The sequence below is a fragment of the Staurois parvus genome, unplaced genomic scaffold (genome assembly GCF_062004578.1).
Source record: "Staurois parvus isolate SC_StPar_1 unplaced genomic scaffold, SC_StPar_1.0 ptg000258l, whole genome shotgun sequence".
NCBI classification, from domain to species: Eukaryota; Metazoa; Chordata; class Amphibia; order Anura; family Ranidae; genus Staurois; species Staurois parvus.
In genome coordinates this window covers 2,672,412-3,772,971 of record NW_028318054.1, presented here as the reverse complement: position 1 = coordinate 3,772,971, position 1,100,560 = coordinate 2,672,412, and the positions used below count along the sequence as shown (strand labels likewise).

The window sequence follows — 1,100,560 nt, the reverse complement described above, 5'->3', positions numbered from 1 at the left end:
GGTAACAAAGTAGGCTTTTTTGGCAGCGTGAAGGGCGGAAGTGTAGGTTAGAAAGGCAGATTTATATCGGGTGAACGCTTGTGGGGATCTGGTTTTGCGCCATAGTCGCTCCAGCGTACGACTGCTTCGTTTGAGATTTTTGGTATGGTCAGTCTGCCAGGGTTGTAGGGGTCGGGGTCTAACATAGACCATAGGCTGCTTACCAGATAATGCGCCCCCTTAAAGCGTTACTAAAGGCTTAATTTTTTTTTCTAAACAAACTTGTTATACTTACATGCTGTGTGCAGTAGTTTTACACAGAGCAGCCTGGATCCTCCTCTTCTCAGGTCCCCCCCACAACTTTCTATGGGGGCACCCACTGCTCTGTGTGTCCATTCACACATGGAGCCATGGCTCATCCCTGCCCCTCTCTCATCTCATTTGCTGACTGGCTGTGATTGACAGCAGCAGGAGCCAATGACTCCCACCTGCTGCCTCACCCAATGAGGAGAGGGAGTTCTGGGATAGCCAAGTCTTTAATGCACATCACTAGACCAAGACCATGCTTAGGTGAGTATTTGGGGGGGGGGGGGTGCTGCACAGGGAAGGTTTTTTTTACCTTCATGCAAAGAATGCATGGAGGTAAAAAACCTTCAGCCTTTACAACCACTTTAATTATAGGAGGTCAAAGCTCCCTTCCCCACTTTATTGAGACAATATGATGATGGATCAAACTGGCATTCTCCTCCACTCAGAATAATTCGACAGCAACCACATTGACCTATGGCCATATTAAAAAGAAAGGAGCCCCACATAGCGTAATACAGTAACAGCTCATGGAATTTATTTTTTATACAATGATATGAAGAGATAAGCTAGCTGAAAATTGAGAAGTTGCCATGCCTCTCAGCATGTATTCACAGTGACATCAGAGCGCAAGTTCCAACTGCGTTTTGTCAGAATTGACATTATCAGAGGCCAGGAACATGTATAATTTACATATCTGTATATGACTCGCCGGGGAAGGGAGGGGGACATCTCCGACATCATCTTACACTTGTCACACTGAGATTGCATATGAATTTATGCCATGTTTTGGTGTGGCTCTTGTCAAGCATTGATGAGATGGAATGTCTGACCGATATATACTGTAGTGGATGTTAATGTCATTCACAAATAGAGTAAGTTTCCCTAATGGAGGCAGAGGAAAAAAAAATAAAACCTTGACAGCTGTTCTAGTCACCCTCTACTCTAGCCCAAAAATAAACAACAGTTTGCCTCTTAATTTGACTTTGTAAGGGTTGGAATTAGCATCATGTTTAATATACTCTCACTGGCCACTTTATTAGGTACACATGTTCAATTGCTTGGTAACACAAATTGCTAATCAGCCAATCACATGGCAGCAACTCAATGCATTTAGGTATGTAGACGTGGTGAAGACGTCCTACTGAAGTTCTAACCGAGCATCAGAATGGGGGAGAAAGGGGATTTAAGTGACTTTGAACATGACATGGTTGTTGGTGCCAGACGGGCTATTCTGATTATTTCAAAAACTGCTGGTCTAATGGGATTTTTATGCACAACCATGTCTAGGGTTTACAGAAAATGGTCCGAAAAAGGGAAAATATCCAGTGAGCTGCAATTGTGTGGATGAAAATGCCTTGTTGATGTCAGAGGAGAATGGGCAGACTTTTTGCTGCGACATTCAGATGGTTGGGTCAGAATTTGACGTAAAGAACATGAAAGCATGGATCCATCCTACCTTGTATCAACAGTTCAGGCTGGTGGTGTGGGGGATATTTTCTTGGCACTAGCAAGGAGTACCTAATAAAGTGGCCGGTGAGTGTATGTACTTGTTCCTGTTCACTTTTAGCCTGTGTGCTAGGATGAGACTATGTCACTGTAAGAAGATAGGAAAATGTGAAACAAAATTCTCATTTAGGGTGAATGCGATATTCCAGACTAGTGTTTCTGGGCAGAGAAAGCTGCAGATTTGGCTTTTTTTTTTTTGGATTCTGCAGCTCTGGATTGGAACATTCACTCCGGGTTTTCTTAGACCCCTGCAATCTGAAGTATACAGCTGTGAAGTGTTCTTATATACTCAGGTCTGAGAATAGCTCAGGGCTCCAAGTTGGAGATCGCTCCCAGTAGGTGAGACAGAAGGTGTCATTGAGGGGTCAGAGGACTCAGTCGGAAGCCAAGAGACAGAGGTCTCAGTTCCAGGAGTCAGGTTGTCTCCTATTGGGGTGTCAGGAGAACCCCCCATCCATAGACCAGAGGCAGGCCTTACAGCAGGGCGCTGTGTCTAAATACTAGAGAGCCAATTATCCAGGGGAGGTACTGCAATTGAAGCTGAGTAAGCTTATGAGCCAGGTGGCTCAGCATTTTCCAGTGTATGGATGTTCTGTTCAAGATGGAGAAGTTCCCCTGCGTGGGAAATCATTTGTTTGTGAACTTTTGCTTTCTTTTAAATAACAGTGAGCTACCAAGCACTTAGAATAGTTCCTATCTGCTGTGGACTCTAAAATAACGCATCTCCCGCAAGAGCTAACTACACCATGTCACACCTGATAACATCTTGGATAAAGTTGTGGTATGTACCCTGGGAAGCCTGTTAGGAAGCTCTGTCTGGCATTAATGGTATGCTCCCTAATAGAAAAATGTTTTTTAATTTAACTCCTGCACTGCAAAAGAATAAAAGAAAGCTCTAGCTAGCCTGCAATGAGAAATTAATGTAAATTAAGTATCGCTTATTCTTTCCAGTCATTCTACAGGCATGTTTCACATACCTGGTAATAGAACCTGACGTGGAGAGGAAGGCAATCTCTTACACTTCGGACTCGGTACCCCTGGCAAGGCAACAGGAGGCATGAAAGCCTGGAGTGGCACAAGTGCCTGACATTTCTAGTGATGATGGATGCAGCTGAGACGTCTGTAAGCAACAGGCGTAGCTTGGACCGTGACTCAGGGCAGCAGGTACAGCAGGCTGGCAGACAGGCAGCAGGTACTTGGCGGGCAGGCAGGCCACCGGCACTTGGCAGGCTGGCAGGTCACAGGCAGCAGGTACTTGGCAGGCAGCAGGCACTTGGCAGGCTGGCAGATCACAGACATGCGCATGCACACGTGTGCAAGAACGGACAGAGCTGATGAGTATTCTGGATTTGTTTCTGGGCACACTTTGCCTTCCCTGACAATGTGGCCCTGATTGCGGTTCTGACTTTGTGGAAAGTAGATTTGTTGTGCTGCAAGGCAAGAAATAACCTGCATAAACACCCTGAGATGCCAGAGGTGGATGGGAAGAAGCGTAGCAACCTCACCATTCCTGTCCTCGATGTTGTTGGTAAGGGTCAGGGTTGCCAACCTTCCGCAATCTTTTTTACTGACAATACATGGAAAACTTACTGACTGAACATATATTATACTGACATTCTGAAATATGACAGAAACTCTTATTATAAACTAAGAAATGTGATATTACAGCAGTATAAACAATATGTAAACATTAACGATACCCAAAACAAGCAATCGGCCGGCTTTGCAATAATGAAAAACGCAAACTAGAGTGACAAAAATATGATCATAAGAAGTAATAGAATAAATATAGTGAGCACTTCCTCATGTAGCAGCTGGTACCTCAAGGTAACCAAATAAAAACTCAAAAATACAATAAATAAAGTAAAGTGCACGCTGAATAATAGGTCACAATAAGTGTGAATACGTCCGTTGACATATGTGATAATGACATCCGAGTGAGCCAGAAGGTCAGGGTAGTGGTGCTCGGTAAGACTGGTAAAATTGCGCACTTACCAGATGCGCATGGGATATGCGCATAAATATTCCACCTCGTGAAGAGGTACTGTAGGTTAGGGTCCTCCTCCTGGGAATGGGCAGCACAGCGGTACGTGGGTGAAGACTGTATGTCCAGAGGTCTCCTTTAGGGTAGACTGGGTTCCCTTCCGCTGGGTACTGTGTCATTCAGCAAAGAACTCCACTGGCTCTGCAACTCAATAGCTCCATGAAGAAGTTTTTTCCACTCTGCCATACATACAGCCTCCTTCACAGAGTCTACAGGGTTCTCCCTTACATCAGAGTCTGCAGGGTTCCCCTTTACAGAGCAAGGTGGAACTCTGAAGACCCTGATGTGAAGGGGAACACTGCAAACTGTGATTTCAGCAGAAACCCTGTGGACTCTGCCCGTTTTCTTTCTTTTGGGGGGGGGTTGTTTTCTTGTTTTTTTGCTAACTTCTTTGTCTGAGTATAGATCTAGGCTTGTCCTAAGCATCCTTTCAGGCATGCGCAGTTTGCCTGCCCGCAGGGCCGCTCTGCGGTGCGATCTGTCTCCGGCCGTGTACCTCGGACACGGCCGATGACAGATCTGTGTACCGGCCCAGTTTCCAGTACCATGTGAACTGCTGTGACCAATCACAGCAGGTCACATGACAGTTGTATACAATGGATGGCTTCCTTTCATGCCATCCATTGTATACTAGTGTGTCTAGCTGTGAATGGTCACAGCGATCACATGCACAAGCTGAGCCAATCACAGCCCAGCTGTGTCATGTGATTAGCCGTGGCCAAATCACAGCTAAGCACAAAAAAACCCCTGAATGAATCAATGTCATTCAGGTAAATGCTTGCGTATAGCAAAGTAATTCTTTGCTATAAGCAAACTGTGTAAAAAAAAAAATTACTGATCACTTCCCCAAAGTAGTACAATGTTACTATGGTAACATTATACTACTTTGGTCATAGTGAAATATGAAAAAAAATCTTAAAAAAAGAGAAATAAATGTAATAAAAAATTTAAACTAATAAATAAAATTATAATTTTTTTTTTTTAATACTGTCACCAGTCAGTGTCCCTGATCACCGCCATGCCAGTTATATGATGACGCTGTACTGCACTGTTGACAGTATGTAAAAAAAAAAATAGTGAAAATAATTTTTTTAATTTTTTCATTTTCCGAAAAATTATGACAAAAAAATTACAACTTCAAAAAACTCGCCATGCCTCTTATGAAATACATCAGACTGTCTACTTTGCAAAAAGGGGTCATTTGGGGGATATCTGTACTGTTCTGACATTCTTGGACCTCAAGAAATTAAATTGGCCGTCAGTACTTCAGGATTGATCAATATTCAGATATACTGTATACCATAGTTTGTGAACTCTATAACTTTCCTACAAACTAAATAATACATCCTTATTTGGGTTATTTTCACCAAAGACATGTAGCAGAATACATCTTGGCCTATATTTATGAAGAACAATTATTTATTTGCAAACTTTTATAACAGAAAAAGAAAAATGTGAGTTTTTTTTTCAAATTTTTTGGACTTTTTTTTTAATTTAGCAAAAAAAAAAAAATCCCAGTGTTGCTTAAATACCACCAAAATAAAGCTCTAGTTGTGTGAAGAAAATTATAAAATTTTAGTCTGGGTACAGTGTTGTATGACCGCGCAATTGTCATTCAAAGTGTGAGAGCGCTGAAACCTGAAAAATGGCCTGGGCAGGAAGGGGGTAAAAGTGCCCGGTATGGAAGCGGTTAAAGATATTTACTATTGACTGGCTCACTACCTCTGCTGGAAATTTATTCCAAGCATCAACTACTCTTTCAGTAAAATAATACTTTCTGAGATTAGTTTTGAACTTTCCTCCAGTTAGTTCAAGATCATGTCCCCGTGTTCTTGATTTTGATATCATGTTGAAAATACTGCCCTCCTGAACCTTATTCAGCCCCTGGATGTATTTAAAAGTTTCAGCCATGTCTCCCCTTTCCCTTGTTTCCTCAAGACTGTATATGTTAAATTCCTGAAGTCAACTTTGATATGTTTTATCCCCCAGACCTTTCAATATTTTTGTTACCTGTCTCTGGACTCATTCTATCATATGTATATCTTTTTGTAAGTGGGGTCTCTAGAACTGGATATAATATTCTAAATGAGGTCTAACTAAAGATCTATATAGGGGAATCAGGGTCTCTTTCCTTCTGCTGGTGACCCCTCTAGTGATGCATCCTAGAATTCTATTTGCTTTCCTCACTGCCTGGCCACACTGTTTTCTCATTTTGCAATCTTCTGAAATAAGTGCCTCCAAATCCTTTTCCTCTGTAGTGCTGTCCAACAATGTACCCCCAATGTTGTACTCTCTCAAAGAATTATTTTCCCTAGGTGCATTATTTTACATTTAGAAACATTGAACTGCAGGGCGCGGGGCCTGAACATTGCGCCAGGAGACTGCTGAGTGCAGGAACTCCCGATGCCCGCCACTGTTGAAAGGCTTTAATTCCGTATAGACCAGTATGGCCCAAATCTGCTAACCCCTCTCTGCTTACCCCTGTCTGCTAGCAGTCCCAGCGGGAAGTGAGCGGGGAGTCCGTGGCGCTCAGCAGGAGACAAGCAGCGGCTGTGGATGGAGCAGGGCTCCGGGAGAGGAGAGGAGAAGAGCTGGTGCTGGGATCCCAGGAGCCCTAGGAGGGATCAATACTAGCTGATGGAGGTGCTCCCTAGAGAATAGAGGAGTGCTATGTACTATGAGAGGAGGAAGGCTGAAAAGCAGTGAGAGTTCGAGCCTTGGAAACGGTTGAATAAGAGGAGACCCTCCCGCCCAGACCCCCCCAAGAGACCCACCAAGTTGGGGAAAGGAGAACCTGTGCGGGACTGAAAAGTATACAGCACGGATGGGCCTAGAAACCCAGGAACGCTGGGTGGAGGGTGAATTGCTGTGGGTAACGGCAGAGACATACGTTCTTTTTTTTTTTTTTTACAAGTGAATGTATACTTGAAAAGTGGGGCTGGGCGGGCAGAAGATTAAAGAGCAGGGGGACCTACGTGCCAAACGCGGATGTTAATAAGATATACATATGCAAGTGGTCTGGGTCTGAAAAAAGTTACTGGAGGGACATAACGAGGAGGGACACTTACCCAGGTGGGATAATAACATTTTCTTGAGCATTAAGTAGAAAATCTGTGGCCAAGATATGTAGAACAAACCTACGAAAGGAGGGGATATAAAAACCCCGCAACCTAACAAATACCAGAACAATAAGGAAATACATGCCATTACAAGAAAAAAGTCTGAGTGAGAAACAACAGAAAGGAAGAAAAAAATTTGATGGGGAGCAATCCAGATTGTCATTAGGAACACGGGAAGAGAATGAGACTAATGAATCAATAAATAGTGATGGTGAAAGTGATCAAAAGAACCCGGAACAACAGAAAGGAACATCACAGATTCCAACAAAAATGGAGATAGCGGAAATGTTTGCAAAAGTAGAACTATCATTGAAAAATGAAATGGCGGTGATTCATAAAGATCTGGGATGAATATTAACAAGGGTTGAAGAAGTGGAAGAGAAGATGGAGACTCAGGCCCAACATATAATTGATTTGGAGAAGCAGTTGGAGGAGACTCGAAGAGAACAGGGAAAGCTCCTGTTTAAATTATAGGACCAAGAAAATAGAGAAAGAAGAAATAACTTAAGAGTGTGTGGCCTGCCAGAAGATTTGCAGGATGAGGACCTCCGGGAAAAAATAAAGAGAGTGTTTAATCCCATGATAGGTAGACTAGCCACAAACCCTTTGAAGATCGAGAGAATACATAGACTAAGATGCCCGCCATGTGTAGCATCAGACACCCCAAGAGATGTAATAGTTTGATTCCAACATTATGAAAATAGAGAAAGAATATGGAAAACATTGCGGGAGATCCCAGAAATAAAATATGGAGATATAAATTTACAAGTTTTTGCAGATATATCATCCGAGACATTAGCCAGAAGGAGAACGTTGAAACCTTTACTGGACCAGATGAAAGAGAAAAGAATTCGATATAACTGGGGATTTCTGGCATGCCTGATTGGGTGGAAAGATGGGAAATCAGGAAGATTAAGATTCCCAGAGGAACTTTGTGATTTCTGTGAAAAAATTAGAACTGCAGAAGATGGAAATCACGGGGTGGTCAGAGGGGTCTGAAGAAAATGCAAGTTTGAAAAAAGAGAAATGGCATTTAGTAAATAAAAAGAGTCTGATCACCGCCATCCCCATTCCAGCATTCTGATTTCCACCATACCCCATACTAGCATCCTGATCACCGCTATACCCCATGCCAGCATCTTGATCACCCTCATACCCCATACCAGAATTCTGACTACCGCCATACCAGCGTCCTGACAACCATACCTCATGTTAAAGAGTTACTAAACCCACAACAGTAAAATCAGTCTGTACAAGTACAGTATATGCAGTAAAGCATGCTTGTTATACTCACTGTGGAACCTAAGGGGTTAATCCTCTGCATTGTGTAGAAAGGCTGTTTGATCCTTTCTTCTTTGCCCCTCCTCTTGTTGAAATGTCCACCTGATACAGACTGAATCCACATTCACATACACATGCTCAGTTTGGTGTGTATTGCTAGAGAGGTTTTTTTTTTTTGCTTGGGAGGGTGCATGTGATCATCACAGGGTCAATCAGCGCTGTTCATACAGAGGGTCAGGGGTTTCCCATCCTCCTAGAGCAGAAAAAAAAACCCTCCTATAAGCTTTACCCAGTGCTCTGCTGAAGTCACAAGACTAAAATAATTGCATTTCCATGTTGTGTGTACTGTGGGAGAGCAAATATAGTGAATGCAGGGTCCTGGGTTTAGTAACACTTTAATGTCCTGATCACTGCCATATACCATATCAGCGTCCTGATCACTATCTTACGTCATACCAGCATCCGCCATTTTAGGGTCTCAACTGATCAATTTTCAGATATGTATCCCATAGTTTGTAGACTCTATAACTTTCACACAGACTAAATAATATACACTGTTTTGGGTTTTTTTACCCCAAAAATGTAGCAGAATATATTTTGGCCTAATTTTATGAAGAAACATTATTTATTTGCAAAATTGTATAACACAAACTAAGCAAACAAATTTCTATTTTATTTTTTTTAATTTTCGGTATTTTTTCATATACCAAAAAAATAAAACCCCAGTGGTGATCAAATACCAACAACAGAAAGCTCTATCTGTCTCAAAAAAAGGATAAACATTTCATATAGGTACAGGCCTGGACTCGAAGGGGGTGAAAGTGTCCGGACTTGAAGTGGTTAATGCAGACAACTATGCTCTGCAATAAGAGAGTACACTTATTTAAAAAAAAAAAAGACATAACTCTCGATGGCACATTTTTACTAACAATAAGCTACGTTTACCATGTTATAATGTACAGCGCTGAGAAAACCTTTTAGCACTATATAAATACTGTATAATAATAATAATAATAATAATGTCATAACGATCATTAATTTGATAGTCAAAAATAGTAGTCACGTGGCTGATATTAGCTATAAACACTGCATGAGTCCTAGGATAGTAAAACGAGCCTCATGTCTTCAAAATCATGAAACATCATAATCATGAGATCTTCTGGGACAAAGCATGATAACTTATTACCACAATTTATTGTTTGAATAATCAATTAGTCAATATGTAATTAGTTCTATTTATCTGGAAAATTTTATTGATTTGTTAATAATTACAACAGCAAAATTAAATAAAGAATAGTGACGATACATTCTGCAATTGTTTTATGCTACTAGAATTATTGTGGGGTGACCACTCACTTCCCCAGAGTAGTATAATGTTATTATGTTATTGCTCTAGTCACAGTGTGTAAAGAAAATTAAAAAATTGATGGTAGAACTTCTTGCCCAGGCCCTTTAGTGGCCTACTTACCAAAAAGATGTACAGAATTATGTCCTCTCATGTGAGAATTGTGCATGCAACAAGATACCATGCTCCCTCTCTGAGGGTCTACTACAACCACTCTTTGTGCCAACCCGCCCAAGGGAGTCTATTTCCATGAATGTTATTCTTGGCTTACTGCCAACAAAGACATTTAAAACCACTGGCACTATTTAAATCCTAAATAATAATCATAATACTAGAAAAGCTACAATTTCTGGGGAAATTGTGTGAAGTGTTCTTGCCTCCACCAGTAGTCTACAACTGGAGTGGGCAGAGTAACTGGGTGGAGTGGCTAGGGTAACTATTGTTTGGTTGGAGTGGCTGGAGTAACTGTGAAAAGGTTGGATTGGGCAGAGTAACTTTATGGAGTGGGCAGAGTAACTGTGTGGAGTGTTTGGTGTGGGTAAAGATAGTAAACATTACACTAACTAATTGATTGATCAAATTTAAAAAGTGCACATGGCAAGCTTGATAGAGTGAGAAATGCATTTCAACTTTTATTTTTCAGCGCACACTGTAGCTTTTGTCACTCTGCTGCCTGCTCACACACCTGGGTTCCTATGGCAACTCACTCTACAGCAAGGGCAGAAGAGCTGTTAAAAACAAACTGCTCCAACTTGCTCACTTCACTGGCGGTTGCCATCTTCAAACGGTTGTAGTTTAAAAATTATAAATTATCCTACACCGAAGAGCTTTATATTGTGAGAATCACAAGACCCAGACCTACATTTTGATGCATAGTATGTCTCTGAAATATTAAAAATGAAGGCACAGTCGCAGTTTAGAAATTGCCTTTCAAATTTGAGGTGGCTAAAGTGGAGTTTCAATGAATGTCAATGGGCGGCGTGAGTTGCAAACAAATGGTCATATGTGAAACAAATGTGAAAACTATCAGGCCTATGGCTTAGCCGTGGACATTTTTAGTGGCAGCAGGGATAGCTGAACGTTTTGATATAAGATTTGTGTAGGTGGGCTGGAAAATGAGGGAGCGATGGCAGTTTAGAAATCATGTCCTGATTTTTCAGCTCACACTCTAGCTTTTGTCAGCTCCCACTCTAGTTTTGAACATTCCGCCATTCATTCCTATGGGACCAATTTCACCACAAAAATGCCGATATTTTTCGTGAACCATTCGGCGAAACGTTCTACAAAGTAATAGCACACCAATCAGGAACAATCCGCACATTTTGGTATATTACTGTCTATGTAGTGTAAAAACTGTGGGAGGAGTTAGGGTGGTAAATTTGGCTATAATAATAAGAATATATATGTGAGATAACAGTAAGTGGTCTTGCCATGCAAGAACACTTAATAATTGTCCTGGTAGTAGTAGATCTTCTGACAAAAATGGTCCTTTTTTGCCCATTATTGGCTTTCCTACAGCTGAAGTCACAACAAAAATGTTAAATCCCTATGCTCCTATCTCATTCAACACCATGTTGCAGTTTAAGAATTATTTTATAGACATAATCTTAAACTATTGTGATGAATACATTCATTTTACAACAACGGTGTGATGTTACATGAGTGATAACTCTTCGTGTTTAGTTGAAAGCTTCAAACTTCATCAAGGATGAAGTTTGGTGACCAGTTTTATATATATATATTGTGGGGTTAGCTCAGGTGGGGGATCTCCTTCCCTGGGACAAAGGTAGACCGCACAGCAGGCTTTCATCAAAATCTGACTGGTTGTCAGCTTTATTTAAAAGGTTTGCAGAAAATAAACAAAACATGAAAATAAACCCTTGCCATCCAGGCACTAACTAAACAAAAGGCGTTTCCTCTCTCAGAGGTGAAGGGCTTCTCCCTGTCACCAAAATAAAACAAAAGCAAACCTTTTCTTGTAGGTATAGTACACACACAGCTCTCTCAGAACACCTCTCTGAGTCCCAGGCCACGAGCAACTCCTTGCTCCAGCCCTGCCCTTTTTATATCACCTGTTGGTGGTCATCAGTGGAGCCCAAACTCTGGTCCGGACCCACCTGCTTAACTGTGGCCCCGAAAACCCGGAGTGGACTCCACCTAAACGGTCAGGTATGAGCATATGCGAGGTGACACATAGCGTCCCTCTATCACCTCGCCGTTCATCCTGTCACAATATATATATATATATATATATATAATATATGGCACAGTGGCTTAGTAGTTAGCACTTCTGCCTTGCAGTAATTGGGTCATGTGTTCGATTCCCAACCATGGTGCCTCCTGCGTGGAGTTTGCGTGTTCTCCCTATGTTCACGTGGATTTCCTCCAGGTACTCCGGTTTCTGCCCATACTCCAAAGACATGCTGGTAGGTTAACCACTTGACCTCCAGAGGATTTACCCCCCTTAATGACCAGGCCTCTTTTTGCTACTTGGCGCTGCACTAATTCAACTGATAATTGCGTGGTCATGCAATGCTGCACCCAAACAAAATTTACGTCCTTTTTTTCACACAAATAGAGCTTTCTTTCGGTGGTATTTGATCACCTGTGCACTTTTTATTTTTCACGCTATAAACAAAAAAAGGCCAAAAATTTTGAAGAAAAACAATATTTTTTACTTTCAGCTATAAAAAATATATAGTAAACTCAAAGTTGGTTATAAATTTAGGCCAAAATGTATTTTGCTACATGTTTTTGGTAAAAAAAAAATCCCAATAAGTGTATATTGATTGCTTTGTGTGAAAGTTATAGTGTCTACAAACTATGGTATAGATACTGCAAGTTACGCCATTTGTTTGCTATACAGCGCTGTGCTAGTTTAACGGACAATTGCGCGGTCATGCAATACGGTACATAATTGAAATTTACATCCTTTTTTTCCCACAAATTGAGCTTTCTTTCGGTGGTATTTGATCGCCTGTGTGGTTTTTATTTTTTGCGCTATAAAAAAAAAGGCTGACAATTTTGAGGACAAAAAACAATATTGTGGACTTTTTGCTATAAAACATGTCTAGTAAAAAAAAATTTAAAAATAAAATTTAGTCATAAATTTCTGCCAAAATGCATTCTGCGACATGTCTTTGCTAAAAAAAAAAACCCAATACGTGTAAATTAATTGGTTTACATGAAAGTTATAGCCTTTACAAATGGCGGGAAAGATACTGGGATTTTAAGTTTTTTTTTATACTAATAATGGCGGCGATCAGCGACTTATGGCGGTGATCAGTGACTTATGGCGGCGATCAGCGACTTATGGCGGGACTGCAGGACTGCGGCGGACATTCTGACATTGGGGGGTACTGACTTTGGGTCACTGACATCCCCAGTGACACCAATACAGTGATCAGTGCAAAAAAAAAAACACTGACACTACTAATGGCACTGGGGAGGAAGGGGTTAACTTTATTTTTCAGGGAAGGTTTATCTGTGTGAGGGGGAGTGTTTTACTAGGGGGGGGGGGTGTGTGCTGGATGGGGACAGGCTGATTGGGAGAGAGAAACTCTTCTGTCCCGATCAGCTTGTCCTCGAGCTGTCAGGGAAGTGACAGAAAGCACAGCTACTGCAGCTGTGCTCTCTGTCACTGATTGCCGCCAATAATTGCTAAGAGAATTCATGGAAGAAGTCGCTTGCTAGTGACGGTCCATGCAATCGCCAAGGGTTGGATACGACTTAATGGATATATATATATAAAACATTTTATTACTATCCTCTCAGTGCAGACAACTCTGTCTGTTTTTATATATCCCACTGTGCATTGCAGTGGCATTTGACTATGCTCCTCCATGTGAGACGTGATGAGGTCACCACCTGCGATGTGCAACATGGGTTCAATGTCATGCCGCTAATTGGTCACATGCATCATTAGTAGAATAGGACAATTCTACTCGGAAAGACTGTCCCCAAAAATTGCTCAAGGCCTCCTCCCCTCTCACAACTAAAAGGCCCCAGGTGTTAGAAAGGGCCTGCTGGTGCTTACATAGCTCCATATTCTGTCAAGGAAAATGTCACTATGCAACAGGAATATCACAAGCAATATAAACAGCAAAACCGAAACACACCTGCATCTGATCATGTGGGCAGTCAGCGTAATTGGCCTTCTATTTAAGTCCACCCTGTTTCCTTGTCAGATTATTTTGCTCCACACATAATCTTGCCTATTGCCTCATGTTACTTTTACTGCTACTTGCAACTGGCATTGGTCTGTGACCCAGACACTGATTCTTTGCTGCCTCCATTGACTATCTCTGGTGACCCAGATGCCAATTTAAAAAAAAATAAATGCATGTTTTGTACTGTCTGCAGTATCTTTATCCTTTGGTAACAGCATGTGGGAGTGGTAGAGGACCTCTTAGACTTAGATATCAATGAATGCTCTGGCCAACAATTCTCACATCTGTATTTTGTCTTTCATGATACTATTTATGGAGCCAACCCAACATAAATTAGGCTGGGCATAGATGGGTAATTTTTTTATTCCATCAGTCTATAGACTGATGGAAAAAAAACAACAGGTTCTCCCATCCACACAAGCAAGGTGGATGGAGGAATCTCCCCGCTGTGCTGTTTTGACAGCACAGAGTCCTCCACTGTCAGAAAACACTGGTCAGCATTGCAGCCGATTGTCTGCAGGCGCTGATTTAAAGAAAGTTTGCAACAGTCCTATTCAAGAGAAGTCGATCATTAGATCGTTGACTGGGAATGGCCATTGATGAATCGAAATTCAGCTGGTTGAGCAGGGACCAGTGATCCAGCTATGGCCAGTTTGAATCTATATTCTATAGTCTAATTAAACCTAGAATATCCAAAACTAGGAAATGGCCAACTGCATTCATCCCAATTCATGAGTAAAGGAATCTTATCACCTTTCCGTCAGGTCCAGTACCTTTTTTAGAATTGTCCAGAAACATCAATGAATGAACAGAAACTAGCAGCTTCCCATACAGCAGGCGATGTAATAGGTTTGATGTGTACAGCTAACTCCCTTATCAGATATGATAACAGAGAAAGAACTGCCTGTGTATAGATAGTGATTTATAGCTATTGGTGGAACTACTATGACCAAACCAAGTATAGACAGTGGGTATAGACAAAGCCAGAGGCTATAGTATAGAGTCCTGATCTGCAACTGGGATATTTCCTTTTTAGGGTACGGTTTTGGAGCGATTCTCTGAGCGATTGCAAGCCTTTCCATTTTAAAGTACAAAATCTGAAGGGTCTGACTGAAATCCTTGTGTCCATAGTTACCACTCTGCTATAGGCAATCGGGGACACAGGTACTTGCTTGAAAACAATATTAAAGACATAAGATCACTATGAAGAATAAAATATGTTGGAGTTGACAGCTATGCCCTATAGCTTGACTTTTTAAAGGTTAAAATGTAAACAAATAAGACTTGCTATTTCTTCAACAAGTATTGTATTCAAACTGCTTTCAAACTAGGTCATCTTCTAGAGAAGAGCTTTTTTCCTAAGGATGAGGATCCTTATTTAATCCAGGACAAAGCTGAGCAAGGCTATCAAGATACATACAGATTCTCCAGCATACTTTGGTTTTATGAAAAAAAAGAGAAAGATGAGCAATGTGAGCTCCAGATGGATGACAATCCACTGGGACTCATGTCAGGAATATGGAGCTCATTAATTTTAGATTTTCAATTCACAGCAGCTAATGATAAGCAGGTTTTAGCTAGCCTTTTGGGAGCAGAGATAAGAGCAGTGTGGTATAAGGATATACTGCACTGACAAGCATAGGAGAATAATCCTTGATACCAGATTCTATTTTACCAACCAAAAAGTACTTTGCTTCTTAAAGATTGTATTGGGAAGTAAATGGCTGTGTGAAGTTTTATCCTCTTAACGATTCAAAGCCTACTGAACTTTAAAAAATAAACAATTTATTTCATGCAACATGGTCAGCATATAAAACAATGTTTGTTTGTTTATTGTCATTCAGACACTAGTTTTCATTGTCAGTGTGATTTTCTAAAAGTCTATTATTTCTGAAGGTCTATCTATTTTACATATTTAGGTCTGATGATGAAGATGTATAATATATTGGACATGTATATTGAAACTCTTATATTCACTTGTTCTTCCTTTGTATCTCAGAGTACCAATCTGTTAGCTGAAAGTTCAGGGTCATAACTGGAGGCAGCTAAACCCTGCAATTATGGTTTGGTTTGTGGAACCCAGCATGAAGTCTGTAATCCCTAAACTTTGCATCAAACCTGTTTAAAACATAAGACATAGCCACGCTGGACGCAGCCTATAAGGTATTGTTTCGTTGGTACTGGGTTCCGGCTCGGTTGGCCCGGGCTAACCCTGCCTGTAGTGATCAATGTTTTCGGGGTTGTGGTCATCGTGGTGATGTATTGAATATCTGGTGGTCATGCCCGAGACTGTTTCGTTTTTGGTCTCGTGTATTTGGCCTCCTTTTCACCTTGTTCCATCTCTCCATACGCCGGGATGCTCGGTATGCTTTGCTTCATTGCCCCATACCGGGCCTCTTGGCTCACCAGCAGAAGTTGGCTTCCTATCTGTTTTTATCCGCCACTAGAACAATTGCTCAGGCCTGGAAGAATCTGTTTGTCCCTCTTCAGGGGGTGCGGGATCGTATGACCACTATGATGCTCAACGAACAGATGTTGAGTATCCGCAACGACTCCCAACGTAAATTTTTGAAAATATGGGAGCCTTGGTTGCAATATGCCCTTCCCTCACTCCCCCCGGCTAGTCTGGGGATGTAATGGCGTTCGGTATTGGCGCTCTTGAGTCCCTGCTCTTTGCCCCCCCCCCCTTTTTTTCCTTTTTTTTTTTCTCTCTCTCTCTGTTTTTGGTGTGACTGGACAGCTGCATTTAGTTGTTATAATCAGTTACACTAATGTTTTGTAACTTATGTGCCATTGATAGCCCCTGCGTGGGTGTACCTTTTGCCCTGTTGGCATTAGAGCATTGTTTTTCCCTTTTTTTTTTATTTTGCATTTTGTTTATCTGTGCAATTGATAGCCCCTGCGTGGGCGTGTTTTATTGCCTCTGTTTATTCTGTTTAAAAAATTTAATAAAAACCATTGAAATAGAAAACATAAGACATAGGATCGAATCTTGATAATAAAGTAATTTTCATGACTAATAGACAAGATATTCTCAAATGTAGGCATGGGGAACTGAGCACTGCCATAGGGGACATGTACAAAAACAAAAAACATACAGTGGTATAGAGAGTCTATTCATGACTTCAATGGCAACATTGAAAATACATAAATCCTTTAACTGCTTCCCACCCAGGCTATAGACAAATGACGGTCGGGTGGACGTCATATGACGGTATAGCTGATCATGCTGATGACACAACCGATGACAAATCATTGTGCCAGGCAACTGCCGATACCATGTGATTTTTGTAACCAATCACAGCAGATCAATGACAATTGTACACAATGGATGGTGGAACATTGGGGGCACTTTAAATTGTTTTTATTTTTTTATTTATTTATTTTATTTCAATCCCTTTTGATAGCATGGGCAGTGACAGGTATTCTTTACTGAGACATCAGGGGTCAATTAGACCCCTGACCTCTCCTCTGCCCCTAAAAGCGACATCAGTTTGATCACATGCTTTCACAGGGTGGTAACAGCTTGTTTACATCTAAGTGAAATAGTAAGTGATAAAAATCCTTGTCACTTCTGACTCCTTAATACATAGAGATTATCAAGGAACTTACAGTCCTTGGTTATCTCTGTGGTAAGCTGGAAGAACAGGAAGATGGCCGAAGGTGGCGGCGGTGGTGGTGGGGGGGATGGTTTGACCCCCTGCTGTCCCATGTAAAAGCGATCCAGTAGCCGTGGTAATTGCCTCAGTATAACTACTTCAAGCTGAGGATGTAAGTTCTATGGGCTGGAAGTGAATAAGGCTAGGCCCCAAAATGTATTAGAGACAAAGAGCACAGGTACGGCTTTACTACAAGAATTACGATACTGCAGAGCAGTAGAGCAGTGTAAAATTGGCCAGCAGCAGGATAGGTCTAATCTGGGATAATATGTAGTTATTGGTGCACACTGTTTTTTCCCATAGTTTTGTGTTTTGTTTCTTTTTTTCATTCCAGAGATATAGCAATATGCTTCACTTTGATTTTCTTATCTAGTTTCAGATTTTCTTATTCTATCCCTATAACAGCTTCCTATACACTGATACACTGGCTGCTCTGCTTCCTCCTCCCACTCCCTTTTATAGTGAGTGGTAAATTACTGCATTAGTTCAGTGTGTCTGTGAACAGTTAGGGGTTTGCTTCAAACCAATGCTAGACTCAAAACTCATCTATACCAACGGGATGTGTCTACACCGTGGATCCTCCCTCTCTGCAGTGCAGGAAAAAAAAAACTGCATTTTGTATTAATCTTTGTGTAATATTTAAGTGTGAAAAAAGAAAAGTCAGAGACCGGGGCAAATACGTTTTCACAGCACTGCATATCCTGATTATTATCTATTATACTCAGTATAGAAATATGGTAATTATAAAATAATTAATATATTACTATCTCTATCCAGTCTGTACAACGCTAGGCCCCTTTTAACATGTTTACCAGGCTAGCATTAACTACTCTGCTTAATTGCTTGCCACCCATCGACAGTGTTTGTACTGCGGGCAGGTGGCAGCTGCAGGCCGGGCGACATACTGGTACTTTGCTGCTTTTCTTCCGGGTATGGGGCGTGTACCCGTACTGTGATTGAACACAGAACAAGTTTGCATGAAAGCAACGCTGCACCCAAATGAAATTTATGCCCTTTATTTTCCCACAAATGGAGCTTTCTTTCGGTATTTGATCACCTCTCCGTTTTTTATTTTTTGTGCTATAAACAAAAAAACCCGATAATTTTGAAAAAAAAAACAATATTTATAACTTTTGCTATAAAACATATCCAGTAAAAAAATTTAAAAAATCAAATTTCATCATAAATTTAGGCCAAAATGTCTTTGCTAAAAAAAAAACCCAAATGCGCGTAAATTAATTGATTTATGTGAACGTTATAGCATCTACAAAATGGCAGTATATATACTGGAATTTTTTTTTAATACTAGTAATGGCGGCAATCAGCGACTTATAGCGGGACTGCGGTTGGCATTATGACACTGGGGGGGGGACTGACTAACTGTCACTGACATCCCCAGTAACACTGTACTAATGACACTGGGCAGGGACCCGGTGATTGTCAGCTGTAGCCGACGAGGAGGGCGCTACATTTTTTTTTGTTATTTTGTTGTTCTGCGCAAATTCCTTCCATGTACACCTTACTCTAAAAGTCAGTTCTAAATTGAAGAGGTTGCCATTTTTGTTTACCTTACAGGAAGTGACAAGGACACTGCATTTTTGGCACAATCAATTTATATTTTCAGCACTTGGTGGAAGTGTTCTTAGCCTGAAAATAGAAAAACAGCCACCACATCAAAGGACTAGATTTACTGTAGATATGCTTTTCTGCACAATAATAAGAACAGAGAGGTGTTTAAAGTGACCTTGTCGCCAATCTCAAAGTCTAAATAAAAGAGTTGCCTGTAAAGAATATTGTGCTCATTGGTTCCTCCTGACTACCTCTACGTCAATGCATTGTTAACTGTAAACAGCAAGCACATACGGGAAAAATAAAAATGCTCAATTTCAAGAGAGGTAATTTCCCAAGGCTGAGAGCTGCTCTCCAAGACTTAGACTGGGAGGGAATATTGACATTGATGAACACAACACAAATGGGAGTTCTTCAAAAAGACTGTATGTGAACACACTGCAACACACTGCAAAATATATTCCCATGGGCAACAAGTTTAAAAGGCTAAAAATCAAACCTATGTGGCTTACGGCCAAAGTTAAAAAGGCTATAGATAATAAGAAAAGAGCTTTTATTCAATATAAAAATGAAGGAACACTATAATTGTTTAAACAATACAAAGAATTTAACAGAATATGCAAAAAGGAAATAAAGGCTGCAAAAATTGAAAACGAACGACAGATTTCAAAAGATAGCAGAATTAACCCCAAAAAATTCTTCAAATATATTAATAGTAAAAAGGTTCGGTCCTTTTTACTATTAATAGGCCCTTTACAAAAATAATATAGAGTGGGTAACTGGGGACAAAGAGAAGGCAAATTTATTTAATACCTTCTTCAGCTCTGTATATACAAAGGAGCATGGGGGAGCTCTTGTCCATAATGGACATGGTATTGACACAGCCACAGATGATCCACATTGGCTCACAATTGATATGATCCAAAAATATTTAGACAGAATAAAGGTGAATAAAGCACCTGGACTGGATGGCATACACCCACGGGTCCTTAAAGAATTGAGCTCTGTCATTTCAAAGCTATTGTTTCTAATTTTTAGGGACTCTTTAATGACTGGCATAGTACCACTGGACTGGCAAAAGGCCAATGTGGTGCCAATATTTAAAAAGGGGTCAAAATCTTTACCAAGTAATTACAGACCTGTTAGTTTAGATTCTATAGTTGGGAAGATACTGGAGAGTTTAACTACTTGCCTACCGGGCACTTATACCCCCTTTTATACCCCAATTTTCAGCTTTCAGCGCTGTCGCACTTTGAATGACAATTGCGCAGTCATGCAAGATTGTACCGATATTACATTTTTTTCATTTTTTTCTCACAAATAGAGCTTTCTTTTGGTGGTATTTAATCACCACTGGGCACTTTACGTTTTGCGCTATAAACAAAAAAGTGCTAAAAATTTGAAAAAAAAAAAAGTTTCTTTGTTTCTGTTATAAAATTTTTCAAACAGGTAATTTTTTCTCCTTCACTGATGTGCGTTGATGATCCAGCACTGATGGGCACTAATAGGCGGCACTGATGGGCACTGATAGGTAGCACTGATGGGAACTGATAGGCAGCACTAATGAGGTGGCACGGATAGGCAGCACTAATGAGGTGTCACGGATAGGTGGCATTGATAGACGGCACTGATAGGTGGCACTGACTGGCATCACTGCTGGTCACTGACTGGCGGCACTGCTAGGCATTGACTGGCACAACTGCTGGGCACTGACTGGCACAACCACTGGGCACTGACTGGCAGAACTGCTGGGCTGCACTGATGGGCACTGTTGGGTGGCACTGGTGGGCACAGGTGGGTGGCACTGCTGGGTACAGGTAGGTGGCACTTCTGAGCACAGGTGTGTGGCACTGCTGGGTGGCACAGGTGGGTGCACTGCTGGGCACAGGAGGGTGCACTGCTGGGCACAGGTGGGCGCACTGCTGGGCACAGGTGGGCGGAAATGGTGGGTGGCACTGCTGGGCACCAATCAGGGCACTGATCATCAGTGCCCTGATGATCGGTGCCGTTCCCTGCTCTGACAACTGCCGATTCTCAGCAGCACTTTCCTCACGCTTTGACAGTGTGAGGAAAGTGCAGCCGAGAACCGGCAATTGCATTTCCCGGTGAGCAGCATGTCATTGGACATGGCTGATCACGTGGTAAAAGGCCGCTGTGATTGGCCTTTTATCACATCACGTGATCAGGACACCGATCACGGAGATCGCCGGGTGCGTTCCCCCGGGGAATCGCAGGAGAGTGCGTTCAGGGAGGATGTCATATGACGCCCTCCCAGAACTGGCCGGCCGCAGTGTAGCCGTCATTCGGCTATCTGCAGTCGGCAGGTGGTAAATAAAAGACCACATAGATGAGTTCTTTCTGGAAAAAAATATTTTAAGCAACAGACAGCATGGATTCATGAAAGACAGAAGTTGTCAAACAAATCTGATTTCTTTTTATGAGGGGGTGAGCAAAACCTTGGACAGAGGGGTGATGGTGGACATGGTATACTTGGATTTTGCAAAATCGTTTGACACAGTTCCTCACACACGGCTAATTTGTAAGGTAAAGTCTACAGGCTTAGAAAAATTTGTATGTAAATGGATAGAAAACTGACTAAAATATCGTATTCAGAGAGTAGTGGTTAATGATTCATACTGTGAATGGTCTGGGGTCATCAATGGTGTACCCCAGCGTTCAGTGTTGGGACCCTTACTTTTTAATATATTTATAAACGATATAGTCTGAGATTAAAAATCCCATTTCAGTCTTTGCAGATGACACCAAGCTGTGCAGTGGAATAACGTCCTTACAGGATATCTTCAACTTACAAGCTGACCTCAATGCACTGTTTAATTGGGCAACTATGTGGCAAATGAGGTTTAATGTTGATAAATGTAAGGTTATACACTTGGGGGCTAAGAATATGCATGCATCATACATACTAGGGGGGTACAACTGGGGGAATCAATGGTGGAGAAGGATCTGGGGGTTCTGGTAGATCACAAGCTTAATAATGGCATGCGATGCCAAGCTTTGGTTTCTAAAGCGAGCAAAATCCTCTCTTGTATTAAAAGAGGTATAGACTCCAGAGAGAGAGATATCATGTTACCCCTGTACAAATCATTAGCATGCGTCATCTGGAATATGCAGTTCAGTTTTGGGCACCAATTCACAAAAAGAACATTGGGGAACTTGAGAAAGTACAGAGAAGGACAACCAAACAGAGGCATTGAGGAGCTCAGCTATGAGGAAATATTAGAGGAACTGAATTTATTCTCTCTTGAGAAGAGGAGATTAAGGGGGGATATGATCAACATGTATAAATACATCAGTGGTTCATATAGTGAACTTGGTGTAGAGCTATTCACCCTGAGGTCAACACAGAGGACAAGGGGGCACGCAATACGTCTGGAGGAAAAGAAATTTAATCTCCAAACACGGAAAGGTTTCTTCACAGTAAGATCTGTGAAAATGTGAATAGACTCTCTCAAGAGTTGGTTCTGGGCAGCTCAGTGGATTGCTTCAAAAAAGGCCTGGATTATCTCTTAGATACACAGAATATAACTGGATACTAACATTTATAGGTAAAGTTGATCCAGGGAATATCCGATTGCTTCTCGGGGGATCAGGAAGGAATTTTTTTCCCAGCAGGTGCAAATTGGAACATGCTTTGCTGGGGTTTTTTTTGCCTTCCTCTGGCTCAACTGTGGGTATAGGATGATAACTTTTTTTTCTATGGTTGAACTGGATGGACTTTTGTCTTTTTTCAGCCAAACTAATTATGTAACTATGTTTAGATACTGAGATTGACAATAGGATAACTTTAAATGTCAAGACATAATAATGCAAGTTTGATGAGTACATTGCAGATATTCCATAATATTCAAGTACAAAAAAAAGCCATAACCATGTATGTTAAGAAGTCAAATTGACCAAGGCAGCAAAGATGATAATCCACTGTTTTGAAATCTAAACTGATCTTTTTAACCACAACGAACATTTGTCTGCCAGACCTTGCCAAAAAGACACACAACAGAGCTTTGATATTCCAACTCTTAAAACAGAGTATAAAAATACACCACATTCATTCCAAACAGCAAGAATGGTTTTAAGAAGTGACACTATTTGGGAGCAGCACAAAAGACTATATAATGTGCTTGCATCAAATAAAAATATGTGACTTATTTTTATAATAAAAGACATTTATTCACGTGTCCATTAATGTACCTTGTGTTCAATATACTGTATGTGTCTCTTGCCACCACTGTTGGTTTTTAAATAGAATATAATAAATTCCAACTTCCAAATTGTCCATGTCTACTAAATGTAAATGTAATAAATGTATGCATCAACATATAAAGGGGCAAATAAATAATTAACCACTTGACCACAGGTAAGGTTTAAGCCCCTTCATTACAGAACATTTTTTGCTATTCGGCATTGGGCTGCCATAACTGGTAATCATGCAACGCTGTACCTAAATGAAATTTGTATCATTGTTTCCCACACAAATAGAGCTTTCTTTTGGTGGTATTTGACCACTGATTGTTTTTTTATTTTTTGTGATACAAGCAAAAAAAGATAGAACGATTCGGAAAAAAAAACCCCAAACAATATTTTCTACTTTCTGTTTTAAAACATATCCATGAAGAAAAATAAAATTTCTTCATAAATTTAGACCAAAATGTATTCTGATACATGTCTTTAGCAAGAAAAAAATCACAATACGTGTTTTTTGATTGGTTGTGTGAAAGTTATAGTGTCTACAAACTGTAATATATACACTTTTTTATTTATTTTATTTTTTTATCATTCTCTCTGTACAGAGCCCCATGTGTTTGTCAACATAGGGCACAGGGCTGTGATTGTACACAGCCAATCAGCAGGTCTCGCATGCCCTGAACCTGGTAGAAGGTGCCAGCGTATAGGTAAGTGACAGTGCCTGTACATGCTGCTTGCAGTAAAATTTCTGTGGGCGGATCAGCAGGTGGTTAACTACTTTAAGTCCGGACACTTTCACCCCCTTCCAGTCCAGGCCAATTTTTAGCTTTCAGCACTGTCACACTTTGAGTGACAATGCAATACTAAGCCCATATGAAATTGTAATCACTTTTTTTGAGACAGAAAGAGCTTTCTTTTGGTGGTATTTAATCACCACTGTTTTTTTAATTTTTTGCTACATTAATGAAAAAATACCGAACATTTTGAAAAAAAAATGTTTTTTAGCTTTTGTTATAAAATTTTGCAAATAAATAATCGTTCTTTATAAATGTAAGCCAAAATGTATTCTGCTACCTTTTTTTGGTAAAAGTAACCCAAAACAGTGTATATTGAGTTATTGAGTATATTGAGTTATTGAGCCTAAAAACTATGATATATGTATTTGAAAATGAATCAGGTGAGATCCTAAAATGTTGGATGCTGGTATGGCATATGGCAGTCATCAGGATACTGGTATGGGATATGGCGGTGATCAGGACATCGATATGAGGTGTGGCAGTAATCATGATGCTGGTATGAGGTATGTCGGTAATCAGGACACTGGTATGAGGTATGGCCGTAATTAGGACACTGGTATGGCAATGATCAGGATGCTGTATGGGGTATGGCAATCATCAGGATGCTGGTATGGCATATTGTGTGATCAGAATGCTGGTATAGGGTATGGTGGTGATCAGGATGCTAATATAGCATATGGCGGTGATCAGAATGCTGGTATGGCACATGGCGGTGATGAGAATGCTGGTATGGCACATGGCGGTGATCAGGACACTGATATGATGTGGCAGTGATCAGGACGCTGGTATGATGTAAGGCAGTGATCAGGGTGCTGACATGACATATGGCAGTGATGAGGGCGCTGGTATGGCATATGGCAGTTATCAGGGCACTGTAAAGGCATGTGGCGGTGATCAGGGCGCTGGAATGGGATCTGGGGGACATACTGATCACCGGGCTCCCCGGGTGCATGCTCTGTGAGCCACGAAAGAGCCTCTTATGCAGGAGGACGTTTAGAAACATCCGCCTGCATCAGCTTGCATCCCGTCCGCCCGTTTATGTACTTGGGTCGGAAAGGAAGTGGTTAAATAAAGTGAAAGAAATTTCATGCAATAATAGTCCCAGTACTCCAATCATCCATGTGTACATCTATGCACAAGGTGACTTTTTACTATGATTATGCATCCATACGTGAAAAACACCACTGTTTCTGTGATCCTACACCAACTGCTTACATAAAGGTATGACTTTTTGCACAGGGAGGTCAATATACACCTTGCCCATTAACAGATAGGTTCACCTATGGGAACATGTTACATGTTCCACCCGTTTTTAGGGTGGATCATGTAGCATGTTCCCATAGCTGCAGCTGCGCCTAACGCAGCCCCCCCCCCAATGCTTCCTGTCAAAATATCTGCTTGACTGTACATCCCGTATGCCAAGCAAATATTCTAACAGGTCTGCAGTCTGTAGGAGACCTGCATGGCATCGCTGATCTACTGATCGCTGGTGCAATGCTTTTCAGGCTCCTGTAGACAAAAATAATAAATGCACATTTTTTTTTACCTGCAAAAAAATGTACATTTATTATTTTTGTCAAAAAGGTGAACTTATCCTTTAAACTGGGCCGCTGTAATACTAGGTGTAACAGTCTCCTCTTTGTCCATCTCCAGCAACTCCTCCTACTGTGCCACACACCAGCTCCTCTATGCACCAGCAGCATTAGCTCAAGAACAGAAAGTCTGCTCTCATTGCGCAATACATTGATTAAAATGCCCAAATGTATTAAAAGCCAGATAAAACCACTCACAAGCATTGTACACTGTATCCCAATATGCTCAGATGTATTGCATCCTTAATAACTGTTTTGCCCCCTTAAGGAATACATAGGCATTGATTACATGTGTATAGAAGTTCACGTCTGGTAAATGACCTAGCTTGATGATGTCATCTGGCGATGCTCTGACGTGTTTTATCATTTTACTGGTCTTCCCTTTGAAAAAGTCGGACTAAAGTGATGAAACGTGTCAGTGGTGTGGTCGTATTACATCATCACCCCATGGTGTTTGTGGAAGTGACATTCTATACACATGTAATCAATGTTTATGTATTCCTTAAAGTGTTACTAAACCCCAGGACCCTGCATTCACTATATCTGGTCTCCCACAGTACACATTACATGGAAATACAATTATTTTAGTAAATATAAACTGCTAATACCTTTTCTCATCAGCAGTTAGAGCAGTCTTGTGACTTCTATCAGTGTCCAGCAGAGCACTGGTTAAATCTTGTAGGAGTTTTCTCTAGGAGAATGCAGAACCCCTGACCTCTGTCTGGGCAGTGCTGATTGGCTCTTTGCTGATCACATACACTCTCCCAAGAAAACAAAAAACTTCTCTAGCAATACACACCAAGCTAAGCATGTGCAGAGTGTCTCCACATGATGTGTCTTATCAGGAGATAAGGGGGGGACACTGGAAGAAGGGGAGGATCAGAGAAGTCAAGATCAAACAGCCCTTTTACACAATGCAGAGGATTAACCCCTTAGGTTCCACAGTGAGTATATCAAGCATGCTTTACTGCATATACAGACTGATTTTACTGTTGTGGGTTTAGTAACACTTTAAAGGGGGCAATACAGTTATTAAGGAAGCAATAATTTTACCTACAGGTTAGTTTAATTAATATCTCCTTAACATGACCCATTTAGGAGATATTAGTCCTTTTTAATAGCCGACGCATGCAATCTGAATCACACGTGCGTGGGAGTGATGTCATCGCGGCTCAGCCAGCCAGCTGGCCGGAGCTCCTGAACCCGGAAAGAAAACATGGTGAAGATGTAAGCCCCGGGGAGCCATGACACCGCTCCGCTGGAGGGCTTCATTTCAAGGTAAGTCCTTCATAATTTGCTAGTATGCAATGCATACTAGCACATTATGCCATTACCTTGCAGGGGATTTTTTTTTTCTTTTTTTTTTTTTATTCAGTTTACTACTGCTTTAAACTGTGCCAGTGCTCAGGATCAGTGCTGATTTGTCTTTAGCTTCCAGTGTATTCTGTGACCCTGTGAAACTGTATCCTGATTCCAGTTGTTGACCCAGCTTGTCCTGATTACCCACTGAACTCTGCTTGCACTGACCTCGGCTTGTCCTCTGACCTCCGCTCCTGTCTGTTCCATTGGCTTCTGCTTCACCGATCAGTTCCAGACCCGACTTGTACTCTGACTACGCTTCTGCCTGTGCCCCTGTACCTAATCCGTCCTGCATGTGTATGACCCGGCCTGGCTGACCCTGCTACTCCGCCTGTTGTTACAGGTGCCTGACTACCGCCCAGCTGTTCCTGCTGATCTACAGTCTGCTACTAGCATCTGTCGCATCTACCCACTGACACCAGTACCAGTCTACCCCAGTCCACTGCACGGCTGCCTGCCAGTCTGCCTGCCTTACTAGAGACCCCTGATGACTTCACCTGCCCAGGGTGGACACCTTCTCTGCTGCTAGCAAGACTTACAGGCACTCGTGCCACTCTGCACTCCTATGCCTTCTGTTTACACTACGCGGGGCCCTGAGTCAGAGGTGTAAGAGAAGCTTTCTTCATCATATTAGGCTCTGATACCAGGTAGGTGATATTTTATCTGGATTTTATTAAATTTGGGAATTTTAATTAATATATTGCACAATGAGAACTATCTTTCTGTTCTTGAGATATTATTGATAGTACATAAAAGAGCTGGTGTGTGGTGCAGTAGGCGAAGTTGGTACAGACAGATAGAGAGAAGAATGTTACACCTGGTATTACAGCGACCCAGCTTAAAGGGCAAGATATATATTGACCTCACGGCAGAAAAGGTCATATCTATAGATAAGCAGTTGGTGGAGAAGCACAGAAACAGTGGTGCATTTCACGTTTGGATGCATAATCATGGCAAAGAGTAATCTTGTGCATAGACGTACAAGTGGATGATTGGTGTGCTGGTACTATTATTGCATGAATTTTATTTCACTTTATTTATTTATTAACCCTTGATATGTTACTGTATACATGTTTTACATAGTGCATTTAGTACACATGGATGATTTGGAATTTGAAATTGGGATCATATGTTACATAGTTAGTCTGGCTGAAAAAAGACAAAAGTCCATCCAGTTCAACCATTAAAAAAAAAAAAGTTATCCTATATCCACAGTTGATCCAGAGGAAGGCAAAAAAAACCCCAAAAAAATCCTTCCTGATCCCCTGAGATGCAATCGGATATTCCCTGGATGAAGTCTACCTATAAATGTTAGTATCCAGTTATATTCTGTGTATCTAGGAAAGAATCCAGGCCTTTTTTTAACGCAATCCACGGAGCTGGCCAGAACCAGCTCTTGAGGGAGTCTATTCCACATTTTCACATCTCTCACTGTGAAGAAACCTTTCCGTGTTTGGAGATTAAATGACTTTTCCTCCAGACGTAAAGAGTGCCCCCTTGTCCTCTGTGATGACCTCAGGGTGAATAGCTATACACCCAGTTCACTATATGAACCACTGATGTATTTATCCCCCCATATCCCCCCTTAATCTCCTCTTCTATCAATATGTAATTGATATTTATCGATTTTATTTATTGTGCATTAACCAATAGTGGTGGCAAGAGACACATATATTGAACACAAAGTACATACCCTGACACATGGATACATTATTTTATTACATAAATAAGTTACATATTTATATTGATGTATGCACATTATACAGGTGAAACTTGAAAAATTAGAATATCATGCAAAAGTTCATTTATTTCAGTAATGCAACTTAAAAGGTGAAACTACTATATGAGATAGACTCATTACATGCAAAGCAAGATAGTTCAGGCTGTGATTTGTCATAATTGTGATGATTATGGCTTACAGCTCATGAAAACCCCAAATTCACAATCTCAGAAAATTAGAATATTACATGCAATCAATAAAGCAAGGATTGTACATAGAACAATATCGGACCTCTGAAAAGTATAAGCATGCATATGTACTCAGTACTTGGTTTGGGCCCCTTTTTCAGGAATTACTGCCTCAATGCAGCGTGGCATGGAAGCTATGAGCCTGTGGCACTGCTGAGGTGTTATGGAAGACCAGAATGCTTCAATAGCGGCTTTCAGCTCTTCTGCATTGTTCGGTCTCATGTCTCTCATCTTTCTCTTGGCAATGCCCCATAGATTCTCTATGGGGTTCAGGTCAGGCGAGTTTGCTGGCCAATCAAGCACAGTAATCCCATGGTCATTGAACCAGGTTTTGGTGCTTTTGGCAGTGTGGGCAGGTGCCAAGTCCTGCTGGAAAATGAAGTCAGCATCCCCATAAAGCTTGTCTGTGGAAGGAAGCATGAAGTGCTCCAAAATCTCCTGGTAGACGGCTGCGTTGACCCTGGACTTAATGAAGCACAGTGGACCAACACCAGCAGATAACATGGCTCCCCAAATCAACACAGACTGTGGAAACTTCACACTGGACTTCAAGCATCTTGCAGTGTGTGCCTCTCCATTCTTCCTCCATACTCTGGGTACTTGGTTTCCAAATGAGATGCAAAGGTTGCTCTCATCAGAAAAGAGGACTTTGGACCACTGAGCAACAGACCAGGTCTGTTTTTCTTTAGCCCAGGTAAGATGCTTCTGACGTTGTTTGTTGTTCAGGAGCGGCTTGACAAGAGGAATACAACATTTGAAGCCCATGTCCAGGATCCGTCTGTGTGTGGTGGCTCTTGATGCACTGACTCCAGCCTCAGCCTCAGTCCACTCCTTGTGAAAGTCCCCAACACTTTTGAATGGCCTTTTCCTAACAATCCTCTCCAGGTTGCGGTCATCCCTGCTGCTTGTGCACCTTTTTCTTCCACACTTTTCCCTTCCTCATAACTTTCTATTAATGTGCTTTGATATAGCACTTTGGGAACATCCAACTTCTTTTGCAAACACCTTTTGAGGCTTTCCCTCCTTATGGAGGGTGTCAATGATGGTTTTTTGCACAACTGTCAGGTCAGCAGTCTTTCCCATGATTGTGATTCCTACTGAACCAGACTGAAAGACCATGTAAAGGCTCAGTAACCCTATGCAGGTGTTATGGCTTAATTAGCTGATTAGAGTGGGACACTTTGAGCCGAGAATATTGCACCTTTTCACAATATTCTAATTTTCTGAGATTGTGAATTTGGGGTTTTCATGAGCTGTAAGCCATAATCATCACAATTATGACAAATCACGGCTTGAACTATCTTGCTTTGCATGTAATGAGTCTATCTCATATATTAGTTTCACCTTTTAAGTTGCATTACTGAAATAAATTAACTTTTGCACGATATTCTAATTTTTCGAGTTTCACCTGTATAGTCTTAATATGAGGTTGTGCTGTACTTTATTTTGGTTTGCATTGTTGATGAGGAAGCATTCTAGTCATTAGGTTTTGGTAAAGTGACTGAATAAAACATCTACCAGTTATAAAAGCCTTGTTTTGCTCTTGACTCAAGATGCGTGTTTCCCATGAGACTCTCCAGACCAGAGTGCACTTTTTTCCCTTCCAATTAACTTTATCTAACCGTAAAGAGTTCCAACAGTATGTTTTAATGTGAGTGAGCTAAGTATAGTGGGTTTCGGTTTATACTCGTGTTTGCCCTTCTCTTTCAGATTTTCAATTGCTATTGCAATTCCAGGGTCAGGTGTGATTTTGCTGTGCATGGCGAATAAGCTATTATCTTTTACCTTTTATCTTTTCTTAACTAAAACAACGATAAAAACTCAATAGCTCTTTATTATCCCTTAATAACGCTTAGGAGTTGATTTGTAAAGACTTTGCATAACCATTTGCCCTGAGAAAGTACATGTAGAAAAAATGTAAGCAGGCTATATGCTATGTTGTTTCAATGTGAGTTAGTGTTTTAAATTGAAAATATAGTAGTTACCACTAGATGGAGCTAAGTATTACAGGAAATTCCTATCATACTTCTATCTAATCACAAAATGCAGTATTTTCCATTTAAAATCCATTATTTACATTTAAACAGCACAAGATATTGACTATTTACATTTATTTATTTGCCCTATTTTCACAGAATGTATGTACACACATTTTCACTGGGCAAATGACCATGCAAATGTAGTGTTATCAGGGGTGGACTGACATCTCATGGGGCCTCGGGCAATAGGGGATTATGGGGCCCCTGTGTCCTTGCCCAAACTCAAAAAAGCCTATGAAAAAAAGGTACCAGGTGCATCTCATGGGGCCCCCTACTGACCCCGTGCCCTCGGGCAGTGCCCGAATTTCCAAATGGTCAGTCCGCCCCTGAGTGTTATAGAAAGTTCTACATTACTCTTTAAATTTAATTGAATCACCTGTAGCCAAGTGCTTAGTTTTCCAGAGGGAGCAACTATAAATACACTTTGTTGCAGCTGCTTTATGTGCCTATACAAGACTCTTATGCTGGCTTTTAATGCTATTTAGCATCCATCCAGCAGAGGGAGCCAGTGGCATGAAGACTTGAAAGACTTTGATGCAGGCCACACTGAACTGTGGGGAACATAGTCTGGGAAAATGATCTTGCATAAGAATAAATGGAGTGAAGGGCTACAACGCCCAGATATAGACTATTAACAAGAGGAGAAAGGAGCTGTAGTTTCCCGGGCTACAGAGCAAAGGACGTTCTCTTGGTATGGGGAGACTGGAGGGTGTGCACCACTAATCTGGTGTGCGTGCCTGCCCACTGCCTGAGCAGAGACCAGAGTACTGCTAACCTGTGTGCTGAAGACTGGAGACATCTTGGGTGCAGAGCTTGTGAAGTTTGTGACAATTGAATGCTTGGACTGGGATTAGCTGTATCGCTGGGACAGATTTACCATTGATTTAGAGCAGCCTGCATGGGCAAAAAGGGTCTGACCATCCATCAAGTAACTTCTACACACTGTGCACCACCTTAAAGACTGGGCCCCGTCATTAGCAGGCTGAAGATTTGGAGCAAGCAGTGCTTTTCCATTTTACAGAAACTTTACTTTGCTAATAGCCAGAGGTTTCTTTCCTGAATCATAGATGCACATAACAAAATACATACATAGTGCTTTCAGAGGCATTTGGTGACTACTGACTGCAGAGAGACTACTGTAGGATTATTGCTCTTGCTTATTGCTGATTCTGTTTATCACAAAATTACTCCTGTTTTAGTAACAGAACATTTAGACTAAACTGCTGTATTCTTGCAATCTAACTTACTGTAAGAAAACCATTCTTCTACCCACTCATTGATATATTTGTTATTTGCTCTTTGCACCTAGTCTATGCCAATATACTGTACATACTTTACTTGCAGCTGAGTAGTCTAGTACTTATTTCCAATGCCTTATATTTGTGTGTATGATACTGCTTCTTGGGTTTATATGTATTGGTAGCAACCCATTATCCAACCAGGTGTGTCAGAGGTGATGAGAGTGTTCCACAGAGTCGAGGCATAAGAACAGAGTAGTGCTAAACACAGCTAACCGCATCGTAAATGGGATTCACTGATATTTGCCATTTTATCATCACAAAAATATTTTACAAAAATATGCTTGTAGACCTATGATTGTATTAAAAAAAAAAAAAAAATTGCGTGGCTATTTGTTCAATGTAAACAGGCAAAATCAATGGTTCTCCTATTTCCTCTACAGTGATTTGGGACATACTACATTATGGTCACTACATGGAGCTGAGGATTATAGGCAATAAACACTGATCATAAGCACCATCTAGTGACCATAATGGGGTATTTTCCTGAACTACTACAGAACTGGTGTCAGAAGTGTGGGTTAGGTCGGGCCGTTGGAGGTAGGTAAGCAACTTTTGTCTTATTATGCCCCGGTTGCCTACTATCTCAAACAAGCTCCTGTGCTGCAGTATCACGAGCGGTTGTCCGCTGGAGCTTTGGGAGCTCACGGGACTGAAAAACTAGGTTGATTTATAAAAGATTTGTATATGTGCCTTCCTCCAGTCTTACAAAAGAGTGTGTTAAGTTGCTTATGTAGGCTCACAACTAGAGAAACTGTTAAGTAGATGTACTATAAGTCTCCGGATGACTGCAAGATGCAACACCTGCTCAGTGAGGGTTCTTCCCGCTGACCTGGGACAGGTGAAAACATGGTGGCAGTCTGAAAGAGTCAGAATAGGGGTGTATTTGTCCAAGTGATTTTAAGCCTTGAAGCGTTTGTGCAGTTGAGAAGAACTTTTTTGGAGCTCTATGTGAGTTCAGTACAGCTTCTCCCTGCACAAAGAGTAAGCACCGGGAGAGAAACACATAGGTCCACTCGCATAACTGTTCTTTTTTGCTTTAAGTGACAATGGGGAACTCCCAAGGTAAAGAGAGATACCCAGATCCTCCTAAGCTACTACGTAAAGTATTAAGAGATATTAAGAGAAAAATAATTATTTAAGAACTTAACTAAAGAAAAGGGATCAGCTCCAGAAAAACCCCACCCACCAGTTCAGTGGTGTATTTTGGTTTTGTGCTGCCGTAGGCAAGACTAAAATCGGACACCCCGCCACATCTAAATTTTTCACACCCTTTCCTGTTTAAGATCCAGACCTTAATCTGTAAACTCCTCCCATTCCTCTTTAGGCTTCGCCTTTTCTTATTAGAGCTCCACCCACTGACAACGATGGAGCACTATTCCTCCCACTGACAACAATGATGGGACACTATTCCACCCACTGACACCAACGATGGTGCCCCATCATTAGTGTCAGTGTGGGAGGAATAGTGCCTTGTCATTAGTGTCAGTAAGAGGAATAGTGCCCCATCATTAGTGTCAGTGGGAGGAAAAGTGCCCCATCATTGGTGTCAGTGGGAGGAATAGTGTCCCACCATTGGTGTCAGTGGGAGGAAAAGTGCCCCATCATTGGTGTCAGTATGAAGAAAAGTGCCCCATCATTGGCGTCAGTGGGAGGAAAAGTGCCCCATCATTGGTGTCAGTGGGAGGAAAAGTGCCCCATCATTGGTGTCAGTGGGAGGAAAAGTGCCCCCTCATTGGTGTCAGTGACACCAATGATGGGGCACTATTCCTCCCACACTGACACTAATGATGGGGCACTATTCCTCCCTCTGATACCAATGATGCTTACATTGCTGTGCAGACCCCTGCTCCTGCCTGGGCTCCCTCCCTCTTCCATCCACAGCCAGCATACCAGGCTGCAGCAGCGCCATCTGTTCTGCCCAGATCCTGGCCACATAGACACTTACCTTACCGATCAGTTGTCTTCCTTGTCCGGCCACACAGACACTTACCCATCATCTGTCTTCCTTTTTTGGCCACTCTCCTCCTCTTCACCGGCTTTGGTTTGTCCCTCACTTGATCTTCGTCAATCTTCGTACTGCCGCTGGGCTCCTCCTCTCTAAGCTCTGCCTGAATCAGAAGAATCTGGTAGGTATCATCTGAGAGCCAGAAAACGTGCTAGACACGACGAGAGAGCCATCCAAACCTACCCTTATATCATTGTGGGTAATGATGTGGTGGTAAAACCGATGGAAATTTCTGTAGTTAATGGCATCATAAAGGGTTGTCCTGATCTTTGGAGGAACCCCACTGCTGCCATCAACTACCTTAAAAAAGAAACTCAAGAGCGACAATATTCATAACAGGATATGAAGATAATCATTGATGGGATTTTGGGATATGATATGGATTTAGGTTGGGAATGGGCTAAAGTGCCTACCATTAGTGAGCTTCATGAACCATCTAAACTGGCTACAGACTACAAGTGGAGAACTGCCATGGAACAGGAACAGATGTGGAAGAAGTTAACTGCAGAAATGCAAAGGTTATGGAAAGATAAGCAGTCATTAGCTACAGCGGTTGCTTGTAAGCAGGGTAGTAAGGAATAAACTACAGAGTTCTTTAAGAGATTTAAGAAGGTCTGAAAAGAAGAAGCAGGATTAAATCTGACAACGTGAGCGTTAGGAATTATATACTGTACATACAGGAAGTTATGCATGGACGTAGACTAGAAGTTTCATTATTAATCAGTGTCGGATTGTACAGGAATGGATGCTAAAATATTTGAAGCCAGAGTAATGGAGAAGGATTCAGCAGGGTGTTTTGATTTTCCTAAAACAAATAGAAAGGATCGTTTTCAAGGATTACAGCATTGTGATCCTAGAGATGCCAAGCCAAGGGATCAGTTTAGAAGCAATGTAAGAGAAGGTTTTAGAGGGAGAGGGGGAAGCCTTCAATCCCAGGAATGAATGCTGTTTTTCCTGTAGTCAGTGCGGACATTGGAGAAATCAGTGCCCAAATGACGTACCACAGAATCAGAATATATCAAGTGTGCCCTCACAAGCTCTTTCACCACAAGCACCCCTTTTCATCCCAGCAGCACAGCCTGCCATGAAATACACACTCCAGTGGCAAAATCAATAACAATAGGCTGCCCAGAAGATGTTCCCCTCATGCTCCCCCAGCTCCCTTCTGAATACGCTGAACAACCCTCCATATCTCTCTTGGTAGGAGGTGTGACACTAATTTTCATCATTGTACGGGAGTCACCCATTTTTGTTTAAGGGCAGCGTGTTATAAAGGTGCTGTGCTGGAGTGTGAACCTTCTATAGGAATAACTGGGGTTCTAACCAAAACCTTGGAAACCCCACCTTTAGAGGTGAGCAGTCCCTATAGACAAGGTCACATCATAAATCATTCTTTTAAGATCATCCCAAGTTGTCCGGTGAATTTGTTAGGCAGAGATTTATTGGGAAAATTAGAAAGTGTCATTACAGTAAGTCCTGAAGGAGATGTTCATATGGAGTCACTATATTGTGTTGTTGCTATTGAGGAATTGGAAGGGGTAGATCCCAAAGTATGGGCAAGGGATAAGTTGGATATGGGATTAATACCCTGTACACCACACAAAGCCACACTGAAGCCTAACAGACACACCGTTTTTCAAAATCAATACCTTTTGGCTAAGGAAAAGCTAGAAGGTATTTGACCCATGATTGAAACATTTTTACAGGAGGGAATTCTGGCTCCTGTAATATCACTTTACAACACCCCAGTTAATCCCATTAAAAAGCCTGGTGGTTCATACAGATTTACTCAGAATTTAAGGGCAGTTAATGCTCTTGTAGTGCCTGTAGCCCCTACTGTTCCAGATGTATCGTCATTGGTGACCTATATTCCCTGCACCATGCAATATTACACCGTCCTCACAGTACTTTTACAGTACTGTGACAATCTCTTGGTGTGCAGTCTGAGCAGAGAGACATGTAGGCAGGATAGATTGTCTCTGTTAGCTTATTTGGACAATGAAGGACACAAGGTGGCAAGGCATAAGATCCAATTTTGCAAACCATCTGTTGAATATCTGGGTTTTACTCTGACAAAAGGTATGCGCACTGTGACTGTGAAGTCAAGGATCCAAGCCATTCTGGGTCTGCCCCGCTCAGTGACTAAAAAGGATATGCTGTCCTTTCTGGGTAGGGTCAACTACTGCAGGCAATTGATACCTGACTGTTCACATTAGGACAACATATTGAGGCAAACTACTAAGGAGGAGGCACCCGACCAAGTTCTGTGAACCCAAGATTTAAGTGATACCTACAAGGCCTTGAAGTCCTCTTTAGTTTCCTCTCCTGCTTTGGGCTTATTTTCTTATACTGTTCCATTTCATGTGTATGCTGGAAACAATTGTAAAACCATGAAGGTGGTAGTTACCCAGGAACATGGAGGGGTCATGCGTCCAGTAGCCTATTTTTCCAAAGTAGTCCCTGTGCTGATGCAAGGCATGCCCGTCTGTCTGAGAGCTTTGGTGGTGTGTGCTATGAGAGTGGAGGCATCTATGGCTATGACATTGGGACATAACACCATATTGCATATGTATTACAAATATTGAAGAATTTTACCACACAGCACATGACGGCCCAGAGAGCTAGTGGGTATGAGGTTATTCTCACGTCCACTGTCAATTTATCTATTAAATGCTCCTCTCCAAGTTCAGGACTAATTGCTGTTATGAACAGCATGCTAGGTTTGAAATCAGAGTCCGATATTCCTCCTAAGGAACATGATTGTGTTTCAGTCATACATGACGACACAACCCCCCCGAGCTGACATGTCACAAGAACCAGTTGAAGAGTGTACTGACATTTTTGTAGATGTTTTGTGTACAAGACCTAATGACAACACATATTTGTCAGGCTACACAGTTGTCCAACTTCCAGATACAGTGTGGGAAGCGAAGCCCCTCCCTTATCCTTTGCCATAAGCTGCTGAGCTCATAGATCTTATTTGTGCTTGTGAATTGTTTGAGGGAAAGGATGTTAACATTTACACAGACTCCAAATATGCATTTGGTGTAGTGTATGATTTTGGCAGTGTAGAGGGTTTGTTACCGCTGATGGTAAAGGTATTTCTCATGTATCCTTAGTGAATGATCTTTTGAAAGCTATACACAAACCCTGTACTATTGCTGTTATAAAATGCAGAGCCCACACATCTTCACATGCATTGACTGACCGTACGGCCAAGGAAGCCGTCTTGCAGCCGTTACAGGAGTCTGCCAACCCCTTACTTTAACCATGTTAGAGCTGCCCATACTGCTAGAACAACAGTTACTTAAAGAACTACAGTACACCACCACTATAAAGGATATTCAATACTGGAAAGATAAAGGTTTGACATTGCGATAACTCAACACTGTGCACCGGTACTTATTGTTTCATGGAATAAGGCACAAAGGATGGCAGATAACTTTGCAGGAAATGAAAAAGCGTTTTTTGCATACAAAAATTTGCACAGTAGGTGCAAGATCAGTTAGGAAGATGTTTTATTTGTTTAAGGAAGAATAGTACAGGACAACAACATGGTCAACATGACCATCTTCCTCTACAAAAGGGTCCTTTTGAAGGGTTACAGATTGACTTTTCACCTATGCCCAACAGCAAGAGCGGTAAGTATCTGCTGGTTATAGTAGATAAGTTCAGTAAATAGCTGAAGGTGTTTGTCACCAACAAGGAGAATGCCTTAGCAGTGGCCAAGATTTTGTGTAAAGAAATCATCCCGAGATGGGGATGCCCTCTGGTGATTGATTCAGACAAAGGCCCGATTTGTACATTCAAAGTAACTCAACAGGTAACTAAATTAATGGATATTCATTGGAGATTTCACTTTCCTTACCACTCACAGAGTTCAGGAATGGTAGAGAGAATGAACAGGACAATTAAGTATATGCTGAGGAAAGCCACTGGGGGTACATTTGCTAAATGGGAAACCTATCTGCCCGCTGTATTGCCTGAAATACAGATATCACCAAATAAAACCACTAAATTGTCACCTTTTGAAATTTTGATGGGTAGACCATTTCACACCCCCTGGGCCAAAGGTCCAATGGTGATTATGCCTGGGGACCTAGAGCTGATCCAAAAAACATATGTGACAAACCTTATAAGGCTTTTGAATGGCATCCACAGTGATGTATCTCTTTCTTTTCTGCTTCCATAGGAACCAACACATCCTTTCAAGCCAGAAGTCAATGTGGCTGTTAAGGCATGATACAAACACAAGGTCCTGTACCCACCTTATGGAGAGCCGACCATGATAACAGTCGTGACTCATACAGCAGTTTTGACAGCAGATTCTCAGGCCTGGATCCATGCTTCAAGGAGTTGGGTACAGACAAAGAGGGTGAAGCAGGTGTTGCAGTCCCTGAAACAGACATGTCAGAGAGTGAAGCCAGTAATAGAGTCTCTCTGGAAGACATCCAAAAATAGACTGATCAAGATGTCGATGCTTTTGCATCCGCAAACCTCTTGGAAAAGCTTCCTTTTAATAGGTTGTCTCACACTGGTAGTGTTTCTTCCGATTTGGGTGATTAGTACATGCTATCACCCTCAGAACTTGATGTATATTTGCCCGCAACCCCAAGAGATTGACCTCCTGTCCAGACCTAAACATCCTCATGAACTGTTAAAGCAATCTGAGATAAATAAATGAGCCAGAGAAGAAAGTGCTATATAGTGGAGTATGTTTATTAAATCAGCAGAAATGACACAAAAATTAAATAAAATGCACTCACATCTGGTCCATAGGAATCTGCTGATTTAATAAACATACTGCACTATATACTATATTAAAAAATATTTTATATATATCTACAAATATATATAAATGTGCCGCGCTTCACAATATACTTATAAACTCATATACAAGTGATGCAATAAATAATAAACGTGAAGAAATTAATTTACTTTAAACCAGTGCCACATATAGTGCTATTTCAAAAATAATACTAATCCAATACTTAAAACACTTCATAAATAGTCCTCTTTGTGCTTTCTATAACTTTTCAGTGACAAATAAGGTGTATTTGTGCCACACTCCCCGTGCTCAATAGATAGGTGTGCGCTCACCTCCTTATTTAGCCAAACAAAGTGGCTAAAAACACTTTTTGTCCTATCAGGACAAGGTAGAAATCTTCACACTATATACGTGTTTCCATCCATGCTGTGGATTGCCTTATTTCTGCCACCAGAGGTCTCTCTTATTCTTCCTTCCACACTGTAGCCTCAATGGGTGGTTAGAGATGGTTTAGATGGCATTTCCTTCTCCCAGTAAACAATGTAAGAAAGAGCCACAATAGTGCCTTATCCTTTGTGAGATTCAATCTTTAATTTATAATTGAAATCGCCACTCACATTTTGCAGTGTTCAGCCAGGTTGTATTCAGCAGGTATGTGCCCAGATCCTGTACTTGTAAATGCCGCTCGTCCACCGCGGCGTCGTGACGTCAGAGCCCCTCCCCTACGCGTTACGCCACAGGGTCATGTGGCTTCATCAGGGGGAAAACAATTCTCACGAGTATTATTAATTGTATTACTGCACTATATAGCACTTTCTTCTCTGGCTCGTTTATTTTGAGCCACTAAGGTGGATCCCATAAGTGCTTACTTTTTGGTGCGTAAGATTGATGTGGAAACTTCTCTGTATCCGGAGAGTGTCTTTGGAGGAGAAGCTGTGTGCAGACTTACCGCCAGACGTGCCCCTGTACATTCCAGGATGATGATGACCAGGAGTGGTCTTGATTACTCAAAACCGCTTCTATTTGCGCTGTCTGGTTAGTGCAACTTACTCTCCTCTCCACATGCACTTGACGCACGGATCTGCACCTGTTTGAAGTTTTACTGTCACCGACACACCATGTTTGTGCGCCAACTAGACGCATTTGTGCACCCTTTGTGACACTTTGTTTCCTACTGGACTGAGCATCAGCTCATCTTACATGGGTTCATAACACGCTACTCAAATACAGTGAAGGAAATAAGTATTTGATCCCCTGCTGATTTTGAATGTTTGCCCACTCACAAAGAAATGATCAGTCTAAAAATCAAATGGTAGGTGTATTGCAACACTGAGAGACAGAATAGCAACAAAAAATTCAAAAGCAATGCATGTCTAACAAATGATGCACTGATTTGCATGTTCATGAGGGAAATAAATATTTGATCCCCTTCACAAAACATGACTTAGTACTTGGTGACAAATCCCTTGTTGGCAATCACAGAGGTCAGACGTTTCCTGTAGTTGGCCACCAGGTTTGCACACATCTCAGGAGGGATTTTGGGCCACTCCTCTTGGCAGATCCTCTCCAAGTCATTAAGGTTTGGTGGCTGATGTTTGGCAACTCGAACTTTCAGCTCCCTCCACAGATTTTCAATCAGATTAAGGTCTGGAGACTAGCTAGGCCACTCCAGGACCTTAATGTGCTTCTTATTGAGCCACTCCTTTGTTGCCTTGGCCATGTGTTTTGGCCATGTCCATTGTCATGCTGGAACACCCATTCACAATCCGTTTTCAATGTCCTGGCTGAGGGAAGAAGGTTCTCACACAAGATTTGATGGTACATTGCCCCATCCATCATCCCTTTAATTGCGGTGCAGTTGTCCTGTCCCCTTAGCAGAAAAACAGCCCCAAAGCAGAATGTTTCATCCACCATGTTTGACGGTTGGGATGGTGTTCTTGGGGTCATAGGCAGCATTCCTCCTCCAAACACGGCGAGTTGACTTGATGCCAAAGAGCTCAATTTTGACCTCATCTGACCACAACGCTTTCAACCAGTCCTCCTCTGCATCATTCAGAATGTTCAGTGGCAAACTTCAGACAGGCCTGGACATGTGCTTTCTTGAGCAGAGGGACCTTGCGGGCAATGCAGGATTTCAATCCTTGTCGGCGTAGTGTGTTACCAATTGTTTTCTTGGTGACTGTGGTCCCAGCTGCCTGGAGATCATTGACAAGATCCTCACGTGTAGTTCTGGGATGACTCCTCACTGTTCTCATGATCATTGACACTCCACGAGGTGAGATCTTGCATGGTGCACCAGACCTAGGGAGACTGACAGTTGTTTTGTGTTTCTTCTATTTGCGAATGATTGCACCAACTGTTGTCACCTTCTCACCAAGCTGCTTGGCGATAGTTTGGAAGCCCAGTCCAGCCTTGTGTAGGTCTACAATCTTGTCCCTGGCATCCTTGGACAGCTCTTTTGGTCTTTGCCATGGTGGAGAGTTTGGAATCTGATTGTTTTATTGCTCCTGTGGACAGGTGTCTTTTATACAGGTAACAAAATGAGATTAGCAGCACTCCCTTTAAGAGACTGCTTCTAATCTCAGCTTGTTACCTGTATCAAAGACACCTGGTAGCCAGAAATCCTGCTGAATGATAGGGGATCAAATACTTATTTCCCTCATGAACATACAAATCAGTGCATAATTTGTTAGACATGCATTTCTTTTGAATTTTTTGCTGCTATTCTGTCTTTCAGTGTTACAATACACCTACCATTCAATTTTTAGACTGATCATTTCTTTGTGAGTGGGCAAACATTCAAAATCAGCAGGGGATCAAATATTTATTTCCTTCACTGTATGCTGTTTATTTATTTGTATTGATATTTATTTAATTATCTACTGTATGTTTTACGAGTCCATATCAGTAGAGATATCCAGCATGATATTTTCCCCATTGTGTTTTCAAAGTGTTCCTTTAATTTTTTTGAGCAGTATATAATGTATTCTGATTGGTGCTTATGGATAGCGCCCAAAGTATTCAGTATTATCTCTGCATTTAAACTCAAACAATAATAAAAGACTTTGAATTCTGAGTTTCACACCTCAGTGTCTGAGTTGCATTTTTCCCAAAGTACTTTGCATCTGGCATGATTGGACAGAGAAAATAAACTTATATATAAAATATATATATAAAATCGAGCGCATTATGTGGATGTTGATAGGGTAGCTGCTGGCACTAAAAGGCACCTCGTGAACCTCCAGAGTAAATGGTAAAATATGAAAGTGCAGCGCTAACTTAAAACAATGATTACACATATGATAGATCCCATATGAATGTGGATCGGCAAAAAGACGGCGTCAGTTCATCAGATGTGCTAAATACGTATACAGTCTCCAACACTTGAGGAGCCAGGGATAGTAGATATCAGAAATGATAAAGAAAAGCCAAGTAATGCACTAACCAGATAGCGCATGTTAAAGCGCATGGGACATTTAAGACCTGTCCCTGGTACTCAGCCACTGTATCACTGGAGCAAGGCGGTGTCATCTATAGGGTGACCACTAGATGTCATCTGTCCGGATGGAAGCTGTGTCCAGCCACTGTGTTGATGGATCAGGTGGGTGTCATCTATAGGGTGACCACTAGATGTCATCGGTTCCAGGAGAAGCTGTATCACGGATCCAGGGATGTCACTGCAGATGTGTTCTTGTTAGGCACAGTCCCAGGACCTACTGGATTTACAGGCTCCCCAGAAATAAAGAGCCCGTGGAAAAAGGCCTCAAATAGTGTGATAACGTTTATTTAAAAATGAACAATCAGAAAAGAACTTACTAGCAAAGGTACAGCTGCTTATAAACGGCCAGACCGGAGGTACATGTACATAAGATAAACATAGATGATGATGTGTACTTACACGATACGCGTTAGGGAAGTGCCAAGCTATGTTTATCTTATGTACATGTACCTCCGGTCTGGCCGTTTATAAGCAGCTGTACCTTTGCTAGTAAGTTCTTTTCTGATTGTTCATTTTTAAATAAACGTTATCACACTATTTGAGGCCTTTTTCCACGGGCTCTTTATTTCTGGGGAGCCTGTAAATCCAGTAGGTCCTGGGACTGTGCCTAACAAGAACACATCTGCAGTGACATCCCTGGATCCGTGATACAGCTTCTCCTGGAACCGATGACATCTAGTGGTCACCCTATAGATGACACCCACCTGATCCATCAACACAGTGGCTGGACACAGCTTCCATCCGGACAGATGACATCTAGTGGTCACCCTATAGATGACACCGCCTTGCTCCAGTGATACAGTGGCTGAGTACCAGGGACAGGTCTTAAATGTCCCATGCGCTTTAACATGCGCTATCTGGTTAGTGCATTACTTGGCTTTTCTTTATCATTTCTGATATCTACTATCCCTGGCTCCTCAAGTGTTGGAGACTGTATACGTATTTAGCACATCTGATGAACTGACGCCGTCTTTTTGCCGATCCACATTCATATGGGATCTATCATATGTGTAATCATTGTTTTAAGTTAGCGCTGCACTTTCATATTTTACCATGATTGGACAGAGAGTCTCAGCACGAAATTGAGTTGTCCTAACAGGCAGAGTGGCTGCTTTTAAAATGCTGATCTTACCTAAATTGCTGTACTATTTAGAAAAGTCCCAATTCAGGTCCTTAAAAGTTTTTTTCATTCCCTTTATCTTACTTCTAGATGATATATTTGACAAGGTACAAAATCTAGAATTGCTTTTTCAGTTTTACTCAAGCACAAATTACAAGGTGGTGTAAGCTTTCCTGTGATACATAAATATTATTTTGCTGCCCTGCTAGATCAATTAAAAGCATGATTTCACCCTGAGAACAGACTAAGGGGTGGAATAGAATGGGCTATGATCACGAATTGTGATAAAAAAATCATTATTGTTTGCTAAAACTCTGTCTCTGTCTAGGACCTTCTCTTATTCACCTCTGCCTTCTATCGCAACTTCTTTGGAAGTATGGGGGTCTCTGCTAAAATGCTATGACCCTAAACTCCCTACATTACAGCTGTGGATTCATCTTAGAGTTTATGAGCATCTACTACATCCGATTCAGGTAACCCCTTAGCTGAAAAAGGGGATAACGCATTATAAAGACTTTACATCTCAAACCACAGGGAAATATGTTTACCCATTTTTACAAATTTACGAATTTGTAATTTCCATTGTACAAATAAGCCCACATGTATGACTGTAGACCCAAAACATTTGGAAATGACTTCTTGCAACCACTCCCCAGTAAAGGGGGAATTTCGTGGTTTTATAATTATTTACATTATGTCGTCCCTTTTATCAAAACACCCCATATGATTAAATGGGAAAAGGATATTTGAAGCACCTTCTCAGATAAGGAATGGTAATATACTTTACTCAATAATATGCGTTCAACCCACTGTGTTAATCACTGGGATAATGCCTTGAAAATATTATATAGAGGATTCCTGACACCCTGTAAACTTTCTAAATTATACCCTGACACATCGCCTCTTTGCTGGAGATGATGTGGGGAAGTTGTCAATCTAATGCATGTTTTATGGACATGTAAATCCCTGCGCAGCTTTTGGAATGATGTCTTCTCACTTATCTCACAATTTACAGGAATACTCACCATGCCTTCTTCCCATTTGGCTTTATTAGGTCTTACAATACATAATTTCCCTATCCAATTTAGGATGATAGTCTTGCATATATTAACAGCAGCAAGATTAACAATAACTATGGCATGGAAATCCAAAATGCTCTTAACATTAATGATGTCATAGGCAGAGTAAATTCCCACTACTTACTATATATGAAACATTTTTGCATTTCATAATTAAGGTATTAAAAGCCTTCAAAGTAATAAGGGCACCTTGGAACATAATTTTCAAAACACCAGAATTATAACACAGATCTTTTCAATTTTTCTTGTAGAAATGGAATTACAACATTTCCATTATCTTGAATATTGGTGCTAGTTGTTTTAGTTATTATTGTTTGTTTCCTTAATTTTGAGTGTTAAAGGATAGTCTTAAGCAGTGAATACAGCTGTTTTCTTTTTCCTATGTATGGAAAGTATAGAATAGTGCGTATTCCTTAGCAAGTTAAACGTTACTGAGAATCTTATAAGTAACCTTAGCTTGCTTATAGTATCAAGTGCTTTGGTATACAAATAATCTTCATACTGTCATATGAAGAATCTTGGGCATGCTTTTGTACTTTTTACTATATACTATTATGATTACAATTGTATTTTACTTGCTTTCAATAAAAACTATTTGAAAGAAAATGTGTTGAACCGTTAAAAGAACAGTAAGTGATGTACTTTTCTTATATAATACATGCCAAAGAATTTTAGTGCCTAAGGCCCAGTGGCTTTTCCAGCTGTTGACAAATTCTGTTTAAATACTGTATAGAACAGGTCTCCACATTGCCAGACTCTCTATTCATGCATGTTATTTCTCCCAGTTACTAACTTCAACGTGGAATGAAATCAAAATAATAAGTGTTATTTATTAAATTGTACTGGCAGCTGTGATAAAAAATCCAGCTCTTGGCTCTGCTTGTAATACAGGGGGGTCTTTTTCATACATTCTTTAAGAGTTTATCTGATGCCAGCAGCATTGTCAGTGGAAGAATAGTTATATGGATTATTTTTCTGTATGTGCTTTCTACACAGTATGCATCTAAAACCAACAATCTTTCTTAACATGTACCTTCTAATTGCTCATTCCAAAGTTATATATTGTTAAGAATTACAGTAGTAATATTAAAGTTGCAAGTGTTGATCATTTGCACTACATAGTTTTTCTTTAGTAAATACTCAGATGAGTTAATGCCATGGGGAAACAGGCTAAAAAATACATTTGTTGTATTTATTTGATCATTTTTCCTTAAAAGTCATACTATACAGTAGGCGACACAAAGTACCTGTTTCATTCATCATTTCCCCCCATATTCCCCTGCAGGACTCCCAGGTAAAAATCTAGTGTGTTCTTACTGCCCACAGTGCAGCGCTTTGTAGACATGTGCAAAAAAAAAAAATTTTGTTCAGTTCGTTATTTAAATAATTTAATTTAGTTAAATTTCTTTATTTAGTTTCAGAATACATTAGTTTAGATTATTCGTTTTCTAATACGATTAGAATTTTCAAAATACTTCTGAATTTAATTGGATCGAATTTGGAAATTGGCATTTGAATTAAAATTTATTCTATTTCAATTTCGGAAGATGATTAAATCCTTTCTATTTTTTTCTATTCTATTCTATTGTTGTTTTCTATTCTATTTTATGCCTTTATTTTCTATTCTATTCCATTTTATTCTATTCTTTTCTAATTGAATTCAAATTTATTCTATTCAAAATTAGAATTTTGGAAGACAGTTGTATTCTTTCCATTTTATTAAATTCTATTTGTTATTCTCTTATTTTATATTCTATTCTAGTCTTTTCTATTATATTGTAATCTATTCTGTTAAAATTTGAATTTATTCTATTCGAAATTCAAATTTCAGAAGATGGTTATATTCTATTCTTTTTTTCTATTCTGTTCTATTTCTTTTATTTTCTATTCTATTCTTTTCTTTTCCATCCTATTCTATTCTTTTCTATACTATTATTTTCTATTTTGTTTTAATCTATTTTATTCAAATGTATAATATTCGAAATTTGAATTTCAGAACACAGATATATTCTGTTATGTTTTATTCTTTTTTTCTATTAAATTATTTTCTATTCTATTGTTTTATTTTTCCATTCTATTCTATTCAATTCTAGTCTATTCTTTTCTACTATATTCTATTCAAATTGAATGTATTCTATTTGGAATTTGAATTTCATAAGACGCTATTCTTTCTATGCTATTCTATTGTTTTTTTTTATTCTATTCAAATTTTGGAAGACAGTTCTATTCTATGTTATTGTTTTTTTTCTATTCTATTCAATTCCATTCTATTCTTTTCTATTCTAATCTAATAAATTCTATTCAAATGTATTCTACTCAATATTCATTTTTATTTTATTCTATTCCTTTATTTTCTATTCTATTTTATTCTATTATTTTCTTTTCCTTTATTTTTTTTATTTTATTCTATTCTTGTATTTTCTGTTCCTTTCTGTTTTATTCTTTTCTTTTCTATTCTATTACCTTATTTTCTACACTATTTTATTCTGTTCTTTTATTTTGTTTCATTCTACTTTATCTCATCTATTATACTCTCATCTTTTCTATTCTATTCTATTTCTTTATTTTATTTTCTATTATTTTCTAATGGATTTTTTTCTATTCTATTTTATTATATTCTTGTTTTCTAATTAAATTTCTTTTTTAAATTTGATTTTGTTTTCGAGTTTGATTCATATCAAATTTCGGACAAAATTTAATTTTGTTATTTCACATTTGTTTAAATTAGTTTCTATTATAATTTGGAAATTCAGATACATCTAAATCTCACAATAATGAAAAATCAGAATTCCAATTTGAAACAAACCGCACGTCTAGTGTTTTGTACCTGAGTGACCGATTGCTTAAGGTCAGTCTGAAAAACATTAGAATGTTGCACCAATGAACTGACAAATTTGCAGTAAATAGGAACTGCAGTGTCACACATTTCACAGAGCCTTCCTTCTGAACTACAGGGGTGCTGAGAGGAGGAGTTTGAAGAGGCAGAGTCACTACAGGAATTACAGCTTGCAGGCGGCAAGGTACCATGGGATATGTAGACCGTAGAAAAGGAGGAGAAGTTGCAAAGCATGCAGGGAATCCAGGAAGTTGTGGAATGAGATGACCAGCAGACAAGCAGAACTGCCATGCAAAACTATTGTTTGTATTGTTCTTACAATGCTGATGTTCTAAAATGAAAATGTATGCTTCAAGCATAAATATCCTTTAAAAGGTAATTAATTGTGCCAGCAAAAGGAATACTGTACAATTAGATGCAAAATTATATTCTTGCTTTTTTTAACCACTTGACACCCTGCAGCAGGATGGCAGCTGCAGGCTCAGTCATGTATTTATAAGTGATTCCACCTGTTCCGGGTAAGGTGTATGCAGCGCACCCCTCCTGTGACCACCGGACTTAGTGGATAACTGTTATCCGGTAACCGAGTGAAGATACGGATGGCAGCAGGAGTGACAAGAGCGAGATAGTGGCTGAGGAGATCATAATAATCTGGCAAACAGGAAGTGAAGAGACATGGCTTAAATCAGAAAGTTCATGGGAGGAGCAAAGAGTTCAAGGTTCAAGACAAGCAAGGTTCAAGGCAGGATCATTCAAGGAATTGTCCAGGGAGCTGTCCAGCATTCCAGGTGGCTTAGCAAGGAGAATTACTACCAGACACAACAGAGGTCCCAGGTTCAGATCCAGGTCCTGACACAGTGCTCACTTCTGAAAGCTCATGATCCAACCGAACCCCTAGAGAGCCTGACTAGTTCTACAGACATTAGCTGATGGGGTATGAGCCAACTATTCTCTCAGCACAAAGTCTTCTAGAGGTTCCCTGAAAGTAATGCTTTGTAATCAGCACAGTAAGGGCAGGGACTGACACCTTGGAGAATACATGAAGTGCAGGGGACAGACCAAAGTGAAGGGTAACAAACTGGTGATGCTGTGTGTCCAGAGCAAACTACAGGTAGTGTTGATGCATCGGAAAGATAGGACATGTAAGTAAGCATCCTTTATGTCCAGAAAATCTCCCGTGAGGAAGCAAGGACTGACCTGGTGGATTCAATGTAAAAAGTTTTCACTTGAATATAGACAGTGGGTACTGTTAGGTACAGGATGGGTCAAATACCCTATTTTGGTTTAGAAACTGTTAATAGGTTTAAGTAGAAACCTAGAAACCTTTTAACTTCTGGAACAACAGTCATAAATTCCTGAGAGATGTACCACAGCAGCGAAGAGATCTGTTAGTAGTTGTGGAGATGTCAGGTTTGAGGGTAGGGTTAGGGTAGTAATTAAAATGATAGATGTTAGCCCCTGAAAAGCATGTCTTTACCCATGCATCTAAAATGCTGTTGGTCCAGGTGTTTGCAAGGGCTAACAAACATCTTCCGACTCTAGGAAGTGGGGATGTCCCCTCCTTATAAGGAGGACTTGCTCACAGGTTTTTTAAGACTTGATGATTGACCAAGTGATCAGTTTGAATTGACTTTATATTCTCATGTTTTGGCAAATTAGGAACATGACAGGAATAAAAGATAGCAAAGCAGTGCCTTTTAGGGAAAAGAGGGCCTTGGAAAGAGTTTTCAGTCTCTTGCCAACTGAATCCCAAAACACTTTAATGTCCTCAAAAGCCAATGGTCAATGCTTTGTTAAGGCAAGAAATGGCCACAATAGGAATATGTTAAACTCTCTAATAGGGAATTGCTTAGCAAAATGTTTGGGAGGAGAAAATATCTTGTCAAGAGAAGATCAGTCACCATGCAGTAGCGGGTTTACTGAGAATGTTTTAACAGGATGGGGACTTTGAGGGATCCCAGACTGGTAACCTCAAAGAATTCAGACTTTACGTGCAGGCTTAAAGTGGTTCTAAACCTCTCACATGAAATATGAACAAAGCACATCCTGCTACAGTGTTATGTGTCAATCCAAAGAACTGAGTGACATTTCTATCTGCAGTCTGGTTCCTATGCTCTTTGCATGAGTCATTTCTGACAGGCTTTCCTAACTCCAAGAGATAAAAAGGAAAAAGGTGACATGAGAGGGAGCCCCAGCAAACAGTCTGTGATTGATATCTGCAGCTCTGCATCATTCATGTGTGCTGTGCAGAGGCAGTCTGTCCCTTCCCTTCAATCAGCTCTCAGAGCTCTTCTCACTGAGCTGTGCAGTATGAAACTTCAGCTCCCTACCACCTGCTTTGTGCTTCTCTGAAAAATCATTTTAGTCCTTGAACAAACCTATACACGACAAAAGCTGCAGATAAAGAGGTACAACTTATGTAGGAGTATTTTTTTAATCTCTGTGTATCATCTGAGGCTAGTCACTTTACTGGGCATATGCAAGGGTTAACAACCAACCATTTTAAGGAATCCCCAAACCATGTTATTTAAAGGATTTGTGAATTTTATTGTTGCACTTTAAAGCAGTACTTAACAGTATCTAAGGACCACAAACCCAAAATGCTATTTAATTTATTTAATTCATTTCTAATATTCAAATTCAACTCATCCAGCCATTTGTGTCTTCATGCTTTTTTTTTTTTTTAGAAATCACTTTAAAAAACACCCCCTTCTAGCATTTATAGACATGGCCATCTTAAGTGAGGGCAGATAATTCATGTAGCATTTACTTCTTGAAATCCATCTGCTCTTAGGTCAGGCATGCAGGCAGGAGATGCAAACAAAACAAACACCCTCCTGCTCTCATGGTGAATGTTCCAGCAGTGGTGAACCTTAGATCTCCAAAGACGGTGTGCATACAAAACAAACAACCTTGTGCACTCTAGGTGGAAGTTCTGTAGTAATGGACCTTAGATCTCCCAAAGACGATGTGCAAACAAAACAAACAACCTCCTGCACTCAAGGTGGATGTTTTGGCAGTGGTGGAGCTTAGATCCCCAAGTACAATGTCCAAACAAAACAAACAACCTCATGCACTCTAGGTGGAAGTTCTGTAGTAATGGACCTTAGATCTCCTAAAGACGATGTGCAAACAACCTCCTTGCTCAAGATGGATGTGCTGGACCTTAGAACCAGGCAGGCAGGAGGGCATGCTTAGCAAAGAAAGCCCTCCTTCCCTCTTTCAGATGAAAAACAAATGCCCATGATGACTCCTGGGATGTATGACATCATTTTGGCTTAGGCCAGAAACCAGCAAGCAACTGAAGAAATGTAAAAAAAGATAAACAAGTAAATATAATACTGTTTACCTTCCTATCTATTTAATAAGGCTAACTGCATAAGGATTATAAATATTGATGCTGATTGATAGAGTAATGTTTTCCTTTAAGTCACATCGAAATACTGCCTGCCGTACAGTATTGTTTCCATTTTTTTGCATTGGTATTTATCCTCCATGGCAGTGCCCTGCTACCCTCTACTTTTCTTTCTGTTTCAACTCCCTTGGTTTTTGATGGGGTTAGGCACTATGTTTGAGTTCATAGCATTTTTCCTAGATTCATCAAACCTCCTGTGAACCAAACTTTTCCTGTTTCACTTACTAGAATGGCAAATGTGCCTAGATTATTCTGCTGTTTATAAATATCAACCAATGAGTGTTCTTTGAATTATGTCTGGAATGAACTGACCACTCTAATCTCAGTGATTTTCTGAAATCCATAGAGTGGGTATCCCATGTGAAATACTTTAATCATCCTCCAAAGGTAATTCTGGTGTTAACAAGATTTCAGATAACATCACATAATTCACACATTAAGGCATTACTTATTAAATAACATCACACCTAAGGAAAAAGCTATGCTACATTAAAAGTTGGATCAAGTCTTAAAATATGCCAGATAAATATTTATAACTCTTTCTTAGTGCTGCACATCTTCCTGAAGGATACGTGTCTATGCATACTAAACCCAGAGATTCATAATTCATTGCTTAACTAATATCAGCTTTTCAAACAAGAATATTGGAGAAAGCATCTTATCAAGACTATGCCATCTTTAACTCCAAGAAAATCAATTCCAACAGAAATTACAACAGCAGTTCACACTCAGGGGAAAAATATATATCTTAAAAATGAATGTACTGTAGGATGTAAAAATACCTAAGATTATGCAGACTCCAAAAAATCTGAAATATTTTTCTTCATTTTCTTGAGGGATGTATGCAGCTACATTCCACCATTGCAATGATTTTCTAATAAGAGGCATCAAGGTTTCACAGCTAAAATGCAATATTTAGAAGCAGTGTTCGTTTCTGTGTGCCCTTGCTGTTTGCAGGATTTCACTATCTCACAAGTTTAATAGCGACAGTACATTATCACTGACCCCCACAGAAATATTATTGTTAAAATGCAGATTTCTTGGAAACATCCATTGCAGAGGGCTTCAATGGAAAGGAGACGTTTATTTTGGAGGCCTCATAATAAGAGCCTCATTGATAAGGAAATAATGTTTCCTTTGAATCACATGTATACAATGTTTTATTTACTGAGTGTTCAGAGTGCAGAGAGCTGAACAGACATAAGATAACTGGATATAGGGGACAGCACTGTAAAACTGGCATATAAGTCCAATAATGGAACCATTAGCAGTTTGTAAATCAAATATATTTATTTTTTGGTGGGGACCAAATTACCTTTTGCTAATTGCCCTTTAGGAATTGATTGGGATTGATATTTTTGGTTCTCTCAACCTACTTTTGCTGGTGTTGGTCTGCACCATGTTCATATAAAAGCACTATAAAAACAAAATTTGTATATTTAAAGGGGACCATGAACTACAAAGTCTGCTTATTTATAAAAGGCTGGAAGACAATTAAAAATAAGCAACAGTGGAGGGAAAAAGGTTCATTAAGATACACATCCCACTTTCCTTCTTTTACTGAGGAAGCCAGGGGAAAGCTAAGTACTGTAATTTTACTAACCTCTTTTCTCCCACAGTTTTTTTCTAATTTTTCTAAGTAACAGTTTATTATGCACGAGGGAACCTTACTTATTAGGTTGACCATATACAAAGTGAGCCAAGGTACTATGATGCTGTTACAAGACTGTGAAGAGTCTGCAGGCACTGGACTTAAGTTTATAAGGTTTGCAGTGGTGCGGCACTTGAGAGCTATATATTGCAGGTTATCTATCCTGAGTTCTTGACTGAACACTGGCTTTCTGAGTACAGTTTGTTTTTAACCTTTTTATTTTAATAAAGCTACATTGTTGTGCCCTTATCTCTGTGCTTTACTTCCCATAAGGAGATATTAAAAGAACCAAGAAGCCATCTATCTCCCTGTTTACCAAGCATTATTACACAGCTCTATTTGACCATTTTATAATGAGAGGTCAAACAAATCTAGTGAGTGATCCTTAGTGACTAGGAATGCACTTACAAGGCTTTGAAGTGCGAACATTTTATAATATCTCTACAAACAAGTACAGGGAGAAAGGACTCCAATAACAGAACCATTAGCAGTCTAAAATACACTGCTCAAAAATTAAAGGAACACTTTTTAATCAGAGTATAGCATCAAGTCAGTTAAACTCCTGGGATATTGATCTGATCAGTTAAGTAGCAGAGGGGGTTGTTAATCACATTCAGCTGCTTTGATGTTAATGAAATTAACAGCAGGTGGACTAGAGGGGCAACAATGAGACAACCCCCAAAACAGGAATGGTTTTACAGGTGGAGGCCAATTAAATTGTTTTCCCTACTTATCTTTTCTGACTGTTTTTCATTAGTTTTACATTTGGCTAGGGTCAGTGTCACTACTGGTAGCATGAGGCGATACCTGGACCCTACAGAGGATGCACAGGCAGTCCAACTCCTCCAGGATGGCACATCAATACGTGCCATTGCAAGAAGGTTTGCTGTGTCTCCCAGCACAGTCTCAAGAGCATGGAGGAGATTCCAGGAGACAGGCAGTTACTCTAGGAGAGCTGGACAGGGCCGTAGAAGGTCCTTGCCTATCAGCAGGACTGGTATCTGCTCCTTTGTGCAAGGAGGAACAGGTTGAGCACTGCCAGAGCCCTACAAAATGACCTCCAGCAGGCCACTGGAGTGAATGTCTCTGATCAAACAATCAGAAACAGATTTCATGAGGGTGGCATGAGGGCCCGACATCCTCTAGTGGGCCATGTGCTCATTGCCCGGCACCATAGAGCTTGATTGGCATTTAAAATTGAACACCAGAATTGGCAAGTCCACCACTGGCGCCCTGTGCTTTTCACAGGTTTACCCTGAGCACATGTGACAGACATGAAAGGGTCTGCTTCTTTCTTGAGATGGGTGGCTATGTTCAATGATGAGTAAAACAAAAAAACTTTTTGAACGCACTCAAAATACCTATGACTATATAAATGTAAATGAAAGAACTTGTGCAATTTAAACAAAAATCAAGTCCATCTGAAAAAACAGTTCCTGTCCATAACTTTATTAAAGCACAAATCCTTAATCCAGGCATTGGAATCATCCAGAGTAATAAAACACCTCTTGCTGCCTTTGGTGCTGTTCACAAGATTGGGGTAATCTACAAATGACATACAAACAAGAAGAGCGCACACTAAGTGTAGAAGAGTTAAAAGTTTTAGTGTTAAAATCAAATGCAATTGGCCAGTCACAAAATGTAAAAAAAAAATGTAAAAAAAGCTGAAAGCTCAATTCACAAATATTAGTCGATGACTGTGCATTTTTTTTTGTTTGTGATGTAGCAGACTTTCCAAGATGCACCATATTTTCATAGATCTAGGTATTTTTGTAATGATATCAAGAACCTGAATTCATATTGCACATAGGTAAGAAAATAACCATAAGTAGGTAAACCTAAAAAAAGTAACATAAGAATAAATTGTGGAAACAGTGGTATACTTGAGAACTTTCCAAAATTGGCACAGGGACAATGTCTATATAAAAGGTTTACCGTGTCAAAGGAAGATCCCTTCAGGACAGGCAACATCTGGCTTACTGGAGCAGGACTGGCTTACTGGATGTCAGCATCACACCATGACTAGAGTGGCAAGCCAACAAACCTCTTCCAGCACTTCCTTCTGGCCAAAGAGACTAAATACAGCTAAAGGCCTGGATAAAGTTTAGGGGGAGTGGGGATGGAAGTGGGTGTTAAGTTAGTATTACTGTCTGTTTTTTTTTTTTAGTGGGGGAGCTTTTTCCCTCCTGTCCCAGCTACAGTTAGGACATTTAGGCTCGGATCACACTAGCCCGACTGAGGCTGACTTTGATATGACTTTTACACTCTGTGGCATTGCGGTCGTCTCAAAGTTGGACTAAAGTAGTGCGGGAACCTTTCCTAAAGTTGGACCGATTTGTGTAGTATCAGTTCTTAAGACGGCTGAACCAAGTCTTACAGAAATTAAAAACAATAAAAAAAAAAACTAACAGATTACAGTAGGGAAGGGTGGGATGGGCATTTTCAATTCCTGTCTGTTTCCCCTTTGGAAGGGGGGGGGGGGGGGTTACCCTCACAGCTTTTCCCTGTGATCACATGTTCCCTTTTATATATAGACTTGTGTGTATTGTTAAGACAAATAGTGTGGGATGTTTTTGAGGGGTCTGTTATTTTAAACACATATGTACACTTATCACTGTTATGGTAATGTTTAGGAAGCATGAATGTCACCCATTTTGTGTAATTTGTATGCCCTGTGCCTATTTTGGCAGATATCTGCAGCAATTCACCATGCACACTTTGAATGTGTTTGCCTTTATATGCAACGTACTCCCCTAACAGCTATTCCTTTCCATCTCTTTAATAATTAATAGCATCACATTCTAACAATGCTTTTATTGCATCTCAATAAAAATGGGAGCCCATTTCACTGCTCGTTTTTTTTTTTTAAACTTTTAAGAAGCAGGTATGACCAATTATTATTTTAGCATTTTTTAAATCTTTTAAAGCTTTAGGCTTTCCAGCCTCATACAGATTAAATAGTCATTTAAAGAACAGAAAATAATGCTTAAAAGTAGTGTGAGGTGAGGACGACTGAAGTTGTTCACAATGCTCTCTGCTCTGAGTTTACACTCATCAGCCAATTTATTAGGTACACCTTGCTAGTGCCAAAAAAATATCCCCCACACCATTACACCATCAACATCATACAAGGCAGGGTGGATCCATGCTTTCATGTTGTTTACAACAAATTCTGACCCTACCATCTGAACTTCGCAGCAACCAGTCTGCCCATTCTTCCCTGACATCTGACATCAACAAGGCATTTTTCATCCACAAAACTGCCCCTCACTGGATATTTTCTCTTTTTTGGGCCATTCTATGTAAACCCTAGAGATGGCTGTGCGTGAAACTCCAAGTAGATCAGACCAGCCCATCTGGCATAAACAATCATGCCACGTTCAAAGTCACCTAAATCCCCTTTCTTCCCAATTCTAATGCTCAGTTTGAACTTAAGTAAGTCGTCTTCAGCATATCTAGATGCCTAAATGCATTGAGTTGCTTCCATATGATTGGCTGATTAGCAATTTGTGTTATCAAGCAATTGAACAGGTGTATCTAACAAAGTGGTTGATGAGTGTATATTATAGATTAGAATGCTGGAAAACTGCCAAGTCACTGCTGGGAGGGGGTAGCAGGGTGAGATAAGCTGTTAGTAAAAAGATGGGCACAGTGTCTGTTTTAGGATATACCACCTCATCTTCCTTGCATATTCTCCATAACTTCCCTCTCCTCCTTCAAAACTATGTCAGTTTTCCTATATTCCTGGTTATATATCATGTACAGAATGGGCAGCAATTTTCTCTTCCCTCTTGCTCCACTGTATTTGTCCCTTTTGTTTCTAAGCTATAGTTCTACTACCTCCTACTTAGCTGTACTTATTCATTCTTCTTTGATTTGTGTCTTCTTTATCTCCTTTTTCCTGTAAATCGTGCTCTGTGTGGAGTGTCCCTATGAATCATATCCATGTTTGCAGAATTAAAGAAAACTTGTCCAGGAGATCATAAAAGTTTGTATTTTTCCTCTAACCTCTAATGTCTGAAGGTGGTAAAAACAGTCTAAGAGGCTGCTTTTTTTTTGCTCCAAGGTGGTTCTACTAATATGTCCTCATGAATACCCCAGGGAGTCATAGTGGATAATTATTTGTGCTTCTTAGCTCTGCTTCTACTGCCTCCTCTTCCTCCCTTCTGCTTACTTGTACTTGTGTAGCAGAGTGCCTATTTGCTCACCATGCTCAGACACAGATACAAGTCCCTTTAACGCATTTTCCCACAACTCCCTTGGTTTCTGGAAACACCCAGGGAAGATACGTTAATTTGCTTCCCTCTCACAGCATCTCAGAGAGGCTACACATGTTAAGGCAGAGATAGCTGAGCAAGTGATCTGCAGCTAGATGATAGACCCTCCACTGTCAGAAATGGCTTGCAAGCAGCCAGGACAGAGCATAATAGCACACAAGTTCTCCATAAGACCCAGCTACTGAAGAGAACCTTTCTTTGATTGCTACGAGAATACTACCTCTAGTGGGGTGCCACTTTGTCCTTGAGCATTGGATCCTCTCCAGCTGCTCATCAGTATTACCAGAGCTACCCTGAACTTTACTGTGAGGGATGCTGTTTATGAGGTTAATCGCATATAGAACTGTTTTGAACTGTTTTAGTGAAGTAGTGATTCTCAGCTTGACTCTCTTTTCTTAGATCTTATAGAGAATATGCTATGAAGACACGTTACCCTGACATGAGTCACAGATATTACTGTAAAGAGTCCATGTTTGTGTAGCTTTCATATGGCTATGCAGTAGTGATGAGCCAAACACCTCCATGTTCGGTTCGCGGTTCGAACCTAATATACTTTTGACCGCGAATTTTGAACTTAATGTAAATCTATGGAACTTGACTTGTAAATTCGAAGGTGCCCATTTTGAAGGCTTATATGCAATCTCTTGGCCATAAAAGAGGTATGGGGACTCCAGGACTGCCCTGAGGGACATGAATAAGTAAAAAAAAAAAGTACTGTTTTTAAAGGGGCAGTCATTTTTCATGCTTCACTGCTTCCCAACCGCCCTATAGCAGAAAAACTGCTACAGGGTGGCACAGGTGTGCAAAATCACGTATATATACGTGATTCGTGCTCCCGCAGTTTTCGTGGGCTGGGGGGGGCATGCGTGCACCCCCGCCAACCCGCGGGTTCTGTGAGTTGATCCCCGAGGGAATCAATCATCCAATTTAGGCCAGTGATGGTCGGCCTAAGTCGGATCTTGTACCTGTGTTTACAGTTACACAGGTACAGAAAATGATGACATCTTCTCTCTTTGGGCACATTCTATCACAGAGAGAGAAGAATAAAGACACAGTGAGTAAAAGCAGCACACTTTTACAGTTAGAACACTTTAGGACACATTTACCCCTTGATCCCCCCCGTTAACCCCTTCACTGCCCTATCACCAGTGTCAGTAGTACAGATTTTTTGCTGATCACTGTATTAGTGTTGCCGGCGACTGCAGATAGCGTTAGCGTCAGTTAGTGTCAGCGCCCCTCCCAGATAGCATCAGATTGCCCGTCAGTACACCAGTAATCACATTTAACCCCTTGATTACTAGGACCATGCTCACATACACAATAAACCTCCATTTATAGTATAGTGTCTGAATGGATCAATATCTTTGATCAGATCAGCACTATATCAGCGTTCCCATTAGTATAGTGTGAAAACACAACATTAGCAGGATCAGCCACGGCACCTGCCAGCTCCTGCGTTTAGCCCATACGCATACCCCTCTTCTCTCCCAGCAAGTGCAGTGTCAGTAGGTCACTTGATACATTGCACACAAAACCACAGTGTTCACAGAATCAGGCCTGATCTCTGGTAGCACTTGCTGGTAAATTTTTTTGTAACGGTTCAAGCAGTCCCTGGAAGCCAGAGAGGCCTACAAGTTTCTGAGCATGCCAGAAGAGAGCGAAGGGGAAGACTCACTGTCACAATCAGCCTCAGAATACGAACCTGTAGAGAGCAGGGGCACCCTGACAGATAGCTCAGATGAGGCGTACCCAACCCCATTCCCAGGTTGCTGAGATGTTACAAACACAGGATGAAACTCATATGCAGCAGAGTGCCAGTACTAGTGCCGCTCCACCTTTTGTAGAACTGGTGAGCACCAGTGGCCTAGTACATCCTGGTCTTTTACATACCAGCACTGCAGTATCACTTGCTGATGTGGTGAGTCCCATAAATGCAGTACAAGATGGTGCAGTGGCTAGCACAAGAAGTGTCCCGCAGCCACCAAGAATTCGCACACAGGCCCGTAGAGCTCCTAGTATACTTCCGGATGTGCTTGCAAATCTTGATTGGCAGCCCACAAATTCTGCAGCACCCATACGTCCCCCATTTATTGCCCAACCCGGAATTCAGGAGGAAACAGCAAATTTAAATACCCCCTTGCACAAGAGTTTATCGCCGCCAACCCAAATCCAAACCTTGCCAGACCATTGGCATGGAAACCCATTACGGTTGCCAAATTTACAGTTTTTTTGGGCCTAACCCTCAACATGGGCATTACTAAAAAAAATTAATTGCTGCTGTATTGGTCCACAGACCCGATTCATCATATGCCCATGTTCTCTGCTGCCATGGCCAGGCATAGATATGAGAGTGTAATGTGTTTTATGCATTTCAATGATAACACACTCTGTTGTCCTTGGGGTGACCCTGAATTTGACTGGCTCCACAAAATTTGGCCCCTCATAAATCACCTTAACCAAAATATTGCAGATGTCTATACTCCCCAGCAAAACATCTGCGTTGATGAGCCCCTCATTCATTTTTTGCCCGCCTTGCATTCAAACAATTTCTCCCCAGCAAGCGTGCCAGATATGGGGTCAAGATGTATAAGACATGTGAGAGGGCAACAGGCTATACATAGAAGTTTCAGTTTTACGAAGGAAAAGACACGTGGAGTCCCCTGGATGTCCAGACTACATGGGGAGCAGTGGCAATATAGATTGGGACTTGGTGTCATCCTTTTACCATACGGAGTACCACTTATACGTGCACAATTTTAATTCAAGCATGCCACTATTTAGACATTTGTACACTCTTGGAACTGGCGCATGTGGCACTGTGCGACCTAAGCACCAGGGCTTCCCCCAACGGCTTGTAAATACCCGTCTTAGAAAGGGGGAAAAAGCTTGCTTGAGAAATGAGGAATTGCTCACACTGAAATGGAAGGACAAACGGGATGTTTTCGTCCTGTCTTCCATTCACGCAGATATGACCATCCAAATTGCCACGGCAGCTGGTGTTGTTGAGAAGCCCCTCTGTGTCCATGACTATAACCTTAACATGGGAGGGGTGGACTTCAACGACCAGGTGATGAAGCCATACTTAGTTTCCCAAAAAGCCAGAAGCTGGTGCAAAAAAGTGTCTGTTTATTTATTTCAATAGGCTCTTTATAATGCTTTTGTGCTTTACAAAGCAACTGCACAAAGTGGATCCTTCCTAAAATTCCAGGAAGAGATCATCACAGGAACTTGCCCTCAGAATATAAAGTCAGTGTGGGCAGGGCTGTTGGATGAGATTTTTCATCCGCAGTTAAAAAAGAGCATATATGTTGAAGCATGGGGGGCTGGGGTGGCCAGTGGGTGGATGACCCCTATGCTTCAGCATATATATTTTATAATATTTTTTGGCACATTTCATGTGTGCCCACCATTAGAAGTGGGTGGATGCAGGGAAGTATATTCTAATGGTGGGCATACCACACACTTTTTCTAGCAGAGATATTTCAGTAAAAAAGTTGTTTTATTGAGTTACTGTTTTATTGTTAACCTTTGCTGTTTTCTCTGCAGGAATGTCATTCAGCTGCAGCATCGACTTGTTTATTCTGACAGTAACAGGGCTGTGCTCTCAGAATATACATAAGTAGGTGTGTGAAGTGCTGTTAGATGCATCTTTTTATCCGCAGTTAAAAAAAAGAGCATATATGTCGAAGCATGGGGGCCTGGGGTGGCCAGTGGGTGGATGGCCCCTATGCTTCGGCATATATATTTTATAATATTTTTTGGCACATTTCGTGTGTGCCCACCATTAGTAGTGGGTGGATGCAGGGCAGTATATTCTAATGGTGGGCATACTACACATTTTGTCTAGTAGAGATTTCTTCTCTCTTTGTCATTCAGCCCACAGGCTGCATAAAAAAAAAGAACATAGCATATACACCCAACAAGAACCAGTGACGTACTGGTACATCACTGGACTTTGAGTGGTTATACCAGGATGATGCTTGCAGGCATCATCCTGGTATCGTTTTTCATGTAAAAGCAAGCCGGCAATCAGTTTTCATGTAAAAGCAATCCTAGTGGCTAATTAGCTGCAGGATTGCTTTTACAAGCAGTAGGAGAAGTTGCCCCCCCTCCTCCCACACTGCCTTCCATGGCCTTATTGGGCAGTCCCGTGCCATCGGGGGAACCTGAGAATGCAGCCGGTGTTTCTGCCAACTAAACATAGAGCTAATTGGAGAACGGAATGGTGCTAATCATCTCTATAGTCTAAGAAATCGGAAGCTACGAGCATTTCATCACTTCAGTTTTGCAGGATATAAACAGCGCCATTTGTCAATTGGGGAAGCATCTGATCACACCGATCTTGGTGAGATTAGATAAGATAACGTAAGAGCAGAGGAGATATCTAGAATCTGATAGACCCCAGATTTCTCAAAAAAGAATATATGACAATACTCATTGAGGTTATAGGGGATATTTGCATTCCCTGTGATAGCATTAAAAGCTATAAAAAAAATGAAAGAGACAATGTAAAAATAATTAAAAAAATCAAAACAACTTAAAAAAAAAAAAGCACCGTAGCCCCCCCACACACGCGCCAGTATGTAAACAGCAGTTGAGCCATGCATGTGAGGTATTGCTGCGAACGTCAGATCATGGGCAGTAATTCTAGCACTAGACCTCCTCTGTAAATCTAAAATGGTAACTTGTAAAGGCTTTTTAAAGTGTTTCCTATGGCTATTAAAATGTATGCAGTTTGTCGCCATTGCATAGGGCATGCACAGTTTTAAAGTTTGTCATGTTTGGTATCTATTTACTTGGCATACCATCATATTTTATATTTTATCAAATACTTGGCCAATATATTGTGTTTTTGTGCATTAAAAGTAAAAAAAGTGTATTAATTAAAATAAATTTGTGTTTGAAAAATCGCTGTGCGAGTACTATATGACATAAAAAATTGCGGCACCCACCATTTTATTCACTAGGGTGTCTGCTTTAAAAAAAAATATAATGTTTGGGGGGTTCAAAGTAATTTCCTAGCAAAAAATACTGATTATTTGGTCTTCAGGTTGTTTGAAGAGTAAGTGATGTGTGGCATAAACTTCTAATGCTGGGCATAAAATGCCCCCACCCCCCAAAATGACCCTTTTTTGGAAAGTAGACACTCCAAAATATTTGCTGAGAGGCATGTTGAGTCAATGGAAGAATTTATTTTTATACCACAAGTTTTTGGAAAATGACAAAAAAAAATATTTTTTTTTTACACAAAATTGTCCCTTAAATGATTTATTGCTCACACATACTATGGGTATATGTGGAATTACTCCTCAAAATACATTCTGCTACTTCTCCCGAGTATGGGGATATTACATGTGAGAGACATTTTGGCAGTGTAGCCAAGTACAGGACCCCAAAATCCAATAAGAACCTTCAGGCTTTTAAGGACTTTATTGCATGACCGCACAATTATCAGTTGAAATAGTGCAGCATCAAATAGCAAAAAAAGTCCTGGTCAGGAAGGTGGGGGGTGGGGGGGTAAATCCTCAGGAGGTCAAGTGGTTAAAGTAAAAAAAAAAATCCTTTAAATATCATGCCTGGGGGGTCTCCTTTAACCTTCAATTTTATTTTTTTACCAACACGATTGTATGTACAATATTAGGAAAATCTGCACTGTTTCCATTTTGAGTCCATTATTAATACAGTATGCATTTAATTTCATTATTACTGATAATAATTATTTTGACGTATAAGGGAAGGGGGTTGTGGGGAGGCACAAATGTTCAAAAATAATCCATCTTGCGTGTCAACTACAGTAGGTACATCACTGATCTAAGGTACTTTTTTTTTTCGCTTTGGCAGATGAGTTCCAGTGTGCTAGACTACCTGTAAAGTTGCACATCTGTACAACGTATAGAACCTGCTGCAGCAGGATTGATATTTTAAAAAAAAACAGCGTGGGGTCCCCCACAAACCCATACCATTATTAGAAGGGACCCCACAGTCATTTTTTTCAAAGTGTGTGGGGTTCTCCCTAAAAGCCATACCAGGCCCTTTAGGCTTGTATAACTTTTAAGGGGAACCCCATCCCCCCAAAAAAATGGGGGGAAAAAAGCATGAGGTCCTCCCTAAACCTCTACCAGACCCTTGATCCGAGCACAGGCCTGGCAAGGCAGGAAAGGGGGGGGGCGATCGAGCTCCCCCCCTCCCTGCAGCTTAGCTAGCCACATGCTCTCGGCATGGGGACGGTGTCCCCATGCCTTTGGGGACAAGGGCCTCTTCTCCACGACCCTGGCCCTGTGGTTGTGGGGGTCTGCAGGCAGTAGGGCTCATTAGCATCAGGGTACCTCTTTAAATAAGTGGGCATCCTGATGCTGCCCCCCTCTTGAATGAGTAAGGGGTATGGTAATGGGAGTAAAGGGTTAAAGTCAGTAAAAAAATAAAGAGACCAGTCTTTTGAAAAATTCCTTTACTTGAACGAAAAACAAAATAGTGTTTGACAAGTTATTTAATTTAAAAAAAGCCAAAAGAAATGGTTCACCGTTATAATCCATCATCAATCAGAGTGTCCAGCATTGTCCTGGCTACGCCGATTTGCCGAAATAAAAGAACCCCCTTATGTCACCAACCCGTCCGCACACGCTGAGCACTTGCCATAATGTGACAGGTCTGACATTTGCAAGTCAGATGTAAACACATAGACTTGGCTAGCGGTGACATCACCGCCAACCTCACCGCTAGCTCCACCCAGTTTTTTTAAACTGACCAGCTACTGTCAGAACTGTCATATTGTGGAGAGTGCTCTGTGGATGCTGATGAGTCGGCGGGTGTTGTTTTTTTTCTTTATTTCGGCGAGTTGTTGTCTCTGGGACAACGCTGGACGTTGTGATTGATGATGGATTACATCAGTGGAACCTTTTTTTTTTGCTTTATTGACTTGTTTTTAATTAAAGGATGTATTATAAACTGTTGTTTTGTTTTTTGTTTAATTAAAGGAATTTTTCAAAAGTCAGGAATCTTTATTTTCTCTAAATGTAATTCTTTACTCAATGGGTAGGGGTACGAGTACCCCTTACTTATTCACAAGGGGGGGCATCAGGGTGCCCCCTTATTTAAAGGGGTACCCTGATGCTAATGAGCCCCCCTGCCCCTGCAGACCCCCAAAACCATCTGGCCAGGGTTGTGGGAAAGAGGCCCTTGTCCCCATCAGGGGGATTGGGGGGGGGGGAATCCCACTCTGTTTCCTTTGTATTTTTTGTTATATTATATGTTTATTATTAATATTTTTTTTTCAGGGAGAGTATTCTCCCCTCTGGCAATGTCCAGCAACACGCTGCATAAGGATGGTGTGCAAGCAGCCTTATATAGTATGGGGTAGGGACTGTACACTGTGAGAGCACAGTGCATTATGGGGTGTTTTGCGGGTGAACAATTGGTGGTGCCTTCACACCGTAACCCTTCAAAGTTATTCTTGAGAAGTGCAGGACTGGACTCTGGTGTAAAAATTAAAATTGTAATCACCTGTCATACAGGTGTGGAAAAATTGGGCCTTAGGTGTTGGTGGTTTAAATTACATACACCTGTCAGATGCGGGTTGGTGTTGGTGGTGCCTGAACACTGTAACCCCTCACAATTACTCTTTGTGAGCTCAGCAAAGGGGCTTTGCTGTTAAAAATTAGAAAACACTGCTGTGGATCCAGGACTGATTCATTTTTAATAAATAATATCTAAATTTACGGTATCCCCTAAATAAATCTATATCAAAAAGTATACCCAATAGCATAAACAAACACTTTCACCCTAAAAGTGTAACAATCTGTGAATAATCATTTGCTACCTATGCCATATATAAATCTCCAATCATATAATAAATAAGGATTTTCAAAATGTGAATAATAACAAAGAAAATGTCCAAATATAAATCAGTGCAAAAAACATAAAATTGTGTCCTTCAAAAAAAATATAACAATTTTAAAAATAAAATATATAGTCACTCAATCCAGGTGTTAAAGCCTTCCAAATGGCTCCCTTGACCAAAGTAAACCTCAAAAGAAAAGAAAATTTACATAGTGCATTATCCCTGATAAACCATTAAATACATACACTGGATAAATAAATACACTCTGTAAAACCGCAAAAAGATACAGGTGATCACTAACAGTGAAAAAGTGAATTGATGTGTCAAATGTGACAGTAAATCAATCAAGTGCAAAAAAAGGCATCTAGCAACAAGTGTCAATAACTGTGCACACTTCTATTGTGTAAGGAGGGAATACCCTTACAGAATAAAATTAATAAACACGCCTTAAAACCATCAGGACAAGATAGATTCCACAGAATGTACTCCACCGAGGAGATTCTTTCTGGATATCATCACAGCCTTATGGATGCATTCCTGATGTCATCTGGGTAAAGCAACCTACATATTCCTTTATCCTTCTACTACCAAGCTCCACCAATGCCCACCATATATGAAACAAAATATAGTGTAAAACCACAATACACCATTAAAATATACTTTATTAATGTGCTTACACTTTAATCCATCTTTAAAAACGCCATTTTGCAAAGATCAAACCTCTAGGAACGTTCTGGTAACCTCCACATGTGTTTAGAGAGGATTTGCCAGTAACCAAGATGGCCACTCCATCACGTCCGGTTCCGCTGTGCGTCTGACGTCACTTCCCTTGACACGCTTCGTCATCGGACTTAATCATATGATTAAGTTGTAGTACAGTGCAACATTATTGTTAGATACTGATTTTTACACTTGTATTTTTTGTGTTTTTGAGTGCTGCTGTAAAATGTTCAGAATATATTTTAGTGATCAGTTTTAGCACTAAGTGCAGTTTTTTCATTCTGTGTTATAATGGTTGCCTACTTGCTGCCTGCATATTGTAACAGTTGAATGATTCTTGGCTTTATATTGTATACAGTTGCACATTTGGGGCTCATGTATTGTCAGGATTGACATTTTTGCCTGCATATTGTGAAATCCTCATTGTTTAGAGGATCATATTACTATAATTTATTCCCCTGTAGGCCACTATTAAAACCTTCAATTTTATTTTTTTACCAACATGATTGTATGTACAATATTAGGAAAATCTTCACTGTTTCCATTTTGAGTCCATTATTAGTACAGTATGAATTTAATTTCATTATTACTGCTAATAATTATTTTGACGTATAAGGGAAGGGGGTTGTGGGGGGGCACAAATGTTCAAAAATAATCCATCTTGCGTGTCAACTAGAGATGAGCGAATTATTCAAAAATTCGATTCGGCTGATTCGCCGAATTTGAGGAAGAAATTCGATTCGATGCGAATTAATTCGCTACGAATTTAAATTATTAAAAGGGTTTCTAGGCTTCAGAGAGCCTTTAAATTAGTGCAGAACACTGTACCTTTAATTTAAATGCCCTTGGAGATGAGGAAGGAGAAGGAGAAGGAGAAGGATGAGAAGAAGGAGAAGGATGAGAAGAAGGAGAAGGAGAAGGATGAGAAGAAGGAGAAGGAGAAGGATGAGAAGAAGGAGAAGGATGAGAAGAAGGAGAAGGAGAAGGATGAGAAGAAGGAGAAGGATGAGAAGAAGGATGAGAAGAAGGATGAGAAGAAGGAGAAGGATGAGAAGAAGGATGAGAAGAAGAAGAAGGATGAGAAGAAGAAGAAGGATGAGAAGAAGGAGAAGGATGAGAAGAAGGAGAAGGATGAGAAGAAGGAGAAGGATGAGAAGAAGGATGAGAAGAAGGAGAAGGATGAGAAGAAGGAGAAGGAGAAGGATGAGAAGAAGGAGAAGGATGAGAAGATGGAGAAGGATGAGAAGAAGGAGAAGGAGAAGGATGAGAAGAAGGAGAAGGAGAAGGATGAGAAGAAGGAGAAGGAATTAGAAGAAGGAGAAGGAGAAGGATGAGAAGAAGGAGAAGGATGAGAAGAAGGAGAAGGATGAGAAGAAGGAGAAGGATGAGAAGAAGGATGAGAAGAAGGAGAAGGATGAGAAGAAGGAGAAGGAGAAGGATGAGAAGAAGGAGAAGGAAACAAATAGATACAATGTTTCAACCGCTGTATGGAGGGAATGTCACAGAACTGTCAGAAATAGGCTATTTCTGACAGTTCTGTGACATTCCCGCCATACAGCGGTTGAAACCGCTGTATGGAGTGAATGTCACAGAACTGTCAGAAATAGCCTATTTCTGACAGTTCTGTGACATTCCCTCCATACAGCGGTTGAAACATTGTATCTATTTGTTTCCATAAATGGAAACAAATAGATACAATGTTTCAACCGCTGTATGGAGGGAATGTCACAGAACTGTCAGAAATAGCGGAGCTCTGCAGATACACTTAGCGGAGCTCTGCAGATACACTTTTTGCCGGCTTGGAATTCTTCTTATTTTCATCCTACTTCTTCTTCTTCATCCTCATCCTCATCCTCTTCTTCTTCTTCTGAGGATGACGATGAGGATGAAGAAGAAGAAGAAGTAGGATGAAAATAAGAAGAATTCCAAGCCGGCAAAAATTGTATCTGCAGAGCTCCTCTAAGTGTATCTGCAGAATAGAGGAGCTCTGCAGATACACTTTTTGCCGGCTTGGAATTCTTCTTATTTTCATCCTACTTCTTCTTCTTCTTCATCCTCATCTTCAGAAGAAGAGGATGAGGATGAGGATGAAGAGGAAGAAGAAGAAGAAGTAGGATGAAAATAAGAAGAATTCCAAGCCGGCAAAAAGTGTATCTGCAGAGCTCCTCTATTCTGCAGATACACTTAGAGGAGCTCTGCAGATACACTTTTTGCCGGCTTGGAATTCTTCTTATTTTCATCCTACTTCTTCTTCTTCTTCATCCTCATCCTCAGAAGAAGAAGAAGAGGATGAGGATGAGGATGAAGAGGAAGAAGAAGAAGAAGTAGGATGAAAATAAGAAGAATTCCAAGCCGGCAAAAAGTGTATCTGCAGAGCTCCTCTATTCTGCAGATACACTTAGAGGAGCTCTGCAGATACACTTTTTGCCGGCTTGGAATTCTTCTTATTTTCATCCTACTTCTTCTTCTTCTTCTTCTTCTTCATCCTCATCCTCTTCTTCTTCTTCTGAGGATGAGGATGAGGATGAAGAAGAAGAAGAAGTAGAATGAAAATAAGAAGAATTCCAACCCGGCAAAAAGTGTATCTGCAGAGCTCCTCTAAGTGTATCTGCAGAATAGAGGAGCTCTGCAGATACACTTTTTGCCGGCTTGGAATTCTTCTTATTTTCATCCTACTTCTTCTTCTTCTTCTTCTTCATCCTCATCCTCAGAAGAAGAAGAAGAGGATGAGGATGAGGATGAAGAGGAAGAAGAAGAAGAAGTAGGATGAAAATAAGAAGAATTCCAAGCCGGCAAAAAGTGTATCTGCAGAGCTCCTCTATTCTGCAGATACACTTAGAGGAGCTCTGCAGATACACTTTTTGCCGGCTTGGAATTCTTCTTATTTTCATCCTACTTCTTCTTCTTCTTCTTCATCCTCATCCTCATCCTCTTCTTCTTCTTCTGAGGATGAGGATGAAGAAGAAGAAGAAGAAGAAGTAGGATGAAAATAAGAATAATTCCAAACCGGCAAAAAGTGTATCTGCAGAGTTCCTCTATTTCTGACAGTTCTCTGACTTTCACATTTACAGCGGTTGAAACATTGTATCTGTTTCCGAATAAAAACATCTGTATCCTAAATGGAAACAAATAGATACAATGTTTCAACCGCTGTACATGTGAAGGAACTGTCAGAGAACTGTCAGAAATAGCGGAGCTCTCTGCAGGGACACTTTTGCCGGCTGATCGGGAAAAATCCGATTCGCGCACCCGAAGTAGGCTAATATTCGGATTCGACGCGAATCGAATTTTTCCTGAAATTCGAATCGAATTCCACTTCGCCTGGTTCGATTCGCTCATCTCTAGTGTCAACTACTGTAGGTACATCACTGATCTAAGGTACTTTTTTTTTTTTGCTTTTGCAGATGAGTTCCAGTGTGCTAGAAAGTTATTGAAACCATGATTATTCTGAGAGGGACAATTGAAAATAACATAACCTGTACAATAATTATGAAGTACACCAATGGCTTTAGTCTGCCTACATCTTAGGATAGCTATGTATTCCTTTCTAATCTGGGGACAGGAAGTTAGAGGAAACAAGAAATATATTTTTAAAAAATGTGTCAGCTTACTTCTCTATATTTAAGTGATGACATCTAAGATTTTGGCAGTACATCTATGATTTTATTTCAGGTAATTTAGATCTCATGAACTGATGACAATTTACACTGTGTGCTTAAAGCAGAACTCTGCGCAAAATCTGCTTTACATGTCCTTGTCGCTGATTAACTACCTTCACTGAATATGTCATCCATCTTGTGGTTCACTCAGTAGTTGCTCTGAAATAGCCTATTCATTTTCAAATCAAACCGGTAATTCTCTTTGGTTTCCTGTTTGTAAGACCAATGGCTGCTATGCCTCCTATTCCCCCAGCCACTGGTCTTGGCACATCCCTTCTGTAGTCCTTTCTCCAGGAAGCATTGATGTAATGCAGCCCCACGTGCAGTGGTGGGCGGACCAAGACTCTCAGACACATTCACATTCATTACAATTCCCTGTGGTTGATGGGAAGTGTAGTTTCTTGAGAGGAGAGGATATGATTTAATCCCTGCTGTTACACCTCCTCCTTGGCAGAGCAGATGCAGTTATCTTTAGAATTACAGAGCAGGGGCGGACTGACCATTCGAGCACTCGGTCACTGCCCGAGGGCCCGGGGTCAGTAGGGGGCCCCATTAGATGCCCCTGGTACCTTTTATTGGCTTTTTCATAGGCTTTTTTGGGTGTGGGCGAGGACACAGGGGCCCCATGATCCCCTATTGCCCGAGGGCCCCATGAGTTGTCAGTCCGCCCCTGTTACAGAGATGAGGTCAAAAAAATTAAATTAGACTTTTCTCCTAAATGGTAAGGATTTTCACAATGTTATTAACTATTTAGTGTTTTGTGTAGGAGGGTGTACTAATGGGTGATGTTTTGCCTATTCCGCAGTTCTTTAACTAATCCATAAGTAAGTGTGCAGAGAAGTATATAATGACATACCACAGATCTTAGGACATAAAACCTGTTATTTTTGTCAGTGAGTAGTTAATTGCACAAAGTGCCTTTCAGTCAGCACATTTGATTGTAAGACTGACCAACTAAATTTTAACCTAAGCCCCCACTGTCCCTATAAGATTTAACCTAACCCCTAAAATCAATACATAACTTAATCTATTGATTAAAATATATTCTTCAGATTTTTTTAACATATAAATAAGTAATTTTAACATACATCTTTACATATATTTGTAAATGTAGATTTGTATTTTTAAAGACATAATAAAAACGCATCTCAACATGCTATATATATATATATATATATATATATATATAAATATATTTTTAAATATATTGAATATGGCCAAAATTGTAAATTGTAGGATTTCAAATATATGGCAATATATTTGGGAAGAATATTTTTAAAATATATTTTGAGTATTTTTAAAATATATTTCAAATATATTTTTCTTCCATATGGGATACCACCTTTGGTTGAGACCACAAGCTGGCACACATTGACATAGTCCACTGTTGTCACTATCAGGAAGGTATTCCAATGCAATGATGTATAACTGATGCTAAAACAAATGCATTTAGACAAAAAATGAGTGAGCTCGCTGGAGAAGATCACCAGCACTGGGTGAAAAGAGGTGTAAATTAGTATGAATAAAAATAAAAAAAACATAGCAAGCAATTTTGAAACATAGGGGTTTTAAAATCTGGTACAGCTGTGCATGGTAGCCAATTAGCTTCTAACTTCAGCTTGTTCAGTTATGCCTTGACAAAAACAATTGGAAGCTGGTTGGCTTCTATGCAGAGCTGCACCAGATATTGCACTTCCCAGTTGTAGTAAATCATTATTTATTTATTTCAGGTACTTATATAGCGCTGTCAATTTACGCAGTGCTTTGCACATATATATTATACATTCACATCAGTCCCTAACCCTCAAGGGGTGTACAATCTAAGGTCCCTAACTCACATTCATACATAATAGGGCCAACTTAGACAGGAGCCAATTAACCTACCAGCATGTCTTTGGAGTGTGGGAAGAAATCGGAGTACCCGGAGGAAACCCACGCAGGCACAGGGAGAACATGCAAACTCCAGGCAGGTGGTGCCGTGGCATACCCATAGTGTTTTATTACACTTAGTAAAGTGTCATCTAGTTGGGTTTAAATCCACTTTTAATCCTAACCTTAACACTGTACCTTATTCCAAATGCTTTAAATGTCCTAATGTACAAGAAAATTATGATTATTTAAAAAAAATGGGCGCACTGTCTCTTAAAAACTCCAAAGTGCAATTGTGCATACAATATAATGATATCAAACCATAATATTATAGAGAAAATGAATAATATGAGCTCAATATATGCAATAACCTAAATAAATATAAAGATCAAATCACAAATAAGGTTGTGCCAAAACACCATACACAACTTTCAAAATAAAAAATAAACCTAGAAGAGTGTATATCCGTATAGATGGACAATAATAAGCTAGATGCCTAAATATGTTAAAAACACACAAAATTAAAAGGTGTATGTGATATAACCCAGTACTCCACTCTCAAAATAAAAAAAAACATTAAAAAAAGTGTATTTAAAAGTCTCCTAGATTGTAAGCTCCAAGGAGCAGGGCCCTCCTATCCCTCTTGTATTGAACTGTATTGTTGCTGTATTGTCTCACGTTATATTGTAAAATGCTGAGCAAACTGTTGGCGCTATATAAACCCTGTATAATAATAATAATGTGAGTACAGATGGACAAATGTACATATGGAAAAACATTTAATGAACAAGCATAAATAAAACTATATTATTCAATATTGCAACAAAGTTAAAGAAGAATAAAGCAACCAAATGTGCAAAATGTCGGTACAGATGAATAAATATCCGGGTGAACAGTCCAAAATCAAGATTGAAAACCCCAAAGGAAAAGAAGAACACTTCAAAGTGTAAAATGGAGAGCATTCAGTGTTTGTAGGAATAGAAGGTGCTAGGATCTATGGTGGTCCCTTCTTGTTTCCTCTGTGCTGAACACACTTACACAAGTACTGATCTAGATGGAGTGGCGTGTCTGAATATTTTGTGCTGTGGGACTGTAAGGAGCTTCATGATCTCTATGTGGGATCAGTCTCTGCTAAGGAGTCCACCTTACAAGTTGGGTGGTGTGATTTCCTGGCACACTCTATTCCTGCAGCACTAAATGCTCTCCATCTTACACTTTTATATAGTTATATTGTATGCACAATTGCACTTTGGAATTTTTAAGAGACAGCGTGCCCATTTTTTGAAGTAGTTGTTTTACATCTAATATTTAGATTGTGTAGTGCAGGGGTCCTCAAACTATGGCCCGCGGGTCACATGCGGACATTTATCCGGCCCGTCGGGCAGGGGTGTATCTGCCGCGATGCAAGGGACTAAGGTTTGGCAGGTCGGGAGAGCTCAACAGGACTCGGGCGGGAGGCAGGAGGGCGGGATCAGCAATTCTAGAACAGGGGAAGGTGGGCTCGGCTTATGAACCCGCACCACTCACCTGGCTTCTCTGCAGCCAGCCGGCCATCTCTTCTGATCAGTGCATGCAACCATCAAGGCAGAGGGCGGAGCCTAGAGCTGACCATGAAGAGGGGGAGCAAGAGAGGAGACTCCATCGCTACATGTCGGGTATCACGGCCACGGACCCTAGATAAGTGCAATAGATGATTGATCTCCTCCCTCTCTCTTTCCCCCCTCCCCCCTCCTCTCTCTCTCTCTCTCCCCCCTCCTCTCTCCACCCCCCCTCTCTCTACCCCCCCTCTCTCCCCCTCCTCTCTCTCTCTATCCCCTCCTCCCTCTCTCACCTCCTTATCTCCCCCCCCTCTCTCTCTTTGCATTGTACACAGATCTGACCCAACAAGGTGTCCTGCATTTACCGTATATTTTGCTCCATAAGACACACTTGGGGGGAAATGTCTGTGTGTCTTATGGAGCGGCCGGTCCAGTATTCCCGCCGCCGTTGTATGTCTGCAGTCTCTGGTCATCTCATGTACTATGTCCGCAGTCTCTGGTCATCTCCTGTACTATGTCTGTAGTCTCTGGTCATCCCCTGTATTATGTCCGCAGTCTCTGGTCATCCCCTGTATTATGTCCGCAGTCTCTGGTCATCCCCTGTATTATGTCCGCAGTCTCTGGTCATCCCCTGTATTATGTCTGCAGTCTCTGGTCATCCCCTGTATTATGTCTGCAGTCTCGGGTCATCTCCTGTACTGTGTCCGCAGTCTCTGGTCATCTCCTGCACTGTGTCCGCAGTCTCTGGTCATCTCCTGTATTATGTCTGCAGTCTCTGGTCATCTCCTGCACTGTGTCCGCAGTCTCTGGTCATCTCCTGCACTGTGTCCGCAGTCTCTGGTCATCTCCTGCGCTGTGTCCGCAGTCTCTGGTCATCTCCTGCGCTGTGTCCGCAGTCTCTGGTCATCTCCTGTACTATGTCCGCAGTCTCTGGTCATCTCCTGCGCTGTGTCCGCAGTCTCTGGTCATCTCCTGTACTATGTCCGCAGTCTCTGGTCATCTCCTGTACTATGTCCGCAGTCTCTGGTCATCTCCTGTATCGTGTCCGCAGTCTCTGGTCATCTCCTGTACTATGTCTGCAGTTTCTGGTCATCTCCTGTACTATGTCTGCAGTCTCTGATCATCTCCTGTACTATGTCTGCAGTCTCTGGTCATCTCATGTACTATGTCCGCAGTCTCTGGTCATCTCCTGTACTATGTCCGCAGTCTCTGGTCATCTCATGTACTATGTCCGCAGTCTCTGGTCATCTCATGTACTATGTCCGCAGTCTCTGGTCATCTCCTGTACTATGTCCGCAGTCTCTGGTCATCTCATGTACTATGTCCGCAGTCTCTGGTCATCGCCTTTTTTGGGGTGCAGTGAATGAGAGAGCTTGTAAGTAAAAACAATCAGGGCTTGGGCAGTTTGCAGTTGGATGGAGTGCAATTGCTAGACAATCTGGTTTTTGTTCTGATTTGTCACTTCAAAACTCATCAGTTGGGAACTGGGGCAACAGCCATATTCCAGAATGGAGACAGAAAAGGTTTGCCCAGCTCAGTGTGTTACAAGTTTAATGGCAGTAAGGCTATTTTCACACTGAGCAGTTTTGAGGCGTTTTTGCGTTAAACAAAGCGCCTGAAAAGCTCAAGGAAAATGCTTCTCTATGTATGTGAATTTATATCTATGTATGTTTTCACACTGAGGCGTTGTGGTGCGGTGTAAAAACTCCTGCTTGCAGCATCTTTGGGGCATGTTTGCCGAGTGAAAAAAAATGCCCCAGAAACGCCTCTTCCCATTGAAATCAAAACGCCCCAAAAACGCCTCTGGAAAGCATTTTTGGAGCAGTTTTTAAGTCAGGTGTCCTTTAAAAATGCTCAGAAATCACAACAAAAGAGCAGTAAAAATGCCTATGCATTTCTGCTGTGTTTTTGCGGTGGATCAGTGTTAAAGTAGCCTAAGAGGTAGTGCCACCAGACCTCTTTGGAAGCATGGAGAGGACTCTGCTCTATCTTGTTTCCAATTCATGAAAGTTTTCAAATATTGCTTGATTAACGTTGATATGGACAGTTAGAAAATTAATACATGTTTATTTGGAGAAGGGGCAGCAAAGGAAGATTGAGTTTACCCCTTGTTATGGTCCACAGGATCAGAAGGTGGGAATCAAATCATTTTAAGGTTTATGTTCCTCCACATTTATTGTAGAATAGTTTTTTTTCTATGCTATTTTTTTTCTAATATTTATACATGTTGGTTTGGGTATTGGACTAAAGTATATTTATGTTTTTTGTTTTCAAATTATCACAAGCCTGGCATGGATTTTGGGTGCCTTCTATGTTTTCTGTGGTGCAATCCAGGCAGAAGCTAGGCAGGGAGATAGACAGCTGGGTGTCCCTTACAGAGTAGCAGTTTTGAGATGGCTAGGAGTCAGATGAATGATGTAAGGTAATCTTTTTGCCAGAATTCTATTATTTTCAAAAATTGACAGGCCCCCATTGGAGTCCAGGCACTTGCTTAGGGGCATTAAGTTTGACCAACTGTGCTTTTGAGAAGAATTCCAAAGAGTGGTGGTGATGGTCTGGTCTTACATCATAGCCAGGAGGGTTTACCCACTCAGTACATTACTCAGGAAAGCAGGGATCAAAGTAAATGGGGAAGTAGGCAAAATTGTAGTCAGGTTTGGAGGACTCATGGTTGGGCACATTGATCTGGAAGATAAAGCCATCGGGTATTGGGGGACTGATGGTGTTCATCTGAACATAGTAGGCATGGACATTTGGTTTTTGGTTATTGAGGAAGGAATACAAAATGTTTTAAGAATGCAGAGGAACTTGCTTGAGTGAGGTGTCACTCACACTCACTCTGTTCTGGTGGTATGCTGCTCCCTTGTTGGTATCAGTTGTTTTAATGAGAGCTTGTTCACTTGGGAAGTTGGAAACTGTCAATTATTTTGTTCTCCTTGAGCCTGTGGGGTTGTAGCTGTGGTCAAGGATGAGTTTTAGTTGACACTAAAGACCCTTTCTTCAAACCAGCAGTCATTATGTAATTTATTGATGTACTTCTTGGTTATTGTTAATTTGAGCCGTTAATTGTTTTTTTGGTTGCATAAGCGACTGATGTGGCTATTTAAATTTATGTTGTGCAGTTTGTGTGTTTATTGACAACTTCAAAAAAAGGGGACAGAAATTATTCTTCAGTCGATGGAAAAGCTTGCTAAGCTATATTTATATCAACAAAACGTACAGCAGGACAGTCTTAAAGTGTTTGTAAACCCTCTCATATACCTAGTGAAGTGACTGGCCTCAGGTGATGCACACAGATTAAACAAATCCTCCTACATAGATTTTACTTGATTATCTGCAGTCTTCTATTTTCTACATCCATTCAAAAGGGCTAATTTTAGGTAAAATCCTTCTGCATTTGTCAGTATCACAGGTGGAGGCAGGGAGCTGCGGTAAGAGCTCTGTAAGAGCTAATTGGAGGAAAAGGGACCCCCCTTCACACAACACACAGGAGCTATGTTCTGTATAGATAAGCGGTCTGCTGAGCTCTCTCCCCCCCCTCCTCCCCGACATAAATGTATCTCATGTGTTGGAAAACTTCTCAGAAGTGACGCATTCTGATAACAGAGGAACAATACAACTGAGAGAAACGACACTAATGCCTTGGTCACATCGATCCTGAATCATGCGACTTCACTGTAAGTTGCACGATTTCAAAGTCGGGATGCCATTGAGATTTGAGGTGCGATTTGCAAGACATCTGATACAGATGTCTATGCAAATCGCACCAAAAGTAGTGCATGCTCTACTTTTGAAATCGGTGCAGCTCCAATCAAGTCGGAACCACACCGATATGACCGCTGTAATTGCAGACAATAGGGTGCTGCTTGGCATGCAATTTTCAAGTCGCATGCCAAGTTGCACCCAGTGCAACCGGGGTCTTAGAGCTTTGGAGAGAGAGAAATAAACACTACAGATATATACAGTATGCATTGTTCAGATTTCACGACTGAGGTTTACAACCACTTTAAAATACAAAGTGATACACAGAGTCAATAAACTCTCAGTTATAGAAAGACTAAAGGTAATAATAAACAGAACAAAGAGAACCCCGAGGACTCTATGAGACAACAGGGCGTGGCAAAAAATTGTAAATCATTTGACAAAACTGTGAATCAACAAGAACCAACTGAGTAAAAAACATAGCAAGAAATTGCTGGGAAACTCAAATAGATGTACAGCAGGCACTGTCACTCCAAAGCCCAACCTAATGTAAAGAAACAATTGAATCATCAAGGAAATTCCTGCTCCACTGAGTTACAGGAAAAGATAAACATATCAAACTAAGTTTTGAAACTTTTATGAGCAATCAGAAGAATATGTTGACAGACGAAGCATGATGAAATAAACAAATTATAAGAGATAAATTAAAAAAGAAAAATGCACATGGAAGTATAGACACTTGAACAAGAATGTTTAACAATGGAGATGGAAATGAAAGTAAAGAAGTAAAGATATTAACCACAGAGAGATACACAGAAGATGAAAAGAATACATGGAAGAACTATATGGAAGTGGTAGACCTAGAAAGTATGCCCCACAACCTTAGGATGTAAAGACAGCAAATTCTGAGATAATGAAAGCAATACAATGTTTAGGTAACAATAAGGCCACAGGCATTGATAACATACCCAATAAATATGTTAAAAGGGTGTGAAATAAAGTAAAATAAAAAGATGCATTTACCAAGGTGAGAAAATTCACAAAAGTTGCCACAGACTTTTTTCATAGCAATCCTAATGAAAAATGAAAACCAGAATACCACAGGCAATAAAGGAGTTCTGAAAAAGTAATCTACTGAGTGTAAAAAAAAAAAAGATGTCAGTCTCATAGCCACTATCTATAACAAACAGCAACGGTTTAAGAAAATGCATTGAACAAAGCTTTTCAAGGTGTTGGAATTCTACTGCATCATCCAAAATGATAAAGAAAATAAGCTATGCAAATAATATGGTTTTGCTTGCAGAACCCGAGGAACCTCAATGGCACACTTAATGAGACAGCAGAAAAAAAGAAAGACAAGAAATGTGTCCATCTAAATAAACTCAAAATCAAGAAGCATGACTGCAACCAACAAAGAAAGAAGTATTGTTTGAAAATGAAGAGATAGAGCAAACAACTGACTTCAAATATCTTGGAATATGGAGCAATGAACACCTGAAGAACAATGTTGATATCAAAGCTGGAATCTCAAATGCCAAAGTTTCTGATAACACATAGAGCTGATGAGGAATAATCTCCCTAGAACCAAAAATTGCAGCCAGCAGAGTGCAAAAGTGTGGAAACATTTTCACTCACAATCTCTCTAAAAACAAGTTTTGAACTGTGGCACTATAGGAGGATCTTGGTCACAAAGAGGTGCTGCAATGAGTCCTCAAAGCAAAACCACATCTCTTGGAAGGAATATTAAACAGAAATGCCACTTTTGAGCTACATCAACTGAGCAGGAGAGGAGCTATGCAAGACTGTGGAAGAGAGAAAGGAAAAGAGAAGGAAAGGGAGAGGAACAACATGGTGGTAGATGACATCCAGGAAATAACATAAGGTAGAATATAAACATTCCAAAAGGCAAATGAAAAACAATGGTGGAAGCAAGGTTTTAGGTTTGAAGTTCACCAAAGACTGCAGCGGTCATGGTAGTGGTAATGGTATTTAGGTGGAGAGGTGCTGGTAGCATATTGCAGACAAAAATATTTTGGAGTGGAGCAATAAACTCTTCTTCTCTTTTCCTGCATGCCCCATGTGATCACGTTTTACCGTGCATTTACGTGATAACAATGCTGTTTGAGTGCTTTGTTCCCTTTTGTGATGCATCTATGTATGCAAAAGTAGAAGTACATACTGAGAATTTGAAAGGAATGTGAACCTTGATCATAGAAATAGAACACATACAATCATGCAGCATAAACAAAGGTAAAGTATCTATATACAGCAGAAACTGTATCAATAACAAGTATACTCCATTTGGACATTTACAAAATTGGCGAGAGCTGACCTTTTCCTTCTTACATTGGTGATTGTGCAGTTTGTGTATTTTTTCATTTCCTTTTCTCTTTTATGTTCATGCGACTTTTATATTAGGGCATGTGTAGATTTCATAACAATTGACTAGTTCAGTTTTTATTATTTCTTTAGTGTCCCCACTAGCCTTTGGGTCCCTACGTACATTCCTGGCCCTTCCATTTAGGTCTGACCACTACTGATTTACACAGGCTGGGTTGCTTTTGATCTTGGATAGGCTGAGAAATATACACCTCTCATTGATTTTGTGACTAATATCAAGGTTCAGTTTTTTTCCCTGAAGAAGAGAAAGTTGAAATGCGTTAGTCATCTACAGTGTATATGGACATGTTCAGTCTATTTTTTTAATTGTTACTATAAAGTATGTTTTTTTATTTTATGGTTTAATTATATGGTTGAGTTGGGGATATTGCCAATATTTTCAGTCTTAAGTCACTCTTAAACTATTTTATTTATTCAGTTCAATCATTTGAAGTGACACTAAATGTTATCCTTTTTTTCTAAAAATAATCTATACACATAGCCGTGTAATCTATTTAGCATGAAACAGTTTCTAACTCTGTTTTTTTGCCTCCTCCATCCTCTATGAGCTCTTATTTTCCTCCCTTACTTCCGTTTGTTTGGAACAAGCAGTGCATGTTAGTTGTGGTCTACCACTACTACAACATTTAAACTGCAAGTTCTGGAGTAAGTATTTTAAAAAATAGTTTCATGGCAAATATTTATTTTATTGTGCTCACTATATGTTGAGCTAAAAACACTGAGGGTTAAATACTACTTAAAAGTGTAAGTTCATCTTTACAGAAAATCTGTAAGTTGACCTTACACTGGACCCCCTCCCCATCCCCCTCAATCCTGCTGTACCAGTACCCGCAATTAGGCACTGGGATGCCACTTCACTGGTCCAAGGATTTGAAATCCTCCTGGCTTTCTCTCCTCTCCTCACAGCACTGACAGGACAAGATAGACAGATTCTGATTGGTCTCTGCTGTCCATGTGATGGTGCTGACCAATTCAAATGCCTCTTGTCCATAAGAGGACCGGTAAAGTGGCATCCTAGTGCCTGAGAGCGGGGGATCGTGGGACACTGGTACAGCAGGACCGGGGGGATGGGGTAAAGTGAACTTACACTTTAAGAATTCATACTTGAATTGAATATTTGTCTGTCACTTTAACTTCTAAACTAGAAGGTGACCTTTTTTAACACATGTAGTTCTAGAATTTTGTTATTAACTATATTTACTTTGATTTAAAAGAAAAATTACACTTCAAGCTATCCATTTTGCATCTTCAATCAGACAGTGTATGCCCAAAAAAATATTCTGGAATTCAATGTGCTTTGTGTTTAGTGTGCTAAAACTGACTAGAGCCACTAGAGGGAAGCAGAGCTTTTGAAATGCAGATTACTGAATTTTTCATTTTAGATTTCAGCAAAAAAGAAACACAAACCTAGCTCTCCACAGGGGTGTAAATGGACTTATAATTCCAAGGCTCATTTTAACAATGACTTTTGGGAAGAGACAGAGCTCCTGACTGAACTTTAGGGGAACTTTAATTTCAGAAACAGAACCTGGCCAAAGGTATTGGAAAGGATTTGTGCAGAGCATTCAGCTAGCAGACTCCGTTGACCTTCATTAATCCCCTATCCTCTATTTGGAATTCAGGTGGAGTTACCTTTTAAAACCAGGGCTTTTTGCGTTACGCGTTCACACTTTCTAACTTCTGCAAGATGATGGTTGGCCTCTGCATATTATGTCTGTACAAAATGAGGCTTTGGATGACTTTGAACCAGGGGCGGACTGACCATTTGAAAACTCGGGCACTGCCAGAGGGCCCGGGGTCAGTAGAGGGCCCCATGAGATGCCCCTGGTACCTTTTTCATAGGCTTTTTTGAGTTTGGGCAAGGACACAGGGGCCCCATGATCCTCTATTGCCTGGGGGCCCCATGAATTATTTACACTTGCGGTTGAAGGGCAGTAAAAATATACAGCTGAGCCTAATTTTTACTCCTCCCTTCTGCTCCCCCTTAAGCTGTAAAGGCAGTAGCTGGGAGTGTACGCATGCTGCAGCCACAAATCTTTATTTCAATGCCATGGCAGGAATTATATCCCCGTCACATTTGGTGGGCACCACATTCAAGTGAATAGGGCATGCTGCAACCGCCCTGCAACCACATGCAATGCATGTGTTTGTGATGAGGTAGCGTGGCATTTAATGCGTTAAAACAAGTGGTGAGGCGACATATTGTCTCTTGGCTGCCTGTCAAACACCTCTGAAAGGCGATCTGACTTCAAATCCCTTTTGAGAGGAGTGACAGTCCTAACATTAGTTTAAACAAGCCCTTAGGCTAGGTTCACACCTATGCAGTTTGCGTTTGATTAGTTTCTGCAGTGCTTTTTACGGTGCATTTTTTACATGTTTTTGATGCGTTTTGCTTTTTTTTTTTCCAACTTGTTGCTGGGCAGATTAAAATGCAAAACGCATATCAAAAACGCTTTTCAAAACGCACTACATGCTTTTCTGCAGCATCTCCATTGAAGTCTATAGAACCAAAAAACACAATGTTTTGCGTTTAAAAAAGTCCCTGACCCTTTCCAAAAAAAAGCATCGGGTGAAAACGCAGAGATGTGAACCTGTCCCATAAGAAATCCTGTTAAATAGACTGCTGCAAAACGCAGCACAAAAAAAGCATAAGTGTGAGCCTAGAGTAAAGCATGTTAATGTTCTTTCTGCAATGTGAATTATCTCTTAACCAATACACACCCGGCCAATAGCCAAAAGGCGGCCGGCAAAATGTATTGAATTTCCGGGTTGGACGCCAAATGGCGTCCTCCCGCACATGCACACTTTTTGCGCTTGCAGAGCCGCGCTTGCAGAGCTGCACAGCAGCGCGATCTGTCACCGATTGTGTACCTCGGACACAGCCGATGACAGATCTGAGTATCGGCCCCGTTTCCAGTACCATGTGACCTGCTGTGACCAATCACAGCAGGTCACATGACAGTTGTATACAATGGATGGCTTCATTCATGCCAACCATTGTATACTACTGTCTAGCTGTGAATGGTCACAGCAGGTCACATGCACATGTCATGTGATTAGCTGTGGCCAAATCACAGCTAAGCACAAAAAAAACAAAACAAAAAACCCTGAATGAATCGATGTCATTCAGGTAAATGCTTGCTTATAGCAAAGTAATTCTTTGCTATAAGCAAATTGTGTAAAAAAAAACCAAAAAACAAAAAAAAAAAAACAAATACTGATCACTCCCCCGAAGTAGTACAATGTTACTATGGTAACATTGTATTACTTTGGACATAGTGAAATATGAAAAAAAATCTTAAAAAAAGAAAAAAAAGTAATAAAAAATTAAAAATAAAAAAAATTAAAAAATATATATATTTTCTTTTCATACTGTCACCAGTCAGTATCCCTGATCACCGCCATGCCAGTTATATGAAGACGCTGTACTGCACTGGTGACAGTATGTAAAAAAAAAATAGTGAAAATAATTTTTTGCATTTTTTCATTTTCCGAAAAATTATGACAAAAAATCTAGAACTTCAAAAAACTCGCCATGCCTCTTATGAAGTTCGTCGGACTGTCTACTCTGCAAAAAGGGGTCATTTGGGGATGTCTGTACTATTCTGACATTCTTGGACCTCAAGAAATTAGATTGGCTGACAGTACTTCAGGATTGATCAATATTCAGATCTATCCCATAGTTTGTGAACTCTATAACTTTCCTACAAACTAAATAATACATCCTAATTTGGGTTATTTTCACCAAAGACATGTAGCAGAATACATCTCGGCCTAAATTTATGAAGAACAATTATTTATTTGCAAACTTTTATAACAGAAACAAAGAAAAACGTATTTTTTTTCCAAATTTTTGGTCTTTTTTTGATAATTTAGCAAAAAATAAAAACCCCGGCAGTGATTAAATACCATCAAAAGAAAGCTCTAGTTGTGTGAATAAAATGATAAAATTTTAGTTTGGGTACAATGTTGTATGACCGCGCAATTGTCATTCAAAGTGCGAGAGCGCTGAAACCTGAAAAATGGCCTGGGCAGGAAGGTGTAAAATTGCACGGTATTGAAATGGTTAATGTAGTGTGCAAGAATAAAAAAAAAAAAACAGGATTTTGCTCATGTGATTTGATGATTGACGTCAGCACAAGCTAAGTGAAATTTCAAGTAACAGCGTATAACCCTTTAGTAAGTCTTCAGGATCACTTAATACATATTTTCATAATATGCCGAGTTTGAGTTGCCCAGGTATTTTACAGATTTACTTTAATGTAATGATGTGATGATGTGTTTCAAATCCTGAGTGCATGATTCATTGTTGTTTTTCTCCAGTTTCACTCAATCCCTACTTGTTATCAATAAACCTACAAACCTGAAATACAGGCTTGATTTATTGAATAGTTTGAATTTCGGATCAGCACAAACAAAACCCGTAGTGTGGACAGAACAGTAAGAAAATATACTGCAATATCTTCCACTGCAGCAGCCAGTAGAATGAGGTATTAATCACAAAGTGCATGATGTATAAAACAAAATAATACACTTATTGTTTTATTTAAAGTGGAATTCTGGGATTAATTTAACTAATCTTCAAACTGCCCCACCCTCATTCTAACACCTAGACTAACTACTAAATGGAGGAAAGCTGTATATATTTACCTATATATCCCCTATAGTGAGGAGAGAGCACTCAGAAAATGACTTGAATGCCAGTGACATCACCCATAGAATCAATAAAAGCATGAGGGTGTAGCGCTGTTCCTCAAATGTAGTATTAATGCAATCTACAGTGCTCAATGTGACAAATACCGTCTGCCGTGAAGGAGTCACTCCGTACTACACGACACCTTCCCCCTTCCTATTCCTGTGGTTATCTCAAATACATTTATGTGAAATGATATATACTGAAGTAAGGCTCCCTAGAAAGACCCCTCCTTGCTACAAGCCACCTTCCTCCTTAACCTCCCTAGTGGTATGATTATGTCCATATTTCTGTGCTCAAAGCGGTACATTTTTTTGCATGGAAATATGTTGTTTTTTTATTGTAGGCCTGTAATTTTTAGGAATAACTCACTGAAATCTGTCCGAACAAAAGTCTAGTAAACAATCCAGGTATGTTAAAATTTGAAACACGAAATCATAAATTATAATTTAATAAATAATCATAAAAAATAATAATATAATAATAAATTTAATTCAATAATGTAATCAAACCAAAAACACTGAAATTTTAAATATAGCGCCAAGTTCACACATCACTGAGCAAAGTCGCAAAATCGTTTTCAGTGTCTAATGACGAATTTCCCCACGAATCATTATCACTCAATTCTGCAAGTGGTTCTGATTTACTATCGCTGTTCTCTAGCTGGTCTAAAACCGATTTTGACCTAAAGGGACGCTTTTTGGACGCCATGGACATTTCTCAGTTTCCAGGCAGAAAGAACAGTAAAAATGCAGGCAGGGCACAGGACAAAGCACTAGGGACAAAATGTATGTGAAATGCTTTGATACAGTAATGTTTTCCTATGTGATTTTAGTGTATTTAGTGAATGTCACTTTTTTAAATTTCCCACCAGTTCCAACCCCCGTATGTCCCGACACTCTCAGGGAACAGAACCCAGAAGACAGATGCCGGCATTGGCCGGAGGACATTGCCAGGGACACTGCAGGCGGGACATTGCGGGAGCGAAGGACAAGGTAAGTGAAGGAGAGATCCCGGAGCAACGCTGCAGGGTATTCCCGAGTGTAGCTCGGGGTTACCGCTTGTGGTGCTGAAACTTTACTCCGAGCTACACTCGGGAATACCGCCAGGGAAGTTAATATGGACCAAGTATATCACACAGGAATTACAAACCTTCCCTGATCCAGCATGTGTGAAATGAAGGATGGCTCTACAAGCCACCTTCCTCTAATGCAAAAGATGCAAAAATGAAATAAAATGTGGTGCATAAACAATATCTCCCCTCCAAAGTGAATGTAATTGAGGGGTGGTACTATAATGCACCTCCCCCGCGGGACACCATCAAATGCATATAAACAATAAACAGTGCAATAAACTCTATACAATAAACATGGCAAATGGAAACCTACAAGCCACCTTCATCCTTTGCAAAAATAGGATGTGCATACACAATACTCCCCTTCCAAATTGAACGTACTCAGACGTGGTACTGGTTATAAGGGGATAATTTTTCCCAAGTGTAAGGAGCATGATTCTCACTGACCATCACACTAATGTACTTGGAATGTAGATATAGTCATTTTTAGCAGGGGTTCTCTGAGATCGTAAAGTTATTTCAAGGGTTCCTCTGTGTTGAAACGGTTGAGAAAGTCTGCCCTATATTACAGAATAAAAAGGGTGCAACTAGATTCAACAAAGCATCACACACATGCACAGTCTTAGGGCATACTAGTCTGAGGGCTCGTTCACACCTGCAGATGTGTCCACGTGCACGCTTCTTTGCATGTTCCTGCCACAACAAGTTTTTCAATGAGCTGCCCTATGCATGGGAAACATGCAAAAAAGGTGTCAGTATGATTTTTAAAATTGCACTGCACCAAAATGCATGATACTGTGCAAACTCGTGCATTTGCTAGATGCGTGGACATGCCATTAGGAATTAATGTCACCTGTGTGCGTCTACGAAAAGAAGCATTTTTTTTGTGGTGCTGGAAACAGCACAATTTTGAACATTTTCCTGCACCACTCCTGGTGTAAACAAGCCCCAAAATGTAGTCAGTGAGCAATATGTAGTGCCAGTCAGTGATCAGTATGTAGTACCCATCAGTGAGCAATATGTAGTGCCAGTCAGTGATCAGTATGTAGTGCCAGTCAGTGATCAGTATGTAGTGCCAGTCAGTGAGCAATATGTAGTGCCAGTTAGTGATCAGTATGTATCAGTATGTAGTGCCAGTCAGTGATCAGTATGTAGTGCCAGTCAGTGATCAGTATGTAGTGCCAGTCAGTGAGCAATATGTAGTGCCAGTCAGTGATCAGTATGTATCAGTATGTAGTGCCAGTCAGTGATTAGTATGTATCAGTATGTAGTGCCTTCAGCCACTTACCGCACCACTTGCAGGGCTGATATCTCTACTCCTCTTCCATCTTCAGCTGCTGGATCAGCCAGAGCAACCACCTGTGAGAGGGGTGAAGGAAGTGGCCACACACCTGGTACCACCCATCCCCTCCGGCATCCCGGGAAACAATTGGGGGAGGAAAAAAACAATATGGACCAGGGTCAGACTGACAACTCATGGGGCCCCCGGGCAATATGGGATCATGGGGCCCCTGTGTCCTTGCCCAAACTTAAAAAAGCCTATGAAAAAGGTACCAGGGGCATCTCATGGGGCCCCTTACTGACCCCAGGCCCTCGGGCAGTGCCCGAGTTTCCAAATGGTCAGTCCACCCCTGGTATGAACTCAGGGGAGAGGAGAACGGCATGGACAGCTCCTGCTACCTGCTGACCCATACCTTCCTATTGTCTGTGGAGGCAAGTGATGAGAAACTAAGGAAGCTATGTGGGTACCCAATGTGCTTCTTAGCAACTGATGCTGTCCTGTGTTGGTGGGATGTGGCCGAGTAGCCCAGCACATCAGTCAGTACTTGTATTTTCAACCTGTGGCTCTAAGTTAAAAAAAGCAGGCTGGATCAAGTAGCTTTTTAAAGATTTTACATGCTTTTGCCCAGTGAAAGTGCATGTACATTCATTTGGTGTGAAGGGGGCAAAAATAATGTATGAGGGGCATTCAAGTCAAACTGGGACTTTTGAGTTTATACATTTTTTTATTTTATTTATTACAGGTTCTTATATAGAGCTGTCAATTTACACAGTGCTATATATATATATATATATATATATATATATATATATATATATATATATAGTGAGCAAAGGTGTCAAACCTGCAGATATCTACAGAAGACTTCAAGCAGTACGGTGATAAGACGCTCAGCTGCAGTAAGACATTTGAATGTCTTAAGAGACAAATCTTTCTGTGAGAACGGTGAACACAATGATGACCAAATGAAGCAGGCTGGCCCAGAATGGTTCAGGCGTACTGACAAATCTTTCTATGCCAAAGCTTTCCATGCATTAGTTAAATGCAGGGATTATTGTAAATATAAAGCTGGGGAGTATGTCGAAAAATAAATGCAGTTTCCACTCCATGAAATTTGTTCTTGCAGCACAGTGGCTAAATGGTTAGCAATTCCACCTGTCAGTACTAGGGTTGTTGGTTCAAATCCCAAGCATGGCACCACGTCCCTGGAGTTTGCATGTTCTCCCTGTGCCTGCGTGGGTTTCCTCTGGTTTCTTTATACACTCCAATAACATGCTGGTAGGTTAATTGGATCCTATCTAAATTGCTGTAGTAAGTGAATGTAAGTTAGGGACCTTAGATTGTACACTCCTTAAGGGTTAAGGACTGATGTGAATGTACAATATACAGTGAAGGAAATAAGCATTTGATCCCCTGCTGATTTTGAATAATTGCCCACTCACAAAGAAATGATCAGTCTAAAAATCGAATGGTAGGTGTATTGTAGCACTGAGAGATAGAATAGCAACAAAAAATTCAAAAGAAATGCATGTCTAAAAAATGATGTACTGATTTACATGTTCATGAGGGGAATAAGTATTTGATCTCCTTCACAAAACATGACTTAGTACTTGATGGCAAATCCCTTGTTGGCAATCACAGAGGTCAGACGTTTCCTGTAGTTGGCCACCAGGTTTGCACACATCTCAGGAGGGATTTTGGCCCACTCCTCTTGGCAGATCTTCTCCAAGTCATTAAGGTTTGGTGGCTGACGTTTGGCAACTTGAACTTTCAGCTCCCTCCACAGATTTTCAATCAGATTAAGTTCTGGAGACTGGATAGGCCACTCCAGGACCTTAATGTGCTTCTTCTTGAACCAGCATGGTTGTCCAGTTTTGGGGGGGCATCTATTGATGTTCTCCCAGAACTCTGCTCCCCACGCACCCCCCTGAGCATGCACTGTGTTCACTGTGTCCTTTCACAGATCGAGCTAAAGGGCCAATCACAGTGTCCCTTTACCAGCTGATCACATTCTAAACAGGATTTGCTGGTTTATTGGCACATGAGGAGAGGAGAGCTGGTAAGCGGCAATCCACACAGGGGACATCAACATTATCATCAGAGCAGCCCAGTCAGTGCTGCCTTTCATTGCCCATCAGTGATGTCTCTCAGTGCCCATCAATGCCACCTATCAGTACCCATCAGTGCAGCCTTTCTGTGCTCATCAGTGATGCCTGTCAGTGCCCATCAGTGCCAGCTGTCAGTGCCCATCAGTGCTGCCTGTAAGTGCCTCCTCATCAGTGCCACCTATGAGTGACCATCAATGCTGCCTATTAGTGCTGCCTATCATTGCCCATCAATGCTGCATATCAGTGCCCATCAGTGCCACATACCAGTGCAGCCTCATCGGTTCCTCCTGATCAGTGCCACCTCATCAGTGCCGCCTATCAGTGCCCATTAGTGCAGCCTATCAGTGCCAATCAGTGCAGCCTATCTGTGTCTATCAGTAAAGAAGGAAAAAAAAAGCAGTGGCAATTAAATACCACCAAAACAATACTCTATCTGTCTCAAAAAATGATAAACATTTCATATGGGTACAGTGTTGCATGGCCACGCAATAGTCATTCAAAGTGCGAGAGAGCTGAAAGCTGAAAATTGGCCTTGGCAGGAAGGACGTGAAAGTGTCCGGTAGGCAAGTGGTTAAAGAATTAAAAAATTAACTTGGCTGTAAAACAAATTTGTCTTGCTAGAACATATTTTGACACACAATGTGTATGTTTCAAGGTTCCCACTACCTCTAGATGGATGGAGTTGCGATGGATACATGGTGCATAATCTACTAACCTTTACCTGGAGGCTGGGAATTCCACATTTTCTCAGATGACTCATTTTATGTATCTGTGCCACATTTTGGCAAGGCACGGGTACATGATATACAGGACAGATGATGTATTTGCCATCTGGTCAGGTTCTGCTCTAACTTAGGCAACAATCCATTTTATTTGATATTCACTATAAATTCAAGTCAAGCAAAAATGTAATTTCCAAATGTGAAAAGTACCGGAAACCTACTGCAGGTAATACTACATGCTAAAAGTGCCTGCTTCTTATTAAAAGTATACCTCAGACTTAGTACCTAAGAACAAGGAGAAACTGCTCCAATGAAAATTATTTCAAGTTGAAAGACTTTTAGAAAGAGAATAGAGTAGGAAAAAAGGCCAAAAATACAAGCAATGAAGGAAGAAGGTACTGTAAAAATGCTTACTTTTTGGCAGTGCTCCTACAGGGTGCATTTTAAGTGCTGTGCCAAGTTTTTTATAGGGATGCTTCATCATTCTTGCCTGCCCCTGTTGCTCTGTGACCACAGGAGAGAATCCTGCTGTGTTGTTAAGTAGGGTTTCTTTCCTGGGTCAGTGGAGGGTGCTGCTTGGGGCAGGGTTCCCCTAAGTGTCATGGGAATGATCCTTTTTGTATCAGAGCTAAGTGACACCTGTGCAGTACAGACATACATGACAAGAGTGATGTCTCATGCCACTGGAAGTAAGTATTGGGGGTATATAAGGAAAATCATTGCACTCCTGGGGCTCCGTGGGACAACCATCCTTTCCCTACTTGTATAAAGGGATTATCAAACGGGCACATTTTTCTAATTACTTCTGTCACATAATACATAGTCATATTACATTATTGATATCTCTGTATATGTCCCCTTATCTAGCTCTTTCTTTGGGCATCTTTATAAGGGTGTATGTCTCTATACTTTGGCACATGTGTCCTCTTCTTACAGTAGATAGATTTTATTCACACTATCATGGGATTCCATGTTATGTCATTTTGGCCCTGTTTGTCAACCTCGCCTATCTTAAACCATTATTAAACCTTATTAAACAACAAAACAAAAATGTAGTATATGTCAGCTTACCAATTCTTAGCTGTATTTATTTAAGTTTTTTAGACCTTTTTCCTTTTCAATTCCACCTGGTAATCCAACCTGTAAATCTGTTGTTTTTCAGCTTCCTTTAACAAACTGAGTTGTCCAGCAAAGTTGGCAAGTAAAGGAGTAAGACAAACTATTTAATACTGGCAGGGTGCTTACAATGGTCAGCTTTTATTCATACTGGCTGGCATAGGGTTAAACATCTAGGCCAGGGGTAGGCAACCTGTGGCTCTCCAGCTGTTGCAGGAATACAAGTTCTATCATGCCTCTGCAAGTCATAGCTGTAACTGTCAGTTTTATAATGTTGCAATGCCTCATAGGAAATGTAGTTCCACAACAGCTAGAGAGCCGCAGGTTGTCTACCCTTGATCTAGGCAATCAAAGGGTTAACTGTGTGCCTAGCTATGTGTTTTGTGTACACTTTGTGCTGTTTTTACTAGGCTTGATTATATTCCCTGCTTTGCAAGGATAGAAAATCTAGCAGACCGCCGCTGACAGAACACAGCTCTGCCTTATTGACTGCTCAGCGATCAGCGCTCACCCATTGTCCAGTACCTGTTAATTGGCTTCTGCTGTGTCCAATCACAGCAGAAGCGGTGCTCCGGTGGCACACGCCCGCTATGACGCGAGTGCAAAGTCACGTTTATATAGGGCGAAATAGGAAAGTGGTTAATAAAAATGTACATTTGATGTATGTGATATACTTATTTATTGTAATTCTAATTAAAGTTTTGTACTACCAATGTTTTCTGAACAGACATTATATCATTTCCTGCTGATGATCCTGCATATCTGGGAATTGCATTTAGTTATCATCATTCCTCTGCATCACTTCCTTTGCACTCACACAGTGCACACAGTCCTCCACCCACACCGACGGGAACACCCTGGACCTCATTTTCTCCCATCTCTGCACCCTCCACAACCTCACTAACACCCTTTCCTTCTCTCTGACCACAACCTCATTACGTTCTCCATCTCAATGTCCTCTAACACCCCCCTCAAACATCAAACCATCACCAGTTGTACCCTTCGCAACCTGAACTTGGCCCCTCTCCACTCTGCAGCTGACCGTCTGTACGACAGTATCCTTCCACTGTCATGCCCTGACCTGGCCACTACTATGTATAACGACTCGCTGTCAGCTGCCTTAGACTCCTTAGCACCCCTAACCACACGTAGCATTAGGCCCCTACCACTCCAACCCTGGCAGAACGACCACACTAAAAATCTTAAACGTCGCAGTCGCGCGCTGGAGCCATTATGGTGCAAAACCAGATCCCCTCGAGCGTTCTCCCTCTACAAATCCGCCTTCCTCACCTACACCTCCTCCATTCACGCCGCCAAACAAGCCTACTTCGTTACCCTCATCAACACCCTCTCCACCTGTCCTTGCTGGCTCTTCTCCACTTTCATCTCCCTACTCTCTCCCCCCCACCTCCACCCAGTACCTCACTCACCGCCCACGAGATTGCCAATCACTTCCAAAATAAGATCGACGCAATCCGTAAAGACATCGCCAATGCTCAATCTACCTCCCCACCTAGCCTCCCTACCACCATAACCCATCAAATCCCCCCTCCTCTGACCTCACAACTGCCCTGCCCCCTACCATACCTAACACCAAGCACACTATAACCTCCCCAACACTCCGCTCCTTCAGCCTTGCTACCACTGAGGAGGTCACTAAGGTCTTCTCAGAAGCCCGCCTCACCACTTGCCCCCTTGACCCTGTCCCCACACAACTCCTCCGGTCACCCTCCTCCTCCATCCTACGCTCCCTCACCCACATCTTCAATCTCTCCCTCTCTACTGGCGCATTCCCCTCCCTCCTAAAGCACGCGCACATCACCCCCATACTCAAAAAACCTTCCCTGGACCCCACCGACCTGAACAACCTTAGACCCATCTCCCTGCTGCCATTTACATCCAAGCTCCTTGAGGGCTTAGTCTACAATTGCCTAAGCTCCCACCTCACTGACAACAACCTCCTCGATCCACTACAGTCTGGCTTCCATCCCCTACACTCCACCGAAACCGCCCTACTCAAAATCACTAATGACCTGCTAACCGCCAAAGCTAATGGCCACTACTCAGTCCTCCTACTCCTCGACCTTCGACACAGTTGACCACCCCCTCCTCCTTAATAAACTACACTCCCTTGGCATCAGAGGCTCTGCTCTCTCCTGGCTCTCCTCCTATCTATCCCAACGCTCCTTCAGCGTTACCTATAACGCTACCACCTCCCCCTCTCTCCCCCTCTCTGTTGGGGTCCCCCAAGGCTCTGTCCTCGGGCCCCTTCTCTTCTCCATCTACACCTCCTCCCTCGGCAAACTGATACACTCCCACAGCTTCAACTATCACCTCTACGCTGATGCAAATTTACCTCTCCACCCCTCACCTCACCCCTTCAGTCTCTGCCCGTATCGCCCACCTACTGAACGACATAGACTGGATGTCGCTCCATTTCCTCAAACTTAACTTTTCCAAAACCGAGCTCCTAATTTTCCCCCCAGCCCGCGCCCCCCCCATCCTCTCCATCATGGCCAACAATGCCACCATCAGTTCCACCCCACAAGCCAAAGTCCTAGTTGTCACTCTAGACTCAAACCTGTCCTTCCAACCCCATGTCCAATTGTTGGCAAACTCATGCAGGCTCCACCTCTGCAACATCTCCAAAATACGTATATTCCTAACCCCAGACACTACTAAACAACTCGTTCACTCCCTTATTATCTCACGCCTGGACTACTGCAACTCCCTCCTCACCGGCCTACCCCAACACAGGCTATCCCCACTTGAGTCTATCCTGAACTCAGCGGCCAGACTCATCCACCTCACCAACTGCTCCGCTTCTGCCACCCCCCTCTGTCATTCCCTCCACTGGATCCGATTGCCCAACGCATTAAATTCAAAATACTAACACTGACATACAAAGCCATTCATAACGCTGCCCCAAACTACCTCACCGACCTGATACCCAAATACCGCCCAACCCCTACTCTTCGCTCCTCACAAGACATCTTACTTTCTAGCTCCCTGGTCTCCTCCTCCCACGCCCGACTGCAGGACTTCTCCAGGACTTCCCCCATCCTCTGGAACTCACTACCCCAATCCATGAGACTGTCACCTACCCTCCTCACCTTTAGGCGCACCCTGAAAACCCATCTCTTCAGGGAAGCCTACCCCACCCTCACTTAACAGCCGATCTCCTCCATTCCTCCTACCACTCCATCCCCCACAGCCACTTCCTCCTGTACCACTATCCCTTCCCTCCTAGATTGTAAGCTCAAAAGGGCAGGGCCCTCGAACCCCTCGTGACTGTTTTGTTACTGTATTGTCTCATGTTCTGTCCCCCACTATAATGTACAGCGCTGAGCAAACCTTTTGGCGCTATATAAATACTGTATAATAATAATAATAATAATAATCACTGTAAAATATAACTAAAAGCAAAGCTTTTTTTTTAAGTTTTGGATAGTGTAGAGAGGGATTAGAACATGTGTCTGTTTTTATTGCTGTTTGTGCCACCCTTTAGGGAGATTTACCCTCTCCATTTGTACTGTTTACCATTATCATTGAAGGTGAAAGTAAAAAAAGATCCCAAATTTGGGGTTGTCCCCAGAAACGTAAAGAGGGGAAATCTTTCAAGGGGATGCTAGTTCTGGTGACCCCAAGGGAATCTCTTCATTTGCAGGGATTTCCTCTCACTTCCTGTGTGACTATGAAACAACAGAATCCTACCAATCATGTAGTTTTGTGGGTGCCATTTGTGAACCTCACAACAGGCAATGTAAGCCTTCCAAGTTCTGTAATAAATGTTCCTACAAACTTTCTTTCTAGCACCCACCATGAGAGGGATGACAGAATCCAACACTCCCCTATCCTTCAGGATCTGGGTTTAGCCACATCGTCAAAATTAGTGACCATGGAGCTGCGTGCAATATAGGCCAATACGGCAGGGCCCACAGCCTATCTACTGTCATCTTCACTATGACCGTGTACCAGGCACTCATGGGCCAGGCTGGAGCAATCAGTTTCACTGGAATAAACTCCTCCCGAATCCTGCATAAGAGACGCAAGCAGCAGCTGGATCAAAGGAAAGTCATAAATCAGTGAGAACTGGTTCCAAGGAATCACTAACGTGTCTACCCCTGCCGAACGAGGGTCAGTTATCCTGGACAAAACAAAAGACCTACCTTGTTGATAAACCTGGATGCCAATAGATCAACATCCAGGCAACCCCATCACTGGCAGATTTCCTTGAAAACATCAGGATGCAAAGCCCATACCCCTGGAATCAACGGCAACTGAGATAATCCGCCTGCAAATTTTCCACACCTGGAATAAACACTGCTGACAGATTTGGAACATATCGCTCTGCCTAGATCAGAATGTAGTTCACCTCCTTCTGAGCACCTCGACTCCTGGTACTGCCCTGGACTGAATTCTTACAGGCCAACCCTGAAGCCTGGATGTCCAATACATCAGAGTCAACCTCACTGCTCAAAGTTCCAGGACATTGATGGGAAAAACCCTTTCCCATGGAGGCCATGTTCTATGTGGCCTCCTCCAGAAAGGACCCCCACCCTGAAAGGCTTGCATTGGAGGTTAGCAACCAGCACCAACTGATTACCAAGGTTGTTCCCTTCTCCAAATTGTTAGTTATCATACACACAATTCAAGCTCTGCCACATCTCTGGAGAGAAAGATATGTAGTAATCCAGGGCCGGAATCTTTTTGCTCCAAACAGACAGAATGTACCTTTGCAGCGGTCTGGAGTGGAATTGAGCATAGGGAATAGCGCGAATGAGGACACCATCTTCCTCAGCAATCTCATAAAGAGGTAAATTGAAGGATACCTCTTTGCCTTCGAACTGCAAACCTCGTTCTTCAGAGTGCAACGTTTACCTGGAGGCAGATATACCTTTGCCTGAGCCGTGTTTAGGACCATCCCCAAATACTCCAGGCTCTGCATTGGTTCCAGGGATGACTTGTTGAGGTTGAGCACCCAGGCCAGCTGTTCCAGGATCTGCATCATAAGGACCACATCCTGCTTCAGATTTGGCACCGACCGATTTCTGATCAAGAGATCATCTAGATAACCTGTGATTGATACTTCCCCATTTCCCCTCGAGTAGCCCCAACACAGGAGCAAGAAGTTTTGTGAAAACTCTGGGAGCCGTGGTAAGCTCAAACGGTAGTGCTATGACCTGGATATGCTGAGCCCCTAGTGCAAACTGCAGATATTTTTGCTGAGGAATGAATATCGGTACATGCAGGTATGCGTCCTTGATGTCTATGGACGACAAAAAATCTCCTTCCTGTAGGGAGGCCAATACTGACTGAACCGGTTCCATACGAAAGGATCGGACATATAGAAACGGATTTAGCCCCTTGAGGTTCAAAATGGGCCTTATATCCCCATTTGGTTTTGGGACTGTAAACAGGTTTGAATAAAACCGCTGAAACCTTCACATGTGTCCTGGCCTCCAGATAAAGAAAATATGGTCATTTTCATTTCCAGACTGCACTCCCTCTAGTGACCGAAAACTAAAAGAGCAAGCACATCTCAGGAACAACAGTGAGCACTCCCCCTGGTGGAAACTCAGTCACAACACCTCTCCTTTTCCCTCCAACTTAGAGCTTTGTTTGTTTCTTTACAGAGAGAAAAAAAGGAAATATCTTACCAATCCCGTGATATTAATACTTGTGAGCTAATATGGTGAAATATAAGTGATCAATTAATCAAATAATATATTAATACATGCACATGTGGTTCGCTAGCTCCTTTCACCAACTCATAAATAGTGCCACAGCATGCAAAATAAAAATTATATTATGAATGAATAATAATATTTAGTGCTGCGCTCCCATGCTAAATTAATTATATAAAAAAACTTGCAACAGTGATTATCAGTTCATAATCAAACTATATACTCAAAAACATATTAAAATAACAAAAACAATATAATAACCTTGATGCAAACAATTTCTGTGTTAAATGAACAGTCCTCTTGATAAATCCAAAAACTTGTGTCACCAAATGGGGAAAAACACCGATGAATATTAATATATATTGCGCTCACCTCCAATTTTTGCCTAATATATAAATAGGCAAAAAACACTTTTTGTCCCGACAGGACAGATGAAAACTATATTATATTTAAATATAGGAATTATATGTAATATTTATCTGATACACAAGATTACACTAGATACAAGTTTACTCATAGTTTTATTTATTTGATCATTTTTAGTGGTATAACATTAAGATTGTATATTTAATCAGATTTTATCAATATTTTTTATATTTTAAATATATTAAAATGTGTATTAAGTGTGTTGTGGTAAACTAGCCTTTGAGGGTGGATTAATATGATCCTCTACGATGGAATGTGATGACAATATGCAGAGAAGATACGGATTACAGCTACATTGATGGAGCTGTAATTATCCCTGGGAATATGGCCGCATGCATGCGGACTACAATAAAATGGCGCCCGTGAGCCCTATATAAAGTCAATGGAAGTGAGTGGTGTCCAATCATATCCCCCTGATGAAGCCACAGGACCCTGTGGCGTAACGCGTAGGGGATGGGCTCTGAAGTCACCACGTTCTGTCGGCCAGCTAACGGCGAGTATTGTTAGTGTGAAGACCACACACAAAGGCATTTATCACAGGCGCATTTTGATTGTTTTTAATGTGAGTGCAATTGCTCATTTGATTATTAAAATGTTTAAAAGGACAAGACACTATTTCTCGTTTTCTTTTTGATACCATTATGTGGAGTTCTGGAGGGGATATATAGACAAATAGACCCCTGGAGGTGAGAGTGAGGAATCCTTCCATATCCATCTTATTAAGCAGCATTGTGGAGAGACACCAGGTGGATCATTAGCATACAACAACGTGCAACCAGCTGAGTGGGAGATCTGAAGCAGGAGTAGTTTTCATCTGTCCTGTCAGGACAAAAAGTGTTTTTTGCCTATTTATATATTAGGCAAAAATTGGAGGTGAGCACAATATATATTAATATTCATAGGTGTTTTTCCCCATTTGGTGACACGAGTTTTTGGATTTATCAAGAGGACTGTTCATTTAACACAGAAATTGTTTGCATCAAGGCTATTATATTGTTTTTGTTATTTTAATATGTTTTTGAGTATATAGTTTGATTATGAACTGATAATCACTGTTGCAAGTTTTTTTATATAATTAATTTAGCATGGGAGCACAGCACTAAATATTATTATTCATTAATAATATAATTTTTATTTTATCTTACCAATCCCACCGCAGGTCCCTGACTTCCATCAGGCACCAGCCTTCACCCATCACTGCGGGCATTGTCATACAGGCCTTCAAGGACCTTCATGCCGAGGGGCTTCCGCCACGGACCCGTATAGCACCCCGCTGGAAGTGCCTGGTCAGATTTAAAACTGCACAGGGTTCTATCTGCATGGGGTCAAGTGCCATAAGGCTGTATTACAGGCAAAACCTCGAGGATTCTTCTCCTTATCCAGTGAGGCTTGGGTACCATCCATTTTAGCTCATAGCCTTCCCAATGGATCCTATTAAAGTCCCTGACTCTCAAATGGAACCATTCTGGACAGGTATGCAACAAGAGCACAGCAACACTTTCAGTGACCATCCACCTTATAGACACTGGCAAAAAACTGAGGTAATTCCTCTATAGGAGGGGTTATATAGGGGAGGACCTCCTCTTTGATTGGTTGGCCAGTGTCCATTCACCTATAGGTGGTCTTTAACCCACTTAGTCATGAATAGCCTGCTCTGTGTCCTGTGATGTATGATACAGAAATACATTTTTTAAAAATCACCTAAAAATGTCAAAAAAAGGTAAAAACGTTTGGCTTTCTAACTTTTATTGAACATTTTTAAGTGCCTTTAATAAAATGTAATTTTGTTGTACAAAATGTATGTTGTGTGGTACTGTAAAAGTCCAACCTTCTTTTTCCCACTGCAGAATCAACACCAATTCACTGAAATAGAGCACTCTGTAGTATGTTGTACAATGTTTTACATTTATGTTTAAACTCTTTTAATTGTTTGAACACATTGGTACCATAAAAGTCCAACAAAAATTGTTGTGCATACTGCACATGCATTAATGTGTGCTATTTTGCAATTGCACTTGCACATGTATTACTCATACATTTAAAAAAGGCTGCCAGCGCAAGGCAATAGAAGAAAAATGGACCTGCACCTATTTTTTTTTCAGATTGTATTTCAATGTTTTATTAATTTCTTGCCGACCGCGCATAGCCGAATGACGGCTTCACCGCGGCCGGCCAGTTCTGAGTGGACGTCATATGACGTCCTCCCAGAACGCGCTCTCCTGCGCGCCCCAGGGGGCGCGCACCCGGCGATCTCCGTGATCGCTGTGTCCTACGGACACAGCTGATCACGTGATGTGGTGAAAGGCCGATCCCACCGGCCTTTTACCACATGATCAGCGGTGTCCAATGACACGCTGATCACAGGGAAATGCAAGTGCCGGTTCTCGGCTGCACTTTCCTCACGCTGTCAGATCGTGAGGAAAGTACTGCCGAGAACTGGCAGTTGTCAGAGCGGGGATCGGCACCGATCATCAGGGCACTGATGATCAGTGCCCTGATGATCGGTGCCCAGCAGTGACACCCGCAAGTTCCGCCCAGCAGTGCGCCCACTAGCCCCGCCCACCCGTTCCCAGCAGTGCCCCCACCTGTGCCCAGCAGTGCCCCCACCTGTGCCCAGCAGTGCACCCACCTGTGCCACTCTGCAGTGCCACCTACCTGTGCCCAGAAGTGCCACCTACATGTGCCCAGCAGTGCCACCCACCTGTGCCCACCCACCTGTGCCCACCAGTGCCACCCACCTGTGCCCACCAGTGCCACCCACCTGTGCCCACCCACCAGTGCTGCCCACCAGTGCCACCCACCAGTGCAGCCCAGCAGTGCTGCCAGTCAGTGCCACCAGTCAGTGCCCAGGGGTTGTGCCAGTCAGTGCCGCCAGTCAGTGCCCAGAAGTGATGCCAGTCAGTGCCGCCAGTCAGTACCCATCATCAGTGTCACCTATCAATGCCGCCTATCAGTGCTGCATATCAGTGCCGCCTATCCGTGACCCCTAATTAGTGCTGTCTATCAGTGCCGCCTATCCGTGCCACCTCATTAGTACTGCCTATCAGTGCCCTTTAGTGCTGCCTATCAGTGCCCATCAGTGCCGCCTATCAGTGCCCATCAGTGCCGCCTCATCAACGCAAATCAGTGAAGGAGAAAAAATACCTGTTTGAAAAATTTTATAAAAGAAACAAATAAACTTTTTTTTTTTTTCAAATTTTTTGCACTTTTTTTAATTTATAGCGCAAAAAGTAAAGCGCCCAGTGGCGATTAAATACCACCAAAAGAAAGCTCTATTTGTGAGAAAAAAATGATCAAAATTTCATATGGGTACAATGTTGCATGACCGCGCAATTGTCAATCAAAGTGCGGCAGCGCTGAAAGCTGAAAATTGGCCTGGTAAGGAAGGGGGTATAAGTGCCTGGTAGGCAAGTGGTTAATTTATAAAGAGTTTAAGACAGGAGCAACAAAACACGCCCACGCAGGGTCTATCAATTGCACATAACATAAAATAAAATAAAAAAACAGTGCTCTAACACCAACAGAGCAAAAGGTGCGCCCACGCAGGGGCTATCAACGGCACATAAATGACAAAAACATTAGTATAACACCGACAGTAACTCAAACTAAAGGCAACTATCCACTACCACACCAAAAACAAACAGAAAAAGAAAAGGAAAGGAAAGAGGAGTACAAAAGGAAAAAGATACCAAGACCAAGAACAGGGGTCCGAAAACTCTAATACCGAGCAACATCACAACCCCAGACTAGCCGAGGGGAGTGTGGGAAAGGCATATTGCGGACCTGCACCTATTTTATACTGCAGTACACCACAGCATTATGTTGTAGTAGAAGTCTGTTGACAGTTACTTTGCTTATGCATTGCTGTGCCATTCTAAATAAATGCCACTGCAATATACCACACTGAGCATTATGTGTTACCATGTGGTGTGGTGAGGCATGGAAAAGTTGCTCTTAAGCATCACTTACCGTTACACCAGGAGTCTTATTTGGTCCAGACATAGATTTTATAGACAAGGCATATACAGTTGCAAGAAAAAGTATGTGAACTCCTTGGGATTACAAGGAGTTTTGCATGAATTGGGCATAAAATGTGCTCTGAACGTCATCTAAGTCACACCAATAGAAGAACACAGTCTGCTGAACATAATACTACACAAACATTAGATGTTGCCATGGTTTAATTGCACATAACATGTAAACATTCACAGTGCAGGGAGGAAAAAGTATGTGAACCTTTGGACTTAATAACTGGTTGACCCTCATTTGGCAGCAATAACCTCAACCAAACGTTTCCTGTAGTTGCAGATCAGACCTGCACAATGATCTGGAGTCATTTTGTACCACTCCTCTTCACAAAACTGTTTCAGTGTAGCAATATTCTTGGGATGTCTGGTGTGAACCGCTCTCTTAAGGTCATGCCACAGCATTTCAATCGGGTTGAGGTCAGGACTCTGACTGGGCCACTCCAGAAGGAGTATTCTGTGCTGTTGCAGCCATTGTTTTGTTGAATTACTTATATGCTTTGGGTCATTGTCCTGTTGCATCACCCATCCTCTGCGTAGCTTCAGTTGGCGGACAGATGGTCGTACGTTTTCCTGCAAAATGTCTTGATAAACTCTGGAATTCATTTTCCCATCAATGACAACAATCCGTCCAGGCCCTGAGGCAGCAAAGCAGCCCCAAACCATGATGCTCCCTCCACCATGTTTTACAGTGGGGATGAGGTTTTGATGTTGGTGTGCTGTGCCTTTTTTTCTCCACACATAGTGTTGTGTGTTCTTCCCAAACAACTCAATCTTGGTTTCATCTGTCCACAGTATATTTTGCCAGTAGTGCTGTGGAACATCCAGGTGCTCTTTTGCAAACTTCAAACGTGCTGCAATATTCTTTTTGGACAGCAACGGCTTCCTCCGTGGTGTCCTCCCATGTACTCCATATTTGTTTAATATAGGCACAGCACACCAACATCAAAACCTCATCCCCACTGTAAAACATGGTGGAGGGAGCATCATGGTTTGGGGCTGCTTTGCTGCCTCAGGGCCTGGACGGATTGTTGTCATTGATGGGAAAATGAATTCCAGAGTTTATCAAGACATTTTGCAGGAAAACGTACGACCATCTGTCCGCCAACTGAAGCTACGCAGAGGATGGGTGATGCAACAGGACAATGACCCAAAGCATATAAGTAATTCAACAAAACAATGGCTGCAACAGCACAGAATACTCCTTCTGGAGTGGCCCAGTCAGAGTCCTGACCTCAACCCGATTGAAATGCTGTGGCATGACCTTAAGAGAGCGGTTCACACCAGACATCCCAAGAATATTGCTACACTGAAACAGTTTTGTGAAGAGGAGTGGTACAAAATGACTCCAGATCATTGTGCAGGTCTGATCTGCAACTACAGGAAACGTTTGGTTGAGGTTATTGCTGCCAAATGAGGGTCAACCAGTTATTAAGTCCAAAGGTTCACATACTTTTTCCTCCCTGCACTGTGAATGTTTACATTTTATGTGCAATTAAACCATGGCAACATCTAATGTTTGTGTAGTATTATGTCAGCAGACTGTGTTCTTCTATTGGTGTGACTTAGATGACGTTCAGAGCACATTTTATGCCCAATTCATGCAAAACTCCACGTAATCCCAAGGGGTTCACATACTTTTTCTTGCAACTGTAATGCCTCTATCAACTTGCAAGTAAATCTCCCAGTCTCAATGGCTCGTATCTTGGAAGCAGTTCTCTTCTTCTAATATGACAGCATGGAAAAAAACTCTTTAGTACACTCAAAATCTGTTAATTTAATCATAAAACTGTCTCAAGTTTCACAGCCAAAGCTTACTTGTGCACATTTATTAGACAAGACTTTAGTAAAGTAAATTGGTTAACTACACGTTAATTAGACAAATATGACAAATTAGTGCTGCATGGAATCTGAGTTTGACAACCCTGAAATATGCAATTAATAACAAGGAAACATTGATTTGCAGTGTAACCTCACATACTATAATTGGAGGTCTGAATAACACTGTAACAATGCAATGCCACACCAAGTTTCTCTCTTAGCTTTCTTTTCTTTTAAAGTTTTTTTTTCTCTGTTGTTTCATTGTCATAGTTTTTTGGGAAAAAAAAATGCTATTCTTTTTTTCACTGTGGCGTGAGCCTCAGCTGTATTTGTCCATGACAAAACAAAACAATTTGATTGTCTGTGTCCCTTGAGTCCCAGAGCTCTCAATAAGGCACATTCTCTAACCTCTGCCATATGGCTTTGTACTATGTCACATTAAACTAACTATTATAAATGTCTAAAGGGAAAGGGGGCTAGGGTTACACTTCCATTTAGCTGATTAATGTTCACTGTAAAATATAATCATAATTGATGATTTTGGTGCACTCACCATGCTGTTGTATTATTTATTTATTTTTGTTTACAGAGGATGTCTTATGGTCATTGTATTCTGTCATTTGAGAGCACTGCAGCTCCGAGTTGTCATCTGCCCTTGTACTGTGTGCACAGAGCAAAGTTATTAAACTTCATAATATTTTCTTTATCTGGGAATCAGTAAAGCTGATAAGCCAAGAGGAAATTTGCCAAATGTCTTTTCATTTATTAACCTGTACATAATTCCCACCCCCCATATCCCAAGTCAATAGACAAGGCTTAATACCTAAATACACAACAATCTCAAAAGAATCATAAGGTAAGCTAATGATTTTTTCTTCTCTTCTTATCACATATGAGTGAACACATATGCCTGTATTTTGGAATGTTAATATTTTCATGTGGTTCTAACAGTGGCAATTATGTTTAAAAGATAACTCCAGCAAAACATTTACCATTAAAGAGGTTCTTGGGATTGCAGAGTAAGAAATCTGATGTACTGTATGTATAGTGTTTACCACCAAAGGAGCTACTGATGTATGGGTTCCTTGTTTCTGAATGACAACAATCTTTTTGGCAATGCCACACCTTCAGACACATGAAGGTTAAAGAAAGAGGGTTTATTTTGGAAAATATTCCTTAACAAAGCAACACATAGAATAGCAATAAGCACTGACAGACAACAATTCTGTACAACACCACAAATAAAGAATCTTTGCACCTAAACCCTGAATCTTGGAGGGTCTTTACTAAATGGGTGCCACTGGAAGCTAAAAGGTCTTTCAGTCAGTAAAAACAACTCTCACTAGTCAGTGTACAATTAAATGTTGGGGGCCAAAGTTCCAGTGTTAGAGCGGTCAGGTTTAAATGGATCCCATGAAAAAAGGGCATAACTACCCAAATTGTAGTGCAAGGTAAGGTGTCATTATTCCTTTGAATAGTGGATAACAAGGTTGTGGCCCCTGGTCTCCCACCACTATGCAGTTTGTGAAATGTGTAATGGATTTGTGGCCTGCAGCTTCTTTCCATTATGTAGTCTAGGGTTGTTCAACCCATGGCGCATGGGCCACTGCCCTCTGATGTGGCTTGGGACCTCATGCTTTAGGATGGTGGGTTGGCAAGTTGCAATCTGGGCTCTGGGCCATCCCAGAGCATCAAAGTGCATGGAGCCAGCAGGGGTGGAACCAAGTGACTGCAGAGGGAGCAGAAGCCGATACTTCCTCTGTAGCGCTGGCTGCTGTCCCAGGCAGAGTGATACCAAGTGCACTTTTCCTGGGACCTTTCTAGCAGCCTACCAATGCCAGCAGAACCTGGACGAGAAAAAGGTCAGCACTTTCAAAAAAAGGATTATTAGGCTGCTTTCACACTGATCCACAGATGCAGCACCTGCTGTTTTTCTGCAGATTAGCTGCACTGAGCCATAAAGTTCATTATATCCTGCGGATTTAATGTGCTTTCAGAAAGTTCACCACACCTGCAAAATATAATAGGAGTATATAGCAAAGTGCAACTAATCCACAGAAAAGTAGCAGGTGCACTGTGTTCCACCTGCGGTGCAGGTAACTGCAGCACTTCAGTGTGAAAGTGTGAAAGCAACCTTATAAGGCTCAGGACCTTAAGAGATCATTTACATTTGTGGTTTTGGGGGGGGGTGTAAAACCCCATAGTTGAGACATGTTTTTACCACATCCTCCCATCCACTGGTGTAGCACCAGGGGTCGCAATGGTGACCCCCGCTCCATGCAATGTGGCCTCCCTGTCACGTTCTGTTTTACACTTGAACAGGAGTGGCAGTGGGGATGGCATATACAAGAACCAGTCCTCTCCATTGAAATAACATGGTTTATAACTTTGAATTTTTAATTTTGAATAACATAATGAACTTTTTCCTCCTGAAACCACTAAATGCTAGCTTCTCCTCCTCCCCCTACCGCTGGCATTCAGTGGCTGCAGGAGGAAAAAGTTCATCATGTTATTCAAAATTAAAAATTCAAAGTTATAAACCATGTTATTTCATTGTGGCCTATGACCGGTTATCAAATCACTTAAGTGGCCCTCGCTCTTCAAAAGGTTGAGCACCCCTGATGTAGTCTGTAATCAACTCCCTCTATCTGTCATCTGGAACCGGTGGTGTTCATAGCAACTCAGGACCCTGAAATGGTGATCACTCATGGAACCAGTGACATCCCTTTCATGCAGAGTCCCTTGTCTTTCTGACGGCTGTGCTTTCTGTGCAGATATGGCATCCCAGTCTCTCTCTGACTCCATGGCAAACACCCAGGACCAGTAGCTCTTCAACCCAGCAAGCCAGTCTCTGGTCATCTCTCATATGCCATGTGAGACTGCTCCAAGTCTAGGCTTCGCTTTACTTTTCCTCCCGCTACAGCTTTCTGTCCTGCTGGGACATGTAGTTCCGTTCAGTCCTAGGCTTGATAGAGACCTGTCCCCTAGGGACTACATCCTACACGGTTTTAGGTGGCTCACAGCAGTCTGTTTCTTCTTGAAGGCAATACAGCAGCCACTCACTGTATCTTTTGCTGTCCTGTTCCTAGGTCACAGCCCTAGGAAACTGTCCTCTGTCTTCTTACTCATCCTCTCCCCCCACATGGCTGCTCCTCTGCTCATTAGTTTCTGGGGAGAGGAAGAGAAACTGTTCGAGTGACAGCAGCATTGGAAATTACAGCCCGATCTGTGTAGTAGCAGGCAGGAGTGCCACAGACCCGGGGCTACATATGCTTATACATCCACTGAAGCAATTAGGAATTTCAAGTAAAGAACTTCTTTTGGAGGTCCTGTAGCAGTCGATGTCAGTGCTGTGTGTCAGAAGGTTCTAGACAGAGTTTTATGTGAAAATAAAAGTTGGACAATGATGATTCATTTTTTTTGATCAGCTAAGCAGCTGATAAAAAACCAAAAACAAAAAAAGAGTCCCCTATTCACATTTTCTACTTGAAAAATATGAAAAATATCCAATAAACTCAAATTTAGTCATACATTTAGGCCAAAATGTATTCTGCTACATGTCTTTGGTAAAAACAATCCCAATAAGTGTATATTCATTGGTTTGTGTGAAAGTTATAGCATCTACAAACTTTGCTTTAGATACTGGAATTTACGTAGCTTTTACTTTCTGACTGCCTATCACATTTATTGAGGTGTTAAAATCACAGGACAGTACAAACACCCCCCAAATGACCCCTTTTCGGAAAGTAGACACCCTACGCTATTTTCTGAAAGGCATGTTCAGTCCATGGAAGATTTATTTTTTCCACAAGTTTTTGGAAAATGACAAAAAAAAGTTTTTTAATACAATGTTGTCAATTAAATGATATATTGTTCACACATGCCATGGGTATATGTGGAATTACACTCCAAAATATATTATGTTATTTCTCGCACGTATGGGGACACCACATGACTTTTTGGAGCCTGAAATCCAATGACCCCTTGCATACCTGATGGTGCGTAACCGCCTCATTTAACTTCCTGACTCTACCTATCACAGTTTCAGAGGCCCTGAAATGCTAGAATAGCACAAAACACCCCTCATATGACCCCCTTTTGGAAAGTATATATTACAAGGAATTTAATAAGAGGCACGGTGAGTATTTTGCTGATCTAATTTGTCACAAGGCTTTGAAAAATAAAAAAAAGAAAAGAAAAAAATACATTTTTGTTTTCTTTCTTCATTTTCCAAAAACTTGTGGCAACAAATGAGATCTGCAAAATACTCACCATACCGCTTAGCAAATTCCTTGGAGTGTCTACTTTCCAAAAAGGGGTCAATTGGCGGGAGGTTGTACTATTTTGCATTTCAGGGACTCTGAAACTGTGATAGGTGGTCAGGAAGTGAAATGGGGAAATTATGCCCTTTAAAAGCCTGAAGGTGCTTATTGGAGTTTGGGGCCCTGTACGTGGCTAGACAAAAAGACTCTCACATGTGGTATCCCCATACTCAGGAGAAGTAGTAGAATGTGTTTTGGGGTGTAATCCCACATATACCCATGGCATGCGTGAGCAATATATCATTTAATTTACAACTTTGTGAACATTTTTTTGTCATTTTCCCAAAATAAATTCTTCTATTGACTCAAACTGCCTCTCGGCAAATAGTTTGGGGTGTCTACTTTCCAAAAGGGGGTCATTTGGAGGGGTTTTGGCTATCCTGGCATTTTTTGCCCAACATTAGCACACCTCACCTACTCTTCTAACCACTTGAAGATGAGACCTTTTCTGACACTCTTTGTTCACATGAAAAAAATCTGTACTTTTTGCTAGAAGATTACTTTAAACTTCCAAACATTATATATTTTTTTAAAGCAAAGGGCCTATAGAATAAAATGGTGGGTGTTGCATTTTTTTATATCACTCAGTACTTGCATAGCGATTTTTCAAACGCTATTTTTCTTAACAAATACACTTTTTTGAACTTTAATGCAAAAAAACACAATATATTGCCCAATTGTTTGGTAGAAAAAGATGATGTTATGCCGCGTAAATAGATACCAAACATGACATGCTTTAAAACTGCGCACACCCCATGCAGCGGTGATAAACTGCATACATTTTTAATATCCATAGGTGACACTTTAAAAGCCTTTACAGGCTACCACTTTAGATTTACACAGGAGGTCTAATTCTAGAATTACTACTCTGAATCTGAAGTTTGCGGCGATACCTTACATGCAACCGTTGTTTACATATTGATTGAACACAACTTATTCGCTAAGCTAAGTAACTGTTTATTTTTTAAAATGAGCACACACTTTCCAAAGTAAATACACACTTTCCAAACTTTACTAACATAAGTCTATATTCATTGATCAATTCAACTACATTCAATTGCAGATTACTTTCTTGCATTATTCTGACACTCATTTGCAGCATAAATTAAAAGTTAAAATGGTGTATTGATCTGTCACAGTCCTTTTAAAGGAACATACTACATTTTTCTTCCATTAACACACCTAACGCCTTAGCAAAAAAGGTCACATGCAGCAAGTTACATTCTAGTTCTATGTTGATAACCAAAGCGACATGACAGATATGAACCCAGTGGGATGTATGACGGATCATATTTTAAACCTGCATACAACTAGTCTGATCTTTCTGGAATTTATTGATCAAAGTGCGCAAATTACACTGCTCTTCACTTTTAGCCAGAACCTCTATATGACAGTGCTAATGGGCCTATTTATCTAGTAGCTATGAAAAACCATACATCAGAGGGCAGCTCTTGTCTGAAGCTATGCCATACCAGTTCAAAACATGCAGTGTTTTGTGCTACAGTATGCAGTCTAGTAACAAATTTCAGATCACACGATACAATAAAAAAATTAGGTTAGTTTTAAACATTAGTGATCCAACTAAATATTTTACCAAAATAATCTAAACAGTCACCCTATAGGAGAAGTGCAATGTATTTAGATAAAACAGTATTATTGTATACTCTTCATATACATTCCATAGTTACTGATATTTCTGAATAGTCCTGGGATGAATAATTTGCTTTGGTGATGACACTTAATAATGATAAGCATGCTCCATTGTGTACCTAATGGTCTGAGCCACCTCCCTTTTGTCCAGTGATTATCAGCTCTTTAATGACTACGTTAAATATCCTCATATCAACAGGCTGCACCAGTCCCCATCAAGAGATAAACTAATGAGGGGAAGCTCGATTAATTACTTGACGAGAGAGTAGATTGGCTCAGTGCCATATTCAGCTTCTGCCCTGAAAAGATATGTTTCTCTTGTTATTTGTATTGTTGTGTAATGTGTAAGCTAAGGAACCAAAAACGAATAGGTTTTACAATGATGAAACAGCAAGGAATTAACAGAGAAAAAGCCTTACAATGTACAGTATGCTCTTATTTTCTTTCCCTTACATGTAATAATGAAAACAAAGCCAAATTAAACTGATAGTTAAAGAAAATGCGGTGCATTGTCATTTAAACAAGATCTCCAGAATAATTAGATATATGAGGAAGGTCACAAGAAGGGTTACAAGAAGACAGTGCTATTTACAAATTGTTACTCATCCAGCAGGTAAATTACATTGATAAAGCCACCCATTGGGCAGAGATTTTACTAAATACTTTGAGAAGGGAATCTGCAAAGCTCACAATGTTTTGGTTGGAAAAGAAGAACACTTTTAATGAAAAAAGGGTTGATTAAATAAAAAAATATAAAGACGAGAATTCATTGTCAGCATTCAAAGAATGCAATAAGAAATGCAAGAGTGCACTCAGGGCGGCTAAGAAAGATTATGAGAGACAAATATCGGAGAATAAAAAGAAAATCCCAAGAACCTTTTAAATATATCAACGGAAAAAAAGTGAGGCCAGAATATATTGGCCACATAAAGGATGATGAAGGAAATTTGGTTTCAAATGACAAGGAGAAGGTAGCTGTACTAAATGCATTCTTCTCCTCAGTATTTAAGCAGGAAAAGTAGGGGTATAACAGGCATGACTGTACTATTAGTAACACGCAAGAAGATGTACCTTTGTGGCAAACAGAAACCAGTGTCCAAAAAAGACTAGAAAAGCTTAACACAAATAAATCACCAGGACTAGATGGCTTATACCCGAGAGTACTCAAAGAACTTAGTCAGGTTATAGCCAAGCCATTATTCCTAATGTTTATGGACAGCATACTGACAGGACCAGCTGATTGGTGAAAAGCCCACATGGTACAAATACTCAAAAAAAGGGCAGAGATATATTCCTGGAAATTACAGGCCTGTCAGTCAAACATCGATAGTATGTAAACTATTGGAGGGGATGATAAGGGACTGTATGCAAGAATTTGCTGAGGAAAACGATATCATTAGTAGTAATCAGCATGGGTTTATGAAAAGTCGTTCTTGCCAAACCAACCTGTTAACATGCTATGAGGACTTGAGCTGCTATCTAAATAAAAGAAAGCCTGTGGATGTGGTGTATCTTGCTTTTGCAAAAGCATTTGATACAGTCCCCCATAAATGCTTAAATTACAAACTGAGATCTGTAGGCATGGACCATAAGGTTTGTTCTTGGATAGAAAACTGGTTACAGGGGCGCATCCAAAGAGTGATAAGTAGTGTGTATTCAGAGTGGTCTGGAGTGGTAAGTGAGGTACCCCAAATCTCTGTTCTGGGTCCAGTTCTGTTTAGTGTATTCATAAATGTTATAGAGGCTGGAATAAATAGCTCAATCTCATTGTTTGCTGACGATACAAAGTTAAATAGGGCAATAACTTCACAGAAGAATATAGAAACTTTACAAGAAGACCTGAATAAAATAATGGAATGCACAACTGTTCAGCAAATGAGGATAAATGTTAAAAAAATGTAAAGTAATGCACTCTGGGGCTCAAAATATGAATGCAAGTTACTCACTAGGGAGAGAACCTCTGGGGGAATCAAGGATGGAGAAAGATATGGGGGTCCTAGTATAAGATAGATTGAACAATAGAATTCTAAGCCAAGCTGTAACAAGAAAACAGACTATTATCATGGATTAAAAAGGGGATTTACTCCAGAGATAAAATGATAATCCTGCCACTTTATACAACTCTGGTTCAGCCACATCTGGAGTATTCTGTCCAATTCTGTTCACCAATCCATAGGAAAGATGTGTTGGAATTGGAAGAAGTTCGGAGAAGGGAAACAAAATTATTAAGGGGACTGGAGGACCTCAGTTATGAGTAAAGACTACAAGCATTATATTTATTCTTTCTGGAGAAGAGATGCTTGAGAGGAGATGTGATTGTGGTATACAAATACCTAAATAGTGATCCCAGTGTAGGCAGCAAACTATTCAGTCTCACGAAGTATTAGAAGATACGGGACCACTGAATGAAATTGGAGGAGAAGCGGTTTATCCTTAAGCTGCGTAGGGATTTTTCACTGTAAGGGTGGCAAGGATGTGAAACTTCCTTTCACAATTGGTGGTGTCAGCAGGAAGTATTGATAGTTTTAAAAGACTCTTGGACGGGCATCTTAGTGAACACAATATACAGGGATATGGGAAATGACTCACACACCCACATAGGTTGAGCTGGATAGAATAGTGTCTTAATTCAACCTTACCAACTATGTAACTACTGTATGTAATCTTTTTACACATATATAGTATAGGATAATACACACGCGATATATAAATATACTGTATATATATGTCCTCATGTCAGCCTAAAATGAGCAAGCTCTGCCCCCTCTGACACTCCAGGACAAGCTCTTTACTAGTCTATGGTTTGCTGTCCCTCTGGTCCCTGTATGTCCATTCACACACGGAGCTGCGGCTTGGCCCCACCCCCTCTCTCCTCATTGGCTGACTGGCTGCGATTGACAGCAGCAGGGGTCAGTGGCTCCCACTTGCTGTCTCAGCCAATGAGGAAGCAGAGACCCGGGGCAGCTGAGGCTGTTCACATTGCTGGATCACGATGAGGCTCAGGTAAGCATTGAGGCTGGGGACACTGCTGCACACGGAAGGTTTTTTACCTTTATGGATAGAATGTATGAAGGTAAAAAACCTTGAGCCTGTACAACCACTTTCAGAATCAATTTAAAGAACTAGGCTGCAAGATAAAGGGAAGGACCTCCAAGGTGATATTCTCTGAAATACTGTATTGCCTGTGCAATGCGCAACACAGGAAAGACAGGGGGAACTGCACATGGGTGTGCACACTATAAAAGTGGTAATTTGAGTATGTTATAGGCCACCCAGTGTTAATGAGAAGGTGGAGTCTCAGCTCCTTGCACAGATTGAAAGGGCTGCAAGGGCTGGGACAGTGATAATAATGGGGGATTTTATTTACCCATAAATTGACTGGAGTAATGATACTGCAGGAACAGTTAAAGGGCAAAAATGTATAAATCTATTACAAGACAATTTCATGGTACAGTTCATAAAGGCCCAAACTAGGAATGATGCTCTGCAGGACCTGGTAATCTGAAAACCATGCAGAGCTTAATACTAATGTTCGTATAAAAGCACATCTGGGTAACTGTGACCATAACATGATTTCATTTAATGTTAGCTGTAAACAACAAGCACATACAGTAAAGATAAAAGCACTCAGCTTCCAGAGAGCTAATTTTCCAAGGATGAGGGCTGCTCTCCAAGACTTAGACTAGGAGGGAGTATTGGCATCGATGAACAGTGAACCTAAATGGGAGCTGTTCAAAAAGACTGAATGCAAACACACTGCAAAATATATTCCCATGAGCAACAACTTTAGAAGGCTAAAAATAAAACCTATGCGGCTTAAGGCCAAAGTTAAAAAAGCTATAAACAGGGGGGCGCATAAGCAGCCCTGGAAGGCACTGGAAGGATGCGGCTTGATTACCGCTCGTGCCGCGGCCAGACTTACCTCGGCACACATCGGCCCTGAAACTCCACAGCATCAGGAAACGTTCATGAAGGGTGTACAACCCTCACGGACGATGACATGCCGCCGCAAATCCCCTGGACTACCAGGGAAACTTACAAACTTTTTCCCTGCCGTGTCAGCGGGAATCCAAGATGGCGCCGGCTCTACCACAGGCAGAAACAACAGCCAGGTAGGAGACAGCATTTTCCAGCACCCAGATGTGCGGATGAGTGCTCTCCTGTATCCCGGAGATGCAGGCCAGTCATCTCCTCCCCTGTCACCCACCATAAGCAGCCCAGTAAAATCAAAGCCACGCTTAGAGGGGGATTCCTGCTCAGAAAAGTCATTGCTTATTCCTTTATCTCTTCATATCAACGCTGAGCCGTCAGTAATAGAAGCATTTCCAGCGTCTGATCAGCCTATTACAGAAGTCTGTTTGAAAAATATGCTATTATCTCTGCGTCAAACGTTGCACAGTGATATAACAGCATCACTATCCCAGATGTCCACTATGATTCAGCACCAAGACCAAAGAATACGCCACATTGAGACGAAAATGGGAGAAATGGTCATGGCGCATAATAACCTAATTGACGCACATGTGGACCACACCACAGATATTGCGCAAATATATCTGAAACTAGCGGACCTGGAGGACCGCTCCAGACGCAACAATATCAAATTGAGAGGTATTACTAATGACGCATTGCTCCCATATATTCAGCAATATATGAAACACCTCATCCCATCTATCTCTGATCTTGAGCTCTCCATAGACTGAGCATACCGAATCCCTAAGCCATCTTTCTTCTCAGCATCAATCCCAAGAGATGGTCTGGCCCGCATTCACTTTTATCACGTAAAGGAAAAAATAATGGCTACAGCCAGAAATCCCCCACCACTCCTGCCATCACATGCAAATATCAAGTTACACGTCGATCTGTCAAAAGCCACACTCCTCAACCGCAAAAAGCTGGTTACCATTACTAAAGCCCTACGAAATCATGGAATGAATGACCAGTGGGGTTTTCCTACAAAACTGATGGTCAAACATCATGGTAGAATATACACTATCAAAAATTTGGAGACAGGCATTGACTTGCTAAAATCTTGGAACATAATACCCACAGATCCGCCACGCTCCGCCTTTCACAACAGCCAACAAATGGAGGCAGAGTGACCTCGACCTAGTGCACCCTCAAAGTACCACAATTGTTTACTCTCAGGCATTGTACCAACATACTTAGTTCTGGCAAACGGCCCTTTTCGTTAATACTTATGTTACGAGTTATTGTTCGGCATGATCCTCTGGTCACGACCTACTTGCATCCCCCCTGTTTTGAGGTAGCATATTCCGCTCCTCATCTTACTTGTGTTTTTTGCAAGTTTTTTTTACCCCCTTTTATCTTCTTCCCTTCCTGAATTACCAGTGGAGCATCTGTCCCAACTCTTCTCTTGCAACTGGCAATTCTTACTGGAACGCACCATATGATGTTTCGTTCGAGCCATCACTGCCCTATTATCAATACAGGCTCCCTGTGTTTGAGACTGCATGTAATCAACGTCCCCTGGCACCACCAGAAACGACTAACCTACTTCAGTAACCCGATCGCCGACTATCAAGATGATTAATATCACATTTCTTAATGTTCGTGGCTTAAACTCTCCTTTAAGATGTCCTTTAAGAGGTCCATGCTCCAAAAAAGAAGCCCGTACACTCCACGCCAATATTATCTTCTTACAAGAGTCGCATTTCGCATCTGCCAAGATTCCCAAATTCTCTTTACATCAATTTTCTCACATCTATATGGCTAATAACCCTAAGAAAAAAAACGGCCTCATTACAGCTATTAAAGATTATACGCAATTCCAGTTCATCTCTGAAATAGCGGACCCCCAAGGTCGATACCATATCCTAGTCTGTAAAATTGAGGAGATCCCGTATACTTTGGTAAATGTGTACGGTCCCAACAGTAAACAGATGCTATTCTACAAGAAACTCTACTCTACCGTATACTCTCAAAAACAGGGCAGACTCCTCATTGGAGGAGACTTCAATGTCATTGGAAACCCACTCCTGGACTCTTCCTCAGACAAGCATTCCCCTAAACAAAGCTTTAATAACTTTCTGCAAACCCATGATCTCTACGATAACTGGCGATGTCAGCACAGTACAGAAAAATATTATACATACTACTCCCCATCCCACCTATCATACTCCAGAATTTACTTTTTTGTTACTGATAAATGGACTCTACAACATATCACATCTTCCACTATTGGCACCATAACCTGGTCAGATCACGCTCCAATCAACATAACCTTGGACGACACTCAACATTCCTCAATCCCCCGCATCTGGCGACTGAACTCAACGATTCTGAAGAACCCGGACAACCAAAAGTACTTGTTAGAAGCTCATGATTTATTTTTTGATTGTAATGATACACCAGATATGTCGATATCCACATTATGGCCCACTTACAAGGCATATATGAGAGGCATACTTATCCAACTCAACTCACGCATCAATAGGACCAGAACACACCAAATTGACCAACTCTTAACATCTATAAAGATTAAAGAAGAATCCAATAAAAAATCCTAATCCCTCTACATCTGCATCCTTAAATTTGGACAGAAACAAACTCTGTATCCTTTTTACTGTATAAATATGACCTCAACCTACAAAGATCTAAAGCTCAGATTTACTCCCTAGGTAACAAAGCGAATTCACTTTTAGCAAGAATTATTAAACAAAATCTCCTCGATCAAACACCCAGCAACACATTCCTCCCTTACAAACCCACAAGATATAGCTAATGCTTTCACGTCCTACTACACAGCACTGTACAACATCAACGACAACCCAAACACAATCCAACCATCAACCACTTCAATACAAAAATTTTAAAATGCCACGAATCTCCCCTACCTGACACACAACTCGAGTCAATATCTACCCCAACATCATCTATAGAAATAGAAAAAACCATTAAAGCATTGCCTCATAATAAATCCCCAGGAAATGATGGCTTCACTAACAAATTTTATGCAACTTTTGCCCAGAACCTCGCCCCACGTCTTACTACTCTTTTTAATCATGTCGCTTCTATGGGTACATTCCCTAGTGAAATGCTACAGTCTATATTTACAACCATTCCAAAGCCAGGCAAGGATCCCCAACTAGTCCAGAACTACAGACCAATTTCACTACTAAACACAGACATTAAACTTTATGCCAAAATAATAGCCCAAAGACTACTCCATCTACTGCCTACACTAATTCACCCAGACCAAGTAGGATTCATCCCAGGTCGCCAAGCCCCAGACACAACTAGAAGACTTTTATCCCTCCTCCACAAATTAAACACCACCAAACAGCCCTCCCTATTCCTGTCCTTCTACGCAGAAAAAGCATTTGACCGCATACACTGGCAATTCATGAAACTGACACTTCAAAAGTTTCGAATTACAGACTGGATGCTTTCTGCAATCCTTGTGCTCTACTCTAACCCATCCGCTAGAGCAGTGGTCGGCAAGCCGCGGCTTGCGAGCCACATGCGGCTCTTTACACGCTTTAATGCGGCTCTTGTGTGCCGGGTGCCCGCTCCCCTCCCTCCTCTCGGGCGGCAGGGACTCTGCAGCGTGATCCAATAAAAAAACAGCCAGGGCACCGCGCTCAAATGCAATGATTGGCCAGTCTCGCTGCCACTCACATCCTGATAGCCAGTGATTGGCTGTCAGGATGTGTGTAGGCGGGGCAGTGTGACGAACGTGAGAGGAGCTAGGCTCCTCTCACAGTCCGCCCTGAAGACCGGAACAGCGCGGGAACACAGCGAGAGGAACGCGCGGAGCAAAGGTATGTGAATTGACACAGGGGGGACTTGGCTTACTACTTGCTACTTACTTACTACTACTATATGAGGGATGAATTAATATGGGGGATGAATTACTATATGGGGGATGAATTACTATAGGGGGGATGAATTACTATAGGGGGGATGAATTACTATATGGGGGATGAATTACTGTGTGGGATGAATTACTATATGGGGGATGAATTACTGTGGGGGATGAATTACTATATGGGGGATTAATTACTATATGGGGGATGAATTACTATATGGGGGATGAATTACTATATGGGGGATGAATTACTATATGGGGGATTCATTACTATATGGGGGATTCATTACTATATGGGGGATGAATTACTATATGGGGGATGAATTACTATATGGGGGATGAATTACTATATGGGGATGAATTACTATGGGGGATGAATTACTATAAAAACTTATTGAAACTAAAAACAGTGTACCATCCTATGTATTTTCAGTTTTAAAAATGTGGCTCTCAAAATAAATTTCAATCGTGGTTTTGGCGATATTTGGCTCAGTTGAAAAAAAAGGTTGCCCGCCACTGCGCTAGAGTGTTAACAAACGGCTCACTTTCGCAACCCTTTTTCATTTCCAAACGGCACAAGACAAGGCTGCCCTTTATCCCCTATAATCTTCACTTTACTCATCTAACCCTTAGCCTCCAACCTCAGAATTGACCCGCTATTCACAGGAATCACCATCACCAACAGAGAACACAAAATTAGCCTCTTCGCAGATGATATTATATTGATGATAACTAATCCACACAAATCGCTTCTTACAATTCGTTCACATCTTCAAACATATTCAGAAGTTTCCTATTATAAACATAACGAGCCCAAATCCTCTATTTTAAATCTCCATACCCCTACTAAAATCCAAAAAAAACTAACTGAACAATTTCCCCTTTCTTGGGAACAAAATAGTATTCCCTACTTGGGAATAAAACTCACCTCTACGATAGATAAGTTATACGAGTCAAACTATAAAATATTACTTGAATGCATCCCAAAATTGTATATATATTCCGCACACTCCCTATTCCGATTCCTAATGCCTTTTTCACCAAAGTACAAACGATACTTGCCAAATTCCTCTGGAAATTCAAAGTGACCGAGATATTCTACAAACCTCTTAATATGCCCAATATCCAGAGGAGGTGCAGGTCTCCCACATTTGAAGTCATACTATAATGCCGCCCTTTTAGACCAAATTTATTTCTGGTGGAACCCTACTTGGGAAAAAATATGGTCTGCAATGGAAACTCTACCACATAACCCAATTTTAATAAGGGATATACTGTTTACACCAAGAATACTATCGACCAAAATTATACTCCATCACCCATGCATTCAGGCATCTTTATATGCATGGTATAATCTCTTAAATTGCAATTCGTCCGAAACCACATTGGTGCCTACTCCTATTACCATACTTTACCTCATTATTCCCTCTTTAAACCTGCTTCAGTGGGAAAATGAGGAATAGCTCATATACAAGACTTATATACGAAAAACATTGTAGACCCCTTCTCCACCTTACAAAGGAAATTCAATCTCCCTGACTCAGAAACTTTCACCTACTTGAGAATAGCACACTCTCTACAGAAAACAACTATTCCACTTATGTTGAACATCCCTACTTCTGTACACAAATTCTTTAACAAATCTCAATACCAGATAAGAGGGATATCCACCTTTTACACATACATCATGAGTTTTCAATTTTCCTTACAGACAACTTCTCTAAGCAACTGGGAGAAACTTCTCTCACAGCCAATCCCGCCACAAACATGGGAAAAAACCTTTGCCATCACTTATAAGGCTTCCCGATGCAGTTCCCACTGGGAAACGTACTTAAAAATTTTACACCAGTGGTACCTGACACTGGTCAAGCTTTCCCTATTCTATCCTCAACGCTCCCCTGCTTGCTGGAGACAGTGTGGGGACAGAGGGTCAACTCTCCATATACTCTGGACGTGCAAATCCCTTAAATCATACTGGAACTCTGTTTTCTAATTAATCTCAACACTAGCTGAAGCCCCAATTACATCCAACCCTGCTCTTGCATTACTCCATATAGGAATTGATCAATTCCCAAGAGAATCTCGTACTATTATCATCCACATCATCCAAAACCAATCTTACAAAACTGTGGAATTCTACCAAAACTCCCTATCTCGCTTCACTTATAACAGATCTTAACGTCCAATGCGATATGGAGAGAAGATCAGCCCTAAACAATTCCTCCTACCATAAGTTTAAATTCAATTGGGCTACGAAACCCGAATTGTTCCGTAACATGCTGATTACTTGAATGTACGTAACTATGAATCTCTTGCACTAGACTGGTATGTTGCTTCCCCCCTCTTTTACCTGTTACCCTCTCCCCCCCCCCATCCTGACCTCTATTCCTATTTCCTCTCCTTTTTTCTTTCTTTCTTTATATATATATATATATATATATACATATATATATATATATATATATATATATCTTACACACACAGTTATGGTTCTTTACCCAACCAGCTCTCAGGATAACTTAAACAATGTTACATATGTCCCCAGCCAAATGGTGGGGAGTGTATTTTGCATACTTATTTTCCTAGTCTTGAAACTTGTTGTCTTGAACCGTACTTTGATACCATGTATTGTTTAAAAATCTTCAATAAATATTATTGAAAATTAAAAAAACTATAAACAATAAGAAAAGAGCTTTTAAAAAATATAAAAATGAAGGGACACCATCATCATTTAAATATTACAAAGAATATAACAGAATACCTAAAAGGAAATCAAGGCTGCAAAAATTTAAAACAAGCTAGAGATTGCAAAAGATAGCAGAACAAGCCCCCAAAAATTCACCAGATATGTTAATAGTAAAAGGTCAGGTCTCAGCATGTAGGCCATTTACAAAATAATCTAGAGTGGGTGAACGGGGACAAGGAGAAGGCAAATTTATTAAATACCTTCTTCAGCTCTGAGTATACAAAGTAGCATGGGGGAGCTCATGTCCATGATGGGGATGGTATTGACATAGCCCCAAATGATCCACAATGGCTCAGAATTGATATGGTCCAGAAATATTTAGACAGAATAAAGGTGAATAAAGCACCTGAACCAGATGGCATACATCCAAGAATCCCAAAAGAATTGAGCTCTGTCATTTCACAGTCATTGTTTCTAATTTTTAGGGACTCTTTAATGGCTGGCATAGTACCACAGGATTGGTGTAAGGCCAATGTGGTACCTATGTTTGAAAAGGGATCAATGTCTTTACCAAGCAACTATAGACCTGTTAGTTTAACTTCTATAGTCAGGAAAATACTGGAGCATTTACTTAAAGACTACATAGATGAGTTCTTGCTTGAAAAAATATTTTAAGCAACAGAAAGCATGGATTCGTGAAAGACAGAAGGTGTCAAACAAATCTGATTTCTTTTTATGAGGAGGTAAGCAAAATCTTGAACAGAGGAGTGACTGTGGACATGCTATACTTGGATTTTGCAAAAGCATTTGACACAGTTGCCCACACAAGGCTAATGTGTAGGGTAAAGTAAAGTAAACGAGTCTCCTTCAGTGTCAAATACACTGGAAGTTCTTCAGAGCAGGCTGGAGAACATCTTAGCTTACAATTTGTTAAGAGTTTAGGTCTCAGCTCTATTGGCCATGTCAAATAAAAGATGGGTCTTTGACCCTTAGCTTATTCGTTGCCTGAAAGCAGCAATGAAGATTAGACCAACAGTGATGTCTTTATTCCGCAAATGGGATTTGTCTCTAGTTTTGAAGGTTTCATATCCTCCATTTGATCCATTCAACTCATGTTACTTATTCCACTTGAGTTTGAGGCCTATATTCCTGACAGCTATTGCTTCCACTAGGAGTGTGTTCTAGTTATGTGCTCTTTCAGCCAAAGAGCCATACTGCTTGATCCTTCAAGATAGAATAGTTGTAAGTTTTCTCCCTAAAATTTCAGCCTCTTTTCATATGAATTGGGAATCTGTCTTTCCAGCTTGCAATGTCAAAGGATGAGTGAAAGAAATGGAATCTAGTTTTGTCACTATCGGCCTATCTTGATTGAACTAGGGAATTCTGAAAGCAGGGTAAACTTTTTGTCTTTCCAAAAAGGACCAAACAAGGGCTTTGCAATTCCACCAAAGATCATGTCTTCTTGGATTGTCCAGACAATTCAGATTGCCTACAAATCCCTGGGTCTCCCTTTGGATGCAAAAGCACACTGCACGGGAGGTATGGAGGCCTGGTGAGCGGCACATGCCAAGGTCTTGGCGGAGATTGTTTGCAGAGCTGCAATGCATTTATTTGTCCCTACAGGGTGGATGTGGCTCTTCTGCCTATGGAGGTGTTTGGTTCCACTATCAGTAGACACTAGACTTGCAGCATCTGTCATTCATTAAAATTCAGTATACAGAAATTGATTGTGTGTTTTTTCCTTTATTTTTCACCCTCCCTGTTCTCTTGGCATTGCTTTATACATCCCATTGTAGGCTGACATGAAGCAGTCCAGGAATAAGGAAAATTGTTGTCCTTTATTACCATAATTTTCCTTTCCTGGATCCTCCTCATGTCAACTGGACAGTCTCAATCGCACGGTCTGGTATTTTGAACACTGGCTAGGGTAGATAGCTGCACTTTATAGGCTAGATAGGACGTTCTCCTGGAGGAGTCAAAGGGGGCAGAGCTGACTCATCGTAGGCTGACATGAGGAAGATCCAGGAAAGGAAAATGAAAGTAAGGGCAACAAATATATACACACGCACATACACAGTACATATATATATATATATATATATATATATATATATATATATATATATATATATACATATACTCCTCAAAAAAATTAAAGGAACACTTTTTAATCAGAGTATAGCATCAAGTCAATTAAACTCCTGGGGTATTGATCTGGTTAGTTAAGTAGCACAGGGGGTTGTTAATCCATTTCAGCTGCTTTGGTGTTAAAGAAATTAACAACAGGTGCACTAGATGGGCAACAATGAGATGACCCTCACTGCCAGAGCCCTACAAAATAACCTCCAGCAGGCCACTGGTGTGAATGTCACTGACCAAACAATCAGAAACAGACTTCTTGAGGGTGGCCTGAAGGTCCGACGGCCCTGTGATCACTGCACGGCTCCATAGAGCTTGATTGGTATTTGCCATTGAACACCAGAATTGGCAGGTCCGCCACTGGCACCCTGTGCTTTTCAGAGATGAGATCAGGTTCACCCTGAGCACATGTGACAGATGTGATAGGGTCTGGAGAATCTGTGGAGAATGTTATGCTGCCTGTAACATCGTTCAGCATGACTGTTTTTGTGGTGGGTCAGTGATGGTCTGAGGAGGCATTGTCAGGGCAGGGCTGTGGAACGGACAGGTAGGCCTAGTGGCAGGGTAACGCAGTGGCTGATGACAACCACCACCAACAGACCGAAGTCCCTCAGGGCGCGGAGTCTAAGTCCCAGGCTGCCCTTCACCAGGGCCCCTGATGGTGGGGATGGACTTGATGCAGCCAGGAACCAGGTCGCGGCCCCTAAGACACCCCGGCTGCGGTAATGGCCTCCCCCAATGGCGTGTAGCTGGTGAGAATGACAATAGCATAGTCAGGCAGGCCGGGTCAATAACAACGGGACAAAATGGTACAGAACAGTAGACAGAGAATCACAGGTCACGGGCCGGGTTCAGCAACGGAAGGTCAGATCGAAGGAAAACACAGAGAATGGTCTAGTTACAAGCCGAGTCAGATACCAGAAGAGTCACGAGCGTATACACAGAGCTTAAATCAGAAAAAAACACAGCGCCCAGGACCAATCTATTAAAAAAAGTTATAAGTGAAATGCTGCTGTGCATAGGTATATAAACCAAAACAAATATTCCAATATAAAGCAGCGCAAAACACAATTAATAAATAATAAATAAATATAAAATAATTTTCAAAGTCCAGTGATGGAAATAAGTGACCACAATCCCGTGACACAAAAATCTAAAAAATATATATAAAAGTCCAGTGATCTAAAAAAACTTTCTTAAAAAATAAACTTCAGTGCTTCAAATAATTCTTCCACCATCCACCAGTGCCAAAAACCAACATAAACCGCACTCACCAGATATTGGTGAGTAAAACACCTTTCAGGATTATTTAGGGCTCCTGGACCCCCTTTGAAGACTCCTCTATTTTCCACCTCAGACCTATGGGTGATTCTTCATCCGTCTCCTCGCCACACCACCAAGTTCCAAAAGGGAGGAAAAAAAACTAATAGTGTAATACTGTTATACCCCTTTTATAATTAATTCATGCCAAACCACTCACATTTCAAAGGATAAAAACCAGCATTTATTTAAGGACATCAAACGAATTTTCAAGTAACAAATAGGAATTTCCACAGCTCCTAGGAACTCACAGCCTTGTATACAGCAGGATGACAGCCTCCATAACGAACGAACTTCCTTATGAACTTTCTTACGAACTTTCTTTGCTATTCAAAAAAATGACCACCTGGAACACATCCCTCGGCGTGCGTTCCACTCACCGGAAATGACGTCGGACGTTCGGGAAACCGACCGGAAATACGTCAACGCATTTCGCCCCACCCACAGGGCGTTCTCAAGGTCTTGAGAACGCCCTGTGGGTGGGGCGAAACGCGTCGACGTATTTCCGGTCGGTTTCCCGAACGTCCGACATCATTTCCGGTGAGTGGAACGCACGCCGAGGGATGTGTTCCAGGTGGTCATTTTTTTGAATAGCTAAGAAAGTTCATAAGAAGGCTTGTTCGTTATGGAGGCTGTCATCCTGCTGTATACAAGGCTGTGAGTTCCTAGGAGCTGTGGAAATTTGTATTTGTTACTCAAAAATTCGTTTGATGTCCTTAAATAAATGCTGGTTTTTATCCTTTGAAATGTGAGTGGTTTGGCATGAATTAATTATAAAAGGGGTATAACAGTATTACACTATTAGTTTTTTTTTCTCCCTTTTGGAACTTGGTGGTGTGGCGAGGAGACGGATGAAGAATCACCCATAGATCTGAGGTGGAAAATAGAGGAGTCCTCAAAGGGGGTCCAGGAGCCCTAAATAATCCTGAAAGGTGTTTTACTCACCAATATCTGGTGAGTGCGGTTTATGTTGGTTTTTGGCACTGGTGGATGGTGGAAGAATTATTTGAAGCACTGAAGTTTATTTTTTAAGAAAGTTTTTTTAGATCACTGGACTTTTATATATATTTTTTAGATTTTTGTGTCACGGGATTGTGGTCACTTATTTCCATCACTGGACTTTGAAAATTATTTTGTATTTATTTATTATTTATTAATTGTGTTTTGCGCTGGTTTATATTGGAGTATACACAGCTGTAGCAAGACAAAGACACAAGACACAAGTACAAAGAGCATGTTCGGATCACAGGCTTATATGTAATCAGCCACACCCCTCTGGGGGATGGACCTCAGAGACCTGAAGGCATAAAAGATTCCCACCATGCTCAGCAGCAATCCAAGATGGATGCCAGCACATGGAGTAACATAACCTCTGGGAAAAGGTAGGACCTTGACAGGCATATCCATGGAGGGATGCTCAGACCTCTACAGGCTAGACAATGGCACCCTGACTGCCATTAAGTATTGGGCTGAAATACTTGGACCCATTGTCAGACCCTATGCTGGTGCAGTGGATCCTGGGTTCCTCCTGGTGCATGACAATTACCGGCCTCATGTGGAGAGAGTATGCAGGCAGTTCCTGGAGGTTGAACGAATTGATACCATTCAATGGCTCCCATGTTCGCCTGACCTAAATCCAATAGAACACCTCTAGGATATCATGTTTCGGCCCATCTGATGCTGCCAGGTTGCACCTCAGACTGTCCAGGAGCTCAGTGATGTCCTGGTCCAGATCTGGGAGGAAATACCTCAGGGCACCATTGATTGTTTCATTAGGAACATGCCCCAACGTTGTCAGGCATGCATACAAGCATGTGGGGGCCATACAAACTACGTAGTACCATTTTGAGTTGTTGCAATGAAATTTCAGCAAAATGGACTAGCCTCCTGTATAATTTTTTCATTTTGATTTTCAGAGTGTCTTTCAATTCAGTCCTCTGTAGGTTCATAATTTTCATATCCATCAAACGATGGGGCATCCTTACATTTCTAACACATTACCCAGTCCATATCAGTATCGATATCCAGCATGATATTTTTCCCCATTGAAATCTGGATCAACTGTGGGTTTAGGATTCTAACTTTTTTTTTCTTTTTTTATTCAGCCAGACTAACTATGTATGTAACTATGTGCTGGCAAACTGTTCATTTAATTTTTTTGAGCAGTGTATTTAATCTAGCAAGGGACATTTGAGCAACAAAGAGGAATTTTCTTCTTTTCCATATTGGGACACTGACTGCTGCCCTATACAACATAATTAACTCAATTCAGAAGTCTTCAAAAACATTAATTACCAATGTCATTACCCTCTCCAATTTCTCACGTTAAAGGTCAATATACTGCATGTTATTACTGAGGCAAATTAGGCTTTTTTTTTTCTTAATCTGCTCTTAAAATGCTTCATCTGTTGAAAAGGATATAAGGATGATAGCTCATATCTTAGACTGCAGCAGTCCATCTATTTAATTTTTATTTTAGCTTCATATACCGGCAATTTTCTTCAATAGGATTATTAACCAGGGATAATACTGAAGAACACCATACTATTGGATCCAAACCCTCGAAAAAGCCATTACCTCTCTCCTAAAATTCTTTCTATAGCTCGACACCAGGAACATGTGTCACTTAATCTGATGACAATTTAATGCTCATAAACATCAGACAACTTTGGCCAATAAATCTAGGAGAAAGTAAGTGTTGCCACAGTTGCCTGTCTGCCCCTGCCCAATCCATCCATTTGAAATTCACACAGGTATCTGAACTTGTCTATTTACAAGAACACTGGTATCCAAAATTATTGGAGAACAGTAGAATCATGTCTGTATATTTGTCTGTCTTCTGATAGCTATGTATACCTCTAGTGATTGTAAGCTCAATGGCCATGTTGTCCAGTCAGATATTAGATGATAGTCATTCAATTACTCAAGTTAGACAAGTTATTTTCATTACTCCAAATTCCTTCTGGAGACCTATTTATAATAAAATTGTTATGTTATGCAGCAATACAAGTTAATCACCAGCCTCCAAAAACTACAACCTTATCAAACTATCAAATGTTTCAGGAGTCCATCAACCAAAAAAGTTATATTTTAGCTATAAGTGGCTCCGGTAAGCTGAGCCCTGCTTACTTGGCAGTGTTTCTACTCATCTTTGTTTATTCCAGCTTTACCTGTTGTAACGTACATTCTTTAATATTTAAAAAAAAAAAAAAGAATTAAACATGGAGAATAAACTTGACCCCCTGTGGATATTTAGACCCAGAATATCATGTGTAGTGCTGCCCTCATGTAGGCCGCTGTGTTTTTTGGGTCCCCCTAACCTCTGCACAACCAGGCAATGCACATTTTCTACACTTTCATCCACAGTAAGTAAACAGTCCATGAGCTTGATTTTTGTTGTTTTATTAGGATTTAACAACTTGGATGGGGTCTAGGGGTATATGTGCAGCCCAATGGAACTCACACAACTTGGAAGACAACTTCTTAGGCACAAAAAGGCAAAAATCCGGCAAAAAGCACAGAAGACCAGATCCTAGGTTCTTTACTCCTTCTGGAGTGGCTCTTCCCTTCTGACAAATTGACAGACAGTCTTTGCAAGGAGCACTCGGTCCCCTTAAATTAACCTTCTCAGACACCAGATAAAAATCTCTTCACCCACTTGGCTGTTTTGAGAGTATCCCAGAGCAAGGGATTGTGAAACACACGAATAATGCAGTACCTTGGATAACTAGTAGGGTATTGCACCTGACCACCCTGTACCTTCTTTGGCACAGGGGGTGTAGAAGTACTCACCCTGTCCTATTCCTGTAGCTTTACAGGTTGAAGCTGCTTTCAGGCCTTATGCTGGGTTGGCTCCTTGTCTGCTGATTAGCTGTCTTTCCCCTGTAGACTGTGGGACAGTGGAGGTCCTTCTTTCCAGCTTAGAGCCTGTAGGCAGACCCCCTCCTCTGGGGCCCCCTCCCAGACTCCACACCAGCAGCACTTCCTCACTCCATCTTCCATCTGACTCCCCTGCTGACCAGACTCTTTCATATTTAAGGGCTGACCTAGCCACCACACCAGGCCTCCTGCCTGGGGATTGGCCAGATTCCCCTAAGTATGCAGATCAGCCTCTCTGCACCCCTGCCTACTGACTTCTAGAAACTTGTCCAAATTTTTAGAGCAGAGAGCCGTATCAGAACTGATCTGTAGAGCCCCTCAGCCTTAACCTGAAGTAACCTCACTAACTCACTCCCAGGCTGACTCATACCCAAACCTCTAACTGTACAAAAAAAACTTACAAAATCTTACACTAGAGGGCGTTACACAAGCATAGAGCTCTCACCAACAGAGTCACCCAAGGATATTCAAAATTGTCAGGTGTTTTAAAGCCGAACTGAACTCAGAAAGTGAAGGTTGACTATGTTATGGGGAAAATTTTTATTTGTAAATTGTGCCTAGGCAAAACCCTGGAAAATGTACCTTTTTTTCTGGATTTCCTCCTGAAAAATAGCATTGTGCTTCCTGGTATGTGTGTGTTCCCAGGCACGTCTGTGCCTATAGGCTCGTAGATGTATATCTGTAGTGTGAGGCACCACTGCCTATGACTGCTAGTCTTAGGAAGTTTGGAGTGAGAATTGTTGATGTCACTACTGTACTGCTCACCATTGTTCTTGCTGGAGGCTTTGAAATGAAAAAGTAAAAGCCCTGTCTTTACTAAAATGATAGTCTCCACACAAAGACAGGGTGTATAACAATCTATGGTAAGTCAGCTGCAGGGATACCATAGGCAATGCCAGTGACTGGTTCTTTGTTCTCTGCATTCCTTTTTTGGCCATAGTTTCCAGAGTTCAGCTCATCTTTAACATTCCAGAATAAAAAACGTAAAGCTGAACTCCAAGAAACCTAAAAAAATCCTCCATTGCAGTGGGGCTGCACCCACTGGACATCAAAGTCACATGGCAAGTTGCAGGCCATTCTTTTCAATGGATCCAGTTCAAGTTAGATTGACTTTGAAAAAGGTACCTGCACTACTTTGGTGCAACTTTTGAGGCGACCAGAAAATGTAAAGTCAGATCAAAGTTGCACCAAAAGTTGCCTCAAAGTCACAATGGAAATCATGTGACTTTGGGGATGTGCTAATGTGAATAAAGCCTTACCCAGTCCTCCTCTTCTGCAGGCTCCTCTGGCCATCTAAGCAAAACAGGCCTGCTTTGCATATGAGGACACTGTGGAGTAGTCCATTTACGGAGCATGGAGGATCACCATCTGCTGGGGGGAGCGAGGATCAGATAAGTAACACTTTGTCACCCTATTACATAAAATCAAGCAGTTAACCCTTGCAGTGTGGGCACAGCCGTACTGTAGGGGAGGGTTTTTAGGGTTCCTGGAGTTTTATGTGGTCTGACCCTTTAAATGAGTAGATAAAATACGAATACAGAAGTGTGGAGAATTTTTGCTGAATCAAAATGACCAACATAGTGACTAATTACTAACAATAAAGTTGGTTTGGATAATTTGTTTAACTTTGTATGACCTCAGGGCAATGTCTGAGCAACTAAACACATGCACACAATTGCTGGCTAGGCAGGTCATCCTAATTGGTGTTTCAGAATCTCATCTTCCTTTCTAATTATCTGTAATTGTGACTCAAGTGTCCTGCTATAATACAGTGTAGAGGAGACTCAGACCTGGAAAAATCCCCCTTACATATTCTGTTGTTAATAGAAACTTGTAGAAAAACTTTTAAAGATTTGACTACCCTAGTAAAATTAAAATTGGCAAACAAGCATAGAAATAAAATGTGTTTTGCTAAACACTGCCAAAAAATATACAGCAATAAAGCTTGCCCTGGAAACCCAGCAATTTAGTCTTAAAATTACTATAATAAGTAATAATTACTTTAGTACTATTTCATGCACAGCCTGGAGAGTATACTGATACAGATCTATTCCCCGTAGAATTACCTAAGATTTAATATTTGAATGTCACCAAGTAGACTGTAGCTCCTTTATTTAGTTAATTCCACCTTTAACCACTTTCCGACAACGCTATAGCTGAAAGTTGGCCACAGTGCGATCTTTCATTTCTGGGAGGATGTCCATGCACCCCTGGGGTGCGCATCCGGTGTGCTTTGGGACTGCTTTTTCCTTTGGACACAGCTGATCACAAAACATGGTAAAGGGCCAATCACAGCAGCCCTTATCAGTGCCCATCTGTGCCACCTATCAGTGCCCACCAGTGCCACCTATTAGTGCCCATCAGTGCTGCCTCATCAGTGCCTCCTAATCAGTGCAGTTTATCAGTGCCCAACAGTGCTGGCTATTAGTGCCCATTAGTGCCACCTCATCAGTGACCATCAGTATGGCCATCAGTGCCCATCAATGCAGCCTCATCAGCGCCCATCAGTGAAAAAGAAAAATTACTAATTGCAAAATTTTATAACAGAAGCTAAGAAAAAGGGTTTTTTCAAAGTTTTCGTTTTTTTTTTTCATTGTTTAGCAAAAAATAAAAAAAAACAGTGGTGATTAAATACCACCAAAAGAAAGCTCTGTCACAAAAAAAGATACAAATATCATATGGGTACAGTGTTTCATGACCGCGCAATTGTCATTCAAATTGTGACAGCACTGAAAGCCTAACATTGTCCTGGGTAGGAAGAGGGTGAAAGTGCCCGTAATTGAAGTGGTTAAGGGTTGGTTTACCTTTCTAAAAAATTGTACAGTGCAGTCAAAGGGCCCCAGTAGTTTTCAAGAACTTGGTCCAGCTTAGGAAAATGGAGCATAGCTTACATGCCATACCTGTACACCAAGTGCAACTGACCCAAAACCTGACTAAAAAGGACTCCATCCTGACATAGAAACTGGGATGTTTTGACTGCTGCACCTACCCTCAGCATCACAGGGACAAACACTCTTCTCTTTTTCACAAACCAGAGAATTTACAATGTGTCTTTCTTCCCTGTTGCATCTTTTCAGGAATGTAAACATTTCTGCAGTGTGCAATAACAAGTGCTATGTGAATTAGCGCTATTTATTCTCAATGGCACCTCAAAGTACCATGCAAAGCAAGTATGTCATATGACGTCCCCTCTCATGCCCTCTGCGGCACGCACCTGGTGCTCTCTGTGATTGCTGATCACGTCATGGTAAATAGCCAATCACAGATTCCCTTTACCATGTGATCAACTGTGTCCAATCACAGCTGATCATGATGTAAACACACTTGCTGGTTATCAGCAGTACTTTCCTCATGCCGTCACAGCGTGAGGAAATTACTGCCAATAATCAGCAAGTGTGAAAGGAGACATCTACAATGATAATCAGGGTACTGATTATCTGTGTAGTTCCAACAGTGCCCATCAGTTCTGCCAAATAAAGCCAATCAGGATCCATCAGTGCTGCCAATCAGTGCCCATCAGTGCTGCCAATCTGTACCCATCAGTGTTGCCAGTCAGTACTGCCAATCAGTGCCCTTCAGTGCTGCCAGTCAGTGCCACCTACCAGTGCCTCCTATCAGTGCCCTTCAGTGCTGCCTATTAGTACCACTTATTGCTGCTCATTAGTGCCCATCAGTGCTGCATATCAGTGCAGACCTCATCAGTGCCTCCCCATCAATGCCCACCAGTTCCACCTCATCATGCATCCTCAACAGTGGACATCATTGCAGCCTATCAATGCCCATCATTGCTGTCTATCAGTGCCGCTCCATCAGTGCCCATCAGTGCAGACTTTCAGTGCCATCGGCACTGCCTATTAGTGCCCATCAGTGCAGCCTCATCAACTCACATCAGTGAAGGAGAAAAATTACCTGTTTGCAAAATTTTATAATAGAAACTAAGAAAAACTTTTTTCTTCAAAATTGTTGGTCTTTATTCCTTTGCTTAACAAAAAATAAAGAGGTGAATAAATACTACAAAAAGAAAGCTTTATTTGTGCGAAAAAAACAATACAAATGTCATATAGGTACAGTGTTGCATGGCCACGTGCGACAGTGCTGAATGCTGAAAATTAGGAAAGAAGAATGTAGCAACCGAATGCATGTACTCCTGCGTTGAACTGTGGACTCCCCGCTATAGTTGTCCCCACATGGATGAGAGAAATGCAGGCCTTGCTGCCCTCAACGGACCAGGGATATCCAAAAGAAGTTATATGCAAAAGACAAAAAAGAGGGCGCACAGGCCTAGTGCATTACCTTAAAAATAGGATTTATTGATTAAAAGTAAAATACTTACAAAATAAAATGACGTAAAATCAGATATGCATGGAAAGCATGTCACAAGGGATGCAGGGTGGTACAGGAACCCCTGTGGGTGGTCTGGTGGGGGACTGGAAGCCTCTGGATAGCTGGTGGCTGATGCGTTTCGAGGAAAACACCTCTTCTTTAGACATACTGGCTCTGAAGAAGAGGTGTTTTCCTCGAAACGTGTCAGCCACCAGCTATCCAGAGGCTTCCAGTCCCCCACCAGACCACCCACAGGGGTTCCTGTACCACTCTGCATCCCTTGTGACATGCTTTCCATGCATATCTGATTTTACGTCATTTTATTTTGTGAGAATTTTACTTTTTATCAATAAATCCTATTTTTAAGGTAATGCACTAGGCCCTCTTTTTTGTCTTTCACATAATGCTGAAAATTAGCCTGACCAGGAAGGGGGGGGGGGGAAAGTGCCCAGTAGGCAACTGGTTAATGAACTATGCTTACATAATTTACTGCATAAATTAAACCGGTCTTGTTACAGTTTCTTTTCTTTAAAGAATAATAATGGCTAGAATACAAGGATTAAATAATAATAATAATAATAAAATAGTGTAAATTATCTGGCCAAGAAAACACTCCAAGTGTGGTAATGTTTAAAAGGCATGCTTCTGTGTCTCTTTCCTAAACATATACATAAAAGGGACAGCAATATGTGCTCAATACATATAAAAGCACTGCTTCCTACTTAGCATTCCAAAATAGCTACTGTTGGATTGCCATGATCTATCAGGGCCCTTTAACACTATTGCATGCCATATGTGCATTTATTTGTGTTTAAACATTTTATCAATTCATTGTTGAAAATATGAGAGACACTTTCAATCTAGAGCTTCTTCATTTGCAGATGCCTTAAAACCCTAAAAACAATTTATAATATGTGCATTTTTGTGCATTTACCGTTCATTTCAAAGGGTCTAAATCAGGGGTGGATTGACAACTCATGGGACCCCCAGGCAATAGGGGATTATGGGGCCTCTGTGTCCTTGTCCAAACTTAAAAAAGTCTATGAAAAGGGTACCAGGAGGCATCTCATGGGGCCCCCTACTGACCCAGGGCCCTCGAGCAGTGCCTGAGTTTCCAAATGGTCAGTCCGCCCCTAGTCTGAATGTAACACGCATTAACACACAAACACGCAGAATGTCCTATTATTTAAACAGAAATTCAACCATTAATCCTCTCCTTGTCTCTCCAACTCGCTGAGTTAGTATAAAGAAAAAAAATATGTGACTGGGAACCAGGGGCGGACTGACCATTCGAGAACTCGGGCACTGCCCGAGGGCCCGGGGTCAGTAGGGGGCCCCATGAAATGCCCTTGGTACCTTTTATAGGCTTTTTTGGGTGTGCTTTGAGTGTGGTCAAGGACACAGGGGCCCCATAATCCCCAATTGCCCGGGGGCCCCATGAGTTGTCAGTCCGCCCCTGCTGGGAACATGTATATCGTTTAGTAAGTGAGGCCCATGGAATCATGACATGTCTGGGATAGGCTCCAGTTTCTGTTTTAAAGTGGTATTAAACCCAAAAGCAGACATTTATTATATTACAGCTTACCAATTCTTAGATATGATGGGTGCATTAGTTTTCTTTTATTCATTTATGTAAACTCTTTATCCCAAAAATAACACACAGTTGCTATAACTGCTTATAAAGCATTAGCTGGAGTTTGGCTTCAATTTGTTAGCATATTTAAATCTGCTAGTACATTTATCACTCCCCTCCCCCCGACTGACAATGCTGCTGCCTCTGTTGCTCCTTCATCCACAATGTAGGCACCCTAATACAAGGTGTGTTACTGGCCAGTAATATCTGAAAACAGAGGGAAAAAAGGCTAAAAAATGCAGCTGATGCAGCCACCACATTTAATGATTGGTAAGCTGCAATATTTTACAATTTGTGTTTGGGCTTTAACACCACTTTAAGGATCAAAATATGAAATTATTTCTAGAAGTAGCTATCAGAAGAAATACAAGAGCAGACAATTGCTTAAAGCTGAATTCCTGTCCAACATCTCCATACTCCCATTAAAAGGTACCTGCCAAAGGGTTTGTAAAAACAGTATTTTCTTCCACTCTTGTGATCCAGGCTTCCTTCTCAAAAAGAACAACCAGATCCCACTCCTCCACTTGCTTTAAAGCAACAGCACTGTCCCTGCTTGGTCAAGAAAAAACCACAAGATGTTTTGATTGAACAATGAAGGAACATCAATACAGTGATCATTGGAACCATGGCTCTGTTCTCTCCTTCTGTCAGGGTGTTTACTGTCAGCACATATACCCTGCAACAAAACCTTGGCTACTAATGCTAACCATCCTGTTAACCAGCACAAATTCTCTTCTACAGGGGATTACAAGCTGCAATATAATCACTTTTACCTAAGAAATGCTAGATATGCTACAGTCTTTTACACACTGTACACACTTAAAGTAGAACTACACTGTATCTGAGCACCACAAACCAAAAGTGCTATTCATTTCTTTTTTTAACCACTTCCTCCATTGGATTTCCCCCCCTTCCTGACCAGGCCATTTTTTGAGTTACAGCGCTGCGTTACTTTAACTGACAATTGCGCGTCATGCAACGCTGCACCCAAATTAAATTAACGTCCTTTTTTTTCCACGAACTGAGCTTTCTTTCGGTGGTATTTGATCACCAATTTTGAGAAAAAAAACTTATTTTTGACTTTTTGCTATTAACCACTTGCCTAGTAATGGTGATCAGTGACTTATAGTGGGACTGCGGTGGACATTCAGACACTGGGGGGAACTGACTTGGTGTCACTGACATCCTAGAGACACCAATACAATGATCAGTGCTAATAAAAAGCACTGACATTATACTAATGGCAATGGGCAGGAAGGGGTTAACATCTGGGGCGATCAAAGGGTTAACTGTGTGCTGGGTGTGTTTTACTATGGGACTGTGTCTGTGCGTTTCACTGTAAGCACACTGCTTTGCATGGCTGTGCTGTGCATAGCCATTCAAAGCAGTGTGCACAAGCTGACAGGGAGAACTGTTTTGTTTACTAACAGTTCTCCCCCCCGTCAGAGAGCCTTGGCAATCACTGGGCTCTGGTTAGTAATCACCGGCCAGGACCTAATGATTTTAACAGCCGTGGCTGCAAATGTCTGTGCGGGTAGGGCACGCGTGCCTTGCTTGTGGTTAATATTTAAAGCAAACTCCCCCATCCACCCATATCTCTGTACCTTATTTTGCTGAGAAATCACTTAGAAAAATACCCACTAGCATTTCTGGTCTTGGCCATCTCGAGTAAGGGCAGATGATTCATGTAGCAGTTACTTCCTGGAATCCATCTGCCCGTAGCTCAGGCACACAAGCAAGAGGGTGTGCATAGCTGAGTAAACCCCTCCTCCCCTCCTGAAGACCCCTGGGATGTATGATATTATTTGCCTAGGCATGGGAACTAGGAAGTAACTTAAAGTGTTACTAAACCCAGGAGCCTGCATTCACTATATCTGGTCTCCCACAGTACACAGAACATGGAAGTGCAATTATTTTAGAAAATATAAATTGCTAAATACCTTTTCTCATCAGCAATTAGAGCAGTCTTGTGACTTCAGCAGAGCACTTGTTTAAGCTTGTAGGAGGAGTTTTCTTTCTCTTCTAGGAGGATGTGAAACCCCCTGACCCTCTATCTGGACAGTGCTGAGTGGCCCTGTGCTGATCACATGCACTCTCCCAAGAAAAAAAAAAAAACCTCTCTATAGCATTAGACACTAAAATGAGCATGTGCATGTGGCTACGGGTTCAGTCTGTCTTATTAGGTGGACATCTGAACAAGAGGAGGGGCAGAGGAAACAGGATCAAACAACCTTTTTACACTTTAGAGAGGATTAACCCCTTAGGTTCCACAATGAGCATAACAAGCATGCTTTACTGCATATACAGACTGATTTTACTGTTGCGGGTTTAGTAACACTTTAAGAAATGTAAAAAACTGTTTAAAACAAGTAAATATGATATATTTTCCTATCTATTTACTAATGCTGGCAGCATAAGGATTTAATATAGTCAAGGTTAACTGAGAGAGTGAAGTTCCACTTTAAAAGATGTATCCTTTGCACATTTATTTCTTAACACTTTTCTTTCAGATTGATAAAAGATAGAATTAAAGTACAAATAAGTAGTTTTGCCTATTACATTTGCCCAGAATCATTTGAACTTTGTACATTCACACATTTAAATGTCATTTCAAGCTCTGCAATATATTATTTTTGTAGTCTCATTCAGTTTCTCTTTTATGTGTGGGTTTATTTTGAATTGGATTCTAGTAACCTTTAATTTCATGAGAATTGTGAGCAATGGGATAGAGAACTCTGTAACAAAAGAATAGCCTGGCAGTTAAGCTATTTTGGCAGTACATGGTGAGATATATTTGTATGTAGTACACAAATGTAAACTACTAAGGTACTTTGTGTATTTTCAGTGGTGGGTATGAGTATATCAGCCAAAAGCACTGTATATCAAGTTCTACAAACTGAAAAGAGAGTTAGGCCCAGAGTACAAGAAAAAAGAAAGAAGAGACAGAAGGTCGGCATGACAGGGGTTTATAGGGCTAGCAGGGGATACAGGCAGATGTGATGTATATGGTGCTGGGCCCCTGCCCTTCTCACAAACTCGTGACAAAGGACTGGCTAGTCTCACACTGCGCTTTCACTTGCATAACAATGCCACTCTAAGCTGCACCCTACACAAAGATTTTCTAGCATGCGGGACCACAGTATACAGTGGGGCAAAAAAGTATTTAGTCAGCCACCAATTCTGCACGTTCTCCCACTTAAAAAGACGGCGTAGTGTGTTACTGATGGTAGCCTTTGTTACGTTGGTCCCAGCTCTCTGCAGGTCATTCACTAGGTCCCCCCGTGTGGTCCTGGGATTTTTGCTCACCCTTCTTGTGATCATTTTGACCCCACGGGGTGAGATCTTGCATGGAGCCCCAGATCGAGGGAGATTATCAGTGGTCTTGTATGTCTTCCATTTTCTAATTATTGCTCCCACAGTTGATTTGTTCACACCAAGCTGCTTGCCTATTGCAGATTCAGTCTTCCCAGCCTGGTGCAGGTCTACAATTTTGTTTCTGGTGTCCTTCGACAGCTCTTTGGTCTTCACCATAGTGGAGTTTGGAGTGTGACTGTTTGAGGTTGTGGACAGGTGTCTTTTATACTGATAACAAGTTCAAACAGGTGCCATTGATACAGGTAATGAGTGCAGGACAGAGGAGCCTCTTAAAGAAGAAGGTACAGGTCTGTGAGAGCCAGAAATCTTGCCTGTTTTTAGGTGACCAAATACTTATTTTCCACCATAATTTGCAAATAAATTCTTTCCAAATCAGCCAACGTGATTGTCTGGATTTTTTTTTCTCATTTTGTCTCTCATAGTTGAGGTCTACCTATGATGCCAATTACAGGCCTCTCTCATCTTTTTAAGTGGGAGAACTTGCACAATTGGTGGCTGACTAAATACTTTTTTGCCCCACTGTATGTGCCAGGTGGTATTTAAGCTACCACCACCCTCTTTTACGGAGAAGAGGAACTCATAGTCTTAGCAATGACAACTATGATTTTAGACTAATCGTCTGTAACACACACTGTCACCACAGACAGGTATATTCAGAGGATTATTATATACAGTAGCACTCTTCAAGAGACAGGGATTCTTTTGTTTGTATTAAAAGCCTTAGGGACAGTTTTAACACTTTTCAAAATAGGGTTTAATAATGAAACAGTCAAAATGGTGCAAATAAAATATTTCCAGAAAAAAAGGTGTTACAAAGAAATGAAGAAAACGATAAAGTAACAGAGAATTAAGAAGGAGTTGAAAATGAAGAATACTTGCAAAGTTCTTGGTTTTAGCAATTCAGTCCAATTGGTCAAGCAAAGACTGTGCTATGGCTCGCTCCAGTCTGGTTAGATGTTCATTGGATGAAGTTAAATGAGCATTTCCCAACAGGTCCTGCCATTTCCTTTTTCTGTCGTATCAAAGGGGTGGCTATGGGAGAGAGAGCGCTGTGAGACTGAGGCAAATCCATGCCTCGATCGCACGTGCAAACACTGAAACATGTCACTTCTAGTTTCAGATGCACCCTTTCCTGGCAAGTACAGCCAGGGAATATACCTAACCAAGCCAATCTATGCTTGGTATTAGACCCCTACTGTCTCTCTAAAGAGTACCTGTCACTTGCCCAATGCTATCACATAGGGTTTTATTAACCACTTGTGATAGCAACCAATTAGAAATAAATAGAAAAATACAAGAAAAAGTTAAAAAAAAATAAAATAGTAATAAAATATATTTAAATATAAAAAAAAATTGCCGTAGCCCCTGTTGCCTCATACACCTAAGCAAACGCAAGCCCAGGGTGTGCATGGGTATGTAAACTGTAGTGGCAACACACGTGTGACATAACACCACAAATGTCAGAGTGAGAACAATAATTCTAGTACAAGAGCTCCTAGTTAACTCTAAACTGATGAGCTATAAGGGCTTTTAAAGCATCACCTATGATTTTTGGGCACTATAGCTTTTGGCAATGTCGCGGGCACACACAATTTTAAGACATGCAATGTTTGGTATCTATTTACTCAATGCAACCTCATCTTTTTTATTTTAACTATAAATGGGTATTATATTGTGTTTTTGCGCTAAATTTTGATTTATTTTATCCTAAAAAATTATTTTTAATAAACAGTTGTGCAAATATCATGTGAAATAAAAATTGACAACTATCTCCTTTTTATTCTACAGGGCCTCTGTTTTCGGAAAATCTATAATGTTTTGATGGTTTAAGTAATTTTATTGCCAAAAATTAAGCTTTTTACATGTATGTGAAAAATAAAAAAAATGCTCTGAATTTGAATAAAAGCAATGAAATTCACTGCTATTCAATCATAATGTGCAAAAAAAAAAGGAACAAGAGTCCAGGTATTGTTCACCTTCAGAACTGCAACAGGCATGGAAGTGGTAAAACAAAACAATTTGTTGTGCAATTACTCCACATATTCATGAGCTGGAGTGTGTATGGCCACATCTCTCCATTCAATACACAATACATTGGACAAATAACAAAATTTAGCTGGTATATGGAGACCTTATATGGAACTTTATTAAGCACCTTTATAGTCCCATATTGTTAAAAATTGTTCCAGTTACTGTTAACTGGTATATGGTGGTGTTTTAAAAAAGACTCTAGCGAGAGTTGATACTTTTCTGCTGCCATTCCTCTGTATTTGCTGAAGCACCATGCATTTTTTCTGTAGCACTACCCTCTTAGGAGTTGCTGAAGTTTTGGGTCCCCCTATAGGCCTGCACAGCCAGGCAACACACATTTCCTTTATTCAGGCTTGCATCCAGGACACAGTGGCTAGTCCTTGAGCTTTGTTTTGAAGTTTTATTAGGATATTGAACTTGGATTGGGTAAGGGGTGTATGGGATGCCCAAGGATAAAGGTAACAGAGGACAAACTTCTTAGCAACTATGTACAAGTCTTTACACAACAGGAACTCTTCTGGAGAGCTAGCCAGCATCTCCTGTTGCACCATCCCAGATCCTAGATGAATCCTCTCCTCATCCAGCTGTACTGGGTGAATCCCTGGGCAGGGGATCCAGTGCCTGCCACTGCAGTGTTAAACAGTCCCTGGTAAGAAAGCTGATCCAGTTTCCCACTAAAGTGACTCTTTCCCTTTGCTGGCCTAGGGGGTGCAGGTCTAATCACTCAGTCCTTCTCCTGTGCTGATGCTGGGTTGGTGGCTGCTACCAGGCCTTCTAGCTGGGTTGCTCCTTCCCAGCTGCACAGGTGGTACTCACTCTGGTGGTCAGTGAAATCCTGAGCTTTCCTCCCTCCAAAATCCTCTGCCTGTATGTGAACCCCTTCCCATCTGGGCCACTTTCCAGGCTCCTGCTCTCCAGCCTCTCACTTCCTCTCTATCTTCCACCCGCACTCTTGTGCTGCTGAGCAGGCTCTCTCATTTTTAAGAGCTATCTTGGCCCCAAGGCAAGCTTCCTGTTGGGGATTGGCCAGGATCTCTCAAAAGTGCAGATCAGCCACTCCTTACCTCTGCCCACTGCTTCTACAACTTTCTCCAAAGTTCCAGAGCAGGGGGGAGTTTCAGAGAGCTGGTCCGCAGGGCCTCTCAGCTCTGACCTGAATTTGACCTCCCTATGACTATTACACAGGCTGATACACAGCCTCTGTCTAACAATTGAAAGTTTAGCTCCCCCAAGCTATCTATGAGGGTGCTTCATTTTTAGGCCATTATTGGACATACGACATGATAACCCTGTAATTTTCTTGCATATGAAAGTGAATTCTAGAAAGGTCAAGAAACGTGCATGGAATCCAGGTTGGGAATATGTCATGTTCTGCACAGTGCACAGAGTGGAATATACTGCAGAACATTAGGTACAGCACAATTTGTGGATGGGTCTATAATATTTCATGTACAGGGAATGCATGATGTGGGGCAATCACAAGAATGTTATGTATAGCACAGTGCATGGAGTGTTTTCTGGAGTATGTCACACACAGAACAACTTACTAAGTGAGAAGTCCTGAAGTACACTCACTGGCCACTTTATTAGGTACACCTTGCTAGTTCCAGGTTGGACCCCCTTTTGCCTTCAGAACTGCCTTAATTCTTCGTATCATAGCTTAAAAAGGTGTTGTAAACATTCCTCAGAGATATTGGTCCATATTTACATGAGTTACTGTTGCCTTTCTATCATCTCAAACCAGTCTGCCCATTCTCCTTTGACCTCAACAAGGTGTTTTCTTCCACACAACTGCCGCACACTGGATATTTTCTCTTTTTCGAACCATTCTCTGTAAACCCTAGAGATGGTTGTGCGTGAAAAATCCCAGTAGATCAGCAGTTTTTGAAATATTCAGACCAGCCCGTCTGGCAGCAAAATCCATGCCACATTCAAAGTCATTTAATTCTCCTTTCTTCCCCATTCTGATGCTTGGTTTGGACTTCAGCAAGTCATCTTCACCACATCTAGATGCCTAAATGCATTGAGTTTCTGCCATGTGATTGGCTGATTAGCAATTTGTGTTACCAAGCAATTGAACAGATGTACCTAATAAAGTGGCTGATGAGTGTATGTCATGTAGAGCACAATGAATATACTGAAAGGTTTCAGAGAATGTAACATGTCTACAGAACAAGCCATATAACGAGCTGGATTTTTATAGTTAAACACATGCATTGCTTATAAACTGTATTTTGTGGAAAAAATTGTCCTGCTTTTGCATCACCCCATGCTACAGGAGAGTGAAGAACTACCAATACAAAATAAAGATCATAACACAGGGGCTGGGCATGCCACTTGTCCTGTTGTAAAATGATGAAATGCAATTGCACATACATTGCTATATCTCTTTGGACCTGTGGAATCAATGACCACTTTTAAAAGTTGCAGTTATATTCATTTATATGCACACCTATGCTAAATGGCAGTAGACAATGGGTATTTGAAGCTAATATTTTTTTGACTTGAAGAGAGTTTCCCTACCATATTCCAAAGGACTAAATATCATTATGCATATTAGTTAGTAGTATACATTAAAGTGGCTGGAAAGGCTGAACGATTTTTACCTTCATGCATTATGCATGAAGGCAAAAAACCTTCTGTGTGCTGCTCTCCTCACAGCCCCCCTAATACTTACCTGGGCCCCCTCTCAATCCAGTGATGTGCACGGGACTATTAGCTGTCCTAGGTCTCTCTCTCCTCATTGGCTGATACACAGCAGTGGGAGCCATTGGATCAATGGCCCAATGAGGAGAGGGGGGTGGGGAAGAGCCGCAGCTCTATGTGTCCTACTGGCCCATAGAATGGGGCTCAGGACTAAGCATGCACAAGTGCCCCCATAGCAAGCAACTTGCTATTGGGGACACTGGTCAAGGGGGAGCCAGGAGCGCTGGCGAGGGACCCGAGAAGAAGAGGATCGAGGCTGCTCTGTGCAAAACTATTGCACAGACCAGGTATGTTTGTTATTAAAAAAAAAACAAAAAACTTTAATATCACTTTTGCCCAGTACTTTGTTTCCCACAGCTCTTCATTTAAATTCCAGTCTGCTTATCCAATATTATCTCCTGAAATTACAGAATATGTCTCCCAACAGCTACCTACACTGCTCAAAAAAATTAAAGGAACACTTTGAAAACACATCAGATTTCAATAAGGGAAAATATCATGCTGGATATCTATACTGGATGGACTGGGTAATGTGTTTAGGAATGTAAGGATGCCCCATCGTTTGATGGAAATGAAAAATTATCAACCTACAGAGGACTGAATTCAAAGACACCCTGAAAATCAAAGTGAAAAAATGATCCAGCAAGCTAGTCCATTTTGCTGAAATATTAATGTAGAAACTCAAAATGGTACTCAGTAGTTTGTATGGCCCCCACGTGCTTGTATGCATACCTGACAACATCGGGGCATGCTCCTAATGAGACAAAAGATGGTGTCTTGGGGTTTTTCTTCCCAGATCTAGACCAGGGCATCACAGAGCTCCTGGAGAGTCTGAGGTACAACCTGGTGGCATGGAATGGATTGAAACACGATATCCAAGAGGTGTTGTATTGAATTTAGGTCAGGCGAGTGTGGGGGCCATTCAATGATATAAATGCCTTCATCCTCCAGGAACTGCCTGTATACTCTCACCACATGAAGCCAAGCATTATCATACACCAGGAGGAACCCAGGAACCCACTGCACCAGCGTAGGGTCTGACAATGGGTCCAAGGATTTCATCCTTATACCTAATGGAAGTCAGGATGCCATTGTCTATCTTGTAGAGGTCTGTGTGTCCCTCCATGGATATGCCTCCCCAGTCCATCACTGACAGGCAGTGAACACAGAGCCCACTAGAGGCCACCCTCATGAAGTCTGTTTCTGATTGTTTGGTCAGAGACATTCACACCAGTGACCTGCTGGAGGTCATTTTGTAGTGCTCTGGCAGTGCTCATCCTGTTCCTCCTTGCACAAAGGAGCAGATACCGGTCCTGCTGATGGGTAAGGACCTTCTACGACCCTGTCCAGCTCTCTTAGAGTAACTGCCTGTCTCCTGGAATCTCCTCCATGCGCTTGAGACTGTACTGGGAGATACAGCAAACCTTCTGGCAATGGCACGTATTGATGTGCCATCCTGGAGGAGTTGGACTGCCTGTGTAACCTCTGTATGGTACAGGTATGCTACCAGTAGTGACACTAATGCAGGCCATAGATGGGGAGAAAAACTGCAGATTTTTCTTTTAAAAAACGAAAAATCGGTTGTTCAAGTGGCCGACGTTACCATCAATGGTAAAAAAAAATCGGCCGATTTTCTACCCGTCTAGAGCCGGCAAAAAGTGTCCCTGCAGAGAGCTCTGCTATTTCTTTGACAGTTCTCTGACAGTTCCTTGACATTTATAGAAGTTGCAACAATGTATCTATTTGTTTCCATTTAGGATACAGATGTTTTTATTCGGAAACAAATAGATACAATGTTTCAACCGCTGTAAATGTCAAGGAACTGTCAGAGAACTGTCAGAAATAGTGGAGCTCTCTGCAGAGACACTTTTTGCTGGACTGGAATTCTTCTTATTTTCATCCTACTTCTTCTTCTTCTTCTTCATCCTCATCCTCTTCTTCTTCTTCTTCATCCTCATCCTCATCCTCTTCTTCTTCTTCTTCTTCTTCTTCTTCATCCTCATCCTCATCCTCTTCTTCATCCTCATCCTCTTCTTCATCCTCATCCTCTTCTTCATCCTCATCATCCTCTTCTTCATCATCCTCATCCTCTTCTTCTTCTTCTTCATCCTCATCCTCTTCTTCTTCATCATCCTCATCCTCTTCTTCTTCTGCATCCTCATCCTATTCTTCTTCTTCATCATCATCATCATCCTCTTCTTCTTCTTCTTCTTCTTCTTCATCCTCATCCTCTTCTTCTTCTTCTTCTTCTTCATCCTCATCCTCTTCTTCTTCTTCATCCTCATCCTCTTCTTCTTCATCCTCTTCTTCTTCCTCTTCTTCTTCTTCATCCTCTTCTTCATCGTCTTCCTCTTCTTCTTTTTCTTCTTTTTGTCTTCCTCTTGCAGGTCACTGCTCATGCGCAGATTTTTTATCGGTAAAAAATCGGCCGATTTGCCCACTAATTGCCGCGAAAATCGGCCGATCGGCAAAATCGGCCGATTTTTTTCCAACTTTACCGAAAAAAAAAAACGGCCAAAATACCGAAAAACAGCCGACCAAATCGCCCACTAACGATCCGAAAATCGGCCGATTTTATTTTCGGCCGAAAAATCGGCCGATTTTCGACCCATCTATGGCCTGCATAACCCCAGCCAAATGCAAAACTAGTGAAAAACAGTCAGAAAAAATGAGTAGGGAAAAAAATGTTAGTTGCCTCCACCTGTAAAACCATTCCTGTTTTGTGGTTTGTCTGATTGTTGCCCATCTAGTGCACCTGTTGTTAATTTCACTAACACCAATGCAGCTGAAACTGATTAACAACCCTCTCTGCTACTTACCTGACCAGATCAATATCTCAGGCGTTTAATTGACTTGATGTTATACTCTGATTAAAAAGTGTTCCTTTAATTTTTTTGAGCAGTGTATTTTTATACATCTGGAGTTGCCAGCAACTGTTTTTATTACATCATTCCTTCCCTATCATACATGACACAGCATCCTGCTCCTGTCAGTCCCTGCATCAGAGAGGACCTCAGGGATAATAAGCCCTGCTGAGTACCTGTCTCTGTTGCACTACCCTGACATAGAAGCAACCTCCAAACTAGCTGCAGGACAAGAAAAGAAAGATGGTAAGCAAACTAAGCACTGCCAGAGCTGCTCCTATGAATAAAGCTGCATTTTATTGACCAAGTCTGTGTAAGCAATACCCAGGGGCAATTAAATGAATACATGAAGAGCTTGAAACCAGTACTGTCCCTGTCAAAACCACCAGTCTCATTTTTAACTTCACTTTCTGTTCTCACAGGGAAAGCAGGACACTGCAAGTTATATAGCTTGTCATCTGAGCATGATACAATGAGAGGAGAAGATCTACCCCATCACACCAAGGTTCTGCAAAAGCACTTTTTGTGGACTTACTACATTTTATATGAGCAGTAGCACTTTATTAGAAGATAATTACATTTTTTTGGATACACTTTATAAGTGGACGTTTCACACTTCAATTCTGGTTTGGCACAATCACCATGTTTGGAGATATTGATGCGTTTATGCACAAGATTTATATGCATTAGGGCTCGTATACACAAGGCATTTGGAAAACTCTTCTGACCACTGGATACTGACTGCTAGAAAACGTAGGTTAACCACTTGCCGCCCTGCCACTGTAGAAATACGGCGGCAGGGCGGCACTGGCAGGCAAAACCATGTTTTAAAATGTGTGTTTTGTAAACAGGGGGCGCGCGCGAGGCGATCACCGCCACGGATGTCAGTCGTCGGGTCACAGCCAGTCCTTAGTGCAGTAGCTGTGCTGTCTGTCACTTCCTTGTCAGCTCGAGGACGAGCTGATCGAGACAGAAGAGTTTCTCTCTCTGGATCAGTCTTGTCCCGTCCAGTACACCCCCCCGCCGCCTAGTAAAACACTCCCCTCACTCAGATAACCCTTCCCTGCAAAATAAAGTTAACCCCTTCCTCCTCAGTGCCATTAGTACAGTGTCAGTGTTTTTCTTTTTGCACTGATCACTGTATTAGAGTTTTTGGGGATGTCAGTGACCCCAAGTCAGTACCTCCCAATGTCAGAATGTCCGCCGCAGTCCCACAGTCCTGCCATAAGTCGCTGGTCGCTGCCATAAGTCACTGATGACATGTCGCAGAATGCATTTTGGCAGAAATTTATGACTAAATTTGATTTTTGCATTTTTTTTACTGGACATGTTTTATAGCAAAAAGTCCAAAATATTGTTTTTTTTTCCTCAAAATTGTCAGCCTTTTTTTTTATAGCACAAAAAATAAAAACCGCACAGGCAATCAAATACCACCAAAAGAAAGTTCAATTTGTTGGGAAAAAAAGGATGTAAATTTCATTTATGTACCTTTTTGCATGACCGTGCAATTGTCCGTTAAACTAGCGCAGCGCTGTATAGCAGAAAAATGGCGTAAGTTGCAGTATTTATACCATAGTTTGTAGACGCTATAACTTCCACACAAAGCAATCAATATACACTCATTGGGATTTTTTTTACCAAAAACATGTAGCAGAATACATTTTGGCCTAAATTTATAACCAACTTTGAGTTTACTATATATTTTTTATAGCTAAAAGTAAAAAATATTGTTTTTCTTCAAAATTTTTGTCCTTTTTTTGTTTATAGCGTGAAAAATAAAAAGCGCACAGATGATCAAATACTACCGAAAGAAAGCTCTGTTTGTGTGAAAAAAAGGACGTAAATTTCGTTTGGGTGCAGCATTGCATGACCACGCAATTATCAGTTGAATTAGTGCAGCGCCGAGTAGCAAAAAGAGGCCTGGTCATTAAGGGGGGTAAATCCTCTGGAGCTCAAGTGGTTAAAAAACATCAGTTTAGCTGCGTTTGCATACTGCGTTTGCATTTTAAAGAGTTTTTAAAAGATAACCTCAGGAGACCCTCCCAAATGCCCAGAATGCACTGAAAAATAGTAAATAATTAACTATTTCAGACATTTTGAGAGAAATAGAGAGAGCAGAAGCAGAGAGAGCAGTATGTGTAGAGATGACCTGTCTTTTGTGGTTGTATTCACTATGGATCCCATCATGAGCATAATACAGAACGTTCTACAATTTTTTCCTGCACACGAAACCTGGAACTGACTGTTCTGGTGTACTAGGTCCACTTGAATACATGGAAAACACTTTGCATGCATTTTTTGATGAAGAAAAAAGGCTCTGGACAGCATTTGGATATGGACCTGTCAAAAAATGCGTCGAAACGCAAGCTCTTGTAAATGTGATTAACCGCTTTTACATGCGTTTGAAACGCCGCTAAAATCTACTCCTGAACGCAATTTTGGTGTGTTTAAAAAAACAACTGTAAACTCAACTGCCTGTAAACGACTGTAAACGATTATGTGTACATGGACACATAGGAAAACATAAAGGAGAGTTCAGGGGCTGCTGAAAAAAACGCTCAACAGCTCCTGAACGTCAGTTTAGCAGCTGCAGTGTACATGAGCCCTTATACATATGTGTTTCTTGCACAGCACAATATGACAGGTTTAGCAGAGTGTAGCACAGCTTTTCTGTTTCGCATACAAAATGATCCTGTGGTAGGTATATATATAAAATGATATTACAAATTACAATAGAAAACCACAGGAAATTCTTATTGCCCGAGATGTGTTAGAAGCACCCAATTTTTATCAAACAGCCAGTGTACACCAGTTGTTTTTCTTTCTTCTTTTTTTCCTTCTAAAGTAAAATGTATCTAGGCTTGTTTAAAGTAAAAATCAATGTAGAGAGTTTACAGTGGAAACCATCCATCTTAGCTCTGCGTTGATTTTGTCAGGGCTATGTATTGCACTAGTTTCCTCTGCTTTCTCCTTTGTGTCTTCATGTGTCTTTACCATTAATCACAGTACTGCTGTAATCGAAAGACATCTGCTGTACGTCTCCATTTTCAGCCTGTAGTTTGAATTTATACCATGAAATGAACTGTGGTAGAGCTATAGGTCTTACAATTCCATTTTACACAACAGTCACCTTTGGACATGTGTTTTACTTTACCTTGATATTATAATTTTTGTCTCTGCGGAATATGTTGAGATTTGTAATTCACCAGACATTCTAACCTTAGTCTAAGATATTTCATACAAACCTGCAGCAGTAGCAACACATCACACAGAATAAAGTTATTATTCCACATCGTCAGCTATACAAAGAATATAGCTATACAAAAAAAAAAAAAACCCAGAAAGGTCACAAAGATATCTATTACATAGGCTGAACACATACACTAGATTAAGTTGTTTAGATTGCTGAATACAATTTATCAACCATTCTGTCACAGTTTTTGAAGCAGAGAAGGCTGTTAATATGAAAATCAGCTAATCTTTTAAACCAGACAACCAGAATAATTTGTTGTCTTCGCCTGCATTGCTTATGAATCATTGGGAGCAAAGGCTGTGTGTATAAACCATGTGGGAGACTTGTGGTGCAGCTCAAGGCTCAGTACAGGTAAATGTCACCCCACTGTTAGAGAAAAAAGAGGGGAGCAGCATCCCAAGTTATTCCAGAAACTGATATGGTATATGAAGAAGCAGACACCGCTCAAAATCAATCCCCGCAGTCAAACAATGATGGCATGTTGTAGATGGCCTCAGTCGCAACTCCAGAAATGCCCTCTGACGGTTTTGAGCTGTGTCCACTCAAAACTGTCACAGGGCATGGATGGAGTGGTGGCTGAGGCCATCTACAACATGCCATCATCGTTTGACTCTGGGGATCGGTTTCGAGCGGTGTCCTCTTCTTCATATATCACACCTTTTTAGTGTTGTTATACACAGGATAAATTACAGAATAGACTTTGTGCTATCGAAATAGGAAGCTGAGAAGTTATAAGCCATCTTGGTTCCCAAACTAATTAAAAAAAACAAACACTTCCTTTATATTAAAGTGATACTAAACTCAGGACCTTACATCCAGTATGTCCGATCTCCCACTGTACACAGAACATGGAAATGCCATTATGTTAGTAAATATAAACTGCTAAATACCTTTTCTCATCAGCAGTATGTAACTCCCTCTAGTGTACATAGGCTTTTTTGTGTTTCGTTAGAGGCTAAGAGGCTTAGAAGCCAGGGTATAATTAGGGAAATTGGTTGATAGGTGAAGCAAGCAGTGGGATCTTCAATAGGTTTTCGGACTGTAACATGGGCCATCAGAAAGGGGTCAGGAAGTTTTTGAGTTTTTTTCAGGGAGTTTAATACTTTCAAGAGGGGGTCAGTAAGAAGGGTTGAAAAATGACTTGTAATAATGTGCTGTAAAGCCATCAGGGCCAGGACTCTTCCCTGGTTTTAAAGCTTTAATGATTAGCAATAGTTCTTCCTCTCCCAAAGGCTTCTAATTCATCTGTCGTAAGAACTGGCAGAACACTCTGTGATAGATATTCTTGTATTATTCTTTTTCTATCGCCATGTAAATCTGGCGGTCTTTGAGATGGGGGCAGGTTGTATAAATCCATGCAGTATTTATGGAAAACCTTGGTGTTTTTTTCCATCACAAGCTCCAAGCAGCCTGTTGAGTTTTTTTTATAGCATTTATGTTTGTAGCTAGACTTGCTTCTTTCAAACCTTTGGCTATGAATTTACCAATGTTGTTACTATGCTAATAAATGCATTTTTTTAAAGAACAGGATAAGCTTGGCCTTTAGATCCAAAAGAGATCGTAGTGCTTCCCTAGTCTGTAATAATTCCTGTGCTAACTGTATTGCAATTGTTTACATTGATTTTATAGGTAAGAAATTTTGCGTACGAAATCTGATAATGCCTTGTAGTGACTTTTTTACATTGGGCTCCTAGTTTGATAAATTCTCCCTGATAACACATTTGTGTGCTTCCCACACAGACAAAAGGGGAGAGATCATCTGAAGAGTTCTGCAGGAAAAAAAATTTAATGTAGTCAGAAATTCTTTGGAACATGTCATGATCCATTAGGAGAGAAGGATTCAGCCTCCAGTTGTATTGTTTTGGATGTTTATCTAATGGCAAAAGTGATATAGAAATAGGGGCATGATCAGAAAATGTAGTGAAGCCTATATGGGCATCTTGTAAGATTGGCAAATGTCTCTGGATTATAAATACATAGTCCTCTGCACTCTCTGAGGAAACAGCTCAGGAACTGGAACAAAATATCACGTCAGACGAGCTTTCACGGTCCGTCAAACAAATGAAGCCCAGTAAAAACCAGGGCCCTGACGGCTTTTCTGTAGCCATTACAAATTGTTTCTAGACATCCTGAGCGACCGCTTCCTCTCTGCCTTTAACACCTTCTCTTCAACCCCTGCGCCACACCATTGCCTCTTAGAAGCTCACATCACAGTCATGCCCAAAGGCGGTAAGGACTCAACTCTGGTAACCAATTATAGGCCCATCTCCCTTCTGAACATGGACGTTAAAATATATGTGAAAGTTCTAACCAGTCATCTCCTTCCCTTTCACCCCTCTTTGATTAACTTAGATTAGGTAGGTTCCATCCCTGGAAGGGAAGCGAGAGACAACACCATCAAGGCCCTAAACCTCCTCCATTGGCTTCGCACATCAAAAAATCCCGGGTCTTTTCTCTCTTTGGACTCTGAGAAGGCCTTTGACAGAGTGGCCTGGGACTACTTGAATGCGTCTCTGCAGGTGATCGGTCTGAGAGAAAACATGCTTAATTTCATCATGGCCCTCTACTCTGGCCCAACGGCACAGGTTCGGGTTAATGGCCATTTATTGAACCCCTTCTCTCTCGGAAATGGTACGCGTCAAGGCTGCCCCCTCTCCCCAATCCTCTTTATATTATCGTTAGAACCATTGCTACGCAAACTCCGTTCGAACCCCAATATCAAGGGTATTACCGCAGCAGCTCAAGAATACATTTGCCACCTACGACATTTTATTGTTTCTAGCGGATCCTCGGACCACCCTGCCCAATCTGCTTAAGGATTTTTCAATCTTTCAATTTATTTTGAACCTCAAAATCAACTATCCTAAGTCCTACGCCCTTAATATCACTCTCCCTTTTGACCTGGTCTCTTTTTGCCAGTAACAATTCCCATTTCGTTGGGAAGGTGAGGCCCTCACTTATCTGGGAATTCAGCTCATACGTAACCTTCCTGACCTTTATGCCAAAAACTTTATCCCAGCCCTCAGATCCATTCAGGAAGATCTAACTAAGTGGCACCGTCCATGCTTCTCCTGGTTCTGGAGGGCTGCTATACTAAAAATGAACATTTTCCCCTGCCTCCTCTCTTTATATCAAACCTTATCTATCGAACTGCTGCCCGCCTTCTTCACCTCGTGTAGAAGAATGTGTTCATTGTTCCTTTGGAACCACAAGCGCCCGCGCATATCGTTCTCCCAACTGGTACTCCCCAAATCCAAAGGAGGGATTGGGCTCCCAGACCTACAACGATATCACTGGGCTTGTAATCTCTCCAGAATCATAGATTGGCATACTCATATGACCACCAAAGCTTGGGTGCAAATAGAAAACTCTTTCTCCTCTTGTCCCATAGCATCAATCCCCTGGCTTCTGGCTAAACATACTCCTCAGGCCCTCCTCACACATCCACTGATTGGACCTACCCTGAGAATCTTCCTTTTGGCCTGCAAGTCGGCCTCCATTTCGGACGCCCCTAACCCACTAACCTCTCTCCGCTTAAACCCAGATTTCCCCCCGGGCATGCACAAGGCCTTTTTGTCCGAACATTGGCCACATAGCCAGATAAAAGCTGAACACTTTTTCCACAAAGGCCAACTGAAATCCTGCTCTTCTTTGGCGAGTACCATGAGAGACTACACCTTCCCCTTCTGGGCTTACCTTCAAATTAGGCATTTTCTCCTATCTCATGCACATCATCACAAATGGATTCGTCCTTTCAACCCCTTTGAATCTATTTGCTCTACAGCCGAACCCCAGAGGCACCTAATCTCATTAGCATACCCCCTTCTTGTTGGCGACGGGAATCCTAATTCACTCCCCACTTGCCGAGCATATAGGAGGGACCAGGATATAGACTTATCTTCTTCGAATTGGGACCAAATATTTACATACTCTCACAGATGCACGCTGAGTGTATAAACGCAAGAAAACGGATACAAACTGGCCTCCCGCTGGTATAATACCCCCTCTATAATCCATTGCTTTAATCCCTCTCTGCCCAACAACTGTTGATGTGGAGCACCTGAAGGGTCCCTTTTCCATATTTGGTGGTCCTGCCCAATTGTCCAGCCCTTCTGGCAGGAGGTACACCATATAACCTCGTCAGTATCCACTTTACCTCTCGATTTTTCCCCGGCCCAATTTCTCCTCCACTATACCCCTTTTCCCAGATGTTTATATTTCAGATCACTGGCAATGCATATGCTTAATGCGCCTAGACTTTGGGGATCTACCCACCCTCCTTCAATACAAGATTGGCTCACACATTTGGGAAGAGTTGCGGAGATGGAGGAGCTGATTGCTTCATCTCAAGATAACTCAACTAAATTTTCCCATACCTGGTCTTGCTGGACTCACTTCCAAACGACCTCCGAATACCGTTCCCTTATGGGTCTTTCCAGTTGACTTTGTGCCGGACCTGTATTCCCATATTGCTTTCTTCATCACATTGACCCCTCGACCTTTTCAAGGCTGTTGAGAAATTCTTTCCTACCCCCTATGCCGGTCGGAGCTAGACACACTCATTTACAATGCACCCGATTGTCTGACTCATACCTATGCCCCCTTCAGGGCTGATTATAACAGTTCTGTCCCTGGAGCATCCACACATGTAATATGCCTATCCACACCCCCCCAGTTTCCTCCCCCTCTGACCCCCCTTTTTTTTTCTCTCTTCTCTCCCTCTTTCCCTCTCTCTGGCTCTCCATCCCTCAACCTTCCTTACCCTCCCCCCTGACTCTTTTTCCACCATCCACTTTACCTTCCCTTTCCTCCTTTCTTCTTTCCATGTCTTACCTTACTTTTCTCCTCCTACCCTCATCACTCTTTCCCCTGCCCATAGGAGACATACTTCCATGTCCATACTCAACCTGCAAAAGTGCTTCATTTGATTCAAGAAGACATCTCCTCATACACTGGTAACCACTAATTGTAGCCCCCGTTCTATCTCATGGATAGCATAGAGCTCTCTACACCATCTTTCTTCTATAAGATGTCTAGAGCCTCTACTCATATCCTCTGCCCCTCTACCCTGCTTTTATATGATGAAAGACATATGGGGGAACAAACAAATGATCCCGCCTGTCTTGTGGATATTTTACGCCCTATTATGGTTATGGTTATTTTGTGCCTTCACTCTTGCTGTGATCATATGTTATCTTCCCTATGCAAATATCATTAATAATATGCGCAACATGAGCTCGTTTTCTCTGTCTGTTTACCTTAGCATCTCTCAATGTATGGTATTTGTTAATTGTTTTACATTGCGATTTTCATTGGCACATTATATCTCTTTGTACTTTTTGTATGCTTTGTGTCTTCTTAATAAACTTTGTGGAAAAAAAAATACATAGTCAATAAGTGAAAACTTATTATGTAATGGTGAAAAATATGTAAAATCTTTGTCTGAAGGGTTAGCAAGTCACCATGTATCTGCTAGAGTTAAAGAGCTTAAAAGGTTTTTGATTTTCTTAAGCATTCCAAATGAAATGCAATATTTCTTATCAGAAGTGTCTTGGAAGGGGTTTCAGTTCCTCTACTACATGTTTTCAGTAAATATACATTCGCCAGAGTTATTGGAAGGCCTCCCATTTTGCCCTTAAGGAAGAGATAACTGCCTTCCAGATCTATCATCTGATGGGTGATGTCCATCTGTGACTCTTTCCCTATAAGAATGGACACTCCTTTTGTTTTCAATTGAGAATTCGTTGCATGAAATACTGAGGTTTACTAATTAGTCTAGGGACAGAGCCAGATTTGAAATGTGTTTCCTGTAAAAGCACAGTAGTAGGAAAAAATAAAGAAAGCGAAAAGAAGAAAGGAAAGGAGAAATTAAATGTCTCTCTTTCAGATAGCTGGGGTTCTAGCAAAGAAGTTTGAATTAGCAACCTCAACTAAATAATTAGACATAAAATCCTAGGCTCTGCTGAATAAGATGAAGTACAAGGTTAAAATTGCACCAAGTGGGAGAAGTGGGAGGACCTCGGTGGTGTTGAAATCACCAATTATTATCAACAAAGTAACTTTATATTGTTCCAAAGAAAGCCCATAGGGCCCGCAGCCCTTATCTAACAGTATAACATAATCTAAACAAATATATGGAAATGTCTCATATAGTTAGTACTAGACTTATTAAAAATAACAGTAATGATGGGATATGTGTCTCAAGATCAGTGCTGATCATTATAACCCTCCATAACTACCAACAAAAAACAGGTTTTGAATCAGGTCAACATTTAGGTTAAAATCCTGTAACTATTAACGGCCGAACCGCGGCCCACCTAGCTCTGATTGCCATCCCCTACTTAAAGGTTATATTGAGCAGCTATAGAAAAGCCCATCAAGGGCACTAGGGTTATATACAGTATTTGCCCAATTCCTATAAGTGAAGCAACTAATGTAACCTAAAATATGTTAGTGAAAGATAAATATAAATATAAATAGAGGAGGAGAATCAGAGCTGTGCAATCTTATAGCGCCTGGTCCACTATGTATAATGAAACAATGGTATCCAAGGCAGATGTTAAAAAAAGCACTATTCATATTAGTGTAATATTTAGATTAATATGCAAATATATATTCAATGTAGAAAGCATAGCTTTAGTCTTTAACATTAATAGACAAACTGCTGAAAAATTAAAGCAGGAAAGTTAAAGTCATCAAAACATATAAAAAAAATTGTTTCAACAAGCTTGTTGGAACAGGCATTCATAATGCAAAAAATGTCTTCTCTTTCTTAGGCAGTGGTTTCATCGGAGTGGATTGAGGTGTATGAGGTGGAGTATGATCAAGCGGAGGGTCCAGAATTCCTGGTACCACTCCGGTAGCTCTATGAGAGGTAGATGGAGGACCTCACAGAAAGCCTGTAAGTCATTAGGCATTCTCAAATAAAATTGCTTGTTTTCATAGGTAGTGGCAAGTGCAAAAGGAAAGAGCCATCTGTAAGATATATTCTTAGCCCTGAGCACATCCAGTAAGGGACATAGAGTTTTCCTGTTTTGCACGGTTATAGGAAAGAGGTCTTGAAAAAGAGAAATTGTATGATCATTAAAGGTAATTGTTTCATTCTGCCTGGCCTTAAATAAGATCTCTTGTTTGAGTGTAAAATTTAAAAGGCAGCAAATTATGTCCCTTGGTGGAGCAGATTCAGCATGAAGCGGCCTCAAGGCTCTGTGTGCCCTCTCAAACTCTATGGGGGTATCTTTAGGTCTTTTAAGGAGGTCATTAAAAATCGTTTGTAAGGCCTATTGTATTTAATCAGGGTTCACTGACTCTGCTACACCTCTCACTCTGATATTCCGTCATCTTCCTCTATTATCCAAATCCTCTAAATGAGTATTAATGAGGATGAAATGTGTAGTATGTGAGGCAGTTGTTGTTTCCAGCCAGGAAATGGCCCTGTCTCTTCTTCCATCCAACCTGTCACATGGAGCTCCTCTAGCAAGCAGCCATTTCCGTTGAGTGCCAAGCCATGCCCCCGAAAACATCGTACACACCTTTGCTGTTCTTTTATACTCATTATGACTAAACTACACTGGTTTAACCACACTTATTAACCATGGCTCCTTTAAAGTGTTACTAAACCCAGGACCCTGCATCCACTATATCTGGTCTCCCACAGTACACAGAACATTGAATTGCAATTATTTTTGTAAATATAAACTGCTAAATACCTTTTCTCATCAGCATTTAGAACAGTCTTGTGACTTCTATCAGTGTCCAGCAGAGCACTGGTTAAAGCTTGTAAGAAGAGTTTTCTTTCTGCTCTAGGAGGATGCAAAACCCCTGATCTGTGTCTGGACAGTGCTGATTGGCCCTGTGCTGATCACATGCACACTCCCATGAAAAAAAAAAACCTCTCTAGCAATACACACTAAACTGTGCATTTGCAGTAGGGCTACGGGTTCAGTCTGTCTTATTCCCACTACTTCTGGCAGAACCATTTAAGATAGGTCCACATCTATGCAGGTTGCATTTGATGCGTTTCTGCACTGTGTTTTGTGTTTTTACCACTTTTTTTGCTGCGTTTTTGATGCATTTTGCAGGGGTTTTTTTTTAATTTTTCAAAAAATGTACTTGTTGCTAGACAGATTTTAAACACAAAGCACATAAAAACGCATAAAAGAAAGACAGCAAAAACGCATAAAAAATGCAGCAAAAACGCAATGCATGCTTTTTTGCAGCGTTCCCATTGAAGTCTATAGAACCAAAAATGCAACGTTTTGTGTTCAAAAAAGTCCCTGATCCTTTCCAAAAAATGCACTGGGTGAAAACACAGAGATGTGAACCTGTCCCGTAGGAAATCATGTTAAATGGACTGTACTGCGTTTCTGTAAAACACTGAAGAAAATGCTTAGGTGTGAACCTAGGGTAACTGGTGGTCCATTTCATCTTGTCAGACAGGGAAAGAAATAGCTGTTGTCTAAGGAAGGTAGGTTGTTCATTGTGACCATAAAAATGTCTTTATAAGCAAACGTACAAAGACTATCACATGAAGAAGCACTTCCTAAAATATTAGCTTTTGCCTGGAGATAATTTGGAGGTTCTATGAAGGTATGTATCGAGGAGGGCAGGAAAAGTAGCTATTTGAGGTAGAGATAAAATACCAATTTAGATTCTAAACTTGCAATTTTTGGTATCCTTATATACAGTAAAGCTATGCAAAAATTGGGAGGAAGTTATTTTTGAGGTGTCTACATCTTTATTTAAAATGGACCCATGGGGGCAGAAGTGTAGGAGCTGCCATTTTGATTTTGTTTTGAAAGTCATAGACACTGGGTCTATCAGTCTGATCCCAGCTTCACTAACTGATGCGCTATGGACATGGAACAAATATGCAATCAGTAAAAACTAAAAAACATTGATTTGTCTGAACATAAATTCACAGTGGATTGTTAGGATTCACATTTACTTTGAGTTGCAAATTTTAGGCAAATATACTTTTGGCACTTCTCCATAATACACTGCACAGCCTTTGACTGTGGTGAGCATCCTCACATCAGTCAATAATGGGGTGAAGCCAGATAATTTAGTAGCTCACTATAAAAGAGGGGTTGAGAAAAGCCATAGAGTCAGTTTGATCTGGTTTAGTGATAAGGCCCCATTCACATAGGTATGAATGAAGTACAAACACTGACATAGTCCATGTTCATGGCCATGCACCCGCCTCTGCATGCCTGTCAAACTCAGATGTGCACATATGTCTGCGTATTCACTAAAGCTAAGTTTCCTGACACAAGCATGACAGCATGCACGCAGGGTAGGCTCCACCCCCTGCCCAATCCCAAGACCGGTTATGCTATATAAATGAGTCACCTCCCCCAAGGCGGAATTCTCCTTTTTTTCCCTCACTGCTCAGCCAGTTATTGAACTGTTTAAAGCAAAACTTTTACCCTCAACTTGCCAGATTCATCTGGCCTATCAACACAGGTTCAGCCTCTCCTGTGATGAAGCTCCTCCCGTACAGGTTGTAAAGCTCCTATAAGAAGAAAGCCTCCCCCATGACCAGGTACTGGGGTCGCAGGATACTGGTCTCTGAGTATAAGTAACAGTGATGTCTGTGTCAGTTTATCCATTTTTGCATCGCTGCGAACTGTGGATGTCTGCAGCCGGTTGGACCTTCAGGCTGCTTCAGTTATGTGTCCCCAGTGTGTTTGATATGCTTTGCGTTGTGTATTCATGTTTTGCTATCTCTGGGGAGCAGGGGTGGCTGTCTTCCTCTAAAATGGCGCTCTGATACCGCCGACGGCCATACTGCAGGCTGCCCCTATCCAAGATGGGGCCCAGCGGACTTCCAGTTGGCAGAGGAGCAGCAAGATGGCACTATCCCAGCTAAATATTAGGTTCATCTGTGATTAGGGTGGAACAGAATCCTCTTTTTATCCTGATAAACAGTCAGGGCTGGAGAGAGAGTTTGCTAGACAAGAAGAGTGGAAGCACACAGTGCCAGGTAAGTCTGACTGCTTCATTATGCTGTACTAATCATATACTGTAGTGTAATGGATGACTTACAGATCATTCTTTAACAGTGCATGACCTGTCAGTGCTGTGTCAGATTCATCTTGTTCAGAGGTAAGATATTTTCTGTCTCATGGTGTCATTAATGCCTTATCCAATATGCTTAGCTTGTTGTTGTTGTTCACAGCTTGTGTAAAGCACAGCTATGAGCTCTCCCAGAGATCAGCCACATAGTTTAAGGTGAAGGTCAGGTAAGTAGTTTGCTTTATCTTACAAAAGAGCACACGGCTAACAAATTGTAAATCTTTTTCAGCCCTCAGCATCAACACCGCTGCTCCAGAAGCAGAGATGTGCCATATCATTATCGGCAGAAAGTACCAGATGCAAGTTCTGAAGAGGCTGCAACTCTTGCAAAAGCCCACCAGGAGGGGTATAATGGAATGGGGGGTGCACGATAAGCGTGTTTGGGTTGAGGCCAGTTGGCGCTTCCCAGGAAAGGTGTTGTGTTGGCCTTGTTTATTGGAGGCAGTGACAGATAAAGAGACAGAGAAAGAGTATATGATCTCTTTAATCAAGCAGTGAAAGAATCTTTGCAAGAGTTAACTGTTAAGCCAAGCCCCTACTTCTCTTTCAAACCCTCCTTTGACGCAGAAGAGTTCCCCCAAGGGAATCTATATCAGGAGAGGAGTCCCTGGCAGAGGTTGGTTTTGATTTTGCCTTGATCCAACCCCTTGAGAGGGAAGTAAGGGAAGCTTTCAATTGGGAGGAGAAGGTGACGCAGCCAGCAAAGGCTTGGAGGTAGTATCCTCAATTAAAGAAGTCTGCACTCTCTTTTCCTTTAATAGACAAAGCCAGAGATATAATTTATGATGAATGGAAGAAAGTGGACAAGAAGCCATCGCTGGCCAACAGATTTGCCAAAATGTACCCATTTAGGGAGGAAGAAATCCATCTGTTAGAGGTGGCTTCATTGGTGGATGCAGTCATTAGACTGGGCAGACATGTCACACTTCCAATGGATGATTCTGTATCCTTTAAGGATAGTCTTGAGAGAAGAATGGATATGGATATGAATTAAAATCTACACATCTACCGGCAGTGCCTGTAGACTGCCACTAGCACTCTCTTCAATAGATAAGGCCCTAAGGGCTGGGGCCGAAAAGGCGGAATCAGACCTTTTGGTGGGGGTTGAACCCTCTTCTGTTATGAAGATACTAGGAGAGATCAAGCAGGCTGGCGACTTCGTGGGTGAAGCCACCATTGATAACTTTGTCGCTCTTTCAGAGTTATGCTATTCTCAATGATGGCAAGAAGAGCTTTATGGCTTAAGCTGTGTACTGTGGATCCCATTTCAAAGTCTAACTAGTGCCATATTCCCTTTGATGGTACAGCCTTATTTGGCAGCAAGTTGGAGTCGGCATTATCTAAAGCTACGGGAGGCAAATCAGGTTTAATCCCTCAGGATGTGAAACCTAGACAATGCCAGAAAGAAGGCAATGTGCCTCTGGGCCAAGGGAGGCCAGGTTCTACAGGCCTGGTAAAGATTATAGAAGAAGGTGGAAGTCACCTTAGACATCATTGGCATGGTTTGATAAGCCAGAATCAGCTCTTGTCCAGCAGCAAAAGCTCTTTTGAAGGTTTCTTTGCCCAGATGTGTGTTGCAGGCGCCAGGTTGCACAGATTTGCTCAGGTTTAGGGGAAGCACATCAAAGACCCTTGGGTCATGGGTGTGGTTCAACCTGTTGGGAATTTTCCTCTTCCCCGGATGTAACACATGTCACAATCACAAAACTTCCTTGGTGCCAACAAAAACTGCAAGTAGTACTCAAGTACATTCAGTCACTTTTGCACAAAGGAGCCATAGAACTAGTCCCGATTTAAGAGAGGTATCGAGGTTTCTATTCTCCACTTTTGTTTGTAAAGAAAAAAACAGGTGACTTGAGACCAATCTTGTACCTGAAAGATCTGAACAGGAAGATCAGAGTTCAGAGTTTCTGAATGGAACCCTTACAGTCCGTCATGCAGGCCATCAGACTAGGAGACTGGATGTTGTCATTGGACTTGAAAGATACATATTTGCATGTCCCAGTACATCCGAGTTATCTCAAATACACTATATTGCCCAAGTATTGGGACACCTCTTAATCATTGGATTTTGGAGTTCCAATCACTTCCATGGCTACAGGTGTATAAAAACAAGCACCTAGGTATGCAGACTGCTTCTACAAATATTTGTGAATTTGGTTGCTTTCAGGAGCTCAGTGAATTCAAGCTTGGTACTGTGAAGGTGGTTGTCACCTGTGAAATAAGTCCATCCATAAAATTTCCTTGCTACTAAATATTCCACAGTCAACTGTTAGTGGTATTATAACAAAATGGAAGCAACTGGGAGCAACAGCAACTCAGCCACGAAGTGGTAGGCCATGTAAAATGAGAGAGCAGAGTCAGTGCATGCTGAAGCGCACAGTGCACAGAAGTCACCAACTGTCCACAGAGTCAATAGCTAAAGACCTTCAAACTTCATGTGGCATTCAGATTAGCACAACAACAGTGCATAGAGAGATTCATGGAACGGGTTTCCATGGACGAGCAGCTGCACCCAAGCCTTACATCACAAAGTGCATTTCAAAGTGTAGGATGCAGTGGTGTAAAGCACACCGCCACTGGACTCTAGAGCAGTGGAGACATGTTCTTTGGAGTGACGAATCATGCTTCTTTGTCCTGCAATCTGATGGACATGTCTGGGTTTGGCAGCCCCCAGGAGAATGGTATTTGCCTGACTGCATTGCGTTAAGTGTAAGGTTTGTTGGAGGGGGGATTTTGGTGTGTGTGACAGTTTCATGCTCCCAACTTTGTGGGAACAGTTTGGGGATGGTCCCTTCCTGTTCCAACATGACTGCGCACCAGTGCACAAAACAAGGTCCATAAAGACATGGATGAGTTTGGGGTGTTGGAACTTGACTGGCCTCCACCTGAACATCTTTGGTGGAGACTGTGAGTCAGGCCTGTTCATCGAACATCATGCCTGACCTCACAAATGCACTTCTGGAAGAATGGTCAAACATTTCCATAGACACGCTCCTAAACCTTCTGGACAGCCTTCCCAGAAGAGTTGAAGCTGTTATAGCTGCAAAGGTGGGCCAACTTAATATTATGTCTTTGTGAATTTGGTATGTTGCTGCCTACATTCACCCAGAACTGAACACTGACTGTTTTTTTTCACTGTGTCTTTGTGCATTTTGGAATGTTGCTGCCTTTATCCACCAACAACTGAACACTGACTGTTTCATCTATTACCCTTTCTGCATAATTATGTTTATGTTGCTCTGTAAGTGTCCTACCTACGTTATGGCTGGTCTTCTCTTTAAAACTCTCTCTGCTCTCCTGCAAGCTTGACGTAGATGTCAAAAGCTTGCTTTGCTGGCCAGCAATCCTTATATTAGCTCATGATTAGCTAACAATCAACCGCCCCCATCCCTAATAGTATAAATCTAGAGCACCTTTATGGGGAAGCACTTTGCTGGGGGGAACATTGCTGTTCTTTCCTTTGGTGATTCTTTCTACAAGTGATTTGCACTTCAGACTCTACACTAGCAATTACATGAAGCGAGCATACATAGCAAACTGCATTGAAAAGCACCAAACAGGCTTCACGTGACCCTTTCTCTATTCTGCTCTCCTTCTACTCTGCAGCATGTGCTTTCTGCCAATCCTTCAGACAGTTGTGTCTGCTCTCCTTAAAGTCTATTTCCTTCATCACTCTTCTCCCCATTATATACATCACCCTTCCTTTCTGTCTTCTTCCTATTACTGCACTCACCAACTCCTACTAATTCTAAATCCACATGCTCATAAAACCTCCAGGACACTGAGGCATGTCCCATCATAGAAATCTCACTCCCATATTACCTCTATCACCCTTCTGCTCCTCCTAACCTCTGGAAAGATATCCCCAAACCATGGGTGTCAGGAATGGACTTGCCAATAGTGGTGGGACTCACCTGCCTTGTGGGCTGCAGTACCAGGCGCTGGCCAGCGGGTGCTCTCAACAACCAGAGGTTCACTTCGGCAATTAGCCATCACCTGGGGCTGATTGCAGGTGGTGTATTTAAGGGATGGCCAGACCTGCAGTCTGTGCCTTGGTGTGTGTTTGTCCATGGGCCCCTGTATCTTGTAACCTGCATTCCTGTTCCTGTTTCTGCCTGACTTGTTGCCGACCCTGCCTGATCCTGACCTCTGCTGACTTCTCCTGTTTGATCCCTGGCTTGTGACCCTGACCATTCTCTGCCTGACCCCCTGTACCTACCTGTCCGTTAGTTGCTGTACCCGGCTCGTGACCTGACTACTCTCCGCCTGCTCCTCCTGTACCTACCTGCCCGATAGTTATCGACCCGGCCTGCCTGACTACATTGTGCTCTATATGTGTATACCTGTGTATCTATATCAGTTTAGGTTTGGGTTTGTTTCACCTTGTTGTATGTATTTGTGTTAGCTTGGGGTTTGGTGCACTGCATTTATATTTGTATTGTTAGTCTTAATAAATTGTCTTATTTATACCATATCTGAAGCCTGCATTTCCCTGTGTCAGTACACACACATCTCTGGTCACACCCGCATCCCTGACAATGGGTCTCCATCAATTAAGTGTTCCCAACACTCCCATCACCTTGCACCCTCTGGCAGCAGCCACAATCCACAGAACTTAGTCTTCATCCCTCTTCTTCCCAAAGCCAGCCTCCCCTTTTCCTGTGCCATCTGGAATGCCCACTCTGTCTGTAACAAACTCACCTCCCTCCATGACCTCTTTATCACAAATACCTTTAACCTACTTGCCATTACTAAAAACTGGCTTCATGATTCTGACACTACTTCCCTTTCCCATGGTGGCCTTCCCTGGACTCACTCTTCCAGACCCAGTGGATGGAAAGGAGGTGGAGTAGGAATCCTCTTTGCCCCACAGTGCACCTATCAGGTACTTCACCCACCTCCATCTCTGACACACTCCTCTTTTGAGGCACATTGTATATGTCTATTCTCTCCTGTTTCTCTATGAATTGCTGTGGTCTACAAGCCCCATGGACCAGTCTCTAACTTCCTTGATGACTTTTCTGCCAGGCTATCCTTCTTTCTTCTGAAATCCTCGCAATCATTCTCGGCGACTTCAACATCCCTTTTATGCTAACACTCCTGCTAGTTCTAAACTTCTTCATCTAGCCTCCTCTTTTGGCCCAAAGCAATGGATACAGGCTTCTACTCACTCCAATGGCAACACCCCTGACCTTGTATTCTCCTATCTATACACTCTGTGCAACCTCTCCAACAATCCTCTCTGGATCTCTGATCACCACCTTTATTACCATCACTCTCTCCCTGTCTCCCACCTCCTCTCCCTCCAACCACCTAACAGTTACCTGTAGAAACGTTTGCCACCCCAACCCCCCTTTTCTCAGAATTCTCAGAATTACTTCAACCAATATAAATCTGCCCTCCAGAAATACTATTCCTGCCCTCACACTGCCAAGCAGACCTATTTCATTACTCATTATCACCTTCTCATCCAGTCCCCATCAACTCTTCTCTACCTTCAGCTCTCGTCTTCATTCTCCACTGCCTCCACCCAATAAATCACTCAATGCCCAGGAGATCTCCAATCTCTTCAAAAAGAAAATTGATACAATTCATGAGGAGATCTCCAATGTGCAAATACCTCCCATACTTAACACTCCACATGCACAGGAACTACTATAGACAAGGTTGCTAAACATTTTTCTAATGATCACCTAACCACGTGCCCCCTTGGACCCTGTTCTGTCACAAATGCTATGGTCATTGTCTGGCTCTATCCTACACTCTCTAACTCACATCTTCAATCTCTCCCTCTCTTCTGGCATCTTCCCCAATTCTCTAAACATGCACTAGTCACCCCCATACTTAAAAAGCCCCCACTAGACCCAACCAAACATAACCTATGACCCATCTCCTTACTCCCCTTTTCCTTCAAACTCCTTGAACGCCTGATCTACAACCATCTGAACAACTACCTCACTGAGAATAACCTTCCTGATCCACTTTAGTCTTAAATTCACTTTCATCACTTCATGGAAACTGTTCTCCTCAAACTTACAAACGATCTACTAATGGCTAAAACCAATGGACACTATTTTGTACTCCTACTCCTGGACCTCTCTGCTTCCTTTGACACAGTGGACCACTCCCTCCTCCTCAAAAAAACTCTACTCCTTTGGTCTCTATGACTGTGCCCGTCATTGGTTCTTATCCTACCTATCCCACCGCACCTTCAGTGTCACTAACAATTCTATTTCCTCTTCTCCTCTTCCTTTCTCTGTTGAGGTTCCCAAGGTTCTGTTCTGGGACCCTTCCTTTTCTCAATTTACACCTCCTCTCTGGGTCAATTGATTGCCTCTCATGGCTTTCAATAGCATTTCTATGCTGTTGACACCCAAATCTATCTCTCTACCCCTCAGCTCACTCCATTAGTCTCCTCATGCATCACTAATCTATTAACAGACTTATCAGCCTTGATGACACACCACTTCCTGAAAATTAATCTATCCAAAAGGGTGCTCATAATATTTCCTCCCCAACATGCCCCTTTCACTGACTTCTCTGTCAAAATCAACAGCTCAACCATCAACCCATCCCCTCATGCCAGGGTGCTAAGTGTAATCCTGGACTCTGAACTATCCTTTCGGCCTCACATCCAATTGCTGTCCAAAGCTTGCCGCCTCAACCTCTGCAACATCTCCAAGATACCCCCCTTCCTAAACAATGACACCACAAAGCTTTTAACACACTCCCTGGTCATCTCCCGCCAGACCAGGGGCGGACTGACAACTCATGGGGCCCCCAGGCAATAGGGGATCATGGGGCCCCTGTGTCCTTGCCCAAACTCCAAAAAGCCTATGAAAAAGGTACCAGGGGCATCTCATGGGGCCCCCTACTGACTCTGGGCCCTCGGGCAGTGCCCGAGTTTCCAAATGGTCAGTCTGCCCCTGCGCCAGACAGATCTGGGGAGCCAATGTGGTACTACATATGGACAACAAGTCAGTGGTTACATATGCGCAGCGCATGGTGAGAACTTGGAGCCGAGAACTTTTGGCAGAGGTATCACTCATCATGGGCTGGGCTCAGTGAAACCTAGCTCATCTTTTAGCTGTTCATATTCCAGCCCCTCAAAACTTCCCCACAGATGCCTTGAGTTGCAAGATGTTAGACAGCAGCAAATGGTCCTTGAACCAATCAGTCTTTCACTGAATATGCAGTCAGTGGGGCTCTCCGGATTTCAACTTAATGGCAACTCCAGCCAACACAAAGTGCAAGTGTTTTCTGTCCAGAGTGAAATTTCCAGAAGTAGAGGCAGTGGATGCCCTCAGCTCCAAGGGTGTCCGCAAACTAGCATACGTATTTCCTCCAATACCACAAATTTTCAGATTGCTCAACAGGATACGCAGTCATCCAGGAACAGTGATAGCAATCATTGCATTCTGGTCCCCCAGGCCATGGTTCCCCTTGCTACAATCTCTAAAAGTGGAACCTTCAAGCTGGCTAACAAAGCCACCGGAACTACTCCAGCAGGGTCAGGTGCTGCATGTAGATCCAGCAGGTTTTATCTAGCAGCTTGGAATTTGAGAGGCAAAGAGAAACCGGATACACAACCACAGCTCATCCACAGCTACCCACCCTTGTCTTTAGTGGTGTACTAAAGTAATCCAGTCATTCCACTTGAAACAAGGCATCATCCTTCCAACTTTGCTAGGTGAATCCTCCACCACACCGCAAGCACTGGATATGGGCTCAACAATACAGCTGTAAATATAGATAACAGCCTCATTCAGGAAGATGTAAAATCTATTTGTCATCCCGAACTGGAGCAGAAAAGTGCTTGCTGTGTCCACTAGGACATTAGCTTCATGGCTGGTCAAAATTATTAGGAGAGCTTACTTGTCGAAAAAGATGGTACCACCTATCAACCTACTAGGAGTATGGTGGCCTAATGGGTGGAATTCAGAGGAGTATCTCCAGAATTAATTTGCAGGACTGCAACCTGGTCGAAGTTCAACACGTTCTTCGCCCATTATAAGGTGGATTCAGTGGCCTTAACTACAGTTGAATTTGGTGGTTCCGTGTTAAACGGATCTAATGACTGAATAAACACTTCAGCATTACCCACCCTTGTGGCATGCGTGTATGCTGTCATGCTTGTGTCAGGAAAATGGAAAATTGTATACTTACGTGATGGTAATTTTCCTTTCCTGATGCATAAGCATGACATCATACAGGTCCCTCTGGCTTCGCATTGAGTATAGCTATGAGAATGGTGCCTTGGCAGAGGTGACTTATTTATATAGTATAACCGGTCCTGGGATTGGGCAGGGGGAGGAGTCTACCCATGCGTGTATGCTGTCATGTTTATGCATCAGGAGAGGAAAACCACTTTCAGTCAAGTATACAATTTTCCATTATAAAGCTGACTGACAGCATAGAAAGATTAGTTAGGTAGTTAAGTTAACAAAATGTTGAGTGCTGTTAATTGCAGTGGTCGGATACATTCTCTTGTTTCCCCCACTCCTATTTTCACAGGTCTTTACAGAATCCCAACAGTCCTTTTTAGGACTACTACAGTATCTGTGCCTACAACTTGTTTAATTACTAGCTGTTTGACAATCACCCCCCAACTGCCCTTTTAGACTAGGTTCACAGTAGCCAATGCTCTGAAAACCAATTTGTGATGGATCCAAGAATGAAATAGGATACAGCCAGCGGCTCAGTAACATCCAGTTGTGGGTATACAGTTGCAAGAAAAAGTATGTGAACCCCTTGGGATTACGTGGAGTTTTGCATGAATTGGGCATAAAATGTGCTCTGAACGTCATCTAAGTCACAACAATAGAAGAACATAGTCTGCTGAACATAATACTACACAAACATTAGATGTTGCCATGGTTTAACCACTTGCCTACCAGGCACTTATACCCCCTTCCTTACCAGGCCAATTTTCAGCTTTCAGCGCTGCCGCACTTTGATTGACAATTGCGCGGTCATGCAACATTGTACCCATATGAAATTTTGATCATTTTTTTCTCACAAATAGAGCTTTCGTTTGGTGGTATTTAATCGCCACTGGGCACTTTACTTTTTGCGCTATAAATTAAAAAAAGTGCAAAAAAATTGAAAAAAAAAAAAATGTTTGTTTCTTTTATAAAATTTTTCAAACAGGTATTTTTTCTCCTTCACTGATTTTCGTTGATGAGGCGGCACTGATGGGCACTGATAGGCAGCACTGATGGGCACTGATAGGCAGCACTAAAGGGCACTGATAGGCAGCACTAATGAGGTGGCACGGATAGGCGGCACTGATAGACAGCACTAATTAGGGGTCACGGATAGGCGGCACTGATATGCAGCACTGATAGGTGGCACTGATAGGTGACACTGATGATGGGTACTGATAGACGGCACTGACTGGCATCACTTCTGGGCACTGACTGGCGGCACTGACTGGCACAACCCCTGGGCACTGACTGGTGGCACTGACTGGCAGCACTGCTGGGCTGCACTGGTGGGTGGCACTGGTGGGCAGCACTGGTGGGTGGGCACAGGTGGGTGGCACTGGTGGGCACAGGTGGGTGGGCACAGGTGGGCACAGGTGGGTGGGCACAGGTGGGTGGCACTGCTGGGCACATGTAGGTGGCACTTCTGGGCACAGGTAGGTGGCACTGCAGAGTGGCACAGGTGGGTGCACTGCTGGGCACAGGTGGGGGCACTGCTGGGCACAGGTGGGGGCACTGCTGGGAACGGGTGGGCGGGGCTAGTGGGCGCACTGCTGGGCGGAACTTGCGGGTGTCACTGCTGGGCACCGATCATCAGGGCACTGATCATCAGTGCCCTGATGATCGGTGCCGATCCCCGCTCTGACAACTGCCGGTTCTCGGCAGTACTTTCCTCACGATCTGACAGCGTGAGGAAAGTGCAGCCGAGAACCGGCACTTGCATTTCCCTGTGATCAGCGTGTCATTGGACACCGCTGATCACGTGGTAAAAGGCCGGTGGGATCGGCCTTTCACCACATCACGTGATCAGCTGTGTCCGTAGGACACAGCGATCACGGAGATCGCCGGGTGCGCGCCCCCTGGGGCGCGCAGGAGAGCGCGTTCTGGGAGGACGTCATATGACGTCCACTCAGAACTGGCCGGCCGCGGTGAAGCCGTCATTCGGCTATGCGCGGTCGGCAAGAAGTTAATTGCACATAACATGTAAACATTCACAGTGCAGGGAGGAAAAAGTATGTGAGGCCCTAGCTTAATGACTTCTCCCAGAGCTAATTGGAGCCAGGAGTGAGCCAACCTTGACTCCAATCAGGGTGATGATATTGGATGTGTTGCTGACAGCTGTCCTGCCCTTAAAAAACACACACCTGTTTTGGGTTTACTGGTTTCAAGAAGCACTGTCTGATGTGAACCATGCCTCGCAGAAAAGAGCTCTCACAAGACCTACGATCAAGAATTGTTGACTTGCATGAAGCTGGAAAGGGTTACAAAAGTATCTCCAAAAGCCTTGATGTTCATGTGTCCACGGTAAGACAGACTGTCTACAAATGGAGAAGGTTTAGCACTGTTGCTACTCTCCCTAGGCGTGGTCGTCCTGTAAAAATGACTGCAAGAGCACAGTGCAGAATGCTGCATGAGGTAAAGAAGAATCCCAGAGTGTCAGCTAAAGACCTTCAGAAATCTCTGGCACATGCTAACATTTTTGTTGACACATCTACAATAAGGAAAACATTAAACAAGAATAGAGTACATGGGAGGACACCACGGAGGAAGCCATTGCTGTCCAAAAAGAATATTGCAGCACGCTTGAAGTTTGCAAAAGAGCACCTGGATGTTCCACAGCGCTACTGGCAAAATATACTGTGGACAGATGAAACCAAGATTGAGTTGTTTGGGAAGAACACACAACACTATGTGTGGAGAAAAAAAGGCACAGCACACCAACATCAAAGCCTCATCCCCACTGTAAAACATTGCGGAGGGAGCATCATGGTTTGGGGCTGCTTTGCTGCCTCAGGGCCTGGACGGATTGTTGTCATTGATGGGAAAATGAATTCCAGAGTTTATCAAGACATTTTGCAGGAAAACGTACGACCATCTGTCCGCCAACTGAAGCTCCACAGAGGATGGGTGATGCAACAGGACAATGACCCAAAGCATACAAGTAATTCAACAAAACAATGGCTGCAACATCACAGAATACGCCTTCTGAAGTGGCCCAGTCAGAGTCCTGACCTCAACCCCATTGAAATGCTGTGGCATGACCTTAAGAGAGTGATTCACACCAGACATCCCAAGAATATTGCTACAATGAAACAGTTTTGTGAAGAGGAGTGGTCCAAAATTACTCCAGATCGTTGTGCAGGTCTGATCTGCAACTACAGGAAACGTTTGGTTGAGGTTATTGCTGCCAAAGGAGGGTCAACCAGTTATTAAGTCCAAAGGTTCACATACTTTTTCCTCCCTGCACTGTGAATGTTTACATATTATGTGCAATTAAACCATGGCAACATCTAATGTTTGTGTAGTATTATGTTCAGCAGACTGTGTTCTTCTATTGTTGTGACTTAGATGACGTTCAGAGCACATTTTATGCCCAATTCATGCAAAACTCCACGTAATCCCAAGGGGTTCACATACTTTTTCTTGCAACTGTATATATTTAACTTGAATATGAGTATTGCATAAGTATGCTCACATGTTTTGGCCATGAGGCCAAGGCTGAAACATGTAAGCGTACTTATGCTGTACTCAGTTCAAGCTAAATAAATATAGCCACAACTGGATGTTACTGAGTTGCCAGCTGTATCCTATTTTATGCTTATCTCTGCGAGTGACAACGGGGGCATTATCAGCCTGGGCATTGGTTTTTCCTCAGCTTCTACTTGAGTTCCTGCTGAGATCATTGCTTTTTCTGTTGTATTACTCAATCTGTGATGGATCGCTTTTTAGACTGTGGCTAGGCAGCCACTTTTAGGTATTCAAGAGGTGATCACGAATGCAGCAGTTTATAATGTTGCAATGTGCCCCAACCTCAATCCCGTACGGCAAGCAAAAATTTTGAAAGGTCTGCAGGAGACCTGCATAGCATCAGCGATCTACTGATTGCTGGTGCAATGCTTTCTAGGCTTCTGCAGACAAAAAAAAAAATGCACATTTTTTTACCTGCAAAAAAAATGTGCATATATAATTTTTGTCAAAAAGGTGAACTTATCTTTAAGTGTTTCTTCTTCTGGCTGCATGTGCCAGGACCGCTGTTGTGTACTCCTCCTTCTCTCACTGTGAGACACTGGGGACACTGCTGGGAGTGAACTTGAGAAGGAAATGGGCTGCCAATTTGTGGGAGCAGCTTAGCCTTTCTGTGGGTGCCAGTAGAGAGATGTCATAGACAAGATTCTGAGTTAGGATTAACTCTATGCTTGGGATCATGCAACAAGCTGCTAAGCAGGTAAGCTAAGCTCTCGGGCATGATGTGGGGGGTAGCACATCCTTGTTGCACTGAAGGATAGACAAGATATCCCAGGCAGGAATGCTGCTCAACTCCCTCACTCCCACTTAATCCAATTGACCCACTTTTTCCAATCTCCATAATCTATTCAAGAACTGGGGACTTTGCAAAGGAAACTAACCTCAGTCATGCCATCTTTAAAGTCCCTGAAAGTTATCCACAGCTGTGCTATTTGTGTAGAAGTTAGGGAAAAACATTTTTTTCCCTAACTATTGCCTCTTCATAATTAAAACATATAAAAAATTGCAGCGGTTGTAAGAATACTAATAAAATTGTGATGCATCAATGTTGTTCACTGTGTATGATCTGGAAGAGTAATGTACTGTACATTTGTCAGCCAAAAGAAACTTAGTTTCATTTTTAGATTAGAGTAAGCGAATTCTAATTAGTGGTTTAAAATTGTGCCTCCTTCAGCAAAAACTCCAAATATTTTGTAGACTATTTATTATTCTTGACACACAGTCTAACACGAGGCAATGCAAATTGTTATGATAATTATAATGTTTTCTCACATCTCTCTCTCCTCTAACACTCATCTATGTATTAACATATATATGGGTCATTTCATAAATATTGCATTACATTGCCCTATTATCTGCAACATGAATAGAATCTCTGTGCTAAATGGAGATGCATATAATAGCAATGACTAGAATGTATGAAATATGGCCAGCTTTTTTTTGTCCAGCTTAGTGGGCCAATCATGCTGCTTTGTAGGCGCTTGTCATTATTAATTCTTAGCACATCTGAAGGTGAATTAAAGGTGCTGTACATTTAAATGAATTGTCCGAAAACAAATTACTGGAGGGAGAATACAAAAGATAGCTATGTATAGAAAAAAAGTGAATTTATTTATGCAAACCAAGATTTGAACTCCATTGTGCTAGTTCAGGAAGATATCTGAAGACTTTTGGTTGTTCATGTTCTCCTGTATTGCTTTGCATGTCCTCCTACCCTTCCATGAACCTGCCTACCCTACCTATTCAGAACAGACTTATGTCATATGATGCATCTTTCAGATAAATGCACTACTGGAGAACAAGGGTCTAAATTTCCTTGAGAGCTTTTTCTTTTCACTGCACAGCTACAGTTTTCTCATAACATCCCATAACATCATCATCATGGCAAGATAGCAAATGTAAAGAGGAAAGGATTGCGGCCACTCCCAACCTGCCCAGGTGAATAAACGATAAATAATGGCTTCAGCCTACATGTTGCCACCAAAGCATATGCCTGTTAGGACAAGCCTGCACCCCATGTTCTGGGACACAGAGATATGCTTTCACCTCTATTTTGAGCGGTGCCAAAAGCAATTAAACAGATCATGGCAGGATAGCTTACATTTAGGAGAGATGAGAAGTTGGCAGTAGCACGATAATCAAGCTTGAAGTGATATTAAAGAGAGATTTTTTTTTTTTGTTTACAAACGTTTTTTTTTTGAAAAATAGACTGTAAAACAACAGTACAGCTTCAAATGATATTAACAGCAAAAACAAGGTACTTTTGAAAAGTACAATACATTAAATTATATTAATATAAGAAAGAGAGGAAATAGAAAAAAAGGTAGATTGCAAGTAAAAGAATGTGAACCCCTTGGGATTACGTGGAGTTTTGCATGAATTGGGCATAAAATGTGCTCTGAACGTCATCTAAGTCACAACAATAGAAGAACACAGTCTACTGAACATAATACTACACAAACATTAGATGTTGCCATGGTTTAATTGCACATAACATGTAAACATTCACAGTGCAGGGAGGAAAAAGTATGTGAACCTTTGGACTTAATAACTGGTTGACCCTCCTTTGGCAGCAATAACCTCAACCAAACATTTCCTGTAGTTGCAGATCAGACCTGCACAACGATCTGGAGTAATTTTGGACCACTCCTCTTCACAAAACTGTTTCAGTGTAGCAATATTCTTGGGATGTCTGGTGTGAATCGCTCTCTTAAGGTCATGCCACAGCATTTCAATCGGGTCAAGGTCAGAACTCTGACTGGGCCACTCCAGAAGGAGTATTCTGTGCTGTTGCAGCCATTGTTTTGTTCAATTACTTGTATGCTTTGGGTCATTGTCCTGTTGCATCACCCATCCTCTGCGGAGCTTCAGTTGGCGGACAGATGGTCGTACGTTTTCCTGCAAAATGTCTTGATAAACTCTGGAATTCATTTTCCCATCAATGACAACAATCCGTCCAGTCCCTGAGGCAGCAAAGCAGCCCCAAACCGTTGTGCTCCCTCCGCCATGTTTTACAGTGGGGATGAGGTTTTGATGTTGGTGTGCTGTGCCTTTTTTTCTCCACACATTTCATCTGTCCACAGTATATTTTGCCAGTAGTGCTGTGGAACATCCAGGTGCTCTTTTGCAAACTTCAAACGTGCTGCAATATTCTTTTTGGACAGCAATGGCTTCCTCCGTGGTGTCCTCCCATGTACTCCATTCTTGTTTAATGTTTTCCTTATTGTAGATGTGTTAACAAAAATGTTAGCATGTGCCAGAGATTTCTGTAGGTCTTTAGCTGACACTCTGGGATTCTTCTTTACCTCATGCAGCATTCTGCGCTGTGCTCTTGCAGTCATTTTTACAGGACGACCACGCCTAGGAAGAGTAGCAACAGTGCTAAGCTTTCTCCATTTGTAGACAGTCTGTCTTACCGTGGACACATGAACATCAAGGCTTTTGGAGATACTTTTGTAACCCTTTCCAGCTTCATGCAAGTCAACAATTCTTGATCGTAAGGTCTTCTGAGAGCTCTTTTCTGCAAGGCATGGTTCACATCAGACAGTGCTTCTTGAAACCAGTAAACCCAAAACAGGTGTGTGTTTTTTAAGGGCAGGACAGCTGTCAGCAACACATCCAATATCATCACACTGATTGGAGTCAAGGTTGGCTCACTCCTGGCTCCAATTAGCTCTGGGAGAAGTCATTAAGCTAGGGCCTCACATACGTTTTCCTCCCTGCACTGTGAATGTTTACATGTTATGTGCAATTAAACCATGGCAACATCTAATGTTTGTGCAGTATTATGTTCTTTAGACTGTGTTCTTCTATTGTTGTGACTTAGATGACGTTCGGAGCACATTTTATGCCCAATTCATGCAAAACTCCACGTAATCCCAAGGGGTTCACATACTTTTTCTTGCAACTATATACCAGTAAATCTTCACTTGGGATGTTATTAAACATGTAATAAATGTCTACAATCCTTCCAAGATTCCCATTTTTTATCAAATAAGCGCACCTTATCCAATAGGGTATAATGAATTCGCTCCATGAGCATAACAGCATCAACTCTATGCAAAACGGTGGTTAAGGGTACAGTGTTGGACTTCCAATGTGAGGCAATAGCCCACAAAGTGGCAATACAAATAGTATTTATCAATCTCATAATGTCATTAGAGACCCCTGGGATATGAGCCCCCAATAAACAGGTCTATATAGACAATTGCACTGGGATACCCACCAATGAGGTAGCCACCTCAGATAACTTGCGCCAAATCAGAGATATGGTCGGGCAATCCCAAAATATGTGAACCAAGGTACCTGTGAGGCCACAGCCCCGGAAACATAAAGGGGATGTTTGTGGGAACAATACATATAGTCTTGATGGGGTATAATACCATCTGGTTAAAACCTTAAGGGCAGTCTCTCAAACTGAAAGAGATCTAGAACACTTGCATATGTTATCCATCTTGGAATCCCAGTCCTCATCTGAAAAAATGATACCGCTATCCTCCTCCCATTTTCGTCTATATAAAGGAGGTGTAGGCGAGGAACAGATCAAAAATTGGTGATAAAGATCAGAAATAAGACCCCCACCCCCAGGAGAGTCACGGCTGATACGTTCAAAAAATTAAATCTGAGAAGAGGGTATAAGGCCAAAATGTGATTTAAAAAAATGTCTAATCTGTCGGTAATGGTGGTATTCACGAAGAGGAACATCAAAACACATGCGGAGCATATCAAAAGTAATATAAGATCCTCCTCTTTGAAAGTCAGATAATCTAATGAAAGAGTGATCATACCACCAACAAAACGCTTGAGGAGAGGAGAAGGCTACATTAAAAGTAGGATCACCAAAAAATGAGGCACCTGGGGGGACAGAAGAGACTAGGTTTAATTTAAATTTATATTTGGACCAAAGTGTCAGTGAATGAGTCACTATGGCGTTATGAAAAGTAAGTGATCGAGGGGAAATTTTGGACCACAGAATACCCGGTAAGTAAAATGGGCATATAGATTGAAATTCAAATTTGATCCATGGGATCTGAGAGTTAATAGTTGCCCATTGTGATAACTGCGCAAAGCGAGCTGAGAGATAATATAGGTAAAAATTGGGAAGGCCGAGACCTCCCGTCCGTTGCGAGCGGTACAAAACCAATGAGGTAAAACGTGGACGTTTATTACCCCAGATAAAGTTATTAATAGTCCGCTGAAAATGATCCAAAAGTGTTTTCGAGACTGGGACTGGAAGTGCTCGAAAAAGATAAAGTAGTTTCGGCAAAATGTTCATTTTAACCGCCGTGACTCTACCTAGAAAGGAAATAGGGTAACCATGCCAAATCTTTAATAGAGTAGAGAGACGTGATATACATGGTGGATAATTAGCAGCAAATATATCCGAGTATATATCTCTAGGGGTGAGATTGATACCCAAATAGGAAATCCGATCCGTAACCCAACGAAATGGAAACGAACTACGGAGAGATGCACCCAGGGAATCAGGAACATTTACAGGCATAATCACCGATTTGGTAAAATTAACAGTGAGACCTGACGCTATAGCAAAGTCGTTCAGTACAGCACATAAATTAGGCAATGAAGTTAATGGATTAGTAAGGAAAACCATAACATCATCAGCATACATACATATTTTGAAATGTGAAACTAATAATGGATAGCCAGAGATATCCGAATGTGATCTAATTGCTATTGCCAAGGGTTCCAACACCAGCGCAAACAAAAGGGGTGATAGAGGACAGCCCTGACGGGTGCCTCTACCCAATGTAAAAAAATCGGAATTACAACCAGGAAGCCTTATTCTCGTTTTAGGAGAATCGTATAGGGCGTGTATACCAGCCAAAAACTCATCACTGAAGCCCATTTTCTGTAACAAGGAAAACAAATAGGGCCAAAGAACACTGTCAAAGGCCTTGGTGTTTATGTCCAGGCTCAGCAACAGAACCTCTTTGGAGTGTAAATTAGCATCTTGAATAACATTTAGTGTAAGGCGAATGTTATCAGTAATAAGTCTGTCTGGAATAAAATCCGATTGGTTCGGAGAGACCAAAGAGAAGCTAATAGGGGCCAGCCTGTTTGCCAAAATGCGGCTAAATATTTTGAAATCATTATTCATTACTGAGATTGGTCTATAGTTTTGTGGTAAATGGTGGTCTTTCTGTGGTTTGGGTATTAAAGACATATTAGCTAACAGCATCTCCTCGGGGAACTTACCACCTCGCAAGACATCATTAAATAAAGTTATCAAATGGGGAGCCAACATCGGGGCAAAGTGTTTATAATAACTAGCGGTGAATCCATCAGGACCCGGCGCAGTAGAACTTTTTAGCGTGCTGATCGCACAAGTTATTTCCTCTAGGGTACAAGGGGCATTAAGAGAAGCTATCTGAGAGGGTGTGAGAGTAGGGAGGGGTATAGAATCCAACCATGAATCGGAAGGTGGAACAGAATTCGACAATGGAGGAGCTAAAAGGTTAGAATAAAACTTTTCACAAATACCCAAAAACTCTTGGGGTAGAGATGAAATATTGCCCGAGTTAGTGCTCAGTTTATAAATATGTGGGGGTCGTAGAGAGTGATTCAGTTTCCTTGCAAACATAGTGGATGCTGAGTTACTGTGCAACAAGAACGAGACCAATGGAGAGCTTTTTCAGTATTTTGGGAAAGTAGGGTATTCAATTCTAAACGCTTTTGAGATACTCTTTGTTGAGAGATTTTTTTTTAAAATAACAAACATGTCATATTTATCTGCTCTGTGCTATGGTATTGCACAGAGCCACCCCAATCCTCCTCTTCTTGGGTACCCCATCAGCACCCAAGGCTACTCCCTCCTGCCAAGTGCCCCCATAGCTATTAGCTTGCTATGGGAGCACCTGAACAAGCTTGCTCCTGAGCCGCTGCTCTTTTTGCCCATTAACATACGGAGTGTGGCTCAGCCATGCCTCCGCTCTCTCCCCGTTGGCTCACTGGCTGTGATTGACAGTAGGGGGAATCAATGGTTCCTGCTGCTGTCTCAGTCAATGAGGAAAACAAGTCCCCAGTGAGTCATTGCTCTTGTGCACATCGCTGGATCGAAATGGGGTCCAGGTACGTATTAGTAGGTGGGCTGGGGCGGGGAGCTGCACATAGAAGGTTTTTTACCTTAATGCATAGAATTCATGATACACATCATAAACATATTATCCATGGCTTTGCATGGGTACCTGTATAGCGGTAATGTGCCTGCCCTTTACAGACCTAAGATGCAAACTGATGTAGAGGAGAGGGTAGCTCTTCCATGCCTCTACATGGCCCCAATGTGTCCAATGACATAAAGCTCAGGGGAAGTCTGGGAAGACTACCCCTCTTTCTGTCAGGGTGCTACCTTGAATCTGAGATATGGTAAATGTAGTGGGAGAGATCCTTTTTGTGGGACGTTTTTTGCTGGAAGGAGGGAAAATTATTGCTCAGGAAAATGAAGAGGGGTGACTTTTGAGGGGGGAAAGGAGAAGTAATATTTGTGGCATGGTGATGTATGCTGGGGGGAATTTTCTCCTTGAGGGGTTGAGTGGAAGAGGAATTTATTTCATGTGGCTTAAATGGTTCTTGGGAATTGCTTGTATATTATGATTGCCCATTTATTGCACGCAATTTGTTATGTTGGCCCATTTGCTGCCTGTGTGTTGTAACAATTGACTGTTGCCAACGTATCTTGCATGATTAGCCATTTGTGGCCTATCTATTGTTAGAATTTTTATTTTATTGTCAGGTTACCACTGTTAAGAGGATCACCTTGCTATAATTAAATTCACTGTAGGTTATTCCAGCCAACCCTTATATCACTACAGGGCACAGGAGATTGGGGGTGAAAGCACTGAGCATAGCAGGGGACACAGCAGATGGACATTCCTGAAAGTGTCAGTTTTGGAAGACATTTCAGAGGAAGACAGGATCACTTTACTTATGTAACAGGGTTAATATAACCTGGTATGAGTTTAGCCTTCCTTAAGAAATGATCCAACCATTAACAGACACCATATGTTCTGTCCACTATGGTGTATATCTATGTATTCATTCCATGACAGCATGTGTAGCATTTTCCCTCCCTGGGTTTCTGAGTATCCAGCACTCTTTGTTATCAAAAGAAAGACACTGTAGAATACTATGCATGTAGTTCACAGTAGGAATGACAACAACATGGCAGTGAGCACAGGAGGACAAAAATAGCAATTTTATCACTGCGAATATGAAATCTACACCATTGAATCTAATCAATATTGTTTAAAGGAACACATACTTGCTTAAATAAAAGCGCAATCAACTTTTTTTTGAGACTCACCTTTAAATTTACCATAACTTTTGTGGTAGCTTACCACTGTATTCTCCATGATATACAATGGGGTATCTGATTAATATATTTCTTGATTATTTTTACATTACAGTGTGTCTGTACAGAACCTGCATATTTTCCTGTATAGTAAAACTTCAGGCAAAATCTTTTAATTTTATTTGTGAATACATTATGTAAGGGTTAGAACATTCATGACACAAGCAGAAGTCCGTCCAAAAAGAATAAAGGCAAAAATAAAAACCTTAGAGATTATAATCTTTTCTAATTATACCCAAAAGAAACTAGCTAGAGTTTTACTTTACTTCTACTTGACATATGTACCCTGTTGATTATTGTTTGGAGTTACTGAATGCATCTGCTGCCTTTCTGTGTTCACAAGATGCTCCTTCTGGGAAAAACTGGATATTGTTGGCAGCATCACCCATAACAAAACAAGTGGATTTAGCTGTCAACTCACTTACCAAATAGGAGAAAGTTTTGACCAATTAAAATAATTCTAGTTGATGATTCTGAGTGGCATTTATCTGCCATAACCTGAAGAAAGGTAATATGTATCTAAAATTTTTTGTCAGAATCACAATCTTGCACATCAGATTCTGGACATCTGCAGATGATATTATGTTTGAGAATACGGTGATCTGTCCTCTTGGCGGCATAAAAAATGAAGTTTTCTCTTAGTCAATCCTTTATTCCTACTTTGCACTGAAGGCATGTTAACATTGCCGGCTTCCCATCTCAGTCTGACATTGGTCTCTGAGGACTTGCTGCCCTGGCCTGTTGGTTCAAGGTGAACACTATCTGCAGCGGGCTGGGCTCCGTTATAGGGTTTGTAGATAATTAGCTTTTGCTTCCTGAGGAATTCTGAGATCATGATCTATAAATGTGATTGGCAGCTTGTGATTGATGGAAATGGATTTCAACACACAGCTAGACATTTCATGCAGTTTTATGAAACATTTTGTATTGACAGATTTTATTTATAATAAAAGCATGTCCTTTATATTAGAAGAAATACTCTGCTTGTCATACAAGTCAATTGCTAAACTGTTAAAACACAGAAGTTAAGTTTAGGGACAATAAGTCTTCCTAATAAAATATGCTGTTTATAAATCCATTGTAGATAGCTATAAATTGTAATATATTAAAATTGCCCGAAAATGTTTCCACATTTTAATTTTTAATTAGTCCACTTTTGTATGTGTACACAGTCTCATTCCATCATAATTGTACATGCTCTAGAAATATCCATAGTTCTCAATAAAAAAAAGTTCACATTTTGTTTATAGCTACGAGGGAATTATAGATACAGATGTGTTTTTATGCAGGCTAGGAGCTGTCAGGTGAACTGCAGACACATCTACAGTACATCCTATATAAATAGCTGACTCTACAGTTTTCATATGGCAACATTTTCTATTGGGTACAGACGACTGCGGAATCTAAATATGACCAAACCAGTTAGAATGTGCTCAAGTCAAATATTAACCTATGACTGTTATTTTACTGTTTTGGAGAAAAACAGATGACCTTTGTTAAATATCCACCAATGGCTTCAAAAATAGGGTTATTTGTGTACTGTTATATATACAATATATACAGTCATGGCCGAAATTGTTGGCACCCTTGATATTTTTCCTGAAAATCAAGTATTTCACACAAAAAAGGTATTGCATTAACACATGTTTTGCTATACACATGTTTATTCCCTTTGTATGTATTGGAACAAATATAAAACAGAGGCAGAAAAGCAAATATGACATAATGTCACACAAAACCCCAAAAATGGGCTGGACAAAAGTATTGGCACCCTTAACTTAATATTTGGTTGCACACCCTTTGGAAAACATAACTGAAATCAGTCGCTTCCTATAACCATCAATAAGCTTCTGACACCTCTCACCCGGAATTTTGGACCACTCTTCCTTTGCAAACAGCTCCAGGTCTCTCTTATTGGAAGGACACCTTTTCCCAACAGCAATTTTAAGATCTCTCCACAGGTGTTCAATGGGATTTAGATCTGGGCTCATTGCTGGCCACTTCAGAACTCTCCAGCGCTTCTTTGCCATCCATTTCTGAGTGCTTTTTGACGTATGTTTGGGGTCATTGTCCTGCTGGAAGACCCAGGATCTTGGACGCAAACCCAGCTTTCTGACACTGGGCCCTACAGTGCGACCCAAAATCCTTTGGTAATCCTCAGATTTCATGATGCCTTGCACACAGTCAAGGCACCCAGTGCCAGAGGCAGCAAAACAACCCCAAAACATCATTGAACCTCCACCATATTTTACCGTAGGTACTGTGTTTTGTTCTTTGTAGGCCTCATTCCGTTTTCGGTAAACAGTAGAATGATGTGCTTTACCGAAAAGCTCTATCTTGGTCTCATCTGTCCACAAGACGTTTTCCCAGAAGGCTTTTGGCTTACTCAAGTACATTTTGGCAAACTGTAGTCTTGCTTTTTTATGTCTCTGTGTCAGCAGTGGGGTCCTCCTGGGTCTCCTGCCATAGCGTTTCATTTCATTTAAATGTCGACGGATAGTTCGCGCTGACACTGATGCTCCCTGAGCCTGCAGGACAGCTTGAATGTCTTTGGAACATGTTTGGGGCTGCTTATCCACCATCCGGACTATTCTGCGTTGCAATCTTTCATCAATTTTCCTCATCCGTCCACGACCAGGGAGATTAGCTACAGTGCCATGGGTTGCAAACTTCTTGATAATGTTGCGCACTGTGGACAAAGGCAAATCTAGTTCTCTGGAGATGGACTTGTAACCTTGAGATTGTTGATATTTTGCCACAATTTTGGTTCTCAGGTCCTCAGACAGTTCTCGTCTCCTCTTTCTGTTGTCCATGCTTAGTGTGGCACAGACAGACACACAATGCAAAGGTTAAGTGAACGTCTCTCCTTTTTATCTGCTTTCAGGTGTGATTTCTATATTGCCCACACCTGTTACTTGCCCCAGGTGAGTTTACAGGAGCATCACATGCTTGTAACATTCTTATTTATCCGCAGTTGTGAAAGGGTGCCAATACTTTTGTCCAGCCCATTTTTGGAGGTTTGTGTGACATTATGTCGAATTTGCTTTCTTTCCTCCCTTTTTTTGTTTTGTCCCAATACACACAAAGGGAATAAACATGTGTATAGCAAAACATGTGTTAATGCAATACGTTTCGTGAGAAATACATGATTTCCTGGAGAAATATCAAGGGTGCCAACAATTTCGGCCATGACTGTATACATATACACACACACTATATTGCAAAAAGAATTGGGACACCCCTCCAAATCACTGGATTCAGGTGTTCCAATCACCTCCATGGCCTCAGGTGTATAAAATCAAGCACCTAGGCATGCAGACTGCTTCTACAAACATTTGTGAAAGAATGGGTCGCTCTCATGAGCTCAGTGGATTCAAGAGTGTTATAAATTGCCACCTGTGCAATAACTCTGTGAAAATTCTTTGCTACTGAATATTCCACAGTCAACTGTTGGTGGTATTATAACAAAGTGGAAGCAACTGGGAACAATAGCAACTTAGCCATGAAGTGGTAGTCCACGTAAAATGAAGCGCACAGTACGCAGAAGACGCCAACTGTCTGCAGGGCCAATAGCCAAAGACCTCCAACCTTCATGTGGCCTTTAGATTAACACAACAACAGTGCATAGAGAGCTTCATGGAATGGGTTTCCATGGCTGAGCAGCTGCATCCAAGCCTTACATCACCAAGTACAATGCAAAGTGTTGGATGCAGTGGTGTAAAGCATGCCACCACTGGACTCTAGAGCTTCTCTGTCTGGCAATTCAAGGGACATGTTTGGATTGCCAGGAGAATGGTACTTGCCTGACTGCATTGTGCCAAGTGTAGTTTGGTGGAGGAGGAATTATGGTGTGGGGTTGCTTTTCAGGGGATCGGGCTTGGCCACTTAGTTCCAGTGAAGGTTACTCTTAAGGCGTCAGCATACCAAGACATTTTGGACAATTTCATGCTCCCAACTTTGTGGGAACAATTTGGGGATGGCCCCTTCCTGTTCCAACATGACTGCACACCAGTGCACAAAGCAATGTTTATAAAGACATGGTGAGCACGTTTGAGGTGGAGAAACTTTACTGGCCTGCACAGTCCTGACTTCAACCCAATAGAACACCTTTGGGATGAATTAGAGCGGAGACTGTGAGCCAGACCTTCTCGTTTTGACATCAGTGCCTGACCTCACAAATGCGCTTCTGGAAGAATGGTCACCTTGAAAGAATAGGTTGACTGGCAACCTAGGGGCATGGTATAGTCAAATGTTCCAACATACCTACCAGCCATCTGCTTTTCTTGGTGGTATCTTTCTGCTTGGCTTTAATTCACTCTCTTACAATATCCACCATTGGTATCTGCTTGCTAGTATAAGCTTTGAAAACCTTTTTCCTTGATTGCTGTCATAATCTGTTATCCTGTTAGTGACTCAACTTATCTGCAGGTATCTGATCCAGATCTGCTATAATGCTAATAACTGAAACTGGCTTTTGGTATCTATCCTGGTGATGTCTCTGTTTGTTTTATGGTTTCTACTGCCAACACTGACTTTGCTATGACTGTTTTTCATCTTCATCTTCATCTTAACATGTAATTTTTCTTTGTTAATAAAATTAGCTTTCAATTTCAATCTAATGTTCTAAAATCACCAAAAAAAAATTAAATCTTACACATCTTTAGTTTGACATTATAGTATGCAGATTGGTAACATGTTATTAATAGAATTTATTTTTTTAGTCTTTCAGTACTGAAAATGAGTATAGTTTGAAGTTTACATTTAAGGAGAAGTATCACGCAACATATTTTTTTGCAAGGTTGTATCCAATAAAAACATATCTATAAAGTTTCATAGATATGTTGTACATTTACATTACATATCTATGTTTGCCCTTAACATGTTAGAGCTATTTTGTGTTGGTGATTTATTACTATATACTATATACTATAACTTCTCTCAATCCAAGGGAGTTTGAAAGAAAGGCTGAGGTGGTTCATGAAGTGGGGTTACAGCATAATCAATTTATAGGAATGATCTAGTTATGGAAAATGTTTAGGTTTAACCCTTCACTGTCAGAGCTGTTTTTCTATTTTTTGCACATGTTTTAAATATCATTTTAGGCCTGAAGACTATATAAAATCCCCAAAACACTATATATTTTCTAAAATCAGACATCTTGGAGAATGAAATGGTGGTAGCTGAAATTTTTTATGTTACATTATATTAGAGCAACAGTTTAGGAAATACAAAATTTTAGTAAGGCATATACATGCAAAAAATAAATTTAGGTAAATTATAAAATATGACGTAAAATAAATAGATACCCAACATGTCAAGCCTTAAACTCTTGACACCGGCCATACCCAAATATGTGGCTGCTCAGCCGGTGGGCCTTAAAGTGGCTGCATATATGTGGCCCTGTTAAAACAATTTACCGTGTTGAGAGCATGTTCCCTGCATGGTAGCCAATGGGAATCGGTAAGCTCCTGATGCATACTTGCGATCGGGAGCTTCCCGATCATGTGACTGCTGTGACAGTCAACTACAGCGGTCACATGACAGAATGCCAGCCTCCAAGCTTTTAGAACTTTAAAAGGGCCGGGAAGCAGTCGGCGCGAAGGGGTTAAAATTGTGAGCACCCGCGAAACAGTGACAAACTTCACTATTTTATATTTTCCATAGGTAATGCTTTAAAAGCCCTTACAGGTCATTAGTTTAGAGTTTATTCAAAAGGGATAACAGGCGCATGGTGTGGCAGTTCATGTATGTTTGATGAGTTCCAAATGGGCAGGGGTGAAGGTTGTCCAGTAGGCACTAAGGGCAAGCTGCGTAGGAGCGAAGCATAACTCTGCAGAAGGGTAACAAAGAAACACAGCGCCTCTAAGTGTGTACTGTGAAGGTATTTAATCGAAAGATAAGTAGTAACTCACATCTTAGAATTTAAGAACAGGTTCATGGGTAAGAGGGTGAGACGTCTGTAGCAAGATGTTGTTGTGTGACTGATCCAGAGAGGAGATCGATTGAGTCCGTCAGCAGGTGGTGCTGTGCATGTGCAAAATGGATGGTAAGCCTGGTGGAATCTCCAAGGTGTCTGCCAGCAGATGGTGCTGTGCATATGCAGCATGGATGGTGGAGCCTGGCAGAGTCCCCAAGATGTCCGGGATCAGCACATGCATCGCATATTGATGACATCAGATGCCACGTCTGACGTCATCAAAATGCGACACGTTTCTGAGCATGTGCAAGACGAGATGAGTCCAGGCGCGCTCTTTCATCAGGCAGCTTTACTTGAAATTACATCCTCCTCCCATTTGGCCATAAAGATTCACCATGCTAGGAGCAAATTTAGCTCCCATTGCTACACAGTGATTTTGCAGATAAAAAGAATCCCCAAACCAAAAATAATTGTGTCGCATGGCAAAATCTTATGGTGGACTGTCACTATTTTGAATATGGTGTTTAGTGCTGCACTTTATATATTATTTTTACTATAGTTTAGTATCTTATACCTGTGCTAGCTGCTTTTGTTTTTGTTTTATATTTTCATCTAAGCGCAGAATCACGTTGGGTTTGAAATTGATTTCAAGATATATATATAAACTACCTATTTAACCAATTAAATAACAGGCACTTTTATCCCCTCCCTGCCCAGGCCAATTTTCAGCATTCAGCGCTTACACTTGCGCGGTCATGCAACACTGTACCCAAACTAAATTTTTATCATTTTGTTCACACAACTAGAGCTTTCTTTTGGTGGTATTTAATCACCACTGGTGCTTTTATTTTTTGCTAAATTAACTAAAAAATACCAAAAATTAAAAAACAAAACAAAAACATTTTCTTTGTTTCTGTTAATTTTGCAAATCAATAATTGTTCTTCATAAATTTAGGCCGAGATGTATTCTGCTACATTTCTTTGGTAAAAAATCAGTATTTATTATTTAGTCTGTAGGAAAGTTATAGAGTTCACAAACTATGGTATATATCTGAAAATAGATCAAACCTGAAGTACTGATGCTTTTGACCCTTTTTTGCAAAGTAGACAGTCTGAGGTATTTAGTAAGAGGAATGGTGAGTTTGAAGCTGTAATTTTTTTGGTCATAATTGTTTGGAAAATGAAGAAATGAAAAAAAATGTTTTTTTTTTACATACTGTCACCAGCGCAGTACAGCATCATCCTAACTAGTGTGGTGGTGATCAGGGACACTGATTGGTGACAGTACAAAAAGAAAATTTTTTTTTTCCAATTTTTTAGTACTTTTTTCTTTTTTATAATTTTTTTTAAATAATACACTTTGACCAGAGTACCATAGTAATATTGTACTACTTTTGGGGAAGTGATCAGTATTTTTTTTTTTACACACTATGATTGCTTATAGCAAAGAATGTATTTGCTATAAGCAATCATTTAACTGAATGAAATCGATTCATTCAGGTTTTTTTGTTCTGATTAGCTGTGATTGGCCACTGCTAATCACATGACATAGATGGGCTGTGATTGGCCCAGTCTGTACGTGTGATCACTGTGACCTATGACAGCTAGTGACATAATTATATACAATGGATGGCATGAAAGGAAGCCATCCATTGTTTACAATTGTCATGTGAACTAGTGTGATTGCTCACAAATGGGACGGTACACAGATCTGTCAGATGAGCTGGTACACAGATCTGTCAGATGTGTCTAAGGTACACAGCTGGTGACAGATCTCACCACAGCGCTGCCCCACGGGCACGTGCGAGGCACGATATGGGAAGGACGTTATATGATTGATGAGAGTTCTGCTCGGGTGTCATTCTGTTATTGGCCAGGCAGGAACAGGTTAAAGTAACACAAAACATGGAGTTAGGCTTCAAAACAATTTTTTTTAACAATGCATGGGAATTCATTTGTTTTAAAACAGTGTTTTTGTGAAGTACATAGATTTTTGTTTATATATGCATATGTGATAACTAGAAAAATGACCTTCAATATACAGTTGCAAGAAAAAGTATGTGAACCCCTTGGGATTACGTGGAGTTTCGCATGAATTGGGCATAAAATGTGCTCTGAACCTCATCTAAGTCACAACAATAGAAGAACACAGTCTGCTTAACATAATACTACACAAACATTAGATGTTGCCATGGTTTAATTGCACATAACATGTAAACATTCACAGTGCAGGGAGGAAAAAGTATGTGAACCTTTGGACTTAATAAGTGGTTGACCCTCCTTTGGCAGCAATAACCTCAACCAAACATTTCCTGTAGTTGCAGATCAGACCTGCACAATGATCTGGAGTAATTTTGGACCACTCCTCTTCACAAAACTGTTTCAGTGTAGCAATATTCTTGGGATGTCTGGTGTGAATCGCTCTCTTAAGGTTATGCCACGGCATTTCAATTGGGTTGAGGTCAGGACTCTGACTGGGCCACTCCAGAAGGCGTATTCTGTGCTGTTGCAGCCATTGTTTTGTTGAATTACTTGTATGCTTTGGGTCATTGTCCTGTTGCATCACCCATCCTCTGCGGAGCTTCAGTTGGCGGACAGATGGTCATACGTTTTCCTGCAAAATATCTTGATAAACTCTGGAATTCATTTTCCCATCAATGACAACAATCCGTCCAGGCCCTGAGGCAGCAAAGCAGCCCCAAACCATGATGCTCCCTCCGCCATGTTTTACAGTGGGGATGAGGTTTTGATGTTGGTGTGCTGTGCCTTTTTTTCTCCACACATAGTGTTGTGTGTTCTTCCCAAACAACTCAATCTTGGTTTCATCTGTCCACAGTATATTTTGCCAGTAGTGCTGTGGAACATCCAGGTGCTCTTTTGCAAACTTCAAACGTGCTGCAATATTCTTTTTGGACAGCAATGGCTTCCTCCGTGGTGTCCTCCTATGTACTCAATTCTTGTTTAATGTTTTCCTTATTGTAGATGTGTCAACAAAAATGTTAGCATGTGCCAGAGATTTCTGTAGGTCTTTAGCTGACACTCTGGGATTCTTCTTTACCTCATGCAGCATTCTGCGCTGTGCTCTTGCAGTCATTTTTACAGGATGACCCCGCCTAGGGAGAGTAGCAACAGTGCTAAACTTTCTCCATTTGTAGACAGTCTGTCTTACCGTGGACACATGAACATCAAGGCTTTTGGAGATACTTTTGTAACACTTTCCAGCTTCATGCAAGTCAACAATTCTTGATCGTAGGTCTTCTGAGAGCTCTTTTCTGCAAGGCATGGTTCACATCAGACAGTGCTTCTTGAAACCAGTAAACCCAAAACAGGTGTGTGTTTTTTAAGGGCAGGACAGCTGTCAGCAACACATCCAATATCATCACACTGATTGGATTCAAGGTTGGCTCACTCCTGGCTCCAATTAGCTCTGGGAGAAGTCATTAAGCTAGGGCCTCACATACTTTTTCCTCCCTGCACTGTGAATGTTTACATGTTATGTGCAATTAAACCATGGCAACATCTAATGTTTGTGTAGTAATATGTTCAGCAGACTGTGTTCTTCTATTGTTGTGACTTAGATGAGGTTCAGAGCACATTTTATGCCCAATTCATGCAAAACTCCACATAATCCCAAGGGGTTCACATACTTATTCTTGCAACTGTATACCCACAGATTGAAAGAAAACTAGTAGGTGAAACTGTATTGTTATGCAAAATGATGTGTTTCAGCTATTGATTCTGACCTTCTATAATCACACTACCATTTACAAATGTTTCCATAATTCCTACATATTATAGGTACCATGTCTGTTATATTTAGCAATTGTAAGTATAACCTATATGTATATACACATAAATACAGTATATAAATAAAACATATGCACATGTTGTAGTAAACAAATATTCCATGCATTGGGGAAGATTTACTAAAACTGGTGCACACATGATCTGGTGCAGCTCTGCATAGTAACCAATCAGCTTCCAGGTTGTATTGCCACAGCTTAATTAAACAAGCTGAAGTTAGAAGCTGATTGGTTACTATGCACAGCTGCACCAAACTCTGTGTGCACCAGCTTTAGTAAATCTCCTACAGTGTTCTGACTACACCTGATATACTGCTAGTGACTAATAATCACACAAAAAGTTAACATTTATATAATTTAGTTACAAAAGATGAGTTAAGAAAATGTAATTATCAGGTCCAATCCTCAGCAGGTTTCTTATAGCCCAGCAGCATGTCTCACACTGCATGGTGGTCGATGGACTATGTATCCATCTGGGAGCCCCAAACGGGTACATTTTTGTTCCTTAAAAAAAACAAACCATCAGCTTGTCAGTGCACTATACCTTTCAAATTTGGGATGCACTCCAGAAACTTATAACACTTTTAATGAGAAGCTTACCTCTACTGATTGCTCTTGTCTGTATTCAGCTAAACATTTGCTCTATGATTTCTATTTCTAGATGTAGAGGAGTCTAAGTGTATCATTTGGAGTTCTGCTTTCATTTTGTATCAAAAACCAAAGGATTAATTCATACAGTGATCTGCAGCAAAAATCAGTGTTTCTCACCAGCGAGCATGCACACAGTGTGAGCTAACAGCCGTGGCCAACAGACTCTACAAATGCAAAGCTAACTGGCACTTCCACTATTCACATATAAGCACACAGCTAATCTGTGGTGGCCACTAGCAAAAATCAGTGTTTGTCGTACCTAGAATAACACAGTGTAGACATATTTTTAGCAGCAGTATGCATAAATAAGGAATAGCTTGTAGACTAGTTCTCGAACTAGCATCCCAATTCATTTGTTTTTGAAACCCAAAAATAGTCAAACATGCAGATGTTCTTTCCCGACTTTAATAAACAAAGTGCTTATGCGCTATTAGATGTGTGACTGATCGACGTGCACCTGATGGCGATCTTGCATCGAAACGTGTCAAGGTGTGATGACGCAACTTCTGCCGACGTCACATCCGCCTCGTGGAACGCACACCGCTCTGGTCAGCGTCCAGTACAGTGAACTCCATTTTGATTAACAAAGCTGAATACACCAGGTGTTGGGTCCAGGCACTCTGTCTGAGTGTGTTTTTATTGATTTTACCCCCAATAAATATACTATACAGATTTCCCCTATAGGATGTCCCTTTCTTGTCTATTTTCTTTTTACATGGTGCTATATATTTATTCAATGCTCTGCATCTGTGGGTCTGAAGACCACCAATTTTTTCGCAACTACTTTGTCGAGCCTCATGGATCATCTTAGGATATGAGTATAGGATCATATATTGGAGACCACCTGCATTTTTTAAATTACCCCAAATAAGCATGAATGACCATTCTAGCAATAGATGGTCATTGATTAGTGGTGAGTGTCAGTCCATGTGGGGCACTTTTCTCAAGCACAGTGGAACACTTTCCTGACTTTAGCAATTGCAAAATCAGCCATTACAACCCCATAGCAGTGGTATACAGTAGCACAGAAAAAAATTTCAACAAATGCTACAGTTGTAGCTTTCATGGAAAAGATTGTAATGGCTATCATTTCCAACCCCTGTACTGGCTTATTCACAATATCTGTGGATGTGCAAGCTTCACCCATCTCAGTTCTTCTTCTTGAAGCTATGATGAACTACAGAACATCTCTTTTTATGGTATGGAGATAAAAACAGCGAGAGGTGTAAACTCATTTCAAGAAGTTAAGAGCTCATGCTTTTTTCCTGGCAGAACAATACGTGTGTTTATGTACTTACAATATTTTTAAAGAAATAAAAAATAGGAAAATCTGCATGTATTTATTTAATGTGTTGTAATAATGGTTGCCACGAGGTTGCCCCGGTAATGAAAACTGCTTTGCTACATTATGGATAATGTGGTAGCAGGGAAGTATAACAATTATTAACTATAAAAGACCCTGAGGCTTCATTCACTTCAAATTCCTAAACTGCTTGTGTATCACAAAGAAGGCTGCAGGTGACCCCAAAAACAACAGTTGATAATGTCTATTCTGGAAAGACTTGACTCATTTAGGATATCAGTAGTTTCATTTGCAGACTGGCAGGATAACTGGACTTATTCTTCCCCCATGTCTACTTATTATACTATCTGGGGTACATTGAGAAAATTATTTTGTGTATGACAGCTTTACTTTAATTAAATCTCTCCAGGATTTATACGAAAATCTTCTAAAAGAAAGATAAGTGCATGGCAATAAACAGTTTAGACTGCTGATCAAAGTGCATGCCAGAAGAATTTCTAATGAGATGATAAACAACCATTTACACAAAAAAATGATACCATTCGCTCTAGCTATACCACTAATAAACATGTAAACTCATTTATATAATTAATGGCAGGATAACTATATTTTTAATTTATGGTGCCACAAAAAAATAGTAATATAGCTGCGCTTGATGCCAAAACACATACAATAAAATGGCATACTGGGATTTAATGTATTAGTTGCAGCAATTTCTACAAGCATCTTCAGACGTACTATTTTATTACAACCAGACTGATGGATTTGATTTATTTCACTTTTTAAAAACAAGTGTACAGGCTGATTTGAACAAAATGTGTCCTTAGAGTAGAATAAAGATTGGGTAATAGGATTCACAATTCACAATTTAATTCTGATCGCATAGGTATAATGTTTATTGTTTACTACAAAACATTGGTGTAACTAGGTACATTTGTGACCTTGGCATATGGTGCCCCATAATTTCATTTTAGTTTTGAAAACATTTTATTTTGTGACATTTTTTGTTTGGTATGTAACTATAACTAAGCCCTAGTAAAAAAAAAAAAAATAGAGTGTGAGTCTAATTAAATAGTTAGCCATATGTCAAGTATCTCAAGCATTGTTTTGTGATATTTTACATTCTGTCTTCTCTAATTATTCTACTAAATCTAAATATATGTACTTGTACTTTTAAGCTAGCCATAAAAAAAAATAAAAATAAAATAAAAAATAACTACTCAGGTAAGGTAGGCAACAAATATGTCTGTTTCTAACCTGAATAGTTGAAATAGTTTTGTTAGTATATGCAGTGTGTGTGTGTGTGTTCCTTCTGTTTTTTGTCCTGTGTGCTGGTTTTAAACCAATCAGAACAACTGCCATTGTTGTATTAATCCACAGCTATGTCTGTGTCATTCTGGATGTATAATATATTACATTATATATTTTGGCAAAGAAGTAAGCATGTCTACTATTTGTTTAAAGGTCCCAAAGACATGAAATTATATTTTTTCTAAACTTTTCATTGGTTTTAATAATCAATAAATGAAAAGAACTAGACACCACTACTGGACTTAGATCAATAGATCATCATCTGTGCAGCAAAGTTGTTGTTTATGGTACATGCTTTTGTTGAATATTTTGATTACCAAGGACATTTATTATAGGTCATAACTATCCCTCTCCTGTACAGTTGACAGCTTGATACAGCTTGGTGGAATGGACCTTGATAGCCCATATCTTGTAAAATATGTTGCATGTCTGGCCAACTGCATTTGTCAAAAGCCTATTGGGCATCTAGATTCAGCAGGAGAGTTGGTGTTTATGTTCTATTTACCAGATCTATAAAAGTCTATCTTGTTTGATCTTCTACCTGCTTAGCAAGAATAAAACCCACTCAATCAATGTTAATGAGGCAGGGAAGTAACACTGCTAAGTAGTTGTCCAGGATTTTAGTAAAGATTTTTTAATCCAAATTAAGTAGAACAGTTGGTTTGTAGTTGGCAGGTGAAGTAAAATATTTCCCAAGTTTAGGTTCACTGATATATAGGAGTGAAGGAAATGAGAAGAAAGCAGCGCTGTCTCTTTGATCAAGGAGATACTGGAATTTTATGTGATAGACCAACACAAAGTGGCACATAATTGTGGAGTGGAAGGAAAATAATAAATGGTTTTCAAATTTTCAAATAAATATCTGAAAAGTGTGGCATGCATTTGTATTCAACCCACTTGAGTCAATACTTTGTAGAACCACCTTTTGCTATAATTACAGATGCAAGTTTTTTTGGGGATGCCTTTACCAGCTTTGCACATCTAGATTGTGAAATTTCTGCCCATTCTTCTTTGCAGAATAGCTAAAGCTATGTCAGATTGGATGGAGAGCGTCTGTGAACAGCAATTTTCAAGTCTTGCCACAGATTCTCCAATGGATTTAGGTCTGGGCTTTGACTGCGCCTACACATGAATATGCTTTGATCTAAACCATTCCATTTTTAGCTCTGGCTGTATATTTAAGGTCGTTGTCTTGCTGGAAGGCAAACCCTTGCTCCAGTCTCAAGTCTTTTGCAGACTAACAGGTTTTCTTCTGAGATTGCCCTGTATTTGGCTGAATCCATCTTCCCATCAACTCTCACCAGCTTCTCTGTCCCTGTTGAAGAAAAGCATCCCCACAAATATGATGCTGCCACCACCATGTTTCACGGTGGGGATAGTGTGTTCAGAGTGATGTGCAGTGTTAGGTTTCTGCCACACATAGGCCACTCTTCCATAAAGGCCAGATTTGTGGAGTGCACAACTAATAGTTATCCTGTGGACAGATTATCCCACATGAGCTGTGGATCTCTGTAGCTCCTCCAGAGCTACCATGGGCCTCTTGGCTGCTTCTCTGATTAATGCTCTCCTTGCCCGGTGTGACCCAACAATCTATGGGCATGATCCAGGTGCTAATCAATGTTTGAAATGATGACCAAGTAAATGAAAATGCCCAGAAGGCGAGCATTAAATGTTAGAATCCTCAATGGATTCAGGGACCTGTGAATGCCAAGACTTTGATGCCTATCCCTGTTTTCAGAGACATTCTGTTGGTGCAGAGAGGAATTAGGCTTAACTGGCATGTTTTCTTCCATCAAGAACATTCATATACTGAACCATATCATCAAACGTGTTCTCAAGATGATCTGTGCTTTCTCCTATCAGGTCTCACCCCTAAACGCCTGAGCAAGCTTATTCCTTCTGCTGAGAAAGTGCACATAATTTTTTTGGAGAAGCATATCATCCAACATGGCATTGTCAGATAAAGTGGAGGCAATGTGGACACATGTGGAGTAAAAATAGTGCTTTCCCTCTGATCTGTGGAGTGTGGAAGGAGACTGAGATGGATGACTCACCATGGTTGCAGCTTGGGTAGGCCTTACCTCATTCTGTGAGGAGGCAGTCAATCTCTGCTTGCCTATTTTACCCATTTAAACTGTCAGAGGGGCTTTGGGCTCACAGTGAGATTATCTTCTCAGCTGCTTGTGGGCTGGAGGGCAGATGGTCCCTACTTTCCAAGTATGTGACTGTAAGCCACGGAGTTCTTGGACTACGTTAGGCAGTGTGCAGGATCACTTGCTCTGCACATGGAGTATGCACCCACTCATCAATGCACCAGGACGAGGCAGTGGCTGTGTTCAGGTGTAATCTACCTTACGTTGTCCCCTGACTTATAGATGAGCTGTGCACTGCATGTAGAGTCCCTCTGTGAGATGCTGCATCCTGTATCACTACATACCATGTTGTAACTGTTGCATGTAGGAGGGACATTGCTGAGCCTGTGCCCACTTCACCCATCCAGCATATCTCTGCTACCTCTCTCCCAATGACAGAATGGGGTTCTGCTGTGCATCTAGCGTGGACCTCATGCGTGCACACAATTAACTCCTTTTCTTCCATAGTGGGCGGTGAGGCTGTCCCCGTAATATGGGGTTGATCCTGGTTGCTATGAGAAACTGACCACTGGAGAGGGAACCAAAGCAACAACCTCCTTGCTACCATCTAACACCTCACCTGACCCTGTTCCACGCTTCACGACAGGCTGCTATTCGCTCTACACCAGTCCTTTGATTACTACTATGCTCTTTCTCCATTCAGATTCTGAGTTAACCTCTTGAGACTGACTTTCTTGATACCCTGTATGTGCTTTAACTTACTCAGGTTAGTTTACCTTGTCTACCATAGAACTTGCATGCACCCCTTTAGTAACTTCAGATGAGGCTTAGGGAAAATTTAACAAACTTTACTTAAAGTTCTGCAGTATAACAACCTTAAAGTGTAACACAGTTCCATGAGTCCTAACCCTAACTAACAGACTGTTTAATGACTGCCCAGGCCCACCTTATGAGCAGATAGTCCATAATATAGTGGAAGTCAGTACTTGGCAGTGTTCCAGATAGGTCAACATCTTCAGGCAGACTGCAGAGCCCAACAGTCTCCCCCTGTGAGAGGGCATCACATCCTGCTAGCAGACAACCCAAGGGCCCAGGCCTTTATCTCTTATATTAGCGGCACAGGACAGGTAGGCTGGGTCCAAAAAGAAAAAGTACAGAACAGTTTAACCCCTTCCCCTCATCTGGGACAGCCAGTGCTTGCTAACTAAAGTAGGCAACCTGCCTACATGCTGTTCACTTATGTAAGTTGTAAGGGAGGAATTACAGTACATGCAGGCAGTGGTGGGGCTCTGCTATTAAACAGCCCTTAGGAAAAGTTGTAATTCAACAGTTCAATCGCTGTTAAAAAGTATAAGATTAGAGGCAGTCCTTTACAACCTTGTGATGAGGTCATGTGTAGAGCAAAATTGTTTCAGCCAGATGGGGTGCAAAATTGGAGGAAGTGCCCAGCTGTGAAGACGTTAAACATGCTTAATGAATTGTCATTATATATTACAGCTCTTGCATAATCATTATTTCCCATACATTGATATGTAGACATTTTGCATTACCACCTCACAGAGCATGAACTGCTGCACTACTACTAGCTGTTCCAGAACAACTGAAAATTTCTCCCACACATTAGAAGACAGTGGCACAGCTGTGCTAAAATTATTTGTACTGTGCTGTGTTTGGTTATGTCTTTATCTCCTTTATGTTTTCTACCAAATTTGTTTTATTCATTTAAAATATGAAAATTCATAAAGTTTATGAGGTCTAAAAATATATGGCACGATTGATCTCAGGAGCAGTGAACAATATCAAATTAATGCATACATGACTATATGGTAAGACTGTCATATTTCGCTGCAGGCAATATTCAGTTTGCAGCACATATTAGCATAAGCATTTTCTTTATGTGCTCTATGATTAGTTGTTTATGACTATTTCCAGGCAAACAGTCTCATCTTCATATATTTCCCCACAACACTTTTGCATGCTCTTCACATCCAAGCCATTATATTTTTGCTGCCGCATATGGTCCATGTGATTTTTTTTTTCTGAAGCTGTTAAACTGGCTTTGCAAATTAGAGTGCTGCAATTGACCCATTATACTATTTATTTAATTCCCAGGCAAATGTGGCAGGAGGGACATTACTGTTTGAAATTGCTATATCTGGAATGAATGGTAGGAAGATAAAGGCAATGACACTCTGGGAAGCAGATGGCTTGTCTGCACAGAGAGGTAGGTATTGCAGCTCACTCCCTGGCTCAGGCTAATTTAGTCTTAATGCATTTTTAGAGCCATTGTTTTAATATAAAATCATACTGAATCACAAGAGTGTAAATCATGGCATATCAAATTGACTCATCAAATATAGGACATTTTGCACCATCTAATTATTTATATCTATGGTTTCGGGGTGGATAGTATTTGAAATTTTGAATAGGGTGAAAACAATTAAAAATGTTGAAATTTGCTTATACAACCTTTTAAACTTTACACTCGTAAACTGAGGCAATTATGAATTAATATATCGGCGTATATTCAGCAGACTATCACCTGCACATGACAGGTAATATATCAGTTAAACTGCAGCAGAAATATATTCTTTGGGTAAATGCATCACAATTAAATTTAAAAGGTCTCTCCACTGATACTTATATTTCAGCCTTGGATGGATTGTGGAGGAAATAATCACACATCCAAAGTCATGCAGCTCTGTCAGGCTTGATGCACACTTCTTTGGTCCAGTGCACTACATTAACACGTTTTATCACGTGTTAATGTACGTTGCAAAAGGCAGTCTATTACAGACAAACCAAAATGGACTTACAGCATTTTTTCAGAAGCAACACACCATAGCGCACAGTAGTGTGTTAGTGTGTGTGCTGCAATACATATGCATCGGAGCTGCAATTCCTTAGTGCAATGGGGTGCCATGTGAAATAAATGGCACCCCAAAGTGCTAATGCACAGAACATGTGTTAACATGAATTGTGGTAATACATGCAATACTGCAACCAGTACCAGATTTATAAAGGGAGAAAAAGGGAAATTTCCCCTGGGCCCCCCTGCCAGAGGAGGTCCCAGACTTCCTTCATAAAACAATAGAGTATATTTATAAAATTATTTTTATTACTAAAAAATGAACAAAGTGTGTGTGGGTGTCGGGATACGGAACAGTTAAGCCTGACTTCAGACGCAAAGAAATGGATGAGGGCTACTGGCAGATGTTTTACATTTCAACTTCCCATATTATTTTACTATTTGAGATGTTTGTTTTAACATGACTGTGTTGCTGATGTTGGAAAGTGCCAGGCAACAGCCCTTACCCCATTGTGTGGGAGTGAAGTTATTGACCAGCATCAATTTATTGTGGTGAGAAACATGAGCAAGAAGCTCATCCCCCTACTTGACCCTTATTGGGTCCAGGGGCAAATCTGAAACTCTGCGATCTCGAATAGGGTAAAACCTTGTTACCAAGTTTCACCCAAAATTTGAGACAGGTGTGACCCTGGATCGGAATTCAGCTGGAAGAGTAGAGCACCTTTGTCCCTTACATTTCTTGCACCGAGGGTAGTAATGAGGTCGACTCCTTACAGTGTTTTTTTTCATGTCCCCAATCTTTTGATCAGGCATGCCATGAGGGATTTCTGTTTCCTGAACCTTTCAGGCTCTGGATCCATAGGCGTCACCTCCTGTGCCCTGTCAATGTCTTCCACTTAGCAAAAAGGGAGGGGGCTTGCCATAATGCTCGGATAGATTTTACAGAGAACTTAGTGAAAAAGGTACCTATGCTTAATGATGCTTGCTCTCTTGTCTCGGGAATACTGTATAAATAAAACATTCAAAAATCAGATAAGTGTCTTCTACACAACCTAACGTATATATATTTTTAGAACAAATGTGGTTTATCATTAATTTTCAGTTCACTTTTTTATTTGTGATATATAAAGTGCTGAGCAAACTGTTGGCGCTATATAAATCCTGTATAATAATAATAATAATAATCGAATTTCTATGTTGAGGAGCACCCAAACTTGAACTGCCCCGGGCCCCCCAAGGTCTAAATCTGGCACTGACTGCCACTCACCTGATCTCAAAAGTATGTTTTTCCCTCAGTGAAACAACTACATATGACTTCCTAGGTTCACCTGCCTGTGAAATCTAGTTATATCTCACTCACATAAGGTTCCAACTACAATACAGGTAATTACTGATGACTTATACAAAAATGGTGTGGCGCTCTCTCATAAATATACAATAATAAATATTACATAAAGTGCAAAATTAAATGACAAAAACACAAATATAGTACAAATGACTAAATAATCACATAAATATATATATAAGTAAATAAATAATGTGTAAGATCCTAGAGGATCTATATAGTGTTAAACACAAGATATTAAACTAAAGCAGTGCAATATAATGGTCCTATACTGGGACCTTTATGAGTGACAACAACCTGTCCCCAATGGGACCAACCCCCAAAAAATATTATTATAATGTGATGCAAAAGTGCGTCAGGGATATATAACAAATATAGGTGTCCTTTTATGACACAGAGAATATCTGCGATTCAGAGGATCGCAGCTATTCTCTGGTCATTCACAGTTTATAACACTCAGGAAAACATGTTCAGCCCTTCACTGGAGATCTGTGTTCTCCCTCCAGATTCTCCAGCCCAGAGCTGGAGAATCGGAGGGACCGCAAACTAAGCAGAGATAATTTACCTCTGTTTAGTAAACTGATCTTTTACTGTAATCTCGCGAGATTATAGTAAAATCAGCCGTTTTCCAGCATTTGGAGACCGTTCTCTCTTCGTTTGGAGAACTGATCTACATATGCTTCATAAACGGCATTCACAGGAGAACTGTGTTCTCTGAGAATGCCAGAGAACTGAGCAGCGATCTATTACTGCTGGTTCATAAACGGACACCATAGTATGTGATCAGTGTATCACTCCACAAATATTACTAAAATATATACAACTATGACCAAGTGTCCAAACAATGCCAAATATTCAAGAACAATTGATGTGTAGCAGTTCTATTTCTTCATTAAAGTGCTCCAGTGCTGGTGCAAACGGTGAGTATAAATCCTAGATGGCAGGCATGCCCCCTCCTCTCCTTGTTGGAACCCACAAGGGTCAACACGCTTTCTGGATCTCCACAGATCCTGCAATCAATCTCCAGGCCACTTAGGTGCCACTACCCCTTACTGGTATCTCCTTCAATGCAAATCACTCCTCCATATACAGGTAACCATATACAGTATGTGCCCATATATGCGCTCCGAATTAGGACTATAAAATGATAGAAAACAGATCTCCCATAGTGCAACACTGTATTTTATTGCAAAACCATGTAAAACCGCCAAGTTAAAACTCCCATGTATGAAGATTCAAACAGGCTTCTCACACCACTAAGCATGGGTGTACTGCATGTACTCTGGTGTACTAAAATGGCACTTCAACGGAAGTACGTCACCACGCCTCATCTACGCGTTACGTCACGCCCTCGTGACTTCCTCAGGATCCTTTTATGAAGAAATAGCACTGCTACACATCAATTGTTCTTGAATATTTGGCATTGTTTGGACACTTGGTCATAGTTGTATATATTTTAGTAATATTTGTGGAGTGATACACTGATCACATACTATATTTGTTATATATCCCTGCATAGGGACGCACTTTTGAATCACATTATAATAATATTTTGTGGGGGTTAGTCTCATTGGGGACAGGTTGTTGTCACTCATAAAGGTCCCAGTATAGGACCATTATATTGCACTGCTTGAGTTTAATATTACATGTTACTATATAGATCCTGTAGGATCGTAAACATTTTTTATTTACTTATATATATATTTATGTGATTATTTAGTCATTTGTACTATATTTGTATTTTTGTCATTTAATTTTGCACTTTATGTAATATTAAATATTGTATATTTATGCGATAGCGCCACACCATTTTTGTAGATTTCATTTTTATTCTCCACACATAGGTAGAGGATTGAGTGTGAGCAGCATTAAGAACTTTTAGACTTCATTGTAGCGCAGGGGGATTTGCACAATACTCAATTACCGATGACTACTCCTATATGAGGAGTTAAATTTGACATGTGTGGGGGACTGAGGGGCCAGATTTCAGAAGTTTTGTAATGAGATGTTTCCACCTGGGTCCAGATAAAGAATAATAAGCAATTAAGTCAATTCCACCTAACACAATCTATTCATAACAACAATAAATGTTTAGCATTTAATAAATACATTCTAGGGCCTTGTATTTGAAAAGTAACAAATATGGAATGTGGAGTTTTAAAAAAAAAAAAAAATCAATGTTACACAATGAACAAAGAATGTTTAACAACTAGATCGTAACTGGTTTATGTGTGTTAAAGTTTGGTGAACCTGTGGCTGGGCTATAAACATCCATAAAATTAAAATTTTTTTGTCTTCTTCTGAATCAACTGTGGGTATAGAATTGTATATCGTATATAGGATTGTATACATTTATTTTTTGCTTTTATTGATTGAACTAGATGGACTTGTAAATATCTCTCAGACAAGATCTCTCCAAATCCAAATTATGGAGGCACTGAGCAGTAATTCAATATAAAGTTTCCCAACCAGAGAGCCTTGCAATTAAGGTATCATTCACTTCAAAAAAGTCGGGCTTCGCTGGGCAGCATTGCCCAACACAGTCCCAAAGCACAGGCAACACAACTTGCATTGAGTCCAATAGGTTAATTTATTAATATGGTGTGAAAGAGCCCCTAGTCACTCTTCCTGCCTGATCTAGAGATGGGGATGCCTTGAAAAAAATGGAAACATTGGGAAAAAATAAACAAGCAAATCCTGGAATACAATTCATGTAACACTGTACTTCTTATAGTTCTCAAACAAGAGAAATATGTATTTCTGCTACTAGGGGGAAAATGTTCCAGTTTAGTTTGCTTGTTGGCTCCATCTTCTACCTCATACAGTTGGGTGATTGTTGGGATACAGTAGATGATAGTTTCTGTCCACATCTCAGACCTTAGTTGACAGGTAAGAGGGTACATTTGTAAAACAAATTAGTTTATTGCTATAACTTTTAAAAAATTATTCATATTAATGTTCTCCCCCATCACTATCAGCTTAATGTTTCCTTATAGTCTGGGCAGTAAATTGTTCTTTTTTTCTTCCTCTCAGTAAAATGGTGAGACCAACATCTAGAGTTTGTGTACATTTCCACAATTTCTGCAATTTCTGCTGAGAGCAATTTGAAAATATTGTGAGAAGAAATATTCTTTTCCAAATGCTAAAAGAATGACAAAGCATATCCTTGCATGCCAGAGGTGCCCTAAAGACATTAAAAATAATTTCTGGAATTAAAAGAGGAGGAGGACCAGAATGCAAGTGCAAGCAGCATTTCCCTCCAGAGTTCTCATTCCAGAAACACTCTCTTTCTGCTGCTTCTGGATCATCACACATTTTAAAAAGCCTAACTTCAGCCCCCATTGTTTTAATATTTTTGGATAGACATGAGAAGAATAAATACTTGTTTTAAGTTTTTCTCCTTTTTAACTTTTGTTCTCGGTGACCATTTCAGGAAATATCAACATATTTTCTGTCCCTGTGACAGTGCGACCAAAAATTAGGTGAATAGTCAGAGGTTCTAACCTTTCTCCAGTTTACTGAAAAACGTGTTTTGTTGCAGTTTCCCCACTGGAGACATTTCCCACCACGTCTTTCCCCAATAGGAACACATAAAAAAACATGATGCAGACTATATCCCCACCCCATTATGTCCAAAATAAGGGGAAAAAAAGTTTTTTCTGGAGTTAGGCTTTAAACATCATATAAATATTACAAAAACTACATAATTTGTGCATTGTTAGTACTGATAATCTTCACAAACTGGTTGGCAATGATTATCCTAACAGAATAAATCCTTCATGTTGTGTTAAAGAAATATGTTTGGCTTATTGCAGATTCGTTAGACCAGTGAAGATTAATTCATAAATATAGGGGGCATCAAAGTGCAGCCCTCAACATGTCCAGAGGGCTACACAATAGCTTAGGTTTTGTTTTGTGCATTTGCTATTATTTCATGGCAATGCAGCCAGGGAAAAAATGTGTTTGTGTAAAACATTAATGTAGCGATAATATGAGATCAAGTTGGGTTTGCTCAGACAGAATTAGCATGATGGCAACATTCTCATAGGTTTGCAATTCTTATGCAAGTGTTTGATGTTTACACAGCAAAGGCAAATGTCATACAGATTGTATTTGTTGCAATCTAGGGATTAATGGGGGGGGGGGGGGGATAGCACGCTGTACCACTCACCCACATCAGTAGTTTGCTCTACTGATGATGGGAAAGATGGCCCTGTTGAGTCATTCAGTCCTGTTTGGCCAAAGCTCTGTGACTTTCACCAACCTGTTCAGTACCAGTTACCAAATAGACAGAGTAGGCATCCACCTATAGGCCCCATGCTGTTTAAGGGCCCCATGACAACGGATCAATATAATATTGATTTGATCTTGAAACTGTTTACAAAAGATAGAAAAAAGTATTCAACAGAAAAAAATGAAACATTTTAATTAATGTGGTTCTTAAGCCTTAAGGTTTTTTTCTTTATGCATTCTATGCATTAAGGTAGAAAAACATCTGCTGCTGAGAGCCTTTGGCTCAATCAAATCCTATGACAAAGGAGCAGAGAGTGGGACCTTTCATGCCAATTTCATTTCCATAAATAAAAAAAAAGATGACTTTTCCTTGCCCAGTAAACCTTTGGCAATTACAAGCACATTCCCAAAGTCATCAAAGCATGCCTATCCTTGATATCTGTAGTGCAACCCTACCTGTGTGACTGCCAAGTGAAAGATGATTGCTACAAATTTTGGTAACATATAAAAAACTGGACTGGACATCAGCTATCATACATCAGGAAGCCTCCAGTCTGACTCTGAGGGCAAAATGTCAGCTTCAGCTTTAGACAACTGAAAGAGACATTTAAATATATCAAAAGGTAAACCTGCAAAGCATCAGTGAGCACTTGCTTCTGAAGCTACAGTTTTTTATTCTTGAATGAAAAAAAAATGCTTTTCCTCGTTGTTATGACCTTTACAGTCGTAGTCTTAAAGCTGAACCTGATGTATAAATGAAAAAAATCCAGTAATGCATTCATTAAAAAATTATAAAAGGTATTTTTACAACACTAGAATAAGAATTTATTTTTATATCAGCTGTGATCTTCTGCACAGTAGCACTGACTATGGGATGGGGGAGGTCAGCATTCTGAGCCACAGATTACAGTTTTATTGAATTACAGAGGCCTGCTTTCAGGAATGGAGAGTACAAGAGAAACCATAATTTATTGTTTAACTTCAGTAGGGTATAAAATGGTCCAGAACAAAACTGAGGTCTTTGGCATAGATAGCTGTATAGAAATACACATTTTTGGCAGGCAAAACATGTAAATTTTCCTTTTGTAGCTCTTTGCTTGCATTTCAGCTTTAACCAGTTGTGGACTTTGGACATGCAAATGTATTCTGGACTGTAGCTGATAACTGCTGTGAAATGTCTTCCTTTTTTGCTGCTGTAATATCCTTCTGAAGTGTGGACAGGGTTAAAGTGAATATTCATTAATTCAGAAAAGCAGCAGCCATCTTTAAGGAGACCACTCTGTAATGCTTGGTTTTGAGGTATCTCCAGTACAGGGGGTAGCCATCTTGGCTGGATCTAGAGAATGGTGATTGGATGATGCAACAGTGCAGGGTGACAGTGAACTGGGCTGCTGGAGAAAAAGAGGTCTGTTGTGCCATCAGCTTGCAGAATGCAGGGAGGGAGCCACTATGGACACCATGTGCTGCTACAACAATTTTCCTGTGCTGAACAGCTGAGAGAGAATACCACAAGGTTGCAGTGAAGGGGGAACAGTGGTGTGTGGACAGAGTTTGCTGGAGCTATCTGATGCTGTGCACAGGAGAAGAGGGCTGATCAGAGACTGCTTCTGCCATCCTCCTCCATGCAATGCTACATGTGAAGGTGCAGTCCTGCAAGCAAGCATGTGGGAAAGAGACTGAGCTGCTACTGTTCCTGGATGAATGGATCCCTGCCAAAGCTGACCACAATCTGGTGAGAACTCAGAGAAGCAAAGAGACTGAGAGCCTTCTCTCAGAGGGTGAACTGCTATAATACTGACACTCAGTGGCTGAATATCTTCTTGCCATGGGAACTCTGCCATACTGAAGTTTCTATCTGCCAAACCCAGCTCTGATGAAGAAGGGAGCACCCTTCGAAAAGCGTTAGCCTTCACCCCCCCCCCCCCTTTTTGATTTACCTGTAACCCTGTTTGGATTATGGTTACTTATGCCTTTTATACAATCATTTTGTGAGTATATTTCCTTATTAATAAAATTAGTCACTATTTATTGAGGTAATGCGCAAGGTTTGTGCGCTCTTTCTTTCATCTTCCTATACGGTGTGTTTTGGATGCCTGGTTAGATCAGACATTTGGACGTCTGGTGAGATCAGACTGTACTAGGGAGCACTCACACCTCTCGTAAGGAAGGAAAAGAGGGACTGTCTCAGCAGGATTGAAAGAGAGATAATCAGCAACTTCTATTGCTGTCTGATTTGAACTGGACTTTTACTGAATTAGAGCACTTGTCCAGAGAGCCAGAAAAGGGTGCCCTTGGACTGGTAAGAGACGAACATCATAAAAGTTAATCTGTTGTCTGCTGGGAACCGTTGTGCTTTCTTCAATTATCCCAACTTTGCCAACCAATGTTTTGTTTTTTTGGTATTCTTGGCCACTAGGATAAAACTGGAACTGTTATAGCAAGTTGGGACTATCTTTATTTTCTGTTAGGTAAATACAATTTAGTTCTGTCAATTACTGTTAGTCAGATTTATACAGTTACTACAGGTGTTAAAGCAGAGCTTTGGTCAGAAAATTAAGTCCTGCTAGATCTCTTCATGTTGACCCCTTTTAAAACAATAATAAGTGCCCATACTGTTTAAAATTCAGCAATACACTGTCTCACCTTGCTCTGCACATGCTGAGTTGCTCTCTAATTTTGGTACTGCCAAAATGTTGAGGCTGTTCTTCTAAAAGCGCACAGTATTTACTGCTGCTCAGGATCTCTGGGCTCTAGCAAAATGGCAGCCTCCAGCAATAAGAAACAGAAGCAATGCTGGAGGATATTTACAGCACACACTAGTTTTGGTAGCATAATTATTAATGTCGAATGTACTGTATGTCCTTTGCTAAAGAACATTATTTTTTATCAAGCTGTTATGGGTAAAGTTCTGCATTAACCATATCTTTCAGAGTAATTTTGTTGTCTTATTGATTGTTTGTATACTTGCTACAATTCTCATCTTTTTAGGCTGTGCTTGACCTAATAAATTCTTTGAAATACCTCAAGGTCTGTTGGTAAGTGCTGGGTGAGCAAGGTGTCATCTTCAGGTGTTCAGAGAAATCACAAAAACATTCAGTGGCTCCTCTGAGGGAAATACTATACAACGTATGCTCAAAAATCTTCATCAAAGTATGCAGGATGTACATAGCATGTTCCTCTCCCACTGTTACCACTTACCACACTGCATTTGCCAACAATTCTTGACTGTCAAAATTACAGCCATAACTTGCTGTGTATTAAAGCAATATGGAGCTGCTGCTTGCAAACACTGTTCAGAAATGTGATTCAGTGACACAATGTAACATTACTATTATATTATATTAACTCTGTTCCATTCATTTTCAGATCAAAGAAATGACCTTTGATCTGCATATTATGTAAATCTTACAAGGTTAAAAAAAATAAACTCTGGTGGTGCACCCAGCTGGCAGCTTAATCCCCAGCTTCTTGTGCCTATCTGTCTTAGCGGCATCACCAAGACTGCAGGAGAGAGACTACAGCTCACCTTTACCAGCCTTCATCCTCAGCTTGCTGGTAGCATCTCCAAGTGCCACAAGCCAATGAAAAACAGCTGCAGAAGCTGATCGATTTCAATCCAGCAGCAGAATCCCTGACCCAAGATGGTGACGGTAATAGTCCCAACACGGTTGCTCACCGCGCTGCCCATGGAGTGCTGTCAGATGCGGGAGGACACCCTGTGAGTTCTCCCCCCCCCCTCCTTCCACCCCTTTAACCTGCAGCCCAGTAAAGTTGAGGCAGAGAAGGGTGATTCACAACAACTATAGCATGCAGACATGGACAGTAGCATGGAGAGTAGTACGTGTGCCCTGTACTTTACAGGGCACACGTACACAGCTCTGTACTGAGGTTTTCCCAGCTTCTGATTAGCCCATCTCAGAGCATACGATGAAAAGCATGCTTCTCTCCCTCAGGCATACTCTTCATGATTATGTGGCTACAATGTTTTCTAGTCTGAATAGTACAGTACAAATGCACTCTGAAAAAAATCCACCACCTTGAAACAATAATGGGTGAATCGTATGTTGCTCACAAAGATCTGGTGGATGTGTACTCTGACCATGATGCTGAAATCCATCGCTTACAAGCTACAATTGCGGATCTAGAAGACCACTCCAGGAGAAACAAATATTACATTTCGAGTCTGTTCTCCCTCCAGACCTGACACCATATCTTTAGCAACTCACGTAAGCTGTCAGGGCTCTGGGTATGACCAGAGGTGTGTGGACCGACACAGGGAAACACAGACTTCAGGTATAGCGTGTAAAACAATATAATTTATTAAGGGCAACACAAACATAAATGCAGTGCAACAAACCAAACCCAAAACTAACACAAATACGTACAACAAGGTGCAACAAACCCAAACCTTAACTGATACAGTCATGGCCGAAATTGTTGGCACCCTTGATATTTCTCCAGGAAATCATGTATTTCTCACGAAACGTATTGCATTAACACATGTTTTGCTATACACATGTTTATTCCCTTTGTGTGTATTGGGACAAAACAAAAAAAGGGAGGAAAGAAAGCAAATTCGACATAATGTCACACAAACCTCCAAAAATGGGCTGGACAAAAGTATTGGCACCCTTTCACAACTGCGGATAAATAAGAATGTTACAAGCATGTGATGCTCCTGTAAACTCACCTGGGGCAAGTAACAGGTGTGGGCAATATAGAAATCACACCTGAAAGCAGATAAAAAGGAGAGACGTTCACTTAACCTTTGCATTGTGTGTCTGTCTGTGCCACACTAAGCATGGACAACAGAAAGAGGAGACGAGAACTGTCTGAGGACCTGAGAACCAAAATTGTGGCAAAATATCAACAATCTCAAGGTTACAAGTCCATCTCCAGAGAACTAGATTTGCCTTTGTCCACAGTGCGCAACATTATCAAGAAGTTTGCAACCCATGGCACTGTAGCTAATCTCCCTGGTCGTGGACGGATGAGGAAAATTGATGAAAGATTGCAACGCAGAATAGTCCGGATGGTGGATAAGCAGCCCCAAACATGTTCCAAAGACATTCAAGCTGTCCTGCAGGCTCAGGGAGCATCAGTGTCAGCGCGAACTATCCGTCGACATTTAAATGAAATGAAACGCTATGGCAGGAGACCCAGGAGGACCCCACTGCTGACACAGAGACATAAAAAAGCAAGACTACAGTTTGCCAAAATGTACTTGAGTAAGCCAAAAGCCTTCTGGGAAAACGTCTTGTGGACAGATGAGACCAAGATAGAGCTTTTCGGTAAAGCACATCATTCTACTGTTTACCGAAAACGGAATGAGGCCTACAAAGAACAAAACACAGTACCTACGGTAAAATATGGTGGAGGTTCAATGATGTTTTGGGGTTGTTTTGCTGCCTCTGGCACTGGGTGCCTTGACTGTGTGCAAGGCATCATGAAATCTGAGGATTACCAAAGGATTTTGGGTCGCACTGTAGGGCCCAGTGTCAGAAAGCTGGGTTTGCGTCCAAGATCCTGGGTCTTCCAGCAGGACAATGACCCCAAACATACGTCAAAAAGCACTCAGAAATGGATGGCAAAGAAGCGCTGGAGAGTTCTGAAGTGGCCAGCAATGAGCCCAGATCTAAATCCCATTGAACACCTGTGGAGAGATCTTAAAATTGCTGTTGGGAAAAGGTGTCCTTCCAATAAGAGAGACCTGGAGCTGTTTGCAAAGGAAGAGTGGTCCAAAATTCCGGGTGAGAGGTGTCAGAAGCTTATTGATGGTTATAGGAAGCGACTGATTTCAGTTATGTTTTCCAAAGGGTGTGCAACCAAATATTAAGTTAAGGGTGCCAATACTTTTGTCCAGCCCATTTTTGGGGTTTTGTGTGACATTATGTCATATTTGCTTTTCTGCCTCTGTTTTATATTTGTTCCAATACATACAAAGGGAATAAACATGTGTATAGCAAAACATGTGTTAATGCAATACCTTTTTTGTGTGAAATACTTGATTTTCAGGAAAAATATCAAGGGTGCCAACAATTTCGGCCATGACTGTATATATATATATATATATATAAATATGGAGCACAATGTAGTGAGGCAAGCCGGGTCGGTAGCTAACGGGCAGACAAGGTACAAAGAGTAGGCAGAAGATTGGTCATGAGTAGCCGAGGTCGGTGCAGGCAGAGGTCGGTGCTGGCAGAGTTCAAGCAGAGTCAGGATCAAGCAGAGTCAGAATCAGGCAGGAAGCAGACAGGATGCAGGTACAGGGGCTCATGGGAACAATACACCAAGGCCCTGACTGCAGGCCTGGCCATTCCTTAAATACACCTCCTGCAATCAGCCTCAGGTGATGGCTTGATTGCAGGAGTGAGCTTCTGGCTGCCGAGAGCACCCGCTGGCCATCCCTGGTACTGCAGCCCACAAGGCAGGTGAGTCCCACCACCATTGGCGAGTTCATTCCTGACATAAGCTCTCATTCCATCCCTAAGTGATTTAGAGCTTTGCATTGACTGTGCACATAGAATACCCAAGCCCCAGCTCCTACCAGACATGGCACCCAGAGACATACTGGTGCAGATTCATTTTTATCATGTCAAGGATCGCATAACATTAGCTGCAAGAAAAAACCCTGTGTTACCGAATAAATGTGCAAATATCTCTCTTTACGCCGACAGTAGGAAAAAGTTATCTCCTTTAACCAAACTCCTGAGGAATCATAAAATCCTGTACTCCTGGGGCTTTCCTACAAAGTTTTTATTCACCTGAAAAGGCAAAAATTTCTCTATCTTCAGTGTGGAAAAAGGTTTCCAACTTTTCAAAGAGTGGAAACTCAACCGCATTCTCCACCACAACTGGGGCATCTGGAAACGGAATGGTCTACCCCTACATAACAGCCGCTATCCAGGGTAGATTTGGGTAGCCTCTCTCCTACTGAATGACTGTATATTATATATGGCACCAAAGTTCACACTGTTAGAATGTTATTTAACACTGTTGGTATAATTGCTGTCCCCCCAAGTCAACACAGCAGCCTAGGCTCGCCATTTTACTTGAATGTTGGCAGGATGTTCTTACATTTCCCTTTATACTCTTTTCTACTGCTTTTACCTTTCTCATTCTAACTTGCCCTTACACCAGAAATTGTAAACTCAACTGGCTTAGTTCACAGTACAACATGTTCTGTTTACTCACCATCTACAGCCCATTCTATTGGCATGCGTTTACTACCAACCTCCAGTCTCAATATGCCAGCTTTATGATCCTTCTTCCTGGTTGGAACAAGCTCAACTCCTACAGGTACCTCTTTTTGTATAGTCCTATGGTTTCAAAGTCCTCCCTAACGTTACAATGCTTCAGCACCAACTATCATGGCTTTGAAATTTATATCTATAAACGTTAAGGACTCCCTCCCTCAAAGGAGACGTCATCTTTGTACAAGAGTCCCATTTTGTCACCTCAAAGTGTCCTTGCTTGTGTTTCAAATGATTCCCACAAAATATCGCCATTAAAGATTCTGTAGCTTTTACATTTTTTAAGGACATAATGGGCCTGCAGGGAAGATACCTTATTAAAATCTGCAAACTCAATCATAACCTTTCCACTCAACTCTGGACTCTTCTTCTCCCAAAGGGAACTCACCACAAGTTTTAGCTAAACTTCAGCATAAATATGATCTGTACAACAGATGGTGCTGTCATCACAGCTCAGGAAAGGATGCCCCCCCCCCTTATCTTTTCTATTCCAGGAGCGATTATTTTTTTACAGATTAACACGCAAAAAGTTTGGGCTGCACAATTGGCACGATCTCCTGGTCAGATTACGCCCCAATTACCATCATTATTGATGAGCATTATCAAGATGCCTGGTGTATAGAGGCTCAACGCCTCCCTTCTGGCTCACAGCAGATCCTTGGCCATATTGTTCAAGCCCATCAGTTTTTTTAAACAAATTCTCCCACTGATACTATTTTACTTTATAGAGCACATAAAACCTATATGAGGGGTATACTTAAAAAATCATTTGTAAAGAAACAGAGGACCCAACAGATTGAAGAGTTACATCTTTCCATAGAAAGCAAAGAGAGGGCAAACAAGGCCTCTCCATCTCCCCTTCTATTATGTTCTTTAATGCAAGAAAGACAGCAGCTGAGGAACTTACTTCTCTACAATCACGAGCTTCATTTGAAATATCTTAAAGCTAATCACTATAGTGTTAGCAGTAAAGCAGGTAAATGGTTAGCAAGGAAGGTGCAGTCACAAAAAGCGCAACATAAAATCTTTCAAATTACTCATCCTACCTCTACGCATAAGCTCACCAATCCACAAGACAATGCTTTTAGTGACTATTATCAATCCTTGTATGCATTACAGCATGATAGCAGCACAACACAGCAGTCTGCTTCTACAATAGACTCTTTCTTGCGGTCCTCTAACCTCCCACAGCTATTACCGGCCAAACTAGCCGATATCTCCCAGCCCTTTACAACTTGTGAAATTGATACCCGTGATTAAACTTAAAATCCCTGGGCATTGACGGGTTTCAAATGAGTACTATAAAAAATGTAATGACCTGGTAACCCCTCATCTAGTTTCTGTTTACAATCTAGGGATGTCCTCTGGTTCTCTCCCCTCTGAAATGTTACATGTTTTAATAGTTACAATGCTTAAGCCTAATAAGGACCCCTCTCTCACTGCTAATTATAGACCTATTTCATTGATGTTAGGATTTATGCAAAAGTGCTTGCCCAGAGATTAGTACATGCCCTGCCGAATTTAATCCATCCAGATCAGGTAGGCTTTGTTTCTGGCAGACAACCCTAGATGCTACGAGGCACCTTATCAATCTTATTAGGAAGACTGAGCTCTCCAAAACTCAATCATTAGACGCAGAGAAGGCGTTTGATAGGGTTCATTGGGGATTTCTTAGGGCCGTTCTGCACAAATTTGGCATAACAAGTTGATTCCAATCTGCTAGTCTCCATCTCTACTCTCCCCCATGGCAAAAGTGCTTACTTTGAGTATGTTATCTAAAGGTATTACTATGTCTAACAGCAAGAGGCAGGGATATCGGCTTTCCTCAATTATCTTTGCCTTGATCATGGAAACGTTAGCCAACAAGATTCACTCTAACCCCCATATCACAGGTATTCCGCTCCACACTTCTGATTGCAAATTACGTTTATTTGCAGATGACGTCATTTTAATGGTCACTAATAGAGATGAGCGAATCGAAGTAGGCGAAGTGGAATTCGTTTCGAATATTAGGAAAATTTCGATTCGCGTCGAATCCGAAAATAAGCAGACTTCGGATGCGCGAATCGAAATTTTTCCTAAAATGGCGGCGACATGTGCGGCGACGGAGCGGGGATGTCTGGGAAGGCGCGCAGACAAGGCGCGCTGACCCATAATGCATTCATTCATGACATGTGATCGCATTAGCCAATCAGCAGCCAGCCAGCCAGCACAGTGTAATGGTCGAGCTATAAATGGCGGCCATTTTAGAATTCTCCATTTGCCTCCAGTCATTCAACAGAGGCAGACCTGGCTGTATTCAGGGAGAGAGTTAGGGACAGAGAAACGTTACTTAGGGACACAGAAACGTTAGTTAGGGACACAGAAATGTTACTTAGGGCCACAGAATCGTTAGTTAGGGCCACAGAAACGTTACTTAGGGACACAGAATTGTTACTCAGGGACAGACAGAATTGTTACTGAGGGATACAGAATTGTTACTGAGGGCCACAGAATCGTTACTTAGGGCCACAGAAACGTTACTGAGGGCCACAGAATTGTTACTTAGGGACAGACACAGAATTGTTACTGAGGGACACAGATTTGTTACTGAGGGCCACAGAATCGTTACTTAGGGCCACAGAATTGTTACTTAGGGACAGACACAGAATTGTTACTGAGGGCCACAGATTTGTTACTGAGGGCCACAGAATCGTTACTTAGGGCCACAGAAACGTTACTTAGGGCCACAGAATTGTTACTTAGGGACAGACACAGAATTGTTATTGAGGGACACAGAATTGTTACTGAGGGCCACAGAACCGTTACTTAGGGCCACAGAAACGTTACTTAGGGCCACAGAATTGTTACTTAGGGACAGACACAGAATTGTTACTGAGGGACACAGATTTGTTACTGAGGGCCACAGAATCGTTACTTAGGGCCACAGAATTGTTACTTAGGGACAGACACAGAATTGTTACTGAGGGACACAGATTTGTTACTGAGGGCCACAGAATCGTTACTTAGGGCCACAGAAACGTTACTTAGGGCCACAGAAACGTTACTTAGGGCCACAGAATTGTTACTTAGGGACAGACACAGAATTGTTATTGAGGGACACAGAATTGTTACTGAGGGCCACAGAACCGTTACTTAGGGCCACAGAAACGTTACTTAGGGCCACAGAATTGTTACTTAGGGACAGACACAGAATTGTTACTGAGGGACACAGAATTGTTACTGAGGGCCACAGAACTGTTACTGAGGGCCACAGAACTGTTACTTAGGGCCACAGAAACGTTACTTAGGGCCACAGAAACGTTACTTAGGGCTACAGAAACGTTACTTAGGGCCACAGAATCGTTACTTAGGGCCACAGAATCGTTACTTAGGGCCACAGAAACGTTACTTAGGGACACAGAATTGTTACTCAGGGACAGACACAGAATTGTTACTGAGGGACACAGAATTGTTACTGAGGGCCACAGAACTGTTACTGAGGGCCACAGAACTGTTACTTAGGGCCACAGAAACGTTACTTAGGGCCACAGAAAAGTTACTTAGGGCCACAGAAACGTTACTTAGGGCTACAGAAACGTTACTTAGGGCCACAGAATCGTTACTTAGGGCCACAGAAACGTTACTTAGGGCCACAGAAACGTTACTTAGGGACACAGAATTGTTACTCAGGGACAGACACAGAATTGTTACTGAGGGACACAGATTTGTTACTGAGGGCCACAGAAACGTTACTTAGGGACACAGAATTGTTACTCAGGGACAGACACAGAATTGTTACTCAGGGACACAGAATTGTTACTCAGGGACACAGAATTGTTACTGAGGGACACAGAATTGTTACTCAGGGACACAGAATTGTTACTCAGGGACACAGAATTGTTACTGAGGGACACAGAATTGTTACTCAGGGACAGACACAGAATTGTTACTCAGGGACAGACACAGAATTGTTACTCAGGGACAGACACAGAATTGTTACTGAGGGACACAGAATTGTTACTGAGGGACACAGAATTGTTACTGAGGGCCACAGAACTGTTACTTAGGGCCACAGAAACGTTACTCAGGGACACAGAATTGTTACTCAGGGACAGACACAGAATTGTTACTCAGGGACACAGAATCGTTTAATTAAAGAGTATGTCAGACAACATGCAGAGGAGTGGCAGAGGAGGCAATGTTTTAGGAGCGAGCAGACGTGGCAGCAGAGGAAGGGGTCGAGGCAGCACTATTCGCAGCCAGAGGCCAGTGCTCCCGGTGTCATCCAGCGGTCGTGTCTCCACCGACAACCCTGCCGTCATCGATTGGTTGGCTCGGTCGTCTTCCTCTTCCCAGGTCACCTCTGACACCTACAGCCAACGGTCGGTGGGTACGTCAGACACAACCGTTAGTTGGCATGGCCCGGGAGCAAGCCCACTGAAATCACGTGTTCTCTACCTGCCCCTGTCCTTTGCTGTTCCCTCACCAAGCGAAGTATCGCATGCTGTGGGCTCAGCCCCACTGTACAGTGAGGAAGAGCTAACAGAGGGCGGTCAGGAACGGGGGGAGACATCCGCCTCTTCAGCAGCCAGGCGAAGAAGTAGTGGCGAGGAGAGTGGCTCGGTAGCCGGTCTAGAGACAGGTCTGTTTCCTGACCCACACGCAGCCGAGGGGGCTAGTAGTGAGGTGGAGACCCTAATTGATGATGATGAGGCTGATCGCACTTGGCAGCCTCGTCGTCATCAGGCTATTGCTTCCGCATCATCAGGAGAAGAGGGTGGCAGCTTGGCAGCGAGCAAAACAGTCGGTGGGTTGCCCAGGAGGCAGCAGGGTCGCAGCAGTGTCAGTGGAGGCAAACGGCCACGGAGTACAGCACCAGCTCCACTGCAGCCTACCACCACGGCCAGTAGTGGTGCCGGTGTGCACGGAGGAAGCAGCAGTCAGCCAGTGAGGAGTATCGGGGGCAAAGTTTCCTACTCGGCGGTGTGGCAATTTTTTGTCAAGCCGCCCGAGGAAGTAAACGTAGCCGTATGTCGACTATGTGGCCAGAAAGTCAAGCGTGGCCAGGGGGCCCATGTTGGGATTACAGCGTTGCGGCAGCATATGCAGCGTCGCCAATTGGTGGCCTGGGAAAACCATGATAAAGATACGGCGGTTCTGCCCGCCCCAGCCCCCGCTCCATCACCCGCTCCGTTACTTGCTCCATCACCCGACGTCAATCGCCCTCTATCAGCCAGTCAAGGCTCCAACACCTCTGCTGAGGGGAGTTGTCGCTCGTTGCCATCTTCCGCTCGTTCAGATGCTCCTTCTCCTGCTACTCCTCTTCACGGATTCCGTCAGCAGTCTTTCTTGGAATCCGTTTCCAAGAGACAACAGTTTGCGAGCACGCACCCGACGATGCAAAAGCTGAACGTCCTCCTGTCCAAGTTGCTGGTGCTGCAGTCCCTCCCTTTCCAAGTGGTGGACTCAGCACCTTTCCGAGAAATGATGGCTTGTGCCGCGCCGCGGTGGAGAGTGCCAAGCCGTCATTTCTTCGCCAAAAAGGCAGTGCCAGCCCTGCATTCACATGTAGAAGAGATGGTGGGCCAGTCTTTGAGCATGTCGGTCTCTGCCAAAGTGCCGACGTGTGGAGCTGTAACTACGGTCAGGGACAGTACATGTCATTTACGGCCCACTGGGTGAACGTGGTGCCGTCACAGCCGCACCAGCAACTTGGACAGGTCACGCCGCTTTTGCCTCCACGTTTGCACGTCCTTGGTCCACAAAAGATGTCCGCCTCTACCACCTCTTCTTCCTTCGTGTCCTCAGCCGCCACCCCCGTGCCAAGTCCCATTACCCGACCGGCATATCACATGTGCAGGGCGCAACGGTGTCACGCTGTGCTGCACCTGGTATGCCTTGGCGAACGTAGTCACACAGGGGAGGAACTTCTCAGTGTAATGAACAGAGAAATCGACAGATGGCTGTCTCCGCGCAAACTGAAAATCGGAACCATGTTGACCGACAACGGAAAGAACATGGTGTCTGCTCTGCGTCAAGGAAGGTTGTGCCATGCGCCATGCATGGCTCATGTGTTCAATCTGGTTGTCAAGCGGTTCCTAAAATCCACCATCCCACTGCAAGACATCCTTAAAATGTCACGTAAACTTTGCATGCATTTCAGCCATTCCTACACCGCAAAGCACACCCTCCTTGAGCTGCAGCGGCAGAACGGAATTCCACAGCATCGCCTGATCTGCGACGTTGCAACAAGGTGGAATTCAACCCTACACATGTTAGACCGCCTTTACGAACAGCGAAAGGCCATCACCGATTTCCTGATGTTACAAGCGGATAAAGGTACTCCCTGTGTAACTTAGATGTCAGCCATTGGCAGCTCATGCGTGACACCTGCGCTTGCTCAGGCCCTTTGAGGAGGCCACGCTATTCGTGAGTCGGCAGGACTATGGGATGAACGACGTCATTCCTCTGTTGCACGTCCTGGAACAAATGCTGTTAACAATGGCTGGTCAGGGTGCGGTAGACGTTTCGCACAGATCTCAACGCCACATGACCCCTGTGGGGGCAGGACAGGAAGAAGAGGAGGAGGTAGAGGAGGACATTTGTGCTCAGGAATTATTGAGTGAAATGGGTGGTTTTTCCACTCAGCGGACAGGAGTGGAGGAGCAGGAGCATCTGGTAGAGGAGGAGGAAGAGGAGACAGAGGACCCAGACGCACCGTGGCAGTATGCTGTGGAGATGGAGGCAGGGAGTCCCTCGCATTCCTTGGCACAAATGGCCCATAGCATGCTCGCTTGCTTGTGTACCGACAGCCGAATAATAACCATCAGACAGAGGGATGACTTTTGGCTGTCCACCTTGTTGGACCCTCGCTACCGTTCAAAAATGGTGGCCTTTTTCACACCTGCTGAGAGGGAGGCCAAAATAACGTACTATAAAAACCACCTATGTAGTCAGTTGGTCTCTGCCTTTGTGCGCCAACGTCCATCCTCAGACACTGTGGGCCCTGTGCGCTCGCGTTCCGCTGCCATGGCAGTAGGGGAGGGGTGGGGTGGTAGGAGCAGTGGCAGCTCCACCAGCAGCAGCTGCCTCAGTCTGCAGTTGATGATGAGTAGCTTTCTTCACCAGCGCAGTGAGGAAACTACTAACCAGCCGCAGCAGCAGCAGCAGCAGCATCAGGTGGACCTGGAGCAGGACCTCAAACAACAGGCTTAGGCCTACTTGGACAGCACCCTGCCAACCGAGGTAGACAATCCCCTTGACTACTGGGCAACGAAACTTGACCTTTGGCCCCAACTAGCTGAATTTGCCCTTGAAAGGCTGTCATGCCCGGCCAGTAGCGTGGCATCGGAGCGTGTGTTTAGTGCGGCAGGAGGTATTGTAACTCCGCGGAGGACACGACTATCCACCCAAAGTGTGGAGAGACTCACGTTTGTGAAAATGAATCAGGCGTGGATTAGTCTGGATTTCAAACCACCAGTTCCTGACACAACTGACTAAATCCGCCATGAATCATGCCCCTGCCATGTGCCACTTTCAGGTCTCCTCACACTGCTGGTGTGTTCCATTTTTTGTCATAGGGTGCTGGCAGATTACGGGCCTCCCATAGCTGCTGCCAGGCCCCTAATCTGCCATGGGCCCCTATACCGCCTCCTCATGCTGCTGCCAAGTCCAGAGTCTCTCATGGGTCCCTGTACGGCCTCCCATTGCTGCTGTCTCCATCGCCACACTCTGCCATGTGCCACTTTCAGGTCTCCTCACACTGCTGGTGTGTTCCATTTTTTGTCATAGGGTGCTGGCAGATTACGGGCCTCCCATAGCTGCTGCCAGGCCCCTAATCTGCCATGGGCCCCCGTACCGACTCCTCATGCTGCTGCCAGGCCCGTAATCTGTCATGGGCCCCTGTACCGCCTCCTCATGCTGCTGCCAGGTCCAGAGTCTGTCATGGGTCCCTGTACGGCCTCTCATTGCTGCTGTCTCCATCGCCACACTCTGCCATGTGCCACTTTCAGGTCTCCTCACACTGCTGGTGGTTTCCATTTTTGTCATAGGGTGCTGTATGGCCTCCCATTGCTGCTGCCTCCACCGCCACACTGTGGCTCCACACTCTGGTTTTGGCCCCGTGACTGCCCAAATGAGTGAAGTGTGCGGTGATTCTAAGATCGACGGCACTCATCTGCATGTCATACTGACTGTCAGTATTATTTCTCTTCCCCAGCAGACTCCAAGGGCATTTAAATTAAAGGTACAGTGTTCACTAATATAAAGGCTCTCTGAAGCCTAGAAACACCCTTTTATAAGTTAAATTCGCAGCGAATATATTCGACTCGAATCGAAATTTTTCCACGAATTCGCCGAATCAGTCGAATCGAATTTTTGAATACTTCGCTCATCTCTAGTCACTAACCCTAAAACATCTCTTCCAGGGATACAAAGTACCCACTCCCAATTTAATGAGGCTTCATACTATAAACTAAATGCTAGAAAGTTGCAAATTCTAGGCCTGCACATTCCTTCTACTCTTACATCACAGCTGCTTTCACAATACCCTTTTCAATGGGTCCCTTCAACTATTCCCTTTCTTCGCATTCATTTGATGTCCTCAACCTCTCGAATATTTGAGAAAAACTATAAGCCCTTTTTGACATCCTTACCTCACACATTGCAAAGACTTCCCAGTACAGACCATTCCAAAGCTGGTAGAATTGCAATGTTAAAAATGATAATGCTGCCTAGATTGTTGTATATATTCAGAACTGTTAGCATCCCATTATCACAAGTATATCACTCTTCTGTGCATCAACATTTCAATCTCTACTTAAAAAGTCTGTGTGTTACACCAGCTATGCTATTGGTAGTCTCCCTTCCTGAACAAATTGTGGAGACCAACTCCATTAAAGATAACCCGCGGGCCACGTTCATAGCAATTACACTCCCATGCCATAAAATAGATTTCCCCACTATCAGTCAAAGACAACATTTAGTTATTCTTGGCCCTCAAGCTTCAGAACTCTTCCTATACCCATTGATGCCCTCCAACAGTTTATTCCAGACCTCTCGCTTGACTTGTGGAGATCCAAAGGTATTGCATATATTTCTGATCTATATATGAACCAAACTTTGCACTCCTTTGAATCTCTCAGAAGTCGATGGAGCTTACCGTCCACAAATGCATACACATATCTACAAATTTATCATTTCCTTTCTAGACACCCACTATCACTCCAACTTCAACTCCCTACTATGGTATTCTTCTTTCTTAGTGATACCTTTGTCACTTTACGGGGCAAAGCTGTGTTTTATTCACTATTGAACGACAACTTAGTCTTGAAATTCAAGACCATGCCCAAATGGGAATTGGAACTTTCACAGTCATTTTCTGAGTGCACATGGTATGCAGCATTTTCTAATACCCATAGATCTTTCCACTGCACGACCCACTGGAAACTTCACCAGAAAGTAGTTAATCTCTAGTACTTTACCCCTTTCCGACTTTCTAAAATTTATCAGTCACACTCCCCACAATGCTAGCAGCAATGCAAAGAGATTAGCTTCCTCTATCACATACTGTGGAGCTGTAAATCACTCTATTCATACTGGAACCAGGGGCGGACTGACCATTTGGAAACTCGAGATGCCCCTGGTACCTTTTTCATAGGCTTTTTTGAGTTTGGGCAAGGACACAGGGGCCCTATGATCCCCTATTGCCCGGGGGCCCCATGAGTTGTCGGTCCGCCCCTGAATGGAACACAATTTTTGTTCTAGTCTCCAAACTCATGGGCACTAACAATATTACCAGATCCAACCCTTGCTATCCTTCACTTGTGCTTATTCATTTATTTTTAGCAGCCAAACTTAACATTACTAGGCTGTGGAAATTAGCCGAAATTCCTAATGTTGGTAACTCCCTGACAACATTGAACTATCAGTGCCACATGGAGAGATTATTGGCGATAAGAAGAACCTAAGTACTCAGCAATTCAACAAGTTTTGGGCTGTATGGCTGTCTAACCCTAACTGTACGAGTAAATCTTTATATCATATGTGACCCTGGCACACATCAAATAGTTATCATGATATGTCCTTGTAAATTTCTGGTGTCTTTTTTATGTCTTCTTTTATTTCTTCTCTTTTCTCCTCTCTTCCCCTCTTGTCTTCCCCCTGTCTCCTTTAGGAGTATCTTACCTTCTTGTTTATCCCCCTCCTTCTGGACCCCTCTTAACTATGCTACTCCATTTCATTTCCCAATTCCCTTTCAGTATATACATTGGTATTAAGCTTTAATGGTATTCATATTTTCCTTTGTGATATTTTGTTATAGCTGGTTCAATACTTCAATTTTGGATCCTTTATACAAGATGATCTATATAGAGCTTCTGCTGCATATGAATACCTTATCCTGTTTTGCATTTTCTTGCAAAACCTTAATAAAGAAATATTGAACCAGAGAATATTTAAACTTTATATTTTAAAGTGGTAGTAAAGTCCATTCTTCCACTGTTACCTACAAGTAAGCTTATAATAAAGCTTACCTGTAGGTAAAATGAATATCTGGAAGGAAGGAATATGAACCCAGAAGGAAGATCGGGTGAAGATGGAAGCCCTGTCAACAGTGACTGCACACTGCTGGAGGCTTCATTGTAGGGTTATTTTTCATACTGTACTAGTATGCAATTCATACTAGCACATTATGATATTACCTTGCAGGGGGACACCTTTTTTTTCAGAAACTTTACTACTTCGTCAATTTTTATTAGTTTTGTTAATTATTTTACTTTAACTTTTTTTTTAATGCACAGAATTGAAAAACACCTTTATCTCACTTGTACTGTAGGTAATTTTGAAATGCTTTGTATTGATAAAAAGTGCTTTGACAAGTGAATGAATATGCTGCCTTACTGAAACGCTCATTATTTCACAAAATCACCACGCTAACATGCATGCAGCAAGGCACTACAACAGTTTTGCCATCAATTGTAATGTATAAATATATTGAGAGTTAATGAGCAGATTTAGCTTTTTAAATTCCAGTAACTCTACAAAAGGGGCATACAGATGAAAGAGAAATTTACAATCAACACACAAACTCACTGTGGATGCACCTATATTAAGCTGTTTTATTATAATTGCATATGTCCTTTAGATAAAAACTCCCAATGCTGGAAAAGTTTGCAACATCAGAGAAAAAAAAGGGCTTATGAATGTAGAGTGGGCTGCATGCTGACCAGTCTGTGATCAATGCAGACACCTGACCTAATTCTCAGTGCAGATCTTTCATCTTCACGTGGTCCACAAAAGAGACTCGGCACACATCTGAGCTGCTGAGCTATTGATTTCACTTTTTACTGATGCATATAAGAAAAAGTGAAATAAAACAAATGAAAACTGATTATAATGTGCTATAACATGTACAGAACATGAATTTACTTTAGTTTGTCTTTTCACAAAAGCACTGCAATGAATTAGATCTACATACGCTAATATAGCACGATACACAGCTCATCACTGACAAATGCTGAGTTGCAGCAAAAAACGAAATTCTGCAGATACAGCGTAGCAGCGTTTATGCCTATAGTTTTCCAGAACAAAGGCAATACTTCTGGAAAAACATAATTCATCAACACTGTTCTGCATAATTTAGAAGGTACAGTATACCTTCTGGCCATCTTCTGCACCAGATGGGGTATTTCTTCTTATCTTGTTTCATTTTACCTGGAAAATGCTTTTTAAGGGCAATATGTCTAAACAGCTCATACCTGTGTAAGAAGAAGCTTCGATTCCCTGCATCAGCCATATGCTAGTCCAAGGCAATCACAATATTCACAGTGAAACTGTATAGATTCATCTACACAAGCAGAAGCAAAAGTGTATCTGTTTGGGTACAGAAGCGACAGTTATGATGAATGTAGCCCATTGTTTAACAAGTTAGATTGGGCAGGATATAGATTATGTGCAGCAGAGCATATGCAATTGAGCAGTATAAAATACAGAACATAAAGCAGAGTGTATAGAGTGGTTTCTGTTAAGCATACAGATTGGGACAATGTAAAGTAATTATTGCACAGCATACAGAGTAAAGCAATGCGCTGTGCAAACTCTGTGCAGCAAAGTGTGTAGAGTGGATTGGCGTGAAGTATGTAAAGGTGGCCATAGATGGATCGAAATTCAGATGGTTCAGTAGGTACTGACAGAATTTTGATCCAAGTGTAGCCTCTGAAGTTGAACAGAAGTTCATCTACCAATCGGCATCTGTTCAACCACCCTGTTGGGTAAAGTCCAGTCAATGGCCTGCTGGCTGAATGAAAAAACTGAACCACGTATGGCCAGCTTAGGTTGGTTTACAGATCAAGGTAGTGTAAAGTATGCAACACCCATTTTACAGGGTGAAGCAGTGTGGACTATAAAATGTACAGCGTGGTCTGCAGAGTGATGTGTGTTCTACAGAATGCACAGTTGAAAGTACAGAATGCAGCTGTCTGCAATATAAACAGTATATCACTGTCTAACGCAGGGGTGGGCAACTGTGCCCCCCAGTTGTTGCTGAACTACAAGTCCCATTATGCTTCCGCCTCTGGGAATCATGCTTGTAACTGTCAGTCTTGCTATGCCTCATGGAACATGTAGTTCCACAACAGCTGGTGGGCTGCAGGTGCCCTTCCCTAGGCTAAAGAGTGGAGCAATGTCAAGTATAGAATGTCAAGAACAATGTGTACAATAGAGAGTTGTGTATATGCAGCCTATAGGCGGCAATAGACGGAGTGATTTTCTTTCCTACTACCACAGATTGCAGGAAAGGAAATCACTTGATTCCCCCATCAATACAGTCAGTGTAGATGGAGGAATCCCTCCTGTGGAGCCATTGTGTTCTCCTGGCAAGGGGTGCTGTCCCGCTGGGAGAACACAGTGATTACTGCTAGTGGCTATAATAGCCGGTAGCACTAATAGCATGTTATCAATCGATTAACTTGGGTAGATTAGCCTGCCCATACATGGTTTGAAACTCAGCTGGTCCCTGTTAAACTGGCCAAGATTTGAACCACCTATGGTTGGCTTAAACCTGCTCCTACCTCTGCTGCCCCTTAAAATACTTTCATCCCTATCAATTTTAGCTGTTGATAGAGAATTTGTATAGTGGGGAAGTGGTGGAAAGGGAGGCTCTGGAAGGAGGAGGATTGTGGCTCCTTTGCTGTAGATAGCTAGCATGTACAGTATGTGCTGCTCCCACTGAGCTGTGTGGTGAATACTCATATGTCTCTTCATATATGTGGTACTCAAATGATTGATCTTATTCCCACACTTGAGATGCTGGTGACAGATACTTAAAAAAATCTAAGATGCAGTCTTCAACACGTTTTGAAAAAAGCCCACACAGCTGAGCTGGAATGGGGAATAATAAGCTGCACCCATAGGGTTCTGCCATCTGGTGGAATAGGGATGGCACCTTGCCTCACTGATGTTGTGTCTCTTCCTCACTTTCCTCCTCAACTAGTGTATATTTGGCACCCAGGTACTTTTGAGACCTTATTATCACCCCCGCTTCATTGCTGGAAACAACTTACCAGTAAGCTGCAGCATCAGGAACATCAATGCCATTTGATTCTTCTTGCCTGTTGTCCACTCCCATTACACTCCTCCTCAATCACAGATGTAATTAGTTGCTGTGCATCCTGTTGCAGCAAGTGGCTGATGCTGTGCTCAAATAATTCAGAAGACTCTTCCATGCCAGTCTGTAGGGCAATGTCAAGAGTTGCTGTGGATGAGGAGGAAGTGGCTGATGCTGTGCTCAAATAATTTAGCAGACTTCTCGTGTCAGTCTGTGGGGAAATGTCAGGAGTCGCTGTGGATGAGGAGGAAATGGCTGACACTGTACTCAAATAATTCAGACTTCTCCGTGTCGGTCTGTGGGGCAATGTCAGGAGTCACTGTGGGTGAGGAGGAAGAGCAGGGTGTTTTTGCAGCTGCCGACAACACCACACTACTCTGGCCATGGAAGACAGAGAGGGAAGATGTTGAAGGCTTGATTAACCACTCTACCACCTCCTCCACTTGCTCTGGTTGTATAGAGTACATAATGTCTAAAATGAAAGGCTCAAATATGATTTTTTTTTTAGGTAGAAAAAAAAAAACAAACAAACGTCACCCCCCCAAAAAAAAAATGGGGGGACCGCAGCAACAGAAGTGGTAACACACAGAAAAAAAAGAAAAAGTCCTAAAAAAGGATTAACAAACACAAATGCTCCTGCGCTTGGGGATGGACTCGATGCAGGCTACAACCACATTAAGTATGTCCTGGAACATGCACACCTTGCTGCCCTCAAATGGACTGGGGAAATCCAAATATACTGAATGAGGAAAGAACAAACAGAGGGCGCACAGGCCTAGTGCATTGCCATAAAAAATGTTTTATAAGAAATAAAGTATGTGTTGTACTCACAAACGACAATAAAGTCAAGGCACATCATAAAAGAACAGCTTAGTCAACACCGCGCTGAGTAACAGTCCACAATAGGGAGTGGAGACATCGAATAGGCTGATGCGTTTCGAGGACTTGCCTCTTCCTCAGAGCCAACTGACCAAATGTCTGCTTCCTCTTTTATATGCTCACTACTAGTTAAACCAAAGGTCACATGGGCCGTCCTGGACACTCCCCTATACAGGGGGAGGGGTCACAAGGACAATTGATATAGTATAAGTAAACACAAAAGATCTATCAAAATATATAAATATATATGTATAAATAAAATCATAAAATCATAAGATCCATAAGAAGTGTGCAAATTAAAAAATAACTAAAAAATTACATATACATACATATATATATATATATATAGATTAAAAATCCTTCCCTGGTGATGCACTGCACCGCTCACATTTAAATAAATGGATGGATGGATGATCGACACTACGATGCTGCCTAGTGCTCTGCTTGCCATAGACAACCATGGGACATGGATTAATGAAGAGTGTAGATCTGGAACCCAGCAGTGACACTTGTTAATTCATAGAAATGCAGCCTACAGGGTGTGTACTATTATTCTAGTATAGTCATATGTGATGAAACCTAAGCATGTGTGGGAACACTATATGCGGGGACAAAGGAGATAAATCACTAGTATAAACATAAATGTTATATAAAACGTGCAAAAAACTTCTTAATATGGTTTACAAAGTTTAAAGAAAAGAAAATGAAATATACTGTAAGTATTGTTACAATATAATATAATATATATATATATATATGTGTGTAATTATTTATTTATTTATTTTTTAATTTGCACACTTCTTATGGATCTTATGATTTTATGATTGTCACTAGTTTCCATGATTTTATTTATACATATATATTTATATATTTTGATAGATCTTTTGTGTTTACTTATACTATGTCAATTGCCCCTACGACCCCTCCCCCTGCATAGGGGAGTGTCCAGGACGGCCCATGGGACCTTTGGTTCAACTAGTTGTGAGCATATAAAAGAGGGAGCAGACATTTGGTCTGTTGGCTCTAAGGAAGAGGCAAGTCCTCGAAACGCATTAGTCTATTGGATGTCTACACTCCCTATTGTGGACTGTTACTCAGCGCGGTGTTGACCCAGCTGTTCTTTTATGACATGCCTTGACTTTATTGTCGTTTGTGAGTACAACACCTACTTTATTTCTTATTAAACATTTTTTATGGTAATGCACTAGGTCTGTGCGCCCTCTGTTTGTTCTTTCCTAAAAAAGGATTGTTGGGTATGTTCAAATCACAGTGTATGTAGATACAGTCCACTTTTCCTAGCCTCATCACCTGAAATTCACCGCAAAGCATCAGTGGGAATATACAGCAGCAATGACTATGTACCATATTATATAGTTTTGTGGTAGCACACTCCACTGTAAACTTCCCTCTCCCTGCAATACTGTCATCTGTCCCTCTCAAAAAACTCCAACAAACTAACCAAGGCCTGATGGGAAAGCAGCCTTTTATAGTGTGTGGGTTGGGATTTGGCTAAAAGCCATCATTGGCCAAAGTCTTGCATCTGACCTCTGGTATAGAAAAAGAGTGTTGGCTCATATGGTACAATTAAAGTACCATACATACACTCAGTGAAGTGACTGGCCTCAGGTGATACACAGAGATGAAACAAATCCTCCTAAGTTGTACCTGTCTATCTACACCTTTCTTTCCCCTACATCAGGGTTGTCAAACTGGAGGCCCTCCAGCTGTTGTGAAACTACAAGTCCCATCATTCCCCTGCCTTTGGGAGCCATGCTTTTAACTGTCAATTTTGCAATGCCTCATGGGACTTGTAGTTTGGCAACAGCTGGAGGGCTGCCAGTTTCACACCCGTGCCCTACATCTATTCATACTGCAGAGTTTACACAGGATCTCTCAGCTCTGAAAAGCAGGGCGCAGGGAGCTGAAGTTACACTCAGTGAGGAGAGCTCTGGGAACTAATTGGAGGGAAGGCACACACCGCCCCTTCACACAGCACACAGGAACAAAACTGGAGCTGTCAATCAACTGGAGGTCCTTCACTTGTCTCCATTTGTCTCTTGGTATCAGGAAAACTTGTCAGAAGTGACTCATTAAGATAGCCAGGGCCTTTTTTCAGCGGGAACGCGGGGAAACGCAGTTCCGGTACCTCCAGCACTGAATGTATGTAATGGCAAGAGGTGCTGGGCTGTGCCAGAGGATCTATTGTTGCTGGCTGCTGGGGAATATATTGTCAATGAAGGGGATCTATTTTGTTGCTGTTGGGGGATTTATTGTTGATGGGGATTAATTGTTGCTGGAAGGGATTTACTATTGAAAGAGTGGTCTATTGTTGCTGGTTGCTGGAGAGTCTATTGATGCTGGTTGCTGGGTGATGTGTTGTAGCTGCTGGGGGTCTATTGTTGCCTGGGTGGTATTTTGTTTTGGGGGTCCATTATTGCTGGAGGAATCTGTTGTCGCTGGGGTAGTCTATTGTTGCTTGCTGTGAAGGCCATTTATAGACTGGGGCAGTGACCATTTTTTGTACTATTGAATTGTTGGTGAGGGGGCGCACTGGACACCTTAGCTGCCATTATGCTACATGCTGTCCAGTGCACTCCTATACCTTTAAGGAGGGGTGGGCTCCCTCAGGTTCACCTGCCCTTGGTCTATCCATTAACTACATGTGCCTCTACTATGGGGGCTCTTAAAATTTGTAGAGTTCGGTTTGTTTGCAGGTTGGATGGCAAGTTGAGCTGGGAATTTTTCTCTTTTGTTGTTAGACATGCATCGCCCCTCCATGTGCTCCTTGCTGTGAAGGCGAGTTATAGATGGGGGCAGTGGACATTTTTTGTACTGGGGTGGTCTATTGTTGCTGGCTGCAGGGCATCAATTTTTCTGCTTTTCTTGTTATCATTTACAAATTCCATACAAATTATTTAGCACCACAAAATGATATTTGTCTCTGTATTCTCTAAAAGAAACAGTACTGGAAGGTGAGTAGGGGGGGCGGAGACAGAAAATTACTCAGAAGAGGGAGTTCCTGCGCCTATATTTTGAGAAACAAAACCCCTTCAGATAGCAGAGGAACAAAGCAGCAGACAGAAATGACACTTCATGCTCTGGACTGAGACAAGTAAACACTATAGACAGATAAGCTTTGTTCATATTTCATGTCTGAGGTTTACAACCACTTTAAGATTGCTTCTTACACACAGGTGTGGGTTGCTGAAACCAATTCAATTTAAAATGCAATTCAACATGTGAATTACTCCTATGGCTTAAAAACATCAATAAATTATTACTGGAAATAGAGAAAATAATCCAATATCAGTATATTGTATACCAAACGATACATGGTTTCTAGCTTGCCATTGATGTGAACAAGGCTAGCAAATAAAACATATAGACACTAAAGGGAAATGGGCAAATGGTAACCAAGGTAACAGTGAATAAATACTCAGTGGTAATCTGTTTTGTGCCTGCACAATAAACTTTTATGTAGTAAACATGCTAAGTTTATTACCAGCTAGTCTGCTCACAAACATTTCTAATTCAGTTAATGGAGTTCAATGTTTTCACCTCAACATGACAACTACAATAGAAACATTTAGGAGGGTGCGCAAGGCAGGTGCTGACAATAACGCAGTTTATTTCATCTGAGGGAATCAAGGACAAGAAATCATAGTATGTTGATAAATGGCATAACCATAAAGAGAAATGAACAACAAAGCATCTCAGTTTTTTTTACAGTGGGTATGGAGGAGCTATATCAAACCCCACATGGTTTGTTTGTAGCATTAACAAAATAAACATTTCTTTCTAAAGGAATAAAAATGGCCCTGTAGACACATGAACTTGATGGTCTTATAATCGAAGTGAAGCGTTGTGTGCAAAAAATTGTTTCTGGTTGGATTGCGCTTGATTTTCACAAAATGCATCAAAAATATGAATTTAAGAGAAAATAAATAACCTTACACATTAATATAATATTTGTTTTAGGAGAACAAAGGCTTTTTATGACACTGTAGTATGCTTAAGGTCTCATTCAGGTGCGCGTTTTATTCACGTGGTGCTGTAAACGGGAATTTTTTTCCAGCATCTCAGCCTACTGAAGTGTATTAGGAGACTGCATGGACACAGGCACTTGTCCTAATGTCACAGGCGTGTGGTAGAGTGAACCCAAACACAGACAACACATGAGCGGTTTGTTTCATTCAAATCAAAGTTTTTCATTATTTGGAGATTCAGATGTATTTCCAAATCACAATAGTAACAAATTTAAATGAATCCAAAATAATGAAACACAATTTAGTCAAAATTGGATCGAATTGGTATCAAATTTAGAAACAAAATTGAATTAGAAAACATGAATAGAATAAATTAGAAAAGAAAATAATGGATTAGAATATAAAGGACTAGATTAGAATAGAAAATAATAGAATAAATAGAATAAAATAAACCAGAACAGAATAGAAAATAAAAGAATAGAATAAAATAGAATAGCATAGAATACAATAGAAAGTAAAGGAACATAATAGAAAAGAATAGAGAGAAAACAAAAGAATAGAACATAATGGAATAGTAAAGAAAATGAGAATAAAAAAAGAATAGAATATAATTGAATTGAATAGAATAGAATAGAAAATACAATAGAATACAATAAAATAAAATAGAAAATAAATGAATAGAAAAGAATAGAATAGTTTAGAATACAAAAGAATAGAATAGAAGAATAGAATAGAAAGAATACAACCGTCTTCTGAAATTCAAATTTCAAATCGAATAAATTTAAATAAAATATAATTAAAATACAATGGAAAATAAAAGAATAGAAAAGAATAGAATAGGAAATAGAATCGAATTAAGCTGTCTTCCGAAATTTTAATTTCAAATATAATAAATTCGAATAGAATAGATTAGTATAAAAAAGAATAGAAAATAAAAGAACACATTAGAAAATAATAAAATAGAAAAAACTATAGAATAGAAATAAAAGAATATAACCATCTTCAGAAATTTGAATTTCAAATAGAAAAATTTTGGATAGAATAGATTACAATAGAAATGAAAAAACAATGGCAAAAATAGAATAGAAAATAAAAGACCAGAATAGAATGGATACGAATAGAATAAAATAGAAAAACAATAGAATAGAACAAAATAGAAGAATATAACCGTCTTCCAAAATTCTAATTTTGAATAGAATACATTTTAATTTGAATAGAATAAAAAAAATATAACCATCTGCCAAATTCAAATTGCGTGCAGAATAAATTTGAATTAAAATAGAACAAAGTAGAAAAAAACGATAGAATCAAATAAAATAGAAAGAATATAACCATCTTTCGAAATTTGAATAGCATAGAATCGAATTTGAATGCTGATTCGAATTTTCCGAAGTCGGCTGAATTTAAATCAATTGACTGGTTGTGCTGGTTTTCACTAGATGCAAGTACTAAGTCAGTTATGGGCAAACAGGCTTAGCATGGAGCCCATGCCCATGAGTAAGTGTGAACCCTTTATTTCACGTTAACATATGTAGCAGGTACCAGATAGTTTTTTTGGATCATGCTGGTTCAAATGAGCTAATTGCTTCACTAACAGATGCATCGGCCGTGTGTTCTTTAACCACTTGCCCTCCAGAGGATTTACCCCCCTGCCTGACCAGGCCATTTTTTGCTTTACGGTGCTGCGTTACTTTAACTGACAATTGTGTGGTCATGCAACGCTGCACCCAAATGAAATTTACGGCCTTTTTTCCCATGAATTGAGCTTTCTTTCGGTGGTATTTGATCACCTGGGCGCTTTTATTTTTTACGCTAAAAAAAAAAAGACCAACAATTTTGAGAAAATTACAATATTTTTGACTTTTTGCTATTAAACATGTCCAGTAAAAAAAAATTACAAAATCAAATTCCGTCATAAATTTAGGTCAAAATGTATTCTGCTATGTAACTTTGATAAAAAAATCCCAATACGTGTAAATTAATTGGTTTATGTGAAAGTTATAGCGTTTACAAATGGTGGTATAGATTCTGGAATTTAATTTTTTTTTTTCTACTAGTAATGGAGGCGATCAGTGATTTACAGTAGGACTGTGGTGGGCATTCTTACACTGGGGAGAACTGATTTGGTGTCACTGACATCCCCAGTGACACCAATACAGTGATCAGTGCTAAAAAAAAGCACCGACACTGTACTAATGGCACTGAGCAGGAAGGGGTTAACATGACGGGTGATCAAAGGGTTAACTGTGTACTGGGAGTGTTTTACTGTGTGCTGGGAGTGTGTTGGTGCTTCGCTGTAAGCACACTGCTCCATCCATCCAGAGCAGTGTGCCCGAGGGAGGAGGTCTGTTAGTAAACAAAGCAGTCCTCCTCCCTGTCGGACATGCTTGGTATTCACCGGGCGCCGGTGGGTAATCACTGGCCAGGACCTGGTGATTGACAACTGCGACCACGATTGGTGGTGCGGGTAGGGCTCACGCATGACTCGCACGTGCCCTCTACCCAGAAATACAAAATCACGTATATATACGTGTGTTTGCGCACCTCTGCCACCCTGTAGCAGTATATCTGCTATAGGGCAGTCGGGATGTGATTATAAACTACAAACAGTATACATCGCTGTGTTCCGGCAGTGGGATGGGATTGGCTGAGGCCGACATTGTGATGGCATCTGAATACCTCTCCACCTAAGCCAATCAGAGGAAGCTTTGTATTCATTCATTCAATGCAAAGCTCCCTGTGAAAGGACTCAGGCTGACTCTATTTTGTTTGGGGAATGTTTGTAGTTGAGGCTACATACATGCTATACAGCATACACAGCCACTATATCTGTCGGTGAAAAAAAATATTTTTGTTTGAACCAGCTTGATTCGAATGAGCTATTTCAACTTCACTAAAACTTGGTGATAAACTTTCATATTCATGTTAACACAGTGCTGCCATTGCCCACAGACGTGCTTATGTACAGTACATAACATCAAAGCAGTATTTGTTTTTGCTAGACTACTAACCTCATTCACTGTTGCACTGTATATAAAAAGCTACGAATCCAATGCAGAGGTAGATTATTATTATTACAGTATTTATATAGCGCCAACAGTTTGCTCAGCGCTGTACATTACAATGGGAGACAATACATGAGACAGTACAATAACAATACAATGCAATACACGAGGGATTCAAGGGCCCTGCTCCTTGGAGCTTACAATCTAGGAGGGAGGGGATAGTGGTACGGGAGGAATAGCTGTGGTGGATGGAGTGGTAGGAAGAGTGGAGGAGATCGGCAATTAGCAGAGGGTGGGGTAGGCTTTCCTGAAGAGGTGGTAGATGTTAAAATGATTCCAAGACAGTAAGAGTTGGCAAAGAAACAGCTTCAATACAAACTACATCAAGAAACATCTAAACCCAAAACCAAAATGTATATTATGCAGCTTAGTGGCTGCAATGGTTTTCTTTTATTTGGCTTTTTTTGCTTTTATTTTTGCTTGGTAATCTGGCCAGTAACTATTTTCAGCTTCCTTTGACACATCAACCTGACAGAGGGTTGTGACAAACCATTTAATGTTGACAGGTTTGCTAACAATGGTCTTTTAATTTAAAGAAAATCTACAGTCACTGCATACACTTTCATTTTATAACATTAACATTGTAATAATAATACAAACAATAGTTATATTTGGCAATTCAATGTTAGTTTAAGTGAAAATTCTCCTTTCCTGTTGGAAGTGCTGCCTGCCTCTTTCCACGCGTGTAAGTTCTCTGCAGTTTCTCCTATGCTATTTACTTTTGTTTTTTAAGGACTACATATCCCATGGTACCTTGCTGTCTACAATCAGTGATTCCTGTACTGACTCCACCTCTTGAATCTACTCCTTTCAGCACCTCTGAAGCTCAGAAGGCAGGCTCTGTGAAATGTGTGACACAGCAGTGCCTAATCATCGGTCATAGTGAATACATATCGCAGAATTCAAGAAAGTAAACGCGTGGGATCTTCACAAACTTGAGGATGGTTCAGAATAATAGGAATAGGGTAGAAATAATTGAAATACAATGTGGAAATTAATTTATGATGTTTTATTATGACCATCAATATACTTTAAGGGCTAGTTTGCACTACATGCATTTCAGCTGCTTTTTTTCTGCATCCAAAATGTAGGTTATATGGTTGTCAATGTCTTAGTTCACATTAGTGCTTGTAGCTCCATCCCCCACAGCCACTTCCTCCTGTACCACTATCCCCTCCCTCCTAGATTGTAAGCTTGAAAGAGCAGGGCCCTCGTTCCCCACGTGTATCACATTGTATTGTTATTGTACTGTCGCATGTCCTGTCTCCCATTGTAATGTACAGCGCTGAGCAAACTGTTGGCGCTTTATAAATACTGTATAATAATAATAATAATAGTTCCAGTGCGTTCCGGGTGCAGAAGTAAAAGTAGAACAGGCTGCATTTTGTTCTGCCCATAACTGTACTGGAATGCGGTAAGGGCCACACTACAAAAATCCACTCCAGATACATTCCGGTCCGTTTTTGCTTACAGTTCACACCCCACGCAGTTTCGGTGCAGTTTGCTGTTCCAGTATGGTTCTGTGCAGAAAAAATGCAGCATGTTCCACTTTTTTTTCTGCACCGGAAACTGACTGCACTAGTGGGAACCAGGGCCATTGGAATACATGGAAAACAGTGTTCATGCATTTTTGATGCAGAAAAAAAGTGCACTGAACTGCATCTAGTGTGAACTAGCCCTAAAACACATCTGGAGCGCACCAAAAATGCCCTGGAATGCACATATCCCTATTTAAATTGAAGAAAAAGAGAGAGGAAAAAATTAACTGGAATGCATGAAAAAAAGCACTGGAACGTGTCAAAAGTGTACAAAAAAGACACTGGAATGCTCCAAAACACATCCGGAACACATCTGGAGTGCGTATGTATAGTGTACACTGGCCCTTAGGGCCGGTTCACACTACAGAAATGCACTCCGGATGCATTCCAGATACGTTTTTGCTTACAGTTCACACCACACGCAGTTCCGATACAGTTTTGATGCAGTTTGCCATGTTGCAGTATGGTTCTGTGCAGAAAAAAATGCAGCATGTTCTACTTTTTGTTCTGCATCGGAAACTGATTGGAACTGACTGCACTGGTGTAAACCAGGGCCATTGGAAAAAATAGAAAACACTGTGCATGCATTTTTGATGCAGAAAAAACTGAACTGCATCTAGTGTGAACTAGCCCTAAGGGTCGGCTCACACTATAGATACACAGCCCAGATGTGTTCTGGATGTGTTTTTGAATGCGTGTTTTTGATTCATTTTTTATGCATTCCAGTTAATTTTCTCTTCTCTCTTTTTCTTCAATTTAAATGGGGACATGTGTATTCCAGTGCGTTTTACCGCTTTCCAGTACAGTTCTGTGTAGAAAACATGCAGCCTGTCTACTTTTTTTTCTGTAACCGGAACGCAGTGGAACTGCAAGTACTGATGTGAACTATGACACTGACAACCATATAACCTACTTTTGGATGCAGAAAAAAAGCTACTGAAATGCATGTAATGTGAACTTGCCCTAAAACATTTATTCTAAAAGGGAAAAAAGTTCCCATAACTGCTCAGCGTTAGATGAAGTTAGGCTTTAATTTGTTGATCACTTACGTAAAGTCCATCCAACACCACTCCCTCCACAGGTTGACAATGCTGCTGCCCAATGGTGGGACTGTAGCTTCTCTATAGATATAGTGGAGCAATGGAGCCACCGGAAAATAGAAAGCGATTTAATGGCATAACCATTAGGTGAAAATAAACAAAAGGAATCCTAAAAAAAAGAAAAATAAATGCAGCCACCACATCTAAGGATATATAAGCTGTAACGTAATACATTTTTGTTATAGGTTTAGATACACTTTAAGGATCACCCAGTGAGAGTTTTTCCTCTATGGAGCTTCAATAGGTCATTGGGAGATAATTATATGTTCAATGTCTGAGATGCAGTTTATACTAAAGCTGTTTCATTGTTATATTTATTTTTACTTCACGCTCTGAGCATGCATCAATGTAAAGTATATTTCACGGAATCTGGGCAATCTTTCACTGGTCAGATATATTAGAATTAACACAACTTTGTAAAGTCACCTTAGCATGAACGCCAGACAAATGGCTAAACACATAGGGGTAAATTGTTTTACCTGGAGTCAAAATTGGGTTCATCCAGTCTGGGGACACACATACCTCTGCTCAATGACATGTTGCAATCTTTAAATTTTAACTTTGCAGTTTTCTTTATTACTCATTGTACAATGAATCAGGAGTGCGATATCCTATATGTACTTCAATTGTGTATTCAGAGGTTTCCCTAGAGCACGTTAATAAATTATAAAGTCATCCCTGAGCTGTCGACTGGGCACAATTAACCTTTCCTTTCACAGCCATTGCACTTTTACACTCAACATGTACTTTGCTTCTAGGCTGTAGAAATCACTTGTGAAAAACTGGTGATGTCATCAGTCACTGCCTGCAAGGTTCATTGGAGTGGCGGTCTGTAGAATGCTCTGAATCACATCCTGTTTTCTTAGGCTGCTTCCATATTTGTGTCAAAGAGGCAGTAAAAGCAGGTGATCGATTCTCGCTTTTACCACCCCTCCTAAAGCCTACCATGGCAAGTGATTGTAAAGGCAGAAGGTTTTTTACCTTCATGCATTCTATGCATGAAGGTAAAAAATCTTCTGTGTGCAACAGCCCCCCCTCCAATACTTACTTGAGCCCCATCTCGATCCATCAATGTGCACAAGAACAGCAGCTCTCTGGAGAATCTTCCTCCTCATTGGCTGAGACAGCAGCAGGAACCATTGGTTCCCGCTATTGTCAATTACAGCCAGTGGGCCAATGAGGAGAGAGCAGGGGGCAAGGCCGAGCCACATTCTGCGTGTGAACGGACACACAGAGCAGAAGCTGGAAAGCCCCATAGCAAGCTACCTGCTATAGGGGTACTGAGCAGGAGGGAGGGATCAGGAGCCCCAGCAGGGGGAGCTGAGAAGAGGAAGATTGGGGCTGCCTGTGCAAAACCATAGCACAGAGCAGGTATGTATGACATGTTAATCTGCATATATCACTCTAACTTTGCTTGCCAAGTTTGACAGGTGGCACCACCTGTCAAACTCACCCATGAAAGTCACTGGGACTGTGCAGCAGCCGAAAGCCAAACGATTGACTCCAGATTGCAGCTTGGTATTTCAATACAAAATTACCCAGGGGATTGAAAAATACATGGCCAAAAAACTCTATGCATTTAGGAGGTGGCAGGATTGCTTCCTAAATGCCTGGAATCCACTGTTCTACTGCCCATGTGAAAGCATCCTTAAAGTGTCCTGCAGAGTATATAGAGAACAGAAATGGCAGAACTGAGAGGCAGTGCTTGCTTGACCACATCAGTGCTGCCTTAGTTCTGACTGACAAGTGGGCGCTGAGAAGACCAGATAAACCAGAAATCTGGAACCCAAGAATTTCTAAGGATCTTTAAAAAGGTATGACTACTCAGACAAGGCTCTTGTTAAAACAGTGTCCAGCAGGAATATCAGACAACAGACAAGAGTATCAGAGCATCTAAAATATATTTCTGAAAACCTCCAGAGAATTTTCAAAGGAAACATCTATGGGAATGCAAAACCTACTTGAAGCAAGTCAACTGTAGGTCAAATGCACCAGCCAATGAATTCAGAATGATCTCAGAAGATCTTACACTATGCCAAACTGATGCTATCAACATAAGGGGCTTTATGGAGCTGACAGCCTGACAATAAAATATTTTGCTTTTAAATACATTAAACTGTTAACACTGTCCCAGTAGTACCATACAACCAAAAATATTACTTCATAATCTTTAATGTGATGGAGTAGTGATGCTAGAGTTTTGAAAATTATGTGAGTTCCTAGTCCAAAGTTAATTGTCTCTAATGAATACCCCCTCCTACACCTGACATCTGTGTTTCCACTATTGGATTAATAAATCATAGAGATAATAAAGGAGAAACTGGTGATATTATCATTTTGGATGAGGGAAAAGAAACAGGTATTTTAACATTTAAAAGCATTGTTGGCAGGCTTCAGAGAACAATGTTGGTAGTAGTCCAGTATTCTCAATACAGAAAACAAATTTATTGGATTGTCAGTGGAGCTTGTCTGAGTTCCCAGTGAGAGGAAACAATTCTGCATCTATTATCTCTGTGCCCCTTGTGCCCTTTCAGAATGTAAGGCTACATGGTGGTAACATTTATCAGTATCTAAATATGCCAGAATTAACCTTGCATTGTCTCTACATTTATTGTTACTGTAGGATATCCAAAGCGGTGTGCAGTTTATGAGGGGTCATTTACAAAAAGTGACATGTGATTAAATTTTTAATAAGACCACATGTACATAAGAACATCCAGAGTTTGTTCAGTAGGCCAAAACATACAATTTTAGTGATAGATGGATCCTAGTTGAATCATGTCCTGGTTTTTGTTTCTCTCAATATTCTTGATTGTCAAAAATAAAATTCAAGAGCACCCTACTGACCATGCCCACTGTTAATAGGGGTGAGACAGGGGAGTAGTGGGGTGGTCGAAGAGTAGTCGAAGAGTGAGAGGGACTTAAAGTGTTTGAGAATTCACTTCAAGTGAGAAAGCTTTTAAGGAAAAAGAAACTCAATTGTATTCTTTAAGGGCTTTTGTGGTCCAATTTTATCAAAATCTATGAGTTTCCTTAATTCAGCCTCTTGGCATTACACATTCAGCACTGTTGCTCAGGCCTTACCTTTTAGGCCCTTGTCTGTCTCTTACAGACAGTCTTCTCTAAGCACAAGACTTGCAGCCACTTGTTGCTTTGGCTCCCACCTGACTCCTGGCAGCGACCTCCTCTGTCTTCTGGGGTGGAGCCCAGAACCATAATCAGGTCTCTACAAAAACTTCAGCACACACTTGCCAAGTTAGTGTGCTGGTAGTTCACAAAACATGGACCCAGGATTGGAGATTTCACCCTACCCAGATCACTATGAAATCTCCAGGCTCTAGGTTCTAAAATGGATTTTACTAAACAATGAGTAAACTGAAATAACAGTCTTCTCTGAATTAGGAAACCCCCCTGGAACTCCTCAGCCTTTCTAGAATAGAATTCTGGGCCATAACCTCTATTTACACTGTGGCATGGCACAGCACCGGCACAAGGGTTAAATAAAACCTGAGCCTAATTTGCTCCAGTTCAAGAGCCCATAAGGCGCATAGTTTAGAGGAGTGCAACTGTACTGCTGTCACAGACTCTGAATCTCATACCGCACACAACAAGGATTCTGCTGAAAGCCTGCCATAACGCCTGTCCCCTCTGTCCACTTTCAGCTTCCAGGGCCACTTCTGTTTCTGTGCAGGTTTATTGCAGGAGCAAATGCTCATGCAGCACTCCTTGCCTTATTCTTCCTCACCAGACAACCAGCAGGGAGCATCTGACAGGCAGATGGTGCCATGATGGCAAGTACAATAATGTGCCAGGGTTCCATTTATTAATTGAAGACTCATCTGGGAATGTCTTTCTTGAATCGGGGACTGCCCATGGAAGTTGCGGACATCTAGTCATCTTTGTAAGTTTCTCAGTACCATACTGCATTGTCTTTAAAGTTTAATAAAATGCAAAAACACTTCAAAACCACAACCCCACAATCCCAAAACCCCCTACCAATCCTGTATTCCCAATAATTTCCATAATATTTAAAATATAAACTATAGGTATGTAATTAGTAGAAATGAGCTAGAGTCAAGACAGTATGCAAGAACTTGAACAGACAGCAAACAAAAAGAAAAAGGAACAAATACATTTGCTTTGAAGAGCTTAGTGTATAAATCCACTGTATATTAGAAGTACAGTGATACATCGGTTCAGGAAATCTTCTGTTCACGAACAATTTAATTTGCAAACAGAAGAGTTTGCAAAAATTTGCTTCGGTTTGCCATCTCCGCTTCAGTTGATGAACATGAGCCACGGCCATCTTCCTTGCTCTGACACGTGGTTGTGACTTCCTGTAGGCGAGTTTGCAGTCACAGAAAGACACTGAAAGTGTGCAGTGAAGACACTTACAGTACTGAGAAGCTTTTTGGTGTGTTTTTTAGCACATACTGTACCGGACATCCAGCTCCAAAGAAAATTCAGAGCAAGCATGGTGGTAAGAGGAAAGTGCAGAGGGGTAATGAAGGTGACAAGAATGTGCATAGAAAGCATGTTGTTTGAAAGAGTGCAGAGTGATAATGAAGGTGACTAGAATGTGTAGAGCAGTAATGAAGGTGACTATCACGTACCTGGTGACAGAGGCCAATGGAGAGAGGGCTTCCCTTGCGGCTAAGTTCCAGACTTCCCTGAAGGTGGGACAGCAGGAGTCAAGTCCAGAGTAGCACAGGTTGCCTGTACGAGTGTTTGTTTGGTGGTCCACCCAGGAGCACAGCTGATGCGCTGAGATGGGGTCTGCAGGCAGGGAGTGCCTGTGCGAGGAATGCAGGTCTTCCAGAGAACAGAGGATCACAGGATAACCAGTTCGAGCCAAAGTCGGGTACCAGGTGGGGATCGGAGCAGACATAGTCAAAAGGGATAGCCGAGGTCATACACAGAGAGCAGGAGAGAAGATCCGTTAGACAAGCCGGGGTTAGGTCGGGGTTAAACAGAGCAGACAGGTCCAGGAGCAAGCTGAGTCGTTAACAGGAAATCACAAGTCAGGATAGCAAGGGAACAAACGTACTAGAGAGCCAGAGATCAACCAACACCTGAAAGTAGTGCAGGGCTTCCTTATAAAGGCTGTTTGGTGGCAAATTGAGCCGATGTGAACTTCTGTGGCCATGAAAGGTACTGGCAGTGGTGCCAGGCCTCCTAACACCTCTGCAGAGGACAGATCCCTGATAGTGACAAAAATGTGCAGAGCAAGCACGTTGTTAAAAAAGTGCAGAGTGGTAATGAAGGTGACCAGAATGTGCAGAGCAATAATGAAGGTGACAAGAATGTGCAGAGTGGTAATGAAGGTGACAAGAACATGCAGAGAGATAATGAAGGTGACAAGAATATGCAGAGTGGTAATGAAGGTGACAAGAATGTACAGAGATTTAATGAAGGTGACAAGAACGTACAGAGCAAGCATGGTGGTTAAAAAAGTGCAGAGCGGTAACGAAGGTGACAAGAACGTGCAGAGCAAGCATGGTGGTTAAAAAAGTGCAGAGCGGTAACGAAGGTGGCAAGAACCTGCAGAGCAAGCATGGTGGTAAAAAAGTGCAGAACAAGAATGGTAAGAATAACCACTGAGTTGAAGAAGGAAATTGTAGAAAAGCATGACTGTGGTATTCGTGTGACTGATCTGGCCTCGGAGTACAAGATGGTAAAGTTGACAATCTCAACTATTTTGAAGAAGAAAGCTACCATCAAAGGAGCTGATGTGGCAAAAGGAGTAACGATGTTAACCAAGCAGAGGACGCAAGTGCTGGAAGAGGTTGAAAAACGTTTGTTAGTGTGGTTGAATGAGAAACAGGTGATAGCGTTAGTGAAGCTATGATCTGTGAAAAAGCCAGGAAATTGCACAGTGATTTATTGCAAAAAAAAGGTCTACAAGGGCAGCAAGTGAAGAATTTAAAGCCAATAGAGCAGGGGTCCTCAAACTACGGCCTGCGGGCCACATGCGGCCCGCCAAGAACATTTATCTGTCCCGCCGGGCAGGGGTGTATCTGCCGCGAGGCAAGGGACTAAGGTTTGGCAGGTCGGGAGAGCTCGGCAGGACTCGGGCGGGAGGCAGGAGGGCGGGATCAGCAATTCTAGAACAGGGGAAGGTGGGCTCGGCTTATGAACCCGCACCACTCACCTGGCCTCTCTGCAGTCAGCCGGCCATCTATTCTGATCAGTGCTATCCACTGGAGGGAAAGTTGTGCCATTACCGCTGTGCTTTCTAATGAGAGTGTAGTGGTAAGGGTTAACTCCTCCGAGTGGGAGGGTGTATAATGTGTTGTTGCCATGGGGCCAACCCTTTGCAGAAGTCAAATGATGCCAGGACCTGACCAGAAGTGACGGAAGTGACACTGAGAGGAGACTGGGTGTGACACTAATCACTGGGCAGAGAAGCAGAGGTGGTTGATTGCCCGAGTGTCTGTTTGAGATGCTGTAATGGGTTCTTTTTATAGTTATTCAGAGGTGAGTGGGAGGAAGGAATGTTAAGAAGCATCTACCCTGTGTGCGTTTCGGGATGGACCATCAGCAATGGGGATTAGTAGAAGGTCCATGTGGAGGTGGTGTCCAAGTCCATCTTAAGTGGGGGGCTTGTAGTAGTCAAAGGAGGCAGCCAACTGTAGGAGCTTGTAGATACTCCTAATGTAGGTAGAGAAGAGAGACAGCAGTTCCAATTCTAAGTTTTGATGGTTACAATCAGGCAGATTTAATGATAAATTTGCACTCACATAGGTAGGTAACTGATAGGCATGTCAAGTGATGGAGGTCCAGTGGGAGCATCAGGTCCTTTGGCCACGCTCTGAGTGTTTTCCCACCGCTCCAGTGGTGTCCAGGGCTTGGGGAGTAGCAGAGGGTCGCAGGGAGGCTCACAGGGATGATGTCACTGCATAAAACCGGGTTTCCAAGATGGCGCACGTTCGGAGCATGCTCGCTCCTTCATCAAGCCAATTTTAACCATCTAGATTTAGAATGGTGCTGTAGTCTCTCTTTTCTTTTTATAGTTATGCTTGTGAGTAGATTTCTAAACAAGATTGCAATGAATTATATTTTGATTTAATTATATTGCACTGAGCTTTTTTTCTTTAACATAAGCTGCCTGTGAAGCCCGCAAGAGGGGACGATGAAAGAAAATTGACCACAGGGGAGTAGCTGAAGTTTTCTTACATAAGCACAAATGTCTATCATTAATATGAGAGTTATTTAAATTTGGTGAGTGTCGGGAAGTGGAGTGCACTGTACACAAGCATCACTACGGAGTGGACTGAAATATACTGAAACAGTTTCACATTTTCTATTGCCACTGGTGTGGTGATTTGGACTTTATACGGACACTTCAATTTATAATGTTTAGTTGATTTTCAATTGTATATGTTATTTATACCACAGCGCTGACTCATATTAATTCTTTGTGTTTACCTTTTTTTTTATTAAAGATTGCAGAAAAAAAACAAAGATATCCACATGTCAATAAGAATATATATAGAGGTGGAACAAGTAAAGGAACTCATGATGAAGAATACAGTATGCAGAGACAAAACAAAGACTATATATATATATTTATATATATCAGGCTTGATATGTGACAATAATCATACAACAAAAGCAACAAATTGACAACAAAGTTCTAAGTATAGAATTCAGAATTGTCTAGAAACCAAAACGCTATGCAAGACGAAGTGACAAGTAGCAAAAGGCATTAATTTGCCTAGGGAGACTTAAGAGAGAAGGTATCATTGTTTCAAAGAGAAAGGTGTTTACGGTCTGTCCAAGATCCCCATTTACAATCAAAGTTAGTTTTCAAATTATGTAGGATGTGAAATAATTTTGCCATAAGCTTACTTGCCTCATATACTGTATGAGAGTGTCCCAGGGAGAGGACAGCCATAAAATCATATAATCGGTACTGTGGGGTAAATATTGTGTAGTTTGATTGGGGATAAATACAATCAACAATTTCACAACTGTTTCCTTAACAGTAAGAGACCAAGTGCACTTTTGAAGGTTAGTCAAAAAACCCTCCCTGTCCTCTGGGGAGAATGAAGTACCACAATCCACCTCCTATTTAGTCATATGAGCCAATTTATCTGGGGGAATTGGCATCAATCATGCAGTTATAAAGCTCGGATATAAGGCCTTTACCCCTAGGGAGCTCTTTTTTTTCAAATAAGGAGAGGGGTGAACAACAAGTTAGGGCATAGTGCTCTAGTGTCCTGAAGAGCTGAAAATGATACAATGCTTGAATTAGCCCGAAAGTCAGACTAGAAAAGTAGTTTTTGGGATATCCACCAAGAGAAATCCAAAGACCTAGAAAATCCAAGGGAAAAAACAGGATTACACAAAAATGAAGCTTGAGATGGAGTGGACAAAACCAAATTGAATTTTTGTTTATAGAGCTGCCATGGTTTAAGGGAATGAGCAACAGGGAGATTAAATGGGGCAATATCTTTCACTTAAGTAGAGGTGGACCATAATAGGCCTGGCATAAAATACGATGAAGTGGACTCACTTTCAAAGCATACCCCCGGAACCACAAAGTCAAGACTGTTCCACAGGGCCAACTGGGAGAAAAGTGCAGTCAAATCATACAAAAGTGAATTTTGATGAGGGTAGCAGTTTGACACATTTTGAATTATTTAATTTGTAATTCTGCAGCATGGTGTGTGCTGAATATTGAGTCTTTTGTTCACCCTTTGTTAGCCTTCTGTACTTCCTGACCAGTGATAGCTTGGTTAGGCATGCTTGGCTTTTTGGAATGAAGACTGCTGCAGGTGAAGCTATGCTAACCTATATTCCTATGCTAAGCTATATATCGTTTTCTATACAGTTTTGGTGGATTTTTGTGATAATCAAGATGCAGTGTCGAGCACATATTCAGTCCAAACATTGAAAAAATCTTACACATGTGGTATCTCCATAGGAGGAGTAACAGGATGTGATTTGGGGTATAATTATATGTATATCCACACTGTGTGTTAGAAATATCTTATTGATTGACAGGCTTAAACAGAAATACAGTTTCATTTTCTTTCCACATTTTCCAAACACTTGTGGCATAAAAATAATATTTCCAAGCCTCATTATAGATTTTAGAAAATACATTGAGGTGTTTGCTTTCCAAAATGTGATACTTTTGTGGGTATTTAGACTGTCCTGGTGCTTCAGGGTCATAAAAAATATGATAGGTACTCAGGAAATTAGATGCTTAGTTTATGCATCTAAGACTCCCTAAAGTGCTCCTTGGATTTTGGGCCTATGTGGCTAGGCTGTGATTTTTCACACATGGTATCGCCATACTTGAGAGGAGTAGCAGAATGTGTTTTTGGTTCTAATTCTATGTATTCCTATGCTATGTATTAGAAATATCTTATTAACTTATAACTTTATTTAAACAATATATTTTCCTTTGCTTTCTGTTTTTTCCAAAAAGTTGTGACAAAAGAATGACATTTTCAAAAGACTCCTTATGTCTCTTTGTTGGGGTGTTTAATCTCCATTTTGTGGGTGTTTTCACTGTCCTGGTGCTCCAGGGCCTTCAAAAATGTGCAAGGTAGTAAGGAAATTAGATGTGTAATTTATGCCCCTAGAAAGCCTGAAGGTGCTTCTTGGATTTTGGGTCTCTCTCTGTGGCCAGACTGTGAAAAAGTCTCACATGTGTGGTATCGCCATACTTGAGAATGGCAGAATGTGCTTCAGGGTGTAATTGTTAGCATGCCATTTGTGACATTGAATTTAAAATGACAACTTTGTGAATTATAAAGAATTACAACTTCAAATAACTCAATATACCTTTTATTAAACACTTTGGACTATCTACTTTCCAAAAAAAGGGTAATCTGGGGGATGCTTGTGCTGAAAGTTGTTGTTTATGGCTTCAAAATTGAGATAAGCAGTCAGAAAATCAGAACTGATTAATTTTCAACTATATATACCATAGTTTGTAGACACCATAACATTCACACAGACTAAATAATATACACTGATTTCTTTTTCAGCAAATAAATGTAATATAATACATTTTGGTCTAAATTTATGAAGAAATGTTATTTATTTGCAAAGTTTTATAACAGAGAGTAAGAAAAATTTTGTCCCCCCCCCCCAAGAAAAAACCGCCCCAAAAATAGTGGCGAATAAATATCACCAAAATAATGATCTGTCTCTCTAAATAAATATATAAAATACATCTGGGTGCACTTTTGTATGACTGAGTAATTGTCTTTCAAATTGACAGCTCTGGAAATGGCCTGGAATGGAAGACGGGTTAACATACCCGGTTTAACATACCCGTCTTTGAGTGGTTAAGAAAAATGGGGTTTAGTACTACTTTAATCTGCTCCCACTGTTAACACAATTTGGCCACACCACACTGTTTGTCGGTTGACATTCACCATCACTGGTTGAAAGGATGGCAACTTGCTTACAACCAGGAGCCCTGAAGAGCCCTGAGCAGGGAGCAGTCATAATATTACTGCTGCTAAATATTTCACTTCCCACTGCAGCTCAGCCAGGCATCCATGCTGTTTGCTAATGAACTCACCTCCAGAAAGCGGAAATTTGGTCCAAACCAGGGTATGACCCAAGCTGGCAGCACAGTGATCTATTAATGAGTACAAAGCTGCATTCCTTTGTGTCTTTTATATCTGTCTGAAGTTCAGCATTAGATTAAAAATATTACTAATATAAATCAATGTTTGTAAATTAGAGCACATTTTCTCAGCATCATTATTATTATTATTACTCATTATCAGTACCTGCTAGTTGCGTATAATTGTTTTCAAGTAAAGATGTTTAAACTTTTAAAATGTCTATGAAACATGTATTATTTCCTAAAGAAATAAACTATAATTTTTGAAGTGGGCATTAGCAGCAAGGCATGCCCTCTAAATCTTTTACAAGTAGCTAAATGGTTACATTTAGCACTGGTTTGATAACCCCTGAACTAAAAAATATAAACATTGTGGTAAATCCAATGTGGCTTCTGTTTGGGTAGAAATGGCACATTCTTTTTTGGGTAGCATTAGTACATAGCTTGGAAGGCTGATATGCATAAAAATGTTAGTATTATGAGTATTGCTATTTGGTGTATTGCTGTTTTGTGTAGGTGTATGTTATGTACATATATATCTCAAGTATCCCAATTACAAACTGTGTTAGCAGTGGAAAAGAGGTATTTAAGGAATTATTCTTGAAGTGGTGGTAAAGGGTATTTTTTAAAATAATAAATATGTTATACCTATTTGCTCTGTGCAATGGTAAAGAATGGCCCGAACCTCCTCTTATGGGGTCTCCCACCAACTCTGCCTGTGCCTCCTCTTCTGTGTGTGCCCCCATAGCAAGCTGCTTGCCATGGGGACACAGCTGCAGGCTTGGTACGGAGCTGGGCTGTGAGTATCCATGGACACACACAGTGTGGTTAGGCCCCATCCCCCCAATCCCTCCTCACAGGATTTCACTTTCATTGCTGCCTCTGTGTCCTGTGAAGAGAGGAACACAGACCAGCACAGCTACAGATCGGCACAGTGCTGGGCCGAGATAGTATATAGGGAGGTGAGTGGATGATACAACTACTTAGATATTGTTTTACCTTAATGTGGGGAATGCATGGCTTTAGAACAACTTTAAGCATGCAGTACAACGATTAAGAATTCCCCCTGTAATAGAAGCCTTGCAGTTAGTTATTTTAGTTCTTTTTTTTTACATATATCAAAAAGAAATAGACAACAATATAAGAATATCACTTTAGATTAAAGATCTTTCTTTTGTTAGATACAACTTATTTCATAGTAAGATCAAACTCTGAACTGCTTAGCCTAGTGACTATAACACAAAGCTGAAGAACACTTCTTTATCACACTTTCATTGTGATGCATTAAAGAATTATTGATTGTTGAATTATACACTGATTTTCAGAGGTCAGTTATGAGTTATTAATGGCACCTTAGAAGGGCCTGAGATAAAATGAGGCATTATACAAACATCTGTTGAGAGGAAGGAAATGATAAACATTTTAAGGTATCACCTAAATCATGGCAAATTACTTTTATATTTAGCATCTCATCTGCCTCTGTTTGATCTCATTGGGACTCCAAGGCCTTGAAAAACAATTAGCCATTTAATTTCTTTTAATTTAAAGCAGCTGCTGAGTATAAAAATTCAGCAGGGACTTAACTGATCCTGGGTCCCTGACGTTGCATAGAAATTAGGGGTTCTAAGCATTAAGTCAACTCTGCCATAAGTGATGAAAAACACATTAACTGTTGTTACTACTGTACAACCTTCATTCCATTTTTATGTCTATTTGGAAGAGCGCTGCTGTCATAGTGGAATCCATGCAAAATGATAGGACCTGTATATTTTGAGTAATATATGCAGCTTGCTAGCATATTTCAACATTGGACAGAATCATGGGAAATGGAAATGATATAGAATGTATTTCATTTTCAAAACTTTACTGTTATATATCCTAGATTGTGGTGATCTTACAAAAAACCTTAAATAAAACTATAGCTCTATCTGTATCACCAGTCTTTTCTGCTTTCTGTTTTTAGCCTTTCTAATAATAAACAAGGGCCAATGGTAAATAATAATTCTTAGTAAATAGTCATCTTTGAGCTTTCTAGTGTAATTTTTTTGTTCATTAAAAAGTCATCATATCTAACTGCTAACTGTCTTGTGCTCCCCCAATAGATTAGGTAGCTTTTTTTTCAGACATCATCATCACACAAAGCACGCTAGAGCCAAAAAAAGAGACTGAATGATATTTTGTAACACTCACTTCTTCTGGGATCCTGCTCTGAGTCTTATCTCCAGCAAATCGCTACTGGCACTTTTGGATTTCACCTGGGATGGTAGTGCTGTAGCCACTTAGGAGCTAGCTCTCTTGATTGTCTCTGCAGCCAATCAGAGGACAGCTCTCCTGACTGGTGCTGCTTTCAATTGTGAAGGGATGCATGGTTTGGTGTTCAAGCAGTGCATCACAATGCCTTAGCTGAGCCCCCTGCTGCAATACAATACCTTCATCCCCATGCCTACTGTGTCCTCCATGCCTGCCTCCAGTATCTTGGTATCACCAAGTGCACCTTTGTGTCTCCAGTGCACCCTTGCATCTTCAGGCTTACTCCAGTCTGGCCTCTGTCATCTAATCCACCCTTGTGAGCCCTATGTCTGCAGTTTGTCCCCATGACTCCAAGTGCACCCCATGCACCCCAATATTTCCAAGGGTGCTCTGTATTATCTAGTGAGCCTCTATAAACTCAGTCCCAATGCAGTTTTTTGATCCTCCATAACTCCAGGTGCATTCTGTTTTTACCAGTGTCCTCTTGTGTACCTCAAAATTTGAGGTAACCTTGTATAACCTGTAAAATGTGTGCCTCTATACAGCCTCCATTGTGCTGGTGCATCATCTGGACAGCTCTTCTCTCAGTGGATATGCACCTCTGTCTGTGACAAGAATGCTCTACAGTTGTGTGATGTGTTACAATCAATTGCCAGTACCCTCTGCTGTTTTCTACCTTCAGGTACACTCCTGCAATCACTTATTTTGTCTATCTCTGAGTGGATATGGACTATTGTCTGTGACAGTTTGCTTAAATCAAGAATCCACTTGATGAACCCTAATCACCTACCAACAGATTGAGCAACTTTCTCAAAGGTCAATGCACAGGAACCAGTCATGTCCAGGTGATCCAACATCTGTATGCCCTCTCTAGATTAACTTTAGGCCTCTCTCACTCCTGTCTCTGATTCTCCAGCTCCATCATATACTTCAGTTGCTCAGCCAGGTTTGTGGTATCCATGCTCCAATAACTGCCAACTGCATGCTTCTCCAAAGGTTGCCACTAGTTGATAAATCGGTGTAATATACAGAGAGAGATAGAGCCACAGAACGTTCCTATGGAACATACTAAAGTTGTCTATGTACTGTATTTTCCCTGCTCTCTTGAGAAGTTTTGGCCTAGACATCCCCACTTTGGGAAAAAGGCAACCCCGTGGCCAACAATACTGCTGCTGATTTTTTCTTTCTTCTGAAAAACACATGATGAGCCTGTTCAAGCCTCCTGCTGTTCAGCAAGTGCCCTCCTATATGTCAGCCAAGATTTGTTTACAGTAGGACAGTATGTGATTCAGTTCTGAACTCTCACAGCTGAACTTGCCTGAAATAATGAGACCCTCATGGCCACCTTCTGGCAGGGTTTGTTCTAATACTGTAAATTAAAAATTAACTGGCACATGAAATTCCCTCTAATCTCAATGACCTGGTCTCCTTGGCTTTACAAATAGATGTTTACTTTCAAGAACACTTCTAAGAGATGTCTTGCTTGTAAAAGGCTTTTTCTACTCATTGGGCACAAACTTTCCAGCTCCACCTTGAACCACCCGTGCCCTTGGAGGAAGGCATGCTACACCACTCTACTCATCCCTTTTTCCAATATCCCGCAATTCCAGTGCAGCTGTGTCGTGACAAGTCCCCTGTCACCTTGAATACTTTCCTAGATTCAGAAGCAGCTGGCAACTTTGTTTTTGAATCCCTTATCAAAAAGTTTGCCTGGTCATTCAAGTCTCACTCCTAACCCTTTTGAATCTTCACAGTAGATAGCAATATCCAATCCTGTGGACCCATTGGGTCTTGAACTATTCCTGTGAAGATGTAATGTCAGGGACCCCAGGCTTTACCGCGGCGCGCGAGTCTGCCCATGCGCGGTATGACGGGGCGCACTAGCGTGCGGGCACCTGGGCGCCCGTGACGGCAACGGTGGTCTCTCATGCACACTCACGATCACGGACGAGCGCCTTGCACCAATGAGAGCACAGGGCGCCCTATTTAAACAGGCTCTGACTATGCTCAAATTGCCGTATGGTCTTTTCCTGTTATCCTGTGTTGCTGAGAGATGGCCTTGTTGCCGACCCTGCCTGACCCTGATCTGTTGACTGTCTCCTGCTCTGATCCCTGGCTTGTCTGACCATTCTCCTGCCTTATCCTGTACGTTTGCCCTCCTGTTGCTGAACCTGGCCTGTGACCCGTTTATCCTTCTGCCTGCTGCTTTGTACCGTTCTGCCTCCACCGTTACCTATCTGGCCTGTCTGACTTCGCTAACTCCACCTCTTCACATCAGGCTCTCACCTGCTACATACCACCGGCAAGTGCCCCTACCACAGCTGGTTGTACCCAGGGGCCGCGACCTGATTTCGGCCTACTCCAAGTCCATCCCCACCATCAGGGGCTCTGGTGAACAAGCAGGTCGCAGCTTAGATTCCGCGCCCCGGGGAATCCCAGTCTGTGGAGCGTTAGAGGATACCGCCGGTTGGTCCATAACATGTATGTTGGTGTGCTTCACCATGAGGCTACCTCTTTCCTTGTTCTGACTGCCACTTGTATGCTCATAATGGGCCTCCTCTGACTCCAGTGGCACTCCCCAGTGCGGGACTGGACATCCTTTCAGTTAGTTGCCTGGGGACGCTCCTGTCAATCCACATGCCTCAACAAGGTAATGCCAATCATGTCTCTTCCTCTAGCTTTTTCTGAAGTTACCTCTGTTTCGGCTCACTCTGTGGATTACCAAGTACTTAGTTACCACATCAGCATCATCCCTATAATGTTCCGCCAACCAAATTCTGGACTCTTCTCTCCTTATATGATGGGTATATCCTTTAGGTCTCCCAGAGATCAAGACCATGTCTAAGTACAATGCCAAAGAACTCCAAAAGGCTTTATCCACAAATATTCTTCTCCTGTGTGGGTAAGATTCTTCTTTGTAACAAATAAAACAAAAAAACCCTCTGCACCTGTATTGATTACCACAGACAAAATTCCCTCACTGTCAGGAACTGCTGCCCTCTGTCCCGTTTATAGAGCTCTTTGATTGCCTAAGTAGAGCACAGGTGTTCACTAAATTAGATTTTCTAGACACATACAACTGAATTCACATCAAAGAAGACAAATGGAAGACTCTAGAACAAATTAAGAAATTACACAATTATTATTATTATGCAGGATTTATATAGCGCCAACAGTTTGTGCCACCCTTTAAAATATATAGGGAGACAATACATCAGCAATACAAATTCAAAACAAGAGGGTTAGGAGGGTCCTGCTCCTGAGAGCTTACAATCTAATAGGGAGGAGACAAGGTGGGTGATGTAGCTCAGGACAGATTTGTAAACGGCTTTGTATGTTATTGTTAATGTTTTGGATTTTATTTGTTGGGCAATGGGAAGCCAATGGAAGGATTGGCAGAGAGGGGTGGCAGACATTGAATGGTTGGTAAGGTGGATGAGTCTGGCAGCAGCATTTATGATAGACTGATCAAGGGATAGCCTGTGAAGAGGTAGGCCTATGAGGAGAGAGTTACTGTAGTTAAGACAAGAGATAACAATGGAGTGAATAAGTTGCTTAGTGGGTTCAACTGTTAGAAGGGGCATATTTTGGAGCTGTTAAGAGGTGAAGTCTACATGTTTTGGACAACGACTGGACTTGGGGCTAAAAGGACAGGTCAGAGTCTAGGATTACATCTAGTATCCTGGCATGACGAGAGGGATTGATAGTTGTATTGTTGATCTTGATGGAGAAGTCAGGGGAGGCTCCCTGGGTAGGAGTGAATATTATGAACTCAGTTTTATAAAGATTGAGTTTGAGGAAGTGGTGTGACATCCATGACACAAGGCTTCTTTTCCTCAGTCCTCAGTTGAACAGTGTGAAACAAATGCAGGTATGTGCTGTTGTGGTATACAGCAAAAAATTGATATTTCCTGCATGGAAAAAGCACAGGTTTTCTTTGAGTGCATTTTTTTCTGAAACGTTGTTGATTCATGTACTTTCCCATGAATTTTCATTGCATGTTTTCAGGTTGTTTTGCTTGTTTATTTTTTTTGTAACAAAGGAATTATAATATACAATATACAGTATAATAATCAAAAAGTCATAAAAATCTTGCTGATTATAATTCATATATGTAAACACATAATGTTGCAGAGAATGTATTTGATGTATATTTTCTAAGAATTTAATTGGTTATTTATTTTGCTTTTAGCAACAATACAATAAAATATAGCCCTTGCCTTTTCAGAGACATATGAAAGGATGAAAAAATAAATGCATTAACTGGTTTTCTATGCATTGATTTTCCTAAAGAGTCAGCATGTGGTTAGATACTTACAAGTGCCTGATGGTATTTCCAACTGTGGTAATAATATTGCAGCAGTTCTGTGCCGAGACACATCCGTACAGGAGTTGGGAAGATGTGAAATGTCACATCTCTGGCTCATATCGTATCTCCCTTTTTGCTTTGTTTCTGGGTGACATTTTAATGGTAAATGTTTTATGCTGATGGCAATCTGACACCTCTGTGAAACAAGGACAAAGATTGTTGAGATGACTATTGTGATAGTGAATAATATAATCAACCTGTTATACTACAAGGTGAAGTCATGAATACACTGGCATTAATAACATTCAAAGGAATGAAGCAACATATATCCATTTTCTTTTTTTATTTGCATCAGGTATAGCACTCACAGTAAATAAATGTGGATATCTTGCTGCAGAGCTAAAATACTGAATGTCTGATATAAACAAGCAATCTGTTTTAGAATTGTGTATTCCTTGTATCAGGCTTGCTCTTACTATCACAATGTTTTGCTCATTAAATATTACCAATCACAAAGGACACAGGCCCTCGAGCTTTAACATCTATCACTAACTATCACAAGAAATTATCTATGCTATACTGAGGCAGACATAATTCCTGCAATGTCTGTTCCACAGGATGTTTATGGTTACTTTGAAGGGGAATTGTCACTTAGTCCGTGAAAAATACACACATGCTTAAATAGAAAATGATTCTATTAATTTTACTGGTGTGAAGGTAATTTTTTTTCTGGTCAGACTTGCAAACTATTCACTAAGCTGTAAGGAAATATGTCTTATTAACTGGCATCCATTTTGTATAATACATCCATTTTAGATGTGTGAACTGTTAGTTTCATTTTTTAAGTTTCACTTGTAACTTCTCTCTCATTTTTAATGACTTTAGTTTTTAGAAATGGAACTACCTTATATGGTGGTCCTCAGCCATTTGTAGTTACTATCTTCTTTGATAAGAGTATAATATTTCATTGGTCATTCTGACTTTGTATAGAACTGCTTGCACACATTAAACTTTCAGAGATTTAGCTTGCACTCGGTGTCTAGAGCTTTATTTCTCCAGGGCCCAGAAGGTTGAAATATATGAGAACATTTTTTGGGCTACAGACAGGAATTGATCCTTTCAGTTGGTGTCAGAAGTCGGAATTAAAGGCGTGGCTAGTCAGGTAAGCTGAGCTATATGTCTTAGTATTACCTATGATCACCTCCCTTTAAGACCCAGGGATAGTAGCCAAAGTCACCCTCTGAGATTGTTTGGATCATGCGGAGAGTCTTTATGGTTTAAGACCTCAAAGGGAATTCAGAGGTTATGGGAGCCTCTGGGGAAAAATTGCCTAGGCAGGTATAATATTGTGAATTCACAGGAGTCCTCATTTATTTTTGCAGATTTAGAAGTATACCTGTAAGTGCTTATGCTGTGTGTTAAGAAACTGTTAAGTAGTACATGTTTGTTTTTAAGTATAGGAATATTACAAGGTCCGTACTTTTAAGTGTTAAACTCCTGAACTGTTGAGAAGGTTTTGTCAGAGTTACAGCCTCTCCACTTCAGAGAATAAGTGCTGATACTGTAATAATTTAGTGCTTTGCCTATCAGCTGTTTTGCTTTAAAATGGGAAAAGTGCATGGTAAGGGATGGCTACCTGACATTCCTAAGCCTCCGCGTAAAGTGTTAAGTGATATTGCTAAGAAAAAGAGAGACAAGAGAATCCTGAATTGTCTAGGTTAACTTGTAAGGAATAGGTGATCAGAGTATTGCCATGGGATGATTATTGTGTGGTTCCTTTCATATAAAATATTGCCGAGTGGTCCCTGAATATGAAAAGCAGTAGTCCCTTTCCTAGAGATGGGTCTAATGATAAGTTTCATATGGAAATGATAAGGGGACTGTGTTTGGGAGATAAGGAAGCTTTCCCATGGTTTTCAGGGGACCCAAATTGGGATTAGAAATATATGAAAGCAGCAGGTCTTCACTGGCTCAAATATGCATCTGGTTATACTCCGGAGCCCAGAACTTTTAACCTCCACTCCTTAGCCCCACCATCTGCCCGGCAAGTTATACACAACTATATCCAGCTTTGCCAAAGAAAAAGAATGATGATTTTCTCAAACCCATAAGGGCAGATAGACCACCACCACAACTGTCCATAGCACAGGCAGAAGATATACAGAGTCCTGATACTACAGAACGGAGGAAGGAGGGAGGGGTTGTTGGAGGAGGAGAAGACAGACTAGATAGTGGCAAGTAAACAGAGCTACACAAAGTCCAATAACTATTACACTTAAAACTACAAAGAAGACTATAGCTCCCAATGACATGACTTTGAGAAGCAATGTTAAACGAAAGAGTGAAAAGGGAGAAAATTTAGTTTTCCCATACATTGTAATGGGAAATGATGTGGTAATTAAGTCCATGGACATGACAGAGATGAATGACATCATAAAGAATAGTCCAGATCCCAGAAAGAATCCAACTGCCTGCATAAATTATTTAAAGAGCGCCACACGAGTTAGACAGTACTCACAACAGGACATGAAATTAATAATTGACGGAATTTTGGGATATGACATGGACTCAGAGTTTGACTGGACAAAAGTGCCTACCACACATGATCTAGTTAATCCTGAAACCCCAGCAGCCACTCAGGTGACAGCTGAGATGGAGCGAATATGGAAAAGTAGGAAATCGTTAACAACTGCTGTTGCTTGTAAGCAAGGAACAAAAGAAACAGTGACAGAGGATGTGAAAAGATTTAGAAAAGTTTGGAAGGAAGAAGCTGGCATGGATATGACTAGTGCAGAAATGGCCAATATATACTGTATATCCAAACCTTGATGGCAGGATTCAGACCAGAAAATTATGCTGTTAATAAGACAGCTTATTTCAAACTGGATAGAGATGGATGCAAATATGTTTGAAAAGCAAGTGATGGAGAAAGACACCGCTGGATGTTTTGAGGTCCCCAAATTTACCAACAAGGCACATTTTCAGAGGTTACAACATAGTTGTAATACTAGAGAAAGACACAGCAATGGAAACAAGGAGAGAAGAGGATATAAAGGTTGAGGAGGTGGGAGACCCAAAGATAACAGATGTTTTGTATGTGGACAGGAAGGTCATTGGAAAATGGATGCCCACAATTTGGAGGGAATAAATCCATACCACAGGAGACAAAGTGCAGAATACACCCATCAAGTACCCGATCAGTTGGCAGAACCAAGGTCCACAATACGGCTGCCAAAGGTAAAAGCTCCCTCATATGTCCAGTTGTCTCACATATTCCTCAGCAGGAACCTTTAATGTTCTAAGAGTAGCAGGAAAAATATTATTATTTGTAGTTGACACAGGTTCAACTCGCTCAGTTTTAAAGGAGGAAAATTATGTGGGATCACTCTTTTTATGTGAACCTTCGGTGGGAATTAGTGGAGCAGTTCTCCCAGTGAAGAAAGCTGTTGGTAAGTACTGTTTAGTGCAAGATCTCAGGGCCATTAACCTTCTTGTTATTCCAATTGCACTCATCATCCCAGATGTGCCCTCATTGATTACCTCCATTCCACACGATACACAGTGTTATACTGTGATCAATTTAAGCAATGCGCTTTTTTGCCTTCCCAGTTGAGAAACAGACACAACTACTGTTAAGTTTTACTCTGGCCGACAAACAGTTAACCTGGGCCAGATTGCCCCAAGACTATGTGGATTCTCCGGCTGTATATTCCATGGCCTTCTGAGAATCCTTAAAGGATTGGGCACCCCGCCATGGTTCCATGTTGCTCCAGTACGTGGATGACTTGTTACTTTGTTCAACCAACAGGGAGGCTTGTAGGCAGGACAGTATATCTCTGTTAAATTTTCTGGGTACAGAAGGACACAAATTGGCAAGACATAAGGTACAATATTGTCAAACTTCGGTGGATTACTTGGGTTTCACTCTGTCATAAGGCACCAGAATGATGAGCCAGTCCAGGATCCAAGCCAGTACGGGTCTGCCCCACTGAAAACTAAAAAGGAAATGCTCTCCTTCCTTGGTATGGTCAACTGTTGTCGTCAATGGATACCTGACTGCTCCCATTATGACAACATACTCAGGCAGCACACTAAAGCAGGCTTCAGACCTCATTGAGTGGGATGAGGAATGCACCAATGCCTACCAAACCTTGAGGTCCTCATTAGTTTCCTCTCCTGCTCTGGGTTTAGCAGATTGCAATGTTGATTTTCATGTGTATTTCTGAATTAAAATAGTAATAAATTTAAACAAATACAAATACAACGAAACAACATTTTTTCTAAAATTTCAATCAAAATAAAAAAGGAAAATGATTTTGAAAACTAAATCGGATTAAAAAATAAGAATAGAATAAAATAGAAACAAGATAAAAGAATAGAATAGAGTAATACAGAACATAAAATAAAATAATAGAATAAAATAAAAAATAAAGGAATAGAGAAGAAAATAACAGAATAGAATGAACAATAAAATAAAATATACCTGTCTTCCGAAATTCAAATTCGAATTGAATAGATTAGAATAGAAAACAAAATAATAGAATAGAATAGAAAAAAATTGAACAAAATAGAAAGAATATAACCGTATAAATTAGAATTTCAAATAGAATAAATTTGAATTTGATACAGTCTAATTGAATTGAATTTGGTCGAATTCAGAAAATTCGAATCGAATTTGAAAACGAATAAATGAAATGAAACTAAATGAAACAAACGATTTTAGCTAAACTAAATTATGTAAATAATGAATTGAATCAAAGCGGAAAAAATCTTTTACTTCTGCACATGTCCTTTCAAGGATTGTTCTGCATACCTTTAAAACATACGGGGTTAAGTTACTGAAAAAATGGAAAGTCTACAATCTGGTGGAGCTCTGCATAGAAATCAACATTCTTCCAGGTTTTTGTCAAAACCTAATTGAACACGCTGAAGCTAGTAGTTGATTGGCTACCATGCAGAGCTGCACCAGATTTTGCACCCACCAGTTTTAGTAAATCAACACCATAATGTCACTTTGCTTTGAATGTTCATTAAAAGCCCTCCCTCCTTTCCCCCACTGACCCATTGATACATGCCTTTTAAATGATCTTTCCCCAGTTTATGCCTCTGCTTCAGATGTTGCAAAATACCCAGTACTGCTAGGTATGGGAGAGTATGCGCTCAGATCTAGTGCCCAATTGCTAAGCAAAAGGGAGGTCACTTGACAGAGCTGAGACTAGCTGACTGTGCATTTTCAGAGAAAGGAAGGGCGGGTGATTGCTGGAAGGGTGAGAGTTGGGGATGGGGTCTCTTTCACAAACCCTCATTTTGTTCTGAATAGGCAAAGTTACAGTGTCTCTTTAAGTGATGATTATTGCCTAAAGAAAAACTGTCACAAAGTCACTCTGCACCTCACTTAAGCCTATTTTTGTAGGTTGCATTTAAAGAGGGAGAGACAATGCATTTTTGATCCAGAAAGAAAAAATCAATTAGATTATGTCAGATACACAAAGCAGAAATATTTTAGAAACACATGTAGGCAGGTGCAACCTGGCCTCCATCCAGTAAGCGGCGCTTTGCCTTTGTACAGATGGAGTAAGAGGAAAATTGTTCCTTTACAGACTTAGTAGTTGTCACAGAAGTTGTAACTGTCTGATTTGGCAACTTCTGGTGACCTTTGGCAGCCATCGTGGAGTGGAACTCTATAAATTAAGGTGCCCACCCCATTCGGGCATGCTTGAAGTGTTGTGGATAGATAAGGGACAGACACCCCAATTGTTAGGGTGAGTTATCTGTGCAGGTACAGGTTCCTGAGCATGTATGGTCAGTGCAGGGACACCACATGTTTTCCACAGGCATTCCGGTATCTGGGCCAGCAATTGGGGGATCTCTTCTGCAACCTAGAGTTCTGCTACTTTATACTACAGTTTGCCACCCCTCCAGCAGAAGTTGTCCTTTGTTAAAACAGGCTAAGCCTGGGACTATACTGCTGCAATACTGTGCCTTTGCTGTTATATTACAACTGTATGAACATCCCACAGCTTGTTTCTTGAATAAATGTGGCTGTAACTACTATCTGCAAATACCTCTGTTAATCTTAGTATAACATACCACATATTATACTACATCCCAGGCTGTGTGTGTGGGTACCACAGCTTCTGGCCCCACCTACACATGCTGTATATCATGTAAACATTTTAACTAGGCCGCATGTAAGGAGTAAGAGAAGAGACATTTTTTATGCAGAAATAAAACTTGCAAGCAAACCTGTTACCAATTTACCTGGGCAAAAGATGAAAAAAATATATGCCAATATAATCAACTATACTGTAGGTATGTCGAATATTTAGCCTCTTCTGTAAAATACTAAATACTGAACCTCTCCTGCCTCTTTAGCCCCCCAGTTGATCAATGAGCAGCTACACTTACCAATAGGGAGACTTAATGGATAGAAGAGTGGTGCCAAACTCAACTTTTACAGGAAAATTCTTTGCTTGTAATTTATATGGACTTTATCTTTAGGTCTACTGAATCTTTTTAAGCTGTTTTCATCATGTGCTCCTGCTGAGTTGCCAAGTTTATGACATGTTTTAATAAGGGTGGTATCAGATTGTGAGTTGTTGACTCACAGGGATTGTACACCATCACCAACCATTACACTAAGATCATCTATTGCAGAGACTTTAGGCTCAATTCACAAAGCTAACAAATGTGTTATTTGCTATATAACTATTTTCATTGTCATTATTTGTCAGTTATTTTTAGCCCTCACTGGCTGTCATTGCTGTAAGGCTTGCTGCTTTATGTCTTGTTCTGTGAAAATAATGAGGTTCCAGTGTGGTGACACCTTTAGAAGTCATTTATCCATTAAGGCAAGTAGACCTTCCAGTACTTGGATGCCCCCTGAACTTATAGTGCAATAATATATTCACAGAACTGGAATGCTCATAAGTGACTCTCAGAAAGTTAACAAACTACCCTATATTGCCAAAAGTATTGGGACACCTGCCTTTATGCGCACATGAACATTAATGGCATCCCGGTCTTAGTCTGTAGGGTTCATCTTTTGCAGCTATAACAGTTTCAACTCTTCTGGAAAGGCTGTCCACAAGGTTTAGGAGTGTGTCTGTAGAAATGTTTGACCATTCTTCCAGAAGTGCATTTGTGAGGTCAGGCACTGATGTCAGATGAGAAGGTCTGGCTCACAGTCTCCACTCTAATTCATCCCAAAAGTGTTCTATCGGGTTGAGGTCAGGACTCTGTACAGGCCAGTTAAGTTCCTCCAACCCAAACTCACTCATCCATGTCTTTATGGACCTTGCTTTGTGCATTGGTGCGCAGTCATGCTGGAACAGGAAGGAGCCATCCCCAAACTGTTTGAACAAAAGTTGGGAGCATGAAATTGATCAAAATGTCTTGGTATGCTGATGCCTTAAGAGTTCCATTCATTGTAACTAAGGGGACAAGCTCAACCCCTGAAAAACAACCCCCCATAATCCTCCTCCACCAAATTTACACTTGGCACAAAGTAGTCAGGCAAGTATCGTTCTCCTGGCAACTGCCAAACCCAGACAAGTCAATCGGATTGCCAGACAGAGAAGTGTGATTCAACACTTCAGAGAACACATCTCCACTGCTCTACAGTCCAGTGGCAGCGACTGCATCCGACACTTTGCATTGCACTTGGTGATGTAAGGCTTGGATGCAGCTGCTCGGTCATGGAAACCCATTTCATGAAGCTCTCTATGCAGTGATGTTGTGCTAATCTGAAGGCCACATGTAGTTTGGAGGTCTTTAGCTATTGACTCTGCAGTCATTTTACATGGCCTACCACTTCGTGGCTGAGATGCTGATGTTACCAGTTGCTTCCACTTTGTTATAATACCACTAACAGTTGACCGTGGATATTTAGTAGCAGGGACATTTCACGGATAGACTTATTGCACAGGTGGCAACCTATCACGGTACCATGCTTATATTCACTGAGCTCCTGAGAGAGACCCATTCTTTCACAAATGTTTGTAGAAGCAGTCTGCATGCCTAGGTGTTTGATTTTATACACCTGTGGCCATGGAGGTGATTGAAACACCAGAATCCAATGATTTGGAGGGGTGTCCCAATACTTTGGGCAATATAGTGTATGTCAGAGGATTTCAGGATGGTAGGTTCAAAGTATATGCTATGTGCAGGAGTGACCAGAGCAGCGGCTTGTTGGCCACTGAGATATCAGTTGTCTGAACGAGAAGCAGATAGTAAGTCCATTACTCAGGCAAGGGTCAGAACAGGAAGCAGTCAGAAATGCAATCAATATTCAAGCAAGGGTTAGGGCAGGTGGGATTCAAATGAGTAATCCTTTATACAGAAGAAAAAGAACATCACAAAGCATTTTAGACCACTCAGCTCTGCTATTCAATAAGATCTGAGTGGGAGGAACATGCAGCGTTGGGCTGCTACCTAAAAACAAGGATGTCACAGCACCACCAGCCAATTAGGGCTAAATGGGAAGTAATCTTCAAGTCAAAAATATTTTTTAAATTGTGCAAACATTGCAAAAAAAAAAAACAGCTTTGGCAGCAAAATGGTTAAGGATTTTAAAGTTTCAATACATCTTGGTGCCAGTTTCTCAGAGCTAACCTTTACAGAGATATGGCAGCCGGATAGCCACACCAAATCACCAACCTTGAATGTAGGAATAGCTGAAAGTTGGTTTTCTCTGAGGCAGACTCATGCACAAGGTTGTTATATATGTATTTCCAAATGGTAGGAAAATAGCACACAAGTGTGTTGAACTCTGGAAATTTGGAACTGTGAGAAGAAAAGGAACAGGACTTTGGGTAGAGGCCATAAAAACAGAAGAATGGAGAAACCCCACAGGAGGAATGTGTCAGGAATGGACTTGCCAATAGTGGTGGGACTCACCTGCCTTGTGGGCTGCAGTACCAGGGCTGGCCAGTGGGTGCTCTCAACAACCAGAGGTTCACTTCGGCAATTAGCCATCACCTGGGGCTGATTGCAGGTGGTGTATTTAAGGGATGGCCAGACCTGCAGTCTGTGCCTTGGTGTGTGATTTTCCATGGGCCCTTGTATCTTGTAACCTGCATTCCTGTTCCTGTTTCTGCCTGACTTGTTGCCGACCCTGCCTGATCCTGACCTCTGCTGACTTCTCCTGTTTGATCCCTGGCTTGTGACCCTGACCATTCTCTGCCTGACCCCCTGTACCTACCTGTCCGTTAGTTGCTGTACCTGGCTCGTGACCTGACTACTCTCCGCCTGCTCCTCCTGTATCTACCTGCCCGATAGTTATTGACCCGGCCTGCCTGACTACGTTGTGCTCTATATGTGTATGTACCTGTGTATCTTTATCAGTTTAGGTTTGGGTTTGTTTCACCTTGTTGTATGTATTTGTGTTAGCTTGGGGTTTGGTGCACTGCGTTTATGTTTGTATTGTTAGTCTTAATAAATTGTCTTATTTATACCATATCTGAAGCCTACGTTTCTCTGTGTCAGTCCACACACTTCTGGTCACACCCGCATCCCTGACAGAATGGGTCCAATTGTTATAGGCAAATTTTGGCCATGGGAGGAAGATGAAACAATGGAGGGAGTTTTCAAGGGACTGACTGCTGTGCTCAGTTTGCCTGTTAGATTGAAGGTAATATGCATGAGATGGATAAGTTAATGTCCAACTGAGAACAGAAGGCCTTCCGAAAGTGGAAACACAGATCCACAGTCCAAAAGGATGGCTACTGGACTAGCATGAAGCCTGATGATAACTTGTATTAAAAAAGTGGACAATTGTTTCGTAGAAGACAACTTGAGTAATGCCACAAATTAAGCCATGTTACTAAAGTAGTACACTGTTTCCAAAATGATAGCCTGGTCTTCGGAGGGAGGCAGGTAAATACTAAAATACATTGCAAGATTAGACAAAAAGATTTTCATGTGCAGATTGAGGTAAGTGTTGATAATAAGGCTTAGTACTGGCAGACTTTGACCATGTACAGATATTGAGGCCCTGACATAAGCCATAACATCCTTCCTGAGAGATTGCCACCACACTGAATGGAAAAAGAGAGAAATGGCCTTGAAAATGCCAGGATGGCCATCAGACTTGGCATCATGTAACTGTTGTAGAACCTTGAGTTGGGTCTGAGGAGGACTGAATATCTGGTTGGTAGGGGCATTGTAAGGAGCAGAGGTCTGAGCTGCCTGGAGTTGAGAGGAAAAATCAGGACAGAGTGTGGCGATGCAGTGGGAAGAAGTGCAGGGTTCAAAGCCCTAAGAAAGAACATCTGCCTTAAAGCTAAGGTTAAGTTAAAATATTTTTGGGAACTTATTCAGTCTGACTGCTCTTTACTATAGAAGTTTTCTCTTGGTTTACATAAAAGAAAAACAGCATAAAGGTCCATTTGAACCTTTGCCTAACCCGCTGATGAAAGCTTCTTTTTATGGAAAAGAAGAGACCACGTATTGACTGTACTGTATAAGTCTGAATCAGATTCCCCATTCCCAAATGATAACCACTCCTATGAATCACCAAGCTGTTCGGTTACATCCAAGGATTCCAGATTTTCTCCAAGCTCAATCTCAGGGAGGCATAAAACTTTCCTGGATATTGAAGAGGATAAGTGAGAGACAGCTTTCAACACAGGAGATGCATACTTTGAATATTTGGTAATACCCTTCGATTTATGTCTTGATTGTCTTTCAGGAGATTATGAATGATGACTACCTGAGCAGGTTCCATGTCATCTATTTGGATGACAACCTGATTTATTCCCAGTCATTCCCAGACCATCACTATCATGCCAGACAATCTTGGCCAGGCTTCTAAAACATTCCCTGTAACCAAATTTGGAATAGTGTTTTTTTCACGTTATCAAGGTCTTGTTTCTAGGGTACATTATCTCTGACTCTGGGTTTACCATAAATTCTGCTAAAGACTGGGCTTTGTTGCTGTGACCTGAGCCTATATCCTTTTGTGCCATTTAGTCTAGGGACTTCCATGGTATTGGGTTTGCCAACTTCTATAGCAAATTTTTGAAAGGTTTCTCCACCATGGTCCACCCATCACCAACCTTACAAATGAAGGTACTAATCCTAACTTGTGGTCACAAGAAACAACCGAAGCTTTGGAACCCTAAAAATACTTTTGTGTCTTAAGTCCTTGGAACTTCAAGGCAGTAGGTCCAAGGCAGATGTTGTGTGACAAACTGACCAGAACTGGCAGCTGGCTGGCTGCTGAGGTAGCGGTGGTCTGAGCTAGTAGGAGATAGTTTCAAAGTCTGTTATCAGGAAGAAAATGAGGGCATACGACAGTCAGAAGAAAAATCCATTCTGCAGTCAAGGGTCAGTAACAAAGACATTTAGGGGTTTATTTACTAAAGCTGGAGAGTCCAAAATCAGACTCCCTTCTGCATAGAAACCAATCAGCTTCTAACCTCAGCTTGTTCAATGAAGCTTTGGCAATGAAACCTGGAAGCTGATTGGTTTCTATGCAGAAGGGAGTCTGATTTTGGACTCTCCAGCTTTAGTAAATAAACCCCTTAGAGACAAGGCAATATAGGCTTCAGAGGACAGGAGCCAGAAGCCAGAAAGCAAATGCAATTATAAGCCCAGGACCCTTGGCTTGTGATGTAATACAGGAGACCCCAGTACCACTGACCAGGCAGTGTTGGGCTGCTACCTAGCAAATGGACAGCACAGCACAGCATCTCCAGCCAATCAGGGATGAGCAAAAGGAACTGGCAGCATTGAGCTTCTGCCTAGTAATGGGGATGCTGATGGACTGCCAGAGCGGAGGGGACATTGGGACACAGACCAGCTGAGTGGTAGTGAGCATGTGTCTCACTTCTAGCAATTGTTAGGAGAAATGTCATTATGGGCCTTCTGTCTGCTAGAGCCCTGTAAAATTTGTGTTGCTTCTGTGAGTTATTTATTTCAGAAGTGTCTGAGTTTGTCCACACTCCTCATTATACTGTATACCAAACATAAAATAAAAATTATGTATAAGACTACCAATATGAACATTTTCCAAATTCTACATTATTTCTTAGAGGAATTTAACCTACTTTTCCATTTTATTATTATATTTGTAGGGTATAAAAACTATATAGGGCAATTAATAAGCACTGTCTTTAGCATGAAACACATTTACCTGCCAGTCCCCTACTGTATTTCCACTGTCTGTATTGGTTTTATCTTGGTTCAATAAAGTTGATTGCTTGTTATGCAGCCCATCAGACGTCCTTTGTTCTCATCTATGCAGCACACGAGCTAGGCTAGCACCTACAGGAGGAATTGTGCTTGGAGATTGGGAGTCTCTCTTCCTTGAGCAGCGGTAAACATATATAAAAACTACAGTATATAATATCTGTATAAATATTTTATTTTTCTAGAGCCTACAATTTATAAATACATGAATGCTGCTTATTTTTCTATTCAGACCAAACTGACCCTTTTTCTATGATGTTATCGCTGCTTAGTCATCAGAGTACAATTAGAGTACAATAGGTTTGATTTATATACTGGGTTCTTAAAGAATATCTGCAATTTGCCCTGTTGAAGAAGTTCCACCACAATGGGAGAGACTATTTACTGAGCTTTGAGTGGCTCTCGCTTAACTGTGCAGGCATGGAATCTAGCATCATGAATGCCTCCATAAGTGGCAAATAAATATACTGTACTCATTTCTTAGCTAAAGGGCTTCATCCTGATCATTTATGGTATATCTACAGACTCCTCTATGATTACTGCTGTGGTGTACCCTGGCTTGTCTTTTGACAGTTCTATGTACAGTATATAATATTTAACCAGAGGATGTACTAGAACTGTGGTTGTACATAATACTATTACAGAACAGTAATTTCATACATACGTTAAATTATAAGGCAACTTAATGAGATAATTCTGTGGATCTTTTTTTTTATTTCCCTAAAAATCCACCTCAAAATGTTCAAATCTCCTAGTAAGTGATGGAGACCGTTTTATTTCACATGGACTTGTATGGAGGAATAACAGCAAAGCCTAAATTAATCTTAAACTGAACTTAATTGGTCTCAAAAGTCCATGTACATTAGATCACATTTTACAGAACTGAATTTTAAAGTTTGCATCATGTTTTACTATGAAGTCTTAGGCCTCACTCACACAGAGTGTACTATATAATATGCAAGTGCAGGGCTGTGTTTACTTGCATGGTACAGGTGTTCTGTGCACCCCTATGCAGGTAGTCCTATTCAATTCAATTGGTGCACAGGGGTTGCACGGACACAGCCGCTGTGTCCCAATATGACAATTAGAGATGAGCGAATCGAACTTGGCGAAGTGGAATTCGTTTCGAATATTAGGAAAATTTCGATTCGCGACGAATCCGAAAATTAGCAGACTTCGGATGCGCGAATCGAAATTTTTCCTAAAATGGCGGCGACATGTGCGGCGACGGAGCGGGGATCTCTGGGAAGGCGCGCAGACAAGGCGCGCTGACCCATTATGCATTCATTCATGACATGTGATCGCATTAGCCAATCAGCAGCCAGCCAGCCAGCACTGTGTAATGGTCGAGCTATAAATTGTGGCCATTTTAGAATTCTGCATTTGCCTCCAGTCATTCAAGAGAGACAGAGCTGTCTGTATTCAGGGAGAGAGTTAGGGCCACAGAATCGTTACTTAGGGACACAGAATCGTTACTTAGGGACACAGAACCGTTACTTAGGGACACAGAACCGTTACTTAGGGCCACAGAACCGTTACTTAGGGCCACAGAAACGTTACTTAGGGACACAGAACCGTTACTTAGGGCCACAGAAACGTTACTTAGGGACACAGAACCGTTACTTAGGGCCACAGAACCGTTACTTAGGGACACAGAACCGTTACTTAGGGACACAGAACTGTTACTTAGGGCCACAGAACCGTTACTTAGGGCCACAGAACCGTTACTTAGGGACACAGAATTGTTACTTAGGGACACAGAATTGTTACTTAGGGCCACAGAACCATTACTTAGGGCCACAGAACCGTTACTTAGGGACACAGAATTGTTACTTAGGGACACAGAATTGTTACTTAGGGACACAGAATTGTTACTCAGGGACAGACACAGAATTGTTACTGAGGGACACAGAATTGTTACTGAGGGACACAGAATTGTTACTCAGGGACACAGAATTGTTACTCAGGGACACAGAATTCTTACTCAGGGACAGACACAGAATTGTTACTGAGGGACACAGAATTGTTACTGAGGGACACAGAATTGTTACTGAGGGACACAGAATTATTACTCAGGGACACAGAATTGTTACTGAGGGACACAGAATTGTTACTGAGGGACACAGAATTGTTACTCAGGGACAGACAAAGAATTGTTACTGAGGGACACAGAATTGTTACTGAGGGACACAGAATTGTTACTCAGGGACAGACACAGAATTGTTACTGAGGGACACAGAATTGTTACTGAGGGACACAGAATTGTTACTCAGGGACACAGAATTGTTACTCAGGGACAGACACAGAATTGTTACTGAGGGACACAGAATTGTTACTCAGGGACACAGAATTGTTACTCAGGGACACAGAATTGTTACTCAGGGACAGACACAGAATTGTTACTGAGGGACACAGAATTGTTACTCAGGGACACAGAATTGTTACTCAGGGACACTGAATTGTTACTCAGGGACAGACACAGAATTGTTACTGAGGGACACAGAATTGTTACTCAGGGACAGACACAGAATTGTTACTCAGGGACAGACACAGAATTGTTACTCAGGGACAGACACAGAATTGTTACTGAGGGACACAGAATTGTTACTGAGGGACACAGAATTGTTACTGAGGGACACAGAATTGTTACTCAGGGACACAGAATTGTTACTCAGGGACAGACACAGAATTGTTACTGAGGGACACAGAATTGTTACTCAGGGACACAGAATTGTTACTCAGGGACAGACACAGAATTGTTACTGAGGGACACAGAATTGTTACTGAGGGACACAGAATTGTTACTCAGGGACACAGAATTGTTACTCAGGGACAGACACAGAATTGTTACTGAGGGACACAGAATTGTTACTGAGGGACACAGAATTGTTACTGAGGGACACAGAATTGTTACTCAGGGACACAGAATTGTTACTCAGGGACAGACACAGAATTGTTACTGAGGGACACAGAATTGTTACTGAGGGACACAGAATTGTTACTCAGGGACAGACACAGAATTGTTACTCAGGGACAGACACAGAATTGTTACTGAGGGACACAGAATTGTTACTGAGGGACACAGAATTGTTACTGAGGGACACAGAATTGTTACTCAGGGACACAGAATTGTTACTCAGGGACAGACACAGAATTGTTACTGAGGGACACAGAATTGTTACTCAGGGACAGACACAGAATTGTTACTCAGGGACAGACACAGAATTGTTACTGAGGGACACAGAATTGTTACTGAGGGACACAGAATTGTTATTCAGGGACACAGAATTGTTACTCAGGGACAGACACAGAATTGTTACTGAGGGACACAGAATTGTTACTGAGGGACACAGAATTGTTACTGAGGGACACAGAATTGTTACTCAGGGACACAGAATTGTTACTCAGGGACACAGAATTGTTACTCAGGGACAGACATAGAATTGTTACTGAGGGACACAGAATTGTTACTGAGGGACACAGAATTGTTACTCAGGGACAGACACAGAATTGTTACTCAGGGACAGACACAGAATTGTTACTGAGGGACACAGAATTGTTACTGAGGGACACAGAATTGTTACTCAGGGACACAGAATTGTTACTCAGGGACACAGAATTGTTACTCAGGGACAGACACAGAATTGTTACTGAGGGACACAGAATTGTTACTCAGGGACAGACACAGAATTGTTACTCAGGGACAGACACAGAATTGTTACTGAGGGACACCGAATTGTTACTGAGGGACACAGAATTGTTACTCAGGGACACAGAATTGTTACTCAGGGACAGACACAGAATTGTTACTGAGGGACACAGAATTGTTACTGAGGGACACAGAATTGTTACTCAGGGACACAGAATTGTTACTCAGGGACAGACACAGAATTGTTACTGAGGGACACAGAATTGTTACTCAGGGACACAGAATCGTTTAATTAAAGAGTATGTCAGACAACACGCAGAGGAGTGGCAGAGGAGGCAATGTTTTAGGAGCGAGCAGACGTGGCAGCAAAGGAAGGGGTCGAGGCAGCACTAGTCGCAGCCAGAGGCCAGTGCTCCCGGTGTCATCCAGCGGTCGTGTCTCCACCGACAACCCTGCCGTCATCGATTGGTTGGCTCGGTCGTCTTCCTCTTCCCAGGTCACCTCTGACACCTACAGCCAACGGTCGGTGGGTACGTCAGACACAACCGTTAGTTGGCATGGCCCGGGAGCAAACCCACTGAAATCACGTGTCCTCTACCTGCCCCTGTCCTTTGGTGTTCCCTCACCAAGCGAAGTATCGCATGCTGTGGGCTCAGCCCCACTGTACAGTGAGGAAGAGCTAACAGAGGGCGGTTAGGAACGGGGGGAGACATCCGCCTCTTCAGCAGCCAGGCGAAGAAGTACTGGCGAGGAGAGTGGCTCGGTAGCCGGTCTAGAGACAGGTCTGTCTCCTGACCCACACGCAGCCGAGGGGGCTAGTAGTGAGGCGGAGACCCTAATTGATGATGATGAGGCTGATCGCACTTGGCAGCCTCGTCGTCATCAGGCTATTGCTTCCGCATCATCAGGAGAAGAGGGTGGCAGCTTGGCAGCGAGCAAAACAGTCGGTGGGTTGCCCAGGAGGCAGCAGGGTCGCAGCAGTGTCAGTGGAGGCAAACGGCCACGGAGTAGAGCACCAGCTCCACTGCAGCCTACCACCACGGCCAGTAGTGGTGCCGGTGTGCACGGAGGAAGTAGCAGTCAGCCAGTGAGGAGTATCGGGGGCAAAGTTTCCTACTCGGCGGTGTGGCAATTTTTCGTCAAGCCGCCCGAGGAAGTAAACGTAGCCGTATGTCGACTATGTGGCCAGAAAGTCAAGCGTGGCCAGGGGGCCCATGTTGGGACTACAGCGTTGCGTCAGCATATGCAGCGTCGCCATTCGGTGGCCTGGGAAAACCGTGATAAAGATACGGCGGTTCTGCCTGCCCCAGCCCCCGCTCCATCACCCGCTCCGTTACTTGATCCGTCACCCGACGTCAATCGCCCTCTATCAGCCAGTCAAGGCTCCAACACCTCTGCTGAGGGGAGTTGTCGCTCGTTGGCATCTTCCGCTCGTTCAGATGCTCCTTCTCCTGCTACTCCTCTTCACGGATTCCGTCAGCAGTCTTTCTTGGAATCCGTTTCCAAGAGACAACAGTTTGCGAGCACGCACCCGACGGTGCAAAAGCTGAACGTCCTCCTGTCCAAGTTGCTGGTGCTGCAGTCCCTCCCTTTCCAAGTGGTGGACTCAGCACCTTTCCGAGAAATGATGGCTTGTGCTGCGCCGCGGTGGAGAGTGCCAAGCCGGCATTTCTTCGCCAAAAAGGCAGTGCCAGCCCTGCATTCACATGTAGAAGAGATGGTGGGCCAGTCTTTGAGCATGTCGGTCTCTGCCAAAGTGCACGGCAGCGCCGACGTGTGGAGCTGTAACTACGGTCAGGGACAGTACATGTCATTTACGGCCCACTGGGTGAACGTGGTGCCGGCACAGCCGCACCAGCAACTTGGACAGGTCACGCCGCTTTTGCCTCCACGTTTGCACGTCCTTGGTCCACAAAAGATGTCCGCCTCTACCACCTCTTCTTCCGCCGTGTCCTCAGCCGCCACCCCCGTGCCAAGTCCCATTACCCGACCGGCATATCACATGTGCAGGGCGCAACGGTGTCACGCTGTGCTGCACCTGGTATGCCTTGGCAAACTTAGTCACACAGGGGAGGAACTTCTGAGTGTAATTATTATTATTATTATTATACAGTATTTATAAAGCGCCAATAGTTCGCTCAGCGCTGTACATTACAAAGGGAGACAGAACATGTGACAGAACAATACCAATACAATGCAAAACATGAGGGGATCGAGGGCCCTGCTCTTTCGAGCTTACAATCTAGGAGGGAGGGGGTGGTGGCACAGGAGGAGATAGCTGTGGGGAATGGAGTGGTTGGAAGAGTGGAGGAGGTCGGCAAGTTAGCAGGGGGTGGGGTAGGCTTCCCTGAAGAGATGGGTTTTCAGGGTGCGCCTAAAGGAGAGGAGAGTAGGTGATAATCTGATGGGTTGGGGCAGGGAGTTCCAGAGGATGGGTGACACCCTGGAGAAGTCCTGGAGGCGGGCATGGGAGGAGGAGACCAGGGAACTAGAGAGAAGGAGATCTTGTGAGGAGCGGAGTGTGCGTGTTGGGCGGTACTTGGATATTAGGTCAGAGATGTAGTACGGGGCAGTATGGTGGACAGCTTTGTACGTCAGCGTTAGGATTTTGAATTTGATCCGTTGCGCAATCGGAAGCCAGTGGATGAACAGAGAAATCAACAGATGGCTGTCTCCGCGCAAACTGAAAATCGGAACCATGTTGACCGACAACGGAAAGAACATGGTGTCTGCTCTGCGTCAAGGAAGGTTGTGCCATGCGCCATGCATGGCTCACGTGTTCAATCTGGTTGTCAAGCGGTTCCTAAAATCCATCATCCCACTGCAAGACATCCTTAAAATGTCACGTAAACTTTGCATGCATTTCAGCCATTCCTACATCGCAAAGCACACCCTCCTTGAGCTGCAGCGGCAGAACGGAATTCCACAGCATCGCCTGATCTGCGACGTTGCAACAAGGTGGAATTCAACCCTACACATGTTAGACCGCCTTTACAAACAGCGAAAGGCCATCACCGATTTCCTGATGTTACAAGCGGATAAAGGTACTCCCCTGTGTAACTTCGATGTCAGCCATTGGCAGCTCATGCGTGACACCTGCCACTTGCTGAGGCCCTTTGAGGAGGCCACGCTATTCGTGAGTCGGCAGGACTATGGGATGAACGACGTCATTCCTCTGTTGCACGTCCTGGAACAAATGCTGTTAACAATGGCTGGTCAGGGTGCGGTAGACGTGGCGCACAGATCTCAACGCCACATGACCCCTGTGGGGGCAGGACAGGAAGAAGAGGAGGAGGTAGAGGAGGACATTTGTGCTCAGGAATTATTGAGTGAAATGGGTGGTTTTTCCACTCAGCGGACAGGAGTGGAGGAGCAGGAGCATCTGGTAGAGGAGGAGGAGGAGGAGACAGAGGACCCAGACGCACCGTGGCAGTATGCTGTGGAGATGGAGGCAGGGAGTCCCTCGCATTCCTTGGCACAAATGGCCCATAGCATGCTCGGTTGCTTGCGTAGCGACAGCCGAATAATAACCATCAGACAGAGGGATGACTTTTGGCTGTCCACCTTGTTGGACCCTCGCTACCGTTCAAAAATGGTGGCCTTTTTCACACCTGCTGAGAGGGAGGCCAAAATAACGTACTATAAAAACCACCTATGTAGTCAGTTGGTCTCTGCCTTTGTGCGCCAACGTCCATCCTCAGACACTGTGGGCCCTGTGCGCTCGCGTTCCGCTGCCATGGCAGCAGGGGAGGGGTGGGGTGGTAGGAGCAGTGGCAGCTCCACCAGCAGCGGCTGCCTCAGTCTGCAGTCGATGATGAGTAGCTTTCTTCACCAGCGCAGTGAGGAAACTACTAACCAGCCGCAGCAGCAGCAGCAGCATCAGGTGGACCTGGAGCAGGACCTCAAACAACAGGCTTGGGCCTACTTGGACAGCACCCTGCCAACCGAGGTAGACAATCCCCTTGACTACTGGGCAACGAAACTTGACCTTTGGCCCCAACTAGCTGAATTTGCCCTTGAAAGGCTGTCATGCCCGGCCAGTAGCGTGGCATCGGAGCGCGTGTTTAGTGCGGCAGGAGGTATTGTAACTCCGCTGAGGACACGACTGTCCACCCAAAGTGTGGAGAGACTCACGTTTGTGAAAATGAATCAGGCGTGGATTAGTCTGGATTTCAAACCACCAGTTCCTGACACAACTGACTAAATCCGCCATGAATCATGCCCCAAACATGTTAACTCTGCCATGTGCCACTTTCAGGTCTCCTCACACTGCTGGTGTGTTCCATTTTGTCATAGGGTGCTGGCAGATTACAGTCCTCCCATTGCTGCTGCCAGGCCCGTAATCTACCATGGGCCCCCGTAACGCCTCCTCATGCTGCTGCCAGGTCCAGAGTCTCTCATGGGTCCCTGTACGGCCTCCCATTGCTGCTGCCTCCATCGCCACTCTCTGCCATGTGCCACTTTCAGGTCTCCTCACACTGCTGGTGTGTTCCATTTTGTCATAGGGTGCTGGCAGATTACAGGCCTCCCATTGCTGCTGCCAGGCCCGTAATCTGCCATGGGCCCCCGTACCGCCTCCTCATGCTGCTGCCAGGTCCAGAGTCTCTCATGGGTCCCTGTACGGCCTCCCATTGCTGCTGCCTCCATCGCCACACTCTGCCATGTGCCACTTTCAGGTCTCCTCACACTGCTGGTGTGTTCCATTTTGTCATAGGGTGCTGGCAGATTACGGGCCTCCCATTGCTGCTGCCAGGCCCGTAATCTGACATGGGCCCCTGTACTGCCTCCTCATGCTGCTGCCAGGTCCAGAGTCTCTCATGGGTCCCTGTACGGCCTCCCATTGCTGCTGCCTCCATCGCCACTCTCTGCCATGTGCCACTTTCAGGTCTCCTCACACTGCTGGTGTGTTCCATTTTGTCATAGGGTGCTGGCAGATTACAGGCCTCCCATTGCTGCTGCCAGGCCCGTAATCTGCCATGGGCCCCCGTACCGCCTCCTCATGCTGCTGCCAGGTCCAGAGTCTCTCATGGGTCCCTGTACAGCCTCCCATTGCTGCTGCCTCCATCGCCACACTCTGCCATGTGCCACTTTCAGGTCTCCTCACACTGCTGGTGTGTTCCATTTTGTCATAGGGTGCTGGCAGATTACGGGCCTCCCATTGCTGCTGCCAGGCCCGTAATCTGACATGGGCCCCTGTACTGCCTCCTCATGCTGCTGCCAGGTCCAGAGTCTCTCATGGGTCCCTGTACGGCCTCCCATTGCTGCTGCCTCCATCGCCACACTCTGCCATGTGCCACTTTCAGGTCTCCTCACATTGCTGGTGTGTTCCATTTTGTCATAGGGTGCTGGCAGATTACGGGCCTCCCATTGCTTCTGCCAGGCCCGTAATCTGACATGGGCCCCTGTACCGCCTCCTCATGCTGCTGCCAGGTCCAGAGTCTCTCATGGGTCGCTGTACGGCCTCCCATTGCTGCTGTCTCCATCGCCACACTGTGCCATGTGCCACTTTCAGGTCTCCTCACACTGCTGGTGTGTTCCATTTTGTCATAGGGTGCTGGCAGATTACGGGCCTCCCATTGCTGCTGCCAGGCCCGTAATCTGCCATGGGCCCCCGTACCGCCTCCTCATGCTGCTGCCAGGCCCGTAATCTGTCATGGGTCCCTGTACGGCCTCCCATTGCTGCTGTCTCCATCGCCACACTCTGCCATGTGCCACTTTCAGGTCTCCTCACACTGCTGGTGTGTTCCATTTTGTCATAGGGTGCTGGCAGATTACGGGCCTCCCATTGCTGCTGCCAGGCCCGTAATCTGCCATGGGCCCCCGTACCGCCTCCTCATGCTGCTGCCAGGTCCAGAGTCTCTCATGGGTCCCTGTACAGCCTCCCATTGCTGCTGCCTCCATCGCCACACTGTGCCATGTGCCACTTTCAGGTCTCCTCACACTGCTTTTGTGTTCCATTTTGTCATAGGGTGCTGGCAGATTACGGGCCTCCCATTGCTGCTGCCAGGCCCGTAATCTGCCATGGGCCCCCGTACCGCCTCCTCATGCTGCTGCCAGGTCCAGAGTCTCTCATGGGTCCCTGTACGGCCTCCCATTGCTGCTGTCTCCATCGCCACACTCTGCCATGTGCCACTTTCAGGTCTCCTCACACTGCTGGTGTGTTCCATTTTGTCATAGGGTGCTGGCAGATTACGGGCCTCCCATTGCTGCTGCCAGGCCCGTAATCTGCCATGGGCCCCTGTACCGCCTCCTCATGCTGCTGCCAGGTCCAGTATCTCTCATGGGTCCCTGTACGGCCTCCCATTGCTGCTGTCTCCATCGCCACACTCTGCCATGTGCCACTTTCAGGTCTCCTCCAACTGCTGGTGTGTTCCATTTTGTCATAGGGTGCTGGCAGATTACGGGCCTCCCATTGCTGCTGCCAGGCCCGTAATCTGCCATGGGCCCCCGTACCGCCTCCTCATGTTGCTGCCAGGTCCAGAGTCTCTCATGGGTCCCTGTACGGCCTCCTATTGCTGCTGCCTCCATCGCCACACTCTGCCATGTGAGACTTTCAGGTCTCCTCACACTGCTGGTGTGTTCCATTTTGTCATAGGGTGCTGGCAGATTACGGGCCTCCCATTGCTGCTGCCAGGCCCGTAATCTGCCATGGGCCCCTGTACCGCCTCCTCATGCTGCTGCCAGGTCCAGAGTCTCTCATGGGTCCCTGTACGGCCTCCCATTGCTGCTGTCTCCATCGCCACACTGTGCTATGTGCCACTTTCAGGTCTCCTCACACTGCTGGTGTGTTCCATTTTGTCATAGGGTGCTGGCAGATTACAGGCCTCCCATTGCTGCTGCCAGGCCCGTAATCTGCCATGGGCCCCCGTACCGCCTCCTCATGCTGCTGCTAGGTCCAGAGTCTCTCATGGGTCCCTGTACGGCCTCCCATTGCTGCTGTCTCCATCGCCACACTCTGCCATGTGCCACTTTCAGGTCTCCTCACACTGCTGGTGTGTTCCATTTTGTCATAGGGTGCTGGCAGATTACAGGCCTCCCATTGCTGCTGCCAGGCCCGTAATCTGCCATGGGCCCCCGTACCGCCTCCTCATGCTGCTGCCAGGTCCAGAGTCTCTCATGGGTCCCTGTACGGCCTCCCATTAATGCTGTCTCCATCGCCACACTCTGCCATTTGCCACTTTCAGGTCTCCTCACACTGCTGGTGTGTTCCATTTTGTCATAGGGTGCTGGCAGATTACGGGCCTCCCATTGCTGCTGCCAGGCCCGTAATCTGCCATGGGCCCCCGTACCGCCTCCTCATGCTCCTGCCAGGTCCAGAGTCTCTCATGGGTCCCTGTACGGCCTCCCATTGCTGCTGCCTCCATCGCCACACTGTGCCATGTGCCACTTTCAGGTCTCCTCACATTGCTGGTGTGTTCCATTTTGTCATTGGGTGCTGGCAGATTACGGGCCTCCCATTGCTTCTGCCAGGCCCGTAATCTGACATGGGCCCCTGTACCGCCTCCTCATGCTGCTGCCAGGTCCAGAGTCTCTCATGGGTCGCTGTACGGCCTCCCATTGCTGCTGTCTCCATCGCCACACTGTGCCATGTGCCACTTTCAGGTCTCCTCACACTGCTGGTGTGTTCCATTTTGTCATAGGGTGCTGGCAGATTACGGGCCTCCCATTGCTGCTGCCAGGCCCGTAATCTGCCATGGGCCACCGTACCGCCTCCTCATGCTGCTGCCAGGCCCGTAATCTGTCATGGGTCCCTGTACGGCCTCCCATTGCTGCTGTCTCCATCGCCACACTCTGCCATGTGCCACTTTCAGGTCTCCTCACACTGCTGGTGTGTTCCATTTTGTCATAGGGTGCTGGCAGATTACGGGCCTCCCATTGCTGCTGCCAGGCCCGTAATCTGCCATGGGCCCCCGTACCGCCTCCTCATGCTGCTGCCAGGTCCAGAGTCTCTCATGGGTCCCTGTACGGCCTCCCATTGCTGCTGTCTCCATCGCCACACTCTGCCATGTGCCACTTTCAGGTCTCCTCACACTGCTGGTGTGTTCCATTTTGTCATAGGGTGCTGGCAGATTACGGGCCTCCCATTGCTGCTGCCAGGCCCGTAATCTGCCATGGGCCCCTGTACCGCCTCCTCATGCTGCTGCCAGGTCCAGTATCTCTCATGGGTCCCTGTACGGCCTCCCATTGCTGCTGTCTCCATCGCCACACTGTGCCATGTGCCACTTTCAGGTCTCCTCCAACTGCTGGTGTGTTCCATTTTGTCATAGGGTGCTGGCAGATTACGGGCCTCCCATTGCTGCTGCCAGGCCCGTAATCTGCCATGGGCCCCCGTACCGCCTCCTCATGTTGCTGCCAGGTCCAGAGTCTCTCATGGGTCCCTGTACGGCCTCCTATTGCTGCTGCCTCCATCGCCACACTCTGCCATGTGAGACTTTCAGGTCTCCTCACACTGCTGGTGTGTTCCATTTTGTCATAGGGTGCTGGCAGATTACGGGCCTCCCATTGCTGCTGCCAGGCCCGTAATCTGCCATGGGCCCCTGTACTGCCTCCTCATGCTGCTGCCAGGTCCAGAGTCTCTCATGGGTCCCTGTACGGCCTCCCATTGCTGCTGTCTCCATCGCCACACTGTGCTATGTGCCACTTTCAGGTCTCCTCACACTGCTGGTGTGTTCCATTTTGTCATAGGGTGCTGGCAGATTACGGGCCTCCCATTGCTGCTGCCAGGCCCGTAATCTGCCATGGGCCCCTGTACCGCCTCCTCATGCTGCTTCCAGGTCCAGAGTCTCTCATGGGTCCCTGTACGGCCTCCCATTGCTGCTGTCTCCATCGCCACACTCTGCCATGTGCCACTTTCAGGTCTCCTCACACTGCTGGTGTGTTCCATTTTGTCATAGGGTGCTGGCAGATTACAGGCCTCCCATTGCTGCTGCCAGGCCCGTAATCTGCCATGGGCCCCCGTACCGCCTCCTCATGCTGCTGCCAGGTCCAGAGTCTCTCATGGGTCCCTGTACGGCCTCCCATTGCTGCTGCCTCCATCGCCACACTGTGCCATGTGCCACTTTCAGGTCTCCTCACACTGCTGGTGTGTTCCAATTTGTCATAGGGTGCTGGCAGATTACGGGCCTCCCATTGCTGCTGCCAGGCCCATAATCTGCCATGGGCCCCCTTACCGCCTCCTCATGCTGCTGCCAGGTCCAGAGTCTCTCATGGGTCCCTGTACGGCCTCCCATTGCTGCTGTCTCCATCGCCACACTCTGCCATGTGCCACTTTCAGGTCTCCTCACACTGCTGGTGTGTTCCATTTTGTCATAGGGTGCTCGCAGATTACGGGCCTCCCATTGCTGCTGCCAGGCCCGTAATCTGCCATGGGCCCCTGTACCGCCTCCTCATGCTGCTGCCAGGTCCAGAGTCTCTCATGGGTCCCTGTACGGCCTCCCATTGCTGCTGTCTCCATCGCCACACTGTGCCATGTGCCACTTTCAGGTCTCCTCACACTGCTGGTGTGTTCCATTTTGTCATAGGGTGCTGGCAGATTACGGGCCTCCCATTGCTGCTGCCAGGCCCGTAATCTGCCATGGGCCCCCGTACCGCCTCCTCATGCTGCTGCCAGGTCCAGAGTCTCTCATGGGTCCCTGTACGGCCTCCCATTGCTGCTGCCTCCATCGCCACTCTGCCATGTGCCACTTTCAGGTCTCCTCACACTGCTGGTGTGTTCCATTTTGTCATAGGGTGCTGGCAGATTACGGGCCTCCCATTGCTGCTGCCAGGCCCGTAATCTGCCATGGGCCCCTGTACCGCCTCCTCATGCTGCTTCCAGGTCCAGAGTCTCTCATGGGTCCCTGTACGGCCTCCCATTGCTGCTGTCTCCATCGCCACACTCTGCCATGTGCCACTTTCAGGTCTCCTCACACTGCTGGTGTGTTCCATTTTGTCATAGGGTGCTGGCAGATTACAGGCCTCCCATTGCTGCTGCCAGGCCCGTAATCTGCCATGGGCCCCCGTACCGCCTCCTCATGCTGCTGCCAGGTCCAGAGTCTCTCATGGGTCCCTGTACGGCCTCCTATTGCTGCTGTCTCCATCGCCACACTCTGCCATGTGCCACTTTCAGGTCTCCTCACACTGCTGGTGTGTTCCATTTTGTCATAGGGTGCTGGCAGATTACGGGCCTCCCATTGCTGCTGCCAGGCCCGTAATCTGCCATGGGCCCCCGTACCGCCTCCTCATGCTGCTGCCAGGTCCAGAGTCTCTCATGGGTCCCTGTACGGCCTCCCATTGCTGCTGCCTCCATCGCCACACTCTGCCATGTGCCACTTTCAGGTCTCCTCACACTGCTGGTGTGTTCCATTTTGTCATAGGGTGCTGGCAGATTACGGGCCTCCCATTGCTGCTGCCAGGCCCGTAATCTGCCATGGGCCCCCGTACCGCCTCCTCATGCTGCTGCCAGGTCCAGAGTCTCTCATGGGTCCCTGTACGGCCTCCCATTGCTGCTGCCTCCATCGCCACACTCTGCCATGTGCCACTTTCAGGTCTCCTCACACTGCTGGTGTGTTCCATTTTGTCATAGGGTGCTGGCAGATTACGGGCCTCCCATTGCTGCTGCCAGGTCCGTAATCTGCCATGGGCCCCTGTACCGCCTCCTCATGCTGCTGCCAGGTCCAGAGTCTCTCATGGATCCCTGTACGGCCTCCCATTGCTGTTGTCTCCATCGCCACACTCTGCCATGTGCCACTTTCAGGTCTCCTCACACTGCTGGTGTGTTCCATTTTGTCATAGGGTGCTGGCAGATTACGGGCCTCCCATTGCTGCTGCCAGGCCCGTAATCTGCCATGGGCCCCTGTACCGCCTCCTCATGCTGCTGCCAGGTCAAGAGTCTCTCATGGGTCCCTGTACGGCCTCCCATTGCTGCTGCCTCCATCGCCACACTCTGCCATGTGCCACTTTCAGGTCTCCTCACACTGCTGGTGTGTTCCATTTTGTCATAGGGTGCTGGCAGATTACGGGCCTCCCATTGCTGCTGCCAGGCCCGTAATCTGCCATGGGCCCCCGTACCGCCTCCTCATGCTGCTGCCAGGTCTAGAGTCTCTCATGGGTCCCTGTACGGCCTCCCATTGCTGCTGTCTCCATCGCCACACTCTGCCATGTGCCACTTTCAGGTCTCCTCACACTGCTGGTGTGTTCCATTTTGTCATAGGGTGCTGGCAGATTACAGGCCTCCCATTGCTGCTGCCAGGCCTGTAATCTGCCATGGGCCCCTGTACCGCCTCCTCTACTGCTGCCAGGTCCAGAGTGTCTAATGGGTCCCTGTACGGCCTCCCATTGCTGCTGTCTCCATCGCCACACTCTGCCATGTGCCACTTTCAGGTCTCCTCACACTGCTGGTGTGTTCCATTTTGTCATAGGGTGCTGGCAGATTATGGGCCTCCCATTGCTGCTGCCAGGCCCGTAATCTGCCATGGGCCCCCGTACCGCCTCCTCATGCTGCTGCCAGGTCCAGAGTCTCTCATGGGTCCCTGTACGGCCTCCCATTGCTGCTGTCTCCATTGCCACACTCTGCCATGTGCCACTTTCAGGTCTCCTCACACTGCTGGTGTGTTCCATTTTGTCATAGGGTGCTGGCAGATTACAGGCCTCCCATTGCTGCTGCCAGGCCCGTAATCTGCCATGGGCCCCCTTACCGCCTCCTCATGCTGCTGCCAGGTCCAGAGTCTCTCATGGGTCCCTGTACAGCCTCCCATTGCTGCTCTCTCCATCACCACACTGTGCCATGTGCCACTTTCAGGTCTCCTCACACTGCTGGTGTGTTCCATTTTGTCATAGGGTGCTGGCAGATTACGCTCCTCCCATTGCTGCTGCCAGGCCCGTATTCTGCCGTACCGACTCCTCATGCTGTGACGTTGCAACAAGGTGGAATTCAACCCTACATATGTTAACCGCCTTTATGAACAGCGAAAGGCCATCACCGATTACCTGATGTTACAAGCGGATAAAGGTACTCCCCTGTGTAACTTAGATGTCAGCCATTGGCAGCTCATGCGTGACACCTGCCGCTTGCTCAGGCCCTTTGAGGAGGCCACGCTATTCGTGAGTCGGCAGGACTATGGGATGAACGACGTCATTCCTCTGTTGCACGTCCTGGAACAAATGCTGTTAACAATGGCTGGTCAGGGTGCGGTAGACGTGGCGCACAGATCTCAACGCCACATGACCCCTGTGGGGGCAGGACAGGAAGAGGAGGAGGAGGTAGAGGAGGACATTGGTGCTCAGGAATTATTGAGTGAAATGGGTGGTTTTTCCACTCAGCGGACAGGAGTGGAGGAGCAGGAGCATCTGGTAGAGGAGGAGGAGGAGACAGAGGACCCAGACGCACCGTGGCAGTATGCTGTGGAGATGGAGGCAGGGAGTCCCTCGCATTCCTTGGCACAAATGGCCCATAGCATGCTCGGTTGCTTGTGTAGCGACAGCCGAATAATAACCATCAGACAGAGGGATGACTTTTGGCTGTCCACCTTGTTGGACCCTCGTACCGTTCAAAAATGGTGGCCTTTTTCACACCTGCTGAGAGGGAGCCCAAAATAACGTACTATAAAAACCACCTATGTAGTCAGTTGGTCTCTGCCTTTGTGCGCCAACGTCCATCCTCAGACACTGTGGGCCCTGTGCGCTCGCGTTCCGCTGCCATGGCAGCAGGGGAGGGGTGGGGTGGTAGGAGCAGTGGCAGCTCCACCAGCAGCGGCTGCCTCAGTCTGCAGTCGATGATGAGTAGCTTTCTTCACCAGCGCAGTGAGGAAACTACTAACCAGCCGCAGCAGCAGCAGCATCAGGTGGACCTGGAGCAGGACCTCAAACAACAGGCTTGGGCCTACTTGGACAGCACCCTGCCAACCGAGGTAGACAATCCCCTTGACTACTGGGCAACGAAACTTGACCTTTGGCCCCAACTAGCTGAATTTGCCCTTGAAAGGCTGTCATGCCCGGCCAGTAGCGTGGCATCGGAGCGCGTGTTTAGTGCGGCAGGAGGTATTGTAACTCCGCTGAGGACACGACTGTCCACCCAAAGTGTGGAGAGACTCACGTTTGTGAAAATGAATCAGGCGTGGATTAGTCTGGATTTCAAACCACCAGTTCCTGACACAACTGACTAAATCCGCCATGAATCATGCCCCAAACATGTTAACTCTGCCATGTGCCACTTTCAGGTCTCCTCACACTGCTGGTGTGTTCCATTTTGTCATAGGGTGCTGGCAGATTACAGGCCTCCCATTGCTGCTGCCAGGCCCGTAATCTACCATGGGCCCCCGTAACGCCTCCTCATGCTGCTGCCAGGTCCAGAGTCTCTCATGGGTCCCTGTACGGCCTCCCATTGCTGCTGCCTCCATCGCCACTCTCTGCCATGTGCCACTTTCAGGTCTCCTCACACTGCTGGTGTGTTCCATTTTGTCATAGGGTGCTGGCAGATTACGGGCCTCCCATTGCTGCTGCCAGGCCCGTAATCTGCCATGGGCCCCCGTACCGCCTCCTCATGCTGCTGCCAGGTCCAGAGTCTCTCATGGGTCCCTGTACGGCCTCCCATTGCTGCTGCCTCCATCGCCACACTCTGCCATGTGCCACTTTCAGGTCTCCTCACACTGCTGGTGTGTTCCATTTTGTCATAGGGTGCTGGCAGATTACGGGCCTCCCATTGCTGCTGCCAGGCCCGTAATCTGACATGGGCCCCTGTACTGCCTCCTCATGCTGCTGCCAGGTCCAGAGTCTCTCATGGGTCCCTGTACGGCCTCCCATTGCTGCTGCCTCCATCGCCACTCTCTGCCATGTGCCACTTTCAGGTCTCCTCACACTGCTGGTGTGTTCCATTTTGTCATAGGGTGCTGGCAGATTACAGGCCTCCCATTGCTGCTGCCAGGCCCGTAATCTGCCATGGGCCCCTGTACCGCCTCCTCATGCTGCTGCCAGGTCCAGAGTCTCTCATGGGTCCCTGTACGGCCTCCCATTGCTGCTGTCTCCATCGCCACACTCTGCCATGTGCCACTTTCAGGTCTCCTCACACTGCTGGTGTGTTCCATTTTGTCATAGGGTGCTGGCAGATTACGGGCCTCCCATTGCTGCTGCCAGGCCCGTAATCTGCCATGGGCCCCTGTACCGCCTCCTCATGCTGCTGCCAGGTCCAGTATCTCTCATGGGTCCCTGTACGGCCTCCCATTGCTGCTGTCTCCATCGCCACACTGTGCCATGTGCCACTTTCAGGTCTCCTCCAACTGCTGGTGTGTTCCATTTTGTCATAGGGTGCTGGCAGATTACGGGCCTCCCATTGCTGCTGCCAGGCCCGTAATCTGCCATGGGCCCCCGTACCGCCTCCTCATGTTGCTGCCAGGTCCAGAGTCTCTCATGGGTCCCTGTACGGCCTCCTATTGCTGCTGCCTCCATCGCCACACTCTGCCATGTGAGACTTTCAGGTCTCCTCACACTGCTGGTGTGTTCCATTTTGTCATAGGGTGCTGGCAGATTACGGGCCTCCCATTGCTGCTGCCAGGCCCGTAATCTGCCATGGGCCCCTGTACCGCCTCCTCATGCTGCTGCCAGGTCCAGAGTCTCTCATGGGTCCCTGTACGGCCTCCCATTGCTGCTGTCTCCATCGCCACACTGTGCTATGTGCCACTTTCAGGTCTCCTCACACTGCTGGTGTGTTCCATTTTGTCATAGGGTGCTGGCAGATTACGGGCCTCCCATTGCTGCTGCCAGGCCCGTAATCTGCCATGGGCCCCTGTACCGCCTCCTCATGCTGCTTCCAGGTCCAGAGTCTCTCATGGGTCCCTGTACGGCCTCCCATTGCTGCTGTCTCCATCGCCACACTCTGCCATGTGCCACTTTCAGGTCTCCTCACACTGCTGGTGTGTTCCATTTTGTCATAGGGTGCTGGCAGATTACAGGCCTCCCATTGCTGCTGCCAGGCCCGTAATCTGCCATGGGCCCCCGTACCGCCTCCTCATGCTGCTGCCAGGTCCAGAGTCTCTCATGGGTCCCTGTACGGCCTCCCATTGCTGCTGCCTCCATCGCCACACTGTGCCATGTGCCACTTTCAGGTCTCCTCACACTGCTGGTGTGTTCCAATTTGTCATAGGGTGCTGGCAGATTACGGGCCTCCCATTGCTGCTGCCAGGCCCATAATCTGCCATGGGCCCCCTTACCGCCTCCTCATGCTGCTGCCAGGTCCAGAGTCTCTCATGGGTCCCTGTACGGCCTCCCATTGCTGCTGTCTCCATCGCCACACTGTGCCATGTGCCACTTTCAGGTCTCCTCACACTGCTGGTGTGTTCCATTTTGTCATAGGGTGCTGGCAGATTACGGGCCTCCCATTGCTGCTGCCAGGCCCGTAATCTGCCATGGGCCCCCGTACCGCCTCCTCATGCTGCTGCCAGGTCCAGAGTCTCTCATGGGTCCCTGTACGGCCTCCCATTGCTGCTGCCTCCATCGCCACACTCTGCCATGTGCCACTTTCAGGTCTCCTCACACTGCTGGTGTGTTCCATTTTGTCATAGGGTGCTGGCAGATTACGGGCCTCCCATTGCTGCTGCCAGGCCCGTAATCTGCCATGGGCCCCTGTACCGCCTCCTCATGCTGCTTCCAGGTCCAGAGTCTCTCATGGGTCCCTGTACGGCCTCCCATTGCTGCTGTCTCCATCGCCACACTCTGCCATGTGCCACTTTCAGGTCTCCTCACACTGCTGGTGTGTTCCATTTTGTCATAGGGTGCTGGCAGATTACAGGCCTCCCATTGCTGCTGCCAGGCCCGTAATCTGCCATGGGCCCCCGTACCGCCTCCTCATGCTGCTGCCAGGTCCAGAGTCTCTCATGGGTCCCTGTACGGCCTCCTATTGCTGCTGTCTCCATCGCCACACTCTGCCATGTGCCACTTTCAGGTCTCCTCACACTGCTGGTGTGTTCCATTTTGTCATAGGGTGCTGGCAGATTACGGGCCTCCCATTGCTGCTGCCAGGCCCGTAATCTGCCATGGGCCCCCGTACCGCCTCCTCATGCTGCTGCCAGGTCCAGAGTCTCTCATGGGTCCCTGTACGGCCTCCCATTGCTGCTGCCTCCATCGCCACACTCTGCCATGTGCCACTTTCAGGTCTCCTCACACTGCTGGTGTGTTCCATTTTGTCATAGGGTGCTGGCAGATTACGGGCCTCCCATTGCTGCTGCCAGGCCCGTAATCTGCCATGGGCCCCCGTACCGCCTCCTCATGCTGCTGCCAGGTCCAGAGTCTCTCATGGGTCCCTGTACGGCCTCCCATTGCTGCTGCCTCCATCGCCACACTCTGCCATGTGCCACTTTCAGGTCTCCTCACACTGCTGGTGTGTTCCATTTTGTCATAGGGTGCTGGCAGATTACGGGCCTCCCATTGCTGCTGCCATGTCCGTAATCTGCCATGGGCCCCTGTACCGCCTCCTCATGCTGCTGCCAGGTCCAGAGTCTCTCATGGATCCCTGTACGGCCTCCCATTGCTGTTGTCTCCATCGCCACACTCTGCCATGTGCCACTTTCAGGTCTCCTCACACTGCTGGTGTGTTCCATTTTGTCATAGGGTGCTGGCAGATTACGGGCCTCCCATTGCTGCTGCCAGGCCCGTAATCTGCCATGGGCCCCTGTACCGCCTCCTCATGCTGCTGCCAGGTCAAGAGTCTCTCATGGGTCCCTGTACGGCCTCCCATTGCTGCTGCCTCCATCGCCACACTCTGCCATGTGCCACTTTCAGGTCTCCTCACACTGCTGGTGTGTTCCATTTTGTCATAGGGTGCTGGCAGATTACGGGCCTCCCATTGCTGCTGCCAGGCCCGTAATCTGCCATGGGCCCCCGTACCGCCTCCTCATGCTGCTGCCAGGTCTAGAGTCTCTCATGGGTCCCTGTACGGCCTCCCATTGCTGCTGTCTCCATCGCCACACTCTGCCATGTGCCACTTTCAGGTCTCCTCACACTGCTGGTGTGTTCCATTTTGTCATAGGGTGCTGGCAGATTACAGGCCTCCCATTGCTGCTGCCAGGCCTGTAATCTGCCATGGGCCCCTGTACCGCCTCCTCTACTGCTGCCAGGTCCAGAGTGTCTAATGGGTCCCTGTACGGCCTCCCATTGCTGCTGTCTCCATCGCCACACTGTGCCATGTGCCACTTTCAGGTCTCCTCACACTGCTGGTGTGTTCCATTTTGTCATAGGGTGCTGGCAGATTATGGGCCTCCCATTGCTGCTGCCAGGCCCGTAATCTGCCATGGGCCCCCGTACCGCCTCCTCATGCTGCTGCCAGGTCCAGAGTCTCTCATGGGTCCCTGTACGGCCTCCCATTGCTGCTGTCTCCATTGCCACACTCTGCCATGTGCCACTTTCAGGTCTCCTCACACTGCTGGTGTGTTCCATTTTGTCATAGGGTGCTGGCAGATTACAGGCCTCCCATTGCTGCTGCCAGGCCCGTAATCTGCCATGGGCCCCCTTACCGCCTCCTCATGCTGCTGCCAGGTCCAGAGTCTCTCATGGGTCCCTGTACGGCCTCCCATTGCTGCTCTCTCCATCGCCACACTGTGCCATGTGCCACTTTCAGGTCTCCTCACACTGCTGGTGTGTTCCATTTTGTCATAGGGTGCTGGCAGATTACGCTCCTCCCATTGCTGCTGCCAGGCCCGTAATCTGCCGTACCGACTCCTCATGCTGTGACGTTGCAACAAGGTGGAATTCAACCCTACATATGTTAACCGCCTTTATGAACAGCGAAAGGCCATCACCGATTACCTGATGTTACAAGCGGATAAAGGTACTCCCCTGTGTAACTTAGATGTCAGCCATTGGCAGCTCATGCGTGACACCTGCCGCTTGCTCAGGCCCTTTGAGGAGGCCACGCTATTCGTGAGTCGGCAGGACTATGGGATGAACGACGTCATTCCTCTGTTGCACGTCCTGGAACAAATGCTGTTAACAATGGCTGGTCAGGGTGCGGTAGACGTGGCGCACAGATCTCAACGCCACATGACCCCTGTGGGGGCAGGACAGGAAGAGGAGGAGGAGGTAGAGGAGGACATTGGTGCTCAGGAATTATTGAGTGAAATGGGTGGTTTTTCCACTCAGCGGACAGGAGTGGAGGAGCAGGAGCATCTGGTAGAGGAGGAGGAGGAGACAGAGGACCCAGACGCACCGTGGCAGTATGCTGTGGAGATGGAGGCAGGGAGTCCCTCGCATTCCTTGGCACAAATGGCCCATAGCATGCTCGGTTGCTTGTGTAGCGACAGCCGAATAATAACCATCAGACAGAGGGATGACTTTTGGCTGTCCACCTTGTTGGACCCTCGTACCGTTCAAAAATGGTGGCCTTTTTCACACCTGCTGAGAGGGAGCCCAAAATAACGTACTATAAAAACCACCTATGTAGTCAGTTGGTCTCTGCCTTTGTGCGCCAACGTCCATCCTCAGACACTGTGGGCCCTGTGCGCTCGCGTTCCGCTGCCATGGCAGCAGGGGAGGGGTGGGGTGGTAGGAGCAGTGGCAGCTCCACCAGCAGCGGCTGCCTCAGTCTGCAGTCGATGATGAGTAGCTTTCTTCACCAGCGCAGTGAGGAAACTACTAACCAGCCGCAGCAGCAGCAGCATCAGGTGGACCTGGAGCAGGACCTCAAACAACAGGCTTGGGCCTACTTGGACAGCACCCTGCCAACCGAGGTAGACAATCCCCTTGACTACTGGGCAACGAAACTTGACCTTTGGCCCCAACTAGCTGAATTTGCCCTTGAAAGGCTGTCATGCCCGGCCAGTAGCGTGGCATCGGAGCGCGTGTTTAGTGCGGCAGGAGGTATTGTAACTCCGCGGAGGACACGACTGTCCACCCAAAGTGTGGAGAGACTCACGTTTGTGAAAATGAATCAGGCGTGGATTAGTCTGGATTTCAAACCACCAGTTCCTGACACAACTGACTAAATCCGCCATGAATCATGCCCCAAACATGTTATTATTTTTAACATAGGCCTCTGTATGGCCTTCAATTTAAGCTGCTTACGCTTCGCCACTCTGCCATGGGCCCCTGTACCGCCTCCTCTTGCTGCTGCCAGGTCCAGAGTGTGTCATGGGTCCCTGTACGGCCTCCCATTGCTGCTGACTTCATCGCCACACTCTGCCATGTGCCACTTTCAGGTCTCTTTACACTGTTGGTGGGTTCCATTTTGTCATAGGGTGCTGGCAGATTACGGGCCTCCCATTGCTGCTGCCAGGCCCGTAATCTGTCATGGGCCCCTGTACCGCCTCCTCATGCTGCTGCCAGGCCCGTAATCTGTCATGGGTCCCTGTACGGCCTCCCATTGCTGCTGTCTCCATCGCCACACTCTGCCATGTGCCACTTTCAGGTCTCCTCACACTGCTGGTGGGTTCCATTTTGTCATAGGGTGCTGTATGGCCTCCCATTGCTGCTGCCTCCACCGCCACACTGTGGCTCCACACTCTGGTTTTGGCCCCGTGACTGCCCAAATGAGTGAAGTGTGCGGTGATTCTAAGATCGACGGCACTCATCTGCATGTCATACTGACTGACAGTATTATTTCTCTTCCCCAGCAGACTCCAAGGGCATTTAAATTAAAGGTACAGTGTTCTGCACTAATATAAAGGCTCTCTGAAGCCTAGAAACACCTTTTTATAAGTTAAATTCGCAGCGAATATATTCGCATCGAATCGAATTTATTCCTCGAATTCGCCGAATCAGCCGAATCGAATTTTTGAATACTTCGCTCATCTCTAATGACATCCATAAAAAAAAAACAAGCGTTAAACCCTTGCAGTTTGGAGGGGACCCCACTCCAAAGGTAACACTTTCTCCAATTCAGAATTCAGTTTTAAATGTAGAGAACAACAATTACAATTTTTACAACACTGAAAATCATTAAGAATGATAAGGACATTGAAGTGCCATGACTTTACAACATTGATTTTGACTGTGAAAATGCAAATACAAAAAAAATACAAATTTACTAAAATAACAAATTTACTGTGGAAAACATATTACAGCCTCTTGAAATGTAGGTTTCTTCACAGTTATTTAATCTCTTGATAGCCTTACCTGCTAGAATAAAAGCGTTCCAATCAAATTAGTGCCAGTCTCAGCACAGAAATTAGAAAAACAAAAAAATCACATAGTATATATAGTTTGTTAAACTAATAAAGAACTTAACTAACAGATAAACATACTACATAATATAATCTCACTATAATTATACAAGACCTAAAAAGGTCTCTCTGATAATAAAATGTTATTGATAAACTCATGGGATAATGAAATGATATGTACAGTATGAAGCTCTGTTCTACTTCTATAACATCTATTTTGTCACAAGAGAAATATAGAGGCTTCAATTACAGGCCTTCTACCGAAACTGCTAGTTCCCTGACGGTTTATGTCTTGAAAGTGATTGTAAAGTCTATTTTTTAAAATAAAATATTAAACAGGTTTTTACCTACCTGCTTTGTGCAATGGTATTGCACAGAGCCGCTCCTTACCTCCTCTTCTGGGGTCCTTTTGCGGGAGTTTCTCCTCTTCTGTGTCTGCTCTCATAGCAATCCACTTGCTGTGGGGGCAGACGTGTGGGCTTGCTGTGTTTATGGACACACACAGTGTGGCTCGGTCGTGTCTCCCGTTCTCTGCTTACTGGATTTGATTGACAGCAGCAGGAGCCAATGGTGCCCACTGTTCTCAGCAAAACCCATGAGACCATCTTATGTGGGGAGAAGAGCTGCAGCCCGTTACAGCCCTGGATCAATACAGTTGTCAGGTAAGTGTTGGGGGGTACACAAGTGGCAGGTTTTTTATCTTAATTCAGAGAGTACATTAAGGCAAAAAACCCTTTACACTTTAGAACCACTGTAATATGTCTGAGACATGAAACAAGCATGGAGCGAATAAATGTTGGAATTCATCATCACTATGCTTGTTCCAGGTTAGGGTTGCAGATGTATTGATTTGCATAAAAATGGTCTTCAAAGGGATCCTTCTGCTATATAAAATGTTTTAAAGCAAGCCATACCTCTAAAAGAATACATTACATACTCACCTTTCCTACTGTCTGCACAACCGATTGTCACTTCTATCCTGAAAAATCTTCTGCTGAAAACCATGCTGAACAAATTATTCGCGTAAAACTAGCCATACAAGGTTAGTTTGGTTTTCATTTAGCCAGCAGAACCTCCTGGTTTCCTCACAGCTCTCATTGGTTTCTCCTACTGATCCCCATATCATCATTGTATCCTTAGATCTTCAGAAAGTGCACCCTTATTGATCTTAAACTGGGGAGGAGGACTGTATGCGCTGTGACTGCAGCGGGTCAAATTAACATTTGATAAAATTAGTGAAATTTCTAATTTTAGCACAGCTACAGTTTTATGAAATGCATTAATAGCTCACTCAGTTCAATTTCGAAGTCAAAGTGCTTAAGTGTGTTAGGCTACTGTCTGCAGCAGAAGCACTCGAAGACCTGGCATTGCGTGCCGGAATATGCATGTGCACAGCCAAGCACACTCACAGCTCAGATTGGTGTCAAAAGAAAGCCAGCCACATTCTGTGAATGCTGGTTGATCTTTGGATAGCTGTTACTGATTTGGCTTGCCTCTGGATCTATCTTCTACCTGTCTTCTTATCTGACCTCAGCTTGTTTAACCCTGACTATCCTCCTGACTACTCTTGCTCTCGTCCACACCAGGTATCTTGGCTTTGAATGGACTCCTTTCCTGATCTTCTCTGCTTGAGACCTGCTACTTCCCACAGGTGCCAATTGTCTGCAGACACCATCCCAATGCCTCAGCTATATACCTGGATGTCTCCTCTGACAACATTTCAGTCAGAACATCACTGCAAGTATATCCAGCAGGAGACCCATGCTTCTTTGAGCCTGACTCCTCCCGTTCCACCATCAGGGGGGTCTGGAACTTAGTCGCAATGGAAGCCCTCTCACCATTGGTCTCCAGCACCAGGTACATGATAAAGTGCTTGCATGTTAAGTATTATATACAGTTAGTGTAATACTAACAAACATGTATTACCTTTCAGAGAGATCGCAGTATTCCTAATAAATACTGCATTCAACTGCTTTTCTCTCCAGTAGGACAGTAAAATATTTGTTCAGACATTATCTGGTGGGGGGAATTATACTATTAGGACTCACTTACATGAGCAGCACTCTCTACCAGTAGAGCAGTGGCTCCCAGGCATTCAGGAGGTGATATTGCTGATTCCTGAATACTCATTCTTTGTAGTTGATTGGTAATTTTCTACTGAAATACCACATGAATAGTTCACATTTGGAAGCAGTACTGCTTGCCAAATGCAAGTGTTAGCACCTGTGGTAGTGAGCTCTTAATCCACAGCTTGGGGTTCCCCAGGGCACGGAGTCTAAGCCCCAGCCTGCTTGTTCACCAGAGCCCCTGATGGTGGGGATGGACTTGGAGCAGGCTGGAACCAGGTCGCGGCCCCCAGGTACACCCAGCTGAGGTAGAAGATACTGCTAGCGGGAGTAGGGTACAATGGGAGTAGACTCAGGAGATCCAGTAGGCAAACCGAAGTCAGGACAGGTGGAAGACAAGCGATGTCAGGAACGAAGCCGGAGTCGGTACATGGATAGACAATATAGAAGTAATGCCAGGGACATGCCGGAGTCAGTACACAGATATACTTGAACGGATTCTCAGAGGAACACAGGGGAGCTCAGACACAAACATTGCTCAGGCAAAGTGAGACAGACTGAGCATGTCTTAAATAGACAAGCCAGCTAGGAGGCGGGCCAGGAAGTGATGAAAGAGAAGGACATAAAACCCAGAGGACAGCAGACGACACCCACAGGTGAGCACAGAGAAACACACATGTGAAAGAACAGCAAGGAGGTAAGACAAAACAAACAAGAGGCTGCAGGCTAACTTGTGACAGCAAGCTGTTCTATAGTTTTTACACACAATGGCTGCAACCACAAACAGTGTGTACCAACATGTCCAGTGGTTTGGAGGTTTGGACAACAAAACCATGGTTCAACCAGCAATTTTCTTACTGCCCCCAGCCCCCCCCCCAACTGCCTATATAAACAAAGTCTTTCTGTATATTGTGACATATCATGAATGTATTCATGCAGACTTGTGACATCACTGAAAGTTTGACTTTAAAGTAGACCTTCACCCTAAAGGTCATGTCATGTTGCTCTGCCTTCTCCCCCTTTCTCCCTTACAATTGGACATACAGTATGTATATTTTTTTAAACTAATGTCTTATATGTGTGCTGCTAAGCAGAACTTCCACATTTCTCGCCTAGGCAAGAATTACTTTCTTTTGCCCCCCGCGTGTGTGCAGATGTGCTACAGGGCTTTTGGCCCTGAGCAAAATATAGATATTAGGGAAGTCCCATGTCCTTGCTGCCTTTACACATGTGCGAGAAATCCCCTGTGTATGCTGAAGGGCTCTACCAGGACCTAAAAGCGGGGCAGGGCCTTTTGGCACATCTGCCCAGGCACCAATATGGCAGCGCTAGAGCCACCTGAGAGACAGAAAGAAGGTCCACTTTAATATATCATGCCTGTAACTGATATTTTGATATGTAGAGAGATTCATGACCTGGCTTGGATCTTCTAGGAGAATAACTGACAAAATATTCCATCTTGGTCAATGTGAATGACAGCTAGTGTTTCCTGAAAACCTTTATTATAGAAAGTCCAAGAAGTTGGACGATACTTATCTAATGGTTATGGGATTATCATTAGACTAGATTTACACTTTGAGAAAGAACCAGGTAGGAGGAAAAAATCGTGCATACACACCAGTAGTCCACAGTAACCTTACAATCACTTAGAAAGTATTAAAATGCAGAAGAAGATCAATGTGATATACTTTATATAATAATTGCAGATTTTAATATGGTGTAGAGTGCAGGAATTCTACAGACATTCCAGCAAAAGGTGATCGAGACACAGACTCATTGATTACATTTACTTGGGACACCTGGCTCAGATTAATTTGTAAACAAGATAAGCAAACCAAGGCTGCCGGCTTCAAATCCTGTATGCTTCGACATACTTGCTGAGCACAATTCTGGCAGAGGGACAGCTAAGCAAGAAATTAAAACAAATGGGATAAAAATAAGGTACAGCTGTTCTAAAACAGACGTCTTGCTTGAATGCATTAGCTGTCTACATTTCCTTAGCATGTAATGGCCAATATATTAATTTATAATTAGTGTAATACTGTAAGGCTCAGCAAGTAGCTGTGTGCACCTCCAATAATTAATCAGCAGAGAAGCAGACATTAATGGCTGGCAGAGTTACTGCCTTTGGTAATTGGGCAGACTGAAAGATATTGGTATTCCATCGTAGAACGATGAGCTACTTTGTTGCACTTAACTTGAAAACTCAAGGAAAAATGCACTAGAGGTCTTTTTAAAAACAAATTGCAGAATACATGGAAGGAAAATGCATAAGGCAAGGCCTCTTAAAAGTATCAAAACCAATAATAAACTCTTACTTTCAGAAATATTCCAGTGTATGCTTAATGCTTGTTTTTGTTATCTTGGAAACATTGGAAATAGAAAGAAGTAAAAAGTGCAAATTTTTCATTTCCTCTAAATGTTGCCAAAATTAAGAGATTTTGGTTAAATTTTACATTTTTGGCAAATAGTATTAGAGTTAATGGAAAAGGAAAAATGAAGGATGTTTTGGTGGTTTTTCAGGTTGCAATGGGATTTAGATTTCTCCTTAAAGTTCCAGATGCTCCCTGTAGCTGTCCTGAAGTTGTTCTTGTGCCATAAAATGGGACCTTCACTTTTTCAAGTGGGACCTTCACTTTTTCAAAGTAACAGTACACAGTGATCAAATCAAACAAAATATAAACACATCTAAAAAGAAAAAAACACAAAAAGAAAGAAATCCTAAAATAAAATAAATAATATTAATACATTAAATTACCCTAAATATACCAAAACTAACCCCTACACTCTCTTAACATAGAAAAAAAAATAGTTTTTTTAAGCAAATTTCATCTAAGCAGCTCTTTGACTGAAACTGGTAATTTTGCAGTAAAATTAATTTACCGGATCACTCTGCTCATCCTTTATTAAAAACAGATTGTTATTAAAATAAAATCTGTTACCAGTTCAGGATCATTCGTCATTTTGTATATCTGTATTTTACCTACATCCAAAACTGCTATTGCTTGGGTTTACTTTACTACTGCGTTATTTTGAGTTTGTGCTTTCATTTGCAAGCTCCTCTGACTATGTATATGGGCCATCTGGCTTTTTCTGTCTGTGAGTCTATCAGAGACAAGGTTTTAGTACGGTGACTGATGTGAATTCTCACTGAATATTTGCTCAGCACTCAGCCAAAAATACAGCATGCAGTGTCCAGGATTTGTCCGGCACAGAATGAAATGTCAATGAATACTGACACCTGAACTAACCATAGAGAACATCTATCTCTGTGGTGGATGGAACAATTTCATACACTAATGCTGAAAATGGTAAATGTTAAAGTGTTCAGACATCTCTGGGTATAATGTCTGAGAGTTTTACCAGTTCTATTATGATGGTTGGAATGAATTTCATCAATTAAAAATAAAATATCCATTCTCAATGCTATATTTGTAAAAGCGAAATTTCAGAACAACAACTAAATACAACAGAAATACCTATATGTTTACAGCTTTATTTACCAAAAAGTTTTTAATTCTGTCAGCCAGTCTTAGGATTTAAAGGATTTACTTAGCCAGGACCGACAGCAAAATGGGTTGTGAGACATACAGTAGAGATTGTCAAGGGCATTGAAGGGGTCTGAGACGAAGGCAGACCATAGATGAGTCAAAACCCGAAGCTTCTGTTGATCAAAAATGCCACCATTTGTTTCATTTTTCAGAACAAAATCCAGCATGTTGGATAATGTGAAAAATGAACTAATGATGTGAAAAACGAATAAACGTGAATTTTCATTTGGTTTTGGACTCATCTGTGGCCTGCTTTAGTCTGTAATGGTGACACACATAGTCAAATACAAAACAATGATAACGATTCCACACGGAACAGAAACGATATCAGACAGTAGTCCCCATAGACATTTTGTGCATCATACAATACCCAGTATAATGTATACTGACAAAAACGTCCGATATGCAGAAGAAAACATAGACCTCTAGACCAGGGGTCTCCAAACTATGGCCCTCCAGGTGTTCAGGAACTGCAAGTCCCATGAGGCCTTGCAAGACTCTGACAGCCACAGTTAAGACTCCCAGAGGCAGATGCATGATGGGACTTGTAGTACTTAAACAGCTGGAGGGCCATAGTTTGGAGACCCCTGCTCTAGACCAATTAAACACAGAATATGCTCCAGATTTCTGAAAATACTGTATAACAGATAGGGCCAGTAGAAATCATATAGAAAAGGAAATGGTGTTAAAAAAAGGGCAGAAGGCAAGGCAGCCACTACAATACAGTAGCTATCTTACCTAAGAATAGTTTTATCTTCAGAATTCACTATAAGAAAAATGACTCCCTTCTGCTACTATACCAAGAGTGTGTAATCATCACTGTCATTCCCCCACCATAGATAAATGGTGATCCATGCTGATCTGTCGATCCACTGATCTTTGTCATTTGTCATCTGATTTTGAAAACAATTAAACCCTGGTGATTTTGCCACTTTAGAGTTCTCGAAATCTGCTCATCACACTCAAGTCTTGAAGAAGGGGAAGATCCTTGACCCCTCAAAATGCATTGGCTGTTTTGTATTTGAGCAAATGCCAGTATTAAATGTTTTTGGATTCTGGGAGTTTTTGTTGGGTGTTAAAAGTTTTTTTGCTTTCATAAATTATTACATTTTTGTATGTGCGTCTTATTATGCAATAATTTTAAACAGGCCTGGAAGTAATGACAACTACTGGTTTCTCGGTCTCTTTTAGATATATTTAGTTTGCTTCAGTCACTTATGACTGGCAAATGAAAGACCAACAACAGCCTAGTCAGGTAAACCCTACTGTCAGCTTGTTCCCTTCCAGTCCAGGTCAATTGAGGCATTCCTCTCCTATGTGTAAAAAACATATTTTTTTGCTAGAAAATGACTTAGAACCCCCAATATTACATATGTTTTTTTATGTCACATATTTGTAAAGCAGTGTTTCAAATGCATATTTTTGGGAAAAAATACATCTAAATGAATTTTAATGCACAAAAACACAATATAATACCCAATTAGTAAAATATAATGATGTTACGCTGAGTAAATAGATACCAGACATGTCATGCTTTAAAATTGTGTCCACCTGTGGAACGGCGAAAAATTATGGTGCCTAAAAATCGAAAAAAAACCTAAAAATAAAGCTTACTAAAAAAAAACAGTATATATATATATATATATATATATATATATATATACTTCCTTTAAGTAGCAAAAACAGTATATACTGTTTTTGCTACTTAAACTTGGGATGACAGCACCCCTGGAAAATTAGTGTCCTTACCCCTTTTGTAAGGGGTGAGTACTTTTTCTTAAAAAGTGAAAATTTTGCATACACAAGGTACAATAATATAGACTCAGCAAGAATGGCCTTGTTCACCCAGTTCCTCAGCACTTCCATAAAAGAATGAAACTATATTATATGCTTTTTAAATTATGTTTATGTGCCTTAGCTAAAACACATATATTATAGTGGATATTATAATTTGTTTTCATTTGGTAAAGTTTGTAGTATTTAGTCACATTTTACTGGATGCCACTAGTCCAGTGAGTCATGGACCCCTCCCCAAGAAAATTATCATAAACACAACTTTATATTCAATGAATATACCGGTATGTACTTTATTCTATTGAAATGTGATTGAAGTTTGAATAAAGTAAACAATCTTATCAAAAACCTCTCTCATGTTATGTAGTGGCACAAGATGTCAGTTGTGCAGAGAATGATGATACAAATTTATTTGGTATACATGGGCCAATAATGGGTCAAAAGATGCTTAGTGCTATAAGCAATGATAGGGTGCATTTTCTTAAATTTTTTTTCAATGGAAAAACATTGATTGGGACAAGGATGAGGACTTGTCCAGCTGAATGGTACTAAGTCCTGCTAGCTAAACCATCACCTCACTGAATAAATCAAAACCTTCACAAATATGTATGTTGCCATGTGCTACTTGATCAACATGACACTGCAGTACACTACTAATTCAAATTAGATTTAAAGTCTGTATTTATGTATGGTACAAAAGCATAACACATTAGGTTTCACCTGTCACCTGTAATATTGATTAAAACAAAAGCTATTAGACTGTTAAAATTTACCAAAATGTAAAAAGTGAAGATCTGCTAATATATCTTACAGGGAACACCTAGAAATGTTAATTACGCCTAAACAGTACCTTGAAAAAAATTTTACCATTTATTTTGAATTCTTCCTAAAAAAAAAAAGGGCACATCCTGTGCCTATACTGTTCTGTGCCGTGAGCCTCTAAACTGTGTATCTGCAGTGTGAGACCATCTAAGGTGTCCAGCCTCTGGTTGCCAGTTTCACAAGATCTAGAGTAAGATTTAGTGATGCCACTAGGGATCCTGGTTCATTTTGAAACTTTGTTCAGACTGAATTTTGCTTGTTCAGAGGTCTGGCGAATGGCTGAATAAAATTAATGTTCTGCCAAGCTTACCTGCTGCCTGCACCAGCAAGAGAAACATATAACAGTGATAGTACTACCACTGCTAAATGTGACACCTTCCTTCAGGCAGGTTGTTAAAGCGGAGTTCCACCCAAAAGGGGAAGTTCCGCTTTAAGCCTTTGTCCCCTGCTCCTCATTAAGGATTGGCACCTTTGGGGTGCGGGGGGGGAGCAGGTACCCGAATTTGACAGGTACCCGCTCCCACTTCCGCTGCGATCACCTAGGCAATCGGAAGCAGAAGTTGTCCTTCACCCTCCCTCCCCATAGTCTTCTGGGATATGTGACAGGTCCCAGAAGACTATGGGGCCATTCAAAAAGCTCAGTGCTTCTCGCACATGTGCAGTGGGCACCAGGCTGTGAAGCTGCAAGCTGTCACAGCCAGGTGCCCACACTGAAGATGCCGGTGCCAGGGAGAGAAGCTGGCCGGTGAAACCAGCCGTGGTGAGGACACCGCTGGACCAAGGGACAGGTAAGTGTCTGTATTTTAAGGACTCAGCAACTGCCAACGTCTTAACAAGCAGTGAGTCATCCCTGCCTGACCCATTCAGCTGTCATCTGGGGATACCTGGCTGACAGATTAATGCAAACAAAGGGGCAGCTTCTTAACCACTTGCTGTCCAGAGGATTACCCCCCTTCCTGGCCAGGCCATTTTTTGCGATGCGGCACTGCATTAATTTAACTGACAATTGTGCGGTCAATTTTGCTGCACCCAAATGAAATTTACATCCTTTTTCCCCCACAAATAGAGCTTTCCTTTGGCGGTATCTGATCACCTCTGCAGTTTTTATTTTGTTTTGCTATAAACAAAAAAGACCGACAATTTTGAGGAAAAAAAAATATTTTTTTAAACATGTCCAGTAAAAATTTTTTATAAATCTAATTTCATCATAAATTTAGGCCAAAATGTATTCTGCAACATGTCTTTGCTAAAAAAAATCCCAATATGTGTAAATTAATTGATTTACATGAAAGATATAGCATTTACAAATGATGGTATAGATACTGGAATTTTTTTTTTCTACTAGTGGCAATCAGCAACTTATTGAGGGACTGTGGCGGGCATTGACACTGGGGGGAACTGACTTGCTGTCACTGACATCCCCCGTGACACCAATACAGTGATCAGTGCTAATAAAAAGCACTGACAAAGCACTGGGCAGGAAGGAGTTAACATGTGGGGCGATCAAAGGGTTAACTGTGTACTGTAAGCACACTGCTTTTTAGGGCTTTGCTATGCAGAGCCATACAAAGCAGTGTGCAGGAGCTGACAGGGGAGAGATCTGGGTTGTTTATACACAGGTCTCTCCCCCGTCAGAGATACTTGGAGACCACCGGGTGCCACCGAAAAATCACCTTCCGAGACCCAGAATTTTTAAATTATTGTTCTCTGCCAAACAGAATCTTTTTAAATTGTTTTCTTCTTTGGTCCATGTTCCATGCACACTGCCCAGCCACCAATGCCATTTGTTTGACAATTATCTGCCTATTAGCTTAGCTTGGCCTTTACTGATTTGTAAAAGTTGAACTTACTGACGTTAATGGGATTCAGATTTAGTACAAGAACTTCTGTAAAGTTCTGCAAACATGCCTCAGTCGGAAAGAAGTTATGTACAGCTCATTACTAAATGACACCACTGTGCTGCTCACCTGCAAGCTGTACCTGATGCAGGGATCTTGCTTTAAGGTATAGTATTCCTAGTAAATGATATGTTATTTTGCAGATAACTTGTAGTCAGCTCGAGCTTTCTTTACATATTTATGCTCTGTAGGTTTTTTTTAAAACCTCAGGGAATTGATTATTTCTGTGTGTATATAAAACCTGCGAGCAGTTATAACCAATTGTTAAAAAAAATGAAACCAAAAAATACTTAGAGCTGCTCCCAGCCACCAACACTCTCATATGTGTTGCCAAATACAATGCAATAGCGCATAACACATCAAATCAATCATGCCAATAAACATATGCCACCATACATTGATAAATCGTCATTCTCGTTATAGTAACAATGGCTGGACTTTTTACAGACAGACCTCGTATATGGCCACCATTAGAGAAAATTTATTTACATTTCCTGGAGAAATGTTGGTAACCGTTCCAATTTGAGAGCTAAAAGTCACAAAATTATTTTGTCTAATCCAAAAACAGTAGCCCAAACCACTCAACAAACTAAATGTTATTTTAAAAATGTTTACTGGAGTACTTTCATTTTAATTTAGTCAACAGTAATAGAAGGAAATATGTTTAAGAACAGCTTTACAGAGCAATTATTGTTCTTAAATTCATTTGCTTAGTCTTTTAAGCAATCTGTCTGTTTTGTTTTTTTTGTCTTGAAGTAAAGATGATTTTCCTTAAATTGTTTCTACAAATTCTCGAGGTGCTTGTCAATCAAATTTTAATTTAATCTTTCCTCTATATGGTTCTTGCTAGAACTAATAAAAATATGACAACATTTAAAGGGATCCATTGACATTGGATGAGAGAAGATATAAACTGTTGTTTGTCTGTTGGCATTAAGCATGAGAAAATGACAAAAAAAAGGTGGCTAACTCAGCTGATCTGCCCTTGTATTTCAATGTGTCAGGTTCTAATATACTGATCTGCTTCTTTCTCCTTTTTTATTTTTGGTGTTTTGACAGGTCATATTATGTCTGTGGTCTATGACAAAGTTATGAGTGTAGAATATAGGACAGGATTGCTGTTATCCCAACTTAAAGACGTGTCCAAGCTTAATCACATACCAAATAGGAGGCATATGCCCTTCAAAGCACGATTTTACTGCTGATGGAAATTTGACTTTTTTAGCGCCACCAATGCCCCTGGAAAAGGTAATGTAGGAATGTCTACAGATTTAATGCTCTAAGAAAAATGAAAAAAAACCTTCCTTGGTGAAGTTGTAGAGTTTTGGCCCCCATATCTGCTTAATATTGAAAAATGTTTAACTTCACTAAGTTTCACTAAATTCCACTTAGTTATCTTTGTTCAAAAAGTCTGTGAAAGGCTCATTAACCTCCCTAGCGGTCTGATTATGTCCATATTTCTGTGCTCAAAGCGGTACTTTTTTTGCACGGAAATATGTATTTTTTTTATTGTAGGCCTGTCATTTTTAAGAATAACTCACTGAAATCTGTCCGAACAAGAGTCTAGTAAACATCCTGGGTATGTTACAATTTGAAAAACAAAATCATAAATTATAATTTAATAAATAATCATAAAAAATTATAATATAATAATAAATTTAATTCAATAATATAATCAAACCAAAAACGCTGAAATTTGAAATTGAGCGCCAAGTTCGCACATCACTGAGCTTAGTCGCAAAATCGTTTTCAGTGTCTGATGATGAATTTCCCCACAAATCATCACTCAATTCTGCAAGTTGTTCTAATTTACTATCGCTGTCCTATAGCTGGTCTAAAACCGCTTTTAACCTAAAGGGACGCTTTTTGGATGCCATGGACGTTTCTCAGTTTCCAGGCAGAAAGAACAGTAAAAATGCAGGCAGGGCACAGGACAAAGCACTAGGGACAAAATGTATGTGAAATGCTTTGATACAGTAATGTTTTACTATGTTATTTTAGTGTATTTAGTGAATGTCACTTTTTTTAAAATTTCCCGCCATTGCGTCCCGACGCTCGCAGGGGACGGAACCCAGATGACAGATGCCGGCTTCCGCCGGAGCACATTGCCGGAGACACTGCAGGAGGGACATCGCAGGAGCGCGGGACAAGGTAAGTGATCGAGGGATCCCGGAACAACGCTGCATAGTATTCCTGAGTGTAGCTCAGGGTTACCGCTTGTGGTGCTGAAACTTTACCCCGAGCTACACTCGAGAATACCGCCAGGGGGGTTAAAGTGGTTCTAAAGGCTGAAGGTTTTTTACCATCATGTTTTCTATGCATGAAAGTAAAAAAACTTTCTGTGTGCAGCTCCCCCTCCAGCCCCTCTTATACTTACATGAGCCTCGATCTCGATCCAGCGATGTACACAAGAGCAACTGCTCTCTTGACTCTCTCCCTCCTCATTGGCTCAGAGACAGCAGTGGGAGCAATTAGCTCTCAATGCTGTCAGTCACAGAAAGTGAGAATGGAGTGGGGGTGGGGCTGACCTATGCACTGTGTGTCTATGGACACACAGAGTGGAGTTTGAAATTGAGCATGCATGAGTGCCCCCCATAGCAAGATGATTGCTATGGGGGTACTCAGTCAGGACCCAAGGAAAGGAGGATCGAAGCTTCTTAAAAACCATTGCACAGAGCAGGTAAGTATAATATGTTTGTTATTTATCTACTTCAGCTACAGAATATTTACTTCCCTTCATGACCAGGCCATTTTTTTTGATACCGTGCTGTGTTACTTTAACTGACAACTGCGCAGTCATACAACGCTGTACATAAATTAAATTTGTGTCAGTTTTTCCCCACAAACATAGCTTTCTTTTGGTGCTATTTTATCACCTCTGTATTTTTTATTTTTTACACTCTAAACAAAAAAAGACTGCCAATTTTGAAAAACCCCCCCCCCAATATTTTTGCCTTTTTTGCTATAAAACATCCAATAAAAAAAAATGTAAAAAATAAAATGTCTTCATAAATTTAGGCCAAAATCTATTCTGCTATATGTCTTTGCTAAAAAAAAAAACCCTTATAAGTGTACCGTATTTTCCGGCGTATAAGGCGACTGGGTGTATAAGACGACCCCCTAATTTTCCAGTTAAAGCATAGGTTTTGTGCTATACTCACTGTATAAGACTACCCCCCTTCCGAGGCAACACCATTTAAAAACATACAGTATACCGCGCTGAGCCAAGCTGGCTCAAAACAAATGTTCCTATGACAGATTAATCTGTCAGCCCGCTGGATGTGCGGTATATACAGTATACTGAGCCAAGCTGTTTCAAAACGTACCGGTACATCCCTACTGTAATCAGCCCGCTGGATGCGTGTATGTACGGTGGCTGTGGCTACATACAGTATACACTGGGCCAATCACGGTGAGTGATGTATTCTACTAATGAATACAAAGCCTGCTCGGATTGGCTGAGGTTGTGACATCATCAGCTCACCTCTCTGACTCAGCCAATCCGAGCAGGCTTTGTATTCATTAGTAGAATACATCATTCACCGTGATTGGCCCAGTGTATACTGTATGTAGCCACAGCCACCGTACATACACGCATCCAGCGGGCTGATTACAGTAGGGACGTACCGGTACGTTTTGAAACCGCTTGGCTCAGCGCAGTATACTGTATATACCGCACATCCAGCGGGCTGACAGATTAATCTGTCATAGGAACATTTGTTTTGAGCCAGCTTGTCTCAGCAAGGTACACTGTATGTACTGTATTACCACACATCCAGCCAGCTTGACCCAAACAAACTCAAGGTTCACATTTTATACCCCGCGTATAAGACGACCCACAATTTTTGGGGTATATTTTTAAGTCTAAAAAGTAGTCTTATACGCCAGAAAATACTGTATTATTAATTGGTTTACATGAAGTTTATAGGATCTGCAAATGGATGTATACATACTGGAATTTATACCTTTTTTATATACTAATAATGGCGGCGATCAGCGACTTATGGCCCCTTTCAGATGGGAGATAGAAAGCAGCACACCCATGCTGACAGGAGAGAGTTCTGTACACACAGATCTCTCCCCTCTCAGCTTCTCCGATGATCACCGAGTGACTGACATCCTCAGGAGCTAATGGTAGCGCGGGTAGGGTGGCATGCACGTACCCCCTACCCGGAAATGAAAAATCACATAAATTTTATGTGATTTTGCACAACACAGCCGTCCTGTAGCAGTACATCTGCTTTGGGGCAGTCATGAAGTGGTTAAAGAAAATGTTTACTTATAGTATCACTTTAACCATTGTACCATGGAGCTTACAGTTTGGTAACACTTTTTTGAAAATATTTTGGTAGTAGTAGTTGCAACAATCTATTTCTCACACTATCATAGTTAATAAATTCATTAATTTAGAAGAATCTTTGAAATTAAACTGAAAACAATGTCTTGACATTAAATTAATTAATTTAGTTGTCTTTGATGACAACAGATATTTATCCTACTTCCACTACTGTGAAATATAGTTGCCCAAAACTATATGCACTTACACTTTGCCAATGCTAACTTAAAGTGTTACTAAACCTACAACAGTAAAATCAGTCTGTATATGCAGTAAAGCATGTTTGCTAAACTCACTGTGGAACATAAGGGGTTAATTCTCCACACTGTGTAAAAAGGATGTTTGATCCTCCCTTCTGTGATCCTCCCCTTCTTTCATTGCCCCCTTAATATTTTCTGATAGAACAGAGGTTTAGAGTCACTCTGCGCATGCTCAGTTTAGTGTGTAATTCTAGAGTTTTTTTTTCTTGGGAGAGTGCATGTGATCAACACAGGGCCAATCAGCACTGTTCAGACAGAGATCAGGGGTCCTGCATCCTCCTAGAGCAGAATGAAAACTTCTCCTAAAAGCTTTAACCAGTGCTCAGCTGGACACTGATAGAAGTCACAAGACTGCTCTAACTGCTGATAAGAAAAGGTATTTAGCAGTTTATATTTACTAAAATAATTGTATTTCCATGTTCTGTGTACTGTGAGAGACCAGATATAGTGAATGCAGGGTCCTGGGTTTAGTAACACTTTAATAAAATAATTTGGTAAGCTAAACAATTTCAGGGGATGGTGTCTTTCCAAAATAAATGAGTAAAACTCCCAGTTTAAATATAAGTAACTCATTGCTGCAAAGCCAATGTGTCCCTGTACAGCTGTGGGAAGAAGCTACACCTGCAGTAAATGTTTGGTTAATGTCACATTCATGGCATAATAAAAAGTTAACTAATGTGCATTTGCAGTACTATAATTCTGCCTTAGACCAACAAGGTGCTCCCTATTGAACAAACGTTGAAACAGTGAGGTGTAGGCGATGGGTGTGTTCTAATTTAAGTTTAACTAAATTTCTCTTAAATAACATTGTCATTGTCAAAATTTTATAAATGAAAAAAAAAACAAATCAGTCTAATATCAATCTATCTCTACAAACCAAATCATGCATTATAATATACAAGTTATTATGAGTTTTGGTCATGAGGATTCCTCAGTCAACCACGAGGGTGCTCTTGATAAAGGGAGGTGGGCTACTCATTTATTCATTCATTTCCTTCAGTCACTCAATAGTGCTTTGTACTGTTTCCTGCAAGTGACTTTTATACCAAAAAAAAAAGAAATTAAAGCAGATACCAAGAGGCTATAGGCCCCTGACACCTGTGTATACACTATGTACTTCAATATATGTACACTATATCATCGTTTAATCAAAGGCAAATGAAGGATCTCTTCTAAAAATGCAATTATCCTTTAAACCATACCTGTACTTTGTGAAGATAATACCTGGTACCTCTGTGTATAGTGGTGCATTTATCTAATTTTTGTGATAGTACTGATGCTTGGTAAATGAGGTTCACATCCCTCTCCCTGCCTGTGTAGTGATCACACAACACAAGCAGAGATTACACATATTTAACACAGCTGTGAGATCGGAGCATGCAGCTCCAGCTTTCTGTTTCTTGTTCTGTGTGTTGGGCCTGTAACAGCCAAAGAACAGAAGATGGATCCCTACTAATTAACAAAGGGGCTTGCACCCTTTTTGTAATTAGGAGCAGAAACTGTTCTGTGTTCTAATCTAGGAAGAATTGTGCAACCACAGCTTTTAGTTAATCTCCAACAGTGTGTGTACATTCATCAAGCTGACTGTTGGCTTTCAGTTGGAGAGAAATTCATCCAACTATGGAGCTGCTCGAACACTTCCACAACTGCTGGAAGATATCGCCCCCCCCCGTGCGTGACCACCTCACCATATGTCCGCTGTCCTTTTCTGCAGGGTTTCCTGGGTCTCTGCTGTCAGAAAATATATGTAATCTGGCAAGAAGGTTCCTCTATGAGTTGCCAGAAAACTTGTATTTGATATGAAGGTTTAATTTGGATTTTTGTGGACCCCTTGCTAATAGTACAATACACTGATGAAAAAACATACAAGGGAATTCATTTTCTGGTGAACAGATTTGTATTTCTGTCCATTCAATACAGTACATAGGGCTATCACACACAGCCAGACAGATGACACCACTTTTGTCTCTTTCAGTTAAGGAATACAGTGGTGTCATCTCTTCTCAAGAGATAAATTCAGTCTAGGTAATTATTCTTTCTCTCCTACACTTTCTCTCTCTCTCTCTCTCTCTCTCTCTCTCTCTCTCTCTCTCTATCCCCCTCTCTCTCTCTTTCTCCCTCTTTCTCTTTCAAATTCAAGTAAACTTTATTGGCAGGACCAAATACATTTTAGCATTGCCGAAGCAGTTGAGTTTTTATGGGAAGAGGTAGCTTTCGGGTAGCTTTGGGGGGGTAAGGGGCAATATAAAGGGGGGTGGGGCTTATTCCATGTAAAGGATTTTTAAGTCCACAGTTTTTCATGCTCCTTTCAGTCTGTGACACACTGTCACATATTATGCAGCTATTTTCATCATTGGCTCCTCTTCTCCCAGTAGGATTTGAAGTTTCTTTCTCTCTCTTGTTCTCTCTATTTCATGCTCTTTCTTTTTCTCTCTATATATTTCTCTCTTTCTCTATCTCTCTTTTTCTCTCTCTCTATTTATCTCTTTCTCTTTTTCTGTCCCTTTCTCTCTGTTTCTCTCTCTTTCTCTTTTTCTCTCCTTCTCACTTTCTTTTCCCCTCTTTCTTTTCCTCTTTCTCTTTTTTCTCTCTTTCCTTTTCTCTCTCTTTCTCTCTCTCTCTCTCTTTTTCCTCTCTCTCTCTCTCTCTCTTTATTTCTTTTTATCTTTCTTCCTCTTTCTAGTTCTCTTCTTCTCTCTTTGTCTCTTTTGTTCTCTCTCTTTCTTTCTCCTTCTCTCTTCTCCTTCTTTCTCTCCCCCCCCTCTCTCTCTTTTTCTTGCTCTCTCTTTATTTCTTTTTATCTTTCTTTCTCTTTCTAGTTCTCTTTTTCTCTTTGTCTCTTTTGTTCTCTCTCTTTCTTTCTCCTTCTCTCTTCTCATTCTTTCTCTTCTCTCTCTCTCCCTCTCTCTCTCTCTCTTTTTCTTGCTCTCTCTTTATTTCTTTTTATCTTTCTTTCTCTTTTTCTCTCTTTGTCTCTTTTGTTCTCTCTCTTTCTTTCTCCTTCTCTCTTCTCCTTCTTTCTCTTCTCTCTCTCTCTCTATTTATCTCTTTTTCTATCTCTTTTGCTCTCTATATTTCTCTCTCTTTCTTTTTCTCCTACTCTCTCTTTCTTTCTCTCTCTTTTTCCCTCTATTTCTCTCTCTCTTTTTCTCTTTCTTTCTCTTTCCCTCTCTTTTCTCTTTCTTTTCCCCCCTCTTTCTCTTTTTACTTCCTTTCTCTTTCTTTTTCTCTCTCTCGTTCTCTATCTTTTTCTTGCTCTCTCTTTATTTCACTTTCTCTGTCTTTATCTTTCTCTCTCTCTCTTTCTCTTTCTTTACCTCTTTCTTTCTCTCTATTTCTCTCTTTCAGTCTCTTTTTTTCTCATTTGCTTTTTTGTTTCTCTTTCTGTCTCTCTTTCTTCTATAACTTTTTTTAATGCAAGAATCTTTAGTTATATTTTGTTTTGAGGTTCATGTGTATTGTGCATGAGGTATAGTAATTATGAACATTTTTTATGGGTGCAAGGATAATGACATACACTATATTTCCAAAAGTATTGGGACACCTGCCTTTACACACACATGAACTTTAATGGCATCCCAGTCTTAGTTCGTAGGGTTCAATATTGAGTTGGCCCACTCTTTGCAGCTATAACAGTTGCAGTGTTCCAGCTCACATCACTCTTTCTCCGGCTATCACTATGAAAACTGTTAACTGGCACCCTTATATGTGACCTTACAGGATTATATATTGTCTGAATCTTTTGGAATTGTTACTTTTTTTTGTCTAAACCCATTGGAATTGTTACCTTTATTTGTCTAAATTCATTGCAATTGTTACCTTTTTTTTGGGAAAGCTAATTTTATTTATTTTTTTTCTACTCCCATGGAAGATGGGGAATTCATACGATGGACAGCTCAAAACTACGCATTTTGAGGAAGTTTTGCACAATTCAATCGAGGCATCTCTGAGGTCGAACAACTTGGTCCTCCGACCCATCGTTTCACAGCTGTATTTGGAAGCTGAGCAGCACCTCTCCTGCTTGGAAGGTGGTCGTTTGGATAATAATGATGAAGAAGAGGAAGACGATTATGGGTCTGAATCAAGCAGTTCACCTCACTCATATCAGAACAAACCTCCCCCTTAAGGTTGCTGTACAACAGATGGCTTTTGCCAGACTGGTAAAGACCTGAGATTGGCAACTGTGTGTACAGAACAGTTTGAAGTGCCTCCCGGATTTCTGTTGGTCGGTGCCAAGTCCCCTAGTTTACCAGACCATATTCTAGTGTGTGCTGTGGATAAGAGGTTTCTCCCCGATGACAATGGTCACAATGCTCTCCTCGGTAGGTCATTAACTGGATGCTCTATATCAGGGGTCCTCAAACTTTTTAAACAGGGGGCCAGTTCACTGTCCCTCAGACCGTTGGAGGGCCGGACTATAGTTTTAAAAAAAAAACTATGGTCATCTCCTGTACTGTGTCCGCATTTGTTCAGAGACTGCAGACATACAACGGCGGTGGGAATACTGGGCCGGCCGCTCTATAAGACGCACAGACATTTCCCCCAAAGTGTGTCTTATGGAGCAAAATAGTGTCCCATCATTGGTGTCAGTGGGAGGAATAGTGTCCCATCATTGGTGTCAGTGGGAAGAATAGTGCCACATCATTGGTGTCAGTGGGAGGAATAGTGCCTTATCATTGGTGTCAGTGGGAGGAATAGTGCCCCATCATTGGTGTCAGTGGTAGGAGTAGTGCCCCATCATTGGTGTCAGTGGGAGGAATAGTGCCCCATCATTGGTGTCAGTGGGAGGAATAGTGCCCCATCATTGGTGTCAGTGGGAGGAATAGTGCCCCATCATTGGTATCAGTGGGAGGAATAGTGCCCCATCATTGGTGTCAGTGGGAAGAATCGTACCCCATCATTGGTGTCAGTGGGAGGAATAGTGCCTCATCATTGGTGTCAGTGGGAGGAATAGTGCTCCATCATTGGTGTCAGTGGGAAGAATCGTGCCCCATCATTGGTGTCAGTGGGAGGAATAGTGCCTCATCATTGGTATCAGTGGGAGGAATCGTGCCCCATCATTGGTGTCATTGGGAGGAATAGTGCCCCATCATTGGTGTCAGTGTGAGGAATAGTGTCCCATCATTGGTGTCAGTGGGAGGAATAGTGTCCCATCATTGGTGTCAGTGGGAGGAATAGTACGTCATTGGTGCCAGTGGGGGGGGTGGAATAGTGCCCCATCGTTGTTGTCAGTGGGGGGAGGAATAGTGCCCCATCATTGGTGTCAGTGGGAGGAATAGTGCCCCATCATTGGTGTCAGTGGGAGGAATAGTGCCCCATTATTGGTGTTAGTGGGAAGAATCATGCCCCATCATTGGTGTCAGTGTGAGGAATAGTGTCCCATCATTGGTGTCCATGGGAGGAATAGTGTCCCATCATTGGTGTCAGTGGGAGGAATAGTACATCATTGGTGCCAGTGGGGGGGGTTGGAATAGTGCCCCATCGTTGGTGTCAGTGGGGGGAGGAATAGTGCCCCATCGTTGGTGTCAGTGGGGGGAGGAATAGTGCCCCATCGTTGGTGTCAGTGGGGGGAGGAATAGTGCCCCATCGTTGGTGTCAGTGGGGGAAGAATAGTGCCCCATCGTTGGTGTCAGTGGGGGGGAGGAATAGTGCCCCATCATTGGTGTCAGTGGGAGGAATAGTGCCCCATCACTGGTGTCAGTGAGAGTAGTAGTGCCCCATCATTGGTGTCAGTGGGGGGGAGGAATACTGCCCCATCGTTGGTGTCAGTGGGGGGAATAGTGCCCCATCATTGGTGTCAGTGGGAGGAATAATGCCCCATCATTATTATCAGTGACACCAATGATGGGGCACGATTCCTCCCACTGACAGCAATGACACTTAACTAGCCGACCCCTGTTCCAGCATTGTGCTGCTGCAGCCAGCATACCATACCAACTGCTTTATTTTAACACAAACACAAGATATATACACAGGGTGGGGAAATACAACCAGGAACATGAAACACATCACAGGCCATCCCATCAGGAGGGAAGGGCTGCCAGAAACACCCCCCACCAAACCAAGACACATAATAAAACAAAGGGATACACCACCTGGCAGTAGACAATAGGGGAACGCTTGCATCCCATAATAGTTTGCTAGAACAATGGGATGCAGCCGCGTGGTAGAGAAAAATGAACAACTCCCACACCAATATTAGAACATTTCACCCTGTCCCCCTAACAAGCACAGGGTGACTTAAACATAAGAGGAATTTGGGAAGATGATACAGGGGTCCCCCCACCCCCAAAAGTCACTCCTGTCACATACGCCCCTTGAGGGTTAGGGACTGATGTGAATGTACAATATGTATGTAAAGCGCTGTGTAAATTGACAGCGCTATATAAGTACCTGAAATAAATAAAATAAACAGCTTCAACTCTTCTGGGAAGGCTGTCCACAAGGTTTAGGAGTGTGTCTATTCCTCCACCCCAAACTCATCCATGTCTTTATGGACCTTGCTTTGTGCACTGGTGCGCAGTCATTTTGGAACAGGAAGGGACAATCCCCAAACTGTTCCCACAAAGCTGGGAGCATGAAATTGTCCAAAATGTCTTGGTAAGCTGACTCCTTAAGAGTTCCATTCACTAGAAGTAAGGGGCCAAGCCCAACTCCTGAAAAACAACCCCACACCAAAATACCCTCTCCACCAAACTTTACACTTGGCACAATGCAGTCAGGCAGGTACCGTTCTCCTGGCAAACGCCAAACCCAGACATTTACATCGGATTACCAGATAGAGAAGCAGGATTCATCACTCCAGAGAACACATCTCCACTGCTCTAGAGTCCAGTGGCGAATAGCTTTACACCACTGCATCCGACGCTTTGCATTGCACTTGGTGATGTAAGGCTTGGATGCAACTGCTCTGTCATGGAAACCCATTCCATGAAGCACTCTACGCACTGTTGTGCTAATCTGAAGGCCAAACAAAGTTTGGAGGTCTTTAGCTACTGGCTCTGCAGATAGTTGGCGACTTCTGCGCACTGTGCGCTTCAGCATGCCCTGACCCCACTCTGTCATTTTATGTGGCTGAGTTGCTGTGGTTCCCAGTTGCTTTCCCTTTGTTAGAACACCACTAACAGTTGACCGTAGAATATTTAGTAGCAAGGAAATTTCATGGATGGACTTATTTCACAGGTGGCAACCTATCACGGTACCACGCCTGAATTCACTGAGCTCCTGAAAGCGACCCATTCTTTCACAAATGTTTGTAGAAGCAGTCTACATACCTATGTGATTTTATACACCTGTGGCCATAGAGACTGGAACACCTGAATCCAATGATTTGGAGGGGTGTCCCAATACTTTTGGCAATATAGTACATATGTGCAGTATATATTGCAAGCAGTTTAAGGTTCATTTAATCATGCCCCTTTAAGCCATACCCAATATTCAGTACAATTTAGCGACGGCAATTTTTCACTTCAACATGACTACATGGTCTGCACTCCAAGGTGTTCTGCATGACTATCAACCTTGCATTGTATTTAGAGGAGAAAAGCATTTGACCATGGCCAGGGCACCCTAGAGAGGAGGCATTGTGAGACCAGTCAAACAGCTGGGGTGACAGAATAAAGTAAGTATTACAGCTTATTCTCTACCACTAGGCAAAAATGAGTAAGGGTATTATTCTTGTGCCCATATTTGGGCTTTAAGCTATAGTAAATTTGTTTAATAATCTGTGTCACTGCTCTTTTTTTTAGCACTGCCTTGCTTAGATACACCCCAGTGTATGCAATTACAATACAGATTTTGAGGTCTGGTTAATTATTCCTCTAAAATGGTACTGTTCTAGCAATGTTTCCTTAACCTCTTGGCGCCAGCCGAACACAAATGTGCGGCCTCCCAGCGTCTGGGCCTAGATGCCGAGCGGCCGCACATTTGCGTTCTATTAAAAATAAACATATGTGCTGAGAGCACGCACCCTGCACGCTCCCAGCACACATGTCCGGTACTCACGGAAAGGTCCCGATCTCCTCTTTTGATCGGGACCTTTCCCGATCATGTGACCACTGTGACACGGCGGTCACATGACCCTAAACCCCGCCCTGCCTCCTGGCTTCTGAAACCCTTAAAGGGCAGGGAGGCGCCAGGCGCCAAGGGGTTAATATAGTAGTTTCCTGTACATCATGTCATATATTTGGGCTGTATCACACAGGTGGACAGATCTGGTCCGCCTATACGTTTTTCATTGTTATCTATGGGGAGGTGGATGTAAATGGACATGTGTCCGTTTTTACCCACCTGAATCCGATCTGATCCAATCTTCTAAAAACAGACATCTATCGGATCGGATGACAGTCAGATGCAAATGGACAGGTGGTCCATTTACAACCGACTGCCCCATAGAGAATAGTGGGCTGTGTCTGTGCCCACTCTGCACACGCAGAGTGGACACCGACCTATCTTCCACCTGCTCAGCAGAGATCAGTGGACAGATCTCCGACTGAGCAGGCAGATCCACTTGGCAAAGTTCGCCCATGTGAAGGGGGCCATTCCAATGATTATATTTCAGTTTAATCAAATATAGATCATTGGTTAGACTGTGGTATTTTACAGGCAATCTTGAGTAGTGCACAATTAAACCACCATTTGTGTTTAAAATAATATCCACCAATTAATTCAATAATATCCTCTAACTCAAAGTATAATTATTACTTTGGTAAGGAGCTTTTCAGCTGATAAGAACCGTTACCTCTTAGCTTATTTTAACAATACAATTATTTTTGGAGTGTTGACCCTGCGACACAGTAATTGGTGCCCGTAAATTGGCAATGAACATTCTATTTTCAAACCAGTTTCAAGGCAAACTTTTGCTGTCATGCTTGGCCATGAACTTATCTTTGCAGAGGAGCGTGTTTAATTCAGTCACCTCTGCTCCTCTTATCTCCCTGCTGTTCTGTAGTTATGCCCCAGAACAACGCAAGGACCTTGTGCTTTGTATTACAACTTTGCTTTTCTATGATAAATACATCCGCTGTTTCACAGGCTGCATTTGTCATCCTTGGTAAAATGGTTGTCATTCTCATTCTGCAGTGTTATGGGATTATGGGAGTATCGCTGTAAGTGGATACTTATCTAGATTTGGTCCTTTGCCTGCAATGAATGGCATTTTCTGCAGTTTATGCTCTACTTTCAGATTTTCAAGCTGTCAGACTGTACACTATCACCTTCCTGTCACACATTTATTAAAAAGTACGGCTCTACAAAGCCAAGGAAAAAAACAACTTCACTAACGCTTATCCTTAAACAGATCTCATGTACATATTGCAAGACATACACCGTGTTTACCTTTTATCTTGGATCATCTCTGTATGTACATCATTGCTCATGAAGGAAATATAAAATCACTATGATAAATATAACTGGCGCACTCGAGAATCAGAGCTCATCCACTATAGATCACTTCTACCCTTCATCTTTTATATATGATCTTCAACTCCCAAACACAAACCTGATCTAACTTGAGGTAGTGTAGCTGGCTATAGACAAGACGATTTTTTACTTTATTCAGTGATAATTTGAGGAACTTTCTTTAATAGCTGGTTTGTTTTGAAAGCAAACTTGATTTTCTGAGGATGGAAAATAATTTTCCAGCAAATTTCCCCCGCCTGGAAGGCCCAGGTGCTGCATATAGACATCCATAAACATAGTTACATAGTTAGTCTGGCTGAAAAAGAGAAAAGTCCATCCAGTTCAATCATATAAAATAAAAAAAAGTTATCATCCTATACCCACAGTTGATCCAGAGGAAGGCAAAAAAATCCAGCAAAGAATGATGTAATTTGCTCCTGGAGGTGAAAAAATTCCTCCCTCATCCACCGAGAAGCAATCGGTTATTCCCTGGATCAACTTTACCTATAAAAGTTAGTATCCAGTTATATTCTGTGTATCTAAGAAAGAACCCAAGCAATCCACTGAGCTGGCCAGAACCAACTCTTGAGGGAGTCTATTCCACATTTTTGCAGCTCTTACTGTGAAGAAACCTTTCCGTGTTTGGAGATTCAATTTATTTTCCTCCAGATGTAGAGTGCCCCCTTGTCCTCTGTGATGACCTCAAGGTGACTAACTCTACACCGAGTTCACTGTATGAACCACTGATGTATTTATACATGTTGATCATATCCCCCCTTAATCTCCTATTTTCAAGAGAGAATAAATTCAGTTCTTCTAATCTTTCCTCATAGCTGAGCTCTTCCATGCCTATTGACAGTTTGGTTGCCCTTCTCTGTACTTTCTCCAGTTCCCCAATGTTATTTTTGTGAATTGGTGCCCAAATGGGCATTTGGGTGGTTGTGCACAACTGTACTTGAGTATATTAGAAAAATGTTTTTTTTTATAATATGCCTGTATGCTTTACAAATGTTTATGCCAGTAACAGCTTATACCCAAATATAGTCATGCACAGCCATTCATATCTATTGACAGCTGTAGGCAGCACCAGGGCTTCCTGGGCAAGGGAAATACTCTACAATTTATAGGCTCAGAACACTCATGTGCAAGGTGTATGACAAATCCAGTTTTTGATAAAGTGGGGAAGGGTTTAGTCCCCCTGTTGGGTTTTACTTGTATTCAGGGCTCTGTTAAGAAGATTTACCCTCACTTTTTCTGATTCTGAAAACAGGTTCATCAAACAGATATCTATGCTTCAAAATATCCAAGGTGCTCCCAAACATGCATAAAAGTCCAATGAGATGGATCACAGATCTTCTTGCCTTGTCTTTATTCAAATGTACATGTCACAAGGGACAAAGAATCATTGTTTTTGGCATCACTGTCCTTTCATTTGACTTGTGAACTTGACAATGGGTAGGGAAGCCTGAAAAAGTCATCCTTGTCCCTTGTGGCATGTGCTTTTGATTAAAGGCAAAGCAAGAAGATTTGTGCTCCATCCCTATCCTTTTTGGACACACACACTTATTTATGTGTTTATTTATTTTAGTAGAATAGGGGAAGGCTAGAACCAACATCAGATTTTAATAACTGTCACTTTGCCCCTGTTTCAGATTTGGGGAAACTGACAGCAAATGATAAGAAATATCTTTAACGGAGCAGCAAAGGCCAGTAAAGCCTCACTGGGGCTATGAAGCTGGCTGTGCACTGATTGAATTCCATGTAAATCCTGCTGAATCAGCCAAGATTTGTTCCTTGGGTAGCCCTATCAGCAGTACCTGGCTTAATAAAAGTTGACTTTTTAATCAACATTTGTTGAGGGGGTCAGGACAGTGGTGTATTTAGGTTTTGCACTGCCCTAGGCAACACAAAAGCTGCCCCCTACCCGAGAGAGCCTTCCACTACTACTGCCCCCCATACACCAGCCACCATCCCCCATGGCGAGAGAGAGAAAGACACTCACCTTCACAGCTCCAGTCATCCCGGGAACGAGAGTCAGGCTGTGCATACATCATGAAATCCACAGCCTCATGAGGTCCCCATGCCACATGTGTCCCGTCTTCCATCCCTTCAAGGAGCAGTGCTGCCCCCCTGAAAAATGCCGCCCTAGGCAAATGCCTTGTTTGCCTTGTGGTAAATACACCCCTGGGTCAGGGGGAAAATTCTCTAGCAAATAGTACCTACAACCAGTTAGATGCAGGCACTGTTTGGGTATTGTGACAGCTACAGGTGGTGGCTGTCAGAATACAAAAGCCAGCACAGAAGATTTGCCTATGCTATCTAAGGGCCAATTCTCAGTATGTGCAATGACAGACGTTTTACAGCAGTGTAAAACATCTGTCACTACAGGGACACACAGGAAACAATTGCAGCATGCTGTATTTTATCACAGCACACCAGGCCAAATTGCAGGGCAATGTTGGGAAGCGCAGTGCAATGTGCTGCCTGACATTACAGTGAATGAAATGTATATTTTGTACACTTCAAATAAAGCTTGTACAAAACAACAAAAGGGAGCCATATGATGCGCTGAATTGCACACCACACTTCCCCCTATCAGTTAGCAATGCAGAGTGGCTGGAGTGCTGAAAGCCTAAAAATGAAAACTAATGCAGCCACCATATCTAAGAATTGGATTTAAAAACGACTTAAATTTAAACTATGTGCAAAATAAAAAGTGACATATACAGTAATGGCCAAAAATATTGGCACCTCTGCATTTCTGTCAGATAAAGCAACACTTTGTCCACAAAATTGTTGCAATTAAAATGTTTAGGCATTCTCATGTTTATTTCTTTTGTTTGTATTGGTATGACACAAAAAAGTGGAGAAACAGCAGTTTTTGTTTTCATGAGTTCCCCTTGTAACATATTTTAATTACATGTTGAACCTGGCAGTAGATCTGCTATCTTTCCACTTCCTTTTACAGGCTGACAATGCTGTTCCACAGTGAAATCCAGCTAATGCTTTTCAAACAGTTAGATCAAAAGTTTTTTCTTTAGGAGATACAGGTTTAAATTACAGTATATGAAAAAAAAGCAGATTGTTCTAAGCACCCTCATTGGTGTATTATGATTTTTCTAACCTTGTAACTGCCACTTTTGCTGGAAAACTTAAACCGATAAAAGGAAGTGAAAAAATAACTAATATGCTGGCAAGATCAATAGGTAATAAATGTTGCAGGACTCAGAAAAACATAAACTGTTGTGTTAATACTTTTGACAGACTCCATTATAAATGTCATTGTTTTATTTTTTATTTTGAGCCCCTAAGATGTTTTTTTCTGGGATGTCTTAATATTTCAGAATTCTGAGGATGATATACTAAGGGAGTCAAGAACCTTTGCATCAATTATCCAATCATATGAATGGTAAATTCCTATTTATTTATTTAATTTTCACATCAATGAAGATTCTCAGCTCCTTTACTCAATCAACCCATTTATTTTTTAATCTGAAATAATGATGTACTAGCTGATAATTCTGACATTATGGGGTTGATTTATTAAGGCAGATGAACAAGAGCAGGAATAAATCATTACGACACATGCAGATATATGTGTGCATTGTGATCGCCATTACTGTCTAACCGAGGGTAAACTGATATTGAAAATTTAAGGTGCCATCCCAGTGTGCTATGCATGTTGAACATCCAAATTATGTTGATTTTGTGCTTTCTGTACTTAAAGGATGTTTTTTTCAACAATTTAATTGTGAATTAAAATTTACAAAAATGTAAAATGACTTATTTAAATAATAAACAGTACACTACAGTAAATGGCATGTCAAAAGAGAACCTGTGAAATTGGTTTACTAAAGGCAAATAGACTGTTCAATCTGCTTGTGAAGTTGTACTTTGCAAGTGAGTTTTCCTCAGAGCTTACTAAAGAAGATGAGGCTCTTCTGACTTCCATCATCCAATTATGTGCAAGTAAAATGCTTTTTTCCCTTGTATGTGATTGGGTATTCTTTGGAAAGGGAAAATTCACCACATTCACTAAGCTGTGGGGAAAATTCTCTTGAAAAGTGCAATGTTCTTGCAAAGTGAACAGCCTTTTTGCCTTTAGTAAATCCACCCTTGTATGCTTTGCTAGGGTATCTACACGTATTTACCACTGGAATCTCCATTTCAAGTATCAGTGTATGGAATCTTGTATGTTGGCTAGTCCATGTGGACAAACATATGCATGTGGCCAGTACAATAACCCCATGCGTGAGACTTTTTATTATTCAGGTTTAAAAGGATAGTTCACCTTTATGAAAAATCTGCCTATGCAGATAAGGGGTGTCTGTAGATAAAAACAAACTGTGCAGCTCCTACTAAAGTTGAATAATACCCTTGTTATAGGTGTAGGCCATTTACATACCTCCTGAAGCCTGACTGGAAAACTCCCAGACTGTTGGTAGGTGAGGCCTAATCATTACTGCTCACCTCCGCCATCACAGGAGTGAGCTCTCAGATGCTGAGTTTAGAGATACTGCATCAGGGGAGATAAAGAGCATGTGAGGGGCTTTGATTCAGAGAAAAAGCTTACTCCTGTGATGGTGGAGGTGAGCAGCAATGATTAGGCCTCACTTAGCAATGTCCTAGAAACATCCTAGGAGTATTCCAGTCAGGCTTCATGAGGTACATAAATTGCTAACATCTATAGAAACTTTAGTCAGAAACACACATTTTGCTAATTTTGTTATTATCCATGGACACCCCTTATTAGCACAGGCAGTTTTCTGGTAAAGGTAGACTAACACTTTAACTGCTTCTTGACCACCCTACAGCAGAAATACTGCTACAAGGCAGCAGTGGTGTGCAAAATCACGTATATATACGTGATTTTGTATTTCCGGGTTGGGGGCGCGTGCGAGCAGCGGCTGTCAATCCCCAGGTCCCGACCGGTGATTCCCCCCCAGTGCGCAGCACAGCCATCCAGAGCAGTGTGCTTACAGTGAAGCACCAACACACCACCCCCTAGTAAAACACTCCTAACACACGGTTAACCTTTTGATCGCCCCTCATGTTAACCCCTTCCTGCCCAGTGCCATTAATACAGTGTCAGTGCTTTTTTTAGTCTTGATCGCTGTATTGGTTTCACTTGGGATGTCAGTGACAGCAAGTCAGTTCCCCCCAGTGTCAGAATGCCAGCCGCAGTCCTGCAGTCCCACTATAAGTCGCTGATCGATGCCATTACTAGTAAAAAAAAAAATTCTAGTATCTATGCCGCCATTTGTAAACACTATAACTTTCACGTAAACCAATTCATTTACACATATTGGGATTTTTTTTTTAGCAAAGACATGGAGCAGAATACATTTTGGCTTAGGTTTATGACGAAATTTTATTTTTTAATTTTTTTTACTGGATATGTTTAATAGCAAAAATATTGTTTTTTTTCCTCAAAATTTTCAGACTTTTTTTTAGCACAAAAATAAAAAACGCACAGGCGATCAAATACCAATGGAAGAAAGCTCAATTTGTGGGAAAAAAAGGGCGTAAATTTAATTTGGATGCAGTGTTGCTATACCGCACAATTGTCAGTTAAAGTGACGCAGAACTGTAACTCAAAAAATGGCCTGGTCAGGAAGGGGGTAAATCCTCAGGAGTGCAACTGGGAATAAGGCAAAGTGGTTCTAAAGGCAAAAGGGGTTTTACCTCAATGCATTTTTTGCATAAAGGTTAAAACTTTTCAATATCTGCATCCTCCAGAACCCCCTTAAAGTTGTTATAAACCTAAACATTTTTTACCCTAGTAAAAAGTAAAAAATGTTTAGGCATCAGTGTCACACCACTCCCCCCTTATACTTGTCTGACCTCTCATTTGATCCAGTGTTGTGCACATCTGCAGCTCATCTCTCCCTTCACTTCCTGGTCTCTCAGACTTTGTTGAGGCACAGCTTGGCAAGCAAGAGGCTTGCTATGAGAGTTTTTGGTGAAGAGGTGGAGTCAAGAGTGCTGGTGGGGGACCCCAGGAGACAAGGTTCAGGGCCGCTCTGTGCAAACCAATGATAGAGCAGTTAAGTATATCATGTGTTATACTTTAGGAAAAATAATATGCTATAAGTGTAAAAAAAAAAAGTAATTTTTTTGTAGGCAAAATTCATTACTGAGAGGGGTCTCTCCAGGGAGCCTTGCAGGAACCTGAACAAACTTACTAAATTACTTCCATTGTTTTTGGGATCATTTGATCCGGTGGGCTGCACAGTGTGATATTTGTTGATGGAGGCTACATGGCTGTTACATGATATTCCATATATGTATTACCGCTGCTCAAGGTAGAGAGACTCTCAATCTCCAAGCACAACTCCTCCGGTAGGTGCTAGCCCAGCTCGTGTGCTGCATAGATGAGAACAAAGGACTTCCGATCTGCTGAACTCCAAACAATCCACTTTATTGAACCAAGATAAAACCAATACAGACAATGGAAATACAGTGGGGGACTGGCAGCTAAATGCGTATCACGCTAAAGACAGCGCTTATTTACCACAGCACTGTCTTTAGAGTTAAACGCGTTTACCTGCCAGTCACCATTGTATTTCCACTGTCTGTATTGGTTTTATCTTGGTTCAATAAAATGGATTGTTTGGAGTTCAGGAGATCGGACGTCCTTTGTTCTCATACATGATATTCCAGTTAATGGTGGAGGACCACACACTATGGTGAGGGAGAATATTGTTTTGACTTTGAACTTGGTTTTTATATTCTTTCATATTATATATAAACAAAGCTTAAGTCAAAAGCAAAAACACAACACAAGCGCTCAAGTCCGTGAGCATCCCAGGACCACAGTAACAATGACTCGCTTGGGTAAAGCCCTCTAAAGATCGGGGAATCTTAAATTTTACTGGAAGAAAGCAAAGAAGGAGCGCACTCTCTTCTTGCATTACTGTGGTAAAAAGGAGTTTATTTGAAAATGACAAAAAATATATACTCACAAACCAAGATTCATAAAACAAGCTAGGAACTAATGTGACAGTCCGAGTAGCTGGTATTCTAACAGCGGGGTGTTCTAACGTGTTTTGGGAGACATACTCCCTTCCTCAGAGCTATAGCAACTATACAAAGACCACTCTAACAATAGATCAACCAGTCGGGAGGGGAGGAAAAATAGAAATCATTTGACAGAGACATCAGCGTCCAATGCGTGAGTATTAACAATATATACCTATGTGTGTGTATTTGTAATTAAATGATATTGGTTCTGGTATGAAAAAAGAATAGAGACATTTTTAAAGCATATCAATGTGTATGACCTACTAGATCACAGATGGGCAGGTTTTCATTTTTCATATTTTTGGGATCACTAGATCACTATTATCATCAATATTATTATTCTTTTGCATTTCTATATGTAAAATTTATTTATTTTTTCTTCACATGTATTAACCATTTTTATTACAGATCCCATTGTTTTTTATGACTCATCAATATTATTAATATTTTTATTATTATTCAAATTTTTTTTTAAATTACGAACACACACACTTAGGTATATTATATTTTTAATATTCTAGTTTTTTTTTTTTGCTCTGTTTTTGGCAGTCGTCACGTATTGGACGCTTGACCTCTCTGTCGAATGATTCCTATTTTGCTTCCCCTCCCGATTGGTCGATCTATTGTTAGAGTGGTCATCTGGATATGGAGGAGCCTCTTTGTTCTCCCACATAAATAAAGCTTAGTTTGATTTTTTTGGCCAGTTGCCTAATGTTCTACATTGTGTGTTGTCATCATACAACAACGTGTGTTGCTTAACAAAAGAAAAACCCTGTGTTGTATTCAAAGCCCATGTGACTGTACAATAAGTGTATATGTTGTTCAGGAAACTTTTACTGAGAATATGATGGGGGTTGTTATTGTTGACCTTTCTTACTATAATGCTCATTTCCTTGCTGTTGTGTCAGTTTCAATACCTCTCTTTCTTTTTGAGTCACTGATTCAGAACAATCATGTAGATCAGGATGTCTGACTTCACTTTGACTCAGTTTGCTGCATGCTTTTTCCAAACCCACAACTCAGTATGTATTACATTCACACACTACCAGTTAACTGGCATTTTCCATAGGAGGTGGGCAATGGCTACCCCTTGTACAGGTTCCCTATGAAAATGATTAGACATTTCATGTGTATGGGTAAAAATGTCTGAAGTCTAAGAAGAAAAATATAATTATCTTTATCTAGCACAGAGATGAGAGAACCAGATTGGATGGATGGATCTGACAGAGTGGATTATTCAAAGTTTGCTCATCTGCATCTATAGCATGTTATAAAGTGATGAGGTTATTGATCATGATTGATCAGCTTGTATTATAATCACATTGATTGCTATTCACTTTTCACTTACCCACATTTCTAGGAAGATCAGGAAATTTTGGCAAAACTTCCATGGATAAGGCAAAATTAAAGAAGACCTCCAGGAAAAAAAAAATGTTCTTATGCATTGGGGCTGTGCCTCCACTGCAAGGGTTAACTGCTCATTTTGTCTAGGGGATTGCAGAATGGAGATATCACCACAGCTCCTGTCCCCCCTCCCTCCCACACGCTACCGGTCTTGTGACTGGACTGTTTCTGATGTCATCAAGCCCATAGACCTGCTCTGGACGTGAGAACAGCAGGAACAGTCCACCTGAACAGGAACAGTAGCTTTTCCTTGCACCCCTGGAGAAAATGAGCAGTTAACCCAAGCAGTACAGGCACACCTCCACTGCATTGGAAAATAAAAATACAAATTTTATTCTTCTACTTTTTTTTTTTTCTTCTTCTTTTTTAACTTTTTTGCTGTTTTTTATAGGGGTGCTGGGCTTCAAACATCTCCTGAGTTTTATGGAAGTGGCTTTCAATGACCCTGGACCCATTCTTTTGCCCCAGTTAGCCTCAATATTTTTTTTTATAGAAAAAAAACATAGACAGTGGAAAAAGCAAAATAAAAAATATAATGTAGGAGGACACAAAAACACTCAAATATACTAAAAAAAAAAGAAAACAAAAAAGAAAAAAAAGAACTTTAGGGGGGGGGGGGGATTTACTAAAGCAAACAAAAAATCTGGTGCAGCTGTGCATAGTAACAAATCAGATTCTAGGTTTTATTGCCAAAGCCTAATTGACCAAGCTAAAGCTAGAAGCTGATTGGTTACTATGAACAGCTGCCCCAGATTATGTGCGCCAGTTTTAGTAAATCTCCCTTTAAGGGTCTATTTATAAATGTGGGCACCCAAGATTCAGCCATTTCCCAGATAAGATTTAAGAGTTACTCTTGGGTGAAAGTTGTGTGAATCCTAGGTGAAAAAACTAATAAATTCCTAAATGAAACAATGCCAGCTGCTAGATTTATACCCACATCTTTCAAAAAAAGCACACCTTATAAATAAAGGGAAAAAAATGATCAGTTTTTGTTATATGAGTAAATTTAACCTAAGTGGTTTATTGAGTAAAACTGAGAGTTTCTGTTCAGCGAAACGAAATGGCAAAATCAATTTCCTGCGTATTCTCTACCATTCATTTCTATTGTTCATCTCTAAATACCCTATAAATAGTGCTTATGTTGTACTTGCTGCTCGGTTTTTCCACCTGCTTTTATCAGATAGGGTACGACTACATAAATAAGCTCCATAAATTCTGTCTAATTATAGAGATTTGGATTTTTGTGTACACATCTTCACGCTGCTGCTGCTGCCAACACAAAGGTGCTTATTTGCTGAATTCCATTTTGCAGACTGTACCTTTACTGCACATCCTATTATTTACAAGTTCTGTCTGTTATAACCAGAGAAGGCACTAGGGGACACTGTGCCTCTTCCATAGCACAGCCACCCCATCCTACCTCCTTCACAGTCCCTGAGGATTCTGCTTAAGCTAAGGCTGCCAATGAAGTCAAAGCCTAATGCATTTCTCTGTGGTACCACAGGCTGCATCTCTTTCAAATTACAGTGCAGGCGGACCAGACAGCATTTTCTGAATTAGCATCTCCGGGACTCCTCTGCTCACACACACAACACTGTGCACATCTGAGGTCCAGCAAAGTACCTGCCTGCTTTACCTAGGGACATCAGCTCTCCACCACTTTGGATTAGGGGGAACTCTAAATTTTTTTTCTGTCTCCAAAAAGCACAGCAGCCAGGAGTTTCTGGAGGGGGAACCCACCTTGGCCACCTGCTCTCTTTTCATTCCCATGATTGTCCCTCTCCTTTGGATAGCTAATGGATGGGTGAATGCAACCTTGGTGCTGAAGAATGAGCTAAGTTTGTTGAGTTCCATCAGGCAGCAAGATGCATGCATGCACAATTATGGAATTGTAACTTGGATATTTGATGGATATCGATTCTAAAGAAAGGCTACAGGTAGGTCTTATGTGTCTTATTATCCTTACTGCAGGTGTTCAACGTTCATCTTAAAAACTTGCTCAGCAATTCTAACTGGCAATCACTGTTTTAATCAAACACAGGTGTCTGCATGAATGTTTAGCATACAATAGCAATAACAGTATAAGAAAAGACTGAACATTAAAAATGACAATGTACTGCTCCCACGCACTTTTTTTTTGCAATTCATCTGAAGAGCAATTTATTTGCAGTAATCGATCATTCAGACGTGTTAATGATTTGGAGGGGTGATTGGAGGGGGGAGATCAGCATACGATTACTGGATAAAGTTTGCCTCACTGGCTCACATTGAACACTACTTTCATGCTCTGCTGTATTTGCCTTGTTCAGGAATCAAAGCATCTGGTTAATTGGGTGAATGAATTGAATATCTGAGATTTCTTTCAATAACCAGGCAAGGAAAAAAACCCACAAAGACAGCATTTTATACGTAGCTTTTAAGCAGCTCAGCTGAATTCCTGATGTTATGGTGTATGTGGTATGCAGTTCAGGTACTTTGATGTCCTGCAGATTGTATGTAAAATTCTCGGCACTGTAATGTATTACGCCTCTGGCTCATAGCTGTCTTATATTAAAATGCCTTTCACATTTTCAAGGACCCAGTCTAGCAAAAAAGTGCTTATCCAATTAAAAAGAAATGCATGTGGTGTACAAATTGTGGGGAGAGATGCTGATTTATTATGATGAGCATCATTTCTGCTTTAAGGACATACACATACATACATATGCATTCACAATATAAACATATGTATCAAAATACTGTGACAGCAATATATATATTGTAGTATTTTCAGGCCAAAATCTGCAAGGCAATAATAATAATAAAAAAATATATATATACATATATATATATGTGTGTATTGTGCGTTCAGTTGTTACTTTGAAGAAAAATACACACACACATATATATATATATATATATATATATATATATAAATATTATATATATATATATATATATATATATATATATGCACACACCTCACAGATATGTGTGTCTATATACTCCATGGAGATTTCGATGGGACATATCCCATGTTGATGGAATCAATGATAAAGAATCAATGAATAGAGGTTTTTTTATATATATATATATATATATATATATATATATATATATATATATATATATAAATAAAAATTCTTATTCATTATGAGTATGTGTATTTGGAGGTGTACTATGGGCCTTACAATATTGCAAGCATTGATAGTTATATAGCTATAGCTGCACTGACAATTTTCTATCTAGTTTTACGTTTTGTAACTCCACAGTCAAACTTTTGTGAAATGAATAAAAAATGCAACAATTTTTCTTTTTTTTTAGCGTTATATGGTTGTACATCATTTGGTGGTATAAGTTGTTTAAAATCTATTGCAGGATGGGGACTGCGTTCTGAATGACATATCTGGACATTTGAAATGTGATTTGGTATTCGGTTAGTCAGCATTCTCCTTTTAGACAGAATTTTTTTGCAGTTTCTGTGGTTAGTTGCAGGGAAAGTCTATTATAGGCCTTTTATACCTGGGAATGTGTCTGAATCGTTCCTCGTTATCTTACAGCCAGGCCAAGATTTGCAGAATCCCAGTGGAAATCCTGTAGCTTTTTCAGGAACAAATGTCAATTTAATTCTGCCCCAGTAGCATGCATTGATAACTTCCTTATGGTAACTGTTGATTAGTTTTTGCTGGCTTAAACTAATTTTTGCCATTTATCGCAGTGCATGGGGTGATGTGCGCACTGCTATACTAAGCTCTTCCCAGCTTCAGGTCTCCTAATGAGGAGTTCCTTAATAGCTGCAGGGCATTTTCAGCTAGAAGTAGAAAATATCACATAAAAGGAAACTTCACAGGTTTGTACTACACACTGAGTCTGGCAAGGTGCAGCATATTTTACAGTATGATCTCCCTACTGGTAGTGTACTGCAGTATATGAATGTAAATATGACTACTGGATCTTTATAAAGTAGTGCATGGTGATTTGTAAGGTGCAGTAATTTGTACCAACTACGGACCACCTTTCATCAGTTTAGAGCAAGCAAAACAATGATAGACTGTTGCTGATTGGTCGCAATGGCATACTGCACTTAGCACCTCACTTTTTCCTCCCCTAAATATACATTGAATGTAATAAGTATATACTATGGAATTAAGTAGTAGAACCAGCAGGAGAAAAGAGGTTGACTTAGCAGAAAGGAAAACAGGGTTAAAAGAAATAAATAAAACATATATATATATATATATTTATGTATTGATAAAAACACATAAAGCAGAAATATGGCACAGGCCACTTTGCTTGGCTCTTATTTTTTAAATCAGCCCCATTACCTCTAAAGTGATTTACTAAATAAGGTGATAGGTTACCCTGGAATAGTGTATTCCCCTAAAAGTTAAAAGTAATTGAAATGTTTGAATTTCTTTTATGTCGTCTCGGGTCTCTGATAAAAAAGGTGCACAGGCCTAGAATAAAGCTGATGCTCTTTAGCAATCATCACCTAAAGGTTAAACTGACATTGTGCATTCGTACGAAGGGGCCAGGCCTTCTATGCAGATTATCTCATCTTGTTTCTTCTACTCATCTAGGCACAATTAATAATATGCATCATCATCACAGGAAATTTGGTTAAGCTGTAATTAATATACCTATTTGTCTGTGTTTAGAAGGGAGACTGAGGTCTTCCTAACCCGTATTAGTATTGGTTATATATGGGCTCAATAAGTAAAACTCATTCCAAACATGCTAGACATTTGCAGGTAGAACATTTTCTTCCAGAAAATGAGTGCATTAACTCAATTGACACAACTTTTCCTGATAAAATAGGAGTTGCACTGATCCAAAGCATATGTAAGATGAACAAGAGAAAGGGCATATGTCTGTCAGGATAACACAATCTCAAGTGCAATTCTTATACCGTAACTACATCAAATACTCCATTTAAAAACTTGGCCTCTAAACTTCAAAAGGTTGAATTGTTGCTTAACACAAATTCTTTTAAAGCAGTTGGATAGCATAAATTGAATACTACATAGGGCACATTGATAACATTCTTAGCGGTTCATTGCCAAGTGTTAAGATTTAGCATAAAACCTAGTGATAAAATTCTTAACAGATCATTGCCAAGTGTTGAGACTCAATTTGGGCACGTTGTGATATTTTGGCTAGATAGCTATTTTTTTTTGAGCTGCTAGTAAATGCTATAATCTATGTAAAGGTCATCCAACATGCACTAAATAATGTGTTTGTAATGATGAGTAAAATGCTGGGTCTTCTACTGAAAAAAAAATGTTGGGTTCCACAACAGGGTTATTATTATAAAGGTGATACTACAGTGAATGCAAAAGTTAATTCCTTTATCTATGTATGAATATTTTGGTAATTAGGGACATCAGAGAGTCCGTTAAACTTTTTACACTAATAAAGGTGCTGAATAATGCCGAAACTCTGTATTGATCACTTGGAGGAGAACAAGTAGTGGCTTATATATATTTATATACAATCCAAAAGATAAGGTGAAACACATGGGGCTTAAAAGGGGAAAACTTAGTGATCAGGCCTATTTCAGGCCTATTTTCTCTTGGATATATGTTCAGTGGCAACCACTGGGTTTATATATATATATATATATATATATATATATATATATACATACATACACACACATATACATATATATATACACACACATATACATATATATATATATATATATATATATATACACACACACATATACATATATATATATATATATGACTACTTTATTGGGCTTACTTACTTTAACTCAGTTTCTCAGAATTCTCTGCTAGCCACCGATGTGTGGTTTGTCATTTAAGCAACTGTGGAGGGAGCTGTTCAGGTGCTGAAATAAGGAATGCTAGGCCTGTACATTATAAAGCAAAAGCTGGAGTGACCTTGAAAAGGGATAGTGAAAAGTGCAGGTGTAATAAGGATTCCAACGGCTGTCTTGTATAACCAACACATTTTACAGGGAGGAAATATCTAGCTGTGAAATAGGAAGGCTCTGCTCTTGTGAACATTTCATAGAAGAGGTGAAGTGAAATTAAATATTTCTTAACCCTTTGTACCCAGCCTCCCACACTCTTTGCTTTATTTAATATGACAAGGTGATTATACAGGCTATAATTACATTACAGCACCAACAAGATAGTAGGAGTTAAAAGGCAATTTTATTGGAGGGAAAATAACAAGGAAATATTGTTTCATTGTACTAAATCTAAATTTTATAATGAGGCATTTGAGCCTGTTTAAAAAGGGCATTGCAAAGGATTATGATGTGCAAAGTACCCAAGTCCACGACAATGGGATTTTACATTTCATCTGTTTGGAGCAGTTAGAACAATGAGAGACGAGTGCTGATGTATGCTTGATCTTTGAGAGTATTATGAAATAAACATTCTGTCCTACTGTACATGTTTAGGGTTCATGTACACTGCAGCTGCTACACTAAAGTTTAGGAGCAGTGGTGCGGTTTTTTTCAGCAGCCCCTGAACTCTCCTTTATGTTTTCCTATGTGTCCATGTACACATAGTTGTTTACAGTATTTTACAGGCAGTTGAGGTTACAGGCATTTTTTTGAAAGCACACAAATTGCGTTCAGGAGTAGAGTTTACCGGCGTTTCAAATGCCAAATGCTTGTAACCGCGTGTAAATGCGTTTATGTGTATTTGCGTTTAGAAGCGTTTTTTTGGCTTGTCCGTATCCAGATGCTGTCCGTCCAGTGACTTTTTTCTTCATCAAAAATGCATGCACAGCATTTTCCATGTATTCAAATGGACCTAGTACACCAGTGCAGTCAGTTCCAGGATTCACGTGCAGGAAAAAAATTATATCATTATAATTATTACACAGGATTTATATAGCGCCAACAGTTTGCGCAGCGCTTTACAATATAAGGTAGACAGTACAATTACAATGCATTTCAGTACAGAAGGAACGTGAGGGCCCTGCTCGTGGAACTTACAATCTAAAGGAAGGGGGAGGTGATCATGATCATGATAGGATCCATAGTGAATACAACCAGAAAAGACAGGTCATCTCAAAACATACTGTTGTCCCTACGTATGCTCTCTCTATTTCTCACAAAATGTCAGAAATAGTTAACTATTTACTATTTTTCAGTGCATTCTGGGCACTTGGGAGGGTCTCCTGAGGTTATCTTTTAAAAATGCTTCTAAACGCAGGCGCTCATAAACACAGCTAAAGGTGCATAAACGCGGTAGGTAAATGCGGCTAAACTGACTTTTTTAACCTACGTTTTCTAGCAGTCAGTTTCCAGTGGTCAGAAAAGTTTTTCAAAAGCCCTGCGTACATGAGCCCTTAGGCTGGTGAAAAAAATGGTGTTTGGTTCAGTAGGATGAATATATATATATATATAGTCATCTTTTTTTAAAGCTGCACTCCAGTAAGATATAAAAGTATTAAAGGCACAAATAAATGTAGCTCTGCTGTAATCATTACAAGAGAGGAATAGGTTTAAAAAAATCAAAATGTTTATATTCACATAGGTGGGTGCAGCATCGATCTGATGCTGCATCTGTCCCCCGCTGCTTTTAAGACTGAGAACTGAGTAATCAAAGACCCTTGATTGCTCGGTTCTTAGTCTTCAGTTAAGAAAGAGCCGGTGACTGTCAGTGACTGCTCTGTGCTGCACCCCTCCAGATGTCACTGGCTGGAGCTGTGAAGGGGGCGGGGCTGGCTCAAGCTCTCATAGGCTTGCTGAGTGGCTGATCCAGCTGCTGGTCCAAGCATCTGTGTGGATCCCAACTGTAAATTGTTTTTAAACACAAGCAGTGTAAGAACCTAAATTTGACTTTGTATCCACTTTACAATCTGTACATCATTGGTCATTGAGAGAAGGAGGGAGAAGCCACTCAAAAAGCCAGTTTGGTACGCTTCATGCTGATAGGAGGAGAGAACAGAATGACAGCGATATAAGCTCATCAGTGTCACACCTCTCCTTTACTGCCCAGTGACAGGGTGGGATTGGGGAGGAAACTTGTGAGTGAGAGTAAAACTGCAGGACAGAAAGATCAGTTTCCCTATTCTGCTAGAGTGAGTTGTGTTGTGATGCAGAGCTGTGTACATTGCAGAACTGGTTGGTCAAAAATATATATTTGGGAATGTGCACCACACATGCATGGCTGTCAAAATTGGGAGCAGCAGCTGTGTCTGTGCAGGCCTTGCATTCCCAATGACATGAATGGGACTGCCTGCACGGGGATCCATGAAATACCTGTGCATCCCTGTGTGGGCAAACCCTCCTTGCAAGAGTGGGTGCCTGTAGTATGCCCATTGATCAGGGCCTAAGCTTTCACCTGGTAATTATATCTTTAATAGACATTTGCTGAATATGGTACTCAACTTCTCTATTATTTTGTCTACCCATGGCAAGCACAACTTCCCTCTCCAAATGCATAATTTGGTGAAACATAGAGCTTTCCATTCATTTGTTATAGTGCGCGGTTACCTTGTCTTTGGTTATGGGAAAATTATATCATTGGCTGCTTTACACTTGGCTCTAAGACTGATTTTACTATTTTTCCAGATCTTCTTCTTGCATGTCACTGCAAAATGCAGATTTGACTAGAACACAGTGCTTGTTGACCACCCACACTATAGCACTATACAGTGACATCTGGTTCATAGACCTATGGGAGACAACTGTCTTACAATTGTACTCCTGTTAACCTTTTTTTTCAGCAGCCCCTGAACTCACCCTAATGTTTTCCTATGTGTCCATGTACATATCTTTGTTTACAGTAGTTTACAGGCATTTGAGTTTACAGTAGTTTTTTTGAACGCGTTTCAAATGCAAAACGCTTGTAAACGTGGCTAAATGCGGCAAATCGCGCTTATAAGTGTTTGGGTTTGAAATTTTTTTTTAACTCTTCCAGTTCCCAATGCTGTCCAGAGCCTTTTTTCATCATGGAAAGTGCATGCAAATCATTTTAAAGGTAATTAGATGGATAAAACACTAAACACAGGATGTTCCTACCAAGCTTGTCACACATTGTAATGACCAATTCACACCTCAGATCTCTCCCACCCTTGGAAACAAAAGATATGTTAATGACTACTCACACCTCAAATTCCTCATGAAGACCAGTGCCAGGTGACCTTAATGACTCCCTCCACCAGACACCTTCCCACCCTTGGAAACAAAAGATATGTTAATGACCATTCACACCTCAAATGCCTCATGAAGACCCCCTGCCAGGTGACCTTAATTACTCACTCCACCAGACACCTTTCCCACCCTTGGAAACAAAAGAAATGTTAATGAGCAACTCACACCTAAGCTAATTTCAACACATACTGCTGTCTCTGCTTCTACTCTCTCTATTTCTCTGAAACTGTCTGAAATAGTTAATAATTTACCACTTTTCAGTGCATTCTGGGCATTTGGGAGGTTCTCCTGTGCTTATCTTTAAAAAATGCACATAAACGCATTATAAAAATGTGTCTAAACAGATGTTTTTTAACCTACGTTTTCCAGAAGTCAGTTTCCATCGTCCAGAAGTGTCCCATGTACATGGGGCCTAAGACTGCTGCTTACAAGTAGCCAAATTGACATACTGTGGTCAGTGACAATAGAGCAAATGCATGTAGACAGTACTTAAAATATACTGGAGAACATTAACAAGTAATAAAAGCAGTTTACAGAAAAAAATGTATCAAAAGAAAGCATGACAATTGTTTATGATACAAAGCGCTTTAGAATACTAAATGTCATGCAGTTAAGGTTTATATCTACTAGTCTGATACTTTTTTCAGCATAGTCCTGTAGCACCATATGTTATGATTTTTAACACTTCGAAATGCCTTAAATACCCTTTTCGGCAAATGTGTTTTCTGTCACACTCTAATGCTATGTTCTGGCATTATAACATTTGTCCTCGGGAGTACTGGGGAGCACTGGGCAGCATGGTCAGACTCTGATGCCTGCTTGACTGCACTGACACATTTAGGTTTTGTTCACATGGGTGTTAGTGCCTGTATAGCATGAATATACTGTTGTTTCTGGTGCCTCAGCGTCCAGGTGCTGCATGCAGGCATCCCATTAAAGTATAATAGAATGCATTGGTGGCACAGATACAGCCTTTGGTCCTAATGTGACAGCCATGTGGGTTCAGGTAATTGGCCGGAACGCACACTGTCTGCATTCAGCGTTGCTCACCTGCACCAGCACAACCATCACATTAGGACTAGTGGCTGTGTCCATTCAGTTGCTGTGTCTTGAAGATGTGTACTGCTCCAGCACATTCATTCAATGGTGGACGGCAATCAGGAGCTGCTTGCCAGCAGCATCTGTCTGCACAATAAGTCAAGGATATCGAGGGTTGAGTACGGTGAGTGTACTACTTGTTTACAATTTTTGCCTTGCAATTTCAGTGTGTTTGCATAAAAAAATACTTTTTGGTTAAAATTGCGAAGTAAAAATTGTGCATGTATGCATACTTGTAAATCTGTGTTGCCTTTTGTATTATCCATATTTCATATCATCCATATGCTGTCTAAGGCCTCATGAACATTGGGAATTTAAACCAGGTGCGTGTTACTCCAATGTTTAGCAGTGGTCAGAGGCCACAGCCACACCATCCAGCCCCATTGCTTTACAGGTTACTGGCAATGAGGCTGGGTGATGTGCCTGCGCCTTCTGCACTAAATGCTGGGGACCCTTTCACCAGGGCTAAATGCTTAATGTGCATGAAGCATAAACCAAAAAGAGACATATTTGGACAAAATGTGCATGCTTTGGAGAGCTCTGTCTTTTTAGTTTGCCCACACATACAGTTTAAGAGTTTGCTCACACTGCATGGAAATTGTCATGTTGTGTACTATGATGGGATTTGAGAAACACAATTATGGAATAAAAACTAAAAAATTGTCATCTTTTCAGATTACTTATTTTCCTATATTACCAGCTGCATGATGTTATTAAAAAAATGAAGCCACTCTTAATGGCAGAGTTAAATAACAAAAAAGTTTGTTTAGGTTTGGAACTTAAAACTAAAGTTACCCAACTTTGACTTGCTCACGTTGTACAGTTTTACATATTAACACAGGAACTGTTGTTTGAATAGTAGATTAATAAAAAAAGAAAAAAAAACAACAAAAAAACATACTTTCAACCTCTTTTTTTCACGTTGTAAATGGAGTAAAATCAGATGGAACAGGGGACATGTTGATGTTTGTTTGTTCTAACTGCCTTCTAAATTATTTACAAATTATCTAGTAGTGTTGCTTTGAAACTGGTACGATGGCCATGTTGGCTAAATTAATGATCAGTCGTAAAAGCAAAAGTCAGAACAGAACATAAATAACGGAATAAAGAAAGGATGCATTTCATTTTATGTTTTAGGACTCCAAGGCCCAGAGCAATTGAAGGTGATACCATGCATACGTTAGCTGTACTCTGTATTATAGGACAAATGCTTTCCTGAGATGAAAGGAAGCCTTTGCCGTCAGATTAAGGATATGGTACAAAATAAATTGTGTATACATATCTAAAAGAATAAAACATGCAAGGAATATTTGAACTTTCTAAGCATTTTCTTTTAATTATTTAATTAATCGTAGTGTGGTCACTGCCTTCTTAGATTTTACTTAGACTTAGGCTTACAGTAAGCAATTTCTACAGAAGTGAAACAGATTTTGTTTACTATAGTGAGACCAATGAAAGATAATTTCTAGCATCCTGCCTGCTGTGGGTTAATTCACCTTACACGTTTGCCTGCCTTTTCAGAGAAGCATGACAGTGTTCAAGATGAACTGTATGTGCTCATCATTCATCTGTCAGTAAAAGATTTGGGAACTGTTGCAGTCATTGTCACTTGTATTAAAGTCAAATTGTCATTTTAAAATTAAATTGAACCGTTGATGATTAAAAATGTATTTTAAAATGTGTCAAGTTTATTTTTCTAATGATGCTTCTTTCTTTTAGCAATCAGCTACAGATAGGAAGCGTCTGCTCTCCTTGTTAAAGCAGCAGTCTCTCTACAGCAGTGTGAGATAGCCCCACCTTTCCTTGAGTCAACACTGCAGCTCTGCAAATGGCAATGTTCATGCTCTCTACTGATTGGAGTAGGGGGCATGTCACACTGCAGTAAAGGGACTGAGGCTCTCACCTTGAAAGGATCAATAGTGTGAAAGGTATAGTGGAGCCCAGTGACCAGTTGATTTCAATGTATTTCTGGGAAGAAGATTTATCTACAGCTGATAGAAAATTCAACCGAAAATAAGATGGGACAACAGTGAAACTGAACTCAGAAAATGAAAATTTGCTATGTTGTAGGGAACATTTAGAAGTATTAATTGGGTCCTGAAAGAGTTAACTTTTGTCTGGAATTCCTCCTGGAAATTAGCAGTGTATGTATTGATATGTGAGGGTGCCTACGCATTCTTGTGTCCACAACCTCATAGCTGTAGATCTGTTGTAATAAATCTGAAGCCATGTTGCATGGTGACTAGTCATTTGCCCTCTGCTTGCCTTTTTTGAGGCACAGCCTGAAGAGTTCTGTTCATCAGTTTCTTACTTATGTCTTCAGTTTAGTTATGGCTAAACTGAAGAAAGTATTCAATTCTATATTTAACATAAAACCACAGAGCAAGGTCTGTGTTAAGAATTTGTAAACCCAACATTTCTTATTCCTGATATGTGCCTGCTCTACCATGTACTTGTGTCAGGAATGGACTCAGCACTGGTGGTGGGACTCACCTGCTGTGTGGGCTGCAGTACCAGGGCTGACCAGCGGGTGCTCTCAGCAGCCAGAAGCTTACTCCTGCAGTCAGCCAACACCTGGGGCTGATTGCAGGAGGTGTATTTAAGGAATGACCAGGCCTGTGATCAGGGCCTTGGTGTATGTTTCCCATGAGCCCCCTGTACTGTGTATCCTGTGTTCCTGTTCTTCTGACTATCTGATTTGTTGCCGACCCTGCCTGATCCTTACCTCTGTTGACTTCTCCTGCTTGATCCCTGGCTTGCCTGACCATCCTTCTGCCTGATCCTCTGTACCGCGCTGCCCTTGAGTTACTGAACCCGGCTTGTGATCCTGACCATTCTCTGCCTGCTCCTCCGGTACCTCGCTGCCTGCTCGTTGCTGACCTGGCCTCCCTGACGCTACCCAGACTATCCATCCATCCATCCCGCACGGATCTGTCCCTGTTACCAGGTCTGCCAGCCTCTTCACGTCAGGCTTTCCCCCAGTACATACCCTCGGCAGACCCCTCTACCACAGTTGGGTGCACTCAGGGGCCGCGACCTGGTCTCAGTCCTGCACCAAGTCCATCCCCACCATCAGGGGCTCTGGTGAAAAGGCAGACTGGGGCTTAGACTCTGCGCCCTGGGGAATCCCGTTCTGTGGGTACTAGAGATCCCTCCGGGCGGTGCCTGACAGTACCTAATGGCCTGCCTGACCATTCCACCTCTCCAGCCCTGACTATGCCTGTGTTCCTGAAGCCTGCTACTTCCCTGTGTCAGTCCACACATTTCTGGTCACACCCAGATCCCTAACAACTTGTATGAAAAAGTATCCAGTTCTCTTGTATTACTTCCTTTGTGTGAAATCCCTGGTGTTCCTATTAGTCCCTCTGCTTTCCTATTAAAAACTGACCACAGTAGGCATGAGAACACAGCATGGCCAGTTCTCTAGCTGTGCTGGGAATTCAGCCTGCTCTCCTCCAATGATCAGACTTGTCCTGACACGCCCCCCACCTAACAGTGTTCTGTTGTTTCCTCTCCCCTATCTCTGATTCATCTGAAAACAGAGAGAATGTGATCACTTATAAAAAAGGGGAAACACGTGTTTATAATTTTTTTTTCTATGCACTAATGTTTTGTCTTTCATTTCTATTTTTTTTTTTTTATTAATTTTTATTTGAGATTTGACAATATATAATGTAATACATTATCTGGGTAATTGAAGGAGTAATAACATCACAATTATGCTTTCATAACCAAAAAAAAAGAAACCATTCACATTATATCGAGACATTGAGAATAACAAAGTTGAAACAACAAACTCTTGTATCGGTCCAGACAATAAGATAAGGAAATATCCAGAAATGAGGAGATGGAGGAGAGGGTTTAGTAGGATTGGAGATAAGATGGGGTAAAAAAAAGAGGGAGGGAGAAAAAAGAAAAAGAATAAAAGAAAAAGGGGGGAGAAAAAGGGGGAAAGATAAATAAAGAAGAGAGAGCACAGAGAATACCGGGATCTCAGATGACTTATGTTTGACTAAAATAAACTTTCAAAAGACACTAGTTCCCTGAGTAGCGTTTGAAAGATAATCATTTCTAGTGTAACTAAAACATTAGAGACTTCCTAGTATCCATTTCTATTTTAAATGGAATGGGTGTTTTACAAGGTGAGGGTTTACTTATACTTTAAATAGATGACATCCTTCTAATCTGGACAACAACAGAGGAGGAATGAGTAACTTTCAAGAAAATTCACAAAACGCCACCCTACCATTAATCTTACTCCAGCCTTTTTAATGTCACATAAAATGTCCTGAACACCACAATTTCCATCCAGGATAATATAGACTAACTGTATCAAAAAGCAAGCTGTTATCCAGTCTAGCTTAGCTGAAACAGCTTTCATTCAATATACATAACAATGATGGCTTAATTTATTAACTTTATTATCAAAGGTATTGTCGATAGTTAGCACATAGACAGATCTACAGAGTCACTTAGACATTCAGAGAACATTTCCATTTGTGTTTGTGTATTACCCACAATTAAATGCCATAATAAAAATGGTCTGTTCTCCACAAGGAAAATAAACTAAAGTGTACTCCTTCTTTCCTACAGGCAACCTCCTGATATAAGGAAAAATATTATCATAGGTGCTTTATGAACAGTGATTTAAAAATGGAAGATCAGAGATGTGCCCATGCAGTTGGGCATAGAGAAACTATAAAAATCAATCTCCCAATGGTGCAAAACCTAGACGATTCCTCTGTGCCTTATTAAAATGTAGCTTTCACAATATTTAACAAAAACCACCCCTTCAGATGGCTATATATTGAGGAAACATAACACAGAGTGAGCATAAGAATGAAGCACCAGCAGTTTAAAATCAATACAAATCATTGCATCATACCAGTTGGAAAGCACTTCTACAAACTGGTCCGTAGCGTGGTGCATGTGAAAATAATACAAGGAGAATTCAAAAATCAAAACAAAGTTAAAATATGGGAATAGAAAGTAAAGTGTAATGCACCATAAAAGAGTTCAATACGGGTATGAGATTCATGACACTATGCTAACTACTTTGATGTACTGTATGTTGTACTATAGCCCTACTTCTGGTCTTTTCATGTCATATTGTCACTAGTAACCTATTACCATTAATATGTGTCTATTTTGTAATTTTGTGATTGCATTTTAGCAGAATATAGTGTTTTTGTTTACAATATGTTTATATTTTATAATTTGTTTTCATATATTTTACATTTCCAATTGTAATATGCCTAACGCAGGGATAGTATTTAGAAAAAGGTCAGTGCATGGTTGTTTTATAGTGTTGATTTGTTTTTTATGCCCTATGCTGACATAGAGTTATACCACTAGAAAGACAATAGGGATTGGCTTGTGAAAACCAGAGCTGATTGATAATGGATACTTATTTGGGGTTTTATTAACTGTGATGGATTTGCTCAAGGCAGTGGACAGGCTCAGAGACACTTTTCAGCAATATCAGGGCAATAAGTTTGTGTGTTCTGATCTCATTTTTAAATTAGCCACCATAGTATCACCATTACTTATTGCCTTTTGTACCTATGCATCTCTTGCAGTTGAAACAGAGAAATATGTTTTCTGATTGGTTTCTACGTATCACTATGTCACTATGTAGTTTGCACATCATAATCATAAGCGCGATCGTGTCTTAATATACATTTTTTTTTGTTTTGGAGGAGCCGAAATAACATGGGGAGGTTATACAGACTGTAATTAGACAGGGAGATATGTAGAATCCAGGTTCTGCAAGGTAACAGTGATAATCAATTGTGTGCCTGAGACGCACTGCTCACTTGGTTTTCCAGTTTATCACTTGGAAAATAACTTATACAGTAATATTTTACATATCTTGATTAACAGTTAACAAGAAAAAACACTGACAATAACCAAAACTGCATGGTATGATAATTCCAGACATAGATAGTAGCAGGATCTAAAAGTAAAGATATGTGGATAGACATAAATAGACCTACACACCTGTATCATAGTATAGTAGTAAATGCCTCTGTAGACTCCCTCCAATACCAGCAATAGAACAAAAGGGGCAACCCCAAAAATATAGCAATAGAGCAATACAAAAACTGAGCTTGTAATATTTCCTCCTCCCCGATCCCCCACTCACGACTTTACCATTAAGATCAACAGCACAACCATTGGTCCTTCCCCTCATGCCAGGGTGATAGGCGTAACCCTAGACTCTGACCTCTCCTTTGGGCCCCACATCCACTCACTGGCTAAATTCAGCCACCTCAACCTCCGGAACATTTCCAAAATCCGCCCCTTCCTGACCAAAACAACTTATCCATGCCTTGGTTATATCCCGCCTTGATTACTGCAACTCCCTCCTCACTGGTCTACCGTTACACAGGATATCCCCCCTTCAGTCTATTATGAATGCTGCTGCTAGACTCATACACCTTACCAACGGATCAGCAACTGCTGCCCCTCTCTGCCAATCCCTCCACTGGCTTCCACTAACCCAACGTATAAAATTCAAAATACTAACCACAGCTTACAAAGCCATCCACAACATTGCCCCTAGCTTGCCCCTAGCTACATCGCCAACCTCATGCACAGATACCACCCAAATCGCCCACTCCACTCCTCCCATGATATCCTCCTCTCTAGCTCCCTCATCACCTCCTCCCATGCTCGCCTCCAGGACTTCTCCAGAGCCTCCCCCATCCTCTGGAACTCCCTACCACAGCATGTCCGGTCAGCACCCACCCTGTCTGCCTTTAGGCGATCTTTGAAAAATCACTTCTTCAGGGAAGCCTACCCCACCTCCATCTAAGAACTATACTTGAATCACCTCCACCAAATCATCCACCACAGCTATCACCTTTTGTATCACCTCCCCCTTCTTTAGATTGTAAGCTCCATGAGCAGGGCCCTCACATTCCTTCTGTACTGAAATGTATTGTAATTGTACTGTCTCCCTTATATTGTAAAGTGCTGTGCAAACTGTTGGCGCTATATACATCCTGTATAATAATAATAATAATACAGCAATTTTTCCTGAGCACGGAAATATATGCTGTACTGTAAAGGTAGCCAAGGCCTAAAAGTCATTGCCTGATCCATTCAAAGTGTAATTATGTCTACAGCAGCCTTACAATGTGCACGGTTGCTATGTAAGTGAATGTCTGTTCACATCAAGGCTGTGTATAATGACTCTCTATATGGTGAATGAGAGGTGTAACTGGAGGAAATAAGATAAGCTACGTAAATCAGCTCTCAGGTCTCCAGAGTACACCTAATGTTTTTAAGTCTATTTGTATGGTCTGGTCCATTATAGATTTTTCCTAGGCTCTTCCTGTGAATTACAGATCATTTAATAACCAAGTCCCTAAGCAGAATGCTGCTTCTCACTTATCATAATCTAATATATATTAGAAAGCAAATCCAGAGACCGTACACTTTATGAAAGAAATTCCTCAGTTTCAGAAAATGTTCCCTATATAATAATCCAAACTAAACTATCAGTACGTATACATAAACTCAGTATCAGGAACCATATTTTACCACACTCTTCTTGCTCCTGCATTTTTAGTGCCACTAAATTGTCTCACAATTATGCAAAGTATATACACCTTTGCATTTCATTTTGTTGAATCCTGATGTATACAACATACCAGATTTATTTAGGCACATGTAAGTGTGTCAAAAGCAGTATTTAAAGTCACTGGAATTTACTTTTATGTATGAAAATGGATTGTGGATAGTTCCCTTTGAGTTCATGAAAGAAATACACTGATGATTAGACCACCAAGTCATTTTCATTTAGATCCAGGTACTGCTGAAAAGTGTAACAGTGTAAGACCAATAAAACGCTTAGTATATTAAACATACACTGAATACACTACACCACCATTGCAGGTGGATGCGTCAAGATTTCTCCCTTCCCCCTACTTATCTGGCAACTTAGTATTTGGTATCAGGCAGCTGAAAGGCAGGTATGCTTCTTTATAAATAGAGGATTAACCATGCATTAGATGGCGGCACCCAAGAACAGTAAAAACATGTTTATCCTGCACTTTTATTCAGCAAGGCAGTAAACTAACATTGTTCACTTAGGAGGGCAAGAAGTCCATGGCATAAAACTAGAAAGATATTGATTTGGCTAACAGGGTGCCCCCTAGTTGGCTCTCAAAAACAAAAAAGCAGCACATATACCATTTTATGCAAAAACATTTTGGAACAATGACTTGTTCTGCCAAAAGAAGGCAGAATTTATCTGCACAACAGGAGACAGTTGAACATAAAACCATATATTTTATTATGAAACAATCTAAAGTCCTGGTAAAAAAGTAAACAACACCACCAGACCACCAAATGTACGCTGCTCAATACCACCCAACCCTGAGATGGCTATAGAAGGGCACTGTGGCATGTATTTACTAAAACTGGTGCACTCAGAATCTGGTGCAGCTGTGTATGGTAGCCAATCATCTTCTAACTTCAGCTTGTTCAATTAAGCTTTGGCAGTAAAACCTGGATACTGATTGGTCTCTATGCAGAGCTACACCTGATTCTGCACTCTCCAGTTTTAGTAACTAACCCCCACTATCGTGTACATCCAGATGTAATATGGAGAGCATATCAATCACTTTGTGGCATTAAATAAGCTTCAGTCCATTATGTAGTGTCCATAAATTTGTCATACTTATACGTCAATGAGTATAATTTTAGTGTTCTGTCAGCAGCCAGCTTTTTCACCCAACAATAGACTCCCACAGCAGAGAAAGTGAGACCTGAGCATCAGTCATCTCACACATAAAAAGGCACGTGGACAGCTAAATCTAATAATGAAGTCTGGCTACCAGGTGGACCTAGCTGTTTAGAGGCTTTATCCCACCATAACTTCAAAATCTCTGAGCACCAGAACATAAGATCTGAGAAAACAAAAATTTTAAATAAGCACAAATTCTGGAACCCAGCCAGTGGCTCACTATATATGCAATATATATGTATATATATATATATATATATATATATATATATATATATAGGGATCACGTCAGGGCTCTGGCTGAGCCACTCTTGGACATTCACAGAGGTGTCCCTAAGTCACTCTTGTGTTGTCTCGACAGTGTGTTTAGGATCGTTGTCCTATTGGAAGGTGAACAACAGGTTTTCATTAAGGATATCTCTGTACTTTGCTCCATTTAGCTTTCCCTCAACCCTGACAAGCAGGCTTTCATGAGTTTTGCACTGAGGATAAATGTTCATCTAGCAACTCTGCCATAAAGCCCAGATCATTGGAGGGCTGCAATGATGATTGTCCCTCTGGAACTTTGTCCCATCTTCACACAGGATCTGTGCAGCTCAGTTAGAGTGACCATTGGGTTCTTTGTCCCCTCTCTTGGGAACCTTCAGTGCAGCAGAATTTTTTTTGTAACCTTTACCAGATCTGTTCCTTGAATAATCCTGTCTCTGAGCTCTACAGGCAGTTCCTTTGACTGCATGAATTTTGCTCTGATACAGTATGCATTGTCAGCTGTAAGACCTTTTTAGAGAGGCAAGTGCTTTTCCAAATGATGTCCATCATTTAATTTACCGCAGGTGGACTCCAGTCTAGGTGTAGAAACATCCTAGCAATGATCAAGAAAAATAGGAGGCACCAGAACTAAATTTCAGGTGTTGCAAAGGGTCTGAATACTTACGCCAATGTGATTTTTCACTTTCTCCTTTTTCATACATTTGCAAACACTTCTAGAATTCAGTTTTCACTTTGTCATTATGGGGAATTGAGTGTAGATTAATGAGAAAAAAAATGAATTCAAACAACTGTAGTTTCAGGCTGCAACATAACAAAATTGAAAAAAGTGAAGGGGGTCTGGATACTTTATGAATTCACAGTATATATTATTCAAGCAGTGAGCAGCATTTTTCCTAAATGCAATCCATGCACTTTCTTTTGGCAGCCTTCCAAATGGCACTAATGCATATTCTTGCTTTTAATTTGAAATATTTCATTTTCGAATACTTATGTGTTGAATGTATAAGGGTTAACATGTGGTTACATTTCTGTAGTATCTCTGACCACAAATAAATTTTCATTTTCACTGTATAGCGCAGGTCAGTGATTAAAAGGGCAGTGATGCAAGGATGCGTGAAGTTGCGGTATTATTTTTTACAGGAGTAACTAATTATGCTCTCTGTGCTGTAACCTCCTTGTAATACTGTATATATAGTAAATGGTGAGCTGCACTTCTTCACTTCTTCTAAATGCAGTTTGTGCACTTTCACATGGAATCTATTCTAAACAATGAAGCAATATGAAACAATGAATGAGCTGAACTAGATGAATGCTACTCTGTGAAAATTGTTTGAACTAACATACTGTGTATAAAATACTTCCTAAAATGCCATGGCACCAAAAATAATCCTTTTCATTCAGGATCCTTTACCAATTGAACAAAAAATGGCAACCGTTCCAATGTATACCAAGCCTTAGTAGTAAGGTGCACATGGAAGGGCAATACACATCACAAACAAACAAAGAATTTCCCAGCTACACTTACCAGCTAGCCTGCAAAACAACCAATTAAGCTCTGTCTAACAGTTTGCGTCAAAAACAGAGGGTTTTGTTTGCACACATTTGCAAATACATGCGTAAGCCACAGTCCCACGTCAAGGGTCCTGTGTATACTGTGGACCTAACTTTAAAATTTCCAGAGCCTCAATAGTAGGAGCACATATATCAATGGATAGATTAAGGGCAGGTGTGACTGGAGGGAGGGAAGGTACAGTGATGCACGTGACACCCAGATATAGCAAAATGACAGTAAAGGCATCCAGTGCGTCCCTGCACCAAATTAGCCAACTGCACATGGCAACCGTCCCAACCTATAACCAACTTTAGTAGTAAGGTGCACAGGGAAGGGCAATTCACATCACAAGCAAACAAACGATTTCCCAGCTACACTTACCAGCCAGCCTGCAAAACAACCAATTTGACCCTGTCTGACAGTTTGCATTAAAAACAGAGGGTTTTGTTTGCACACATTTGCAAATGCATGCGTAAGCCACAGTCTAGCATCAAGGGCCCTCTGTATACTGTGGACCTAACTCTAAAATTTCCAGAGCCTCCATAGTAGGAGCACATATATCACTGGATAGTTTCCAGTGTTTACATATATTGTACATCAATTCCAGTCCTCAAAGAGCATACAAATGTAAGGTCCATAACTCACATTCATACACACACATACTAGGGCCAATTTTGACTGGAACCAATTAACCTACCAGCATGTCTTTGGAGTGTCGGAGGAAACCCATACAGGCACAGGGAGAACATGCAAACTCCAGGTAGGTTGTGCTGTGGTTGGGATTTGAACCAACGACCCTAGTGCTGATGGTGGAAGTGCTAACCACTTAGCCACTGAGTTACCATTTTTCTCTTTATTTTTCCAACCCTCTTTTTTATTCAGGTCCTCTCAATCAAGAGGAAATCTATTATGTTCAATACCTATATCATACTATGGAATGGTTGCTTGAAGTCTGCAATGTGTATTAAAGCATGCCTCCCCGTGATGTATTACAGATATACTTAGCTCTGATAAGCTTCTGACAGTTTATACATACATAGATTTTTATTTGGTGAATATTACTGAAGTACTTGTAAAATAAGAGGCCAGCCAACTTAAAGTCAGTCTGAAAACAGCATGAAAAATCCATTATGCCTCAGGTGTATTGTATTCTGAAAAGCGACACAACATGATGCAGTTTGTTGCCTAAAGTCACACATACCCATAGAATTTTACAGCTAGCCAAATATTGCAGAAATTAAAAAAATGCATTAATAAAATAAACTGTGGAACACTTTGCCGCTAGCATCATCTTCCTCTATCAAGCGGATAAAATCATAAAGACATACCTTGGTTTTTATGCTTATAGTTTCATGTATTTATGCTGTTTGTTTGACATTGTTAGATCTTCTGTATGTCTACACTTAGTGCGGTGTGAGAAATTATACAGAGAAAATATAATAAATACCCATAGCCTGGAAATATTGAAAACAGGGACGTCGTAATACCTGCCTCATTTAGTAAATCACCACATGAATGTTTAGTGTACCTGAAGGATAAAATAAAGGATCTAAAATGGCTATATTTAGCAAAATAAATGAACAGCGCAACAGAAAACTATGCTTTGCTACGGAACTCCAGGCTGCTGACTGTCAAGTAAAACTGCAAGGCAAAGAAACATGCTCTTTGACGTTACGTTATTGATGCATATCTAGAAAAAAAAACTGTATTGCATTGATTGCTTAAATACAAGCAAATAGATGTATAGTGCTTAAAAATTGGATTGGATTTTAAAGTACAGACAATATTGGTTCAGTTAGTTAAATTAATATAATAGATTGTGACCTGTGATATATGTAACTCTAACCCTTACACTGCCAGATCCATCTTTATTTATTACTCACAAACCAAAGTGCACATTTTGTACATAAAAATGCACTTAAAGCCCCTAAACCAGGGTTGTTCAACCTGCGGCCCAAGGGCTGTATGCAGCCCAAGACAGCTTTGAATGTGGCCCAACACAAAATCATAAACTTATCTAAAAATGTTGATTGTTTTGTATTTTTTTGGTAACAATCAGGTGCGGACTGACAACTCATGGGGCCCCCAGGCAATAGGGGATCATGGGGCCCCTGTGTCCTTGCCCAAACTCAAAAAAGCCTATGAAAAAGGTACCAGGGGCATCTCATGGGGCCCCCTACTGACCCCGGGCCCTCGGGCAATGCCCGAGTTTCCAAATGGTCAGTCCACCCCTGGTAACAATACAGTTACACTTAGCAAACACTTGATGCTGAAGAAAAATTTGACAGTGCCTGTCAGTGACTGGACTTTTATAAGTTTTATCTTCCCAAAAGAAAAATCTCCCACCCTTCACAATTACGATTTGTTCATGAGTTTTCATCAGTACCTACTATTTGTGAGTAACTATTTTCATGGATGAAGCATGCGAAGGGCAAAATTAGAACAAAGTTAAATAATTAGAAATTCATTGAGAATTGCTACTACATCCATCGAACCAGATATTGATGTGTTAGTTTCTCAAAAAACAGTGTCAAATATCGCACTAGTTATATGCTGTTCTCTTTTACAATAAAAAATATTACAGAAAGAAATGAAGTTTTGTTACTCAGAGAGGTACATTATCTATATCAGTGATCGTTAACTCGTGATCTGCCTAACCTTTTCTGCTCATCAGTTATCCTTATTGTAATTTATGTGTGGCGCAAGATAATTACTCTTCTTCCAATGTGGCCCAGGAAAGTCAAAAGGTTGGACACATCTCCCCTAAACATTATATATTTTCTGAAAGCAGAGACCTTGTAGAATAAAATGGTGATAGATGCAATTTTTTTATGTCACATAATATTTGTGTTACTGCTTAACCACCTCCCGTCCAGCCGTTGTATATAAACGGCTGCACGGTGGCAGTGCAGGGTCGGTTGGCCATTTATAAACGGCCTCCCTGCCCCCTGCTTGTGCACGCTCCCTGGGAGCACGCAGCACCGCGATCCGGTGTCCGCTGTGTCCTCCAGGCACAGTGGAACACCGATCGTCGGACGGGACCTCTGTACGTGGTCCTGATCATGTGATCACTGATGGGGCTTTAACAATTATTTTTTTATTATTTTATTAAACTTTTATATTTTAAAGCTATAATGTTATAAAAAGGAGATTGACAAGCCTCTTGTGTGATGACATAGTGACATGTGACAGGTTCTCTTTAACCTCCCTGGCGGTATGATTATTTCAGATTTTTGGTGCTGAAAGCGTTACTATTATTTTGCATAGAAAAATAGTTTTCAGTGTCTGATGACGAATTTCTCCACGAATCATTATCACTAGAGATGAGCGAATCGAACCAGGCGAACCGGAATTCGATACGAATTTCAGGAAAAATTCGATTCGCGTCGAATCCGAATATTTGCCTACTTCGGGTGCGCGAATCGGATTTTTCCCGATCAGCCGGCAAAAGTGTCCCTGCAGAGAGCTCCGCTATTTCTGACATTTCTCTGACAGTTCCTTCACATGTACAGCGGTTGAAACATTGTATCTATTAGTTTCCATTTAGGATACAGATGTTTCAACCGCTGTACATGTGAAGAAGCTGTCAGAGAACTGTCAGAAATAGAGGAACTCTGCACATACACTTTTTGCCGGTTTGGAATTCTTATTTTCATCCTACTTCTTCTTCTTCTTCTTCTTCTTCTTCATCCTCATCCTCATCCTCAGAAGAAGAAGAAGAGGATGAGGATGAAAAAGAAGAAGAAGAAGAAGAAGTAGGATGAAAATAAGAATAATTCCAAGCCGGCAAAAAGTGTATCTGCAGAGCTCCTCTATTCTGCAGATACACTTAGAGGAGCTCTGCAGATACACTTAGAGGAGCTCTGCAGATACACTTTTTGCCGGCTTGGAATTAATCTTATTTACATCCTACTTCTTCTTCTTCTTCTTCTTCATCCTCATCCTCATCCTCAGAAGAAGAAGAAGAGGATGAGGATGAAGAAGAAGAAGAAGAAGAAGTAGGATGAAAATAAGAATAATTCCAAGCCGGCAAAAAGTGTATCTGCAGAGCTCCTCTATTCTGCAGATACACTTAGAGGAGCTCTGCAGATACACTTAGAGGAGCTCTGCAGATACACTTTTTGCCGGCTTGGAATTAATATTATTTTCATCCTACTTCTTCTTCTTCTTCTTCTTCTTCTTCATCCTCATCCTCATCCTCAGAAGAAGAAGAAGAGGATGAGGATGAAGAAGAAGAAGAAGAAGTAGGATGAAAATAAGAATAATTCCAAGCCGGCAAAAAGTGTATCTGCAGAGCTCCGCTATTTCTGACAGTTCTGTGACATTCACTCCATACAGCGGTTGAAACATTGTATCTATTTGTTTCCATAAATGGATCCATTTATGGAAACAAATAGATACAATGTTTCAACCGCTGTATGGAGTGAATGTCCCAGAACTGTCAGAAATAGTCTATTTCTGACAGTTCTGGGACATTCACTCCATACAGCGGTTTCAACCGCTGTATGGAGGGAATGTCCCAGAACTGTCAGAAATAGACTATTTCTGACAGTTCTGGGACATTCCCTCCATACAGCTGTTGAAACCGCTGTATAGAGTGAATGTCCCAGAACTGTCAGAAATAGACTATTTCTGACAGTTCTGGGACATTCACTCCATACAGCGGTTGAAACATTGTATCTATTTGTTTCCATAAATGGATCCATTTATGGAAACAAATAGATACAATGTTTCAACCGCTGTATGGAGTGAATGTCACAGAACTGTCAGAAATAGCGGAGCTCTGCAGATACACTTAGAGGAGCTCTGCAGATACACTTTTTGCCGGCTTGGAATTATTCTTATTTTCATCCTACTTCTTCTTCTTCTTCTTCTTCATCCTCATCCTCTTCTTCTTCTTCTGAGGATGAGGATGAGGATGAAGAAGAAGAAGAAGTAGGATGAAAATAAGATTAATTCCAAGCCAGCAAAAAGTGTATCTGCAGAGCTCCTCTAAGTGTATCTGCAGAGCTCCGCTATTTCTGACAGTTCTGGGACATTCACTCCATACAGCGGTTGAAACATTGTATCTATTTGTTTCCATAAATGGATCCATTTATGGAAACAAATAGATACAATGTTTCAACCGCTGTATGGAGTGAGTGTCCCAGAACTGTCAGAAATAGGCTATTTCTGACAGTTCTGGGACACTCACTCCATACAGCGGTTGAAACATTGTATCTATTTGTTTCCATAAATGGATCCATTTATGGAAACAAATAGATACAATGTTTCAACCGCTGTATGGAGTGAATGTCCCAGAACTGTCAGAAATAGCCTATTTCTGACAGTTCTGTGACATTCACTCCATACAGCGGTTGAAACCGCTGTATGGAGTGAATGTCACAGAACTGTCAGAAATAGACAGAAACTGTCACAGAACTGTCCTTCTTCTCATCCTTCTCCTTCTTCTCATCCTTCTTCTCATCCTTCTTCTCATCCTTCTCCTTCTTCTCATCCTTCTCCTTCTTCTCATCCTTCTCCTTCTTCTCATCCTTCTTCTTCTCATCCTTCTCCTTCTTCTCATCCTTCTTCTCATCCTTCTCCTTCTCCTTCTTCTCATCCTTCTCCTTCTTCTCATCCTTCTCCTTCTCCTTCTTCTCATCCTTCTCCTTCTTCTCATCCTTCTCCTTCTCCTTCTTCTCATCCTTCTCCTTCTCCTTCTTCTCATCCTTCTCCTTCTTCTCATCCTTCTTCTCATCCTTCTCCTTCTTCTCATCCTTCTCCTTCTCCTTCTTCTTATCCTTCTCCTTCTTCTCATCCTTCTTCTCATCCTTCTCCTTCTTCTCATCCTTCTTCTCATCTTTCTTCTCATCCTTCTCCTTCTTCTCATCCTTCTCCTTCTTCTCATCTTTCTCCTTCTCCTTCTTCTCATCCTTCTCCTTCTTCTCATCCTTCTCCTTCTTCTCATCCTTCTCCTTCTCCTTCTTCTCATCCTTCTCCTTCTCCTTCTTCTCATCCTTCTCCTTCTCCTTCTCCTTCTTCTCATCCTTCTCCTTCTCCATCTTCTCATCCTTCTCCTTCTCCTTCTTCTCATCCTTCTCCTTCTCCTTCTCCTTCTCATCCTTCTCCTTCTTCTCATCCTTCTCCTTCTTCTCATCCTTCTCCTTCTCCTTCTTCTCATCCTTCTCCTTCTCCTTCTCCTTCTCCTTCCTCATCTCCAAGGGCATTTAAATTAAAGGTACAGTGTTCTGCACTAATTTAAAGGCTCTCTGAAGCCTAGAAACCCTTTTTATAAGTTAACTTCGTAGCGAATTAATTCGCATCGAATCGAATTTCTTCCTGAAATTCGGCGAATCAGCCGAATCGAATTTTTGAATAATTCGCTCATCTCTAATTATCACTCAATTCTGCAAGTGGTTCTGATTTACTATCGCTGTTCTCTAGCTGGTCTAAAACCGCTTTTGACCTAAAGGTACGCTTTTTAGACGCCATGGACGTTTCTCAGTTTCCAGGCAATAAGAACGGTAAAAATGCAGGCAGGACACAGGACAAAGCACTAGGGACAAAATGTATGTGAAATGGTTTGATACAGTAATGTTATACTATGTGATTTTAGTGTATTTAGTGAATGTCACTTTTTGTAATTTTCAAATTTCCCACTGTTCCGTCCCCCGTATGTCCTGACGCTCGCAGGGGACGGAACCCAGAAGACAGATGCCGGCATCCGCCGGATTACATTGCCGGGGACACTGCAGGAGGGACATCGCGGGAGCGCAGGACAAGGTAAGTGATCGAGGGATTGCAGAGCAGTGCCGTATGGTATTCCCGAGTGTAGCTCGGGGTTACCGCTTGTGGTACTTTTTACCATGAGCTACACTCGGGAATACCGCCAGGGAGGTTAAGGAGACCTCAGGGGTCTATTAGACTCTTAATATCACTTCTGCATTCTGAAACTGATCAAGCACAGCGCAGCGAGGCTTTGACAGCTATGAACCCAAAAGTGTTTGGTACTGAGCACTTCCACGTTTATACGTCACAGCGGAAATCAGCGAACTTTTTAGTCTTGATGCCATGATGGTCCTGGGCATCCTGAGAGGACAGGTAAGCCAGGAGCATATGGTGGGAAGGGGCAAGAAACTGATCATAATAGCTCTATACTGTATAGGCTAAAATTACTGACCTCTTCCTATAAATAGTTATCTGCATGCTATGCTGATCCTCTATCTACAATATGTTTTTAATTGTTTACCCAGAACAAGTATACCCAACAGGAGTTCTGGTTTTCAAAAAACTTTACACAAGAATACGCCATGTAGTATTTTTAACCTAATGACTGTAATTTTTAAACATTATGGGATTCAGGTGAATGTAACTGTCCTTTTGAAAATAAGGATATATTCATGGTATTTAACCACTTGCCCTCCAGAGGATTTATCCCCCTTCCTCACCAGGCCATTTTTTGTGATACTGCGCTGCGTTACCCTAACTGACAATTGCACTGTCATGCAACGCTGTACTCAAACAAAATTTATGTCCTTTTTAGAGCTTTCTTTTGGTGGTGTTTGATTGCCTGTGCGTTTTTAATTTTTTGCGCTATAAGCAAAAAAAGACAGACAATTTAGCAAAAATATATATTTTTAACTTTTTGCTATAAAACATATCCAGTAAAAAAAATTAAAAAATCTAATTTCGTCATAAATTTAGGCCAAAATGTATTCAACTATATGTCTTTGCTGAAAAAAATCCCAATACTTATAAATTAATTGGTTTACATGAAAGTTATGGCGTCTATAAATGGCGGTATTTATACTGGAATTTGTATTTTTAATTTTTTGTATACTAATAATGGTGGCAGTCTGCAACTTATAGCATGACTACGTTTGACATTCTGACACTTGGGGGAACTGACTAACTGCCACTGACATCCCCAGTGACACCAATACAGTGATCAGTGTTAATAAAAAGCACTGACACTGTACACTGGGCAGGAAGGGGTTAACATCTGGGGTAATCAAAGGGTTAACTGTGTGCTGCTATACTGTGTGTACTATGTGTGTTTTACTAAGGAAACATACTGCTTTGTAGTGCTCTGCTATGCAGAGCACTACAAAGCAGCATGTTTGTTCTGACAGGGGAGAGATCTGTGTTGTTTACATACAGACATCTCCCCTGTCACTGTTCCTCAGCTATCACCAGGTGCCAATCGGGAATCTCCGGGACCTGGTGATCGACAGTTGTAGCTACCCCCTACCTGGAAATGCAAAATCACGTATATATATGTGATTCTGCGCAGACCTGCCGCCCTGTAGCAGTAGTTCTGCTATAGGGCAGTGGAGAACCAGTCAAGCTATGTAAATTGGACCTTATAGTGGTATTAAGCCTTTAAACAAAAATAAAGTGTAGCTTACCAATCTTCAAATGTGATGGCTACATTAGTTTTCTTTTTTTTGGGGGACTTTTTTTCACCTGGCGATTATGCCAGTAACATATTCCTGGCTTAGTGTGAATCTTCTGTCTATAGAGGACCAGCAAAGACACCCTTGGACAGCAGCACTGTCTGACGAGGCTAGTGTTAGATGGACTAGAAGAATTAGATGGACTTTACATAAGTGACTAACAACTTAAAGCTGAACTCCAGCTAACACTTTCAGCACAACATTTTAAGCAGTTAGAGAAATACTGGTAAATGATTTGTCGCAGCTCTCTAACTGCCACTTTTGCTGGACAGCTTGGTCTATTAAGAGAAGTTAAAATATAACAACAGGATCAACAGGTGCAAAAAGTTACCAAGGGGACTGCTGTGTTATTGGTAGTGACAGAAGGCATCTAAACAACTAGCATTGGACTTCAAAGAGGTTCGGAATGGATCAGATGGCTGCTGACCTAAAATAAAGAAAACGTGAATGATACATCATACAAAGTGCCAAAATCCAACAAATTGTCCACAATACAACACTGAAACCGTGAAGAGATGTTTAAAGCTGTAATAAACCCGAAGGCAACCATTTATTATATTGCAGGATATCAATTCTTAGATGTGATGGTTGCATTTGTTTTCTTTTTTAGGCTTTCATTCCTTTATTTTCTTCTGGTGATCCAGCCAGTAAGTCTGTTGTTTTGCCACAGAACAAGCTCTGCATCAAATGTAGCAGTTTAAAGTGTCAAGACAAAGAATTTACCACTGTTAGGGTTGCTTACAATGGTCAGCGTTTATTGATTCACTTAAAACCTTTATGCCAAAAGAAAAACATGGTTGCTGTAGTTGCCTGTGACAGAACTGTGAGCTGCAGTTTGGCTTCAATTTGTTAGTGTATCTAAATCTGATAGCACATCTAACATTCCCTTCCCCTAGACTGACAATGCTGCTGCCCAAAGGTGCCTCCTGTGCTCTAGTACAGAAGGTGTGTTACTGGCAAGATCTTCAGGTGAAAACACAAGGTCAAAAGCCTAACAAAGAAAACTATTTCAGCCAGCACATCTAATGATTGGTAAACTGCAGTATATTATATTTTGTTTTGTTTTTTTGGATTAATATCACTTTAATAACTACTCTCGTAGAAATAGTTGCATTGTTTTATATCACAATTGTTAAAAATACAACAAACTACCATAAAACAATTGGCTGACTCGGGGGAGAATTTACTAAAGACAAATAGATTGTACACTGCAGGTGAAGTTACTCCAGAGCTTTGTAAATGATTAGAAGCTCTGCTGACTTCCATCATCCAATCATGCGCAAGCAAAATGCTACTTTTTAAATTTTCCTTGCATGTGATTGGCTATTCTTTGCAAAGTGAAGGTTTACCTCATTTACAAAGCTGTGAAGCAACTGCACTTGCAAAGTGCACAATCTATTTGCCTTTAGTAAATCAACCCTATAGTGTTATATTTGATCACTCTGTATACATTGTTTCTACATAATCCCACAAATAGGCATTATAAATATACTTGCATATCCAATGTGTTGTAGTGATCATGTATGTGGGATAAGCCACATAAACATGACCTTTTGGCACCTGTTGATCACACAGACAAAGTTTATAATAGAAATGAAAAGCAGAACATTTGTGTATAAATCTATAAAACAATATAAACACTTTTTTTTAATAAGTGATCACGTACCCTTTAGGGCTCATGTACACTGCAGCTGATAAACTGACATTCAGGAGCTGTTCAGTGTTTTTTTCAGCAGCCCCTGAACTCTCCCTAATGTTTTCCTATGTGTCCATGTACACATCGTCATTTACAGTCATTTACAGCTAGTTAGGTTTACAGTCGTTTTTTTGAACGCAGCAAACTTGCGTTCAGGAGTAGATTTTATCAGCATTTCAAATGCCATATGCTTGTAAATGCGTGTAAACGCAGCTAACTGCATTCATAAGTATTTGCGTTTTGAAGCGTTTTTAACTGTTTCATATCCAAGATGCTGTCCAGAGCCTTTTTTCATCATCAGAAATGCATGCAAAGCGTTTTCCATGTATTCAAATGGACCCGGTAAACCAGTGCAGTCAGTTCCAGGTTTTGCGTGAAGGAAAAAATGGTAGAACATGCCGCAATATGCTCATGATGGGATCCATAGTGAATACAACCAGAAAAGACAGGTCATCTCAACACATACTGCTCTCTCTGCTTCTGCTCTCTCTATTTCTTTCAAAATGTCTGAAATAGTTAATTTTTTACTGTTTTTCAGTGCATTCTGGGCATGTTGGAAGTTCTCCTGATGTTATCTTTAAAAAAACGCTTCTAAACGCAAACGCGCATAAACGTGGTATGCAAACACGGCTAAACAGATGTTTTTTAACCTACGTTTTCCAGCAGTCAGTTTCCTTCATTCAGAAGTGTTTTCCAAATGTCCCTTGTACATGGAGCCTTATTCTCAGCTGCATAAGGAGCTCAGATAGTTACGGTAGGTCTTCCCAGTAAATGGCTGTGCAGGGGAAGTGGGGAGTGTCAGCACAAGTCTGGAGGAGAGCTGGCTGAGTTTCCAGCACAGCCATAAAACTAACCATGCTGTGCTCTCATGCCTAGTGTGGTCAGTAATTCTTGTTCAAACAATTTATTAAGTTTCAGAGAGACAAAAAACAAACGTAGGACATTCCATTTACATATACAGGCATAAATGAGTACAAGAAAACAAGTTGTCCTACGGAAAAGGGGGAATATCATATAAAAAACACATTACAAGGAACCATGGAAAAACATGAAGGGATACAGTGGTACAAAAGAAGGTAGGACCTGAGTATGTGCCAGATAGGGAGTACTGCTCCCAGAAACCATATGGAGGTTCCATGTGAGGCAAGGAGAGAGAGACAAAAGTGAGTAGGAAAAAGCGGGAAAAATTAGGAGAGATTGAGAGAAGGAATAGAGGCGAGAAAAAAAAGATGTGTGACTTCCAGAAAGGAATAGACAATCTCGAGACCAGATCAATGTATGGTTTGGCATATAGGATTACCACAGGGCGAGATTAGAAGATGTGAATGAAGGAGCAACGAATCATCAAAGTTCGGTGGAAGGAAACGTTCCATCCATGGGGTCCAGCTCGACAGAAACTTAGGAACAGAATCTAGAATGGTGGCTTCCACTTTGGCGTGAATCATAGCTTGTGTAACTTTGTTCCTAACTGCTAGAATACACAGAGATGGAGACTTCTGCGATTTGGCCATAATCTGTTTAGCTGCAGTCGTGACTTGCAGGAGGAATTTGAATTGGGATTTGGAAATGGAGGGAGGGTGCAAATTTAAAAGTGCTACAGTTGGGTCTGGCGGTATTGGTTGTGTGGTCAGTTTTTAATAGGAAAGCAGAGGAACTGGCAGGAATACCAGGGATTTCACACAAAGGAAGCAATACAAAAAGAACAGGATACTTTTTCATACAAGTACATGGTACAGCAGGCATATATCAGGAATGTGAAATGTTGGGTTTACACATTTTTTATGCTTCCTTTCTATATGTTCATTTTTCAGTGTTTGCACACACACAAAGATGAATCAAAGTAAAAAAGGACAAACATATATTTGACCATTGTTCGCTGTCCTTACACCATGCAATAAAAACGACTGGGTGATAACCTCATCAGCTCCTTTATACAAGATCTCAAGTATTTAGTCTGCAGTTATAAAAAGCCTAGGCTGTTGTAGGAAACACTTAAGAATAAAATATTAATTCAATGCATAACTACATTAGTCATGATATGTTAGGTAAACAATGTGCAGAAAACCAGCAGCGACCGAGTTTGCTTGTGGATGAGAAAGAATAGCAGCCACTGCAGTAACTGTAAAATATCCCCCACTTCTTTGTTTTCAGTTCACGTCACGATTGGCAGTTCACTAGCGCTTAAAATTACTTCTCAGAAAAATCACAACCCAGCATTGTCGTGTTGTGTAAGGTAAGCAAACCTCCAGCCTTTAATGCAGGATGCTTATGAAAAATTAATAGTGTGGGCCAGCAAAGGAGTAGGAAGCATTGTAGCCTGGCAGTATACTATATGACTCACTAGGGCTTTTCCACATCTCTTATATATAAGGCTTTCTTCAGTGTACTCAAACAGCATAGCAGAATGGCATGCATTAAATCAATGAATGCAGCAGGATTGTTTATCTTATTTTGACGAGTTATTGCTTTACATAACCAGATGTACTGGTCAAAACTTTAAAATACAAACAGCAGTTGAGTACAATACAAGAACAACATGCGCATAAAGAATTGCATTTATACATGATCTGCTCCTTGCTTGTAATTGGTACTCTTAGTATTTATTTTTTAAATTTATTACAGGTACTTATATAGCGCCATCAATTTACATATATATTTTACATTCACATTAGTCCCTGACCCTCAAGGGGCATACAATCTAAGGTCCCTAACTTACATTCATACATACACATACTAGCATTAATTTAGACAGGAGGCAATTCGCCTACCAGCATGTCTTTAGAGTGTGGGAGGAAACCAGAGTACCTGGAGGAAACCCACGCCGGCACAGGAAGAACATGCAAACTCGAGGCAGGTGGTGCTCTGGTTGGGATTCAAACCAATGACCCTAGCCAGGCGGAAGCACTACCCATTTAGCCACTGTGCTGCTCCATATGAAATTGGTGAACAATACAGAATTAAAATATGCAGGGTGACAAATGAACAAATCCTGTATAAATCAATCTATCAGTCATTTGACCAAATTGGTAAAGAATTGTCCATGTGTAAAATAAGTTAAAGTGGACCTTCACTCATTCAATCAATAGGGACTATTTGCCAACCTTATGCTGTTAGCATTAGTGAACAGATAGGAAATTATATCATATTTACTTGTTTTAAACTTTTTATTTACATTTCTTAGTTGGACCTTCACTCACTCACTCAATCAATAGGGACTATTTGCCATCCTTATGCTGTTAGCATTAGTGAACATATAGGAAATTATATCATATTTACTTGTTTTAAACTTTTTATTTACATTTCTTAGTTGGACCTTCACTCATTCAATCAATAGGGACTATTTGCCATCCTTATGCTGTTAGCATTAGTGAACAGATAGGAAATTATATCATATTTACTTGTTTTAAACTTTTTATTTACATTTCTTAGTTGGACCTTCACTCATTCAATCAATAAGGACTATTTGCCATCCTTATGCTGTTAGCATTAGTGAATAGATAGGAAATGATATCATATTTATTTGTTTTAAACTTTTTATTTACATTTCTTGGTTTCCAGTCCTAGGCAAATGATGCCATACACCCCAAGAGTCTTCAGGAGGGGAGGAGGAGTTTTCTCAGCTAGGAACACCCTCCTGCCTGCATGCCTGAGTTAAGGGCAGATGAAGTAAATGCTACGTGAATCATCTGCCCTTACTCAAGATGGTCACATCTAGAAATGCTAGGGGTGTGTTTTTTAAAGTGATTTCTCAGCAACATAAAGCTTGGCGATATGGATGGATGAGGTTGCTTTGAATATTAAAAATTAATTTATCAAGGTTTTTGGTTTGTAGTTCTCAGAGTCATTGTGGTTCCACATTAAGTGAATAGAGGAATATTTCATCAACGTATTTAAGGCTTGATAGGCATGTGCAGTGCAGGAACATGGTCCTTTGACACCTAAAACAAAGATGTTAAAGTGCGGTAGAAAGAATTTTCATAGAAAAGAATAAGGAATCTATTGTGCAAGCATGACCCTGCTGGGATACTTTTATGAGCAGGCTGTGTGGCTTCTATTTGGTCACACAGTCAAGATCAAGGAACAGACATAGGTCATTTCAGGATTTTGGGGGATGTTGGAGAGAAAGTTCTTTGATCTGCGCATAAGCACTAAGATCATTATTATAACACAGTTGGTATGATGTATTTGTGAATGAAGCCTGCAACCAGTGCTGCAAGGACTCTGTAGTCAAACTTTTTTAGTAATTTGACATGACGTACTTAATGCATATGATGTACAGCTTTAACATTCCTTTAATCATGATGGCATGGGGGGAAAAATTGCCACTGTGTCACCTAACATGTCTTACATGGTAACCTACCCCTAGTGCTCTTTCTCTATTGCTACTTTTATAGATGCCATATTGTGTATTTCCTCCTTGTTGCTTTACTGTGTAGCCTTTCCAGCAGTGTTATTACTACCAGTCCTGACACACAATGGAGAGCTACTATATCCAGCACCAGATTAGAACTTTCTGCTGCCAAAAGCCAACAATGTCACCCCTTCTTCCTCAGTCAACTGCTAACTCTTTTTTTAAAGCCAGTAGCAGTTCATGGTCTAGTCTGGCAAATTTGGCTGAAAGCATTGAGCATGTTTACACAATATTTGCATTGCAAAATGACCATTCAATGAAGTCAGGTCTTAGGATTGCCATAGTTAGTCTGCACATCATACTAACAATATCTGCATCATGTATACAGAGCATACATCAACAGCATATGGACAGATCTATACTCAGATCAATAATTACATTACTATACTACAACCAAATTCAGAAACATGTTTGTAGAGATAGAATCAGAACAACGTTCACAGAACCATACCCAGGCTTGCAGATGGAATCAAACCATACAACTACAAAAGGCTCATAGAAAAATCAGATATAAGCGTATGGAACTAAGATGTATAATAAAATACCTGACATTCTGTAAATTGTACTCTTCATTTCAGGAAAATTTGTGAAGCACAATTAAGACTTTCTTTTCTGTTTGTTTACTCATATGGAACCAAATTGTGTTAACTGTAATTATGCAGCACGTTATGCCGCTAAGGAAAGCGCAGTGCAAAGGCATTACCAGTAGATATGCAAGGAGTTCGCAGTGATGCATGAGGCAACAAATCTGAATGTTTTAATGTTCCTGCCAACTGCATGAAGTGTAGATAGATGGGTGGTGCCACTGGAGAGTCAGCCAGCCAGCCATGGGCATGGAGAGGGATGAACTTCTTTCGCTTAAATATGCCTACAAACCACCCTTTGGATCCCACAACAACACCTCTTCACTAGTACCACTTTAACAGAATAGGTCATCAGCCAAATAATCAGACAAGGAGTAACTGTGGCTTTAGTTTGCTAAACAGGTGCAAAGTTAGAAGTAATAATGCAAACCAGTTCAGGATGGCAAAGAGCATGCATACACAGCAGAAACAGATGATAAAACCAGCAAAAACAAAGACTCTTCAAAATATTGTCTCTTTGACTCAATCAGGGTAACATAGCAACATGTGGCTGCACAGCGTTGTCTCTGTAAGACTCTATAACAACAGATTTAGAGAGTATCACTACTTCAGTAAAATAGAACACAGACAGTTACACTTATCCTCATAAACAGTATCCCTCTCAAACAGGTCCAAGGTAGCTCAGGTAACACAGGCAAACAGCTGGAGAGGTCCAAGGCTTACAGCTCAGGTAACAAAGGCAAAAAACTGGAGGAATCCAAGGCTCAAAGGCAAAAAGTCACCCACTGGAACTGTGGGCTCATGCTCAGCTGTCTGGACACTAGTTCTGACAATTGAGTGATGCTAAACTGGTTGCAGATCACTTAGCCAGCTAACTCTGGCTCATTGAACATGGCCTACCTGAAATTCTAAGGGAGCAAAGCTGAGGAGTTCATACTCCTGGACATGTCCCGAAAGCCAGGGTGTTGTGGGCAATGGATTTAATGGGGTCGGCACCTGCATCAAAGCATGGTGAGTAAATGGCTACTCTGCTGCACCACATCTGTTATATAGGACATTTCTTTGATTTACTAGTAATAACCCAACTTAAAGAATTGTTACAATAATTAATATAAGCATATTAGAGAACTACCGTATATTTTTAGTTATTTTTTGCTTGAAGGCATTTGTCTATGTGACTAATGGGGAATCTAATTCTGGCCATAGCCTATGTTTGCCATGAGGGATGAGCTGAACGTACCAGAGTTTGGTTCAAGGTGGGTTAGGCGAACAATACTAAAGTCCCATTGAAGTCAAGGGGAGCCAAACATTAAAAAACAGTAATGACCATTTGCTAGGTTAATACACAACAGATTCTCAAATGAGTACCATGGGGAGCTGTACATTTCCTTAGATAACATGTCCCAAAGCAAAAAAATGTTTTAAAAAACAGAATTTGAAGGGACCAACATTTTTAATAATGCTTACAGCAAAGCATTAAAAATGCAAACTTAATTTAAATAACATGTTTAGGGAAGGTCCTGAACCTGCCAGTGAACTTGCGCATCTGTGCAATGTATACAACCCACTGTAGAAAAACTGATATTTCCTTCTCTCCGTTTGTAAATAAATGGCTGGGGATTGCATTCATCTATACCAAATCCTTATCCTAGATGAGAGTCTAATATAGATGACATTGGAGGTCTACTGTGTAATTTCATGGACATGACAACATTTTGTCAATGTCATTGGCCAAGTATGGCCACATGGCATATTTGGTCAGTGATGTCAATGCTATCCCTACCTTTTTGTTTACAGGGTTGGGGATTCCTGGTCAGCAAATAAATGGAGCAGGGTGACATCACTGGTTGCTAAGGACATGACACATGTACCCGCTGCTTTCTTAACAATCATTGACAGGAAGCTGTCATACAGTTGCAAGAAAAAGTATGTGAACCCCTTGGGATTACGTGGAGTTTTGCAAGAATTGGGCATAAAATGTGCTCTGAACGTCATCTAAGTCACAATAGAAGAACACAGTCTGCTGAACATAATACTACACAAACATTAGATGTTGCCATGGTTTAATTGCACATAACATGTAAACATTCACAGTGCAGGGAGGAAAATGTATGTGAGGCCCTAGCTTAATGACTTCTCCCAGAGCTAATTGGAGCCAGGAGTGAGCCAACCTTGACTCCAATTAGTGTGTTGATATTGGATATGTTGCTGACAGCTGTCCTGCCCTTAAAAAACACACACCTGTTTTGGGTTTACTGGTTTCAAGAAGTACTGTCTGGTGTGAACCATGCCTCGCAGAAAAGAGCTCTCAGAAGACCTACGATCAAGAATTGTTGACTTGCATGAAGCTGGAAAGGGTTACAAAAGTATCTCCAAAAGCCTTGATGTTCATGTGTCCACAGTAAGACAGACTGTCTACAAATGGAGAAAGTTTAGCACTGTTGCTACTCTCCCTAGGTGTGGTCGTCCTGTAAAAATGACTGCAAGAGCACAGCGCAGAATGCTGCATGAGGTAAAGAAGAATCCCAGAGTGTCAGCTAAAGACCTACAGAAATCTCTGGCACATGCTAACATTTTTGTTGACACATCTACATTAAGGAAAACATTAAACAAGAATGGGGTACATGGGAGGACACCACGGAGCAAGCCATTGCTGTCCAAAAAGAATATTGGAGCACGTTTGAAGTTTGCAAAAGAGCACCTGGATGTTCCACAGCACTACTGTCAAAATATACTGTGGACAGATGAAACCAAGATCGAGTTGTTTGGGAAGAACACACAACACTATGTGTGGAGAAAAAAAGGCACAGCACACCAAAATCAAAACCTCATCCCCACTGTAAAACATTGCGGAGGGAGCATCATGATTTGGGGCTGCTTTGCTGCCTCAGGGCCTGGACGGATTGTTGTCATTGATAGGAAAATGAATTCCAGAGTTTATCAAGACATTTTGCAGGAAAACGTATGACCATCTGTCCGCCAACTGAAGCTCCGCAGAGAATGGGTGATGCAGCAGGACAATGACCCAAAGCATACAAGTAATTCAACAAAACAATGGCTGCAACAGCACAGAATACGCCTTCTGGAGTGGCCCAGTCAGAGTCCTGACCTCAACCTGATTGAAATGCTGTGGCATGACCTTAAGAGAGCGATTCACACCAGACGTCCCAAGAATATTGCTACACTGAAACAGTTTTGTGAAGAGGAGTGTTCCAAAATTACTCCAGATCGTTGTGCAGGTCTGATCTGCAACTACAGGAAACGTTTGGTTGAGGTTATTGCTGCCAAAGGAGGGTCAACCAGTTATTAAGTCCAAAGGTTCACATACTTTTTCCTCCCTGCACTGTGAATGTTTACATGTTATGTGCAATTAAACCATGGCAACATCTAATGTTTGTGTAGTATTATGTTCAGCAGACTGTGTTCTTCTATTGTTGTGACTTAGCAAAACTCCACGTAATCCCAAGGGGTTCACATACTTTTTCTTGCAACTGTATATAGTAGTGAAAGAATAAGTGCTGGTATATGTGATGTTTGGCTAATATAAAATGAGCAAAAAATCTGGTGTTCTGAAGAACAGTTTGATCCAAACTTGTGTTTTGACCAAACCAAAAGCTCTTCCCTATATGTAATACTGAAATCTGGCCCTGACTGTAGCTTCATGGTCAGTGCTTTTAATACATGACTCAAATAAAATAAAGAATTGACCTTCAACACTGGAATGTGATCATGAAAGAATATGAGTATAGAAAAAAAAAACACATTAGCTCAACACAATCTAGTGAAGAGTTGACTGCATCGGTTTACTAATTTCTAACACTGAACTATAGAATCCATCCTTTTAGTACAATGGTAAAAGCAATAGGTGCGAATGATTGCAATTTTCGCTTACAATGTGATGCCACACTGCATGCTTATGACTAGATATAACTGCTTGTCTACTTCCCCAAAGCTACAACTCTCTCATCAAACTGAAGTGCTGCTATATTTTCAGGCCATCCCTAATGGATATTTCAGAAGGAAATAGAAAATGCACACAAACAGACAGGCTTGTACAAAGGCCACACAGGCCCGAGTGCTGAGCAGAAAACGCTCTAGGGGGCGGTAACAAAACACAAAAATACACTGTATTATACATTTCTTTTGTTCAAAGTATTGGAAACCGTGCAAGCAGAAATATTTATAGCTACTGAAAGGCTTTACAAGAATAGACCAGGGAATCACATAACTGAAATGTGGCTCTGAAAAACAGGGGACCATTACAAAGTAGTAAAAATGTAGACAAAGGGTGTTAAGACATTAGTGCATCTCAATCAAATAATTATTTCGATTGAGGTAGGTGTTTGCCCCTTGACAGGCACATAAACGTGCATGGCTAATGTCACATGTGCCTGTTATACCCTGCAAACACACCTTTTACAGGTCCATTCATGGCTTAACAGAAAGCTTTTAGCCAAATAAATTCAGTGAAGCTGAGCATTGTAGACAGCACAAATAACAAAGGTAGTAATAGAATGCTGCAGGTTTGAAAATGGACTCCAACCAAACAGCTACATACACAGGTGAAATGCATATATGTGACCTGTTTTGCCCTCTAGACCCTTTATATTTCTATTCATTTGGTCTTGTAACCCATATTCTTCTGCCAGACAGCAAGGTCCTAGAGCTGTCTACAAATAACATAGCAGTTAAAGTAGGTGAGGGTAAATCTTTCAATAGGTATACCCAGGGGCGGACTGACAACTCATGGGGCCCCCCGGGCAATAGGGGATCATGGGGCCCCTGTGTCCTTGCCCAAACTCAAAAAATCCTATGAAAAAGGTACCAGGGGCATCTCATGGGGCCCCCTACTGACCCCGGGCCCTCGGGCAGTGCCCGAGTTTCCAAATGGTCAGTCCACCCCTGGGTATACCTGTTCCTAAGACAAGTGTGCTCACACTGTAGAGGTTTCCTCTTATTTCCTGCTGCATCTCTCTACTTTGTTGGAAATTAACAAAATATTTGGATATACAAACACTTTATGGAATACAGCATAATCCAGCACACACACCCTAGCCTGTGACTGGGCAATGTAGCAGCACACTGATAAGATTACCCAACAAATCAGTGGGGTGCTAAATGGCTCAAAGTATTGCTTCACTTAGCCTGAGTGTACAATCCTAGGGTATACTCTTCAAAACAACCCATCAAATGTTTTATTTGGCAAGAAACCTGAGGGCTGTCAATTTAGATAAGTTACTTATACCTAAGCTGCTGCTAGATGGACTACTGTCAAAGCATGGAAGACCCCATCTATGTCCTTGCTGGAATTCCAAGTCTCTCAGTGTTTCTTTTTGAGAAACCTTACCAAAAAGGGAAACAACCAACAATTATTGTTACAGTGATTTTTTTATGTTTTAAATGCTGTTTTAAGCATTTACATACTTCCATAAACCCAGTCTACCCAAAAAGTATGTTCACCTGTTGACTTGGCACTATCCACAGGCAGGTTAACTTTTTACAAAAAAAGTTACAAAAATATGGAATCCAATACAATTTGTCTTCAAATAGGTGCAGTGTTTTTCCAATCTTTTGAAGGGTAAGAAGACAATAACTTTCCTAAGACCTATCTCTGTGAAGATTTACCATTAACTGAAGGAACACAGAAGAAACCGGAAGGATCTAGCTAGAACCAAACTAACTATATTAAACAGAAGGTGAGGATAAAAAGAGAAACCAAATCACAATTAAACAAACTGTAGTGGCCCTAAACCACCGATAGATGTCATTATTCATCAGAACAATAGCAACCTGATACATTTCAATGTCATAACAGTAAAATACATATAAATACATATGGACAGAACAGATTTTAAGTCGCTTCTATGGTATACAACTATTTGCCTGTTTAATGTGGAGGGGGTTTTTGCCTTGTTTATATATGCAAAATATGAAAAATGAATGTTGTTTCAATAAAAACTTTTAAAGAAAAAAATAATTTTCTTATTTTTGATTATTTCTGGAGTTTGGTTTAAGACATTCAGGATTGCTGATGCATAGCTTTATCAACACATCTCAGCAAATGTACCTAATAATGTACATGTTTGAAAGGCCTTATTGGTTAGTAAAATTATTTTACACAGAAGAAAGATCATCAGCAAATTTACTATGCTTATGACCTATACCGTATGTTTGCATCTGCATCATAAAGTAATTTATTGTTATTGGTCATAGCCATACTAATACAGTATATGGATATTTTTTTACAAGACCTAGTTCCAGTGACAGTAAGCAGGTGGTACAATTACAGTAAGATTTACACAATAGCTGTGTAGTTGTGATAAATTTGTTATTACTTATCCAATGGATGTGGCAGGTCCAAAGCAAGGAAAGGTATTTTACAGTTTCTTCCTCTCATTAAACTCAGTACTCATGAGGGCTTCCAAAAAATAGCTAAGAGCAGCTAAATCCATAGTAAAGGTTACAGCTTGACTATAGTAATTTATGGTTGTGAAGCCAAGAGACTTTGCTAAATAAGTCAGAAATATAGGATCATTAATCACAGTGTCTCAAACTGATGCAAAATATAAGATACAGTAGAGCTGAAGGGGGGGGGGGGGGGCAATGATCTTGGCAATTGCAAGACGGTGCAATTTACTGAATATAGCTACTCAAAAATAAATAAAAATTTTACAAAAAATATGAAATCCAAGCAATATTTTATATTTTATTTTGCTAGAGAAAGGTAAATAATATAAAAGCTTTCAGACAACTAATTATATTTTGTTCTTTGGCACAGGAAATATACTATAGAAGTTTATGTTACACTAAATGATCAAGTGCCATCATATACAAGATTAGGTGCAATCAGCGTCAACAAAAAAACAAACAAAAAAAACGCAACTGAGTCTTTGATGAAGTCAAGGATTTAGGATCATTAATCACAGTGTCTCAAACTGATGCAAAATATAAGATACAGTAGAGCTGAAGGGGGGGAACCCAATGATCTTGGCAATTGCTAGACGGTGCAATTTACTGAATATAGCTGCTCAAAAATAAATCAAATTTTACAACAATTATGAAATTCAAGCAATATTTTATATTTTATTTTGCTAGAGAAAGGTAAATAATTTAAAAGCTTTCAGACAACTAATTATATTTTGTTCTTTGGCACAGGAAATATACTATAGAAGTTTATGTTACACTAAATGATCAAGTGCCATCATATACAAGATTAGGTGCAATCAACGTCAACAAAAAAACAAAAAAAAAAACGCAATCAGCATAAAAAAATAAGAAATGTCAACTGAGTCTTTGATGCAGTCAAGGATTTGCTCAGCACATCTTATCACAAATAAGCACTTGTAGTAAGAGCAGAATGGTAGAGAAAAGGGCTAAGGGCTGGTGTTGTAGATGCTTGCCAATGTTGGTATACAACTTTTTAATAATTTTAAGATCTCCAGAAACCCTTGCTAAACGTTGTTATGTCCACATATTATGGTACCTATTTGTGTGTATTTGTCAACTGGAGGCAATAATTTATTTCACGTCCCTTCTTCTCGCTCTATACAATTAATTTTAGTAATATTCATGAAATCACAATATATTGATAATAACGACTAGAAAAGCTGACATTAAAAACTGTAGCATCCCCTTACGTTAGTGGTGAGTGGTAGTTATCCCCCTATCAGAATCAACAAAAAAGGTTATTGGTGTCAGTTGTTACTTACCCAAAAAAATTAGAAGATGGGCTCAAATGGTTCCACTCCACCTGTTCTGCTGAGTGATGTTGGTGCCAAAACTGTGCATGTCTGCCTAGGGGGTCTGAATCCTGGTAAACTCTGGTTTAAAACGTTTGTCTTTTATGGCTTTACTGCTCCCACTGTCTTCTGCAGATGAGCACGCAAACTGTGTAATATATTTCTCATATTATCCTGCTAGAGCTTTTTTAGGGAACTGTAGGCATGGAATCTCTGTAATTAAAAGTGCTTGCTTGACCATAGCCAGTAGGCCTTTTTAATATTAAATGTCTTCCCTATGACAACAAAAATCATCTACAATTATCATTATCTTTTAGGCTTATGAAAGCTTAACCACTTGTCCTCCAGAGGATTTACCCCCCTTTCTGACCTGGCCAGTTTTTGCGTTACGGCGCAGTGTTACTTTATCTGACAATTGCGCGGTCATGCAATGCTGCACCCAAATTAAATTTATGTCCTTTTTTCCTACGAATTGAGCTTTCTTTTGGTGGTATTTGATCACCTGTGCGTTTTTATATTTGCGCTATAAAAAAAAGACTGACAATTTTGAGAAAAAAACAATATGTCCAGTAAAAAAATTAAAAAAATCAAATGTCATAAATTTAGACCAAAATGTATTCTGCTACATGTCTTTGCTAAAAAAAAATCCCAATATGTGTGAATTAATTGGTTTATGGGAAAGTTATAGCTTTTACAAATTGTGGTATATATATTGGAATTATTAATATTATTAGTTTTTTTTAATTTTTACTAGTAATGGCGGTGATCAGTGACTTATAGTGGGGCTGCAGGACTGTAGCGGACATCCTGACACTGGGGGGAACTGGCTTGGTGTCACTGACATCCCCAGTGACACCAATACAGTGATCAGTGCTAATAAAAAACACTGACACTGTACTAATGGCACTGGGCAGGAAGGGATTAACATGTGGGGCAATAAAAGGGTTAACTGGGAGCACATGCATGGCGGTCCAAGATGATGATGGAGCTCTGCTCATTGCCTTGATAATCACCTGGTTTTCTATCCCTGTTGTTTTCTTTTTTGTCTCATCGATGATAATTTTCTTGCATATTCAAGTTACACAGCTGATATACCCATTGTTGTTTCATGATGACTTTAAGGCTGTTGTCATATAATGTCAAAGGTCTTAACTCAATTTAAAAACGGTGGATGGCTCTGAAGGAGTTCAGATCCTAGGGAGCAGATATTATATTTATTCAGGAAACTCATTTCAAACAGGATGGCTCTTTTTGTTTTGCCTCTAAGAACTTTCTACAATCCAGTTCAGCTTTTGACCCCTCCAGGAAAGCCAGAGTGGCCATTTTGATTAAAAAAAAACTTTTTCCTGCAGGTCTCCTCCTCCAGGGTTGACCCACTTGGTTGCTATGTGTTTTTGGAATATACAGTATCTCTCAGAAGTGAGTACACTCCTCGCATTTTTGTAAATATTTTATTATATCTTTTCATAACTGCTGTATGGTCTTGGCCACCGTGCATCTCAGTTTCAGGGTCTTGGCAATCTTCTTATAGCCTAGGCCATCTTTATGTAGAGCAACAATTATTTTTTTCAGATCCTCAGAGAGTTCTTTGCCTTGAGGTGCCATGTTGAACTTCCAGGGACCAGTATGAAAGAGTGAGAGCAATAACACCAAATTTAACACACCTGCTCCCCATTCACACATGAGACCTTGTAACACTAACAAGTCACATGACACTGGGGAGGGAAAATGGCTAATTGGGCCCTATTTGGACATTTTCACTTCGGGGTGCACTCACTTTTGTTGCCAGACATTAATTGCGGTCTGTTGAGTTATTTTGAGGGGACAGCAAATTTACTCTGTACACTCACTGTGTCACATTGTAGCAAAGTGTCATTTCTTCAGTGTTACCACATGAAAAAGATATAATAAAATATTTACAAAAATGTAAGTGGTGTACTCACTTCTGTGAGATACTATATGTACTGTACAAGGGTTCCCCATTTGTGCTTTTGAACTTGTATGCTCCAAATTCTGGTCAGTTGACATTTCTCTCTCAAACACTGAATAAATTATATTCCCTATCCACCCCATGCATGATTGTTGGAGGAGATTTAAACTTGATTATGTCTCCTCACAAAGATCGGAAGGTTCTCTTTGCATCTTCTCTGTTGAAAAGGCAATGATCCTCCTTGACAGCCTTCCATAAACTTATATTGGAGCATTGCCTCTTTAACACCTGGTGGGTCAAACATCCTTTCCATAGGCAGTTCACATTTTACTCTACTCCGCATCGCGTATTCTCATGCTTGGATAATTTTTTTGTCACCGCCCCCCTTCTCCCCTTTTTGGCCTCCTCTGTGATTAATCCTATAACTTGGTCAGATCATGCTTCCCTATCACTTAATTCCTGAGAGTTTCCTGAGCTCAGACCACCATCGAGACTCTCTATGTGTCTGGATGCATATTTTCAATGCAATGTCAAAAAGCTGTCTTCAGAGGCCTTTGTATTTCTATGGGCAGTTGTTTAAAGAAGGCCTCAGTTTGTACCAGATAATCTCTTTTAAGCCAACTGTCCTTAGCCGAAAGACGACTGTTGGACAAACCATCTATATCTCAGCTTCAGAAAGCATCCCACTTACGTGACCAAATCAGAGCCCTTGACCTGCACAAAACTGACCAATCCCTTGCTTGGGCTAGGCAGAAATTCTATGAATGCTCTAAGAAACCGCACCTCATGCTTGTAAACAGACTCAAATCTCAAACGTTCCCCTTGCTTCCAGGTCACCTACTCCAGTCAGATGGCAAACCCACATATGATCCGCATGTAATGGCTACTGTTTTTGGGTAATATTATGAGAAGCTCTATAATTACCTAGCCCCTGATGTCCACCTTCCTCTTCAGAAGGCGACCTTTGATGCTTTCTTTGACTCCTTAAGACTGCCAAGTTTGTTGCCTTCCAATGCAATGGCTCTAACCGTGGACATCTCTACCGAGGAATTACTAGATTTCATCAAACACTTGCCTACACACAAATCTCCCAGATCAGATGGTCTTTCTTACTCATATAACAAGACCTTTATTGGCATCCTGGCCCCCCACCTTCTGTCCTTGTTCCAGGATCTCCTGAAAGGGTCGCTTACACAAAATAATTTTACATGCACATACATCTCGATGATCCCCAAACCGGTCAAGTATCACTCCCTTCCGGATAACTATCGCCCTATAGCCTTATTAAACTCTGACTACAAGATATTTACAAAAATATTAGCTAACAGAATGGTCAAGTGTATTTCCAAGCTTATACACAGAGACCAGGTGGGTTTTGTACCGGCTAGACATGTTCCTGAAAACACTAGAAGGAATGTCGATTTGATCGATCTTGTTAATAAGTCCTTGCCTCCTACTCTCTTGTTGAGTTTGGATGCCCAAAAAGCATTTGACCGACTTAGCTGGACTTATATGTTTCTGGTCCTGGAGAGATTTGGGTTTAGCAGTCCATTTATAGCAGCTCTGAAAGCTCTGTACTCCACCCCCACCTCCCAGATAAAATTGGCATCATTTTTATCACCTTCCTTCTGGATGTCAAATGGTACGTGACAGGAAGGCCCACTTTCCCCTTTGCTGTCTAACCCCTGGCCATAGCCATTAGATCCAATGTGGACATACAGGGGATACTCACCCACGCTGATGGAGCCTCATACTACCTTACCTGTTTTGCATAGTACTTTACAGCTCTTTAGTGCCTTGTCGGGATATAAAGTTAATGCATCTAAAACTGAAGCACTACCACTCCATATAATACAGTCTTATCTTCCCTTCAGTTAAATTATCCTTACCGGTGGTGCCCTCATTCCCTGAAATATTTGGGTACCAACCTTACCTCCTCATACCACTCCATTTATGCGGCTAACTTCCCCCCTGTTTCATGCAATTTCCCAATCCTTAAAATCCTGGGACAACCTTTCCAATTCTTTCCTTGGATGGATCAATGTACTAAAAATGACCATATTGCCCAAGCTTTTGTATCTGTTTGATACATTTCCTTTTCCTATCCCTATGCCCAAATTGCGCTCCCTTCAGAAATCCTTCCTTCACTTCATCTGGCATAATAAATCTCACTGGATTGCCATGCTGTCCTTCTCTCCCCTTGATATAGGGGAGTCTGGGGGCTCCAGACATTGTGATGTACTATTTAGCTACCCACCTCCGGGCTCTTGTCTCATGGTCCTCCCAATGCCCCCCTAATAAGTGGGCCGAGATTGAATGGCTACAACTCAGTCCGATGCACCCTTGTTCTCTCCTCTGGTCTATGACCAACACTGACACCTCCTCTTAAAAATGTCTCCTGCTTGAACCCATGCAATTCACGTTATCTATATGGAGGCGGTGTAGGGTTAAATTTGCCCTATCCTCCATGTGTTCCCCCTTGACCAATGTCATATTCAATCCATGCCTCCCAGATAGCCTGGCCTTTACGCATGTGCGCCTCTGGACTGAGGCCAACCAATTTCAGCTGTGATACTTGGTCCATCCAGCGACTCGTAAGCTTAAATCCTTCCCTGATATTCAAAAAGCCACTCACATGTCACCCCACCAATATTATGTTTATCTACAGATACATCATTTCTTTTCCTCCAAAGCCTCTTCTTTGACTCTTGAGAAGCCTACCCCCTTTTGAGCTTATCTGCATCCAAGGCCCATACCAATGGGTCATAGTTTCCTCCACGTATAAGCTGCTTTTAGATGCCTGCCCCCTTTTTATTGATACCCACCTTTATATGCGTAAATGGCCTTGAGTCCTCCAATGTGACATTGCCTTAGATCAATGGAGCAGGATTTAGGAGGCCTCTTCCAGATCTTCTTTATGTGTTGTATATAAAGAAAATACTTATAAAATTGTGATATTTTGGTATAGGACTACAGAAGTTCTCCATGCTAGTAATCTGAATGTTTCTTCTGTCTGCTGGTGTTGTGGCAAGGAAACTGGCACTCATTTCCACATTTTCTGGGCCTGCCAGTACATTGCACCATTTTGGAGAGAGGTCCTTGCCCTACTACGTTTACTTTTGCGGGCTCCTATCCCATTTGAGCCCATTCACTTTTTGTCAGGCCTACCTTCTCCAGGCCTCTCCAAATTTGCAAGTAAACTTTCCTCTCACGTTTTAACAGTGACCAGGAGAACCATTCCCATGCATTGGCTTTCTACTATGCCCCCTACGCTATTGGAATTAATGAAGGTTATAGTAGAGATTAGAAAAATGGAATACCTAACTGCTTTACATGCTAATTCTGTTCCCGCATTTTGAAGCAGTTTGGGATCCTTTGCAATACTTCTACTTCTGACTTGTCTGCTCAAATTGTCTGAAAATTATTGCTAATTCACTGTTCTGTATTCACATTGTATGTACCTATGTACCTCTCATCAATGAGCCTTTTTTTTCTCTTCTACTACTTTGTGTTTGCCATACCGTGTTTCTATGCAACCCTGTTTGTTGTAAATGTTTGAAAATCAATAAAAAGTTAATTACAAAAAAAAACTGTGGTTAACTGTGTGCTGTTTTACTAGGGGCTGTGTGATAGTGCTTCACTGTAAGCCATGCAAAGCAGTGTGCCCGAGCTGACAGGGGAGAGAACTGTTTTGTTTACTAACAGTTCTCCCCCCCATTGGAGATGCTCATCAATCACTAGGCGCAGGCGAGTAATCACCGTCCGGGACCCAGTGATTGACAGCCGTGGCTGCAAATGACTGTGAGGGTAGGGCTCGCATACGCACCCTACCCGGAAATGCAAAATGCACATTATATATATATATATATATATATATATATATATATATATATATATATATATATGTGATTTTGCGCACCTGTGCCACCCTTTAGCAGTACCCCTGCTATAGGGCAGATGGGAAGCGGTTAAAGGAGTAGTAGGTCCAAAGCTCTTTTTCTGTGGGTCGCAGTAGTACACTTAGTTCTGCATTCCTGTGACCCTGATTCAGACAATAGTAGGCTAAAGATTCAGCTGGTCCAGATTCTAGAGGGATCCTGACACTAATGATGGAATCCACCCAGATGCCTGAGGGGCAGTTGGCTGGGCCTCTCAGCGATTTGCTATGAGCCTGAGCCAGCCGCTCCCACTACCTCCACAGCCCAGCCATCCAATGAGAGCTGGAGGGGTAGAGCAGAGAGCTGGTGACTGAAGTGAAAACTGAGAACTGAGCTATCAGTGGTCTTTGATTGCTCAGTTCGCAGTCTTAGAGGTAGCAGGGCACAAATGCAGCATCATATGGATGCTTCATTCACCTAGGTAGAATTGTTTGTCATTTTGAAACTCCACACTTCTCTTTTAAGGTCAAAATAACAATGGTAGACTAGTTTCAGAGAAGCACAAGAAATGTTTTCTGGTGAATAGAGGTAATAGCAGACACCCTTTGGTGTCTGTTCTTAGGCAAGACATGTATTTTAAATGATTGAAAAATGCACTTTAAAGCCAAACTACATAAAACTAAAAAGTCCTTTGTTGCAGTGGGGTTGTGTCTGCACTGAATGGGTTAATTGTTTGTTCAATCTAGGAGACAGCAAGAGCACTTTTATTACCTGATCCTCCACTCCGCTGGAAAATAGTTCTTCCTTCCCTTCCAGCAGAGGACTGTCCCTCGACTTCCCTATGTCCAGTGCAGGGTTATAATCTCTGCATTGGTCTTGATGATATCAGAGAACCTTGGACCACCAGAGAGGAAGAGGCTTCAGGGACCAAAAGAGCCTACTGGAGGTGTAGATCATTTAGGTTCCTTAGGCATAAACAAGCAATCAACTCTGGCAGTGCAGGAGCAACCCTAGGAGGACTTTTTCATATTCTGGCGTTCATCTTTAAGGGCTAGGAGGTTCATGCAGCAATTTTTTCATGTCAAAGGTGTTTGAGATAGAAAATCCTAGCATGAAAATCCTCTAGTGAGATGATGATTGCTGTATGCACTCAGCATGAAGCCAATGGAAAATGCTGCAGTCATGTATTTATGGAAAAGAACAAGATCACAAAAATGATGTTGAAAATGTTAAAAGGTTTATATCAGTTACCCTTGGCAACCACTTCTCTTTTGTTTTGTTGGTATGACAATGACACATCCTTTTACCCTTTTTTATTCAGTACAAATTATACTGTCACTTTTTTCAACAGATGCTACTTGCTCAAGACAGTTTGTGAGCCATTTAAAAAATAGTCGAATTTTCCCAGGGTGAATCACTTGATTTAGTTTTTCTTTTGAAAAAGTCCCAAAAAGAAAAATACAAGCAAGGCAATAAAATAAATGAATTACCCAAAGCCGGCAGAATGCTGGCATGCATCTTGAACTCCCCAGGCTCCAGTTAGTGATAGGTCATTAAAGGCAAAGAAACCTGAGTTTGCACAGTGACAGATTAGCTAACTATTACAGTGGCTGTTCTACAGGTACTGCTCAGTCTGGCAAACACATTGCCCAAATTTATTGTACCCTTGGCTGTATGTTAACCTTGTAAAAGAAATGCAGCCATTTGCTCTAAGTCGGCTTAGCGTTGGTTAATTATCCTTAATAGTCTGTGCACATTGTGTTCGCTTTTACTATTTCCAGTGTGCTTTGCTAGCAGATATGCAGTGAGGTAGAAACGTGTGTATTGATGTCATTTGTTAAGGTGGCACACATTTTCTAAGGGCCATCATTTCTCAGAAAACAACGCTCATCCTCCTTATAACAGGACAGTGCTAGATCCAGGTAGATAGTAATAAAATTAGGATGTGAGGCAATATTTCTTAAAGTAGAAGTAAACCTAAAGCAAACATTTATTATATTGCAGCTTGCCAATTTTTAGATGTGATGTCTGCATTCATTTTCTTTTTTTAGGCTTTATTTCTTTGATTTTTACTTGGTAATCTGGCCAGTAGGTGTGTTGTTTTTGAACAGGACAGGCTATCCTGTAGATTGAGCAGTTAGAGGGTTGAGGCAAATCATTTACCTCTGACAGGGGGTGTTTGCAATGGTCAGCTTGTATTTATTTATGTAAAACCCATATACAAAGAGGAGCAAAACTGTTGCTGTAACTGCTTAAAAAGTGTTAGCTGAAGATGGCTTCAATTTGTTAGTCTATGTAAATCTGCTAGTTCATTTAACACTCCTCTCCACCAAGACTGACAATGCTGCTGTCCAAAGTTGTCCCTGTGTGCCTTCATCCAGAATGGGGTCACTGTAATGCTGGAGGTGTGTTACCGGCCTTATCACTATGTCAAAACAGAGGGTAAAAAAAAAGAAACCGAATGCAGCCACCGCATTTAATGATTGGTATGTAGGCAGGTGAAGTTCAGCCTCCTTGTTTAAGTGGCACTATTTTGTCGGCTGCTATGCAGAGGAAATGGAGGCTAAGGGGAGCTCTTGTTCCTTGGAGGTCTCCATAGATGTCTTCAGCCATCTGATTGGATGCTGCTGTGCTGAATGACCTCTATCACCATCTTTAGTGAGGGTAGTGCTAATAAATAGCATTGTCCCACTGCAGTTGGTACATATTTGCATATTGGCTATGTTAGGGACAGGAACCCAATGGCGAGGGCCAGTGTGTCCAGAGCAGGGAAAGGTTTAAGTGGAGGGAGGACAAAGTAGGGACCTCAGGCCTGATTCCTCAAGCTGGTATACCCTATGGGATCAGAAATAGGAACTATTTTCTGCCTCCCAAGTGCTCTTGCTACCACACCACCTATCAGTCACCGCTTTAGTCTGATGCTGCCTGGTATCATAAGCTTGTCCATGTGTTTTTTAAAGCCTAAAAACTGTTCTAATAACCCTACTGTGAGGAACTGTTACATTGGATTTGGCTGTGATATTTAGAACCTATTGAGCTCTTGTTGGGACTGCAAGGACAGCTCTTTGTCCAAGTGTCATTTGTTGCTATTGTTCAAATATACGTTGCCCTATTCCTTGGTCTCAGTGTACATGTACTTCACTTCCGGGTGCCCAACATCTGGCCCTACAGGTAAGCTGCAAAATATAAAATTTTTGGTTTGGGGTTTAATACTGCTTTAACCACTTAAGGACTATAGACATGGGAGACATTACCAGCAGCTTTGGGGATCTGTCATTTCGTGGCAGTACAGCTACCACTGCCCAGACAACAGCTGGCCAGGATCTGTTTAGCAGTGATAGTGAAATTGCCATTAAATGGCACATCCCTGGCTGCTGTTTCTAAGAAAAAAGTCACATTTGAAGGAGTACATCTAATTGCTCTGCAACCTTACATGTAGGTTTAAATGTCCCACCAGCATGTTATTTAACCGCTTCCATACCGGGCACTTTTACCCCCTTTCTGCTCAGACCATTTTTCAGGTTTCAGCGCTCTCACATTTTGAATAACAATTGCGCGGTCATACAACGTTATACCCAAACTAAAATTTTATAATTTTCTTCACACAACTAGAGCTTTCTTTTGGTGGTATTTAATCACCACTGGGTTTTTTTTTTTTTGCTAAATTAACAAAAAAGGCCGAAATGTTGCAAAAAAAAAAAACAAGTTTTTCTTTGTTTCTGTTATAAACGTTTGCAAATAAATAATTGTTCTTCATAAATTTAGGCCAAAATGTATTCTACTACATGTCTTTGATAAAAATAACCCAAATTAGGATGTATTTTTTAGAATGTAGGAAAGTTATAGAGTTCACAAACTATGGTGTAGATCTGAATATTGATCAATCCTGAAGTACCGACAGCCAATCTAATTTCTTGAGGTCCAAGAATGTCAGAATAGTACACATATCCCCCAAAAGACCCCTTTTTGCAAAGTAGACAGTCCGACGTACTTCATAAGAGGCATGGGAAGTTTTTTGAAGTTGTATTTTTTTGTCATAATTTTGGGGAAAATGAAAAAATTAAAAAAATTATTTTCACAATTTTTTTTTCACATACTGTCACCAGTGCAGTACAGCGTCATCATATAACTGGCGTGGCAGTGATCAGGGATACTGACTGGTGACAGTATGAAAAAAAAAATATATAATTTTTTTTTAATTTCTTTTACATTTTTTTTATTATTTTTAATTTTTTATTATATTTTCTTCCTTTTTTTTACAATTTTTTTTTCATATTTCACTATGACCAAAGTAGTATAATGTTACCATAGTAGCATTGTACTACTTTGGGGAAGTGATCAGTATTTGTTTTTTTTTTTTTTACACAATTTGCTTATAGCAAAGAATTACTTTGCTATAAGCAAGCATTTACCTGAATGACATCGATTCATTCAGGGTTTTTTTTTTGTGCTTAGCTGTGATTTGGCCACAGCTAATCACATGACACAGCTGGGCTGTGATTAGCCCAGCTTGTGCATGTGATCGCTGTGACCAATCACAGCTACACACACTAGTATGCAATGGATGGCATGAATGAAGCCATCCATTGTATACAACTGTCATGTGACCTGCTGTGATTGGTCACAGCAGGTCACATGGTATCGGCAACGGGGCCGGTACTCAGATCTGTCATCGGCCGTGTCCGAGGTACACGGCCGGTGACAGATCGTGCCACTGCTAATGGTTAAAGGAGTTTCAGATGTTTAATGTTGCAATTTACACTGCATTAAAAGTCCCTCTCCCCACTTAATAGTATTTTCTTTTTGTACATTAGTACATGCCCCCCTAGCAGTGTTTAGTTACTTACGCCCTTTTTTGACAAACGTTTTGGACCAACTCTCCTACACTATTTTTAAAAGAGAGGGGGGAAAGCAAGATGAATGCACTAATGAGCACTTATATTTGACCCAATACTGTACTGTACATTGAACTTAACTGTGCTCTGATTATGTTCCTTCGCACATGAACATGTTCCAGTCCTTTAAATAGCATTTGAATATGTGGGTAGTTACTTTATGAACACACTGATGTTTTTCTTGAGCACATATTTGGTAACAGAAATGAGAAATACATGCTTCTTAGCTGCTTAGTTTAAATTTGCTTAAAAGAAAAACAGATCTACTATTTTATCTCAGTTTTGCATAGGGTGGAGAAGAGTATTGGCCCATACACACAATAAGAAAATCGTATTAAAATTTCCCTACAAGGAACGATCGGCCGATTATCTGGTCATTAGTATAGTGATTTCGACAGCCAATTCCAACTGTTCGAACAACAAAAACAATGAGGGTGCAAGCTAGAAATTTTATAGTACCTGAACACAACATCCAATTTTCGTTTAATGCGTACAGTCATATGGAAATAATCGGGGAAAAAAAGTGCGCATGATCAGAAGCATAGAACGACCCTACACTTCCTCTTCTATTATGCTAGTACATAGCTACATTTGCACTTGTCGACCGAGAATTTTCTCACAAGTCAATACCATTATAACTATATCTTGCACTGTAGTGGAAAATCAAATGAACGGTCGTCCGATTTTCTCATAGTGTACTGTATACTAGGCTTTAGAATCTCTGTCTGGATTTTATTTTCATCAGTGACTTCCCTAGGGATTTTTTTTTTCACTATGTGATTTGAAAATAAAGAAAACTCTACAAATTCTAACCCTTCTCCACTCCAATCAAAAACTTTATCTTAGGGAAAGGAATATAGGTGAACTCTCAAAATTATAGTCGCAGAAGCTAAAAATATCCAACAAAGGTTTTAATTATTTTCCACTCTATCCAAAGCTAAGCAAAAGTTTTGGGTGGAATGTGGCTTTTTCCATTTTTAGCTATGAATGAGTTTAGGACACAGCAAGGTTAAGAAACATTGCTTTAAGAACTTGCAGTTACGGTATTTCATCGCAAACATCCATCGTTCTCCTTTTACAGAAATATCATCATATTGTCATAAGGAGCAGATTTACATATCTGTCAAATGATTGCATCTTTGCAATATATGTTTGTGTTAATAACCTTATTTCCTTTTACCATCTCTATGTATTTTTAGCACTTACAGTACATTATTATGTGTCACATTCCTATTTCGATGTGGAATCGCCTATGCCTTAGGGCCTTGTCTCTCCTTCGCATTCACAGCACGTGTAAAGTAAATTAGGAGGGCAATACTTGTTTTATTCCTTCCACTTCCCTATGAACAGGAATATGCTGCTGTTTACAAAAATATATTCTGTGCATATTAAACTAGGTAAGTTATTTCCTTGCATGCCAATGTGCAAGTCTGTGCGGCAATGTGAGTCTACTGTGACATGTAGAGATATCAGTTTGCATTGATTCCTATGGGAAATCCATAACCTGCAAATATAGAGAAAAGACTGCTACATTCTTAAGGGAATGGAACGAAATTACTATGTACTAAATTGCTAAATAAACAGTAATTTCTAGGATAGGATTTTGTATAATAACCTCCTACAGGGAGATGAATCCATTTTATGTACCCCAGTAGAAAAAAAAATATTATGCTGGTTAATAACATGCCTTAGAGCACCATTTTCTTTAACCTTTTCAGAACAGTATTTAGAGAATGTAATGCAGCCATAGGTAGGGAAGCTTGTGTTATTCACAGTGCATAACACGTACGAATGTGCTCATTGGAACTGATGTATAAAATTCTACCAATGAAATTCAGACCTGCCCTTCAAATTTAGACCTAATTAGCATTTTTTGAAAAAAAAAAGTTATCCAGCTCTTTTGGGTATTAGGATCATTTGACTTCCATCCTTCCTCACACATAACAGCAATGTTGCTTGGTGATTGGACCAATTCTTTCACACGAGAGAGCGAGAGAGTCCTGTGTTTCTCTGATTGGAATCTGAGTTAAGGTAACAAAGGTATTTACCAATGGCAAGTAACATGAATAAGGTTACGTATTAGATGCTGGCTTAAATTTAAGCCTGTTGTTTGCCTTGTATTGCCCTATATCCATTTTGCATGCACTCTTTCCTTTAATTCAATTAACATCTGCTAAACATAAATACATTCTTAAAGTGGAACTTCACTCCATGCTTTGTTTTCTTGCCTCTCTTATTGGTATCCTGAGTTATCCTCAAAACTCACACATCCAGTAGATCCAGCTCTGTACTGCTGTATTTCAATTATTGGCCGCTACATGCCAGGTCCCACCTTCTTTGCCAATATCATTGAGAGCTGTATGTCTCTTTGGTATTCTTGCAGCCACTTGATGCACTGGGGCACATGTGCAATGTGGTCTAAACTGTCCCAAAGCCTGGGATTTGTATTGTGAGAATCCAGGAGACTTTGGGCAGCTGGGGATGTGATTCTTGACTAGGTTGTACAAAAAAAAAATGAATGAAAGGAGGAGGAGAAGGAGCAATATTCTTCAAAAAAGGAAAAGGGAGTGAAGGTCCAATTTAAGGGACCACTAACTCTTTGCAGCTACAATTAACTTGGTACAAGACAAGTTCTTTCAGTTTATGACCTGTGCTAAGAGTGATTTTCAAAACATATGAATACCATTCACTATGTCTATTAATAAAATTCCCTATGGCAATCAAAAAGGATGTAATTGTATTGGACTCCCATGTGTGTGAGAAGACATATCATTATACAAAACTGTGTTGGGGTAGAGATTGGAAACAAGCCTCCCACCTCTGCTTTGTACAGTTCTTTATGCAAAGGGAGAACTAAATTGGAAGACAATATATTGCTTCATGCTTCTCATTTGACTTTCCTTGTCCTTTGATTTGCTCACTTGTTCACATGATTTGCATGTTTTCTTCTATCAATTCTGTCCAGCTCAGTGTTCTACTATCTTCATTTTGACCCTTTTCCTCTTTCTGTTTAGTTTTTTATTTGGTCCATTCCCTTCCCTCCAGACTTCCTAGCTCCAGGGCCTGCTCAGATCGTTCCTGTTCACTTTAGTTCTTTGTCTGTTCTCTTTGCCCAGTAGGTTTTCTCTAATTGCTCCCCTTTTTAGTACTCCACACCCACTGCCACATCCCTGAGTTTAGTTTAGCAGCCATACAAACATGACATGATATATACAGTGGGGCAAAAAAGTATTTAGTCAGCCACCAATTGTGCAAGTTCTCCCACTTAAAAAGATGAGAGAGGCCTGTAATTGGCATCATAGATAGACCTCAACTATGAGAGACAAAACGAGAAAAAAAATCCAGACAATCACATTGGCTGATTTGGAAAGAATATATTTGCAAATTATGGTGGAAAATAAGTATTTGGTCACCTACAAACAAGCAGGATTTCTGGCTCTCACAGACCTGTACCTTCTTCTTTAAGAGGCTCCTCTGTCCTGCACTCATTACCTGTATCAATCGCACCTGTTTGAACGTGTTATCAGTATAAAAGACACCTGTCCACAACCTCAAACAGTCACACTCCAAACCCCACTATGGTGAAGACCAAAGAGAAGTCGAAGGACACCAGAAACAAAATTGTAGACCTGCACCAGGCTGGGAAGACTGAATCTGCAATAGGCAAGCAGCTTGGTATGAACAAATCAACTGTGGTAGCAATAATTAGAAAATGGAAGACATACAAGACCACTGATAATTTCCCTCGATCTGGGGCTCCACGCAAGATCTCACCCCGTGGGGTCAAAATGATCACAAGAACGGTGAGCAAAAATCCCAGGAACACATGGGGGGGACCTAGTGAATGACCTACAGAGAGCTGGGACCAGCATAACAAAGGCTACCATCAGTAACACACTACGCCGCCAGGGACTCAGATCCTGCAGTGCCAGACATGTCCCCCTGCTTAAGCCAGTACATGTCCGAGCCCATCTGAAGTTTGCTAGAGAGCATTTGGATGATCCAGAAGAGGACTGGGAGAATGTCATATGGTCAGATGAAACCAAAATAGAACTGTTTGGTAGAAACACAACTCGTCGTGTTTGGAGGAGAGAGAATGCTGAGTTGCATCCAAAGAACACCATACCTACTGTGAAGCATGGGGTGGCAACATCATGCTTTGGGGCTGTTTCTCCGCAAAGGGACCAGGACGACTGATCCATGTACAGGACAGAATGAATGGGACCATGTTTCGTGAGATTTTGAGTGCAAACCTCCTTCCATCAGCAAGGGCATTGAAGATGAAATGTGGCTGAGTCTTCCAACATGACAATGATCCCAAACATACCACCCAGGCAATGAAGGCGTGGCTTCGTAAGAAGCATTTCAAGGTCCTGGAGTGGCCTTGCCAGTCTCCAGATCTCAACCCCATAGAAAACCTTTGGAGGGAGTTGAAAGTCTGTGTTGCCCAGCAACAGCCCCAAAACATCACTGCTCTAGAGGAGATCTGCATGGAGGAATGGGCCAACATACCAGCAACAGTGTATGCCAACCTTGTGAAGACTTACAGGAAACGTTTGACCTCTGTCATTGCCAACAAAGGATATATAACAAAGTATTGAGATGACTTTTGATATTGACCAAATACTTATTTTCCACCATAATTTGCAAATAAATTCTTTCCAAATCAGCCAATGTGATTGTCTGGATTTTTTTTCTCATTTTGTCTCTCATAGTTGAGGTCTACCTATGATGCCAATTACAAGCCTCTCTCATCTTTTTAAGTGGGAGAACTTGCACAATTGGTGGCTGACTAAATACTTTTTTGCCCCACTGTACATCCCCCTTGTAGCTATTCAGTTAATGTATACAGCCCCCTCTTCTAGCCATATACACAAAGAGTCCAGAACTCATCTTAAAAAGAACACAAGCTAGGAGTCAAAGCCCAGCTTCATACTGCTTTTACTCAGGGGAGGATTGACAACTCATGGGGCCCCCGGGCAATAGGGGATCATGGGGCTCCTGTGTCCTTGCCCACACTCAAAGTACACCCAAAAAAGCCTATAAAAGGTACCAAGGGCATTTCATGGGGCCCCCTACTGACCCCGGGCCCTCGGGCAGTGCCCGAGTGCTCCAATGGTCAGTCCGCCCCCTGCATGTACCCATGAAGTAAGGTTGCTACAGCACTGCATGGGTTAAATGTTCAATTTGCTGGTGGGCAACATAGCATTTAGCACTCCTAGATAAGCTTGCACACACCTGCAACGACATTCAGTACCTCTGATCTGCCAATATTTTGGGCCATTCTAAAGCTTGCATTCAGGTGGGGTAGAATAGATGGGAAGATGGTCATGTCCTCCATGGTTTCCAATTAACTCTTTGGGTGCCAAGTTTGGGAAAAATGAGAGGCCTACCTTGGGGGGGGGTTTTCCGGGCTAAGCTGGGCACCTGAGACAGGATCACTCTACTTCACACACATGGGGTACCATTACTGTAAGCAGGGTAAGATTTTTCAAATGAGAGGATTAAGTCATATTTTCACCAATGCCCTGGGAAAAGGCTGAGGTTACCATCAGGGAATACTCAACCTTAAGGCAGGCCTCTACTCTTAGAGATGAACGTACACAATGTACACTTGCACAACAGCTGTCCTCCAGTAACTCTCAGGTCCCCATGTAAATGTAGATCTTCCCACTGTATCTTGCATTTAGACTGGCTATGCCGAACACTGACCACAGCCACCTCTCAAACATTTCCTACTACCGGTCCCGGCAGCAGAATGGAACCTCAACATGCACAAAGCGTGGGCTCCAACCATGTACTTGACTTTGCTTCTGCACCTGTGTACAGGATTGGGTCCTCTGCAGTACAGTTCTGTTCTGGTTGCTGTTGGAGACAGAATGTGGCATAGGGAGTGCTGACAATATCTCCCTCGTGGCTAGAGGCAATACCACCACTAACAGGCTATGCGATCACATAATCACAATGTTAGCAAAGCTGCTATGAATCAATTTGATTCATAACGGCACTGCCACTGCCTCTTTTCTTGGTAAGCTGTGGTTGGCCCATAGCTCTCACATGGTACATGGGGCCAGTGACAGCACCCTGTACCATGCGATCAGCTCTAGCCAATCACAGATCACTATTATTTTGAACTGTCATGAACTTAACCCTTTCATGACAGTTCATTAGTACAGTGTCAGTGTCTGTAAGCTCTCCTTCCAGCCAAGGTCACTTAGCGTTAGATTGCCTGCACACTATCACACTCACGCTATAGGTCACTGATCACTGCCATTACTAGTATACTGTTTGTACAGATCAGTATATTGATCACAAACAAAACTATTCTAGATCTTCCTTTGTATAGTGTCCCCAAAAACGCAGTGTTAGCAGGATCAGCCTCATTCACTGCCAGCACTAGCTTTAGGTTCCTCTGCTGTTTTTTATGGGAGTTGTATCTGTGTAAAAATAAATAAAAAAATCTAAATTAAAAAAAATCAGCCTCTTTGTACTATCCTGGCATTTTAGGGCTTTCCAAACTGTGATAGGCAATGAGGAAGTGACATGAGGAAATATGCCCTTTGAAAGCCTGAAGATGGTCATTGGATTTTGGGGGCCTGTATGTGGCTAGGTTGCCAATAAGTCTCTCACATGTGGTATCCACATACTCAGGAGAAGTAGCAGAATGTGTTTTGGGGTGTTATTCCACATATAGCCATGGCACACATGAGCAATATATCATTTAAGTGACAACTTTGTGTTAAAAAAAACCTGTAATTTTCCAAAAAATTGTGGCAAAAAAATTAAATATTCCATATATTCAACATACCTCTCAGCAACATATCTCTCCTTGGAGTGTCTGCTTTCCAAAAAGGGGTCATTTTGAGGGGGGGAGTATACTGACCTGGCATATTAGCACCTCAAGAAATGTGATAGGCAGTCAGAAAGAAAAACTATGTCAATTCCAGTATATACCATAGTTTGTAGACGCTATAACTTTCACACCACACAAACAAAATAATATACATGTATTGGGATTTTTTTTTACCAAAGACATATAGCAGAATACATTTTGGCCTAAATTTATTACTATCTTTGGGTTTATTGGATATTTTTTATGAACGAAGGTAGAAATATTTTTTTTTCTAAATTTTAGGTCTTTTTTCATTTATATTACAAAAAATAAAAAACCCAGTGATGATAAAATACCACCATAAGAAAGTTCTATTTGTGTGAAAAAATTTTTTTGTTTGGGTAAAGAGTTGCAGGACCGCACAATTACCAGTTGAAGTAGTGCACTGCTGAATAGCAAAAAATGGCCTGGTCAGGAAGGGGATACATCTTCCAGAGGGCAAGTGGAAAAGGTAATTTTTAACATGTTAACTCTTCATACCCCATGTTCAAGTGACCCAAGCTGTAGACTAAGCGTGTGATAGTACCAGTTACTTGCAATGCACCTCTTTCAAGGACTTCATACCAGGCAGAAGGCAAAATTTAACACTTTACTTGAACTAAAGTGCAACATTACAAAAGAGTCAAAAACAGACAGGACAGTCCAGCACAACTTCAATAAAACGATCAACATCCTAAATTTCTAATCCTAACCAGGCTATGTGCTGCCCTGGTGTACCTGCAGAGTTAGACTCCATGTAATTACAGAGTCCATCATAGGCATTCTCCAGTAGCTAGTGTCTTCAGGGTGAACCACAAGTTCTGATGGCTTTACATCTAAGTAGTAGGAAGCAACATTCTATACTTCTCTCTGATCCTTTCCCTTACAGGGATCTTTCCTATGGGCTCTGGGCTCTCAGCTCTCCTCAGGGAACCATCAAAGACTAGAAAGGAAAAGGACTCGGCCCATTATCCAAATTTTATAACCACAGGCGCAGTGGGTTGGACCCAGAGATCCTGTCAGAAACCAAAGAACCGGGAAAGGCAATACCCTCCCAGGGCATTAACCCCTACCATCCTGGGGCAGAACCTATCTAGCTAATTTCAAACTGCTTACAGGCTTCAACACCTACTGATAGGTATCAGAGCTCCCTTCTATTGACCTATGCAATTTTTCAGTCCATGTAAAGGATACTGAATGTAGGCATCCAGCAGCAGCAGCAGCAGCAGCAGCAGGGTTGACCAAATCAGTGTAGTTGTACTTAGGTAACTGGAGTCAGACTAAAGTATGATTATGATGAGTATGAGTTTAATAGTGAAACAAAACCCTATCCAACAACAGCAAACAGTATACAAGGCAAATGTGAAAATATATGTGAACAGTATAAGTGAACAAAGTGACAGAAAACTTAACTAGCACACTAGCTATCCAGTAGGGAAAGGAAGCCCTAAAAGTCAAACATGACAGAAAACACTGTGAGCCTCATCCCAGACTTGGCCACTTCCCCCCATCAGGAGTGTGAACTGTTTGGAGCCCTAGATGTCATATGCTTCCTTACTGTGTTGTGTAGCTTTCAGGACTTCTTTTACCTACTGGATGCTTAGACTTGGTATGAGCCCTGTCCTTGTCTACTAGCAGTCCTCACACTAGTGGTTTGTCATGCAACAGGACCTGGTGGAGCCTTGAGCAGCACCTGTCATTTTTGTTGTGTAGCACACTACCAATACTACATATATAACCACGGATAAGCAAGGTGTAACCAGAAATGGGACTGGGAACAAGAAGAGCACTATATGATGGGCTTCCCTTCTGGTGAACTGAAAAGTGTGGGGAGGCAGGAGGGAATGGATGAGCTCTGACAATACCAATAAGAATGTCCTGGCATTAAGCAAAAGAGAGACACCGAATGTTGCTGCAGGTAAAGACACCTCTAGGTCTGGCACTTTATACTTGACTTCATAGGCAGTCATCTAGTAACAGGAGGAGGAGGTAGAGAAAAAAACTTTTTGTGTGGTATATGTAATCACCACCTCTCCACTCATGCTCCAGACTTGGTGACACTCAATCTGCTTTTTTGCACTAATACTAGGTTCATTCCTGCCCACAGTATACGGGCTGGTTATGGGCTCAAGAATCACACTTGTTCCCACATCTGCAACCACCCGCAGTTAAATCATGCTGCTCTTATGAGGCATGCAAGGCAGCCATGTTTTTGAAAAAGTTCATGCACCTTTTTTCTCATGGGAAATATGGGCACAAATGAATGGGCTTCCATGCTCGAGCAGATGAATGGCCCACAAGAGTGTAAACCTGGAGTTATACAAAAGGGAATTGTCCATGTTTATTTATAAATTTGTATTAAAATATGAGCCAATATAATAACAAAATGGATGGAACAATAATCCACTAAGCAGGTTTTTGACACTTGTGTGACCCTAAGATGAATTTGTCTTTATTTAAATACCAGATTTATCTGTCTTTATGTTGCAGTTTATGAAATTCCCTTACATTCTTGCCTAAAAATTGCAACTGTTACAGCTACCTCTTTCTATAGAAACAGATGGCCCAAATCACAACTAAGGGTCTGATCCATGATGCCAATCCTAGGTTTTTCTGCTACATTTCACTGTTTTATATCTTTGTGTTCTTAAGTGTGTACGTATAAAACCAACATTTTTATTTTAGCTTTGGATGGAGTGGTGAGGTGTTATTACCCCTGCCAGGTTTTTTTTCCTCTTTGGGAAGATACCCCCTTTCTATTCATTCTAGTGACCACCAGTACTGGCAAAGAGAGTAAGGGGAAAAACATTTAAAGTTGTCTCCAGAACAGGAATAGAAAGGAAACCTTCCAATGGGGACACTTGTCCCAGTAACAACTGTCTAAGATTTGTGTTACATTTTAGAGAGTTCCTCTCACTTTTGAGGCTTTTTGTCTCTACAGAGCAGGAAGTGAAGGGAGATCTTCCCATTTCGACATATATAGAAAAAAACTGAAAGGGGCTTTCACCATCCCACACTCTACCCAAAATGAAAAACTTTTTTGCTTTAGTTATGCTTCCCTACCTTCTACGAAATACACGCACAGCACAAATGACAAAAATGGTGCTCAACATATTTCTATATCTCTTCTGTTTGACATCACTTTCATTTTCTTAAAGGTAAAAACATGTTGGAGAAAAGGACTACAAATACGTATGTTTGGCATTTAATGTGTTCCTGGAAGTTACGTGCTAGGACTTCACAGTAATATCACAATATCAGTCATTGATGGGGACCAGAGCTATATAGGAGGGATCTTACTAATGGACATTTTAGGGCAGAACACTTGTGGGTTGATTTACTAAAACTGGAGAGTGCAAAATTTGGTGCAGCTGTGCATGGTAGCCAATTAGCTTCTAACTTAAATTTGTTCAATTAAGCTTTAATAAAAAAAAAACACTGGAAGCTGATTGGTTTCTATGCAGAACTGCACCAGATTTTTCACTCTCCAGTTTTAGTAAATCAACCCCAGTGTGTAGCTTTTGTGGAAACAAGTAGCTCTCACAACAGTAATTTGGAAGCACAATAAAATGATGAAAAATATAAAACTTCTTAAATAAGTCTGCCATAGTCTGGGTAGCAGTACATTGACAGATGATTAATGAATTAAGATGGAATATCTTAAATTATTCTGTCATTTACAGTATTTGATGGAGTACCCTCATCATCCAGTAAAGGGTCAGCAATAGAACAGGAAGGAACACAAAAGAGCTAAAAAGTGATTCTCACCCATTGATTTCCATTTTTCTCATGAATATTCTGTTGTATGTGCAAGTTGCACTCAGGGGAAATATCAATATTTTAGTTAGCTGATAAACAAAGCAAATTACTCAGAGCGGAAGCTATGTGGGTTCTTGTCTATCCAGATGGATCAGCATGTTTTACTTTCTTTAGATCATATTTTAGCTAGTTTATTTCCATGTCTTTTAGATATTATTGGTCTTATGTATAGAACACTGCAAAGTAAAACTAGCAGGATCCACCAAAACAACCAGCTGGATGTTTGCTTTGATTTCCTATTTTGTCATAGACAAGTGACAGCTTTCTCTGATTACATGCTACAATGAACCCCATTGTCCTTGTCTACACTAATGAGTAAAACATACTTTTTTTTTCCCAACAGAAGTTTCATAGTCATAAGTGTTCAATATCATTTTTGAATTTATCCAGGTTGTCAGTACCTTACACGAGTAACGGGATAATTTATACTAAATATGTAGCTACTGTACATTTCTGGGGTTCATGTGTAAAATGATCAGTTATAAGGTAATTATACTAAAGAATGACTATGACTTAATCCTCTCATGAAAAATCTTACCCTGCTGGCAAGTAGTAGTTATGCCCAGGGTCCAATACAGGTGTTTTTAGTTGAAACTTTTGGTCTATTCAGAAAAGTTATTTTATTATCTATATTACAACAGTAAAGATATTATATCTGCTTGTATTGCCTTTTATATTATTTGTAGCTCTGATGAAATGGGTGTTTTGTGACCTCTGAAAAGCAATGCCTTTGTTACTTTTGATTTGTAAAAAAAAAAATCAGGCAAACTTGCATTAAAATTTCTTTTCCTTGTCACTGCCTGGCATGCCTCATTTTCATGGCACATGCTTTCTTACACAAGGGGCACTCTTCCTGTGCATGGAGAGATGTCATCTTTATTGTCATGTCTCCAGAACTTCCCGCTAGTGCAACAATTATTGTTTATGTATGTCTTAGACTTCATTATGGTCAGTATAATCTGATGTGCCAGATAAAGTACATTTTACTCTTTTATTAAATTAATGAAGCATCTTGCCCTAGTGGAGCACACAAACTAATGCCCATAGCATATTTACAGAAGCACCAAACACATATTATGTAGTTAAATAGGAAATAAGGTAGCTAACCTACCAGCATGTTTTTGGAATGTGAAAGGCATATGAAAAGACATAACACAGAAGAAACCAAGGCAAATATGAGAAATTATGCAAAAAGCCATGAATACAGCATCCCAGCTAAAGCCAAGATCCGAGAGCTACAAGATATCTGTGACAACTCCTCTGCAGAGGCTTAAAAACATTTCATACATTAGGCAATAGGTCTGACAGCCCTTTATTTTTTTTTAAATTAACATAAAGTTAAATCGATGAGCCTTCATAGTGAACTTCATGGAGGTCTATTGAGATCCTTCATTTTATATGATATAATATTACAGACTTGCCAACTTTAATAGTCTTTGTCTGAAGAACATCAGTATCTGAAAGCAGAAATAAATTCCCTAATTTAAACTAGAACTATGGCCTCCAATTTAAAAAATATGTTCTGCAGCACTTACAGTTTTTCTGTACAGTCATCAAGCAATGTCCTACAAATACGTATTGGTCGTACAAGTGAAGTACACCTAATACAGATTTTTTTCGCAACAATGCTGCATTGTTCCTGAATTCGGAGCAGAGTTGCCAGTCTCATGTAGGCTGTGCCTGCTTGCACTCTAGTTGAACAAAAATAGTGGTGGGTTGCTTGGTTATCAGAATTGGCACTGCTGTTTCACAAGCCTTTAGCTCATCAATCAGCACCTGGCCACACCTCATCCTGCCAACTGTTTTCTGGATTGACAGCACTGCTTCTGCAGCGAGCTGCAGTGCCTGAGAAGATAAGCCTATGAGACACAAATAAAGGAAGATTTGGCTCAGCCAGGTAAAATATTTTGATTACTTCATGAGGCTTTTGTATCACATAGTAACTGGATTTGGTACTTGCGAGACTGTCACAAAGTAGCCTTTATTTATACCTTAACGGTTTCCAAAAACAATTATATTCAAAGTATGCCTTTTGTAATACCTGTCACAGTTACCAGAGTGCTCTTATCAGCTCTCAAATAAACTTTGAAGCCCTCAAATGGCAAATGCATGAGTTGATCATGTGGCAGCTACAGATCTATATAGAGGCCAAGATTGCTCCTTCATCAGCTGTAAAGGATAGAAGGGATTAGATCTGATTTAAGATTTTTTTCTTATACATTAATGGTTTTGTTTACCATTCTTTTCATTCTATATAATACAGAGTCGAATAGGATAATAAGGATTTTCTTTTATTTCTAAAGGACATCAGCTGATTTTTATTTTGCCTACATGCTGATGATTAGCATTCATCAGAACATTAATCTCTATTCAGCATTCTACCATTTTAACTTATTAAAATAAGTATAATTTGAACTGAAAAGGCTCAACTGCTGTTTTAACATTGCCACTAAAGGCTAATGGCTGCTTAGAAGCAATTTCCAAAGGCAATTCCTTTGTACTGAAATAGCAAGAGATAATAAGCTACAATTTGTCAAAAGGAGAGAAAAAAGAAACAGAAATGGCAAGATACAGATGATACCTTTTTTTTTTTTTTTTGATTAACTGAGTTTTTAAGGAGCAAGTTTTTTTTAAAGAGGCTGTAGTGAAATAAAAGCAATTCACAACTGACAGTAGAGTGTGATTACACTGGGTGCTCCCCTGGTAAAAATAATTTTTTATGTTCTTTTAGTGGTTGGTTGTTCTGGCTAAAAACACTTCACTTCAGCACATATAATTATGGCTATTTGCTTTAATATCTGAATGTGACAGCACAGTAAATCCATGTAACAGCTGAGTTGATAACCACAGCTTCTTGGAATTCAGATTACTTCAAACTATTCTTGGAAGAAACTTTTATATAGTAACAGAACAGAAGGTACTTCTACCTAAAACTACTTTTATATTTGTTAAAAGGCAATATCTTTGATGAAAGCCAAGTTTGAAATTTGAAAGTATTGCTGGCTTTGTCTGGAATAAATATTTTTCCCTCCATATGGCTGTTTCCTTCCTTTGTAATAACAACTCATGTACATGGACTTTACTTTCTACATGTGGCATCCGTCACTGAAGCCTCAAGAGATCTCATTAGCAGCTTGCGCTGTAAAACACTGCACTAAGCAAAAGTCCATCGAAATAAACACTTGCTACAGTGTTCAGCGGGTGTTTATTGCTGCGTTGTCTTCACTTGTGCAGTTTGTCCATAATACTGGCCATGTGATCATTAGTTTGCCAGAATTTCAGTGCTGGACACATAAAGGATAAGTATACTTTTGTGGTAAAAATAACACGTTATGCTGTTTCTTGTACCTGGTTGATTCAGTGGTGAAATGGTAGAAGCTTCAATGTAGCTTTCTATGCTACACTATACTCTGAGGAAGTACATGCAATCACCGAGCTCTACAGGGGGACTGATGTTATGACTCTACTATCTAAAACCAGATAAGGAATAAAAATGCTTTACAAGGAATTTCGTATAGTTGAAGATTTTTCCAAATACTGGCAATCTCAATAAAGGAGCATGAAAGCCCAGAGGCTTATAATTAAAAAAAAACCTCTTTACACAGATTCTTTTAACCGTAATAGAACATTATTTTCCAAAAAATGGCTGATAATATCTTTGTTATCAATGATTATGAGCAATCTTGTCATTGCTATCTGTTGTCCGTGAACAAAACATTGAGGGTAGGGAAGCCTAGTGGTCACAATCTGCTTCTGCAAGAATTTTGTGAGAACAAAAATCAGTTAAGCTCTGCAAAGGAATCTGTATTACTCACTTGCTTTGAGCCAAGTCCTGCTGCCTGTGATGTAGTTAGGTGTGAACATCACAGGGCACAGAAACCCATAGATATGACTTTTTTTTTTTTTTTAAAACACACATTGGAACATGCAAAATGCTGTGGCAATGCTGCAGAGGCTAAATGAGCCCGCATATTGTTGCCACCACAAAGCAGACAGAGAAAATCACTGGTAGGTTCAGTAAGTATGTTTTTTTAATCAGAAATATTTTTGTATTAATGTTTAAGGCATACAAAGAACAGAATATAGTACCATATATAAAACAGTAAGAAAGAATCATCCATTAGCAAAAAGAACAAAAGAAAGAAATGCAAATTTCCAGAGTTACCAATCGTCCAATGAACACGAAAATACAACAAAATTGTGGTGTTATTATGCAGTAAAGTCATATGCGGAACCCCACACACACACAGGGCAGCAGAGATTCATCTCCAGCATCAGAAAGTATGTTTAGTGCTAGCTATATTTAAAAAAGGCACTATTTTATTTTGAGCCTGTCACTTTTTTTCTATTTTTTTTTTACAATCCACTTTAAGGCTGGGTTCACACTGCTGTGATATTATTTTGATCTGACTTTCAGCATATGGTGCAGCTTGAATGCAACTTTGATGCAACTTTGGTAAGGGTTGTATATTCTATGGAGTCAAAATCATGCTGGAATTGCACCAAAGTAGTATAGGAACCTTTTCCAAACTCGTGCCGTGCTGAGTTGCATTTATGTCAGGGCGCAATTGAAAGAATGTGATTTCCATTTTCATGCAATTCTGTGTGACTCAAGTTAGATCTGAAATCATGATAGTGTGAATGGAGCCTAAGTAAACTCAAGTAGAGACTAAGTAAACTCAAGTAGATCAAGTAGTACCTGGTTTCTACTTGTCTAGGCATTTGGTCACAGAGCCTGCATAAAAAGAAGACAGAAAACTGTTTTTTTTCAGATAAGGTATTTATCTAGTCAAGAAAAATATTATATTTATACTTAGCATAGATATTAGATATTAGTTATACAGTATACCAGTCTGGATACCAAATGCCCTGTAATATTATTGCTCCAGCAGAAACAAAAAAGAAAGGAAAAAAAGGCAATTTCAGTGATTTAATAGATAAGCTTTATTGTATTTCTCCTTTTTCCATTTTCCTAGATATGAATCACTTTAGTTTATTTCCTAAATAAGTCCGATCTGTAAAATCTATCTAATACAAAATGTGAACATGCCTAATGTGTAAGTTCACCTTTTCACAAAAAATGAAAATGTGAACTAACACCCTACTCCCTCTCCCTCACCCCGATCCCTGCTGTACCTCTGTGGGTGATACACTGTCACTGACCACACAGTTATGTTGTCCTCAGCCATCATTGCTTCTACAGTCACTGGGTTACCAAAAGGTGTTTACTCTAATTTGTAATGCTATTTATTTAAATTTCACAAATCTAGCAAACTTGTCAGGATATGGATATGAAAGCTGCCATTGGTCACTTTTCTGTTGAATGTTTTGGATCATTCATATTCTTTTTTGTTTACAAACTATTTATTGAGCAAGAAACAAATATAGAGTTACATATCATGTGGATATTATCAAGGGTACAGAGAAATTCAAATGAATGGACAAATTTACAGTATTTAAGAGAAAAACATCTAACAAGAAGCACACAATAATTTGGCTAGACATCATAGATTCAAAAGGTGGAATAATTAGAGTACATATAAATATATAACTTAGTCCAACAATATATGACAATAAAATTTAGAGTCATCTAATTTACAGGTAAATAGATGCATTTTATCTTGCAAGGTATAATGTATATGTTCCATAAGCATAACCATATCAATTCTCCTCAATACAGAGGACAAGGGGACTACAGCAGACTTCCAGTGTAGAGCTATTGCCCAAATAGTGAATGCACATATACTGTGAATAAATCTTGTCCTACCAGCAGAGACACCCGATATGGGAGAGCCTAGCAGACATGTCTGCATAGATAGATCAACATGAGATTCCACCAATGCTGAGGCAATCTCTGAGATTTTTCTCCATACAATGGAAAGATGGGCACACTCCCAAAATATATTCTTGATGGTGCCAATGAGATTGCAACCACGGAAACATATATCTGAGATTCCAGGAAAGACAGTATGAAGTCTGGAAGGGGTATAGTACCATCTGGTTAGTACTTTGAAGGCTGTTTCCCTAACTGTAAGAGATTTAGTGCTCTTGCATTTATTATCCAGCATGGTGTCACACTCCTCCACAGAAAATTATATATTAGTCTGTTTCCCATTTAGTTCTGTATGGGGGTGAGGCAGCATAATAGGTCTCTAAGGTCTGATATAAGACCTCTGCCTCCGGGTGAGTCACGGCAGTTACGCTAAAAAATGTAATAAGAGAGGATGGGGAAAGGCCGTGTTGTGAGGCAAAAAAGTGGTGAATTTGTGGGTAGTGATAGAGCTCTTGATTTAGAGCATTATATTGGGCCTGCAATTGGTTAAAGGAGATAAATTCACCCCCTGTTTTAAAATCTGCTAATTTAACAAGGGCTTTATTTTACCACCATTATTAATTGATCTGTGAAGAGAAAGCAGGGGCAAAATTTGGGTTACCAAAGTCGGAGGACCCAGGGTGGGGGATAGGGTTTACCAAACCCAGTTTGGTTTTAAAACGTGACCAAAGGGTCAAGGAATATGAAATTATAGTGTTTTAAGAAGAAACCAAACATGGAGAAATAAGAGAGAGGTCCATAAAAACCTGGGATATATAATGGACGTATGTATCGGGCTTCAAAGTGAACCCAAGGGACTTTAGAGTTAACCATGGACCATTGGGCTATCTGGGAGAGACGAGTGGACAAAAAGTTTAGCCAGAAATTGGGTAGTCCTAAACCCCCAGAGGCTTGCAATTTATATAAAAACGAGGAGAATCAAGGCCATTTGCTTTGCCAAACAAAATTGTTAACCTCTCTTTGAAGCTGGTAAAGAAGGTAAGAAGGTAAAGGTAAAGAAATTTGGGCAAAATATTCATCTTAACTGCCGTGACTCTACCCAGAAATTAAATTGGATAGGTTTGCCAAACGTTAAGCAGATTATGGATACGAGATACACATTGAAGATACGTTGCAACAAAAGCAGTAGAAACTTTAGGTGTGAGTTGGATGCCAAGATATGGGATCTTGTCATATGACCACTGAAATGGGAAGGATCTACAAAGGGATTCACTTAAGGTCTATGGGATATTAATCGGTAAGGCAATAGATTTAGATAAGTTAACTGCAAGACCTGACAGGAATGCAAAATTGGTAAATTACTGAAAAAAATTTGGTACTGAAATCAGTGGGTTAGTTACAAAAAGCATAACATTATCAGCATACATGCATAATTTGAATTGTGAGGCAATGAGCAAATAGCCAGATATATCTGGGTGTAGTCTAATGGCAATGGTGAAGGGCTAAGTTTACAACGAAGGGCTCTAAAATTAAGGCAAATAACAAGGCATAGATTGAGCACCCCTGTCGAGTGTCCCTGCCCAAAGTGAGAAAATATGAGTTGCAACCTGGAAGTCTGACTCTTGTTTGAGGAGACTGATATAAGGTTTGTATACCGGACACAAATTGCTCTTTTAAGCCCATCGTTGCAAAAGCAAAAATAGCTAAGGTCAAAGAACGCTGTCAAAGGCCTTGTTAATATCAAGGCTCAGTAGCAATACTTCTTTGGAATTAGCATCCTGTACAATGTTCATGGCATGTCTTGTTTTATCAGTGATAAGCCTATTGGGAATGAATCCTGATTGGTCAGGACTCAGAAGAAACCAAAGAAGAAATTATGGGGGCCAATCTATCAGCCAAATTTACTTGATTAATGCTGGATTGTTTTAATTTCTTATGAGTGTATTTTTAATATAAATAAAACTGTTTTATACTATTGGAGCCCCTTTTTTCTTTCTTGTTTACCATATGGGGAGTTCCACAAGAGAGGAGAGTCAGGATCAGAATCCATATTAGATGGAGGTCATTTGTACTCTCGTTATTTGCCTGTATATCTGTAAAAAGAGAGGCTTTGCTGTCTGGTAAGTAATAGTCTGCTGGAGACAGGTATTTGAGCACTGGAGCACTTTGTGTTCACTGTGGAGAGATTGAACCACTTTAAGAAATGTATTTGAATGGTTGCAGGATGGACTAATCTTTATTTGAGTACCGGAGCGTTTTTTTTCACAGTGGAAAAACTGAACTTTTGAGGATTTTTTTAGACCTGTAGCAGGATGGAGTAATCTTTAGTTGTCATACAGCTGGTCACTTTGGTTTTCACAGTGTTTTTTTTTTTAATATAACACACATTTTATGTTCGTTGGGCCTTTTTTATGCATATTATGTATGCTTAAAACTGATATTTTTTTGCTTATTCTTGGTCAGATAGTAGACAGAATATGGATAACAACCCGAAACAAGTCACTGATGTCTGCCCTCATATTTCTAGCCTGAGTGGATCTTCATCAAAATTCCCATACTTACATTGTTTAACTGTTCTTTTGTAGACATGTTACAGGGTGAGGCTAGTTTTTCAGCTGAAGAATGCAGGCACTGCAGAGAGACCAGGCATGCAATACAGTTCCTTTTTTTCTTAGTGCCCTGTATGTTCATTAGTTGTGTGGCAGAGTGTTGCCCTGGCAGGGTCTAGAAAGAGGTTATGACCCAGGATTCCCAACCAGGCAGGGTGAGGTATGTACTCACATTACTTTAAATAGTATACCCTTACTATACAAGTATCATATATTCTACAATATTGCTGGACAAAATTCATTATCTTGGCAGTTTGCGTTTCTATAAATCTGTGCATTAATTTTACTTTTTTTTTTTTACTATTTTTTTTATTGCTGTCAATATGTTCTTTAAAATAAACGTAAGGCTCAATATTGGACAGGTTGGCTTATAAATTCTGGAGCAGTATTTTCTTTCATGTTCTATAGTATCTTTGGTCATAGGGCAATCAAGTTATTACAATGTTTTTATATGATGATCAGAATATCAAGCAGGTATTAGTAGGTATATGTTTCAAATATGTAAGGTCCTGTTCGCTTCTTTACTTAAAACCTTAGTGCCTGCAGATATTCATGCTAGTTACATTGCCACTCGTTTCTCCAGTTTCAAGTTGCGTTAATATTTTAAGCATCTCTTTGTCATTCCAAATTTATGAATGTAGATATGTGTATGTCTTCCAAGTATTTTAGAATCCCTCATGTCATGCAAGGCTTTTCTGCCTTCTTGGAAATGCAAAATAAGACATTTCAAGCTGCTAAATGTTATTTAGGATTGTAGAAACCCTACACTGTGTGAGCTTGTCATGTCCACTGACAATCTGCACAAACTATTCTCACAGCTCTAATCCCTGATGTTTGTACTGAGCATTCAGGACTGCTAACCGAACCCGTTCTATCTTCTGACACATTACAGACAGGAGATAGAGACATGAACACAATGCACAGGTACGCAAGGAGAACATGATGGATGGGGAGAATGAAAACAGCTTGTCATTTAAACACCTTGAACAAGGGAAGTTACACATCTCTTTGTGACCAAATCAATTAAGTAATGTAGGTGAAAAAACTCAATATCTCATGCATAGTAATGGTTGGAAAATTATTTGAAAATGATTATTTGTCAGACTACAGGCACACTTCAGACAGACATGTAGATGCTTCAATGTAGTTCACTCGGGAATTCAGTGTTCCTGCTAAAGACCTTCTGTTTTATTATGATGTTTATTTTCTGCCCATTGCTGCTTTGGTAGCTAAATTTCAGTAGTTAATATTCACATATTCATATATCTTTTGAACCTGAACCTAAGCCTGTGAAAATACAGGATATGTATTCTGTGTTTCCAGCACTACCATGTCTCAAAACCCACTGCAGCCCCATATACACATTAAAGCAGGAAAGAGATACAAGACTTTCATGTTCAAGACTCATCTATTGCTGAATCATGATACAATAGACTGGTGGTCTCCAAACTGCGACCTGGGGGCCACATGTGACCCTTGTGACACTTGCCCTTGTCTGGCCCTTGGAGCACTATTCAATCAACTGTCACCAATGATGGGACACTATTCCTCCTACTGACACTATTAATGGGACACTATTCCTCCCATTTAAACCAATGATGGGAAACTGATGTTGCGGCATTTTCTACATCCACTGGCCACAGTCTGGCCCCCCTAAAGCCTGAGGGACAATAAACTGGCCCCTTGCTTGGAAAGTTTTGAAACCCCTGCAATATACTCTTCTGCCTATATCATGAGACACAAGACTGTTATAGACATTCCCCATATTTAGGAGGACTATTGGCCTGTTGCAAAAAAAGTTAGAGACTGATCAATGCAATTTATGTTACAAAAGACTATTAGAGATTGTCCTCATGTTCCAAGACTACACTCATACTACTGAAAAAGTGAAAAGTGGGCAATACCCTGTGCTGACCTACTAAATAAAATTTATAGCACAAGCTTTTGACATTATTTAGTGCTAACCAGGTTAAGTGTGTATGTGTCTAAGAATCCTCATATCTAGGTGTGTTTATGTAAATGCTCTTATAATGATTGGAATGCATTCACATGTACACTTAATCCAGTTAACACTGAATTCCCTTCTTCAGGCATGGCATTATCACAGAATTACTAATAAGTGTGCAGGGAATCTGTGCGCCAACAACCAGTGCTGATAGAAATAACAAGGAAAACAATTAAATAATCGCAGGTGTTATAACCACTCATCAATCTATCCAAAATAATTAAATAAATAATAAAAAAAATAGGTTTCAGTTTTATTTATACTTTATATTGCATACATTGTTACCTATAGTTCTTGCGTGATATCATAGGTCAAATGACAGGAAATCACAAATTTTCTGTCAGGAATTTATATCAATAACTCCCAACCTGGCACATGGTGGAGTTTATCTACAAAGCTACCCACTGATTGAAGCTCTGTCCATGAAACAAGAGTTTTCTAAATTCACAGCTATGGAAGCCTGTATAAACAGGCATGCCTAATCTTTTTTGGTAGAAAAACTACTACACTACTTCTTGTCCTCATTTATGTCACAGCAAGGACATGTGCTCATAACAACAGCTTTTGAGTTTATGTGAAAAAGGATGAAACTTTACATGATAAAGAAGCTTGACAGGCACATGAAGTGCTGATTAATTCAGTTAATATTTCATATCTGTGTAAAGTTGTAATTCTACAATGATAGTACTTGACTTCCCTGGAAGGGCTTAGACATGGGTGAACTGTCGTGGTATGGCTCATATATATTGTTGTAGGACTGTCTTGAGGACTGAACATCTAGGGTGTTCAAGTCAAACCTGGACTTTTGAATTGATATAATAAAAGAACAAATTTCAAGTAGTGGAAACTGCATTTATTTTTTACATACTCTCCTGCTACATTTATACACTTATTCCAGCATTTAAGTAATGCTTGGAAAGCTTTGGCATAATACGATTTGTCATTACGTCCGAACCATCATAGGACAGCCTGCTTTACATGATTGTGTTCACCGTTCCCACAGAAAGATTTGTCTCTTGTATAATTTCACAACAGGTTATGTGTTGATTATCCAGGATCAGGCGTTCCTCACGCTGAATATTCACAGGAATGACTGCTGTGGGCTTGGAACCACCATGACCAGGATTGTCATTAATGGACGTACGGGGTTTTGAAATGTTTAAACTAAATGTCTTACTAAAATGTCTCATTACTGTACTGTGTTTAAAGCCTTCTGTAGATATCTACGGGTTTTATGCCTTCGTCCATAAGAAACTTCATCGCCACACGCTGTTCCTTGCACACACTAATACTGTTGTCTGCCATCTTGATTAATGGTCTCTGGAATGGCCCACAACATGTGTGCTGTCTATCAGTAATAAGACACACTTGCCACTTACTACTGTGTGACACTAGCATCCTTGTTATACCTGTAACAATTGGCTTGAACGCCCCTCGTACAATATATATATATATATATATATATATATATATATTAATAATCCAGTTATACAGCTTATTTTCTATTGTATTTATCATTAGTATTTTAGAATGTATTAATTTGCAGTAACCGAGAAAATTATACAATATTAATGAATTATTACATCTTTTTGTCAACAAGCAGTAAAAAAAAAGATAGCAAACATTATATGTGCTCTGATATTGCTTTCATTTGGAAGCATACAGACTTCAGTGACAGAACTCTAGCACAAAGAAGAAATATTTCTTTTGATTAGTCAATACTTTTCCCTGTAGGACTATAATCTACAAAGGAAGTATTAAATGAGATCCGCATTCCCCCTCCCCCAAACTAAGACCGTAGAATTAAATAAATATCTAATAGCCCTTCAGCTACAGGCACACGTTTTACAAAGTTGAAAAGCATACTATGCATTTTTTTTCATATTACGCCTAGCCTACTAAAACATTACGTTATGGACAATTGCCAAGTTTGTTTTCTTTTTATAATTGATTCCTCTTTGCCTCAGGAAAAAAAACTGATCTTTTAATTGAGAAACTCTGTGAGTGCAAACTTGTTTCCTTGTATCAATATAAAATTCAAACTATCCACATTCATAACCAATGTTGTTGCTACATCACAGCATGTCTCCTGCCTATGTATCATATAAATAACATGTATCAAATTTTTAACTGAGTGCCCAGTGTTACAAATATTTATTCACTTTAAAATAATATCTAACATTAGTATTCATGAACTGCCTGTATAGAGATGACCTATATTTTTCATTTCCCTCTAACACTAGTTTCAATATCACCATCCACATAATATAATGTATGCATTTGCATATTCATCTTGTATATATCAGCACATGTTCTAGGAGATACCTGCTGTTTGGGGGCAATCCACTACTCACAGTTGTTCACAGCTGTCAAATTCCTGTCAAATTCCTGTGTCCTTACTAAACATTGATCCCTATAGAGGAGATTAATGAAAGGGTATTTGAACTTTGTCACAGTCTGATCATCCTGCACCTAGGTCTTGCAGACAAAAGCCACATTCCCCTTCAAATAGGCTTCTTCACCAACAAGCTCAATAGGCAAAGTTCTACATCGTCAGCTGTTCCAACCAAGCTTTCTATTGGATCAAAAATTCAGCAGTTCTGATCCTCATGAAGAATGTATTGTATATGTATGAGAATGTATAAGAGTTGGATCTGATTAATGAGGTGCTAACGCTTTGGGCCTCATAGCATTCACTCTTCTTTTCTGCTTTCAATTGCTAAGTGTACATGGGTAAATTGAAATGTAAAAATATTAAAAAATTTAGTTCAACAGTTTAAGCTGTGTATGCAACATAGAGTGTATATCAAACTGAAACCTATTTTTTATTATTATTTATTTAATTATTTTGGATAGATTGATGAGAGGTTATAACCCCTGCAATTATTTAATTGTTTTCCTTGTTCATGTTAAAAAGATTTCCATTAAACAAATCAGCAGCAAAAGGCATGCACTTTTCCTTAAAAAAGCATAGCAGCCACTTTCTTTTAGAGTGCTACTCCTGCACCCTCTTTATATATCGCCATACCTCTGCCAAGGTTTACAAAACATTCCTTTTTATTTTCTTTATTTAATTTTCTTCCTCCTGCTCAAAAGTGCAGAGCAGCCACTTTTTTCTTTTTTTACTGTGCTCTTTTCCGCCTTCTTCTTAGGAGTACAACTCTTGACACTTGCCTTTCTAATGCTGCTCATGCACCGTTTTTTCTCCTTCTCATCAGTTTATCTTCCCCTATACCTGCTAACTGTCTATAAGGAAATTGATGCTGTTGTTCCCATGGCAGGTCCACAGACCTCTGCAGTGTTACTGTGGAAGTAGAATAAATACATACCCAAATCACCCCCAGTGCCTTCAAGACAATTTTGACAAACACCCCTTTTACATTTTTACCTTTGCTACACCACATTGTCAGGTACTCAGTCACCCAGGGGCGGACTGACAACTCATGGAGCCTCCAGGCAATAGGGGATCATGGGGCCCCTGTGTCCTTGCCCAAACTCAAAAAAGCCTATGAAAAAGGTACCAGGGGCATCTCATGGGGACCCCTACTGACCCCGGACCCTCGGGCAGTGCCTGAGTTTCCAAATGGTCAGTCCGCCCCTGCAGTCACCATTATTTTTCTCAAAGGGCCATATTCCAGCTGCCATTAATTGGCATCCTTGCATCCCTGTCTTCCATTATTATTTGAATGACATGAGTCAGCAGGAGGCAGAGGAGGGATAGGAGGAGGAGGGTTGGGGTGCAGGGATCTGCTGCACTGGAGGTATAGCTGCAGGTGCAAAAAACCATAGGCTGGGGGAGAGGACAGGCAGTAACAAATGGAGGTGCAAAATCTAATGGCAAGGGGGAAAGGCAAGCAGCTGCAAAAGTTAAGTGTACAATCCTATGGCCATACATTTTATTTTATTTAACTATGGCATATTTTTCCAGGGCTTTGGCAACATACAATTGTTGCTGGCATTGAAGAGGAGGACATTTTTTGTGAAGATTTCATGGGGGATGTTTCATCCCTTCCAGATACAGGAGCACAGTTCAGGGGAATATACAGCCAACAGTGGGTTGCAAATGAGAATTTAATTTAAAAAACTTGTTGTTGCATTTCCTGATGGTGACTGGATCCGCTGCACTGTAGGCATACCTGCAGGAGTAAAGGAGCATAGGCTGGCTACCATTCCACAATAGGGCTTTGGTTTCGACACTTCGACACAGAGGGAAAGATGGCCTTTGTTTGCACCATGACACTGTATATATGTGTGGTACAGTTGTGCACCAAAGCACTACATATTTATTCTGCATTTGGCTATAACTGCCATTAAATTTAGGAAATCTTCTTTATTTAAACACAAGGCTAAGCAGCTCTAACATGAGAAATAGTGGTTCTTAGTGTTTTTAAGCAGTATTTTGTATTTGCAAATTTAGATTTTTACATTTTGTTTTTCATTGTAAGGCTGTCCCTGCCCTGTTAAGGCAAACAGGGACAAGGGCAGCAATACAACCTGGGTGCTACCTTTAAAAAGGGAAACACTACCTTGTCCCTATGGAAAAAATAAAAAAAATCCTTGCAAGATAGGGCCATCAGCTTAGACACTGACCCCACAGAGATGGCTACAAAGAGTTATTTTTATGCCGCCTGCATATGGTTCATTGATGCAAAGCAACTTTTCAGTTTAGTCTGAATCACACCCTTGGGGTATTATTGGCATATTAGAAAAGTGGATACTGATGTTTCAAAGGAGTTTGCAGTTTGGAGTCTCACTCAAGAAACCTCATGAAAGAGAACAGGAATTAATAACAACACATACAATAGAGTTGTAAAGCAGACTAGTGAAGAAAATTCTCTTACTGAAGTTACCATATCAAAGTATTTATCCAGTATTAAATTCCCACAGAATATTATACAGAGTATCAATAAAAATCTACATGTGGATGATTTAATAGCAGCATGTCAACAAGACATCTACCAGACTGAAAAGTTGGCTAAGATGGAAACTGCTAGAAAGCAGCATCATGGAAGAGTATGATCAATACTAAGAAACTTTGAATAGTCCATTGCCTTACAACAATAACACTTGACTGGCAGAGGTGATGGCACTGACTACAGGGAATGCTACCGTGAAGGTTAAAGTAGAGACACATGTCAATATTAGGCTAAAAAGGCACAAAGGAAACCAGATTATCATGGGGAAAATTGATAGTGGACCCTTAGTGGTATCTGCACTTTGGAGAGTGTGTGAGTCCAGAATAGACCTAGTCTGTGGTACACAGTTGATGGGTAATATCAGAAACAGGGACAGTCATAAGGTTAGAGTCGGTGGTGAACAAGCGTACTTAGATACAAACTGAAGTCAGTAAACAGAGAAACAGGAATGCATGAAATAACATAGACTGGGGCTAGAAAATTAAACCTATTGCTCAGGGGACAGGTATTGATCTGAGCACAGCACAATAGTGAGCTTAACTGACAGGCTGAACGGGAACTTATCCGGTAGGTGCTCTGTAAACAAGCAGGGGAGTTCCAGCAATGCCTATACCTCCCACTCCTGGGACAAAACATGCTGTAGAAAAGAAGGAGAGCCCACACGTTACACAAACCATAAATAGCAGATCTGGTGTGCTGCTGATCTATGATGACGATTACGTCTTTTTAAAAAGCAGTTCTTTTTAAAAAGCAGTGGGAGGTCAACGGTCTTTTAACCTCCGTAGCGGTCTGATTATGTCCATATTTCTGTGCTCAAAGTGGTAAAAAAATTTTTGCATGGAAATATGTAGTTTTTTTATTGTAGGCTGTAATTTCTAGGAATAACTCACTGAAATCTGTCTGAACAAGAGTCTAGTAAAGATCCCGGGTATGTTAAAATTTGAAACACGAAATCATAAATTATAATTTAATAAATAATCATAAAAAATAATAATATAATAATAAATGTAATTCAATAATATAATCAAACCAAAAACACTGAAATTTTAAATATAGCTCCAAGTTCGCACATCACTGAGCAAAGTCGCAAAATCGTTTTCAGTGTCTGATGACGAATTTCCCTATGAATCATTATCACTCAATTCTGCAAGTGGTTCTAATTTACTATCGCTGTTCTCTAGCTGGTCTAAAACTGCTTTTGACCTAAAGGGACGCTTTTTGGATGCCATGGACGTTTCTCAGTTTCCAGGCAGAAAGAACAGTATAAATGTAGGCAGGGCACAGTACAAAGCACTAGGGACAAAATGTATTTGAAATGGTTTGATACAGTAATGTTTTACTATGTTATTTTAGTGAATGTCACTTTTTCTCATTTTCAAATTTGCCGCCGTTCCGTCCCCATACGTCCCTATGTTGCAGGGGAGGGAACCCAGAAGACAGATGCCGGCATCTGCCGGAGGACATTACAGGGGGCACTGCAGGAGGGACATCGCAGGAGCGCAGGACAAGGTAAGTGAAGAACAGATCCCGGAGCAGAGCCGCATGGTAAGCCCGAGTGTAGCTCAGGGTTACCGCTTGTCGTACTGAAACTTTACCCGAGCTACACTCGGGAATACCGCCAGGGAGGTTAAATAGGATAGAAAAGACAGAAGCCTGAGCTTAGATAGTGCTGAGAACCAAAACCTCATCAAAACTCAGCTATTTCCCACTCTCCACTATTTTTTATGTTTTCATTTCATTTATAGTATTTACAGATTAGCATTTTTCATTTGACATTTTTTTTCACATAAGGTCACCCCTGCCTTGTTTAAGTAAACATGATGTGCAGGAACATCAATGCTGCAAGTAAAATGCTTACAATAAATTATATATCCTGGACACAGACATGTATACCAATAGTGAGATTTGTATATGGTTCTGCACTGGTTGCAAAGATATTCCACTCAAAACAAATGGAAATCTGGATCTATGTAGATGCTAAAACAAAAAGGTTTTCTGTGCAGCTTACTTTGTTGTGGTGAAGGCATGGAGGCCAAGTACTTCTGATTGCTGAAGCAAACATTACTCCCTTACCTGACAAAGATGAAGAGTTTGATAAGAATGCCCCAGCTGACTTTGGTTAAAAAATCCAAAGCTTGTGGAAAAATCACCTTTTTTGTTGTGGGAAAGGTAAATACAAAAAAAACAATATGTTTTCTATTTATGCAGCTATTTATGTAAAGCTGAAGTCTGTTTAGGCAGCTACTGAATAACTTACTGGTTTGTGAATGCTGCCTAAATAGCTGTATAATGTTGCATTTCATGCAGTTAAGTCATAATGATTATTTCCACTTACCTCGCAAAAAGAGTTTCTATAATAAAAATAATTGAAGGTACTACAGAGGATACAGTAGTATAAAATTGGCCAGCAGTGGAACAGTTTTAAACAGGCTTAATAGAGCTAAGGGATATACTGTGTGCCTTACTTTTTTTCCTATGGGTATAGGGCAGGGGTGTCAAAACTTTTTTCAAAGAGGGCCAGACTGGCTGAAGTGAACATGGTGGAGGGCCGAACATTTTTCCGAACATTCTTTGAACCATTACAATTAAATGCAAATAAATTATTTTATGCCAAGTTAATTGCAAACGACATACTTTTTATTTCATAACATTAAGATCAACTGACAGCTGCGTTTTCACAATGTATTGAAAATAAATTAAAAAAAAACTTACCTGCACTAATGTGAAGGGTGAAAAAGGTAGCTGGAGCTGAAGTCTCTGCTCAGCAGCTGGGAGGGGAAGAGAAACACACTTCACGCTGGAAGCCCGGCCCTGACATCACCGCCCTCTGTCGCTCCCAGCGCGGTGCAGTCACGCATGCGCACTGCTCTCAAGCAGAAGACAGTCTGCCATAGAAGGGAGGGCCGTGGGAGGGCCACATTACACAGAGCAGGGAGGGCTGTTGGAGGGCCGTATTAAACCGACCCCCGGGCCGTAAATGGCCCGCGGGCCGGACTTTGGACATGCCTGGTATAGGGGCTGCGATTAATGCGAGGTGTAACAAAAAAAATCTATCTGATGTGCCCTAATCACCCCAAACCAAAGTTGTAATGTAAAAAAAATAGGTAAAGGGCAAAGGCCCTATTTAACCCCTTGACACCAATGCCTCCCAACTCTTTAAGGGGTTTGTGATGCCAGGAGAAAGACCGGGGTTTAGGGTGATGTTACCGCTGTGATTGGCTGTCACGGCAGTCATATGATCGGAAAGGTCCAGATTGTAAGTAGTGATTGGGTCTTTTCTGTGAGGCACAGGTAAATGTGCTGTTGGCATGTTTGTTTACTTTTGGTATGCGTCCAACGTCAAGGCCCAACTGCTGAGATGCTGCATATTTTCATACTGTCGGCACCAACCGGTTAATAGAAGTTGAAGAGCTAGCTATCATTCAGTTGTTGCAGACAGATAAAAAATATTTTTGGGTGTAGAGACCTATGTACACAGGCAGGACACATAAGGATATATATCTGAGTTTTCCAATTCAATGAACTCCAACACTGAATGGACAAGCAAATTCTGGAATACAATTTAAGTAATGCTTTACATTTCAATGCTGTTTTCAAACAACAGATCTATCACTAGGGGAACTGCAGAGGAAAGGCTCCAGTTTAGTTTTCTTGTGGGCTCTCTCTTGTACCTCCTAGAATTGGGATACTGTAGATCATAGTTTATGTCCTCTTCTCAGGGTTTAAATGGTAGGCAAGAGGGTACATTTTTGGGGACCAAAATGAAAGTGCAATTAGCTTTTTCCTGCAGTGTTCTCGTACCAGAAACACTTTTTCTGCTGCTTCTGGATCATCACAAGTTTAGTTTATTTTCTGAAGAAGCTGTAGCTTTATTAAGTGTTCTTGCATGGCAAGACAACTTACTGTTAGCTCACATATATATTCTTATCATTATAGCCAAATTTACCACCCTAACTCCTCCCACAGTTTTTACACTACATAGACAGTAATATACCGAAACGTGCGGATTGTTCCTGATTGGTGTGCTATTACTTTGTGGAACGTTTCGCCGAATGGTTCACGAAATATCGGCGTTTTGTGGTGAAATTGGTCCCATAGGAATGAATGGCGGAATGTTCAAAACTAGAGTGGGAGCTGACAAAAGCTAGAGTGTGAGCTGAAAAATCAGGACATGATTGCAAGAACACTTCACACAATTTCTCCAGAAATTGTAGCTTTTCTAGTTTCAAGTATGATAGTTAAGTGTTCTTGCATGGCAAGACCACTTACTGTTATCTCACATATATATTCTTATTATTATAGCCAAATTTACCACCCTAACTCCTCCCACAGTTTTTACACTATATAGACAGTAATATACCGAAACGTGCGGAGTGTTCCCGATTGGTGTGCTATTACTTTGTGAAATGTTTCGCCGAATGGTTCACGAAATATCGGCGTTTTTGTGGTGAAATTGGTCCCATAGGAATGAATGGTGGAATGTTCAAAACTAGAGTGGGAGCTGACAAAAGCTAGAGTGTGAGCTGAAAAATCAGGACATGATTTCTAAACTGCCATCACTCCCTCACTTTCAAGCCCACCTACACAAATCTCATATCAAAATGTTCAGCTATCCCTGCTGCCACTAAAAATGTCCACGGCTAAACCATAGTCCTGATAGTTTTCACAATATGACCATTTGTTTGCAACTCACGCCGCCCATTGACATTCACTGAAACTCCACTCTAGCCACCTCAAATTTGAAGGGCAATTTCTAAACTGCGACTGTGCCTTCATTTCTAATATTTCAGAGACATACTATGCATCAAAATGTAGGTATGGGTCTTGTGATTCTCACAATATAAAGCTCTTCAGTGTAGGATTTACAATTTTTAAACTACAACCGTCTGAAGATGGCAACTGCCAGTGAAGTGAGCAAGTTGGAGCAGTTTGTTTTTAACCACTCTTCTCTGCCCTTGCTGTAGAGTGAGTTGCCATAGGAACCCAGGTGTGTGAGCAGGCAGCAGAGTGACAAAAGCTAGAGTGTGAGCTGAAAAACAAAAGTTGAAATGCAATTCTCACTCTATCAAGCTTGCCATGTGCACTTTTTAAATTTGATCAATCAATTGGTTAGTGTAATGTTTACTATCTTTACTCACTCCAAACACTCCACACAGTTACTCTGGCCACTCCATAAAGTTACTCTGCCCAGTCCAACCTTTTCACAGTTACTCCAGCCACTCCAACCACACAATAGTTACCCAAGCCACTCCACCCAGTTACTCTGCCCACTCCAGTTGTAGACTACTGGTGGAGGCAAGAACACTTCACACAATTTCCCCAGAAATTGTAGCTTTTCTAGTTTTGTATACACTGCATTTCACATTCCCAGTTCATTTCATGTTCCCAGACTTTCAATTTTTAAAACTACACCACACTGGATTTAGTTTTCATTGTATCTGAAATTTTTTATTTTTTTCTAGAAAAAAGGGGGAAAAAATTCCCATGGCTTCAAAATTTCCAGAAATCTTACATTCCTAGTCTGGGCATTTGCAATACTATAGAGCGAAAAGACTTACCCAAAGTCTTCTGAATGCAAGTCATCCTGTAAAATGTCTTCTCAAATTAAAAAATAGGATTCTGTGCTGAAAAGGCCTTTGGAAAAATACAGAAAGCAACAATTAGGAAATATGTCCTCTGAAAATACACATAAAGCCACATAGCATTGACATTTGTGTGCAATCAAGAACAGGTTATGAAAAAAAATACATGGAATAAAACAAAAAATATAAATATTCCCTTATAAAAACACACAATCTGCCTATTATGACTGTAGAAAGTGCATTTGGAGAGGCCATAAAGAGACTGCACGACATGCACATCGAGCAATATTATATTTAAAATACTTTTCTTCCCCCACCTCAAAAATATCCAAGATACATTTTTCCCTCTACAGGACATTCAGTATAGGTTTACATCTACTGTACTTCAGGACACCAGTGCATTGTCAATATGGCTCCTGGAAACTCGTTTTATAGTGAGAGGCTGGCATATAACAGATTTCTGGACATTTTAAGCAACCTTATCTAAGTACAGAGGAAAGCACATCCATTTTGGCAGTTTGGTGTTATGGCAATGGCCACATTAGTTAGTCCTGTCAGCAAACCATGAACAGGTTGGATTCATGTTCAACCCAAACCTGAAGCTAATCTCTAATTCTGATGAAATAATGCATGCACTACTACTATAGATACTTGTGCAAAATAACAAGTATTTATTTCATACAATATGAACATGTCTTGTCTATGAAAACATAAAAGTCCTGAGGGAAAGACCACCAAGCTATCACCATTTTGGAAGCCCTAAAATATCAGAATTGTACACACACACCCCCAAATGACCCCTTTTTGGACAGTAGACAATCCAAGGAATTTGATAAGAGGCATGGTAAGTATTTTTCAGATATAATGTTTATCACAAGATTTTGAAAAAGAAAAGAAAAAATACATTTTTGTTTTCTTTCTTCATTTTCCAAAAACTTGTGGCAACAAATGAGATCTGCAAAATACTCACCATGCCCCTTAGCAAATATCGTGGAGTTTCTACTTTCCAAAAACTGATAATTTGGAGGCGGGGTGCTTCTACTATCCTGGCATTTCAGGGCCAACATTAGAAGCTTATGCCACACATCACCCACTCTTCTAACCACTTGAAGAATAAGCCTTTTCTGACCCTTATTTGTTTACATGAAAAAACTTTTTTTTTTAGAAAATTACTTTGAACCACCAAACATTATATAAATTTTTAAAGCAATGGCCCTAGAGAATACAATGGTGGGTGTTGCAATTTTTTATGCTACATAGTATTTTTCAAACGCTATTTTTTGGAAAAAAATACACTTTTTGGAACCTTAATGCATCAAAACACAATTGTTTGATAAAATATAAAAGATGATGTTATGCCGAATAACTAGATACCAAACATGACATGCTTTAAAATCCCACATGTCCGTGCAATGCCGACAAACTATGTAAATTTTTTAATATCGATAGGCGCGCTTTAAAAGCCTTTACAGGTCACCACTTTAAATCTACACAGAAGGTCTAGTGCTAGAATTACTGCCCTCGAACTGTTCGCAGATATCTCACATGTATGGTGCAATCTCTATTTACATACCTAGATGGGGCCGACTCTTGCATTTGCCCATGAGCATAAGCACAGGAAGGGGGGGTGGGGGTGATTTTTTTTTTTTTTAGTTTAGATTTTTTTTTACACTGTACCTTTTTTTATCACTTTTATTGTTATCATAGAGAATGTAAATATCCCCAGTGATAGCAATAAGCAATGACAGATACTCTTTTCTGAGAAATCTGGGATCTATTAGACTCTAGATCTTTCCTCTGCCCTTAAAGCATCTGATCATACCAAGATAGGTCTGATCAGATGCTTACCCAATTTAAAAATGGCTCTATTAATATCCAGTGAAATATCCAACGTAAATGATGAAATGCTCATAGCTTCCGGTTTCTTAGACCATAGATATGATTGGAGCCATTTTGGTGTCTGATCAGCTCTATAGTTAGCCGGCAAAACGTCCGGCTGCATTCTCTGATTCTCCTGTGGGATGGGAGAGCCCAAGACAGCCGCAGCGCAGCGCTGTGCCACCCTGAGTTAGTACAGCCAGAGCAACATAACCGTACATTGCTTTGCCTGTACATTGTAGGTGGGCAGTTGGCAAGTGATTAAAAAAAACCTAGGTGTTTGTTGTGGGGAATGCTTGCTCCACTTTTCTCTCTGAAATGTATTGAGTCCAGTATGATATTAATTATCTCAAAAGTATGCACTTCAAATACAATAGTTTAGTTTCCAGTCTCTTGTTATAATATCGTGTTTGTTTTTGTTCACCTGAGGGAACCACTAGGAAAGACAGAAATATGCAGCCAAAAAGGTCACACAGCCCTTTTCCAGAATATATATTTTCACACTTCCTAACACTTGTGTTTGACATTTTACTTGGCTTATTCCGCTTGTGTGGACTTCTGCAAGCAATATTCCAGGCTTCCAAAACTCAAACAGAATTTACTTGACAAAGCATCCCTGAAGACACTCCTAGTTATAGTGATTTAGGCCAGGTATGATAGGAAACTCATTCTACTCTAAATTCTATTTCTATTTAAGGAACCAATATATGAATCAAATTGTATGGTGGGTTTTCTATGATTTATACTCTGATATACTTCTATCACAGCTATGATTCACCATGATAAAAAAAGGACAGCAACACCAAAGTTTAAAGCCAAAAAGTCAAACCAATTAAACATATAATAAAAAATGACCAAAAAAAGTTAAAAAAGGTCAGCAAAACAGGACGATTTTACAAGGGCATTTTTTGTTATTCAGCACTGAACTACTTTAACTGGCAACTGCGCTGTCAAGCAATACTGCATGTAAATAAAAAATTTATAATTTTTTTCCACACAAATAGAGCTTTCTTTTGATGGTATTTTATCACCACTGTTTTTAAAATTTTTTGTGATGTAAATGAAAAAGATCGAAAATGTTGAAAAAAACCCAATATGTTCTACTTTCTGTCATAAAACATATCCAAAAAAATCTAATTTAGGCCAAAATGTATTCATTTCATGCCCTTGGTAAAAAAGTCCCAATAAGTGTATATTTACTGGTTTGTGTGAAAGTTATAGCCTCTACAAACTATGGTATATACTGTATATTTGAAACCTATCTCATTTCTTCAGGCCCTAAAATGTCAGGACAGTACAAATTCCCCCAAAATTATCCCTTTCTGGAAAGTAGATGTGGTGATGTTTTTGAAGTTGTAATTTTTTGTCACAATATTTTTGAAAATGTAGAAACTGAATAAAATTAATAAAATTAGTTGTTTTTTTTTCACAATTTTGTCTTGGTGGTGGTCAGGGACACTGACTGGTGATAGTATGTTTAAAAAAATAAAATATATATATATATATATATATGTATATATAAAAAATTTTGAATTCAATTTTTTAAAACTTTCTTTTAAAATTTGATCTGATGCTTTTAAGAGCAGATGAGACATCTAGGGCCTAATAGACCCCAGATGTTTCAGTAAAGAGCCTGTCACTGCCTTTTTCTATCACAAGTAGAGATGAGCGAATCGAAGTATCCGAAGTGGAATTCGAGTCGAATATCGGAAAAATTTCGATTCGTGCCGAATCCGAAAAACAGCCTAATTCGGACGCGCGAATCGAAATTTTTCCGAAAATGGCGGCTGACATGTGCGGCGACGGAGCGGGGATGTCGGGGAAGGCGCGCAGACAAGGCGCGCTGCCCCATAATGCATTCCTCAACGACATGTGATCGCATCAGCCAATCAGCAGCCAGCCAGCCAGCACTGTGTAATGGTCGAGGTATATATAGCGGCCATTTTGGAAATCTTCATTTGCCTGCAGTCATTGAACAGAGGCAGACCGCTCTGTACTAGGGACAGGGACAGAGTTAGGGCCACAGAAACGAGAATTGGGGACAGAGAGAAGTTACTTAGGGACAGAGAACCATTACTCAGGGACACAGACTTGTTAATGAGGGCCACAGAATCGTTATTTAGGGACAAAGAAACGCTAGTTAGGGCCACAGAATTCATACTCAGGGACAGACAGAATTGTTACTCAGTGCCAGAGAATTGTTACTTAGGGCCACAGAAACGTTATTAGGGCCACAGAATTTTTACTCAGGGACAGACAGAATTGTTACTGAGTGCCAGAGAATTGTTACTCAGGGACAGACAGAATTGTTACTGAGTGCCAGAGAATTCTTACTCAGGGCCACAGAATTCATTCTCAGGGACAGACAGAATTGTTACTCAGGGACAGACAGAATTGTTACTGAGTGCCAGAGAATTGTTACTCAGGGACAGACAGAATTGTTACTGAGTGCCAGAGAATTGTTACTCAGGGACAGACAGAATTGTTACTGAGTGCCAGAGAATTGTTACTCAGGGACAGACAGAATTGTTACTGAGTGCCAGAGAATTGTTACTCAGGGACAGACAGAATTGTTACTGAGTGCCAGAGAATTGTTACTCGCACAGACACAAAATTGTTACTTGCACAGACACAGAATTGTTACTCGCACAGACACAGAATTGTTACTCAGGGCCACAGAATTCATACTCAGGGACAGACAGAATTGTTACTGAGTGCCAGAGAATTGTTACTCAGGGACAGACAGAATTGTTACTGAGTGCCAGAGAATTGTTACTCGCACAGACACAAAATTGTTACTTGCACAGACACAGAATTGTTACTCGCACAGACACAGAATTGTTACTCAGGGCCACAGAATTCATACTCAGGGACAGACAGAATTGTTACTGAGTGCCAGAGAATTGTTACTCAGGGACAGACAGAATTGTTACTGAGTGCCAGAGAATTGTTACTCAGGGACAGACAGAATTGTTACTGAGTGCCAGAGAATTGTTACTCAGGGACAGACAGAATTGTTACTGAGTGCCAGAGAATTGTTACTCAGGGACAGACAGAATTGTTACTGAGTGCCAGAGAATTGTTACTCGCACAGACACAAAATTGTTACTTGCACAGACACAGAATTGTTACTCGCACAGACACAGAATTGTTACTCAGGGACAGACAGAATTCATACTCAGGGATAGACAGAATTGTTACTGAGTGCCAGAGAATTGTTACTCAGGGACAGACAGAATTGTTACTGAGTGCCAGAGAATTGTTACTCAGGGACAGACAGAATTGTTACTGAGTGCCAGAGAATTGTTACTCGCACAGACACAAAATTGTTACTTGCACAGACACAGAATTGTTACTCGCACAGACACAGAATTGTTACTCAGGGCCACAGAATTCATACTCAGGGACAGACAGAATTGTTACTGAGTGCCAGAGAATTGTTACTTAGGGACAGACAGAATTGTTACTGAGTGCCAGAGAATTGTTACTCAGGGACAGACAGAATTGTTACTGAGTGCCAGAGAATTGTTACTCGCACAGACACAAAATTGTTACTTGCACAGACACAGAATTGTTACTCGCACAGACACAGAATTGTTACTCAGGGCCACAGAATTCATACTCAGGGACAGACAGAATTGTTACTGAGTGCCAGAGAATTGTTACTCAGGGACAGACAGAATTGTTACTGAGTGCCAGAGAATTGTTACTCAGGGACAGACAGAATTGTTACTGAGTGCCAGAGAATTGTTACTCAGGGACAGACAGAATTGTTACTGAGTGCCAGAGAATTGTTACTCAGGGACAGACAGAATTGTTACTGAGTGCCAGAGAATTGTTACTCAGGGACAGACAGAATTGTTACTGAGTGCCAGAGAATTGTTACTCAGGGACAGACAGAATTGTTACTGAGTGCCAGAGAATTGTTACTCGCACAGACACAAAATTGTTACTTGCACAGACACAGAATTGTTACTCGCACAGACACAGAATTGTTACTCAGGGCCACAGAATTCATACTCAGGGATAGACAGAATTGTTACTGAGTGCCAGAGAATTGTTACTCAGGGACAGACAGAATTGTTACTGAGTGCCAGAGAATTGTTACTCAGGGACAGACAGAATTGTTACTGAGTGCCAGAGAATTGTTACTCGCACAGACACAAAATTGTTACTTGCACAGACACAGAATTGTTACTCGCACAGACACAGAATTGTTACTCAGGGCCACAGAATTCATACTCAGGGACAGACAGAATTGTTACTGAGTGCCAGAGAATTGTTACTTAGGGACAGACAGAATTGTTACTGAGTGCCAGAGAATTGTTACTCAGGGACAGACAGAATTGTTACTGAGTGCCAGAGAATTGTTACTCGCACAGACACAAAATTGTTACTTGCACAGACACAGAATTGTTACTCGCACAGACACAGAATTGTTACTCAGGGCCACAGAATTCATACTCAGGGACAGACAGAATTGTTACTGAGTGCCAGAGAATTGTTACTCAGGGACAGACAGAATTGTTACTGAGTGCCAGAGAATTGTTACTCAGGGACAGACAGAATTGTTACTGAGTGCCAGAGAATTGTTACTCAGGGACAGACAGAATTGTTACTGAGTGCCAGAGAATTGTTACTCGCACAGACACAAAATTGTTACTTGCACAGACACAGAATTGTTACTCGCACAGACACAGAATTGTTACTGAGTGCCAGAGAATTGTTACTCAGGGACAGACAGAATTGTTACTGAGTGCCAGAGAATTGTTACTCAGGGACAGACAGAATTGTTACTGAGTGCCAGAGAATTGTTACTCAGGGACAGACAGAATTGTTACTGAGTGCCAGAGAATTGTTACTCAGGGACAGACAGAATTGTTACTGAGTGCCAGAGAATTGTTACTCAGGGACAGACAGAATTGTTACTGAGTGCCAGAGAATTGTTACTCGCACAGACACAAAATTGTTACTTGCACAGACACAGAATTGTTACTCGCACAGACACAGAATTGTTACTCAGGGCCACAGAATTCATACTCAGGGACAGACAGAATTGTTACTGAGTGCCAGAGAATTGTTACTCAGGGACAGACAGAATTGTTACTGAGTGCCAGAGAATTGTTACTCGCACAGACACAAAATTGTTACTTGCACAGACACAGAATTGTTACTCGCACAGACACAGAATTGTTACTCAGGGCCACAGAATTCATACTCAGGGACAGACAGAATTGTTACTGAGTGCCAGAGAATTGTTACTCAGGGACAGACAGAATTGTTACTGAGTGCCAGAGAATTGTTACTCAGGGACAGACAGAATTGTTACTGAGTGCCAGAGAATTGTTACTCGCACAGACACAAAATTGTTACTTGCACAGACACAGAATTGTTACTCGCACAGACACAGAATTGTTACTCAGGGCCACAGAATTCATACTCAGGGACAGACAGAATTGTTACTGAGTGCCAGAGAATTGTTACTCAGGGACAGACAGAATTGTTACTGAGTGCCAGAGAATTGTTACTCAGGGACAGACAGAATTGTTACTGAGTGCCAGAGAATTGTTACTCGCACAGACACAAAATTGTTACTTGCACAGACACAGAATTGTTACTCGCACAGACACAGAATTGTTACTCAGGGCCACAGAATTCATACTCAGGGACAGACAGAATTGTTACTGAGTGCCAGAGAATTGTTACTCAGGGACAGACAGAATTGTTACTGAGTGCCAGAGAATTGTTACTCGCACAGACACAAAATTGTTACTTGCACAGACACAGAATTGTTACTCGCACAGACACAGAATTGTTACTCAGGGCCACAGAATTCATACTCAGGGACAGACAGAATTGTTACTGAGTGCCAGAGAATTGTTACTCAGGGACAGACAGAATTGTTACTGAGTGCCAGAGAATTGTTACTCAGGGACAGACAGAATTGTTACTGAGTGCCAGAGAATTGTTACTCAGGGACAGACAGAATTGTTACTGAGTGCCAGAGAATTGTTACTTGCACAGACACAAAATTGTTACTTGCACAGACACAGAATTGTTACTCGCACAGACACAGAATTGTTACTGAGTGCCAGAGAATTGTTACTCAGGGACAGACAGAATTGTTACTGAGTGCCAGAGAATTGTTACTCAGGGACACCTAATCGTTGAATTAAATAGTATGTCAGACAACATGCAGAGGAGTGGCAGAGGAGGCAATGTTTTAGGAGCGAGCAGACGTGGCAGCAGAGGAAGGGGTCGAGGCAGCAGTATTCGCAGCCAGAGGCCAGTGCTCCCGGTGTCATCCAGCGGTCGTGTCTCCACCGACAACCCTGCCGTCATTGATTGGTTGGCTCGGTCGTCTTCCTCTTCCCAGGTCACCTCTGACACCTACAGCCAACGGTCGGTGGGTACGTCAGACACAACCGTTAGTTGGCATGGCCCGGGACCAAGCCCACTGAAATCACGTGTCCTCTACCTGCCCCTGTCCTTTGCTGTTCCCTCACCAAGCGAAGTATCGCATGCTGTGGGCTCAGCCCCACTGTACAGTGAGGAAGAGCTAACAGAGGGCGGTCAGGAACGGGGGGAGACATCGGCCTTTTCAGCAGCCAAGCGAACAAGTACTGGCGAGGAGAGTGGCTCGGTAGCCGGTCTAGAGACAGGTCTGTCTCCTGACCCAGACGCAGCCGAGGGGGCTAGTAGTGAGGCGGAGACCCTACTTGATGATGAGGAGGTTGATCGCACTTGGCAGCCTCGTCGTCATCAGGCAATTTCTTCCGCATCATCAGGAGAAGAGGGTGGCAGCTTGGCAGCGAGCAAAACAGTCGGTGGGTTGCCCAGGAGACAGCAGCAGGGTCGCATCAGTGTCAGTGGAGCCAAACGTCCACGGAGTAGAGCACCAGCTCCACTGCAGCCTACCACCACGGCCAGTAGTGGTGCCGGTGCGCACGGAGGAAGTAGCAGTCAGCCAGTGAAGAGTAGCGGGGGCAAAGTTTCCTACTCGGTGGTGTGGCAATTTTTCCTCAAGCCGCCCGAGGAAGTAAACGTAGCCGTATGTCGACTATGTGGCCAGAAATGCAAGCGTGGCCAGGGGGCCCATGTTGGGACTACAGCGTTGCGTCAGCATATGCAGCGTCACCATTCGGTGGCCTGGGAAAACCGTGATAAACATACGGCGGTTCTGCCTGCCCCAGCCCCCGCTCCATCACCCGCTCCGTTACTTGCTCCGTCACCCGACGTCGTCAATCGCCCTCTATCAGCCAGTCAAGGCTCCAACACCTCTGCTGAGGGGAGTTGTCGCTCATTGGCATCTTCCGCTCGTTCAGATGCTCCTTCTCCTGCTACTCCTCTTCTCGGATTCCGTCAACAGTCTTTCTTGGAATCCGTATCCAAGAGACAACAGTTTGCGAGCACGCACCCGACGGTGCAAAAGCTGAACGTCCTCCTGTCCAAGTTGCTGGTGCTGCAGTCCCTCCCTTTCCAACTGGTGGACTCAGCACCTTTCCGAGAAATGATGGCTTGTGCCGCGCCGTGGTGGAGAGTGCCAAGCCGTCATTTCTTTGCCCAAAAGGCAGTGCCAGCCCTGCATTCACATGTAGAAGAGATGGTGGGCCAGTCTTTGAGCATGTCGGTCTCTGCCAAAGTGCACGGCAGCGCCGACGTGTGGAGCTGTAACTACGGTCAGGGACAGTACATGTCATTTACGGCCCACTGGGTGAACGTGGTGCCGGCACAGCCGCACCAGCAACTTGGACAGGTCACGACGCTTTTGCCTCCACGTTTGCACGTCCTTGGTCCAGCAAGCATGTCCGCCTCTACCACCTCTTTTTCCGCCGTGTCCTCAGCCGCCACCCCCGTGCCAAGTCCCATTACCCGACCGGCATATCACATGTGCAGGGCGCAACGGTGTCACGCTGTGCTGCACCTGGTATGCCTTGGCGAACGTAGTCACACAGGGGAGGAACTGCTGAGTGTAATGAACAGAGAAATCGACAGATGGCTGTCTCCGCGCAAACTAAAAATCGGAACCATGTTGACTGACAACGGAAAGAACATGGTGTCTGCTCTGCGTCAAGGAAGGTTGTGCCATGCGCCATGCATGGCTCACGTGTTCAATCTGGTTGTCAAGCGGTTCCTAAAATCCACCATCCCACTGCAAGACATCCTTAAAATGTCACGTAAACTGTGCATGCATTTCAGCCATTCCTACACCGCAAAGAACACCCTCATTGAGCTGCAGCGGCAGAACGGAATTCCACAGCATCGCCTGATCTGCGACGTTGCAACAAGGTGGAATTCAACCCTACACATGTTAGACCGCCTTTACGAGCAGCGAAAGGCCATCACCGATTTCCTGATGTTACAAGCGGATAAAGGTACTCCCCTGTGTAACTTAGATGTCAGCCATTGGCAGCTCATGCGTGACACCTGCCGCTTGCTCAGGCCCTTTGAGGAGGCCACGCTATTCGTGAGTCGGCAGGACTATGGGATGAACGACGTCATTCCTCTGTTGCACGTCCTGGAACAAATGCTGTTAACAATGGCTGGTCAGGGTGCGGTAGACGTGGCGCACAGATCTCAACGCCACATGACCCCTGTGGGGGCAGGACAGGAAGAAGAGGAGGAGGTAGAGGAGGACATTTGTGCTCAGGAATTATTGAGTGAAATGGGTGGTTTTTCCACTCAGCGGACAGGAGTGGAGGAGCAGGAGCATCTGGTAGAGGAGGAGGAGGAGGAGACAGAGGACCCAGACGCACCGTGGCAGTATGCTGTGGAGATGGAGGCAGGGAGTCCCTCGCATTCCTTGGCACAAATGGCCCATAGCATGCTCGGTTGCTTGCGTAGCGACAGCCGAATAATAACCATCAGACAGAGGGATGACTTTTGGCTGTCCACCTTGTTGGACCCTCGCTACCGGTCCAAAATGGTGGCCTTTTTCACACCTGCTGAGAGGGAGGCCAAAATTACGTACTATAAAAACCACCTATGTAGTCAGTTGGTCTCTGCCTTTGTGCGCCAACGTCCATCCTCAGACACTGTGGGCCCTGTGCGCTCGCGTTCCGCTGGCATGGCAGCAGGGGAGGGGTGGGGTGGTAGGAGCAGTGGCAGCTCCACCAGCAGTGGCTGCCTCAGTCTGCAGTCGATGATGAGTAGCTTTCTTCACCAGCGCAGTGAGGAAACTACTAACCAGCCGCAGCAGCAGCAGCAGCATCAGGTGGACCTGGAGCAGGAGCTCAAACAACAGGCTTGGGCCTACTTGGACAGCACCCTGCCAACCGAGGTAGACAATCCCCTTGACTACTGGGCAACGAAACTTGACCTTTGGCCCCAACTAGCTGAATTTGCCCTTGAAAGGCTGTCATGCCCGGCCAGTAGCGTGGCATCGGAGCGCGTGTTTAGTGCGGCAGGAGGTATTGTAACTCCGCGGAGGACACGACTGTCCACCCAAAGTGTGGAGAGACTCACGTTTGTGAAAATGAATCAGGCGTGGATTAGTCTGGATTTCAAACCACCAGTTCCTGACACAACTGACTAAATCCGCCATGAATCATGCCTCAAACATGTGCCACTTTGAGGTCTCCTCACACACTGCTGGTGTGTTGAATTTTTTGACATAGGGTGCTGGCAGATTATGGGCCTCCTATAGCTGCTGCCAGGCCCCTAATCTGCCATAGGCCCCTATATACCGCTTCCTCATGCTGCTGCCAGGTCCAGAGTCTCTCATGGGTCCCTGTACGGCCTCCCATTGCTGCTGTCTCCATCGCCACACTCTGCTGCCATGTGCCACTTTCAGGTCTCTTCACACTGCTGGTGTGTTAAATTTTTTGACATAGGGTGCAGGCAGATTACGGGCCTCACATAGCTGCTGCCAGGCCCCTAATCTGCCATGGGCCCCTATATACCGCCTCCTCATGCTGCTGCCAAGTCTAGACTCTCTCATGGGTCCCTGTACGGCCTCCCATTGCTGCTGTCTCCATCGCCACACTCTGCTGCCATGTGCCACTTTCAGGTCTCTTCACACTGCTGGTGTGTTTAATTTTTTGACATAGGGTGCTGCAAGATAACGGGCCTCACATAGCTGCTGCCAGGCCCCTAATCTGCCATGGGCCCCTATATACCGCCTCCTCATGCTGCTGCCAAGTCCAGAGTCTCTCATGGGTCCCTGTACGGCCTCCCATTGCTGCTGTCTCCATCGCCACACTCTGCTGCCATGTGCCACTTTCAGGTCTCTTCACACTGCTGGTGTGTTTAATTTTTTGACATAGGGTGCTGCAAGATAACGGGCCTCACATAGCTGCTGCCAGGCCCCTAATCTGCCATGGGCCCCTATATACCGCCTCCTCATGCTGCTGCCAAGTCCAGAGTCTCTCATGGGTCCCTGTACGGCCTCCCATTGCTGCTGTCTCCATCGCCACACTCTGCTGCCATGTGCCACTTTCAGGTCTCTTCACACTGCTGGTGTGTTAAATTTTTTGACATAGGGTGCAGGCAGATTACGGGCCTCACATAGCTGCTGCCAGGCCCCTAATCTGCCATGGGCCCCTATATACCGCCTCCTCATGCTGCTGCCAAGTCTAGAGTCTGTCATGGGTCCCTGTACGGCCTCCCATTGCTGCTGTCTCCATCGCCACACTCTGCCATGTGCCACTTTCAGGTCTCTTCACACTGCTGGTGTGTTTAATTTTTTGACATAGGGTGCAGGCAGATTACGGGCCTCACATAGCTGCTGCCAGGCCCCTAATCTGCCATGGGCCCCTATATACCGCCTCCTCATGCTGCTGCCAAGTCCAGAGTCTCTCATGGGTCCCTGTACGGCCTCCCATTGCTGCTGTCTCCATCGCCACACTCTGCTGCCATGTGCCACTTTCAGGTCTCTTCACACTGCTGGTGTGTTAAATTTTTTGACATAGGGTGCAGGCAGATTACGGGCCTCACATAGCTGCTGCCAGGCCCCTAATCTGCCATGGGCCCCTATATACCGCCTCCTCATGCTGCTGCCAAGTCCAGAGTCTCTCATGGGTCCCTGTACGGCCTCCCATTGCTGCTGTCTCCATCGCCACACTCTGCTGCCATGTGCCACTTTCAGGTCTCTTCACACTGCTGGTGTGTTTAATTTTTTGACATAGGGTGCTGCAAGATAACGGGCCTCACATAGCTGCTGCCAGGCCCCTAATCTGCCATGGGCCCCTATATACCGCCTCCTCATGCTGCTGCCAAGTCCAGAGTCTCTCATGGGTCCCTGTACGGCCTCCCATTGCTGCTGTCTCCATCGCCACACTCTGCTGCCATGTGCCACTTTCAGGTCTCTTCACACTGCTGGTGTGTTAAATTTTTTGACATAGGGTGCAGGCAGATTACGGGCCTCACATAGCTGCTGCCAGGCCCCTAATCTGCCATGGGCCCCTATATACCGCCTCCTCATGCTGCTGCCAAGTCTAGAGTCTGTCATGGGTCCCTGTACGGCCTCCCATTGCTGCTGTCTCCATCGCCACACTCTGCCATGTGCCACTTTCAGGTCTCTTCACACTGCTGGTGTGTTTAATTTTTTGACATAGGGTGCAGGCAGATTACGGGCCTCACATAGCTGCTGCCAGGCCCCTAATCTGCCATGGGCCCCTATATACCGCCTCCTCATGCTGCTGCCAAGTCTAGACTCTCTCATGGGTCCCTGTACGGCCTCCCATTGCTGCTGTCTCCATCGCCACACTCTGCTGCCATGTGCCACTTTCAGGTCTCTTCACACTGCTGGTGTGTTTAATTTTTTGACATAGGGTGCTGCAAGATAACGGGCCTCACATAGCTGCTGCCAGGCCCCTAATCTGCCATGGGCCCCTATATACCGCCTCCTCATGCTGCTGCCAAGTCCAGAGTCTCTCATGGGTCCCTGTACGGCCTCCCATTGCTGCTGTCTCCATCGCCACACTCTGCTGCCATGTGCCACTTTCAGGTCTCTTCACACTGCTGGTGTGTTTAATTTTTTGACATAGGGTGCTGCAAGATAACGGGCCTCACATAGCTGCTGCCAGGCCCCTAATCTGCCATGGGCCCCTATATACCGCCTCCTCATGCTGCTGCCAAGTCCAGAGTCTCTCATGGGTCCCTGTACGGCCTCCCATTGCTGCTGTCTCCATCGCCACACTCTGCTGCCATGTGCCACTTTCAGGTCTCTTCACACTGCTGGTGTGTTAAATTTTTTGACATAGGGTGCAGGCAGATTACGGGCCTCACATAGCTGCTGCCAGGCCCCTAATCTGCCATGGGCCCCTATATACCGCCTCCTCATGCTGCTGCCAAGTCTAGAGTCTGTCATGGGTCCCTGTACGGCCTCCCATTGCTGCTGTCTCCATCGCCACACTCTGCCATGTGCCACTTTCAGGTCTCTTCACACTGCTGGTGTGTTTAATTTTTTGACATAGGGTGCAGGCAGATTACGGGCCTCACATAGCTGCTGCCAGGCCCCTAATCTGCCATGGGCCCCTATATACCGCCTCCTCATGCTGCTGCCAAGTCCAGAGTCTCTCATGGGTCCCTGTACGGCCTCCCATTGCTGCTGTCTCCATCGCCACACTCTGCTGCCATGTGCCACTTTCAGGTCTCTTCACACTGCTGGTGTGTTAAATTTTTTGACATAGGGTGCAGGCAGATTACGGGCCTCACATAGCTGCTGCCAGGCCCCTAATCTGCCATGGGCCCCTATATACCGCCTCCTCATGCTGCTGCCAAGTCTAGAGTCTGTCATGGGTCCCTGTACGGCCTCCCATTGCTGCTGTCTCCATCGCCACACTCTGCTGCCATGTGCCACTTTCAGGTCTCTTCACACTGCTGGTGTGTTAAATTTTTTGACATAGGGTGCTGGCAGATTACGGGCCTCCCATTGCTGCTGCCAGACATGTAATCTGCCATGGGCCCCCGTACCGACTCCTCATGCTGTGACGTTGCAACAAGGTGTAATTCAACCCTACATATGTTAGACCGCCTTTACGAACAGCTAAAGGCCATCACAGATTTCCTGATGTTAAAAGCGGATAAAGGTACTCCCTGTGTAACTTAGATGTCAGCCATTGTCAGCTCATGTGTGACACCTGCGCTTGCTCAGGCCCTTTGAGGAGGCCACGCTATTCGTGAGTCGGCAGGACTATGGGATGAATGAGGTCAAATCGGCCATGGGCCCCCGTACCGCCTGTTCACGCTGATGCTGGTCCCACAGTGTGACCTGGGTCCCTGTACGGCCTCCCATTGCTTCCACTCTGCCATGTGCCACTTTGAAATCTCCTCACACTCCTGCGGTTGTCCATTTTGTCATAGGTTGCTGGCAGATTACAGGCCTTCCATAGGTGCCACCAAGCCCCATATCGGCCATGGGCCCCCGTACCGCCTGGTCACGCTGCTGCTGGGCCCACAGTGTGACCTGGGTCCCTGTACCGCCTCCCATTGCTCCCACTCTGCCATGTGCCACTTTCAGGTCTCCTCACGCTCCTGCTGGTTTCCATTTTGTCATAGGTTGCTGTATGGCCTCCCATTGCTGCTGCCTCCACCGCCACACTGTGGCTCCAAACACTGGTTTTGGCCCCGTGACTGGCCAAAGGAGTGAAGTGTGCAGTGATTCTAAGATCGACGGCACTCATCTGCATGTCATACTGACAGACAGTATTATTTCTCTTCCCCAGCAGACTCCAAGGGCATTTACATTAAAGGTACAGTGTTCTGCACTAATATTAAGTCTCTCTGAAGCCTAGAAACACCCTTTTTTAAGTTAAATTCACAGCGAATTTATTCGACTCGAATCGAATATTGTCCACGAATTCGCCGAATCAGTCGAATCGAATTTTTCATTTCTTCGCTCATCTCTAATCACAAGGGATGTTTACAATCCTTGTGATGGCAATAAAAGTGCTAAAAAAATAAAGAGATAGTGTAAAAATAAAAACGTAAAATAAACTGTCCCACTGTGCTCATGTGTAAAGGCAAATACATGAGTACAGTATGTTTGACAGTATATGTTTTTTTTAGAAACTATGGGAAATCATTACTGTTGAAAGACAAATGGGTTGATTTACTAAAACTGGAGATGAAAAAATCTAGCGCATGATAGCCAATCAACTTATAACTTCAGTTGTTCAATTAAGCTTTGAGGAAAACCTGGAAACGGATTGGTTTCTATGTAGAACTGCACCAGATATTGCACTCTCCAGTTTTAGAAAATTAACCCCAATGAGTGGATTAATTACTCTATGTGTCCTTTTAAAAGCATATAAAGTACAATAGTACTAAATAGAAATAGTTATTGTATGGATAAAGTTCATATATTGGAGCTTATGAGATCAACATAACCATTTGTATCATGTGCAATTAATACTTGTTATACATGGAAAGAGAAATGATGAAAGCAATCTCACACCAAATTTAAAAATTTGAGCTACCAGCCTAATAATAATACCATATAAAATATAGGGTTGGAGGAAATAATTGATTGTTAGGAATAAAAATGTTCTAATGTTTCATGTTTCTAATTACATCATTGGTGGTCTTCACTCAAGATTAATAAAAGTGTTTTCCTATTTATATCATCCCATATCCTTAAAAAAGACAGAAGAGAAAGAGAAAAACTGTATATCGTTGTTGAGATAATAATTTTCATAAATGCTCATTAACTTCTGTCAACCTCATTCACAAACTCATTTTTCATAGCATGACTCTTTTGTCTTAATCCATGCTATAGCATAGGGGTTAATGAAATCATTACAATAAATTTAGAATAAAGAGTTTACACCAAAGGGGTAAGTACATCTTTTATTTTTAATTTCTATGAGAAAAATAGCAAATAAACATGAAGGAGTTTCTTATTCGGTAGAGCATTGAAGAAAAAACAAAGAACAGGTTATTGATGATAATTTTTTACCCACTATTATGCATATCAGCATGCTTTTTTCTGGTACAAATACAAAAATGCATGCCCCTTATTCTTCCAACCCCAAAATTACAAAAAAAATTCAGATAAAGATTTTTTATAGCATAATAATGGGTTATTGCATTATTCTACAAATTCATGTTAACACAAGTATACAGAAAATAGACAATAAATCTGGCTTATGGAAGCAATGTGAAGGGCAGGATTTTCAGAAATTGTATCTTCCTATTATGAATAGGCTATTTTGGACATCTAATTTATAAAGACAAATACTTTACCTCTCATAAAAGGATGACCATACTGCATTTAATGGTTAACAGAAGCCAAAAACATATAAACATATTTAAACATTACTACAAAACTCTTAGAAATGTAATAAACCATTGCTACAAAACACTTTAATTCAGCCTTAAAGGGGAAGTAAAGTCCACTACGTATGTTGCACCTACACGTAAGCCTATAATAAGGCTTACCTGTAGGTACAGTGAATATCTCCTAAACTTGCACCATTTAGGAGATATTCACACAGCCTGCAGCCGGTGATGTCACTGGCACATGTGCTCTGAAAGGATGGCACAGCATGCCAGACCTTCAGAGCTCCGTGTCACAGCTGCGGGCTCCTGCACATGTGTGACGTCATCACGTCTCTGGACATTCATACTGCCGGAGCTCGCGAACCAAGAGGGAAGACCGGGTGAGGGCTGCATGTACAGGTAATTCTGTCATAATGTACTAGTATGCGGTGCATACTAGTACATTGTGACCAAAACCTGCAGGGGGGCATTATTTTATTTTGGGGGGGAGCTGTTTTTGACCTCTTTAAGATCAACTCCAACCATGTATAAGATCTTTGACGCCCTGTGGGGTATTAAAATTATTTTTGCCCTCAATAGAATATATGCACTTAGTTTTTAGAACATTTAAAGATGCCTTTAAATGGAAGTCCTAGAATAATGTATGGGATGGAGAGGTACAGCAACTTCCAGAACCTGTTTTAGGGCTTCTTGTACCATGGCCCAGTACCTCTGGATCTGAGGACAGAACAAGAAAATGTGGGCCAAGGATCCTGTATCACCTAAACATCTCCAACATGTTGATGGTATGGAGGGGTTCATAATGTTTAGAACTATAGGGGTTTAATACCAGTGCAACATGACCTTATGAATATTTTCTTTATAGGTTACACATCTGGAGGCTTTAGAAGCAGCATCCCAAATCATCTGCCAACTGACTAAGGATATAGGTCGGTGAAGAGCATTTACCCGTTATTTCACATATAAGTGTATATCTTCTTCCAAAGGGGCAGCAGCTCAAAACAGTTTATATAGAGTCGACATTAAATGTGTCTGGGTTGGGCACTGCATACCTATGCATTCAAACTCAGTAGGGTGGTCTAAGGTTAAAGAGGGTTTCAAAGTATAAAATAAATTTCTAATTTGGAGCTATGCATAAAAAGACTGAGGAGGCAATAATTTTTACCAAGTTCTTAATTGTTCAAATGAGAGCAACTTGTGAGTAACTGGGTTAACGCCTGGTGCCCAGGGCAGCATGTGAGTATAGAACAAGCTGTCAGGTATTGCAGAGTTGTACAGGACATTTGTCAAATAACAGCATGATGGTGCTAAATTAAAAATCCTGTTACACTCATACTTCATTTAACTTCATTTTTTTCTGTGAAAGTCATAGAGTTTAACAGGCTAGTGTATGATATAAGTTTGGATATCCTGGCAAAAGTGCCTGATAAGGAGGAAATATGGATTGGAAAAGACTGACTTAGCTTAATTTCTTCCCATCAGTTTCTCGGAATCCTATTCGCCCATGGGAGAATCTGACATAAATGGGAGGCCAGGTAGTAACCAATTACATCAGGTGCTCCTAAGTCCCCTCTAGATCTAGGGGAAAGAAGAACAGATCTCCTTATTTTAGGTCTTTTATTGTCCAAATGAAACTGAGAAAAAGGTGTTGTAAAGAGTGTAATTGGTAATGAACCCGGTAATGTCTCAAAAAGATAAAGAAACTTAATTTGATAGGGCTTCCATTTTGTAAGCGTTAATTTTATAACCAGATAGTTCATTAAAAATATGTAGAATATTGTGCAAGACAGGTAAGGTGGTGTGAGGTTCCGTAAGCATTGGCAAAATGTCATCAACAAATAGCAAAAGTTTAAACTCCTGCTGTCTAACTTTCACTTCTTTGATATCTAGATTCAATCTAATTGCTGCCACTTATGGTTCTAGGCATAGCACAAAGAGGAGCGGGGATAATGGACATCCCTGCCAAGTACCATTAAACATCTGAAAGAGTTCTGACAATGTATAAGGGAATTTTACTCGTGCCACAGGTACGGAGTAAATGGCTTCAATACCTTTAAAGTGTGAGCCACTTATACCAATATGATGTAGTACCTCAAACATGTAGGGCCAACTTAGCCTATCAAGGCCTTTTGAGTGTTCAGAGGCAAAAGCAGAGCTGGCATGTGGGTCCTATTAATTACATCAACCATGTCCACTATCCTCCTCATATTATCTCCTGCTTGTCTAGCTAATACAAATCTGACCTGGTTCTTATGGAACCGTTTTGGCAGTTTTTTTGTGAAAATTTTGTAGTCGGAATTGAGTAAGGCTATAGGCCTGTAGTTAGCTGGTGAAGTGGGATGTTTCCCAGGCTTTGGTATTACAGTGATAAAAGGGTGTTGGAAATGAGGTTGCGGTACTTCCTCAGCCAATAAAGAAGCATAAAAAGCTAGTAGGGATGGGGCCAGTTGTGAGAGGAATTGCTTATAATATGAATAAGAAAATCCATCTGGACCTGGAGCCTTATGGACAGGTAGATCTTTAACCATTTTCCCTAATTCTTCTAAAGTAATAACTGCATTTAGTGGCAATCTGTCTGAGGGCTTTAATTTATGTAAAAGCTCAGAGATAAATGTATCAAAACACTCTTTGTTGAATGGTGGGTGCTGAGCAGTAGATAGGCAATTATAAAGTTTGCTTTAAGAGTTACTGAAGGCTGCTGCAATTCCCTGGGGACAGTAAGTAGGAGTCCAGTTAGGCTGAAAAAGAAACTTTAGTACAGTTCCCATAGGTCTTGCCCGCAGTTTATTTACTAACATTTGTGAGGTTTATTTGCATATTGGTAAAACTTTTGTTTCACCCATTGCAGGTTCTCTGACAGCCCTTCAATATCCAGAGCCTTTAACTTATTCCTGAGCACCACCACCATTCATAGATTAGATTAGAAACTGAGGGATGGTTTATGAGGTTGTTCTCAGCATTTGTTAGTTGAGATAGGAGATCCATGTTTTGTTTAGCCGAGTTTAGCTTGAATCGAGAGCCAGCTGCTATAAATTGACCTCTGATGTAGACTTTGAGTCTCCCACAAGGTGGACACTTTGGATACCAAGCCCTCATTAAGCCTGAAAAAATTCCTCTATGGTCTCTGAAATAGAGTTTTTAATTTCAAACTGTTTTAGTAAGCTGTCATTTAAACGCCAATGGCAAGTATGTGAGACTGGCAAAATCAAGTCTAGGGCCAAAAAGGAATGGTCTGACCAAGAATTAGTGATAATGTATGACTCTGCCACCATTATAAGGAGAGGGTTTGATACCAAAGAAGTAGCCAAGTCTGGTATGAGTATTGTGTACTGATGAAAAGAATGAATATTATTTATCATTCGGGTAAAAAGGCCCTGTAGATATTTCTGTAGCTGAGCATCTCCCACTGATTCCTGTACTCCTCTAATACAGAGGTTTTGCCTTATATCTATATTTTCCAAGTCCTTCTGTTGGGACTGGAACTGGGAGACCTGCTGCTTCAAAATATCATTGTCACTTGGATATATTGCAAAAATCGTCAAATTTGGTTTCCAAGTGATCAGTTAATTTCTACACTAATGCCGTTTATCCCCTCCACTTCTGAGCTATCTTCCCTACTTCAGTTGAGATAGTATGAATGGTTAACTCTTTAGTCCATGACTTTCTGTTGCAAGGCTAACTGGATTCTTTGATGTTATCACAAGCAAGCACATGATCAAGCTTGCTCACTAACTATTCTTTAAAATGGTTTAGATGTAGTTAACTTTTAAAAGTCTTTTTTTTTAAATCAAAATATATGGAACATGTTGGTTTTACAATAAAAGAAGGCTAATGCCATTGATAGCACTACTAACATTAGACAGGGTATATTATTTTATAGCTACAACATGCACTTTAATGGATTTTAAATCCTTTTTTTCTGAAGTCTTATTCTTTTCTCCATGCCTTAAGCAGTTTACTAAGAGCAGCTGGCTGTTCACCTTCAATATTTTTCAGAGAGTTGGCTAGGATCTTCTGAAGGAGGCAGGTGCCCAAATGATAACACACGCAAACTGTAGCTGATGTTATAAGCCTGTTCAGAAGGTAAAAACTTGCCTTGGGGTATAAACTTTGTATTTATCCATGCAACAGATAATAGGTAGATGTATATCAGACACACATCCAATTTATTGCAAAACCTTCTGCTATCATTGCTCAATGACTATAAGAGATACACCAAAATATGTATTTAAAAAAACGCAACACTAATTTTTAATTCTAAAATATATTTAGGGTACCAGAGTCTGAAGGATAATATTTCAATATGCATTAATTCACTACATTCACATCACCATTTCAAAGAATAATCTTAAGTGCTTTGTTCTGCATTGTCAGGCTTTAGCAATTGATTACAAATCAAAATTATCAATCAGCTATCTAGCAAACAGAATATGGAATTGCAAGCAGCTATATAATGTCATGCATATACAAAAAAACAACAACATTTATTGGGGGGAGGAAACATTGGCCTTTATTATTGGTTTACCCAATTTTAATAAATACATATCATCTCATGAATTATAAAATAAATTCATTAAAAGCAGACATCCATATCCAGATCAGTTCAGCTATGACAACTTGAGCTGATTTTTTTAATATCTATAACAACCTTACTATTAATGTCCCCCCTTTTAAAAAAAAGGCGATCTACCACATATTTCAAGACCGTGACAAGGGAGGGAGGGAAGGGGATCTCTACATCGGTCCACCTCCAGTGGCAACTGGAAATTAACAGCTACCAACACCTCTTTATATAGTTCCTTCAACGGATTCCAGAATGTTTCCCAGTCACCTGACAGGTCTCTAGGTTCCTTCTTTTTAACAGTTACATGACCCCCCCCCCCCGCACAGAACTTGAAACTGCCGCAGATGCAATCTCATGTGGAAAAGGAGGAGCTTGAAACCTGTTTTCCCCCTTTTCCTTATATTTCAGTGCATAGTTTGTTTGTTTATTTTTTTTTTAAAGGGGAGTTGAAGGCACATTACTGAAGCTTTACTTTAGGTGAACAGCTAAATAGAATCATTTACCAACCAAATAACTCTTTTTGTTCATCCATTCCAGAGATTTACACAAATATGCCTTTTACAATTAAGGGATACAGCAATGCCCACACTCCACCCTTATCCTACTGACTGGACAGTAAAAGAGCAGCAGGAGACTGGTGTCTTCCCCCTAGTCACTCTGCTCTCTCCTCCTATGACATTCCCCAAATCCTATGCTGCTGTACAAAATATTGCAAGAATAAAATTCAGATACTGAACACCTGCTTTCAGAAAATTTATTTAATAGAGAACTGCATTCCTTTCTTTCATATCTGCCTGAAATCCAGCCTTGACATTAAAGCAACACACTAAGTTGTTTTCAGAATAATGCTTTATCTTTATTCTATTTGTGTGAAAAAATAGGTACTCATTTTGACAAAAGATAATGATCATGATATCTGCATGTAATTTACCTTGCAGCAGACATTTTGGCCAGGCTCTGTCAACAAAAAGGCTTATATCTGGGTTGGAGTTTATGAAATACATTTTGTTTGCTAGAAATAGGAATCACACTGCTGTAAAAATGCACGCTCATACAGTATAGTTTTGTGTTGCTGCCAAATGCAAAAAAAAACTTAAAAATGCCTGAAACATTTGTAAACAACCAATTGCAATTTATATGTTATAGTTAGAGTTAGACATGGCTCATCTAGCTGTTTAATAATATATTTAAATTAAATGGCTAAACATTTTTGATATAGTGTTGATTTAATTTAATATTATGCAAATATCTAGGACATATAAGTATTTATTTGACCCAGGAGGAGCCCTAATAGACAGTTTATAAAGTTCCCAGCAGCACTTCATTGGCAGCCCACAATCACTGAGATGAACCATGCATATGCACATTTAAATTTGCACTGGACTGTGCTGTAAATTAATCACCATGGTTCTGAAACATGGATGTGCACCGTTTATTTAGCAAGATGAGACCACACACTGATTAGCCAATATAAAACACAGCAGTAGTATCAGGCAGCATGCAAAAAGTAGAACACATGCAGTACTAGTAAAGAATTAATTAAAAATCACAATAAGACCTAAAAACATCATACAACTGTTTTGTCTGCAAAATGTAGTGCCTTTAACAATGTTGTGAATATTTATTATTAAATTGTGTTGTTTATCTGGAGTTATCCTTTTAAAATGTAGCTGCCCACAAGTTGTTTGTGTAGGGATTTGTACAATAATATGTAATCCATGTAGAATGAAAACAGAACAGCAGAAAAATACATAGGTTTAGTAAATTAAAAGGCACATAAATGTTATATAAAAACATTAATTCACAAAGGTAAACAGTGAAGCAGCAGAGTCAAGACCGAGAAGTTCAGCATTTTTAGCATGCAAACCAGCGACAGGGCTGTTAGTCTGACCACGCAGCTGACTGTATACATCATTTCGAAGGAAATGCTCAGTGGTGTGGAACAAGGGGGGTCATCAGTTGCCTGGAAGCACCTCAGGAAAAGAGGTACTACTGCTTCTGGGTCTATTGCTATGACAGCGATGCGTTTTGGGTCACAACCCTGTCTTGCTGGATGCTATGTACATAAAAGGCTATTGTGATTGGAATAACCTGTGGTATTACTACTATTGGGAACTATATTATATAAGAAGTGGGTAATAAAACTACAATATGTCCTCATGCACACTGGACGTTTTTACAGCGGCTGTATTTGACTTTTTTTCTACAGCTAGTAAACCCCCCAGCATGTTATCTTATGTGTCCATGCACACATAGACTGTAATCAACATTTTTTGGCTGGAAAAAAACCCAGGACTAGAGTTTTTTAGCTGTAAAAACATTGTAACGCTGAAAAATGCGACAAAATGCAGTAAAACATGATAAGTCACCACAAACCAGCATTTGTGGACTTTTTTTGCTAAAATACGGTAAGCTAAAATACGCAAATACGGAAAAACGCAGGAAACACTGCTAAACACTAATGCACAAACACTAAAAAAAGCTGAAAAACTCATGTTTTTAACGTGACTTTACACAGCTAACGTTACCAGCGTTATTAAAACGTCCAGTGTCCATCAGGGCTAAATAAATACAAATATACTTTTCCCCTGACTTGCACAAATACCTCTCACAAGGTTGCTGTATACTACATACATATATTAAAAGTCTCTTGTAAAATTATTAAATAGTGGGCCTTTTTTTTTATTGTACCTCTAGGTAGAGAGTGGGACTTGTTAATCCCAAAAACTGATGGAATTAAACATGACAATTACCCGCAGAAACCTTCACAACTTGAACCCTGCTTCTTTCCACTCTGCAAATGACTGGCTCTATGACAGCATCTCTCCCCTGTCCTGCCCTGACCTGGCCACTGCTGTGTACAACAGTTTGCTTTCATCCACATTAGACTCACTAGCTCCTCTAACAACCTGAAGCATCAGGCCCCGACCATTACAACCTTGGCAGACTGACGACACCAGAAATCTTAAATGACATAGTCGTGCGCTGGAGTGATTGTGGCGTAAAACCAAATCTCAACAAGCATTCACCCTGTATAAATCTTAACATACAATTCCTCCCTTCATGCTGCCAAACAAGCCTACTTTGTCATCCAATACCTTGTCATACCTCGTCGTCTCTTCTCTACTTTTAACTCTCTACTTTCTCCACCTCCACCCAGTACCTCACTCACTGCTCACGAGATTGAAAATCATTTCAAAAACAAGATTGACGCAATTCGTAGGGGCATCGCCACTGCACAGACATCCATCCCACTTAGCATACCTTATACTAAACCTCCCTCAACACTTTCCTCTTTTGACCTTGCTACTACCAAAGAGGTCACTAAGGTTTTCTCAGAAACCCGTCTCACTACCTGCCCCCTGGATCCTGTCCCCACACAACTACTACGGTCACCCTCTTCTTTCATCCTTTGCTCCCTCACTCACATCTTCAATCTTTCCCTCTCTACTGGTGCCTTCCCCTCACTTCTAAAGCATGTGCACATCACTCCCATACTTAAATAGCCTCCCTGAACCCCACCAACCTGAACAACTTAAGACCCATCTCCCTGCTGCCATTTACCTCTAAACTCTTAGAACGCCTAGTCTACAATCGCCTGAGCTCCCACCTCACGGACAATAACCTTCTTGACCCTTTACAGTCTGGCTTTTGCTCACTACACTCCACTGAAACTGCCCTACTAAAACTCACTAATGATCTACTAACTGCTAAAACCAATGGCCACTACTCCGTACTCTTACTACTTGACCTCTCTGCGACTTTTGATACGGTTGACCATCCCCTCCTCCTCACAAAACTCCACTCTCTTGGCCTCAGAGATTCTGCTCTTTCCTGGTTCTCCTCCTACCTATCGCAGCGCTCCTTCAGCGTTAACTATATAAAGCTGCCTCCTCCTCTTCACTCCCTCTTTCTGTAGGGGTCCCTCAAGGTTCTGTCCTTGGACCCCTTCTCTTCTCCATCTACACCTCCTCCCTTGGTCACTTGATAAACTCCCATGGCTTTAAGTACCATCTCTATGCTGATGATACACAAATCTATCTTTCTACCCCTCACCTCACCCCTTCAGTCTCCTCTCGCATTACTAACCTACTAAGTGACATATCAACATGGATGTCACTCCGCTTCCTCAAACTCAATCTTTCCAAAACTGAGCTCTTAGTATTCCCCCCAGCCCATGCCCGCTCCCCTGACTTCTCCATCAAGATCAATAACACAATCATCAGTCCCTCCCCTCATGCCAGGGTACTAGGTGTAATCTTAGACTCCTATCTGTCCTTGCAGCCCCAAATCCAATCACTGTCCAAATCTTGTAGACTCCACCTCCACAACATCTCCAAGATACGGCCGTTCCTAACCTCGGAAACCACTAAGCAACCTATTCACTCTCTTGTTATATCTCGCCTTGACTATTGTAACTCCCTCCTCATTGGCCTACCTCATCGCAGGCTATCCCCTCTACAGTCTATCATGAATGCTGCTGACAGACTTATCCACCTTACTAACCATTCTGTATCTGCCACCCCTCTCTGCCAATTCCTCCACTGGCTTCCCATTGCCCAACAGATAAAATTCTAAACATTAACAATAACGTATAAAGCCATTTATAACTCTGCCCCAAATTAGATCTCTGATCTTGTCACTAAATATCACCCAAACTGTACTCTCCACTCCTTGCAAGACCTCCTACTCTCTAGCTCACTTGTCTCCTCCTCCCATGCTCATCTTCAGGACTTCCCCAGAACTTCCCCCATCTTCTGGAACTCCCTACCTCAGTTTATCAGACTATCGCCTACTCTACTCACTTTCAGGCGATCTCTGAAAACCTATCTCTTCAGGAAAGCCTATCCTGCCCTCAGCTAATAATGGAATCTTCTACTCTTCCAACCAGTCCATTCCCCACAGTTACTAACTTTTGTACCACTAGCTCCTCCCTCCTAGATTGTAAGCTCCAAGGAGCAGGGCCCTCCTATCCATCTTGTATTGAACTGTATTGTTGCTGCATTGTCTCCCGTTATATTGTAAAGCGCTGAGCAAACTGTTGGTGCTATATAAATCCTGTATAATAATAATAATCACATGGACAAAATATACACAAAGAAATATAACAAGTAACCATCTAATCAAGCAACAATGCTAGATAGTGATACAGTGTCACAAACCTAAAATTGCATAGAAGTATACTCAGCTTCTGAAATTCTTGGATTGAATGTTCTACTCCATTGTTTACCGTTTATAAAAAAAGGTATTTATTACATTTAAAGTAAAGATACAGGGAACAACAAACATCTGTTACATAAATGTGTCAAAATTCTATAGTCTTACCACAAACATTTAATTAAATGAGAAAAGAAAAAGATAAAAAGGAAAGGTAAGGGACCGTAGGATATTTATCATAAGCTAAAAGATTCAAATATGTACAGTAATGCTTGAGACTATGTATAATTAATTAAGGAAGGATCCCAGACCCTCTGGAAAACATCTATTTTATCATTTAAAACAGCTGAGAGATTATCATTAACCACTTTACAACCGTGCTATAGCCAATGATGGCTACAGCGTGGTAATCCAGTTCTGGGAGGGCGTCATATGATGTCCTCCCAGAATGTCTCCCTCTCATGCTCCCAGCGGCATGCACCTGGCACTGTCCTTCGGACACAGCTGATCACATGACATGTTAAAAAGCCAATCACAGCTGACCACTATGTAAATACATTTGCCGGTTATCGGCAGTACTTTCCTCACACTGTCACAACGTGAAGAAAGTACTGCAGGTAACTGTTAACCTTCAAAGCAGACATCTGCACTTATAATCAGGGCACTGATTATCAGTGCAGCCCCAAAAGTGCCCAACAATGCTGCCCATCAGTGTCCAGCAGTACTGCCCATCAGTGCCCGCTGTGCTGCCCATCAGTGCCCAACAATGCTGCTGAGCAGTGCTGCCCATCAGTACCCAACAGTGCTTCCCAGCAGCGCAGCCAATCTGTGCCCATCAGTGCTGCCAGTCAGTGCCACCTATCAGTGCCGCCAGGCCATCAGTCAGTGCTGCCAGTCAGTGCCCTTCAGTGCTACCCATTAGTGCCCTATCAGTGCCCATCAGTGCCACATCATCAGTGCAGCCTATCAGAGCCCATCAGTTCTGCCTATCAGCGCCACCTCATTCGTGCCCATCAGTGCTGCCTATCAGTGCCCATAAGTGCAGCCTCATCAACACATATCAGTGAAGGAGAAAAATTACCTGTTTGCTAAATTGTATAATAGAAACAAAGAAAACCGTTATTTTTCAGAATTTGTTTTCATTTATAGTGCAAAAAATAAAACACCCAGTGGTGATTAAATACCACTAAAAGAAAGCTCTATTTGTCTGAAAAAAAAGATAAAAATGTCATATGAGTACAGTGTTGCATGACCACACAATTGTTATTCAAAATGCAACAGCTCTGAAAGCTAAAAATTGGCCTTGGCAGGAAGGGGATAAAAATATGTAGGCAAGTGGTTAAAAGTGGTACTAAACACACACTGTTAAATTTACAATATCCCTTCTCTTTCTTTATGCGTATGATTGTACTGTAATTATTTTAATTAAAATAAAAAAAATCAATTTACCTTTTTTCCTAATCAAAATACAGCTGTCACATGATCCAGCTCTTTCCCAGTCTGTCTGCAGGGAAATAGTGGCAGGAGGAGCTTCTAGTCCTCTGCTGCTGGTCACATGTTCAAAAAAAAAAAAAAAAAGCCTTTGGAATACAGAGTAAAAATATATTAAAATCAATAAACTGTTTTAAATTGTCATGCAAATATTTTGAAATCAAATCTTTATTATTTCTGCCAATGACTTGGTGTAGGCAGATCCTGCCAGTCACAGACTGTGTCACGCCCTTACAGACTGTCTTAGAATAACACAGAGGTGAAGCCTCCCTCAATCATGATATAATATCCCACCCCCATTGTGTTTAGTTAGTTAACAGGCATGGAGGAGGAGGGAGGGCGTGGGCTGTCATTTACCACTATGTATATACCCACAGGCTGCTCAGATGTGATAGGTAGGAAGTGCTCAGCATAGAATTACACTGAAAACTGAGCATGTGCACTAACTGCCAACTCTGCTCTGCAAAATCAGCAGTATTTTGGTAGAATACATAACATGAATACCATAGTGACTGAGTGAGTATCAATAGCATGTAATACAGCATTTATTGATTGTTTTTAATGATATGGGTTTAATGAAATGTTCATCATTATGTAGTTCAATTTTGAAACAAATCAATCAAAATCAATTTACAGTGAGTTTCATGACCAAACAATTGTAATTCCGATTGCAAAGAAAATGTAAGAAGTTAGTTTACCAGAATGTCTAGGAACATTGAGCATAGTGTGGTTAAGAAGAACCATAGAGGCTGTGGCAGAAAATCATATCTTAGTAATGGAATATATCAGTTTGTACATTTTGATCCAAACTATTGGATACAACCACCAAAAATGGAACAAAGATCCAATATGGTGTATACAAAGGAAATGTATTTGGCACATATTTAACTATTTGACATTATAGTTAGTAGCACAATTGAAGTATTGATAGATATGAAGGAAGTTTGTTTTGTCAATGTATGTCACTGTAAAATAATGATTTCTCCAAGGTCCAATTCCAGTTTGTCATATAATAGAATTAATTATTAGAAGAGGATTAGAAAGAGGGAGGGCATGACTCATGATGATATCCATTTGTGATGAAATACGTTGGGTGTCTTGAAGCGCTGACCTCACAAAGTACGTTTTTTTTCAGACCGGAACTCATATATACTTTTTACTTGTACAGACCAGTTATTGGTTACTTACCATGTGAGTTTTTAATCTGTTTTATAATAAACTTTAGTACTCAAGTTTACACCTCTGGGAACACGTTTCTTGTTGTTTTATTTTCTATATGATGATTTAATGGGGTTTTTCAAACTTTGTGATGCTGGAGGATATCACATCATCCCCATTACATACATCTCTGAGTGGTATTTGACCACTTATATTCTGGGGGTCAATACTTTCATGTAAGGTTTGATTTTTATAATGGTGGTGGGAGGTCACAGATTTGATTCCTTTGGAAGATTGACTCTGGATAGCACTTGCACATTTTCATTATTGGGAAGTTTGGATGAATCAAAATACTTATGTTTTTCCCATATTAGTGAAATTCTTGGACATGAACGTAGAAAAAATATGGACACTTATGGTTATGAACATTTTTTTTATTCATTTTATTTGATTATTTTTCAATGCACTATATACATTTGTGTTGTTTATGCAGATGTAAAGGGGGAAAAGGCACTCCATTTCAGAGTATTTTCTGGAAATAGCTATGTTACAGATTTTATTTCAGGGTATTGTGTATGCTGATTTTCCCTTGTGCATATTTATTGCTAAAGTGCAGAATTGGGCTATTATATCTTCTGGATTATTATTTTGAAAGAATGTTAGTATTTCATTTTCAATAGAGAAGAGAAAAGTATATTGAGTGAGGATGCATTTAAACCAGTGAAATCTTTTGGCTTCATCCACAAATTAGAAATAAGAAGTTTTACTGTTTGGTGGACCAACCAAGACACAGATAAAATTTTAGTTTGGGATACAAAGGGAAGAAGTTATGAATAAATTAATATATGGTCTAAACATGAATAACTGTTGCTGTCATATGTGTAATCAAAGTAATCTCTCATATAAGGATTAACATCACTTCATGAATCGATTATGTCATATTGGGAAAATAGAAGAGCTAATTTATGGCATTTTTTAGAGGGTTATTTAAGTTTAGGTTGTTGAGGGTCTGATTTATCTAACTGTGCTTCTAATTTTAAATTAGATACCCCTCCTATGATAATTTGACCTGCTGTCTGAGCAGAATGGAAAAAGAATGACTGGAAACATTTGATGTATTTAATATTGAGAGGAAAATATGAAATTATGGTTATTGTATGGTTGTGCATATTTCCGCCATAGATTTTTGAACATTTGACTCCCTTTCTTTTTCTAGGGGCTGTTAGACAAATAGAAGAAAGAATAATTAGGGTGGGGGGTAAGCTGGTACAGATGTTTTGGAGAGTGGGTTTCTTTACGTAATAGAATGTCAAATTTCATAAAATTATATTATCAAAATGGCAACTTTTTTTTATAAAGAGCATTAGGACATTGTATTATGGGTCAAAATTCTGTAAATGTCTGTACAACAAAGTAAGATATGTATGATTTGCTACAGAATTAGTACAACATATTATATACTATAATACCCCAAGAAATAAAAGGAGGAAAGGAAAGAGTAAAGGTGGATCAGAAAAGTATAAAAAGGGTTAGAGAATGTTGGACACAAACATAGCCAAAATACCAAATAAGAAACACAATGCAATAAATACATATAATAAGTAAGTAAATATAGCTTACTAACAATAATGCTTATAGGCTCAAATGCTTGAAGCATTGAATGCTTGAAGTGTAGAGTCATTTTCATTAAATGTGAAAATAAGTCTACTTTGGGAGGCATGTCTCTTTGTTTAAAGTAGAAATATCCACTTCCAGACCAGGCCTTTTCTGGCACTTTTCGTTTACATGTAACAATCAATATTTTTCTAAAAATGTCTTAAACCCCAAATATTATATATTTTTTAAAGTAGAGGCCCAAGAAAATATTGTTGTGGAATATATGTATATATGTATATGTGTGGAATGATTGCTGTTTGCATGCGTGTGGGAGCAACGCATGCTGTTGCCTTTGCACGCAAGCACAGGGGATTTACTTTTTTCCCAATTATTTTAATATTATTTTTACACTCCTGCTTTAAATTTTTTGGGATCATTGTTATTGCTGTTACAAGGAACGTAAACATCAATTGTGACAGCAAAAGGCATATGACAGGTACGCTTTATGCAGGGATCTGGGGTCAATGAGACCCCAAATCCCTCCTCTGTCCTTAAAGCATCCAAAAACACCAAGATCGGTACTATTGAATGCTTTTGTTTTTGTAAAAATGGTGCCGTTTAGTTCCTAGTAAACCAAAATGATGTTAGGTCATCACTTCCGAGTTACTATATTACAGAGCCAAACAAAGCCGATCCGATCTTTGTTCGGTTCTGTGACCAGTTGGTTGATCTGGATTCCTGATGGGATGGGACGGGCTTGTAATAGCAATTGTTAGACTAGTTAGCCTCTCCGATTGCTATTGCAAGAGCTGATCACTGGCTCTAAAAGACGGTAGTGAGATGATGTCTCCAACTGCAAGCATCATAACCAATACAATGGCTAAAAACTCCAGTGATGTATGGGTACACCGCTGGAGCTGAAATGGATATTCCATGTCTTAAAAAAAGTAAATATCTTATATATTTAATATAGTTACACAGTAAATATAACCTATTTAACTATTTAATAAGTATGATGTGAATGTACTATATATATATATATGTGTGTGTGTGTGTAGGGGCGGACTGACAACTCATGGGGCCCCCGGGCAATAGGGGATCATGGGGCCCCTGTGTCCTTGCCCACACTCAAAGCACACCCAAAAAAGCCCCCTACTGACCCTGAGCCCTCGGGCAGTGCCGAGTGCTCAAATGGTCAGTCTGCCCCTTTGTGTATGTAAAGCTCAGTGTAGATTGATAGATTGATGGTGCTATATAAGTGCCTGTAAAAAAATAAATAAATAAATAAAACTGTTTATAAATTCTAAATTATAACGTAACTATTGCAGTATATGACACTGCTGCGTGATGAGAAATGATTAACAATCGCTGAGGTATTTTAATAATGATTTGATGAAAAGAATGCACCCATGTATGCAGAGATCAGTATAACCATTGGGAGAGAAGGAGCAGCATCCTGTCATATAAAAAAATTGGGAATGGGAATTATCATGGGTCAGAAAACCTGAAGGGTAGGAAGCTGAGTTGAAAAACACAAGTAATAAGAAAATGTTAAAGTTCCATTTGGTGTATTTTTGGAAGTTCAGGAGCTAATTGGAAAAAGACATTTATTTCCAGCTCTTCAAAATGATTGTTCTCTGTTTATTAGGCCTAGGAGAACCAAATTATCTTTTCCTTCTTGAAAGTTTGAAAAAGAGAGAGATTTGACTTTATATGTGAAAAGGAGAAGAATAAAAAAGTCCAGCAGTACTTTATACACTTTATGTGTTTTTAAAGGACTAAAATTTGGAAAGATTTGAACATGATGGTCAGTAATAGTTCAATTCTTATAGCTAGAATGACAAATTCATAGTTTTGAGAAAATGGGGTTTAACAAAAACATCTTCTGGTAGGCCATCTGAAAAAATATTTTGTGAATCTGTTCTGTTTCTAGATGATGTTCAGAGATGTCAGGGAGGAATTTCCTTACAAATTCCTGAATAGCATGTTAACAATCTGAAATATTTGCAGGAATACCTCAAATACAAAACTTATATCTACATGTTAATTTTTCAGGATCTTTGTATTTACCACTAAGCAGGTTAGGGTGTTGAAAAACAATTACAGAATTAGTATTCTCATGGACTTTTGCTATTGCGCAGTCCATTTTATTTTCACTTATTTCTAGTCTTAAATAGTATGTAAACCCAATTTCTTATTCCTGATACAGTATGTGCCTGCTGTACCATGTACTTGAATGAAAAAGTATCTTCTTCCCTTTGTATTGCTTCTGTAGCGTAAAATCATCTGTGTTCCTGCCAGTCCCTCTGCTTTATCGTCAAAAACTGACCACACTTAGCAGGAGAACACACAGTGTTCAGTTCTCTAGCTATGCTGGGAACTGAGCCTGATCTCCTCCAATGATCGGTCTTGTCCAGACATATCAGCCCCGAACAGACTTTCACTGATGGCATTTTTGGGTCTCAAGAAATGAGATTGGCTGTCAGTACATTGATTGATCAATTGTCATATATATATTATGGTTTGTGGACTCTATAACTTTCCTACAGACTAAATAATATACACTAATTTGGTGTATTTTCCCCAAAGAAATGTAGCAGAATACATTTTGACCTAAATTTATGAAGAAATGTTATTTATTTGCAAACTTTTATAACAAAAACAAGAAAAAGGAGTTTTTTTAAAAAGCTTCATTTTTTTTTTGTTTATTTAGCAAAAAATAAAAACTCAGTGGTGATTAAATACCTCCTAAAGAAAGCTCTATTTGTGTGAAAAAATTATAACTTTTTTTATGGGTACAGTGTTGCATGACCACGCAATTGTCATTCAAAAGTTGAAAATTGGCCTGGGCAGGAAGGGGGTAAAAGTGCCTGGTATTAAAGTGGTTAAACTGAATGTGTTGTTTTACAAGATGAGATTTTTTTTTATGTTATTTGTGTGCTAATTTTTATCTGTTCAAAATGCAAATGATTACTGAATTAACGGATTAAAGGTGGGTCTGTAGACGTGATTGATGTTATGTGAAGAAACTAAGAATACATTGTTGTATTTATGCTGACTGGAAATCAATGTGGGGTCTGTAGAAGACAGTGAAGCAAAGGAATCATTCATTTGGCTATATGTTAAGTCTGTGACATTTGTTACTAGTGAGGAGGGTAGGGAGGGAGCTATTCCCATGGTTTCAGTAATGGAGTCAGGCCTCCATGAATCAACAGCTTGTTCACTTTCCTTCTTAGCAACCAGAGTCATATCAGAGGGTTTGTCTCTCCATGAGTCAGCTGAGAGGCATTTCCTCATTCCTGTATCTGGTGAAGGGGAAGGCATGGCAGGTATCCACTCACTTATTGCTGCTATGTTAAGGTAGATGGCTTTAGAAATGTAGCCGTGCATTTCCTGGAAGAAACATTTTCCATAAAGTAGGTTGGGTGTGTGTAGAACAGAAATATGCAGTTCAGGATCAATTAAATGGCTTGTAGACACCTCCTTAGAGAGTAAATTGCTGAGGAGTAGCAAAGCACAGCTACCAAACAACCGCCACACTTCTCTTACCGCATACTTTTTGAGAGTGAAATCCCTTTTTCCACTTTTATTAAATGAATCTTTTAATGCACTAGGCCCAGTGGTGTATTTAGGTTTTGTGCTGCCCTAGGCAACACAAAAGTCAGACCCCCCCACGGAGAGAACCTGACATTGAGGCCTTCCACTACCCCACCACCTGGCGAGAGAGAGAAAGACACTCACCTTTACAGCTCTGGACATCCCTGGGAATAAGAGTCAGGCTCTGCATACACCATCAAGCAGCCCACAACCTCTCTCGGATCCCACCTGGCCCCTATGCTGCATGTTTCCCTTCTTCTATCTCTTTTTACGGGGGGGGGGCCTTGTAAAATGCTGCCCTAAGCAAATGCCTTGTTTGCCTTGTGGTAAATACACCCCTGACTAGGCCTATGCACCTTTCTACTGCTCTTCTCATTTCTATTGTTTTGTTGGATACCCCTTACCACTAGGAGCTGCAAGACCATTTGTTTTTCATGGTCCCTTACCCTGATTACAATGCTGATTATGAAATAATTTCTTCCCTAGATAAAGTAAATGCTGGGCCAAGAAATTTGCCTGCTAATGATAGGTCTTGTCTGCACCTATAATTTGCTATTCTGTTTTCTGATAACATTAATAGCGATTCTATGAATTATAATAGTTAGAATAATATAAACAATTCTCAATAAAGCAAAGGTCTTATTTATTTACAAAAAAATGCCCCCACTAACATAGAAATCTAAAGAACACTACAGAATACATAAGAATGAAAGAACATAAATGGTATGTTATATAAGGCCATCCTCAAAATTTTGTATCTTGGCTGGGCTCCAGGAAAAAGCAACAGACCAGGGCTTGGCCTGGCATTTTGTAGGGCACATAATCACCACCCCCACTCACCCACTGCATAGCTTTCTGTCCAATGAGCAAAAATCAATAAAATGTCAGGATTTATTTTGATATCCTCCAGCAGATGACATTGTCACACTCTGGGCAAATTTCTTGGCCCAGGTCAGCATTTCAGCACCAACTTGCCCTTTCATCTTCTAGTTGAAGGCAAAACAATCAGGATTTCCCTTACTTACCTTCCCAGTAGGTCTGATGCGATGCTCCTCCATGCCCACACATCAAAGCAGGAGACTTTTGCGAGGACATCCTTCAGACGATGAATCCCCATTTGCGACCCCCTGTTACAAACATGTGTAAATCTGTTCTGAAATGATCTCCAGTAGGCCAGGTGGCTTATGGATAACCAGACAGTAATAATCCATAAGCCCTAGTTCATGATGCAATTTCTGACATGTTCCAGAATGCAAGAAATCGGGTGACAGGTGAAATAACATGAGTTCCATTATCAGATATAGCAAGTCTGATTCCAACGCAATTTTAAAAAGGGTCCTGTGCGAGCTTAGTGCAGTGCGGTGCGATTTGTAGCTACATTGATTTGAATGGGAATTGCTTATTTGTCATGATTCCAATACGTTTTCTGCAAGTCTTTGCTTTGTTCCTTATTTCGACATCCCTGGTCCATGCCAGGAGAGAGACAGAGAGAAAAAGAGAGGCTGACCGAGAACGCTGCCAAGTCTCTGCCAAATCACATGAGAATCCCACCTGAATCGCTGAACAACTACCCTTTGAAATCAGACTGAAACCAGCAGAAAAATCACACCACTTTTATGTGAACCTAGTCTAAATGTCTGATAATAAAACATGTTGTGCTCTCCACAGATTACTAGTACAGACTTTTGAATAGACTGTTTATCCTGTGCCATATACAAAGTACTGTGCTCTTTTAGTAATTTATTTATTATTTATTTATTTTTTATGCCAATGACACTCATCTCAGTATCTTCATTACTTCCTTCCACTCCTTGAATGTCCAAGCTGGAGCAATTTCCAGGAGCTGCAGCCTAAACCCTCCAATGTTTGTTGGGCAAAATAATTAGACTACATGTTAGGGAAGGGGCTGGTGTTTGCGTGTTACAATTAGCAAATCAAACACATGGATATATGAGTCATTAACACAGTACTCCTTACTATTTTCCAGGACATCCTTGACCAATCTGGATGGGGATGCTATTAAAGTGCATCTAAACCTATACACTTAAACTAAACACATGCTCCTGAAAAATCTGAAATGGTAGTCCTTTTTATTTTCCTGCATCCAATGAAATATTACCTGATGATCCTACCAGTTACACAGCCACTTCCTTTCCTACAGTGATTACACTTTCTCAGTTCACCGCTCAGTTGTGGTGTTGCCCTTCCTGAATTAGGATAAAGGTAGCTGAGCTAATGCACATCTGCTGATGCGTTCCATCATAGTCACCACACTAAAGCTTTCATGTTCAGCAACTGCTGGAGAGAATATATATTCATTAAAAAACATTAAAAAAGTCTAGGATGTGCACAGTGCAGGGAAAGAAAGTTTATTAGCAATTTAATAGCAAAACTGCTATTTTTTAACCCCCCCAAAATGTAATTACTTACATCGCTCTACAAAACTACATATCCTTTTGTGAGAGTTTACATTTAATTAAAAGCAGAATTTATTTTTATATTAGAGAAATGTAATAATTTATCCAGCTATTAATTGAGCTGGTATTAATTAGCATGCAGTCTGTGAAGTTACTCAGATCAGTAGGAAGCATACACATTACTGATCAATGAGGTGCATCACCATCCATCATTCCTCAATGATTGCTTTCTAGTTACGGTGTCAGAACTGCTATCTTAGGATCAAAAATAGTTGGCTCCGCTATGAGTAGGCACACCTCCAACTTCAGATGTTGTTTATAGTAAAAATTCAAAAAGAGAATATTTTTATACAATAAATTGGTACTTTAATGGTATTCAAAAAAAGTGCTCTTTTTTAAATATATAGTAAACATTTCAGCTATAAAATTCTGTATTAGGATAAACATTAACAGTGTTGCAAATATAAAACAAATTATAAATACATCTGATGACTTAAGCCAGTTGAATGTATTGGAATTAGCACCGATAAATGTTTAATTCTTATCCTGACTCAGTATGTTTAGAGCCATTTTATTGCATTATTTAATACAGCAATAAAGAGGCATTTTGCTGACTAAAGCTTGAACATTTAGATGATCCAACACAATTTCAGCCTAATACTTTTCAGCAGATAATCACAAATTAAAAACACATTCAGTGTCTAAACCTTTCAACCTTACTAATGGCAGCAAATAATTTGTTTTCCATCTTACACTAGGATATTTTCTCATGAAAAAAATAAAAACTTTCTTTGCAACTGAAAAAAAGACAGTCAACATACAAAACTGTTTTGTGTGGCAGTGCAAATGAGGGGCAAATATTTAATAAAACAGAGAGCATTAGAGAATATGTAAATTAAAGTATTAAAAATGAATGTAAGCTTTAACATGTTAAAGTAATTACAAAAATAATTTCAATATTTTTAAATTTGCAGCTTTCAATAAAATAATATCTGGTGATCCTGCTGCTAAACTGCATGTCGAGCCAAAACATATTTTCTTGGATAGAGCAAATCAAGTGTTAGAACTAATGCTGGGTTTTTACTTCAACCTGGGATACCATTAGAGAAACTTACTGTCTACCTTGAGTGAAACAACCATGTGAAATTAGACCAGGTGCCAGCTCTGCAAAGCTGTTTGCACAAATTAATTCTCTATTCATGCTGAGTCAAAAAGACCTGTGAAATAACTTCTAATAACACTGGGAGATTCTATTTTTGAAAGTACAGTATGTAAAGTATGCTTCAAAATGGTGTATCTGATCTATGGCTTTCTTTGACACTTTTGCCTTAGCCATTTTATTTTTTCCATAGTTTCGGGATGCTAAGATAAAATAATATGGCTCTACAAACATCTGGGTATTAAATAATGAGTTTTAGTCAGAAACCCAGATCCACCATAAGGGTGATTGAGTCCAGGCAAAGCATGCAGTAGGGTCCTGTGGTAGCTAAAGCCTGGCTCCCACTGAAATTTCTGATGTGGTCAAAAGCTACTAGCAACACAGTCTTAAAATTAATATTTTCCTCGGAGCAGTGTACAAAAGGGTGACTAAGTAAAACTTATGATCTATAGATACATTCTAATTTGGAAATTGTTGGACTGCCATTCAGTCACTTTTCAGTGCATTGGTACTCATGCCTAGTACACACGACGATAATATTGTATGAAAAAAAATTGTTTTGGAGCGATCGTACAATAATCTGATTATCAGTACACAGCTTTTGAGAGCTGATCACAACAATTCATGGAACGTTATCCAAAGGGACAATCACAACATGTTTTCTTGTAAGATAACAGAATGAACTATTTTCATTTAATCAGAACAGTATTTGTCCATAAAAAATTGAGTGGCCAAGACTGCGAATGCTTGGAAACGTAATACGTTACAATACAACACAATACATTTAATCATCACTGAAAATACAGTTTGGTCTTACGAGAATTTTTGTAACTTTAATAACCTATTCATTTTTGATAGGAGACTAGCATGTAAAATGGAAAAAAAAATGGACGATCATTCATCTGATATTCTCATCATGTGTATTAGGCTTTAGAGGTGTAAGACTGGGATATACTAGATTACCTTGGACTAGCTTTTTCCAAGGAGGAATCTGTACAGCATGGCAACCCAAAAGACTCTTTGGCCATAAATGAGTTTTGGGACCTTCCTGTTTTCTTTTTAGCAGACAGGTCAGTATAGGAAGGCAATTATAGAATTTAGCTACTTTGTAGCTATGCTATAAAAACACATAGGGGTTGATGGAACTGGAGAGCGCAAAATCTGGTGCAGCCTTGCATAGAAACCAATCAGCTTCCAGGTTTTATTGCCAAAGATGTCACAAATGTCATTAATATGTGCTGAAGTATAGGGATCACATCAGTGTCCTATTTGCCGCTACAGCAACCTGGACTGTTACCTGAAATACATAACAAATCATGCAAGAGCAGGGGCAGACTGACCATTTGGAAACTCGGGCACTTCCCAAGGGCCTGGGGCCAGTAGGGGGCCCCATGAGATGCCCCTGGTACCTTTTTCATAGGTTTTTTTGAGTTTGGGCAAGGACACAGGGGCCCCATGATCCCCTATTGCCCGGGGGCCCCATGAGTTGTCAGTCTGCCCCTGCTCCTGATATTTAATTCCCCTTAAAAGAACTACCACTGTTTGTGAAATTTGGTTGCATACATACAGAGTGCAGATTTCAGGAGTGTGCTACACACAGAGTTCAGATTTATGCCCTCTTCCACAGCTACTAACCTTTGCATTTCTCATCCACATCTCATATTCACCCTTCCTCGGCTCTGACCTCTGCACATAACCCTCTCTCTACTGCCTTCATCTTCTCTCCCTTCCCTAAAAGTTCCACCATCCTCCATGTGTCTTACTTCCAGCCAACTCCCCAAACACTGTAGGTGGCTCCATCTCTCTGAATTGCAGGGAGATTATCCAGCGGGGGCATTGACACTCAGGCACCAGGGAAAAAAAGATCTCAGAAGGTGCAACCTACCACGTGATGCCCCCTCCTATCTGTGGCAGCCACTGAAAGACAAGCCGTCACTTGTAAACACAGAAGTAGTACTTCTGTGTTTACAAGTGATAGTGGTACGCAGGAAGTAGAGGACCTGAGCCAGAGGTAGGGGCACTTCCACCAAGTTACAGTGGAAAAAACCCTGATCACTGATCACCTTTTTTTGCAAAATAAAACATTCCAAAAAGGCACTGGCATGATTTGTAAAATCAGACAGCACCAGTACAATAGTGCCACAATACACAATACAGCACATGGTGCCACAGTACCATGTGTTTAGTAGGCAAAAATGCACATGCATATGCTTGATGCGTGAGGGTGCCATTAAGAATTAAAAGGGCATTTTTGCATGCGTTACCACACTGCACCTGGTGTGAACAAGCTCTAAAATGTAGTTTGTGAGGCAGAGTTCAGAATCCTCTCTCCCGAAATCCCCCCTGCTAACACAAATACCCCGTTCTCAAACTCCCTCTCCTAGCACAAATCCTGTCCCCCAAATTACCCTCTTAGCACAAAATTCTGTTCTTCCTCCCCCTTCCAAATGCCCCCTCCTAACACAAAACCTCATCATACCAAATCCCTCTCATCACTACAGGAGTAGTAATATCAGCAGGGAGGAGGAGAGAGCCGGCAGAAGGTATGGGCTGTGCTCCCTCTCTCCCCCTCCAGCAGTTTGGGGATGAGATTGGGGTTAGTAATCAAACCCTGTAAATTCTGATCTGTAGCACTTTGTGTTAACTCCTGTATACAGAAAGGAGTGAGAGAGCACATTTTCTCTGCATCTTCTCCCAGCTTTCTCTTCCTCTCTGCTGCTATCTGTAGTCATGTCAGCAACCCATAAGGCTGCCCGGGCTGCCTTCCCTGCCCTTAGCAACAGATGATGTCATCGTTTGGTAGGATGCAGGTGGGAGGCCCACACAATATTCTAGGTTGCCAATAGGAATACAGATAGTATCAGAAAGGAAGAGAGAGCTGGGAGGAGATGCTGGCTGTGCTCTCTCACTCCTGTCTGTATACGGAATTAAAATGTAGCAAGTTTTGTTGTCCTTTTGCCACGACACCCCTGAGAGCTCTTCATGGCACCCCAGTTGAGAAACACTGCTGTAGAATACATGAGTCCAATGTTCAAGTGTATTCATATGAGAAAGAAGTCAACAAACCATACAGCAAGGTCTGTGCCTCAGAGAAGACCATTATAAATAGCACATACTGTATGCAGACCAATAGGTTGGGAAGTTTATATATGAGGTCTGAGCTGTAGCATAAAGATAACCTAGCCAAGTCTCAGAAGCCAGAGGTCTTAGCCTTGAGTCATTAATTCCATATATACTTTCATGACCTAAGAATCCAACATGAATACAATCTCAATAATACATGTATAAGTGAACTAGCTCTAATGTTGTGTATATACATTAATAGGGAGATACAAAATATATTGCAGAATACATGAAGTCAGTGTACAGAAGAATTCAGAAGAAAAGCCAAACAAATCATTGGGCAGCTTGTGCAAATAGGTACTCTGTCACAAAGCAGACAAATAGAAATATCACATACACAGATTGTGTAGATAAACACCATTGTTTGCTCCCAGACAGACATTCCTGATGTTTTCTAAGAATGGGGTGTCAGGCCAAAAAGAAGCTGTTTGAGCCTCCATGCACACTGCAGAAATAGGGGACAGCTGAAGGACAATGGCTTCATGAATATTCACAGCTTTATCCCATAGACAACCAAGAGACAGCCCCTCCCTCTACAATGCATTTCATCCAATCAAGCTTAATCCTAGATTGGGCGAAATGGGTTAAAGAGGGCAGCCTCCAGTCAGGGTCTATCATTGCAGTTGTGTGTAGAATAAAGCTTTGTATTTTCATGCAATCATCATCCCATTTCTTATATCACATACTGTATATATACTATGGTGAATTTTATATATAAGGTCTCATCTGCATCATAGAGATAACCTAGTTAAACTTCTGCTCCTAAGTTTTATACGCATCTTGATGATCAAACAATACAACACGAACATAGACAAAATATTACATGCATAAGTGAACTGACTGCAATGTCATATATTCAGATAACACAGAGAGACAGGGCATACTTAAAAAAAATGAGGTCAGTGTCTGTGGTGTAATCATTTAAGAAAAACCAAACAATTATCACTTTGTATGCAAATGAGGCCTTTTGCACAAAGCAGACAATTACAAATATCATATATAAGTAGGAAGTGAGTGGAACTTTGTGTCATACTTCTCCTGAGAAATTCAAGAGTTCTCCAATCCCCAATTCCACTTTTCCAAGCCTGTAAGGTTTACTGTCCCTGGGGTAAAATCTGGGATGGAAAACGTGGAAAGTTCCTGTACCTAGCACAAAGGCCTTGCAGTATCGTCGTTCAGATGTTGTTCCTGCAAAAAAAATACAAAGAACTGAGGCAGGAAGATGATTGGGGAAAAAGGTGAAAACAAGTATTTTTTAAAAAAAAAAAAGAGTTCACACAGTGTCTTATTAGGATCAATTACATCCAATTTACATCTACTTTAAATACACAAGGTTTTACTTTATTTGTAGCAAGCATATCTTTAAATCAACACATAAAGTTGGATTTGGCCTGGATTTTAAGTTCTTTTATATACTCTGAGGATTTTGAATTTTTTTTTAGTAATTCTTTCATTAGCGCTTCTACAGTTTAATGGCTAAGGAAATAAATATAGCCATTTTCTTATTGTGTGACTGCCATAAGGCCTAGTGGGGTGGGGGCCAGCACTGTCTGACTGTAACTGATTTATCCAAGCAGCACAGAAATTTGGCCAGTACTTAGAGTACAATTTATGCATATGCAATTTAGGCATCTCTAGTACACTGCTAGGAAAGTAATTATTATGTTGTAGTTATTACTTTAATAGCCTTAAAGATGAATTTTGGAAAGTCAAAGAGGCATATAATGATTTCACTGTGGTATACCACCAAATAAGGTTACATAGACAAATTAGGCATTCCAAAAGTATCTATATTTTGAAGATTGTAGATAAACACTTGACATGAAAACACTGGTGGAAATGTAATGCTATATGCTCATTATGGTAGATAATTTTTAATCCCTATTTACATTATCTTATATGCAATCAGTAACACTTATCCCTGTGTAGTGCCTTTAAAGTGATTGTAAATGCTATTTTTCTTTCAATAACAAACAGTTTTGAGCTTACCTTAATGGAATTGCACAGCGTGGCTTCAAATCTCCTCTTCTTGGGTCCCCTGTCAGCGCTCCCGGCTTTCTATGGGGCACTGGTGTAGGCTCACTCCCGAGCTTCCCTGTCTGCATCTATTGATGCAGACGGCATGACTCGTTGCCACCCCCTCATTTGCTCATCAATTGCTTTAATTGATTTAAAGCAGTGGGAGCCAATAGTTCCCGCTGCCTCAGCAATACCAATGAGACCAAGAAGTGGGGGTGGGAGAAGAGTTGCAAACATTCACAGCACTGGATCGAATAAGGGTTCATGTAAGTAAAAGAGGGGTAAGGGGGAAACTGATGCCTAAACATTTTTAATGCAAGGTAAAAAATGTTTAGTCTTTATAACCACTTTTTATTAGACATATTAATTATCACGTAAATATCCAAATAAGCTTGTCATTGTTAAAACATAGAAGAATATGCCATTAAAAAGGCACAATATTATGCAAATTTTTTGGCATATGGTCAGTAGCCATCAATATTTATCCAGTCATGCTTTTAGATATTGGCTTGAAGTTATCTTAAACCCAAAAACAAAAGTTTAATATATCACAGCTTAGGAGTTCTTTGATATGGTGGCTGCATTAGTGTTCTTTTTAAAGCTTCTTTTGCTTTATTTTTACCTGGTGAGCCCACCAGTAATAAACATCCTGTCCTAGGATGACAACGTTCATTCACTGTACCTATGAAGAATAAGTGGTGTCAGCCTGAAACTGGGTATGTTTTAGTACTAAGCCTCCTCATCTCTAAAACATGGGATGAAGTGTTCTATATTCCACAGAGTGTACCGAGAACAATCCAACTCTACATGAAGTATTTTTTCTGTTTTGTTCTGTTGAAAAGGTCATAGGAAGCTGAGCACTGCCATGGGGGACCTATACCAATAAAAAAAAAGCACAGCAATGCACAGAGGCAGATAAAGTGTATGTTCACAGGCCTTTAAGGGCAATATTGATAATACACACATTCCTTAAACCAAATGCAGCACATATCTGACTGTGGTGTTAATTGTTTTCTTTTACAATGAGTTTGGCTTGCATTCAGCAGCACCCCAATCTGACTTATTTCAGTTTGAAAAATGGCTTTATTCAGGTAGTATTAGCAGCAACACAGGCCCTCTTTGTTTAGAAAATAGAAATTGGCAGGTAGTCCACTTTGTATTCAATCAACCACAAAATAAAATGAAGACAAAAAACCCACAGTAATAAAAACAAGCAATCATAATTAAAATACAATTTTTGACTGACCATAATCTTTTCCTATTAAGTTTGTCGCTGGATTTCTGCCAGAATAAAATGCAAAAAAAAGAATTTCGTAGTTAAGGTTCATGTCTTAAATGACCCTTAATTTAAAGACCAGAAATTAAATATATAAGTAGTTGTTAAAGTTGATTTCTGAGAACTAGCCAAAATGCACCCTTTCGTGCCCCCCCCTCCCGTACTGCAAAGGTAAAATGCTTGTTAATCCTAGGGACAGATGAAGAGGAAGTATTACTTACCTTGTCCCCACTCAAGCTGGCTTGAGTACTCTTCTTTTCATCCCCAAAGCCCCTCTGCATTATTATGTGTAGAACTATTAAGCATTGTATATGAAGGAGATGGAATGTAACCATGGCTGGAGTGCCTTAGAGAGGAAGCATCACTGAACTGGTTGCTTGGGTCAAGGGAGTCTGCTGAAGCAGGGAATAAGGTAAGCATTACTCCTTCATGCACCTATAGACCTCATGAGCAGTTAGCCCTTATACAACTCTACATTTTTATGTTGTTTTTCCAACTGTACTTGGCCCTTAGAATGTGTTATAATATCTTAACCAAGATGAATGTTATGTACCAAGCTTGGAGGAGGCTCTGATGTGTCTCCTGCAGATGATGCAGACTTACCCAAGTAAGAAATAATGCAAGGAAACCAGATCTTTACCAATGTACAGGAAGGCTTGCAACTAGTGATGAGCTCGGGTATGTTTGGTTGGGACCTGAATCCATGTTCACCAGCCTGTCAGGAAGCCGTCACCTGTTCTGGGCCAATCATCTGCACCCAGGGCATTCCTCTCCTTGCAGGCTCAGTTATACGAAGGACATTTATACATACACCTTGGAAGCACGGAATGTCCTAGATGCAGGTGATTGGCCCATTCAGGTCACAGCTTCCTGGTGCGCTCTTACACATGGATTCTGATCCTAGTACAAACATGCCCAAGCTCATCATTGTTAGGAACCTTTTTGATCAGTCAATTTAATAATACTGAAAATACTGTCCACGGGTGCACCTAGGAAGTTCCAAGCAAATAGCAATAACTAAAACCACTAGACTGATCAGATGCAGGCCTGTGGAACACTCAAAGGTGGAATTAACTTAAACCAGTAGATAGCACAGCTTTTTGAACGGTGTAGTTGAGATCTGAGAAGAGAAACAGCACAGGAACAATGAAATGAAGGAGCCTTTATATCTCATAGAAACATCAATGTTTGTTTTTCTTTTTTGGGAAAAAAAAACCTTTGGACATAAGTGGCAAATGGATGTACGTGGATCTGTAACTCACTGACTGATAGTGTAGCTGCAGTAAGTATCCTGCTACATTCAGTTAGAAGCATGGCCCTGTTTACTAATATTATATTTGCCTACAATAAGGGTATGCATTCCCTGACTGGATTTACTAGCTTGAGATACAGCACTAAGAAAAGCCCAACACATAAACATGAAACTCTTACAATTTCTAAAAAAAACAACTGAGCAGCTACAGGAAATAAAATCGTAATCAGCCTCATTAAATTCAACAGAAGTGACCATTTTAAAAACCATCTCACTAAAAATGTTTCCCTTTCACTGGAATTCTTCCAGGAGTACGCTAATTGAGAGTTCAGAAATGAGAAATGGGATCAAAATGCAAATATGAACATTAAAGATCATGGTATAATCTGAATGATATTTAGTATGGATTACTGCAGGCATTGTCTTGAGACTTGCAAAGAAGTTCTTAGAATTTCTTAGAATTGCTTGTACATTAATGTGCAGAGATTCTGCCACATAACTGACCCTTTATGCAAAAGTAACATCACAAGTGTCTTAACATCAAAGTGTTTATATGATTGGATGGGAATCCTTCTTTAGGATATGTACACAGAAATAGGGCTGTATTTAAAATGTTTTCTCTTCAGAACACCCCCCCCCCCCTTTTGTCCATAATGTGCCAACCAGCCAACCACCATATCCAGTAAATATTCACTGAAGGGCAGGGGAACATAGCAAATACTTAAAGACTATGCCAGGGCAAAATAGAATAAAAAATATGCAGTTCATCTCTGCAGTACATGCACATTGCCCCCTTTGTTTTATCATTAAAATGATCCTGGCAGAAATATACCCATCTCCTAATTTCCTAGTTGCAGATTCACGATGCAGTACCTTTACTGCACAGAAATCACAAGCAATGTTGTCATCTTTGCCCCACTCTGGGAGTGGAAGGGGTTCTACAATTAAGACAGAACTGGGAGGGCTGACTAAACTTCCTAGGTAAATAGATTTCTGGAAGGATCAACAAGTACTGTATGTCTTTGTATTTATCAGATAGATATATCAAAACCCTTTCAGTGGTATATTAACAGGAGAGCAAATGAGTTTAAGATGTTCAAACAATTAAAAAAACCTACAATAAAACTAACACAAAACCAATAATAGGTATACATAAAACAAAACTTTTTTTGGGGGGGTAGAGTGATGGGGGGTTATAACCACTGTCAGATTTAACTGCTGGAATATGTGTTACTGAGGCACTGGATTTGATTGACACATCAATTGATCATTACAAAAAAAATCAAAATAAAAGGGAAACCGCTCTTCTTCAGGGCTTTAAAACAAATATGGAGTTGAGACATAAAAAAGTCTCAGGTGTCGGATGCCTTTAAATACCAACAGGATACCCCTTAAGGAAGTTTGGAAGCTTCCTTTACAAAGTCAAAAAACAGTTTCAGGCCAAAGAAGTGAGAGTCCAAAAACATATAATTTTGGTGTTCATTCAGTAAGATAATATAAAACAGCCAACAAATTTTGGAAGTTCAAAGATATCCCCTTTCTTCAGGACTATAAAATAAATATGGAATTGGTATACAAATAATTGTGAAAACTAAATCTTTTTCACTTAAACTACTATAATCAACAATGCATAGAAAAATGCTTATACAATCTAATCTCATAACTAATTATAAAACACATAAAGAAAAAAAACATATTGAAAAATAAAATGAATAGTTGAAAATTGTAGTTATAAAACAGTAATCAATTCTGCATATAGTATAATGGAAATTCATAATGAATTAAGAAACATTATTATGAGCAGGGGCGGACTAACCATTTGGAAACTCGGGCACTGCTTGAGGGCCCTGAGTCAGTAGGGGGCCCCATGAGATGCCCCTGGTACCTTTTTTGAGTTTGGGCAAGGACACTAGATTCCCTATTGCCCGGGGGGCCCCATGAGTTGTCAGTCCGCCCCTGATTATGAGATTATGATTTCTAAGCATTTTTTTCTGCATTGTGGTTTATATGAGTTTTAGTGGCAAATGCTATGTTTTTGCATCAACATTGTATTTGTCCTGAAGAAAGGGAATACTTTTGAACCCTGTAACATGTTGACTGTTTTGTATTGTTTTCCTGAAAGAACACTTTTGGCTCATTGGTTTTGTGCTCCTTTTGAACTTTGTATACTTTATATACAGACATTTTTTATTGATGTTTATGTCCTTGTTAGGGAGATTTACTCTCTCTGATTGTGCTGATCAGTGGTGTTGTAAGAAATGAAAGTGAAGTTAAATCCAATTTTTTTAGGGGAAATCCTCCAGTGGGGACATTTGTTCCTGAGAGGACTTTTATCATGTTGGAGCAATATCCCATTTTCTTTTAGTCTACAGAACATGAGATGAAAGGAAATTTCCTTGATTATATACAGATGGAAAACAATCCTCCTTTAATCTATCAAAAAAAAAAAAGTTGTGGTTTTAGATGTTATTTCATCACATAAAATATGGCAAAAAAACAGCACCCAAATACAATGGGTGTACGTCTACCACTGTACCTGTCTATCTGAAAAAATTCCCTACTTCTGACTGTAAGTTTGACACTTGGGTCCCACTCTGTGCCTGAGGTGCATTGGGACCAGCTTCTGCATGCACTGTTTGCTGGTGTCATTTATAAGTACATTGTATCAATATTGTTGAAATGTAATTTGTTAAATACATGTGTACAGATCAAATGGTTGTTTTTAAATCTGCGTGAGTTTCAGCAACCTTGCAAGTGTAAAACAACATATTTTTGTACAGTAACAAAAATAATTTTCAAACAAAATATAGTTAGAAAATCGTTTGCCCCCCCCCCCACAAAAAAAAATATTATTGTATTATTCAGGTGTCAAAATAATGACATTTCTGTCAAATAAGGTGCAGGAGCCTAAGCACAGAAACTGTATGCCAAAAAATTTATATCATAATTTCCTTTACTACTACTTATATGTCTTAATATGGGTACCATAGTTCCGCTTTTTTATATTGCAGAGATATTTTTAAGTCCAGGCCTTAAGGAGACTCTGTCTCTTTGCCCATTCAGGGCATCTTGACAAGTTCTTTAAAAAGAACAATCCCCCATCCACTGATACTTACCTTGTCCAAATTTGCTACTGCTTTATTCCTTTGGAGCTGGAAGTCCAATCACTGTGTAAGCTTAGTGTTCAATAGTGGTAGAGCGTACACAGGTTTACTTAATTTTTTACGTGATTATGTCTGAGTCTTCACATTTGGCCACCCAAGCCAGACCACAGCATCCTGGGAAGAAAAGTGGAGGTCACTTGATCTTTCACAAACAAATTTATTAGGTAGAGATTGAATAAATAGAATTTGCCTCTTAGGTTTTATTTTTTCCTTCGCTATTTCTGATGAATAAGTGCCAGGGGAGCAGACTAGGAAGTGTGGGTTGTCCTATCAGTTTAGTGTTGAGTTATAGTCATCAATTTGCAGTTACAGGGGTCAGGTTCTTTATGCATGGACATAACCAAGATCATGTTTTTACAAATTGAATTTACTGTAATAATCTGAGGGTGCCATGTAGATTATATTGTTTTAAAAGAAAGTAGTCTCTTAAATTTTGTTCATTATCCTTCATGACAGCAAGTACTAGAGCCTATTTACTTACTCATGCCCCTCATATATTACACTGTCCACATTAGAGTACATTGCACTTCTCATAAGAGGGATGGACAATACTACTACAGAATGCTACATGTTACACCTATTCAGATGGGATTCCCTAGGTAGAGTATTAGCTGCACAACTTTAACAGCATGCATTTTCCATATTCTAAGCCTGAGAAATCTTGTTAACAGATTGTTAGCCTACGTTATGTACTAACGTGTTGCCCTCCTGGGACCATTGGCTCAGTTTTACCAGAGAAAGAGCAAGAGTGTGAGATTGTGTTATATCAAGGGAGTGTGTATCAGAGCTCAGATGTGTGCAGGTTAGTCATTACAAAGGCTCAAGATCACATCCCAAGATGTTTGAGCTGTGATACTGTGGGAGAGAGGTGTGGAGAATCAGTTCCCATGTGACTACAAAGATGAATGTTAAAAGATAACTTGAAAGTAAGACTGAACTGCAGCATTCTGTGTCTTCAAATATAATTAGTCTTTGCTCTGCTAACTATTTACTGAATAAAAAAATGAAACACTATCCACTGCAAAATACATTAAAGTGGTGTATTTTTTTTTTTATAATTATAAAACCTTTAATAAAACACAGAAATGGAAATGGAAGGATGGGTCTAACAGTCCCCAAGGCTGTATAACTACCTTATTAAATCTGTGCAGGAATTCATTTAAAATGCACAGTAGCTATTGTAAATCACACACAGTTATGAGTAAAACCTATGCAATATAAAAGTATAAAAATGGGAACTTTCACAGCTATCAACACAGGAAAAACAATGTTATAAATGTTGTAAATAGCTCACAATTGCTAAACAAGCAAAACAGGGATATTATACCAAGGTCTTGCTGGTGAGATCTTTGTAAATCTATTGTCGTGTTTTACTATAAATGCAAAGTTGAACTCATTAGTGCCTTGGTTGTGCAATGCATTTGCTGTATGTGTAAAGAAAATATAAATAAAAGCATAAACAATAAAAAAGAAATACATTCAAATACTGAATTTTACCATTATACTGTATACTATCACAAGATAAAACCCTAATTAATTATGCATGTAAGCTTAGGAAAACTGTTGAATGTATACAGGGGTTAGAAAAAAAACACTACATGATTTGCAGGTGTGAAAGTGACAGCATGTTTACATTGAAAGCGGAAGTGATGTAACATTATTTTGCTTCTGCTGTGTGATGAGACACCTAGCTAACAGGTGGGAAGCCTCACTTTTGTCATTCACTGCGTGCTCTGCTAGTAATATGGAGTCATGTCAGAGCTTACTGAGCTTCAAAGAGGGCAAAATGTTGACACCTGCCTAGCTGGTGTCTCTGTGACTGAAGTTGCCAATTTATTTGTCGTGTCACGAGGTACAGTATCAAAGGTTATGATACTATGATATAAGGTTATGGGGAATATACAGTTTCCAGGAAAATGTTGTCTGATAAACATAAGCGAGGTCAACTGAACAAACTGGATTGTGACCCGGAGTATGAAAACAACTGCTGCAAAAGTGACTGCAGAACTCAATCTCAGTCTTCACGGGACTGAGATTCAGCTCTGCAGTCAGCGAAAGCAAAAAGAGTGTTACATCACTTTAAGTGTGAAATGACTTGTCACTTTCACACCTGCAACTCATGTAGTGTTTCCATTTTTTTGTCCAACTCCTGTATATAGATTTTTGTTCTTACCTGCCAAAATTATTTGTATTTATGTGTATTAATTCCTGATATTGACACAGTCCTGATAGCACAGCCAGCCTCGTGACCTGTCATCTTTCTGCTGCAGTTAACAACACAGCTTCATGTTTGCGGTGCCCCAATTTGTGATGGACTAATGAAGGAGCAGCAAAAGACTGATAATGTTTTCTGTCTGCTCTCTCCTCCTGTAAGCAGCTTTCTAAAATGCAGATATGAATGTGGGCACCTTATTGGCTCAGAGAGCTCTCACTCTCGTTTCTAGTCTGAATGCTGCTTTACAAGGGAATATAAAAAGCAAAAATCATTCTTTAAATTAATTTTCTGTAATCCTATGTACTATATATATAATTTCACATCAACAGGAATACCTGTATGTGTGCTAATACTGCTTCAGATTGGTTTATGTGTCACACATCTTTGCAGATACTGGGCATGCTACTGGATCATTTTTGCTAGGGTATACTGTATCTTATAAATTTGAAGCCAAAGGGATACCGCATTTCAGAATGCATTCTTGTGTTTGGTATTCTTTTGAGTGAAAATGTATAAAAAGGAATTACTAAGACTGACTACTGAATTGATTTAAATATGGCAGAATGGGAAACTCTACACTTGCTTCTGTCTCCATAGTAGTGTAATGCAATGATGAGTGGTTGAGAAGATTTTTTTCTAAAGCACAATAGGTTGCGTAAAGTTCAAGGATATACCAGTGACAAGCGTTGAGCATCACAGTGAAAGCTGTGTGTTTAGAAAATGTAGGTTTCAGTTGGCTAAGCAGCAATACTGCATCTTAAAGGGGGAACTGATAAAACCAAGGAATGGCTGTATATGCCAAAAAAGATATGTCAGGTACAAGCCAGCATAGCTGATTTTTTCTTGATTTGAATGCAAAATGTTGTGAAATATGACGGTAAAAAATTTTTGTTTACCCACATACTAGCATATTGTCCAAGCTAGCCTTACAGATTCCACAATATTCCTCCTAGATTATAGCTCGATTGTACCTAGATTGTACTGTTGCAGCAATGCACGGCTTGGACAAAAAAGTAATTATGGCTGTTGAATAGAATTGCCACAGTTCTAACAATAAGTACTAAAGATCGCTTTAAAAACCTTTTAATTCACACAGCAACAATGAACCACTTGTAACGTAAGGCCTTATGAAATGTAAATTCCTCTGGCTTCCAAATACCTATGACAGATGTGATGCTTTATGACCCTTGTTTCTGACAGACTTCAGCAAAATGACAATTTTGTTTTGCATGTTTGAAATGATTGCTCCATTTGAATTTACACTAGGGAAAGAGTGAACTTCTTAAAATCTGTTCCTTCAGCTACTCAACCCTGCAATCTTGTTTGTGGCGTAATCATTTTTAGATATTCCCATTTGGGCTTTTTGTTTAAGGGATTGCTAAGGAATTACACTAGCAGAATTTACAGGGAAAGGGTTTTTTTTTCTGAAGCACTGAATTAACTAAATCAGAAAGTAGGAGTGCAATCTCCTTGACTTATTCTACGGCAGCCTAGCATGGTGGTCAGTGGATAGAATAAACCATTTTTAGTGTTAGATCTATTCATAGGCATCAGGGAGAGGTAATTGAACATTTTCTATTCTGTACTGACTCATCTTGATGAAAAACCTCTCTATGCATGCTCTGTACTTTACCCCTGTGATGTATAATGTAGTCATTGATAAAGGTTCATTGCTTCCAGAAATTGAGTCCTTACAGAGTGGAAGTGGCTTGTGAAAGGGTGGACCTGTCTGCATTTGAGTTGAGTTGAGCTTGATTAGGGACAGCACAGTAGTTAAGTGGACAGTACTTCTGCCTAGCAGCATTCAAGCTGTTGGTTTGAATCCCAACCATGGCACCTCGTGCATGGAGCTTGCATGTTCTCCCTGTATCTGCGTTTCCTCCGGGTACTCTGGTTTCCTTTCACACTCCAAAGACTTGCTGGTTGGTTAATTGGCACCTATTTAAATTGGCCCTAATATGTAAATGTGCACTAGCGACCTTAGATTGTAAGTTTCTTGATGGCAGGAACTGCATAAATTGACAGCACTATATAAGCCCCTGTAATCATTAAATTAAGTGTTACGTCAAAGCAAGGAATAAGAGGTTTATGTAAAATAATATAATAGGGCTAAAGTTGATTTCCAGGCTGATAAAAAAAGACAGTTGATGCAGCTCTGGTCTTGTTCACACTAGTTGTTGAGGGGCAAAAAAACCCTGTGGTTGAGCTGCATTTTTAGTGCTTTCCAACAGCTACCCCCTTTAGTTGCAGAAGCAGTAGCCTGGGGTGTACACATGCTATGATGCTGTGCTTTGTGGCCACAGCAGGAATTATACCCCCTGTAGATTTCAGTGGGTGCAGTGAGCCCACTGATCGTGACGCATTCATGTAAATAGGGCTGCTCTACAAGGGGCTGCAAATGATGCCACTCTGCCATACACTTAGCTGTGGCATGCTAGTGTGTGATTCAAGAGGCTAAAGTGAGGAGGCGATACAACACTCCCCCACTGCCTGTCCCATGCAGATCCTTCTTCAGAGAGCAAAATAAATGTGAAGGAGCCATATTTTTTTTTTAAATCAGCACTGCAGTGCAAGTACCGCACTTTACCTTGATAGCAGTCTTTGGGAGCCTCCTGCATAGCATAACTGAAGCTGGGAACAGAAGAAGCAGCACATTATGTCAGTTAGTTGCTTCTGTATACACAGACCAGTCACAGGCTGGCGGAGAGACTAGACCTATAAGTGTTACCTAATTGAAACACAGAAAAGTTAGGTTTCCATCCCTGCCAGGCAGGGCTGTGTCTTTGGCAGAGCTGCATAAATCTCACAACTGCATAGATAGAAACACAAATCTTTTGGCAGGTAGAACAGCTCCCCTGCAGTGATCTAGACATATCATCCATGTATTTCGTCATTTACCTGGATTTGGGAATTGAAATAGAACTTCACTCTCTCAATCAACATTGACTATTTGTAATCCTTATGCTGCTAGCATTAAAAAAAGAGATGGAAAAGGATATCATATTTACTTGCTTTAATTGTTTTTATATTTCTTCAGTTACTTCTTGAAGGAAAATGATATAAATACATCTCAGAAGTCTCAGCTAAGCACTCTCCTCTGCCTGCATGCCTGAGCGTAGGGCAGATGGATTTCAGGAAGCAAATGCTACATGAATCATCTGCCCTTACTCAAGATAGCAACATCCAGAAATGATATGGGGTGTTTTTCGAAGTGGTTTCTTGGCCAAATAAATTATGAAAATATGGATGGATGGGTCATCATGGGTCTTAGATGCAATGCAGTTCTGCTTTAAGGATAGGTATTGATGATACATATTAATTGCAAAGAGATAAGATTAGGGGGAGGTTAAGTGTTAGGGTCTCATTAGGTGCCAATAGGAAAGACAAGCATTTTTCCAATCTGTAGCTACCCTTACCCGTAATTCATCTGTCTTATCTTTTACATTATTGTTCAGCAGCCAGTATTTTTGATTTGTTAAGCACTAAATCCCAGTTAAATCTGAGTAACCATTTCTATAAGCTGCTGTGTTTGTGCTACAAAATGAATTGGCTGCATTTCTACCACTTCCAGTGCCACCACAGCTCAGGATGTGCTCTGAAGGTTGAACCCTCCATAGCCTCTTCACTTCTTCTTCCACTCTTTGAGCTGACTAGCTGTGTCATGATTACTGAGTGATAAACAAAGCAAATATCCTTCAAGTGTCATGTTACTACATTGTGTTATCAACCACTTTTAGAAGATTCTATGGTGCTTTCACAGTTTATTTTTCACTGTGAACATTTTTGGTCCATATACCAAATTTCACTACTAAACGTTCTCTTTATTTGGTGCTTTCTCTCCACTTTAAGGGTTACATTTTATAGTTAGGTTAGGTATTAAACTTAACATAAAAGAAGTGTTAAGGGTTTTAATTTTAAGGGTTATGTTTTACACTTCTGATGAGGAAATAGTTGACTGTTAGAGAAAGTTTAACCATTAGGAAATAGTGGGGGCCAAAAACATGAATAAAAATATTTTGTGCAATGGTAACCATACTTCCCAAGAAGAATCCAGCAGGCAATTTTCTGGTGGGTACATTCCATTAATGTGTTCACTATGTGGCTTCTCTGACCTGGGCTCATGGGATGTGATGTATAATGTAATTCCTTAAATATATGATATGAATGAAGATGCTTGCTAAGAGTTGCTAAACATGTTGATGTTGAGGAAGACATGATGGAGGAAAAGAGGCACCTGGTTTCAAATTTTAAAAGCAATGTTGCCAGTTCTACTTCTTGCTATTGCAATATTTTTTCACCCATTGCGAGTTACCAAGCAGGCATAAAAGACCAAGTACTGTCAAGATACATGTCAGAGTTTATTTACTAAAGGAAATAGGCTATTCACGTTGCAAGGGAATTTGCACCGGGCCTTAGTAAATGTGGTGAAGTTCACTTTGCAAAAAAAACCCCCAATCACATGGAAGGAAAATTAAAAAAAAACAGCATTTTTGCTAGCACATGATTGTCAGCAGAGCTTCACCTCATTCACTAAGCTTTGAGGAAAAATCTCCTTGGAATGTGCAACTTCCTTGCAAAGTGAATATCCTATCACTTTTAGTAAACCAACCCCAATATTTATTAAATCCTAAAAATACACTGAGCAATACAACAAAACCTCATCAATAAGACTAGGCACATGGCTGAAAGGTAGCAAGGCGAGCAGTGTTGATACAATTTTTTTAAAAATCTCTGCTATACCCATGAACTGAGGTTATGTAGCATTACAGTGAGATGTAAAGTGTAGGGTACATTCATTTTCTCTTAGAAAGTGTTCCTTCTCCTTGTCATTATCTGTTCATGCTCACTCCAAGCCAGTGCAAATCTAATGATTAGGAGTGACTGTAGGAGTCATTAGACATCTGTATCTGTGGGTAACTCATATCTGGCAGAAAGCACAATAGACTCCTCAGTCAGTCCCGATATGATTTTCTTAGTTAAAGAGATCCTGCTGCTTCGGAGTTGACAGCACAGCGCAATGCCAGGCATGATAGCATACCCAGCTTGGCTAAACTATATAAAGTGTTTTTCATTTAATGGCTACCTATACGATGATGCCTGTGATGTTGTGTGAGTGATAAGCCTGTGTTGACAGGTTGCTGGAATATATAGCTAGTCTGAAATATATGGCTTTTAAAAAATCTTAGCTGCTTGTCTGGCTTAAATTTACTAAAAGTTTCCACTTCCCATTTTTCTTATAAGACTTTTACTTCCTAAACATTTACGTTGTATATGTAATAGTACTGAACCTCCCCTGTGCAGAATGAAGGATCCTGTCATAAAAAGACTAGAAGTGAAGTGGCTTATGTGAGGAGTGAAAATCTAATCCATTTCCATTCATGAAGTCCCTAATTGTGTAAATGTGACAGCTTTTAAAGCCTTTCTTCTCCAGTCACCGAAAACATGTAAATCCGACTTTTTGCTGACGGGATAAACATTTTTCAGTGTTTATTTTAAACCTTTCCAATGCCACTTCTTCCCAAGTGTAACACAAAGACAATTCTCTGTAAAAATTATTCTTGAGCTTTTTTTATGCTAATTATGAGGAAAATATAATCCTCCTTGCTGTGGTTTTGTACTCACCGTAAAGAAGTAAACTGACACTTATCAAATGAGAAATGATATGTATTTCTGAAACATAAGCAAATCTGCTAAAGAAAACAACATATTGGGGTCAACCTGAATTAATGTTCTTTTGATGAAATGCTGAAGTCATTATAAAGATGACATTTCACTGCATGTGAAACAAGATTATTTATTTCCTTTTCAGAAGGACAAATTCAGTGACTAATTTTTGACATTAGTTGGTAGCCAATTTTATTACACATAGAACAAAATCCCAATTTTACCAAGCAATTTAATTTACTGTATTTATACAGGGTCAACATATTTTTGGTACTCTACACTGAACATCAACTCATGTCCCAGTACACCATAAGAAAGAAATAAAGTGTTTATAGGTACTGGATCTAGTATGTATCAAGTACTATAGAAATAGAAGGCTGCACGCTTGATAAGGCAGAGAACTCACATATTAATTCCTATCAGTCTTCAAGGGTCACAGCATTGAGTTAGACTTCATAAACACAAGAACAGTTTCTATTAGCATGCAGAAATATGCTGAAATATGCAAATACATTGAAACTCATATAATAATCTTCTTACATCAATAATGTGCATAAATGAAATATAACGTGTATAGACATCATCCACATACTGATCAATAGTGAGCAATTAAAAAAAACTCTCAGTGATTAAAGTGTCCATATAATAAGTCCACTTCACTTCAGTATAAACGTGCATTGACACCATACATGCTTCAATCCATCGTGAACAGATTGTGTGAAACACTCCAATAATTCAAATATTCAGGTACTACAGCCACTGTGATTAGTTTCCATTGTGAGGCACTACAATCTTCCTACCTCTGTGCCCAAATGGGTATCACCTCACCTGACAAGATGGACCTCACTGCTCAAAAGGAGGTCAAACAGCACTTAGCACCAAACATTGTCCACTTCGGCCAAATCTTCTTAGCAAACATCTCGGTCCTCCTCAAATAACACTCATAAGGTAGGAAACAGGAAAACCCTCATAGTGTGAATTGCCTATCTGATGTATGCTCAGCTCAGACCACAAACAACATCAACACTGTTTCAGGCTATTGACCCAATCTTGTTGTTTGTGGGTTGAACTGAGCATACACTACAAGGCTTTTTCCTGTTTCCTACCTTATGAGTGTTAATTGAGGAGGACCAAGTTTTTTATAGGAGGATAAGACAGCAGTGGACATTGTTTAGTGCTAAAGCACTGTTGGACCTGCTTTTGAAAAGTGGGGTCCATCTTGTCAGGTGAGGAGATACCCATTTGGACATGGTGGTGGGAAGATTGTAGAGATTTGTAACAGAAAACAACCACAGTGGATGTAGTACCTGGATATTTGAATTATTGAGGTATTTCACACTGTATCAGGAAAACCAAAAAAGGAAAAAAATATATGGGGAAAACTGGAAATGCTACAATATCCAAGAGATAAAGGTGTATTTCGGTATTTCCACCCCCAGTCCTAAAATATATATAAACCTAATCTAAAAAGCTAAATAGTTATTTCCTTTTCTGAAATACCGAATTAGAGATACATGACCCTCTTCCCATTCAGAATAGGAGGGTTAGACATTTTTATGTGGAACTATTCCTACTGCACAGAATTAGCAAAGTAGCAAATCTTTTCTCTCTGGGGAGCTCAAGGAATTAAAATAACCACAGATCTATTCCGAGATGATGCCCTGACATCTTTTCAACAATTGTAAGAGAAGTTTTCATTTCCTGTGCATAGATTCTATCACAATCTACAGCTTAAGTGCAGTATGTTACTCACACTCAAAATCCTTTCCCCTAGTCTACTGTAAACTGTGAAAACTAGAACAAGTATTGTCATCCAGATCTACGAGAGCACTACGCTAAGCCATATGTATAACATATTACTCTCCAAGCTCCTGAGCAAGCACCCAGTGAGGAGTGAAGTGGCAGGAGGATATTAATACAATAGATGATAATCTGCAGAAAGAAATATTACAGGTTGCCTCCCTGATCGTGTATTTTCACATATGTTTAAATAACCAAGCCCGATTCTCATCAGTGGCATTGATAGCGCAGGTATACAGTAGATGTCGCTCCTGTCACCTATTGTATTGAGAAGGAGTAACACTGTCAGTTATACTTAGAATTTTAATACTTAACTCTTTGATTCCATTTAAGAGACTATGGGCTGCATATCATAAAGCAAACCAAGTTTTCCATCTGTGATCAAACTGTTTATGCTAAATGTCAACTGTTTTCCCCAAACACAGTCACTGTGTCATAGACACCACAATATCAAACCTTTACTGTATTAAAAGTATCTAGTTGTAGCAACTGAGAGAAATAGAGAGTAAAGTCTGCAGCAACGTAGATTCTACATTTCTGCAGATTTAGCTTTCTGAGGTGGAGGGAACGATGTGCTTTATGATATGTGTTTTATTTAATGTGAGTTTGGCTGCACTCTATGCTGGGTCTATTAACAAAAGATTTGTAGTGCGAATGTTTCATAATTTGCGCAAAAATAATGAAAAATACCTGTAATATTTGTAATATGTGTCCTTTCCTTCATCATTCAATCCTGAGAGAACATTCAACCATAAGGCCTCAATAAATGAGGCCTAAGAGTTAAAAAACATTCACCAATAGGGAAAATAGCACTAAAGGATAAGAACATTTTTCCAGAAAGAAGGGGAATAATATGATGGAGACTGCAGCACTGTGTACACAGTCTATGGAAATGCCTGTACAAATGACTATGTTAGTGGGTATTCGGCCAAGTGAACTTCCAGCTTCAGTGTTAAGTGAAACATTTAGCATTGGTATTACTACCACTGCTAAATGTTGCAGCTTCCTGCTCTGGTCTCCTGGTTGTTATTGAGCCAGCACCCGCCAGCATCCTAACAACTAGAGACTCATCCTCACAGCACAGTCAGTTGCCTGCTGGGAATTCCTGGCCGGCAGCTGAATGTAAACAAACAACAGAGATAATGTGAAAAAAAGTATATCATGCCCTTTAGGATTTTAAGGGGATAGTCAAAACAAAAACAAGAAAAAAGAGAATGGGGTTCCCCCAAACATTATCCAAGAATGTGGCCTTGCTGAGCAGGAAAGGCAGGTAATGAGCATGCGATCCCCACTGCTGAATCATACTAGGCCACAAACCCTCAACACTAAGGGGATACCTTCCCAGGGGAGACTTTGCTTTCTCTAAGGCAGCCTATGTATGAATCAGTGTTTAACCAGCGAATTGAACAAAAAAAATTGACTTGGTTCCCCCATCCACACATTTGAAGTGGATGGGGGAATTCTCCTGCTGAGTTATTGTATTCTGACAGTGGGGAAACTCCCCTGCCATCAGAAAACACTGATCAGTGTCAACAATCTGGCAGGGTGGATGTACAGAAGTCGATTGACAGATCAACTTCTATACAACCACCCTGCCCATACATGGATTGAAATTTGGCTCGTTCCTACTGAACCAGATGAATTTCGATACATGTATGGCTGCCTTTGCTATTAGCCTGCTGCTTATTCTGTTTTTTCCTTTCTCACTCTATCTCTGCTGTACATTGACTGCAAGGAGCTGCTACTAGGTCAAATTCATGTACTTATATTGTGTGCAACAAAAAAATAAAAGGTATTAATTATTGCAGAGCTGCAATAATGTGTGTCCTTTTTATCTGAGTTCAGCTTTAAAGTGAACACACATCTACTGTATTTACCAACATTCACTTTGCTAAGTGAACAGCATTTACTCCTTTAGTAAATCAACCCCGCTGTCTGTAGTGCCTAGGTTAACCCAGCCTTTCTCAACCAGGGTGCCCAGGCACCCTGGGGTGCCTTGAGGTTTCTTTAGGGGTGCCTTGGCAAAATGTCTAAAAATTGCCCAAAACTTGTATACAAGCCAACGGGTGGACAGGCCTGCCTTTTAGTTAATAAATCACCTCTAATTCTGAGTGTCCTACAAGTGTGGATGTTGCTGCATTCTAAAAACTATTAGAACAGTTTCTCACATTTTATAATGGGGTGCCTCAAGACTGTCCATAATTTTAAAGGGTGCCTCGGGACTACCCATAATTTTTAAAGGGTGCCTTGACTTAAAAAAGGTGGGGAAACACTGGGTTAACCTATCATTTATTGATTACCAGACTGGTGTCAGTGAGAGAATGTTGGCACACTCACATGCTAAAATCTGTGATGGATTAGTACTTTTCTGCCAAAACGGCTATTAAAAAATGCAGATATAGGACATCATGTTTATTATTGAGTGTTTATGCTTTGTGTAGAAATGTTCTTCAAGCATCAGACAAGCTGCATTGGCATACCACAATAGCACAATTAGAAAACACTTTGTAACTGAGAAATATTCTGTAAATGCAACCCTATTATTATTACATTGTTGATATAAGCTTCTGTAGGAGTGATCCATCTGTAATTACATCAAAGAGCCATGTAAAATCATTTCATAATATTTAATTCTATAGAGGATCCATCAGGACTTGATCTATCATATTTAATTCTCAACTCAGCAATTAAGACATACAATTTGGAAAAGAATAATACAAAAATAATAAAAATGTCACTCTATTGCAGTCACATAATCTCATTAGTCTTCTTCAGACAAATGTGGAGATATAATATATGAATCATAAATCAGGCATTCTTTTTCAAATGAATTCCCAGAACTACTGTCATTACAAGGTATAATGACATATTAATAAAACAGAAAGTTAACTCTATCCCTGTTTGTAGAAAAAACATTAATTTCACATTAAGCAGAGAAATAGGAGGCGTCCTTTTCTTTGCTGTACTTGCTTACATTTAATGATGCCAGGGTAACCTCTCTCTTATTTGATGAGCAGGGGTCATGGTGTAGGCTTCTTAGGAGCATATGATAAAGGACAAGTTGTTTTTATTTGCCAAATAAAAGAGTGTATTTTTTGCCTTCACATCTTGGTTGTAAATAAGATAATTTATGAGGTCTGTAATGAGATCCAGAACAATTTATGAAGAACTTTTCAAAGTTCTGTAATTTAAAATTACTCTCTGGTGTATTTTACTTTAACAGTACAATAAAATATCCTTTTTTCCCTTTGTCTACCAGGTTTTTAGTCCTGGTGTTCTGCATTATTTAATTTGAAGCAGTCAACACAAAGGAATGTGAAGTAGGAGAACTAGGGGGATCAAGGAGGTTTGTCTACAGCATTTCCAGTGAAAGGCAACATGGAGGTAACTGTAACTTTAAGTGGAAGTTCAGTCACACACTAACTATACTTAAATCTACTCCCACCCCTATTCTAAGCCTATTTGATCTACCCTGTGAAAGGAAAGATGTGTATACTTACCTACTCTGAGGATGCTCCAGTCTGGTCACATGATCGTGTTCCAGTTTTGGTATCAGTGCAGAAGAGGGACAGCCATCAACGGATGCCTCATAGTAAGTCTATGGGTGATATTATCATCTAGGCTCTGCAGCCATTGTTGGTGATCTCTCCTCTTCACTGATGCCAGCGCCAAGACCCGATCATGTGACTGGACCAGAGCTCCTCAGCATAGGTAAGTATCAGGGACGGACTGATAACTCATGGGGCTAACGGGCAATAGGGGATCATGGGGCCCCTGTGTCCTTGCCCAAACTCAAAAAAGCCTATGAAAAAGGTACCAGGGGCATCTCATGGGGCCCCCTACTGACCCGACCCAGGGCCCGAGTTTCCAAATGGTCAGTCCGCCCCTGGTAAGTACACAGACATTTTATTTACAGGGTAGATAGAAATAGTTTAGAATGAGTTGGGAGTAGATTTAAAGGGTAACTCCACTTTCATGGGAAAAAAGTAGTAAACAAAAAATTATAATATAGCGTATACAATTCAACACAAGTCATATTGTAATTGAATGTTATTAAAAATGACCTTTCCCTTTCAATCTGTAATTTTCTGTAAAATGTAATAAAATATGGCTACCTGGAGGTGTTCTGTACACAGATGGTGTATAGAACATCCCCAGGTATGTCATTTCCTGTTTGTGTGATTAGCTCACTGATTTTCCCAGAAGTCTGCACTAAGATACAAATTCAATTTTGAGCATCTCCTGCAATAAATATGGCATTTTTGGTGAGATACTCCCAAAGGGAAATACATCTAAAGGGATGCAGATCCTGCCATTTTCCTCATTAGAACCCTGCAGGTGCAGCCGCTGATTGATAATTATAAAACCACTCCCATACAATTTCACTCTGAACATAGACACAAACAGAAAAACAGCTAGTTCTTCAGAATAACAAAAGGTAGGAATCTGCAAAAAAGTTTGTTAAAATCCCTGCAATGTATATAGATCACCCAGAGGAGAATATTTTTTTTTCTCAACAAAACTGGAGTTACTCTTTAAGTATAGTTAGTTTTTGACTGAACTTCCACTTTACAATTTACACTTACCTACTTAAAGTATAACTAGAGGTGAAACTTGGCTTTAGTTTTTGATAGAATACAGAGGTATTAGAACCCCTGTCAGGTTTGATTGCTGTCTGTGTCCCCATTAAGGTGATTCACCCTCTCTATTTGTCCTGTTTACCATTATCATTGAAAACAAACGTAAAACAAAATCCAAAATTTGGCATCATCCCCAAAAAAGTAGAAGGGAAATATTCCAATGGGGACAATAGTTCTGGTGACCTGGGGTCCCCAAGGAATTCCTTTAATTTGAAAGGATTTCCTCACACTTTCTGTTTTGCTATGGGACAGGAAGTGAAGGGAAATCTCCACAATGGAACACAGATGATGAAAATAAATCTGAGAGGTTATAACCTTCCTTTACTCTAATGAAAATGAAAAAAAAAAATGCCGATTGTTCTACTATAAGCACTGCTGTATAGCTTGCTAATTTTCTTTTACCTTGAATTTAAATTAGGTTGTTTTTTTCATTTTTAGAACAAAATGTGTGATACAATGTGATTGATTTAGCAAAGATGTTGAGGGTGTATACTTTCCAAAGTGAATGTTGGTTAATAAGTTGAACATGTGTTCATTTGGAATATCTGGTTTATGTGTGAGGGAATTTAAAACCCGACTCTGGGCTTGGGTTGTACCCACAATTTTCCCCCTTCCTCCATGGGAGCACCCAAAACTTTATCCAAGTGTATTCTTTCTGAACCGGTGACATCACAGGTCATCGTTACAATCTTCTTCCACTGGCATCCCCCTTAATATGTGAGCCAAGGGGGCAGAGCCTTGATGCCCTGGGCTCACATGAGTTGCATCTAGTAGTGCCAAAATTTGAGCTGTCTCCAGATTGATGAGTGGATTAGCATGCACCTGCACAATGCTAGAAAGCAGGCGACTACAGCAGCCAGAGCTGAATTTTATTTTTTAATAGCTTCTCCAATTTGGTTTTGTTTTGCCTAAGCTACAATTGTGGTTTTAAAAAAACAATTCTACTAGCACAGATTTGGATATTTAAAGTGCATAGAGGTAACTTGATTTACTCACATTCACTTTGCAGATTGGACAGCCTCTACTCCTTTAGAAAATGATCCCCATTGTTTCAACATCAGTACCCTTAGTGGTTGTGTGTTCACCCTACAGTTCCATGTGTTCATATATATGTTCTCTCTCTCTGTCTCTGGTGGTTATATATGTGCTGTCTCTTCTGTCTTCAGTGGTGGAAATGGCAACCAAGCTAATTCTTGGTAAACTAATTCTTGGTAAAGTGTTAACACTAAGCTGTAATATAAAATTGTATAGCTGTATATTTAAAATAAGAAAGAAATGCAAAAAAACAGTGAGTGATACTGGAGAACCCCTGGGCTTATGTGACCTTTCTGCCAAATTCTGTCCTACCGTTTCTCCTATTTCTACACCCATAAAGTAAAACAGAATATGGTTGCTGTGGACTACACAAAATTTTACTTTATGACTAAAGTTATATTTATCTTATTATCATACTGACCTATATTTAAGTGCCAGTTCACATATATGGAGAATGGATGCGGTTTGAACCGCATCCAATCTGCATGACATATATAATAACATTGCTTCCTATGGTTCCTGTTCACATATGTCTGGTGCACTGGCGGTGCGGATTCAATGCGGTTTGAAAAAGAGTTCTGTCTGATTGCTGAGCAGTGCCGTGAGGCTCAGGTGTGGATTGCAGGCTATTGACTTTTATGGGAACCATTTCTAAACCGCACATGTGTGAATATGATAATATCCTGACCTAATCCTGTCCTGAACCTGATGTAAACCTGACATGAACCACTGAACAACTACTGTATCAATTAGCTGTGAAACTTGAGCTTTAATCCACACCACACATGTGTGAATCAGCTCTAAGTGGGGCATTATTCATTTACTTGCTATAAAAACAGCACTATAATGGTCAGGTATCCAGCAAACATACAAATTAACTTGGCCCATTCATGTCTATGTGCTTCAGTGTAGTAGGCTATGAAAAACGCAGGCTGCATCAAATTTACAGTGCCATCAATTTTTTTAGGGCCCATGGAACATATTGGTTTTGCAGTAAGCCCCAGTTCACTCTATGAATTGTACAGGAATATGCTGCGCACTCCTGTTTTATTCATATAATATTCAGTGCGGTGTGATTTGGGGCCATTCATTTGAATAGGCTCAAACTACACTGCATCATACCAGAAGTAGTGCATGCATTACTTTTGGAAATGCACTGCAATCAGATTGCATGGTCCTTTTGTACCATGCAACCCAATGCAGGCAAATGCACTGAATTTGGGGTGCCATTAACCTAACACTGACATCCGCTGCAGATCGCAACTGCAGTGTGTTTGAACGCGGTGCAGGAAACTCTCACGGATCGTGGGTTTCCTGCAAAATGTTCCAGTGTAAACCAAACCTAAAGCACACAGATCGCATGTTTAACTGCATTTTAATGATCGAAGATTATGTTTAACTGCATGCAGGGAAACATAGCAAAATGCACATTGATAAGACAAGTCAATGCACCAAAATGCATAAAACCACATGTTAAAAATGTTACAGTTTATTACAGTTTCCTGTAGTCTAATATCTTGTATATCCTTAGATTGTACACCCCTTGAGGGTTAGGGACTGATGTGAATGTACAATATATATGTAAAGCTCTGCGTATATTGATGGCACTATAGAAGTACCTGAAATAAATGGATAATAAATCTTGTACTGCTCTATAATGAACATAAGCAAGAAGCTCCATGCTCTGGTATAGCTGACAGACAGGGAATGATAAGGTAAAAATCAGCAGATAATAAACATTTCCAGATAGCTGGCTCCTGTAACAGCGCAGGAGGATATTCTCTATGTGCCTGCCCAATACCTTGATTATTATTTGACTTTGGAAGTTTCCACCTATGGACTGTCATAACAGCACTTTTTATATCTAACACAAATGGAAATGTGATTGGTTCTGTGCCCGTTGCTTTTTTTTTTTTTTTTTTTACATTATCTGAGCCAAGTTGAGTTGTTTTAAATTTTGGCTTCTCCACTTGGATCTGTCGAGGATTCATTTTAAAACCTTGGCTGCCTTTTCAAGAAGCTGATGGATTTATTTCATCCAATCAATCACAAGCGGCAAGGTGCAGGGTTTATCATGGCAGGCAGTTTAATCTGTTGTCTGCAGACAGCCTTGGTGTCACAGCACTGTATAGCATTGTAAGGTGCTGTACCTCTTGTCCCTAATGCATGACATCCACTAGAAAAAGTACTCATTTTGATGTGTGGCAGGTTGTAGAAAGCATTGTATCTTTTATTCTGAATACATTCCTGCTAACAATGGGTAAAATGGATCCCCTGATAGAAAAAAAAAATGAGTGCAGTAAGGAGGCGCCTGCATTTTCACAGTTATATGTTTTAAAGAACATACTTTGTTGTAAATCCCAGAGGTTCGGTTAGCAGTTGACGCCTTGCAAAGATCCAATTCAGCAAATCGGACTGAAAAAAGCAATCCTGTAATGAGCTCTGTCTTCTCTTCATGTGCTGTGCTGAAAATATACAGATCACATCCAAATGATAAATGTGGTATTACAAATAATTACTGTAAAGGTCTATGCAGTTCTCAAGCTTCAGTGATTCAAATCAAACTCTCCAGGCAACATGCACCTTAACATACTCCTTAGTGCTAATTAAATAGTAACAGGCTGTCTCCATTCAAATTCAACCATGTGAAAAAACATGAAACTGAAAGGAGGGTTGCAACTGTATGCATACTCAGCTACTTAAATAATGCTCGAGATTGCGTGTGCTTTAATAGCTTGTGTGGTCTGTGCAGTAGAAAAGAAAGTATATTTTCTACCATATTCTAATTCTTTAGAAATCAACAGAATCAAAAAGAATGCAAATGAGTAGAAAAACTGAAATTACAGAGCTTTATATCATTAACTGCTTCCATACAGGGCACTTTTACCCCCTTCCTGCCCAGGCCATTTTTCAGGTTGCAGCGCTCTCACACTTTGAATGACAATTGCGCGGTCATACAACATTGTACCCAAAGTAAAATGTTATCATTTTCTTCACACAACCAGAGCTTTCCTTTGGTGGTATTTAATCACCGCTGGGGTTTTTACTTTTTGCTAAATTAACAAAAAAAAAAAAATTAAAAAAAAAAAAAAGTTTTTCTTTGTTTCTGGTATAAAAGTTTGTAAATAAATAATTGTTCTTCATAAATTTAGGCCAAAGTGTATTCTACTACATGTCTTTGGTGAAAATAACCCAAATTAGTATTTATTATTTAGTCTGTAGGAAAGTTATAGAGTTCACAAACTAATATATAGATATATCTGAAAATTGATCAATCTTGAAGTAGCCAATCTAATTTCTTGAGGTCCAAGAATGTCAGAACAGTACAGATATCCCCCAAATGACCCCTTTTTGCAAAGTAGACAGTCCGACGTATTTCATAACAGGCATGGCAAGTTTTTTGAAGTTGTAATTTTTTTGTCATAATTTTTCGGAAATGAAGAAATAAAAAAATGATTTTCACTATTTCTTTTTTACATACTGTCACCAGTGCAGTACAGCGTCATCATATAACTGGCATGGTGGTGATCAGGGACACTGACTGGTGACAGTACGAAAAAAAAATTTAGACATTTTTTTAATTTTTTTATTATTTATTAAATTTTTTCTTTTTTTTAAGATTTTTTTTCATATTTCACTATGACCAAAGTAGTATAATGTTACCATAGTAACATTGTACTACTATGGGGAAGTGATCAGTATTTTTTTTTTTTACACAGTTTGCTTATAGCAAAGAATTACTTTGCTATAAGCAAGCATTTACCTGAATGAAATCGACTCATTCAGGATTTTTGTTTTCTTAACTGTGATTTGGCCACAGCTAATCACATGGCACAGCTGGGCTGTGATTGTCCCAGCTTGTGCATGTGATTGCTGTGACCATTCTCAGCTAGACACACTAGTATACGATGGATGGCATGAAAGGAAGCCATCCATTGCATACAACTGTCATATGACCTGCTGTGATTGGTCATAGCAGGTCACATGGTACCGGCAATGTGGCCAGTACACAGGTCTGTCATCGGCCATGTCATAGAATGAAATGAAAACTCCTCTTACAAGCTGTAACCAGTGCTCTTCTGGACACTGATAGAAGTCACAAGTTTGCTCTAACTGCTGATTAAAAAAGTTTATATTTAGCAGTTTATATTTACTATAATAATTGCATTTCCATGTTCTGTGTACTGTGGGAGACCAGATATAGTAAATGCAGGGTCCTGGGTTTAGTAACACTTTAAATCTGAGAGTACATTTAACACTCCACTAGCCCCCCTCCCCCCCAGACACTGTTGCTGTCTGCTGTGCCCCCTGTGTTCATTCATCTAAAATGGGGGCACTCTAAGCCCTCATGCACACTGGACGTTTTGATAACACTGGTAACATTAGCTGTGTAAATCCACGTTAAAAGTTTTTCAGCTTTTTTTAGCGTTTTTGCATTAGTGTTCAGCAGTGTTTTGCCTCTTTTTCCTGCATTTTTTAGAAGAAAAGTTTTTTTTGTTAGTCAAAAAATCGTCCAACAACGCCAGTTTGTGGCATTTTACCATGTTTTGCTGCATTTTTCAGCTTTAGAACGTTTTTACAGCTAAAAAACTCCACTAGAAACCCATTAGTCCTGGGATTTTTTTCCAGCCAAAAAACATTGATTACAGTCTGTGTGCATGGACACATAGGATAACATGCTGGGGGGTTTACTGGCTGTAGAAAAAAAACATCGAAAGCCAAAAACAGCAGCTGTAAAAATGTCAAGTGTGCCTGAGGACCAAAAGAACCTAAAAAAAAGAAAACAAATGCATCCACTACAACTAATGATTGGTAAGCTGCAATATATTACATTTTTGGTTTTGGGTGTAATACCACTTCTAAAAGCGTACATTGTATGTTAAAGCATGAGTAAACAGCTAAATATACAACAAAAGACATATATGCAAGCTATTTTACTTGCCAATGGTTTGTATTTTTTCCTCTCTGGTCTTCAAATTTACACAGTTCTTCCACACATCACAGACTTGTCTGGCAGGGAAAGAGACCAGATTTTTCTCAGCTTCATTTAAGTAACATTTACAGGTCTTCCCCCTCCCTCAGCCTGTGACAGGGCAGTAAAAGAAGAAGTAACAGATTGATAAGCTTATTGCTGTGTAGCTATGCACTGTCCTCCCATCATCACATTCCTTGCCCTGCAGAATAACTGACTAGCTCTTTTTTCTACTTATCCCCCCCCCCAGTCTGAGCCTGGCTGTACTGGGACTTCAAGAGGCTTTACCAAGTCAAATTCAGGCACATACTCTACTTCGTTTGAGGGCCAATTCACACTATATGCAGTGAAAGATATTTTTCCTAATGGTAAATGTCTGTCACTACAGGGACACACAGAAAACAATTGTTTCCTATGTGTCCCATTCACACTGGAATGCAGCCTAGTGCTGTACTACTGCATGCTGCGATAAAATGCAAACATGCTGCAGTTTATCGCAGCACACCAGCCCAAATCGTACTGGCCTACAGCACACTGGCCTGAATACGTTTTGTACTCTTTAAATAAAGCTGGTACAAAACAAAACAAAAAATGGACAGTGCGGTGCGCTGAACTGTGCACCAAACTATCCCCTAGCCAGCCGACAACTCAGAGCAACCAGAATGCTGTATTGCTCCAGCCACTGTGCTATTTAACGAACAAGCAGTGTGCATTCAACATGAAAGGCTACATTTAAGGTGTTCAGTATTGAATCATTACTTTTCAATGATATAGCAACAGGACCAACAGGGTCCATTTTGTCAATTTAGTCCTTCAGTTATTTGCTTGCTATTGTAATTTGTTTTGTATTTTTTTGTATTTGTGCCACATTTTTGCTCTTTATAATATAGTTGAATTCAACATATAGTCACTATATTTAGTGACTATATGTTGAATTCAACTATATTATAAAGAGCAAAAATGTGGCACAAATACAAAAAAAAAATTACAATTGTTCTTCCTATAATACTTGTGTAATAAATGCTTTGCTGAAAAGATGCCCCAGAATTACATGTGTTGCATTGACAGAGCCTAAGAACAAAGGTCAACCTAATGTTTACTATTATTAATCATAATTGTCCACTCTAACTTTAACTGATGATTGTTTGACCATGAACTGTTTCAGATCCTCAATAATATTAGTAAAAACACAGCCACTATAGTTTTTATCTATCTTATATTGGTAGATACAGTGAAGGAAATACGTATTTGATCCCCTGCTGATGTTGAATGTTTGCCCACTCACAAAGAAATGATCAGTCTAAAAATCGAATGGTAGGTGTATTGTAACACTGAGAGACAGAATAGCAACAAAAAATTCTAAAGAAATGCATGAATTTGTTGTTGCTAGTCTGTCTCTCAGTGTTACAATACACCTACTGTTCGATTTTTAGACTGATCATTTCTTTGTGAGTGGGCAAACATTCAAAATCAGCAAGGGATCAAATACTTATTTCTTTCACTGTACAGTGGCCACTATTACATGCAGATTACATCACTTCTATATGTAGTATTAGGAATATTTTACACTTACGGTATCTCCTGAAAAACCCAATGGCCTTTTCATTCTCTCTGCAAATTCCAGGTCAGATAGTAGACATTTTTTCTAACACATGTAATTATAACATTTGAATTGCTTGAATGATCAGTCTTAATTTCAAACACCACATTCTAAGCCATCGTGCAGTGTAATAGGTCAAAGTCACAGTTTCCTCTATGAGAAAAACTAATATCTTGCCCTGGAGACCAGGCATTTTTACCTGTTTGTTTTCTTCTTGGGCACTGGTCCTCTCACCTTTCCTTTGAGTTCTTCTGCCTATGAGGGAGGACCCAACTAAAGGAAAGCCTGCCTTCTCCAATAGGAAGTGTGCACCTCAAGCAGGCAGTGATGTGGACACCTGAATAAAGGAGGAAAGAAAAAAAGGATTATCATGTGACTGTGGTTTCAGGTAATTGTCTGAAATTTAACTGTAAGTTGAACAATATCACCTTCAGCCAGGTGTGCTACAGTTTGCAAAGCTTCTGTTGGAAAGGCACTTTGTTTAATCTGATTTAACTGTTACATAGTTGCATAGTTTGTAAGGTTGAATAAAGACACCAGTCCATCCAGTTCAACCTGTGTGGGTGTGTGTATTCATGTCAAAAATCATATCTCTTATCCCTGTATACTGTGTTCACCAAGATGCCCATCCAAGAGTTTTTTTTTTTAAACTATCAATACTTCCAGCTGACATTGATGGCAAAAGTGAGTTTTACATCCTTACCTCCTTGACAGTGAAAAACCATCTATTTGAGGTTAAACTGATTCTCCTACAATTTCATTGAGTTGCCCCGTGTCTAAAATATTTATATATCACTATCATATCTCCTTTCAAGTGTTTCTTCTCCATGGAGAATAAGTTTAAAGTTTGTAGTCATTCCTTGTAACTGAGGTCCTCAGTCACATTTTTACTTTGTTGCCCTTCTCTGGACTCTCCTCAGTTTCAGCACATCCTTCCTGATGACTGGTGACCAGAACTGGACAGCATACTCCAGATGTGGCCAGACCAGAGTTTTATAAAGTAGCAGGATTATAGTTTTATCTCTTGAGTATATACTTTTTTTATGCATGCTAATATTCTGCTAGCTTTGCTTGTTGCAGCTTGGCAGCTCATGCCATGTCATCTACTAGAACCCCCAGATCATTTGCTGTCCTGAACTCCCCCCAAAGGTTCTTCCCCTAGCAATTAACTTGCATTTATATTTTTAGCCCCCAGGTGTATGACTTTACATTTTCAATATTAAACTCCATTTGCCATGTAGTTGCCCACCCCTTAATTTTATTGAGGTCTTCTTGTAAAGTTATATCCTGTGAAGGTATTTCCCTACTTAGCTTTGTATCATCAGTAAACACTGAGACTGAACTATTTAAACCAACCTCAACATTATTAATGATTAAACTAAACAGAATTGGGCCCAGGACAGAGCCTAGACTTGCCACACCAGACCAGTTTGAATATACGCTGTTTATCACCACCCCAAACCCTATGATCCATGCTTTCAGACCTCAGTTTGTAAATTAAGTGTTTATGGGGGACTAACTGTTAAGTGAGACATAATGGGAGAGATTTACTAAAACTGGTACACACAGAAACTGGTGAAGCTGTACATAGTAACTAATCAGCTTCCAGGTATTATTGTCAAATCTTAATTGAACAAGCTGAAGTTAGAAGCTGATTGGTTACTTTGCACAGCTGTGCCAGATTATGTGTGCCCCAATATGGATCAAAGTTTCAGTTTTTTAAACAATTTCTCTTCCAGACTGGCTGTCACCCAATGAATGACCACAGAGAACACCTGATCTTGAAAAATTGAAGGGGTTCATCCTGTGACAATTCTTTTAAATTTTGGACTTTTTCTGATGTAATTGACTTTTCAGTTAGAATATTAACAGAATGCTCCAGAATTATACTGCTTGCCTTTATGTCAACTAATTCCACCAATGTAGTTAGGTTTGAAATTAATCAGCACTGTAATTTGGTCTTTGGCAACTACCACTGTTTGCCATGCCCAAAAAATATCTAATGTGCTTGCAGATACTACAAAACTGCACTAGCAATATCAAAGCATTGAATAAATGGGAATGAGATATCCAAGGTTTCATGTTGTGTCCAAGCACAAAGCAGATTTTTGGTCTCACTTACAGCTTTACTGTCAAATTTAGAGAGATTAAGCAATGTATTTCAGGCTTTACAGTAGAACATTATACAATTCCTTTGATTGGTCTACAGCAGCCTCTCTTAACTTTTTCAACACAAAGGAACCCTAGAAATAACTTTCTTGTCTTGAGGAACCCCTGCTAAAAATATTTTTTTCTACAATTCATGATACATTAGTGTGATGGTCAGTGGGAAGAATGCTTCTTACACTTGAGGATATTGCGAATAATTATCTACTTTCAGACAGCTAGAAAGATCAATGGTGTCACTGAAAAGCTATCTGAGAGGTAGAAATAGGTAATTGCTCATGGAACCCCTGGCATTCTCTGGAGGAAGCCAATTGTCCCATGGAACCCTGGTTGAGAAACCCTGGTCTACAGTAACAACAAAGATGGTACGCAATGCTCTTGACTCACTCCTCAATGTACAGAGATTTTCATGCCCTTGACCCTGAGAACAGACTTTTACATTTCAAGCAGAAGACAGCTGTTCTTTTCCAACAAGATTTAACTGGATTGGCACACTGAATAACATCAGTAATCACCAAATTAAAGTTAAACTCTGGGCACAAAAACTATAATTTAAACATGTTCCTCAAACGCCACACAAAGGATATAAATCCACTTTGTGTGCACTAAGTACCTTTCCAAACCTAGATATTACTTTAAGCTATAGAGTACACTTCCAGCACAAACACTGAGAGCATACAGTATATGCAACACCTCAGAAGAAGGCCCACTTCTTGGATGCCAAATATATATTATGTGTGAACTCTGCATAATTGGGTTAACACCTTTTCTCTGGTATACTGGCTTGTTGTTTCACTGTGTTGCTCATGATGGAGAACAAGTGATTGACTGAAGTTATGCCTAACAATGTTATAAGACCACCTCTTCCTATACTATCGGAGTGATGCACCTTCTTTGTCAAGAAGCTTAAGAAAATTACCATGATTTAGATCAGGGTTAAATAAACTATGAGCAGCTTCAACATATCCTCTGTAAGCAAGGTCTAGTTTGGCACTGCACAGATTGAAATTAATTAGTCTATTAACAATCTCACGGTTTTAAAGTTCCTTCTTCATTTGTTTGTTTTACAGATTAACATTAATTAGAGCATCAGTAACTATGCTGTTTTCTGCAGACTGATATGTATTTGCCACTTCCATGATGCTCTGCACATTTCTCAGGTTCCCAGACACGTGCATTGACATGTAGTTTTTCAATGTTCCCGCAGTAATGAATGGACCTTGTCCCTTCATTAGGCTGGTTTGTTGCATTCACATGTCAGTCTGCATTACCACCTATAGTTTTCTCTCAGTCTCAGCATGTTCAGTCACCTGCTCACTGACAGACAAATCTGACATTGCAGATTATGCAGAGTTAGAAATAGTCCAATATTTTTGCATAATTTTTGCTAACCAGGAGCCATGTTTGTTTTAAGGAGTCCTTTTTTGGTGGCCTCTAATCTTTTTGTGAACCATTTTTTCCATTTTTCTCTTGGTGCATCTCTTCACTTTTCTCACTTGTGGATGACATTTTTTTTTTAGAAGGCACGTGAGCATGACCTTTGGATAACATACTATTAATGAAAATGCCCATACAAAATGTGTGCATGCAAGTGTAGAAGCACATTTTTGAAAATGTTAGTATTTACCTCAGGCTAGACCTCAACACTGCTAGAAGGCAAATTACTTTTCTTTGTGCTGTGTTCTGCTTGCCACCTGTTGACCTAACAATGGTATATGGGGACCTGGAGGTCAGCATTTTAGGAAAAAAAATAACAGAACTAAGCTCTGAGGCATGACTATATTATTCTGGAACACATCTCTGTGTTATATAATTCTTGTCAGCCATGGGCCTGGGGATTGCACCAGTAATGGGGCAGTGCCACTGCAGGAAATCACTGTGTTAAATCTTGCTTGGTGTATGTAAACTTGGGAATGGCATCAGGAATGAGACAAGGCTCCTGAAGAACTGTTACCTTGGAAATGAAATGAGGAATGAGGCAATGCTGCTGGAGGGCATCACTGTATTACATTTTGCTTGATGACTGTTGATTATCACAATTACGATTGGAGTACAATTAGGAATAGGGAAAAACTCCTGAAGGACATCACTGTGTTACGTAGTACTTTGTAACTGTTAGCTTGGAGAAGGCATCAGCAATGGGGCAACGCTGATTGGCTGCTAGGGGTTAAATCACGGTTGGTGCCCATTGGCTGGGGGGAAATCTGCAATGGTTCAGTTGCAAATTCTAATGTTTCCAAATATTATGATTTTCACAAAAGTTTTAGACATTTCAGGTTTGTAATAATTGTAATAATGTAAAACAAAATATGTTAAATAATGAGCATAAAACGCCAGCTGCATTATAGTATAAGGAAGCAACCAGGGCAAGTAGCTAATTGTGCAGCTAACAAAGTATGTTACATACATTGTCAAGTACATTGTGTTTATCTTCACCACAACATTTACAAAAATTATTTTTAGTCATGTGAACATGCAACATTGCAAGTAGTAATTTAATTCACTTACAGCCAGCAGGGGTAGCTCAGTGCCTTATGTCACGTGCTGTACAGGCTTCCCTTTGTGCCTGTAATTGTAAACTATGTAATCAGCCAGCAGGTGCAGGTCTCAGCTGCTTTAAGCTCGCGTGGTTGAAAAAAGTATTTCTAGAAAACTCTATATAGTGCAGGTGAGTGATCCAAAAATATATCTCATACAATCCAAAGATATAGTTAATTTCTTGTCAGTAAATTCATTAGATAAGGCTTAGTTATTACATTTCTAAAGAAGATGTCCAATGGCAGTGCAATATGTCTCTTCCTGGATGCCTCAATCCCACTGTCCCCACAAATCCCTTTTCCCAGCAGTGAGTTACAGCAGTGAGTTAATTTTCACACAATAAGTTTTGTTGATTTTTAGTTAGTAAATTTGTGAGATTATTTTAGTCTTTGTTGTTACTAAAGAAGATGGCTGCACAAATCCCAGCATTTCCAGATGTGGGTGACCTCCTCTTCCCCCAATAAATTATACAATTCTTACACAATACATTTTGTTCAGTTTTAGCTAGTAAATTAGTCAAGTTAGTTTAGGAATTTTAATTCAATTGCTAAAGAAAATGGCTCCCCAAATCCCAACATTACCAGTGCAAAAGTAAGTCACTGACCCCCAAAATATACCATCCTTACTGTGCCCAGGATATAGTTTGTTTGTTGTAATTTTAAATCAGTCAGTTATTGAGATTATTTTAGGCTTTTCCCCTTCACTTATTAAAAATATGATGGCCAACCAAATCCCACATTTCCCAGCATTACAATTTAGAAGTGAGTGACTATCTCTGAAATAAATGACTCCATTCTCCCACAGTTCCCACTACATAGTTTGTTGATTTTTTTCTCAGTTTGTGAGATTATTTTATGACTTTTTTATCTTACTTGTTAAAATATACATGTATACAGTTGTGTTCAAAATAATAGCAGTGTGTTGAAAAAAGTGAATAAAGCTCAAAATCTTTCTAATAGCTTTTATTTCCATACACACAAATGCATTGGGAACACTACACATTCTATTCCAAATCAAAACATGAAGAAAAATATATCAAATTTGTGTTGTTCCTCTAAACAAAATTGAAGAAAAGTGAATATTAGACTGTTCAAAAAAATAGCAGTGTTTGTATTCTTCTTTACAAACTCAAACATTCACTATATAAACTGAAAAATGTTTGAAAATTTTGCTTTCCTTTGAATCACTTAATTAATATTTAGTTGTATAAGCACTGTTTCTGAGAACTGCTGTACATCTGTGTTGCATGGAGTCAACCAACTTCTGGCACCTGTGAACAGGTATTCCAGCCCAGGATGATTGGACTACATTCCACAGTTCTTCTCTATTTCTTGGTTTTGCCTCAGAAACTGCATTTTTGATGTCACCCCACAAGTTTTCTATTGGATTAAGATCCGGGGATTGGGCTGGCCACTCCATAACGTCAATCTTGTTGGTCTGGAACCAAGATGTTGCACGTTTACTGGTGTGTTTGGGGTCGTTGTCTTGTTCGACACCCATTTCAAGGGCATTTCCTCTTCAGCATAAGGCAGCATGACCTCTTCAAGTATTCTGATGTATTCAAACTGAGCCATGATCCCTGGTATGCGATAAATAGGCCCAACACCGTAGTATCAGAAACATCCCCATATCATGATGCTTGCGCAACCATGCTTCACTGTCTTCACAGTGTACTGTGGCTTGAATTCAGTGTTTGGAGGTCATCTGACAAACTGTCTTCGGCCACTAGACCCAAAAAGAACAATCTTACTTTCATCAGTCCACAAAATGTTACGCCATTTCTCTTTAGGCCAGTCAATGTGCTCTTTGGCAAATTGTAACCTCTTCAACACGTCTTTTTTTAAACAGTGGGACTTTGCGGGAGCTTCTTGCAGATAGCTTGGCTTCACATAGGCGTCTTCTAATTGTACCAGTACTCACAGGTAACTTTAGACCTTCTTTGATCTTCCTGGAGCTGATTGTTGGCTGAGTCCTTGCCATTCTGGCTATTCTTCTATCCATTCGAATGGTAGTTTTTCGCTTTCTTCCACGTCTTTCAGGTTTTGGTTGCCATTTTAAAGCATTTGCAATCATTTTAGCTGAGCAGCCTATCATTTTCTGCACTTCTTTATATGTTTTCCCCTCTCCAATCAACTTTTTAATCAAGGTACGCTGTTCTTCTGAACAATGTCTGGAAAGACCCATTTTCCTCAGAATTTCAGAGAGAAATGCACTGTAACCAGCATGTACAACATTTGCTGCCTTCCTTCCTTAAATAAGGGCAATAATTGCCACATGTTTTTCAAAGAATGATTGACCTCACTAATAGAACTCCACTCTGCTATTATTTTGAACATGCCCCTTTCAATTAGTGAATTAGTGCATGTCATGACTGTTGGGTCTGTTGGATTTCTATTACTCTACTACACCTGCTAGTAAATTATTTGCCATGTAAGAAATATCATTTCTAACCAAGAAGAGTGATTGATCAGGTTAGTGATGTCTTACTGCTATTATTTTGAACACAACTGTATATATTACACTATATTTCCAAAAGTATTGGGACACCCCTCCAAATCATTGGATTCAGGTGTTCCACTCACCTCCATGGCTACAGGTGTATAAAATCAAGCACCTAGGCCAGGGGTGGGCAACTGTGGCCCTCCAGCTGTTGTAGAACTACAAGTCCCATGAGGCATTTCAAAACTGACAGTTAGAAGCATGACTCCCAAAGGCAGTGGCATGATGGGACTTGAAGTTCACCAACAGCTGGAGGGCCACAGTTGCCCACCTCTGGCTTAGGCATACAGACTGCTTCTCCAAACATTTGTTAAAGAAAGGGTCACTGTCAGGAGCCCGGTGAGTTCAAGCGTGGTACTGATAGATTGCCACCTGTCTAATAATTACACAGAATCAGCAGCATGCATGTCATGACTGTTGGGTCTGTTGGATTTCTATTACTCTACTACACCTGCTAGTAAATTATTTGCCATGTAGAAATATCATTTCTACCAAAAACAGTGATTGATCAGGTTAGTGATGTCTGACTGCTATTATTTTGACGACAGCTGTATATATACGTATGTCAACAAGTAATTTTTGCACCTGTTGAACGGATGAAAAAAAAAATACTTTCTATGGTATATTTAGCAGACCAAACGGGAGCAAATAAGAGAAGTTCAACATTAGGGTTTACATATCTCTTAATCTATCATCTTATTGTCTAATTGGCTAATTTAATTTACTCTATTTGTGTGCCTTTGTGTGAGAATCAATTGCTTTTTTAGCAACCAATTGAATTAGTTTACAGTAAGCTTGGGAACACATAATGACATGTAACCCAATTTACCATGCTGTGCTTTTCTTTCTGCTACGCTGTTCAGCTAATGCTTGAAAGCATCAGTTTCGTGCAGTAAATCAGTTACATATTTTGAAAACAAAAATCAGTATATACCTAGCAAACTTGAATAAAAGATCACTTCAGAAATCTTTAAAACACAGGTGCACTCGGTGTACTACTGACTAGAGACATCTCCTCTGATCAGTTACTTCATGAAAGTGACATGCTTGGTTAACCCTGTGTCAGCAAACTCCGCAAGATCAAATCTGCAGAGTGTAATGACTCTGAGTGAATTTCTATTACACTAACAGCAAACATCCCACATCTGGGTTCCGGCTTCTGATTTCAATGGGTAATAAAAGAATATATTGCTAAACCCTCCTGGCTGCTACAATGTGGGACATTTAATTTGTTCTAGTCTTTTTTTATAGCTCAGACAGTGGCCATCTCTATTAAAAAAATAACAATTTAAAATAATTTATACTTGCTATTACACCTTCATTTAATGCATTTTAGTTAAATCTACAATTTTTTAAAGCATGACTCTGCTGGTTTGAAGTAATATTGCAAAGCAAGAAAGTGAAGTAATTAACTCTGTTAAAAGCTTGCATTAAATGTGTTATTTGTTAGGGTTTTTACAGAGGACTAAAGTACCCATCAAGCCCAAACTAATATGTTGCAATTTTGCCTTGGAGGAACAGTTTATATTTAAAACCAGCTACAGTTGTCTGTAGAGTCATTGGTGTAAGTAGATTTTTTAAAAAGAAATTAAATTAAATTCATTAATTAAATTACCAAAATGACTTTAACTCATGAAAAAAAATGATGGTATGCCCTGTAGACATGTATGGTGTTTTATATGACTGAATAGTGTAGTCTCATAAAAACATTACAGATGTAGTACTTTTATGTTTTTGTTTTTTATTTGTTCAAACAATTAAATTGCTTTTCAATTCACTAAAGATTTATTAGCACTCATGTTGATTTTTAGTTGGTTTCCCAGGACCTAACCTACCCCTGCTTCTTCTCAGCAGTGACTAGACAGCCTTATAATACCTAATGTAAACAGAGAGCAAGTGTTCTGGTAGAGGGAGTAGGGGGAGCTGTTGATACACTGACTACAACTTACTTCAGAGCTTCTGTTGTAAATATTGAGGATGAAGTGTTCCACAGTGTCTGCAGTTACAGAAGTCAATGAACACTTGTTTTAAAGCTCCTTTGCTGCTTGTTATGAATTTATAAATATTTAAAAGTCTGTAGCATAACTACAGCCTCTTTTGAATATAATACTATAATGTTGCGCTCCCAAAACACTCCAGTATATATATATAATCACTTATCCATATCCTAAAATCATATTCAAAAAAGTGAAAAAATCATATAATAAATACTTTAACCAGATGACATACAAAATTATAATTAATATCCGTGATTATACTAAAATAAAATCTGTGATTAAGAGTACCTAAATTAATATTACTTCACTTATAATAAAAAAGAAATATATTACTCAAATGATTTAAATAAATATACATAAATGAATTAATTAATATATCTGTGAAGACAGTGTCCCATATAATAAAAAAAAATATATAAAAGTGACTTTGTGCTTTAATTAATCTTCAATCCATGATTGCATGTGAATCCGTGACTGATTGTGAATCCTCCCATTAGTGCAGATGTACGCTCACCTCCTTATTTGCCTATAATTAGACTATATGCGCTTTTGGTTCTCCTCCTATGGAACCTGCTTGATTAAGACTCTTTCCTTTGGAATAGTGGATATCCGTTGTCACTGCTATGTGCTCTGGGATTGATCCCTTCTCAAGAGGATCCAACTTCTCTATACTCTCATCTCCATACGTCTCTCCACATATGGGAAAAAAATCTAAACATGGTGTTTTATCCTTTTTAAAAATAGGCTTTATTGACTCCAAGTATTACACTCACATGTGTTGTATTCAAATATAAGCGTATCACAATGTAGACCGAGTCCTCCGCTGACTGTAAGAAGCATGCACCCGTGGTCTGGCAAACGAACTGACTCCCTCCGAGTGACGTTGCAGTCCCACCCCTACGCGTTACGCCACTGGTCACGTGGCTTCATCAGGGGGATTTGATTGATTTGATTCAGAGCTCAACATCAACTTGACAACACTTGAAAATAAAAATAAAAGTAAGAATAACTGAAGACCTTTAATTTTAAAAAGCTGTTGACTTTACTGTCATTCTCATCCAATGGTTTTAATACTTTTAAGTCACAGACCCAAAACAAAAACATGAACAAGTTTTGACTTTTGTCTGACTTTGATGTCTGCATCATTGCTCTGGCATTAGTAATCCTAAAAGTATTGTAACAGGGAAGAGCCGGACAAGTAGCATTATCAAGAGGCAGTCATCAACCACTGCAATTTTCTTTAATGGCTTGCTCACACTGAAACCTATATGCTAAAGGTAAACATTTTTTTTTCCATTTTGGATAGAGTGAGGCTACTCTCACAGTGATTCATAGCAAAAACGTGCTAAAAACACATTGCGTTTTTGTCACGTTTTACCGTGTTTGCGATGTGTTTTACACAGGACATTTGACTCAAAAATCAAACCTCAACACGGGTGTGTTTTTTTATGTGTTTTCCATGCAGTTCAATGGGGTGGTGCATTTTTCATGCATTTTTTTGTAACCACACCAAACCTGCACCAAAAATGCAGCAAGCAGTATTTTACTAAATGTAGTGGACCCAAACCAGACCAGTGTGAAGAGCTCCATAGGATTAAATGGTCACACATTTTTCTTCCGCTTTCTTTAACGCAAAAATGGAAGAAAAATGGATAAGTATAAAAGTAGCCTAAGGGATAGTAAAAGGGGATAAGGGAGAGGAGAACAAAGAGCATCCAAAAAAATCCTTTGTTGATATATCAACATTTTTCCCATTCCTACACTCATCGTCCTCTATATGAACTAATGTATAGTATTTGGGGGTACTCCGTGATACTGGTTTTAATATAAATTTGATCTATATGTAAATGTTTTTAAACATTATATGTTTGTGATTATGTCTGCACCCTTTTTTGTCAATAACTTTTTATTAGATTTATAGACGAGTACAAAATAGCTGCCTATCAGGCAGAATAACCTTAGAAAAACAAATAAAGAGGACATAAATTATAGGGGCAAAAGGAGATGGATACTGGAATGTCAAGTGGGGTGCTAACATGGAACCTTTTCTCATAATTGTTACGTATAGTCACCAAAATGTGTAGGGGATAACTCCTGTGTTGGCTATGCACACATCTGACAAGATTTCATTGGAAACGAACATTTCTCACCTCAATGCATTTTGCCTATGCTGGAAAAGGAAGTACTATGCAAGACAACTCTTTTGATGTAATTGGGCAATAATGGAGCTGAGATGGCCTTCTACGTGTGCAGCTGTACTGTGGCTGAGCGTTTGAAAATATGTGTTGTCTTTTTTTTTTTCTTTTTACGGGCTATTTAGTAATTTGTTAAGCGAATCCTCCTGACATACGCCTCTTTGTTCAGCAACTGAAACACAGAGTGTGCAAAGAGAATTACTGAGTTTATAAAATTAGAGAACAAGGTCTAAATCTCACAGACACAATAAGGTTACAGAGGATAGAATGAAAAGTAATAAACCCTTAAGCTAAACAAAGAATAAAGTGAGTAAAAAAATAGCAAAAAAGACAGTTTCTTTTAAGGTAGTATACAGTATTTTCGAAGTTTATTTCAGACATATCTACAAACTTCTTAAAGTGACAATATATTCTAGTTGAAAAAAAAGAAAAATTCTATTCAAGTATACATTCTTAACTCCAAAAAAAATCTTCTATTGCTCTCAGCCTCCTCCAAATCACCAAATTCCTTTACTTACCTTACCCTGTCTTCCACCCGCAACACCTAGGCAAGAGTGACATCACACTTTTTTCTGTGAGATCCTGGGAAATATTGAGCAGCCCACATCTCCTGAGAAGACAATTTTGCAATGGTCTGGAAAGCCTTCTCATGAGATTTGGTCTGTTCTCACAGAAGGATGCTAACACTTTTTCTTGTTTTAGATTAGTTTAACAAGTGATATTTTGAGAGTGATCATATACATATGCAAGGGCGGGCTGACCATTTGGAAACTCGGGCACTGCCTGAGGGCCCAGGATCAGTAGGGGGCCCCATGAGATGCCCCTGGTACCTTTTTCATAGGCTTTTTTGAGTTTGGGCAAGGACACAGGGGCCCCATGATCCCCTATTGCCCAGGGGCCCCATGAGCTGTCAGTCCGCCCCTGTACATATGTGTTTCTTTGAACACTCCACAGTGAGTTTAGTGACTGCAACTGGATAATTATATATTATATCTTTGGCACAGAGCTTTTCACATTTATTTACTTTAGTATACCTTTCTCTCAGTAAAAGCTAGTTGGTCTTCTTGGATTGACTAAAAGCCATACAATGTCTATGTGGGTTGTCCTGTAATTGATTGTTATCTTGGTAGTTCCTGATGTTGCGTGCTAATTAGCTATGATTGAATAAAGAGAGTCGTGGATTCAGCACTTTTATTTCTCCTGAACATTTACATGTAGATCTCGATATGTGCAGAAGCCAATTTAGAAATCAAGGCAATGATGATTAATGAAATGTATAATTCTCTGCAGATTGGATAGCTCTGTGTGCTTATATTAAGGAGAATTGAAAAAAAAAATGTAATTTGTTAACTTACCTGATTTTCAAAGTGCTTTGCTCTTTACTAATACTGACTGAACTGCATAACACCTAAATAGCTGTATGAAATGCAATTGCTAAAATATAGGACAGCAACTATAAAATACAAACTCATAGCTTACTTCCAGACAATAGCATTGATGACTCAAATGAATCACTACAGAAAACTCAAAATAAAGTACACATTTACTTTGAAATAAATAAAAACCTGTATGGTTTCCCCCACCTGCCTCCTATGTAGTTCGCTCCCACAAAGATCTCAGATGTACAGTCACCTTGCTTGGTCCTCTGACATACCAAGCAGTATTTACATCATGTTCCAAATTATTATGCAAATTATATTTTTCTCTATTTACCTAAATAATTGATGTAAATAACAGTCAGCATAATTCTCATGTTATCAACTATTAAGAGTACAATTCAAATTTTATTGAACAAACATCCTAATGATAACAGGAATTTTTTTAAACATAAAACACAATGCACTGCTCCAAATTATTACGCACAGTAAGTTTCAAAACACTTTATAGGTTGTAAAGAACTGAAAATTGTCATTTGTTGTGTTTGCAGCATATTTACTGAAATCAAATGCTATTTCAATCAAACTTTAAACAACATTTTAACTTTTTAAACATTTTAACAGTTCACGTTACATTTTAACATAGGACCCCTTATTTGATAGCAGCTTCACAAGTCTTGCATCCATTGAACTTGTGAGTTTTTGGACAGTTTCTGCTTGAATTTGTTTGCAAGATGTCATAATAGCCTCCCAGAGCTGCTGTTTGGATGTAAACTTCCTCCCACCCTCATAGATCTTTTGCTTGAGGATGCTCCAAAGTTTCTCAATAGGATTGAGGTCAGGGGAGGATGGAGGCCACACCATGACTTTCTCTCCTTTTATCCCCATAGCAGCCATTGATGCAGAGGTATTCTTTGCAGCATGAGATGGTGCATTGTCATACATGAAGATGATTTTATTACAGAAAGCATAGTTCTTCCTTCTGTACCAGGGAAGAAAGTGGTCAGTCCACATTCTTTGCAGAGGTCATCTTTACACCTTCGGGGACCCTAAAGGGGCCGACCAGCTCTCTTCCCATGATTCCGGCCCAAAACATGACTCTCCCACCGCCTTGCTGACATCGCAGCCTTGTTGGAACAGGGTGCCGTCCACCAACCATCCACTACTCCATCCATCTGGACCATCCAGGGTTGCGCAGCACTCATCAGTGACCAGGACTGTATGAAAATTAGTCTTTATGTATTTTTCTGCCCAATGCAGCCATTTCTGCTTGTGAGCATTGGTTAGTGGTGGCCGAATAGAAGGTTTATGCACAGTTGCAAGACTCTGGAGGACTCTACACCTTGATGTCCGTGGGACTCCAGAGGCACCAGCAGCTTCAAATATCTGCTGCTATGTAATGGTATTTTAGCATCTGCTCTCTTGATCCGATGCATGGATCTGGCAGAAATCTTCCTCAATGTGCCTTTATCTGCACGAACCCGTCTGTGCTCTGAATCAGCAACAAATCTCTTAATAGTGCAATGATCACGCTTAAGTTTTTGTGAAATATCAAATGTTTTCATACCTCATCCAAGGCATTGAACTATTTCACTCTTTTCGGCAGCATAGAGAGATCCTTTTTCTTCCCCATATTGCTTGAAAATGGTGCTCTGCTTAATAATGTTAATTAATAACACCTTCCTTTAGTAGTTTTTCCTTAAATTGGGCTCACCGGCCAATCTAATTATCACAGGTGTCCAAGATTGTTTTCAGTGATCAAAAGAGCCCTGACACACAATGCCATCCATGAGTTACACTGAAAAACAAAATATTTAATCTTTGTGACACTTAAATAGAATTTTCATAATAATTTGAAACATGGTGCATGTCCATTTTCTGCCAGGCATCTATAAAGCAGTGTGCACATGCATTTATAGTTGCTATAGAGATAAATAGGAAATCCATCCCTTTACAAAAGTAAACCTGCTCTTTAAAATTTAGGAAGATACTAACTAGAGTAGCTGGAAGGGGGATTAGTTAGAAAGCCTGTCCTGTTGGCTGCAGTCTCCCACTTACTATACAGTATATATTTGAATAAACAAAAGCTATTGTAAAAATTTGTAAAACAGGTCATTGGTTTGTTAAAGTTGTCTGTTCATGGTTGGTTTCCTGTGTTTGGCATTATCAAGGGCATATTCAAATATGAAAATAATGGCTTTGTTTTATGGTGCATTTGTACTTCATTTGATTTTTCTATGCAAAAGTAAAATCTGTTGTTCTTTACAATAATGCAACCGACTTGGAAAGATTGAAAACAAAAATTAAAACTTTATTACATTGTTACATCTAGTACATCTTCATATTAAATTGCCTGTTGCCAACTGCTGCCAAATGTGTACTAAGATGCACTCCAGTATTTACTTAGAGCCCTAATAAAAAAAACACTTATACATTATGAAAATCCCCTTATATTAATTTTCTAAACTGAAAAACTGGCAAAAATACAGTTTAGAATAATATTTCAGAACAACTATTTTTGATATTCTCTAATGCCTTGTCAGGAATGTTGAGTGATTATTTTAGTAAGCTATTGCTTTTGATTAATTGATCGGTGAACAACAGTGCCTCCAATACAAAAATAATTTCTTAAATTAATTGGGCTGACTAATTAATTATTCCCAAGATGCTTTGCCCAATGCAAAAATGATTTGTTTAACCTCCCTAGCGGTATGATTATGTCAGTATTTCTGTGCTCAAAGCGGTACATTGTTTTCAATGGAAATATGTTTTTTTTATTGCAGGCCTGTAATTCTTAGGAATAACTCACTGAAATCTGTCCGAACAAAAGTCTAGTAAACATCCCGGGAGGGATAAAATTTGAAACACGAAATCATAAATGATAATATAATAAATAATCATAAAAAATAATAATATAATAATAATAAATTGTATTCAATAGTGTAATCAAACCAAAAACACTGAAATTTGAAATAGAACACCAAGTTCGCACATCACTGAGCTCAGTCACAGAATCGTTTTCAGTGTCTGATGATGAATTTCCCCACGAATCATTATCATTCAATTCTGCAAGTGGTTCTAATTTACTATTGCTGTTCTCACTGGACAAAGCACTAGGGACAAAATGTATGTGAAATGGTTTGATACAGTAATGTAATACTATCAGATTTTAGTGTATTATGTGTATGTAAAATTTTGACATTTTTGAATCTCCTGCCCCCCGTACATCCTGACGCTCGCAGGGAAAGGAACCCAGAAGATGGATGCTGGCATCGGCCAAAGGACATGGCCGGGGACACAGCAGGAGGACAGCGCGGGACCACAGGACAAGGTAAGTGATCCAGGGATCTCAGAGCAACACTGCAGTGTAATCCTGAGTGTAGCTCAGGGTTATCGCTTCTGGTACTGAAACTTAACCGTGAGCTACACTCGGGAATACCGCCAGGGGGTAAAATTAGGTGTAAGTGTGTACTGTGGACTATAAAAATGAATAAGATTTATTTTACAGGAGTCACTTTACAAACACCATATATACCGGACAGAGTGGGACATGAACAGACAGAAGATTTTGCAATGACTTTCTAAATGTATCCTGTTACAGCAGATTTTTATATTATCTCAAACAATTAGTTTCCCTTCATAGATATCCCATCTAATTTTATTAAATTTGGCAGACAATAATCTGCGTTTCACCACTCAGCCCATGAACTGGCTGTCCTGGGTGGAGTCTGTCTAAAGTATGCCAATCCTGCAAATTGAAATGACCAATTCATGGGTTGTTACAGGATCTAATGGGGTAGCAAATCAGCCAGCACAAAATTATTGCAAATAGAAAATCATTAAAAGTATCAATAGAAACAGAGAAAGTATATTTACCCTCCAAAAGTGAATGTACTGTAGTTTTTATAGTGGATGCTGAACAGACCCTTAAAGATGGCTGCCAATCAATCAGTGGAATTTGTCTTCCCAAGCAGGTGTCTATCTATGCTAGAAGATGTGGGTCCTGGGATGTGTGTTTCTGATGAACTGTCTTGGATGGGGTGCCCTGAATGATGTGTGTCAAATAGTCTCCCCCCATCTACCTGAGCTTGCTACTTATTCAGTGAAAACAATGCAACCCAGAATCCTGGCCCAGAAGATGTAGCCTTTTTTCTCATGGGTACCATAAATTATTGATTAGCGTTTTGAGTGCATAATCAACAGCTGAATTGACCACTAGATGGCACCCTAGGACTGAAAATATCTATCCTCAAGTTATCAGAGGAAATCTAAATCTTATATTAAGTAATCTGTTACAGGATAACTTAATCATTTCCTAGGGAGATTCAACTATGTTAGTTTACCTAAAAAACAAAATGTCTTAGAGAGTTAGGCCTTTTAATTTGTGGTATTTAAGGCTTTCTCAAAATGTTGATTACATAAACTTCTTTTTTGTGCATTTCTCAGCCTGCTAAGATGATGAGAAATGACTGGACACACAGGCTTAAGTCTGTTCTCTGTTACCTTGAGCAATAGAGAAGGATCTCCTGTGTTTTTTTCCCCCATGTAGCCTTGGTCTATGTTTGCTGTGTCCAAGGACTAGAAAACATAGCGAGTAATTTGAATGGCGAGCATGTTGTCCTTAAGAATAAAACGGGTAAAGCTGGCCATACAGTACAGTATACAATTTTCTTATTCAATTTCCTATAGAAATGCAAGGACCTGCCTAATTGCATACAAATTGAAAGTGTTTAACTTTCACCTCATAGTATATATTTTTGGTAAATCTAAAGGAAAATTGTATAAGAAAATTGTATAAAGTATGGCCAGCCTACGTTGTTTGGGCTTTGCAAACATGATATAGATCCAGCATAATAAGATCTTCTCTGAGTTCAGATGTTATCTTGTTTACATGGCAACACACACACACACACACATATATATATATATATATATATATATATATATATACATATACTATATTGAAAAAAGTATTGGAGTGCCTGCCTGTACACTCACACCTCAGTCTTAGTCTGTAGGGTTTAATATTGAGTTGGCCCACCCTTTGCAGCAAAACATCGTCAACTCTTCTGGAAAGTCTGTCCACAAGGTTTAGGAGTGTGTCTATGGGAATGTTTGACCATTCCTCCAGAAGCACATTTGTGAGGTCAGGCACTGATGTCGGGCTAGAAGGCTTGGTTCACAGTCCCCTCTCTAAATCATCCCAAAGGTGTTGTATCGGGTTGAGGTCAGGACTCTCTGCAGATCAGTCAAGTTCCTCTACCCCAAACTCGCTCACCCATGTCTTTATGGACCTTGCGTGGTGCACTACAGTCATTTTGGAACAGGAAGGGGCCATCCCCAAACTCTTCCCAAAAGAGCATGAAATTATCCAAAATGTCCTGGTATGATGATGCCTTAAGAGTTCCCTCCACTGGAACTAAGGGGACAAGCCTAACGCCTGAAAAACAACCCCACACTATAACCCCCCTCCACCAAACTTTACACTTGGCACAATGAAGTCAGGCAAGTACCGTTCTCCTTGCAACCACTTAACCCAGACACGTCCATCTGATTTCCAGGCAGAGCAGCACACTTAATCACTCCAGAGAACACGTCTCCACTGCTCTAGAGTCCAGTGGCGGCATGCTTTACACTGCTGCATCCAACGCTTTTCATTGCACTTGGTGATGTAAGGCTTGGATTCAGCTGCATAAAACAACCCATTCCATGAAGCTTCCTATGCACTGTTGTTGTGCTAATCTGAAGGCCAAACAGAGTTTGGAGGTCTTTAGCTATTGACTCTGCAGACAACTGGCAACTTCTGCGCACTGTGCACTTCAGCATGCGCTGATCCCACTCTGCCGTTTTATGTGGCCTACTACTTCATGGCTGAGTTGCTGTTGTCCCCAGTTGCTTCCACTTTGTTGCAACACCACTAACAGTTGACTGGAATATTTAGTAGCAAGGAAATTTCACAGATGGACTTATTGCACAGGGGGCAACCTATCACGGTACCACGCTTGAATTCACGGAGCTCCTGAGAGCGACCCATTCTTTCACAAATGTTTGTAGAAGCAGTCTGTATGCCTAGGTGCTTGATTTTATACACCTGTGGCCATGGATGTGATTGGAACACCTGAATGCAATGATTTGGAGGGGTGTCCCAATACTTTTTTTTCTCTCATAGAAGCCCTGACACCCTGAGCTGGACTGCATTTTGATTACTGGCTTAATATAAGTTAATAGCTTTTAGCCAATAATCTCACATGAACATCAAACCTTTATTTCCTATCTTCCCTTGCAATGCTACCCACATAGAGCAGTTGATTTGGTGGGCTCAACAAAGTAGACTAACTAGTTCAACCACTTCAATACTGGACACTTTTACCCCGGTCCTGTCCAGGCCAATTTTCAGCTCTAACACTGTGAATGACAATTGCATGATTAGGCACTGTACCCAAACTGCATTTTAATAATTTTGTTCACACAAAATTTATTTTGGTGGTATTTAATCACCACTGGGCTTTTTATTTTTTGCTAAATTAATTAAAAAAAGACAGAAAATTTTGAACAAAAACCCCACGTTTTTCTTTGTTTCTGTTATAAAATTTTGTACATAAATAATTGTTTTTAAAAAATTTAGCCCAAGATGTATTATGCTACATTTCTTTGGTGGAAATAACCCAAATCAGTATTTATTATTTAGTCTGTAGCAAAGTTATAGCGTCCACAATCAATCCTAAACTACTGATGGCCAATCTAATTTCTTGAGACCCAAAAATGTTAGGACAGTACAGATATCCCCCAAATGAACCCTTTTTGCAAAGTAGGCAGGTGAATTTTTTTTTTCTACATACTGTCACTGGTGCAGTACAGCATCACATAACTGGTGTGGCAATGATCAGGGACACTGACTGGTGACAGTACCAAAAAAAAATTCTTATTTTTAAATTTATTTCAGTACATTTTTTCTTTTTTTTTTTATAATTTTATTTTTATACCACACTGTGACCAGAGTAGTATAATTTCACCATAGTAACTTTGCACTACTCTGAGGAAGTGATCAGTATTTTTTTCTTACACATTATGATTGCTTAGAGCAAAGCATTTCTTTGCTATCAGCAAGCATTTAACTGAATGGAATCTATTCATTCAAGTTTTTTTGTCGTGATTAGCTATGATTGGCCACAGCTAATCACATGACACAGATGGGCTGTGATTGGCCCAGTTTGTAGCATGTGATTACTTTGACTAATCACAGCTAGTGACACAATTGTATACAATGGATGGAACAAAGCCATCCAGTGTTTACAATGTTATGTGACCTGCTGTGATTGGTCACAGGGGTCACATGGTATTAGCAACAGGCCAGTACACAGATCTGTCATATGCTGTGTCTCAGATCTCACCACAGCAGGGCCTCGCAGACATGCGCGAGGTGTGATCAGGAGGACATCATATGATGCCCATCCAGATCGACGAGGGTCGCGCTCGCCTGAATTGTTGATACAAGGCAGGGTGGATCCATGCTTTCATGTTGTTTATGCCAAATTCTGACCCTACCATCTGAATGTCACAGCAACCAGTCTGCCCATTCTCCTCTGATCTCTGACATCAACAAAGCATTTTTGTTCACACAACTGCTGCTCAATGGATATTTTCTCTTTTTCTGACCATTCTCTGTAAACCCTAGAGATGGTTGTGATTGAAAATTCCAGTAGATCAGCAGTTTTTGGAGTACTCATACCAACCCGTCTGGAACCAACAGCCATGCCACGTTCAAAGTCAGTTAAGTCCCCTTTCTTCCCCATAGAAATGCAGGCCACACATAATCCCTTCCTCAAATACTACTTTATATAAATAAATAATGATACAAACGCACTTTCTTTGCATACATTTTGGCACTTTAATTGGTGTAAGTAAATTAATAATCAATAATATATAACATCTTTAAAAATGTATTTATTTCATATACTACTAAACAGTAACATCCAAAAAGGAACTGCTCAGTCATTAAGGACTCGAGCATAGCATAAATAATATACCCCACCAGCCAGACTTAATCTAATAAGTCCGGCCTACCCCAAAAGTGCGGCCAGCTCAATACAATTTTGTAGTCCTCCATTATAAATGTCCAGTCCTATGTCAGATAAATGGACATAATCAGACCGGTAAAGACCACTAAAGCAGCCGTCAAGATCCACATGGCAGTAAGAAAATCTATTAATCAAAGGCATACGTTTTTCCATTGACTTGTTCAACCTTCTTCTAATCTTCTCTAATGCCTTAAATTGTAGGTACAACAACCATATAAAATGTGGAACTATTTCTGGAAAAATTATAGGTAGTATTCGGGGCTGCCAATCTGAAGCAATGTCAATCCTGCTTCATCATAAATAGCAATTCCAGAGTTTTTACGTTACCTATGTCACTTCCCCCAAGGTGAAAAATAACTATATCAGGTGAAGGCCAAACTTCCAATAACCTGGAAATATGAAAGAATAAATAGCATATTGCAAACCCCTAACACCTTTCTAATAGAGTTGAAAATGCTCAGGATTCAAGGACAAGTAGTAGAATAACAACGTTGAGCAGCTCTTTTTCTTACTCAAAACACAAAAGAATGTTCCACTGTCCACATGCATCTCTTACTACCTGGAACTTAAACAGAAAGGTCAGGTCTGATATATAACTGAAAACATTTTGATCTCCATCTACCAAGTTGTTTAATTACAGTTTCATCAAGGCCTATTCTAGCAGCCTCAGTAGCCACACCTATTTGAAATGAATGGGGGGTAAATCTGAAATGATGTAAGCCTATTAACCTAAGGCACCTTTTAAAAATGTAACTAAATTGGTATTTTGTAAGAGGAGATGAATTGGAGTGAATTAAAAATAATCTTTGGCCATCAGGTCTAACAGACCAATCATTTTCAACTGACTCTATAGGGCAAATGCAGAGATCAATACATGAGTATAAATTAATCCATCTGCCTCTATCAGACTGGTCTGTTTTAGATTTAGGAATGAACAAACACACTCCATTATCAAAAAGGACCACATGGTCAACTGCAAGACCTTGTCTAGAAGCTTTATTCTGTGGCAACAGTTCAGATATTCGTAATGCTCCAAAAATGCTAGAACAAACGAAACTTTGAACAATAAAGCTTCATAATTTGAAAGACATACGCTATCAGTGCCTGCAACTATCCTTTGTCATATGTACTTTTTATAACCCTTAAGGGCCTGCTCAACCATAAAAAAACTGGAACATGGGGGTTGATTGTTAAACTTTAGAAAAAATGACACTCCTGCTAATAGTTTTGTTATATGGCTATAAGAACATTCCAAATGCATCAAGTAACACAAAAATTACAAAATTGCAATTTCAGAAGGAGAATCACATTGTAAACAAAATTCTCTAGCAAACTCTTTCCACTTATACCATGCGAATGAAAATTTGGTCCATGTACCATGAGCTAAGGAATTTTTAATGGAATCAAAAAGTACTGTCAAATCAATCTCCACAGGTGATCCGGACATGCAACACCTTCGGCAGCAGTTGACGAAATCTTGACATCTGTAAGCGAGATAATGTATCTGCAATTTGATTCCTCTTTCCTGGAACATATTTAGCCTTAACCCATATGTTAAAATGCAAACATAAGAAAACTAAGTGTCTTATAAATTTAATGATATATAAAGATTTTGAAGATAAGCAATTCACCGCATGCGTAACACCTTTATTATCCAATTGTATTAGGATCCTTTTGTTTCTAAAATGATCACCCCGAATTTCCAAAGCTATTACCAATGGGAACAGTTCTAATAATACTATGTTTTTTTTGCCTTCTTAGCCATCGACTCAGTAGGCCAAGCACCATAGCACCAATGTGTTTGCCATATTGCTGAAAATCCTTTAAAACCTACCGCGTCTGTGAACAGTTCAAAATCTATAGCACCAACAAATTCTTCCTGAAAAAATTACTTATCGTTAAGTTCGTCAGATCTTCTTTGAGATCCTGTGTTAATCGGATATGTGAAAATGGGGATTTAAAACCAGCTGTAGATAAATACAAATGACGGGGAAAAATTCTACGGTACAACTGGCATATTTCTACATGCATATGTTAATAATCCAAACAACTGGAGTTCTTTTAACAATACTTTTTTCCAACTCAAAAAATGTCTCTATTTTAGCCATTGGTAATTGAAACTCCATTATGACCGTATTGATGTGTATTGCTTAAAATGCAATCTTAGAGGATGGTAAAACTGTTTTTATCTCTGCTAATAGGGCACAAAAATGTTGTGTAATGCAGCAAAATCTCTGAAGTAAATTTTCACACACTGGTGAGTCAGCTGGACCTATAAATAGAAAATCATCTAAACAGTGTTTGATGCCATCTATTTTAGATTCAAAATAAACCACCCATTGTAAAAATGTTGCAAAAGCTTTGAAATAAGCACATGACAATGAACAGCCCATAGGCAAGTACATGTCATAATAGAAATTACCTTCAAAATAAATACCTACTGAGCTAAAAGAAGAAGGGTAAATAGGTAATAAACTAAATGCTGCTTTTATACAGTATCAGCTTTTGCCATTAATTCATCATGACCGAATCTTTTGATTTTATCCATGACTTCCTCAAAAGAACCATACAAAACAGAAGAAAATTCCTCCGCTATTTCATCATGTAAAGATGAACCCTTGGGAAATGTTAAATGAGGAATTAAGCTATCAGAGTTAGTGTCAAGTACTGCCTGGCGGTACCTCTAGTGACCCACAGAACGGGATTCCCCAGGGCACAGGGTCTAAGCCTCAATCTGCTAATTCACCAGAGCCCCTGATGGTGGGGATGGACTTGGAGAAGACTGAAACCAGGTCGCGGCCCCTGAGTACACCCAACTGTGGTAGATGGAACCGCCGGAGATATGTAATGGAAGAGAGCCTGACGTGAAGAGGCTGGCAGGCCCGGGCAGTAGTGACTGTATCCGTGCAGGATGGATGGATGGATGACAGCGCAAGTATAGCATAATCAGACAGGCCAGGTCGGTAACAGCGGAGGCAGAATGGTACAGAGCAGCAGACAGAGAGTAGTAGGGTCACAAGCCAAGTTCAGCAACAGGAGGTCAAGTAATCAGGAGTAGGCAGAAGAGTAGTCAAACGGGTCAGAGGTCAGAGCAGGAGACGGTCAACAGGGATCAGGATCAAGCAGGGTCGGCAACAAGGTATATCTCTCAGGAACAGACGAGCAGGGAACAAGGAATAAAGACCATACGGCAACTTGAGTATGCACAGGGCTGGTTTAAATAGCGCGCCCTGCGCTGTTATTGGTGCCAGGAGCGTGTCCGTGATCATGAGTGCGCATGCGCGGACGCCACTGTTGCCACGGATGCCTATGTCCTAGTGCCCGCCGGCTAATGCGCATCGGCATTCTGCGCATGTGCCGACCCGTTCGCCACCACGAGCCCTGGGATTCCTGACAGTTAGGCTCCTTCTTTGGGATAATACCATGAGGAGATATACACAAGTTCAGAAATGGTGGGAATAGAAAAGGGCCAGCCATGTGGCCTTCCTTAATTTATTCTTCCAACTTATCCCTTACTATATCCAAAAAAGTTTCTACCAATTTTAAATTAGGAACTATCTCGCAACCCACCCCTGAAAATATTGGCAGTGGGAAACCATTGTTAAAACCATCAATTAGGAACTTGGCTTTCTTCTTCTCTGGGTACAGCTGCAGCCAACTAAGCATTTTTGCTAACTTTACTGGTGTGTGCTTTTGTAAAAATGATCTCTTGATGCCTTTTGCAAATTGTTATTTCTTTTGTAACATTTGAGTAAGAGGTGAGGACCTGTGCATAATGAGCATTCATGTTTATATTTGCACAAAGCAGCCCACTTGCATTGGCTTTCATTATAGGCATAACAATAACCTCTTTTATATGGGGAAATTAATGATGAAGATTGTGGTTTTGAAGCTGGTGGTTTCTGTGTTTAATCACAACCCTACATATTTTATTCCCCACTTTAAAGGAGGATATATTGTTATTTTGTGCCTAAATGACTCATCATAGAAATACCATCTGAGTCCTCCGAATTTTTATACACTTCCAGAATATATTCAAGGTGCTGGAAGAGTCCACTACAAAATTCTGGATTTTTTTCTCCTAATACACTAGAAAATATTGAAAAAGCATGTAACCAGTTATAAAAAGATATCGCCACTGATCTACGTCAATCTTCTTCTACTTTTTCATCTGATTTTTTTATCTAGTTTTATCATGGTTAGAGATGAGCGAATTATTCAAAAATTCGATTCGGCTGATTCGCCGAATTTGCGGAATAAATTCGATTCGATGCGAATTTATTCGCTGCAAATTTAACTTATTAAAAGGGTTTCTAGGCTTCAGAGAGCCTTTATATTAGTGCAGAACACTGTACCTTTAATTTAAATGCCCTTGGAGTCTGCTGGGGAAGAGAAATAATACTGTCAGTCAGTATGACATGCAGATGAGTGCCGTCGATCTTAGAATCACCGCACACTTCACTCATTTGGGCAGTCACGGGGCCAAAACAAGAGTGTGGAGCCACAGTGTGGCGGTGGAGGCAGCAGCAATGGGAGGCCATACAGCACCCTATGACAAAAATGGAAACCACCAGCAGTGTGAGGAGACCTGAAAGTGGCACATGGCAGAGTGTGGCGATGGAGACAGCAGCAATGGGAGGCCGTACAGGGACCCATGACACACTCTGGACCTGGCAGCAGCATGAGGAGGCGGTACAGGGGCCCATGGCAGAGTGGCGAAGCGTAAGCAGCTTAAATTGAAGGCCATACAGAGGCCTATGTTAAAAAGTCCCCCCAGCAGCAGTGTGGGGAGACGACTATCAAGAGTCCAATGGCAGAGTGGTGGAGCGGAAGCAGCTTCAATTGAAGGCCAATAGTGGTTGTGAAGCAGAAAGTCAGTTTATTGTACACAATCGGTCAATTGCAGCTTGCCGTTGGCTGGAAACTGTACCTTTGTGTCACTGGAATGCACTAATCACCCAAAAAATATTACCGCCAGCCGGCGTGTAAATGGATTTAACTCTTTGAACGTACAATAATGGTTGTGAAGCAGAAAGTCAGTTTATTTTGCACAATCGGCAAACTGCAGCACCAACTGTGCACGACAGCCACCAAAAAAAAAAAGGGTGTATGTCACTTTAAATTTTCGATTCTTTGATAGCTGTGGCCCTAAGTAACGATTCTGTGTCCCTGAGTAACGATTCTGTGTCCCTGAGTAACGATTCTCTGTCCCTGAGTAACGATTCTGTGTCCCTGAGTAACGATTCTGTGTCCCTGAGTAACAATTCTGTGTCCCTGAGTAACGATTCTGTGTCCCTGAGTAACGATTCTGTGGCCCTAAAGTCTCTGTGGCCCTAATGCAGGCCATAGATGGGTCAAAAATCGGCCGATTTTTCGGCCGAAAATAAAATCGGCCGATTTTCGGATCGTTAGTGGGCTATTTGGTCGGCCGTTTTTCGGTATTTTGGCCGTTTTTTTTTTCTGTAAAGTTGGAAAAAAATCGTCCGATTTTGCCGATCGGCCGATTTTCGCGGCAATAGTGGGCAAATCGGACGATTTTTTGCCGATAAAAAATCTGCGCATGAGCAGTGACCTGCAAGAGGAAGACAAAAAGAAGAAAAAGAAGAAGAGGAAGAGGATGAAGAAGAGGATGAAGAAGAAGAAGAGGAAGAAGAGGATGAAAAAGAAGAGGATGAGGAAGAGGAAGATGAGGAAGAAGAAGAAGAAGAAGAGGATGAGGATGAAGAAGAAGAAGAAGAAGAAGAAGAGGATAAGGATGAAGAAGAAGAAGAAGAAGAAGAGGAGGATGAGGATGAAGAAGAAGAAGAAGAAGAGGATGAGGATGAGGAAGAAGAAGAGGATGAGGATGAGGATGAAGAAGAAGAAGAAGAAGAGGATGAGGATGAAGAAGAGGATGAGGATGAAGAAGAAGAAGAGGATGATGGTGAGGAAGAAGAAGAAGAAGAGGATGAGGATGATGAAGAAGAAGAAGAAGAAGAGGAGGATGAGGATGAAGAAGAAGAAGAAGAAGAGGATGAGGATGATGAAGAAGAAGAGGATGAGGATGAAGAAGAAGAGGATGAGGATGATGAAGAAGAAGAGGATGAGGATGAAGAAGAAGAAGAGGATGAGGATGAAGAAGAAGAAGAAGAGGATGAGGATGAAGAAGAAGAAGAAGAGGATAAGGATGAGGAAGAAGAAGAAGAGGATGAGGATGAGGATGAAGAAGAAGAAGAAGAAGAGGATGATGATGAAGAAGAGGATGAGGATGAAGAAGAAGAAGAAGAAGAAGAAGAAGAGGATGAGGATGATGAAGAAGAAGAGGGTGAGGATGAAGAAGAAGAAGAGGATGAGGATGAAGAAGAAGAAGAAGAAGAGGATGAGGATGAAGAAGAAGAGGAGGATGAGGATGAAGAAGAAGAAGAAGAAGAAGAAGAAGAAGAGGATGAGGATGAAGAAGAAGAAGAAGATGAGGATGAAGAAGAAGAAGAAGAAGAAGAGGATGAGGATGAAGAAGAAGAAGAAGAAGAAGAAGAAGAAGAAGAAGAGGATGAGGAAGAAGAAGATGAGGATGAAGAAGAAGAAGAGGATGAGGATGAAGAAGAAGAAGAAGAAGAAGAAGAGGAAGAAGAAAAAGAAGAAGAAGATGAGGATGAGGATGAGGAAGAAGAAGAAGAAGAAGAAGAAGAAGAAGAGGATGAGGATGAAGAAGAGGATGAGGATGATGAAGAAGAAGAGGATGATGGTGAGGAAGAAGAAGAAGAAGAAGAAGAAGAAGAAGAAGAAGAGGATGAGGATGAAGAAGAAGAAGAAGAAGAAGAGGATGAGGATGAAGAAGAAGAAGAAGAAGAGGATGAGGATGAAGAAGAAGAAGAAGAAGAAGAAGAAGAAGAGGATGAGGATGAAGAAGAAGAGGATGAGGATGAAGAAGAAGAGAATGAGGATGAAGAAGAGGATGAGGATGAAGAAGAAGAAGAAGAAGAGGAAGAGGATGAGGATGAAGAAGAAGAAGAAGAAGAAGAAGAAGAAGAAGAAGAGGATGAGGATGAAGAAGAAGAAGAAGAAGAAGAAGAGGATGAGGATGAGGAAGAAGAAGCAGAAGAAGAAGAAGAAGAAGAAGTAGGATGAAAATAAGAAGAATTCCAGTCCAGCAAAAAGTGTATCTGCAGAGAGCTCTGCTATTTCTGACAGTTCTCTGACAGTTCCTTCACATTTACAGCGGTTGAAACATTGTATCTATTTGTTTCCGAATAAAAACATCTGTATCCTAAATGGAAACAAATAGATACAATGTTTCAACCGCTGTAAATGTGAAGGAACTGTCAGAGAACTGTCAGAAATAGCGGAGCTCTCTGCAGGGACACTTTTTGCCGGCTGTAGAAGGGATGAAAATCGGCCGATCGGGGAAAATTCGATTCGTGCATCCGAAGTTTGCTAATATTCGGATTCGGCGCGAATCAAATTTTTCCTAATATTCGAAACAAATTCCACTTCGCCAAGTTCGATTCGCTCATCTCTAATCATGGTAGTAAAGACAATATGTCAACAAATTCCCCTTTCCAAATTTTTTTCTTTGATTTGTGTTGTTAAATGGTATCCTAATTTCGAGACTTCACATGGCATTACTTCTTTAACACAAGTTTCTGGGATCAAATTACTACTACTATTTAAATTAGGTCCAACAGAACTATTCATTTCCGTATCAGTTACAATAGGAACACCATTATAATTTGCAGAAGCATTTGACCAAACATTAGCATAAATACTCATATTAGATGCGTTTACTGCATTAGTCTCATTACCGTTAGCATACTTATCCAAATTATTGACTGCTATAGTATTAGTCAGCATGGAAAATGAATCCATAAATGTAATGTTTCGCTACACAATAAGAGGAGCCATCACAGATTCAGCCTCCTGCCAATTTCCGGTGCGCCTGCACCCTCTTCTGACTGGTGATGGCAAGTAGACGTGTCTCCTCCTTTTCATCCACATGCTCTACCGCCCAACTTCACTTTCCACCACTTCTTATTCTGCTGGCCCTCGCTGCTCCACCTCTTGACCCAGAGTCACTTCTCTCTCAGGCGGCAGATGTCGCTGAAGCTGCTGGCACTCTGGGATCCAGTCTTCTGTTCTGCCTCCTTGCAGGCTCCTTACGGTGAGTCTCACTTGCCACTTCCTCTATGTCTGGAGCTCAGTGATCTTCTTCCCCTGGCAGGTCCAAGCAGGGCTGCAGTCTTTCATCCCCGCCACTGCTTCCCGCCCATTCCAGGACTTGGCACATCAATGTCTTTGTGGTCAGTGTAGCACCTGGTGAGCTCTTTAAGTATTATAGCTCAGTAGAGATCGCTGAATGGTGCTGACCAACTGGCAAACTGGCTCCTCGGGCGGTTGTTTATATAATGAGCCCCCAGGTTCTAGAAACCTCTACTAGATCACATGGGGGTCCCATTTTCCCACTCAAACTGCTGTACATTCTTAAAGGGGCAGTAACTATACAATTGTTCCGAATGAGGCAACTAATACATTCTTAATAAAATCTCAAAATTAACCAGAGGGAGAGGTGGCTCCCATGAAAGAAGGCACCTGTGTTTGTGCCCACTTTTATCATTCTGATGTTCGGTTTGAACTTCAAGAAGTCTTTTTCACCACATCTAGATGCCTAAATGCATTGAGTTGCTGCTATGTGATTGGCTGATTAGCAATTTGTGTTACCAAGCATTTGAATAGGTGTACCTAATAAAGTGGCTGATGAGTGTATGTCTTCTTGTTCAGTACATAGGTCAACTGAGAAACATGAAAGTAATAAAACATACTGTACTAAGAAAAAAATATGTATACTGTACACTTTTTATACAGTAAAAACCTATAAGCATATTTAGTAAGATAACAACAGTCATGGACCTAACTTAAAGTGATATTAAACGCTTAGATTTTTTTTAAAGCACTTTCAGCAGTGATTAAATCATTCTTGTATAGATTTGTGTCTCTCTGTGTGTATCAATAGAGATACACAGCAGCATAGCCTAGGATAGCAAGGCACTCCCTGCTCTTCCCTCCTTTTCCACCCTTCATTCTCCAAGCTAATAGTCTGGCCCTAGACTGCACTGTCCACTGTTAGCTCTTTCCTGCAAAGACTGGAGTTCAGGGAGGCAGCACTAATAAACCAGGAGCCAGCAGCATTGAAAGTTGTAAATCACAAGTGTTGGGGTAAGAATTTTAACAAATAGAATACTGAGGATTGCTTATTTTATTGCACACTATTTGTGTAAAACTAAAAAATGCTGATGGTTTAATACTACTTTAAACCTAAAACATTTAGGAGCTTTGTTAATTTCTCTACAAATAATAGAAATGGTAAATTCAACAAGGATTAGAACTAGAGATGAGCAAATTATTCAAAAATTCGATTCGGCTGATTCGCCGAATTTGCGGAAGAAATTTGATTCGATGCGAATTTATTCGCTGCGAATTTAACTTATTAAAAGGGTTTCTAGGCTTCAGAGAGCCTTTATATTAGTGCAGAACACTGTACCTTTAATTTAAATGCCCTTGGAGTCTGCTGGGGAAGAGAAATAATACTGTCAGTCAGTATGACATGCAGATGAGTGCCGTCGATCTTAGAATCACCGCACACTTCACTCATTTGGGCAGTCACGGGGCACGACGACGAAGAAGAAGAAGAAGAATGAAAAGAAGAATGAAAAGAAGAAGAATGAAAAGAAGAATGAAAAGAAGAAGAAGAAAAATGAAAAGAAGAAGAAGAAGAATGAAAAGAAGAATGAGAAGAATGAAAAGAAGAAGAAGAAGAATGAAAATAAGAATGAAAAGAAGAAGAATGAAAAGAAGAAGAAGAAGAATGAAAAGAAGAATGAAAAGAAGAAGAAGAAGAATGAAAAGAAGAAGAAGAAGAATGAAAAGAAGAATGAGAAGAAGAATGAAAAGAAGAATGAAAAGAAGAATGAAAAGAAGAATGAGAAGAATGAAAAGAAGAATGAAAAGAAGAAGAAGAAGAATGAAAAGAAGAATGAAAAGAAGAAGAATGAAAAGAAGAAGAATGAAAATAATAAGAAGAAGAATGAAAAGAAGAATGAAAAGAAGAAGAAGAATGAAAAGAAGAAGAATGAAAAGAAGAATGAAAAGAAGAAGAAGAAGAATGAAAAGAAGAAGAAGAAGAATGAAAAGAAGAAGAAGAAGAATGAAAATAAGAATGAAAAGAAGAAGAATGAAAAGAAGAAGAAGAAGAATGAAAAGAAGAAGAAGAAGAAGAATGAAAAGAAGAAGAAGAAGAATGAAAAGAAGAATGAAAAGAAGAAGAAGAAGTATGAAAAGAAGAAGAAGAAAAATGAAAAGAAGAAGAAGAAGAAGAATGAAAAGAATAAGAAGAAGAATGAAAAGAAGAATGAGAAGAAGAATGAAAAGAAGAATGAGAAGAATGAAAAGAAGAATGAAAAGAAGAAGAAGAAAAATGAAAAGAAGAAGAAGAAGAATGAAAAGAAGAAGAAGAAGAAGAAGAAGAATGAAAAGAAGAAGAATGATAAGAAGAATGAAAAGAAGAAGAATAAGAATGAAAAGAAGAAGAAGAATGAAAAGAAGAAGAAGAAGAATGAAAAGAAGAATGAGAAGAAGAATGAAAAGAAGAATGAAAAGAAGAATGAAAAGAAGAATGAAAAGAATGAAAAGAAGAATGAAAAGAAGAATGAAAAGAAGAATGAAAAGAAGAAGAATGAAAAGAAGAAGAAGAAGAATGAAAAGAAGAATGAAAAGAAGAAGAATGAAAAGAAGAATGAAAATAATAATAAGAAGAATGAAAAGAAGAATGAAAAGAAGAAGAAGAATGAAAAGAAGAAGAATGAAAAGAAGAAGAAGAAGAAGAATGAAAAGAAGAAGAAGAAGAAGAATGAAAAGAAGAAGAAGAATGAAAAGAAGAAGAATTCCAGTACAGCAAAAAGTGTATCTGCAGAGAGCTCCGCTATTTCTGACAGTTCTCTGACAGTTCCTTCACATTTACAGCGGTTGAAACATTGTATCTATTTGTTTCTGAATAAAAACATCTGTATCCTAAATGGAAACAAATAGATACAATGTTTCAACCGCTGTAAATGTGAAGGAACTGTCAGAGAACTGTCAGACATAGCGGAGCTCTCTGCAGTGACACTTTTTGCCGGCTGATCGGGGAAAATTCGATTCGTGCATCCGAAGTTTGCTAAAATTCGGATTCGGTGCGAATCGAATTTTTCCTAATATTCGAAATGAATTCCACTTCGCCAAGTTCGATTCGCTCATCTCTAATTAGAACTGTTGTTGAGCTTTTAGATTTACCCTCATTTCCTGTTATGCTTACCATCAGTAGGATGTTTTGTGTGCCATATTCTTTATCATTGTTCGACCCTGGTTTAGAGTGAACCTACATTCCTGAATCATAAAATGTATTTCTGAGCATGCATGACAATGGTAGGTGTTAGATATTCAGCATACATACATACAGGCCATAATTATGCTAAAAAAGATCTTGAAATTCACAGACTGAAAAAAAAAAGAAATACCGTGCATCCTTAATATTGCTCAGTATTAAAAGGATGCTGCTGCCTATTACTGGGTGAATAGGCTTCTTGACATCAATAGTCTTTGTGCCAGTCCATCTTGAAGTATTTTGATTTCTCCTATGTGCTGTATTATGCTCAGTAACTAGTTGTAGGTTTATTTTCTGTGACGGCATATTCTCCTTCACTACGCTTTATCTCTTTTCATATTTAAGACAAATGGACTTTTTCAGAGCAGTTAAGATTTACTGTTTAGCTTCAAGCAAAAGCTATGAAGAATATACAGTAACTGCCAGAAACGGTTATCGGCTTGCTTGTATGAGTCAAATTTCCTAATCAGATATTTCAGCTGCTCACACTCTATTATTTAAAAATAAATACAAATAAAAAAAAATAGTTGACTAGTCGAGTTAAAGTTTTTCTGCACATGAATGTTAAACAAAATGAATATAATTATATTCTGGCAAATTGGTGTTGTGCCCTTTTATTGGAGAGAAGCAGTTTACATGTTGACAGATCAGCCTTACATGCCTATTATTTTATTGTCATCTGTGATACTAAAAGATGCCCTTTACATATTCCATGTACTACATACAGTACAGTTCTTACACAGTGCCTATCTTCCTTGATCATTTAATAGCTAGAGGAGATGGAACCAGCTCTGGTATTTACTAACTGATTCCATATAGAGAACATATTTAAGGGCACATTTATAGAGCATTGAATGTGACATTCACCAAATATTCACTGGCAGTCATTTTTCTGGGAGGATGTGTTTTAACCACTTTCCTACCGGGCACTTTCACCCCCTTCCTGCCCAGGTCAGTTTTCAGCTTTCAGTGCTGTTGCACTTTGAATGACAATTGTGCGGCCATTAAAAACTGTACTCAAATCAAATTTTTATCATTGTTTTGAGACTGAGAGCTTTCTTTTGGTCATATTTAATCACCACTGGATTTTCTAGTTTTTGCTAAACAAATGAAAAAAGCCAGAACATTTTTGGGAAAAATTGTTTCTTTGTTTATGTTATGCAATTTTCAAGTAAGTAATTTTTCTTCTTTAGTGATGTGCGCTGATGATGCTGCACTGATGGGTTTTGATAGGCTGCACTGATGTGCACTGATAGGCTGCACTGATGAGGCTGCACTGACAGGTTCTGATGGACACTGATGATGGTACACTGATGGGCACTGATGAGACTGCACTGATGAGTCTGCACTAATAAGGCTGCACTGATGGCCACTTATGAGGCAGCACTGATGGGCACTGATAAGCTGCACTGATAGGCTCTGATGAAGAGGCACTGATGAGGTGGCACTGATAAGGCAGAACTGATGGGCATTGATTTATAGGTGGCACTGATGGGCACCAATATCCTACACTGATTGGCACTGATATGCTGCACTGATATGCTCAGCTAATGGGCACTGATTTGCTGCACTAATAGGTGCTGAAATGCTGCACTGATGGGCACTGATATGCTGCGCTGATGGGCACTGATATGCTGCACTAATGGGTACTAATATGCTGCACTGATGGACATTAATTGGCACTGATAGGGCTGCACTGATCATCAGGGCACTGATGATCAGTACCCTGATTATCAGTTTAAACATCCCCTGTCACAGGAAAGCTGCTTATTGGCTTTTATTTCCCCAGACAGTGACAGGAAAGGAAATGCAGATAATCAGCATTTGTTTACATGTGATCAGCTGTGATTGAACACAGCTGAACACATGGTATAGAACCAACATTATCGTCTCTTTACCCTGATCAGTGATGCTCTGTGTCTGAAAGATACAGCCCACCACCCTATCGTCCAGGCTGTGTACCCCCAGGGAGGCATGCATGTACAGCAAGAATGGGAGAACATCATATGACGTCCTCCCAGAACATGAGACATCCCGCCCAGCTGTCATTGTACAATAGGCGAGGCAAGAAACAGGCAATATACAGGTAATATTTAAACAACTGTGAATGTTTGAGGAATGCCACAGTCATGATTTCATAAATGTACCTCATTCGGTGTTTTACTTGTTATTTTGAAATGTTATTTACTCTGAGTCTAAAAGGGTTAAATTTGTATTACTTTTCTAAACCAGATAAAATTAGTATAACTCACATGCATTTGAGGTTGTTTTTATTTTAAATTTCCTCCTCAGAGCTTCATAGAAATATAACAACATAGAATAATGAGGGCAGAAAAAAAAGAGCAGGTGGTGCACCTAGTTTGTCCCATTTTTTTAATTTATATTTTTTTTTGTCTTTTTTGTCTGACTAGATCTATGTTTGTCCAAACAGCTTCCTTTTCAATTGTCCTATGGCTGTGATATATTCCCACTCTCTATATAACCCCTGTATTTCCAGGGCCTATGGACTCCTGTGTAAGTCCTTGCAACATGTGTGCTTCCACTCTACTGAAGCTCTATATTCAGCTATTCGGGGTGCCACATGTGCAGACAATGAGAGAGGGACACAGAGACACCGGTCAATCACCGGTGTGGAGGTGAAGAGAGATGTGGACTTTGCTCTGTGCCCCTCGTGATGGCTGTGTGTGCTGAGCTCTACACGACTGCATGTACATTTATAGTACAGATCGGGAGCATGAGAATTGCAGAGACACACAGGACTCAAAAGGTCCAGTGGAAATAGAGAGAATGGGAATATAGCAGCCCAGCCAGTAGACAAAAAAAAAAAACTGAGAAAGTAATTTAAAAAAAAAAATCAAATCCATGTAAATCACATTATTTTTATCTGATTTAGCAAAAAACGTTAATACCACTTTAAGAATGAGACTACAGGGTTAATGTAGCGGAGTTGAATTAATTTCTTGCACTCCACATAACTGTTACAAAGATTCAGTCTTATATAAGGATATTCCACCGCACATAATCTCATGTTTGAAGTGAATACATGTTTACTGAGATAAAAGAAAATTGTCCTGGTTGGTTAACTACCTATTCATTCTGTATGGAAAGATGAGATAATAAATCAAAACCATTATCTTTTCACTACTTTAAATTAAGCCTGAACAGACACAGACACTCAAGTCTATAAGACAAGAATTTATTCAGTCAATAGCTTGCATATAAATTCATTTTAAAGCCCTCAAAGATGGCTACCAATATAGCAAAGGTGGCCCCACATTTCTAATACACATGTTGTTGAGAATTTCGTATAGCACCACAGTTATACAGTCTCATTATTCATTTCTCTTGCCAAAAAAGAAAAAAAAACAAGAAGTAGAATTTAGTAAGACGTGCATGGCAACCAATCAGCTTCTAGCTTTCCTGTTCAAAGCCTAGCTAAATGAATTGAAGCTGGAAGCTGATTCGTTAATATCCAGCTGCGGCAAATAGTCTTAAGTGCTCAGTAGGGAATCGGTAACGGCACAATTTTTCTCCATTTTTGGCCACTTGAAATATTTCCCTTTACTTCTCCTGTACACAAAATGGGAAGTGAGAGGAAATCTCTCCAAAGTGAGATGATTTGTCAGGAGATGGCGAAAGGAGCGCCTTATGCTGGGGGAGCAGAGGATCTGGTAAGTGTAAGGGCTTTTACTCTCTTGTAGACCAAATGAGCAGTTAAAGTGGCTGAAAAGGCTGAAGGTGTTCTATCTTCATGCATTCTATGCATGAGGTACAAAACCTGTGTTCAGCTTCCCCCCCTTCCCCCTCTAATACTCACCTGAGCCCGATTGCGATCCAGATCTGTGCCAGATAGCAGTGGCTCTCTCTGGTCTCTGCTTCCCTATTGGCTCCCACTGCTCTTAACCACTTCCTGTCCGGACACTTTTACCCCCTTCCTGTCCAGGGCAATTTTTAGCTTTCAGCGCTATCACACTTTGAATGACAATTGCGCGGTCATGCAATACTGTACCCATATGAATTTTTTACCATTTTTGTGAGACAGATAAAGCTTTATTTTGGTGGTATTTATTCACCACTGGGATTTTTATTTTTTTTACTATGTAAATGAAAAAGTCCAAAAATTTTGAAAAAAAGTGTTTTTTTAATAAAATTTTGTAAATAAATAATATTTCATCATAAATCTTGGCCAAAATTTATTCCGTTATTTTTTTAGTAAAAAAAAAATCCAAATTAGTTTATAACCAAAAATTATAATTTTTAAACATTTTTTTTACATTTTTATTTTATTTTTTTTATATTATTATTTTTTTTTTTTTTTTTTTACATACTGTCACCCTAGCAGTACAGTGTCACCATGGTGACACTGTACTACTTGTGGGGGGTGATGAAGATTTTTTTTTTTTTTACACCGATTGCTTTTACACCCATATAGGATGTATCTCTTTCTCTCTGTCTGCATTCTTGCAGTCATTGAGAATTACTGAGTGAGCTGTGATTGGTCACAGCTTGTCACATGGTACGAGGCTGTTGTGAATATCCTTGTACCATGTGACCTCTGTGATCATTCACAGATTTCACACGTAGTAAGCAATGATGTCACAAGTGACATCTTGCTTACTACTTTGCATGTGATCACTGATTCGCCAATCAGTGATCACATGATCGGGACCTCGTACAGAGGTCCCGTCCGACGATCGGTGTTTCACTGTGTCCGGAGGACACAGTGGGCACCGGATCGTGGTGGTGCGCGCTCCCAGGGAGTTTATGAACGGCAACCCGCCCCTGGACTGCCACCGCCCTGCCATTTATAAACAGCAGGCGGACGGCAAGAGGTTAAGGCAGAGCTCAGCCGTGCTCTATGTTTCAATGGACACACAGAGCTGGCTCAGGAGAGAGCACACATGAGAGCCCCCATAGCAAGCGAATTGCCAGGATCCAGGAGTGCATTCTGGGGATCCCAGAAGAGGCGGATCAGGGCTGTACTGTGCAAAACCATTGCACAGAGCATTTAAGCATGACTTGTTTGTTATTATTATTATTATTATTTAATATCTTTAGCAGCCCCACCACAAGAGAGGATTTTTAAAATTCCCAGAGTTGGACTTTCATCATATAAATGCCAATTGTAAAGATGGACTGCTGACAAATGCATCTTTTGTACTGCTCAATAGAAACAGTATACAGTATATGTCATATGCAATCTCATCTATGCATTAGAAACAAAAGTTAAAACAAGAAATGTGATAACCTTGCCCCGAGCGTAATACTTTTATACAGTGTTTTCAGTGATTTTGCATATAAATATATTATTGAACCATTTTCATCTGCAATCATTTCTTTGCTGAAAAGGCACCCCATCCAGTTTTATGAATAGTCAAGCATTTTCCTGTCTTGTAATAAGCACAGATGCAGCTGCTCAAGTATATTTTAACAGTAGAGCAAAATATTTGACACTTCAGTCTGAGCTGCTTTTTGCCGTTCCAGATGATAAAATATAATGTTTATCTGATGCATAATTTGCAGAAAATAAGTGGCCCATGCTGGCAAATCATTATTCTCACATATGTAAATTCTGTTTACAATCCTGCCGATAGCAGAGAGGAAATCGAGAAGATAGCCAGGGGATAATATGGTTCTATTCGGAGCCTTTATTAAAAAATAAAACAACAACAAACTTTTATGTGTAATTGTATTCCCAGCAAACAGTCTTTTTTATGGAAGGGTGATGTTAGATATTGCTTGATTGTAACAATTTAGCTCTGATTAGGAATTCACTACAGGTTCAGCGCTGTCGATGAGAAAATTGGCAGAATATTAAAGAATACAGAAAACAAGAGATCTCTGTACACCTACACAACTCTATCAATACCCACTGCATGATTGGCTATACCCAACAGAATTATTTAAAGGAAAAACGGTGTCAGTACTTCGAAATAATTCTATAAGCCAATAAAGTCATTAAAGGGAAATGGCTAATTGTACTTCTGTTCAGGCTTTGCAGTGATTAAAATGTAAAAAAAAAAAAAAAAAAAAAAAAAAAGAAAACTGAAAGTGTGTAAAAAGATTTATGTATTTTATTTCTATTTTCAGACCACACTCGGCCTTAACACAGTCTCTATGGGAAATGTGATGTTAACAAACATTGTAGCTGAAGATCATAACAGTATAATATTGTTTTTTGTAAGCATTTCATGTGTAATCAGTAAGCATATATTACTCTGCATGGGGCTGGGAGTCATACAAGAGGCACAGCTATTGACACTTCAACATGACAAACATTCACAGCTAAAACCTGAATATCACTGAAAAAGGAAACCCTATTGTCAGTCATTACCAAGCTTTGTGCCAAATGCAGAAAAACTGTTTTGTAGGTAGGTGTTTGTTCTCATTACTGCAGTCAGCTAGATTGCATCAAAGATCTACAATAGAAATGTTCTGGGATAAGCAGGGTTCTATGATTTGATTTAGTATGATTCAAATGTAGATATATTTTGGGTAGTATTGTCCAATGCTTTTTACTATCAATTTGCCGTAATATTTTACAGCATTGGATGGTGGGGGCCACTGTTGCATAGGAACAGGTATCCTGATCACACTGACTAGTGGCAAGGAAATAATTCACTGTGATATAAGTGATTTAAAACGTATTAAATCCAAAACCAAAAATATACTGTAAGTTCTCATGAACACGGGACATTTTTACAGCGGCTGTTTTTGGCTTTTGACATTTCTTTCTACAGCCAGTAAACCCCCCGGCATGTTATCCTATGTGTCCATGCACACATAGACTGTAATCAATGTTTTTTGGCAGAGGCGTTTTTTGTCTGGAAAAAAAACCCAGGACTAGTGGGTTTCTAGAGGAGTTTTTTAGCTGTTAAAATGCTGTAACACTGAAAAACACGGCAAAACGCGTTAAAACTCTGCAAACCGGCATTTTTGGACATTTTTGGGAAACTTGGAAAAACACTGCAAAATGCCGCTAAACACTAATGCAAAACCTCTAAAAAACACTGAAAAACTCATGTTTTTAAAGTCACTTTACACAGCTAACGTTACCAGCATTATTAAAAAGCCCAGTTTTTACCAATCATTAGATGTGGTGGCTGTATTAGTTTTCTTTTTTTAGGCTTTTTTCCCTCAGTTCACCTGGTGATGACTTGAAGAGGATCTGCCAAGCAGAGTGGGCCAAAATCCCTCCTGAAATGTGTGCAAACCTGGTGGCCAACCACAGGAAACGTCTGACCTCTGTGATTGCCAACAAGGGATTTGCCATCAAGTACTAAGTCATGTTTTTTGAAGGGGATCAAATACTTATTTCCCTCATAACATGCAAATCAGTGCATAATTTGTTAGACATGCATTTCTTTTGCATTTTTGTTGCTATTCTGTCTGAATAGAGCCTCCAACTGACAATGAAATCAGTGTGTATCCAGAGTTGGCTTTTCTGTGGAGTTTTGCCCATACACAAACTGAGCACAGGTGATCACCCAGTTTGTATGTTGTACTAGAACAGAGTGACACTTTATCCAGAGGCGGTGATTACAGTAGACACCTCTGAAGGCAGCAAACTACCTGCACCCATGAGAATGTGAATGTAGTCTAACTTGCCTGCATATGCAATGTTTCATTTAGCCCAGTCTGAGAAGAATATATTTTGTGAATCCTATTTTGTATAATTCTTTGAACAATTCAGTACTCACCTTTAGGAAGCTAAGATTCACATGTAAATAGTCACCTGTCTGTCTCTGGCTTTCTTGCAGTAAAATTGGGTCTGATTAAACTTTGTGACAATTAAAATGTATCTAAACCTCAAAACAAACATGTAATATATTGCAGTGTATATAGACCTTAGATTTAGAGCCCATTCACACTTGTGCGACTTGTCATGCGACAAGTCGCACCCCATGTTTCCCAATGAGTACCATATCTGTGCAACTTCAAATCGCAGCGACTTGAAAGTAGTTCTTGCTCTACTTTGGTCCTGACTTTCATGGAATGTGCTGGCCATAGACTTCAATGTAAACCCTCCAATATCACTTAAAAGTGGCACCTGAATGATATACATGCAACTTGTGTGCGACTTCGTAGAGCACAAACAATCATCCTTGGTTAAAGCCAAAGCTGAACTCATCCAAAGTCACATCAAAGTCACACTGTAAAGTCACCATGAAAATTGCACAATTTTGAAGTCACACAAATGTGAATGGAGCCTTAATGTCTATAATAGTTCACTTTTTTGAGTTTTTCTCCTTTAAAATCAGTAATTTCACCTATGGGCAACTGAGACTCATAATGAGGTCTCGAAACAGGTAAGTTGTGGACTTAGGAATTGAAGCTTTAGTCTCCAGGCTCCAGCACTGTGTTACTTTAACTGACAATTGCGCGGTCATGCAATGCTGCACCCAAATTAAATTTACATCCTTTTTCCCACAAATATAGCTTTTTGCTATTAAACATGTCCAATAAAAAATTGTAAAAATCAAATTTAGTCATAAATTTAGGGCAAAATGTATTCTGCTACATCTTTGTTAAACAAAAATCCCAATACGTGTAAATGAATTGGTTTATGTGAAAGTTATAGCGTTTACTAATGGCGGTATATATACTGGATTTTTTTTTTTTTACTAGTAATGGAGGCAATCAATGACTTATAGCTTGACTGCGGCGGGCATTCTGACACTGGGGGGAACTGACTTGGTGTCAATGACATCCCCAATTACACCAATACAGTGATCAGTGCTAATAAAAAGCATTGACACTGTACTAATGGCACTGGGCAGGAAGGGGTTAACATCTGGGGCGATCAAAGGGTTAACTGTGTGCTGTGTGTGTTTTACTATGAGGCTCTGTCTGTGCTTTCCACTGTAAGCATACTGCTTTGTATGGCTCTGCTATGCACAGTCATACAAAGCAGTGTGCTGGAGCTGACAGGGAAGAGAACTGTATTTCTGTACAATTATACAGTTTTCTCCCCCGTCGGTAATACTTGACAATTGCCGGGACCCGGGGGGGACCCAGGGATTGACAGCCGAGGCTGAAAATTGCGGCGCGAGTAGGGCATGCGTGCTGACCACACGCGCCCCCTACCTGGGACTGCAAAATCACGTATATATACGTGATTTTGCACACCCCTACCACCCTGTAGCAGTATTTCTGCTATAGGGTGACGGGAAAGCAGTTAAAAGGGTACAGTACACTGCTCCACAACTTCACGTGCAAGTTTAAGGCATCTCCAAAGCATGTTAGTTTATGCTTAAAGTTTATTATTAATTTTGCTCTGAATTTGCATACTCCCTCATATTAATTGATAGAACTTAAAGCGGAGTTCCAAAAACAGCCACTTACCTGTCCTTCGGTCCCGTGGTGTGTCCCCTGCAGCCCGTTTCACCGGCCGTCCTGTATTCCAGGACGCCGGCACCTTCAGTGTGGGCACCCGGCTGTGACTGCTTGCGGCTTCACAGCCGGGTACCCACTGCGCATGCGTGAGTAACGCTGCGCTTCATGAATGGTCCTGTAGTCTTCTGGGACCTGTCACATGTCCCAAAAGACTACAGGGACGACACCTTCCGCTTCCGGTTGCCTAGGCGATCGGACCAGAAGTGGGAACAGGTACCTGTCAAATTCGGGTACCCGCTCCCCCCCCCCCCAAAGGTGCCAATCTTTAATGGGGAGCAGTCCTTCCCCTTTTGGGTGGAGTTCCGCTTTAAGAACAAACCAGCATGGGACAATACAACACCTGCCTTTACACTCCAGTGTGTTAGGCCTGAGCTTGCTCCACTAGGCCTGAGCTTGCTTGTGTGGTGACAACAGAGAGCCTTCATGACAAATCTGATTTTGTAAATGTTGAAACTCAGACAGGAGTTTTCAGGGTCTGTCAGTGTGATTTAGGGAGGTGAAGGAATGTGAGAAAAGTAAATTAAGACTCTTTGCTATCAAAAAACATGTTGTCTAATCCACGCACATCACAGGTTTATTTTAAATTGAACCTTGCATACTGAGCTGTTAATAATTAGTATATGTAACAAATGACATGGTGACACCAGGACTCTTAGCTCCTTAGCCATATGGTAAAATTAATTGTTTGACTTTATTTTTAGAATCTTGTCATCTGCATTTTGATTGGAACAGTGGATAAAATGCATATAAAAAAATCAATCCAAATTAATGAGCCATTTTAAATAGGTTCCATTTAATAGCATACATAAGGCTTGATTTAAAGAACCTATCAACAACCTTTCCTTCCCAACTGCCAGCAATCTTTAGCAGATAATGGCAGTAGCCTAATGTGGAATTGCACAGCATGGTGGAGGGGGGTTGTATGAATATTACGGCAAAAAATATTATCCATATTTTCATTAGACTTTGTTATTAAAATCATATACATTGCATATTTATTTTCATAATGCTCTCTGCATTTGCAAAGAGAGTATCTGGATTGCATTTCTGAAAGGTAAATCCTTTGACACAGGTTCTAAACAGGTGGAAACAGCTAGTAAAGGAGATACTGGACATACAATGTGAACATCAACTCAAACATTTACTCTGAGCTCCTGTAAAACATTGTGGAATTATTTTAATATGTTATATAACCACTATTCAGGCAGAGCCCTGATTGGTCTGCTCTACCTGAATCCTTCAAGTCCCTTTAGCATGGATCATGTTACAAAAACATGTTTATTATAGGCTGTTGAAGCTTCATGTAGTATGTATTAGTATGTTCGATCAACTTTTTAACCACTTGCTCTCCAGAGGATTTACTCCCATTTTTTGCTTTATTTTATCTGACAATTGCGCGGTCATGCAATGCTGCACCCAAATAACATTTACATCCTTTATTTCCCATGAATTGAGCTTTCGTTTGGTGGTATTTGATCGCCTGTGCATTTTTATTTTTGCGCTTTAAAAAAAAGACCGTCAATTTTGGGCAAAAAAAAAACAATATTTTTGACTTTTTGCTATTAAACATGTCCAGTAAAAAAAGTAAAAAATCAAGTTTCATCAAATTTAGGTCAAAATGTATTCTGCTACATGTATTTGCAAAAAAAATCCCAATACATGTATATAAATTAATTGGTTTACATGAAAGTTATAGCGTTTATTGGCGGTATATATACTGGGATTTTTTTTAAATTTTTACTAGTAGTGGTGGCAATCAGTGACTTATAGCGGGACTGCAGCGGGCATTCTGACACTGGGGGGAGCTGACTTGGTGTCACTGACATCCCCATTTACACCAAGTCAATACTGACAGGGAGGAGAACTGCTTTGTTTACCAACAATTCTCCCCCCTCCTGTCGGAGATGCTCGGCAATCTCCAGGCTCCGGCGAGTAATCACTGGACCCAGTGATTGACAGCTGCGGCCATGGAATTGGAAAGTCACGTGATTTTGTGCACCCGTGCCGCCCTGTAGCAGTATATCTGCTATAGGGCGGACGGGAAGCGATTAAACAAGCTTAGGTTTTGTTTTTTCTCACAAATGTGCTGTGTGATTGGTGAATCAATGTGATGTAGATAAATTATATTTGTGGGTATTCTACAACTAAATGTAAAACTTTAGGTATTGAATGTTTCAATACAGCTGTCTAACACACACATAGAATGCCCTTTACAAAGGATTATGTGGCCATCTTTTCAGGAACCGACTACACTTTGGGAATCTGATCAATAAACACATTTACACAAACTGATCTTTGTCTATATTGTGCTGAAAGAACATTTTTTAAGCATAAGATCATTTGAAGCAATCTTTATATGTACATTATATTCACCGTTAGAATTTATATTAGCTACCAATTTAATGTTCCTTCACGCTCTGTAAAGGTTTGTATATTGTGATGTCAAATGAAATCTGTGAGAGTTATCTTATGAATGTGTTATTAGGTGTTATTTTCTACATAGGCAAAGCAGTTAGGGGCTCTGACAGCACTCTGTATGGTTTCATATCCTGTTTCTTTAATGTCCTCACAAAGCTGTCAGGTAGCATAAGGACTTCTCTATGTACTTTAATGCAATTTACTACACCGGGTAAAGAATGAATCATACAATGTAAGTGTGTGCCTTTCACTATATTCAGAGTTAAAAAAATAACTGAAAAAAAGATTAGTCAGTTATGTCCCCTCTCCTTTACATCTCATCTTTATCCTGTCTCCGTATTGACCTGTATACTGTATTAATATCTTGTCTCTGGCATTTGCCTTTAGTGCCTGGATTTTTCTTCTTCCTTCATTTATGTCTGTTTTGCGTGTTCTGGTGTTGCCAGGGGCGGACTTACCATTTGGAAACTTGGGCACTGCCCGAGGGCCCGGGGTCAGTAGGGGGCCCCATGAGATGCCCCTGGTACCTTTTTCATAGGCTTTTTTGAGTTTGGGCAAGGTCACAGGGGACCCATGATCCCCTATTGCCCGGGGGCCCCATGTGTCCATCTGTGAAATCTCCTTGCTACTAAATATTCCTCGGTCAACTGTTAGTGATATTATAACAAAGTGGAAGCAACTGAGAACAACAGCAACTTAGCCATGAAGTGGTAGGCCTCGTAAAATGACTGAGCGGGGTCAACGCATGTTGAAGCGCACAGTGCGCAGGAGTCACCAGCTGTCTGAAGAGTCAATAGCTAAAGACCTCCAAACTACATCATGTGGCCTTCAGATTAGCACAACAACAGTGCATAGAGAGCTTCATAGAATGGTTTCCATGGTGGAGCAGCTGCATCCAAGCCTTACATCACCAAGTGCATTGCAAAGCGTCGAATGCAGTGGTGTAAAGCATGCTGCCACTGGACTCTAGAGCAGTGGAGATGCGTTCTCTGTAGTGACGAAGCACGCTTCTCTGTCTGGCAATCTGATGGCTGTGTCTGGGTTTGGCAGTTCCAGGGAGAATGATACTTGCCTGACTGCATTGTGCCAAGTGTAAAGTTTGACGGAGGGGGGATTATGGTGTGGGGTTGTCTTTCAGGGATTGGGCTTGGCCCCTTGGTTCCAGTGAATGGAACTCTTAAGGCATCAGCATACCAAGACATTTTGTACAATTTCATGCTCCCAACTTTGTGGGAACAGTTTGGGGATGGCCCCTTCCTGTTCCAACATGACTATACACCAGTGCACAAAGCAAGGTCCATAAAGACATGGGTGAGCAAGTTTGGGGTGGAGGAACTTGACTGGCCTGCACAGAGCCCTGACCTCAACCTGATAGAACACCTTTAGGATGAATTAGAGCAGAGACTGCGAGCCAAGCCTTCTCATCCGACATCAGTGCCTGGCCTCAAAAATGCGCTTCTGGAAGAATGGTCAAACATTCCCATAGACACACTCCTAAACCTTGTGGACAGCCTTCCCAGAAGAGTTGAAGCTGTTATAGCTGCAAAAGGTGGGCCAACTCAAAATTGACTGGGATGCCATTAAAGTTCATGTGCGTGTAACCACTTGCCCTCCTGAGGATTTACCCCCCTTAATGACCAGGCCTCTTTTTGCTACTCGGTGCTGCACTAATTCAACTATAATTGCGCGGTCATGCAATGCTGCACCCAAACAAAATTTATGTCCTTTTTTCACACAAATAGAGCTATCTTTTGGTGGTATTTGATCACCTGTACACTTTTTATTTTTCATGCTATAAACAAAAAAAAAACTTAAACTTTGAAGAAAAACAATATTATTTACTTTCAGCTATAAAAAATATATAGTAAACTCAAAGTTAGTTATAAATTTAGGCCAAAATGTATTCTGCTACATGTTTTTGGTAAAAAAAATCCCAATAAGTGTATATTGTTTGCTTTGTGTGAACGTTATAGCGTCTACAAATTATGGTATAGATACTGCAATTTACGCCATTTTTTTGCTATACAGCGCTGCGCTAGTTTAACGGACAATTGCGCGGTCATGCAATACGGTACATAAATGAAATGTATGTCCTTTTTTTCACACAAATAGAGCTTTCTTTTGGTGGTATTTGATCGCCTGTGCGGTTTTTATTTTTTGCGCTATAAAAAAAAGGCTGACAATTTTGAGAAAAAAAAACTAAATTTTGGACTTTTTGCTATAAAACATGTCCAGTAAAAAAAATGTAAAAATCAAATTTCGTCATAAATTTTGGCCAAAATGCATTCTGCGACATGTCTTTGCTAAAAATAAACCTAATACGTGTAAATTAATTGGTTTACGTGAAAGTTATAGGGTTTACAAATGGCGGGAATGATACTTGGATTTTTAATTTTTTTTTATACTAATAATGGCGGCGATCAGCGAATTATGGCGGCGATCAGTGACTTATGGCGGCGATCAGCAACTTATTGCAGGACTGCGGGACTGCGGCAGACATTCTGACACTGGGGGGGAACTGACTTGGGGTCACTGACATCCCCAGTGACACCAATACAGTGATCAGTGCAAAAAAAAAACACTGACACTGTACTAATGGCACTGGGGAGGAAGGGGTTAACTTTTTTATTCACTGAAAGGGTTACCTGTGTGAGGGGAGTGTTTTACTATGGGGCGGGGGTGTGTACTGCACGGGACACGTTGATCGGGAGAGATAAACTCTTCTTTCCCTATCAGTGTGTCAGGAGCTGTCAGGGAACTGACAGAAAGCAGAGCAACTGCCACCCTGCTCTCTGTCAGTGATTGCCACTAATCGGCGGGACACAGCCGGTAATGACTGGCCGTGACCCAGTGACTAACACTCGAGACTGGGATCGGCGGTGCAGGTAGGGCGGCGACGTGCCTCGTGCGCGCCCCCTACCTGTTTTGCAAAAGTGCGTTTTAAAACGTGCTTTTGCCCAGCCGTGCCGCTCTGCCGCCGTATTTCTACAGTGGCTGGGCGGCAAGTGGGTAAAGGTAGGCGTCTCAATACTATTGGCAATATCATATATATATATATATATATATATATATACTGTATTATTTGTATATATATTTATATACATATATATATATATATATCATACACACTTTTATTGTGTAGTTAACTTTTGACTGGCTTTTATAGAACAGTTGTGATAGAAATATTTGAGCTGAACTCCCTCTGAAGATGGTAATTGCTTTACTGCTATGGTAATCTACTGGCCTTAATGTCCTAACTGACTTTCAGAATAGTTCTCCCAAAACAAATTTGTTTCTGGTAAACCTATAACCTCTAGCTGGCACACTGGTTTTTGTCATTGGCTCAGTAAATAGTAAATCAGACAAGAGCATTGACTCGAAAATTGCAGAAAGGATATTTCTGTAAATACATTTTTTCCTTTTAATAAATTCCCTTTCAACTGTTACTCTTTAGCTTCAACAGTCATGTACATTTTTTGGTTTAACAGCAACACATCCACCATTTTGAAACTTTTGATAGAATCTTCTTGGAATTCTTTAGAATTATTTATGATTATAAGCTCTCAGGCATTGTAATAAATCTAACCCCTGGATACTCATTCACACCCATATACTTGATGTAGGGAAGTCCCCCTTACCTGTGTATATCCCAGTTGTCTGATTTAATTGGCATGTGATAAACCCTCTAGAGGAAAGGAGGGAGTTGCAATAGCAGATGAATCAGTAGCTGTAATATGAGATTGGATATACGGTCACTTTTGGAAAGCAATAAAGTAACTGTACCGTGACTGAAAAAGTAAATAACACATCCTATAATAAAGAAAAAATCGGGTGTATAACATGTATTCATGCTGTTGTCTAATAGAAATAAGCAGAATGACTAATCAGCATATGCCTACATCTATTATTGGATTATAAGAAAAAAATATAGCAGCATTTTAGTCTAAAGCTGTGTAAAGTATTAAAGGTTTGGATCCCTTTAATACCGTGTTATTTTAATGAAAACTATAAAACCAGTGAACATTTATAGGAATGGGCACTTTGCAAGAAGAAGTCCCATGGAAAATGTCTTTTAATGCCATAGGAAATTTGGTTTAGTTGTTCTATAAAATATGGTGATGGTGGTGATGATGAAGATGATGATTATTATTATTTTCAGTATTATTAACCTCCCTAGCGGTATTCCCGAGTGTAGCTCGGGGTAAAATTTTAGTACCAAGAGCGGTAACCCCGAGCTACACTCGGGTTTACCCTGCGGCGTTGCTCAGGGAGTCCCTCCAGCACTTACCTTGTCCTTCGCTCCCACGATGTGTCCCCTGCAGCGTCCCCGGCCATCTCCTCTGGCCGATGCCAGCATCCGGCTTCCGTGTTCCGGTCCCTGTGACATCGGGACGTACGGGCGCCGCAACCGGCGGCAAATTTTAAATTTTTAAAAAATTGAATTTTTTTAAAAATGATTATTATATAGTAAAACATTGCTGTTTCAATGCATTTCACATACATTTTGTCCCTACTGCTTTGTCCTGTGCCCTGCCTGCATTTTGACTGTTCTTTCTGCCTGGAAACTTAGAAAAGTCCATGGCGTCCAAAAAGCGTCCCTTTACGTCAAAAGCGGTTTTAGACCAGCTAGAGAACAGCGATAGTAAATCAGAACCACTTGCAGAATTGAGTGATAATGATCCGTGGGGAAATTCGTCATCAGACACTGAAAACGATTTTGCGACTTTGCTCAGTGATGTGTGAATTTGCCTCTGTATTTAAAATTTCAGTGTTTTTGGTTTGATTATATTATTGAATTAAATTTATTATTATTATATTATTATTTTTTATGATTAATTATTAAATTATAATTTATGATTTCGTGTTTCAAATTTTATCCTACGCGGGATGTTTACTAGACTCTTGTTCGTACAGATTTCAGTGAGTTATTCCTAAAAATTACAGCCTACAATAAAAAACTACATATTTCCATGCAAAAAAATGGTACCGCTTTCAGCACAAAAAATCTGAAATAATCATACCACCGAGGAGGTTAAAGTAGAGTATAGTATATAGTATAGTATAGTATTTTAAAACCTGTTTTGTCTGTAATTGGCAAATGTATTAAAAAACTTGGAAATCAGGTTTAAACTCATGAAAAATAAAATATAAGCATGACCATGGCAATTAAATGTTCAAGGACATGTATGTGCAGAGTAGTAGTATACTCTCAATGCATCTCTCCTCTATATTTTTATTAGGAGTAAAGTCATATATTTACTGAAGCAAACATTAAAGAACTCATATATATAGTACGTTGAGCAAAACACAAGAAACAGATTTAGTTCCTAAATTCGTCAAATGCACTGCCTAGTGCACTGGATGTTCAGTAACCCAAAGAAACCAATTACACTTCAGTTTACTGACACTGAATGAGAAAAATATGAACTCTAGCTTCTACAGGTTATACTACTTTGTACATAGCCATCAATGACCCATATATGTCATAGTAAAATTCTTCAACAAGTGCACTTATTCTGGAGTTCCCTGGAAATGGTAGCAAGGGAACTGTATCAAACAAAATGTAATGCCAGTAAAAACATAACAAATTGAGCATTTTCCAACCGTTTCAATTTCTGGAGTAGACACTTTAACAAATATTGGCCATTGTCAACATATTATTGTGTTACATTACACATCAACTATAGATTAATCAAAAGTAATTGTTAAGCAAATTAATTGATACAAAATTAAACAAATTGATATAATATCTTTTATTGTTACACAAGCCAACTCTGATTTCTAGCACTGATAAAAATTTAAAAATTGCTTCTTTGCAATTACGGCAACAGTATTCAATTTGTAGATGGGACAACACAGAAGTCTCATCTCCTGTATCAGCTCCTGTAATTGGCTCAATGCTTTCCCCAGAAATCTGTGCAGCATAGCATAGTTTTACGAATGTGGTGTTTTTAGCATTGTTACTATTACTGTACTCGGAATTTAATCTTTGGCCATTCCTCTCCAGGTATACTGTTTAAATAATCCTTGTTATTTCAACATTGGCTCTAACCATGTAATTATAATGGATAAAGATTCTTCCAGTGGGTACTAAAAAATAGTAGCAAAAGTTCACTGAAATAGCCAAACATGGTGAGGTTGCTTTACTAATGTAGTTGAGAATTTTCACACAATAAATTGTGTGAATATTCATTTTAATTATCCAAACATGTGAAAAGCAACTTCCTGTTTACTTTGAACACCTAATCAGGTGCAGATGAGCTTCACATGATTGAATAACTGAAGTGAATATTCATATTACATGGCTTACCCTTTGAATAAAAGCAAGGATCTATCCAAAACTTGCAGGAAGTTAAAGTGGGTGTAAAATGAATTATAATTAACTTATAACAAAGGAAAATATCACTTTAAAATAATATATTTTTCTCTTTATAAGATCACGGTAGTAGCATGTATTGTAATTAAAGTGCTTGAAAAAAATATATATTTAAATAACAAACATGTTATACTTACTGCTCTGTGCAATAGTATTGGCCCCGATTCTGCTCTTCTGGGGTCCCCTGCTGGCATTCCTGGCTCCTCCTATCCTCGGTGTGCCACCAGAGGGAACAGCTTCCTATTGTGGCACATGTGGGCTCGATCCTGAGCCACGCTGCCTGTGTTCATAGACAAATATAGCGTGGTTCTGCCCCACCCCTCACTCCCTTGTCACAGGATTTGACTGACAGCAGTAGGAGCCAATGGCAAAACCTGTGAAAGCAGGGAGAAGGGGGAGAGCCACTACAGATGGGCACAGCACTGGATCAATTGAGGGCTCAGGGGTTAAGTATTAAGGGGGGGTTAGGGGGCGATACTTATACCTAAAAATGTTTCACCTTAATACAGGGAATGCATTTACATAAAAAATGTTTAGGCTTTATAACAAATTCAAATGGCATACTTACATATACTGTATTTGGTGATGGTATTACTCATTAGTACAATTAGACTGTTATCTGTCTGATGAAAACTAATAATAGATATAAAATGACTGTAAAGGCACAGTAAAATATTGAAATGAATGCAATTTATTAGTGAAAGAGTGATTGTGTTCATCCTAACATTAGTGACAGATATTTTTGCTTCTTGAACATGAACACTTGGGGGAATGGTTTTGCTCATAGTAAGCTCCTGTGTGTGTTTAAAACTCTAGATGTGTCATTAGATTCTTATATGGACATATGTCAAAGATATAGAAAGTATTCTAAGCTAGTTAGGTCCAAAAACATCAATTGGGTTTTGGTTCTGTAGCATCCATTTTATTCCAGATACCATTTCGGTTTTACCTGCTATGCCTTCTCCAGCACATGATTACATAGAAAACAATTAAGCACACATGCAACAGATAGTAAAATCTAGTCTAGAGAATTTAAATTCTTAACCACTTACCACCAAGCGATGTACAGCTAGGTTACTAGATGTGAAGGATGATATCTCTGCTTAGCCGAAGTGATGACAAAGATATTTGTTTTCAGCTGGCAATCCCTTCACTTTAAAATAAATTTTAGTGGCTACATGCTGGATTACTTTTACAGGCGGTGAAAGGGGGTCCCCCTTCCTGCTGCTACCAGCCCCATTACTGAGCTCTCCTGAGTGATTTTGAAGCCTAGTAAAGATGCCTTTGGTGGCATCGGTTTGCATGAACACAGTGAAAGGAACTGGTCTTGATCCTCCCACTGTGTGTAGTCAGAAACTGGACACAATGAGGATTTCATCACTTCTGGTTTCAGTTTCTTTATATACAAACCACTACTGGCTTGTGAATCAGCAGATCAAAGCGATCTTGGTTTGATTTGCTGCTTTGGAGGCCAGAGGAGAGCTCTGGGGTCTCATAGACTCCAGAACTCTCCATAAAGAGGACCTGTCACAGCCCATGCTATTACAAGGGATAATGCTTATCTCTTGCGGTAGCAATAAAAGTGATCAAAACAAATCTAAAAGATACAGTGTAAAAATAAAAAAAAGTTAAAGTGCTCCCCCCTCCTTTTCCACATGCTCGTGTACAAATGTGAACAGACTCATCAGTCCAATGCGCATATGTAAACAGGGATTGAACCACACATGTGAGTAATTGCAACAAATGTCAGATTAGGAGCAATAAATCAATCTCCCGTCTTTCTGTGTAACTCTAAACTGGTAACCTGTAATGGTTTTTAACCACTTTCCATCTGGCCCATGTATATAAATGGCCAGATGGGAGCATTGCAGGAGTGGGTGGCTGTTTATAAACGTCATCCCCGCTCCCTGCCTGTGCACGCTCCCTGGGAGTGTGTGGCACCGCGATACGGACACAGCGGAACACTAATCGCTGTACGGGACCTCTGTGTGAGGTCCTGATCATGTGATCACTGATTGGCCAATCAGTGATCAAATGAATAGTAGTAAGCAAGATGTCACTTCTGACATCATTGCTTACTACTTTTGAAATCTGTGAATGATCACAGAGGTCACATAGTACAAGGATATTTACAACAGCCTTGCACCATGTGACAAGCTGTGACCAATCACAGCTCTCACAGTATTTCTCAGTGGCTGCAAGAATGCAGCCAGAGAGAAGGAGAAATGATTGCTTTTACAGCCTTTATGGGTGTAAAAGCAATCAGTGTAAAAAAAAAAAAAAATCTTCATCACCCCCCACAAGTAGTACAGTGTCACTATGGCGACACTGTACTGCTAGGGTGACAGTAAGTCAGTAAGTTAAAAAAACACTTTTTTTTCAAAATGTTTGGACTTTTTTCATTTCGATAGCGAAAAAATATAAACCCCAGTGGTGAATAAATACCACCAAAATAAAGTTTTATCTGTCTCAAACAAATGCTAAAAAATATGGGTACAATGTTGCATGACTATGCAATTGTCATTCAAAGTGTGATAGCACTGAAAGCTGAAAATTGGCCTGGACAGGAAGGGGGTGAAAGTGTCCGGACTTGAAGTGGTTAAAGTGTCATCTATGGACATTTTTGAGTAGCATAGTTTGGCGCAGTTGCATTGGTGTACACAATTTTAAGACATGACATGTTTGGAATTCTCTTACTTGGCATAACATCATAGTTTATATTTTAACAAAAAAGTTAGCATCATATTGCGTTTTTGTGCAAATGGTGGTATATGTACTGGAATTTTTATTTTTTTATACTAGTATTGGCAGCGATCAGTGACACTGGGAGGGAACTGACTAATTGCCACTGACATCTCCAATGACACTAATACAGTAGTCTGTGCTTATAAAAAGCACTGACACTGTAATAATAACACTGGGCAGGAAGGGGTTAACATCTGGGCTGATCAAAGGGTTAACTGTGTGCTGTGTGCTCTATTACATTATGTGCTGTGTTTGTTTTACTAGGGAGACATGCTGCTTTGTATTTTTCTGCTGTGCAGAGAAATACAAAGCAGGATGTCCTTGCTGGCAGGAGCGAGACCTGTATTGTTTACACAGAGGTCTCTCCCCTTTCAACTTTTCCCTGCGATCGCCAGCAGGGAATTTCCAGCCAGGATACGGTGATTGACATGCCTAGCCACCAATGGCAGTGCGGGTAGGGTGGTGCATGTGGTCCCTACCTGGAAATGCAAATCACATATATATATATACATGATTTTGCGCTGCCCTGCCTCCCTGTAGCAGGCAGCAGGCAAGCAGTTAAAGTACATTTGTTTAAAAAAAAATTGCATTTGAAAAACTGCTGTGCAAATATCATGTGACATAACTACTCTTCGAAATGTTTCCTCCTCCCTCCTAACACCTATTCTGCCTAACCTGTGTAAGAAAGTTTTGAATACTCACCTATTTTCAGGCTGCTCTGGTCTAGTCATGTGATTTCCCCTATGTTAAAGAGTGCCATTTGTAGGAGAGAAGAGGAAGCACGGACAGTGGATGGGCCAAAGGAGCTTATGGGTGACATGGCCATTCAGGCATTAACAGGCATTGTCAAGTGTTCTCTCCTCTCCCCTACAGCTGGCTTTGGAGATACAGTGGAGATCACTTGACTGAACAAAAGTGGCCTGAAAATAGGTAAGTATACAGATCTTTCTTACACAGGTTAGTCCAAATAGGTTTTAGGAGTGGGGAGGGAATATTATTAATGGTACTTAGGTATGTCTGGAATTCCACTTTATTTTTCCTTTCCTTTCTTCATATCCCTCTTTGCTTGTTCTTTACTTTTATATTATGAACTGAAAAGCTACCAGCTGTTGGTAACATACAGTAATTGGTTATGATTGGCAATACAGATACTTTCACTTTAGTTGTGTATCAATGAGCATACTAGGCATACTCAGGTAGGAAAGTGACAGCGTAACCCATAGAGCCAACCTAGGGCGGACTGACAACTCATGGGGCCCCCGGGCAATAGGGGATCATGGGGCCCCTGTGTCCTTGCCCAAACTCAAAAAAGCCAATGAAAAAGGTACCAGGCGCATCTCATGGGGCCCCCTACTGACCCCGGGCCCCCGGGCAGTGCCCGAGTTTCCAAATGGTCAGTCCGCCCCTGAAGCCAACAGAAATAATCTAAACTCTTTTTTGTTGATCAGACTTCAGTGGAATTTGTTGGTAAGTGCACTTTAGCATTGTGCTTTCCCCTTATTATGCAACCCTTTGAAGAAGGCAGTACCATTTGTATTTTAAAGAATGCCAGTGATCTATAGCATTTAGTCTTGAATATTCAAATATTTTATGATTATCCCAGCCAAACTTCTTGATTCTTTTTCACAAACCACTATCAAGTGTCTCTATAATTTCTCGGCATTTCTGAATTTTTCAGTAGGAGAAGCTTTATACAAGTTTCAGATTTGTCTTTGCAAGCTAAGCCAGCAACAAAATAGAAACATGTGTATAATTAACATAATAATACAAATGTTTATGTATGTGATTAGGTCTATATAAAAGCATAAAAGACACTTAGTGAAGTGCTCTTATATGAAGCTCAAGTTGTTATAAAGCGTAAATTAACCTTCAGCTACATTTTCCAAAAAGTTATCTATGTAATTCCATATTCTGTGAATAGAACATACGAACACTTGTCCTTTTGCAAATGCTGCACCTGCTCCTATTACAAATTCTTCTGTTGGGGGCCCTTCTGAAAAAACACTGGACACTCAACCTCCCTCCATCCTGTCATTTGTAGGATGGGATGGATGCTACAATTGTGTACCCCTAGCTGTTGTTCTGAGCTGTTAAAACTATACACATGCGCAATGCTCTCTTGCCTTCTGTAGCTGTAGTCGAGCGTAGTCGCTGCAGCTAGAGAATGTAGAGAGTACCATGCATGCATGCATTTTTAATGGGCCAAAGCATCTGCTTGGGGCACACAATTGTAGTGCTCAGCCCATCTTGAAAATGGTAGGATGGAAGGGGATCAAGGGGCCAAAGGTTTTTGCGCAGAGCCCCCCCTCAGCACCATATATAATGGAAACAGGTGCATCATTTGATAAAGGATGAACACTGGTATGTTCCATTCAGGGGATATGGAATTGCATACTGGGCTTTTTTGGAAAATGTTGCTGAACTTACACTTTAAAGCAAAACATAAGGAGGAGAAACAGCAGTACACTGACTGGGGGGGGGGGGTGTAGTGGGGTGTGTCAGCAGAGGTCTAATCAATGGAGGAGAGTAGGCTCTGTTCCCAGAACAGCTACAAAACTGACCACGCTGTGCTCTACTGCCTAGTGCATTCAGTTTTTAACAGGAAAGCAGAGGGACTTTCAGGAACAGCAGGTATTTCACACAAAGGAAGCAATACAAAGATAATAGGATCCCTTTTCATATAAATACATGGTAAAGCAGGCACATGTCAGGAATATGAAATGTTGAGTCTACAAATTCTTTCAAAATTACAAATGCATGTATTACCTTTGCTTTATCAATATTTAATGTGATCTACAGTATGTAATACTTTACTTATATTAGTACCGTATGTTGCTCTTTCTCTTTCTCTCTCTCTTCTGTTGCATTTTGTTCACATTATGATTGTGCAACTTCTTAATGTACACTTTATTGAACTTCATCTCTGTACATTCTGTATGTTATCCACTCTGTTTTATTGTTACAATAAAAAATTGCAAAAGCAAAATAGATTTTGGGTTTACATACATTTTAAAGGTTGAAAGACTATTCATTGCTCAAAGTGAATTTACTGGAAAATGACAGTTATTTTTGACAGTTGGAAAATGACAGTTATTTTTGACAGTTGGAAAAGGACAGTTATTTTTGACAGTTGGAAAATGACAGTTGGAAAATGACAGTTGGAAAATGACCGTTATTTTTGACAGTTGGAAAATGACAGTTGGAAAATGACAGTTGGAAAATGACAGTTATTTTTGACAGTTGGAAAATGACAGTTGGAAAATGACAGTTATTTTTGACAGTTGGAAAATGACAGTTGGAAAATGACAGTTATTTTTGACAGTTGGAAAATGACAGTTTTAAAATGACAGTTGGAAAATGACAGTTGAAAAATGACAGTTATTTTTGACAGTTGGAAAATGACAGTTATTTTTGACAGTTGGAAAATGACAGTTATTTTTGACAGTTGGAAAATGACAGTTGGAAAATGACAGTTGGAAAATGACAGTTATTTTTGACAGTTGGAAAATGACAGTTGGAAAATGACAGTTATTTTTGACAGTTGGAAAATGACAGTTGGAAAATGACAGTTATTTTTGACAGTTGGAAAATGACAGTTGGAAAATGACAGTTATTTTTGACAGTTGGAAAATGACAGTTGGAAAATGACAGTTGGAAAATGACAGTTATTTTTGACAGTTGGAAAATGACAGTTGGAAAATGACAGTTATTTTTGACAGTTGGAAAATGACAGTTGGAAAATGACAGTTGGAAAATGACAGTTATTTTTGACAGTTGGAAAATGACAGTTATTTTTGGCAGTTGGAAAATGACAGTTATTTTTGACAGTTGGAAAATGACAGTTGGAAAATGACAGTTATTTTTGACAGTTGTAAAATGACAGTTGGAAAATGACAGTTATTTTTGACAGTTGGAAAATGACAGTTATTTTTGACAGTTGGAAAATGACAGTTATTTTTGACAGTTGGAAAATGACAGTTATTTTTGACAGTTGGAAAATGACAGTTGGAAAATGACAGTTGAAAAATGACAGTTATTTTTGACAGTTGGAAAATGACAGTTATTTTTGACAGTTGGAAAATGACAGTTGGAAAATGACAGTTATTTTTGACAGTTGGAAAATGACAGTTGGAAAATGACAGTTATTTTTGACAGTTGGAAAATGACAGTTGGAAAATGACAGTTATTTTTGACAGTTGGAAAATGACAGTTGGAAAATGACAGTTGGAAAATGACAGTTATTTTTGACAGTTGGAAAATGACAGTTGGAAAATGACAGTTATTTTTGACAGTTGGAAAATGACAGTTATTTTTGACAGTTGGAAAATGACAGTTATTTTTGACAGTTGGAAAATGACAGTTGGAAAATGACAGTTATTTTTGACAGTTGGAAAATGACAGTTGGAAAATGACAGTTGAAAAATGACAGTTATTTTTGACAGTTGGAAAATGACAGTTATTTATGACAGTTGGAAAATGACAGTTATTTTTGACAGTTGGAAAATGACAGTTATTTTTGACAGTTGGAAAATGACAGTTATTTTTGACAGTTGGAAAATGACAGTTGGAAAATGACAGTTATTTTTGACAGTTGGAAAATGACAGTTGGAAAATGACAGTTATTTTTGACAGTTGGAAAATGACAGTTGGAAAATGACAGTTGGAAAATGACAGTTATTTTTGACAGTTGGAAAATGACAGTTGGAAAATGACAGTTGGAAAATGACAGTTATTTTTGACAGTTGGAAAATGACAGTTATTTTTGACAGTTGGAAAATGACAGTTGGAAAATGACAGTTGGAAAATGACAGTTGAAAAATGACAGTTATTTTTGACAGTTGGAAAATGACAGTTATTTTTGACAGTTGGAAAATGACAGTTGGAAAATGAGTTATTTTTGACAGTTGGAAAATGACAGTTGGAAAATGACAGTTATTTTTGACAGTTGGAAAATGACAGTTATTTTTGACAGTTGGAAAATGACAGTTATTTTTGACAGTTGGAAAATGACAGTTGGAAAATGACAGTTATTTTTGACAGTTGGAAAATGACAGTTGGAAAATGACAGTTATTTTTGACAGTTGGAAAATGACAGTTATTTTTGACAGTTGGAAAATGACAGTTATTTTTGACAGTTGGAAAATGACAGTTGGAAAATGACCGTTATTTTTGACAGTTGGAAAATGACAGTTGGAAAATGACAGTTGAAAAATGACAGTTATTTTTGACAGTTGGAAAATGACAGTTATTTATGACAGTTGGAAAATGACAGTTATTTTTGACAGTTGGAAAATGACAGTTATTTTTGACAGTTGGAAAATGACAGTTATTTTTGACAGTTGGAAAATGACAGTTGGAAAATGACAGTTATTTTTGACAGTTGGAAAATGACAGTTGGAAAATGACAGTTATTTTTGACAGTTGGAAAATGACAGTTGGAAAATGACAGTTGGAAAATGACAGTTGGAAAATGACAGTTATTTTTGACAGTTGGAAAATGACAGTTATTTTTGACAGTTGGAAAATGACAGTTGGAAAATGACAGTTGGAAAATGACAGTTATTTTTGACAGTTGGAAAATGACAGTTATTTTTGACAGTTGGAAAATGACAGTTGGAAAATGACAGTTGAAAAATGACAGTTATTTTTGACAGTTGGAAAATGACAGTTGGAAAATTAGTTATTTTTGACAGTTGGAAAATGACAGTTGGAAAATGACAGTTATTTTTGACAGTTGGAAAATGACAGTTGGAAAATGACAGTTATTTTTGACAGTTGGAAAATGACAGTTGGAAAATGACAGTTGGAAAATGACAGTTATTTTTGACAGTTGGAAAATGACAGTTATTTTTGACAGTTGGAAAATGAAAGTTATTTTTGACAGTTGGAAAATGACAGTTGGAAAATGACAGTTATTTTTGACAGTTGGAAAATGACAGTTGGAAAATGACAGTTATTTTTGACAGTTGGAAAATGACAGTTATTTTTGACAGTTGGAAAATGACAGTTGGAAAATGACAGTTATTTTTGACAGTTGGAAAATGACAGTTGGAAAATGACAGTTGAAAAATGACAGTTATTTTTGACAGTTGGAAAATGACAGTTATTTATGACAGTTGGAAAATGACAGTTATTTTTGACAGTTGGAAAATGACAGTTGGAAAATGACAGTTATTTTTGACAGTTGGAAAATGACAGTTATTTTTGACAGTTGGAAAATGACAGTTGGAAAATGACAGTTATTTTTGACAGTTGGAAAATGACAGTTGGAAAATGACAGTTATTTTTGACAGTTGGAAAATGACAGTTGGAAAATGACAGTTATTTTTGACAGTTGGAAAATGACAGTTGGAAAATGACAGTTGGAAAATGACAGTTATTTTTGACAGTTGGAAAATGACAGTTGGAAAATGACAGTTATTTTTGACAGTTGGAAAATGACAGTTGGAAAATGACAGTTGGAAAATGACAGTTATTTTTGACAGTTGGAAAATGACAGTTATTTTTGGCAGTTGGAAAATGACAGTTATTTTTGACAGTTGGAAAATGACAGTTGGAAAATGACAGTTATTTTTGACAGTTGTAAAATGACAGTTGGAAAATGACAGTTATTTTTGACAGTTGGAAAATGACAGTTATTTTTGACAGTTGGAAAATGACAGTTATTTTTGACAGTTGGAAAATGACAGTTATTTTTGACAGTTGGAAAATGACAGTTGGAAAATGACAGTTGAAAAATGACAGTTATTTTTGACAGTTGGAAAATGACAGTTATTTTTGACAGTTGGAAAATGACAGTTGGAAAATGACAGTTATTTTTGACAGTTGGAAAATGACAGTTGGAAAATGACAGTTATTTTTGACAGTTGGAAAATGACAGTTGGAAAATGACAGTTATTTTTGACAGTTGGAAAATGACAGTTGGAAAATGACAGTTATTTTTGACAGTTGGAAAATGACAGTTGGAAAATGACAGTTATTTTTGACAGTTGGAAAATGACAGTTGGAAAATGACAGTTGGAAAATGACAGTTATTTTTGACAGTTGGAAAATGACAGTTATTTTTGACAGTTGGAAAATGACAGTTGGAAAATGACAGTTGAAAAATGACAGTTATTTTTGACAGTTGGAAAATGACAGTTGGAAAATTAGTTATTTTTGACAGTTGGAAAATGACAGTTGGAAAATGACAGTTATTTTTGACAGTTGGAAAATGACAGTTGGAAAATTTACCTAATTGCAAAAATATATTCAATGGGCAGTCTCAGACCTTATTTATCAGTTCTGGTTGCTCCTATTTCATATTTTCCCTGTATTTATAGTTCTGTATAGTCTCTAATCTTTTCAACTGATACATGCTTTCATAGTTGTTTTTTTTGTGACATTGGGTTCTTTTGAAAAAAAAATATTTTTCTTTATACATTATTTATGTGTCTCTGTAACCTGGCTATGAAACCCATAGCACACATATCAGAAGCACAACGTGCTATAATCACAGAGGCACGTTCTGTTTACTATTATAAATATACCAAGTGAATTGACCTCTTGTACAGAAAAATAATGTTCTAGACTGCAGAGCTGCTGGCGCTGTCTAGTATTGGATAAATCTGGTTCTGGCTGTGTGAGCTACAATCATTTATTTTTTTTTTAATTCTAGTACCAGTTTTCTCTCTGCTTGATTTGATAAACAATTCTGGCCCTGTGCATGTACGGTTATTTTTGCACTATTTATGGAGCATTTACAACCTTCTTGATCAGAAGCAGTCTGTGACAGAAGGTTACCATAATTTATGTGTATATAAATCCATATAAGAAGGGGAAAAGAGAAAGCAGAAAGCAGGGCACTAAAACCTACTATTTATTACAAGTAGTAATAGGAAAGTATCACTACAGAAAATTGTAGCCTGAAAAAATGGAGAATACTATTCTTAAAAAACACTTTCTTGTATTTTTGAGATTTTGCTATGAAGGCATACCCTTATTTGATAATAATCTTGATAAAATATATGCATGGTATATGTATATATGTATAAAAAAAAAAAGAAGAAGCACGAAAATGTATAATAGTATATTATAGTAACCAGTAAAGTATTCTTTCATTTTCTCAACTTGATGTAAGTTAACAAGAGGTAGGATGTGATGTGTCACCAAGGTTAACACCTCTGTGAACATATCCATTATTTTTAATGAGTCTGGTTTGCCAGAGATATAGGCCTAGTGTACTCAAGGCATTTGCCCAACTCTCCTAGAACACTTTCCTTCCGACACCAGAGTTTTGGCAAGCACTTGGGCGTTAATTGATTTAATTGGCCAGTAATAATTTATTCTGGCCATTGAAACTAATTAACACTCAAGAGCTCAACAAGGATTTCGATATGCCTACATGAGTTTATACGCGTTTAGTCATGTCAAGCATTTTTTTCTGCCAAAACACTGCTCCTCTTTTGACGCTCTGGCTGTGGGGTTTTTTTTCTGCCTTTAAACGCCCTTGCCTTTAAATGCCTATGTGTGCATGGACATATAGGATAACATGCAAGGGTATTTAAAGACAGAAAAAAACACCAGATGTCCCTAACAGCTGCGTTACAAATTCCCAGTGTGCATGAAGCCTTACCGTGAAGACATTTAATAAAAATCCAATATTTTGGAAACATTATTGTATCCCTTTACTTCTTTGCATTCTGTCATTTTTTCACTCACCTAAGGTGCACCCCCCATACAATATCATTTTCCAATATATGTTACTGTAAGGAGTTAACTGTAGCGTGTGGGGGGCTATTTAAGACACAATTGTAACAAGTGAACTCACGGCAGGAATCCTTGATTGGAAGGTTTAAAAGAGGCTTTTTATTTTACAGGGTGAAGTGTAAGGACATAAGCCATATTTACAGAGATTGGATTGTTATAGCACTGAGTTTTCTTTCAATGTAACCATTTAATGTAACCAAGAGGGAAATCCGAAAGCAACTGAAAAAACAAAAACTAATTTCAAACACCACGTGAAAAGACTGGAAACATCTGATTTTTTTGTTTTATTATTTGTGTTTGCTACCTGCTGTTAACATTAATGGCTCAGACACAGAGGTGCTGGATATAGAAGACATATCAAGTAACTGAGTAAATAGAGCAACATCAGCCCCAGCCACAGTCCCAGGTGGGGGGCAGCACTGGTAAGCAGCTACTGTAGTCCATGTTTATTTTAAACTTCATGGTGTCTCTCGTGGCAGGTGTGTCTTTAACAAAAGCCCTGTATTAATTAAAGTACAGCTATAGATATAGATGGAACATTCAGTCAGAGTTCCAATGTGACCATGCCATTATGTCATTCCAGTTGAACATTCTAGATTGCTGGCTGATGTAGTACAGTTCATCAAACTATGTCCAAGAATACAGAACGTAAAAAAACATGACAGTGTGGCTATGAATTAATCATGCCCAAAAGGGAATTATTCTTGATGAGGATGTTCCATCTAATACGCCACACTTTAAAAAGATACCAACAAGTGAATTATTCTTGATGAGGATGTTCCATCTAATACGCCACACTTTAAAAAGATACCAACAAGTGAATTATTCTTGATGAAGATGTTCTTTTGTAATGCTCCACACTTTAGAAAGATGCCAAAGTGGTTTGTTCAACAGCACCATGGAAATGCTCTTTTGCCCATTCACAATATCACATTGAAGTCACACATTGTAAAATGTGAGTTTTACTGAGCATTACCATGACGTGTGGCTATGCATTACATGTGGTGCAGCATAGTGAAACTCAAACACACCTAGGCAGCGCAGGCCATAATAATTTGTGCTGCAGTGCACAGATAATTCACATTTGTGTGGTGCAAATAATCCAAAAAAAAAAAACTATGTTTGGTGCAAAACAATAATAAGAAATAAAAATGTGTGTACAGCAGCACTCATAAATATCTGAATAAAAAATATTCATCAATAAATGAAATTAAATAATGTCTTGCTGCACCTTTAAACCATAATATTAGGTTTCCAACTCATGCAATAACTTGATTTGTATGGTGCGTTGTGCTTAAAGAAAAAGTACATGTCTGTTTTTTGTGAGTTATGATGTGCTGTTAGACTAGTCAATAAAAAGTGTGATTTAGGTAGTAGTAAAATAGAACTTATTAGGTTTATAGATCACATCATCATACATACTTGAGCTCAAAAATACCTGTATTGCAGGCTTTTTACTTTTTTTTTCTGCCTTTAAATGCCTCTTCATTTTAACTCATGTGCCCATGCAGACATAGGTGTTTGCAGGGGTTTAGAGGCAGAAAAAAAACATCTCTTGTGCTTTCAAGAGAGAGCTTTTAGGCAAAATAAACACCAAAACACACCCAAACACAGGAAAACGCATCTAGAAAACTAAAGCGCTAAAGTGTTTACAAAAATTTGGCGTAGTTGGGTTTTATGAAGCTGCTTTTCTCCTGCCAGGAGAAAAGCATTTATAAAAGCCCCAGTGTGCTTGAAGCTTGCTAACTTAACATATGGTTTCATTTATTGTTAGTGTACAGAATTGTGGTGTGCAGATACCAGCAAGCAATCATACATTAAACACCCTTTAGTATGAATAATATAAAGAAGAGAAACATGACAGCCAAATTATAAAATAATCAATTTTTTAAATGTTACTCAATTTACTTACATAGCTAGCAGGCTATCGGAAATGTTAAGTCACTCTAAGGGCGACATATTTATACAAAAACATTTTGAAGGTCAATCCTTTTTTATATGGAAATGCCACCAGAAATTATGAAAAGTGCAGCTTTAGGTCTGGATATTGTGATCCTGACTTTGTCTCCTCACATGGGCTTGCCATGGCAATTTCAGGAGTGTCTTGAATGCCCTATTGTCATAGGATCATCAATATCTATTTCTGCCTGTGTTTTCTTGTAATGGCATTCTCTGTTGGCAGATCCGTGTTTGCGCAGTTGGATACCAAGGACACTATACTTATTGTAGATGGATCAAATTTAAAAGGCAAATGTAAACTAAATCCTTTAATGTGATATCTTAGTACTGGTTTGGTCTCCCGTGTTTTCTATTTCTTTGATATAATAGCCATCATGCTGACAGGCTATTACAAGAAAGAACTCCAGTGGGCATGAAGCGTATGCATAGAGCTCTCACCCAGTATTCAGCATGGGGTGTAGTAGTTTTCAGGTCAGAGCTGATGATAGGAAATGGGAGGTGATCAGCAGAAATCTTGTATCACAGCAGTTTCGCATGTCCAAGGATTATGTGCAGTAGGGTGAAGACATTCACACATTGCATATACACTTTTGAATTATTTACACCATAGCTTATTGCTTACAATGGAAGTTATTTAAAAGGAACCACACAAACATGCTGTGTCTGATATAGTTATGCATCTATCTTTCTAACTACTGTGTTTAGCTGCTCCTAAAGAAAACCTGTACAGAGGGAAATATGTAGAATGCTATTGTCGATGTCCTTATGCAAATGGTAGTTGTCAGTTACTTTAGTACTGCCTGAGGCACTTACCCAGAACAAGCATGCAAGAAGGAAAATCAATACTCCTGATCTGCATACTCCTGATCTGCACACTCACACAGAAGTTATTAAAGTCCAACTCCAGGTAAAGTGAACACAAGTGTACTGGGGCGTACCCTGGACTGCAGGGGTTAACTGCTCTTTTAGGTCAAGAGGCCATGCAAAAGTAAATTAATTTACCGCTCCTCTACTCCTCCATGCTGCTACACCAGTCCCCATAGCATCTTCACCCCCATGCTCCAGCGGTCTAAGACCCTGACATCATCAAGCCCCGCATTGGACATGAGGTAGCCAAGGGACATTCCACTCCTGGAGCACTGAAAAGTCCTGTCTGCCAGGGAGTGGAGGATTGAGTAAGTAAAAGCGCTTTTACTCTCCCCTAAACCTAAATGAGCAGTTAACCCTTGCAGTATGCACACAGTTCCACTGCAAGAAAGAATTTCCAGATTTCTTGGAGTTGGTTGAGCTTTAAAGCTGAGGTCTGGAAAACAATGTTTCTTAGATACAAGAGGCATGCGCATTTTTACTTTCATCATGGTGTGTATTTGTGTATTTCTACCAGATTAGCGCAATAGCCCAACTCGATAAAAGCTCCTGTGCTTTGCTGTATTTTGTAACAACTTCTTGTAATGAAGACCACTCACTGCTGCTCTCTCTCCTCTTGTGCAGGCTGACAAGTCTTTGATCTGCTCCCTCCCATAGTGTTAGGCAGACAGCTGGTAGTGGAAGGACTTGCTGAGTCTTGGGCAGCCTATAGAGGAGTCAGTTTTTTTTTCATTCAACGGATTCAATAAAAAAACTGATTCAATTCCCCCATCCGCACACTCTAGATGGATGGGTGAATCATCCCAATGAGCTATTATATTCTGACAGTGAGCAGACTCCCCTGCCATCAAAATACACTGATTACCATTGCAGGCTATAGCCTGTAGCATTGATCTAGCAAGGAAAATCTGACAGGGCAGTTGTACAGAAGTTGATCAGCAGATTGACTTCTGTAAAGCCACAGTGCCCATACATTGATCAAAATTTGGCCAGTCCCTGCTAAACAATTTTTTTTATCCCTTTTGATTCATGTATGACTGGCTTAATCCACAGCTCTGATCTCTGAATGGACAACGTTCAGCATGGGGATGATGCACTTCTACTTTTATAAGATAATATCCAACATTGCAAAGGTACTTGGTGCACACAAGGTGGATTTATATCCTTTGCAGTTATGGGAGGATATACAGTATTTCAATTAAAATGTCAGTCCACAGCCCAGCTTTAAGAGTGTTGCATCTGTATTAAAGCCAAGCAGCTTGAATTTTCATAAAGAAGCAAAGCAGCAAATATACAGATCAGAAAATCTTACTTCAACTCAGACTTTCCTCTTTTGCAAACTTAGTAATTGATTTATAATGTATTGAAAAAAATTGATCAGCATAATAGCCAGGGCACTAATAAGGCAAATGGCAGCCTATGTATTTCTCTCAGCGCAGGTTTCATGTAATATACAGCCACTCTAAAGCCAGCCATACAGTATACAGTATATGTCTCTCATTCTGCCTGCCCTGAATACCTGAGCAATGGTTGTATCTGGTTGGATGAAAACACTGTCCGGTTACATCAGTTGAAAAACCTCCTTCATGGGATTTTAAAGGCAACCATAAACACTCAAAATATTTTAAGTATAAAAACATTCTTTTATTATCCATAATATTGTAAAAAAAGGTTGATCAACATTAAAACAATGTAATCATATACCAAATATCTGGCAATGTCCAGTATACATTATTTTACACATCCATATTCTCCACAAAAGTATTGCATTTCAGTACATCCTTATTGCAAGGCTAATTTTTCAGATGATACAAATTTTCAACAGTCTATACACAGTGGTAGCCCCGGCTAACACATGTGCAAAACATGTCCACACTTTACGACCAGTTGAATTTTGATTGTTAGTTGGTCAGACTTAGGGTATCCCATGCATTTCAAAGGTCCTTACACTAGCTCCTTCCTCAGGGAAATAATACCATTCTGCAATGCAAGATTCTATTCATAATCAACTACATCACAATAAGTAACATTCAAGGAGAAGAAAAAAGAAGAAATAAACTATTCTCAAATACATACTAACACACAAAGAAAGCTTTTTCCCTACATATATCATAGTTCTGTTAAGCATGGAAGTCATCATCGCCACTATGGATTCACACAAGGACCCTTGGACCATTACCACCCACTACCATAAAGGAAGAAGGAGACATTATTGAATCTAACTTTAAATGAAGGGATTGTAAATCTCTCTTGTAGTAAACCAACTAAATAATATGTATTTATGCTCTTAAATGTGGGTAAGAAAAGCATCCCCACATTTATGCCAAAGAATCTCTGACAGAAGGCCAATCCAAAAATTCATTGCTTTCAACCAAAAAATTACATACTCAACCACCAGCCCTACCACCATTCTCTCATCTCCGGATTTAATTGACAAGAGCAAATGGCTTCTGCTGCTCCCACTGAGTCTAGCGAGGAGGGAGAGAGTGGAGAGAGCTGCTGCTCTCGGGCACAGTGCTGGATCGAGTTTGAAGGTTTTTTTTTACCTTAATACAGAGAGTGCAATAAGGTAAAAGAATTTAGCCTTTACAACCACTTTAACTCTTAGATCTAGATAGGGATGTACATAAACTTAAAATTCTACAAATTACAGGACAACAGGAAACCAAATCTTTTCAGGAAACAAAGAAAATCAACCTGATTTCCAGCAATCCTCCACAATGATAAAAAGAACTGGGACCTGTGATATCATAGACTGCCTATTCTGTAAATACTAGTTGCTTAGTTGTCATTTTAACCCTGTTGCTTTGATACTTTAAGTCACTGACCTATAAAATGTATGCAGATCAGAACATCTTACTTCGACTTTCTTCTTTTGCAAGCTTGGTAATTGATTTATAATGTATTGAAACAAGTTGATTAGCATAATAGCCAGGGGACTAGCATTTTTAGAGGGAGGTCATTAAACGGCAGCCTGTATGTTACCATTAGGAAAGGTTTTCGTTATTCTTATAGAAAATAAGTGGATTCTTCTGTGCATGTATGAGAAAGTCTCTGAAGTCAGTAGAACACATTCAAGTAAATTGATATGTAAGTATCAGACAGACTGAGTGTTGTCTTCTGCTTTTGAAAATGTTGTAACCTTCTCTGTCAGGGTCCAGTGAAATGTTTCCTCTACACACATTCCAGGAAATTTCTAATGACTGATGGGTGCTGTAGCAACTGTTGGCTGGGAACCAGTATCAACATATGGTTAAAGCATATATTGCCAGCATACTATGGATGTTCAAAATCTTATCAAGGTGTCTTCCATGGCACTGAAATTTTGCAATTCACTGCTGTGTTGTTGGATGGGTTTTTTTTTTTGGATGTTATTTTGAAGATCCACAATGTATTGGTGATATATGCTTTAACCTGTCAGGGTGAACCTTTGGTTTTACTACTCTCTGCGTCACCATGTCAACAAAGCTTAAAAACCCCAATTTGCACACTTTCAGAGGGTATGCTTGACTAACTATAAAAAAGGGGTGCCAGCTGATCAACTCCATGCTGCAATGAGAAGCATTGATTACAAGCCGTTCCCAAGTCCATTCATTTTAAAGAAGAATTCCAGGCATTCTGAACACAGGAGGTTGGCAGAAGTGCCATTTAGAGATTGCTTTGCATTCTCTCAATGAATATAAAGCATTCTCCAATTGGATGAGGTAGAGAGGTGGGTGGTAACATCATCCAGAAGCTAATCAATACCAGTGCCTACTACAGTGATTTCCAGCTTCCAGGGAGATCCCATATATGGTAAAAGCTAGACCAATGTAACAATATAAAAATATCAACACCTGGAATTCCTCTTTAATGTAGATGAAACCTCTAGCATAATGATATTTAGATTGCTAAACCCCCCACATGGAAGAAAAATATATTTGAAATATATTTTAAAAATATTATTCCCAAATATATTTCCATATATTTGAAATGCTACAATTTTGGCCATATTCAATATATTTCAAAATATATTTCAATAAATACTGTATATATATATATATATATATATATACAGTTGCAAGAAAAAGTATGTGAACCCCTTGGGATTACGTGGAGTTTTGCATGAATTGGGCATAAAATGTGCTCTGAATGTCATCTAAGTCACAACAATAGAAGAACACAGTCTGCTAAACATAATACTACACAAACATTAGACGTTGCCATGGTTTAATTGCACATAACATGTAAACATTCAGAGTGCAGGGAGGAAAAAGTATGTGAACCTTTGGACTTAATAACTGGTTGACCCTCCTTTGGCAGCAATAACCTCAACCAAATGTTTCCTGTAGTTGCAGATCAGACCTGCACAACGATCTGGAGTAATTTTGGACCACTCCTCTTCACAAAACTGTTTCAGTGTAGCAATATTCTTGGGATGTCTGGTGTGAATCGCTCTCTTAAGGTCATGCCACAGCATTTCAATCGGGTTGAGGTCAGGACTCTGACTGGGCCACTCTAGAAGGCGTATTCTGTGCTGTTGCAGCCATTGTTTTGTTGAATTACTTGTATGCTTTGGGTCATTGTCCTGTTGCATCACCCATCCTCTGCGGAGCTTCAGTTGGCGGACAGATGGTCGTATGTTTTCCTGCAAAATGTCTTGATAAACTCTGGAATTAATTTTCCTATCAATGACAACAATCCGTCCAGGCCCTGAGGCAGCAAAGCAGCCCCAAACCATGATGCTCCCTCTGCCATGTTTTACAGTGGGGATGAGGTTTTGATGTTGGTGTGCTGTGCCTTTTTTTCTCCACACATGGTGTTGTGTGTTCTTCCCAAACAACTCAATCTTGGTTTCATCTGTCCACAGTATATTTTGCCAGTAGTGCTGTGGAATATCCAGGTGCTCTTTTGCAAACTTCAAACGTGCTGCAATATTCTTTTTGGACAGCAATGGCTTCCTCCGTGGTGTCCTCCCATGTACTCCATTCTTGTTTAATGTTTTCCTTATTGTAAATGTGTCAACAAAAATGTTAGCATGTGCCAGAGATTTCTGTAGGTCTTTAGCTGACACTCTGGGATTCTTCTTTACCTCATGCAGCATTCTGCGCTGTGCTCTTGCAGTCATTTTTACAGGACGACCACGCCTAGGGAGAGTAGCAACAGTGCTAACCTTTCTCCATTTGTAGACAGTCTGTCTTACCATGGACACATGAACATCAAGGCTTTTAGAGATACTTTTGTAACCCTTTCCAGCTTCATGCAAGTCAACAATTCCTGATCGTAGGTTTTCTGAGAGCTCTTTTCTGCGAGGCATGGTTCACATCAGACAGTGCTTCTTGAAACCAGTAAACCCAAAACAGGTGTGTGTTTTTTATGGGCAGGACAACTGTCAGCAACACATCCATTATCATCACACTGATTGGAGTCAAGGTTGGCTCACTCCTGGCTCCAATTAGCTCTGGGAGAAGTCATTAAGCTAGGGTCTCACATACTTTTTCCTCCGTGCACTGTGAATATTTACATGTTATGTGCAATTAAACCACGGCAACATCTAATGTTTGTGTAGTATTATGTTCAGCAGACTGTGTTCTTATATTGTTGTGACTTAGATGACGTTCAGAGCACATTTTATGCCCAATTCATGCAAAACTCCACGTAATCCCAAGGGGTTCACATACTTTTTCTTGCAACTGTATATATATACTGCATGTTGTAATGTGTTTTTATTACAAAATATATGAAAAATATTTTAAGAAATACATTTCAAATATACTGTATGTCTTTAAAAATACAAATCTACGTTTCTGGAACGCATTTACAAATATATGTAAAAATATAAGTTAAAATGACTTTTTTATATGTAAAAAAAATCTGAACAATATATTTAAAAAAAATATAGTGAATTCAAGTGTGGTACTGTGATAGGTTGCCACCATGAAATTTCCTTGCTACTGAATATTCCACGATCAACCAGGCCTGGACTGGCCATAGAGCACACCGGGCATTTGCCTGGTGGGTCGGGGCCACCTGGATAGGAGAGGTGGCCAGGTGGCACATAGAGGACCGTGCATTTCTCTGTTCCTCTATGTTCCTCTCCTATCCATCTCCTGCAGGCTGCATGCCCCCCTCATCCCCGGAGCACTGTGGGGGGGATTTGTGAGCATATGCCATTCTCAGTGCTGACAGTTCCCTGCCCACCACAGACGGGAGAGAGAAAGCTGCCCCTCCTCCCGCCCTCCCTCCTGTGTCTGCCCCATCCACACTCCCAGCCAGTCTTGTGTCTTCTCTCCCTCTTTCTTTCTTTCTTTCTTTCTTTCCCTCCTTCCTCTCTTTCCCTCCTTAATCTCTTTCCCTCCTTAATCTCTTTCCCTCCTTCTATACATCTCTCTCTCTCCTGTTTGCCTCCTTTCTTCTTTCTTTCCCTCTTTCGTTCCTTTCTTCTTTCCCTCCTTCCTTCTTTCCCTCCTTCCTTCCCTCCTTTCTTCTCTCCCGCCTTCATTCTTTCCCCCTTTCTTTCCCTTCTTCTTTTCCTTCTTCCTTCTTCCCCCCTTTCTTTCCCTCCTTTCCCTCTTTCTTTCCCTCCTTCCTTCTTTCCCTCCTTTCTTCCTTCTTGCCTTCTTTCCCTCCATCCTTCATTCTTTCTATGTGTCTCTCTTTCTTTCTCTCTCTCTCTGTCTCCTGTTTCTCTCCTTTCTTTCTGTCTTTCCCTCCTTCTATACATCTGTCTTTCTTTCTCTCTCTTTGTCTCCTGTTTCCCTCCTTCTCTCTTTGTTTCCCTCTTTCTTTCCCTCCTTCTTTATTTCCTTCTTTTCCTCCTTCTTTCCCACTTTCCTTCTTTCCCTCCTTCCTTCTTTCCCTCCTTACTTTCTTTCCTTCCTTCCTTCCTTTTTCTTTCCCTCCTTCTATGCATCTCTCTTTCTTTCTCTCTCTCTGTCTCCTGTCTCCCTCCTTCCTTCTTTCTTTCCCTCCTTCTTTCTTTCTCTCCTTTTTTATCCTTCTTTCCTTCTTTCCTTCCTTCCTTCCTTCCTTTCTTTTTCTTTCCCTCATTCCTTTCTTTCCCTCCTTTCTTTCTTTTTTTGGCCTATTTTTTGTCTTAGTCCAGGCCTGTGGTCAACTATTAGTGGTATTAAAACAAAGTGGAAGAAACTGAGAACAACAGAAACTCAGCCACGAAGTGGTAGGCCACGTAAAATGACAAAGCAGGGTTAGTGCATGCTGAAGCGCACAGTGCGCAGAAGTCACCAACTGTCTGCAGAGTCAAAAGCTAAAGACTTTCTGTGGCCTTCAGATTAGCACAACAATAGTGTGTAGAGAGCTTCTTAGAATAGGTTTCCATGGCCAATCAGTTGCATCCAAGCCTTACATCACCAAGTGCAATGCAAAGCGTCACATGAAGTGGTGTATAGCACTCCGCCACTGGACTCTAGAGCAATCCAATGGACGTGTCTGGGTTTAGCTGTTGCCAGGAGAATGGTACTTTCCTGACTGCATTGTGCCAAGTCTAAAGTTTGGTGGAGGGGGGATTATGGTGTGGGGTTGTTTTTCAGGTGTTGGGCTTGGCCCCTTAGTTCCTGTGAAGGGAACTCTTAAGGTTTCAGCATACCAAGACATTTCATGCTCCCAACTTTGTTGGAACAGTTTGGGGATGGCCCCTTCCTGTTCCAATAAGACTGTGCACCAGTACACAAAGCAAGGTCCATAAAGACATGAATGAGCGAGTTTTGGGTGGAGAAACTTGACTGGCCTGACCTCAACCTGATAGAACACTTTTGGGATGAATTAGAGCGACAACTGCAAGCCAGGTCCTTTCATCTGACATCAGTGCCTGACCTCACAAATGTGCTTCTGGAAGAATGATCAAACATTCCCATAGACACACTCCTAAACCTTGTGAACAGTCTTTCCAGAAGAGTTGAAGCTGTTTATCTGCAAAGAGTGGAACAACAACAATATGGAACCCTACAGACTAAGACTGGGATGCCATTAAAGTTCAAGTGTGTGTAAAGGCAGGCGTCCCAATACTTTTGGCAATATAGTGTATGGGGCATTTCTATTGGTGGATTTCCTGATGGTGATTACAGTGATCCATGCCTGCATAATGTATGTTGAAACAGCGAGTCTGAATAATGATCTCCAGGGCAAGATCACTATTGAAATTACATTGACATGTTAAAGAGGGATTTCATCCAGCTTTGAGAAAACTGTGAATCAGCAGCTACAAGTACTGTGGCTGATGGCTTTTAAGAAACAAATACGTACCAGCTCACTAGCTCTGTCTTCAATGCATCCAATTCTTTGCAGTGCTTCTGGTATTCTGCATCACTATATTACTTTCTGGGTCTGGCTAACACTTCCTAACCACAACCAATACCCTACTGTGCACAGTGGTGTATTTAGGTTTTGTGCTGCCCTAGGCAACACAAAAATTGGCTTCCCCACCCTCACAGAGAGACCCTGATACCAACCAACACCCCCTCTCCCCCACGAAGAGAGCCTGACATTGACTGGCAACACCCCAGGACCCCCACCCGAGAGATCCTTTTACTACCACCACTCCCCATACACTGAAAAATGCCCCCCCCAACTCCGGCAAGAGATAAGACACTCACCTTCACAGCTCCAGACATCCCCTGGAACAAATGTCAGGCTCTGCATACACCATTAACAGCCCGCAGCCTCTTTCAGATCCCTGTGCTGTGTGTGTCCCTTCTTCCATTCCTTCTTTCAGGAGATGGTACTGCCCCCTGAAAAAAGCTGCTGCCCCACCTGAAAAATTCCACCCTAGACAAATGCCTTGTTTGCCTTGTGGTATATACACCCCTAACTGTGCATGGGCAAGATCATGCGCATCTTAAGGAATCCTACTGAGATCTGGGGTTTGGGATACCGTTGGGGGGGGAGGCACATCCTCATCTAGGTTGAGGAATAAGGAAATATGACTGTATAACAGATTGGGAAAGACAAAGATGCTGACCGGAGAAGGCCCGCTTTAAGCCTTTTTGAGATATTAGGCATCAGGTTTACATATGCTTTGTGCTAAGTGAGAATTGGGCTTAAACTGAACAATAATACAATATAACGGTGGTAGAAAAATGTCCCCTACCTGCAAGATATCAGCTATACATGACAGGCATACACGTTGGTAACTGTATAGCATAAGGGCCCTTAAAATGCTTCTCAATACTGCTGGCTTCCTATTAGAAGATGGTATACGTACCAAGAGGGTGTATATGCATTATATATATATATATATACACGTACACGTTGGCTTCTATCATTAATTTCAGAGGGCTTTAGTAAATTGGTGCTCTTGTTTATGGTGAACTGTTAAACCTGATCATCTTTGGAAGTAAAAGTTAAAAGAAAGGAGCACCGACTGTAGGAAAAAAAACAAGACAAAAAAACAAAAACGTTATGCTAAATAACAGTAAGATTTTTCCTGTTTAGAATTTGAAATGAACTCTCCTAGCTTAGAAGTGGGAATGAGCAGATATTAAGAATCAAAGCAAACTGCAGTAGGTCTTATAAGAAACAAGCAATATCCTGACTGCACAAACAGCTGAAATAATTTAATAAGCCCTATTGCTGAAAAAAAAATGTTTGTAAACTCTGTCAAGGCACAAATGCTTGCTTCTCCATCAGAGAGATGTAGTACATGAAAGACGTTCGTTTTCTTTCATACCACCAGGGGGAAATAATTCCTTGTTACAGAGAGTGCTGCCTGCTACGTGAATGCTGCATTTCACTTTGCCTACCCTTACTGATTACCTTGCATTGATAGTCATTCTACATTATTAGCATGCAGGGGATTCGTCTGGGAAGGAATAACTGATGTGCTGGTGAAGTTTAAAGCAACTTAAAACACATACGATTTGTGTTCTGCTGAATAACAGGGAATAGAAGACAGACAGAAACAAAACAATCTATGAGCGAGGGGGTAATTCTGACCATATCCTATTATCTATTATTTAGTATTTGCCATGTGTGACAAACACACACACACACACATAAATACACACAAACACATGCACGTATATAGATGTGCGCACACACGCACAGTGCTATTGGCAGCATAATTTGATCTGCATTCAAAGACGCATTCAGCATTTCTAGTTAAAAAAATCCATACGTTTTTATTTGCTCTAAAAGCATAACCCAGCTTCTGACCATGGTTCATGCAACACCCTTGTTTAGGGTGCAACATAGAAAAAGTTACATTCCACAGCCCCCCCAACCATTAAACTGCCCCCTTTCCTCAATTTTGGGGTTCTTCTCCCTGCACTCACCTGTTTTGTTTTCAGTTTGGTGCAACTGTGTGTGGCTCTGTCCACACAACCACTTCAATTATTCACAGATCCATTCATAAATGGAAGGCCACAAATCCCACATGCCACCATTGCAATATGGCTAATATATTTCAATGAAGGACAAGAACAGTAACATCACCACCAGGGGCGGACTGACAACTCATGGGGCCCCCAGGCAATAGGGGATCATGGGGCCCCTGTGTCCTTGCCCAAAGTCAAAAAAGCCTATGAAAAAGGTACCAGGGGCATCTCATGGTGCCCCCTACTGACCCCGGGCCCTCGGGCAGTGCCCGAGTTTCCAAATGGTCAGTCCGCCCCTGATCACTACACAGTTAACTTCTTCCAACCCAAAAACCAAAGGTCCGGTAATTCGTACGAACCTGGGGCTGCGATGAGAGTTTTCAAGAACCTGTGCAGTTCACCCACAATGTACTGATTACGTTCGCAAAGCTCTGCAGCCTCCAATGAAAAAAAAATTATTAAATGCACATTTTTATTTTATCAAATATTATTATTATACAGAATTTATATAGCGCCAACATTTTGAACAGCGCTTCACAATATAATTAATGTGGGTGCATTTAATGCGTTTTTGCAAGAGGTAAAATAAATAATAAAAATTAAAAAAAGTAAAATACAAAAAATGCCTTTTATACATTGGATGTTTATGACTACTTAACATATCACCTATTGAGGGTTAGTTGCATAAGAACTAAATTCTACACAACAAATAGCTATTTTGACAACTTGCCTCTATTTTTGCCAAAAGTCATTTGTAAATTATTTGTAAAACAATGCACTTGTTGAGATTTATGCCAGTATTTACTGTATATAGAGGGGCAAATCATCTGCCCCATAATCCTCTCTGATACAAGTGACTTTATGAGCCATGATCAGGGTAAAGAACACGTTAAGGGAAAGCACTATCAAGTGTTGTAACCAACATGGAACTTGGACTTGAGAATTAATGGGATGATCCTTGAAAAGTTTAATTTATTTGCAATTTTAGTTATACTTTGAGCTCTGAAGGGTCAAATAATACATTAAAAGGATCAGTTTAATAGTGAGGGGCTGTAAAATGTGACCTTATCTCTGCTACACCCTAAATAAGTGTGTAACATGAATCACGAGTCATAAACCTGGGCTTTGCTTTTAGAGCTAATAAAAACCCTCATGCAGGGCAAAGTAAGGGAGCTTTTAGATTGGTTGTCAGGGGGGCAGTAAAAAAAAAAACAGGCGGCTCAGCCATGGTTTTACCATTCACCTGTCGCTCACCCAAATTGTACCAATATGGTTGGACAGGGTTGTACATATGCTGCTTCCTTGATGCTTTGCTTGTTGGCCGTGGCAACCATGAGTTGAACTTTCAGCTTACAATTGCGGCATGGACCCGCAATGTAAAATTGCCTCTCAGTAATTTAAAAATAAAGGTGAAAAATAAACAGGCATCAATAGGTGGCAGTATCACCGTCTGAACTCTTGTCATTTTGCTGCTATATTGCCCTCTGTAATCGATGGTGAAATCCATCCATCGTTCCACGGTGGATCACTTTTCAGTGGTTGGTAAGCAGTACCGCAGGTCTGAAAGAGACTCAACAGGTTTACATTAATGCTGACCCCAGTAGCTGATTATACTGAACTTCCCTTTGCTTCTCTGCCTCCCTGTTCATCTGCATGATCAAAGAGAAGAAGCCCATTGTAAGCTCCAAATCAGTCTAGCCAAAGCTTGCACAGCTCTAAGGGTTGTGTTTCCATCCTAATGTGACACCTCTGGGTTGCTGAGTGATAAACTGCAAATCACCAGTGCTATCACATGGTAGGAAGGCCAGTGAATCCTACATCTGGAAATATTGGGTATGTCACTTCACTTTCTATGCCAAATGGAGCACCAAGGGCATAAATGGAGTGCAAGCAGTTGTAGTGGCAGCCATTAAAGTGCCCATTATCTACACGTCAAAAATCAGAGAAATGCTAGAAACAGCTGTGACTCAATGATGCTGATTTATTAAAGGAATTGAAAATCACCAAACAATGGATTCAACTATCCAGTCAAAGGAAGATTACATTCCTGTTTACTGATTTGAGCTCCATGTGATTGGATAATTGTAGTGTAAAGATTCTTAACTCCTTTAGTAAACCAACCCAACTGTACTGAAGCAAAAGGATAAGCATTACAGCCAGACAACCTGCATTTTCAGAAGAAGAAATCAGTAATGTCACTTTTCTGACAGGTCTCCTTTAAGCAAATCAGGAGTTTTAATAGTTTTGAGTGCAGGAAATCTTCAGATGACCGCTATACACAGGAGGAGTCATTGTAAGAAATTATAAGCACAGACATAATGTGCATTGCTCCCCTGTTACTTTCTGTGGCACATTTACCTTTACAATCTGTCTGTCTGCAGTTTGCTTAGAGCTCAGATGATGTACAAATAGCTACATGTTTAATAGGCAGATTACAATGAAAAGCATGCATTTCCTCACTTTTAAGAGATGCAAAGCAATTTATGAACTGAGAAGGTCCCTGGGGTTGTTTGCACAATAAATGAATCTGTTACATAGAGCAAAAAGAGCTTTAACAACTATGTTAGAGCAAAAAATACAGCAAAAATAAGTTTTACAAACCAGATTTGTCCCTGGTGACCATTGCAAATATAAATATATGTGAAAGAACTTCTCAGATTACAGATGTTTATTGCATTAAGCCACAGATGAATCATTTATAGAAGAAAGGCTATATCAGAGAGAGCAAGGAAAAGATGTTTTCATAAGCAGTTTTCTTCTCTTTTGCTGCTTTGCATGATTGAAGGTAACTACAGCCTTGAAATGAGGGAAAATTGCTAATCATCAGTATACTTCAAAGTCCAAAGATATGTACATATATGCATATCATTTTAGACAGATATGCAGATATACCCTTTCTCATATAGCTATATTATATATCTATATACATGTGTCTTGATATAATAAATTAAATATGCACTGTATTTATGAGCCAAATATTTCTATTTACCAGTAAGTTCAGAAATAAAGTAGAAATGCTTATTACCAGGAAAAGCAAAAGGATTACAATTTGCTGCCAATACCCCAGTAGAGCAAACGTGTTCCTCTTAGATAGAAGGCCAGATGTGTATGTGTACCTGTTAAATTATGACACATCTAAGTAAATATTCAAGTATATATTCCCTTATCCTTGAGTCTTGGTCTGAAGGATCAAAGAGAAATGATTAAAAATGTGCATCACACCACAGAGATATTTTCTGAGTACTGGAGCACTGGAAAAGGTAGGAAACTCGGAGACAGAAAATATGATTAAAGGTGCATTCACGCTTCCAGTGTTCTATCACTATAAAGGTGCAATACAATGTTTCTGAAGCTGGACTTCACCTGCCAATTTTCTTTTTTTTTTAAACAATTGAAGTTTATTCATAGAAAAAAGCAGAACAAAGTGGAATCAAACTAGCAACAAGTAAGATACACAAAGTATGAAGACATTCATTTCACGTATACATGTCATTTGTATCAATATTAGTCAGTTGTATAATCATGTCACTGGTATACATGAAGGATTCATATATCAAGAAGTTGCAGGTAGAAACATCAAACTAAATTGAGTGAAAAGAATCGACATGAGGATGGAAACATTGAACAATAAGAAAAGAAAGCATCAAGAATAAGAATAGATTTAACTCCGCGGAAAATGCCAAGTATCAATCATCATGACATACGCATTAGATGGAGAGACATAGGCTACTCATTCATTAGCATTTTATATGTATCTGAGAAGGTGAAAATGTACCAACTGGACCATAATTTATGATATCTAGCAACCATATCATCAGTCATAGTCAGTGTCCTCTCTAATTCCAGAATGACATTAACCTGTCTGATCCAGTCTTGAATCGAGGGGGTATTAGTGCTCTTCCAATGTCTGGGGATTAAGACCTTTGCTGCATTTAGGAGGTGTCGTACCAAGGATAGTTTGTACGATTTCATCGAGCAAGTAGAGATGTGGAGGAGGCAGCATTCTGGGGTCATAGGTAGTGCAGTCTCCATAATGGTGTAAAATAAATCGCAATGTTTTTCCAAAATGGTACAAGCCATAGACATTGCCACCAAATGTGCAACAGGGAGCCCTCTGCTGATCCACATCACCAGCACAAGCCTGACGTCTGAGAGAACCACCTGTTTAATAATTTGTAGGAGGTTTCCTGTGTCCTAGTGCTAATACAGCATTTGTGCACAAATATACAAGCTTTTCTCCATTGTTCATCAGAGAATTCTGTCAGAAGGGTTGATTCCAAGCCTGACCAAAAATTGTCGGGGGGATTATTATATTCATGTTGAAGCCAAGAGTAGACTAGAGAGGTGGTCTCTACAGGCTTCCCTTTTAGACAAAGTGTTTCTAAGGGTGATAAGGGCCTAGAAAATGCTTCCCTCTGTTTGTGGTTAGTTAAATAATTGTGCATTCAAAAATACTGTAAGTCCAATATAGAATAGAAACCTCTCCGCACAACTCCTGAAGTTCTCCTTTGGACCTTACCCCCCACGTTTGAAACAGTGAGTTGCCAACAGGGATAAACCTAAACCAGGCAGTGGGATCACACCTGCCTCCAACTCGGGAGGAAACTCTGGGTTATCAGCCAGAGGAGTGAGAGGGCCCGGTGAGTTAGCAAAGTCCAAGGACCTCGAAAGGTAATGGAAAACGTCCAAGGTTGCACCAATTAAGGGATGCGCTAGCAGATGTTTCGGATAAGTAGACTTAGGTAACCATGGCAAGAATCTTAAAGGGGACGAGGTGTAAGAACTTTTTAGATTGACCCAATGTTTATTCTTGGAGTGACAATTCCAGTCTATGACTCTGGTAATGTGAGTGGCATAGTAATATATTTTAAAGTCTGGTAAGCCCATATCTCCAGAATCTTTGGTGCGTGTAATTAATTGAAATCAAATGCATGGTATTAGATACAAAAATATGAGATTGAGATAAGAAAAATAGCAGATCATATGCGTATGCCGCAGTTTTGAAGATCTCATTGTTGATTTGGAAACCATGTATAGCCTCATTTTGCTGAACCAACCTTATAAAGTGTTCAAGTGTGAGAATAAACAGAACAGGAGACAGGGGGCAGTCACTGTTGCAGACAAAGTGCCATTAACTTTAATCCTAGCCGTGGGGTTTTGATACAGTGCAGTGATCCAGTTCATCATGTTAGGTTCCAGACCAATATGTGCAAAGGTGGCAAGCATAAAATACCACGATACATGATTGAAGGCCTTCTCCGCATCAGTAGAGAGGAGAAGGCCTTCAATATCTTCAGAAAGTGCTCTGTGGATTAGGTTAAGGGCCTTGACAATGTTATCATGCACCTCCCTGCCCGACATAAAGCCGGCGTGTTCTGGCCCTATGATAACAGATAGTAAAGGCCTAAGCCAAGTTGGCTAATATTTTCACAAGCAATTTTATGTCAGTGTTAAGTAGGAAGATTGGTCTGTAACTTGTACATTCAGCGGGGTCTTTGTCCTTTTTGGGAAAGACAGAAATATGTGCAACGGAAAAAGAAGGAGGTATAGGCTGCGGTGTTCTCAAGGAGTTAAATGTCTGAAGTAAAGGCGTTGTTAGCAAGGTGCTAAAGGCCTTATAATATTGTGACATAAGGTCATCTGGGCCTGGGCTTTTTCCCAGTTTTAGGTTTTTAATAGTGTTAGCCAATTCCATTTCCCCAATAGGGTGTTCTAGTAGTTTGGCATTTGAACATTTTAGGGAAGGTAGTTTACTTTTCTTAAGAAAGTCATTAATTAAATACATTTTCTTTCCTTTAAGCTCTTTAGGAGTGTGGATGGGAGGAAGATTGTACAGGGTAGTGTAATATTGATGGAATAGGGAAGCAATTGCTTTGCTATCATGTTCTAAGATACCTTTCATGTTTCTAACTCTAAGAATATTTTCATTTAATTTATCCTCTTTGGCCAGGAAACACCCGCTTTTATTTGCACCCTCATAATAAATTTGTTTTTTGAAGAATAAAGAACGTTTATAGTTGGTGTCAAGGATGGCTTGGAGTTCCAGCTGCGCCTTCTGCAGGTCAGCCGCCAAAGATGCGGTGATTGATAGTTTATGCTGGGATTCTAGATTCGCAATCACTGTGGAAATTTCTGCAATTTTCCTAGTTTGTTCCCTTTTTTGTCTAGCGCCCCACTTAATAAACTCTCTACGAACAACACATTTATGTGCCTCCCACATGCTAAGAGGAGAGGTGTCCATAACCTTACTGATATCGAAATATTGCTTAATAACATTGGTAATGTTGTTCAGGGTTTCCACATCAGTCAACAAGACTGGATTAAGTCTTCAGTTATACTGTACGTCTTCTCTACCTGGTCTGGAAGCATCAGACTAAGTGTAATTGGAGCATGGTCTGAAAAGGATTGTATCCCAGTCTTTGCATCCGCAATGAAGAGGAGATCCCTTTGTGAAATGAAAAAATAATCAATCCTTGCGTACCGTTTGTGTGGTGGGGAATAGTAAGTGTAATCGCGATCTGTGGGATTAAGTGATCTCCATGCATCTATCAATAATAGAGACCTCAGAAGAAGTTTAAGTTTTTTAAGATTTTTATATGCAATACGGGTTGTCCCTGTGGATGTGTCATAAGTAGGGTTAAGTGAAATGTTAAAATCTCCACCTAGGATCAAACAGCCAGCTGCAAATCCCTTAAGCTCATCAACAATTTGCTGGCAAAAGGAGATGTGTGCTGAATTGGGGAAATAGACATTGGCCAAGGTGATTGGCTTACCTGCCCAGGAGCCTTTTAAGAAAACGTATCTACCCTCTGGATCAATTGACTGTTCCGTGATTGAGATCTGCGCTTCCCTACTGATCAGTATGGTGACTCCCTTAGTCTTGGCCAGGGTATTAGTGGAGTGATATGCTTTTGTGAAGTATTTGCTCGAAAATATAGGGATCTGTCCAGTTTTAAAATGAGTTTCTTGCAAAAACACTATAGAAAGCTTGTCAAGCTCGCATAACAATTGAAAACGCTTCTCAGGTAAATTTAATACTCTGGCGTTATGAGAAAGGTTTTTTCCCTAAAGGTGAGTAAGTTAGATTCATACAGAACAAATATATACATGTAGTATCTTATCTATTACTAGCCTTTATGATACTGCGGAAAAGGGGAGAAAAAATATTAATGGCAAAGGGGTAAAATACCATATCGTAAGGTTAAATGAGCATCAACAGAAGTAGGCAGGTCTGAAAAGAGCTGAGATAATAAACCCAGAAAAATACTCTTCCAAATTGAGGAGTTAGTGGGAGGAGCTGTTGAATATGCAAAGCAGTCTCTCAAAAATAAAAGATAGCACCTATGGTAAAATTACCCTAGGAACAGCTAATATAATAGTGTACTAATGTCAAATAAGTATGGGGAGGTTTGTATTCAGAGCCAAAAACACGTAAAATAATTGCGGATCTCAGGTAACTGCGGATCAGTTTCATATAGATTAGTTGTGTCCTATAATTCACGTGAAATTATTAGAAATATACATTGCTCAGGTGTATTACTTTGGAACAAGGAACCAATGCCAATATAGCTTTAGACCATGTGGTTCCTATAAACCATCAGCAGAACACAAACCAGGGATAAGGCCACAGTCTAAGAAAGGGAACTTCTCGGAGCTAATTAATAATATACCCTTAAAACCATCTGTCAGGGCTCCAGGTATGACCAGAGGTGTGTGGACTGACACAGGGAAACGCAGGCTTCAGATATAGTATAAACAATATAATTTATTTAAGACTAAACAATACATAAACACAGTGCAAGACTAAACATAAACACAGTGCAAACAAACCAAACCAAAACCCCCAACAGATAACAAAAGAACAATACTAGTCGGGCAGGCCGGGTCGGTAGCAAACGGGCAGGCAAGGTACAAAGGAGCAGGCAGAGCGTAGTCAGACGGGCCGGGTCAGGAACAATCAGGCAGACAAGGTACAAAGGAGCAGACTGGAGAGTGGTCAGGAATAGCAGAGGTCAGGACAGGCGGAGTTCAATCAGAGTCAGGGATCAAGCAGGATCAGACAGGAAGCAGACAGGATGCAGGTACAGGGGCTCTTGGGAAACATACACCAAGGCTCAGATTACAGGCCTGGTCATTCCTTATATGCACCTTCTGCAATCAGCCTCAGGTGTTTTGGCTGACTGCAGGAGTGAGCCTCTGGTTGCTGAGAGCACCCGCTGGCCAGTCCTGGTACTGCAACCCACAAGGCAGGTGAGTCCCACCACTATTGGCGAGTCCATTCCTGACACCATCTAAGCAGACCGCATCAGACAAAACATCAATCAACCAGAACTAACACAGATCAGGGGAAATGAGTCAATGGTGACCAACCCCAGAAAAAACCTCCCCAAGTGTTTGATCCGGCAGTGCTCTCTCCGTCCTGGTTTAAGTGTGGACAGAATAGAGCATTCAGAAAAATATAGGGGAGAGAGTGTAAATACAGTTATGTATCATCCAAATCTTCTATAACTCTAAACTGCTTAGACTTCGGTGAGGAAAAGCTTGAGCCCGGATCGGCCTGTTGCTGATGACTGGTTTTCCTCTGCTGCGACTTAGAAGGGGTTTGCGGTGGAGTGGACATGTTGGTAGATATAGCTGAGGGAAGCCGAAATTCCTCATACCATTCTTGTCATTCCACGCTCGGAATTTGGAGGTCATGACAGAAACCCCGTATATATACAGGCATTCTTAGCAGATAATGTTTGCCATTTTGGGTCGCCTGTAAGGCAAAAGGAAACCGCCATCTGTAAAGGATCCCTTTTTCTTTTCAAATGGTCAGTAGAGGACGTAGTGCCCTTCTGTTTTTCAAAGTAATGGGGTACAAGTCCTGAAAGAGGGCGAGTTCATCACCATCAAAAGTAATGAGTTCATTATGTCTGACTTTCCTGAGGATTTCTTCCTTCAATGGGAAATTAGTAATACAGCAGATAATGTCCCTGTGAGGGGGACCATCCACCCCTCTTTGCCTAAGGGCTCTGTGTGCTCTGTCAAAATCAATGACAGCGTCCGCAGGCCATTCTAAAAGATTGTTAAAGATGGATTGTAAATCTTGCATAGGTTCCTCAGTATACAAAGTTTCAGGGACACATCTTACTCTGATGTTATTCCGTCTCCCTCTATTATCTAAATCTTCAAGGTGGCAATTCACATTTATCAGGTGTGTAGCGTGTGTTTCAGTGACTTTTTCTAACCTGGATATCACCCTGTCCCTGTATGCGCCAGCCTTCTGCAATGTTGTCAATTGCTCAGAGAGATTCAGGAGATCTTCCTTTAAATCAGTAGTTGCTGAAGTGAACGATCTCTTAAGATCTGCAGCGATCCGTGTCATCTCAGAATATGTGAGTGGCGAGTGTCCTCTCTTACCATATCCTCAGAAGCTGTCAGGGACTCCTCACTGTGAACCTCCTTGTGGTGTATAGGCACCAGCTTGCCCCCTGCAGGGTCGCTCCTCTGTATGCCTCTACTTTGAAAAAGATCCAGGATCTGGCGTGCCGAGGACCTGGAATTCGAATGGTGCAGGCGGTTGTGGGATGTGGGCTTAAAAATCCTGCCCATTGTTGCCCTGCTGTGTACCATTTAAGTGGCTCTGAGACCAACTTCTCCCTAGAGCTCTGTCAGTGTGCTGCCATGCAGCTCAAGCTCCAAGCCATGCCCCCCAACTTTCTAATGTTTGTTGCCAGCTCTCACAGTGAATCACACCTACTTGCATTTTATCATTCATGCGAGTGATCAGTCCTGGATATAGACTGTCTGTCTGTGAGAGCTAGAAGCCTACCATTGCTTTCAATAGGACTGCCTACTTGCAGCTATTAGCGGGAACCCCCAGAGTGGTTCTCACATCTAATCACCAACAAGGTGTGTGAATGCACCCTGACCCCACATCAAACATTAGAAATTTGGCAGATGAAGTCCAGCTGTGGAAACATTATGTGGCACCCTACAGTGATGGAACACTCAAATATGTCCAAGGGTGGACTGACCATTTGGAAACTCGGCACTGCCCGAGGGCCCAGGGTCAGTAGGGGGCCCCATGAGATGCCCCTGGTACCTTTTTCATAGGCTTTTTTGAGTATGGGCAAGGACACAGGGGCCCCATGATCCCCTATTTCCCGGGGGGGCCCATGAGTTGTTAGTCCGCCCCTGAATATGTCACAAACTTGGACACACAGAGCATGATTTAATCTGCAGAAAACATTAGAAATTTTGCAGCTAAGGCCCAGCTGCTGAAACACTGTATGGCTATTTTAAAGTGGAGAAGCACAAGAATAGACTGTATATTTGATGTGCAGTGCAAGATTTTGGCTGCAGGTCTAGCAAGAAGCTCCAGCACAAACTGTGCATCCAGTAGTTTATAGGGTGCTCACTTCTAAGAATGTTCATATCAACCCTGCACCCAAAATAGTTGATGATCATGTGATTTTGCATGTGTGCCTGTCCACTGTGGTTAAAAAAAAGCTTCTGATCTGAGGATTAGAGGTACTGTACATTGGACACGGATCCTGCCACTGTCAGGAAATGTGGCCAAGAGGTTTTGTCACAGCATCTGAGGTGGTGCATTTTGTGCTCCCTTTGGGATACTGATAGCAATTAGCGATGGGCTTTATGTTCGACTTGAACATTGTCTGTGTGTTCATTTTGCCCGCCACGCCCCACAATGCACTGCGCCCTGACAGTGCATTGTCATTGGCCAAAGTGGTAACCTCATCCTCAGTATTTAAGAACTGACATTGTGGTGCAACTGTTAGATGCCGGGAGGCAGCATCGAGAGCAGAGCGATTCTTTTTTTTTTCGGGTCAGTGGTGGCAGTGGGAATCGTGATTGATGTTGGATCTATTTCGGGGGACTGTCTCCTGTCGTTTTTTCACTACACCTTTTTTTGGGGAATGGATAGCGGTACCATGAACTGCATACTCATTCACATGGGAGGGGCCGGAATCTGAAAGCACTTGTTAAAGGGGTCTATTCCGATAAACTCCCCACCCACAGACCCCTGCAACCACTGGCCAGGTTTGTGGGGAAGAGGCCCATGTCCCCATCAACATGGGGATAAGGTGCACTACCCAAGAGCATCCCCCCATGTTGAAGGCATGTGGCCTGGTATGGTTCAGGAGGGGGGGCTCGCTGATCCCCCCCTTTCCTGACCTGCCAGGCTGCAGGCTTGGATAAGTGTCTGATATGGATTTTGGAGGGACCCCCACGCCATTTACAAAAAAAATTGGCCTGTGGGGTTCCCTTTAAAATTCATACCAGGCCTGAAGGGCTTGGTATGGATGGGAGGGGGGACGCCGCACCATTTAAAAAAATTGTTTTAATTGTAGGGCAATGAGACAATTCTTTTGACATTCAGCTGTCAGCGGGGAATCTGCTAACTAAAAACCTCTTTACTACCACCAACTACTTTTATCAAAAAATAGTAAACATTCACAAGATTAGAAATAGCAATATGACTTTAAAATAAATGTCTGTAACATACACACTGGGCTAAATTCACTAAAGAATATCTCATGAGATAACTGAATCACTTGACACATTTTTTCCAATTATCTCATGTGATGCTGTAAATTCACTATTGCCTTATGAGGTATTTACCTCAAAAAGAAAAAACGTTCAGTAAATACTTCACAAAACAGTGTTAAAGTCAATTCACTAAAGGAAATAAAGAAATAGATGTATGAGGTAAATAAGTAATGGTCCAGGCATGAGGTATTTAAGGAATGTAAAAATATAATGGTCAATTTAGAATAGTCTACCATTTTGGATCAGTTCTCTCAACACTAATGCATAGAAACCTAAATATGGAAAAACCCAGAATCATTGAGGTTGATTTACATAAAGTATAACTAAAGGCAATTTTTAAACATTTTGGATAGAGTAGAGAGGATTTAGGACCCCTGTCATTTTTTATTGCTGTCCTCATTGGGCAGATTCACCCTCTCTATTTGTCCTTTTTTTACTATTATCACAGAAGTGAAAGCAAAAAAAAAAATCCCACATTTCGGGTTGTCCTGAGAAAAGTAATAGAGGGGAAATCTTCCAATGGACACACTGGTTCTGGGGGACCCCAAGGGATTCTTTCAATTTTTAGGAATTAAAGCTATGGGACAGGAAGGGAAGGGACATCTCCCCAATTACATTTTCTTTTTTATTGGTAGAAGAAGGATATTTATATGTGTATGATTTTTAATACTATTTTAATTCAATAATTGACATTTAGAAAGATATTTTGTATTTACTTAATTTAACTTAATTGTTTTTGATACACCATATGTGTCCTGTAAAAGCAGCTTCCCTTTGACTGGTATTCCATTCACCTTTTTTTCTTTTTTTTTTTTTTGTATTATTACATATGCTGCAGGAACTGCACTGACTTAGTGAGTTGGCATATTTCTATGCTTTAAGCCATTTTACCTCTTTATTAGCAATAAAAACCGACAGGGGTTCTAATCCTTCTCCAGTGTATCCTCCCACTGGATATCACATCATGAGATAAAATACTGCATGTTTTAATGAGATAAATACCTCACGTTTGTGATTAAATAACTCATGCTGTATTTTAATAGGGGTTTTTTGTGAATTGCAAAAAAAAGTTTGAAAAACGCTACAAGGTATCTCAAATTGTAAAGAGGAAAATAACTCTTAGTGAATTAAGCCCACTGTCTCCACATTCAGGTATATCCAGACTGATTTACACTACTCTTCAAGGGACAGGGATTCTTTGAGCTCTGTGTTAGTGGATTAGAGACAATTTCAAAATATTGTTTAACCTCTCTGGCGGTATGTTTACTTCAGATTTTTGGTGCTGAAAGCGGTACCATTATTTTGCATGGAAATTTGGCGCTTTATATTGTAGGCCTGTAATTCTTAGGAATAACTGACTGAAATCTGTCCGAACAAGAGTCTAGTAAACATCCCGGGTAGGATAAAACTTGAAACACGAAATCATAAATTATAATTTAATAAATAATCATAAAAAATAATAATAAATAAAAAATTTAATTCAATAATATAATCAAACCAAAAACACAGAAATTTGAAATATAGCGCCAAGTTTGCACATCAATGAGCAAAGTCGCAAAACGTTTTCAGTGTCTGATGATGACTTTCCCCACAAATCATTATCACTCAATTCTGCAAGTGGTTCTGATTTACTATCGCTGTTCTCTAGCTGGTCTAAAACCGCTTTTGACCTAAAGGGATGCTTTTTGGATGCCATGGATGTTTCACAGTTTCCAGGCAATAAGAACAGTAAAAATGCAGGCAGGGAACAGGACAAAGCACTAGGGCAAAATGTATGTGAAATGGTTTGATACAGTAATGTTTTACTATGTGATTTTAGTGATTTTAGTGAATGTCACTTTTTGTCATTTTCAAATTTCCCGCTGTTCCGTCCCCCGTACGTCCCGGCGCTCGCAGGGAACGGAACCCAGAAGACAGATGCCGGCATCCGCCGGATTACTTTACCGGGGACACTGCAGGAGGGACATCGCGGGAGCGCAGGACAAGGTAAGTGATCGAGGGATTGCGGAGCAGCGCCACATGGTATTCCCGAGTGTAGCTCGGGGTTACCGCTTGTGGTACTGAAACTTTCCCCCGAGCTACACTCGGGAATACCGCCAGGGAGGTTTATGATGAAAGGGTAAAAAGGGTATTACAAAGATAACAAAAGAGACAATAATGCAAAAGCAAGACAAAAGGGTTGAAAAATGAAAATACTTATCAAGTCCTGTTTCAGCAGAATCTAATCAATGAGCAAGATGGTACAGTGACTCTCATGAGACTAGCCTAGTCTTCTTTACTTTGATGGCAAAACTAGAGCTGTCAACTGTAGGGGCAGTCCCTCTTTTCTTGTACATGAGAGAGGTGTTGACAGAAACAATCTGACCAATTAAGTGACTGAGGAGTTCTGATGGGATGTCATCAGTTTACGACTATATCCCACATACCATTTTTTATAGGTAATAATACAGTGCTGTGAAAAAGTATTTGCCCCCTTCCTGATTTTTTTTTTTTTTTTGCATATTTGGCACACTTAAATGATTCAGATCGTCAAGCAAATTTTGATATTACACAAAGATAATTCGAGTAAATACAAACTGCAGTTTTTAAATGATGATTTTGTTTATTAAAGGAAAAAAGCTGTCCAGACCTGCCTGGCCCTATGTGAAAAAGTAATTGCCCCTAGACCTAATAACTGGTTGTGCCTCCCATGGCAGCAACAACTGCAATTCAGCATTTGCCATAACTGGCAATGAGTCTTTCACAACGCTGTGGATGAATGTTGGCCCGCTCTTCTTTGCAGAATTGTTTTAATTCAGCCAAATTGGAGGGTTTTCAAGCATGAACACAAGTTTAGAGTCATGCAACAGCATTTCAATCGGCATCTCAAAACTCCTCTATTAACCCTTATTTCTAAACAGCCTCACTCTTGATGGCCAGATTCTGTGTCCTATGACTCCTGAAGCTGACACTCACATTCACTCGTGCTGTGCATCTGAAATCTGGAAGCTGCTCTGTACTAGGCTGTTTTGCTATATAAAATGGCTATACAACTGGAGACTGGAGACTATACAATTGGAGACTGTAACTCTACTGCAAACTAGGGATGTGAGCCATAGGACGTAAACAAAGACATTAGGATACTACAAATTTAGCTACTTAGAGAAAAGGGTCCCCAGCATTAACCAAAAGATTTATATATATATATATTATATATATATATATATATATATATATATATACTGTATATATATATATAATTTTTTTTTTTTTTACCTGAAATACATTTAGGAGCTTTGAAACATTCAACAACTATACAGTTATCCTAGGAATTTTCAAACGCAATTTTAAATGTGGTCCGTATCCGATTGGCATGCTTGCTGAATCACCTTTTAGCATTATTTGGTCACAATATTTTTCCCATAATTATCTGGGGTTTAAATGCACTAACTATAATATATATATAAATACAGTTGTGCTCAGAAGTTTACATACCCTGGCAGAAACTGTTAAATTTTGGCATTGATATTGAAAATATGACTGATTATGCCACAAAATGCTTTTTTATTGAAGGATGATGATCATATGAAGCCAATTATTATCAAAAAGTTGTTTGGCTCCTTTTTATATCATAATGATAACAGAAATCACCCAAATGGTCATGAGCAAAAGTTTACATACCCTGGAATGTTTGGCCTTGGTACAGACACACAAGGTGACACACACGGGTTAAAATGCCAATTAGAGGTTAATGTCCCAAATCTGTGGCAGCCATAACTGACAGAAGAATTGTCCAGGATTCAAAGAAAAACCCACAGGCAACCTCAAAAGAAATACAGGCTGCTCTGGAAGAAGATGGTGTGGTTGTTTTTAAGGAGTACAATACGGTGATACTTGAACAAAAATGAGCTGTTTGGTCAAGGTGTCAGAAATAAGTTTTTACTGCACCAATGCCACAAAAAAGCCCGGTTACAATATGCCTGACAACACCTTGACATGCCTAACCAGGCCTTTTTGTGTCATTGATGCAGAAAAGGCTTCTTTCTGGCACCTCCACCATGCAGCTCATTTTTGTTCAAGCGTCATCATATTGTGTTGCTTCAAAACAACCAGACTGTCTTTTTCCAGAGCAGCCTGTATTTTTCTTGTGGTTACCTATGGGTTTCCTTTTGTATCCCGAGCAATTATTCTGGCAGTTGTGGCTGTAATCTTTCTTGGTCTACCTGACCTTGGCTTGGTATCAAGAGATCCCCAAACTTTCCACTTCTTAATAGGTGATTTAACAGTACTGATTTGCATATTCAAGGCTTTGGACATCTTTTTATGTCCTTTTCCATCTTTAGAAAATTCCATTACCTTGTTACGCAGGACTTTTGACAGTTCTTTTCTGATCCCCATGGCTCAGTATCCAGCCTAGTCAGTGCTTTCATGTAAGAACTAACAAACTTTTTGACTATTTATACACTGATACTAATTACAATTTAATAAGCCACAGCAGTGTGTGTCACCTTGTATGTCTGTACCAATGCCAAACATTCCAGGGTATGTAAACTTTTGATCATGGCCATTTGGGTGATTTCTGTTATCATTATGATTTAAAAAGGAGCCAAACAACTATTTGATAATAAATGGCTTCATATGATCATCATCCTTCAACAAAAGAGAATTTTTTCTGGTATGATCAGTCGTATTTTCAGTATCAATGCCAAAATTTCACTTCACAATTTCTGCAAGGGTATTTAAACTTTTGAGCACAACTGTGTATATATATATATATATACATATATATGTGTGTATGTTTGTTTCTTTGTACTGACCTAATAATATGGTAAGATATTTGTAAATGAGCTAACTTTTAACCTCATACAATGCTCTTAATTTGTGGGAGCACATAAAGGTAGTCAAATGCTGGTCTCTCCTGTTTTTACTCTGTTTCCATAGTTATGAATTAATAATATTTTATCTGGATACTATGCATTCTACAAAAAGAGTCCTGGTGAAAAAAGTCTGAGTCTGAGATAATGTCCTAGAGCTCTGAAATATTATCATATAATTTTGACATAATATCTCAAAATTATGGCTTAGAATGTCAGTGCAGTCTTCGAGAAAACAATTAGCTCTATTCTTTTTTCCACAACATTCTTCTAACTGTTCTATTCACGCTGAACCTAAGCACCTGACAGTCAGTATGTGTTTGAAATCTGAACTTCACAGCTAGGAGCTGCACACACTGTAGTTGATTTAGCTAAAGAGTAGAAAGTTCACTTAGCTCAGTGAACATGTGCTCACTTCAAATATCTTGACATGCAAGGGAATTGTCCCTTGCACAAGACTGGTTGATTGAAGTGATCACAGCTTCATTGGAATAGGTGAACATTCTTCTTCCTTTGTAAATCAACCCCAGTCTGTGTTAAAGTTTAAAAACACCCTGTTGCATGATTATTCATTTCAACAAAAATCTTCCCATTCAATTATATCTGCATTTAACACACTTTATGTATTTCTTTTTAACAACCAACAGTGCAAAGCTTTATAAATCACAGTGATGTGATATTCAAATCATAAACATATTTATAACATAACCATTACACAAAATACATATAGTTCAAAGTTGCATCAATATATAAGTGTTAAAAGTGCCCCCCCCCCCCCCAAACAAAAAGTCCCAAGCGAACAGCCAAAAGATGTACCTAGCAAAATGTGGAACAGGAGGACGACAGATGTGAATCCCAAAAGCTTTGCTGTATCAATGCTGCACAATATCTCAAAGAGGGGGGCTTACTGGAACTGAATGACCCCCTGTAATGAGTGGTCAAACAGTGCTTTGTATACTCCACAGGATATTCACCTTCACTCTGGTACTTATTCAAACAGCTGCATCACTATGTTCCCACAGATCAGAACTCAATTGAACATATATAAAGGCCTCATAAAAAAGAAAGAAACACTTTCCATAGTGTAAACCAGTAGAGAAATTAGAATTTTAATGGAGTATATGCACTCACAACAAGCAGATGACAAACAGGCACTTGAGTTCACATGTACAGATAATTGCACAAAACCAAGATGGCCACAGCTGGTTTGCGCATGCGCAGTGGCATGTGTTCCAGCTCTGCCCACCACGCTTCATTAGAGGTGAAGTCATCAGGGACACAGGACACCCACCTCCACCCCAGCCACTCTACTTATAAGTACACTGACACAGCGAGGATCACCACCTGATTAGAGGAATAACACCCCAAGCATGATTATTCATTTGACCATGTGCTGGGCAAGTTCTTCCAGCTCTCCGCAGCCATTTTACACGTTAAGTGTGTGGCAATCGCCCTCTATGGCAAAGAAACAAATGGCACTCAATCCAAAAATGTCTTGTATAACCAGTACTGTGTAAACATATCAAGCCAGACATGATCACAGTGTCAGGTAGTGGCAAACACCATCTTATGGAAAATATGAAGAGGTGCATTGCTTTTCTTGCTTAATCCAAAATAGAAAATAAAAAAAATAAAAATAGAAAAAAAAATTCCCTATACAAATACAGCAATCCACCTTATGTTTTTAACACCTATTACAAAATACATAAAATTCATAACATATATTAACAAAAAAAAAAAGCTTATGAACATGAATGACAAAAATCCCATATGAATAAAAATTTATTTCACATAAAAAACAATTATAAAAGTATTTTTAATGGAATGCGTGGTATGACGCACCCATTCATAAACCATCCTTTAAAATTAAAAATGCCCCTGATGGGGCTGACAGAAAGAGAACTATATCCTCGGAACCAGAGAGGGGAAGAAAAAAACAGGGAGGGGAAGAAATGGTATAACTAAAAAGTATACAAATAAAAATGGGGCCAATCACTTCTCTAATCCCAGATATATAGGAAAAAGATTACAATTTATGTTCCATTTTATACTGAGACCAAATGGTGTGAAACAATTGAGGTCATGAATCCACCTGGTCTCAAGACTGGAAATATCTCTATGTACCTTAGCCCCCTCCAATGTGGATTGTGTTTATCAATCGCTAAAAAAAATCATGGCAGAATCGGATTTTTATTGTGGCACTGGGCATAATGCTTAGAAACACTATATCCACTAAAGTCACATTTTTTTTAACCCGTGAAAGCTTCCCTTGTGTAGACATCCAAAAGCTTTGATTCTGCTGCTGGGCACCATCAGCAGTCTAAAAGATAATTCACACTGGTTGTTGTTTTACAAGCAGTGGCTGGTGTGCAGTGTGGTTTGACAGGATTGCTACAGTATTGATGCACTTACCTCAGCATATCGCACTATTTTCACTTTTTTTATTAAAGAAACTTTATTCAATGCAGTCCCACGGAACCTGTTGTGAATGGGCCCTACGTTCCCATGCCATCTAGTGATACTGTATAGTCTCTACACGAAAGTCTATGTAGAGAGATGAAGTGAGGGCTGTGTTAGGGAATCAACTAGTCTAACTTTCTAGTAAGTTTAAAGGCACATGCAAATAAATAAAAATAACACTGCAAGGGTGTATCATTTTTTATTTGTATGTGCTTTTACTTCAAATGTATAAGCTGGTGAAAGAGTTTATTTAATTACTAACTCCAGGTAGTTAAGACCTCATACACACGGAGTGTTTTTGCAGCCACTTTTAGGGGCATCAGACTTTTTTTTTTACTGCTTCAAAACGGCGCTCCATATTATCCAGTGTGTCTATGCACACAAAGACTTTTAGAAGCTTTTAGTAGCAGTAGCACTTACAAGCAGGAAAAAGAACCCAGGGCCAGTGCTCCCAGGAGCAGCAGCATTTTGGCAGAAAACTGCTGACAGCTCCTACACTCTACTAAACTCTCTTAAAATCTGCTAAACGCTGGTGTCCAGCGTTTAGCAGATTTTTTTCCCCTGGTTGTTAAAGAGAGGGTTGGGAAGCCATCCACCCCATTCTTTACAATGGATGAGTCATCAGCTGAATGCAAAAAAAGGGGAACCTCACGCCAAATTTTTTTTCAAAAATGGCGTGGGGTTCCCCCCAAAATCCATAGCAGACCCTTATCTGAGCATGCAGCCTGGCAGGTCAGGAAAGGGGGAGAACAAGCGAGCACCCTCCCTCCTGAACCATACCAGGCCAAATGCCCTTAACATGGGGAGGTGCTCTGGAGCAGGGGGGTCCCCTCAAAGCACCTTGTCTTCCCCTCAACCATGGCCAGTGGCTGTGGGGGTCTGTAGATGCGGGGCTTATTGGAATCTCCCCCTCCCAAATTTCACCCCCCCATGTGAATGAATAGGGGTACCTACTTATTCACCAAAAAAGTGTAAAATGTAAATAAAAACACAACACAAGTTTTTGCCAAGTCTTTTATTACAAAAAGAAGAAAAATATCCCCTGGTGTAGATCCATCAGCAATCATGATGCCCACCGCCACTGCCAACCTGAAAAAAGAAAAAAAAAAGCCTCTGGTCTCCACGAAGGTTCCCGCCGTTTTACAAGTCCAGCTCCTAAAAAACCATCTGGTAATGTCTCCGGATGTCACCGAACTGGGGCATGCTCTCTGTCCCAAAGCACCCTCCCCGTGTTGGGGTCATGTGGCCTGGAATGGTTCAGGAGGGGGGGGGTGCTTGCTCATCCCCCCATTCTTGACCTGCCAGGCTGTATGCTCATATAAGGGTCTGGTATGGATTTTGGGGGGGACCCCACTCCATTTTGTAAATTAATTTTGGCATGGGGTTCCCATTAAAAACCATACCAGACCCAAAAGGCCGGGTATGAATTGGAGGGGTACCCCCGCGCCGTTTTTTTTTTCACATTTTTTATGTTACTGGCAATTTTTTCTTTACATTCAGCTCTCAGTGGGGAACCCCCTGACAGCTCTGATGACTGGCTTCCTGGCCCTCTCCTTAACAACAGCCTGGCTTTCTAAACACTGCTAAATGCCAGCAAAAAACACTAAAACATTAATGTTTTTGTCCAGCGTTTTTAAGCAGTTTTTAGCTTCTCTAGTATGCATGAGACCTTATACATGAATTTTGTTGTAAATAGCTCATTGGGACACTTTATAACACCCTGGCGGCTCTCCAGCTGTTGCAAAACTACAAGTCCCAATCAGGGGCGGACTGACAACTCATGGGGCCCCCGGGCAATAAGGGATCATAGGGCCCCTGTGTCCTTGCCCAAACTCAAAAAATCCTATGAAAAAGGTACCAGGGGCATCTCATGGGGCCCCCTACTGACCCCGGGCCCTCAGGCAGTGCCCGAGTTTCCAAATGGTCAGTCCACCCCTGGTCCCAACATACTCAATCTTTCACACTATACATACAGCATTGAGTTGGCAAGGCATGCTAGCAGTTCCACAACAGCTTGACACCCACAGCCTTGGGGCTGTTCTGGAGAATGAATATTGTAAAAGCATTGTTGTCCTGAATGCTGCACCTTCAATCAGCAAGGTAGTGTGACCTGCACCTATAAATAAACAAATAAATCAAATTTTTTCTATAGTGACTGATGGCAAGCAAAATTACTAGATTACAAGTACCCTTGGGTCCCACACCTATTGATAATTGCAGTGCATTCACAAAGGGGGGACTGCGCTTGGATCATATTACTCACATCCCATTTCTAATGTTGGTGGGACTTCACTGATGTCTTAATTACTGCCAGATTTATACACTGGTCGAAATACATTTGGGGAACATATCCCAGATGCTGTATGAAACTACTGAGATTTATTTGATGAAAGCTATACAACTAATATCTACATCCAGCTGCACTGAGGGTGAAAATCAATAATGTTTTCCTATGCATTCTAGCTAGGCTACTGATAATGAGCAATGAGCACTACCCCCACCCTGAACAGAAGGAACAACATTCATCACATTCTAAGCAGACAGTTAGTAGCTGTATGCCTGAAAAACAAATAGATGAGAGCTGCAAGAGATTGCAGCTTCTAAAACATCCTACATATATGTCTATGAGAAAATTTTCCAGAAGACTGAAACATTGGTCAAGATGCATTCAAGACTTTTAAGTCAGGGTTTTTTTTCCAAAAACCGATGCCTATTTCATTACTTCTTTTTTATTATCATTCAATAAATCTTTGGAAATGTGCTTTGTTATGTGATTGCAAACAATAACTAGTTATTGCTTTTTAATTTAGCTTTTATTTCAAGCAATTACCAAGAATTAAAGTATAACTAAAGGCAAAAGTTTTTTTTTTAGTTCTGGTCAAAGTGGAGATGGATTAGAACACCTGTTTTAGTGCTGTCTGTGCCGCCATTAGGGAGATTTACACTTTATATTTGTCCTTTTTACCATTATCATCAAAAGCGAAAGTAAAAGAAAATCCCAAATTTTGGGTTGTCCCCAGAACAGTAATAGAGGGAACATTTTCCAATGGGGTCTCTAGTTCTGCTGACTTGGGGGCCCAAATGATTTTCCTTAATTTGCATTGATTTTCCTGTTTTGACTATGGGACAGAAAGTAAAGATACATTTCCCTAATGGAACACAGATGGCAAAACATGACAGGGGTTATAACCCTCTCTTACTCTATCTAAAATGAAAAACATTTTTTGCCTATAGTTATACTTTCAATGGTATTGCAGGTGCTGTCCAGAGTGCTGATTCTGTGCTGGTAAAGGATTGGTACTGGGATCGATTCATTTTGAATTCCATTTTAATCCCAAATGGTATGCCTCCCTCCCAGACATATGAAGATGCAAGAAGTCCATTGAGAATAGTTCCAAAGAATGCCTATACTTAAACAGCTGGGTACCTGGAAGCAACCTACCTGCCCTATTGCTAAGAAACAAAACGTTGCACTGTAAAATAGCTCTAAAGGGCCCCTAAAATTTGTTCAGGTGATAGTGGGTAGCACATTCATAAATATTATTGGGACTAAGAAGAGCCAACTGCGTGACATCATTTGGCACTGGTACTTGGATTAGGTGTCAGAGACCAGAGAGATCAATCTAATGGAGCACCTAATGCTGAAAAATGTATGGACTGTTGTCAGGATAGGAATTAATTCTCAATGGGTTTTGAACCATTTTGATACCATCTTGTATACCTTGCATCTAGGAATGGTATGATTAGGAAGGGTGAGGATAAGCACTTTAATTTAACAGTATTTTTTTAATAGACCAGCAGTGTTTCTGCGACAGGAAAGCAGCACTACCAAACCATATAATACTGACTGATTCACTGTTTCATGCAAGTGACAAATGACAGCAAATTTAAGACCTACTTTTTTTTTTTTCGCTGAATGATTTTTTAGAAAGTATTTTTGAATATGCTCAAAACAATACGAAGGTGGGAGCATGGAACAGAAAATTAACAACTTCCTAAGCAAATACTGTAAGGCCCCATGTAGACGGGACACTTTTGAACGATGGAAACTGACTGCTGGAAAATGTAGGTTAAAAAATGTCTGTTTAGCCACGTTTGCATAACGGGTTTATGCGCGTTAATGCTCATTTTTGTGCGTTTGCGTTTAGAAACATTTTTTAAAGATAAGCACAGGAGAACCTCCCAAATGCCCAGAATGCACTGAAAAGTGGTAAATTATAAACTATTTCAGACTGTTTCAGAGAAATACAGAGAGTAGAAGCAGAGGCAGCAGTATGTGTTGATGTTAGCTTAGGCGTGAGTTGCTCATTAACATTTCTTTTGTTTCCAAGGGTGGGAAAGGTGTCTGCTGGAGTGAGTCATTAAGGCCACCTGGCAAGGGGTCTTCATGAGGAATTTGAGGTGTGAATGGTCATTAACATATCTTTTGTTTCCAAGGGTGGGAGAGGTCTGAGGTGTGAATTGGTCATTCAATGTGTGACAAGCTTGGTAGTAACATCCTGTGTTCAGTGTTGTGTCCATCTGAGTACCCTGAAAATGCTTTGCATGCATTTTTAATGATGAAAAAAGGCTCTTGACAGCATTGGGAGCGGGAAGAGTTAAAAAAAAATTCAAATGAAACCGCTTATAAACACAATTTATTGTGTTTAGCCATGTTTACAAGCGTTTTGCGTTTGAAATGCTGATGAAATCAGCAGAAGAAAGTTTTCTGCATTCAAAAAAACAACTGTTAACTCAAATGCTTGTAAACGACTGCAAACGAAGATAGGGTGAGTTCAGGGGCTGCTGAAAAAAATGTTGAACAGCTCCTAAACGTGACTTTATCAGCTGCAGTGTACATGAGCCCTAACTGTCTACATGACCCCTTTCTTTAAATTGTTACTAAACCCACAACAGTAAAATCAGTCTGTATATGTAGTAATGCATGCTTGTTATACTAACTGTGGAAGGGGTTAATCCTCTGCATTGTGTAAAAAGGCTGTTTGATCTTTTCTTCCCTGCCCCTCCTCTTGTTCAAATGCCCATGCTGATAAGACAGACTGAACCGTGCTCTTCTGCACATGCTCAGTTTACTGTATATTGCTAAAGAGGTTTTCTTTTTTTCTTGAGAGAGTGCATGTGATCAACACAAGGCCAATCAGCACTGTCCAGACAGAGGTCAGGGGTTTTCCATCCACCTATAGAAAACTACTCCTACAAGCTTTAACCAGTGCTCTGCTGAAGTCACAAGACTGCTCTAACTGCTGATGAGAAAAGGTATTTAGCAGTTTACTGTGGGAGACCAAATATAGTGAATGAAGAGTCCTGGGTTTAGTGACACTTTTGGGTTTATTTGCTAAAGCTGGAAAGTGCAAAATCAGGCTCACTTCTGCACAGAAACCAATCAGCTTCCAGGTTTTATTGCCAAAGCTTAACAGAACAAGTTAAGATTAGAAGCTGATTGGTGTCTATTCAGAAGTGAGCCTGATTTTGCACTCTCCAGCTTTAGTAAATAAACCCCTTTAAGTCTAGAGGAGCAATCATATTAATGTGTTGCCATCACTGAGAGGTATGAACAGTATTTAAAGTATAGGTTTTGCTTAAAGTAGAAATAAAACTTAAAAAGTTAAGATTTGTTATACTAATGGGGATATTTAGAAATATTAACCATGCCTAAGCAGAACCAATGTATTAAATTCTTCCTGAAATATAACATTGTACTTCCTATGACTGTGTGCCAAGGCCCTCTGCTGCCTACAACCTCAAAGCCTTATATAAGCAGTGTAAGATCTAAGGCACTGTGCCTCTGACTGTCAGTTTCAGGAGATTTGGTGGTGTCACTGCTAAGTGATCACTTTTCTTTTTGCTGAAGGCACCAACACAAAGAAACAAAACTCTTCCTTTATCAAGGCACTGTAAGCCAGTACTAGTGAAAGGTCAGCTGCAGGGGGACCACAGATACTACTGGTGTCAAGGGTGCAGTTCCTTTTAATATTGCTGTTTTATTAATTTAGGCAAGCACTGAATATGAGCAGCTCAAATCAATCCTAATAACTCCCACATAAACTCAGAAATATCAGCCTTCTGGCAAAAGTCATATTAGCTGAATTGTCATTGCAGACCTAATAGGCAAGATAAAAATTGTGTTAAGACTCTGTGGAGAAGGACATTCTTTGAAACCAGTTAGGCTGTTGCTTGAACCTTGTCCTTGTAGTCGACCTTCTGTAACTTTTAAATGACACAATAAAGCTGTGCTGGAGGGGAATATAATCAGTTAGTTAGTTTTCTCTATCTGTCAGTGTGTCCAGTGTTCACAAAGTCCTTCTTGCTGAGGACAGATCAGTAACAAATGAAGCTCCAGACATTGGATTTTTTTCACATCATTGCTGCTGTATATAAGGAGGGATTAATGTGCGCATGGATCTTCAAAGTCTGTGTGCAATCATCATCGGAATTATATAAAACCATCATCAATAATGTAGCATACTACCACTTCTTCAGTGTCCATCATAATCCATCTGTAAAATAAAAGGACAGCTTAACGTTGGTGTATAACACAATACGTTACTGGCCATCTTATGACAGCACTACATGCATTATGGAAATACACAAAACAAATCCTTAATGTTTGAAGTATACATAGTAGAACCTTCTTACACTGGCAGCATACAAAATATAAATCCTCTTATTTCTGGTTGCATAAAGACTCATACTGATGAGTCTGTGAAACCTAGAGATATGGTAACACTGAATTTTAATGTGAGTGGTATACACTTTGATGTTCTTATTTTAGCTATTTTTGTATCACAGGCACAAGGAAACCAGAATTTATATATGATGTCTGTAGTAAAGGGGGTTCTCCTAGCACTTACAGTTGTGGAGTCCATTAGAGCAATAGTAGAGTATTGTACCTTGTTAGCCATTGAATAATGCAAAAAAGTTTGGAGTTTAAGTGATACCATTTATTGGCTATCCTACACTATTAAAATACAAGCTCTCAGGATGCCTTAGATCTCTTTGCCAGTCTTTATATCTCTGTAAAAAAATGTATCAAATCTGGCAAAGGTATTAATGAATTCTAAAAGTTTGCATCTTTAATAGCTTAAGGTAACAAATAAAGGGAGTATACTAGACATTTACATATCATCTTCACCATGATTTCCAAGATCCAGTGTACATTATCATGGAATCTATTGGTGGAGATAAACAAACATGTAAAACCTATTTTGTTTTAAACAGGGGAGTTTTATAGTCTGGGCCATTTCCTTTTCCTGTTTATCTACAGTCTTCTCTTCTCTACATCCATTCAAAGTTCAGGATTTATACAGCTTGTCTGAGGGGGTGGGGAGATGAAGGTATACTATAAAGAGCTCAGTGAGGAGAGCTCTGAGAGCTGACTGGAAGGAAGGAACACCCCCCCCCCTTTTCACACAGTACACAGGAGCAGAGCTGAGGCTGTCAATCACAAGCTGTGTGCTGGAGCTCTCTCCCCCATCACCTTTTTTTCTTGGTGAAAACTTGTCAGAAGTGATTCATACTGATAGCAGAGGAATTAAGCAAAAGACAGAAATTACATTTAGGGCTTGTTCACACTTGACTAAATTTCTAACTCTTACCAAACACTCCTCAAGCTTTAGTATGGGCAATAACCACTTCCTGTCCAGCCCATGTACAGTATATAAATGGCCGGATGGGAGCAGTGCAGGAATGGATTGCCATTCATAAACGGCGCCCACCTTTTTAGCCTGTGCTCGCTCCCCGGGAGAGCACGGCACCGTGTGAGGTCCTGATCATGTGATCACTGACTGGCCAGTCAGTGATCACATAACTAGTAGTAAGCAAGATGTCACTTCTGACATCAATGCTTACTACGTGTGACGTGTGAAATCTGTGAATGATCACAGAGGTCACATGGTACAAGGCTATTCACAACAGCCTTGTACCATGTGACAAGCTGTGACCAATCACAGCTCACTCAGTAGTTCTCAATGGCTGCAAGAATGCAGACAGAGAGAAAAAGAAATGATTGCTTTTATATCCTATATGGGTCAGTGTTAAAATACAAAACAAAATCTTCATCACCCCCCACAAGTAGTACAGTGTCACTATGGCGACACTGTACTGCTAGGGTGACAGTATATAAAAAAAACCCATAAATAATAATAAATAAAAATGTAAAAAAAGTTTAGAAAAATTATAATTTTTGGTTATAAACTAGTTTGGATTATTTTTTTTTACTAAAAAGATAGATGAATACATTTTTGCCAAGATTTATGAAGAAAGATTATTTATTTGCAACATTTTATAACAAAAACACTTTTTTCAAAATTTTTGGACTTTTCGTTTATATAGCAAAAAAAATGATAAAAAGTTCATATGGGTACAGTGTTGCATGACCGCGCAATTGTCATTCAAAGTGTGACAGCGCTGAAAGCTGAAAATTGGCCTGGGCAGGAAGGGGGTAAAAGTGCCCAGACTTGAAGTGACTAAACAGGCGTTAATGAGCTTTAGACTGGCTTTTTACAAGCTTTTCCACTTCCCGTCCAGCCCATGTATATAAACGGCCAGACGGGAGCAGTGCAGGGGTGGGAGGCCATTCATAAATGTCCTCCCTACTCCCCTGCCTGTGTGTGCTCCCTGGGAGCGTGCGGCACCGATCGCTGTACAGGACCTCTGTGTGAGGTCCCGATCATGTGATCCCTGATTGGCCAATCAGTGATCACATGAATAGTAGTAAGCAAGATGTCACTTCTGACATCATTGCTTACTACTAGTGAAATCTGTGAATGATCACAGAGGTCACCTGGTACAAGGCTATTCAAAACAGCCTTGTACCATGTGACAAGCTGTGACCAATCACAGTATTTCTCAATGGCTGCAACAATGCAGTCAGAGAAAAGGAGAAATGATTGCTTTTACAACCTTTATGGGTGTAAAAGCAATCAGTGTAAAAAAAAAAAAAAAATCTTCATCACCCCCCACAAGTAGTACAGTGTCACTATGGTGACACTGTACTGCTAGGGTGACAGTATGTAAAAAAGAAACATAAATAATAATATAAAAAAAATAAAATTGTAGAAAAAGTTTTAAAAAATTATAATTTTTGGTTATAAACTATTTTTTTTTACTAAAAAGATAGCTGAATACATGTTGGCCAAGATTTATGAAGAAATATTATTTATTTGCAAACATTTATAAGAAAAACACCTTTTTTTTCAAAATTTTTTAACTTTTTCATTTATATAGCAAAAAAAAACTAAAAATACCAGTGCTGAATAAATATCACCAAAATAAAGTTTTATCTGTCTCAAAAAATGCTAAAAAAGTCATATAGGTACAGTGTTGCATGACAATTGTCATTCAAAGTGTGATAGTGCTGAAAGCTGAAAATCGGCCTGGGCAGGAAGGGGGTGAAGGTGTCTGGACTTGAAGTGGTTAAAAATGCTACCCAAATGCCCTATGTGCAATTTTGAAGAGTGTTATAAGCATTTGATAAGCATTAAAACCACACCACAAACTAAATAAACTGTGTTATTAACGCTTTGCAACCGCACTGCCAATGCTTGTCAGTGCATTTGAAGAGCGTCACCATAGACTTGAACGGGAAGCATTGAAAGGCTTCAAACTCCTCCTGATTCGACATGAGCAGGGGTGGACTGACAACTCATGGGGCCCCCGGGCAATAGGGGATCATGGGGCCCCTGTGCCCAAACTCAAAAAAGCCTATGAAAAAGGTACCAGGGGCATCTCATGGGGCCCCCTACTGACCCTGGGCCCTCAGGCAGTGCCCGAGTTTCCAAATGGTCAGTCCGCCCCTGGACATCAGGCTTCAATTTAGAAGCAACGCCATGCTAACACTTCGTGTTTTGATAGTATGAGCAGCTCTATGTGCTGCCCAAAGTATCATTTGAATAGGCGTTTAAGGAGCATTAAAAATGCCTCTAAAACAGCTGCTTTCAAAGCCAGTGTGAACTAGGCCATCGTGCTATGGATTTAGGTGTCCTTTTATGACACAGAGAATAGCTGAGATTCAGAGGATCTCAGCTATTCTCTGGTCATTCACAGTTTATGACACTCAGGAGATCATGTCAGCCCTTCACTGGAGATCTGTGTTCTCCCTCCAGATTCTCCAGCCCAGAGCTGGAGAATCAGAGGGACCGCAAACTAAGCAGAGATAATTTACCTCTGTTTAGTAAACTGATCTTTTACTGTAATCTTGCGAGATTATAGTAAAATGAGCCGTTTTCCAGCATTTGGAGACCGTTCTCCAGCGTTTGGAGACCGTTCTCCCTTCGTTCGGAGAACTGCTTCATAAACTGCATTCACAGGAGAACTGTGTTCCCCGAGAATGCCGGAGAACTGAGCAGCAATCTATTACCGCTGGTTCATAAATGGACACCTTAGACAAGTACACAGTATAGAGGGATCTGATTTCTTCATATTGCATGTCTGAGGTTTACAACCACTATAATTACCACTTTAATTCTAAGTGCATCTGCGTTTACAGTTTTCTCTTACTCCACAGTACCACAGATACCTGTGCAGCCTAAAAGTGAAGTCCACCTAGTACAGCTGAGTTTAGTACTTGCTTAGATTGCCATGCATGAACGTTTACTTTAACCACTTGCCCTCCTGAGGATTTACCCCCCCCCTTCCTGACCAGGCCATGTTTTGCATTACAGCGCTGCATTACTTTAACTGACAATTGCGCGGTCATGCAATGCTGTACCCAAATGAAATTTACAACCTTTTTTTCCCACAAATTGAGCTTTCTTTCTGTGGTATTTGATCGCCTGTGCGTTTTTTATTTTTTGTGCTATAAAAAAAAGGCCAAACATTTTGAGAAAAATACAATATTTTTTACTTTTTGCTATTAAACATGTCCAGTAAAAAAAATTTAAAAAACTAATTTTGTCATAAATTTAGGTGAAAATGTATTCTGCTACATGTCTTTGCTAAATAAAATCCCAATATGTGTAAATTAATTGGTTTATGGGAAAGTTATAGCATTTACAAATGGTATATATATACTGGGATTTTTTTTTATTTTTACTAGTAATGGCGGCAATCAGCAACTTATACCAGGACTGCGAGACTGTGGCAGGGATTCTGATACTAGGGGGAACTGACTTGATGTCGCTGACATCCCAGTGACACCAATACTGTCATCAGTGCTAAAAAGAAGCATTGACACTCTACTAATGGCACTGAGCAGGATGAGTGGCTATCAAAGGGTTAACTGTGTGCTGTTTTACTAAGTGCTTTGTCTGTGTGCTTCACTGTAAGCACACTGCTTTGCATGACTGTGCTCTGCATGAACTGACAGGGAGGAGAACTGTTTTGTTTACAAACAGTTCTCCTCCCCATCGGAGATGCTCGTCAATCACCGGGCGCCAGCGAGTAATCACCGGCCGGGACCCGGTGGTTGGCAACCACGGCCACGAATGACGGCATACCCGTAAATGCAAAATCACGTATATACAGGGGCGGACTGACTATTTATAAACTCGGGCACTGCCCGAGGGCCCGGGGTCAGTAGGGGGCCCCATGAGATGCCCCTGGTATCTTTTTCATAGGCTTTTTTGAGTTTGGGCAAGGACACAGGGGCCCCATGATCCCCTATTGCCCGGGGGCCCCATGAGTTGTCAGTCCGCCCCTGCGTATATATACGTGATTTTGCACACCCGTGCCGCCCTGTAGCAGTATTTCTGCTATAGGGCAGTCGGGAAGCGTTTTCTCCAAGCTTTGTTAATAAACAATTCAGGGTACAATAGCAGTGTCTATAGTAAACTAGCACAATGTTAATCCCAAGATCCATATAAGATCAGCAATCTTATGCTCTCACCAGATTCATTGGATAATCAAGCATTGTATATAAATAAATCCTCTTCTCATCCTCTTCTCTTCCGTCTACTCTTCTTCTTGTGCTCCGACAGCTCCCTCATGGGTTTTCCCTTTTTTTTTTCTTTTGTTTGTTTTTGTTATTGTTAAATATTGTGAGAATAAAAAAAAGACGTTGGACATTTTTTGCACTTTTTCTTTGCCGTTTTATGAGACACAATCTTGGGAAACGTCTCAACTAACTAGAGCATCTAGTCCAAAAGCAGTTGTGATGGTGTACACTGAAAAAACACTGTTCACCAGATTCCGCTGTGAACTGGCCCTAAATTCCTAGCATAGTCAGTAGCATTAAATAGGAATTAAAGCCTAATACTAACTATTCTTACAAATGTCCCCCCTCCTCCTACCTATCCTGCCCACCCTGTGTACTGCAGCTGACATTACAATACAAAACAATAATAGTCAGAGGAAAATCGCTGTTATTTTTAGATTTCATGCCTCACTGCCAATGCTGCTTCCAGTCTTTTTGTTCATTCATTTTCTTTTGCAGATATAATACGCTCACTTTCAGACAAGCACAAATAAGCATTAGTGTTTTCTATTTTGTATTTAAGTGTTCTTGCATGGCAAGACCACTTACTGTTATCTCACATATATATTCTTCTTATTATAGCCAAATTTACCACCCTAACTCCTCCCACAGTTTTTACACTACATAGACAGTAATATACCGAAACATGATTGTTCTCGATTGGTGTGCTGTTACTTTGTGAAACGTTTCGCCGAATGGTTCACAAAATATCAGAGTTTTTGTGCTGAAATTTGTCCCATAGGAATGAATGGTGAAATGTTCAAAACTAGAGTGGGAGCTGACAAAAGCTAGAGTGTGAGCTGAAAAATCAGGACATGCTTTCTAAACTGCCACCACCCCCCTTTTTTCAAGCCCACCTACACAAATCTTATATCAAAACGTTCAGCTATCCCTGCTGCCACTAAAAATGTCCACGGCTAAGCCATAGTCCTGATAGTTTTCACAATATGACCATTTGTTTGCAACTCACGCTGCCCATTGACATTCATTGAAACTCCACTCTAGCTTTTGTCAGCTCCCACTCTAGTTTTTAACATTCCGCCATTCATTCCTATGGGACCAATTACACCACAAAAACGCCAATATTTCGTTTTTAAAAGTTGAAATGCATTTCTCACTCTCAAGCTTGCCATGTGCACTTTTTAAATTTGATCAATCAATTGGTTAGTGTAATGTTTACTATCTTTAATCACTCCAAACACTCCACACAGTTACTCTGCCCACTCCATAAAGTTACTCTGCCCAGTCCAACCTTTTCACAGTTACTCCAGCCACTCCAACCACACAATAGTTACTCAAGCCACTCCACCCAGTTACTCTGCCCACTCCAGTTGCAGACTACTGGTGGAGGCAAGAACACTTCACACAATTTCCCCAGAAATTGTAGCTTTTCTAGTTTACAATTGTTGTTTTTCAACTGTGGAAGTCTATCAAAGCAGCTACCAGCTAATTAACTTGGTTATATTAATAGGCAGTATTAGGCTCCATGTACACAGGACTTTTGGAAAACACTTCTGAACGATGGAAACTGACTTCTGGAAAAAGTAGGTTAAAAAACCATCTGTTTAGCCGCGTTTACATACTGCATTTATGCACGTTTATGTGCGTTTGCATTTAGAAGCGGTTTTTAAAGATAACATCAGGAGACCTTCCAAAATGCCCAGAATGCACTGAAAACAGTAAAAAAAATTACTATTTTAGACATTTTGAGAGAAATAGAGAGAGCAGAAGCAGAACAGTGTTGAGATGACCTGTCTTTTCTGGTTGTATTCACTATGGATCCCATCATGAGCAGCACATTCTACCATTTTTTCCTTCACGCAAAACCTGGAAGTGACTGCACTGGTGTATCGAGTCCATTTGAATACAGAAAAAACGCTTTGCATGCCTTTCTGATGATGGAAAAAGGCTCTGGACAGAATCTGGAAATGGAACAGTTAAAAAAACACTTCTAAACGCAATCAAGCGGTTAGCCGCGTTTACAAGCATTTGGTGTTTAAAACGCTGATAAAATCTACTCCTGAACGCAAGTTTGGTACGTTCAAAAAAACGACTGTAAACTCAACTGCCTGTAAATGACTGTAAATGACATAGTGTACATGGACACATAGGAAAACATTAGGGAGAGTTCAGGGGCTGCTGAAAAAAAACGCAGAAAAGCTCCTGAACGTGAGTTTATCAGCTGCAGTGTACATGAGCCCTTAGTAACGTGAAAAGTACATGAGTGGTCATAATGAACTGAAATATACATAAACTGGTCAATTCAACTGCATCAAAATGCAACTGTAACAAAACTGACATTTTAGAAACTGTTAAAATGACACAGAAATATCAAATATGGTGATGTTGTGTTTGACCTAAACGTTTTCCAAGGACAGAGGATGATAGGCATGCTCCATTAAAGGAAACCTGTCATGAGAGAAAAATGGAAGCATTATTGATCCCCCCATTCTGAAAATGCTAGTAGTGCAGTTTTCAAGCTGACCCAACTCCAGCAAAGATCTTTTGTTTGGGATAGAACTTCTGTCAGGTTTTAAATGTTGTCTCTGCTCTTTCTGTTGTTAGTGCCATCACCAACACAAGAAGTAAGGGGAAATCTCCCTCTTATAAGTACAAAGAATCAAAATCCTGAAGGAGGTTCTAAACAGCCCTCATTCCATTAAGGTAGACCCTTATCCTGTGCTGGGATATTTACCTTATTTCCTGTTCTGTCTAACACCATTTTCTAAAGAAAACGAAAGGAGATATTCCCAAAAAAGTACACAGGCAACAATAAAATGTTAACAGAAAACAGAATAGAGAATAAGGGAATAGAAGAGAAAATTAAATAATAAAATAGAATAGAAAATAAAAACAATAGAAAACAACAGAAAAATATAGAAAGAATAAAACCATCTTCCAAAATTCAGACGTCACATAGAATAAATTTGAATAGAATAGATTAGAATACAATAGAAAAGTATAGAATAGAAAATAAAAGAATAGAATAGAAAAAATAGTAGAATGGAAAAAAATAGAAACAATATAACCACCTTACAAAATTTGAATTTCAAATAGAATAAATTTGAATTTAAATAGAATAGAAAATAACAGAATAGGATAGAGAAGAATAGAATAGAATAAAACAAAATAATAAAATATTATAATTTTGAATAGAATAAACTCGAATTTGAATAGAATAGATTAGAATGGAAAAGAATAGAATAGAATAAAATAGAAACAATACAATCGCCTTCCGAAATTCGAATTTCAAATAGATTAAATTCAAATTTGAATATAATAAATTTGAATTAGAATAGAATAAAAAAGAACAGAATATAATAACAAATAATAGAATAGACAAAAGAATAAATAAAAAATAATATAACCATCTCCCGAAATTCATATTTCAAATAGAATACATTTGAAATAGAACAGAATAGATTAGAATATAAGAGAATATAATTAAATAGAAAAGAACAGAATATAAAATAATAGACTAGAAAAGAATAGAATAGAAAAAAAAACAATAGAATAAATATAAAGAATATAACAATCTTCCTAAAAAAATTATTTAAATAATGAATCAAAAGGAAAATAAATGTTTTCATTCTGCACATGTTTAGATGGAATCCTGGAAGTGTTGAATGATGACACTGAAAATGACTGCAGGGCTAAAATAGAAGAAAGGTAGGAAACAGACCACTGTAGAGGCGAGTATTAGACTCTTCTTTTGCAGGACACTCCCATTTCTATTGGAAGCTGACAAGATTGTTTTAAAGTGAACCTTTTGGAATATATTGAGAGTTGTTATTTTATTATCAATAATTTTTAAATAACGTCATCATAATCCTTGCATAACTATAATGTGGCCACTAGCCTGGAAACATCTGACCAACATAGTTGTTTCTGGTCAGTAAGTTACTATGTAGCGAAGTATGGGGAAGTACAGATACAGCATTTTCACCTTGAACTCCAAACAGCAGTGGCAGCTTTTGTGTTTCTGTATTGACAGTAAATAAACCCGTGTAATAAAATATCACTAATTGTGTTACCTGTGAGTCTCTAAAGAGATATAAAACACACAAGGTATGTTTGCCACACATGCATCAATGTTTTTTTTTTTATCTATTGAAAATTTTTTCTGTATTTCTATTTGGTGGTGCCAGTTCATTAACTAGTTTTTCCATTTACTGAAACTTATAATTGACATTCTAATCCAGAAATGAAATAATAAAAAAGTATTGAAATGTTTGCATAATTCAGATTAACATAATAAACAAAATAAAGTTTGTTTGATTATACCATGAAGCCACAATAACTGAACTTTCCTTTCTTTCAAATTTCCACTTTTTTAATTGAAGTTAAAAAAATGCAGATTTTTTTTGCAGATCATATTGACAGATCAGAACAATCAGTTGTGAGTGTTTGTGTGTGTGTTTGTCTGCACTAGTAGTTGGCATTGAGGACTGCAGCTGAGCACCACATATTTATTAGACAAAATTAATTATGAAAATGATTATCCTAAAAGGGTATTCTCTTCCAAACCTTCCTAATAATATATTTCTTTATGGAAACATCTTCTGCATTGGGAGATTCCCTCTGCACATTGAGGCTATGCAAGTGACAGGCTTTTCAATAACAAGAGAGACCCTGCAACAACATATGGCGAGGGACTTCAAGGCCCTCTTAATTATACTCTCTGACGCTGCAGGTGGATTTATTCTGGTTACCCACTATTCACAACAGAATTCTGCTGGTGTGCAATATGGCTCAATCTAAAGCGATTTCAGGGGACCTTTAAATGGTTCACAAATTTCTTTTTATGGCTGTAGCTTGTCTTAGCTCCATTCACTTAAAATCTGATCAGATCTGCAGTTTGTAATAAAACAGCTTAAACAGATTGCAATGATTTGAAGTAACTGATTTTGTTTAAAAGTTTCTATTTTTTATAACTCAACCATCTACATTACACAGATGTATACATTGAATGGGAAATCATTCTGTTTTCCACTAATGATAAGTGAAGGAGACTGAAGAAAGGGGGGAGAGACAACTGATTGCTGTCTGCAAGTTAAGTTAATTTGCTGGCGTATGCTCGCATCAGTGCAATTTACGTGTAACATCATAGCTTGATTAATGTTATCCCTATAATTATGTTTTACAATAACATGCACTACATCTGAATAATAATGTGCTAATTTTGTATATGATTTATATGAATGTTATGTGTGTGTTCCCCACAAGCCTCTTGAATTTACAGCACCTGTGTTTTATAAATATCATTGGGAAGAAAGCACAAGGAGAAAGCCAGGTAAATAGATGAGCACTATCATCAAGAATAGAGAGCGCATAAAACCTGACTAGATGCAGGAGAGGAAAATATATTACATTTTCAGGAGTTTCTTTAAGTTTCGCTTGGTAATTATGCTGGGCAATATGTAAAGGTTTTGAAAAGTTACCCATTAGCTTTTCACATTTGATTTCACTATGGTTTTATGAGTGTATAATATAGGATACATAAGTGATGAGATAGATAGATAGATAGATAGATAGATAGATAGATAGATAGATATAGATATAGATATAGATAGATAGATAGATAGATAGATAGATAGATAGTAGACAGATAGCTATAGATAGATAGATAGATAGATAGATAGATAGATAGATAGTAGACAGATAGCTATAGATAGATAGCTCTAGAGAGGTAGGTAGATAGATAGATAGATAGATAGATAGATAGATAGATAGATAGCTCTAGAGAGGTAGATAGATAGATAGATAGATAGATAGATAGATAGATAGATAGATAGATAGATAGATAGTCATTATTGAGTGTATTTTATGCTTTTTAACCAATTTTGCCATGTACTTGTGGTGTGGTGTTCTTTGATCTTTGTTTCAAAAGAAAGTATTCCAGTGCTTAAGGAATGTGGAACTTGTAGTAAATGAAATAGAAAGAGACTCTGATTGTATAGGGAGCATAGTAGCTGACAATCATCACTTTACAGCCCTCTAGAAAAGGTTACTGTCCTGCTGGGTCTGCTATGACATGAGCAGAAGAGCAAAATCCTGTTAGCACTCTTCTGTTTTTTTGGTATTTTTGGGAGGGGGGGTGGGGGGGGTAGGGGTAAGAGAATTAGTTGCTGCAAGGGAAAATGAACTGCGGATTTAGGCACAGTAGGAGAAAAAGAATCAGAGGGGTAGTAGGTAAGTAGTAGAGGGTAGTTAGATAGTGTGGTAATCAGAAGACAGGCTAAAGAACAATATACAGTTGTGCTCAAAAGTTTACATACCCTGGCAGCAATAGGTAATGTAACAGTACTGATTGGCATAGTCAAGGCTTTGGACATCTTTACATGTCCTTTTCCATCTGTATAAAGTTCCATTACCTTGTTACGCAGTTCTTTTCTGATCCCCATGGCTCAGTATCTGGCTCAGTATCTATCCCAGTCATTGCTTCCACGTAAGAGCTAACAAACTCATTGTCTATTTATAAACTGACACTAATTGCAATTTAAAAAGCCACAGATGTGGGACATTAACCTCTAAATGGCATTTTAACCCGTGTGTGTCACCTTGTGTGTCTGTACCAAGGCCAAACATTCCAGGGTATGTCAACTTTTGATCATGGCCATTTGGGTGATTTCTGTTATCATTATGATTTAAAAAGGAGCCAAACAACTATTTGATAATAAATGGCTTCATATGATCATCATCCTTCAATAAAAGAGCATTTTTTGGCATGATCATTCATATTTGCAATATCAATGCCAAAATTTCACAATTTTTGCCAGGGTATGTAAATTTTTGAGCACAACAGTATCTCAAAGTGCAGTTAATTTTACTAATCGTGCACAAGCACATTTAGAAGATTTCTTAATAGAGGCTGTGACCTGGGCAGAAATGTTGTGGGAGGATGGTAGTAACTGCCACCTAGGTACAGACATAGTACAGTAATACTAGGTATGTTAAGAACAACTAATAAATGACGCTTTTCAATGTTAGTGCAGAGAATATAGGAGGTCACCATTAAATTACCAATAAATGGTCAGTTTCTGCAATGGAACCCTTTTAGTACAATATGGCAGTAAGTATAAAAATTTGGGGTGAAGTAAAATGGACATCATTCTATGCGGGGTTAAAGCCCATGAAGAGAACCCTCTTAAGAGAATATACACTCACTGGCCACTTAATTAGGTGCACCTGTTCAATTGCTCTGTAACACAAATTGCTAACCAGCAAATCACATAACAGCAACTCAAAGCATTTAGGCATCTAGACACGGGGGAAGGCGACTTGCTGAAGTTAAAACCGAGCATCAAAATGGGGAAGAAAGGGGATTTAAGTGACTTTGAATGTGGCATGGTTGTAGGTGCCAGACTGGCTGGTCTGAGTATTCCAAAAACTGCTCATCTACTGGGATTTTCATGCACAACCATCTCTAGGGTTTAAAGAGGATGGTCTGAAAAAGAGAAAATATCCAGTGAGTGGCAGTTGTGTAGACGAAAATGCCTTGTTGATGTCAGAGGAGAATGGGCAGACTGGTTCAATGAGGATAGAAAGGCAACAGTAACTCAAATAACCACTCATTACAACCAAGGTATGTAGAATATTGTCTCTGAATGTACAATATGTCGAACCTTGAGTCAGATGGGCTACAGCAGCAGAAGACCACGCCGGATGCCACTCCTGTCAGCTAAGAACAGAAAATGGAGACTACAATTTACACAGGCTCACCAAAATTGGACAATAGAAGATTGGAAAAACGTTGCCTGGTCTGATGAGTCTCTATTTCCCTAGAGATGGTTGTGTGTGAAAATCCCAGTATAGCAGCAGTGTTTGAAATCCTCTGACCAGCCCATCTGGCACCAACTACCATGCCATGTTCAAAGTCATTTAAACCCTTTCTTCCCCATTCTGATGCTTGGTTTGAACTTCAGCAAGTCATCTTCACCATGTCTACATGCCTAAATGCATTGAGTTGCTGCCATGTGATTGGTTGATTAGCAATTTGTGTTACCAAGCTACTGAAAAGGTGTACCTAATAAGGTGGCCAGCAAGTGTATATACATCTTTCCCCAGGACTGCATCTTCCCGCTCATGGCACTGAAGGGGACTCCACTTTGTCCTCAAGGTCAGAGGTCCACTGGCCAATCTCTTAGGTCTCTTTGGAAAGATGTTTTGTAATTGGTCTAGATGTTGAGTGGAGTGCCTTCTGAAGCATACCATTAATTTTCCTGTGCAAGTCATCTGCTGAGAATCAAGACAGAATTTCAGCTATGGTGTCTTCACATTCAGTAGGTGTATTCCAACTTGAAAATGAGCACAGGGGAGGTGAGGGAAATGAGAGAGCCTGTGCTTTCCTGGTGCCAGGGCTTCTATATTGTTTTCAGATTCTGCTTGATTTTTAAGCCTGCATTGATCATTGTGTCCAGTGCATGGGGAATTTGTGATTCTGCAGATCTCACCAAGTCCATGATTGCATGTATTTTTGGGCTAGTACACTTGCCATCAGAGATCTTGCACATGATCTCCCTTTATGCTTTTTTATGGTATCACAAAATGGTGCTGGTACAACCATGAAGCTACTTTTTAAATGTATCATTGAATAGTATTTAGAGTTTTGGTCTACTTTAACTTAATTTCATATTTGTGAAAAAAAGCTTGAGGTGATTGTAGCCGTATTAGTGCATTTGTGACAGAAACAATTGAGTACTGTCCATGATACTTTTTTTATTTGCATTAACATACAATTTTGAGGACAAGCTTTCAGGGAATGTCCCCTTCTTCAGGTCTAAGCAGTACTGAAACCAAGATTTAGCAGAATGTTGGAAGAGATGTAGGGGGCGGGAAAAACAAAAACAAAAAACATTCAACATTCTGCTAAATCTTGGTTTCAGTACTGCTTAGACCTGAAGAAGGGGACATTCCCCGAAAGCTTGCACTAAGCACTTTTCCCATGAGGGCAACAGCTGATACATTTGCAGGTTTGCTTTAGCATAGGGAGTGCAGTGATCCTGACAATGACTTGTTGAATCCACTGGTGACACTGCACCTACACATCTATGGGAATGTGATTTCATTGGCTGATGTAGGTGTCTCTCTCCTTTTTGGGCTCTGCATCAAGGGCCAACTTGGCTGAGGACAGTGTGCATTATCATCAACCTCTAATGTTCCTACCGTATTGATCTTCTACTCTGCTTTCAATGTACTACCTGTCGCACTTTTGTGCATTTCGCTTACCAGTGCTTCCCCTGTAGTGTGCCTAGTAAAACAGAAAACTGCATCAAATTTCAGTACATATATGCTGTGGGGTATGAGCAAAGAAGATAAGGGTATTGGTGCCTATGAGGGTATAATTGTAGCCCTGCTAACACAGGCAAAAACCCAGTAGCATTTTAAATTAGAAGTGAGGAGACGGGTATAAAATGATATGATATTTTGACTCAATGTCACAGTGAACCCTCACCCCTATCCCTATCTATCTATCTATCTATCTATCTATCTATCTATCTATCTATCTATCTATGTAGACAGGGAGTGACTACAAAGAGGTTTCAAGAGATCAGAAGCACCAAGATGCCACAAGTAAAAAAAAGAAGAAAAATAATTATGGCCTATGATATTGAAAGATAACAAGCATTTTTAAAATGGAATCAGCAAATGTAGCTCTCTCTCTCTCTATATATATATATATTTGAAAAAAAGCAACTATTTTCCTTGCAAAAGTTGACTACTTTCACCTTTGAGGTTTGTTGGGCGATTTCCAGCATACCGATTTCTTTAAAAGTTACCCTGCATGTTACAAGAAGATTTTGTCACACTCCCAGGTGTGTTGTCTTAATAAGAAAGCAGCACATTAGAAGGAACTTTGTTTCCCAGTGGCTTCCACTAATAAGTCCTTTCGGCAAAGCTCAGTCCAGCAGAATGAGGAAGCGACAATTATTGATATTGTGCAGAGACGGGGAAAAGATAGCAAGTTACTTACAGCTTAATGACTGCACAGGTCGGCAGGGCTGGGATTACTCTCTTTGTTGTAGTTGCTAATTTCTTGATATTGTTGCTTTTTGACAGCAAGTGGATGTTACTTGTAATGAAAGCATCTGGTGGGCTAGTTGAAAACAAAGTTAAAAACAAGTATGCTGTCTGTATGCGTAGTAGACAACTGAATTAGAATATATATATATATATATATATATATATATATATATAAAAATTATATATATATATATATATATATATATATATATATATACTGTATATGTATATTTAACTTTCAGAACTTTCTTGAAGTATGTGTATAGTCAAAAAATTTTTTTCAATTTTTGATAAGAGTAGGGGAGTACTAGAATCTCTGTCAGATTTTTGCCTGATCCCCAGTAGATACTGTAGATTTCCTCACTCTATTTGTCTTGGTAGACTTTGTCAGAAAGTGATGGGGAATCCATCCGCGAGACAATACGATAAAAGTAGTAACCTGTAGCAAGCATAGCATTCTATTTTTATTTGACTGCAGCAAACTATAATCTGACTAGTTGCTATGGGCTACTGCACAAGTATATAGTCTTTTTATTTTGCACTAACATAGTCAAAAATTCCATGGGGGTACAACCATAAAAATGTCCAAACAATAGGCAGTTTACATGACAATAACTGATTTGCATTTTGGCTGCAAGTGATTATCATGCATGGGTTGATAATTATGACTCTTAGGGGTTTATTTACTAAAGCTGGAGAGTCCAAAATCAGACTCACTTCTGCATAGAAACCAATCAGCTTCCAGGTTTCATTGCCAAAGCTTTATTGAACAAGCTGAGGTTAGAAGCTGATTGGTTTCTATGCAGAAGGGAGTCTGATTTTGGACTCTCCAGCTTTAGTAAATAAACCCCTTAGGGTCCACGCACAAAAAACCCTTTCTGTTTTGCGTTTTTGAGAGTGGTTTTCTGGCAGGAAAAAAAAATGTTAAAAGCTAAATGCTAGTACACAAAATAACACTCAAAATTTGTGTTTGACTTCTTCCAAGAGCACAGGCTTTTTTTTAAGCCAGTGCGCATGGACCCTTATACAAAATAATGGGGACAAGAATCAATAGATGTATACGTATTGAAATTTCAGCCTGGGATCACAGCACTAAAATAATTGGTGGATGTATAGATCTGTGCTCCATACCTAGTACTCGATATGTGTATTTCAATATGTTACTAATCGAAATTCAGACGAAATATCCAAATCTAGCCGAATCTCTGAATCACGACAGAAACAAATTTCAATGACTCCAAAATATATTATAACAAAAACAACTCATTCATTTGTATTCATTTGTTTAATTCATTTGCGACTTCAGAGGGATTTGTAAGTTCAATAATATGTGTCATACTCTGTATTGTTATAATTGGCCAAAGCCAAAGTCGCAAGCAAGTCACATCGAAATCACTAGCAAGTCTCAAGCAAGTCACAAGGCACCCAAACCGCATTAAAGTCGCATGCAAGTCACAAGGCATCCAAGTTACATTGACGTCACAAGCAAGTGGCAATGCAAAGTTGCACTAGGAACATAACAAATTAATCTGAATCTGCAAAAATAACTTAATAAAAAATACAAATCGATTTGGAACAAATAATATATGAATTCCAAAAACAAATCATTCTAACAGAACAAATATCATAAAACAAAATGATTGACTTATTGATTGATTCCAAAACAAAACACATTTTTTCATCATGAATTTCTCTACCTAGTGCTTCCAACAATATAGGTAAATGTTGGATTGATATCTTTGATGGGAGGAGGAAGGGGTATTTGTGATTTTTTATTTTTTTTTAATTAACTAGAAATGTAAAAAAAACTGGTATTTGAGAATATTGAACAGTTGCAAATAAGAGTGAGTCAAGCTGAATCTCGTGTTAAGTAAATCATTTGGGTCATCTGTAGTAGTTACACACTTTTTAAAATATTATAAAAATGTGTGTTGTCACCAGAGCTTTTTTTCTCAGAGAATAGGTGCAGAGATTCCCCACTTCTGAGTCATGTCTTGTCTCCACCTTCTACCCACCTTCTAGAGCACTGTCCAATTATTCTACCCCCCTTACTCACCTCCCAGTATTTAGAGACTACTGGGGAAAGTATCATTCTGTGGTGATAAGTAATTTGTATGGAATAATGATAACAAGAAAAGAAGTAAAATAGATCCCCTGCAGCCAGCAGCAATAGACAAGCACCCAGCAACAATGGACCCCCTGGAGCAAAATACCACCCTAGCAACAATAGAGTCCCAGCAGCAACAACAGATCTCCCAGCAGCCAGCATTGACAGACTTTCCGGCAGCCAGCAACAATAGACCTCTTCCTCAACAGCAGATCCCTACCAGCAATAATTGACCCCCAACAAACAATAAACCTCCCTAGGAACAACAGATCCCCTACCAGCAACAATAGACCTCCCACCAGCAACAATAGACCTCCCACTAGCAACAATAGACCACCATGCAAAAATAGATCCCCTCCAGTGACAATAGATTCCCCAGTAGCCATCATCAATAGATCTTCCAGCATACCCCAGCACCCCTTGTCGTTACATACATTCAGTGCTGGAGGTGCCAGAACTGCATTCCCCCATGTTCCTGTTGAAAAAAAGCTCTGGTTGTTGCCATCTATAAATTGTTATCTTCATGAATTAGATTTATAATATCACTTTTGTAAAGAATTTTTTACATTTAACACACGTGTGATTAAGTATGAATTGGATGATATCATGTGTTAAACTAATTCAAATCTTTTTACTTTTTCTTGTTTTACAGAATGGGTAAAAGAGAGATACAAAGCTTTATCAGATGGGTACTGGTTCTCACGCTTTGCCTTTTAACCCTATGGGGAAGGATAGCATCAGCATCGACACATCACAGAATTCATTCAGGTAGGCCTATTTAAACTAAGCACATTAATGCCGTGTCATATAACACTAGTCATAGACTGCCAACCAAGAGTCCTAATTAACCTCTTTTTGCAACTTACTGGAAATGCAAAGTAGGCAGATCTTCCCAAATACTATTAATAGGTATAAAATTTACCTTTAAAGAAAAAAGTTCATCTTTATATTTACCCCTCCCTCCACTCGTGCTAGATCCTGTGGAATACAAAGCAGCCAAAATCTCACAAGAATATGCAATTGCCTTGGACTGGAGTGTCTTCTCGTGATTTTACCTGCTCTGCATTTCCCAGGAATCACCCTAGAAGAGTGGTCATGTCACACCCAGCGATGCAGAAGACAGGGGTAAATTAATATATATATATGCATTTTACTTCAAAGCCTGCTTTGAGGATTTCATGGAAAACATAGCAATAATGCATATTTTATATTAAAGCTGAACTTCAGAAATTACACAATAACTACTCTTGCAGTGGGCCCCCCTTCCCCTGCACTAAAAGTGGTAAATGCGTGTTAAGTCTTGAGGGAAAGGAATAAGGTGTAATACCAATGGCCTTAGGTTTTGTGTGGTCCCTCCCTGTTTTAAGTATGTGATGACTTTAAGATGTAACTTTTATAGGCGTGTCTTAGGTAAGAGGCTTTGGAGGAATAGTCATACAGATGGAAGGAGTCTGTTGACGCGAGGAATAATGTATTATAGCTTGTTCCTCTACCCATAGACATAACAAGCATTTAATGCTTGCAGTGCTGGAGAAGTGGGGGGGAAGTGCGAGGGAAGGTTTTATTTTATTATTTTGACGTTAACAAACAGTATGTAGGATATGACGTTGCTAAGTAATATTCCTTCTCCAGATTTTCTTAAAGGATGGGACATGATGGAAAACATTCACTGTTATATTTCTGATTATTCAGTGTTTGCTACTAACAAAAGCTCATTTTACCGAGTATATCATTGATAGTTACTGTGCTTGACATTGCCAGTCATGATGCAATAATTGTTTCACCAGGTAGCTGTGGTGTCTTCTTTTGTGCAAATGGAAATGAGAAAATGTTTTGATTATAGCAATGCACACCTACAATGAAGAACTGTATGTTTAAAGCTGTAACAAAACGTATTTTAAAAAAGACTCGGAAATGTGCCTGACAAAGGTTTTTTAACTGTTCTCACTTCTCTGTTGAGAGTTGATTGTGTTTTAATGATGACATCCTATTAGTTTTAACTAAGCTACTTTCTATATTTTGCCATAGGGCAGTGTTTCTTGACTGTATTGATATATGTACCTCCTATGGGAGTAAGTTCCTCTGTTTCATGGACTTCGTGAAGGCCCAAATTAATGCTTTCTGCAATTCTGGGCCAATTGTCTTGTGCTGCCTTCCTCTAGCGGGATGACCTTAATAACTTACAAACAGGGTTAGTTACCATTGGCACACAGGACATGCTGGGGGCAAGGATAGATAGAGACACTGACAGTTAATCCAGAGCAGATGAACTGTATATAGTGCATTATTCCACAAATAAAAATGAACAAGCTGTGAAGAGTCACCAACAATGAAGATACAGATAGTCTGCTGGCAAAGCTTCAGTTTGGAACCTTTTAAAAACATGAGTCTTTATGATGTGCTGGTGGCTATGCCCCCAACCCAATCCCTCATCTTCCAACAGACCTACTGCCTTTGTCCACAGTCTATGTTGCAGGAGTCCAGTGCTTACCTCTTAATTGCATATAAAATGAAAATGGTATTTACTATTAGCTTAAACTCTAAATTACAATTTGTTCCGTAATTGTTTGGAACCTTTTAAAAACATGAAACTGTGATAGACAGTAAGCAACATGATGTGCTGGCGGCTATGTCCCCACCGCAACCCTCATCTTCCAACAGACCTACTGTCTTTGTCCACAGTCTATGTTGCAGGAGTCCAGTGCTTACCTCTTAATTGCATATAAAATGTAAATGTTATTTACTATTAGCTTAAACTCTAAATTGTAACAATGTAAACCGCAGAAAAAGACCTGTGGCACTGCTCCAAGCTGGAAAGCAAGGAAAAGTCACCCCGTTGTTTTATGGAAAGAGGGAGCTGCATCACAGAATGCTTCTAGTAGCTCTAATGCAATGAAGGAATGGAGGCCACTCAAGCCAGCCCAGAGAATCTAACGTTTGAGATGGCCTCAGCCAGTGCTCCAGCCATGCCCTCTGACGTGTTTTGCCCTACAGGGCAAGAAAAAACACGTCAAAAGGAGTGGCTGGAGCAATGGCTGAGACCATCTCATACATTGGACTCTCTGGGCTGGTTTGAGTGGCGTCTGTTCCTTCAAAGAAATTACTGCGCCATAACCTGCGTAGCTGACCTACATTTCAGCTGGTAACGACACCTGGGGCATGTTCTTTGTCATTGGGAAAGAACATTTAACATCATTTCCTTAATAAGAAAATTAAATAAATCTCATTGAACTTATAATGTGTAGTTGACAGCAGAACTAGAAGAAAGCTTTGTAATGGAACTAGCAAGTGCATATCATACATTGACATACAACATTGAACATTACGTATTTCATGACAGGTTACCTTTAAGTTGTTAATTAATAACTAATGCACCAGTTTAAAGCATTAAAACAATTTATTGTTAATAGTATTTGAGGATTTTTTGGGGAAACACTTTCCTATGAGAAAGCTGTTGCATCTATTATAGTCTGTCAACATTGCTTAGCTTCTTAAATGTATGATGCTAGTGTGGTTTGATGAAATGTGAATCTAGTCAGAAAAATTTTTGGTACATTGAGCAGAGCATAAATATGTCTCACTGATATATTTCACTGCTCTAATTTATTTGAAATGAACAATTTAAAGCAGACATGGCATGAAAAATGACTTAATGTGTAATGTGCATTGTTTTCTCTGCTTTGTAAAGCAATTGAAAAGTGTAAAAAATGTTATTTGTGTTGTATAACGGTATGAGGATCCCAGGCCTGCCATTTATACAATGTTGATCTCAGCTGTGATTTTCTTGGCCTACTTTTCATGTGTGATGTCAGCATTCTCTCTTCTCTGAGCTCTGCTGCACAACTTAGTATTACCACCAGACATCAGAGGCATTTAGGAGAAATTTAATGCTACTTGTACTAGCACTAGTAATAACAAGGCTACTGAAAAATGGTAGCTATGAAATATCCATATACAATATATCAAGTACATAGAGAGTGCAGTCAATGGGGTTGATAAGGTAGAGGGTGTTCCCCTTAACAATGTGAATGTTCACTTTGAAAAGTTTATGAACTGTCCCCCCTCCCTCTTTTTTAAGGGGACAATAAAAATCGAAAGCCTAACTTCAGGTTTCATTTACCTTTAAATAGTCTGCTTGGGCTAAACAGATGCCTGGTCCAAACAAACTATTAAAAAGTTCATTAAAACTTGGAGTTAGACTTTAAATAGAAACCAGGAAAAAATAAACAATGTGATGTTTTTTTTTCTAATATTCAAACCAGACATTTATTCAGGCATTCAGGCAGTCTGGGTGACCATGAAAGGATGGGCAGAGAACATGTGCTTCTATCTCCCTTCCTGAACTGTGTGGTTTTGTGGGGGGACATATATGAATGTGGAAACTGCTTTTATAATAAGGGAAGGATCATTGCTCTTCCTTTTCTGGCCAAGCCGGCTTTATGCCTGCATAAGAGTCTAATTTGAATTTTATTGGCAACCCCACATTTTTTCCTTTTATTTTTTTAATTATATAATAAAATATTATTTTAAATGTTATTTTAAGGGATTATATAGTACTGTTCCTTAACTTCACTTGCAGCTGTAAGATATCCACTGAGTATTTGTTTTTTTTTACTGATTTGTGTATTTTTAATGCTGCCACATGAAAAGGCCCTATCCCCTCTGAACTGCATTTTTTAAAATATTTTTAAATTTTGTATTTTGCATTGGTAAATGTCACTTTTTAAAAATAGCTTGCAAATTAGTTTTGAAAAAAGGACAGAAGAAAATAACATGATTCGACTCCGACTTTAATAGGGTTCACACCATATTCAGTATTGCTGGACTTCCCAGTGTGTTCACCAAATCTTCCATAACTAAACTTTGCCTGTTTCACTTATCTCTAATGATTGAGTGTTAAAACATACAGAACGTCACATTTATTCTCTTTGCAATGTGAACATATATATTTTGAAGTGAACATTTTGTTTGCTATATAAACAGCCTCCAGTCAATCCCAATGTGTGGATAAGCCAGTGGCACCAGCTTTGCTAGTATGATAGTTTACATTTAACTGAAATGTAACTCTTTGAGTAGACAGCAAATAGGATTTACAAATGTGGGGTAGGAACAAAAATCAAGAATAACCAGAAAACAAGAGTAGTGGTGCACAGCCTACGGTAGACAACGTATATTTCTGGCTGCTGTGTGTAGCTGCTGCACTTTTGCACCAGTTCTGGTAAATTGTCTTATTTTTGGTAGCACAATGTCTTTTTGTAAATGCCATAGAATCTTTCAGCGAATTTCCACCTAGTTTGAAATTATTAATTTTTAAAAAGAAGTTACATACTTCTCTCTGATGCATGCCCCAGCTAAGAAAACATGCATCTTCTAAAGCTGATATTTACACAAAATTGCAATTGAATTTTAGTGGATTGAGCCTTATGACTTATTAAGGAAAAAAAATTTTATTTTGGGGAGGTAAGATATATTTTACCCCCCTCAAATTATATTGTGAGTCTATTGTTATGTCTTGTTCAGATATGAGCTTTGGAGTCATAGCTTGTAAGCCTTATTTGTCTAACAGGGCAAATCAAAGGGCAGCTGTCTACCCAATGTCTGCTGTTTACTTTGTCTACTGAATAATGCATTGACATAAAGCTTTGTACACATCAGATTTTAAAACAAGGATATACCTTCCTCAGGCCTGTGGTAAATATCCTAAGGAAAATGTTATGTCTGGTACAGAGAAAATACCATACAGCAATTTTAATTGAATGGCTTATGTGCTGGAGTATAGCAGTAGAAAAAGATTGTAAACACAAAGTAGGAGAGAAAATGCAACCAATGTCCCCACGGCACTTCAAACCTTGATCAGTGTCTTTCTTTATTAAAACCATAAAAAATTGTAAAATAGATACCTTATTTTTCCATAGCTATATGTGGTCACTTGACCACAAATCCTTCAAGACTTATCAAGTGACTGTCATGAAAACAGAAAGTGACATGCATCCAACTCACACTACAATGCCTAAGCCAAAGTGAAGCAAGGAGGAGGAGAAGAGCTTTCAGGGATGGTCCAGACTGAGCATTCCTCTAGAATCAAAGCACATGTCAGTGAGGTAGGGATGATTTTGGGTTCCAACAATGCTGTAGGATTATCTATTAGAATGGCAGCTGCATGGCAATGTCAGGCAGAGACTCCTACTAAAAAGGTAAACTAAAACATGAATATATTATGAATGCAAAGTGCAGATGCAGTGAAATTCATGCTTGCCTGGAGAGACACTTATAACTATATACACTGCATATAGTAAAACAATTCTAAAATGTTATATACACTATATTCCCAAAAATATTGGGACACATGCCTTTACATGCACATGAACTTTAACCACTTGCCCACCGGACACTTTCACCCTCTTCCTGCCCAGACCAATTTTCAGCTTTCAGTGCTGTTGCACTTTGAATGACAATTGTGCGGTCATGCAACACTGTACTCATATGAAATATTTACAATTTTTTTCACACAAATAGAGATTTCTTTTGGGGGTATTTAATCACCTCTGGGGGTTTTATTTTTTGCACTATTAACAAAAAATGAGCCAAAAATTACAAAAAAAAAAAGTTTTCTTTGTTTCTATTATAACATTTTGCAAACAGGTAACGTTTCTCCTTCACTGATGTGCATTGATGAGGCTGAACTGATAGGCAGCACTGATGGGCAGCACTGATAGGTAGCACTGATGAGGTGGCACTGATGAGGTGGCACTTATGAGGCGGCACTGGAGGGCATTGATGAGGAGGCACTGATGATGCACTGATATGCAGCAATATTCAGCACTATAGGTGGCACTGATGGGCACTAATAGGCGGTACTGATGGGCACTGATAGGCGGCACTAATGGACAGCACTGATAGGCACTGACTGGTGGCACTGACTGATAGCACTAACTAGAGGCACTGACAGGTGGCACTGATGGCCACTGCTGGGCAGCACTGCTGGGCAGCACTGATGGGTGACACTGCTGGGCACTGATGGGCGGCACTGATAATCAGGACACTGATAATCAGTCAACTGATTATCAGTGCAGATCTCCCCTGTCACATTTGACAGTTATCTGCAATACTTTCCTCACCGGCAACTGTATTTACTTTGTGATCTGCTGTGTCATTGGACACAGCTGATCACCTGGTAAAAGGCCGCTGTGATTGGCCTTTTACCTAATCACGTAATCGGCTGTGTCCGTAGGACACAATGATCAAGGACAGCACTGGTGCATGCCACTGGGGGTGTGCAGGGAGCACATTCTTGGAGTACGTCCATGACAACTGCCCTGTAGCCGTCTTTTGACTATAGCGCAGTTGGGAAGCAGTTAATGGCATTACAGTCTTAGTTTGTAGGGTTCAATATTTAGTTGTCCCATCCTTTGCAGCTTCAACTCTTCTGGGAAGACTGTCCACAAGGTTTAGGAGTGTGTCTATGGGAATGTTTGACCATTCTCCCAGAAGCGTATCTGTGAGGTCAAGCACGGATTAGAAGGCCTGGCTCACAGTCTCCACTCTAATTCATCCCAAAGGTGTTCTATCAGGTTGAGGTCAGGACTCTGTGCAGGTCAGTCAAGTTCCTCCACAACAAACTCACTCATCCATGTCTTTATGAACCTTGCTTTGGGCACTGGTGCGCAGTCATGTTGGAACAGGAAGGGACCATCCCCAAACTGTTCCCACAAAGCTGAGAGCACAAAATTTTCCAAAATGTCTTGCTATGCTGGAGCCTTAAGAGTTTCCTTCACTAGAACTAAGGGGCCGAGCCCAACCCCTGAAAGTCAACCCCACACCATAATCCCCCCTCTACCAAACTTTACACTTGGCACAATGCAGGCTAGTATCATTCTCCTAGCAACCGTCAAAACCAGACACGTCCATCGGATTGCCAGACAGAGAAACATGATTAGTCACTCCAAAGAACATGTCTCAACTGCTCTAGAGTCCAGTGGTGGCGTGCTTTACTCCATTGCATCTAACGCTTTGCATTGCACTTGGTGATGTAAGGCTTGGATGGAGCTGCTCAGCCATGGAAACCCATTCCATGAAGCTCTCTATGCACTGTTGTGCTTATCTGAAGGCCACATGAAATTTGGAGGTCTTTAGCTATTGACTATGCAAACAGTTGGCGACTTCTGTGCACTATGTGCTTCAGCATGCGCTGACCCTGCTCTGTCATTTTAAGTGGCCTACCACTTGGTGGCTGAGTTGCTGTTGTTCCCAGTTGCTTCCACGTTGTTATAACACCACTAACAGTTGACCGTGGAATATTTAGTAGCAAGCAAATTTCACGGATGGACTTATTGCACAGGTGGCAACCTATCATGGTACCACTCTTGAATTCACCAAGCACCTTAGAGTGACCCATTCTTTTACAAATGTTTGCAGAAGCAGTCTGCATGCCTAGGTGCTTGATTTTATACATCTGTGGCCATGGAGGTGATTGGAATACTTGAATCCAATGATTTGGAGGGGTGTCCCAAGACTTTTGGCAGTATAGTGTATTTCTGACAAGCAAGAAGAGTATGTTTTTTTTTAGTTTGCATATGACTTTTTCCAAATGTCTAGATCAGCTTTCCTCAATCTTTTTAACATGAAATAACTTCTTAGCTTTAGGGAACCCCTGCTATCATTATATTTACAGCTCACAGTACATTAGAGTGATGGTCAGTGTGAAGAATGCTCCTTACATTTGTGGTCTTTGGGAAGAACTCCCCCTTATAGATAGCTAAATAGATCATTGGTGTTAGGTGTTACCTATCTGAGAGACAGAAATTGCTTATTACTCAAGGATCACCTGGTAACCTCTAGAGGAACCCTGGGGTTCCACAGAACTCTGGTTGAGAAATCCTGGTATAGATATATGTAATTTACAAATAATTACTCAAATATTGTATATAGTGACTTTGCAAAGGCACGAATCATTGGGGGCAGGCAAGTTTTCTGTCATATACAAGAAATGGAGACTCATAAATATGTACTTGATTTACAGAATATCATGTTGCTCATTATTTTTTCTAATCCAGGCCAGATTTTCTTACCTGTGATAGCTGCAAAAGTCTGTGTAATTAAGGTTGCTGAGAGCTTAGGTTTGGAGTTGTCAAGGTCTAGCCCACCAATTAATAGAGAGATTCCTGTATATGCTTAGCTATTACCTGATTTACTAGGATTTCTTTTCATTTTTGTTTATTTTACTATACAAGGGACACCTTAAAAAGACCAACATTCCCTAGCATAACCATTATATATTTCATATGTATATTTCATATTTACTATGTGAAGTCTGGGATTTTTTTTTACATTTTTTCCTACAACAGCACATTTTACCATATTACCCACTGAATCTTTTCAGATCCACTGTACCTATATATACTGTACGTCTTTACAAATATACTTTACATCCTAACTGTGAAAGAAAAAATAATAGCAATCACCATGATTTTATTTTCATTTTATCTGTTCTCTCGACTGACAAATTATATCATCAAAAGCTATTCCCATCATAAATTGGCAAATACAGCAGAAGTCAGTTGCTGCTTCTGTCTTATAGAGTAGGAAAGCCAATCTCACACTAATATTACTTAATAAACCTACATATTTAGCAGCTGTAGACATAAATTGGCTACATGCACCTTTGATCATGCTATTACGTTTTTTTTCCTTAACTTTTAGACAAGTAATAGCTACGGAACAGCCTACACCATTCAGTTATTATAGGTTATGATTAGAGATGAGCGAATCGAAGTATCCGAAGTGGAATTCGAGTCGAATATCGGAAAAATTTCGATTCGTGCCGAATCCGAAAAACAGCCTAATTCGGACGCGCGAATCGAAATTTTTCCGAAAATGGCGGCTGACATGTGCGGCGACGGAGCGGGGATGTCGGGGAAGGCGCGCAGACAAGGCGCGCTGCCCCATAATGCATTCCTCAACGACATGTGATCGCATCAGCCAATCAGCAGCCAGCCAGCCAGCACTGTGTAATGGTCGAGGTATATATAGCGGCCATTTTGGAAATCTTCATTTGCCTGCAGTCATTGAACAGAGGCAGACCGCTCTGTACTAGGGACAGGGACAGAGTTAGGGCCACAGAAACGAGAATTGGGGACAGAGAGAAGTTACTTAGGGACAGAGAACCATTACTCAGGGACACAGACTTGTTAATGAGGGCCACAGAATCGTTATTTAGGGACAAAGAAACGCTAGTTAGGGCCACAGAATTCATACTCAGGGACAGACAGAATTGTTACTCAGTGCCAGAGAATTGTTACTTAGGGCCACAGAAACGTTATTAGGGCCACAGAATTTTTACTCAGGGACAGACAGAATTGTTACTGAGTGCCAGAGAATTGTTACTCAGGGACAGACAGAATTGTTACTGAGTGCCAGAGAATTCTTACTCAGGGCCACAGAATTCATTCTCAGGGACAGACAGAATTGTTACTCAGGGACAGACAGAATTGTTACTGAGTGCCAGAGAATTGTTACTCAGGGACAGACAGAATTGTTACTGAGTGCCAGAGAATTGTTACTCAGGGACAGACAGAATTGTTACTGAGTGCCAGAGAATTGTTACTCAGGGACAGACAGAATTGTTACTGAGTGCCAGAGAATTGTTACTCTCACAGACACAAAATTGTTACTTGCACAGACACAGAATTGTTACTTGCACAGACACACAATTGTTACTCAGGGCCACAGAATTCATACTCAGGGACAGACAGAATTGTTACTGAGTGCCAGAGAATTCTTACTCAGGGCCACAGAATTCATACTCAGGGACAGACAGAATTGTTACTCAGGGACAGACAGAATTGTTACTGAGTGCCAGAGAATTGTTACTCAGGGACAGACAGAATTGTTACTGAGTGCCAGAGAATTCTTACTCAGGGACAGACAGAATTGTTACTGAGTGCCAGAGAATTGTTACTCTCACAGACACAAAATTGTTACTTGCACAGACACAGAATTGTTACTCGCACAGAGACAGAATTGTTACTCGCACAGAGACAGAATTGTTACTCAGGGCCACAGAATTCATACTCAGGGACAGACAGAATTGTTACTGAGTGCCAGAGAATTGTTACTCAGGGACAGACAGAATTGTTACTGAGTGCCAGAGAATTGTTACTCTCACAGACACAAAATTGTTACTTGCACAGACACAGAATTGTTACTTGCACAGACACACAATTGTTACTCAGGGCCACAGAATTCATACTCAGGGACAGACAGAATTGTTACTGAGTGCCAGAGAATTCTTACTCAGGGCCACAGAATTCATACTCAGGGACAGACAGAATTGTTACTCAGGGACAGACAGAATTGTTACTGAGTGCCAGAGAATTGTTACTCAGGGACAGACAGAATTGTTACTGAGTGCCAGAGAATTGTTACTCTCACAGACACAAAATTGTTACTTGCACAGACACAGAATTGTTACTTGCACAGACACACAATTGTTACTCAGGGCCACAGAATTCATACTCAGGGACAGACAGAATTGTTACTGAGTGCCAGAGAATTGTTACTCAGGGACAGACAGAATTGTTACTGAGTGCCAGAGAATTGTTACTCTCACAGACACAAAATTGTTACTTGCACAGACACAGAATTGTTACTCGCACAGAGACAGAATTGTTACTCAGGGCCACAGAATTCATACTCAGGGACAGACAGAATTGTTACTGAGTGCCAGAGAATTGTTACTCAGGGAAGACAGAATTGTTACTGAGTGCCAGAGAATTGTTACTCAGGGACAGACAGAATTGTTACTGAGTGCCAGGGAATTGTTACTCTCACAGACACAAAATTGTTACTTGCACAGACACAGAATTGTTACTCGCACAGAGACAGAATTGTTACTCAGGGCCACAGAATTCATACTCAGGGACAGACAGAATTGTTACTGAGTGCCAGAGAATTGTTACTCAGGGACAGACAGAATTGTTACTGAGTGCCAGAGAATTGTTACTCTCACAGACACAAAATTGTTACTTGCACAGACACAGAATTGTTACTTGCACAGACACACAATTGTTACTGAGTGCCAGAGAATTGTTACTCAGGGACAGACAGAATTGTTACTGAGTGCCAGAGAATTGTTACTCAGGGACAGTCAGAATTGTTACTGAGTGCCAGAGAATTGTTACTCAGGGACAGACAGAATTGTTACTGAGTGCCAGAGAATTGTTACTCGCACAGACACAAAATTGTTACTTGCACAGACACAAAATTGTTACTTGCACAGACACAGAATTGTTACTCGCGCAGACACAGAATTGTTACTCAGGGCCACAGAATTCATACTCAGGGACAGACAGAATTGTTACTGAGTGCCAGAGAATTGTTACTCAGGGACAGACAGAATTGTTACTGAGTGCCAGAGAATTGTTACTCAGGGACAGACAGAATTGTTACTGAGTGCCAGAGAATTGTTACTCAGGGACAGACAGAATTGTTACTGAGTGCCAGAGAATTGTTACTCGCACAGACACAAAATTGTTACTTGCACAGACACAGAATTGTTACTCGCACAGACACAGAATTGTTACTCGCACAGACACAGAATTGTTACTCAGGGCCACAGAATTCATACTCAGGGACAGACAGAATTGTTACTGAGTGCCAGAGAATTGTTACTCAGGGACACCTAATCGTTGAATTAAATAGTATGTCAGACAACATGCAGAGGAGTGGCAGAGGAGGCAATGTTTTAGGAGCGAGCAGACGTGGCAGCAGAGGAAGGGGTCGAGGCAGCAGTATTCGCAGCCAGAGGCCAGTGCTCCCGGTGTCATCCAGCGGTCGTGTCTCCACCGACAACCCTGCCGTCATTGATTGGTTGGCTCGGTCGTCTTCCTCTTCCCAGGTCACCTCTGACACCTACAGCCAACGGTCGGTGGGTACGTCAGACACAACCGTTAGTTGGCATGGCCCGGGACCAAGCCCACTGAAATCACGTGTCCTCTACCTGCCCCTGTCCTTTGCTGTTCCCTCACCAAGCGAAGTATCGCATGCTGTGGGCTCAGCCCCACTGTACAGTGAGGAAGAGCTAACAGAGGGCGGTCAGGAACGGGGGGAGACATCGGCCTTTTCAGCAGCCAAGCGAACAAGTACTGGCGAGGAGAGTGGCTCGGTAGCCGGTCTAGAGACAGGTCTGTCTCCTGACCCAGACGCAGCCGAGGGGGCTAGTAGTGAGGCGGAGACCCTACTTGATGATGAGGAGGTTGATCGCACTTGGCAGCCTCGTCGTCATCAGGCAATTTCTTCCGCATCATCAGGAGAAGAGGGTGGCAGCTTGGCAGCGAGCAAAACAGTCGGTGGGTTGCCCAGGAGACAGCAGCAGGGTCGCATCAGTGTCAGTGGAGCCAAACGTCCACGGAGTAGAGCACCAGCTCCACTGCAGCCTACCACCACGGCCAGTAGTGGTGCCAGTGCGCACGGAGGAAGTAGCAGTCAGCCAGTGAAGAGTAGCGGGGGCAAAGTTTCCTACTCGGTGGTGTGGCAATTTTTCCTCAAGCCGCCCGAGGAAGTAAACGTAGCCGTATGTCGACTATGTGGCCAGAAATGCAAGCGTGGCCAGGGGGCCCATGTTGGGACTACAGCGTTGCGTCAGCATATGCAGCGTCACCATTCGGTGGCCTGGGAAAACCGTGATAAACATACGGCGGTTCTGCCTGCCCCAGCCCCCGCTCCATCACCCGCTCCGTTACTTGCTCCGTCACCCGACGTCGTCAATCGCCCTCTATCAGCCAGTCAAGGCTCCAACACCTCTGCTGAGGGGAGTTGTCGCTCGTTGGCATCTTCCGCTCGTTCAGATGCTCCTTCTCCTGCTACTCCTCTTCTCGGATTCCGTCAACAGTCTTTCTTGGAATCCGTATCCAAGAGACAACAGTTTGCGAGCACGCACCCGACGGTGCAAAAGCTGAACGTCCTCCTGTCCAAGTTGCTGGTGCTGCAGTCCCTCCCTTTCCAACTGGTGGACTCAGCACCTTTCCGAGAAATGATGGCTTGTGCCGCGCCGCGGTGGAGAGTGCCAAGCCGTCATTTCTTTGCCCAAAAGGCAGTGCCAGCCCTGCATTCACATGTAGAAGAGATGGTGGGCCAGTCTTTGAGCATGTCGGTCTCTGCCAAAGTGCACGGCAGCGCCGACGTGTGGAGCTGTAACTACGGTCAGGGACAGTACATGTCATTTACGGCCCACTGGGTGAACGTGGTGCCGGCACAGCCGCACCAGCAACTTGGACAGGTCACGACGCTTTTGCCTCCACGTTTGCACGTCCTTGGTCCAGCAAGCATGTCCGCCTCTACCACCTCTTTTTCCGCCGTGTCCTCAGCCGCCACCCCCGTGCCAAGTCCCATTACCCGACCGGCATATCACATGTGCAGGGCGCAACGGTGTCACGCTGTGCTGCACCTGGTATGCCTTGGCGAACGTAGTCACACAGGGGAGGAACTGCTGAGTGTAATGAACAGAGAAATCGACAGATGGCTGTCTCCGCGCAAACTAAAAATCGGAACCATGTTGACTGACAACGGAAAGAACATGGTGTCTGCTCTGCGTCAAGGAAGGTTGTGCCATGCGCCATGCATGGCTCACGTGTTCAATCTGGTTGTCAAGCGGTTCCTAAAATCCACCATCCCACTGCAAGACATCCTTAAAATGTCACGTAAACTGTGCATGCATTTCAGCCATTCCTACACCGCAAAGAACACCCTCATTGAGCTGCAGCGGCAGAACGGAATTCCACAGCATCGCCTGATCTGCGACGTTGCAACAAGGTGGAATTCAACCCTACACATGTTAGACCGCCTTTACGAGCAGCGAAAGGCCATCACCGATTTCCTGATGTTACAAGCGGATAAAGGTACTCCCCTGTGTAACTTAGATGTCAGCCATTGGCAGCTCATGCGTGACACCTGCCGCTTGCTCAGGCCCTTTGAGGAGGCCACGCTATTCGTGAGTCGGCAGGACTATGGGATGAACGACGTCATTCCTCTGTTGCACGTCCTGGAACAAATGCTGTTAACAATGGCTGGTCAGGGTGCGGTAGACGTGGCGCACAGATCTCAACGCCACATGACCCCTGTGGGGGCAGGACAGGAAGAAGAGGAGGAGGTAGAGGAGGACATTTGTGCTCAGGAATTATTGAGTGAAATGGGTGGTTTTTCCACTCAGCGGACAGGAGTGGAGGAGCAGGAGCATCTGGTAGAGGAGGAGGAGGAGGAGACAGAGGACCCAGACGCACCGTGGCAGTATGCTGTGGAGATGGAGGCAGGGAGTCCCTCGCATTCCTTGGCACAAATGGCCCATAGCATGCTCGGTTGCTTGCGTAGCGACAGCCGAATAATAACCATCAGACAGAGGGATGACTTTTGGCTGTCCACCTTGTTGGACCCTCGCTACCGGTCCAAAATGGTGGCCTTTTTCACACCTGCTGAGAGGGAGGCCAAAATTACGTACTATAAAAACCACCTATGTAGTCAGTTGGTCTCTGCCTTTGTGCGCCAACGTCCATCCTCAGACACTGTGGGCCCTGTGCGCTCGCGTTCCGCTGGCATGGCAGCAGGGGAGGGGTGGGGTGGTAGGAGCAGTGGCAGCTCCACCAGCAGTGGCTGCCTCAGTCTGCAGTCGATGATGAGTAGCTTTCTTCACCAGCGCAGTGAGGAAACTACTAACCAGCCGCAGCAGCAGCAGCAGCATCAGGTGGACCTGGAGCAGGAGCTCAAACAACAGGCTTGGGCCTACTTGGACAGCACCCTGCCAACCGAGGTAGACAATCCCCTTGACTACTGGGCAACGAAACTTGACCTTTGGCCCCAACTAGCTGAATTTGCCCTTGAAAGGCTGTCATGCCCGGCCAGTAGCGTGGCATCGGAGCGCGTGTTTAGTGCGGCAGGAGGTATTGTAACTCCGCGGAGGACACGACTGTCCACCCAAAGTGTGGAGAGACTCACGTTTGTGAAAATGAATCAGGCGTGGATTAGTCTGGATTTCAAACCACCAGTTCCTGACACAACTGACTAAATCCGCCATGAATCATGCCTCAAACATGTGCCACTTTCAGGTCTCCTCACACTGCTGGTGTGTTTAATTTTTTGACATAGGGTGCTGGCAGATTACGGGCCTCCTATAGCTGCTGCCAGGCCCCTAATCTGCCATAGGCCCCTATATACCGCCTCCTCATGCTGCTGCCAAGTCCAGAGTCTCTCATGGGTCCCTGTACGGCCTCCCATTGCTGCTGTCTCCATCGCCACACTCTGCTGCCATGTGCCACTTTCAGGTCTCTTCACACTGCTGGTGTGTTAAATTTTTTGACATAGGGTGCAGGCAGATTACGGGCCTCACATAGCTGCTGCCAGGCCCCTAATCTGCCATGGGCCCCTATATACCGCCTCCTCATGCTGCTGCCAAGTCTAGAGTCTCTCATGGGTCCCTGTACGGCCTCCCATTGCTGCTGTCTCCATCGCCACACTCTGCTGCCATGTGCCACTTTCAGGTCTCTTCACACTGCTGGTGTGTTAAATTTTTTGACATAGGGTGCAGGCAGATTACGGGCCTCACATAGCTGCTGCCAGGCCCCTAATCTGCCATGGGCCCCTATAAACCGCCTCCTCATGCTGCTGCCAAGTCTAGAGTCTCTCATGGGTCCCTGTACGGCCTCCCATTGCTGCTGTCTCCATCGCCACACTCTGCTGCCATGTGCCACTTTCAGGTCTCTTCACACTGCTGGTGTGTTTAATTTTTTGACATAGGGTGCTGCAAGATAACGGGCCTCACATAGCTGCTGCCAGGCCCCTAATCTGCCATGGGCCCCTATATACCGCCTCCTCATGCTGCTGCCAAGTCCAGAGTCTCTCATGGGTCCCTGTACGGCCTCCCATTGCTGCTGTCTCCATCGCCACACTCTGCTGCCATGTGCCACTTTCAGGTCTCTTCACACTGCTGGTGTGTTAAATTTTTTGACATAGGGTGCAGGCAGATTACGGGCCTCACATAGCTGCTGCCAGGCCCCTAATCTGCCATGGGCCCCTATATACCGCCTCCTCATGCTGCTGCCAAGTCTAGAGTCTCTCATGGGTCCCTGTACGGCCTCCCATTGCTGCTGTCTCCATCGCCACACTCTGCTGCCATGTGCCACTTTCAGGTCTCTTCACACTGCTGGTGTGTTAAATTTTTTGACATAGGGTGCAGGCAGATTACGGGCCTCACATAGCTGCTGCCAGGCCCCTAATCTGCCATGGGCCCCTATAAACCGCCTCCTCATGCTGCTGCCAAGTCTAGAGTCTCTCATGGGTCCCTGTACGGCCTCCCATTGCTGCTGTCTCCATCGCCACACTCTGCTGCCATGTGCCACTTTCAGGTCTCTTCACACTGCTGGTGTGTTTAATTTTTTGACATAGGGTGCTGCAAGATAACGGGCCTCACATAGCTGCTGCCAGGCCCCTAATCTGCCATGGGCCCCTATATACCGCCTCCTCATGCTGCTGCCAAGTCCAGAGTCTCTCATGGGTCCCTGTACGGCCTCCCATTGCTGCTGTCTCCATCGCCACACTCTGCTGCCATGTGCCACTTTCAGGTCTCTTCACACTGCTGGTGTGTTTAATTTTTTGACATAGGGTGCTGCAAGATAACGGGCCTCACATAGCTGCTGCCAGGCCCCTAATCTGCCATGGGCCCCTATATACCGCCTCCTCATGCTGCTGCCAAGTCCATAGTCTGTCATGGTCCCTGTACGGCCTCCCATTGCTGCTGTCTCCATCGCCACACTCTGCTGCCATGTGCCACTTTCAGGTCTCTTCACACTGCTGGTGTGTTAAATTTTTTGACATAGGGTGCAGGCAGATTACGGGCCTCACATAGCTGCTGCCAGGCCCCTAATCTGCCATGGGCCCCTATATACCACCTCCTCCTGCTGCTGCCAGGTCCAGAGTCTCTCATGGGTCCCTGTACGGCCTCCCATTGCTGCTGTCTCCATCGCCACACTCTGCTGCCATGTGCCACTTTCAGGTCTCTTCACACTGCTGGTGTGTTAAATTTTTTGACATAGGGTGCTGCAAGATAACGGGCCTCACATAGCTGCTGCCAGGCCCCTAATCAGCCATGGGCCCCTATACCGCCTCCTCCTGCTGCTGCCAGGTCCAGAGTCTCTCATGCCATGTGCCACTTTCAGGTCTCTTCACACTGCTGGTGTGTTTAATTTTTTGACATAGGGTGCAGGCAGATTACGGGCCTCACATAGCTGCTGCCAGGCCCCTAATCTGCCATGGGCCCCTATATACCGCCTCCTCATGCTGCTGCCAAGTCCAGAGTCTGTCATGGTCCCTGTACGGCCTCCCATTGCTGCTGTCTCCATCGCCACACTCTGCTGCCATGTGCCACTTTCAGGTCTCTTCACACTGCTGGTGTGTTAAATTTTTTGACATAGGGTGCAGGCAGATTACGGGCCTCACATAGCTGCTGCCAGGCCCCTAATCTGCCATAGGCCCCTATATACCGCCTCCTCATGCTGCTGCCAAGTCCAGAGTCTGTCATGGTCCCTGTACGGCCTCCCATTGCTGCTGTCTCCATCGCCACACTCTGCTGCCATGTGCCACTTTCAGGTCTCTTCACACTGCTGGTGTGTTAAATTTTTTGACATAGGGTGCAGGCAGATTACGGGCCTCACATAGCTGCTGCCAGGCCCCTAATCTGCCATGGGCCCCTATATACCACCTCCTCCTGCTGCTGCCAGGTCCAGAGTCTCTCATGGGTCCCTGTACGGCCTCCCATTGCTGCTGTCTCCATCGCCACACTCTGCTGCCATGTGCCACTTTCAGGTCTCTTCACACTGCTGGTGTGTTAAATTTTTTGACATAGGGTGCTGCAAGATAACGGGCCTCACATAGCTGCTGCCAGGCCCCTAATCAGCCATGGGCCCCTATACCGCCTCCTCCTGCTGCTGCCAGGTCCAGAGTCTCTCATGCCATGTGCCACTTTCAGGTCTCTTCACACTGCTGGTGTGTTTAATTTTTTGACATAGGGTGCAGGCAGATTACGGGCCTCACATAGCTGCTGCCAGGCCCCTAATCTGCCATGGGCCCCTATATACCGCCTCCTCATGCTGCTGCCAAGTCCAGAGTCTGTCATGGTCCCTGTACGGCCTCCCATTGCTGCTGTCTCCATCGCCACACTCTGCTGCCATGTGCCACTTTCAGGTCTCTTCACACTGCTGGTGTGTTAAATTTTTTGACATAGGGTGCAGGCAGATTACGGGCCTCACATAGCTGCTGCCAGGCCCCTAATCTGCCATAGGCCCCTATATACCGCCTCCTCATGCTGCTGCCAAGTCCAGAGTCTGTCATGGTCCCTGTACGGCCTCCCATTGCTGCTGTCTCCATCGCCACACTCTGCTGCCATGTGCCACTTTCAGGTCTCTTCACACTGCTGGTGTGTTAAATTTTTTGACATAGGGTGCAGGCAGATTACGGGCCTCACATAGCTGCTGCCAGGCCCCTAATCTGCCATGGGCCCCTATATACCACCTCCTCCTGCTGCTGCCAGGTCCAGAGTCTCTCATGGGTCCCTGTACGGCCTCCCATTGCTGCTGTCTCCATCGCCACACTCTGCTGCCATGTGCCACTTTCAGGTCTCTTCACACTGCTGGTGTGTTAAATTTTTTGACATAGGGTGCTGCAAGATAACGGGCCTCACATAGCTGCTGCCAGGCCCCTAATCAGCCATGGGCCCCTATACCGCCTCCTCCTGCTGCTGCCAGGTCCAGAGTCTCTCATGCCATGTGCCACTTTCAGGTCTCTTCACACTGCTGGTGTGTTTAATTTTTTGACATAGGGTGCAGGCAGATTACGGGCCTCACATAGCTGCTGCCAGGCCCCTAATCTGCCATGGGCCCCTATATACCGCCTCCTCATGCTGCTGCCAAGTCCAGAGTCTGTCATGGTCCCTGTACGGCCTCCCATTGCTGCTGTCTCCATCGCCACACTCTGCTGCCATGTGCCACTTTCAGGTCTCTTCACACTGCTGGTGTGTTAAATTTTTTGACATAGGGTGCAGGCAGATTACGGGCCTCACATAGCTGCTGCCAGGCCCCTAATCTGCCATAGGCCCCTATATACCGCCTCCTCATGCTGCTGCCAAGTCCAGAGTCTGTCATGGTCCCTGTACGGCCTCCCATTGCTGCTGTCTCCATCGCCACACTCTGCTGCCATGTGCCACTTTCAGGTCTCTTCACACTGCTGGTGTGTTAAATTTTTTGACATAGGGTGCAGGCAGATTACGGGCCTCACATAGCTGCTGCCAGGCCCCTAATCTGCCATGGGCCCCTATATACCGCCTCCTCATGCTGCTGCCAAGTCCAGAGTCTGTCATGGTCCCTGTACGGCCTCCCATTGCTGCTGTCTCCATCGCCACACTCTGCTGCCATGTGCCACTTTCAGGTCTCTTCACACTGCTGGTGTGTTAAATTTTTTGACATAGGGTGCAGGCAGATTACGGGCCTCACATAGCTGCTGCCAGGCCCCTAATCTGCCATGGGCCCCTATATACCGCCTCCTCATGCTGCTGCCAAGTCCATAGTCTGTCATGGTCCCTGTACGGCCTCCCATTGCTGCTGTCTCCATCGCCACACTCTGCTGCCATGTGCCACTTTCAGGTCTCTTCACACTGCTGGTGTGTTAAATTTTTTGACATAGGGTGCAGGCAGATTACGGGCCTCACATAGCTGCTGCCAGGCCCCTAATCTGCCATGGGCCCCTATATACCGCCTCCTCATGCTGCTGCCAAGTCCAGAGTCTGTCATGGTCCCTGTACGGCCTCCCATTGCTGCTGTCTCCATCGCCACACTCTGCTGCCATGTGCCACTTTCAGGTCTCTTCACACTGCTGGTGTGTTAAATTTTTTGACATAGGGTGCAGGCAGATTACGGGCCTCACATAGCTGCTGCCAGGCCCCTAATCTGCCATGGGCCCCTATATACCGCCTCCTCATGCTGCTGCCAAGTCCAGAGTCTGTCATGGTCCCTGTACGGCCTCCCATTGCTGCTGTCTCCATCGCCACACTCTGCTGCCATGTGCCACTTTCAGGTCTCTTCACACTGCTGGTGTGTTAAATTTTTTGACATAGGGTGCAGGCAGATTACGGGCCTCACATAGCTGCTGCCAGGCCCCTAATCTGCCATGGGCCCCTATATACCACCTCCTCCTGCTGCTGCCAGGTCCAGAGTCTCTCATGGGTCCCTGTACGGCCTCCCATTGCTGCTGTCTCCATCGCCACACTCTGCTGCCATGTGCCACTTTCAGGTCTCTTCACACTGCTGGTGTGTTAAATTTTTTGACATAGGGTGCTGCAAGATAACGGGCCTCACATAGCTGCTGCCAGGCCCCTAATCAGCCATGGGCCCCTATACCGCCTCCTCCTGCTGCTGCCAGGTCCAGAGTCTCTCATGCCATGTGCCACTTTCAGGTCTCTTCACACTGCTGGTGTGTTTAATTTTTTGACATAGGGTGCAGGCAGATTACGGGCCTCACATAGCTGCTGCCAGGCCCCTAATCTGCCATGGGCCCCTATATACCGCCTCCTCATGCTGCTGCCAAGTCCAGAGTCTGTCATGGTCCCTGTACGGCCTCCCATTGCTGCTGTCTCCATCGCCACACTCTGCTGCCATGTGCCACTTTCAGGTCTCTTCACACTGCTGGTGTGTTAAATTTTTTGACATAGGGTGCAGGCAGATTACGGGCCTCACATAGCTGCTGCCAGGCCCCTAATCTGCCATGGGCCCCTATATACCGCCTCCTCATGCTGCTGCCAAGTCCAGAGTCTGTCATGGTCCCTGTACGGCCTCCCATTGCTGCTGTCTCCATCGCCACACTCTGCTGCCATGTGCCACTTTCAGGTCTCTTCACACTGCTGGTGTGTTAAATTTTTTGACATAGGGTGCAGGCAGATTACGGGCCTCACATAGCTGCTGCCAGGCCCCTAATCTGCCATGGGCCCCTATATACCACCTCCTCCTGCTGCTGCCAGGTCCAGAGTCTCTCATGGGTCCCTGTACGGCCTCCCATTGCTGCTGTCTCCATCGCCACACTCTGCTGCCATGTGCCACTTTCAGGTCTCTTCACACTGCTGGTGTGTTAAATTTTTTGACATAGGGTGCTGCAAGATAACGGGCCTCACATAGCTGCTGCCAGGCCCCTAATCAGCCATGGGCCCCTATACCGCCTCCTCCTGCTGCTGCCAGGTCCAGAGTCTCTCATGCCATGTGCCACTTTCAGGTCTCTTCACACTGCTGGTGTGTTTAATTTTTTGACATAGGGTGCAGGCAGATTACGGGCCTCACATAGCTGCTGCCAGGCCCCTAATCTGCCATGGGCCCCTATATACCGCCTCCTCATGCTGCTGCCAAGTCCAGAGTCTGTCATGGTCCCTGTACGGCCTCCCATTGCTGCTGTCTCCATCGCCACACTCTGCTGCCATGTGCCACTTTCAGGTCTCTTCACACTGCTGGTGTGTTAAATTTTTTGACATAGGGTGCAGGCAGATTACGGGCCTCACATAGCTGCTGCCAGGCCCCTAATCTGCCATAGGCCCCTATATACCGCCTCCTCATGCTGCTGCCAAGTCCAGAGTCTGTCATGGTCCCTGTACGGCCTCCCATTGCTGCTGTCTCCATCGCCACACTCTGCTGCCATGTGCCACTTTCAGGTCTCTTCACACTGCTGGTGTGTTAAATTTTTTGACATAGGGTGCAGGCAGATTACGGGCCTCACATAGCTGCTGCCAGGCCCCTAATCTGCCATGGGCCCCTATATACCACCTCCTCCTGCTGCTGCCAGGTCCAGAGTCTCTCATGGGTCCCTGTACGGCCTCCCATTGCTGCTGTCTCCATCGCCACACTCTGCTGCCATGTGCCACTTTCAGGTCTCTTCACACTGCTGGTGTGTTAAATTTTTTGACATAGGGTGCTGCAAGATAACGGGCCTCACATAGCTGCTGCCAGGCCCCTAATCAGCCATGGGCCCCTATACCGCCTCCTCCTGCTGCTGCCAGGTCCAGAGTCTCTCATGCCATGTGCCACTTTCAGGTCTCTTCACACTGCTGGTGTGTTTAATTTTTTGACATAGGGTGCAGGCAGATTACGGGCCTCACATAGCTGCTGCCAGGCCCCTAATCTGCCATGGGCCCCTATATACCGCCTCCTCATGCTGCTGCCAGGTCCAGAGTCTCTCATGGGTCCCTGTACGGCCTCCCATTGCTGCTTTCTCCATCGCCACACTCTGCCATGTGCCACTTTCAGGTCTCCTCACACACTGCTGGTGTGTTGAATTTTTTGACATAGGGTGCTGGCAGATTACGGGCCTCCCATAGCTGCTGCCAGGCCCCTAATCTGCCATGGGCCCCTATATACCGCCTCCTCATGCTGCTGCCAAGTCCAGAGTCTGTCATGGGTCCCTGTACGGCCTCCCATTGCTGCTGTCTCCATCGCCACACTCTGCCATGTGCCACTTTCAGGTCTCCTCACACACTGCTGGTGTGTAGAATTTTTTGACATAGGGTGCTGGCAGATTACGGGCCTCCCATAGCTGCTGCCAGGCCCCTAATCTGCCATGGGCCCCTATATACCGCCTCCTCATGCTGCTGCCAAGTCCAGAGTCTGTCATGGGTCCCTGTACGGCCTCCCATTGCTGCTGTCTCCATCGCCACACTCTGCCATGTGCCACTTTCAGGTCTCCTCACACTGCTGGTGTGTTGAATTTTTTGACATAGGGTGCTGGCAGATTACGGGCCTCCTATAGCTGCTGCCAGGCCCCTAATCTGCCATGGGCCCCTATATACCGCCTCCTCATGCTGCTGCCAAGTTCAGAGTCTGTCATGGGTCCCTGTACGGCCTCCCATTGCTGCTGTCTCCATCGCCACACTCTGCCATGTGCCACTTTCAGGTCTCCTCACACTGCTGGTGTGTTGAATTTTTTGACATAGGGTGCTGGCAGATTACGGGCCTCCTATAGCTGCTGCCAGGCCCCTAATCTGCCATAAGCCCCTATATACCGCCTCCTCATGCTGCTGCCAAGTCCAGAGTCTGTCATGGGTCCCTGTACGGCCTCCCATTGCTGCTGTCTCCATCGCCACACTCTGCCATGTGCCACTTTCAGGTCTCCTCACACACTGCTGGTGTGTTGAATTTTTTGACATAGGGTGCTGGCAGATTACGGGCCTCCTATAGCTGCTGCCAGGCCCCTAATCTGCCGTAGGCCCCTATATACCGCCTCCTCATGCTGCTGCCAGGTCCAGAGTCTCTCATGGGTCCCTGTACGGCCTCCCATTGCTGCTGTCTCCATCGCCACACTCTGCCATGTGCCACTTTCAGGTCTCCTCACACTGCTGGTGTGTTCCATTTTTTGTCATAGGGTGCTGGCAGATTATGGGCCTCCCATAACTGCTGCCAGGCCCCTAATCTGCCATGGGCCCCTATACCGACTCCTCATGCTGTGACGTTGCAACAAGGTGGAATTCAACCCTACATATGTTAGACCGCCTTTACGAACAGCAAAAGGCCATCACAGATTTCCTGATGTTAAAAGCAGATAAAGGTACTCCCTGTGTAACTTAGATGTCAGCCATTGGCAGCTCATGCGTGACACCTGCGCTTGCTCAGGCCCTTTGAGGAGGCCACGCTATTCGTGAGTCGGCAGGACTATGGGATGAACGACGTCATTCCTCTGTTGCACGTCCTGGAACAAATGCTGTTAACAATGGCTGGTCAGGGTGCGGTAGACGTGGCGCACAGATCTCAACGCCACATGGCCCCTGTGGGGGCAGGACTGGAAGAAGAGGAGGAGGTAGAGGAGGACATTGGTGCTCAGGAATTATTGAGTGAAATGGGTGGTTTTTCCACTCAGCGGACAGGAGTGGAGGAGCAGGAGCATCTGGTAGAGGAGGAGGAAGAGGAGACAGAGGACCTAGACGCACCGTGGCAGTATGCTGTGGAGATGGAGGCAGGGAGTCCCTCGCATTCCTTGGCACAAATGGCCCATAGCATGCTCGGTTGCTTGCGTAGCGACAGCCGAATAATAACCATCAGACAGAGGGATGACTTTTGGCTGTCCACCTTGTTGGACCCTCGCTACCGTTCAAAAATGGTGGCCATCTCTACACCTGCTGAGAGGGAGGCCAAAATAACGTACTATAAAAAACACCTATGTAGTCAGCTGGTCTCTGCCTGTCTGCGCCAACGTCCATCCTCAGACACTGTGGGCCCTGTGCGCTCGTGTTCCGCTGCCATGGCAGCAGGGGAGGGGTGGGGTGGTAGGAGCAGTGGCAGCTCCACCAGCAGCGGCTGCCTCAGTCTGCAGTCGATGATGAGTAGCTTTCTTCACCAGCGCAGTGAGGAAACTACTAACCAGCCGCAGCAGCAGCAGCAGCATCAGGTGGACCTGGAGCAGGACCTCAAACAACAGGCTTAGGCCTACTTGGACAGCACCCTGCCAACCGAGGTAGACAATCCCCTTGACTACTGGGCAACGAAACTTGACCTTTGGCCCCAACTAGCTGAATTTGCCCTTGAAAGGCTGTCATGCCCGGCCAGTAGCGTGGCATCGGAGCGCGTGTTTAGTGCGGCAGGAGGTATTGCAACTCCGCGGAGGACACGACTGTCCACCCAAAGTGTGGAGAGACTCACGTTTGTGAAAATGAATCAGGCGTGGATTAGTCTGGATTTCAAACCACCAGTTCCTGACACAACTGACTAAATCCGCCATGAATCATGCCCCAAACATGTGCCACTTTCAGGTCTCCTCACACTGCTGGTGTGTTCCATTTTTTGTCATAGGGTGCTGGCAGATTACGGGCCTCCCATAGCTGCTGCCAGGCCCCTAATCTGCCATGGGCCCCTATACCGCCTCCTCATGCTGCTGCCAAGTCCAGAGTCTCTCATGGGTCCCTGTACGGCCTCCCATTGCTGCTGCCTCCATCGCCACACTCTGCCATGTGCCACTTTCAGGTCTCCTCACACTGCTGGTGTGTTCCATTTTTTGTCATAGGGTGCTGGCAGATTACGGGCCTCCCATAGCTGCTGCCAGGCCCCTAATCTGCCATGGGCCCCTATACCGCCTCCTCATGCTGCTGCCAGGTCCAGAGTCTCTCATGGGTCCCTGTACGGCCTCCCATTGCTGCTGTCTCCATCGCCACACTCTGCCATGTGCCACTTTCAGGTCTCCTCACACTGCTGGTGGGTTCCATTTTTTGTCATAGGGTGCTGGCAGATTACGGGCCTCCCATAGCTGCTGCCAGGCCCGTAATCTGCCATGGGCCCCCGTACCGACTCCTCATGCTGCTGCCAGGCCCGTAATCTGTCATGGGCCACTGTTGTCGCTTGTTGGCATATTCCGCTCGTTCAGATGCTCCTTCTCCTGCTACTCCTCTTCACGGATTCCGTCAGCAGTCTTTCTTGGAATCCGTTTCCAAGAGACAACAGTTTGCGAGCACGCACCCGACGGTGCAGAAGCTGAACGTCCTCCTGTCCAAGTTGCTGCTGCCAGGCTCGTAATCTGTCATGCGCCCCTGTACCGCCTCCTCATGCTGCTGCCAGGTCCAGAGTGTGTCATGGGCCCCCGTACCGACTCCTCATGCTGCTGCCAGGCCCGTAATCTGTCATGGGCCCCTGTACCGCCTCCCCATGCTGCTGCCAGGTCCAGAGTGTGTCATGGGTCCCTGTACGGCCTCCCATTGCTGCTGCCAGGCCCGTAATCTGCCATGGGCCCCTGTACCGACTCCTCATGCTGCTGCCAGGCCCGTAATCTGTCATGGGCCCCTGTACCGCCTCCTCATGCTGCTGCCAGGTCCAGAGTGTGTCATGGGTCCCTGTACGGCCTCCCATTGCTGCTGTCTCTATCGCCACACTCTGCCATGTGCCACTTTCAGGTCTCCTCACACTGCTGGTGGTTTCCATTTTTGTCATAGGGTGCTGTATGGCCTCCCATTGCTGCTGCCTCCACCGCCACACTGTGGCTCCACACTCTGGTTTTGGCCCCGTGACTGCCCAAATGAGTGAAGTGTGCGGTGATTCTAAGATCGACGGCACTCATCTGCATGTCATACTGACTGACAGTATTATTTCTCTTCCCCAGCAGACTCCAAGGGCATTTAAATTAAAGGTACAGTGTTCTGCACTAATATTAAGTCTCTCTGAAGCCTAGAAACACCCTTTTTTAAGTTAAATTCACAGCGAATTTATTCGACTCGAATCGAATATTGTCCACGAATTCGCCGAATCAGTCGAATCGAATTTTTCATTTCTTCGCTCATCTCTAGTTATGATGACTGCTGTATTTTCTGTACACTATAATTTAATCTGGTTGGGTTCAGAAGACATTTAACGATTTCTAACTGAGTTTTGCTCTCTAGTGTTCAGTGTGCCCAAATTGGACACTTCTTTAAAACCTCACAGATGTGAGTGAGAGAGTGAGAGAGCATGAGTAGTTCTTACTTTAGTAAATATGAACCTGATGGGGTAATGCTTTGGTTTTATATATATGTATACTGTATATATACATACATACGGTATATGTATTGCATATATTTGTCCCTGAGAGACAATGTACTTGGGATTCTGGGTTGAAATAAAAATAATTTGGACAAAAAAATTCCACGTTCTCTAGTGGTTAGCATCAAAGTAGTCTTTCCCTATATTGTTTATTTATTCTAAGAAGAGTTGCACCGTACATATATACACAGACCACTCACTGCTGGGTATTTTTTCATAATCAGTCTATGTAAACAGCCTGAAAGCTCTCAGTTAGCTCCAAAGCCGCTGCTCTGAGTGTGCATTCATACACAAAACTGTGGCTCGGCCTCACCCCCTCTCTATCCTCATTGGATCACTGGCTGTGTTTAACAGCAGCAGGAGCTAATGGCTCCCACAGCTGTCCCAGCCAATGAGGAGGGAGATCTCCTGGAGAGCTGAGGCTCTCATGAACATTGCTGGATCAAGATACGGCTCAGGTAAGTATTGAGGGGGCATGGGGGGCTGCTGCACGCAGAATTTTTTTTCTACCTTAATCCATTCTATGCCTTAAGCCTTTCCAACAACTTTAAAGCGTGTTAAAGTTCTTATTTATTTAGCTGGGAGAGTGTAAAGTGAATGTCATAGTGGAATTTTTAAGCTATACAAAATATTAACACTTTTCTTTTGTCGTGTTATCATGTCATCATTCGGTGGTATGTTTGGCATGACACTAACTCTAGTCAGAAAATATGGTACTTTCTTCACTATGGTAATATGTTACCATTCTAGGTACCATAGGTTTGCTAATGAGCTAATCTAACCACCCTGGTGTAGGGATTGGTTAGTGCCCACCTCTTCCCCTATATCACATGAAATACTGAATATGTTTTTAATATTGAAGCACAGGGCAGAAAAGTGATAGAAAAGGTATCACAACACTGATTTGTATTATAAAATGTGTTTAGAACAGGGTTTTTTTCAGTGGGAATGTGGGGGAACGCAGTTTCCACACCACCATCACTGAATACATGTGCTGTAATGGCAAGGGGTGCTGAGGTGTGCTGGAGGATCTATTTTTGCTGGGAGGGAGCCAATTGTTGTTGGAAGGGATCTACTGTTGAGATAGGGGTCTACTGTTGTTGGCTGCTGGAAGGTCTATTGATGCTGGGAGATATATTGTTGCTGACGGGAGTCTATTGTTGCTGTAGTGGATCTATTTTTGCTGGAGGGTATTTTGTTGTGGGGAGGGTCTATTAATCAAAAATTGCTTAGCCCCACAAAATTATACTTGGTCCTGTATTCTATAAAAGGGTAGGGGGTGGAACCAAGTGACAGTGCTTTGATGGTGGTAGGAGCGGAGACAAGAGATGACTCATTTCCTGTTTTCATCTTACAGTCAATAGGATGTTTCCACTGTGTTGATTTCTGTGCTGTTAATAGTAATTCTCATCCACCCTGCCCCTCCACCCCCCATCTGTAATATTCCAGTTTGGCAGCGTTCAATTCAACTAGAGGACTGTCATAGGCTCTCATCAAGAGAGCTTGACTATGCCTGCCCTTTCTACTCAACACTGCCATTCATAGACGTCTTACTACAACATCTATGAATAAAATTGGATCTATGTATGGAGGAGCTGAACTACTAATCATATGCCCATCCTCCATTCTTAGATCCTGTTCCAGTCATAGATGCTGTAGTATGGCTGCAGGATGGAGGAGATTTACTATTAACAGCAGAGGAATCATTACAAGGGACACATCCTACTGACTGTAAGGTATTCTTTAATAGAACTATTTGTATTATAGCAAGGGTCGGCAACCCATCGATCGAGATCAGCCGGTTGACTACGTGGAGCCAACAGGTCAATCGTGAACGCAGTTCTGCCTCCCCCCAGCCTCCGCCACTATCATGCTACAGGCAGAGTAGAGAGCAGGAGGCAGCATAGTACTGATGGAAGGCGGGGTCTGGGATGGAAGCTGGTCAGTGATTGGTTGCTAGGCTGTCCTAGCAACCAATAACCAGCTTGGAAGCTGCTGCTCCTGTTTTCTACCCAGCACTGTGTTGTCTTCTGATCTCCGCTCTGTTCTACACATGCTGACATGTAGGCAGTGCTACCTGTGTTAGTGTGATATGAAGGGGACACAGTAGACACTGTTGGGGGGGGACTTATGAGACACTGTGGGAGGGGGGTTTAGGAGGCACTGTGGGAGGGGGGACACAGGTGTCTCCGTTGGAAGGGGGCTTAGGAGACTCTGTGGGAGGGGAGACACAGGAGACACTGTGGGAGGGGGTCCTTAGAAGACACAGTGGGAGGGGAGACACAGGAAATACTGTGGGAGGGGGGACACAGGAGACTCTGTGGGAGGGGGAGCTTAGGAGACTCTTTGGGAAGGAGGGTTAGGAGACACTGTGGGAGGGGGGACAGAGTAAACTACAATGGGTGGGTATTTTGATGAGAAAAAGACAGGGGACACTGCTTTGGGGGATGGGGAGGCAGAGGACACTTTGTGGGGGGGGGGGGCAGAAAACACTGCTATGGGGCAGGGTAGAGGACACTACACAGTGGGGTGGAGGGGGGTGATGTGAAGGGGGTCACTGGTTTGGAGGGGTACAGGATACTACTGGGGGAAGTGGGCAGAGGATACGACAGTGGGTGGATGTGGTGTGAAGGTGGGCAGAGGACACTACTTTAGAGGGGTACAGGACACTACTGTGGGGGGAGGAGGCAAAGGACACAGCATTGGAGGTATAGGACACTATATGGGTAGAAGAGGGGCAGAGGACACTAATATGGGGGGGTGACTTTTTTTTTAAGGGCACTGCCTAGAACCCCCCCCCCCAGGGGATCTTTGCTTTACTTAATGTTGTCCAGGTAGACCTCAACCTCTGAAAGGTTGCCTACCACTATATTATAGTGTATATATATTTGAGTAGGGTCGGGGGTTTTCTGGAGATTTTGCTTAGGATGCAAATAACCTCCCTCTTAGATTGTAAGCTCTAATAGGCAGGGCTATCTGAATCCTCCTGTTTTCATTTATATTATAATTGTACTGTCTGCCCTTATGTTGTAAAGTGCTGAGTAAACTGTTGACGCTATATAAATCCTGTAAAATAATAATAACCTAAGGCCAGTCCTGCATGGGCAACAGTATGTAAACTGATGAATCATTTAGCATCTAGTGGTTTTTCTAATCCTTTTGTTGCTATTAGTGAATCCATCTAATGCTATATACTGTATATAGAGGCAGAAATGGAGGTAGTCATATTTCAGTTCAGGATTTTTTTCTTATTCATGGCAAGTTTACTGGTAATGACTAGTAATACTGAAGTCTATGTGTATTTCCACAAATCCAAGCCATATTCTTCATTTTGACAACTTTATATATGCTACGATTGTCTCGAGAGCTTGAATTGTTACCTACATTGACATAAGGCAATGACATAATTCAAGGACTCATTTAACTAAGGAATATGGCTGACAGATACAACAGAAGATGATGAATAATACTGTACCTATATCACTTATTTTGAATGAAGACACAGAACCTGTGTGAATTTGATGTCCCTTGTTACTTGTTTCAGTTTAATTGGCAGATTGTTGATGTTTGTTTGCTGAATTTATAACACCTGCATGTGTGACTGCCTTCTCTTCAGCTCTCACATCAGATTAATCCCTTAAAATCTTTTGTAAACACCATTCATAGAAAGAATTCTCTAAACTATACAATCAGTATTTTTTCATCATTGTGAAATTAAAATGTATAACTCGGTAGCATCAAGCGATGCATGTACTGCCATTTCAACTACATAATGCACAAAGCGTATTTTAGACAGAAACTCCCATGCAGTGTACTGCCGCAGTGTATCAAGAGAATCAACTCACATAGGCAGAAAACTGAGCTTAATATCAATAAAAGCATCATACATCGTCTTGTATATTGGTTCCAATATTGTCAGCAGCGCTTTGCTGAATCGCTGCAGACTTATTTGTCTTTCGAGATGCACATACAAAAGTCAATGAAAATGTGATTTGCAAACACCCTTCTGGTTTTTAGGACATTTCATTTCCAACTCCAGAGAGGAATTGAAAAGCAGATTTAGCATAATGTTGGTATTCTGTGAAGCACATCGGCTGCTGTAGGTTGACTTAACAAGTGAGGGAAGCAGACTGTATCTTGAGATTTCTGAGCACAAGGCTTTAAAGCTTATTTATATTCTGTTATTATTTCACATGCAATTGGAACTTTAGAACAAGTTACTGGTTGTAATTAATCAAACTAATTAAAAGGGGTATTGTGAGGAATTTTAAAAGACAGCAGGGTTTAATATACAATAAACTGTGTGCATTTGTTAGTACCATGACCTAAATGTGTGTATACATACACACACACTTATACTGTATATATATATATAATATATATATATGTTGTGAGAACTAGCATCAAGGGTACAGCTTTAAAGTATACCGCCACTCGCTTTTTTGTTTTTAAGGGACGTTTTTGCCCAATTTTATTTAAAAGAAAGTTCCATAAATAGATATCCCTCACAGGGGTTTTCAGCATTTTTAGTCTTCCAAACACAGAATTTTAGCCTCCTGGCTTATACATACAAACCTGCTGCTCTGGCCTTCCACTTCAGGCTCATGTCTGTCTGCCGGGGTGGAGCCCTGAACCATGGTTAGTCCTCCACAAATAGGCCTGCACACACCTGTGTAAGAAGTACTCAGGACTGGATATTTTCGAAAACAATGAGGAAACTGAAAAGCCAGTTTCCTCTGCATTAGGCAAACCCCCCTGGAGCCCCTCAACCTGCCTGGATGAGAATCCTGGGTTATAGCCCTCATTTAGACCCTGGCAGGGTACCACACTTTCACAATATATACACTCACCGGCCACTTTACTAGGTACACCTTGCTAGTACCGAGTTGGACCCCCTTTTGTCTTCAAAGCTACCTTAATTCTTCATGGCATAGATTCAACAAGGTGTTGGAAACTTTCCTCTGAGATTTTGTTCCATATTGACATGAGTTACTGTTGCCTTTCTATCATCTCGTACTAGTCAGCCCATTCTCCTCTGACTTTCTCCTCAACAAGGCATTTTCATCCACTCAACTGCCACTCACTGGATATTTTCTCTTATTCAAACCATTCTTTGAAAAATCTAGAGATGGTTGTGAGTGAGTAGATCAGCAGTTTTTGAAATACTTAGTCCAGCCCATCTGGTATCAACAACCATTTTCAAAGTCACTTAAATCCCCTTTCTTCCCTATTCTGATGCTCGGTTTGAACTTCAGCAAGTCGTTGCCACCATGTCTAGATGCCTAAATATGTTGAGTTGCTGTCATGTGATTGGCTGATCAGCAATTTGTGTTACCATGTCATTGAACAGTTGTACCTAATAAAGTGGCCAGTGAGTATATATATATATATATATATATATATATTTTTTTTTTTTTTTTCAGCAGGATTAGGGTAGGTTTAAGAGTCTAAGCACTGTTGTCCACTGTGCCAAACACCCCCTGTCACTTTTCTTACTCCCCCCACCATGACTCAACCTGGCTTCTATGCACCAATCTACTTAATTCTTACCGCTATGCTATTTTTAACTGGCTTGGCAAAGGAAATTGGGGTGTTCATGTGATCATCTTTGTAAAGCCCATGACTGTGGTCTCTGGGGAAGGATCCAACTCAGTATGGAGTAAGTAGGGTTGATTTATTAAAAGAATTGAGGCTGATCATTTTGATACGTTAATATTCAATTTGAAATGTAAATGTTAGTAAATAATATGAACCTGTGTTCTATTTGAATCCACAATCATGTGCAGGGGATACAAAAACACTATTTATGCCAGCACTTTATTGGCTGATTGACTTGAATACAGCTTTACTTTATTTACTAAGCTCAGTAGACATTCACTTAGGAAAGTCAACAGCCTCTACTATATTGTCTCCCAAGAAGAGAGAATATTGTTCCAACAACCTCTTAAGTATACCAATGTATGAAAAGCTTGATTAAAATTTACAATACAGAATATATGTAACAATAATTTTGTATATTCTATTATATATCTACTTGTATATGTTCCTCTACTTCTTGGGTCATAGGTACAGAGCTTACACTTGTCTAATGGGAAACTTAAAGGATAAGTTCACCTTTGGTACATGTTACATGTTCCCCCCATTTTAGGGTGTCTGAATATCTGCTTGACCGCACATCCCGTATGGCTAGCAGATATTCTGACAGGTCTGCAGGAGACCTGCATGGCATCAGCAATCTACTGATCACTGGTGAAATGCTTTACAGGCTCCTTTGGACCAAAAAAATACCTGTAAAAAAAGTGTATTTATTATCTTTGTCCAAAAGGTGAACTTATCCTTTAAAATTAAGGCCAGGTTCATACTATAGTGGACAGTTACCGCAGCGCTTTACCTCTCCAGAAGCCTTCTGTAGGGGGTAGTGTGGTGTGCAATTCAGCACATCATACGGACCCTTTTTTTAGTTTTGTATAAACTTTATTTGAACTGTACAAAACGTAAATTCATGGCACTGTACAGGAGCATGATGTGTTGCACTGCTATACAGTACCATGGGATTCTGTACGCCTGCATTTCTTCGCAGTATGCTTCAGCGCAGTCCTAGGCTGAATTGCAGTGTGAATGGGATACATAGGAAACAATTGTTTCCTGTGTTTCCTTGCAGTGAGAGATGTTTGGCATTGCAGTAAAACATCTGTCACTGCACACTGTGCGAATAAGCCCTTTCACAATTACAGTTTTTCTCAAAACATGGACTGATGCAAAAATCAAGCAATTGTAAAAATGCAGACTTCTTTTTTTGCATACTGTAATTGTATAGTTTCAGTCACATTTTCAGATTGTTTAGAAAAAAAGAGATTCCTTTCTGGAAATTCTCAAATATACTCTTTACACATGCTCACGCTGATAACCAGTGATGCGCCCATTGATAAAATCATAAAATGATTCACGTTTATAATACATATAAACTAATATCTTTTTTATTTAGTGCTTGTGTTATTACATGTGATAATAGTTTCCTGCTGTATCTTCGCATCACCTGCAATTTAAAACTAGTGGCAGCTCACAGCCAGTAATACATAACTCCAGCTGATTACATGTGTGATCCAAGCTGGCAATGACACGCAAGAAAGAACTGGTATTATTATTCTACATGATTGCTACGACAAGGCAGCTGTGCTATTCTAAAAACCATAAAGGTTTTGTTCACTGAAAATGCTTATATTAAGTAAAATGTAAGCCCAAACCATGAACCTCTTTTATTTGCTTCCTTTTGCTCTGTTAAATATAGAACAAACATTTTGCTATTTCTCTTCAATAAGTGCAGAAATTGCCTGTTGATCCTGACAGAAATATTTTGAGCTGATGACTTCCTGTGCTCTCTGCCTCTGATGAATGTGCTGTATTCAGTTAGCAGATCTCTCTTTGTGGACTACAGAACAACCCCCTCTATGTTATGGGGATGAGAAGAAGGGGAAGTATGTCATGAGCTAGCAACGTACGCCAACAAAGTGAGTAGGTCTGGATCATATTTTATAAAAATGTTGAAAATCATAGTATGTGTACGATTCATTCAGGGCACAGGTATTTAAAATATTCATAACATTTAACAGTACAGGATTGAGGGTAGGCCAAATGTTTAACCTCCTTAGTGGTCTGATCATGTCCATATTTCTGTGCTCAAAGTGGTAAATTTTTTTGCATGGAAATATGTATTTTGTTTATTGTAGGCCTGTAATTTTTAGGAATAACTCACTGAAATCTGTCCGAACAAGAGTCTAGTAAACATCCCGGGTATGATAAAATTTGAAACACAAAATCATAAATTATAATTTAATAAATAATCATAAAAAATAATAATATAATAATACATTTAATTCAATAATATAATCAAACCAAAAACACTGAAATTTGAAATATAGCGCCAAGTTCGCACATCACTGAGTAAAGTCGCAAAATCGTTTTCAGTGTCTGATCACAAATTTCCCCACAAATCATTATCACTCAATTCTGCAAGTGGTTCTGATTCACTATCGCTGTTCTCTAGCTGGTCTAAAACCGCTTTTTGACCTAAAGGGATGCTTTTTGGATGCCATGGACGGTTCTCAGTTTGCAGGCAGAAAGAACAGTAAAAATGCAGGCAGGGCACAGGACAAAGCACTAGGGACAAAATGTCTGTGAAATGGTTTGATACAGTAATGTTTTACTAAGTGATTTTAGTGAATCTCACTTTTTGTCATTTTCAAATTTCCCGCCGTTCCGTCCCCCCCGTACGTTCCGATGCTCGCAGGGGACGGAACCCAGATGACAGATTCCGGCGTCCGCTGGATTACTTTGCTGGGGACAATGCAGGAGGGACATCGCGGGAGTGCAGGGTGAGTTAAGTGATCGAGGGATCGCAGAGCAACGCTGCAGGGTAGTCCCGAGTGTAGCTCTGGGTTACCCCTTGTGCTACTGAAATTTTACCCCGAGCTACAATTGGGAATACCGCCAGGGAGGTTAATCTGTACACCTTCACAGCAGGGATCCTTTTAGATCTTGGATGTATTCTCACTGGACACAGTCTATGAGGTTGATTTACTAAAACTGGAGAGTGCAAAATCTGGTGTAGCTGTGCATGGTAGCCAATCAGCTTTTAACTACAACTTGTTCAATTAAGCTTTAACCAAAAAAAAAAAAAAATGAAAACTGATTGGTTTCTATGCAGAACTGCATCAGGTTTTGCACTCTCCAATTTTAGTAAATCAACTCCTATGTGTTTGCGTCCAAAATTAACAAAGACTAGGTCTACAGTTTTCACCTAGTCTCTGAAATGAATGTGTACAATTCAATTCAATTAACCTCCCTGGCGGTATGATTATTTCAGATTTTTGGTGCTGAAAGCGGTACCATTTTTTTGCATGGAAATATGTATTTTTTTTATTGTAGGCTGTAATTTTTAGGAAAAACTCACTGAAATCTGTCCGAACAAGAGTCTAGTAAACATCCCGGGTATGATAAAATTTGAAACACAAAATCATAAATTATAATTTAATAAATAATCATAAAAATAATATAAAAATAATAAAAAATTTAATTCAATAATATAATCAAACCAAAAACACTGAAATGTGAAATAGAGCGCCAAGTTCGCACATTGCTGAGCTCAGTCGCAAAATCGTTTTCAGTGTCTGATGACGAATTTCCCCCACGAATCATTATCACTCAATTCTGCAAGTGGTTCTGATTTACTATCGCTGTTCTCTAGCTGATCTAAACCGCTTTTGACCTAAAGGGACACTTTTTGGACGTCATGGACATTTCTCAGTTTCCAGGCAGAAAGAACAGACAAAATGCAGGCAGGGCGCAGGACAAAGCACTAGGGACAATATGTATGTGAAATTGGTTGAGACAGCAATGTTTTACTAGGTAAAATGTAAAAAAAAAAAAATGACATTTTTTAAAATTTTTAAATTTCCCGCCGCCGGCGGCTGCGGCGCCCGTACGTCCCGACGTCACAGGGACAGGACACAGAAGCCGGATGTCAGCATCGGCCGGAGGAGATGGCCGGGGACGCTGCAGGGGACACATCGCGGGAGCGCAGGGTAAGGTAAGTGAAGAACACTTGCCGGAGCAGTGCCTCAGGGTAAGCCCGAGTGTAGCTCGGGGTTACCGCTTTTGGTACTGAAATGTTACCCCGAGCTACACTCGGGAATACCGCCAGGGAGGTTAAATATAAAATGAATAAGCTGTTTTTTGGTTGCTCCAAGGACTGCAAGAATATGAGTGGGTATTAGTACTAACTCTTTAAAGTGTTACTAAACAACAGTAAAATCAGTCTGTATATGCAGTACAGCATGCTTGTTATACTCACTGTGGAACCTAAGGGGTTAATCCTTCGCACTGTGTAAAAAGGATGTTTGATCCTGTATTCTCTGCCCCTACTCTTGTTGAAATGACAACCTGATACAGACTGAATCTGTGGTCACATACAGATGCTCAATTTGGTGTGTATTGCTAGAGAGGTTTTTTCTTTCTTTGGAGAGTGCATGTGATCAGCACAGGGTCAATCAGACAGAGGTTCAGGGGGTTTCACATCTTCCTAGAGCAGAAAGAAAACTCCTCCTACAAGCTTTAACCAGTGCTCTGCTGAAGTCACAAGACTGCTCTAACTGCTGAGGAGAAAAGGTATTTAGTAATTTATATTTACTAAAATAATTGCATTTCCATGTTGTGTATATTGTGGGAGACCAGATATAGTGAATGCAGGGTCCTTGGTTTATGTTTCCATATTTTTATTACATTTTTCAAAGAAAAACAAGGAAGTGCGATATGGTTCATTCATACAGTATTACATTAGACGATATATAGTTAAACATTTTTGTTGTTGTTCCACCCAATGGTAGGTGGAGGTGTAGATCTTGTTTAGCAATATCATCAGAGGTATTCATATATAGGTATGAGGAACCTTGGTGGGGAGTTGGGTTGTTAGGGGGGTTTTGGTAGGGGGGTGCGGGAGGAGAGGATTGGGGGAGGAGGGATATAACTGGGTAATTGAGTAAATGCCAGTCTTGGTTTGGGCAGTAATTCAACTAATAAAGTGTCATCAGGATTGTACAGAACATTTTAATTGTGGATAGTTTTTCCATTTCACATTGGGTGTTAAGGTCTGTAATTAATAAAGTGATTGACGTGGTATTATTTGTTCTGATAGTATTTTTCCCCAGTTGGTTAGGGAGGTTGTTTGTAGAGTAAATTGTAAGTTTATGAGATATGTATAAAAGGTAGATATACCTTTGCCTGGGTATTGAGGTTTGGTGAAGAATATGAAGGCTGTAATTGGTATCATAATGGTGTGGGGTAAGACAGATGTTTGTAGACAGTGAGCAATTCTTAGGTATGTAAAGTTTTCAGTAGTAGGGAGATTATATTTGGTTTGGAGAATTTGGAAGGGGCATATAGATTGATTGGTATAGAGGTCTGTTATATTGGTTATCCCTTGTTTTGTCCATTGCAATAAGTCTAGCGAGGGAATGAGAAGGTGTAGTATATTGGTTGGAGTAGGTATATGTTTGACGTCTTTAAATTTAGTGGAAAGGAGGTCCCGCCAAGCTTATAGGGATGCTTGAATGCAGGGGTGTTTTAGTTGGGGTTCGTTTGGTCGGTGGAGTCAGGATTATATTGTGGCGCTTAAGTGGTTGAAAAGGGAGGGTTTCCATTATGGACCAAATTTTTTCTTTCGATGGGTTCTACCAGAAATATAATTGGTCTAAAAGAGTGGCTGTGTAATATGACTTGAGTTGTAGGAGTCCTGCTCCTCCTTTAGCTGTAGGGCGTATTAAGAGGTTGGTGGTACATCTTGTTTTTTTCGAGTTCCATAGGAACTTTGTGAGGATTGTTTGTAGGCTAGAAAAGAATGAGTTAGGGATTGGTATGGGAAGTGTGCGAATATGTATAAGATTTTGGGTAAGATGTACATTTTCAGAGTCGCCACACGGACAAGTTTGGAGAGTTCTGAAGTGCGTAAAATGTTTAGTTCTCGGGGGATAGTTTCAAGCAAAATTTTATGATTTGCTGTGTATAGTGGGTCTGTCGTCGGTGTGAGTCTGATTCCTAAGTAAGGAATGTTGTTCGTTTTCCATAAAAAGGGAATTGTTTGGCTAGTTGGGTTTGGAGTTGGGATGAGATGTGAAGGTAAAGTATGGAAGATTTGGGTTCGTTAAGTTTGTAATATGAGACTGTTGAGTAGGTATATACAGTAGGTGTGCACAAATCATTTTGAGCGATTTTTTTGGGTTGGTCACCATTAATATATTATCGTCCGCAAATAGGCTAATTTTGTTTTCCATGTTGAGGTGTGGGATTCCTGTAAATGAACGGTCCGCTCTGAGTTTGGATGCTAGGGGTTCAATAAGGAGTGTAAAAATTATCGAGGAGAGTTGGCTGCCTTGTCTTGTACCATTTGAGATGTCAAAGGGGTCAGATAATGTGCCATCTGTCAGTACTCTAGTGGATCGGTGTGATTATAATGACAAGATGGTGTTCAGCATCCAACCTGTGATGCTGAATTTTTGAAGAGTGAGTTGCATGAATTGCGAATGTATCCGGTCGAATGCTTTCTCTGTGTCTAGAGATAGTAATAAGGAGGGACTCTTGGTACTTTCTAGGTTGTGTAGGAGGGAGATAATTCTTCTGGTAGCATCGGGTGCTTGGCGACCTGAGATGAAACCTACCTGGTCTGCGTGAATAAGGGCGGGGAGGTAGGGGAGAATTCTTTGGGATATGATTTTCGTGTATAGTTTTATGTCGGTATTGAGTAACGAAATTGGCCTGTAGTTTTGGACAAGTTGGGGGTCTTTGCCAGGTTTTGGTATAGTCGTTATGCGGATTGCAACATGTCTTTGGGGAATAAGCCCGTGGTGGCGGCATGATTGAAGAGTTTGGTCAGGTGTGGTGATAAGTCTGTAGAGAGATGTTTATAGTATTCGTAGTGTATCCCTCATTTCCTGGTGATTTGTTAATTGGGAGTGTTTTAATGGTCATTTCTAGAGATGAGCGAATTATTCAAAAATTCGATTCGGCTGATTCGCCGAATTCGTGGAATAAATTCGATTCGAGGCGAATATATTCGCTGCGAATTTAACGTGTAAAAAGGGTGTTTCTAGGCTTCAGAGAGCCTTTATATTAGTGCAGAACACTGTACCTTTAATTTAAATGCCCTTGGAGTCTGCTGGGGAAGAGAAATAATACTGTCAGTCAGTATGACATGCAGATGAGTGCCGTCGATCTTAGAATCACCGCACACTTCACTCATTTGGGCAGTCACGGGGCCAAAACCAGAGTGTGGAGCCACAGTGTGGCGGTGGAGGCAGCAGCAATGGGAGGCCATACAGCACCCTATGACAAAATGGAACCCACCAGCAGTGTGAGGAGACCTGAAAGTGGTCTTGCAAACCCGCTGAACCATGTTCATGAGGAGCCGGTACAGGGGGCCATGAATCAGTATGGACCTGGCAGCAGCGTGACCAGACGACAGAGGCACATGGCGCAGGGTGGCGGTGTAGGCAGCATTATTCTGAAGCCATACACAGGCCTAGGTTAAAAAGCGGAAGCCGTCAGCAGCGTGAGCAGACGACAGAGGCACATGGCGCAGGGTGGCGGTGGATGCAGCAGTATTCGGAAGCCAAACACAGGCCTCGGTTAAAAAGCGGAAGCCGTCAGCAGCGTGAGCAGACGACAGAGGCACATGGCGCAGGGTGGCGGTGGAGGCAGCAGCAATGGAAGGCCATACAGCACCCTATCACAAAATGGAACCCACCAACAGTGTAAGGAGACCTGAAAGTGGCACATGGCAGAGTCTGGCGATGAAGTCAGCAGCAATGGGAGGCCGTACAGGGACCCATGACACACTCTGGACCTGGCAGCAGCAAGAGGAGGCGGTACAGGGGCCCATGGCAGAGTGGAGAAGCGTAAGCAGCTTAAATTGAAGGCCATACAGAGGCCTATGTTAAAAATAATAACATGTTTGGGGCATGATTCATGGCGGATTTAGTCAGTTGTGTCAGGAACTGGTGGTTTGAAATCCAGACTAATCCACGCCTGATTCATTTTCACAAACGTGAGTCTCTCCACACTTTGGGTGGACAGTTGTGTCCTCCGCGGAGTTACAATACCTCCTGCCGCACTAAACACGCGCTCCGATGCCACGCTACTGGCCGGGCATGACAGCCTTTCAAGGGCAAATTCAGCTAGTTGGGGCCAAAGGTCAAGTTTCGTTGCCCAGTAGTCAAGGGGATTGTCTACGGTTGGCAGGGTGCTGTCCAAGTAGGCCCGAGCCTGTTGTTTGAGGTCCTGCTCCAGGTCCACCTGATGCTGCTGCTGCTGCGGCTGGTTAGTAGTTTCCTCACTGCGCTGGTGAAGAAAGCTACTCATCATCGACTGCAGACTGAGGCAGCCGCTGCTGGTGGAGCTGCCACTGCTCCTACCACCCCACCCCTCCCCTGCTGCCATGGCAGCGGAACGCGAGCGCACAGGGCCCACAGTGTCTGAGGATGGACGTTGGCGCAGAAAGGCAGAGACCAACTGACTACATAGGTGGTTTTTATAGTACTTTATTTTGGCCTCCCTCTCAGCAGGTGTGAAAAAGGCCACCATTTTTGAACGGTAGCGAGGGTCCAACAAGGTGGACAGCCAAAAGTCATCCCTCTGTCTGATGGTTATTATTCGGCTGTCGCTACGCAAGCAAGCGAGCATGCTATGGGCCATTTGTGCCAAGGAATGCGAGGGACTCCCTGCCTCCATCTCCACAGCATACTGCCACGGTGCGTCTGGGTCCTCTGTCTCCTCCTCCTACTCCTCTACCAGATGCTCCTGCTCCTCCACTCCTGTCCGCTGAGTGGAAAAACCACCCATTTCACTCAATAATTCCTGAGCACCAATGTCCTCCTCTACCTCCTCCTCTTCTTCCTGTCCTGCCCCCACAGGGGTCATGTGGCGTTGAGATCTGTGCGCCACGTCTACCGCACCCTGACCAGCCATTGTTAACAGCATTTGTTCCAGGACGTGCAACAGAGGAATGACGTCGTTCATCCCATAGTCCTGCCGACTCACGAATAGCGTGGCCTCCTCAAAGGGCTTGAGCAAGCGGCAGGTGTCACGCATGAGCTGCCAATGGCTGACATCTAAGTTACACAGGGGAGTACCTTTATCCGCTTGTAACATCAGGAAATCGGTGATGGCCTTTCGCTGTTCGTAAAGGCGGTCTAACATATGTAGGGTTGAATTCCACCTTGTTGCAATGTCGCAGATCAGGCGATGCTGTGGAATTCCGTTCTGCCGCTGCAGCTCAAGGAGGGTGTGCTTTGCGGTGTAGGAATGGCTGAAATGCATGCAAAGTTTACGTGACATTTTAAGGATGTCTTGCAGTGGGATGGTGGATTTTAGGAACCGCTTGACAACCAGATTGAACACGTGAGCCATGCATGGCGCATGGCACAACCTTCCTTGACGCAGAGCAGACACCATGTTCTTTCCGTTGTCGGTCAACATGGTTCCGATTTTCAGTTAGCGCGGAGACAGCCATCTGTCGATTTCTCTGTTCATTACACTCAGAAGTTCCTCCCCGGTGTGACTACGTTCGCCAAGGCATACCAGGTGCAGCACAGCGTGACACCGTTGCGCCCTGCACATGTGATATGCCGGTCGGGTAATGGGACTTGGCACGGGGGTGGCGGCTGAGGACACGGCGGAAGAAGAGGTGGTAGAGGCGGACATCTTTGCTGGACCAAGGACGTGCAAACGTGGAGGCAAAAGCGGCGTGACCTGTCCAAGTTGCTGGTGCGGCTGTGCCGGCACCACGTTCACCCAGTGGGCCGTAAATGACATGTACTGTCCCTGACCGTAGTTACAGCTCCACACGTCGGCGCTGCCGTGCACTTTGGCTGAGACCGACACGCTCAAAGACTGGCCCACCATCTCTTCTACATGTGAATGCAGGGCTGGCACTGCCTTTTTGGCGAAGAAATGCCGGCTTGGCACTCTCCACCGCGGCTCGGCACAAGCCATCATTTCTCGGAAAGGTGCTGAGTCCACCACTTGGAAAGGGAGGGACTGCAGCACCAGCAACTTGGACAGGAGGACGTTCAGCTTCTGCACCGTCGGGTGCGTATTCGCAAACTATTGTCTCTTGGAAACGGATTCCAAGAAAGACTGCTGACGGAATCCGTGAAGAGGAGTAGCAGAAGAAGGAGCATCTGAACGAGCGGAAGATGCCAACGAGCGACAACTCCCCTCAGCAGAGGTGTTGGAGCCTTGACTGGCTGATAGAGGGCGATTGACGTCGGGTGACGGAGCAAGTAACGGAGCGGGTGATGGAGCGGGGGCTGGGGCAGGCAGAACCGCCGTATCTTTATCACGGTTTTCCCAGGCCACCGAATGGCGACGCTGCATATGCTGACGCAATGCTGTAGTCCCAACATGGGCCCCCTGCCCACGCTTGACTTTCTGGCCACATAGTCGACATACGGCTACGTTTACTTCCTCGGGCGGCTTGACGAAAAATTGCCACACTGCCGAGTAGGAAACTTTGCCCCCGCTACTCCTCACTGGCTGACTGCTACATCCTCCGTGCACACCGGCACCACTACTGGCCGTGGTGGTAGGCTGCAGTGGAGCTGGTGCTCTACTCCGTGGCCGTTTGCCTCCACTGACACTGCTGCGACCCTGCTGCCTCCTGGGCAACCCACCGACTGTTTTGCTCGCTGGCAAGCTGGCACCCTCTTCTCCTGATGATGCGGAAGCAATAGCCTGATGACGACGAGGCTGCCAAGTGCGATCAGCCTCATCATCATCAATTAGGGTCTCCGCGTCACTACTAGCCCCCTCGGCTGCGTGTGGGTCAGGAGACAGACCTGTCTCTAGACCGGCTACCGAGCCACTCTCCTCGCCAGTACTTCTTCGCCTGGCTGCTGAAGAGGCGGATGTCTCCCCCCGTTCCTGACCGCCCTCTGTTAGCTCTTCCTCACTGTACAGTGGGGCTGAGCCCACAGCATGCGATACTTCGCTTGGTGAGGGAACACCAAAGGACAGGGGCAGGTAGAGGACACGTGATTTCAGTGGGCTTGCTCCCGGGCCATGCCAACTAACGGTTGTGTCTGACGTACCCACCGACCGTTGGCTGTAGGTGTCAGAGGTGACCTGGGAAGAGGAAGACGACCGAGTCAACCAATCGATGACGGCAGGGTTGTCGGTGGAGACACGACCGCTGGATGACACCGGGAGCACTGGCCTCTGGCTGCGACTAGTGCTGCCTCGACCCCTTCCTCTGCTGCCACGTCTGCTCGCTCCTGAAACATTGCCTCCTCTGCCACTCCTCTGCGTGTTGTCTGACATACTCTTTAATTCAATAGTGGTTGTGAAGCAGAAAGTAACGATTCTGTGTCCCTGAGTAACAATTCTGTGTCCCCGAGTAACGATTCTGTGTCCCCAAGTAACAATTCTGTGTCCCCGAGTAACGATTCTGTGTCCCTGAGTAACGATTCTGTGTCCCCGAGTAACGATTCTGTGTCCCTCAGTAACGATTCTGTTTCCCTGAGTAACGATTCTGTGTCCCCGAGTAACAATTCTGTGTCCCTGAGTAACGATTCTGTGTCCCTGAGTAACAATTCTGTGTCCCTTAGTAACGATTCTGTGTCCCTGAGTAACAATTCTGTGTCCCTGAGTAACGATTCTGTGTCCCTCAGTAACGATTCTGTGTCCCTGAGTAATGATTCTGTGTCCCTCAGTAACAATTCTGTGTCCCTGAGTAACGATTCTGTGTCCCTGAGTAACGATTCTGTGTCCCTGAGTAACGATTCTGTGTCCCTCAGTAACGATTCTGTGTCCCTGAGTAACAATTCTGTGTCCCTGAGTAACAATTTTGTGTCCCTGAGTAACGATTCTGTGTCCCTGAGTAACAATTCTGTGTCCCTGAGTAACAATTCTGTGTCTGTCCCTGAGTAACGATTCTGTGTCCCTGAGTAACAATTCTGTGTCCCTGAGTAACGATTCTGTGTCCCTGAGTAACAATTCTGTGTCCCTGAGTAACAATTTTGTCCCTCAGTAACGATTCTGTGTCCCTCAGTAACGATTCTGTGTCCCTGAGTAACCATTCTGTGTCCCTGAGTAACGATTCTGTTCCCTGAGTAACAATTCTGTGTCCCTGAGTAACGATTCTGTGTCCCTGAGTAACGATTCTGTGTCCCTCAGTAACAATTCTGTGTCCCTGAGTAACGATTCTGTGTCCCTGAGTAACAATTCTGTGTCCCTGAGTAACGATTCTGTGTCCCTGAGTAATGATTCTGTGTCCCTGAGTAACGATTCTGTGTCCCTCAGTAACGATTCTGTATCCCTGAGTAACGATTCTGTGTCCCTGAGTAACAATTCTGTGTCCCTGAGTAACGATTCTGTGTCCCTGAGTAACGATTCTGTGTCCCTGAGTAACAATTCTGTGTCCCTGAGTAACGATTCTGTGTCCCTGAGTAACGATTCTGTGTCCCTGAGTAACAATTCTGTGTCCCTGAGTAACAATTCTGTGTCTGTCCCTGAGTAACGATTCTGTGTCCCTGAGTAACAATTCTGTGTCCCTGAGTAACAATTCTGTGTCCCTGAGTAACGATTCTGTGTCCCTGAGTAACGATTCTGTGGCCCTAAAGTCTCTGTGGCCCTAACTCTGTCCCTAATACAGACAGGTCTGTCTCTCTTGAATGACCGGAGGCTAATGGAGAATTCTAAGATGGCCGCAATTTATAGCTCCACCATTACACAGTGCTGGCTGGCTGGCTGCTGATTGGCTAATGCGATCACATGTCATGAATGAATGCATTATGGGTCAGCGCGCCTTGTCTGCGCGCCTTCCCAGAGATCCCCGCTCCGTCGCCACACATGTCGCCGCCATTTTTGGGAAAATTCGAATCGTGCATCCGAAGTTTGCTAATTTTCGGATTCGGCGCAAATCGAATTTTTCCTGATCTTCGAAATGAATTCCACTTCGCCATGTTCGATTCACTCATCTCTAGTCATTTCTATTCTTTGGGTGATATTGGGGTAGAAATGGTGTCAAGTTGGTCTGAGGATAGTTGAGGGAGATTGGTCATTTGGAGAAATTGTTGTATGGACGTGGTTGTTGGTTGAATGGTGTCAGGGTCGTTTTTAAGCTTATATAGGTTTTAGTAATATTCTGCGAAGGCGTTAGCTATGTCTTGTGGGTTTGTGTTTAGGATATTCGTAGATGGGTGTTTAATTGAGGCTATTTTGGATTTCAGACGTTTTTGTTTTACCGATTTGGCTAACAACGAGCTGGCTCGGTCGTAGAATTCCGCTTTCATTTTTTGGAGATTTAGATCATATTTGTATAGTAGAAGAGATCTTAATTTATTTCTATCTGCTGTCAGGGACGAAGAGATTGTTGGGTCTTGGGATTTTTTATTTTTTTCCTCATTTTTTTTGATTGAGGTTAAGAGATTATCTATTTGTTGGGCTCTGTTTTTGTTGATGCGAGCTTTAAGTTCTATCAGAATACCTCTCATGTATGCTTTATAGGTTGACCACAAAGTGGTTATGGATATATCAGGGGTATCGTTAAATTCAAAAAATGACCGGTGTGTATCAATTATTTGTTGCTTGCAGTCTTGGTTTTTCAGCAAGATCGACTTCAATCGCCATAATCGGGTTATCGACGAATGTTGGGGAATAGTGATTGGAGCATGGTCTGGCCAAGTGATGGTACCAATCTGGGAGGAGGTGACGTGTTGTAAAGTCCATTTATTGGTGATGCAGAAGTCGATTCTCTAATAGGATAAGTGGGATGGAGAATAGTAGGTATAGTCCTTCTCTGTACTATATTGGCATCTCCAGATGTCGTAAAGATCGTTGGAGTGAAGAAATTGGTTGAAGGACTGTTTTGAAGATCTTGTCTTGGATGATGTGTCGAGAAGAGGGTTCCCAATAGTATTAAAGTCTCCACTTATGAGTAGTCTGCCTTTTCTGTGTTGATTTATAATAGAGTTAAGTTTGTTGAAGAATTGGAGTTGATTGGTGTTAGGACCATAGACGTTCATCAATGTGTATGTAGTATCATTGATATTGCAGATCAATATGTGGAACTGCAGGGAGTCTCTTATGGCTGTAATGAAATCGTTTTTCTTTTTCGGGTTTGTTGCCATATATACTGTGGAGAGATGGGGAATATTGAGTTTAGGCTTTTGGATGCAAAGAATCGCTGTCCAATGCTTATCCTATATAAATGCAGTTTGCCCTCTAGCATGTTATCTTGTAATAACGCTTCATAACAATCATGTCCAATACTTTTTGAGCTACATAGCATTAATGTCTTACCAAGCAAAAACACCAAGAACCCATGGCCAGGCCAGTGCCTCCAGCGAGAACCAGTGATACCTGGGATACCGCCAATGAGCACCTGGGATACCTTTTGGAAATCTGCTGTCAGTAAGCATGCATGCACAGTGAATTTCTAAAAAAAGAAATAATTATAAAATGTGTTTTCTCTATTCATTTTTGGAAGTGTAATATGGTTCCTTCCCTTACTAATAATAAAACATTATACATATATATATATATATATATCTACTTATTTATATATACACTGCTCAAAAAAATTAAAGGAACACTTTTTAATCAGAGTATAGCATCAATTCAATTAAACTCCTGGGATATTGTTCTGGTCAGTTAAGTAGCAGGGGGGTTGTCAATCTGTTCCAACTGCTTTGGTGTTAATGAAGTTAACAAAAGGTGCACTAGATGGTCAACAGTGAGGTGATCCCCAAAACAGGAATGGTTTTACAGGTGGAGACTAGTGACATTTTTATCCCTACTCATCTTTTCTGACTGTTTTCCACTAGTTTTGCATTTGGCTCGGGTCAGGGTCACTACTGGTAGCATGAGGCAATACCTGGACCCTACAGAGGTTGCACAGGCAGTCATACTCCTCCAGGATGGCACATATGTACAATTGCTAGAAGGTTTGCTGTGTCTCCCAGCACAGTCTCAAGGGCATGGAGGAGATTCCAGAAGACAGGCAGTTACTCTAGGAGAGTTCTTTAGAAGGTTCTTAACCCATCAGCAAGACTGGTATCTGCTCCCTTGTGGAAAGAGGAACAGGATGAGCACTGCCAGAGCCCTACAAAATGACCTCCAGCAGGCCACTGGTGTGAATGTCTCTGACCAAACAATCAGAAAGAGACTTCATGAGGATGGCCTGAGGGCCCGAGGTCCTCTAGTGGGCTCTGTGCTCACTGTCTGGCACCATAGAGTTCGATTGCCATTTGCCATTGAACCCCAGAATTGGCGGTCCACCACTGGTGCCCTGTGCTTTTCACAGATGAGAGCAGGTTCACCCTGAGCATATGTGACAGATGTGAAATGGTCTGGAGAAGCTGTGGGGAATGTTATGCTGCCTGTAACATGACTGTTTTGGTGGTGGGTCAGTGATGGTCTGGGGAGGCATATCCATGGAGGGATGCACAGACCTCTACGGGCTAGACAATGGCACCCTGATTGCCATTAGGTATCGGGATGAAATTCTTGGACCCATTGTCAGACCCTATGCAGTGGGTCCTGGGTTCCTCCTGGTGCATGATAATGCCTTGTCTCATGTGGCAAGTGTATGCAGGCCATTCCTGGAGCATGAAGGAATTGATACCATTGAATGGCCCCCACGCTCGCCAGACCTCTGGGATATCATGTTTCTGGGTCCATTCCATGCTGCCAGGTTGCACCTCAGACTGTCCAGGAGCTCAGTGACGCCCTGGTCCAGATCTGGGTGGAAATACCCCAGGACTCCATCTGTTGTCTCATTGGGAACATTCCCCAACATTGTCAGGCATGCATACAAGCACGTGGAGGCCATACAAACTACTGAGTACCATTTTGAGTAGCTGCAATGAAATTTCAGCAAAATGGACTAGCCTGCTGCATAATTTTTTCACTTTGATTTTTGGGGTGTCTTTGAATTCAGTCCTCTGTAGGTTGATAATTTTCATCTCCATCAAACAATAGGGCATCCTTACATTTCTTTTTTTTTTTTTTTTTGTTCCACAAAGTTTATTGAGAAAAATTCAAAACATATAAATTGTATAAATTGTACAAAGTAATACAATGTGCCAAAGAAAAACGCGGTGAAACACAAATCGCACATGCCAAACAATAAGAAATACACAGGCGAACAAAGTAATAAAGCCATCTCGTGTCACCTGTAACAATAATGAAGTTGAGCTTGGAAAAAAAACACGAGAACACAGCAAAAAAAAAAAAAGAAGGCAAACACCAATCATAATCACCACACAGCGTACAAAATATCACCAAACGAGCAGGATCATTTATTTGCACCCCCATATATCTTTTATCGTAGAGTAGCAGAGTAGGGGGGAAGGGGATAAAGCTAAAGGTGCTGGGCTTCTGGTGCAAGGAAGAAGTTGCGAAAATATAGAAAGCTCGGTGTTATCCATGAGGAGCAGCAAAGGTACCACTCAAAGGTAGCCAACGCATAGGAAAATAACTCCGTGGAATGGGAGAGGCACATGTGCAAGTGTAATCTGGGTGTGAGATTAGGTTGCCTATGGACAGAGGAATAAACGTATGTGTAGAGAAAAAAAAAAAAGGAAAAATGAAGTGGAGAAGATGTGAAAAACAGCAAAGACAGTAATGGCAGGTACAGGGCACAATGAGGAAGGAGTCGGGAGAAAATAAAAAATGGTGAGGAGCTGGAAAGCCAAAGAAGGAAGAAAAAAAGTGTAGAAATTAAAAAAAAAAAAAAAAGAAAAAAAAAAAAAAGGGGGGGGTAAGGGTCAAAGGGGAAGGAGACTAAGGGGGGGGGGGGGCGGTATGGATAGACATGTCATATAGGTGGAAGCTCCAAGGACAGAGCTGGTGTGCTCATCCCCAAGGGGATAGAGACATAAAGCAGACAATCGGGCGCCAGGGAAAAGGAGTGTCTCACTACCTGATCATTGAAAGGGATATAATAGAAAAGTGTTATCGACAGCCTAGCAAGGGTCGAGGAGTCAATACAATACAATGTAATATAAAGCCACAGGTCTGGTTTAGAGTCAGGTAGAAAGACCCATGAGGGATTGGTATTCGGGGGTCGTTCGGAAGTGAATCCAACACGACCAAATATGGGAAAATTTAGTCGGGTTATCTTGGGAGGAAGCAATCAGCTCCTCCATCTCTGCAGTTCTGCCTAGACGAGTGAACCAATCTTTTATTGAGGGGGGTTGAGTAGATCTCCAAAGCACAGGAAGACAGAGTCTAGCAGCATTAATCATATGCATAGCTAACGATCGGAAGTATAGACGTTTGGGGAGCGGTGTATGGTGGAGGAGAAATTGGGCCGGGGAGAAATCGAGAGGTAAAGTGGACACTGACGAGGTTATACGGTGGACTTCCTGCCAGAAGGGCAGGACGATAGGACAGGACCACCAAATATGGAGAAGGGACCCATCAGGTGCTCCACATCTCCAACAGTTATTGGGTAGAGAAGGGTTAAAATGATGAGTTCTGGAAGGGGTAATGTACCAACGGGAAGCTAGCTTGTATCCGTTTTCTTGGGTCGATACATTCAGCAAACATTTGTGGGAGTATGTAAAAATTTGGTCCCAATCTGAGGAAGAAAAATCTATATCAAGGTCTCTCCTCCAAGCTCGGCAAGCGGGGAGCGAGTTAGGATTCCCATCACCGGTGAGAAGGAGGTACATGGATGAGATGAGATGCCGCTGGGGTTCAGCCTTAGAACAAATTGATTCAAAGGGAGTGAGAGGACGAGTCCATTTGTGGCGGTGAGCAGAGGATGTGAGAAAATGCCTGATTTGAAGGTAGGCCCAAAAGGGGAAGGTACGATCTTTCATGGTGCTCGCCAAAGAGGAGTAGGATTTCAATTGGCCTTTATGAAAAAAGTGTTCTGCTTTCACCTGGTCATGCGGCCAATGTTCCGACAGGAAAGCCTTGTGCATACCCGGAGGGAAGTCCGGGTTTAAGCAAAGGGAGGTTAAAGGGTTGGGGGATCCTTACATTTCTAACACATTACCCAGTCCACATCAGTATAGATATCCAGCATGATATTTTTTCCCATTGAGATCTGATGTGTTTTCAAAGTGTTCCTTTAATTTTTCTGAGCAGTGTATATACTGTATATAGTATACAGCATATGAGATAGATTTCTTCTGCTCACAAGTATTTTTATTATATTACTATTTTAATATATTTATACATTAAAACATTAATATTTGATGTCCTAAAAGTCCTGATATTTGTTCTTCTCCACTCTATTCTAAAGCTCATTTGAGTGCAAATGGAGAACAAGGGTGGCCTAAACATATTAAACGCTTACAGCACAATCCATGTCTATTTAATTTCTTCAATGGAGTACCTTTCTGTCAAATTTGTTTTCTCACCTTGGACTGCTTTCCGGCAAAGTGATTTTCAGAAGTTTCCTTACAAAAGTGCTTCCCATGCAACACTAATGGCTGTATATACATCTTTTGTTATTTTTACAACACAAATGGATCTGTGCAATCTATATTTTCTATAGTGCATTTGTTTTATTTAATGTTATACTAATATGTGTTCCTTCACTCTGGTCTACATTACCTTGGTGAAACCCTCACTGTCATATTTCCGAATCATAGCAGGCATTCTTAACCTTCTCTTTACGAGAAGAGTTGGTTGGCAGTGTTGGTTTTTATTGACTAATTTCTTATGGGTTTTCTAAATCTTGTGGATTGCCTTGGGGTTGTGTGCTCCGTGTATAGACGGGTATGCTTGTGTGATATACAGTAAGTGGGAATAATTATGACATCTTAGTCAATAAAAAGATTGTTCAGCAATTAGATTAGAGAAGTGCCCACATGTCCGATATTAGAGCATTTAATGGGCCAGAAATGTAAAGACCGAGTGTAAATATGATTATCTTGAGATCCTTAAGTTTATTATTGATGTCACAGATTTTATTACTGAAAACTGTTGTCTCTGTGTATTAACCTTTATAATCAGCCCCCGTGTCCTATTGAAGGGGAAGCTATGTTTTCTTACTATGTGTATTTTTTTTTACTTTGGGATATAACTATTATAAGCTAGGGTTTTCCTTTGTAACAGTTATGATGCTTCTAATATTGAGTGCTGCTAAGACTATTAGAATGACATCTTTTCTGCAGAGAGAGTTGTCATCTGAAATACTGCATTGGTATTACATTGAGAAAGTCAAACCTGCTTGAGTGGAAGGCTGCCTTAATAATTCCTTGCATCAGTAACTCCATAGACTTTAATGGAGTGCCATTCATTGAACTTAGAACCATTCCATTAAAATGTCATTTCTTGGTCCAGAACCCTGAAAACTCCCTCATTTGTGTCTTTCGACCATGACAGCATTATATTAGCCAAGAAATCGTGAGACAGAGATTAAAGTGTAAATGAATCTTTATGTTCCTATGAGAAATCCATCTATATTTTAATTAGTTTACATGTTGCTGTGCAAGCCATCATATTGGACATATTTAAAATTAGCATAAAACAGAGCTATTGGACATCAGCAGAAATATTGGCAATTAAAATTTAATTGAAACTTAGTGCTCAGAACTACAATACTATTTTGGGAGCTTGTATAATGTGTCTTTATGTCAACAACGCAAAACATTTTATGAGCTGGGATATAATGTCCTTGACTGAAATAAATAAAAATAATATTGATTGCTAATCAATTCCTTTATCTATAAGCTGTTAAATAAGCTATTGTTCAAATATTGCTCTCTACTTTACATATTTTTTCAACCTATTGTCAAGGTCTTTGAAATTATCATATTCTTAGTTCTAATATCAGAGTTATTTTTAATACAAATCAGATACTAATATACCTTTAAGTATACATACTGTATATCATCTTTTCTGGAGCCTGGGAGTGACTGGAACTAACCGCATGCAGCAGGCAGAAGGCTTGACTTGGCTCCAACTTCAGAGCTCTGGCATGCTCCTGACATCAGAATAATAAATGAGGCACCTCTACAGGGTTTACCATTGGATAATGAAGTGTGTACCAAAATTTAGAAGTCAGAGCCAAGGCTACGCCTTTGCTTACTTTCTGCAGCCAGGTTCAAGGACTCATGAGCTGCACAGAAAATGCAGGCACTTTGTGATGCTTGGTTGAATTGTAAAAGTAAAATACTGTATACCAGAAGCTAGAATAATAGCTTGGGCTATTGATATTGATGAGCAAAATGGAACCATGCTAAGCAAGCAACCAATTCAAACTCTTTTTTCCCCTTATCTTTCACTGACAGCAAGCTGAAATATGTTGACTGCTATTGGGTTCAGCACTTTGCTCCTTAGAAACATATAATTAAATGTACAATGGACATTTGTTGCAACATGAACTTCAAACATCATATTTACCAACAATAGAATATGAGGCAGCACCATGGTGTAATATAAGTGTCCATCATAAGATGCTGAGAAAAAAAATCATAAAAATATGGTATGATAAATCACACCAGTGAAAACTAATCTCAGTGTCCCAAAAGCCTTGTTCCAATGTGCTGCAGGACTTAAAATATAGTGAATCTGTGTTGGGCGCATCACTCCCATCCAGGGGCAGACTGACCATTTGAAAACTCGGGCACTGCCCAAGGGCCCGGGTCAGTAGTGGGCCCCATGAGATGCCCCTGGTACCTTTTTCATAGGCTTTTTTGAGTTTGGGCAAGGACACAGGGGCCCCATGATCCCCTATTGCCTGGGGGCCCCATGAGTTGTCAGTCTGTCCCTGCTCCCATCCCTTGTTCTCACTCACCAGAAAGCTATGCCTCTCAAATCAATGATCAGCATAGAAGCTTGTACAATAAATCTGGCTGTGTGACAACCGCCAGAATCCAGCTTTTTACCAGTAAAAGCCATACTCCATACAAGTCTCATAAAGGGTAGAAAAAGAACGCTCCAAATAGTGCAATTCCATTAAATGCTTAGAGATTTATGCCCACTTTTATTTAGTCCCATTTTTTTGAAAACCTACTTACAAACATGAATGAAATTAGGCATAACCAAAAAAAACAATTCCCACTGTGACCGTCAGCACCCTCCTCTCTTGTGTCCTAGCAATTGACATCTCATCTGGCCCTGGTGCGATGACTTTCACTGCTTCCCTTCTGGTAGGGGTTAGACGTCACTTCCAGTAGCCATGTGGTGCACCCTACATGTTAGATTTTAGTTATTGTCATCCTGAGCATAGTAATACAGGCTATTTATGTGTTTCTAAACATACACTTGGTGCACATTTCTACATTTAAAGCATCACAATAAACACTTGTGAACCCTCTCAATACAAAAAAGGTTAACAAACCACAACTTTATAATAAATAAATGCAATCCACCATATGAACAGTGAAACCAGTCATATGAAAAGTGAAAAAGTGCTCAATCCAACATATATTCTTCGAGATTCAATCAAATCTTGAAAGGTGGTGAGCAAACGTGATTCCTCCACCAAATAAATGATCAGCCTCTTACCAAAAATATTGATCTCACTTGCAAGAGATCAATACACACTTCTGTGCTCATACTCAGCACTCATCTCACTGATAGGATACTTTCACCGCCTCCTCAGCTCAATGTGACAGACACCAGAAGGAATCTTCTTGTGCAATAAACAGATATTATTCCGGAGGAGAAGATCAATGGTGTTATATCATAAAAAAATATTTTATTTAAAATAAGCAGACATATACTCACAAACATAAGAGGTATAAGAGCACATAAGAAACAGACACCAAGGCCTCGAGTGTCAGCATGTATATGACATCAGCAGCTAATCTCCACCCAACATGTTTCGCCACCAATCAGCATCATCAGGGGAATGGAGCATGGAGCATACTTATATTTTGGGAGCAGCACTCATTTTGTTTTTGTTTCACTAAGCGCAAATAATTTGTTATAGAATATTTATTTGTTGCAACATGTAATTATCTAACAACATACGGTAAAAGTCACAACAGGTGGAAGGTCAATTGTTTTTGACTGAGAATTTTCTGAAAAGACTACATTTTTGTTCATTTTCGCCAGTATAACATATTGGAAATCAGTTCATATTATTGACTTAAAAAATTAGCAGTATGGTGTTATAGCTAGTCCAGTGCATATTCAAAAGATTATACTAGTATTACTAATGCTTTAAAAATTTCAATGCAGAAGCAACAAAAATAATGTGGTGGTTCTAAACTTAAAATCCACTTCATACCTGATTTGCATGCAGACAGATTGGTGCAATCCAGGCCTATAGTAACACTGTGATTCATCTGTTCCTATTATAATCAGGGGTAGAGATGAAAGAACTTGATGATCAAGGTCAAATCCCAATTTGTCATATCCAGTTTGCTCATCTCTGGATTCTAAGTTGTTCCCATACAATCAGCATACATTTATATTCACAGTGAACATCTTAATTAAACATGTAATAGTAACCCTATTTTACAACACTGTATAAACTGTTCGAGTGATTGCTATACAAATAATAGTTTTGGTAAGTATATACTGCTTTAATCAGTTCTTGATTCAACTGAGACTTTGCCCATAACTCAATCGCCTATGCATAATGTGGTAAACATGTTAAGCACCTAAATTTCATTTTCTATTTCTATATTCTTTTCTATTATTTTTATTATACAGGATTTATATAGCGCCAACAGTTTGCGCAGCGCTTTACAATATAAGGGAGACAGTACAATTACAATACATTTCAGTACAGAAGGAATAGGAGGGCCCTGCTCGTGGAGCTTACAATCTAAAGGGCTTTTTCTATTTAGTAGCAGTTACTGATCCAGAACGTTCTCCTCTACAGCATTCTAAATCAAACATTTTACATAGCATTTCTGAGCTTCAGAAGGCAGGGATCTGATGTCTCATACAGCACAGCAAAGGGCAGGGAGATGAGTCTGAAACATGTAAAACCCAGTATAAAGCACCTATTTTGACTCCTTATTACAATTATGATAGGCTGTTTTGAGTTCAATGCATTTCCTGGATTTCATAGTCCCCCATAGGTCCCCACTCGGGCCTCTGTTTTGTGTTATTGGATCCTTTGGATGCATGGACAACATGTAATCTATTTTTGTATTATGTCAGTATTCACAATTAGTACTAAAGATGAATATTTTAACATTTTATATTTACTTAGACCCCTTTTAATTGCTGAAGCAAAACTATGAAAACAGAGAAATTTGTTGTGCTTCAAAACAGACTATCATAATTGTAGTAAGAAGCTGATATATGCAATACATAGTGGGGTTTATTTACTAAAACTGGAGAGTGCAAAATCAGGCTCTCTTCGTCATAGAAACCAATCAGCTTCCAGGTGTTATTGCTAAAGCTTAATTTAACAAGCTGAGGTTAGAATCTGATTGGTTTCTATGCAGAAGTGACCCTGATTTTGCACTCTCCAACTTTAGTAAATAAAACCCACTGAGTTTTACCCATTTTCACATTCTAGTTGATCTGCTCCAAACTAATGATCGAGGATGTTTTTGGGGTCAGAATTGTTGCATTAATTGCTGTTTTAACCTAAATTAGTTTTATAGTATTAATTTTAATACAATTTTTTTATGTTTGTTTATTGTTTATTGTTATAAAATCTTTGTTTTATCAATTGTACATGACATGCTGCTTGAGGCATACAAATTCACTAAAAGAGAGTTTAGTGTACTGAAACCTAAGTGGAGGAAATTGATACGCCCCCTCTACAGTCTCATAGGGAAACATCTACATCTAAGACTCTAAATCACCTTCTGTGGGGGGGTGGGGGCCATCCCCAGGAACTTCTTGTGTCAGCATAGACTTTCAGAAGTGACTCATGCAGAAAGCAGAGAAATCATAGAGGAGACATGCATCATGCTAAGTTCTTTGGATCCAAGCAAGTACACACTATAGGAGGACTGGCTTTGTTCCTTTTTCATTTCAGAGATTTACAGCCACTTTAAAAAGTCAAACCTATCTGCTTCTAATGAGCTTCTAGTGATCAACTGTCAGCTCATGAGAGATTTACAAATCAGCTGAATATGAGTATATGAAATGTTCAGAAATCACAGACATAAACCAATACCCAATTTTAAAGGTAGGGTAAAAAAGTTAATCAGATAATGGTGCCAAAAAACATAAATAAGGATAGAAATTTGTTTTAGGATTTAATAGACATATTTTTATACTGGTCAAAATGTAAGACTTAAACTGTATCAAAAGCCAAAAATATATTTTGTAGTTTTAGGTAGAGCAAGGGTTAGCAGTTTATTATTGTCTATGTCCTTCATAGAAAGAGTCACCCCTTTTACTTATTGTATATAAAGAAACATTAGCCAGCGCTATGGATATGTTAATGTCAAACAAATAGTGAAATAGTAATTAAAGTGATTCTAAAGGCTTATTTTTTTTAAGAAAAAATAATAAACATGTCTATTCTTACCTGCTGTGTGCAGTGTTTTTGCACAGAGCAGCCCAAATCCTCCTCTTCTCAGGTCCCCCGCAGGTTCTCCTGGCCCCTCCCTCCTGTTGGGTGCCCCCACAGCCAGCAGCTTGCTATGGGGGGCGCCCGCTGCTTCGTGTGTCCATTCACACATGGAGACGCTGATCGGTCCTGCCCCTTCTCTGTCCTCATTGGCTAACTGGCTTTGATTGACAGCATTGGGAGCCAATGACTCCCACTTCTGTCACAGCCTATGAGGAGAGGGAGTCCCGGGATAGCCGAGACCCCCGTGCACATCACTTACACATCGCTGGATCAAGAGGGGGCTTAGGTGAGGGGGGCTTCTGCTGCACAGAAGGTTTTTTACCTTCATGTAAAGAATGCATGAAGATTAAAAACCTTGAGCCTTTAGAACCACTTTAAGAAAGACAATGATTAACTAATAACTGAAAAAATATGTCGAAGTAGTATTGTCAACTCTGTCTGAATCTCTTCAACTTGGCTACAGAACACCTCCTTCTCTACTGAAATCCAGGTGTTCTGTAGTACAGCAGGGGGGAATTCAGACAGGGCAGACAACACTGCTTGGGATTTTAGTGCTGCTGTTATGCTGTGTAAAAACAACTAAAGAAACAAAAATTCTCACCTTCCCTATGGGGTGTTCACTACCTAGACACTGTAATTAAATAGACATTAAAATATAAATATCATGTGCAATCATAAGTCATATCAATATTATGTTAAATCATAAATTATATCAGTAATTAAAGTCCAAATGTGATCTCAATAACTGTGAACCAATACAATCAATGTGCTATTCAGGTGACAGTCCCACTCCTTCACTATAGTGGTCCAAACACAAAGACAGGGACAGAGTGTACACCACTATGTGCTCACTTCAGAAGAGCCGATACACAGACTTCACACCACACTCACCAGAGAGTTTTGACTCCTTGCATCAACAAGATAGTCAATACCAGCATGTGTAGTAATATCCAAGGTGTTATGGCTTCCATATACTCTAAACATTTTTTCCTTCTATTTCCAATATAAATGGCAGTCCCAGCTTACATCAGGATGGGATCTCCATATGCCACATTAGAGAAGGATAGCCCACATAGTGAAAAGTACCCCTGTTTTTATTTAAATTGTAAAATAAATGCACTTACAGAGTATAACATAAAATTGCCTTAGAAAAGCATTGGATTCCAGTATTAAAGATGGCCACAAGTGACTTCAAACTGGAAGTACCTGCCCAACGCGTTTTGTTATAGGAAATTACATAATTGGGATCTTATTGAAATTACCATTATCACTGCAACTGAAAGTGAGAGAAAACCTAAACTTTGTTATTGCCACTGGGTCAGAAAAAATTTAGGTATTTTAATGTATATAAAAATGCTGCAGTGACAACTGTAAATTAAACTTTTCTTCTTTCTTGGGTCTAAAAGTCAGGAAGTAAAGGAAAATCTCTCTAGTGGGGCACAGACAAGAAAAGAAAAACATTACAGGCGTTTTAGCCGTTTTCTGCTCTATCCACAGCTATATACACTGTTCACAAAAATTAAAGGGAAACTTTGAAAACACATCAGATCTCATCTGCGAAAAGCACAGGGTGCATTGGCAGACCTGCCAATTCTGGTTTTTAATGGCAAATGGCAATCAAGCTTTATGGTGCCGAGCAGTGAGCACAGGACCCACTAGAGGACATTGAGCCCTCAGGCCACCCTCATGAAGTCTGTTTCTGATTGTTTGGTCAGAAGCATTCAATCCAGTGGCCTGCTGGAGGTCATTTTGTAGGATTCTGGCAGTGCTCATCCTGTTCCTCCTTGCACGAAGGAGCAGATACCGGTCCTGATGAGTGGTTAAGGACCTTCTATGGCCCTATCCAGCTCTCCTAGAGAAACTGCCTGTCTCCTGGAATCCCCTCCATACTCTTGAGACTGTGCTGGGAGACACAGCAAACATTCTGGCAATGGCAAGTATTGATGCGCCATCCTGGAAGAGTTGGACTGCCTTTGCAACCTCTGTAGGGTCCAGGTATTGCCTCATGCTACCAGTAGTGACACTGACCTTAGGAAAAAAAAAGTCAGTGTCCTCTACCTGTAAGACCATTCCTGTTTTGGGGGTCGTCTCATAATTGCCCATCTAGTGCACCTGTTGTTAATTTCATTAACACCAAAGCAGCTGAAACTGATTGACAACCCCCTCTGCTACTTGACTGACCAGATCAATATCCCAGGAGTTTAATTGACTTGATGCTATACTCTGATTACAAAGTGTTCCTTTTTTTTTTTTTTTGAACAGAGTATCTATCTATCTATCTATCTATCTATCTAACTTTTTTGGCTGTAGATATACTTTATAAGCAAAAAAACCTAAAAAGCAATCATGAATTAGATGTCCAGACTACGTCAATATGTGCTTATCTGGGGGAAATTGTCTCTTAGAGTAGAAGTTCCATCATATTTAATTGCTTTTCCATCTAATGATGGTCCCTTGAGGAGGCTATTTGCTGTAGTCCATAGACAGTTTTAAAACCATCTTATCCTGTCAAGACATACGTGCTAGAATATGCTTATCCAATGTGAAGTTTAACAATAAGCAGAGTTTAGTGGAAATGTTACTAACAGATCAGTTATATGTGGTATATAGCTGCATTAACTGTAAACCTTATCTTGTTCGTGTAGAAATGTTATGATGAAATCATGCCACAAGCCCAGGTTTATTGTTTCCTGGTGTCCACATTGGCATTAAAAGTGTTAACACAATCTATTCTAGCTGCAATCTTTTCTTGAAGCCTATTACACATCAAAACCCAGCAGGAAACTTCTGTGTACTCTTAACATCCAACCTATCTCTTCCTTTCTTCTTCCTTATCGACAAAGGATTTTAAATGTCCTGATTAGCAGCGCGTATTTTAATTTGGCTTCCGTATTCAAAGAGTCTCTGCAGATCGGAGATTAAGACATTTTGAGATGAAACAGGGGAAGGCTTCGCTCCAGAATGACTCATCTGGAAATTAATTCCACACAAGTTGACAAGCTGTAATTGGTGCTTGGAGTTTGTATCTTCTCATAGGCCCATTAGTAGGATGTTGACAGGAACTTTAAATTGAACTCATTAGTGCTTATCATAGTGACTCCCATATATTAATGAGTATTCAGCATTAATCTTTGCCTTTGTTTATGCATACATAATACACCTTAGAGCTTGTTTTACTTTCCTTACTAGAACATTGTTTTATGGAAGAAAAAAAACCTGCAAATATCCCACTATGTGAAATATACATGGTTTGGAAATTTAGCGCACTTTTTATGCCCCAAACAATCACAAATAAAATAGTCCAGTGTTAGATGTTCTCATCTCTCGGGGTGCTAGTATTTTGTTAACTGTTAAATGTAAAAAAAAATATATCATAAAAATAGTTTTTGTAGGTATTTGATAACAAATCCCAACAAAAAAAATCCTTTTTCTTGGTGTCTTGCTTTGTAGACCTGTTCTTGGGGTTATTTGGGGCACTGATTCAGACTGTATCTGCTCAAGTTTCATAGATAGAATTTTTTTGTAAATTTTTGAAAAGATCTTTGTTATCATGTTGTTCTTCTTTTATCTAGTTTGTGTTTTTGCGTACAAGATAGCAGATATAGTGAGAGAGTTTATGTACTTCCAACTGTAATTTTACATTGGAAACATTGGATTTCATAGTGTAAATTAACTGTAATATAGTTACGATTATAAATGGATGAATGCATATATTGCTCATATCATTTAATTTTTGAACCACAGAGGTTATGGCTACTTTTTATGCGTTTCTTTCATTCTACAAGGAGATTAAATAAAACATACTGCATTAAAATATCCTTATTTTTGACAGATGACCAGAATGAAGATATATGGCATTTATGCTGGTCAAATATACCCAGGAAGAGGTTTAACATTCGAGACACCAAAATGTGTGTTGACCTGAGTAACATTTAGAGTTTTTGTAAATACTAGCAATGAGCTTTTCTTCTCCAGTGGTAACTGGTTAATAATATGAAAATTCTTGCGATTATTGATAGATTGTGGTTTTCCAATAGGATGTCAAATTCATCAGTTGCACATTTTGGTTACAATATATTAATATACCAAAATGTATAACTGATTTGACATCCTATTGTAAAATCACAGCATAGTAAGCATATATCTTTATAAAAAAATGGTAACTTCAGGCACCCCTGCCCTTTTTAATTGCTAACCTGCACCATGAGGTAGAAATGGAGGTATGTGTGTTCATGTTGTAATCTTCCATATATACAACACATTAGATACCAAAGACCCTTACATATAGCAAACTCTTGCTTATAAAATGGAGATTATTAGTTCACATATATTGCATCTGGCCACAGAGGGATCACTTTGATGCAGTTGGCTAGCTTGAACATGTCTTGCAATATATACAGTATATACAGTCATGGCCGAAATTGTTGGCACCCTTGATATTTCTCCAGGAAATCATGTATTTCTCACGAAACGTATTGCATTAACACATGTTTTGCTATACACATGTTTATTCCCTTTGTGTGTATTGGGACAAAACAAAAAAAGGGAGGAAAGAAAGCAAATTCGACATAATGTCACACAAACCTCCAAAAATGGGCTGGACAAAAGTATTGGCACCCTTTCACAACTGCGGATAAATAAGAATGTTACAAGCATGTGATGCTCCTGTAAACTCACCTGGGGCAAGTAACAGGTGTGGGCAATATAGAAATCACACCTGAAAGCAGATAAAAAGGAGAGACGTTCACTTAACCTTTGCATTGTGTGTCTGTCTGTGCCACACTAAGCATGGACAACAGAAAGAGGAGACGAGAACTGTCTGAGGACCTGAGAACCAAAATTGTGGCAAAATATCAACAATCTCAAGGTTACAAGTCCATCTCCAGAGAACTAGATTTGCCTTTGTCCACAGTGCGCAACATTATCAAGAAGTTTGCAACCCATGGCACTGTAGCTAATCTCCCTGGTCGTGGACGGATGAGGAAAATTGATGAAAGATTGCAACGCAGAATAGTCCGGATGGTGGATAAGCAGCCCCAAACATGTTCCAAAGACATTCAAGCTGTCCTGCAGGCTCAGGGAGCATCAGTGTCAGCGCGAACTATCCGTCGACATTTAAATGAAATGAAACGCTATGGCAGGAGACCCAGGAGGACCCCACTGCTGACACAGAGACATAAAAAAGCAAGACTACAGTTTGCCAAAATGTACTTGAGTAAGCCAAAAGCCTTCTGGGAAAACGTCTTGTGGACAGATGAGACCAAGATAGAGCTTTTCGGTAAAGCACATCATTCTACTGTTTACCGAAAACGGAATGAGGCCTACAAAGAACAAAACACAGTACCTACGGTAAAATATGGTGGAGGTTCAATGATGTTTTGGGGTTGTTTTGCTGCCTCTGGCACTGGGTGCCTTGACTGTGTGCAAGGCATCATGAAATCTGAGGATTACCAAAGGATTTTGGGTCGCACTATAGGGCCCAGTGTCAGAAAGCTGGGTTTGCGTCCAAGATCCTGGGTCTTCCAGCAGGACAATGACCCCAAACATACGTCAAAAAGCACTCAGAAATGGATGGCAAAGAAGCGCTGGAGAGTTCTGAAGTGGCCAGCAATGAGCCCAGATCTAAATCCCATTGAACACCTGTGGAGAGATCTTAAAATTGCTGTTGGGAAAAGGTGTCCTTCCAATAAGAGAGACCTGGAGCTGTTTGCAAAGGAAGAGTGGTCCAAAATTCCGGGTGAGAGGTGTCAGAAGCTTATTGATGGTTATAGGAAGCGACTGATTTCAGTTATGTTTTCCAAAGGGTGTGCAACCAAATATTAAGTTAAGGGTGCCAATACTTTTGTCCAGCCCATTTTTGGGGTTTTGTGTGACATTATGTCATATTTGCTTTTCTGCCTCTGTTTTATATTTGTTCCAATACATACAAAGGGAATAAACATGTGTATAGCAAAACATGTGTTAATGCAATACCTTTTTTGTGTGAAATACTTGATTTTCAGGAAAAATATCAAGGGTGCCAACAATTTCGGCCATGACTGTATATAGTATTGGGACAAATTATTGGATTCAGGTGTTCCAATCACCTCCATGGCCACAGGTGTAAAAAATTAGCACCTAGGAATGCAGACTGCTTCTACAAACATTTGTGAACATTTGTGAAAGAATGGGTCGCTTCCAAGAGCTCAGTGTATTCAAGCGTAGTACTGTGATAGGTTGCCACCTGTACAGTAAGTCCATCTATGAAATTTCCTTGCTACTAAATATTCCATTGTCCACTGTTAGTGATATTAAAACAAAGTAGAAGCAACTGGGAACAACAGCAACTCAGCCACAAAGTGGTAGGCCACGTAACATGACAGAGCGAGGTCAATGCATACTGAAGAGCAGAGAACTCAGAAGTCACCAACTGTCTGCATAGCTAAAGACCTCCAAACTTCATGTGGCCTTCATATTAGCACAACAACAGTGCATAGAGAGCTTCATGGAATGGGTTTCCATGGCCGAGCAGCTGCATCCAAGTCTTACATCACCAAGTGCAATGAAAAGCGTCGGATGCAGTGGCATAAAGCATGCTGCTACTGGACTCTAAAGTAGTGGAGGCATGTTCTCTGGAGTGATGAATCACGCTTCTCTGTCTGGCAAGCTAATGAAAGTGTCTGGGCTTGGGGGATTATAATGTAGGATTGTTTTTCAGAGGTTAGACTTGACCCCTTATTTCCAGTGAAGGGAACTCTTTAGACGTCAGCATACCAAGACATTTTGGACAATTTCATGCTCCCACCTTTGTGAGAACAGTTTGGGGATTGCCCCTTCCTGTTCCAACATGACTGCACACCGGTACACAAAGCAAGGTCCATAAAGACATGGATGAGCGAGTTTGGGGTGAAGGAGCATGACTGGCATGCACAGAGTCTTGACCTCAACCCCATAGAACACCTTTGGGATGAATTGCGAGCCAGGCCTTCTCATCTGACATCAGTGTCTGACCTCACAAATGCGCTTCTGGAAGAATGGTCAAACATTTCTATACAGTAGACACACTCCTAAAGCTTGCGGACAGCCTTCACCGAAAAGCTGAAACTGTTATAGCTGCAAAGGGTGGGCCAACTCAATATTGAACCCTACGGACTAAGATTGGGATTCCATTAAAATTCATGTGCATGTAAAGGCAGGCGACTCAATACTTTGGGCAATATGGTGTATATATATATTATATCCAGGGATTTTTTTCTCAGAGAATAGGTGCAGGAACTCCCCCCTTCTGAGTCACCCCTTGTCTCCGACCCCTACCCACCTCTCAGCACCATCATTGGGTTCCACCCCTACCCTCCTTCCAGTATGGCCCTTTTTAGGGAATACAGAACCAAGTATCATTTTGTGATGATAAGTATTTTTTATGGAATTTATTAATAACTGGAAATGCAGTAAAATAGATCCCCTGCGGCCAGCAATAATAGACATCCCCAGCAGCAATAGATCCCCCAAGAACCAATAGTCCCCTGCCAGATACAAAATACTCTTCACAACAAAATACCCATCTGCAACAATAGAGCCACCCCAGCAACAATAGACCCCCCTTGCAACAAGAGATCTCCCAGTAGATAGCAACAATAGACTCCTTCCTCAAAAGTAGATCCCTTCCAACAATAAATGACCCCCCAGCAACATAAGACCCCCACAGCAACAATTGGTCCCCTTCCAGCAACAATAAACTTCCCTGAAAAAATAGATCTCCCAGTAACCAGCTTCAATAGACTCTCCAGCACACCCCAGCACCCCTTGTCATTACATACATTCAGTGCTGCAACTGAACTGTGAACTGTGTTCCCCGCGTATATACCCGAAGCTGTATTTTTTTATGAAGCTGTAAGTTTATGCTTACTTTTCTGTTAAACCTTTTGTTACTTATTAACCACTTCCCGACCGACCGTTGTATATGAACGGCTGGATGGTGGCACTGCAGGGTCGGGTGGCCGTTTATAAACGGCCTCCCCGCACCCTGCTTGTGCGCGCTCCCCAACTTTAAATAGATATAATAAACAAAAGAATAAAAACAGGTAACATTTAGAACAGAGACACAACCTTCTAATTTGTGTTTAGGCATGTACTGTACACTGTGACAAAACCAAAGGGGTTTGGCTTTAGGACAGCTTTGAAAAATGAATATGCTTTTTTAGAATGGAATGTTAGGAAATACATTGATTTATTAATAATAATAATAATAATTTAGAAGTTAAAGCTGCTAATTAAACACAGTGGGCCATGCAGTTATTTAGCATTGAAGATAAATCCTAAAATATCATAAGCTGACACAAACAGCTAACATGCATCAGTTTCCTTATCTATGGACCATTGTACTGTTTAAACATGTATTTATTTATTTTACATGACCCGTCTTGTAATAAAATGGCATATGCCATGTAAGCTTTGTAAGCTAAGTTGCACTTTGCAAGGAATTTTTTTTAACATTATACATGTTGTAATAAAAGTGCATGTGCTATGTAAAGCAATTGGAAGTGAATTTAAACATGGCCAGACAGGGCCTAATTATAGGATAACATAGTAATTTGCTGATGTAACTTGGGTTTTTGATTTCTAGCTATCCTTAAACATGGATCCTAAAAAATATCTGGTCAAGTATCAAATGTCAATGATTGTTGATGCCCTTGTATGAGGGCTTCATTTTCCATTGTAATCTTATTTTTATTTTATTTTTTGCTTGGCTATTGCCCCCACATGATTTATGAATTTTCTTCAGGTACTGCATGTCTGTAGCTGTAATTTTGGCCCATCATTGTAAAGTTTCTGACAGTTGCGCGAGAATGGAAATTCTCCAAGTGACTGATACTACATTTAATTCTTTAAGGCCAATTTAGGATTATAGTACAGTCTGTAAATCTCCAATACAACAAGCACAAACTGTTATTATCAGTCTTTTTTGTCAACTTTTACTTACTTTGATAGTGTGTCAGTTTAATCTAAGATGCAGTTTATTGCAATTACATAAAAAGGAGGTAAATTCACAAACAGATAATGAAAGAATGAGGTCCTCTATATACTGCAAAAAAAATTAAAAATGTTTGTAAACAATTAATATGGTTTCTTATGTACTGGCTGCTGCTCCAAACCATATGCTATTGTTAAACATGTGGTGTATACATCACAAATATAATGTGCATAAATATAAAGAAGCTGAAAATCAATATATGTCATAAAGTGCAATTCATCCACATATCATATGCAAAAGGTGCATCAATTGCTTAAATGGTAACAAAAAATAAGTGCTATGATAAGTCCAACAAAATGATGAGTGCCCCGTGTGTCCTTAATATATTCACAAGGTGCTTTTCCAGACTCCCCAACCAGGGTTCTCACTCACCAGCAGGAGCGGATTGTAAATCAGTAGGTCACTAATACTTTCAAATACAATTTCCTTCTCCCCTATCAGCCCCCTCCTTAATTTGTTTAAAGCTCCTTCAAGAACATTATAAGGACATTGCTTTCATGTAGCAATTTGTAAATAAAACAAACCAGGGGAAAGCCATCATAGCACAAAAAGATAATATTTTAAAACCCAGGATAACAATAAAAGTAGAGCACTCACATAGATCAGTACCCCCCCGCACCCAGAGTGACCTTTTGATACGTAGTGTAGGAACCTCCATTGCTCCATACCGCTCCAGAGCCAGTGTGAGCTCCAAATGGCAGAAGTGACATCACTGCTAGAAGTCCCACTTCTGCGCATTTCATCACATCCAGGACATCATCAGGAACTGATAGAGTTATAGTACATTATTTTGGTTTCCTGTCAGGTCATTAGCTAGTGCAGCAAGATCCAAACTGCAATTGCTAGGGTCCTTTGGGAACACTGATCACGTCTCAGGCGCTACACCTCAAAGGAGCCTATGGGGTTGGTTTACTAAACGCAAATAGTCTCTTCACCTTGCTAAGTAACATTTTGCAAGGGAATTTTCTCAAGAGCTTAGTGAATGTGATGATGTTTTACTTTTCAAAAATACACAATTGTGTACATGGAAATTAGAAAAAACAGCATTTTTGCTTGCACCTGATTGGATGATGGAAGAGAGTAAAACATTATCTCCTTCAATAAACTTACGACCTAATTCCCTTGCATAGTGCTACTTCCCTTTCAAGGTAAACAGCCTATTTTCCTAGTAAATCCACACCTACGTCTAGCATTCCTTTGAATCTAGAGTGCACTATTTAAATGTATAAGCAGATTAAAATATTTATATTGTACTCTATATTTTAAGAAGTGATATTGTTATGTAGTACAAGCAGCTAATTACATTTTGTTGTGGAATAGAAAGTTTTAAAATATATTTATCTTATTGTATGTCTAACATTGTGGATTGACATGTGCACACCGGAAATTTTTGTTTCAAATGCATTTATTAATTGAAGAATTTTATTTTGTCATATTGATTATGTTGAACGATTTGATTACCAGATTTGTTTGCATTTTCGGCATTCATTTCATATATTCGTTGGTCTGGGTGGATTCAAAAAAATGTTGTCGTTTTTCAAGAAGATTGCTATATATTCCATGTATTATCGAATCAGATGGATTCGAATTGGAAGGATTCAATATTTTTGGCCGCTAGTCCAGCGCACCAAGAGAAATGGCATGAGCTGATTGGACATTATCGAGTGGTGTCTTGTGCATCTAAATTATTGAATGGAACAAAATTCTGATCCATTTATTATCTGAATCTGAATTATCGCACAAATTCATAAATTGAATTTATTTCCTTATTGGCCCGAACTACTTGCATCATGTGACATCATCCAGATGAAACAAATGCATTTGTTAATTTTGTAATAACTGTTTGTTTGGATTTGTTGAAAAACGAATCAAAATGAAACATACATGTCTAATTGTTGATGGCTGATGCCAAACCATTACACATGCCCTACCAACCATACCATTGCCAATATGCACATCTGTGGTCAAATATCACATTCTTTTTCTTGTTACTCCAACTTTTAATTCTAGTCTACGATTAAGACCCATTGGGGGTTGGCTGGAGAGTGCAAAATCTGCTGCAGCTCTTCATAGAAATCAATCAACTTCCAGGTTTTATTGCCAAAGATGAATTGAATAAGCTGAAGTTAGAAGCTGATTGGCTACTATGCACAGCTGCACCAGATTCTGAGTGCTCCAGTTTTGGTAAATACCCCCCATTGTGTATTAGCTTATATGTTTGAATATGTTAGGTTAAAGTTACTTTCTGTTTAATGCTACGTTACAGGAAAGTGTTATCTCCTGTTATTCTTCACTGTTACTTCATTTAAATACCATTTCACTTTTCTGTTCTTTACATGTGTATTCAGATTACTTAGGAATATACATAATTCTAGTGTAGATTAATCACCATGTCACTCGGCTTGCATTGTACATTGACGGTTTGTTTGATTTGCATTTTTTCATTAAAATTCAACACTTTGAAAATGATCCATATTTTCATATCTTGCAGCAAGTGTCATGTGCTTTTCTACGTATTTTTGGTTCAACATTATTTTAAGTTGTGATATTGAAAAAAGTTTTAACTTATTTTGTCAGTGATTTTTTTTTTTTCGTGCAACCAGTTTGTAGAAAACGGTAGGAAAACTGCAAAATAATAAGTGCCTGTAAGCTTTTTAGCCTATTAAAGGCTTAGAAGCTGTACAGTAAATGGAGTCCCTTAGGCACATTTGTAAAGAATTTTGCATTTCATGTTGTCAACTACAGTCCAGAACATTTATGTCTAAGGCTGGAAATAACTTTCTAGCCACTTATTTTGTCATAACTAACCTTTGCCTGATCAGCAAACAGCATGGTGTTGTATTTACCAATCAACAATGTCTGGTAGTTTGAATTTTAATGCTCATTTAAATTTTTATATCAAAGGGAGGCACATTCATAAAGGTGGATTAGCAGCTTGCATGTTTGCTCATAATAATTTCAAAGTAAATGCTGATTTGTATACTTTTGTTTAGTTAAATGCAGAAGTTTTTGACCTCATGGAATTAGGCAAATCAGCAATGTCTGTAAGTAGACACTTCTTTAGGCTCTTAAACCAAACCAGCAGAAAGTTTACAGTATATGCTGCCTACACATGTTTTTTCTTTCTTCAGGCTTGGTATCCATAAAACTATCTGGAATGGGCTCCAAGTGTCTTTACCCTTCCATGCCCATAGGGAAGTATAGCACTTACTACCTAAGTGATTTATTATCATCCCTGAAAATGCCTATATTTGGGAAAATAGGGATTTTAGGGCAGTTGCTATTCACAGAGGTTTGATAGAGCCTCAGCTGACACAAGTAGGAAGGACCTGAAAGAAACATTTATGTTGTCATTTATTTGCTAGAGCTTTTTCTTTGGTTATTTTACTAATATCATATATTTATTTTTAGTATGCATCCCACATTTTTCCTTCTATTTTTCCAGTGAATAAATCCTTTCAGTTCAGTTCTGCCTTTGCATAATTGGTATTTCTGATGATCTACAAAGCTCTGCTACACAGCAAAGCTCTATCTAGCAGGGGAGGGGATGTGATCTTTCATTGCTGAAGTTTCACTTTCACTTCCCTTCTCCAGTAAAGGAAGAAACAACTCACTGGCAAACTCATATCTCTGTCTCCCTGCTTTCTCCCCTACCAACATGCTTCTTCTCCCTTCCTTGTCTGAGCTCAGCTGTACACAGACTGAAATAAGTTTTTAACAGGTAATATGTTAGTATTTCACTACTTGCATTTCAACAAGCATATCATGGTGTATTAATGATTTCAAAGCAGCTTTAATTTGTGTCTTTGGGCAGATATTATGAAATCCTCTTTAGATGAAACCCTCAGATAGTTGACATGATCTACATGGAATTCAGAGAACGGTAAAGAAGGAACCAAAGCTTACCATAGATGTATCTCTTTTTTTGATCAACTGGTTGGTTCCCCCTTCCACACATTCAATGTGAATGAGGGAATCTTTCCTGCTGTGCTCTTGTATTCTGACAGCATGAAATCCCCTGCTGTCAAAATACACTCATCAGCACTGTCAATTGTCCACAGTGCTGATCAGAGCAAAATTTTTCAACAAGCCAATTGATAGTAGTTGGTCACTAGATTGGCTGCTCTCGAAGACAAGAGCCATAGAGGGATCAGAATTTTGATCTATCTATAGCAAGCTTAAGTTTACCATTTCATCAGTTGTTAACTTGATAGTGGGTACACCAATCTCCCTTAATGCATGCAATTGTGGAATATACGCTGCATTGGGGTAATATGCTCCCTGCTATAGCTGTAAGAAGTGTGTCTATTATTTATAGCATAAAAGATGAGTTTAAGATTGACTGAAAGAAAACAGGATAATAAAGAAAGTAAATTTACAATACATTTCAGAGTGCCCAGATAGGATTCCAGCACAAATACTACAGCAGACTTGAATGAATATAATAGTATCTAAAAAGTCCAAAAATAGTCCAAACATTAGTCCATCAACATGTGAAACTTGACAACAATGCTCAGAGCAGATCCAAATAGCTTAGATTCCAAAGGGGTCGATGATGGATTCCAGATACTCCTCATAGACTTCAAATAAAACAAAACCTAAACATATTGTATTATCTTAGGATAATATATATGTGCCACTCGTGTTACATGCAAAAAATCAAGTGCCACAGCAATCGTGAACATAAACTAAATAAAATGAACCCACTGCACACGGTAAGGTAAAAATGCATAATTACCCTAAGGTAAACATAACCAGCATTGAATCCATATGTGGGATGGAGCTTCATCAAAATGCCATAAGCTTCTCTGGATACTTTTCCACAGACCACAGTATTGTTTGGTTACTCCCCAGTCTGTCCTGCACAGAAACAGATTTCTGCTATTTGGATCTGTCTGAGCATTGTTGTCACCTTTTCACATGTTGATGGACTAATGTTTGGACTATTTTTGGACTTTTTATATACTATTATATTCATTCAAGTCTGCTGTAGTATTTGGCTATCCTCCTTTAGGGTGAAGGAGTGTATAGGTTGACTTGTTTTGTCACTTTATTAGGGTATAGGGGGTGTGTGCTATCCGATTGTTATTCTGTTAGGATTCCAGCACAGGTTCTACTGCCCTTTTTTGTCTTTTGTGATGAAGAAATGGGAAGACAAAAGATTTACTGAAATAAAGGAAAGACACAGAGACCACAGAAATATTTTTTTTTGCAAATGTGGTAATTTCAGTTTTTTATTTTATAGTCATAATTACAGAACTTTACACTGACAAGTTCCAATAAGCACATGTATTTTGTTTATGAGAGAAAATGATCATCCCTGATGTAGAGAGATAATTTACAAAATGTTCTGTGTTTTCAGAGCAGAAGAGCAAAAAAAAAAAATAAAAGTAAAAAATACCCACGTATGTTTTTTTTTTTAAATTCTATTTTCAGACCCTTTTCCCTTTGCTATAAATATATACCTTGGCTATGCTGCTCAGATGCTCCATGATTTTCAAGTATTCTTTTAGATAGAGCCAATAAAAAGTTTTTATAACACAATGTAAAACAAAAGGTAAGGCAATACATTTTGGGGTTTAACAGCTCCCTCTTCTTCAGAGCAGAAAGACAAAGTAGTATAAAAAAAACTATTTGATATTTTAAATAACTTTTGCATAGACGTTTTTGTACTTGTTATTTTTGTATACATTTCTACATGTTTTACATTGAGCCTAATAAAAACTTTTTACTGGACTTACCCAACCATTGTGGTTCTCTCATGCTTCCAGCAGTCTACAGACTTCTGCTGGAACCTGTTGGAATATCCATACCAGCTGAGAACGGCCCCTAAAAAATGTAGACTTTCAACCATTGCTTCTCATGAACTCATGGGACCAGTGCTCCTACAACACACATCTACTCCTGACCCAGTGTCATCCAATCTTTTCCTTTGAGTCCTGGGCATTTAGATCAGAGCTTCTGTATTTTTATACCACAGAGGGTGCAACATAACTCTTTCTAAACTCAGTGTGGGCATTACTTCCAATTGTAATGAGCAAATTAGCTTCAAATGGTAGTGCTAATAGTAGCTGAATGACAGCGGCCTAAAAGTGCAGATGCACAAGACATGCTGAAGCCCACCCACGTAACAAACTTAGAGTCAGCGAAGAAGGTGACTGCAACTTTAATTGGAATGTTAAGCTATTTTTAGAATACAATTCTATCAAGTAGAAGCAGGAAATGTGCAGAAAAGAGTGGGAAAACAGAATCCTGGAGTTGGCCTTTAGGATACATTTTCTTTCCAAATAAATTAAGAAATGCAACATATAGACTTAACTTGCCTTTTTTAAATACAGGGGAATGGTTAAGTCAAATTAATTTAGATTATTCTGTGTTTTACCAAATGATACAAATTTGACTTGACATCAGTGTTATTTATTTATAGGACAGAAAAAAGGGATATTTATTTCCATTATTGGTGGTGACCATACATTAATTTCTGGATTGAAGAGAGAGAGAAAGAGAGAGGGAAAGAGAGAGGGAAAGAGAGAGGGAAAGAGAGAAGGAAAGAGAGAAAGAAAGAAAGAAAGAAAGAAAGAAAGAAAGAAAGAAAAAGAAAGAAAGAAAGAAAGAAAGAAAGAAAGAAAGAAAGAAAGAAAGAAAGAAAACGCAGTTTACATTTTTCAGATGGATATTCTGAACTCTCCAGCAAGGAAAAATCCCACTGGTTCTCTGTTATGAAGGTGCTGGGTAGCTGTGTTTGCTATAATTAACCCTATCTGTGCTATGCAGACAGCTCTTCATTATAAATTGTATTTAGATTTGAACATTATCTGTCCTAACTAACTAAGGTTAAAGGTTTAGAGGATGTGCTTCTTGCATCCTACCGTAATGAGGGCAGACGTTGAACAAACACATTCTGACATTGTTCAAAAAACCTTCCAGTCAACCATGACACCTTCTCCTGAGAAACATCTAAAAAGTAAGAAATAATGAAAAATGTTGGGCATGCTGTGTAAATCAAAACACATAACAAATATATAGTATTGATGGTGGTGTGGTGGAGGTGAGGGGCACGATTTAAGAGAATGGAAGGTAAAAGATAAAGAATGAGCATATGAAATTCCAATAAATGCATGTGTAGTCCTATGTACCTATATACATTTGATGGATCTGGCTGTCCCTACTATGGATGAATGGAGACTTGAGGAATGATGTTCACACAGCTGAAAGCACCAGTCAAATATGCATGTAATCATGGGACGGTATCTTGAACTACAAGACCATTCTTGTGGTTGAATTGTTCGGACTATGATATTATGCGATAGCTAAGATTTGTGATTCCTGTATTCTGTTGTATGAATGAGTTCATTGCAATGCTGCTTGAGCTGACTCACAAGGTGGAGGGTCTAAATATGCTATTTAGGGTGGAGTGGCGGCTATATTGGCCCTGTGATATCCAGTGAGAGTAAAATAACTGAACAGTAAATAGATACATTACTATTGAAATGTTCTAAAACTATAATGAGGTATGCAGTGACTGAACTGTTTGTTTAATCAATAGGAAGGGGGATTTTATGTTTTGTATTATTGCAAGATAAGCCAATCTTGTTATGGGCAGAGATCTTGGCATGTAAGGCTGCTGAAGTTGCTGGTAATACTGAAACCTTTTAGACAGAGTATATTGATTAAATTCTTAACAGATTATTAAGGTCATGCTATTAAGGGTGGAGTTGCTTTTTATGGATCTAATGACATCTAATAAAAAAAAGTAAATAGATACATGACAGTTTCAGCATCCCATAGTCACTGATCCACTTCTAATTATTGAAATGCTAGCGGGATTTCTTGTTTAGAGAGGTGAATGAATCCTGCTATAGGTGGACATCATCTCGATAGCACAGGTTGTTTGAAAGTATTCAAATAACAGTGAATTCACAGACAGAGAATGCTTATTACACCTTTAAATGGACTATTACGTTCGCTTGGAACCACCAAAAAACACTTTTGGTTGACTTATTTCCTGATTAGAGCTAGTTTGTAAAGAAACATACATTTATACCTTGGTTAAACATTTTTTTGGATACATTTTGCATTATATTTGTATGTCTGCTTATAAATTGATACACTGGCTGCCTAGGTTATAGAACTATTTTGTAATGTAACTGTGGTGTTGTCTTTGGTGTTGGTTCTTGAGCATATAGATGATTTGCGAGTACTTTAGGTATTACTTTTTTTTTAAAACACAGTATTTTATTTTTTTTCTTTCATACAATCAGGTGACAGCAGGGTACTTATTTGCCTACCACTTTTTTATGTGTGCCTTTTTGATAGAAGGTAACATCCACCCAATTTTAAGAAGAGTCTACAGTTGAGAAGAGAGAGAATTCATAGTTAAAGGGCTTGCCTTTTTCTTTTTGTTTATGATGTTTTACCTAAAGAAATCCTTTAAATCTGTACTCCAGACAGATATAAAATATACAAATTAATTTGGTTCTATAATCATTAATACATCCCTAAATGTATTTCCGCTTTTGCAGCCAAACTGTGATAACACCTACTTCATATTTGTTGCATGTACCCATTCACATAACATAACTTAATAAATATTTAAAAATTGCAGTTTACTCAAAGAGGGAGAGGGAGAAGCAGCATAAAGGACCAACCAAGTATGCTGCATTGCAAAGAATATGAGGGACAGAGAAATGAGCTAATCAATGAGCTGAAAGGAGACCTGCAAATGTTAATGAAGCTTCAGCAGAATTTGATCATGTTCTCTTTTTTCTCAAGCAGGACTGTGTGGCATGTGATGTGATAATTATACAGAGAAAAGCTGTCGATGTACATGCATCTGTGGTAGATCCAGTCCTGTAAAGAGTAATAGTAAATTAAGTGTAAAAGCAGGTATAAGTGTGCAAAACTAAAATTATTGTCTAAGAAATTCAGTAGAGCTTCAATGTCACCTATCTGGTGGTAGTTTCCTTTAGAACTATCTGTACCTAATTCAGGCAAACAATTGCACCAGTTCATAACATTACCAACGCATGCAGCAAAGTCAGGTAGTTCTAATTATCCCCACTTTGAGAACCTGTTTCTGTGGCAGTGATTTATTCCTAAAGAATAACCACCAGTTTTAAGCTTAGCAAACTGGCAGTAATTAAGACAAGCTCAAAGCTGGTGTACAGAGGTATGCCAGTGCTCAAAGTATGGAGCATGTCTGTGCTGGGCAGCTGTCCCTGACTCTTTGCTTACATTTTGCTTTTGACTAGGACATCTTCAAAGGCAGTGGGCAAATTCAAAAGCCACTCTTGAACTGAATAGTGGTGATGAATCCTCCTATTGTTGTGCTCTGTCAATCAACAGCAAGGTGGACCTGATGGAGAACTAGACTCTGCCCACCACAATACAAAGTTCTTTGGCCATGCGCTTGTTAGTGTGATAGTGAATTGTCCAGTATGGACCAGGGGCGGACTGACCATTTGGAAACTCGGGCACTGCCCGAGGACCCGGGGTCAGTAGGGGGCCCTATAAGATGCCTCTGGTACCTTTTCCATAGGTTTTTTTATGTTTGGGCAAGGACACAGGGGCCCCATAAGGTGTCAGTCCGCCCGTGGTATGGACCCTCTGACCTCAGTTCCAGGCTCCAGCAGAATCATGTATGTGTCTACACAGATATACACCTGTCTACACCACCACAAACAAAATTCTTATTAATACCTATTCTTATTATCAGTGGCAGATGAAAAAAGTCAAAGTCACAAAGCTGTTCAGACACGTTTCCTGTTAAGAAATCTGGAGTGTGATAAGGCCGTCATGGAGCTGGTGTTATCACACAGCCAAGCTTGCTGACTTAGTAAAGTAATAACAGAATGAATAGTGAATAGTTTAAATATAAGATATGTAGAGGTTGGATTTTATAAATAGTTCATTTATATTAGTTTGTTTCTAACACGTATAAAACATATTTATTGACATTGACATGTTTTGACACCAGTTCTGTCAGTTTCAGGTGTCTGTACTATCTACATAAATCTGAGACTATTTACTCCATTTATCTATTTTTATATTTGAGAAACTGTTCCTGTTAAAGCTTAGCCCCAGTCTTTGTGAATTCACTGGGGGGATTCATAAAAGGGTGTCGTAGACATCGTTTAGAATTTCTCTGGGCTGGGCAAGTGTCGATGCTTGTTCCTCATTCATGTGTCTGTCACAGAAAGGTATATGAATTGGATTAGGCCCAGCATCAAGATCCTAGTTTTCATACTGGACACTCCTTCATCAGTGCGTTCCCTCCCCAGCCACTGTACCTGTATCTTGGATATTGCCTTACCTTTTTAGAATTGTAAGGCTCAGGAAGTACAGGTATTTACTTATAAAACTGATGAAAAGTTAAGAGTTTCTATGAACCTCTTTTTTAGTTTAAAAGAAGGACCTTAGTGAGACAAAAGTGCTGTTGAATGATGTTTTCACAAGTGAACCTGGCATTAGCTTAGCATACAGTCTGTACATGTATGTTCCTTTAGCCACAGGAATACCAGACCATATGCCTGATATGCAAGATGGTATCTTGAGGGAAGAGTAGGCCTACATTTGAAACTGTAAACAACAGGAACATTAAAAAAACAAGCAGCACTGCTTCCATAACAGTATGGGATATTCAACATTTACAAAAGCCCATAAACTTTGCAAATGATGCAAAAGAACAAAAGTTTGGTAAACTGCAGTGTTCTGTAAACTGAAATATTTATTAAGAACACACCATTATTTCCTACTTTTAAATTACTTGTAATTTGTCTACTCCTCCCTTTCCCTTAGCTAAACTTGTCAAGTCTTTCATCTATATTACTACCATTTATTTCTGTTCTAACCCTATAACAGTGACAGAACAATAATTTTATCATGACATGAATTGAAAGTATAAGTGACAATTCACTTTTCAAGTGCCCTAGTAAATGAGTATATTCATCGCAGTCCCTACCTAGCTTGTGCTAACTACTTAATGCCATTGTTGTACATGTGTCTTTTTACATGTCTGGCTAGTTAATGCTTTAATGGGTGTTATTTTCACAATACCAGAAACCTCACGGTTATGACTCTCTTTCATGGCTGCACAAAGGATTTCTTCCTTCTCCACACAACCATGCAAGCTATTAATTAGTATAAGCTTTGTAAAGGTGCTGTGTAATTTGCTTTTATTGTGCCTATGTTTATTGTGTTTTAGGATGAAAGAGGCACTGTAATTAATTTGGTAGTTTTGTAGTTTTACTCCAGCACAGACTGAATAATCTTTTCTTGTCATTTTTCCAAGAGCAAGGGGACTTTGTATATGGAAAATGATAATAAGGTGTTATCTAATGCAGGGCTGGCTGAAAATGAATCTGTGCATGGGCCATGCAGGGCAAAGCAACATGTTCAATGTAGTGACTCACTCTTTATATTTTCTTTCCCTTTTTTCTCCTCCACCACTTTGTGTGGCTTCTCAAAAATAAGAGAAGTACCATTTATTATTAGGTTTGGGAGAAATGCTAAGCTGACCATACATGGATCGAAATTTGGCAGGTTAAATTTTGACCCATGTGTGACCACTGTGGCTGAACAGAAGTCAATCTACTAATTGACTTCTGTTCCACCACCCTGTTGATATTATTCTACAATTTCAGGCAAAAGGCTGCAGTACATATCTGTTTATTCTGATGTGGAGGAGTCTCCCTGCTGTCAGAATACAAAGACACAGTGGGGAGGATTTCTCCATCCACCTCTAATATGTGGATGAGAATTTGGGTCACTTTTTTTGGTCAGCCCGCTGGCTGAATGGAAAAAACTGACTCGTGTATGGCCAGCTTTAGTCTCTGCTTTTCCTTACATGCAACAGTGTTAAGTGCCTAAGCAGCCAAACTGTGGGCACCAGCAAATCAATGGCTGCAACTTTTAGCACCCTAAATAATTCCCCTCCTCTTTTTTAAATAGAACATTTACTTGTTTCCTGGTCCTAGCCTGGCTTAGACTACTGTGATATATGCAAAACACAAATCATATATTTATTTATACACCATTTTTTCTTAATGTATGCAACATAAGTACCTGAGTTTGACTTAAGATAACCATAGAGGGATTGAAATTTCTATCCATTTATGGGCAGGCTGGCTGTACTGAAGTTAAAGAAGGTGAAAGAAGTGAGCACACGGATTCACATAAAGCAGCTAGCATGAAAGGATGAACCGCCTATATCCTTAAAGGCATAAAAAAACATAAAATGCAACGCTATACAATATTACTGAATGAAGTGACAATGGTGATATTGTAAGCCGTGAAGCGGGGTGGGCTCCCCAGGATAGAGTGAAGTCACGAATGAGGAAAGCAACCCTAACACCAGCTTTTGCCACAACAGAACTTTACTTAGATGTGGCAAATAAACACAACCACAAATGCTGGAAACATACAATAAATTTACATACACCCAGCCCAAAGGCTGAGACCCTTGTGCTGCACAGCACGGCGCCTTCTGATGGATGAAGGTAGAAAGTGTAGTAATTTACCTACTGGCGGGCACAACTAAGCTGCCACACCTTACCTGTTATTACCCTAAAAGAGCAGGAATCAGTGTATGGGTGTATGGTATGGGCTAGCCTGGGGTGCAGCATAACAGCTTACAATCTTACACAAATCTACAGTATTCCCTCTCCCATAACTGGTCCTGTAGCACGTGTAATACAAAATTTTTTGTATTACATCTGAATACATAACCATTTTAATGGAGGTAAACTTTAGGCCAGAAGTATCAAATTACTTCCATAGTCTGGGTTGCATTAATTGAATTCAGGTGTTTGCCACTGTAATCTGTAGTAATTTGTGCACTACATTTTATTCACTTCTGGACCACCGACACACAATGTACTGAGGACCAGCAGCTCGTGCTGCTACAGCGACGTACTGATATGTAGTTGCCTGCTTCCCAGTTTAGTGTACACAGCGGGAGTCTATTAACAAGTTCTACCCAATGATTCATAGCCGGCACCTGCTGATCAGCTGTGTCCAATCACAGCCCAGAACCCTATGTTGACAATCAACACAGGGCTCTGTACAGAGGGAACAGGCTCTGTTTCTCATCCCTGCAAAACAAGGATGAAAAACAAAGAGATTTATTAGTAAAAGTAGCACATAATGCACACAATACACATTGTTGGGCACATATTTAACCCCTTGATCACCCTCGATGTTAACCCTTTTCTAGCCAGTGACATTAGTACAGTGAGTGTATAGTATTATCACTGATCACTGTATTAGTGTCAATGGTGATGTCAGTGGCAGTTAGTCAGTGTCCCTAGCATCGGTTAGTGCCAGATTGCCATCCGCAGTCTTATTATAAGTCACTGATCACTGCCATTAGAAGTATAACAAAAATTCTAGTATACAGTATATGCCAGAGTTTGTAAGCGCTATAACTTTCACACAAACCATTCAATATACACTTATTGGGATTTTTTTTTTACAAAAAAACGTAGCAGAATACATTTTGGCCAAAATTTAAGAAGACTTTTTTTTAATTTGATATGTTTTTATAGCAGAAAGTAAAAAATATTGCTTTTTTTTTCAAAATTTATGGTCTTTTTTAATTTATGTCGCAAAAAACTCAGTGGTGATCAAAAACCACCAAAAGAAAGCAATATTTGTATGAAAAAAATGATATAAATTTTGTTTGTGTAAATCAGTTTTCCCTCTGACAGGCCTGGAAACTTGGTGACCAAGTATATGAAGCATTCTCCATCTCTTGGAAGTGATTTTACGAATTGCTTCATCAATCTAATTTTATGTGGAGAGGTGGTAGAAGAACTTTATGGGAAGGTACCAAAGTTTCTCGGAGGACATTTTTTTCACTGACTGTTAGCACCCATGGCTGCCAACTCTTCTTGGTCCAGTGATTTTGTTGGTCTCAACTGTCCCATAGACAGAGAAAACAAGGGTATTTGGTATCCCACGCACTGGATTCTTCAGGGAAGATTAACCCCTTCTACCATTAGAAGCACAGACTCAGGGCTGAGGCTTACACGTACAGAATGCAGCTGAGTATCCCAGTTGTCAGACATGTCACTCAGAGCAGAACTTGTATTCACCCCCTTTGCACGGGGGGAGGGACAGAGATTGTTTACCTGTAAATAACAACAAAGGGCCAGAAGAGAACTAGGGAAATGAGGAAATAGATTTTTCTTTTCCCTAAAACTTGCTTAGTTTATGTATATATTGCTGACCATCAGATTTACAGTGCTATATATTTTTTTACATAACTCGGACAACCCATTTAAGGTTTTTTTGACATTTTATATCTTAAATGCACTTATATGAATTATTTAATAGTAATTTGGACTTTAAATTTGGTTAAATACCCATAATATAAAAAAAAACGATTTTTAAAAATTTTAAGACAATTTTGCATTTTGTGGCAAATCATGACGTCTAGGAGCTTTTTCAATATTTTATTTGTTTTCAGCACACCGAAATACATGGAAATTAGATGAAAATAATCAAACAGCTTTTTAGTCGCAGACCTGTGTTATTTTTGTCAAAGTTTAATTGTGTGCAGAGACTAGAAATAGTGCTTTGATGGCTAATCTAACAAACTATATATTTTACCATGTACACCCTTGTATATAGATAGTCAAAGTAATAAAGAAAAAAATCTAAATAGCGTGCTAATGGATGAAAGATTCCTGATAATTTGTATCTTAATTTAAGAAAAGGTATATAAACAGTATTCACCATAAAAAATTATGAAGAAAAATATTACAGTGTCCATAAAAGAAAAAAGTCCATATGATAATTCCACGCAGTAACTTTCCACACCATGTGCCCAAAAAACTAGCGTAGACTGAGTGATCCAATAATCCAGATGTGTTCACCACGTGCAGTGAGAGTAGTAACTCACCTGATATTTAATATCAGAAGGCATGTCATATAACACTATATCAGAGTGACTAGTGTCTCCACAGTCTTTTCCATGGGAATCTATTGAAAGCAGGATGTAACAACACAAGCACTCAAAGAAAGAAAGGCTTCCATAGTGCAGCAAGTTTATTTAAAATCCAGAAAAGAATAAAATTATATATATTGCACTCACATGCTACAGTGCCAGCTCCACTTTCAATGGGCATGGGTTGAACCAAATACTATGCACCACTGCTTGCTTTATCTGAAATTAATATATTTATATTCTTATCACACTTTTAAGGCAGCTTCTCCTTATTACCATTGTGGAATTGGAGGTGGCGCCCCCATTTAGTTCTCACATAAGAGCTTGATGTCTATGCTTTGTTTATAATGTACATTTACTAATACATTTTAAAGCATGGAGCGCCTATGATATTTATTGTGTTTATGGCTTAGTAGTGGTTAGTCACATTCAACTAAACTTCTTCTGTAATGTTTACAGCATTTTGCTGCTTATCCAAGCAGCTTCTTCAGTTCTAATGAGTTTCAGGAACATTCCCCAGCACTTGAGAACCTTTATAGACACATTTATGGCTTATTTGTACTCTAAAAACACAACCTGTCTACATCAATCCTTCCAAAAGTGCAAAAATTCAGATTCAATGTGTAATTTCCCCTTTGTTACTGTATATCCAGCTATTTCTGTTAGAAGAAAATTAAACTTGTCAAGTGTAGACATTTCAAAGTGTTGCTTGTTTTGTATATAGTCTTAAAAGGAACAGGGTAAAACTTTCTTGCTTGGTATTTAAATGCGCATTAATGTCAGTTTACTTGCAACTTGTGTAGGTTCCAAAATTCAAGTTAAGCCAAGGAAAGAATACATATTTTAAAAAAATGACAATCATTGTTAGCTGGATGTAATGAAATTTGTAAATGAAATGTACATTCCTAAAAAAAGATCCCAATCCTTGTGTTAAAGTTCTGTAAATTAGGGCATACACTTATATATTTAGACCTCTAGCTGGCAGAAGGACAACAACACACCCATGACTTGTTAAGAAAACAGTTCTGCTTATATAGCAAGTATCTCACTACCAACTAGGTATTTTACTGCTAGGCTTGATGCCACTACTTAATTAAATAATGTTTATCTATTTTTTTTCAGCACTATTCCTTCCATAAAGCCCAATGATAATCTTATCCTAAAGCCAGGCATAGATAGTTAGATTTGAACCCTGTATGAGCAGGCTGAATGTACCTAAATTGATTGATCGTTCGACTTGGGTACAAGCAGCCTGTCGGATTTTACATGAGATTACTACTAGTGGCTATTATAGCTGCTAGCAGTAATCAATGTGTCCTCATGGTGGGGACAGCTCCACGGGAGGGATTCCACCATCAACACTGACTGTGTTCTCACAGGTGGGGACAGCTCCACGGGAGGGATTCCCCCATCAACATTGACTGTGCTGATGGGAGAATAGAGAGACTCTCTCCATCTATGGCCAGCTTAAGAAACTCTTGGCCACAGGCAACTTAAGATAAATCCTTACTTTCCCTTGCAGGCCCACAGTGGCTACCTGCAGCTGTAGAGGAGGAACATTGTGTTTTCCAGAAGGCTGAACTAAAGTAACATCCTACTTCACTGCCTTTCACAAAGCATTTAAAGCTGAACTCCATGCCAATTTAAAATACATAAAATAATGCAGCTTTGTAATCACTAATATATCGTTACATTTTAAGAAGTGTAGGAACCTTCATTTGTCATAATATCAGCCTCTTGCAGTCCCTGTATAGCAGAGCTGGAGTGTAAGAAGAAGAAGCAGCACAGAGAGCCATTCAGTTCAAGTTCCAAGAAGCATACTGATAGGAGGAGAGAGTGACAGAATATTGAGCTGCCATTCACTTCACTGTCCAGTCACAGGCTTGGGTGGATCCAAGATGACCTGGGCTCAGAGGAAGAGGGTTGAATCATGCTGACTGTCATACTGAAGACATCTAGGAGCAGAAAAATATATTGTGGGGGAAATTGCCTGGATTAAAGATGACTGTTGCAGGTGGTTTTGTTATTTTATCTTTTTATGAGCTATTTATTTTTATTTTGATATTTTTGGCTAGTTCAGCTATAAGTTTACTATTAATTATGGGATAACATACTGTACATTCAAGTGATATGATACTATCCTGGCATTCTTTGTATGCAATGTAATACAAAAAAAAAAAAGCTCCACATCTTTCTAGTTCTATTTAACCTTTAATATCTAGAAGGTGCAATCCATAAAATTTCTGGCAGACTTTGTATTTCTTTCCCTTCAGAAAAAAAAGATGTTGTTATCAGTACAACAGTATCTGAGGTAGCACAGCTTGTCTTGTCTCATGACCATGCATCAAAACTCTATCCACAAAGGGCCCCTGGGATCCTGCTTACTAGAGTCCACTGGGCACAGACAGCTGGCAGCATGTTCTGTGCACTGCGCGTGCCTCTGCATCTTAGCAATGTGTTTCTCTGAGCTAGGCTTTCAATCCAGTATGAATAAGACAAATGCTGTCTAGGGTGTTTTTAAAGTCTTTGTTATGCTGTGCATACAAGTGAAGGAAAGAACAACACATAAATAGGAGATGCTGCAACTTATTTGGAAATAAGTGAAACTATATGGCACAATATATATATATATATATATATATATATATATATATACAGTGCTCAGCATAAATTAGTACAACCCACTAGATTTGTCAGAAAACCTTTACTTTACTTTCAGAATCAAATTTTTTTATGGGGCACTATACTGCAAAATACTCCCACAAATGTGGGCCATTGATTGCAAACAGGATAAGGTAATTTGCACACACAAATAAGTATTTTTCCTAACAAATTCATTCAAGACCACGTTACAAAAATGAATACACCCCAATGAAAGTCTTAGGAGCAAAGGTAAAATTTAGACAACAAAATTCAAATTAACATGAATTCAACTACAGGTGAGTCTACTTGTTCATTAAACAGGTGTCCAACAAACAGTTGATTATAAAAAGGCGTTACTTAACAAAGAAAACCCCACTTCATGCTGTCAGCAATGGCACCACATGGAAGACAAATGTCACAAGGCCTGAGAAAGAAAATAATTTCATTAGAAATAAAAGGTGAAGGCTACAAGAAGATCAGCAAAGCTTTACTTATCAGTTAGAATACTGTAGCAAAAGTGATACAATTTAACAAAGATGGAACTACAACCATCTCACAGAGACATCCAGGTTGTCTATGGGAGTTAACACCTCGACAGGAGCGTTTTCTGATAAGAAGGGTTGAAGGAAATCACCATGCAAGTTCACTTCAGTTAGCTAAAGAAGGAGAAAGCCAAACTGGGGTGATTATTTCCAATGACACAATATGGCGTACACTGCAGAGGAATAGTATGCATGGGTGTCGTTCACGAAGGAAGATTCTGCTAAAGCCCGTGCACAAAAAGCCCAACTAGAATTTACCGGGGCCCATGCTGAAAAAGATTTCTGGGATTCTGTACTAAGGAGTGATCAGACCAAGATACATGTGTTTGGAACGGATGGCTTCAAAACTGTATGACATCGCAAAAGTGAGGAGTACAAAGAAAAATACATGGTGCCTACAGTGAAACATGATGGTAGTAGTGTACTTTTGTGGGGCTGCATGAGTGCTGCCAGTGATGGGGAGCTTCATTTCATTGATGGTATCATGAATTCACAGTTGTACTGCTTTATATTGAAAGAGAAGATGCTCCCATCACTCTGTACCCTTGCTCGTCATGCACTTTTCCAACATGACAATGATCCAAAACACACATCTAAGGCCACTGTTGCATTTCTGAAGAAGAACAAGGTGAAAGTGATTCAGTGGCCTAGTATGTCTCCTGATCTGAACCCAATCAAACACCTATGGGGAATTCTGAAGAGACAAGTTGAGCATTAAAGCATCCAGGCTCTTAAAAAGGTCATTCTTGAAGAATGGAAAAAGATAGATGTTGCAATATGTTGCCAACTTGTTCACTCCATGTCTAAAAGACTTGGTGCTGTCCTTACAAAGCATGGAGGTCATACAAAATACTAAATGTAGTAGTTTTTGTTGTGGGGTGTATTCATTTTTGCTAAACTAATGTTCTATAAAACTCAGTTTTGTCAAAATGTTCAAAATTTTTGAAATTGTCCTTGGGTTCATTAAGATATTGATTAAAATCTTACTTTTCAAAAGGGGTGAACTCATTTATGCTGAGCACTATATATATATACAGTCATGGCCGAAATTGTTGGCACCCTTGATATTTCTCCAGGAAATCATGTATTTCTCACGAAACGTATTGCATTAACACATGTTTTGCTATACACATGTTTATTCCCTTTGTGTGTATTGGGACAAAACAAAAAAAGGGAGGAAAGAAAGCAAATTCGACATAATGTCACACAAACCTCCAAAAATGGGCTGGACAAAAGTATTGGCACCCTTTCACAACTGCGGATAAATAAGAATGTTACAAGCATGTGATGCTCCTGTAAACTCACCTGGGGCAAGTAACAGGTGTGGGCAATATAGAAATCACACCTGAAAGCAGATAAAAAGGAGAGACGTTCACTTAACCTTTGCATTGTGTGTCTGTCTGTGCCACACTAAGCATGGACAACAGAAAGAGGAGACGAGAACTGTCTGAGGACCTGAGAACCAAAATTGTGGCAAAATATCAACAATCTCAAGGTTACAAGTCCATCTCCAGAGAACTAGATTTGCCTTTGTCCACAGTGCGCAACATTATCAAGAAGTTTGCAACCCATGGCACTGTAGCTAATCTCCCTGGTCGTGGACGGATGAGGAAAATTGATGAAAGATTGCAACGCAGAATAGTCCGGATGGTGGATAAGCAGCCCCAAACATGTTCCAAAGACATTCAAGCTGTCCTGCAGGCTCAGGGAGCATCAGTGTCAGCGCGAACTATCCGTCGACATTTAAATGAAATGAAACGCTATGGCAGGAGACCCAGGAGGACCCCACTGCTGACACAGAGACATAAAAAAGCAAGACTACAGTTTGCCAAAATGTACTTGAGTAAGCCAAAAGCCTTCTGGGAAAACGTCTTGTGGACAGATGAGACCAAGATAGAGCTTTTCGGTAAAGCACATCATTCTACTGTTTACCGAAAACGGAATGAGGCCTACAAAGAACAAAACACAGTACCTACGGTAAAATATGGTGGAGGTTCAATGATGTTTTGGGGTTGTTTTGCTGCCTCTGGCACTGGGTGCCTTGACTGTGTGCAAGGCATCATGAAATCTGAGGATTACCAAAGGATTTTGGGTCGCACTGTAGGGCCCAGTGTCAGAAAGCTGGGTTTGCGTCCAAGATCCTGGGTCTTCCAGCAGGACAATGACCCCAAACATACGTCAAAAAGCACTCAGAAATGGATGGCAAAGAAGCGCTGGAGAGTTCTGAAGTGGCCAGCAATGAGCCCAGATCTAAATCCCATTGAACACCTGTGGAGAGATCTTAAAATTGCTGTTGGGAAAAGGTGTCCTTCCAATAAGAGAGACCTGGAGCTGTTTGCAAAGGAAGAGTGGTCCAAAATTCCGGGTGAGAGGTGTCAGAAGCTTATTGATGGTTATAGGAAGCGACTGATTTCAGTTATGTTTTCCAAAGGGTGTGCAACCAAATATTAAGTTAAGGGTGCCAATACTTTTGTCCAGCCCATTTTTGGGGTTTTGTGTGACATTATGTCATATTTGCTTTTCTGCCTCTGTTTTATATTTGTTCCAATACATACAAAGGGAATAAACATGTGTATAGCAAAACATGTGTTAATGCAATACCTTTTTTGTGTGAAATACTTGATTTTCAGGAAAAATATCAAGGGTGCCAACAATTTCGGCCATGACTGTATATACATATATATATATATATATATATATATATATAGTATAACCATATAATATACACTATATTGCAAAAGTATTGGGATGCCTGCTTTACATGTACATGAACTTTAATGGCATCCCAGTCTTAGTCCGTAGGGTTCAATATTGAGTTGGCCTGCCCTTTGCAGCTATAACAGCTTTAACTCTTCTGAGAAGGCTGTCCACAAGGTTTAGGAGTGTGTCTATGGGAATGTTTGACCATTCTTCCAGAAGTGCATTTGTGAGGTCAGGCACTGATGTCAGACAAGAAGACCTGGCTCGCAGTCTCCACTCTAATTCATCCCAAAGGTGTTCTGTCGAGTTAAGGTCAGTAAAGTTCCTTCACACCAAACTTTATGGACATTACCTTGCACTGGTGCGCAGTCATGGCGAAACAGGAAGGGGCATCTCTTGAATTCATGCTTGTGAATTCAAGCGGGGTACCGTGATAGGTTGACACCTGTGCAATATGTCCATTCATGAAATTTCATTGCTACTAAATATTCCATGGTCAACTGTTAGTGGTATTATAACAAAGTGGAAGCAACTGGGAACAACAGCAACTCAGCCATGAAGTGGTAGGTCACACAGAATGACAGAGCAAGGTCAGCGCATGCTGAAGCACACAGTGTGCAGAAGTCACCAAATGTCTGCTGAGTCAATACCTATCGGACCTCCAAATTTCATGGAGCCTTCAGATTAGCATAACAGTGTGTAGAGAGCTTCATGGAATGGGTTTCCATAGCCAATCAGCTGCATCCAAGCCTTACATCACCAAGTGAAAAGCAAAGCGTCGGATACAGTGGTGTAAAGAACGCCACCACTGGACTCTAGAGCAGTGGACAGTAGAGACGTGTTCTCTGGAGTGATGAATCGCGTTTGTCTGCCTGGCAATCCGATGGGCATGTCTGGACTTGGCGGTTGCCAGGAGAACGGCACTTGCTTGACTGAATTGTGCCAAGTGTAAAGTTTGGTGTAGGGGGGGATTATGGTGTGTGGTTGCTTTTCAGGGATTGGGCTTGGCCCCTTAGTTCCAGTGAAGGGAACCCTTAAGGTGTCAGCATATCAAGACATTTTGGACAATTTCATGCTCCCAACTTTGAGGGAACAGTTTGGGGATGGGCCCTTCCTGTTCCAACATGACTGCACCAGTGCACAAAGCAAGGTCCATAATGGATGAGCGAGTTTGGGGTGGAGGAACTTGACTGGCCTGCACAGAGTCCTGACCTCAACCTGACAAAACACCTTTGGGATGAATTAGAGCGGAGGCTGTGAGCCAGGCCTTCTCGTCCAAAATCAGTGCCTGACCTCACAAATACGCTTCTGGAAGAATGGTCAAATATTCCCATAGACACACTCCTAAACCCTGTAGACAGCCTACCCAGAAGAGTTGAAGCTGTTGCAGTTGCAAAGGGTGGGCCAACTCAATATTGAACCCTACAGACTAAGACTAGGATGCCATTAAAGTTCATGTGCGTGTAAAGGCAGGCGTCCCAATACTTTTCGTAATATAGGTGTGTGTATGTGTATATATATATATATATATATATATCAACAAAAATGCAAACCTATTTTGGGTGAGTTTTTAAACGGATATTTCTGCTTTATAATATACAGTATCCAAACCTAAACAAATCATTTTTTATAGCATAATCAATGGTTAAAATCTGTCACTTCCTTTTTGCTTTGCTATCTGAGTCCCATTGGATATTATAAAATGTATAATTTCACGTCACTTCCTGTCCTGAAGACTCCACAGGAAGTGAAAATAAAACAAAAATAGATTTTGCCTCACTTTCAATATACAGGGAATGAATCTCCGCAACACGGACACAGAAAGCAATAGAACATTTTACAACATTTCCAACCTTTGTCTCTTTATTCAAAACTATAAATAAAACAATTTGGCATTAAATACATTTTAAACCATAATGTATACTTTTATATTTATACTGTATTCATTCCTTGCCATTAATATGTAACAGAACACCACTGTTGCCAGCACACCTGCTTTGTAAAATGAAAGCCTTAATGAACAGTTAGTTTGAATTAGCGAAATACATTCCATGAAAAAAGTATTCATATTCTTCCATTATGTTTTCCTGTAGAGTATAAAATCCTGTCCCCCGCCAACAGATGCAGAGTGTGACCCATGCTCTCTGAAGACTAAGTACAACATCATGGTCAATTCAGCAATCATGATCTTGTAACCAAACCACCCCTGGATTCCTTGCTGTAGGTGTGGATGTGATCTTCTTAATGCCAAAGGGAATAGATGAAAAAAGAGTGCATAAACCATTCATATTAACTAAAGTCTTGTAGAAGCTCAGAGTAGCCCCTTCTGATGGAAGCAGAAAAAAAATTCTCCCTCTGGGAGTGATTAGAAGTCATGATGGTCATCTAAATATTTCCATCTCTTCAAGCCCCATAAGTCATCTAAATATTTCCATCTCTTCAAGCCCCATAAGTCTTGCTTAAAACCAAAAGCTTATAAAACTTAGAATAATATGTTAGATTAGATAAAAACAAATATATAATTTAAAAAAATAATAATAATAAAAAAAAAAAATATATATATATATATATATATATATTCCCTCTCAAACTTCTGAATGACATTTATGATTACACGCGTAAATGTGTGCAATTTCATTCACATTTTTACAGAGGGCAATCCTGTGAAAAATTTGACATTGTACTTTTTTGTGCCCACATCAACCAGAGTTAATTTATTTTAATATTACACTAACAATTTAAGCAACCTTTTTCCCCCGAATGCATCACAATGTAGCTTTGAAAGGGGGAAAAAAAATAAATTGTGATATCAGTAAACTTGATGAAACACTGCTCAAAAAAATAAAAGGAACACTTTTTAATCAGACTGGAAAGGGGTGAAGTAGTTAAACAAGGTTAAACGTGTTCATTATATTTTGAAGTAAAAGTATAGAGGTGCTCAAATTACATTCAAAAAACACATCCAATTACATCCAAAAAACACCAAGGAAATAAAACTATTGTGTCCAAGTTTTCAACCCAAAATAAAGTGCTATTTATTTCAAAATTTGTTGGAGAAGACTACAATTGCTAAATGGTACATGTGTATATATGTGCAGAATCGAGACATCACCAAAATGAAAAAAACATTCTAGGACTCTAGGGTATTTAGAGAGAAAAGGCACGAGGACTCAAGTGGTTAAAGATGTGATCTGTGGTTTGTATGCATGTCTGTTTAATACCATTCTCTAGGGTCACATTAAAGAGAACACATGTCAATGCTTCACCTAACCTCACTTAATTCATAAAGTTCAGTGCCACCAAGGGGAAAGACATGATGATTGTGTGTGCTGTATGTCCTTCAATAAGGTGTTTTACCACCTGGATCATCTTTTCAAGTACCATTTCTTTGATGGCAATATACTATAAAAATTCTTGTAATTACTGCTTGAAAACAAATGGGGTATATAATTATTCCATCATTATATATATTTTAATGTTTTTTTTTCAAATAAATGATCTGGTCTGTCCATGCAATTGCAGTGATCTGTTTTCTATGATCCTGGAGTTTCTTTTCTTAAATAAACCTGTCAGTACCATCCAGGTAGTGAACAGGCTGTGTCAGTACAATACAAACACCTAGAGATGCCTGTGTATACCGTTATATAATTTCTTTAGGCACCCTTGGTGTCTGAATCCAAGTTTATTGTAACATGCCAATATGTCATCACTTTCTAGTATTGCAAAAGACTGGCCCACCTAGAGATGGGAAGTCCTGGAAAAAAAACGGAAAAATTGTGACAAAACTTTTTTACCCTGTTTTTTCAAAGCTGTGTGGAATATGTTCTTTTACAATGATAACTAATATATCTATTATATTAGTTGCAAATTTAGGAGCAGATAATTTGAGATTACTTACAGCTGTGTGTACTTGTTTTACTAGAGCCATTCTGTGTTTGTACATTTAGTCTAGCAACAATTGATGTATTCCAAAGGAATACTCTTATCCACTTGCATGATAATATTTTGAGCACTGTGGATCTTTTCTTATTTCACTCGAGCAAAATGTTATCTTTCAGTATGTTGATTGTAACTCCATGTTTTCTTCATATTTGTGTACTTTGAAACAGGGGTTTCTGACTTTGTCGAAAAATATTCATTGTTTGATGCTTTGCTACGTTTGAATAACAATTGTAACCCTCAGTATTTTCAATAAACTTATTTCTTGATTAATAAAAAAAATATATATATACAGTATATATATATATATATATATATATATATATATATATATATATATATATATACAGTATATATATATATATATTTTTTTTTTTGTATTCAAACTATATAAAATGAACTCTAATGAAAGATTTCTGAGACTCTTTATGTGAAGTCTTAAATTTTTGCAAGTTCTCTCAGCTAAAGACAAGATGTCCTGGAATACAGTTCAAGTAACACTGTACTTCTCAATGCAGTTTTCAAACAAGAGAAATATGCATTTTTGCCACTAAGGGGCAGTGCCCCTTAGTGGCATAAAGGGGGAAATGCTCCAGTTTAGTTTGCTTGTGGGATTTATCTTGTACCTCCTACAGTTGGGTGATTGTTGGGATACGGTAGATGATAGTTGCTGTCCTTCTCTCAGGCCTTAATTGACAGGTAAGAGGGTGAGTTTGTCTGACAATTTAGTTTATCTTTTTTAACCTTTAAATGATTCCTTTTAATGTTCTCCACCATCACAGCATAATGTTTCCCTATAGTCTGGTCAGTAAATTGTTTTTTCTTTTCCTGAGTAAACAACATCTAGAGATTGAACACATTTCCACAGAGCAATTTCTGCTGAGAAAAGCTCAGTTTGCAAATATTGTGAAATAATTTTTTTTCAAATTCCACAAGGATAGCGAAGCACATCCCTGCATGTCAGAACTGCCCTGATGATATTAAAAAATTGTTTATGGAATGAAATGATGAGGACCAGAATGAAAGTGGGAGTAGCTTTTCCCTCCAGAGTTCTCAGTCCAGAGTTACTCTTTCTGCAGCTTTTGGATCATCACAAATTATTTTCTCACCAGCACCATCTTCAGGTATTGCAAACCACTTCAGGAGAACATTGATCAAGCTCTTCATAGAGCAATATATGCTTCTAGATCAGCATTGTCAATAACTGAGAATGCTTATTGGTAGGAAGCTTTAAAATTATTGCAAGGGAAAGGGGGGTGGTTACCTGTTCTCATGTATAGTTGATTTGTACTTAACATATACAGTCCTTGTTATTTCATTTGTAATAAAAAAAACAACTAAATTTAAAAAGCAAGTTTAGTTTATTTACTGAGTAAGCTTTACTTTTATTTCAAGCATAATGATTTTATATACAGTGCATTTCACCTTCCCACTGTAACAAAATGACTTTCAAATTGTAAATCTACTCCACACTGTTTTTTTTTCCAATTTTTCAGAAAATTTCCATTTTCTTCCGAGAAAAAAAAATTGCCATGGCTTGGGAGTTGGGAAGAGGTGGGTCAGCTCTTTCTTACCAGGAGGTTTGAATCAGGCATATTATAATGGCCCAGGCTTAAAGTTTAAGTTCTAACCATTCCCTTCCCTTGTATTTGTACAAAAAAATGTTTGCTGGAGCTGGGAAATTGCTTAGTTTAGAGGTTAGTGTTAGTGATCAGTAAGGAAGTGTATGTTAAATTATTAGAGGTAAATTTAGGGTTAAGATTAAGTGTTAGGTATAGGGGAAGGGTTATGTGTCGGGGTCAACTGAAGTGTTAACAGGTAAGTCATAAGAGCTAGGTTTGAAATGAGGTATTAGGGGAAAAAGTTAAAAAAAAAAACAACAGTATATTTGGTACAGTTCACCTTTAATTAATCCCTCTCCCCCCTGAGTGCAGTTGGCCTGGTAAAATACATACCTTTCTACCCATTCCAGTGATCTTAACTTTAGTTTCCAATGGCTTTTCATTAGGTTGTTTTACAACAACAAGTAGTACAAGCAAACAGTGTACCATCATACATACAAATATAAAACACTGAGAACAACAAGCTGTACGATGAGCAACTGACGGTTTAAGGCAAAACGCTTATTACAACCAAAACGAGAGTAAGTGTATTTTGTCTCATCAATATATAAAAAACAATACATAACAGGGGAAATAAAAAGAGAAAGCAAAGAAAAGAGTGGAAGAGCGGGTCGAGATGATGGATATTAAGGCACAGAGATGTATTGAATCCACAGTTTCCATATGCTATCAAATTTCTTCGAAGTATTGTGCAGGATACAGGTGAGTCATTAACCATAATCCAATTTAGTTTCTTTTTAACATAATCAAGTGAAATAGCCAATTGCTTCCAGTGTCTAGCTATGGTGATTCTGCCAGAAACATTTAGGAGACCAGCTTATGGGATTTCTTGGGAACATTATCAGGGAATTAATGAAAGAGCGCCATCTCCGGGGATCTGCGTATATTTCCTCCCGTCACTGAATTTACAAAGTTAAACATGCAAATCTAAAATCTAGTTGCAATTGGACACTGCCACCAGATGTGATACATAGACCCCACCTGGCCGCAAAGTCAAAAACACATCACAGAAGCAGATGGATGCATCCTCGAAATCCGTGCAGGAACCAAATACGATCTCAACAAAGTTTTACAATTTGCTTCAAAAAGGGTAGTATTGATATAAACTTTTGATAGTGCCAACACAATATCTTGCCAATCTGATAATTCACAATTGACAGCTAAATCACTTTCCCAATGCTCCATATAAGGAAGTTTACAATTCGGATCTTTGAGGAGAGCATATATTATGGAGATGCGGCCTTTTGGAGAAGCAAGAAAGTTCAAAGGCAGTAAGCAAATGTGACTCATCCAACAAAGCAAGCATCGAGCAGAGAAATGAGACAATCTGGTTATATCTGAAAATTTCAGAGGCAGGCATATGCAATTTGTCCTTAAAATATTGTAAAGAATATATGCAAGTACCATTAAGATAGTCTTTTATCCACAACAAGCCTTTATTGATCCACTTTTGAAAAGGGGCCAGTGTTAAACCAGGCACAAATTCAGGGTTGCAAAAACCAGAGCCACAGGTGTATGTGGAGATGCCACTGAGTTATGGCGTACCCTGTCCCAAACTTCAAAAGAAAATGACAGAGTGGGGCACATTATAGGAGGGCGCAAGTGATTAGGAAGCCAAAGCAACACCCTGACAGCAAGAGGATGACAAGGGAGAGCTTTGATAGAGCCCCAAAGGGGAATATTTCCCCCAGCCGTGGTGTAAGCCAACACCACCCTGTGGTCTGGGAGCATACAGCATCTTTTGATTCATCCAAGGCCGTCAATTATTCCAAATAAAACGGAGGACCTCAGCTTGTAAATGCCATAATTCGCATCTGAGAATCAATACTAGTAAAGTCCGGATATAATATAACAATCCGGGTAAAAACATAATTTTGATTGAATTGACCCAATAGCAAAGATCGTCTTTGAGCGTCTTAAAGAGGGGAGGGTAGTAAGCTTGATATAGTGTCTTGATTGAGGCAGTGAGATGTGTCCCTAAATAAGGTAATGACTTACTCACCCATTGAAAATGATAGGATGTGCGAAGCTGTTGTTCCTCAAACATGGATAAGGAAACATTAAAGGCTGTTGTTTTTTGGGAGTTAAGAGAAAGCCCGGAAAGAGCAGAAAATTGGCGTAATAGTGACAGTAAATTAGGGATAGTTATTATAGGGGAAGTCAAATACATAAGAATGTCATCGGCGAACAGGGCACATTTATGAGCGAATTTGAGCTTATGCGCTAGAAGGGAACCTGGTCTGTCCTGCCACATAAAAAACTTATGATTCATTGTTTTTCCGCTCTTGTGGTGAGGCAGAGGTTAAGTTCCAACTGGGCTTACTCCACCTTAGACAAGATATCTAAGGTCGGGGTAAGTTTATGTTGGGCATCTAGTGATTCATATTTTCTAGATTTGGCAGAGATGAGTTCCTCGCGAAATTTTTGTATTCTGGAGGACAGCTGGATAAAGAAGCATCACTGAGGCTTTGTGGGCTGCCCAATTAATAGAGGGGTTTGTATCCTCCGCCATATTAATTGTAAAGTAGGACTTGGTCGCCCACTGCCAGGCAACATGACTCATTGCTCAGTAAAGACTTGTATAATCGCCAATGTGGTTTAACCACTCTAACTGTCAAATCTGAAAGCGTAAAAATCACAATTTCATGGTCCGACCAAGGTGTTGATACAATTTTTGCCAAACGAAGCTTAGCTATCATTTCTGAAGGGAGAAAAACATGATCTATAAGAGAATAATGGTTATGGGTCCTAGAGAAGTGGCAATAGTCTCTAGAGGTGGGATTGGCCTCCCTCCACGCATCAATTAGGTCACGGCGATGTAAAAGCTGCAAAAAATCATGGCTTTGTTTAGAGGACAATTTAAGTTTGGTTACATGGGACTTGTCAAGTACATGATCTAAGGCCAGATTAGAGTCCCCCGCCAAAATCACATCTCCTTCTGGTTCTTTACACAAAGATTTAAAAAGGGAACAAAAGAAGGCCACTTGATTCGTATTAGGGGCATAGTAAATAAGAAAAGACACCATATTTCCTTCCAATTGACCTTTGACCAGAAGTTATCATCCTTCCCTATCCCTTAAAACTTTGGTTTCTGTAAATGACAGCCGTTTGGAAAAGCCACCCCTCTCTTTTTTTCGGAGGCGTTGGCGAAAAAACAAATCGGGAAATCCCTATGAATATATCTGGGAGTAAAAGAAGAGGCAAAATGTGTTTCCTGTAAAGCCACGATGTTGGTTCCCAAAGATTTATAATGGGAAAATATTTTAAGGGAGCCTAATCCTTGAACATTATGGGAAAGCAAGCACTACGTTGTTTTGAAGTTGAAGTAGACATGGAAAACAAGTGGTATAGCTATCATCAGACAAACTCCCCCATCCTTGCAGAACATCGATTATCCAAAAACAGTTAAAAATTCCTGAGTTGACCCTCAAACAGAAAAATTTTAAAAAATTAGGATAGTAAGAAAAGGAAAGAGAAATAGATCAAAGATGCCAAGGCCAAGAAATGGCCCTCATCCAACTACAGGCTAAACAGTAGTACATAATGTGAGATAACAAAATGTCAATATCCTAGACACTAGAGCACATAGACTCTTCCTGGACCCCGGGGTCCACATGAAACATAAATAAAACTGTCAATAACACCAAATAATTTTACAAAAGAATAATAATCAAAACTGTAAGGCAGTATGCATATACAGAGGCCAATGCCCCAGTGTGGGGCCATGGAGAGGCCTCCGTAAATTTTTTTTAATCAGGGGCAAATAGAGTTTTCAAGACACCCAATGTGGTGTTACAGTTGCGGATTTCTTCCGGGAAGCAGGAGACCATAGAGGTGAGAGTGGGGGAGGGAGTCCATCAACTTAGGCTGGTTATAAAGAAACTATGGACGAAATGGATAATTCCATCAGTAGCAAATATCTCTCTGAATTAATTATAAGAGTAACGGTTTAAAGGCCCTCCTCTTTTGGATGGTAGCTTGAGAGATGTCCACGAAGATCTGAATCCGGTATCCATCGACCTCCAAATCTGGATGTTCTCTAGCGTAACGCATCACCGACTCTTTAACGCTGAAAAAGTGAAGCTTCACTATTATGTCCCGAGGAGGGCCATCCGGCCACAAAGGGACCAAAGCCTGTGTATTTGATCAATTTCCAGAGGAATTTCATCAATCATCGGTACTGCAGGATGGATGAGAGAACAAGCAGTACACGAAATATCTTTTACCGTTTCAGGCAATCCTCTGATTCAATAATTGCATCGCCAGGCACGATTCTCAAGATCATCTATTTTATTGTATGCCTCATCCAGGTGGTCTTGTAAGTCGGCAATTATGCTGGAATTTTGGGTCACTCTGTGAACTGTATCATCAACTTTAGATTCAATCTTCTCAAGGCGATCCCCCAGTTCCCGAAAATCTTGTTTCAGGTCAGAGGCCAACTTAGTGGTAGCTTTTTTCAGTTCTTGCTGTAACAAATCAGCAAAACGTGTGATGAGTATGGAAACCCCAGAATAGTGCGGGGGTGCAGAAAGAAAGGCAGGAGAATCCACTGGGCTATGGTGTGTGGAATCTTGGCTACCGGTTTGACTAATAAAGTTATCCACCATTTCCCTGTCTAGCTGGGAAGAAGCTTGGGAATCACAGCCTGGTGATAGGCTTGCAGCCTGTGAGAGAGACCCAGGAGGACTAGGGAGGGAGCCAGGAGGTGCAGGGAGGTCACTCACATGATCTATGGATCCGGAGGGATGTCTATCTGGATGATCAGGAGTAAAAGAGGGAGGCACTGTCCCCTGTGGCCGCCGATGTGACTCCTCAGCAGCCAATGAGGCATTAGAGTTGGTGCTGGGCACCATCTTGCTTCCTCTGCCCACCCCCTTCATTGTGGCGCAGACTTTCAGGACGTTTGGGTGGGCATAGGAAGAGCCCATGCCATCCCCTCTAACGGTATAGGTGTGTGCCGCTAATATCCCCCCTGGAATTCTGTGATCATGCGGAGCAGTCAGTGAGTCATCCGCTCAGGCCGCTCGCACATGCGCTCTCCAGTGATCTTAACTTTAAAGTCTTACTAAACCCACAACAGTAATAGCAGCCTATATATGCAGTAAAGCATGCTTGTTATACTAACTGTGCAACCTTAGGGGTTAATCCTCTGCATTGAGTAAAAAGGAGGCTTGATCATGTATTCGCTAATCCTCCCCTTCTTCTACTGTCCCCAATCCATCTGCTGATAGAACAAAGCCTTGGGGGCATGCTGCACATGCTCAGTTTGGTGTGTATTAAAAGCTTTACCCAGTGCTCGGCCAAGACTGTTCTAACTGCTGATGATAAAAGGTATTTAGCAGTTTATATTTACAAAAATAATTTCATTCCCATGCTCTGTGTACTGTGGGAGACCAGATATCGATAGGACCGAAGCAAAAAAAAAAAAATGAGTGTAGGGCTAAATGACTAGGGGGACAAGGGGGAAAATGATATATTAAAAGTTAGTGTTATCATAGGAAGGATGGGTACTTATCTTATTGGCTAAATTGTAGATGGTGGGTGGGCCGCTACAATGCTTGTGTGATTGTCTCATTTATTTTCCCTGAAGGTTACATTAAGTTACAAGTCTATTTTAGTCACCCCCTGCTATAGGAGTTTCGGTTTTAGTGAAATACTCACCAAGGGCTAAATATATCTAAAGGGATGGTGATAGTGTAGCTTTTATCATTAAAAACTGAGAGTGCACCAGGTGATTGTAATGGTACAAATTGAGGTGGGGGGAGGTTAAATGTTAGAGTGTCATTTTCATAGTGTAGATAAACTGTTCCAGGCTACTATTGCTGCGAACTAGTATACCATCTTAATATGATCTAGTGTAGTCATCTCTTTCTTTTTTAGTTCATGATATCATGGTGGTTATATCACATAAATTCATATACTGCAAGTTCATCTGCTCCAAATTTTCTGAGTCAAAAAAGGTTTGACTTTTCCTGTGACTTGTTTCAGGACCAATTACAGCTTCTTTTGACTCTACTCTACTTGTCCAGTTGTCATTTAAAACACCAAAAATAGATTTTCTGGATATACTCATGCTTTGCTTTACCGTGAGTATAAACTGGCACATACCAAGTGATATGTGTCTTGCTGACATCTGACAAATTTTCACAGCCCTTGTCATCCTATGCATCAGTGCCACCCGCATATTATATAAAGCTTTATATATCGCGTGGGATTTAAAGGCAGGTGCCTTGGCATGTGTCTAAACGGGATTTCTACTGTCAGATACTTTATTTGTGAAAATCTGTCTTCTCTCTATGTTCCTCTCTATTTTAAATCCTATATTCAAGCAAGTGAGCTAGGGGAGAATAACTTGTACCGTGAAGACATAGTTCTCTACAGCATTTAACAATTTTTTTTGTTTTCTTCCCCATTTCCTTCACCGTATGTTTAAAAAAAACAGTCCCACTTTTAGAAAAAGATTTATAGCTTATTTTATTAGAACAATAGCAGCAAGAGTGGAAAATGTATCCTTTATATTGTTGTAGGGAATAGAAACTGCACATAGGAATGGTGAAGTTGAAAGCTCAGTGACTAAGAGCTAACCATAAGACTTACTTTTATTGAAGTTAGATCATATTAGTGATGCTTTCTAATTGGGTGCTATGGGTTAGCACTTGCACACCACTGCCACTATTTGCACTAGACATGTGCATGCTGGAAATTGTTGTTTTGTTTTGGTTGCATTCATTCATTGAAGAAATTTGTTTTGTCATCTTCTTATGTTGAAACGATTAGTTTTCAGAATTAATTTCTTATCTTCAGCATTAATTTTGTATATTCTTTGGTCAAAGTAGATTTGAAAAATTTTGTTATAGATTGATATATTTATTAATATATTACCAAATCTGAAGGATTCGTTATTTTCAGACATTGGTCCTATCCACCAAGAGAAATGGCACAAGCTGATTGGACAATATTGATTGGCATCTTGTGCATTCAAATTAACAAAAGGAACAAAATTCGGATCCATTCTTTATCCAAATCCAAATTATCAAACAAATTCAAAAATTTAATTAATTTGAATAAAAAACAAAAAGAAATCATAACAAAATGAAATGCATATGTCTAATTTGCACTGTTGTTTTGAGTAAACCTGAACAATGTAGAAAGCATGTAGGAAGTTTCACATAGGATGGTCCTTCCTGACACATTAACAGAACTGAACATATACACTACTCAAAAAAAATAAAGGAACACTTTTTAATCAGAGTACAGCATCAAGTAATTTAAACTCCTGGGATATTGATCTGGTTAGTTAAGTAGTAGAGGGGGTTGTTCAGCTGCTTTGGTGTTAATGAAATTAACAACAGGTATACTAGATGGGTAACAATGAGACAATCCCAAAACAGGAATGGCTTTACAGGTGGAGGCCACTGACATTTTTTTCTCTACTCATTTTTTCTGACTGTTTTTCACTAGTTTTGCATTTGACTAGGGTCATTGTCACTACCTGGGCCCTACTGAGGTTGAAGAGACAGTCCAACAGGCCACTGGTGTGAATGTCTCTGACCAAACAATCAGAAACAGACTTCATGAGGATGGTCTGAGGACCCGACTTCCTCTAATGAGCCCTGTGCTCACTGATCGACACCATAGAACTCGATAGGCATTTGCCATTGCACTCCAGAATTGGTAGGTCCACCACTGGCTTTTCACTGTAGAGAGCAGGTTCACCCTGAGCACATGTGACAGATGTGAAAAGGTCTGGAGAAACCGTGGAGAACATTATGCTGCCTATAACATCGTTCAGCATGACCATTTTGGTGGTGGGTCAGTGATGGTCTGGGGAGGCATATCCATGGAGAGACGCACAGACCTTTAAAGGATAGACAATGGCACCCTGACTGCCAGTAGGTATTGGGATACAATCCTTGGACACATTGTCAGACCCTACGCTGGTGCAGTGGGTCCTGGGTCCCTCCTAGTGCACAACAATGCCTGGTCTCATGTGGCAAAAGTATGCAGGCAGTTCCTAGAGGATGAAGGAATTGATAACATTGAATGGCCCCCACATTTGCCTGACATAAATCCAATAGAACACCTCTTGGGATATCATGTTTTGGTCTATCCAATGCCACCAGGTTGCACCTCAGACTTTCCAGGAGCTCAGTGATACCCTGGTCCAGATCTGGGAGGAAATACCCCAGGACACCATCCGTCGTCTAATTAAGACCATGCCCTGCTGTTGTCAGGCATACATACAAGCACATGGGGCCATACAAACTACTGAGTACCATTTTGAGTTGCTGCAAAATGGACTAGCCTGCTGCATCATTTGTTCACTTTGATTTCCAGGGTGTCTTTAAATTCAGTCCTCTGTAGGTTGATCCTTTTCATTTCCATCAAACGATGGGGCATCCTTACGTTCCTAACACATTACCCAGTCCATATCAGTATAGATATCCAGCATGATATTTTTCCCCATATTTTTCAAAGTGTTCCTTTAATTTGTTTGAGCAGTGTACATTAATCTCTACTTTATATAAGATATAGTGAAAACTGTGCATTGTATTTTAAATGGAATGGTCTCACAAAAATATATTTAAATGTATTTTATGTGCATCTCTCATTCATCCAGATATCTACAGAGATAGTGTTTGAAGCTTTGCTTCCCTAGCTTCAGCCATCCAAACCCATATTTTTCATTCCATGCTTTTCTAAAAATCGTTCTTTCTGAAGGTTGAAGAAGTTTGTGTTCCTCAAAAAAAAGTCACTTGGATGATGTGCTGCTGCAATGGTCACAGTAGGACAGAGATTCACATTTGATTGTGAAGGCATTGGCAAAAATGTTAACTTATGCAGCTAAGGGAAGGTTGCTGCAAGAAATGCTAAAACATAGTTTATTCCAGCATTTCAAAGCATTAATATATCACCTTCTTTAGGAATGATTCACATGTGCTTTTAGGGGTCAAGTATGATTTCCTGTGAGAAACTCAAAGGGGTTGGAGATGGGAGGCTCTATAAAAAGCAATAAAAGGTTGACACATTGTGAATGATTGGCCCTGGATAAAAACTGTTTGTGTCCTAGGCTGATAATCCACTGGTAATTGCTCCATGTCTGATTACATGTGAAAGAATGGTTGTGGGAGATGTCAGATTGTCCTTGTTTGGTATGAAGTTTAAAGATTGCTAAGATTACCACAGTAAAATGTAGTTGACACCTAACTGCACACGTGTATGAGACCTTAAGACATGAATTTTTGTCAAATACAACATTTGATGGGTCACACTGCCTAAATATACTGATAACACCAGATTATAAACTGCCATACAACAACAGTAATCTCTACTAGCCTGTGGGCTCAGTGGCCCCCGTGTGACCTCCTGTGTTCACTATATAATAGGGCAGCTGCTCACATGGGCATCATTTAGAGAACATTTTGCATGTTCTCAATAAATGCAAAGTGTTCTCTGATTGGGCAAAGTAGAGAAAATCTCCATCTTGCTTTTTCAGAGAACTCTTTGCATTCATTGAAGAAATGCAAACTTCATTAAATGGTGCCCATGCCAAGCAAGTTAACTCCTGTGTTTACTAAGTAGCAGGGTAGCCGCATGGCACAAGATCCAGAAGATAGCTGTGATCACTGTAGTAGCAGTGACGTTAACAAAGATTTCCAGATTTTACAGGGTTTAGCCAGGTATGGTACATGTGTACTTACATTGGTCCAAGCTGGACTAATATAACTATGCAAAATAGTCTATAGTTAATTTTCAGCTTTAAAACATTCTCACAGTCCAAAATCAGGAAATGTGAAAGTAATGGTTTTGAAAACCATTGTATAAGTCACTACTGTATACTGAATTTTCTAGTCTAATACATGAAATATGATGAGAGTATGTATTAATACTAACTGCCAAACAATTGTTATCTGCTAAAGTAAGGCTTGCATGTTGTCCTGATGAATATCAAAATAAATAATAAGATACACAAACAAAGGATGGCTAAATCCACCCTCTGCTTATCTGCAGACACCAATAAATCATTTGTAGTCAGTTAACTCTGCTTTATTGCTTAGCGTTATATGATTTAATCTGCCCAATATTATCAGGTAGTAGAAAAAATAGTGATGCACAATATTCTCCCTACCTTCACAAAAGCTTAGAAACTTGTTTCAGAGGGTAACATCTAGAAGTGGCAAAATGTGAGCTCCCCCATTTACTTACACCATCAATTACTTTCTATTCCTACGGACAATTGGGAATAAGGCCCCTTTCACAAAGGGCAGATCTGCTTTGCTCAAGCACGGAATCTGTCCTCTGATCCCCTGATGAGCAAAACAGAGCTGGAGGATGGCTTGTGTGTGTTATTTCAGTTTCTGCAGAGCGGACACGGACCAAGCCTGTTCTGCACCTTGGGTGGTCAGGTTACCTAGCTACATAGTTAGCCTGGCTGAAAAAAAAGCAAAAATCCATCCAGTTCAACCATAAAAAAAAAAAGTTATAATCCTACACTCACAGTTGATCCAGAGGAAGGCAAAAAACCCAGCAAAGCATGAGAAAATGTGCTCCCTCAGGGGAAAAATGCCTTCCTGATCCCCCGAGAGGCAATCGGTTATTTCCTGGGTCAACTTTACCTATAAATGTTAGTATCCAGTTATATTCTGTGTATCCAAGAAAGAATCCAGGCCTTTTTTAAAGCAATCCACTGAGCTGGCCAGAACCAATTCTTGAGGGAGTTTATTCCACATTTTCCCAGCTCTCACTGTGAGGAAACCTTTACATATTTGGAGATTACATTTCTTTTCCTCCAGATGTAAAGAGTGCCCTCTTGTGCTCTGTGATTACCTCAAGGTGAATAACTACACCGAGTTCACTATATGAACCACTGATGTATTTATACATGTTGATTATATCCCTTAATCATGTTCCACTAATCTTTCATCATAGCTGGGCTCATCCATGCCTGTTATCAGTTTGGTTGCCCTTCTCTGTACTTTCTCCAGTTCCCCAGTGTTCTTTTTGTGAATTAGTGCCCAAAACTGAACTGCATATTCCAGATGAGGTCATACTAATGATTTGTACAGGAGTTAAATTTTCTTCCCTCTCAAGTCATACCTCTTTTAATACAAGAGAGGATTTTGCTCGCTTTAAAAACCACAGCTTGACATTGCATGCCATTAGTAAGCTTGTGATCTACCAGAACCCCCAGATCCTTCTCCACCATTGATTCCCCCAGTTGTACCCCCCTAGTATGTATGATGCATGCATATTTTTAGCCCTCAAGTGCATAACCTTACATTTATCAACATTAAACCTCATTTGCCACATATTTGCCCAATTAAACAGTGCATTGAGGTCAGCTTGTAAATTGGAGACATCCTGTAAGGACGTCACTCCACTGCACAGCTTGGTGTCATCTGCATAGACTGAAATGGTATTTTTCATCCCAGACCCTATATCGTTTATAAATATATTCAAAAGTAAGGGTCCCAACACTGAACCTTGGGGTACACCACTAACAACCCTAGACCAGGGATGGGCAACTGTGACCCTCCAGCTGTTGTAGAACTACAAGTCCCATGAGGCATTGCAAAACTGACAGTTACAAGTATGACGCCCAAAGGCAGAGGCATGATGGGACTTGTAGTTCACCAACAGCTGGAGGGCCACAGTTGCTCTTGACCATTTAGAGTATGAATCGTTAACTACTACTGTCAGGAATGGACTTGCCAATAACGGTGGGACTCACCTGCCTTGTGGGCTGCAGTACCAGGGCTGGCCAGCAGGTGCTCTCAACAATCAGAGACTCACCCCTGCAGTCAGCCAAAACACCTGAAGCTGATTGCAGGGGTTGTATTTAAGGAATGGCCAGACTCACAGTCAGGGCTTTGGTGTGTGTTTTTCCATGGGCCCCTGTATCTTGTAACCTGCATTCCTGTTCCTGTTCCTGATAGCGTATGTACTCTCCAGCGCCTCAGGATATGCACAGCCAAACGGAAAGCCAAGGGTACCAGGACAGCGACAACCAAAGGAAATGCTTCAGGGGTGCAGCCCTCCTCAGACGGGGAAATCAGCCACTGGATAGAGAGAAAACAGGTGGCGCACACACCTAGTGCATTATCCAAGGTTTATTGTAGGAATTAAATCATAAAAACATACTCACAGACGAAGCATGTATCTAAAAAGCATAGAAAAATGACAATGGCCACAACGGCGGGCAAGGTGTTCTCACTGTCAGTGCGGTCAAATGTCTGACGCGTTTCGGGGACGAATCCCTTTCCTCAGAGCTGATGACCAACCTCTGATGCTGATGCACGATGAATGGAAAGTGAAGTAAGAGCCCTGCATTCCTGTTCCTGTTCCTGCCTGACTTGTTGCCTGATCCTGACCTCTGCTGACTTCTCCTGTTTGATCCCTGGCTTGTGACCCTGACCATTCTTTCCGCCTGCTCCTCCTGTACCTACCTGCCCGATAGTTATCGACCCGGCCTGCCTGACTACGTTGTGCTCTATATGTGTATGTACCTGTGTATCTATATCAGTTTAGGTTTGGGTTTGTTTCACCTTGTTGTATGTATTTGTGTTAGCTTGGGGTTTGGTGCACTGCATTTATATTTGTATTGTTAGTCTCAATAAATTATATTATTTACTATATCTGAAGCCTACGTTTCGCTGTGTCAGTCCACACACTTCTGGTCACACCCGCATCCCTGACAACTACTCTTTGAATATGAACTTTTAGTCAATTTTCTATCCTTTTACATACGGATTTTTCCAAGCCTGTAGACTTTACCTTACACATTAGCCGTGAGTGGGGAACTGTGTCAAACACTTTTGCAAGTTCCAAGTATACCACGTCCACGTCCACTCCTCTGTCCAAGGTTTTGCTCACTTCCTCATAAAAAGAAATCATATTTGTTTGACAACTTCTGTCTTTCATGCTGTCTATTGCTTAAAACATTTTTTTCCAGCAAGAACTCATCTATGTGGTCTTTTATTAAACTCTCCAGTATCTTCCCAACTATAGAAGTTAAACTAACAGGTCTATAACTACTTGGTAAAGATTTTGAAATCTTTTAAATATTGGCACCACATTGGTCTTATGCCAATCCAGTGGTACTATGCCATTAAAGAGTCCCTAAAAATTAGAAACAATGGCTTTGAAATGACAGAGCTCAATTCTTTAAGGACTCCTGGGTGTATGCCATTATGTCCAGATGCTTTATTCACTTTTATTCTGTCTAAATATTTCTAGAACATATCAGTTGTGAGCCAATGTGAATCATATGGAGCTGTGTCAATACCATGCCCATTATGGACAAGAGCTCCTCCATGCTCCTTTGTATACACAGAGCTGAAGAAGGTATTAAATAAATTTGCCTTCTCTTTGTCCCCAGTCATCCACTCTAGATTATTTTTGTAAAGGACCTACATGCTTGGACGTGACCTTTTTTCTATCAATATATTTGAAGAAATTTTTGGGGTTTGTCCTGCTATCTTTTGCAATCTGTCGTTCGTTTTCAATTTTTGCAGCCTTTATTTCCTTTTTGCATATTCTGTTATATTCTTTGTAATGTTTAAACGATGATAGCAGTCCTTCATTTTTATATTTAATAAAAGCTCTTTACTTATTATCTATAGCCTTTTTAACTTTGGCCGTAAGCCACATAGGTTTGATTTTTAGCCTTATAAACTTGTTACCCATGGGAATATATTTTGCTATGTGTTCACATACAGTTTTTTTGAAGAACTCCCATTTCTGTGTTGTGTTTATCGATGCCAATATTCCCTCCCAATCTAAGTCTTGAAGAGCAGCTCTCAGCCTTGGGAAATTAGCTCTCTTAAAGTTGAGCATTTTTATTTTCCCTGTATGTGCTTGTTGTTTACAGTTAACAATAAATTAAATGATATTATGGTCACTGCTACCCAGATGTTCTTTTATATGGACATTTGTAATAAGCTCTGCATGATTTGAGATTACCAGGTCCAGCAGAGCATCATTCCTAGTTAGGGCCTCTATGAACTGTACCATAAAATTGTCCTGTAGTAGGTTTATACATTTTTGCCCTTAACTGTTCCTGCAGTACCATTACTCCAGTCAATTTCCAGGTAGTTAAAATTCCCGATTATTATCACTGCCCCAACCATTGCAGCCCTTTCGATCTGTGTAAGGAGCCGAGTCTCCACCTCCTCATTAACACTGGGAGGTTTATAACAAATTCCAATGATTTCCTTTGTAGCATGCACCCCCATGTGCAGTTCCAACCATAATGCTCCATAAAGCCTCCCTATAAACCTCTCCCCCAGCACAGCAGACCTTCTTCCATTTAGGTGGAAACCATCTCTAGCATATAGGTTACACCCCAATGAAAAGTCAACCCAGTGCTCTAGAAACCCAAATCCTTCCCTCTTACACCAGCTCTTTAGCCATGCATTGAGTTCTCTAATCTCCCCCTGTCTTTCCTGAGGTGCATATGGCACAGGTAATATTTCAGAGAATATCACCTTGGAGGTCCTTTCCTTCAACTTGTAGCCTAGTTCTTTAAATTGATTCTTAAGGAGTCTCCACCTTCCATGTATTCTGTCAATGGTTTCATCATGGACCAGGACAGCTGGATCATGCCCAGCCCTTCCCAGTAATTTATCAACCTGGTCCACCACATGCCAAACCCTGGCACCAGGGAGACAGCAAAACCTTCGGTTGAGGCAATCCTAGCGACAAATGATTCTATCAATCCTTCTGATTATAGAATCCCCTACTACCACCAACTGGCTAGGCCTTCCTGCACTATCCTCTCCACCCTTCCCAGATGGTCTGCCCTCCCGGCTGTTAGGGATAGCAGTGACATCCAGGGCTGCAACCCCTTAGCTTTCCACCCCCACTGCTTCACCCAACTTGGCAAATCTATTTGGGTGCACAAACCCAGGGCTGGCCTTCCATTTCTGTGAGCCCCTACCACTCCCTCTCGCTATGGTAACCCATCTCCCTACCTAATTATCCTGATTAGCCCCTCCACCCTCCACTTCAATCCCATTAGCTACCTGCTCAGGGAGCAGAAGACCCCTTTCAAGGTTGACGGTTCTGCCCAGTGTTGCAACTTGCTCATCCAGATCTCTAACGTGAGCTTCCAGAAGGGCAACCCGCTGATATCTGTCACAGCGGTATCCATCCTGGAGCTGTTGCTCCATTGTTGTGGTTCAGGTTGTGTATATGGATGTGTTGAGCAGAGAGACTACTAAATCTGAACCATGTGCAGATGTAAAAAAACACTGTCCACTATTCAATTAAAATAATTAAATATATTTGATGTAAGTAAAAAAATCTGTGCTAATATCCTGTGATTCCATTAGTAGATTCACACAGGGCAAAATGCTTAGCCAATAAGATTTATATTGTGTTGCATCAGTCAGTTGTCTAAAAATATTTCCAGTGATAAGTGATGGCCAGGGGTGGACTGACCATTTGGAAACTCGGGCACTGCCCGAGGGACCGGGGTCAGTAGAGGGCCCCATGAGATGCCCCTTGTACCTTTTTCATAGGCTTTTTTGAGTTTGGGCAAGGACACAGGGGTCCCATGATCCCCTATTGCCCAGGGGCCCCATGAGTTGTCAGTCCGCCCCTGGTGATGGCCTTTGATGCCTGAAGAAGGTCTGGATAAGTCTGGACACATAGCTATGCTGTCAGGCAGGGATCCTTGAGTGAAAAGATTGGCTGAACAGAATCACAAATCCTTTGGTAGGATGTTTGTCTGGGGTTTAGCTTGAAGAAGACTACTTGGACAGGATGAGATGAATGAGTGGCACGATAATGTCTATGGAGCTGAACTGACCCTGATGATGATAAAACATGGTAAAGTGTTCTTTCAAATTATATTTTTATGTTAGACATTCTAGCTGCATTCCTTTACTAAAATTAGAGAAGAACCCTTTGAGGACCAAGAGACGTATTTGTCACATGTTTTTAATTGCCTGTATCATCTGATTAAGAACTTAAAATACTTTTTTTTTTTGGTTTCAGTCAAAATATTCTTATCAACAAATGGATCTAGCTTTTTGCCAATTATTTCATGAAATGGCTTAGTTACAGCAACTGAAGTGTACGAAATTTAAAAACAAAAAATTGATTCTTTTGGCATTCCATAATCTTATGGTCCTCAAAGGGTTAAAAGGTGAAGTATGTAGCAAAAATATGCACAAACATTACTATTCATGACACTCTTATGACATTGCAGACACAATTTGCCACGTGTGTTATAAATAATGTGTACATCATGGGCATTTGCAATGTCACTTATCAAGCACCTGTGGGCTGGTAGTTAGAGTATTATCATTACCAGCAGGGACCTTTGAATTGTGAACAGTTTAGCGGAAAAAAAAAAAGGTACAGTTTGGAGCTTGTAATATGCTTTTACTGAGCAGTAAACTGCAGGTCATAAAAGAACGCTTCTACTAAAGTAAGCATGAACATTATAAGCAGATTTTTCACCTTTCCCTAGTTACTGTCAACAATTTATGTCCATTAGCAAACTGAAGCACAAGATTTTCTCATTATGAGATTCTTATGGGATAGTGTGAACATCTGTTCTGGACGGGGTTCAATCAGTAATATGTCACCACTTACTGAACTGGGTTTCTTTTTTTGTCTCAGCACCTCGCAGGAACTTTACAATGTTGTTTTCTCACTTAAAGCAATCTACCGTGCCACCTGTCAAAATGATGTTTTTGTCGTGAGAGCTATTTCAAGTAACATTTCAGAAAATAAATTTTTTTTTCTGCGCATTCTTTAATTCTTTTTCAATTTGTCAAAAGTCCATATACTGTTAATATTACACTTCTTATCAAGTAAGGCTTAGTTTACACTTGCGGTTGGGGGGGGAGCAGTATAATTAGGCAGCTGACCCACATTTTTACCCCACCCTCCCCTTCAAAGGCAGGTATATGTGGGTGTGCACATGCTGAGGCTTCTCTTCAGAGAGCAACGCTTGTATAAACAATCCCTTAGTTATACACTAAGCATGATTTGGCCAAAAACAAAGGTTTTGCTTTAGAACAGTAGACATTAGTAATTATTTTGTAAAAAAAGTATGCAGTATGTAATCTGTTCTAGATTTATTCATTGTTATATATGTTCAAGTTTGGGTACAGATTACAGTTAGGGACAACACTTTGCTTAGGTATAGCTGCAAATATGTTTGAAGTTATATGCAATTAAGACCTCTGTTTAAAATTATAGGACTGAGCGAAACATACCCGTTTGATTCAGCCAACATTGTAGCAGTTTGGGTGCCGAATCTAAACTCCATCGAAGTCAATAGGAGCTGAATGTTAAAATGGTAGTAAAATCAGGTCTCCTGCAAGTCAATGTCATAATGTGGCAGTATGCATCACATACTAGTACACTATGAAAGCCTTTCAGCAGTGTTCTGTCACCGTTGACAGGGCTTCCATCTTCATCCAGTCTTCCTTTCAGGTTTGCAGGCTTTGGCTGTTCGAATGGCCAAGCCTCACATGTACACGGTAGTCATGGTCATGGCACAGAGCTTGACAGCATGGTTTCGGCACAGAGATTGACAGCAAATTCTTTGTGCCCTCAATTCAGAGTGCAGTGCACAAGCGCTGGTGATGTCACCAGCTGCAAAACATGTGAATATCTCCTAAACAGTGCATGTTTTTAAGATATTATTTTATCTACATTTATCCGTTATTATAAGTTTACCTGTAAGTAAAAATAACAAAGGGGAGTTTTACTGTCACTTTAAAAGAATCAGTTCTACCCATTATCTAGGCTAATAGGAAAGGGATGATCAAACAAATGGCTACTATATATGATATTTAGCAAAAGGGGAAGAGACAAGCTCTAGCTAAGTGTTTCATTAAAACAGTTTTAATTTTCATAAAAGTATTGCAATCACCAGAAGTAAAATTCAACCATGTAGTAATAAATTGATGTATCCTCGCCAACCCATATCACGGTCCTGGTCCATCAGAAATGTGGAATACTGTGGTCCAACTGGTCAGGAGCATCAGAGGGTCCCAGGGCTTCCTGTTTCCTGTGGAATGCAGAGTCGGGTGAATGTGACATAACTAGAGATGAGCGAATCGAACCAGGCGAACCGGAATTCGAGTCGAATTTCAGGAAATATTCGATTTGCGGCGAAACCGAAATTTTGCCTACTTCGGGTGCGCGAATCGAACATTTCCCGATCAGCCGGCAAAAGTGTCCCTGCAGTGAGCTCCGCTATTTCTGACAGTTCTCTGACAGAAGGAACACATGTTTAGCGGTTGAAACATTGTATCTATTAGTTTACATTTAGGATACAGATGTTTCAACCACTGTTCATGTGAAGAAGCTGTGAGAGAACTGTCAGAAATAGAGGAACTCTGCACATACACTTTTTGCCGGCTTGGAATTATTCTTCTTTTCATCCTACTTCTTCTTCTTCTTCATCTTCATCCTCAGAAGAAGAGGATGAGGATGAGGATGAAGAAGAAGAAGAAGTAGGATGAAAAGAAGAATAATTCCAAGCCGGCAAAAAGTGTATGTGCAGAGTTCCTCTATTTCTGACAGTTCTCTCACAGCTTCTTCACATGTACAGCGGTTGAAACATCTGTATCCTAAATGGAAACTAATAGATACAATTTGTATCTATTAGTTTCCATTTAGGATACAGATGTTTCAACCGCTGTACATGTGAAGAAGCTGTGAGAGAACTGTCAGAAATAGAGGAACTCTGCACATACACTTTTTGCCGGCTTGGAATTATTCTTCTTTTCATCCTACTTCTTCTTCTTCTTCTTCTTCTTCTTCATCCTCATCCTCATCCTCTTCTTCTGAGGATGAGGATGAGGATGAAGAAGAAGAAGAAGCAGTAGGATGAAAATAAGAATAATTCCAAGCCGGCAAAAAGTGTATGTGCAGAGTTCCTCTATTCTGCAGATACACTTAGAGGAGCTCTGCACATACACTTTTTGCCTGTTTGGAATTAATCTTATTTTCATCCTACTTCTTCTTCTTCTTCTTCTTCTTCTTTATCCTCATCCTCAGAAGAAGAAGAAGAGGATGAAGAAGAAGAAGAAGAAGAAGAAGAAGAAGAAGAAGTAGGATGAAAATAAGAATAATTGCAAGCCGGCAAAAAGTGTATGTGCAGAGTTCCTCTATTCTGCAGATACACTTAGAGGAGCTCTGCAGATACACTTAGAGGAGCTCTGCACATACACTTTTTGCCGGCTTGGAATTAATCTTATTTTCATCCTACTTCTTCTTCTTCTTCTTCTTCATCCTCATCCTCATCCTCAGAAGAAGAAGAAGAGGATGAGGATGAAGAAGAAGAAGAAGAAGAAGAAGTAGGATTAAAATAAGAATAATTCCAAGCCGGCAAAAAGTGTATGTGCAGAGCTCCTCTAAGTGTATCTGCAGAGCTCCTCTAAGTGTATCTGCAGAATAGAGGAACTCTGCACATACACTTTTTGCCGGAAACCGCTGTATGGAGGGAATGTCCCAGAACTGTCATAAATAGTCTATTTCTGACAGTTCTGGGACATTCACTCCATACAGCTGTTTCAACCGCTGTATGGAGGGAATGTCATAGAACTGTCAGAAATAGACTATTAATGACAGTTCTGGGACTGTCCTTCCATACAGCGGTTGAAACATTGTATCTATTTGTTTCCATAAATGGATCCATTTATGGAAACAAATAGATACAATGTTTCAACCGCTGTATGGAAGGACAGTCCCAGAACTGTCATTAATAGTCTATTTCTGACAGTTCTATGACATTCCCTCCATACAGCGGTTGAAACAGCTGTATGGAGTGAATGTCCCAGAACTGTCAGAAATAGACTATTTATGACAGTTCTGGGACATTCACTCCATACAGCGGTTGAAACATTGTATCTATTTTTTTCCATAAATGACATTCTGCAGATACACTTAGAGGAGCGCTGCAGATACACTTTTTGCCGGCTTGGAATTAATCTTATTTTCATCCTACTTCTTCTTCTTCATCCTCATCCTCATAAGAAGAAAAAGAAGAAGTAGGATGAAAATAAGAATAATTCCAAGCCGGCAAAAAGTGTATCTGCAGCGCTCCTCTAAGTGTATCTGCAGAATGTCATTTATGGAAAAAAATAGATACAATGTTTCAACCGCTGTATGGAGTGAATGTCCCAGAACTGTCAGAAATAGACTATTTCTGACAGTTCTGGGACATTCACTCCATACAGCTGTTTCAACCGCTGTATGGAGGGAATGTCATAGAACTGTCAGAAATAGACTATTAATGACAGTTCTGGGACTGTCCTTCCATACAGCGGTTGAAACATTGTATCTATTTGTTTCCATAAATGGATCCATTTATGGAAACAAATAGATACAATGTTTCAACCGCTGTATGGAAGGACAGTCCCAGAACTGTCATTAATAGTCTATTTCTGACAGTTCTATGACATTCCCTCCATACAGCGGTTGAAACAGCTGTATGGAGTGAATGTCCCAGAACTGTCAGAAATAGACTATTTATGACAGTTCTGGGACATTCACTCCATACAGCGGTTGAAACATTGTATCTATTTTTTTCCATAAATGACATTCTGCAGATACACTTAGAGGAGCGCTGCAGATACACTTTTTGCCGGCTTGGAATTATTCTTATTTTCATCCTACTTCTTCTTTTTCTTCTTATGAGGATGAGGATGAAGAAGAAGAAGTAGGATGAAAATAAGATTAATTCCAAGCCGGCAAAAAGTGTATCTGCAGCGCTCCTCTAAGTGTATTTGCAGAATGTCATTTATGGAAAAAAATAGATACAATGTTTCAACCGCTGTATGGAAGGACTGTCATTAATAGTCTATTTCTGACAGTTCCATGACATTCCCTCCATACAGCGGTTGAAACAGCTGTATGGAGTGAATGTCCCAGAACTGTCAGAAATAGACTATTTCTGACAGTTCTGGGACAATCACTCCATACAGCTGTTTCAACCGCTGTATGGAGGGAATGTCATGGAACTGTCAGAAATAGACTATTAATGACAGTTCTGGGACTGTCCTTCCATACAGCGGTTGAAACATTGTATGTATTTGTTTCCATAAATGGATCCATTTATGGAAACAAATACATACAATGTTTCAACCGCTGTATGGAAGGACAGTCCCAGAACTGTCAGAAATAGTCTATTTCTGACAGTTCTGGGACATTCACTCCATACAGCTGTTTCAACCGCTGTATGGAGGGAATGTCATAGAACTGTCAGAAATAGACTATTAATGACAGTTCTGGGACTGTCCTTCCATACAGCGGTTGAAACATTGTATGTATTTGTTTCCATAAATGGATCCATTTATGGAAACAAATACATACAATGTTTCAACCGCTGCATGGAAGAACAGTCCCAGAACTGTCATTAATAGTCTATTTCTGACAGTTCCATGACATTCCCTCCATACAGCGGTTGAAACAGCTGTATGGAGTGAATGTCCCAGAACTGTCAGAAATAGACAGAAACTGTCACAGAACTGTCCTTCTTCTCATCCTTCTCCTTCTTCTCATCCTTCTTCTCATCCTTCTTCTCATCCTTCTTCTCATCCTTCTCCTTCTTCTCATCCTTCTCCTTCTTCTCATCCTTCTCCTTCTCCTTCTTCTCATCCTTCTCCTTCTTCTCATCCTTCTCCTTCTCCTTCTTCTCATCCTTCTCCTTCTCCTTCTTCTCATCCTTCTCCTTCTCCTTCTTCTCATCCTTCTCCTTCTCCTTCTTCTCATCCTTCTCCTTCTCCTTCTTCTCATCCTTCTCCTTCTCCATCTTCTCATCCTTCTCCTTCTCCTTCTTCTCATCCTTCTCCTTCTCCTTCTTCTCATCCTTCTCCTTCTCCATCTTCTCATCCTTCTCCTTTTCCTTCTTCTCATCCTTCTCCTTCTGCTTCTCCTTCTCCTTCTCCTTCTTCTCATCCTTCTCCTTCTTCTCATCCTTCTCCTTCTTCTCATCCTTCTCCTTCTCCTTCTTCTCATCCTTCTCCTTCTTCTCATCCTTCTCCTTCTTCTCATCCTTCTCCTTCTTCTCATCCTTCTCCTTCTCCTCATCCTTCTCCTTCTTCTCATCCTTCTCCTTCTCCTTCTTCTCATCCTTCTCCTTCTCCTTCTTCTCATCCTTCTCCTTCTCCATCTTCTCATCCTTCTCCTTCTCCTTCTTCTCATCCTTCTCCTTCTTCTCATCCTTCTCCTTATCCTTCTCCTTCTTCTCATCCTTCTCCTTCTCCTTCTTCTCATCCTTCTCCTTCTTCTCATCCTTCTCCTTCTCCTTCTTCTCATCCTTCTCCTTCTCCTTCTTCTCATCCTTCTCCTTCTTCTCATCCTTCTCCTTCTCCTTCTTCTCATCCTTCTCCTTCTCCTTCTTCTCATCCTTCTCCTTCTCCATCTTCTCATCCTTCTCCTTCTCCTTCTTCTCATCCTTCTCCTTCTTCTCATCCTTCTCCTTCTCCATCTTCTCATCCTTCTCCTTTTCCTTCTTCTCATCCTTCTCCTTCTGCTTCTCCTTCTCCTTCTCCTTCTTCTCATCCTTCTCCTTCTTCTCATCCTTCTCCTTCTTCTCATCCTTCTCCTTCTCCTTCTTCTCATCCTTCTCCTTCTTCTCATCCTTCTCCTTCTTCTCATCCTTCTCCTTCTTCTCATCCTTCTCCTTCTCCTCATCCTTCTCCTTCTTCTCATCCTTCTCCTTCTTCTCATCCTTCTCCTTCTCCTTCTTCTCATCCTTCTCCTTCTCCATCTTCTCATCCTTCTCCTTCTCCTTCTTCTCATCCTTCTCCTTCTTCTCATCCTTCTCCTTCTCCTTCTTCTCATCCTTCTCCTTCTTCTCATCCTTCTCCTTCTCCTCATCCTTCTCCTTCTCCTTCTTCTCATCCTTCTCCTTCTTCTCATCCTTCTCCTTCTTCTCATCCTTCTCCTTCTCCTCATCCTTCTCCTTCTCCTTCTTCTCATCCTTCTCCTTCTCCTTCTTCTCATCCTTCTCCTTCTCCTTCTTCTCATCCTTCTCCTTCTTCTCATCCTTCTCCTTCTCCTTCTTCTCATCCTTCTCCTTCTTCTCATCCTTCTCCTTCTTCTCATCCTTCTCCTTCTTCTTCTCATCCTTCTCCTTCTTCTCATCCTTCTCCTTCTTCTCATCCTTCTTCTCATCCTTCTCCTTCTTCTCATCCTTCTCCTTCTCCTTCTTCTCATCCTTCTCCTTCTCCTTCTTCTCATCCTTCTCCTTCTCCTTCTTCTCATCCTTCTCCTTCTCCATCTTCTCATCCTTCTCCTTTTCCTTCTTCTCATCCTTCTCCTTCTCCTTCTCCGTCTTCTCATCCTTCTCCTTCTCATCCTTCTCCTTCTTCTCATCCTTCTCCTTCTTCTCATCCTTCTTCTCATCCTTCTCCTTCTTCTCATCCTTCTCCTTCTTCTCATCCTTCTCCTTCTCCTTCTTCTCATCCTTCTCCTTCTTCTCATCCTTCTTCTCATCCTTCTCCTTCTTCTCATCCTTCTCCTTCTCCTTCTTCTCATCCTTCTCCTTCTTCTCATCCTTCTCCTTCTTCTCATCCTTCTCCTTCTCCTTCTTCTCATCCTTCTCCTTCTTCTCATCCTTCTTCTCATCCTTCTCCTTCTTCTCATCCTTCTTCTCATCCTTCTCCTTCTTCTCATCCTTCTCCTTCTTCTCATCCTTCTCCTTCTTCTTATCCTTCTTCTCATCCTTCTCCTTCTTCTCATCCTTCTCCTTCTCCTTCTTCTCATCCTTCTCCTTCTCCTTCTTCTCATCCTTCTCCTTCTCATCCTTCTCTTTCTTCTCATCCTTCTCCTTCTTCTCATCCTTCTCCTTCTCCTTCTTCTCATCCTTCTTCTCCTCATCCTTCTCCTTCTTCTCATCCTTCTCCTTCTCCTTCTTCTCATCCTTCTCCTTCTCCTTCTTCTCATCCTTCTCCTTCTCCTTCTTCTCATCCTTCTCCTTCTTCTCATCCTTCTCCTTCTTCTCATCCTTCTCCTTCTCCTTCTCCTTCTCTTTCCTCATCTCCAAGGGCATTTAAATTAAAGGTACAGTGTTCTGCACTAACTTAAAGGCTCTCTGAAGCCTAGAAACCCTTTTTATAAGTCATCTTCGTAGCGAAGAAATTCGCATCGAATCGAATTTCACACTGGAATTCGCCGAATCAGCCGAATCGAATTTTTGAGAAATTCGCTCATCTCTAGACATAACGACTGGAAGGGTAGGAGGAACATGGTGATGCTTTTACAGAGGATGCACTCCTCCTTCAGGCCATATGGGTGCCATGATGGATGTTATATTTATGGACAAATGGAACAGCTGCCTTTGGAAAACAGAGCCCAGCAGTCACAATGTCTGAATATTTATATATCAAACAATTAGTATTGCATAAAAACTTATAAAAACAGCAACTAAACTAGAAGGTTCATTATTACAAACATGTCCTTTTGTATGGTCCATATAAGTTAGGGCTCTTGTATACTGATATAAACTCACGTTTAGGAACTGTTCAGCATTTTTCAGCAGCCCCTGAACTCACGCTAATGTTTTCCTATGTGTCCATGTACACATCATCATTTACAGTTGTTTACAGGCAGTTGAGTTTACAGAGGTTTTTTTTTAACGCGGAAAACTTGCGTTCAGCAGTAGATTTTATCAGAGTTTGAAACTCAAAATGCTTGTAAACGCGGCTAAACGTGGCTAACAGCGTTTATAGGTATTTGCGGTTGAATTTTTTTTTTTTAAATCCAGATGATGCCCAGAGCCTTTTTTCGTCATGAAAAATGCATGCCAAGTGTTTTCCCGGTACTCAAATGGACCTGGCACACCATACTTTGAGGTTTTGCATGAAAAAAAAATATGTTAGACACTACTGCAATACTTTCTGCACAGAAATGAGCTGGAACACATCCAAACACCCAAAAAAAAAAAAGACAGCTAATCTCAACAAATACTGCTCTCTCTGCTTCTGCTCTCTCTATTTCTCTCAAAATGTCTGAAATAGTTAATTTTTTTACTATTTTTCAGTGCTTTCTTTGCATTTTGGAAGTTCTTCTGAGGTTATCTTAAAAAACACAAACGGTCATAAATGCGCATAAACACGGTATGCAAACGCGGCTAAACAGACGTTTTTTAATCTACGTTTTCCAGCAGTTAGTTTCCATCGTTCAGAAGTGTCCCATGTGCATGGGACCTTAAAGTTAAAAAAGACAATACAGATAGGGTATTAGGCAATAAACCAAAGAAACAAAAAATATATATGTGCACAGTGCTTTACAATATAAAGGGAGACAGTATAGCTACAATACAATAAAAAAAAAAGGATTAAGAGGGCCCTACTCATAGGAGCTTACAATCTAATAGGGTAGAGCAAGTGGTACCAAAGGTTGTAACTGTGGGGGATGAGCTGATAGAAGTGATAAATGCCTGTGTTGATTTGGGGAGCCATGTCATCTGCTGGTGTTGGTCCACTGTGCTTCATTAAGTCCAGGGTCAACGCAGCCGTCTACCAGGAGATTTTGGAGCACTTCATGCTTCCTTCCACAGACAAGCTTTATGGGGATGCTGACTTCATTTTCCAGCAGGACTTGGCACCTGCCCACACTGCCAAAAGCACTAAAACCTGGTTCAATGACCGTGGGATTACTGTGCTTGATTGGCCAGCAAACTCGCTTGACCTGAACCCCATAGAGAATCTATGGGGCATTGCCAAAAGAAAGATGAGAGACATGAGACCGAACAATGCAGAAGAGCTGAAAGCCACTATTGAAGCATTCTGGACTTCCATAACACCTCAGCAGTGCCACAGGCTGATAGCTTCCATGCCACGCCGCATTGAGGCAGTAATTGCTGCAAAAGGGGCCCAAACCAAGTACTGAGTACATATTCATGCTTATACTTTTCAGAGGTCCGATATTGTTCTATGTACAATCCTTGTTTTATTGATTGCATGTAATATTCTAATTTTCTGAGATTGTGGATTTGGGGTTTTCATGAGCTGTAAGCCATAATCATCACAATTATGACAAATCACGGCTTGAACTATCTTGCTTTGCATGTAACGAGTCTATCTCATATATTAGTTTCACCTTTTGAGTTGCATTACTGAAATAAATGAACTTTTGCACGATATTCTAATTTTTTGAGTTTCACCTGTATACCTGGCTGGGAAATATATATACACAGAGCAATTAGTATGTGAATGTTCAAATGAAGAACACATATATCTATATATGTGAGAATATGTGAAAAGTGAAACTATGACTAATTGTGTAGAACAATGTTCCCCAAGGGGAAGGTGAAACTATATAGATAAACTTTAACCAGTTCCCTACCGTGCTATAGCCGAAGGACGGCTACAGTGCGGTTGTCTGGTTCTGGGATGATGACCATGGCCGTCATTCCAAAACATGCCCCCTGCGCACCCCCAGCGGCGCGCACCCGTCATTGCTGTGTCCTACGGACAAAGCTGATCATGGGATACAGTAAATGGCAAATCACAGTGGCCTTTTACCTTGTGATCAACTGTGTCACCAGGTAAATACAGTTGCCAGTTATCGGCTGCACTTTTCTTGCACTTTCACAATGTGAGGAAAGTACTGCCAATAACCGGCAATTGTCAGAGAAGTGATTGGCACTGATGATCTGTGCCCTGATGATCAGTGCCCAGCAGTGCCGCCCACCTGTGCCCATCATAACTGCCCACCTGTAACCCATCAGTGCCTCCCACCTCTACCTATCAGTGCCACCCACCTGTGCCCACCAGTGACACCTAGCGGTGCCACCCACCTGTGCCTATCAGTGCCACCCCCCTGTGCTCAGCAGTACCACCCAACAGTGCTGCCCAGCAGTGCCATGCATCAGTGCTCATACAGTTGTGACCAAAATTATTCAACCCCCAATGCTGTAAAGGGGTTTAGGGACTATAGTGTACATTTGGAATTGTATTCAGAATCAAATCCTACAAGGACGTTGTAACTACCCAAATGCAACTAAAATTACATCAATTGTTTATGTAATACAGTAGTAAATGGTTCTTATGTGGTTTCTTCATTGCCACAATTATTCAACCCCTTAAAGACTACCACTCTGAAGAACAGAGGTTCATACAGGTGCTTTCCATCAGGTATTGAAAACACCTGTGGATGTCACCGAGCAGCAATCAAGCATAATAAGCACCAATTAGGCAGCTTTAAAATGACTGTGATACTCAGCTCCTTCTAGACATTTACTGGTGTGGTTACAAACATGGTGAAGGCAAGAGAATGGTCCAGGAAGACAAGAGAAGAGGTGATTTCTCTTCACAGGAAGGGCAATGGCTATAAGAAGATTGCAAAGATGTTAAACATACCAAGAGACACCTTAGGAAGCATCATTCGCAAATTCAAGGCAAAGGGCACTGTTGAAACGCTACCTGGTCGTGGCAGAAAGAAGATGCTGACTTCGACTGCTGTGCGCTACCTGAAGCGTAGAGTGGAGAGAAGTCCCCGTGTGACTGCTGAGGAACTGAGAAAAGATTTGTCAGATGTGGGTACAGAAGTTTCAGCCCAGACAATAAGACGCACACTGCGTAATGAAGGCCTCCGTGCCAGAACTCCCAGGCGTACCCCCTTGCTGTCTCCAAAGAATAAGAAGAGTCGACTGCAGTATGCCAAAAGCCATGTGGACAAACCACAAAAGTTGTGGGATAGTGTTCTGTGGACTGATGAAACAAAATTAGAACTGTTTGGGCCCATGGATCAACGCTATGTTTGGAGGAGGAAGAACAAGGCCTATGATGAAAAGAACACCTTGCCTACTGTGAAGCATGGTGGAGGGTCAATCATGCTTTGGGGCTGTTTTGCTTCTGCAGGTACAGGGAAGCTTCAGCGTGTGCAAGGTACCATGAATTCTCTTCAGTACCAGGAGATATTGGATGGAAACGTGATGCAGTCCGTCACACACCTGAGGCTTGGGAGACGTTGGACCTTTCAACAGGACAATGATCCCAAGCATACCTCCAAGTCCACTAGAGCATGGTTGCAGAGGAAAGGCTGGAACATTTTGGAGTGGCCATCGCAGTCACCAGACTTAAATCCGATTGAGAACCTCTGGTGGGACTTAAAGAAAGCAGTTGCAGTGCGCAAGCCTAAGAATGTGACTGAACTGGAGGCCTTTGCCCATGAAGAATGGGCGAAGATACCCGTAGATCGCTGCAAGACACTTGTGTCAAGCTATGCTTCACGTTTAAAAGCTGTTATAACTGTAAAAGGATGCTGTACTAAGTACTAAGATTGAATGTCACTTGGGGGTTGAATAAAACTGATAATGCTGTGAGCACAGAAAAGACATTTGTGGTTATTTCATTATAACTGTTATGTTATATTTGTCTGACCTACAAGTGCCTCTTTAATGTAAATGTAAGCAAGATGACTGAATGATCAAAAGCAATGTCAAACTGGCCAAAACACTCAATTTCAGTGGGGGTTGAATAATTTTGGTCACAACTGTAAGTGCCGCCCATCAGTGTCCAACAGTACCACCTATCAGTGCTGCCTATCAGTTCAGGATCATCAGTGCCATCATAAGAAAGCTCTATTTGTGTGAAGAAAATGATAAAAAATTCATATGGGTACAGTGTTGCATGCCCACGCAATTGTCATTCAAAGTGCAACAGCTATGAAAGCTGAAGATTAGCCTAATCAGGAAGGGGGTATAAGTGCCCAGTAGGCAAGTGGTTAATGGAATTCAGACATGAAGGGAACAGTGCTTCCTAGAACCTTCCCAGCGGCTAAGCGCTTCAAACACCTCTGCCAAAAAGAAAGTTTTTGGATTTATACCCTTGATATCCTTACTCCAGGTAGCCTGAATGAAGAACTTAGCCTGAGGTCAGCACTCTCTTCAAACACAATGTATGCGGTGTCATAGACACCACACATTATACATTTCAGCACTTTCCTTTCACACCTGAATTACATTCAAGTTTATATACAGTATATAATTTCACCCTCCTGTATTATTTATGGTGTATTTATTGTCTTTATTCAATATAATATATGATTCATATTGGTCATATACTTGATTCCCTTATATTTCCAGACTCTAGGGTTCCTACTACATCCATAAGACATGTATCCTTTGTCTGTATTATATATACACTGCTCAAAAAAAATTTAAGGAACACTTTTTTAATCAGAGTATAGCATCAAGTCAGTTAAACTCCTAGGATATTTATCTGGTCAGTTAAGTAGTAGATGGGGTTGTTAATCAGTTTCAGCTACTTTGGTGTTAGTGAAAGTAACAAGTGGTGCACTAGATGGGCAACAATGAGGGAACCCCCAAAACAGAAACGGTTTTGCAGGCGGAGGCCAGTGACATTTTTTTCCCTACTCATCTTTTCTGACTGTTTTGTTAGAGTCAATGTCACTACTGGTAGCATGAGACAATACCTGGACCCTACAGAGGTTGCACAGGCAGTCCAACTCCTCCAGGATGACACCTCAATACGTGCAATTGCCAGAAGGTTTGCTGTGTCTCCCAGCACAGTCTCAAGAGCATGGAGGAGATTCCAGGAGACAGGCAGTTAATCTAAGAGAGCTGGACAGGGCCGTAGAAGGTCCTTAACCCATCAGCAGGACCGGCATCTGCTCCTTTGTGCAATGAGTCACAGGATGAGCATTGCCAGAGTCCTACAAAATGACCTCCAGCAAACCACTGGTGTGAATGTCTCTGACCAAACAATCAGAAAAGACTTCATGGGGGTAGTCTGAGGGCCCAACATCTTCTAGTGGGCCCTGTGCTCACTGCCCGGCACCATAGAGATCGATTGGCATTTGCCATTGAACACCAGAATTGACAGGTCCGCCTGTGTTTTTCACAGATGAGAGCAGGTTCACCCTGAGCATGTGACAAATGTGAAAGGGTCTGGAGAAGCTGTGGAGAATGTTACGCTGCCTGTAACATGACTGTTTTGGTGGTGGGTCAATGATGGTCTGGGGAGGCATATCCATGGAGGGACACACAGATATCTACAGGTTAGACAATGGCATCCTGACTGCCATTAGGTATCAGGATGAAATCCTTGGACCCTTTGTCAGACCCTACACTGGTGCAGTGGATCCTGGGTTCCTCCTGGTGCACAACAATGCCCAGCCTCATGTGGCGAGAGTATGCAGGCAGTTCCTGGAGGATGTAGGAATTGATACCATTGAATGGCCCCCACTGACCTAAATCCAATAGAAAACCTTTGGGACATCATGTTTTGGTCCATTCAATGCTGCCAGGTTGCACCTCAGACTGTCCAGGAGCTCAGTGATGCCCTGGTCCAGATCTGGAAGGAAATACCTCAGGACACCATCTGTCATCTCATTAGGAGCATGCCCTGACGTTGTCAGACATGCATTCAAGCACTCGGGGGCCATACAAACTACTGAGAACCATTTTGAGTTGCTGCAATGAAATTTTAGAAAAATGGACTAGCCTGCTGCATCATTTTTTCCCTTTATTTTCGGGGTGTCTTTAAATTCAGTCCTCTGTAGGTTGATAATTTTCATATCCATCAAACGATGGGACACCTTTACATTCCTAACACATTACCCAGCCCATATTGTATAGATATCTAGCATGATATGTTTCCTCATTGAGCTCTGATGTGTTTTCAAAGTGTTCTTTTAATTTTTTTGAGCAGTTTATTTTTTTTTTTGTTTCTTTGGTCTATTACCTAATACTATCTGTATTGTCTTTTTTAACTTCCAACTTATATAGACCATACAAAAATATATGTTTGTATTAATTAACCTTCTAGTTTAGTTGATGTTTTTATTCAGTTCTAATTGTTTATAAATATTCAGACATTGTGACTAGAGATGAGCGAATCGAACCAGGCGAACCGGAATTCGAGTCGAATTTCAGGAAATATTCGATTCGCGTCGAATCCGAAATTTTGCCTACTTCGGGTGCGCGAATCGAACATTTCCCGATCAGCCGGTAAAAGTGTCCCTGCAGTGAGCTCCGCTATTTCTGACAGTTCTCTGACAGAAGGAACACATGTTTAGCGGTTGAAACATTGTATCTATTAGTTTACATTTAGGATACAGATGTTTCAACCGCTGTACATGTGAAGAAGCTGTGAGAGAACTGTCAGAAATAGAGGAACTCTGCACATACACTTTTTGCCGGCTTGGAATTATTCTTCTTTTCATCCTACTTCTTCTTCTTCTTCATCCTCATCCTCAGAAGAAGAGGATGAGGATGAGGATGAAGAAGAAGAAGAAGTAGGATGAAAAGAAGAATAATTCCAAGCCGGCAAAAAGTGTATGTGCAGAGTTCCTCTATTTCTGACAGTTCTCTGACAGCTTCTTCACATGTACAGCGGTTGAAACATCTGTATCCTGAATGGAAACTAATAGATACAATGTTTCAACCGCTGTATGGAAGGACAGTCCCAGAACTGTCATTAATAGTCTATTTTTGACAGTTCTATGACATTCCCTCCATACAGCGGTTGAAACAGCTGTATGGAGTGAATGTCCCAGAACTGTCATAAATAGTCTATTTCTGACAGTTCTGGGACAATCACTCCATACAGCGGTTTCAACCGCTGTATGGAGGGAATGTCATAGAACTGTCAGAAATAGACTATTAATGACAGTTCTGGGACTGTCCTTCCATACAGCGGTTGAAACATTGTATCTATTTGTTTCCATAAATGGATCCATTTATGGAAACAAATAGATACAATGTTTCAACCGCTGTATGGAAGGAATGTCCCAGAACTGTCATAAATAGTCTATTTCTGACAGTTCTATGACATTCCCTCCATACAGCGGTTGAAACCGCTGTATGGAGTGAATGTCCCAGAACTGTCAGAAATAGACAGAAACTGTCACAGAACTGTCCTTCTTCTCATCCTTCTCCTCCTTCTCATCCTTCTTCTCATCCTTCTTCTCATCCTTCTCCTTCTTCTCATCCTTCTCCTTCTTCTCATCCTTCTCCTTCTCCTTCTTCTCATCCTTCTCCTTCTTCTCATCCTTCTCCTTCTTCTCATCCTTCTCCTTCTCCTTCTTCTCATCCTTCTCCTTCTCCTTCTTCTCATCCTTCTCCTTTTCCTTCTTCTCATCCTTCTCCTTCTGCTTCTCCTTCTCCTTCTCCTTCTTCTCATCCTTCTCCTTCTTCTCATCCTTCTCCTTCTCCTTCTTCTCATCCTTCTCCTTCTTCTCATCCTTCTCCTTCTTCTCATCCTTCTCCTTCTTCTCATCCTTCTCCTTCTCCTTCTTCTCATCCTTCTCCTTCTCCATCTTCTCATCCTTCTCCTTTTCCTTCTTCTCATCCTTCTCCTTCTGCTTCTCCTTCTCCTTCTCCTTCTTCTCATCCTTCTCCTTCTTCTCATCCTTCTCCTTCTTCTCATCCTTCTCCTTCTCCTTCTTCTCATCCTTCTCCTTCTTCTCATCCTTCTCCTTCTTCTCATCCTTCTCCTTCTCCTTCTCCTTCTTCTCATCCTTCTCCTTCTTCTCATCCTTCTCCTTCTCCTCATCCTTCTCCTTCTTCTCATCCTTCTCCTTCTCCTTCTTCTCATCCTTCTCCTTCTTCTTCTCATCCTTCTCCTTCTCCATCTTCTCATCCTTCTCCTTCTTCTCATCCTTCTCCTTCTCCTTCTTCTCATCCTTCTCCTTCTCCATCTTCTCATCCTTCTCCTTCTCCTTCTTCTCATCCTTCTCCTTCTCCTTCTCCTTCTTCTCATCCTTCTCCTTCTTCTCATCCTTCTCCTTCTCCTTCTTCTCATCCTTCTCCTTCTCCTTCTTCTCATCCTTCTCCTTCTTCTCATCCTTCTCCTTCTTCTCATCCTTCTCCTTCTTCTCATCCTTCTCCTTCTCCTTCTTCTCATCCTTCTCCTTCTCCTTCTTCTCATCCTTCTCCTTCTTCTCATCCTTCTCCTTCTTCTCATCCTTCTCCTTCTTCTCATCCTTCTCCTTCTTCTCATCCTTCTCCTTCTCCTTCTTCTCATCCTTCTCCTTCTCCTTCTTCTCATCCTTCTCCTTCTCCTTCTTCTCATCCTTCTCCTTCTCCTTCTCCTTCTCCTTCCTCATCTCCAAGGGCATTTAAATTAAAGGTACAGTGTTCTGCACTAATTTAAAGGCTCTCTGAAGCCTAGAAACCCTTTTTATAAGTCATCTTCGTAGCGAAGAAATTCGCATCGAATCGAATTTCACACTGGAATTCGCCGAATCAGCCGAATCGAATTTTTGAGAAATTCGCTCATCTCTAATTGTGACCACTGGGCTCTGTTGTCTTCCGGCAGCCATTCCATTTGCCCATAAATATCACATTCATCATCATGCCCATATGGCCTGAAGAAGTAGTGCATGTTCTGCAAAGACTTTGCCATGTTCCTCCTCCCCTTCTGGTCGTGATGTCACATTCACCCAACTCTGCGTTTCATGGGAAACAGGAAGTCCTGGGAGCCTCCGGCATTTCTGACCAGTTGGACCACAGTCTTCCACCTTTCTGGCGGATTGGGGCCGTGATATGGGTTGGCGAGGATACATCAATTCATTACTTCTTTTTGTGAGTGCAATACTTTTATGAGAATTAAAGCTGTTTTAATTCTGAACTTAGCTGGCACTTGTCACTTCCTCTTTTGCCTTTTTTTTAGAGTTGCTTCTTGCTCTTGGGACTGAGCTGCCACAAAAGTGAGCTTTCTTTTACATTTACTACATTGGACTCAATCCTTAAGAATCTGCTCATTAGTGGACTTTAAAACATTTTTGTATTCCCCAGTTGCAGCATGTCATTTTTCTCCTAATATTTATGAAGTTTGGCTTCTGTTGAATAAGTGCTACCCAACTCTTAAGGCTGAAAGTGAACATCATCGCTGAGCTGTGTTAAAATGAATGCAAACAGTAGTACCTCTGGATGATGATGGAGTAGTCTCCATTCATTTTTATTTCTCCCACAGAGGCTCTCATCTCTCTGGGATCAACAACATGAGATTTTCATACAGATTGGTGGAACTTCTAAAACCTGTGCCTGATTGTAAAAAAGCTACCTCTAACTGGAGGTAGTCAAAAAGGAAAGCACTGGGAATAAAGAAGGAGGATAAACCAGCTTTAAGACCACAATATTGTCCCCAACATTTTATGACAGTGATCCAAAGTTACAGATCATTTCTGCTGACCTTTTGCATCTTCACTGTGAACATAATCGTAATATAACTCTTAGTTGGGTTGTACAGTCTCTTACATGGGAGCAAATGTACTGATTGCCTTTTTAAGAAAGATGTAAATGTACTCTATAGAAAGTGCTGTTGGTCATTGAATATTAAGAGGTTAAAACAGCCAAAAATAACAAGATATCAATGAAAGGCCCATCAAAAAATAAAATAACAAAACCAGATTTTGATTCAATATCCACCTTTAATCAATATGGAGATTCCCCTGCAGTGTTTATGTTCTGCCACAAGAAAAAAACCTAATTTTGTTGACTGGCATCATTCAACAGACTTTCTTTGACCCCAAGTCATGTTGGACCCATCCCAGCCTGTATTTAGATAGTGAAAGGAGAAGCAGTGCAGTGGCTAAGTGGTTAGCACTTCAGCCTAGCAGCACTGGGGTTGTTGGTTTGAATCCCAACCATGGCACTACCTATACAGAGGTTGCATGTTCTCCCTGTGCTTGCATGGGTTTCCTCTGATTGGCCCCTTTTCTTGCCTTTTTTACTGCAAGAAGCTAATACTAGCTCTAATTTGGGTACTGCTTGCATTTTAAAAATACTTTTAATGATGCAGTAATGATTACATACAGTAGTACTTTTATATTTGTCTAGAGTTCAGCTTAGTGTACTGCATTTCTATACCAATGTGTAGCACAATCGAGATTGCATAGCAGTCCAGATGTGGAAAGGGGTTAAAAAGAAGTATGAAAGGATAAAATAAACAGTTCATTAATTATCTGCTAAGTAATCAGTGCAGAACAAAGCATAAACAATGCAATTCATACTGTACCACTAGCTCTTAAACTAATTGTCTAGCTTGGTTTGATGGTGCTATGTGCTTTGTAAGTGTTCAAATGCCACTGGAAAAGAAGATATCACTGCTACACTCAATTAGTGGGAAATGCTGATCTTGCCGTTTGCAGGCAAGCTCTTGTTCTAGTTTTGAGTAACAGTTTCAATGTATGTCAGCGGTATCATACTGTATGTGCTCTGTATCTACAGCATTAATGTTATTTTTTTAAGCAACAAATTCTAAAATGTTTGTTGAAGGTGAAATAACTATTCAGTGTTAATTTTGTGTATACTGATTTGCAAATTTGAATTAACATAATTAAGTCACTATGGAACAACACTTCATTAACACTCTGTTCTCAAGATGTGTAGCAAGGGAGGTACCTCTTATTGTCACAATCAATGACAAATACTGGGCTCATCTGCATTGCCGCGCTGGCTGTAAACCACAGGTTGTGATGTAAAACGGATGTTTTTCTAATAGTTCACACTTGCAATAGGAATCAATGTGCCTAGAGTTAACGCATGTTTTTAATGCATTTAGCATAACTTTAAGGCACGTTAAACAATGCATCCCATACAGCCTTCAATTTTTTTTTTCATTTATAGGGGGAACTGTTTTTTGCACCTCACATTTATTTGATAAGCATTTGTCGAACACGTGGCAAATGTACTGTAAGTGCACGGTAAACGCACAATGCTACAGGCGCGTTTACAGCATATTACCATACACTTGAATAGAATGAGCTGACTAGCATCAATGCCTCCCTCACTCCCCACATAGCATTGTTTTTGCTGCTGAGTGACGCAAAGCACGGCAAATCCTACCTACAAGTGTGAATAGCTCTGTTGGCTGTCCATGTTGTACATTGTAGGCTGCTTTGCTAGGTGTTCCGGGAGCAGCAAAAGCACACCATCAATGCCTATTCTTAATGTCAGTGTGAGCGAGGCCTTACATGACAAGTTGAAGGTTCTTGTATTATTCACATCTCTTTCTTTAAAGCAGAGTCATTCATTTTGTGCACATGGAATCTATTACCATGGTATTTTTATTATTATTATGAATTATTTATTATATTTATTTTTATGTAGTATTTGGAATATACTGTATATAAGTGAAAATTTAAACATAGCCTTTACCTGCACAGGTGTCAAGTGTTGCCTGAGTTGGAAAGGAAAGCATCATAATTATTTATAGGTGAGAGACTTTGTGGTCTTTGGGATATGTGTCTTCTTTATATAACTTTAAATATTTCATAATGGAATGAAAATAAAGTAGATCCAAACCTTTACTGAATGACATTTAGTTTATGAAAACACTGTGTTCCACAAATAGGAATGAGCCAAACACGCCTGGGTTTGAATTGTGGGGGTTTGACTAAACATATCAAAAGTTTCAGTGTTAAAACTAAATGCTATTGAAGTCAATAGGAGTCAAAGGCTAATAACCAAGGGATTGGAAATAAAATGCCAGTTAAAAAATAAATAAATAAATAAATAAATAGCTAAATAAAGAAATATTCCATTTTACGAGGTGTAGTGCAGTTAACAATGTTTAAAGTGGAACATTAAAATGAACTATTCCTTTAAAAAAAAGTGTTCGGAGCCACTTCTAAACCTGCATATGAAGTGTCACATATCTACCAGGTAAACAAAGTAGTATAGCAAAAGTGACATTTACAGAGGAAAAAGCTGCTTTAAAGATAATATAATAGGGATGTAGCAAACACATGAATAAACGCTCCAGCAATACTGTTACTAGGCTGCAGCTACAGTTAGCTCTAATGGTTTGTAGTGTGACTTCAGGAGGCTAACAACCAACAAGCTCACATTAAACCCAGAATGAGCAAGTGAGAAACATGTGTTTTATGTTCTATTTTTGATACAGGTTAGTCACATTTGGTTTATGCTATCTTTGTTCAGTTTTGCGTTTGTTCTTACATTCACTTTCTCTGTTTAGTATCCTATATGTTTTTCATGTGGCCTGTGCTACCACTATAAAGAAAGTAATTATCTGTATAATGTGATTCATTTCTATTTTATGCATTAAACTCGGAATGAGCAAGCAAAAAAAATGTTTTTCTGTTCTTCTTTTGATACAGACACTGCAGGCTACATCTTTATCATACCTTGCACTCACATTAGTGATAATCCAAAAATCCCTCCAAAATACCAGACTCTCATTAACCACTTCCCATCCAGACTAGATTGGTGATATCATGACCATGGCTGCAGCTACAAACCTGATATCATTTTTCTCAGACAGTGATTCTGTAGAGATTAAAAGGGGGCCAAGTGGCTATACAGCTGCCTGATCACTTTTACACGTGGTAGAAGGGGATGCCCCCTTCCTCCACTACCCTTTGCCTTTACCAGGCTCTCCTGTCCCTCCAGGGAGCCCAGAACCAATGTGACTTTTCACATCAGATACACTTTACCGAGTGAGAGGACCTTTTATTATTCCTCCCCATCTGTGATGAAAGAAAAAGGAATCAAGGAGTATTGTCACTTCCCGTTTCTGTTTGTTATTCACAAGCAGTTTCCAGCCTGTAAAGCAGCTAATCAAGCAGATCTTGCTTTATCAGCTGCTTTGGAGGGCAGGGGAGAGATCTGGGGTCTAACAGACCCCAGATCTCTCCATAAAGAGAACCTGTCATGGCCCATGCTGTTGTGTTAGCAGTAAAGTTCAATCCAATAAAGGTAAAGAAACAGTGTAAAAAAATAAATAATAATTAAAAAAAAAAAAAACTTTAGTGCCTCCATCTCTCTGTGCTCATGTGCAAATGCAAAGGCACATGTGGGTCATGCACGCATATATAAACAGTGATCGCACCACACATGTAAAGTAATGTCACAAACAAAATAACAAGAGCAATAATTCTAGCACCAGACCTTATGCTGAACTTTAAACTGGTAATCGGTAGAGGATTTTAAAGTCTTGCCTATGGATAATTTAATGTACCTTTAGTTTGCTGCCATTCCACGGGCATGAACAATTTGAAACAATGACATGTATCTATTTACTAGGCGAAACATCAACTTTTACATTTTACTAACATTAGGTATTATATTGTGTGTGTATGTTTTAAAATTCAAGTTTAAAAGTCAAGTGTATTGTTTTCCTGAAAATTTGCATGTGATAACTGTCTCACAAGTATTTTTTGACATAAAAAATTTCAGAAACAGCCTTTTTATTCTCCAGGGCCTCTGTTTAAAATATTTACAATGTTTGGAGGTTCTAAGTAATTTTCTGACAAAAATGCAGATTTTTACATATATGAGAGAAATGTCAGTATTTGACTGGTTAAGGAGGTCTGGTTTGTTTTTTGGGGGACCCCGTTGCAATGTTTACAAACTAGAGATAGCTCACAGGGAAAAGTGAACTAACTGCTTTTTTCTATTTGTCACTTTTGCTATACATTTAAAAAAAATGACATGGGGTCCCCCCAAAATCAATGCCATGATCTTTAGATCTGGTACAGATTTTAAGTGGCAATTTCAAACATGTAAAAGCATGGGTCCCCCAGTCCATACCAGACCCTTCATCTAAGAACTTGCTGCCCCCTCATAAGCCATACCAGGCCACATGTTCTCAACATGGGGTCTCTGTTGATGAGAACAAGAACCTCTTTACCATAACCCTGACCCAGTGGTTAAGGGGATGTAAGGAGGTACTTAGCAGAATCTGTAAGCCCTTTTTAAGGTAAGGGGGGCCCCAGATACCCGCTCCCACTTTGAAAATGAGTAAAGGGTACATAGTACCCCTATTAATTCACAAAATAATCAGTAAAGTAAACACACGCAAGTTTTAGATAGGTCCTTAATCACACAAAAAAAATCCAGAGTTGTATATCCAGTATAAATCATAATGAACATCACCCTCTAAAAGAAAAAAAATAGTACTGCATTCCTGCAGTTTCACTGTTACCTATACTTCTAACCTTACATTTCCATATATAGGCCAGATTGGGATCTTGCAACTGTGCTGTCTCAAAATCCTCTCTGATATATCTGTTAACTGTCATCCAACCATGACCACTAGTGGGAAGTTGTCAAGTACCTCTGGTGCAGGGTTGCCAAGATTCCTCTTAAACTCCAGGCAAAATAGTACACACATTTACTTCAAACAGATTTTTATAACTGGATATTTGTTTTTTCGCCCATGGTTCAAGAAATAGAGAAAAATAACAGCACAGTATTATAGTGTGTAGCACGTTTTCTACTACACCCATGATGTGCTTTACAGTTCTACTAGGCATTTCCACCGAGAGTGCCACAGTATCTATCAACCAACAAGGGAAAACAATAATGGTAATTTGTTTGCTATTTTTTTTTCCAAGATCTTGAATTCTCATACAGAGGCTGCTGACAGGTAACTCTCCTAGTCCAGAAATTAGTTTCCCTACATAGATAAACACAGAAAACCCCTATTTTGAGTCCAACGTTCTTATTCTAACTGAAGCCTTGATGAAGGGAGAAGTCTTTCTGGTCCCTGAAATGCATTGGCTGTTTTTTAGTGTAAACCAGTAAACTCTTTTATCCTTTGGTCTGGTGTTCCTTCTTTCAATTGGTGCAAGCTTTTTTGAAAGTATCAGTTTAATTCTTTGTAAATAAAGAAAAAAGGAAGTGACATATGTTGGCAAATAGTCTGATCTGGGATCAGGGTCACTCAAATCTCCTAGAAGTATAAACTGATACTGAACATTTATTGAAGACTGAACAGACTTAAAAAAAAAAAGTTAGTTTTGGATGGGGCAATTCCTCATATTATAAAGCTGAAAGAAATGTTCTAATTATGAGTTAGCTTTACAATGTATTATTTAATGAGACTGAGATAAGGCTGTTTTTAATTTAAAAATATACTTTCATGAATTAAGTCTAACTAATCAAGTGAGATTATGTAATGCAATAATTGCTAGTTAAAACATTGCAGTCTTTTAAATTCATTTTCTTAAATTATTAAAGGTGACTGGCAAAGTATTCTGAAAAATATCTGCACATCTATTTTCTGGGAGTAAACCACATGCCAAGGCTTTTAAAATATGTCTTTTGATCTAAAATATCATAGCTTAAGATTAAAAAGAAAAAGATCCAGACAGTTCAGTTCCCTTTATAAAAAAATGGCTATGCAATTTTATTTACGCTAAATCCTGGTAAAAATGCCTATAAAACTGCCTTATATGCTAACAAACACCTTTTTGTTTTATAAGAGATCATTTTCAATTTTTAAATCATTTATCCTTCAACTAAGTATGCTATTTTTATGTTGTAAGACACATAAGGGCCTATTATAACAACATCTTGCAATTATTAATTCAATTTAATTGAAACCCATTTTAATTTTAGGTTGTGAATTGTGCAAGGGGGTCTGGGACTTTTGCTAAATGTGGGCTTATAGTCACAACTGCTTTAAGTATAAGTATTTAATGAAAACTTAGCTTTAATTGATTTTTAGCACATTCCATATATATAATATAAGAATTTGTGGTGTAATCAAAGTAAATTATAAAATATACTTTTAAGGGATTTTAGTAAATGTAATACAATATTTTATTATTTCTGTTCATGTAAGCCTTGCCAACAATTAAATAACTGCTTGCTAAGTGACAGAATCTTCGTTATTTCAACCACTTGATCATGCTTAGTGATGTAATTAAAATAGGTGCATCCTTTTTACCTAGAAAGTGTATTTGAAGATATGTTGCAAAAAAATTACCTACTATTGTAGGAGATGCCTATAAACATAATTTTTTTTTTTTTTTTATATAAATAACATAAATAAGTGATGAATTTTATAGGTGCATCTTTAGTAAACAGTATAAGTAACTTTAGCCCAGTAAACTGTACAAAAAGTATATAAAATTATTTGGCATCATATAAATGCAAAACACACAGCAATGTTAATTTAATATTTTGTACATTCTGAAGTAATACAATTATAATGCTTCTTGGATATCTCTCTGAACAAAAACTAATTTAGGTAGCGTAGGGGTTGACAAAAGTCATTATGTAGTATAAATATTTTATGGCTTAATTATGTCCTGTATTACCTTTTTGTCCTACCGATTGATTTCAATTCTAACATGGAATAAAATCAATTGGTCATTACATAGGCTGCAGCTCAGTAAACACTGTACAAGTTAATATATGGTACATACACATATTTAGTTATAGAAGACCTAAAAACAAATATGGACTATTATGTTGTATGTAAATACTTTATATGCTATACAGAGCAATGTTACAATTTGTTGTTCATAGTATAAATAAACCTGCTTTCAAAAATTCACAAAGCAGTGCCCCAACACATCGCACTGCAAGTGTTAATTGCATGCTTTGTCTATGATGTAAGGAATAAGCAGCAATACCTTATTTATTATTCCCACAGGCTCAGATGAGGATAATTGGTAAACAGTAGTTTTCAACTATTGGCACAGATTCTTGTTTAGGATGATTTCTGAGATTCCCCTAGGCTCTACTAAGAGAATCAGGTTCTTGTTTTTTAAACCACTTCAAGATTTTTCTTTTACAATTGCCCTGCATTTGGCTACATGCATTTTACTTGCCATTGTAACTAGCTTCCCACAACCTATTGATTAAATAATCCTCTAGGCATGATGCTACCACCATGTGTTGTGAGGGCAATGAACAGTACTGGCACACCAGATTTTTTTTTTCCTGTAACTGCTAACTAATTGGCAGGATCCTTTTTCATTAAAACCACCTCATCAAGCTTGCAGTATGCAAAAGAGCAATCATTGCCCCACCAGAAATATTATTTGAAGGTATCTTACAAAAAATGATCCTATCATTGTAGGTTCTGTGCAGGCTTTGGAGCAAATCAACGAGACAATCACACAAGCAGGGAAAGATATTGCTGGGAGCATTGTGATACAATGAGCAGAATTCTATATTACCATCCTTGAAAGAAAGAGAAATTTTAATTATTTGGTCACTTCAGAAGCTGGTGAAAATTGAAATGGCTTGATAATTTTAATAACATTTGCTTGTGAAACAATTATATATCTTATGTTAATGTTTTAGTGAAACTGGCATTTTGTTTAACAGAGCACTGTAAATGCAAATTCAGAAAACTCTACTTTAAAGTGAATTGGACTTTGCCTAAAAAATGTTTTAGGTAACAACTGTGTTGGCATGCAGGCAACTTGGTTTCTATGATTTGGATCCCCATGGATGTCAGGTCCAGCATTTCAACTTCTGTACATGAAATTAAACCATACATCTTTCTGTTGTTTCTTATTACTGATCCTGACTAACACAAACACCAGATATTCAGGAGGTGATAAAGTCCCTGGCATTTTATGGCTGTCTTCAGCAGAAATTGGGGCTGCATCTACAGTACATCCTGGGCCTAGGTGGACTATGCCTTTAAATAACCCATTGTAGCTTGATTTGCATATGACACGGGTTTTGGGTCAGAAGAAGAGAAAAAAAAGTCCCCTCTCATATAAATATGTGCTGTGCAGCTGAGTGTCATCTACTGTATCTCTGAGAACATATGGTCTGCATTTTTACTGGCTCAAATTTAGGGCTATTAAAAAAATAAGGATATTTCAGGCACATGAAAATGCTCATATTTTAGTAACATTTACTTTGAGAAGTCCTAAAAAAAAGTCATAGGTATTAATGACAGATCCTTTATATTATTAAGAATTATAGGCTTGTCAAAGGAATTTGCATGTAGGAAGAACTACATGCTATATAGTGTTTATTTTTTTTTCTGAATTGAACACTATATAAAAATTCTACCAAAGCCCTTGAAATCAAGGTTCACATTATCCTGAAAATAATAAAGAGTTCCTAAAATACATTTAGAATTATGACATTGTACAGTTTTTGCAACCATTTCACAAGGGTAGGGCATTCACCTATAACAATCATGTGTTGAGCTGAGGTGCATTTGCAATACCTTCCAACAATTACAGTCTCAAACCTACTGTAAGAAACTATTTTATTCATAAAAGCGCTTACAGAAAAATGTCTACTCCATCACACACTACTCTGCCAAAGCTATTGAGTGCCAGCGGTCTTTCAGAGCATGCTCACTTTCTTGTGTTGCTCAACTCAAAAGTTCCTCTTGATTATATATTTCATTGCCCTGATGAAGGGGATAAAGATACTCAAAATATGTTGTCTTTGTATGTGATTTGATCATTAAAATCATTGTTTGCAAACAGAACTGTGATCCTAATTCCTATTTTTGGACAACAGATGCTGCTCTTAACAACAGAGTGGAAGTCTTTCTATCCTAATACAATTAATCTCAGCCTTGAGTAGAAACAATCAAAACAAGCTTGGTTCTTCTCTGTGTAAGACAAAAGCCTATACCAAGGTCACTATGAAAAATACAATGTGGATCTGTGCCAACAGACTATGGTTGCCACAATTTTTTTTCTGAAACTTAAAATGTAACTGAGGGTGTGACGGAGAGCAGAAATATTATTTTATTTTTATGTTTTGTTGAAATCAACAGGTGTGTCAAGCAGTCATTTTGTCTGCTTAATTAAATCTATCAGTTCCTGTGCCCTGCAGGAGGTGGGAGATGAGTTGATCTCAGTGGGAAGCACAGACAGCATGGGGTACTACAGCTGGGAAAAGCCAGATGTGTTGGCACCAGGGGGCTTGAGGTTTGATCAAACTGAAAGAACAACATAAGGTACCTATGTTGCGAGGACGATCACAGCTTATGGCAGTGATGGACAAAGGAGCACATGGCTGTAGGTCTCGCGAGAAGATGCATTGAATTGCTAAGACAGATAGTTCTGTGCTTTGCTTTCTGCACTGCTGTGACTTGTAGTTCTGCATTGTCTGTGTGGTTTTCTGGATGCTGGGACTTTCCTCTGCCCTCTGCTCTTCCGACAATTATTGCCTATGTGGTCTTGAAGCTGCGGCCAGGACACACAGCCCTCCAAGGACCCTGATCAGTTGGTGAAGAACATATGCTCTCTGGACCTCCTTCTCCATACCATTCTGCCTAGACTTCTGTTGAAGCCACTGTTGGCTGGTGAGTCCCTAAATTGTTGCCCTGTGCTCTGGGACTGTGCTGTACCAGTTAGTAGCACGCCATTCTGGGCCTCGATTGTTGCTCTTTGACTCTGAGCTAAGCTCTGCTGTGCTAGAGTGCTACTCTGTGACAAGGACTTAGTCCCTGTCGTGCTGGATCCCTGTCCATTCCTGCTGTGTGCTCAATTGCTTGTGTAGATTAACCCTATCAGACCTCTGCCAACCCTGCTGTGTGTGTGGACTCTGTGCCTCCTGTCCTCCTCCCTGTACTGGGGTGCTTCTGAGCTGTGACCGGACCCCACAACCCTGTACTGGAAACTATACCTCTGGTTGTACCCTATGTGCTGGATTAACCCTGCTCTGCCCTGACCCTTTGCCCTGCAAGCTGGACTGAACCCTTTTCTGTCTGGAATCTTTTGCCCGGTGCGCTGGACCTAACCTTTTTCTGCCCGGAACCTTTTGCCTTGTATTCTGGACTTAACCCTGCTCTGCCTGGAACCCTTTTGCCCTGTGTGCTGGATGTAACCCTATTCTTCCTGGAACCTTCTGCCCTGTGTGCTGGACTTAGCACTTTGTCTTCTGGAGTCCTGCCATCCCTGTAGTGTGTTCAGCCCTGTATTACAGATTTAACCCTTTGCCCGCCAGAACTCTGCTATCCCTGCTGTGTGCCAGCCCCCTGTTGCAGACTTACCCCTTTTGCCTACCAGAACTCTTCTTTCACCTGCCTTTCAATAAAAGTCTTGTGTGTACTCCTGCTCTCTGTGTGTGTTCTGTTCCACTCACTCCTCTGTCAGAAAAAGGCAAAACTTTTTCTTTTTTTTTTGGAGTGGAGTTGGAGTACAACAGCTTTTATTTATTTATTTTTATTTTTATTTTTTTGTAGTCTGTGCCTCTAGGGAGATTCATGCTCTCTATTTTTCCTGTTTACCATTAACATTGAAAGTGAAAATAAAAGAAAAGTAATAGGGGGAAATTTTCCAGTGGGGATACTAGTTCTGGTGAATTGGGGGTTCCCAAGAAATTCCTTTAATTTGCAGGGATTTGCATTCATTTTCTGTTTTGGCTATGGGACAGGAAGTGAAGGTAAATATCCTGGCAGGGGTTATAACCCTCCCTTGCTCTATCCAAAAGGAAAAAAATGTTTCTAAAAAAAAAAATTTAAAATTTTTGTACTGTAACACAGTGTTATCCTAACAACAAACTAGAATAGAGAGTCTTTGAATCTGGGTTTTGTCTGCAAAATTGGACCAGTTTAAAGCATGGGTGCTCAGCCTGTGGCCCTCCAGATGTTGCAGAACTACAAATCCCATGAGACATTGCAAGGCTGACAGTTACAAGCATGATTCCCAAAGGCAGAGGCATGATGGGACTCCAACAACAGCTTGAGGGCCACAAGTTGAGCACCCTTGGTTTAAAGCATGCACAGCAGGTGACAAACTCTTAATGCTGTGTATTAATTAGTTCTCATATTTGTGTCCCATACCTCTACTTACTTGAAGCTTCACCATAATTCTTAATTTTGGCTGTTTGCATCGCTGACTACAGAATAATTTTTGTGCTATGGAAATGTATTAATTAGGGATGCTCCATTATTCCATGTATGGCTGTAGGGTAGAGAAAAATTGGTCACATATGCAGGTCTGTAGTTTAGTAACATGCGCAAGAACCCTTTGGTTCTTGGAGGAGTCTTTCTCCTATTGCTGCCACCACATTACCATTACAAAACTTATGCTTCCTCAGCATAGGAAGAAGTTTAGAAGTTATATGTCTTAATTAACATAGGAATCTCAGTATTAAAAAAAATACCAGATGCCATAATTGGTTGTTGCATTTTCCATGTGGCTCAATCCGGGCTTCTCAATCTTTAAAGTTTAGTTTGTATGATGCTGCTTGCCATTGTTTTCCTCTTTTTTAGGTACTATTAAAATAAGACAACAGTAAAAGAACATCTACATTTTAGCTCTGTATGATATGTTTTGGCATTTACTATGTTGTAGTTACCTTTAGTTGAGTTTGTTAATATGCCTAAAATATATAGGAATATATCTGTGACTGTTCTCCAGAAGACATGTGATGTTTTAGTTTTTGTGTCTATAGCCAGTACTGTGCTTTTCTTCTATAAAAATGATGCATCTTCTACTTCTGTCAGAATGTTAAAAAAAGTGATAAATCCTAAATTTAAAAATCAGGTGGAAAGAACAGTCACAATTTTCAGCTATTTGAAGTTAGAGAAGCGTGACTTGCATTGAGTAGGTTTTGTGTGCTTTAAATTACATCACGCTTTAGCAAAATCTGTAGGCAATGCTAACTGACTTGAACTTAACCAATGCACTTCCAATGGGAATGCATCTATTTTATTTAAAGAAAGCCTTGCGCTGACCAACATCTGTTCCAATATGCTTTTGTCTTTGTTAGTTCTCATTGGAGTATATTTGTAATTCACTGTATTAAAAGGTACCATCTGTTCTTCCTAATGATATTTTTCCTCCAAATAAGACACACCAATATCTTTACCATCCAGAGTTGATTAATCAAAGTAGTATTACTGCACATGCAGCAAATGATTGCAATAGGGCATTATGTAGGAGAGTAAAAAAAAGCATTTTATTTTAACGTGATCACGCTAAAATAATCAAAGTATATACTATCATAGTGCATACTATTCATTTGTAATAGGATTGGCACTGCATTGCATAAAGAAACTAAACTTACTCATTAAGTTTCACATTACGTGGATGAACTACAATGTAGAAAATGTATTCTACCAATGGTGCCCTGTAAGGAACTTTATTTACTAAAAATGTGATCTATCACTGGTCTAATAATTTCAGGATACCACACTGATTTTTGAACCATTTCCTGTCCATCCATTCTACATAGACTGCAGATGGAAGCTTTGTCGATGTGGGCTAACGTACCTGTACATCAGCCCGCATCAATGGCTCCTGCGCAGCTCATAGAGTGCACACCCCGGAGTCCGGCGATTGTCCGGATCACATTACCACTGTGTCTGGGCGATCACATGGTGTTTTACCATGTGACTGCTGTGACCAATTATATCACTAGTAAACAATGGAAAGTGAAAGTAAAGATTGCTTTTCTCTGCTCTCAGTGTGATCCTGCAGTGTGTGAGTGTACAGTAGCCTGTCAGGCTGCTTGTACACTCACAGACTGCTATTCCAGCCACTCCAGTGTACCTGATCAGTGCCCATGTGTCCCTGATCACTGCCCCAATAAATAAGTTGTAAACATTGCAGCTAGCCCCTGTCACCTGTCCCAGTGTGCACAAAAACACCCCCATATGCCATACCAATGTCCTGATCACCACCATACTAGTGTCTTGATCACGGTCATAACCCATACCAACACCCTGATCACTGCCATATGGCATACCAGCACTCGGCTTACCACCATACCCCGTACCAGCACCCTGATCATTCAATACTCCATACCAGCACCCTGATCACTGCCATACACCATACCAGTGCCCTGATCACCACCATACCCCATGACAGCATCCTGACATCGCTATACCCCATACCAGCATCCTGGTCACCACCATGCCCCATACCAGCATTCTGATCATCGCCATGCCTCATACCTGCATCCTGATCACCCCATAAACAATACCAACATCCTGATCACCACCATACCCCATACCAGCATCCTGATCACCTCCATGCCTCATACCAGCATCCTGATCACCCAATATGCCACACCAGCATCCTGATCACACAATATGCCACACCAGCATCCTGATCACCCAATATGCCACACCAGCATCCTGATCACTGCCATACCCCATACCAGCATCCTGATCACCGCCATACCCCATACCAGCGTTCTGATCACTGCCATACCCTATACCAGCATCCTAACCACAGCCATACCCCATACCAGCATCCTGATCACCCCCATAAACCATACCAGTGTCCTGGCTACTGCCATACCAGTGTCTTTATCACAGCCATATCTCATGCTAATGTCCTGATCACCGCCATACCCCATACTAGCATCCTGATCACTGGCATACACCATACCAGCGTCTGGCATTTTAGGGTCTCAACTGATCAATTTTAAAATATATATTCCATTGTTTCTAGACTCTATAGCTTTCACACAGACTAAATAATATACACATATACAATATATGTTTTGGATTATTTTTGCCTTAGAAATTGTAGCAGAAGACCTAAATGTATTAAGAAAAATAATTTTTTTCAGCTGCAGGCATCATCCTGGTACAACTACTTGAAGATCAGTGATGTACCAGGTATGTGACTGGTCGGCAAGTGGTTAAGTTATTATTTTTGCTAGGGGGCATTGATTAAGACTAAAACTAGGTACAGCTAAAATGCATAATTTTTTGCATTCATTTCTGTACTGCATATTCCTTATTATTTAAATTAAGATTTTTTTTCTATTTTATTCATCAATGGTGAGTTCTGGCATTTGGAGACTGTTATGTGAAATTGAGCCTGCAGCTGGAAAAGAAGTTCAGTAAAGCGTATACGCATTTAAGTTTTGCTTAGGATGCTGTGCAGCTATCTTGTAGCTGACAATCTCTTACGGTACCGTCAGATTGTTTCTCAGCATGATTAATATGGCTGCAAGGGTTGAATAGTGTGACAGGACTAAATACTTCTTACTCTTTGAATTTCGCATCCTTAATCTTGCTCGCAGGTATTTGCAACAGGCTCATGAAGGTCGGAAATCAGTCTCCTGCAGATGCAAAGTACCAAACCAATAATATTGAACATATTTCTATGTTTTCCATGGTGAACAATGATGGATTGAGTTAGGGAGCCAGTGACATTGATTGGTTCCATCTTTTGGAAAGGTGCATGTCATGCTGGCAGACAGCCTGACAGATTAGAACAGTAAGCATTGCAAGTATAGCGTGTGGAATCTATGCTGTAAGGATTCACACAGATTATCACCTCCATTTGGTGTTAACCGTGATAATATGGGTATTAGATGGAGTATTATATGTCACCACCTATCAAGTCTGTCTAAGTTGCCAACAGTTCTTCATTCCATCAATAACATCCATTGTGAGCTACTGTATATTTGCAGGTGTTACTTTTGCAGTGCAAAACAGGCAAAAAGGTTTGAAGTGTTTTATTATTCAGGAACAATTGGAGGTCTCTATGCTCAAAGCCATGAACTGTCTGGTCTGTGAAGGATGATGGAAACTAGGTTATAGAGTATGGAGTTTTAATATTTCAGATTATTTACACTTACAGAAAAAAGGTACTAGAGATATCCTTTTCTCTTCAACCCTTACTTGAGCAACTTTGAAGTGGTTGTAAACTCTTAGGCTCCATGCACGCTAGGTGTTTTGTTAACACTGGTAACATTAGCTGTGTAAAGTCACGTTAAAACCGTGATTTTTCAGCTTTTTTAGCGTTTTGCATTAGCGTTTAGCATCATTTTGCCACGCTTAGAGGTGTTTTCCCACATTTTCCTACATTTGCATTATTCAGCTGTTTGTAGCATTTTTTTTTACCCCCCCAAATTTTTTTGTCAAAAAAAGTCCAAAAACGCCAGTTTGCAGTGTTTTACTGCGATGTACCCCATTTTACCATGTTTTACGGTGTTTTTCAGTGTTAGAGCGATTTTACAGCTAAAAATCTGTAGCAACCCACTAGTTATGGGTTTTGTTTCCAGCCAAAAAATGTCCCTGTAGTCTATGTGTGCATGGACATGCTGGGGGTACAAAAAATGGCCATTGCCCCAGTCTATAATTGGCTAATACAGCAAGGAACACATGGATGGGCAACACATGTAAAAAAAAAAAGAAAATAAAGTTCCCAGCTCAACTTGCCAGCCAGCTTGCCAACAACCAAATTAACCTGTCTAACAGTATGCGTTAAAAGCAGGGGTTTAGTTAGCACACATTTGCAAATACATACGTAAGCCACAGAGCCATGTCACGGCACCCCGATATTCTGTGGTCCTAACTCTACAAATTTTGAGAGCCCCCATAGTAGAGGAACATGTATTTAATGGATAGACCAAGGGCAGGTGAACCATGACATGGCTCTGTGGCTTACGTATGTATTTGAAAATGTGTGCTAACTAAACCCCTGTTTTTAATGCATACTCTTAGACAGGTTAATTCAGTTGTTGGCAAGCTGGCTGGCAACTTGAGCTGGGAACTTTCTTTTCTTTTTTTTTTTTTTTTTTTTTTTACATGCTGGGGGGTTTACTAGCTGTAGAAAAAAACATAAAAAAAGTCAAAAGCCAAAAACAGCAGCTGTAAACACGTCCATGATGATATAGATCCTATAAGTCTGTAGAAGTGGAGGAAGGGTTTCTCAGCTAAGCACAGCCCCATGCATGTATGCCTGAGCCAAGGACAGACAGATTCCAGAAAGCAAATGCTAAACCATCTGCCCTTACTTGTTACCTCTTACATCTGCCCTTACTTACGTACCTCTAGCAGGGCTAGAAATGCTATAGAGTGTTTTTAAAAGTGATTTCTTAACAAAATAAAGCATGGAGCCATGGATGAATGGGAGAGTTTGCTTTGAATTAAAAAAAAATTAAATCTTTTTTTGGTTTGTGATGCTCAGATACAATGTAGTTTTACATTAACCTTATTGTGAAAATCTGACAAGTCAAGTCCCAGCCTCCAGGGCACTCAGCCTAATGAATTTCATCCATTAGAACTTAATTGTAGAGATTAGAAAGCCTCCTTCAAATCTCCAAATTCCTTTGTTTTTGTTGCTGTGATTTGACTGTCTGTTGGAGGGTGGCTACATTTGTTCTTTATTGTCCCGCTGTATGTAGGAATCTCTTGTTTGCTGCTGAGATAATGTAGGGATTATGGACTATGGGATTTGTTGTGTGGATAGAGCAGTGCGCATGACTACAACTAGCGTGCACTGCTTGTTCCAAAACATATGGAAGTAAGGGGGGAAAGAGAGATTTGGAAGCTCAAAATAGGATGTTAGCAGAAAGCAGAAGAACACAATAAGAAACCATTTTGTGCAAAATAGATTAACCTCCTCGGCAGTATGATTCTTTCCGATTTTTTGTGTTGAAAGTGGTACCATTTTTTTGCACTGAAATATGTAGTTTTTTATTGTAGGCTGTAATTTTTAGGAATAACTCACTGAAATCTGTACGAACAAGAGTCTAGTAAACATTCCGGATATGATAAAACTTGAAACACGAAATCATAAATTATAATTTAATAAATAATCATAAAAAATAATAATATAATAATAATAAATTTAATTCAATAATATAATCAAACCAAAAACACTGAAATTTGAAATACAGAGGCAAATTCGCACATCGCTGAGCAAAGTCGCAAAATCGTTTTCAGTGTCATTTCAGTGAATTTCCCCACGAATCATTATCACTCAATTCTGCAAGTGGTTCTGATTTACTATCGCTGTTCTAAAACCGCTTTTGACGTAAAGGGACGCTTTTTGGACGCCATGGACTTTTCTAAGTTTCCAGGCAGAAAGAACAGTAAAAATGCAGGCAGGGCACAGGACAAAGCAGTAGGGACAAAATATATGTGAAATGCATTGAAACAGCAATGACAGCAAAAATGACATTTTTAAAAAATTCAAAATTTCCTGCCGGCTCCGGCGCCCGTACGTCCCAACGTCACAGGGACTGGAACACGGAAGCCGGATGCCGGCATCGGCCTGAGGAGATGGCCGGGGACACTGCAGGGGACACATCTTGGGAGCGAAGGACAAGGTAAGTGCTGCAGGGACCCCCTGAGCAGCGCCGCATGGTAAGCCCGAGTGTAGCTCGGGGTTGACGCTGTTGGTACTGAAATTTTACCCCGAGCTACACTTGGGAAAACCACTAAGGAGGTTAAAGGACCATTAAATTGTGGATGTATATGTATTATTTTTGAGAAAATAAATATATTAATTTCTGTCACTTTTAGTTTTTTTTGTTGTACTGTTCAGAAAAATCAGTAAACTTGCAATAGTTGATTTAGATATTATTATTATTAATATACAGGATTTATATAGCACCAACAGTTTGCTCAGCGCTTTACAATATAACAGGAGACAATACAGCAACAATTTATTTCAATACAAGAGGGTTAGGAGGGCCCTGCTCCTTGGAGCTTACAATCTAAGATATTATAAGATGTGATTTCTATCCAGCTTCTTTAGACACTATAAAATCCTCTCTACCTGTTTTGTGCCATAGGTGACTTCTATACATTACTCACAGTGCACACATAAGGAAGAGCAGATAGAAATGACCTACGCAATTTTACGAAGAAAAGAACAGTGACTCCAGATGAATATTTATTTAGTGAACTTTGTGCTGCTACTCATCTTTATTTATAACGAGGGGGAAAGAGCAAGGGAATGTACATTTACCCAAACTGGAGAGGATCCAAAGCTGTGAAAAATGGGTGCCTTCCTGTTGAGGCTGTATCAGCTTTAAATCTCTCACAGGTTATTAAAACTGAACTCTGATAGGCACATGGCAGATTACATTAAACAAGCAGGACGTGGAGAGTTTGCCAGGCAATTTAAGCAGGTTTTAGTATTCTGAAAGGCTGAGAATCCCACACACAAATCCTCTCAGCTGCGTCTTAGTGTTAACCCTAAATCATTACACTGGAATCCCTAGGAAGATTGGTTCAGTTACAAACATTTCCTGCATGCACAGCCAGTGCATTTAAGAAGATCATCTGTTTACTGATAAGGTAGTGAATACTCAGGTTATATATCAAAGTCTCCAATGCCTTAAAATCAATGAGGGAGCCATCAAACACAAATGAAGCAATCTTCCTAAAGCTAGAAATACCTCAAGCCTTTGAGTTTAAATAGAAATGAATTCCTTGTTGTAAGTGCCTTATAAATACGGCTGTTGGGTCTTTTTAATAAGGTAAAGCAAAGAGCAATGGTAATATTACTTGTGCAATAACCTATATCGGCTAATCAGGATTGTCAAAGTTATACCAGTGGAGCATGATATGTAATTCTCTTTAACCACTTGTCCTCCAGAGGATTTACCCCCCCTTCCTGGGCAGGCGCTGCGTTACTTTAACTGACAATTGTGCGGTCATGCAACACTGCACACAAATGAAATTTATGTCCTTTTTCTCCCACAAATAGAGCTTTCTTTTGGTGGTATTTGATCGCCTGTGTTTTTTTTTATTTTTTGCGCTATAAACAAAAAAAGACCAACAATTTTGAGAAAAAAAACAATATTGTCGACTTTTTGCTATTAAACATGTCCAGTAAAAAAATGTAAAAAATCTAATTTTGTCACAAATGTAATCTGCTATGTCTTTGTTAAAAAAAAAAAAATCCCAATATGTGTAAATTAATTGGTTTATGTCGGGTGTCGGCAACCCACGGCTCCGGAGCCGCATGCGGCTCTTTTTCACCTTTCCTGCGGCTCTGGAGCACACTGCCCACCAGGTGACAGGCAATAGGGTCGGCAAGCCGCGGCTCTTTTAATGCAGCTCTTCTGTGTGCCGGGCGCCCGCTGGCAAACATTGGCTGTCAGGATGTAGGCGGGGCAGCGTGACAAACTCCTCTCCTCTCACAGTCCGCCCTAAAGACCAGAATGGCGCGGGAACACAGCGAGAGGAACGCGCGGAGCAAAGGTAAGTGAATTGACACAATATGGGGAATGAATTACTATAGGGGGGATGAATTACTATGGGGGATGAATTACTATGGGGGATGAATTACTATATGGGGGATGAATTACTATGGGGGATGAATTACTATATGGGGGATGAATTACTATATGGGGGATTAATTACTATATGGGGGATGTATTACTATGGGGGATGAATTACTATGGGGGATGAATTACTATGGGGGATGAATTACTATATGGGGGATGAATTACTATGGGGGATGAATTACTATGGGGGATGAATTACTATATGGGGGATGAATTACTATGGGAGATGAATTACTATGGGGGATGAATTACTATATGGGGGATGAATTACTATATGGGGGATGAATTACTATGGGGGATGAATTACTATATGGGGGATGAATTACTATCGGGGATGAATTACTATGGGGGATGAATTACTATATGGGGGATGAATTACTATATGGGGGATGAATTACTATGGGGGATGAATTACTATGGGGGATGAATTACTATATGGGGATGAGTTACTATATGGGGGATTAATTACTATGGGGGATGAATTACTATATGGGGGATGAATTACTATGGGGGATGAATTACTATATGGGGGATGAATTACTATGGGGGGATGAATTACTATGGGGGATGAATTACTATGGGGGATGGATTACTATATGGGGGATGAATTACTATGGGGGATGAATTACTATATGGGGGATGTATTTTCAGTTTTAAAAATGTTTCTCCCAAAATAAATTTCAATCGTGGTTTAGGCGAGATTTGGCTCAGTTGAAAATAAAGGTTGCCCACCACTGACCTAAGGCTATGATTGTGATTATGAGGATACACTGTGGCCCTGATTAACCCTTTGCTTACTGGGCCCTTAAACCCCCTTCATGACCAGAGCGCTTTTTGCAATATATGCAGTGTCGGATTTGTTTTAAATGTTGCAATGGTTTTGCGGCTCCCAGTCTTTTTTTCCCTCTCGGAAATGGGTCCAAGTGGCTCTTTATGTCTTAAAGGTTGCAGACCCCTGGTTTATGTGAAAGTTATAGTGTTTACAAATGGCGGTATAGATACTGAAATTTTTTTTTTACTAGTAATAGAAGTGATAAGCAACCTATAGTAGAACTGATGGACTGCGTCAGGCATTTTGATACCTGGGGGAACTGCCTTGGTGTCACTGACATCCCCAGTGACACCAATACAGCGATAAATGCTAATAAAAAGCACAGACACTACTAATGGCACTGGGCAGGAAAGGGTTAACATCTGCGGCAATAAAAGGATTAACTGTGTGCTGTGGGTTGTTTCACTATGTTGGCTGTGTGTGTGCTTAACTGTAAGCACACTGCTTTGTATGGCTCTGCTATGTACTGTGCAGGAGCTGACAGGGGAGAGAACTGTATTGTTTACATACATGTCTCTTCTCTGTCGAAGATACTCGGCGATCACCAAGTGCTGGTGAGTAATCACCAGCCGGGACACGGTGACTGACAGCCAAGGTGTGGGTAGGGCGCATGTGCACCCCTACCTGGAACTGCAAAATCACGTATATATATATATGTGATTTTGCTCACCCATGCTGCCCTGTAGCAGTATTTTTAGGGCGCTGTGGAATTGGTTATTGGTGGGTTTAAAAATAGCTTATTGGATTATTATTATTATTATTATACAGTATTTATAAAGCGCCAACAGTTCGCTCAGCGCTGTACATTACAAAGGGGGACAGAACATGTGACAGAACAGTAACAATACAATGTGATACATGAGGGGTTCGAGGGCCCTGCACTTTCGATCTTACAATCTAGGAGATATTGGATAAACTTGTTTACTGACAGACACATATGGACACATGGTTGTTTTAGCTTTTTAATTTTTTTATGACTCTTTTATCGTCTAATATACAGCAAATCAAATTAACATTTCCTAGTTCCTATCCAAGAAATGTCAAACATAAATAAAAGCTAAGCTCACCTTTCGAACATTACACCTGTATTTAGGGTGTAACCAGGGTTGCCAACCTCCTGACATGAAATTTACTGACACGACACAAAAAATTTAGACAGAGCCAACTTTTTACTAGCAGTTCAAACATGTAGCCAAAATGTATGTTTTTATAAATATTTCAGCTACAGAAATATAGCTAGTGCAATTATCAATGTGCTTTTGGTATAACAAATGGCAAGAAAGATATTTCACCTTTGACATGAAGGTCAGGTTAATATAACCCAGCACAGTGTTCCCCCTTACATCAACATTTGCTGGGTTCCCCTTTACAGTGCAAGGAGGAACTCTGCGGACCCTGATGTAAAAGGGAAAACTATCGACCTGATGTACAGGAGAATTCTGAGGAATCTGATATAAGGGGAGATGCTGCGAACTCTGGTGTAAAAGGGAACTCTGATGTAAGGTGGTCTCTGATGACCAGAGCCCTGCCTTACATCAGAGTCTGCAGTGTCCCCATTACATAGAGTTGCACTGCACTTGGACTGTAAGCAGGAATCCTGCAGACTCTGATGTAAAGGGGAACTCTGAGGATCTGAGGACACAAATTTAAGAAGGGGGACTCTGGTGCTCACAGACCACCTCCCACAGAGTGAATACACTAATGTAAGGGGGAACCTGTATATCAGTGTCCCCCCTTGCCTTAGTGTATTAATTTCCCCCTTTACATTAGTGACCCTTTCCACAGACTGTGCAGCCTGGCTGGAGCTGACTGACTGTAATTGTTAGCAGCCAGTGCTGGGCACTGAGGCCAGGTTTTGATCATCTTCTTTTTCTCCTCCCAACTCCTCTGAGTCCCTTCCAGGCCAGCAATGATGCTCCAGCTCCCCCTCCCCTCCTTGCATTCAGACTTGTTTGGTGCTTGCATTTCTAAAAATGGTGCCAAGCAACTGAGCATGCCCAAGCCCACCCCGAGCTATCCCCAAACCTACGCACTATTTGTCCAGCTTCTGAACTCAACATGTTAGGATGCAATATTATTTTATATATTATATATTTTTCTTGGGTTTAGATATGCTTCCATACAGGGCACTTTTACCCTCTTCCTGCCCAGGCCACTTTTCAGGTTTCAGCGCTCTCACACTTTGAATGACAATTGCGCGGTCATACAACATTGTACCCAAACTAAAATGTTATCATTTTCTTCACACAACTAGAGCTTTCTTTGGTGGTATTTATTCAACACTGGAGTTTTTATTTTTTGCTAAATTAACAAAAAAAGACCGACAATTTTGAAAAAAAAAAACCCGTTTTTCTTTGTTTCTGTTATAAATGTTTGCAAATAAATAATTGTTCTTCATAAATTTAGACCGAGATGTATTTTGCTACATGTCTTTGGTGAAAATAACCCAAATTAGGATGTATTATTTTTTAGCTTGTAGGAAAGTTATAGAGTTCACAAACTATGGGATATATCTGAATATTGATCAATCTTGAAGTACTGACAACCAATCTAATTTCTTGAGGTCCAAGAATGTTAGAACAGTACAGATATCCCCAAATGACCCCTTTTTGCAAAGTAGACAGTCCGATGTACTTCATAAGAGGCATGGCAAGTTTTTTGAAGTTGTATTTTTTTTGTCATTTTTCGGAAAATGAAAAAATTTAAAAAATGATTTTCACTATTTTTTTTTACATGCTGTCACCAGTGCAGTACAGCGTCATCATATAACTGGCATGGCGGTGATCAGGGACACTGACTGGTGACAGTATGATAAAAAAATATGTTTTTTCATTTTTTTTTTAATTTTTGTTATTTTTAATTTTTTATTACATTTTTTTTTCTTTTTTTTAAGATTTTTTTTTCATATTTCACTATGACCAAAGTAGTACAATGTTACCATAGTAACTTTGGGGAAGTGATCAGTATTTGTTATTTTTTTTTTCTTACACAATTTGCTTATAGCAAAGAATTACTTTGCTATAAGCAAGCATTTACCTGAATGACATCGATTCATTCTGGGTTTTTTTTTTTTTTTGTGCTTAGCTGTGATTTGGCCATGGCTAATCACATGACACAGCTGGGCTATGATTGGCCCAGCTTGTGCATGTGATTGCTGTGACCAATCACAGCTAGGCACACTAGTATACAATGGATGGCATGAATGAAGTCATCCATTGTATACAACTGTCATGTGACCTGCTGTGATTGGTCACAGCAGGTCACATGGTATCGGCAACGGGGCCGGTACTCAGATCTGTCATAGGCTGTGTCCGAGGTACACAGCCGATGACAGATCGCGCCGCTGCGCGGCTCTGCAGGCGCGCAAACTGCGCTTGCCCCAAAGGACGCCATATGGCGTTCACCCAGAATGCTCAGTGATTATTCCGGCCACCAATTGGCCATTGGCCAGGCAGCAAAAGGTTAAAAAACCATGATCTACCGACTATCAAAATTCAAGTGATTCAAGCATGAAGGAGAGGGAGAAATTATTTTAGGGAGAGAATAGCTATTAATATGAGAGCACCCAGTGGTATGCCAAAGTGAACTTTTAAATTGTAATTGTAATTTAAATTCTAATTGTTAAATAGATGGTCTATTTTTTTTGCAGAGTTGTGAAGAAATAAATGATACTGTATATAGCAAATCATTCATTAATGAGTACCTGATGAGCAGGATGAGAAGGAAAGCCAACAGCAGGTGACATTGTTACAGACCTTTTCAACATACACTGATGTTATGTTCTGTAACATTTTACATAACTCAATTTTGGTGCAAGCTGAGTGATTGATCAGCAGACTGACACCTCTTCAGAGCTCCTCTGAATACAAATTGTAATGTACTGGTTGGGGGGTATATGATGTTCAATGATGATGGTGCCTTATAATTATACATGCAATATCTTGCTGCTGTTTTTACTACACGCATCTATTTGTTGTACTAGAAGAGCTGGAAAAATTATTAAAGCGTCTTCAAGTTCCACTGATTTTGGTTTGTTTGTGAATGATGACTTTTGATATTTTAGAATGCATTTGTATATTGTACAATGGTTACAAAAAATCTATTTTTCAATATAGTATGTCAATAGAAAAGTAATTTCTAGCCACTGAGAATAAACATCATAAAATTATTTTTAGCTATGCATGCTAGTTGCACATTTCATGCACTGTACATACAAAACACAATCCTCTGAATCTTGTTGTTGAATTATTTTACTTTTGCTCTTTTGCCTATTTGCTGTTTATTCACTGTTTGTTCACCATTCTGAATTTGCCTTATCTCTTTAAATGCTCAGTTTTGGTGCTAGGGTACACTGCTGTATAAAGGGGCATGCAGCTTTTTTTTTGGCGCTGAAAATGTTGATAAATTGTATAAGCACCTATTGTCTCTGATTGCTATCTATCAACAAGAACCAGTTGAGCCACAGCAGCTTTCCTCGCTTTTCTGGCAGTAGTGCTTGATTATACACCTGTGCCTTCTGCCTGCACCAAAATACCTGAATCTCATGAACTGAGGTTAAACACTCAGGATGCATAAACCCTTAAAGCCTATATAAACCTAAAACAAAAATATAATACATTGCAGATTGCATATTGTACAATGGTTACAACAAATCTATTTTTCAATAAAGTATGTCAATAGAAAAGTAATTTCTAGCCACTGAGATAAAACATCAAAAAATTATTTTTAGCTATGCATGTTAGTTGCACATTTCATGCACTGTACATACAAAATACAAAAAAGAAAAAGTGCCAAAGGAGCGGGTGTATTCACCCATTACTATTCTTAAACCAAACAACATATAAATAGATATTAGCAGCTGACAAGGGCAGACCTGCCACAATAGCAGTATATATTATTATACAGAATTTATATAGCGCCAACAGGGGTGGACTGACAACTCATGGGGCCCCCGGGCAATAGGGGATCATGGGGCCCCTGTGTCCTTGCCCAAACTCCAAAAAGCCTATGAAAAAGGTACCAGGGACATCTCATGGGCCCCCTACTGACCCCAGGGCCCTCGGGCAGTGCCCGAGTTTCCAAATGGTCAGTCTGCCCCTGAGTGCCAACAGTTTGCTCAGCGCTTTACAATATAACGGGAGACAATACAGTAACAATACAGTTCAATACAAGAGTGATTTGAGGGCCCTGCTCCTTGGAGCTTACAATCTAGGAGGGAGGGGTTAGTGGTACAAAAGGTAGTAACTGTGGGGGATGGACTGGTTGGAAGAGTAGAAGATTCCAGTATTAGCTGAGGGCAGGTATATACCGCTTTTGTGGCAGGTCTGCCCTTGTCAGCTGCTAATATCTATTTAACTGTACATACAAAACACAATCCCCTGAACTGTGATGTTGAATTGTGGACTGTTACCCACTACTTTACTTACTTTACCCAGCCTCCCCACCTACAGCACTCTCTGCTGCTGCTCCCCATGCATTTTTCCCTTTTTCTCATCCTCGGTACATTTATAGGCAACTAGTCCTGCAGACATTTTTAGTTAGGAAGAGAGAACAATGCAGCACAGTCAATGAGAGAGGAGTTGAAGAAAGTGTAAACATAGCCCTAGACCCATAGGGTTATCTTGTTGGTATTGCTATCTCAAAGTATTAACGTTGGCATAAATAATCTAGTTCCTGAGCAGGGTGCTTCAACACCCCAGAAAATTTTCATGGTCTCCTTGGCTTGCAGTTTACTGTAACAACAACTGAAATTGAAGAACACACCACTCTTAGGACTTCCTAACTGGATTGGAAATAAAGTGAATGGACTAAAAGTGAGCTGGGCCTTTGTTGGTATTTCTTCCAGCGTGATTACAAGCATAGGCCTTGTTAGCAGCTAGTTTGGCTGCCAAACTAGATCTTCATTTGAATTAGGTTTTACCTGGGCCTTCTAGTGGTGTTGTGGGGCTACAATTTCTATTTTTATTACAATGCAAAAGTAGAGCAGTATCTCATGTCTTGTAGTTGTGTAAGAGCATTGGGTCAAAGTGAAAGCCATCTGTGCCCTCTGGGTCTTCTCCCTCTGGCCAGTGGTAAAACTCCTGCAAAATATCATGACTGAGATCTCTCTAGTAAAGCTTTTTCTGTAGAATTCTGGCATTCAATAGCAAGGAAACTATAGTTCCTTTTCACAATAACTGAATTAACTTTTTCACCTTTTCTTATCAATTCTTTGCCAAATATTTGCCTTTTTTTGTTTGAGTGATTTATATACTGTACCTTGTTTGATTTCATTTTTCGAACTCTGAGTTCTCTTTGTCCCTGCTATTTGATATCAGCTGTCTTGCAGTGTGAAATGAAGATTCACTACATTTATGAAGAGGGAGATTATTGTCACCAGGGACTCGCTGAAAATATTTTTCAGACACACTCACCACTTTCTGTGTGGCATATACGATCACTTGCTACAGGGAAAAGAATTGAAAAATGCAGGAATTAGAAATGTACATTAATTGTAATTTAAAATACAGTTTTAATTTTTTTATCATTAAAAAAATAAAGAACAGGGATACAAAGGATGCATTAAATATAATTTACTACCTTTATAATTAATTACCTATTACACAGTCATATGTAATTATGTATTATCTGACACAGTCTTTAAACATTTACTTGCATGAGTTTACAAAGACTAGAATTATTTTAATTTTGCTCTTTTGCTTATTTGCTGTTTATTCACTGTTTGTTCACTATTCTGAATTTACCTTCTCTCTTTAACCACTTGCCCTCCTGAGCATTTACCCCCCTTCCTGAACAGGCCATTTTTTGCTTTACGGCGCTGCGTTACTTTAACTGACAACGGCGCTGCACCCAAATGAAATTTACGTCTTTTTTTCTCACAAATTGAGCTTTCTTTCGTGATATTTGATCGCATGTGCGTTTTTTATTTTTTGCGCTATAGAAACAAAAAGACAATTTTGAAAAAAAACAAAATTTTTGACTTTTTGCTATTAAACATGTCTGGTAAAAATTTTTTTTACTAATTTCGTGTATTTTGCTGCATGTCTTTGCTAAAAAAAAAATCCCAATACGTGTAAATTAATTGGTTTACATGACAATTATAGCATTTAGAAATGGCAGTATAGATACAGGAATTTTTTTTTGTTACTAGTAATGGCGCCAATCAGTGACTTATATCGGGACTGTGGTGGACATTCTGACACTGGGGGGAACTGACTTGGTGTTAGTGACATCCCCAGTGACACCAATACAGTGATCAGTGATAAAAAAAAGCACAGGGCAGGAAGGAGGGGCGCTCAAAGGGTTAACTATGTGCAGGGAGTGTTTTACTATGGGGCCGTGTCAGTGTGCTTCACTGTGAGCACACTGCTTTGGATGGCTGTGCCGTGCCCGAGTTGACAGGGAGGACAGCAGTGTGCCCGAGCTGACAGGGAGGAGAATTGTTAGTAAACAAATCAGTCCTCCTCCCTGTCGGAGATGCTCGGTAAACACTGGGCAACTGCAGGTAATCACCAGCCGAGACTCGGTGATTGATAGCCACGGCCGCGAACATGATGCTGTCCTGTAGCAGTATTTCTGCTATAGGGCAGTTGGGAAGTGGCTAAATGCTCAGTTTTGGTGCTAAGATATACTGCCGTATATAGGGGCATGCAGCTTTTTATGGTGCTGAAAATGTTGATAAATTGCATAGGCACCTATTGTCTCTGATTGCTATCTATTAACAAGAACCAGTTGAGCCACAGCAGCTTTCCTCTCATAGAGTTTGCTTGCAGTAGTGCTTGATTATACACCTGTGCCTTCTGCCTGCACCAAAATACCTGGATCTCATGAACTGAGGTTAAACACTCAGGATGAATAAACCCTTAAAGCCTATATAAACCTAAAACAAAAATATAATACATTGCAGATTGCCTATCCTTAGATATATTGGCTGCATATATTTTAATTTTTCAGACTAATGAACTTTTTTGTAAGTACAGAAAATGCCTGTCGATCTTACCATAAATGCTGTATCCTTATCAGTTCCTGAAAAACTGAAAAGAAAAGAAAGCACAAATATCATTGGCTTTCTTGTGTCAACAACTAGTCCCAATAGTCCACAACGTAAAGAAGATTACCAAAGGCAGATATGTTTGGAGTCCAGCCATGGCTCCATCCATAGGTTCAAAAAAAATGAATACATGTCGACACAAAGGGGTTTATTTACCAAAGCTAGAAAGTGCATAATCAGGATCACTTATGCATAGAAACCATTCAGCTTCCAGGTTGTATTGCCAAAATTGAACAACCTGTGGTTGAAAGCTGATTGGTTTCTATGCAGAAGAGCATCTGATTTTTCACTTTCCAGCTTTATGAAATAAAACCCACAGGGACAGTAAATGTTTTATATGAAAGATAGCTAGGTGAAAATAAATGAAACAAATATTGAACATTTTTTGTTTTTGGGTTTGGATACACTTTATGAATTAAACACATCACTCCCTAGTAAATCTGAACCCTAACTGATGACATTTAGTTTTCTGAGGCACTGTATACCATAAACAATTTCCATGACAAGTCATAAAATACTGTTTTCACCTTTTATGAGTTTTTTTTGCCTCTAAGTGTTGCTGATCTCCTCTAGCCTTTTTTAGCCCATATTTCTCTGCATGCTCTTGCCCCAGGGATGTCTGGAAAGCATTGGTAAGCTTCCTGACAATGTCATTGGCAGTGTCAACCTGGAACAATATTATTGGCAGGATCAGCAAGTAAAAATAAAGGGTAAAAATCCTAAAGAAAAAGAAACCTAATGCATCCACCACATTTAATGATGGGTAAGCTGTGATATGTTATATTTTTGTTCTTGAATTTACAGTTTAATGCTATTCTTGTGAGTATAATATCAGTTTAGTGTGCCGTAGAGCACTTTTTACATATAAAAGTAAATAAAGCATAAAGAAATAAATATAAATCTGTCATAAGTAAGACTCTACAGTTATACTAATTTAATAATGAATATTCATACTTTTGCATATCACCATTCATGATCGGTTCTGATAAGTAAAGCGTCTCTGAGGCACGCACGGTATCCTCATGATTAAATGATTTACGTAGTGGAAGTGCAATGTGACTTGGAAATTCTTAACAAAGGAATGGGAGGAACATCTATTCTAGTTCATGAGCAACGTCTGGCTTTACTCTAACAGTAAAATCCTTTGGGGAAACTAGAAAAGTCTGTACATCAATCAAAAAGAAAGTTACACAAACACAGCTGGGAAGTCTATGTTCAAGCAAATGGCAATTCTAGATACCTCCACTTGGTTGACAGTCTCATTGCTACAGTTAATGAAAACCCAATGCTATGTTCTGTTTCAAAATTGGAACACTATATACTAGTTGCAGTTCTTGGCATTAGGCTTAAGTTCAGTATGATAGCTTTTATTCTAGCTGGCACATAATACACAGAACCTGTTTGTGGAAAGGTTCACAAAAGTTACGAAGAAATACTCATGGGGCTTACTATTCTTCTAATTGTTTTTAGCTTTGGAAATCAAAATATAGAGAGCATAGATGCTTTCACAAATCTTAAAATAGTACAGCGTATCTACATTTTAAGCCTTTAAAAATTTTTAATTCTCATGCTTTTATGTGAGATGAGCAGTACATCAAATGGAAATGTTATTTTCTCCATTGGAGAGTTCTGCCTCAATGCTCAATAATGCTAGTCTGTGGAGGTAATGGATGAAATGTGGTAAGCTTTTAAGGCAAATCATCATAAAAAATATAATCCTCTTGTTTATATTGGTGTGTGCTATATTTGTCGTACTTGCTAGAGCTCCTTCATGCTTGTTACACTAAAAGGGTCATTAATGAAAATGCTTAAGGACTTTTTACAGGGGCTATTTCTAGCAGCTGCTTCTTAATAAATAACCAACTGTGTGTGATTATTTTGACCCTATTAGTGGAGGCATAAATAATACCATCCTATATTCATGTGAAAGTACTTAGTGATGTATCTGCTTGGAAGTGTGGGTTGTCCGTTATGCCTCTTAAATACATCTGTATCACTATAGTTTTTGTTTAACAAGGAAGAATGTGTCCCCCATACACATCATGTATGCAAACATTAATTCATGTAATCAATATAGTATTGCTCTACAGAAAGCTTTCCACATTTATTTTAAATAGCACTATTTTCTATAAAGAAACACAAAATCCCTTCAATTTACACACAGTTTTATCAGATACAATGCATTATTATAAAGAAAATATTCATAAAAACTTTAGAATCCAATAAAACCTTGATCCAATCAAACTTTGATCTAAAAAAGAGTTTGCACTAATAACGAATGACACATTTTAATGTGGAAACCTGTAAAAGCTTTCAATATTTAGAGTATAATTTGGTGTGTTCACTTACTGTAGTATTTATGATGGCTATTGCCACCATACCTTTGCTACAAAAAGTGCAAGAAAGGGTACAGAAAACTAAGGGGCTGATTTCTAAAGGCATATTGGCTGTTTACTTTGAAAAGGAAATTGCATTTTGCAAGTGAATTTTCCCCTGAATTTAGTGAATGTCACGCAATTTCACTTAGGAAAACGGATCTTCCTACACATAAATTAATACATATATTCTCTATCTCCCATAACAATGAACACTGTTTTAATAAAAAGACATTGAACTCTTGCAGAAGCAACACTAGGAGTCCCGATTTTTTGTGTTACTGAGGACTGTGATTTCTCTCATTGATCTCAACGTCACTACAGGACATAGGGGTTTAGCTGGAGGAACCACAGTGCTCAGTGAGGACACAGGATTTTCACAGTCCTGGTGTCTCTTTCTGCAGGGACTTGGAGAGATGGTATATCTACATTAGAGCAGTGTTCATCTGGGTGTCATTTAATGTTGTGACAGAGTTGCTTTAATCTGGAAAACATTTTCTCTACAGATACCCTAAGCCATGAGGACCCTCAGTATTGGGCAATCAACTACATTTGTTGGGATAGGCTGAATTTTTTCATCTGAAGTAGTATTCCATATATTGCTTACCACCAAACATACATACACATATACACACAAATGCACATGTGAAGCAGATAATTGGAATTATGTTACAATGTCAATAGTAAAATACTTTCAATACCAGATGTAACTGTTGAAAATTTTTCTTTTACATAAAGTGATTTTGTAACTGATAAATATAGCAATACATTATACATAATATAATAAAACTATAAAGTGAAATGCAGAGTCTAGGAGATAAGTTATTTTCACTTGTAGTCAAACGTTTTCTGAAGCTGAACAGTATTTTAGGAAGTGGTGTATTATTTTGTTAATGTGACTTTCATAGACTCCAATTTTCAGTTATAGTATAGTTTTCTTTTTTCTTATAGTATAGTTTAATTTTTCATTTCAGCATCCTTTTATGATATATATTTTATACAGGCAGTTTAATGGTCATTTATAAGAAGCAAGTAAAACATTAGAAAAATAAATAGTGAATATGTAAAGTCAGTAATGGATATTTATTCATTATACAGATTTATGTTAACAAACACAGGAATATCAAAGATGTTTGTAAGGATTTTAAATATTAGAAAGCAAATGACACTGTTTTTCTATTAGGTATCGTAAGTCTGAGTAAATGTTTATATAAGCAAAAAGCACCGAGAAAAAAGTAGGATTAATTGTTTGGGCAGTACCCATCAGAGGTTGTAAATTATTTTTGGTCTCAAGTGTTATCTATATGATGCTGCATCTTTAGAGTTTTTAATTATAGAAATTATTCTTGCCTATTGGTCTCACAAGTATGCATCCAGGTATCAACTCTTCAAATGATGGTGTTGTTTGTGTGCAGTGCCAGGACAAAGGAGACCATAGGCTTCAGAGCCCCACACACCTAGGAACCACATATACTTCTTCAGTCAGTGACATGGTCTATTCCTACCTGTCCTGTAAATAGACTACATTGTAATTTTGAGATGGTAGAGGAGAACACTAACTTTTCTACACCAACTTATTATGATACTTTACCCTGTAACCTTGTTCAAACTAAAGGCACAGAGCAAAGCCTCATCATTTAGATCTGCAAGGCCTTGCACAGGCGTGGTCCCAGACTTAGATCCTAGGAAGGTTCTACAGAACCTTTGTCAGTAGCCACCACTCTCCCCAACTGACTGCTTCTGCTTCTCCCTACCCAATTCTCAATACCTCAAGGGTTAACTATTATTTTCACCCTTAGATTCATAACTGCAAAGGTTAACTATACTGTTCATCCTTTATTTCATACCCTGGTGGGTTAACCATGGCTGTAACTCACTACTCCCCTGTTCTCTGGCTACAGCATGAATACACTTAGCCTGAACACACTTGGTTCCACCTTTCAAGTTATTGAGATCAGGCAACTTCCTCTTTAGCAGAAATTGTGTTTACTTATTAGAATAGTAGTTACATGTTAAGGTAATATAGTTTAGGTGACATGGCACACTTGCATATTACACTGCTCCTTCTCATCTAGTAGAACATACTGGATTTTGCTGTGCTGTGTAACAGGATGTACTATTCCCTGATGGTGCTGCCCATACATCTCTCTCTCCAGAAGTCACGCTGAAAGTTCATCTTTGCGGAAGCCTGTGACCAAGTCCCATTAAATGGTTATTCCACCACACTGACAGATCACATAGACATACAGAGGGCCCTCACAGCATCACTCCTGTTTCCAGACTGCACCACAAGGCTGATTCTTCCCTGTATATCACCTCACAAGGGGAAGTGACTTGAACACAGGGGAAGACATGACAAGTACAAAAACCTTAATTTCCACAGCCTGCCAACAGTTAACAGAACACACTTACTGATAACCATACTTAGGTACCTGTCACTAAGCGCATGTAGCACATAAACTCATGTGTTGGTTGTAGCTTGTGATGAAAAAGTGCAATAAAATATGGAGCTATCATTGACAAAGGAAGACATGCGTTGGCATCAGTATGAGAAAAAAAATAGACCATGCATTGGTTGTGTCACTGGAAGTAAAAACTGTCCCTGCATTAGTGTCAGTGGGAGGAAAAATGGTGCTATGCCAGTCACAGTGAGAGTAAAAAAATGGAGCTGTATCATTGTGGTGGTGTCATTCTGAGGAGGATTGCTTTGGCATCAGTGTTAATTGGACAAAGAGAGGGATGGGAGCTGTGAGGGAGGCTATGAAGGTGAACAGATGTTTTCACATCTTATGTGTACTCACAATTTTCCTTCTTAGCACAGTGCAGGGGCGGACTGACCATTTAGGCACTTGGGCACTGCCCGAGGGCCCAGGGTCAGTAGGGGGCCCCATGAGATGCCCCTAGTTCCTTTCATAGGCTTTTTTGGGTGTGGTTTGAGTGTGGGGGAGGACACAAGGGCCCCATGATCCCCTATTGCCAGGGGGCCCCATGAGTTGTCAGTCCGCCCCTGGCACAGTGTTCACATGACAAGGGTAATCAGAAAGAAGGGTAGTCTGCCTTCACTTCTCAATGAGTGCCTGTATTGAGAATAAGGTATGCTCTCTGTGGGTGCCCTCATCTCCCTGCTATCTTCCTGGTCCATCAGGCTGTTATCAGAAGGAGGAAAGAACATAATCCTCTCTCCAACAGATAACACAGTCCCTATTCTCCCAGACAAGTGTGACACTGCCATCTCTCCTGTCAAATAGGCAGCTGGAGAAAGCGCCTGCAAGTTCTCAGCATGTCCCCCTACATAAAAGCACTAAACCCTGATAACGAAATTAATCTGATTATCAAATAAAGATACAGAACTATACTATAACTGCTGTTTTAAACAATATGGTTCAAACCTGTGTTGTGACCAACCTATGTAGCTAAACAAGCAAGCTAAGAATATTTTAAGACATGACCATCTGTCAACATATGTTGAAGGTTACCCTGTACCTTATTTGCTGGTCTCTATATTGTGAGATACCAAACTTGGCAATCTATTTCAAATCAGTCAAGATTACAAATGCTAATATCTGTAAACATTGTTGACCAATCATGTGTGTGCCTTATACACAGTATAAATATCTTTGTCAAAGAGCTACTGATGGCCAGTCCTCCCCTGGAGAACTGTGAATAAACAGATATTTTTGTTCACTGTGTTTGATGAAAAATTATTTAAGACACTTATTAATATTTTTGAAAATACACCTAACATCAATAATAAAAAAAAACTGAATTCTCACCAGACATTTCCTTTAAAAGTCAAAAATCTTATGGGACTTATGAAAAGGTAGTATTCTTATTAGAGTATTCTCTAAAATCCCAATGAAAAGGAGAGCCTTGGGAGCCACAAGTGCAAATGCTATAGTTGTGATACAGGAAGTAGTCCTGCAGCTTGATGTATCTCCTCAGCTACTAAAAGTTTCAAAGCAGTTGGCTGATGTTATCCATTATTGTTTTGTGTAAAATTGTTTTGTTATCCATTATTGTTTTGTGTAAAATTTGTTTTGTGGAGCAATCAGTATCTTAACATTTATACATCAAATAGAAGTCATAATATACCAAACAGGAAAGAGTCTGTTGGTGCAAACTCACAACATTCCAAAAGAGGGTAGGTTCTTGTATTTATGTGCTACTTGCCCTAGGGACAGCAAAGGTTCTTGTAAAAAAAAAAAAATACATTATTGCAAAACATGAGAAAAACAAACATTCATTACTTAAGACCTCACTCTACAGGCTTGCGGGCTTAGGATTTTAGATTGAAAGGTCAGATTGTTTTATAAATTTTAAAGACAACCATAGATACATTTCTTCAGTTTCCACTATAAACCATGACTTGCCAACATAGTATTTGTGTAGTTTAGATACCTATGGAATAACTACCACTGTTGATTATAACCATTAAACCTACATTGACACAATGGCTACTACCATTGCTGATTATACTACTTAAACCTACATTTGTAATTAAAATTCCAAGCCAAACATTACCCAAAGATCATAGGATGAACACATCTAAAATATTATTAAAGTATAACTAAGGACAAACCATTTTTTTAGTATTGGGAGGAGTGGAGAGTTATTAGAACAGCTGTCAAGTTTTTGCTGCTGTCTGTGCACTATTTAGGGAGATTTACCCTCACTGATTGCCCAGTTTACCATTATCAACAAGCACCAGCACACAGAAAACATAAAAATACAAGTGAACCACAAATCCCAGTGACAAAATATCTGACTAATAACTAACAAACAGAAAACCTAACTTACAGCTAACTATATATAATATATACAAAACAGGGAACACAGAAAGGCAGGAAAAACTGGAGTTTCAGGGAGCAGATGGGAAAGGGGAATAAAAAGCGGGTTCAGATACAAGGGAAGGAGGAAAGAGGCAACAGGGTACAGGATGCAGGGTAGAAGAAAGATCAGATACAGTATATGGCAAACAAAGTCAGACTGAAGCAAAACACTGAAGCAAGAGTGGGGGGGTCTGTCAGGGCTCCCAGGTATGACCAGAGGTGTGTGACTGATGCAGGGAAACGCAGACTTCAGATATGTAAACAATACAATTTATTAACACTAACCATACAAACATAAACGCAGTGCAATACTAAACATAATACAGTGCAAACAAACCAAACCAAACCACCCACAGATAACAGTACATACAAGCAAGCGTCGTCAGGCAGGCCGGGTCAATATCAATTGGGCAGGTAGGTACAGGGGGAGCAAGCAGAGAATGGTCAGGGTCACAAGCCAGAGATCAAAACAGGTAACAAGCAGCGTAGTACAGAGGGTCAGGCAGAGGGACAGAAACAGGATGCAGGACAGATACAGGGCCCAGGACAAACACAACACCAAGGCAGAGTCTGTGGGTCTGGCCATCCCTTAAATACCCCAGCATCATCAGTTCCAGGTGTTAGCTGGCTGAAAGGTTGAGTCTCTGATTGCTGGGAGCACCCGCTGGCCAGCCCTGGTACTGCAGATCAAAAGGCAGGTGAGTCCCACCATTGCTGGCCAGTCCATTCCTAACAGTACCCCCCCCCCCAAGGAGCGGCCTCAGGACGCTCCAAACAGTCCTAGCTGGGCAAAATGTTCCACCGCCCGGGTCTGGTAACTGGCGGGATATTAAAGACTGGCACACCGGGCTGGACTCCGGGCAGAGGCACACCGGGCTGGACTCCGGGCAGAGGCACACCGGGCTGGACTCCGGGCAGAGGCACACCGGGCTGGACTCCGGGCAGAGGCACACCGGGCTGGACTCCGGGCAGAGGCACACCGGGCTGGACTCCGGGCAGAGGCACATCGAGCAGAGGCACACCGGGCAGAGGCACATCGGGCAGGACTCCGGGCAGAGGCACATCGGGCAGGACTCCGGGCAGAGGCACATCGGGCAGGACTCCGGGCAGAGGCACATCGGGCAGGACTCCGGGCAGAGGCACATCGGGCAGGACTCCGGGCAGAGGCACATCGGGCAGGACTCCGGGCAGAGGCACATCGGGCAGGACTCCGGGCAGAGGCACATCGGGCAGGACTCCGGGCAGAGGCACATCGGATTACCAGGCGAAGCAGCAGGCAGCGGGCCACCAGGCGGAGCAGCAGGCACCGGGCCCCCGGGCGGAGCAGCAGGCACCGGGCCCCCGGGCGGAGCAGCAGGCACCGGGCCCCCGGGCGGAGCAGCAGGCACCGGGCCCCCGGGCGGAGCGACCGGGCCCCCGGGCGGGGCAGCAGGCACCGGGCCCCCGGGCGGGGCAGCAGGCACCGGGCCCCCGGGCGGGGCAGCAGGCACCGGGCCCCCGGGCGGGGCGACATGCATCGGGCCCCCGGGCGGAGCAGCAGGCACCGGGCCCCCAGGCGGAGCAGCAGGCACCGGGCCCCCGGGCGGGGCAGCAGGCACCGGGCCCCCGGGTGGAGCAGCAGGCACCGGGCCCCCGGGCGGAGCAGCAGGCACCGGGCCCCCGGGCGGAGCAGCAGGCACCGGGCCCCCGGGCGGAGCAGCAGGCACCGGGCCCCCGGGCGGAGCAGCAGGCACCGGGCCCCCGGGCGGGGCGACCGGCGTCGGGCCCCCAGGCGGGGCGGCGGGCGCCGGGCCCCCAGGAGGGGCGACAGGCATCGGGCCCCCAGGTGGGGCGACAGGCATCGGGCCCCCAGGCGGGGCGACAGGCATCGGGCCCCCAGGCGGGGCGACAGGCATCGGGCCCCCAGGCGGGGCGACAGGCATCGGGCCCCCAGGCGGGGCGACAGGTCTCGGGCCCTCAGGCGGAGCGGCGGGCGCCGGACCCCCAGGAGGAGCGACAGGTCTCGGGCCCTCAGGCGGAGCGGCGGGCGCCGGACCCCCAGGAGGAGCGACAGGTCTCGGGCCCTCAGGCGGAGCGGCGGGCGCCGGACCCCCAGATGGAGCGACAGGTCTCGGGCCCTCAGGCGGAGCGGCGGGCGCCGGACCCCCAGGTGGAGCGACAGGTCTCGGGCCCTCAGGCGGAGCGGCGGGCGCCGGACCCCCAGGCGGAGCGACAGGTCTCGGGCCCTCAGGCGGAGCGGCGGGCGCCGGACCCCCAGGAGGAGCGACAGGTCTCGGGCCCTCAAGCGGAGCGGCGGGCGCCGGACCCCCAGGCGGAGCGACAGGTCTCGGACCCTCAGGCGGAGTGGCGGGCGCCGGACCCCCAGGCGGAACGACAGGTCTCAGGCCCCCAGGCGGGGCGGCGGGCACCGAGTCACCAGGCACAACCGTGGGCTCCGAGTCAACTGGGATGACCGCTGGCACTGGGTCAGACATTGGATCGTCTGGCTGGACAGCGGGCATCGGGTCACCAGGCATCAGGTCATTTGGCTCGACAGCGGGCACCGCGTCATCTGGCAAGGCAGTGGGCTCCGAGTCAACTGGTATGACCGCGGGCACTGGGTCAGACATTGGATCGTCTGGCTGGACAGCGGGCACTGGGTCACCAGGCATCAGGTCATTTGGCTCGACAGCGGGCACCGCGTCATCTGGCAAGGCAGTGGGCTCCGAGTCAACAGGCACGACAGTGAGCACCGGGTCATCAGGTACCGGATTGTCTGGCTCGACAGCGGGCACTGGGTCACCAGGCATCAGGTCATTTGGCTCGACAGCGGGCACCGGATCAGGTACCGGATCATCTGGATCAACAGCGGGCATCGAGTCAACTGGCCTAATAGGATCGTCAGGCTGGATCAGTTCATCATGCTGGGTAGAGGCATCAGGCTGAATGCCGGCGTCCGGCCGAGTAGAGGCATCAGGCCGAGTAGAGGCATCAGGCCGAGTAGAGGCATCAGGCCGAGTAGAGGCATCAGGCCGAGTAGAGGCTTCAGGCCGAGTAGAGGCTTCAGGCCGAGTAGAGGCATCAGGCCGAGTAGAGGCTTCAGGCCGAGTAGAGGCATCAGGCCGAGTAGAGGCTTCAGGCCGAGTAGAGGCATCAGGCCGAGTAGAGGCTTCAGGCCGAGTAGAGGCATCAGGCCAAAGAGAGGCATCAGGCCGAGTAGAGGCATCAGGCCGAGTAGAGGCTTCAGGCCGAGTAGAGGCTTCAGGCTGAACCACGGAAGGCAGGCTCACCGGTTTGGATACTGGCAGGATGGTATTGGTTGGAAAGAATTTTCGCTTTTTTCTGGTTTTAACTACTGGAGCACTGCAAGTAAACGCAGGTCTGCAAACGAATGGAGCAGCTGGAGACAGAGAAGAACTGGAGGATGGAACAGGAGAGGGAGCGGTTGCTACAGAGGGCTCTTTTACAGGGTTAAAGGCAGGATAGGTGCAGCGAGTGGGAACAGGGTACTGACATGCGGTAGATAGCAGGGCAGGAGGAGCTGTTGGGAATGCAGGAATAGAGTTTTGAGGAAATAGATTAGAAGCAGGACTGGGTCTTTGTAAGCTGACTGAGGCTGGGTGCAACAAATCTGTCCATGTCTGCAGTATGGGTTGAACAAAGCTGAGCTTACACAAAGCCTGTCTGGTCAATGACTGCACTGCGTTTATACAATCTCTTAGTGTCTGTGGTGAACATGTGGAATAACGCTCCAGAAAGTAACCCACATCATCCTCTAATAACCACACCAGGGACTCTACCTGGTCTGCACTAAATGGTGGCAAAAATTCATCCCTACATTCGGGGGAACCAGATGAAACCAACTCAGCACAAACCTCAATCAAAGGCTGCACCTCAGAGAACTCTGTGCCCTGATCTACTAGAACATGAGCGAGCCGTATACATTCTAGCAGTTCATATCGGGTATACTCCTTCAGAGTTTGATAAGCATACTCCCTGTCATCAAACACTAGCAGATATAAATATTCAACCTCATCAAGATCCATCCTTCCCATCAACAAGCCAAGATGGCTTCCCTGTGCAGCCACTTCTGGTCAGGATTGGCCTTGGTGTAATGTCAGGGCTCCCAGGTATGACCAGAGGTGTGTGACTGATGCAGGGAAACGCAGACTTCAGATATGTGATAAACAATACAATTTATTAACACTAACCATACAAACATAAACGCAGTGCAATACTAAACATAATACAGTGCAAACAAACCAAACCAAACCACCCACAGATAACAGTACATACAAGCAAGCGTCGTCAGGCAGGCCGGGTCAATATCAATTGGGCAGGTAGGTACAGGGGGAGCAAGCAGAGAATGGTCAGGGTCACAAGCCAGAGATCAAAACAGGTAACAAGCAGTGTAGTACAGAGGGTCAGACAGAGGGACAGAAACAGGATGCAGGACAGATACAGGGCCCAGGACAAACACAACACCAAGGCAGAGTCTGTGGGTCTGGCCATCCCTTAAATACCCCAGCATCATCAGTTCCAGGTGTTAGCTGGCTGAAAGGTTGAGTCTCTGATTGCTGGGAGCACCCGCTGGCCAGCCCTGGTACTGCAGATCAAAAGGCAGGTGAGTCCCACCATTGCTGGCCAGTCCATTCCTAACAGGGTCCTAAATTCCCTCCATCAGCCAGCATTATTATTATACAGGATTTATACGGCACCAATAGCTTTCACAGTGATTTACAAAATGAAGGTAGACATTACAGTAGCAATACAATTTGGAACAAAAGGAAACAGAGGGTCCTGCTCATTAGAGCTTACAATCTAGGAGGAAGGGTTGAGTGATACAAAAGGTAATAGCTGTGGGGGAATGAGCTGATGGAGGAAATAAATGGCAGTTTACTAGTAAGAAGCAGGATAGGCTCCTTTAAAGAGAAAGGTTTTCAGGGATAGTCTAAAGGTGGATAGATTAGGAGATAGCCAGACAGATTGGGGTAGGGAGTTCCATAGGATGGGAGAAGCCTGGGAGAAGTCCTAGAGGCAAGCATGGGAGGAGGTGACACAGGAACTAGAGAGCAGAAGATCTTGGGAGGATTAAAGAGAGCGGTTTGGTTGATATTTTGATACCAGGTTGGTGATGTAGCTGGGGTATCACGTACCTGGTGATGGAGGCCAATGGAGAGAGGGTTTCCCTTGCAGCTAAGTTCCAGACTCCCCTGAGAGTGGGACAGCGGGAGTTAGGCCCAAAGTGGTACAGGTCGCCTGTAGGAGTGCTGGTTGGTGGTCCACCCAGAAGCACAGCTGATGTACAGAGATAGGTCTGCAGACAGGTGGCGCCTATGCAAAGTATGCAAGCCCTTTCCAGGAATTAGAGATTTACTGGATAGCCAGTTCAAGCCAAGGTCAAGTACCAGGTGGGAATCAGAGCAGATGTAGTCAGATGGGATAGCCGAGGTAATACACAGAGGAGCGAGAGTGAGAGTACACGTTGTAGCAAACTAGCTCATCAGAGTTGGAGCGGAGTTCTCCTTCAACCCTTTTTTCTCTTTATTCAAGATATTTTCTATTTCTCAGCCCTCATTCCCCACCCCCTCCAGTCCTGAGAGGGAAACGTTATCTCCTGACAGATGGGGTGGATCAGCCAGGTACCAGGCAGTCTGCTGGAACATGTACCTTCTCCCCCATCGTAATCAAGATAAGATAGCTTCTCTCCCGAACTTAAAAGAGAGTTGAACATTCCTCAGGTCAACCGTATGTTTCATGTCATTGATTATGAAGCTGTAGTTTAATTCAGAGTTTCCCAATGACCACTCCCAAAACGTGTAGTCAGAGCCCCCCTCCCCTTTGAGAGGGATTTTTAAGAAGAGACAAGTGAGTTAGAGCAACACACAGATCTCCCAGCTAACATCGAAGGAGGAGATAAAGAATCGTCCTGCTCCGCAACTTGGATCTGCAAACCCAGGCATATGGGCAAGTAACTTAACCCTGTAATTTCCTTCCTAATTATCTCTTTGCTGTGTCTTTATATACATATATATATATTTTTTTTTGTGTATCTCTTGTAAATATTTTATTGCACCTGTTTGACTCTTTTAGTAATAAATATTTATTTCTGAAAGTATTAAACTGTTTTTAAGCGCTTACCTGCAATTCACGAATTCCTGCCTTTTGAAGAGACGCTACTGTGTTTGTTTACTACCTGCCCAATTGACCATACTGGACAGGTGACTTTTCAATCATTATAGTGTATTTCTGACAGAGTCCGTCTTCTCTGTACATTTCAAGACGGTGGTGAAGGGTTAGTGGTGTAATTAACTTGACCCAGTAACAAGCGCATTCAGGCTGCAGGCACCGATTGTAGCCCATTAGCTGGACAATCGCTGTGCAGGGTGCAGCTGGGTGGGGCCTTGTTGCACGCGTCACACAGCGGTTTTAGATCGGCCGGTCCTTCGGTCACGAGTTTGGTGAGAAGGTCTGGGGTCTGACGCCGTGGGCGTGACATATTACTGTTAGTCGCGGTCGTGCGATTGTCGCATGTTGGTGGCGGCGACCGTGGATCCGTGACACCCGTAAGTTAAGCCGAGGTCAGATCAGGGGTTAAGCAGAGAGACAGGTCCAAGAGCAAGCCGAGTCGGTATCAGGAAATCACAATAACACAGGAAACAGGAACAAGGCACAGGGAGCTAGAGATCATCCAGCAACTTGACGAAGTGATGAGCCTCCTTATAAAGGCTGTCTGGCACCAAACTGAGGCTAATGTGTGCTTCTGCGGCCATGCAGGGTACTGGTAGGAATGCCAGATCTTCCAGAACTTCTTCCGTGGACAGGACCCTGACAGTGGGGCAGAGTTATGGATAGCTTTGTAAGTTCTTTGTTAGTATTTTGAATTTTATTTGTTGGGTGAGTGGAAACCAGTGGAGCGATTGGCATAGAGGGGTAACAGACACTGAATGTTTGTAAGGTGGATGAGCCTGGTAGCAGTATTAATGATGGACTGGAGGGGAGATAGCCAGTGGTGTATTTAGGTTTTGTGCTGCCCTACGCAACACAAAAATTGGCAGCCACACCCCTCCCCCATTAAGAGAGTCCTGTCCCCCCGCCCAAGAGAGCCTTCCACTATCATCACCCGCCATACACCAGACACTCAACCCCTTGGCAAGAGAGAGAAGACACTCACTTTTACAGCTCCGAACATTCCTGGGAATGAGAGTCAGACTGTACATACACCGTTAAGCAGTCTGCAGTCTCTCTCGGTTCCCACCTGGTCCCCATGCCACGTGTGTCCCTTCTTCTGTCTCTTCTTCCAGGGGCCAGTGCTTCCTCTTTTAAAAATGCTGCCCTAGGCAAATGCCTTGTTTGCCTTGTGGTAAATACGCCCCTGGGGATAGCCTATGTAAAGGTTAGCCAATGAGGAGGGAGTTGCAGTAGTCTAGGCGAGAGATAAGAACAAAAGGTATACCTCTCAGGCAAACAATCCACAGCAGGTGCAGGCTCTGGCTCGCCACCACACACGATGCAATAGGAAGAAAGGTCAGCTGCAGACTGGAGGATAGATGAATATAGTGTGTATTTATTGATCCATCGGACACACAAAACACCAGGACATGAATACAGGACTTGTTAACTCCTTTCACAGGATCTCGTGCTTAATCATAACAAAGAAAACAACAAAGAAAACAACAAAAGTGCTGTCTTATAAAAGTATTAGTTAATAAAGAACACCTGTCCCAATCAGCACTCCTGAATCCTGAGAGCACACCTACTAATACATTGTAACAAGACATATAAAACCATTGTATCAAAAGTAGTGATCTCAGAGAACAACAAGAAAGGAAGAAAAAAAAAGGAAAGTGAAGTGGAATAAAAAGATAAACAAAGAAAGAGTAAAAGAAAAAGAATAATGGATAAAAATAATTGTGAAAAAAGAATTATGAAAAAATTAGAAATTAAAAATAGAATAACAAACACAGATAAAAGTGAGTAAATATCCCAAGAAGATATGGGCTAAGAAGCCACATTTTTAAATGATCAAAATGTAAATATATGCGAAAAACGCATACAGAAACGCATAAAAAAAAAACGCATGTCTACTTGGGATAAAATAAAAAAAATCACAAAAAAAACATACATATTCAGACCGGGTTATATCAAAACGGCAGAAAAAAAAATTATATATCAAAAGTACCACATTGAAAAACAACGCATCAAAAAAAAAAAGAAAAAGAAAGGAAAATCCCAAAGGGAAAAGAGAGTTGGTATTAAAGATGTGTGTGCACATGAATATGCACAAGTAAGGTGCATGATGTGTCCAAATTAACGTGCATCCAAATAAACTAAGTAATGGAATGTATGAAAGGATACATATACATACATATAAACAACTCGATAAGCATAATAAAATACATATATACAGATACATACTGTATATATATGGATGCACACACATGTGCATATACACACACATGCATCTATATGCAGGGTTGAAGGGAACACTAGAGACATGCTCTTTATCAATCATAAAAATATGTGATGTCCCATTCATGGTTCAAATCCTGTGGAACACGTGTACTTAGATGAAATATCCAGAATACCTACCTTTTGCACTACCGCAAAAACGTATCACCACCTCTTTTGAAAGGACTCATTTTTTCAATGACCTGTACCTGTACTGCTGTAATATCTCCTGCATGACAATTATTGAAATGGCGGGCCGCACTAGTAGAGAAATGTCTTTCTATACTATATATATGTTCATAAAAACAATCCCTTAAACGTCTGATCGTACGTCCCACATACTGACTATTACACAGTTTACAGGTGATCAGATAAATCACATAGGTGGTATTACAGTTATAGAAGGAAGTAATACTATATTCTTTATTATGAGCAGTAGACTGAAATGTATTGCCCTTCATAATATGTATACAGCATGGACAAGAGAGCGCACCACAAGGGTAGTTGCCTTTGAAATGCAACCACGTAGTGGATTATGCTTGTATGGGACTATAGAAGCTGGGAGAAAAAGAGTTACCTAAGGTGGGGGCTCTTTTTGAAACTACATTAATATTGTTCTTGAGTATATTAGCACAGGTTAGATTAGAGGTTTCCTGTATAGACTAGTGGTAATGGTCAGACGGACATCGAGGAAGAAAATCTCTCTCTCGTCCGATTGTCCTGTGAATGACAGATTCTTATTGTTGTTTAAACAAGATAAAAGGACTGACAAGTCTCCCAGAACTTTGTCTACAACGAATATAAGGTCATCTCCTAGATTGTAAGCTCGAAAGAGCAGGGCCCTTGATCCCCTCATGTTTTGCATTGTATTGGTATTGTTCTGTCACATGTTCTGTCTCCCTTTTGTAATGTACAGCGCTGAGCGAACTATTGGCGCTTTATAAATACTGTATAATAATAATAATAATAATCAATATAGCAAAATAACATTCTAATATGGTGCCTAAAGGGATTGTCCGTGCCATATATGTGTAACTGCTCCTATACCAACCGATATAAAGGTTGGCTAATGACGGCGAAAATTTGGCGCCCAACGCGGCTCCACACTTTTGAAGAAAAAACTTGCCATTAAAGATAAAGAAATTGTGGGTTAGCAGATATTCTAACACATCTAAAATAAATAAACGATGTTCGATGCTAAACCCAGTGCTGGATTCTAGATAAAAAGATATTGCATTTATGGCAAGATGATGAGGTATAGAGGAATATATACTGGCAACATCACAGGTGACCCACATGAGACTCATCCCAGCACATGCCATCCATAATATGGAGAAGGTGATTGGTGTCTCTCAAATAACTGGGAAGCTGTACAACAAGAGGCTGGAGCTGTGTATCCAACCAATGACCCAATCTCTCATTTAAAGACCCGATGCCAGAAATAATGGGCCTCCCTTGTAGAGGATGTAAACCTTTAAGGGTTTTTGGTAGGTGGTAGAATGAAGACAGCACAGGGAAATCGGAGACAAGGACATCTGCCTCCTTCTAAGTGAAAATACCAATCCGGACTCCCTTGTCAACAAGATTTTTAAGATCACGTTATATTTTTTAGTGGGATCCCCTTTAATTTGGTATAAGTGGAGATCTATCGATTTATCACTTTCTAGATTCTTCAAAGATATCCTTTCCCTATCTGTAAGGTTATCGTGCCATGGACTAATACCAGTGGACACTTGCATTGCCAAGGCAGCTAAATCCCTTTCAACCAAATTTTGATATTTGTCAATCCCAGGACTGCGAGATTGTACAGGATAAAAATCAGATCTAGTCCTGAGAGGGACAAACTTGAACTTGCCCAAATTAGAGGAAGCATAAACACCTCCCTCCTCTGCAAGATCTTCCAGATCCCCAGAGCACATACTTCTCTAAATGTGTGAACCTCTGGGAACAATTCTGAATGTTGAACATTGGGATCCAGACTCTGCTCACAAACATCTTTATCCTGTTCAGAGAAAAAATGTTTTTTGAGGGTGATTCTTCTAATAAATTTATTAACGTCCAAAATAGTGTCAAACAGATTAAAATGTCTCTGTGGGCAAAAATTAAGTCCTTTGGAGAGAAGGGATTCCTCATCAGGAGTGAGAGATCTATTATAAAGATTTAATACATTAACAGTACCTGTTACATCTTGTGAGGTAGTACCCGCAACAGATACCAATTGCCACCTGTTATTCCTTCCCCGTCCTTTTCCTCTTCTTGTCTTTTTGTGCCCTCTTAATGGTCTTTCTTGTGATGTTTGTAATTTTGTTTGCTGTTTTTTGAGGAGACAGGTGTACTGGCTCCATTCTTCTGTCTGAAAATCGATGGCTGTAAAGATGAACGATCCAAATCAGAGGCAGTCATAGTCTCCAGAAATTCCGCTTCATTGTCAGAGAAGCTAACATGTTTCCCACCTGGAAGGTTGCCCCAGGAGCGTCGTCGTTTCCAGATATAAACCGTGCTTGTGTCATAATCCAATTTGTCTCTCAACATTTTCTCTTTCTTACCATCTTTGATTTCCTTTTCTAATCGATCCAAGTTGTCATTTAGGCGTTTGCCCAATTCAACAATTCAGCCGCATTTTGGAGAGGTTTAATGTCCTCTTGCAAAACAGAGATATCCTTCTGAAGTTTTTCAATATCTTTAGTTTTTGAGAGAATAATGATGTTCATAAGAGCAAAGGAGCACTTTTGTTGTTTTCTTTGTTATGATTAAGCACGAGATCATGTGAAACACGTTAACAAGTCCTGTATTCATGTCCTGGGGTTTTGTGTGTCCTATGGATCAATAAATACACACTATATTCATCTATCCTCCGATGTGCAGCTGACCCTTCTTCCTATTGTAGGTGAGAGATAACCAGGGAATAAATTAGGAGCTTCGTAGAATCATTGGTTAAAAAGGGGCATATTCTGGAGATGTTGCGGAGGTTTAAGCAGCATGATTTGGACAGGGACTGGATGTGGGCCTGAAAGAATAGTTCAGAATCCAGGGTCATCCCTAGCACCCGGACATGCAGTGTTGATAGTGGTGCTATTGATTCTGACCGAGAAATCAGGGGAAGAGGCATATGAGGGAGGAAATATTATGAGCTCAGTTTTGGATAAATTGAGTTTTAGGAAGTGGTGTGACATCCAGTCTGATATGTACATTATTAAATCGGTGATAACAGAGGAAACTGATGGGGTGAGCTGAGGAGCAGAGAGATAGTTTTGCGTGTCATCAGCATAAAAATGGTATTGGAAACCATGGGAAGCGATCAGCTGACCCAAGAAAGAAGTGTAGATCGAGAATAGGAGAGGTCTAAAAACAGAACCTTGGGGGACCCTGGCAGCAAGAGGAGTAGGAGAGGAGGAAGTAGAGTTGTAAGTGACACTGAAGGTGCGATGAGATAGGTAAGATTCAAACCAATGTAGTACAGTCACGGAGACCAACTAAATACAGTTTTTTGAAGAGGGGGTGGTCAACTGTGTCAAAAGCAGCGGAGAGGTCCAAGAGTAAGAGCACGGAATAGTTACCATTGGTTTCAGTGGTTAGTGAGTCGTCTGAGTTTTAGGAGAGCAGTTTCTGTGGAGTGTTGTGGGCGAAATCCAGACTGAAGGGGATTGAGAAGATTATTCTTAATAAGGTGGCAGCTCAGCTGGTTGTAGACTAGATGTTCAAGGAGTTTGAAGGCAAAAGGAAGTAAGGAGATGGGTCTTAGGTTGCTAAGATTGGTGGGGTCAAGTGAGGCCTTTTTAAGTATGGGGGTGACTAGCACATGTTTTACAGAGTTGGGGAATATGCCAGTAGAAAGGGAGAGAAAGAAGATATAAAAGAGTTAAAGAGTGAAGGATAGAGCCAGAGGGTGACCGTAGTATTTGAGGGTCCAGGGGACAGGTGGTTAGGTGGGCTTTAGAAAAAAGTTTACTAACCTCCTCTATAGTAGCTTGGTTAAATAAGGGAAGTATAGATTGTGCAGGTGGACAAGGAGTGTAGGGTGAGGGAGATATCTGTACAGTGGAGATCTCGTCACAAATTGTTTCAGTCTTATTTTTAAGTGATTAGCGATCTCCTGGGCAGTGAGTGAGTTAGTGGGTGGAGGTAAAGGAGGACGAAGTAGAGAGTTAAAGGTAGAAAAGAGTTGATGGGGATTGCGTGAGAGGGTGCTAACGAGAGGGATAAAATAGGTCTGTTTGGCAGTGTGGAGACAAGAATTGTATTTTTGAAAGGCAGATTTATATTGGTCGAAGTCTTGCTGGGTCTTAGTCTTATGCCATAAATGCTCAAGAGCATGCGTACATTTTTGAGGCATTTGGTATTGTCTGTTTGCCAGGTCTGTAGCGGTCAGGGCTTAATTGTATGTGTAGTGAGGGGGTCCAATGTGTCCATGGTGGATGACAGTGACTGTTGTATACAGAAGTGGCCAGGTTAGGGCAGGACAGGGCTGTGATTTTATCATAGAGACAATCTGTTACCCCCCAAAAAAGAGAAGGGTTAAGATAGCGAAGTTTTTTACGGGTAACTGTTTGGTAGTTGGAAGACAAGGAGGAGGAAACCAAAGAGAGAGTGAAGCTAATAAGGGAGTGATCAGAGAGAGGAAAAGGAAAGTTGGTGAGGTTGTAAGGAGTGCATAGGTAGCAGAATACAAGGTCAAGACAGTTACCATTAGAGTGAGTAGAAGCATGTGTCCATTGTCTTAGGTCAAAAGAAGTGGTTAGGCTCAGAAGTTTAGAGGTAGCAGGAATGTTATAATTAACAGGATTGTTGAAGTCACCAAAAATGATTGTGGGAATTTCAGAAGAGAGAAAGTAAGGCTGCCAGGCAGAGAAGTCATCAAGGAAACGTGATACCGGTCCAGGAGGCCGATAGATCCCAGCAAATCTTAAAGAGAATAGATGAATAGAGTGAACTTCAAATGAGGAGAAGGACAGAGAGGGAGGTGAATGAAGGACCTGAAAAGTGCTTTGAGGGGCTAGGAGAATTCAAACTCCACCTCCTTTCCATCCACTAGGCCTGGGAGAGTGAGTCCAGAGGAGACCACCATGGGAGAGGGCAGCAGGAGAGGGAAAGTCAGATTCATGAAGCCAGGTTTCCATAATTGCAAGCAGGTTAAAGGCATTTGTGATAAAAAGGTCATGGACAGAGGTGAGTTTGTTACAGACAGAGCGGGCATGCCAGAGGGCACAGAAAATAGGGAGGCTGGTTCTAGGGAGAAGAGGAATAGTAACTAGATTATGTGGATTGCGGCTGCTATTAGAGGATAGTGGGTGCCAGGTGTGTTGATCAAAGGAAAAAGATGGCGGCCCAGGATTTGGGGAAAAGTTTCCAGATGTTAGCAGAAGCAGAAGGGTGAGAGAGGTAATATGGGAGTATGACTTATATGGAGGGACAAGTCCCAGTGTCCTGGAGATTTTATTAGTATGTGGATTCAGAATTAGCAGGAGTTGATGAGTACAGTATTAAGGTGAAGACAGTAGTGAGGGTGATATATATAAGCTGTGGGGTAGAGAAGAGGGGTGAAGGAGAGAAAGTTTGAAGAGAGAGGATACAACTGTGAGAAGGAGGAGTAGGGATTGCATATTACAGGGTGATGAGATGAAAAAGCAGACTGGATAAGAGCTAAAAGAGCTAAATGGGGAAACAGGTCACCTGTAGTGTGATTAGTATTTGAAGTTGTCTGCTGTGGTTTCTCGCTTTGTGCATTCGCTAAAGTGCAGAGCCGAAGTGCAATGCTCAATACTTAATCCAAGATGAACACATTAGCCAAGATGATAGTTGTCAATGCTATCCCTGGCTGTGCTGCACCTGACTGTGCCTCCCCTAAGGAAGGCCTAAATTTATACTGAGTTTGGTGGGTGTATTGCCAATTAATCAATTAGGAATGCATAGCAGAGACAAATGGCTAGCAAGGCAAACTTCTCACATCAAAGGAGGACTACAAGAGACTCAAGAGAGAAGGAGGGCAGAGTTGTAAAGATTAGGATCAGCTCATACATTTGGGTTAGACAATAAGAGCAAAATAAACACCACCATAATATGGACCAGGGTTAAAGATTTTCGAAGCAGTAAGAATTACCAATAAGAACATTGATAGTTATGAATCAGCTTCAGTTAGAGGTGGATTTTAAAAGCAGTATAGATTACCATATAGCAGTGCAGGCTGATTTAGCATTCATACATGGCATGGGCGATAGTACAGATGGATATTGCTTGCAGACATTTACCTGTGATGGGATAGAGAAGAGTTATACAGATGATACAGAGCTGAAGTGCAATGCTCAATACTTAATCCAAGATGAATACTTTAGCCAAGATTATAGTTGCAAATTCTACCCCTGGCTGTGCTGCCCCTGCCAGCATTAGGTAAAAACAGATATCTGAGGTGTCCTAGCTGCTGGGATACACAAACTGGTGGACACTGGAACTGTACCCTCCACTCAGGGAACCACAGGGCCACCAGCAGATTATTTAACTCCTTATATTTGGCTATAGGACAGAAAGTGAAAAGAAATCCCAGTGGGACACAGATGACAAAAACAAAACTGACAGGGGTTAAAACCCTCCCTTGCTTTATTCAAATTGAAAAAAAAATGTCTTGCATTTAGATTACTTTAATAAACATTTACACATGTTTCAAAAATGGAGTCAAATTGTAAATTTTTTTCACCCATAATTCACACACCTTTCACCTGGAATTCATGCATTTTTATCATTTAATTTAGTTGGGAAAATATGTGAATCCTGGTTCAAATTTGTATGGATTGTGTGTGAAAACATTTATAAAAATACTAATATTAAAAATTATATTACATGCCCATTCCATTTTATGTTTTTTGGCCATGCCACCCTCATTTTTGGGGGCACCATAAAGTACCCATTGAAAACCCTTATGTACATGCTAAAGCATGGAATGTTCACTCCCATAATTAATTTTTGAAACTGTTGCTTGATTGATAAAATACATTTAAAAAAAATTTCAGACAAAATAAGTCTGACCAATTGTGCTGAAATATTAACAACCAAAAGTGATACTAGGAAATACAATACTTTTAAGTTGTAATCATACGTGTATTCTTTCTGCTGTAGTCAGTAATGTTATGCCATGATTTATGTAAGTTTTAGTTAGTGGAGATTGAAGAACAGCTAGAAATGTAATACCCCATATGACATTTTGGATTATTTCCCCTCTAGCTCAAAGCAGACTGCAATTGCAAACTACTTTCTTTTTATGTAAGCACTGAAACCTTTTTATATTTTGCTACATTACATTTACAATTTAATAAGCCTTACCATTAGTAGATCTTGCCTCTGTGCTCTAATTGAGCATTGTGGTCTACTGAAGAGCCTTTGGTTATGGTTGATATTTTGTCTGAGTATTCTTTTTCAGATTGGATTTCTTTAATTAAGTAGTTTTGATTGAACAGAAGAGCATTTTCAGATAGTCGATAGCTAGACCTAAATGTTTCCCTTTGTGAGAGCAGTGTGAAATTGGCTTGAGTTGACGTCTCTCATTTTTACGACTGCATTATAATGGATGTGTAATTACATGAAGTAAAAATGATACATTGAAAATAGGTTTACTCTTGGCTGATGTTTTTGAATCCCTCATTAAGTGCCTTTCGCACATTTTGCAATATATCAAATGTAAAAATGTAGCTTTTTGCACCTTTTTCATAGTTATAACTGATTAACTTGAGCAAGTGGCATCCTAAAGATTAAATTGCTTAGCCTGTGGCTATAATTTCTTTAATTAGAAGCTATTTTTCTCAGAAACTTTATCCTATGCATTGGAAGTGCTTAAGCCAACCGCAGTATTACTCACAGTGTGAGACAAAATGGAGTCTCTGCAAAAAGGTGTTGGATCTTTTAACCGACTGCTTTACAACTGATGTGTTAATACAATGGTAAAAATAGTCTAACGTTTGGTTGCTATGGCGATAAAAGAAGGCAGACTAGGCAAGCAGCTTAAAAGTGAGGGTCACCCAAATCCATCCATAATGTATTAAGGTGGTGAGAAAGAATCAAAGAGCAAAGCATTATCTCTTTACTAATGAGGTGTCAGTAATGGAAAAAAAATGCGATTTAAAAAAAATAAATAGGTTCACAGTAATGGATTTGTAAGGCTCACATTTCAGTTACGTTATAAAAGTAATTAGGCATCACTGACAAACACAGTTTAATTTCTCCCCTTCTCATCGAAACCTGAGCAAGGAAATTAAAAAAAGGCTTAAGTGTTAACGCACCTGAGGGTCCCTCGCGGTAATTAAATTAGTGTGTATTGTTTTTCAATTGCTTTCCTGTTAAGTCTTTAGCCTACTTCAATCATAAAAATATACTGAAAACCAAGTGACATCTGTTAAAGCAAGTCTGTCTTCCAAACACACAGACACACACACGCCAGTAAACTTGTGTGTAAAGTATCGTGTTTTTAAAGAAACTTCTGTATTACAGATTCTAGAAAGAGAAGCCTCATTGCATGTAAAATTGGATAGCATTTAACAGAAAGCAATATTTGCTTCAAGAGTTGTGATTACAAAATACTTTAGAGATGGGTAATTGTGTAATTATTTGAGGCGGGGATGAAAGGTATGGTTCATTAGGACAAACTGACCATGAAATAGCAGTAAGTAAGACTAAATTTAGTTTTCAGCCATTTAAATGCCTTTGCCTTGCACAGCTGTATTGGTTCTAATGGGCATGGTGAAAAGGCGAATCTTTGAAAGTTGGGATACCATTTGTAGAAGCAGGTTAAATCATATGTTTATTCAGGCAAACCTACAATGTGTGTAGCAGAGGTGGAGAATTATTTCACTGGGCCCCATAGATGTATAAAGAGACTTTATCTACAAACACACATCCATACTCATTGGGCCTGATTTACTAAAGCGTAAAATGTAGTTAAATACACATCATATTTTCAATAATGTGCCGTGGAATTTTAAAACAGAAAACCTTACTTAATTTTAATGCTCTTCAGTACACTTCAGGCCCAATTTTTGCATGAGCTTTTGGACATAAAAAAGGAAAGCATATTTTAAAGTTGATCTAAAACCTAATCACAAAATGCATATACTGTAACCTTTAGTATGTTAAATTAATCTGCTAGTATATTTAACAGTCCCATCCCCATACTGTCTAAAAGTGCCCCCTGTTCTCATTCATCCAGAGCAGGGTCACTTTAATACAGGAGGTGCATTACTGACTGAGAGAAAAAAAAAGCCTTTAAATGAAAACTATTGCAGCCACTAAATCTAATGATTGGTAAGCCACAATAGATTACATTTTTGGTTTGGGGTTTAATGCTGCTTACAAAATAGCTGGCAATCCTGCTATGAAGGTTCTTGTTAAGGCACTTCCAGTTATGGGTTAACAACTGTTTCCCAATTGTACCCCTGCAGTCATGCCAACTTACATTCCACCAGCATGATTAACCATTGTCACTATTTGGAATCTGTTTTTGAGCAATAATTGGCATGACTGCAGAATGGCAGAACTGAGATAAAAAAAAGGATCAACAAAGGTGAAATGAAAACAGTATTTTATTTAAATATATATATATGGTGTTCATTCATAGTTATTCATTTTGTAATATTGTGATGATCTCTGTAATTGGTAACAGTTCTCACATGGTACAGGTAGGGCGAATTACAGTGCATCTGTACTGTGTGATAGTTGTGGCCACTCACAGCTATCACAATAGTACACACTGGCAATGAATGGATGCCATTCATAAAAATTATTTCTTATAACAATGATCTTCACTGTTATAAGCAATCATAGTGTAAAAAAAATCCTGATCACCTCCCCAGAGTAGTACAGTGTCACTATGGTCACACTGCACTGCTCTGTTAATAGCATATAAAAAATTGTAAAAAAAACATGAAAAAATAAAAAAAGTAAAAAAGGAAATTATTAAACAACAAATTGTATTTAATTTCTTCATTTTCCAAAAAAGTGTGACAAAAAAATTACAACTTCAAAAAACTCACCATGCCTTTTACTAAATGCCTTGGACTATCTACTTTCCAAACAAGGAATTTTGGGGGTGTTTGTACTGTCCTGGCATTTTAGAGCCTCAAGAAATGAGAAGCAGTCAATGTATCAGGACTGATAAGCTTTCAAATACCATAGTTTGTAGTCTCTTTAACTTTCACACAGACTAAATATTGATTTGGGTTTTTTTTAGTAATGTAGCAGAAGAGGTTAAATATTACCAGGGGCGGACTGACCATTCAAGCATTGTCCGAGGGCCCAGGGTCAGTAGGGGGCCCGGTGACAGGCTCACTGGGCACAATTTACTAAGTGGTATCTTACTGCAGCGCCCCCCTCTCCTGAACCATACCAGGCCATATACTTTCAACATGGGGGGGTGCTTTGGGGCGGAGGGGACTCTCCTCGCCAGAGCACCTTGTCCCCATGTTGATGGGGACAAGGGTCTCTTCCCCGCAATCCTGGCATGGGGGTCTGCGGGTGGGGTGCTTATCAGAATTTGGAAGCCCCCTTTAGCAAGGGGCCCCCCAGATCCCAGTTCCCCCTATGTGAATGAGTATGGGGTACATGGAACAGCTACCCATTCACAAAAAAAGTGTAGTGTGAACAAAGACAGTAGACAGTCTTTTGACAAGTAATTTATTAAAGGAAGAAAAATAAAAGCATGCCCCCTGAAGTACATCCAACGTCAATCAGGATGTCCGCTGCCGCCACTACCCGAAAAAAGAAAAAAAGAAAAAAGGTTCCACTCCAGACGCTGGCTTCTGGCCATCTTACTGTTCCGCTGGTTTGACAGTTCTTAAATATGTAAGGGGCAGGGCCACCCGGGGGACATCATCTGTGTGACCCCACCCCTTGTGGCATCATCACCCGCGGCATGCTGGGTCAATGATGTCACAAGGAGGTGGGGCCACATGCGTGATGTCACTGGTGGCCCCACCCCTTGCATATTTAAGAACTGCCAATCCAGCAGATCAGTCAGATGGCTGGGAGCCAGCGACAGGAGCAGAGCCTTTTCTTTTTTTGGGTAGCGGCAAAACCCCCTAATGCACCCCCCATGTTGACCTGGTATGGTTTAGGAGGGGGGCGCTCTCTCCTCCCCCCTTTCCTGACCTGCCTGGCAGCAAGGTATGGATCTTGGAGGGACCCCATGCCATTTTTTGTTAATTTTGACGTGAGGGTTTCCCTCAAAACCCATACCAGACCCGAAGGGCATAGTATGAATGGAGGGGGATCCCCATGATGTTATTTTATAATTTTTTAAATTATTTTTAATGCCCTTTCTATGCAGCTGAGCTGCAATATGTAGGTGGGGTGTTGTGTGGGTGTGGCTTTAATGTAGACAGAGACACAGGGGTCCCCATTACCTCTTATTGCTCGGGGGCTCCATGAGTTCGCTCCTGAATACCACTAAAAGAAAACTCTATCTGTGTAAAAAAATAAAAATTGTATTTGGGTACAGTGTTGCATGATGTTATTCAAAGTATCAGAGCACTGCAATCTGAAAATTGGACTGGGTAGGAAGGGGATAAAAGTGTCCAGTATGGAGGTAGCTCATATACCCTAATATGAATATAGCTGTGTTCATAGTTACATACAGTATATAGTAAGGTAAAAAAAAGCATGTTCACCCACTTCAGCCATAAAAAAAATGAAAGAAAGAAAAAAAAAAACCCTTGCATCCTTAGAAACATAAACCCACAGTGGATCCAAAGGAAGTAAAAAACCCTTATAAAGCATTATTCAACTTGGGGAAAAAATCCTTCCTGAACCCCAATGGCAATTAGATACTCTGTCTATCAACATTCCACACAATTATTGCATATATAGTGATAGCCAGGTATATTTTTTAAACATGAAACTTTTGCGCTCCTTTAATATAGCAACCCTTGTATATCAAAATTCCTTCTATAGCTAATTATCTCCTGTATTTTTCTTTTGCGGTGTGTTGTGTCAACAATAAAAAGAACAAAAACTAGAAAAAAAAGGCAAAAAATTTTAGTATTAAAAATAATAAACTAAACAGGAGGTATAGTGTTAAGATGTTGTTACAGTGCTTAGAGTTGGCAAGATGTAAGATTATCCCTGCTGATGGCATGGTAGCTATTTTTATGACATTCTTTAAAACACATTTTGCACACAAACTAAGAGCTACACAGATCTCTGAATATTTTATGAAGCATAATTGGCAGTGTAGGATGCATTACATTGCTGTTTCTGTCCAGAGGGAGACAGGCCATAGCACCCAGGTGAGGTGATACAAAGAGAATAACAGCTGCAGTATAATTCAAGAAGATAATAAAATACACACACACACACACACACACACACTGCCCATTGTGTGCTAGTGAGAATACATGCGTAAATATGCTTTATATATATATATTTAAAATTTTTCCAGATGGTAAGCCAATAAGAAAACTATTACTAGACATGTATACAGCCAATTTAAAGCATGCAAATATAAAACAGAGCATACCGAGTAGAGGACACTGTGTTCATTAGTATTTAGAGTATGCATATTTTTATCCGCTGTGAACCATGACTGTAAATGACATTTAGGAATATGCAAATTGCACTAGTTTATAGCTTAAAGTGTATTTTTTTATTCATAGTGCATACAGGAGTCAGACTATAGGACATGTGTAAAACCAGAGCAGCCTGCATACCAGGCAGTTTCCAGTATTTGCTAAAACCTTGCAAATTATTCACCTGCCAGAATAGTAGAAAGGACACTAATGAACATAAGAAAAAATATACATACTTAAGAAAATAATGTACAGATTACATCATGACCAACCAGATCCTAATTTTAATTCTGGGTCACTAGGTTAACAATCTGACATTTTCTAAGACTGCATTATTGACACCACTGCTGGCTATTGTGTACATCATAAAGATCATCCTTGAATTATGAATTGAACGAGGTGCAAAATATGTTTTTGTTTCACTGTGTACCATAGTGCAAAGGTGATGGTTTTTGAGAGCAAGTAATATGATTGAAATTATACCTTACTTTGAAATGACAACAAAATATCACATACAGAACAGAATTTAAATAGAGCCTTGCCCCAAAAAGATATATAAACTAGTGGTAATAAACAACTACCATGTACCATGTTCTTGTGTCATCATGGACATGTTTCCACCCCTCCTTAAACTGCCTATGCCATTAAAAACACTTTATTTCTTCGTGGAATGTTTACCATAAGCCTGTTATAACAGAGCTAAAATTTCACAAGCACTTTTGCCAATTTTCATGCAAAATTTTATGTTAATATCTGTTGTTCCAGATTTCTATATAATTGGATATCCTCCTGCGCTTATATGGGTGAACCTAAGTGCTAGCTGCTACCACTCCCCTTATACCAATAAGTATGAAACAATATATAAAAATAGTGAAGCACTGCTAAAAATAAAAAAATCTAAAATACAATATGCTAATAATAATAATAATATAAAAGCGATAAACAATAACACACTGTGCTCTGATCTGCAAGGATCAATAAAGTGCAAATGTAGTGATGACCACAGTGAATGCTTGTGGCAATCCTCCGTAAGAAATAGGTAAAAATATTAAATAGCCATTGTTACACTCACATGTGCTCCAAACAGAAATTGCTGTTCACCACATTCTATGGGTGTACTGCATGGGCTGGGAGTAGCAATATGGCCTCTGCGACCGGAAGTGCATCACCGCGTAACCGGAAAAGGCGTACCGACACGTTGCATCAAGTGCCTCGTCAACCTTGATGAAGTCACGAGGCACGTGACGCAACACGTCGGTACGCCATTTCTGGTTACGCTATGATGCACTTCCGGGCGCAGAGGCCATATTGCTACACCCAGCTCATGCAGTACACCCATAGGATGTGGTGAATAGCGATTTCTGTTTGGAGCACATGTGAGTGTAACAATGGCTATTTAATATTTTTACCTATTAAAACATATTGCACTATGGAGGAATCTGTTTTTATGTTTCACTAATATGATCCGGACTGGAGGTGGAGTAAAAGCGGTATTGCAATACCATCCAAGGAGTAAGAGTTGCTGAACAGAGGAGCATATGAGATATCTGTTTGTCCCTGGGTGGAGGAAGTAACCTTAAGGATCTGGTTTAAGGTGATCCTAAAAGCGTGTTGGCCCCTAGGGTCAATGTGTGGAGGTGAGCAGGCATTGCTGCTGTTTGAGGATTTTTTGACACTTGAATGAAGATCACTAGAGCACTTCATCACCTGCATGATTGTTTTGTTGTCTAAAGATCACAGTTATACATATTCTTTGGACTATTTTTTGGGATTATCAGGCATTTGCATATGGTTTTTTATATGTATTGTATTAAGGCACTATATTTAATTATCATCTTGCACGTTAAACACATATGTGTATTCTTTCCCTTATGGTAAGGGACCACGTTTTTGGTTAATCACCATATATTACCCATGTATGGATAGTAAAGGGGGTCATTTATATTTATATTTATTTTTTGCAGTATTTTCTGATTTCTTACGGAGGATTGCCACAAGCATTCACTGTGGTCATCACTACATTTGCACTTTATTGATCCTTGCAGATCAGAGCACAGTGTGTTATTGTTTATCACTTTTATATTATTATTATTATTATCATATTGTATTTTAGATTTTTTTATTTTTAGCAGCGCTTCACTATTTTTATATATTGTTCCAGATTTCTGTCACCCATTTTCTGCCAACAGCACAACACACACACACACACTATTTTTTCTACTACTCCATAAAGACTGAGTCAACTAGGCTGCAACCCAAACGAGTGCAAGTTATAACATGTCAGGACACGCTCAAGTGCAAATGGCTGTGTGACTCAACACCATAGTGCTATGCAGCAAGCATTCCGGGAATTAAATTCTCACACTTCGTATCTTAACCACTTCAATACCAAGCACTTATACCCCCTTCCTGCCCAGGCCAATTTTCAGCTTTCAGGGCTGTCGTACTTTGAATGACAATTGCGCGGTCATGCAACACTGTAACCATATGAAGTTTGTATCATTTTTTTCACACAAATTAGAGCTTTCTTTTGGTGGTATTTAATCACCACTGAGTTTTTTTTATTTTTTGCTAAATAAAACAAAAAAACACCTGAAACTTTTGAAAAAAAAAATGCACTTTTCTTCATTTCTGTTATAAACCTTTGCAAATGAATAACATTTCTTCATAAATGTAGGTCAAATGTATTCTGCTACATTTCTTTGGTGAAAATACTAATAATAATTGACTTTGTATTTTTTTTTTCAAATGTTTCTATTAGGTTTTTAATTTTTTATTACATTTTTCCTTTTTTTTTACTATTTTATTTATTAGCACACTGTGACAAAAGCAATACAATACAAAATGTTATCATAGTAACATTGAACTACTCTAGGCAAGTGATCAGGAGTTTTTTTTTTAACACATTATGATTGCTAATACCAATGTATTTCATTGATACTTGCAATCATTATTACTGAATGAAACTGATTAATTTAGTCTTTTGTTGTGATTAGCTGTGATTGGGCAAAGCTGATCATATGATAAAGATGGGCTGTGATTGGCCTTGTCTGTATCATGTGCCTGCCTTGACCAGTCACAGCTAACAACACAATTGTATACAATGGATGGCATGACAGGAAGCGATCCATTGTATACAATTGACATGTGATCTGCTGTGATTGGTCACAGTGGTTACATGACACTGACAATGTGCGAGTGTAGTGATATGTCATTGACTGTGTCCCGTGGACACAGCCGGTGACAGAACGCGTCACTGCGGCCGTGTGAGCGGCTCATTTTGACAGGACGTCATATGACGCCCAGTCACAAGGAGGAGTGTCCCGTCCTGCCTATAGCAGATTGCAGATTGATGTTAACCATGAATATACAGCCCGATATTGTTGCATGTCCGTATAGATAAAATCTACAAAAGCATGAATGAAAGCAAAAATTCCAGAATAGCAAAGTTTATCCATGGGTAACAGTCTGTTGAATCCACAAAATTGCACATACACAGTCTCTAATGTAGATAATCTTCTACTTTTCATGAAATATACAATACACTTTGTTATACTATGGCAACATTTGTAATTTTCATCTCCTCTTGATCATTTGGACATTTATTAGAAAGCATAAATAGCTATAAAAGCCATTGTTTTTAATAATCACTTAAAAATTAATTGCTTAATACAACTATTTTAGCTAGTTGAATAAACAAGACAAGCTTATATTTAATTATCTGTTCAGGAAATGGTGTTTGTGGGGTATTTGATGTGGTTTATTTGCTTTCTCTTCATTTCATTTGGTAATCCAGCTTGACTGATAAATACCTTATTAAAATTTGTGCCATGAAAGGTGAGCCATTGCTTAGATAGCCTTATTAATCCCAGTTTATGTAGAATATAGGATAACCTCCTTCATTTTAAGTGCTATCATAAACGTACAGTTCATCACTTGAAATGTGAGTTTTCCCATTAAAAAGTAATTCTCCTCGGTCCAATACACTAAACTTTCAGTTATTTAAATAATTTGTCTTTGACAGTGATCTACAGATATGATAGATATATCTAACTTTCAACTAGCTGGAAGTTCTCCAAATGCAAACAAAACTAACTCAGTCATTTACAAGATGATTTTCAACTGTGAAGAAAAAATTCAATATTTTTAGTGAGTGGTGTATATTTAAAGTTAATGTAAATCCTAACTGAATTATATTTAGTTAGCTAAAGAACTTGGGTATCAAACAATAGCCATGTCTATTTTTAAGGGCCCATTCACACTATGTGCAGTAACCTGTATTTTTCCTCATGGAAAAATTCAGGCAACTGCAATGACATACAGAAATCAATAGCCCCCACAGCCGAACTTTGGGTCGAAGGGCAGTGTGAATAGACTCTTCATGGAAAAATTACTAGGTATTATTTTAATAAATGCTGTAAATTTAAAAAAAAAATAAAATTAGATTTGAAATTACATTAATACAATATATTAAAGTTTATAGGAGTTTTTTGTATTAGTTTTACATTTACTTTAAAGAGGCAGAAGATATAATACTATTATGATACAGTCCTAGTAGGATTTTAATCTCAAGGTGATATTTTATTTTTTATGCTTTCGTTATACCTCTTTATACCCATAGACATTGCAAAAAGACTCTTCCTTTTCAAATCTCTTTTTATTACTGTGCAGAATCAAAAATAGGGTACAGGTAAAAATGTTATATTACTTGAAGCATGGTCTAAGAAAACAACTCGGAGGAAGAGAAGTGGAGGCATGGGCTGAAGATATATACAAAGGTTATGGCAAAGATTGCTATCTAAGGTATTGGCTTAAGTAACACCATCAACAATAAGTGGTTTTGTTGATTCAGATGTCAAAATGTTCACCATATATGGTGAACTAGGTCCATTCTAGTTTTGCTCCTGCAATCTGGCTGTTTGTATGCATTAGGTTATTCATGCCTGTAGCCCAAGAGGATACTGGTGGTGTAGTGGCTGTCTTCTGGTGTCTGAGCAAAAATACTTTTTTTTTAATGCAGCTATTTTATCCATTCTGATTGCATGACACAGTCAACTTCATCATCTAACTTTTAATCAAGTAAGAATGTCCAATTCTTTATATATTAAAAACATCAGAAAATTTCCCAGCACACTTACCAATAGCCTTCAATAAACCCAAATTGTCCCTGTTTAACAGTTTGCATTAAAACAGAGGGTTTATTTTCACACATTTGTAAATGTGAAAGCCACAGTGCCTCGCCAAGGCTCCTCTGTATGCTGTGACCCTAACTCTATAGTTTAGAGAGTTTGCAAGTTAGAGCACCCAGAAAAAGCACAGTGGCAGCTGAAGTTTTCCAATGTATCCCCATGTCAAATTCAGCCAACAAGCTGTACAGACAAGTGGCAACCAGTCAATCTGTAACTAGGCTTTAGAGTAAGGTGCACATGAACGGAGCTTTACACATTACAACAACAGAAACTTTCCCAGCACTCTTACAAGTTAGCCTTGTCAAGGGCCTACCTTTCCTCAGGGCTTGTGCTGCTCCATGTGCTGGCATCCATCTTAGGTGTCTGCAAAGCATTGTGGGATCCTTTATGCTTTCAGCCTTCTGCGGCTCCTCCCCCAGGAGGTGGCAGCTTATCACATATAAGTCTGCTGTTTGTAGCTGTCCATTGCATTCGTGTCCTGTCTGTTGCACAGCAGCAAGCTCCTGTTTAGTTTCTCATTGCTCTCCTGGATACCGAATCGGCTTTGGCAAGAATCCTTCCTGGCTTCTGACCCCGGCTCTGGCGACCATCCTTCCTGGCTACTGTTCTACCAAGTCATCCGCTGTTGCTGTTGGACTTGCATAGACTCTGTCTTGTTTTTGTATAATAAACCTACCTTTAATTGCACCTCCTTGTGTGTCTGGCTCCTCGCTCCCTGACAAGCCTGCAATAAAACCAAATTAACTCTGTCTAAAAGTTTGCGTTAAAGCAGAGGTTATAGTTGAGGTTGCACACATTTGCAAATGTATGTGAAAGTAACAGTTATACATTGCCTGGGTTTGAAATTAGTTCTCTGTTTGCACTCCTTTCTCAGTCTTGAGGCCATAAACTTTTCCTATCTTAAATATTTTTTAGTTTTTCTTCCTTGTTCTTTTCTATGTTTCCTTTGAATATGTTACTACTATCATCATTCTATATAACTAGTAGTAGTTAGTCATATTAAGCTGCTTGAAGATGGTTTGCTGATTATCCAAGTAACTTCCTCAGTTTTAATGTATGCTAGAAACAGCATTTCTAACCTTGACAGGTAACTCAGTCAATTTAATCTAGTCATTGAGGTCTGGAAGAATGAGGATCATGGACCACAAACATGTAGCTTTTGCTATGCCACTTTATACTGTAACCCTTATAGTGTTATTTAACTATATGGCAATACAGAGGTTTTAAGCATAGATGTCTGTAAAAATTATTACCCTTCTGGAGATGGGAGGGAGGTCCTTGACACCTTTTTGCCCAAAGTAAATTTTGTATCTGTGGTTCAAACCAGATATCCAGATATCATGGATGATGTTCCTAAAAGAAAAAGTCATCTTCGTGGTGGTGATTCAATTGCAAGAGGTGTTTTGTTAGAAATTGGTGTGAAAGTGTGTGAAGAAGCTAGGCGTTTATCTGGTGCTAGTTAGGAGACATAAAAAGCACATTTTAAATATTGTCAAAAAAGCTAGTCAAGAGTGCATTATCGATGGTTTAAGAGTTTTAACCAAAATATTCACAAGGTGGTTTCTACTCTTATATTTTCAGAGGTTTTACCTGTCTATAATGCACAAAAAATGAAAGTGTTTTGTATTGTACTGGAAAGTTCATTGCAAGCTTAAAAGTGTGGTATAAAGATGAAGGCTTTGATTATGTTAGCCAAGATGTTATCAGGTGGTCTGATATTGAGCTGTACAAGAGATGGTCTTCCCATTTACTTAGTATAGAATTCAGGATTTTTTGGACATTTGGCATTTTTTAGGTGAAGGCACCATCGATAGGATGCTACATCTGCCCCCCACTGGCTCTAAGACCAAGAACTGAGCTATGAAACATCACTAATCACTCTCGGTCTCCCTTCTGCAGACAGAGATGGTGACTGAGTCACTGGCTCTCTGCTCTGCCTTTCCAGTGCTCAATGGAGTGCTGGGCTGTGGAGAGGGAAGCTCAGAGCCTGAGCCAGATACTAGTCGAAGCATTATGGGTGTATCCTAACCATATGGTCAGAATCTTTTCCGAACCTGGACTGGTTCTTTGATGGGTAACAGGAGTGCATAAAATACTGCACTCCTAAGATACATAGAAGAAAAAAGCTTTGGCTATACTTCTCCTTTAAGTAATAAGCTTTGTGAGCTGATAGCACTTCTGTCTAGGGATAACTTGCATTTTGTTGCATTCATAGAGACATGGTTCAGGGATTCAAGCAACTGGGGAATAACTTTACTAGTGTACATATTATATACTAAGACAGAGTAGAAAACAGGTTAGGTGAAGTTGCCATTATTGTCAAGAATAGCATAATGAAATTAATATCAATAACTAATAATAATTCAGAAAACAAATACTTAAAACCCTCTTGATCTGCCTAAAACCCAGAGGTGGATCTTCACATAGAACTGGTGCAGTATAAAGGCCGCCAAAAAACAGACTGAGGATTATGATAACCTGTTGATAGACAGTATAACTCAAAAGACAATGAAGGGAGATGTTTTTACTGGGTGTCTTCAACATACTGGACATTATCTTTTCAAACTGCATTTTCAAGTAGAAGCATATGTATGCTGGAGGCATTGAAGGAGTTTCTCCACAACGCATATTTAAAAGCACAGCAAGAAGAGATCACATTCTAGACCTGGTACTTACTAATGTGGATTGACTAGCTGATGTGGAAAATTTTTGGATTCTAGAGGTCGCCAATGTGTATGCTTTGAAATTACAAAAACTGAACATTAATTTACAAAAACATATTCAAAATGTTTTAGAATTCAAAAGGACACATTTTGCTGAGATGGGAGATGGCAGGAGTCAGTAATCAGTGGGCACAATCAAAGATTACCACCCTGATACTTGCAGATCCCAATAATGGGAAGGGGCAAAGTACTTCTGATAAAGAAGGTTTGGATGCAACAAGCCATTGAAACAAATAATTCTGTTCAGTTTCCTCAGAAGTTAAATACACTTGCAAAAAAAATCTGTAATTTACTTTTGTAATAATGCAAAACAGCTCCTGCTTGTGATGTTACTACAATTTCCTGAAATAAGTGCCCAGTAGCTGCTAACTAATTATATGGGTATACATTATCTCTTGATATATTGTATGGTAGACCAAAATAGCAAAGGAAAATATATGCAGAACATCTCTGCAGTACCTGCACATTTCCCCATATTTTATCCCTTTAAGGACCCTTCAAATATTGCAAAAATACCTAATGATATGCCACAAAATATACTCAGCTCTTTAGTCATATTGTAGGCTGACAACACACAGCCTTTTTTTAGAGTGTTGTCAGTTCGGCCAAATTGTTTTCTTTCCAAACTACTCTCTATTCTCCACTGCATAAAGCCTAATCAATCTGTAGTCCCAAAATGAGGTCTGGGAGGGCTATTACTCCTTAATATAGCACAGGGGTTTTTTTTGCACTTATCGAAGAGATATAACAAAACACTTTTAATGGTTCATTTAACAAACCAAAAGGGAAAAGTAAATGTTTTATTGTTAGTGTTTGCATATACTTTAAGCAGACCCATGATCAACAGTACTACATGTGTAACTGCCCAGAGAGGTAGTACAGCCACAGTGCACAGTGCTTATATCTGTTACTAGCAGCATAGACACTACTTGGATGAGAAGGGAGGAGCTCCCGATGTCAGAAATAATATGACTCTTGGTGAAAGAATATGATCTTGTATTGAAAGTCTAAAAATGTACAGGTTGAGCCACTGCATTTCGTAAACATAGCATAGCAGCATAGAAAAGCTTAGTTGTTTTGTACAGGAATTCAATGAGAGGATTATAGGACTTGAAAACTTAAAAGGGATAACAGGAAAATGACAGTGCTATACATCAAGTGCAATGACATATCAGTTGAACCTTAACTATTAAACAGGACTTGCACTTTTCATTGTTGGATTTTTATTTTTGTTGGAGTTCAACTTTAATAGAAGCTTATATTTAGCCTGTTGAATGCTCACTGCTATGTTCAGTGTAACTGATGTAAAGCAGATTAGATTCACAATCACCTTTGTTGACATGTCCTCTATGTTTTTCAATTAGATAATTGCCCCAAGGGTAATATGTGTTGACAGGTTTTCCCTAAGAACAAATAAAGTTCTTCATAGGCTGAACATTTGGCTTTGGTTTTGAGTTCACTGCACAATGTGAGCAGTAGTGACCCATACTCTGGGAAAAGGTTTGGCAGTCTATTTAAGCTATAATTTCCATTTATAGACACCATGGTTTGAATTTGTAAGTGCAGGGTTCGACATAGCCATTTTATTCTTAGCTTTCTAATGAATTGCCAAAGTGTTATTATCCCTGGAGCTACTAAAACACAATAATTATTCACAGTTAATAAAATGAAGTAGCATTCACAATATTAGTGTTAGAAAATACGAAGATGAAAAACTTTTAATAAAAAAAGCTCAGTATTCCAACCTGAAAAAATGCCCTATTGCTTTGGACACCTGGTAATACAGCAGACAGTAAACAACACCAATTATAAAAGAATGCTGAATTTTCTTATAAATTATTAGGCACATGCCATTGTTTTTGTAATACAAGCTATTTATAATAAGAAGAGCAGAAATATATTGTATGATATTTGTGAGAAAAACAGTGCAGGGAATAAAAATAACATAGTTCACAGAAATTTACTCATTCAACCCCAGCTGGCCAATATGGTTTCTGTGACAATTATTTATCAGCTGAATTAATATCTGCTGGTAGATGCAGCAGCCGTATACCTCACACATTAAAAGTGAATCTGAATGTTGCTTTATCTGGGCTTCTGGAACACACTAACTAGTCCTGCCTGGAGTACTAGACATTAAGAACTGGTGCCACATTCATACATCTCAAAATACAAATTATTTGCTTTGTGTAACATAACAGGTGCTTGTTTTTTTGTTATCATTGCAGAGCTATCAGACAAGTGATCAAACAAACAGTAACGTGCAATCTGAAGTATACTGTATAAATGCATAAAAGACATATTGAGAATACCAAAAAAATGGAAAAGTAGTATATAACAGGCATAAGACAAAGTAGTATAACAAGCAGTTCAACTACTGTAGCACAGGGCTGCCTAGAGATAGCAGGTGGCAGCACAATACAGAATAGCATTAACAGAACAGAGTATAAGAAGAAATTACTAGTAATACACAGTACAGTACAATACAGTTCAGTTTAGTGCAAACACAGTTAATTATGGTTCACTGGTGGTAACACCTCTTTTGCAAGGTGACTTGCTGTACCTGGCACTGCAGGTGGTTGACAATAGGGCTCTCTGGACAGGCTCCCCAGAGGGACATCTCTGGTCTGGATGTCCAGATTGTGGCAGAAGTTCCATTTTATTCTTTTCCCTCTTCAGTCTACATTCTTTTCACTCTTACATCCTTTGCCATCTCTTTTTAACTCCAACCATCTGTCATGCTTGTCCTTTCTGCCTGCCAATCTTTTACAGCTCCTGGGGGTAACACCTCTCTTGAATGGAGACTAGCTGTATCTGGCAGTCCAGGTGGTTGGCCATAGGGCTCTTTGGACAGGCTCCACAGAGAGACTCTCTGGTCTGGATGTCCAGATTGTGGCAGACGTTCCATTGCATTCTTTCCATTCTGCCATCCTTTGTCATCTGTTTTTTAACTCTTCCTATCTGTTGTGCTTCTCTTTTTTTCTTTCCATCTTTTTACAGGTCCACCCTCACTTATATGCTGCCCCTCTGTCCCCACTCTAATTTTGTCTCATCTGTCTTTCTGTCAACTGGTCAGCCATGTTAACACCCCCACCAATCACACTCCTTGCTACTAGATTCCTATGCCTCTCAATTGTTTACATATCTCTTGTACCAATCTTTATTGTAACTGTAATGTCTACCTTAATTTTTTAAGGTGCTGCACAAACTGTTGGCACTATATAAATCCTGTATAATAATAATAATAAGAATATATTTGTGAGATAACAATAAGTGTTCTTTGCAAGAACACTTAATAATAGCTTTCCTCCAACTTGTCATTTTTGCCCCACCTTCCCTTTTTGGTTTCCCCATCTTCCAGCTTCTCCCACCTAGCAAACTTTACTCCTCCCACTTGTCTCTTAGACACAATGCCACCTAGTAACTGTTGTCTTTGCCTTCCTCCCCACATGTCAATCTTCTCTCCTCTCCTTCCCTTGGTCATCTTTTCATTCAGCCCTGTTCTCATGTTTAGTCTGGGCCTTTTTTGTTTTGAAAGTGGTATGCTCACAGTCAGTTAGTTCTGTGCTACAAAAGCTGCCTGTGGTTCAGATTTTAACATATAGATGTAAGTGTTCTTGTTCGTATGGCTTTGCACAATCATTTTCTATTATTTACCTTCAATAGTCATTTACTGTATTCATAATTTTATATTTTTTATGCTTCATGACCCCCCATCATAATTATTATTGTTATTCCAATTGAGTCCAGACATATTTAAGGTGATATATTGTAAGACTCAGGGTTCCTTTTTCCTCTCCTTGTTGTATGTTTTGATATCATTGTTTGTTTTTTTCTTCTAGCAGTATTGTGTATTAATAGATTTAAGTGATAATTGGCTACTGCAGTGCTAAACTGTGTTCTTATACTATGGCACTGTTAGTCATACTAACAGTTTTAGTCATGCTTACTGCATGCCATTTTGTTATGTTAATTATGTGAGCATCTATTCTGTGGTTCCAGTTCTGCTCATGGCATTCCAGCTAGCCAGAGTCAAGTACAATTACATAGTATAATTTTTTTTAGATGTTTAATTTAATTTTATTTTTTTTAATACTTATTATTTTTTTGTGTTGTGTGCAATAATGGTATATGTAGTATACTTTCTGTATGGTAATATTACACCATTTTCTTCTTTTCAAATGAGCTATTTTTAATAGATGATCCATCATATGAATTTCATTGTCACATACAATCTTTTATATTCTCATAAAAACTTCTATATTCTTCAATTTGCATTGTAGCTTAATGAAGGGTGGTGTTTGAACCCTCAAAACACATGGGGTTGATTTACTAAAGGCAAATGCAGTTGCTCCAGATCTTAGCAAATTAGTTAAAGCTTCACTTTGCAAAGAATACCCAATCACATGCAAAGAAAATTAAAAAAACTGCATGTTTTCTTGTGCATGATTGGATGATAGAAATCAGCAGAGCTTCCCTTCATTTCACAGCTTCCCCTCAAATCTAGAACAGTGCACAGTTTAATTGTCTTTAGTCAGTCAACCCCACTGGCGTTTTATTCTAATGAAGATTTAATAGAATACCATTTTGGAATCTTTAACCTATACAAGTGTGATAAGCTAATTTCCAGAATGGACTGTCATTTGCACACTCAATCTTCGATCTGAGCATACAAGGGTTTGCACTCTGTCCTCATTTGCATCCATCCTTTGCATTTTTGGCTGCTCACTTCTTGTGGTATTATGGACATTCTCCCACATCTTCTTTAACCACTTATGTAATTCAAAACACTTAAATTCTTCATAGAATGTGTTCCCCATAGCCTTCTTATGTTTAAATTTCACGTTCACTTTTGCAAATTTTCATACAAAGTTTGATGTTAATCTGTTGCTCCAGATTTCTGTTACTTATTTCCCACCAACAGCACAACACACACAAGTGTTATTTCTTATACTACTCTGTAAAGGCTGGGTCAACTGGTATACGACCCAGGCGAGTGCAAATTAGAAAATGTCAGAAAACACTCAAATGTGAATGGCTTGTGGCTCACCACCATAGTTCTATGCTGCAGACATTCTAGAAACAAAATAGTCACACCTCGTACATGTGGCAGTCTTACTACTGCTTATATAGTTTGATATTCATAACTGTCATCCACTTTAGAGCAGCACTCAGAATGGGAGAGGGGGCAGCAGTAAAAGCTAATCAGACTCTGCATGTGCTAACAAGGAAAAGCTAAACAGGCAGAGGTAGCAGAGTGAGCAAAGATGATGACATCTCAGAGTGATGCTGCTCCTTCACTGTCCAATCAGCAGCCTGCAGGCAGGAAGGTGACACTATTGTGTCCTTTAACTCTGACAGAGGAAGTGGTGTCACTTGGCTGTGCTGTCTGGTGGTTTATAAATAAAAGAATGACTAAACAGAATTACAAATCATTTGGCAGATAAGACTCACATATGTGAATTTCAGCTGTGTATATATCTGTTTCCCTAGAACTCAGACTTAAGTACTTGTCAATCAGTTTAAAAAAGTAAAACTCTCTAAGTTTAAAAAAAAATAAATAACTTGGAAGGTAGTACTTTTTTTTGAAGAAGAAATTTCTCATTTGCCAGACATGTATATACAATTTATATTACAATAGAGTCTAGAGTGGCAATCTTGCCAAACATATGGTAGGTAAATTCAGTGTTTGAATAAATTTTCTGAAGGAGAGATGTTTTTCTACTTAATAGATACGGTCCATAAAATTTCCAGCACTTACAAACTCACAGCGCATTGTTGTGCAGCACTTATTCTTTTATCCCAGCCACAATTTAACGCAGCATTCTGCACAGCGTTATGATGCATATGTACACATCCCTGGTCAAGAGGATGTAAATATTTTATGTTATGTGCAGTAGGTGCTTATTTACTGACAGCACGTCTGTGAAAGAAAAGAGATTTTGCCCGTTGGATACAGTAAATTAGTTCTAAAATATTGCAGGATCTCCCGGTGGAGTCATTTCTATGAAATCATAGGGACATCTGTCACAGAAGTCACAATGAAGGTGACAGTTTTATGAGGAAAGCAGAAAACAATAAAAGTCGATAAAAAATCTATAAACAAGTCACTAGGTCAGAGTGTGCGGTCATTGATGATAAACGGAGGCAACGACAATTTGGTTTGTTTCCTTTTTTTTGGCTCCAGCTTAGAGTAGGATTTAACCGGCACAAAAGAATGCCTAGCTTTGTAGTATGTTGTAAATAAGTGGAATTCTGTAGACTTTTCGCGTCAACTTTCTGTGGATGTAGGCACTTTCCAAGCAAAGGGTGAACATTAGAGTTTTACTATGTTGACTATGGCAGAACGTGATAGTCCAACACAGGAATGTACTCGAAAAGGTGACATTACGTAAGCATTGTCATCCTAGGTAAGGAAGGGTTTGTGGGTACACTATTTTTTTTTGTAGCGCTTATTACCACATGTGTTGCTTATGAAGAAAAAAGCAATCTTCATTAACACACCTATAGCATTGTGTTTTGTTTCACTGAAAAAGCTTCAAGAATGTTCGATAAACTCCCATGAAAATGTCAATTTTCTAGTGGGAAGTTCTTAAAGGGGAAGTGATGTAGAGGACATTATCTACTTTGAGGCATGGTTAGGCTGTGAAGTGATTTTTTTGTGAATTCTCTGCAAGATGGATCTTATACTTTGATTTATTTGACACTTGGTTACGTCCAGCTCAACTTTGCTGTAACAAAAAGCTTTGCCATTGGCAATAATGCTCTATGCCACTGCTCCTACTTGGCACTGTCAGTATTGTTGGCTGGCTTGATGCTTCCTTTTTATCCATAGATTCATATCTTTTCATTTTATGACAAATGAAGCTTTGAAGAATGGATCTATAGCCAATTGTTTTCCTTTTTTTATGTGAGTCTTGCTTATTTCAGTGGCTTTGATTTTATGTGATGTAGTCCTTTGTTGTATTTTAGTTTGCTTTGTTGTTATTTTGTGTCATTCCCAATCTAAATATTCTGTGCACATCCATAAATTACGTCTTGTGGAATGATGCAACTAACTGTATTGCGTGTTTCCACCTCTAGCAATATCTTGTACTCCCTGGCAGCTGGCAGATGTGGAGGAGAGGCCCACCACCATGAGGAGGGCATATGCATCCTAGTTTGGTATTCACCGCCGATGTTGTGGTGGCTCTTGAAACACCCATCCACCGTATTTAAACCCCAAAGAAAGTAATCTAGTTTATGATGCCACTTGCATGGAAACATCTTTGTGAGGTGGATAGACACACATAGCTTGGAGAAGTAAACAGGGAATTATTTATAAGGGATATACTATTACTTCTTATAGGATGGATTCCCAATGTCATATACTGATATATGACCACTTTCTTTCACTTTTTTTTATCTGGCCTTGTCTGTAGGAATTTCCTATAAGGTCATTATTCACCTTGAGTGTTTCAACTATAAGGTACCATCTTTTTGCTTGAACCTCATAGTGTATATTTATGGGGTAAGCCTGATCCTTTTGTGGTCTGAAACTGCTGTCTTTGTTTCAACTGTATTAGATACATATTTACATTCATTTTTATTTACTATATTATCCACTTTGGGGTTTCATTGATCCGGATACTTCCTATTTGCCCTGGGGCCTATACTTACTATCCTCTGTTTTTTTGGACAAAGGTAAGATATATACATATCTATAAATATATATATGCATTATATTGCCAAAAGTATTGGGACACCTGCCTTTACACTTAGCACAATGCAGTCAGGCAAGTACCATTCTCCTGGCTACCCAGACACGTCCATCGGATTGCCAGACAGGGAAGTGCAATTCAGTCCAGGGTCGGCGTGCTTTATGCTACTGCATCAGATGCTTTGCATTGCACTTGGTGATGTAAGGCTTGGATGCAGCTGCTTGGCCATGGAAACCCATTTTATGAAGCTCTCTATACACTGCTGTTGTGCTAATCTGAAGGTCACATGAAGGTCTTTAGCTATTAAATCTGCAGACAGTTGGCGACTTCTTCGCACTGTGCGCTAAACCCACTCTGCCATTTTACGTGGCCTACCACTTCGTGGCTGAATTTCTGTTGTTCTCAGTTGCTTCCACTTTGCTCTAATACCCCTAGAAGTTGACCGTGGAATATTTAGTAGCAAAGGAAATTTCACTGATGGACTTATTGCACAGGTGGCCTATCACGGTACCACACTTGAATTCACTGAGCTCCTGAAAATGACCCATTCTTTCACAAATGTTTGTAGAAGTAGTCTGCATTCCTAGGTGCTTGATTTTATACACCTGTGGCCATGGAGGTGATTGGAACACCTGAGGCCAATGATTTGGAGGGATGTCCCAATACTTTTGGCAATATAGTGTGTGTATATATGTGTGTGGAACACCTTATTGTCATGTAATTTATTGCTTTTGGCGTTTTCTTTTTTGTTGTTTATAGTTTGCTTGATCAATATTGTTTTCAACTACAAATCTTATGTAATATCACACAATGAAGTAGGGATTCCACAAAATCTGTAGACATATGACCTCTCCAAGAACATGTGACATCAGTAAGAGTTAGAGGGTAATTTCACCAAAACTGACAATTTAGTTTTGGTAGATGATAGAGATTATAACCAGTCAATGCTTTTTTTATATCTCTTGAGAATTCTACAGTGAAATTGCTGTCAGTTTCTAGGGTTGCAACCCTGCCATTGGCAATATACAGAGTTCCTACTTTCCAAAATGGATTTTTAGTGTGTTTTAAATTATGGAAAATGCAAGACTTTTGAACAGTCAAAAGTAGGCAAAAACACCTAAAATGTTCAGATGTTTCAGAACGGTGTTTATATCTATTGTGGGAAAGTTTCACTTCTTCCGGATTCAAGACTTACCAGAAGCAAGGGGCTGGCACAGCCCACCCAGTTCTACCTATAAATAAAATATAGGCCTCAAATTCAAACCAAGAGATTTAATAAAAACTAGAAAATCTGAGTAAGAAGATTTGAGTTTAGAAGGATTGGTATTTAGTAATTTAGTATTTAGTCATTATTGAATTCTGAAATTACTTAGCAATATGCAAAGCTTGAGCTGGCACATTAACTAAACGCTAGAAAAAAAAAATCTATCCCTAACTATGGCAGAAAGCTTAGTGAATTTTGCTGTCTGTCAGATTACGGAATCATTGGCAGTCTGTTTAACGCTAATTTATTAAAAACCAAGAAAAAATTAAAACAGAAAGATTTGTTGCCAATTGCAATCAGTCAGATTTAACTTACAATTTACATGAAGGTTAAACGTGAATGCTGATTTATCATCAGATCATAATTTTTCTTTTTTTCAGTAATAATGAGTCAGTGCCCTTTTAAAAATTGTTACAAAACTGGAAGTTTTTTTTTATACAGAATGCTGGACTATTTCTGTAGGGAAAGCTAGTAAATCAAGTTATGATTGTTACACTAAAATACACATGCATATGTATTATTTATGTGTTTTCTGACTTTGAGATACTGCCTTTTTATTACTATCAAGCAAGTTGCAGGGGTTTTCTATGGAAAACAGAGATAATTGTCAGAAAATTATGATACCAAGGTAATACATATGTCATGGTTAATATAACCAGGTTTTCTTTTAGCAATCTTGTCTTACAAAAAAATAAAAAATTAAAATTGGCAAACTTTTTTTTATACTTTGTGCTGATTATGACAACAAAATAACTTTATAAGCTTTGTACCAGAACTGTTATGCATTTTTAATGGCTACACTAGAACAACAAATGAACAAAATTAATAGAAGTGAAAAAAGTTTTCACATGAGAATGGTAAAAAAATAAATAAAAAAATAAAAATCAGCACAACAATAATACTTACAATGTATCTATACCCCAACACTTAAACCAAATATATGGTTGTACATGTTCCACTTATGTAAAAAAAAAATATTATTTTTATATCCAATATTAAATTAAATCATACAAAGGTGTATCCACAGACTCTTTTGGGGTTGACTTACTAAAATTGGTGAGTGCAAAATCTGATGCAGCTCTGCATAGAAAGCAATCAGCTTCTAACCTCAGATTATTCAATTAGGCCTTGACCATAAAACCTGGAAGCTGATTGGTTTCTATGCAGAAACTGCACCAGATTTTGTACTATCCAGCTTTAGTAAATCAACACCTTTATGTCCTAGGATTTACTTTGTTTAGCTACAAAGTTATTACCCTTTCCTGCTTGCTCATGAGTTGGATTACAAACAGCCATGCTAACGCACAATGTGCTAGCATATTCTGCCATAATCACTGCAGAGAGTCTGCAGTCTACAAGATGTGAATTGCACAAGCAGAGAAAACATTACTGAAGTAAGGGTGAAACTTAATTTTTTTTAACTAACTAGAGCTAGCTATAGTTTTTGAGCAAACAAAAAGGAAAACAAACTATGATTTCCCAAGGTATTTAGGGCATATCGGGTACTCCTAAATTTCTTGGCTAGTTAAAGAAAAATTATCACAAGAGAAACATGAAGGCTACTTTTGCTGACCTCGCTAACTGAAATTGCAATCTGATTATATACTTGAAATCACTGATGTGAATGCAAGTAAAGATATCAGCACTTCATAATTGGGTAGGAAGATCAGCGAGCTGTTGTGAAACTATTTATTATGTTTTACTACTAATTATTTGGTGGATTTACAAATAAGCCATGAATGTGATGGACTTTTTTATTGCCTTAAAGTTTTCAAATAAATGTATGAATTTTAACAGTGGTGTATATTGTACGTAAATATGGGACTCCTCAAAGAACCATACATATTGGATTTTTTTTTTGTTACTTGGCTGGTAAAGAAAACTTGTCTTAAGAGAAAGATGAAAGATACTTTTTCTGACCTCTTTAACTGAAATTGTCATCTGTCAGGCTTTAGTAGTTTAAGTCACTGATACAAGACAAGTATGCAGAGAAATACTGTTGAGTTTACTCAGGGCTTCCTTTAGGTACTTGTTCATGATTAGCAACTCACAAAATATTAAAGCCAGTAAGCCAACCAGGCAACAATAATTTTCAGTGGGGGTTTACATTGGTATCCCTTCATAACAGGTTTACTTTAAATCAGCCTTTCTTAACCTTTCCAACATGGAGGAACCCTTGAAACAGCTTTCTGGTCTCAGGGAACCCCTGCTAAAAATGACTATATCTACAACTCTTGATACATTAGTGTGATGATCATTAGGAAGAATTCTTCTTACAATTGCGGTTGTGGGAAGAAGTATCCGCGAACGGATAGCTAAAAAGATCAATAGTGTCAGTGGGAACTTATCTGAGAGGCAAAAAATTGCTCATTGTTCAAGGAACCCCTAGATACTTTTGGAGTATCCCTAGGGTTCCATGGAACCCTGGTTGAGAACCCCTACTTTAAACTGAAATATGCAGCTGCCTTATTAGGATGGAAGACATTTACTTTATTCAAATGTACGATATTTGATTCTATATACTGTATCTGTAAAATGATTTACAGGTACAGACAGATTTTTTTTAGCTATTCATTAATGCCTAAGTGCTCCAATCTAATGTCTTAATGATATAGATCTAGAGGATAACTAAACTCAAGAACATAAATGTAACATATTGTTGTTTACCAGTACATAATTGTGGCAGCTGTATTAATTTTCTCTATTCAGGCTAAGTACACTTTCTACAAGTAAAGGAAAAAACAGAATTCCAATGTCCATGATTGCTCAAGTGCCAGGTTGTCCCTTGTCAAGGATAACCTGGCACATATTGGTCAATCCTGTTTGGTACAAGACACCAGCATGTTAAAAACTTATGGTTTGCTCATGCATGCATCCCCATAACCTATTTTATTATCCCTTTAATAATAGAATAAGAAATTAAGAGACTGAGGATGGCTTAGACAGGATGGCACAGATAGTGATAAAAGACAAGCAGAGGAATTAAACTATTAAAAATGCTGGTGCTGTCATTCAAAAGACTGCAAATTCCTGTCACTAGAATAGAAAGTAAGGCGCAAATCTCTCCACTGGGGACACACATAGCTATAAAAACCCAAGAGAGGTTCTAACCATTCCTCATTTGATCTGAGCAGAAAAAACAAACAAACACGTTTTTACTATATTTTGCTAAAATGTAACAACCGCACCCCCTCAATTAGCCCTTGTTCACACCAATGCGATTTGCTTTGCAATTGGACAGCTCAAAATTGCATGACAAGTTGCACCATATTTGTGGCAATGGAACCATTCAAATTGTTGCAGCTCAAGTCGCAGTGACTTTGAAAAAGGTTTCTGCACTACTTTTCTGTGATTTCATTGTGACTTGCATTGACATCTGTTAAATGAAGTTGCAAGCCTCAATGAAATTGCACATCAAAATCTCACTGACCAGTGGCTTTGAAATTGTGCTGAAGTAGTGCGATGTCAAAGCTGCACTGGTGTGAACCAGGGCCTAGGCTGATTTTCTATTTGAATAGGCCCTTATCATATGTTAATTTAAAAGTAGTTTTAAAGTACTGCCCTTATTTAAACCAGAAACATTATACTAGGATTGATATAGAGAGGCTTCTGATAACATGCACAAGCAGTCAAAATCTAAATGGCTATATTTTTTTCAGTGTTGGAATTTATTTTATACCTCTTTCTTTTCAACTACATGTTTAAGAAACCAGAATGACAAACTATAATTTACAAAATTATACTGTAAGGAGAGAAAAATCTCTTTAAAAGGTGTTCACAATGTACAGAGATTAAGTTTATATTGCCTTTCCTGGTTCTTCTTTTCAAACAAACTAACTAATGCATTCAGTGTTTAGGTAATAGAGATGATGAAACCAGAATTCACCAAATAGCCTCAGGTGGATGCACACAGATTTTTAGAAGTTGTGGCCAAAGCCATTTATGGATTTTTCACTGCCTCGTGACATTTGGGTGCAACTCCATGCTTCTTCATTAGCCATGCTAGCTGCTCTAGTGCCTTCCCTAGGATAAACACAAATGGTTATTTTTTTCTGATACAACCCCCTTATATAAAGCATTGAAGAGCACACTATTCATGTGATGTCAATGTCTTCAGTGTTTTAGGCACCTATTACAAGAACTTAGACAGTATGTTCAAATTTAATAAAGTATATGTGTACTCTGGCTCATATGTGCAAAAATAATATGCCTTTGGAATGTATTATGCACCGTTGATGCCGACAGACATGTGTGCACAGACTACAGCATACATACAGTATGCAGAATTAACTAACAGATGTGGTTTGTTGTGGAATACACATGCCAGACGGGAATGCAAAGGTGTTCCCCTGCAGGCAGTCCATTGATGTCAATTGGGTTGCAGCAACTGCACGCACACAGCTACGGCTCCCAATTTGACATCAATGTGAGCTTGTGTCTCCTCGAACTCATACTGTCTGTATTCAGGTATTAGATTAACAGCAGGACCTCTGTCTGTGCAGCGACTGTGTCCCAATGACATGGGACTGCCTGTTCAAGAATGAATAAAAATCCTGTGCATCCCTGTGCTGATAAACGTGGCCTTTGCATGGGCATATGCTGTAGTATGCCCTGTGTGCAAGAGGCCTTATTGACATTGCATTTTTAAAGTTTTCATTTGTTGTCTTATTTAGGAAAATGTTTTTCAATAGTTAAAGACTGGTAAAGGGATTTTTTTTTATAACAAACTCGGTATACTTACCTGCTCTGTGCATTGGTGTTGCACAGGGCAGCCCCCATCTCCCTCTTCTTGAGTCCCCCCGACAGGACTCCCAGCCCCCCCTGCTTAGTGACTCCATAGTAAGCCTCTTGCTATGGGGCACTCATGTGGGCTTGCTCCTGAGCTGCGGTCTGTATGTCACACACATTGCAGCTCGGCCCTGCACCCACTCCCTCCTCACTGGTTGTGATTGATAGCAGCACAAGCCAATGGCTCTCGCTGCTGCTTCTGAGCTAGTGAGGAGAGAGAGCTGCAATGCTGCTCTCATGCACAGCGCTGGATTGACATCATGCTCAGGTAAGTATAGGCGGGTGGGGCTGCACACAGAAGGTTTTTACCTTAATACATAGAATACATTAAGGTAAACACCTTATGCCTTTCGAACCACTTTAAGTGATGTTTAACCCACTTGGGTTTATTAACTAAAGCCGTAGAGTGAAAAATCAGGCTCACTTCTGCATGGAAACCAATCAGCTTCTATCCTCAGCTTGTTCAATTAAGCTTTGACAATAAAACCTGGAAACTAATTCATTTCTACACAATAGTGAGCCTAATGTTGCACTCTCCAGCTTTAGTAAATAAACCCTATTGTGATTATTTTTTTTCTCATTTAGAACAGCTGACATGCTCTATGTGTGAGGACCACATCAAAGCTACTGTAGATAGAGAGAGGGGCTTCAATTTTTTCAAGTTATGAGTTATTAAACTCTTTAAACCAAGATCTTGCTAAGAAATGTATCACCAAGAGAAAGATAGGTGCACTTGTAAGTAAATAGTGAATATTGGAGTTGATTTACTAAAGGAGAAGAGCATGTTCAAGATTAAAGTCAACGCAATTTCACCTCATTCAATAAGCTAAGAATGTTCTCTTTGCAAAGTGAAATTAGACTTATACAATCATACTATGAAGTGAAAATGTTGCGCTACATGAAACAATTGCACAATTCCTATATATCAAAAAGCAAAGAGAAAAATTAAATAAAAAATTATTGGAAAATATTAAATAAAAAAAATAAAAAAAAATATATATATATATATATATATATATATATAAAATAAGGACCACACAAAAATGCAAACAATATTTTTTAAGTAGTAATCAGCCAAATGTCATTGAAAAACTCAAGTTCAATCAATAAAGCGTGACCTCACATTATACAATATTACGGTCTAACTGCACTTTTGGTCCCATTTGGACTCAAAAGATCAGCTTGCTGATTGAGAACTCCAAAGTAAGCTCCCTCCTGATAAGCGTCTTGGTATCAGCCGTGTTCCTCATTAAACAGAACTCAACATAGTGCTTTATCCTTATAAACTTTTATTCATCAATTAAACATAAGAAATACACTTACGTTCAGTAGGTGTATATTGCACCAGGTATGATGAACATCCAGTGACGTACTGATTAGACACAAGATGGCAGTATCATCACAGCAGCAGAGTCCTGTACAGGCTCAAAACAGACACCATCTGTAATGTAATGCAAGCCAAAGCACAAGCACGGGCCCTCTTAGTAAAAGCAATTGTCGTTCCTGGAGCTGTTTTCAGAGTACTATAACTGCTGTCCCGATGAATGGTAACGTCGCGACATCATCCGCACACTCCTCCCCGACGTGTTTTGTCACTAGTCATGTGACTTTATCAAGGGGATCATCCCCTTGATAAAGTCACGTAACTAGTGACGAAACACGTATAGGTTTAGGTGTTGTTCCACTGTACTGATTATATCAGCAAACCAGGTGTACACCTGTAAGCATTTGTAGAAGGTGGTGGCTACTTTACTTTGACTTTACATGGAAAGGGTTTGTTCCATGGGAATGGGTTTCACTTTTCAGTTAGTGTGGTGAACTGAGTCCGTATAGCGTGACATACCAACAAATTAAAAAAAATATATAATTCTTGCACTGATTGCAGCACAATGGGCATTTCTAAGAGATTGGGATTTTGAGAATTTATGAAGATTACTCTAATAATGGCAAGGGGGTTATGCATAATTGAGGCCTGTGTTATGCTGAAGATTGAACTCTTAGAAATATTCAATATAGCGATAACAAGATATCAAGTGCAAGGGGTATACCTGAGAGGCCTTTGAGGTGTACAGTGGGTGGAAGCCAATTATTAGGTTCCTACCAGATGGTATCTGATCACGGCTAGGATTGCAAAGTATGCACCTGATCATTCAGCTCTCTGTGTTCACGGCTGCTCAGGCCCGGGTACACAAATGCATATTTGGTGGGATTGCCCAGTGGTCCAGGACTTCTGGAAGGCAGTCTTTGCACTCGCCTCTGAGGTGTTCAGCAAGATACATCAATTTCCCTCCTCAATTTGAGACCTGTGTCTTTGACACACAGGCAATTTAAACTCCTGATCACCTTCCTGACAGCACAACACAGATAATAGCTAAGGCGTGGAAATTTCCTTCCTTAATTTTGGCTGAGACGAAACACAGAATCAATCGTTCTTTCAATAATGCAAAGATGGAAGCTCTCAAAAAAGATCAGATAAGTAAGTTTGGTACTATATGGCAGCCATGGATTAAGCACAGCTTACCACCAGGCTTTGATGAGACAGTAGTTCTGCTGTGGTAGACAGTCTCACTTTGCATATCTAGCCCACTGCCCAGCTGTGGCAGCGCCATCTTGGGGGAATCTCTTCTGCCTTATCTCTTTATCTCTTTCACTTTCTTTCCTTTCCTCCCAGCTTGATTTTCACCACCTTCATTTAATACCTCCTACATGGTTTGGCCTGGGTTCCCTTAACTGGCTTATTCCAGTTCTACTTACACTCAGGTCCATTGCCTCACTGTATCCCTCCATGTCCCTCCTTGTATAATCCTGGGTATTGACCCACGATGGGCAAAGGTGTAGTATCTGGTTAAATTTTGCTTTCCTGACATGGTCTGAAGCTCAGTTGTACTTATGGTTTCAGCTCAGCTGACAAACCACCTAATGCACTTCTATAACGTTTTATGCTGCCCATTGTACTATCCTTACAATTTCGTCGTACTTCAGTATATTCTTTATTGCATTGAATTTTGGCTGTGTTTATGCCTGTAAACCAATGACTGCATTAGCCACCATTTAGCCACCTCTTTAGGCTTATCCTGTACTCTGTTCTTTGTTAACTGATTAAACAATTTGAACAAGAGAGAACTTTAAGATATAAATTTTGGAGACCTTTGGAGTTATTTAGAGAATTTTTGTAAACCGTGTTCTGTCCATTTTTAGCTTTAGCCTCCAGGGCCATGATTGTAGCTAGTTGGGCCACATTTAACTCTCTATCCACTTCCAAGGTGTCTATGTTTCTTGTCCACCTTCCTTTTTTGGTTTTACTGTTCTATCTGATTTCTTAAATCTGTTGAAAATATATGCTTGTGGCCCTATGGCCACAGGAAATTATTTGTAAGACTGAACTTTATTTAGGCTTACAGCCTTCCGTAGAGGAGCAGACTGGTTAAATCAACTATTTATGAAGGTAAAAAAGATTCCTTGGTAAGATCAAGCTTCTATCTCCTTGATACATGTTCAAGACCAAGAGGTCATGTTGCCTCAGACATATCCCTATGAACTATCAATGAAAAGCTACTTAAACAGAGCTAAGTATTAATACACTAACAGCCTTAGGTTAGTATATTGTATTTAGCCTCTAGTTCAGCATTACAAAGGAACACACAATAGAAAATGTGCTCTGCTGGTAAATTCTAAAATGCAGTTTGCAAGAACTTTGCAAGGTAATTTATAAATGGTTAGTAGCAATAGTGTACTTCGTACAGCACTTTTAACCGTATTACCTAAAGGCTATAATAAGTACTCGCAAAACATGTCAAATTACTAGTTTATTTTCTGTTTTCTGTGACAAAACCTTTTCAACATATTGCTCCTAATTAAACATAACATTTTACATTTAACATGTATTCACTGATGTAAGGTAAGACTTAGATTTAAGCAAGACTATTGTTTATGGGTAGAATTTCCTAAATGTAGGCTTTTTATATTTCAGAAAACATTGTAGGCATCATCTGACATTCATGATTGTCTCCTGCCATAGAAAATTCCTCTTGTCACGCATTATTTCTGTACTGCCTGTAATGAATATTTTAACAGACTTATATGGTCCCTGGGACATGACTAATAAAAAGCCAGAAATATCAGAAAGAGAAAGTATTCCTTTATGATCACAGGGGAGTTCTTGTTGAATCAAAAATTAAAGGGCCCCTCAAAGTGCTAGCCCTCCTATTAATTAAATATACACCAAGGGATGTTTGGTTCGGGAGACCTTCAACCTTTCTTGTGTTAGATGAGACCGCTTGAAATTCTTAATGATAAAACCTTTGTGTGTTTATGTTCATCCATGTAGCAGTAATTTTTATCACGCTCCAGTATTTTATCTTGAAAACAGAAGGTATTTAATTGTGATTGAGGAATAGGGATTAGCCCTACAGGAAGTTTTAATAAATTGATCAGTAAACCTCAAATGTAAACTATACTTATGCAGCAGATCTAATAAAACCACTCATAAAAAGGTTCATAAAAACATGAAAACTTCCTATAATTGACAATTTATTGACATTCAAAAAACAAATATAGTCTGTTTTACTTTTGCACATGGAGCAAGCAGGTAGCTTTTTATTACCCAGTTTATAGACTCTGTCAAGTGAAGAGAGGGGACTGCTGAAGGTATGTAGTGGAGGCACCAAGAAGTGCTTAAATATGCCTGTAGTGCATAGCCTACCCCTACTTGCTACAGCTACATTCCCCTCACAATGCCCTGCACTTGCTAATGAAATTAGACTTCTGGGTATGAAGGAGCGTGTGAACTCACCTGTGTGACAGTGTGTGGGCCTGAGCAACTAATCACCAGGACCACATACTGTCACCATTACCCTCACTAAGCTTCAACACCACTCGGCATCAGAGCTGAGGCGGGAGGGTGTGCTGCATCAGGGGGATGGTGGGAAAATGTAATAAAACTTCTTGGAGCCTATGCTACATCAATATAGATAATGTCCTTTTTATCTTAGGACTCTTTCAGATGGGCAACCATAGAAGGTAGGAGCATAAAAATTGGTGGCTGTGCTGCGGTTTTACCACCTCAAGGCCCCCCCCCCCAGCTACCCACTTGATCTGTCAAAATACAACTGGACAGGGCTGTACATATAGTATGCTGTGCCTGCAATGCTTTGCTTTGGGGCCAGACCATTTTTTTACTCAGGGTGCAGAGCTTGACAGGTGGTCCTGCCCATTCAGCTCACCCATTGGCTTAAAAAGGCCAGCCGAGCAACCGCAAACCAAATGGTCAACTCGCAGTTCCAGTGTGGTCCTGAATTGTTTAGTTGTCAATCATCACTGTAAAATCAAAGTAAAAAAGAAGTGTCAGGAAGCAGCATACTACCTCCTGAATGCCTGTCAGCGGTTGCTCTACCACCATTTGAAAAATGGTGTACCGCAAATCACTTTTCAGAGAGCGATAAGAACTGTAGTGTCACTTCTGAAAAAATCAGTGACCACCTAACATTATAGTGCATTCATTAAATATTTTGACCAAAATCTGAAATAAAATCAAAGTCTAACCCAATGAACAGTCCCAAAGCACCAGGTGTATACAGTTTGTTTGTTTGTTTGGGGGTAAAGATGGCCACTGAAACAGGCAGAAACTTGTATTCCACCTCCCGGAACTGACATCAGCAGAAATTATGTTATGGCCTATACACCACACCTCAACATGTTTCAACCTGATTGGTCATCCTCAGGAAGCAGTTTACTGTTTTAGAGGTCACCTTTACCCCCAAACAAGCTCTATACACCTGATGCTGTTTTACACTGTTATAAGTGAGTGGATTTTTGTCTTTTTATCCTTTAAAGTGGTAGTAAAGCCTACCTGCTTGTTTGTACCTACAGGTAAGCCTAAAATAAGGCTTACCTGTAGGTACAGTAAATATCTCCTAAACGTGCACCATTTAGGAGATATTTACTATAGTAGCAGCCAGTGACATCATTGGCTCATGCGCACTGTGCCCCCAATGGAGAATATGCTATCCATTGAGAGGGCTGTGCCACAGCCATGACGGATGTGTGCACACACAGGAGTGATGTCATCTAGGCACCGCCAGTCAAACAGCTGAGGCTCGCGAGCCCGGAAGGTGAAGATAGAGGTGCCTACAGCGGTGACAGCGCGTCACTGGAGGGCTTCCATCTAAGGTAAGTCTTTCATAATGTGCTAGTATGAGATGCATACTAAAACATTACGCTATTATTTTGCAGGGGAAATTCCAGGGGATTTTTTTTTTTGCGGTTTACTATTATTTTAAATAAACATGAATGGTTTTACACTATGAAATCTTCTCCCTGTCATCCTTCCTTCTGAGTGAACCTCTGACACTTGTGGAAAAACATCTGGACCGCACAAACCATGGTGAAAGCATATGAAAATGGCCCCACAAGAGCTATTGACCTAACTAGAGATAGGTGGTCTGTTGCCTGCAGTGGTTGTTAGTCCTTGTGGGGTACTAAAGTACTTATGAGTGAAGTACTGTCTCATGTCCACAGCAGCACAAGCACTATTATGACATTTGGACTGTTCATTGGGTTGGACTTTGATTTTATTTCAGATTTTGGTCACAATATTTAATGAATGCATTATAATGTTAGGTGCTCACAGGTTTTTTTCAGGAGTGATACTCGCAGTCTGCATTTATGACAACACTATAGAAGTACCTAAAATAAATAAATAAATAAATAAATATCTATTTTCAGCTATTTGTGCATTAGTAAGCACATATTGGCAGCTGTAGCAGTCACAGTTCACTTCAGTGATTTTAATGCTTTTCGTTTTATATGTACTGGCACATTTATAGTTTTCATTTATACATCTTTAGCATTGATTGTATTATCCAAGGTGAAGAGATAATTGGTTTGGAGAACTGCTTTGTGTCTGAACGAGCCATTACTGACACTTCAGTTATAGGTAGATGCTGTTGAGTCCTAGCATCCACTTGCTTTTTGTTGTTTACATGGGCTGCAGCTCATGTTAAACCAGTGTGTACAGGAAGGTTTTCTGAAGCTTTTAGCAAGCTATTGTAAAGCATTTGCTAAACTTTTGGCAGGCTTCCAGTAGCTTTGTTCAAGCCTTTAGGACTCATGCGCAATTGTGGTAGTGCTTGCCACCCCTCTGAAAAGTGTTCTTCAATGGATAGCTTTTCAAAGGGTGGTTGACAGGCAACTAGAAGGTGATATATTACCTTCTCACCTTTAACCTTGAAAAACCCATGCCACAACTGCTTGCACTGAACACAGTTACAAGGTGGTTGCGGCAAGGCACAATTCACTTTGGAGGTACTGCTAAAACTCAACGAATTAAACCTTCGTCTCCATTTGGGAATGTTAAACACAGATCTAATGGAAATGCTGACTATATTACTGATGCACATGCAGAATATCGAGGCTAATACTTACCCCAATCTATAAAACCACCACCACCCTTCAACCTTCCCCACCTAAATAACCACGCAACTCTCTTTTTGGTGTAAAACCGGCCATAGCAGCCATTTATTTAACACAACTCTAACATAACACTTCTTACAGTACACTCAAATAATAACTGACAGTAATGATTCCAACCGGGTCCAAGGTCTTTCGAAGGCACTGTTACTCACATCAAAAACTCGGCTGTATCTGACACCCAATGAAAAGGCCGCTACTACACCGCCTCGGGGACAATACTACAGTTACGTACTCCCAGATACAGCCAATGAACTCCCACATTACCAACGTGTCCTTATAATTGGGAAGGGACACCCATACCTACGATGGGCCCAACCCATAATACACCAAATTGTCACTCCAGCACCACCTTCAAAGACCCATGGACCCCTGCCGGCTGCCATGACAAAACAAACAGACACCTCAGGACACAAAATGCTGTTCTGGACAAGAAACAAACTCAAGGTACCCACACAAAACAAAGAACAGGACAAACACAAAGAACAAACCAGTACCAAAACAGCAAAACAAAAATACAAAACAGCTCCAGGGAGGGAGGGCGGGAGAAACCACCCCCATGCTGGTACAAGCTCCGACTGACCTCCGACAAGATCCAACCCCCCTCCTAATCCTGGTAAGACCACCCCTCAAGGTTGCGTACAACAATCAGGCGAGTAACCACGCCCTTACCTCCTGCATATACTCCCACCCAAATACATGCTCCGCCACGCCTGCACGCCCCAGTCATGCTGGCCCTCCCTTTCAGCTTTGCCCAGTCCAGGCCCTGACTTTTTAAACAAACTGCTAACAGGTTTTAGCGGGCTTTTAACAAGCTTTACATATTGCTGAAGCTTACTTCTGCCTACCAGCTGCTTCATTAAAGTGTCAGTCAGCACTCCCATTAGGATATATGGTTAAAATTCCTTAACTGGACCTAAACAGGATTTTAAAGTGGTACCAAAGGAATAAAGTATTTTACCTTAATGCATTCTCTGCATTAAGGCAAAACATTTTCTGCATACAGCTCCTTTCCTAGTCCCCCCAGTACATACCTGAGCTTGATCTCTGTCCAGTGAGCTCTCTCCTTCCTCATTGGCTCAGAGAAAATGAGACTGACTGTCAGTCAGAGCCAGTGAGGAGGAGGGGTGGAGCTGAGCCACTCTCTGTGTGCCAATGGACATACAGAACCAGCACGCAAGAGTGGCCTGCTATGGGGGCCCCTGGCAGGGGTGGAACCAGAATCAAAACTGGGGGGCCCCAGAAGCGGAGGTTTTGGGCTTCTCTGTGCAAAACCATTGCACAGAGCAGGTAAGTATAACATGTTTGTTATTTTAATAAAAACGAGCATTTAAATCACTTTAAACCCTGGCGTAAGCTCTGCAAATGCCTTGTAAAAGCTTGCTACACACACTGCTGTGCAAAAAATAGGCTGAAGCCCATGTGAATGTATAATTATTATTATACAGGATTTATCTCAGCAGTTAAATATTCCTGTTCCCCAAGTTCCCATATCTGACATGTCTGCTCTAAATCCATCAATAAACCACCACTGCTACTCAGAAAATCTTGTAGCTGTGTTAAACTCATAAAACGGATTGACATGTTTACCATCAAGTTTCATTTTATCCTCAATCTATGGCTTTAATGAGAGCTCCTTAGTGAAACTTTATCTTTAGTCTGCTAAATGGCAGGAGAGGGTGCTGGAAACAGTGTGATGAGGATGACAGGAGAACATGCATATTGTGGAGATTAGGTAGGTAAAGGTGGAGGAAAATGCCTAGACCCTAGAGGAGTGTAGGGAAAGTAATCAGCTACAGGGGAGGCAGGAAGACTATACAGGGTGCCAAGGGATGATGTTGACTTGGTAACACAACCCAACCCTCTGTTACATCATAAGTACACATACAGCAAATAGCACTTTCCTGCATTAGGGCAAAGGCCATGGTGGTGAAGCAGTGTGGGATTCTCACTCGTGCAAACTATACAGTTCTACTCTATCCTCCTGTCAGCATACAGTGAGGAACAGAAGTATTTGAACACCGTGCGATTTTGCAAGTTCTCCCACTTAAAAATCATGGAGGGGTCTGAAATTCACATTGTAGGTGCATTTCCACTCTGAGAGACAGAATTAAAAAAAAAAGAATTTATTTGTCTTGCACTGCTGAACATAAGTATTTGAAGACCTAAGAAACAGCAAGAATTCTGGATCTCAAATACCTGTTACTGTGCCTTTAAAAAGTCCACCTCTACTCCACTCATTAATCTAACTTAGTAGCACCTGTATGAGCTCTTTAAAGACACCTGTCCACCACACAGTCAGTCAGACGCCAACTACTACCATGGGCAAGACCAAAGAGCTGTCAAAAGACACCAGAGACAAAATTGTGGACCTCCACAAGGCTGGAAAGGGCTACGGGGCAATTGCCAAGCAGCTTGGTGAAAATAGATCAACTGTTGGAAAAATTGTCAGAAAATAGAAGAGGCTAAAGACGACTGTCAGTCTTCCTCGGACTGGGGCTCCATGCAAGATCTCACCTCGTGGGGTATCACTGATGATAAGAAAGGTGAGGAATCGGCCCAGAACTACAAGGGAGGAGCTGGTCAATGACATGAAGAGAACTGGGACCACAGTTTCAAAGGTCACTGTCGGTAGAACACTACACCATCATGGTTTCAAATCATGCATTGCACGGAAGGTTCCCCTGCTCAAGTCACCACATGTCCAGGCCCATCTGAAGTTTGCCAATGACCATCTGGATGATCCAGAGGAGGCATGGGAGAAGGTCATGTGGTCAGATGAGACCAAAGTAGAACTTTTTGGTCTAAACTTCACTCGTCATGTTTGGAGGAAAAAGAAGGATGAGTTGCATCCCAAGAACACCATTCCTACTGTGAAGCATGGGGGTGGTAACATCATGCTTTGGGGGTGCTTTTCTGTGAAGGGGACAGGACAACTGCACTGTATTAAGGAGAGGATAAATGGGGCCATTTATTGTGAGATTTTGAGCAACAACCTCCTTCCCTCAGTCAGAGCATTAAAGATGGGTCATGGCTGGGTCTTCCAACATGACAACGACCCGAAGCACACAGCCAGGATAACAAAGGAGTGGCTCCATAAGAAGCATATCAAGGTTCTGGAGTGGCCTAGCCAGTCTTCAGACCTAAATCCAATAGAACATCTTTGGAGGGAGCTGAAACTCCGTGTTGCTCAGCGACAGCCCCGAAACCTGACAGATCTAGAGGAGATCTGTGTGAAGGAGTGGGCCAAAATCCCTGTTGCAGTGTGTGCAAACCTGTTCAAGAACTAGAGGAAACATTTGACCTCTGTAATTGCAAACAAAGGCTTCTGTACCAAATATTAACACTGATTTTCTCAGGCATTCAAACACTTATGTTCAGCAGTGCAAGACAAATAAATTCTTTAAAAATCATACAATGTGATTTCCTGAATTTGTTTTAAAAATTCTGTCTCAGAGTGGGAATGCACCTACAATGTGAATTTCAGACCCCTCCATGATTTCTAAGTGGGAGAAATCGCAGGGTGTTCAAATAAAATACTTCTTTTCCTCAATGTATATCTTGGGCACTGTGCACACCTTATTTTTTCCTACATGTTTTACTCCCAGCTTTCCCAAAGTTCTACTGTACTGTGGATTACAAAACAGGAGATTCGCATCATGGATGTGCAGTTGACAAATTTGCAGCAACTGCGTGATGCTATCATGTCAATATGGACCTTGTTGACACCTTGTTGAATCTATGCCATGAAGAATTAAAGCAGTTCTGAAGGCAAAAGGGGTCCAACCTGGTACTAGCAAGGTGTACCTAGTAAAGCAGCTGGTGAATTTATATGTAAAAAGCTGTATAAAATGACGGTGTTATATAAGAATCTATAATAAATAAATAAATAAATAAGAACACTTTAATAAGCAATGCAGGCAGATAGGCAGCTTTGGCCAGTAAGGCCACCCATCATTGTGGGCTAAAATGAAGTGTTGAAACAGGAATACTACACCAGGCCTACGTCAGAGGCTAACCAACACTACAGGGATCACAAGCAGACCCAGATAAGTGTCTCCATTTTACCATCACAAGCCACTGAGTATCTTAATGGTACTAACAGGTTTACTTCATTTTAACATAATTTCTAGGTTTCAAAGCTGAAGTTTCATTTGAACATGTTAATTACATTTTATTAATTAAATCTTTCATCTTTTTCATCCCATGCCATTTTTTCATTATATTCATTTATATCACTGGTTCTCTGTACTTCTCTATGCATCTCTATCCCGTGGACAGAGAAGGTGACAGATCGCGCCACTGCGCAGCCTGCGGCTGCGTGAGCAGCACCTTCTGACATGATGTTATAGGACGTTCACTCAGAAGGAGGAGCGTCCTGCCCGGCCGTCAATCTGCTATAGGCTGGTTGGGAACGTATTAAACATGCAAACATTCACAGTGTTGGAAGTGAGATTTTCAAGACTATAAATTCTACTTTGGAATTGTACACTGTATCAAATCTCACAATATAAAAAAATTCAGTTTGAAAAAAATAATTTGACTTGAAGATTGTGGACAGAGTGAACAGGGAAACTTTCTGTTCCCGATCTTGTGTTCTGTCCTTTTGTGCTGGGTGTCTGAGTGATGCTGACCTTTTTGGGTAATGTTACTCTGAAAGCTGTACAATAATTTTTCAATACATTCAGCTCTCAGCAGTTATGCAGACTTTGTGAGTGAATTGTCTATTGTACACTTTGCAAGAGGAGAGAAAATAACTTAAAATCACAGGGCATAAAAACTACATTTATCAGTTACTTTTTGCATTTGTAAGCAGTCCATCCATAATAAAAGCAGGATATGTACTGATGTAGACAAAGCAAGCAGTTCCCAAATATTTTTTATCAAATACCTTATATGCTTATCACTGATGACACTAGAGCTTCACAAACTGTTAAAATTGATGCAAAAAGTAGGTTTATTCCTCAGAAATAGTTCTGTTTTGTTGAGAAATAATCCAGACCTTTTCTAATACAGGTGAAACTCAAAAAATTTGAATATCGTGCAAAAGTTAATTTATTTCAGTAATGCAACTTAAAAGGTGAAACTAATATATGAGATAGACTCATTACATGCAAAGCAAGATAGTTCAAGCCGTGATTTGTCATAACTGTGATGATTATGGCTTACAGCTCATGAAAACCCCAAATCCACAATCTCAGAAAATTAGAATATTGTGAAAAGGTGCAATATTCTAGGCTCAAAGTGTCCCACTCTAATCAGCTAATTAAGCCATAACACCTGCAAAGGGTTTCTGAGCCTTTAAATGGTCTCTCAGTCTGGTTCAGTAGGAATCACAACCATGGGAAAGACTGCTGACCTGACAGTTGTGCAGAAAACCATCATTGACAACCTCCATAAGGAGGGAAAGCCTCAAAAGGTAATTGCAAAAGAAGTTGGAGGTTCCCAAAGTGCTGTATCAAAGCACATTTATAGAAAGTTACGTGGAAGGGAAAAGTGTGGAAGAAAAATTTGCACACGCAGCAGCAGAGAGGATTGTCAGGAAAAGGCAATTCAAAACTGTTGGGGACTTTCACAAGGAGTGGACTGAGGCTGGAGTCAGTACATCAAGAGCCACCACACACAGATGGATCCTGGACATGGGCTTCAAATGTCGTATTCCTCTTGTCAAGCCGCTCCTGAACAACAAACAACGTCAGAAGCATCTTACCTGGGCTATAGAAAAACAGACCTGGTCTGTTGCTCAGTGGTCCAAAGCCCTCTTTTCTAATAAGAGCAACTTTTACATCTCATTTGGAAACCAAGGACCCAGAGTATGGAGGAAGAATGGAGAGGCACACACTGCAAGATGCTTGAAGTCCAGTGTGAAGTTTCCACAGTCTGTGTTGATTTGGGGAGCCATGTCATCTGCTGGTGTTGGTCCACTGTGTTTCATTAAGTCCAGGGTCAACGCAGCCGTCTACCAGCAGATTATGGAGCACTTCATGCTTCCTTCCGCAGGCGAGCTTTATGGGGATGTTGACTTCATTTTCCAGCAGGACTTGGCATCTGCCCACACTGCAAAAAGCACCAAAACCTGGTTCAATGACCATGAGATTACTGTGCTTGATTGGCCAGTAAACTCGTCTGACCTGAACCCCATAGAGAATCTATGGGGCATTGCCAAGAGAAAGATGAGAGACATGAGACCGAACAATGCAGAAGAGCTGAAGGCCGCTATTGAAGCATCCTGGTCTTCCATAACACCTCAGCAGTGCCCAGGCTGATAGCTTTCATGCCACGCCGCATTGAGGCAGTAATTGCTGCAAAAGGGGCCCAAACCAAGTACTGAGTACATATGCATGCTTATACTTTTTAGAGGTCCGATATTGTTCTATGTACAATCCTTGGTTTATTGATTGCATGTAATATTCTAATTTTCTGAGATTGTGGATTTGGAGTTTTCATGAGCTGTAAGCCATAATCATCACAATTATGACAAATCACGGCTTGAACTATCTCGCTTTGGATGCAATGAGTCTATCTCATATATTAGTTTCACCGAGTTTCACCTGTATACATTACAATTATTTTAGGAAACTGCACTGCAGATTTGTACCTCATTTTGATGAAACTGACATAAGCCTTAGCATGACAAGCTGACTGCTAAGTGGGAAAGAATGTACCAGGAAGTCCTCAAGTTACAAACATCCGACTTACATAGGACTCATAATTAAGAACAGAGGCAGCGTGACATCACGCTGATCCCAGAAACCGCCAAATGGCAATCTTGCTGCTTACTGCATGCTGCCACCTACTCTCCGGCGGACCTGTCAGCAGCCCTACATCACTGCATAGCCATTTAACCCTTCTCTGCGCTATCCAAAATGTAAAACATTTTTTTGGCTGTAGTTACACTTAAAAAAATATGTTCCAACTTACATATAAATTCAAGTTAAGAACAAACCTACAGAATTTATCTTGTTCATAACCAGGGTACTGTCTGCATGCATTGAACCCCTGGAAAGTCCCATTGTTTATTCATCATTCTCACTGCCCCAGAATCTCTTTAGCTTTAAAAAGTATCAAAACTGGGAACTAACTACCAGCCAGCAAATTCCCAGGAGGTGAGAACACAATCAACGCATTTGGTTGAATGCTTATTAACATGAGCTATGATCCCAGCTCCAATATGAAGGATGCACACTGGTTCATTAATGTGTTTGTTTCCTTCAAAATCTGGCCTAGCCTGCCTAATCACAAAGTGGCATGGCCTCACCCTGCCACATAAATGCCCTCTCAAAGATAAAAAGCTCATCCACATTCCCATTAGGGGCCCAGACATGTTGCACCACATAGCAAAAAAAGAGTAGACTCAAAAGTAAGGCAAGGACGTGGGCAGTGAAACTGGATGTTCTACATTGTGCTTCAAGAGCAGGAGCAGCAGATTGGTTCTTCTTCTAGACTGAATAGTGGAAAAAGAGCTGTAAGAAGGTGCATGCAACACACAAGTTAGTGGATATAGTCAGCCCACGGTTTCTACAACTTTAACCTTTACTGTGATGAAACCAGCAATGGTGGTACTGTATATTTTTTTAAAAGTGCCCAACTGTAAGGTAGCACCCAGTGCTTCAGCCCAACTGGCCAAGCCCAATACACAAAAGTCTGGAGAGGACCGCAATGCAGAGCCCAGTGCTTGAAGGTCACATTTTAGACTAGCCCCACAATTTTGCGGTCTTGCATGGTTTGAGTACTGCCACCACAGCTGTTGCTGAGGACACACTGATCCAGATAGCTAGTATGTAGAGAGTAGCCCAAGCAGCAATGTAGAAATCTTGAATGAATTCACAGAGAAAAAAAATTATCAGTGGTGTATCAAGGATTGCAGTCATTAAAGAAGGAAATATGAAAAATAGAAGGATAGAAAAATTATAATTAGACTTTTTCCTGCAGTGTTGAAGAGAGGTGTTCAACCTCCTATGCAACTAACAAAAACATACTGATTAAATGAGGGGTTATGTGGGGGCTGGCTTAAAATGCTTTTTCTGTTTGCCAGTGTCCCAACCTTGTTTAGGTGGCACCATAACCCTACCATTTCAGAATTATTGGTGTCCCCCAATGAACAATAAAGAATTTAGTTTTATGAGTCAATCTTGAATATTAACATTTTAAACAGTTTTAGGACTTCTGTAAAAAGTTGATATCAAAATGATGCCATTTAAATGTAGTGCTCCAAGACCTTCGTTCAAATGCAAAAAGCAACAACATTTGTGTTTGATCTTCTTTGCCTTTAATGCAAATTCATCTCAGCAGAGGCCTGCAATGCAAATTCATTCCTCAGTAGAGGCAATGGGTGCAGACCAGATCAATTGCAGCCTCACAACTGTCATTTATACTACACCTTTAAAGTAAAGGGGTATCTATTGACCTGCATTTTACACACATATCAGTCAAAGAATGAAAAAGGCTGTTTGCATCATTGTGAGTTCTTAACTCCTTGCTGCCCAGTCTCTGCACCCCTTTAATTCCTTATTATGCCCAAGGGGCATGAAGGTCTGCCCTATCATGTGACTACTGTGATTGCTTGTCACAGTGGTGACATGATCAGAAGCTAGTCCCACTAGCTCTTGATTATTATAAGGGACCAGGAGCTGTCTTTGACTGGTCATACGTAGATCAAACTTTGGATAGTTCAGTGGAGACTGGCCAAATTTTGATCCATATGTGGCCACTGCTGTTGAACTGAATTTGCTCTGGTGACTGATTTCTGTTCATACACCCTGTCAGATAAATGCCACTTGATCAACACTGCAGGCAATAGGCTGCAGCACTAATCTATGTATTCTGACAGTGGGGCAGTTTCCCCACTGCCAGAATATAGTAGCACAGCAGGGAGGTTTCATCTATCCACTTTAAAAGTGTGGATGGGGGAATCAGTTTAGTTTCACATATGGCCAGCTTTCGCAAGCACTCAGCACAGAAACCTCTGCAGCCTATGGATGCATATGTGTGGCGTGTTGGTATTAAGGTCCACACACTTTGCCACTGCACATATGCATTATGTGTGTGGCAATAGGTTAATAATAACAAATGAATATTTTTCACCTGCATAAAATGGTGAAAATGTGATTTACTTTTAAAGCTGCAGCAACAATAAGTCCCAACTCTTAAAAAAAAACCCTCTTATCTTATTTTAATTACAACTTTAAACTTTAAAGAAATGAGAGATAAAATTGACCTAAAAGCATGATAACCTGCAGTAGACCTAATTTATCTAAGTGCCTGAAAACATTTTTTATTTAAACTTATATACTCCAAATGTTGCTTTCCACTGCAGGTTTCAATCTGTTTTTTTCTGAGGTCCTTATATGAAGCACTATAATATATGAGAGCAATATAATAAAAAAGACAGACTACCTGCCTATTAGTGTTCAGTGAACTATCTCTTTGGAAATTGAGTATAATTTTATGACAAACATAGTCATTAAACATTTAGAAAACACAATTCCATCAAAGCTTGCTCAGTTGTAATTCAAACCTTAAATAATGCAATAAATACATTAACTTTTGGCAATGCATAGGTTAACAAAACCCATTATAGTTGCGTTACGGTTGCCATGGCTGTTGACATTTACCACTAACTATGCCACATTTTAGATTTCTTGGGTCTTACATAGCTAAAAGGTAGCTGTAATTACTTAACATTCTCTGCCTTTATCGTCTCAATTACATCTTTTCATCCCACAGTCCTGACACCTTAATTGGCTGAAATGTCATTGGCTGCCCTTGAACACAGGGCCTAGGCCAACTAGTTAAACTCCTACACAGAGAAAATTGTACATTTCTTAAGGGAAAATATTTTCCTCGGGGGAGAATTTCAACTCGATTGAAGGCTGCCACTAAAACTAGGGGCTAGATTCGTAATGTAACTGTTTGACTGATATTGAACCAAGCAATTCTACAGCTGCTGACTTTCTAATTAATTTAAAATCAATGTGTTAGTCATGCATTACTGTGTTATAGCAATTTAATGTGTGGTGGCTTTATGTTCATTATTTTTTTATCTTTTACTGGCTTGATGTTCCTGCTAATAGAGATACATTTTGTGAGTAATGTGCCATCTCTTGCAGGTAACAAATAGCAATAAGTACACAAGTTGTGTTACATTCTGCTGTTAAGAAAGGCTTGCAGATCTATAGCCATACTTAACGGATTACTCTACTTTGGTTGTTTAACCACTTGCCTACTGGGCACTTTCAACTCCTTACAGCCCAGGCCAATTTTCAGCTTTCAGTGCTGTCTCACTTTGAAAGAATATTGCGTGGGCATGCAACACTGTACCCATATGGCATTTTTAACAATTGTTTTTAGACATTTTGGTGTTATTTAATCACCACTGGGGTTTTTATTGTTTGCTAAACAAAAAAAGACCAAAAATTTTGAAAATAAATGTTTTTTTTCTTAGTTTCTGTTATAAAATTTTGCAAACAGGTAATTTTTCTCCTTCACCGATGTGCGCTGATAAGGCTGCACTGGTGGGCACTGATATGCAGCCCTGATGGGCACTGATAGGCTGCACTGATGGGTACTGACGAGGCAGCACTGATGGACACTGATGAGGCTGCAATGATATCTTCTCCTTCAGGGGTATGTATTTTTTTATTGTACTTGTAACACTAAGTTGGGGGGAATTAACTTAGTGTCAATGACACTCCAGTGACACCAATACAGTGATCAGTGCTAAAAAAAAGCACTGACACTGTACTAATGACACTGGGCAGGAAGGAGTTAATGTGAGGGGCAATGAAAGGGTTAACTGTGTGCTGGGAGTGTTTTACTAGGGGGCAGGGGTGGCTTCTTCACTGTAAGCACACTGATCGGGATGGCTGTACTGTGCACAGCCATCCCAAGCAGTCTGCTCAAGCTGACAGGGAGGAAGATTGTTTGTAAACAAAACAATCTTCTTCACCGTTGATGATTGTCGGTAATCACCGGGCGCCGGAGAGTAATTATCGTCCGGGACCCGCTGATGGTGGCGCGGGTAGGGCGCGCACAGCTGGCATGCGCCCCCTACCCCCCATTAAAACAGCATTTGTTAATACTCAGAGCTACAAGCTCTGTCTCCAGCATCTCACCAGCCTGCCTGCACTCAAGATGGCGATGGTGCAATCACATGGTCTGGACACGTGCATCAGCGTGCGTGGTGACGTCACCGGTTAGCCACACCCTCTAGCCGGTGACGTCACCACGCACGCTGATGCACGTGTCCGGACCACGTGATTGCACCATCACCATCTTGAGTGCAGGCAGGCTGGTGAGACCCTGGAGACAGAGCTTTTAGCTCTGAGTATTAACAAATGCTGTATATTTATATACTCATTGTGAGTGCGGTTTTAATGGTGGGGTTTTGTTACCTTAATAAATTTGTTGGATGATATTGCACTATGGCAACTATTCTTTTTATTCACATGTACTAATTGAATATGAGAGGATTTTTCTAAGCTGGAGCCTAATTGGTGGAATGCTGGATATATATTGATATGCTGGTTTATCACCAGTACATGGTGAGTGTGCAATTTGATGGGGTGTTCTGTGCACTGGATATCACATTGGTGAAGAAGGATCTCATTACTTCATTTACTGAGGATCATTGATATATGGACTTTTCTGAATGGACTATATGGGGACTTCCTATATATGATTTTGCACTGATTATTTTATTGCACATATATGGTGGTGGATATATCAATTTATTTATTGATTGATTTGGTTTAGGGTTGCGCTATTATTTGTGGTTATTTGGTTTATCACATTTATTATTAATCACTACCATTGCCTATAGGCACCCTGACTTACAGTAGCTTGACTTGTTCTACACTATCGGATTGACACACTTAGAAAACAAGCAATTCACTTTGAAAGTGAATTTTAGATTAGGAAAATGAGGGTAAGCTCTACTGGCATCCTTCATCCAAACATATGCAAGCAAAAATATTGTTTTTTAATGTCCTTCCATGTGATTGAGTATTCTTTGAAAAGTGAATTTTCACCGCCTTCACTAACCTAAGGTACACTTCAGTTACAAATTGAAAATTCCCTTGCAAAGTGAACAGCCTATTTCCCTTTAGCATTTCAACCCCTATGATGCTACGTGGAGGCCACCGTCTTGGTAGTTGCAAGGCTTTTCTTTCTCAAGTCAGAGCTGTGCCCTTATGACTGATGACTGGTGGGGTTTTGATAAAGAACTAGGTAGATTTTTTTCACTTTAGGTTCTCAGGTACAGATTTCTCTCCAGCAACATGAATGGCACAGTAGTGGCACTGCCAAATCTCACTCCAAATCCCATGAGACTCGCAGTTAGTGTCAGCAGTACCATATATCTCACAGGAGAAATTCAAGACAAAAGGTTCTTTTTTTCAGGGCAATGCTTAAGCATGGTTAACATTTCCAAATATATACTATAACGTAGCAAAGCTTTAATTTTTTAGTTCAGATTCACTTCTTCATTGGAAGTGTGTTCTTTTTTTTCTTTTATGTTTTCTTGAGATAAAATTCCTTTATTTTTTAGAAAAACTCAGGAAACATTTGATAATGACCTTCTTTCCTTCCTTGCTTGCTTCCTTCCTCCCACATTACAAATCATTTCTTCATTTTTCAGAAGCCATATACGCTTAGTTTTGTGCATTTACAACCCTGGATGGATAGTGGCAATTTTCACTACAGTTACCAATATATTACTACTTTCCTCTCTGGCTGCAATTTCACACAGCATATTTCAAAGTTGTGTTGTTTTATACTTACAAATTTATTTACAGAAATACATGGAATATATGCTAGAGAACTACAAATTGAAATCTAGTCGCTGTAGACACATGCACTAAATTACATATAAATGATACATAGTAAATTGTGTTTGAGGTAAAAAGCAGATTGAAGACTGCATGTTGCAGAAATATATGACTTAGCTCTTACACATTCAGGCAAAAAAGAGGAAAATATTAAAAAACAATTTTATTCTACTGTATTTTGCGGCAGCTCCAGCTCATTATATTTATAAATGTAAGCTTTCAAAGCCAACAGATACAGTATGTGTATATATACAATACAAATGCTTTTAATTTCTTTCCCTTATTTATGGTATATTAACACAAATGTACTCTTCAGAACTTTGTAGTGTGCATGAAACCATTCACATCATTACCTGCCCCAGAGGAGCTTACCATCTAATGCCATTACTGCTGTGCTGTCATACAAGCATTCACATTAATGGATTGGCCAGGTTAGAAGCCAATTAATCTGCCAGTATGTTTTTAGGTCATGGAAGGAAACTTGCACAAATATGGGCAGATCAAATATCTTATAGTATCTCTGTTGCAAACAGAACCCCAGCACTGTAAAGCAGACATATTAACCATTTAGCCATTGCACTAGAGCCCTAGAGGCAGGGTTGTCAACTTATCACTTTAATTACTGACACGTGTTGTTTACTCAGGTTCTGTGTCCAATTAAATGCAGGTACCACACTGACTCAATCTGAATCGGAGACTGTGACTTAGAAAAGTCAGTAATTAGAGGGATGCGTTGTTGGCTCTGCCTGGAGGTAGGTAACCAGCAGCCATGTAATTTCACACTTCAGGCTAGAGTCTGAGACACTGCAAAGAGGTAATGCAGTTAAAGAAAGCAAAAGCTGGTTATAAGACACAAAATACATTTTAGTCACTTGCACCTCTTGAAGTGAATTTTTACATTTATATCTAAAGTCACTCCTTTTTTTATTTTAGTTTTTATAGAATGGTGAGGAGTTAGAACACCTTTTTCAGTTGGTGTCCCTATTAAGAAGATTTGCTTTCTCTATGTGCCCTGGTGACCACTGTCTCCAGAACTGAAAATAAGGGAAAATACAGAATTATGAGTTGTCACCAATACAGAAATAGAGTTGAAATCTTGCAAACACTTGTTTCAGTGATTACTTTTTAAGATGGAATTTCCCTCACTTTATAGAGAATCTATGTTGTATATGTATATTCCATATTGTATATGCATGAAAACAAAAACTTGAACAGTGGTTTTAAAGTGGTTATAAACCCTTACATATACCATGTGAAGTGACTGGCATCAGGTGATACTCAGAGATGATCACATTTTACATAAGTTGGACCTGCTTATCTGCAACACTCTCTTCTCTATATCTGTTCATTCCAGAATTGATACAGATTGTCCGAGCTGTCAGGGGAAAGGAAGTTGAAGTTACGGTCTGCAGAGCTCAGTGAAGAGAGCTGAAAGCTGATTGGAGTGAAGGGACACACCCCCTCACACATTACACAGAAACAGAGCTGAGGTTTTCAGTCACAGGCTGTGTTGCTGGTGCTTCCTACCAAAAAATTGTCAAAAGCGACAACATAGGAATGAAGCAACAGACAGAAATGACACTTAGTGCTTTGAATTGAGACAAGTACACACTAGAGTGGGATATACAGTACTTTGTTCATATTTCATGTCAAAGATCACTCAGACTTGGAAACCTCTAGTTATAGCAGTAGAGGGGCTTCACCGACCAGCTGGATGAACAGGTCACTCTGGCGGATGATACAGGCTCACTTGCGGTGTGGGGTCTAAGTGCTAACCAGTATTTACCAGAGCTCCTGATGGTGGAGATGGGTTTTGCTGTGTGTTAGTGCCAGGTTGCAGTCCTCAGGATCGCCCCACCAGGAGGTGAGCAAGCCGGGGGCCATAGCAGTTAAAGCAGGTAGGGACCAAGCAGAAGTGTAGTCAAGGCTGGTAACAAGTGGTTGCAAGTTGGGATCAAGCGGAAGTGTAGTGGAGGAACATGCCAAAGGTCAGTAACGAGTGATAATGCACAGCTGCAGGTACACAAAGGAGTACAATATCTCCTGGAAAGAAAACAATAACCTGACAAACAGGAAGTGCAAAAGCATGGCTTAAATAAGAGGTTCATGGAAGGAACAAGGAGTTCAAGGTTCACCAGCAATAAGGTTCAAAGCAAGATTATCCAAGAGTTCAGACAGGACATTGTTCAGGTGGCTCAGCAAGCATAGCTACTGCCAGATGCAGCAGAGGTTGTGAGTTCAGACCTCTTCAGATATCTCCCAGCTTATTGTCTTACGTGTTATGCATATTATCTGGACCTGTATACACCCTGGCATTTGTTTCACATTCAGATACATAGCCGTTACCCCAGGAACAGAAAGAAAGCCCAAATAGGCACAGAGAGTATGCATATATTAATCAAATTCTAACTAAGATATATTTGTACATGTGATGGAAGGTAGGCAGGACAGAACACACAGAGTAGATGGCAAACACACAAAGCTTTATTGAGGCAAACAGATGTCAGTCATTGAATAGGGGAGTTTGCAGGAAGGGTGAATACACCAGTAAAGGGCGGCAAGGAGGGGCAAACACACTTAAAGTCCAGTACCGAGAGCCAAGGAAGATTCTCTGTAGCAATTGTAATCCAACAGGGGGGTGGTGTGAGTCTCTGTAGCAACTGTAACCCAACGGGGGGGGGGTCAGCACAGGAACAGTTCAAGTGAAGCAGGGAGAGAGCATGTACTCACGAATCCGACAGGGTGCCTGGTCTCCCACTGGGGGTCTCTGGATCTCTGGCAGCTGGCAGGCAACTCGCAATCTCTCCCCTAGGCTTGGGGTCTCTGGATCCCTGGCAGCTAGCAGGCAGTCCCGCACTCTCTCCCCTAGGCTGGGGGTCCCTGGATCTCTGGCAGCTTGCAGGCAGCGGCTGGGGGTCTCTGGATCCCTGGCGGCCTGCAGGCAGTCTTACCCTGATCTGGGGGTGTCTGGATCCCTGGTGGCTTGCGGGCAGTCTTCCCCTGCTGGGGGGAAGACTGCATGATAGCCACCAGGGATCCAGAGGCAGGCTTGGGTCTCTGCAGAGTCTGGCCATGAAGGTCCCGCCACAGCTGGGGCTCCTTCAGTGGCTGCACAGCAGTGAATACCCTGGGAACGCCCGGCATCAGCTTCTTAAGCTGATGTCGGATGCCCCCTGGTCACCTCGGCAACTGGGGCGGCCCGGAGCTGGCGTGCCTCGTTGACCGGCAACGAGGCATGCCCCCTGGACAGGGCCGTGCCTCTGTGAACGCTGCCTTTGTCCAGGGACATCCGCAAGCACGGGAAACTTCCCATGCCCGCGCTGAGGATGTCAGGGCTTGCGCGGGGCGCCAGCCTGTTGCCGCGATGCCTTTCATCTCTGCAGGAGGTGAGAGGGGCCGCACCTCTCATCCTGAGGCTCAGCTTCAAAGATCCGCACCAGGACAGCAGGGGGGGCCTGAGGGGAAGCACGAGGGGTGGCGGGGACAGCAGGGGGGCCTGAGGGGAAGGACGAGGGATGGCAGGGACAGCAGGGGGGTCTGAGAGGGGGAAGCAGCTGTGACACTCCTCCCCCTTCCATTTCACAAGTGCCGACAAGGAAGACCCAACCGGGTGCCCTTGAAGGCACTTGTGGGCCCTGACTTAGCTACTGTGGATCTTGTTGGCGGGAAAGGCCGTCTGCACTTTGATGTTGGTTTCCCTGTCTATATATGGTGAAATTATAGGGCTGGAGGGCGAGGCTCCACCTAAGGAGGTGCCCATTGTCCCCGGACACCCTGTTCAGCCATGTGAGGGGTTGTGATCGGTGACGATGGTGAACTCCCGGCCGTACAGGTAGGGCTGTAGTTTCTTTAGGGCCCAGACTATGGCCAGACATTCCTTCTCCATCATAGCATAGGCAAGGTGTCGGGATGTTCCTCCCCAGCTTCATTAACTTGGCTGAGGACTGCCCCTAGGCCATAGGTGGAGGCGTCTCTCTGCACAAGGAAGCGTCTGTTGTGGTCAGGGGCGGCCAGGACGGGGTTGGTCGCCAGGGCAGCTTTGAGGTCACGGAAGGTGGATTCATAGGCCGAGGTCCAGGTCACCATCCGGGGACTGTTCTTTCGGATCAGGTCGGTCAGGGGCTGGGCCATGGAGCTGAAATTAGGTACAAATTTACGGTAATACTCGGCAGTGCCGAGGAAGGCCATCACTTGCTTCTTGGTCTGGGGGGTGGGCCAGTCATAAATGGCCTGAACCTTGGCTGGCTTAGGTGCCTCTGTGCTCGAGGTACTGTACCTCAGCCATTCCCAACTGGCACTTGTCTGGTCTCACTGTCAGCCCGGCCCTGCAGATGCGGTCTAGGATGGCCCCCACGTGGGCCAGGTGCTCCTCCCTCGTGTCGCTAAAGATGGCTATGTCATCTAGGTAGGTGCACGTGAACTCTTGGCATCCCTCTAGTAGCTGGTCCACAACCCGCTGAAAGGTGGCGGGAGTGTTTTTCACGCCGAAGGGCATGACGAGGAACTCATACAGGCCGAACGGGGTAATAAAGGCGAAGCACTCAACGCCGTCTTTTGTGAGAGCGATTTGCCAGTAACCCTTGCTGAGGTCTAGGGTGCTAACGTAGCGGGCCCCGGCTAGACGGTCCAGTAGGTCGTCTATGCGGGGCATGGGGTAGGCGTCACTGACAATGTAGTCATTCAACTTCCGGTAGTCCACGCAAAAGCGGGTGGTCCCATCCTGCTTTGGAACTAGCACCACCGGGGAGGCCCAAGGACTGCGGGAGGGTCGGATGATACCCAGCTGGAGCATCTCGGAGAGTCCGGCCCGGATGGCCACCTTCACGGAATCGGGAACTAGGTATGGGGCCTGCTGGTTGGGTTCTGACTGTGGGTCTCCAAGTGGTGGAGGGCTAACCCGGTGTGGCCCGGGGTAGCTGGGAAGCTGACGGCCCGGTCCACTAGCATGGTCCGCATCTGGGCCATCTGGCAGGGGTTCAGCCGAGCCCCCGTGGGAATCTGATCTAGGGGAGTGGTGACCTTGGTGGCTTGTAGGAGATCGGGCAGGGCTCCCTCATCTGCTCCACCTGTGGAGGCGGGGCAGACGGCTAGCACGGGTAGAGTCCGGTCATGGTACTCTTTCAACATGCTGATGGACCGTGCGCTGCTGGCAGTCTTCCCCTGCTCTGGGGGGGGGGTCTTAGGCAGGCTTGAGTCTCTGCAGAATCTGGCCACGAAGGTCCCGCCGCAGTTGGAGCTCCTTCAGTGGCTGCACAGTGGTGAACACCCCGGGAGCACCCGGCATCAGCTTTTTAAGCTGATGTCGGATGCCCCCTGGTCGCCTAGGCAACTGGGGCGGGCCGGAGCTGGCGTGCCTCTTTGCCTGGCAACGAGGCACGCGTCCTGGACAGGGGCTGCACCTCTGTGAACGCAGCCTTTGTCCAGGGACATCTGCAAGCATGGCAAACTTCCCATGCCCGCACTGCAGATGTCAGGGCTCGTGCGAGGCGCCAGCCTGTTGCCGCAATGCCTTTCATCTCTGCAGGAGGTGAGAGGGGCCGCACCTCTTGTCCTGAGGCTCGGCTTCAAAGAGCCGCGCCGGGACAGAGGGGGGGGTCTGAGGGGAAGGACGAGGGGCAGCAGGGACAGCAGGGGGGCCTGAGGGGAAGGACGAGGGACAGCAGGGGGGTCTGAGAGGGGGAAGCAGCTGTGACAGTACACATGGTTTTTTTTTTTTTTATATCTGCCTATGGCAATTCCACATAAACCTCATATTGGGGTAAATTCACTAAGATTTAAATAACGACTGAAAAAATGCGGTAAAATAATGCATGTGTTAAATTTTTTGCACATGTGCAATTCACTAAGATTTTGCGTTAAATAACTCATGAGGTAAAATGTTTATTGCACAGTAATCAGGACAGGATCTCCTGTGAACTTAGAGAGTGGCACTAGGAGGAGTAGATGGAGTGATAGGAGGAGTGGAGAGAGTGAGAGCACCTTGCTGAAGCAACAGGTAAGATGCTCTGTATGGGGTGAGATGCTCTGTATGGCAGCACTGAATGCAGAATGTTGAGACAGGGAGCAGAGTGCAGGAGCACACGTTTGAAACAAGAGGTGACATTCCTGTGTATGGCAGTGCTAAATGCAGACTACAGAGATGGGGAGCAAAGGTCTGGAGCTCTTGGCTGCAACAGCAGGTGACATCCTGTGTAGGGCAGTCTGCATAGCAGAGAGCTGGAGCACATGGTTGGATCAGACTAAATGCACCAGTTATGCCATAACATAAAGCTATTATGATCTCACCTCCTGCTACATTCAGTTGGATCCAGCCACATGGTTCCAATCCCTGCTATGCAGATTGCCCACAGGATTTTACCTCCACATGCTCCCGCTCTCTGCTTCATCTTTCCACAGTATGTATTCAGTACTGCCATACTCAGCATCTCACCTGCTTCATAACACTCTCTCCAGTACCCCCCCCCCTTCCACTCCTGCCCTCTGTGTTCACAGAGCCACAACTCGAGAGGAGGCTTCTGGTGTTAATGCGCACTAACAACACTGGCCGGATATACATCTGGTAGAACCTCTGGGGACTGCTCACAAACCCCTTGTTGAGAAACCCTGGCTTAATGCTATTTCTCTAATAATTGTTGTTAAATATAGAGCTCACTGATCAGATCCTATGTTCTGTGAGCTGTAGATATGACATTTTTTTTCAGGGGTTCCTAGAGATCTCAAACTTTTTTTGGCAATGGTTCATCTAAGGTAAAAAGGTTGAGAAACCCTGATCTAGATGTTCAATGCGCACTGGAAGCTGGAACCACACTGTATGCATTGAATATCGATGCATTATTTGCTATGCTCAGGGATTACATTTGAAATGGATTTATACATGGACATGCCAGCCCACAGTGCATGTATTCCATAACAATGTATCAATGATCCTGCTCATTTTCTTCAGTGCATCATCCATATTGGAGGGCATAGCATATTTGTGACATAGGGTAGAACAGAAACCTGGGAATTAGAACCTAATGAAGATGTCAAATTCTGTGGCCAAAAAAACAAAACAAAACAAAAACCATACCATAGGGTTGTTGCATTATTATAGATTATTGTTTAAATATTATTGGGTGTGTAAATGTGTGTAAAGTGGTTAGTACTTCCGCCTAGCAGCACTAGGATCATCGGTTCGAATCCTAACCATGACACTACCTGCCTGGAGTTTGCATGTTCTCCCTGTGCCTGCGTAGATTTCCTCTGAGTACTCCAGTTTTCTCCCAGACTCTAAAGACATGCTGTAGGCAAGTTGGCTCCTGTACAAATTAGCCCTAGTATATATATGAATGTGAGTTAGGGACCTTAGATTGTGAGCTCCTTCAGGGTAAGGGACTGATGTGAATGTGCAAAATGTGTAAATTGGCGGCACTATATCAATACCTGAAATAAATAAATAAATGCAAGTCAACCCTCTAAAACTTTCCACATGATGAAAAACCCACACTGGCTATTACTACACATTTAAATATTTCTGTGCCTTTCTCTTCAGTAATTTGAGACATTTGTCTACAAATATCACATGGATTTCTAATGATGGGAGACTGACTTTATTATTGCCCTGGGCTCACGTATTTCTTGGCTTTCATTTGTTATTTCTAGTCCTTTTCTAACCAATGACACCGCAAAACTTCTAACCAAATCGTTCTCTTTGTTACTTCCAAGACCTCCTGCTTTCTAGCTCCATTGTCACCTCCTCCCATGCTTGCCTCCATCCATCCTATGGAACTCCCTACCCCAATCTATCCAATTATCTCCTACTCTGTCTACTTTTAGATGATCCCTGAAAACTCTTCTTTTCAGAGATGCCTATCCTGTCCCCACTTAACAACTGAACTTTTTTTCTCCACCAGCTCATCTCCCACAGTTTATTACCTTTTGTATCTCTTGACCCTCCCTCTTAGATTGTAAGCTCTAATGAGCAATGCCCTCTGATTCCTCCTGTATTGAATTGTAATGTAACTGTACTGTCTGCCCGTATGTTGTAAAGCACTGCACAGACTGTTGGTGCTATATAAATCCTGAATAATAATTATACTAATAAGAGCCAGAGTCCTCATAAAGCACAAGGTCAATATAAATGAAGATCAATGGTGCTGCTAAGCTCTGGCATCTGGCGTAAAGACTCTAGGTCTTCACCTAAGTGCCTAGGTTCTCACGCTTGCAGCTATTATTTCCTAGAGGGGGTAAAGGGTGCTTGTGTCCTTCCATTTAAGAAGTACATAAACATCCTTGTGTGCTACTAAACCTACAATGTTAGTCATAAAGTTCATTAGTGGCTTCCAGTCTGTTATTGTAGGCCAGACAATAGGTTTGTCTCTCCTAGGGATGAGCAAGGCTTACAGGAAGGAAAGGAACACTAGTACAATGTATAAAAATGAGAAAAGAAAAAAGGGAGGATTAATGGACAAGATAGGTAGAAAATAAAAGGAATTGAGTTCTGTTTACAGTGGCATTCAACAAGTTTCCATACTAGGTTGAATTCCTAAGGGCATTTTAGGATCTTAGAAACACCCTTGGTCAACAGAACATGTGCTATCTACCTATTACTTCATTGTGGCGTACTATATCTGTAGCATATTCTTAGATTCCGAACAAAATTATACTTGCAGATTAGACCTCTTTAATGAAATCTCCAAAAATGTGGATGTTAGCTTTAATAACTGAGCATAAATCAATTTATCTGAATTTTTTAAACTGCACCGCAGAAGCACATGCCAGCTTAATCTAATATAGTAAATACAGACAAGGCTGTAGCATTTGTCAGTGTCATAGGTAAATATAAGAATTTAATAAAAGTGTTTTTTAGTATTTGGCTTCTGACTCCTAGCAGGTAGTAGGAATTTCTCTCAGGTTCTTGCTTTTCTTTTCAGTCATGAATATTTAATCTATCTTTGTAAAATATGGTCAGAACAGCTTTTCCTTGATGATTAATAAATCAAGTATCTTTTGATATCATTCAGACTTACGCTGATTTAAGAGTGCTATGTCACCAGGTTTCTCTTTCCAATACTGTTGCATGTGGCTAAATAAAACTAAAAGACATTATGCATATGGTAGACAATATCACTATCTATGTAATCTTCAATCTGCATCAGAAATGAAATCAACCATATTACTTCCAGCTATGCCCTCCAGCAAACACAACTGTGGTTGTTGCAGGAGTCACTTTAAAATGATATTGTCTTGTGATTAACCACATAACAGTCTGTCTCGCCATCGGCACCTGAATACATGCACACTAAGCTCTTGTAAAAAGTACATATCTTCAAGTTCATATTTGCTTTATATTTTTATAACCAAATATAAAGTTATTCATTTACACTCACCATGTGCAGGACTGTAAAGCCCAGAACACACAATGAGAATTTCAGACAATTGATGGTTCGCTTTTGCGTTTTATTTTTTTGCATGCTAGTCTAATGTCGAAAACGAATAGGTTACTAGAGTTATGAAAATTCTCGTAAGACAGAATACAACTTCCTGAGTTGATGTGATGTATTGTATTGTATTGTATTATAATGTACTTTTTGATTCCGAGCATGCACAGTCTTGGTCACTCAATTTTTTACAGACTAGTGCTGTATTGATTAAACAAAACTTGTTGGTTCTGTAATCCTACAAGAAATATTTTAGTGTTTGTTTCTTCAGGTAATTTTGCATGAACTGTCATGGGGGGGTCTCAAAATCAGATTAAGGGAACACCTTTTTTTTTTTTTTATTCCAGCCAATTTTCTCGTCATGTGTACTAGACTTAAGTTTTAGATTTTTAAATGCTGGATGCAGCCAAGACAGGCCATTGTTAGGTTAAAGCACTTGCTTCAGAACTCAAGAAATGTTAAGCTGTGATGCATCGTTGGGGGGAATTTGCAACTATGTCAGCTGTAATAACTCTGAATGGTAGTCCTCAAAGTTTTTACTTGCTTTTATGGTTAGGTAGGGTAATGTAACTTTATCCTATCCACTCAGTTATATTGGAATTTAGGGCATTCAATATGATTAATTTTGAAAATAACTTGTGTACAATTAATATGTTATCATCTATATTGTGTATACCCAGAAATGCTGTTGATCGTGGGGTGATAGGCATGATGACAACAATGTACTCCTCGATTCTATAATAATTCCATAAAACTTTATAGTTTTGATAAATGCTGTTTTACATTTGTATAAATGTGTGAGCTGTATGTGAAATTTAGTTTATTGGCTTGTTTATTCCCTAGCCAAGGGTTCAACAAGCTTAAAGCCTCAATGCATGTTGGGAAGATCCCCCCTATCAACTCTCCAGCAACACCTTTTTGGAGCACTCTCCACTTTCTTATTTTAAAAAAAAATATTTAAATTCAAAGCTGTCTTTGCTTGGTTACGTGATATCCAGAGGGGGTCCAGTGATACTGAGGAGGGTGCTCACATGTTGACTTCAGTCTGCTGAAAGCCCAGAGTGGCTTCATAACATACCCCCAGGTGGTGTGCCCTTGACAACCTAGGCTCACATGAAGTGGGCTGAATGACACTGGGGTTATTCAACTATGAACAGGATGAAAGAGGACACAGAGTGTAGTACTGAGATATGAAAAAAGATTATATTAAGTGGTTTAATATCAATTGTTGAGCATCTACCAAAAATGCATTATCAATTTTAAACAGTGCAACCCTTTGTTGTATGTAAGCATACTGAGATAACTGAAACATTGAGATTAGTTTTAAAGGTAGATTTATCATCTACAAGGAAGTGGATGGTTAATAAATTGTGATTATGACTATATTGTTTGTTTCCTTTATTAAATATTTTAGCAGTGTCTGTGCATTCTGACCACCACAAGACATGCCACATCCTGCTCCCTTGTGTTTAATGACCACTTACCTTTTATTTTTCATTTTCTTACAATCAATATAGCTTCCTCTTCTAATATTTTCTGCTCTCTTTTAAATGATTCTTGAAACATTTTAAATAAATAGACAGCAATGGTCATAAATATCCCTGTGTAAAAAGTAAAGCCATAATGTTTATTACTTTGTGTGGCAGTAATGATTCTAGTCCTAGCAAACTGCATTTGGAATGCACAAATTTTCATCTATTTGGTCTTACGCAAATAACACCTTCAGCTAGGAAGTTTGTACTTTGGGTCCTCCACTCATATGTCTCAGTATTGGTAAGTATGACAATATATTACATTAACAGACCAATAGGAAGGTACTAGGGCTGTTTTTCAGAGTTGTCAGGGTTGTTCGTAGATCATGTTAGTATTTGCAAAGAATAGTATTTGGTTTTGTGGTGAATTAGGCAGTCCCAGATAATTTTTGATAATGTGTTAATAGCAGGGGTTAAAGTACAGTATATGTAAACCCTCACCTTGTAAAACAACCCATTCAGTTTCAAATAGAAATAAAAGGCAAAACATGTATAGATATTAAAAAAACATGTTATTAATACCTTTTTGTCACTCTTTTATATGTGATTATATACCCTCTAAGTTCCTTATGCAGCTTAGAACAGAGAGCTGGGGGAGTAGAAACAGCAGCACAGGGGGTGTGAGCAGAAATCTTATCATTGGAGGACAGCACACTGAGGTCCTAGCAGAGCTAGAGAACTGGCCACACTTTGCTCACATGTCTAGTGTGGTCAGTTATTAATAGGAAAGCAGAGGGACTGGCTGAAACACCAGGAATTTCACACAATGGAAGACATACAAAGAAAACAGGATACTGTTTCATATAAGTACATAATACAGCAGGAATATATGAAATTCTTGATAGTTTCTGAGCTACACTAATGATCGGGCACAAATCAGAGTTGTTCCCTATCATGTGGTCACTATGCTACCCAGTTATATTAATTACATACATTTGTTCACACTGAAACTTTCTGCTCCAGCTATCACTGTGCACTATAGTTAGTAAAAGAAAAAAATATATAAAAAAAAAGAAAATAGATCTAAACACTATTAATAAAATCTCATAAACGGAAATGTAAAATCTCATAAATGTAATTTAAAAAGCTGTTTCCATATTTCTAAACATGCAGCTTTCATTAAAATAATATCTGGTAATTCAGCAATAAATATTCTTTTTTTACAGGGTGACAGCTGTCACCCTGCCATGTGTACCCTGATTAGACAGGTGCTTTTCATTTTGTGATGAATAATTTTTTGTCAGAAAATTAGATTTTTGGAGACTTGGATGTCTGAGAATCTCTAAATGGACATAGTAACAAATGTAAACAAATCCAAAAAAAGGTATAATGAAAGTAACTGCTTCTGCGCCGCTGTATTGCAGAAATACTGCTACAGGGTGGCACAGGTGCACAAAATTCTGTATATATACGTGATTTTACAGTTCTGGGTAAGGGGTGCGCACGTACCCGTGCCCTACCCGCACCGCTATTCGCGGTGCTTCCCTGCTGGCACCTGCAGTCTCCGACTATTACTGATGGGGGAGAGACCTGTATAGTAACAATACAGATCTCTCCCCTGTCAGCTCCTGCACATTGCTTTGTATGGATCTGCATAGCAGAACCATATAAAGCAGTGTGCTTACATTGTAAAGGACATGCAGCCCAGATAGTAAAACAGCACACAGCACACAGTTAACCCTTTGATCGCTCCACATGTTAACCCCTTCCTGCCCAGTGCCAATAGTACAGTGTCAGTGCTTTTTATTAGCACTGATCACTGTATTGGTGCCACTGGGGATGTGACACCAAGTCAGTTCCCCCAGTGTCAGAATGCCCGCCTCAGTCCCGCTAAAAGTCACTGATCGCTGCCATTACTAGTGAAAAAGAAAAATCCAGTATATATACCTCCATTTGTAAACACTATAACTTTCAATTAAACCAATTTATGAGGATATTTGATTTTTTAAAATTTTTTTACTGGACATGTTTAATAGCAAAATTGTCAGTCTTTTTTATTTATAGTAAAAAAAAATAAGAAACACACTGGCGAAAAATTACCACCAAAAGAAAGCTGTATTTGTGGGAAAAAATGGATGTACATTTCATTTGGCTGCAGCGTTGCATGACCACACAGTTGTTAGTTAAAGTAGCGCAGCGCCTTAACACAAAAGATGGCCTGGTCAGGAAGGGGGGTAAATCCTCTGGAGGACAAATGGTTAACAAATTCATTTGTTTCATTCTGATGATTTCACATGATTCAATAGTAGTTTGGGTCCACGAGGAAATACATTTAAGCTTCAAATTTGTTCAATAATTTGGATTCGAGTAAGTTTGTGATTTAAATTGAATTTGTAATTGTCACAGTCAGTTCAGTTCCACAGTCCAATGCAATTCTTAGATTTGAAAAATCCGGGCTGCCGAATTTTGCATTATTTATTCTGTTGCATCCAAAAATATTGAATCCTTCTGAATAGTTTTGATATATGAATATCAAATCCATCCAAAATATATAACAATATTCCAAAAAACTGCAAAATCTTTCAAATCCACCCGGACCAACATATATACAAAACGAATGCTGAATATAAGGAAACAAATCCCGAAAACGAATCAATTTAACATAATGAATATGACAAAACAAAATTCTTCAATGAACAAATGCATCAGAAACAAAATGAAATGAAAATTTCTTGCGTGCCTACTCTGATGATGAAAGATACACTAGGAAACCTGAGTAATGACATGCAACTGATAGAGAAGAGAGTACATGTAAACAGAAAGCAACTGAAAGAGGTTGAAGGAGATCAGCAACACTGAGATATAAAAAGCAGTGAAAATAGTATGAAAGGGGCAATTTTTTTTTTTTCATGATACAGTGTTTTAAAATGAAATATTAGCCATTTATGATTTAAATCTCTTTTTAATTTAGAATTTTGAGTAAAATGACCACATATAGCAATGTCTGTTTATACACTAGCATCCTCCCGCTTCCACTTCCTGCAGCAACCCCCGCTCCCTAAAACCACCCCCCCCATTTTCGTGTGCACTCCTGAACACCCGATCGGTGTGCAACAAGCTCACCGCCATCCACGACCTCTTTGTTTCCAGCTGCCTTAACCTCCTAGCGATCACAGAATCCTGGATCCAGGCCACTGATTCCACCTCTCCTGCAGCACTCTCCTATGGAGGTTTCACCTGGACCCACTCACCCAGACCCAACGGTCGTAAAGGTGGTGGGGTTGGTCTGCTCCTGTCACCACAGAGCACCTTCCAAGTCCTCCCAAACCCCCCCTCTCTATCCTTCTCCTCCTTTGAGGCCCACTGCATCTGACTATTCTCCCCAACCCCCCTAAAGATTGCCTTAATCTACCGGCCTCCTGGACCCGTATCCCGCTCCCTTGATGACTTTTCCTCCTGGTTACCCTTCTTTCTCTCCTCCGAGCTACCCACCATCATCCTTGGGGATTTCAACATCCCTGTCAACATTGACAACCCAGCCACATCCCAACTCCTCCACTTAACCTCCTCCTTTGCACTTGCACAGTGCATACAATCCACCACTCACTCTGATGGAAATATCCTGGACCTTGTCTTCTCCAACCGCTGCGCTCCCCACAACCTCACAAACACCCCCTTCCCTCTCTCTGACCACAACCTTATTACCTTCTCTATCTCCTGGTCCTCTAACGCCTACCACTCCAAATGTCATACTTCCACCAGCCGTAACCTCCGCAACCTGAACCCTGCCCCCCTCCACTCTGCAGCTGATCAACTCCATGACAGCATCCTCCCCCTGTCCTGCCCTGACCTGGCTATGACTGCCTATAACAACGCGCTTGACTCACTAGCGCCTTTAGCCACACGAAACATCAGACCCCAACCACTCCAGCCCTGGCAGACTGATCACACCAAAACTCTCAAATGACACAGTCATGCCCTGGAACAACTATGGCGCAAAACTAGATCCCAACAAGCCTTCACCCACTATAAATCTGCCTGCCACACCTACACCTCCACGCAAGCCTACTTCCTGACCCTCATCAAGACCCTCTCCTCCAGTCCTCGCCGACTCTTCTCCACCTTTACCTCTCTACTCTCTCCGCCCCCACCTCCACCCAGCACCTCACTCTCCCCCCTTGAGATTACCAATCACTTCAAAAACAAGATTGACACAATTCGCAAGGACATCGCCGCAGCTCACACTCCCTCCAAACCTGTCCCCTCTCACACAGCTACCCCCTCATCACCCCTCTCCCTTGACACAATCCACAGAGACTTTGTCGCTGCTCAAACTCCCTCCAACCTCGTCCCCTCTCACACAGTTACCCCCTCATCACCCCTCTCCCACGGCCCCGCCACTGCTCTGACCTCCACCCCACCCAACATTCCTCACACTGAAGCCCCCTCAACACTCCACACGTTCGACCTTACTACCATCGAGGAGGTCTCCAAGGTCTTCTCTGATGCCCACCTCACCACCTGCCCCCTCGACCCTTTCCTCTCACAACTCCTACGACCTCCCTCCCCCTCCATCCTATGCTCCCTCACCCACATCTTTAATCTCTCCCTCTCTTTCTGCGCATTCCCCTCCCCTCTGAAGCATGCACACATCACCCCCATACTTAAAAAGCCCCAATGACCCAAACAAACTCAGATCCATCTCCCTGCTCCCATTCACATCCTAACTCCTCGAGCGCTTAGTCTACACTCGCCTAAGCTCTCACCTCAACGACAACAACCTCCTCGATCCCCTACAGTCCAGCTTCCGTCCCCTACACTTCACCGAAACTGCCTTACTCAAACTCTTCAACGACCTTCTAACCTCCAAAGCTAATGGTCACTATTCAGTGCTCCTACTCCTTGACCTCTACGCGGCCTTCAACACAGTCGACCACCCCCTCCTCCTTAAAAAACTACACTCCCTCGGCCTCAGAGATTCAGCTCTCTCCTGGCTCTCATCCTACCTATCACAACGCTCTTTCAGCGTTACCTATAACGCTACCACCTCCCCCTTACTCTCCTTCTCTGTTGGGGTCCCTCAAGGCTCTGTCCTCGGGCCCCTTCTCTTCTCCATCTACACCTCTTCCCTTGGCCAACTCATACACTCTCATGGCTTCAACTATCACCTCTAAGCCGACAACACACAAAGCTATCTCTCAACCCCTCACCTCACCCCCTTAGTCTCCGCCCGAATCACAAACCTACTGCACGACATATCAGACTGGATGTCGCTCCACTTCCTTAAACTGAACCTCTCCAAAACCGAGCTCCTAGTCTTCCTCCCAGCCATTGACTTCTCCATCACGTCCAACAATGCCACTATCAGGCTCGCCCCGCAGGCCACAGTACTTGGTGTCATTCTGGACTCCAACCTATCCTTCCAGCCCCAAGTCCAATCATTAACAAACTCATGCAGACTCCACCTCTGCAACATCACCAAAATCTGCACGTTCCTAACCCCAGAAACCACTAAATAGCTCATCCACTCCGTCATCGTATCATGGCTTGATTACTGCAACTCCCTCCTCACTGGCCTGCCTTGCCACAGGCTATCCCCACTCAGAGTCGATCCTGAATATGGCAGCCAGACTCATTCACCTTACCAACCGCCCCGTTTCCGCCACCCCCCTCTGTCAATCCCTCTACTGTCTTCCGATTGCGCAACAGATCAAATTCAAAATACAAAGCTGTCCACCATACTGCCCCAAATTACATCCCCGACCTAATATCCAAGTACCACCCAACACGCACACTCCGCTCCTCACAAGACCTCCTTCTCTCTAGTTCCCTGGTCTCTTCCAGGATTTCCCCAAGGTATCCCCCTTCCTCTGGAACTCCCTGCCCCAACCCATCAGAATATCACCTACTCTCCTCTCCTTTAGGCTTACCCTGAAAACCCACCTCTTCAGGGAAGCCTACCCCACCCCCTGCTAACTTGCCAACCTCCTCCACTATTCCTACCACTCCATCCCCCCACAGCTTTCTCCTCCTGTACCACTATCCCCTCCCTCCTAGATTGTAAGCTCGAAAGAGCAGGGCCCTCGAACCCCTCATGTATCGCATTGTATTGTTACTGTACTGTCGCATGTTCTGTCCCCCTTTGTAATGTACAGCACTGAGTGAACTGTTGGCGCTTTATAAATACTGTATAATAATAATAATTCCTGATCTCCATATCTTTCTCTTGACCTAGTGATCATGAATGAATGTTGATAAACTAAGGCACCTCATTCTCAACACCATAAATGCAGTGTAGTAGGGCTTAGGAAGTAAAGAATCAAGGTTCCCAGGTTATGGCAAAGAGGCACTTGGTATTCTTGCACAGAAAGCTTGAAAAATCTATGAGCCATATAGATTTACTTGATTGCAAACGACTAAAGCTGCCCAATGTCATATGTAATTGCCTGAAATGGTTAGTTGTTAGTGCAGTTTTGAGTTCTCCCTGGTTGAACACTGGAAAGTAAAATAACAATGATAAAAAAGAATCAAGGACATCAATTTTCAAATTATACTGTTTATTTATTACAGAGTGTCTGTGAATGATGTTTTTCTTTAATTATTGATCTCCGCATACTCTTTTAGAGGCACGCAAGAACCTTGCACATATTTCTAAAAAAATTGAGACACTGGTAGCACAACAGATTCCTATGTCCTGTACATAAATCTGTATAGGCTGAGATCTGATATCATTAGGAACTTATCAGTTTTTTTTAAGGTTCTCCCAAGACTGTACTATGTACAGTGAGCTGAGACTTTGCTATAACAGACCATTTATATTATCATGAAAGCCAAACCACTAGACTAAATGCAGATCATTAGAAGTGCTTTGTATTATCATTAAACACCTTCAAAACAGGATCGACAGAATTGCTACTATTTTATTGCTGATGGTTTTATCTTGTTGGGGTGTTACAGGACTAGTTAAAAACTTTAAAGTGGCTGTAAAGGCTCAAGATTTTTTTTACCTTCATGCATTCTATGCTTGAAGGTAAACAAAAACCTTCTGTGTGCTGCAGTGCCCCAGCCCCCCCTAAAACTTACTTGAACTCCATATTCATCCAGTGATGTGCATGAGAGCCTTGTCTCGCTGCGTCTCTTCCTCTTCATTGGTTGAGAAAACAGTGGCCGCCATTGATTTCCACTACTGTCAATCACAGTCAGTGAGCCAATTAGGAGAAAGAGGGGACATGTCTGAGCTGTGCTCCATGTGTGAATGGACACACAGAGCAATGGTTCAGAAGCAAACCTGCTTGGGTGCCCCCATAGCAAGCTTCTTGCTACGGGGGGCACTAAGAAGGAAGGAGGGGCCTGGAGTGCTGGCGGGGAACCCCAGAAGAAGAGGATTGAGGCATCCCTGTGTAAAACAATTGCACAGAGCAGGTACGTATGACATGTTTGTTATTTTTAAAAAATGAACCTTTAATATCACTTTAGGTTCTGTGCTACGTGCACCTAATTCCTTACAGTGTATTTCTGCAGACAGTACCCTGTTTTAGCTCCCAGTGTTCATGGTTACGGTTTCCCTGCTCATCCTCCTCATAGACCTTAAATGATCCCAGAAGAGGTAGATGCATGAGAGGGAAGGGAAAGGGCATGCACAGCATGTTGCTGCACAAAAGACCCCTGATGATAAAACAATATCTCAGCATTTTTCTGGTCAGATTCAGTAGTAGGAGCAGGAGTCGCTTACTTGGAACTGAGTGGATAACCCAGTAACCGAGTATTGTGAACCTTGATTACAGAATTAACCTAGTTCCCCTTTACAAGGCACATCAGGAATTGCAAAAAGGAAGTCAGCCTTTCTAATGGAAACAGTGGATGAGATGTAAACCCCCACAGAGCAAACTACATCCAAGCAATAAAGAGAAATCCATTTCTGATGTACTGGAACCAGAGAGGAGAATAAATGATGTCTTGAAATAAAATGAAAAACAATGGTTTAAACAACATTTGGAGTGATGAGGAATTTACCTGGAGTTTCCAGTGTCTATATAGGATGTCTTGGAGTAGAGTGTGTACCAGAAAGGTTTAGGTAGTCTTCGGTTGTCTCAGGGATCCTAGAAAGTAACAGTGCTAGTAGAAGCCAGAGACCTCTCTTTCATTTTTTAAGTGATATGCATGGCTTCTTCGAGCTTAAGAGCTATGACATTTGCCTGCAACTTCTCAGGGACACAATCATTCAGCAAGGGTTTGTGAGGCTCTTCATATGACAGATACTCTGCAGCAGAAGGCTCAGAGACCACTACAGATAACAGTATGTTAGACATTCTGTTGCAATGCAGCCCAGCAGTGCTGCCAGTCAGTGCCACCAGTCAGTGCCCAGTGGTTGTGCCAGTCAGTGCCCAGCAGTTGCGCTAGTCAATGCCTAGCAGTGCCGCCAGCCAGTGCCCAGCAGTGATGCCAGTCAGTGCCACGTATCAGTGCTGTCTATCAGTGCCACCTATCCATGACACCTCATTAGTGCTGCCTATCAGTGCCGCCTGTCTGTGCCACCTCATTAGTGCTGCCTATCAGTGCGCCTGTCAGTGCTGCCTATCAGTGCCCATCAGTGCCAATCAGTGCTGCCTATTAGTGCCCATCAGTGCTGCCTCATCAACGCACATCAGTGAAGGAGAAAAATTACCTGTTTGAAAAATTTTATAATAGAAACAAAAAAACTTTTTTTTGTTTTTTTCAAATTTTTTGAAATTTTTGTTTATAGCGCAAAAAGTAAAGCGCCCAGCGGTGATTAAATACCACCAAAAGAAAGCTCTATTTGTGAGAAAAAAATGATAAAATATTCATATGAGTACAATCTTGCATGACCACGCAATTGTCAATCAAAGTGCGACAGCACTGAAAGCTGAAAATTGGCCTGTAAAGAAGGGGGTGTAAGTGCCCAGTAGGCAAGTGGTTAAAGAAGATAAAAAGAAAATATCTGTTGATTTCAGCCACTTTTATAAATGTAACTTTGTTAATCTCTATGAGATGCAGAGACCTTTAAAATAGTATTCTCTGTTGCCAGCTGGAGAAGATCCCAACACAGAGGACAGAACATATATGAATGTTGCACTTTTGGATTGCTAATCAATGGAAATGCAGCAGAGATGGCTTTCTAGAGTTATTTTATTTCACAGTTATTAAGAATGTCTTGTTTGTGATCATGCACATACCCATTAACTAGAATTAAACACCTATCTCCATTGTCAGAGAATCATATTGTTTCAATTAAATTGGCAATCAGATTGTAAAATAGAATACTGTCTTATCTTTTCATAACAATGGTTTAATGTAATTTAAAATATATTTTTATTTATTAATTTTTGTTTTGTTTACTTTGCTACATGAAGAGATGTAGTCACCTTGCCCATGTAGGGCTATAAACAGTGCATCTGCAAAAGGAACCCTCTATCCTATAATACATATCTTACCTACTCTCCATTTCTACTTCTTTCTTCGTAGCACCTGCTAACAATATCCTGCACTTCAAGATATGGAGGAGCATGTGACCTTCTCCATTGTGACAGTGCTTGGGTCTAGCAATCATATTCTAGAACTGAACACTGTCACATGACTAGAGGAGTTCCCCACTACTCAGGCTGGTGGCAGTAGTCATTTCAGTGCAGTGGCAAGAGAAATATAGTAAGGTATGTGTATAACTGGGTCAGGGGTACCCTCTGCAGAGTCGCCAGAGTCACATATTTGTCAGATGTAGAGAAAATCTCACAGTTGTAGAATCCAGGCAATCATGATTCATAAACTGCTCAAGCAAATGGACAAAAGAAAAATCAAATCTCAATGCATTTTAAGCACACAGTCAAGTAGTAAGCATCTAATGTTATTGGATAATATCAAATACATCCTTACATGATGGTAGTTCGGCCAGGAAGACAGTTAGTGATTTTTTAAAACAGTGGTTGCAGAGTGTTAACACACAATTATCGAACCAACCTAATGTAAAGCATTGATGGTTATGAATGGTTATGAATTATTTCATACGATTATTATTATTATTATTTAATAGTTCATATTTGTTATATGTGTAACACTCTCTAGTGTAAGATTTTTTATGTGCATAGTTCATAGTTAGCGGCCTACTAGAAGCCTGCGTATGCATCAGGCTGGGAGTGAGTCAGCGAGGTTACTTCAGGGTAAGGGTGAAGTGCTCTGCAGGTCAATTCTCTGATACCTCCCCTGCTCTAGAAACTTGGAAAAGTTTATAGAAGCAGGGGGTGAGGAGGGGCTGATCTGCACACTTGGGGGAATCTTGCCAATCCCCAGGCAGGAGGCCTGGCATGGTGGCTAGGTCAGCCCCTAAATATGATACAGCTTGGTCAGCAAGGGGAGTCAGGTGGAAAATGGAGTGAGGAACTGCTGCTGGTGTGGAGCCTGGGAGGGGGCTACAGGCTGAAGCTGAACAGAAGGACCTCCACTGTCCCACAGTCTATTGAGGAAAGAGCCTGTCAGCAGGGAAGGAGCCAGTCCAGAATAGGGCCTGAAAGAAACTTCAAGCATTAAGCTACAGGAACACGACACTGAGTACTTCTACATCCCCCGGGACAAAGAAGGTAGAGGGCGAGCAGGTGCAATACCCAACTATTTCTCCCTAGGACTACATTATTTGTGTGTCTCGGAATCCCTTGCCTGGGATACTCTCAAGATAGCCAGGTGGGTGAGGTGATTTTCATCTGGGGTCTGAGGAGTTTCACTTAAGGGGACTAAGTGCTCCTTGCAAAGACTGTGTGCTAATCTGTCAGAAGGGAAGTGCCACTCCTGAAGGAGTAGAGAGCCTAGGATCCTTTTTGTGCTGTTTGCTGGATTTTTGCAATTTTGCCTTAGAAGTTTGTCCTCCAAGTTGTTCAATTCCATTGGACATCCCATATACTCTTAGACCCCATCCAAGTTTTAAGCCCCAACAAAACAACAAAAACCTCATTGACTGTTTACTGACTTTGGATGAAAGTGTGGAAAATGCATGTTGCCTAGCTGTGCAGAGCCTAGGGGGACCCAAAACCCTTAAAAGGATAATGCTACATATGAATTATGCTATTTACAGTACTTTTCTTACAGCTGAGCTAACTTTCACATTTTAAAATTATTAATACATTTGTTTATATCTACAGCTCAATCTGGCCAGTTATATATAGTGTGTGAATTCCGAACATAGCACCATACCTTGATAAAGTTTTTGGGAGCTGTACCTTACAATTTTTGTGGCCTTTTTCAAGGGTAATATGCAAGCAGTTGATAGAAAAGAGTACTGTCATGGGTATCATGCATCAATGCAAACATTTTTACATACCAGATATATGTAGGTTCACATGCTGTCTGTGTGCTGGAAGATGCAGATGCTTCAGGACCCAGGCACATACAGTGAGGGATTCCACTTCATTCCTGCCCAAGATCTGGATGACTTTGATGACAACAGGATATTTACATACAAATGCGCATTTATTATGCGCTCTGGTGAGTGCGCATTCTTCTCATTTTTGACTGCACAAGCACCAAGTTCCAGTTGAACAAAGGATTCACATTTTATGACACCAGTCACCATATGAACTATTTTTAGTGTTTTTATTTTAATGTTCTTTTTTATATACTTATTTATAGCGCTGCACTATATTATATATTTTTACATACCATTTAGCAGGAAAATGGTCTTTTAATGCTTATTAAAGGGCAACATTTAAATTACACGAATCCTTTAAATAACATATTTGGGGCATGCCTTCAAGCGCCATGTAAAGTAATTGAACAGTGCTGTGTAGTCCTTTCAAAATTACATAAAAAATGGTATGGGGTCCCCCTTAAAATACCAGCTAGACCCTTATACAGATATTCTCAGCCTTGATGGCCAAGAAAAAGAGGGCAGCAAGTGTGCATTAACATCTGGAATTACCTTGCAAGGTGAGTATCCAAGCCTTCCCCATTGCAAGGAACCTTACCACAAAACAAGGGGACAAAGGCCTCCTTATATCTTATCCTCACAAGTATGTGGGGTGAGGATTATAGGAATTGGGAAGTTCCCTTTACAGTAAGGGGGGCCTAGGTAGCCTTTCCCTGCCTCTAGGGAAATGAATATGGGGTACGTTAATAAGTAAAACATTTAAATAGAAGCTTGCAACTGTGAAAAAGTCCTTTTGCAAACATTTGATTAAAAAATGTAAACAATGTCCCCAAATGTTAATCCATTATCAATCATGTTGTCCAGATATGGATCCAGTGTCACGATATCATGCCACCCAGTGATATTTCCCTGCTGCTTGATGATGTTTCCCTAATGCTACAGTGACCTGCCTCCCATCCACCACTAAATGACTGTCAACTCCTCTGCTTTGTTTTGTAAAAAGTTGGATGAGAATCCTGGGTAACATCACTGATGTCCAACACAGGGACAAGTTGCCTTGCAAGGGGCAAGTCTGGATAATGACTTCTTATAAACCTAAAGGAAAACTCTAAGTTACTTTTTTGTTTTTGTACTATCCATTTAAAAAATTAAAAAAAAAATGGCATGGGGGTTGCCCAAAAATTTTAACCAGACCCTTATCCATGAATGCAGCCCTGGTGGCCAAGAAAGGGGGGTAGCGAGTTTGCAGATTCCCCTCCCCTTCCTGAAACATACCAGAGCACATAACTTTCATTGTTGAATGTGCACCTTTCAAGGGGGTATGGCAAAGCTTTCCCTTCCCCTTTTGTCCCCATGTTGAAAGAACAATGGCCTCATCTCCACATTTGGTCTCTAAAAGGAAGTCATCACTGAGCAGGGGCGGACTGACCATTTGGAAACTCGGGCACTGCCTGAGGGCCCGGGGTCAGTAGGGGGCCCCATGAGATGCCCCTGGTACCTTTTTCATAGGCTTTTTTGAGTTTGGGCAAGACACAGGGGTCCCATGATCCCCCATTGCCCGGGGACCCCATGAGTTGTCAGTTCGCGCCTGTCACTGAGTGAGAGTGACATTAGGATAGGTTTTATGTAAATTGACAAGCTGTGTATGGAAATCATTCTCCCCCCAGAGCTCCCTGCCTCTCATTACAAAATAGAAGGCTTCTGCATCTCAAAAATCTTTAAAATACAGATAGTAGTACACTTGTTTTTGAAGCTATATTTCCATCTGCTATACATTTAAGTATCCATAAACATTAGGCAATTGTTTCTTAAAATCACAAATCATATTAGGATTAAGATTTCATCTGAATGTCTGGACATCCTTAGACCTCAGCAAACAACCCTGTTAAACAAGTCTTGGTATATGATCATTGTTCTTGTTAGGTAATTTTATTCTCTGAATTTCTTTTTAATGACAGTCATAGCTGTGTTAGGTGTGCAAGCAGAAGCATGTTCATAGAATATGCTCACAATGTGCTAAAAGAGAGGATTTGGCAGTCAGATTGTTTGCAAATGACTGACCATTGTCTAGTGTATGACCAGCTTAAAGATTACCTCTGCAGCAGAAAGCTTCTTAATACAGAATGCTATGAAATTTTCTTAACTCAATTTTCTGCGTTATGTGTTTTCCAATATGTTATTTATTGCTGCATCTTTATATCTTCAAATGTCTGTGACTCCCATTAAAATCTGGCAAGGAGGCTTTTTTTCATTTAAGTGCTCTTCTGTCCCAATTTGTTATGTGGATCAGTACCTTCAGAGCTGGCGGACAGGCCCATTGTATGTGTTGTTTGCTGTGCTTTCCTTATGCTATCATAGGTCATCATTATTTTATGGCACATAGTGAAAACACAGCAAGAATTTTAATGACAAGAAGATCAGATCATAAAATGAAGGCACGCTTCCTGATCTGAATGCCAGAGAGACTTCGATGAAGGGTGAATTTACTCCTGGGTCAAAAGCAACATAAAATCAGCTTATAATTGTACTCAGTTTATCACCATAGAATACAGTTTTCATTTAATGTCTGAGTTGTAAAATTATGCTTCTTTCCTCTTTTTACTCATATCCTGAGAGCTTGATAATGGTGTAAAGTATAGATTATTATACTGATCTAAGAAAACACAAAAAGCATTCCTTATTATTTTTTTAAATTAATGTGTAAATAGTAATCTGTGCTTATTTTGTTATTAATTTCCCACAGTTTCTAAAATTCCCAGAACATTTTTTACCATATACATGCATCAATTATTAAGCAAAAAATCTGTACATGATTCTACTGATGATTTTAACCATATTCACAAAAGCAGACATGAATACCTTGATAATAAATGTAATTATTCTGGCTACACCATGCTAATGAATTTTCACATTTGACTTGACTTTGATTTGACTTTGTATGTTTTTTAATGCATATTATGGTGTTTGCACCCTTTTCAGAAATGCATATCCAATACCCTCCACCTCTTGAAATGTATCACCACTCTAACAAATGTATCTTGACAGTAGTAAATTAATGGTAGTGTGCATTCAGTGATTTATTTATGATATAGATCAAACCATGCATTAAGAGCCCAGGACTTCATACATTTCATCTTTATTGTTTCCATCAGAACAATCTCAGTTTTTCGATGCCGAGCTACCTTTAGTTGGCAGAAGTTTTTTGCTATAAATATATGGTCCAACCTATAAATCATATTTTTGTTAAATATTTTCCAGAAATATGCATGCTTTGATTACCTGAAATGAAGGGAATAGAAATAAGACAAAAATCTACAGCAAAAATCTAAATAAGTTCTCCCGTGGTATCAGCTGCTCAGGGGGTGTCTTTGGAAGATGTACAGAGCTGTTAGACATACAGATGTTTCCCCATCTTGACCAGGCAATAATCATCCTCTGTCATTGGACAACTTTACCTTGTACAGGGAACACATTTCTAGAAAATACTGTATAACCATGAAGGAGTTGAAGGTGTATTTATCGCCTTTGATGTTCTTAGGGTGAGAACTGGCATTACCAACAATTTTTCTTTAAATATTCTTTGTTGTGCCATGCTGTGCAAGCCCAGTTTGGATTAACAAATGTGGTCCTCGCTTCCTCTCCCTTGGAACATCTTATGGATGACCATGACATCACAAAACTGGTGACTTTTTATGATACTTTGCAGTCTGGTGGTCCACACCCCTTTGCTTCCTTATACAGGAAATGGCACATGATGAAGAGTGAGAGGACGTGGCCAAAACTTTTCTATAAGATGTTATTAGTGGATAAGCTTGTCCACTTCAAATTTATTCACCAGCTGCATTACACCCATGCTAAGTTGAATCGCATGGGGTTGGTTGATCAAGCTAGTTTTCTTAGATGCAAATGTCTTACATATGTTTTGGTCCTGCCCAAGGCTGGCAGCCTTTTGGGCTGAATTACTTACTATGCTGGTAACCCATTTATGTTTGAGAGCTCCAAAGAGGTTTGCTTACTTGGAGTAGGTTACATCTTTGTTCCACTTACTTGCAATCATATCATGTTTAGTTTGATTTTTTTTAATGCAAAAAAGACACTTCTGTTGCATTGGAAAAATCCAGCTATGCCCACCCTAAACTATGTCTGTAGTTTGATCGATCAGGCACCACTCCTTTAGAAGCTCATTTATAAGGGCCGTGCCTGTCCTAAAAAAAAGTAAAAAAAAATATGGCAGCCCTGGTTGGATGCACTGGCCTCTCAAGTGGTGAATCTGGCCTCTTCACAATCCCCTCTTTAAAAACAAAACTGAGTATTATTTAACTGGGTGGTGTTTTTGACATGCATTTATCAAAACTCTCTTCTAGATACAGTAAATATGCTGCACAATGACTTCCTGTAAGAAAGCTTACAGTATATGTCTAATCAAATTATACTTTTGAAGTTTTAGTAAAGCTGGCCATAGATGGGTGGAATCTCAACCAGTTTAGCAGGGACTGGCTGAGATTCAGTCCATGTATGGGCAGGCTGGTTGTACTGAAGTCATTCAATTGACTTTAGTACAACCAGCCTGTCAGATTTTTTGCATGCTAAAGTTATCATTGCGGTCTGCCGCCAGGTCTGGCTAACAATTTCAGTTCCAATGCCCTAAGTACTTTCTGAATAATTGGGCTTCAACGTTTCTCTTATTTAAAGTGGTTGTAAAGGCTAAAGGCTTTTTTTAACCTAATTATGGTAAACAAACCTTTAATGCTCAGCTCTCCCCAACCCCACAGCCCCCCTTATACTTACCTGAGCCCAATCTCAATTCAGCCATATGCACAAGAGCATTAGCTCTCTGCCTCTCTGTTGGCTCAGAGACAGCAGTGGTTGCTGTCAACCACAGGGAGTGAGGAGAAAGGGGGGGGGGGCAGCGAAGCCATGTTCTGTGTGTCAATGGACACACAGAGCCACTTAGGTGCAAGCACATTTAGGAGCAAGCACATACGAATGCTCCCACAGCAAGAAAAATTAAAATACATTAACAAATAGGAAATAGAAGATTTATTGTGTTTTGATCAAAGATGTAAAAAAAAACAAAAATGAATGGATTGCTCCACCTGCACTCTTGGGTCATTGTATGCTGACAAGTGATCATTGACTGCAGGCGATTGGCTGCAGCTGCTGATCAAGAAAATGTTTCCAATATTCCTGTTCAACAGAAGTTGCTCTAACGATTGACTTCAGTTGGACAGGGATGACCTTGCATGGATCGAAATTCAGCCAGTCCCTGATGAACCAGACAAATTTCATTCATCTATGGCCAGCTTTAATTGCATCATGCTTGTTCTTTGTCAGTGACTTAGATAGTATTGAAGTATAGCAGCCTATATAATTTTTCTCAGTGCTCAGTACTTACTCAGTACTGAAATCACAAGTAGTTTTGTCAGCCCTAAATGGATTCTCCATGATGGACTGTAAAACATCTCCCCTCCTTCTCATCTCCTTCGCATAATGTGGAGAATTTCTGCAGTCCTGCAAAGTAGAAGTTAGTTAGAATTGATGGCAATGGTTGGGATTTCAGCATATAAGAGGCAGCATTGTCAACCCATATCAGGAAATGAGGATCACAGTAGATCTATGGCAGGATGAACAGGTATTTTTCTGTAATTGCAAGATTTTTAAAGAGACAAATAGGCATGTATTGAATAACTGTACTGCATATGTTTCTCTTTAATTTTGCCAGGGTATATACACCTGGGCAATACAGGCATACATATACTACTACAAGTTAATAGCATGTAACACTAATCGTTGTAATAAACTGTTCTATCTGTGCACTGATTTATGTTCACAATACATTTAGCATATCATATAAACGTTGGAGGTTGTTAGGCACTGCTAGAATATCAGACATGATACGTAAAATTAAACATACACTATATTGCCAAGAAGTATTGGGGGATTCCTCCAAATAATTGGATTCAGGTGTTCCAATCACCTCAATGGCCACAGGTATATAAAATCAAGCACCTAGACATGCAGACTGCTTCTAAAAACATTTGTGAAATAATGGGTCGCTCTAGGGAGCTCAGTGGTATTGTGATAGGTTGCCCCTTGTGCAATAAGTCCATGCGTGAAATTCCCTTGCTACTAAATATTCCACAGTCAACTGTTAGTGGTATTATAACAAAGTGGAAGCAACTGGGAACAACAGCAACTCTGCCACGAAGTGGTAGTCCACGTAAAGCAGAGTCAGCGTACAGGGAACAGAAGTTGCCAGCTGTCTGCAGAGTCAATAGCTAAAGAGAATGGTACTTGCCTGGCTGCATTGTGCCAAATGTAAAGTTTGGTGGAGGGAGGATTATAGTGTAGGGTTGTTTTTCAGGGGTTGGGCTTGGCCCCTTAGTTCCAGTGAAGGGAAGTCTTAAGGGGTCAGCATACCAATACATTTTGGACAATTTCATACTCCCACCTTTGTGGGAACAGTTTGGGGATGGCCCCTTCCTATTCCAACATGACTGCACACCAGTGCACAAAGCATGGTCCATAAAGACATGGATGAGCGAGTTTGGGGTGGAGGAACTTGACTGGCCAGCACAGAGTCCTGACCTCAACCCGACAGAACCCCTTCGGGATGAATTAGAGCAGAGACTGTGAGCCAGGCCTTCTCATCCGACATCAGTGTTTGACCTCACAAATGCGCTTCTGAAAGAATGGACAAGCATGCCCATAGACACACTCCTAAACCTTGTGGACAGCCTTCCCAGAAGAGTTGAAGCTGTTATAGTTGCAAAGGGTGGGCCAACTCAACCCTATGGACTAAGACTGGGATGTCTTTTAAGTTCATGTGCGTGTAAAGGCAGGCGTTCCAATACTTTTGGCAATATAATGTATATCAGCTTGTAGACTGACATGTGCTGTTTTTACGGTAGGTGAAAAAAAATATTAGACTGTCTTGAATAACAACCAATCAGATTTCAGTTCACTATACTCAGATCATTTAAAATAGTTTTATTTGGTTATGATTGCATTTAATTGTAATATCATTTTTGCTCTTTATGCCAATTTTCAGAATGCATTGGATAGTAAAACATGATTTAATTGAGAATTTCAAATGTAAACGCTCTGGAGATGCATTGCAGTTCTTTATTATTTTAAATATCTGTTTATCTGTTGTTTTTGTTCTTGCAGTTCATGTACAACCTGGCACTTGTGAAGTGATTGCTGCTCACAGATGCTGCAATAAGAACAAGATTGAAGAAAGGTCACAAACAGTAAAATGTTCATGTTTTCCTGGCCAAGTTGCAGGGACTACGAGGGCAGCCCCATCTTGTGTAGATGGTAAGAATTAATTCAAAATCACAGTTTTATAAATACCTACCCTGCATATTGATATTAAGGTACAAAAATGTTTTAACAATTATAAACCTTAAAGTAAACATGTGGTCATCATATCATTTAATAATTGACATGTTCTTAACAAGAACCCTGCTCTCCCCATCCAGCAGTGATTTAGAAACCTTTCAGTATTCCTATGTCTAGAGTAAACACAGAGCAGGTGCTTTAGGAGGGAATTTCAGGGCAAGCTGAGCTGCTGAGAAATCTTACTTGAAGGACTTTAGTGCTTTTGCTGTGAAATTTGAGGATGAATTGCTCAATGGTACCTGCAGCTACAAACATCAGTGAGTTTGTTTTAAAGCTCATTTTCTAAAAATAATTAGATAATCGAATGCCCAAAGCATAGCCACAGACTCATTTTTAGATCTCTAGAAAAAAAGAAGCATTTCTTTAATAGACATGTGCACGCTGAAAATTTTTGTTTCATTTTGGATACATTTGTTAATTGAAGAATTTTGTTTTGTCACATTCGTTATTTTGAATAGATTTGTTTTGTTTCATATCTTCAGCACTTGTTTTGTATATTCGTTGGCCTGTGTGGATACGAAAAACTATATAGAAACTATTTGAATTTGCTCTATAGCATAACAAATTTTCCAAGTTAATTGGGGGATTTCATCCTCCAAAGCACCCCCCATGTTGAGGGCATGTGGCCTGGTATGGTTGGGGGGGTGCACTTGCTTGTCCCCCCCCTTTCCTGGCCTGCTGGGCTTCATGCTCGGATATGGATCTGGTATGGATTTTGGGGGGGGGTTAAGTTTTGGTGTGGAGTTCCCCTCAAAATCCATACCAGACCCAAAGGACCACACTGCTTTTTTGAAAATTTGTAATGCCAATACTTGTTTTGTTTACATTCTGCTATCAGTGGGGAATCATGCTGACATGATGAGTCATGGTTGTTAAGGATGTGGAGACCGCCAGCTCCTTAGCAACCAGCTATTCACAATGAATTTGGATAATTTGTTATGTTATCTACTTCATTCGAAGATGTGACAACTTCCAAATGATACAAATGCATTTGTTATTTTCATTATAACTTTTTGGATTCATTGCCATTCATTTCTATGTCTATTTGGAAATCTGGATACATCCAACTCTTTGAAAATTAAATTTTTGTCTGAAAAACTAATCAAAATGAAACAAATTGCACCTGTCTACCCTTTAATTTGCTTTTTAACAAAAATCATTGCTTTAAAACAGCAGGTAAAATGAGTGTATTGTCAGTGAGTTTGACAAACACAGCGGGGAAAGGAAAAGAAAGTTAGAGACCATAACAACTTCTACAGGGGCAGTTACACATTTTAAGACAAGGCCAGCAGAAAAAAAACACATTAAATTATTAGTTCACTTTTTAGAAAAAAATAATAAATGCACATTTTTTTTCAGGTAAAAAAAATGTGCATTTATTATTTTTGTCTACAGGAGCCTGGAAAGCATTGCACCAACGATCAGTAGATCTCTGATGGCATGCAGGTCTCCTGCAGACCTGTCAGAATATCTGCTTGCCATATGGTATGTACAAGCAAGCAGATATTCTGACAGGAAGCTTCAATGAACTACCAAAGCGCTGAAGTAGTTAATTGAAAACTACAAGCCGACAGCCGCTAAGGCTGTCAGGACTTGCAGTTCATTCCTTCACAGGAGTCTGTAAATGAATGATGCGACTGTATGGGTGGCATTTTCAAATTTGACAAATAGTATGGAGATAAGGAGGGAGGGAGGTTACAGGAACATGTTACATGTTACACCCTAAAAATGGGTGGAACATGTAACATGTTCCCAAAGGTGAACTTATCCTTCAAGTCTCTTCTACAAATTCGTAGGTTTTGAAACTCTGATCCTCTAAGAATTGGTCGAATTTATAAAAAAAAAAGGCTTAATTCACAAAGTTAATGCATCAAGATACTTGTTTAACAAATATGACATTATTTTCAGCTAAAATACAGATCCTTAACCTTGTGTTACTTGGACCTGAACACATAAAAGAAAGCTTTACTATGTTATAGGAAACATTTAGTTAAAACAAAAAAATGAAGCATTTGCACAAGTGGCATTACTTACCTTCAGTGTTCCTTGTGCTACTGTCTTTTGGTTTAGTAGAAATCTTCCCCCTCTGATAACCCCCCTTGTTCCCTAATTTTCCAGTAGAGTGGGGGTTAATGGAGTTGTGATAAGTGATCTACCGGTATGCAACATCCTTCTGCTCACATCTTCCATTCATAGAAGTGGTAACTACAGCTTCTATTCATGAAACATGACCTATGAATGGAGGGGGAGGATCTTTCAATCTTCTGCCCAATCTTCATTCCTAAATTGATTTAATTCATAGGAGTTGTAATTACGGCTACTATGAATGGAGGAGCAGGATGAAAAGGGAGACATAGTTGGGCACTTTGATGAATACCTGTCACTGCTGCCTCAGTTCTATTAACCCCTGCCACACTGGCAGATTAAGGTGGTGGTGGTGGTAGGGGGCATCGAAGGATGAAGACTTCATGAAACCAGAAGACAACAGCACAAAGTACACAAGTAATATCCCTTGTGATTATTTTTTGTTTGTTCATTTTAATCAAACTGAAGCTTTGTGTTCCTAAGCTGTGTTCCTGCACCTATAGCCTCATAGTTGCATACATGCAGTGTGAGATCATCTAAGGCAGCCTTTCTCAACCAGGGTGCTCAGGCACCCTGGGGTGCCTTGAGGTTTCTTCAGGGGTGCCTTGACAAAATGTCTACAAATTGGCCAAAACTGGTATACAAGTCAGTGGGTGGAACAAACCTGCCTTTTAGTTACACAAAGCCATAGGTTTTAATTTTTCACCATTACAACCTTCTAGCCACCGGTGTCCTGGCAACCAATTACATCATCAGTTGATAAGGAGAATGTCAGCTGCCTGCACAGCATCCTAGTTTGACCCTGCCCTGCCCCTCTCCATCAATGCTGGACTCACATTAGCTCAGTGATGGAGGGAGAAGAGAAACAATGGAATACTACTCAGTATCAGTGTATAAAAGTGTATTTACGTTGAAGAATAAATCACCCCTAACATTGGGTGTCCTACATGTGTGGATGTTGCTGCATTATAGAAAACTATTAGAATAGTTTTTCAGATTGTAGAATGGGGTGCTCTTTTAAAATGATGGTTTTAAAATGGACAGTCTAGAACACGGTTGTCAAACTGGTGGCCCTCCAGCTGTTGACAAACTACTAGACCCATGAGGCATTGCAAGATTGACAGTTACAAGCATGACTCCCAAAGGCAGAGGCATGATGGGACTTGGAGTTTCAAAACAGCAGAAGGGCCTCCAGTTTGACACCTCCGGTCTACAGGCACCCCATTTTAGAATGTACAGATAAAATTCATGGCCCGATTAACAAAAAAAAGTTTTGATGTAATCTCATGTTTCTGTTCTTGCTACTGTATGACATGTTGGTATTTTTTTCATGTTCAACTATCACCACAAATGATTTGTACTGAAGAATAAGGGCATCTGAAAGCCGCTAGATAAAAGAAACTTTCAAAAGTATATTCATATACACATTTACAAAAGCCTTAATTAAATCTAGCCAACCCAGTGGAAATAATTACAGTGAATTAAAGGTATTATTGCATCAAAAAATGTTTTTCAGTATGTAGAACAAGATACAGCAATGTGAAAATACTTCTTTTGTTTCATTACATATGCAGTACCCATTACTGATCCATCCTTGTAACAGATCCTCTTCCTGAAGGTAGTTCATATGCATAATTAACATCCATGTGCTCATTAGCACTCCATGTAGCAATATATCAATCCTTTTTACACGTACACCCACCACTATTTACGCTGTAAACATCAATGTAAATCAAGAGCAGCATTCATTTTTTTTTCTTGAAATAAAAAAGATAAAACAATGTGTAAAAATTAGGTACCAACGTGCAGTTGATTTTTAAGTGTGATCTATAATTATTATCAAAGTTATTCAGCAAGGAAAGAAAAGAGCAATGAGGGCGTGAAAAGCTGTAAATCAAGGCAGTCACCATAAATGTGCTCTTATATTGGCTTACTATAAATAAATAAATCGGGTGGGTTGCTATATGTTACTAACTTGCACATCATCTTTGATCTAGGCATTGCTCTGTAGAATAAGCTAGTTTGTTTTCATGGACATTTGCACAGTTTAAACTGAAGTTATAGACCAGTAAATCTCTCAAGAAGAACAAGAGCTGGATTTGAGGGTTGACCATAAAGACTTTCCCCCAATGGAATCTGGAATGTGTTCTCCCACTTGCCAACTACTTGGGTCAAAATTTAGATTAAAAGGATAAAATAAAATATGTGAACAGGAGCTAAGAACTCCACTACCCCCCCCCCCCAAAAAAAAAACAAAAAACGTGTGAAAGTGGTTGTAAACCTCAGACATGAAATATGAACATAGGATTTCTGTCTGCTGCATTGTTCCTCTGCCATTAGCATAAATCACTTCTGACAAGTTTTCCTGACACCCAGAGAAAAATGGAGACGGGGAGGGAGCTCCAGTAGATGGCCTTTAACTGACAGCCTCAGCTCTGTTCCTGTGAGCTGTGTAGAGGAGGGTGTGTCTCTTCCTTCCAATCAGCTCTCAGAGCTCTCCTATACTGAGCTCTGCAGAGTAAAATTTCAGACTTCCACCCCCTTTTTTCTAAACTCTAAGACAAGCTTTATAAATTGTGTACTTTGAGGGGATGTAGAGAAGAGAAAACTACAGATAAATAGGTACATCTTATGCAGGAGGATTAGTTTAATCTCTGTGTATCACCTGAGGCCAGTCACTTCATTGGGTATAAGTAAGGGTTTACAACCACTTTAAGAGATGTTTTTAAAAAAGAAAAAAATATTTGCTAGAACGCATTCTTTGCTCTATACTTATTTATATCCTGCACAAACTACCCTACTTGATACCAGACAATGACAGCTCTAATATAATTCTAGAACAAAATTTGTATATTTTGAAGCTTACCAGTCCATTTTTCACACAATTTATCACTTTATTGTCACCTGGTGATTCTGCCAGTAACAGACTTCCTGTCCTACTGTGAAGATGCTCACTCATTGTACTGTATGTATGGAGGAGAATCATTGTCACTGTAGCTGCTCACTTCTTATTTGGAATACAGAACCCCCTCGCCTCCTTTCATTGAGGGAAGGTATTCTGTAGTCCAGGGCTTTGCAAGGCTGATTACTACGCTTTGGTTTTCAGTGCAGCAAAGGCAAAGTACACAGGAAGTTGTATGCAAAGTTTACCTAAACTTATAAGAAAGCATCAAGGTGGACTTTTTCTTTAAGAATATGTGAACCCAAAACATCATATTCTTAATTTGTGCCTGTTGTACCATGTACTTGTATGTACTCTTTGTATTGCTACTCTGGTGTTAGATCCAGTTCCTCTGCCTTCCTATTAAAAGCTGACCACACTAGGTAGGACAACACAGTGTGGTCAGCTCTCTAACTATGCTGAGATTTCCTGCAATGATCAAGTCCAATGATCCCCCCGCCCCCCCCGAAACAGCCATTCACTGGGAATATGTGTTTCTCCTATACCAACCCTCTAAGATTCTTATGCAGCTGAGAACAGAGGATATGTGATCACTTGTAAAAAAAAGAGGGGAAAAGGGTATTTATAATGTTTTATATGTATAAGCAAATACTTTGCCTTTCTTTTCTATTTTAAACTGATTTGGTTGTTTTACAATGTTACATAATTACACAGTTTAGTCTGGCTGAAAAAAGACAAAAGTCCATCCAGTTCAACCATAAAAAAAAAAAAAGTTATAATCCTATACCCACATTTGTTCCAGAGGAAGGCAACAAAAAAAACCCCCAGCAAAGCATGATCAAATTTGCTCCTGCAAATGGGGAAAAATTCCTTCCTAACCCCCCCAGGAGGCAATCGGATATCCCCTGGATCAACTTTACCTATAAATGTTAGTATCCAGTTATATTCTGTGTGTCCAAGAAATAATCCAGGCCTTTTTTAAAGCAATCCACTGAGCTGGCCAGAACCAACTCTTGAGGGAGTCTATTCCACATTTTCACTGCTCTCACTGTGAAGAAACCTTTCCATGTTTGGAGATTACATTTCTTTTCCTACAGACATACTGTAAAGAGTTCCCCCTTGTCCTCTGTGATGGCCTCACAGAGGTCTACAACGAGTTCACTTTATGAACCACTAATGTATTTATACATGTTGATCATATTTCCCTTAATCTACTCTTCTCAAGAGAGAATAAATTCAGTTGATCTAATCTTTCCTCATAGCTGAGCTCCTCCATGCCTCTTATCAGTTTGGTTGCCCTTCTCTCTACTTTCTCCAGTTCCCCAATGTTCTTTTTGTGAATTGGTGCCTATTCCAGATGAGGTCTCACTAATGATTTGTACAGGGGTAAAATTATATCTCTCTCTCTGGAGTCTATACCTCTTTTAATACAAGAGAGGATTTTGCTCGCTTTAGAAACTGCAGCTTGGCATTGCATGCCATTATTAGGCTTGTGATCTACCAGAACTCCCAGATCCTTCTCCACCATTGATTCCCCCAGTTCTACCCCCCTAGTATATATGATGCATGCATATTCTTAGCCCCCAAGTGCATAACCTTACATTTATCAACATTAAACCTTTCACTTTTTATGTGGCCTTTATTTCATTTTTGCATATTCTGTTATAATCTTTGTAATGTTTGAACGATGATAGTGTTTCTTCATTTTTATATTTAATAAAAGCTCTTTTCTTATTATCTATAGCTTTTTTAACTTTGGCCGTAAGCCACATAGGTTTGATTTTTGGCCTTTTAAACTTGTTGCCCATGGGAATATATTTTCCACATTCATACAGTATGTGTTCACATACAGTCTTTTTGAAGAACTCTTATTTCTGTGTTGTGTTCAGTTTTGGAGAGCACCTCTCAGCCTTGGAAAATTAGCTCTTTTAACATTGAGCATTTTTATTTTTCTCGTATATGCTTGCTGTTTACAGCTAACAATAAATGAAATCATGTTATGGTCACTGCTACTCAGATGTTCTTTTATATGGACCTTGGTAATAGGCTCTGCATGGTTTGAGACTACCAGGTCCAGCAGAGCATCATTCCTAGTTGGGGCCTTTATGAACTGTACCATAAAATTGTCTTGTAGTAGGTTTATACATTTTTGCCCTTTAACTGTACCTGCAGTACCATTACTCCAGTCAATTTCCAGGTAGTTAAAATCCCCCATTATTATCACTGTCCCAGCTCTTTCAGCCCTTTCGATCTGTGCAAGGAGCTGAATCTCCACCATCTCATTAACACTGGGAGGCCTATAACAAACTCCAATGATTACCTTTGTAGCATGCACCCCCATGTGCAGTTCCACCCATAATGCTTCAGCCTCATCACACTCTCCCTCAACTAGGACTTCTTTCACACTCACTCTGAGATCACTTCTCACATAGAGACAGACACCACCACCTTTCCTATTTACCCTGTATCTCCGAAAGAGAACATAGCCAGGAATATTAATGGCTCAGTCATGTGAAGAATGAAGCTAAGATTCAGCAATACAAATTAAATCATAGTTCTGTTCATGCACCAAAGCTTCCAACTCACCTAGTTTGCTTGGCAGATTTCTGGCATTGTTGAACAAACACTTGAATACATTGACACCTTGTGCACACGTATTTTGCATATTTTTTATTTTCATACAAATGGTACCAATGCCACTGGTTGTTTGTAACTTGGGGACCTTCTTATCATCTGCCTTAGCCCTCCCCAAATCTCTCCCCATTCCACCCACCAATAAGTACTGACCCCTGTCTGATCTGTCTACCCCATTATAAACTAATTCTCCCTCCCCCTTGATCCTAGTTTAAATACTCCTCCAACCTTCCCATAAATCTCTCACCCAGCACAGCAGACCTCCTTCCTTTTAGGTGCAAACTATCCCTAGCATATAGGCTGCACCCCAATGAAAAGTCGGCCCAGTGCTCTAGAAACCCAAATCCTTCCCTCTTACACCAGGTCTTTAGCCATGCATTGAGTTGTCTAATCTCCCCCTGTCTTTCCTGAGTTGCGCATGGCACAGGTAATATTTCAGAGAATATCAGCTTGGAGGTCCTTCCCTTCAATTTGCAGCCTAGTTCTTTAAATTTATTCTTAAGGAGTCTCCATCTTCCATGTATTCTGTCATTGGTTCCAACATGGACCAAGATAGCTGGCCATGCCCAGCCCCTCCCAGTAATTTATTAACCCAGTCCACCACATGACAAACCCTGGCACCAGGGAGACAGCAAACCATTCGGTTGAGGCGATCCTGGTGCCAAATTATTCTATCAATCCTTCTGATTATAGAACCCCCTACTACCACCGGCTGTCTAGGCCTTCCTGTACTACCCTCACCACACCTCCCAGATGGTCTGCCCTCCAAGCTGTTAGGGATAGCAGTGACATCCAGGGCTGCCACCCCTGAGCTTGCCACCCCCACATCTTCATCCAACTTGGCAAATTTGTTTGGGTGCACAAACCCAGAGCCAATCCTCCTTTTCTGTGTGCCACTACCACTCCCTCTCGTTGGAGTAACCCATCTTCCTACCTGATAATCCTGATTAGCTCCTACGCCTTCCACATCAATCCCATTAGCTACATGCTCAGAGAGCAGAAGACCCCTTTCAAGGTTGACGGTTCTACCCAGTGTTGCAACTTGCTCCTCCAGATCTCTAATGCGAGTTTCCAGAAGGGCAACCCGCTCGCATCTGATGCAGAGGCATCCATCCTGGAGCTGTTGCTCCATTGTTGCATACATGCAGCACACTGTGCACTGCACAAAACCTTTAACCCTGCTAGCACACATTATCCCAGTTACAGTATTAATATCAGTTGTCACTTACAGGTCAGTAGACTCCTGTTATAATCTTCTGTTTTCAACCCCGGTTTTTTAACTCCACTTATCGAATGTCCACTTAGTCAGTGGTCCAGCAAGCAAAATGCAAATAAGCTCAAGAATGAGCAAACTCAGAGTGAGCTCTACAGCAAGTTATATAATACCTGTATCACCTGTGACCAAATAACTCCACCCCTTAATCAGCAGACTGAAGGAAGACAAGGAAAAGAAGATAAAAATGCTATTTAAAAAGTGACAGAAAAAGTGATTTAAGAAGTAAAAGCTTTTAGCAAGATCCAAGGAAGAAAATAAAACAACTACAAGCACCAGTAATCACCAGCAAATTTCCCACTCTTTTTAGCTATCAGCCAGCAAAAAATGCTAGACAAGATGAGGGTTCATATACAGGTATACTTTAACTTTATGCGAGATTGTATTCTAGCAGAACAGATGGCTGCAAGTAAGGCTGGTAGCTAAAGAAAATAAATGGCATCATATGTTTTGAATTACAGTGTGTGATAAGCATAATAAATAAAAAAGATTTATATGAAATAAGGTGTGCACATAAACACATGGTGAATCATTCTCTGTATATGTAGGTTATACATCTTATATATTCTAATTTTCATTACAATACTGTCCCTTTAACATATAAAGGATTATGTATCCCAAGGCACTTTGACAAACGTTGACGTGAAGTGCAGATAATTCAGATTTTCACTAAGCCTTGATTGAAGAGTTCAGAAACATTTGTGTGATGATTCTCTGTAAAAAGATGAAGTTACATAAATACTTCAATCTTAACCTCTTCGTGCCGACAGTATGCAAATACAGTATGTGGCCTCCCGGCAGCTGGGCCTTGACACCGAGCGACCACATATTTACATACCATTTCTAAACAAACGTGCTGAAAGCGCGCGCCCTGCACATGTGTTGGCATCCCATGGAAAGGTCCTGATCTTTTCTTGCGATCAGGACCTTTCTGACCATGTGACTGCTGTGACAGCCCTAGACCTCGCCCTGCCTCCCGGCGTCAAAAACCCTTTAAGGGGCCGGGAGGTGCCGGCGTGAAGGGGTTAAGCTTACTGTCTTCCAAATACCAGTAAGTGTTTTGTTTGTTTGAGCACATCTCCCCCAAAGTTATGCTTCTATATATTTTATTTTAGCATTTAAGTTCTATATTTGCTTGTTTAAAGTGTACCTAAAACCTAAAACAAAAAAGGATCATATTGCACTTTACTGGTCCTTAGATGAGGTGGCTCATTTATACAAGCGTCACCTTCCAAAGAACGATCACCGGTGTATCGCATTTCAGAGGGTATTCAGAGGGTGGCAACATAAGGCCTACTCCCCACCTCTTTACAGCTAAAAACCCTCACCACTGCACTGCAACCGCATGCATTTGAAGTGGTTATGGGGCTGTTGCTGTGCAGTTCACTTCAGCACTGCCTGCTAAGCAAAAAAACATTATAGTTTGCTATTAAGAAAAATAAAAAATACCAGTACCTGAACGTAATCTGCAGCAGATTTTACATATCCCATTTACTTTAATTCTGTGTTTCTCAAACCAATCACTAACATGTTATGTGTTTCAGCTTCTATAGTTATCCAGAAATGGTGGTGTCAGATGCAGCCTTGTTTAGAAGGAGAAGACTGCAAAGTTCTACCAGACTTGTCAGGTTGGAGTTGTAGTACTGGGAACAAAGTCAAAACGACAAAGGTAAGGCTAAGAAGAACAAATATACCTTATTTATTTGTCAAATTGGAATAGTTAGAGCGATTGTAGCTGTATCGGTATAATTGCTACTTAACTGAATTTGAATGGGTGTTGGAGTGGTGATATGTTTTACTGACTGTGTCGTATTGTGGGTGGGTTCTACCGCATCTGTGTACTAGGGGGTACTTTAGCTAGAGGCATGCTCACCAATGCCTGGGATCAAGTGGGAAATGCTGTCATGTGCACAGTCTAACATCACGACAGACTCCCGGCTTAGAGATGGTCTGGCACTGCATGTAGAATGAACCGGAATTCCTTATAAAGTGTTGATCTACAACCAGTGATTGTAATGTGTTGCATTTGGAGTGGGGAGTAGCACCGAACCACCTCCACCAGCCAGCTTAGCTCTATTACCTCAATCCCAGTAATAGAATGGAATCCCGCCAGACACTTAGTTTAGATCTCATGCGTATCATGTGTTAACTCTTCCTCTTCTGCACCATACAGTTAGTCTGAGGACCTCTGTAATGCTGTGTCTGCTCCCGGTTGCTATGGGAGATGGACCACTGGGGAAGGAGCCAAATAGCGACTCCCTCACTACCAGAGGACACCTCACCTTACTCAGGTACCACACCTCAACTGGTTGCTTAGTGCCTTTTACTGTGTTACGATGGCAGCAACCTTGTTCTTTTTTAGCATGTTGACTTGGCAGTGTAGATTCTTCATACCTCTCTAATGCTATTACAGGCCCAGGTTCTTTTGTATACACCAGCTCCATTATGTCCCCTGTTATGAATAACTTCAGACCAGGCTTACAGACAAAGTTTTAAAAGTCTTTTCTGATTACTTAGTGCAAACATGATACAATGTGTAATAGTTTCTTCACTAGCCCTAACTAGCTAAGAGTCAGTCAAGGCATACCTTATGGGTGACAGTTCATTGAGACGGAGTCCATTGTTGGTGGCATGGTCCATGGCTGGTGGCATCCCAGAATCCTTGATGTTAGTATTCCTTCTCTTTTTTCTGGAACAGCAGCAGCACACCATTGCATATGGGGACTGGAACAATCTCTCTCCAGCTAGGGCAAGAGCTCCGGGACTTCAGCTTTCCCCCAATTTATACCACAGGCAACCTGGCTGAAGCTCCAAAAAGCCTGCACACTGGGAGTAGTCAATTTTAGTTAAACTCTTGGTTTGTTCAGGGTTTGCAGCTTATTGACTTTCACAGAAATGCTAAAGGATGTTTCAGATCTCATCCATAGCAGAGATTTTCAACTGTGTTTAGATTTGTTTTTAAGGGGGTTCAATCTAAACAACCAGGCTGCTGCAGCATGACTGATCTCCATAAGGTTAAGACTTCATCCAACTCTCAGCTGCCCTGTGGATGTTAAAGGGCAGACAGCATATGGGCGTCTGCTTTGAGATTTAGTAGCTATGAAGGGCCTGAAGCGGGGAAAGAAATTGTGCGATGCTGGGACTGATATAGGAAACTAAGATCAGTGCTAATAGTTTGGGAGGCATGAAATGGTATTCCAGCCTTCAAAAGTAGCTTGTTTCATTGTGATATGATATTGATATGCCCAGGGCATGTGTGCGTAACAGTTATTTGTTATATATGGTTTAAAAGCCTGAATAATACCAATGTGTTTTATTCAAAAAGACGTGATGAAGGATGCAATGACATAATATTGTTCTTCCAAAATAATTATGTGGTTAGACAAAATATATAGATAAACAACAAATTAAAGACACACATTTCTGAAAGAGGTTCATAACTCATTCTGGAAATTTGTTAGCATTCATTGAGACTTTAAACTACTCTAAACTTCCCTGTGGAAGTTAAAGGATAAGTTTACCTTTAGTAACATGTTACATGTTACATGTTACACCATCTGTATAAGGTGTATCATGTTCCCACATGGAAGAAAAATATATTTTAAATATATTTTAAAAATATTCTTCCCAAATATATTGACATATATTTGAAATAATACAATTTTGGCCATATTCAATATTTATATATATATATACTGTATATATATATATATATATATATATATATATATACACTCTGTATGTTGAAATGCATTTTTAGTACAACATATATGAAAAATATTTTTTAAACTACATTGCAAATATACTGAATGTCTTTAAAAATACAAATCTATTTTTTTTAAATATATTCTTCAGATATTTTTAACATATAAAAAAGTCATGTTTACATATATTATTACATGTATTTGTAAATGCATTCCAAAAATGTAGATTTGTATTTTTAAAGACATACAGTATATTTGAAATGTATTTTAAAAAATAGGTTTCATATATTTTGTAATAAAAACTCATTTCAACATACAGTATATATATATATATATAAATATATATATATATATATATATATATATAAATATATTTTGAAATATATTGAATATGGCCAAAATTTTAGTATTTCAAATATATGTTGATATATTTGAAAAGCATATTTTAAAAATATATTTCAAATATGTTTTTCTTCCATATGGGTTACTATGCAGCACCCTCTACTCACCACCCCAGCCCCCCATAACAGTGGCCAGGGGATCCTCTCACCACACGCATTGTCATATTTTAAAAACGGCACAGCTGTGCAGGGTTCCGCCTGCCTAGCTTCGTCATTTGTTCACAGTGATCTGTGAATGAATGAACTACAATTTCTGTCTTCCACCTTGGCAGATGGCATGTAGTTGTAGTCAATGAACTACCAGCGCTCTAATCAGTGCCCTTGTAATTCACTGACACTTCCCGCATCTGATGACCTGTCTGCCCATATGATAGTGTGGGTAGAGAGTTGTCAGCAGCATCTGCAGGAGCCTGTTATTGCACCCAGGATTCACTAATCACAGGTGCAAGGCTTTGCAGATTCCAAACAAATAAATAAATTTAAATGTTTTTTACCTGCAAAATCATGTGCATTTATTATTTTTATACTAAAGGTGAACTTAGCATTTACAGTGCAGCATGTGGGATACTACAGGGAGTTTAAAAGCAGTAAAAGAGGCAAGGGCAAGAAGAACATAAGATGACGCTGGGATCTGTGTAGGAAACTAGGATCAATGCAAATTGTTGGCAAGACACCAAATGCTACTTAAACCATTCAAATATAATTTAGTGGGTGTGGTAACTGTAGCACTTAATTAAATCAAGAAAATGATGGTACTCCAAGAACACTAGATGATCAGTAACGTGTTTAGGGAATAGGAATTTACTTTTAACTGATATATATTTTTTCAAAAATTGAGACCTGTAAATTAAGAAAATTAATCATAGGAAAGTGTAAAAATATTTGACTCGAATGTGGACATATTTTGTTAAAGCTATTCAGCTTGTAACCAGTTATGCTCTGCTGGCCCAATATCCATACCTACTCCTACTAGCCCGACTGGCAGATGTATACAAAGTAGAACAATATCTGTCTGCATACAGTACCTCTGCTATATATAGGGATGAGCAAACCAGGCAGGGCTCAGTTAGTGGGTGGTCTGGTTAAAATACCATTCAGCAGTGTGAGGGGGATTTCATGTGGCTTAAAGGGCAATGCAAAAAAATATACAAATCTTTTAAATAACATGCTTGGGGGATACCTTAAGTCTGCAAATGAAGCTGCAGAACAGTGACTTCTCTTCCCTTGCCACCATAAGGATCTGGTTTAAATGTTAAGAACCCCACAACATTTTTTCCTCTCTCCTTTTTTTAAAGGAACAGCACACATTAAAAAGTGGGGTGAAAGGGGCATGGCTTCCCCTTAAAATTCAAACTAGACCCTTATCCAAACATGAAGTAACTGCACTGTATCCTCATATTGAGGTAAAAAGGCTTCTTCCCCCACATCATGTCCCTCAAATAGGATGTGGGGTTGTGTGAGGGAAGGTATAGGAATCAGGAATAAGTAAAAAGCAAAATATCACCCAGGCACCATGAAAAAACTGTGTCCTCTGGTGTAAATTTATCACCAATCACATTATATCAGATCATCAATCACTACAACCCATTGCCTAGTGATGTTTCTCTGCCCAATGACACTTACCCATCACATACAAATCACAGTAATAGAGTCCTCAGGGCTGCAGGGGATGTTTGATTATGTAACTGTCTCAAATTTGGCCATGGCCATATTTGGTCATTGACATCACCAGGGATCCCTGTCGGTTTGCTTACATTCTAGAAGCTAGTGATTTGGATGGGTACATTGACCAATTATGGCCAGTTTGGTGGTTTTCAGAACTGCCAACAGGCTGGGTTCAGATCTTTCTCATGTTCAACTTGAATCCCATCCCTTGTGTTATGGTGATGTTCCTTTTTATACATCCATACTATGTTTTGGTTATTCCGTGTATTAATATGATGTGTTTCCAAATTGTAATTGTAATGTCTACCTTAATTTTGTAAAGCACTGTGCAAACTGTTGGCGCTATATAAATTCTGTATAAGAACAATAAGAAATATGGATTGGATTGGGGTGATTGACAACTATGGAAAGTCCAATATGCTTAAAAAAACAATAATGTTGTATGGGTAGTGAAGGTTAGTAACGAATGTTTCTGATTGGCAAGTACTGTATATTTAAAAGGTTAAATTTCAAAGAGCTGTAGAAGGTTTGTGCAGAAGGCTATGTTGTATGGAGATCAGCAAATGTGTTCAATGAGAATAGTCAAATACTATATTTTTATTATATTGTTTAAAAATACCCATTTTTCATTTGTGCATATATATCCCATTTTAACATTTTTCAGTCTTTGCATTCTCCAAAAAGACTGAACTGGAAAAAAAAATTATGTAAAGCGCAGTTTACAGGTTTATAAAAACAAACGTTTTCCAACATTTCCAATTTTTTTTTCTTTGTTATGCCCTAAAATCGTAAATGAAAAGTCTTTAAAAAATGTTGATACACACCTCTACTTTACAAATAAGATTTCAATATTTAAATGAATGAATTCTTGCATAGTCAGGGGCACCTTTTTAATTGAAGATTTATTGTGCAAAGATTTGTGGCAACTGGTCAAAAAATAATCAAGTGCACTGGAAAGTTTCTATTGGTCCACAGAGTGAGGATGCTGATGATTACTCAAATAAACTGAGATCAGCTAAAAGGAGTCGCTAAAATGTCATATCTTTGCACATGACTGTAAAATTGTAAATATGAGATAAAGGCATGAATCAGCAGGAAAATGCTATCAATGTTGTGTTTGGAGGGATGCTAAACCATTTGTTGTATTGAACAAAAACTCTGCATATACAGTATATGAGCAAAGCAGATTAGACAGGCTGGAATTTTCCCCTAAAGTGTTCCCCTTTACTTGGCTCCTTTAAAGGTTTGACATAATACTCTAATGAGGAAAAGTGAACAACTATTCAAAATGCCAACCAGATCATCCCAATGTTTATGTGCTTGCGACTAGTCAGTCTAGATGACAGTGTTTATGCTAAAATGTATTAATCGCTTGCCCACCACCCTATAGTAGAAGTACTGCTACAGGGTGGCAGAGCTGCTTAAAATCATGTATATATATATATATACAGTTGCAAGAAAAAGTATGTGAACCCCTTGGGATTACGTGGAGTTTTGCATGAATTGGGCATAAAATGTGCTCTGAACGTCATCTAAGTCACAACAATAGAAGAACACAGTCTGCTGAACATAATACTACACAAACATTAGATGTTGCCATGGTTTAATTGCACATAACATGTAAACATTCACAGTGCAGGGAGGAAAAAGTATGTGAACCTTTGGACTTAATAACTGGTTGACCCTCCTTTGGCAGCAATAACCTCAACCAAACGTTTCCTGTAGTTGAAGATCAGACCTGCACAACAATCTGGAGTCATTTTGGAGCACTCCTCTTCACAAAACTGTTTCAGTGTAGCAATATTCTTGGGATGTCTGGTATGAATCGCTCTCTTAAGGTCATTCCACAGCATTTCAATCAGGTTGAGGTCAGGACTCTGGCTGGGCCACTCCAGAAGGCGTATTCTGTGCTGTTGCAGCCATTGTTTTGTTGAATTACTTGTATGCTTTGGGTCATTGTCCTGTTGCATCACCCATCCTCTGCGGAGCTTCAGTTGGCGGACAGATGGTCGTACGTTTTCCTGAAAAATGTCTTGATAAACTCTGGAATTCATTTTCCCATCAATGACAACAATCCGTCCAGGCCCTGAGGCAGCAAAGCAGCCCCAAACCATGATGCTCCCTCCGCCATGTTTTACAGTGGGGATGAGGTTTTGATGTTGGTGTGCTGTGCCTTTTTTTCTCCACACATAGTGTTGTGTGTTCTTCCCAAACAACTCAATCTTGGTTTCATCTGTCCACAGTATATTTTGCCAGTAGTGCTGTGGAACATCCAGGTGCTCTTTTGCAAACTTCAAACGTGCTGCAATATTCTTTTTGGACAGCAATGGCTTCCTCCGTGGTGTCCTCCCATGTACTCCATTCTTGTTTAATGTTTTCCTTATTGTAGATGTGTCAACAAAAATGTTAGCATGTGCCAGAGATTTCTGTAGGTCTTTAGCTGACACTCTGGGATTCTTCTTTACCTCATGCAGCATTCTGCGCTGTGCTCTTGCAGTCATTTTTACAGGACGACCACGCCTAGGGAGAGTAGCAACAGTGCTAAACTTTCTCCATTTGTAGACAGTCTGTCTTACCGTGGACACATGAACATCAAGACTTTTGGAGATACTTTTGTAACCCTTTCCAGGTTCATGCAAGTCAACAATTCTTGATCGTAGGTCTTCTGAGAGCTCTTTTCTGCGAGGCATGGTTCACATCAGACAGTGCTTCTTGAAACTAGTAAACCCAAAACAGGTGTGTGTTTTTTAAGGGCAGGACAGCTGTCAGCAACACATCCAATATCATCACACTGATTGGAGTCAAGGTTGGCTCACTCCTGGCTCCAATTAGCTCTGGGAGAAGTCATTAAGCTAGGGCCTCACATACTTTTTCCTCCCTGCTCTGTGAATGTTTACATGTTATGTGCAATTAAACCATGGCAACATCTAATGTTTGTGTAGTATTATGTTCAGCAGACTATGTTCTTCTATTGTTATGATTTAGATGACGTTCAGAGCACATTTTATGCCCAATTCATGCAAAACTCCACGTAATCCCAAGGGGTTCACATACGTTTTCTTGCAACTGTATATGTGATATGCATTTCCAAGTAGGGGGAGCACATGCGCTGCCTTACCCCTGCAGCCATTGGCGGCTAAGGATGTCAATCATTGGGTCCCGGCTGGAGATTCCCTTCTGGCACCCAGCAATCGCCTTGTAGAACTGACAGGGGAGACACCTGTGTGTAAACAACACAGGTCTCTCTCTCCTGCTAACAAGGACATGCTGCTTTGCATTACTCTGCACAGAGGAGAAATACAAAGCAGCATGTCTCTGTATCAAAACAACACACAGTAAAACACACAGCACACAGTTAACCCTTTGATCACCCAAATATTAACCCCTTCCTGCCCAGCGTCATTAGTACAGTGTCAGTGCTTTTTATTAGCACTGATCACTGTATTAGTGTCACTGGGGATGTCAGTGGCAATTAGTCAGTTCCCCCCAGTATCAGAATGTCCGCCGCAGTCCCGCTATAAGTCGCTGATCGCCACCATTACTAGTATAAAAAAAAAGAAAAAATTCCAGTATATATACCGCCATTTACAGACACTATAACTTTCATGTAAACCAATTAATTTATATGTATTGGGATTTTTTTTAGCAAAGACATGTAGCAGAATACATTTTGGCCTAAATTTATGATGGAATTTCATTTTTAATTTTTTTTAACTGGATGTGTTTTATAGCAAAAAGTCTAAAATATTGTTTTTATTTTCAAAATTGTCAGTATTTATTTTTTGTTAGCATAAAAAATAAAAAACACACAGGTGATCAATTACCAACAAAAGAAAGCTCTATTTGTGGAAAAAAAGGACAAAAATTTAATTTATCACAGCATTGAATGACCACGCAATTGTCAGTTAAAGTAACGCAGAGCTGTATGGCAAAAAAAGACCTGGTCAGGAAGGGGGGTAAATTTTCTGGAGGGCAAGTGGTTAACCCTGGGAGAAAAAAAAACACATTGGTAAGGTTGCCACACATGTTACAATTTGGTATAATCTATGTAAAATTCCCTGAGAGGGTCTATCTAAATAATCTTATATAATTAAATAATCTTATATAAAAAGTGTCATATTATAATGACACTTGGTATAATTCTTTTATTTTTATGACACTTGTTAATAATATTAATTACTTAAATAATCTCATATAACAAATGTCATATTTCTCTTAATAGAATACTAGCATTTTTTTGCTATTGATTGCATATCTGCAGTTTCTTTCAATTAGCTTCCTATCTGCATGCATACAGTCCAGAAACATTGTGGGCTGGCATCACAGATGGTCGGGATCCACCCGGGAGCCTGGACTGGCACCAGGCTCAGCCTATTATTGAGCCACTGAGGGCTTGAGCCAGCTGCTTCCATCCCCTTCACAGCCTAGCACGTCAGTGAGTGCTGGAGAGCAACACTTACTGGCAGACAGCGATGACTGACAGTCAGAGCTCAGAGCGATGACAGACAGCAGTGACTGTAAGTCAAAGCTCAGAACGGTGGAAGACAGCGGAAACTGTCCGTCAGAGCTCAGAGTGGTGGGGAGAATTGAGCAATCAGCAGTGTTTTATAGATCCGTTCTCACCCTTAGAGCCATTAAAATATAAAAGACAAGGTAGTGCTGAGTAAATAGATACCCAACATGCCAAGCTTTAAATTTGTGTGCACCTGTGAAATTGCATCAAACCACAGAACCCTATATTTTCTATTGATGACTTTTCAAAAGCCCCTTTAGGTCATCAGTTTAGTGTTATGGAGGAGGTCTGGTTTTAGAATTATTGCTCTCAGTCAGGTGTTCGCTGTGACATGTAACATGTGTATCGCAATTGACGTTTTCAGGCGTAGACGCCCCGACCTGTGCATTTATTCTAGCCAGGAACATGACAGCCATGACCCAGAGGTGATGTCATGGACATCGCCTGCCAGGTCACACAAAGAAGGGGAGGAAAAAGGATGCTCGTGTAAGCCGTGTACCGGGGTGGGCTCCCCAGGATACAGTGAAGTCACGAACGAGGAAAGCAACCTCAACACCAGCTTTTGCCACAACAGAATTTTACTTAGATGTGGCAAATAAACACAACCACAAATGCTGGAAACATACAATAAATTTACATACACCCAGCCCAAAGGCTGAGACCCTTCTGCTGCACAGCATGGTGCCTTCTGATGGATGAAGGTAGAAAGTGAAGTAATTTACCTACTGGCGGGCACAACTAAGCTGCCACACCTTACCTGTTATTACCCTAAAAGAGCAGGAATCAGTGTATGGGTGTATGGTATGGGCTAGCCTGGGGTGCAGCACAACAGCTTACAATCTTACACAAATCTACAGTATTCCCTCTCCCATAACTGGTCCTGTAGCACGTGCCTGAGTATTCCTTCTGAGCAAAACACCAGTTTGGCTTGAGTTTGTAGGATTTTATCAGCTCTCCAATGTGAAATATCTCTTTAAGTTGTGGAGTCCTTCCAATAATCAGTAACAACACTTGTGGCCTGACACAAACAGAGACCCTAACTAACTAACTATAGGCCTGGACTCAGTCTCAAGGCGCCAACACTGAAATGAGGTGCGTGCACGATCTTACTGACCCGGGTCTGATTTGCATCCGCTGGTGACTCTGAACAGAACAAATGTCTCTCCAACAGGCCTGCGATATTGTAGTGTATGCTGCGTTGTTCCTTGGCTCTCATCAGCTTCCTGGCAGCAATTTCATCAGCTTCACCCAGCTGCAGCTCACACGGCCCCTTCATTCAGCATTCTCCAGAACATGGCTCCTGCATTCAGCATCATCCAAAACATGGCTGCAGTCTCCTCTTCCTGTTCACTAAAAACCCCACCTCTTCATGAATATACAAATATTTATGCAGTCTGAGCCTGTGTTAGAAAAACAGTGACATCTTGTGGCTAAACCGCAGAATGTCAGTCAAAACATCAATTTACTCCACACCATAATTTACTGCACACAGTGTTCAAACAATGAGAGCTGTTTCCCCATCTCACACTTGTCCACCCTCCTCTCTCCCCTCCACCAGCTGGCACCCACTATGGCTCTCCCTGGTCCTGCAGAAGGGCAAGCAGAGCCTGGCTACATGGCTAGTCTGCGGGGGAGGGGGAGGCACCATCATCAGGGGCTGTGGAAGCAATCGGCACCAGTAGAGCCACTTTACTGCTTCCACCTAACAGGCAGGTGTCTGCCTGTCAGTTTTAAGGCCAGTTCACACCATAAAAACACACTCTGGATGTATTACGGATGCATTCAGCATGCGTTTTTGCTTACAGTTCACACCACATGCAGTTTCGGTGCAGTTTTGAGGCAGTTTGCTATGTTCCAGTATGGTTCTGTGAAGAAAAAATGCAGCATGTTCCACTTTTTTTTTCTGCACCAGAAACTGACTGGAACTGACTGTACTGGTGTGACATAGGACCATTGGAATACATGGAAAACACTGTATACATTTTTGATGCAGAGAAAAAATGCACTGGACTGCATTTAGTGTGAACTAGCCCTTATACACAATCCCATTGGCTGCAGCCACTGGATTGCGTATAAAACCACCTGCTGTCAGATCCATAAGGCAGCCAAAAGGTTAAAGAATAAGTCTGGGGTTTAAAAAAATTCACACACACACATTCACTACCGTGCTGCAGCATTGGTCCGATGCTGCAGCTGTCCCCTGCCAGCTCTAAACCCAAGAACTGAGTGATCACATGACTACTAATCTCTCATTTCTCAGTCAACTTGGAGAGGCATTGCATCAGGATGCAAAAATATGAATTATTTATATAGTTACAGTATGCATATGTTGGTAATTCCTTTATACTACCTAAAATATATTAGTGTGATGAGAAAGCAAAGCATTTATTTATAGGCTAATGAGCAAATTCATATTTTTCCTTAGTTGTAATGGAAAATTGTAAGTACAAAATATTAAACAGAGAATTAATTAATTTATGAAGCCAGGCTCTGCCTGTGCATGTAAACATGAACATATGTATGAGACAGATCTCAGCTAGCTAACTTGAAAATATTCTAGCAGCATGTGTGCTCTCAATACTGGTCAACAATGCACATACACACACTCATAATTATTTCTTGCCAGTCACCACTGATCAGCGTTTCTTCCATAATTCTGTGGAATGGTTCACCATCACATAATACTGAAATCAATACAGCAGTCAGCAGATAGATAAGCAAGTACGTTAATTAAAATCCCATGTTACAGGAGGGCAAGGTGGGCACACATAAGACAGGAACACCTCTACCTGTCACCCTAAGGGCTAGTTCACACTAGATGCAGTTCAGTGCGCTTTTTTTCTGCATCAAAAATGCATGCACAGTGTTTTCCATATATTCCAATGGCCTTAGTTTAGACTAGTGCAGTCAGTTTCCAGTGCAGAAAAAAAGTAGAACATGCTGAATTTTTTTCTGCATAGAACCATTGGAACCAGGGGTGTACTGACAACTCATGGGGCCCCCAGGCAATAGGGGATCATGGGGCCCCTGTGTCCTTGCCCAAACTCAAAAAACCCTATGAAAAAGGTACCAGGGGCATCTCATGGGGCCCCCTACTGACCCCGGGCCCTCGGGCAGTGCCCGCATTTCCAAATGGTCAGTCCGTCCCTGACTGGAACATAGCAAACGGCATCAAAACTGCACTGGAACTTTGAGTGATGTGAACTGTAAGCAAAAATGTATCCGGAATGCATCCAGAGTGCGTTTTTGTATCATGAACTGGCCCTAAAACAGAAGGGCCTGACAGGGATCTTCATGGCAAAATCTTTGGGTATTAATTTAAAGTAGAAATATGCCCCCCCCCAAAAAAAATAAAATAAAAAAATTTTCTGAAGCACCCAACTGAAAGTAAAAATTTCCTCTATTTCCAGTGTACAGTGTCACAAATGTTTGTTGCTTCTGGCAGTGAGATCCACCTCCTACAATTTTCAGTGATGGGGTATAACACTGCTGCGCTGCTTCTGAATTACAAGCAGCATTGTTAACCTATGTAGATGTTGTCGTCTTTGCAAAGGGTGTGGCTATCAGCAATTTCACTGTTGGTTCATAAGCCTACAGCTTTTCAGGCAACAGTTGGCTCTGCCTAAGAGGCAAGTCCTCAAGGTCCCGAGTTCCCATTACGGACAGACACGTAGTGCGGATTGGTCAGAGCTGTTCTTTTACGATGTGCCTTTGACTGTATTGTTATTTTGTGTGTACAATACTTTTATCATTTAATAAATACATTTTTTAAGGTAATGCACTAGGCCCTTTGTTTGTTTTTCTCTACTTAGTATATTTGGACTACTCAGTTCTTTTGAGGGCAGCAAGGCGTGCATATTCCAAAAAATTCATCATGTGGTCTTATCCATACAGAGTCCATCCCTAAGCGCAGGAGTATCTGGGTCTGAAAATTACCAGCTCGATGTGGAGCCAATTTTCAGAGCCCTGTGTGAAGGACAGCTGCAGAGCAGCTCAGGATCCAGAGGGAGATTTCTTTTCAGGCTACATATCCGTTCCACCTTAAAGGGACCTCTGGCAGATTACAACATTTATACAAATTGCGTATTTAAAATGTGCATCTGGTGAGTGTGCATTTTTACTATATCCCCGGCACGTCACTGAATATATATTGGCATGGAATGTATTTGTGACCACCTGAGCACAGATCTTCACGTAGCAATACCATTTAACGGATGTTAGAGGGTTCACTATCACATGGACTTTTAATTAATCTATGGATTTATTTATATATTTATTCCATAGCACATATTGAACTGATATGTTTGCACTTTACTTTCAGTTCTTTTCCATACTGTGAACTTTACGCACAAAGATTTATCATTTTAAACGCATTTTATTTGACACTGAACATATTTATATTATTTACATGATTATCATTTTATAGCGCTGTACTATCTGATCTTATATGCCATTTCTTAATAGTTGGATACACCTAGCTCTGCCCACTGCTTCCTAGATTGGCCAAATGGACTGTGCTATTGGAACCCTCCCACATTTGCCTGCATTTCCTGATAGGATTTGGCTACTCAAGAGGAGTAAATTAACTTTTTTTATTTTTGATGCTATTCTATATAATCTACAGTTGCTTTATTTATTCCTGTTTTAGATTGTTTTAAGCATAACTGAAAGGTCCCCATTATTAGGAGCAAGGGCATATTTGCTGTGAGGCAAACAAGGCATTTGCCTTGGGCAGCATTTTACAGGGGGTGCGGCCACACCCCTGACAGAGGTGACAGACAGGAGCTGTTATGCAGGCTTGCAGGTCTCCTCTACCGACATGGGAATGGATCTGTTCCATGAGAATCTGCTGGAGGACTGGTGGAGAGGGTGTCCGGTGTCCTACTCCCCGGGCCGAAACCGACATAGGAATGGATCTGTTCCATGAGAGGCTGCTGGAGGACGGGTGGAGAGGGTGTCCGGTGTCCTATTCCCCGGGCCGAATCACTGGCAGATGCTGCACCGCGATGTGTGGACGGCTTAGCCCAGTTAGATCCACTCTGTTTGACATTAGCCTTAGCCAACCCCTCCCCTCTTTTATCCAGCCACACCCCAGGAATCAGAATCACTGAGTGGCCAGATCTGCAGGGCACACCCGAGCTGGAAAAGAGAAGGAGCCTGTCAGGTACCGACTGGCGGTGACTCTAGAGATCCACAGGCCGGGATTCCCCAGGGCACGGAGTCTAAGCCTCATTCACCAGAACCCCTGATGGTGGGGATGGACTTGGAGCAGGCTGAGACCCGGTTGCGGCCTCTGAGTACACCCAGCTGCGGTAGAGGTAAATGCCAGTGGCACGTAGCGGATAAGAGCCTTCTGTGAAGAGGCGGAGCAGATCTGGGCAGCAGCGGATGGATCCGTGCAGGATGGATGGACGGATGACACCGTGGAGAGATAGCGAAGTCAGGCAGGCCAGGTCAGTAACAGCGGAGGCGAAACTGTACAGAGCAGTAAGCAAAGAGTAATCGGGTCACGGGACAGGTTCAGCAGCAGGAGGTCAGATAATCAGGAACAGGCAAAAAAGAAGTCAAGACGAGCCAGGGGTCAGGGCAGGAGATGGTCAACGGCAATCAGGGTCAGGCTAGGTCGGCAACAAGGCAATCTCAGGAACAGAACGAGCAGGAACAACAGGAACAAGACCTTACGGCAATTTGAGCATTGCAAGGGGTTGATTTAAATAGTGCGCCCTGCACTGTCATTGGTGCCAGGTGTGCATGCGCGGCCGTGATTGTTGCCGCGGTCGCCTATGTCCTAGCACCCGCATGCTGGTGCGCATTGGTATTCCGTGCATGGGCAGACCCGTGCACCGCGGTGGACCTTGAGATTTCTGACAGAGCCTCTGCTGATCTCTGAGTGCTGCCTGGGAGTGGACCTTACCTCGGTTCTGAACATTGTCTGTGTGGGGATCCGGGGAGAAAGGAGAAGAGGGACAGGTGCTCTCTGTAGAGGGGAGGGATATGATGCTGACTGTGGTGTTCCGTGTTCTGCTGGGGATCTTCAGGCTGGAAATGGAAGGGCAAAGAAATGAGCAGCTGAGCATGTGCAGTCTGCTCACTTTCTCTCTCACAGAATGTTGAGCTGTGAGAGAGAGTAGACTGTGCATGTGTGGTTGGTAGGGAATGAAGCCAAGTGCTTATTTTTCAGGGCCACGCATCCAAAAATTGGTATTCCTGCCATTTTCCATGCAATGAAATGAGCAGCTGTATATTAAGCACTCTTTTAAACAATGGAGTACTGCATACAGGGTCATATTTACCGCAAGGCAAACAAGGCGTTTGCGTCGGGCGGCACATAAGAATCGGGCTCTGCCTACACACCCCATCTTATGCAGTGCCTCACCTAGTCCCTATCCTCAGGCTGCTGGGGGGGTGTAGGCAAAGCCTTACTTTTGTTCCTGGATGTCTGGAGCTTTGAAGGTCAGTCTATCTCTCTTGAGCAGGGGTGGGTGCAGTGACGGGTTGGGTGGGTGGTCGGTGCTGGGGCAGGGATGGGGGGGGGGTCGTCTGATTTTTGTGTTGCCTAGGGCAGCACAAACCTTAAATACACCACTGATTAGGAGTTCTGCTGTAATACATTGTCTGTGAATTATCCATAGTAACCTACATTTCAGAGATCACCACTAAGCATGGCCCTTTTCACCCATGCAAATAAGTGTGTACATGTTCAGGATTTCATAAGAAAATGACGTTCATCCTCTAAGTGATGGAGAGAGAACACAGTATCGCAATGTAAATTTGACTTTTTGTAAATTAAGCTCTAACTGTCTTCAAGAGCAGACAGTTATTTATAGGGTGTGAAATGAAAATAGCTGAGAACAAGCTATGAAAAAGGACACTGCGGTACTTATGCATTCTGCTGATGAACAGCGCCTTGTGCTGTGTAAGACTTGAAAACCGCCATCTGCTTTCTAAGGGAAGACACATGTATCTGCACCTGGAGGAACACAGAACGCTAGGTGCTTAAAAAACAGTCTCTGCACCTCCACGAGCTGACAATAATATATATGCCTACTGAATTAAAAAGTCAGTCAGCTTACTTAATTACAGTTTAGTTTTTGGAGGTTAAATCAACTACTAACTTTTTAGTTTCTAACACAGTTTTTTTTTAAATATTTTATATCCTTGTGAATGCATTACAGAAGTGACAGTTACCTTGCTGCAATAAGTAGATGTTGGACTCCATCTTGAGTTCAATAGGGCTAGGAACAGAGTGCCAGTAGATTTTATTAGCAGCCAGAGTAATGCAGGCCATAGATGGGGAGAAAAACGGCCGATTTTTCGTCCGAAAATAAAACCGGCCGATTATCTTATCGTTAGTGGACGATTTTGTCGGCCGTTTTTCGTGTATTTTGGACTTTCAGATTATCGGTGATGTTGGAAAATTTTCAAAAAACGCCCGACTTTATCCTCATTGATGGTCAAAAACGAACGATCGTTTTCCGAAAAAGGATCACAAAGGCCACAAAATGACATCATTTCCCGTTATAGGTTACTCATTAATCGGCCGATTTTCGTAATAATTGGTGGTCAGGTAAGTTTTTTAGACCGACCGATAGTTCGTTAATCGGCCGAAAATCTGCCGTTTTTCTCCCCATCTATGGCCTGCATTAGATTCAGTCCACTAGAATCTACACTTAAAATGGTTGTAAAGGCTGAAGGATTTTTACCTTAAAGTGATACTAAAGCTAATGCCTTGCATTAAATTAAAAAATGTTTTCTATTTCTCTACCCCTTCCGTTCCTTGTGGGAAGGGGAAAAGAGAGGAGAATAGATCCAGTGCTGTGCGCATCTGCATCTCTTCTTCCCTATCTTCCTCTTCACACAGGGACTCGAACAGCATTGGCTCTTGCTGCTGTCAATCAAATGCAGTAAGGAGGAAGTAAGGAACAGAGCTAAGTAAGTCTATGAAGCACAAAGAAGAGGAGGAGCCAAGATCGCTGGCGGAGGACCCAAGAAGAGGAGTATCAGGGCCGTTCTGTGCATTAACATTTCACAGACCAGGTGAGTATGACGTTACTTTTTTTTTTTTTTTACTTTAGTAACACTTTAAGGACTCATGTAAACTGCAGCTGATAAACTTTTGTTCAGGAGCTGTTCAGCAATTTTTTTCAGCAGCCCCTGAACTCTCCCTAATGTTTTCCTATATGTCCATGTACACATCTTCGTTTGCAGTCATTTGAGTTTACAGGCGTTTTTTCGAATGCAGAAAATTTGCATTCAGTAGTCGATTTTATCAGTGTTTCAAACACAAAATGCTTGTAAACGTGGCTAAACGCAGTTAAACATAGCAAATCACGTTTCTAAGCGTTTGCGCTTGAATTTTTTTTTAACTCTTCCGGTTCCCGATGCTATCCAGAGCCTTTTTTCATCATGAAAAATGCATGCAAAGCATTTTCAAGGTACTCAAATGGACAAAACACTGAACACAGGATGTTCCTACCAAGCTTGTCACAGATTGTAATGAATAATTTACACCTCAGACCTCTCCCACCCTTGGAAACAAAAGATATGTTAATGACCATTCACACCTCAACTTCCTCATCAAGAGCCCCTGCCAGGTGGCCTTAATGACTCACTCCACCAGACACCTTTCCCACCCTTTGAAACAAAAGAAATGTTAATAAGCAACTCACCTTTAAACTAATCTCAACACATACTGCTGTCTCTGCTTCTACTCTCGGTATTTCACCGAAACAGTATGAAATAGTTCATAATTTACCACTTTTCAGTGCATTCTAGGCATTTGGGTGGTTCTCCTATGCTTATCTTTAAAAAACGCTTCTAAACGCAAATGTGCATAAACACGCATAACCGCTTTATGCAAACGCGGCTAAACAGACGTTTTTTAACCTACATTTTCCAGCAGTCACTTTCCATTGTTTAGAAGGGTCCCGTGTACATGGGGCCTAATGCTTTCTATGCTTTAAGGCAGGGGTCTCCAAACTTTCTAAGCAAAGGGCTAGTTTACTGTCCTTCAGGCTTTGGTCAGTGAGCCAGTGAGAGTAGAAAATGTCCTGGCATCAGTGCCCCATCATTGGTTTGAACAGGTGGAATAGTGCCCCATTGTTGATATTAATCAGCAATGGGGCACTGTTGTTTCATTAGGGGAATTGTGCGCCATCATTGGTATCAGTTGGTGGAATAGTGCCCAAAGGCCAGATAAAAGCATGCAGGTTGGAGACCACCGCTTTAAGGTAAAAAAAAAATCTTGATCCACTTATGTGCATGAGATCAGCAGTTCTCTCCACTCTCTCCCTTCTTACTGGGCAGATTGATAATGGCTCCCACTACTGTCAATCAAATTCTGTGATGGGAAGCAGGTGGCTAAGGAGCAAGCCTGCACAAATGCTCCCAGAAAAAACTGCTTTCTATGGTGGACACTCTCTAAAGAGGAGGAGCCAGGAGCCCCGGCGGTGGACAGGAGAGGAAGAGGATTGGTGCTGCACTGTGCAAAACCATTGCACGGAGTAGGTAAGTATAACAAGTTTGTTATTTTAATTTAAAAAAAATAAAGTTTTAATACCACTTTAAAGTGTAAGGTTACATTTTCACAAAAAATAATAAGGTGAACTAACACCCAACATCCTGCTCACCCCACCCCCACTGCCAGTTCCTGCCACACTTACCTTTTGTGGGTGTAGTGGTTTGCTTTTCTTCCCCTTTTTTCTGTAGGACTTTCAGGATAGATTGGCATGAGTCTGATTGGTCAAAGCAGTCACGTGGTGGCGCTGACAAATTAAAATTGCTCTGATCTGTCCTGGATGCCATACAGAAGGGGAAGAAGTCAAATCCTGGACCACTGCACTGGTTGCATGGGCACAACCCACAAAGGTAAGGGCAATGGCGACCTTGTGAATATGTGCACATTATGGCAAATGCTGGATGCCCTACTACAGTTAAATTCTGCTTTAAAGAAGCCCTGTCACCAATCCATTTCTTCAAAAAAAAAATCCTTTATAACTGCATCAAACATATTTTATGCATGTTATTTTGGAGTGAAAGCCTCCCTTTTGTAGACATCCAAAAGCCACGAGACTGCTGCTGGGCACTGCTAACTTAAATGTGATGTCTGCAGCCTCAACAGACTTTTTGTTTTTCTCCCAGAAATAGCATGACAGTTTGAGGAGCTGGGCCATCAAAGAGTAATTAGACACTCCCAGAAGAGGAGAGAGCTATGATGTGCAAGGAGGAAGGGGCTATACTATAAAAATTTTCTATGAATTTTCCTAAAATTGTTAAGGTGTTGACAGGGTCTGTTTACCACTTTAATATTGCTCTATAGCCGAAAGACGGCTACAGCGCAGTTCTGTTATTCTGGGAGGGCGTCTATAGACCTCCTTTCAGAACATGCTTTGCACATGCCCTGTGACTGTTGTTTCCTTTAGACACAACTGATCACAGATTGTGGTAAAGGGCCAATCATACTGTATCCATGTTAGGAAGAGACAGCCATTACCTGGCAAGGCTGTCAGTGCTTCTTTACACTGATAACCAGGGCACTGATCATCAGTGTCCTGATTATCAGTGCAGCCCCAGCAGTGCCCATCAGTGCAGTTTACCAGTGCCCATTAGTGCAGCTTATCATCGCCAATCAGTGTCCATCAGTGTCACCTATCAGTGCTGCCTATCAATCCAACCTATCAGTGCCCATCTGTGCCACCTCATCAGTGCAGCCTCATCAATGCCTCCTGATCAGTGCCCATCAGTGATGCATGACCAAGCAATGGTCATTCAAAGTGCAACAGCGCTGAAAGCTGAAAATTGGCCTGGGCAGGAAAGGGTTGAAAGTGCCCGGTATTGAAGTGGTTAATAACCTAACACATAAAGAGGTTATGTGCAATATTCCTCAGAAACATGAGATTATCTTTAAGCAACTTATTTTTGCCTACTAAGAGTTTGCATATTTTAAATATCGTTCTAAATTTGGATTGTTGCTTTTACTATCCCTATTATTTACTTTAGTTTGGTCATTAGACCTGATGCAAAACATACAAATAATGTGCTGAAATCAAACAATTATACATGGTTAATAAAATAGGAAACACAGTTATAAGAACATTAAAAACAGAACCTTTTGAATGGAGTCCAGTTTCTAATGAGTAGGAGGAAAAGTCATAGTTCTAGAATACCTCCCAGTAAGAAGAGCCAATTTGTTTCTTGGAAAAGAAAGCCAGCTGAACCTATAAAAATAGATATATTATGGGGAAAAAATATAAATATTTTTCTCCACTCGTGCTTTTCATGGAAGTGCCAGGGATGTATAAATAGTAATGTTTTTATCATCTCAGCAGGAACAGGATGGAAAAACAGGGTGGGTGGAAAAGGACAAGTCTTTCTCCAGCACAAGGGTAAGAATTATTAAGCCCATTGATTTCATGGCATTATAATACCCAGAGCCGCAGATTACTGAGAATCAGTAACAATAGATCAGGGCAGCTGTTGTACTACTTACTCAGTAGTTTATCACTGGAGCTTTCACACAGTGGCACACACTTTTTTTTTTAACAGGAAAGCAGGTGGATGCTGTATTAATGGTTGAAATATTAAAGGCTTTGAAAATGTGCGATGTTTAGGACTCTGTGGGCTGCTCTAGTGAAGATAATCTGTCTGACAACTGAAAGAATTTTTTAGATTGTATCAAACATGTTTCTTTTTTTTTTACCTTGCAGGAGCTATTTTAGCCAAAAAAAAAAGAAAAAGATACACACTGTATGTCATCATCAAGGGGTTGCCCAATAGCTGCCATTTTATAATTTTTCATCATTATATTCTACTTTTGAGAACTACCAGCAAAATAAAATCAAACCACTTGACCCCCAAGCCAATTCTGACACTTATGGCATACATTTAAAAATCAGCAAATTTTGACCAGATAATTATATATTTTCAGAAAGCAAAGGCCCCGGAGAGAAAAAATGTTTTTGCAATTTTTTATGTCACACAATATTTGTTCAGTCGGCTTTCAAATGCAATTTAAAAAAAAACACACTTTAATGAATTTTATTGCACACAAACACAATGTAGTAGCCTATTGTTTTGTATACTATAAAATATAATGTCATAGATAGTAAACAGTTAACTTTCCACACGTTCCAAAGTCTCCATAGGCAAGAATTTAAAAGCCTTTACAAATACCAGTTTAGAGTTACATAGGAGGTCTTGTGCTAAAATTATTGTACTCACTCTGATGCTGTCAGCAATACCTCACATGTGTGCTGTGATTGCCATTTAACAATGTATGCAAGACAGATGTGAGCACAAAGGGACAGGGGCTATTTAAAATATATATTTTTTATGTTATTGTGTATAATTATTTCTATTAATTCTTTTTGCACACTACCTCTAAATTTTTTATTAACTTTATTGCTATCACAAGGGATGAGCAACATTTCTTTTAGTTTAAATATTTTTTATTGAAAGGTTTTAGCACAAGAACAAAACAAAGTACAGTAGTATGGTTCACAGTTAAGTACAACAGTAGTTTTGCAAAAACCAAATTCCCCACTAATTGGCTGGGGACAGTGTAAACGTGGGTCGCATTTACTTGGGAGGTATGCTCAGGATTAATGTGAACCAAAAGAAAGGGTAGAGATGTTGTATTGAGTAGGTAAGGAACATGGGGGGGGGAGAGGGAGGAGGAAGGGGGATTGTGGCGTATATACCAGTCTAGTTTAATAGTCTAATTGTTTAATATTTATAGAGATATTCTCATTTTATGGAGCAATTAGGATTTTGTAGCCATCGAGACCAATGTTAGTTGAATTTGGGATGGGTAGAGTTGTTGAGGGCTGATCTTCTTTCCATATCACATTAAAAGTTAAGATCTATTATGACGGCAGAGAGAGAAAGGATTTTGGATGATTTCCATAGTTTAGTAATGTTGGTTTTGGCAGCTGCCAATGTATGGATAATTATGGTGCTTGAGTCTTTAGGGAATTTGTCAATTCCTATGTGAAGGAGTGCTAGAGCCGGGTTTGGCGCCACTGAAGCGTCAGTGACTGTTGAGGTCAAATGGAACACGCTATTCCAATAAGATCTGAGAGATTTACATGTCCAAACTATGTGTAGAGTTGAACCTATTTCTCCACACTGTCTCCAACAAGTGGGTGATTGTTGAGAGTAAAATAAGGAGAGTTTAACAGGGGTTAAATACCATTGATGTAGAATTTTCATATATGATTCTGGGAGCTACATCTGGATGCTTTTTGAGTGATGTTGAAGGTTTTTTCCCAGATGTGCGGTTGTTTTGGTTGTGGGAGAAGTTTCTCCCAGTTGGAAATAGAAGTGGTTTGTAGGGCAAACTGTGAGCTGGTTATGAGTGTGTTTGAAAGTCTAAATCCCTTTCTTTGGGTATTGTGTTTTATTGAAAAATTGATGTGCGGTAGTGGGAATTTCCAAAAAATGTGGAATGTTTATGTTTTGTAGGGAGTGAGCTATTCTCATGTAGGTGAAGTATTCATTGTCAGGTAGGTGAAATTTTCCCTGAAGGGTCGAAAATGAGTCTAGCTTGTGGTTTGTAAAGAGGTCATGTAAAAGAGATAAGCCTCGAGCTTCCCAATTTTGAATTTTTAGGGAGGGAATAATGAAGTGTAGAGTGGAAATTGGAGTAGGAGTTTGTTTGGTGTTTGTCGAAGTAGATACTAAGATATCGTACCAGGCTTGTAGGGAAGCTTGGATGCATGGTTGTTTGGTTAAAATTTTGGAGTGGGATGTTCGTGGTAAGAAGAGTATGTTATGTGATTTAGGGGGGAGATGCGGGAGTGTTTCCATTTCTGTCCATGGTTTTTCGTTGGTTGGGTGCCACCAAAAATAGAGTTGGTCTAGGAGTGTAGCGTTGTAGTATGATTTTAAGTGTGGGAGCCCTGCTCCTCCTCTAGAAGTTGGACGTATTAGGAGATTTGTAGTACATTTGGGCTTTTTGGAGTTCCAGAGGAACTTGGCAAGTACTGCTTGTAATTTGGAGAAGAAGGTACAGGGAACGGGTATGGGGAGTGTGCGAAAAATGTAAAGGATTTTTGGTAGTATGCACATTTTCAGGGTAGCCACTCTTCCTAATTTTGACAGTGTTGATGTGCGTAGATTTTTGATTTCTTGTGGGATGGACTCAAGTAGTAATTTGTGATTTGAGGCGTATAGTTGATCGGTCATAGTGGTGAGTTTAGATCCAAGGTAAGGGATGTTGTGTTGTTCCCAGGAGAAAGGAAAATGTTTGCTCAGCATTTTTTGTGTCTTAATGGGAGTATGGAGATTTAGGATAGAGGATTTGGGCTCGTTGAGTTTATAGTATGAAACCTCTGAGTAGTTGTGAAGATGTGTACGGATCGTTTGAAGCGATTTGTATGGATTTGTGATCATCAGGATGATGTCATCAGCAAATAGGCTAATTTTGTGTTCCTTTTTGAGGTGGGTAATTCCTGTGAATGTTGGGTCATCTCTAAGTTTCGAGGCTAAAGGTTCAATAAGTAAAGTGAAGATTATGGGGGATAGGGGGCAACCTTGTCTGGTGCCATTGGTTATGTGGAAGGCATGTGATAGTGTACCATTTGTTAATACTCTAGCTGAGGGATTGGAATAAAGAGAAAGGATTGCCGATAGCATCCAGTTTGTAATTCCAAATTGCTGAAGAGTGAGTTTCATGAATTGCCAGTGTATTCGGTCGAATGCTTTTTCAGCGTCTAGGGATAAGAATAGGGAGGGTTGTTTGGTGGTTTCTAATTTGTGTATGAGGGATATGAGTCTTCTTGTTGCGTCTGGTGCTTGGCGACCAGGAATAAATCCCACTTGGTCTGGGTGAATTAGTGTAGGAAGATGGGGAAGCAGTCTTTGAGCTATTATTTTGGTGTAGAGTTTTATGTCAGTGTTTAATAGTGATATCGGTCTGTAGTTCTGAACAAGTTGAGGGTCTTTACCCGGTTTTGGGATCATTGAGATTATGGACTGTAGCATTTCGTTAGGGAAGTTACCCGTAGAGGCGGTGTGGTTGAAGAGATCGGTTAGATGTGGTATCAAATTTGGGCTAAATGTTTTGTAGAATTCATTAGTGAAGCCATCATTGCCAGGAGATTTGTTGAGAGGTAATGTTTTATAGCTTTTTCAATTTCAGTGGGATGGATCGGGATTGAGATGGACGCGAGTTGTGATGGGGTAAGTTGGGGTAAATTAGTGGTGTTTAAGAAGTTTTGTATGGATGTTATTGTAGGTTGGGTTGTTGTTGGTTCGTCCTTAATATTATACAGACTTTGGTAGTATGTCGCGAAAGCATCAGCTATGTCTTGTGGGTTCATGAGCGATTTGTGAGTGGTTGGGTGTTGAATTAGGGAGATTTTGGATTTAAGGCGTTTTTGTTTGATTATTTTTGTTAAAAGGGAATTTGCTTTGTTCCCTAGGGAATAGAATTGTGATTTCGTTTTTTGAAGGTTGAGATCACATTTGTAAAGTAATAGGGATCTTCTTTTAGTTTTATGGATGTTAGAAGTTGGTCAATATGTTGGGATCTTTGTTTGTTAATTCGGGAATTTAGTTGTATGAGGATACCTCTCATGTATGCTTTGTAAGCAGGCCACAATGTAGTTATTGAAATATCAGGCGTAGCATTAATGTCAAAAAATTGGTTGTGTGCTTCTGACAGGTATTTTTGTTTGTCAGGGTTTTTCAAAATTGTAGAGTTCAGTCTCCAGATGGGAGTGATTGTGGAGCGTTGATTGTCATCAAGGGTTATGTTGATTGGAGCGTGGTCTGACCAGGTAATGGTACCGATTTTGGAGGATGTTATGTGTTGTAAGGTCCATTTATCCGTAATGAAAAAGTCAATTCTGGAGTAGGATAAGCGAGAAGGGGAGTAGTAGGTGTAGTCTCTTTCGGAACTGTGTTGGCATCTCCAGATGTCATAAAGGTCGTGGTCATACAGGAAACGATTGAACATCTGTTTGGTAGGTCTTTTCTTGGTAGACGAGTCCAGGGTTGGATTGCCGATGACGTTGAAATCTCTGCCAATGAGAAGTCTGCCTTGTTGCTGAGAAGAGATGATGGTGTGGAGTTTGCAGTAGAATTGCATCTGGTTATTGTTGGGATCATAGACATTTACTAACATGTAAGGATATATATATAAACAAGCGCGTTGCATGAGCACACATGTTTATGAACTTGACGGATTTCCACTGGCACCAGTGCTTTGTAGGTTATATATAATAGCGAAGTAATAATTCTTCTAGGGTCATATGAAATGGTGACCTTTGCTATTCCTCTTTTATGTATGTTTGCATGTGGTGGTGGTGGGGGCTTTTTTACATTTAGAAGCTGATTTACTAAAGAAGTGATAATCCCAATCTCTTTAAATATCAAGTCAAGCTTTCATTAATGTCTAGTTTGAAAATGAATCTTTAGTAACTCGTTCCACTTTCCCTCTGCCATATAGCAGGCTTACTGCTACAGGGCAGCATTCCTGTGCAAAATCTTGTAAATAAACGTAATTTTGCACTTTTGCCACATAAGGGCACGTGCACACCACTAGAGGAGATCTTCAGCTGTGAACTTTCACAGCACAAAACGATTTGCAAGCCCCGGTGCCTGCAATTTGTCAGTCAAGAAGGAAGAACAGAGCTATGGCTATGTTTACATAGCCATAGCACTGTTGCGACAGTGGAAAGTCATGGATTGTTTCTCTCTGTAGAGCTGTGAACATGATTCATCACTTCCCATAGTAAAGGCACCACCTAGTGTACACCAAGCACATGGACAGAAAATGTGTGGGTCTTTATGCAACATTCTGGTGGGAGCAGGCAGCTAATTATCCCCTCCCTAGCAAACTGGTTATTAGGCTATTAGTTATTAGGCCCACTGGATGCAGGACAGAAATGAGATAAAAATCCCCATGCCAAATGTATACCAAAAGCTTTAGGTTTTTATTTAACTTGTCCACACTAGGTTAAAAGCAGATATGCTTATATGTATTAATCTGTGACTGCTAAAATTTTGTGTCTCACAAAATCTTTTAAAAGGAAATTCAACCAAAAGGGGAAGTTCCGCTCTTCCCCCCCCCTCCTCTGCCATTTTTGGGAAGGGGGGGTATTCCTGGTAGTGACAGGTACCTGCTCCCACTTCCAACTGGATTGCCTAGGTAATCGGTGAGGAAGTGGTAGCAGACGTTCTTACCCCCCTCCCTGCCCACATCCTTCTGAGACAAGTCACAGGTCCCAGAAGGCTGTGGGATCTTTCACAAAGAGCAGCGCAGGTCATGCATACACAGTGAGCAGTCAGCTGTAAATCCGTATAGAGTTACAGCCTGCTGCCCACAGTTAACATTCTTGCGCTGGGGATCAAATACTGGTGAAGAAACTGGCTCAGGAGAGGACAGCTTTCTTAGCTGCTGATTTATAATTTTTGTAGATCGGACTGAAAAACCACTTTAGAAACAAACTTTTTCATCTCCATGACAGCCTTTGCCTAAACAGTGGTTGGCTTTAGGTTAAAGTTGAACTCTTGGTTGATATAGAAAAGATACAAATTACTGCAATTATGTAATCAATAATACATCATTAAATATGTTTTAATTGCAAGCAGTGAAAGTAAGTGAATTTGACCTGGAATCAGCCTCTTGTAGTCCCTGAACAGCAGGACTGCAGTGTGAGGGGAAGAAGCAGCACAGAATCAGTTCATGTTAATTACGACGAAACACGTAGGGTGGGGCTTGATAGTGCTACACTTGTCCTCTTGGAAGGAATTGCTTTTTGCTGGGATATAAAGTGCCATACACATGGTTTTATGAGTACTGTGGTGGTTCTGGAGAAGTTTTGTCACAAACGATTGATCTAGAGCTATTTTCACTATGGAGTCTGTCATCAGCGTATAGAGGTGTCAAGACCACAAAGACGGCCAACTTTCCTGCAGGAGAGCGCTGCAACATCTTATGCAATATTTGACCTACCATTCCAGGTGGTCATTTATCTGTGGTGAGTGCGGCTCTGGCGGGGGAGCACTAATTGGAGCACTACGCACAGAGAATCACTATGGATAAGATTTACTACTGTATCACTTAATATTCACACCGGATGTGGATGAGGGTTTCTTTGGGACTCTTTTGGAACTTTCAATTTTTTTGGAACTTTTTGGGACTTTAATATATATATTAAAATAAATAAATAAATATATATATATATATATTGTTTTACACAATTTCACTGTATATACAGTTTATGGCATTGTATATGTGCTATTTTTAGCACTATTGTCATTTAAGCTCCTTGTATTGGTTTATTTAGGATTTGGTCACTGGGGAGGAGGGATATTATTGCCAGCCCGCAGGGCATTATAGTGTATGCACATTCGTGGGGACCCTTTGTAGAGTGGGGAGTTCATTCATTAATTATTTAAAGTAGTTTTTGGGAGAGGCAGCGCAGCAATTTTTCTGTTTGCACATCATTAAATATATTTTAACTGCAAGCAGTGAAAGTAAGTGAATTTGACCTGGAATCAGCCTCTTGTAGTCCCTGAACAGCAGGGCTGCAGTGTGAGGGGAAGAAGCAGCATAGAATCAGTTCCTGTGCTGACAAAAATGATACGAAAAGGAGTGACAACAAGATGAGCCTAATGCTGTGCTGCTTCATTTCCTGGTCAGGGGCTGGGGTGGGCCAGGGATTACTTGGATTTAGAGGAAGTGGGTTGAAATATGGCCATCAGACTAAGGATATCTAGTGGTAGAAGAAAAGTACTATGGTGCAAATCTCTGGATTGAAGATGAACATTGCAGCAAATCTTGGTATTTTTCCTGGGCTATTTATTTTTACCTTGTTATTTTTGTCTAGAGGTTTATGTTCAATTATTTTAATACACCAAGTTAACAGAATTCTCTTGTAAATTTGTATACTTTCATTTTGCATTTTGTGCTGCTGTAGGATGAATGGACATACGTTTTGTGAGCTAACGTCTAGACAAATGGTTCTCTTAATCTGCTTTCTTTATATAACTTTATTTTTAATTTATTTTTACTGCACTGTGTATTGATCTAAAATAAAACACTGTAAAAATGAAATGACACTAAAAAACTTCTTAATCCCTCTTTTATTTTCCACGCACATCTGTGCCTCTAAGGGGAGCGTAAACACAAAACATCTAGAAAGCTGGGACAACAGTAGGAGGTATTTTTCAAGCTCTGTAAAGAATTTGTTTTGATGTTTTTCTTTTTCAGTCTGTATGAAGTGTGTTGGTGTACTCAGCATACGGCAGGGGAAAATCTGTCCCATCAATTGGAAAGCACACTTTTTCTTTTAAGAGGCAGAAATTTCTGTTAACATTTTTCAAGGTAGATTGCATCTCACTTTGCATTTCTGCGACAAATCAATTATTTTTTCCATATGCTTAAGGGGGCCAGCATGAGTTTGACTTTGCTTCGGGTACAAATGACATGACCAGATAGATACAGTAACAAATGTAAAAACATATAAATGAAGTTTGCTTTGGAAATGACAGTGACTCAGGGCAAGAACTAACCAGCAAATTTCACTATGCATTAGTTGAAGCCCAATTGCACCTTTGGTTCATATCAGCTAAATGCTTTCCAGGACATGACTGGTTCCTTTTCCTCAGTTCTTAAAATGGAGTCTGAGCTTAGAAGGAAAGTTGATGGGAGTTTTTATGAACCAGTTTCTGTATTCTGCAAAATAAATTTATTCTGTGCTCCATCTAGTGACCAAATGTAAAATTGTAGGCAAGACAAGCAAAATTAATTTCGCTGCTGGAGGTAAAATAGAAGCAGTGGTTTCCCTGTAGAGGTCCCACACACCCCCTGATGCATCAGACATATAGCTTTGCAACCAGCAAAGCTCATGCTCCCTGCTGATGGGAAAGCTCTAGCTCTGAGTCAACAGTGGTCATCTTGCATCTCTACGAAGAGATTATTTCTACCAGACAGAGAGAAAGGATCATTCCCTCAGCATGCTGGTAGGGGATAGGGCTTTCCCAGTCTTGCTGTGATTGCTTTCTAAAGAAAACCAACTGCAAGACTTCAAACACCTTTTATTTTGATGCACTAATGATGTATTTAGTTTATTTAAAACAAAATTTCAGTTTTGGTTAATAGGTTAAATTTTGAGATTTTGTGTGAAAAACAATAAATAAACAAACAAACAAACAAACAAACAAATACAAACAGATTATTTGCTAGTTTATTTATTTATTTATTACAGGTACTTATAGTAATACTGTAGTGCTGACAAGTTATGCAGCACTTTACACACATATATACTGTGATATATATATATATATATATATATATATATATATATATATATATATATATATAAAATTCACATCAGTCCCTGCCTTCAAGGTACTTACAATTTAGGGTCCCTAACTCACATACATACATACACTGTGGACATCAGTAGATTATGATGTTTTTGAATGTATTAACTATTCCATATTCAGTGCATTGAATTCCTGAGCACTTTAAACAGTTGCTGACAATTGTACATTTCCATTGAATTGCTTAGTATTATCCATCTAGATTGTTAGGTTGTATGAGCAAGGCTTTCTCCTGTATTTTATCTTGTTACTGCTGTATAGATTTTGCTATCTAGCTTGTCATTGGCACCATTTTATATGTTTGTATTATTTATATTCGCAATCTTTACAGTGTGCTTCAAAATGATTATGCTTAATAAATCATTTAATAAAATAATAATAATAGTATGCATTAACCAGCAAAAACCTTGAGTAGAGGTTAATGTGGCAGAACATTCTCAGTGTTAAATAGGGAAAATTTCTCTAAGCAGAAACATTTTACTCTAAAAGCTTTAATCTGATTTGCAACGAGAAAGCTTTCTATTTCTCATAAATGTCAGTACACTGTACCCATGTACAATGGTAGAAATAGTGGAAAGTAGCACAATATTTAAAGGTAACAAGGAATTATTTACACTTAGTAATACAATGCACATCGAGTACAATATTTTTAAAAAACCTTTTTACTAAATTAATAGATAACATCAGGCTTAACTTACTCAATATATTATAGAATTATACCAGTGAAAATGTAAGTCTTTAAGTAAAAAACAGTAAGAAAACAAGTTGAAATGCAGATAGCACGCTAATTTCATAATGCTTTTAGGACAGGTCATTTTTAGTTGCCAAGATGGCCCAAACAAGTTCTTTCCCTTCTTAATATCTGGGCCGTTATAGCATTAGATATATACAGAACACAGCAATGTGTTCTGACAGCAGTATGGGGACTTCCTGTTCCATAGCTGGAATAAATCAAAAGTGTCATTCAGATGAAGCTTTGTCATGAATACAATGAATACAAGGCTTCCTCTAAATGGGGTGGAGAGGTGGGAGATGATGCCATAATCTCCACCTCAACCAATCAGAGGAATCCTTGTATTAATTTATAAAATACAAAGCTTCTGTCAGGACCTGTGTCACTATTTGGGTTACCTGTTGGTGGGACTGTTGTTCCTGGAATCAAAGGGTGTAGTTCCGGTGGCCACCAGAGGGTGTCTCCCAGCAGCTGGACTGTACAGGTAATTAGGCTGCACCTCATGTGGACCTCTGAAGGATATATAAGTCCAGCTTTGACTGGAGTTCAGTGCTTCAGTATTTCTCCTGCAAGTCATGTCCCTGCCTGAGTCTTGTTCCTGATCCATGTACCTGACCCTGAGACCTGCTTCCTCCTGCTCCCAGTACCTAGCTCCTTGCTCCCCTTGTCTGAAGTGTCAGTCCTGACCTGATCCTGTTCTTGTGTGTTCCTTCCATTTTGTATATAGTTAGGTTGTTATTTGGGGTTTTGCACTGTCACATTTATTTTGTCACTTGCATTGCTTATGTTGTTGATGTTGGAGATGTGTCGTTTGTCTCGATAAATGTATTTTAACCTTATTCAGTTTGGTTCCTGATTCCTGTAAGATGCAGCCCACTGATCTGATCCTCCTTGCTGGATGCCTGCATCCCTGACAGCTCCCTATGAATAGCTGAGCAGAGATCAGGCAGACTTATTTTTGTTCTGGCATAGATGGGAAGTCCCCTACAGATGCTGGGACAGAGTGCTGTATACTGTATATAGCTGATGCTACACATAGTTTATACAGCTCTGACAGCACAATGTATTAGAAAAGGAATATGGCCAGCTTGGCCCAAGAAAACTATTAAGAGCACTGAAGCTCACAATGCTGCCTTTAGTAACTTTTTATGTGGCCCTCAGAGCCCCTGAAGACCCTAATCTGTTTTTTCCTATTGTCCTGTTATAGCAGTCTTACCTAATATGTCTCCAGTTTATGATGGTCTCCTGAAGCATGTCCCTAGTCTCCAACAACTCCTATAGCATGCTCACAGTCTCTGACAGTATTCTGACACAGTCTGCCCATATCTTGTACCATGCCCAAGTCTTTGACTGTATCCTGTTGTGCAGTGCCAGGACAAGATCATCTAGAGCCCAAGGCGATCTTGCCAAATTGCACCCACCCAAGACGAATGAGCATTATGCGTCAGCAAAAATTTCCTTCCTCCCCACAAAAAAATCAATTACCAATCTTCATGCTTACGCCCTAAAAATAAATTCCCCCTCCTCCCAGCAAAAATCCATCCCCCTGCTGAAATCATAGTTACAAAGTTAGTCTGGCTGAAAAAAGACAAAAGTCCATCCAGTTCAGTCCATAGAAAAAAAAAAGTTATAATCCTATACCCACAGTTGATCTAAAGGAAGGCAAAAAAACCATGATCCAATTTGCTCCTGCTGGGAAACAAAATTCCTTCCTGATCCCCCGAGAGGCAAATCCTCCCTCCCACCACAAATATTTGCCCCCCCATCCCCCAAGCTCAAATCCTCTCTCTCCCCATATGTTCACAGCACAAATCCCCCTCAGAGATGCAAATTTCCCATCCTAGCAAAAATCCTCTACCCCTCAAATTTCTTCTCCAAGCACAACCCTCCCCCCACTTCAGATCTTCCCTTCCAGCACATATTCCCCTCCCCCAACCCTACATCCTAGCACACATTTCCCCCACAAATTTCCTAGAGTCTTAGCACAAATACCCCCCAACAGGGGCGGACTGACAACTCATGGGGCCCCCGGGCAATAAGGGAACATGGGGCCCCTGTGTCCTTGCCCAAACTCAAAAAAGCCTATGAAAAAGGTACAAGGGGAATCTCATGGGGCACCCTACTGACCCCAGGCCCTCGGGCAGTGCCCGAGTTTCCAAATGGTCAGTCCGCCCCTGCCCCCCAATCATCCTTACAAACATAAATTCTCCACCCAAAAAAAATATTTTCTCTCCTAGCACAACTGCTGGATGCAACTAAGGACTCATTCACAAGTGCAAAGCAATCCAAGTGTGTGATTGATAGGTGGTGAGGAGGCGATATGTTGCCTCCTCACCACCTGATTTAAACCCATGATTGCTGTGACATAGTAGTAAGGCAATTAGAGGTTTAAATCAGGTGTGAGGAGGCACTGTGCCCGGTGAACTTTGATTTCTCCTATGTTGTTCAGATAGATCTTCACCTCTAATGCCGGCCATAGACGGGTCGAAAATTAGATTGCCTAGCGCTGACCTAGTCCATATATGGGAAGGTAACAAAGTTTTTTTACAGTAGAGGTAAGGCTTCAAAGGAAATTTTAATGAAGGGTAGTTTGGTTAAATTTTTGGGTTCATCAACGTTACATTTTAGGGTGAGGTTTTAAAGATTTAAATGGAAACTAAACTAAAATTGTGATCATGCATATTTAATCAACCTATACCCTTTTATAATTTTATGGTAATAAAAATTACTTTTCTAGTTTAATTCACAGCCAGCTGTATTTTCCAAAACTGGGCAAAAAGTATAAGCATGTTTTTTTTTTCTTTTAATGGGACATTCTGTACACTTTTTGTACAGCGAATTCTTGCATAAATGCTATTTCTTCCTCATTTGACTGGCATTGCTATTACCTTCAATTTTCTCTTATTACAACTCTGGGAATATCATGTCAACAGAGGAGGATAACATTTACACTCTCACTCTAGAACTATTATAGGGATGCAGGGCATAGGATGTGAAGGGAGTAGAAAAATGTTTTATTAAATATAATAATTGCAAGTGAGACTGATCAGTGAAGTTTACTAAAATCCTTAACATTCAAAAAACTGAATAGGGGAGAAATATACATTTTTTTTCTCAGAAAAAAGTGAAGTTGTATTTATCCTCTTGCCAACCACCAGCAGTACATTTACTTCTGCCAGGCAGCATCCCCAGGCAATGCAACGTAACCATATGTCAGAGTGCTCATGCGCAATGGCGTACCTCCTGGGGTGCACTGTGGCATGATCCTGTGTCCAGTGAATCACAATGCTCTTCACCTGGCCACTGTGTGTGTCTGGGGTATCACGTGGTCTCTATGACTAATCATAGTGATCACACGATAACATGTAAGCAAAACTGTCATGGATGGCTTTCATTCACGACAGTTTGCTTACTATTGTGATGCTGTGATTGGTCCACACTTATCACATTGTACCTGAGCTAGTCACAGCACCATGTTACCATGTGATTAGCTGTGGGCAATGACAGCATCATAATAGTAAACCATGAGTCATGAATGGAAGCCATTCATGAGAGTTAAAATGATTGCTTATGACAGTGATCATCACTGTTATAAGCAATGACAGTATAAGAAAAAAAAAAAAAAACAATCCCTGATCACCCCTCCACAATAGTACAGTGCCATTATGGTGACACTGAACTACTCTGATGACAGTAAAAAAAGTAGCAAGATTAAAAATTACTAATTTTTTTATTTTTTACATACTCTCACCAGTTGATATCCCTGATCACCGCCACACCAGTCTTATGATGATGCACTGGTGACAGTATGTAAACAAAAATTGTAAGCAATACACATTTTATTTAATTAATTTTCTCAAAAAAATTAGAAAATTAATACAACTTAAAAAAAACTCACCATGCCTCTTACTAAATACCTTTGACTGTCTACTTTCCAAAAAGGGAAAAGGGTTTACTTGTGGGAGGGGTTGTACTGTTACTGGCATTTTAGGGCCTGAAGAGATGAGTCAGTACATCAGGACTGATCAGTTTTCAAATATACATATATACACTACAGTATATTGCCAAAAGTATTGGTCGGCCTGCCTTTACACGCACATGAACTTTAATGACATCCCAGTCTTAGTCCGTAGGGTTCAATATTGAATTGACCCACCCTTTGCAGCTATAACAGTTTCAACTCTTCTGGGAAGGCTGTCCACAAGGCTTAGGAGTGTGTCTATGGGAATGTTTGGCCATTCTTCCAGAACCGCATTTAAGAGGTCAGGCACTGATGTTGGACAAGAAGGACTGGCTCACAGCTCTAATTTATCCCAAAGGGGTTCTATTGAGGTTGAGGTCAGGATGCTGTACAGGCCAGTCAAGTTCTTCCACCCCAAACCCGCTCATCCATGTCTTTATAGACCTTGCTTTGTGTACTGGTGCACAGTCATGTTGGAACAGGAAGGGACCATCCCCAAAATGCTCCCACAAAGTTGAGAGCATGAAATTGTCCAAAATGTCTTGGTATGCTGACGCCTTAAGAGTTCCATTTATTGGAACTAAGGGGCCAAGCTCAACCCCTGAAAAACAACTCCAAACCATAATCCCCCCTCCACCAAATTGTACACTAGGCACAATGCAGTCAGGCAAGTACCGCAACTGCCAAACCCAGACATGTCCATCAGATTTCCAGACAGAGAAGCGTGATTCTTCACTCAAGAGAACACGACTACACTGCTCTAGAGTCCAGTGGTGGCGTGCTTTACACCACTGCATCAGCCGCTTTGCATTGCATTGGGTGATGTAAGGCTTGGATGCAACTGCTCGGCCATGGAAACCCATGCCATGAAGCTCTTTACACACTGTTGTTGTGCTAATCTGAAGACCACACAAAGTTTGGAGGTCTTTAGCTATTGACTCTGCAAACAGTTGGAGACTTCTGTGCACTGCGCGCTTCAGCATGTTCTGACCCTGCTCTGTCATTTTTTACGTGGCCTACCACTTCGTGGCTGAGTTGCTGTTGTTCCCAGTTGATTCTACTTTGTTATAATACCACTAACAGTTGACTATGGAATATTTAGTAGCAAGGGAATTTCGCTGATGGACTTATTGCACAGGTGGCAACCTATCACGGTACCATGCTTGAATTCACTGAGATCCTAAGAGCGACCCATTCTTTCACAAATGTTTGTAGAATTAGTCTGCATGCCTAGCTGCTTGATTTTATACAGCTGTGGCCATGGAGGTGATTGCAACACCTGAATCCAATGATTTGGAGGGGTGTACCAATACTTTTGGCAATATAAGGTATATATACCATAGTTTGTAGACTCTATAACTTTCACACAAACTAAGTTAGAGAAAGTTAAAAAAAATTAATTTTAGAGAGCAAATGTTTCCAGTGGTCAGGGCTGATCTCCAAGACTTAGACTGGGAGGTATTTTGTCATCAAAACCACAGAACAAAAATGAGAATATTTCAAATTCATTGTATGCAGACACACTGCAAAAAATATTCCCGTGGACTATAAGTACAAAAAAACTAAAAGCAGTACCTATGTGGCTATATTAAAAAAAACATAGATGTACTGTAAAAACTGTAGCTGCTGACTTTTAAAAACAGCCACTGACCTGTCCCATGATCCAGCGGTGTGCACCTGGATTCACCTGCTGTCCTTGCTCCCTGGCACCTGCATCTTAAGCGTAGGCACCTGCCTGTGACAGCTTGCAGCCTCACAGCTGGGTGCGCACTGCGCATGAGTAGCACTGTGCCTTGTGAATGGTCCCGTAGTCTTTTGGGACCTGTCACATGTCCCAGAAGACTATGGGGAGGGAGAGAGGACAACTTCAGCCACTTAAGATCACCTAGGCATTAGCAGCGAAAGTGGGAGTGGGTACCTGTCAAAATAAAAAATCAGGTACCTGTCCCCCGCTCCCCAAAGGTGCCAACTCCTCACGGGAAGCGGGGGACTAGTACTTAAAGTGGAACCCCTTTGGGAGGGGCTCTGCTTTAAGCCTGAATTCTGCTCAAATATTTCCATGTTTTTCATGAATTGCTGCTTGTTTACTCCTTAGAAGTGTAATGCAAAGAAATACTTTCCTTATTCTTCACTCCTTTTGTCCCAGTCATGCATCTGCCCCCTCACAGATGTCAACTCTTACGATGCCATCGCTGTTCCTACATTGTTTGTGAAGGCCTACTGGGCTGCAGTGGACACCAGATGACTGGCTGCCATAGGAGGGAGCATTAAGGTAAGTATTCTTCTACATTACACTCCCCCAGGCTAAACAAGTAATTATTCATGTCAGGTTTTTATTGCTATTTGTGTTGAGAGGAAAGAGTAACCACTTAATATGTCCTCTTTAACACAATCAACCACCTAACATTTGCTGGCTGTTCTCTTTAGCAGCATGTATACTCTGATTGGCTGGGAGACATTCACCATTCAATTGCAGAACACAAATGTCTGTAACATTTACCAGGGACTTGTCTTTAAAAATAAGATGTTAACTCCTTCCTCTCAATCTATTTGTTACATTTAATTCAGTGGAGCCAAACTTGGCAAAGCATGCACAATACATTCACTTTTTATGTCATTTGCAAATAATGACAACTGCATTTGCATTTATTCTGCAAAAAACCTTGATGTTAGTGATGATCAAAAGAATCAGCAGCTCATATATTTTGATCTGTCTGATGATTTATACATGCACCACACAACTAAAATGTTTTTAAACCTGAAAGAAAATGTTTATTATATTATAAACTGTTTTTTTTTCCTTTTATTTATCTAGTAATCCTAAAAATAACAAACATCCTTTCTTAGGGTGGTGTGGGATGGGGGGGGGTCATGGTCACTTCTCCACTGAATCCATGGGGGAAGCCATGGCGGTCACCCAAGCTGGGCTTCAAACATGTATTCTTCTATTAATCTACTGTACATGGAGAAAGGGAGGTTTGGTACCATACAGAAGAAACATTACATTGTTTTACTGTTTGGCCCAGCCTACAGGAATATTATATTTATGGCAAGGTGATGTTTTCTTAGTCTGAAAAAGAAAACAAATCCTTGTAAACAAAGGGGCTTGGTTAGCACTGACATTACTGATCAAATATAGCCATAGGCCAAATTTGGTGAATGACATCACCCATGACACACCATCTTACATTTAGCAGCAAGGTCCAAGAGATGTCATTTGATGCAAGTGAGTGGCAAGAGTGGATTGTGTCAGCTGGATAATTTTCTGTTGGTGGGTGTTGTGATCATAAATTTGCATTACTGGGTGACATGAATGACTATGGCTGTACATAGTAGAACTTTGTTGGTTTTTTTCCTTGTTGTTGTCAAAAAATGCACTGTCATTATTTATGTTTCACGTTTTTTGAACTATGTACCCCTTACATGGGGGGGGGCATATCTGGGGGATATATCTGACAATCTGAAAACGGCTTGTGCCATTTTGTTCACATCCATAACTGATTCTCATCAGTGATAAGGATCTAAGGGTCTGGTAAAAATATTTAGAGGGAACCCCATGCCTTTTTTCTCTCATTAACATACCAGGCTCTCATCCAAGATAAGGGTCTGGTATAGATGAAGGGAATTCCCAGCTCCTTTGTTTGCAAACAGATGCAAAAGGCTGATGCTGCCATTTACAGGAGATTTAAACTTAAGTGCCAGTTTTGCTACAACAGGTTGTATACTACTTCACATCAGGTTAAAGGCATCCTCCAGGCTTTTTATTTAAAAAGCCTTTGCTTTTTTTATGTCCACTTTAAGCATTATTAAAGTGAAATATTATAAAATTGCTTCTCCCCACCAAGTGGAATTTTTTTTTCTGCCCACACAACCATGCCATTTTTTGTTAGCAAAGCCTAGAAAATAGCCATTATTGGTTTTTAATATTTGGCCCTCATTGACTTAATAAAGTTCAGATTAAGCACTCAAACTTCAGTACAGACAGCCAAAACCACCTTGGACTGATCCCAGATATGTTCAGTTCATCCATATTCACTACCTGGGATCAACAAAAAAGATTACCAAAATTCAGCTTAAGGAGGGGTAAGTGCTAAAGTGGAACTAGCTCCCATCTGGGACTTGAATTTCACTTTAATTAGGCTTATGTTTAAAATATTTACACCACATAAAACATTGTAAAAAACAATATTCTTTCACCTGCTTTAGCCGTGGGAATGGAAATCCAGTAATGGTCTGTTTTGTCCATAGGGATTGACTCTGAGCACAGTAAATCCAACAAAGACATCGCTGTTGCCTCCCAGGAGACTGATGGCATCAAGGGAAGCACCTTAGCAAATTCAGACTATAGTGCGCTCTGACCCATGTCAACTAGCTTATTTCTCTATTGTGAAAAGACAGCCAATCCATCATATGTGCACTGGAGGTTTCCAGAAATTATTTCCTGCAGCAGTAGCTTGAAGCCCTCTTAAAATTGCAGATATCAGACAAAAGGTATCTGATTTGACCTATGATGAGCTGCAGTATTTCTCAGAAAAATGACCAAATGTTCTAAAAGAATTCCCACTGATTATAACATTCAGAAGCTGATTTACTAAAGTAAGTACGTTCACACAATAAATTGTGTAAAGATTCACTTCAATTATTCAATCATCTGACAAGAAAATCCCTGTTTACTTAATTCTTCTGCACATGATTTGATAACTGAAGTGACTGTTGGGTGAACAGTCTCAATCCTCTAGTAAACCAGCCTCTCAGTGTTTGAAATTGCGTGCTAAGTGTTAAATGAAACAAAGCTTGCTATCTATGCCTGCTATTGCCTCACGCAAATTCTCAAAACAGTAATAATGACCAAAAGTAAAGGAATGAAGAACTAACTGACTAAATTCTTGGTAGCTGCATATTCAAAACTTCTTGGTCTAAAGTTTGTATTGTAAATGCCATCAAATTAGGTGCCAGTTTGAAAAACCAATGGCATTAGGATGCCGGTACTCAAAAATATGTAGTGATCTAAAAAGACTTAAAACCACAAACAATATACGAGGGGCGTTCAAGTCAAACTGGGATTTTTAATTTTACAAGTATAAAAAAGGATGCTAGCATGGCGGTACTACCCATAGTATTAAGTGGCAAGTGTGTCCTATTACAGGAAATGTACTGCACACATGTAACGGGCCAGTCCAAAGACCATTAATCAAGATGGTGGACAATAGTGTTAGTGCATGCCTGGAACAGCAGTGATGGAGTTTCTTGTGAACGATTGTAAAATCTTCAGATATCTACAGAAGACTTCAAGCTCAGAACGGTGATGAGACGCTCAGCCACAGTAAAACATTTGAATGGTGTAAATGTTTCAAAGATGGCCATACATCTGTCAGCAATGATCCTGGCCGTGGTGGTGCCCAGCCCCAGTTGTGAATTCCTGATCCTGGACAATCGATGCATGACCTGTAGTGAAATTGCACAAGAGACAAATCTTTCTGTGGGAATGGTGAACACCATCATTCATGAATGTCCTAGGATGGTTCAGGTGTACTGACAAATCTTTCTAAGCTAAAACTTTCCAGGCATTAATTAAATGCTGGAATAAGTGTATAAATGTAGCATGGGAGTATGTAAATAAATAAATGCAGTTTCCACTTCTTGAAATTTGTTCTTTTATTGTATAAACTCAAAGGTCCTGGTTTGACTTAAACGCCCCTCATATGTAGTTTACCAATCCTAACATGTGGTGGCATTGGGTTTTTCTGTTAATTTTTCTTTTTTTTGTTTTTTTTTCACCATTATTTTCACCTTGTGATAATACCAGTAACACACTATAATAAAACACAGCGCAAGAAAATATTATTATGTATTGTAAAAATAAATAAATAAAACTCCAAATAAGTCCCGGCTCCCAAATAAAAGTCTTGTGCTCCAAAGCAAAAAAAAACGTGATGAGAAATTATTTTCCAGCGTGCTAACATCGTCTGTGATAAACTGATTTCCACCCACACTCACCAAAATAAGTGAATTCCCAAGCTATTAGGCTTAAGAATCAAAAACACATTTAGAGGTGGGATGGGGTCTCCATAGGTGTATCTCACTTGGCGAATCTTAATGGCTTCCAGAACGATCCCTCTCAGATCGATGAAAAAATACAAAAAAAGGGGAAAAAAAGGACCAATAGTGTAATATTGCATAGAACTCAAAGAGCAAAAGTAATGTTCATCATTGCACTCACATTAGATAAATTTGTAATCAGCTTAAATGGACATAAAAGCCTCCTAAACAACCCCCAGCAATCCTTCCTTGACAGCCTCCAAACTCTCGCTCATGGCAGATGCAAGTAAAAGGGGAAAACCAAGAGCGTAATACTGTATAAATCTTTTTATTGCAAAAAATTGATGCCCATATTGCACTCACATTTATGAGAATAAAAACAAGCCTTTTGGTAAATCAAACTCGTTAGGCAAACAGAAAATCCATTTTAACACTTCCCAGTGGCATATTGAATCTGTAGGGAGATAATACTATCCACCCCACACAATAATGGCCGCTGAATGCCGCATCAGTGTGCGTTCCACTCACCAGACGTGACGTCACAAGTCGTGGATCGAAAACCAGAAATTACATCAATGCGTTTCACCCCTCCTCCAGGGCATCATCATGGACGTCATTGTCATTGACAGGACTATAATAACCACCATCTATCCTCTTCTACATAATATGGAAAGAAAGTTTTTTGTTGTTTTCTGAGAAATCTGGGATATGTATCTGCCAGATACGAGCGCACAACAGAAAGAGAGCACAGGATATCAGCTGACAGGATTTTTTGAGGAATCAACAGGTATTTTTTGCACTTACCAAACAGATGTAACAAAACACTTTCAATTTCAATTCAATTCACTTTATTCAACAGACCAAAGTGTACCAAATGGAAAAGATGGGTACTAAAGAAGTTAGTTTGTAGGGTTTACATATCAGTTAAATGAAGCTTATCATGTTAGCCAACAAAACGTTTGATGAGTTAAAGTATATTTTTCAGTGGCATCATGATATCCATTTTAAATGGCAGTACATATTAATTTCCTCATTTCTTCTACAAGATCCTGAAACACATTTATCTCAAAGATATTCAGCAACTTCACGGTGTGTTTGATTCATAGACACATTCATCATAAAGAGACGTGCCTGTGTTCTTCTTGTGGGCTTACAAGATGTCCTCCAGGACAAGGTGCAATTAAACGAGATGAAATAAATAATGACTGATGTGTCACGGTTAATCAGTTGTGTAATACTGCAATCATTGTTCATGATTCAACTAGAGGCGTGATTTTTCCTAATCAGTTTTTAGCATTTATTACCATTTCCATCAAAACAGACAAGCAATATTTCTTCAGTACTAAAATATAGTGGCTTTATTAAGCATACCTTATGTTTGACACATAATAACTAGCTGTTTGTTAAACTAGGCTGGTCATTGACATAGAAAAAGTTACTTTAGTATTATGCATTGTTTTGTATTAACTGCATTTTAGGAATAAAATATGCACAGATTACTAATATGTGGTTTCATGGACATAAATTATGCAGCATCCAGGGCAATTTCTCAGCATCCCTCCTATGACTACACATCTTTATTGCCATAAATATTCCAATACCTGATATAAAAGTAGCATGATAGTCCAGATAAAAGAACAGAAAATAAATATTTGCTAATTGCTCAGCTGGTAGTAGTTAGTTACTTTTAACTGAACCTGTTCTGTAAAGTTAAAGACATTTTGCCACTCATTCAAGTCTCAGCTAGTTGGATAGGTGGTAAAACATTATATATCATGATTACAGAACAAGTCAAGCTTAAAGTTGAATTGAACCATGATGGGGGCATCCAGAATTTGCCATGATGTGAAAATATGAACAGCACACTTGCACATTATGACACACTTGTCTGCTCTTTTCTTTTGATGTTAGGTCTGAACCCCGTGCATCTACTCTGTTGCCCTGGTGCCATGTTATTTTTCTTTTTTTTCTGAGTCTATTGCCTTCTTCCTTCACCCACTGGGCAGGCACTGATGATGTAAATTCTGTGCATGTGTGCTGAAGTTACATTATCTTGGTGTCTACCTTAATTTCCAGCATCTGAAGAGGCCAGAACTGTATACTGTACTACACATGTAAAGCAGGTAGTGGACAGATTTAAAAAAAATTGCTGCCAAGTAATTTTTTGACAGAAGAGACTTCTCTCCTACCAAATGACCATACCTGCTGGCAGATTTTAAGGATAACTTCTGCTTTATTGTGACTAACTATTGCTATCTTTATAATGACTAGGATAAATGAAAGCAGCAAATCCAGTCTTAACTTGTAAGTGTAGTAAATTGGACACCAATTAATCCCAGTGAGACAATAGAACATTCCCTCAAGGTATAATTCAAATCTGGATCTCTACCAGCAAATGCTGGGATCAACTAAAGTGCATAGCACAATAGACATACCATGAGATAAATGTATACAATTACTAAGCAGTACATATGGCATAATGGCATGCATTACTAAGCAGTACTCATGGCATACATATCTAAATTAATTGTAATATTGAAAAATCAAGTCAATGGCAGAGATGTCTAATACATTGCTGGATTATATTTCATTTAAAGAGCAATAAATTGTGCTTAGTGCAGTGCTCTGTGTAGTAAACCATCTGCCTTTAGTTTATTTTGGTGTTTGCTGGGAACACACGTCTATTGTGTCCTGGTGCTGTCCTCCCCTTATAAAATTTAGAAAAATAAATATATATTGTAGGACTCCAGAGATGGATCCTGGATGTGTCTTCATTGTTTGGGTTGTGGTCTGTTTTAGGGGTGATGACATGAAACAGTATGAAGAACTCAAGGATTGGGTGAGGGGTTCTGGGATGATGCGGTAAGATTGGCAAAACTGATTAACACTCTTGTCAGAATTTTTAACTCCTGATGAGTACCAGAAATGTGGAGGCTTGGAGCGATTTTGGGTGGAAGCGAGCCTCCAACCCTGACTACGGGTATCGTGAGGGTTAACCTGCCTGTCGGAGAGGATTAAAAAGGGCAGAAAGCAGTCAGTAGGTGTCCATGAAGTGTTGTGTGGAGCAGGACATAATTTTGAATAAGAGCTGCATGCTGCTTGGTTACTGAGACCCTGCTAAGCTGTGGTGATGTTTCATTTGGACTCCTAGAGCAGGTGGGGACTTAAAGCGCTGTTAAGGTACATGTGTATGTTGGCGGTAAGCATAATTATAAAATAAAAAATGAAAGAGGTGAGAAATTGAGAAACAGGTAAAACTGTGTATAAAAAGAAAAGGAAAAGTTTAGAGTGCAGTAAACATAAAAACATTCAAGGGGGCGCATGCGCGACCAGGGATGATGGTAGACGCTGCTTGCTGAGCTCCGCTCATCCCCGGCCAAATAGTGACTCACCCGCTCCGCTCCACGGCGATCCCGCCGCTTCGGGTGAGTCACATAGTCAAAGCACCCGGCACGGCATTAAGGGGAGGTGTCCATGGGGAAAATAGGGCGCTGGAAGCCCCCCTCCCCGCGGCCCTCGCCGCTTCGGCGGTTTCTCTCTAGGCCGCAATCCCCGGCCTCAAGTTGTGACAGGAGTCCGAGGAGCGATCCCGGACCCCCAGTGGCCGCAGAAGGTACTGCACCTTGCTCCAAATCAGAGCAACTGACAGCCTCTGCTCTGATTCCTCCTCATATGGAGGATTCTGACTCACAAGCCACAGAAGGAGGGGACATGGACCACCCTACACCAGGGTATCTTCCAGCCCCCAGCCAAAATTCTCAGCAGGCTACATCATCTGCACTCACAGTCTCCGCATTGGACGATAAGCTGCAGGTCTTTTTGCGCAACATTACCGCCTCTATTGCCGCTGAAGTTGGTAAATTGGCTATAGATCTCAGAGGGGAAATAACCCAAATTGGAGACCGCACGGATAAATTGGAAAACAAATTTGATGAATTGGTGCAATACGTTCATGTCCTTGAGGAAGATAACGCATATCTGAAACACTCCATGTCCCAGATGCAGCTCCAACAAGAGGACCTGGAAAACAGGGAACGGCGCCAAAATATCCGTATTCGCGGTATGTCCGAATCTATCACTGACGCACAACTACACCGCCACCTACTGTCCTTCTTCACCGCAACTGCACCAAAGGTTCCAGAGACAGATTGGCGAATGGATAGGGCTCATCGCTCTCTGGGCCCTAAACCTGTTGAGGGCACCAGACCACGAGACGTTATAGTACGCTTACACTACTTTCAAAGTAAAGAAGCCTTACTATTAGCGGCTCGACAAACATCTTCTTTGGAATTCAAAGGTGACAGACTCCAGCTCTTCTGCGACCTTTCTCCGCTTACTCTTGCCAAACGGCGTGCTCTGAAGCCGATCACCACACACCTCCAGCAACACCGAGTCCTGTATCGTTGGGGGTTTCCCTTCAAGCTGGTTGTCTCTAAGGATAATACCCAAGTTGTTCTCCGGGATCTTCATGAGGCGGACTTTTTTCTGAAACAGCTGGGTCTTCCTCCTCTGTCGGATGATGTGTCCTCATTGCCTCCTACTCCTTCTCGTCCCTCCATCACTCCCAACAAGATCTGGACACCGGTCCGCAGAGATCGGAAGAGACTCTTGCGCACCCCGCAACGTCCACGTTCCTCTCGACCAGGAGATCCGCCTGCCTGATGATTCTCTGGGGTGATCATCTGTGGTGAATATGGTGTTGATCCCTCTCCCCTGCTCTATACATGGGTTCTATACCGGTTTTGTTCTCCTGACTGGCCAAACCCTTGCTGGGTGCTCTTTTTGCTTTTGTTTCTTCTGGCCGGGTTGGGTGACCCCCCTGTTGAGTCGGATGTCGTGCTGCCCCTGATTTTGTCTAGCCACTGGCCTAGACGACTTGGGCTTAGTTGACGTTCCCAAGTTTATATCCTTGTGGATATCTGTTTTTTATTATGTTTTTCTTTTTTTTGTGTTATCTGATTGTTTTATGATTTTTGTGTTTTATTCTTCTACATCGATGGTATTTCAATCGTTTTTCATTCTACTACAAGTACTTCAATCGTTGTTATTTTATAATGGCTTTGAGGTTTTTGTCATACAATGTCAAGGGCCTTAACTCCATTCAAAAACGGTGGATGGCTTTGAGGGAATTTCGATCCTCAGGAGCAGACATTTTTGTACAAGGACCCATTTCAAATCAACTGGCTCTTTTCGTTTTGCCTCAAGATTTTTTTCCCAAGCTTATTCAGCCTTTGATCCCTCCGGGAAGGCCGGGGTGGCAATTTTGATTGGGTCACACTGCTCCCTTCGGGTTGTTTCCTCCAAGGTTGACCACCAGGGTCGCTTCATTATTTTGAACTGTATGCTTGGTGACACTCCCCTTGTTTTGTTGAATTTATACGCCCCAAATACGGGTCAATTGCAATTCCTTTCCCAAACACTCGCTAACCTAGATTCCATCTCCACTTCGCAGGTGATTGTTGGAGGGGATTTCAATTTGATTTTTTCCCCCCATAAAGACAGGAAGTCCCTTTTTGAGTCCACCCCCTCGAAGCGGCAATGCTCCTCTTCAAAATCTTTTCGTAGATTGATAAGGGAACATCGTCTCTTTGACGCTTGGCGGATTAAACATCCCCTCCATAAACAATTCACTTTCTACTCCACCCCTCACCATAGTTTCTCCTGCCTAGATCACTTTTTTATCTCTGCCCCACTGCTTCCGCTCCTGGTTTCTTCCGAAATCAATTCCATCACTTGGTCTGACCATGCCTCTCTGACTTTAAACCTTTTATTTCCTCCGGTCATTCTCAAACCATGTCATTGGCGCCTTAATGAGACTTTTCTTTCCACAGATCATCTTAGAGATGAGTTGTCCCAGGGACTTGACACCTATTTTGCCCACAATGTTGGCTCCGTAAGCTCTTCCTCAACTCTGTGGGAGGCCCACAAGGTAGTCTTTCGAGGACTCTGTATTTCTATGGGTTCTCGTTTAAAAAAGTCTTCGGCGAGTGCTAGAGCCTCTCTCATACATCAACTGGTTTTGGCGGAGCGACGGTTGTTGGCCAAGCCGTCCATTTCTGGACTCCGGAGGGTAACATCTCTACGGGACCGAATTAAAGTTCTCGACTCCAATAAGACTGCACAATCCCTCTTGTGGATTAAGCAGAAATTTTACGAATTTTCTAACAAGCCCCATCGTATGTTGGTCAATCGACTCAAAGCTCAGTCGTGTTCTGCGTTACCTGATCTTTTAATGCAACCAAATGGAAACCCTACCTATGACCCCCGGGTCATGGCAACCCTTTTTGGCTCATTTTATGAGAAACTGTATAATTGTCTGTCCCCAGATCTTCATCCACCCCTCACACAGTCATCGTTTGATCGTTTTTTTGACCCCCTGTCACTTCCGAGACTATCATCCTCAGACATTGCTACCCTTAATGTTGATATTACGCTAGAGGAATTATTGGACACAATTAAACATCTCCCCTCTCGTAAAGCCCCGGGTCCGGACGGACTGCCTTACTCCTACTATAAATCCTTTATTGGTATCCTGGCCCCTCATCTCCTCTCTTTTTATCGAGATCTTTTCAAGGGGATCACACCCCAGACTGATTTCTCCCGGGCATATATCTCGGTTATCCCTAAACCCGATAAAGATCATTCTATTGTGGACAACTACCGCCCCATTGCCCTACTCAATTCCGACTACAAGATTTTCACTAAAATGTTGGCCAATCGATTGTCCAGAATTATTTCCAAACTCATACATAGGGACCAAGTGGGCTTTGTACCTGCCAGACATGCTGCAGATAACACCAGGAGATCCATTGATCTGATTGACTTGGTTAATCGATCCTCCATCCCTACTGTGTTATTGAGCTTAGATGCTCAAAAAGCTTTCGACCGTTTAAGTTGGCCTTACATGTTCAGGGTCTTGGAGAAATTTGGTTTTAGGGGCCCATTTGTAGCAGCCTTGAAGGCCCTTTATTCGTCCCCCTTTTCGCAGGTCAGATTAGATTCTTTTCTTTCACTCCCCTTTCGGATGTCAAATGGCACACGTCAGGGTTGCCCACTCTCTCCTTTGCTGTTCATTCTTCGCGGGATACAATCCCATTCCCATGAGTACAAATTATCGTTGTTTGCTGATGACATCCTCCTTACACTTACGTGTCCCCATACCTCCTTACCAATTTTGCATAAGACCCTGAAACAATTTGGGGCTATATCAGGCTACAAAGTCAACACGTCCAAAACTGAGGCACTCCCAATACATGTCCCACCTGCCGTTTTATCTTCACTTCAGGAAGCCTTTCCCTACCGGTGGTGCACCCATTCTTTAAAATATTTAGGTACTAATCTTACTTCCTCTTACCAATCCATATATGAAGCCAATTTCCCTCCACTATTTATAGCAATTTCTCGCTCTCTGAAACACTGGGATGCCCTGCCCATCTCTTTTCTCGGACGCATTAACGTATTAAAAATGACCGTGTTACCAAAACTCTTATATTTGTTTGCAACCCTCCCCATCCCCGTTCCTATGTCCAAACTGCACTCCCTTCAAAAATCTTTCTTGAATTTCATTTGGCATAACAAGCGGCACAGGATTGCACGTTCTGTTTTGCTCTCTCCGCGCACTAGGGGGGGATTGGGGGCGCCGGATATAATAACATACTATTATGCAACTCACCTTCGTTTTCTCTTGTCATGGTCTACCCATCATCCTCCCAACACTTGGACTGAGATCGAATCCTTGCAACTGTCCCCAACTCATCCATGCTCCCTCCTTTGGTCGACCTCAGCAGTGGATGTCTCATCCTTCCGCCACCTATTCCTTGGTCCCATGCACTTTTCTATGACTGTTTGGCAGAAATGTAAGGCTAAATTTTCACTGGCCTCTGACTGCTCCCCACTGACAAATATTCTCTATAATCCTAACCTTCCAGACAATATGGCCATATCCCGGATGTCCCTCTGGGTAGTAGCTGACCTTTTTCAACTGCGTCACTTGATTCACCCGGTGACTCGTAAGTTATGCTCATTCGCGGATCTTCAGAAAAAAGCTCTTTTACCTCCCCAACATTTTTATATTTACCTTCAAATACGCCATTTTTTTTCTACCTTATCACCCTTATTGATTCTGGGGAAGCCTACTCCCTTCGAACGTTTATGTATGCAGGGTCCCCATCAAAGGGGTATTATCTCTAATATTCATAAGCTTCTTATGGATGCCCCCCTTTAGCCAATGACACTCACCTCTACATGCGTAGGTGGTCTCAATTTGTACAATGTGATATTGATTTATTAACGTGGAAGAAAATTTGGGAAAATGCATCTAGATCTTCTGTCTGTGTGGTTTTTAAGGAAAATATATACAAGATCATGATGTTATGGTACAAAACACCTGAAGTTCTCCATGCTTATAATCCGAGTGCTTCTCCTGTCTGCTGGCGCTGTAGTAGAGACCTGGGTTCTCTCTATCATATTTTTTGGACATGCAGCTCCATTATTCCTTTTTGGGAAGAGGTCCGCTCCTTGTTGCAATCGTTGTTACATATCTCTCCCCCACTTGACCCATTACATTTTTTGCTGGGTTTACCATTCCCGGGTCTACCTAAACCATCCAGAAAACTTGCTGTACATGTTCTGACCGCAGCCAGGAGAAGCATTCCTATGTGTTGGTTATCTTCTACTCCCCCTTCATTGCAGACTTTGTACAAAATTATTGCTGATGTAAGACAGATGGAATATTTGACTGCATTACATGGTTGTTCGTTTGCTGTGTTTGAGATGATTTGGTGCCCGTGGGATTCCTTCACTTCCTCTATGCCGACCTAAAATAAAAGGCCCTGATAATTTCCACACTGTTATTATATGATTCAACTGATCCTGACCCTTTGTAGTTTTGCCATCGATGTATATCTCTGTTATGTTTATTTTCTTTCCCATATACTCTTTTTCTGTACTGTTTGTACTTGCATGAAAACCAATAAAATTGTTATTAGAAAAAAAAAAAACATTCAAGAATTCAAAGGCTATACAGCAGATCTACACATGATCCATAGTGCAAAACATGCCAGAGTGTAAAAGAAAATACTTAGCTGCAGAATGTGGGTATGAGGGGGTGAATGCTAAAGCCACTGTGTAGCATGCCATGAGTGGCACTTCTTCAGAGGAGAGGCGGGTGAACTTCCATTTATTTGTTCACACATGTCCAAGTACAAGGTATTCAAATGAAAAACATAGCAGTCAACTGGACACTTGCATTCATTCAATGTATTTTTTTAATTAATTCTGAGATACATGGATTACACTTTAGAAATACCTGTGTGTATACCTGTACATGTTATATGTATTATTAATGGATTATCCAGATACACAGAATGTAAAAATTTAGTTTAAAGGAAAGGTTGAAATTCCACCCTGGCAAAATGATGAGGTTGTCTCACAGAATGAGAGGAATGAGACATTAGATAAAGCAATAGTAAGGTAACCTGGGAAAAGCTTAGCAAAAAATGTGCATAGGATTACTTGTTCAAATAGTGATTTGATGAAAGCACTAAAGCAGTTTGTATTATATTAAAGGGAAACTGTCTATAAAAAAAGTAATGATATACTTTTAAAGTGATTACATTTCTATTTGTATAGATGTATAATGTAAGCTAGCCTCATTAGCAGTTTACTGTAGAAGTTTTAAATTTCTGGAATTTCTATTATGACAAATCCAGCTGTATGCAAAGGAGGAGATACTTATGAGTATCAATATAATATTTGTCATAAAATCCATCCTTAAACCTTCTTTTTTTTATATTTAGGATATTAACTAATAAGCTGGTTGATTTTATTTTTCCTGTTTTGTGGCAGCACTGAAGTGAGGCTACATTCTAGGCAACAAGGGAATGGCATAAATGTAGGAGGTTAAACAGGCACTGCATGCGGTTATATGTTTAGATCCATAATATAATAATAAAGTATTCCACTGAGTACAGATTTTTAGTAAAATAAATATGCAGATGCAATAAAGCAATCTGTGCTATGTACTATGAAGATATTATATATATATATATTAGTTAGATGAACTCCAGACCTGTTCTCACATTTAAGCTATGAGCCTAATGAGCAATAACGATGTTATGGCTTAATATACACATGTGATGCATATATTTTGGATGAACAAACAAGGATCAAAATAATTAGGACTAGTTACAGATAGCAAGGTGTTAATTTGTTTATAGTGGGACAGAAGTAATAAATAAATAAAATGTTGGCAGAATTTTGTACTAAAAAAGACTTTGATGTTGATTTACCAAAATTGGAGAGTGCAAAATCTGGTGCAGCTGTGCTTGGTAGCCAATCAGCTTCTAACTTTATCTTCTTCAATTAAGCTTTGACCAAGAAAAAAAACAAACATGGAAGCTGATTGGTTTCTATGTAGAACTGCACAAGAAATCAGCCCCTTTGTAAGTCTCGTCTGGACTCCCTTGCCTATTAACACTTGTTTCTTACATTGAGGAGCATACACAATATAGTGTATGCTCTCAGGGTCATTAAAATGGTAGAAGACGCATGGTTTGCATGACAGCGGTTGAGTTGCAGTAAAAGGTACGGAGATGTTATTTATTGAACATGAGAAACCAAAGGAAAGTTCGTCAAAATATGTGCAAATATGCACATTTACTGCAGCTACTGCTAGAATTGCCACACCAGAATTGCTGTACCCTAGAACTGTTGTGTACATTCTCATGGTTTGAACATTTGAAGTTTCCAATAATACACTGCTCAAAAAAATTAAAGGAACACTTTGAAAACGCATCAGATCTCAATGGGGAAAAATATCATGCTGCATATCTATACTGATATGGACTAGGTAATGTTTTAGGAACGTATGGATTACCAATCGTTTGATGGAAATTAAAATTATCAACCTACAGAGAACTGAATTCAAAGACACCCCGAAAATCAATGTTAAAAAATGATACAGCAGGCTAGTCCATTTTGCTGAAATTTCATTGGAGCAACTCAAAATAGTGCTCACTAGTTTGTATGGCCCCGGCATGCTTGTATGCATGCTTGATAATGGATGGGGTCCTGGGTTATTTCCTCGCAGATCTGGACCAGGGTATCACTGAGCTCCTGGACAGTCTGGCCTGAAACATGATATCCCAGAGCTGTTCAATTGGATTTAGGTCAGGCGAGTGTGAGGGGCCATTCAATAGTATCAATTCCTTCATCCTCCAGGAACTGTCTCCATATTCTTGCCACATGAGGCTGGGCATTGTAGTGCACCTGGAGGAACCCAGGACCCACTGCATGAGCACAGGGTCTGACAATGGGTCCAAGGATTTCATCCCGATACCTAATGGCAGTCAGGGAGCCATTGTCTAGCCCGTAGAGGTCTGTGCGACCCTCCATAGATATGCCTCTCCTGACAATCACTGACCCACCACCAAAATGGTCATGCTGAACTATGTTAAAGGCAGCACAACGTTCTCCATGGCTTCTCCAGACCCTGTCACATGTGCTCAGGGTGAACCTGCTCTCATCTGTGAAAAGCACTGGGCGCCAGTGGCAGACCTTCCAATTCTGGTGTTCGATGGCAAATGCCAATCTATGGTTACGGGCAGTGAGCGCAGGGTCCACTAGAGAATGTCACACCCTCAGGCCACCCTCATGAAGTTTGTTTCTGATTGTTTAGTCAGAGACATTCACACCAGTGGCCTACTGGAGATCATTTTGTAGATCTCTGGCAGTGCTCACCCTGTTCCTCCTTGCACAAAGGAGCAGATACCGGTCCTGCTGATGGGTTAAGGACCTTCTACGGCCCTGTCCAGCTCTCCTAGAGTAACTGCCTGTCTCCTGGATTCTCTTCCATGCTCTTGAGACTGTGCTGGGAGACACAGCAAACCTTCTGGCAATGGCACCTATTAATGTGCCATTTTGGAGGAGTTGTACTGCCTGTGCAACCTCTGTAGGGTCCAGGTATTGCCTCATGCTATCAGTACTGACACTGACCCTAGCCAAATGCAAAACTAGTGAAAAACAGTCAGAAAAGATAAGTAGGAAAAAAAGTCAGTGGCCGCCACCTGTAAAACCTTTCCTGTTTTGGGGGTCGTCTCATTGTTGTCTATCTAGTGCACCTGTTGTTAATTTCATTAACACCAAAGCAGCTGAAACTGGTTAACAACCCCCTCTGCTACTTAACAGACCAGATCAATATCCCAAGAGTTTAACTGACTTGATGCTGTACTCTGATTAAAAAGTATTCCTTTATTTTTTTTTAGCAGGGTACTTTGTATATACAATTACTTATTTGAAAAAAAAATCACATTGGATGTTTTTTACGCCTTCCTGTACATGTTTATTCAGTAAAACATGTAAGTGAAATTTAATTTTAAAATTTTTGCTCAGGTTGGTCATTGCCTCACTCCTTCTGGGGTATTTTTTGGCATAAGTAGACATCCGAGAAGTGTACTTTCCTCCTCATCAATACCATCTGCATTTTGTGGTGGGCGATCAGCATTACCATTTTGTCACTCTTCCCTTTGTTTTGTCCTTCTTCCCCCCCTGGGTTTTCATAAGGGTGCTTTCCCTACTCTTAGCTCTACCCAAGATTTGTCCTCGCCATGCTATTGACCTGCAAAGCCAGAACCTCGCTGAGAAAATGGATTTCCAGTGCTGTGCTGGAGTCATGGGAACCTTTTCCCCTAAAGGTTGGGGAAGTTCTCATGATATATGCCAGCCTGTAGGACTGAGGGTGAGTCCTAGATGCCTGGATGCCCTCTCAATGCAAGAAACTGGGTCACTGTAGGAAGTACGGCTTTCAAATCAACATCTAGGAACTCAGGCAGACAATCCTACCTCCATGGAATCAACCATTTAGTAAGCACCAGCATTTATGCCACTCAAAAGGAAGTAGATCCACTCTTTGGCAGAACTTTACATTTTTATCCATTCCTCATCCACATCCCACCCATGGTAAATTGGCAGGTGGACTTTTTCAGTTGTCAGCATCTGAATCCAAGGGAATAGGCTCTACACCAAGAGGTGTTCCAAGCCCTTTGTTGCAGATGGGGATGTTGGATGTGAACCTTGTAACATCAGATTCAACAACAAACTGGACAGGTTTGCCAGGTCTACAAACCCTTGGATCTTCATAGTGGATGCACTAGTGATTTAGTCGGATCAGTTCAGCCTGATCAATGACTTTCCATCTTTTCAGCTTCTCTCTCATCTGCTTCATAGAATCAAGATAGAGACTATACCAGTGATTCCCATTGCAACAACCTGACCCAGGAGAACATGATATTTGGAGACATTCAGACTCATGGAAGATTCTCTATTGGTCCTTTCGAATCATCCAGACCCTCTGTCCCACTATTCTGCTTCTTGGTCACTGGCTTTTATGACATAACTCTTGAATCCCAGGACCTCAGGGAAAGGAACCTATCCGATATGGTCATCTCTACCATCTTGAAAGATAGGAAATTTACTTTTTGGAAAGTCTATCATCACATTGGGAAAGCTTATTTTGTGTGGTGTGAGGCTAGGAAATTCCATCCTAGGAAGCACTATCTGAAATGCATTCTGCCTTTGCATTCTGGTCTAAATTAATTCTGTCTTCTGCTTCTCTGGAACCCTTCTGGATCTGTTTATAATGAGGTCTTGTTGGAGTTAGACAATAACGGTAGTTAAGCACTGCCTAGGCATAATTACACCAACATATGCATAGTGTCTCATACAATGATTCTTCACAAAGCCCATACACTGTGTATAACTGTACAATCTGTAACTGTATCTGTGCTGTGATCTTCTTACAAGTGATGAAAAAACACACACTGTGCTCCCCACTGGTGATACCCCTCATTCACCCACTTGTGTGGACTCTTAGGTTAGAGTCTAATGCGCTTAGTGGGAAAAATCCTGGTATGGCTGGTGCTTGTAGTCCTCCTCAGTGTGGATATGCCCCTAAATCATGGATATTTTTTATCTGGAAATGTTTTAAATCAATGAAATAATGCTCTGTGGCCACTTTTTTTATTCCCCATGAGTGCCTAAATTTATGATCGCTATACACGATCATCTCTGCAATTAAGAGGCATATCCACCCCGAGGAGGACCACAAGCACCAGCCATACTGGGATTTTTGCCACTAAGTGCATTAGACTCTAATCTAAGAGTCCACACAAGTCGGTGAGTGAGGGATATCACCAGTGTGTTTGTTCAGCACTTGTAAGATCACAGCACAGATATGGTTACAGATTGCACGGTTATACAGAGTGTATGGACTTTGTGAAGAATAATTGTATTAGACACTATGCATATGTTGGTGTAATTATGCCTAGGCAGTGCTTAACTACCATTATTGTCTAACTTTATGAGGGTCAGGACTCTAAGTAGTAGCAGCAGCCCCCTTTGATTTTTTTTTTTAAGTTTTAATTTTTTTAAAATTTATTTAATGATTTACATATAATTTTCTGATGTTCATTTGATGATTATTTAATGTCAACTTGAGTTACGTATTGAGGTATCTTAATTTAGTTTGGTGTACACAGTCACATAATAATTTATACCTCATTGCAGGTTATAAAGTCGTTTTCTTGTTGGAGTTGTTTGTCCTTTTACCCACTGCTCAGCTGGACTCCTTTTAGAAATCCAATGGTTAAAGACTACAGAACTTGTGTCCTGTACTGTATGACTAAGAAAAAAGGGCCTTTGACTTACAGGTACAGTCTGTTTCTTGGAGTACATTAGAGAAAATAGATCCTCTCTTTTCTTATGATCTCTTTATCACTTGCTACAAAACTGAGAATAACTGGGAGTGGGAGGTGTTATATATGGGTATGTTTTTGCAGCTTTCTTTTTTTACCAATGTTCCATCATTGAAAGGTAGCTGTATATAATCCAGGATTGAAGACTACAGATTCTGTGTCCCATACTGTACTTTAAGAGACATTTCACTGGCAAGTCAAAATCTGTTTTTTTTCTTTTTTGAACAGTTTAGTTTTTTTTAAATAATTTTATATCACTGTACCTACAGCTTTGAAATTACATTTTTGAATTAACTGCACAAGTGGAATAGAAAGACTGTACAAAGTTCTGGTGGAAAATGGTGCCATGTGAGAGCAGGTAATGTGGGATACCCCAAGGGCCAGCTGGTGTTCTCCAGGGACCACCTCAAAGGGCCTCGGATTCAGTTGCTTGTTGACCCCAGATCATAGCACCTTGCTCTAACCACCATGGACCATGGAGCAGATTGATCACAAGGACACTATGTAGCTATACATTGAAACAGATAGCATGACTGTGGACACAGAAAACCAAGACAATAGCCAGAGGTCAGAGTGGACAGCAGACAGAGATAGCCAGGATACCAGCTAAAGGTCAGGGCAGGTGGCAGACAGGGATAATCATGATACAAGTCCACGGTTGTCACACAGGAGTCAACAGAATGTAGGTTTAATAAAGCAGAAACACTCATCAGGACTCTGCAGCTAGCTGGCAACAAGCATTTCTCAGGTAGTGAACTTGAAGCTGCACCAGGTTTAAATATGGTGGAAAAGATGAAGAGGCCACTCTGATTGACTGCAGCCTGACATGAAGAGAAGAGCACCCATCTGACTGGTTGCAAATGGCAATAAAAAATCCTTTACTTCCTGTTCCTATTCCCATGTCTAAGTTGCGCTCCCTTCAGAAATCCTTCCTCCACTTTATCTGGCATAATAAATCTCACTGAATTGCCCATATTGTCCTTCTCTCTTCTCGATCTAGGGGAGGTCTGGGGGCTACAGACATTGTGTTGTATTATTTGGCTACTTACCTTCATGCTCTTGTCTCGTGGTCCTCCCAGCACCCCCCTAATAAATGGGCCGATATTGAAGGGCTACAATTACGTACAATGCATCCTTTTTCTCTACTCTGGTCTTTGACCAACATTGTAACCACCTCTCACAAACATCTCCTCTTCAGTCCCATGCATTTTACATTATCTATATGGAGGCAGTGTAGGGTTAGATTCATCCTGTCTTCTTTATGTTCCCCTCTGACCAATGTCATACTTAATCCCAGTCTCCCTGATAGTTTGGCTTTGGCTCGCGTGAGTCCCTGGGCCAAGGCTAATCTATTTCAATTGCGACACTTGGTCCACCCACTGACTCTTAATCTTAAACCTTTTTCTGAGATTTAAAAAGCTACTCATATGTCACCTCACCAGTATTATGTTTATCTACAGATACATCACTTTTTCTCCTACAAAACCCCATCTCTAACCCCTCCCTTGAGAAGCCTATTCTCTTTGAACGCATCTGCATTCAGGGTCCATACCAATAGGGCATCATTTCCTTTACTTATATGCTGCCTCAAGACACTTGTCCTCTTTCTATTGATACTCACCTTTATATGCGCAAATGGCCCTGAATCCTCCAACGTGATATTGCCTTGGATCAATGGAGTAGGATTTGGGAGACTGCCTCTAGATCCTCTATATGTGTAGTATATAAAGAAATCACTTATAAAATACTGATGTTTTGGTATAGGACCCTTGAGATTCTCCATGCTCTCAATCCGAGTGTTTCTCCTCTCTGCTGGTGATGTGGCGAGGAAACTGGCACTCTCTTCCATATTTTTTGGACTTGCCAACACATTGCGCCCTTCTGGAGAGAGGTTCTTAACATTTTGCAGCTACTTTTACAGGTTCCTATTTCATTTGAGCCCATCCAATTTTTACTGGGCCTACCTTTTCCAGGCCTCTCCAAATTTGCCAGAAAACTATCCTCCAGTGTTTTAACTGCGGCCAGGAGAACCATTCCCATGCATTGGCTTTCTACTACTCCTACACAATTGGAATTGGTGAAGGTTAAAGCAGAGCTTAGGGAGCTGTGGGATCTTTCCATTTCCGATTTGCCTACTCAGTTGTCTGAAAATGATGGCTAATTCACTGTTATGCACTGACATTGTATGTACCTATATGCCTCTCATCGATGAGCCTCTTTCTTTGTTATTGTTATTTTGCAATTCTATGCAACTTTGTTTGTTGTAAGCTCTTTAACAGTTAATAAAAAGTAAATTATATATTTAAAAAAAAAATTCTTTACCATAGTGTGATAGATCAACTGGTCAGTTGTACCATTATACTGAAATATCACATACGCCCACATTAAATAAAGGAAGCAACAAAGCAACAAATGTGTTGTACTAGATAATATGAATTATCTTCATTGAAATGCAGTCATAAACATTGTTTTGAAACACAAATGAAATTACATGGGTTTTTAGTTGAGCAATGTGGATTTCCTATTTTAAAAATGACTAAGTAGATAGATTACAAAAAGGCATAATTTCTACATCAGAATATTCATTTTAAAGTAATACTTTTACAGGCAAGAGCTCAAGAGAGTTCTCTGAGACTAATGAGAATGAACAGAGAGATAAAACTAGAACCCCCTAGGCTTATTTAATTGTCTCAGGGTGGCTGTACCTTTATCCTTTGCATGGAAACTTAAATTAATAATTAAAAAAAAATGAAAAACTGTATCTGCATTATTTTATTCCAAATTAAAGGAAACCATATCATTTAACCACAGAACTGTAAACAAAATGTAGTTTTAAGGAAATATATGAAATACTTCTGACCTCCTCCAACCTGACCTGGAAGAAGTATGCAGCATTAAAACTGCTCCAAGCAGACAACTAAATAAAGATGAAATAGATATAAGTTGTACTGGCCAAGTGTTTTGTATTTCTGTTAATCCAGTCCTGACATTTACAAAGCCCCCTTAGATAGAACAGCCTGGAGGCTGGCATCAATTACCGTTAAGGAACACAGTGGTGTTCTCTCACCCCAGAAGCTTTCTGACTGATGGATAGCAGGAGTAAGAGCAGAAGCAGATTTATCAGGTCATCCTTCTGTGCACTTTGCTAACTTTGTATCTTCATATTAGCGTGTTCCTTGTCAACATATTTGCAAGCAACATATCTGATTGGCTCTCAGTTATGCTCTTCCACTTTTTAGCCTGGCTACAGGGATAGGGGATCGCAAGAGCCTGATACCAAGTCAAATTCAGTTAGTTACACTAGTTACATTTGAAAAAATATATATATGATTTTATTCCATTTATATCTGCTTTGTATTAAAGCCAAAAATGTAGTATATTGCAGCTTACCAATCATTAGATGCGGTGGCTGCATTAGTTTGTATTAGCGTGCCCCCATTCTGAATGACAGAACACAGGGAGTACCTTTGGACAGCAGCACTGACAGTCTGAGAGGAGGGGAGTGTTAGATATACTATCAGATTTAGATACACTAACAAATTGAAGCCAAAATGCAGCTCACACTTTTTAAGCAGTTACAGTAACAGTTTTGTTCCTCTTGTGATAAAGGTTTTACATAAATAAATATAGGCATGTGTGGTAATGCAAAACAAAGCACCACTATAAAGGCCATGTAGTACTTTTCAAAATGTTTTTGTGTAAACTCATACCCTGGGAATTTGGCTAGCAGAAAGCAAAGCTTGTATATTTACCAAACAATTGTATTAGGTCCTTGGTACATTAACTACCTATGGATCTAAACAGTTTCAGTTACAATCAGCATCTTATGCGGTCCCCTCTGATGTATGCTTATGTCATCCTATTCGACCAGTTTAATGATGTAACCACCACTGGCATACAGCATAGCCTGGTCACTGAACCACCCTTAACCTGCTGAATGGATGTTTATTGGATATCTACACACTACTGTGACTCTTTATTGTGCTTCCTCATTCTGTCAGTAAGCTTGCACAGTTAGACTGGCAACATTATATAATGCCCTAGAGACTTTTTGGCTCACATTGCTGCCAAGACAAACTAAGTCTTACTGTGCAGGGGACCATAAGAAGCTAATATAAATAAAAACTCACATATAGCTGTATGAAAATAGTTTTTAATTATTTTTAAGAAACACTTAAGTACTTAAAAGGGTGGCCTTTTATACAAAATATGTTCAATAATTCAGACCTTTCCACAACACCCAATTTATTTGGCATTTTTCTGCACTGCAAGCTTTGTTTATTGAATAGGTTAAATTATAAGGAAATTATTTAAATTATCATACCTGATCTTTTTGCTGTTTGCAACCTCTGCACCAGTCTAAAATTGTTATTTGTAGTCTAAAGACGCCTTAATTGGAAGCTTTATGACTTGTGTTATCTTTTGTAATGGCATTAGAGAGTCATATTGATTTTATAAAATGCATCTTATTTGATGGAAAATGACTTGAACTATGACCTAGCCAAGCAAAAATGCCTATGAATAGACTTATAATTGACTTATGATACTTTGCTGGTAAACTGACTGCTGGCTTTGTTAATATATTTTCAGAAATTACTTGTGAATACATTTAGAAACACCATTCTTAACAGTTACATCTCCATTTCATAATTAATGAAATGAATAATATGAAGATTATCAAGGGTTTTAATACTCTTCTTTTTATTCTTTATTTTTCAGCAGGCATACAGTACATGAGAGGTACAGTAATTATTTTAACCTTAACATTGCTAGCATTATCTGAACAGGCACAAAAGGTACAAGAAATAACCAATGATGTTGAGGTTCACATCACGTTAAGACATAGATGATATAAGCAAATCTTTGTAGTGAAGCAAGTGTTCCAGAATCAGCTGAGGAGTAAGAACTGATTGGTTTTACTAATATGAATAAGACAACAGGTTAAAGGAGGGAGGAAAATAATATAGGATTATCATATCTACCAAGGTGATGTGGGAAGGGTTCTAGAGTCTGTTACCAGGCAGGTAAAATGTTCTTTCTGCAGGGAAGGGGAGAAAGGGGGTTTGTTGGACAGTGGTGAAGGTGTGGTGGTTTGGCACTAGGGGCAACAAAGGGAAAGTGGGAAGGGAGGGGTGGGAAAGAACCCCTTGGGGAAATTAGATATTATTGTATCTCTGGAATGAAGGATGGTTATTAGTGAGTCTTCAGAGCTGATCTTTTTTGTTAAAGTCCTTTCCTAGCACTGCAAGTGTTAAATGATTGCTGAATATAGGGGGTACAGAAATAAGGAATCATTGCTACAACAAATTAAGCTGGATACAAGACCTTTGCTTTGGCATCATCATTAATACTCTATAGATCAGTTCTGTTGGGTTTGAGTAGAATATTTTTGTTACCAATGCAGAGACATAGCAAGATTATGTTCTATATACATGTCTGTTGCAACAGAAAAAGGTTTTACTTCCTTTAATATAGGAGTTAGGATTTCCTGTAAGCATCCCCCTTACAGCCTTGCAGTCCCTGTCCACTTGTGTTTGTTTAACCCCTTGACGCCAACGTAACACAAATATGAAGCCTCACAGAACTAGGCTTTTTTCCGTGGGGCCGCATATTTGCGTACCTGTCTTTGTGCTGGGATCGTGCCAGCACAAAGACCGTGGTGTCACTGAGAGCACCAGGTCCCGTTCTAACGATTGGGACCCAGGACTCCCGATTCCGGGTCACATGATCACCTCTGATTGACTATCACAGTGATTAGTCACTGTACAGCCCAGCCCCCTTGTTTTTTTCTCTCTCTATGCATGGAGGTGAGAGATGCATTGTATCTCTCTAACTCCTGGCATAGAGGGAAAAAAAAGTTTGTAAAACAAAAAAGGGAGAGATAAATAAATACATATTAAAAAAATAAAGAAAAAATACCTACATCAATGTTTGATCTAGTTCAGTGCCAGGGTTAGTGTTTGGGTCAAGGTCAGGGTCAAAAGGTCAGGGTCAAAGGTCAGGATTTTTTAAAAAATGTGGTATCAGTGTCAGACAGTGTCAATGTCAGTGTCAGTGTGTTTTAGGTAAAAAAAGACAAAAAGAAAATGTACACTATTGTTTCTGGGCTGTACTACGGGTACAAACAACAAATAGCATACACATATATGGTATCACTGTGATCATCAAGAGCTGGAGAATTTATTTTGGGTTGTTCTTTGGTGGTAGGTTATGGTAGTAACAAGAAACACACAGCTAAACTATTTTGGGACAGTTTTCCTTTGATAATAAAAAAAATCAGAAGATATCCATTACCATTTACCACTCAATGAAAGCCCAATTTGTCCTGAAAAAAACAAGGTATAATTCACCTGGATATACAAAGTAGTTGTGATGATATGTACGGTTTTACTAACACATGTCAACGTTGCAAAATTGTGCTTAGGCATTTAGATTTGTTTTACCTCTACTCGTGAAGAGGTTAAGCAGGGCAGGGATGGCCTTACAAGGATGTTAATCTGGTTCTCTCTGCACTTTGGAAATGGCTTTTTTAACCTGTTAGAGACATTCCACTCTCTACTCTATTGACTACAGGGTGGTATTCTTTGTAGCCTTTACCTCTTCAATTACAGTGTCATTTTTTTCTATTTTTTGCTGTGAATAGTTTTATTGCATCATCCAACTCTTCCACTTTGCTGCATTCTAGAAGTTATCACTTCAGCTTACCTTTCGGTCTTTTAAGTGTCATTTTGATTTCTACTTAATCATCCACATTTAGATTTGTATTGATCCTCTGTATTATAGTCTTTTGAGATCAACACTGGATAAATATTTAGATTTTTTTAGCTTCTATACAACAAATCTCACCATTAATCTGTTTTACAACTCTGCTGTATGTGTTAATCATTAAAGAATACTGGAGAAAAACACTACCACCATGTGAAGAACCTTTGTGTGTCACTGTAGGCATGACTGGACTTTTATTTTTATAATGGGGAAGGGCTGGCAGCCTTTAGTCACTGGTGTTACCCCTGCAAATATGCCTCCATTGTGGGGAATCTGGTTATCATCAGAAAACTGGTGAAGAGGTGGTTACAGCATATCATCATGTCACATTTTGGGCTTCCTCTGAAATGGTGGCAGTAGATCCACCAATTTTCCTCTTTCATCAGGAAGTGGTGAAACATCCCTCTTCAAGCCACCACTATTGTTTTCTTCACTTTCTCTTCACCCCCAGACCCCAAATGCTCTTCCTATTAACTGCCAGCACCCCAAAACTCCTCCTTCTCTTCCAAACCACCAGCACACCAGGCCAGGTAGTCGGTTCCAGCTTGGAGAGACGTGCTGTGCAAGCAGCTATTTGAAAGTCTTGCATTGGCCGTTTCTCTCCATCTAAATGTTCAAGAACTTCCATTTTTTGGTTTGCACTGCGGGGGCTGGCGTACTGGTGCTCCCGATAGTCAAATACGGTGACCCCTTTTGAGCTTGACTGTGGGAGGAATTTGGTCCGGTGAATACCCTGAGGTAATGCGGGGGTACATAACTTTCTAGAAACATAATTTAGTTACTTAAAAACTACCCCTGTTACCCGTGATGAAGAGTGTTAAATCATTTGAAATGCATTGGGGAATCATCGACAGCATAAAGTGTACAATGCTCCTCTGCCACAATTTTCAGGGGTTTTTTGTATTGTGATGTTCCCTATTTTAACCAAACACAATGTACATATTTGTTTATGCTTTTTACAATAAACATTTGATTTTATAATAAATATTGTGTAGCTGCACTAAAGTCCCAGGGGAGAATACACTTTGCTTTATGTATAATTAGGATGTAGCAGCCCATTGACCTCCGAAAGGCTCGCTTGCACCCCTCTATAACCACCAGTACACCAAAACTCCTCCTCCTCCTCCTCATCGCCTGAAGCTTAACTCTTCTTCCCCACCATCTCCCAACTCTTCTCCCTCTCCTTATTTTCCTACTGTTTTTCCTCCTACCTCATGGCATTCCACATATTGTTGGAGGGCAGGCATGGCCTTCTTTGAAAAGTAATGGCAGCTGGTATATGGTCTTCTGGACAAAATAGTGTACCTGTTGTGGCACAGGCTACAAAAAAATGTATAAACAGAGGTATTGACATTTCTGGCATAAAGAAGGACTAGGAATGTGGGTGATTTAGGGAAACTAGAGGAGTAGGAGAGAAAAAGGCGCAGAAACAGCACTAGAAAGCTGCACCCCCTGCCTCTTCTGACTACTGCGGATTACAGATTTGCGTGGTCTGATATAATTCAGTCTTCTGGAACAATATCAATAGCAATTCATTTTTACCCTTGATTGTAGTCATACCACCACTGTTGTTTTGCAAAATTGTTTTATATGATATGTATGATAATGACAATATTCATTCTTCCATTCTTCACTTTTGGGTTCAGAGCTATCATTTCCTGGCTGGGAGAGCTGGGTACAGCATAGATCGAGGGCATTGTGTTTGAGTGCAGATGGACATCAGAGGTTCAAAAGACCCCTGATGTCTCTGTTAAGAGTAAGTGTCCCTCAACAAATGCTATTGCATAAGGAGGCTTATCAGGCCACTTGTGATAGCAATAAAGTTAAAGCAGTTCTAAAGACTAAAGCTTTTTTTTACCTTAATAAATTCACTGCATTAGATAAAAAAATCTTCCACTGCGTGTTCCCCATCTCCCTAACACTTACCTGACAGTATCAACCCAGCTCCGTGCCCAGCGGCTGCAAGTATTCTCTCCCTCTCTTCCTGGCTTCACAGGCTTTGCTGAGAAAACCATTGGCTCCAGTTGCTGTTAGTCAAATCCAGTGAGCAGAGAGTGGGAGAGTTATACTGTTGTGTCTATGGACGCACACAGCCTTGCTCTGAAGTGAGCCAACATGTCTGCCCCCTAGCAAGCAGATTGCTGTGGGGGCAGACACAGAAGAGGAAGAGCCAAAATTGCATTGCCATAAGGGGACTCCAGAAGAGGAGGCAAGGGTTGGCTCTGTGCAATACCATTGCACAGAGCAGGTAAGTATAAACCTGTTTATTATTTTATTCTAAAAGGAAATTATATTTTACAAGAAATTTAAGTAACAAAAATCCCCCCCAAAAAAATGCATTATAAAATAAATTTAAAAAATTGCCCTCATACAAGCACATATAGCATAAAGAAGAGGAGTAATTCCAGGGTCATCATTTATTATTAATTCTCAGTTGATGACTTGTAAAGGCTCAATTTTGGGCATCCTAGTTTGGTGTCATGTCACAGTTTTAAGTCTTGACATATGTGGTATCTTTTTACTGTACAACACTGTGTCATTTTTTTATATTTTATAGAAAATTTTAAGATTTTGAATTGGTGTCCACTTATATTTATTGCAAATGGGTTTTTACTGAAATTATGGATTGAATAAACAGTTGTCCTAATATAATGCAACATAAAAAATATACAACTACCATGTCTTTATTCTATGGGTCCTCTGATTTCATAAAATATATACTGGCTTAGACTTTTATGTACAAAATGTGCATTTTAGTGTAGCACTACTCCCTAGGAGTCACTGAGTTTTGGGTCTCCCTAAAGCTCTGTATAGCTGGGCAACACTCATTTTCACCCACACTTGCACGGAATGTCAAAGGAACTGTGAACAAATCTTCTTAGCAACTATGTACAAGTCCATAGACAAACAGTCTCTCCTTGATGAGCTCTCCAGCCCTTCTGGTGTACCTCCTCAGACCCCAGATGAATCCTCCTCTTCACCCAGCTGCCTGAGGGAATCCCTGGGCAAGGGGACCCAGAAATTGCCACTTGGTAAAGCAGCCCCAGATAAGGAGCTAGTTTGGTTTGCCAACTGACTACCCTCTCCCCTTATCTGGCTCAGGGGGTGCAGGATTACTCACTCAGTCCTCGCCTGCAAGCTTGTGGGTTGGTGGATGCCTTCAGGCCTTATGCTGGGTTGGCTCCTTTCCTACTTCCCAGGCTGTCCACTCTCATGGGACAGTTAAGGCTGAAAGATTCTCTTTCCCAGCTCCTACCTGCAGGTAGGCTGCTCCCTGGGCCCCCTCCCAGGTTCCACACTCCAGCCTTCTCACATCATCTTCCACTCGACACTGACCACTTCCTGATCAGGCTCTCCCATACTTAAGGAATGCCTTGACCAAATGCCTAACATCCTGCTTGGGGATTGGACAGAGTCCACTGAGCATGCAGATTAGCTCCTCCTCTTCCCCACCCACTGCCTTCTAGATGTTTATCAAGCTTCTAGAGGAGGGGGAGGTATCAGGGAAGTTACCTACAGAGCCCTGAGCCCTGACCTATGTGAGATGGGGAAACAGCTTTCATTGAACACTGATTGAAGTAAATTAAAAACGTTCTGACTGACATTCTGCAGTTTAGCTACAAGATGTCACTGTTTTTTCTAACACAGCCTCAGACTGCATAGAGATTTCTATATTCATGAAGGGGTGGGGTTTTTACACTTGGAGAGTGAACAGGAAAAGAAGAGGAGAGCAGCCATGCTTGAGAGAGAGAAGAGGGGGCTGTGTGATCTGAGAATCCGATGCCATCCAGATGTGAGGACAGTCCTCCGTAATCAGAAATTCAGTTGAGTGAAGCTGATGGTGTTCAAGACGCTGATCCTGTTCAGAGAAAGGAAGATCGCTGCCAGGAAGGCTGATGAGATCGCATGCTTGTTGGAGAGATATCTGTTCTGTTCTGAGTCACCAGCGGATGCAAGGCAGAGACGGGTCGGTAAGATCGTGCATGCACCTCATTTCAGTGTTGGCGCCTCCAGAGACTGAGACAGGCCTATAGTTAGTTAGTTAGGGTCTCTGTTTGTGTTAGGCCACAAGTGTTGTTGCTGATCATTGGAAGGACTCCACAACTTAAAGTGACATTTCACATTGGAGAGCTGATAAAATCCTACAAACTCAAGCCAGACTGGCGTTTTGCTCAGAAGGAATACTCAGGCACGTGCTACAGGACCAGTTATGGGAGAGGGAATACTGTATATTTGTGTAAGATTGTAAGCTGTTGTGCTGCACCCCAGGCTAGCCCATACTGTACACCCATACACTGATTCCTGCTCTTTTAGGGTAATAACGGGTAAGGTGTGGCAGCTTAGTTGTGCCCGCCAGTAGGTAAATTACTACTCTTTCTACCTTTATCATCAGGAGGCGCCGTGCTGTGCAGCACAGGGGTCTCAGCCTTTGGGCTGGGTGTATGTAAATTTATTGTATATTCCAGCATTTGTGGTTTTGTGACTTCACTGTATCCTGGGGAGCCCACCCCGATACACGGCTTACACCTAGATTAACCGGGCTGACTCATCCCAGGCTGCTATCCAGCATCTAACTAAAAAAACCTAGCTAGCTCCCCCTGGCTAACTAGTGGGGCGCTACATTAGCACATATGTGAAAAATAATGGCTTCGACTTACAAAAGGTTAAAACAAAAAGTTAAGAAAAAAAAAGAAAAAGAAAAAGTTATATACTGTAGGTATGTTAAAAATGGTATGGAATTTTTATTTTAATTGGTCTGAAATGACTAAACTGATAAAAAAGATAACTATAATGTTATTTAGCATGGTGTTTTCAAGGAATTTATTGTCAGTAGCAGCTAATTAATTTTTATTGACTGACTGCTTGCTATTCTTAGGTGTATTTTCTCTGATTTGTTTAAAACAAAACTATGGGCACTAGTATCTCAAGCATAAACCACTTAATGATTTAATACTGGGATATATTTCCCTTCATTTTGCATTCTTTTAAAAATGCACAAAGAAATGATTTGAGCATTTTATGCCATTTTTCTATCTGCTCGTAAGTTTGAAAAACCATGTTACTGTACCCATTAAAATTACTATCCTCAAATGCTTTTAAATGTGTCTCATATTTTATCAATCCACAGGATGCTGGCATATTCATTTAAATAATCAACGCATTCTCTGAGAAGTCCTGGAAAAGATTTTGCTATAAAGTTGAACAGCACATAGATTTGTGAATGTTAAACATTGAATCATTTAACTACATTGTAAAAGGGCATACAAGTTTATCAGCTTTTATAAAGTACATCATTTTCGTGGAATTCATCAAATCTAAAAACTGTTTCGGCAGTTTTTAAAGAATGAGCAGAATTGTGTATATTGTTTCAGGAAACAGTTACTTGAATTTATATTAATTCAATAGGTGGGTTCAGTCAATAAACAAATGAAAAAAGCCCCCTGCCGACCTATACTGTGAAGTCAGCTAATCAGCTGTGTCCAATAACACACAGAAGGAGATTTACTAAAGCTGGTTCTCTCAGAATCTGATACAGCTGTGCATGGTACCCAATCAGCTTCTAACTTCAGCTTGTTCAATTAAGCTTTGGCAATAAAATCTGGAAACTGATTGGTTTCTTCGCAAAAGTGCACTTCATTTTGCACTCTCCAGCTTTAGTAAATAAATCCTACAGAGTTCTGTGTTTACAAAACACAGAACTCTGTGTACAAGGAACAGCAATCTGGCTATTTTTCTTCCTGCAAAGAAGGGAGAAAAAACAGCTATATGGTAAAGTAAAAGCAGCACTTATTACCCATTGTTGGGCATATACTTAACCTCTTGATTGCCAAATGTTAACCTCTTCCCAGCCAGTGTCATTAGTTCAATGACAGCGTGCAGTATTAGCACTGATCACTGTATTAGTGTCACTATTGATGTCAGTGTCAGTTAGTCAGTTAGTGTACCTCCCAGCCAGCGTCAGTGCCAGATTGCTCTCCACACTATCACAGTCCCACTATAAGGGTTCATGTACACTGCAGCTGATAAACTCACGTTTAGAAGCTGTTCAGCATTTTTTTCAGCAGCTCCTGAACTCACCCTAATGTTTTCCTATGTGTCCATGTACACATCTTAGTTTACAATTGTTTACAGGCATTTGAGTTTACAGTCGTTTTTTTGAACGCAGAAAACATGCATTCAGCATTTGATTTTATGAGCATTTCAAATGCAAAATGCTTGTAAAATGCTTTTGTTTCCACCCTTGGAAACAAAAGATATGTTAATGACCATTCACACCTCAAATTCCTCATGAAGACCCCCTGCCAGGTGGTTTTTATGACTCACTCCACTAGACACCTTTCCCACCCTTGGAAACAAAAGAAATGTTAAGGAGCAACTCACACCTAAGCTAATCTCAACACATACTGCTGTTTCTGCTTCTACTCTCTGTATCTCCCTGAAACATTCTGAAATAGTTAATAATTTACCACTTTTCAGTGCATTCTGGGCATTTGGGAGGTTCTCCTGTGCTTATCTTTAAAAAACGCTTCTAAACGCAAACGCACATAAACGCATTATGCAAACGTGGCTAAACAGGTGTTTTTTAACCTTTGTTTTCCAGCAGTCAGTTTCCATCATTCAGAAGTGTCTTGTGTACATGGGACCTAAGTCTCTGATCACCGCCATTACTACTATATATTCCATAGTTTGTAGACGCTAAAACTTTAGCAAAAAACAATCAGTACACTCTTATTGGGATTTTTTTAATCAAAGACATGTAGCAGAATACACTTGGTCTAAATTTATGAAGAAATTATCTTTTTTTTTTTTTTTTTTACTGGGTATGTCTTAAAACAGAAAGTCAAAAATACAGTTTTTTTCAAAATATTTTTGTCTTTTTCTATTTACATTAATAAACACCAGTGGTAATCAAGGACCACCAAAATAAAGCTCTATTTGTGTGAAAAAAATTTATATAAATGTTATTTGCATACAGTGTTGCATGACCCAGGAATCGGCAGTTAAATTAGCACAGTTCTGAATAGCAAAAAATGCTCTGGTCATGAAGGGGATAAACCATTCCTGAGCTCAAGTGGTTAAGGAACTGCTCTTTACTTCTTGTTACCTCCAAACAAAATCCACACAAAATGTACATTAAAATAAAAACAACAAAAACTAGAAACCCCTAGACTGATCATTGGAGTAACGAGTGGAAGTTATGTGCACCTGGCTATAGGAAATACTGTGTGCTTGGCTGCTGGTGAAGATCTGGAGAAATCCTGGGTAAGATACAAGCAGCTCCTAAGAGGGTAGCGCTAAATTTTATATAGGATATGGATCTCTTTTCAGGAATAAGATTGTAAATTTTAAAGCTCATTGCTGAAAATAAGCTTTTACAAATATGGATTCATATTCAGGTGTGTTTGCCTTATTGTTTAAGCCTGTGATAACTAATTCACCTAAAGAGGATCGCATCATCAGTTAACAGTATCATGAGTAGCTTTCTGAAAATGTATATGCTGTATATTTATCCTAAGAGGTTTAATTATTGAGTTACTGAAGGCAAATAGACTGTTGACTTTGCAAGGAAACTTTCCCCAGAGCTTATTGAATGAGGTGGAACTCTGCTGACTTCCATCATGCAATTATGTGCAAGTAAATTCTTTTCTCCTTGCAATTGGGCATTTTTGCCCAAGTAAATTTTCACTACGTTCACTAAGCTTTAGGGAAAATTTTTAAAAAGTTCAACTTCCTTTGCAAAATGAACAACCTATTTACCTTTAGTAAATCAACCCCTTAGTCTTTGTAAATTCAACTCTTGTTTATGCAGTGCAAACATTCCTTTAGGTACCTGACATAGCATGTAGGAAGATTTGTTTTCTCCTAATGTCTAGCAATGACAGGAATCGCCATAAGACAATATGAAAACAACTTCACCAAATTAACAGGAGTGTAGTTTCTATTGATCGCATAGAAGAAGAAAGTTCTGCAAACATTCCCTGGAATATAAGTAAATGTGGAGTGACATGCCCAGTCTCTTTAGTTGTTGCCTCTACAAAATAATAGGCACATTGTTACGGCAGTTAGATATTAATTTGATTCAGGTCCTTCTGGCAGGAGAGGTGGTACTGATTTGAAATGTTAAGGATTGCTCACTCAGATAAAATGAAGTGATTGTTCCGTTGAGTTCACAGCATCATTGTTGATTTTAATTTTACATTCATTCCCAGTATGATCTGACTAGCTAAGACATCTGACCAGATGGTAAACCACTCCATTAAAAGATCTGCATCATTAATTCTATGCATAAATCAAAAAATAGAAATGCTCTGGTAGGAAATAAACAATATAGAGTATTACAAGAGCACACTCCTAAAGAAAAGTACAGTCTGCAGAAGAAAATTCCAATTAATAGACCTAATTAAGAACAATTAACATATTTTGAACCTCTGCACCATGGTTTATTTCTAATTTAGTTGATATGACACTCGTATAAATACATTAAGAAAGTCGGTTAGCCCTGCCAGCACTTTACTGATCATGCCGTCTTTCTATTGTAAACAACATGGAGAGAGAAGTTCTGTTTCTGTTGATCTGTGGCATATGTTTTGCTTAGTTGGTGGTCCTATAATACATGAACCAAACAGCAGAAACTTGCAGGCAAGTTCACTGGTGGTGGTAGGGGTTTAATTAGAGTAACATCTAAACTTGACAATGTAAGCAATAAAAATTAAATCTACCATGACGGATCTCATAAATGGAATCTGTATACCAATGCTTATTTTTTTTTGCACCTGCTGACTTAAGTATAGGGCAATTCCACCTAAAATGATATTTTAATGTTATATGGATGCTGGAACAGTAATATATCATACAGTTTCTTATATCTTTCCGAAATTCTATTGGTGAGAATTCTGTACTTGAGTGACTGGGGTTGATTTAGTAACAACAAATAAGCTTTTCGCTTTTCAAGGTAAGTTGCATCTTGCAAGGAAATTTTCCCCAGAGTTTAGTGAATGAGGTGAAGTTCAGCTGACAATCATGTGCAAGCAAACATGATGTTTTTTGTAATTTCTTTACACGTGATTGGGTATTCTTTGCAAAGTGAAATTTTACTGCATTCACTAAGCTCTGGGGAAAATTCCCTTGCACAGTGCAACCTCATTTACATAGGGAACAACCTATTTGACTTTAGTAAATCAACCCCACTGTGTCTGCCCAGTTGCTGTAGCCTGTGGCCATAAATTGGTGTTGCTCTCCCTGTTGGATTCTTAATTTACTTGATATTATAGAGCATGCAGAGAAAACAGCTGGCACATGCAAAGTTGGGTGGAAGCACTGAGAACTTCCAAGAGGACAGGAGCAGAATTAAGAATTTTGGTAGGGAGATATTTCTGTTTAAAGTATCATACAAAGTCAGGAGCTGATTGAACTACTCTGTCTCAGTGTCTAACTGCAAGTACAGATACTGCTGTTCTGGGCCATTGGGTTCCCTGATGAAGTCCAGTGACAATGAGCGTAGGGTGAAGCAAAAGTGATGTCATTCTGCACAGCAGGCCAAGAGGAAGTTTTTCCCAGGATGGCCATAGCAGTACCTCTTGTTAGACACTGAGGAATATTGGAACAGGTGATTGTACTGAATGTACAGGTTGATATGCACCTTACTATGTGAGTGTATTTATTTTCATAAAGTTTTTTTTGCAATGGAAAGCACTATGAATCTACCTTATGTTTGCATGGGACTAATGTGTATGAGGAACTTAGTAGTTCTCTACACCAGGAGACCATGGGGTGACATTATTTTTCATAAAGAATCTAGCGCAGTGGGTGAGCATAAAATCTGGATGATTTCTCGCATGATGCATGGATGCCTATTGGAAAACACAAAGGCGGAGATTTACCAAAACTGGAGCACTCAGAATCTGGTTTAGCTGTGCATGGTAAGCAATCAGCTTTTAACTTCAGCTAGTTCAATTAAGCTTTGCCAATAAAACCTGTAAGCTGACTGGTTTCTATTCAGAGCTATAACAGATTTTGCATGCTCCAGTTTTAGTAAAGATTCACAGAGGAGAACTGTTCTGAAATAGTTTCCAACGTGTGTTAAATGGAGCACTTATGCACTTTAATTATCAAGGATGTGAATAGTGAATGATGATAATAGAATGGTACAAAGGGCATGTATGCACTTTATGTTTTGAGATGTTTGCACCTATAGTATGTTTATATATATATATATATATATATATATATATATATGAAATCATTTTAACCTCCTTTAGCGGTCTGATTATGTCAATATTTCTGTGCTCAAAGCAGTACATTTTTTTGCATGGCAATATGTTGTTTTTTTATTGTAGGCCTGTAATTTTTAGGAATAACTCACTGAAATCTGTCCGAACAAGAGTCTAGTAAACATCCCGGGTATGATAAAATTTTAAACACAAAATCATAAATTCTAATATAATAAATAATCATAAAAATAATAATATAATAATAAGAAATTTAATTCAATAATGTAATCAAACCAAAAACACTGAAAATTGAAATAGAGCGCCAAGTTCGCACATCACTGAGCTTAGTTGCAAAATCGTTTTCAGTGTCTGATGACGAATTTCCCCACAAATCATTATCACTCAATTCTGCAAGTGGTTCTAATTTACTATCGCTGTTCTCTAGCTGGTCTAAAACCGCTTTTGACCTAAAGGGACGCTTTTTGGACACCATGAATGTTTCTCAGTTTCCAGGCAGAAAGAACAGTAAAAATGCAGGCAGGGCACAGGACAAAGCAGTAGGGACAAAATGTATGTGAAATGGTTTGACACAGTAATGTTATACTATGCGATTTTAGTGTATTGAGTGAATGTCACTTTTAAAATTTTTGCATTTCCCACTGGTTCCATCCCCCGTACGTCCCATACATCCCGACACTCGCAGGGAATGAAACCCGGAAGATAGATGCCGGCATCGGCCGGAGGAGATGGCCGGGGACGCTGCAGGGGGGACATCGCGGGAGTGCAGGACAAGGTAAGTGCTGGAGGGAATCCCTGAGCAATGCTGCAGGGTAATCCCAAGTGTAGCTCGGGGTTACCGATTTTGGTACTGAAAGTTAACCCCGAGCTACACTCGGGAATACCGTCAGGGAGGTTAAGTAACTTGTTTTGGCCTTAGTGCTGCACTGTTTTCAGGTTTGTTTTCATGCAGTACTTTGTCCAATGTAGTGCTTTCTAACCCTTTCTAACCCTCTAACCCTGCTTATGAGGTCTGACTTGCCCCTCTTCCCTCCTGCTGTGGTTAACCTGACAACAGCTATGAAAGAGATGGCTGATTCATAGTTGCAGCTTGTCTCAGCTCTGAGCACTTTCTCAGACAGCAAGGCAAGTGACAAGCTATGAATCAGCCATGTCAGGAGGGGAGGGGGGGGGGGGTGCAGGTTGAAACTCATAACTAGCATTATGAGGCACTTAGAAACATTGGAAAAAGTACTAAATGTAACCAAACCAGAAATCAATGCAGTGCTAAGACCAAGGAGCTGTTTTAAAAAGAATTACCTAAAACTAATTCATGCAAATATGTACAAACATACATGCAAACAAATCAAAACAGAAAGTGCATATTTGCTGCTTGTGCCATTCTAATATAATCTACTATTTCACATCCTTGATAATTAAAGTGCAAATCCTTCTGTTTGTTCTGCCCCTTTTAAGTTAGCATTGTTCCCAGTTCTCTTTGGGGTCTACTGGTTTGATTCTACCCAGTGTTATAAAGTAGAGAAGAGGGGAGGGTGTTCTTTAGTTATCTCCTGCGGTGACAATACTGATCCCCCATAGTTAAAGTAGGATGAGAATGTGATGTCTGCATGTGTTGGCAAGATCACTAAGTGAAGATAAAAGTAGAAAAGCCATTCCATCTAAGTTGGGTTTTCTGAGTAGGGTTTAATAAGTAGAAATGCAACTGGTGAACATTTGGATTAGCAGACATTTATGGCCTAAGTAATTGAGAAAGCTTTTTGTAACATCAAAATTAAGAGTGATGGTGAAAGTGACATGAGTTTAATTTTACATTTAAATAGAAGCGATTAGTCCTCGGTACACATTAAATTGCAAACCTGCATACTGAGATATGTGTTATAGAAGTGACCTAAATGTACTTAATTAGCTGCAAACTACACTGGATTTTGTTACAGGTCTCTGCTTTTGTTATTTGGTAACAATGAGAGAAGTTGAAAGGTGCCATATCATGTATGCAGCATGACTGGTATTTAGTATGTAGATAAAATGAGTTCAATACTTGTCAATTGATAATGAGCTTGCATTGTTAAAGAGGCAGCCTGTACTGATTTCATTAAATGGAAAGTAGAAGAAACTTTCAGAAAGCACATATCTCCAAGTATTATTGCAGTATTTTCTCCAGTCATTTGTGATGTGACTTTGACATGTTTATGTGTTTGCGCCTCTACATTGTTATCCTTGTGTTAAATATAGTGGTTTATATATTAGCCACTGGATGGAGCAAACACTCAATTTACAATCACACTGCTTCCTTCTGCCCAAACTGTTCAGATAAGATAAAGATAATCACCTGGTAGGCAGTGCATTGTTTGTGATTGGCTGATTCAAAGATCTGCATTGGGTAGGGGGGGGGGACAGTAAAAAAATACCTGAATCTGCCACATATGTTGGTTAGTTTTTGAATGGGGTGACAGGGATTTTAGTTTTGGATAGACCATTTTAAAAGGTCATAATGCCAGAAATTGCCCTGAACAGATGGGTGCTGCCAGGATGTCTACACAGAGAATGATTATGCATACTGGACTGGTACATTCATGCATACTTATCTCATGATCATACAGTAATCAGATTTTCCAACTGCTGTCTCATACCAAGTCCACACATAAATCAGGTAGGCATGGCCTACCATTGTCATCATGTCATCATTTGGAAACTTGGCCTGAGACATGGCATGCAGCCATCACTGGAGTGCATGTAAACAGGAAGTGTCTGCTAAAAAGTTGTAGGAGATGAAGAGAACTGATGATTTTGTATTTTAAAAATACAAAACATGGTAATTGTTTATGATGTCCAGTGCTTAAGCAAAATAAATATCATCCAGCTAAGGTTTAAATCTATTAACACAGTAAGAAGTTACCTATCAGATTTTTTTTTCTTTAAAGTATGAGATGGGAATGTTTTTACTGTAAGTCATAAGCAAATACATGTCCAACTAATAAGGCATTAAAAACGTCACTAGGCTGGTACTTTTTAGTCACATAGTAGTTGTCACAGCTCTAAGTTATACAGATCTACAACCTATAAACCTGATTGGGTCCGGCTGGAGGTGCAAGCTAGTTCTCTTTTCCCTATTGACCTCCTACTACGGTTATCCCCTAGGGAATGTAAGGCCATCCTTATCCCTTCCCTCTTGCACTCCCTGCGCCTCTGGGACACAATGTGCAAGGTATACCATTTGAAGTCACCACATACTCTGGTGCCCCCCCTCTTTGGGAACCCATGCTTTCTCCCTGGACAAAATCCTCAACAATTTGCATGGTGGATTAACAAGGGTCTCTATAGAATAGCTCATGTTATAGAACACAAGGGAATTAGACAGCCATCTTATTTCCGGGAGACTTTACAAATGCCCCCATCAGAGACTTTCCGCCTTTGTCAAATCACTCATTATCTACAGAGGTGCCAGGAACAGGCAGATATACTACCAGGACCTTTTATGAAAACAGGTGTTTGCGTAGTCAAGGTACGCATGGAAGCATTTTGGAGTTATACTCTGTTTGTGGACAAAGGCCCCAAATTTTCTTATCAATTGTATTGAGAGTCAGATCTAGGGGAAACAATACAGGAGGACATTTGGTCCCAATGGTCAGCTATGGGGCACAGGGGAATTCTCAACACTTCCCTGGTGGGCAAACTACAAAGTGCTGTCCCTTTGGTATCTCGTTCCAACACGGTTGGCTAAGATCTGCCCTGATGCCTAGCCCCCATGTTTCAGGGGGTGCAGGCAGGAATGCACATTTGGTGGACCTGTCCAAAGGTCCAATGGTTTTAGAACAAAATATTTAATTTGCTTTACTTTCTGACTAGGTTGAATATCCCAAAGAAGGTCAAGACAGCACTATTTTGTGATCTGTTAAACGAGTCACCTAAGCACCTCAGAATTCTTGAATTCTATATCTTTTCAGCAACCAAAATTACCATAGTGCACGCATGGAAAAATCCTGTGATTAAACTTGTGCTAGTCAAACATAAAATTTCCTGGATTATGATCAATGAAAAATTGGCTAGCATCCTCCAGGACAAACAGCCTTGATTTGAAAAAAGTTTGGAACCCCTACAATCTTCCTAGAGGGTTGGGTGGCCTAGAGGTCAGTAGGTGGGAACGTGGTGATCAGTCTCATATCTCATCCCTTTCTTTCCTCTTTTCTACTCTTCTCCATTTCTCTTTCATTTCTATTATTTGAGTCTCATACTAATCTTCTATGAATGTATTGGTACAAGTTTGAAAGGTTCTCTAGCGTAAGCTAGGTGATGAATCCTGGTGCTCTCAGATTGGGCACTAAGAACCTAATACAGTTCTATGGTAGCTGTTTATTTTGCTCCATAGCCTTTTAGTTGTAGTACATACAGTGTAGAACTGTAATATGTTCTGTGGCATTTTGACCTCAAAACCACCCACAAATACATAGATGGGAAATGGTATGAGTGAAAAATTATCCCACTCTTTAAGGCGCAGCTGACTGTGGCTTGCCACCTCCATATCACTCGGCTGCGGCATGATGAGGAAGGGGGGGGGGGTCTTTTTTGTTGTCTTAAGATATGACACTGTTATTTGACATTTATCTGATTGCACTTGTACCTCACTGTCTTGAAGAAAAAAAAAAAAATGATTGTAAGGGAAGTTATACAAATCTTTTCTTACTAGGTTAAATTAAATTTTTTCTGTCAGGGATTTCCAGGTGTGTTATTTATATAACTGGTTCAAAACTAACTAAAATACACAAAACTGAAAGGGCAAAAAAGCCATTTCGTAATAAATGCATATACTTATTTATTTATTTACTTATCTAGAATTATCAAAATAAAAATGCAACATGAAACAACAGGTTCTAGTAGTTATGGTGTTAAAGCCTAAGTTTAGGGAATACTTAAAAAAAATCAGCACACCAGGCAGTACTTATATTTAATCCAAAAAGCAATCTACACTGCTCAAAAAAATTAAAGGAACAATTTGAAAACACATCAGACCTCAATTGGGAAAAATATCATGCTGGATATATATATACTGATATGGACTGGATAATGTGTTAGGAATGTAAGGATGCCCCATCGTTTGATGGAAGTAAAAATGATCAACCTACAGGGCACTGAATTCAAAGGCACCCCGAAAATCAAAGTGAAAACATGATGCAGCAGGCTAGTCCATTTTGCTGAAATTTCATTGCAGCAACTCAAAATGGTACTCAGTAGTTTGTATGGCCCTCACGTGCTTGTATGCATGCCTGACAACATCAGGACATGCTCCTAATGAGACGACGGATGGTGTCCTGGTGTATTTCCTAGCAGATCTGGACCAGGGCATCACTGAGCTCCTGGACAGTCTGAGGTACAACCTGGTGGCGTCGGATTTATCAAAAGATGATATCCCAGAGGTGTTCTATTGGATTTAGGTCAGGTTAGCATGGGGGACATTCAATAGTATCAATTCCTTCATCCTCCAGGAACTGCCTGCATACTCTCGCCACATGAGGCTGGACACCAAGAGGAACTCAGGACCCACTGCACCAGCGTAGGGTCTGACAATGGATCCAAGGATTTCATCCTGATACCTAATGGCAGTCAGGGTGCCATTGTCTAGTGTGTAGAGGTCTGTGTGTCCCTCCATAGATATGCCTCCCCAGACCACCATGACCCACCACCAAAACGGTCATGCTGAACGATGTTACAGGCAGCATGGCTTCTCCAGACCCTTTCACATCTGCCATATGCTCAGAGTAAACCTGCTCTCATCTGTGAAAAGCACAGGGCGCCAGTGGTGGACCTGCCAATTCTGGTGTTCAATGGCAAATGCCAATTGAGCTCTATGGTCAGAGACATTCACACCCGTGGCTTGCTGGAGGTCATTTTGTAGGGCTCTGTCTCCTGGAATCTCCTCCATGATCTTGAGACTGTGCTGGGAGACACAGCAAACCTTCCGGCAATGGCATGTATTGATGTGCCATCCTAAAGGAGCTGTACTGTCTATTCAACCTCTGTGGGGTCCAGGTATCGCCTCATGCTACCAGTAGTAACACTGACCCTAACCAAATGCAAAACTAGTGAAAAACAGAAAAGGTGATTAGGAAAAAATGTCAGTGGCCTCCACCTGTAAAACCATTCCTATTTTGGGGATCGTCTCATTGTTGCCCATCTAGTGCACCTGTTGTTAATTTCATAATACCAAAGCAGCTGAAACTGATTAACAAACCCTTCTGCTATTTAACTGACCAGATCAATATCCCAGGAGTTTAATTAACTTGATGCTATACTCTGATTAAAAAGTGTTCTTTTTTTTTTATTTGAGCAGTGTATAAATGGAGGGTAGGTGGTTGAATGCAAGTTCCACCGCCTCGCTTCATAGAGCAATTTTCATTCATGCAAGATATAGAACAGCTTTTATAAACAGAGGAAGGGGGCAGAAAGGGCAGACATAGTCAGCACTCTTGATGAGTGCCTGTGACACGTACCTTGATTCTATTATTCTATTAAATCCTGCAGCAGTGGAAGGGTTGATAGAGGATTTCAATTATAACAGTGGGCACAAGCACAAGGCATGCTTTGTGTTAGGTTTAAAAAAAGTTTTACCTGAACTAGCTGTACTATGGTCTAGTTTTACCTGTAAACTAGTTGTACTATGGTCTCTAAATATTTATGGAAGGTATGTTTGCTCACTAAATAAATAGCAGCTCTTCAAATTAGCCCAGTTCTTTTGAACACTATCATACATGGCATTCCTGCTTCCAGCAAGCATGTTTGAGCTACTTTCAGCACTGACTTGCTCTCTAGATACAATCACCTTCAGTGTGTTTGGTGTAAGAAAAACTACAAGGTGGAGAAGAATTGTTATTTACATTCTATATTAATAACTGTAACAGTAGAGGTCTTAAATTAACTGTTTTTTTATGGCTGCTGCTAAGACACCTATAATGTTGAGAATCAATGGTTTGGTTGTGGCTTGATCTGCTACAACCCCTTTTCTTATGCTAGCTCATTCAGGCAAAAGCCATCTTCTATATGGCAGACATACAGTGCTTGAGCTAATTTTTACTAAAGGAGTTGAAAATCCTTACACAGTATATTGTGTGAATATTCATGTCATTTATTCATTCTTGTGAAAAGCAAATTCCTTTTCACGTTGAACATCCAATCACATGCAGGTGAAATAAATAAATAGAAATTTGCTTCTTGCATTGTTGAATAATTGAAGTGAATATTCACACTCTTATTAAGGTTGATTCTCAGCTCCTTTAGTAAATACTGTAAGCCTCACTGTATCTTAAGGAATGTCTTGGAAAGGTGCACTGATAGGGAATATTTATATCAGCAAAGGTTCTACTCCTTGTTTTTGTCCCAAATATTAAAGCACTGGGACCCTAATTGTCAGATTTCCGATTATTCTGTGATCCTAAAATATGTGTTTCTTAGTACAGCAGAATGTAGTAAGTTTTATTGCAAATATCCTAGCAATTTTTTTCAGGCATGTAGTTACAGTAAGTTTGTAACTATATGCTTTAAAAAAAAGATCCTATTGAGATGGGAAACCTAGCCATCATGACTGATTTTATCTAGCTGTAAGGAAAGTATGCTGCTGTGCACTTTTTTCTCAATACAAAAAGCACATTCACATGAAAAAAATCTCTTAAGTGGGGTGTTCCTCTGATTGTACCTTTGGGGATTGGGAATTTAATAGCGTAATGTTGATAAGAGTGAAAAAGGACCAAGGATAAGAAGTGGTATGGTCGTATTGGGGGCATTCAGGGTCAAATGGTAAACTCTGTTTTCATTTTCTCAGACAGAAAGGGAACTAAAACTCCCCAGTGGGGCAAAGATGACAAAAATAAAAACCTGACAGGGGTTTTAACTAAACTCTGCATGTTATGGTGCCTTGCAGTGCAATAACAGTATATTAAAATACACATTCATTTTTAACCTTCATTGGGGTGTCATTCATGATGATTCATGACAGCGTATCAACCACTTTAAACACATGACAGACCCTGCTGTTATGTCTACAGATCTAAATTAAAGCGATAAATCCATGAGGTGGCATGAACCTCATTGGACATAACTCATAATGTGCCTGCACATTTATCAAAGTGGCTGAATTCCAGGAGTTCAGCTTTAAGTCATATATGAATATTTAAAAAAACAAAGACATGTTGTAGAATTTTACTACATAAAATGTGGTTCTCTGCCAGGGGAAGCAAAGAAGCTATGATTTTATAAAGCATTTCTATAAATAGGTGTGCTTCCTATATACTAGCATATGTGTGTACAAAAGAACACATAAATCAATAAACAGAGAAAAGCAAAAAATGAATATATGATAAGATTCAATATTAGATTAAACAAATACCTAAAGATATAGAGCATCTACTCAAAATAAGGTGCATGCACAAATGTTAAGGGATGATGAGCAACAGCAAAGTTTTTTCCTTTTTAAAGTGTATGTGGGGCTAGGCTATGGACATTCAGATATTTAAATATTCATAACAAGTAATATATGAGCTTTAAAACAAGTTGACCTCTGTAACTGCAGGAGCAGTGGAACAATCAATCTTCAAAATTCACAATATAAATACTGAAGTCTTTTCTAAGTCAGCTGAACTGCTCCTTTTAGCACTAATGTAGCAGCATTGTAAGCTCAGGAGCTCTGGTTGGAATGAGTAGGGTGAGCAGAGCTGCTGAGAGATAGCTTTGGTACTTCAAAAACAAACAAAAGATTTCTCAGCACAGTTACCGGACAGTCTGCAAAACAACCAAATTGCCCTGTCTAACAGTTTACATTAAAAACAGAGGATTTATGTTTGCACACAAGAAGAAAAAATAGGTGTAAACCTGAAGATTACCAATTAACCCAAACAAAGGACTTTATCGGCACTGCATAAAATGATAACATACAGTGGCATAAGTCATAAAATTATAAGCTTTATTAACAATGAGTTAAAACTGACATAAAACATTGTACACTTCCTGCTATGGAAAGCAGGCTCCCCTGCACAATGTGAACATGCATTCTCTATGCTTATATTGAACTATTGATATGTATTATGTATCATGTTTATAGTATTAATATATTTTTTTGTTATCTTTTATATACATAGTGAGGCTCCATGTATCTCTCATCCTAAAGAAGCCACTTTATTGGTGAAACACTTTGACCTACAGACACTAGATAAGCACAGTTGATTGACAATAGGCATACAATACTAGTTGATGCTAGAAGGATTATCATGTTATCTCATATCCAGTGCCATTTTTTATACTGATGGCACTTGCTTCCCATATCGGGAGGTATAAAATGTTTTATGTCAATTTTAACTCATTGTTAATAAACCTTATAATCTTATGATTTATGCTGTGCTATCTTTTCATGCTGTGCCAGTAGTTCTTTTGTTTGGGTTAACCTTTTGTTTGGGTGAACTGGTAAGCTTCCAGTATACACCTATGTTTTTCTTCTAGTATGTTTTGCGGATGTGACCTGGGGAAGTATTACTTCAACTATGTTTGTGCGTATTTGCAAATACATGCATAAGCCACAGTGCCCACATCAAGGGATCTCTGTATATACTGCAGTCCTAACTGTAATTTTCAGATCCTCCATAGTAGGAGCACATATATCAATGGATAGGTTGGGGTCAGGTTTTCCTGGAGGGAGTCCACCCCTCCTTAAAGACACAGGGATGCACATGATGCCCAGCAATATTACAATGGCAGAGAAGGCATCCAATGCATGGCAGTGAAGGCATCCATTTGGTACTTTAGCTGTGAAGTTTGATGATGAATTGCTTCACAACCACCTACAGCTACATGGATTAGTAAGGACTTGTCTTAAAGGTCACCTGTTGTTTGTCTAGGATATTTAAATACTTTATGTCCATAGTCTGGCCACATGTTCATTTTAAAGATCCAGCTCAAAAATCAACAATTATGTGGTCACAAGTAGTAAACAGGCTTCACACATAGGTATAAAATGAGTTTTGATTTGTTGCCATATGTATTATTATGTCTAAATATAATATGATGTTGAAGTAAAGTGAAGTAAATCACATGTTGTCTGCTATTTCTAAAATGTCCTGTAATTTTGGTGATCAGTTATTCAGACTGTTTTTTTTTTTCTATACAGGTTACACGATAGTGTCTGGAGTATACGCAGCGAACACCCAGAGGGTACAAATGCTGTGACAGGCCAAAGTTCTACACTGGCATACTGTATATCCCCATGCAAAGTATCTTCGTTCTGGTGCGTGGATACATTTGGATAGTAGTCCTAACTGACATTTAAGAGGAGGACAATAATCATGTACAAAGTAAAACAGAGGACCAACTTGATGCCATTTAAAGTGAGCAAGAAATCTGCAACCGAACCTGTAGACTAAATAGTTGCACAATGGAATACATGAATCCATTTCCAAACATGTTGGACTACTCTGAAATAAAATATGCGTATTACAAGAGACAGTTTGTGTGCAGTATACCAACACCCAATTTAACTGTAATTTAACTACTTTATTTGATCTTTGATATTTTATTCTTTCCAAGAAGGTATTTGGTTCTAGCTCACCATGTCTACAATTTATGACTTGGAAATGTGACTTTTTACCCTTCTGTCAAGTGAAAGTTGAAGCAAATACAATTTCTTATATGGTAATTTGCAGTCCAAATATTGTGAAAGTGAATAACAGGGAGTGATTGGCAAAGCAAGCCTGGCTGAATTTATTACACGTCACATATATATTTTAGGTCAATGCGTTTATAGGGTATGGATTTTAGGATGTGCTTATTCTTGGTACACATCATGATTTTAAGGAACAGTGTGTCATACATGTAAAATGTTTTGGCCAATAGCAATATATTCTTTCCATATCAATGTTCTCAATTCCAAAGTGCTAAATATACAGTCTCAGACTATAGCATGGAGGCTTAAAGATTATTCTTTTTATATATAAACATAACATGTTTTATTGAATTTGTCATTACCTAGGTCATAGGTTGCATTTTACAGAAGCAAAGACATTTTTTTTAGCCTGACTGCATCAGTCCCTTTATTTAGATGCATATAAAATGAAAGCACAATACCTAAAAACCTAAAATTTTATTATAAAATACATACAAATCTTCAATGTAAACTTTTAATTAATAGGTAAAAGTATGTAAAGGACCACTAAATCTAAAACAAAAACATACAAACATAGTTACTTGATGGGAAAGAATATAATGATAACATTCACAAATAAGTCTAAAAAGAGTATATAATCATACAGAATATGATAATACTTGAATATTATATAATTTACTGCACAATTTTTGTTTCTGTTAGCTGACATTTTAGAAGGGAAAAAGACTGGAATTGACAAATGACTATTCTTCAACAACATGACTGTACAGAAAGCCTACTATGCATTGAAATAAGTCACTCTTCAGTCTATTATTTCGTTATGAATATTTCTCATTGGTTCCTGTAAATGTTTTTTTACATAAGCCGGTTTTATTCGCCTAAATAAATGTTTAGTGGCCCTTCTAACAGACACGTGTATTTGGTTAGCTAACACATTCTTGAAGTCATAGGATAAATACAAAAGCAAAGGTTAAAGTTCAATTGAAATTTTAGTTTAATTCAGATAAATACGTTCTAGGTGCATTAAAACAAAAGCTGATCAAAGCCATACTGCTGATTTTGTTTACAAAGCATGCAGATCCTGGGTATAAAAGTCTGTCTCTTGCCAGCATGCTGGAGAGAAAGACCCTTGCTCTCTGTGTGGAAACAGTGGACTCTGCAAAGGTCCAACACACCTCCCCTGAATTCGAGCTAGAGCTGTGCTAATGCTCCCTGCTGATCAGAAAGTTCTAGTTTGGACTCAGGAGTGGGTATGTCAGACTTCTGCTGCAGAAAGACCACTGCTTACCCACAGAGGGCAAAGGTCCATCTCTGCTGATGCTGGCAGAAGACAGGCTTTTCTACTGTGAAGCTGGGGCTGCTTTCTAAACAAAAGGGACTTAAGACTTTGGTGTTGATTTACTAAAACTAAGAGGTGCAAAAACCTGATGCAGCTCTGCATGGAAACCAACCAGCTTCCAGTTTTTGTGTTTTTTTTCAAAGCTTAATTGAACAAGCTGGAGGTAGAAGCTGATTAGATTCTGTACAGAGCTGCATCAGATTTTGCACTCTCCAGTTTTAGTAAATCAATCCCTTTGTGCACCTTGTTTTGGTGCACCTGGAATGCATTTAGCTGATTTAAACTAAAATCTCACTTTGGCTTTGAAATAGTTGCAGTATAGCACATGATATCTATTGTGAAATGCTTAGGGTTAGCCAGCTAGCATCAGATTCTTACTACTTATATTTAATAAAAATATACAGCAAATGCCCTAATAATTAGTGATGATTGAATCAGTATGGTTGATTTGCTAAAGGAGTAGTGACTGTTCACTTAGCAAAGTAAATAACTCAAGGCCATGTTTGTTTCCGTCATCCAATCACCTACAAGGCCACATCTGTTTTTTGTGCATTATTGGATATTTAGTGTTAACACATTTATTTAATGTTAACACAGTTTCACTTTTTTCACTAAGCTAAAAAAAACAAACATTCTCTTTTCTCCTCTTATTTAGTAAATCAATGCAAATGAGTCTACCTGCTTGAAATTGACTTGATGTACATGATCTCAGCAGGTTTTATATCTACCTTGCCTTACAAAACATTTAATAGTTCATGGCCACAGCTGAAACTACAATAAAATAGTCATTTTAAATCTCATGACAAATGTTTCAATGCAGGCTGCATGGACCAGGAACTTGGCCAGCAGCATTAATTGTCTATCCCAAGTTTGCTAGAAATGACTTAGGTATCATTAAAGCATTGACCATAGGGACCAAGGTTCAATTTGCTTTTGCTTGTGTTCATGACCAACAGTCATGGTCCGCTGAGTGCACTGCAGGACAATGCACTACGTACTTTCAAAGCCAAACATAACAAGGTAAAGAAATCTTCAAGCTAAATCCTTCTCTTGGTCATAGTCAAATCAACATGCAAGGACGAAAGTTAAATTTACAGCACCTGCTCAGCAATATTTTCAGTTCTCTGGGTGAAAGAGTGCGATTTTCCAAAGAAATTGAAAAAAAAGGAAATATGTACAAAAGATTATGTGCTTGTGTTCTTTGCTTTAATTGCTGCTGGCTGTGAATGAAGATGTTGTATTGGTGCTAGCTCTTAACTGGGCAGTAAACAAGTTGTGTCACAGGAGGAGTTTTTATCTTGGCAAAATTGCTTCTCTACCATTAAATGACAGCAATTAGCATATGCACATAACATCACATTCCTGCTCTTCACATGACACATGCAGGGTAAAGCAACTAGCAGACTGCATCCTATTACTTTGTAGAACACTTATTCATTTACTCTCCGAAAGAACTTGATTTCCTGCAGTGTAATAAAATCAGGTTGTCGTAAATGCCATTAAGAATACATTATCTGCCTGTGTTATAGCTTATATGCGTAAAATAAATTTTAAAAAAATTAGGAAAACTATTTAAAAGTAAGTTTGATTTTTTTTTTCTTATCAAAACACCCATGTGCAGTTTCTCAACAAAGGGCAGGCCAAAAAAATAAGCTGCTCCTATCATTTTTCATATAGCACGCTGCATAATCCTTATTGGGATTCAACTTTTATTGACACTGCATGGATGGGTAGATCTGTGACAATCCTGCTATCCAAGTAGCAGAAGTTATTTTATTGAACAAATTCATTCATTATTCATTTCTGGTTTAAAGAAAAAAAGTAATTTTTACATGTTTTGACATAAAGCATACTTAAAGTGGTACTAATCCCCAGAACAAAAATTATTATTACAGGTATTTATATAGAGCTCTCACTTTATGCAGCGCCTTGTATATCTGCCCTAAAGGAGTTTACAATCGAAGGTCCCTGTCTCACATACTAGGGCCAATTTACCTACCAGCATGTCTTTGGGTCTTTGAAGTATGACAGGAAACTAGAGTACCTGGAGGAAACCCAAGCAGGCACATACAAAACACATGCAAAACACATAGAAAACACATGCAGGCACAGGGAGAACATGCAAACTCCAGGAATGTAGTCCCATGGTTGGGATTTGAGATGACAAACCTAGTGCTGCTAGGTGGAAATGCCACTGTGCGGCCCCAAATTTAAATAAATGTCAGATAGCAGTTTACCAATCCCTAGATGTGGGGGCTGAATTTGTTTTCTTTTTGTGGGATTTTTTCCTTTCTTTTCACATAATGATGCAGGCAGTAGCACATTTCCTGTCTTAGGGTGTCTCCACTATATGAATGAGCAGTGGAGCCACTAACACAACAGCATTGTCAGTTTGTAGAAAAGATAGTGTTAGATGCACTAGCAGATTTAGATGTACTTAACTATCAAATTAAAGATGAATTTCAGATGTTACTTTTTAAGAAGTTACACTAGGAGTTTTTTTTATCCTTTTTGGATAAATGTTTTATATTAATTAACAAAATCTGACAATTGTAAGCATTCCTGTCAATGTTAAATGGTCTTTCTCAATACACTAACTGTCACTTTTGCTGGACAGCTTGGTCTGCTAAAGGAAATAAAAAAAACAGAGTTACTGGCTGGATCAAGTAAATATAAAGGGAAAAAGCAAAAAAAAAAAAAAAAAGAAAACTACTGCAGCTATCACACCTAAGGAATGGTAAGCTACAATAAATTACATTTTTAACTTTGGGGTTTAGTACCACTTTAAGCTCCAATTTGGTGGTGATTTTATATGTTAAACCTTACACAAATCACTGGCTTTTGGACTTCTACAAACCACCTTCAACGTCACTCTTAATATACAATATATAAAAAGAAAATATTAATAGTGCTTATGAACCAAAAGACTAGGAGTGCAATCCCCTTTTGAAACCTGTTTTATTCACACTCAAAAACATCAAATATCATAGAACCTTTAAAAAGGACCCAGGAATAATAAATGCCTGATTTCCTAAAAAGATATAAAAATACTTAATGTATCATACAGTATACTACAAGTGTACCTACACTTAAAAAATCAGGCACCATTATTCTAGGGCCCTTTTTTAAAGTTCCATGGTATGGTATGTTTTTAGTTATTTTGAATTTGAATAAATCATGTTTTTAAAGGAGATCCCTAGTGCACCTTTTTGGATTATGACTATTAATATTATAATTTTTTTTATTATTATTAATATTTTCTTTTTATATGTATACAATTATTATTATATGAATTGAGAGTAGTTTTGAAGGTGATGTGTAGAAGTCCAAAAGTCAGAGGTTTTTTAGAAGGGTTAAATACTGATTTTATGCTAGGGACTCCAGACTCAGATTTTGGTAATAGATGTTTTATGTGACTTTTGGTCAAAGTGTTTAATTATTTTATTTTTAGACCTTGTATTTGCTGATCAAATCAATATAATCATTGCATAATTTTTCTAAATATTCTATGTTTGGAAGAAAAATGTTTCAGGTACAACATAAATAAGTCTAAACTATCAGTATTGTCAATGGACAATATTGTGTTACCTGTAAATATTGAATGGTCCTCCAGGTAATTTTAGAGCACTTGGATCTTGGGTGTTCACTATAAACAGAGGTGCTTACTAAAGAAATAGATTGGTCACAAAGCCCAGTAAAGCTGTGTCACTTCAATCATCTAATCTTATTTGAAGAAAATTCCCATCTTTTTTAAATTCCCCTTGCACATTAGATGTTAAGACAAGTTCACAAAGTTAAGTGAACTTTCTATGCCTTTAGTAAATAAATCCCCAAACCTTTGATTAGGCCTAACATGGAGCTAAATTCTGCCTCCAACTTTTAAGGGGAAACTGTGCATTTATAGCTAATGCCACCCCCATCTTAAACTACACACCCTCTGCCCGCTTGACCACTGCTGAATACTTACCTTATGTACAGAGCTGTAGCCTCCTCCAGTGTTTCCAACCGGACAGACAAGATCTCTTCTGCACTGGCTATGCTTTCACAAGTGTCCTCGTTAACTTGAATGAGTCTGTATACCAAGGATCCCCAGTGCAGGGGAATGGATTTAGTGACATTTCATATAAAGATACAATTGTCTTTTAACAGTCCAATAAGAAGGCCTCGGTAGCCAGAATTGGCAGTATTATTAGCTTGGATGTACCAATGCACCTCATGCATTTTCTTTCAGATGGTGGAATAATTTTATGCTGGCTATTTTTATCTGTATTCATTGTGAACATCTAGTCATTCTTCAGTTGGAATAAAGCTGAGAACTTTTAGCCTCAGTAACATAGCAAATTCATGGCAGTGTCATGGCCATGGAAAGATTTGTTTGTTCTTTACACACATTTGTGGTCAATTTTGTTCGATGTTTGAAACATACACATGTATGCTGTATTTGTATGAAATTGCACTTTTGGTAGAACCTTAACAGATACATCCTCTTAACTGGCCAACTGGCAGAGAAGAATTGCCGTATAGTATATGGATTTAGGAGATTTAAGGATACTGTTCCTTGACAGCTAGGAGCTTCCAAAGAGACTAGAATTATAGGAGGTCTGTTTCTCCTTCTATGGACACTTTTTTAACACCTTTTGGAGGCTAATGTTCAGCATATTGTATTTGTAACCAAACAAAAAAGCTAATGTTTTAATTATAGGAGTTCTGTTTCTCCTTCTATGGACACATTTTTTTTAACACCTTTTGGAGGCAAATATTCAGCATATTGTATTTGTAACCAAACAAAAAATCTAATCTGTTTAAATCATCCAGTTTGATGGGTCTTATTATTGTGGTTTCCAGTAGATTTTGTTAAAGCAGCAGTCTCATATTGAAATTTTATTTGTTGCTTATCAACTCCCAAATCTTATTGCTGTGGCTTGGAAAATTAGATTCCATTACAGGATAGCACTGGAAATCTCATTAAGCATTTTTAAACAACTAATTATGAAATGACAGGCTGACCTTAAAATGTATTTTAGCAGGAAGTTATTGTTTTAACACTGATGAGAGTTTTCTTTTCATTATATTCTTTTGTGGAACTGGAAGTATAATTGAATATACACAACATTATTACTTGTGCCAGTGGCTTAGTTTCAAGAAAGAATGCATCAAAGTTCAAAGAAAGTTAACAAAGCCTCTTTCTGCACCTTCAAATGATGCAGAGACTTACATGTAATACCCTCTACAGAAAAAAATATAATTTATTTAGTATTATTGTGGACTATACACAGATCCATTGAATTAAACAATTTTGATATTTTTTTTATTTTCATAGCAAAATTATTAATGTATATACAATCAAAAAGCAAACTCACCTATCCATCCATGTATCCATGCTTTATTTTGTTGAGAAATCACTTTGAAAAACACCACCTAGCATTTTCTGGTAATGAATATCTTGAGTAAGGACAGATGATTCATGTAGCATTTACTTCCTGGAATCCATCTACCCTTACCTTAGACATGCATACAGGAGGGTTGCTTAGCTGAGAAAACCCCTCCTTCCCTCCTGAAGACTCCTGGGATGTATGACATCATTTGCCTAGGCCTGGAAACCAAGAAGTAACTGAAGAAATGATAAAAAAAAGGTTTAAAACAAGTAAATATAATACACGGCCCTATCTATTTACTGATTTTAGCAGCATAAGGATAGAAAATAGTCAATGTTGATTAAGAGAGTGAAGTTCTGCTTTAAGTTCTTTAAGACATTTCTCCTTCTGGCACATTTTCTGCTACTAAGAGCCACTTAGATTCTATGTTAATCTTCCTAGAGTATAATGGGCACTTTACATTTTTGCGATGTTAACTCTTGTACATTAATGCATGTTATGATGTGCATTAATGTGAATCACACTAAAATAAGGACTGCCAGCATACAAAAACATCCCAAAAATTGGAAATTACCTAAATTTTGTAATGTAATGGAGGTGTGCAGCACCGCAACTCATGTTACATGTGTTGCTGCATGTTACCACAACCTAATAATAGAAGTGGGTTTCTAAACATAAACTTCATTGATCACTGTGAGTAACAATCCTACTTTTACATATTCTTTCACCAGAATTTATTAACAAAAAGGTTATAATTGTCAGTATTACAGTTAGGATCTATTCACACGAGTGTGTTATAACAACACATAAAAAGTGCCATGCCATTCCTTTTGAATGGCACCCTAACACACTGACATAATGCACCATGGAAAATTTGCATTGTAGAAAACAAACACAAAAATTAGTGTATGTCACACATTAAGTGCATTGTGGTGCATTGGCAACCCATTCAAAACAAATAGGTTTCTTAACTCAAGGCAGAGTAATGTGCATATATGACACATTAAAATCACTTGTATTACAATATTGTATTAGTGTGAACAGGCCTTTAGTAGCACTAATACATTTAGTCCAAAACAAGAGTAGAGAGTAGATGCTGCACACACCACAACATTAGAATGTCACAATGGGGTTGATTTTGCTGAAGGCAAGCAGACTGCTCACTTTCCAAGGGAAGTTGTACTGTGCAAGGGAATTTCTCCAAGAGCTTAGCTAATGTAATGAAATTGCACTTTGTGAAGAATACCCAATCACAGCAAAAAACAGTATCTTTGCTTGCACATTATTGCATATTGGAAGTCAGGAGAACATCACCTCATTCACTAAGCCAAACAATTCCCTTGTAAAGTTCAACGTGCAAAGCAAACTTATTATTAGCTTTTAATAAATCAACCCCAATGTCTTTAGAAAAGGAATAATCCTTATCATGAGGCAAGGGGTAGCATGCCTTAAGTGCTGAAGTCTAGGGGTGATATGAGATGACTTTGTTACCTTGCCTCCAGCTTTCATGGACAGCAGAGAAACAGTGCTTCTCATATCTATACCATGAAAATCAGCCAAAAGATGTAATAGGGTAGCTCTTACTATTCAAGGCGCTATGGATTGGCCAGTAGAGGCTGCATGTCATTATCTTCTACCTAAAGCTAAATTTAATATTTTTAAGGACTTGTTTGAGGCTGAACTCAAGGCTTAATGCACAGATTAAATTCAAATAAGGAGCTGTTTCCCTTACCAAATAATTTTAATTTCTTCCCACCCAGTTATAAAATTTACACAGCTCCATCACACATTACAATTCTGTCTGGTAGGGATGGAGATAGATCTCTACCACAGTTAAGATATACACATAGGTTTTTTATCTCCTCTATCTTGAGAGTGGGCAGTGAAAAAAAAGCAGCAAGCGGATGAGCTCTCTGTCACTCTGCACTCTTCTCCTATCAGCATGTCTCCTGTTAGTACATGAGTACAAAAGCATAACTCCAAAAATACACTTTCCATTATCCCAATCTTTCCTCTCCACAGCATGAAATTGCAGACCTAGTTTTCCAAACAACAGTTTCTCTTCATTTTTTTTTAGAACTCATGCTTGACCCACCCTTGTGCCTTCATGACATATAAATCTCCTGATGGATTTTGAGATATCCAAATAAAATATCCCAGAAGGCATTGGCTTCCAAACAGTAGCCGGAGGAGAACAGATCTGGTGTTCATCATCAGGGGCTAGCTATAAAAGTCTGGAAGAGACGGTCAGCTTCCAATGATGTCAGAGGGGAAGATGGCGGTGCAGGATCTGGCTTGCAGTGGTGGAGTGGCTGAGAACAGCAGGACAATCCTGAATTTTCTATGAATACACAGAGCTACTTTAATTGTGTCTTTTGCACCTGCCTAGGGATGAGCTTTAAAGTCATGAGTTCAGTACGTTTCCTTCATTCATGCATCTCTTAAAATTGGAAGTTTATTGTAAATATAATTTTTTTCCCAGTCCTTTTTTGAAAATTTCACCAAGCAGTCGTGAAAGAATTTAGCTCATATTGCATCAACAGAACAATTGCAATATATTGGCATTGGCATAGAGAAGATGCAACACAAATAAACATATAAAAACAGTAGATTAATATTGTATAGATATACATTAGAAAGGCTTTTCACAGTAAGGGCTCAGTTACATGGTAATTCAACCCCACACAGCATAAAGAGCCTTTGTCTACTTTTCTGTCCTAGTACTGAGATGCATGAAGGCATCCCATATTAGTGAATAGACACCAGCACAGCCAAGATTAAAATGTATGCAGATGTGGGTGCAAAGACCCTGATAGAGAGCCTGTGCATCCAGGGCCATGCACCTGTCCATGCATACTTGTCAAACTCCGCTGCATGGGTGAGCCAGATGATGCAACTCCATTCACTAACATGGACTGCCTGCATGCAGCTCAGCTCTAGGACAGAACAGTAAACAAAGGGCTTTTCAATCTGAATGACCCTGAGCCCCCAAGTGTATGGGCCTTAAGGCTACGTACAAGCTTGCACTCCTGCAATTCATTTTTAAAAACAGGAGAAGTTATGTGGGAAGTATTAACTTTTATGCTTCCCAGATCACTTTTTCCTGCATTTAGAATTTCAATTTAGGTTGAATGACACCAACAAGAAATCAGTACCGGCATTTATACACTTAAATGTCCTCTAAATGTATAGATAGTGCCAGTGTGAAGGAGGCCTAAATATATTTCCTAAAAAACTAGTATTTTGCAGAATTTCTTATATTATAGTCTAAGCACCATTCACTCAGATGCAATAGATGTAGAATCTTCATTTACATGGAATGTCCATGGAATCATAGGTTGTGATGAGTGAAGAGTACTGGGTTTAATACGTGGGAGGACCTACAAACCAAGACTGACATTCACAATCCCCAAACATAGAGCCAGAGCTGTATGTCATCTTGTTATTTATTTCTGGCCTTTTAACAGATGTCAAGCCCTCTTCCTCCATGACTGAGCACGAGGTACATAGTACCCCTTGTTACTCAGTCTCAAAAAAATTAGATAATTACCAAATTTGACCAATTATACCACCTGGGACGCTTGCTGGCTTACTGGAATCTTGAAACAGGCAGGCAGGCAACTGGAATCTGTCATTTAGTGGCAGCAGTAATAAATCACTAAATTACTGATAGCTGCCATAGCAGGAGGTTTTGGGCAGGCGGGTAAACTGTCCAAAATTGTATAGGGCTTTTGGCCTTTTTAGTAATTCAAAACTGGACAGATTTCAGGCCTCCCTGGCAAGAAATACTAATGGAAGAGAGCACAGGAAAAGCAAGGTAAAGTAAATCAAACCTGCTACTTTGCACAATTGGGCCGAATTGTCCTAAAAGTCCATGCCTTGATTCTCCTTCCTTGCTGTCTTTAATTTTGTAAAACATTGTATGTATATATTTTTACTTCACTGGTTCTTTTCTTATTCCATCTATTAGTGGGTCATGAATACTTATTATGTGGCACTGTTCCCTGCAGAACTTACTTAGCAAGACTTGGGGAAGGTCCTTGATGCTCCGGACTTGCAGGACATGGGTTGAATGATGCTGGATGCCAATCAAGCAGGAAGAGGAATGATTTAAATTGCAACTGGGGTTAAAGTAATGCAACATAAGTATTTGCAAATATATCAAATATTATAATAATTCATCTGCTAATTATAGTGCAATCTGGTTTCCTTAAAAATATGATGAGGATAGCTATTGTAGAGTAGTATAGCCAAATTGGTACAAAACCTAGTTTCTTGCCAGTTTGTGAAAATAGGTATATTCTTCTATGTCACAGGAATTCTCATTGGTAAAGATATGTAAGTATGGCAGTAACAACTATAAATATGATCCAAACTAACCTACATGTCAATCAATGGCTATCTTTATTTAAAAGACAAATGTAATTTTGTTCAACTATAAAATGTAAAAATGTTTCCATAATCATAGTTGATGAAGTAAAAACTGCCACAGTTACTATTATTAAAAATTAACTAATATTTTGCTTATTTCATAAGAATTGTGAAGCAAGACACAAATGGCCACTAGTATGCACTGCATTACTCTCTTTCATTCATTACTCACTGCAGAGCTTCTATTAAGATTGAATGCATTTGCTTTAAAAAGTGTCTTTCTAGTTAGGTCTTTACATGTGTTATTAAGGCAATGGTTTCATGTTCCTTCATTCATGTTTAGCTAAATACTATATTACAAAAATAAAACAGAAAAAGTATGATAAAGCATAGTGATGCTTCTATTTTAACAAATAGATATTTGTCAGACAGTTTCTCTGCCTTTTAATAATGGATGGGTTGTATTCAAAGACTCGGTGTTGTTTCTTCATTTCTATTATGTACTTTTTATTTTCTAGAAAATCTAAAAAATCCCTTTTCATCTTATTCCTGTAGAATTACTTTTACAAAGGCTGACAGTACCTTCTGATCCACTGATGCTATAATATAACATTCTGTAAATTAGATTGCTTCTCCTCCCTAGTCTGCTATAAAGATGACAGTAAAGAAAGCTAAAATACCATCTAATAAATTATATACATTCAAGTGTATGTATAACCATATTTTTTTAATTTATTTTTGGATAGCGTGTGGAAGGATTAAAACTCCTGTTAAGTTATTTTTTGTTTCCTGTGGGTAGATTTTCCTTCACTCAGTGTCCCCAAAATGAAGGCATTTCCCTCTTCAAAAACTGGCTTATTTGAAAATCGTTCTAGGGACAACTGGTACATTATGGATTTTGTTCTAACTTTTGGTTTTAGTTACAATGCTTACTGGGACAAATAGGTGGGGGAATCTACCTAGCAGTGACAGAATTCAAAACTTAACCGAGGATCTAATCCTTCCTCAATCTAAACACTGAAAACATTTTGCCTTTATGCAAACAAAGGTAAAAAAAATAGCAACATTTCACTGCTAGAAAGCAATGCAGGTTTTGGTCAAATGGAACCCATTTTTAGTAATCTGACTATTGTAATTTTTGTAGAGCAAATATTCAATGTAAATGCATTACAAATGATACAAACATGCAATAAAAATTAACCTAATAAGAAATGGTTCCAATATGATCACAAAATAAGAAAACAAATCAATGAAACAGAAAACTTTGCAAATAAAGCAACTCTACAGCCCATTGTTAGGATGTCAATGACAACCAAGAATTTCCCTAAAGACTATAGACATGCTACTGTGTATCATGCTAACTTTGTTATTTAAATGTATTTTGTAAGAGGATATGTACAACCTGTTTATGATGCTACTCTATGTAAATATCAAAATATCAAAGTATTAAAAGGAAATATCTGAGAAAGTATTTCTTTGGCGTTAATTGGCAATAACCTAGCTTATAGCAGAAATGCTGTTTAAGATTATTCAAGACATAATAATGTTTCCTACAACAACCACATGGATTCCCATGTTATTTTCCAGAGCAAGTCAGAAAATTGCAGCAATGCTCCTGTTTCTTCTGTTTCTGTCGATGCTATACATCAGCAACACTATTGTTAAAATCAGAAGATTACTAGAGTTCAGCAGGCACTCTTGATAATAGGCTGTAGCAGAGTGGAATTTTATATATCTCTTCATGACGATCCTTTCTATTGCAGTGTGTTTATTTTGTGCAATGACTTGGGAAAGTTAACCTAGCCCCCTTTACCCGCCCCCACATTGTGTGCCTGCATCTCTTATTTACTGCTTGCTGGCTTCATTCCATTGTAGACGACTGGTTATGAATTACAACCTATCCATTACAAGGGGACCTGGGGGGGCAATCTTTTCCCTTCATGGACAAGTTCATAAGCCACTTGTCGAGGGTACACAGTGTTGGCGATTTATAGACCTGTCAGATTTCTCCACAGATATATTTCTCATTTGCTGCAGCTGTTATACTGTAAAGGTTCAGTTTTTGGCTTGAACTTTTTTCGTCATTTCTTTTAACTGTATTTTTGAGACTATACCATCACTATAGGTTATGTAGCACCTTCTGTTGACTATAAAAATGGTCACAGAATTTTAGTAGGGGTATGCTAGTTAAGTGTTACGGATTTAGCTGTTCTCTTGCAATATGTGGCAAGAATTAGAAATCTTTAGCTTGCTAGAGTAAATGTTATTTTACATTTGCAAAAAAAGTTATTCCAGACACAACCTGACTCATGTTTAGGAGTTCAAGACTTTATGCATTATTTTGATCGCTATTTGAATAATATTTTGAATGTGTGAGCTTCCCAGTGGGTGTAAACTATTTTATTCTTTCTAATGAAACAATTTAAAAAGGTTGCAAAGGTAACAAATTTTAACCTAATGCATTCTATGCATTAAAGCTAAAAACCTTCTCTGTGCAGCTCCCCCCAACAGCCACCTTCCCCTTAGTCCTATCTCTATCCAGCCCTGTGCATGAGCAGTGACTCTCTTGTCTCTCCCCCCACACTGGACTAAAGCAGAAATTAGCTCCTGCTGCTGTCATTCATAGCCAGTGATGATGGAGCCGGGGGGGGTGGAGGGTGGCCAAGCCATGCTCTGTGTGTCATTGGACACACAGAATCAGGGGCGGACCGACAACTTATGGGGCCCCCGGGCAATAGGGGATCATGGGGCCCCTGTGTCCTTGCCAAACTCAAAAAAGCCTATGAAAAAGGTACCAGGAGCATCTCATGGGGCCCCCTACTGACCACGGGCCCTCGGGCAGTGCCCGAGTTTCCAAATGGTCAGTCCGCCCCTGCACAGAATGCAGCTTGGGAGCAAGCCAGCATAAGTTCTTCCATAGCAAGAGGCTTGCTATGGGGGCACTCAGCAGAAGGGAAGAACCAGGAGGGAGGGCAGAGGACCTCAGAAGAGCAGGATCAGGGCTGCTCTATGCAAAACTATTGCACAGAGTAGGTAAGTATAGCATGTTTTTTTTTTAATGTATCACTTTAACCACTTGCCCTCCAGAGCATTTACCCCCTTCTGACCAGGCCATTTTTTACATTATGGCGCTTTGTTACTTTAACTGACAATTGCGCTGGCATGCAACGCTGCACACAGATTAAATTTACTTCCTTTTTTTCCCAAGAATTGAGATTTATTTTGGTGGTATTTGATCACCTGTGCAGTTTTCATTTTTTGCACTATAAAAAAAAAAAGACTGACAATTCTGAGCAAAAAACAATATTTTTGACTTTTTGCTATTAAACATGCTCAGTAAAAAAATGTAAAAATCAAATTTAGTCATAAATTTAGGCCAAAATGTATTCTGCTACATGTCTTTGCTAAGGAAAATCCTGATATGTGTAAATTAAATGGTTTGTGTGAAAGTTTTAGAGTTTACAAATGGTGGTATAGATACTAGAATTCTTTTTGTTTTTTACTAGTAATGGTGGCGATCAGCGACTTATAGGATTGCGGGACTGAGGTGGGCATTCTGACACTGGGGGTAACTGACTTGGTGTCACTGACATCCCTAGTGACATCAATACTGTGATCAGTGCTAGGAAAAGCACTGACACTGTTCTAATGACACTGGGCAGGAAGGGGTTAACATGAGGGGCAATAAAAGGATTAACTGTGTGCTGGGAGTGTTTTACTAGGGGAATGTGTCAGTGTGCTTCACTGTATGCACACTGATTTGGATGGCTGTGCTGTGCACAACAACCTAAAGCAGTGTGCCCTAGCTGACAGGGAGAAGAACTGTTAGTAAGTAAAACAGTTCTCCTCCCCATCGAAGATCATCGAAAACCACAGGGCGCCGGCGAGTATTCACCTTCCGGGACCCAGTGATAGACAGCAGCTACCCGGAAATGCAAAATCACGTATATATACACGTGATTTTGCGCACCCGTGCTGCCCTGTAGCAGTATATCTGCTATAGGGCGGACTGGAAGTGGAAAACTGTTGTCTTTTTATGATATATAGATGTGAAATAGATCAGCTCCATTTAAACTATTCTATCAAAGGCTGTATTACAAAAACTCTTTTTTTTCTGCTTAAAATGTACCTATGTACAAAGAGGCATCGTATTCTAGCCTACTTTATTTGTTCATTGAAAGAAACATATTTTCTGCATTAATATTTGGTAGCCAGGTACCATGTTTTTTTATTCACAGCAAAAAAGATGTGCTTTTGCTTTACATTCAGAATAATAAAGATATTTGCTCAGGGGAAGACAAGAAATGTTTGCTTGGGGTTAAACACAACCTCTTTTATGGTAACGACCGATTTCTGTGGGTAAATGGTACCACACACAATTGTATCATGGTGCTGCATTGTTTGGTGTACATGATCAAGGGAACATGTTTCTAAAGGAAAGGTTTATTGTGACACACCTTTTCAGATTCCTTTTTAACTCTCAGCATCTGGTAACAATTCCTAAATTTTCAAAGGAATTTTGTGCTACAAGACTTCCCTCTGCTAAATGCTATGATATCAGGTCTGCAGAGTAAAGAGGTATCTATGTAATGTCCAGCATGTGTGACATTGAACTGTGGGTCCCAGTCTGGTCCATGTCTGAATGGGAGAGCACGTCTACTAGGGGCCACCAGCCCAACATTTCTTAGTACTAAATGGGGTGAAAATGCCCCCCCCCATACCCCCAGACTAGTATTCTCCTAGATTTGGTAATCCTGATATGTACTGTTACTGATAGTGAAAGGTTTAATAATAGAGCAATTCTAAGGGTTGTTAAAAGAACTCCACTTAATTTGTGAAACTTCTTGTAACTTAGAGGTGCATAGTATAAAGGAACAGGGTTCCTTACACATTGGAACATATGCAAGAAAAACTGCGCAAATCATATCATCCTATCAGATTTTATATTTCACAATTACTACTAGAGAGTGAAAAAATAAAAATGCTACTTCCAGTTAGAGCTCAACTTTGGGCACAGCAAACAAACACAGGTTTGTAATGTGCCCCCCTCCTAACTAGGGTTAAGTGCTTCTTATGTCTAGGGGTTCCTGAAAAAGGAGCAATACCTTATCAGTGCTACAGCAGTGTGGCCCCCACAGTTTCCTCTCTATGTTGCTTATAGCCACACTACACCACCATGTATGATGCAGGGTTAACAGCCCTGCATTGTATGTGATCACATTGAGGGGACCTCCTACAGATCTGGGCTTTGGGGAGAAAAGGTGAGTGTCAAAGTGGCTTGTAAGGTAAATAATAATGCCTCTTAGTTTCCCCCAGTACTTAACAAGCATTTAACCCTTTTAGTATGGGATAGGGACCCACTGCAAGGGCTGATTTTTTTTCTAATACCTGAGTTATTAATGTCATAATGTCATAAAACATGTGTAACAGGAATCCATTTACTTTAGAGTACCAATGCCTTATTATGTTAATATTGTAGAATGGAGAGAAATTGAATTACATAAAATACAAATAGTAATTCACTAAATAATTGCATGTAAAGTATTTTCTTAAATATGCAAATCAGTAACAGTATGTCACTGTTTTTTTTTGGAGTATAATAATGATTTCAATGCAGTCAGGACAAGAATGGCCTTATGTCATGACTTGCCCTTCTGATTCATTTTAATGCATTCATTGGCGAAGGTCACAATTTTCATTAGAAGTAATAGGCACAATGACATTGAAACATTAACAATACTACATACACTATATTGCCAAAAGTATTGGGACACCCCTCCAAATCATTGGATTCAGGTGTTCCAATCACCTCCGTTGCCTCAGGTGTATAAAATCAAGCACCTAGGCATGCAGACTGCTTCTACAAACATTCATGAAAGAACGGGACTCTCTCAGGAGCTCAGTGAATTCAAGTATGGTTCTGTGATAGGTTGCCACAAGTGCAATAAGTCCATCCATGAAATTTCCTTGCTACTAAATATTCCACTGACAACTGTTAGTGGTATAGTGGTATTATAACAAAGTGGAAGCAACTGAGAACAACAGCAACTCAGCCACAAAGTGGTAGGTCACGTAAAATGACAGAGTGGGGTCGGCGCATGCTGAAACGCAGAAATTGCCAACTGTCTCTAGAGTCAACAGCTAAAGACCTCCAAACATTGTGTGGCCTTCAAATTAGCACAACAACAGTGCATAGAGAGCTTCATGGAATGGGTTTCCATTGGCCGAGCAGCTGCATCCAAGCCTTACATCACCATGTGCAATGCAAAGTGGTGTAAAGCATGCCGCTGCTGGACTCTAAAGCAGTGGAGACTTGTTCTCTGGAGTGACGAATTATGCTTCTTTGTCTGGCAATCCAATGGATGTGTCTGGGTTTGGCAGTTGTCAGGAGAGTGGTACTTGCCTGACTGCATTGTGTCAAGTGTAAAGTTTGGTGGAGGAGGGATTATGGTGTGGGGTTGTTTTTGGGTGTTGGGCTTGGTCCATTTGTTTCAGTGAAGGGAACTCCTAAGACGTCAGCATACCAAGACATTTTGTACAATTTCATGCTCCCAACTTTGTGGAAACAGTTTGGGGATGGCCCCTTCCTGTTCCAACATGACTGCGCACCAGTGCACAAAGAAAGGTCCGTAAAGACATGGATGGGAGAGTCTGGGATGGAGGAACTTGACTGGCCTGCACAGAATCCTGACCTCAACCCAATAGAATACCTTTGGGATGAATTAAAACGGAGACCTTCTCGTCCAATATCAGTGCCTGACCTCACAAATGCGCCTCTGGAAGAATGGTCAAACATTCCCATAGACACATTCCTAAACCTTGTGGACAGCCTTCCCAGAAGAGTTGAAGCTGTTATAGCTGCAAAGGGTGGGCCAACTCAATATTGAACCCTACGGATTTAGACTGGGATGCCATTAAAGTTCATGTGCTTGTAAAGGCAGGGGTCCCAATACTTTTGGCAATATAATGAGCATGTGCAGTGCCTCTACACGATATGTCTTAGCAGGAGATAAGAGGGAGACACTGGAAGAAGAAGAGGCTCAGAGAAGTCAGAATCAAGCAATATTTTTACATAATGCGAAGGATTAACCCCCTAGGTTCCACAGTGAGTATAACAAGCATGCTTTACTGCATATACAGGCTGATTTTACTGTCATGGGTTCAGTAACACTTTAAAAAATGTACTATCATCAAACAAATCATATGACCAGATCTATGAAAAATTATTTTAGGTCTAACAAGCAACACTGCTAACCTTTATGTGCAGGCAAAATAGTTAAAAGACATGTTTCTAAGAATGATAAAACTTGAAGAATTGGTCCAAGAAATTGTAGTCACTGGAAACATTTTTTTCTTTTAATAATCAATAGACATAGCTGTGAAATACACATAAATAGCATTGTCTGCTTTTTTTAATAGGCTCCCTCTCCCACTTGCTGAATTACACAGTAAAGCCCAACTCACAAATTATAAAATAACTATCCTTGCAGTAGGCACTTGCTCTACAACATTTGAATGCTTGATATCTCCAGTTATCAAGGAATAAGGTGTATTACTTACGTTACTGCTCACTCCAGCAGGCTTCGGTGCTCTCTTCTGCTTTGGCCTGTGGGTGGTATCTCATCATCCTCATTGCAATGCAGGGCTATTGGCCATGCATTGTACTTTTAGCTGTCATCATGTAATTGCAGTCCAGAGCACTTTTTATAGAAGATGCTTTTGGGAAGAGGTAGCACAGATAAAGGAAGGTGTAAGGTAAGTATTACACCTTGTTCCTCATCTTCCTCATCTCCATTTAACCCTTGTGGTGCAGGAAAACACTGCAAAGGTAGTTATTTTTTCTAATTTTTGGTTATATATTATACCCTTCCCCTGGTTTCTGTTTTCAGTGTCTATGTGAAATTGACAACATCATATTTCCAGCAAGATGCCCAAGATTCGTGAATTGTCCAAATCCCACTATAAAGACAACCTTGCATTTTTTTTCACAAAATTGTATTGTCACCCCCTGCAGTATGAAAGTCAGTGGAAAGGTAAATATAGTATCTATACATGTTCCCCTGCAGGTGTCATGCATGACCTTCCAGGAAGAGAGGGGGAGACTCCCTAAAAAATTGGACCTTGCATGAATTGGCAATAATTATGCATGCACAAGTGCTTAACAGTAATAATGGGATATAATGTTAAACACAAACAAAATGTTTTCACTTCAAAAATGGGACATTGGTGGCTTAGTATGGTGCTTCTCTGGACTGTAATCTATTATATATAATTTGACTGGGAAAACATTATTCTATAAGAACAGCCTATCTCTAAAGATTTTTTCTAAAGGTATATGAGTATTGAAGACAAAATGCTTACAAATGAATGTAATGGGCAGCACAGTGGCTAAATTTTTAGCACTTCCGCCTGGCAGTACTAGGATCGTTGGTTCATATCCCAACCACGGCACCTCCTGCCTGGAGTTTACATGTTCTCCCTGTGCCTGCGTGGGTTTCCTCCAGGTACTCCAGTTTCCTCCCACACTCCAAAGACATGCTGGTAGGTTAATTGGCTCCTGACTAAATTGGCCCTAAAATGTGTATGTATGAATGTACGTTAGGGACTTTAGATTGTATGCCCCTTGAGGGTTAGGGACTGATGTGAATGTACAATATGTGTATGTAAAGAGCTGCGTAAATTGACGGCGCTATATAAGTACCTGAAATAAATAAATAAATAAATAGGCATTTATATGCATAGGTGATATACTGTATGTCTTTTTACAAAATATATGTTTACACATTTTTTAAAAACTTAAAAAAATCTATAACTAGAAACTGTTGTTTTCTCAGTTTTAATCCAGAGAACCATCAGATTCCATACTGATTTGTGATACTGTTAAAGGAAATTCTGCTCTTTTTATGATTGCTACATTAACAGTTTTATTGTTTAAAAGCCATAAACACATAGGGGAGATATAGAGAGCTTCAAGACAGGGAAGATGCTAAAGACACATTATTTGTTCTAACACCTATTGAGTTGGTAGCAGGAAGCAATACAGACACAAGATGTTCACAGAACTCCAGCTGGCCTTCAATCTAATCTCTTTTTGGTGCTGAAGCAGTAAATGAGACCACAGGATCCTCTTTCTTCCATATAACACAATAATACCATCAGCATTTCACTAAAGCAAAACTAATGTCTGGAAATACATTTTAATATTATTTTTTAGTTAAATGGCTGATTAATAATGATGGCCCGTAACCTGCAATGCACATTATATGCAAAATGTTGATGTAAGACATATTTGCGTCTCTGCGTAGTTTGGATAAAAATTATTTTAAGTGTCTGAAAGAACCAGGGTATGAATTTCTCTGGATATTGAGTCATGCATTGAGAAGTCCAAAGCTTGGCTTTAAAGGTAAAGTAGTACAGAAGAAAATGATAAAGTACACATTTTTATGTGAGTTTTGTGTTTTGGGGTTTTTTTTTTGCTGTGTGTGTCTTTGTAGAAAATGTTCTACATGTCCTATCTTGAGACACAGCATTTCTCCAGAAGAATGGAAATACCCATTTAAACAGCTGCCACTGGAAGAAGTGTCTCTATTGTAAGATTTAACCCTCTATTTCTGTTTTACAGATAACTTTTCTCTGGATATTGAGTCTTGCGAAGTCTAAAGCTTTTAAAAGTAAAGTATTAAAGGGGTAAAGGAAAAAATACATGTCGTGTCCCTTTAGTTAGGGGTAGCTAGCTAGGTTTTTTAGTTAGAGGCTGAATAGCAGCCTGGGATGAGTCAGCCTGGATGTGAGTCAGACAGGTTAACGTTATGCCAGGGCTGAGGGCTCAGCAGGTTTGTTCCCTGATACCTTCCCCAGCTCTAGAAGCATGAGAAGTTTCTAAAAGTCAGAGGTGGGGGTGAGGAGGGGCTGATCTGCATGTATGAGGGATCTTGACCAATCACCAAGCCAGAGGCTTGGAATGGGTTCAGAACAGCCCTCATATGTGATTGAGCCTGATCTGCAGGAAGTAGTCAGTGTGTGTCGTGTGGAAGATGTAGTAAGAGGCTGGAGTGTGGAGCCTTGGAGGGGGGCCAGGAGAAGGGCCTACCTCTCAGTCTCCCCATCCCCTGAGAGAGGACAACCTGGGAAGCAGGGAAGGAGCAAGTCCAGCTTAAGGCCTGAAGGCATCCACCAATCCACAAGCTTATAGGAGAGGACTGAGTGAGTAATCCTACACCCCCTGGGCCAATAAGGTGAGAGGGCAGTCAGGTGGCAAACCCAACTAGCTCCTCATCTGGGGCTGCTTTGCTAAAGTGGCAGTTTCTGGGTCCCCTTGCTTAGGGATTCCCTCAGGCAGCTGGGTGAAGTGGAGGATTCATCTGGGGTCTGAGGTGGTACACCAGAAAGGTTAGAGAGCTCTTCAGAGGAGAGACTTTAATTATCTTTATCCACATCTGTACATAGTTGCTAAGGCATTTGTCCCCAAATTTCTACAGTTCCTTTGGCATCCTATATACTCCTCAACCCCATCCAAGTTAAATACCCCCTAATAAAACATACAATTAAACTGAAGGACTGTTTACTGTCTCCAGTGTGCAAGTGTGGAAGAAAACGCATGTTGTCTGGCTGTGCAGGATAGGGGGACTCAGAAACACAGAAACTCTTAGGGGGTAGTGCTACATACACATTTATAAAGTCAACACTTTTTTAGCTCTGGATTTAGTAGACGATTATTAGAACCCCGGCTCTTTTTGTTTGTTGGTTTTGTGTTTGTGTGTATTTTGAGTGTTTTTTTGCTTTGTGTCTCTTTGTGTAGATTTTTCTACGTGTCCTGTCTTGAGACCAGGGGCGGACTGACAACTCATGGGGCCCCCGGGCAATAGGGGATCATGGGGCCCCTGTGTCCTTGCCCAAACTCAAAAGAGCCTATGAAAAAGGTACCAGGGGCATCTCATGGGGCTCCCTACTGACCCTGGGCCCTCGGGCAGTGCCCGAGTTTCCAAATGGTCAGTCCGCCCCTGCTTGAGACACAACATCTCTCCAAAGGAACAAGTATCTCTGTTGTAAGATTTAACCTCTATTCCTGTTTCACTTTCAACTCAAAATGTAGAATTTTCTCTGAGTTGTGGTAACAATGATCTGTACAAATATAGAGGGTGAATCAATACAAACCTGATAGAGGTTCCAAGCCTTCCCTATAGTATCTAAAGAAAAAAATGGCTTCAGATACACTTTAACACATTTCGGAGGTATACATTATGATCCCTATCCATGGACAACAGTCAAGAAAGATTTGTTTAGATATTTTTGTTAATAACTGCTCTGTTTTTCAGCTTTGGACAACTTTTCAGGTTGACCAATATCATGCTATTTTGTTGTTTGTATGTGGTTTTCATATGGCCACTTCTAATATTGTTGCATAATAATGATATTTGGTGATAGCATGGAATACAAACATCTCTTTTATAATTGTTAGAGATTGTCAAAAATATTAATGGTCGTCAAAAGAAATAAAAATCACAACTGGCAATAGAATTTTTGTTTTTATGATGGGGTTGTGGGTGCATTATCTAACTGCAGAACATTTTTACTGTTACGTGCATAAGTATGTATTACTTGAGTAAGACAACAGTATTCAAACCCTGAAGTCTAACAGTTGTGGTCTATTAGGTCAATTGTTGTACCGTGGGATCTGTCAACTTCTGGTCACCCATCACCTATTGAGATATTATACATATGCAGAAATCGTAAGATTCCTACATATAACAAGATAGACAAGTATATGCAGACACATATAACACAGGTGGACAAGTATATGCAGACACATGGAGAAAATGAGAAAAATACCGAATAAAAACAATACCTTTCCAAAATGTCCCAGAAGTGGCAAGTTTAGTGAGGATAAAGCCAACAGAGTAAAAGCACATTTCCAAAAGGGAGCATAAAATGCAGACAGCAGGGAGGCAGTGGAGGCAACAGGACAATTCCAATTTCACATTAAGACACAATTAAAAACAAACATTTACCAGCTTGCCGAAAATAATCCGGTTAATTGTGCATCTTGGGGAGGGTTGTGTTTTTTATCCTCTCCTTTTTTCCCAGAGATAACATCTTTTTATTAGATTGTCTGAGTAATTAGTGGCAAAGCCAATTTGTTTACAACTAGTTGCTGAATGATAATTGGCGTCTCCTGTTTTATGTTGCAGTTTCAAAGTGGAATGCTGTATAGTTTAATGGGAACCCATTGAGTGATTCACAGGATAAGCTTCATTTAGCAAATAGGGCGGAGAGGAGGCAGTCATGTGACAAATTGGAACAATGTTTTAATACAAGCATACTAGATCAATGTGTCATTCCAATTTAAGATTAAGTGGTTTTAGATACTGCTAAAATAGAATCACTGAGTGTTTTGCTGTGCTTTTACTGACTGAGAGTAATTTTCCTGTATGTTATGGAATGATTCTACAAGGCTAGAAGTTGAAATAATTAGCTCTATGTATAATTAATTTCGGAGCGACTGTAAGCATCTGGTGTATTGTATATACTGTGAAGAACAATATGTTTTTTTCCATGACTTGATAGAAACGTGTATGATTAAAACTGTGTGCAGATGGACTTTTCATCAGGATAGGAATCTCTTTTGCAGGTAAACAGTAACTAAAGCTTGGAAATGTCTGCCAAATGTATTGTTGATATCACAGTTTACTATTGTAGTCTATATACTGTATATTCAGAACGTTATAGGATAGCCAAACAGCACAAACCTTTAAAATAGGGGGGCCATCTGTATAGGGTTCAATTACATTTATATGTTAGACATTTTAGACATTTTTTTTATAGCCACACCATCATGATATAACACAGTACATGGATACTGCACAGTTCACATTTTTAGTACTCTATGTATATCCAGTTGCACTATGCAGAAGACAGCTTATGATCATTTCCTAGGTTGATTGTCATCTATTAAATGCAAAAGTGTAAAAATTTCAACTGTTTCTGGGGTACCTGCTGCTAACACCTGACCTGACAATGGAATTTTGCACCTAAACAAACAAATGTATAATGTTAGCACCTCTATATAATTGATATGAAAACAATTAATATTTTGTTTCACTAGAGGAACTTCCTTTGAATTGGATATTAAAGAGGTGTATGTGTGCATGTGTGTGTATTACCTTAATGGTTTTGGTATAAAACCCTCTTTGCCTAATACCTACCTAAAGCAGATAGGGCTTTCAAGTTCATTTAAAACAATTTATTTTCTTTTTTTAAAATTATTAACCTCTTCACGCTGGTCGTAAGCATATATCCGGGTGCTCTGCAAGTGGGACGTAATGCCGAGGGGCCATGCTCCCAGCATGGTTGCCGACAGGGATCAGTAAGCTCCCAAAGCATACTTGCTATCAGGAGTTGTCCAGTCATGTGACCGCTGTGACAGCCAACCAAAGCGGTTACATGACCCGAATGCTTGCCTCTGCCTCCTAGCTTTTAGAACTCTTAAAGGGCTGGAAGCCAGTCGGCAGGAAGGGGTTAAGTATGAACAGGGCTTTTTGTGTAGGTACTCCCCTGCCTTGCTTACTTACCACAGACAAATACTGTTGGTGTATCCTTGCGACTATAACCACCTGGCCTCCGAAAGGTTTTAACCCCTTTATGACCGCAGTAATTTTTTGATATTCAGCACTGTGCTGCTTTAACTGGCAAATGCGCGGCCATGCAACAATGCACAATTTACATTTTTTTTCACATAAATAGAGCTTTCTTTTGGTGCTATTTGATCACCACCAGGTCTTTGATATAAATGAAAACATTTGGAAAAATATAACACATATCAAACTATCCAAACTATTTTCTTCATAAATTTTCTAGTACATGTCTTTGGTAACAAAAAATATTCCAATAAGTGTATATTAATTGGTTGTCTAAAAGTTATAGCATTTGGAATTTATGCAGCTATAGATATTGTACTGTAATGGCGATGATCAGCAACTTATAGTGTGTCTGTAATAGGGCAGCGAACAATCTGACACTAACAGATTCTATCTGGGAGTGTCACTAAGGGATACTGACATCGCTAGTTATACTAATACAGTGACCAGTGATAATACTGTATACTGACTGTATACTTATACTAATGACACCGGCTGGGAACAGGTTAACATCTGCGGCAATCAAGGGGTTAAATATGTGCCTTGCAATGTGTAATATGTGCTGCTTTTACTTTTCTACCTGGCTGTTTTTTCTCTTTGCTTTACAGGAAAAAGAAGCATCCAGACTGCTGATCAGTGTACAGAGTCTTGTGGATTTATAAATGGACTCATCTTCAATCTTTTCTATATGAGTAGGGTGACCACCACTGGGAACCTCCACACAGTACACTATAATGGCCTTGCTGCCAGCTTCAGTTAGGGGAAACCAGTACTGAAATTGAGGCAAAAGAAGAAAGCATGCCAGCCAAGTGTAATATCTTAGCAACTTTTTATTAAATAAATAAATCAAATGTCAATGTACTCATGAAAATACACAATCAACTGAAGAAGAGGGCTTTGCCCTTAAAATTTCCCACCCCATGAAATCATGAAAAAGTTTGGTACCCAAAATTGTCCACATGCAATGCTTTAAATGCCTTTACAGGCTATCAGTTTAAAGTTAACCATGAATTATGGAACTAGAATTATGACTTTTACTCTGAAGTTAGAGTTAACCATGAATTATGACCCTAGAAGTATGACTTTTACTCTGAAGTTAGAGTTAACCATGAATTATGACCCTAGAAGTATGACTTTTACTCTGAAATCTATGGTGATGGCTCATATGTGTGGTGCAATCTATGTATACATGAACACTCTATATTCGTTTGCAATTGGGTGTGTAAGGGGGTTCATTTAACCACCTCCCGTCCGGCCGTTGTATATAAACAGCCAGACGGTGGCACTGCAGGGTCGGGTGGCCGTTTATAAACAGCCTCCCTGCACCCTGCTTGTGCGTGCTCCCTGGGAGCGCGCAGCACCGCGATCTGGTGCCCGCTGTGTCCTCTGGACACAGTGAAACACCGATCGTTGAACGGCACCTCTGTATGAGGTCCCGATCATGTGATCACTGATTAGCCAATCAGTGATCACATGCAAAGTAGTAAGCAAGATGTCACTTGTGACATCATTGCTTACTACGTGTGAAATCTGTGAATGATTAAAAGCTTTTAAGGGCAGAGATCACATGGTACAAGGCTATTCACAACAGCCTTGTACCATGTGACAAGCTGTGACCAATCACAGCTCACTCAGTAGTTCTCAATGGCTGCAAGAATGCAGACAGAGAGAAAGAGAAATGATTGCTTTTACATCCTAAAAAACATGCAAAAAAAAAAAAATCTTCATCACCCCCCCACAAGTAGTACAGTGTCACCATGGTGACACTGTACTGTTAGGGTGACAGTAAAAAAAAAATAAATAAATAGAAATATAAAAAATAAAATAAAAATGTAAAAAAAAATGTTTAATAATTATAATTTTTGGTTATAAACTAATTTGGCTTATTTTTTTTTTTTACTAAAAAGATAACGGAATAAATTTTGGCCAAGATTTATGATGAAATATTTATTTGCAACAAGAAAAACACTTTTTTTCAAAATTTTCGGACATTTTCATTTACATAGCAAAAAAAATTAAAATCCCAGTGAATAAATACTGCTGAAAGCTGAAAATTGGCCTGGGCAGGAAGGGGGTAAAAGTGTCCCGACAGGAAGTGGTTAATTCTTTTATTATTTTATTTATTTGTGTAAGACTTATTTTAATTTAAACTTTTCCTATCACAAGGGGCTAACAAGCATCCTAAGAGCCCCCCCCAAAAAAGTGATCTGGAGCTGTCTGAGTGCTGGCTGAATTCCAAGCTAAACATTTCAGCAGCTGCCCTGAGCTTGCTTTAACCCCTTGAATACCAGAATGTTTGTAAACACATCTTGGTAGACAAGGGGTTAAGAGTCAGTATTAGTGGCTCTACAGGTACTAGCCATAGTGTCAACTAAAGTCTGCTATTTGTCGCTAATGTACAGCGCTGAGCAAACCCTTCGGCGCTATATAAATACTGTATAATAATAATAATTTGTATAACTGGACCAAACGGCTAATCTTGGAAAGCATTACTGGCTTGTTCTTATCACTGCAATGTAACAACAAATATACAATCTCAATAGGAGGCAGACACATGGCAATAGCTGGAGGGGTGCTCAGTGCAAGCTGTAGAAATATTTCTTTGAAAAACACTTGCACTGCACTGTACTCTTCTCTTATTATGAAGTGCAACAAGTTCATTGTCAGAACACACTCTTCTTTCCCACTAACAAGCTCTAATCCCCTTAGTAAGATGAAACTGGCTCTGAAGCTGGTTACCCTAGCCTTGACCTTCTGGCATCAAAAGAAAAAAGAAAAGCTCAGAGTGCGAAGTGTTTGTCATGTGCCAGAGTAAATGAGATAGGGAACAAAAAGAAGCAAGGATTACACATTCGCACATTCCGAATGTGTCAAGTACTCAACACTGGCTGCTCTGGTTTATCCTCTCACAAACACGGAGCAGTAAAACCAGGTCACTGTTTCTAATTGACACAGAACGCTGCCACTGTAGGAAAAAGTCCAGACTTAAAATGTCAGCACTGCTGTACTGTATATCACAGCGGAGATTACAAATGTCTTGAAATATATATCATTTTTATTGATTGCACTGATTCCTGCTGTGATGTTTAGCATTATGTCGCAAGCCAGGCATTTCCAAAAGTCAAAAGGCTTGATTTACTAAAAGAATAAAGAATATTTTTAAAGGGAATATTCACTTGGCGTAGTCAATACAGTGAAAATGTATCCACTCCAAAGGCAAAGGCAGAAAAAAGTTTTTTACATGTTCATGTAAGAGATGTACAGTCTCACCTTATTTGTTAGGCAAAGAGAACATTTTCTAGTCCTTGAGTAAAGTTGGGTATACTTGTATTGAAATTCAGGCGGTTCAGTAGGAACCGGATGGATTTTGATCTGTGTAGCCCTGTCTAACAGAAGTCGATTGTTAGACTAGCTTCTGTCAAACAGTGCTTCTGGAAAAACAGCATTTGATCAACTGCTGCAGGCAATGACTGTAGTGCTGATCTGTGTATTCTGATGGGAGGGGAGAGACGTCCTGCTGTCAGAATACAAAAGTACAGTGGGGGAAACCCAGTGGTGTATTTTGGTTTTGTGCTGCCCTAGGCAACACAAAAATTGCCACCCCACAGAGAGAGCTTGACATGACCAACAACACCCCTGTCCCCCCACCTGTGAGAGCCTTCTACTACCATCACCCCCCATACACTAGCCCCTCAACGGCAAGAGAGAGAAAGACACTCACTTCCACAGCTCTGGACATCCTCAGGAACAAGAGTCAGGCTCTACATACACTGTCAAGCAGTACGTAGTCTCTCTCGGTTCCCACCTGGTCCCCATGCCATGTGTGTCCCTTCTTCCATCTCTTCTTCCAGGGGACAGTGCTGCCCCCCCCCCCCGAAAAATGCCATCCTAGGCAAATGCCTTGTTTGCCTTGTGGTAGATACACCCCAGGGGAAACCCCTGCATTCACATTGGTTGTATGAATCCAGGGATCTGTGTGTTTTCTTTGGTCACCCTGCTAGTTGAACCACTCAAAAAAAAAACCCCTCAATGTGTACCCACCTGTAAACCACAAAAAGAAGCATATGCTGTCAAAAACGGTACCTAACCATAAGCAGATAGTGTGGTTATGCTTGTTGAAGACAAAAGTGGTTCAAGTAAATTTATACCTGCCTGGAGTTTGCATGTTCTCCCTGCGCCTGCATTGGTTTCCCGCAGGAACTCCAGTTTCCTCCCACACTCCAAAGACATGCTGGTAAGTTATTCAGCTCCTGTCTAAATTGGCCCTAGTATGCGTATGTATGAATGAGTTAGGTCCCACGTACACGGGACAATTCTGAATGAAGGAAACTGACTGCTGAAAAACATAGGTTAAAAAATGTCTGTTTAGCCACATTTGCATACCGCGTTTATGTGCCTTTATTAGCGTTTGCGTTTAGAAGAGTTTTTTAACGATAACTTCAGGAGACCTTCCAAAATGCCCAGAATGCACTGAAAAACAGTAAATACTTAACTATTTCAGATATTTTGAAAGAAATAGAGAAAGCAGAAGCAGAGAGAACAGTGTTTGTTGAGATTAGCTGTCTTTTTTTTTGTGGTGTTTGGATGTGTTCCAGCTCATTTCTGTGAAGGAATTATTGCAGCAGTGTCTAACATATTTTCTATCATGCAAAACCTCAAAGTGTGGTGTACCAGGTCCATATGAGTACCAGGAAAACTCTTTGCATGCATTTTCCATAATAAAAAAAAAGGCTCTGGACAGCATCAGGATATAGAAGCGTTAAAAAAAAAAATTCAAATGCAAATGCCTATAAACATGGTTAGCCACGTTTACAAGCATTTTGCGGTTGAAACGCTGATAACATCTACTGCTGAACGCAAGTTTTTTGCGTCCAAAAACCGACTGTAAACTCAACTGCCTGTAAACGACTGTAAACGAAGATGTGTACATGGACATGGAGTTCAGGGGCTGATGAAAAAAATGCTGAACAGCTCCTAAACGTGCGTTTTTCAGCTACAGTGTACATGAGACCTTAGTGACCCTTAGATTGTACACCCCTTGAGGGCAGGGAATTATGTGAATGTACAATATATATGTAAAGTGCTACATACATTGTGGGCACTATATAAGTACTTCTATTAAACAAACAAATACATTTTGACAGTCCTCTTCACAGAAGGGCACCTCCTGTTTTTTGGCAGTAGCACTGGAGCATTGTATTGTCATTCAGCTTTACATCCTCTGGGTTTATGAGACCCCCTTTCCCACCTTTATGCTCTCTTTTACAATATTACATAACAGGGAATGCTTGTGACAGAAAACTGGTGCATGATTCTGTTTGGATACTGCCACTTTAAATAAGCAGATAGACATTTTTGGGTTTTCTGTGCCTCCTGCCCCAGCTTCTATTTTAGATTGCCAGATAAACTGATGTGGTTCCGCATCTATTCAACAAAGATATTGCAGCAGAAAATTGCTGTAGATCCCTGCCAGATCTGACATGGTGTACCGGAAGTGAACTGTCTGCTGACTCTCTCTCTATCCTCTCTCTACTACTGTATATTTCTTTTTAAAGTTCATTAACAATCAGTGTATTGTGTTCACTTGTAATAAGAGGTTAGCCTTATTACTTAAAAGTTCCTATGTTTAATCTTTCAGATATGCTGATATGGTACAATATTTTCAGACAAACGCGAAAGTATAACAATAAAATAATTTACTTAACTTGGTTTAAAGAGGTATTATAGATGATAAAAATAGATAAATACAGCATCATTCCAGACCAGGGAAGGTTTAGCAACTTCTTCTGTCAAAGTTCCTGGAATTGACAGCCCTTGATCTATACTTCAATATGAATCAAAACCCTGACTAAAGCAGTCCATAGATGGGTCGCAAATCGGCCGAAAATTTGTCCGAAAGAATAATCGGCCGATTTTCGGATCGTTAGTGGGTGAATTGGTCGGCCGTTTTTTCGTGATTTTGACACATTTTTTTAATCGGTCATGTTGAAAAAAAAATGGCCGATTTTGTCCATCGGCTGATTTTCACTGCAATGATAGGCAAATCGGCTGATTTTCCTATCATTGCAGTGAAAATCAGCCGATGGACAAAATCGGCCGTTTTTTTTCCAACATGACCGATGATAAAAATGCGCATGAGCCGTGACCTGCAAGAAAAGAAGAAAAAGAAGAAGATGAAGACAAAGAAAAAGAAGAAAAACATCTGTATCTATTTGTATCCATTTCGGATACAGATGTTTCTATTCGGATACAAATAGATACAGTACAATGTTGCAACCGCTATACTTTTAAATGTCAAATATAATAGCGGTGTCCCTGCAGAGAGCTCCGTTATTATATTTGACATTTAAAAGTATAGCGGTTGCAACATTGTATCTATTTGTATCCAAATAGAAACATCTGTATCCGAAATGGATACAAATAGATACAATGTTGCAACTTTGCTATACTTTTAAATGTCAAATATAATAGCGGAGCTCTCTGCAAATCAGCCGATTTTTTTTTAACAATGGTGGTAACGTCGGCCGACTGAACGACCGATTTTTCGTTTTTAAAAGAAAAAAAACGTCCGGTTTTCTCCCCGTCTATAGCCTGCCTAACTCTTTGTATTACAAGCATTTATATAGTGATTCAAAAGAATAGTCAAAACTGGTTTGAGCCACACCACAGAATGACAGAATGAAAAAGTCAAAGATTCCCAACTTCCCACAGGATAATGAGACCATATGTCTCAGCATACATGAGGCCATATGTTTCAGTATACACTAGCCATATCATATATATATATATATATATATATATATATATATATATATATATATTTATGACTACCTATACAATAACGTAATTGATATCTCAAAACTACTACAAAGTAGCCTGTAAATCAATAACTGTTCAAAACTCACACTACATCACTATTCACAGTTATTTATTTATATGACATTTAAAGGAATTGCACCCGTGTGTATATGGATTTTGCTTTATGGGTGTGTATTCCAACCATCAGTGTGCAGCATCATGGGGTTCATTCAGCGCAAAAGTACTTTTATGGTTAAACAAAGGGGCTTACACCCCTTTTGTTAATAAGGGGATGCATACAGCCTCCATTTTTTTAAGTTTAGCTGAGTGGTGCAATTATGCATGCATTACTCTTTGTAAATTCTTGCCATTATCCCCTTCTGTGTCTGCTTCTTAGCAGAGTGGTGCAAGCATTATGCTTGCATTACTCTTTGTAAATCCTTGCTATTATTCCTTTTGTGGCTGCTTCTCTCTATCCTTAGGCCCCATGAACATGGGACGTTTCTTAACGATGGAAACTGACTTCTGGAAAACATAGGTTAAAAAATGTCTGTTTAGCCGCGTTTGCATAACACGTTTATGCGCATTTGCGTTTAGAAGCGTTTTTAAAGATAAGCACAGGAGAACCTCCCAAATGCCCAGAATGCACTGAAAAGTGGTAAATTATTACCTATTTCAGACTATTTCAGAGAAATACGCACAGTAGAAGCAGACACAGCAGTATGTGTTGAGATAATTAGGTGTGAGTTGCGCATTAACATTTTTGTTTCCAAGGGTGGGAAAGGTGTCTGGTGGAGGGAGTCATTAAGGTCACCTGGCAGGGGGTCTTCATGAGGAATTTGAGGTGTGAATTAACATATCTTTTATTTCCAAGGGTGGGAGAGGTCTGAGGTGTGAATTGGTCATTACAATGTGTGACAAGCTTGGTAGGAACATTCTGTGTTCGGTGTTTTGTCATATGAGCACCTTGTAAACTCTTTGCATGCATTTCTTATGATGAAAAAAGGCTCTGGACAGCATTGGGAACTGGAAGAGTTAAAAAAAAAATTCAAACACAAATGCAATTTGCCACGTTTAGACGCATTTAAAAGTGTTTACAAGCATTTTGCGTTTGAAACGCTGATAAAATCAACGTCTGAACGCAAGTTTGTTGCGTTCAAAAAAAGACTGTAAACTCAACTGCCTGTAAACGACTGTAAACGATGATGTGTACATGGACACATAGGAAAACATTAGGGTGCGTTCAGGGGCTGCTGAAAAAAATGCTGAACAGCTCCTAAACGTGCGTTTATCAGCTGCAGTGTACATGAACCCTTATTGTAATGCTGATTCCCTTGCTGGTGTACACACATTATTGAGTAATTGCATGCACAATGAACATGGCCAGAGCCCACACAGAGCAAACAGAAAGCACACATTCAGAGCATGCACTGTCACTGCACATGCAGACAGGAATTACATGCAAAACGCACAAATGGAAGACAAACCTGCAGACAGAGCATGTGCATCAACAACACGTGCAGAAGGGGCTGATGCAGCAACACAGCCAGATTGCACACACAGAAAGAGCATTTGCAGTCAGAACACACACTGTGACAGTGTCACTGTCAGAGCACATGCAGCTGCAGAACTCACATATAGAGAACACACAGAGCATAGATACTGACAGTACATGACACACAGCATTCACAGTCCCATAATATATGTGGCACAGCAGGGTATGAACAATATGAGGACACACAGCACACAGAACACACACACGCAATCTGAGAGCCCATGCATCACACAAGGCATGAACAACTGAAAACACATGAAGCACATATAAAGGCGCAGGCGCAGGCGCATAACATTGTATGCACAATGTTAAAATGCAGGCAGTACACACAATCTGAGTGCACACACAGGGGCGGACTGACAACTCATGGGGCCCCCGGGCAATAGGGGATCATGGGGCCCCTGTGTCCTTACCAAAACTCAAAAAAGCATATGAAAAAGGTACCAGGGGCATCTCATGGGGCCCCCTACTGACCCCGGGCCCACGGGCAGTGCCCGAGTATCCAAATGGTCAGTCCGCCCCTGCTTACCACTAATATATGATATACAGATGGACCACCAATGTAATGTGTGATCCTCTTACATTGGTGGTCAGTGTACCACAATCATAAATGCAACACTGACCACCAATGTACTGTATGTTAACCAATCTGACCATCTATATATCTATATACTGATTATCTACCTTACATAATGGTCAGTGTTTTCCCCCCTTTAAATGGTGGTCATTAGGCCTTACACCCTTTACATGGTGGTATGTAGGCAATGTCCCTATTACATAGTGAGTACTGGGCATTATCCACCCTACATTTTAGTCATTAGGCATTGTCCCCTTCATGGTCATCAGTAGACATTGTTCCTGCTGACATGGTAGGTAATAAAAAATGCCCCCCATAACACGGTGGTCTCTCATTTTTCTGGTCTAAGTAGGAGCTTAACAATTCACTTACCTGTAGAGGTGCTACAGCACTTTTTCAAAGCTCCTGAATCTCCTGCTGAATGAATCAGGCAAGAAGTATACAGGCAGTATAAGGCTGAATATCCCTCCTCACTGTGCTGCAAGTACACAACATTGCAAGTCCAAGTGACTTGCTCTGATAGGGATGATTCTAGACCCAAATCACCAGGCATGAAACTAGCAATGTCCATGGCTACAAGGGAGCATGCTCTTTTCATATCAATACCTTAAAATAAAATAGTTTTTGCAAGGAGTATGTGTCTATTGTTTTCATAACACGGTAGTGTTAATCCAACACATATAGTACGGGCCATAATAAAAGTAAATAATAATGTATAGTTCTCAGAAATATGGAGCACAAGCCATGCAATACCACAAATCCATATAGAAGGTTACAAGAGGATGGCGTTATGTCATACACAGCTAGACTATATTGCCAAAAGTATTGAGACGCCTGCCTTTACATGCACATGAATTTTAATGACATCCCAATCTTTATCCATAGAGTTCAGTATTGAGTTGGCCCACTGTTTGCAGCTATAACAGCTTCAACTCTTCTGGGAAGGCGGTCCACAAGGTTTAGAAGTGTTTCTATGGGAATGTTTGACCATTCTTCCAGAAGCGCATTTGTGAGGTCAGACACTGATGTTGGATGAGATGGACTGACTCAAAGTCAGCACTATAATTCATCCCAAAGGTGTTCTATCAGGTTCAGGTCAGGACTTTACTGTGCAGGCCAGTAAAGTTCCTCCATCCCAAACTCGCTTATCCATGTCTTTATGCCCAAAATGTCTTGGTATGCTGATGCCTTAAGAGTTTCCTTCACTGGAACTAAGGGGGCCAAGCCCACCCCTAAAAACAACCCCACACCATAATCCCCGCTTCACCAAACTTTACACTTGACACAATGCAGTCAGGCAAGTATTGTTCTCCTGGCAACCACCAAACCCAGACACGTGATTTGTCACTTCGGAAAACACATCTCCACTGCTCTAGGGCCCAGTGGCAGCATGCTTTACACCACTGCACATGACAATTTGCATTCCACTTGGTGATGTAAGGCTTGGATACAGTTGCTTGGTCATGGAAACCCATTCCATGAAGCACTCTACAGACAGTTAGCAACTTCTACGCACTTTAGCATGCACTGACCCTGTTCTGTCATTTTACGTGGTCTACCACTTCGTGGCTGAGTTGCTGTTGCTCGCAGTTGCTTCCACTCTGTTATAATACCACTAACAGTTGCCCGTGGAATATTTACTAGCAAGAAATTTCACGGATGGACTTATTGCACAGGTGGCAACCTGTTACTGAGCTCCTGAGAGCAAACCATTCTTTCAAAAATGTTTACTACCATGGAGGTGATTGGAATACCTGAATCCAATGATTTGGAGGGGTGTACCAATACGTTTGGCAATATAGTGTATATGGTTATGAATAAAGATTCAACCCTATGGTTGCCATACTCATACAGCTATATTTCAGCTGTATGCTAACATTTCCATATAACTGGAATTATATGCTGCTGTCCAGATGATCATGTTAACTTTTTACATGAGTATGCACAAACATATTTAGCATGATAGATAATCTGCAAAATTATTAGACAGAGTAACAATAAATTGCAGGTTAGTAAACAGGTGCAAAGTTAGAAGCAATAATGCAAAACAGGGTCATGATGGAGAAAAAACATGCATACATACTGTATCTGCGGTGCAGATAGACCTGAACAGGTCTATCTGCTTAGTTAATGTGGTGCATGTCACTCTAGACAGTTTCCTGTGCCTCTATAATGGCTCAAGACAATTAGTTAATTCCCCAAATTGTTTTCACATAAGTATTATAACACACTATATAAATCACATAACTAATTATGTTATACACTTTAAAAAAAAAATTCCATCATTAAAAGGAGCAGGTACATGTTTTAGAAATCAAGAATAAGTTGAAACCTAGGCACAGTTCTATGTAAATAAATCTCCTACCATACCACCTTTAGGTGTTTAGATACTGTTTGTTCTCATCTCCTTTCAAGAACCTCAAGTTGCTGCCTAAACTATTTTTTTTATCCTTTTCCTGTTCCCAAGACCTGCACTGCTTAGGGTCATTATTTTCAATCTAAAATGATGGATTTGTAGGATTACTTGCAGTTGTACATACAAGGAAAACTGCTATGAGAGAATTGTGGATCCTGCAACTTCCAAAAATGCCTAAATTGCCTGACTGGTATGCTTATCCTCGCGCATCAGTGCACTGAGTCACTGATCTAGAACATGTATGCAGATAAGGACTTTTGATCTGTCTGTGAGTTCTGATATGTATACTCAGGGCTGCTGTTAGAAAGCACGGGGCCCCATACAGCCAACCTGACAAGCCTCCCCCCCCCCCCATCCCCACAAAAAAAAAACAGTTTACAAAGCTTCAATTATGAATGAACACAATGAGTGATTGTTACCGATCACTCATTGTGTTTATTCAGGAAAGAAAGGGGCTGGTAAATGTGACATATTTACCAGACCCTTCCCCCACTCTCCATCCTGAAGAATCCTGTTGTGTGCTTGCAGCTGCAGGTGGGAAGGAGAGGAGGAAAGTCGGAAACATTGTGAGGGTGGCGGCAGCAGATAGAAATGTATGGTGTACAGGCAGGGTGATGGGTGCACCAGGGTTGGGCAATTACTGTAACTGTTTCCCTGTATGGCTCTCTCTACAGCAGCTGAAAGCCAGTGGGTGGGAGAGGAGAAGAGGCCAGCTTTCAGCTGCTGCAGAGAGAGCCATACAGGGGATTGGTTCCAGCACTTGCCCCACCCCTGCTGTGCCGGTCACTCTTCCTGCCCACATCCAATTCACCCAGCTGCCTGGGCCCCCCTGCTAGCCTGGGCCCCGTACAGGAAGACTTGTGGTACCCCTTTATCCACGGCCCTGTGTATACTTGTTCTGGGTCGGTGGCTCTGAAAGTATTGAAGCCAGTGGGTCTCATTGATAGCTAGTCAGCAATGGCCCTTTATATGGTGCAATGTCTATATTTAAATGTCCTCAATCCCACTAAAACACAGCATACATTTTACAAAATAAAACCTGGGGGGGGGGATTATATACTTACTTCTCCTACAGGTTCCATGGGGCAGCTCCTCCAGCTAACGTGGTTCTCCTGCCAATGGGATCCTGATGAATGTACTGGGAATATTTCAAGCACTCTACTTCCATCTATAGAAATCGCTGGAAGAAGGATGACATCACCCTCACCTAGGTGCTGAGGGCAGAAGCTGGGGAAAAGGCGAGTTTGCATTCTCACCCCAGTTTTTTAAATCATTTTTATGCTGCTTTTCTAAAGGTGGAGTGGGATTGCTTAAAGAACTTCAAGGTCTGCTTTTAGCACTTACAAAGACATGATTGTAAAAACATATATTTTTTTTAAAAAGCGTGGCACTATATGAATATAATATCTCTGCAATGAAAGAATTTTTAATGCAAATACATACATAAGACAATTTTTTGTAACCTTTTTACTCATAGAATATAAAGTAAGAGAGAGGAGGAACACTTCCTGCATTAATGTACTTTGGCAAACACAATCAGGGGAATTCAGTAACGCTCTTAAATCCCTTTTCTGGTAGTTCCTTTTAGAATTACCTGCATCTAAGTCAGGCAAGTATTTGTGCCAGTTTTGATAACATTTTTGACACATTCAGGTAGTTCTAACTGCTAACACTTTAAGATCCTGTCTCTATGGCAGCAACAGATTAATTATTACTGGAGTATTGCTGCAAGCTTACAGGTTAAGAAACCAACAGTAATTAAGAACAGTTTTGAGCTGGTGAGGTTGAGGTTTGGAGTGCTGAAAGTGGGACATGTCTAATGTTATAGCTTCTCACACAAAGCCCCATTCAGCTCTTAGCCAGGAGATTCCCCAGCCAAAAGCAAAATGTATACAAGGAGGTCAGGGAGACTGTTGATGTTTTTACCCACATATGGTAATACCGATATTTGGGAAATTACTTGTGTAATTATGTGGGCAGTTGCTGATGGGCAACTGAAAGTGTAGTTCCCCATCAGGTCTGGCTTACCTTTGATAGAGAGCCCATGGCAGTGGGTGGATTCAAATGCAGATATTGGACTGACTAGTGGCTATAGATCCCCCCACTGCCATGCACTGTCAATAAGCAGCAAGGCAGATCTGGTGAGGGACTAGTCTCCCATTTCCCCATCATATTTTTCTTCCCCTACTACAGAAATCCTCGGCCATGCATCTGTCAGGGTGATGGGCTCAGTAGCCCAGGAGGGAGTGCACTATGGAAGGAATGTCTAGTCTGTGACAGTACGTGAATTGGCCCAAGCATCAACAATTTTGGTATAGTAGCCCAGTGGAATTTTAAAGGGTTTCTATGAATTCTTCACTTCATGTCCCCACTGTCTATAAAAACAAAAGCAAATTTCTGGAAAGTAATTGCATGGATCCAAAATCTAGTTTTCAAATGTTTTCATCCATACATTATACATGGGCATTCTGTCTGGTGATTTTTCATTTATCTGTTGACAGATGAAAACCTGACAAGAATGCATTCGCATGAGAAAATGGATGTAAATGGACATTGTCTGTTTACATCAGTTTTTCATCGGCTTTTGTTCAGGTCCATTTTTTAAAATGGAACAAGTTTGCAATTTTGGATTGTATAAAAAACGGAAGCCGGCAAGAAATGAATGTCAACCAATGAAAAACTGATGTAAATGAATAAAAAAAATGGAAATGAAATGGAACAAAATAGAAGATGGATGTCAATTAAACCCAATTTTCTTAGCAAAAACATGACTTAATGAATGACGCCTGTGTGAAATGGGATTTGCTTAAAGACCGCCCTATAGCAGATATACTGCTACAGGGCGGACCCTGTGCTCAAAATCACGTATACAGTGAGGAACAGAAGTATTTGAACACCCTGCGATTTTGTTCTCCCACTTAGAAATCATGGAGGGGTCTGAAATTCACATTGTAGGTGCATTCCCTCTCTGAGAGACAGAATTTAAAAAACAAAATTCAGGAAATCACATTGTATGATTTTTAAAGAATTTATTGGTCTTGCACTGCTGAACATAAGTATTTGAACACCTGAGAAAATCAGTGTTAATATTTGGTACAGAAGCCTTTGTTTACAATTACAGAGGTCAAACGTTTCCTGTAGTTCTTGACCAGGTTTGCACACACTGCAACAAGGATTTTGGCCCACTCCTCCACACAGATCTCCTCTAGATCTGTCAGGTATCGGGGCTGTCGCATGAGCAACACGGAGTTTCATCTCCCTCCAAAGATGTTCTATTGGATTTAGGGCTGGAGACTGGCTAGGCCACTCCAGAACCTTGATATGCTTCTTACGGAGCCACTCCTTGGTTATCCTGGCTGTGTGCTTCAGGTCGTTGTCATGTTGGAAGACCCAGCCACAACCCATCTTCAATGCTTTGACTGAGGGAAGGAGGTTGTTGCTCAAAATCTCACAATAAATGGCCCCATTCATCCTCTCATTAACACAGTGCAGTCGTCCTGTCCCCTTCACAGAAAAGCACCCCCAAAGCATGATGTTACCACCCCCATGCTTCACAGTAGGGATGGTGTTCTTGGGATGCAACTCATCCTTCTTTTTCCTCCAAACACGACGAGTGAAGTTTAGACAAAAAAGTTCTACTTTGGTATCATCTGACCACATTAATTTCTCCCATGCCTCCTCTGGATCATCCTGATGGTCATTGGCAAACTTCAGATGGACCTGGACATGTGATGACATGAGCAGGGGAACCTTCCGTGCAATGCATGATTTGAAACCATGACGGCGTAGTGTTCTACCGACAGTGACCTTTGAAACTGTGGTCCCTGCTGTCTTCATGTCATTGACCAGCTCCTCCCTTGTAGTTCTGGGCTGATTCTTCACCTTTCTTATCATCAGTGATACCCCATGAGGTGAGATCTTGCATGGAGCCCCAGTCCGAGGGAGACTGACAGTCGTCTTTAGCCTCTTCCATTTTCTAACAATTGCTCCAACAGTTTATCTACTTTCACCAAGCTGCTTGGAAATTGCCCCGTAGCCCTTTCCAGCCTTGTGGAGGTCCACAATGTTGTCTCTGGTGTCTTTTGACAGCTCTTTGGTCTTGCCCATGGTAGTAGTTGGCCTCTGACTGACTGTGGGGTGGACAGGTGTCTTTAAAGAGCTCAGACAGGTGCTACTAAGTTAGATTAATGAGTGGAATAGAGGTGGACCATTTAAAGGCACAGTAATAGGTCTTTAAGAGCCAGAATTCTTGCTGTTTCTCAGGTGTTCAAATACTTATGTTCAGCAGTGCAAGACAAATACATTCTTTAAAAATCATACAATGTGATTTCCTGAATTTTTTTTTTAATTCTGTCTCTCAGAGTGGGAATACACCTACAATGTGAATTTCAGACCCCTCCATGATTTCTAAGTGGGAGAACTTGCAAAATCGCAGGTTGTTGAAATACTTCTGTTCCTCACTGTATATACATGATTCTGCATTTTCGGGTAGGCAGCGCATGCGAGCTGCGTGCGTACCTTACCCGCACCACTATTCGCAGCCACGGAGGAAGATTGTTTTGTTTATAAACAATCTTCCTCCCTGTCAGTTCTACCATCCCTGTAAACACAGCCATCCTGATCAGTGTGCTTACAGTAAAGCACACCCCCCCCCCCCCCCCCCGCCACCTAGTAAAGCATTCCTAGCACATAGTTAACCCTTAGTACAGTGCAAGCTTTTTTTTTAGCACTGATCACTGTATTGGTGTCACTGGGGTGTCAGTGACACCAAGTTAGTTCCATCCCAGTGCCAGAATGTCCGCCACAGTCCCGCTAAAAGTCGCTGATTGCCACCATTACTAGTAGAAAAAAAATCCCATTATTTATACCGCTATTTGTAAACACTATAACTTTCACGTAAACCAATGAATTTACACGTATTGGAATTTTTTTTTAGCAAATAAATGTTGCAGAATACATTTTGGCCTAAATTTATGATGACATTTGATTTTGTACATTTTTTTACTGGACATGTTTAATAGCAAAAAGTCTAAATATTGTTTTTTTCTTAAAATTGTCTGCCTTTTTTTGCTTATAGCGCAAAAAATAAAAAATGCACAGGCAATCAAATACCACCTAAAGAAAACTCAATTTGTGGGGAAAAAAAGGATGTAAATTTCATTTGGGTGCAGCATTGCATGACCGCACAATTGTTAGTTAATGTAAAGCAAAAAATTGCCTGGTCAGGAAGGGGGGTTAAATCCTCTGAAGGGCAAGTGGTTAAAGTAAATGTAAACCCTCATTAGTGATGTCACATGTGGCCACCTGTCACCTACAGGAGTTAGGTCCAATACTTTGGTGTTTAGTTGTCTGGCTGTGGAGGATGCAAACAGCATGACCGTGTGGTCTGAATAACCTTTATATTTGGAATGCACATAGTGCCCATCATTCTATTTTAAAGAGACCTCTTCAGAGCAGCAGCATGTATTTGGCAGCTCATGTGGTCTGGACTAGGAGAGGACTATACAGGCAACACTTGTATATGGAGACACTAGAAGACGCGGACAGGTGAGGTTTCCTTTTTTCAACTGCTTACATCCCACGACATGGAGGTTGCACACTTGAGAGCTCAGTATGGATGGATGGACATCTTCAAACACCTAGTGCATATTGTGCAGTGAGCAGGTAGTATACCTGGGAGGTCAGTGTGGATGGATGGACACTATACTTAGATGTAAAAAGGTCACAGCTGCAGCTGTTGGATAAGTGCATCTATCCCTTTGTGCTATATTGCACAAGTTTTACCTATGATTAATATTTTAAATATTAATAACACTACTACTCTGACACCATACACTATACAATCTGTGATTGTTTAGGTGTCTTTTTGTCCAGACCACAACAGCAGTGGTAAACCTGCAGATGCACAGCAATTACAACTGGTGGACTTGTATACAAATACTTTATGGATGGTCCCACTATATTGAAAATGATATTTCCTTTCATAAAGTGGCAGCTATAGATGGTTGAGGACATGTGAACAGCCCATAATTTGACCATCTCTATCCATGGCTGAGCCACCAGTTTATGGGTGATTTTAGCATCATACTAATACTGACCATTATATCTAAATCTCCCATTAATGATTATAGGGGGACTGACGAGTCTAGTGAAGATTTACACTTAAGTGGCCACTTATATGTGTGTTGTTTGTGTATGTTAGTGGTAAGGCAACATTGTCCAAGTGATGGAGATGGTTGTGGGTTCAAGTATTGTTGTTTAATATTTTGATATATATTGTCTTAGTACATGAGATTTTAGACTTTTGTATGTAATAATCAATATTTTTTTATTACTATCTGGGTATATGCTGTAGCAATTGTACGTACAGAGATGGATGTGGTCATCCATCTTGCTAAAGATCCTCCATCTTGTATCATTCTCTCTCCCTTCAATCCCCCTCCCTCAGGAATGTGGTCTGTGTGTATTCTGAGTTCACAAGGCATCAGGCACAGCTGGATAGATTCATGGTTATAAACCCCAATTAGCTGGTGCCCGGGTGTCTGTTAGCTTCTCAATCTGAGTTGATCGTAAAGCTGTAAACCAGTCCTTCACTGGACATGAAACACATTCCAGAATAGCCGTAAAACATACATCCCATTTAAAAACCACTTTTCATAGCTTAAAATAGGGAATACATACAATCGAACAAAGCATATATTCAGATAGTTCAGTTTAATGCAAGTCGCCTGTTATCTTACACCCCTACATTACGTATACCCGAGAGCAGAAAGCGATATCTATTTAACCGTTACAGGTAGATATGTCACAGGTAGATATGATATCTAGACGTTCAGCAGATGATTCTGCATATTATCCTACCAGTGGGTAGGATGCTCCATGTACCTATGGAAGATTATTTACCATGGTATAAACGTGAGAGGGATTTGGTCATAGCAGAGTTCCGCCTAAACACCCTCCCCAAATAAGGCCATTGGTTCTCTGCTTTAAGGGGACACCCTGCTGGGTTCCTAGAAAATAGGCTGTTTGATAAGAAACCCCCCCCCCCGCACAGTATTTTGTATTTTTTATAAACCCTCGCCTTAAAAAGACATAAATAATTTGTCTCCTTTTTTATAAGTGATTACATACCCTCTGTTCTCAACTGCAAAAGAGGTAGGGTAGGAGAAACAACAGGACACTGATCTTCCCTTTGAAAGGCTGTGCAGGGGGGGGGATGTCAGCTGAAGTCTGATCAGTGGAGGAGACAAACTGAGTTCCCAGTTGACCATGCTGTGCTCTCCTGTCTTGTGTGGTCAGTTTTTATTAGGAAAGCAGAGGAACTGGCAGGAACACCAGGGATTTCACATAAAGGAAGCAAGATAAAGAGAACTGGATACCTTTTCATACAAGCACATGGTACATCAAGCAAATATTAGGAATATGAAATGTTGGATTTACATATTCTGTAAATATCCAGCCTTAATTATTAAAAAATTGCAATGCAATAAAACAGTTTTATGAGATTGCTATCCCTTTGTGAGTGCCAGTATCTCAGTTTTTATGTTGATTTTCCAGCAAGAGCAGAAACTGATTTTTGGTCAAAACCTAGAGTCTATTTATTAATATTTGCACCCAAGATTCACACAACTTTTACCCTGGATTCATACATTTTTCAAATTTTATCTTATGTAAAAGCAGTCCTTGCTGAAAGTTGTTTTACTCTTTGAATATTAATAATAGACACCACAATGAATATGTCTACATATTTTGTTCACTGCCAGCATTCACCAGCATCCTTTCTCAATGGGAAAAGTTTTTTACTTTACTATTCACCCTATTTATAATGTTATGTATATCACAGTCATTGCACATTTGCTGTGCATTCTCCAAATACATTCACTTTGCAAGTTGCAAGTGGCATGTCAACATCATAAATAGATGTTAGCTAATATAACCCATGCATAGGCAATGCAAAATTGTAATAATTAAAATGAATGATGGCTCCAGCATACATTTGTAGTGATGATTCAGACTTTGTTCATTCCAGTATAGTTACTGTAAAATAATTTGCACTTTACCTATAGGGAACTCCTGGCTTACAGAAACACAGGGTATTGATGGCACGAAGGGCAGATAGTAGATACACCCCTTTGCTGAAACACTTTACTCATAGAAAGGAATGAATGCGAAGCAGCCAACAAATAGGGTGCTATGTCAAGTTAAATGCTCAACTTGTGCAAAAAGCATTGACATACAATAAAGATATTCAAATATTGTGTTTTCAACCACTTTAGGACCGTCCGTCCGCATTGTACTGTGGATGGGTGGTTCTTATAGGCACAGCAACATACCTATATGCTGTGTGTTTCTGGGTGCAGAGTGCATGTACCTACCCCCAGCAGACTCCCGCTGGATTTGGTCAGCAGATCCCAATCAGTGATTCATGGCTAGGACATGCTGCTCTGCTGGAGGGCTTGTGTTGACAGGAACAATTAGATTTTTAGTGAAAATCAGCAAACATTACACACATTAATACTTGTTAGGCACACAATGAACCCCTTGCTTACCCTTAGATGTTAACCTCTTCCCAGCCTGTGTCATTAGTACAGTGACAGCATACAGTATTATCACTGAGCACTGTAATAGGGTCACTGTTGATGTCAGTTTCAGTTGGTCAGTTCTCACCCAGTGTCAGTTAATGTCAGATTACCCACCACACTATCACAGTCCAACAATGTGCTGATCACCACCGTTACTAGCATATAAAAAAATTATATAATTTCCTGTATATATGCTATAATTTGTAAATGCTATAACTTTCACACAAACCAATCAATATACACTTATTGTGTTTATTTTTCACCAAAGTCATGTAGCAGAATACATTTTGGCCTGAATTTATGCAGACATGTGATTTTTGGGTATGTTTTATAGCAGAAAGTAAAAAAAGATGTGTTTTTCATTTAAATAATAAAAAAAACTAGTGGTGATCAAATACCACCAAAAGAAAGTTCTATTTATGTGAAAAAGGTTATATAAATTTCATTTGAATACAGCATTACATGACCGCACAATTACCAGTTAAAGTAGTGCAATGCTAAATAGCAAGAAATGGCCTGGTCATGAAGGGGGTAAAACCTTCCAGAGCTCAAGTGCTTAAATATGTATATATAATTTTGTACTAGCTACAGTTTATCTAGGAAAGTAAAAGTAAGTTTTAATATAACACTTTTTTCAAAGCTGCATGCAGATGCAGCAAGCTTAATTTGTCTCCAAGAAGGCTAAAATATTTTTTGTTGTTGTAGTTATTTTTTATTATTAGGCTACATGCACATGGACACGTTTGCCCATGCAGTGTAAAGATACTGCATATTTCTGGTGTACAGCTGCATTCACCTATTCATGTCTATGGGTGGCTGTATGCGACTCTAGGACATCCGGGACACTAGAAATCCGTCTTTACACCACATGGGAAAATGCACCCATCTGCATGCAGCCTTATTATTGTTATTATTATTATTATTTTAAATATTAATATCAACCATAATGTATTAAATTATTATTTTCTAAATAAATTATAAGCAAATTCTGTGATCCGTAGGGCCACATATAACCCCAGAATAGTAACACTGTCATACTTTCTAAGTACAGCTCAAGTCAAAATTTGTTAAGAAATGCATCAAACCTATTATTACACCCCGTTAATCTTTCACCACTTATCACTTATTAAGTAATTCCACAGTCTGTCAACTGAACTCCAAAGGCTCCTTTCTATGCTGGCGGTGACATTTCTTTCCTCCTGTCACAGTGGAGGTCCTCTTGTCACCTACTCAATGCAAAATGTAGAGAGTTCATGAATATATTTGCAAATATTAACTGACTTTCCTTTGCAGCATCTTTTCTAACAGTATAAGCTAACCTGATTTGTCTAGTTTGCCTAAGCTTTAATTGATGATAGCCTCTTTTAGTAAACTTGGTTGTCTTCTCTCTGTATGTTGTTCCTTTAGGGCCAACATGTCTTAAATAATGAGTAAGAGTATTCTTTATGTCTAGTTATTGCTATATTTTAAAGCCCGTCTCTAGGGAAAAAAATCCTCCTCTATTCCTCCCTGAAATAGAATGTCACATGACCAAGGATTTACATGAGCAAAAGGGGTGTTTATTTACTTATTTATATATGTATTTATTTATTTATTTGTTTTTGTTATTTTCTATGTGAGTGATTAGCTAGAGGGGTTTGGGGGAGAAAAGGAAATTGTGGGGACTGCCTGGATAGGAACTGTAAAGCCCAATTCCATTTAAAACAATTTTAAGTACAATGGTGAAACATTTTAATGTTAGAATACAAATAAATGTCTACTTATTTCTTGCCTTTGTGTAACAGTGACAGAAAATTAGGAGAATTCTCCCAGTGGAGATGCAGATGGCAGAACAAAAACCAATTGGAGAGACAAACTGGAGTTCTGAAAATGCTTATTATCTTAAAGGTTTACCAAAAAACAGACAATTTCAATGAAATTTCAACATTTTGGAAACGAAGGCAAAACTCATTGTTTTGGTGGTTTTCAAGGGTTCAAAAGAATTTCATTAGCTCCCTGGGGTTACTGAATCTTATTTCAATCAACCTGGACATATTACTGTGAAACAATAAAGTGCCTTTATTAGCCACATCATTATTTTTTTAATTAAGCCACCATTTAAACATAAAAAACCCTAACACACTCTAAATAATGGGAAAACAGTATTTTTGTTGTTGTTTTTTTAAAGCAAGATTGAGATTTTTCACATGTGAAATTTCACCAAAGACAAAATCGGTCCAATCGACCCTGTTTACTAAGCAACCTGGTACCTGGTACTTAAGCATTCTCAGCAGCAGCAAAATTCTTCCTCTTAGGATCTATAGTACTTCCCACTGTGCTCTTAACAATCAATTATTAAAAGAAAATAGAACAGATTTAAATTCTGTATTAGAAAAGACTTCAGGAATCCTTTCTGGAATCCTTGAAAAAGTGTAATTTTTAGGAATGTGGTTCAGGTAAAGGTTCACCATAGATCCAAGTTTCACAGTGATGGTTAACTTACTACAAAAAGGCTGGTGTGTCATTGTATTGAAATCTGCTTAGGGAAAGCTGACAAACTGTATAAGGAAAAAAATGTGATTGCTAGCTCTTTGGACAATTAACCCCATTTATGCTTTTCTTATTATGGTGGCATTTTTCTTTACCTCCTTAGCTGTATGATTATGTCCATATTTATGTGCTGAAAGCGGTACATTTTTTTGCATAGAAATATGTCATTTTTTTATTGTAGGCCTGTAATTTTTTGAAATAACTCACTAAAATCTGTCCGAACAAGAGTCTAGTAAACATTCCAGGTAGGATAAAACTTGAAACACAAAATCATACATTATAATTTAATAAATAATCATAAAAAATAATAATATAATAATAAATTTAATTCAATAATATAATCAAACCAAAAACACTGAAATTTGAAATATAGCGCCAAGTTCGCACATCACTGAGCAAAGCCGCAAAATCATTTTCAGTGTCTGATGATGAATTTCCCCACAAATCATCATCACTCAATTCTGCAAGTGGTTCTGATTTACTATCGCTGTTCTCTAGCTGGTCTAAAACCGCTTTTGACCTAAAGGGACGCTTTTTGGACACCATGGACTTTTCTAAGTTTCCAGGCAGAAAGAACAGTCAAAATGCAGGCAGGGCACAGGACAAAGCATTAGGGACAAAATGTATGTGAAATGGTTTGAAATAGTAATGTTTTACGATGTTATTTTAGTTTATTAGAAAATGACATTTTTAAATTTTTTTGTAATTTTTAAATTTGCCGCCGGTTCCGGCCCCCATAGGTCCCGACGCTCGCAGGGACCGGAACACAGAAGCCGGATGCCGGCATCGGCTGGAGGAGATGGCCGGGGAAGCTGCAGGGGACGCATTGTGGGAGCGAAGGACAAGGTAAGTGATGCAGGGATCCCTGAGCAGCGCCGCATGGTAAGCCCGAGTATAGCTCGGGGTTATCACTTTTAGTACTGAAACTTTACCCCGAGCTAAACTCGGGAATACCGCCAGGGGGGTTAATGCTATTTTATGTAAATTTTTTTTTTCTCCAAGCCCTGTTTTTAAACAAAATGGACAGCGTGCACTGATTGTGTTCACTACACACTGTCCCCATAGCAAAAGTAACTAAAAGTAGCATACAGTAGTTAGGCTTATTATCCTGGATTAAAATGTCCTGACATTGACCAATTTTTACCCTTCTTTATCCTCTACAGATTCTTCATTCTTGTAGTAAAACCCCAGCCTGTGTCCTCTGCCGCTAGTAAATTTGGTACCTAGCCTTTGCTTATTAGAGTTGTCTTGCTACTGGTCATCGTTACACTGATCATGTGATGAGGTAAAAGGCCAATCACAGCGGCCTTTTACCACATGATCAGCTGGGTCCAATGACACAGCAGATCACGGAGTAAATACAGTTGCAGGTTATCGGCTGCACATTCCTCACGCTGTCACAGTGTGAGGAAAGTACTGCCAATAACTGGCAGCTGTCACAAAGGAGATCGGCACTGATCATCAGGGCACTGATGATCAGTGCCCTGCAGTGCTGCCCAGCAGTGCCACCCATCAGTGCCAAGCAGTGCCAAGCAATGCCACCTATCAGTGCCACCCAGCAGTGCAGCTCATCAGTGCTGCCTATCAGTGCACAGCAGTGCCTCCAGTCAGTGCCATAAGTCAGGGCTGTCAGTCAGGGCTGTCAGTCAGTGCCATCAGTCAGTGCCGTCCATCAGCTTTGCCCATCTGTGCCACCTATTAGTGCCCATCTGTGCTGCCTATTAGTGCCAATCAGTGCCGCCTATCAGTGCAGCATCTTCAGTGGCTCTTCATCAATGCCCACCAGTGCCGCCTCATCAGTGCCACCTCATCAGTGTTTGCAAAATTTTATAATAGAAACAAAGAAAACCATTTTTTGTCAATTTTTTTTGCTATTGTGTTTTGTATATAGAGCAAAAAATAAAACACCCAGTGGCAATTAAATATCACCAAAAGAAAGCTCTATTTGTATGGAAAAAAATGATAAAATTATTATATGGGTACAATGTTGCATGACAGCACAATTGTCAATAAAAGTATGACAATGCTGAAAGCTGAAAATTGGCCTGGGCACGAAGGGGGTATAAGTGCCCAGTAGGCAAGTGGTTAATGGTGCACACAAAGGAGGGAAAAAGTTTCCTTTTAACATTTTAATTAGACCCTTATCCAGGCATGGAGCTTGGGTTGGGAGAAAAGGGAGCATGTGCTCCTTCCTGTACCAGACCAAGCCATTTACATTTCAACATTGGTGGGTGTGGGGGCATCCTGAAAGCCTTCCCTTGAAATGTACTATTATCCCAATAATAAAAATTTAACTTTTGTATGTTTGTATTTTTTTAAAGATTTTTTTCATGGTGTGTGTGTGACTTCCAGATTCCACCACTTTGGGGCACTGGAGTTGGGAAAGAGGCCATTGTCTCTCAAAATTGGGACAATGGTGCTTTATAAGGGAGAAAAGGCTTTACATCCCCCCCCCCCCCATCCTTGCAAGATACCAACAAATGTTGAAAGACATATTTGGTTGCAATATTAAGGGAAACTAGAAAAGCTACAATTTCTGGGGAAATTGTGTGAAGTGTTCTTGCCTCCACCAGTAGTCTACAACTGGAGTAGGTGGAGTAACCGGGTAGAGTGGCTTGAAAATGAGGGAGTGATGGCAGTTTAGAAATCATGTCCTGATTTTTCTGCTCACACTCTAGCTTTTGTCAGCTCCCACTCTTGTTTTGAACATTCCGCCATTCATTCCTATGGGACCAATTTCACCACAAAAACGGCGATATTTCGTGAGCCATTCAGCGAAACGTTCCACAAAGTAATAGCACACCAATCAGGAACAATCCGCACGTTTCGGTATATTACTGTCTATGTAGTGTAAAAACTGTGGGAGGAGTTAGGGTGGTAAATTTGGCTATAATAATAAGAATATATATGTGAGATAACAGTAAGTGGTCTTGCCATGCAAGAGCACTTAATTATTACCCCTTTTTTCATAAATGCATACTGTCATTCCCCTTTTCTATATCAGATTGGGCAACATGCCTTTCGATGTTAGGGTACCTTCCAATTTTGTTGAGCAAGGACCTCTTACTCACCTTTGGTATCCCAATAGTGAGGTTGAGTAATATGCGGGGACTTATAATGGAAACTGGAAGCTCCTTGATAATAAGAGGCAGCCAAATATCCACCTCCCTCTCATAGAAATACGTGTAGGGGTATTATAGTACAAAAGAAAACCAAAAAGAGGGCACACCGGCCTAGTGCATTATTGTAAAAAAAATATTTATTGAAAGGCTAAAAAAGTAGGTATCATACTCACAACGGACATATGAAACACAGACACATCACAATGAACAGTGGTGTTCAATCCATATAGCATCTGAATCCACAATGATGGAACCCTGGATGACCAACTTGTTGACGCATTTCGAGGACTCAGCCTCTTTCTCAAAGCCAACACCTTATTATAGTACCCCTTGACCATTCCCATAAAGAGTTACAAGTTAATAAACATTAAGATCACAGTTGTCACCCATATACTAGACTTATTGCAGATCCTTCTCATAAAAATACCACAGTTATTTTTCAATCAACTACACTCTACATTTACCTCTTTCATTTGCATCCCAAAGACCCTCAGAATATGTAAAAAATTTTAAAAAGATTCTTGGATATGTACTGCAACTGAGCTTCAAAACGATTCTCCAAGCCTGATTCTGGTCTTCCATGGTTCTCTTCCACCTTGGGATCTAGTGCCCTTTCCTTTCCCATTGTCAAGGTCCTACCTTTCTTCAGAGCTTGTGCATCTCCATGAGCTGGCATCCATCTTGGTTTTCTGCAAAGCATGGTGGGAACCTTTATGCCTTCAGGCTTCTGCGGCTCCTCCTCAGAAGGGTGTGGTTGAGCACATTTAAACCTGCTGTCTGCAAGTGTGCTCTGCACTTGTGTCCTGTATGTTGCCCTGTTGCAAGCTCTTGTGTTGTTCCCATTGCTCTCCTGGTAACCGACTCGGCTTGGACAAGACTACTCTCTGCGTTAACCCTTTACCTGACCTCCCGTTGCTGAACCCGGCCCGTGACCTGAGTATTCTTTGCCTACCGTCTAGTACTGTCTGCTCCGTTGTTATTGACCCAGCTTGTCTGACTACTCTACTCGTGTTCCCATCTAGCTCCCACCAGCTGTACGCCATTGGCGGCAGTCGTTATCGCAGCTGGGGTCACTCGGGGGCCGTGACCTGGTCTCAGGCTGCGTCAAGTCCATCCCCACCATCAGGGGCCCTGGTGAAGGGTAGCCCGGGGCTTAGACTCCGCGCCCTGAGGGACTCTGGTCTGTGGGTAGTGGCTGTCATCAGTCGCAGCGTGACCGTACCATAGGTCTGCCTGCCCATTCCAGCGTTCCTGCCCTGACACCCATCTGACCATTGGAACAACAATCCAAATAGCTGGAACAATATTTCACTCCATAGAACTGTTCGCTTTGCCCTCCCCACTAACTTCTGTTGTAGGGGACCCAGACTTCCCCTTAGGTTTAAACAACAAACATCTACTCGCTTATACTTTTTGGTGACAAATTATGTTATCAAAAAAGGTGACTGTCTATCTCATACAGACATTCAAAACATGTCTGATCCCTCATTGGACACCTAGAACTCGTACCAGTTCAGACACTTCCTCATCTCTGTGCCCCAGATCCACGGTTAATGTCACTCTTTAACACCTTTGGAAGAACTTTCTTGTGGTAAGATTCCTTCCTGACATGCACTAAATAATATAGAATTCAATATCTACAATATTTTAGGCACCCTTTCTACAGGCTTCTACACTTCTTTTGTAAAAAAAATGGAAAGCTGAGCTTAACTACTACTTTTCACCACAGTAATGTGATTGTATCCTATACTTCATGGATCCAAACACATTTTGGCAGCAGGGCTATAATATAATATTGAGATTGTACAATGACCCTTACATATTACATAGAAGGAACAACTAGGTCCTCACCTCCTGCTGGCAATGGGAGGGAAGCATCAGGTACAATGACACCATATATTTCGTTCCTGTGCAAAATTTTACATGTTTTGAAATACAGTTTATGACGTAGTCTGTCATTGATTGATGATAGACGTGGGACAAAACCCAGTGACCTACTTCCTAAAAATAACAGATAAACCTCTCTAAAAATACAAATCATCTCTTGCAATGCATCTGTGTAATGCAGTAAAAGTTGATTATTGTGCAGTTACTCTACACCCAAACAACTATGGTTCTTACATATGAAAGTGCTAACATCCATCAAAAAATACTGAAGAAAAGTTCAGATCAAACTAGCTGTCTTCAATCCACTTTCAAACTACTGACCCCTACTTGAAAGGTGTAGTTCAAGAACCAACTTCCCAGTCTTGAAAAGAAATGTAATTTCCCTGCATGACTTTAGAACCCAGAAGGGATACCCATTGGCCACAGTCCTGCCCTAACTTTCCACTTACCACTGTTGGTCACATGTAGAGAAAAGCTGTGTGTGTTTATTTACTTTTAACTCTTTGTGGGAATGGGTAAAGGGTACTGATACATGTCTGTACTCATTCTTCTAGAATGGGGTAGATACTGTATATGGCCATCCCCTTATTGTAATGAGGCATCCAGATTCCACCATAACCTCCCATTTTACTCTTGGAGATGCCCCTCAACATTGAAACAAGGGAAATGTGCAAGGTGGAGAGCAATTGCCATGCTCTCTGCAAGATACCCACACAATGTTGATTGGTTTGTGGTCTGGTATGGTGCAGGAAGGTTGGGGGCCCTTTCCTGGCCATCCAGACTGTATGCTTGGATGAGGGTCTGGTTGCAATAATAAGAGGAACCCTATACCAATTTATTTTTTATTTTAAATCATGAATTTTATATATATTTAGGGGAAATAATAAGCATCAGTGATACTTAACACACATGATACTTTGTCCTTAGAATGGCAGTAAATATAAACTGAAGACAGGTGCTAATTGTGCTTCATAATCCTTACTAAGCTCTAAACCTTTGGCATTGCTTTTCTGGCAGTAGAAGGCGTAAGATTCTTTTTAACATGTCACTTGTGCAGCAGTTGCCCAGCTGCTTTCTTTGCATGTTTGCATGCACACAGTATTCCTGCCATGGCTTCTAATAGGCACTGTTTAACAGCTAATCATAAATTAGGACTGGATACACTGTATGCAAGCTTGCTGTAAAGTAAATTTATTGCATTCAGCATGAAAAGCATCTCACATCTGTTTACAGCACAGTGAAGTAAGACACTGCCACAGATTTAACTGGTATTTACAGGCAGAATATACAATATAGGTTCAAGTGGAAGAAGCAATCGTTTCTAAATGAGGGTCCCTTAGAGACTTAAGGGTAGTGATCAATTGCCCAGTAAAAATGGTAATAATAATTTAACTGCAGACACATGTTCTTACCATCAAATCTTTTTATTTCTTTTTTTTACACAAGCCCTAAAGTCATGACTCAGTAGCATCTAGAGCAATCACTCATTAGGGTTCCTCATAAAAGTCTCTGCATGCCCGCAGAAACCAGCAGCCATGAGTGAAATTGAGTATAAAACACCCGCAGCATGAGAAATATATGTTTCAAATCGGCCTGATATGTAAGACACAGTTACATAAATATACTTTTAGTTATCACAGTTCTAATATCATTTCCCTTTTAAATACAAAACTGTCACTAATAAGAGGAGCGTAAATTAGGCTGCTCAGCAAGGCCACCACACAGCATCAATAGAAGAAGACATTTAGCAAGAAGCATTAATGACGCTGCAAACTGTGGAAATTAAATCCTCTAATTAAGATCCATCTTATAGTGAGCAGTTTTACAGTAGTCAAATCAAAGCATTAACAAGAGACTCAGAATGTAATATGTGTCTTGCTCAGGAACAGTAAACTGTCTAGCCTCCCTAATTCTGTTTTTTTTGTTGTATTATTTAAAAGGAAATTTGTTACATAACATATTTTTTTCCAACAGTTGATTATGCCTGGGAAACAGCAATATTGAAGGAAATGAAGGGTAAAGCACAATTTGACTCATCTAGTAATCTCTCACACATTGCAAGGACTTCAAGAGTGAGATCATCCCAAAAACTCCTGGGAGTGCTTTCTTTTTCCTATAGCCTCTTGACGCTAGAACACTCTACTTTTCATTTACACCTAACATACAGTATGAGTTTTAGGTGGACCTTTAATACATGCAGCTTCATTATACAAAAAATTGCAATTTACGGGATGATCCAAATAGATTTTAGACTTAATTAATAAGGATTGATGATTCTTAAAGTGAACCCAAACTCAAAAAAGTGAACATTTGCTATCTTACTGGGGACAGCCAGAAACATTCATTGTGGCAAAGCAGTATTCTGGGAAAGATACAATTTATCTTGAATTCCTCTTCAGATATAGTAGTGCACTTCCTGGTATATATCTTTATGTGCAACAATGCTAGGTCCCCTGTTACATATACCACCATTAAATAAATTCTAGTTAAATACAACAAAATAATAAATAAGTATACATATACAATCATATGCATATACACACTATTTTAAAATGATTTATATTGTAATTTGCTCTGTATCAATCCCTCTCCAATAATTTATGACTTTTGTAGACAATACAATAGTAACACAGTCTAAAGCACACTCCTCATGTGTTTATTCCACCCCAATTCTGTGCCTTCTGTGTTTGTCTCTTTTGATATTATCCTTCCACCCCCCTGGATTCCTCCTTCTCTATACCTCCAAGTGCAGACAAACAACACACACCAGATGTGCTCTCACCTTCAGATTCGACCTATAAGCCCGCCTCACCACTTGCCCCCTTGACCCTGTCTCCACACAAATCCTCCAGTCACTCTCCTCCTCCATCCTACACTCCCTCACCCACATCTTCAATCTCTCCCTCTCCACTGGCACATTCCCTTCCCCCCTAAAGCATGCGCACATTACCCCCATACTCAAAAAACCCTCCCTGGACCCCACCGAACTGAACAACCTTAGACCCATCTCCCTGCTGCCATTTACATATAAGCTCCTTGAGCACTTAGTCTACAATCGCCTAAGCTCCCACCTCACTGTCAACAACCTCCTCGATCCACTACAGTCTGGCTTCCGTCCCCTACACTCCACTGAAACCGCCCTACTCAAAATCACTAATGACCTGCTAACCACCAAAGCTAATGGCCACTACTCAGTCCTCCTACTCCTCGACCTCTCCGCGGCCTTCAACACAGTTGACCACCTCCTCCTCCTTAATAATCTTCACTCCCTTGGCATCAGAGACTCCGCTCTCTCCTGGCTCTCCTCCTATCTATCCCAACGCTCCTTCAGCGTTACCTATAACACTACTGCCTCCCCCTCTCTCCACCTCTCTGTTGGGGTCCCCCAAGGCTCTGTCCTTGGGCCCCTTCTCTTCTCCATCTATACCTCCTCCCTTGGCAAATTGATACACTCCCATGGCTTCAACTATCACCTCTACACCGATGACATGCAAATTTACCTCTCCACCCCTCACCTCAACCCTTCAGTCTCCGCCCATATCACCCACCTACTGAATGACATATCAGACTGGACGTCACTCCATTTCCTCAAATTGAACCTTTCCAAAACCGAGCTCCTAATCTTCCCCCCAGCCTGCGCCCCTCCCCCCATCCTCTCCATCACGACCAACAATGCCACCATCAGTCCCACCCCACAAGCCAAAGTCCTAGGTGTCACTCTAGACTCAAACCTGTCCTTCTAACCCCATGTCCAATCGCTGGCAAACTCATGCAGGCTCCACCTCCGCAACATCTCCAAAATACGTACATTCCTAACCCGAGACACTACTAAAAAACTCATTCACTCCCTTATTATCTCGCGTCTGGACTACTGCAACTACCTTCTCACTGGCCTACCCCAACACAGGCTATCCCCGCTTCAGTCTATCCTGAACTCAGCAGCCAGACTCATCCACCTTACCAACCGCTCCGCTTCTGCTACCCCCCTCTGTCATTCCCTCCACTGGCTTCCGATTGCCCAACGCATTAAATGCAAACTACTAACATTGACATACAAAGCCATTCATAACGCTGCCCCAAACTACCTCACCGACCTGATACACAAATACAACCCAACCCGTACTCTTTGCTCCTCACAAGACCTCCTACTTTCTAGCTTCCTGGTCTCCTCCTCCCACGCCCGACTGCAGGACTTCTCCAGGACTTCCCCCATCTTCTGGAACTCACTACCCCAATCCATCAGACTGTCACCCACCCTACTCACCTTTAGACGCACCCTGAAAATCCATCTCTTCAGGGAAGACTACCCCACTCTCACCTAACAGCCGATCTCCTCCACTCCTACCACTCCATTCCCACAGCCACTTCCTCCTGTACCACTATCCCCTCCCTCCTAGATTGTAAGCTCGAAAGAGCAGGGCCCTCGAACCCCTCGTGTATTATTTTGTTACTGTATTATCTCATGTACTGTCCCCCACTATAATGTACAGTGCTGAGCAAACCTTTTGGCGCTATATAAATACGTATAATAATAATAATATATACAGGTCTAACTGTGTTTTGTCTCTATCAAGGGTTAATAGTCCAGACGCCTTATGATCTCCCTAATCTCACCAGTTTTTAGCTCTAAAACAGGGCATATGGCAAACACATAGAAGCTGGAAAGTGCAAAATCAGGTGCACTTCTGCATAGAAACCAATCTGCTTCCATTTTTTATTGCCAAAGCTTAATTGAACAAGCTGAAGTTAGAAGCTGATTGGTTACCATGCACAGCTGCACCAGATTCTGAATGCACCAGTTTTAGTAAATCCACTCCACTATGTTTTCCATAAAATACATTTATTAAAAGTCCCCTGATGAAGTTCAATGACGAAACGCATATGGTGGAGCTTTGAGGTGATGTAGCGATGTGGCCAGAAGAGGTATGGGACATGAACAGAAACTAGAGAGGTAGTAATATGTAGCCTGCAATCTTCATATCTTAAACTAGCATTAGTCTCTGTGCTTGTACTGTAATGCATGAATGCACAAACAAAAGTGAGTGGTTTTAACATATGTTTTTTAATTAACCACTTACCCTCCAGAGGATATACCCCCCTTAATGACCAGACCTCTTTTTGCTACTCGGCACGGCACTAGTTCAACTGATAATTGAGTGATCAAGCAATGCTGTACCCAAACAAAATGTATGCCCTTTTTGTCACATAAACAGAGCTTTCTTTTGGTGGTATTTGATCACCTGTGCGCTTTTAATTTTTTTGCGCTATAAACAAAAAACAAATTTAGAAGAAAAACAATATTTTTTACTTTCGGCTATAAATAATATATAGTAAACTCAAAGTTAGTTATAAATTTAGGCCAAAATGTATTCTGCTACATGTTTTTGGTAAAAAAAAATCCTAAGAAGTGTATATTGATTGCTTTGTGTGAACGTTATAGCGTCTACAAACTATGGTATAGATACTGCAATTTACGCCATTTTTTTGCTATACAGCACTGCACTAGTTTAACGGACAATTGCACGGTCATGCAATATGATACATAAATTAAATATATGTCCTTTTTCACACAAATAGAGATTTCTTTTGGTGGCATTTGATCACCTGTGTGCTTTTTATTTTTGGCGCTATAAACAAAAAAAAATTTTGAAGAAAAAAGTTTTTTTTAAAAAAAAGATATTTTCTCATTTCAGTCATAAAAAATATCCAAAAAAACTGTTGTCATAAATTTAGGCCAAAATGTATTCTGCTACATGTTTTTGGTTAAAAAAATCCCAATAAGTGTATATTGATTGCTTTGTGTGAAAGTTATAGCATCTACAAACTGTGGCATACTGTAGATAATGGAATTTACACAGCTTTTACTTTCTGACTGCTTATCACATTTCTTGAGGTGCTAAAATACCAGGACAGTACAAACACCCCAAATGACCCCTTTTCGGAAAGTAAACACCCTAAGCTATCTGCTGAGAGGCATGCTGAGTGCATGGAAGATTTATTTTTTTCCACAAGTTTCTTGAAAATGACAAAAACATATTTTTTTTTACACAACGTTGTCATTTAAATGATTTATTTCTCACACAATTTATAGGTATATGTGGAATTACACCCCAAAATACATTCTGCTACTTCTACCAAGTATGGGGATACCACATGTGTGAGACTTTTTGGGAGCCTAGCCACATACAGGAGCCTGAAATCCAATGACCACTTTGAAAGCCTGAAGGTGCGCAACTTCCTCATTTCCCTTCATCACTACCTACAGTTTCGGAGGCCTTGAAATGTCAGGACAGCGCAAACCCCCCCCCCCAATTACCCCTTTTTGGAAAGTAGACACCCCAAGGAATTTAAAAAGAGGCATGATGAGTATTTTGCAGATCTAATCTTTTCTCGCAAGGTTTTGAAATATAAAAAAAGAAAAGAAAAAATATGTTTTTGTTTTTTTTCTTAATTTTCCAAAAACTTGTGGCAACGAGATCTGAAAAATACTCACCATCCTTCTTATAAAATTCCTTGGGGTGTCTACTTTCCAAAAAGAGGTCATTTGGGGGGGTTTGGTGCTATCTTGGCATTTCACGGCCTCTGAAACTGTGATTTGTAGTCAGGAAGTGTAATGAAGAAATAGAGCCCATTAAAAGCCTGAAGGTGCTTATTGGATTTTGGGGTCCTGTACTTGGCTAGACTGCCAAATCGTCTCTCACATGTGGTACCTCCATACTCAAGAGAAGTAGAAGAATGGGTATATGTGGAATTGGGGAGTAATTCCACATATACCCATGGTATGTGTGAGCAGTAAATAATTTAAGTGACAATTTTGTGTAAAAAAATGTTGTCATTTTCCAAAAACTTGTGGTAAAAAAATTAATTCTTATATTGATTCAATATGCCTCTCAACAAATAGTTTGGGGTATTTACTTTCCAAAAAGGGGTTGTTTTGGGGGGTGGGGGCATTTTATGCCCGGCATTAGAAGTTTATGCCACACATCATTCACTCTTCTAATCACCTGAAGATCAAGCCTTTTCTGACACTTTTTGTTTTTATGAAAGAAAAATCAGTATTTTATGCTAGGAAGTTAATTTAAACCCCCAAACATTACATTATTTTTAAAGCAGACAACCTAGTGAATAAAATGGTGTGTACTACAATTTTTTATGTCACATAGTACTCACGCAGCAATATTTCATAAACAAATTTAAATTTTTTTACTTTTAATGCACAAAAACACAATATATTGGCCAATTATTTGGTAAAATATAAAAGATGATGGTATGCCAATTAAATAGATATAAAACATGACATGATTTACAACTGCGCATGCCCCGTGCAATGGCAACAAACTGCATACATTTTTAATATCTATAGGCAACATTTTAAAAGCCTTTACAAACTACCATTTTAGATTTACAGAGGAGGTTTAGTGTTAGAATTATTGCCCTTGATCTGATGTTCACGGTGATACCTCACCTGCATGGTGCAACCGCAGTTTACATATCGGCACAGGGTCAAAGCTGGTGTGCGCACGTGGGGAAGGGGAAGGGGGGGTGAGTTGGGTTTTTTTTAAGTTATTTTGATTTTTTTATTATTTTTACACTGTCCCTTTCATTTTTTTTTATCACTTTGAATGCTATCACAGGGGATGCAAATATCCCCTATAACTTCAATGGACATTGTCATATATTCTTTTTTAGAAATATGGGGTCTATCAGACTCTAGATTTCTGCTCTGCTCTTACATTATCTAATCAAACCAAGATCGGTGTGATTAGATGCTTTCCCAATTTACAAATGGAGCTGTTTATATCCTGCAAAACTGAAGTGATGAAATGTTCGTAGCTTCCGATTTCTTAGGCTATAGAGATGATTGGCACCATTCTGGTCTTCAATCAGCTCTATGGTCAGCTGGCAGAAACACTGGCTGCATTCTCAGGTTCCCCCGATGGCACGGGACTGCCCGAGAAGACCGTGGAAGCTAGTGGAGGAGGGGGGCATCATCTCCCACTGCTTCTAAAAGCAATCCTGCAGCTGTAGGCACCATCCTGGTATAACCATTCAAAGTCCAGTGATGTACCAGTACGTCGCTGGTCCTTGTTGGGTATATATGCTATGTTCTTTTTTTTTTCTATGCAGCCTGTGGACTGAATAAAAAAAAGAGAAGAAATCTCTGCCAGAAAGAGTGTGTGGTATGCCCACCATTGGAATATACTGTCCTGCATCCACCCACTTCTAATGGTGGGCACACATTAGGTCACACGGTGCCACATGTGCCACATTGTAAAATGTCTAAATAGTGGCACGTTTGAGTTTCCACCTGAATTCAGGGTTGGGCAGTGAATGGGGGAAGTATGGGTGCTGCAGAATTTGTGGGCTGCCAATCAGAATTTGCAAGTACATCCGGAAAGATACTAAGGGCTCTATGGGCCTGTGTGCGAAATTCTTGGTGGTTGTGGGACAATACTTGTGCTCGCCACCGCACCAGCTTGTACTGCACTTATGGGACTTGCCATGTCACCAAGTCATACTGCAGTGCTGGTATTATTATTATTATACAGGATTTATATAGTGCCAACACTTTGCTCAGCGCTTTACAATATAACGGGAGACAATACAGCAACAATACAGTTCAATACAAGAGGGTAGGAGGGCCTGATCCTTGGAGCTTACAATTTAAGAGGTATGTGAAAGACCAGGATGTACTAGGCCACTAGTGCTCGCTAGTTCACCAAAAGGTAGGGTGTCACTAGTACTGGCACTCTGCTGCATATGAGAGTCATCAAAATTTACTGGCAAGTGATAGCAGAGATCAGGCCTGATTATGCGAACACTGCGGTTTTGTGTGCAATGTATCTAGTGACAGTGACCTACTGGCACTGCACTTGCTGGGGGAGAAGGGGGGGTAAGTGTTAGGGCTAAAAACAGGTGCTGGCAGGTGCCAGGGCTAATCCTGCTAATGCTTCGTTTTTGGGGACACTATACTAATGTGAACGCTTGTATAGTGCTGATCTGATCAAAGATATTGATCCGTTTAGACACTATACTAGCAATGGAGGTTTATTGTGTATAAGCGTGTTCCTAGCAATCAAGGGGTTAAATGTGATGACTGGTGTACTGACGGGCAATATGACACTATCTCGGAGAGCCATGAAAACCATGGGAGCGCAAATCACGTATATACATGTGATTTTGCGCACCCGTGCTGCCCTGTAGCAGTATTTATGCTATAGGGCAGTCAGGAAGCGGTTATAGAAGCTGTTTGTGTTACGGCTCTGCATTGCTTTAACTGACAATTGCACGGTTATGCAATGCTGCACCCAAATGAAATTTACGTCCTTTTCCCCCCATGAATTGAGCTTTCTTTTGGTGGTATTTGATCACCTGTACATTTTTTATTTGTTGCACTATGAAAAAAAGACCAACAATTTTGAGAAAAAAAACAATATTTTGGACTTTTTGCTATAAAACATGTCCAGTAAAAAAATTTATAAATCACATTTTGTCAGAAATTTCAGCCAAAATGTATTCTGCTACATGTCTTTGCTAAAAAAATCCAAATATGTGTAAATTAATTGGTTTACGTGAAAGTTGTAGTGTTTACAAATAGCGGTATAGATACTGGAATTTTTATTTTTTTTATACTAATAATGATGGCGATCAGTGACTTATGGCAGCGATCAGTGACTTATGGCTGCAATCAGAGACTTATGGCAGAACTGCAGGACTGCGGGACTGCGGTTCACATTCTGACACTGGGGGGAACTGACTTGGGGTCACTGACATCCCTAGTGACACCAATACAGTGATCAGCGCAAAAAAAAAAAAATGACACTGTACTAATGGCACTAATGCAGCCAGAGAGAAAGAGAAATGATTGCTTTTACAGCCTTTATGGGTGTATGGGTGCTTGCACACAAAGGCGAAAACATGCGGTGGTCCAGCACGAACGCAAACAGAGATTGTCCCACACATGTGAGGTATCACTGCAAATGTCAGATTATGAACAGTAATTCTAGCACCAGACTTCCTGTGTAAATCTAAAGTGGTAACCTGCAAAAGCTTTTAATGCGTTGCCTATGGATAGCAAAATTTACATCCTTTGTTGCTGTTGCACGGGCGTGCCATGCTTGGTATCAATTTACTCATCATAACATTATATTTTACCAAAAATTGGGTTATATATTTTGGGGTTTTTTTGCATTATTATTAAACAAAAGGTGTATTTTTCCCAAAAATTTGTGCTTAAAAAACTGCTGCATAAATACTGTGTAACATAAAACATTAGAAAACCCACCAATTTATTCTCTAGGTCCTCTACTTTAAAAATATATAATGTTTGGGGGCTCTAAGAAATGTTCTCGCAAAAATATTGATTGCTACATGAAAACAAATAGCGACAGAAAAAAACCTAGGGGTTGATTTATTTTAGGTAAATATACTGTGCACTGCAAGTGCACCGCAAATGTAGTTGCTTTATTTCTGAGCGGAAGCTCTGAAATGAGGGAATCTCTGCTGACTTCTTTCATCCAGTCATGTGAAAGCAAAATGTTGTTTTTTGTTTTCCTTGCATGTTCCCCTCAGATCAAGAGCAACTGCACTTTCAGTGCACTTGCAGTACACTTTCAAATGCACTTGGAATGCACTTGCAGTACACAGCCTATCTGCCTTTAGTAAATCATCTCCATAGTCTTCAAGTGGATTTTAATTTAACCTCTTCACAGTGGCAGAACGCAAATGTGCGGCCTCCCGGCGTCTGGGCCTAAACGGCGAGCGGCCACACATTTGCGTTCTATTAAAAAAGGACATATGTGCCGAGAGCGCGTGCCCTGCGTGCTCACAGGACACATGTTCGGTACTCACGGAAAGATCCCGGTCTCCTCTTTCGACCGGGACCTTTCCAGATCATGTGATCACCTTGATGATGCGTCACGGTGGTCATGTGACCCTAAACCCCGCCCCGCCCATCCCGCATCCCGGATTCTGAAACTCTTAAAGGACAGGGAGGCGCCGGAATGAAGGGGTTAAAAGTCAAGTTTAGTTTATTAACCAAATAAGCTGTTCTTTTATTTCAAGCATAACAGGTTATGCATCAATTATCCAGGATCAGGCGTCCCATGCGCTGGATGTTCACAGGAATGACCATTCAAATGTTTTACTGAGGCTGAGCATTTCATCACTGTACTGTGCTTGACGTCTTCTATAGATATCCGTGGGTTTTACTCCTTTGTTTACAAGAAACTTCATCACCACACACTGTTCCATGCATGAACTAACACTGTTGTCTGCCATATTGATTAACTGTCTCTGGACTGGCCTGTGACATGTGCCCCACCAATCAGTAATAGAACCCACTTGCTACTTATTACTGCAAGTAGTACTGCCACACTAGCATCCCTTTTTATACCTGTAAAATTAAAAGTCCTGGCTTCACTTAAACACCCCTCTTAGAATATAAATGGAAACGATAATAAGAAAGCCTAGTGTTAGCTCTGGCAAACTAAAGAGCTAAAAGGCTCCATCGCTGCAGGAGAGTAACAGAGGGAATATCCCTTCCGTAAATCATTCAGCCGTGTGTGTAACCTAAAATACTGCTAATCGGTAGCAATGGCACAGTGGCAAGACCCTGGATCACACAGTGCAAGCTGGCTGCAAAAAGGGAAATTATGAAATACTGTAAACAAAGAAAATAAAGGATATAAAAGAAGGAACTAACTATATTGCTAACTAATAGTATAAAAAAATCTAAAAACTTGACTATATCATGGTTTTCGTTCTGCATTAAATGCCAAGCTGCTTATAAGGTAAATTCTAAACTCTGGTTAATATAGAAAACATGTAATACCTGGGTACTTAGGGTAATATTTCCTTTTTTTTTTTTTTTTATATTAACAATTTTTATTGGTTTTCAAAGAAATCATATGTTACAGAAAACAAGGAGAGAAAAACAAAAAAGACAAGCAAAACAGAGAAGTACATCGATGGCAAGGATTACATTTAGTCAAGACCAATAGAGTCACATATTAACAGTGCGTTAATAATCAGGGTCTTACATTTCAGGCCAGCATAGAGGAAGAGAAATTATCCCACGGGAGCCAGATCATCTCAAATACAGCAAACAAACCACTATGTGAAGCAGTCAAACACTCCATCTGTCTTACATCGGCAATAAGTTTATACAAAGTTGGCAATGAAGGTGGAGTAGAGGATAACCAACACATAGAAATACTTCTCCTGGCCGCTGTTAGCACATGTGCAGCAAGTTTTCTGGCTAGTTTAGGTAGACCCGGGAATGGCAAGCCCAGCAAAAAATGCAATGGGTCAAATGGGAGAGAAACATGCAACAACGATTGCAACAAGGAGCGAACCTCTTCCCAAAAAGGAGCAATGGAGCTGCAGGTCCAAAAAATATGATAAAGAGAGCCAGAAGCTCTACTACAGCACCAGCAAGCAGGAGAAGCACTCGGATTATAAACATGAAGAACTTCTGGTGTTTTGTACCACAACATCATAATCTTGTATATATTTTCCTTAAAAACAGCACAAATAGAGGATTTAGATGCATTGTCCCATATTTTCTTCCATGACAATAAGTCAATATCACGTTGTATAAATTGAGACCATCTACGCATATAGAGGTGAGCGTCATTGGACAAAGGGGGGGCCTCCATAAGAACTTTATAGGTGCTAGAGACAATACCCCTTTGGTGGGGACCTTCCATACATAGACGTTCAAAGGGGGTAGGTTTCCCTAAGCTCAATGAGGGAGATAGAGTAGAGAAAAAGTGGCGTATTTGAAGGTATATATACAGATGGCGAGAGGGTAGAGAGGCTTTCCTCTGGAGATCCGAGAATGAATGCAACTTACGAGTCACCGGGTGTACCAAGTGACGTAGTTGAAAAAGGTTAGATCCTACCCAGAGAGACATCCGGGACTTGGCCATATTGTCTGGAAGATTAGGGTTATAAAGGATATTTGTCAGTGGGGAGCAATCAGAGGCCAATGTGAATTTAGCCTTACATTTCTGCCAAACATTCAATGAGAAAAGCATGGGACCTAGGAATAAGTGTCGAAAAGAAAGGACTTCCACTGCTGAGGTCGACCAGAGAAGGGAACACGGATGAACAGGGGACAATTGCAAAGACTCAATCTCAGTCCATGTATTGGGAGGGTAGTGGGTGGACCATGACATGAGAAAGCGAAGGTGGGTTGCAAAGTAGTATGTTATTATATCCGGCGCTCCCAAGCCTCCCCTAGAACGTGGGGAAAGCAGAACCGAACGAGCAATCCTGTGCCACCTGTTGTGCCAAATAAAGTGTAAGAAAGATTTCTGAAGGGAGTGGAGCTTGGACATAGGAACGGGTACGGGCAGAGTTGCAAACAGATATAAAAGTTTGGGTAGCACGGTCATTTTTAGGACATTAATACGACCAAGGAAGGAAATGGGCAAGGCATCCCAGTGTTTCAGAGAGCGAGAAATTGCTACAAACAGTGGGGGAAAATTGGTCTCATATATGGATTGGTAAGAGGAGGTGAGGTTGGTACCTAAATACTTTAAAGAGTGGGTGCACCATCGGTAGGAAAAGGCTGCCTGAAGGGAGGAAAGAACGTCAGGAGAAACATGTATTGGAAGTGCCTCAGTTTTGGACGTGTTGACCTTATAGCCTGATAAAGCCCCAAATTGTTTCAAAGTTTTGTGCAAAATCGGTAAAGAGGTGTGGGGACTCGTAAGTGTAAGGAGAATGTCATCTGCAAATAACGATAATTTGTACTCACGAGAATGGGATTGTATTCCCCGGATATCCGGATCCGACCTGATGGCGATAGCCAATGGCTCCAGGCAGAGAATGAACAGCAGGGGAGAGAGTGGACAGTGAAAAAAAGGGGGAGAGAACAATGTTCTTGGACAACTTGCCAGCCAGCTTGCTAACAACCGAATTAACCTGTCTAACAGTATGCGTTTATAACAGGGGTTTAGTTAGCACACATTTGCAAATACATACGTAAGCCACAGAGCCACGACACGGCACCCTGATCATCTGTGGTCCTAACTCTAAAATTTGTGAGTCCCCATAGTAGAGGCACATGCATTTAATGGATAGATCAAGGGCAGGTGGACCTGAGGGAGCCACCCCTCTTAAAGGCAAAGGAGTGCACTGGACCCCAGCATGTAGCACAATGGCAACCAGGGCCCTAGTGCACCCACGTACCAAAAAACTCAAACATGCATAAAAGTGGCCACCCGCCCAAGTCTATAACTGGCTTATGAAGCAAGGACACATAAACAGGCATCACATAGTGAAAAAAAGGGGGAGAGAACAATGTTCTTGGACAACTTGCCAGCCAGCTTGCTAACAACCGAATTAACCTGTCTAACAGTATGCGTTTATAACAGGGGTTTAGTTAGCACACATTTGCAAATACATACGTAAGCCACAGAGCCACGACACGGCACCCTGATCATCTGTGGTCCTAACTCTAAAATTTGTGAGTCCCCATAGTAGAGGCACATGCATTTAATGGATAGATCAAGGGCAGGTGGACCTGAGGGAGCCACCCCTCTTAAAGGCAAAGGAGTGCACTGGACCCCAGCATGTAGCACAATGGCAACCAGGGCCCTAGTGCACCCACGTACCAAAAAACTCAAACATGCATAAAAGTGGCCACCCGCCCAAGTCTATAACTGGCTTATGAAGCAAGGACACATAAACAGGCATCACATAGTGAAAAAAAGGGGGAGAGAACAATGTTCTTGGACAACTTGCCAGCCAGCTTGCTAACAACCGAATTAACCTGTCTAACAGTATGCGTTTATAACAGGGGTTTAGTTAGCACACATTTGCAAATACATACGTAAGCCACAGAGCCACGACACGGCACCCTGATCATCTGTGGTCCTAACTCTAAAATTTGTGAGTCCCCATAGTAGAGGCACATGCATTTAATGGATAGATCAAGGGCAGGTGGACCTGAGGGAGCCACCCCTCTTAAAGACAAAGGAGTGCACTGGACCCCAGCATGTAGCACAATGGCAACCAGGGCCCTAGTGCACCCACGTACCAAAAAACTCAAACATGCATAAAAGTGGCCACCCGCCACTTTTAGCAAGCTGGCTGGCAAGTTGTCCAAGAACATTGTTCTCTCCCCCTTTTTTTCACTATGTGATGCCTGTTTATGTGTCCTTGCTTCATAAGCCAGTTATAGACTTGGGCGGGTGGCCACTTTTATGCATGTTTGAGATTTTTGGTACGTGGGTGCACTAGGGCCCTGGTTGCCATTGTGCTACATGCTGGGGTCCAGTGCACTCCTTTGCCTTTAAGAGGGGTGGCTCCCTCAGGTCCACCTGCCCTTGATCTATCCATTAAATGCATGTGCCTCTACTATGGGGACTCACAAATTTTAGAGTTAGGACCACAGATGATCAGGGTGCCGTGTCGTGGCTCTGTGGCTTACGTATGTATTTGCAAATGTGTGCTAACTAAACCCCTGTTATAAACGCATACTGTTAGACAGGTTAATTCGGTTGTTAGCAAGCTGGCTGGCAAGTTGTCCAAGAACATTGTTCTCTCCCCCTTTTTTTCACTATGTGATGCCTGTTTATGTGTCCTTGCTTCATAAGCCAGTTATAGACTTGGGCGGGTGGCCACTTTTATGCATGAGAGAGTGGACAGCCCTGACGAGTGCCATTTGACATCTGAAAGGGTGGTGAGAGAAAGGAGGCTAATCTGACCTGTGAAAAAGCGGATGAATAAAGGGCCTTCAAAGCTGCTACAAATGAACCCCTAAAACCAAATCTCTCCAAAACCATGAACATATAGGGCCAGCTTAAACGGTCAAAGGCTTTTTGAGCATCCAGACTCAATAACACAGCAGGGGTAGAGGAACGATTGACCAAATCAACCAGATCAATAGATCTCCTGGTGTTATCTGCAGCCTGTCTGGCAGGTACAAAGCCCACCTGATCCCTGTGTATGAGCTTGGAGATAATACCGGAGAGTCGATTGGCCAAGATTTTAGTAAAAATCTTATAATCGGAATTAAGTAGGGCAATAGGGCGATAGTTATCTACGATAGAGTGATCCTTATCAGGCTTAGGGATAACCGAGATATATGCACGGGAGAAGTCAGTCTGGGGTATGATTCCCTTAAAAAGATCTCGGTAAAGGGAGAGAAGATGCGGGGCCAAAATACCAATAAAAGATTTATAGTAGGAGTAAGGCAATCCGTCCGGTCCCGGGGCTTTACGAGAAGGGAGGTGTTTGATTGTGTCCAATAATTCCTCTAGTGTAATGTCTGCATTAAGGGCGTCCATGTCTGAGGATGTTACTCTCGGAAGTGACAAGGGGTCAAAAAAATTGTCAAATGATGACTGTGTGAGAGACGGGTGAAGGTCCGGGGTCAGACAATTATATAATTTCCCATAAAATGAGCCAAAAAGTGTTGCCATGGCCCGAGGGTCATAAGTAGGGCTTCCATCTGGCTGTATTAGAAGATCGGGCATCGTAGAAGGGGACTGAGTTTTGAGACGGTTGACTAACATACGGTGTGGCTTGTTAGAAAATTCGTAAAATTTCTGTTTAACCCAAAGGAGAGACTGTGCAGTCTTACTGGAGTCAAAAGCTTTAATTTGGGCACGTAGAGATGCCACCCTCTGAAGCCCCGAAATAGATGGCCTATTCAGTAACCGACGTTCCGCCACCAAGAGCTGTTGTATGAGAGAGGCCCTAGCACTCGCCGAGGACTTTTTTAAACGAGAACCCATGGAAATACAAAGTCCACGAAAAACCGCCTTGTGGGCCTCCCACAGAGATGAAGAAGAAGCTACGGAACCGACATTAAGAGTGAAATATGAATCGAGTCCCCGTGACAATTCATCCCTAAGATGATCTGTGGAAAGAAATGTCTCATTAAGGCGCCAGTGACACGGTTTGGACACAGCAGGGGGAAAAAAAAGATTTAAGGTCAAAGAGGCATGGTCAGACCAAGTGATGGGATTGATGTCAGAGGAAACCAGAAGTGGGAGCAAAGAGGCAGAGATGAAAACATGATCTAGGCGCGAATAGCTACGGTGAGGGTTGGAGTAAAATGTAAATTGTTTATGAAGAGGGTGTTTAATCCGCCAAGCGTCAAAGAGACGATGCTCCCTAATCAATTTACGAAACGATTTTGAAGAGGAGCATTGCCGCTTCGAGGGGGTGGATTCAAAAAGCACCTTCCTATCTTTATGAGGGGAAACAACCAGATTGAAATCACCCCCTACAATCACCTGTGAGGTAGTAATGGAATCCAGATTAGCGAGCGTTTGGGACAGGAATTGCAGTTGACCTGTATTGGGAGCATATAAATTCAACAGAACAAGGGGAGTCTCGCCAAGCATACACTCTAAAATAATATAACGACCCTGACGGTCAACTTTGGAGGAAACAACCCGAAGGGAGCAGTGTGACCCAATAAGGATTGCCACCCCGGCCTTCCCAGAGGGATCAAAGGCCGAGTACGCTTGGGAAAAAAATCTCGAGGCAAAACGGAAAGAGCCAGTCGATTTGAAATGGGTCTCTTGGACAAAAATAATGTCTGCTCCTGAGGATCGGAATTCCTTCAAAGCCATCCACCGTTTTTGAATGAAGTTGAGGCCCTTGACGTTATATGACAGAAACCGCAAAGCCATTATAAAATAACGACAACGGTTTTACATGTAATAGCATGAAAAATGAATGGAATACCATCGATGTAATACAGTAAAAAACAAAAAACATCAAACAGTTGAACACAATGCTTTGCAAGGCAATAGTGTAAAGAACAAAAAACAGAGAAATAAGTATCCGCAAGGATATAAACTCGGGAGCAACAATGTGACCCAAGTCGTCTAGGCCTATGGCTAGACAAAATCGGGAGCAGCACGACAACCAGAACATCGGAGAGGACGTCAAACCCGGCCAGCAAAGAAAAAGTAATCAAAAATGAAAAAAGCACCCAACACAATTTGGCCGGACAGATAAGGGAAACCCGTGGGAAAATTATGTAGAGAAGAAAAAAAAAAAAAAAAGTGCAAGAGAGAACCAAAAACCCAGGAGGAAAAGGTTCATCACCAGATCCAGAAGGTAGCCCCAGAGATTCGTCAAGCAGGTGGATCAGTTGACCGAGGATGGCGCGGACGTTGTGGGGTACGTGAAGGTCTCTTCCGACCTCTGCGAACCAGGGTCCAAATCCCGCTGGGGGTGGCGGACGGACGAGACAGAGTTGGTGGCAGAGAGGACCCATCCTCTGACAGAGGCGGAAGTCCCAGGCGTTTTAGGAAGGAGTCCGCCTCATGAAGATCACGGAGCACAACTTGGGTATTGTCCCTATTTACGACCAACCGAAAGGGAAACCCCCAACGGTAAGGGACATGGTGTTGTTGAAGGTGCATGGTAATCGGCTTCAGGTCTCGTCGCTTAGCCAGCATAATCGGGGACAGGTCGCAGAAGAGTTGGAGTCTGTCACCCTCAAAATCCAGCGATGATTTATGACGAACAGCAGAAAGTAGAGCTTCTTTGCTTTGAAAAAAATGAAAGCGAACAATAACGTCGCGTGGTCTGGTGCCTTCAGCAGGTTTTGGGCCCAAGGAGCGGTGAGCCCTATCCATACGCCAATCTGCTACTGGAACTAAGGGGGCAGTGGCAGTAAAGAAGGACAGAAGATGACGGTGCAGCTGTGCATCTGCAATAGACTCGGACATACCGCGAATACGGATATTTTGGCGCCGTTCCCTGTTTTCCAGGTCCTCTTGCTGGAGCTGCATTTGGGACATGGAGTGCTTCAAGTAAGCGTTATCTTCTTCCAGTACGTGGACGTATTGTACCAAATTATCAAACTCGTTTTCCAATCTGTCCGTGCGGTCTCCAATCTGGGCAATTTCCCCTCTAAGCTCCAAGGCCAGCTTTCCCACCTCCGTGGATATGGACGCAGTAATGTTGCGCAAAAAATTTTGTAACTTATCATCCAACGCCGACAATGTGAGGGAAGCTGATGAGGTGGCCTGCTGAGGTGCCTGGATGGAGGGAGGATGCTTCCCTGATGCAGACTGCTCCGCAACCCCCCCAGTAGCATGCTGGGGCTCATAGTCCTCCAGCAGTGATTGTGTCAGGGCAGAGGCTGGAACATCCGTGGGTGCAGTACCCTCTGCGACCACCGGGGGGCCGCGATCCCTTCCTGGGCTCCCAGCCATACTAGAGGCCGGGGATTGCGGCCTGGAGAGGAACCGCCGGAGCGGCGACGGCCGCGGGTCACGTGACTGCGGGGAGGGGGGCCTCCAGCGCCCTATCTTCCCCATCAAGTCTCCTCAAGTGCCGGGCCGGGTGCGGGGTACGTAGGACTCACCCACAGCTGAAGAGGAGTGGAAGCGGCTGTCGGGCGAGTCTTTACTGGCCGGGGATGAGCGGAGCTCACTTAAAGTGCGGCCGCCATCGATCCTGGCCGCGCATGCGCCCCCCTTTCCTTTTTTTAAGATGCAGAAAATACTTCCTAAATGGCTAAAAATGGCTTATATAGTAGCCCTGTTTATATAGGGGGAATATATTTACACTGAGAAAATACCTGTTCATTCCGACCAATGTCAAATAGTACATTAACACTACTGATGAAGTGGACACTCATAATATGTCTCCAAAAAAGCAATAAAGCAGCAGCCTGATAGAAATTCCAATAGCCCAAGGAACTGTAACCAAGGTACACAGTTTTTTCTTATCCTCCAAATAATTTATATTCTGCAGCTCTGCTGTAGTACACTGATCAGGGCCTAGCTGTGTGATACAGACACATTGATTTCTGGTGTTCATACACAGTGTTCCAGGTGCTCTGTACGAGAGAAACTATAAATCTGCTTCTGTGTAACAATGTTCATCAGATGCATAGTAGCATTTTTAATGTGGAAAATGAATATAGACTCACACACAGTCTGCACACACATAGACTGCACATATTTGAACCACATATTTCACTAAAAACCTAATTCATTAATTTAAAAAAATGTATTTACAAAGATAAGAAATACATTACAGTATTAATCTGTTTATATTGAATATGAAGTGGTGCTGTACTACTTATTATAAAGTGAATGAATAATCAGCATGAAAAAACTTATAAATATTGTGCAAAGTGGACAACCCATATAGTCAATGCTAAACCAACAAGTGTAGAAACAACAATAAGTGTACCAAATAACAACAAAGATGAAATGTGACCAAAAATATATATATATAAATATAAATAGTGAATGTGCTAAAATCATCAAGTGAAAAAGTGATCAGTAGATACATAAATACATGAAAAATTGAATAAATTGTGACAAATAATGTCAAATGGCAAAAAAGTGTGACACAGAAAATGAGTAGATAAATGAGGACAAATAGTCCCAAAAGTGCAACAGTGAATCTTCAGCACAAGTTGTGAGACATCAGTGACCACAACAAACAGGCAATCCTTCACCAGCTAGCGTGTGCACTCACCTTCCAACTGCGACCCGCAAGGGGTCAGAAGGCATATACACAGACCTATGATCTCAGGCCAGATGAATCCCAGTAGTAAATAAACTGAGGACTCCTCTCCATGGCAATACATCCAGCAGTACCACAGATGTCCCTATAAGTATGTGACCTTAGATCTCCTTCTCCTCCTATATATTGGACTTTCACATATTGATTTATAGACATTTATATGTTTTTTAGTGCACTCTTATGTTTGATTTGATTTTTCCCAAATATATTTTGGAGTTAGAGTTGCTGTTGTATCAAGTTGAGGGTGTGGTGTGTTTTTTTAAAAAAATTTACTTGTTTCACGGTGTTATATATTTGTCACACGAGTAATATATATATTGGACTTTCACATATTGATTTATAGACATTTATATTTTTTTAGCGCACTCTTATGTTTGATTTGATTTATCCCAATATTTTTGGGAGTTAGTGTTGCTGCTGTATTATTTGAGGGTGTGGCGCTTTTCTAAAAACCAATTTGATCACTTTTTCAGTTGATGATTTTAGCGCATTCACTATTTATATTTGTATATATTTTTTCGGTCACATTTCATCTTTGTTGTTATTTGGTAGGCTTATTGTTGCTTCTACACTCGTTGGTTTAACATTGACTATATAGTTTGTCCACTTTGCACAATATTTATGAGTTTTTTCATGCTAACTGTTCATTCACTTTATAATAAGTAGTGCAGCATGATAAATTCCCTATAAAATACCTTGACCCATCTGCCTAGACTGGTGCACTTACCCTTCCCTTCCCTCTCCCCTTTCACACCTCCCCTATTTCCCTACTCCTTGTTCTCCACCCCCTATAGATCTCTTCTACAACCTTACATGGTTCAGAATATACTGAGCATACCTCTCATGCCAATGCCATGTATTCTAGTATTACCTCCAGCCAAATGGTGGGGAAAATATTGTTTTGTTTACTGTACTGCATTATTTCTAACTGAACTCTATTTACCTACAATATCTTGTTATTAAAACTTCAATAAAAACTATTGAAATTAAAATGCTAAGGCATGAGTAAAAATGTAAAGCCAATGGTATGTAACAGAGTGTATGCTGCGGCATTATCCATTCTATTTACAGTGACCAAACTTGTAAACATCAGTAACACCCATGTTAACTAATGATATGTTTTTTCCATAGCATTGTAGCTATTAACTAGAAAAGCTACAATTTCTGGGGAAATTGTGTGAAGTGTTCTTGCCTCCACCAGTAGTCTACAACTGGAGTGGTCACAGTTTAGAAATTGCCCTTCAAATTTGAGGTGGCTAGAGTGTAGTTTCAATGAATGTCAATGGGCGGCGTGACTTGCAAACAAATGGTCATATTGTGAAAACTATTAGGACTATGGCTTAGCCGTGGACATTTTTAGTGGCAGCAGGGATAGATGAACTTTTGATATAAGATTTGTGTAGGTGGGTTTGAAAATGAGGGAGTGATGACAGTTTAGAAATCATGTCCTGATTTTTCAGCTCACACTCTAGCTTTTGTCACTCTGCTGCCTGCTCACACACCTGGGTTCCTATGGCAACTCACTCTACAGCAAGGGCAGAGAAGAGCGGTTAAAAACAAACTGCTCCAACTTGCTCACGTCACTGGTGGTTGCCATCTTCAAACGGTTGTAGTAAAAAATTATAAATCTTACACCAAATAGCTTTATATTGTGAGAATCACAAGCTCACACTCTAGCTTTTGTCAGCACCCACTCTAGTTTTGAACATTCCGCCATTCATTCCTATGGGACCAATTTCACCACAAAAACGCCAATATTTAGCGAACCATTCGGCGAAACATACCACAAAGTAATAGCACACCAATCGGAAACAATCTGCATGTTTCGGTATATTACTGTCTATGTAGTGTAAAAACTGTGGGAGGAGTTAGGGTGGTAAATTTGGCTATAATATTAAGAATATATATGTGAGATAGCAGTAAGTGGTCTTGCCATGCAAGAACACTTAATTAATTTAACTAAATTTCATGTATAGACATATCTGGATATAGTAACCAAAAAAAATAAAAAAAAATAAAAATAAGTAGCGCAGCACCACTTCAGATTCATTTATTTGTTTCGCTGATTATAGTTAGGTGTTTAGAGTCACTAGGTGGGTTTTTGTTTCATCTGGCAGCGCAGGACGTTTCTCTCCCCCTTTAATCAGTTTATATTATTATATTTCTTATCTCTTGAACAACTTTGTTAAAACAAATCTGCACTAGTATTATGCCCATACTGTACAAAATAACAGGCTCATGTAAAGGAGGGACCGTAAGCAACTAATAGGAATGAGCTTCAGGTTTGAGTTGAACATGAGTTTGACTCAAACCCAGCCTGTACAAAGTTCAATATTGACCAGTTCACATGCCTGTTCAAACCTTCGGCTCTATACAACAGATCTATAGATGTCTCTATATGATGGATCCCCCTGGCTTCTGTTTGAATTTGTAAACAAGCTGGTGGGTTGCCAGGTGACATCAATGGCTAGATAAGGTCCATTGACATGATCCAAGTTCCCTGATACTGTTGTTTACGTTGCTGCAACTCCAGATTTACATCATTTGTAATGGGAGCCGTGGTGGGGCATCATCATGATGGTGGTGGGTCTTTATACCAGCAGGTCTACACATCTGTGGGCATACCCCTGAAAACGTGCATGCATGCGAAACACGTCGAGTGGAGCCGCACTTGCTGATGGCTCGCCGCCGCTACGTAGTGGTGGCCATCTTGGTACTCCATTAAAATAAAATACTATACTATATACGATTTCTAGCTCCTGTGGTGAGCTATTCTTCATAGGAGAGGGTCAACCTCAAGTTTTCCCTTGGCGGAGCATTCCATACAGAGGCTTCTTTGCTGTTTTCTATGTCCAGATGAGATGTGCTTACATGCTGTTTACCAGTAGTTGTCTGGTGAGTGTACATCTGACAGAGGTGGTGGATTTCCTCACTGGTTCACGCACAGTGTTTCACCGCGATTGCTGTGCTGTTTATATCATACTGATATATATGGACTTTATTCATTTCCACTTTACATGTTGTACTTGACTATTCCACATTCATTGAATGGTTTTTTGATGCTTATATGTTTTCACTTTATATGTTGCACTTGACTGTTTTGTTTATTATTTACCTTATCGCTGTACCTTAGATCAGCATTGCACGTGATTACCTCGCATTAATATTATTTATTTAATTTTAGTGCTGCACTATTATACCAGGTCTACACATCTTCTTAAGTTATATCTGGGGCCTCCTTGCAGACCCCCAAATCTATTTTGGGAGATAGGATATATAGATGAGGCCTTGCCTCCATCAACATAGGGACAAGGTGACTTTTAACTGGAGAGGCTTGCCCCCCCCCCCCTTCCAATCTGAATGTTGAGGGCATGTGGCTTGGTGCAGGAGAGGGGGGACATGTTTGCTATCTCCACTTTTCTGGCCACCTAGACTGTATGCCTTAAAGGGACAATACAAATGTTTGTAAACAATGTGTTTTATACCTTTAAGAAAGCAAAGACAAACACAAAAAATACACATAGAGTTCCCTTTGACATTCAAACCAGAGGCAACCTCATGCAACCTCCCTCCTAAACCACACCCAGCCACATGCACTCAACATTATTCAGAGGATACTTTTCAATGGCAGTGTAAAGTTTCCCACCCTTGTCCCTATGTTAACAGGGACAAAGGTCTCATCCGCACATCCTGTCCCCCAAAAAGGGTGATGAGGTCTGTGTGGAGGACTTATCAGAATCTGGAAGCCCTCTTTAGAATAAAGGGGCCCCCACATACAAGTCAATAGCACTACTAATTGGTCAATGACATCTCCCAGAATCCCCACTAGCTTGTTTTCAATTGAAAATAAAAGCCAGAAGGAATCAGTCATTTAGAGATGGTAGTGATACTGCCTCTAAATACCAGACTTCTGGCTGTATCAGGTTTGGCATGTGGGCGTGTGAACTGGACAAATCTGGTCAGTATGCTTGCCAGTGTGTCGAGGTGTGATCAATCTGGGTTTGGATTAAACTCATGTTTAACCACTTGACCTCCGGAAAGTTTTACCCCCTTCCTGACCAGAGCATTTTTTGCTACTTGGCACTGTGCTTTTTTAACCGCTTGCCCTCTGTAAGATTTACCACCCTTCATGACCAAGCCATTTTTTGCGATTTGGCACTGCGTTACTTTAGTTGAAAATTGCATGGTTATGCAACACTGTACCATAATGAAATTTATGTCCTTTTGTCCAACAAATAGAGCTTTCTTTTGGTAGTATTTGATCACCTCTGTGGTTTTTCCTTTTTGCATTATAAACAAAAAAAGACAGACAATTTTGAAAAAATCTAATATTTTTTATTTTCTACTTTAAAACATATTCAATAAAAAAAAAATCAAAAATCTAATTTTCTCATAAATTTAAGCCAAAATGTATTCTGCTACATATATTTGGTAAAACAAAATCACCAATAAGCATATATTGATTAGTTTGCACAAAAGTCTACAATCTATGGGACATATACGGAAATTGTTTTATTTCATACTAATAATGGCGGTGATCAATCCTTGGAGTGGTTTGTGCAATCCAAAATTTCTCATATCATAAACTCCGATTTCAATGGTCTCGGTGGCTTCAAAACCCTAACTGCTCCGTTAATTGACAACTATAACAAAATAATACCACACTATAACCAACGCACTTGACTGGTGCCTTCCCCCCTCCCCCTCTAATGTTTATCACACTCCCAACCAACTAGGTTCACATTGATCCGAGCATACCTCTCAAGTATCCGCGGCCATGTTCTATCGTCCCCAGCCAATTGGTGGGGACTTGCTTTCCCTCTTGTATTTATATTTACCATATGTTGCATTTCAATGTGAACACTGCTCCTTCCTTTTTTCTTCTCAATGTGTGATAACATGTCTATTGAAAATCTTTCAATAAAAAATAGTTGAATATAAAAAAATATATATGCCAAAGCATAGGAGCGATCCACCCACTGACCACCCTAGGCCCCAATGCTTGGGCATATATGTTCTTTTTTTAATTGTAGAAGAGAAATCTCATCCAGCAGCACTGACATATATATACACCTATATATATATATATATATACTGCTCAAAAAAATTAAAGGAACACTTTTTAATCAGAGAGTATTGCATCAAGTCAGTTAAACTCGAGGGATATTAATCTGGTCAGTTAAGTAGCAGAGGGGGTTGTTAATTAGTTTCAGCTGATTTTGTCTTAATGAAATTAACAACAGGTGCACTAGATGGGCAACGATGAGATGACCCCCAAAACAGGATTGGTTTTACAGCTAGAGGCCACTGAAATTGTTTTCCTTACTCATCTTTACTGACTGTTTTTCACTAGTTTTGCATTTGGCTAGGGTCAGTGTCACTACTGGTAGCATGAGGCAATACCTGAACCCTACTGAGATTGCACAGGCAGTCCAACTCCTCCAAGATGGCACATCAATATGTGCTAATGCCAGAAGGTCTCAAGAGCATGGAAGAGATTCCAGGAGGAGCAGGATGAGTACTGCCAGAGCCCTACAAAATGACCTCCAGCGGTCCACTGGTGTGAATGCCTCTGACCAAACAATCAGAAGCATACTTCATGAGGGTGGTCTGAGGGCCCAACATCCTCTAGTGGGCCATGTGCTCACTGCCCATCACCATAGAGCTCAATTGGCATTTGCCATTGAACACCAGAATTGGCAGGTCAGCCACTGGCGCCCTGCACTTTTCACATATAAGAGCAGATTCACCCTGAGCACATGTGACGGACATGAAAGAGTCTGGGGAAGCTGTGGAGAATGCTATGCTACCTATAACATCATTCAGCATGACTGTTTTGGTAGTGGGTCAGTGATGGTCTAGAGAAGCATATCCATGGAGGGACGCACATACTTGTACAGGCTAGACAATGGCACTCTGACTGCCATTAGGTATTGGGATGAAATCCTTGAACCCAATGTCAGACCCTACACTGGTGCAGTGGGTCCTGGTTTCAGGGATCCTGTCGCCGTGCAGCGGTGCGACGGCAACGGATCCCCTCGAGTCGTCGCGGTGTGAGTGCGCAGGCGCGGGAGCGTGCGGCCCCGCATGCGCAGTAGCACGGAAAACTCGCGCATGCGCAGTAAGCGCACACGTCACATCAGGCGCGCTATTTAAGTTTGATTAGTAGTAAAATCACTGCCTTCTGGTCTAATACGTTCCTGCCTACATTCCTGAGCCTGATACCTGTATTCTGCATTACCCGACTAAGAAAGAACTCCACCTGCACTGACCCCGGATATCCCTGACCATTCTTTTGCCTGCTCCTTTTGTACTTTATCTGCCCGCTTGATACTGACCCGGCTTGCCTGACTCTGCACCTGCACCTGACCCATATTATCCTGCCTGCACCTGCACCTGACCTGACCATATTCATCTACCGCTGCACCCACGGCTCTGCATCTGGGCTGCATCCGGATCACCGCCATACCTGTCGGCCACCTCATCCACGCACCAGTGCTCGGTCCCAAGACCCGCATCCTGACTGCCGCCTCACCTACCCGCTGCTGCACCTACGTTCCTGCACCTACACCTGGCTTGTGTCCAGATCTCCTGGGTCCCCAGCTACCTGCCGTCAAGCTCCGAGATCTATATGGCACTCCTGCCCCTCCTGGCTCTGCGCCCCAGTTCCCACTTCCAGGGGCTCCGAGCGGGAGTTGTAAGAGGACGCTCTCTCCCCACTTCAGGCTCCCTAACCAGGTACGTTACACCTGGGTTTCTCCTGGTGCACGACAATGCCCGGCCTCATGTGGCGAGAGTATGCAGGCAGTTCCTGGAGGTTGAAGGAATTGATACCATTGAATGGCTCCCACTCTCGCCTGACTTAAATCCAATAGAACACCTCTGGGATATCATGATTCAGTCCATCCAACACTGCCAGGTTGCACTTCAGACTGTCAAGGAGCTCAGTGATGCCCTGGTCCAGATCTGGGAAGAAATACCCCAGGACAACATCCATCGTCTCATTAGGAGTATGCCCCAACATTGTCATGCATGCATACAAGCATGTGGGAGCCATGCAAACTACTGAGTACCAATTTGAGTTGCTGCAATGAAATTTCAGCAAAATGGACTAACCTGCTGCATAATTTTTTCACTTTAATTTTCAGGGTGTCTTTGAATTCAATCCTCTGTAGGTTAATAATTTTCATTTCCATCGAATGATGGGGCATCCTTACGTTCCTAACACATTACCAGTCCATATTAGTATATATATCAAGCATGATATTTTTCCTCACTGAGATCTGATGTGTTTTCAAAGTGTCCCTTTGAGTTTTTTGAGCAGTGTGTGTGTATATATATATATATATATATATATATATATATATATATATAATTTTTTTTTTTTTTTTTACTTTTTACATTTTTTTTTTAAAAACTTTTTTATAACACAGTAAACGTTCCAGCCTGCTTTTAGGGTTCTTCAAAATGTGATTGCCAGTTTCCTGACTACCTAACATCTTTTGAGACCCTATATAAATGTGTACCCTAGACTGTGCCATGCTGTACCCTATACTAATACTCCACTAGTGTGCGATAGCAATGGAAGCGGGTGTCACATCTAATTCTGTGTTTGCTACAGACACAACATCTTTTTTGTGGTGACTTTTGGGTTGGGGTACCAGGGATGGCATCAGGAAAATGCCTGTCATGCAGCTGGCTCACTGCATCTGGGTTGGCAGTTTGAGGCCACAGCACCTTCTAGATACAAAAGGGCCGTGATGAAATTTTAGGAAGGATCCACTTCATCCAGTTGCTTGGTAAGGCACAAAAGTGTTGTACAGAGCCAATTGAAATAAAAGTACAGGCACTTTTTTGTACCAGTGCTTGGCTTTACGGGAAACTAAGTACGGCTTCATCATATGGGCATTGGAGACCACCCCTCCCATGTTAAGATTATGGTTAATTACAACAACACCAGTTGCCATGCAAATTTGAATGGTCGTGTCTGTGTGAATGGAAGACAGGACGAATACAACCCGTTTGTCCTTCCACTTCACTGTGAGCAAATAATTATTTCTCAAGCAGGCTTTCTCCCCATTTCTAAGCTGGGTATTTACAAGCCATTGGGGTAAGCCCCAACTATTAGGTCGCACGGTGCCACATGAGCCAATTCCAAGATTGTACAAATGTCTAAATAGTGACACGCTTGCATAAAAATTTCCACAAATAAGTGGTACTCTATTAGGAAAAATGGTGAAACAAATTCCCAAACTATCTTTCCACTGCTTCTCATGTAGTCTGGGCATCTAGGAGGCTCCTCGTGACTATCTTTTCCCTCGTAAATCCAAAAATTACTTGTATAGCCTGTTGCCCTTTCACAGCACTTATACATTTTGATCCCATATCTGGCATGCTTGCTGGGGAGAAACAGTTTGAATGCAAGGTAGACAGAAAAAATTGTGAGGGACTCAACATAAAATGTTTCAGAAAATGTATGTGCATAGGCAATTTAAAGCGTAACTAAACCCTCCTATTCTTTTCAGCCAAGGAATCTGCCATCTTGGGCTCTGTTTGATTGGCAACTGCCATGATGCTGCTCATGCGATCCATTATGACCCCAGCCATTTGATGGTTTGAAAGTTTGGTTGAGAGCATAAGCAAATGCAACAGGATGTACCGGGAATTTAACTGTTTTCTGAAACTGTTAAATCGATGGGTTTAGTTTCACTTTAAGAAAAGTAAAGACTTTATACCTAAACTGACATTTAATGTGTACAAAATGTCTTCATTTAAAGTTCTTGAGTAGTGTTTATTTTGCAAAACACAGGATTTGGCAGTATTCAAGAATAAACTCAATGAGGAACCATGTTAAATGTCTTCTTTTTGTAAAAAAAAGAGTTGCTTCTTGGATTTCTCAAAGCTTTTCAGAAGGAAGAAAGTCAGTTAAACTGTCAAAGACAAAGCTAATTATGGAAAATGTATAGCAAGCCATTGATCATTCTGTGTAACATGTTAAGGGAAGGAAGCCTACATATCTATGTGGGGACATGGCAGACAGACTCTTCAAGGGCCTGCAAAATTAGCTGAGGATGGTCTGAGGACAGGAGAATGTCACTTCAAGAACTAGCAATTAAAATGGGAAGTAGACGCAGCAAATTGATGTTTTCTGGCATATTAGCAATTACAGCTCCGTGCAAGGAATAATGTGTGACATGTAATTGGGATTGTTGAAGTAAAAGCGAGTGTCTTCATTTGGCTGGCCACTTAAAAGACTCATATTATCTTTTTGTATTTAACTGCTGCACATTTAGAAAAGCAAAAAACATTAAATACACAGTTACTTGTTAGTTTCCTGTATGAAGAGTGATTTTAATGACTGTAAAATCCTTGTGTACCAACTATTACTTTTATAATCTCCAGTATAACCAGACTGATTCTTTTAGTTTCTTTTAGTTCTATAGCCCACGCTGTCTATTGTTCTATTGAATTAGCCTCCCTGGCTTAACACATTTATAGACATCTGACCATGTCTCTTTAACCACTTTGCTCACATACCCATATATTCCTTATGGATCAGAGCAGAATTTTTTTTTCTATTATTGACCTTTTAATTTGGCAATTACTTAATTTCTAAGTCACAAAAGTTGCGGTAATACATATTTAGTTTTTTTAGGTGGAAATACTAGGTTTTCCATTTGCAATTTTGTTTGCAATTGTTTTTTACTATAGGCAAAAAGGCAGTTTAAAAAGGTAGTTGTTCTGTGATTAAAATGTTTTTTTTCTTTAATGCATTTTCTTGTTCTGTGATATAGAATATGAATGGTCAAAAAGTAAAATACAAATAAATTAGTGGAAAGATAATTATTAAAGGGCAAGAGATGTTCCCTAAAAATGTTGTTCATTACTGGAGTTGTAGTCATACCATGCAAATATTGAGGTGGACATACTCACAGTGTGAGACAATTAACCAAGACCTGCATACAAAGGTTTAGCAATATTTTCTGTGTCCATGAGATGTCACCTCTTTCATCCTGTCAGTCAATATGCATCTCTTCATCACAATCCACATTTCTGCTTACAAAAATGTTAATAACTCCTAACTTCCATACCTGGCATTATACAGTTAAAAACATAATAAAAAAAGATTAGTTACAAAGAGAGATTTTCAAAAAGATCTAAAAAAGCACCCATGCCTTAAAAAACATTGGGATAGAGGACAGTTTTACATATGTAGGTATATAATTACATACAGTATTTGTATCAAATAACTCTGTTCAGATATGTAGGTTTAATGATTTTACTAAGATTTGTCTTCTCTCTGAAAATAAGCTTGCTATTTATTTTAAACACCTGCTCTGCTTGTTTTGATTTCCATTTTTTATATATCTACCCCTATCTATGGCAGGGATTGCAAAGCTCTACCTGGCAAAACAAAATATTAATATGCAATATTTATTAAATTCCAGACTAAAACAAAAAAGGATTTAATTTTGAAGGCTTAATACGGGAATAAAATATTCACAAAACCACTATTCATTTCCTTTAATCAAAGTCAAACATCAGAATTATGTTGAACACCACTATTCTTGAACTGATCATTCAGAACAAATTCTGGTGCATTTCACCAATAAACTTTAACATAGGATGTTATTAGGATTTATTAAGGGAACAAAATAAATACAAACAGAGCATCTACAGCACTATGCTCTTATTTTAACTGCTAAATCTTGATCCCAATACTCTCCACATTTCTTTGTTACACACAGCTTCTTAGACTGATACATTTGCTTCCATTTAGCTCCACCAACTAAATTAATTTTATTCCAAATGTCTGTATAAGGTATTGGGAGGGAAAGGAAGAACATCATCATAAAAAGCATGACAATTGAAATAAAATATTCTAATGGCCATTAAAGATGGATTTCCCTCTGAAATACAGGACCGCATGCTGGATCACAAAAATACAAGACAAGTAAACTTATTGGGAATTGTGATGACATTTCCAAGGACAATAAACATCTCCAAAAATATTTGCACTGCCTACCAGATTTACACCAGGAGAATGCAACAGGAACAATCCTCCCTATCCTTGAGATTGGGCATGGCTGTGTCCGCTTTAGCAATATTGTCAAAGTGTTGCCGGAATTATTTTTTTGTACTCTCATTCAAGTGTACTCCTTGAGCTTCTTTTTTGGAGAACAGCTGATGCTACCAGTTTCACTAGCTAGCATATATCAGACACCATTAACCCTAAAAAGCATTGAGAGCTGTCTTGCATTAATATGTCTTTCAGCCTTTAAAGATCTTCATACTCAATGCAAGAAGTTAAAAGAACTTGTTACTAGTCCAGTCTTCTGCATTCATATGAAGCCATGATCCTTATTGTCCTGCTTCCCTGTTGTTACTCAGCTTATGTTCCTTGTTCATTTTCCTTCTATTCCTGGCTTCTATCCTTTTATCAGTCTGACTTCTGCTGAGGAGCCTGCTTTCTCCCCTCCTTCTTGCATGCTGTTTTGGTACTGTGGTTTGTAACTTCTGCTGCTTTCCTTGACCTTACTATTGACCATGTTCCTGTAAGCTGAACCATTACTATGCTGTGTTATTTCTTCCTCTGGATTTAGCCTATTTTACTCTCTCTGAACTGTTAATGGTGTAAATCTGGGACCATGATCTGAGAGTTCCCATAACCATTTTTTATGGCGTCAGTGGCTCTGGTGAAAACAGAGTATCTTATCTAATGAAAGATAGGACATTCTTTCCATTGATTGACCCTTTTCTTGATTGTATCATGCATCTGTGCCTTGATTGTATTCCAGTACCATGCCAAAGCATAGGATAAAAAAAGAACTATTTGGGTCAGGTCAGGGTAATTAAAATAAAACATTTCTAAAATTATTCTGTGAAAGGGTTAAACACAAAAAGTGATATTATTCTCTTAACATGCTTCTCGATTTCAGTGCTAATTAATTTATAGGAAGCCTCAAGTGTCATTTTGGCCAAGGTAATGAAAAAGGTGTTATTGAATTAAAATGAACCTATTGAGCTTTTTAATTTCATTATAAAAATTCCTTCAGGTTTTCCTTTACTGACAATTTTTAATTAGAAATAATAATATATATAAAAAAGTGGAATTGCAATAGACCTGAGAAAAATATATGGCTGAAATTTGAATTCCATGGAATGGAAATGTTGTTAATTAATGAGTGGTTCTCATGCATGAAAGCAAGACATCATCAGGAGGATTCATTATGATGAAGCTAAAATGATGAACTTTTGCAAAATTGTGTAACTGATATAATATCATGACAATACTGTAGATCTTTATACTGAAGTAAGAATAGTATAACAGCAATGCTACATCTAAATCCTGTACTTATATTCAAAATTACATTTTATTTTAATAAAATGACCTCTCCTTGTAACATGTAAGCAGTGCAAATGCAAAACTGATAATTGACTGTTGAAAGACTGTTAAGCATCCTAAACTAGCACATAAGTTAAAATGAAGCATTGTTGAGATTACAGCATGCATGTCATTACTACCTGTATGTTAACTAAAATGTGATGCATCGATAAGTATGTGCTTATAGCATGATACCATTAGCTGTTATTAGATTAGTTAGTATTACTAAATAGTGATGGGTGAATCTCTCTGGGTTAATTCTCCAAGGGTTAATTTTACAGAATTTCAGTAAACCTGAGCTGAAAGGCAAATGTCGTTGATATCTAATGTGGAAAATCTTGTTGGTACATTTTGGCTATTTTAAGGGCTAACAGACAAACTCCTGACTAAGGTGTTGAAAGCTGGGCTTTAACATGGGGGAGATGTACCAATGTGCACACATTTTAAAAAAATACAATACAGGGGTCAAAGAGACTTTTTGTGTAGCCTTGAGAGTACCAATAAAAATGAACAAATCCTTTACACGTTTGGGTGATTCCTTAAAGATGTGCATAGTGTTACAGAACAGTACAAATTTCATGGACAGCCACAGCATACACTGGAAGCACATACAGTATTTGGTTATGAAATTATTTTTTTTTTCTTTTACAGCTTACAGAAGCATTACCCCAATATAATGAAGTTTAACAAAAAAAGATAGGTAGCTTTAGCACTAACACATGCTTTTCATCAAATCGTGACAGACCTGCTTTGAGCGATACATATGAATTGGCAAGTAGTTTGCTGTGTCTCTGCCTTTTCTCACTGATGCAATCCTGTTCTTCCACCGGTCGAATTTTATGAAGGCTACATTAAGAATTAAGAGATCTCAGATGATACAACTGTGTAAAATTGATCAGCAGCGGGACATTTTTATTTCAGGAGATATGGACCAGAGCAACAAAATAGCCCTGGACAGGAAGGGGTTAAAATTGTGCACATGAGCAACATTAAATGAGAAGTATAGCCAAAGCTCTTTTGGTTGTACTTCTCCTGTGGATCACAGGAGTGTAGTTTGTTCTGTACTCCTGTGACCCGTTTTCAGCTGACAGCAGGCTGAAGCCCGCTGTTGGCTGACGTCACTCAGCCGGTCTGGGGTGGGGAAAGATCCCGACTTCAAAGTCGGGACCAGAGTCACCCCAGAGTCTGGAGTGGAACCTGGCTCAGCATGCCAGCAAAGCAATGAGAGCCTGAGCCAGCCACTCCCTCCACAGCCCAGTGCTCCACTGAGCACTGGGGAGGCTGAGCAAACAGTGGTAACTGTGACTGACAGTCCTGCTCTCTGCTCAGAGTGGATGTGAGAACTCAGAGATCAATGGTCATGTGAACACCCTTAGAGCCAGAGGGGAACAGATGCTGCAGTAGAACGATGCTGCATCCACCTAGGTAAGTATAAATAGGGAAAAAAAGTCCTACTTCTCTTTTATCCCTTTTTCTACCAGTTCCGTATGTGTTGCACATACAGTTAATAATTCCACTGTGCGAAGCATGGGTCGGGTGAAACCAGAAGTGCTTTATTAGAAATTGATGTAATAAACACAGAAAACTCTTAATGGCATGAGTCAGGATGTTCATTGTAATCACGGTCCTCTATACATTACTAAACATTTCCATATACGTTAATAAGTATTTCCATATGCATTAATAAACATCTTTAATCGCAATACTGAATATCTAGACCTCTCCAGATATGCTATTAACCTATTCTGCATAACACTAGCATATTACAATAGAGAAATCACATTCCCTGTATCTTAGCGCCAAATCGCAAACCTGCAATATATATTCACATTCATGTTGCGAGTAGTCTGATTGCATAATGGTAGCACCAGCATTTACTGACCACCAGGGCACATGTTAAGTCATTTTGTCCTATTTATCACGTTAAACATCCTCCTTATCTGTAATAAACATAGAAAACTCTTAATGGCATGAGACCAAATGTTCATTGTAATCATGGTCCTGCCGGAAACAAAGTGTTAGACTTTCAGTTCCCCTCTCCTGTGTCCTTATATTATAAACAGGATGTAGTTCTGCCATCTTGTGGCGATACAATAAAAATGCAATCACTAGTATCTCACTACCTAACCCCAGAAACCACTAAGCAGCTCATCCACTCCCTCATCATATCACGGCTCGATTACTGCAACTCCCTCCTCACTGGCCTGCCTCGCCACAGGCTATCCCCACTTCAGTTGATCCTGAATATGGCAGCCAGACTTATCCACCTTACCAACTGCTCCGTTTCCGCCACCCCCTCTGCCAATCCCTCCATTGGCTTCCGATTGCCCAGCGGAACAAATTCAAAATCCTAACACTGACGTACAAAGCTGTCCATCATACTGCCCCAAACTACATCACCGACCTAATGTCCAAGTACCACTCTACATGAACTCTCTGTTCCTCACAAGACCTCCTTCTCTCTAGTTCCCTAGTCTACTCCTCCCAGGCCCACCTCCAGGACTTCTCCAGGGCGTCACCCATACTCTGGAACTCCCTACCTCAATCCATCAGACTATCACCTACTCTACTCTCCTTTAGCCACACCCTGAAAACCCACCTCTTCATGGAAGCCTACCCCAGCCCCTGCTAATTCCTGACCTCCTCCACTCTTCCTACCACTCCATCCCCCACAGCTATTTCCTCCTGTACCACTATCCCCTCCCTCCTAGATTGTAAGCTCCAAGGAGCAGGGCCCTCGAACTCCTCGTGTATCGCATTGTATTGTTATTGTACTGTCGCATGTACTGTCTCCCATTGTAATGTACAGCGCTGAGCAAACTGTTGGCGCTTTATAAATACTGTATAATAATAATAATCTTCTATTGACAAAGATAGATTACTGTTATATTAGGTATTAGGCTTTGGATTTAAATTTTATGGGGCTGCCTATTTTCTACACCTCTTACATACGCTGTATGCACCTACAGCACTGCTTCCAGCTGGCCAGGTTAGTACTGACCTGACATTCCTCAAATGCATGCTTCTGTTACAAGCTCATGGTCACCTCAGTGCCCATGAACCTATATCAGAAATGTTCAGCAGACTCTGCTGAACAAAATAATAGCTCTGATTAGAGGCTAACAAGCCGCTGATCAGAGTTATTAACTTAAAATGTGGCCCCCCCAACCCGCCACTGCCTCTCACTTGCTGCCTTTTCCCCTTCGTTTTTTCCTACCTAGCTTATAAGCTGCAGCCCCCCCTTACTGGCACCATCCTCCCCCTGATCTGTGTCCTCCAGCCCTGATTGCTGTACTCCCTTAAAAAGTGTTGGAGCAGCACACTCAGTAGCAGGAGTGTGGTGGTGGGAGAAGAGTGTGTAGCAGGATGATGTGAAGCTGGAGGAGGAAGGCTGCCAGGAGGCCTAGTGGGATGGGGCTTTCCTATGAGCCTGGAGCTGAAAAAGAGGAAAACTCAGGTCTCACTGGCCCCCTGAGAGAGGACCACCTGTATGACTGAGAAGGAGCAGCCCAGCTGAGAGGCCAGGTAGCAGCAGCCATTCCACAAGCAGTAAAGGAGAGGATCTGAGTAGGTACACCTGCACCACCTGAGGGGATAGGGAAAGGGGAACTCTGGTGGGAAACCAGATTAGCCGTCTAGCAGTGACTGTTACCTATTTAAAGGAACAGGAGCCAGATCCCCTGCTCAGGAAGAAAGTCCCCAGATTGCTGGGTGAAGAGGAGTCATCTAGGGTCTGGGGTTAGTACAACTGGAGCTGCTGGCTAGCTCTTCAACAGAGGCTGTGTCAGAGAAGAAAAGCTGTAAATAGTTCAGGAAGTTTTCCCCACATATCGGTTCCCTTGGGCATCCTATACACCCCTAACCCTATCCAAGTTCTAATCCCCTCAATAAAATAACATAAACATTCAAGGACTGATTTCAGTCTCCGGATGAAAGCTTGTGGAGAAAATGCTGAATGATTGGCTGTGCAGGACTATAGGAGGACTCAAGTTCATCAGCAATTACTAAGGGGGTAGTGCTATACCTCCCAGCACTGATCCTCTGTGGCTCCAATGTAATACCAGTTTACCTCCTCTGCCTTTCCCACAGGTAATTTCATGGGAGCCGCAGACTAAAGGGTTAAATAATCTCTGCTGAAATTACCCCCCCCCCCTTCAGTGCAAACTGCCCCTTCTCCCCATCACTCACAGCACCCCCAGTCCCACATAGCCCACCCCATGCTGTGCTGCTAGATGGTTCTCCCTCCCCACCCTCATGCTGGCTGAAGCACTGATAGCTGTCAGGATGGAAAGTGGGTTGAGGAGGGAGAGCACAGCTGTGGCTCTCTCCATTCAGTGCAATCCCCCCTGACCTCCTAATCCCCCATGGCACCCCCGATCTCCCACAGCCCCCCATGCAGTGCTTCCAGCTGGCTCTCTCTCCTCACCCTCCCGCTGACTGCAGCGCTGACAGCTGTCAGGATGGAGGGTGTAAGTGAGGACAGAGAGCTGGCTGCAGCCAGCTGACAGCTGTCAGGATGAAAGTGGGGGGGGGGGCTGGTAAGAATTTGTTTATGAGCCCCCTTCTTTTCCTGAATTAATACAGAAAGTGATCAGTACAGATCACTTCTGTATTCATTAATCACTGACACGTAGTTAGCTGTGTTTACTATGTCTCAGCTTTTGAATGAAACATAGTGAACACTGTTTACTATGTTCCATTTTATGAATGAACTGTAGTCTATACAAACTGCTATCCATTCATCTATAGTGCAGCTCAGGCTGCAGAGAATGGGGCTGTATTCAGTCCCTTTCTCTGTTTCAAAAAAGGGGCTTTAGAAGTCTAGTTAGACCCCTGATGTCTCTTCAAAGCCCCCACACCCCACCCCCCCCCAAAAAAATATAATAAAAATAAATTCTATTTGTATTTGTTTAATAAAAATAAATTAATAAAGTTGTAAAAAATAAATACATTTAAATTTGAATGGGCTGCCACTTTTGCATTTCACACAAATAAAAAAGTTGCGTGCAACTTTTCCAAAATGTATCTGCAGAGAAACCACATAGTCTTTTTGATCATGCAATTTCTATACGGTTCCCGCACCTGAGATCGGGCTGTGGGCTGAGATGCATTGTGGGTGCCATGCAGAATGAATGTCAGCCCTGCGTGTCTCACAAGAGCAGCGCAATGTGGTTGTGGGTGGGGAAACGTGTGATTTCTTCTCCCGCAACCAGCCTGCAGCCTGCAGGATAGTGTGAACTAGGGCTAATTGTTAATTTAGACATGCATCTAAATCTCACATACTTTTGAAGCCCGACACTATGCTCCAGAGGCTACTGACAGGCAGCGAGGAAGCGATGCAACACCTCCTCCCCACCTGTTTTAACCCCATTTTTACAGACAAATGCACCACAGCCGCATGCAGTGCATGTGGTTGTGGGGAGTTTGTTGGGCTTTCCATGAACTTGCGGCCGGCATTGCTACAAAGCAGGTCAGTTTTGCCAGGGGTGTGAAGCATCACACCCCCTATTCACTGCATATTACAGGTTAAGGGGGAGGGGGGGGGGTATTTCATGGGTGCCAGAAAAATAGCTCAACTATGCATTTTTGTCCACAGGTCTGGACAAAACCTAAGGCTTCATTCATGTGGGCATACTACTGCGGGGCCATGTTTAAGCTGCACAGTGATGCACGGGTGTTTTATGCATTCCCGTGCAGGCAGTACCACTGATGTCAATTTGGACACAGCAGCTGCACGGTAATGTACAGGTGTCTTATGCATTCCTGTGCAGGCAGTCCAATCCATATAAATTGGGACGCAGTGGCTGCATGGACACAGCAACTGCTACCAACTTGACCTCCATGTGGGCACATGTTCCTGAACTCACACTGTCTGCGTTTGGGGCCATGTACCTATACCCACACAGATGTCAGATTTGTCCTTGCAGCTGCTATTTCCCAACTGACATGAATATGACTGCCTGCACAGGGATTCACAGAACACCTGTGCATCCCCGTGTGGGTAAACATGGCCCTCCATGGGCATACGCCTTAGCACACCTTATTGAATGAGACCTTAGTAGGCTTTTAGCAGGAATTTACAGGAATTTTGTAAGTTATGTAATGTTTATGTATGCTAATAAAGATTTTAGTTTTTTTGTAAAAGTAGCAATTTGATAAACATTTGCGTAACTCTTGTGAGGACTAAAAAAAAATCATTAGCACCTTCTTTTTATTCTATTGATAATGTGCTTTCAGAAAATATATGGTTGGGGGGGTCTTTTACAAACTCTGTAAGCTGTAAGTGAAAAATTAAAACCTCCAAATTTGTAAAGAACTTTTTGAATATGTTCGATTTTCTCCATTTCTCAAGAAGGCGCAATTTCAAATGTACAAATATTTGTTATTTATTAACTTAAAACAGGTTAAGCTTTTATATTTAGTAGGAATTTAGCAGGAATTTAGTAAAATTTGCTGTGTATGTATCTGTGAACAATGATTTTAGTACTGTATATTTTTGGCGAAAATATCATTTTGATAAACACTTGTGCAAATATCGCCGGGTCCTAAAAAAACCTCCAGATTTTTAGAGGAACTTGATTATTTACATGTTTGCGAATGCTCGGTTTTAAAATTTACAATTTTTTGTTACTAATAACTCAATATGGGTTAAGATTTTATATTTAGTAGGGATTTAGCAGGAATTTTAAAAAATTTGCTGTTTGTATCTGCTAATAATGATTATAGTGTATTTTTTTGTGTAAATATTGTTTTGACAACCATTTGCACAAATATTGCGGGGTCTTAAAATTCAGTAGCAACTTCTTTCAACTCTACTGGTCATGTGTTTTTGGAAAATATATAGTTAGTGGGTCTTTTACAAACTCTTAAAGCTATAAGGGAAAAATAAAAAAGCAATGGAAAAATTACAAAAATGGCCTGGCCACCTGAGTTTAAAAGTGGAGCACAGGGCCTGGCAGCGAAAATGTTCATGTAAATTGTGGCAGAGCTGTGGTCATTCAACTATTTTGATATCCTATGCAAGTAGTAAAATTGCTTTCAAACAAACCTTCACTGCAGCTACAGGCATTGTAGCAAAATGTCTTCACTTTTGTTTTCATTCTGTTTTATTCACCCCTGCCAAAGAGAAGTGAGTGGTAACCCTGGATAAAGGAAGACCTGTGGATGTAGTGTATATAGATTTTGTCAAAGCATTTGGCAGGGTACCCCATAAATGATTAATTTACAAATTGAGGTCTGTTGGCATTGATGAACGAGTATGTGTGGATAGAAAACTGGTTACAGGGGCATGTCCAAAGGGTGGTAATAAACAGCTTATCTTCTGAATGGTCTGGAGTTGTGAGTGGGGTCCCTGAGGGCTCTGTCCTGAGACCAATTCAGTTTAACATGTTCATAAATCATATAGAGGTTGGTATAAATAGTTCAATCTCAGTATCTGCTGATGATACAAAGTTAAGCAGGGTAATAGCTGCACAAGATATTGAAACTTTACAAGAAGACCTCAACAAATTAGAGGAATGGACATCTACATGGCAAATGAGGTTTATAAGTGATGAATGTAAAGTAATACACTTAGGGCTCATGTACACTGCAGCTAATAAACTCACGTTTAGGAGCTGTTCAGCTTTTTTTCAGCAGCCCCTGAACTCACCCTAATGTTTTCCTATGTGTCCATGTAAACATATTCATTTACAGTCTTTTACAGGCATTTGAGTTTACAGTTGTTTTTTTGAATGCAGAAAACTTGCATTCAGCAGTCGATTTTATCAGCGTTTCAAATGCAAAACGCTTGTAAACGCGGCTAAATGTGGCAAATCGCGTTTCTAAGCATTTATGTTTGAATTTTTTTTAACTCTTCCAGTTTGCGATGCTGTCCAGAGCCTTTTTTCATCATGAAAAATGCATGCACAGCGTTTTCAAGGTAATCAAATGGACAAAACACTGAACACAGGATGTTCCTACCAAGCTTGTCACACATTGTAATGACCAATTCACACCTCAGACCTCTCCCACCCTTGGAAACAAAAGATATGTTAATGTCCTCAGGAAGGATGTGCTGGAACTGTAGAGAGTCCAGAGAAGGGCAACAAAGCTATGGGGGGTTGGAGGACCTCAGGTATGATTAAAGGCTACACACATTAAGCTTATTTTCCCTGGAGAAGAGGCATTTAAGAGGGTATATGATAGTGATATCCAAATATTTCAGTGGTGATTCTAGCATAAGAAACAATTGTGTACTGTCCGTGATACTTTTTTTATTTGCACTAACATACAATAATGAGGACAAGCTTTCAGGGAGTGTCCCCTTCTTCAAGGTCCAAGCAGTACTGAGTACTGCTTGGACCTTGAAGAAGGGGACACTCCCCGAAAGCTTGTCCTCAAAATTGTATGTTAGTGCAAATAAAAAAGTATCACGGACAGTACTCAATTGTTTCTGTCGCAAATGCACTAATACGGCTACAATCACCTCTAGCATAAGAAAAAAATTTTTTGGTCTCAGGTCGCTCCAGAGGGCATGTGACCATTCAACAAAATTTTAATTTGAAACTGAGTACGGGGTTCTTTACTGTTAGAACGGTAAGGATGTGACATTCCCTTCCACAATCAGTGATGTCAGTGGGAAGTATCAACAATTTAAAAAAAATCTTGTCTAGGCATCTTAGCGTAACCAATATAAAGGGATAAGGGAAGTGCTAGTGGCATACAAATGCATACACACACCCACACAGGTTGAACTGGATGAACTGATATCATTATTCAACCTCCCCAATTATGTAACTATGTAACTATGATTTAGACATATATAGGCATCTCACTATCAAAGCATGTTGCTATTATCTTTATATTTTGCCACAGAGCACTACATGCACCAATAATAAATCCTTTAATTTTATTTTAATTAGCAAGCCATTATCACCCTCATGTTTTGCTTACAATTTTAAACACTGAATGTTATTTTTTACCATGGTTATATATATAGGGTTAAAACAGGTGGTGAAGAGGCAATTGCTGAACATTTCTGCTATAAGTTCATGGTCACTGAATTGACCATGATCTTGTAGAAGAAGCAGGATTGTGAGGAATGTCAGATCCATATGGCGTATGGACCATACCCGCTGGAAGCAGTGCTGTGGGACCCTATGGACTTGGCAGCCAAAGGGTTAAACTGCAGTACATACTGTAGATGAGAATAAGCCACAAAAGAAATAATAGAATTTCCACTTGAAATGCATTTCCTACAATAAAATTCATGTGTTTTACTCTAGGAAAATGGACTTGTGGTTTATAACCACTCTATATGTCATTCTTTTCATGTTTTCTTAAAGCTTATTTTTTTTAAACCTAAAAGCAGTTATTATCAAGAAAATTGATAAAAAGTTGCAATTGCTTTTATCTGTGACCACAAGAAATCAATGCCTGAATATTAAAGTGAATATCTGTTGACTTTGTTTTTTATGAAGGTGCAAGCTCAGTGGTTGTATTTCTGGCTTAAAGCAGAATTCCAGGCTATTACTAAGTAAGCTTAAACTGCTGCCAACCCCTTCTACATCCTATACTAACTACCCTGTAGAACAGTGGTCTCCAAACTGTGGCCCAGGGGCCGAATGTGTCCCTTTGTTTGCTTTTATTTGGCCCTTGGGGCATTATTCTCTCCACCATCAGCAAAAGTGGAGCATAGTTCCTGCCACTGACACCAACAATGGGGCATTATTCCTTCCACTAACACCAATAATGGGGCACTATTCATTCCACTGACAACAATAATTGGGGATTATTCCTCCCACCGACACCAATGATAAGGCACTATTCCTCCTATTGACACTAATGATAGGGCACTATTCCTCCCACTGACACCAATGATGGGGCACTATTCCTCCCACTGACACCAATGATGGGGCACTATTCCTCCCACTGACACCAATGATGGGGCACTATTCCTCCCGTTGACACCAATAATGGGGCATTATTTCTCCTACTGAAACCAGTGATGGGGTACTATTCCTCCCACTGACACCAGTGATGGAGCAGTAGTCCTACCACTGGTGCCAACAATGGGACACTATCCCTCCCATTGATATCAATGATGGGGCACCATATCTCCCGGTAATCCCAATGACGAGGCATTGTTTCTTCCACTGATGCCAGGACATTTTCTACTCCCACTGGCCACAGTCCAGCCCCCCTAAAGTCTGAAGGACAGTAAACTGGCCCTTCGTTTATAAAGTTTGGAGATCCTTGCTGTAGAAGGAAGATGCTTATGCTTACCTAATTTCAGGACATATAGAGCTTTCTTTTGGTGGTATTTAATCACTACTGGGTTTATTATTTTTTGCTAAACAAACTAGAAAAGACTGAAAATTTTGAAAAAAAAAGTTTTTTCTTAGTTTCTGTTATAACATTTTGTAAATAAGTAATTTTTCTCCTTCACTGATGTGCACTAACGAGGCTGCAGTGATGAGCACTACCACGGCACTAATGGGCACTGATAGCCGGCACTGATGAGGAGGCAATGGTAGGTGGTACTGATGGGCATTGACAGGAATTACTTGTGGGCAATGACAGGCATCACTGATGGGCACTGAAAGGCAGCATTCATATATGGCACTGATAGGTGGCACTGATTGGAACTGTTAGGCGGCGCTGATGGGCACTGATAGGCAGCACTGACTGGCACTGATAGGTAGCACTGACATGCACTGATAGGTGGAACTGATTGGTGGCACTGATAGGCATCACTGACTGGCACTGATAGGCGGCACTGAAAGGCAGCTCTGATGGGCACTGATATGTGACATTGATGTGCACTGGTAGGCATTGATATGTGGCATTGATGTGCACTGATGGGCACTGGTATGTGGCAGTGATGGGGCTACATTGATCATCAGGGAACTGATCATCAGTGCCCTCATGATTAGTGTAGATGTCCCCTCTGAGGAATGCCACTTACCGGCTCTCCTTTCCTCACATGCTGTCAGCACCGGCATTTCCTTGTTTACATGTGATCAGCTATGATCGGACACAGCTGATCACATGACAGAGCCTGTGTCATCGGCTCTGTACTGTAATCGGCGATCCGTTGTGCTCCAGGGACACAGCACACCACCGATCGCTGCGCCCAAACCCCTTGGGGTGCACATGCACAGTTAGAGTGCATATGACGTCCTCCCAGAATGAGAGAACCGCCGCCCGTCCATCATTTCCTTATATGACGGGCAGGAGGTGGTTAAAAAACTTGCCATGCCTTCTGCTAAATACCTTGTACTGTCTACTTTCAAAAAAACAGTCATTTGCGGGGTATATGTACTGCCCTAGCATTTTTTAGGGCCTCAAGAAATGCTAAAAGGTTAGGACATCAGGATTGATCAATTTTCAAATATACGTATATACCATACTTTGTGGATGCTATAACTTTCACAAAGACAAAATAATACACACTGATCTGGGTTATTTGTTTACCAAGGAAATATAGCAGAATACATTATGGCCTAAATTTATGAAGAAAGTTTATCTGTTCACAAACATTTATAACAAAAACTAAGAAAAACATATTTTCAGTATTTTTTTCAATTATATAGCAAAAAATAAAAAACCCAGTGGTGATTAAGTATCACCAGAAAGAATCGTGCCCCATTATTGGTGTCAGTGGGAGGAATAGTGTCCCATCATTGGTATTAGTGGGAGGAATTGTGCCCCATCATTGGTGTCAATGGGAGGAAGTTTCATTACGGTACAGTCTTGCCTGACCGAGCAAAAGTGCTGAATAGCAAAAAATGCCCTGTGAGATGGGAAACCATCTCTCATTGTTTGAACACTGTTTTTATGCAGTAAATTATTGTGTAAAGTAAATTAATGTTTTGACTGAAATTCTGAGGTTTAGCCACAAGATATCACTGTTTTTCTACACAGGCTCAGACTGCATAGATATTTGTATATTCATAAAGAGGTGGGGTTTTCACACAGAGAGTTGGAGTTTAGTGAACAGGAAGAGGAGACTGCAGCCATGTTTTTGGACGTTGCTGAATGAAGGGGCCGTGTGAGCTGAGAATCCGATGACATCCAGATGTGAAAGCGTCTCTCACTAACCAGAGATTGCTGCCAGGAAGCTGATGAGATTGCTGCCAGGAAGGCTGATGAGAACAGAGGAACTAAGCAACATTTGTTCTGTTCAGAGTCACCAGAGAATTAAAAGTAGACCCGGGTCAGTAAGATCGTGCATGCACCTCATTTCAGTGTTGGCGCCTTGAGACCAGGCCGATAGTTAGTTAGGGTCTCTGTTTGTGTCAGGCCGCAAGTGTTGTTACTGATTATTGGAAGGACTCCACCACTTAAAGTGACATTTCAGATTGGAGAGCTGATAAAATCCTACGAACTCAAGCCAGACTGGCGTTTTGCTCAGAAGGAATACTCAGGCACGTGCTACAGGACCAGTCATGGGAGAGGGAATACTGTAGATTTGTGTAAGATTGTAAGCTGTTGTGCTGCACCGCAGGCTAGCCCATACCATACACCCATACACTGATTCCTGCTCTTTTAGGGTAATAACGGGTAAGGTGTGGCAGCTTATTTGTGCCCGCCAGTAAGTAAATTACTTCACTTTCTACCTTCATCCATCAGAAGGCGCCGTGCTGTGCAGCACAAGGGTCTCAGCCTTTGGGCTGGGTGTATGTAAATTTATTGTATGTTTCCAGCATTTGTGGTTGTGTTTATTTGCCACATCTAAGTAAAATTCTGTTGTGGCAAAAGCTGGTATTGGGGTTGCTTTCCTCGTTCGTGACTTCACTGTATCCTGGGGAGCCCACCCCGGTACACGGCTTACAGCCCTGGTCATGAAGGGGGTAAAACCTTCAGGAGGTCAAGCGGTTAAGCTTGGGTATCTAGCATGTTACTGACATGAGACAAGTGTGGGGATCTGCTGTTGTCTACTGTCTGTATTTGTAAATAGACAGTAATGGGCACTGATGCCCATCGTCTACTGTCACGGATGCCCATCGTCTACTGTCTGTATTTGTAAATAGACAGTAATTATCACAGAGTTATTTATGTGCATCACTTCCTGAATCTGCGTAGCTGGATTAGAAACCCCAGAGGAATGAACTGGAGAGAGATAAAGGAGTTGATGCCATATATCCCCATAGAAGAACTATTACTAATCCAGGCTAGAAGCAGGGGTTATTAGGCAAGTGTCCCTATGTTAGCAGGTTACTATTGTTACCCATAGCTACACAAGCATACAGCCAATGAAATCTGAAAACCTGAACTCTTGCCCTGCTCAACATTTCAGGGCTGTATTGGGCTTGAGTTAAGAAAATGAGCATGCAAGCATATAGCAGTATGTCATATACACGGGTGAAGCTCTGGAAGATTTGCACAATTTTGTTATATACACAGTAACTTTACTAGCCTTTGTGGTTTTCTTAGCTGCAAACACTCCATTATCTTAACATGCACCATTTAATGGTGACTTAGCCACAATAAAGTAACACATTTATTTACCATCTGTTAGCTATTTTGCATGTGTATTTCATATGACAATGCCACATGAAGTGCATACAGTATATGTTCTGATATCACTGAAGTTCACTGTAAAATGAAAAAAGGGCATAATTCTTTGTAGGAGTACCTATCACAGTATGTTTGCTCATATGGGCACATTTTGGCTACAGCAAGCAAGGAATGATAAATACCCACATTTTCTCCTCCTAATTTACTCTGAGGACATGGCATATGGGTGTTTTAGATTTGCAATTCGGTGCGTGCACCTTTCATACATCAGTGATTAATCCTGGGGCTTGTCACAGAACTGTCTAGAAACTCCAGCAGTATCTGCAAATAAGGTACAAATTATTTTGATGGTCAATGGACAATGCAACTTGTGCCCACTATGTATGCATAAAAATAAGTGTAAGTAAGTACGAACATGTAAATGCTCATGTGAACCACCAGCAGAAGCATAACAATTACCTTTAGTGATTTCTCCCTTTTTTGCACTTTCCCTTTTAGTAATTGTGACCCTTTCGGTAGTGAACCCAGAATCAGAATGGTAGTCTTGTAGCCTCCACCATGAAGGCCATTTCAGCAATACCCTTTTTTCCCATATGTCTGCCCTTGTTTTCATTATCTGGGGGGGGGGGGGGCAGGCAATGTTTGCTGTTTACCTCTGACTATGTTTATTGACCAGATGTTATGTGGGTATAGATACATAGACAATATTTTTGCAATTGGGACAGGCTCTGGAGAAACTCTGAATTCCTTTGTGGACAAATTGAACACAAAGGAATTCAATTTGATATTTATTTATTTATTTATTTATTTCAGGTACTTATATAGTGTCATATTTACATTCAACTATGACCAATCAATAACTTTTTTAGACTTACAAGGCTTTAAAGATTCTAACAATTGTTTGGCAACTAGCCTGCACCAGAAAAGCACAGCCCACCCCCCTGCACTTGTCCGAAGTATACCATATGCTCAGTACATTCACCTTCGAAGGAATTGTACCCAACTTATTGAATTTACAGTTCAAGCAGCCTTGTTACAGCAAAGTCTGTTGCAGCGAGGATATTCTAAGTCCCTCCTATAGAAGGCTTACAATAATGCCTTAGTGAAATCGAGAACTTCTCTATAATACTAAACAACTTCCAGTTCATACCACCGTGAAATTTATTACTAGCTACTCTTCCCAACATTCTCAGCTACGGATATCCTACAAAAAAACTGGCATTTACTTTAGGAAGGCCCTATATTGGTTAAATATACCTGGGAACAACTTAAATTAGTCTGTAAGAGGGTGACCTCCCTTCGGGACCTCTCCCTCTCAGCAATCAAAGAAAGGGGATTTATAGATGAGGTCACTGTAACCTTTGCACTTGGGTACAACCAGGGACATGTTTCATACTCCCCAATGGGGAAACATTTTGCCCTAAATTTTATGCAGATTGAAACATGGAAAGCTTCGTCTGTTTGATGATATGCAGGTGTGGAGTATTTTATGTTGGGAAAACCATCAGGAAATTTAGGCAGCAACTCAATGATCATGTGTAATATCCAGACAATGGGAAAATGACCATCTCAGCCAGAAGACATTTGGATTTGTACGACAAGTTTGACACCACTTTTGTTTCTTTCACTATATTGGAAGTAATCCCAAGGGACCTGAGGGGAGGAGTTTGGGATAAGAGAATATTACAAAAAACATATTGGATTGAATCGACTTAATGCCATCTATCCGCCTGGCATTAATGAGGTATTGACATACAAATACTTTTTGTAGCTATATGTCTTTTTGTTAAAAGTCCTTTGGTTGGTAGGGTTGTCCCTCTATCAGGGCATTTATTTAAGCTGGGGGTTACCCCTCCTCCCATCCCTAGGGTCCATATTAAGTTTTGAAGTCCAGGATATGGTTGGTAGAGTTTTTATGATCATTCCTCTTTAGTGTACCCATATATACTATATTGCCAAAAGTATTGGGAAACCCCTCCAAATCACTAGATTCATGTGTTCCAATCACCTCCATGGCCACAGGTACAGTATATAAAATCATGTAGCTAGGCATGCAGACTGCTTCTACAAACATTTGTGAAAGAATGGGTACACTAGTGAAATTCAGCTTAGTGAATTCAAGTATGGTACAGTGAAATTTCCTTGCTACTAAATATTCCATGGTCAACCGTTAGTGGTATTATAACAAAGTGAAGGCAACTGGGAACAACAGCAACTCAGTCACAAAGTGGTAGGCTACGTAAAATAACAGCGGGGTCAGTGAATGCTGTAGCGCACAGAAGTCGCCAACTGTCTGCATAGTCAATAGCTAAAGCTCCAAACTTCAGATTAGCACAACAACAGTGCATAGAGAGCTTCATGGGTTGGATTTCCATGGCTGAGCAGCTGTATCCAAGCCTTTCATCACCAATTTCAATGAAAATAATCAGATGCAGTGGTGTAAAGCATGCTGCCACTAGACGCTAGAGCAGTGGGGACATGTTCTCTGGAGTGACAAATCAGTTTTTCAGGCATTGGGCTAGGCAGGGAACACTTAAGGCATCAGAATACCAAGATATTTTGGTCAATTTTATGCTCCCAACTTTTTGGGAATAGTTTGGGGATGGCCCCTTCTTGTTCCAACATGACTGTGCACAAGTGCACAAAGCAAGGTCCATAAAGACATGGATGAGTGAGTTTGGGGTGGAGGAACTTGACTGGCCTGCAGAGTCCTGACTTCAACACCTTTGGGATGAATTAGGGGGGAGACACAAATGCTCTTCTGGAAGAATGGTGAAACATTCCCATAGGCACATGCCTAAACTTTGTGGACAGCCTTCCCAGAAGACTTGAAGCTGTTATAGGTGTAAAGGGTGGGCCAACTCAATATTGAACCCTATGGACTAAGACTGTGATGCCATTAAAGTTCATGTGCGTGTAAAGGCAGGTGTCCCATAACTTTTGGCAATATAGTGTGTATCTAGTAGATTAATTTGGTGTAGCTAATATATAAACATATTTTTTCAGTATTCTTATATTGCTTCTGTACTGATTCTGTATTTCAAGTCAAACTGTCCATGCTTGTGCTTTAGTTTGCAATCCATTTGAGCCTTGCATTTATGGACATAGCGAGTATCATAGATTTAATGTTGTTGTCTGTATAGCAGTGTCCTAGAAAATTATATTGTTATTTCTGGAACATAACAACGTATTTTAATTATTTTTATTTTCATCAATTTTGGCATGCACGACAGAAGTTTTGTGGACTGCTGGTGTGGTTGGGCCCCTCCTCCTCTTGGCAGATGTGTGGATAGTGACACCGATACACATTGCGAGGTTTGCTGCACCAACGGCCCACCCCTCAGGTGTGTGCAGTGCTGGGGGTCTCCTTTAGGGCTCGTCCCCTGGAAGGAGGCCTCCCTGGCTAAATAGGCTGTACCACTATCCCTTTGATGTGTCTCTGTGGTAGACCTTGGACCGCCGATTGAGTTGCACAGCGCATGCACGGGAGATTGGGCGGCAGCACACTGACGTGGATGTGGTTGGCTGGAAATGGTATGTATAGGAGGGCCTTGTGTTGCAGGCAGTGAGTAGCAGTGCTGGATTTATGAGCGGACGTGCAGTTGGACATCTGAATAATGGTAAGTTCACTTGGACAGCCAGCTTTTATTATTCTTTAGAGAACACGATTTATGTGTACATCCCTATGCAACACATTTATGCATTACTCAGTGTTGGTTGGTCTATTCCATTTCATTGTAAGATCACAATAATAGCTAAAGCGATTATGGAGGGGTGTTCAGTGTCATCATGTCCTCTGCTTGATACTATTGCAACTAGCTGGGCCACCTCTTTATCCATCCCTGATATTATTTGTGGAAATGCTTCTTCTGTGTTGAGTGTGAATATGGTGGTCATACCATACTGTATGCATTATTGTGCTTGTAGGTTATGTCTATTTATGGCTACTTTCTTTGATTTAAGGGGTTCTTCTGATAACTTGAGATTACAAATAGCTCTCATTAATGCCCTACACCTCCTTTTGGTCCGCAGAAAATCCAGTTTGGGATTACCTGCAACCTGTAAGTAATCAATGGGGAGTTAATAATTGTTTATGTTAATATTTACTTAGTGTGGGAGTCATTTATTGGGAGTGAACAGTATTTTATATTATATATTTACCCGTTTTTGTCAGACTCTTGACTTTATGCTGATCCCCACATGTGTCCTAGTGTCCATCATTCCACTGGTCTACACAGCCTTTGTTGTCCATTATAAAAGTTTTTATACATTTATGTAAGTGTTTTTAAAGACTTTGCTATAGAAGATATGACTTATGTTTATATGATTACCAATGTTTTTTGCTTTCATTCATTTAGAAAATGTATACCAAGCTCCTGAAGAAGCAATCTTCACCACAAAACATGTAGAGCTCATGATTGGTTGACCTACAGGGTACAGAATGGGTGAAGAACGTATTGATTATCCCTTTTCCTCTCTTTTGTGACTAATCATCAATGGGGGTTGTATCTCTGTGTGCTATTGTATCACCAGCACAGAGGAAACAGAGATGAGCTCATCAGTCTTCTGCTTCCCTTTCACTGTTCAGTAACAGACTAGAGGTGGAATATAACCAGTATGTGTTATACAGCAAAAAAAAAAAAAAGAATTCAGATCTCATTCTCTGCCATACAGAGCTATGTAAATCTAATGGCTGGAAAGATATAAATACAAGTCATTCGGTAGTTAAAACAACTCCAATATATGCAGTTCATCTGTATATTTAGTAATTCACTTGGAATTCAGCTTTAAAAAATTTATTGAACAACACTTTGTTAGCACAGACTTAAAATAACACCAAGTGCCCCTATATTTTGCATTTTGATGTTGGCAACAAAGCTAAGTCAACGGAAAGTTGCAGTTTGAAGAGATAAAATTAAAGGTTTATTGTTTTGTGCAAATGAATAAAAATTAACTGAAGCATTTGATGGCAAAGGATTCTCACGGATCACATAATTCACCACCCAGGCAATCTGTTCAGTGCTCTATTTGGAGAGATTCTCTGAATATTTCTTGGCAAGATTCTGGAGCAATTGATTTACAATTAAATTAGATACAAATATATGTAGATGAACACAGAACACATATCTGCAGTGTGTGAACACAATATTGAATAGAACTTGCACTGTTAGGGTCCTTGGTTTACTTACGGCAGGTGTATTATCTACATGTTACAGCCCAAAAAAAGGAGCATTATTTAGCTTCTAACAAATTGACTTTGTATGACTGTTGTAGAGATATTAGACTGTAAGCTCATTTGGAGCAGGGACAAATGTGAATGGTTCTACATACGCCTGTATAATACAATGTTTTATACATTTTGGAAAAAAAATCAACTCAAGTTGCTACATTGAATTTGTAAGATAAAGTAATGTTGTAATTCTTAATAAACAGCAATTTATCTATGAGCAGGAACTTCACAAATAGGTTATGCACAGTTTAAAGCCTGGTACACGCACGCAGGGCTGAATGAAAAAAAAAACCTGAGAGATCACTGTACTAACTAAGCAATGTTAGTACAGCGATCTCTCCACCGTGTCTTTGTATTTCAACAGGAGGACTTCCCCCTCCAGAACACACTAATCAGCACTCACAGCCAATGGCTGATCAGAAACTGGTTTTCCTTCATGTTCCTTCAACATATCCAGTCCTTAGACCAACTTCTGTTGGAAGGGCAGCTGTACACAGCCTGAATGTAGGCCGGTTCCTGCTGAATGCCTGATATTAGGACTGTGTGTGCCCAGCTTAACTATAAAGTGAAAACTATATATCATGATATTTTTATTGTCATTCCAAAATCATGTTATACATGGAAGGAATGAAATAAGGTACACAGGACCTGGTGAACAAAAATACAATCAAGACAAACAAGTAAATAAAATAGATACATAAATAGGTATGAATATATAAGCATACAGACAAAAGTGTGAGGATAAAAAATAATAATATTAAATTACCACCAATTCAATTAAATCTCAGAATGGAAAGCACACTCTCCACCACACACCTATGAAATGACATAAGGACTGAATTTCCCAGACCAGAACACTTCAATCCCCTCAAAAAGTAAAAGCAAAGACAGGCCTTCTTCAATATGTTGGCTGTATCCAGGTGATGTTATCAAAGATGTGCACCCTTAAATATTTAAAGCAAGGGACTATATCAACAGCTGAATCCCCGATGTAGAGAGAAGATGGATTGGTATCAGTCTTCCTAAAGATCACAATCATTTATTTTGTCTTTCTTATGTTAATAAAGAGATTGTTAACTTCAGGCTTCACGATATTCTACTTCCTGCCTGTACATGGATTCATCACAATGAGTGGGTACTCACTACTGCTGTGTCATCTGGGAACTTTATAATATGATTGCTCAAATCATAGGTCAGCCTTTTGTACAGTTAGGGAGTCAAGATGCATTCCTAGGGAGCCGGTATTGAGGATGACGGAAGATATTGGATTATTATCAATTCTATAGAAGTATGGCTTATTTTTTAAAACATCCAATGTCCTAAGCCCATGTTTCATCACAATTTAGCTCAATCAAAGTAGTGTCAGTTTATCTATCAGGGTTCATACAGTAACAGTACTAAAGACAGGACCAAAACTCACACACATAAATTATTTTTCTCCACTGCAGATACGTGGAGAAAAATAAATAGTTCTGACTGTTTTGAAACTGATTGGAGTCCATTTAAAATTCTGACTGTATTCAAACTGATGGAGTCCATTTGAAAGTTGATGGTGTTTTACATATGTGCCAAGACCATACCTTTGAGGTTCTTCTTAATTATTGAGGTTGCTGCTGCTGGGAAATATGCCTTGCGTGTCACCTGAGCCTGCAGCCTATTGGGGGATATTTTTTTGCAGGGACATCCTCACCTTTGCTATGGTCAGCCTGAGTGGCAGCTCACCTGGGGAAGGGGTGAATCTGGAGCCAGATCAGGTGTTGAAGTCCCCAAAACATGCATAAAAATGTGTTCAAAGGATCAGGGAGAGAGATCCTTCTGACATTCTGCATTTCTGCTGGTGTAATGTGTGGTGCTCTAAATGCCCCCCCCCCCCCACATGTTGTGTGGGTTGTTGGTGGAAAAGTGACCTTGAATTTTTAGATCATTGTTACTTAGACTTAGCGCTCTGCAAACTCACAATTATGCTTTTTCTTGTTGCTTGAGTCCCAATGATTTGCTAGACATGAATATAGAATTATGGGCTTTCAGAAGAGAGTGAATCTCTGCATTCAACCAGCGTGTCTGGTTGGGGTAGATAGTAACTGTTTTAGCTATTGTAAAATCCTCCACACAGTTGCTGATATACCATAACAGGTGATGCCTCTGACACTTTTTGCTGCCTCTTCAAAGATCTGTCAGTTACTATATTCAGAAAAGTTCTGCACCACTGCGGCAGAGTCACTAGGCCACACTGCTGTTGGTTTACTAACTTTAAGCTTGGGGAAGTAGGTAAGGAGCAACATAATGGAAATGTGTTTGGAAAGGCTGAGGTGAGGACAAGAGATAGCTCTATATGCTCAGTATTAATTGTATGTACTCAATGAAGCGTGTTTCCTCATTGGTTGGCAAGAGTGACATGCTAATGAAACTTTGGTAGAAAGTCTGCAAGCTGACATGATTAAAATTCCTAGCAATCATATAAAGAGCCTCTGGGTGCTTATTTGAAGTGAACAGATGTTATCATGAAGCTTCCTTAATGTATCATTAGCCTTACTACTTGGGGGAACAAAGACAGCAATAATGAGCAAATAATGCAGCTGGCATTATTGGTTGGTTTCTGCACCAACTTTTGTTAATGTAAACACAATGTCTGCCTCCCCAGTAGATGACTACAATCTCCTTGGTAAAGTTCCATCCCAGTAAGTTGGAAGTCAGCATGTTGGTATATATTAAAGTTTCAGTCAGGAGAAAGCACAACAGTTAATCATCTTCCAACAATCATTCAGTCTCATTTGAATCAAATCCATTTTGCTATCCAGTGGAAAACATTGGCCAGAAATAGTGATGGAATAGCTGTCCTGGTCACCTTAGTTTTTACCTGAGCCAATAAACTGGCCAATTTGCCCCTCATCTAGTTGCAGGCACACTGTTTCCTCTTACTGTTGTGGTCTGCTCTAAGTTTCAGTAAAATGTGGCAGGCAACTTGTTATTAACATGCAGACCTTCAGCTGGACTGTATCTTCTTGGTTTAGTTGCACTGCTTATTTCGTGGAGCTACCAAGACAGTATGTGGAGCAAATCCATAAATATTTAATTGGATACCTGTTCTAGGTTTGTGAGGACTAGCTCAAAATCGAGATCTTATTCTGAACGCCAGTCCAACCAAAAAAATGTATTTAGGGGCTCTCTGCTAGATGTTGCCTATGTGTGATATAATTTGTTGCCTACTGTGCAAGCATTAAAAAGGGAAAAATTATGTTGGCAACTGTGGCACTTTCCTTGCTAAAAACATTAGGTATGGTAAAAGGAAGTTTAAGATTTTTTAATTCTTTTCAAGCACTTTTTATCATACCTTTTAAGATTCTTTTGATCTGTTCTACTAGCTCATCAGTTGTAGGTGTTACACCGAGGTGTGTAGGTGACATTTTTGTTAGTACCTGTACAGAAAAACACGTGGAACAGCTCATTTACTACAACCTTAGAGGACACATTTCTAAGAGGCATTGCTTCTGGTCACCAAGACTCAAGTCAAGGAATACCAATTTATTGTGCCCTATAGCTCACTTCAGCAGTGGACAGACTAGATCCATAGTAACCCTCACAAAAGAGACTGTAGTTATGGGCAATGGTACAAGGTGGTGCGAGGTCAGGTAGAGTTAATTTGATAATCATGGCAAAATACTCCTTTGTACAATGTTGTAAATAGCAGGCCAGAAAAAAAAAACACTGCTCAATCCTCTTTTTTTGTTTTCTCTGCGTCTAAATATCTTCCCAAAACATGAGAATGCATCCAACATGATCTGAACAGATCCCAGAGATAGTCCTTGATAGCAATATATCGTAAGGGATGCCAAATTGTCTACACTCTTGAGGTGGGTGTGTCAAACGTGCTGCTGTTTCTTAATTTGCAAGACTTTTATGAAAATCCGCAGACCACTTCCTCCATAATTGAAGCAGGGTTGAGCAACTCTGGTTTCAACCTTTTAAGGTAAGGTGGAACCAACTACTCATCTGGGGCATTGTGGACTTTCTAGGTTCATATTCCCATGAGCACATAAAGTGTATGTTATACTGCCATTGTAACTCTGAGCCTTGATAGGATCTCCGTAGCATCCAAAGGTTGCATGTCTTTTAGGGTTCACTCTGAGATTGTAGGTGTTTTGGGGCTCACCTGTTAAAAATGATACAGGCATATCTGCAATTTATATAATGCATCATGCATTACCTGTTGAGATGCAGACATCAATCCCTGTGCCATCAGGCTCTGCCCTGTGTCTTCTACTGTAGAGACTGTTTCACTTGTTGCTGTCCCTTTAACCTCTTGGCACCAGTGGCACTCAAATATACGTTCTCTCTTCGGGTGGGCCTTGATGCTGAGAGGCCACATATTTGCAGACCAGATGTAAACAAACATGTGCCGAGAGCACCCACTCTGTACTACTTACAATCAGGAGCTTTCCGATCATGTGACAGCTGTAAAAGCCAATCAAGGCGGTCACATGATCATAAAACCCACCCTGCCTTCTGGCATCACAAACCCCTTGTAAAGGGGTTAAAGAAGCCTGATTGGTTTCAGTCAGCTGTTGCAGCTGCTAAGTGGTTAAAGCAAGCCTTTCCCCATTCTTCAGATTTTAACATATAAAAACATTTAACATATAAAAAAAGTCATTTTAACATATATTTTTACTTATATTTGTAAATGCATTCCAAAAATTTAGATTTGTATTTTTAAAGACATACAGTATATTTGAAATGTATTTTTAAATATATTTTTCATATATTTTGTAATAAAAACGTATTTCAACATGCAGTACATATATATATTTTTATTGAAATATATTTTGCAATATATTGAATATGGCCAAAATTGTAGTATTTCAAATATATGGCAATATATTTGGGAAGAGTATTTTTAAAATATATTTCTAATATATTTTTCTTACATATGGGAGGGAGAAGAACCTATTAGTGTAAGTCAGTTCAGATATAAAAAAGGCATGTGGACAGCTGGCTAACACATTGGGTGTGGCTAACATGTTAAAGTGGACCTAGGACTGGAGGCGTTATCTCACCCAGAGCTCTACAAAACCTCCAGGATCCAGTCCAGAATATATTAAGATTTGAACAAACAACAGTTTCTCCATGGCAGACAAAAACCCCATCATGTGTAGGTGAGAACCCTTGGGACATCTGCACACCACCTACAACTCTACCAGCAATCACACAATAGATGTGTGTTTATGTATGTGTGGCCCAATATATGTAGTGTGTGGTGCATAGTGTAATGAAGTTATGCAGCTTGTTGTAACATTGATTATTTGCCAAGTACCAACTGGTGGGAATATATAACATACTTTGTAATGCGCTGTATTGTAATGATTATTTATCCTCAGCTGAACAAGCAGATGTATACCTGAGCCTGGTAGAGTAATCCCAAGGGGTAAATACATCACTGTCTGAGAAGCTGTGATGTAGTGTACATATTAGTGTATGCTACCTTGTCTGCTGTGCGTTATACCTGGCTCCCTGTATGTGACTGTTTTCATTTTTCTTGACCCATGCTACATATTCTGCTTGCAATGATTAGTTATTTTTATTCTGACAAGTTGTGAGAAAGAACATGGGGCTTTGATTGACAGCAGATAACAAAGCTCCAGGAGAGGCATGTTGGTGAGGGCTTTTGCGTTCTAATATAATAATGTAGTATTTGCTGTTATAAATCTGTCATAAAACAATTGCACACTGTAACATAAATTATATAACTGTTTCAAAAATTCTTTTGATGGCAATACTTTCCAAATAGCTTACATTTTTACAGATATTACATTACAACTTTCTTAACACAAGTAATGAGTTTATTAATTCTTAAATGCACAAAGAAATATGTTTCGCTACCCCCGTAGGAGCCACTGGATGATGTTTGTCCTCTGGTGCTGCCTTGACCTTGTCAGCCCCTCAACCCTTTTGACGCTTTAGGTTCAGACATATTCTGCACAAACAGCAGCACTCTTATAGCACACTTAAATTTAAGTAGAAGAATACAACTCAGATCCAGCACAGCAAATACTGTATTGAAAAAAGTTGAGTATATGATTTAGGACAGCAATTACTCAATTCACAGGTCAACATCAGGGTACAACATTTAAATATGACACAGACAGTTAAATAGCATTAGATTAATACTAAAAATGTGATTATAAGGATGCACTCTTGGTATATAACAAGCTATAGAGATGCAGGACAATGGTGGTGCAAATTAACAAAATTGCACCTAAAGAGTATGGTCAGGTGCAACACTGATTCAAGATGGAGAGACTTTGGAACAGATCCATTCCCTCTAGCCCACTGAAACACTGAGTAAGTCCTCTAATGTAACACCAGTGAAAGAATGGAGTTCCTCTTTAGGATGTTCTCAGTTGACCGGGACAAGGTCATCTAGCGCCCAAGGCGCAGATGCCAAACAGCCCTCCAAGATGTATGAGCATTGTGTTAGCAAAAATCCCCCCCTCCCCCCAAAAAATATTGAGCACTAGTCTGTATGCTTATACTTATATATCACAACACTTAAACCTATAATCTCCCAGAAAAGTGATCTACCTTCACCCTTGAAGGCCAGCTAAACAATATATATGTGACTTTTCTATGAGCAAATGCATCAAATCAAAATTAAAACCAAAACTTGTATATAAAAAAAATTATAAATTAAAAATATTATGTCCAAAAATCCCACCGTGTCCAAAAATAAAATAAAAATAAAATAGAAATAAAGTCAAAAGTCCCAAAAATAATCCTCACAAGTGTAATACAAACACTTAAACTTTTTCTCCTTCTTTCATCACCAAAACCTTCTTAATACCCGCAAATCCTGATATTCATGCACCTCAAAAAAAGAAAAAAACTCGACATAGTGTCATACCTTAAATAATGTAAAACAAACGTGCCACTCGCTGTGCAGCATGCAAAAATAAAATAAATGTGTATACTCTAACCAAGTGTCAAAACACATACAAATAAGTGAAATGACAGTAAGAGTGAAAACACATTCACATAGACCCTCAAAGTCATTGAAGTGACGAAACGCGTCAGCGACACGTGACGTCATACGCATCGAAGTTGACCGGAAGTGCAATCGCGGCCATCTTGGAAGTGGGAACATGCGGTTTATGTTTCCCTGAACCTGTCCATGTGCATACTGATTATGAGGAGGAGCTGTTACCACGAAATTTATGTGAGTTTTAATAAAGAAGAATACCTTTTATATTGTGACTGGTTTTCTGGAGGAAAGTGGAGGAGAAAATCATAATCGTTGGAGGAAATCAATGAGAGGAGATTGTAACCCAGAGTGGTTAATCTGCCCTGCTGTTTCTGCTATAGGGTAATTACCCATCCATATTAGAATTGGAGAGTGGTGGTTTGGTTATCACTTTTATATATATATATATATAGGGTGTGGTGTGATACACTGGTAGTGTTATCTGTGGAGTGGTTTTTCACACATTGCATGGCATATTCTATGTGAATGTGTTTTCACTCTTACTGTCATTTCACTTATTTGTATGTGTTTTGACACTTGGTTAGAATATACACATTTATTTTATTTTTGCATGCTGCACAGCGAGTGGCACGTTTGTTTTACATTATTTAAGGTATGACACTATGTCAAGTTTTTTTCTTTTTTTGAGGTGCATGAATATCAGGATTTGCGGGTATTAAGAAGGTTTTGGTGATGAAAGAAGAAGAAAAAGTTTAAGTGTTTGTATTACACTTGTGAGGATTATTTTTGGGACTTTTGACTTTATTTCTATTTTATTTTTATTTTATTTTTGGACACGGTGGGATTTTTGGACATAATATTTTTAATTTATAATTTTTTTTATATACAAGTTTTGGTTTTAATTTTGATTTGATGCATTTGCTCATAGAAAAGTCACATATATATTGTTTAGTCTGTATGCTTACCCCCTAAGCATAAACTCCCCTTGAAATACAAAATTCTCCCCAAACCAAAATTCTCCCTCGTCCCAGTACAAATCCCCTTCCCTCATAGCAATCTCCAACCCAGCATAAATCTTTGCCTCTCCCTTTTCAAATCCCCCCTCCTAGCACAAATCCTTGACCCCTCAAATTGCCCCTCTAAACACAAATCCCTACTATTCCCCTCTTCCAGCCCCCCCCCCCCCGAATTTCCCCTTCTAGCACAAATCCTTCTTAGTAATCCCTACTAGAATTAATCCTTCCCCCCAATTCCCCCTTTTTGACACAAATCCCCCTCCTAGCACAAATCCCCCCTCCCAAATCTCCCCTTCTAGCACAAATCATCTTCCCCCATCCTCCCTCCCAGCACAAACCCCCCCAAATCACCCTTTCTAGCACACCTCCCCAAATCACCCCAAGCACAAATCCTCTCCCCCACAAATTTCCCCTCCTAGAACAAATATCACCCCTGCCACCCCCCAAATTCCCCTCTTTCAGCACAAATCTCCCACCACTTAGCACAAATCATTCCCCCTCAAATCCCCCTTCCTAGCACAAATCCTCCCTCCCAAAGTTTCCCCTCCTAGCACAAATGCTCCCCTCCCAGATAACCCCTTACAACAATTCTCCCCACAGCAAACAATCCTCTCCAAAAAATCCTAGAACAAATCTTACCCTCTGCCAGCACAAATATCTCCATATCACCCCTTCTAGCACGTCTTCTATAAATCAGCCCCCAGCACAAATTCTCTTCCTTCCTACAAATTTCCCCTCTTAGAACAAATATTACCTTCCCCTACTGCTCAAAATCCTCCTCCCAGCATAAATCCTCTTCCAATCCTGCCTCATAGCACAAAATTTCCTCCTCTTCCAGCACAAATTCGGCAGTCCTAGCACATATCCCCCCTCCAACCCCTCCTCCTATCATTAATCCACGTCTCCCTCCCCCTCCTAGTACAAATGTTCTCATCCCCAGCACAAGTATTTGCTACTCTGTCCCCCCCTCCATTTCAGTTATATCCCCCCCACAGACCTCAAATACAGCGCGGCAGATGTCTGTGGGATGTTATTTCTCCCAGGCTCCTCCTCATCTTGACACATCACAGTTGAGGAGGAGCCTAGGGGAAGCTGCTTTGCACAGTTTTAACAGGCAGTCCCAGGAAGAGGTGAGGGAGGGGAGTATGCATCTGGCTGTCAGATCAGGATTGAGCAAGGTTTGCCTACCCGCCTCCTACCCACATTCTTTGCGAAAAGGAGAATCAGCCTGTACACTTATCGGTGGCTGCAGCTGAGCTGAGCGTCTCTGACACTCTTCCTGCCCAGTGAGGACACTTACCCCTCCCCTCATGGGTGGGAGAGCAGAGAGGAATACAGCTGCTCCTCCTCCTGCCCCTGTTCCTCCTCTTTCTGCCTGGCCAACCCAATCACCTATCTCCAGTATGCAGCTGTGCCTGAGAGAGAGGGGATCTGTGGGCAGAAAATAAGAAAAACAGCAGCCAGCAGCTATAGATTCCTGGGTTTATGAATGATACCACTGCCTAAGCTACCAGCTTTGGCCCTTGGGTGAGTGAACCATGTACAGTACAGTACACTGTGATCTCTGAACTGTCCCTATCTCCTTCCCTTCCCTTGCCCATCTATCTCCCTCCCCCTCTCTGTTCTTCCAAGAGCTTCACAAACTTGCTTAGTTCCACTTAGCACTTAGGCAGCCCATACAATTCTATCTAAACATTCCAGGTGGAAGGGGGTACCTTACACTGAGGCAGTGGCAGAACTACCTGGGGCGCAAAGGTCACACTTACAACTGGGACCTGGCATTCTGCCACCGTGTGGGTTATCAGCCTCCTTTTGCTGTTCTGTCCCTGCTATTGACAGTGCTGGCCTGGCATCTCCGTCTCCATGGCAGCGGCAGCAGTGCATTAGGACCCAGTGCTGGTTACACTATAGGGCTGATGGGTGCATGTGCAGGAGAGCCAGAACAATTGGTTGTAGACAGCTGAGTCCCAGGCCCATCACCTAGCAACAGTAATGCTGTATAGCCTTCTCTGTTGACATGCTGATTGGGTTGCCGTCCACGAGATGCTCCCAATCAGATCTAATATATGATAGTGGATTGACCAGAGCCCCCACCTTACTTGCATGGAGCCCACACTGCTGCTGAACATATGGTTGCTATATGTGATTGTACTCTTGATTCTAATAAATACTGTGTTTATTGGATCTGATTGGAAGCATCAATTGGATCACATCCCAGTCGGCCAGCAGAGAAGGCTATGTAACATTAGTGCTGCTAGGTGACTGGCAGGGGGGCTCAGCTGTCTACAACTAATAGTGCCAGTCATCCCACACATACACCCATCAGCTCCATAATGTAACCAGCACTGGGTCGAAATGCCCTGCTGCAGATGCCATGCAGACAAGGACGCTGGACCAACACTGTCAATAGCAGGGGCAGGACAGCAACAGAAGGCTGGGAATGCCCATGGTGCCAGAATGCCAGGGCCCGGTCTCAAGTGCAACCTATGTGACCCTGGTGGTCCTGCCACTGCATTGGACCTTTAATTGAAGTTCCCTGGTGTGCTGGCGACATATCTCTTGCTTTATGCCACCATGGAGGGGGGCCAAGATGATAGGAAGGGGGCCTGCTGCAGAACACGTGAAAGGATCCGCTGATCAGTGGGAAGGACCATAGGAGGTAAGGGCCCCGGGACTGTTGGGGGTTGGGCCCTTCATGGTTTCTTGCACCGGGACCCTGATATCTAGAAGGATTCTGAAATACATGAATGGTTGATCACAGACTATAAGTCCCAATATCATCGCCTCTGGTCCAGAAAGAGAAACTCCCCTGCTCTATAGTCAGGGGGTGATGTAGCGGTCTGAGTGCAAGCACTAGAGGAGAACTAGTTGGTGGTCCCATTGAATTATGTCCTCTGGATACAGCTTGCAGTAGCTGGCACTTGGCTACAAATATTAAAACACATAATTGTGTATTATGCAGTATATTACAGCATTCCAACATAATACGAAGTGTTGTCAAATCAAAATACATGACTTTCTGCTGACATGTAGGCCATTATAGGAGAGGATTAATGCAAACATAAATGGTTTCAAATGCAATCCCAGTCTTAATCTTTTAGTGTAAACCTTATCTACCATGTTAACCTAAACCCTCTACTGTCATTTGTCAATTCTGATGTTTAAATATAACATTAGATATGAGGTACATACAGATTCAAAACATTTAACACACGTGGTTATAAGTGGGAAGGATAAGGGCCCTTGGACCGTAACAATGGATGTCACTTAGAAATTAAAAAATGATTGGTTTCAACATTACAGCATCAAGCAGTAAACAATGAAATCACTGCAGAGTGGAGAAGCTGATTTAACAGATACTCTAGGCGCTTTGTCTTATGAATTTTTAGCTCTAGAGGGTGTTTTGTTGTTTAGAGATTAGGGCCTTGAATGAGATGGAGAAAAGCCTTTTTGGGAAAGAAAGAAAAAAAAAACTGAAGCGGTTCTTTGTCAGCTCGCCAAATGCCAAGATCAAAACTTAGCTGAGACACCCACCACGTTCTCCCCCCACCCCCAGTTAATCTTCAAGCAAACACTAAAATACTGCTGCCTTGTTACATGGATCTTATTGTTAGTGGTGTTGATTTTGTGCCTTATTGTATTGTATTTGCTTTGAATTTCACTGGGTTATCTTGAGGGAAGATTTTACATGAGGTTACTGGAGCAGCAAGTGCATGTTTATTTGTAACACACAATATTCCACAAGATAAGGCATGGATGAATAATTCATAGCTGTATCAAGACAATAACTTGTATGCTACAGCAAGTGAAGCGTATCTTCCTCAGGTACAAGGAAAGACTATGGGGCTGACCTAGAAATCTATGCAAGTTTATGAGCTAGCAAACTTAAGGCAGACCTCCAACTTAAATTGCAAGATAAAAGAGATTAGCCCATTAAAAGACAGAATAGCAAAACCAGATTTTTCTTCTTATTCAGCTTCAATCCAGAGATTTTCCCCACAGTACTTTATTATCCTGCTCTAGGTCCATCATCACGCAATCATCCTGGACCTGCTGCACCCCATGACTGGACAGTAAATGGAGAAGTATTACTATGATGAGCTCATCTCTGTACAATGATGAACTTATCTCTCTGTCACTCCGCTTTCAGCAAGCTCCTTGCCAGAACATAAACTTATTGGCTTCTTGTGCTGCTTCTTCCTTCCACACTCTAGCTCTGCTGTACATGAAAATCAAGAGGCTGATAACAGGTCAAATCCAGGTACTTACACTGCTTGCATTTTGAAAAATGCATTTAATGATGCAACAAAGGCTACAATCACCTTTTAAAAAAAAAGTCATAAATGCACATCTTTTTTCAGGTAAAAAGAAATGTACATTTATTTTTATTTTCTTTTATTAGAGCCTGCAGAGCATTGCACCCATGATCAGCAGATCGAGGGTGCAATGCAGGGTTCCTGTAGATTGTCAGTGTAAGCTGCCTGCTCTTACCTAGCAAAGTAATGACAGGAAGAATCAATAAACTACCTAGAGCGCTCAATAGCACCCTGGTAGTTCACTGAGAACTACAAGCCATCAGCTGCAAAGATTTATAGTAGTTGTAGTTTTCCCATTCACAGAACTCTGTTAATGAATGTTATGGCCAAGTGGGCAGGGCCCTTCAAGGCCACATTTTTTAAAAAAATTGTGACTGCGGGTGCAGGGAGAAGATCCCTGACCCACTGTCACAGTGGGGGGTCATTGCTAAGAGCTGTAGGAGCGAAAACATGTCCCCTAAAAATGGGTGGAACATGTAACATGTTCCCAAAGGTGAACTTATCCTTTAACAACTACAGAGCTACAATTATGTTTGTCTTTTAAATATGATAAAAGTTCAGCTTTGAAAAAAAGGGAGATCATGCAACAGTCTCAGAAATAGACAGGTGCGTAGAGATATCTGCTGAGACAGCAAAGACCTATTTTAGAAGTACAAGCATATAATCATTTTTAAAAATATATCTCTTTCATATACATGAATTCCTATCCAGTGACAGATAGCTAGAACTGCTGAGGTCTCAAGCTCGGTTTCATAGCAGCTAAAAACATTTGATAGTATACGTAATGTTTCTAGGATAGTGATTAGGAAAGTTAGAAATGTAACACAGAATTTAAAGTGGAACTTCGCTCTCTCAGTCAGCATTGACTATTTTTATCTCTATGCTGCTGGCATTAGTAAATAGATTGAAAAGTACTTTATATCATATTTACTTGTTTCAGACATTTTTCTTCTTACAATTCTTCAGTTACTTCTTGGTTTCCATGCCTAGGCAAATTATGTCATACATCCAGGAGTCTTTAGAGGTGAGGGGTTTTCTCAGCTAAGCCCACCCTTCTGCATGCATGCCTGGGCTAAGGGCAGATGGATTCCAGGAAGTAAATTCTACATGAATCATCTGCCCTTACTCCAGATGGCTACTGCAAGAAATGCTAGGGAGTGTTTGCAGAAAGGTTTCTCAGCAAAATAAAGCATGACGACATGGATAGATGGGCGAGTTTGCTTTGAATGAATTAAATATCATTTTTGGTTTGATGTAGTTCTTCTTTAATTCAGAAAATCAATTGCTAGAAATTAAAGCTGGTTGGCAGACAAAACTATACATGTCTGTTATTCCTTTAATTTTTCTGTTTTTTGGCATTTTTTAAATTTTGTATACACTTGCAGCAGGGCATTCACACTGTAGTGCACAGTCTCATCTCATTATTGGCATCTCTAAGATGACAATAATTAAGCCAAGTGCCAGGACACTGTAACTCCAGAATGCTTTCAACATTTTATTTTTTATAACCCTGTTTATCTTATTCATTACTTTGTTTTAATTTTTTATTTATTTTATAAATCTGCTACTTTCTAGCCCAACCCATATTTGGATCAAACTTGGTTCATATTTCTACTGCTACTATCTGTGTCAGCTTCCTTCCAACCAATGATGTCAGCCATTACCCTTGCCCCTTTGTGTGCAGCTCGGGAGCTGTCATTAGAGGTGTGATGGGTTGACAGGAACTATGTTTTTTTTTTCCATTTGGTATTCATTGTGGATCATGAGTGATGATGGATTTACAACACTGGATATATATATACTGTAAATAAATGTATATATGTAGAGATATTATGTACCCTTTACTCATTTAGAAATGAGGGGGCAGATATTTTGGGGGGACTTATCTTAAAGAGGGCCTCCAGATGCCTGTAAGTCCCTCTATACAATCAGAACCACAAGGATTGTGAGGGAGAGGTCCTTGTCTTCCCACATGTTGAATACATATGGTCTGACATAGTCCAGTAGCAACCCTGCCCCTTTCCTGGCCTGCCAGGCTGCTTGTTTGGTTTAGTGTCTGGTATAGATTTTTGAGGGGACCCAATTCCATGTGAGGGACTCTGCACCCATTTTAGAATCTGTACCAGATCAGAAAGGTCTTGTGCTGATTTTAGAAGGGACTCAATTATTGTTGAGTACCCCACAATGCATTGCGCTCTCACAGTGCATTGTGATTGGCAAAAGCAATGCACCTGACCACAGGTAAGGTGCAATGCTTTGGACAATCAGGCCAATCACAGCACAATACACTGTGAGAGCCATGATAGACCAAAGTGACTTTGTCCAATCATGGCTCACGGCTAAGTCTACACCCCACACTATATAAGGCTGCTTACACAGCAACCTTGTGTAGTGTGTTGCTGGAGTTTAGTGGAGTTAGTGGTGTGTTAACAGTGTAGTGTGGTGTTGTGAAAAGCAGTGTAGTGGTGTCATTGAAGTGTCAGTGTTTTTTAAAGCGCTTCCGCACCACCCCTTTCCAAATTTTTTTTTTGTTAAATTTTTTACATTTTTGCAGCATCAGGTTTTGTTGCTGCATCACTAATGTTCCTCCTTCTGGGTCGCAGGTGTTCCTCCTTCAGCATCAGCAGTGGTTTGCTTTTTTTTTTTATTTTATTTTGCTTTTTTAACTTTTTAAAATGTTATTATATATATCTATATATATAGATAGATATCTATAAAGATATAGATATAGATATCTATATATAGATATATATTGCCAGCAGCAACATTTTCTCCATAATTGCTGTTCTTCCCTCTGAGTCACAGATGTTCTTCCTTCTGTGCCACCAGTGTTTTTTTTTCTTGGCTTTCTTAATTGTTTTGAATTTATTTTATTTTTTGCAGCAGCAGTAAAAAAAAAATAAAAAATCTCCATAATTGCTGTACCTCCTACAGTGCACCAAGTTCAAAAGTATTGCACCCAAGCATCAAATTCCCATCCCACACACTAAAATAAAAATCCCTGAAAGAAAATCCCCATCATGTCCGAAAGGCCCACAAGAGGAGGCAGACGCTCACAGGAAGCTAAAAGAGGGCAAGCAGCCTCTGTGTCCACAATGAAAATGGTGCCTCCTCTGGAGACAGGGCATGTTTGTCCTTTTTTTCCAGTGCTGGACGTGTTATTCAGCCACAACATGCAAAATAGATGGTGGTGGGGATAACTAAGACATCCTTATCCTCCTCATCCTCATCATCCTCTGTCACCAAAGCTCATACTAGTTAGCCTTCCAACGCAGCTGCCAAATCAGCCTATTCTACAGGTTCCTTGTCCACAGCTATTCCTGCTGTAGCCCCACCATCATGCATGGAGGAGTCACCTGAATTATTCGAACATAGTGTCAGTCACATTCTGCTGGAGGATGCGCAATCATTTCAATGCTCCGATGTTTGTTTCCAGGTTGAAGAAGGGAGTGATGTGAGCCTAGAGAGAGGGGGTGCCAATGACACATTGGCAATCATGTTCTCCCTGCCGCAGCATACTGCCAAGTTGACTTTGAAGAGGATGGAGGGGATGATGAGGTAATTGACTGAACTTGGGTGCCTGCTGGGAACAGAGGAGGAAAGGAGGAGGACAAATCCAATGAGGCAGGCATCCAGGGGCAGGCATAAGGGCAGCCACCCTATTGCAGCACATGACAGAACTCTACAGGTGCAGGGCACAGCTGACTCCCCGCTAACTTCCAAAAGTTCATTGGTGTGAGCTTTTTTCAACACATGTGCAGCAGACCGCAGCATTGTTGTTTGCCATTTCTGAAGCAGATCAAGCGTGGTCAAAACACCAGCCACTTGGGCACCACATGCTTGACAAGACATATGATGACCTGCCATGCAGCTTGTTGACAAAAGCACCTGAAAGACCCACATCATAAAAGAGTTCAGACTTCTCCCTGCTTCTCATCTGGGATTTCTACCCTTACTACACCTACATTTTTCTCAACAGCCTCCACTGAGAGGGATGATGGTATAGCAATGGGTCCCACAGGTCGTTGCATTCAATCTGCTAGCAGTACACCACCTGTTAATTTCAACATGAAAATTTCAATACCCCAGTTGCTGAACCATACAAAAAATACTGTCCCACCCACCCACATGCTCAGCATCGAAATGCTAGCTTGCCCAAATTATTAGCGTTACAAATGCTGCCTTTCCATCTGGTGGAATCTGGCCCCTCTCGTGAATTTGCAGAATGTGCTGTACCACAGTGGCAGGTTCCATAAATAAATGTATTTTCACGTAAGGCCTTTCTAGCTCTGTACCATCATTTGGAAGGAAAAGTTTTGGCTTCATTGGACAGGGAGGTCAGCAGCAAGGTCCACATTACTGCTGACACATGGTCCAGAAGGCATGGTCAGGGACGTTACATTTCCTTCACAGTGCACTGGGTAACTCTGCTGGCAGCTGAGAAGAATGCAGGATAGGGTTCAGTGCTGGAACTTATTCTGCCACCATGACTCCAAAAAGCTGGTGGTAATTCTGCCACATCTGTCTGCTCCACCCCCTCCTATTCTTCTCCCTCTTCCTCTATGGTCTGTTCTGCTGAATTGTCCTCTGAACCAGCAGTGCACCCTAAGCGTTTAAGGGGCTACTCAAGCAGCCAGGCTAAAAGATGCTATGCGGCACTTCAGCTGGTATGTCTAGGGGACAGGAGCCACACTGGTGCAGAGAGATTCTGTCAGCCTTGCATAGGCAGGCTCAGAGGTGGTTGATGCTGTGACAGCTTGAGGAATGGTTGTATGTGACAATGGCATCAACCTTCTCTCCACCCTCTGACAGGGACACATGTTCCATGCTTGGCATACATCCTGAATTTGATGGTGCAGCATTTCTTGAACAGGTACCCAGGCTTTCAAGATCTTCTGAGGCAGTCCAGACAAATATGTCACCATTTCTAGCGGTCATACACAGCCAGTGTTTAGCTGGCTGGATTTCAATGGGAATTCAGCCTGCCCACCAAACGCCTCATTTGTGACATGCCCACCAGGTGGAACTCAACATTGGCAATGCTGCAGTAGCTGTGCACACAGCAGTGGGCCATCAATGAGTACTTGTGTGAGTATGGCACAAAGACAGGCTCAGGGGAGTTTGGCCTATTTCGCCATGCCAGTGGCTGCTGATAAAGGATGCATGCACTGTCTTGTCACCATTTGAGGATGCCACAAGGATGGTGAGCCCTGACAATGCATGCAGCAGTGACACTATCCCTCTAGTCTTCCTGCTGGACAGGGCACTTGGGGCAGAACAGCGGAAGGAAGAGAATGACTATCCTTTCCTCTCAAGGCCCCCTTTATGCAGATACCATTCCTGAGGGGGCTGCAGAGCACACAGGAGGAGAAGGAGGACTGTGGTAGCATGGAAGTAGAGGATAACATATGGCAGACTTCAAGGGATGATTTTCAGTCACCAGAAACCCAACCAGGAGTAGTACGTGGCTGGGAGGAGGTAGTTCCTGACAGTGTCATCCTCAGTGACCAGAGGACTCAGAATCTCATGTCTCCTCAAACTTGTGCTGCATGGGCTCTCTGATTCTGCAATGCCTGCGCAAGGATTTGTAGTATCAAAGAAAGGGATCATTACTGGTTGGCAACCCTTCTTGATCCACGTTACAAGAGTAAAGTTGCAGAGCTGATTCTGCCTTGGCAGACAAAGCACAGGATGAGACATCTTGAGGATGCCTTGAAGAAAAATTTGTGTAACACCTTTCAAGACACTGGGAGGTTACTATTTCCTGGACAACGTATGTCTAAGGCTTCATTTGGTCAAAGGAAGAGTGGTGGAGAAGGCGGATGGCTGGCTGATGCCTTTAAATAATTCTTTAGTCATCAGCGCCCAGGGCTGTTAGGTTTAAGCACCCATCAGCAGCATCTGCAGCATATTGTGCAAGATTATCTAGGGGAAAGAGTAGACTTGGAGACCTTTTCAACTGAGAATCCACTGAGTTACTGGGTCTTGAAGGAGGATCACTGGCCAGAATTTGCTCAATATGCAAACGAACTACTGTCCTGTCCGGCATCCAGCATGTTTTCCAAATGGACATTCAGTGCTGCTGGAAGTTTTGTGACAAAAGAGTGCAACTGTCCACAGACTCCATTGATTGGCTGACATTTATCAAAATTAATCAATTCTGGATCAACAGCAGCTATCAAGACCCTGAAGCTAATGAAACTGACTGAATTTGTTACAGATCTGGGATCCCTTGAAGACTGCCTATGCTGCCTACCCTATTCCTAATTATTCTAGCTTCCAACAATGTTTTTGGTTTACGGTACCACCAATACCCTAGGCCCCACTTTTCTTCACCTGTTTGACAGGTGCATGTGATTTACATTTTTTACAACTTTTTTCTAATTTTTAACAGCAGGGCCCATTCCTGCGCTTAGCAAAAGTAACTGTGAGGGGTTAGAGTGTTCCGGAAACTACCAACACCCAAGCTCCAATTTTTCTGCACCTGTTTAACAAGTACATTAATTTTTAATTTTTTTTTTAATTTGTAACAATTTTTAACAGCAGGGCCCATTTCTGCGCTCACCAAGAGTAACTGTAAGGGGTTACAGTGTTTGACAGGTGCATGTAATTTAAATGTTTTACTTTTTTTTTTCACATTTTTAAAAAAGAAGGTTCTATACATGCACAGATGTGCAACTTTGCAGGTAGTTTAAGGGGACCCCCCAGGCATGATATTTAAAGGAATTTTTTATTTTTACTTTAAGCAATGAAAAATGACTGTCCTTTTAAAAACAGCACTTCTTGAATTTTTTTTTTTCACTAATTCATTTCGCTTGGGGCAGTACCCTAGTCCCCATACCCCTTTTATGGGCAATAACTTGCATATAAGTCTTCAAAATGGGTACTTTTGAAGTTTACAAGTTCGAGTCCCATACACTTGAGTTGAGTTCGAAGTTTGCAGTCAAACATTCATTAGGTTTGAACAGGGAGTGTTCGGACCATCACTACAATACAATATCAACAGATGATCCAGATGAAGGCAAAACATAAAACAATAAAGCATGATTCAATTTTCTCCAGTGGGTTAAAAAAATCTTTCCTGATCCCCCAAGAGACAGTGGGATATTCCTTGGATTGAATTTACCTATACATATTAGTATCCAGTCATATTATGCACATTTAGGAAATAATCCAGGCCTTTCTTAAAACAAACTACTGAGCTGACCAGAACCAGCTCTTAGTTGTGATATATTTGCCAAGTGAAAATATCTAGATGAAATCTAGAAGACTTGCAGTTAAATAAGTCACATTACTATACATTAGTGCAGCTAATTATATTAGCAGAAAATATAAAACTTTTATATTATTAATGCTGTATAATCAACATTCCCCAATGAAAATCAACATATTTTGTGATTCATTACATTTATGAACATAACATTAAATTTAGAGTTAAGCAAAAGGTCAAACTTAACTTCAGTAGAGTAGACCAGCTGCTTCTAGGCAGAAATAAAGTGTTGTTTGCAAGATGCTGCTGTATGTGAACTTCTTATTTAAAACGCTCTTAGCACATATAAAATGTACTTGCAAAGCAAAGCTGCAACATGCCTTCTGAACTTTTAGTCAAAAGAAACTGTCATACCTAAGAACATTCAATCTCCTGTGGTGGTCTAATTATACCACATTCAGTTAGTTTAGCAGAAGGTATTATGTTAAATTAGTGAAAAGTAATTGTGGAAAAAAGCAATGACTTTTCACTAGCTGGAGTAGAGAACAAAAGCATAACTAAAAAGAATTTCATAGCACACTAATAAAATAGTATACTCAGCCCAGTAGAAAATTCCAGGCAACTATAGCACAAAAGCGTGTATGTGCATGTGCACATTTGTATGCATACCTCTCAACAGGACTATCCTATATTGTTAGCTTATCCCCATGGTCCTGTGTAGAGGGGCTATGACCTACATTGCCTCACTTTGCTGTCTAATCACAGCGGCAGGTCCCTGCTGTTTAAGCTCCACCCACTGCACTGGGCAGAGTTGTATATGCTACAACTAGCTTAGAGCTCTCTGTTCCAAATGTTCCTGGATTAGTGGGAGAAGTTACAGAAGAAGGAGGAGGGAGAAAGGAAAGCATGGGACCAGGGGCGGACTGACCATTTGGGAACTCAGGCACTGCCCGAGGGCCCGGGGTCAGTAGGGGGCCCCATGAGATGCCCCTGGTACCTTTTTCATAGGCTTTTTGAGTTTGGCCAAGGACACAGGGGCCCCATGATCCCCTATTGCCCGGGGGCCCCATGAGTTGTCAGTCTGCCCCTGCATGGGACACAGACTTCAGTGCAAGTGGTTTTCTTTTGACACCAATTTTACTCCACACCTTCATCGAGCATTATTGCCTCCTCACCCCCTCTGGGCATTATTGTTTTTTCTTATCCCCCACTGGGTACTATTATTTCTCCTCTTCCCCTCAACAGGTACTATTGTTCCTTTTCACCTCCTACTGACACTTTTGTTCTCTCCCACTGATGGGCATTAGTGCTCTTCCCCACCCCATATTGGGCATTATTACTTTCTCCAACCGCCACTGGGCACTATTGTTCACCCCATTTCCCTTTGATACAAATACATCTTTTTTTCTCCCCCCTCCCCATTAACCACTGATGTCATGGCATTCTTCCTCCCATGAACATGGGCACTAGGCATTTTTTCTCCCACTGACCCTGGGGCAATCATTACTTCCCAGGGACCATTGATTCCAGGGCATTAACCTCTCTACAACCTTTTTTTCCCCCCAACAACTGACCCTGGAGCATTTTTTTTCCTTCCAGTAACCAGCAATGTAAAGGGATCTATAATACAGACTCCTTGTTGCTGCACACAGACCAGACTCCTGCACCCTGCAAATATGCTGTTTTGTGTATTGCAAATACAAATTCTGACTAAAGTGTTTTTTTTCCTCAACAGCTGTTCAGTGTTGTGTAGCGTGCAAATTTTGTTTTTTAGTTATGAAGTCTTTTTTAACCACTAGCCTACAGGGCACTTATACCCCCTTCCTGCCCAGGCCAATTTCCAGCTTTCAGCGCTGTCACACTTTGAATGACAATTGCGCGGTCATGCAACACTGTACCCATATGAAATTTTTATCATTTTTTGAGACAGATAGAGCTTTCTTTTGGTGGTATTTAATCACCCCTGGGATTTTTATTTTTTATTAAACAAAGCACAAACCACAGAAAATTTTTTAAAAAAAAACATTTTTTCTTAGTTTTTGTTATACAATTTTGTAAATAAGTGATTTTTCTCCTTCGCTGATGCGCGCTAATGAGGCTGTAGTGATGGGCACTGATAGGCTACAATGATGGACACTGATAGGTGGCACTGATGGGCACTGATGAGGAGGCACTGGTAGGTTGCACTGCTGGGCATTGACAGGCATCACTGATAGGCACTGAAAGGCAGCACTGATACATGACACTGATACATGGCGCTGATAGGCGGCACTGATAGGCAGCACTGACTGGTACTAATAGGCGGCACTGACTGGCACTTTTAGGCAGCACTGACTGGCACTGTTAGGCGGCACTGACTAGCACTGATAGGCGGCACTGACTGGCACTGATAGGCGGCACTGACTGGCACTGATAGGCGGCATCGATGCGCACTGATAGGTGGCACTGACTGGCACTGATAAGTGGCACTGATTGGCAGCACTGATAGGTGGCACTGATTGGCATTGATAGGTGGCACTGACTGGCATTGATGGGTGACATTGAAAGGCAGCTCAGGTGGGCACTGATATGTGGCATTGATGTGCACTGGTATGCACTGATATGTGGCATTGATGTGGCACTGATGGGCACTGGCACGTGGCACTGATGAGCACTGACTGCTGGCACTGATGGACACTGACAGGTAGCACTTCTGGGGCCACACTGATTATCAGGGCACACTGATCATCAGTGCCCTGATGATCAGTGTACATGTCCCCTCTGCGGAAAGCCGATTACCGGCTCTCCTCTCCTCTCGAGCTGTCAGCGTGACAGCTCGAGAGGAGAGAAATGCTGATAACCAGCATTTCCATGTTTACATGTGATCAGCTGTGATTGGACGCAGCTGATCACATGGCCAAGCCAACATCTTTGGCTCTTTCTGTGATCCGCTGTGTCAAAGGGACACAGCGCACTAGCGATCGCCGTGCTGCGCGTTCACTGAGCCGCGCATGAGCGGTGAGAATGGAAGGACGTCCTATCAGAACGAGAGAACCACCTTGCGCCCGTCTTTGTACTATATGGCGGGCAGAAGGTGGTTAAGGAAGGCTTAGACAAAGTGTGAGCTATCTATGTAGATCTGTTTTTTTCATTTATTAATATATTTTTTGGGCTTCTAAAGGTTTATGTAAGTGAAACTCTCGCTCCTAACACAATAATTATAGAATATGATGTGAGTACAAGGACCTCAAGCTATGTACAGTCTATACAGTATGTCTTAAGTTGGCCATACAATGACCAAAATTCATCCGGTTCAGCAGAGACTGACTGCAATTCTTTCAATGTGTACCATTCCCCACTTTTTTGATTAACTTTTGCTGAAGGGGCATGTTAGAAAAATGTTCTTGATCAGCGTCCGCTGATCTTTGCATTCTGACATAGATGGGTGTAGCTATCACAATACAATGTTCCGACAAAGAAGAATTCTCCTTGTTATTGAATGGCCAGCTTTAGGCTGTATGTAGGCATGCTCTTTTAAATACATCCAATATTCAGCACACTTTAGCCACACCTTTTTCCCCACAAAATGCTCTGCATGTCTTATCCTTCTCTAACTGTCCCTCTTTCTCAAGTTTTAAAGTTTTCAGGTACTGTATGTGTCAGGGGTGGACTGACAACTCATGGGGCCCCTGGGCAATAGGGGATCATGGGCCCCTGTGTCCTTGCCCAAACTCAAAAAAGCCTATGAAAAAGGTACCAGGGGCATCTCATGGGGCCCCCTACTGACCCCGGGCCCTCGGGCAGTGCCCGAGTTTCCAAAAGGTCAGTCTGCCCCTGGTATGTGTGCATGTTGCAGCTTACAAGGATGGCCCTCTTTAGACTCCAGTTGAAGTCATTGTAGACATTATACTATTAGACTATTTTAATACTTTTACCTCTACTTTCCTGATATAGCAGTCTCACAGTCTAAATATGACTGTGTAGTTCAAAAAGACTACTTGCTCATACTATCCAGTGCACATAATTGTCAGACATACAGTTGTGGCCAAAATTATTCAACCCCCAATGCTGTAAAGGGGTTTAGGGACTATAGTGTACATTTGGAATTGTATTCAGAATCAAATCCTACAAGGACGTTGTAACTACCCAAATGCAACTAAAATGACATCAATTGTTTATGTAATACAGTAGTAAATGGTTCTTATGTGGTTTCTTCATTGCCACAATTATTCAACCCCTTAAAGACTACCACTCTGAAGAACAGAGGTTCATACAGGTGCTTTCCATCAGGTATTGAAAACACCTGTGGATGTCACCGAGCAGCAATCAAGCATAATAAGCACCAATTAGGCAGCTTTAAAATGACTGTGATACTCAGCTCCTTCTAGACATTTACTGGTGTGGTTACAAACATGGTGAAGGCAAGAGAATGGTCCAGGAAGACAAGAGAAGAGGTGATTTCTCTTCACAGGAAGGGCAATGGCTATAAGAAGATTGCAAAGATGTTAAACATACCAAGAGACACCTTAGGAAGCATCATTCGCAAATTCAAGGCAAAGGGCACTGTTGAAACGCTACCTGGTCGTGGCAGAAAGAAGATGCTGACTTCGACTGCTGTGCGCTACCTGAAGCGTAGAGTGGAGAGAAGTCCCCGTGTGACTGCTGAGGAACTGAGAAAAGATTTGTCAGATGTGGGTACAGAAGTTTCAGCCCAGACAATAAGACGCACACTGCGTAATGAAGGCCTCCGTGCCAGAACTCCCAGGCGTACCCCCTTGCTGTCTCCAAAGAATAAGAAGAGTCGACTGCAGTATGCCAAAAGCCATGTGGACAAACCACAAAAGTTGTGGGATAGTGTTCTGTGGACTGATGAAACAAAATTAGAACTGTTTGGGCCCATGGATCAACGCTATGTTTGGAGGAGGAAGAACAAGGCCTATGATGAAAAGAACACCTTGCCTACTGTGAAGCATGGTGGAGGGTCAATCATGCTTTGGGGCTGTTTTGCTTCTGCAGGTACAGGGAAGCTTCAGCGTGTGCAAGGTACCATGAATTCTCTTCAGTACCAGGAGATATTGGATGGAAACGTGATGCAGTCCGTCACACACCTGAGGCTTGGGAGACGTTGGACCTTTCAACAGGACAATGATCCCAAGCATACCTCCAAGTCCACTAGAGCATGGTTGCAGAGGAAAGGCTGGAACATTTTGGAGTGGCCATCGCAGTCACCAGACTTAAATCCGATTGAGAACCTCTGGTGGGACTTAAAGAAAGCAGTTGCAGTGCGCAAGCCTAAGAATGTGACTGAACTGGAGGCCTTTGCCCATGAAGAATGGGCGAAGATACCCGTAGATCGCTGCAAGACACTTGTGTAAAGGTATGCTTCACGTTTAAAAGCTGTTATAACTGTAAAAGGATGCTGTACTAAGTACTAAGATTGAATGTCACTTGGGGGTTGAATAAAACTGATAATGCTGTGAGCACAGAAAAGACATTTGTGGTTATTTCATTATAACTGTTATGTTATATTTGTCTGACCTACAAGTGCCTCTTTAATGTAAATGTAAGCAAGATGACTGAATGATCAAAAGCAATGTCAAACTGGCCAAAACACTCAATTTCAGTGGGGGTTGAATAATTTTGGCCACAACTGTACCTCCCTCTTTCTTTGCAATGCAAGTGTATATGAGGACACCTGTGATAAGGCCTGGAGCCATTACTCATCTATGAAAATATAAAGCACACAGACGTGGGAGGACAGGAAACACACTTCCAGTTAGAGGAAAAGGTATTTTAAGGCATTTCTTAGTGAAACGTAGTTAAAAATCATAACACATGGCAGTAAAGGGCTATAAAGAGAAAAAAAGGTATGAGACTTTAATTGGGCTTTAAATTCCTGTGTGTGTAATGCTTACACTAGCTCATTTTTATTGCTAGTCTAATCTCTATTTATTGGATCTATTTATTGAATCTCTAATCTGTTGCAAAGTTTTCTTCAAATGAAAATTTGCCCAGCAATATGAAGTTAAGTCTACTGTGTATATACTGTATCTTTAGGGGTCATGGCCTCATAGGACACCATTGTGAGAGCCTACCACCCATGTAAAATATGTGCTTTGGTTTTATTTGTCTTTTGTAAACACTAGGAAGTACAGTGGATATGAAAAGTCTACACACCCCTGTTAAAATCTCAGGTTTCTGTGATGTAAAAAAATGAGACAAAGATACATCATTTCAGAACTTTTTCCACCTTTAATGTGACCTATAAACTGTACAACTCAATTGAAAAACAAACTGAAATATTTTAGGGGGGGAAGTAAACATAAAAAACTACAGTAATGTGGTTGCATAAGTGTGGACAATCTCTTATAACTGGGGATGTAGCTGTATTCAGAATTAAGCAATCACATTCAAAATCATTTTAAATAGGAGTCAGTAAACACCTGTCTTTATTTAAATCACCTCTGCTTAACCCCAAATAAAGTTCAACTGTTCTAGTAGATCTTTCCTGACATTATCTTAGTTGCATCCTACAGCAAAAGCCAAGGTCTACAGAGAGCTTCCAAAGCATCAGAGAGATCTCATTGTTAAAAGGTATCAGTCAGGAGAAGGGTACAAAAGTATTTCCAAGGCATTAGATATACCATGGAACACAGTGAAGACAGTCATCATCAAGTGGAGAAAATATTTTGCAACAGTGAAGTCCAAAAACTGGACATCTCTCCAAAATTGATAAAAAGACGAGAAGAAAACTGGTCTGGGAGGCTGCCAAGAGGATTACAACAACATTAACCTCCCTGGCGGTATGATTATTTACGATTTTTGGTGCTGAAAGCGGTACCATTATTTTGCATGGAAATATGTAATTTTTTTATTGTAGGCTGTAATATTTAGGAATAACTCACTGAAATCTGTCTGAACAAGAGTCTATTAAACATCCCGGGGATGATAAAATTTTAAACACAAAATCATAAATTATAATTTAATAAATAATCATAAAAAATAATAATATAATATTAATACATTTAATTCAATAATATAATCAAACCAAAAACACTGAAATTTGAAATATAGCGCCAAGTTCGCACATCGCTGAGCAAAGTCGCAGAATTGTTTTCAGTGTCTGATGACGAATTTCCCCCACCAATCATTATCACTCAATTCTGCAAGTGGTTCTGATTTACTATCGCTGTTCTCTAGCTGATCTAAACCGCTTTTGACCTAAAGGGACACTTTTTGGACGCCATGGACGTTTCTCAGTTTCCAGGCAGAAAGAACCGACAAAATGCAGGCAGGGCGCAGGACAAAAGCACTAGGGACAAAATGTATGTGAAATTGGTTGAGGCAGCAATGTTTTACTATGTAAAATGTAAAAAAAAAAAAATGACATTATTTAAAATTTTTAAATTTCCCGCCGCCGCCCGTACGTCCCACAGGGACAGGACACAGAAGCCGGATGCTGGCATCGGCCGGAGGAGATGGCCGGGGATGCTGCAGGGGACACATCGTGGGAGCGCAGGGTAAGGTAAGTGAAGAACAAATGCCGGAGCAGTGCCGCATGGTATTCCCGAGTGTAGCTCGGGGTTACCGCTCTTGGTACTGAAATGTTACCCCGAGCTACACTCGGGAATACCGCCAAGGAGGTTAAAGGAGTATCTGGTAAATACTGGCTTTGTGGTATATCTGCTATCAATCTTATTATTTTTTATGTTTATTTATTAAATTATAATTTATGATTTCATGTTTCAAATTTTAACATACCTGGGATGTTTACTAGACTCTTGTTCAGACAGATTTCAGTGAGTTATTCCTAAAAATTACAGACCTACAATAAAAAAAAATACATATTTCCATGCAAAAAAATTTACCGCTTTGAGCACAGAAATATGGACATAATCAGACAGCTAGTGAGGCTACTATTTTTGTAATAAAATTACTGTCAAATGTTTTATGAAATAACATGTGTATGAGTCTTGTGTTGTGACACCTATATAACAAATATATATTCTTAGTGGGATGTGGTGCCTTTGATCCTCTGACTCTCTGGTACCTCTTGCTTCATATTTTTTCTATTTCATGTCATAGGCGAATACGTTATGTCTTGCAGAACTGGAACTTCCAGATGTTCATTCAACACCTCCGCTCCTCCGGACACATCCACTCTCCTCCCCTTCTTGTCCTGATTCGGAAGTGTTGTGACCCCATGGTCCCCATTGGGGTCACATTACTTCCCCATTGACAGATCCCCGGCCATCGAGGCCAGGAAAGAATGTAATGCGGTGCAATGTGCACTACATTATATTCAGGGGAGACATGCAGGGTGTTTTAGACCCTTGATGTCTCCAAAAAGAGAACCAGTCACCAAAAATCATCACATAGGGGACTTTTTGTCCGCTATGTGATTAAAAAAAAAAAGTTAAGTGAAAAATTAAAAAAAAAGTTACACCCAAACATATAACCCCTCCAAAATTTTTCAAGGCCACCCCACCCCCACATATTTACATGTACAAATGTAAAAGCATGCACTGGGGTGCCTACATATGAAAACGTCAATTGTGATATGTTACATATCCCCGTACATGCCAAAATGAGAGTAATAATTCTAGCCCCAGACCTCCACCGTAACGCTGATCTAATGACCTATAAGGGGCTTTAAAAGAGTCAGCTATAAAAATATAGGGTACTAAAGTTTGTTGCCATTTCATAAGCGCACACAAATTTAAGGTTTGACATGTTGGATATCTATTTACTTGATCATCTTTTATATTTTACAAAAAATTGGATAATTTATTGCTTTTTTTGTGCCCTAAAACTAACTTTATTTTACTGAAATTTTGTGTTTCCTACACCTCTGTGATAATATCGCATGACATAAAAAATTGGAACTACAGCTATTTTATTTTCTAGGGTGTCTGCTTTCAGAAAATAATGTTTTGTGTAAACTTCAGGCCTTAAATGATTTTTTAAATGTGTGCAAATCGCAAAAACAGCTCTGGCAGCGAAAGGGATAAAGGATAAGCAGGACACTCCCCTTCCTTGACGAGTAGCCAATCGGGGCTCATTACACTGCAAGGTCTCCCCCTTGGAGATAAACAGTACAGTCTTAAAAATATTAAATGTTTAAGTCTCCATAAAGCCCCTTTTCTTTTAAAAACCCCAGACATTACTAATGGCACCTCAGATTTAAATATGGCTTTGGTTAAAATGTATTTATGCCCTCCTGGAGTTTCAATTTCACAATTCAAGCTCCTCATGCAAGTTACGACGGCAGCTAAACAAGTTATAGCAAAATCCTGGAAATCCCCCACCCTAAGTGTTGCAGCCGTCAAAACCAGAATAACACAAGCCATGATACATGCAAAGGTGGAAGCCACAATTCTAGACAAGATTATTAAATTTTTACGCATATGGAGCCCCTGGGTAGAGCACTTCCTCCCGCCTAACTTCGATGAATCACTCCTTCTTCCTTGATTTTTATACTGCGAGCCAAGGACGCTGTCAACAGCCCTTCGTAGGCAGCACCTGAGGTCTGCTGCAGATTTGCTAAGTGCTCATGGAGTCACCGTTTCTGTTCCCCTTTCCCTCCCCTATCTTCCACCCCCGTCTGACCCCCCTCCAAACTTCACCCTATTTCTTTTTTGCACCTGGGAGACAATACTCTGTTTGGCTGGGACAATGATGTTATCTGTAGTCGACTTTTATATACCTGTTTCAGCTAGAATTATATAGACATCTGTAATGTGATCCTCATTCATTTTTTCTACGTCCTACTGCCACCTCATTGTCCAATGTACACTAACAATGTCTGCCTGTTTGTAACGTTTGTAACTTTATGGTTAATTGTTAATAAAATGTTTGAACAAGAAAATGTATTTATTTTTATCAGGACAAGTAGGTTGTCATGAGGGACAAGTAGATTGGGGCACCGATTTATTTCCTGGACAAGTACTTTTTTCAAACATTTCCACACCCCTGACTACGGTATTTTATTTGGAAGCACAAAATTAAGAATGGGCTCGAATGGCTTTTATGTTTCTTGTGGGTGCAAAGTTGAGAAGACCATTGTTACATTAACTACCTGCCGACCGCAGATAGCCGAATGACGGCTGCACTGCGGCCGGCCAGTTCTGGGTGGACGTCATATGACGTCCTCCCAGAACGCGCTCTCCTGCGCGCCCCAGGGGGCACGCACCCGGCGATCTCCATGATCGCTGTGTCCTACGGACACAGCTGATCACGTGATGTGGTAAAAGGCCAATCACAGCGGCCTTTTACCACGTGATCAGCGGTGTCCAATGACACGCTGATCAGAGGAAAATGCAAGTGCCGGTTCTCGGCTGCACTTTCCTCACGCTGTCAGATCGTGAGGAAAGTACTGCCGAGAACCGGCAGTTGTCAGAGCGGGGATCGGCACCGATCATCAGGGCACTGATGATCAGTGCCCTGATGATCGGTGCTCAGCAGTGCCACCCGCAAACTCCGCCCACCTGTGCCCAGCAGTGCGCCCACTAGCTCCGCCCACCTGTGCCCAGCAGATCACCCACCTGTGCCCAGCAGTGCACCCACCTGTGCCACTCTGCAGTGTCACACACCTGTGCCCAGAAGTGCCACCCACCTGTGCCCAGCAGTGCCACCCACCTGTGCCCACCCACCTGTGCCCACCCACCTGTGCCCACCCACCAGTGCCACCCACCAGTGCCACCCACCAGTGCTGCCAGTCAGTGCCACCAGTCAGTGCCCAGGGGTTGTGCCAGTCAGTGCCGCCAGTCAGTGCCCAGCAGTGATGCCAGTCAGTGCCGTCTATCAGTACCCATCATCAGTGTCACCTATCAGTGCCGCCTATCCGTGACACCTCATTAGTGCTGTCTATCAGTGCCGCCTATCCGTGCCACCTCATTAGTACTGCTTATCAGTGCCCTTTAGTGCTGCCCATCAGTGCCACTCAGTGCTGCTTATTAGTGCCCATCAGTGCTGCCTCATCAACGCACATCAGTGAAGGAGAAAAATTACCTGTTTGAAAAATTTTATAATAGAAACAAAGAAACCTTTTTTTTTCAAATTTTTTGGGTTTTTTTTATTTATAGCGCAAAAAGTAAAGCGCCCAGTGGCGATTAAATACCACCAAAAGAAAGCTCTATTTGTGAGAAAAAAATGATCAAAATTTCATATGGGTACAATGTTGCATGACCGCGCAATTGTCAATCAAAGTGCGGCAGCGCTGAAAGCTGAAAATTGGCCTGGTAAATAAGGGGGTATAAGTGCCTGGTAGGCAAGTGGTTAAAAACCTGATTTTCTAAATTGTAAAGTAAGTTGATGGATAACTGTATTCACTTCAAACATTCAATCAAATGGATCAAATGGAGGAAGTGTACTTTAAAAAATGCACATATCTGGTTGTGTTAAGTGGAAACATATTCAATTTCCTCCACTTTAGTTCAAACTGTAGTAAATCAGGACCTACATGTTATAGGCTGTATGCATTCTTTCATGGATTTAGACATTATAAATTCACTGATTATTAATTAAGGCTTATGCAGTAAACATAGCCAGAGCTTAGAATAGTTCTTCAATAATTGAAGCAATACCGGGAAATAGGCCTGATATCACAAGATGTTGCAAGACAGGCTGTCACACTTTAGAAGCTAACAAACTAACTCCAAAGGAAAGTGACCATACTTGCTGGTAAATGAGTACTTGCTTTCTGTATTTGTGAACTCAGTTGACAGGAAATCAACAACAATGACTGACTTATTTGTCTTTTTTTAAAACATTTTTCAACATTAAAATGCAATCAATGCCCACTCATATGACTTCAGAGCTCAACTCTGGTCAATTAACTTAATTCTCCCAAAGCATCCTTCTCTAGCTGCTGATCTCTCTGCTGTCACGCGCAACGTCAACTGTTGGCACAATGAGGATGAAGTCAAGAGGATTTGGTGGGTGAGGTATGGGGTAGTGGTCCCATCTGGCCTTGTTGATGGCTGGATCCATATAGGCTGAATAGATCCTTTGGGAAGTGATATGTAGCATACTAGCAGATGAGCAGAAAAGTAGTGGCTGCATTGCAACCAAGAGGGAATAGATAACCTACTTGATGGTGACATGCTGAAGTTAGCCTTTAAAAGGTTATCCAGAGGCTTTTCAATCTCTGTAGAATATGTGGATTCTGGATAGCTATAGCAAGAGAAAACACTAGAACTGTGACTGGAAATGAACTACATTAGTGAGAACATTCTACCAAAACAAATCAACAAATTGGACAAAAATCAGAGGTTTAACAAGAGAAACCACAGCATCACTTTGTTGTTAAATCTACAGACCTAGCACTACCTACAGTATAACTGAAAGTGGTGACATAGTACATTAACTCTATAATCAAAGGCATGCAACAGTAGTAAATTCTTCATAGCCCCGCCAGTGTCAAAATATTGGACCACAGTGGCTCAGCATAAGGTCAGGTACCAATTAAATAAAATAAATGTAATAAAGCACCTATACCAGGTAGTTTACATCAACAGGCACAAAAATAACAGAACAAATGAGTCACAGAGGTATTGTCTAGTTAACAGATATATGCTTACACTGCTAAATTTGACCTGAACATCTAGGCTCAGTGACCTCTGCTTGCTGATTCGTATTATAAATGGCCTAAGGTTTTAAGCGGTATACTCTAAGGTTTAGTTTTGGATCACTACTTTTTAAGCTATGTATAAAGCATACATAGGTTTGGATTTAATGTGTTATTCCTAGGTATGCAGATGACACAATTTATGTCGTAGAATGCAGGCCTTGCAAAACATCTCTAGCTTGCAAGTTGACTTAAATACTCACTAGACAGCTACTGTACACGCAAAAAGAGGTTTAATGTTAGTTAAGTGTTCTTGCATGGCAAGACCACTTACTGTTATCTCACATATATATTCTTATTATTATAGCCAAATTTATCACCCTAACTCCTCCCACAGTTTTTACACTACATAGACAGTAATATACCGAAACGTGCAGATTGTTCTCGTTTGGTGTGCTATTACTTTGTGGAACGTTTCGCTGAATGGTTCACAAAATATCAGCGTTTTTGTGGTGAAATTGGTCCCATAGGAATGAATGGTGGAATGTTCAAAACTAGAGTGTGAGCTGAAAAATCAGGACATGATTTCTAAACTGCCATCACTCCCTCATTTTCAAGCCCTCCTACACAAATCTTATATCAAAACATTCAGCTATCCCTGCTGCCACTAAAAATGTCCACAGCTAAGCCATAGTCCTGATATTTTTCACAATATGACCATTTGTTTGCAGCTTACACCGCCCATTGACATTCATTGAAACTCCACTCTAGCCACCTGCGACTGTGCCTTCATTTTTAATATGTCAGAGACATACTATGCATCAAAATGTAGGTCTGGGTCTGGTGATTCTCACAATATAAAGCTCTTTGGTGTAGGTTTTATAATTTTTAAACTACAACTGTTTGAAAATGGCAACCGCCAGTGAAGTGAGCAAGTTGGAGCAGTTTGTTTTTAACTGCTCTTCTCTGCCCTATTTGAAATTTAACTTTGAATTCTTGACAGTTTGGCCGGCTTCTGGTTAAAGGTTTGGAAATATGTTTTCTACAGTAGAGAGTATTTGAGGTGATAATGCTGCTAATGTTTTTATAAATGTATGCTTTAATGTAACTGTGAAGCACTTTGGGCAACAACATTGCAATTAAATGTTCTATATAAATAATTAAAAGTTGAAATGCATTTCTCACTCTATCCAGCTTGCCATGTGCACTTTTTAAATTTGATCAATCAATTGCTTAGTGTAATGTTTACTATCTTTACTCACTCCAAACACTCCACACAGTTACTCTGCCCACTCCATAAAGTTACTTTGCCCAGTCCAACCTTTTCACAGTTACTCCAGCCACTCCAACCACACAATAGTTACTCAAGCCACTCCACCCAGTTACTCCACCAACTCGAGTTGTAGACTACTGGTGGAGGCAAGAACACTTCACACAATTTCACCAGAAATTGTAGCTTTTCTAGTTAATGTAACGTTCTGCCCTTCTGCATACATCACACAATCTAGGGGAGTGAACACCTTTAATCCAATGACAGAGAAGGTTGGTTCTAGGTGTCCTGGTAGACCTAGTATAGCAAAGCAATTCCAATACACTTTTGCCACTATGCAAAGTCTTATTAAGGTTTTAAGTTGAATCTGCAGTTCAGTTTTGGACACCAGTTCACAAAAGGATGCTGTAGAATGGGAAAGAATGCAGAGAATGGCAACTAAGTTAATAATGGAAATAGAGGATCTTAGCTATGACAAAAAAAATAACCAAATGTCAATACAATAAACTAAGCGGAAAGTTGTTTATAAAAGCATTCTTTGCAACTAGAGGAAAAGAGGTTTAATCTCCATATATGGAAAGAATTCTTTATGGTAACAGATGTGAACTTGGAGAACAGGCTTTCACAGGGATTGGCTCTAGCTGACTCAGTAAATTGCTTAAAAAAGGACTTGCTATAAGAAAAATTGCTCCAGTAGAAATACAGACAGTGGGATTGATTTACTAAAACTTGAAAGTGCAAAAGCTGGTGCAGCTGTGCATAGTATCCAATCAGCTCCTACTTTCAGCTTGTTCAATTAAGCTTTGACAAAAAATCTGGAAGCTGATTGATTTCTATGCTGAGTTGCACCAGATTTCACATTCTCCAGTTTTAGTAAATCAACTCCTATGAGTGAAAATATAACAGTAACAGAGACAACAATAAACATACTTTCAGTGTCTATGGCTATCGTAAGATTTATCTGTTATATTTAATTCCATTAAAAAAAAAAGTAAATTTGTCACTGTTCTAAAATATATTTTTCTAAAGTTCCTTTTGATAATGCATAGATCTCAGTAGCTACTTAATGATTTTTCTGTATAATCAACTTCTCAAATGCCATTTGTAGGCATTTCGCAGCTTGATGCTTTTCATATGGGCTGCTAAAAGCACATTAGGTCACTCCACAGACTATGATACTTGTTATTGTAGAGGATTAGGATGTTTTATACAGCTCACCTGTCACAAGCTGAAATTGGGCTACAACTTCAGCAAGAAATGTGATTTTTATATATATATATATATATATATATATATATATATATATATATATATACAGTCTTTGTTTCTCAAAGACTTTAAAACACCATTGAAAATATATATTTTTTCTGTTAATTAAAAAGTTATTGTGGTAGTTAAAAAATCCAGCAAACTTTCTCTGATTAACAGTATAAATAGGGCCATGTTCTCACATATAACTATGTAATCATTGGCTTGGTATTATAACACAATGTCAACAGGGTCACAACTTTAGGGCTGTTGAGTCCAGTTGCTCTATTATTTTTCTCTGCTGCCTTTAGAAAGATATATATTGGTGTCTAGGCACTTTTGGGTCCCAGTAAAATATTGGCAACTCCACTTGAACTGGCATATTCCACAGAGATTCCCAAGCTGAGCCCCCTGAATTTCCCTCACCCCTTTCCTCCCTCTTCTCCTCTCCCCTTTACATTTATTATTTCCCATCCCTGCCTCCACCTCCTAACGTATACTTTATATCCCCTAACCCACATATTCATACAAGTATACAATTGTATATCAACATAACCCTTTAGAATTTTTTTCAAATTAAATCAGACCACAATATGTAAAGTTGTGTTTGGATTATACCATTTGTTCTTCTGCACTTACAAGACTGTGGACATGTACAATGCCTTTTTCACCAAGAATATTATCTCTGCTTTCATGTATTTCCTTATTGTTTGTTGAACAAAAACTGAAAATTGAATATAACCTGTTTTTTTTTTAAATAATGGCAACTCTCTTAAGTCAATAACATTTGACCAAGGTCATGTCTGAATGGTTAATTCCCACTGATTGTTGAGACTATGCTCTGTAGCACAACCCCTGAAGGAGACACTTTTTAAGATAGGTCCTCTGTTCTTTGCCACTACCTCCTCAAATGCTTCTGCCCCCTTTGACTCACTAGTTTGAATATGACAGCAAGTAAACCCAATGATATGCAGCAAACTACTCCTATCACCCAAAATTAGTGCACTCTTGAAACAGGCACCAAAAGTACAAACACGTTGACAATTATGGTAACACAGCTTAGCTAATAGAATGACTAACATTAATGGCATGGAACACCCAGATCAGCATAAACAGTAGCAGTGTTACCTAATATGCAGCAGTGAGCAATAATATGACTTGATCTAACAATGCAGGTGCAATACTGCCAGTGTGCACTAAAGATGGATACGCTAGACCTAAACTGACTATGTAGGCACTGTCAGAAATGAGCAACATTAACAGCGAAGGAAAATTAAGGAAAGTTGCAAGATGGAAGATGAGGGCGGACCTTAAAGTTGATCTTCTTCCAGCTAATGCTGAGGCCCTTTAAACAAGCAATTGTGCACTTATGATAGGCATTTAAACCTGCATGCAGTAAGATGGCAAAGGGTGCAATACAGTTCAGCGCAAGGTGGAATAGAAGTGATCCAGAGATAGTAATGATGTGATACAATTGCTGCTCAGAGTTGGGAACAGGGAACAGTGCTGTAGGAACTTGAAGGTAATGACATACAGAAATGTTATAAGGGGTGCAGATTGGGTGCTCTATTTGTCCTGCTCTCAGAAGCGTAACTACTGCTAAGTGTTCAAAGCGGGCCAGCTACCCTCTCACCAACACCTGGAGATGACGATAGGCTACTGGGGTGGAAAGGCCACCTTTGGTTTTGTTCTGGTGTGGCTACAACTCAATAGCCTGAATGAAGAATCCGAAGAATGCTCCTGTCTCTAGGTGGCAAACCTACAAGGCCAACATGACACTGCTGCTGGATCTACAGTGATCTCACTCTCAACCGAAGGCTCTTTAGGGCTGGTTCTGTCTCCTTCTCAGATAAACAGGTCCATGTGTGGACTCCTGCGACGCCAAGAGAGCGCGCTTCTCTCAGGCAATTAAAAAAAAAGGCTCATTGAGGCTCCTTCTGCTCACAGAGAGTTTATTGGAGCCTGTAGTTCAATGCGTTATACCAATACATGACTGCAGCCTTGGACTACACCTCCCAGGAGTCTAGGCACTCTGCATTGAAGTCTATGGGTTCACTTGACATGGACCCCCCCCCCGCTGGCCAGAGAAGGGTAAAGCAGTATAATGCTAACATCACAAAAGGGGAAGAGAAGTGAATGAAGAGCTATTCTCCATACTGTTGAATCTCAGTACCTGGCTATAGCTGAGAGGTATTGAGGGGACTTCTGAAGGTACAAGACATCTAATACTCATGTGGGGGTGTTTATGAAAACATTTGTCTAATAGTTAATATGCAATGTGCATAAAATTTTTTTAGTATGAATCTTTGAGTGTGTTTGGTGACCAAAGCAACACATTTAATTCTGCATTGTTGTGTAGCCATAGAGCAACCATGTCCCTATTTTCTATCTTCTACCTGCAAGCACTCTTTTTGCAAGTAACTTTAATCACACATACAATAAAAGCTATCCCCCCTCTGACATATGAATGGACCATAACAATGGCATATTTCATGCCCTTAAAATGAAGTATGGGATAGCATTTATTTTGTTTGATTCTACTTTAAATGCTGTGGGGCAGCACAGTGGCTAAATGGTCAGCACTTCCACCTAACAGTACTAGGGTCATTGGTTCAAATCCCAACCATGGCACCACCTGCCTGGAGTTTGCATGCTTTCCCTGTGCCTGTGTGGGCTTCCTCCCAAACTCCAAAGACATGCTGGTCAGTTAATTTGATCCTGTCTAAATTGGCGCTAGTATGTGTATGTAATAATGTGAATTAGGGACTTTAGATTGTACACCCCTTGAGGGTTAGGGACTGATGTGAATATACAATATATGTAAAGGCACTGAGTAAATCAATATAAACCTGTGTATCTGCATACTTTATAAAGGCAATCTGGCATATATAGATATATCCCCTAATTGTGTAGTCTTGTATACCAAACAATACCATATAGTTTAAAAAAAACTAAATTATTTTTATTTAGGCATCTAATATACTGTATATGTCTATTATAAGTATGGTCAGCTAACATTTTAGATTGGTATGCTAAATTTACTTAAACAAGCAAAAGAACCTTAGAGCAGAACTTCACTCTCTTAATCAACATTGACCATTTTGAATGCTTATGCTGCTACCATTTGTAAATAGATAGGAAGGTATACAGTATATTTGTACTTGTTTTAAATTTTTTATATATACTTTTCAGTTACTTCCTGGGTACCAGGAAGCAAGCAAGCAAAGGATGCCATACATCCCAGGAGTCTTCAGGAGAGGAGGCGGCAAGTAGGGGTTTTCTCAGCTATACAGAACCACCTGCCTGCATGCCTGAGTTAAGGGCAGAGGGATTCCAGGAAGTAAATACTTCTTAAATCATCTGCCATTACTCAAGATGGTCATAGCCAGAGATTCTATAATAGGTTTTTCAAAGTGATTTCTCAACATAATAAAGCTCAGAGACATGGATGGGCTAGTTTGCTTTGAATTAAAATAAATAAATAAATCAGTCAATCATGTTTTTGTTTGTGGTGCTCAGATGCAGGGAACTTCTGTGTTAAGAAGTAGCCCCGGGATACACATATACCACTGTGCAGTATGGAGCTCTATATAATATCTATTTACAGAGCAATATTTAAAGGGAAACAAAATACTTTCTGTGCCCTAGTTGTTTTTCTAGGTCATACTACAGAAATGTGTTTATTACTGATACTAATATTAGAAATGCAGTCTCTATTGCCAAAATGTGAACATATTTTTTTATTGACATTTAATTTGAAATATATGATCAGCAATGATGATGCAGGCATACTACCTATGAACATTAAGAAATCAATGTACTAAATATACATACTGTATGCACACCAAAGAAGCATTAACCGCTTGCCTACTAGCCACAGTGTATATATCCTGAAATGCCAGAATAGCACTTAACCCCCCCCCAAATTACCCCTTTTTGGAAAGTAGACACCCCAAGGAATTTGATAAGAAGCATGGTGAGTATTTTGCAGATCTCATTTGTTGCCACAAGTTTTTGAAATATGAAGAAAAAAAACAAAAACATATTTTTTCTATTTTTTTTTATATTTCAAAACCTTGTGAGAAAAAATGAGATCTGCAAAATACTCACATGCCTCCTTTTAAATTCCTTGGGGTGTCTACTTTCCAGAAAGGGGTAATTTGGGGAGGTTTGGTGCTATCCTGGCATGTCAGGGCCTTCGAAACTGTGATAGGTAATGAGGAAGTGTAATCAGGAAGTTACGCACCTTCAGGCTTTCAAAGTGGTCATTGTATTTCAGGCTCCTGTATGTGGCTAGGCTCCCAAAAAGTCTCACACATGTGGTATCCCCATACTCGGTAGAAATAGCAGAATGTATTTTGGGGTGTATATCCACATATACCCATAGCTTGTGCAAGAAATAAATCATTTAAATGACAACTTTGTGTAAAAAAAAATAAAAATGTTTTTGTCATTTTCCAGAAACTAGTGGAAAAAAAATAAATCTTCCATGGACTCAATATGCTTCTCAGCAGATAGCTTAGGGTGTCTACTTTCCGAAAAGGGGTAATTTGAGGGTGTTTGTACTATCCTGGTATTTTAGCACCTCAAGAAATGTGATGGGCAGTCAGAAAGTAAAAGCTGTGTAGATTCCATTATCTATACCATAGTTTGTAGATGCTATAACTTTCACACAAAGCAATAAATATACACTTACTGGGATTTTTTAACCAAAAACATGTAGCAAAATACATTTTGGCCTAAATTTATAATGAAATTTTAGTTTTTTTGGATATTTTTTATGACCGAAATGAGAAAATATAGTTTTTTTCAAGAACATTTTTTTTTCTTCAAAATATTTTCTGTTTATAGCTCCAAAAATAAAAAGTGCACAGGTGATTAAATACCACCAAAAGAAATCTCTATTTGTGTGAAAAAAAGGACATAAATTTCATTTATGTACCGTATTGCATGACTGCGCAATTGTCCGGTAAACTAGTGCAGCGCTGTATAGCAAAAAAATGGCGTAAATTGCAGTATCTATACCATAGTTTGTAGACGCTATAACTTTCACACAAAGCAATCACTATACACTTATTGGGATTTTTTTACCAAAAACATGTAGCAGAATACATTTTGGCCTAAATTTATGATGACATTTTAGTTTTTTTGGATATTTTTTATGACCGAAATGAGAAAATATAGTTTTTTTCAAGAAAAAGTTTTTTCTTTAAAATATTTTCTGTTTATAGCTCCAAAAATAAAACGTGCACAGGTGATCAAATAACACCAAAAGAAAGCTCTATTTATGTGAAAAAAAGGACATAAATTTCATTTATGTACCTTATTGCATGACCACGCAATTGTCCGTTAAACTAGTACAGAGCTGTATAGCAAAAAAATGGCGTAAATTGAAGTATCTATACCAGCAATGGGCAAACTACGGCCCGCGGGCCGTATACGGCCCGGCGGACCTTTTAATCCGGCCCGCGGAGCTAGGCTCCCGCTAGGCTCCTCTCACAGTCCGCCCTGAAGACCGGTGCAGCATGAAAATATGTCTCCTGTGAGGATCTGTCCCCCTCGATGTATCTGCGCATGTGCCGGAGATCGCCGATCGGCTGCTAATGCCTGAAACTGGCACATGCGCAGATATGTCGAGGGGGACAGATCCTCATAGGAGACAGATTTTCATGCTACACAGGAACGAAGCGGGAACAAGAGGAACAAGAGGAATGCGCGGAGCAAAGGTAAGTGAATTGACACAGGGCGGACTTGGGGACTTAATATGGGGGATGAATTAATATGAGGGATGAATTACTATAGGGGGGATGAATTACTATATGGGGGATGAATTACTATGGGGGATGAATTACTATAGGGGGGATGAATTACTATGGGGGATGAATTACTATATGGGGGATGAATTACTATAGGGGGGATGAATTACTATAGGGGGGATGAATTACTATGGGGGATGAATTACTATATGGGGGATGAATTACTATATGAGGGATGAATTACTATATGGGGGATGAATTACTATGGGGGATGAATTACTATATGGGGGATGAATTACTATGGGGGATGAATTACTATGGGGGTTGAATTACTATATGGGGGATGAATTACTATGGGGGACGAATTACTATATGGGGGACTAATTACTATGGGGGATGAATTACTATGGGGGACGAATTACTATGGGGGATGAATTACTATGGGGGATGAATTACTATGGGGGATGAATTACTATATGGGGGATAAATTACTATAGGGGGGGATGAATTACTATAGGGGGGATTAATTACTATGCTTACTATGGGGGAATATTACTATACTTACTATGGATGACACATACACATCATTCATCTACTCTTGGTCCGGCCCCCGGGTCCAATATATGAACCCATTGCGGCCCTCAAGTCAAAAAGTTTGCCCACCCCTGATCTATACCATAGTTTGTAGACGCTATAACTTTCACACAAAGCAATCAATATACACTTATTGGGATATTTTTACCAAAAACATGTAGCAGGATACATTTTGGCCTAAATTTATAACTAACTTTGAGTTTACTATATATGTTTTATAGCTGAAAGTAAAAAATATTGTTTTTTTCTTCAAAATTTTCAGTCTTTATTTGTTTATAGCGTGAACAATAAAAAGCGCACAGGTGATCAAATATCACCGAAAGAAAGCTCTATTTGTGTGAAAAAAAAGACGTAAATTTCGTTTGGGTGCAGCATTGCATGACCGCACAATTATCAGTTGAATCAGTGCTGTGCCGAGTAGCAAAAAGAGGCCTGGTAAGGAAGGGGGGTAAATCCTCATGAAGGCAAGTGGTTAAAATAAATATAAAGTACTACTGTTTTGAAAAAACAATTCTCTATAAACAGTTTAGTTATTTTATATGCAGCTATTGATCATTGTCTTGAAATGTCTAAAGGGAACCTGTAAGGACTTGAAATATGGGAATTTTCTTCTTCTCCAAGCTCCTCTTTGATTGTGTCACATACCTGGTGGTCTTCCTGCTCTTGCCTGATGTGATAAAGAAGGACCATCTTACACTTCTGGATCAGGGGCCTGAGTGGCACGAGAGAGCAGAATGGCACAAGTGCCTGTAGAACTTTCTAGCAGCAGAGCCAAGCAGGGTTCTCAAGCCAGAGAAGGAAGCCAACAGTGGACCACAGCAGAATGGACTAGATGAGTGACAGCAGGAAAGTAGCAGGTTGGAAAAGACAGGTACGAACTGCCAGTGGACAGGTGATGAATAGTCACTAGCCGGTAGCAGTCAGATGGTGAGCAGGCACTGGCAGTTAGTAGGCAGGTGATGAGCAGTTGTTGGCTGGTCAGTAGGCAGGCAATAAGCAGGTACTGAGAAAACAGTGTGAATAGATAATTCACAAAAGAAAAGTGGTTACATAAAGGACAATGCGATACTCTGAAATGTAATCAAATAATGCTTTTATTAGCAAAATAGCAATATGAGACAATTGAGTAAAGACTGAAAGGTAGCTATCACCTTAATGATTGACAGTACAAAAACAACCTAAAACCAAAAAATAAAAAAGAGAGACATCATGGCTAGGCCAAATACAATAATATGCTGTAGCAGCTGTGGCTCTTTTGTCCCATTTGTGAGGAATGGATGTATAAAGGGACTCAACGGCCACTCCTACACTCACACGCATTGGAATCAGGTTTATTTTCACCAAGTGACCTTCCCTACTTGGGCCTCAGTTTCCATGACAGTAGAGGCTATACCCGCTCTCACTTCATATTGAATATTGGTCTTCCAGCACCGTTATTGCATCTCTCAAATCATTATTTGTATCCTCATTTCGGTGGTGCACCCCAGCGTGTTTGCTGCATGAGCAAAAGACCCTTGAGTCGTTGCTTCAACAGCATATTATTGTATTTGGCCTAGCCTTGATATCTTGCTGGAATGTATGTACGAAGGCTCTTCACAATCTACTCCATGCATGATTGTTGGGGGGTGGGGTGGGGGGGTTTAATCTGGTTATTTCCCCTCACAAAGATAGAAGGGTGCTTTTTGCACCCACCCCATCAAAAAGACTATAGTCCTCCTCGATGGCTTTCCGTAAATTGATTAGGGCAGGGGTGGGCAACTGTGGCCCTCCAGCTGTTGTAGAACTACCAGTCCCATGAGGCATTGCAAAACTGACAGTTACAAGCATGACTCCCAAAGGCAGAGGCATGATGGGACTTGTATTTCACCAACAGCTGGAGGGCCACAGTTGCCCAACCCTGAATTAGGGAACATCACCTCTTTGATGCCTGGCGAATCAGGCATCCTCTACATAGGCAATTCACGTTTTATTCCACTCCACATCGCATGTTCTCTAGACTGGATCTCTTTCTCATTACCGCCCCCTGATATCCTTTTTGGTTTCCTTGGAGATCAACCTTAGACCTTGGTCAGATCATGCCTCATTGTCACTTGCTCTCCTTCTCCCATCCTGCTCCCCTAAGATTTGTCATTGGCGCCTCAATGAGAGTTTTCTGAACTCGGAACACCTTCGAGAGGAGATCTCTTGAGGTTTGGATGCTTATTTTCAACTTAACACTGGTTTGGTATCGTCCTCTCAGAGAGGGCCTTATGGGCCTCCTCTGGGAGGCCCAAAAGGCAGTTTTCAGGGGGCACTGTATCTCCATGGGTTCTCATTTGAAGAAGGGATCTGTTTGTGCCAGACAATCCCTCCTGCGTCAATTATCCTTGGCTGAGCATCGATTACTAGACAATCCGTCTATACCTCGGCTTCAGAAAGTTTCCCATACACGGGATCAAATCAAGGCTCTTGATCTGCATACATCTTCTCAGTCTCTCACCTGGGCTAGGCAAAAATTTTATGAGTTTTATAATAAACCGCATTGTATGCTTGTAAATAGACTCAAATTCTAAATGTCCCCCTCATTACCGGGCCACCTCCTCCAGTCTGATGGCAAACCTACATATGACCCACATGTTATGGCTACAGTATTTGGGGAATACTATGAGAAACTGTGTATTGCCTAGCCCCTGATAGTCACCCTCCTCTTCAGATGGCTGCTTTTGATTTTTTTTTTACTCCTTTCAATTGCCATATTTGTCACCTTCCAATGTTACAACCCTAAATACAGACATCTCTACTGAAGAATTATTGGATGTTGCCAAACACCTCCCTTCTCACAAATCTCCAGGACCGGACAGTCTTCCTTACTCATATTACAAGTCCTTTATCGGCATCTTAGCCCCCCATCTCCTGACCTTGTTTCGGGATCTCCTGAGAGAGGTGCATTCACACGACGATTTTACCTGCACATACATTTCTGTGATCCCCAAGCCGGATAAGGATCATTCCCTTCCGGATAATTATCGCCCTATAGCCTTATTAAATTCTGATTACAAGATTTTTATGAAAATACTAGCTAACAGATTGGCCATATGTATCTCCAAACTTATACTATACACAGAGACCATGTGGGATTTGTTTTGGCTAGACACGCCGCAGATATCACAAGGAGGACCATTGACCTGATTGATCTGGTCAATAAGTCTCTGACCTCTACTCTCTTTTTGAGCTTGGATGCCCAAAAAGCATTTAATAGACTAAGTTGGCCATACATGTTTCTAGTCCTGGAGAGATCTGGGTTTATTGGTCTGTTTGTAGCGTCACTAAAAGCCCTCTATTCCACTCCCTCTTCCCAGGTCAAATTAGCATCATTTCTATCCCCTTCCTTTCGGATATCCTATGCAGCTCGCCAGGGATGCCCACTTTCCCCCTTGTTGTTTATCCTCTGTTTCGAACCCCTGGCTATAGCTATTAGAATCAATCTGGATATCCATGGGGTTCACACCCATGATAGGGACTTTAAACTGTCTTTGTTCACTGATGATATCTTGCTGACGTTGATGGAACCCCACATTACCCTGTCAGTCTTACATCGTACCTTACAGATTTTTGGTACACTGTCGGGTTATAAGGTCAACACAAAAAACCCCCCCCAAAAAATAGATAAATTTAGTGTATATGTGGACATACATAAATATGTAAGACAATTAAACCTAAAAAAACATTTTTTGAGTAATCCTATCAGTAGCACCTCAAACCCACATACAAGAACACCAATGGTTAATAGTGTACAGGCAGGCTCCCTCACTTGTTGATGCTTTAATGGCAGTTTTTTTACTTTATAGCGAAGGAGCTGTCATTTGGCTCTGCCACTAAAGTAAACAAAGGCTCAGGGTCACTGGGTGATGTCACTGGGTGATGTCACTGGGTGACCCTGCCCCTTTGTTTACTTTAGCGGTGGGGCCGTATGACAGCTCCTTCACCAGTGCTATAAAATAAAGAAAAAAAGAGCTGGCAATTACATTTAAAGCTGGCAATGACAGTCAGTGTCGGCAAGTGAGGAATCGTGGCTGTACACCCTGCCCCCTCACTGTATATACTGCTCCTCTCCTGCCCCTCTCTTTAAACACATTGCCCCCCCCCCAACAATACCCCACAATGAAGACCTGTCACTTGTATGCTATCACATAGGGGACTATTAGTCCTCTATGTAATAGCAATAAAATCATAAGTTTAAAAAGAAAAAAACTTTACAAAGACACGCAAAAAAAAAAAAAATTGAGCCTCACCACCCCCACATATGCAGGCATACATAAAAAAATTAAATCGTTGGGGCACCTAAGTAAAACAAATAACGATTGTTCTAAACATGTTGCATATCACTGCGCATGCCAGAGTGAGATCAATAATTTTAGCACCAGAGCTCATGTGTAAAGCTAAACTGATGAACTGTAGGGGCTTTTAAAGCATCACCTATGGAAAATTTAGGGTATTGATGTTTTCTTTGAGAACTCTTAGGTGTACGCCATCTGGTCCTGGAAATGTATTTGCATCAAGTTTTTCAAGTCAGTTTCGGCCACTGGTTTCTGTTAGCCACAAGGGTACATTTTGTGATGTGTTACTAACAATACAGTCTTGTTTACTATACTGCTCCTTTTCCTTTGTAAAAACTCAGGAGAATGCATATAGTATAGTATCATTTGTGACCAACTTCCCCTGATCATACTTTTATCATACTTTCTTACTATTAATATATTTTAAAAAAATTGACCTGGAGATAAAATAGCCTGATAACATTCAATTATGCCTCTGTTCACACAGTACAAATGTATATGCGGTTTCATAGGAAGGATCTCTGCAATTGGTTATAAATACTTATATGTACATAAACCCTGATAATGAATGTCTCTTGTTTGGTCTGATAATAATGCCATTGAAAAAGTTTTGTTATCTCTGTTGGAAAAGAGCAAATATTACCTATTGCTCCTGCCAAATATCCAGTGAGCTGATAGTTTTATATGATCTACTGTAATTTACATGTTGCTTGTTACAAAAACAAAAAAACTAAAACTTGTTCCTACGCAGAGAAAGCAGGCAACTAGATTTGAGTTTTTAAACAGCTCAGTGCCCTACTGGGACGTTTAACACATAATAGCTTGGAAATAAAGCTAAATAAAGTGATAATTTAGAAAGACTTTTGTGCCATTTCAATAAATGTAATACTGACATTGGGATCATTAGTGAATCAATGCGCACCCTTCATCAGTGATCTACACCAGCAACCTCAAGTTTTTTTATTGCTTATAAACAAATCTTCTAGAGCTAACATTATTTCTGAAAATCTCCTCCATGCTGCTGCATGTAAATGGTGTGAAATTGTAAGTGTTACAAGCATCCAGACCACAGCTATCTCAGCCATCCCTGCTCATTACAACACTGTAAACCGTCCTTCTGCCATCTGCTCTGTTCTCTAATTACACATCCAAAAAGAATCATAATTCACTATTGTATTGTAACACATCGAGAGAATGTGGACAGAAACACATACATGTGTTCTGTATTCCTTGCAGCAAGCATCTGGTTTGTTTTCGCCCAGCTTGTAATGGTATTAAAAAGCGAGGCACAGCTATGGCATTGTGATTATAGGCTGGCAGGGTTGGGGGGACATCAGGAATGACTGGGAGGTCTGCCCTAAGGCAGACAACAAAAGAACGTGTAGAATGTGTCCAGAATAAGCTTGCACCTGTAAAGTCATTACGCAGACTCCTCCACGGTAGATGCTGTTAAAATAAATTGGTTGTTTTCATTTCACTCATCTGAATTCATGTTTATGAGTTACCTGACTTTATTGGACTAATGAGGGCAGAACCATCATTTTTAGAATAAAATGCATAATTTACCTGCACATTTTGTGCTGGATTGTTTTTGCTCAAAACATTTAGCCATGTTTTTCAATTATAAATATTAGTATTTCATCTCAGCAGTGTAAACATTACAATAGGACCTGAACAAGATCCAGTTTTACTAAGAGGTTTAATTATGTAGTAAACCATTTGAGATGGGCCATTACTACCATGGGACAATGTAAGGATCATATCCTAAATTAGCAACTTCCTTAGCATTTCCATACACCAAGACATCTGACATTTCTAAGTGCTTCTTCAACCTGTATGGATAAAAACTAGTCTGGATTGTTTAAAAAAAAGTCTTGGCTTGGGGTATGCAAAACAAGAATCTTGGTTTGCTTCATGGTTCCCAGTTGTGTCTCATAAGTATTGATACCATGAAAATACAGATGCACAATCTGTGTCCATGGGTTGTTTACCCAATCTCTATTGCCCCATCCTCACTACATATTACCCTGTGGTGGGTGTACAGCTTGACATTCAATTGACATTAAATTCTCCTGTCCTCCAATACGTTAGACTGTGTTCAAAAGCTTTGAAACCTCATGGAACACACTGGATAGAGTGAAATTGAGGAGTTAATAATCAAAATGCATGTACAATGTGATGAAAAATGAACTGAGTTGTTGGTGGGTGTAGTAAGTTGGGTACAAGTGTATGTCCAAAGCCCAACAGGGATGATGCTACAAAGGGGGGTAATAGAAGATATAAAATGACACTGTACAATATACTTATTCTTCAAAAATAAGCTATACATATCTTATGTTGTCCTACTAACATTTAGTTGACAGCTAGCTGACAAAACTGACAGAAGCAGCAGTGTTTCATTCCAAAACTGAATTTACTTCTGTGAATAGTTCTGTAATACCCATATCCCCTATTCAACTTTCTAAACTCTGTGGTGGCCTTGTTCTCACAAACTTCTCTAGTTATTACCACATGGCACACTTAGCTCATTTGCCCAAATATCATGCAGTCAAAGAAACCCCACTCTGGATAGCGATTGAATCAGTCAATTGTGATCCCATTTCAGTTGCTAATATGTTATGGCTGCGACCGGCCGAGCACAATTTAATCAGACTACACAAATTAGTCTCTACATCATCTATTCATCCCTTTCCATTTTTGTGTGAAACTTTCAGGTTACCCCAATTTGAAATTTTTAGATATCTATTAATAAAATATTGGATGTATAGAAATCAGCAAATGCTTATGATGATAAAAAGCAGCTGTACACTAAAAGGAAACCACAAACCTTCAAAATAAATATATAAAAATTGTACAGTGCTGAGATACCAAGATAGGATACACGTAAAGCCCAATGTATCAAATAGATGGACTCAAAAATATAAAACACATATAGTCCCAAATAAAATAATATATATAAAATAGTGAAGACAGGGTATTACATGGTGTTACCAAGGTGACTTTTGCTAATCCAGATATGGTGTAATTCCACAGTCCATGTGAGCAGCAAGCATATAGTTAAAGTGCACAGTCACCGGATACGCATAGAATATGCGCAGTATATAAATCAATGAAGATCCGCCCGGAGTCCCTCTTAAGGATGGTTTTGGAGATGACAGCTCAGGGTGGATGGTTAAATGTCAAGGTTGGTGCTGTGTCTGGAGGATCCCTTTAAGGATATGGACGTTGTCTCTTCTGGGTAAGGGAATGGTCACCGTGGGGGGGGGGGGGGGCTCTGGGGAATTAAAAGCTCACCAAACAGCAACAAAAGGAAATGCCCATAGTGTAGTATGTTAACGATCCAATAAATTTATTAAATGTATTAAATGTGGATAAAGTGCGAACATACGTGCGGCAAATTCCTAATGTGGGTACAACAAACAGCCTAAAGAACTGCTATGAGCACTGACTAGCTGGTGTAGGTATGATGGCCACTGGACCTTCCTGATCCGGCGGCGTAATTTCAGGGCATGCAGTCTTCCTCCAAGACGCGTTTCGTACAAGGAGTACGAAAAAAAATGGCATACCCCAACTGATGACGTACTCCTATACAGCTAGACCCAGCAATGGCTCTCCTAAACCTAAAACCAGACATGTTTCCACAGATGCAATTTTGCCTCCTCCTACAGCTCTTCAAAGCCACTAAACAAACCATAGCTAAAGCCTGGAATTCCCCATCCCTAGTAGTTGCTGAAGCTAAACACAGAATGAACAGAGCCATAATCCATGCTAAAATGGAAGCTATTGAAAAAGATTAGCTTCACAAATTTGAAAAAGTCTGGCAACCTTGGGTTAAACATTGCCCACAGACCTCGCTGAATCCTTGCTAATGCTTTGGTAACTCCATCTTCCAACTCCTTTGCTCATCATCCCAGTATCTAAGACCACACTACTCCTATGGAACAACTTATCTTCCTGTTGTTATACCTGTTTTCTCTCTCTTGTATCATCTGCTTTCCTTTTTCTTCCAGAACCATAGACGCTTCCAACATGGTCCAGCTTTTATACATGCATTATCCTGTATGGATTTTATTGGTCCACTTTCACTAATATTTTTGGAAACTGACTCCAAGTCATTTTCATACCTTATGGTCCCCAGGTATCTTCTATACAGACTCTTGACTGTGATTACTTACTGATTGTCTAGTATTCAACAATGCAGAGCTCAAATCCTTACTGTTTGTTCATCAGTTGTAACAACGTATGTGTTCTTACTTGTCTTGTACCACCATAACTGTTGAGTCACGACTGTTATCTATTATTAAATTCAAAATTAATAAACAAATCTGATAAGGAATAGTTCTGTAAAACTGCAATACAATCACATAAACTTACAATTTGAGGTTACAATATGCTTTTATATATGTCTCTTACAAATGCATACAATAAACACATTTCTTTTGCAGACAGCACACCTTAAATCCACATCAAACATAACAATGTAATCCAGATATATCATAGCTTTAACAAATGATAAATAGACTTACAAGCATAGGGGAAAAGACGAGAGGTTCACTGGGGTGTTCCTCTGGAAGCTGAAAGTGGTACTGCAGTAATTTATAGAAAAACTTTATTAATAAAATATGAAGTGCTTCCTGTTCTTGTTTGAAAGGAATACAAAAATAATCTTCAGTTGCAATGACATCTAATAGATGGCTCCATACTCAAAAAAAAATCTGACAGTACACATCCACTAGTTACTAATATAGTTGTCATGAAAAATTTTCTTACTGTGTTTTTCTTCTTCCTTATAATGATCTCTGTGAGATCCCAAACCTCTGCTTTTGTCCCCCACTTCCATTGGTTTGGATCAAGCAGGACATGTTAGATGCCGGTACATGTTCTATGCACACTACAATCCCATAGACCATAGTTTTTGCTCCATCTTGGGAACGAGCAAAAGAAGGTGGCTACATTTCTGCATACAGTGGGACCATGAAAAATGGACTAAGCCACCTACTAAGAGGAAGTCAGATTACAGCAGAAAAAAAAGTGATTTGGAGGAGGATGAGAGTGATGGATGGTGCTTTGTGAATTAAAAATACACAGTTGATATTTTTTTTAAACTAGAGTTTAGTGTCACTTTAAGATGGCTAGGCTTCCCAAGACACACGTTTCCTCTTTTGCAGGCTGAGGAATCATGGAAGAATGAATGTAGTACAAGGTCAAAAACAGTGCTTACAAAGGGTTATTGCTATTGTGAGATAAAGCCCAAACTTAACAGTCATACAAAAAAAAAACATTAAAGCTCTATGCTAGAGGCATATCTATACTATGCAAGCCAGCCATAATGAGATGGATGTAGGACTTATCTTGACGGCAGGGTTTGTCACCAGCAAACGGAGAACTGATGTTTATATGCAGCTTCTGGCTGTATCGCTTCTAAGCCTGCTCCTGTACTGTGCTATCAATCTTACCTCCCATATGCAGTACAGTACAGAGATGCTTCTACCTCTGCTTTTGCTTAATCAGAAGAGAATTCAAGCAGAACAGATAAAAATATTGAACTAGTTGATAGCCTACTAGCACGAAGGTACCTATTTCAACTGTCTGTATCCTATACAAGATCACTTGCAGACCACAATACGTATATATACGTTTCGGTTGCAGGTTGTTTACTGGGGTTATGGCTAAAGATATCAGTCATAACCTCAGTATATCTTTTTTTTTTAGCTGGTGTCTGGCTTTCTCATGAAAGCGGTCCAAAGGGCTCATTAGCCACTGGATTGCTTTTAGTCCCCTCCCACCACTCACTGGTGTTTTTCAGGCTTACAGTTTCAACCGGCACACCCAAGAAATGATCTGACGATGCGACCGGCTGGTCACAGAGGCAATAAGAGACTCTATCATCTCTGATTGCCTCTATGGCCTCGGTGGACCAAAGCAACATCACGGGAGCAGATGTAAATAACTTTTTTTTAAAGCAAAAGATCAAAACCTTTTTTGTAATCTTTTGCTTTTAAAGGTAAAGTAAAGATTTGGGATCTTTTTGACCCCAGATCTCTCCTTAAAGAGGACCTGTAATCCTTATTTCTATTACAGGAGATGTTTACATTGCTTGTAATAAGAATAAGTGATTTAAAAAAATATAAAAAGGTGTAAAAAAAAAAATCATCTTCCTTGCTAGCATACAGAAGTGAACGGATATATAAGTTGCACATATGTAAATGGTGTTTGCAGCACACATATGAGGTATCGCCATGAACATTAGAGTGCAATAATTCTAGTGCTACAAATCCTCTGTAACTTTAAACAGGTAACCTGTAAACATTTTTACAGGGTCGCCTATGGAGATTTTTAAGTATCGTAGCTTGTAGCCATTCCACAATCGTACGTAATTTTAAAGCATGACAGGTTAGGTATTTATTTACTCACTGTAATGTCATTTTATTTATACCAAAATTTATATTTTACCAAAAATTGGGGTATATATTGTGTTTTTTTTATTCATTAAAGTGTATTTTAAAAACAAAAATGTGTTGAAAAAAACGCTATGCAAATACCATGTGTGGGAACTCGCTTCAACGTGGTAGAGCTTTTAAACGCACACAGCTATTCGCTTTCTTTTTTTAAGGCCTTTTTAGCCCACTTTTATTTAAATGAAAGTTCAAAACAGAAGTTTCCCACACAGGGGTATCGATCATCCACATAAACAAAATTCAGCCTCCTGGCTCTCTCAGATATGCAATCTTCCACTGGCCTTCCTCTTCAGGCTTACGTCCGACTCCTGCAGACCCTTTCAAAAACCATGGCTCTTGCACACAGCTGGCCACTAGCACATAGCTACTACCAAGCAGCTCCTTGCCGCTTTTGGCTTCCACCTCTCCTTGGTGGAGCCCTCCTGACTCCTGTCTGCCGGGGTGGAGCCCTCCTGACTCCTATCTGCCGGGGTGGAGCCCTCCTGACTCCTGTCTGCCGGGGTGGAGCCCTCCTGACTCCTGTCTGCCGGGGTGGAGCCCTCCTGACTCGTATCTGCTGGGGTGGAGCCCAGAACCCTGGTCCTGACTCTATCTAAAGGCCTGCACACACCTGTGCAAACAGTCTCCTGGCCATTCCCAAAACCTGGTCCCAGGATTGGAGATTTCATCCCTCCCAGATCTCTTTGAAATCTCCAGGCTCCAGATCCCAAAACAGACCTTACAAACAAAAGAGGAAAGTGAAAAGCCACTTTCCTCCATATCAAACCTTTACCCTGGAGCCCCTCAACCTGCCTTGTTGAGAATCCAGGGTGACAGATCGCCACACTGTCACATATGTGACATAAAAAATTGCAACAATCTCCATTTCATTCTGTAGGTTCTTTGCTAAAAAAAAAAAAAATATATATATATATATATATATATATATATATATATATAACATTTGAGCGTTATAAGTAATTGTCTAGCAAAACATACTGATTTAAATTTGTAAACAAAAAATGTGCCGGAAAATGCTTGGTCTTTTGGATCCTATCTTTTGGATTTTGACTATCTTTACTGTTAAATAAATATTGCATGGGTGCCATCAAACATTTCCCTGAGATATAGAAGTCCTCTGGCCTGCTAGAATTATATAGGGACACATGCAGGATTCAATGGAGGGGTTATGTGGGTATGAACACTATCCGGTTGGTTTACTAAAAGTAAATAGGCAGCAGTGTAAACATTTTACTGATTATTATTATCATTCAATTATTTTCAGAGCTTAGTGAGATGAAATTTTACTTTGCCAAGAAAACCCAATCTCGAGCAAGTAAGATTAAAAATAACTGCATTTTTGGTTATGCGTGATTGGATGATTAAACTTAGCACCATTTCACCTCATTAACTAATCTATAGAGAAACATTGCATTTACAAAGTAAACACAGTAAATCAACTCATATGTGTCCCTTTCATATTCTTTAAGGAGCAGTGTTCACTTTTGTGCAAAAACTGCATTATTGAAATTTGCAAGTACTTTTTAATCATGCAACATTTGCCTGCTTGCATATAACCTCATAGGTGTTAGCAGTGATTCAGCTACAGCTTCATTATGTTTATGTTGTTTGAGTGCATTTCACAAGCAACTCAAATTTAGCCACACATGCAAAAAACTATGATTTAGGTCTTTAATATTCTTAATAAATTAATACATAACATGATACAATTTCAGTTTATTACAGAGTTTATTACAACTTGGAGATAATATGTAAGAACGAATTAATTAAGTCTACACATAGGTAACTTAAAGTGGAACTTTAGTCATAAACAGTTTGATAAAAAATAATGTTCTTTAACAATGAACATACATTCCACATCAATAATTATGCTACCAAAATTAGTGTGTGCTGTAAATTGCCTCCGGAATGGTTCCTGTTTCTTCTTGCTGGAAGTTGCCATCTTGCTGAGGCCCAGTGCCGTTGAGCAGCATTAAATCTGTAGGCTGTCAGCAGAATGTTCTCTATTAATTTGGCACAGTACTTACAAATAGAAAGCAACTAAGCATGTGGAGAGCAGGGTGAGACAGTTTATTACTGAATTTTAAACAATACAGGCACCTATTTTTAATGTTTTACATGGCAATACCTGCAATACCTGCAAAAAGGGACAGCCTGAAGCAATCTAGCAGGACTTCTAGCTAAAGTTCCACTTTAACATCAAATGAAAAAGGCAAAAATGTACTTTAACACATTCCATTCAAATAAAAACTTTGAGACATATTTAGTTGGCATTAATAACACAGACACTACAAAAACACTTCAGCTTCCACGCAGCAGGGTCCTCCGGTCAGCTAGACATTCTAGACATTCAAAGACTCCGTTCACCCCCCCCAAAAAAAAAACCACACACACACTTGAGAGAGAAGGCCTACATAATAACCTCGTAGGTTAGGTTTGCACAAGGTGATTTCAAGCCTCACTTCTATAGTGGATTAGGAGGGGCACCTTGGAAAAGAAAAAGTGAGCCAAGAGGGGGGCCTTTAATAAGGTCTTCTTCTGTGTGCTCTTCTTCCTTCCTGGCAGCACCCACTCCCCCCCAATCTGCTGTAGAGATGAGGCTGGAAACTATAGGATTGTAAAAGATCTGGGACACTTTTAGGTGCTCTAAGAGAATAACAATGCAGCAATCTACACACATCCTGGGGAACAGTGGGTGTTGTCAAATTATGTTAGAAGTGGGTGGGGTTTAAAGAGGCATGGTTAATCAAAATAAAAGCATTCTAATACTCATACAATTTGCTTAGATTAACAAATGTCATTGTAAAAATATGAGCTGAGACTACCTTAAAAGTAGACAGTTTCAGTCAGTAGAGCAGTGGACAGTGTCAGTAGGGCAGTGGATGGTGTCAGTGGGGCAGTGGAAGTTGGCAGTAGGGCAGATGTTGGTGTCACTGGGGCAGTGGATTGTGTCTGTAGGGCAGAGGTTGGTGTCAGTAGTGTAGTGGACTGTATCAGCAGAGTAGTGGACAGTGTCAGTAGAGCAGTGGAACATGTCAGTAGAGCAGTAGACAGTGTTAGTAGAGCAGTGGAAGGTGTCAGCAGCGCAGTGGACTGTGTCATTAGAGCTGTGGAAAGTGTTACTAGGACAGTGGACGTGAGCAGTCAATCTGTCAGCAGGGCAGAGGCTGGTGTCTGTAGGGCAGTGGATGGTGTCTGTAGTTTTTTATTTTTATTTCATTTTTTAACTATTTACAATTTTACCCTCTTGGCGCCGGATGCATGCAAATGTGTGGCCTCCCGGCGTCTGGGCCTTGACGCTGAGCAAGCACGCATTTGCTTGCAATTAAGAAAAACATATGTGCTGAGAGCGCGCACCCTGCGCGCTCCTAGCACACATGTCCGGTACTCATATGACCCTAAACCCCGCCCCACCTCCTCGCTTCTCAAACCCTACGCCAAGGGGTTAAGATTGCTCTGTCAAGGAGCTTTAGTGAAATATCAAGGGTCTAAACTGACCCCTGATTTTTCACTTTTGAGACAGAAAAACGAACTGAGGACAGAGATTCCCCAGTCCCTTTCTCTGCAGCCTCAGCTGCACTGGCCAATGAATGAATGGGAAGTGCTCTGTGCTGAGAGGCTTCACAGACTGAATCATATTAAACACAGTTTACTATGCTTTAGCTATTGGCCTTGATTCGCACTTTGAATTGCATATGAATAGCACAGAAACCACAGCGCATTCCTGTTCAATTCACATGCAATTCAGTGCGGTATGATTTGAGCCCATTCAAAGTCATGCATGCACCAGTTTTGGAATCACACTTCAGAAAAAGGAGAGAAGCGCCTCTAAGTGCAATAAGTCTTTTTATTCAAGTCTAAATGTAGAAACACTCACATGTGTGAAGTAATCATAAGCTTAAAAACCGTGGTTAACAATAGTTAACGGTGGGGTGGTAACCCGGGTGAAGAGCCGTCATCTCTCTGCGATGTGGGGAGGTCAGCTCTCGGCTGGAACAGCGTGGTGGCTGGAGGGGAACAGCGGTGAGGCTGGCCTGCATGCACGTCCTCCCTCAGAGCCAGATGGAACGCACGCTGGAACGTAGCGGCGGCGTGGCCGTGCTGACGTCAGATCCCAGGGTGCACTGCGACGCGTTTCGGAGCATGCACTGGCCGTGGAAGGCGGAAGTGCACTCATTTTTCAAGCAGCTTGAAAAAGGAGTGCACTTAGAGGAACTTCTCTCCTTTTTCTCATCTACAGAAGTTGGTACAGCTTATTTGGAAGCCTTGCCCTCAGTGCCACATGGAATCCTACGCTCTTCATACAGTAGCCACTAATACCACGATCACCCCATACTACCATTTCCCAGGACTTTGCAGTGTTTGCGCTGTTACAACCCTTCCTCATTTTTTTTGGAATCGCACTTCAACTGGATTGCGTGGTCATTTTGTACCATGCTATCTGGGGCAGACAAACGCACTGTGTGTTTTTTTCCCACAAGTGGAGCTTTCTTTTGATGGTATTCGATCACCTGTGCATTTTTATTTCTTGCGCTATAAACAAAAAAATGACAATTTTGAAAACAAAAACAATATTTTTTACTTTTTGCTAAAAAAACATATCCAGTAAAAAATTTTAAAAATCAGATTTCATCATTAATTAAGCATGTCTTTGCTAAAATAATCGAAATACATGTAAATTAATTGGTTTATGTGAAAGTTATAGTGTCTACAAATGGCGGTATATATACTGTAATTTTTTTTTACATTTTATACTAGTAATGGTGGTGATCAGCGACTTATAGTGGGACTGTGGCGGGCATTCTGACACTGGGGGGGAGCTGACTAACTGCCACCGACAACCCAATGACACTGATACAGTGATCAGTGCTAATAAAAAGCACTGACACTGTACTAATGACACTGGGCAGGAAGGGGTTAACATCAAAGGGTTAACTGTGTGCTGTTTTACTCTGTGTGCTGTGTGTGTATTACTAGTGAAACATGCTGCTGTATGTTTTTCTGCTGTGCAGAGAAGTACACAGCAGCCTGTTACTGCTGGCAGGAGAGAGACCTGTGTTATTTACACATAGGTCTCTCCCCTGGCACTGTTCCTTGGTGATCGCCAGTTGCCGGTGGGGTGATCGACATCTGTAGCCACCAATTTCCTACCTGGAAATGCAAAATCACGCATATATGTGATTTTGCGCAGCCCTGCCACCCTGTAGCAGTAGTTCTGCTATAGGGCAGTGTGGAAGCAGTTAATTAGCAAGACTGGGAGGAAATATATACACAAGGTTTTATATTAAGGTGTCCTTTTATGAAACAGAGACCAGCGGCGATCCTGAGGATCGTTGCTGATCTCAGATCATTGGTGGTTTAGGAAACAGAGATGATCAGCGGTGAACATGTTCTCCGCTGATCATCTCAGCACACTGATGGCCACTATATGAAGGAGCGATGTCAGCCCTTTTTTGGCGATATGTGTTCTCCCTCCAAATTATCCAGCCCAGAGGTGGAGAATTGGGGGAACTGCAAATGAAGCAGCGGTAATTTACCTCTGCTTAGTAAACGGTGTTTGACTGATCTCTTACTGTAATCTTGCGAGATTACAGTAACAGCAGCAGTTTTCCAGCATTCAAAGCGTTTGTAGATCACTTCTCTCTTCAATCGGAGAAGCGATCTACACTGCTTTATAAAAAGGCATTCAGAGAACTCTCTCCTCTGAGAATGCCGGAGAACTCAGCAGCGGTCATTTACCGCTGCATGATAAAAAAAACCTAAGACCTCATGCACACTGGACATTTTTACAGCTGCTGTTTTTGGCTTTTGACATTTTGTCTACAGCCAGTAAACCCCCCAACATGTTATCCTATGTGTCCATG

The 1,100,560-nt window shown here is 40.8% G+C and overlaps 1 protein-coding gene across 2 annotated transcripts; it reads left to right on the top strand.

Annotated features, from left to right (window-relative positions):
* The first annotated feature begins 317,774 nt into the window (after positions 1–317,774).
* TAFA3 (TAFA chemokine like family member 3) lies at positions 317,775–951,722 on the top strand. 2 transcript variants are annotated; one of them, XM_089681062.1, is made up of 5 exons: positions 317,775–318,236; positions 591,866–591,981; positions 846,309–846,458; positions 856,981–857,105; positions 938,675–951,722. In XM_089681062.1, exons 2-5 carry the CDS (start codon positions 591,867–591,869, stop codon positions 938,684–938,686), a joined length of 402 nt encoding a protein of 133 aa, XP_089537188.1. In that variant the 5' UTR covers positions 317,775–318,236; position 591,866; the 3' UTR covers positions 938,687–951,722. The 2 variants fall into 2 exon arrangements, with proteins under 2 accessions (XP_089537188.1, XP_089537189.1); XM_089681063.1 differs by lacking the exon at positions 317,775–318,236 and adding an exon at positions 420,227–420,273.
* The last annotated feature ends 148,838 nt before the right edge of the window (positions 951,723–1,100,560 follow it).

Excerpts from the sequence above, each read along its gene's own strand:
- TAFA3 (XM_089681062.1), top strand. The coding sequence starts at position 591,867 with ATGGGTAAAAGAGAGATACAAAGCTTTATCAGATGGGTACTGGTTCTC. Across the intron at positions 591,982-846,308 it reads ACATCACAGAATTCATTCAG|TTCATGTACAACCTGGCACT; the intron begins GTAGGCCTATTT and ends TTGTTCTTGCAG. Across the intron at positions 846,459-856,980 it reads AGCCCCATCTTGTGTAGATG|CTTCTATAGTTATCCAGAAA; the intron begins GTAAGAATTAAT and ends TATGTGTTTCAG.